Source organism: Halichoerus grypus, chromosome 9 (genome assembly GCF_964656455.1).
Source record: "Halichoerus grypus chromosome 9, mHalGry1.hap1.1, whole genome shotgun sequence".
Lineage (NCBI taxonomy): Eukaryota > Metazoa > Chordata > Mammalia > Carnivora > Phocidae > Halichoerus > Halichoerus grypus.
This window is the reverse complement of record NC_135720.1, coordinates 38,117,797-39,258,464: the sequence shown is the minus strand read 5'-3', so window position 1 is coordinate 39,258,464 and position 1,140,668 is coordinate 38,117,797. Positions and strand designations below refer to the sequence as shown.

The window sequence follows — 1,140,668 nt, the reverse complement described above, 5'->3', positions numbered from 1 at the left end:
AAATGTTAATCAGGCATAGAGGAGGTGTATATGGCACAGTGATATAAAAGTAAGGTTAAGATGGGACAGGGCTGGGTTGGAATCCTGGCTTTGCTCTTTTCTAGCTATTGGACCTTAGCGTTCACCAGTGAAACCGAGATCATTAAAATGACCTCATTGGGTTATCATGAGGAACAAAGCATTTAGCACAGTGCTAGGCACAGTAACTATTAACTCCTTTCCCCTCTTGTTAACTTTCTCCAGCTTAATGTATTATCGATAATAGTGATAAAGATTCTTCCAAATAAATATGGCCCTTTTTTAGGATTTATTTATTTATTTTAGAGATTGAGAGAGAGCACGAGTGGGAAGGGCAGAGGGAGAGGGAGAAAGAATCTCAAGCAGACTCCACATTGAGCTTGGAGCCCCACATGGGACTCGATCTGATGACCCCGAGATCATGACCCTGAGAATATGACCTGAGCCAAAACCAATAGTCCGGTGCTTAACCGACTATGCCACCCAGGCGTCCCTAAATATGGCCTTTTTAAATGTCTCTCTTAGGGGAAAATTACTTCAGCTCTATCCATTCATTCTTTTTGCCTGTATATGGACTTTTGAAGTACTGAGATTGAACTTCTTTTTCATGTATATGATAATTGAAGTTATATTACTGAGAATGTAAGCCCTGGAGGTTCAAAGGTTCATTTCTTTGAAGAGACTTTACATTGCAAAGTATACAACTGATGTTCAACTCACTCATAACTACCATTATAATAAAGCCAAGAAATGTAAACAATTCAGAAATGTATTTCTCCAACTAATGTTCAGAACCCATAATGGGTAAAATCATGCATGTTCATTCATAGGAAAACCTTTTAATATATTAACCACCAATTACAAAAAGCAGAGCATTGCCGTTTTTGTTAATCTCTTCTGCAGTTTGGTGCTATTCTTTATTCTAAACAGGCATTAGGTCCCAAAGGATTTTTTCATAAGGTAGTTATTTGGAACACAAATGTATTTCCCCATTTTAATTAAAGAATGTTATGAAGGTTGGTTATGGTCTCAATATGCCCATCAAAATCTTTTTAATCTTATGCAGCTGAATTGTTATACAAATAAAACTGTAGACATGCTCATGCTTTTGTGTGTGTGTGTGTGTGTGTGTGTTTGTATATTATCTACCTAAGGGATGGGAACAAGTCCCAGCCAACTCAAGCCCCAGCTCTTTCAGGCAGCCTTAGATATAAACCTCCAGGGTGAGTTAATTGTCCCTCTTGGATGCTTGCAGACCACCCCCTTTGTACATTTACCTTAGACCTAACATATTATATTGCAATTACCTGCTTATTTTTCTGAGTCTCCCACTGGAATGTAAGCTCCTTGAAGCTTCTTATATTCAGTTGTATACATCTGGTTCTCAGTGCAATGGTTGGCTCTAGGTAAACGTTACTGAATTGGCGTGGTGACCTGAATATAAATGCCTCATGGTGTTTTTTATGTAGTAGATGCTCTAAACATGGGTGCTGCATGAGAGAATGAACCCTCCTGTGCCCTTTGTGTTATCAGTCCCAGGCAGTGTTCCAAGGGCACGTTTTGCCTGTGCCCCTTCATCACCAGATTATCACAGTGTGTGAAGCCTTGTTAACATGTGAAGAAATGATGTGCTTCTTTCCCGCAAGCCCCCAGAGGGTCTACAAGTGGAACATCACTGAATCTCAGCCACTGTCTCTAGCTCTGCTGGAGAAAGGAGCTAAGAACAGTGGTGTGCTCTTCTGGGAAGACTCCTGGGTTGGGTGTGTGAAGGGGAGGGATTTAGGATCAGACAAGAACAGACAATGGGCAGAGTGAGTCAACAGTGGAGTCAGCTGGTGAAGAATCCTGAGAGTGAGGGCTAAGGAGAAAGACAGGGGGCTTCGCTATGGGAAAATGAAGGAGGGGTGGGAAAAAAGTTTGGGGGGGACAGGAGCAGTAGTAGCTGTTCTCAGCTTTTCGGGGTCCTAAGTCTTGTCCAAGGACAGCCACATAGGGATGGAAAATAAATTCAAGTTTTGTGTTAAGAAATATTCAACAACTCTGTTTCTAAGTGGTGAAGGAAGAGGGCTGAGGAAGAAGAGATATGGCCATCATAATCACAGGTCATTATAAGTATCTCTGGGAGTTCATAAGTACAGGAACTCTATTGTCCCTTTTTTCTTCCTAAATTTGAACTCTGAAGAGCAGGATTCTGCCTTAGTTCAGCACAACTGTATCTACTGAATAGCATTACATATATATTTATGGCGTTTTTTTTAAGATTTTATTTATTTATTTGATAGAGAACAGCCAGAGAGGGAACACAAGCAGGGGGAGTGGGAGAGGGGGAAGCAGGCTTCCCGCCAAGCAGGGAGCCCGATGCGGGGCTCGATCCCAGAACCCTGGGATCATGACCTGAGCTGAAGGCAGACGCTTAATGACTGAGCCACCCAGGCACCCAATGGCTCTTTTTATAAGCCTTTATAAGTCTTTAAAAGACTAAAATAATTTATTATTTATATTGTACTTAGTTAAATAACTGAACACAGGTGAAAAGTTACAAATATGAAAAAAACTTTTTTTTTAATGTATGCTGCATCTATCTGATTTCTCCTCCTTTCTTCACTCCCTCAGCCAAACATACTTGACAGTTTATTTGTGTTCATATGAAGTCTGGCCAAGAATGGCTATTTGAAATATAACATAGTCAAATGGGAGATGATAAATATTAAATATTTGCATATAGATTTTTAATAATGATCTTAGTACTAAAGTTTTGTATTCTCCTGGATGTACAATGGAGACAGAATTTATAGGTAACAAAATATGTTGTCATTGGCAATCCTGACATCTTAGGGCCAAAATTGATCAACTCTTTATGAACAACATAATGCTTTACCTTGAAATGGGTTAAAGAAACCTATCCATCATTGATACCTTTTATTCACCCTTGTTGCATGTCTAGCCACAAGGACTTAAGAATAAGTTTTCAGCCCTTTCTGTACCTTGAAAAGCAGATTTCATCATGGCAAAGACTACATTTCTTCAACACTAAATCAGAGAATAGCAAAGAATCAAAGAACGGTGGTCTTGGTCAAGGCCCCAGCTACTCCATATGCTTCATTTGGCTTATTAGTAGATGATATTCCTTCTTCTAAGCAGTCACAGCTGCTATACCAGACATGAAGACATGTTGTTGAGTAGAGAACATGCTAGATTTATACCCTTTCTTGCTTTCAAGCACTTTTCTGCAGGGTACAACCTATAACGTGCCCAGTCTTGATCTATCTGGACTGGGGAACTGCTGGTTGGCAGGTAACAAATAACCAGTTCAAAATAAGTTTTTGTTTGTTTCCTTGTTGGGCTAACAACATCACACATTTGTGTATCACCTCACAATTTGTGATGCCAAATTACATAAATCATATCAACTGATCTTCCTGAAGGAGGCTGGGCAGCTAACCCCATTCTCACTTTAGAGAAGAGAAAACAGATCCTCAGAAAGATTACGTGATAAGTACTGGAAAATAGTGGTGCCAAAACTAGATCCAGATTGTTAGGTAGTCAAATCAATCAGCTGGACTAGAGGATCAAGAATAATGGCAAATATTTACTGAGGTCGCTCTATGTCACACACTAGTCTGAGAGCTGGAAATATAGTCCCTACTCTTATGATGTCTATATTCTAAGGAGAAGAAATCATATTTCAATCTGTTTTCAAGATGAGTTTGAATAATAGGAGATTTAAATTTAAGTGAGCCTATTACCTTCCCCAATGCAACCAATGCCAAGAGTTACCTTATCTCAATCTACTGCTGAATGAAAGAAAAGAAATGCACAATGCTGACAATATAGAGAAACTGAACTCTATGAAGATCATGATACTTACCATAAACTTTCCTTTCCCTGCACTTAGGGAAGTAGACTTTAGAAAGGGCATCTTTCAAATGAAGACTTTCGTTATTTCCATATGCCCTATGGACTGTCAACTGCAGCCCAGGATAAGATCTCAAAATGGCCACAAAGACAAACCTTAATCATTATGCTATTCCCCCACAACAATGACTTCATACTATATCTTTAGCCAAAGGACAATGATTATATTTAAAATAAGTATGAAATTTAGATTTATAAAAATTATGCAGCAATACAAAATTGAATTTTGGCATTGGGATTTATTATTCAACCTGCATCAGTTCTTATTTAAATTTCAGATATTTAGAATTCAAATATTTGTTATTCCAGAGGCTACTATAACATAATGGATAGGTCATAGGGCTATTGAAATCCAATCACAACCATAATACTATTCATTTTGACTTTTTTTTTTTTTCTGTATGGTGATTTTTAAATATAACCAGCACAAAAGAAATTAGAAAGCCATTATAGAAAGAAGCATGCTTGTGTTTCTGTCCAAGTTTGGTTTTTCATGAACTGTAAACATAATCTAAACTAAGATCATAAATACACAATTGGAACCTGGAAATGAACAGCCTGATTTAGTCTTATCTAGATGCCATTAGGAAAAATGTAAACACTTGATTTTGTCTTTTCAACCAAACTCAATCCATATCTTATCTTTTATTGGAATTTTAGTACAATAAATTATGTTTAGAGTTATTTCTCTTCCTTCTAAAGTTTCTCTTTCTTTATACCTGTTTTCTTTCTATATAGAGATCTTTTATGACTTGCCAAGTCATCTTACTTTGATACTATATTTGATTTATTTTACCCTAATATTATAATAAGAGCTCAATTTACTTATCCACTTATTTATCCATTTATTCCCCCAACATTCACATACTTATTCATTCATACATTCACTCACCAAATGTTTACTGAGCACTTACTTGCTCCAGGCATTTTCTATGTTATGAGAATGAAAAAGATGGACCTAGATAAGCTCTCTATAATATTCAAAGATTTGAGATTCTTTATAGTTTTCTTACTGCCACTGTCCACCTTCCATAGATCCTGAACCTTTTGCTGAGATAGTAACTAGAAACTCCCTTGTATATCTACTTTGCAACATTTTTTTTTAAATTTGGATCTTTTCAGAAATCTCAACCTTGAAGCATGCATTTCTAAAAATACCGGTGGGGGTGAACTGAAGTTACCAATTCAAATGCTTCTAATACTACTTTTCTTAGATGCATCAATTGCAATAATGTATCCACCCCTACTGATATTGTCCTATATTTTGTTAAAGAAAATGAGACTAGAGTTAATATTGTAACCAAAAGAAGTAACATCTATCTGAAGTAAATTGATGAGTTCTCAGAAGATTGCTGAAATAAAGTTGACCATTGAGTGCTTATAATTTGGCTTCTTTTCATTCATCAATAAGGGTATATTGAACATTTTCCATGACAGTCAAGTGTGGAAGGTTAAAAATTAGACAATATCGGGTTCTACCTGCCAAGAGTTTAGCAAGTGTTAAGACAGACAAGGGAAGAATAACCACAACATTGTTTGCTAATTGTGTGAAGATGTCATGCACAGACCACTGAGAGAATTTAGTGTGAGGAGGACACTTTAAACCAGGCAGCAGAACAGCACGTGTAAAAGCTTAGAGGATTAAAGAAGGCTGCATTTAAGAAATTGCAGGTCTAAGCATGTCACTGAAGACAAAGGCACTTGTGGCAAAGTGGAGAAAGAAGAGGTGAGAGAAGAAAAGACATCTCCAATGTCTGTAACTGTTAAAATGAGGAAGTCGGGCTTTCTAACAAATAACATGGCAACCAGAGCTGAACCTTACACAGAAGGATCTTGATCGTATTTGTATTTTGGAAAGTTTATTTAAGTAGCAGGGCACAAAAGTTGAGGCAGACTCAGAAACTCAATTAGAAAATCGTGCAGAAATCCAGGTTTCTGTAAAAAGAAGCGAACTCTGGGGATACCATGAAGAATAGAGACAAAAGGACGGAATTCAGAAGTATTCAGGAAATAGTATCTGCAGGATTTGAATGATTTGATGATTAAGTTGGGGGGTGAAGAAGATTAATGATGTCATGATTAGAGGGTGGGGAAGGTCAATGATTTGATTATTAAAGTTCTAGCTCTAGAAAGTTGGTTGATGGTGTCATTCACCAAGACAGAATACTGAGGGAAAAAAGCAGGTTTGCTGGGGAAAATGATGCATTTAGTCACTAGAATAGCTTGATATGTACTTGAACAAAGTGATTACCTCTTAGTTTTTAGCAACTTATTATTATTAATGCATATGCCAAATGTTTACATGGACACATACCACACACATACACATATTTCACCCCATACATAAGAGGATGTGATTTATGTTAACATTGTTGACTAGACTCAGGAAGATTTAGTTGTTTACAAAATCAGATTTTAATTTGAGCAGCAGGATGCCATCATTGTGACTCTTGAAAACCAAGTAGCTAGATATATAGAGAGAGTAGTACAAGAATTTAATGTATATATACTCTTTGCAAGGCTAAACAAAACTCCTCTAAACATACTGGAAAGAAATAAGCTGACATTTCAGAAAAGAGCATGCAATGACTGACATTATACATTAGGCATATAATACTATTAATATGATTCCAAACTATTTTCTAAAAAGCCTATTTAATAATAAAGAAAACAAAAAGATTCCATTCTAAAGAAATGGGTATTTATAAATTTTAACCATAGTTTAAATCAACTTTTATGTCACAATATGCTTTAAGCCTCCTATTTTATTTTTGATGGTTAATGTCATTGAGTAAAACTTTCAGTTTTCACTTACAGTGGCATAGGTAGATTGGGCTTATTATCAAAGAAAAAGCCCAGCCAAAGTTCAGTATTGGAAAATAGATCTTTTCAAAGGTCATCATCATTGGTCAATTGAAGTTTATCTCCAAGTTTTCCATGAGTAAACAATTTGCTAAATATATTTATAGTGCAAGCAAATTAAAAAGGGGGACATTTAATGAAATTGTAATGATCAAAATGAAATAATTTAGTGGAGTAGAAAAATAAATATTTTAATAATTTAAGTATAAGCTTTATATTTCAAACATAATTCAATACTACTTATATTATTTTTATTACACATCTAAAAAATCTTTTAGTTTGATTTTATAATCCATCCACATATAAACATGAATTTTACATAAATGCATATACATCTGACCAAATATAGACTTTTGTTATAGTACATTTTTCTCTTTGTTTTTGCTTTCCTCCTTGCTTTGTTTATGGGTATTATTTATCATCTCACATATTTACATATTTATATGAATATGTCCACCTTTTATAAAAGTATAGATTCTAGATTTTCACCTTTAGTTAGGAAGTTCCTCATCACTAGCTTTTTTTGTATAGTTTTCTAGGTTTTCAATCAAGACCTTTTTGTTTTATTTTTTATATTTACATCTTTAATTCATCTGGAATTTACTCTTGTATACAATATAAACAGAGATGGTATACAATATCAAAATCATTGATACTCTTCTAGATGTATGACCATGTCCAGGTATTATTCATTAAATAATCTATTTTATCTTAATTGAAATGTTATCTTTATTATATATTAAGTTATATTATTATTTACTAATATTTTTATTTATGTAATGTAATTTTTGAAAAAATATATATTTGAATCTGTTTTTAAAATTTTTTACAAAAGAATTCATCGTGCTGAGCAAAAATATGACCATTTCTGTATTGTAGATAATAATGAAAAAAAATGGAAGCAATATAAAGGCCCATCATAAAGGAGTGGCTAAATAAACAATATAGTGAACTATAATACAGTAATGCAAATGCTGATGAAAATTTATATTTACTGAAAGAAAAAGGTGCTCAAGAAGTTTTTATGAAAGAAATCAAATTATAAAGCATTCCTCAAAGCATAACCTCATGTAAAATTATATTACACTATTACATCAAACATGTGAAAGAAAGTTAGAAAATCATAATATAATTATGATAAAAGTGATGGGATTGTATATTTTTCCTCTTTATACTTATTCATATTACTTTTATCCTTAGAACATACTTGTATATTTAAAAAAGAAGAACTCTGTCTTGCCAATTTCAAAGTAACTGGTTGATGAACACCTTGAATTATTAATTACATTAGAGGATTTTTAAAAAGTTGGTAAGACACAGATGAGGCAAAATTAGGAAATCAATCACTTTTCTTTTTATTCTCTCCCAGTTGACTTGTAAGTGGTTCTTTAAGAATTCACTTAACTATCTCCTCTAAATGGAATCCCTTCCTGAAAATGTTCCCACTTTGGTCGCTGGGCCATGGTATGGGCCAGTATATTACCTATGTACTATCATGATATAATGTGCACAGATCATAATTATTCTTATATAACATACATATTTCTTACTATACTACATTGAATTTTCTTTCTGTTCCCCCCCTACTAGTCTCTATTGCTACTACTTTCTACTATATCTAGGTTAAAAAAGAGGCACTCAGTCCATGATTGTTCAATGGCTGGATGCATTATAAGAAATTTTGCAAATTATTAGGACAAAATTCATAATGGAAATCCTGAAAATAACTTTTCTCATAAGTTAAAGGTGCAAAATTAATTAATTGATTAATATTGCAAGCTGAAGAGTCAAGTGTCAAACAGGAACTACAAATCATTTTACCAACAGCCTTAATTTTTATTTGTCCAGTTGATTTTGCCAATGAACAGAATGATTCCTCACATGTAATAGTTATTAAGGGTGTTCAAAAATATACTAAAGTTCAACAAGTGGTAAATAACAGGTATTCAAATTTTCAATAGGAAAGAGCTGAAAATGAGTACACCAAAGAGCAACCTAGCTAAGTTGTAGTCATGTGCCATTCTCATTATGAATTCTTTCTTAACACAGCTCCCAGCTTCAAACCAGGGCACCTCTGTTGCTTCACTTAGATGGCCTCGGGTGAGCTCTGAGTTCCTGGTAACTCCTCTCCCATATGCCCATATATGCATTTATTCCCTGTGATTTATTGAGTGCCTACCATGTGCTAAGCACTTTGCTACATTTTTGGGATCAAAAGGTGAGCAAATTTCTGGGGCGCCTGGGTGGCTCAGTCGTTAAGCGTCTGCCTTCGGCTCAGGTCATGATCCCAGGGTCCTGGGATCGAGCCCCGCATCGGGCTCCCTGCTCCACTGGAGGCCTGCTTCTCCCTCTCCCACTCCCCCTGCTTGTGTTCCCTCTCTCACTGTGTCTCTCTCTGTCAAATAAATAAATAAAATCTTTAAAAAAAAAAAAAAAGGTGAGCAAATTTCTTTATAGTCTCTGCCTTCATTGGACCAATATTAATTAGTAACAGAGATATCTATTAAATAATTATACAAACAGACAATTGCAATTATGATAAATGTTACAAAGGAGACGTATCTGCCATGTGAAAGCCTATATTGGGGCTTTAACCATGGACTGTGACAATTGAGCTGAAATCTGAGGGAGGAGTAGCAGCTGATCATCACAAGGACACCAAGTTCTTCTTTTCCTTTTTCTCAAGTACTGCGACTTTCTGGGAACAAGTTTAAATGAGTCTGGTCCCTAAGGCTTTTCATAGCATATGACAAAAGGAAAAACTGTATTAAGTGTCCCAAGCATCTAAGTGGGACCCCTGGAGTTTGAATACATGTAGGCGATCAGATCCGACCTTGAAAATGTGTTGAAATAAAAATGTGATGAAACGATGGGTGAAAGATTTTCTGTGGTCTCCAGAAAAAGTAGAGCAGGAGAACATTTTTCCTGGTTAATTCATCCCTATCCAATGGTACAGAAATGTCCCATTCGCACAATTAGGTCACTATAGAAGCTGATTTTTAGTGACATGAGTCCTGATATGATTATTATCTCCTATTTCCAGAGTGAACCACCCCTTGGGACCATGAAAATTCCTTTGCTCTATTTCTAGCTAAAGTTTCTTTTAATTAAATTATTCAAGCATTTAAATGCTGGAAGAGACTGAAATGAACTGAGTCCAAATATATTGGTCCCTGGAAGAACAAAACCTTTTATAAATAAATAAAGATACATTTCATGTTTTAACCCAGGTTCACAGGATTTAAGTCTTTAGACTAAGCCTGATTAGTAGATAGGTTTCTTTTTTTTTTTTTTAATTTTTTTATTGTTATGTTAATCCCCATACATTACATCATTCGTTTTAGATATAGTGTTCCATGATTCATTGTTTGTGCATAACACCCAGTGCTCCATGCAGAACGTGCCCTCCTCAATACCCATCACCAGGCTAACCCATCCTCCCAACCCCCTCCCCTCTAGAACCCTCAGTTTGTTTTTCAGAGTCCATTGTCTCTCATGGTTCTTCTCCCCCTCCGATTTCCCCCCCTTCATTCTTCCCCTCCTGCTACATTCTTCTTCTTCTTTTTTTCTTTCTTAACATATATTGCATTATTTGTTTCAGAGGTACAGATCTGAGATTCAACAGTCTTGCACAATTCACAGCGCTTACCAGAACACATACCCTCCCCAGTGTCCATCACCCAGTCACCCCATCCCTCCCACCCCACCCCCCACTCCAGCAACCCTCAGTTTGTTTCCTGAGATTAAGAATTCCTCATATCAGTGAGGTCATATGATACATGTCTTTCTCTATTTGACTTATTTCTGACCTATTCAGCTGAGATCAGATCCTGCACTAGAGAGGGCCGTGGCAGACAGATTCTAAGATGGCCTCTGTAATATCCACCACCTGGCATTTATGCCTGCCTAACCTCTTCCTCTTGAGTGTGAACGTGTCCTGAGACTAGCTTCTAATCAGTAAGATGCAGCTAAGGAATGCATATATAATTACCTTACATAAGATCATAACATCTGACTTGCCTCCGAGACTCTCTCTCCTGCTGTTGATCATGTTGGGAAGCACCATAGCAAGAAATTAGAGACAACCTTTAGGAACTGACAGCAACCTCCGGTCAACAGGGTCTTCTCGGGACCAACAAGAAACTGAGGCCAGTTCTACCGTCACAAGGAATTGAATTCTGTCAACAACCACAGGAGCTTGGAAGGAGATTTGTTCCCCATTTACCCCTTAAGTGAGACCTCACTCCAATTGACACACCTTTGTTATTGCATGTTTTAGAGACCTTGAAGTGGAAAATCCAAGTAAGTCATGCCGGACTCCTGACACACAGAGACTGTGAGATACTACCTGCTATTTTAAGCTACTTATTTTGTGGTAATATTGTTACACAGTAACAGAAAAGTTATGTAAAGCTAATCTGAAATAACCCTGGAAAGACCCTCGTTGCCCTAGTCATTTGTACAAGTTCTTAGAGCTGGAAGAAAGAATTAAATTATTTTGGACTTTCATAATTTGTGTAAAGAACTAAAATGAAATTAGTATGTGAAAGAAAATTGAAAAGTAAAAGCTCAATGTTTTTAATAATAAGATTTTACTGTAAATTTTAAATCTGAAAAATGCAAATGCCAATAATTCGAGAATAACCAAGAGCACCAGACTGGGTAGAATAGTTACACTTTATTCATAAGACATGGGGGGAGCAGGGGAAGAACAATGAGACAATTGCCCCCACTGTATACTCTATAAGTTAGAACATTACAATCTTTATTACATGAGAAAACAAAAATAAAATAATTTTATGTATTATTGATCATATGTATGTCTGATTCATACATGCATCTACACAGATGTATGATTCCTCGGATTTCCCACATCTTGTATTTGATCAATATAAGAGAGAAGAAATAGGTTAATATTTATGTTGTTCTGGTATGTATTAGGCAGTGTCCGGCACTTTCATATACACACCCTGTGACCTGTCATTATAAATTTTATATTGTAGATAATGAAACTGCTTTTCAGAAAAGTAACGTAAGTCACATGGTGAGTGTAGGGGAGGGCAGGAGTTTAAATCTATGACTGTCTGATCTTACGTAGTTTTTTAACGGAACATTCCCAATACACAAAGCTGAGAGTTAGGCAGTAAGCATGAGCCCAGAATCAAGGCTGGCATTCCTTCTAATTGGTTTGGTGGGTTTTGTTTTGTTTGTTTGTTTTTTTGTTTTTTGGATCAGAGAGTGCCTTTGCTTTACCCGTTAATAAAAGTTTGAAATATCACATATACATATTCTCAAAATACACTACCATTTGAAATTACCAGGTTAGAAATTAGTAGGATTAATATGATTAATTTCTGATTAAAGGCTAAAAAAATAATGTACAGCCTATGGAGAAGCATTTTCTTTTTCTTCTTGGCTCTTTCAACTTGTTAAGTCAAGAGCTTGTTAAGTCAAGAACAACGTAAGATCAGTGTTCTACAAGACAAAGGGTCACTATAAAGACAATGGTGACCTGCTATTTTCAAGCTTGAAAATAAAAGAGGAAATTGTGTCAAATCTTAACAGGAGAGATTTAGGAGAGGACATCTTGACATAAGTATTTTTAGACACAAATAACTTTCTAAGGAAAATGTTGAGTACCCTTGCATGGAAATATTTAACCATAAGAAAGATATTCATTTTCTTTGACATTTCTTATAGTAAAAGTATATTTCTGCTCAGGGACAGGAGAAAGACTAGAAGTAGTTTCCAGGCACATAATTTTATAACATGAATAACTCTTGCATTTTAACATGAAATTGTTTGAAATGACCTTGAAACCTGTTCCAACTCTATTTTCTTACAATTCCACTTCTTTTATTATCATGATATTTCTTTCTCATCATAAAAATAAAATCAATAACTGAACACAGCATAAAGGTAAAATTAGATGCACTGAGTATCAAGGGAAAGTGGTACATTTAGTGCATAATGACCAAAATTAGTGTACAAGGCAACTGCATCCTCCTTCACTTACAAAGGTGTTGGAAAATTCCATACACTGACCAAATCTAAGGCTCATATGGTGTGCTAGCATGTGTGCTAGAAAAGAGACTCATGATTTGTAAGTGGTCAATTAATGCCAGAGTTTTCATGAGCTAAGTCCCAACCTACATTTACACTAGGAAACATTTCTAGTTCCAGTTGAAATAAACTTAGAGATTTTCCAGCAGTTGTTTGAATAAATGTATTTAAAAATATATTTGCGGGGGGTGGGAGGATGGGTTAGCCTGGTGATGGGTGTTGAGGAGGGCACGTTCTGCATGGAGCACTGGGTGTTATGCACAAACAATGAATCATGGAACACTACATCTAAAACTAATGATGTAATGTATGGGGATTAACATAACAATAAAAAATTTAAAAATATATATATATATTTGCAAGTTTTTATGCTTCCTAATTACTATAAGGAATTCAAAATTCATCATCTTAAGGAGCGAACATAACCCCTTTTAGCACTAATCAATCAATGTCATCAACATTATTAATCAACTATTTTATTCTGCTTAATAACTTCATTTATTCAGTTTAGATGCTTTTTCGCACTTAAAAATGATCAGTTATCATTAATTTGTATTTATGAAACACAAATACAAACCAAAAAAACTTTGGTTTTCCAACTCTTTTATGTTAAGCATTGAGATAGCTTGAAGTTTGTTATGGAGAGACATGTGTCCAATCACTTTGAAAGGGTCAAATCTAATATCAGATACCCAGTGAAGTTCAATAAATACAAATTAATGATAACTGATCATTTTTAAGTGCGAAAAAACATCTAAAGATCATACAATTTGTATCCATTTTAAAATCTAAGTCTTTATAAACAATCATAGAAATATCATTAAAGGGTGAAAAATTCTTTTTAGGATTTTACAGGATTGAGAGTATTTGCCACTATATAGATGTGATGAACTGGAGTCGGATGGCACACAATTAACCCAACATCATGAACACTTTTTCCTAAAAGGACTCAAACACACTGTTTAAAGAGTCAAATAAAATGCAAATAATAATAAATTATTCTTTCTTTTGTCTTCTTTCCCAGGATATCCATTGGCTTATTTATTTCAGTTGAAAAATTAGAGTCTAAAACCAAAAGCAGAATTTTTCTCTAAGCAGTCCTTAAATACCATAGTATATTCTTGAAGTGTGGTCCATGGACCAGCAGCATTCTCAGCACCCAAGAGTTGGTTAGAAATGCAGATTCTCAGACCCCTCCCCAAACCTACTGAACCAGAACCTGCCTTTTAAAAAAATTCCCAACTGATTCATATGCACATCAATTTGGAAAGGATTGGTCTAAGTTATGTATACCTCATTTCCTACCTCGAACTCTCCACCATTCATAGAACATAAGTATTACTATAGGGCAATATTTAGTTATGTTTTTAATAACCTCAGATTGATCCTTTCAATATTAATTCAAAGATATATGATGTATAAATTTAGAAAAACAAGACACGTTTGCACAATTATTTGAGAATAAAAATGTCATTCCTAGCTGTTGACCTTAAGCTTTTATATTTAAAATAAATGTTTTAAAAAATTATTTTAATTATATTTATCAAAAAAATTCTCTACAACAATATTATACCTTTATGTGATATGCTGACCAAATAATTTCTTTTAGTGCTTCATGACAGGGTCTCATATGTTGTAGGAACTCAATATTTATTAAAATAAAAACTCTATATTCATATCTTATTCTATGCATCACAAGTCACATTTATGTATATGTCATATTTGTTTGTATGCATTTATACTAAATAAATGCTATACAAATTTTACATATTTATGATTTTTTTACCACTTACAATTTTGCTCTGTTATTGTATTATTTCCTTTCTGAAAACTTTCCTTTCATATTCATCAACAAATGTATATCTACCTGCACTTTGCCCTGTAGTGGAAACTAATGTTTTCAGGTAGAACTAAGGCAACTTTGTTTTCCTGCAAATCTAATTTTATGTTTACTTAATTCCAAGTTTCTGTTTTCTAACTTTTATTACTTCAACAATTTTAATTAATCTCATTTGTCATACCTTCCTGTATTCTACACTCTGACCACTTTTTTTCTTGAATTGGCCTTATTGGGAAGATGTTTAAGCATGAAGTTTGTGTCAGTAGTTTAAAATCTGCAGGAATTTCATGCAAGGATACTTTAGAAGTCCTAAACGAGAGAGAGAATATCTCAGAATCTGAATTTAAAAGGGAGACATATTTATTTTGTTTGAACAGCAAGCAAAGTGATCACACATTTTTTACCCACCTCAAACAGATCATGTTTAGCTGACATGACTGTGGGTTTCCATGAAATTAATCTCTGACCTGATTTTTTTTTTTTAATGCTGCAGTGTCAGTTTTCTATTAATAGGCTCTTATCCAGCTGAAAATGTGCATAGCTTCCTGGTGTGTGCAAACCTAGGAAGGTGAAGGATACCCATTCCAAAGAAGGACAAGATGTCCTGGGCTAAGAACTAAGGGAACCTTTTAAAGAAGTTCCCTTTGTAATCATCTAGACAGTGTGGACAATATGTATTATATATTGTGTGTAGGTAACTGGATAAATATGCCAATGTTATTGATCATAGAACAAGTCACAATTTGCATTTCATAAATGCTCACAGTATTGAATGTAATCAGAATCATTGTAGAGATATTTTTTTAAAGATTTTATTTATTTTTGCAAGAGAGAGAGAGTGAGCACAAGCGGGGGGGTGGGCAGAGGGGGAAGCAGACTCCCCACTGAGAAGGGGACCCTGGGATCATGACCTGAGCCTAAGGCAGATGCTTAACTGATTGAGCCACGCAGACACCCCATTGTAGAGATATTAAGAAGGAATAAATATTGCACAAACTACAACCCTCTTTCCTAAGATTTGTAATTATCCATTGGTGACAAATACAAACCAAAACAAAGTGTCTAACTTTGCTGATTATTAAGGGGAAAATGTTACTTACTAGAAAACTCAGTTTATTGGAAGGAAAGTCAGCATACATTTCTGCAAAAAGAATAACCTAGTTAATTTTTTTTTTTTAAAGATTTTATTTATTTATTTGACAGAGAGATAGCGAGAGCAGGAACACAAGCAGGGGGAGAGGGAGAGGGAGAAGCAGGCTTCCCGCCGAGCAGGGAGCCCCATGTGGGACTCGATCCCAGGACCCTGGGATCATGACCTGAGCCGAAGGCAGACGCTTAAGGACTGAGCCACCCAGGCACCCTAACCTAGTTAATTATTAATCTATAATTAATTGTCCCAGTAATGAGCTCTGTGACCTTGAAAACAGGGCTCCTTTTTAGCCTCAGGTCTCTCATATAAAAGGGAGACTTACTTATTTTACTTAAAAAGTGATTTATATAAAAATATTTTGGGAAAAATAAATTTGCAATTCTTCTATGTCAATTTTATATGTGCCCTCTGAAAATGTGTCTCTTAGTGTAAAAGAAAGATTTACAGTAATCAGAGAGCAGTATATTTGTTTTCTACTGCTGACATAACAAATGAACAAAAACTCAGTAGCTCAAAATAACACAAATTTATTTTCTTACAGTTCTGTGACTCGGAAGTCCAACATGGGTCTCAAGGGGCTAAAATCAATGTGTCTGCAAGGCTACATTCCTTTCTGGGGGCTGCAGAGGAGAATCAGTCTCCTTACCCTTTCCAGGTTCTACAGGCTACTGTGTTCCTTGGCTCACAGCCTCTTCCCCCATCCTTAAAGCCACCAAGTAGCCAGTAAGTCCTGACATCACATCTCCCTCTAACCACCACCAAGAACATTCTCCACTTTTAAGGACTCATGTGGTTAGATTAGGCCCACCCAGATAATCTAGGATAATCTCTCCATCTCTAGGTACTTGATTTAATCACACCTGCAAACTCCCTTTTGCCTTGTAAGATAACATATTCACAGAATCTGAGGGTTGAGGCATGGATATCCTAGAGGGTCATTTTTCTATATACTGTAACTAACATTCTATCTACTCTTTACCAATACACATTATGTGAACACTTCTCTATGCAAAGTGTTGCTTAAACCTGCTCAGTAGAGCAAAGTATTGTGTGGAGATCCTACACATTGAAATTCCCTGGTCCACAACCAGGACAATTTTTAAGCACACTAACCAAAGAAAATGCTCGTTCACATTTGCAAAATCTCCAAGTGGGGTGTAATTGAGATTTTGTTTCAGTGAGTCTTTTGACAGCAGGAATTTCTTCTTCCTCTCCCTCTTCTTCTTCTTTTCCTTCTCCTCCTTTCTTCTCCTTCTCTGTCCTTTCCTTCTCCTCCTCTGCCCTTTCCTTCTCCTCCGCCCCCTCGCACTCCTTCTCCTCCTTCTTCTACTTTTTCTTCTTTTTTTCAATGAGCATCTCTCCAGTGACTAGAATACTTTTATAATAGTCAACATTCCTTAAACATTTTTGAATAAATAAAGTATTGAATATGTGGATAAATGATTGATAAAGTTGTAGAGGTATAACAATTTTTCAATTGGCTAACATCATACTGAATATGCCTGAAGCAGTGGTACACTGAATGAGTTAACCATTAGTCAATGGGTTATATAGTGTTACAGATTTAATTTAGTAATCATGTGGAAGATGGATTAGAGGTTAGGAGATTACATGGATTCTTATGTAACACTGTAACAGTTAGTGTAACAGTTATATGTTGCTGCATAACAAAACAACCCAAAATTTAGCAGCCTGAAACAACTATAATCACTTATTTTGCTCAGAAATATGTGATTAGGTTAGAATTCAGCAGGCATGGCTTGTCTTTGCTCCACAAGTATCACCTAGGGTGGCTCATCTGGGGACTGCAGGATCCATTTTCAAGATGGCTCACTCACATGGCTGAAAAGTTGCTGCTGGCTGTTGACTAGGAGCTCAGCTGAGTTTATCAGCCAAGGACCTTGTTTCCTCTCATTATGGGCCTCACTACAGGGTGATTCAAATTTTTTACAGCATGGTTTCAAAAGTAAATTTCCCAAGACAGCAAGACAGACATGCCTGGCATTTTTATGATCTATCTTTGAAAATCATATAGTATCATTTTCATTGTATTTTATCTCTTGAGGTAATTATCACATGGGTTTCTCTGGATTCAAGAGAAGGGAAAATAGACTTCACTTCTCAGTGGAAAAAGAGTCAAGGTCACATTATAAGAAGAGCACATGAGATGGGAAATATTGCTATTGCCACTGGTGAAAAATACAGTGTGCCACATACAGGGATCCAAATATGAAATGATAGGAGCTTAAATTAAAGCAGGAACAGTGGGAATAAAGAGGAAAATATGGAATTAAGCAATGAGGAATCCAAAATTTAGAGACTGAGCAAATGGGAAAAAGATAAAACTCCATAGGGTCAGAGGAATAGTTGAATGGGAAAAAGTTAATGAGTTTCAGTATCCACATGCTGAACTCCTGGCCTCCATACACTTTCATTCAATAATATTTGTTGAACAATCTCTTTTTTATATCAGGTTATGCCGGGTCTAAATGTCTACGTTTGAGTTGCTACCTCTACAGTTTCAGATAAGGCTCATTATACATTGAGGATTACTTCTTTATCTCTGAGAAGTCCTTACTATTCCATTCCTTCCTCCCTGTTCTCCCAAATACCCATTTTATATATCTTGTGGGGATACATCAATTTCTTCTGAAAAACAAACTAAGGCATTTCTGGTAGATAGCCCTGAGGTCACACTTTCTCCATGTTTTTTGACTAGATCTCAATGATAATATATATATATATTACCCAGTCTGAGTGAGCAAGGCATCTTCTTCATGCTGAATTCACCTTTTGAACACAGAGCATAGTGCTATGAAATAAATACACATTGATGATAGAACCATAGAATGTCAAAGCTAAAAATAAGAAAAATGATCATAGCTGTATTGTTCATAAAAGCCCTTCAATTTTAAAAAATTCAAATGGATAAATAAGTTATGACATTCATGCTATTCGTGCAGCAAGAATAGCATGAACTACAACTACATACAACAAAACGGGTGAGTGTTACAGAGTGTTGAATTAATGCAGCAAGACACAGAATAATGCATGCTGTGTGGTTCCATTTATGTAAAGAACAAACTTGGCCAAACTAAACTATATTGTTTATAGATGCAGAGGTCATAAAGCTATAAAACAAAGTAAGAAAATTGTTATAAAAAGAAGTCAGAATAGTTGTTCCTTGTGGAGAAATGGTTGGAGAAAAAGGAATCTTGATTGGAAAGCAAAACCAAAATGAGAGTCACTGGGTGGGCAGCAGATGGGGATATTCTTCAGAGGTGATGGAAAATATTGTTTCCTGGACTGAGTACTGGTTATGTGGATGTCAACTCCATTATTATTTAGTAAATGATATATAAATATATATGATCTATGCAGCTTTCAGTACCTATATTTTACAAAAAGTTTTTTTAATATTTTAAAAACTGTGATGACTCATAATATTGTTTTAACTCTGAACTGATGAGGTGGCTCATCTCTTGAAAACTAAGTGGGACAGTGTTATTAAAAAATTGCCACATTATCTAATTTATTTTCACTTAGAGTTCTTGTGCATTTTAGTTTCTAGTTCAGTGTTAGCTAACAACTTAATTCTAAGTGAGTTCCTACAAGATTGGAAAACATATTTGTCATTTTGGTAGTGTTACAAGGAATTAAAGAAACACTGGAAGTACTTTAACCAGACATATGGAGTTCAATATGTCACAATATAGGGTGTCTATGAAGTAAAGAAATATAATCCAATCTCAGGTTTATTATTTAGCTTCTGTAAAACTATATGAGGCAATTTTGCAAAGTACTGTCTTTCAGTTTACCTATCAGAGATGTTTCCACCTGGGCCTCTCTTCAAATTATGTTGTCACTTCTCAACTCATTAGCTCAAGGACACAGAAAATAAGCCATCACCTTTCACTGATTTTTCTCCAGGGGAAATTGTGTCATTCCATTTTGTTTGTGAATCTCTTTGTCTCACACTTCCTTAAAATCATCATCTTTTTTTTTCCTTTCTGCTATAGAATTATAAATGCAAATTAAGAAAGCCAAATATAATTATATTTCAGGAAAGATTTCATTCTATTCCAAATAACTTTTGAATCATTGAAATAGATGGCATATTTCGTATGCTAACTCTTAGCTGATAACTTAATTGGTAACTCGTAGTGGTAACTGATTTAGTATACTAACTCTTAGTTGGTAACTGGTAACTTAGTTGGAAAATATTAAAAAAACTTTCCCACTAATCCAAATCCCTTATATTGATCTAAAAGACTCTTCTATGTAGAATTGGAAGATAAATAAGCCAGCAGTTTCTCATAGTTGAGTACTTTGATCCCACCTCCTTTGCAATGATTAGCACCTAGGCTCACCTTTATCTTAGGTTCTTGTTGGTTAACTAGGGTGTAGTTAGTATCCCCATAGGAAAATGTCTGTGGTTGTTTATGAAGTCAAAATTATGTGAGGGGTACTACTATATGCTAATTATCCTGCAGTGTCTTGGATGGACCTTTGACTAATTCTCTTGCCCCAAATGCCAATAAAGATGTCTCCCCCAGTTTTGATCTCTGGCATAGAACATGAGACCAAGATATTAACTTAGTAAAAATATATCAAATAATTGTTTGCTAAATATATTAACCTGGAATTTTTTGGACCTAGGGATGTTAGCAAAAACTTAATTCTTTGCTTTTCCTTTATGCCCCTTTTCTTTCATTTAGAGCTATCCTTCAAGTTACATATTAATTCATACTCTAGCTCTTTCATATGTGTAAATATTTTCTACATTAAACTTGAGTGATGAGAAACCAAGGAATCTATCTCATGATTTTTATATATAATTTCCTCTGTTCTTCTTTAGGCAACTTAGAACTAGCAGCCTTGTATCATATAGTTATTTATACAATTACAAATCTTTCCTTGAGGGCTAGATGAATATATATTTCACAGTTCACCCTCAGACTTAGCATAGTTACTGGCCAAAGCAAATACTTGAAATATATGTGCTTATTAAGTGAATATCTTTGAAGATGTCAACAGTTTTGCCCCTTTCCATCCATTAGTGAATGGCAGAGTGAAGGGACAAAGATAAGAATACCATGCTCCAAAACACCTGGGTATTGAGAGCCTATGTCACTCAAAGACAGGGACCCTGGCTAGATTATGGTTATAACAAGTCAATTCTAGTCACAACCTACAAAGTTTATGAATCCAGGGAGACTGGGCAGAAACTGAAGAGTAAACCTGGTCTACTTAATTCAAGAGATAAACAAAACTTCTGGTAGCTGTCAAAACTATTATTTCTAATATAACCCTTTCAGTCACTATGAGAAAAGTCTTTAGAGCATTCTGCTGACTTACTGCTTAAATCTAGCTATTTCTGCTACCCTATGTACTTCCTCATCATGTCTTCTGAACTTTGGACTAAAGATCATGTCTCTTCATCTGTTCCTTGACAAAGGCCTTTCCCTAGTATCTCAAAAACCCTCTTGCCTTGCTTCAGTGCTTAATACGGTGCCTTTATAGAACCATAGCAAGACCACTGGCCTAAACACTAGTTCTCATAGTACTTAGAAAAAGGGTGACCACAAAATTAGTTTTTAACAGCTTATTTCTCATTATTATCCTGAAGAAAGTTACTTAGTGAGTACCTGTCTGACAGTATTATTTCATTATTTGTTCATGAATTGGAAATAGCATTCCAAAAATACAAAATGAGCTCAAAGTAGAGTGGGGATCAAAAGCAGCAATGGACACACAAATACTGGGAGCATACTCACATAGGAGGGCCAGAAACTAGAGATTGTAATAAACTACAAGTTCAAAATAAATCATGAATATAAGGTATCCATCCTTTTCAATGACATAGCAGTAGAGTGCCTTAAAAAAACTAGAGTCTTTAAACCAGGATCTTTACCCAGTTTCTTAGCCTAGTAACTCTGTACCTTGATCATCCTAGGGCCTCATCCCACAGATCACTAATTCTCACCTACCACCCATCTCTTCTTCCTTCATCTCTTCATTAATCAAACCTACTCTTGATCTCCTTACTTTGGCCAGCCATTTCACCTTTTGACAATGGCATGTGCACTGCAAATCATCAGAGTGAAGAATAGGACACTCTATTACTCTAAAGTTATTTTTTAAGCAAGTTTCAATGTGTCTTCAGTGATCATATTTATGAACAATAGCATGACTTTGTCAACTAAAGCACTCATCATTCATAAATCCAAACTGCAGTTACATATTTTTATATCTGTCTAGTCTTCAGTCTAATGATTATTTTTTCTCTTTCCTGCTTGTTTTTCAATCTACTATATTAGAATCAGGGACTTTGTGTTATTCCTCTTCATGTCCCTATTGCCTGGTATTCAGCTTGGTGCATAATAAGTTCTAAAGTATTGACTACAACTGAACCTCTGACATGACCTCCTGCTGTATAAATCTAATTATAGGTTGATAATTAATACCACAGGGGGTATAATTTTGTTATATTTCAAATGGATGTATTTTGTTTGCTCACTTCTCTCTAAATGCGATGCCGAATGCTTCTGCATATTTAAATTCACAAACTTGGCATTTTACCATACTTGGTAACGTATAGATTTTATACCGTATTCTTTTCCCCCAGGCAATTATACATAAGTTAAAGAAGAATAACGATGGATAAAAATAATAGCTCCGGCACTGGAGGTCAAAGAAATGTCACTTTATAATTACCATTTTGTCTTGATGTTATATCAAATGTCTACCACAAACAGAAAATTCTCTTAGTCATATGATGATTTTATTTTAATAGGCAACAATAAATTTTCCAGAGAAACCTTGCTAACAATATTTTGAAGGTCTAAATAGTGGAAATGATTCTCTCACATCCATAAGCTCATTAATGCCCTGAGTTATGTTATGTTATATTATATTATATTATATTATATTATATTATATTATTATATATTATGCATATATTATATTAGGAGCTCTTTCTTTCTTTTTTCTCAATATTTCAGAAACCTGTGTCAGGGAGAGGGGGAGGATGCAGCAAATGAGTAGCAATGAGAAAACCTGTTTATAACAAGCAGGTTGCTGAACAAACATAAATTATCTGTTCTTCTAGATTAAATGACTGTATCTTTAATTTAAGTGAAGACCACATACCCCAGCCCTTGCCACAGGTACCAAACTAGGAAATATCTAAACCATACATATTTAAATGTAATATGAAGTACATCATAAGTGAGATGGACTCTGTGGTTTATGGGGGAACAGCTCATTTACATACCAAAGGATCTCTCAGAATCGTAAATTCCATGTGCTTTTGACAGCTTGACTTCAGGCACAGAGATGTGGAGATGTTTGATGTTTATAGAGCATAACTTGTACAGAGAGAAGCAGGACTTTATTCATTACACATTTGCCAAGGATATTCTTTTTAACTTCCTTTGAAGATGGAAAATACTATCTTTTCGGACCAGAAAGTTCATCTATCTCTGTTTAACCCTCACTCGGGGCAATACATGTTCATGTGACACCCAAATAAGCCCTTCCTATCAGAAATTATTCATGGCACTCTGATTTTTCAGAGAAAATGGGAATTAAGGAAAGCAAAACTTAACTTTGCTAGATTTTCCTAGAACTTTGAGTTGAAACTGAACTCCATAAGCTTGGAAGTATTGTATTATGTTAATGCATGATTTTCAGATGAAGGTTTTTCCCTAATTTGCTCTTTTTAAATGTGTTACTTTAAATAATCTGCATTTTAAAAATACATTGAACATTTCTCCAAAGGGTTTCTTTTTATTTGATGGAAGAAAAGAATAATGATTTCAACTCCATAACTGTAAAACCAAAAGCTTAACTGGAAAATCTTAACCATCTATGTATGCATTCTCTTTTCAAATCGATATATTCAACCCAAAGGTCAATATAGACCACTTTAAAATTGCTTAGTTGCACTGTTTTATGTTTCTTTCATATTAAATATTGTTAACTGATTAAAAATTAATGCAAACAGCATTGAAGGCTTTAAGTCTCTAAGGATTCCTAAGCCCTTAGAATAATAGCTGAATAGGCTCAATTCATTTTTGCATTGTAAAAGTAGCACGGTTTTTAAGTTATAGTCACAATGATCACCAAAAACAAAAAATTAAGCTTTTAAGCTGACAAGCAGAACATCTTCCATGAGTACTGTGTTCTTAAAATGTGGTAAAAAAAAAAAAAAAAAAAAAAGAATCACTATTACAAATAATAACAAAAGCTGCAACAAAAAGCTTCTTAATGGAATCCAGCAAGGGTTGATACTAAAAAGATGCATTTCTGTTCACTTTCACTACAGATTTTGCAGCATGGATGCTTTGCACAATTTTTAAATGTACACATAAACATAATTTGCCAAGAAGCATGATCTTGTAAAAAGTTGAAAACATTCTTCTGGCCTCTTATGAGGCTCCTCATCCCAACCCCACCCCCGCACTCCACCTCCCATCCCACCCCCGCCCCAGATAACTATGGTTAAGTAATGGAGCTGGTGTTCCAACCTGGATATCTGACCTAAACTCCACATGCTTTGTACTCCATCATGCTGCCTTTAATTATTTTAATGCTGCCTTCTTTCAGTGCTACACTACCTTTTCTCTCTGATTTTCAGTGAATTATGTCACCCACCTGCTTTTCACAATCTGCTTTTCTTCTCTTTTTCTAAATTCAACTTGAGCAGGAAAGAAGATTGAGAAGTTTTAGAATCAGACTGATCAGATTTCTGTGATATCTGCCTCTTAGCCTTTCAGAGTTTCTGTGATATTTTAAAAAGATATTCATAAAAGACTTGGTCCTTAATGCCCTGTCAATAAATATGATGTTCCTGACCACAGCATTTTTTAGAACTATTTTTCCTTGCCTCATATTGACTTCTTAGGTTTTTAATTTCTTTTCAGGTTTTCACACGGAACATCTCAAAAAATGATGTTACTAATTAAGATGTCTAACTGATGTCACTAATACTTTTGAGAAATGAAATAAAACTAACCTCCAAATCCCCACATTATAACATATTTTTTTAAAATATCATTATTTCCTTTTCTGCTGTTACAAATGTCATGCACATTTCTGGACCCCATTGTCTAATACAAGTATATTTGGTTTCCATTTCAATAACAGACTGCTAACTTAGACAGTAATTCGCACTTACAAATAAATTTGATGGTCAGTGGATTCACTGACCCATATATATTACAAAAAGTAAATTTTTACTAAAAACATCAACTCTGTTCTTTATTTTTTACCTAGCTCTTTATTAAGGAGAGGCTTGAATATTCACAAAAGTAGACAGAATATTATAACAAAACCCTGTGTACCCATCATCAGTCCCAGTATAACCAAGTCTTGGCCAGTCCGATGTCACATACACCCCATTGATATTCCTCTCTGGTATATTATTTAGAAGCAAGTTTCAAACATTGTATCATCTCATTCATATATATTTGAGTATGTATCTCCAAATTATATAAGTAGCTTTAAAACATAGTCACAATATGGTCACCCCACTAAAGATAAAGTAATTCATTAATATCATCCGACATTCAAAATATGTCAAATTTTCAATTATTTCATTGGAATTTTTAAGGTTGTCTGAATCAGGATCTATTAATTTTACACATTATGATGGGTAACATTTCTTTCTATCTATAGGTTTCCTTGGCATCTCTTTTTGTTTCCAATAACTTCTTTGAAGGAACTGGGTTGTTTATATCATAAAGGTTCCCATAGCCTGCCTGGATTTTGCTGATTGCATGCTATGGTATAGTTTTTAACATATTCTTCATCCACCTATTTCTTGAAAATTGGAGACTGTGTTTTTTTCATTGTTTTTCTTTTATTTCTACTTATGTATTTTTCTTTTTTTGTTTTTTGTTTTTGAATCAGAAGAGTTAGTTCTAGCTATCATTTTAACGGTTGGTTAGGCTTTGAGTTATATTTTGCCAAGAGTTTGCCTTTTTGTGGCTTCTAGACTTTTATCTATGGGTTTTCACTTTGTCCCCGAGTGCTGCATAATAAAAAAAAACCTGATCTTCTCCTTAAACAACCTATGCACAAATCTTTTCATTTAACTGTGCCTCTTACAATCATGGTCCTTCTCCAAATATATTGTCTTGTCAATATCAATTTTTAAAATGTGTTCGTGGAACTAAAAATGATATTCTAGATGTGGGGTATTGCTTTTCTTGAACAGGAGAACATAATTTGGAAGTGATTAGGGCTTGAACCTAGTACTTCCTCCTCCTCCCAACCCAAGTCATCTCGACTTGGGCCAGAATAGCCACTCAGTTTTAGCAAGATAGACAGAAATACGTAGGCTGGATCTTCTCCTTCTCTTAATTTCACCATCTGTTGCTCTAGGTGACATAATTTGTGTGCATAGTTAATTAGTCTGGCTGTGAATCCTCGATCTTTTTTCTTGAGAGCAACAATTGGAGCTCATGTGCTTTACAGTCTGTTGAAGCACTGCATTGTGCAAAATAAATTACGATTTTTGCTCTACATTTTGAATATCAAATCCTTCCACAGGTTTGTTACAGAAGCAGTAAAACATGGTTGAGCTAATAGTGAGGAAACAATCCCATATATGGTATGATAAACCTTCTCTTGAATCCTGAAGTTATATAATAGTTTAGAAGTTGGGAGTTTAGAAGTTGAGAGTTTGACCTAATTTTTTTTTAATTACCCTTAACTAAGTTTTCTAGTAAATTACCAGTTAATTATATATAAGATCTTTACCAACTTGAATCTATTATGTAGAAATTTGTACTTCCCTCTATTTTGGAGATCCTTGGACCCAGAGAACACAGTTACATAGATGTCAAAAGCATAATTTGACTGTATGTTAGTTACCTTGGCAATTTGAAAAAATTACAAATTTTATCAGCTTTTTAAAAAGTCTCTATCATTTCAACCAAGCTATTAAGAACTAACTATAGTTTAAAAAAATTAACTATCAAAATTACTCCAAAGGTATTTTTGCATAGTGTTGTATGCTGTCAAATAGATGCTGATTTTGGTGGTTGCAAGTTCACATGAAACTCATAAGGGGAGCTAACTTTGGCACTTGTCTAGAAATAGCCTCTGGAAAGAAGGTAGAAGGCTATTTATAGTGCTAAACCCTAGCACTCTTTGAGTTTGATCCAGTCTGTGGCCTGATCCAACTTACTCAATTTAGCATGGGCCAAATCAGAACAGTGGCCCAGGGTAGGCCCCTGTCGGCCTCTGAAGGAACAGCAGGCTAACTATTGTCTCACACAGCAAGGAGAAGTAGTCAACATGACTCAGATAGAGATCTGGATGTGAATCTTAGCTCTACTATATACAACTGTGTGAATTCAGGCAAATCCCTAACCTCTCTAAATTTCAAGTTCCGGGCGCCTGGGTGGCTCAGTTGGTTAAGCGACTGCCTTCGGCTCAGGTCATGATCCTGGAGTCCCGGGATCGAGTCCCGCATCGGGCTCCCTGTTCAGCAGGGAGTCTGCTTCTCCCTCTGACCCTCCCCCCTCTCATGCTCTCTCTATCTCATTCTCTCTCTCAAATAAATAAATAAAATCTTTAAAATAAATAAATAAATTTCAAGTTCCTATTCTATAAATAGCAATGATAAAGGTATCTATATAACATACAGATCATATAACAAACTTTATACAGTGCTTGACATTTAATGTCTTCTCAATATATGTGAATTGTTATTATTACTATTTTTTTTTAATTTTTTATTGTTATGTTAATCCCCATACATTACATCATTAGTTTTAGATATATATTATTACTATTTTTTAGATTTCTTTTTTATTATTATGTTCAATTAGCCAATATATAGTACGTCATTAGTTTTTGATGTGAATTGTTATGATAATTGTCATTCCGATTATCTTTATAAATTCATCGTGGCCAGAATCAAAGATATTATTTCTCTAAAATCCTTTGGCTTCCAACTTGGTCCTAGTTCTACATCATCTATGGTTCTGTACCTGAAACACAATTCCATATTTAGCATTACTTCCTTTGTTCTGTCAGATGAAGTAGTCAGGCTTGGAACATGCATTGGTAATCTATGTAAAGAACTTGGTAAGGTTTATCGATGTGTCCTGCGGTTATAGTTGAATAAGCACTGAGAGAAGCCACAGGAGACATGAATTATATCTTCAGACTTCCTCTAATTATCAGTGACCATGGGGGAATCATTTAATCTGTATCAGCCTCAGTTTTCCAACAGTGGAGGTCAGGACAGTAGACTAGAACTCTCTAAGAGGCTACTCTAGCTCTACCTTTCATAATTGCTATACAGCGTTTGCTTGCTTTGTGATAAATGGATGGGAAGAGTCATCAGTAGATGTCACAGTCTACTGATGCAGTACTTACATTTTCATAATGTGCCCCAAAGTGGTGGCAAAAGAAATACAGCAGATGAGAGGAAACACTATTCCAGGCTAAGGGAATAACATGTACCAAAGTTCTGTACAAAAGCATACCCCTTACAAAAGACTAAAAGAAGGCTATTGAGGCTGGGACACAAAAAAGTGAGAATCATGAAGACAAAATGAAAAGTGTGTAGGAGAGAAGTGTGCCAGAAGCTCTGGATAACCCCAGAGAATGACTGAGGTGCTAACCTTAAAAATTCAGCTCTTAGTTGGCAGTCTAATTTTCATCTGAGAAATATGATTAATAAATCATTCCCGAAAAGGAAAAAAGTACATAATTGATGTTCAGATGACATAGATCCTATGAACTGCAAAGGCCAAGGAGCAGGAAATGACCCTCACTAGCTGGTGTTTTTTACCCTTTATTACTAATTCAATGATTTTTATGGGAGACTCCAAGAGGTCTTGTGAGAATCCTTTAGATACTCCACGGGGAGAAGATAGAAACAAAAGTTCTATTTCATAATCAAGAATTCTCCTGTAAAAAAATTTTATGAATCAAGTGCCAAGTTCTACAGAGAATAATCCACAAGCAAACCAAACATGATTTGGTTGTGACCTCCTGAATCGGCTGGATGCCCACACCCAGTCCACAGGGTGGGAAACACATTCATAGGTATCTTACTAACTTGTGCGGGGCTAAGCAAGCAGCTGTTAAAGATAGCTCTCTTTAAGACAAACTAAAGACCACATGACACAGAATATCTAAGGAATAGGAAAAAATGTTATTTATATTTAGTTAGCAAATTCTGAACTAAAATTGGTAAAGACTAAACCTGATATCCTCTTACAGAAAAGAAATAACACAAACTAGATCTAAGGGAGCTGGCTTCTCATCTTGGCAATGCCATAATCTTGAGCAAGTCACCGAACATCTGAGTTACAGTTTCTATTTCTGCAAAATGGAGGTAATAATGCTGGCTTAATTGAATTGTATGAGGTTTAAATAAGTAAATAGCACAAAGTTCTGAGCAAAATACCTGATACACAGAAACCTCTCAGTAATTGTTTTTATCAATTTGGGGTGCCAGACTAAATTTCTCAGTGGAAGGTACAAGTAAGACATTTCTCCTTATAAATATTGACTGAAAATCTCCAACTCCGAAATCACTGTGTGTCCATACTAGCATCTATGCAAAGAGCCAAAACCACATGTTCTATTTTTCAGTTGTCTAATTAAAAACAGCATTCAACTTGGAAGCTGATGAGAGCACCACCTGTCTGATTTTCTTATAGCTGTCAGAAGCAAATTTTAGATCCACCTCCCAGATTTTTACCTCACTAGAACTGGATTGTGTCTGGATTCAAAATGCTTTAGTTGTTTAAAGGGTCCTTTCATTCTAAGAAATATACATATATTTTTATATTTACATATATTTTACATATTTATATATAGATGAAACAATTGCTACCGTGATCAAATAATAAAAAAAATATGTTTTAGTTATGGCATAAACCTTTTCAGAGGAAGCACTGAAACAAAATATTTACTTATTAGAAAGATAGAGTTCATCATATAGAGGTAAAAGAGACATGGAGTGTGTGAAAAGAATCAGAATTCAAATTGCTTCATTTTAAAATCATATTGATCTACATTTTGTGGATTTCTAACTTTGTCTCTGTATATCTACCAATAGTAAAAGATATACAAATTTTGTGGGAGCACTTACATCTTAAATCTTACGTATGTGTGTGTGCATATTTATACACTGAAGTTAGAAAGGAAAAACAAATTTAAGATCTCCATTTTAAAATATCATAAAGCAAAAATGCTCAAAATAATTTTTCTACATTCAAACATTAAATGCAACATTTTAAGTTCATTGTGGTCTCTATCCTTGCAAGTCTTGTAATTTTTGCAAGGTAAGATATCAGAGGTTATGTTACATGACCATAGCTATTTATAGAGGTGCGGGTGACAACTGGTACCTACTGGGGCCTTTGGCATAGCAGAGAAGAGTTTCCCATGCAAAATGCAGAGAAACCCCTTCTCTCCCCCAACACACAGATCTATCAGCCTCTCCACTCCCAAATCCACTTCTCCAATCCCGTATAGAATCATTGATCAAGACAAGTATCTAAAAGCAACATTTAAGTTGACAACTTGACTGTCAATGTCACTGTCAATTTCCACCTTTTTTTTCCTATTGGTACTATTGGAAAATGGTAGCAGTACCTTCAGCAGTGATCTCAGTCATGGTGGTTGGAGAATGGAAAAAGCAGGCGAAAAGTTCCGGTCAAGTGGCAGTTTGCAGAATACTTTAGAATTAGAGAACTCTGATAGGGGGCTCTGTGTGAAAAACGTGAAGGCTCTTCGTTTTCCTGGCTGTTTCTGCTGCCCTTTTGTTGTCCTGTTGAACTTCGTCTCTTCTCTGCAGAGTTCTCCCCCTGGAAACAACCTGAGCCCTTTCCAAGCTGTGCTTGTGGCTCAGGCAGAAGTATCAGCTTCGAACAAAAATAGCCTCATCTCCCTAGGACTCTTCAGCACTTTTTTTTTTCTTGGGGGGGGGCACTCTAGGGGAACACATACACACACACACACCAGCTCTCCAGCCCCAAAGAAAGATAGGGAAAACAACAACAACAACAACAAAATAACTAAATAGTACTTTCTAAGCCCCCGCAGTTTCCTTAAGATAATTACAGATCTTGGGGTCTATGTCAGAAAACATGAAATAAAGAGTTGAAAGTAATCTTATCTGTGATAGCTCAGATTTATTCTTAGTGCCCTTAATGCTCAGAACATTCTTCTTCCCTTATTTGGTGTGGGGAGGGTCCTGTCATGTCTACCAGAGGCAAAGGGGAGGGTAGTCTTCAGTCATTTTCTCCAGGTTGATTCCCTATTGGTCTAAATTCACTTAGCAAGTGTAGTTATTTATATAGGGCCATGACTTAAAGTTGCCACTATTAAATCCTGAGGCTTCCTTGTAGGGGATTAAGATTTTCCAAACACTGGCCAGTAAGAAATATGTAATGTGAAGTTATAGTGACACTTGAGAACTGATGAATTACTAGATCTTTTTATTCTCTTTCATACACGACTGAAAACAAAATATCTGAATTTATCTATGCAGTAAAAGAGAGGGGAGGTGACACAAAGTTTAGAAATCTACAGCCAACATTGTAGTAAAAGATTTCAACTTTTCCCTGTCTCAACTTCAGGAAAATAAAAGAAAAAGGATCATAGCAGCTAATGATTAACCAAAAGGGCTGGGCTGATTAGCATTTCACCTTCCCACTCCCAGACAGGTGTTAATGAGCAGAGAAATATTCAATAGTCGGTTGTAGGAAGGGGAAGGAGAATCAAAGGGCATTGAGAATCACAAACTGCAGCCAATCTGAATAATCAAGGGGTGACTACACTTATCTTTTATATTATTCTCATAGTCAACCTAATAAATGTTTGTAGTTTCAACTTTTAGCCTTAACTTGCTGCCTTTAGTTGTCACAATCTCTTTGATTTGTATGGTTCTTCAGAGATCACAAAGCAAAGTCATGTCTGTTGTTTTAATTTTGAGGACTCAGAAGAAAGTTACAACAGCAATTTCCATAGAAAATGACACACACACCCCATGTCAGCACTTTTGTATTTGCTGCCTCAATTCCTCCCACCTTAGGAAGTGTTCATATACTTGCAGAATAAGTAAGTTAAGCAATCTTAATTCACAAAAGAGGAAATAATTCCAGGTAACATGGTTTTATCCAAGATCCTACACGAGGCCTAGAGGCTCTTGACTCCAAGTCTGATACCTTTCCCAAGAGGTGAGACTTTGTGGCAGACCCTACCATTTGCAGATAATGGGGAACACTACAGATGAGGTCACCTGCAGATGGAAAGATGCAGACTCCTGGCAGCACCCTCCTGGAGCACTGGGTTGGTGCCTGCTTTCTAAGATGGGGATGAGGAAGCCTAAAAGCAGAGTTCTCTTTACTTCACCTCCAACGGTATCTCCATTCAATATCGTCACAGAGCTTCCAAATTTAAGAAAACATAGTCTTTCCCAGCTCCATTTTTCAACCACGCTCACAGTCTTTCACTGTGGTTAACTGAAAAAAAAAAATCCTGTATGTAATTCACTAAGAATTTACATGGGTCAGGGTCTAAATAAAATTAGCTAGCTTAGAACAGGAATAAATCACAATTACAAGCTCCTACTTAATAAGAAGTTGAAACAACGATATAGAGCAAGAATACTAAATTCCTAGTGATTGATGCTGCTCTTAAATCCCCAATCACTAATTTCGTGCTATATATACTAGAAGGAGGAAGAAATGTAAAAAAATATTCTAGCGAATAAACATGTTTGCAAGATAATAAGTTTTTCTAAATCTATCTGTTGGATGAGTTGATGAATCTTATTAGACATTAGGAAACCAGTAGATTTCTCATTTTGAAAAGTTATTACAACTTTCAAATTATGTGAAACCAAATTAATGATATATATCTTTGAGTTATATCTTTGAGTTTCAACTGGAACTCTCTGAAGCTTTCCAAAACCAAGAAACTGACATTTTTCTAAAGGTATATACCCCATTCTTCAGGACACTCAAAGAATAAAGCATTACAAACAATATATTTGCCTTTCTTCAACTTTTTTGCCTTTCTTCATTTGTAAGAGGTTTTCATTTTAAAGAGACCTCATAGTTCACTGGGCTCTTTCTTTTTTTATTTTTTTAAGATTTATTTATTTATTTGAGAGAGGGAAAGAGTGGGGGAAGGGGCAGAGGGAGAGAGAATCCTGAAGCAGACTCCCCACTGAGTGCCGAGCTCAGATGCAAGAGTTGATCTCAGAACCCTGAGATCATGACCTGGGCCAAAACGAAGAGTTGGCTGCTTAACCGACTGAGTCACTCCGGCACCCCTCATTGGGCTCTTTCAACATGACCTGAAAAGTGGTGGCTCTCTCTTCTCAGTACTAGCTTCCTGAATTGGCACAGGTAGACATGTTATGCATACAGGAATAGCTGTCCTGATGCATTATTAACTGACGGGTCTTTATAAGTCAATGGTAAACTGTGAAAGTTTGTTCTATTAAGTGTTCCATTTAGTCCAAGCTGCCTCTCCAACTTGATTATACTGGTCATTGACCCTTGTGATTTTCACTCAATGTTCTAAATATTCAAGTTAGTAGACAAAAAATATTCTTCTTTAGAGCAACGTTTTTAAAAAATCTGGCTGCTCTGTCAGGTCTTACCATAAACTAACAATTAGTAAGACCTTTATTGCATTTGGCTATGAAGAAGATATTTTTATTCAATTTCAGAATGCAAAAAAGATTCAGGAGACAACCGGAGAAGTTTTGATGATTTTTGGTTTCCACCAAAAAAAATCATATAATAAAACAAAATGAAATTTAAAAAAATCATTTTAAGACCGTACTACATTATTTCGTTCTGTGCCAATGTTTGTGTTTTATGAGGAAGTGAGAAAATGTATAATTGGGAGAAAATAGTTATTTACCACCAGCCACCTATTTCTCAAGGGATGAAGATATTTGAGAGAAAACAGACTTTAGGGTTACTTCTCAAGATCTTCTATTTCTTAGGGATGCCTGGGTAGCTTGGTCGGTTAAGCATCTGCCTTCGGCTCAGGTCATGATCCCAGGGTCCTGGGGTCGAGCCCCACATCGGGCTCTCTATTGAGTGCAGAGCCTGCTTCTTCCTCTGTCTGCTGCTCCCCTGCTTGTGCTCTTGTTCTCTGTCAAATAAATAAATAAAATCTTAAACAAAAAGATCTTCTATTTCTTAATTTATGGATACGAACAGCTTATAGGTGAATAAACTATACATGAATTGGTGACAAATAAATAAAGTAATAAAAAAAACTTTGTACAATATTGTACACTTTTTTAAATAATATTGTACACTTAAAGCGTAAGTAAATCCATGGAATACCGAATTGGGATTAAAGTGCTTTTTACTTGGATCCTAACATAATAACAGGTATAACTTTTATGTGAGCTTAAGTATTCAGGTTCATTTCTGTAAGAGACAAAGGTATCAACCAGAATGATCTGAAAAAAAGGGGGGGAGGTAGGGGACAGAGCATCATAATGTAAGAAAATTGTAAGTGAAGAAAAACTTGGCAAAAAACAACCTAGTTATAGAAAGAATAAATATTGGCTTTTTAAACCTTAGAAGGAAGAAATATAAAAGAAATTAGGAACACTGAATGTGAACTTGAGAGCCATTTGATTGTATTTACTTTCATCTGACCTTGAAATCCCATCACATGACCTAGAAATTCCACTGAAGCTCTCACTTGATAAACTTAATCTTCAGAATCACAAGAAAACCTCAATTGAACTATTAGTTCATTAATCTTACTTCATCTCAACACTGCTGTTCACTTCATTTTAAATTATTTTGTGTTCTATTTGTGTCATGGAAAATCTCATTCCATCCTTATTATTTTCTCTAAATGGCCTGTGCTCATTTCTTTAACCAAAGGTTGAAAGTCTTTCCATAGATTTGGCTTACCATCTGATTATTTAGAAACTGTAATCCAGCTCGTTTCAAATGACAGAAGGCATTCCAGTGCAATTAAAAACTTTCCTCTCTTTAACTCTGACTCATGAATAGCTGAGTCTCCAATATCAGGCTTCTTTCCTCACATGCATTTGACATTGTCAAACATTCTCTCAGAAATGTGCTTACGTCAATTCAGTCTTCAATTAGCAAAAGCAGCCCCTTCCTTCTCGGGGTTCTATTCTCTGAATTGCTGGCTTCTGTCCACTACCACTGTCCTCTTTATAAGAACCTGCCATATCGTGTAGTAGGTGGTCCTGTGGAAGCCATAATTCGGATGACAGCTTTGTGCTCTGCAGCTGTCACGTATGATCTTCAGTCTGTGGTCTTAGTTGCTATTCAAAAGCAATTTTTCATTTATGCTTTTTAATTTTCTTATAAAAGCATAAATAGCTTTTTTAATAAAAGTATCTGCTGACTAGTTCTTAGATACAAATTTCTTTTCCTCTAAAAATAATTTAAATGAGCATTTCTATTTGCTAACTTGGATAAAATTCACAACATCATCACCTTGTTTTTTTTACATTTTGATGTTTTTACATTATCAACAACGTATATATCTGGTTTATCATTACTGCATGCTAACTAGGGTCACTAACTTTCTGAACTTGGTTATAAATAAGGAAATAACTTGTACTCATTATTCCGTTGTTCAATAAAAACATATATTATCTCTTTACTCTGCCCTCAGCACTAAGCTAGGCTCTAGTGATAGATACCAAGATGAATAAGATGAGGATTTTGTCTTCAAGGAGCTCAGAGTCTAATAAGAGCATGAACAATATACACCAAACATTATAATGCAATGTGATAAGATTTAGAGTAGAATAAACACTATGCCTTGGCACAGAAAGGGAGCTCTAATGCAATAGGAAAGGCTTTAAGAGGAAGGAAATACTGTCTTGAAGTGTAAGAAATCATTTAAATAAATAGTAGATTGGGGACATACATCTCAAGTAGAGGGACAACTAGAAAAACAACTCAGAAAAAAATTATAAAGGTTTACATATAATGAACTTGAAATAGTTCAATAAGATTTGGTCACAGAGTACTCGGAAGGAAGCTACAGAAGAAGAAACTGAGAATAAAGAAGAGTCAGATACCTAAGTGTCTTACAAGCCATGCTAAGGTGTTTGGGCTTAACTCTAATTTAGAATGACATTGAAGTGTTTTTTGGATTTTTAAAAAATATTTTATTTATTTATTTGAGTGAGAGTGAGACACAGAGATAGCGACAGAGAGCACAAGCAGGGAGGAGAGGGAGACGCAGGCTCCCCACTGAGCAGGGAGCCTGATACGGGCTTGATCCCAAGACCCTGGGATCATGACCTGAGCCGAAGGCAGATGCTTAATCGACTGAGCGACCCAGTGCCCCGACATTGAGGTTTAAGCAAAAATATGAAATGATCAAATTTACCATTTAGAAATACTGGATTCAGCAATGAAGTGATCATCACAGTTTCCTTAAGATAATTTCAGGGAGCCTTGGAAATAGAAGCCAGATTACAGAATGTGGGCAAATGAGAGATCATAAAATGAAATGAGAACCCAAAACATGCTTCAAGGACGCTTACGCAAGGAGCGCCTGGGTGGCTCAGTTGTTAAGCATCTGCCCTCGACTCAGGTCATGATCCCAGGGTCCTGGGATCGAGCCCCACATTGGGCTCCTTGCTCAGCAGGAAGCCTGCTTCTCCCTCTCCCACTCCCCCTGCTTGTGTCCCCTCTTTGGCTGTGTCTCCCTCTGTCAAATAAATAAAAAATCTTAAAAAAAAAAAAAAAAGGACACTTATGTGAAAAGCAAAGGAGTGAGATGATTAACAATTAGAAGGAGATACAGAGTAAAGTAGGAGATACTTTTTAAAGATTAAAGAGTCTTGATCATGTTTATTTTTTAAGGAAAGGGATACAGGAAGGAGGGAGGAAAAATTAATGATATAGGAGAGAGAAAGGACAAGGAACATAGAGAAAGCTTTAAGCAGATGGAAGGGTAAAATTAGAGCTCATGTGGAGAGTACTTTTACTGAGAAAACAAAATTTTAGTAAAGCAAAAAGAATCAAGTTTGGGACAAATATAGACAATTTTTGATTTGTGAAAGTGGAGAATTAGAGGAATTCATACCCGATGGCATTATTTTCTCTAGGAGTCAATGTCATCTGCTGAGAAACGAAGGGCTAGAGGTTAAAATGACATCTTAAAGAGAGTTCTAAGTGTTTCAAAAAGCTGAAGAGGCAAAGAGAAAGGCAGCTTCTTAAGAATTGCAAAGTTCTACTGAGAAGCCTGCTGGGCTTAGAGATCGAAGTTTATAGTAACAAATCCAGACATGTATCAGTTAGAGTCATAAGAGGTAAAAGCAAAATGAAGTCCAAATGCACTTCTTAAACAAAACAAAAATTTATCCCTATCATGCTCACAGTCCAGGGAGGTATTTCAGATTAGTGAACAGGTGTTCTTCGTGGGGCCATTTAAAAAACCAGGAAAATGGCAGCTCTGCCATTTTTACATGGCTTTCATAACCACATCATTCTGGTCATCACCATTGTAGCCAACAAAAAGGCGAAAGGCTTCAAGGCTGTACAAGTCAAGCCTGGAAGTGGCAGGGAACACGGCTGCTTCTCTCCCATGCGGAGAACTTAACCTGCAAGGGGTAGAGCTGGGGCTGGCAGTGACATCCTACTAAAACCTTCCTACTAGGAATGAAATGTCTGCATAAGACTGTTATTGAGTTCTCCATAGCCCTGTTACTAGACTGAGCATTGGAGCAGAAAAGTAGATGGTTGGACCAAACTCTCTAGGCAAGTGTGGTCTTCACCGGCTCAGTTGTTAAGCATCTGCCTTCGGCTCAGGTCACGATCCTGGAGTCCCAGGATCAAGTCCCCCATCAAGTCCCGCATCGGGCTCCCTGCTCAGCGGGAAGCCTGCTTCACCCTCTTCCACTCCCCCTTCTTGTGTTCCCTCTCTCGCTGTCTCTCTCTCTGTCAAATGAATAAATAAAATCTTAAAAAGAAAAAAAAGAAAATTTATCTAAACTTCAACCGGTGCAAGGATATGGGAAGAGCAGTGCAGAGCTGACTGTCTTAGAGAAAATGCATGATCTAAAAGGCTTTTATTTTAAGTAGTGTCTAAGGATTACAGTGCATATTTATAAATCAATCTTTTTGCATTCAGAATGTGGATTACCCTTAACTTCTAAACACGTGAAGAGATGCAACATACTATGAATATTTATGTGAATGAATAACAAAGACATACCTACCAAGAATTAAAGCATTTCAAGTGACTGGATATGAGGGCATTTGACTTACATTTTTTAAGCAGTTTTTAAGCATCTGTTTATCCAAATCTCTCCTCTCTCTCTCTATCTCCTTTTATTTGGGGAGGGGAGTGTACAACCACCTGAATGTACCCCTGCAGAGTATTTCATCAATTCAAATTAAAGATGTATTTTACAGTTGTCACTGATATATGACTTTGAGACTATGAACTGCTATATAAATGTTAAATGTTCCCATCCTCATGAAAATCACATTTCACCTCAGAGCTGTGTCTGCTTTTGCTATTCATTATTCATTTGAAGTCAGAGTTTTCCATTTTCAATATTATAATTAATTTGAATATTATTAAATGTTGTCACAACTGGCAGATTGTCACTTTCCTTGACCTCCTAACATGTATTTGCTCTCATTTTAAATACTTGATTTTTATTCTTAATCTCCTTCAAAACAAAACAGAACCATTTTCTCTATGTCTCTAAAAATTCCATTTAACAAAATAGATCTGTTCCTCTTTCCTCACTCCTTACCCTTTTATTTAACAGGAGTTATTTTCTGTCTTACACGCCCCCAACAGTGTCAGCCTGACTACCTGAAAGCCAATGCATGTAGGATTTGCATTAGGAAAAAAGTATGCGTTTTGTCAACTTTACATCCCACACAGAAATCGTGGGCTCTAAGTTTAAAATAGAATTTCAAACCAATATAAGTGGCACTTCATGCTGGGAACAAATTGGAGTTGTGAAAGACACTGGGGACTTAAATTCATGCTGTCTTGGCATGGTCAATAAGTAGAATATATGGTTGGATATGAAGAATAATGTAGAAAATGCCCTCGTCCCAAAATATATCACCCAGTAGGGAAGCCTGTTGCATACAAATCAAAGGCTCAGTCCTATCATTTAGAAATGGAACTTGAAAGTTTTCTATTAAAAGGCAAATAACATTTGGAATACAAGATTAAGTTAGTGACTGGATGGCACATACCCATCACAGTCACAAAAGTCACATTTTCAAGGATTGTGCCCTTTGCAGAAACTACAGCTTTGTCATAGCATTCTCTCCCAAGAGCCTGGATACAGTCTTGAAACTCCAGCACAACATTCTCTGCAGCCACTACAGTGTATCCTAGTTGGTCCTGATGATGAACTTAATTGACATGAGCTTGAGAAGGGAGTTAGAAGGACAAACTGAAAGGGTTGTGATCCCACTGAAGGGACAAATTAGGGGTATTTCCAATGCCAAACTTCAAGAACCTCTAAATTCGGTGTAGGGGCTGCTATTCCTCTGTGTTCATAAGTGCTCAGCATGATAATCTGCAGAGACAATCAATTCTGACAATTCACTATTTCATTGGAACTGTAAAAATCAGCAGTTACTTCAGCTGGTTCAAATTAGAAGGATCCATCATTTTGTTTTTGCTTTGGAAATATTGTGGACGACAGACATGTTTGATTTAGTCACTGATTACATTTACATTCTGCTGTAATGGATTAATCTAGCAGCATCACACTTTTTGTTTTTAACAGAAAGCTTAAAGGCAAAGGAAAGGAAAAGACAAAAAATAAAATGTTATAAGAAAAAGATTATTAAGCACCTATTCATTGGTAGGACACTTATTTCAAAGTGAAGTTAGTTTAGAAGTTTCTAGGACACGTGCATTTATAGCTTTGAAGATCTTAAACATAGGTAAAGGCTAATTTTGTCATTTTACAGAGGAGAGAACTGAGAGTCAAGAAGCTTGGGTGACTTGCTCACATTTACATGAATTCTTATTAATTGAAGAGCCTGAACTCGAATCCCGCTGCTTTGACTCTTAGCCCACTGCTCTTTACATTGCTCCTTGGTGGGTTTTTTTTTTTTTTTTCTTTACCCAGTCTTTTGAGATTTGAACCAAAATCCCACTTATCTAAATTCTGATTCCCTTCTGTTACTCTGAATCCTAAAAAGAGGTGGATGGTTTTACATATCTTGAAATCCAGGGATGTGAATAAATATTACCAATACTTTCTCCATTTTTCAGCTCCATTTTTATCTATATATTTGCTTCATTATTTCCCACTTTACAGAGATATTTTCCATGTGGAAGGGCAAGTTACTAGCATGGTTATAGATAACCCCACGTTCATTCAGATTGATCAAGATTATGACCTCAGAAGAAAGAGAACAGTCTTTTATCAATGTCTTTATGTAAAAATTATAGAGATAGACCCTAATTGGTGCCCCTTATTACTTACAACATATGCACATCTCCCATTCAATGTCTGTGACCAGGAGAATAGGCCTATATTCACCTCCTCCTCAAAGGATGCAAACAAAAATCTTGTCACTTAATTTATCTCTGGATGATGAACAATACTCTCAATCTAGTCTAGATAGATAGATAGATAGATAGATAGATAGATAGATAGATAGATCTTTATCTATAATCCTGAGCCTAGAGCAAAGTAATAAATTTAAATAATCTATACTCATTCATATAATGGTGAGAAGAGAATAATCTCTTTAAAATGGAGAAAAAGAAGTAACACATGGTTATCCCTGATCCAGAACATCATACACAGTTTGGGAAAGAACAAGGACTAATTTGTTGTTTTCAGTTCTCTTGAAAAAAGTACACAGGAATACCACTGTCCCACCTTGAAATTACAGTCCCTCATTGGCAAAATCCTTACCTTCTTCTCTCTATTTTCTTCAACCATGTGCTTTCCTGAGGATTGCTCACACCTTGAGGAGCCTTTTTGTCACACAGCCCGTCAAGCAGGGGCAGTATTTTCTCTTTTACCTCTGGGCCTGGAGAAATCTTGGGACATCCTGCTGATTTCTTATTATTTTTCCCACAGGAGAAATCTCCCTTTTCCAAAATGCATGCATTTACTATACTTCTTCTCATTACCATCTTTTCACCTGCCAGTAAGCCCCCTCATTTATTGGCAGTTTTAGCACCTACATCAATGTCTTCTCCATTTCTATTTCTGTCACACATCCATGTAAGTGCTGCACAAAGCCATAGTGGAGACTGAGGCAGAAGAAAAACGTGTGCCCCTCAACACACTTATCAAAATATCCTCCTATATTTTGAACCAAGCAGTAAAAGGTAATAAAATTGTACAACCAAAAATCATGACTGGGCGCCTGGGTGGCTTGGTGGGTTAAGCAGCTGCCTTCGGCTCGGGTCGTCGTCCCGGAGTCCAGGAATCGAGTCCCACGTTGGGCTCCCTGCTCAGCGGGGAGTCTGCTTCTCCCTCTGACCCTCCCCCTCACTCTTGTGCTCTCTCTCTCTGTCTCTCCCTCAGATAAAAAAATGAATAAAATCTTAAAAAAAAACCAAAACAACACATGACTACGTATAGAGCTCCCTAATGCCTACTCTGTTTGCACATCAGTGCCTACTCCCATAAATCCACACAGTATGAGATGCAGGTCTACAGGGGCCTAGGAACGGCAGGCAATTTGGAAATGATTATGTGTATTAATAGAAACAGTGTTTGAACCTGTGTTATATGCCAGGAACTGTGCTAAGCACTTTTTGCAGATTACCTCATTTAATCTTAGGTATCTTCCCCACTTCTCTCTAAGCTTCGTTAGAGCAAGGGTTCTGTAGATCTTGCTCACATAGTCACATTGTATCTCTAATACCTAGCATAGTGCCAGGCCCTTGATATGACTTATAATAGTAACAGTATAAACACTGAAATAGAACTAAAAATGAACTTGGATAAAAAACTCCAATGACTTATTTCTTTCCCAATATTTGCTTGAACCCTTAAGACTACATAATTTTGATTGGTTTTATGTTTGTAAAGAGGCTTTCCTAATTGAATTAGAATATTTCTGTTGAACAAACATGCCTCAAGAAATTGGATTCGGTTTCAGTGGCTTTAAATGACATAGAGATTTTTCTTTATCTGGTATAATGGGTTTATACATGAAAAGTAATTCCGCTTGTAGTAATGTCAGATGAGGTAATTAGTACTAATTCTCCCACCAAAGACAACAAGAAAAGCTGGACAAAATATTTTTTAAAGCCTGTATTTTAGAACGAATAAAACAATGAAGATTAGTAAACCATGATCCAGTGGGGATGGAGGCTCAGGTTATGGTTAAGGTTCTCTTAGGTTAAGGTTGTCTTTTTTGAGGTTATTTGTTATTTCAGAAGGGGCAACTGCAGGTTAGGTTTAGCTGCACTTTGGATAGTCTTCATGCACTAGGAAAACAGAGATTTGGAATAAAATCCTCATACACACACACACACACACACACACACATATGGACTTGCTCAACACTGACTCAACTCCTATACCTAGGAGTAAAGGGTGAATCCAAAATAAGACCCCACAGGGACTGCACCTAAGCTTCATGTAATATTAAATCCAGAAATTGTATTAACATAATTCTGTAAAGCTATTTCCCTGTGATACCTAGCCAAAATGATGATGATGATGATAATCCTCTTTGGAGAAAGATAATATCCTGGGTCACAGATTATTTCTACCAGGTATTTGCAAATATACATCAGAAGATGTACCTGGGGTGCCTGGGTGGCTCATGGTTAAACATCCAACTTTTGATTTTGTCTCAGGTCATGATCTCAGGGTTGTGAGATCAATCCCCATGTAAGCTCCATGCTGTAAGTGGAGCCTGCTTAAGACTCCCTCTCTCTCTCTCCCTCTGCCTCTCCCTATCACCTACAAAAGAAGAAGAAGAAGAAGAAGAAGACATACTTAAAAATACCCAGGCAGCAAAGACAGAAGATAATATGAACCCACAGTAAACAGACTCCCAACACCTCACATATTAGGGATATCAGATACTGACTTTAAGATATTTATGCTTATAAGGAGAGAAGAGACAAGAGTGAGAATTTTGAAGGAGAATAAAAACTTCCAAAAAATGGAAATCCTAGAACTGAAAAATGCAACAACTGAAATTGAGAACTCATTTGATAGGTTTTATAGAGGATTAATCACAGCCAAAAGTAAGTTAAAAGAATACATCCTAAAACCCAGAGAAAGGGATGGAAAATAAAATTATAGGGTACAAGACAAAGGTGGTTGAAAGAATGTTATTAGGTGTACAGATAGAGTCCTCAAAAGGCAGGTCATATTTTAAGATAACGATTGATAACTTTCCAAATTAAAAGAATGTCATCAAGTCACAGTTTCAAGAAGCATGAAGAACATCATGAAGAATTAATACAAAGAAATAGCCCCCAGACACATCAGTGAAACCACTGAAAACCAAAGATAAAAGAAAAAAAGTCTAAATACAGCAGGAGAAAACAAAAGAGGTTACCTTAAAAGAAGCATCTGCTGAGACTTACAGCTGACTTTTATATGGAAAATTTAAACCAGAAGACAATAACATCTTTACAATGTTTAAAGAAAATAAGACAAGTGTGAATTCTATTCCCACCTACAAATATCTTTCAAAAATGGAGGTAAAATAAGGACATTTTTAGAAGTATAAAATATAGAGACTTAATCATAAGTCTACCTGTGATTTAAAAAAATCTAGAAGTCACTGTTTAATCTACAGAATGAAAAAACTTCAGAAAAAGATTAAGGAGCAAGAAAAAAAGAGTAAGCATATGAGAATATTAGAATGGATATTTATCATATAAAATATTAACAAAGATGCTTTTTAGACTTTAAAATAGAGGAAGGATGGGGACCCCTGGGTGGCTCAGTTGTTTGAGCATCTACCTTGGGCTCAGGTGGTGATCCCTGCACCCTGGGATCGAGAGCCACATCGTACTCCTTGCTCAGCAGGGAGCCTGCTTCTCTCTTTGCCTGCTGTTCCTCCTGCTTGTGCAGGATACATGAATGTCAGTTTTAACACAAAATCTTCCAGAGAATAGATGGAGAATTATCACTCGAAAGCATGTTTTTTTTTTAATATTCATGACAACCTTGATATCAAATCAAACATGAACATCACAAGAAAAAAATTACAAGCACCCAATTTCTTCATAAATATAGATGTAAAATTCCTAAAGAAAAAATAGCAAACCATCCCAGTGATATACAAAAGGATGAAACATCCTGACCTATTTAGGTTGATCCAGGAATATAAATTTGGTTTAACATTAACAAAACATTTAATATAATTCATCACATTAACAAAATAAGGGACAAAACCCTATGACCATCTCTATGTAGAAAAATTATTTGATACAATAATATATTCTCTCCTTTTTTTTAATATAGTTAACACAGAATGTTACATTAGTTTCAGGTGTACAACTTAATGATTTGACAAGTTTATACATTATGCTGTGCTCACCACAAGTGTAGCTGCCATGTGTCCCATCACATTCCTATTACAATATCATTGACTGTGTTCCTTATGCTGTGTCTTTTATCTCGTGATTTATTTATTCCATAACTGGAAGCCTGTATCTCCCTCCATGTCTTTTGCCCAACCTCCTACCTTTCTCCCCTCTGGCAACCATCAGTTTGTTCTCTGTATTTATAGGTCTGATTCTGCTTTTTGTTTGTGTATTCATTTGTGTGTGTGTGTGTGTGTGTTTGTGTGTGTGTGTGTGTGTCTGCATGTGTTTAGATTCCACTTATAGATGGAATCATATGGTATTTGTCTTTCTCAATTTGACTTATTTCATTTAGCACAATACTCTCATTCTTTGATGTATGTGTGGGTATTAATAATATTAAGGATCTTCCTTAATCTGACAAATGACCATTATCCAAAACCTAGAGCAAACAACTCATCTAATCATGAAATGCTGGAAGTTTCTCTTGTGAAACTGGGAATGAAACACAGACATTTTCACTCAACATAGTACTGGAGGTGGTTGTCTTATTGCATTTAGGAGATAATAAAATGTTGAAAGATTTGAAAGGGAGAAATACAACCATCATAAATCACAGTTTTTAATCATACTAACCACACAATCACAGTTGAGATGATTGTGCACATAGAAAATACAAAATAATCTCCAAATAAACTATTAGAGTTAACAAGTTAGTTTAATAGGTAAAAACTGCTAAAACCACTTTTACTTTTGGTAAAACCAGCATTAATACTAATTTTAGTCTCAAGGACATATCCAATATAAATACAAGCACATGTACCATTAAGTCAAAGAGATTTGTTCAAGAGTAATCCTACTAGTATTGTTAGGGACAGCAAAAATCTGAAAACAAACCCAATACTCATGACCAGTAGAAATGATAAATTCTAGTATATTTATACAATTGGTCACTATTCAGGAAGGAAATTTAACAAACTACAACTCTGTGCAACAATACGGATAAATCTCACAAGCCTAATGTTGAATAAATAGAGCCAGACATAAAAGAATACATAATGTATGGGCATCATTCCATTTGTATAAATTTTAAAGGCAGGCACATGGAAATTACAATATTTGAGAATACATGCTTAGATGGACAAAGATCAAATAAATCAAGGAAGCAATTGCCACAAATATTAGGAAAGGAGTCAACCTTTTGGAAGAAAAATAAGATCATTATTGTGGGTGGTGTATGAGATGCTGGTGATGTTTTATTTTTTGATCTGAGTGGTGGTGGCATGAGCATTTATTTGCTTTGTGTTAAATCACCAACATATATATCTTTTTAAATATGTTTTCTATATATACTATACATTTCACAATTGTAATGATTAAAACAAAAAAAGAAGAATTTTTCAAATTTGATCAGGGGCATCAAGAAAGCTAGTAATGCAATAATTTATAGACAGGACCAGGATTAAGATAAAATAGATGAGGCACTCACGTTGGATACAAAATTTAAGGGAGTGCCAAAGAACTTACTAATCAAAAGTAAATAACATTGTAACAGAATATTTTAAAGAATTAATATTAATGCAAAAATTTATGATGAACAACATATTAAAATGATAACAAATAACAAATATGAAGATATTATCAATATGGACCAGGCACTATTTTTTTTAAAGATTTTATTTATTTACTTGAAAGAGAGGGTGGAAGAGAGAGAGAGAGAGCATGAGCAGGAGGGAGGGGTAGAGGGAGAAGGAGAAGCAGACTCCCACTGAGCAGGGAGTCCCATGCAGGACTTGATCCCAGGACTCTGGGATTGTGACCTGAGTCGAAGGCAGACACTTAACCAAATGAGCCCCCCAGGCACCCAGACCAGGCACTATTTTAAGTGCTTTTATGGGTATTCACTGTTTTGATCTGTATAGAAGCCTATGAGGTAGGTGCTATAATTATCCCTTATTTTACTAATAAGGAACCTTTGAAACAGAGGAAAGTGGTTATTTTCCCAACATCATCCAACTGGCCCATGGCAATGCCCAAGTTCAAACCCAGTTCAAACTCTGGAAGCCAGGCTCTTCAGGACAGAACAATAGTGGCAAATGTGGTCAGGTTGGGGAACTAGTGATGTCCCTTGATATTACCCTGATTCATTCCATTGAACATATGCCCTCCACATCATATGTTTGTAAGTGATTACTGTGTTTGGAGGGAGGATAAAATTTAAGGAAGACTATTGGGGAAATCAATATATTTTGGGATCCTATAAAATCTTCATGAAGCCTCTCTTTTTGTGATTAACTGTGATCCCCATGGTATGAGATATGCAAGCAGCCAAGAAAAACCTCCCAGAATTCTCCCAGGCAAAAGATTCTGTCTCACTTCCATAATTCACACTACTCTAGAGCTCCTGTGAGGATCAGGTCCAGTAAACTTAATATTTGATAAATATATCGAAAAAATACAGATTTATATTGATTAATTCAAAAATTATACCACAGTACAATGCTGCATGTTAAAAACAGCTTAGAAAACCATGTAAATTTTGATGTTATTTTCTGTAAGCATGAGGGCCTGGGTAGGGATTATATGGCCTCAGGTTTTATTTACCTTCTGAAATACTAACTCATTAACCAAACATCATCAATTAGACTATGTCTTCTATTAGAGTAAGCTCTGTGTGAGTCATAAAAAAAAAAAAAAAAGTCAGAGAACAAGTTTGGTAAAAGTATACAAAGTAGCTGAAATTTCAAAGGTCACTCAAAAATTAATGACTCTTAGTTCCCCCAAGGTGCAACGGTATGCTTGGAAAATAGAGAAAGAAACAGAAAAAAAATTAGGGAACAAAATAATTCCAATGAATATTAATGACAGATGGGTACTTTTTAGGCAGAGCTTTGTAGGTAGGAAGGAAATAGAATTTATGAGAGGGTAAATTTCAATAAACAGTTATTTATAGATAGGGGGAAATGAGTTCCGCTGAATTTCTTTTTTTTCTTTTTTTTTTTAAAGATTTTATTTATTTATTTGACAGAGAGAGAGAGAGCAAGAGCAGGAACACAAGCAGGGGGAGTGGGAGAGGGAGAAGCAGGCTTCCCGCCGAGCAGGGAGCCCGATGTGGGACTCGATCCCAGGACTCTGGGATCATGACCTGAGCCGAAGGCAGACGCTTAACGACTGAGCCACCCAGGCGCCCGAGTTCCGCTGAATTTCAACCCCCCTTAAAAGGTGACAATGTCCATTTTTTTCAAACAAGTGAAACTTTTTGAGAAATAAGGCTTGCTATAGGCTGCCGATATATCTCACTAGAACATGAAAAATTCCATTAAACAACCACTTTTAAAAATCTTTCCTAAATAGCCAGTTTGATGGTTTCACAGAGCCATTACTCTGAGTCTATTTCCTGAATCTTAAAAAATGCCTTTAAGTATTTAGCCATCCTACTTTCTGTTTTTACGACACTAGGACAGAAAGTATCACTGAAGACAAACGATAATTCCTCTGCAGGAACGCTCTGCCATGAGGAGGATGGGAGTAGAGCTGAAAGTGCACTGAGAAGCAGAGCTGGAACTCTCAGCACTGATCTAGGAAGGTGCTGAGAGAGTTAAGGTAAAGTCCAAGTATCAGGGCCCCTGGGTGGCACAGTTGGTTAAGCATCTGACTCTTGGTTTCAGTTCAGGTCATGATCTTGGGGTTGTGAGATCGAGCCCCGCATCCGGCTCTGCACTCAGCATGGAGTCTGCTTGAGTTTCTCTCGCCCTCCCCCTCTGCCCCTCCCCACTGTGCTCTCTCTCTCTCTCTCTCTAAAATAAATAAATAAATCTTTAAAAAAAAGTATCAATCATGGTGGGAAAAAATTAGAATTGTTTTATACAGCCATGGTGGAAAAGTCACTTTTTTCAATTCTCAGATTAAATTAGCAACCTGTGAAGCACATTTCTCTGAGGCTCATTTTGAAAATTTTAGAATGAAAATTAATAGACAAAATGTCAGGTCCAAAACTTTAGAACAATCTTTGTGATACTCAGTTGGGTCCCAAAGCCTTTCAATTCATCTCCTCCTCATTATTTTTTTGTAACAAAAGAAGTTATTTTTGACTGTTACTGTTTCCATGCAACCATCTTTGACTGTTAAAGTCAGAGATGAGTCTGTCAGAGCTGTCAATATCTTTCTGTGTTTGGGATTTCAGCCTTTCATCTGAACATATAAATGTAGAGCTTTTGTGCTTTTCAGTTTTGTTTTTTCATGAGCCCAAATGCAAGAGAAACTGAGCTAAGAATGGCAGCTACAACTCATCTGACAAAAAAAGATAATGCAAAAAGGGCCAATTTTTCAAAGATGGAAAATGTTTGGGGCATTACAGGTTTTGTGACTCTAGCAATATGTTTCTCTTTTCTGAATTGTTACTCATTACTGTCAATCACTATTTTACCCTAGAACTCTAGATCCTGTCATTCGCACTTCCAAATGCAAATGAGAAAAACATATGCCTTTTCAATCCAATTTTCGAATTCACTTTAATTAGTTTAGGTTTTTTCCCCCTGCATTGGGATCTAAACAAATGCAAGCAACCCAACCAGGAGTCCTCACCTAGTTGTGGCTCAAGGAATGGAAGCTCAAATCTTCCAAGAGGAGACATGGTACTTTGTCCTGAATGTCGGGAGATTGCAGTGAGCTGTGGACCTCTATCAGGGAAATAGGTGGTGACCACCTCCATGCAGAACAAGCATCATGGGGAGAAGTTAAAATTCTCCCTGCTGCCTCCATAGATTCTCCTTCCTGTCCAGGTACTCTACTAGGTCTGAGGATTCAATAGTAAACAAGTCACAGTCCCAGCTTCAAAGACATTATGGCAGATGAAGGAGCACCAGATGAATACTGGTGAAATAGAGTGAGGTTCTCTGTGCCATTACTCCTTGTTCACTCCCAGAAGGCAGAAAGTCTATTAACAAATGATATAGCAGAGTCAGTTTTTGAGAAGCAATAAAAAATTTGCAAGTTTTGTCTTTTAGCTAATTCATTTTAAAGGCTCTAAAAGACCTAGAGCCATATCTACGCATTGATGACATGGAAGAGGTTAGTTTATGAGAACACATGAGTCCTCTCACCACACAAAAACTCGTGAACTAATGATCAGACTAGATCAAACCCCTTAATGATTTCCCACTGCAACCAGAATAAAATCCAAACTCCTTCCATGCCTAGGAGGCCCTGCATGACATGGCCCTGAATAACTCCCCAAACTGCTCTTTTCCATCCCTTGACTAATTCTGCTGTTATGAAAGCCTCATTTCTGCCTTCAAATATGCCAAACTTATTTTCATGCCAAGATACTAGTATGTTCTTTTGGATTGGAATTCTTTTTCTCCAAATCATTGTATGGATGCCTTCTTTTCACCAATCAGTCACGAAACCACAATTCTCTAAAGTAAAATGACACCCTCTTCTCTTCCCTCCATGGACTCTGGTTAGTCTTACAGATCTTCTTATTTGACTGCTTTTAGAATTTACCTGTATCTGAAATTATGTATATGTTTGTATATTTTAATGACTATCTCTTAATTCTGTGGGCATTCCATTTTCTTCACTTCTCCATTCCGGGAGGCTCAATTATTAGTTTAAAGGCCTCATAGTGGGCCTTTAAAAAAATATCTGCTGATTGATGCAGGATTTTCTGAAATATTGACAGAAGGATGGGTAGGAGAGTTTCTATGGGTACAAGTGTTGGGCAAAAACAAGAAATGTGTGTTAATGTCAATATAACTCTATCTGTGTATACATAATAAAGAAACTAGTCATATATGAGTTATATAATTCAATATGGTAAGTGCTATAAAGAGAGTTAGTCAGAATTTAAGAGATGAGAAATACATAGAAAGGAATGACATCTTAGCAGAAACCTTAAAGATAAGTAGAACATAGCTAGATGTTGCGAGAATAAGAGATGAAAGGGGAAGGGTGCTCCGAAAATTACATAGTATGTAGCAAGCCCAAAGAGGTTCGAAATCTACCAAGAAAAAAAGTCAAAGGCATTGAGAAGTGTGAAACAGCAAGTAGTAGCATTATATTTGCATGATAGGTAAATGGAAGGCCTGAGACTGAAAGCAGGGAACTGAGTTTAGAGAGCTGTTGAAGAAATCCAGAAGAGAGATGATAGCTTTCTTGAATTGGCTGTATCCACAGGGGTGGATGGAATTGAATGAATCAAGAGATTTACAGGTTTTATAGAATCAATAGGACTTGGTTGATTAGGTAAGAGAGTGAACAAAGGGAGCAATTTTTATCCAATTTTCTTTAGTAGGTATTTAGATGCATGGTGACTCCTGTCATTGAGATAGAGGATCTTAGAGGAGAGGCAGGTTTCTGTGGACAAGATGATGTTCCTATTGGGCTCAAATTGTCAGAGGAACAGCCCAGTGGAGATGTCCAGGAGACTGTTGGATATACATGTCTAGGAAGGTACATTTGTGTGTTATCAGAATACAGATGATAATTAAAGTCTTGGGAGTAAATGAGGTCATACAGCAATAGAACACAAAGGGAGATTAAAATAAAATGTCAACGGAACCCTGTGAATTAACTGTGTGTTATCAATATGTAACACATAAAAAAAAAGGGAGGAGAGACAGCTATGACATTTACTTAGAGCAGCCAGAAAGAAAAGAAGAAAACAAGTAAGTGTGACATCACAAAAACCAACTAAGAGCATTTCAGGAAGAGCATTTAACAGTGTCAAGTGCAGGGGCGGGGGGGGGGAAGTCAAATTAGATTAGATTTCCAAGGTGCCCTGATATTTAAGTAAAATTACTGGTTATTATCACAAGAAAGTTTTAATGGAGTGGGGAGATGAAAGTGGGTTCCAGACTACAGCAATAGGATAGGAAAACGTGGGAGGGCGGAAAATATGGCCATAATGAGGGGAGACAAAACCTCTTAAGAAATTTAGCCACTGTTGGCAAGGTGAGTGAAAGATGGGAGCAGAAAGAAAGATGGGAAAACATTATGTTTATGATGGAAAGTAATTGAGAATATTTAAATGCTGATGGAAAAGAGCCAGTGAGGAAGGTGGTTTTGAAGATACAGGAAAAGAGATAATTGATGGAGCAAAATGACTGCAGAAGTAGAAGGCTATCTAAGACTGGGATAAATAAATTATAAGAAGAGACACTTCTTTCTCATGAGAGGATTATAAAAGGAAAGAATATGTGTAGACCAAGTAAATTATAGATGTGTTGAATAGAAGAGAGACAAATAACTAGGAGAACATAGGGAGAGTGACAGATGGTATTGATGATGTGAATTTTTCAAGGCATCAGTCTATGTGAGTTTGTGATTTCCTTCAGCAGGCCTCAACTGTCTGGATATAAAAATAAAAAGAAGGTAGTTATATTGGTCAAAATTTAGGGTTTTGTTGTGTATTCAAGTAAAATAGCAAGATAGCAAGGCAATTACAACCGATTGAAAACTCCGGTGCGATTGCCCAACTGGTCTTTCTCTTTCTCATATGATCTAGAATGGACAGGAAATAAAGTAAGGAATAAAGTAAATGTTAAAGTAAAGTAGCAGGGAGTTAACAGGCTGGCAGAATTCCAAGGAACTGAATATTCTGATTTATCTTACTTCTCATTCTCTCTTTTTAATACATTCGAATAAGGTTTCAGCCCCACCACTCCATAGAAATTTCTCCTGTGAAAAGGACTATGATTTCCATCTTGCTAAGAATCAATGAATAATTCTCAGTCCTCATCTTCCTAGATCCCTCAGCAGCATTTGACACATGTTCATCACTCTCTCTTTCTTGAAATTCCTTTTTTTCCCTTGGGTTCCAGAACACCACACATCTTTGCATTTGCTTCATCCTTCCCAGAAACTCCTTTAATATATCACTTTCCTGCTCTATCACCTCCTTTTGAATGATAATTTTGAAGCAACCAGAGCTGAAATCGTTGAACTTCTTTCTTATTCCCTAGGTGATCTCACCAAAGCTTAAGGCTATCTATTTTCTGAGAGCTCTCAGATTTGTATCTTTAGCACCAATTTCTTCTGTTCTCACTCTCCTGACACTTAAAATTTATTTAGATGACCAAAAAGCATCTCAAACTTAAGCTTTGTAAAACAAATTCTCAGTCTTCCACCAACCCCATTCCTCCTTCAGTTTTTCCCATTTAATAAATGGCACAACAATTACCAAGTTTCTCAAACTAAATACTTAGCAGTCATCTTTGAGTCTTCTTTTTCTCTCACATCCCATATCCAAACCATCGTCATATAATATTGGTCTTTCCAGCAATATGTGTCAAGAATTTTACTTCTTATCACCTTTACCATTAACACCCTAATATGAGTCATTTCCTGTTCTCCCACGTGTTTTCACAAAAATCCTTTAACTCATGTTCTCTTTTCAGTTTTGTCCCCTTAAAGTCAATTTCTACCTAGATGTATGTGATTTTTTAGTAACAGAAATTTGATCATGACTATTTCCTGCTCAGAACTTTCAAAAAGCTTTCCAATGAACTTAGAATAAAACCCAAATTTATTTCCATGGGCTTCAACTTTTGCAATGATTTTAACTACTCTTCCAATCACTTACTCCACTGATACCACACCAAATTGCTGTCTCTTTAATTTGTCCTGACTTCTAAGGTTTTATACTTGTTGTTCCTACTGCCTAGCATGTTCTACTTTCAGTTATTTACATTACTTGTTCATTCACCTAATTCAGGTATGGAGTGGAACTTCAAAGAAATTTTCCCCTTTCACTCAAAGTGGTGGATCGAATAATTGGTCTCAACTCTTCACTTTGCTGTATTAATTTTATACAGTTCCAACTTCGCATGGCCTTATGCTGAGCAGAGTGTATTTTTCTGCCCCTTGATTTTGGGTCTGGCCATGAGGCTTGCTTTGGCCAAGAGGATAGTTGCAGACTTGTTTAAAAAAAAAAAGTCACAGAATGCGATTGCCCAACTGGTCTTTCTCTTCTATTTCTACCTTTTCCATGAAAAGTGTGTGCATGGATAGCTGCTGATTTAAGGAGATTGAAAAACATGGAGAAGAGCTGGATCCAATGGGAAGCATGGAACCAAGTCTAGCCAAGCCCAACCTAGACCAGTAAACTCCAGCCAGTGGGCAGATACTTGTGTTGCAAGCCACTGAATTTTTGAAGTTACTTTGTTCTGCAGCAGTATTGTGGCAAGAACTAATTGTTACACTCTATTTAAAAGAACCACACATATCCTATCTCCTTCTATATGCCATTATTCCACTAGATTTTTTGATATCACTCATTTCTACCTAAAATTATAATACATATTTATTTTTTATTTGCTTCCCTCTCTAAAATATGTCCTTGGGCAAATAGTGTGCATGTTTTGTTTAGCACTTATTCCCAGTGCCTGCAACCTGGTATAGTACAAAGTAGGCGTTTGATTGATATTTGTTACTGAATGAATGATGATATAAAAAAGTTCAGGTACTGAAGGTTATGATGAGGTTGAAAAACTGTTGCTGGAATTGACCAAATGAGTGAGTTGGCATATTACAAGGCTAAAGTCTGCAAGACTAATTTTGAATTTGATATTGAAGAGGTGGAACACTTTCGGGGTTCTAGATCACATGAGAGAGAGGCAGCGTGAGTGAAACTCCTGCTATCTAGAGAGAGGAATCCTCCTCCCTCAACACCTCTGTTATCCACCAAAAAAATCAAACAGTAATACTCTGTAAGTACTCTTTTAGGTCCCCTTTTGTAGAGAATCATAACAATTTCTGATCGCGACTAGGCAGAGAATTTTTTTTCAAAATATTAAAGGCACCACAAATAAACTAACATGATAGATAGATACATGGGGAAATTATTTTTATAGGAGAAGGGAGTGCTTGAAACTATAAGAGTAGTCCTGAAATTATGTGAATTTGTCTATGAATGTTAACAAGTAACTTGAGCCTGAGAAAAACTTCCTCTTCTTACCTAAAACCATTTTACAAAGTTTCCACCTCAGAACATCTGTTTGCATAATGGTTTTTCCAGTGTTCTTGAACTAAAATGTCAATTGGCAGGTAACATTTAATATTTTTAAATGCCCTGAAACTTGGGATTTGTTAATTATTTCTCCTTTTTTCTGTGTTGTTGCTATTTCCTTCTATGAACAGTTCGTTTTCCTGAAGGCTATCTAACCAATGGTCACACATTGAGTACATGCTTAGCATTAGAGTGACACAAAGTTTATTAATTCTGACAGTAACTCCTTACCATTTTTATGCTGGTTCTATTGAAAGTCACATTCTGAACTTATTTGGTTAGAAAGAAGGTGTTCCAACCCTTTTTGAATATGTTCCTGTCTCTCCAAACAAGAGTTGAAGTCCTGGAACAGAGATGCCAGTTGGCCAGGCTTTGGTCAGCTGCCCACCATGTGAGAAGAGAACAGGGCATAGAAGGAAGGCAATGAAATAGAAAAAAGCCTCCAAAATGAAGTGGGGGATGCTGCACCTGAGAGAAGGGAGGTGACAGCTGCATGACCCAAATCAATGAACATTCACCCTTCTCATAGAACTCACAGCTATTGTTAAGGAGTCAATGGCCACAACACAGCACTCCTCACAGGGTATCGAGTTTTACTCAGTCTGGCCATCAGAATCTTGATTTTCTCATCAAGGTTGGTTTCAAGTAGTTCAACTCTCAGAAATAACAAGGCATGGCATATTTCCTTACCTTGAAGTTTTCATTAGAATGACAAAGTAATGTCTTGAAAGTAAGTAAGTGAAACAAAACTCTGGCTTTATACATTTTACCTTCTTTTTAAACAAAAGAAATTATGGAGCTTTGTCTGTGTATGTATAATATGCATATATAATTCTGTATATTAATATTTTACAAATATGTATGAGTATATTATACACATACAATTCTGTATATGAATATTTTACAAAGCTATGCATCTATAAATCAGTATACATATTCTCTAATGGCATTCTGATATAAATGGCTATTCTTCTTCACTGATAACTGGATGATAGTCTTAAGTAGAGCAGATCAGAGTTCTCTACTCTGGTTTAATTTGGGGTCTAGTCTCTTTTCTTTACCTTAGTGGTCATTTTCAGTGTATTGCCAACATTGGGCCCCTTCTGTTTCACAATTGGATATAATTCTCTTCTGAGTCCAGCTGCTAAGCTTAGAGTCTTCCACCCACAATTTATTTTAAATGGTGTATCTTTATGAATTGAAGTGCATAGAAGGCTTTGCTTCTTTCCAGTCTCCCATGACTTGCTATATGCTTGCTTTATTTCTTACTAGGAAAGAATCTGTGATGCTGCAGCTCTGTCTTTCTTTCTAGCCTGAGCAACCTATGGTCAATGATTTAACATGCCTGATAACATAGTATAAATCATTTTAAAATATTCTTTTTTTTTTTTTTTTTTTTTTTTTTTAAAGATTTTATTTATTTATTTGGGAGAGAGAGAATGAGAGAGAGCACATGAGAGGGGGGAGGGTCAGAGGGAGAAGCAGACTCCCCGCCGAGCAGGGAGCCTGATGCGGGACTCGATCCAGGGACTCCAGGATCATGACCTGAGCTGAAGGCAGTCGCTTAACCAACTGAGCCACCCAGGCGCCCCATTTTAAAATATTCTTTTGGTAGAATATTCACTTCCACTTGAGCTCCGGGTTCAAAAGTAAATGTATCATACTACTTGGGAATACCATTTACTTTCAACAAATAATGCCATCAAATACTTTCCTGATCATAGTCCTCAGCCTTAATATTGGTTAATTAATCCATTCACAATATTAAGTGTCCTATATATTGTCTATTATTATCAAATACTACTTAAATTATTTAAAATATAAAGATATATATAAGGCATTTATCAGATTCTTTCCAATTTTGCTCATGCAACTTTCCTTTTGACAGCTAATAAGCCTGTCGAAACTAACCTACATGACAATGACATTCAGGATACTCACTTTGTAACTACACAGTAAAATTTATTTAATTGAATCATCTTTTCCAAGAAACAAAGAGGAGGGAGTAAGGCATTATTTAGTCACTAGGAACCTAATATCAATTAAGTTTTCCAAGTGTAATAATTTGTTTTCATGTACAGTCTCAATGTTTCATGTATAAAATGTAACTGGCTAGATTAGATGTATTGTGATTTGCCATATGTTTTAACCTATTTTTTAAGTAATCTCGTTTTGACAAAAGATTCACTTTAATTGTAGCACATGGTTAATCTTACTTTTTACTTCACAAACATTAAAATGTCTATTCAGTAGGATCTTGAAACCTACCTCAAAATTGTAGCATATGAGCATTTGACACTTACTGGTAAGGAAATACACATTTAAATTATAAAAATATAAAAAATATAAAAATAAGTAGAAGACACCTGGATGGCTCGGATGGTTAAGTGTCTGCTTCAGCTCAGGTCATGATCCCGGGGGGCCTGTTTCTCCCTCTGCCTTCCACTCTCCCTGCTTGTGCGTGTTCTCTCTCTCTGACAAATAAATAAAATCTTTAAAAATAAAAAAATAAGTAGAAACCCCTGCCAAATTCTGCAAATGTTCAGTGTGTCATAATTTTCAAGAAAATACTAAATGTAACAGTGGTCTAAAATAGACATAAATTATTCATAGGAGTAGATGATATAAGACAAAGGATTCTGATATACACATTCCAATTTTCAATAAAACAAATCTTACCAAAAAAAACAAACCCACAGTGAAAGCCATCAAAAGAAAGTATCTTATGTTGATGGTTTTCCATGTACAATGATATTTATTGCAGCGTTAATACTAGTTTTACCACAGACAAATGTCCCAAACTAGTAGTATTTGTAGAACTGAATCTTTAAGAACTTTTAATAATATACGTGGTTTGGAAAAATAATAATAACAATATGAGAAACATTCATAAGTATATTAGGTGAAAAAAGTATGTTTAAAACTATTTCTATACTGCCAATATTTACTTAAGAGATTACAGATTCATATAGAAACAAAGGCTGATTGAAAATACATTAAATAGGGGCACCTGGGTGGCTCAGTCGTTAAGCGTCTGCCTTCGGCTCAGGTCATGATCCCAGGGTCCTGGAATCGAGCCCCGCATCAGACTCCCTGCTCGGCAGGAAGCCTGCTTCTCCCTCTCCCACTCCCCCTGCTTGTGTTCCCTCTCTTGCTTGTGTCTCTCTCTGTCAAATAAATAAATAAAATCTTTAAAAAAAAAAAGAAAATACATTAAATAATTAAAAATGTTTATCTTTATGTGAAAGGGATATATATGGCTTTCATTTCATTCCTAATATTTCCCTAATTTTCTATGTGAATGTAATTTGCTGATATGAAAAAAAAAACTAGAGGGCATTATAAAGCAAATAAATCCTTTTAATTTTAATTCCTAAATGTTATACCTGTATAATAAGGTTTACACAGAGTGCAATAAAAATATATTAGAATTACTTTTAAAATAAACTTAGTCTAAACACATTCTATTTTTATATCAGATTGAATTTCTCTTATGACACAAAACCATCCATTACATTCAAAAATAATATCCACCCCCTCCCAAAAAAACCTGGGCAAGAATACCATTCATTATCTGCTTTATACATATTAAAATGCCCTAAAAACAAAACCTATGCTTGTGACTTCCCTTAATGAGAACTAACCCATGGACAAACCCCCAAGTTATCTTTAGGCATATTATGTAATTTTTTTTTTTTTTTGCGAAAGCAATTTAAAACAAAATGTTGAATTGCTTGAGATTGCTGGCAACAGGTAATTGTTTTAAAAGTCTTTTTATGGTTTTTTAAAATAAACATTACCTCTTCAAAATATAATTGTTTCAATCGGGGATCATTTAGATGCAAGCAACAAGAACCCCACACAGTTTGAAAGAGCAGGATTTATCCTAAGGATTCTAAGCCACTTTCTTGAGAGTCTAGAGCACAAAGCTGATGGCAGCTTAGAGGAACAATGGGGTGCTGATGGTGCCAAATGTGCATCCCCTTTGCTTCCCAAAAGCCTTTGGTAGTGGGTTCTCTTCACCTCCTGATTTTTAATCTGTCAGCAGACTGATAGTATCTGTTTTTCTAAGTATGATAACCCCAAAGGGCCCAACATGTTCTTCGATTTTAGATTCTCATGTACACTGAGTCCCATTCCCAAATTCTTGGGCTGAGAAACTGATTTGCATAGCGTGAGTAAGTTTCACCCAGGGACACACTCCTTTGCAAAGGTAGTTCTCCAACAAAACAGATGGAGCTCACAGGTATGCGTGCAGAACATTCTATGACATACTATGAAATGATGACCAGTGGGAAAAAGCAGATACAAGGAATGTATAATGTGTGTGTTTATATTTATAGTATATATACAATTTCTTATTGACAAAAACAAGACCTGCTCTTATTTAACGCTTACATGTTTTATTTGGAAACAAAGCACCAAAAATTAATATATACCACAAAGTTTTATAATTGAAGAAAATAAAATTTGTTTTCCTAAATTCTCTTTTTTTTTAAGAATTTATTTATTTATTTGAGAGAGAGAGACAGACATAGCAACAGAGAGAGCCAGAGAGAGCAGGGAGGAGAGGAAGCAGCAGACTCCCTGCTGAGCAGGGAGCCCAACATGGGGCTCCATCCCAGAACCCTGAGCCGAAGGCAGATGCTTAACCGACTGAGCCACCCAGTGCCCCTGTATTCTCCTAAATTTTCACTCTAAAATTGTACTTGCAAAGATTTTACAGTTAAGAAATAAGGGGATTTAAAGTATGGCTCTGGAGTTACAATGCCAGTTTTTGAATCCTGACTCTACCATTAATTAACTATATATACTTTTAATAAATCACTCAAGCTCTCTGCCACTCAGTTTTCTCAGCTGTTAAATGAGGGTTATGACAGTCATAGGATTGTCCTGAGGATTAGTCAAGTTACTATATGAAATAGGAGGACACTGGCATCTGGCACATAGTAATTTACAACACTTTAATTATTAAAATTTTGCTATATCCTTTGTTTTCAGATGACTGAGGCCCCAACTTTCTTTAGACAAGGACTACTAAAATATCCATTGCTTGTGGCTATAAAGTGGGTTTCATGGTAGTTGTTTAATAAAATAAATTCTACAATAATCTTCTCTCTCAATATAGATGTTAATTGTAATGCAAGTCTATTTGTAGAAATCTGGGCACAAATATAACTCAACTATTAATCGAATGCTTTACTGATTCATAATTTCTGACTATAAAATACATATGAATTGTAGATAATTGGGGAAACAAATTAATATATAATTAAGTAGCCAAGCAAATCACTGATAAATCTCATACCTCAGTGAGAACTACTGCTACATTTTCCATTTAGTCTTTTACCCATACATTTTGTAATTTAGTTGAGATCGTTTGTACATAAATTTTGTCTCGTCTTTTCATTTGATGTAAAAGAATGATTTAATAAAATAATGATTGATATAATCACTTTATAACCCTATTTTTCATGGGCTTGTAAATAATCCAATTTATGAAGTGCTTACTATCTAGGTTTTTTAGGCTGTCATGGCCACTACAAAGTCATGAAAACACTGAAAATATTTATACACTTTAAGGAGCTATTTATTCAACACCTAATCCGTACACTTCACGCTACATGACTTAGCTTGTTCACATTTTCAGATTCCCCCGGGACTGCTCTACACAATATCCGTGTATTTTCTACCTGCTTCCTGACCTTCCGGGCCATTGTCATACATATTTTATAATCAGAACACCGATTATCCTCGCCAATGGACACTTGCACAATGTTAATTTTATATATGCTTAATGATCCTATGACATTTCTGTGTGATATGATTTCGCTCATATGTGGAATCTACAAAACAAAACATGAATAAACAAGCAAACAAAAAGAATCAGACCTATAAATACAGGCAACAAGCCGATGGTTGTCAGAGGGGTGGGGGTGGGGGATGGGCAAAATGAGTGAGTGGGAGTAAGAGATCTAGGCTTCCAGTCATGGAATGAGTCAGTCACAGGAGTACAAGGCACAGCATAGGGGATACAGCCGATGATCCTGTAATAGTGTTGTATGATGACAGACGGCAGCTGCGCAGCACCACGTATAAAGAAGTACAAATACTAAGTTGTATAGCTGAAACTAATGTCTGTCAACTAGACTGCAATACAAAAAGAAAATTAACAAGTAGAAATCCTCATATTAAAGATTTTACTGACATGCCTGTGTGTATGTCATATTAGGTTTGCATTGTTGCTATAACAGATTACTACAAACTTGGTGGGTTAAAACAACAAAAAAAAATTATTATCTTACATTTCTGGGGGCAGAAACCCGAAATCAGTTCTATGGGGCTAACGTCAAGATGTCAGTAAGGCTGGTTCATTCTGGAAGGTCTGAGAGAATCTGTTTTCTTGCCTTTTTCAGCTTCTAGTGGCTGTCTGTATTCCTTGATTTATGAGTGGCCCTTCCTCCATCTTCAAAGCACATCATTCTAATCACTGTTTCTATCATCACCTGTCCTTTTGAACTCTGACTCCTTTCTCATGCCTGTTACAGAGATTTTGTGATTTAGATTGGTCCACCTGCATAATCCAACAGAATCCCTCTGATGGGGTTTTGGGATATAGGTGAGGTTCAGTGGGGTGGAGTCTGGAGCCGACAACTAAGAAAGAATTCTTGAGACATCTTTGGTGCAAAATGGTGGTTTATTAAAGCACGGGGACAAAACCTGTGGGCAGAAAGAGCTGCTGCCCCGGGGTGGTGAAGGGTGGCTGATTATATACTATGGGGTTGGGGAAGGTAAGGAAATGGGAGGTTTCAAAAGGACTTTTGTATGTTAAAGAAGACTCACAGCACACCAGAGGCCTTGCCATTGTCAGGTTAAGGTTGTTTTTCCTTCTAGGAAGGCATTAACAGTAAGACAGTTGGGAGCTTCCTGGAGAGACTTTACACTTTGCCCACTTCAAGTGTCTGTCAATGGGCTGCAGGTTATAAGGACATTTAATTGTATCTACATTCCCTTCTGGCAGCTAGGCCATTGATAGAAATGCTTTGTCCTTGTAATTGCTAAGACTTTTGTAAACTGAGGGAGACTCCTGTCCTGCAAGACTGTGATCTCTATCAGTTAACCATTTGTTTTTCCTTTAGGGCAGCCAGGAGTGCCTGAGGAATGTCACACATACCACGTGGGGTGGGGGCTGTAGGCTGCCAGCTTCGGCTTTGTCCTCAGCCAGCCTTCTGCTCCAGCATCACCTCCATTTCAAGATCCTTAATTCAATCACATCTGCAAAGTCCCTCTTGCCACAAAGGCACCTTTCACAGGTACTAGGGATTAGGTTGTGGATGTATTTGGGGTCCTTATTTAACCTGCCATGTAGTTAGTGACTTATGCTCATTGCTAAACCCTACAGTACATTTGTGTTCCTTTCCTGATATTATTGTTGATTCCTCTTTTGCTAATATCCATATCTTTACCTCAGTTATTCTTTTTGTTCTAACAAATGGAAATTTTAATTCATATACCACACCCAACAATCAATCAATTAATCAATGTAACATATCATACCTCTTTTCCTGTTTGGGAACACATAAAGTTATTTCCAAAGTTCTAATATTCAAATAATGCTGTGATGAATATCTTTGATCAAAAAAGCATCTGCATTTTAAATTACTCTCTTAGGAAAGATTCTCAGACATAGAATTATTGGGTCAAAGGGTATAAATATTTTATTACTCTTAAGAATTATTGCCAAATAACTTTCTAAATATGTTGTTCTAAATGATATTCCCATAAGTAGAGTTTGAGAGGGTCTATCTCGTGATATACTTGCTGTCTCTGAGTTTTTGCAATTAAAAAACAAAAATTATAGCTAACTTGCTTGAAAAACTGAGATGTTGTTTTAATTTATATTTTCTTGAAGAGTAATTACAGTGATTATTCCTTTCATTTTTAACTGTTTTTTTCCTGAGTTATCTGTTTTTGTTTTTCTAATTGTTGATTTCTTAATATTTTTTCTCATTTGGAACAAAATCATTTGTGAATTCCAGGGAAAATATTTTGTTCATGCATAATTATTTTTGTTATAAACCAATTAATTCAATTTACTGGTACTGTATTTAAAAGTTTCTGTATCTGTGGATGCAATAAATATTCTGGTGTGCTACTGAATTTTTGTGTTTCTTTTCTCGGTTCAGTAATCCATATCGACCAATTCTTCTTCAATATATTAAAACATGGTCTGAGCAAAAGCAGGTATTTATATCCAAACTTCTTAGGCCACTTGAGGTTAGGTTTCATAAAAGCTGAATGGAATTTTATTCTAGTGCTTTTAATTCAGTTTCACAATTTTTCTCTAATACTTTTTCTTTAAAGGCAGTAGACTGCTTTCAGGAATTTGATCAGTAAAAATATGACCTACTTATATATTTATCATACCAAATTTGATCAATGACAGGTATATTAGTTACCTGAGCTGTAGTAACAAATTACCACAAACTGGGTGGTCTAAAACAACAGAAACTTAATCTCTTATCATTCTAGAGGACAAAAGCCTGAAATCAGTTTCACTAGCCTGAAACAAGTGTTGGCAGGGCAGGGCTGTGTCCAGAGGCTCTCTGGGAGAATCTGCTTCCTGCCTCTTCCAGCTTCTGGTAGAAGCCCATACTCCTTAGCCTATGGTTGCATTACTGCGTTCTCCGCCTCCAGCTGCGTATCACCTTCTCTGTGTGTGTATCAACTTTCTCTGCCTCACTTTTTTGATACATGTGATGACATTTAAGGCCTACCCAGATAATCCGTGATAATCTCATCTCAAAATTCTTCATTTAACCACCTCTGCAGAAGCATCTGTTAACATATAAGATCCAGGGACTGGGATCTGGGATCTGTGGGGGTCATCTTTCAGCCCACTACAATAGTTATCCCAAAAGGCCTTTCTTTTTTTTTTTTTTTTTTAAAGATTTATTTATTTATTTGAGAGAGTGAGAATGAGAGAGAGAGAGAGTACATCAGAGGGGGGAGGTTTAGAGGGAGAAACAGGTTCCTTGCCGAGCAGGGAGCCCGATGCAGGACTCGATTCAGGGACTCCAGGATCATGACCTGAGCCGAAGGCAGTCGCTTAACCAACTGAGCCACCCAGGCGCCCCCAAAAGGCCTTTCAATAGATGCAAATCTCCAATTACCTTTTGTGTCAAGGAAGAAAAATCTGGCAAAAATTCTCTAAGGATCACATGTTTTGGAGAGTAGGTCTGGTATAAATCCCATGGGTGCTACACAGAAAAAGGGAGGAAGAGACAGAACAATAGAGCTCTCTACAATAGAGCTCTCTATGGAGACAGGTTTGGGTTTTTTTGTTTTTTTTAATCTTGAACTATTAGCAGCTAATAAAATGTACTGCTCTCCAGTGTTAATCAAAGAAGGACTGGAGGAAGAAATGTTAGTACTTAAAAATATATTTCCTATGGATATGAGAAATGTTTGTTTCCGAAAAGGGAATATTCCAATGTGAAATAACCCCCACAACAGCCAATTCTGGGAATTGTAATCTTCTGATCATACATTTAAACAAATACTAGGAAAATCCAGTATTACTGTAGTTTATGTTTTAAGCATTCATTTTACAATAACAAATAAATCTATCTCAAAAATGCTTTTCTATACTTGAAAATAAGAGCAAATTATTTTTGTCTAAGTATTCAATTACTTTATATCATAAAATATAAAAACTTCTTAAACTAGCTTAATCTATGTTTCTACAATATCATGCTTTCCTAGGGCACCTGGGTGGCTCAGTCAATTAAGCATCCACCTTCCGTGCAGGTCATGATCCCAGGGTCAGGCTCCCTGCTCAGTGGGGAGCCTGCTTCTCCCTCTCCCTCTCCCTTTCTCTCTCTCAAATAATTAAAAAAACTCATGATTTCTTATTTGGTTATTTTTAAAAAGCTTATAAAGTAATGTTTATTTATTTTTGCTTATGTATGGAATACTCTCCGTATCTTTATTTAACATGTCATTCTGTTGTATTTTTTATTACAAGAAATTCAAGTACCTCTGTCTCAAAGTTCTATCCTTTGGGTATCTCTGCAGCCCATAGTAGTTACGAAAGAGGCTGTTGAGATTTGTCAGGACCATTCTCAAACACTTCAGTTGTTTTCTTCTATAAAACTATGTCTAAAAAAAAAATGACATTTTTTTAACACATAATAGCTTGTGTGTGAGATAAGAAGACCATGACATACTGACAGGCAGGACAATCTGAAAAAGTAGGTATTCCTATCCCATCTTTTCCTTCTTCTTCCAGATATATTGGCAGTGTCTCTAGAAGTGTGTTGAAAAAATTGATGGAACATATGTGATGTAATACGTGGGCAAGGGAAAAATGTTTTCAGAATAGTATCACACTTAAAATGTTCTTGAGCATGCCTTAGATGTGGGTCTTTATTTCTGCCAAATTCTCCAATGTCTGTGCATATTTTTAATCTCATAAAAGAACAAACCAATCATAGGTCTCTTTCTTGATACAGTTCTGGTAATTAATATTCATATTCACCTTAGAGACATTTCCCCCACCACAGGCAGCCATTTGCTGACATTTTGATTCAGAGATTTGCAATTGCAGACAATTGGTATCTAAATGAGTTGTGACAGCTGGAAGGAAAACTACTGTTTTAAGATTTTCTTTCATATGTCAAATCATTTCATTACTTAATTTTCAATGACACATTTAATGGTATTTTTCATCATGATAAAAGTAGCACAATCCAGAAACTGGTCTTTTGACATGCAATGTATTTTGACATAAATCAAAAATCCTATTAAACTTTTAAATCACACCACTTTGTGGGTCTCTAGTTCATTGTTTCTTTATTATTGAATATCTACAATACATGAGGTTTATTCAAAATATTTGAAAACTCTCTGGCCTTTCTATGATGGTTATTTATTTTGTAAAGAGATTGAGAAAAGTTTATCCACTAGAATTTCCTGGAAATGGGTGGGGAATGTGGACATTTGAAAAATCTTTCTGTTTGCAAGTTTGTCTCTAGGGGTAACCAACTGCAGTTCACAAGCTTGATACAAATCCTAGTATTATGTAAAATAAGGAGGGTTCCACATCAGGAGTGGGGCTTTTAGATGATTATGGGACTATCTAAACCATGAAAGGAGACCTGCCAGGAAACTCAGAGTTATCTAGAAGAAAGAAATCAACACACTTTGTAAGATGTTGTACCTGCTCCACTTCTTGCAAATATTCAATGAAACCATAAAATTCACAATGTGCTTGAGAAAAAGTTTCTGGCTCTTAGTTAGTCTAGAGGCAGATTAGTCTATTTGAATTCAGGGATGGAGACACCTGGGAAACTAAGGAAGTAAAATAAAAGTGGAGGATTTAAGTAAGCCACCACATATCCTTGTGCAAATGGTACCTTGCAAAATGCGCGTGGCCTAGGGGTCAGCAAGGGCCGAATTCAGGGAAAAGCCATATGCCCTGAGTCAAGGCTATGTTGGTGTGTGCAAGGAAGACCTTTTGGACTTTTGGCTTACTCATCTAGAATTTTTGAACTAACAACTAGAATTCGGAACTTAAATCACAACCTAAGTGCTGTATCAAGAGTTCACCTTCCCTTTTATTGCATGCATAATCCTTGGACTGCTACCTAGCTGTCAGAAAAATTGTTGAAACTACTCTGAAAGTAGAATTACAGCCTTGGCAGGGACTGAATTACTTTATATTAAGTGGTTCAGAGAAATAAGGAAGTTTATTGTATGACTTACTGGAATCAGTTGGCAAATTTCAAGCTAGAAGTTGGATATTAATCTATTCTTGACGATCACAAACTTCCCTAAGAAATTGGAGTCTTTCTTCAAAGGGAAAAATTAGTACATCATGGCAGACACTTTGAGCTGATAAAGAGTCTTATCCTGAATGTAAATTGGTATAAACACTATGGAAAACAGTATGAAACTTCCTCAAAAAGTTAAAAATAGAACTACCATATGATCTAGCAATCCCACTTCTGGGTATGTATCCAAAGGAAATGAAAACACTATCTTGCAAAGATATCTCTACCCTATGATTATTGCAGCATTATTCACAAAAGCCAAGACATGGAAACAACTTAGGTGTCCACCAGGGATGAATGGATAAAGAAAATGTATATCCATACAATGGAATGTCATTCACCCACAAAAAAGAAGGAAATCCTGTCTTTTGCAACAACATGCAATGACTATGAGGGCATTTTGTTAGGTGAATAAGTCATCTAGAAACACAAGTACTGTATGTTCCCACTTACATGTGGAATCTAACCCTGCCAAACTCATAGAGAATAGAATGGTGCTTATCAGAGGCTGGGGGCTGGGAGAAATGGGAGATGTTAATCAAAGGGTACAAATTCCCAGCTATGAGAAGAAGTCCCAGAAATCTAATGTACAGCATTGTGACTCTAATTAATGATACTGAATTATATATTTGAAAGTTGTTAAGAGAGATTTTAAATGCTTATGACCACACACCAAAAGAATGGTAATTGTGCAAGGAGATAGAGGTGTTAACTGGACCTTACTGTGATCATCGTTTTGCAATATATGTATGTATCAAATCATCACATTGTACACCTTAAACTTATATATGTTATATGTCAATAATATCTCAATGAAGCTGAGGGAAGGGTAAAAAAAAAAAAAAAAGCACTTAACAAATTCTAAATGATAAGCAAGAAGAAGAAACAAAGAACCCTGGCCCACTTCACTTAAAACAGTGGTCCCTTGAGGCTGAATACCTAACAACTGGCTGCCAGAATCATTTCTCAGAGCTAAAAAACTCATTGAGGCTCTAGCAGGGAATCCAGTGGATGCACTTGAAAATTTAGAATTGGGGGTCATAGTTGTAACAAACTCCTAAACTATTATGGGTGTGGTAGCCCTCAGAAATAGAGAAAAAAAAAAACTAATATTGGTGATCAACAGACAGCTCTGTGGATATACAAAAGGCCAATGAATTGTACACTTTATTTTTTTTTTTTAAAGATTTTATGTATGTATTTGAGAGAGAGAGTGAGAGAGAGAGAGAGCACAAGAGGGGGGAGCAGGAAGAGGGAGAAGCAGACTCCCCGCTGAGCAGGGAGCCCGATGCGGGACTCGATCCCAGGACTCCAGGATCATGACCTGAGCCGAAGGCAGTCGCTTAACCAACTGAGCCACCCAGGCGCCCTGAATTGTACACTTTAAATAGTTGAATTGTGTGGTATATGAATTACATCTCAATGAAGTTGTTTTAAAAATGGAGAAACGACAATTATGAGAGAGTGGCAGAATCTGGCAGTAATATGTATAGTTTCAAAGCTTTGAAACATGGATACAAGTGACCCTCAAATGTAGCAGTGTTTAAAAATTAAGGCCAACCAGAAAAAAAATAAAAAGGTTGGTTTGGAGAAATACCTACGAAAAAAAATTGTTGTTGAAACTCATTCTCGTGAAGTAATAACACTTATATAGCACTTCTTACATGCCAGATGCTGTTCTAAGTGTTTTCTATGTAATAAACGATGTAATCCTCACAGCAATGCTATGAAGTAGGTACCCATCATTATTTCCACTTTAATGAGAAGAGAACTAAGGCACAAAAAGGTTAAGGTATTTGCTCAAGAACTTAGAGACAGCATGTAGAATAGCCAAGACTTGAGTTCTAGCAGCCTGGTTCTAGAATCTTCCTTTAAGGGCTATGTGTATTATTTAAAGTGAACTAGGTACTGTATAGACAAAAGTCAAAAATTTAGTAAGTTGACAAAATAGAAATGTATTTCTCACTCAGAAAATTCATTGTGGGTATTCTTGTTTCAAGGCAGCTTTCCTTCAAACAGTTGTTTGGGACCCATGCCCCTATGTTGTGGCTCTGTAATCTTCAACATGTGAATTTCAAGGTGGCTGTGATCATCTGCATCAAGCCAGAGAATGAAAATAACATGGAGAATGGTAAATGGCAGGTTTTCATGGACTAGTCCTGGACGTGACCTCACTTCCATTCACATTCTTTTGGTTGGAACTCAGTCACATAAGTACATTTAATTGCAATGGAGACTGGAAAGTATGACCTAGTTGTGTGCCCATAGGAACAGGTAATGCTCAGGTGCTCAATCTGCAGTCTCTGTCACTATGTTAAATTTTCATTTGAGACTGAAGATCTATCTTGAAGTACATTTTTTCTCTGAGGCAATCTCTTTCCTTTGTTCCAAAATTAAGGTCAGGCAATGTGGCAGCGACCATAGCTATAAGTGTTCTGGACTCAAAAGAAGCTGGATGGGCACAGCATCACATTCACTTAGCAGAAGACAGAGAAAATAGGTAAGATATACATCTAATAATGTTTATTCTTAGTGGGAGACTCAGACATAGGGGCTGAGGCTCTGAGTCTAATGTGACAAAAGTGTGGCCAAACATCCAAGCTAAGAATTCTGCCTGCCATCTAGATCACTTTTAAAGTCCGCTGATGAGTTTGATACAACAATAAATGCGTATGTTCCAGTCCCCCTGAATCCTCAGTGAGTTTTATTGACAGAGGGACCTCTCACTGACCAACCCAGAGGGGAGATCCCTATAGGTTGGGCATGACTGCTCTCCATACATAAACTACTAGGAAGCATTTTCTCCCAGAAAGCATCTCGGAGAAAATCCTTGCCCAACCACAAGGAGGAACATGAGTCAGAGAAGCATCAAGTAAATACCATACTTTTTCTATGCCTCAAATAAAAATGTGTGCAACAAAACTTGCTAGGGGAATGGTGCTTTTATTTTTTACTCAGAGAGAGACTTAAAAAAATATTCCCCTGGGGCGCCTGGGTGGCTCAGTCGTTAAGCGTCTGCCTTTGGCTCAGGTCATAATCTCAGGGTCCTGGGATACATTGGGCTCCCTGCTCAGCGGGGAGTCTGCTTCTCCCTCTCCCACTCCCCCTGCTTGTGTTCTCCCTCTCTTGCTGTGTCTCTCTCTGTCAAATAAGTAAAATCTTTAAAAAAAAAAATATTCCCCTGAATCCCTGAATGTCTGGAAAAGGTAGAATACCTAAATGATGGTGTGTATATCAAGAGTGGTTACAAAACAGTATTAGAATTTGGAATATCCTAGAATCCTAGAATGAGGGAATCTAGGGTGACCAACCTTCTGGTTTGCCCTCTGGAATGGAATTTTCAATTTTAAAACTGGGATAGTTCAGGTAAATCAGAATGAGCTGGTCATCTTGTATCATTTCCAAGCAAAGAAAAGTAGGGTTGAGGTTAGTGTGAACTTCCCAGTGTGACCCTCCTTGATGTGATTAGATTCCTGGTGGAAGAAAAAGACAAGGCTGAGTTTTGCCTTTGGATAGTGGATTTAGGTGTCTTGGATAGGCATAGAAATAAGGTCAGAAGGTTTGGTAATGGAGCCAGTTGTGAAACTGACAAACCTCAACTTCTGAGGGCCAGAAAAGTCTCCATAAATACTTCCACTGCAAGTTTCTTATATTTCATTTATTTTTATAATAAGCTGTCAACAAAACAAGAAGTAAATCTATATACATATAATAAATGAAAATGAAATGACTATAATATAATAAATGAGAAGTGAAGATTTAAAACATCCCATGTCCTGCCTCCTCATTTTAGGATAATTTTTTTATTAGTCATCCCAAAAAGAGTTGAAATAATTGTTAAACCTTTAGGATTATAAAATCAATTAGTCTAACTCTCTTTGGGAAAATATAGCACCCACTTCCCTATTCGCTGAAATGTTTCTTCTGTGTGCCCTCAAAATGATGAATTTTGATCTCCTAGGTTATTAAACTTCTTGTCATCAAGGCTCAATCAGTAAGGATTTATTGAGCACCTATACGTGACTTGTGTAATGTGCACTTTTTAAAAATAAAAACACAGCTAGATGTTTCTAATGATACCATTTTATAACTCATTTTGATAGTATTGTTTTAACTAAAATGTAATTCTCCTCTCTAAAGAATTTCAACAGGTTACCATGCAACACAATGGTAACATTTCAAGGTTCTGTCAGTATTAGAAACTATTAAGTACTCCAAAATATATATTGAACCACTTGTTTCCAAAATCTAAATCTTTTCATGAACTTTTACCTTGAAAATTTTGAATTTTATTTTATTAAGTATAACTGTGTATATAACTGACCTGAATGCACTGGGTTTTTTAGACACACCTGTGATTGTAAGGCAAAAGATGCTCTGGAGTATTAACATCCCAATAAGTTATTTTAAAGATTCATGTAAGATTTTATGTGAAAACAAATGCACTTGTGGAGCCCTTCCTGGAGCTGATTGGCTTTGACAGCTAAAGTCTTCCCGTCTTTAGCCACCCTGAGAAAAGAGGATTCCAGTATATTGTAAGTTTATTAGGTTCTGGATATGAAACTCAATTTGCAGGTCCATCAGCATGATTCACTCTGATCCACGGAGAATCAGACTCTAGGTATGTCAGTTTAGTAGTACCCAGTGGAGAAAACCCAACCATATCTGACTAACAATTAATCTTGCCTTTCAAATCATATAAAGCTGTTGAACTTAAGAACCATAGAACATAAAAACCATAAAATGAAACAAAGAATTACATTCCAGAACCTTTTTTTTCAAAAAGAAAAAATTAATGCGGTATTTGGAAGTGAAGAGGAAAAACCATAGATATGCCAAAAACCATGAGGTGCCTAAGAACAATCAATTTTAGGAATTAACATGTTATAAATAGTTTCTGATACTCAGCTCTCTCAGGTACTTTGATATACTACTGAGGAAAAAATATATATATATCTGTAGTGCAAATTGCAGATTGAAAATACATCTCTAACCATATCTGAAAAAAAAATTATAGCCACCTGAGATGCCCAGAAGTCCAGGAGTCAGATCTCCTTTTCATGATGGACTGAAAGCACTTCCCATGTTCTATATCACTGCAGTTCTGTTGTTTTTACAAAATTATGAAAGTCAATAGCAAACTGGAATGAGCTTCATTCACCAGAGGACCTTCAGAAACTTCACTTAACATCAGGAAAGTAAGGTCTTCTGAAAATGAATGGGAATCACTAGGCTTACTGTTTGCTGATAAGAGGATTGCCCTTTCCTTTGCTCTACTTGCATTTTGCTTAAGGTGCACTTGAAATACCCACAGCTGAGAATGTATTGCTTTTGCATTCAAATAAGCAGATGAACCATATCTTCCTCATCCAGTGTTCATTTTATTCCTTTATTAACTCTTCTTTCTAAATAGCAGGTCACACTAATTTCTTTTCCTCTTACACAAAAGAAAGGCATTCAAGTGTCAGAAATTTACTGCTGATCCATAACCCCAGTGATCAGAAAACAGAGTCCTGATAACTCTTAGGGGTTTTACACCTGCCTCTAATTTAATCACCTACTGTGACTGTTGCTCAACACCAAAATAACTCAAGTAGTCTTCATCTGCCAGGAAAAAAAAAAAATGGAATTTTTAAAAAGGAAGCTTACTAAGAGAATTTCAACTACTTTGGCATATCTCTAGGAAAAAAAAGAACTTACAAGCTATTTTTCAAGTGATTAACATTGATTAATTCACAACTAAAAAGATCATTTGCATAATTTTAGAATATATAATTAACTCCATGATTTGTCTGAATACTTCAGACGTAAAGAGTTTAGTTTTTCAAGATTTTTTTCTCCCGAATCAATTTGCTATTTATACCCATACTTAATGTAGCAGAGTCAAGGTACTGATGGTCTGAGTGATGTTGGGTGGAGGGACATCAGAGTGTGGAGGTTAGATCAAGGAATTTGGGGTCACAGATCTGAGTTCCAATCTTGACTCTGCACCTATAATATGACTTTGGATGAGTCATTTAATCCCTCCAAGACTTTGTTTCATTCTCTGTAAATTGGGAATCAAATTGCAACCTCACAAGGTTTTTTTTAATTATCAAATAATGTAGGTCGTACATTCAGCCCATGACTACATCAATAATCAGTTTCTGGAATAATTATTGTCATGATGGTAATGATAATGACTTTCAATGTATTTATCATTGCTCCTATATGGATTTCAAGGTCATGCTACGTTTGCAGAACACTTAGTATTTTATTCAGCATCACAAATGATAGACTGTAGAGGCAGTGAAGAGTGAGATGGGAAAGGCACCTAGAGGGTGTGTCTCTCTAGAAAGTCTTCTCACTCCTCGAAAGCACGTGCCTAATGACAGCAGGGATAAAAACTCATATATATTTTGCACTTCACATCTGACAAAGCCTTCTATATACATATCTGTGTTTAAGTTAGCCTATAGGTAGGAAGCCTTACAGAGAATGTCAGGTAAACAAAGAATGAACAGAAGGTCCATGTTGGCAAACAAGAAGCAGAGAAGAGAGTAGCTGAGAAGTTGCAACTTCAGCACAAATAAGCTCCATGAATATTATAATAATTAGCAAAAGTAAGTGGATGCTTGCAATAATAAGAGCTACATTTACAGGGTGACTAGCTGAGGTGGGTCCAGGTTCAGTGAGGCCTAAAACTTACATGATTTGTAGGGCCATTCATAAGAAAAGGAATACAAAAGTATAAACACAAGTTTAGGTACAGAGCTTTGAAAGGAGTCCATGCAACTGAGGGGTCCTGAAGTCCAGCTTTATTAGTTTCTTGGTAAATCCATTTCTGGTGCTTATTATGCCCAGTCCTACACTAAGTCAACAAAAAAGATGGTGTATCAAATGATATTGAATCAGACAGCCTCCGTCCACATCCTGGCTCTGCTCCATGCTCTATAGCAATCTAGTCAAGTTTATGTTTATTTTATTTTCCTCTTTGAGTTCAATTTATTTTTATTTTATAGTGTTGCCCAGGTAACTATGCTGTTGCAAGGCTTAAAATAGATAAATAAGTAGATAGATAGATAGATAGATAGATGAATAAATAAATAAACAGATAAATAAATAAATGTTAAATGATAAGTAAACTTCATCATTATGACTATTATTATTCATAGTTCTTATCATTTTGCTTACAGGCAGTGGAAATCATGAAATGTGACCACCATCCATATAGAGAATATGTAAAAGCAGATGCAGTCTCAAATTTGCCTGCAAAGTCCATGCTCCTAACCACAGATAATACTCTTTTTAGAACTCAGGGTGGAAGGGGATCTTCTGAAAATATCTAAAATAAAGAGTATATAGTTATTTTAGCACTCTCCTTTGTTAATGTGTAAACACTTTCAAAGAAGAACTAAACCCTAGAGAAGATATTACCAATTTGCATTCCCAATTCATGACCCAAAGCCAATTCCAAATACCAAGAAAATATGGCTATAGACCATGCTTAGTGAAAATTCAGACACTGCATTATGATTGAGGAGTTTTTCTTGAATCTCTATGTATTCATAAATTTCAGGGTCCAGGGTACTTCTTTTTCAGTGTTTTCCATTAAGGAAGATAATTTCGCCCTAAATAAGCTTTCTTAGAAAATGTGTACTAAAATATTTTTAAATTACAAAAATAGCAAAACTTTAAAAATATCTCCAGTTTAGAAGCCATGCAGAGAAAGTGTGAGAATGTATATAGCTATAGTTAACAAAAGACATATTACCCAAATCAAATTCAATACAGAATTTTGCATTCACAAGCTTCGGTATTGTCAAAGTGCCAAAAGGTATATATCTGCTCATAATATGCATGATACCTATTAGAAAGGAGAGAGTGAGATTCATGAAGCATGGGGGTTTCACAAAGCTTGTGATACTTATAACAGCCTAACTTTAACCTTGAAATCTATAGGTTAAAACTATTCAGAAGCATAAATTTTACATGACTTGTTACTCTATAAAAATTAGCCTTATTTTGGAATCAGATGAAATTGTTTAATACACCACCAAAAAAATAGACCACCAACAAAAAAATTACTGGAATACTAGTCAATAAAAGAACTACCAGCATGAGGCCTGTTACTATCCAATCTGAAGAGATTACCTACCTGAAGAGGATAATAGCATGAGGCTTTGGAATTATTTGGGTTCAAATCTGGACCTCACACTCCTCAACACTCTTTCCCCCCTTACTAGTTACGGAGATAGACGGAGTTATTTGATGCCTGTCTGTACTTTGGTTTTCCAAAATGAACTTCTTAATAAATCGAACTCATTGGGTTGTTCAGAGGATTGAATCAGTTACTTCATACAAATACTTAGAACAATGTCTGCATGTGGAATGTGCACTCAATAACTATAAGCTATAGTATGTATTTGTTCCTTCCATTTACTATCCCAAAGTAAGAGAAAAAAAAAAAAGAAAAGAAAAGAAAACAAGCAAGCAGTTATATGATCAATACTCTAGGTATTTAGTTACTTGCTTATCCTCTCTGTGGCTCCTTACTAATCTTATTTCTTGGTTCTCAGAACGTATATCCCACTTCCATCCTCTTTGACAGCACATTTAGCTTCTGATGTTGGCTTCCAACAACTCTAGTTGTACACATTGGTCTAATCCTGTTTTCTTCAAAGTTCCTTAAGGAATTCCAATAGCACAGACCACAAGGTGATGTCCAAGGTGTTCTAACTCTTACCAAGTCTCTGTCTATCAGTTGTACTTACCATCCATCCCTAACCAGAAGAAGAACTTTAGCATGATTTTCATTGAAAAAAATCCAAGAACTATAAAAAGTTCTTACTACAAAAGTTCAATTTAAGGGTAGGTTAGGAAGAGAAAAGAATGTTCTTTCCCCAAATACAGATCATATTAGAGGAGAGGAAAATCTCCTTAGATATGCAGTTCAAAATATTTTGTGCTCTGCAATTATGAATAATGGATACTCTAAAGTTTATTACTTCCTACCAAGGAGAACATGGAACACAAACCTAAAGCACATGAAGGACTAGTACAAAAAATATGCCCAAAGAAGAAAAAACTTGGAGGACTTTAATATAAAACTTTAAGACTTAACATAAAGCTACCATAATCAAGATAATTTTCCATTGGCAAAAAGATTTATTGACCAAATGAACAAAATAGAGGGGGCAGAAATAGACCCACACAGATGTGGTCATTTAGATCATGGCAAAATATCAAGATAATTCAATGAGGGAAGAGGAATGTCTTTTCAATGAATGATGTTTGATCAATTGAATGACTATATAGAACAAATAAAAGACCATCAACCCAAGTTCAAAGCATATTTAGACCTAAAAATATTACTCAAATAAAAAAATTGGAGGGGCGCCTGGGTGGCTCAGGCGTTAAGCGTCTGCCTTCGGCTCAGGTCGTGATCTCAGGGTCCTGGGATCGAGCCCCACATCGGGCTCCCTGTTTGGTGGGAAGCCTGCTTCTCCCTATCCCACTCCCCCTGCTTGTGTTCCCTCTCTCGCTGTGTCTCTCTCTGTCAAATAAAGAAATAAAATCTTTAAAAAAAAAAAAATTGGAAAAAATCATTGTGACCTTGGAATAGGAAGTTTTCTTTAATAGAAAAAAAAAGCTTGAGCCTTGAAAGAAAAAAATAATATATTGGATTTTAGCAAAATTTAATACTTTAGCTCTTTCAAAGACATCATTAAGAAAACAACAGTAAGGCACACAGCAAGAAAATATTCACAATACATATATCATACAAATTATTTATATGCAAAATATATAAAGAACTTTTATAATTCAATAATAAGAAAAATCACCAAATTAAATAGCAGGTAAAACATTTGGGAATTGAATTAACAATAAAAGATATGCAGTAAGGATATAAAAACATCTTTGAGATTATTAGTCACAGAAATTCTAATTAAAACCATAATGCAATACCATTACACTACTTGTACAATGGCTGAAAGTGAAAGAATTGACATACCAAGTGTTGGCAAGAACATGAAGCAACAGAAACTCTCATGCACTTCTGGTCAGAATGCAAAATGTCTCAGGCACTTTAGAAAATAGTTTGTCAGTTTCTTAAAAAGTTAAAAATAAACCTGCTGTATATGTAGGTCTATACAAAGACTTGTGCATCAATGTCCATAGAAGCTTTACTTGAAAAACTTCAAAACTGGACGTGATTCAAATGCCCATCGACAGGTAAATAGATAAACAAATTGTGGTATATCTTTTCAATGGAATACTACTCAGAAACAAAAGGAACTAAATATTGATCCATGCAACAATGTGGATGAATTCAAAATCATATTGAATGAAAGAAACCAGACAAAAAATAGTATATACTTGGGATGCCTGGGTGGCTCAGTCAGTTAGACGTCCAACTCTTGATTTTGGCTCAGGTCATGATCTCAGGATGTGAGATAAGAGCCCTGGAGCCTGCTTGGGATTCTCTCTCTCCATCTCCCTCTGCCCCTCCCCCCAATCTTTCTCTTTCTCTCTCTCTCAAAAAGGAAAAGAAAGGAAAAATAGGGTATATACTTCATGATTAAATTTACATAATATATTAGTAAACATAAATTACCTATAGTAACAGAAATCAGATTAGTGGTTGTCTGAGAATTGGAAGTAGAAAAAAGTTTGGGGTAGTGACAAAAATGTTCATTTAGGGATTGTAGTAATGAATTTATGGGTGCATATATGGTCAAAAGTTACCACATTGTATGAGGACTCTTTTTTAAAGATGTATTTATTTATTTTAGAGAGAGAGAGAGAGAGAGAGAGAGAGCATTCAAGTGGGGGGAGGGGCAGAGGAAGAGCATCTCAAGCAGACTCCCCACTGAGCATAGAACCAGACATGGAGCTCATTCTCATGACCCATAAGATCATGACCTGAGCCAAAATCACCAGTCAGCCATTTAACCCTGTATGATGACTTTTAATATGTTTAATATTTACCAAATAAATTTATAAAAAAACATCTTTAGGAAACTTGGCCTGTTTTATTATCTCCCGATGATGAATTAGAAGTTAAGACTAAAACTACTAAAATCTACAATTTACATATAAGAAGAAGAAAGCCTGACAGAGGTTCCTCCCTGTCTTCTCCAAGGCATAAAAAAGGTTTTTGAATGGCTGGTATGGGCTAAAAAGTTGGAATTAAATTGGGAGAATAATGTGATTTAAGGTAGCTCTTTGAGAAAGCATTAAAACTCCATCTCTGCAGAGAAGGCTGAGACAAATTTGTTGTTGGAAGACCTGAACAAAAGGTGAGCAGGAATCCAGACTTGGGTGAAGAGGACAAGAAAATTTGGAGGATTTTGATAATTTGGCCCCATCTCTGAAAGTCATCCTAAATTCAGTCAGTGGCCTGAAAAGTATCAGAGCTCATAGATCAGGAGAAAACTCTGTGCTGAGTCGATCTTCAAATGGGTGGAACCATGACACTACTTGAGCCTTGAAACTTAACTCAGCAATAGTGTGAGTAAATCACCTCCTGAGTGATTCTTTGGGTCCAAGATGTCAAATTGTTCATTTAGCTCCAGGAAATATTTTCCAATCACATCCCAGGATGCTTAGAAATGCTTTAGGAATTACCAGGCACATATCAGGGTGGTGGCAGAGAAAGTTCAAATACCTGTATATCAGGCCCAAACTGGGACAACTAGAGCATTCTAAACTTGGGACAGAGATATCATATACAGAATTAATATTTTACACAAATTATATGTAAACTATACATAGTTTTCCTTTTTTTTTTAAAAGATTTTATTTATTTATTTGACAGAGAGAGACATAGCGAGAGAGGGAACACAAGCAGGGGGAGTAGGAGAGGGAGGGGCAGGCCTCCCCGCAGAGCAGGGAGCCCAATGTGGGGCTCGATCCCAGGACTCTGGGATCACGACCTGAGCCAAAGGCAGACGCTTAACGACTGAGCCACCCAGGTGCCCCTACATAGTTTTTCAATCTGTCGTGCTACTTCGACAATTTCTAATTGCTATTTTTATTTTATAAAATATTGATTTAGATAGACGTCTGGATCTAACGGACTTAAGCCACTGGCCAGCTGAAATTAAGAACCTAGTGCTCAGAATGGTCAGACCAGGCAAGCAGCACAACTTGCAGATTCCTGTCTGAAGTAGATTTACTCCTGGCTAGTTCCAGTTCAGCTTGCCTTTCACCACTGAACAGCTACAGAGTACTCATTCTTTTGAGTTTAAGTTATTTCTAAGTCTTTGGAAGATTCCATTTTGGGTAGGATTGAACTAGGTTTATCAGTTTATTATTCTTGCAGAGTTCCAGCTTTGCAATGAAAACACACATACACAAAACAGAAGCCACTCAATCAAACAAAATTCCACAAAACAAAATGATGGGATGAAATATAGAAAAAAAAAAACAGTGATGTGGAAAGAAAACATATACACCAGAATGGATGAAAATGTAACAATAAAAAAAAATAGATCTCTTGATTAATGAATCACAAAGAAAGGTAGAACATGTTTTGTTTCTGTGGCTTTTCCCTCTTCAGAATGACAACTTCACATTTTTATATCATTTTATGCTACTATGGTTTTGTTTTGAAAGAACCATTCAAACTTCTTATCACAAGGGTTAATATAAATGGGAAAACAAAACAAAGGAATAACCCTATTCTCATAGCCGTTTTTATATCAAAGTTTTGTTGGCTTCAAAGTATTACTGAGGTATTTATTTACACCGGTTAAACACAGTATCCTTTAAGTATAATATTTGAAACAGGGCAAAGTGCTTTTGGCTCTTATAATTCACTAATAACATAGAACATTGTTCTGGAAAGTACACGGGGATTTGGATGTATACAGAAGTGGTCATTTTAACTCTGTAGTTCATTGTCTGTATGACCCTGGGCAAGTTCATAATCTTTTTGAATCCCATTCATAACATCAGGATAATAATATTTCCATTATGAGATTTGTTGTGAGATTTCAAGGTGATAACATACAAAAAATATAAGTGTCACCTTCTTCTACACCCAGAATTCAGATTTATGTTTTTAAAATATTTGTTGAGGAGTTTTCATGCTAGAAAATTAGAATAAATGTATTTTTAGAGACAAAGGAAGCCAGCATGAGTGGTTATCTATATCATCCATTATCAGAGGTCAGGGAGCATTTGGGTTATTTTCTCATGTCTCGGAGATTAAGAGGCTGTGTAGCTTCTATCCTTATCATTGGAGAGGGTGCTAGAAATAGCAGTCATTCTTCCACTATTTCTGAAACTACACCCAGATGAGAAGGACTATTAGTACACAGTGGGAAAGTATGCAGCCTCTAGAGTCGGCTGCCTGAGACTGAATACCAGTTCTACGATGTGTTAACTCTGTGACCTTGGACAAGTTTCTCCACCTCAGTGCCTCAGTTTCTCCTTAAAAAATACATCACAGGATTGTTTGGGGTTAAACTAGTTAACATACACAAAGTATGAAGAACCGTGCCAGGCAAAAAGTCAGCATGCAAAATATAATTGCTGTTATGATTTCTCTTGTAGTTTCCTTAGCCTCAAACCAACAATTAGCTTTAACTTGGAAAAGAATATAATATCCTATTTCTATTGCTGATATTAGAAATGTAGATGTAGATAGGACATGCTAAGTATGCAACTGTTCTGTCCTTAAGCTTCATTATTCATTTATTGTGGAAGAGGAGAGGCAAAATAGGCTTTCAAAAAGAAAACACATTGACAAACACAAATGGTTTTCTTTGTCATGATAGTATGAAAAGTATCCTTTTTCATTTGCTTATTTTTTAGTTTTGAATTTCGCACTGTGATGTCCAAAAAATGAAGTTAAGAAAACAGACTATGGAACACAAAAAGATGCTTAACATCACTAATCATCAAGGAAATGCAAATCAAAACCGTAATGAGATGTCACCTTACACCTGTCAGAATGGCTAAAATCAAAAATACAAGAAATAGTAAGTGTTGGCAAGAACGTGGAGTAAAAGGAACACTTTTGCACTGTTGGTGGGAATGTAAATTGGTGCAGCCACTGTGGAAAACAGTATGGAGTTTCCTCAAACAATGAAAAATAGAAATACCACATGATCCAATAATTCCACTACTGGATATTTACCCAAAGAAAATGAAAACACTAATTTGAAAAGATATATGCACTCGTGTGTTTATTGCAGCGTTATCTATAATAGCCAAGATATGGAGGCAACCTAAGTGTCCATCAATAGACAAATGGATAAGGAAGATGTGGTATATACATGTGCATATGCGTGTGTGCGTGCGCGCACACACACACACACACACACACGAGTACTACACAGCCATAAAAAAGGATGAGATCTTGCCATTTGCAACAACTTGGGTGGACCTAGAGGGCACTATGCCAAGTGAAATAAGTCAGACTGAGAAAGACAAATACCATACGATTTCACTTATATGTAGAATCTAAAAACCAAAACGAATGAATTAAAAAAAAACAAACAAAAAGCAGAATCTGACCTATAAATACAGAGAACACACTGATGGTTACCAGAGGGGGATGGACAGAATGGGTGACGGGGAATGGAAGGTACAGGCTTCCAGTTATGAAATGAATAAGTCACAGGAATAAAAGGCACAGCATGGGGAACACAGTCAGGGGTACTGTAATAGTGGTGTTTGGTGACAGAGGGCAGCTACACTTGTGGGGAGCGCAGCATAAGGTCCAGAGAAGTTGAATCACTGTGTTGTACACCTGAAACTAATGTAACATTGTGTGTCAACTATACTCAAGTAAAAAAAAATTTAAGAAAACAGGCCATGGAACCAGTTAGAATGGAATTGAAAAGTGAGGAGGAGAGAAGGAAAGCTGTTGCTTTATATTTATAACAAAACAATACTTCTGAAAAAAAAAAAAACAAACCTGAGAAGTGAGATGAATAGTTGTGATTCTTTTCTCATACACTCTATTTTCTACCCATCAGTGTCCTGTCATCTCTTCCTCTGAATATATTCCAAATATGCAGCTTCTCACTATCTTTGCTAATGTGTCTCTGGTCCAAACCTCTCTCATTTCTCTCTGGATTTCAGTAGGACCACTTCAATGATCTTCCTGACTATTCCTGCCCCCAGAGTATATCCACCACACAGCAGCCTAATGCTCTTTCTAAAGTGTAAATTGTATCATTTCTCTACCCTTTTTAAAAACTGCAGTGACTACCAGTTACTCTTAAATAAGAGTTTTAACTCTGCATCATGCCCTAAAAAGTCCTTTGTGATTTTCCCATTGCCATATTCCTGACCTCATGTCCTTCCACCCTCTCCCTCTCCAGGCACTGGCCTGTTCCCTCAGCTTTGGGACACACACCAGGCTGTTTCCTGGATCAGGGCTTTGCACTTGCTGTTCTTCCTACTCAGAATTCTCTCCCCCAGATCTTTACACGGCTGCCCCTCTCTCATTATTCAGCTCTTGGCTGAAGTGTACTTTGTCAGAAAGGCCGTTCCTGATCATCCTACCTCAAGCATCATTCTCTACTATTATTTATCCTCTTCATAACACCTTTCAGTACCTGAAATCATCTTATTTATTTTCAGGTTCCCTATCTGCTTCCTTAAATTAGTTAAGCAGCTTGGAAAGAGTCCTCAGTCTGTTTTTTTTTTTCTTCTGTATCTCCAACATTCAGAAACAATGCATATTTGTAGCCTAACTGGCCCATCCCCAGGTACCAAGAGCCTGGGCCTGGTGGCAGCTCACTACTGGTGTATTACATCATTGAAGCGCACATCCTTCTAGCCTTTACCACCTCTTCTGACCTCATACATACTTTTTTTTAACCAAATAATTACTCTCAAAATGTATGCTGTGTGGCTCATAATATGAGAAATGAAATACGTTCTCCTAAAGTTATACAAAAATCCATAACACAAACCAGATAGATCTCAGCAATTCTGAATCCCCGACCTAACTAGTTGCCTCCATGCTTGGCTAAAGTCTTATGTCAGAGGTATGAAACTCCCCATAGAAAAATGCATATAAGTTAAACCAATTTTCAGAAATTACAAAAGAAAATTTTATATGATACTACATTTTTCCCAAAGTATTTTTATTGCCTCCCTATCAATACACCATATCTGCTATGTCTAGCCAGGCCAAGCTAAGCAGAAAATGGAAATAGATACATGTATGATCTTTCTCTTAAAATCTCATAAAATCACCAATCAGTGGTGGGGCAATTTTAAGAGAAAGATATATCTATATATGCATATTATTCAAACTGATTACATTAATGTTTACTTAAACTTACATCATGCACTGGTACAAAACTAGTGAATGTATTACTAAGCTACTCCTCTTAAGCAAACCCTATTCAAAGATAAAGTGATGTCAGTCCTGTTTCATAAAAATATTTATAATTACTTGACTTTTCAAAGCAGTGTTTTCAGCTCATTAAGTTGCACTAGTTATTTGTTTCCCTTATTTAGAATGTATGGATCTGAATCTCCGACAAATAGATATATATTTGTAAGTGTAATTGTATAAATTACTAATTACACTTAGAATTCTCATGTCTACAAAATCACTTCAGTCTCCAGCCTGGTTGAGGTTAAAGAATATGGTTAATTATTTCCCGTGAAAGTTAGACAAGTTTGGAGGCCATCTAAAGTGTTAAAACTAAAACTAAAACTCAAGAATTAACTATATAAAAATAATTTAGATTGTGTGGGAAAATACACTGTTAGAAGACAAGAAATTTCTCGGGGAAAAAAGAGAACAAAGGACCAATGAGAGGAAATTGATTTGGAGGAAAGCAGCTGCATCTTCCATCTGCATTCTCACAAGAGAAAACTCTGAACGTTCCATGGCAGCAGATTTTTTACCTCAGTTGTTAACACAAGAACAGCAAATCATGCTTCTGTAGTTGGTTTATAAGAATTATTCTTTCTGATTTTAATGAGAGAATTTTAGGTAAGAAGGATCAGACATTTAATACATTTAATATATTTAATACTGAAGCAAGGACTCCAAGCAATGGCGGGGGGAGGAGGGGGTCTTCTGCAAGTACACATTGACATCTGCACAGGAGAACAGAGAGACCTTCCATAATAATCATCCTGGGATATTAGATACATTTATTAGAATGGAGCAACAGAAGATGGATATTCCAATTGCCATATGCGGAAAACACAAGTAAAATTGTATAAAATCTGCTTTGAGATACAAATATAGTGTTTGTTATGCAAATATAACCTTATGGGCTTGTGGATTAAATTGTAGAATTTATTGGAATTAAAAGTAAATAAATACAGTGAGTAGGTAGCCTGGATTACTTAGATTTTTCTTCTTCTCCCAGGGATTGTATCTCATCTTGGGTGGTGAATTATGACATGAAACAAGAGTTCTAGCTTCTGGTTGGTAGCACCAAACTGATGGGACAGAATATTATGCTCTTGGTCAAAGTGAAAGAGAAGAGATCTAAAAATGTGATGATACAAGAATAATGGGAATGAAACAACAAGGTGAGGCAACAGTGAAGCATCTCTCTTGACTCACCAGAATTGCCCTAAGTCAGAAAGAAGAGAAGTTATGGTAGGAAAAGAGGTGGCTCATTATAGATATTTTTAGTGGAGGTGTCAGTAGAGATTTCAAACTGTCCAGAAAAAGTTAAAAATTTGGAAATGCACATCCATAGAAAAAAATCAGCAAGTAAATATTTTTAATAAAGATGTTGCTTCATACAAAGCATAACATAGCTACCATATGTGGGCATATTGTAGTTGGGAAGCTAATTTCGCATACTTCTTTTAATCATCACCACAAGCATACTACAATTTAAATATTATCCCTATGTCACAGACAAAATTGGGACAGAATAAAATAAAGAGTCCCTCCCTAAGTCACAAACTAACAAGTAACAGAACCTGGAGTTAAAATCAGGTCTTCTCAGTCCACTTTCCTGATGACCCAGGACAAAGGATAAAGAGAAAGAAGAAAGGAAGGTCAAGGAAAACCAAATGATGAATTCATGAGTCAGAATTAAGTTAGCATGAATTTTCAGTCAACATAGTTTTGAAAATTTATCCAGCAAAATCTAGCAACCTGGGAATAAAATCTGAAAAACAGATGGTAGAGTGATTCACTGTTGAAGATTGGCAAGTTGACACAATGCAAGGTTAAATATACAAGAGTTTTTTTAAGGTGGTAATTAATGAGTGTATCACTGGAAAGTTGGGTAGTGTTTGTGGAAAGGAAAGTGAAGCCAGAGGTGATTCATAGACCAAGAGTTTGAAAAAGCCTTGACCGCCTCCCTCCTACTATTGATCTTCAAAAAATAGATTTTCATTCTCTCAGCCTCTTTTGATTCTAGAGCACAGGTGCATTGGAGATTTCTGAAACTGGTTCTGTAGGATTTAGGGCAATTCTGCAAACTTCCTAATATCCTCTCAATAGGTTCCATTTCTGCTTAAGTTAATCAGATGTTTGTGGTTCTCTTTCTTTTTTTCTTATTGACTAATGCAATATTTGATCAATTTTGGTTTCATTTCTCTGACCTCCCTCTCATTCTAAACCCTTAAAATTATAGAAAGTATTTAAAACCAATGAAGGACATGACTGACATTAAAGAAATTGGGAAAAACTCTTAGAAGATGGAAAATAAATAACATTGGATTGACAGGAGTAGAAGAACCCATAACTTTAAAACATGTTCAGGAGGGAGGCTTTAGAAAGATTCATAGAAAGAGCAGATACAAAGTTGTTCATAATTAAGTGTACAAATGGAAGGAAAACTGGTTTCCAAGTACAATCATCTGAGCAATTAATGAACTGCATTTCTCACAGCAAAACTGGTAGGCCAAACAGGATTCTCTCTCCTTCTTCATATATGGAATACTAGTTATTAGGAGCTACAATCATCCCCAAGCTAAATAATCAGGCCCCAAAGAAAGTGAACTCCCTGTCTAGGGAGGGCTTCTTAGACAAGGTAGTGGGTTGAGATAAGAGCAAGACAGCTGGCAGAAAGTGGACCTCCAGGGAGAGAGATGCACACCCATTCACCTGCACCTCTACACACCTACACACACACACACAGCATTTCTGCTTTATTAGAGACCACCTTTCAATGAATTTTTTTTTTTCATTTTCAGTGTTTATTAGTGCTATGAAGTGGTTTTAAAAGAGTGATAACTTCTAGTGGGATTTGTCAATTCTTTTGTTGACCAGTATTATTGTTCCCAGACTTCAAGAGGCATTGGATCATCTTGAAAATGATTCAGGCAAAGATTCCCAGCGCCATCCCCCACCCCCAGAGTCTCTGATCTCTGCATATGTAACAAACAAACCTTCCTGATTTTATCACTTTGAGGAACACTTTTGTCCCTCTCAATTTCTATGTGTCTCTCCATCTGCTCTCCCTGCCACTTACTTATCTTTTTTCCCTGGTTTTCTTCTCCACTTTCTTCTGCCTTACCTAGCTCTCATCCAGTGACTGGAAATATGATGTGATTCATAAATGACCTATCAATTTCGGGGGAGATTATCAGCACTATTTGCAAATGCTATATGGTTTTATGACCGGGAAAATAAAAAGCACTGCGAAGATATCCTCAATGAGTTCTCTTACTTGAAACAGGAAGGTAAGAGAACACAAGCTGGCTAAAAATAAGTAGATCAATGGTTCTCATTCCCAGATGCACATTAAAATCACTTGAGAAGATTTTAAATTCACCCCACAATTCAGATTTATTTGGCTGGTTTCAGTACCAGAAATTGGTATGTTCTTTTAAGTTCCCAGGTAATTCTAATATGCAGAAAGAGTTGAGAACTCCCGAATTAGGCTCAGTGGAAACCCATGCAAAGGTAAATGACAGGGAAAGATATGCCTCTGGGACCTAAAAACAATGGAGGGAGAAGGGGACCTTAACAAAAAGAAGGAAGAAAACAATTAATTCTATGCAACTGATGGAAAAATAGAGAAAGAAGCATTGTCAAGGCAAAGAGAAAGAAATCCGTGAAAATGAACAGTTCTTCTTCAACATCTGCTAAAAAAATAAGGAGAGCTTAGTGGAACTAAGGGTTAAGTATTCTAGATGGATTACAAACGGATGAGGCAAAAGCAGCAGTCAATGCTTCCCACTCCCAAGATAACAAGGGATTAGAGACCACTCCTCTTTCCAGGTTAAATCCCAGAGTGAGGAAGAGCAAAAGTCATAGCATTAACAAGAGCTTTTTTTTATGAATGCTTATGCAAAGAGTAAGGGAGGAGTGACTGGCACATAAATAAACAGTTTGAAAGAATAAACCTGGAAGCTCGGAGGAGATAGGGACAAACTAAACCAAAGTCAAGAGCACAGTTAAGGGTAAGAAAAATCATTGCCAATAGTGTTAAGCCCGAGGGGCCTTCAACAGGTCATAGATGGTTTACATTAAACATAATCAGAAACAAAACAAAAGGAATAAATGAATAAAAGGTTTGCATTGCCAGAAAAATAGGGGGAATTAGAGACTATTGTCCTGGAAGGACATGCAAAAAGGACATTTCACAAATATCCTGCTTCAACAATAGAGATATGTCTAAATTAGTTAAAGTTATTAAATATAAAATATGGAGAAAGAACAAGTATTGTTTAAAATCTGCAAAAAAAAAAAAAAAACCTTAAAGAAAAGAAAATCTCATTCTTGAGAAAAATACAGTTAGGAAGAGCCATAAATCCAGATAAATCAAATTATTTTACCTTATGCAGGAAGGTAAGATGACTAATTTTAAATTCACTCATAAGAGAGGACACTGGAGACAAATATTAACTCTTCAATACTGAAAAGTCAACTCTTCTGAACAGGTCAATTTGAGATGACTCTCTTAGAATAGAATTTTTAATTCTAAAATCAATCATATTCTTTAATGCAATAAAACAGTCACACACACACCCATTTGGTCCCAGGTTAAAGCCTTCTTTTTTTTTCTTGTCTTCACCAACCCTTCCCCTAACTGCACAGTCCATATTGCTAGAAAGAGAGTATTTATAACAACATGAATTGTAATAGAACACAAAATTTGATAATACATTAAATCAGCTGAATAAATTGTAATACATAAATTGCAGTTCTATTTGTTCTGTGGCTTTGCAAGTTTTTTTTTTTTTTTATCAAGCTGTAAATGTAAGAAAAAAGAAAGGAAAGAGTACTATCTTCTGAAGAAATATACCGCTGCCATATACAGTTTAATCTTCCAAATACAATGTTTTATATTTGTTTCATAATATGGCATGGAAAGGGTAGAGTCAAGTGGAAGAGTACTTGTTTTGAATTCCTCAGTCAGTATAATATATCTTCTGGGGCTTTGTTTTCAATTTCTTTTGTTGTCTGGGTTTGGAAAATCCATTGGTTAATTTTTTTTTTTTTTTAAGATTTTATTTATTTATTTGACAGAGAGAGACACAGCGAGAGAGGGAACACAAGCAAGGGGAGTGGGAGAGGGACAAGCAGACTCCCCGCTGAGCAGGGAGCCCGATGTATCCCAGGACCCTGAGATCATGACCTGAGCCGAAAGCAGACGCTTAACGACTGAGCCACCCAGCCGCCCCTCCATTGGTTAATTTTAAGTTTACCTTTTACTTCATTCAATAACTATTGGACATCATTGGCCAGTCCTTACTTAAAACATTTTTTCTTGTCTTTCATGGCAATTTTCTACACTAAACTGACTTTTCTTCTCTATTAGGCCCTTTCCTGATTCTTGCAACTTTACATTCTGTGAACAATCTCATGTATATCAACAAATTTCAACACCACTAATAATCATCAAATCTGTATCTCTACCCTAGGCCTCTCTTCTGATCTCCAGACCCATATATCCAGTTCTCTGTTGAACACTAGCACCTGATGTGAAATTTAGTAATGTTTTTTTAAGCACATCCTCTTACATCCAGTCCTGGCTCCATTTAAAGCATGTTTCAATCATGTTATTGACTGTAACCCAGTTGCTCAAGTTGGAAACCTTGGAATCACCCTATGCTGAAGTTGACCATATCATTTAATTTTCTATTCAAACTAGGATATGTTTGATAATGAAATGGACACCCAATAAATATACTGGTTGATGAGGATGTGTAGTTACACTAGATTTATCTTCCCTTTCTTGCAACTTATTGGTCACTGAGTCTGAAAAACTTCTTGACATTTTTTTCAAGCCCATTTCTTTTTATTCAAGTCTTGATTATTTCATCCCTAGATATTTCAAGCTTAACTGATCTTTCTTCTTCTAACATGTGCCTTTAACACTGCTGTTGAAGTTATTTTTCTGAATCCCAAATCTGATTATGTTATTCCCTTGTTTAAAATACTTTGCAGGGCACCTTGGTGACTCAGTCAGTTAAGCATCCAACTCTGGATTTTGACTCAGTTCATGGTCTCAGGGTAGTGAGATTGAGCCCCGTGTCAGTTTCCATGCTGGGCATGGACCCTGCTTAAGATTCTCTCTTCCTCCCCGTCTGCCCCTCCTCCTCCACACCCCCACTGGCTTGCACACTCTCTCTCTCAAAAATAAATCAATAAATCAATAAATCAATAAATAAATATAAAATCCTTTGCTATCTCTTGGTTGTCATTTTAAAATTAAACTTCTTTATTAGAATACATACATGTAAGCCTTAATTTTTCTAATTCCCGTCTATTTTGGGTATGTAATGGTTAAAATCATAGCAGGCTTTCTGCCTAGACTGGGGAAAGCTGAAATAAGCATTGCTCCCTCCCAACAATAAGAAAATTAACTACAAAGTCATAACTTTTATTGAATCCATCAAAGAGCTGTGGTTTCAAGGCAATGAAGCAGCTTGAATTCCAAAGAAAGGGAGGACTCTCCAAGGAGAGATGGAACAGGAATTTTCTTATATGGGGAATAGCAATAGGAGGAAGAGGCATTATCCACCATACAAGCAGAGAGGAAAAATTTAGGTTAAAAAAAATCAGTGAATTCCTAGGTTGACAATATAGAGTCTCTAGAAACCCTAAACTCAAGCAGAATATGTACATATCATGGTCTCTTTTCCATGGATCTCACTTATTGCTTAAGAAAGATTGGGGGAGGGGTGCCTGGGTGGCTCAGTCAGTTAAGTGGCCAACTCGATTTCAGCTCAGGTCATGATCTCAGGGTCCTAGGATCCATCAGGCCATTGGGGATTCTGCTTCAGAATTCTCTCTCACCCTCTGCCCCTCCCGCTGTTTGCTCTCTCTATCTCTCTCTCCCTAAAATAAATAAATAAATCTTTTTTTAAAAATGAAAGATTGGGGAATAATATGGGAGACCAGAGAGAGCCCACAATAGGCAGATAGGGAGGAGAAAATTTACCCCCACTGAGGGAAAGTATGCAATCCCTCACCCCAGCCCTGATCTTCCTCACATATGGAGCAAAAACCTAAAGCCACTGGGGGGAGGGCCAGCAAACCCTGCCATCTTCAGGTGAAGGTATATTGATGTTGCGGGAAAGATAGAAGGAAAAACCCTTTATCCCAGAGAGAGAAGCAGAAAAAGACCCAACATCCCATCCTAATACCACTAGGAAAGGAGCAGTATACACTCCCCCCATATAAATTCTGCCAAAGAAACAAGAGAGAGTGGGCTGCCACCGGGAGAAGGGGTATAAATCCTGAAAAACTCCCTCCCCTGAGGCTCAGGCACACAGGATCTGCTTAAGATTGAGACTGGGCCTGAACAACAGAGAATCTCTTTGCCCCCACCAGAAGCCTAAAAAGTTCCAAGTAACAAGCTATAGTGTCTGCCTTTGAGTTAGGGGAAAGGTGTGGAGAAAGAGAGAGCGAGAGCTCCCTTTGTGGCACAGGCATTCAGGGAGAGCTGAAAACTGAGTGTGGAGCAGAAATACTGAGAGGAGGAAAAATCCTGTGGTACTCTAACCCCCATCCTAAACACAAGACAATTCCAGAGGAAACTGGAGCCTGTGGTACACTGACGATTAGCAAAGCCAACACAAAATTCAAATTTGGTTCAACTCCTGACTAGATTGTGTCAGCAACACACACTAATGGCCTGAAAGCATAAGAGTGCTTGCCTCCAGGTATAAATGTTATTTACTTGAGTTTCTACTGTTTTGCACATGATGCCCAGCATGCCATAAATAATTATGGGATGCCCAAAGAAGCAAGGGAAAAAATGTAGCCATTGTCAAGAGATATAGTAATCAAAAGAACCAAACTCAGAGATGACCCGGATGTTGGAACTATCAGACAGGGACTTTAACATAATTTTATTCATAATCATCAAAAAGCAAAACAACAACAAAAATATCCACCAACTGATGAATAGATAAACTAATTATGGATCTCATGTAATGGAAGCTATCCGACAGTAGAAAGGAAAGAACTTCTGACATATGCCACCATATGGGTGAAGAGCAAATGCACTTGTCAAAATTCCTAGACTGTCACATAGAAAGTGTGAATTTTACAATATGCACATTTTACCTAATAAAAAAAACTGAATTTGAAAATAAAATCAGGGGAAAAAATGCAGACTGCCTGCATTTGAATCCTGGCTCTACGGTTGATTAGCTGAACAACCTGATCAATTTACTTAGCTTTTCTCTGCCTGCATTCCTACATCTACAAAATAGGAACAAAAAAAATGCTCTTGGTTGATAACTATTAAAAATACTAAGACTAAAAGAGCATCATAGAGAGAAGTTACCTAGATTACCAGAGCATGTAAAGTCAATCAGAACAATAGGACATGCTGCTCTTAGGAGCTAGAATCTGCAAGAGGATGGGGGTCCAGAAAGGTAAATGATGGATTAGTGATCATATAAGTGTCAGATGTCATAGCAGGTGGAAAGAAAGACCCATAACAGACAAGTAATGACAAATGATTAAGCAGAATTTAGGATATCAGAATCAGGCAGCAAAAAGGCTTTGTGGGAGTCTGTTTCCATAGGCCTGCTGATAAGCCAGGTCCCCAACCTTACTAGTTTTATTAACTTGGCCTACATTAGACTTGGACAATTTAAGACTTGACAGCCTGATTTGTCTCTTTCTTGGAAAATTCTGGTTGGTTCTTATTATGAATTTGTGGAGTGCCCAGATCTGTTTTCACCCTTGTTTCATTCTCTGGGTGTGACCTTGTTTTATATTTCTAAACCCTTGCACGAGGCTTAAGGAGGTTATTGGCAGTAGTGTAGCCAGTGATAGGTCCTCTGAGGACGCAGCACAATACAACGAGGCAGGTGCAAAACCGCATAATTGTGAGATGAGGTAGTTGAAGAGGCAGAGCACTTTAGGAGTTGAGTATTCACAACATTGGTAAATCTGAAAACATGAAATAGAGTATGTTAGTTCATGTGCTCTCAACTGTTAATAAAACCCAGAAACGACTCTCAGAGGGTGTTTGTCACCCCTAGCGATATCTCTGTTGAGGACATGCCAGGAAAAGCCTTTGTGGGGATGAAAGAAGCAGCTCTCATGGAAACTCCCAAACATACTAAAATTCTGGTTCTTTCTACCATTATTTGATGCTTTTCTCTCAAATAAACTGCAGTCCACAATAATTTGGAATTACATTTTTATCCTGAAGAGTTATTCCCTAACAACAAGTAGTTATTATGGTGCCAAACAATTTTAGGCCAGTATTTTGCAGATACCCTCACCTGGATGAGCCTTTGTCTCTCTGATATACATTAGAGTTCAAAATAACCTCCTCTCCCAAATGAAGTATTTGGACAGGTAGAATATGTATACAGGAATAAAGGAAAATGCCTACTTTAAATTTTTTTTTAAATTTTATTTTATTATGTTATGTTAATCACCATACATTACATCATTAGTTTTTGTTTTTTTTTAACGTATTTTTTTTTAAAGATTTTACTTATTTGATACAGAGAGAGAGACAGCTAGAGAGGGAACACAAGCAGCTGGAGCGGGAGAAGGAGAAGCAGGCTCCTGGCTGAGCAGGAAGCCCGAAGCAGGGCTCAATCCCAGGACCCTGGGATCATGACCCGAGCCGAAGGCAGACGCTTAACAACTGAGCCACCCAGGCGCCCCTAACGTATTTTTTTTATTATGTTATGTTAATCACCATACATTACATCATTAGTTTTTGATGTAGTGTTCCATGATTCATTGTTTGCATATAACACCCAGTGCTCCATTCAGTATGTGCCCTCTTTAATACCCATCACCAGGCTAACCCATCCTCCCACCCCCTCCCCTCTAGAACCCTCAGTTTGTTTCTCAGAGTCCATAGTCTCTCATGGTTCATCTCCCCCTCCAATTTTCCCCTTCATTTTTTCCCTTCCTACTATCTTTTTTTTTTTAACATATAATGTATTATTTGTTTCAGAGGTACAGGTCTGTGGTTTAATACTCTTACACAATTCACAGTGCTCACCTTAGCACATACCCTCCCCAATGTCCATCACCCAGCCACCCCAACCCTCCTACCCCCCACCACTCCAGCCACCTTCAGTTTGTTTCCTGAGATTAAGAATTCCTCATATCAGTGAGATCATATGATACATGTCCTTCTCTGATTGACTTATTTCACTTAACATAATACCCTCCAGTTCCACCCACGTCATTGCAAATGGCAAGATTTTGTTTTTTGTTGTTTTTTTTGTGTGTGTGGCTGCATAATATTCCATTGTGTATATATATATATACCACATCTTCTTTGTCCATTCATCTGTTGATGGACATCTTGGCTCTTTCCATAGTTTGGCTACTGTGGACATTGCTGTTATAAACATTGGGGTGCATGTAGCCCTTCGGATCACTACATTTATATCTTTGCGGTAAATACCCAGTAGTGCAATTGCTGGGTTGTAGTGGGTCGTAGGTACTTTTAAAATTTTTATAAATACAAATGTATATATAAATTGTGGCCCAAACTATCTGACCTCAGGAACTAAATCTATTCAGAAAACAAAAGATACTTGTATACATTGTCACTTTGGGCAGATTTCTTGTGTAGATTAATATGTAACTTTTGTTTATTCTTTAAAGTACAAACTATTCATCAACTCTTTAGGAATTAAAGATGAGTGAGCCTTTTTTCTTTCAGTGTTGAGCTCATAGTCCAGGGTAAGAGGGGTTGACCGCCATGTTGAAGGGCAAGTGACAATATTACATAGTAATATATCGTTAGACTTAAGCCATCAAGATGTCATAAAGTAACCTTGATTTTAAACCAAGTTTATCTCCCAATAAGGTTTTTCTTGTCCCAGCTAAATTCAGTCGTATGTCAATGTGTCTGTGAGCTCTGAGCTGTTAGCTACTAGAAGTTTAACAAAGAAAGAAATATGTCTATAAGGTTTTAGGTTACACAGGTCATAGCATTTGTAGAAATTTTCCTGGAATGGAACACTTACGATATGAGCAATTTTTTGTATATAAAATTTACTTCTAAAGAATTAAATAGAACAATAAAGAATTATTAAACTCTAGGTAATGATATGTATGCTAAAGTGTCATGTCTACAGCTAACTTTGAAAGGGATCCCAAAATAAGATGAATTATTGGATATATAGGGGCATGTATGTGGTGAGTCCAGTGTAATAAAATATTAACTGTAGAATCTCAATGGCAGAATGTTACTGCATGTTTAAACTTTTAATAATAAAATTTGGGGGGGAAAATAGCCAAGTCAAGATTTGGATCTAAGGAGAACTATAATAAGATATAACTCAATAAAATATAACACATAGTCTGAAGTCAGACACCAGATTGACAAAAAGAGTTATTGTATCTGTAAGATGAATGTGAAAATCAGATTCTAAGATGAAATCTGGGTTTAAAGCCAACAAAAGTCAACCAAAAAACAAAGACCGAAGTTCATGGGAACATTCATGGACAGATGTTACTGTTGTTCTTTCTTTCTTCTCTTTTTTTCTTCCTTAGACCTTGCCCCTGAGAGCATGTTTTTTGTCAAATTTGAATGCCAGGTCTTCTAAACTTAGTATCTCGTAAGCATATTTGAACAGAATTTACCTAATTAACATATATTTTTTTTATTGTATATAAGGCATTAAAACAGCCAATCATGCTTCATGATAAGTTCCCATTGGATAAAACTCAAAATCACACTCTATCCTTAAAAGAGTTCAGTTCAATTGGTTAATAAGTGCTCACAATAAGTGGTTTTCTATGATTACAAAAAAAAAAAGTTGTGATTGGGAAAATATGCTTACTATAGCAACCTCTGAGTAGCAGTTACATAAATTGGCCTTCATTTTTCATCTGACAATACACAAAATTGTTAGATTTCTATACTTTGTATGTGGTCCTGTGTCCTTCCCTAAATGGTCACATGACTTGGGTAATTCACAGCAGAGATAAAGGCAAAAATAGGAGCCATGTTGAGAAATGGGCAGAATTACTCTCCTTAAGTCCCTCCTGGCTATGAAAAAGCTCCAGAATGTTTGGGATTTAGTACCATGTTAGTTTCCTGAGGATAAATCCACGTTACATTCATTGTTTCATCCCCATTCCATGCCCGGTATAGAGTTGATTTCTATATATATCAGTTAAACCAAAGACTGATATATATATATATATATATATATATATATATATATATATATATATCTCAAATAAAAAGTGAAAGCATTTAAAAGGATGAGAAGAACCCAGCTGAGAGAGGAACAGTGCTAAGATTAATAAATATATTTGGTAGTAGAAATAAAAGATATGAGAAAAGTATGTGAAAATAGCTATGGTAAGACAGGAAGAGAGACGATTAAAACTGAACAAAGTTTAACTTATTTCTAGAACTAATGTTAAAGATTTAAAAGACTTATATTCAATTCCAACATGCTAGTACTTCTTTTTTCCTCCCCAAATGCTGTTACCTACTTCTGCCTCCCAATATCACACTGAACTGAACAAAGAAATGAGCAAAAATTTAAGATAATTATCTGCAAGAGCAGCAAAAACTAGAAAGGTCTCTTTAAAAGGCCTGAAAATTTGATTAATTTCTGGGAGATAAGAGGCTTGTCAGCCTTATACGATAAGAATGTTGTGCTGTCAGCTCATTATCCAACTTAAGCAGAAGCTGTTCAGTGAAAAAGTGGATGGGTTTCACTCAGTAAGTATGTGTGTTAGTCCAGGCTCTGTGAGAAGCAAACTAGGAGGGCAGGATCCAAGGGAGGCTAGGAGAGCCACCAGATCATGATTCAAATCTGACCCTGAGTAAAGGACAGAGGAAGGAGAAAAGCAAGGTGTTTGGAGACATCACTGACTGAAGGTCAGAGGAAAGTTCAGCCAAAGTTGCTGCCAGAAACATCCTGCTTCTCCCAAGAACAGGCCTGCCTTTGAATCCCTGCCATAGTCATTGGCAAGAGCAGCCTTTGGGAAGTGTGACTTCCATTAAAATGTGGCCATGGGAATCAGAACACAGCACCTGGAGATGTCACGGAGCTCTGCTCCCAGCAGTCCCAGCCCTGAGAGGAGCATCTTCATGGCCACCACAGAACACCGTTTGCTCCACTCCACACAGACACAAGGGAAACCTCCTCCATGGTTCCCGTAGGCCTCTCTTCCTGAGGGAAATTTTTTAATAACTTCAATAATTTGAATTTTGAATAGGGAGGTTTATAAACAGAACTATGGATAGTCCTAGTCTCTGCAGTTGATCTCAGGTCCACCATTGTTCCTCATCCTTTCCCTCCTCCACTATTTGTTTCAAATTCCCCTCATCTCTTAGCTATCACCTTGGCAGGTCATGGTGTTCCATGGTGGTATGAGTCAAATCTTCATTTCTGAGGGCGGTGAGTTCTTGACAATTAACCCCCAGGCTAGGGTTGCTGCACACGTCCATCCACCGTTCCAGTGGGTCAACAGAGCACCAAGGGGTATCCAAGGATATCACCTTGGTTCCCCATTTATTCTTCACTGACTCCACTTGTAAGAGCAGCCCTACCTCCTCCTGGGATCAGCATCAATTCCCTATGCTGATAAGGTGACTCCTTTTCTTGCCTGCTGGCTCCTGGCAACAAAGAGTCCCCAGTGCCGTGGTAGCGGCCACTGTCACTACCACGGCGGTACTCGCAGTACGTGCTTGCCCCGGCCACGCCTCCTAAAGGCGCAGCAACTCCTCAGCCAGAATCCATTTCTTCTTGCTAGACGAGACAACAATTTCTGTTGCCATAACAAGTATTACTTCTGTGATATGTTTCTTTCTCTTTTAAATTTGAATCTTAATGCTATAAAATCACTCACTAATGAACTGTATCTGTTCCCTCCTCCCGATGCATACTCAGATTGTTGAAAGAAGTAAATAAAATAACGCATGTAAAAGATTAATACAGTTCTTGGCACAAAGTAGGATTAAATGAATATTGAATCTTTATCCAAATCTTTCCCATTGATAAACTATAATATTTTATAATGAACAACTTACTTAATATTGTTGTAACATCTGTTTCTCATTGAACACAATAATTGAGGGCCAATCTGTGTCATGCACAGCACTTGGCATGGGCGTGAATAAGACGGGGTTGCCTTTAAGATATTGGAGTTGAGCCCTATGCTCTCATGTTCCTCTTTTATAAGCAGGCTATAAAAATGCCATGGTGGTTCACATCTTACACAAATAACTTAGCCCTTACTGCTTAACAAAACATTAAAATGTCCTTGAGCATTTAAACATATCATTATTGAAATGATGGCATTTGGTTTTTTTTCCAGGGGAAACTATAAAAAATGCATTTTCTCAGTCACTTTCATGTATTACTTGTAGTTTAGTAAGTAGCACGGTTTTCAATTAGCTCATAATGGGTGCACATAGTTGAAATTTGCATCTAGATATTACTCACATTTGGGATATTTAGTAAAGCAAACAAGTAGTCATCTTCCCCTTTCTGTACAAATCTAGGACTTTTTTACTTGGCTTCAGTGGCTGGTTAAAACTTTTTTTAGTTTATATCCTCTGTGGTTTGCACTGTCTGATATTAATTAGCAAGAAGAATTCATTAAGAAATAGTGAATCATATATCTCAGTGAAAAATCAGTACCATTAGTAACACCAAATTTTCATTCCCCAGAGGGAGAAAAAAAGCATTATATTCTTTCTGTGGTCTCTTCTTTTGTCCTGTCACAATATCTTGACTACTTTGCTCTGAATAATGTTCCTACCATGGTGTTCTGTACAATCACAGTAAAAGCTCTATACTTATCAAAAATATCAGCTTGGTAGCAGTGTTTAATTTGCTGAAAAAAATAGACTATTTGAGCAATGAAAAATTTCCTTTAAACAATAAAATACCAGCTGAAGAAAAAATAACAAGTATATTAAATCTTTACAGTGAACAAGCGAGACAAGCAAAAAAGAGAGGAAGGAAGATAAAAGGATAGACGAGAACAAACAATAAGAAAATCAAGAACATAATTATCATGAGATATACAATGTTGGGGATATTTTCAAAGAATTTTAATCCATGTTAGAGTTCAATCTTAGCATATAAATAGCAAGTTCTAAAAATGGAATTCTAAACCATTTGCTCAATTATCAGTTTGGGGTTTTGAAGGGATGCAATTCTGAGATTGTTCTTACTGACTAAACCATGGAAGGGCCAACACAAAATGTTTTTAAAGATTTACTCCAAAGTATTTCTAAACTTTTTTGTCACTTTTGAAATGGATAGTGTCATTATCATTACTACCAACAGTAATCATCTCTAGTCTTCTAGAAATATCAGAAGAATAAATTCCTTTTATTTTGTGCATTATTATTTTAGGGATAGAAAAACACAGCTCATAATTTCCTTATCACAAAGTAAGAGATTGATTTATTTCATAATATAATGCACTGGAGTCACCTCTGGGGACAGAGGCAAAGAGGGCAGGTTTTACGTGAAGCCTAAGATGAGAGGCTTACAAAATCTTACTTAAAGAATATATTTCCTATGTTGGCTGGCCAAGGGACCTAGAATTCCCAATAGAGTCATTGTTAACGTTAAGTTAATGATTCCAGAAGGTTTCAGTTATAATGCAAATATTTCACCAGCAGTGAAAATATTAGTCTATTATCATTAATTTTAAAAATTATAAGTAGCTAGCTGCCACTTCTTAAATTAGGGGAAATTACTATAAAGACATGATAGAAAAAGGCTGAAAAAAGGCAGAAAGAATGAATCATGTCAGGTGTGGACTCAGGACGCTGAAGTTGTAAGATAAACCTCTGAGACCACAAAAGTGCTATCAATTAGTGTGAGGTATTGTCATCTGGCACTCAATGGAATTTGCTACTCCATTTTATGCCCCCACCCCTGTATCACAGGGTCTGTATGGCTAAAAACTACATTTCCCAGATACCCTTGCAGCTAGTTTTCAGGATAAGATTAGTTTCTACCATTGAGGTTCGCCCATTGGAGTTTGGAATGTAGAAGAGGTGGGAGCCATTCTTCATTATTTAGTGGAGCAGGCTGATAAACAGGATGCAGCAGACGTTCTATGTGTTAGAGCAGCCTCTCTGTCCACGCTAACGAAATAAATGTGGGCGAGTGGCCGCTGTGAGGTTGGTAGTAGCATAACGCTTTCCTGACCACTAGGTGGCAGTAGTATTTCTTGACCTCTAACTTCTCCAGCACAGAGAAAGTGTGTGTGTGTGTGTGTGTGTGTGTGTGTGTGTGTGTGTGTGTGTGTGTGTGTGTGTGTGTGTGTGTGTGTTAAAGATTTTATTTATTTACTTGATGAGAGAGAGACCACAAGCACGCAGAGTTGCAGGCAGAGGCAGGCTTCCAGCTGAGCAGAGAGCCCGACGTGGGGCTCCATCCCAGGACCTGAGCCGAAGGCAGATGCTTCACAGACTGAGCCACCCAGGCGCCCCTCCAGCACAATTTTGTAAGCACCTTAATTCTCCTATTGAGTTCCTTTCTGCTTAAAAACACTTAATGATTTCTAGTCCCTGCCATAAAACAAACAATGTCCAAAGAGTCAGGAATTAGGAATACTAAAGAACTAACAAAGGAAGAAAGGAAATAGATGCAAAGGGCCTGTAGCAATGGTAGCTAAAGGATAGAATTGCCTCAATCAGGGAATTTGTGTGTGCCACTTAATAGGAAAGTAGCCAATCCCCATGAAATACAATGGACACAGGGAGGAGTGGAGGAGGGCAGCTGCAAGTACAAGGAGTTTGGGAAAGTCAGACTTGCCATAGGCCTAGATCTGAAGTGCTACCTAGGGGCAGTAGACTGAGGTGGAACGGAGCAATAACCTTGGTAAAAAGAAAGAACAATGCGAGGGTAACTCACTCTCTCCATATGAAACTCCTAGCCTGCTTGTATAATTTGCTAAATATTAGAAAAGTTTGGTGTTGGTAAGATTTTTCATTCAGGTAAGTCTGCTTTGACAATTCAACATTTTATGGCACAAACTGATAGCAGTGGCAAGATTATCTTTCACACTTACAAATAATAAGGAGCTTTTTGTTAAGAAAAGAAAGAGGGAAGAAAACTTGATGAGAAATTGAGGCCCTAGATTGATTCCTGAACATCCTTGTTAAGATTGTGGGGACAAGTCTTACCTGTTGGCTTTGAAAAAAAGTAGACTTAGTCCTGGGGGAATCAACTAAGTGAATAGACAGAGAACTCTAAGCTGCTCTTGGCATCATGATGAAAAAAATCTCCAACCAGAAAATTGTAACAGAAAGAAATCAAACCAGTTTTTTTTCTTTTTCAACTACTGGAAGCCTTTTTATGTTCCTGTGGTCACCTGGGCAGATATTATATTCATTCACAAAGTAACTTGCTTATGATCATTGATCAACATAAAAAGCATAGAAGTAGTCAAGAGCCATGGCCAGATGTCCAGGACATCTAGAGGGTAGTCTGTTAAAAAGCTAGAATGCTTTATGGAAAATTTTCACAAAGGCTTGATGAATCCCTGCTACATATATCCTCAGAATAAATGGTTAGGGGATCCCATCACTAATTCTAGATCTGAATGAAAGGGATTATTTGGATTGACCACATGTCCTAGCGTCTGCAAATATTTGTAAGCAGTCCCATCCAGATGTCAAGACAATTAACCTAATGCCAGGGTAAAGATGAAATTTGGCTGACTTACCCTGAGAGCATAATACCATACAACCCCATTCTTTTTTTTTTACTAGAACCCTCTTTCTGAATCATAGTAATATGTGGGTATAGGTGTTCTTAGTTTAGCTGTATGATGATTAAAAAGAGATAGCTAACTTAATGTGAGTAAGTCACCATGACAGAAACTGTGAAGAGGAGTTCTCCAATTTTAGGCATCTTATATAACCATGCTCTTGGATGCCAAGAAATTATTCAGGTGATGGATCTGATTTCCTAGACCAAGTACCATTCATGGTAGTAAATAATGAGAGAATTTGTGCTACCCAAAAGAAGGGTGATATTGAGTAGGCTGGGGCAGGGATTAAAAAAGAAAAAAGGGAACAGTAAGCAACTTTACTGGGTGGGCTTTTATAGAAGACAGTTGAAGAGCAGAAATAAAAGGCAGGAAATTGACAGGATCCTAACCAGAGAATCCATAACCCACTGTCAACGTTTGGGAGCTAAGAGAACATCTTCAATGCTAGTCTTGACCTTTGCACCTCAAAAAGTCCCTTTCAGATTCATTTCATATATCCCAGCTTGAATAAAGTCAGATGTGCCTATTCTGTAGTCAAATAAGATCTAACAGTGTATACTCATCACGAGGTTTTAACTGGACATACTCGATGGAACTTTGGTGTTGCTTGAGCCCTTCTTGGTCATGAATATCAGGCACAGCTCTGAGAGGGCAGTAAGAGATTGCTGCTTTGAATAAGAAAATATTTGAAACTGGAGTGCTGATTCCCATTAACTCCTTTGTAAACAGCCCCATCTAACCTACAAGCTAAACAGTCTGTTCTTGGGACCAACATGGAGACAGACAGACTAGCAGGGGTTAAATAAAGAATTCCCCTTGGGATGAGATTCTGAGAAGAAAAAAGCTAAAAGATTCACAAATGCCTATGTCGAAGGCATTACCCCTCAAATTTTACTGAGGGGTAAAATGCCCAAATGCTCAGTTGATTTTAAAAGTATCTGCAAATAGATCACAGGTCATTTGGAGTATATGGCAGAAATCAAATACTGCTCTACTTTGGATACTGCTGGAGTTTCAAATTTGAAAGCACCCTGATGTAGGTGTTTTCATGTCCTTTATAAAGGAACATAGCTAGCTTGCTGCTGGGTCCCACCACAGAAGAACATTTGATAATTCTGAGATTAAAACTACCTATGGTGTCTTGGATAGCCTCAGAGAAACAATAAAGAGACAAAGAGAAGAACAGAGCCCATTGATAAAATACAAATGGTATGTTTGAGGACATGCAACACGGCTGATGTTCAGGGCGAGTTCCTCAATTCCTCTGCCTCAGGAGGTTGCTTCACTGCCAGTGACAGAGCCCACTGAGGATCCAGCTACCCTCATCACTCCATGATCTGAATACTATGACTCTCTCCCAACCAAGATGAAAGAGGCTGCTTGGCTAACTGACAGGAGTTCCTCAATTATAATTTACATTTTCTGTGTTCATAACATCAATGGCATGGGAGTATCTAAGAAAATCAAGATGGACCAAATGAAGACATACCCCCTCTTATACCTGCTGAAATCACTAACATGACAAAGGACTATTCTTGATATCAAGAGGAAATAAATCATTTCAAAATGGCTCTAGGAAAAATTCCCTGAGGACAAAAATCTAAACATAGCTGGCAAGTGGATTATGTTATATGGTAACCGCAAGGGTCTATGAATCCATACTAAACCAAATTGACACCTGTGGTCAATGTGCCACCCAACTGCTCAGTGTTGTCTATAGGAATGGTCTCAGCAGTAAAGAGCTGCCTCACTGAAAGTGACACACTTCCCAGGGGGACCCATCCACGGTGATGATCCACATTGGTGTATAGATGCCCTGCCATTTTAACCCAGTGCAGGACAACTCTGACAGCCCATTTAAGCTCCAGAGCTCTCTGTGTGGTTGGCTGAAGCTCTTATTGACAAGTATCACAGCTTGACTTTCTTTCTCTCCCCAAACTTGTTTCTTACCCTGCCTTCCACAGGTATTGATTCTAAGGACACCTAATAAAAACCATGAACAGTAAACTGCATCTCAGAATCGGCTTCCCAGAGGATGCTACCTATGACTGTTGGTACCAGAAGTGGGGCTTTAGAGCGGGATCAATCATCAACCGTATCCAGGCTGACAATAAGGGCCTCATCACTAATTGTAGTTGGAGAACTGATTAATAGTGGTGGCACCCTAATGGATAAAATTTTCATCTATGGTGAAATCCCTATGCTTCAGTAGGGAATTCACTAGCCAGCCAGTATGTTTGATCAAGGGGATAGAAAACAAGATTCAATAAGGAGAGTTTATCAATTTGGGTCCACCCTTCTGAAATACAGCATTTAACACTCTGACAAGGACCCCAAAGAGGTGGTAAAACTCCATACTAGGATAGTTCTTAGAGGTATGGAAGAAGATCTAGACCTTTCTAAGTGAGGGTGAGATCTCAGAATTTCAGAGAAAATGAGGTAGGAAGGGATTAAATGACACAAGGAAGTGCATTTGCTAATGTAGATGCACTGTGTTAAGCTAGAAAAATCACCAAATAATTATATTCTACTGGAAAGCTCAGGGGATATACCATCATTTACCAAGACTTTATTGCTGGCCTGATGAGAGGAACACCAGCATCACTAAAAAATTCAGTGGGTTTCTCCTTTCTAGGTTAGGGCTGACAATTGGAGAAGCTGTCACAGAACTAGGCTTTCTATTAACAAAGGCAGTGGTAGCTCACTAAAGTGATAGAGGCCAGGAAGATCCAATTATCACAATGAGATGTGAGGCTGGAATAACAAACAAGGAGATCTGACTTACAGAAAGTTATGGAGATAATTAATAGAACATGGTGTTTCTAGGGACAAAGTAGATGGGCAACTATTCAATTCTATTTAATTTGTGTCATCAGAATGGACCAGGAATAAGTGATTAGAAGGCTGAAGGCACCCAATAAAACATCATGATCCCTTGACTTAAGTAAGTTTTCAGATCTGGAAGTCATTGAAGGAGACTCCAGGTCCCAAATAGGTCCACTGTGCCCACTCAGTAGTGACTTCCCAAGTCGCTGAATGAGTAATTTGGGTAGCCATATTTAGTAGTGAACCTATCGTCCACAAAGAGTCCTTGGCTTGAAGAGTATGAGCTCTCACAGTGGGGAAGGCCAAGCAGGTGACACTTTAACATCTACATACCCATAAGCCAATGGAGTGACTCAAAAACAATATTGCATCCTGATGGATGGTGGAAATGAGTACCACTATTAAGGATCTAAAGCAGGGGTTGGCAAACTGTGACCCACAGGCTAAAACCATCCCACCATCTGTTTTTGTAAGTAAGATTTATTATAAATCCATCAGTTTATGTATTATTTATGGCTGCTTTCACATGACAACAGTGGAGTTGAGTAGTTACAACAGAGATCACGTGACTCACAAAGCCTAAAATATTGGTACTACTACACCTTTGAACTTGTGGTGGTCCTACTATGACCCTTCTAAATCTATCTGATTTCCACAGGCTCTTAAACTAAATTAAGACATGATGGGGATTACTACTCTTATACCTGTTAGATCAGAGGTTGGCAAACTTTTTCTGAAAAGGACATACAGCAAATTTCAGTCACTATGAAAGATGTAGTATCCTTTGCTAGAGCAGATTAACAAGACATGTGACATGCAGCCATTGATTTGGCAAACGCATTCTTTCCTGACCTTATCATAAAGAGGATCAAAAATAACTCACATGCACATGAAATAGACAAAAGTGTACATTTGCAGTTTCAACTTTCTGTTGAAAGATAGTCTCAAGAGATCTAGATCATCTGCACATTCCATAGACCATCATATCAATACATAAAATCATGCTAATCAGGTCACCTGAGCACATTAAAGGCCTTGGTAAGACACTTGTGCTTCTTAAGGAATGACATAAACCCTATATGAAGATGCAGAGATCCATCACATAAGTAAAACTTCTAGTGGATCAGCAGTTAGTGACAAGCTCGGATATCTTATCTAAGGCACAGGCCAAATTATTGAATATTGTGTCTCCCACAGTGAAGACCTATGACAATACCTGACAGCCTCCTTGGGTTCTATGGGTAACATATTCTACACTTATAAACAGTGTTCCACCCCATATCCAGGTGATACAAAAGGATGTCAGCTTTAAATGGAGCCTAGTATAGAGAAGGTCTCTGTAGCAAATCTAGGCTACCCTTTGCACAATACACTCAGAAAACCCTAAGGATATGCAATGGGAAAATATACAGCAAGAGAAATTTATATTAAGCCCCAGGGGAAAATCACAGTTCAGACCACTGGGTTTCTCAAACCTCATGCCATCTGCAGGGGAAAATTATATACCTTTGAAAGACAACTTGTATCCTATTGTACCATAGAAAGGTCTTGGCATGGCTGATGTTATAGGCTGCTCTGTGAGTAAGCAGTAGTGCTGAATCAAATTGTCCGAACAGGGGAAAAGTGTAGAGGTTAACATGGGTAATAAATGGAAGCTATAAAGATTATGGCGAATGCGAAGGGGGCACACAATGGATCGAAGCTCCAGTACATAATGTGATAACATTATTCCCGTAAGAACAAGAGATTTTTACAGGAAATTCTAGAGCTAGAGAATAATCTCAGCTATCTGTCAGATTGTGTCCTGATGAATGGTCAGTGCTGGGAGAAATCACCGGATCTGTGTTCTTCAGAGAAGAAAAATTAGATTCATGCTTATTTTACTGGATGTGACTGAAGACTCCACCTGGGGAAAAAATGTAATGCAGTGCCCCTGGTGACCCAGCTGACCAATAGCCAATTAGAACTGCCAGTTGTAGCTACCATTTAGTTTACTATATAGGTTTGTATTTACTACTTGGTTCTTGTTAGGTATCAGAGAGAGGAATTACCTTTGAATTGAATGAAGCATGGGTTGATGAAGAGCTAAGCATCTGCACACTATGTGTCAGTTAATCAAGATGTCAGCACATTGATAAAAGAGTTGTTTAGGAATGATGAGACACAGGTTACTGTTGTCTGACAAGTACGCCAGAGCTTGCTTTGTTCTTTCAATTATATCAAAAGTGAATGTAGATTGAATGACTATAAGGAAAGTAGAAATAGAACCAGGATATCCTTGAGGGGAATAGGAAATAGAATGATATAATCATATATCATAGAACATACTTTGTGAAACACCTGATATTTGGGTGCTTATTGTGTACCCAGATTGTATCCACACCACAAATGCCCAATAGTAGCAATACATATGGTGGCCTAATCATCACTTGCCCCACCTAGCGAGACATAACATGGTAATATCAGAAAGAGAGCACCAATTACTAGGTCCAGCAAAAATATCCTTCCTGGAAGGTCATTAGCGATGAAAAAGAGTTGCTAACCCAAATAGATATATTAGAAAGAACGGTATTTCAGGAAGCTGAGAGTAAATATGGAAGGAAAATGACTTATACTCTCTAGCTGTTATGAATACTGGCTGATAACAACTCACACCTATTCCCCTGTTTTTAGAATTTCCCACAACCAACTGGAAGCCAATTTGACTAAGAGGCTATGTGCCACCCCATGCATCCCCCAGGGGTACAACTTGACCAAAGGCTCGATCGAGTACTCCACCTGACCCTAGTTAAACTAAATCTATGGTGCATTTTTCCTAAAACTTCACTGTGCAATCAGACAAGGCATGCCCAAGACCAATTTTTTCCATATACCATATCCTGCTTCCCTGACTCTCTCTCGAGACCATTCACAATAAGTACATGTGTAAGAATCCCTATATCAAGTTTTGCTTATAGGGAACCTGACCTGTAAGTCTTGGAAACCAAATTAACCTAAAAGGAGCCCTAAGTAAGTGGGAAACCAAAGGGTAGAGCAAATGCAAACAGACAGTAAGCAAATTTTCTCTTTTAAACAATTTTCCATGGGTTTGCTCTAAAAAGATTAGAGTTGGTACCACTGGACATATATACAATTATGTGCAAAAATTAGTGAAGAAATAAGTGAATTACAAACACAGAAACGAACTACTATAAAAGAGACATGAATATTTATATTAAATAATTCATGTATCAGAATGTTGTTGAGAAATCTTATCAGAGAAATGCCTTATGATCTCCAGCTATTACTCAGATTACAATAATTTCAGTGGGTCATTGGATTAAACTCCTCCTTTAAGTTCCAGTCAAGCCTCTGCCCTCACATGTTTATACCCTACAAAAGGATTGCTCCTCAATTCTTCCCCACAGCTCTTCAACAAACATACCCTAACAAATACTTAGAAAATATTTATAACCTGGTTTTTATAAATCTATTCTTTGAGCTATAAATTTTACAATTGATTTTAGGAAGTTGTGATGGTTACTTTTGTGTGTCAACTTGGCTGGGCTGTAGTACCCAATTATTCAATTAAACACTAAATTAGGTGTTTTTGTGGAAGTTTTTGTAGATAAGATCTGCATTTAAGATTAAATTATTTAAATTAAATTAAATTATTTAAGATTAAGTTATTTAAATTAAATTAAATTATTTAAATTAAATTAAGTAAAGGAGATTATCCTCAATAATCTGGGTGGGCCTGATCCAATCAGTCGAAGGACCCTAATTACAAAACTCAGGTTTCCCTGAGGAAGAAGAAATTCTGTCTCAGAACTGCAGCATCATTTCCTACTTGAAAATCCCAACCTATGAGATAGACTTACAGATTTTGGACTTTCCAGCCCCATGTTAATATAAACCAAATGCTTAAAATAAATCTTTTTTTATATATTGGTTCTGTTTCCACCGATTTAATCCTACTGGTTCTGTTTCTTAGAGCAATCTGACTGACATATAACTTAATATTTTAAGTCTAATAATATTTGGCCTAGAAGCAACTAATATTACCTCTCTCTCGTTATTCCAATGCCTTGAGAACTCATAGTACACCTGTAAATGCTTGCCTGCCAATCATCAATTAGTTAGGAAGAAGACAGCAGAGAGAAGCTAATCTTTGATTTTGGATATATGGTTCAAATATGTGTCCGCCGATATGTGTATCATTGATTATATACAATCTGGAACACTCTCTCCAGTTCTCCTGTGTTTAGTACTTATCCCTAGGTTTGTCTATTCTTCCAGAAGCTAATTACCAATCTGTATTTTTTTTAATACCAAAAAAGTCACATATCTGCCTTCCAGACACAAGAGTTTCTTATCTACTGGACACAGCCCAATATTTGTCTCATGCCATGGCCTGATCAATACTACTGGGTCTGGCATTTTCTGATCCACCCTTCCATGACCTTCCTAATGGCCTTCCATGACTTGGTTCTTACACTATGTCACAATTATTTAGTTGTATGTTGAATAAAAGGCTAGTACTTTCAACCAGTTCTTATTCAACATTGTTTCTGGTATTTATGGATTATAGTATTCTATACAATTAAAAGGTCTATTTGATTTAGAGTCTTTATATAAGGTATTCTAAGATTACCAATTTTCCAATTATTGTAACGAACTAAAATATACATTATGGTAACCCTACCAGTTAGTGTTTTAGTTTAATAGATTGAATTTAGATTCAGGAAGCCCTCAGTTTAAAGTATGTTAGAGATGCCATTGTTTACCTCATTGATTATAAGACCGTAAGAGTGTGGTGCCATCTGATACAATGTCAGGTGTCAGATAATTTGCTATGTTGTTATAACTCAATTAATATAATGAATCATTAGATTCTATAACCAAGATACAAGACTGGAGAATGAACAACACTCCAGAGTCCTGGCTTCATTCCCAGCTCAGTCAATATCTATTACAAATAAATAATCTCACCTGCCTATTTCATTTTCTGCATCTATAAATCAGAAATGCTTAGAGTTACCAAGGTAAGCCCTCAGAGCAAGTTGTAAAGATTAAGAAGGTAATGGTTGCGAAGCTGTTTGCAAATCCTTAATCATAAATGCAAGGGTTATAATTATGTAGTTACTATTTAAGTAAACAACATAAAATCATATTTAATCTTGAAATAACTTAGTAGATAGAACAGCTGATGCCATGCACACACACACAATGGCTAGCTTTTCAGTTGCGTATTTCCAAGGTATATGTGAAAGACATAATATTACAAAAGACAATGATGGCCATATCCTAGCGAGGTGAAAATGAGAGTAAATTTATCATTTGAAAGTTCGAGGCCTTCACCTAATGTAAGAAAGTCGTTATGTGACCTAAGCCAAAACCGAAGACAGAATGGAACACTTGCCTGCAGGACCAATGCTTTAAACTATCTACCAATAGTCCTGTAACAATTTTACTTCTCTCAGAAAGAGTGTCCTCAGTTCTGTGAAAAAACGTCAACGAGTCTTCAAACCACTATCTTTAACATTCAGGTTCCCAAATATAAAATCCTTGACTTCTTCCACATCAGGTCTTGGATCAGAATATCTCTTTCAATTCTATTTTTTTTCTTTCTCATAACTAATTTAATTGGATCATTTTTAGTCGTGGGGGTGAGGGATCATTTGATCAACATACATAAAGTTTTAAAGTTTAAAAAAAGCATAGCCTTTAAAAGTATTAGAAGGGAAGAAATCTTTGGGAAGGCATTTGTGAAAAATGTTATACTAATTGCATTAAAAGATTTAGACAAAATAAACACTCATGAGAGCATTTTTTTTTTTTAAGATTTTATTTATTTGCGAGAGAGAGAATGAGAGACAGAGAGCATGAGAGGGAGGAGGGTCAGAGGGAGAAGCAGACTCCCTGCTGAGCAGGGAGCCGGATGCGGGACTCGATCCCTGGACTCCAGGATCATGACCTGAGCCGAAGGCAGTCGCTTAACCAACTGAGCCACCCAGGCGCCCCATGAGAGCATTTTTTTAATAACAGTGAAAAATTGCAATAAGCCAAAATAGGTGACAAAAGAGTACAAATGAATTATGTTTTGTGCATATAAAGAATTACTGTGCAGCTCTTAATTTGTTGACTTTGTATAATTTTAACACTATAAAAATGCTTAAATATGTTGCTATGTAAAAAATAGAGGATACAAAATGGTAACACATGATATTCTATAATTTTTTTTAATACTTAGGAAAAAGAAGTGAAGAAATATGCCAAAATGGCAGTGAAATTATAAAAGATTTTTATTTTATGCATCTTCAGACCTTTCTCAATTTTATTTTCAAACATTCTTTATTTTCTGAACATCTTGAGGAAAGTCCATCAATTTGTGGTGTGTGTATTTTAATCAAAAATTCTGCTTTACTTTGTGATGCCATTTTCACAATCAGTTTATGTATATTCACTTGACATAATGTCTTTGGCATTCCACTTACTTAACACTTTTAAAGTAACTCTCACTTCTGTGCCTCAAAAAACATAGGAGTTTTCTAAGATCATCAAAATTAAAATTGAAATTAAAAATGAGTTATCCATGACATTTTGCTCCTCTATTCCCTAACAACTTATAAACTAATTATTCCAGAAATATATTATTGACCTCCTACTATATGCCACTTGCTATATATGTATCAGAATTAAGTTCTCCAGATTTTTCCTTGTCTTCAATTTAAAATAACTTTGAGAATTTCTTGTATTCTTTGTAATTTGTTCTAAAATACATTTTTAATCTGCAATGGTAGATCGTTCAATTGAATTTCTCAACCTTTATTTTACCCACTTCTATTTTAAGAGGCTGGGAAGCTAAAAGTTACATTTCCCAAACTTCCAAGTACCTCAAATTCTACTAGTTCGATGCACCATTCTTTAATTGCCTTGTGTTTAGACACTTCTTGTGAGGGTGATCACCTTTGACCCAGACTGGTACAACTGGTGGTGACATCACACAGGATCGCTCCCTACTGGATCATTTTTGTGTTATTCTGGGAGTCATTTCAAGAGCCCCAGCCTGGAAACTGCTGGTTTACCCCATCTAATTTTGCAAGGCATTTAAACCCTTGTATTAAATAACATCTTGTTTACATACATAGAATGGTTTCTATTTCCAACGTGAAACCCTGCCTGATTATTTTCTTTAGCTATTTTACCCATCATACTCACTAACATATGTAACAACAAAAATTGAAAACAAAACAAAACAAAACTCAAAAGCTCTCTTTTAAAAAAAGTATCTCTCCCTCTTCATGGATAAAGATCTTTTCTTTATTTATTAAAATGTCTCTTTGAGGGGCACCTGGGTGGCTCAGTTGTTAAGCATCTGCCTTCAGCTCAGGTCATGATCCCAGCATCCTGGGATCGAGCCCCGCGTCGGGCTCCCTGCTTGGTGAGAAGCCTGCTTCTCCCTCTCCCACAGCCCCTGCTTGTGTTCCGTCTCTCACTGTGTCTCTCTCTGTGTCAAATAAATAAATAAAATCTTTAAATAAATAAAATAAAATGTCTACTTGAGAAATATTTTCAGTCTCTAATTTTATATATAATTATATATGTCATATATATAATATGTAATATAATTATATATTTTATGTAATATAAATATACTTTATATAATATAAATCTATTAAATGTATAATATAATTATATGTAATTAATATATATTTTATGTGTATTTTATAATTCCATTTATATGAAATGTCCAGAATTCACAAATCCATAGAGACAGAAAGCACATTAACATTGCTTTAATTACAGACTGAAAACACACACACACACACACACACACACACACAAACATATATATAGAGAGAACACAATCTCCTGTGGCATAAATATAATAGTCCTTTAGGCACAAAGCTTCATTTAAACAGTTCCATAATTCAAATTTCTTCCCTATGATATATCAGGATTTAATCCCACTGAAAAACCCTTTAGACTTTCTCTGGCCTTTCAAAATTTATGGTTGCCAAATTGTCTACTAAGTATTTTAGCATCAGTAAATGCAGCTGGACATAAAGTAAATATCAGCAAGGTACAAGAGGATATTTTAAGCACACATTGATAATACTCCTAAAAAGTCAAAGGTCCTTAAACACATAAGGAACGTAGAAAATTAATAACCAAGTTAAGTACAGGTTTTGACCAACACGTCAAGATTTTTATTCAAATGAAATATTTTTCTTTCTTAATTTTTAGGTCTGTTAATATTTTAATAAACAATAGATTTTAATTTCCACCACATTATCAATTAACTCTCAATTCCTTACTTAGAAAAGAATACTTCTACAAATTTTGACCTATGAAAATACTAGTATGATGTGGTATAATCAATCAGAAATTAAGAATTATTTATATACAATTTAGTTCCAAGTCAAATAAAAAAAGGAAGTCAAACTGTAAAAGCCAACAATGTAAACATTAACTAGTAGAATTTACATCAACACATAAAATAGTAATCCCAGAATAAAAATAATATTTTTACATGTCTATTGTTTAAATTCAGAAGTAAAACTTATAATTGACTGTTGATTCATTTCCAATTTAAATGTTAGCTGGTATTTAAGAACTCCAGCATCTGTGATACTTCTTTCTTGAAATTATCACTAATCTCCTCCCAAAATTAAATTTCACCCATATAATGGTTTATTTAAAGAAATATAAATTTTGTTACACCTATATTATTGTTTGATTGCAAACCCAAAGTAACTTAAGGAAAAAACTAACTTAAAGAAAAAAAGTGGCTAAGGTCAGTTAATATATGGAATCCAAGAATAAACTGTGGACTTAAACCCCACCAGATAGGAAGAAACAAGCCTGCTATCTTCGCTGCATGCTTACACCACCTGAAACAGTCTACTGTATGGATGAAATAGTCTCATCCATACAGCAGCTAACGTCGTAAACGGAATGTAACAAATGGAATCATGTCCCTACTTTCCTCAAAATCTTCCAGAAGCTTCCCACCTCATTCAAGGAAAGGTCAAAATCTTTACCACAGCCTATACTATGGTATATACCATATAAGACCTATATAGTCATCTCTCTGACGTCATTCCCTGCTCAGCTGGAACTGTATCATCAAGCTTGCTGTTTCCGGAAGTTATGCAGCCTCTTGCGTCAAGACCTTTACAGGAACTGCTCCTTCTTGCCAGAGTGTTTTTCCCCCAGAAAGCTTGTTACATTAATTATCTATTGCTTGGTAATATATTATCCCCATAAAGTAGTGACTTAAAGAGACAAATGTTTTTTATCTCACATTATCTCTGTGGATCAGGAATTCAGAAGTCACTTCATTAGGTGGTTCTGGTTCAGGCCTCTCCGGTGGTTGCACTTCAAGACGTTGCCCAGTCCTGCAGTTATCTGCAGCTTTAACGGAACTGGAGTTATTTGGAAGGTTGATCACATGCCTGGCAAGGTAACTCTGAGGGAGGCCTCATTGCTTTCTGACACAAGCCTCTCCCCTGAGTGCCTTGACTGTCCTCAACCCAGCAGCTGAATTCTTCAGAGGGTGAAGTGAAATCCACATTGCTGTTTGTGACTCAGCCTGGGATGTCCCAGTGATCATCTCTGCCACACTACTGGTCACACAGACCAGTTCTGAATCAGGGTAGGTCATTAGATCACTGATATCCACTAAAACGTGTGTGTAAATACTAGGAGGCGAGGATCATCTAGGGACTCCCTAAGGAGGCTAGCTACCATACTTACTCATTTCTTTTAGGGTTCTGTTCAAAGGTCTCCTGGCTTAGAAATGTCTCATCAGGTTGTATAAAATGACACTTCCAGTTACCCTTCCCTTTCTTCATACCTTTTCTTTCATTTTCATTCAGACCTCTTCCCAGCTGTGTCTGCTTATTGTCTGAATCTCCCCCACTAAAGGGTAAGTTCCACCCATACAGGGACTTTATTTTCTTTTTATTTTTTTAAAGATTTTATTTATTTATCTGAGAGAGAGAGAAAGAAAGAGCACACGATGGGGGAGGAGCAGAAGCAGAAGGAGCAGGGAGCCCGATGCAGGCTCGATCCTGGGACTCTAGGATCATGACCTGAGCCGAAGGCGGACGCTTAACCGACTGAGCCACCCAGGCGAAGCCAAAGATATTTGTTGAAGAAATGTTTTTACTAATTTTACTTATATTCAGGCTCTCCAAGAATAGGATAAAGGATAAGGGGAAAAAATGAAAAGCCTCTTTACTCAAGATCACATGTGCTTTATATGCACACTCCATATCATCAGTTTTATATGGATGTTTGAAAAGCAGAGTTTACAAATTAGTAAAATCACTATTTACCTAAAAGGTTATAATGTATATTTAAATTTTCACATAAACCTTGAGAACAAAAAAGCAAAAAAACTTAAGAATCATAACATAATTTTAATTATGTAAGTACTATATTAATATTCTCTTTGTCAAAATTAAAATATTCCCAAAAAATTATTTCAGATAAAGTTTGTGTTTCCATTGTTTCTTCTCCTCAATCCCTGAGTTCTCCCCTGTGGTAACCTTGTCATCTGGTTAGAGATGTAAGTCTCAGGCCGTACACTTGAATATACAAAAGAAATCTCATATTGTTTTATTATTAAATTTATATTTCACCCGACTAACTACCAGGTGGAAAAAAAACTATTTTTTAAGCCTAAATACTTGGAAGTGGTCATGGTATACACACTTTTTTCAAATGCGCTTTTATCCGATGTTATCTTATAAAACTTTTTGCTTATCTACCATTCCACCTTGATTGTCATAAACTTAATCTCAGTCAACTTAATTTTTTTTTTCTTCACTGGGTGGAGAACATTAGGGCTGGGCAATTAATTATTATAATTTTTTTCAGATTTATTGAGGTATAATTGACAAAAGTATAAGATATTTAAGTGCACATTGTGATGATTTGATATACAGATACATTGTGAGAGGAGTCCTCCCAGAATGGTTGAATTTACAGTCACGTTTTTCTCAATCCCCTTGTTCGAGGGTACTATGTAAACCCAGTGGATGGGCTGGTGTTAGGAGGAATAGAGTGTTCGTCTAATGCCGAGGAATAGCTAGGACACACCTGTTTCTTAACATTCATCTTTCCATGAAGCTTTCTTCTAAGAAGTTCTTAGCTGTCGTCTGTTCTCTGGTCATTGGTCCACACTGATATCCACTACACTGTCCTTTTCTCAGCCAGTCTATACATGTTTCTGTGTCATCTTAGGTCTAAAAAGAAGACTTCTCATGGTGGTTTGGTTCTTAGGCAGCCCTTCTGCACAGAACATATGGCTACCCTTTCGTTCTACTCGGCTTCTGGAATCTTCATTTAGTCTTGGGAAGCTGGAAAAACATGCTTGGACCCATCACATAAATATCTTCACCAGCAGCCCTGGCTTCTACAGCCAGAAACAGATGTTGTTCTTTCAGAAATCCAGAGTAATGGCCTTTGTTGCTTTCCAGTTATTACCAAAATTATTTTAAATATTTCAAAGTATTCTCTCAATGTCATTATAAACTATGAGTGCTACTGAAATAGTCCAACTCATCTTCAGCAATCTTGTCTAAGGTTTATGGCCATTGACTTCAGATAAGCTGTTCTAATTGCAATCTAAAGGTTTAAATCAGTATTTGGTAAAGAAATATCTTTCACGTGGATTCTTTACAATTCTGGAACCTTCCCAGGTGACCTAACATTCATTCTCTCCAGTTAAGTTATTGGCTTCTTTTCAGTATTTTTTTCTGTGTATTTATACTTGTATATTCGTAGAAAATATATATAAGGGGGTGCCTGGGTGGCTCAGTCGTTGGGCATCTGCCTTCGGCTCAGGTCATGGTCACGGGGTCCTGGGATCCAGCCCCGCATCAGTCTCCCTGCTCAGCAGGAAGCCTGCTTTTCCCTCTCCCACTCCCCCTGCTTGTGTTCCCTCTCTGGCTGCGTCTCTCTCTGTCATATAAATAAATAAAATCTTTAAAAAATATATATATATAGGGTTATTCTATGGGGGCATCTCAAAAAAGACATTAATAACTGTCACTGTACACATCACATGTCAACTTTCATTGTGTTGCTCTGCAGTATGTCTAGGAGAACTTTATAGTATGGTTTATTGGATTGATTAACGCCCCCACACAAATTCATGTTAACTGGAACCTGCGAATGTAACCTTAATTGGAAATAAGGTATTTACATATGTGTAGTCAACCTAAAATGAAGTCATACTGGACCAAGGTGGACCTGAAATTGAAAGACTAGGATCCCTGTAAGAAGAGAAGAATTTGGACATAGGAGACACACACACATAGGGAGGACAGCTATGCAAAGACAGAGGCAGGAAGTGGAGAAATCCATCTACAAGCCAAGGATGCCAAGGATTGCCAAAAACCACCAGAAGGTAAAAAGAGGCATGGAAGTATTCTCTAGAGCCTTCAGCGAAAGCGTGGCCCTGGGGACATTTTGATTTGGAGCTTCTAATACTTTAGAACTGTGAGAGAATAAGTTTGTATAATTTTAAGCCACTTGGTTTGTGGTATTTTGTTTAAGCAGCCTTAGGAAATGAACACCCACAGTAGTTATGATTAAAAACTGCTCTAGGAATTGGACTGTCTCAGTAAAAATCTTGACTCCTGGTATTATTATCCATGATCTTGGCTGAGTTATTTAGCCTTTCTTCCCTTCACTTTCTATGCCTATAAAATTGGAATAATCTCAGTCTCATAGGGATGTTGTAAGAATTACATAAGTTAGGGGCGCTTGGGTGGCTCAGTCGTTAAGCATCTGCCTTCAGCTCAGGTCATGGTCCCGGAGCCCTGGGATCGAGCCCCGCATCAGTCTCCCTGCTCAGCGGGAAGCCTGCTTCTCCCTCTCCCACTCCCCCTGCTTGTGTTTCCTCTCTCGCTGTGTCTCTCTCTGTCGAATAAATAAAATCTTATAAAAAAAAAGAATTACATAAGTTATATTGTTTAAAGAGCTTATGATGGAGTCTCATCAATAACAAGCACTGAAAATTGTTAGTTATTATATACAGTTGACCCTTGAACAACACAGGTTTGAACAGCACTGGTCCACTTATATGTGGACTTTTTTCATAAATACGATACAGTACTATAAATGTATTTTCTCTTCCTTATGATTTTTTCTCTAGCTTACTTTATTGTAAGAATACAGTATATAATACATATAACATACAAAATACATGTTAATGGACTTTATGTTATTAGTAAGGCTTCTGGTCAACAGTAGGTTATTAGTAGTTAAGTTTTGGGGGAGTTGAAGTTTATACATAGATTTTTCATTGCGTGGCGGGGTAGGAGGTTGGCACCTCCAACCCTTGCATCATTCAAGAATTAACTGTACCTTAGGGGCACCTGGGTGGCTCAATGGGTTAAGTGGCTGACTTGATTTCGGCTCAGGTCGTGATCTCAGGGTCCTGGGGTCGAGCCCTGTGTTGGCCTTCACACTCAGACGGAAGTCTTCTTGAGGATTCTCTCTTTTCCTCTCCCTCTGCCTCCCCCTGCTCACTCTCTCTCTCTCTCTCTCTCTCTCTCAAATAAATAAATAAATAAATATATAAATAAATAAATCTTGGGGCGCCTGGGTGGCTCAGTTGGTTGGGCGACTGCCTTCGGCTCAGGTCATGATTCTGGAGACCCGGGATCGAGTCCCACATCGGGCTCCCTGCTCAGCGGGGAGTCTGCTTCTCCCTCTGACCCTCCCCCTCTCATGCTCTCTGTCTCCCATTCTCTCTCTCAGATAAATAAATAAAACCTTAAAAAAAAAAAAAATAAAAATAAAAATAAATAAATAAATAAATAAATAAATCTTTAAAAAATAATTAAATGCTGAGCAAAATAAGTCAATCAGAGAAAGACGTGTATCATATGACCTCACTGATATGAGGAATTCTTAATCTCAGGAACAAACTGAGGGTTGCTGGAGTGGTGGGGGGTGAGAGGGATGGGGTGACTGGGTGATAGACATTGGGGAGAGTATGTGCTATGGTGAGCGCTGTGAATTGTGTGAGACTGTTGAATCACAGACCTGTACCTCTGAAACAAATTATACATTATATGTTAAAAAAAGAAGAAGAAGATAGCAGGAGGGGAAGAATGAAGGGGGGAAATTGGAGGGGGAGACAAACCATGAGAGACTATGGACTCTGAGAAACAAACTGAGGGTTCTAGAGGGGAGGGGGGTGGGGGGATGGGTTAGCTTGGTGATGGGTATTAAAGAGGGCACATTCTGCACTGGGTGTTATATGCAAACAATGAATCATGGAACACTACATCAAAAACTAATGATGTAATGTATGGTGATTAACATAATAATAAAAAAATACAATAATAAAAAAAAGAATTAAATGTACCTTATTATCTTAAATACTATAGCTATTCCAATTTGCTTGATATCCCATGATTAAGAGATATAACTTGTCTCAATTTTCCCTGTTAAAATCACTAAATAAAAAATCCATCTGCATGCCATGTATGTGTATTGTGTTTCTCAAAAAGTAAAATTGTGGACTCTTAGGAAATGGAAAATTAAACTATAAAAAGTGCTTCCCTTCAAGGTGGTTGAACCAATTCATACCCACCCAGGGTATGAGTTCTCTTTCTAGATACCCTTAAAAATACTTGATATTATAAAACTTCCTTATCTTTGCCAATCAAAAGGATGAAAAATGGTATCATTTTTATTTTATAATGAATTTTACCTAATTCTTGTTCTATGACTTGCTCATTAGTCCATTTTTCTACTATTTTTTCACATCTATTAGAAATTCTATATCTATAATTGGGTACTATTCCCTTCCTAACCCTTTCCTATATTAAAATATGTTATCACCGTCTCCCTATCATTTGTCTTTTCACCTATTCTACGATGACCTCTGTCACATTCTTCTATTTCAGATGTAATCAAATGTATTAATCTTCTTTATATTTTTATGTATTTTTTATCAGAGGCAACATTTTCTAATATTGTCTTCTGATTATTTATCAAACAACCCACTTTTACCTGCTGATCTAATACACCAATTTTATCATCTAAATCTCTACACGTAAGTTTCTGCTTTTAGTCTTTATTTTTTTGTCTTTATTTATTGTGTCACCTTGAATGTTTGTTTATTCCTCTTGTGAAAGCATTCTGTTCTACTTATTATAACTTTATAATATATTTGAATATCTGCAAGGGAAAATTTTCCTCTTTGCATTTTCTAATAAATTTGTTCTTGGCAGTTATGGATTTAAATTTCTAAAAAATAGGGGGCGCCTGGGTGGCTCAGTCGTTAAGCGTCTGCCTTCGGCTTGGGTCGTGGTCCCAGGGTCCTGGGATCGAGCCCCCGCATCGGGCTCCCTGCTCCGCGGGAAGCCTGCTTCTCCCTCTCCCATTCCCCCTGCTTGTGTTCCCTCTCTCGCTGTGTCTCTCTCTGTCAAATGAATAAAATCTTTAAAAAAAAAAAAAAATTTCTAAAAAATAATGTATGTATACTTTATGGTTGCATTGAATGTGTAGCTTAGTTTTGGCTTTACAACATTAAGTATTTCTACTCAAGTCCATAGTATAAGTCTTAATTTATCTATATATCTTTCAATGTTCTCAAGTAAAGTTATAACATATTCTCCATAAAGACTTACAGAAAGCAAGATCACAATAATTATTTAATTCAATTGTACCTAGTAAAATAAACTCAGAAAAGTCAACTGATACAATATTTTTTTAAATTGAAAATAAAGAAATAATTACTTGGGCTAGAGGTAAGAAGGCTAAGTCCTAAGTATAGGAAAGAAAACCAGGTTAACATTAGATTTCTTTAAAATAAGTCATACCAGAATAAAATAATGCAACATATTTATGATATGCAGAGGAAGAAAAATGGCAATCAAGGATTTTGTATCTTGCCAACTTGACCTTCAAACATAAAAACCATAAGCAAGTTGTTATAAACGTAAGTTTTATAACCAGCAGAAGTTACAAAGGTGAAATGAGAACTAAAGTCTAACTCAAATCCTGTGCACTTAACTAATACAGTATAATGAAAAAAGTCAAAGCCAAAATTGTTTAAACATTTGGAAATGATTAATGAGGTCACATCATGGGGCTCATAGTAGTGGCCTCATTGGCGTTGGCTGTAATAGTAGCCTATTGGCATTGGCTATAATTCTAAGACTACAAACTTAAACCCTGGTAGCCTTTTTGCAGATACAAATGTACAAGTGGCTTCAAAAGGGCTTTGCAGAAGCCTGGTATGTAGATGGCTCAGCCAAAATCCGTACACATAACTACAAATAACTCATGCAGCTCTCATCTGTTATTGAGATAATGGCATTTTCTTGATCTGTTAATAGGTTCTTAACAATTGTTCATATCCACTTGTTCTGCTAATAAAGTCTAGACTAGGAAAAAATAAGGTCTTTTTCCTTGGAAAAGTTAACAAACCAGACTAACAGATTAAATTATATAATAAGATAAAATAATATATGAATAATTATAGCTTTTCAATAATGATTTAGTATAACAGAGAATTATGGAAGTAACAAGAATAATACAAATCCAAGTAAGATTGTTTCTAAATATGTTGTAAACTTCCTGTCAGTTTATGCCTGGTCTTATCTTTGTAGCCCTAAAGCCCCCAGCACCATGCCTACATTGCAATTAAAAATGTTTAATAAATTTTAGGGCCCCTGGGTGGCTCAGTCAGGTAAGTGTCCAACTCTTGATTTTGGCTCAGGTCATGATCTCAGGGTGGTGAGATCGAGCCCTGTGTTGGGTTTCACACTGGGCGTGGAGCCTGCTTGGGATTCTCTTTCTCCCTCTCCCTCTGCCCCCCCCTTAAAAAATGTTTAATAAATTTTAATTGAAAAAGTGAAGGAAGGAAGAGGAGACTTTTAGTCTATAAAATCAATGTACTAAAAAAAATTGAATTTCAGTAAACTAGCAACAAAGAGAAAATGTAATTTTTGAAAAGCCCCTATGACAATAGTATCAAAAATTATAAGAAACCTAGTATTTTATCTAATAAAAATGTGCAAGACTTTGTTAAATAAACTTATAAAACTTTATTTTAAAACCTTGTAGAAGACCTACAAAAATGGAGAACTATCTTACATTCATAGACTGGAAGATGCTATATTTTAATGTTGTTAATTCTCCCCAAATTTCATCTCTACATAAATGTCACTAGACATACAAACAGAGCTCTCCATGGAACCTGACAAAATAATGTTAAATTTCACATGTAAGTGTGAAAAGCTAAGAATAAATTTGGAAAATAATAGTGGCATGGAAGATACTGGTCTCCTTATGCCAATGACAAGGCTAATTATAATCCTTTAGTAATTTAAAATTGTGATACTTGCACAGCATTTAAGAAAATAATCAGTTAGGAAAGCCCAGAAAGAGACTCATTAGAAACTAGAAGCTGTGATATGACAAAGATGGCATTTATCTTCCTACAATTCTGTCTCCAGGGTGGGTTTCTTCTAAGCCCTCTCTCTTTGGCTTATTGATGACTGTCTTCCTCCAGGGTCTTCACATGATCTTCCCTCTGTGTGTGTCTGTCTAATCTCTTGTTTAAGGACATGAGTAATCCTGGATTAGGGTTTACCCATATGACCTATTTTACCTTATTTGGTCTTTAAAAGTCCTATCTTCAAATCAGTTACATTCTGAGGTATTAGGGTTATAACTTCAACATATAAATTTGTGGGGGCACTGTTTAGCCCATAACTTGCCCTCTTGACTTTGGGTTTCCCTAAATATTCCTAGAGACAGGCTGGGTCTTGCAGCTTTTTCAGCTCTACTCTACTGTTTTTCTACTGTAGCTTATTGGTGTGAGGGTAAGTCGTGCAGGAAGAAGTGCTCAACAATCCTCTAGTCAAGTTTCAGTCTTTTAGTGAGTCAGTGTCTCTGGCCAGTGACCATCACAAATGTTTCTTTTTATATAGCTCCTTTCTCTTTTAGCAGGACTGGAAAGCTAGAGAGGGCTAGAATGAGAGGCATGCCCTTTTCTCATGGCTCTTGTTAAAAGAAGGCTCCAGGAAAGTCATTCCCCTGGTGAGTAGAGCTTTGTTATAGAGAAAACTATGGGTCTATTTCACAATGGCTACGCTTCTGCTACCTCTGTCAGAACTAAAGGGATCTTCCTCTGCTCTTCACTGGTAGGATTTTGGGGGGCTAATGCCCATGAAATACGAAGGCCTCCCCTAAGACTGGGGCTCCAGGAGTGTCTTGCTCTCACACTAATCCATACTCAACTTCAAGCCGTTTGTCAATATTACCATTTCAGAGTTTCTGCCCATTTATAGCTCTAGTAGCCTCTGCAAGATAAGCAGGTTCTAGCTGTGACTCTCTGGGGTCGCCTGCCTCTCCAGGTTTTGGGGTGGCACCCTGTAACCTCAGTTCTTTGATGGGTCCAAGAAAAGTCAACTGCAGTATGTCTGTTTCTTGTTATAAAGACAGAACTAATTACTTCTAAAATCCTTACATATTGAAAAAGAAACCAAATCCCCTAATTAACTTTTTGTTTACAATTCAGAGGTCATTTCTCAGTCTTCATTTTCCTTGATGCCTCTGAAGCATTTGTTAGGTGATCATGTCTTCCTCCAGTGCCATTCTAGAAGCTATTTCTAGACTGTAATGAAATAAAGGCCTTGTGACATATATAAATCTACTATATCAGGAAGCACAAGTTTAGTTCAGGGGACATTTTTTCTCCCATAGTGAGACTTCCTTGCTGTAGAGGCAGAGTGATATTGTACCTTCTTGCACAAGACCTTTGTCCCATCATGGACTGGTCACCATCAATTTGCTGGGTGGTCACTTAGAGTATCATTACCCAGCTGATATCCAGGCGTATATTTACTACTACTTACCTACATTTTGGAAAATGTGCAGTATGCATTCCCAGTCCATGCCTCTCTCTTGATGTTCTTGTTCTCTGAGTCTGACATATAGGTTATCTCCCAAGCTACATACGTAGGCCTAAGAATGCTGATACTGTTCCAACGCCAACACTCATCATTCTTTTGAAATGTATGCTAAAATAATATATTTTTAAACCATTTAACTGCCATAATAAACATTTTTCCTGTGGCAGAATAGGAAATTCTTATCATTTTATCTATAGAACTCAATGTAATATTAAATAAAATTAAAAGTGTATAAGTGAATTTGTACGTTTTATCAACAATCAAAATATATGTTGAATTTAGATAATTTAAGATTCTGTATGAAGTTGTAAGCTCATGGATCCATTAACATATTTATGAAATATTATTGGTAAATATTATTAGTCAATTATTCTTCTTGCCTTTATAACCTAAGAACCTTATTATTACATGCTCTTAAAGTGGAATTATCAGTTTCAGTATTCTAGAACGTTTTTTTATAATGACATTATATATTACTAAAAACAATATAAGCAACCAAGTAAGTAAAGATATTCTAACCTTCCAAACTGAAAATGTCTGCTAGAGTCTGGAATATTTCCCAGAAAGAATCCATTGAATGCAGGTTACCATGGTGATTAGCAGAAATGTGAAATGAAGTTCATTTCATGATAATTGCTACATATTTGCAGCTGAAGTGCATCTTTCAGTTTCAGTCTCAGACTTTGAGACCATAATAATAGCTCTGGAATCTGAATTGTATATTTAAACCTATAATATTGTGCAAGGACATATCTAATTCTGTGGAGATTCTTTTTTTGTGGTGACCAACATGGTAATTTTTTAACGTGTATCCTTATTTATTGGGATTTCTATGTACAGTTAATTGAGATTATGTTTGATTGATTCTTAAAAAACAGAATTTATAATGTCCCCAAATCAATTTAAAGATAAAAGGAAAGCATTTTATTTTTAAAGTCCTCCTCCTTTAGGAAGAAAGCTGAATTTATTTTTGAGGCAGCTGAATGCTCCTGCTTTGTAATTATTTCCGAAGAAGTTCATGGTCTAATGCCAACTTTTGTGAATTAATAATAAGTTTTGAAAACTGTTGCCAAAATCAGAACGTTGGTGCTTTGAATAGCTATCTTAACTCTTTGGGGTTAAGTGAAAATTTAAATAGAAAATGCAACAAATTGCTAAGGGATTAGTATGTGTAATTATATAAATAAACCCAATCAATGATTTTTAATAATAGACACAAAATAGCTATGTCAAATGTACTTTGTTGTGTACTACTACTTCAAGTTTGTGTCATGCTCTGATTTTAAAATTTTTTCTTCATTCTTAGAATAACCCTCTGAACAAAAATAGTATTAAAAATAAAAATAATAAGGGGCGCCTGGATGGTTCAATCAGTTAAGTGTCCAACTCTTGGTTTTGGCTTAGGTCATGATCTCAGGGTCTTGAGATCGAGCCCCACATGGGCTCCATGGTCAGTAGGGTCTGCTTCTCTGCCTCTCCCTTTGCCCCTCCCCCTGTTTGTGCCCTCTCTCAAATAAATGAATAAATTTATAAATTCATTTATAAATAAATTTTTAAAAATATAATATTCATTGAGGACTTATGTCACAGACACTATTCTACGTATACTAACTCATTTTATCTTCACAATAATACTAAGAAGTAAGTTAAGTGATTAGTAGTAGTATTATCTTCATTTTATGGATGATGAAACCAAGGCACAGAGAAATGAAGCAATTTGCCTGACCTCACACAGTTAGTGTAGGGCTGAGCCAGAAATCAAATTCAAAGAGGCTGGCTGTCACATCCACCCTCTTAATCATTTAATGCTGTACTGCTATACTGCTGATCTGTAGAATTTTTATCCTCAATTTATAGAACAAAAACTGGAGGCTCAAAGAAGCCAAGTACTGCCAATGTTACACAGTTATCAAATGGCAGAAGTGGAACTGAAGTCTGTTTTCTGATTTTAAATGTAGGGAGCACTCCATCACAGCTCATGGTCCCCTTGGACTCGAATGTAAAATGAGTGTCCTTTTCTACCTGGCCAGCTGGGAAATAAAACAAGATTAGTTCAAACCACTTCCCACGGTAATAGCCTTCAGATTGGAGTCCTCTATGTCTTATGTAGCATACCTGCCCTTGTCATATATTAAATACATATTGTAATATATAAAATAGGACATATTTATTATTTTTATTCGTGTCTCAGGAGACCGAAGGAAGCAGACTGCTCCATTGAAATATCATCAGTGATTGTACATCAGATTAGTTATGTATCACTGACATGCAAGGATTAAAACCCCAAATAAACAAGTTTGCCATTGTTAACAGCTAGTTCCACCATTTAACATTTCTCTTTCTGAAAATTTTGATTGAAAGAAAATGGAATGACTTTTTATTATTGAGAAACGCATAGAATCAGCCTTTATGGGTTATAAGGAATTCTGGTCTGATTACCATAGTCCTTTTAAAATTAAGGACAAAGTAAAGGGAAGTGTAGCCTTGCACAGCTTCAGAGGGCTAAGAAATTAACTTTATTATATGATCAGCAGAAGAGGGAGGAAGGAAGAATATTGGAATATCTAAATTTGGTCTCTAATAAACATTACAGAGGTAACCTTATCCATGAAGTGCTTCAAAAGTCTGGCTGTGTGTGTGTGTGTGTGTGTGTGTGTGTGTGTGTGTGTATAAAACAGGAACAATTGAAATTTGATGTCTAAATTTTTTTAAAAATCCAAAGACAAACCAAAAATAAGCCTACACTTCCTCCCAATCTAGTAGAACAGTCCGCTATAGAAAGATACAAAGTTGTTCTGATGGGAAAGAAAGCACTCATGGGGTAATAGTGAATCAGAGGAATGAACGGCTGGCTTGTAACTAGCAGAAATACTTAAAATACATATTTAAGGAGAGAATGTTCGTGCTTAAAATTTTAGGTTTGAATCAATAAAAATCAGATAAACTAATATTTTTTGACTTTGCAACATACTCTCACATTAAAAAGACAACACAATTACAATAACCTCGCTTACAAGCGCCCTATAAGAGACGGCTTACTCAGCATTCATTTAAGGGTATCTGTTTACTCTATGCTCATGATTATATTTGTATATACCCTAGAGGCATAATTATTTGGCCATATTTAAGAAGAAAATTAATGTCTTAGAACAAAATAATGACTGTCTTTTTACTGATATTAAATATTTTTGTGAAATTAAATTACAGCAACATCCACAATAGCAGTGAATTTTGATAACTCAAATTAAATACTAAGGTTCAAAATCCTTAATCATCATCGTGAAATAATTGCAAATGGGAACTCTTTTTAGTGCTTACATAATAAATACTTTACCTTTGAGAGTGCTGTGATTGTCTTATTACTGGAGTAATAGGCTAGCCAGTTACTAAGTGTCAATCAAAGTCTTTGAAACATTTTACAAATTAACCCTCACTGATATGTAAAGATTAAAATCCCCAAATGTGCAGTTTGTCATTATTAACAACTAGTTTGCCACTTAGCATATATATATTAGTTTTGGTTGTTTATGCCCATACAATCCTTACTAGGTATTGCGATTAGTTCAATTATGAGGATTCTTTAGAAAAGAATGATTCATATGAAAATGTTCCTGCTCTTATCTTGCCCGTTTAGTCAGAATATATTGATTCCTTATGGTTTGCAAGTACGAAATACTTGACATTGTCTGAGAAAATAATACAGACTATCGTGACCCCTCAAACTTGCCAATGATATTTTAGTATATAATATTCCCTATAAAACACATCAAAATATAACTGAACTTGCTAAGGAGTGACTTCAAATGTTTAACTGATTCAATAATACGGGACAGAAATTATAAAGTTATTAAGGTAAATTTCACTTCCAAAATGAAATATGTACTATTATATACCTAATCATATTATCAGTATAGCTAGATGAAGTTGATTTTTTTTTCACAGCACGAGAGTTATTGTTGATGTCACAGATAGTAAAGTACAACAACTCTATGTCAGGTTGTGGGAGGTCGCCAGGCTCACCCATTAACGACATGAGTCATGCCCACACACCCATCTCATAAAGCTGTGATTCAAATTTGTGCTTCGTCAGAATCACAAGTCAGTACATATCACAGGCCTACTATTCTATTCACAGAAATAGAAACTCCAAGTGTTAATGGCAAATGCCAAATATATGTTAGCTATTGAGACTGTTCCAAAAGAAAAATAATATCTTTTCTGAGCATAAATAATTTAGTTGGCAGAAAGAATACTTTCATGAAACACTCAAACAACATCCAAATTACTACAAAAATACAGTACACATTAAATGGTTCTCTTTCTCCTGTAAGAGTTTTCTTAAAAATCACCTCCTCTGTTAAATGTTTCTGACTTCTCTAAACAAATTTATCATTTCTTCTGCTCTGAATATGTTTACTAAACATTTCTGAGTATCCGCTTCATAATTCTTTTCTTATTGTGTCCATCCTCAGCTAGAATTTGAGAATGTCAAATAACAGAGTAATATTGTCATATTCATCTTTGTATTTTCTAGCACATTGCCAGAAATATATAATTGTTGATCAAATTAATTCATTTACTGGAAGCTCTACTGAACATGGAATATTGGGCACAAATAATTGTCCTGTCCCCATTTGGTCCAAGAAGGCACTCAATCAGGTGTTATCTGTGGATTCAGAGCATGAATAGTGGCATTTAAGTACGCTATACACAATTTATCACACATTCTGGACACTGTGAACAGAGATACACCAAGTCAGGACAGGTAGAGGTATTATGATTGGGAAGGTATAGGTTGATGTGGCAGTAGAAAATTCCCTTCAAGAGGAGATACTGACAGTTTATCTTTTCTTTTTTTTTCTGGTTTCTCTCTAGAGGAAAGATTTGCATGTTTACACTTTCACAAAAGACAAAGTACCGTGGCATATTTCACCATTCACTGTGGATTTATGTATTGTATTTTATTTTCTGTCATGATTCAGACAGCTACATTTTTCCTCTTAGTGAGTTCCATTTGTTAAGTTATGATAGCAGGCAGCATTCTGATTCCCCGCCCCCTTGTGATCTACCCCCTCTCCACAGCTAGTTGCTGATTGCTAGGGAAGAGTCATGGTTCGGACCTTTGGGAGCACACAGGCCAGACCCTGCCTCTACTTCTGAGTCCCTGACCCCAGCTCTTTTATCACTAGAGATTTATTACCATGATTTAATGATGTCTTTCAGTTTTTTCAAAATAAAACTACTCATCAGAGAAGAATTCTTTGTATGAATGAATCGATCAGATCACTTTTTTCTAGATAGATGGGATCTTAGAACTTCCTCCAAGGACTTGCCACCAGAGGAGGGCGTGAATGATGCAATTCAACCTTGTCTTTCTCGTCCTCTTGTGCATTTGGTTATTTTTAAAACATCAGTAAGAAGAGGGGTTCCAGGGCGCCAAGGTGGCTTAGCTGGTTAAGCGTCTGACTCTTGATTTCTGCTCAGGTCATGATGTCAGTGTCCTGGGACATTCAGTGGAGAGTCTGTTTGAGTTTCTTTCTCCCCCCTTCCCCTCCCCCCACCAAAATAAATAAATAAATCTTTAAAAAAAAAAAAGAGGAGGGGTTCCATGTGACCCCTTTTTTTGGTATATTCTTTTATATTTACCACAGCAGGAAGCATAGTGTTACCACTAATTGAAAATATTCAATAATTACCTTTTATGAATGAATGAATGAATGAATGATTTGCCCTTTCTCTTTCCAATGTCAAAGTATCTTCCCTAAAATTCTTATTGTAACAGACATGGAATTCTGAGATGATTTTTGTTAAGAAAGTGCTTTCACTTTAAACTCCAGAATTTTGACGCTTCATTTACCAACTATTCAGAAATGATGCTGAGTTGGCACTTGCATGGCAGCCTAGATTCAGTGGCACCATTGTAGAACCACTTAGCTAATTTAGAGAGTTGTACAGTCTAATTCAACATGCTATTTAAACAATATAGAGGCTTTTCAGAAAAGGAAAATATGAAGATCTGTATTTGTGTCACACTAAATTATACTAAATATTGATATAATGCCACACAAACAGGGAGACTTTTGCTGTTTTTCTTGTAAACCCTCATGAGAGTCAGCATTATCTGTCATTTCTTTCTTTGAACTATTGTGAACGGATGTTCTTCTTGGCTATGAAATAATAACTAACGAGCACTTTTTGGTTCCAGAAGTATTGAAATGTATTCTTTCTGTTTGGGGTTATTTTCAGAAATACTTTCTTAAAGCCTACATTTTCTTCAAGATTAGTAGTAATGAGGAAAAAACAAGGAATACATGGCCCACCAGCATAATTTTCATGGGTAGTAGATATTTGGGTTAGGAAATCTATCTCATACCGCTGTAAAATTTTGAAAATATTTTTATATTTGGTCTCATAAATATTTTGTTAATTATTCTTTATCTTATCACTCATATAGATTTCTGTAGGTCAAGAAGTTATATGTATGTATGTGTATATATATATGTATCTCCAAAGTTCTATTGGCAAAGTGTTTTTGATGGCCAATTAGCAGGAAAGATAATTTTTTAATGGAAGTAACATTTTAGTGAATTATATGTCTAATTATTAAAGATAAAAATGTTATTTTTGCTTATTATATTTAAAGTAGATGTCAAATTCATTCATTCAATTCAGAAAAATACATTAAGTGCCTACTATGCCCTAGTAGGCACTGTTCTAGGTCTTAAGGAAACTGCAGTGAACAAGACATTAAAAATTCCTACCTGTTCTTATATTTTTAATGGGTGGGTAAAGTAAAAATAAATAAGTAAAATAAGATAAATGGTTATCTTATAGAGAACAAATGAAGCAGAAAAAGGAATGGCAATTCTAAAATAAGCTAGAAAGATACAGGCCAGATGTTAGTTAAAATATTTATGTAGTTGTTGATATTCCGTGTGGCTTTTTCAGAGGGTCTTAATGACCTCGCTGAGATAGCACTTAAGTCTCTTTATAAACTCCATAAACTCTGATGATGATCCTGAAACAGTTTCTTTACTGTTTACAAGTCACCTTATTAAGCAGCTATGGAAAGAGTTCGGGGTGTGGACAGTGTGATCTTTCTGATCCCAGGGATAATGTTGCCAGGGAACGTGATAAAAAAGACTTGACTTCCATTTGACTCGGGAGCTGGACCTGGCACTCAGAGCCTCCTACCCCCTCCCTGGTCCTTGGAATGTGGGTCCTGCCTGCTTTTCCCACTCCCAGAAGCTGCCCCAAGGAGAGAGTCTTGAGATGGTGATGTGGGGCTAAAAACCTGCACTGTATACTTGACTGAGCCCAGTTAGAGCCTCTTTATAGGATTTAGAGGGACGGTGGGGGGATCCATTTGTCTTGCTATCACCCAAGACACGCTTCATATGTAAATTCCCTTTGTTGTTATGAAAACTGCCACCTACCAACCTGGAATGGACTGCCTCTTTCTTTGGTCTCTCCTGCCTTCTCTGTGTGGGGGCTGGTTTCAGATTACAGGGTTGTGAACCTACAGATGTTGACCATTAAAAGGATTGTGCATTTTGTTATTCAGCAGAATCAAGAAAATTTGTCAAGACTGGCTGTGGGGACAGAGGGAGAGGTATAAAACATTTTCTCTTCTAATATATAGAGGATAAAATCTGTTACTTGTTTAACTATTGGATCCCATCAAAGTAATACTTTTCCATAAACAGTAAGATTAATCAGAGGTTTCTTTTGCATATTGCAGCCAAGCTTATTAATGACAGAGTAACATTTGTGGGAAAGAAAGCACTGTTTTGAAATAGAAAATGTTATGAGATGATAAGAGATTTGTAAGTTGGAAAGGTAATAATAACCAATTTTAAAGATGAAAGAGCCAGAAAGATCAGTGCCATGATGTGTATAACAGCAAAATCACTGAGAACAATTGTAATTAAATCGTTTGCAACAAGAAAAAAACACATTCAGAAAATATTAAAATGCTTGCTTAAGTTTTATTTGTGGTAAAAACAAGTTGATTTAAATTTTAGTCTTATCCCTTTCTCTTATCCACCGCCCCCCTGCCCCTCCCTGTAGGCTTCTTACCCCTTTCTTTTAATGCCATCAACAGAGGAAAAAATCTAAGAACTAAGCTCCATGTAGAATTATTTCTCCCTCTGACATAATAAGTTACAAGTTAATCACAAGTAATAGCAATTATAGTTGACATTTATTGAAAGGATACTATGAGCTAGATGTAATCATATTTGATCCTTACAGAAAATTTGTAAGTATTGTTTTATTGATGAAGAAATTGAGGCTCAGGGAGATGTTTATGTCATCAAGGTCAGACAGGCAGTAAATGACAGAGATAGAAGTCAAAGTACACAGAGTCCACATTCCTAAACTATACAAGTCTGACCCTTCTAAGTAATATCCTTGAATCAACTATTACAACAGAAAAAAATAAAGTTGAAATCAAAGGATTAAGAGAGAAAACATATATATTGTCAAGATGGACATAAGAATAAAAAAATCATAAGACCTTAATTATAATGAAAAATGTCAAGGCTTAGAAATTGGGGGTCATACCATGGCTATAATCAATCAATCAATCAAATTCTTTAGTAGTGGCAAAACTGTGCCAGTTACTGGAATAGATGAAAGAATACAAACATAAGACTAAAGTATCCTAAAGTCTTGAAAATTTATATGAAGAGTTCATGGATTACCCAACATAAAATATCTAGTATATCTAGAAGGGAAAATGTTCATATGTACATATTCGAGATAAAGCAGTGTTAGAGAAGTCAGGACAGAAATATGAGTCAGAGAAATGTCACTAATGATACACTTCCCTCCTTAGCAGATTATTAAAGGAAGGAAAGTGGTCACAGACAGACCAGGAAAGGAAGCCATTGATATGCAGAGGAAAAAGCATGCACATAAAGGCATTCATTTATTTGTTCAATAATTATCTAGAAAGCATTGCCAATCTGCTCATTATTGTTTAAGAAACTAGAAATACAGAAGTAAACATAACATGAAGTGCCTTCATAGAGTTTACATTTTTGTGAGGGAGACAGACAAAAAAAATCCAATAAAAATATAATTTAATTTCAGGTAGTAAAAAAAATCAGAGTAAGTGCTTGGAAAGATTTTCTTTTTCAATTTTAATTTACAGCAATCAAGAAAGTTCTCTCGATGGAAAAGCATTTGAGCACAGAAGTTGGGGAAGCAACCAGACCATTTAGAGCAAGGGTTACTAAATTTTTCATGTAAAGAGCCAGAGAGTAAATGTTTTAGCTTTGTGGACAACTACTCAATTCTGCCTTTCTAGCAAGAAAGCACCCATTGACAATACATAAACAAATGAGTATTGTATATATTCCAATAAAACTTTATTTACAAAAGCAGGAGGCAGACAGGATTTGACTCCTTGAGCTATAGTTTGCAGGTCCCTTTTTTAAAGCAACAGTTCTGAAATCTGGCAACACATTGTAATGAACTAGGGACCTTTAAATAAATAAATATATTTATTTATTTATAATTATATATACATATATAAATATATAAAAATATATTTATAATTTCATTATTTAAGTGGATCACACACTTAGAGATTCTGATTTAATTGTTCTAGGCTGTGGCCTTTGTGGTGACCAACTGGCCCAGTTTGGTAGGAGAGAAGGATTTCTTTTTTTTTTTTTTTAATTTTATTTTAGTATGTTATGTTAATCACCATACATTACATCATTAGTTTTTGATGTAGTGTTCCACGATTCATTTTTTTGCGTATAACACCCAGTGCTCAATTCAATACGTGCCCTCTTTAATACCCATCACCAGGCTAACCCATCCCCCACGCCCCTCCCCTCTAGAACCCTCAGTTTGTTTCTTGGAGTCCATAGTCTCTCATGGTTTGTCTCCCTACTCCGATTTCCCACCCTTCATTTTTCCCTTCCTACTATCTTCTTTTCTTTCTTTCTTTTTTTAACATATAATGTATTATTTGTTTCAGAGGTACAGGTCTGTGATTCATCAGTCTTACACAATTCACAGCACTCACCATAGCACATACCCTCCCCAATGTCTATCACCCAGCCACCCCATCCCTCCCACCCCCCCCACCACTCCAACAACCCTCAGTTTGTTTCCAGAGATTAAGAATTCCTCATATCAGTGAGATCATATGATACATGTCTTTCTCTGATTGACATATTTTGCTTAGCATAATACCCTTTAGTTCTATCCACGTCATTGCAAATGGCAAGATTTTGGTTTTTTTGATGGCTGCATAATATTCCATTGTACGTGCACCCCAATGTTTATAGCAGCAATGTCCACAATAGCCAAACTATGGAAAGAGCCAAGATGTCCATCAACAGATGAATGGATAAAGAAGATGTGGTATATATATATGAGAGAAGGATTTCTTGTCACTTGGGACTTCCAATGTTAAAACTAGACAGTCTCTGGAAACTAGAATGGTTGGTCACTTTACCTGGGCATCAGCTCCACAAATGATTATAAATGCATCCCAAGTTGGTAACCATATAAACAGAGCTGTGGAGGTCACATTATGGAATATGATTTTGTTCTAGGTGTGTTGGGTGTCATTAGAAGGTTTCAACCAAGGGGCGCCTGGGTGGCTCAGTCGTTAGGCATCTGCCTCCGGCTCGGGTCATGATCCCAGGGTCCTGGGATTGAGCCCCGCATTAGGCTCCTTGCTCCACAGGAGGCCTTCTTCTCCCTCTCCCACTCCCCCTGCTTGTGTTCCCTCTCTCGCTGTGTCTCTGTCAAATAAATAAATAAAAATCTTTTAAAAAAAAAAAAGAAGGCTTCAACCAAGTAGAGTGACATGATCAGACTTAACATTTTAAAGGATTACGCTATTTGCCATGAGAGAAACAAGCTCTAGGAGAACAAGAATGGAAGATAAGGGAAGATAAGTTAGGTGACCTTTTTGTGGTTAGACCGGGGAGCAATGGAAATGGTTTAGACTAGTGTGGCAGTAGGGAAGGCAGGGAAAATTGGTCAGGTGTAGAATGCATTTTGAAGGTGGAGCCAGTAGGATTTGCTGCTTAATTGCAAAGTAAGATAAATATAAAAGGAAGAAAAGTAAGGGAAAGAAATGCAAGTTAAAGATGACATTTTTGGGGCGCCTGGGTGGCTCAGTCGTTAAGCGTCTGCCTTCGGCTCAGGTCATGATCCTAGGGTCCTGGGATCGAGCCCCGCATCGGGCTCCCTGCTTGGCGGGAAGCCTGCTTCTCCCTCTCCCACTCCCCCTGCTTGTGTTCCCTCTCTTGCTGTGTCTCTCTCTGTCAAATAAATAAAATCTTTAAAAAAAAAAAAAAAAAAAAAAAAGATGACATTTTTGGACTGAAATTAATGATGCAATTCCCTGAGATGAGAACACTTGGGAAGGAGCAAGTCTGGGGGAGGAGGTTGGCCATGATGAGATGAAGACAATTAGATGCCCTAATGACCATGTTAAGAAGCCAGCTAGATCTCAAAGTCTGGGGTTCTGGGAAATGTTCAGGTCTGGAGATGTACATTAGGAAATAAGTTACATTCAAAGCCATGAGAGACATCTTAGAGAATGAACAGGAATGAGAAGAATCTGGGGATGCCTTAAGGACCACCTGAATGTACAGGAAGAGAAAAAAATCTCACTGAAGAGCTTGAGAAAAAGTGATCAATCAAGGAGATGGAAGACCAGAGGACAGCCTTGTCATGGGGCCTCTGAGAGCTAGAAAATTAGAAGACATAAATGGGAAAGAGTCCTCTTACTCTTCAGTTGTCCTATCAGTATTTACATTGTAGAAACTTTCTTGCACATTAAAAGTGAGAAGGTATCCAAGGATTCCTTCAGGGGAAACATTGCATTTTTCTTTTTTTTTAATTTAAATTTTCCTTGAGAATTATAGAGTCATATGCAGTTGTAAGAAATAATATAGAGACATCCTGTGCACCTTTCACAGTTTCTCCCAGTGGTAACATCTTACAAAACTCATACAATATCACAACCAAGATATTGATATAAGTCAACCAATCTTGTTCAGATTTTCCAAGTTTTAATTGTACTCACTTGTGTCTTCCTATGTATATTTAGTTCTACACAGTTTTATAAGGTGTAGGTTCATGCATCTACCACCAGAGCCAAGATAAGAATAGCTTCACCAAAAGGATCCCTCATGTTATCCTTTTATAACCATCCCTAACCCCTAACCAGTAATCTTTTCTTTATGTCTAAAATGTTGTCATTTTAAAAATCTTATATAAGTGGAATCGTACAGTATGCAACCTTTTATGATTAATTTTTTTGTGCTTGGCACAATCCCCTAGAGATTTAGCCAAGTTGTGTCTATCAAGTGTTCATTCATTCTTATTGATGAGTTGTGTGGATATACCACAATATGTTTAACCATCCACTCATTAACGAACATCTGACCTGTTTCCAGTTTTTAGCTATCATGAATAAAGCTACTACGAATATTTGCATACAGGATTTTTTAGAAAGCAAGTTTTCATTTATCTGGAACAAATACTCAAGCATATAATTACTGTGTCATATGATGATTGCATATTGAGTTTTATAAGAAACTGCCAAATTGTTTTTCAGAGTGGGTATACCACTTTACATTCCCATCAGCAATGTATGAGTGATCCAGTTTCTTTGTATTCTCATCAGCATTGTTATTTTTTAAATTTTGGCCAGTCTTATAGATGTATAGTGATATGTCATTGTGGTTTTAACTTACATTCTCTGATGGCTAGTGGAGGGAAATATCTTCCCATAGGCTTATTTGTTGTCTTAATCCATTCATACTGTTATTACAAAAATACCATACACTGGTAGCTTGAACAACAAATATTTATTTCTCACAGTTCTGGAGGCTGGGAAGTCTAAAATCAAGGTGTCAGCAGATTCAGTGTCTGGTGAGAGCCCACTTCCTGTTCATAGCCTTCTCCTCACATAATGTAAGGGGCTAGGGAACTCTCCGGGGTCTCTTTTAAAAGGGCACTAATCCCAGTCATGAGGGCTTCACCCTTATGACTTAATAATTTCCCAAAGACCCCACCTCCAAATACCATCATATTGGAGGAACAGGTTCAACATAGGAATTTTGAGGGGACACAAATATTCAGTCTGGAGTATTTGTTAGTTGTGTATCTTTTTCAGGGAAATGTTTGTTCATGTTCTTTGCACATTTTCTAACTGCAGTTTTTAAATTTGAATCTTAAGAATTCTTTTCATATTCTAGGTACTAGTCTGTTGTCAGATATATATTTTGAAAATATCTTCTCCCCACCTATAGCTTATAATTTCATTCTCTTCTCCTGGCCTTACAGAGAGCAAAAGTTTTAATTTTAATAGGATTCAATTTCTCAGTTTTTCTTTTATGGATTCTGCTTTTGGTGTCAATTCTAAGAAGAACTCTTTGTCCAACCCTAGATCCAGATTAGTTTCTCTTCTCTTGCTCTCCTAAAAGTTTTATAGTTTATGTTTTACATTTTAGTCCATGATCAACTTTGAATTAATTTTTTTAAAAGATTCTATTCATTTAATACACAGAGAGATAGACAGCGAGAGAGGGAACACAAGCAGGGAGAGTGGGAGAGGAAGAAGCAGGCTTCCCGCGGAGCAGGGAGCCCGATGCGGGGCTTGATCCCAGGACCCTGGGATCATGACCTGAGCTGAAGGCAGACACTTAACAACTGAGCCACCCAGGTGCCCCTGAATTAATTTTTGTATAAGGTGTTTAAGTCAAGGATTTTTTTTTCTAAGGATGTTCAATTGTTCCAGTACTATTTGTTGAAAAGGCTATCCTTTCTCTATTGAGTTTATTTTGCACCTTTGCAAAAAATCAATTGTGTATACGTAGGAGTGCTGACAACACTGACTCCATCTTTGGTCGTCTGTCTTGTCATACCCATGCAATGACATCCCTCAGGGCTACATATTCCAGTGGAGGTTAATGTATGTCCTAACCTGAAAGTAATTCTGATGGTCCCTAAAGCAAAGCACAGAAGTCTCCACGTTAAACTACCCTATGACCCAGCAATTTGCACTAGGAGGTATTTACCCAAAGGATACAAAAATACTTATTTGATGGGATACGTGCGCCCTGAAGTTCACAGCAGCATTATCAACAATAGCCAGATTATGGAAAGAGCCCAAATGTCCATCGACTGATGAATAAATAAAGAAGATGTTACTCCGCCATAAAAAAAGAATGAAATCTTGCCATTTGCAATGATGTGGATGGAGCTAGAAAGTATTATGCTAAGTGAAATAAGTCAGTGAGAGAAAGACAAATACCACATGATTTTGCTCAGATGTGGAATTTAAGAAACAAAACAAATGAACGTGGGGTGGGAGAAGAGAGGAAAACCAAGAAACAGACTCTTAACTATAGACAACAAAGTGATGGTTACTGGAGGGGAGGTGGGTTAAATGGATGATGGGGACTAAGGAAGGCACTTGTGATGAGCCCTGGGTGTTGTACGTAAGCCATGAATCACTAAATTCTACACCTGAAACTAATATTACACTGTATGTTAACTAACTGGAATTTAAATAAAAATTTGGAGAGAAAAAAAAAGAAGGCTCCCCTTTAGGTAACTAGTGGAGAGGACTTGTGCGCAGAAGGTCCCACTTTAATTAAGTGGTAGAGATTCTCTGGCAGACAGACGGCACCAGTTTAAATAACTATCCGTTGACCTCACCACAATGCCCCCTCACTCTCTAAAAGCTGTGGGTTAGGGTATTGACTCCGTGGAGAATGGTGGCAGAAAATAGCTTCAAGGCATCTGGACTGCCTGTTCGCCTGCCCACTCTCCCCTGTCAGTAAGTTACCCTGAGTGAAACTGTAAAAACTATGGTGTGCTTTCCTTCATTGTCTGGTCTCCAAAGTGCCTTCTCAGCCTGGGGCATACTTTACTGACCCTCGTCCACCTCTAACCTAATGTAGGTCTGCTTCTGGGTTCTCTATTCTGTCCCATTGATCTATAATGTCTCCACTGTTTGCTGAGATTTCCTATTTTTCACTCACTTCAAGATAATATTATAATGAACTCTTGAAGCATGTTTATGTTGGTTGCTTTAAAATCCTTGTCAAGTAATTCCAACATCTGATTTATCTCTGTGTTTGTGTCAGTTGATTTTCTTTTCTAATTCAAGTTGTGATTTTCCTTATTCTTGGTATGATGAATGATTTCAATCACATCCTGGGCATTTTGTCTGTTATGTTAGGAGACTCTGGATCCTATTTAGACATTTTCTTGTTGCAGGTCAATCACTCTCCTTAGGTTTAGCATGGAGGTCCTGGTCTGCTTTTGCAGGCTGTGGTTTCAGTGACAAAGACAACAGTTTTATTTTGGTTGACTCGGTTTATCTCGTGGCACTGGGGACTCCCATTCATTCTTTCTGGCTGTGGGGAAGGGAAAGATTTCCCTAGGCCAAGCTGCCCACTGTCTCTTGGTGGGTAAAGGAAGTCTCACTGCTTAGGTATGGGGTACAAACACTTTCCTGACTCCTGGCAGCACATGGTGCCCCAAGATTACAGGACTATGAGCCACTAGTTCAGTCCAATGGGAGGATCTTTCCCTCTGCAATACCTTTCTTGTTTTCACTCCTTTATTTTTTTTTCCCTCTCATTTCTTATCTTTCTTTTTTTTAAATTCTATCCTTCTTGTGGTTTTGCTGCTGGAGCACTTAGAAAAGAATGTTACTGAGCTCTGTGCCCCTTCTCCCCTCCCCAGTCCGCCACCCACAGAGCTCAACAATGGCAGAGCCACTCTAGCCTGTCACCGCTCGCCCGGTACAGACACACCTGAGACTGAATCACTACAGCAGAGAAGGGGAAGCTTATGTGTATTTAAGATTTGGCAATGGGGGGTTTGTATTTCCACTGTGGAATATGGAAAATGAGCACACACGCAAATAATTTCAGATGATAGGTGCTGTGAAAAAAAATAGGACAATGGTATAGACAGTGATGCAGTGTGTGTAACGAATTCAGTAGACTTCTGGAAAGGCGTCAGAAATGGCAAGGCCTGGAGTGATGAGTTGAATTTGGTGAGTTGAAGGGACAAGAAAGCCAGTGGGGCTGGAGTATAATAACTTGCTTCAGACCCATGGTACAAAGCAGCACTATTAATAGTACATTCCCCTTTACCACTGGTCAGGTTGATTTATCTGACTTCAACAAACCAGCTCCAAATAATTTCAGACCTGCTGAAATTAACCTTCACAGTGCATCTTGTAACCATAATTTTTTTTTGAAGGATAAGTGAATTTCAAGTGGCTTTTAAGAGGACCACTTAGGGAGAAATGAGAATAAGCAGGGCAATGAGACAGGGGGACATTTGTTTAAAAAAAAAAAAAAGAAAGAAAGAAAAGAAAAGACTCGGGATCCTAGACAAACAAAATGATTCAAAGAAGTGAAAGAACTGATAATGAAAACGAGAGAAAAAATGGAAAAAATTGTATTTACAATTCTGTGTTTAGTAATAGAGATAGTTACCACTCTTCCTATCTTAGTCTTGAAAACAGCTTCCAGCGGTAGATCAGCTTTTCATACAGGAACATGGTTTATTAAATTGAGGTATACTATTAATTGAATATATGACCCAATTATCAAAAAGACATCATGAAGGTAACTATATTATGCACTTCTGTATTCATTTTAAATAAAAATTTCCTGGAAATTCTTTATAAGGTTTATAAAGGTACAGAAAACTTGGTAAGTAGGAGAAATCTACAAGGCACATAAAGAAGTAGCCAGGAAGGGAAGAGGGACACAAGGAGGGTATGATGTCATGGTAGTTGCCAGAAAGATTGTTTCTGGAAGGACAAAGTAGTCCACAGCATTGCCCATTGCTGAGCAGTGAAGTAAAATAATGTCTGAAAAGTGCCCATTAGATTTAGCAGTATGAATGTTATTTAAGGAAATTAACAGGTGGTTTTCCTATGGAGTAAGGGGAACAAAAGTGAAGAATTGGCTGAGGGGTAAGTTTGAGGAAACTGTTCGGTGTTTAACAAGTTTTATTACAAGTCAAACTTGGATCAGAAGATTTGCTACTTTATTATGTTCATTCTGAGCTCTTATTCTTCCTAGACACATAATCTGTGCAGAGAAAGTTATGTTTAAGGAACAGGTGTTCTTTTCACTATGTTGTTAGTTTATAAATCCAAACTATTCAGAATTGTTTACTTGGACATATGCCTTCTCTTCAGTTTCTTTTAATTCTTATGTACATTCTAGATAATTGATACACATAATCATATATATTACTTAAAATTAAAACGTTACTTAACATCTCAAATGAGAAAACTTTTAAATTTACTCCCTTGCCATATCTGACATTGTATTTTCAAGGCAATATGGCTTTGGATAGCCCAGCATATGTCCTTCCATTTGCTGGCATTTAAGGGGTCAATAAAACTCTCATTTTCTCTTATGTTTAAAACTGGTTGAGAGATCAACACGGCAGTTACAGGAATAGTGGAGTAAAATATTAGAGATAGATAAATATTTGAATTTGTATTTTTCTGAAAAATGGTCATCAGAAAAATGTGCCATTAGCTTTGTACAAAATGGACTGTGGTTCCTCCAGAATCCGGCAGATGTACCCACCCAGTCAGAGGTTGCATTGGACAATCCTAAACCACTGAGGTTCTGCCCTATAAAATTATTCTCTGCTTAAGGTATTAGACTGGGGTATTTCCTTCATTGCAGACTATTTTTTTTTTAGATGCTGATATGCTAACCTAACAAATAAATATTCACCAAACTTATTTTTGAACAGATCTTGGTAGTTCTCAAAGTTAGTGCAGAGTAGATATTGACTAAGACTCTCCTTGATCAAACTAGTCTCCTCTGTGTCCTTTTCTTGACTAGGTCTCAATCTTGGCCTTCCTTGTCCATCCTGTCTTTCCTAGGCCTGCTTTGCTCAGTCTTAGCAAGAATCCTGCTAAGTTAGTTTATCTAGAATCTCTTCCCTTGATATTTAATCACACTTGATATCTGATCAAGTCCCTCATCCCCTATTTTTGTAGTATATGTCCCTGACCTATCTTTATCAAGAATTCTGTAAAGCCAATGAATCTTCCTGCCCTTGGTGTCTCCTCTTAGTAATTTCTATCCACTGATCCCCGCACCCTGCTCCATGCCTATAAATCCCTAGTTGTCTTTGTTGTATTTGGACTTGTACCTGATCTCTCTCCCTATGCCAGTACCCCATTGCAATAGTCTTTTTTTTTTTTTTTAAGATTTTATTTATTTATTTGAGAGAGAGAATGAGAGAGCACATGAGAGGGGGAAGGGTCAGAGGGAGAAGCAGGCTCCCCGCCGAGCAGGGAGCCCGATGCGGGACTCGATCCCAGGACTCCAGGATCATGACCTGAGCCGAAGGCAGTCGCTTAACCAACTGAGCCACCCAGGCGCCCTGCAATAGTCTTGAATAAAGTTTTCCTAACCATTTTAACAAATGCTAGAATTTTTTCTTTAACGGTATCTGGGCTAAACTTTATTTAAATTTTATTTCCTGACTTTGCTCTTCAGTATTGTATCATTGGCTTAAATTGAGGGAAATTATGAAAACCACAAATTGCCAAAGAAGCAAAACTTTTCCCTGGAAAACTTTTCTTTCCTAATAATTTGCATATAAAATGTAACTGAGGATTTTAATTACAATATAGTGGCATCTTTGGTGAGAATCAGGAGAAACATCTTTCAGGTCTCAGCAACTAAGAACACTGTACTAATTTTAATCCACTGGATTTTCTCTACATTGTAGAGGTTGTTAATCAAATCCCTGTCATCATTCACTTTTTTGCTGGTTGCTTAGAAAGGCTAGGCTGAATTAGCAGTTCTCTATTAAATGTACTACTCCACATAAGGAGGTTGCTGTATGCTAATCTAACTCCTAGCTTCAGGTTAGCCTTTCCAGTCTCTTTTTGTGCTCTATTATATTCACTTACTCTCTTACCTGCCGTCCTATTTTTCTTGCTTTAGTTTTTTTAAAGCGATCTCAAATCCTTTCCAAAAACTAGCAGATTTTCAAGAAATGGTTTAAAAATAGCCAAGCTGAGTGAGTCACATGGGCTGAAGAAAGCAGTGGTTTTGAACTCCTCCCATATCTACATTATATGTTAGTTATTATTTTTCCCATATCCCTGGGTCAAACACAAGAAGAAACTATAAAAATTTGCAAGGCTAATGTTTTTACACTGATTAAACATGGGGACCTCAGGGTTTTTTGGGTCTTTTCCCCCGTAATTACTCTACTATGCCTCTGTCACAGAGTGCTGCCACTTTTCATTTGGAAATTTTATGGATCAGTGATATAAATGCAAATATAAATGAAAAGACGTAAAACATCCGGATCCCTATCTTGACTCATTTACTGAAATATTCTCCCATGTTGGCCTTTTTTTTCTCCCTCTACACAAAAGGTATTTATTTCTTTATTGAAAAACTCATTACATATGCTTGTGCAATGTCAATTAGCCATGGTGTAACAAGAATTTTATGTTTGAGCTACAATGAATTTCTAAAGAAATCTGTTGTTTTCAAGACTGAGGCTGCAATTGGAGAAGATCCAAATCATTACCTAAATTTACATTCTATTGTTATGCATGAATCTTTTTTACAACTTCCTATAGGGTATTTAGAAATAAACAAAAGTTTTGGGCTTTTTTGTTTTTTTTTTTTTTTCTCCTTGCTTCTTTGTGCTAATACCTTTTATTATAGCTAGCATTTTGGGGTAAAATCTAAATTAGAAAACAACACAAAAGCAGAACTAAGTCTCATAAGGAACGGGAGGAAGGATATTAGCTGGTGGGAATCAGAGGTCTCTTGGGGCATCAGGAGGGAAACGAAGACCAAAAGTAACACAGTAAAAATCTATGCTTTGCTATGAAAGTGTTTGCATTATTTGGGAATTAATTTAGCCAGTTATACCTCTATTTTTCTTTTGTCTTTGAAATCCACTTCTTTAAAAATAGTGTTAATTTATTTTATGATGAAAAATGAAGTGATCAAGAAAACACCTTGAGGGGTGCCTGGGTGGCTCAGTTGGTTAAGCGACTGCCTTCGGCTCGGGTCATGATCCCAGGGTCCTGGGATTGAGCCCCACATCGGGCTCCCTGCTCAGCGGGAAGCCTGCTTCTCCCTCTCCCACTCCCGCTGCTTGTGTTCCCTCTCTTGCTCTCTCTCTCTCTGTCAAATAAATAAATAAAATCTTAAAAAAAAAAAAAAGAAAACACCTTGAAAGATTTACTGTCTCACATCGCAGGTGCAGCTCTCCCTGGAGCTGACCCTCTGTTACAGCTCCATCTCCAGAGTGGACTTTCTCTCACTTTACTAAACTCTGCACTTGTACCACTCAAACATTGTCTGGTCCCTCCTGGAATTCTTTTCTTGCCTGGAGACTAAGACCCTCTAGAGACTTCTGGGATGGGCTGGGTGGAGGCCTCACGACCTGGAGATCTCCCCAGTCCACCTGGCAACAATCAGATGGGAGCTGACTGGTTTGGGGGGGAACAGAACCTTGGGCCAGACAGCTCCTTTCAGCTGAGGGCACTTTGGGGGAAGGAATTCAGCTGTGAGCTGTCATCAGGCAACCATCCAGGCAGCTCCGGTGGCAGTCTTAATTCTGAGGGGGGGCGTGCAGGTGGGAATCTGAGCAGCACACCAAAACATCCTTGAGTTGCTTGAATCCGCTAGCTTTATATAAATTCACCTCATCCAAGAACAGTTCCACATTTCTGGTTGGTCTCTTTTTCTGAGGAGATTTGCAAGAGGAAAATTTGTAGGATAAACTATAGTCCTCACTGCTACAATTGGTCTTGAGGCCACCACTGATACTCCTCTTTTCTCTCCTTTACTACCCATTCTGGGTCCTTGCCTAGGATCTCTGCTGGTCTAGGTGGCTTACCTGGTGGGGTTACCCAGGTCCTCTTCTTGAGGTTCCATGGCTGCTGCATTTGTCCATTTTCTGTCACAGGTAGGCAAAGGAGTTCTAATGGATCTCTTGAATGTTAAGCATTTTCTTCCCTGCCTCCATTACACAACAGGAATGCTACCTCCTCCCAAGGGACAGGGTTAATTAATTCTACCTATGAGAATGGGGACTCCTTTTCTTCCTTCTTGTTAGTCTCTGCACAAGGAGCCCAAAGTGACCATGCTGCAGCCCCAACTGAGTGTTTAATGAGAGACTTGCTATGTTCCCTGGTGGAACCAGCACATCTAGACCTGCAGAGCCTAGACTTGCAAGAGGGAGAAGCACACAGTCACCAAGGGAATCACTGGGAGTGATAGTTAGAAGAGCTACTACTTTCTCCCTTTAGCTCCCAGACCAAGACACAGGTGTTCTACCTACTAGGGACACAGAACCATATAAGGGTTGTTGACTGAGTGTGTATACTACATGCCCCATCCTTGCAGGATATAATCTCTACACTGGTACCTTGGCTGTGCCTACAGAGGCTTTTCCATCATTCTGTCAGGCTGACAGCTTCTGGGAGATACAGTATGACACAGGACCAGTGGATCCCATGGTCATGTGCCGCAACCTCACCTAATTTCCAGTAAAGAATGTTCCTCATTGGATGTGATTATATATAGAATTTTACTTAAGAGGATCAAACCCTCTTTAAACCTGGAAAGTAGTGCTGGCTGAGGTCCTACTGACAGAAAAGGGTAAGAGAAATCAACTTAACCTCGTGTCTAGTATATCTCCTAAAATGATGGGGCCATATTGGAAGCTCAGCATTGGTTTCTGTTGCTGGCAAATTGGACATTTGGCAGCAGTTGCAGCTAGGTCATCCTTGGTAAGAGGGAACCCACACTGTAAGGCCCATTCAGAGCCTCCATTACTACCACAATGACCACACCTTTCATGTGCCCACTGTGCCAACACTGGAGAGGCTGATAATACAGGCTGGTTGATATCAACTGTGTGAATTATTTTGTCACACTGATTATTTAATTTTTTCTAGTGTGGATATTTTCTGGAGGGCTTGAATATGTGATACAAAATACTTCCAATCCAGTCCATAGGCCCGTCAACATGCCTCTTCCCCAGACCTCCTTGTCCCCGATCTCCACATCTTTTTCCTTCCTGACAAGCTATCCTCAAGTAGCCCTTGTTTCATATATTCTAACCTCAGGCCACTTCTCTTTCCTTGCAAAGGAGATGATCAAGTGCACCATCCAAAATTCTGTCTATTGAGAAGATTTTCCTTCACTTTTGTCTTTCTGGACCTCCCCTGAGCACAGTTTGACTACAGTAAATGTTCACTTTCAGTTTGTAGACATATGCCTGTCTAATCTACCCTTAAAAGAGCTTACTCATTTTCTTCCTGTCATTTGATCTTATCACACCCCCTATTATGGCCATAGATGTTAGCCAAGGGAAAGATGTCAGTACGACAATAGTGGGTGACATGGGAATCTGGGCTACCTGTTTGTACTTTGCCTTCGGGCCTTGCTCATGCCTGATCCTACAAGTACCATTTTCATTTTACAGTGGGTTGCTGTTGGACTAGCCTAACTTGTGCCTTGATATACCTGACAATATCCAGCTCAAGATGAACCATTCTTGCGGCATAGTCATTGAGATGCCATAGTCAGGTGCTCCATCTTAAAACTCAGCAGGAACTGAGGACTCATTTTGAATGGAATTTTTTTTTTCCTGTAGATCACATGGCTTTGCTTCAGAACTATAGGTGTTTACATTGTAAATCTTTTTACTGGGACTTTCTATTACCTCCATATGGCATCTTCTCCCATCATAGATGCCTCTAAAATGATAGATGCTGCTATGTCCTGTGGTTCAAATGACAGGTCTGCTCATACTCTTCCCTGGATCTAACAAAGAGATCTTTCCTGATCTGGGCCCTATTCAAAGCTGGTGATCTTTCATGTCATTGGTAATAAGGCTAGAAAAGAATTCCTACATGAGGACTATGCCACCTCCAAACCCAAAGAATCCTACCAGACATTGTGCTTCCTTCTAATTGGAGCAGATTGCAAGATGCCATACTTAGCTCTTTACTTTAAAGCAATGTCTCAGCACGCCCCAGACCACTTGATTACTAAAAACTTCTCTCACATGGAAGTCCCCTGATTCTTCATAAGTTTTATACCCTGAGCCCATTCCTCTCCCTACATTTGCCCTTGTGGAACTCGCCATTGTCAGCCTTTTGTCCTTACAATTCTTATCATGGTCACCTAGACACCAATGAGCTCCATTTTGCCAAATCTATTGGTCAGTTCTTAGTCTTCATTATACTCAACCTATCAGTACCATGTAGCACACTTAACTGTCTCCCTTCTTGAAAATTTTTCCTCACTTGGCCTCCAGGACACTTTTTCTTAGCTGTCTCCTAGTTTAGCATTCATTCCTTATTAATCTCTTTTGTCAATTCTTTCTCACCAACCTGAGTTCTAAAAATTGGAAAGCCCCAGGCCTCCCCTCTCAAAACATTTTTCTATCTATACTCAATTCTCAGATGATCTGCTCCAGTTGCATGGATTTAAATACCATCAATATAGATTTCAAAGTTTTAAATTCTTTTGGGAATTCTCCCCTAAACCTCAGCCTGAAATATCCAACTGCCTATTTAACATCTCCACTTGAATATCTAAAAGACATCTCCAATTCAAAATGTTCAAAACTAAACTCTCCATTTTACTTCTCTGTGTCCCTCCTCTGGGGGAAAAAAAAATCTGCTTATCCAGTTTACTGCCTCTCTGTAAAAGGTATCTTCTTTCTTACAGCTGCTCAAGTCAAAAATCTTTGGACTATCTTTGAATCCTCTTTTGTCTTATATTCTGCAACCAATCCATTAGAAATATCTTTAAATTCCTGCTTTGAATCATACCTGATATATGAATATATTCCCTCTCATCTACCAAAACATTCTGGCTAAGCCACCATCACCTCTTGCCTGGATTGTTTTTAAAACTTCCTAACTGGTCTCTCATCTTCCTTTCCCCCTACTCCCACAGCCCATTACCTACCCCAAAGCTAGAGTGAGCCTTTTATAATATAAGCCAGATTATTTCCCTTCTCTGATCAAATTTTTACAAGGCTTTTTATATTTGTTTTGGATACATTTAAATGTATCACTATAGCTTACAGAGCCTTACATGATTTGGTGCCTCTGGACTCATGTCCCAATCTGCTCTTCCTCATTCACTCTGCTCTAGCCAGAATTTTTTGCACACTTCAAGTCTACTTCTGCAGAGCCTTTGCTCTTCCTATTCCCTCTGCCTGAAAAGTTCTTCCTTAACACTTTGGAAGTCTTTTTAAATATTCCTTTATAAAGGATGCCTTTCTTGACCATCTTATGTAAAATAATACCCTATCAGTCTCTATCCCTCTGATCCCAACTTAATTCTATCATGCCAACTGCCACTTGATGCACATTTATTAACTGTCTTCTTTCCTTTATTATTTATTATCTGTTTCTCCTTTCTAGAATATAAAATCCACAAAAGAACTGATCTTCTCTATTCTGTTTACTATGGAATCATTGTTTCAAAAACACTACCTGGTATTAATGGGATCTTAATACATACTTGTTGAATAAATGAATGAAAATAATTCTAGGATTATTAAAACAATGAACTAAACATAAACTTCCCTTCAATCATGGAAAGGAAATGGGTAAAATTTTATATAGGTATATTTTATTATGTTATATGTATTTTTTATTTTAGATGATTCCAGATACTTTGATTATTTCTTACATTTTTAAGCATCAAGATAATTACATGAGAGATTTATTTTTTTAAAGACTTTACCCATTTATTTGAGAGAGAGAGAGACAGAGATAGCAACAGAGATAGTGAGAGAGAGCACAAGCAGGGAGGAGAGGGAGAAACAGGCTCCCTGCCCCCCCAACGTGGGGCTCGATCCCAGGACCCTAGGATCATGAGCTGAGCCGAAGGCAGACGCTTAACCAACTGAGCCATCCAGGCATCCTAGATGAGAGTTTTAAATATCATCCTTCACAGATAGATTTTTATGTGTGTGTTATATTCCTTTATGCGGTAAATATGGTATCATACTTATTCTAATTACAATAAGAAGTCTTTCTAGATAACCAGATCTTAGACTAAAAAATTCCACAGCTGCTGATAATTTCAAAGCACGCTCTAAATTCCCGAGGGACAACTAGGTAAGTATATTTGCAGGAATCGCCTCTACTACTTACCTGGTGCTTTCTTGGTCTAAGAAGAAGATAAAGGAAATGAAGTATAGAAAGATAAAGCATTAGGTTAAACATGGGAACAAAGAGAGGGGGGAAATGATAAACTATGTAATGCATCTTAATTCTTAAGAAAGCAAAAATATAGTAGAGAAGAAAAAATAATAAGATACATTTAATTAAAAATCATAGTTTGGAACACTGAGCACTTACTATGTGCCAAAAACCTATGCGATGCTATTTTAGTTTTTAGGGCTTCTGTAATAAAATAGCAAAATACCAGAGACTAGGTAGCTTATAAACAAGAGAAACTTATTTCTTACAGTTCTGGAGGCTGGAAGTTCCAGATCAGAGTACCAACATGGTGAATCAGAGCCTTCTTCTGGGCTGCAGATTTCTTCCTGTGTCTTCACATGACAGAAGGGGCTAGGGAACTCTCTGGTGTCTCTTTTATAAGGTACCAGTCTCATTTATGAGGGCTTTATCTTCATGATCTAAATACCTCCCCAAAGTCCCACCTCTTAATACTATTACATTAGGCATTAGGATTTCAACATATGAATTTTGGGGAGACACAGACATTCAGACTACACCAGATGATATACATTTATTTTCTTTTTTTTTTTTTTTTTTTTTTTTTATACATTTATTTTCTAATTTGAGAGTTAGGCTCACTCTATAAGGTAAATGCTAATACCCTCTCCCATTTCAGAAATGCACACTCTGAGTCTAAGAGAAGATAGTGAATGGCCCAAGACCAAATAAATGTTGAAGTCAGGATTATCAGCCAGGTCTTCTTACTTCAGAGTTATGTTCTTTACCTCTGAGCTAGGAAATAGAATGCATAAATTCTGAGCAAGAGCCACAGTCTGTAATCTACTGACTATCATGTTACTTCAGTATTTACCCTTAGTAGGACATTCACTAACTAAGATCTTACTGGTACAGTTTGATCATAGGTAAGTATCTAAATATAGCAATTCTTAGAAATTGATGGTAAAGGATATTACCACTGACTATAAAAGAAATAGTTATTTTATTTTTAATACTATATAATACATTTGAAACTTGTTCTAGCTGATAATGCAGTAAAATATTTTTGAGCAAATCCTTGAGTGAAAGTCCCGAATTTCATTACCATAGATCAAGCTTGGTTGAGAGAACTGCTCAGAAGGGAGAGAAATACACCATTTCCCCAAAGTTAGAAACAGTTGAGTAATAAAGCTCCAGTGGTATTTGTTCTTAAATTTCCATTTAGGCATTTATTTTTAACACTGGAATACCCAGGACAGGGAAGACAAGATGGAATTCATGAAGCATTTGGCAAGTTCCTTCAATGTGCCACTGAGTGCATTGGGTGACCCGAAAAAGTAAGATTTGATCCTTTAGCCCTCAAGACACCTTATTCCATAATATTAATCTTTGAACAATCTAACCTTATAAACATACACACAGTGAATCCAACTGGTCCTTGGAAGGGATTGCTTTGTGATTAGAAGCCTTAAAAAAGAAATTATGTTGCATGGCCTGGACAGCTCCAATCATTCATTATGACAGAAGCCTTGATGTATGGCACAGACTATTTTTTTGTTGTTCTTAGTCTAATAGTTTCAGGCATAAAGCATTAGCCACATGAGGTCACTGTTGTTCATACATGCATTATAACTACTGTATAAATCTTGATTCTTCTGGTTGAGTGGTCTTGGGATCTATGACTTGAATAAATAATGTATGTGTGGTGAGGGGCAGGTAGGATATTCTGTAAAGCATACTTTAGGAATTCATTTAACTCGGTTATACTTCTTTAAAATTTAAGGAATTATTTCATGGATAAATCAGCAATTATTTTTAATAAATCCAGAATGAAAAATGTTTAGGGTAGTTTGACTGAGAAACAAGAAAGATTCAATAATATATGCAAAAGTTAACTTTGTCCTTAGAGAAATTCTGAAATTGTCTGCATATGGGACTCCCAGTCACTTAGTCATTACTGGTGGTTTTTAAAGAGCATGTAAAGTTCCACAGTCTTATATGCAGTCAATTATTGTGGAATATCTTCAGCAATTTAAGAAATAAATTATTTATTATTTAGATAGTTTACTTTAAATCCATGGGGCCAAGGCATTGATTATGGAAAAATAATAGTTGCTGACAGAAGTTGTTACTTCCTCGTAGTCAGAGGTCCGTTTTGAATTAAGGCACTTCAGAGTTAATGAATTTAACAATGGTCTCAGAAATACCAGGCTTTCCAAATAATTAGGCATCCTGGGTATAATGTCCGTGAACCATAGGACATCATAATTGTGTGTGTGTGTATGTTCTTCTTCTCCCACAGTTCTACCAAAACCCATCTTGTCAAGGTCACCAACAACTTTGATGATATTAAGCCCAACGGACCCTGCTTAGTGCTCTTTCTACTGGATCTCTCAGGAAGGTTACATTAAATGGACCACTCTCTGTTTTTTGAAATTCTCTTTTGTTCTGCTTTCTCTCATGCCTCCCTCTTTTATTTTTATTTTTTTTATTTATTTTTATTATTATGTTATGTTAATCACCATACATTACATCATTAGTTTTTGATGGAGTGTTCCGTGATTCATTTTTTGCGTGTAACAACCAATGCTCCGTGCAGAACGTACCCTCTTTAATACCCATCACCAGGCTAACCCATCCTCCCAACCCCCTCCCCTCTAGAACCTTCAGTTTGTTTTTCAGAGTCCATCATCTCTCATGGTTCATCTCCCCCTCCGATTTCCCCCCCTTCATTCTTCCCCTCCTGCTATCTTCTTCTTCTTTTTTTTTTTAACATATAATGTATTATTTGTTTCAGAGGTACAGGTCTGTGATTCAACAGTCTCACACAATTCACAGCACTCACCATAGCACATACCCTCCCCAATGTCTATCACCCAGCCACCCCATCCCTCCCACCACCTCCACCACTCCAGCAACCCTCAGTTTGTTTCCTGAGATTAAGAATTCCTCATATCAGTGAGGTCATATGATACATGTCTTTCTCTGATTGACTTATTTCGCTCAGCATAACACTCTCCAGTTCTATCTACATCGTTGCAAATGGCAAGATTTCATTCCTTTTGATGGCTGCATAATATTCCATTGTATATATATACCACATCTTCTTTATCCATTCATCTGTCGATGGACATCTTGGCTCTTTCCACAGTTTGGCTATTGTGGACATTGCTGCTATAAACATTGGGGTGCACATACCCCTTCAGATCCCTACATTTGTTTCTTTGGGGTAAATACCTAGTAGTGCAATTGCTGGATTGTATGGTAGCTCTATTTTCAACTTTTTGAGGAACCTCCATGCTGTTTTCCAGAGTATGCCTCCCTCTTTTAATTTCTCTCCTACTTCAAAAGCTGCTCTGTTGGTGATCCCTAACTCTAAAAATGTGGCATTCTTTGGGTCTTCTTTGAATCCTCTTCTTATCTCTCTCTACTACCTCTCCAAGTGATCTTTATACATGTCCATTTTTAAAGTAACATCTATAGACTGATGACTACCTAACCTACATCTGCAGTTTATATTCTTTTATATACTCTATATAACCTATTCTTTTCAGCTTCAGACTAGCCTATCCAAACTGTCTGGGTATCACCTCCATGTGGGAGTCACACACATTGCCTCTCAGCACCTAGTGCATTCCTGGCCTGTAGTGGCAGCATAATGGATATTTCTTGAGTGAAATTGTGTGTGAGTGCACATGTCCATCATGTGTGCACTAGCTCACTAACAAGTTATTTGTATTGTGTTCACTTACATATTAAGACTATGAGAAGAACCATACAAAATTCTAGCATATGTGTAACAAGCATCTAATACTGTTGTCTGTGTCAATACTTTTTGAAGATCTTTGGTAAATCACACAAAATATGCTGTATTATCACGTAAAATATGGAGAGTCACAGGGACTAATTGAATTTCTTCCCACATTTGGTCACTTTTTCATATTCCTGTCCAAATTTTCTAATATCTTTTCTCAATTCTGTTTTCTCAGCTGCCTTCTAGAGCTCCACTATAAAACAGAGCCCTTTATTCCATATACTGCCTTTCAAACATTAATGAGAAAAAGGATAAATATTATGATAGCCTCACTAAGATGCTTATGTCCTTATCACAAATATTTCCATTAAATACTTGACATTTGATTATTTTTGGGGTACTTTTAAAAAACAAATTTACCAGCTTGACTCAGTGGAGACATGAACAATGGGATCTCTGTGAAGATTAGATATGTAAAGGAAAATTATTTATTAATAAGAATATCATTCAGCATTTTAATATTAGTATCTTGTGAGATTAAAGTAATAGACATGTTAAATCTAATAAAATGGGTCTGATGCTTCCTTAGGGTATTTCAATGTTAGAGAGTCTACCTACCTATTCATTTCTCTTTTTATGATTAACAGGCTAATTAATTTTGAAGAACTATATTTGGAAAGCCCTTATTAAACTAGGATTATGTCATATTGATTGTCTCTTTTATGGGACCAGAGATGACTAATGAGAAAAATATAGTAACTTCATATTTTGTTAAAGTTTTTGCCTAATGAGTTCATTCTGGCTGGTTCATTTCAAGACTTATTTCAGTCACTAACTTTTCTGCTTCCTGTTACTGTAAATTATGAAATGTTGAACTCCTTATCACTTGCTACGCTTCCATAAGGTTCAGTTCAAGCCTGTTTCTATTTATAAGTTCTAGGCATTAAATTTCCACTCAGTGCAACATATGTTATAGTCATGTATCAGGATACTTCACTGTTTTGTATAAATACTTGGAAAATTGATTGACATACTTCTTAGGTTCAAAAATTATAAAGGCATCATCATTGACTACTCCTTTGTGTCCTTTTTAATACCTACAATATTCCTGGATGTAGAGTGAACAATAACACATAATAAATCTTTTTTGATTTGGAAAACAACTTATTCTTTTCCTGTTTGGTAATAAATATACTCTCTTACAAAGAAGAACATTTTTCACCTTTCAGACCAGTTCCATCAATTACAGACAGAGCACAGAACCTGGCATCACAGATAACAGCTATCCTTCATGGCATTTTTTTTTCATTAGTCTCAGAAATTATTGCTAACCTGACATCCAATTAAAGACAGCAAAATTTAAGGATCTTCAGAGAGTGTTGATTATTAACACCAGTGTGTGTGTGTGTGTGTGTGTGTGTGTGTGTGTGTGTGTTTGCCAGTGTGCTTTAATATATACTCATGTCTGTGTGTTGCAGGTAGAAAAAATAAGCAGATTCTATTCCAATAGAGCTATTTTCTCTATGATTTCTAGATCACAGTTGCCTGATTTCTATTTTAGTGCATAATCAAAATTCATATGCTGTGGTTGCTGTGAGATGTATCATATGCACTGTGGTAAATTCTATTATTATTCCCAATTATATGTTGCCCTCTCTGTAAGAGGTTATACTTCCATGCTCTATCAGCATTAGCTTGGCCACGTGACTTGCTTTGGAACTAATGTTGCCACATCCTAGTGAAAGCTCTAAGAGCCATCCTGTGGTTCTGCCATTGATCGTTTTTATTTTTTCATTCCAGCACACAAAGAGTATTTAACATGAATGAGCTTTATTTAAATTGAAATATCATTGGAATAATAATAATAAAGAAGATCCAGATAAGCCACGGTCCTTCAGCCTGAGCCCAGGTAGAAGAAGACATGTGAAACAAGCCTGCAGCTGACCTGCAGTTGAGACATAACCAAATAAGAAAGAACCTTTCATTGTTGGAAGCCATTGAGAGTTCCAGGTCATTTGTTAACACATAGTAACAGTGAAAGCTGACTCACTTGTGTACACGTAACTTCAGCACAGTAGGCCATCACCCAAATAAAGTGTTATTCTACTCTATGTGCTTAATTTTCATGACAATAAACATATCAATTAATAATTTTTATGGTTTCAAATGTTTAATATTAAAACAGAATGTAGTGAACCTGGTAGGCAAGCAGGAACTTTTTTTCTTGGAGAGGGAGGGAGAGAGGTAGAGTGAGACAGAGAGAGAGTTGGTGAGAAAGGGGCAGAGGCAGAGGGAGAGGGAGAGAAAGAATCCCAACCAGGCTCCACAACCAGCATGCAGCTCAACAGGGGCGCAATTTCAGGACCCTGAGATCATGACTTGGGTCAAAATCAACTGTCAGACACTTAACTAACTGAGCCACTCAGGCGACCCAAGCAAGAACATCTTAAAATTCTTTACATCCCACCCCCCCATCAATTCAAATGAGGATAGTTATTTTTCAAAAGGCTTGAGTGTTTAAATATTTGCATATAGACTTTCCTTTTGTTCCTTAGTCCTGCCCAGTTGTTCTCAAACACCATTGCAAGTAAGAACCGCTATAACAGGTATACATAGGAAAAGTAGCGTATTCTTCTTTATGAGTAGTTTAGAACCTAATATGTAACAATGTTGTAACCTCACTATATTAGTGTTACAACCAGTATTTTGTATTGTATCAATTTAGTTCACTTGAGTTTATTCCAGTCAAGCCTTACAACTGTGTAATTTAAGAAAGCACATTTTCAGTTCTCAAAAAACATTTGATTAAACCCAGTATTATATTCTCCATTGGGACATTGTGGCAGATTACACATTTTATGTAATTACCTCCCTAAATTACAATTTGGTTTCTGAAATTTGGGCAGAAAATGTGTCTGATTTGTGCATTGGCACCAGTTGTGTACATCTTGAGATTATTATAAAGGATTCTCATATGCAGAGATATGCTCATTTGTCCTGTGGAAGACACAAAGAAGTCGATCTCACAAAGCCTGCAATTGATATTCTCTAAAAAAACAACTACCAAATATGTTTCCCACTACACCTGAATAACACTTCGGTTTTGTTAACATTGATTCAATAAACAGTTATTGAATACCTAAAATGGTAAGACTTAGTGAGACATTTGAAGATATAGGGAGCTTACATTTAAATAAGAGAAAAAATCCTTTTATGCTTCAACAGAAAATAATTTGTAGTAAGTTCATAGGGGGGGCAAATATACACTGATGAGAGAAAGCTGAGTGAAAAAAATGAATGAATTTCAAATTGAGTTTTGAAAGGGGTTGGACTTCAACAGATGGATATGAAGGGTGAATGAAGGGGCTCCCGTGTGGAGCGTACTCTCACCTCAGCGGCCTTGGTTTCTCTTCTTTAAAAGAGGTGGAGTATGGGATTTGTGGGTATTTGTACTCTATCAGTTATTCACAATATTTTGTGTCCAAGACCTTTAAGTATCGAGTGACCATATAATTTGTCAAAGTGAGATGCTTTTGAGATTTAAAGGGGGACATTACTAATCTAATTATCCTGAGATAACAGGCATAAATTAGGTTTGTTTTGGACACACTGAGATTTATGGTGAACTTCCTGAAATAATCTGATGAACGCTCTGGACACTAGGTTAGGAACCCTTGATTATTATCTACCCCCAATTCTTGGGAGTCCTTTTCCTCTACAACTGTCATTTTCAAATTTCAAATTATAAATTGCCCTTTTCTTAGTGGCTTTGAAATCAAGTGCACTGAAACGTTGAGTCACAGGGGTTTTCTTATTGATTATATAAGGCAAGTCATATTGTTAATTAAAGTCACAAACAAAACCCAGCCTCCTATTCTAAGACCCATGAAGGTTCAAGGTGTCTCCTGTACCCTTGAACCTAGTCCAATGAGCATGGACTTTGCAGTCAGAAAAACATGAGTTCAAGGCCTAGTCTACTACTTATTATCTGTGTGCCTTTGGGCAAATTATTACTCTCCTTAAGCCTCCATTTCTCCTTGTATAAAAGCGTGCTGTTGTGAGGATTAATTTAGGTGAGAGATGTGTAGTGCTTAGCATAATGCTGGTCAAACAATATATTTTCAGATACAATATTTTATATTACTAATCTCACTAATTTCCAGTAATTCTCTAAGTCATGGCAACAAAGAACAACAGGTAAAATATCTCTGCCCTGACTTTCCCCAAGATTCACACACATATAACCAGCTGCCTATTTGATATCTCAACTTGGTAGCCTAAACATTACAAACATATGGAAACAAACGACCATTTCTGTAAGATAAAGCACAAATTGACCCTCCAAAAGTTGTTCCCATCTCTAGATATTGTACTCCTGTTCACTCAGGTGGTCAGGATAGAAACATAGGTGTTAACCTTAATTCCTAAGGTCACAACCCTTCTCACAACCCATAGACCATCTGTGCATAAGTACTATTGACTCTACTCCCCAGATTTTTTACACCTGACCACTCCTATTGCCCCACAAGGACAACCCTAAACACGCAATTGTCTTGGGCCTAAACCACTGCAGTTGGGTCTTATTTGCTCTCTGAAATCCTTTCAACCCAAACAGCCAAAATAAAAATTTTAAATTCAGATCACATTCCCAACTGTAAACACTAAAATACATTTTATTTATTTATTTATTTATTATTTATTTATTGGGGGGGGCGCAGAGGGAGAGGGAACCTCAAGTAGGCTCCATATCCAGCATGGAGTATGATGCAGGGCTCACTCTCCCAACCCTGAGATCATGACCTGAGCCGAAACCAAGAGTCAGACCCTTAACTGACTGCACCACCCAGGTACCCCAACATTTGTATTTTATTGAGTAATTTCTTTATTTTAAAATCCTGGCCTACAAGGTCTCCTTTCATGATCCAGGACCTATCTACCCCTCTAGGTTCATTGTTTCCTGCTTCTCAGTTCCTTTCTTTTACATTTCAGTCACTCTGTTTGTCTTTCTGCCCTTTGCATTTGATAAAAGTGTGTTTCCTCTTAGGACCTTTGAAGTTTCTATATCTTCTGTCTGGAATATTTTTCCCTGGATATTCTCATGACTACCTTTTCCCCCAGTAGAAAGTAGATGCCATAAAGGCAGTGACTTTGTCCCTTCTACTACTATATTCCCAGTATCCAGAATGTTCCTGGCACATAGTGCATGCTCAAAGTAGTTACTGAGTACATGACTCTGCTCTCTGTTCTGTTTCCTAAGCTGTGTGGTTGTCTTCATAGACATGCATTCACCAAGCCTACAGTAATAGTGTGGAGAATAAATTACAAGCCCTCATCTACAGCTTTCCAGACCAAAGCACAACCATGAAGGAATCAGCAACCGAATTACTGGCACTTGGTGTTGACGTGGGCCTAACAAACACTGTCAACTGAGAAACAATACAAGTGAGGCAACTTAACACCAACATAACACTTTATTACTGATAAGGTTGATATTGGAGAAAAAATCTGCAGGAAGGTGAAATCCCTAGGACTGAATTAGATACTCTTACTTAAGCCTGAAGTGTGGATGAATAATCGGAGCCTCCCCATACAGGAGACAATCTTTGTAAAAGGTCGAGCTTGGTGTATGTAGGCATGCTGGCTCCTTAGAGTGAGGAAGGGCTAGGCTGCATATGCTCTTTCTCCTTTTGAATTTACCATGCAGATTAAGCTCCACTTTCTCCCCTGCAGAGAAGTGAATGAGAGGCCAGAGACAAGCAGCACTGGTATAATCATGGAACTCTCACCAATGGACAGAAACCTAAGTTGTGATGAGGAAGTGCCCCTCAGTCTGTGACAAACACTGTATTTTCTGAAATGTATATATTTTTATTAAATGCTCATATATTGCCTTTCCTCAATTTTTAACTCTTTAAAAAAATTTTCACTAATCCTGAGAATAAAGGAGGTAGACGATAGTGTTTACTATTCTAGACCAAGATGAAAATGAAATGGCCCTAATCTAAGGGAAAATTAGTGATCTTTAGGAATGACTTCTGAAGATATGATCCTTGGGAATTACCGTTAAGATTAATATTTGAAATGTATTTTAAGTCAACATTTTAATTCTATAGGCACTTATATGGAAGCTGAAATGGAGAAATTACCCATTTTTATTGAAAAATGATTGCTTATTATGACTAAATTTGGAAGCTCTACATTATTTACCCAGTGTGATAGCAGACATTAAAATGGTCATTATTAAAAAAAAGGTCTTAGCTTCAATTTTCTTTCCTCTAAACAATATATTGAACATGTAGAAATATCTTGAGCTCAGCGTGAGCTTATGTTAATAGTACTGTTTTTTCAAATTTAAAACTGTCTTTGGAATTTTATGTTACTTTACTTTTCAAAGATTTTTAGCATCTATAAATGGAGATTATCACTTATGCAGAGCATCATATTGGATGGTTAATGTAGAAATCCGTACAATATAAATTTTAGAAAGGAGCAAATGGGGAGTTTGCTGAGAAGGGGCTATGACACATTATCTCAATTTTATCCCTACAAAAGGATCAATACTGCCATGGTGACCCTGTTCTTCTTGACCATTTTCTGGGTCCTACAGTTCCTCCTCAATATCTTATGACTTTATTTCTCTGTTAGATGACTTTTACTAAGTAAATCTCATTACATCCCTTTCTCTTTCTAGCTTCATGTCAAGTGTGAGTGTCATCAGTTACTTCTGTGATCCCTATGAGCTAGGTCAGGGACGCTTCCGAGTGTTCTTTACCAAGCAGACTTAGAACAATCCTCTCTGAGCTTACCTCTCCCTCTCATCAAATTATTACAGGATGGTGAATTATCTCACTTTGGGCATAGATGATTCCCATTGTTTGCTTACCTTAATCCACTATCTCATGTGGGGAGAGCATGAAATGATTGGACTACCTGCCAACCCTGGTCAGCTAAATACTAACCTGAAGACCTTGGAATTTCTGCTAAACTCCCCCAAGGTACTGGCCACTCTATGTGAATAAGCAGATTGTCACCAGATCATGAAAGGAATTCTAGAGAATAATGCCTTGGGTAGAAACACAATGAATCCAGTTCTGGGTGCTCTAGGCTCTAAGGATGACCATATTATTTAAGGTTAAGTGGGTCAATGGGGCTACTTACTTAAGAAAAGTGTTAACTACACACTATCCTAGGAAAAAAACCCAGATGTTGCAATAAAAACACTAAGTGGTATGTATAGTGGACTCTCTGAAATAGGTTATCCATTTTTCTGGGTCCAGATTTGGGCACTGAAGCAGCGGAAGCATGAATGATGCAATGACCTCATGGAGACTCGAATCAAGAACAAGACCAGCACCTGCTGGCAATGCAAATTCTACCAGAAAGGATCCTGTGTGCTTGTGTGGGTTCAGAAAAACATCACTAGTGTGTTTTCAGTCCATAGTGCATGACAGATTTTGGCTTGAATCTGACCTTCTCCAGGGACTGTGAGTGATATTACAAACTTTTATAGGATACAAGGTTATGTTTATTTGCCTACAGCAAATATTGTGGTATGGTTAGGTTAGCATGCTTCTAAATAGGGGGTAAGTATTGGTTTAATGGGCTCTCAGGTGGAGCAGCTTTATAGGTTTTAAAGGTTAAAAAATGATTCTCTAGCTTCAGACATATTAGATGTAAGTTTGCATATGATGATCAAGTGAACTGAATCCATTATCAAGTGTTGGTAGCAACAAGTCAGTAGTAGGTTTGGGATTAGAATTCAAGGGTCTAAGAGGGTGAGAGAGAAAGTGGGAATTCAAAAATTTTAAAGGAAAATAATGTGTTTTTCCATAATTAATTTGTAGTACCCAATAATACTATACAAACACTCATTACATTGAGGTCTTTATATTATTTCATTTAATTTTTCCAGCAATCATATAAGTACTACATTATTGTCCCCATATTATAAAGTTACCGGGGGTTAGAAAAATTAAACGAAGGCACCTGGGTGGCTCAGTTGGTTAAGTGTCTGCCTTAGGCTCAGGTCCTGCATCGGGCTCCCTGCTCAGCGGGGAGCCTGCTTCTCCCTCTCCTTCTGCCTGCCGCTCCCCCTGCTTGTGCTCTCTCTCTCTCTCTGTGTCAAGTAAATAAATAAAATATTAAAAAAAAGAAAAATTAAATGAGATGTCTACAGTTGGATACATTATAAACAGCAAACGGGAATACTGGTTCCTCAAGAATATAAAAATAGAACTATCATATGACCCAATTCCACTTCTGGGTATATATCCGCAGGAAATGAAATCAGTATCTCTAAGAGATATCTGCACTCCCATGTTCATTGTAGCTTTATTCACAAAATTCAAGATATGAAAACAACCTAAGTGTTTGTCAATGAATGAATGGGTAAAGAAAACATGATTATATATATATAAACATGGATGAACTTTGAGGGCATTATGCTAAGAGAAATAAATCAGAAAGAGAAATACTGTAATGACATCACTCACATGTAGTATCTAAAATAGTAACAGGGAGTAGAATGGCTGGAGGGTGCGGGAAATGGGGAGATGTTGGCCAAACTGTATAAACTTTCAGTTAAAAGATGAATATGTCGGGCGCCTGGGTGGCTCAGTTGGTTAAGCGACTGCCTTCGGCTCAGGTCATGATCCTGGAGTCCCAGGATCGAGTCCCGCATTGGGCTCCCTGCTCGGCAGGGAGTCTGCTTCTCCCTCTGACCCTCCTCCCTCTCATGCTCTCTGTCTCTCATTCTCTCTCTCTCAAATAAATAAATAAAATCTTTAAAAAAAAAAAAAGATGAATATGTTTTGGGGATCTAACATATAGCATGGTGATTATAGTTAACAATACTATATTATATACTTGAAAATTGCTAAGGGGTAGATCTGAAATATTTTCACCACAAAAAAATGAAATGGCCATTATTTAAGGTGAAGAAGGTGTTAGCTAATCCTATAGGGGTTAAAAATCATTTCACAATATATAAGTGTATCAAATTAACACTTAAATTTATACAATGTTATATGTCAATTACATATCAATAAAGCTGGAAGGAGAAAAAAAGAAGGAAGGATGAAAAGAAGGAAGGAAGGAGGAAACTAAGGAGGGAGGGAGGAAAGGAAAGATAAGATTGGATATAAAACAAATGATTTGATGCTTGGTTACAACAAGGAGTTCATTATTTAGAGGAACTCAGTGGCAGTATTTTTTTTCTAAAATAAATATTCCTATTTTTGTCTGGATTTTCATGGGTTTTTGTTTTTGTTTTTGTTTTTTTTTAGAAACTCAGAGCATGCAGAAAACTGGAAGTCACTATAGCTTCTGTGATGCTGGGTCCTTATGTTTTTGACGATGGCAGGTATTATGTAAGACTGCAGCTGGCTGTTACACAGTGAGAGATAAAATGAGCCATGGTGACAGGGCAAGGGGTATGCTCTGCTTTCTATATGACTAAGGAAAATAAGACTTCAATGTTCATACTTACAAAATATCTCTGTATTAATAAAAGTTATGTCAAAATATGTGTTCTTAGTGTATGAATTTTGTGGTAAAAGGATATATGAAATATTTGAAATAATGAATATTTTTGTGCAGGTAACCTTGAAAATACTTTGTGACCTGTTGAGAACTATATATTTGTTAATCACTATCATTACCTAATTTTACTGACCATGAATACCCCTCTACTTCATTAAGCTTTTTTTTTTAAAGATTTTATTTATTTATTTATTTATTTGAGAGAGAGAGAGAGAGAGAGAAACAGCATAAGAGGGGAGAGGGTCAGAGGGAGAAGCAGGCTCCCCGCTGAGCTGGGAGCCCGATGTGGGACTTGATCCCAGGACTCCGGGATCATGACCTGAGCCGAAGGCAGTAGCTCAACTAACTGAGCCACCCAGGCACCCTTCATTAAGCTTTTATATGTAACAATATAGTATGATTTTTTTTGTCTTGTACTTGAACATCCAAGGCATTTTACAGCTTATGATACTTCCCCCTCTAGCAAAGAAAAAAGAAAACTCTTTCCAAAATTCATTTTTACTTGGTTAAAAAAAAGTTTTTGCTTTAAGACCTCTTTACAAAAACCACTCTTTAGTTAAAAAGATTTCAAGCATAAGACAATATGACAATTTTGTCACCACGCAAAATGTGAAAACTGTAATTAACATAAGGCATTCCACAAAAGTATGTGACAGTATAAATGTCACTTGGGCAATCAAATTGTGAAATTCTGTAGGAGAGAGGGAAAAAAAGCACTTGGCATTCCATCTTCATAGGAACCATTAAATGTCTGTCATAATTTGGTATTACTATAATCCTGCTAGAATGAACACAAACAACTCTAAGAAGTATAAACTTCCAGTAATTTTTATTGTGTCTTAAATTAAGTATACAAATATTTCCCTGGCTTTGCTTTTTCTCCCATGTCATAAACACATTTGCTAGTGCATTATTTTAAAATGGCATTCTTTAGTCCAACACTGATATCTAATTATATATTGTCAATCAAATAAATACACTTAATTCCTATCTTTCGATTCCAATAGTCACATTTTAATGGGAACATACAAAAAACAAATAAGTTATGTGTAAACTAACATAGTCATATGTCTTAATACATTTAAGTTTAAAGCATAATGAAGTTATTGACAGACAAAAAATATGTACCATGTTTTATATAGAAAGGAAGCTTATGATATATTTGGATCTGAGTATGGTGATACATATGTGACTATAACAACTGATAGGAAAAGTATATTTTTTATTTTTAGGATTCAAAAATCAAACTATTTGCCAAAGGATTATAGAACATCAAGTCCATCATATATACTTACCTTGGTGAAGGGCTGAAAAAACAGAGAGGTAAAATAGGTTTATCAAATATGTTTACTTAAAAATTGACTTCTAGATGTCTTGGCCAAGCCATACAACATGGAGCAATGATTTCTGGCTCTAGTTTTTGTGGCTTCCTACATCTACACTCCCTCCTTTCCAATCCATTTTATGTCCAAGTGCAAGGTGACTTCCTGGGGTGTAGCTCTCGTCCTTTCTCTGTTCGAGATATCTCATGGGCTCCTCTTTGTCACTCGGAGGCCAAACTCTTCACACTGACGTTCAGACCTGCCATTCCAACAACATTGCCCAGGCTTCCTATGTTGCAGATAAAAATAACTGACTTGCTGAGCCTGGATCAGTGATGTTTCTACATCCAAGCCTTGAGCCAGCTTAAATACTCTGTTCCTGACTCACCCAGGTGACAGTAATTGCCCCTTGTCAAAGCTGCCATGGCCCTCAGCCCTCCTCTCTACTGATTTATGACTCTGAGTAATTTTTCTTTTTGCTATGGTAATTTTTAGAGTCTCCCACCTTCCCCTAAAGGCAATATATGTGTTTCACTCAACTTGCAGCTATGAACAGGTATAACATTTTTGCTCCCTCTCTGCTGGCTGTTCTTCCCCTGTACCCCACTCTCTTATTATTACCTCCTCTTAGAAGAAAGGAGGAGAGTCCTCACTAGGAAGGGGGAAGAGAAGGGAAACTCACCACTTGAAACCACTGGAGGACTGGTGGAAAGCTGGGTAAGTGGCAGAAGTAGGGGAAGCAGACAAAGGGAAAGGTGTATTGTGGTCCTTTCCCCACCTACTCTGGTTGAGGTGAAACTCCTGAATGGTGGGTGTAGACCGTTGCCACACTCTTCACTCTGAAACGCCAACATGGGGCAGCAGCATCAGAGTAAAATTGGCAAGGCCTGTGGTTGGATAGAGTGACTGCCTGGATACAGTTCTCCAGTGTCCCCTGGACTCCTAAGTCATGTGGACAGTATCCAGAAATTCCCCATGGTCCCACAGAAGATTCTTGAGTCAGGCTGGCAGTGCTGTCTGGAGACATAGAATGATGACATCGTGACACACAGAGAGTCAGTTGTTGCAATGAAGAGTATTATGAACAATGAGAATTTTATTGTGATTTGAAGGTAGTGCTTATGTGGTTTTGCCAAAGAGGCATATGTGAAAACAAAAATACTTCAGGCAGTGGGCAGGTATTGGCCATGCCCCTTCTCCAAGATGGTCCTCAGAAAGTATCAAAGGAACACCCCTGTTTACCACAAAATACCTACGCAGAGCCCACTGGAAGCATTTCAGAACCACTGTCTTTACTGCACAGGACTAGGATGGGCAATGGAACCTGAACAGACCTACAAGGAAGTCATGGTTCTACATATCCTCCAGCTCACAGCAAAAGAAGGTAAACACAAAATGCCTGCATCTTTCATCTACCTCCAGATTTAAAAAGGACAATTTAAATTCGGTATCCCACTAAAGAATTCATTCCTTCTCTCTCAAAAAGGGAAAACAAACATTTGATTAGAATATCATATTTATATTACTGAATGTCTTAACTATAAAAAAGACACAACTGTGTTTAGGGATTTATTTTTCTTCCCTCCAGAAGCTCAAAACATACCACAGTGTAAGGATTTTGAATTAATCCTATTATAAGTAAGTACACTACATCTACTTTCCTAACATTTCTCTTTGTCACTTTCTAATATTCTATTAAATTGGTATTTATTAGGGTTGTAGAAAGATAAACTGGGGAAAGCACAGCAAATAAAGAAATTTTACAGTAACTACATTATCTGGAAAGATACTTTCAAGCTGTGTAATAAATCTTAATTACATAAAAAATGGAGATTGCATATTACTATTGCTTCACTAAAAACTAATCATTTGTTTAGTCTCATTCTACTGAATGGTTTAAATACTACTCCATTCCTCATTTCATAATTGTAGGAAATGAATCCCAACTTTTAACTTGCCCTTGAGAATGTGAAGTCATTTGAGTGGATAGAATATATTCCCTTTACTTGTCCACAGCATACAAAACCCAAAGTCAAATTATTATTAATCATTTTTCATTCTGGTTAATTCAGAGCAACACTTTCTTTTATAGTCAATTAGTTTGTTTCCCTGATATGTTAGTACAAAGGTAACTTTTTTTATTGTGATACAATAGCATTAAGTCTAAATTTTAATTTTTACTTATTTTAATGTTCAGGAAACAATAAGTTCCCTTTAATTATGATTCCCTTTAATTACTCAATGGTTAAAACAGAGGTTTGAATACATGGCCCTCAACTTCTTTGACGTTCCTCTGGTAATAGTGGGGATCTAGGTCTTCCCCTCCTTTAGGTAGGGTGGGCTTGTAACTTCCTTGTAACTAGTAGAATATGGGGGAGGAACAATAAAATAAGAAAAAAACAGAGAGGGAGGCAAACCATAAGAGACTCATAACTCTAAGAAACAAACTGAGGGTTGCTGGAGGGGAGGTGGGTGGGGAGGATGGAGTAGCTGGGTGATGGGCATTAAGGAGGGCACGTGATGTAATGAACCCTGGGTGTTGTATATAACTGATGAATCACTAAAATCTACCCATGAAACTAATAATGCACTATATGTTAAGTAATTGGATTTAAATAAAAATTAAAAAAAAAAAAAGAATATGAGGGAGGTGGAGCTGGGTGACTTTTGAGGATGGGTTAATAAAAGGCAGCCCAGCTTCTGCCTCGTTGGCTGGAACATGGTGCTGCGAGGCGTCGGCTGCCATGTAAGAAGTCCAGCTACTCGGAAGCAGCCATTCATAGAATTGCAATTGAACATATAGGCCACACACCTGCCTTAAGGTCTGGTCCTCAAGCCCTTCCAACCCCTGTGCCAGACTTGCGAGTAAATGAATGTGGAGGCGAGCCCTACCCTGAGCCATGAAACCACCCCCAGCCATGCAGCCAAGACATTCCCCTCTGTGCCCTCTCGGAATTCCCCACCCACAGAATCCACAAGCATAATAAAATTATTGTTTAAAGCCATTATATTTGGAGTGGGTTGTTACAACAGCAATTAGAGCAGTAGGCTTGTCCTTACACCTATTTTCTGACTCTTATCATGTTAAAAAAATATCAGCACAAATTAGGGGAAAATCAATTACTTGATATTATAAGTAAAATTTACATAAATTACAAATTAAAATAATTTAATTTAGAAGTATATGACTGAAATGGTATTTAATACAAGAAAAATGACTGGTTAGGCATTGATCATAACTATAGCTCTGGTCCTTATGATGGCATAGTCTGTCATGTTCGCTTACCACATCTCTCCAATGTTTTCTCTGAAGGCCAGGATTTTGGTTAAATAGATAAATGGACTTTCTTTTTTTTTTTTTTTTTAAGATTTTATTTATTTATTTGACAGAGAAAGAGACAGCGAGAGAGGGAACACAAGCAGGGGGAGCGGGAGAGGGAGAAGCAGGCTTCCCACCGAACAGGGAGCCCGATGCGGGGATCTATCCCAGGACCCTGGGATCATGACCCGAACTGAAGGCAGATGCTTAATGACTGAGCTACCCAGGCACCCCAATAAATGGACTTTCACTGCTAAGGTTCCATAGTATAGAATCTGTCATTGGATGATATTATTAGAATTGCAATTGAACTTGCAAGAGAAATCATTACAGAAAGGCAAAAGACAATGTGATATATTTATGGGTCACAGTCCACTTCAGCATATTTACTAGGTATTTAAGAAATGATCATTATACAAAAAAATGTAAATTACAATGAAAGATGGAGAAGTTTTTTTAAGAATGATAATATCCATTACTGATAATGGCAAAGGGAAAAGGGCAAGTATATTTCCTATAGGTATACATTGATAGAACCCCTGAAAAGAAATTTGGTATTATTTATCAAAAACATATTTTTGCTCATTCTTTGATCCAAATATAACTTCTAGAAATGTATCCTAAGGAAGTGATCATAATACAGGCAAAAACATACCTACAAATTTAAATACTATGAAATAATATTGAAGTATTGGAAGTAAACTGTATTGGATTTTTACTGCTGTTATGACAAATTACTCCAAATTTGGTGGCTTAAAATAGCACATATTAATTATCTTGCAGTTCTGTAGGTCAGAAGTCTGACAAGAGTCTAAGTGGGCTAAAATCAAGCTGGGGCACGAATGCATTCCTCCTGGAGGCTGGAGGAGACACTCCATTTCCTTACCCTTTCTAGCTTCTATGGGACACATACATTCCTTGACTCTTGCCCCGCTTCGTCCTTTAACAAATTCAGCAGTGGTGGGTTGAACTTCTCACCTTGCATCTTCCCGACCTTCTTCTTCCATTTCTTCCATTACCCTCTGTCTCCCTCCACTTCATCAGCTGGCAAAAGTTCTCTTTTTAAGGACTCAAACAATTAGAGTGGGCCCACCTGGATAATCCAGGCTACTCTCCCCATCTCAAAGTTCTTCATTTGTGCTCAAAATCTCTTTTGCCATGTGAAATGACATATTCACAGGTTCTCAGGATTATGGTGTGGACATATTTGAAGGGCCATTATTTTGCCCACCACGAAACCTGTATGTCTAAGAAAAGGATAAAAATTAAATAATTGGAATACTTGCTTACATTAGAATGTTATATAGTGATAAAGCTACATTGTATGCAGAATAATGATAATTAACAATCTTAAAATGTTAAGTATGCTCCAGGCCCTGCTTTTCATATATTGACATTTACATAATCCTCTCAACAACCCTCGGGTATATGTGCATTATTACTCCCCTACTCCTTACCCCTTATAGATTATGAGACTAAGGCACAGATATCTAAGTGATTTACTTAATATCACATGGTTGGTAAATGGCAGCAGAGCTTGGAATATGAAGTCAATTTGGCTGCAGAATTCATGAGCTTAATAGTTAATGAGTTGGACATATGTTATTGATCTATTATTAAGTGAAAAGAAAAAGATTAAAATATATTATGGACGATATAGTCCCATTTTTACAAAAAATGGTTTGTGCAAAAATGACAGTTTATCTGTGGGTAGAAGGATTATGGGTGATTTTCTTTTTCTATTTTCTTTTTAAAAAGGATTTATTTTTGAGAGACAGAGAGTGAGTGAGCAAGTAGGTGGGGGCAGAGGGAGAGGGAGAGAGAATCTCAAGCAGACTGCACTGAGCACGGAGCCCAACTTGGGGTTCAATTTCACTACCCTAAGATTGTGACCTGAGCTGAAACCAAGAGTCAGACACTTAACTGACTGAGCCACCCAGGTGCCCCAGATAATTTTTGTTTTAAGATTTATTTTGAAAATAACTATTTTCTAAACAAGAAAAAAAATCCAAGTTTGTATAAAATATTCAATGAATCAATTTACTGGTTTGTGATTGTAAAGCTAATTGCTGCCTTTATGTTTTTAAACTATAATGAACAGTAAAACTCAGAGTGAAATTGCTCAGTGGTGTTACAAAGCCAAACTTAAACTCTTGCTCTTGTTCAAGTGATTGGATGTTGAGCTGACAGCAACTTTGTGGCTGAGTATCTATCAGATTCCATGAGTTGTTCTGAGAGATAAATGAGATAATAGTAGGAAATAACCTTGAAAGGGACTTTAAAGTAGGATGCCAAGGTCAGTCAGATAGAGATGTGTAATATGTGACACATTCTCCCCACAGAAACAAGGTACTTAACAATAGTTATATCACCAGACTAGTCAAGGAAAGCCTTATATAGCTGTATAGTGTATGATTATTTCTAAATGAAAGTGCAATTGACATTCCAATTTGAGACATCTCTCTCCTTCATGCACTTCAATGGGACAGGTGGGATTCTCTTTATAGTCTTTTCGCCTAAGGCTCCAAGGATAATAGGAACTGGAACAGAAAGGACATAGCCACCTTAAGGAATGGAACTGTATCCCTATTTAGGGCACCTTTTCATAAGTCAGGCTTTGCCTATACTGTATCTAAAGGATGCAAAGTGAACTTAATTTAGAGATAACAAAATCTGATCCCCATAAAGCTGGGAAAAGGGATAAAATATGTGTGATCATTCTCCTAAATATTTTTAAGTCATCATTTCTGTATGGAATTCCAAAAGAATGACAAGGAAGTATAGTAAAATATCAATAAAGTACAGTACAGTGGTTTGGAAAGTAAATTTTGATGTCCCACAGACGTGCCTTCACACATTAATTCTGGCACCAAGAACATGTGCACCTGTGATCAAGATACTTCATTTCTCTAGATCTTTCTGTATCTTTCAAATGAGCTTCTAACTCATCGGTTTCTTGTGAGTAATGAATGAGATGATGCAGGTGCAGCATGGAGTAAAGGAGTAGGTGCACACAATAACTGTTCAACACCAAACATGTATCTGGTTCACTCCTCTGAGACTAATGTGCCTATGATGCCATATCAAGAATAAAAGCCCTTGCAGATTGCCTTATGCTGGGCTTCTCAAGAGGCAGCCCTGACACAAGGATTTGAATGATTTATTTTGGAGGTGAACCCAGGGAACACTGGTAGAGAAGGGAAATAAGGCAGGAAGGGAAGGAAGCTAATTCAGGGTGCATGAATGAACCAATGTGGTCAACCATGGGCATTATGGGCTCAATCCCGGTGGGGAAGTTAATGATGTAACTAGACTATGTCTCAGCATTTCCCATCTCTAGGTTGAGAAGTTGGGGCATTGATCTACCAACTCCCATCATTATTGGGCAAGAATTGTTCTCACAGCTGTAACTTCATTCTGGAGTCAAGCACCTCCTGTGGCTAGAAAGAGCCTATAGACAGATAGTCCCAAGTGCTTGAAGAAAGAAGGTGGGCATGTGCTGAAAGGCAAGTATTCAGGGACTATGGGCAGGGCACTGAGAGTCAGCTACCGATAGCATTATGCTTTCCTTTAACCTATAGAATCTAAAGATGTTGGTGGTTGCAGGGAAACCATTGCAGGATTATTGCTGGATCCACATGCATTGTTGCTCCTATGAATTTAAAAAGGTAATACAATGCTTTTTGCAATATGGTAAGAGCTTCTTCAATATTCAACATCAACTTAATAGCTTTCTTTTTGTTTGGCAGTACAAAATACCTGCATCCCCAGCAGCTACTGAACAGCTAATATGTGTATAAAGGCAGAATAGTAACAACTAAAAGAAATATCTGTACAAGACACCTCTGGCTTCCTTTTACCTAGGGTTGTGGAGCAGGTACTACCTACCAGGTCTGGCAGTGGGTAAGAGCATAGATTGGGTTCTCTTAATTCCATTAAACATTGAAAGACACTTTTCAGAGAAAAGCCCATTTACAAATAGGGCGATTAAAAGCAGATATTTACATTACAGTAATAAAATATTTTCATTCCAAAAATTTAACAGATCAAATCCCTTTTTGGCTCTCTACGATTGACAAGTCATTTCTGAAAATTCAGTACCAGGCTTCTGGAGACTAGTGTCCCTATGCTGTTCAATTTCTTTATATTTAGTCATTCTGCTACGTCATAATATTTATTCAAAGAAAGCAATCATTTGGGATCCTTATTTGTGGTTCCCAGCATAACATTATCCTACACAAATGCCATTTTATCAGAAGGGCCAAATCCCATTTGCTCTGGAAAGCTCCTTGCCTGATGTCGTTTTATCTGTCTTTATCCAATGACAGATAAAACGCTTGGGGCACGCTTGCTTTTGGTTTCCTTTTCTCTTTTCTCATCAGTCTCAGCTCCTCATTCCAATGACTTAGTTCCCCAGCAGATGTCCATATCACCCTTTCACCTCCTGCGAAAGCCAGTAATACGTTCACTATTTGCCAGGGGTTATAAAGGAAACTTGACCCTTAGATCCTTGAATACCCAGACCCCGGGGGCCGCCACCTGGACCAACTTGCTTCGCTCTTCGGATTTCCGCCCGTAGGTGGCAGCAGCGGGCTCCGAAGCGGGTCTTTGCAGGAGCCTATGCCCAGCTTCTGGCTGGCGCTCCGGCGCCGGGTCTGGAGCATCCACCTTCAGGAATCCACACCCAGCTGGGACAGTCCTTAAAGCTGTAGTAATTGAGTGCTAAAATTGTCTCTGATTCTTTAATTTCTCGAGTGAAAACAGTTTGAAGCAGCAACGGCAACTCATTGCATCCCTACTCTCTCCGGTTCCCCATTTCCCCACCAACTCCAGCAGCAACCCGGCCCCTTTTCCCAAGTAGGGTCGGCTCCGTAACTCTCCACGCTCCGGCCCTTGCAGATCCTCCGGAGCCAGGCGCTGGGCGGCTGGAAGTGCGTCTGCGGCCGCGGCACCCCTTCTCCTCCCCTCCTCCTACCCGTCCGCCAGGCGGGCTTTCCAACCCGTCAGGATGCCGCGGCTGCACCCCTATTTCATCACTCCACCATCCTTCTCTAGCCCTCCTCTTCGTGCCTTCTCCCCAAACACACACAGGCGCACACACGCGGCCCGCTCGCGCCTAGTGCTTCAGGCTCGGCTGCGGGAGCAGGACCCACGCAAGCCCAGGAAGCCACGGACCTGCTGCCCGGACTCTTCGCCCCTCGGTCCCCAGCGTCACCACCGCCGCAGTCACCGCTTCTGCGCCGCTTCTTCCCGCCTAGACATCGCCGCCAACAGCCCCTGAGCTGCAGCCCCTGCGGAGCTGCAAGAAGTTTACGTCTCGGGAAGGGGCGGCGGGGCGCAGTTGAAGGATTTGTTGTAGGAGGATTAGCACATTTGGGCGAGGGGCGGGGCAGCGCCGCTGCAGGACGCGGCGCGGACCTGGCATCACTGCGTGCGGCAGCCACAGCCGCCGCCGCCGCCGCCGCCCGGGACCGCGGAGCCCGGACGCCCCCGCCCGGCCCGCGCCCCGCCCCCGCCCGCCTGGCCCCGCAGCGCCGGGCGCAGAGGAGCCGCGGGCGGCGCAGGGAGGCGGGCAGCGCCCCGCGCGCGCTTCTGCCGCCCCCGAAGCCGGCGCGCGGAGAGCGCGGGGCGAGCGCGCGTCGGGCGGCGGCCGCGCTGGGGGGCGTGGGGCGAGCCGGCGCGAGGAGCGGCGGGGGCGAAACTTCGCGGCCAGATGCCTGAAGGCGCGGCGGCGCTGCGAGGCTGCCGCTGCTGCCCCTGCGGGCCCCGGGCGCGTCTCCGCGGGCGGTGTTGCCCGCGGCGCGGCGTGTGCACCGAGCGAGTGAAGGTATGTTTGGCGGGCGCGGCTGGAGCTGCCGCCGCCGCCGCCGCCGCGCCAGCAGGTCCTAATGCCTGTCACTTCCCAGGACGCTGGCAGCAGCAGCCCGGAGCCCCCGAGCCCTCGGCAGGTTTGCCTGTCCTTCCCCGCGATCTGATTGGATAAAGTGGGGGCTCGACGGTGGCCGACGTGGGACAGTCTGGCTGTGGCAGGGGTCTCGGAAACCATGGGTTATTGCAGCGGCAGGTGCACGCTTATCTTTATCTGTGGCATGCAACTGGTAAGTGACACTTGGGTCCTCTTATTCTGTAATGTGCCTTTGAGATACTGGGCTGGGGAGTGCAGTAAAGGGTCTGCCATTGATTAGAATGGAAGGGAAAAATAAAAGAGAAAAGGTGACAGGTATATTGCCTATATTTAAAATGATTTCAGGGAGAGGCACTGTGGGGTACAGGAGAAGTGAGCCTTTCCGCCCCCACCTATTTCTGTTCCTCTGAAGACAGTTTGGCAGGTGCGGGTTAAACTTGTCTTTAATTTCTTTAAGCAAAGCAAGATGTATCTCCTGTTCCTTTATGCTTTGCATTCCTATTACTGTTAACAACGTGGTTGTCATTTAATTTACTATACAGGTGTTAAAACAGAGAGATATGGAATTTTTGACTTTTCTTCCAATACTATTTTTTTTTTCAGTATCTTTGTTTCTTCACTGACGTTTGTTATTTTTCAAGGAATATATTGTCTTATAAGTATAATGCTCTAATAGACCACTATGTAGGGCAGATGGTATCTTTACAGCAGTCTGATCTAGAAGCCACGTTGAGTTTTAAAAGTATGTAGATTGAAGAGAAATACTTAGATAAACTCAGTAACACCACTGCCATAAACTGAATCAGTAGCCTTTAAATCACAATTCTAAAGAAAAATATTCTGTCTTACATTATGTGTGTAATTGCTCTTGGAAGAGACATGTTGTCTGATCCTATAGGATGGAGAATTATAGATACTTTTTGAGGAATGTTGTACATTTGCAAAGAGGCAAGAAGCCAGTAATGGAACACGTCATAGTCTCTGAATTTAAATTCTCTAAGGGCAATAGGAGGGGCTGAGGATAGTTTATAGATGAAAAATATACCACTGTAAGTGGTTAATTTGAGGTAGGAGTAGTTGCTCACTCCTGCTATCAAATAGCTTTCCTTGGAAAGTATAAATTAATCTGAAAAGCCATCCACATTTCTAACAATTGTTTCATAAAGGCTGAAAGGACTACTAGACTGAAGGAGATTTCTGAGAGCCCAACCAGTAAAGTGTTCAAAAGAGCAAGGATTTGCTGTTGAAACTGATGGAAGAATTCCTTAAGTGGTCTTCATTGTTTATCAGTCGTCTTGAAGCCCAGGAGTGTTTGTTGTTATTGTTTTTGTTGTTTTGTTTACTATATAGCTAAAGCAGTGCTTTTTGTTGCATATTGCCTTGGGGTGTTTTTCTTCCCCAGGAAAGTTATCTCATGATGCGTATTTTGATCTGTGAATTACTTAGGCACTTGGTTGTAAGAAAAAGAAGGTGGAACTATAAATATAACTTTAAGAATGTAATATTTTTTTCAGTGATGTATAAACCAGTTTATTTCTTTTTGCTACATACTCGTTTAATTTTTGCAATAAAGGATTTTTACTCTTAATGATAAAGCTAATCAGAATAATGGGAGAGTTTACTTTGTTAAACCACTGGTTAGGCCAAGTATGCCAAATTGTGTAAACATTTTCAAAACATTCCTATGTTCATATATGATTCAGAAAAGAATACATTTGCTGATTCACTGTGTAAAATCATAAAACTGTGAGAATGAGTGGGTGGGTAAGCGCATTCTAATGCTATTTTCAATTTAAAATTTTTAAAATGTGATTTAACTTTTAATCATTTAGCATAGTAGGGCTTTATTTTGGCAGTCGTAGGCATTAGATCTATGTGGCATTTTGTGTGATGAACACAAACTTCTCAAGAACTTAACAATTTTGGGAAAACCTAAATATACAAATGAGAAAGCTAAATATACAAAATGGCATGATAAGGCTAAAGATTTCTGTGTGTATGTGTCTTTGTTCATGTGTGTGCATATATGCGACGGTGTATTGGAGAAGTGCTACATCGCTTATGGAACAGAAATTCTGAATCAAAGCTAAGTTCTCTAACAAAATAGAGGTACTTGTAATATAGGAGTGTTCAGTCTAAGCGAGTATACATTTGAATCATAAGGAAGTTTTATAACAATCATGTGATTTTTCCCATTCAGACTTTATGTGCCACCAGGCTAACATAATTAGCAGCCATGTTAATGCAGATGCAGAACAAAAAACAAAGGACGAAGAACATTCATTGCTTTGATAACGTGAAATGATCACATTTAAAGGACCTCAGAGATTCCTGGTAATTGTTGCTTCTTAGAAATATAGTATTTGATTTTAAATAAAATAATTTCTTTGCAAATTAATAATTGCAAAGCACTGTACACACACACACACACACACACAAAATAGGTGGGTGTATATGTTTTCCTTTGCTCTTGATAGATCTTTAGAAACTCTTTGTGTCTTTGAGCTATTATGAGTAGAAGTGGTTTTATAGGTAGCCATGTTTCCAGAGTAAGTTATAACTCATGTACCATTGATTGACACAGAAGTTCACCCAGTTTTGTTTACTTCTGAAGTGTTTAGTGTGCATTTTTGTAAAAATTGGGCATTTTTTTTGGTAGTCGTGCAGATAAATCTTAGCTTTATTGAAATTAATGGAAGCCAAAGATAGTCTAGGACAGAAACTTCATTAGATTTCTTTATTAAGTAACTTTAAGTTTCTGGAAACATTTCTTTCCAATTACATAAGTAGAATATCTCTATTTTAATTAGACCTAAAGGAATATTTATGTTTACGTCAAGTTGCAGTTGACCTTTGTAGAGGATGAGGTGGCTGTTGGTATGCTGGAGATGGGAACCTCATTCATCAGGTTATTACCAGAGCACACACAGTGTTTGATCGTTTAACAGGTGAGGGACAGAGACAAACATGCCAGAGAAATTTACCTGTCAGGATTCTGTATCTTTGCTTTTAATTATATTAAATATGCATTTAGTTTAATATTTGGCAGATTACAAGTGTGGATAAATATACATTCTTTTAAAAGTCAGGAAATCGGTTTGAGACAAGAATTTAGAATTTCATACCACAGAGATTCAATACAAAAGTTCCATTTTATGAAAAAGTGTCTGCCTCCGTGTATCATAAATGAAAATCTTTGAGATGTATGGTTATTCCAACTTCAGATTTTAGGGTGATTCCGATGAAAACGGGGTGTGATCTCTGGAAACAGATTTGTTCCGTGTATGATCCAAAATTTAAGCTCTTAATCTCAAGAAGGTAGTTTTCTTTTTATCATTGCTGTCCTTAATGCTCAGAAACTGAAGATTTCAGATAGTAACAAAACTCGTCACTGCATTTGCGGTGTTGGATATAGTGGTGCAGGATAATAACAATCTAACTTCTTATTTACAACTCAGCAGCTTGAGAAAATGTTTCAGTTGTTTTATTTTGTTTTTGTTTTTTTGTTCTTCAACGTTTGGTTGAATCAAAGAGTACTTTATCTAAATGTTGCAAAAATTACTCAGATAATCCCCAGTGAAAATCACTTAGTTGTAATATGGAAGACCATAACTTACTTTAGTTTGAAAAGACAGCTTTGTTTTGGAGTAAGAAAATTCAACATTGCCCCCCCCCCTTTTTTTTGTACATCAGATTCCTCTATGGAACAAAGTATATGTGCCACAACCTATTGAAAGTATAGATTTATGTTCAGATTAACACTTGAAGTACTTGCCATGTACTTTATGAAATATTGCTAACTTGGAGCAGATGCAAAGAAGAATTGTGTTCGTACACATGTGTGTACAGCTGTGTGAAGAAGCACATTTGAAACTGACTTTAGAATGACCAGTTACTTTCTACTGCACAGATAGTTGCTAGGCATTTTCAGAGGTACATATTTATTAGAAAAGAAAGCCGTGAGTGCATAGATAGACTAAATAAAAATGTTATTATAATTATGGAATATGTCATTAGTGCCTTTCATGACTTTGTGCAGTGTTCATAGTTACGTAAACTTTCATTACTTTTTAAAAAATAAAGCATTACGTGAAGTGACTTGAAAAATGCAGGTGGAATTATGATTTTCCTTGGCTACTTTTGACACGTCTGAAAGTTCTTCAGAAGTTGAGAACTTTACCTGCCACAGAACCTCCCTACTCAGACAATATAAAATTTTAGATTCACATGCCATTGAGAATAAAATCTTGTGATAATTAACCAATCTAACCCAGGGAGAAGACTAACAATTTCCATTTGCTGGAAAAAGAAAAGTGTCAGAAACTTATGATGTAAAAATATGCTAAGAGTTTGCTAAGTTGTAAAAGAACTTTCTTCTTTTCAAATATTTTCTACTTTTGCATCCCAACATTGCCTTGTGTGTATGTGTGCATATTTGTTTAAATCTATTCTTTCATTGTAATTCAGCACTAGTCTGCTCTAATGTTTACCAAGAAAGATACAGAAACTCCTTCCAGTGTCCAGCTCTCTCTCCGTTCACAAACCAAGTAGCAAAGCTTTTTTTTTTTTTTTCATATACTTAAAGTTTCAAGGAACCAATCGGTACAGAGCTTTTCCCCTGCTTTCTCCAATAGAGGCTTGGATGGGCAGCATCCGCTGTGCAGAATGCCAGAGTCATCTCTGGCATGGGGCCCATAAGTGGGCAGTGGCCCAGAAATGTGAATAGGCATTGCTACCTCCTTTTCCCTCTGATTCTGCTTTATTTTGGGGTCAAATTCTCTACTTGCCCAATCAAGAATTTCAGAATGGCAGCCAGGAACTCCCTTGAAATAGGAGGTCTTTATTTATGATTCTCTTTCCTTTTTGTGCATGTGTGTGGTTGACAAAAATAAAATCTGACACAGAAGCACATTTTAACACTTCTAGATTTATACTGGAAATAAATATATTAGAATTGTGGCATCAATTACATTCAGTATTTGTATATATAAAACTAATGGCTAAAATTTCAAAGGATATACTTCAGTTATGTTATTTGGTAGAATTTTTAAGCAGCTTCAGCTTAGTGTAATTTTTCCAAAAGTAGTTTTGAAACTAATATTGCTAATAATGGAAAATTTTCTATTTCCATGACTTATAACACCCAAATGTCAAAAATCAAACACACACATGAGAAATATTTCTATTTCCTTTCTAGTCCATTTTTTCACCTATATCATGAAACTCTTCCAATTTTGGCCCCCATTTTCCCCCAGAAAAACTTGATTATTGTTTATTTTCAAAATAATAAAATACATGGTCCATCAAGATACGATATATCTAGGGTTCCTTTTTTTTCCTTGTAACAGTAATAGAAACAGATATTGTATTAACACTTAGATAATTTCTACATATAGAATGAGAATAAAAGTGTATGAGACTTTTGTTCCTACCAACTCCAAGAAATTGAAGGATTTTTAAACACTATGAAGAAATAAGATAAAATTATGTTGTTTTCTTTCTCCAGGTTAAGGTAGAAAATGAAATTTATAAACTGGGTTTCTTTTCTTTTTACTATTTCAGGTGTATTTAGATTTGCAAGTTCTTACTATTTAAAGGAATTACTTGCTTCATCTTCCTGAACATAGCGTTTTTCTTTTTATGCTTAAACTCTAAAACAGGCACTGGGCCTAATGAATAAAAATATTTGTAACAGTAAGTCTAATGGAAACCATAGACTGACTTTCTTTTTTTTTTTTTTTTTTCAACCCAGAGTGGGAATAAGGTGACTTCTAATAATTTTTACCTTTTATTTTATTTTATTTTATTTTTTAAAGATTTTATTTATTCATTTGAGACACAGATACAGAGAGAGAGAGAGAGCATGAGCAGTGGGAGAGGCAGAGGGAGAGGGCGAGGAAGAAGCAGACTCCCCGCTGAGTCAGGAGCCCAACGTGGGGCTCGATCCCAGGACCCTGGGATCATGACCTGAGCTGAAGGCAGACGGTTAACCATCTGAGCCACCCAGGCGCCCCTTATTTTGTTTTTTTAATTTAAAAAAATTTTTTTAAGATTTTATTTATTTATTTGAGAGAGAGAATGAGATAGAGAGAGAGAGCATGAGACAGGGGAGGGTCAGAGGGAGAAGCAGACTGCCGGCTGAGCAGGGAGCCCGATGCGGGACTCGATCCTGGGACTCCAGGATCATGACCTGAGCTGAAGGCAGTCGCTTAACCAACTGGGCCACCCAGGCGCCCCTAATTTTTACCTTTTAAATCAATTATGGATCACATGCTAACTTTGATCCTTGTAGAAACTCTTTTTGAAAAGTTACGATAAACTGACTTTGTGTGTACTTTGAAAAAAATTTGTGCTTTTATAATTTATCATGCTTTAAAAATCTAGCTTTGTAAAATACTTAAACAATAATGGAAGCTGTTAGTATTTACTGGAAGCTTGTTCTGGGCTAAATGCTAAATGTGTTTTTTTCACTGATTCCTTTCCAATAATTCTATGAAATAGGTAATAGATACTCATATCCTCACTTTACAGAAGCAAAAAAATGGAGACTCTGAAAGTTTAAGCAACTTTCTTAAGTCCCTCTCTTAGCGAGTGGTAGAGCTTGCACTCAGACCCAGCTCTGTCCCACTTTAAGCCAGATTGTGGTCTTGTCACTGTGCTTCACCAAATCCCTTCCATGTATCACAAACTGATATTGTAATTTATGTTTCTTTTCCTAACAAAGACAGAATTTACCTGCTAATTCCTGGTTGATCCAGGAATCAACACAAGACCAAGCAGGCTCAGGGAGGGGTGTTGGTGCCAGGCTTCTCCCAGACCTGACTGGCCCAGGTGGACCAGGGGTGCCATAGCTAGGAGCGGCTTGTGTGTGGTCTACGGAATAAAAGGAGACACTGTCCCCTGCACAGTTAGCTTCCCTTGCTGTTCCCACTAGATTTCAAGTATTGCCCTGACACTGCACCACACACCTGTAGTTCTGCCTTAGAGAAGTGATTCCCTCATCATGAGGTTGTGTTTCTGTGATTGCTTAAGGGTGGGGAAAAAAGTTAACAGCTACTGTGTTATCAGGCCAGTCATTGAGAAATAAGCACATAGTATGGGCTTTGACACTTTGATATATCAGTTTTAAAAACATTTTTTATGGAAGACAGAATGTATTTGTTTTTCTCAAATTTCTGTTCTTTGTTAAACGAATTTCTGATGAATTGTTAATGCAGAGTAATGTTATTTGCCTGTTCTTTGTTTTTGTTTTTGTTTTTGTTTTTTTTAAATACGTCCCAATCCTAAATCCATCAGGATGACTTTTTGGTGAGAATATTAGTTAAAAATTGCTGTTGTTGGAAATGGCTTCGAGTAATAGGTTATTTGAAATGCACATTTGAGTATTTTAGAGCATTTCTCAGTCTTGATTGTGCATCAGAATCACTTGCAGGGCTTTTTCCACACATATCATTGGGCCCCACTCCAGGGTTTCTGATTCAGTAGGTCTCAGGGTGGCCCTAGACCTGGCATTTGCTTTTCTCACGAGTTCCCAGGTGACATTGATGCTGCTGGTTAGGGACCAAACTTTGAGAACTACTGGCCTAAAACATAGGTCTTCACTTAGGGTGTTACCTGAATACATGAACTTGTTTTTGAAAATTTTCCACCGAACTAGATAATTAGCTCATTCTTCCTTTGGCCTGTTATTTATGTGAACAAAAACTTCTTCAGGACCAAGTGTGTCTATTTCTGACTTCTAGCTTAGTCCTATTCAGAAGTTTAAATAAGGGAAATGGAAGGTCTTTTCACTGCGCTTGTGTCTTTGCAGTGAATAGAGATATAGAACAATCTGAAAGTGATTTGGTTCCTCTAGTCTCTACACTCTCTGCCTGTCATGCTGGAGCAGACATCTCTTTGCTAACCTAGCCCCTCAGTCTGAATTTCTGGAATAGCTTCTCACGGCGCCAAGTACAACTCTGGGGGAGAGAGGGAGAGGAGGGGGTATGCCGGGAAAGCACTGAACTAAGTGAGGGCAGATTTTTCTACACCCCGTCTAGTGCTTCTGTACTGGACCGCTCAATAATGGACTGTCATTTTCTCATTTGAAAAATAGGGGCAAATCATTCCTGAGCCATTTCCCCTACAGGATGCTGAGGAGCATCTGGGGAGAAAATGTACTTAAAGTTTAGGTATGAAAGAGCTTCACAGACTTCTGGTATCTAGAAAATCTTTGTACGTATTAATAGTTTAATCTTCCAGGACTGTTCATTGAGTCACAGTAAGAGTGGTTATGGGCTGTTTATATGTCATTTGGCCAGTTACAGTTGTAACAATTTCTTGTAGAAACATTTCTTTTCTTCACCCACCCATCATTTTGGAGGGCTGTAAAAATAAGGAGGATAACAGTAGGTGCAAATCATTTGAAATAAAACATTATGCTTGTGTGTCTGATATACCTACTTGAAGGTTCATTAGGAGTTAAATTTTGCAAACCAGTTGGCATAGTCCTTCTTCGGGTGGGAATTTCTAAAACTGTTCATGGGCACTAGTTCTGCGAAATGCTCTGTTGAACATGAGCTCTGAGGTTAAATAAGCTGTGGATGCTGCAGGCTTTAGCCTCTTTCCTACCCCTGAGGGGTCACAGCACATCCTAGCAGCTCCTAGAAGTCCTACACGAAAGAAATTCCTGCTTAATTCCACTTAACTCTGCAAATACATATAAAGTGCTTGCAATGAACCAAGGACCTCTTTTCGTGATATCCCCTATTAATCTTCCATGGAACTAGCATTTTCAGAAGCACTTTTTAATGAAATATTACTCTTAGCTAATGATGCAGTCTAAAAGTTAATAATATTAAATTATTATCTAAACAATATTTAAAGGCTAAAAATTCAGTATGGAAACTCAACCTACTTAAGAGGTATTTAACAAATAGTAATACATAAAGATGTTTAAGAATATCAAATATTATTATCACATAATTCAAATAAATGAAGGGGACCTTGTTTTCAGATACTTGGCTATTATTTTCATAGATTTACTTGAGTTTCTTGAAATGATGTTTCAGCCACTAAAATCACAACCCTTAACTTTGAAATTCAGTCAGGTCTAATTACTAATGCTACAAAGAAGGGGGCATGTGGCAGTAGGTTCCCAAGGATATTTGGAACTTTAGAACACCTGGGGGAGGGCATCTACAGAAGAACTTTCTTTTAAAAGTCGTGGGAATGCTGGCTAACTGAACATTAAAAAAAAGTCATGAGTGAGGGGTGCCTGGGTGGCTCAGTCAGTTAAGCGTCTGCCTTCAGCTCGGATTGTGATCTTGGTGTCCTGGGATCCAGCCCCACATTGGGCTCTCTGCTCAGCAGGGAGTCTGCTTCTCCCTCTCCCTCTCTGCTTACTCTCTTTCTCTCTCTCAAATTAAAAAAAAAAAATCTTAAAGAAAAAGAAAAAGAAAGTTGTGGGTGAGGAGCAGTGCTTATACCCTACAGCCAAAACCAAGCTTGCTCTTCTAGCATCGGACCCTGAATGTCTGTCTTTGCAAGGCTGGCGGTGAGGAGTTCTCATACTGACTTTTGTTTCCTAATCAATGCACACACTCTAAAACAGTAACACATTTAAAAGCCCCAACAATGTTGTGTTCTTTGAAAACAAACAGGTCTTAGACTGGAATGGAGGAATCAAATCTCTTCTGTTAACAGAAGTCTTTGTATGCATCTGTATGATGCTGATTACACAATAGAATAAGGAGGTGTTTCAAATCTTTTAACTGACAGCCCTGTGTCAAATGATAGATGGGTCAGTATTATCTCTGAAATGTTCAGTGGTAGGGAATTCATATGAGACTATATGGATTTCCAGCCGTGGAGATATACAAGGCAGATCTCCTGGAATATTATTTTTGTAAAGGACAGTCTCTGATGTCACTAGGAAACAAGAAGTGGGGAAGACTTTTACAGGCCCCAAGGAGAACATTACAGCCTGGTAGTGGCTGCCTTCTGTGATCTTACCCCAGAAGGGCTCTGTTGGCTTGCCTTGGCATGGAGCACTTTCTTTGTTATGGCGCCTGCAGTTGGTGGGAGGCAGCTTGCTCCTGGAGGTCATAATTCATCCCTGTGGGCACGGTGATCCTGACCTCACTCTCTTAATCTATAAATTAGGGAATGGTTGACGTATAGGAGATGGTATATCCAGACGCTACTTATTTGCTCCATTTGATTTCTCTCAGGTGCAGAGATGAGATCAGGGTCTGTGGATTGTTTAACTCCAGTTATTGGGAGCAGTGAGCGAGCTACATATTTGAAAACTTTAGAAGCAGTTGTGGATTTGATTATACACAAGTGGTATGTAAAGAGCTCTGGGTCTTCCCCCCCGCTTCCTCCTTTTTAAATATAGTTTGCTCAGGGTGCCTGGCTGGCTCAATCGGAACAGCATGGGACTCTTGATCTTGGGGTGTGAGTTTGAGCCCCACATTGGGTGTAGAGATTACTTAAATAAATAAAAGACCTTAAAAAAATAAAGCTTGCTCAAAAATTTGATGATAGTGGACCGATGATTGTGATTTTCTAAAATATTGGAGCTGTGTATAGGATTATGTGTTTCTTACCCTTATCAAATAGGGATTAATGAAATTTCATTTTTGTCCATCTTCCATAAAATTTTGTTCCATTTTCTTCAGTCAAAGGATGGTAGTTAAATTATGGCTGTTCAATAGCATTTATGAACCTAAGTTTTGCTTTTCTTTTGGCTTGGTATAAAATTTTCTTCTTTCTTCTAAAGGACAGGGTTAGGGAGGAGGGAGATGTTGGGGAAAGTTGGCTAGGTTCCGAATGTCTAGCAGTTAAAAAGCAAGTAATACTACTCTACTTAAAGTGATATATACATTTTTAAAAAATTTTATTTATTTATTAGAGAGAGAGAGTGAGTGCACACAAGCAGGGGGAGTAGCAGGCAGAGGGAGAGGGTGAGGCAGGCTCCCTGGCGAGCAGGGAGCAGATGTGGGGCTTGATCCCAGGACCTGGGATCATGATCTGAGCCAGATCATGATCTGAGCTGAAGGCAGACGCTTAACCGACTGAGCCACCCAGGTGCCCCTGATATATACATTTTTAAAGGATGTTCTAGTGAAGTCTGTGAAGATGACTGCAAATTCATTAATGAGTTTTCTCAAGAACATATTTCTGGTTTTATCTACAACCTTCTTGGGAAGCCCCATAGGCTCTTAGATATAGGGGACACTGCTCTCCCATTTTACCATTTTATAGACTGTCTTGGAATAGATTTGTTTTTGCTCAAAAAAGCTGTCCTAAAATTCAGGCAAATGGCATAAGTTCAATTTACATTTAGTAAATGTAAATCTTGTAATAACAGTGTTTAGTGACCTTTAATTATATGCCTCTCTTACTTTAATTCTTCAGGGAAATCTGTTGGTTTTCACTTTCTTTTCACAAGAATGAGATAGTGATGATTGCTATGTTATTGCACTTACTTTGACTCTAGGGTTATATTAAGTACCATAGCAGCCTAAAATATTAGGTTGTCCCTTAAATAGAGAGACATAAGCCCCAATAAATTTTTTTTGAGATCTCTATAGCAGTGTGATGCAGACTTTACATGCCAAAATAGTTCTGTTGCATGCAGGCCCATTTTTAAATTTAATCTTTCATAATGTGAATAAGAATGTTACATATTGAACCTTAATAGTAATACATGGATGAGGGGTATTAGCAAAATTACTGAGGCAGAGGCAGTGATCTCAGTTTACAGGAGGGATGTTAACTTTTTGGTTGAAAAGTAATTCTGTGACATAAAAATATCTTCTTTTACAAAATACATCTCCCTGAAAGTCTTTCTGATGTGGTTCGAATGCAGCACTAGATGGGCCCATTACTGTCAGAGGATGAGAACCAGCTATGCTTTGGGCTCTGCCATGGGGTGTTGGGAGAAGGAGAAGACCCAGTAGAGCTCCAGGAATCAACCTGGAGTTGATTTCTAAACTGCAATGCTGTGTTCCAGTTATGATTGTTTCAAAATGAATGAATGAATTAATGAACAGTGGGAGGAAATTAAGTAATTACTAAATCAGCTTCATCAAGAAGGATTTATGAAATGTCCACACATGAACAGTGTACTGACATGTGCTGAGTAAATTAAGTGTATGTTTCTCCCTTTTGACAGTTAAGATATGGTCTAGCTGAAAGGAATGTCAAGCTGTGTTTCTATCATGGATTGATCTAATATTTAGTGGTTGTAATAATTGAAGATTAGTTTAAATTGCAACCTTATTTATTTATTTACGAAACTATACTAGCTTAATGTGGTAGTACTTAAAAATGCTTTACTGTTCTCTGTTCATTATGTACTGTAAAATCACATTTCAGCTTACTATAAATAAGATCAGTGTTGGTGAAAAATAAATGGTGATGTAAACTGGGCCATTTTTAAAAAATGTGAATTCATATCTTTCAAATTCATATTATCTAGCTTTTTTTACTACAATTGCTATAACATTATTTAAAGGCTCTCTTAGAATGTAAATAATGCAGTGAATTCTGTCTTTATATTTCAAATCTCCAGAGCAGTACTTTTTAACCTTTTTTTTTTTTTTTTTTGTGCATGATGGGCTCTTTTGAGAATCTATTAAAAGTTATGAACTTTCTTACCAGAAAATACCCATACAACTTGAGGGGATTCACAAATTTCTCAACCTGGTACATGAAACTCAGGTGAAAACTGCTGATAAATTTTTCCTTTCCTTTTTTTTTTTTGTTTACTGTTTTATCAAGATGTTCTATTTATTGGCAAATTTAATTCAGTTATTATGAATTTGTAAAAAACATTTTAGGAGATTCTATATATATACTTGATATACATTAGTTATAATATATTGTAAAGATGATATAGACACATATGTGAGTGCATTTGTCTGTGTGTGTATAATACAAGGTAGAAGGAGCAGAGTTGAGTTGGATAGTGTAAGCAAACTAGGCCTTTGTTTAGGAGATTAAATGATATGTATAGATACGTACAGTATAATATGGAATGATAAGAACTGTAAGAAAAGTAAGAATGAAGTACTAAGGGGATTTGGGGGAAGTAATCAGGTATGTCTTCATAAACTGATCATGCAAGGTATGAAGGGCTGGTATATGATAGGTAAGATTTCTATAACTAAAGACTGGAGAAAAGAGAATTCCAGAAGGAAGTAATGTTAGTTAGGGAGTGCCTGACTGACTCAGTTGGTAGAGCATGCAACTCTTGATCTCGGGATCATGAGTTTAAGCTCCACATTGGTCCCACATAGAGCTCACAAATAAATAAATAAATAAAATAAAATAAAAAGAGAAATGGTAGAACAAAGGTGAGAATGGAAGAGTGTATGTGTGGGACAATGAAGAGTCAGGTTCACTGGCAAGTAGGGAGAATTGGGAAGTGGAGCAGGGAATGAAATGGGTAGGGGTGCAGTTTGTGAATGGACTTGAGCACCTTTGGAGGGAGTTTAAACTTTATAGGGCATGCATTTCTACAGATGTTAATTCTCCAGGTGAATGGCACCATTCCCCATAGTAGAATAAGGCAGTATGACATGAGAGAGAAGGCCTGAGGTTTAGACCAAGCTCTGTGGGAAATGTGAGGGGAAAGCAGCAATAAATTAAATGATTGCTAAATTGCAACTAAGGCCTTAGTGAAACCAGGTGGCATGCATTTGTAGGGGAACCAGTTACTTTTCCATCATTCCCCAACTTTCTAAGAATTGGAATGGAAAAGCAGAAAGTGGAAGTTTCCTTGGTCTTTGATTGAACAAAAGTGAGGGTTTGGGTGTCTTGAAATAAAATGTACTAGGTGGCCATGAGTAGGAAAGCAGAATGGAAGGGGCAGTTAGATTACTGTAGCACCATTGCAGATGTTTGAGGATAGGAGGCATGTCCAGCAGAAGGGAGATAATAGGAAAGATGGTTGTGCTAGTGGTCATGGTGAGACAATACACAGAGGGGGTTAGGTCTTGGAGAGGAGCACTGCCTGGGGCATGCAGAGGTCCTTGATTGGCCACCAAATTGAGTGGAAGGTCTAGTTGTTGAGAAGGAGGAGAGACCATGAGGCCCAGCTGATAGAAGAACCATCACTGTACATTTTGGCTTTATTAAAGATGATCAGAAGTAAGGGATGAAGAGGAACACAGCCAGGAAAGAACATGACGAGTGTTGCAGGGATTGTCAGTAATTGTGAGAATTTGGGGAGAGTGTGGTTTGAGCTGGTGATTGCAGTTGGAAAAGAAGGATGGTTAGTGGGGGGGCAGAAGGATGAATTGGGAGGAATGGAAATGTTTAATGAGTATGTGAGTGAGTGATGAAGGAAGGGAAAGGTAGGTTTCAGATAAGGCACTTTCTCAGCTTCAGCAATGTTGTCATTTTGGACTGGATACTTCTTTGTCATGTGAGGCTGTTCTCTGCATCACATGATGTTTAGCAGCCTCCCTGGTCTCTACACGCTAGATGCCAGTAGCATACTCCGGATTGTGACAACCAAAAATGTCTTTAGACATTGCCAAATTACAAAATAGCCCTCTTGCTGAGATCCACTGAGCTAGAGAAAAGCCCTAGAAAGAGCACTTAGCAATAACAGCAGGTTTTCTTCATACTAAATTTGGTATTGTCTGGAGAACAGTGGAAGCGATGGTGAAGGGAAGAGTAGATTTGAGCATGGCCATTGTGCACCTGTGAGGGTCATGCCCTGTGCACCATGACCCTGGGTCACAATCATTGGGAGCTCTACCAAAAGTCAACACCAGCGTTCCTTCCCCCAGCCCCGTCACCAATGGAAATAGAGCCTTCAGGGAAGCAACCTACTCATCTAGACATTTTGAAAACTGTCTAGATGATTTTTATTGTTTCTAAGCAGGTATTAAATGAGTGCAGGCCAGTGGTTTAACAGTTATGGAGGTGTGGAGAAAAGCAGGAGGAAAGAAAAAGGAGATTGGGAGGTAGATTGAGATGTACATTAGGGACTGGGAGACATACATTAGGAATTGGGAGGTAGGTTAAAACATACACTGAGTTAGCATTTGTGGGATATCTACTGGTGAGGCAATGTTGACTGTAGATTCATTTGAAAGCTACTTTTTTATGGTCAATTATGTGCTCAACCAAGCCTTTGCATTCTTGGCTGTCTTGATCCTTTTGGTTTGTACCGGGGGATGTTATATAAGACCCAGTGAATGTCATCTTTCCTTTGGTGCCAGTAAAGACAGTCCATGAATATTCGACGCTTTTAATTTGTCCTCTCCCAACTCCTATAGCCTGCTAACATATGCACATAGTATATAGATCTTCATGAAATGTCTTAATTAAGAAAGATTTCAGATACAGAATACATATTAATTATGAGATAGACATGTAATTGTTTATATGAAGAGCAAGGCATGAAGGTTTAGGTCAGATGATGAGTTTTTAATTTAATAAAAGATTTGGATAAGAGTTACTATGACTGTAAAGTAAAAAGTAAACATTCTGTAAGGCTCTAAAGAGTTTGGAAACTTTTCCTCACTCTTATGGAAATGCACAGACACACACACACACACACACACACACACACACAGAAATTATAACCACTGCCCTTTAGGAACTTAAATTAAAAAATACTTAAGCTATTAATATTCCTTAGGTGATCCCCCAAACCCAAGAATATTCAACAGCATTTTAATATTTGATATCCTGATTCACCAGAAGGCCCAGTTATTGCTAAAGAAGTATGGTAAGACAGCAGAGATTAATCTTTTAAATTATCCTATCTTAGACTGTATAATTTCTCTTGGCCCAACTTGATTTCTTTTGGTGACAGTCTTTTGGTGGACTCTGATTTGCATGCCTGGGGGTAGGAGAGTAAATTACATGACTTCTTGAAGGTCCTTTTAGCTTGAAGATTTTATGATTAAATCTTGCATTTAAAAATTGCGTTTTTCTGGGAGACCCAGGCTAGAAGGTACTTTTCCATCTTCTTATTTGTATAGAGCTAAATTATCATATCACCTCATGCAATTTTCTTTAATGTAGTAGAGAGCAAAATAGCAGTAATGGCAAGAAAAAAACCAACATAAATACCTTAATAAACTTAGAACCAAGATGCATATGATGCTTTCTTAATTGCCATTATGTGCAGTTTTCTAGACATGTACTTGGGTCCTCTGAAAGTTTAGGGGTGTGTGTGTGTGTGTGTGTGTGTGTGTGTGTATGTAGTGGATGCAGCAGGTATATGATGGGAGCAAGAGGGAGAATAAAAATGATGCTGTTCAGAGGAACTGACTTAGTCATGTGTTGTGGATGTATGTAAGAAGAGGGAGTGGGTTTTCTTAGAATACTCTCTGCTCTTCTTAGCACATTGTTCTTCTGGATGTGGTAGATTTTCAGCAGGTCTGGTTAACTGGATATCCTCAGTGCTTAGGGTGAAAAGCAGGAACCCCCATAAAGTGTCAATGCAGAATGAAATAGAGACAGAGAATGTAGAAGACTACTGTATTCAGATGAAACCAGTGAAAGTTTAGGTAGGCCAGATTGCAATTATCCCCCCTGGAATTCAGCCAGGACACACATTAGTGCATGCTACTTCCTGTCTAGCCTAATTAAAGGATTGTTGAGAACTAACAAAGTTGGCTGACTTGCAAAAGTCCGTGCTTGCTAAAATTTGTAAGCTATAAGTGCTTAACAGTATGACCTGATTTTTATGCTGGGGTCGTCTTATTAATTACAGTTTTCCAATCATCTAATTAGAAAATACAGTCTGAACTGAGTCTGGAGGATTCCCAGTCTTACTTGCTAATTTAAAGCAAAGTGGAAATGAAGAAGAGCAGCACTCAATTAAAGCAATGCAATGGAAAGCTACGTTCTGGACATGTCTTCAGAGATGTTCCACACCAGCAGGGTAATTATTTAGGATGTACTTCCAGTAGAGACATTAAAGGGACACCAGTGAGTTAGCTTTAAAATGGAGAAATCTGTGCCAGCTCCCAAATTAACTCTTGGACTAGAATATGAGTGCACAATGGAAGGCTGGAAGGTGTGACCAACACTACTGACTGAAATGAAACCGTCTGCTCATTGACGTTACGCCTTAGTTTTTCAGCTCAAGTAGTACTTTGTCCAAAGGTCAGAAAGAGAAGGAATAGTCTGATAAGATTTTAGATGATTACCTGACACTTAAATACATCTTCTCTTAGGGGGAAAAAAGAAAGAAAAAGAAAGTAGATAAAAGGTTCTGTGTGTTTTCTAAAGTAAGGTTCTCTAGCTGAGGTGTCACATTTAAGTCCTGAATGTCTGGAGTTTACTTCTCATCACGGTTTTTATATGCCCACCATGCTGAGAGCAGTGCTCTTATCAAAAAAAAAAAAAAAAAATTCAAAACATTTTATTAAACATCTGTTATGGGCCACCCACTGGACTAAGCAGAAGGTATTAAAGAAGCACAAAAGGATGTGGCCAATGCAAAAGATATGTGGGTCTGTGGATATCTAGCAATTGAGTAATTAATCATAATTTCTTATTTTCCCACTTAAGTAACTGAAATCAACTCAGTATTTCTCTACAGGTACCAGTAAATGAAGTATTGTACAAAGAATTTTCTTTTAAAAGAACTTATCTCTTCAAAGTGAAATAAAAAGGATAGAAAGGAACTTTTAATTTTTGTTGAAATTTTAAAAATAAGCTGTCTGTACTCTAAGTTGTCTGGATCAGTTCTCTAGACACATATTTGGAGAGCATTTCCCATTAATGTGACAACAGCTGAGTGAGCACTGTGGGACGCGGATGTTCCCTCTGTCTTCCCACGTTGACCACCCGCATGCTCGCAGCTGAATAAATCACGCCAGCATTCAGGTGGCCATGCCAATCCAGAATCTCTCCATGACAGCCATTGTGTAGAGCTTGAGTGTGGATCACCTCTGTTGACCAGAGGTCTATTTATTTATGCATCTTGTAGCTGAATTGAATTTTAAAAAATTTGATACTTGCTTTGAAATTAATTGGGATACTGTTACCAACCCTTTGCTCTTTGTCAATATCCCCTCAACAATTTTTATGTTGTTTAAAGCCTATAGAGGATTGTTACCTAACTTAATATTTAAAAGTTAAAAAATCATACCCATTCTTCTCTAAGAGGCATTTACCTATTTTATTTTATTTTATTTTGTTTTTTTAAAGATTTTACTTATTTATTTAATTGACAGAGAGAGAGAGACAGAGAGGGAACACAAGCAGGGGGAGGGTCAGAGGGAGAAGCAGGCTTCCCGCCGAGCAGAGAGCCCGATGCAGGGCTCGATCCCAGGACCCTGAGATCATGACCTGAGCCGAAGGCAGTCGTCCAACCAACTGAGCCACCCAGGCGCCCCAAGGCATTTACCTATTTTAAAAAGATTTATTTATTTGAGAGAGAGTGTGTGTGTGTGCACAAGCGGGAGGAGGGGCAGAGGTAGAGGGAGAAGGCGACTCCCTGCTGAGCAGGGAGCCCACTATGGGGGCCTCGATCCCAGGATCCTGGGATCATGACCTGAGTTGAAGGCAGACGCTTAACCGACTAAGCCACCCAGGCACCCCTCTAAGAGACTTTTAAATAATACATGTCAAATTCAAATTTCACCTTAGGTTTCACTCAAGATGCATTTCAAATGCATATATCACAAACCATAGAGGGAAAAACATTCTAGCTGTTTTACAATGATTTGGCCTCAAAATGAAAGCAGCTTTAAAAAAAAAAAAAAACAGCAGCTGATGGTTTACATCAACAGCACTGCTAAGGATTCTTTTGGGCCATTGTTTCTGTGTTTCTAATAAGCAATAAAACAGGCCAGCTAATATCACTGGATCATTATATACCTTGACAGTTTGTTTATAAGCAAGTAAAGAACACTGACCTGAAAGGGTAGGAGTGAGGCGTTTCCGTAGACAATATCATTATCATCTGTAGATAGAAGGATGTCACCAGTTTTTCTTTTCATTGAGAAATTGAAATAACACTTTAATGAAACATGGTTCCTTCTTATTGTCACTCCCTATTTTAGATCAGGCAACATATTTTTAGTTTGTAAGATGAGAGCAGCTGGTTCAGGCCAGGTGCTGATAGTACTAATGTTGATGTAAGATGCTGCTCAGATGGATGGTGCAAAGGGAATCATTGTCCCTTGATTTGATCATGCTGGCTCTAAAATTTATTTTTTGATCTGGCATTTGACTTTGCATTATACTCAGAGAGCTGGAAATCACAAAGCTGTGCAGCTGCAGAGTATATATAGATAGAGACCCTGGAACATTACCTCACACACCCAGCACTCACTATTAGCAGTCTTTGTAAATGAAAATTCCATTGGGGAACAAAAGCCAGTTATTTTTCTCCATACTATAAGAGAGGCTTATAGTTTGAGCCTACTGTGGGTGTGTGGAAGGCGACAGAGGCAGAACTGGGGCTAGGTGGGGGGTGGGGTGTGTGTGAAGATTAGGGACCTATCAAGTAAAAAAAAAACAGTATTGTTTTCTTATAAGATATATATTTCTTACCCTTGAATATATAAATGGAGAAAGTGATTTTAGAATCTGAGTGAGATTTTAAATATTGTTCTTAAAGCTGGTAAGAGTAAAAGGGCTGAATACTAGGGAAAACAGAACTCAGTTATTATGTAGAGTTAATTGAATTTGAATACTTTTTCTTTTCTGCCTTCCTTTTTTTATATTGATGATCTTTTTTTAGAGTGAAAATATATGATTGAAATAAAATAATCACTTAAGATAGATGGACTCTTTCAAAACCTTATATGGAATTTAAAAAAATATTGCTTGGAAAGTATTAATTTGCCCTGTTACCACATTTAATGAGATAATTTACCATATCCAGGCAAGTGATTTACACAAATGTTATATTCTTTGCAGTGAGATAGCTGTGAAAAAAATTACTCCCAGGCTTTTGACAACTCATTTTTATGCCTCTATTATCTCCTAATCTCTTCTTTTTAGCCTTGGGCATTTCTGAAGGCCTAATTCTCTCTTTGCTGTTCTTCTTTAACTTTTGCCATTGGAATTATACATTTTGGGGTTGATAAATCAGTTGGTCAGTAAATATTGATTGAATACATACAATGGGATTTATACAGAGCTTGGTGTTATGGAGTATGTTGGGGAGGAAAAAGTTTTCCTACACCCTCTAGGGTCCCTGGCTGGGTCTGGAGATTAAACTGACAAAGATTAACAGGAGAAAATCATACAAATTAATTTAATACACATTTTACATGACAGAGGAGTTTTCATAAGGAAATGAAGCCCCAAAGACAGAGTTAGACTTGAGTATGTTTATGCTAGGTTTAATGAAAGTTGGCAGTCATGTGAAAATATGCTAGGTTGAGTATGAGGTAAGTGTAGTAAACTGGAGAATCTTGGGGAAGACTCAGGTGAGGGTTTTCTAACCTGTTTCAGGGGAGAAGGGAGAGGGAAAGATCAGAGTGACCATGCTTCTGCCATTTTCTCAGACTCTTTCAGCTTAAAATATTGAATATGCCAAGGTGCCATATTTTGGGGAGCATGTCCTGACCCCATCAAATTAAAGGAAAGAAAATGATGCTATGGAGCTTTCCATCTGGTTGGCAATACTAGAATGAGTAGACTGTCTTAGGGAAGATTCATTGGTATGGTGAGTCTAGTTGAGTGTTGAAGCATGGATAAAATTTAGATGATTTAACATCAGAGTCAAAAAGGAAAGTGTGAGGCTGTGTTGATCTGAGACACGACGCTACCATTTAGATTGAAGTACTTATGTGGATGTAGTGGGGGTTATGGATGGATAGTTAGAGTTGGTTAAGATTACAGATTCTAGAATATAATGTAGCTTTCTTTTTTAAAGATTTTATTTATTTATTTGACAGAGAGACAGAGAAAGAGTGAGAGCAGGAACACAAGCAGGGGGAGTGGGAGAGGGAGAAGCAAGCTTCCTGCAGAGCAGGGAGTCCGACGTGGGGCTCGATCCCAGGACCCTGGGATCATGACCTGAGCCAAAGGCAGACGCCTAACGACTGAGCCACCCAGGTACCCTTAGAATATAATGTAGTTTTTAAGAGCTTATCTGGAATAAAATTCTCAAATGCTGACTCTACATTTTTTGTCACCTTGGACAAATAACCTCTCTGTGCCTTATTTTCTTAATCTGTACAATGAGGATGATAATGGTATTTACTTTATAGAGCTGGTGGAAAAGTTAAAATAATTAATACACGTGAAATGCTTAGAATAGTCACTGGTACCTGTTAAACACTTAATAAATGCACCTTTAGTCATTATTAAGAGTTTTGAAATCTGACAAAGGATTCTAAACTTTATGTGATAAACATACACAATCAGGATAGTTTCTTTAGTATGTAGTGACATGTTCAGAGCAACATTTAAGGAAAAAGAGGTAGAAAATATAGGACCAATTCAAATGGGGGAAGGCTCCAGTCAGGAAGGCTCCTATAATAGGAAATATCTGGATTTGAGATAATGAGAACCTAGGATAATAGCTACATCAAAAATGTGGATAATGAGCACTAAAACCTGTTTTCTTTATAAAATACTTTTGATATAACAGTACCTCTGTTGATACAACAGTATCTCCAGTTCAGATATGAAGAAGTGGAAACTTGGTGCTGGCTTCCATCATGTGGAAAGAGGAAAGACAGAGTGTAAAGATCTGATATCAGAGGATCTTTAGAAAAGTAATTGCTGAGATGGTTAAGAGGGTACAGGGTCAAAACTCTCCAGGGTTGGGGATGTCATTTTTGGGAGGTTATCAAGTTGGGAGAGGGAACCAATGAAATGAGAATGAATAGGAGCTTGTTTTGAATTTTTTTTGCACTTGGAGTGACAGAAGTAGAATGATGGAAATGTCTACGAGGCAGTTGCAGAATTTATTTAGAGGTCAATTCAGACTTGACTCTCTTCTGACCAACGGGAAGCAAGAAGAGGGCCGGGGACTGTGTTTTCAGAAATGCCACCAATGGGATTGGAAGGGGAGAAGGAATTACTGAATAAAAATAAAAATCTTATTTGGCATAGCTGGAGAAGAACAGGTGGTGGGCCATCGCCAGGTGAAGGAGCACCCAGAAAGGAAGAACCCGGAAGAGAAAAGCCTAGGAGGAGGGCTGGGCACTCATTTGGATTCAAAACTCAGGGAATTTTTGATAAGTAGTTTCATTAGAATAGGGAAAATCAATATGAGGGATTTAGAAAGAAATACGTAGTGAGGAAAAGAAGGCAAAATATATAGACCATTTCAAGGAGTTAAAAAATGCTGAACTGGGAGGTAGGATCCTTGGGGTTTAGTTCTGGATTTGCCATTAACTGCGTGACCTTTGGCAATTTCTCCGTTACTGATAGAATTTTCTGCACAAAACTGAAAGTACTTACTTTTACATTTACACTTTTGACCTTTTTGATATTCATAATCTATATAGTAATACAGTGCATAGTTAGGATCCTGAAAAGGCCCTGAGAGGCCCCTCATCATCCAGTGTTGTAACTGGGGCCCAAGGGTCCAAGAGCACCCGGCTCCAGGGGTCCCAAACAGACCAGGTTTGACCACTTGCTGCTGACAAAATCCAAAGGCAGAGAGATGATAGTGGTGAAATAAAAAAGGAATTTGTTTCAGTGAGGCCAACAGTGGAAAGACTGCAGACTAATGTTTCCAAGACTGTCTCCAAAGTGCTGAAAATACTTACAGGTTCATATAAGGAAAAGTGCAACAAAAGTCAGTGGGTGGGTGAAGCTGGCAGGAAAGGTCAGGTCAATCATTGTCTTGGGGTCAATCATGGGAGGTCCTGTCAGCCTCAGGGCAATCCCTATTGCTGGGGTGGGGGGGGGTTAGTTTCAGTTCCCATCACAGGATGCTTTGCCTGCCCGGAGTCTTTTGCCTGAGTTAAAAGATAGGCTGGTGGGGCGCCTGGGTGGCTCAGTCGTTAACCGTCTGCCTTCGGCTCAGCTCATGATCCCAGGGTCCTGGGATCGAGCCCCACGTTGGTCTCCCTGCTCGGTGGGAGGCCTGCTTCTCCCTCTCCCACTCCCCCTGCTTGTGTTCCCTCTCTCACTGTCTCTTTCTCTGTCAAATAAATAAATAAATAAATAAAATCTTAAAAAAAAAAAGATAGGCTGGGAAGAACTTAATTAGAAAGTACAGACTGAGGTCAAAATGGAGGTCTTTCAATGTTATTAAAGCCCATGTACCCTACGAATAAGTGCGAACCACAGACCTTTGCTGGGACTGTCTAATTCTTCAATTCTTAGATTGAAACTAACATACATGAACACGATTATCAGATATTGTAAACCACAGCAGACCATTTGAAGGGCAAGGTAAAAGAGCTTTGTGGCAGGTATACCGATGGCAAGAAAAATTACATTAGGTAGCAAAATCCTAAAGGGGCAAAAGATAAGTCGAGCAAATATAAGAATTAAAAAATGTAGCAGTGTGGGGACATTTTGGAGGGAGGATAGTCAGCTTCTATTCGCCTGACTAGCTTTTGAAGGGCATTATTATAGGAGTTTGAAGTAGCTTACAGTTTAAAAGTTGCTGTCCCATAGCCCAGTTAAGCAAGTGAAGGGTTTGAGTTTCAGGACTAGATCTCCTGATTTGGACTCTGGACAGCAGGCTGGCTGCCTTTCTTCTTTTCTGCCTGAATGAAAAGTTCGGTTTAGTGTGCTCTGTTTCAGAAATCAAGAAGTACGTTATGTACTTTTTGAAAGATTTCCAGTCATTAAGGCTAAACAAAATTGATTTTTAAAAAGATGGTCAACTATTATCTAGGAAATAGCAATTGTATTCAAAAAGTGTTTCTGGTTTAGAATAGATTATCGATACTAGTTAATTGATAAGCTTTATCTAAAATTCTGTTTTCAAAGTACACCATCATCTTGGCACCTATTTTAACACAAAAATAGGTGCAGAGTAGTATCCTAACCCTGAAAGAATGCCTACATCACCCAGCTTCAAATCTGCCAGGCATTGCATACCATTCTCATTGTTAACAGTGGAATTTTTTTTTTTTTCTCACATACTGTTTAAGCGATCACCAGGGTATTCAGGGTGGGTTAAAATGGGCATATTCCACTGCCCTAAAGCAAAGTTTCAAGTTGAATTTGTTTTGAAAATCACTTACTCTGAGTTCGTTGTATAATTCAGTGACTTTGGTCACGTCAACACCTTATCTTGCCATCTCTTAAAATCTCCCACTGTGTGTGTTTAACAAATTCCTTTGCTTTAAAAACAATGACAAAACCTTCTGCAGCATTCGGAATGATACGTGTTTTCAAACAGTAGCCCATCTCATTTCAAAAGATAGAATAAGTATCATTAAAATGGTAACGCAAATCAGTCAAAGCACTTTTCTGGAAGATTTAGATTAAAAGTGATTAAGAACTGCTGTGGTTTGCCGATAGACACTACTTTGTATGATATTAATTTCTGCATTTAAAAGTAGATGACTGCTTTTAATGCTTTAGGAGAACATTCAGTATCCTCTGAAATGCGTGGATTTAGTGGGGTGATCCCGTTATATGGCGTCTTCAGCCTGAAAAGGAGAACACTGGTGAGAGAAGATGTCCCAGCAAGACCACTTCTCAGTATCAACTCACAGCAAAAGACTGCAAGGGAAGGAGAGATTTGTCAGCTTTTGCCTCAAAATTGGCCAGGAGACATTTGAAGGATAAAAATGTAACTAGTTGAGAATCCCCTAAATGTTGTTTTGAATAGAACTGGTTAGATGCTTGGTGTTGAAGAGTGTTAATAATCTTGGCAGGAGATCAGGCAAACTGAACAAATGTATTTCCTGTCCCAGATGTCTACTTTGCTCCAGAACAACTCTGGGATAACTCTGTAGCTTTTATTCATTTGCTTAATTTAGGCTTTTTCTGGAACATTTCTTATGGTTGTACCAGATTATTAAAAAAAAACCACACAATAAAATGAAACTACTTGATAGATTTTAAGTGAAGTTTATGTCAGCCGGTCAGAATTACCAAGTTGCCCAGTACCTCAGATAACTGTGTGTTAATTGCTTTGCACATCAGATCTTTTCGACAAATCTGATTTAGAAGAATGTGGAATATGTGAAATTATTAACTCTATGTACCCTTTAACAAAGGTATTTGCATTTGAGTATTTTTAAAAATGAGATGACATTGTGATTAACACAGTAAAAACTGGAAATATTTAAAAATGCTTTTCAAGGGGCGCCTGGGTGGCTCAGTCGTTAAGCGTCTGCCTTCGGCTCAGGTCATGATCTCAGGGTCCTGGGATCGAGCCCCGCATCGGGCTCCCCACTCTGCGGAAAGCCTGCTTCTCCCTCTCCCACTCTCCCTGCTTGTGTTCCCTCTCTCGCTGTGTCTCTCTCTCTCAAATAAATAAATAAAAAATCTTTAAAAAAAAAAGAAAAATAAAAATGCTTTTCAAGGTCTTTCATATTTTGAAAGGGCAAAGCTTAATATAAAGTGAGAAGATGAGGATAAAGGAAGAGAAGAGAAAACAAAACCCAGCATTGTTGTCTATTAAAATGTTCTGGGCTATGGAATTAGGCTTTCAAATCATCACAAGATAGCAGCCTCATACATTGTAAATTGCAAAGATGAATTGGAATTGTTACTAGAAACAAAGTTTTCTTTTTAAAGTTTAAATTACTACCGTTTGAAAGGTTTCATTGTATTTTAAAATATTCATCAGTAACACACAGGGACCAAATTAGTTCCACATGTGTTATCTTTAAACTTTGGGAGAGATTTCTGATGATAAGACACGGAGTCAGAAGACGGAGGCACCCAGGAAGGACTCACCCTCCCAGTCTGCTGGTGTATACCTGCTGTTCTTGCTTAAGAAACAGCAAATGTTTGTTTTGTTATTGTAATTTCCGTTGTCTTTCTAGCAGGGCAGTGGAAGAGGTGTTGTGAGGCATAGAACTGGTCATCTGGAGGATGAGCTAGACATGTTCCATCAAAATTCTTTGGGGCCTGGCAGTCAAGGTCAGCATATTCCAAGGATCCCTTCATCACCCCTGGATACTGAATAGATACTGATTCTTCAGAGGTGCGCTTGGCAATTTACTAGACATGGGGAAATCTAAAACAAGGCAACATCCCTGAAGAAGTTAAATAGTCTCTTAATTCAGTGGTATATCATCCTTAGATATGCTTGTGGGAAAGGCTTGGGAATGAGAGGGATCTAACACCAATGGCGTGTCTCCTGTGTGTCTGGCAGCACGTCTAAACTATTGAATCTGAACTTTCTGGCAAGTGTATGGGGTAGATAACTTCAATAACTTGGTAACTCTGAGTTCTTTATCCTTTTTAATAAATATATACCTATTTGAAAAATGATTCAATCTTACATTTGCTAATTAATGTGATGTTGGATCCTGATTGTATGTGAATTTCATTCAGACCAATTCTCATTTTATAGCTGAGATTATGAGGGCACAGAAGGGTGGTGTGATTTCACCAAGATCTTCTTTCTCTATTATCTTATAAGCAGACCAAATATAGCTACTGAAATTGATTACAATGATCGAGGTTAATTCAATACAAGATTAAAACATGGAGAAGAAGTATTTTCCTGGAGCAGCTGAATGGGGCATCTTGCTCTAGCCACCATGAAGTGTATAGGGCAACTTACTGTACTGGACCCTGGTGATCTTTGGAGGGGAAAGCAGATGGGAAGAGGGATGTTTCCTCTTTAACTTGATACTTGATGGTGCAGCCTCTCACTCTTGGGTGAGAGGTTTGAATTTAGAAACAATTAAAAAGGAACAACCATTTTCAAGCTACAAATATTATTGAGTTATCTCTTGTGCGTCTTACTTTTTTCCTCTGAACATTTTGTGAAAACCCTTTAAAATGTAATTTTACTAATGGCTGTTTGCTTCATGAAGCAACAATTATAAGAAAAAGTGAAATTCTGAGTACTTTATTAGAATTTAAGTAATTTTTCTTCTATTTCAAAATTGATTGCATTCAAATCTGTTAAGTACTACTGTCGCCATAGAAAATGATCTAGCCAAGATGTGGTGTACATGTGTTTTGTTTTGTGATGGAAATGTTGTTAAGGATATTTTGGGAGAAATGTCCCAGAATTGTGTGTGAGTATGATTAACCGTTCAAAGTATTAAAATTCTCTTTTAATGGAAAAAAGGCTAATGATTGCACAAGGGTTCTCACTTTACCTCAGCTAATTTCTAAATTACCAGTAGAAGAAGCTCAACATTTTGCTGAATGAAATGTACTCTGTCTCTTGTTGCCTAAAAGAAAAGACTTTAGTTAATCTTCTGCAACGCTTGACATTGAACTGTGATAGGCCAGATGCAGCACTAGAGGAAGGGTGAGGAGATCATTGTGATATGCTGTTATGATTTATAATGGGTATATAAACTAAAATTCTTGCAGCCCCTCTTTCCTGTATTTTTAATTTAGAACAACCTGCTTCCTTTTGTAAGAAATGCTGCTCCAGTAATCCCAATGCATCTACCCTCCTCATCTTAAGTAACTGTTGGAAGCTTTCTCTTGTACCTGTAAAACCGAAAGGAATCTGAAAAGCATATGTAACTAATGGCTCATAAATATCCTGTTTTCATTGACTTCTGAAGTTTAGAGGAATATGGTAAAACCTTTAGGCTTTAAAAACAATTTAAATCAAATCAAGAGATTTGAATAGGGGAAGAAGACTTTTTTTTTTTTTAAATCTTCTACCTTCTGAACTTTGCCAAGGACATCTAAATCAGGGATTTATATATATATATATATATATATATACACACACATATATTTTATCCCTGTACTAGTCTTTACTATTTAAAGAAAAAAATGCAGCTTGCTTTGCAGGCCTTCCCCCAGTCTACTTGAAATGTGTATTTTAGCACTTGCATAAATGTGCTTAATTGCTTCAGTAAATCCTTTAAACAGTTTCCCATTCTTTGAAGTAATTCTCAATGTTTTTATATTGTGTTTCCTCTACTTTCCTTATCTCTCATTCTTACTCGCCCAGTAAACTTCCAGAAAAAGTGGTGGAATCATTATTTCTCGCTGTTCACTGTTCTTGCACAGCCCATTTATTTTTCACTGTGAAAGCTGTTATTCTGAGTAGGACAATGAAATTTTAAATGTGAACCCTTATGTCATAAAGTTGCTTAGCACTATTTAATTTTAATTTAATTACAGAAGAACTTCAAAAATGTGTTCACACTCAGATACTTGTAGAATTAGGAAATTCAGCAGGAAAGATCACGTTATGGAGCCATTTCCCTACAGCTTTCAAAAGGAGCAGGATGATCTTGGGATTGAGATGATGGAGTAGGAAGATTCTGAGCTCACCTCCTACCATGGACACACCAATCTCTACAACCACATGTAGAACAACTGTCTCTGAGAATGAACTGAAGACTTGCTGAACAGATCACCTACCACTAAGGATATAAAGAAAAAGCCACATTGAGATGGGTAGGACCATCGAAGTGTGGTTTAAATCAGGACCTACAAGTGAGAGGAATATCACAACTGTAGAGGCGCTCCCTGAGTGACAGGGGTCTTGTCCCCACATGGGGCCTCACAGCCCAGGGGCTCTGCACTGGGAAGATAAGCCCCCTATGTTTGGCTTTGAAAACCAAAAGACCTTATGTCTGGGAGAGCTGGAGGGTAGTAGGAAACTGAGACTCAGTTCTTAAAGGGCATGCATATAGTTTCACTTGCTCCAAGTCCTGGTGCAGAGGCAACAATTTGGAAAGTGCCTGGGTTCCACTTGAAGGAGATCCATTGACTAATTTTAGGCCATGTGCCAGAAGGGCAGGATTCTGTGTGAACTTTCTCTGGGGACTGAAGCACTGGCAGGTATCTTTGTCACTTCCTTTTTAACCTCCTGGCTGGGTGCATTCTATCTACCATGCTAGCACCTCTTGCCCCACCCTGCCCCTGGTGTTCCCCTGTGGACTCACCCCACTCAACCTGTATGCCTGGTCTGGAGCGTCTCCCTAGTGGTTTGCTTCTCTACAGTATCGGGCAGGTGCCCTTCAGCCAGCATTGTACATACTCCCAAGAGGCTTGTGGCTCTGCTATTTCTGGCAGGCATTCTCAGCTGGCAGAGGAGCCCCTCCTATGCATCCCTGCCCTGGGGCCCAGCCCCCCGACAATAAAATGCCTACAACAGTCATAGCTAGATCTTGTGGCAAGCCATGCCAGAGGCCTGCCCCACTCGCCTGCATCCCTACAGCTGTCACTGCCAAACCTTGCAGCCGATTGTGTTGGGGGCCAGCCCTGCACACTAGCACACCTACAGTAGTTGTGCTTGGGCCTCTCAGCCAGATGGGCAGGGGCCAGCCCTGCTCAGCAAGGTGAGAGTAGCAGTCACAGGTGGACTTTGCAGAGATCTGTGCTGGGGGGACAGCTCTGCACATCAGTAAGTCTGTGCTAATTGTGACCCCACCACAATGGTAGGGTGCATGCAGCCCACATGGGGTCACCTGGGCACCCAGCTCAGGTAACCAGGAGTGTTTGCATTACTGGGCCCCACAGGACATATTTTGCATAAAACCATTCTTTCAAGACTGGGAGATGTAACTGATCAACCTAATACATAGAAGCAAACAGACTTAGGCAAAATGAGAAGACAGAGGAATGTGTTCCAGGCAAAATAAGAGAACTCCTCAGCAGAAGAACCAAATGAAACAGATAAACAATCTACCAGATAAATAATTCAAAATAGTAGTCATAAAGATACTCATTGAATTCAAGAATGGATGAACACAGTGAGAACCTCAAAAAAGAGATAGAAAATATAAAAAAGAACCAATCAAAGCTGAACAATGTAATAAATGAAATAAAAAAATACACTAGAGGGAGACAACAGCAGATTGGATGATGCGGGAGAGCAGAACAGCTATCTGGAATACAGGGTTGTGGAAACCACCCAGTTGGAACAGCAAAGAGAAGAAAGAATCTAAAAAATGAGGATATTTTAAGGTACCTCTAGAACAACATTAAGCATACTAAAATTTTGCACTATAGGGGTTCCAGAAGGAGAAGAGAGAAAGAAAGGGACAGAAAACTTATTTGAAGAAATAAGGCTGAAAATGTCTCTAACATGGTGAAGAAAGCAGACTCCAGACTCTGGACGCACATAGAGTCCCAAGTGAGATGAACCCAAAGAGATTTCCCATCAAGACATATTATGACCAAAGTGTCAAGAGTTAAAGAGAGACTATTAAAATGGCAAGAGAAAAACAGTTAGGTACAAGGGAACACTCATTAGACTATCAGCTGATTTTTCAGCAGAAACTTTATAGGCTAGATGGGAGTGGCATGATATATTCAAAGTGCTGAAGGGAAAAATCTTACAATCAGGAATACTCTGGCAAGATTATCACTCAGAATTTGAGGGGAAATAAGGAGTTTCCGAGACAAGCAAAAGCTAAAGGAATTCATCAACACCAAACTGGCCTTACAAGAAATGTTTAGGGACTTCTTTAAATGGAAAAGGAGAAAGACTGTAACTGGAAATGAGAAAGAAAAGGTCTCACTGGTAAAGGCAAAAACATAGTAAAGGTAGTGGAACAAGCACCTATATAGCTAGGATGTAAGCTAAAAGACAAAAGTAGTAAAGTCATCTCTCAATGGATACTCAAAGTTATAAGATGTAAAATATGATATCAAAGATAAAAGGGTGGGGGTGGACAGCAAAAATGTAGTATATTTTAGAATGTGATTGAACTTAAGTGACTTTCAACTGAAAATAGATTGATGTATACCTAGCTTATTATATATGAACCTCATGATAACCACAAACCAAATATCTATAATAGATACACAAAAAATAAAGAGAAAGCAATACAAACATAACAGCAGGGAAAGTCACCAACTCACAAGGGGGAGAGCAAAAGAAGAAAGGAATGGAGAAGAACTACAGAAACAATCAGAGAACAACAGAATAGCAATAAGTACATACCTATAAATAATTATTTTAAATGTAAATGGACTAAATGCTTGAATCAAAAGACTGGTGACTGAATTAAGAAAAAAACAAGACTGTCTATATGCTGCCTAGGAGAAAGCTGGGGAAGTAATGCTTATGTAAGATTAAATATACTTTAAAGAGAAAGAGTGTAACAAGAGACAAAGAAGTGCATTTCATAGTGATAAAGGGATCCAGCCAACAAGAGGATATAATACTTGTAAATATCTATGCACAAAACATAGGGGTGCATGAATCCATAAAGGAAATATTAACGGCCATAAAAGGAGACATTGACAGAATACAATAATAGTAGGGGAATTTAACAGTGCACTTATATTAATGGTTAAATCATCCAGACAAAATCATTAAGGAAATACTGGCTTTAAGTGACACATTAATACAAGTAAACCTAATAGATATATACAGAGCATTCCATCCCAAACAACCAAAATACATACTCTTTTCAAGTACACATGAAACACTCTTCAGGATAGATCACGTGTTGGATCACAAAATAAGTCTTAATAAATCCAAGAACATTGAAATCATATGAAGCATCTTTTCCAAGCACCGTGATATAAAACTGGAAATCAATTACAATAAGAAAACTGGGAAAATCACAAATATGGAGATTAAACAACATGCTACTCAGCAACCAGTGGGTCAATGAAGAAATCAGAGAAATCAAATATACCTGGAGACAAATGAAAATGGAAACAAAACAGGGCACAATCTATGGGATACAGCAAAAAATGTTCTAAGGGAACATTAAGGCCCACCTTAAGAAACAAGTAAAATCTAAAATAAACCATCTAACCTTATACCTAAAGGAACTAGAAAAAGAACAAAGCCCAAAGTTAGTTTAATAAGGGGAAGATGAGAGCTGAAATAAATGAAATAGAGACCCCAAAAAATCAATAGAAAATGCAAATAAAATTATGAGCTGATTCTTTAAGAAGATAAACAAAATTGATAAACCTTTAGCTAGACTCATCAAGAAAAAAGAGAGAAATCCCTAAGTAAGTAAAATCAAAAAAAGAGAAGAAGTCACAACAGATACCACAGAAATACAAAAAATTATATGAGACTACTATGAACAGTTACATGCTAACAAATGGAACAACCTAGAAGAAATGGATAAATTTCTAGAAACACAATGTTCCAAGACTGAATTAAGAGGAAATAGACAATCTGAACAGACTAATTACTAGTAACGAAATTGATCAGTAATTAGAAGCCTCCCAACAAACAAAAACTCAGGACCAGAAGGCTTCACAGGCAAAATCTACCAAACATTTAAATAAGAATAAATACCTATCCTTCTCAGACTACAAAATGTTGAAGAGGAAGGAATGCTTCCAAACTCATTCTATGAGGCCAGCAATACCAAAACCAGACAAAGACACCCAAAAAATAGAAAATTACAGGCCAGTATCCCTGATGAACACTGATGCAAAAATCCTCAACAAAATATTAGCAAACCAAATTTAATAATGCAGTATAAAGTTCATATACTATGATCAAGTGAGATTTGTTCCAGGCATGTAGGGATGGTTCAATATCTGCAAATCAAACCACCTGATAAACCACATTAACAAAAAAAGAATAAAAAAACTTTTGATCATCTCAGTCACTACAGAAAAGTCATTTGGTAAATTCAACATCCATTTGTGATAAATATTCTTAACAAAATAGATATAGAGAGAACATACCTAAACATGATAAAGGCCATATATGACACATCCATAGCTAACATCATACTCAGTGGTGGAAAGCTGAAAGCCTTTTCTCAAGGATCAGGAATAAGGTAGGGTGGCCGTGCTCAACACTTACTCAACATAGTTTTGGAATTCCTAGACACTGCAATTAGACAAAAATAAAAAATAAAAAAATAAAAAAATAAAATAAAACACATCCCAATTGGAGAAGTAAAACTTAGTCACTATTTGCAGATATCATAATACTGTGTATAAAAATTCCTAACGACTCCATCAAAAACTTAGAACTAATAAACAAATTCAATAAAGTTGCAGATTACAATACTAATACACATAAACCTGTGGCACTTCTATATACTAATAGTGAACTATCAGAAAGAGAAATTAAGAAAACAATAACATTCACAGTTGCATCAAAAAGAATAAAATGTGTAGGAATAAATTTAACCAGAGATGTGAAAGAGAAGTACTCTGAAAACTTTAAGACATTGATGACAGAAACTGAAAAAGACACAAATAAATGGAAATATATATTGTATTTATGGGATAGAAGAATTAAGATTGTTAAAATGTCAATACTATCCAAAACAGTCTATACATTCAGTGCAATTCCTATCAAAATACCAATGGCATTTTTCACAGAACTATAACAACCCTAAAATTTGTATGGAACCAAAAAAAGACTCCAAATAACAAAAGCAATCTTAAGAAAGAAGAACAAAGCTGGATGTTTCACATACTCTGATTTCAAACTATACCACAAAGCTACAGTAATCAAAAAAGTACAGTACTGGCACAAAAACAAATTCATAGATCAATAAGAATGGAGAGACTGGAAATGAACCCACAACTATATGGTCCTTAATCTTTGACAGAGGAGGCAAGAATATACAAAAGGGAAAAAGATAATTTCTTCAGTAAATGGTGTTGAGAAAGCTGGATAATGAAACTGGATTACTTCATTATAGCACATAAAAAAATAAGATGGATTAAAGACTTAAATGTAAGACTGAACATCATAAAAGGAGTAGAAGAAAAGCCAGGTATGATGCTCTTGGAATTTTTGAGCAATATCTTTTTGAATCTATCTCCTCAGGCAAGGCCAAAAAAAAAGGAAAAAGAAATGGGGCTACATCAAACTAAAAAGCTTTTGCACAGTGAAGGAAACCATCAACAAAACAAAAAGGTAACCTATGGCATAGAAGAAAATATTTGCAAATTGTATATCCTGTAAGTGATTAATATCCAAAATATATTAAGAATTCATATAACTCAATATATAAAAACAAGGAATCCAATTAAAAATGGACAGAAGACCTGAATAAACATTTCTCGAAAGACGTACAGGTGGTCAGCAGACATATGACAAAAAATACTCCACATCATTAATCATCAGGGAAGTGCAACTCAAAAGCACAATGAGCTACTACCTCACACTTATCAGTATGGATAGTATCAAAAAGATAAAAAATAACAAGTAATAGGTATTGGTGAAGATGTGGAGAAAAGGGAACCCTTATGCACTGTCTTTGGGAATGCAAAATAGTGCAGCCATTTTGGAAAACAGTATGGAGTTTCCTCAAAAAATTAAAATTAGAACTACCATATGATCCAGCAGTTCCACTTCTGGATATTTATTCAAAGAAAGCAAATATACTAATTTGAAAAAAATAAGATGTATGTACTTCTGTATTCACTGTAGTATTATTTACAGTAGTCAAGCTACAGAAGCAACCTAAGTATCCATTGATAGATTTATGGATAAAGAAGACATGGTATGTATGTATAATAGAATATTACCTGGCCATCAAAAAGAACGAAATCTTGTTATTTGTGACAATAGGGATGACCCTTGAGGGTATTATGCTAAGTGTAGTTAAGTCAGATAGAGCAAGACAAATACCTTATGATTTCACATATTTGAGGAATCTAAAAAAAAAAAAAAAGACAAGATAAACAAACAAGCTCATAGATACATGGAACAATCTGGTAGTTGCCAGAGGGGATAGCAGTGGTGAGATGGGCAAAATAGGGGAAGGGGATTAAAAGATACAAACTTCCAGCTATAAAATAAGTTAAGACATAGGGATACAATGTACAGCATAGGTAATATAGTTAATAATATGTAACAGCTTTATATCATGACAGATGATGGCTAAATTTATCCTGGTGATCACTTCACAATGTATATGATTGTTGAATGACTTTGTTGTACACCTGAAACTAATATAATGTGTGTCAGCTACTTCAATTAAAAAAAAAAGGAGCATGATAATATTAGTATCCTGTAAGGTCAGTGATTTGATATTACCTCTTTACAGGCTAATAATTTACCCTGTTACTATTTCATGGATGCAGTCAGGGGACATGAGACTCCTGGGTCAGAGACAAAGAATTTCATTATCCACAGCACCCCAAGCAGCATGAACTTCATTATGTGAATTAGACCCCCCTGTGCTCAAGCCCTAAAGAGAGGATGGCAGGAGGGATGACTCTGGGCCTATATGGATGCTGCATATGCAGCAGAACTCTCTTTTCCAGGCTCCCTTTCAGATAGGAGGAACCCATGAGACTGCTTCTGGCCAATGGGCCATACAGAGAGGTAGTGTGAGTTCTCACCAAGGCAGAGGATAATGATAACAGAAACACTGTTTTCAGATGCATGTGACACCATGGAGAGAGGCTGGGGGAAGAAAGTGTTAGAGCCTATATTTCTAAATTATTTTCACCTCTTTTTAAAGGAAATTTTTGTTTTGCATGACTTAGTATACATTTATTAGTGTAGTGAATATGGATATAAATCAATTTACATATATGAGATATGAACTCAAGCAATTTTATCTGATAGGTATGTGGGATAAAAACCATTTTGAAGACAGTTTACTCAAAGAATGATATTTACTATTAAACATATTTATTAAGTATCTATTGTGTGCTTGGCATTGATCCAGGTATTTTAGTTATTTCAATGAACTGAACAAAGATTACTAATTGCCCTGGTAATGGAACGTCCATTGTAATGGGGGAGGACAAGAAATGAACAACAAGCATAGAAAATATGTGAGAAGTTGAGTACTGTTTTGGGAAGGAAAACTATAGCAAGGTAAGGGAGGTTAAGTTTGCCATGTGTATTATTTTTTGAAGGGTTATCAGTATGCACAATTCTTTGCCTGGCGTAAAAGCATTCTAGAATCAGTCTACTAATTCGATGTTTACTTTATTTCTAAATTTTATTTCTCATTTGATTTTGATTTTCCCTTTCTTTGGAATGAGACTCTCTCATGTACTGTCTGTTAAACTTCTGTTTAACCTTTATGATTTTGCTCAAATATTATCTCCTCTGTGAAGCCTTTCCTGAGGCCTCTATGTTGCCTTACTGAGTACTTTTAACTCGTGAAACAGGCTTATCATTTTTCTCTGGCTACTCTTGTCTACCTTCTTGAGAGCAGACATCAGTCTTATTGCCTGGTCCAGTCAGTGTTTGTTGAATGCACAATTTTTGCTTCATTGGTTAAACTTAATCAAGGTGCATAAAGAGTGCTCTAAATTGTGTTGGTGAAGATTTGTAGATGCTATAGTGATACTGTGTTGCTGACTGAAAAGTTTTTGTGTGGATAATTTAAACAGTGAGGTAATACTCAAAGGCAAAGAATTAGAGTTAATAATAGCTTTTAAGAAAGTGGTTGGCACCCTGGAAGAGTTTTCCCTTGGAAATAAAACATGGTGTTTACATTGTTAAATAGCTTGTAAAAGTCTACTTAAAATCACAAACATGAAACAAAATTCTGATGTTACTGTTCTGTGCACTTCCTTTGCTTAAAATCATCAAACTGTGTCTCCTCACTTCTGATAAAGCCCAAAACTCTTAATGTAGAACCTAAGGGTTCTGAATGATCTGATTCTTACTACTTTTGGACCTTTTTTCTCCCTTACTCCCTTGTCATTCTTTTACTTCCTGAAATGTCTCAAACTTCTTCACATCAGGAGCTTCATATAGCTATTAAAGTCAGGAATGGTCTACCCACCCTCTGTTACCCCAGCCATTCTAGCTACTACAGAGCTTTCAGGCTTCAGCTAGAAAGATTTTCTGCAAAACTCTTCTGGACTTTCAGGCCTGGTAGGGTTCACTGTTATAATCTATCATGGTGGTCTTTCTGAGAACTTGAAACATTGCATCCATGTGCCCCAAACTGTGCCTAGTATATACTAGACGCTCAATAAATACTCATGGAATGAAAACAGAACTGTAGGAAGGCTGCTTAACTATCACTGTCTAGATGATACTTTTGGATATCAGTAGCCCTTTAAATGCTATACCTCTACAACTACTATTGAACTAAAGGTCTCGCCCTTTCTAATTATATTTTCTTTTTAAGCGTCCTCATCCATGCCGGTAACTTTAATGATTGTCATTACCCAGATGATTCTCAAAATATTCAGTCCAGCGTTCTCCCTTGAGCTCTAATCTATTTATCTAACTGTCTACCTGACAGCTTACCATGGATATCTCAAAAGTACATCAGCCTCCATGTATTAGTTAGGATTTGCTAGCTATTATAACAAACATAGTTGAAAATTCCAATGGTGTAGCGAAATAAAACTTGATTTCTTCCTCACATAACAGCCCAATTCAGGGTTTCTGGTCATCAAGCAGTTTTTTGCATGGTGACTTAGGAAGCCAATTTCATCCCTCTTGTAGCTTTACTCTCTTTTAAGGTTTGCGGGCTTTTGCAGGAGGCCAGGAGATGGGAAATGAAATGGAAAAAACACACCCACTTCTTAAGCTTCATGATCCAGTGCTATTGTCCATAAACTCTTCGTGAGATCCAGTCACATGGCTCTAGCTCAATGCAAAGGAGTGGGGAGGGTGGGAGATACAGTCCTTAGTAGAATAGTTAATTCCCACAAGAATTCCTCACTAAGAAATGTCAAGTGCAGATCTTTGGCTGACAGCTAATCACCTCGGACACATTCAACATGACCAAAATTCAACTAATTTCCCCAAATAACTAATCAACCACACAAACAAATGAACCCTGGACCTCTTTTAGCATTCTTTATTTCACATAATGCCACATTTCTGATAAGCTTGCAGACACAGCTATTGTAGTTTCCACCCTCTTTTCCAAGCTCTTTTATCAAAGAGGTCTATAATTTGTCTGCTGTTTTTAAATAATGATAAAATATCTGGGAAAATAAAGAACTTTAAAGGTTAGGGAAATGGGAGTCAAAAGCCCCAGAATCATCCCTGACTCTTCCCTCGCAGTATGCGCAGTCATTATCTGGTCCTGGTGATTTTGCCTCCTCTAGATCTGTATCAGTGTGTGTATCTAAGTCTATCTCTGTATCTATATCTATATCCATATCCATATCTATATCTAATCTTTATACGGAGGGACTGGGTTCATTTTCTCTCTGCCCGGACCACAAAATAGCCTAGCCATTCTTCCCCAGGTCCTCTGGTTCCTCTCTTGTCTTCTTTACACAGCAGGCCAAAGTGAACATTTAAAATGCAGATCTAATCGCATTATACCCCTGCTGTTAACACTTCAAAGCCATTCTATTGCTTTTGGCATAAAGGCAAAACTCCTTCACATGATTTACAACTTCACGCATAGCCTGGCTCCTACCTCAGCTCACACTCTTGTTACTATTTTCTATCTTTTCTAGACACGCTGTCTTCTGGTGTTCTCCATGCTACCCTCTGCCATAGGGCCTCACCTACAAAATCCTTTCCTCTTTTTCTCACCTAGTTAACACTTATATATCCTTGATATCACAGTAGAGTGTCACTTCCTTAGGAAAGCTTTTCCTGATCTCCCTAACCAGGTCAAATTCACCCATTTAAAAATTTTAAAGCAATTTGTATTTCTCTTTTGTAGCACTTATGACAATTTTTCACATTTCTTTGTGTGATTATTAGATTAATATCTGTGTCTGCCACTGAATTTTATATTCTGAGTGGGCAGGGACTGTTGAGCTCAATTTTCTCTTTCTGGTGTCTTATATCAGTGTCTGACGAGTGATCAGTGTTTAATAAATTTTTTTGAATGAATGGATCAGTGAAAGATGAATGATTTTGTATGCCAGGTAGTATTATCAACTGAAGAATGGATGGTCATTATCTCTGTAGGTATATAGAGATATGGATTTAAGAACTTAGACCATCCCTGATATTTTTGTAGCTGCAGGGTTTTTTAAGTTGCATGTTTAAGATTTCTTTATGGAACAATGCAAGTCTTGCTAAAGGTTAGAGCGTAAAGACTAGAAATGAATTTGTTCTGCTTAGAGATTTACATCAGATCTTTACATGGTTGAAACTTTCTTTTTTTCTTCTTCCCACTGGGTTTCCTAGCAACATACTTTGACACTATGGTGGGACGTTCTACAGTTAGTAATACCCTTAGTGTCTTTCTGAGGTATTGCATTTATATAGCTAGAAATAATATACTTGCAATTGCATTTCCTAAATATCTATATCTTTCTATACATATATATGCATATTTATGTTATTTACTGAAAATAGTATCATATATACATATTGTGCAATATTTAAATCTTTTGTAACTATGATTTCCAAAACTTTCCATGGCGATATCATATGTATTTTTAATTTCTGGGAAAAGTTATCCCAGTGTTTAAACTTCTTTTTTTGGCAAGAGAGCCATACTGTGTTCTAACTGTGGCGATTGTAGGTGTTAGATATTCTTCTCAAGTCTCCTGATCAAATGTTTGGCTCTGAGGTCTTCATAAAGCATATTTCTAGTAGCATGGCCTTTAAACTACATTTCCATAGTGCCTCTTGGACCCCATAATAAAACAAAAAGTAATTTAGACTGTTTAATCAATTTGGGTTTCAGAAAATAAAGATTTTCTATAGTAGTAACATCTTTGGTATATATACTCTTCTGCATTGTCCATTTCTTCTTCTTCTTCTCCTCCTCCTCCTCCTCCTCCTCCTTCTTCTTCTTCTTCATACACAAAGTAAATAAAGGCAAGTGGAATATGATCACTTACCTTTTCCCTGTTTCTAGAATTGAATTTATGTTTTTTATCATTTGACTCTGAAAATCTGTATTGTATAAGAAAGCATGCATAGAATTTTTTCATTAAAAATTTTTTTTTGGGAGGGGCACCTGGGTGGCTCAGTCAGTTGAGTGTCTGCCTTTGTCTCGGGTCATGATCTCGGGGTTCTGGGATCGAGCCCCACATCTGGCTCCCTGCTCAGCGGGTAGTCTGCTTCTCCCTCTGCCCCTCTCCTCCCCCACTCCCCGCTTGTGCTCTCTGCTCTCTCTCTCAAATAAATACAATCTTAAAATAATTTTTTTAAAAACTTTTCAGCAGAGTTAAGGGATTCAGAATGAACTATAGCACTTGTAACTCTATTCTTTGTTTTTATAATGTAGAGGCCTTCTTTCAGTTCTAGGCTATTTAAAAATATAAATATTAGAATACTTCCTTTTGCATCTGATTACCTGTCTCCTGAACTAACAGCACAGAGTATTTGTCGTGCTTTCACTTTTCCATGACCTCATGCTGTTCAGTTATCTTTGTGATGTGCACACTGTACTCATAGTAAACTGGGCCCAAACCTGTTTCCTTTACTCAAGACATTGGGTGGACTGAGGTATATAATTCTAAGGCAGTTGATAGTTTGTTTTTATCAAGACAGTTTGTGTAATACAGGCATACCTCATTTCATCGTGCTTCACTTTATTGCACTTTGCAGATACTGTGTTTTTTACAAATTGAAGGTTTTTGTCAACCCTGCATTGAGCAAGTCTGTCCATGCCATTTTCCCAACAGTATGTGCTCATTTTGTGTCTTTGGAGCACATTTTGATAATTCTCATAGTATTTCAAATTTTTCATTATTATATTGTTAGGGTGAAATGTGAGCAGTCATCTTTGATATTGCTATTGTAATTGTTTTGAGTTGCCCTGAACCACACCCATGTAAGTGGTGAACTTAATCCATAAATGTTATGCCTGTTCTGATTGATCCACCTACCGACTGTTCCCCTGTCTTTCTCCCTTTCCTCAGGCCTTCCTATTCCCTGAGACACAGCAGTATTGAAATTAGGCCAATTAATAACCCTATAATAGCTTCTAAATATTCAAGTGAAAGGAAGAGTGGCATATTTCTCCACCTTAAATCAAAAGCTAGAAAGGATTAAGCTTAGTGAGGAAGGCGTGCCAAAAGCCGAGATAGGCCAAAACCTAAGTGGGCCTCTTATGCCAAAGAGTTAGCCAAGTAGTGAATGCCAAGGAAAAGTTCTTGAAGGAAATTGAAGGTCCTTTTCCAGTGAACACACAAATGATAAGAAAATGAAGCAGCCTTATTGCTGATAATGGAGAATGTTTTAATGGTGAAGATCCAGCCACAGCATTCCCTTAAGCCAAAGCCTAATCGAGCAAAGCCCTAACTCTCTTCAGTTCTGTGAAGTCTGAGAGAGGTGTGGAAGCCGCAGAAAAAAAGTCTGAAGCTACCAGAGCTTGGTTCATGAGGTTTAAGGAAAGAAACTGTCTCTATAATATCAAAATGCAAGGTGAAGCAGCAAGTGCTGATGTAGAAGCTGCAGCAAATTATCCAGATCTAGCTAAGATCATTAAGGAAAGTGGCTACACTAAACAACAGATTTTAAATGTAGATGAAATAGCCTTCTTTTGGAGGAAGATGCCATCTTGGACTTTCAGAGCTAGAGAGGAGAAGTCAATGCCTGGCTTCAAAGCTTCAAAGGACAGGTGGACTCTCTTGTTAGGGGCTGATGCAGCTGGTGAGTTTATGTTGAAGCCACTGCTCATTTACCATTTCAAAAATCCTAGGGTCCTTAAGAATGATGCTAAATCTACTCTTCCTGTGTTCTATAAAGGGAACAACAAATCCTGGAAGACAGCAGCCCATCTGTTTACAGCATGGTTTACTAAATATTTGAAGCCGACTATTGAGACCTACTGCTCAGAAAAACAGATTCCTTTCAAAATATTACTGCTTATTGACAATGCACCTGGTCACCCAAGAGCTCTGGTGGAGATGTGTAATGGCACAAATGTTTTCATGCCTGCTGATACTACAGCCATTCTGCAGCCTTTGGATTAAAGAGTCCTTTTGACTTTCAAATCTTATTATTTAAAAAATACATTTTGTAAGGCCATAGACAATGATTCCTCTGATGGATCTGGGCAAACTAAATTGAAAATTTTCTGGAAGGGATGCACCATTCTAGGTGCTATTAAGAACATTCATGATTCATGGGAAGGGAAGAGATCAAAATATCATCATTAATAGGAGTTTGGAAGAAGTTGATTCCAACCCTCATAGATGATTTTGAGGGATTCAAGACTTTAGTAGAGGAAGTAACTGCTGATGTGGTAGAAATAGAAAGAAAATTAGAATTAGAAGTGGAGCCTGAAGATGTGACTGAATTGCTGCAATCTCGTGATAAAACTTGAATGGATGAGAATTTGCTTATTATGAATAAGTAAAGAAAGTGGTTACTTGAGATGGAATCTACCCCTGATGAAGATGCTGTGAAGATTGTTGAAACGACTGCAAGGATTTAGAATATTACATAAACTTAGTTGATAAAGTTGTGGCAGGGTTTGAGAAGATTGATTCCAATTTTGAAAGAAGTTCTATCATGGATAAAATGTAGTATTTCACGCTACAGAGAAATGGTTCATGAAAGGAAGAATCAATTGATACAACAAACTTCATCATCTTATTTTAAGAAATTGCTACAGTCACCCAGCCTTTAGTAACTACCACCCTAACTGGTCAGCAACCATCAACATTGAGGCAAGACTGTCCATCACATTATAATGTGCTGAAAGCTCAGATGATGGTTAACATTTTTTTAGCCATAAAGTGTTATAAATTAAGGTATATACATTTATTAGGAGATAATGCTATTGCATTCTTTTTTTTTTGTTTTTTTTATGCTACTGCATTCTTAATAGATTATAACTTAGCATAAACATAACTTTTAAATGCACTGGGAAACCAAAAAAAAATCATTTGATTCACTTTACTTCAATATTTCCTTAATGTGGTGGTCTTGAACCAACCCTGTAATATCTCGGAGGTATGGCTATTGTTTGGAAGGAAAAAAGAAGAAATGAAATGTAAATATATGTTATATGTAGCTTCATTTGAACTGGAGAAATGAAATACTCCATTTAAATTCATTAATTCATTTCACTGACTTCTCCTTATATCCAGTTTTATTCAATCAGTTGACATTGCTATTGAATCCTGAAACAAAAATAAGCATTTGAAATTCCATCTTGCTATGTTTGTTAATTGAACTGATCAGTTTATTCATGCTTAAGTTCTCAACCTAAGCATTTTCTTTTTGTGCATAGTTCTTAAAGCATCCTGTTTATAGTTGTTATTTTTTAATAAATAGGAAATGAGTTTTTCTGCAACCCATGTATCTGCCTCTATATTCATTCATCAAGAGACGTTGGCACTTAACATCTGGGGATGTACTTTCTAATCATGGCAAAGGGTAACTTTTTTTTGTTTGTTTGTTTCATAGAAATTTTCTTTATCACATAAGGCAAATTAAATGTGGTGTTTACTCTTTCATTTTGGTAGGGGCTCTGTGTGTAAGCATAGACATCATATTACATAAATGGATTTGTTCTTTATTTTGTGGTTATGGCCTTATAGCTGTTTTTTAGGCTTGACTTGAGTGGAATGAACTTACATAGTCTCTGTAAGACAACTGGTTTGTCTCCTGCTACTATTGTCCAGAATTCTGGGGAAATTCTATACCTCTTGAAGTATTATTTCATTATAGTTTATTTGTTTTTATGCCTCAGTTACAAAAGGCTCACATGTCTGGCTCCTCCTGAGATTCATGATTGGGAATGTAGAGGAGGAAAAATAATTTACCTTCTCTCTGCCTTTCTAGGTTCTAGGCTGAGACATGCCCTCTAATAAAAGACAGATTAACAGAAGAAAAGCAAATAAAAGTTTAATAACATGTATGCCTCATGTATACATGGGAAATAGGAAAACTGAGTAACTCCCTCCCGTGGCCCAAGCCACCACCTTAAATACTATCTCTAGCTAAAGACAAAAGAAAGTTGTTGGGAGGGGGAGCCAGTGATGGGAGGTTTTCAGGTAAAGCTCAGTAAACAAGGTTATGTTTTTTATGCAGACTTAAGTCTGTGCCTTCTCCATTGATAAAGACTTTCTGGAAATTTAGTCATTCTTCTTTTCCAGGTACACAGAGGGAGACACCCTTACAAAATTATATTTCCCTTATAATGTAAACGTCTCTTTTTTTTTTTTTTTTTTAAATATTTTATTTATTTATTTGAGAGAGACAGAGATAGTGAGAGAGAGCTCGAGCAGGAAGGAGGGGGAGAAGCAGGCTTCCTGCGGAGCAGGGAGCCCGATGCGGGGCTCGATCCCAGGACCCCGGGATCATGACCTGAGCCGAAGGCAGAGGCTTAACCATCTGAGCCACCCAGGCACCCCTGTAAACGTCTCTTATAAAATGTTAACTTCTACATGGTTTTCAGAGCTTCTCTGGTGTTTACTCTATCTCAAGAATAGCCTGCCCCAAATAATCAGTATTCCAAAGAGGCATATTTTGCAGTGGTATATTTTGCTTCCTTTAGGAAGCATGCTGGTTTCTTTTCACCCTCAATCTCTGTTGTGATTTGTATGTATTTGGTATGTATTTGTAAGTATTGAGCCATATACTCATCTATAAGATATTGATAGAAATATGCATCCTCCCTACTTCAGTTTTGGAAGAATCAAAATGAAACAATACACTATAACAAATAAAATATCCTTGAGTGCATACTAATATTACTAAAAATGAAGGGGGAGGAGGTACAACTCTTCTTTGCAAAAAAACGTCATATAAGATACACAGATACTCCCTGTTGTAAGATGTGAAGCTCTCCTGAGTGTAGGGTAGACACAGTGACTCATTTAGAAAAGATTAAAGTATAGGGGCAGTATATGGGTGATGCAGTCGGTTAAGTGCCCGACTCTTGGTTTTGGCTCAGGTTGATTGACTTTGGTTTGATCTCAGAGTCATGGGATGGACCCTCAACCCCCTCGTTGACTCCACACTCAGCATGGAGTCTGCTAAAATTTCTCTCTCTCTCTCTCCCTTGCCCCCTGCCCCTCCCCCCTGCATGCTCCCATGCATGCTGTCTCTCAAATAAATAAATAAATCTTAAAAAAAGAGAAAATATAAAGTATGGAAAGAGAAAAATAGTAAATCTACAGCAGAGGAACCTCTACTGTAAATGTAGAGGTACATTATATGTTGATTTCACATGCACCCTGATGTGATGCAATGAGAAGGGCACTTTACCTCTGTGGTTATCTACCCCAAAACCCATGACCCCAGGCTGATCATGAGAAAAACATTAGGCAAATCCAACTTGAGGGTTCTATGGAATACCTGAGAGGTAGTCGTTGAAAGCCAAGGTTATGAAAAACAAGGTAAGGTAATAAACTGTTACAGATTGGACTGAGACTAAGGACACATGATGACTAAATACAGTGGGGTGTCCTGGCTTTGATCTTGGAACAGAAAAAGGATATTAGTGGAAAAACTGGTGAAAAATGAACTGAGTCTGTAGTTAATAGTATTATACTATAAATGTTGATTCATTTTGACAAGTGTACTATGATCATGTAAGATGTTACTTTAGGGGTAACTTGATGAAGCGTATATAGGAACACTTCCCTCTTTGCAACTTTTATGTAAATCTAAAATTATTCCAAAATAGTTTATTGAGGAAAATAATATGAATGCCTCAAGGAAACAGGATGATCTCTGATTTATTTTTCTGGGCTATAAAAGATGTGCCTTAAAAAAATCTTGATAAGTGAATGAATGAATGTTGACATATCATCATATGGTCTAGGAATATTAAATATTACATAGACCTGAGATATTTGTTATATTCATTCATCTTATAAAAGTAATACATGTTCATTATAAGTATAGAGAAGAAAATTAAAATCATCCATATTTTGTTTTACAATTTAGAAATAACTACTTTTAATTCTTTACACTTAAAAACACTATCTTTTATGCATGATGTTTTAAACAATATTTGAGTTATACTGCACATTTGATTTTTTTACCTGATTTTTTTTCATTTAGAAATATTGCACCATTACAGTATTCTTGGGGAAAGTGATTTTTAAGCATGTGTGACTATACAACAGACAGCCCCACAGAGATACAGCATAGAAGAGAAGCAGTAGTTTGAGAAATGTCTGTATTGGAGGGAGATGTGTTTGCTAATTTCAGAGCCTGTGCTGAAGGGAGAGGCATCTTTGGAAGACTTTTCCAAGAACAAAAGAGGTGGTAGGTACCATTTCCCTCTCCCACCCCCCCAGCCTAGATACATGAATGTGTGAGAACCAGCATAGCACCAGGCACTCTCCACCTAGCTTGCTAACAGCATGCCTCACTCCCGTGCACTTCTGCGGATCTGTTCTCTCCAACTGGGCTGGCTGAAGCCGGTGTTTTGGGTAGCTGCAGGTCCCCTTGAGTGGACCTGCATGGACCTTGCTGCTACCACCCACTCTGCCCCTGCATTCTGTGGACTCCCCTCCTCCTATACACTCTTGGCGAGAGCACATTCGAAGTGGTGCTAAAGCCTGGCAACATGTAAGCAGCCCTGACAGGGGCCAGCACAACTCCAAAGTGACTCCTGCCCCTCGGAGAGGTGAAGATAACGACACACACCAGTCCAGCTGTAGCCCCAGCAGTGGGCTGGGGACAGACATTTGGTCTGACTGCATACCCTGCTCACCAAAAAAAAAGCTTTTCAGGAGATAACACAGGGAAAGCACCCTGCAGTTTGGTGCTTCTGCATCTTTGGCAAACACCTGGTCTGACTCAACTCAAGCCCAAGGCAGCACCAGACTAGGCTACTAACAACACAGGGAGCAAACCCTGCCCAGAACAGGCAAAGAGAGCCATTGTGGATGACTGGACTGAAGACAAAATTGGCTCAACCACAACAGTAGGGTTCATGCAACACACGTAGGAGATACCCCTGAAGCACCAGGTTCTGGTAAACAGGGGACATTGCACTGCAGGGCACTATAGGGCCTCTTTTTCATAAGGCCTCTACTTTCATGAGAAGGAGAAATAGAAAATTTGAACAGGTCAGTTACTAGCAATAGAATTAAATCAGTAATCAAAAAACTCCCAACAAACAAAAGTCCAGGACCAGATGGCTTTGCAGGCGATTTCTACCAAACATTTAAAGAAGATTTAATACCTAAACTTCTCTATTCCATAAAATAGAAGAGGAAGGAAAGTTTCCAGATTCATTCTGTGAGGTCAGCATTACCCTGATGCCAAAGCCAGATAAAGACACTACAACAAATAAAACAAGAGGCCAATATCTCTGATAAATATAAAAGAAAAAATCCTCGACAAAATATTAGCAAACTGAGTCCCAAAATAGAGTAAAAAAAAAAAAAAAAATCTTTCACTATGATTAAATGGGGTTTACTCCCAGGATGCTAGGATGGTTCAATATTCACAAATGAATCAACATAATCCATCACATCAGTAAGAGAAAAGATAAAAACCATTTCATCATTTCAACAGATGCAGGATAAACATTTGACAAAGTACAGCATCTATTCAAGATAAAAACCCTCAACAAAGGTATAGAAGGAACATACCTCAACATAATAAAGGCCATATATGAAAACCAACAGCTAACATCATACTCAATGGTGAAAAACAGAGCTTTTCCTCTAAGATCAGGAACATGATAAGAATGTCCATTCTCACTACTTTTATTCATCACAGTACTGGAAGTCCTAGCCATAGCAATCAGGCAGGAAAAAGAAATATAGGGCATCCAAATTGGTAAGGAAGATGTAAGACTTTCTCTATTTGCAGATGGCATGATACTATATATAAACTTCACCAAAAAACAACTAGAACTGATAAATGAATTCAGTAAGGTTGCAGGATGCAAAATCAATATATAGAAATCTGTTGCATTCCTATACTCCAGTAATGAAGTAGCAGAAAGATGAATTAGGAAAACAGTCCCATTTACATTTGCACCAAAAATAAGAAAAAAACCTAAGAATAAACTTACCCAAGGAGGTGAAAGACCTGTTCTCTGAAAACTATAAAACACTGATGAAAGACATTGAAGATGACACAAACAAATGGAAAGATATTTCATGCTCGTGGATTAGAAGAATAAATATTATTAAAATGTATATACTACCCAAGGAAATCTACATATTTAATGTGATCCCTGTCAAAATACCAAAAACATTTTTCACAGAACTAGAACAAATAATACTAAAATTTGTATGGAACTCTGAATAGCCAAAGCAGTCTTGAAAAAGAACAAAACTGGAGATACCACAATCCCAGATTTCAAGATACACTACAAAGCTATAGTAATCAAAACAGTATGGTACTGGCACAAAAATAGACACATAGAGCAATAGAACAGAATAGCGATTCCAGAAATAAACCCACAATTATATGGTCAATTAATCTTTGACAAAGGAGGAATGAATATGCAATAGGAAAAGACAGTCTCTTCAACAAATTGTGTTGTGAAAACAGGACAGCTGCATATGAAAGAATGAAACTGGACCACTTTTCTTTTACCATACACAAAAATAAGCTCAAAATGGATTAAGGACCTAAATGTGAGACCCAAAACCATAAAAATCGTAGAAAAGAGCACAAGCAGTAATTTCTCTGACATCAGCCATAGCAACATTTTTCTAGATATCTGTCCTGAAGCAAGGGAAACAAAAGCAAAAATAAACTATTGTGACTACATCAAAATAAAAAACTTCTGTACAGCAAAGGAAATAGTCAACAAAACTAAAAGTGTACTGAATAGGAGAAGATATTTTCAAATGACATATCCAATAAAGGGTTATTATCGAAAATATATAAAGAACTTATATAACTAAACACCAAAAAACTAAATAATCTAATTAAAAATGATAGAAGATATGAACAGATATTTCTCCAAAGAAGACATACAGACATATTTTCATACATGAAAATATGCTCAACATCACTCACCATCAGGATAATGCAGATTAAAACCACAATGAGATATCACCTTATACCTGTCAGAATGGCTAAAATCCGTAACACGAGAAACAACAAGTATTGGTGAGGATATGGAACAAGAGGAATCCTTGTGCATTGTTGGTGGGAATGCAAACTGGTGCACTCAATTTGGAAAACAGTATGGAGGTTCCTCAAAAAACTAAAAATAGGACCACCCTACAGTCCAGTTATCACACTACTGGGTATTTACCCAAAGAATACAAAAACACTAATTTGAAAGGATGTATACACCCCTATATTTATTGCAACATTATTTACAATGGCCAAATTATGGAAGCAGCCCAAGTGTCCATTGACAGATGAATAGATAAAGAAAAGATGGTATATATATAATGGAATATTATTCAGCCATAAAAAGAATGAAATCTTGTCATTTCCAACAACATGGATGGAACTAGAGAGTATAATGCTATGTGAAATAAGTCAAGTCAGAGAAAGACAAATACCATATGATTTCACTCATAGGTAGAATTTAAGAAAAAAATCAATGAACAAAGAAAAAAAGAGACAAACCAAGAGACAGATTAACTATAGAGAATAAGCTGATAGTTACCAGAGGGCAGGTCGGTGGGGGGATGGGTAAAATAAGTGAAGGGGATGAAGAGTACACTTATCATGATGAGCACTGAATAATGTATGAAATTGTTGAATCATTGTATACCTGAAATTTACATAACACTATAATTACTAATGTAACACTGGAATTAAAATAAAAATAAGAATGTGTAAACACACCTAACATGTAAAGAGGATGTCTTATTATTCTTTTACTTACTCCTTTATTACTCTCACAGTCTCCCATCCTCCGTTTCAGTTAGTGGGTTTCTCCTCTTCTAGTTGTTAGACCAAACATATGGGACTCATCCTTGTCAACTCTACTTTTCTTCTACCCACATTCAGTCCATTAAGAGATTGTGTTAGCTTTACCTTCTTAATATATCCAGAATCCAGCTATTTCTAATTTCTTCTGCTACCGCTCTGGTCCAAGCCAATCATCCTTCCCTTGGATGTTTTCTCAGTTTTTATCCATATTGGCACAGTCTATTCTCAACACAGCCATCTGAATGATTGTATTAAAAGAAATTCATGTCCTTCTCCATTCAAAATCCTTCCTTGGCCTCTCTTGACACTCAGAATAATACTAGACTCTGACCTTTTCTTTCTGATTTTTTTTTCATTTTATTATTCATTTTAGTGTTGGACTGTTTTTTACTTAGAGGAAATTGGAGATAGTTTTCATTACTGTTCCACTGTGGAACATTCTGTTCTGTGAAAAGCGATGTGGAAACTGCCTTTCAATATATTCTTTCGAAAAAGGCTTTGTGCATGGAAATAGTGACACCAATTGTCGTAAGTTTTGTAGATGGATCTTTGCTTTGAGAAAGAGGACAAGTTTATATATATATATATATATATATATATATATATAAAGAGTTATGCAACTATACCTGGTAAAGAGGATTTTAAGAAAGAGGCAAGATTTGAAGCAATGGCAGATAATAGGAGGAAAGGTTTACCCTGAATAGGATTTTACAGAAAAAAATTGGCAGAATATCTAATGTGATATTCTTAGAAGTAAAATGCCAGATTTTGTTTTATTAATGCAACAGTGATTTGTAATTTTCCCTTTTATCTCCAAGATAAAGAAAACTGAATTAAGGTAAATATGTTTTAACAAATGAATAAATGGAAGCTAAAGTCCTGAAGTCAACCTTTTTGTTTCTAACATATATGAGAAATTAGCTGAAGTGGTTTTGAATGCTACTTCATAAACTCTTTCCTTTATGAATCTATATTTTTCTGCTTTTATTACCTCGTAAATTCTGAGGGATGATTTATATAATTTAACAGTGTCCTTGTCCTTCCATTGTTGATCAAGAGAGCAATAAGCCAGTCTTTGATATAAAAGTTATAATGTTACTCATCCTGCTGCTATCTGAGTGAAGGAAGTCATTTTTTATTTGAGCTATGTCAAATTTCCACTCTTAGGAAGGTTTTTGATTTTATATATTTTTTTAAAAAAACACTGTAAATGCCATTTGATAAGAAATAACTAGTATATTTCATTTCTCATACACAGTCAAAATAAATATGCCTCAGGCAAAACAGTCTATCAACAGAGACACAATAAGCAAACACAGCACATGGAGGGATCATTATGTTAAAGCAGTGTTTTTTATTACAGTTCTACTCAAGGGCGCTGGGGATCTGGGAATCTTTTTTAAAGGGGCAATTGCCTTTTACATGTACATTTGAAATCCAGTGTCTTTCAAAGAGTGTAAGATTTCACCCTATGTGCCAGAAAAAGGCAATTTACTTCCCGAGGTTAGATTGGAGGATTCGTTCCTTTGCATGTGTAAAGATGCTGCTAGCAGTATGCTTTCTTGGATGTGGATGAAGACCCTGTCTCACAATTTAACGTGCAGAATTGCTAGTCATTCGTGGGTTCCAGCTCCTTCTGCGTGATGGCCGGTCTTGTGCTTGAAGTCCAGGGAGCAGAGCAGCTCAGGAGCTGAGGGCAGCGACTGTCCGGTCCTGCTTAGGGGGGGCAGGGAGTTTGCATGTTTTATTCGGTCATCTGAAGAGGCTGTCAGGACAGAGCACACTTTCCCATCTTAAACTTAAAGAAGTAAAAAGGGTTTTGAAAGATCATTTCAAAGCAGTTTTACGCCTTGTAAAATTTATAGTTAATAGAAATGTCTTTAGCAATTTAAGAAAAATACAGTGGAGTTATTTAAAATGTTTTATAGACACTTCATGTGTAAAAGTTCTACTTTTAACTTGATTTGATTTAGAGAATTTCTCCAGTTATGAAAATGTTGACAGCAGACAATTTTTAGATGTTTAAGTGTGTCTGGACAGAGTGTGCCCTCGAATCCTATTCTTTCTGTAGGATTACACTGAAATAGTACAAATAAGCATATATTCGTTTGTTTTGTTCTTTTTTTATAATGTTCTCAGAGTTCATATTTCCCTTTAACAGCTCAATCTTTTTCTAACTTTTTTTTTTAAAAGATCTTATTTATTTATTAGAGAGAGAATGAGAGAGAGAAAGCACATGAGAGGGGGAGGGTCAGAGGGAGAAGCAGACTCCCTGCCAAGCAGGGAGCCCGATGCAGGACTCGATCCAGGGACTCCAGGATCATGACCTGAGCCGAAGGCAGTCGCTTAACCAACTGAGCCACCCAGGCGCCCTTTTTCTAACTTTCCAGGTTTATTTTCACTTTGGCTGTAAGCTTCCTGCCCCACCTCCCCCCTGCCACTTTCCTTTTTTTTTTTTTTTAGCATTGCTTTTAGCTACTATTCCAGTTTTAATAGCTGAATGGTTTAAAGTATTTCCATTTTCCTTTTTTATTCACAAGATATTTATTGAGGGCTTATTAAAGAGAATATAGAAGTGATTATGAGAGATGTCCCTCTGCTCAAAGTGTCACTTTTCAAAATTAGAAGCTTCTGAATATATATGTGTAAGTAAATTTACTTGGAAAAATGTTTCAGATATTAGGAAAAATACTATATATGACCCTCTGAAAGATAAATCAAGCCATTCAAAACTTTCCCCATAACTGGACCTGATTAAAAACGAATTGGTTTGCTATATTTTTTGTTTTTCGTTTCCATGTTTTCAATTAAGTAGATATTATTTTTGACATAAAAGCTGGAATAAACTAATAATCACCTCTAAATCATTTTTCTTTATAGTTTCTTTATAACCTGTAGACATCAAAAGATATGGCAGGAACTGTAGTTGACAAATACTTTGTATGTATGTGCACGTCTAAGTATGTATGTTTGTGTATGTTTAATTACTACTATTATCCAAAGAGTACTTAGGCAAATGCTGTATTCTTTATATGATTATATGATGTTCTAAAAATATTTACTTTTTTAAACTATGAAAGTTGTATTCATAAAATTTACATATAAATTATATCTCTTGTGCCAAAAAATTATATGCACATAGAAAAAAAATGAAACATTCAGTTTTTTCTTTCACTTAGAGATGGATTTTTAAGCTTGCAAAACTGCAAGCAAAAACTCCATATTTATACCAAAAGGGATATTTGATTGAGGATAAACTTATAATTGTTTTATAAGTTTGGTTATATTTTTATAACATATAAAACCTGGTTATATTTTTATAATTCCAACTAATTGTTTATGTAATTATCATTGTCAAAATAAAAAACAAAGAAGTCACAGGTTTCAAACATCTAAAATGTATTTGAGGTATTTTCCTCAAATACGTTTTAAAATACACATCATTAGACTTTTATAGTACTTAGAAAAATATGAATGGTATTATATAGGTTTTTATTGAATATTCAAAATGTACTGTGGTTTCAGAGACCAAAAAGGGGAAAAAAGTCTGCAAATGACTTCATTTCATCATCCTGGGACTCAAATGTGGTAGAAAGGACCCCTTCATTAATTTTCTTTGGTCATTTCATAATTTATGTACCACTCTTCCCTCTTTCCTGTAGGGCTGTTAGAAAAATATTCAACGTATATTCTATATAGGATTTTATCTTGATGCAAAGGAAAATGCATTATTTTTTTGAGACCATTAGAATTATTACTGTTCTTTCCATTTCACATTTGGCTGAAGTTGCAAACCAGTGGAACTTCTGCCCTTTGTGTGTTTTAAGTACAATGGCAAATCCAATAAAAATCCCCAGACTCAGGCACTCTTGGACCTTAGTGCAACTATTCTTTTGCACTTGCACTGAGAAAATTGCCTGGTGTGAGCAATGTGAATAAAGCAATATATATACTGAAATAGAAGAAGCAGCTTAAACTTCTTCTTTTTCTTTTTTGACCACAACTTTGGGAACTTTAACATAGCACTCTCATTGGGACCAATTTGCAGGTAAGATCATCTCATAAGAAGGTATTTTAGATATTCTTAATTAAATTCACTTGGATGGAGTCCAAAATAAACTGGCCTAATACCAAACTCTACCCTAATAGTGAATGTTGTGATAGTGAGATGTCAGAGTATAGTTTATGTTTCTTTAAGCCGTAATAATTACACCTGGACAAATAAGACTGAAGGGGGTGACTTGCTTTACAATGCCATATACTACAGCAACTATGGAAACCAAGCAGACCTCTGCCCTTATCACTGCAGGGAAGAATTCAGTTATGATGGTAATTGACACCTGAATAGCTTTCCTTTATGGCATCCATCCATCAACAACAAAGCTGTACACACTCTGAGGTTTCCCAGATGTGACATTCTGGGTAGGGTGCCCATCTCCTGAAGACAGTCATGGAACCAAGAGCCAGAGGAACAGCTTCACTGCGACAACTGCTGAGACAGCCCTAAATAACCCTCAACACCCAGGCTGCTGAGGAATTTTAGAACCTTTCAATCATTTTCATCAGCGATAAGAAAAGCAGCAGAACTAACAGTAGCAATAGGCGAAGGATCCTCTATTATCCTAAAGACCTTGGCTTGAGTTTTCTTGGATCAGTTATTTTGTAACCTTGTCAGTCGTGCAGTTTTGGAAGCAGTTATAGCATGACTTTTACAGAATGACAGATGCAGGACGGGTTCAGAAAGCATCATTGAGAACTCAGTTGTATTGGCTGCTAAACTGTTGGATACTGTCAGCAGCTAATGGGCTGATTCCACCCTAGATGAAGTGGAAGTGTTAATTAGCCCATTGTGATTTTAGGAGTATTTGTTTACCAATATCAGTAGCTATCCCGTTTTGCTCTGTTTCTCTTCCCCCAGGGTGTAAAAAAAATGCTGACAAAACGAACAAACTTCATTCAATTTATTTTGAAACATTATACACAAAAATTAATTTTGATATATGTGTTAGTCAGCTTGGGCTGCCATAACGAAAACCAGACTGGGTGACTTAAACAACAGTCCAAGATCGAGGTGCCACCTGATGAGATTCTTGTTGAGGGTTCTTTTCCTGATTTGCAAATGCCTCCTTTTTGCTACGTCCTCACATGGTGGAGAGAGAGCTCTGGTGTCTCCTCTTCTTACAAGGGCAGCTGCTCAATCAGATGAGGCCCCGCCCTATGACCTAATTTAACTTTCTTGCCTCCTTACAGGCTCTGGCTCCAAATACAATCACATTGGGAGTTGGGGCTTCAACATATGAATGAGGGGGGTGAGGCAGCACAAATTTTTAGTCAATAACAGTGTGTAAATAATTAGGTTAATATACTCTTTTGGAATTCTTAGGAACTTTTCCAACTCAGGATCTGGATGACAATTGATCCTGATCTTCTACAATTGTCCTCCACATTTAACTCCACTTATAGGATTAGCTGTACTCCATGTGGGAGGGCCATTCTTATTCAGAAATTAGGGACAGGAAGGACTCCTACACTGGTAGTTTAGTGAATCCTTAAGTCCGTGTGTCTGAAGTTTTTGCTCTGAATTTCTATGTGGGCTACAGTAGTGAGCCCCTTTACTTTTCTCTGGTCTAGTCTTATATCCTACACCTATTAATAAGGTCCTGGTTTTATATATTTAGCAACACAATCCATACAATCCATACCTTGGTTTACTGGTTTCTTGGGACAGTTTTTTTTTTTTTTTTTTTAAGTTTTTAATTTACTTCTTTATTCAGATAACAAATACTTTGTTGTTTTCCTATTGGCTAGTCACTGTGCTAGGGGTAAGAACTACAACTGTGAGTAAGAAATTCAGACTTCTATGCTCAATATCTCTCTCCTGATGTAACACTAATATCTTATTTTCCTAAACTGATAGTCAACTAGATATTTTTATTTTCCTAGTTGCTATATGATGGGAATAGATTTAAATAAATAGGCAATTTTAGTATAGCATAGGAAATGTTAAAATGAGGAGGGGGTTCCAGGATGATATAACAAAATGACAAAATAGGATAATACAGCAAACTTGCCAGAGTTGGACAAAGTTTCTTGAACAAACTGATAGTTATTTGAAGTCTTGAACATGAAGAAGAATTAGCTAAGGAGTTGCAAGGAGAGTGATTCTGGAAGAAGGGAGTGGATACGCATATATATTGAAGAAATAAGTGTCTGGATAAAGCATGGGCTATGAGGGAGAAATTAGTTCTACCTTATTTTCACTAACATCTTCCAGAGATTAGAATTCTGGTTTTGAATCCCCATATTTGTAGGTTTATTTCTCTCTACTCTGTATCTGTCATCTGTTGCCAAAATCCCCTTTAGCTGCTGGTCTCTACCGAATCTCTACTACTTGCTCCCCTTAGCCATTTCTAGCTAACTAACATATATGTGTGTTTTCTGAACAGGTGAAGTAACTGTCAGGCCATGTGGGTTTAGACTAACACTAGGACCCATGTCTGGGGGAAGGGGGGTAGAGCATAATCGTACCACATGGACATATATGTATGTGCTTGATCATCAATGGCATTGTCTAAAGAAAGTAACGATCTAGATTTGATGGCAAAGCTTACGTATTTATTCATACCACGCAAGCGGAATAGAATTTTAATCCTGTAAGGGAGCTAAGAGATCATGTGATCCCAGCCCTGCTAGGTTAAGTCTAACAGATGTGATTATTTCTAAGTACAATTTTGAGTTCTTTCCATATCACCATATGGATTCTGTATTTATGCAGTATTAGAGATACACTCTTTGTCAAGAATTATTTCCAGTTTAGACTCGTTCAAGGAGGTATTTGCTATTGTAGGCAGGCCTGTGGCTAAATCTCAATAAGTGAAACTGAACTAGATTACTTAGTTTGAGTGACAGAGGGAATATTGAACAAAAGAATTAAACATTACCCAAGAAGAAATCTGCATTAAGATGTTAATTGGAAAACAGCTTTAAATCCCAATTGAATAGATACCTTTTGGTTTTTGAGGGGTCATTTCAGGCTTTTGAGAAAAATAGATGTTGAAGTAGAATATTCTGATTATAGGTTGATATACTTGGCGTAAAATCAATACATGTACTTTTTTTTTTTTTGCTGATAGCTTGCTATGTTTCTGAATTGGGTCTGAATACAAATACTATCAAATGTGTTATCTTCTATGACATGAAACAATTTGGTAATATAAAGAATCCAGTCATCTGTGATACTTTAAAAAAAGGCATGGAATTCAAATAGTTTAAGTCTTTTGACAGAAATAAGCTGTAATAACTTTCAAACATTTCATAAGTAGACATGCAGTCATCAAAAGGAAAAATACAAAAGCAACATGAGAAGTAGAGATTTAATAATTTTTGCTTTATGTGATATATTTCCTTTTATACTTATGCCCAATACTATATTATTTATCTGAAGTGAATTGCATATTTTGTATTTCTCTTCATTTCTTGATTTTTATTATATACCTTAAACTTCTGATAGTTATAGAGAACAGGCCATATCATTGATGATAAAAGGTCCTAAATAAAAAGACTAGTTTGCCAAAGTTATATAAATTTTTGATTTTTATTATTCAACTTTTATATAAGCCATTTTTTTTCTTTTTTTCTTCAGTCTTTTCAAGTACTCTCCATTCTTATTTCATGGAAGTTTTACTAAGTCTCTCTGACTCGTGCTAATCTCTCTCTTTGAATTCTGTCCATTTTAATTTTACAACTATAGTTTTGGAAGCTTACATTTTACTTGTTTTATATACATCTTATTTTCCTAACTAGAGAGGAACTATCTTTAGCCCTATTAATGTGCTAAACCGTGAGCAGAACTCAGTGTGTATCTGCTGAGTTGGAATTAGGCTTTCAACCCTGTCATTTCTAGGTGTAGGTAAACCTAGATGTGGTACAAAAGACTGTGAAACTGGCTTGAATGAATGGCTTTTCCTTGCTTACTTAATTCCTCTTAAGGTAAAAATGCCCTCTCCTGCTACCTCATCTAGGGTAGAGCTTTTGCTCCATTACTTGAAAAGTGAGCCCAATGCTCGCTTCAATTCTTACCAGAACACAGGGCCAAGTAAGGAGAGATGTATGTATCTAAGCGCTGTGTTTATTTAAAATCTCTACCCTGTGGGCTTTTTATGAAATTACCTAGTCTAACTTGTAGACATCTGTTGCATAGACTTCTAATCCTTTGTGATCTGTGTTTTGCCTTTTAGAGGTGATATTATCTCTATTGTGAAGAAATAAGTGAGATATTAATAGGAATAAAAAATGATTTCTCTAGCAACATTGCATGAAGGAAAATTAGGTTGATCAAGGATGTGAGAGCAGTTAAGTTCTTCATAGGAAAAAGTAGCAAGCAGTATTTGCACATGGGCTTCTTGTTTTTTCAATATTCTTCAAACCCAGGCTTCCTGGTGAGGGTGCTAATGGAAAATGCTGTTGAAAATCTCTTTCCTAGAGGCATTCCCATTCCATTAACACACACACACACACACACACACACACACCTGTGTCTTGATTATTCTTTCATTCACAAATACCTAGTGAGTACCCAGTCTTTGCCACCGTACTGGAGGTGGGGGTAGAAGGATGAACATGCCTTTATGGGCTGTTCTGTCTAGTGCTGTGTAGGATGGTTAAGAACCAAGAGAAATGGTTGATTAAGCACAAATTCTTTACCTCAGAATTCTGTACTTCGGCTAAAAGGCTAATAACTCCCAAATGTCCTTGCATCTTTCTAAAGCAGCGTGGGTTGTCATTATCAATACATGTGTATCCGCCATGGTGAACAAGTGTACCCACCCAATGAACATGTATAAGTGGAAACATCCTACAGTCTTTAAAGGCATTTCATCATAAGCTGACTCAGGAGAATTCTTAATAGTTGCATGTCAATTTGCTGAAAGATGGTGGAAAGGGATTCTGGTGGAAAGTGTAGTAATGATCTTCTCCTTAACTCATATTTAAAACATTTCAGCCAAACAGAAAAAAAAAATAATGTACACATATAGTTGCACTATTCAGCAAAGGGGGTCTGAAGGGTGTTATTGTTTTTTTAATAGACTTAGTTTTTTTAGAGCAGTTTTAGGTTCACAGCAAAAGTGAAAAGAAAGTACAGAGACTTCCCATACACACTTTGCCCCCATTCATATATAGCCTCTCCTGTGATCAGTAACCCTAACCCTCCTGGTACCTTTGTGACAACTGAACCTACATTGACATATCATAATCCCTTGAAGTCCATAGTTTACAGTAGGGTCACTGTTGATGTTATGCATTCAGTGGGTTTGGACAAAAGTATAATGGCATATATCCACCATTTTACTATGACACAGAGTAGTTTAACTACTCTAAAAATCCTGTGTCCACCTTTCATCCTTCCTTCACTGGTAGGATGTTGTGTTTTGTTCCATCAAGCCAAGTGGCATGTTGCTTGATAGAGAGGGCTCAGTGCCTGGAATTAGAAGTTGTGTCCTGGTTGTACCACTTTTATTAAACAACCTGGAGTATATCATATAAATTTTCTTAGGATTTGTTTCTTCTTTTTTAAAATGACTAAAATAAATACTATTTTGATCTCATGGGGATGATTTTTGTGAGAATAATTTATAAACTGGTAAAAATTATACAAATGCATAATTGTTTTTAAATGTCACCCCAAATTCTCAATTTTAATATTAAAATTGATGTGTCTCAAATGCAGACCTATCAGTCTAAAGTGGTGGTTCTCTATGCTGGCTGCATTGAGAAGCACCTGAAAAGCTTTTAAAAATCTTGCCTAGATAATTGGGATGGGATGGAGTCTGGGAATCTGTTTTTTTTTTTTTTTTTTTTTTGGTGGGGGGAGGAGAGAGACTTTTTTTTTAAGGTCCCATGTGATTCTACTGTACACTCAGTGTGAGAATTGCTGGTTTAAATGTCAAGTCCTTCAAATATGAGGACTTTTAAAAATGGCCAAGCAACAACACTCTAGCACCTAGAGCAATGAACTCCATCTGTGCCAAGAAATAAATAGTAAATGTTCTTTATCAGAAAGCCATTGTAATGGTTGGTACTATTAGATGACGGTGGAAATACAGCTTCAAAGAGTAAGACACTGTGGTAATGAAACTATGCTCATCAATGCCTGGAACCGTTTTACTATTGTCTTGTGGGTAAAAGATGAAAGAAGCTTTAGAAATCCTTATTGGAGCATATAGCTTGGATTGATAAATAGTTATACACAACAATGGATACTAAGGAAGAAGAGATGAGGAATCTACAGACCAATGCCAACTTCTATCTGACTTGAAAGTGTGAATGTTTGCACACTGCCACAGTCCATTTAAGGACCAGGGATAATTTGACTGAGACCAGGGGAATGTGCTCATTTTTAGAGTGCATGTGCATTTCAGAATAATCAGAATTCTGGATAGTTCGCTGTATTTCTTCAATATGCTTCATGCCAGCTTCCATATTTGGAGAGAAGGGACTGCAAAACACAGCATCTTTGCTACTTTTGAAGAGATCCCACTTACATTACATCCATAAAGAACATAAAAGCTCTAGGACATAGTGATATTTCTACTGACTTATTCAAGCTAAACTTGAAATCACATGACATGGCTTCTTTTACCTAAACCTTTCAATAATGTCCCATTTTCTTTTTTTCTTAAAGATTTTATTTTTAAGTAATCTCTGTATCCAACAGAGCTCTCAAACTCACAACCCCATGATCACGTAGTCACACGCTGTACTGACTGAGCCAGGCAGGCACCCCGATAATTGCCCATTTCGATCAAATAAGTTACAAGCCCATTTTCTTAACACTCAAGGCCTTTTGAGATATTGGCAAATTGATATCACTTTACTTTGCTGTACTTGCTTAATGAGTCCTGTCATTTTGTTTAACTTTTAGAGAATCTGTCTTATTCATCTTTGTATCATGTTCAATCATCTTTACTAATAATAGAAATAATGCTAATAGTAGCAACCTGTTTCCAGAAGCTGTCCTTGAGATGGGATTCATGTGTATGAGGAAGTATTCCTGGAGAAAAACCAGAGGCAGTGTGGGAAAGTAGACATGAAATGGAAGTAAGACAAGCAAGGGGTGAGATATCCAGGAAAATCCTACAGTGGGTGGGGGTAGCATGACTCAGTCTTGTAGGATAAGCTCCTGAGACACTGTGAGGCATACCACTGAGTTGTCCCATGTAGGAGGCAAGGGTACTGGAGTATTTTTATGTCTTCAGCCCTTTAGTCATTGGCTCAGGGCTGAGGGCAGGGAGGTGGCATATACTCCCTGGTGCTTGCCATTTTCTGTGGGCATAGGCAAAGCAGTTCTGGTAGTCTTGTGGGCAGCCTTCCAACAAGGAGCTGCAGATACTGGTGTTGAGGGTAAGAGTGCACTTGGAGCTGGGGTGCCAGAAGCTGGTAAAGGGATCCAAGGGGATAGGGATAAGAATGCCATATTCTTTATTATTATTCTTTATTATTTTTTACTTGTTTTTTTATCATGTTAATCACCATACATTATTAGTTTTTGATGTAGTGTTCCATGATTCATTGTTTGCATATAACACCCAGTGCTCCATGCAGTACGTGCCATATTCTTTAACTTCTGCATTAGGGTATTTCTTGGATTAGAAGCTCTTTGAAAGCAAATATGTCATTTCTTTTCTATCACAAGCCCCTAAACACCTTATCCAAAAAATTAAAAAGAATGCATTCATAAATATTTATTCAGTAATTGAATGGATGAGTCAGGGTTTATTTTTTTCCTTTTTTTCTTCAAATGCTTCTTTCTATCTGTGCCAGTGCTGAACATCAAGCTGCTGAACATGTGCACTGGGCGTGCTATAGGACGCGATCAGAACTCTCTCGTGGTGCTCATTACAGATCACCCCCCTGGGCTCAGTCAGACAGCAAGGATGGTCGGAATCCAGATGAGCTCTTATTTAGGGAGTTGACCTGAGATGCCTGAGATTAAAAAGACTACTTCACATTCCCCTGCATTACTGGGAAGGACCAAAAGACAACTGCTGATAACAGTACTTGCAAGTTGCCAAAAATGATGTGTTTTGTTTTGTTTTGTTTTTCATGAAAGGCCAATGATGGGTTAATGTCATCAACAAAGACAAGCATTTTGTTTTGTTTGTTTGTTTGTTTCAGATTTTATTTAAATTCCAGTTAGTTAACATAGAATGTAATATTAGTTTCAGGAGTAGAATTTAGAGATTCATCACTTACATACAACACACAGTGCTCATCACAAGTGCCCTCCTTAATACCCATCACCCACTTAACATCCCCCCTTCCCTCCAGCAACCCTCCATGTGTTCTCTATAGTTAAGGGTCTGTTTTATGGTTTGCCCCTCTCGTTTCTTTCCCCCACCATGTTCATCTGTTTCGTTTCTTAGATTCCACATATGAATGAAATCATATGGCATAAGACAAGCATTTTGAATGGAGACAATGAGTAATCAAAGGATATTGTACCCATGTTCATTGTGGGAACAACCTTTTACTGCTTAGTTGTTCTAACCCTTCCCTGCATAAAACAACTCCCACTGCATTTTAGTAAAAGCTCCTCTTTCTGAAAGTTTTCTTCATTTGTCGCTCCCAGTGATATACATATACATTATCAAAGAAAACACCTTAAGGAATTTTGGGTGTGTAGAGTAGATGTGGTGCTCCAAATAAATCTTTGAAATCAAGAAAGGAACAAGTCTAATGTGTGCTATTATACAGCATTAATTAAATTTAAAAAGTTTCACCATCTTTAAGAGACTTAGAATGATAACATCAGGCATTCTGTAGATTGGTATCATTATCGTCATTTTGAGTATCATTATTGATAGATCCTAAATAAGCACTATGATTTATTTATAGCCCACATTTCTTTATACTATGCACCACACAGTATTAAACAAAATTGCACATTTAATGTGCATGGCAAAATTTTAAAAATCAGTTACTTACAACTGGTTTGTTTTTACTTTGAAAAAAAAAAAAGATCTCTATATGACAGTGGGAATTTAGTAATTACCCCTGTGAAAAAACATTGACTTCACCTTAAGCTTACCCAACGTGAATGGATATAGGCCAAAGTTTTGTAAAATGCAATGCCCTTTTTATAGAATTCACAAATATTCAATAGAAAACTCAATGGTATCTTCATTCTCCAGGCAAAGTACATAGTAAAAAAAAAAAAATGTGAATTAAGAATTGTTCAATATTTCTCAAGTGGAGTGGTCACAAAAAAGAGAAAACCTATAGGAAATCTAATATTAATAAAAAGGAAAGGAGAGAATTAGGCTTGACATTCCACTCATTCATTCCACAAACATTTATTATGCTATAATGAAATCTTGGTTATTGCATTATCAGATAGGCAGAAATAAAGCACTATGTTAGAAACACTAGCCTTTTCATTAATTTTTGAAAACATAAGGAAAAAAGTGAATACAACTGACACTCAACTACTTGGAGTAATGACAAAAAGGAGGAGAATATTCAATAGAGAAAAATCATGCTCATAAAATAATTCATTCATGTGATTTCTAATGGTTATCTGCAACTTACCTTTGGATGGAATCCTAAAGGAGAATTTTCCTTTTCTTATTTTTCTCTTGGAGCATGGTAAGGGGTTTAAAGGTGAACCATGAGGGAAATTTAATTTCAAAGATGTTTGGGAATCAATACTTTGAAAACACAATTTGAAATATACTTTCCATGCCTTTTTATGCTGTACGAAATCCATCATTTATAAAGCTACTGATTCTGACAGTGCTTCTCTGCAACACAGGACGTAACGCAGAGCAATCAAAAGGCATTTTAATTTTTAAAATGCTCTCATCTGCTTTTCCATTGCCTTCAGTAGCTTATACAATTTTAGAACATATGCCGCATGCCAAGTTGTCTGGCTTTATCTTCTCTATGAAGGAAAAATGTCACTGGAGCAATGCTTGACTGTTTGCTGGAAATGGAGGTTTTCCGTGGATCGAACTTAGTATGGATATTAAAATATTAGCATTAATAATTACCATTATTAGTTAAAAATAATTGTTACACCCAGGTTCTTTCTGTATACCAGGCACTGTGTCAAATGCTTTACATACATTATCACCTTTTACCTTCAAAGCAACCTTAAAAAGTAATCATCAATATCCATGTTTTACAGACCAGGACAGTGAGACTTTGTGCACAAGTAACTACAGAAGGTCCTTGCTCTTTATGGAGAACAGCTAAAGGTCAGGTTCATGCACCTGGGGGAAACTCCGTCGTCTGGAGAGGGTGTGTGACTTTCCTAAACTTTTCTGAGATAGAATCATGAGGTCCTTAACTTAGTCAGATCTTCAGGCTTTTCCTAGAAGGATGCTGAACGCTGAGGCAGATCTAAAATAGCTTTGGTGTTCTGGACTTTTCCTTGACTGGGACAGGATTCCAGTGAATATTCCTGTTTTCATCCTCATTTAGATCTATCACTGAAACAGAAACATTCTTTTTACTTTCTTTGGAGCAGCATTCATTACCTCTATTTTGCCCAGAATGTCGCTGTAGTCTAAATTCAGTGTCAGTTAGGTAGAGATGAGTTTGGGAAGTGATAAAATAAAGTATTATACAAGGAAAAAGTATAACATATCCCTTTACATAAGCAAATTTGATATCTTATGTGAAATTTGTGTTAAGTCTGAAATTCTTGCTAATCACTTCATTGCCATAGGTTTTCAATGTACTGCATTGGATTTTCCTCCTAGGATCTCATCCCTAATTTTGGTGAATTAAAATATTGTGAACCAATGTTGTTGCCCTTCTATCACAGGACATATGGCTGAGGCAAACTTAGTGAAAAATATTCTTGGATGTTTTAAGTCTGACATTTAGAAACTGGGTGGCACATAAACCATACTGCCAAGGTGACATCATATTTTTTTATTTATTTATTTTGTTTTTAAAGATTTTATTTATTCATTTGAGACACAGAGATACAGAGAGAGAGAGAGAAAGCATGAGCAGGGAGAGAGGCAGAGGGAGAGGGAGAAGCATGCTCCCCGCTGAGCCAGGAGCCCGATGTGGGGCTCGATCCCAGCACCCTGGGATCATGACCTGAGCTGAAGGCAGACACTTAACCATCTGAGCCACCCAGGCGCCCCAAGGTGACATCATATTTCCTCCTGATTCTGGAAACCAATTCAGATCGCAAACATTTAAATTTGTATTTTTATGTGAATGTCATTTAAGAGGGCTTTGACTATTGCAGATTGACCCAGAAGTGATGTGTGAAAAATGACATTAGCTAGCCCTCATTCTTTGTGGTTGGGAGCCTCCATACTTCTCAGAGCACCACATTTGTACTGCATGTGCTATGTCTGAGGATGATGGAAATGAGACAGATATGCTGGTGTTTTTGCATTAAGGAGGCAGTTCCTGAGTGACAAGGCTATTTGTGTACCAAGCACATAAATATTGCCTGATGATGTCTGAGTTCACATGGCTTCCCCATAGCAAACTTGCACGAGTGCCAGAGAATTAATTGCATTGTTTAGACTTGTGGCAAAATGATTAAAATGATGGCTACATTTGAGGAATTTTAGGTTGGCCTTATTAGTTGTACCTTGCAGGGTGTAAATGCATTTTTAGCAATTATCAGGTTTGTATTGTTGTGAAGTTTTACAATTAAGTGCCATTTTACCTTTCCACAATGTATTTCAAGATTTTTATACTTTCAAATGACCTATTATTTAAAGACACCAAATTGGAAATAACGTGAAATGCTGCCTGTATCCTTGATTTCTTTGTTTCTTACTCTTTCACTTATCATAATGAGCTGTCAAATTTATATGGCCTATTTATATTAGACCTGGGAATAAAACTTCCTTTTCCCCCCAGATATGTAAGATTAATCAGTGTTTGAGAATTATTACCTAGAAGTCTCTTAATTTTTCTGAAAGCATTGTGATCCTATAATCCCAGCATTATAGGGATGTAAAAAAATGTTATTGTGAAACTGAGGCACTGTTTGGAATATAAAATGAATTTTATTTATGTTTTCATCTTCCATCTCATAGCACTATAACCTAAATTTGTGATTATCTGGTTTTTATTTATTCCTGTTCTAGTAGATGATAGTTAACAAGATGACCTTTGAGATTATCATTTGATATCCTGAACATTATTTAAAGTAGCATTGGTATATACGTATTTCTTTTTTCTTAGATTTGCTCTATAACTCTGTATTATAGCATCCATAAGAACTTTTGTTGCTCTTTAGGAAAAAAAGACACAATACACAGATTCTTGCCTCAGGGTGCCTAGTTTACAAATGACAACACAGCACAAACCGGTAAAGGAGAAATTGTGAATGGATTGGAAGAAATGCAGTGTTTCTCAACAGATTTTTCTGTTGGTACCTAGATCTGTGTCACCGCCTGTGCTTGTTAGGTTTGCAGATTCCAGGCTCCCTCCTCCCCCCGCCCCGCCCCAAGCCCACAGAACCTCCTGAGATAGGGCCAGGCGCTCCAGGTAACAAGCCCCCTCCCCGCCCCCCGCCAGTGTTGGAGCACACTTACGTGAGAATGACTGGTGCTTCCAATACCTTCCCTCTCTGAGTAAGGTTTGTCACATTGGCGATAAAAATAGCTTTGTGATTTTTGGCACCTAAAGGAAAAAAGAGAGAGAGAGAGAGAGACATTGAGGTTCCTAATTTTCCCTTTCTGACCACAGTAATTCGATCTAGATGTAATTCTTTATCTTCTTTCCAGAATTTTTATTTCTCTTAGTTGAAGTATAATACTCTTAAATTTTATTTATTTATTTTGATGGCGGAGTGTGATGGACTCCTTTCACAATCTAGGAAAGCAGTGGAACCTCTATCTAGAAAAATGCATATCACATTTTTGTGTACAATATCAAGGGTTTATAGAGCACCTGAAGCTCACCATGGTCCATAAAATAACAATCCCCATACCAGTAGGACTTCATTATTAATATAAAACAAGCCTGTGATTGAGAGATTTATTTATTTTTTTTACATATGTGATCATTGTTGGACAGTGCAGCCATGGGCTTTTCAATATGTACATTATTTACTTGTAGTTCATAATGGTTCTTCAGGGACCTGTAATCATGTAAAGTTGTAATTATTGAATTAAAAACAATGTATACAGTTCTTCTGGTAGTTCAAAATAGCGCCAGTATGTAAACATGCAATTTCATTTTTTAAGGTTACATTTATTCTGTAGGCCACAGAAATTGCAAAAATTTCTTTTTTTTAAGTTTGCAGAGAGACTAAACCCAGAGAAGACTTTATATTAAACCAGAGCTTATTGTCAATTTGACATGGATGTACCTCCCAAGACCTTATGATAAATTTTTACATGAGAAGACATGTTTTTGGTCTTTTGGATATATGCCCAGACGTGGGACTGCTGGATCATGTGGCAGTTCTAGTTTTAACTTCTGGAAGAACCTCCATACTGTTTCCCGTAGCAGCTGCACCATTTTGCATTCCCACCAGCAGTGTTGCAAGGGTTCCATTTCCTTTAGAAGTATCCAGAAATGTCTTTTGGTATAATGGTGCATTCTATTTGATAATTTAAAAAAATTCTGCCTCATTATTCTCTGATTCTATAAATGAGATTGATTATATATTTATATTCATATTACTATTATTAGGTTTTTGTATTATATTTATGCTTACCTTAAAAATAATTTGAGGAATTTTTTTGTGTTTGGTATGGTCAGTAAATAATTTAAATTAATAATAATTTAAATAATTTTGGAATCGTCTGCTTTTTAAAGGTTACTAAAGAATTCTCTGAAAAGGAAAAATGAGACATATTCAGAAATTTATTTAACAAAAGACAAAACACACTGTTATCTAGTATAGTTTTCTGAAGGTTTCACCAGGATTAATAAAGACATATTTAAATAACTTTTTTCAGGAAAAAAGACCACACATATCAAAGTACGGAACTATCAGTTGTGTTCATCAGACGTACTGCAGGCCAGAAGATCAAAGCTTTTGCTTTCATAATTTTATTTAATCTCTCCAAAATGTAGTCAGCTACGATTGTATTTGAAGAGTGAGAATGAGACAGATTATTGGCTTGACAAAGCTAACCTGCTAAACAAAGATATATTAGATTTATGTGAAGACTCAGGAAGACAGTGTGAATGTGTTGTTTCTTCTGTCATTTTGAGAGTTTATTAGGGAGATAAGAAATTGATAAATGAAAGTAAATGATAAATGAAAAGTATCCACTCACAGGCAGAAAGGAATCTAAATGTGTTTCCACATAATATGTACTAAACTATCATTTTTAGCATTATCTTTTTGATTTTCCAAACTTATTTTACAGATGAAGAAGTTAAGGCCAACATAACTTGCCCAAATACATGAGTGCATTTAAGGGTTAGGATAACACAGAGTTCTAGGGGAATCCAGGCTAGATCTCATTAAAGCATCAACTGTTGCATTTAGAGCCGTGCAGATAGTTCTCTTCTTGGAAGGAGAACTTGAGAATCTAGGCTAATGGACTCCAGGTCAGACTGTGTGGATCAAATCAGCTATTATTGGGCCGGTATTGTAAAATAATGAACAGGAAATGAGTTCTACATACAATGGAAGAGGCAGGGTTGTGGAGGCAGCTGAGGCTGGTATCAGCAAATTCTAGGAAACCGTGGGTATTGTGGTGGAAGCCTTAATAGAGAGTGGGGATGGTTAAGCAACCATAGTAATGGGAATGGCTCTCAGGACCCCACACCCTCAGATAGATGAACTCATGTTTTGAAAAATATTCTTACCCAAAGGCTAAGATTGTATCAATATCTTTATAAGCACACGTGTGTGTGTATAGTGTATGTATATATCTATATCTATATCTATATATAGTATATATAGATATAAACATATATATGTTGTATGATTATATGTGTACCTATATAATTATTATTTCTAGTTACTAGAATGCTAGTTTACTGCTTTAAATGAAGCATTACATAGGACATTACATAGGGCATGATGACACAGTTTAGTAAGAGTTCATTTTGTTGAGTGATGTGGAAAATTAAATCACAAATAAAAGCTTTTCTTTTGAATCCCTATAAGAATTCACTGTTACAGTGGACAGAAACACAAATTCCATGTCAAGCAGTACATTATTTCCTCAATTGGGAAACCAAATCCTAATCAAAAAGGCATGTGATGAGTTGGATGAATCAAAGGGGCTGGTCAAGACAGAAATACTCCAGTGGACCCAATGGGTTCAAACACACACCATCAAAATTTTCCCTGGACTCAGAAGTTGCAGGATCTCATTTTAAAGAGACAACCCAATTCAGGACTTGACAGATTTCCCCAAATCTTGTCCAGCAGCATTTTCAAGAGTGTGTGGAGAAGGAATATTTTAGCAAGTGGCTACCCATTTGTTTGGTTGTCTACCCGCTATTTCATCTGTAATACTCTCATATTCATCATGGTAGGAGAACAGTGATCAGCTAGATGTTTGCCTGTCTTTCAGAAGCAAGATTACTTGCCAAAATGACCCCTTTTATTTATTTAGTGAACATGGAGTATCTGATTTATCCTTCCTGCGGCACTGAATGCCTTAGGACCACATGGGGTTTAGTCCTGAGGATCTTACCAAACATTGGCTGCATAGGGCTGGAGAGAGACTTATGTGAATAAAAAGATGCACCCTCTCCCTCTGCAAATGTTTCTCAAAAATGAAAAATATGCCAGGATGTAGCCCCAAAATATATAACCTCCAGAGAAAGTAAATACAGAGTTGAGGAGGTGGATTTGATTGAGAGCCAGCTGCACTAATATGTTCCAAAAATTTTATTTATTTTATTTTATTTTTTGGAAGTTGTAATATATGGGTTTTTATTACATTATATTTTATTTTTTTAAAGATTTTATTTTTTCTCAAGTTTTTATTTAAATTCCAGTCAGTTAACTTAGAGTGTAATATTAGTTTCAGGTGTTCCAAAATTTTAAAGTGTAGTATACATAATAATCTCTAGTAAACTTCCTGGAGCTTTCCATATATGAAAAATGATCTTTGTCTCTCTCTTACACACATCCCTCTCTCTTTTGCACTTCTCTTCATGTGCAATGTCTCTTTGCCTCTAATTCAGTCCAACTCAGTGTATGCCTCCTTGAGGAAGTTAAGAGAAATAAGAGCATGTTTGGAATGCCTACAGTGTACTAGCCACATTGGCAGGTGCCTTCCCAAAGTCTCTACTGCTCAGCCCAGCACCGCCATGCAGGTGTTCATCACAGATGTCTGGCAGGGGGAATGGAGGCTTAGAGAGGCTAGGTGGGTCCACACTGATCAGCTCCCAAACCTCTGTTCTTTCCACATCATGACGCCTCCTGTGCTTGTTCAAGTCCTTGGGACAGATGATTATTTTGGAATAAGTGCTTGGTTCCCAGTTATCACTAAATCCTCCAAATCTTCTGTCTACAGTTAATAATTACTTCTAATAAATCACAACCACAAGAAACAAAGTATGTAAACTGAAGCCAGAAACAAATGAGATGAAGTTCTTTTTATTTCCATGTTTCTAGAGGTTAGGAGCACAGTTTTCTAAATATCTGTTGCGGGTCTGATACTCTGTTGTGTGGGTGTCCAAAAGTAAGTCAGTCTATAAAGGGCAATCATGTAAAATGTATTCATGTGTTTTAAGTTAAAATTTATGATGTGCCATAGTGTGGTGATATCTCATTAGTTTATAACTCTGGTGACATACTATTGGAAGACATTTGGAAGTGGTAAAATAAGGGCTGATTTTGTCCTTTGCTTATAGAAACAATAACTATCTGAAAATCACACTGAATTTTATTGAGGTTCTATCCTTAGGTAACATGAAAATAAGTATTTCTCTTTCTATCAGCTTAGTGGGGAAAATCTAGGAAATATGTCAAATAATCTAATAGGTAATTCATTGTTTTCATCTATGTAGAAAACACGAGAATATCAAATTAACTTTTAAGTTTGTTTTCTCTAGATTGTCCTCCTATCTGGACTTGAAAAATTGTTATATCACATATTTCTGGTTAAATTTCCCCTCTGTTTCAGTTTTCTTTTAATTTATTTTGATACCTGATTTGCATCAAAATCTTCTATGTGCTAAAGCACTACCATTTATCTGTGTATTACAGAAGTGAGTAAAACTAAAGAAATAAGGGTAATAGATTAGAAATGCATGCATTTGATAATTTGCTGTCAATTATAAATCTGTATGTCTGGGAACAACCTTGGAATGAAAAATATGGTTGCATTAGTAGTAGTAATATAACCACTCATATCCTCCTAAGATTTATAACCAAGCAGTTTGCAGTCCAGATTCCAGCTTTGCCACTACAGGGCAAATTGTCTCTAAGGCCTGATTTTTTGTATGTAAAATAGAGGATTGTTTATTCATTTGTTGGAATGAGAAATGAATGATTATATATATATATATATATATATATATATATATATATATATATGTAAAGTGCTTAGGAGGGTGTGTAGTACTCCCTGATGTCACTAAAGCTCAGTATCTCAGAACTGTCACTGACATGCCCTTTCTCTGGTATCCCTGTGGTCAGTCCTTTGTAAACCCTGTTTTCTCTTCTGTCTTACTTCTGTTTATTGCTATTGCCCATTTTCATCATTGTCACTTTATTCCGGACCCTTATCATAGCTTGCCTGGACTATGGTGATTGCCCTAATGGACCATCCTGTCTCCTCACTCCCCCAACTCCATTCACCCTCATTGCTGTTAGATTACCATTTGTAACGTACAAACACGTAACACCTTCACCTTGGTCAGATTCTTTCTAATACTGTTTTTTTGCCTATTGAGTTCAGATGTAGCCTCTTAGCATCTGTGGCCTTCCAGAGTATAAACTTGCAGTATAAACTGCTCCACTGCACATACCCTGTTATCTAATAAACTGAACTTCTTTCTGTTCTTACTTATTCTTCTTTATTCCTTGCATTCGCTCCTGTGGTTCTTTCTGCCTACAACAGCCATTCTTAAAATCCATTTCTCGGGGCGCCTGGGTGGCTCAGTCGTTAAGTGTCTGCCTTCGGCTCAGGTCATGATCCCAGGGTGCTGGGATCGAGCCCCGCATCGGGCTCCCTGCTCAGCAGGGAGCCTGCTTCTCCTTCTCCCTCTGCCTACCACTCTGCCTACTTGTGCTCTCTCTCTGTCAAATAAATAAATAAAAATCTTTTAAAAAAAAAAATCCATTTCTCATGACCTGTTTCCATACTGGATTCCACAAATACATGCTGTCTCTTCCTTCAACCTTCAAAATCTTTGGCTTTCCTTCCCTTATGGCATATATCATTTTTTCCTAGCATGTGTTATAATCAGTTATATATCTCTTTTTCCTCCTATAATATAAGTTCCTTGTTGGATAAAGACTCAGTCTTACCACAAGTCCCTGGGAGCATTCATTCAGGGCAGTACACATAGTAAGTGGCCAATGAATAAATTGTTTAATTGTTTAGTTGAATAGCTACATCTCAAAGCCCTCTCTTCCTTTTATTAGTTCTGTGAGTTTCTGTAAGTGTACATGTCATCATAATAAAAAAAGTTTTAAAAAAATGGTCATTCTCTAATACCAGTTGGCCTCTTCAGGAATCCATAGGGACAAAGGTGTAAGGTCAGAGTGCTGTGGGGAAGGAAGGGGAAACAGTTAACGTTGAAAGAGCTTCTAGGGTGGGAGTATATTTAGAATTGAATAATGTGGATTTTTATTTTCCAGCTGGATTATAATAGTTTGTAGGCTGTCTGCAATGATCAATGTTTGTCTTAGGTTTACAGGTAACTATAGCAATTAATATCATAGTCTGGACTTCAAATTTACTTACTTAATCTCCCTCGTTTGTTATTTTTACTTCCAAATGAAGTTTTATTTTGTACCACATATTTTTATAGACAACATCTCTGAACTTGCCATTTGTACTAGCAGATTGGAGAATTAAGTTGTAGAGGGATGGAAACTGTGTCTTCTGACCCCTTCTTGGAGTTTCTAGTGTATCTCTAGTTCAGTTGCAATCCAGTGATTTCATTCCTGAGAAGATTGTTTGTAGCTATAGCATTAACACACAGAAAAGCTGATTAGTATTCAGGCCCTCTTGTCCTGTGGGCAATGCTTGGTGTTCAGGCCCTCTTGTCCTGTGGGCAATGCTTGGTACATTACTCACTGCCTTTCTTGTCTGATGCTCCTCCTGGGCCTAGAAGCGTATCAGGGCCTATGCCGTACTATGTACTAAGGGCAGCAGTAGAATGTGCTGAACGTAAAAACGTCCTCCCCATCTATAAATGCAGGCCTCCTCTTCCCCTCTTTCCCTTGATCTTTTCCATCTCAGCTAGGGAAAATGATGCTAACTCACCAAAGCCCAGTTATTTCTGCCGTAACAATAAAGTTGTATCATAAGTCATATAGTTATCGTTAAAGATGCATATTACCTCTTCCAGAGTGAGTTTGTGTTTTCTTTTTTTGTTGTTTGCTTGTTTTGTTTCCTGTTGTTGAAAGCATGAGGAAGGCATAAAATGAAGTTTTGGGATCTGTCAGTCAGTGTCTTTTAGATTGCTACAGCCTGTTTTAAATATTATCAGAAGTAGTGAGACTATAATTGGCTCCAATGTTGTGAGCTTTATATTGTAAATAAATAGGCATGATCCTGACTCCTCTGTTTCAAAATCCAATAAATCATCTTTTTTGTCTCTGAATTCTTAAATTCATTCATTCACAGATATTTACTGATTGTCTTCCACATACCAAGTACTATTGTAGGAGTTGGAGATAGAGTAGTAAACAAAACTAAGTCCCTCCTCTTATGGAACTGTCAGTCTGTCTGCACTGCTGTGACAAAATATCATAGACTGGGTGGCTTCTAAACAGCAGAAATTTATTTCTCACAGATCTGGATGCCAGGAAGTCCAAGATTAAGGTGCCAGCAGATTTGATATCTGCCGAGGGCCCACTTTCACTTCCTTTTGCATTGCATGGTGGAAGGGGCAAGGGCATTCTCTCGGGTCTCTTTTATGAAGGCACTAATCTCATTCATGGGGGCTCCACCCTTCTGATCTCATCATCTCTCAAGAAGCCAGCTCCTAATACCATCTCATTGGGCATTAGGTTTCAGTATATGAATTTTTGAAGGGCACAAACATTCAGACCATAGTGGGAGTTTACATCCTGTGGGATGGAGAAGCCATAAACGAATATATAGTGTGGAGAGAGGATAGAGAGAGATTGGAGAAGTGGAGGTGCGGTTTCACTTAGTGTGGTCAAGGCAAGCGTTTCTGTTAAGGAGGCATTTGAGCAAGTCCTGAATGAAGTAAAGTGGGGAACCATGTGCATTTCTGGAGGAAGAACATTCTGGGCACAGAGGATAGTAAATGCCAAGGCCCTAAGGTGGGTGTTGGATATGTTAAAGTATTAAAAATATAACAAGCATAGCAATTAGATAAATCAAACATATTCACTAATCAAATGTTCTATATTTGCTCTTGAAACTAAAAAAAAAAAAAAAAAAAGCTCTCAGCTAACCTCCTAAAAGTTAATTGGTTATGTAGAACAATTAGTGAAAGCATTATATCAACCTTTAATAATTAAACTTTTACACAGCAATATCCTGGTTAATTATCTTTGCTTTTGTTGAGCCTTTATTGCATTTTTATGCTCATCTTTGCTTGAAGAATACTTTCACATTTTTCTCTGTTCCTTTTAATTAAGTTAAATGAACTATCCTAGAAAATATCAAGTATTCTTAGGATCCTTTTAGGTGAAGAACAAGAAGAATATACTTAAGAATCTCTTAAAATTGTCTAAGTCTAACGCAGATTCTTTTGATGTGAGTAATGCATGGCTATTGACAAATTAATATATAAATATCTATTGTATCATTTATGAAATCAGTGTCTTGGAAATTTTGGTAATTTAATCCTGATACCTGCATTTTTTTCAAAGCAATAAATATTGTAAAAGTTTGCAGAAAGTCATTAAATGTTAATAAAAGGCTATATCTGATACTGTATCAGGTTAAGGGGTCTTTAATGTCAGTTCATTCTGAAAGAGGGGTCCTGATGGAAAGACAGCTCTAGAATGACATTTATTCCAGTGATAAACATTTTTACACTATTAAGCTGTATAGATATCTCTACCTCTTCCTTTAACTTTTCCTTATATCTGTGCTTTAATTATTATAGTTGACTCAAAACAAGAGTTAGATTAGAGATAGATATATATCACTTATATTACTGGGTTGGGATAGATCAAGGAAAAAAAGATACATATCACTTATTCATTATATATTTTAATCTACACATAGATATGTTATATATTTTATATGTTATATATTTTATTCAATTTACTCCAAATTTTAACCTTAATGCAATACTTTCATTGTTTGCTTTAAAAAATTAATAATAATATCAATCTCTTAGGAAGAAACTTCAGAATTTCAAAGAACTTAATATATATCTGTTATGTAACCTCCCAGGAACCATGCAGCTCCATAATTCTGTGCCAGGCCATTGCCATAGTGCCAAGTTCAATAGCAGTTGAGATAATCAAATAGAAGAATGGCTTTGTTGAATATTGACAAAACAAAAATGAATGAATAAATATGTTATAGTGAGTGAAGGTTTAAAGTGTGCACATCATTTGAAAAATGTAATTATTATGCAAGGCAAGATTTTCAACATTTTTAATTGTACAATGTACCAAAGTGCTTTCTCTCCCACTTATGTTCTATTAGACAAATAAAGTAACTCCTTTGCCGAATGGTAGAAAACAAATTGCTCCCAATGTTACCAAAGAAGGATTCTGTAGGTGGTTTTGGAATTTTATCTTCCTAGAATAAACAATATGATTTATTACGTGGGTAAAGCTGACTTTCCCCATGGCAGATGTAGCTAGAGGTAAATTTCCCTTGTGCATTTCATTGAAGGCCTTTGCTCATTCAGTTTACCCTCTCTCCTGTACCCTCAATTTCTCCCTCATGTTAACTCCTTTCTCTCTTTCCTCAACCTCTCTCTTCAGCTATTACCCTGTTTCTCTCTTTCCCTTTGCAGCCAACTTTCTTGAAAGATTAATTTATGCTCATGTTAAAAGTTGCTCTTCTCTCTTAGTTATTATAGCATTATTTATTTTCTTTTGTTTGTTCCAGCCTCTCTAGTTGATTTCTTTTGGCTTAAAAAATTTATTCCTCATCAACTCGATACATTTAGTATTTCTTTGGATTCCAGTTTTACCACTCCCACTTTCCCTATTTGTAAAATTGTCATGCTTTTCCATGGTGATTTTTTAACAGCTATACCCTTCTTAATACTGTATACATAAATGACTCTCCCATTCTTCTCTAGACCTTTTATCTGAGCTCTGAAGTGTCATCTATCTATTGCCCAAGCCAGAGCCCAGGGAGACATCTCAGTTGTCTCTCTCACCGTCCACATCTAATCAGCTTTGAAGTCATCTTGACTCTCCCCCTTGAAGATCTCATGACATTAGGTATCTCTCATCTTTCATCTCCACTGTTACCCTTGAGTCTTACTTACTCTCAATTGAAAAACTACAGTAACTTTTCTTTAACATATGTAATTTCCCATCTTAAAATCTATTAATGCCTACTAATGCCATTAGGAACAATTCTGAGTTCCTCAGCAAAGTATTATATTATTATTTGGCTATGTCTATATTCTTTCCTTAATCACTTTACTTTTATTGACCTTAAGGATGTCCAGCGTATTGATTGATCAGTTAAGAGCAGAAGTTGTGAAATAAGATTATTTGAGTTCCAGTCTAAATTTTATGTGAATTGCACATTTTATGTAGCCCTTATGAGCTTTTGTTTCCTTATACAAATTATGAGAAATATTTATATTCACAATGTTGTTGTTAAATGAATGCTTATTAAGATGCCTGATACATAAATAGGTACTCAAAAATGTTAGCCATTGTTAATTATTTGTGGTTTCTAGGTCGTTTTATAGTATTTCAAAATATATGCCCCTGCATGTACCATTCAAGATTGCACTGTCTCACCTTACTTTAGTATTCGAGATATGTTCAAGCATTTACTCTTCTCTGAAGCTTTCTCTAAGTACACTCCATTACAGCTCCTTCCCCTGCACCACACTGTAGGTCAAATGAGAACTTTTGTGGAATTGGAGCATCCTTCCATTATTCACTGTTATACTGGGTTCTAATTGTTGGCCTACTCCAGTCTTCTTCCTTGAGGTTGTGAGATCCTTGGGGCACATGCATCTCTTACTCTCCAGCATTGCTCAGAGTCTGCTGGTACTGAGTAGGCTCTCAATAAGGATTTAAAGGAAAAATGACTGATTGATGGAATAAATTAATGAATAAATGTATAAATTAAGTTTAGCAGGGACATCTTTTACTTGTTGGTTTGCCATTAGAAGTGTTTTAGCACTTATTAATTGATTTTTATTAAACTGCTTGTGATATTTTTCTGAATGCTAAAAATGAAATTAATTCATTCTTCCTGACTATAAATAAGGTGTAGTCCCAAGTTGAGATTTTCCAGTAAAACATGCATAGAAAGTTTGCTAGTAATATCACTGATTTGATTAATGTGAACAGACAAGTAGAATGGTTTAGAAATTAATCAATTTCAAAATTACTTATAAATCTCTGTCTTTGTATTACATAAATATAATAGAGAAAAGTTGATTACAAACCAGATTACCCTATTGGTTTTTTCATTTAAGATCTTTCATATTTTATGTAGAAATAGTTACTTCTCCAAGTGTCCCACTATACCTCATACTCAGAACTCTGAGTAATATTAGGTAATAATAATAATGATAGGGTAATTGCACAGTGAATGAAACAATCAATAAAACTAAAAAGCAACCTACTGAATGGGAGAAGATATTTGCAAATAACATATCTGATGAAGGGTTAGTATCCAAAGTATATAAAGCACTTATACAACTCAACACCCCCAAAACAAATAATCCAATTAAAAATGGGCAGAAGACATGAATAGACATTTCTCCAAAAAAGCATACAGATGGCCAACAAACAGATGAAAAGATGCTCAACATCACTCATCATCAGGGAAAGACAAATCAAAACCATAATAAGATACCACCTGTCAGAATGGCTAAAATTAACAACTCAGGAAACAACAGATGTTGATGAAAGGGGAACAATTTTCCACTGTTGATGGGAATGCAAACTGGAACAACCCCTCTGGAAAACAGTATGGAGGTTCCTCAAAAAACTAAAAATAGGACTACACTACAGTCCAGTAATCACACTACTGGGTATTTACCCAAAGAATACAAAAACATGGGGCGCCTGGGTGGCTCAGTTGTTATGCGTCTGCGTTCGGCTCAGGTCATGGTCCCAGAGTCCTGGGATCAAGCCCCACATCAGGCTCCCTGCTCGGCGGGAAGCCTGCTTCTCCCTCTCCCACTCCCCCTGCTTGTGTTCCTTCTCTTGCTGTGTCTCTCTCTGTCAAATAAAGAAATAAAATCTTAAAAAAAAAGAATACAAAAACACTAATTTGAAAGGATGTATGCACCCCTATGTTTATTGCAGCATTATTTACAATAGCCCAAGTGTCCACTGACAAATGAATAGATAAAGAAAAGGTGTTGTGTATACACAACTCACACACACAATGGAATATTATTCAGCCATAAAAAGAATGAAATCTTGCCATTTGCAACAGAGAGTATAATGCTAAGTGAAGTAAGTCAGTCAGAGAAAGACAAATACCATATGATTTCATTCATATGTGGAATTTAAGAAAGAACTGTAGAGAAGAAACTGATGGTTACCAGTGAGGGGTGGGTGAGTGAAATAAGTGATGGGGATTAAAGGGTACACTTATGATGATCACTGAGTAATGTATAGAATTGTTGAATCACTGTATGGTACATCTGAAACTAATAAAATACTGTATGTTAACTATACTGGATTAAAATAAAAATCTTAAACTTGAAAAAATAAAGATAGGATAATGATAGAAAACATCTAGTCCATTCTCGTTTGTATTTTGAAGATAGTGAATAGTTAAAAAAACAAAATAAAAAAAAGTTTAAAAAGAAAACTACCTGCTAATTAGGTACACATAACAATTTATCAGAAGAAATTTTCCTGTCCCAAATCCTGTTATTGATTGGTCTTTAGTGTCCAAAGAACTAGAAGATCCTGAAGAGTTAGTTCTTTAATCCTAAATCTAAATCACTTTAAAGACAAAGCTAAAAGCAGATATATGTGTTCTCAACAAAAGGGAAACAAAATACCTTAGAAAATGAAATTTGCTTTCAGTGACTTTGTCATTTAACTCAGTGACTGTATTTATTAAATAGCTCTAATGTTGTCCATTCCTATCTTAAGTGACCTCTTATCAGAAAGCACTCAGTAAGTTCAAATATGAAAAGGTAATCTACTGAGGTTATTGTCTTTGCCATCAGTTATTTACAGCTGTAAAATCTGGAAAAGATTATAGACTTCTTATCTTTTAGTCTAACCAACAACATAATCAGTGGGTTCCCTTCTTCCATCCTTATATCCCCTTACAGACCACTAAGTTCATGCATTTGTGAATTGGTTTGAAAGCTAAATTATTACCTCATTACACTTGCATCAGTCTTGCATTACAGATTGTACACAGGAGGAATAGGAAGAATATAATGATGCCCCTGTCATTAAGTGGGAGCTGAACGAGCTCATAGTTCAGCATCTATAGGGACACATTTTAAGTCACTCAGTTCAATTTGTATCCATTTCTTGAATGACTGTGCAATCTCAAGTGCTTTCTGCTGGGAAGATTTTGGGGGAACACATGCTTTTCTATTTTGCCTACAATGCCCCCTCCCACAAAACCCGAGGCATTTGTTTCTCTACTCATGGCACCCACTTACCACAACAAGGCCTTTGCTTATGGTTGGCTATCAGGAAATACTAAGGTAATCCTGATGAAAGCAAAAGTAAACTCACTAACTTTTAAGATTGTGCTACAATCCATTCTTCTACATGGGAAGAAGAGATGCTGTTTTCATGGACCAGTAGTAGGACCCGATTTCCCATAAAAGTGTTTTCATCCATGTTGTCTTTTTCTGTTAAGCTGTGTTTTGACAAAATTTGATAATCTCTACAACATTTCACAATGAATAACTAGAGTTTTCAATGTAATGTGGTGGTGGTAAAGATCCTAGATTCTAGGTTCATGAATTTGTAACAAATTCAACAGTTATTTTTTGACTCCATCATGTGCCAGATGCTCATCTGAGCACTGAGGATATGACAAGAAAAGGATATGTTATGATAAGAAAGAGACAAAAAAAAATGCTTGTTCTTATGGAGCTTACATTTGATGAAACAGACAATAAATCATATCAATAAATGAACTATGTGGTGTTTCAGCTGGAGAAGTGCGATGGAGAAAATAAAGCCCCCAGAGGTTAGGGGATGCTGGTGCGTGTATGGTGAAAAGAGAATTGGTTTCCTATTTCAAATAGGCTGATCAGAGACATCCTAAGATTGTGCGATTTGTACAAAGACTGTGAGGCATATGGATTTTTAGGGAACAAGCATTCCCACCAGAGCAAACAGAAATCTTACTGCTGTTGCAGTAAGTCTGGGTGTGAGACTTGAGCAAATATTAGCATTTTCTAAACCTTGCTTTCCTTCCCTGTAATATGGAGATAATTGTAGTACTGTCTCAAAAAGATACTGTGAGAATTAAATAGTAAATGCATTACAGATACATAATAAACACTGGATAAATGTTAGGTATTATTGTTATTTGGAAATGCAGAGTTTCTCTTTCAGATCACTTTAGTCAAAGCCTTTACCTGTGGATTAGTATCTTGTAGGATGTAGGATTCCTTGTTTGAATTCATCAGCTGTGATAGAAAATATTCTACTCTTTCCAGTAGAGGTAAATAAATATTAAATGCTCAAATACCAGATGAGAGAGAAATTGTCCAAAGCTCTTTTTTCTCTTTTTTTAATGTTTGATTTTATCAGTTGTATATGTACATAAAGGCAAGTCTTTTTTTTCACCCCTGTGGTCTCATTCCCAATCCTTGGAAGCAACTGTTTCCAACTCTTTTAGCTATTTCTTTTGATATTTGCTTCCATACATTTAAGGAACAAGCTTATGCTGCTGCTTCTTGATTCTTCAGTTTCAGACATTATCTCTTAATTTCCCACTATAATTAATGAAGATTTGCCTCCTAATTTATGCCATTGTATATGTACACTTTCGATTCTCCCGCCTTCCTACTTTTGGTTAGGTAAGTATTGTCATTCTAAAGTACTATTCACAGCTGCAAAGTGAATAACTTTCCTTTCTTTAATGCTTTTTGTTCCCTTTAGTTAATACTTGACTTTTTTGATTACTGATTTGCTTCATTTGCTTACTACTTCACCCCCAAATACTCCGTTAGAAATTTAAATTTCTTTGTACTGTGTTCCAACACTTTGGGTGTCCTCTCAGTTTCTTCCTCAGAGGAGATCCTTTGCAAGAGCATTCCGACTAGATGTTGTCTTGCCTGACTGCTCTGAGTCAGCTTCAGGGACAAACTCTGCATCACCATCAGCTCCTGGAGACCCTCTTTGCCTCTTCTCTTCAGTTAGGTGCTGTTTCTGGAATCCCATATATATATATTCCTTCTTGCTCTATCCTCTTGTTTTAATGGAGTACACACCTAAAAGCTCTCTGGATAAAGGTGTATGAGAGATACATTTTGATACTTTTTATGTCTGACTGTCTGTTCCTTTTGCAATTAATAGTTGCCTGAGTATAGAATTACAGTATGGAAATAAATTCCCTTTAGGGTTTTGAAGATATTTCTTTTCTGTCTTCTGGCTGTTAATGCGGCTATTCAAATGTCTGTTGCCGTCCTGATTTTTATAAAAATTAAACATTTCATTTAATTTGAAACATATAAATGTCCATTCATTTGCTAGTATTTTTATTAATAAGGCACAGTCTTATCTTCCAATATGAATTCCTGATTGAATTTACTTGTCATAGTCTCATATGCAACACACCCATAATGCCTCATCTATGATTTATGTTTCCTTTTCTTTCAGGTGGAGTGAATTTTAGATTTCTCTTGTTTTTCACAATCTTTTACTGTTGACATGTCCTTCCCAATATGACCTCGTTTTAATCTAGTCATGTTCCTACTCCCTACATGCCTGCAGTGCTGTGTGATTTTGGTGGCATCACCAACAACTGTAGCCGTGTTTAATATTATTTAATTTTTTTTTTTCAGTTTTCATTTTGCTTATATTAACTGTCTTAGGTTGAGTTCCCCAGAAGCAGACTCTGAGATGAGGATTCACGTGAAAGCAATTTATTAGGTTGTGTTCCCAGCAAACACTGGTAGAAAAGTGAGGAAGTGGCCTGGAAAGGAAAGGGGGCCGAACAGGGGTGTAATATCAAGTATGGGCCCGCTAAGGAAGCTGTGGACAGAGAGCTGTGCACACCTTATTATTCTCATCTGTACCTAGGGAGCCAGATTGTTTACATCTTGGTGTCCTTTCATCGGTGCTTGAGGACAGCCCCAGGAGGACATAAATCCCAGGCTCTCAATGTGCTGAGGCAAGGTGGGGTCCAGCAGCTTGAGGGAACTCGCCTGTGAAAAGACACAAGTGGCGGGGTGCCTGGTGGTCCAGTCAGTTGAGCGTCTGCCTTCCATTCAGGTCATGATCTCAAGGTCCTGAGATCAAGCACCATGTTGGGCTCCCTGCTCAGCAGGGATTCTGCTTCTCCCTCTCCCTCTTCGTGCTCTCTCTCTCTCAAATAAATAAATAAAAAAAAAAAAAAAAAAAGAGACACGAATGGTGATGCTGCCTAAGAACTGATGTTCGCCAGAATGGTCTAGGCGTCTGAGAGGATGTGGGCAGACCACTGACAGCTGCCTTATTTTATTAAAAAATAGCTGATAAACATGGGTCTTGTGACTCCAGTGTATCTGAGACAAAGATAATATTCATTAAGCATGCTGAAAGTGAGATTACTTCAGTTTCAATCAGACATTCATTGCCCTTAAATCACTTGACTCCTGTGTTCAATTATGGAGGAAAAAAAAAAACAAACTAAAAAATGTTTGTAAGTGCTGACTACATTATTGAAATTATCTGAAAGGTAAGTGTAATTAATTATGGGACTCTATAATATTTTTAGCTCTCCAGGAAGTGAATCCTTATTATACCACCTAAGATTATTATTGCACAGTCATATTTTCTTCTACCATACATGTTTTCAGGAACATCTTATTAATTCTCTCAAGTATTGTTGAAGACCAATGTGCTAGGCACTAGTTTTGGTGCTGGAGTTAACACTTTGAACAAGGTGGATAAGACCTCTACTGTTAGGGTATGTACATTCTAATTGGGAGAAACAATGAAAAAATAATGAGTAAAATGAAAATACTAGATAATGATAAGAACTGTAAAGAAAATCAAATGGAATGAACTGATAATAGAGCACCAGAGAGCTAATTGGATGCTCAAAAAAGACCTCTCTGAAGAGGTAATATTTAGGCTAAGGCATGTATGACAAGAACTGGCCAAGGATAGGAAATTTGGGGGGAACATTGACTCCCAGAGGAGGGAACTCCAGTGCAAAGGCAGGAATGAGTGTCATTGTGTCAGAGGATCTGAGAGAGGGTCATGTGTTTTGAGTGAAAGAGCAAACAGAAGAGATGAGTTTCAAAGTTAGGCAGGGCCAAATCATGAAAGCCATGGGAATGGATTCTGTGTTATGTCCCTGTGTTTTAAGAATCATGGGAAAGCCACTGGAGAGTTTTGAGCAGGGCAGTGACATGATCTGCTCTGTATTTTGGAAGATTCCTGTGAAAATTTTAGTAAAATGAGGCAAGAGTAGAGAGAGGGAGAATGTGTAGGAAGGCTCCTCTTAGTTTGAAAGATGGAATTGGAGTTAGAGGGACATAGGCAGATTCTGAAAATCATTTTGGAGTAGAGTTGGCAAGCATATTGATGGGAATAGATAAGGGCTCCTGGGTGTTTGGCAGGAGAGACTGAGTGGATGGGAAGCCCATTTTCGACCTTCCCTTATGTGTATGTTTATCAAGTGCAAGTGGTTATAAGCAGTGTTGCTTTACTCTTCATCATGCAGAGTCTAACTGTAGGTAAATGTATACCATTTATCCAGATCCTCTTTGTATCTTTTGAATGATTTTTGCCTTTTTCCTGGTTTTAAATTTTATTTGGTTGAAATAATTTTTTGACATATAAGAGGAGCAAGAAAAAAATGCTCATATCATGCCATCTGCCTCTTTTTAATTCCTTGCAAGAAAATTCTCCAAGGGAATGCATCATCTTATTGCTGCCGGTTTTGTCGTCAGAGAGACTATTCTATCTCCAGTGGTGTGGTCATCAGTACTGGCTTACTGGATACTTCCTTTTCCGCTACGGGGAGCATCTAGCTGTGGATCCTGCTGGGCCTTGAGGAGAGGGATTCTTTCCTTCCCTCTTCTGATGTGGCTAAAACTTGGGCTGATTTCCTAAATCCTAGTTTGGGACACAGTTGTATCTGTATCTCAGTAGATTCATTAATGATTTCTGACTTGAAAAACCACATTCCGGACATTCCAGATTATCTGGTTTATCTAAGTAATCTCTTGTGTTTGATTGTTGGCTCCTGCCTTCAGAAGCATGCCCACCTGTCCTGACTGGGAAATGGCCTGATTAGGGGAAAACAGAAATTATGCACTTCATTCCTGAATGCATTTCAGCAGCCATGTGAATTAGCATTGTTCCTAATACAGAGCCTGAAGGCACTTATTTTGGCACTAAGTAAAATAATTTATGAGAAATGAAAATATTAATGCAGTTTAAAAATGTAACTCATTGCTCTATAAATGCATTTTTTTCAGAATTATTGATTCTCATTACAATGAGATACAACATTACACCGAACGAGGTTCATAAAAATTAGTGGGTGTATAAAATTTTTTTATTGTTTCTTTTGATTATAAAATTATGTCTACTGTAGAAAATTGGAAAAATATATAAAGCTGCGAAGAAGAAAATAAAAACAACTTGTATTCCCTCTGCTAGAAGACAACTACTATTACCATTATTGAGTAATTCTTTGATTTTCTTTCCCTCTATTCATATATATGTGTGTACACCCACACATCTATATAAATTATGTGAAAAGTATGTATGACTCCACATAGAGTTTAAGAATTTGAGATAATAGTGTTTACATTATTTTGTATCCCACTTTTCCATATAATTATAAATACATTGTAAAATTTCGCTTATTTTTTCCCCAGAAGGCCGGGTTTTTTTTTTTCATTTTTTAACCTCTAAAGTTTAGAAAAACAATAGTATATACCACTACATATAATTTTATTGAGAATTCATATTAAATATATTTCTTTTCTAGTTATTACCTTATTTCTTGGGAACTGAGTGGAATTATAGGTGCTAGAAAGTCATCAGTTTTGCTATCAGTTCAAGATCAAATGGAACTCAATATAAATTATATAAATAATCCGAACATCTTTTTTTCCCTGAATATGCTTCATGTCTGTTACTCAGATACATGTGCTGTCTATTTATGAAGCTTGGTTATCTTTTAACTACATAAAAATAAAGGACATAGTTAATCCAAAATGCAGAATTTCATATCTTATTTATCATGTTGTGTCCCACCTCATCTCTTTCTGGGGTGAAGACTAAGTTGCTGTAACAGAGAAGCCTGGGGCGCCTGGGTGGTTCAGTCAGTTAAGCATCTGATTCTTCAGCTCAGGTCATGATCTCAGTGTGCTGAGATCGAGTCCACGTCAGGCTCCACGCTCAGGGTGGAGTCTCTTGAGATTCTTTCCTCCTTCCTCTCCCTCTCCCTCTATTCCTCCCCCTGCTGACTTTTGCATGCATGCTCTCTCTCTCTCTCTCTCTCTCTCAAATAAATAAATAGAATCTTTAAAAACAACAACATGAAGTATAGTGCTTTAAGAACACTTATTCTTTTTGCTCATGTAATATTCTTTTTTTTCTGAATATAACCTTTGTCTTTTATTTAAAATGTACAATGTTTTTCTTAAAATTTTTCATTTATTTATTATTGAAGAATAGTTGCCATACAATGTTATATTAGTTTCAGGTGTACAACATAGTGATTTGGCAATTCTTTACATTACTCAGGGCTCACCATGGTAAGTGTAGTCACCATCTGTCACCATACAACGTTATTACAATGCTATTGACTATATTCCCTATGCTGTAGTTTTCCTCTCTGTGACGAATTTATTTTATAACTGAAGTTTGTACCTCTTAATCCCCTTCATGTGTTTTACCCATCTCCCCACGGACTCCCTTCTGGCAACCACCAGTGTGATCTCTGTATTTAAGAGTCTGTTTGTTTTTGGTGGTTCTTTTGTTTTGTTTTTTAGATTCCACATATAAGTGAAATCCTATGGTATTTATCGTTTCTCTGTCTTATTTCATTTGCCATAATACCATCTAGGGCCATCCTTGCTCAGTTAGCATTTTCGAAGGGAGTGGTCCAGGTTGCTGGCGTAGCTCTGCTCCGTGTGCTCATTCAGGAACTCAGTTGCTTCTGCCTTGTCTTTTCACCATCCCCTCATGGAACAGCCACTGCTGGAGCAGGAGCACCTCAGGATTCTAGGAGGAAGGAAGGGCAGAAAAAGGGGAGCATTTCGGGTCCAGAAATGGCACATGTCACTTCTGCTTACACGTCTCATTTGAGGGGACCTTAGTAACGTGGGAACACCTGCGAAGGAGACTTGACCATCTAACTGCGCAGTTGCAGTGCCCTAAGGTAAAGGAGAGAATTCAGTGGTCCTCCAGCAACCCCCATCACCACACCTGTACTCAGAGACTGCATATTTAACAAGGGCCATGTGGGCCTTAACGTATCAAAAAGAAACCTAAAAAGATGGAAGGGCATCTTCTATTATTGCCTTTATTTTGGAACTACCACATAGTTGGAAACTCTCAGGATAAAAATAATACTTATATAATGTATCTTGGTATGCTTATGGTTGAATCACTTGGGTACAGTCAAAGGATAAAGTGCTGGTTTTCAGAAAGTATAACCTTGGGCAATAAAGATACTTTAAATTTTTTTCACCCCATTTTATATTTGCAGTCCCTGCTTTAATGTAAAAGTTATCTTTGACAGAATGGTAAATATTTTCCTAAAAGCATTTGATGTGAAGGCATTTTTTAGTCAGCTTTGGTGTGAATGAAAAGAATTACCAGATAGGAATCTGTAGATATCCATCAAAGTCACATTAAAGGATGGTGGGGCGGTGAGCAAGAAGAAAGCCCCACAGGGACTGCTAATAGTGTGCCGACTAGTCTGTGGCTAGGGATTTCATTCCAAAGACTGAGTCAGAAAAATAGAAACAAGTTTGTGTGTATGGAGAATGGTTTCATGTGTTCTGACCACTGAGTAAGAGTCCAAAGAGGGCAGGAAGAGAAGCAATATAGTATGTGAAATGAAGAGACCTTTTATAGTGAAATCTAATGTAGTGTATCTAGTGTCATAATTTGATTGCTCAGTAGGGAATTAGCTTGCCTTTAACTCTAGGAAGAGATATTAGCCAACTGATTGTAGAGAAAATGTGTTATCTTTTTTACTTCAGGAACTCTTTCTAGACTTTGTGTATGCCCATTTAAAAATGTTTATTTGTATATTTCATATATAATGCTTATGGTAATAAAAAAATACAGTTCAAAATGTGAAATCATATTAGGAGAGTTCTCTGTTGTGTACTGTGACAGAAATATGAGACCGATGTTTTATTCTGTAAGCCACTATCATGATATAGGTATATATGATAATATATATATGAAACAAATATAGACAGACAGATTGGATATATACCTTCTGTCATACACAAGGGAGCTGGAATGAGCAAGATACTTTTAGACATATCCTATAGATTTTTAATAAGACTTTGTGTTTAAATTTAATATTATTATTACTGCTACTATTTATAATATTAAAATCAATATACCATATTACTAAAATAAAAACTACCATATTTTAAATTTTCGATTAGCTTTTGCTTGATGAATTATATTTGAACTTCACATACAGAATCCGTAGACTAAATATCTATGCAAGTTTTTTTCAAAACTTAGATTGTTGGGGTGCCTGGGTAGCTCAGTTGGTTGAGTGTTTGGCTCTTGATTTCGGCTCAGCTCATGATCTTAGGGTTGTGGGATTGAGCCCCATGTTGGGTTCCATGCCCAGCATGGAGTTGGGGCTGGGGTTCTCTCTCTTTCCCTCTCCCTCTGCCCCTCCTCCCCTCTAAAAACAAGAACAAAAATAAAAATAAAAACAAAACAAAAACAGGAGACTTAAAATTTTTCACGTTGCTAACATATATAATTAGTAATTTCCACCATCTGTAAAGTCTAATCTCTTCATATTATTTACTATTAACTCTTGGTTTAAGTTTTTACATAGTAAAATATATTTAACATATATATTTTATTTTATTATTTTATTTTTTACTTCTTTATTTTTAAAGATTTATTTATTTATTTTGGAGAGAGAGACCAGGGGAGGGGCAGAGGGAAAGGCAGAGGGAGAATCCTTAAGCAGACTCCCTGCTGAGCGGGGAGCCTGACGTGGGGCTCGATCCCAGGATCCTGGGATCATGACCTGAGCCGAAATCCAGATCAGCTGCTTAACTGACTGACCCACCTAGATGCCCCAAATATATATATTTTAAAAATAAGATTATATGTATATACTGTCATTGTTTGGGTAAACTCAGGTATAAGACGTTCTATGACTTAGGCCGTTAATTATAGAAGAAATCACTGCTTTGGATGCAGTGTTGAAATAGATGACATGTGTGTCTCCATCCTGAAAAAAAATTCTCTCAAACTACTTTAAAATAGGGGAAATAATTTCATTTTCGTTTTCAGGGATTATTTGTGTGTCTTCATGTAAAATGAATAGAAGTAAGTAATTTACAGTTTCTGCCAATGAATTTGAATGCACAATATTTTGTATATTATTGTGAACTGACTTTAATAATAATATAATGCCTTATTTAAATGGAATTTATATTTTATTCAGTATTCAGACCAGGTTTACATGTATGTGTGTGTTTGGGGGACATCTTTGGAACTTTACCTTTGTGTTAACAAAAATACAAAAATCTTTTCTCTGATTAGAAAAAAGTCAGTATTCTCTCATGTTAGTGAAGTAATTGCATAATTAAAGATTTGATAACTGGAATCTTACAGCACAAATTTGTTGTTCATCAATCATGGTGATTTGTTTAATGGTATTTAAAAAGAGCACGCTAAAGCCTTGTAAAAGTTAAAATGAAAAGAGCCATTTTTAAGCAAAGAGAAGATCAAGGTAAAACAAAACATGTAGGGGTGGTTGCATCTACATGTGTGTGTTTCATCATGTTCAGGAAATTCAAATTACACCCAAATCAGGCAGAAACTAAGGCAGTGAAACTTTGAGGCTTTTTGTTATGTCTGGATTATGCACCCATGTGGCTATGTATAAACATGGACGTGTCTTTCTTCCCTTTAAGGAAACCAACATAAGAATTAAGAAGTTACTAGAAAGACTGAATGTCGATAGTCTAAAGAGTTTTCAAATCAGGTGTTTTTGTGTGTTTCGGCTAACAGCTTTCCTAAAGGAATCTTTTATACTTTTGATTTTAGTTCAAATAATACTCTGTTGATCTGGCTTGAGTAAGAGACATTTAGCAATGAATAGGTAATAACAAAATTGTTTGCTATCACTATATTCTTGTAATTCTGATAATCTGTCCAGATACTTTCTAAGTTAACAGTTAACACAGTGAAAGGAATTCACTACAAACAACTCATGTCCATTGGTCAGATTATTATCATTATTTTTTAAAGGTTTTATTTATTTATTTGACAGAGACACAGCGAGAGAGGGAACACAAGCAGAGGGAGTGAGAGAGGGAGAAGCAGGCGTCCCGCTGAGCAGGGAGCCTGATGTGGGGCTCGATCCTAGGACCCCAGGATCATGACCTGAGCCAAAGGCAGACGCTTAACAACTGAGCCACCCAGGCGCCCCTGGTCATAATATTAGATAAAACATTCATTCAACCCATTATAGAGACTGGTGACTAAGTCTGTGATAAAATTCACATAGTATGATATTTTGCCTTCGATTATTATTATAGCTGGGCAACAAGCAGTGTCTTGGATATACCTTGATCATCATTTGTTTTAGCAGTATCTATATTTCTTTTTTTTTTTTTTTAAAGATTTTATTTATTTATTTGAGAGAGAGAGGATGAGAGACAGAAAGCATGAGAGGGAGGAGGGTCAGAGGGAGAAGCAGACTCCCTGCCGAGCAGGGAGCCCGGTGCGGGACTCGATCCCGGGACTCCAGGATCATGACCTGAGCCGAAGGCAGTTGCTTAACCAACTGAGCCACCCAGGCGCCCAGTATCTATATTTCTATATAATTGACTGTATTTAAAAATGCAGCTCATTCTGTTGATTATCTATCCCTCTTCTCTATACCTATTCTGGTTCTCTTTATCCCAGGTGCAAATAGGAAGCAATTTTAACTACTCAATTTACAAGATTTGGTCCCGTTTTAAGAGACAGAAAGAAGTGATGATGTACTCATAAATCATATTTTTTAAACAACTTATTTGATTTTATGCCTTTTTACAGATTTACTCACAGTGATGTATTAGCATTTTTTATGCATATTTACTCCCAAGCCCTGTATTCTGGATTACTTTTTGTCTGAATAATGTCAAAGGGTTCCGGTGTGATTTCACTTTTTAATCAGGCTGCAAGGACAAGTGGCTTCTGATAGGGTTAGAGGGTGGCTTTGTGTCAAATTTGCTTCTGATTAGCAGTTATACAGTCTGGCTTCCTACAGATTTGGTGTTTATCTCTTCTCAGTTATTCTCATGGCCCCTCTACAATAACTATAGTTTAATTATTTGTGACACATTGATATTGAAAAGGGAAATAAAAAGATGTTTAGATTGAAATTTTTGATCAGATATTGTATGCTTTAGTTTTCTCAGGGAGTGTTAGCTTGGAACTAGTTAATATTTAGCTTGAAAATATTGAAGTATAAATAACATGATAGGAAAATGACCATGGCCACTGGGTTTTAAGAGCAGTTAGCAGTGAATCTGTAAATTCTAAATGTGAGGCAAATACACTCTTTGTTATATGAGAATAGCCACTGTTCTAAGGATATACAAGAAAGACATGTTTGGATTGCTGAGCTATGCGATATTGTCTTTGTATTAGTTTATAGACTAAATTGGCCTGCCAATCAGAGGTCCTTTTTAGTTTATCTTTGCCTCTTATTTTGTATGAATGTTGCATTTTACACACAAAGACAAGAAAAGAAACCCAAAAAAATAGTATTTTAAAAAAATTTGTCTAAAGGCAGAGTGCTTTTCTAGACTTTTACTTTCTGGTGCTATAGCCACATTAGCCAATGAGGAGTGAAAGATCCAACTGAGATACAGCAATGATCAAAAGAAAAAATAATAGGATTCCTACTAAAGAAAGAAGGCTATAAGCAATTCAAAGAAGACACAGTATCAGTGGTTAGTAAACAGATGAAATAGTTTAAATTCACTCATAGTAATACAGGCACATTAAATAATTTTTATTCATAAAATTAGTGAGGACAGAAAGATACTTTTCAGAGATGGGGAAGAACATATCTGTCATCCAGTGAAAGTAAAGGTCTATACAACTTTCAAGTTGACAGTTTGGGAAAAATTAATGTAATCTTTAAAATTGATAAAGGTATTTTATTCTTAGAAACCTTCTCTGAAAAAATATACAGATGATGATTTGTTTATTAATATATATATTAATAGAGTATTATGTGACTTCCACATGATAGCATATTTTGCAGTCATTAAAATATTTTGAAAGAATGTTAAGGAATTGGAATATGGACAGTATGTAATGTTAAGTAAGAAATAAAGGCACCAGGGGCACCTGGGTGGTGCATTCGGTTAAGCTTCTGACTCTTGGTTTTGGCTCAGGTCATGATCTCAGGGCTCTGATCTCTTGAGGCTCCGCGCTCAACCCGGGGTCTTCTTGGGATTCTCTCTCTCTCTCTCTCCTCTGCCCTACCAGCTCATTTTCTCTCTCTCTCTCTCAAATAAATAAATCTTAAAAAAAAAAAAAAGAAACAAGGTACCAACTATGCATACTTCAGTATCTAAAGCCTGTAAAAATATATGTACGTAGGAAAAAGTGAGGAGGAAGAATAGAAAATGCTGCCAGGTTTATGTTTGTGTCTGGGATTACGGTACTAGAACAAACATGTTAATTATAGTGTAATAATGAAAATTTCATATAAGAAGAAAATTCAAAACTAACCTCTCCAACTAGAACATGTTCAATAGAAAGAAGGAAGAAGTATATAAAATTAATTTTTGATGTAATTGTTCACAAAAATAGCCAATCAATTTAGTAAAAAGGAAAATCAATCAGTTGGTAAGCTCTTTCAGAACAGTAAAATATTTTGTCAGTTGCCCCAATGAAATTATTTTTCAATGGACTATATCGACTAGCTGTTTTGCAGTTGTGTAGACATGTTTTTGGAGAAGAAAATATTGCTGAAAATACTTAGTCAGTGAAACTTAATAACAGGGCACAGTGGGAGATCATTAAAATGAATCCTCTTGCAGGCAATGTACTCTAATGCAGATTGTATTGATTTACTGCAAATATCCATATGAAATGAAATATCCGTTCCCTTCAAGTGAGCCTATATATTAACATCTGTATATTATAAAAGTCAGAGTGGAAGTTTGTTTGATATCATTTTAATGAACAACCAAGCTAGTTAAACTATCATGTAGTTATTGGATCATCTTTAGATTTCTTTTAGCATTACACAGGAATTTATTAGCTAATTACATTCTATTTTCTATCCCTACTGGCCACTTAAGAATGGACAGTTCAGTATTTCTTCTCTAAGCTGTTTGTAACAATGATTCTGTATTTGTGACATTTAGTGGAAATGTATTATCCACTAATGAAGTCCGTACTCAGATATGACATGCTGTAGTTCCCACGGTTAAGAAGAAACTCACTCTTGTCCACTCTAGTTAAAGTGTTTGGCTTTTCACATAGTTTCTTTACAGTAGTGCTGTTTTATACTTACCTTTACATTGAGCAGCCATTTTCAACATTAAAACCAGTTGGAAAAATCAGGAAAGCTCTAACAAAGGACATTGATTCTGAAGCAGATGGTGTTGTATCTTCAGCTCTTGGCATATCATTCTTTACATGCCCTGGGTTTTGGCACTGTGTAGCCCATGCTCGTAACTTCTGTAAATATATTAAAAGTCAATAGCTCTGAATTTTAGAATTTTAGAGGAAAAAGAGATCTTAATAAAGACCTTCCATTTCTTTAATGAGGAATAAGAGGCCCAGAGAATTTAAGCAGATTGCCTAAGGTTAGGTGGTAGTTAGTGAGAACTCAAAATTAGACCTTTGTTCTGTTGCCCTATTATCCATCATTTCCTTCTTCTCTGAGAGGCTACAAATGAAGCCTCTCAATAGTGTGGTGGTTAAGACCATGGAGTCTGGAGTCAGACTTTCTTGACTTAAATTCTGGCCCTTTTTCTTACTAACTTTGTGACTTTGGGAAAATTACTTAACCTTGCTGCCCATCAGTTTCTTTATTTGTACAATGAGTGGGTAATTGTGAAATTCAATGTGTGAATATTTGTAAAGTGTATAAAATAGTGCATGGGATAATTTAAGTCCTCTATGATTGTTTCTTAATATAAATGCCAAGAGGAAAAGCAATCTAGACAAAGAAAACACATTATCCTTTGTGTATATGTGTCACTTTTAATATTATAATCAATTTTAGTTTTAATAATACTAATTTAATATAAAGGAAACATAGGTGTCATATCACATGAGTTATAAAGATTAACAGAGGTCATTTATGACAGCTTTACTTCATATCTTCAACCCATACATTTTCCAAACACATCCTCTATTTTTCTGTGGCTTAGAAATACTTTTCAGTGAGGACTTTTTTGAATTGATAGTTTTAAATATGTACTTTTCAAAAAAGATTTATTTGAGAGAGAATGTGAAAATGGGGGGGAGGGGCAGGGAGAGGGAGAGAGAGAATCTCAAGCAGACTCCGAGCTGAGCGTGGAGCCCTAGGTGGGGCTCGATCCCAGGACCCTGACATCATGACCTGAGTGAAAACCAAGAGTCTGATGCTCAACCGACTGAACCACCCAGGCCCCTTAAATATGAACTTTTTGATAACAAAGATAAAAGGTTAAGTCTTACCAGAAAATGTACGGAGGGACCATGGATGGGGGCAGGGTGGGGAATGCTGAGCTAGGTCTAAAACTTGATAATGCTTAAGTTTTTTTTCTTTATAATATAATCAGCATTTGACAGTTGTGTGTTTTTAGTCTCTTGTCTTTCCTTCAGTAATCCCTGAGAGATATTATTGACATATTTTCTTCACAATATGCAATCGATATTAAAGCTCTTCTACAATACCTTTAATTTATCTAGAAATATTTTTCTTTTTCAAATTAAAAGAAAAAAGCAACTGATAGCTGTTTCCTTTGGTTTGAGGACTTTCTACTTAATTAGAGGCCAGGTGATCCCAATGTATTAACTCCCTTTTTAATGACCTCTATTTGCAGAGAATATTTAGGGGGAAATTTTAACTATTTCTCTTAGGGAGTATTCACACTTGAGAAAAATAGCCTCAGGCTGAACATTTTCCGTGCATGTTTGAAATGGTAACTGCACTGTCATGCAGGCTTCACATTCTTGAGCTATTTTCAGCTCTGGCTGCTTTTAAAACAGAGTGGAGAGTGAAGCAGCAGCTATAGAAGGGCGAGCTGGATCATGCACTTTCAAGTGTAGACCTGGCCTTAAAGAACAATCTGCCGAATGGCATTGAAAGGATAAGACCCAGAAGAGATATTATTTTCTCTATTTTAATGCTTTCTGAGTGCCTTGAAAGTGATACTTGACCTGTATATCATAAATCCAAACCAGGACATTTTAGAAGAGTCATTTATGTCTCAGCTTTTTACACTTCCATTGCATCCCCTGATAGTGCATATCATCATATTATTAGTTAGACTAAGTGCTTCCTAGGGGGCATTGTGACTTGACATATGTGGAGCTAGTTGATCTGAATGGCATATTCTAAATGAGGTGTCCTGCTTAAGTGACTAAGAATGGTTTCAGGGTGACCATTATATTTTGACCTTCTCTACCCCAGAATGACCTGAAATGGAAAGCAACTGGGTTCATTCTGTCAAGAGTGAACCTCTTGCTCTGCCCAAATTTAGATTTCTTGGCATTTATTGCAAGTACCAGAAGAGAGGAGAGAAGAAGCAACTGTACAATGTGACATGAGCAGGCTCCCTCCAGGGTGAATCTCTTGATTGAGAGAATGCAAGGAAGAAGAGGAAAAAGAAACAACCCACAATTTTGGGACGGTGGGGAAATACTCTTAACCTGTATCTTAAATGTATGTCCAATATACCTCTAGTAAAAAAAAAAATACTTGGGGCGCCTGGGTGGCTCAGTTGTTAAGCGTCTGCCTTCAGCTCAGGTCATGGTTCCAGGATCCTGGGATCGAGCCCCGCATCAGGCTCCCTGCTCTGCGGGAAGCCTGCTTCTCTCTCTCCCACTCCCCCTGCTTGTGTTCCCTCTCTCGCTGTGTCTCTCTCTGTCAAATAAATAAATAAATAAATAAATAAATAAATAAATAAATAAATAAAAATAAAAATACTTGAAGGAAAGACTTATTTCAGGCTTCGCTTTGAAATAATGGTTTGCACAAGGAGAACATAGTTAAATAAAACACTGAGTCATTAAGTTTAAAATAAAATTAAATCAACTCATGAAAGTTGGGGATGTATTAGAGATTAGGAGGCATATGATTCATGCTGCCTCACCCCCATGTTTTTTCATGGTTTTTTGCCTGTTTTAACATGAATTCTCTTTCATCCTTGGATTTTGAAACAAACTCAGGACACAAAGTTACTGTTCTGGTTACTTTAATTTCCTCAATTTTGGGATTGGTTCCTGGTATTTTTCTTTTTACTTGTAAGCCACAAAGATGACATAAATTGTATGTTTTGTATGTATGGCTGCCATTCACCCATATCTATTCATTGATAAGAATCTGCCACTACTCTATTGTTCAGCCTATTTTCTGGTCCATATGTAAAGTCCCCTGATATGATTAAAGCAGATCCATTTGGATGATTTTGAGCTCAGATACAAAAACCCCATCTCATGCTGGCTTAAAAATAGAGTTTATTACCTCACATATAAAGACACTCATGGGTAGTGTAGATTTTTGGTTGAGTGATTTTGGCTTCAGTATATCATCAAGGATTCAGACTTTTTCTGTCTTTCTGCTCTGTCATCTTTGGAGTTTCAGTCTTGTCCTCAGGCTGGTTCTTCTTATAGTCATAAGATGACTCCAGGAAAAACTATGACAGTGTGTGTTCTCTATTTATAGCCTGTGTATGTGTGGGGTGGTGGTGGTGAGGTGGAAAGAGAGAGATTATGGGGCATCTTTCAAGCCCTTACAAGGCCTTCAGTTTGTCTGATTGAATCCATCCTGGACCAAAATCAGTAATGGGGAATACCATGAGCTAAGTGGCTAACTCATCAGCATCACTGTCTAGAGCTGGGAATATAGTTGATCCCTGTGTAAAATGGAATTGTTTAGAAAAGGAGAAGGAAGAAATGGTTGTTGGGTACGTAATCATCAGTATCGATCTTAATCAGAAGTCTTATGTAAGAAACAATGTAAATCACTTTTTCATGTGTCTGTTGACCATTTGGATGTCTTCTTTGGAAAAATGTTTGTTCATGTCTTCTGCCCATTTCTTGATGGGATTATTTGTTCTTTGGGTGTTGAGTTTGATAAGTTCTTTATAGATTTTGGATACTAGCCCTTTATCTGATATGTCATTTGCAAATATCTTCTCCCATTCTGTCGGCTGTCTTTTGGTTTTGTTGACTGTTTCCTTTGCTTTGCAAAAACTTTTTATCTTGATGAAGTCCCAATAGTTCATTTTTGCCCTTGCTCAACATCGCTCGGCATCAGGGAAATCCAAATCAAAACCTCAATGAGATACCACCTCACACCAGTCAGAATGGCTAAAATTAACAAGTCAGGAAATGACAGATGTTGGCGGGGATGTGGAGAAAGGGGAACCCTCCTACACTGTTGGTGGGAATGCAAGCTGGTGCAGCCACTCTGGAAAACAGTGTGGAGGTTCCTCAAAAAATTGAAAATAGAGCTACCATATGATCCAGCAATTGCACTACTGGGTATTTACCCCAAAGATACAAATGTAGGGATCCAAAGGGGTACGTGCACCCTGTTGTTTATAGCAGCAATGTCCACAATAGCCAAACTATGGAAAGAGCCAAGATGTCCATCGACAGATGAATGGATAAAGAAGATGTGGTATATATATACAATGGAATATTATGCAGCCATCAAAAGGAATGAAATCTTGCCATTTGCAATGACGTGGATGGAACTGGAGGGTATTATGCTGAGCAAAATAAGTCAATCAGAGAAAGACATGTATCATATGACCTCACTGATATGAGGAATTCTTAATCTCGGGAAACAAACTGAGGGTTGCTGGAGTGGGGGGTGGGGTGGGAGGGATGGGGTGACTGGGTGATAGACACTGGGGAGGGTATGTGCTCTGGAAGCACTGTGAATTGTGCAAGACTGTTGAATCTCAGATCTGTACCTCTGAAACAAATAATGCAATATATGTTAAGAAAAAAAAAGAAGAAGATAGCAGGAGGGGAAGAATGAAGGGGGGGAAATCGAAGGGGGGAGACGAACCATGAGAGACGATGGACTCTGAAAAACAAACTGAGGGTTCTAAAGGGGAGGGGGTTGGGAGGATTGGTTAGCCTGGTGATGGGTATTAAAGAGGGCACGTTCTGCAAGGAGCACTGGGTGTTATGCACGAACAATGAATCATGGAACACTACATCAAAAACTAATGATGTAATGTGTGGTGATTAACATAACAATAAAAAAATTAAAAAAGAAAGAAACAATGTAAATCACTTCATACCCATTAGTATGGCTATTATAAAAAATGGTAAATAATAAATATTGGCAAGAATTTGGAGAAATTGTCACTGTTGTGCATTACTGATGGGAATGTAAAATGGCATAGCCACTGTGGAACAGTTTGGCAGTTTCTCAAAAAAATTAAACATAGAATTACCATGTAATCCAGCAATTCTACTCCTAGATATATACCTAAAAGAATTGAAAGCAGAAAGTTAAACAGATTCTTATACACCCACGTTCATAGTAGCATTATGCTAAAAGCACATGTTCATAGCACAGTAGCTAAAAGGTGGAAATAACCTATGTTTCCATCATCAGATGAATAGATAAACAGAATGTGGTTTATAATACAATGGGATATTATTCAGCCATAAAAATGAATGAACTTCTGATATATGCTATAACATTATGCTAATATATTAGACACAAAAGGACAAATGTATGATTGCACTTATATAAAGTATCTAGAATGGGCAAATTCATGGAACAGAGAGTAAAATAGAAGTTACCAGAAGTTGGGAGAAAGGGCAAATGGAGAGTTGTATAATGGGTACATACAGAGTTCTATTTAGGATGATGAAAAAAATTCTCAAAATTGTGGTGATGGTTATGCAACACTGTGAATATGTTTAATGCCACTGAATTGTACATGTGTAAATTGTTAAAATGGCAAATTTTATGTTGTGTATCTTTGACCATACAAAAGCTATACAGAACCGTGTATTGAGATCATGTATTTGTCACTTTAAGAGCTTGTGAATAAGCTTTAAGAATCAGGAAATTGTTTCTTTGCTGTTCTCCTCGTTCCTGCACACCAGGATCAAGAGGAACTGAATTTAGAGTATTGGTCTAATGTCAGTCACCAATACTTAGTGCTTATTCTTTAAGACTAATTCTCAAACATTGGTGTTTGTTCCTCATATGAAACTTGGCTTTTTTAGCCATGTAAGGTTCTGATAAACTGATTAACTTCAGCTATTCTTATAAAATAAGTTTAGCCCCAATGATAAACTTCAGCCATAAACACAGTGCAAAATAAGCTACATCTTTCCATGAATTTCTAGTCTTAGTATTTATTCTCAAATTTCTTAATCAATATACTGGTAAGTTAGAACTTGAGGTAGAGGAGAAAATGCCAAATCTCTCTTGCTTTATTTTCTGAATGAAACAAAGAATGGATACAAACAAAATGGAGTGGAAAGTACCAGTCTTATTATTGGCTGTCATAAATATTGGCTTCCTTAAAAAGTGGGACTCTGGTAAACTGTATGGTATGATGAGGCTTCTCCCCCAAACCCAGGTGGCTTTTTAGCTACTTTGGATCAGATTTGTGGGCAAGGCCAGCTTTACAGGACAGGCTTAACCAAATTTACCCAACCAACATCAGAAAACCTGGAAGAGACAGAGAATGGTGTTCTTTCTTTTTTCACAATGAGGAGGTCCCACTCAGGTGTGCCTAAAAAGTGACTAAAAATAATGAGTGGCCTGTTACACCTGAATCTGAATTGGCAGATTCAACTGCATTATATAATGCATTGCTACACATGAGCAATGACCTTTAATACAAGAATCCCCTTGACTAACAGAATATGATTCAGTGACTGTCAGGCTTTCCCCAGTCAGATTAGCTGTGAGTCCTAATTTAGGGAGGAACATGGAGGCCCTCATGGAGTGGGCCTAGATTTTCATCCAACAGATAAAACTTGTTCTTTGGAGGGGTTGTATAGACTAGCATGAGCAGACCTTCCAAGTGTATCTGTCTCGTAGGGCTCTCCATCCCAATCTTAATATTCATGCAGGACTATCCTAGGAGTGAGGGTCCCACATGTCATTTACTTCAGTTTATCTTCTTGACATTGATTGAGCTCAATCTTCTAGTATTGTTTCTGAAATAAAGTTGGGCCATAAGCAGAAGGCAAAACAAACTGAAATTCTGTGATGCTAAATAGGCAATAACTAAATAAATTTTGATTCTTTACATTGGATATAGGACATTCTTACCTGCCTCTGTTTTCAAACAATTTGTATGCGAAAATTTCTAGCTCTTATAGCTCTTTCACTGAAGCTAATTAATATCGGACAGTAACTTCTCCTAAAAGGTTCTTTTTCTTATTACACTGAAATCCAAAGAAATGTAGATTGTAGAATCTTAAAGCTCTAAGGGATGACAAATATCTGGTTGATCCGCTCACTTTAAAGGATTAGGCAATTGATGCCTACAGCTTGTAAGCCCAGGGTCATATGGCTGGTTGGTGGTAGAGCAGAGCCCGGGATGTGGGTTATTTGTCCCCACTAGTTAGGATTTAGTCGCATATTCAAACATTTAAGTAAAAGGCTGGGATGAGACCTGAGAAATATACGGCTCTAATGTGACAAGGTCATATTCAACCCTTGGCTCTCATGTCATTATCTTTTCTATAAGATTCCTGGCAGGGATTATTCCAGAGGAAGGCCACCCATTTGGTCAGGTCCTCTAAGAAGACCTAGAACCCTAAATTTACATCTTTCACCTTGATTTTCTCTGAGTAACACACAGATATTGCCTCATAATTTTAGGTTAAAAGTGTTAAGATGTTAATATGTTTTATATATCTGTTGCTGGAGTCTCTCTGGAGCCCTGAGAGGGCCCGTCCCCGGCTCGTAGCCACACAGCACGCATGGCCATGCGCGTGCTGCTCGCTGCGGTAGAGCCCGTTCTGCTGGTGGATAGCTCTCACTGTCAAAATTACAGCTGTTCAGAGCCTGGTCTTCTGAATTGAAGCAGGCTTTCAGAATCTCTCAGGACTCAAGAATAATGGGACAAAAATCTAGAAACCAGTACCTTGGCAGTGAAACAGAGAACCAGAAACAGTAGAGAAGAACGGGTTGTGAGGATTAGAGGAGGTTCGCTGGATGGTGCGCAGATTGGCTGTCGATATTTTTATTTTTTTTATTTTTTATTTTTTTTAAAGATTTTATTTATTTATTTGCGAGAGAGAGAATGAGAGACAGAGAGCACGAGAGGGAGAAGGGTCAGAGGGAGAAGCAGACTCCCCGCTGAGCAGGGAGCCCGATGCGGGACTCGATCCCGGGACTCCAGGATCATGACCTGAGCCGAAGGCAGTTGTTTAACCAACTGAGCCACCCAGGCGCCCTGGCTGTCGATATTTTTAAAGGACCTATGAAACCCTGGAAGCATTCAAGGATGGGAATGAGGCCAAAGCACCCAAGAAAAGCAAAGCAGAGGAGAGACAAGGAAGAGAGTGGGCGAGGAGGAGCATTGGTAGTGGAGAGAGAGAAAGAGTGAAAGTGAGAGCAAAGAGTGGGCTTTCTGAGAAGATTCTGAACCCCAGAACATTAGTCATTTACACCCCGGGATTCTGTAGCGGAATATCGTGTCTCTGCTATGTGATATGTGGATGGGGGAGGGGAGCGTGTAATGGAGGAGATTCACCTGAACTTAATCTCTAAGGTCAATCAAAAGCCATGGCAACCATCGCAACTCAGCACATTATACAAGATGAACTTGACTGAGGCATAGAAGTTGTGTTTTAATACCATTGTAATGTATAAGGCTAAATTAATTGAAAGAGAAAAGATCATCTTAAGTTATCTAAGGGAAAAAAGGGCAGTGTATTTTAAAGAAAAAACAGAGTGGAAGGGGGTGTTTAAAGTCGTTGGGGCTCAAGGCATCTTTCTCTAAATTTTCTCCTTCTCTAGCCCCTTTTCCCGCTCCTCCCCTTCTCTCCATCTCTTCTCCTCCCTCTCTTTCTCTGCTGCTCTGCCTTTCTCTGCACGTCTGATTTACTCTCTGTTCACGCCAGGTGACTACATCCTTTTCTTCCGCTCTGTCTTTTCCGGTCCCTCCAAACTTTGGATTACACATGACATTATTTCACCATTAGTTCACTGCAGAATTTCTTGGTGTTTCCCTTTATGCGTTTTGAAAACAAAGAATCTAAATGGTTTAGTTTACCCTTTCTGATCTCTATAGGCTATGTCATATGCTACACTGTGGATCATTCGGCCATACATCCAGTGCTGAATCTTGGGCCAGTCACCCAGGGGCAGGGTAGGGTCACCGTGGTATGAAATATGGCTGTTTAGGCAAAGGAGACTGTGATATGGCTGGGCAATTATCCAAGAGAGATCCTTTGACATCTCTGGTGCAGTCATAAGCTCAAAAGTGCCATCAGATAATGAACACAAATGCAGTAGAACAGAGCTGTGTTGCACTGTTATAGGATGGTGTGGTACAACACAGATCCCAGACTTCATTTATAACAGACAAGGCTAGATGCGTAAGAAAGTTGTGTTATCTGTAACAGAACAAACAAACATTTGAGAGGTTGATGAATGGCTCTAACATTCATCTCTCTTATAGGATATCAAATCTTAGAAAGGCAGCTGTTCAGTTTTTGGTGCTTGGTAAATCATCTCAAGCTGCTGCAGATTCAATATCATGCATATGACAAAATTAGGCAAGTCAACTGTGTGTTACATGAGTGGCTCATTTCGCCTGATGTTCTGTTACATTTGTAGCTGCATCTGCATCTTTGACATGTAGCAGTAACTGATGTTCGTAATGATAACACTGAATCATTAAGGAAATTTGGTATTAAGTCTGGTACAGTACACTCGAGAAGTAAAAAGATGTGGTCCAGGAAGAACTAATACCTACTGAATACCAGGTGAGTTGCAGACACAGAGAGAGATGAACTGCTTATGCTCTTGCCATGAAGCAACAGAATTTCTGTGAGGCAAATACAGTTACCCCCACTTTACAACTCAAGAAACATATTTAGACAGGTTATGTAAATTGTCCAAAGTCAGATCAGGAATCCAGATCCAACTTACTCCGGAACTTTTCTCTCCTCCTTCTATCACACATGTGTTCATTTTTTTTTTTTTTTTAATGAGAAATGTTCAAGTCAGAATTTAAATGAGTTAGTCTTGGCTAGTCAACTTTAGCTAGTCAATGATTGACTGGAAATTTCCACAAAAGAGAGACTCTTCTCTGACATTTGGAATCATGCATGATGATTTATTACCCTGTGAGCTATGTATTACTATCTCCAAAGTATAAATTGAGGAAATTAGAGTTCAATGGGGCAAAGTGACTTGCCCAAGGCTACACACTTACAAAGCTGGGCGTTTAGTCTTCTTTGTGGCCTTCTCTTTTTCATCTCCTACTAAATGTTAGGTGTTTTGGTTTTTTTGTTTTTTAAAGTTAGTTCTAGCCTCAGCCCTTTTTTCTTCTTCAGTATACTTTTTAAGAGTAGTTTCAGATACTATAGCAAGTCTGAAATTGTTGGCTTTAGACCCCACATCTCTCTCACAAATTCCCTTAGATACTCCCTCCTTCATGTCTGATAGAATGCTCAAACTCCAAATATGTAATATTATTGTTGTTATTATGCATTTATTATGTTGTTGTTTTCAACAGTCTGCCATAGCTGCCTCCCACCCTATGTTCTTGTCTCAGTGAATGGCCCTAGTTTACCAAGCAATAAATCTATGCACCATCCTACTGGAGTCAGTAAATGCTAACTGTTTACTTCCTGGTATTTTTGACATTCATCTCCTCCTTCTGCTTGTATGCAGTTTCTCTAGTTTAGGCCAACCCTACGTGGTTGCAGTAGAATGGTCTTTCTTTTTTAAAAATATTATTTATTTATTTATTTATTTATTGATGTAGTGTTCCATGATTCATTGTTTGCATATAACACCCAGTGCTCCATTCAGTACGTGCCCTCTTTAATACCCATCACCAGGCTAACCCATCCCCCCACCCCCCTCCCCTCTAGAACCCTCAGTTTGTTTCTCAGAGTCCATAGTCTCTCGTGGTTTGTCTCCCCCTCTGATTTACCTCCCTTCATTCTTCCCTTCCTGCTGTCGTCTTCTTTTTTTTAACATATAATGTATTATTTGTTTCAGAGGTACAGGTCTGTGATTCCACAGTCTTACACAATTCACAGCACTCACCATAGCACATACTCTCCCCAACGTCTATCACCCAGTCCCTCCCACACCCCACCACTCCAGCAACACTCAGTTTGTTTCCCGAGATTAAGAATTCTTCATATCAGTGAGATCATATGATACATGTCTTTCTCTGATTGACTTATTTCACTCAGCATAATACCCTCCAGTTCCATCCACGTCGTTGCAAATGGCAAGATTTCATTCCTTTTGATGGCTGCGTAATATTCCATTATATGTATATACCACATCTTCTTTATCCATTCATCTGTCGATGGACATCTTGGCTCTTTCCACAGTTTGGCTATTGTGGACATTGCTGCTATAAACATCGGGGTGCACGTACCCCTTCGGATCCCTACATTTGTATCTTTGGGGTAAATACCCAGTAGTGCAATTGCTGGGTCATAGGGTAGCTCTATTTTCAACTTCTTGAGGAACCTCCATACTGTTTTCCAGAGTGGCTGCACCAGCTTGCATTCCCACCAACAGTGTAGGAGGGTTCCCCTTTCTCTGCATCCCAGAATAGTCTTTCTGTTGAATAATTTTGATCATGATACTCTCTTGCTCACAGTTCTTCAGTGCTCCCCAAAGCCCAAAGAATAGCATCCATACCTCTTTGCATAGTATACATAAACCTTCATGACCTGGCTTCTGTTTGCCTTTCTAATCTTACCACCTGCTACTTACTCTCATTTCATGATGATATAGTGATTTTGAGATACTTATGGTTCCCTGGACATAGCAAATATTATTGCAGTTTCTTGATTTCCTATGATGTTCCTTTTACCTCCTGTTTCACCTAAGTTTATCAAGCTCCCTCTCAAATGCTATTTGATGTTTAAGCCTTTCCATTTTTTTCCAGGAGTGCTACTACTCTTCATTCAAACTTCCAATACAGTGGCTGTCTTAGTGTGTTAGAATTACACATGGATCTTTGCTCCCTTGACTGACAAACTTGAATTGAGATGCAGGATGTATGGGGGTGGTCATACGGTTTGTGGCGGGCATTCTTTCTGATTGGTCAGGCACTTGCGCTGTGGTTGGGGCTCATGCCATACAGTTGTTACATATTTTGAATATTGACTCCAGCTTCCTACCAGGTAGCATGTGGCATAGAGAGGGTGCTCAAAAATGCCTGTTGATACTTAGATTATGAATGGCTCAATGCCTAAGTGATGGCTGGCTCCAAAGCCCCATCTCACCCTCTTATTCTCACTGCCTCTGGCTGTACTGTGCTAAGCCAGAGGAATCTCTCTTGACATATCCACTTGGGCTGGTTCTATACCAAAACAAAGAACAAATATATCTCACATTATTTAAAGAAAATTTGCATGTCTCATTGAGACATCATTCCTTTTTATTTCCTTCTTTATTCAAGCATAGTTAACATACAGTATTATATTAATTTTAATATTGAGGAAATTAGAGTTCATTGGGGCAAAGTGACTTGCTCAAGGCTACACACTTACAAAGCTGGGCCTTTAGTCTTCTTTGTGGGCTTCTCTTTTTCATCTACTACTTAAATGTTAGGTGTTTTGTTTTTTGTTTTTTAAAATTAGTTCTAGCCTCAGCCCTTTTTTCTTCTTCTTCAGTGTACTTTTTAAGAGTATACTGAAGAGTATCATTATATTGTATATATATATACACACAATATAATGATTCGACAACTCTATACATTGCTCAATTCTATACCTATCTCAGTGTAGATAGATTCTCATATCTACCCATCAAGATAAGTGTACTCTTAATCTCCCTTATCTGTTTTACCTATTCCGCTGTCCACCTCTCCTCTGGCAACCATTAGTTTATTTTCTGTCTTTCAGTCTTTTTTTTGTTTGTCTCATTTTTCTTTTTCTTTTCTTTTTTTTTTTCTTGAATTCCACATATGAGTAAAATCATGTAGTATTTGTCTTTCTCTTACTGACTTATTTCACTTAGCCCCTTATACCCTTTAGGTCCATCTATGTTGTTGGAAATGGCAAGATTTCATTCTTTTTTATGGCTGAGTAATATTTCATTATATATATCTATTTGCCACATCCATTTTATATAAACACACACACACACACACACACACATACACCACATGTTCTTTATTCATTTATCTGTCAATGAACTCTTGGTTTGCTTCCATAACTTGGCTATTGTAAATAATGCTGCAATAAACATAGGGGTGCATACATCTTTTTGAATTAGTGTTTTCATTTTCTTTAGGTAAACTCAACACCAAAAGAAATAACCCAATTAAAAAACAGTCAGAAGACCTATACAGATGTTTTCCCTAAGAAGGCATACAGACGGCCAACAGACACATGAAGAGATGCTCTACATCACCAGTCACCAGGGATATGCAAACCAAAGGCAAAATGAGATATTACTTTACACCTGTCAGAATGGCTAAACTTGAAAACGTAGGAAATAACAAGTGTTGGCGAGGATGTGGAGAAAACGGAACCCTCAGGCACTGTTTGTAAGAATGCAAACTGGTGCAACTACTGTGGAAAACAGAATGGAAGTTCCTCAAAAAATTAAAAATAGAAATACCGTATGATCCAGTAATTCTACTAGGTATTTACACAAGGCTTCATTTTTAGCAAACTAATATTCTCACTTCCCTCAATTATTTCTCAAGTAGTTTTAAGACTTTCTACTTCCCATAGATTGTCTGCTAATCATCCAAATTTCCACTTACAGCACAGGAATCAGAGCTAAGACTAATAAATCATTTCAGGGTGAAGTAAGAGGATTGCTTCCCATGAGTGGAAGGGCCTGGTCTGATACCGATGCAGGCTTGATGACACCAGTTCCGTTCACAACCATATCACGTTGAACTTGTAATTACTTAAAGCCCAGGGTGTTTTATTTTTTCCATATGAGCTGCTATCAAGTTAGGTAACTCTACCCCCATACTTGTGTCATTGATTTTTAAAATCTAAATGCAGGCCTTTAATTATGTACGTGCCCATTTGAAAAAATAAATTTGTACTTCCAATGATCTCATCCTGCATGCATCTTTGTTTTCCATCCTGGTTTGGGATTCTCTGCCGTTTGACAAATTTGCTTTCTATAGCTTTCTTACAAATCACTAATGAAAATACATAAATGGAAATGTAAGTCACAGAACCCCAAATTATACCACTTTCCCTCCAACTTCAGATTGATTCATTAATCGACATTGTTTGGGTGCAAAATGTTCAGGTATCGATTCCTGACTCTTGGGGTGTTTTTTATTTTCCTCTGTCTCATCCCTCTACTTTGTCCACAGACTATAATTAGAGACTTAATTAAATGCCTTGTTTAAATTAACGAGCACCGGGTCTGCAAGTTTACTTAATCAATTACCTGCTTTATTAGAAAATCATCCTCATTGTTGTCATCATCACTGATATCATCGTCCATCTTCTGAAGTCAATTTACATATGTAAACCCCAGTCTTGGCAGTTAGCAGGGCTCCAGTCCTACATCAGAGAGTAATTTTTAACTTGGATTAATCTTGAATTCCATGGCCCGGAATGTCCACGTTCTCTCCAGGCTTTCTGCTGAGGCCCAGAAGGGCTCACTCATATGGTCTCCTTTGCCTCTGTCTGCTCTCAGCTGCCTTCATAAATTCGGGTGCAAACTGAACACCTTTTCCTGATTTCCTACGAAGTCTACTCAGGCTGAGCCTTCTGGGAGTTTTCAGGTCCTGTAGAGATCTCTGCACACAAAGGTGGGTCAAATTACTTACTGTGTTGCCTTCTGCCACCTTGTTGGATCATTCAGGGGCTTTAGCCTACTCCCCTCCCACTTGCTCCTCACCTTCGTTCTCATAATTGCCCAGGGCTTCAATTTCTTCCTCTTCCACTCTGCCTAGCAATTCGCCTCTCCCTGGTTGCCATCTATACTTTGTAGTGTGCCAAATCTGCTGACGTCTTTAGCGAACAAACCATCTGTTTACCCTCTCTGTGGAGAGTTGATGTTATAAATAATACAATCTTTGTTGTATATATATTAATTCATTTAATTTGTAGAGAAGATCTATGGGCTAGGTATTGGTCTGGCATTATGCATATTGCTAAACTGAAGTTTAGATAGATAGGTTGGCTTTTGTCAGGATCCCTGGCTAGTTGGTTGTGAATTCAGGTTTGTGACTCAGAGGCACCCATGTAAGCCACTGATTTAACTCATCCTGTTATCTCATGAGCAGATTTCCTGTTTCCCTTCTCTCTCCAGCCCTCTCCTCATAGGATGTCTCAGAAAGAGGCCCCAGCCTCGGTTCGACCTTTCTAGGTCAAAGCCCTAAAATGGAAATCAGAACATCTTTTCACATACCTTCCAACAACATGATGGAAAAAGGGCAGTGTTTTTTGGTTGTTGTTGTTTTGTTTTTGTTTTTTGTTTTTAATTTTAGCCAAGCATTAGTGATGAGGAAGAAAATCTCTATAGTCTGGTTAACCTCTGAGCTCAGTTCTTCAAGTGTAGTTTTTGATCTGCAAAAGGAGGAAATGAAGCAACTTGGAGAATACTTTCTTTAGAGTTGCCTGGTTTTAAAGGCTTTTGGCTTCTTGCCTAATCATATTTTCATGTCAGAAACTGACCATGCTTCAGTTTTTCTCTTTGCAATATATCTAAAACAAATCTTAATGAGTCCCCAGGCAGATGGATGGATGCCTTAAACTAGGAGGGGAACAGTAAAAGAAAAAAAAAAAAGTAGTAATATTTAAAATGGTCCACTTAAGTAAAAGATTGGATGTATTAATAATTTTTAGTTTTATGTTTGATTTAATTTGAGATTTTCTTTGAGGAGATGGAAGAAAATCACAGCTGGGAAGTTAAAGTTTTGACCTAATAGATGTTAATATTATATCATCATTGGATACTTGTAGTGCATCCATCACTTCCTGGATTGTTTTCATTTTAAAATAATGTCTTTTATCTTACTATTATTGTCCTTAGTATTTTAATAAGTCTCAGTTCATTTTGAGCTGTAATCTCCCTAGAAGAACTCTATTAGCTTCTGATTTTATTTATTCCTTCTTTTGTGCCCCTACCTTTTTATGGCCACATTTTCATAGGGAGTTTATTAGAAATCAGGCAATGAAATAACATTATTTTTTTAATGATCTCATTTTTTTTTTCTCCCTAGGATTATTATTTTTTTAAAGACTTATTTATTTATTTGAAAGAGAGCGAGAGAGCAAATGCCAGTAAGGGTAAGGGAGAGGGAGAGAATCTCAAGCTGACTCCCCACTGAGCTCAGAGCCCTAGCACCAGAGTGGGGTGGGGTGAGGTGGGCTCAGTCCCAGGACCCATGAGATCATGACCTGAGCTGAAACCAAGAGTCAGACGCTTAACGAACTGAGCCACCCCAGGTGCCCCTCCTTAGGATTATTTTTAATTAAACATCTTTATTTGCAGTTTTAGAAACACTTTATTTTAGAGCCTCAAGTAACAGGATGCAATTTAATATTTCTTGATCTTTTTTGAAATGTTTCACAAATTATAAAATAAGTGGTTCAGTATACCAGGCATTTCCTTTGTTTTTAGTTTGTTTTTTACCCCCAGCTTCAATTGGGAATATTCTTATTTTGAGATTTCTGTCATTACCACAAACAATATTTCCTTAGGAGTCAGAAGTAAATTTATAGTAGACATTTCCCTTCCTGCTGCTCTACATATCAGTCATTTTTCTGCAAAGAAAGTGAAAATTTATTGAATAAGAAACTTTGAAACATCACACAATTCTCTGTCTGTGTTGTGGGCGTATTTCATGTCTTTGAATGGAGACTTTTGTTCATTTCCATATTATAAACAATGAGCTATGATTTTAAGCATTCTAAACCAGGAGTTTCCAAGATACAATTAATTGATAATTTTAGAGAATTAAGGAAAAGAGAGGTTAAACTGATCTTTACTTGGATATAATCCTTTCTTTACACTGGGACATGAAGATATTAAATAAGGAGACTGATAATAGTTTTTCTTGTATGGTCTTAGTTATGTTAAATTTTATTTTATTAGAGAAATTTTAGGAAACTAAAACCATATAGAATCATCTCTGTCTCTGGGGCACCTGCCTGGCTCAGTTGGAAGAACATGTGACTCTTGACTTAGGGGATGTGAGTTCAAGTCCCACGTTGGGTGTAGAGATTACTAAGAAAAAACCCAAAAAACAACAACAAAAAAACTTAAATAAAAAGAATTATCTATGTCTCCTTAGCATCATAACTTCACATTTATGGCTTAGAAATGTAAAAGGGAGGGTAGTATATAATTTAAATACTGAAGGGCACAATGTATCAAATGGTGCAAAAATGCCCTTGTAAAAAGATGACTCTGTTAAAGGTGGAAACAAGCCACTTAATGAAACCACTATACTTACACACATGTGGACATCCATGAAACTACACAAAACAACTTTACTTTGATGGTGATCATGAGTGGCCTTTAGGAATGGAAGTTTCTATGTTTATACTGCTTCTATGTATCAGAAGTTGGTACTACCTAACCTAAGCAAAGTAAAAAGGGCCAACGAAATGTTATCTTCTATTTTGCTTTAAAACAGGAATTCCTGGGCGCCTGGGTGGCTCAGTCGTTAAGCGTCTGCCTTTGGCTCAGGTCATGATCCCAGGGTCCTGGGATCGAGCCCCACATCGGGCTCCCTGCTCGGCGGGAAGCCTGCTTCTCCCTCTCCCACTCCCCCTGCTTGTGTTCCTGCTCTCGCTATCTCTCTCTCTATCAAATAAACAAATAAAATCTTTAAAAAAAAAAAAATAATAAAAAAAAATAAAACAGGAATTCCTGCATCTAGTGTGAGATAGGTGGTTCAACCCCTTCATTATATACATTGTTGATATTAATTTGTTGCATTACAGTTTTCATATTAAATGGCATTTGCAAAAGTATGACCTCCCTAATATTGATACTAAAATAGCACCATTTCCAGTCATGCAGTTAATCCTAATTAAACATTAGTAATATTAGTTATAAAATCTGGAAGATCAGGAATTTTTTAGTGCCATCTTGAATCTCATCATTGCAGAATTAGCTTAACAACCCTGTTTGGGGATAAAACATTCAAAAAAGAAATTTAAAGAAGCATCAGTTTATTCAAAGGGGTTATATCTGCTTCATATGCATCCTTCAGTAGAATTCAGGAAACAGCTTTCAGATAAATTATAAAAATACGTGATAAACAAAACCAACTCATCTTTTTAATTGATTTTAATCTAATTTCATCTAGGCAGCATAATGCTTTTCACTGATAGTAGGGTGAATAGTATGTGTGCAGTTACTAAGCAATTCACCATGGCTTAAAAAATGTACAGAACCTTCATCTATTACTAATATAGTCTAATGTGCAAAGTGGCAAATTATTGGTGGGAGCTATTGAAGATCAACTGATAACTAGTCATACTGCTTGTTCCAGTTTAATTTCAAGAAACAAAGGAGGAAACTTGATTACTGGTAGTAATATCAATGACTTATGGGAAATTGCAGTTGAATAATTTATTGATTAATAGTGACTGAAAGTCATTATCCCCTCCTGGCTGTTCGAACAATGCAACTGATGTCTGTCATTAAATTCCTGCCATATTAGTTCTTTCTTAATTGTTGTTTTATTCCTTGCAGTTGAAAATGGAACATAGATGGGAGCATCATGATTCTAAATTTGTTTTTTTTTTTTTTTTTTTTTTTGCTGATAAAGTGCTTTTCAGTTTTAAATGCCTGCCTTAATAAGAGGCAATATATTTTATTTGGTTACCTGAAGAAATAATAAATGTTAAATGATGAAGAATATCAAGGTTCTTCAGTCTGACGATGTGCTTTGGTATTATTCAACATCAATGCTTAGCATAGGCTCTTCTCTGTATAAATAGCTGAGAGTGGCCCATAGTATTTCTGTCTATCACCTAAGAAGAGAAAAAGTTGATTCTGGTAGCTCTCATTATCACTTATTTATCTCTTTTTCAAATTTAGCCCTCTCTCACTTCATTGCACTTGGCTAAATTTCTCTTGAATTTTGTACTGCTTACCATGGATTGTCAGGAGTACAGTAAGGTTTCAGGATAGGATTCATAAGGTAGACCTCATCTTCATATGTCAGATATTGGAAATATGCAGAGGATATAATCAAAGTGTAGTAATGTGATTTACCTACTTAATTTCAAACATGGGTAATGAACACTAATTTAGTTACATTCTCTCAATGTAATAAAAACTCATGCATTGAAACTTGTCAACTGATGATTTTTACCATTAAACTGTACAAAGCTACTCCAATCCATTATATGGGATTTTCTATAAAGACAACAAGAAACAATCAATTAAATATGTCTGGTTTAGGAACTGAATGTTGACTTTTTTTTAAAATTTTAAATCCAGTGTAGTTAACATACAGTGTTATATTAGTTCCAGTGGTACAGCATAGTGATTCAGCAGTTCCATTTGTTACTCAGTGCTCATCAAATAGGTGTCGACTTTTGTTTTCTAACTGATTTGGTCCATAATGGGAGTTTATCAAAATAACAACAGGTTATTAGGGTGAAATGGCAGGTTACCTTTGTATATCTGTCATCATCAAATTGATCAAGTGGTTATTATCTGCCTGTTTTGTGTACAGAACTTTACCATTATCATAAGCCTAAAAGAGTAGACTTACCTAATAGGTCCAGTTGGTTGTTTCTCAGGTTCCCCTTCTCACACTTTGCAATATTCAGCCTAGCTTCAATGATTTCTCACAGTGCACAAGTACATCTTAAATATGACAGTGGGTGTTTTCCTCCAAAAGAGTTATATGTGGGGATGTACAGAGAAGAGTCTGTAATTAAATAGTTAATAGGCTTTTCACTTAGTGAATGTCCATGAACCTGATATGCATTTGTTTTGGCATTTCAGAAATGACATGCTAAATGAATTCTCTTGGATGTTGATTAGCAAGCCTGCATCTGAAAATTTCACTCCAATTTTTCTCTCCTTCACATGGATATAAGCCTAACTAGCTGAACTGGAGATGAGAAGGAGAGAACAGCTTGGTGGAGGAGACCTGGTTTGACCTGTTTTGAGGGTGTGTCTTAACATCTGGGCTCAAATGACCAGTAATTATATTTTTCCAAAGGTCAATTAGTCATGAAATCAATCATATTACTTACATATTTATGAATACTTACTGAAAGGGGCTAATTACTCTTTTGTAATCTTAAAATACCTAGAAAATGGAAAATTTTCTAAGAAAGTTAATCCATTTCTTTTATGATGAGAAATGTTTGGGTTCCTATCAAGAATGTGAGGGGTCTGAGATTTTTTTCTACATTCATGCCAGCAGTTTAGCCTGCAACAGTTTCATGGCAGATTCTGGCAAAAGACATGATACTCCTGGATCAGAGACAAAATTTTATTACTCACAGTAGAGCGAGGGGCATCAACTTTATTATCCCTCCAAGTGCTTTGGAGATGACATGGATAGGCCCACCTGTATACGCGACTGGTTTGTATCACAGCTGTGGAATCTTGAATTTAGGAAATCTGAATCTTTTATAATGGATTCTAAGTGAATCTGCTTGAATTTTGTTACGGAGAGAGCCCTTGTCTTGATTATACTGGACAGTAAACAAACCTGCCCTCTGATCCCATGGGAGACATTAACTGTCTTCCCAAGCTATTCACTATAGGGCAGTTAGTATCTCTGCCTCATTCTGTACAGAAATGAGAGAGACCCATAGAGATCTAGCTCTTAATATACGTCCTATGCCCTAGAGTTTGTGCTAGTTTATGGTAAGTGATGATCAGGACTGACAAGGCTCTTGATCAACTTGCATAATATTTCTGACTCAGATAAAATAAAGGGAATATATGGAAAACAGCGCCATTGGGGATAAACATGCCTCAGTTTTACCAATAGCTAGTATAACTAATAAAAGAATATCTCTAATCCCAGGTTAAATTACTATGTTCCATCTTACATCAAGTATAAGAGTGTTATTAATCTTTGACTATATATATGAATATATATGTTTCTATCTCATTGTTAGTTTTAACATGTATATCATTATATATACCAAATTAAGATTGATTTTGGAATTGTTTTCTGCCTTTTCAAACAATGTTTTTTTTTAAAGATTTTATTTATTTATTTGATAGAGACAGAGATAGCGAGAGCAGGAACACAAGCAGCGGGAGTGGGAGAGGGAGAAGCAGGCTTCCCCCCGAGGAGGGAGCCCGATGTGGGGCTCGATCCCAGGACCCTGGGATCATGACCTGAGCTGAAGGCAGACGCTTAACGACTGAGCCACCCAGGCGCCTGTTTTTTTTTTTTTTTTTTTACAGCAGTTAAATATAACACATGTTGTAACAACAATGCACATGGCTCAGTCAAGAAAAGATAATTTGCTTAGCTATGATCAAGAGCAGGTATTTGCAACTATGTAATGACTGTCCCTTATATTTGTCTTCCAAGCATTTGCAAGACAGTATCAATTGTAAGAGATGTCTTGACTTTAGAGATGTTAAAATGTAAAAAAAAAAAAAAAAATATCTCAGTCTTGGAATTGTTGAAAAGGATACCTCCTTAAGATTTGCTAGAAGTATGCCTCAGAATATTAATTCTTTTTTTTTTTTATTAATTAATTAATTTATTTATTAGAGAGTGAGCGGGAGAGAAACAGCATGAGAGGGGAGAGGGTCAGAGGGAGAAGCAGGCTCCCCGCTGAGCCGGGAGCCCGATGTGGGACTCGATCCCAGGACCCTGGGATCATGACCTGAGCTGAAGGCAGTTGCTTAACCAACTGAGCCACCCAGGCGCCCTAGAATATTAATTCTTGAGTAATATTTTTGCAGAATACTCTACTTATTTACTTATAAAGGCTCCTTATCTCTTGTCAGCCCCACCAACCAGAGAAATACATCTGGGACTTTTGATTGCATACATATCCCAATACACTTTTATACTTTTCCAGATCTGATAGATTGGTTAGTAAATGCTCCTTAGCACATAAGTTCGAAGTTTTAACTTTGTGTTTGATAGGTTGCTCCTCTGTCTTAAAAAACTTATTTACATGTAATGAATGTCATAAATGATCACAGATTTTTAAAATTAAGAGTGGTCTGTTCTTATTTTTCAAAATTGAAATATATTTCAAATGAATATGATTTCCAAATCATTAAACTACTCAAAGCAGTTCCCAGTTATCTACTATTTATCTGAATCATGTTGAATATTCAGTAATAAAGAGTTTGATTAGTTTTTTTTTTTCTTTTTAAGTATCTTGGTTTGGAATATACTGACTCTATATAGAGGACAGGAATTTAATTTCGAATAAGTTTTCCAACTGTTTCTAGCTCACCAAGTCATAATTACTATTTTGACAGTTATGTCTCATAGACATTTATTTTAATTGCATATGTTAGCAATTCATTTTGGCATGACAGTCTCTGCCATTGTTGTGTTGCTGAATTATGCTTACAGAAACTATGTCAGAAATTCAACATGTGGAGAACAGTAATTAACCTGAATCATCAATTAGCTTTTGTGAATACAGATGTCCTATGAATACACTCTAGTTGTTTTTTTTTTTCTTTTTTAATTAAGTAAAATCTCACTAATCCTGACTGTCTCTACTCACCCCCTATTTCTAACCCAGTACTAAGTCATCTTGATTTCCTTCCTAAATAAGAAAGGACCTGTTTTTGGACTTGTCCTCTTTTATCTGCATCATCATTACCCTTGTATATCTTAACATTAGCTCTCACCTGGGTTCTTCTTATAGCCTGCCTTCTCCCCCACACCCACTTTTAACCCTTGCAATTCATTTCCCACCTTGTAAACAGAGGACTGTTTATAAATGCAAGTCATAGCTTACCATACCTACTTGCTTAGAATGATTCAGGGGCTACTCCAGAAGAAAAGACTAATATCTTTGGGAGAGGCCAGGGCTGGGCACATTTGATCCCACTACCCTGAGTCTCACCACATGCCCTTGTCTATGCCCACAGGCCACATAGACCTTGAAAGTAGACACCTTGCTTCCTCCTCCATAAGGTATGTGTTTCTTCTACCTAGAGTAGTCTTTGAGCTGCACTTAGCTTTTCTTGGCCATCTCCCTCAGCTTGCGTATCAAGCCACTGGCAAACATTGCCTTCTCTGACCACCCAAGCCAGATTAGGTCTCTTTATATGTTCCCGTAGAAACTTGAACTTGTCCTTTATCATTCTCATCACAAAGTGTGAACATATATTTGTGTGCTTTTTTTCTTCTTTTTTTTTTCTTAAAGATTTTATTTATTTATTTGACAGAGGAAGACAGCGAGAGAGGGAACACAAGCAGGGGAAGTGGGAGAGGGAGAAGCAGGCTTCCTGCTGAGCAGGGAGACCAACACGGGGCTCGATCCCAGGACTCCGGGACCGTGACGCAAGTTGAAGGCAGACACCTAACGATTGAGCCACCCAGGCACCCCTGTGTGCTTATTTTCATAGGGTATCTTTGCTGAAGTATAGTGAACTTTGTAGGAATTCTGTATTTACCATAGTATTTTTTAGCCATTGGCCCAGCAATTGGCAGGTAATAAGTGTGCAGTAGTTACTTGTGGGGGAAAAAAAAAAGAATGATTCTACTACAACGGAATGAGTGATTGTTAAATCTACGCTAAAGCGAAGTTGACTTTTTAAAAGAGAAGTTTGCCATGAAAAACAGCATGATCAATACATTAGTCCTTTTAAATGGCCTTTGAGGAATTTAACAATATGTAGTTTGGAAATGCTCTTAATTAGAAAAATGTATCTTATCATTTGTGACTCAGACACCTTATATATTTGATTGGGCACTGCTACTTCCTGGCTGTGTGAAGTTGAGCAATTAATTACCTTCCTGAATCCGCTTCCTGCTACATATTTCTCTGCTTTGTTGTAAAGAGAAAGCAGTGGGGGGTGGGGGTGTGTGAAAGATAAAGCAGTGTTTATGAGGTTTAACTATTTAAGTATGCCAAACAGATTCGCTGGCAGCCATTGATTTTATTTGTATTACATCTTTTAAAATAATTTCTAAAATGCCTTTAAAATGTTCTGCACTTCATATTTCCACTAACTAAAATTGGCTATCTTTAATTTAAAGTAGTCTAAATTCTAATGTACTTTAGTATATCATATGTATTTGTTCCATTAACCAATATTTGTATTAAGGACCATGCATTCAGTGCATGTTCTTAAATCTAGAAGTTTCAACTCACCTGAAAAAGAGCTTATAACTAATATAAAATAACTTTAAGTCGAGGCTTTTCTCTGCTGTCATACAAAATCCTTATTAAAATTTTCAGCCCTTGCAGCTAATAGGTAGTCATGTAGATTACAGAGGACATTTTTAAACTTAGTATTTTATGTTTGAAATATATTTCCTCTACTTCAGATGGGATGTATTTTTTTGTTTTTGTTAAGATGTTGAGTTCAAATTTGTCTCTTTTAGTGAATACTGTATTGACTTTTGCACATTCTCTCATGAATACCTGTATTTGTATTATCCCTCAATTAAAATGTACAGATTTCTTAGATGTCTTTTAATAATATATATACATGTATGTATATATATGTATATTAATACATATTTAGCCCAAATGTTGATTAGGCTTTTATCTAGATTACCAGGTTCGCATTTGGGATGCATATATACTATATTATGCACATATTTTTATAAATGCACATTTAAGTACAAGGAATATGTATACACTTTTTTAAAAACCTTAAACACTTTGAAAACCTCCTTCTGATTCTGCCCATGCCATGCCTTACCATTATCTTATATACAAATCCGGAGAAGTATCTGGAGTGCCTATTTGATTAATTAATCTTTATCTTTAGTGTTTTACAATAATAGTTTACAACAATAAGCAATGTCTTACATTTGTATTGCAGTAAAATATATGTTATATATATATGATATATATGACCCCCACCCAAGGGTGTATTTTCTTAAAAGAGTATCAAGCACTTGACAGACATTTTTCACTGAATTTATTCTACATTTTTGGGTTAAAGTTTATAGTTTAAATTACATAATCGTAAATTAGACACTAAGTAAGATTAACCAATATTTATAACCTCCAGGATGGTCTGGAATCATTAGAGCTCAGTAACTCCCATCCCCAAAATATAGGGAGATAGACAGTTTTCTTGCTTAATAAACCAGCTCTCCTATTTACCTCTAATTATGAAAATTAAGATGATTAAAGGCTTTTTATTGCTGAAATAGATGATCTTTTTCCCATGTCAAAGATATTCTTGAAAGAAATATAGGCCTAATGATTGGAATTCAGATACAACGTGTATTTTGTAATACATAATAATATATGTATTTTGAAGTTTGTGTGTATGTAATAATGTCATTTATGACATGCTTCAGTAAATCTAAGCATTTAATCCTGAGTCCACTTCAGTTTGATTCAAGTTACCAGAAACATCCAGCCTAAATTTTATGTTTGAAATATATTTCCTCTACTCCAGATGGGATGTATTTTTTTGTTTTTGTTAAGATGTTGAGTTCAAATTGGTCTCTTTTAGTGAATACTGTATTGACTTTTGCACATTCTCTCATGAATACCTGTTAAAGAATACCTTAACTACTGTGCTTTAGCTTAAGACTACTTACAGAAGGGGTTATGTTCTTACTTATTTGTATTATCCTCAATTAAAATGTACAGATTTCTTAGATGTCCCAAGGTTTGTGAAACTACTGAATCCAACATCATAAGCCCTACTAGTGCAGGCCTGTGTATAGTGCCATTCCCAGTCATAATGGTTAACTTCATGGTGATATTTATGAAAATACTGTTTCAGAAGTTAGGGGTTGGGGGAACCTCCCGTGTTCACCCAGGTTAAATTGCTCCCCAACTCATCCAACATCATTTCCTAACATGCCAGGGGTGGTCGAAAATGGGCTACATTATAGGAATTGATTAAAACCAATGAAACATGATGAAACATGAAAACTAATACTGCCTAACATCAGCCATTTAATTGAGGAAAAAAAGCAGAGAACCATGTATTTATTGACCATACTGGAAATAATTGAGGGGAATGCTGTGTTCTTTTATAAGTGGTTAGAGTTACTGAAAAACAAGAGAAAGTACTATTATTTATCTCCTATGATTGAAATGTTTATGATTATAGATTACTCTTCATGAAATATGATTAATATCATAATTCTTTCCATCTCCAAAATGATTTTGTAAGACATATAGCATTATTCAACACTGAATGTTTAGTATTTGTGTAAGGCCATTCTAAATGCTTTTGAATGAATTTATGAATGAATGAAATTATTTCATTTCATCTTTCCAGTAACCCTCTGTATTAGATTAGTCTGCTGTGGCTGCCATTACAAAATACCACAGTATTGAAGCCACTGAGTGGCTTCAATAACAGAGATTTACTTTTCCATACTCCTGGAGGCCAGAAGTCTGATATCCACATGCCAGCATGATTGGTTTCTGGTGAGGGCTCTCTTCCTGGTTTCAGACAGCTGCCTTCTGTCTGTGTCTTCATATGGCCTCTTCTTTGTGTGCATATGGAGAGAGAGAGAGAGAGAGAGCTCTGTGATGTCTCTTTTTATAGAGACACTAATCTTACTGGACCTTTACCTTCTTTTCCTCCATTACTTCTGTGGAGGCCCCATCTCCAAATACAGCCACACTGGGGGGTTAGGGCTTTAACATATGAAATTTGGGGGAACACACACATTCATTCCATAACACCCTCCAAAGTAGGTTCTGTTCTAATCATCTCCCATTTGCAGGGGAGACAGTTGAGACACAGAGTTTGGTGATTTGCCAGGTACCCCCTGGTAGCAAGTGTTAGAGCTAGGATTCAAACCCAGGCTATCTCACACAACTCTCATGCCCTTCATCATAATTTCATCCTCTGCTTTATCCTGAGGAAACACAGAAAAGGTAAAAAGAGTAGAGACATTTGTGATAGGAGTAGTGGATGAAGAAAGGGGACTTAGAAGAGTCGGATATCTTAGTAACAGTTACAGGGCCTGTGAAATGGCTCTACTCTAGAATGAACCTGGTCATGCCTTCTGAATTTCCTGTGAGATCTCTCTCTGTCTCTGTCAGTTAGTTTTAAATCAGCCTTCCTCAGAGGACAGACCGCTACTGATTCTCAAGCCCACCTCACACTTACTGAATCGGAATCTCTGGGTGAGTGGCAGACTGAGACTGCATTTTGAAAGTTTCTCAAATGCTTCATATGTGTTCTAAGGTTTGAGAATTGCCGCTTCTCAAAGGGACATCTAGTTCAGGTTAGGAGACCGATGTTTGAAGGTGACCCACGTTTGGGTGATGCATTGGCTATGTGTAAGTTCTGGCTCAATGAGAAAAGGTGGACATGCAGCGAGCTCTTTAGAGACAGCTCTCCAAGGATAATGTATTCTACGTTTAGGTAGTCCATTCCTAGTGCCAGCATTTTCTCCTTGTGTCTTTTTCACAGTTTCCTTGGGTATTTTTCCAGTCCTGTGACTTGGCTTCATTTTCTGGTTGCCATCTTGATAGGTCTTTTGTCCACCCACTCCCATCTTCCCTGCAAAGTGCACTCACTTTACCATATAACCTTTCCTTTCTTATAAGAAAACTGTTATATGCAGAATATCACATACCGATATCTTGCATGTCATAAAAGGATGTAGGGTATCATGTCCTGCTTCACTCAGGACAGACTCCCTTGTCCTCTTCTTTCTCACTTTACCACTTTTTATGCCTACGAGAGTGGTAAGTCATTTACCTGGCTCAATTTGAGGAGTACTGACAGGCTCACCAGACCCAGCATTATTTGAAAGTCTAATTTCTGCAGTATGCTATCCATGGACTACTCACACTGCATGGAACAATTTTTCCAAGGTAGACATCAAAGTTCTATGGTCAATTTTGATTGTGAAACACTTCAGGTTGACCTCATCTTGGAGGTGAACAGTGCACATCTGGCATAGTAAATGGTCTAAAAGGAAAAGACTTAATTCAGTGTAGTCGAACCCACCAGTCTCCAAAGTTATTTGATCATAGAACCCATGTCTTCTGCACAATTGTGTTGATGTTCTGAGGAACTGATGTTCTGTGTACATATTTTTAGGACTGCTACACTGCACTGGTATGCATCGAAGTACTGTTGAGGCTTAATTTCCCAAACATCTTTTTAAAAATACCAGCAGCTTGCCTGGGGCAGTGGGTGGCAGGGGTCTCTGAATACTTATGGAAAATTTTATCACGGAGAGTTTAAAAGATAAGCGAGCAGAGAGTACAGAGCAAACACCTCACCTTGATACACCGACATATCAAATATGTGTGTTTTGTGATCAGAAAGGTAGCATGAAGGAACTAGAATGGAATGTGGGGTGTAACTGGCATGATTGTGATGTTCTTGAGTTAACTCTGAAATACTTGGGGGGGAACAAATCAATGGAGAAGATGAAAGGAAAGATGGATATTAAGATGGGGTATTTGAAAGCAGATTTTATGTCCTTCACAATTTTTTTTAGCTGCTAACCCTATCAAGAAGGTAGAAAATTGAAATCTAGAGGTAAGGGTGTGTGTGTATGTGTATGTGTGTGCACATGTGCGTGTGTGTGTGTGTGTGTCTGTCTATCAAACTTTAAATTACTAAAACTAATCATATCAGGGCTCTAAACTTATAATATCAATGTCATAGTCCTCTCTAAAACATTTTAAAATTGTGAAGTTGCTGAGCAAGAGGCCTAATAGCCTGCTGCCGTGTGTGAAGACAAGAACAGCCATAGATTAGAACGTGTGGAACTTTTATTTTTACTTTTACTTTCAAGTCTGTCATTTTTATTAATGTTCTAAGAACCTCTTTCTATGAAGACAGACTTTGAAACTTTCTGTAGTTTTTTAAGAGACAGACTAATAAATTAAAAGCAGGTGAGCTTGGATTTCATCCCTTTTTCATTTTCCCATTAGAATATATATAATAGCAAAATTCGTGTGTGTTTTAGGTTGTGACCAACCTGCTTGCATCCCCTCTTGGCAGATATAGTTTTTTGAAGCAGGTATTTAAGCATATATCCTAAGAAAACTTCCTGAATTTTAGTTTGAAATCACAAATCAACCATAGAATGTGTATTTCAGGCAAAAACTCTAAAAAGTATTGTACTCTGTCTAAAAGTTCATAGTAAAACTGAGCAATTGAAATTTCTCAGTATTTGCATTTGTCATAGCAATGTACAGCCACATATGAAAGGCCCCTCCAAACCTAATTTTCAATTTGGCTCATCTTGCTTCTGTGAGAATCTCCTTGTGGATCTATTTCCTTTTCCACATCCCTTCACATGTCTCCACACTGTCACTCTGTTCATCAAAGCCTGCCCTCAGGAAAGGAGCTGATGGGTGAGTTCATAATAAGTATTAATAACTGATATGGCTGAACATATTACAGGAGGAGCTCATTATATTTTATTAATGTTAATCCTTGATTCTTAGTGAATTAAGTTCTCATTGTGAAATATCATCTACCAGCAATGTTTAGGGAAGGTAGGCTTCAGTGATGTGCTGGAGCCAGCTCTTAACAGCTTACAAGAACTGATTCTTAAATTTTTCGGAATTGTTGTGAGCTGATTGTTAAAAGCAGCCATTATTGAAAATTAAATGATACAAACTTACAATTAAGTAAATCGTATTAAAAACAAAGTTCATTTTCCAAGCTTATTATGTCCTGGTTATACTTCTACATTTCAATAACATCTATGCTCTTGAGGATATTTTTGTCTGTTGTATCAGTGGGATGTGAGACTACGCATCTTGTCCCAACTCTCCTCAAGTGGCATTATATTGATAGTTTGGAAATGGCCATGCTAGGTGTATTTACACTGTGGAAGTTAGCAAATATTCCAAATCAGAGTTTAGTTTATTGTTTTGCTGATTTTCTAGACTTAAGAAAATGTTAACAATGCTGATTAAACCTAAAAGTGTGCTATAGCTATAAGCTTAACATTGTTTTAAATAACACAGTGACTGAGGACATGTTCCCTTAGTATTTGTCAACTATTATCCAGTTCAGCAACAAAGTCGCTCATGTCATTCTGACACAAATATCCTTCATTTCACTTTCTCAGTATTGTTTGAAGTAAAAGAAGATAACCAACATTCATGATGGAGGTGCCCTCTTGTTCCACTGCAACCACAGGTTAACTACTCTGGTTAGTTTCATGTATCAAATAGGTTAGGCCATGGTCCCTGGATAGCTGGTCAAACGTTATTTTAGAAGTTTCTGTGAGGTTATTTTTTAGATGAGATTAGCATTTAAATCAGTAGATTTTGAATAAAGCAGATTGCCCTCTGTAATGTGGGTGGACCATATCCAGTCAATGAAGGTCTTAATGGAAAAAAACGGACCTTTCCCCAAAGAGGAAATTCTGCCAGTTGGCTGACCTCAGACTGTAGCATCAGTTCTTCCTGGGGTATCCACCCTACCAGCCTAGCCTGCTGATTTTGGGTCTGTCAGCCTGCAGAATTGTGTCAGCCAATTCCTTAAAATAAATCTCTCATATATATATATCTCATATATATACATATATGTGTATATATATTTTATGTCACACACACACACATATCCTGTTAGTTCCATTTCTCTGGAACCTGATGAATACAGCTACTGATTGAAAAGTTTTGCAAAACAAACTGTACAAATCAATTGGCTATATTATATATGGAAGTTGGAATAAATAGTATTGTATATTTAAAAGTTATCTGTGAAATGTGTGCTATGCTTTTCTATATGTAACTAACATTTATTGAAAACTTCTATATGTATATATGTGCACACACTTTCTCAGAAATTTGGTGGTTACATATTGAGCAGCAGACCATTGAGAAGAGTGTGCTTGGGTTCTTTCAGTCAGTTTGTCTCTGTGTATGTGTGATTTGCTGAAAGTTTAGAGCTGCTAATTTTCATGTTTTCCCAGTTGTTTATCAAACATTTGATATAGGGACAGAAAAAAAAATCCTTATCTATTATGTTCATGTTATTTGAAAGGCAGATATGAAATTTTTGCTTTCTAAATCTGGAACAACTAATATTAATTGCATTGTGTCTTTTTTATGCAAAACTCCAAAAGTAATTAACTGTGGTTTAATAAATATAATATTTTCACAAACAGTGCTATTCAGATATTTCTACTGCAAAGACAAAGTTCATGTGTGAATAACTGCAGGTGGTTCAGTTTTCAAAGCCTCTGAAAACACTCGAACATTGAAACCTACATGGTATTTTATCTCCTGAAGAGAGAGAGCTTGAGTGGATTCCATAGTTGTTTGAAGTTTGTAGTTTCATAATGCCCCAGCATTTCAAATTCAAGATTTAATAATCTCTCACCTGCTAAATCATCAAATGCCCTTTCATAACAGGATGCTGTAGTATCGTTCATTTCAATGGCAGCCATGGGATAATATCGTCTTAAGCCATTGATAGTGATAAAGAACCTGCAGAGCATCAGGGGGAAGAAAAAGCAAGAAAGAAAGATCCTGCATGGACTTAATATGTTTTTGCTTCTTCAAAAAAGGCAGGAGACTGTTAACTTTAATTGATACAGTTATTCATTTTTTTTCAACCTACAGCATTACATTACATAATGTGGAAAATAAAATGAAAAGAACATGCAAACTAGTAGTAAGCCCCTTGTATGAATAGTGCTTTCTTAATGTTCAGTTATTGATTTTCTTCACGTGACTTGACTTTGCAATGAATATGATGGAAAGACAAAATCAATATGAAATGAAATTTACATAAGGGCTATTTTCTGTGTGTATGTATTTATACATTCCCAGAGTACATGGGTTTGTCACTGTAAAGCAGTTTAAAAAGAAGTACATGGAGTTGGTGGCAATAACCATATGGCAGAATAAGTATGTTATTTCTAGAACAGTGGTAATAGAGTCCTGCTCTAGAATTGTTACTTTATTTATTTATTTATTTATTTATTTATTTATTTATTTGATGTAGTGTTTCATATTCATTGTTTGCATATTGTTACTTTATAACTCTGACAGGTTTTATTTTTTTTAATTTTTTTTATTTTTGGGTAGATTCCACAATTAGTATTATTTTTTTTATTATGTTATATTAATCACCATACATTACATCATTAGTTTTTGATATAGTGTTCCATGATTCATTGTTTGCGTGCAACACCCAGTGCTCCATTCAGTACGTGCCCTCTTTAATACCCATCACCAGGCTAACCCATCCCCTCACCCCCTCCCCTCTAGAACCCTCAGTTTGTTTTAAATCGGACTAATTTTGGGTGTATGCTTCTTTAACTATGCAAGGCTCTTAAACCCGAACCTCGAGCCAGTGCTACTTGATAACTGTATATAGGACTATGAACAAGATGTTCCATTGCTATTATTTCATTTTAGATGCGTAAAAGCCTACGATGCAGGAGAGGGTAAGGGGCTACCACAACCAAGTGTCAAGTGTGAAACTAAGGTTTCTTAATCCTTAGTCTTACCCCAGTCACCCAGGCAATGGCATCATTGTTTTCTCCACTGTATCCCAACTAGGAATAAGGAAAACAGTTTAAATTCCTTCAAACTTCATATAATACCCACATTCATATTTTGCCTACATCTATTAATTATAAGAGGTACAGATAGGACCACATTATTTCACTTCATTAACCCCCTCTATGATGAGAACTATAATGCACAAAAGCAGGAAATTAGCCACATCTGTGGCATTACTCAAGTCATCATCTTTAGAAGTTGTAAAAAAACCAGAAATGAAAAAAACACATGTATGTATATACATATGGGTGGTGTTTAGTTCTTTTCCACTGCTGCTCACCAGGACTTCGAGTGTGACTTGATGGGGGTGTAGGAATACATGGATGAACCCGCGGAAGGTTTGTCCTATTGTAATACTGCTTGCTCACACATGGGGATGGAAGTAAGAATGAATTATCAGAGCAAATGGAAAACACTAAAAATTATTAGCTTAAATGAGAAATGAGATCAAACTAACAGAGAAATTCAAAACGGGAAGGAAATCACAGCATCATTGGAATTTTGAATGTCAGCTGGTCTGAATGCCCATCTGCAAAGTGCTCCCTTCTGTAAGGGCCAGCAGAAATGGGCAGAGCTTTGGGGGCACACTTGGCTTTTAGAGATAGCCCATCTATGTTGCACAGCTTTAGTTTTTAATTTGTTTCATACATAAAAGCAAAACTCAGTCTTCCCATAACTTGTACTTAATTCTGTGATTCTAGAGTAATTTTCTGGCTCTGGATATAATCAGCAGATGATTTGTGCATTAATTGATTCATCCCCTCAGTCATAGAGTCAATATTTAATGAATATCTATAATGCATTAGGAATTACGCCAGGTGCCGAATATATCCAGCTCTTTTCCTTCAAATATTTGAAGTCCTATAGCCCAGAAAATACTTCTTTTATTTCTCAGATGACATAATTCCATGTCTTTCACTGTTCTGGTCTCTCTCTCCTCTTTGCATCCAGTTTATCAGATGGAAAGGTGAAGATGACCACTGGGCATATCTAATAAGAGAAAATTCCTATTTCATTAACTCCGGTATGCCTTCTTACTGCAGGAGGCCATGTATGGGAAACCCACATTCTGGTATTATCATTTTATGGCCATTATTGCATGGCTTTGTTTTTAAAATTGCCTAATAGTGACGGATTTTAGTAGTTTATAAATTATTACTCAATAGTTTTGTTTCAAGGTGCGTGACTATTACGTAGTACCCATTAATTTGTCTTAGGGTTTCTGACTTTTCATTACAGAGATACCTGTCTAAATGATTCCCTTTTTTTAAAAAACTAGGATGAACTTGTCCAGCAATTTAATTTTCTTTCATTTCTCAAGAGATTTGAAAAATTTAGATATTCTTAGCTGATAGGCAACTCATTTATATAATTAAATATGTTTCTGAACTCCTTAGCAATTGAGTATTATTTTTAAATTTTTGCTATGTAGATTCTAAGAAAAAATATCTATGGAAATGAGAAATGGAAAGCTTATAGTCAGGCTATGAAAATAAATACTTGGATTAAGTCTCATCTCTACATCTTGTAAATTGTTGGGGAATTAACTGTTTTACATATGACAATTCTGTTGGTCTTTAATAACTTCTTGGTGCTTACTGCTTTTGTAGAATTCTGTCCAGACCTGAAAGCTCTGTAGATAGTAAACTTTTAGAGTAATACTGTAAACTCTTAAAATATTTTTGGTCTTCTTGTTGGGTGCCCAGTTTTAATATTTCCTTACAGCTTTTGGTATGTTGTGGGGCAGAGAAAGAGCAACTGAGATTTTAGAATAATGTGCTTTAGTCACAATAGTGTCTGAATATATATAGGGTTGATGGGGCTCACTTTCCTTACTGTGCATGGATTATAGTGCATAAGAGCCCAGTTTGTGTTGTTTGCTCAGTAATACTTTTCAATTATTTCCTGTTCTGAGAATATGTATTGGATGGAAGCAGTAAGCAGGAGGTAACTAGAAAATTAATATTTTACTGAGTTGGCCTCTTCTTACTTTATTGAAATGCAAAGCATAATTTAATTTTTTTGGCTTTAATATTGGAGAAATTCACTGTGCTACACTTAGAACTCAGCTCACTCACCATAAATTTCAGATCAAATATTATGTAATTATTTTTGTACTACATTGTGTTTATTCTTAGAACATGCTTAGCCTCTTTCTGTGGGTAGTGTCGAACAAGAGAGGAAGTATAGCATTAAAACTACATACATGGGCTCTGGAGTCAGACTACTTCAGCGTCTGGGTGATCCAGTCAAGTTTAATGCCTTTGCATTTCATTTTCCTCCTCTGTTAATGGGGTCTATAAAAGTAACTAGTTCATAGATTTGAATTCTTTATTGAAAAGATTAACTAAAATAATACGTGCAAATAGCCATGTTAATATTAGTTACCATTTTTACTTCGAGTACACAGCTTATTGAGTTTACGCATTTAATTTTGATTATGGGGAAAATAAAACAAAGTAAGTAATTCTGACAAATAAATCCTGTGAGTGTTTTGGTTTGTATTACACTTGACATCTGTAACTTTTTTTTTTTAAGATTTTATTTATTTATTTGACAGAGAGAGACACAGCGAGAGAGGGAACACAAGCAGGGGGAGTGGGCGAGGGAGAAGCAGGCTTCCCGCAGAGCAGGGAGCCCGATGCGGGGCTCGATCCCAGGACCCTGGGATCATGACCTGAGCTGAAGGCAGATGCTTAACGACTGGGCCACCCAGGCGCCCTGACATCTGTAACTTTTTACTATAGTCTTTCTGTATTTATTTTTTCTAAATGATTCTGAGGATGCTATTTCAATAGCTTTTTAGGAAATGAGTTTTGGTTTTAGTAGTCAACATATTACTATCTCTAAAGAAAGCCTTTAGTGTATGTAACAGATAAATTAGATTTTTAATGTCCGTTTATGGCAGGCAGACATATCCATACAAAACCTGACCTTAATCTGAGGGAAAGAATTTGGAAAAGTAGGTAACACATTGACTTTTCAATATCAAGAATCTTTTAAAATGTGAACTATGTTTTAATGGTTTTAAATATACAAATGCTTAAAAATAAATTGATACTTAAGATTATTGTAGTCTTGACATTTAAAAAGTTTGTCTAGGGGCGCCTGGGTGGCTCAGTCGTTAAGCGTCTGCCTTCGGCTCAGGTCATGATCCCAGGGTCCTGGGATCGAGCCCCGCATCGGGCTGCCTGCTTGGCGGGAAGCCTGCTTCTCCCTCTGCCACTCCCTCTGCCACTCCCCCTACTTGTGTTCCCTCTCTCGCTGTGTCTCTCTCTTCAAATAAATAAATAAAATCTTAAAAAAAAAAAAAAGTTTGTCTAGCATCTTTGTGTTTGTTTACAAATGAATTGGAGACATGCGCTTGGCAATTATTTAGAACACTGGATAAATGAAGACATCCTGTGAGGACAGTGTGGAGGCAAGCTAACTATGAGATTAGACAAACTCATCTTGTAAAATTCCATGACAGTAGCAACATTCCTACTAAGTCTGTTCTCTGCCCTGACCTCACTTCCATAGTTTGGTGGTGTAAACAGCCATTTAATATTTTTTGTGCATATATATTTGTAGACTATCAGAAGGAATGCTGAATTTACCATCTGTGTGCCTTTGAGTAATTCACTTAGCCATTTGGAGCCTGTTTCCATATCTATAAAAGAAGAAATAATTTCTCCATTGTCCCACCCCATAGAGTTTATAGTAGGGACCAGAGCTTTATCATTTATAATGATGTTATTTATGGAAATTATAATCTTCTGCAGAATGTATGTATTGCCCAAAGATTATTTATTTATTTTTCTGTGATGGAGACTTAGTGTTACAGTAGAAAGAGAATAGGGATGGGATTAAGAAGAACTGGGTCATTCAGTTAGGCTTTGTATCTCCATTTCTTTATTTGTTGAATGAATGGGTTGGTTTTGATTATGTCTAAAGATCCTATCTAGCTCTAAATTTTAATTATAATTTCATGGTTTCTTCTTAGTTTTCTTCAGGAATTTTTTCTTGTGTAAAATCACAAAAAGAAGGGGATGCTTTTACTCTTTCAACATACTTTAAAAAAGAATAAAACTAGGAGGTAATGTGTTATACTTGAAGATATGTATATGTATAGATATATATATACAAAACTAAAATATGTGTTTTATATATATATATAAATAATCCTTGTAATTAGGTTTGATTGATAAGTGAAATATTATAATATTATATTATTTTAGAATTGGAAAAAGTGTAAAGCTAAAAGAAAACATGTTTACGAACCAGAATATAGAATTTCAACTTTTCATTCAGAATGAAATTTACTTTGATTTTCTAATTACTTGTTGAAGTGACCGTAATTTCTATTACAGATGATAAAATGGATGTGTTTGTTTAAAGCACTAATTTGCCTCATAAGTATCATGTATATTTGTTAGCTGAGTGAATTATTTGACTTGCAGAAGAAAGAAAAAAGTCAGTTGGCTCATGTTTTTATACCCAATGCAAAGTTTGAATATAAAACATTGCATTATAATAATTTGTATTCTAGAAAAGGACCTCAGGATCAGACTCCAAATAAAAAGGCACTGGTTCCAGAAACACTTGTGATATTTTAGAAATTTCCAAAAGCTATCCAACAAAGTGGACTTGACTAAGAGTGCTTTCAATTTGCACTTGTCTCCTGAGTATCTGTTCAAACCTGCTTATGAATATCCTCTGACTGATTTGTAAAGGGGGGTTGGTTTTGTCTCCTAGCAGTGTGAAACATTCTTGGAGAAGCCACGCCACTCCCCTGTTTTGTTATATATTACACTGCAAGTTGTCCTCTGTAAATTAAAAAAAAAAAAAGTAATAGAGATAAAATGCAGCCTGGTGTCTCTTGCTTTGGCTAGGTTTGCATATGAAATAGTTCTGAAGTCATTACTCTGACTGCCTTATTGAAGGTGCAGGGGACATTTTGGGGTGCACTTCTTTCTGCTCATAGCATTTCTACGTTATCTTCAAAACCATCCAACCAGTCATAATTTTCTTCACTGATCTTCTTTTCTGCTTTCCACCAAGCTCTGGCATTTCACACACTATTTATCTTTCATTCTCTTTACTTCTCGCTCTATTCTGCTAACCACAGCTGTATGAAATGCTGGCTCCTTTATGGATATTCAGGAAAATATTTACAGTTGTCTTTGGAACATTTCTATTTAAATGGCCCACAGTTACCTTTAAGCAGCCTGTCTTAAACCTACCTCCTTCTTCATGTCCCCAAATTCCTGCTGCAGTGTTTAATACCAGGGCCTCCTGAGCTAAAACCCAGAATGAGCTTCACCACTCTCTTTTCCCCTCCCCTCCCCCAACACTTTTTTCACATTCTCTTTAGCTAAATTTTGCCCCTCATCTTTATTTTCAAGGCCATTGTTTTGCTCCAGACTATATAAACGCTTTCCTTATCTAAATTAGTGGCCTCCCAAAAGCTCTCCTTATCACTACTTCATCTCCAGTCAACCTTCAGACTTGCAATCAGATCAGTTATAACTTTGTTGCTTAAAAAGTTTGTCATGTCACTTAGTCTTTAAGATCCCTTATAATCTGACCCAATCTATTTTTGATGTTTTTTTTTTCCCTCCTCTCTTGGGCCTCTTATTTACCCTAATGTATTGTAAGAAGCTGCTTGTGGTCTACCTAAACCTATATTAATCTTCCTGGGCACAAGGCAAGACTCTCATCATTCTTTGTAGTTAAGATGTGGCAACGTGATTAAGTTCCTAGGAATGAAATGAGAGTAAAAGTGCTATGGAACGCCTCTGGGTTTATACTGTAGGACATTAGGTACATTCTCTTTTCCCCCTTTTCCTTCCCATTGTCTGGAATCTGAGGCAACCATTTGTCTATGGATAAGATGACACTGAAAGGAACCTAATTGCCTCGATTATTTCTTGGGACTGAGCTGCCTCCACCAACCTTGACTCTGTACATCGTGGCGTGAATATGTGGAAGTGAAAGAAACAATTTTTTCTTTAAGTGACTACTTTCTTTGTAGTATGAGGCCTCTAAACAATATTTCTTGATTTTTCATATAAACATTCTGTTTTATATTTGGGAATTCTGTATCTTTGCAGAATGTAGACATTTAAAAAAGCCTCATATTAGTCAATGAAAGTGTCTGCAAGAACAGCAAAGATCTTTGTGAAGACATGCTTATCTTATTTGCAGTGTTCTCCATGGTGGGAGAATTGAAATTATGACCTGGCCCCTGGATCACTGACCTATGGCAGACATTGCCATCTTTGACATCCATGTGTTAGGATATCATCTACATTGTTTTAACAGACTGAAAGAGAACCTGGTTTAGGCAGGGTGGATAGAGCAACTCTGTTCTACAAGATGCTTCTTCAACCTTGTGGTTCTGCTACTCCTGAGTGTTTTGCTCTTGTTCACATGACAAAAATGTGTCATCACCAGTACATTCCCTTTTTAGTTAATGAGAGGGGAGGAGGAAGTAAATGATCCCAACTATTCCTACTAAGGCCACAACCTGTAACTTGCAGAATACCGTCTGTCCAAATCCCATTGTTCAGAACTTATACGGCTATACCGTCCTGCAAGGGAAACTGGGAAATATAGTCTTTATTTGTGAGACCATGAGCCCAGTCAAAACTTGGTTAATTCCATGATTAAAAGGAAAAGGGGATGGTGAGTATTGGGGGAAAAGTAATGATATCTGACACAATGAATGGATGTATAAAATCTGTAAAATTACCTACTAGATCTTTCCAAAATGGAAATAATTTTTTTCTTCTAAATAGTTCTCTACTGTGGTCTACTTGATCTTGGCAAGCAATACCATCATCTACCTAGTCAAAAAAGAAACAAAAACCACAAAATACCTCCTTAATCCTCATACCCACATCTAATCCACAGCACCTTCTGTTGATTCTGTTTCATTAACATCATGTTTACTCTTTTTCCTTTCCTCTCCTCTGTAAATTTTGCAGTATAATCCACATCCCTATTTTTCTTTTCAACTATTACAGCATCTTTAAATGGTGGTGGACTTTTACTACTGTGTCTCTCTAATCCTCCTCCAAAACCATAGTGATCTCTCTGAGATTCAAGTATGATCATTTTACTCCTCTGTTAAAGGCCCTTTGATGATTTCTCATTGTCTATGAAATAAAGTCCCAAATCCTTAGCAGACCACTCACACACTCCATGGTATTACCCCTTATTTTGGAATATGTTCAACCTTACCACTTATAATCTACACTTTAGCACTGCTGTCCCAGTTTTCTAACTGTGGGATGCTGATAAAATCTTTGGTGAATGGGCCTGCAGATTTTTTTCTCCCTAGAAAGTACTTTCCTCCTTATAGCCTGGGAAAAAAAACAAAACAAAACATCTTTTAAGGCTATTTTTAACTTAGTCACTTTTATGAAGACTTCGTTGGCCTCTGTGTACATCTAGGTTTGACTATTCACTCATTAATGCCTACAGTGTCTCTTTTATAGTCATTTGCAACCAGGATGGATGTTGATCCCATGCATGTCATGGAGGCAGAAACAAGAGTAGGATTGTACGGATACTTATATTTTTATATTGTATAGATACTAATATAAATAATGGATATTTTTTCATTTGTTTATTTATATGTCAGTCACCTTTATTTGACTGAAAAGTCCTCAAGAGAAGATTCTGTCCTGTCCCTTAGTTGTATTTGCCAGCTCAGAAATCAACACAATTTCTGGAATGCAGTAGAGGTATACAATAAATGCTTCTTTAAAGCTCTAAGAATATACTTTCAAATGCTAATGGTGGGGAATGAATTAGTACAACCACTTTGTAAAACAATATGTCAGTATTTATTAAAGCAGAACATAATCCATATGACCCAGTAATTTTATTAATAGTCGTATATCCAACATAAGAGCTTGAACATGTGTACCAAGAGACATGGGCAAAATGGCCCTAGCAACATGGTTTCTAACAGCCAGTGAATGGGGAATAAAGCCCAAAAGTCTATCAATATTATACTGGATAAAGAACTTGCAGTATATTAATATAATAGAATTTTATATAGCAAAGGAAATGAATAAACTATAGCTATTTGCAGTAATTTGGGTAACATTCCCAAATATAACAAGCAGAAACAAATAAAAAAAACCTACAATGTATGATCCTATTTGTGTAAAATTATAAAACAAAGCACGCTGTTAGAATCAGGGTAGTATAGTTACTTTGGGAGATGAAGGAGAGAGTAGTGACCAGGAAGCAGCAGGAAGATTTGGTTCTGGTTTACTGACAATGTTCTATCTTGGTTGCGTGTTCACTTTGTGGTTAATTCATTGAACTGTGTGTTTTATACTTTAGCAAAAAAAGTTGAAAAATGAGTGACTGAATGACTGATACGCTAGAGTGACAAAGGATCTCGAATGGGTCAGTTATAATTTGTGGCCATGGCTTTTTGGATGAGTGTCATGGGATAAGTAACTCAGCCCCTCTGAACTTCACCTTCTTTCCAAGAGGATGAAGAAGATTGATCTGTGGCCTCCACCATTATATTCCAGCTCTGGCATTCTATGCAGAAATTAGAAAGAAATGGAAAGACTCTATTTCATGTCTTTTTTGGGGCTGCCTTATACAGTAGCTCAGGTCAAATAAAAGGAAAAAAATCCAACTTTTTGCTATGTTCATGTGTAAATCAAGTCAAAGTTCTTAGACATTTTAACAATAGACAGCCAAAATGATAAACCCATTATAAAGTATTCACACTGCTATTACTTTGGTTATACTGCAGATAAAATATATTTCCCAGTTAGCAGAGTAGAAGATGTGTGTGTCCTTCAGTGTAACATTTAGAGCACATGTTTTTTAGGGATTTTATAGTGAGAATCTATTGTAAATAGGATTCATGAGCCTCTATGTAGTTTCAGTCCATCCAACAGTTTAAACCAAGACCAATGTACAACATTCCAAAATTCAAGTGAAAGTGCAATAATTTACTGTGAATCCATGTAATGGTGACAGTCAACACATACCAATTATTGGATATTTTGGAAAAATCAATTTTTGCCAGAATTATTTGTATAATTATTTTATTCGTAACATTTTTAAGTCCGGATTATATTTTGGTTTGAATTATCCAGATTGCTTACTTAGTCTACTTTTTCAAATTTTCCTATGTCTTCTAGAATTGAGGGTAAAATGTGTAATAATCTAGTTTTTTTAATTATATTTTACATTCAGTGATCAGACCTGGCTCTGCTTTTTTTTTTTTTTTTTTAAGATTTTATTTTTTTATCAGAGAGAGAGAGGGAAAGCACAAGCAGGGAGAGCAGCAGGGGAGGGAGAAGCAGGCTCCCCGCTGAGCAAGGAACCCGGTGTGGGACTCAATCCCAGGACCCTGGGATCACGACCTAAGCCAAAGGCAGACGCTCAAGACATCCCTGGCTCTGCTTTTATAATCTCGAATATATCTTAAAGGAAAATGTTCCTTACAATTCTTTAAGCTACTGAGATGAAAACTGACTTTTAACCATGAAGTCTGTATTTTGAATTCTACAAGTATTGGTTCTTGGTATCTTGTTTTGTATAAGTCATATATTAGATACACAATTTAGTATAATAAATCCCTTAGAATAATAAAGGAGGAAGGAATCTTCTCTTTATATGTGTTTGTAATACTTCCCCCTCCTCCTTCAATCAATCAGGAAATGTTTATTGAAAGGCTACTCTGCAGACACATAGAAGGACACAGATTAAGAATAAGGTGTGTCTCACTGTCTTTGAGGAGCCTCTAGTCGTGCGCAGATAAGACTTGGAATCCAAAACAGCTAGAGAACTGAGCAGAAGAGTATATATAGTAGCGTGTGGAACCAACTATAAGGATAATAGAAATTCAAGAAGGCAGTTGATTGTTGTGTACAGTTACAATCTTAGGTGATTTCAAGGGGAAAACGAACTCAAAAATAAGTAGGTGTGTTTTGCCTGAAAGGAGGGGCGGTGGTGTTCCTGGCAGTGTGAATACATGGGGTTGGTCAGAAGTCCTATTGATCTGTTCTTTGTAGAGGCTCTCACAGATGTTCTTACCCTCTCTCTCAGCAGGTGAAGTTACCTCTTATCCTACTGAGACCATCAAAGCTTTCTGACCTGAGTTCCCCCATCCCAAACAGTTCAATATAGCATCTTTTTCTCATTTCCATAGCTCTGTAGTTTCACATGTTCTTCTAGCTCTCCTGCTGGTCTTTGGGGAAGAGGTATTCTCATTTTAATTCTTGGTCCCTGTTCTTCCTGTTCTAACACCATCCCCACATAACCTCAGATTCTTCAATTTCTCCCTACTGAAACATTCACATGACACTTTGAGCTTAAAAAAAAAAAATTGGCTTATGTATGTGTTCATTTCATTATGACCTTTACTGGATTCTATTTGATATTTAGTTAACAGTTTAATTATAAATATATCCACCACTATAAGCTCCTTGAGGGCAGCACGTATATTTTCATTCTTGTTTTCCTAACAGTACTTTACATACAGCAGATACATATTTTCAGATAGAAAGGAGACTACACATTTGTTCATGCTTCATCATTTTTTATTCTTTTACCTTTGTTTCTATTCATCTATCTGTCCCTTGATTACTCAAAAGATTGTAGGTGGTCTATAAAAATAGTAGAAAACATTGAGGTAATGGTGAAAACATAAATACATATTGAAGATGATGATTATTTATCTTGAAAAATATTTCAGCCGATTCTACTAATGCTCTTCACCTCTCTTCTATTTAAGTTCACTCTTACCAAGCTCATCTTAAAAATGAGCACTACAGTTGCAGCCTCAGTTTTATCAACACCCACTCAATCTTTAAATTCTCTCTAGTCTGACAATTTCTGAAAAGGTACTCTCCTGAAATGGCTTCCTCCAAGGTCGCTTACGAATATATACTTAAAAATTCAAAACACTTTTTATCACATTGCACTTTCTTTACTCTAAGGCATATAACACTATCATACTCAATTATTCTTAAATAAACCAGGTTCTAGCTTGGTATCACTGCGTTGCTCCCCTCACCGTCCTCAGATTTTGGATGCTCCATCTCTCTCAAGGACTTGCTGCTCTTTTTCCTCTTGATTTCTAAGCTGTGGTATCACTTAAAGCTCAGGCACTCATGGATGCCTTCTCCTTCTACTGTCTTTCCAGTACAATTTCATTTAATTCCATAAAGAAACCCTACGTCCCTGATGGTAGCCAGATTTCCATTCAGTTCAAATGCATGTCCAACATGACAATGACCAATAACTCTTCAATGTCTCTCTTCTACTTAAAAGTCAACATATATAAAGTAGAGAACTTTGACTTCCTATTTCATTTAACAGCATTGTTGTTAGCCAGTCATAGAGGATGTTATGACATTTGGAGACAGGTTTTGATTTCTCCCTTTTCATCTCCTGCCATTTTGTGTCACCTTAGATTCCCTTTTACTTCTATAACTTTCTTTTCTTCTCTCTTTGCTCTGAAAGCAGGGAGGGGTCTTTATGCCTCACCATTCTGTTGTAAACATCTCCAATGAGTCTCCCTACATTTCTTTCTTACTTTAGTTAGGCTTCTACTGATTAAACCTCATGAAATACATCCCTTTTCAAAATTCTTGACTGTCTCTCTATTACCTACACCAGCAATTTTTGGCCCGGATCTTCACAATTATCTGTGCAGGGTCATCTAGATAACTTTCAGGATCCAGTGCGAAATGAAAATGGGGAGCCCCTTGTTCAAAAACAGAAAAAAAAGTGTCATTAAAGAACTAGGATATGAACAATGTTCTGCTCTTTCATGGTCTCTCAACTCATCAAGGTGTTTTTTAAATTTCTAGTTAATGATGTGCTGAGTAAATAAAAATTAAAAATTAAAAATTAAAATTATTAGTCTGAGTTTTATTACTCATCTTTATATTGTGTAGTGACAGTTTTAAGTGGAATTATAAGACCATTTAATTCATATGTAGAAACACTGACATTACACATTTGCATTTTATAGTTTGTATGTGCATAATACTTCTTTTTTACCAGAATATTGGAAACACCACCCAAAACTAACTCAAATGTTTTTATGTAATTTTTGATACATTCATATTTTAGTTGCACTCCCATTTGGCTTATAGATGAAGAAGGAAGAAATGAAAGGAAAAGAGGCTATGGGTTACCCGAATCTTTCTCTTACTGTGGCATCATTTTAAGAGTAGATGTTTGGCTAATACAGAGAAGTCCTCTGAGTAGGAAAGGATATGACAGGGTCCCTTGGTCATTTCTTTTGCTTAGAATGCCACTGCTTTCTTTCTGCCTTCAATGCAAATTCTGGTTCAAGCAGAAAACATGGCCTCTTGGGGGCTGTCAGTATACCCCCATTTAGTCATAGCTGTAGTAAGCTTACCTTATATTCACTCTGGGTCATCCTGAACTCCCACACATATCAGGTCCACTGCAATTCTGTGTCATGGGCCATTGTGAATATGACATATGAATGCGGTGATGAGGAACAGAAGGAGATAAAAGACCAATGATAAAATTATTAAGAATGTTATGATGACATGCCTGGCTGCCTCGGTCAGTGGAGCATGTGACTCTTGATCTGGAATCTAGAGTTCAAGCTCTACATTGGGTGTAGAGATTACTTAAATAAATAAAACAAACAAAAAAAAGAATGTTATGATGGCTATGACAGAGTATTAAACTAAATATGGGGCCCTTATTAGCATGGGGACCTGTTAGACTGCACAGGTTGGAAGCCTGGGAAGCCAGCATTATATCTGTGGGTTGTTTCAAAAATAGCCTCCCATCCCAGCCTCTGGGAATCAGAATCTCTAGAGTGGGCCCTAGATATGTGTATTCAAAATTAACAACACCGGGGCACCTGGGTGGCTCAGTCGTTAAGCATCTGCCTTCGGCTCAGGTCATGATTCCGGGGTCCTGGGATCGAGCCCCACATTGGGCTCCCTGCTTAGCGGGAAGCCTGCTTCTCCCTCTCCCACTCCCCCTGCTTGTGTTCCCTCTCTCACTGTGTCTCTCTCTGTCAAATAAATAAAATCTTTAAAAAAAAATTAATAACAATAACAACAACTTTGCAACTAATTTTGTGGGCTTATGTAAAAGTCCATATTCCCTTAGGTTAGCATTGAAAGATCTTTATAATCAATTTTCTTAACTACTTGCTTAATTTTTTCACACTACTCCCCACTTTGAGCCCTAGTCTGTGACCCATTAGGACTATTTGATGTGTCTGGCTATATTTCCTGTTTTGGTTTACCCTGTGTTGCTCATTCCATTATCTCCAATTTCAATGCTCACTTTCTCCTCACTACTCATGGGAATTGTACCAGTTTTTTTTCTTCTCAAACACATATCAAAGCCTATCTTCTCTATAAAATCATCGTCCACTACTCTAGCCCATGGTGAACCCTCCTTTTCCTGTTTTTATAGGTCTTATGTTCTAGGCCATTTATTTTATGCACAGTATTCTACAGTGTGCCATTACTTGCCCTTTTATGTGCATGTTCTTTCTTCCTCGCTAGATTCAATGTGTCCTGAGCACCTGGTCTTCTATTGAGGTTTAAAATGGCCACGCTAGCGCCTAAGAATTACATTGTGCCTAGAAAATCCTAAAGAATAAAATAACTCTAATAAAGAAGCTGTCTGCTGTTTTTAAATTTGATTGGACCATAGTACTTTTCAAAAAGAAATTTCCATTCAGAATTTATTTTTGTCAGTCACCATGACAGCTCTTTTTTAAATTAATTATTTTTTTGAAATTTAAATAAAATCACTGAAACTCATCTAAAATGTGGTGCCATAGCTTTGCTATCACAGGTCTCTACAAGAGTTGTTAAATCTATTTTCTGCGATGTTTTCTGAATGACATTTGAGCAATTTTCCTCAAAGACAGAATTTTCAAACAAAATGAAGAAGCTCTTTTCAAGGAATTAAAAAGTTAACTTTATCAGGCTTCTTTCTGTAAACTTGATTTGGAGCCAGAAAGAAACAGATATAATTGGAATAGTTTTCTTTTATCTTTCTTGGTTTTTTGCTGAAAACTAGTGGCAATATAGGGGAACCTTATGCAGTGCTGTCCTTCCTGGGGAAGAAGTGTGAAATTATGAGATGTGTCCAAGTGATTGGCGTACAATTTCTGCTATTACTGTCAAAGCCATTATTTTATAAAGTGAATTTGAAAAGTAAGGTATGTTCCTCTCAAACACACACAGACAGACAGACAGATACACACACACGATATATTCTTACATTAATTAAAATCCATTTTTTAAATAAACTTAGTATGTATAGATAATTTCTTTTTTTTTTTTCTAAGATTTTATTTATTTATTTGAGAGAGAGAATGAGAGAGAGAGAGCATGAGAGGGGGAGGGTCAGAAGGAGAAGCAGACTCCCTGCTGAGCAGGGAGCCCGATTCGGTACTCGATCCTGGGACTCCAGGATCATGACCTGAGCTGAAGGCAGTCGCTTAACCAACTGAGCCACCCAGGCGCCCTGTATAGATAATTTCTGGGGCCCCCTTCCAGTTTGTTTATTTGTTTATTTTTAATATTTTATTTATTCATTTGAGAGAGAGAGAGAGATAGCATAAGCAGGGGTAGCAGCAGAGGAAGAGGGAGAAATAGGCTCTCTGCTGAGCAGGGAGCTCGATGCAGGGCTTGATCCCAGGATCCTGGGATCATGACCCGAGCCAAAGGCAGACACTTAACCGACTGAGCCACCCAGGCGCCCCTCCTCCTTCCAGTTTAAGTTATTTTATATGGTTCTATGCTTGTGTAAGTATAGGAGTAGATTTTCCTTAAAGCTTAGTCCTAATGAAAATCTTATTCCATGTCATTAAAAGAAAGGGTTTTTTGTTTTTTTTTTTTAAGATTTTATTTATTTATTTGACAGAGAGAGAGAGAGCACAAACAGGCAAAGGGAGAAGTAGGCTTCTCGCTGAGTAAGGAGCCCAATGCGGGGCTCGATCCCAGGACCCTAGGATCATGACCTGAGCCAAAGGCAGATGCTTAACGACTGAGCCACCCAGGCGCCCCAAGAAACGTTTTTTTTTTTTTTTAAAGATAAATATATTCCAATACTACATCAAATTTAGAAAAGTAGGTCGTATCCTTACATATCAGTTACCTAATGCTGTTCAGTAGTATAAACAAAATGTCTCTGAGTTCTAGCAGGGTTAATGCAGAATCCTTTTTTACTTCATATATTAAATCTAATTGTCTGACCAAGTAAGTTAGGTCACATTTATAATCACCAAAAGCATCCTGGAGGTTCTTTTGTGCTTCCTTCTTAGGCCATTTCAGGAGACTAAGGATAGTCGTACTTGCTATGGCTGTGCTTTTGTTCATTCTTCTCTTAGGGGGAAAAATAGACAAGAAAAAAGAAAAAGAAATGTAACCTTGCTGTGACATTTCATGACATTTCTACATTTGAACATCTGGAAAGCCTCGTGTGACAGTGACAACCCAGTTGACAAAGCTGCTGACTGCATCCACTATCCCCCCAGATATGCAAGCACTAAAAGCACCACTTTAATTCTGAAAAGCTTGTGCAGTGTCTTTCCATTTTGGCCTTGGAAAGAGAAAGAGAAGCCACATTTATTTTGAAGATGCATTCTGAGTATTGTACATCACATGCATTGGAAAACAACGGTTCCAAAGAAAGGAACATGCATTATAGGAAAAGAGAAGAGCAGCTGCAGAACCAGCTCTAATTGCAGATCCTGGATGGATTTGATAATCAAATGACTACTCTGCATAAACTAGGAGTAAAATAGCAAAACATTAATTACTCCTATTATTGCTTTTATATGTTGAAATGGAAAAAATAAATGCATAAAACATTTTAAGAACAGAAATCTAAAGGAAAATAAAATTTCCACATTGAAATATCTGCAATGGTGATGAAAAGATGTCACAGGAAGAAATGAATCCTAAAATAAAATGCTGACAGAAATCAAAGGGAAGTTGTATATCTACAATAGATAGACTATCCTTTAAAGAAGTTATGAAATGAGGGGCAGTAATATAAAGACAATCTGTTAAATGTTTAAAAGAAGACAACATTTGTAGTATGTCTTAGTCTTCTGGCACTGGTATAACAAAATGACACAGACCAGGTTGCTTCTGAATAACAGAAATTTATTCCTCCCAGTTCTGGAGGCTAGGAGGTCCAAGATCAGAATGCCAGCATGATCACCTTCTGGTGAGGTCCTTCTTCCTGGCTCACAGCCAGCACCTTTTTGACATGTCCTCACTCTCTTGACAGAACTAGGGAGCTCTGTGGGGTCTCTTTTATAAGATTGCTAGTCCCATTTATGAGGGCTCTACCCTCATGACCTAATAAACACTACCCAATGACCTCACTTTCTAATACCAGCCATCACAAAATAATTAATCGAACAAATAATTAAATTAATCAAAAATAATTTGATTAATTGGCAACAATTAAACAAGACTTCTTGTGTTAGACTGATTATGCTAAGGTATTGTTATTTGTGTGCCAATACATTTCATGATTTTTCTCAATAAATTGTGTCTGAAATTTAAGGAGCTATGATCCAGTGAGCAATGACAGGGGAACAAAATGTATTGATATTATAGAACATGGTCTGTAATATTATTATTCCAGAGAAAATAACTGCTTGGCCCACCAGTTTTTGAAATAGAAGCTCTTTATTAAAAATGGGCATTCTTCTCTTATTACTGAAGATGGATTCCCAGTTAATTTCTAGAGAAATCACAACTAGCTCGGTGACCACTTACACTACCACCATACCTATAAAGCAGCTACCAATCCTGTCTGTCAAGGGGCAAAAAATACTGCCTATTCTCTTTATAAAGTGTACGGCCTTATGTACATCACTACCGTGAAAGGCTTTGCTATTCTTACGCCAAGTTCCCAGAGATGTCTATTATATTGGTTTTTCAATAAGGATGTGTTAACACAATGGCTTTATGGACCTTGAGACGCCCAAGTCTAATCCCTACTTCATACCTCAGGAATAACCTCATATTCTAGAAGGTCAAAATCATTCTTTGAGCTAGAGTAGAGTTGTCATTAAATCTAACTTAGCTCTCATTGGAATGGTTTTGATTTCCAGAAAGCGTTTTGACTTCCAGAAAGGGATTTGATTTTCCAGGATTTTGTTGTTAGTGAGAGGCACACTTCATCTTGAATCTAGATATTCCAATGCCAAGTAGCATCATCTGTCATTTACTCTTCCAATTAAATTTGAACATTTTCTTTTAAAATTAACTTGAGACGTAGACCACTCTTGGGGAAGTAACTGTTCCAGTTATATAGTAAAAACATTAAGAGCACACCATTGCATATGAAAACAAGGATGACATTACCTAAACATTGCTTAGTCCCCACCAAAGGACCAAGAAGTATTTGCTGGTATCTTGCATTTCATATTTTGAAGACTCAACTATTCATGAATATAGATAAAATACCTACATTCTTTTAACTCATTGACTTTGTAGCTGGAGGTAGCCATAAGGTGGTAAACTCTTAATTGATACTCATTTCCATTGTCCTCATTTTTTTTTTAAAGATTATTTTTAATTTATTTATTTGACAGAGAGAGACACAGCAAGAGAGGGAACACAAGCAGGGGGAGGGGGAGAGGGAGAAGCAGGCTTCCTGCTGAGCAGGGAGCCCGATGTGGGGCTCGATCCCAGGACCCTGGGATCATGACCTGAGCCGAAGGCAGATGCTTAACCTACTGAGCCACCCAGGCACCCCGCCCTCATTCTTAATAGAACTCAATTTGTTTTGGGTGGCAGTGTGCCCAACACAAGCAATGGATTATCTGTTTCAGCTAATCTTGCCTATTCTCTTGATAAAGTGTACGACCTTATGTGCAGCTACAGACGTCCCTGTGACCCAGTCTGGCTACTTGAAGGGTTTCTCAGGAATGTTTATAAATAAAAGGATCAGATGTGGCCAGCTCTGATCTTTCTGCTCCCCTATCTTGTACCTTCAGCCTGGACCTGATGCACACAGCTTCATGAGGAAACAGCATGAGGAAAGGCCAAGAGAATCCCAAAATCTCAGCTCTGATCCTTTTGAGTTGCTGAACTAGTAACAGCAGCCATGTACCTCCACTTCGTCTCCTTCTGTGAGAAAAATAAGCCCTTTTTTTGTTTAAGCTACTGTTAACTGGGTTTTCTGTTGCTCAGAGCCAGAAGCATTCCCAACTAAAATCACATGGCTTAGGATTGAATATGCTCATTTCCAACACTAGAAGAGATAAAAAGGAAAGGATAAATGCCATTAAAACACACTTCAAAAGTTGTTTTGATTTCTTAGAAGTTTATTTGAGCACTTCGTGCTTCACTATGATTGCCTTTACAATTCCTCAGTCAAGTGCCCAGAGATGGAACAATCTGCAGTTGCCGTGAGACCAGAACTCATTTACAAGGGCAGCTCGGAGAGAATATAATTCCTTTTCTAAAGCAGACTCGGAGGATGACCTGCATTTGCTATTACAGATCTACCTGATCCTAAGACGCTGGGAGAGAGTCCATCTATGGAATCATGGAAAGTCAGGGTGTACGTTATCTTAACTCAGCCTCTGCTGGATGTAGTAGGACTTAATGTTAGTGAAGGTAGTGAAGAAAAGTGAGCATTGGCCATGCACAACGGACATGTGGAGGGTTAGTTCTTAGAGGAACAGTCATCAATTTGCCTGGAATATCCAAAGAATGTAGTAAAGTCCAGACTTGTCTGCCCAGAAATAAAATGTTGGTGGTAGGATAAGGTGAAAGGAGGTTCCAAGAAGCAGGCAGTGGTTCTAGAATGTCAGGTGGGCATGGTAGCTGCCGTTCATTTTCAGAGCGGACCTTGGAACTTTAAATGAAAGGGCCTAAGTGATGGGAGGGAGAGTCTGGAAGGATCTAAACAGAAGGCTAACGCTTGGACCAAGAGACTTTGGGATCTGGATAAGTCTCCAGTTTTGATGAAGTTGTAGAGAACCAATCAGGAAACTGAACCACAGCCCGAAGATAAAGTTATCTGAGGACAACGGTGGTGGTGGTGGTGGTGGGCGAGGGCACTTAGCACATAGGAGCCCAGTGCTCACCAAGGCATAGATAATATTACTGTACAGAGGCAAACAAATTCTGTACCTTGAACTCTCCTTGTGCTGAGATCTGTAACCATCCAGGGGCCTCAGAACCTGTTGTCTGTAGGGAAGTACATTTTGTGAAATGGAAGATGCTAACTCAACACTGCTTGTGGTAGTTTATGCTTAGGCTACTTGCTTTCATACATTTTAAAATGTGATCCACAGATAGATGTTCAAGGACATAAAAAGACATAAATTAGAGATGAAGCAAAAATCATCTGGCTAGTAGTTTACTGTGAATGACGCACTGTAATGAATTTCATTTTATTCAATTTTATCCTGTTATTACTTGGGGAAGAAAAAAAAGGATCTTGATCTACAAAATTGACTTCATAACCCACTGATAGGTCAGGACCCGAAATTTGAAGACTCTCGCTGAGTTCTTATGAAGGTTCATTCTTGATACTCAGTTTTGGTGTCCTCTCTTGGGTTTCCTTCAGTTTCTCAAGTCCAAATTCCTCCAGCAACAGCTTCTTTCAGTTACCATTCATGCAAGCATTGTCCCAGCCTTCCAGGCTTTAGTGAAATTAACAGTACCTTTCCATAATGCCAGAAGGCTTTTGCCAGTCCTGAAGGTCCTGAAGATTTTTACCTAATGTTTCCTCAATTATTTTCTGGGAGAAACCTGGAGCCATCTCAGCAAAGACATGCTGACAACCAGTGTTACGCACTTTCTTTGTTTTCTGCTAGCAGGTCTAGCCTATAATTCTAAGTCATTACAGGCCCTGACTGCTTATCAGAACACAAAATAAGTAGCTGAAAGAGATGCACCAGGGAGAGAAACACACTGAGGAAGATATTCTACCCAGGATATAGTTGTAAAGCGCTGTTTGGTGGGATCTAGCAGTCTGGTGTTCGTGGGTCAAAAGTTAAAGTTTAGTCTGCCAGCCAAACCCCTATTGGCTGAAATCATGCAAATATACTTAAAGCACAAGAAATACTCACATTAGCTATAAATTACATGAATTGTGCATGTACAGACATATATAATTTTTTAGGAGAATATTTCAGAAAAAGATATTTTTAAAATTAGCACAGCAGCATGAAGAAAAATGCTTATTTGATCTGCCTTGCTGTTACATAACTCCTGGAAGCAATATCTCCAGGAATTCGTTACTCTGCTTCAGAGTTCAGGAAGGAGTCTGGGTAAAGAAATGCTATGAAGAATTCTCCTGTAGTTTTATTTTTTTCTGTCCTATTTCAGCCTGTGCCCATGAAATGTTGCTGTGTGCCTCCTCTTCTTTCCCCAAGCCCTTCTTTCAGATTCTGTCCTTGTCCTTCATCTTCAGTTTGATTTCTCTTTGCCTTGGTTCTGCAGACCAGCCCCAACACATCAGAATAAGATGTAGCACTATCAGATAGTTGCCTTTTGCTAACATCATCATTTTATGTGTGTATAATATTAGATCATTTTGCTTTTTACATACTGCTTATGAGTCCTTGAACAGGTGCCCCAATAGTTTCATAGTCTGAAATTGATTACTGAATACTACATGAAAAATTATTTTTTCACTTATGAAATGAAGTGAAAACTGAGTATATTGGAACAGAACGTTCATTTACCTTCTAAACCAGTGCAAAGGAATAAGCAAAATATTGACCTACCATGAATAGAAAAAGACATCATATCAGTGAGATTTAGTAACTCAATAAAAACTAGTGACAGAATTTTCCTGTATATAGTTCTAGAGAGTGAAGAATTTCTTTTAAGAGCGTGATAAAATAAGATGAAAATAAATATTTAAAAAATATTTGTTCCTGGAGTTAAGTTCTGAATTATACTAATGAGATACTGTTTAGAGATTTCATATTCTAAGTTATATTCTTTGATTTTTTTTTTTTTTTTTTTACTGTGACACAAGACTGAATTTTTCCCTGGAGCTCAGTATTATTTTCTGCCATGTGTTAATTTCTTGCATGAATGCCTTATTTACCTTCATTTAGACAATGTTGCAGGTGGAATGTAAGCAGTACTTATTGCTGATATTTCTGTTGGCCAAAGCTGAAGGACAACTCAGGGTCTTGCATAGCTCTGGGGTTTTATGACTATGAAGGCAATTTTGAGGTGTCATTTGTCATCATAGAAGAAGACTGACTTCTTAAACATTATTCTGTGAGCCATGATTCAAATTAATAAACTCTCTCAATAGTTTCTGAATAGGTGGTGTCTGTTTTAAAGGCCCCACTTTTTATTTAAGACTTCATCGTAACCATAACTGAGTTTGTTCTGTAGGAGTGCTTATTTATATAATAATCTAGTCAAGTACTCTTACTAAACTGTTGTTAGGTTTTAGCTGCTATGTTATAAACTATTTTTCTCTCTTAAAACAGCCAAGTTATTACCTGTTACTCAATCCCACATGCATCACAAAACTTATGGCCATAAAATTTACAATGTAGTTTGCTTTAATTCAAATGCATTTACTTTAGTAGTTTTAATAATTACACATTTCCATCGGGGGTAGTTGGAAAGGAATACAGTTGGCAAACTATTATAATAGGTTGACAGCCACTGGGCTTATAAAATAACCTATAGTTACCTCTGAGCTATAATTAGTGTGTCCAGTATATCTAGATCTTTCTAAGGTGCTTATGACCTATTAAATATGCCTATTATTCTTCCCTCAAATACTTGTAGAGTGGTTCAGATATGTACAGCTTGCTTCTATTCTAAATAGTAAATCAGTGCTTCAAAGGGTGCTTCCTATGACTTGCATTATTATTTGAATCCTTCAGGAAAAATGTTGATGCGAAGATATGACAAAACCATAGTTTTAAAATCCTAGTATCTTCTGGAGGTGATTCTTACTCTGTCTCCCTGTGGAAAGGGGACATGTCTTGGAGTAAGCAAGTGTGGGCTCAATTCTTTTCTCCCCCAGCTTTATTGAGGTATAATTGACATATGACATTTTGTAATTTAAGGTGTTGATTTAATACATTTTTATATTGCAAAATGATTACCACCATAGCATTAACTAATACCTCCATCCTGTCACATAGTTACCATTTTTTTGTGATGAGAATATTTAGGATGTACTCTCTTACATATTATTATAATAATATAGTATAATTATAATAATATAGTAATATTATTAGTAATAATAGAGTAATAATCTAATATTATTATAGTAATATAACATAATAATATTATTACAGTAATAGTATTAGTTATAATCACTATGTAGCTATATAGAAAGATAGATATATCACATACGGATATAGATATACTTATATATATATCACATCTTTTTATCCATTCATAGGTTAGGTTATTTCCATATCTTGGCTATTGTGAATAATGCTGCAATGAATATGGGAGTGCAAACATCTCTACAAGATCCTGATTTCAGTTGCTTTGGTTATATATTGGGTTCAGTTCTTCACTATGCCTCTAAACTCTGCCTCAGTATCCCAGTTTGTAAAATGGAGATAATGCTCACTTCATTGGAGTGTTGGGAAGATTTTAGGAGAAAATATATGAAGTATCTGTTTCACAGTAGGTATGCTTATAATAACTATTCATCTGTCCCCATGAAGAGAGTCAATATGACTTTAATAGTTATCTCTACTTCATTGAAAATTAGACTTTAATTGTAACTCAGCCTCATTGGGTTTTCCATTGTTCTAGGTATTCAGCTGCACTGAATAGCTGGGAGAACAGTTTGGAGATGCTTTATGGAGGTCAAAACACTTTAGCTCAATAATACCATTTTCATTCATTTATCAAATGCTTGGTGATGTGATAATAGCTTTAAATAACAACAACAACAAAAAACCAAACACAGACAAACTCTCTGTTCACAGGATTGTGTTACTAGACCTCATTGAATTTAAGTATTTACCTGTCAAATATCTTTGGATGACTACTTAGATAAATATTTGTAGACACTAATTGATTCCAAAGGGACTCTTTGAAGTTTTCTCTGTAGTCCTATGGGATAACACCAGTTTCTTTCAAAATTTGCTGGGCCTGAAGCAAAAAAAAAAAGTATCAGGTCTTCCTTCTATTCTCATATTTGTGCCTTCCTTGTGTTTTTCCTTATGGCGTGCCCTTTTCCCAGTTTCTGATGCAGTGAATGACCAGGCTTATCACCAGTCCCCATTCCAGTTCATTCCCTCCCTGGTGGGATTTCAAATTAAATCAATCTTCCAGAATGGAAGTGGCTTAGACTGCAAGGATTTTGAGATTCCCACTTTAGTCCTTAATCAGATTTTAGACCTTGTCCCTCTACATCAAAGGATAACCCCCGAGCCATCTTTCTCCTTGAGTCCCACCTCTGTCCTTCTGGCACGCTGCCCCCTTCCCCCTTCACCATGTAGCCTTATGCTTTTATGGCTTGTTCCTCAACTAGTTCGGGATATTGCCTAGAACTGTGTCTTCATAACAGTAGATTGGGTCTAATGTTACCGCTGTAATTGTAACCCTATCCTGTGCCCTATTCTTACTGATACCTAATAAAGAAACCTTTACCTACCCTACCTCCACTCAATCTCAGTTGCAAACATTTTGATAAGGAAAAACATAAAATCTGAGAAACTAGTCTCTTATCTAATAAGAGAAGTTACTTTTGGATAAAGAGAGACCGTGAAGCAATCACTTGGATATGCTGTTTATGCAGCTATAGTACAGTAAATAACAACTTCTCAGGGTTATTTATCATCACCTTGGTATTTTCAAAACTCACTGAACTCCTGAACTCAAGGTCATAGTTCTAGATTTGGATAGATTTTTGATCTACTTTTGGGGTTTGTTATGTTTATATCCTGTCACCCTGATACCTCAGGGATAAGAGCAATGTCAAGTATGTTTTTGAAAATGTCAAACCATGAACACACGTGTGTATATATAAATTTTGTATGTGGAAACTTCAAGATTTATGCACCATATATTAGATATTTTCACAAAGTTATAGAGGAGGGGGTAAAATAGTGGTTGTTTATAAATTGAAGCTATTGTTAATGCTTAAGATGATAAAGCACTCACAGAGTGCCTGGGTGTTGGTTGGTTAAGTGTCTGACTCTTGATTTCTGCTCGGGTCATGATCTCAGGGTTGTGAGATCGAGCCCTGCATCGGCCCCCCGAGCTGGGTGTGGGAGACTGCTTAAGATTCTCTCTCTCCCTCTCCCTCTGTCCCCCTGCCTCTCTAAAAAAAACCAAAAAACAAAATAAAACAAAACAAAGAATCACCCCTCCCCTCCCTCTCTCCCTCTCTTAAAAAAAAAAAAAAAAAAAAAAAGATAAAGTACTCATATTGAACTGTAGTTTTTTATTCCGCACTTCCTTTGTCCAAGTCAGTAAAACTGCTTATATTTGGGAAAGCAATTACTCTGCTAAAATCCCCTGCTCTGATGATCAGTATTATTAAACATACTAATAATGGTATTTATGACAATATCCTAAAGCTAGGACAGTGTGGAGCTTTGTCTTCAGTAATCTGCAATTCTCTGTTTCTGGGTTTACTGGGGCCTCTCAAAGGTCAGGACTGGTTCCATTGTTGTGTCTCTTGGTGTATTCAAAAATAAAGAAACGTCTCATATTCTTATGAGAATTGTGTATATTGCATATACTGAGAATTTTAATATGAATACCTCCTTTCATTCAACTGTTTCAGTATGTCTGTGACTATGTGGTCAAACTCAAACAGAGATAACCTCAGTTTCTAAAACTGAGGTTCTTAGAGAAGGTGAGACCCGAACTAAATGGTGTTCGTAGCCCCCTCAGTGTTTGGCCTGGCACCCCAACTTCTTCCACAGTGATTGTGTGGCTGTGAACATATACCCTTTGGTTCCTGCAGCTGTTCCCCAAATCTGCCTGTACTTTTGAGGTCAGCTTGGCAACTGTCCAACACTGTTGCTTGGCCCATCCTATTTTAGTGTGAGACTCATTCTCTTTTTTCTTTTCCTCCTTGTGTTTCAGCAAAGTAAACCTTCATGTCTTGTGTTGCCAGGAGTTATCCTCGCAAGTGAACTATTTCTACACAACAATTGAATTTCTGAGATAATTAGTCAATTGTGTCAAATTGAAACTTTTAGTCATGTATAATTCACGTGAGATTAAACCATATTTAGAATGTTTAACCCTGATTCCTGTTGGGTAAGTCATAAAGAAATCCACTATGGATGACTGAGCCTTCAGCACAATTTCACCCTTAAATCATTAGACTATAATTTATGCTAACATCTGTTTCGGATACCATATCATTTCCTTAAACTGCATATCTTCCTTATGTCAATATCAAGTTCATTCAATTTTTTTATGGCATTGGAGAATAATGTATAATTAGTAACAGTTATTTCAAAATCTGTAACCACCTGTACAGTCTTATTTGCATAATAAAAAGGGAGGGTTATCAGCTGCGCAACAGTGTTGCTGTATTCTGGTAGGTTAATGAGGAATTTAGTTGGTGAGTCGAGAAAGTAAAGTATTTCCCTTGGAAGAAAAAAGAACCTTACATTTAAGTGATGATTTTAAGAATGAACGCCTATAATTTCCGTGGCACACAACACTAATTTCCCTGAAATTGTGTTTGTTGTCTATATTCTTCCCTTAAATGTTGACTGTATAAAGTATTATTAAAATATATTTCTTTGAAATACTTTGCTCTAATATGCATGATGTGTTAGATGTGCCTTAAATGAAATTTACACTTTAATTTTTAAATCTAATTTTACAGGGAACTTCAAAACTCTCACTGTGTTAATGTAATTATCACCACGGAAATTTTAAAACATGTTTTCCTTAAGGAACTTGAAGTCTTTTCACCATTTTCAGATGATGTGTACCTTAAAAATATTAACTGTGTCACATTATGTCTGATGATTGTCATTAATTGTATCGTGCAAAGGGAAAACAATTGGAATTTGGGGCAACCCATTGAATTGCTGCTAGTTCTAAATATCAAGCTAACTGTGATAGAGTAAAACCTGCACATTCTGTAAGCCAAATTGTTTAAATTTCTAAGAAATATCTATGCTGATTTTTTTTTTTTTCCCTTTCGTTGGTGTTTGGTAAGGTGTAACAGTTCAAACCAGACATACCTGTGCTCTGGGTATCAAAGGGAGGTTGGTGAAAGCCTTTGACTGGTAGTCTCTCCCTCCTGGGAAATGATTGTTCAGGTGCCAGCCTTGGAGGTTCTAGATGTTATTATACCCAGGAAAGGAGACCTTTCCTGCAGGAGTCGTTACTAGGCTGTTGTATACCTGCTACCTCCAAGCTTGTTTTCCTACACTCAGGAACAGCGTGGGGCACCTGGCTCAGTCGGTTAAGCATCGGACTCTTGATTTTGGTTCACGTCATGATCTCAGGGTCCTGGGATCGAGCCCCACATCAGGCTCCATGCTCAGCAGGGAGTCTACTCCAGATTCTCTCTCTACCTTTCCCTCTGCAACCCCCCCCCACCATGCTCTCTCTCTCTCAAATAAAATAAATCTTAAAAAAAAAAAAAAAAAAAGAATGGCATGGAGTCTCAGCCCTGAGAGTTCCCCTCACCAGAACCACAGTGTCTTTATGGGTCAGTGCCTTGACTGATGTGATAAAGTGAAATGGCTGCATAATTCAGTTATTCTAGCACTTTGTCTCTGAGGTCAGAGCTCTGATCTAGAAAGCATGTAATAGTAATATATATCAAGGTTTACAAAATACTTGACTTTTTTTTCATCTGACTAGGACCCCACCCATTCAGCTTAAACTGAACCTATGTGTCTCTGTTTCCCCACGAAAAGCCAGGATATGTGAGAAGAACTTGGGGAGAGAGAGAATAGCATTTTAAGTACTATATTTGAGTAAACTTAACTTATGTTAATTCTTCTGAAATACTCTTTCATATTGTTTCTTTTTCTTCTTCCTTTCTTTGTACACCACCAGAATGTTATTTAGATCCTGTGTTGCAGAAAGCTTTAATCTGAGACACTGTTAAGGACGTAAGAGCACATAATTGGTGTTGTCTATTTCTTTTAGCCGTAGCCAGAAAACCATGGACACAGGTTGCTGAGACTCAGGGCTGTTCATCTCCTCTCACCCATTCCCTTTCCACCCCCCATGGCTGCCTCTGCCCCAGCACCTCTGTATGCTGAGTCATGGGCCCCTCTCCCTGGCTTGTGCTCTTTGTTGGGTATCTGACTGCTTTGTCCTTTTCTGACCTTCCCCCTTAACAGCTGAGCCCTTTGGTACTCCAAAGCTGAACTTTTTGACTAGGGAACAGGAAGCACGCGTGGGTTAAGAACATTTCTGGTGAAGGAAGCTGGAAGCAAAGAAGAAAACAGTGATTTGGGGGAAGCTCAATACAGAACCTGTGATCTGTGATCTCTGGAGGTACATGGAGGGGAGAAAGCACAGGTGGGTGTTGGGAGAGAGAGAGAGACAGAGAGCGAAAGAAGAGAGAGATATGTGGACAGAACTGATTAAACATACCAATTCAGTCAGCATTTTAAAGCATTCATGTGTTGTAGGACACATTTTTAGTTGAGGAGTAGAGAGTGTATAGCTGACTCTGAAGGAAATACTGAAGAACTGTAAAAAAAAAAACCACAAACTTTATTTGGCTATGCAAGTGTAGAACTGATTATATTAATTAATGAGAACTGTTTATCATTTGTAGCTAATTGTTGTGCCATAGACTTACGAATATGGATATCATGAATGTACTTTGATTGTTACACCAAACTGTTCTTGTACATTATCTACTTCAACTTTCATCCTCAGTTGCTCAGAACTTAAATATGTGGGCATTTTGCATGAGATACAATTCATTCTCTTAAATTCTTCATTACTGAAACAACTAGGTAAAGAGTACTGATGAAAGCTGCAAAAAATCAACTATGTAATCATGTAATCCTCTTAAAATTACTGTGGGGTCAAATTAAAATTTTTATATTTAAAAGCATTATTGCCTTCATAAACTTGATTGTAATTTTAAAATAAGATGCTGTATTTCTTTAAATATATTTGGATGTTTGGTTTGGAAGGAAGAAAGGAAAACCATTTATTTGGTCTTTATTTGGCAAGTAACATCTGTGCTAGGGAAGATTGGTGCGTTCAAACATGGGAATACCCACTCCCTTGCCACCTTTTCACTCTGGTTCTGAACCATCAGATTCTCAGAATTTTCTGGGAGTAACTACCTTCCTAACAATTTCATCGAAGTTTTAAGTTGATTCAGGAGAAATACCTTAGATCTGATAAGGCGTTTATTAGTGTTTCACTCAAGAGATCAAGCTACCCTCTCCGTGGGTCAGTATAGAAGAATAAAAATTCATCTAAAGACTTCTGTAATTCTATTATCAAATTTCTGTTTAAAATCAATTATTTTTTTAATACAGAAAACTTAGGGTCACATTTGACTGTAGGCACAGCATACCGTATAAAAATATTATCTGTCTATAGAAAAATAATGTTTTTTAAAAATACTCCACCAATGCTCACCTTAAAAATAGATTAGTAAATCATCACTACACTGAATCACTAATTCTCTTTTATCTTTTCAAAAAGTAGAAGTTACTTCTTTAGGGCTTTAATTCTTGTATCATTAGCACCTGGCACAGTGCTGGTTACATCATGGAAACTCAAGAAAAGCACACTGGAAAAATGAATGCAATTACATGGTACATATCTGTGTTTTTCAATAAGTAGTGTATTTTCTGTTAGTGTTATATTTAACAGATCTAGATCAAACGAATTACTTTTGAAAAACTCTTTAATTGTAAGGAATGATTATATGTCTCATTATTATCAAGGTCCTTCAACTCTAACATCAGTTCTTATTTTACTAATATAATTTTTGGTTTTGTTTAGATGTTTATAAGTGTATCCATGTAGTGTGCATTTGAATTACACTATAGGAATGATCTACTGTGTGTTATAATTTATTCCTAGAGGAATTGGGTCCTTAATATGTCACTGTTTAATACACTACTCAGACAACTTATTTCTTAAAATAATTAAGAAGATAGGAGATTAACATACCATTTAAAAATTAAATTTCTTCTTTATATTAATGTTAGTGTTTTTATTACACGATTCTTTTCACTGAAATTCTAGTCAGTTAAAATATTTAATGTGGGCCTGATGCTATCATGGTTCAGTTGGATTGATTGTGTTTTATGGAAGGAAAATATATAGGTAATATTTGTAAAGTACAAATAGTACAATGTGTCATGATACTGGTAATATCAGTACCAGGAGTGGAAGGGATATTTGCTGCTATTATGTCTTCTCTTAATCATAGCTATTGTCTTTCCAAACTTCTGACCCTGAAAAGGCAGAACCAGGAGACATTTTAGGGTCTCAGCTTCCCAATACTTGGGAAACTGGGGAGTGTAGGATGGTATTCCTAGACCCTTTTGAGTGCTGTTGTACCTGGAAAGTTGAGAGAGTTTTGTAGGAAACAAAGTAAGTTGCAAGTCATCAGAAGTCATTAGAAGAAGAAATAGGTTTAGTAAATCTGAAACTATATGCCATCCCATCCTTTGTCCTCATTCCCATGGAAGGTAAAGGCAACTCTTGTGAGATGAGAGACTCTGGGACAGAGATCTCTACTCTTCACCTCTCTCCACATGGAGCCATGTGTCACTCCCTGGCCATCAAAGTCTGTCTGATGGAGGAATTAATATCTGAACCTCCCTGAATTTTGGATTTAAAGTTCCTCGAGTTGGATTTAAAGTTGTTTCAGAGTAGTTGCCTTCTCTGTTCAGCTATCTTTCTCTTCAAACCAGTGAAGGCTGGACATGACAGATTTGAATATTGGCCCCATTGAAATTAGACTAAATTTTCATTTTCCTCATAGCTTACAGGGCTTTCCTTGGCCTGGCCTTGCCCACCAGCTCCCGCCCTAATACCATCTCCGGTACATTACTATGCCCCAGCAGGAAATAATTGAATACAAATAGAAAACTGACTAATGTATTGTACAAATTTATCTGATGACAACTCTAAGCTCCCTTCATCTGTCAGTCAACATATCCTATTGGCTCTACCTTCAAGATATTTTCCTGATCCAACAGCTCCTCTCTGTATCACAGCATTTATGTTAGTACAACTTTTATGGTCTTTCTCCTGAACTTCTGCAGTTGCCATGCTTTCCATGTTCTCTTCCTACTCTCTTGTCTTCCACAATGTAGAACAAGTGATCTTTTAGGAACATAATCATACTGTGCAGTGCATTTGAGGAGAAACCCCTTGTGGCTTCTTGCACATAGCTCTTCTCTGTGTCCTACAAAATCCTAGAAGATTATGCCTCTGTCTTCTCATCTCACTTCTTAATACTCTCTGTCACGCCAGTCCAGCCAGTGGTCTTGGCCATTCTTACAATAGGAGCATTCCAGATGTTGTTCCTTGCAACTAGAATATTTTTACCTTGCATCTTTACTCTGACTCTCTTCTCTACTCAGATGTCTCCTCCTCAGAGGGACTTCACAAACCACCCTATCTAAAATAGTGCCCTGTGTTCTGTCTGCCTGTGTTGTCTACCCTATTTTAGTCTTCTTTAAAGCACTTACCGCTGGCTGGCATTATGTATTTCCTCATCTATATAATTGTCTTGGATATAAGTTTCTGGAAAGCAGGAATTTGGGAAGCATTGTTTACCTTATCCTTAGAGCTTATGAGAGTGCCCACCAAGTGATTAGCCTATCAATAAATATTTGTGGAGTGAATGAATGAATGAATGTTTATTTTTCATAAAGGGGAAGAAATGAAACATGCTGTAAATGAGATAAGAAATTACAATGACCAATAATTTCCTTGGCAGTTATTGGCTATTGTTCTTGAATATGTGGCTTACATTAATGAGGCATTTTCTTTGAGACCAACTTCATTGAAGCTGTTACTCCTCAGTAGTTAGTTGAAAGGTTTACTCAAGTGTGAAGATTTGGGGGCTAGGGACTGGGAGAAGGAGATGATATGAGAAAGAAAGAGTTTATGAGAGGGAATTTATATAAACAGTGGGTCAATAGGTCTAGAAAATGAGCCAGGTTTTGCCAGGTATCTATATGACAGAATTAGATAGAGGATGGCATTCTCCCTTTGGGACCATTTAATGTATCGATACTGCAAGTCTTGAGCTGGCTCTGGCCTCACCAAGCAAGTCTGTCTCTCTGAATGCCTCCTTTAAGACTGTGGAGCCGCTGTGGAGTTGATTGCGCTGTGGCACAGGGTAGAGACAGAAGGTACTGAGCCAGAGGCCCGTGGCTTCCTGCATGTGGCCGGCCTGCACTGCCAGGAGCCCTTTAGGTGACTGGGGGAAAAAAAAAAGAAATGAGAAAGGCAGATTTAATACTGAAACCACTGTGCTCACTTTACAGTGCTTATTATGAGGAAGTGGTTGTTGTAAAAATCATTTCTTATATGTCCTTGAACATGATATTCCTTCAGCTTCTATTGTGATTGCCAAAAGGGTATATTCATACTCCTTTCTAAATGAAGAAATGGGGGCTCCTGGGTGGCTCAGTCGTTAAGTGTCTGCCTTCAGCTCAGGTCATGATCCCAGGGTCCTGGGATCGAGCCCCGCATTGGGCTCCCTGCTCTGTGGGAGGCCTGCTTCTCCCTCTCCCACTGCCCCTGCTTGTGTTCCCTCTCTCACTGTGTCTCTGTCTGTCAAATAAATAAATAGAATCTTAAAAAAAAATAAAAAAAATAAATGAAGAAATGGATTCTCCAGCTTAAATTGGGTTTTGTGTTTCTTAAACCTGTTAACATCATGCATAGAGAAGAAATATATTAATTGAGCTATGAAAATACTTGCTAACTCACTGTCTAACTCAGGTTCAAATGACTCCAGCAGCTAGGGAAGTGAGATTTTTTCCCCCCAAAAGACTTATTATCTTAGCTCATACAGCTATAACAAAATATCATAAACTGGTGGCTTATAAAGAACAGAATTTATTTTTGAGGGTTCTGGAGGCTGGGGAGTACAAGATTAAGGTGCCTGCTGATTTGGTGTCACTTCCTGGTTCACAGATGGCCATCTTCTTGCTGTGTCCTGACATAGTGGAAGGGACAAGGGAGCTCTATTTCTTTTCTTTCTTTTTTTTTTTTTTTAAAGATTTTATTTATTTATTTGACAGAGAGACACAGTGAGAGAGGGAACACAAGAAGGGGGAATGGGAGAGGGAGAAGCAAGCTTCCCGCTGAGCAGGGAGCCCGATGCGGGGCTCAGTCCCAGGACCCTGGGATCATGACCTGAGCCAAAGGCAGATGTTTAACGACTGAGGCACCCAGGTGCCCCAGGAGCTCTATTTCTATTTCTATTTCTATTATAAAGACACTAGTCTCATTCAAGAGGGTTCCACTCATATGAACCAGTTACTTCCCAAAGGCCCTACATCCTAATACAGTCACACTGGGGGTTAGGATTTCAACATAGCAAGTTTAGGGGGAGGATGCAAACATTCAGTCTGTAGTACATATTTCTCTTGATCTGTCTTTTCTCTTACCTTTAATATTATAGGCACGAATAAGACTTAATTTGTAATCAGGAGGGGGAGGGGCAGAGGGAGGGGGAGAGAGAGAGAAACTTTAAGCAGACTCTGCGCTGTGCCTGAGCCCAATGCAGGGCTCGATCTCATGACCCAGAGATCACGACCTGAGTCGAAACCACGAGTCTGATACTTAACTGACTGTACCACCCAGGCACCCCTAATTCTACTCTTTCAAGAAAACATTAGCAGCTCAAGACTAGGCAGCACATCCAGTTACAGACATCTGTAAGCTGGGCTTGGCTTATGGCCATCATCTGCTATCTCTGACTGGAAATTAATGGCATTCCTCTCGAATCTTGGTCTCATTCATATCTCCACCACTGCAAGTATGCTCAAAAAGGCTTTGCTGTTGTCACTCACTTTGGGGAGAGACCACTCCTCCTCCAGATTTTCTCTGTTCCTTCTCCCTGAAGCAACTCAGGAAATTCTGCATGTACCAGATAGGCTTTTCTAGGAAGCTCTGGCTTTCTATCCAGAGAGTTCCTTCTTCACAGTGCTCAGCTAGATCTGGGGAGCACAGATGGGGCCTTGACTCAGGTGTATGCCTCCTTGACAGTTCTTGAAATGAGGTCTTTACATGATTTCAACTCCAAGGTCCTCTTAAGGACCTTTTGAGCAGGTCCCCTCCTCCACACCATGACCTCTTTATGTGCTCTCCCCTGCTTTCATGCCTGGGCTGCAGACATTGGCCATGTGTTTTTATTAGGTGGGAGCAGGACTCCAGCCTTGTAAGGTGAAAGTTCTTATATGGTCAGAGGCCCATCCCAGGCACTAGAGCCTCTTACTGTGTGACTAGTCCTTAGACTCTTTTTCTAGATGAATGAGAGCCCTAATGATGGACCTCTCTGATAAGTGGTGGGAAGGGGGATTTACTGTAACCCCTGTTTGTTCTTTTCAGGGATTATCAGCCTAGGCAATAATGTCAAGGTCTTTTGGAGTCAGGACAGAGAGAAATGCGCCTTTAACTCTTCACATTTCAAAGAAAAAAAAAGAAAGAAAGAAAAGAAAAGAAATAGTTGTGAGTAGCTTGAGAGCTAGAAATAGTTGACTCTCTCTCTCTTTTCCTAACATGGCACTGGTGGTGTTAGAGGTATGTGTGGCTGGGGAAGAGCAGATCTGTGTGTGTCTCTCCCCTCGCACAATTCTGTAGCCCGCCATTGTAGCTGTTGCTCTTAGGGACAGGAAATGCATATTGGCAACCATAAATGTGGAAGTGACATTCTAGTAAAGAAGACAAAGCAGAAGGGAAAAAAAAAAAAACAACAAAAAAAAACCCAAAACCTCACAGTGCCATAAATGTACCGAGTTTCCTCCTGTGTCCCATTTTCTACAACAAAAACAACAAAATAAGTCTTAAAACTATATAAAGCCTTTCTTGTCGTATACTAACATTATTCTTGATTCATTAAATACTTTTGTGGCTGTAATCAAACTTGTTTAAAGCTCACGTGCTCACGGGCTAGAGAAACACTTTAGAAGAAATGTGAACAATCAAAGCACAATTGCCAACATATTATTATTGGTATTTTTCAGCATAATGCAGTTTCTGTTCTAGTCGACTCCCCTTTCTGAACATTTTATGTGTGTAGGCATATGCAAGTACAAAGCCCTAATAGAATTCTTATTATGTCAGCACTTGAGCTATATTTACTTGCCAGAATATTCATAATATTAGGTGCCTTGTGCAAACTGTTTTATTTTTGTGGCTGAGATTGTATTGGAGAGATGATGGTTTGATCCAAAATGACCACTGCTGCTTATTGTTTGTGGAATGATATATTTTTTCTGTTTGATAATAGATATTTTTAACATCTGATAATAAAGCATTCCACCTTTCTACAACTTCTTATATTATTGTGTTAATATCGATGAGTGTTGGTGTTGAGCTTCTGTAGTGAAGGATCAAAATAATACTTCACAAGCTTTAGCTTTACACCAACCCAAATATCAGGCAAACCATCTTCTTGCCCCTCCTTATCACATAATATCCTGTCCTATTCCTTTTTTGTTCTCTGTACACACACACACACACACACACACACACACAAGAATGAACCCTTGAAAATTCTGCTTACACAATTCTGAAATAAAATTTATTCAAGATCAGGTTGTTCAAGAAGAATCTTGTTCTTGAACCTTTATGCTAAATCAGGGACCCCATTTCAGTACAAGTTCTAACCCTTCAGCCCTTGGTAGACCAGCAGGCTAACTTATTTTAAAGTTCTGCAAGTCACAGCTGGTCTGTTAAATGGATGTAGTAATATATATTCTGTAGAAAATACACAGGAATAAAGGGTATAAAGATAAAATATGATTTAATTTTAAATAAGTAGTACAAAAAACAATGAGAGTGCTCTGGATGAAAAGATGATTACATAATCTGTTTAAAATTATATAGAAGAAAATGGAAGGAACATGTTAAAGATTTCTATAATTACATTATATCTCAACAATAGCATGTTTTAAACTATGCATTATTACACAGTAAACAAACTTAAAAGAAAAAAAAAACCTTTCCTTTTATTGGTTATCCCAAGAGCTATAAACATTTTGTTATCCCAAGAACTATAAACATTTTGTTTGGTGATATGTATATTGAAATCCATTACTCTTGTATTAAAGTGAGAGGTTAATTTTTGCCAATAAAAGGAGATGCTTATGCATATTTATTTTGCATATGTTTATATGTGTGTATATGAAATGGGTAGTCAGATCGAGTATAACTTTTTCCTATTAATTAGAAATTTGACATGTTTCTTAGAAATTGGCTAATACAAGGGCACCCGGGTGGCTCAGTCAGTTAAGCATCTGACTCTTGATTTTAGCCCAGGACATGATTTCAGGGTCATGAGATCAAGCCCTGTATTGGGCTCCGTGCTGAGCATAGAGCCTGCTTGGGATTCTCTCTTTCCCTCTCCCTCTCCCTCTGCCCCGCCTAACCCCCAAAAGAAATTGGCTAATACAGATAATTAAATTTTATTTATGCTAATATAATCATCCAGCATTCATTACTATATTATATATATATATATATATATATATATATATATATAATGTATATGTACTATATAATCACAAAACCATATTGTATCTAATATACATGGGATACATATATGTATATATGTATAGATATCTACACATAATGTTTATAGGTAACTTAGTTAAAATATAGTTTAAAGACACCATTATTTAAATAACATTATTTCAAAACCATTGGTGACTAAATATTCAATTATTTTAAGGATATATATGCAGAGATTAAAATATAATTTTATAACATAGTTGAAGTATGTCAGTAGGAGCTTTATGGAAATTAGTACTTGGAAAAGATAATTTTAAAAAAGAAAACCATATAAATCTCCCTATCAACAGCTTAGATGTTCATATTATTTTATCTCTTTTTATACTAAATTTTAATACAAACAAAAAGATAAAGTTCTTTTTATATGTAATCTAACCATTTTATGATTAATCTTAAGTCAAGTGGACATAAACATCTAATTTAGTTATCTTAATGAAAACCCCTAACAGTATAATACCAATCAAAAATTTAGCATTTATTTTAAAATCTTATGTACTCTGGAAGAATATGTAGGTTTTCATTTGGGCATTTTGGGACATATACTGGTGTAATGGTGTATTTCATAAGGAGTCCCACTGGTCATTGCTAGTCTATCATTTGTGTCTGAGAAAAGCCTCTGATGGGGGCATTAATGAATTTTGAGAGGGCACATTTGACTCACCATTTCAAAGTCAGATGCTTTCCCGTTTCCTTATCTCTCCTTACCCAGCTATTTAGAATCAATGATTTTTTTTTTTCTGAGTCCTTTTAACCTTACTTGTATTTTCAGTTTCTACTGTCCTTTGGATTTACAAGTATTCTGAGACTGTAATAATTTGTGCATAATGTTGGGGAGTTTCTGTTTTTACCGTTTATCATTTTACCACTCCTCTCCTTCATTCCTGGCTGATGAATACTGAATTTCATTTCTCATCACCTATATTGGCTTACTGTTTTTTTTATTCTTGGTGTTTGGGGTTTAGAGTGGTGGGTGGCCTTTGCCTCATCCACGAAGACATTGTACAAAGGGGGGAAAAATAATGATTTCACTGATGTTGTCCAAGCCCTGAACTCATACCCACCATAGCACCATCTGCGTTAGGGCTGAGGATTTGTGCGGATAATCAAGCACTTACTAGACACACTCTTTAAGCTGCCTTTTTGTGACCCACTTTAATCTTCCAAATAATGTTTAATGTTTTTGGAGTGAGGGGAAAAAAGGGGGAACAGGTGAACTAGAGAACCAAAGGTAAAACTCTTTCCTTCAAATGTTCACAAGAAAAGTCCATGTGACTATTTGAAATGAAAGATCCCTCCTTTGAACACAGCTCAAATACCGTTGGAATGCTTCTCCTTGTTACAGAAAAATTTTGAGATGAATGACATTTTTCCAGAGAGTAGTATTTCCATAGTGTAGCATTTTGGATCTTAGTTTCGAATTCTGGCCCTATCCCTTATTAGCTATGTGATTTTAGGCAAGTTACCCCATTTCTCTTAGTTATAAAATAATCATAACAATTGTGCCAGTATTACAGTATTATGAGGATTAAGTAAATTAATACTTATGGAATGCTTAGAAGAGAAACTGCAACATAACAAACATGATAGATACATACATACATACATACTAGATACATACATACATACGAATAGAAAGTAAAAAAAAGAAAGCAGATATTTAAGGACACTTCCAACATTTTCATGTTCAAATACTAACTTTCCAAAATAGTCCATCGGAATTCTAAGAAGACACTCAATATTGTTGATTAAATATTTAAATTATGTTTATTATAGCTAATATATTTATTTTTAGATAGGTCAAATTTATGAGGCAACAAAGTTGTAATATTGTATGTGGTGTGCACAGTTTTATGATGCATTTGGGCCCCTTGTATAATCAACATGTACTATTCATTTATGCCCATTTTATAGAACTAGGAATATAATGATGATATTTTAAATTATTATATAGGTCTACTGTTTTTCCTCTTTGCCTTTATAGCATATTGTTGATCATATCTCTGATTTATTTGGAAAACGAATTGTTGTTCAGGAACACAATATCCAATTACAAAATTATTCCTAGGGGAAAATACAAGCTATTTTATGGTGTGATTTCCAAGAATGCTTTGTAGTATGAAGTAGAAATTACCTACATCAATTTTGTTTTCTTTTATTTATTTGAAAACTATCTCTGCCTTTCGCTTTACCTTCTTTGTTCTAGTAGCCTAGGATTTAGTAAATAAGTATTTCATCATTATTATACGGCTGTCTATTTATCCTTTGACCCTTGTGTTGCCTTTTCTTGAACCCCCTCTAGCTCCATTAGTTTTAATTCGTATGAATTTCTGGTGTCAGCAACATCGGATTGCTTTATAAGGCTGTACGAATGGCCTCCTATGGCTCTAATGTATATCTTAGTCATTCCAGCTCAAATGTAGAAAAACTTTGCTTAAAAGTGGTTTCTGCTGTAAAGACATAAGTTCCCCCTCATCTCTATATCATATCTCAGTTACCTCATTTTATTACTGAAAGGACATGGGGATGCAGAAAGGGCATATGTAAGAGTTCCAAAAATGATTAAAGGTTTGAAAAATAATTCTTAAGAGAAAATGTCAAATGGGTTTGGAGTGTTGCCCGGCTTCTTCCCTGCACTCGAATTCATCCAGTATCCACCTAGTTCTCCTTACCCCATCTGGAAGCTCAGCTTCACTCGGCTTCCTGGAACCAAGCCAGCCCACACTGAAAGCTAAATGAGCCCTGTGTCCATTTCTCACCTAACAGATCCAAGCTAAACATGTTTCCTAGTCCTGTTATCTGGGCTCTTGTTTTCCTTCCTTTGCTCTTGTTCTTACCTTGTACCCAGCACCAGTCTCCTGCCCTTTTGTCTAAATTTGAGTTCTTGCTTAGATATATTGCCCAGGTAACCATTTTTTTCCCCAGGATTTTATTCTTATTATTACCAAGTTCTGTTTTCTGCTGCCAGTCTTCCTTTTATGCAGAATATCTGTGTCTTCAGCTTTCAGTCCGCTCGGTGTTTGGAGTATCTTGATAGCACATGTGGTCTTTTGTTGAGAGATCCATCCGCCCTTTGTCAAAGGATTTCCCTGATGTGAGATCCTCCTCAGTCATACCCTGGTCACCTATCCCGTTACTGACTTCAGAGAGGTCCTTAGATAGCCAGGGATGCTGAAAATCAGAACTTGAACTTGGTTGTCGAGAAGTAGAAACAGTAGTAAGTCTTTCAGCTGGGTGACTTTTAGTTTATAGTGAAATGCAGCATTAAAGATATTAACAGCATTTGCAGATCTAGTTTGACTAAGAGATGGGACTGGGAATTCAGGCTTGGGAAACCTCATACTTATCCTACCAACTTAAGCCCCCTTCCTCCATGGTCAGAAAACTTGCTGTCTCCCAGTGCTGCCAGCATTTTTGTTCATAGTTCTTATCAGAGTATTCAAGATTCTCTGTAACTGATATTCATTCCTTTAATTTCCCATATGCTTCATTCCCCTACTCATATCCTGTGATCAAGTACAACTAAACTACTGCTTTATTTCCCAAATTCCTCACAATAGCCACCGTGGTGCTTTTGTTCATTTTGTTGCCTAGACTTGGAATTATTCCCTCTTTTCTCGCTATCAGAATACTGTTTAGCTTTTGAAGCAGATTTCAAATGCCACTTTGTCCATGATTTATTTCCTCTTTTCTTGAATCAGATGTGAGCTCTTCCTCCTTTGAATTCACATAATAATTTGTTTTGGCATCATGTGTTGAACCCATTCTTAAATTTTGCCTTGTGTTATTGGTATACAATAAAACGCAATCTAATTAATTAGAGGGGCTCAAAACATTCTTAAATGCTAAAATGCTTAACATGTTAGCATACATTATTGCAAGCTGAATACAATAAGTGTAGGCAAGCCTGAGTAGCTAGTTGGCCTGTTGTTCTTAAGGAAGGGCTGGCTGCTAAAAATCACCCACCCTGATCTTGGCTGTGGTTTGGTGCCACCTGCTGACCAGGATGTATAAAAGCTTAAATATCGGTGGGGATGATTCTGGATCCTGTGGTTGGTTGGAACTTCCACAGAAATGGCAGCAATTTCAGAAATCTTCTCTTTGGTTAAAGCTTCTTTTGTCAGCTTGTCCAGGGAACTTTCATTGGGAGTTTCCTGGGGATGCAGGGGCACTCCTCAGCTTTCTCATTTTCTGAAACTCCTTTGCTTGCCATCTTCTGCTCCGTCTTCTCCTTTCACGCCACATTTACTCAGTCATCCCCCAGAAGAGAAGAACTTTAATGCTAACCATGTCTTTCCTGCACTAGTTTGAGAAAGGAGCCTAGGCAATGTGTAGGAGCCATTGCCAATTATTTCACGTCCTAATTTGCTTTACTACTAAGGTACATTTTCATAGGATTTTACTACATGTATATTCTATGCTTCACCAGGGCAGAGGATTATCTTTGTAATCCATCAGCGGGTAGCACAGTGCCTTGATACACTTTGTGCTCAGTAGTTTGTTACTTGGATTGAAGCTGAGATTGAGCTCTCCAAGCAAGAGTTTAAAGAAGGGGGGTTTTCTCAGGGAAGAAGTATAGAAAAAACTAGTGATGTCAAAGTAGCAAGAATCACCAGAGGCAAGTTCCTGTGTTTGTGTAGCAAAAACATCAAACATAGTTGAGCAAGTCACATAACTTTGAGCCTCAAGATTATCATCTTTAAAATGCTATATTAATGCCTACCACAGAAGGCTATTCTTCACTCAACAAATATTTATTGATCATCTATCATATGCCAAGTGCTGACTATTAGGAATACTTGAATGAAAATCACAGACATGGTTCTAGATCTCATGATATTTTTTTTCAATCCGAAAGAGGGTTGTTATTTTGTGCTTCAACTGTTAAAATATTAAGGACGTAGTTTACATAAATATAAAATCCCTCTAGTCTGAAAGAATAAAATAAATTTCTCTGGCTTTCAGGAGTGATCATTATAGGAATATCTATACTTATATTCCCTTTCACTAAGCCCCCTGAAAGAATTTGTCCAGCTAGAAGTAAACACAGGACTGCTCATATGCATAACTGGAATAGGCAGCACTTTTGCTATGTTTTGAGAAGCACTGGGTACCTTCCTCATAATTTCTCTCAAACAACTGCCTTATCTACTTTACTAGCTCAAACTCCACTTTCAGAAAGACAGTGTTTATGAGAATGTGCACATGTGTATATTTTAGGCCACTGCAAGCTTTGAAAGTTTTGAAAGGGGAAATATTCTTCAAGGGATAAAGCACATTAAATTACTATCAGTTATAAATATAATTAGTTTCTCTGATTCTTCTCTTCAAGGCACATAGCTGAGATCATTGGGTAGCCAGCTAGGGCTGCACTGAGCACCGGAGTACAAACCATTTCTGTACTTAAAAACTTAAAAGTTCCTCTCTTTTTACTACTCTCTATTTTATTTTTTGTTACCTTGTTCTGTCAGCAGTTTCAGCTTTTCATGGCCACACTCATGTTTGAAGTATAGTTGGTCAGAATTGGTGCTGGGAGAATCTTAAGTGGGGTTTTTCACCTCTACCGAAAGGTCTTTGTGGAGCACAGAAACTTAATGTGACCAGTGTATCTTCACCCGGTGTTAAACACAATGATAAAAAAAAGTGTGTGTGTGTATGTGTGTGTATTTATGTATACATGGGTACTAATTATGCATGCATTATGTATACATAAATACACGTATGCATAAATACCTAAATATGTATGTATGTGTGTGTATTATGTACACATATGTGAAGATGATATTTGTTCCTAGCACGTACTTTCTACTTATAAGCAACATTGCAAAATACAGGATTGGGATTCTTTTTTATCAAGCCAAGTCTCTGAATATGAACAAACCACCTTGAGATATTGAAAATGCTGCGAGGAACCGGTGTGCTTGATCTCCATGGCATCACAACACTTAACTAATTGTGCCTATAAAGTGACGCTCTGAGGGCTCACTTAAGAAGAGAAGAGGGTTCAGGTGCCTCTCAGGATGTAAAATGATGGATTCTGGATGCACATTTTCAACAGATGGACACGGCATTAAGGAGGCAGCCACGAAAGACAGCAGGTGGAGGAGGCGGCGGGAAGGCAATGCCACTTGCAGGAGCACTTGACATTAATTACACCTGTTGGAATTCTCGCCCAACCTTTTGTTTTCAAATGCATTCTCAGTATAGTCACCGTGAGGAGAGAGGAAAGAGAAAAGAAGCTGAGGCTTGTAAACAGGAAATGGAGTGCTTGTTCTGTAAGAACAAGGAAAAAGGGGCTAGGGGCTTTCTCTGGCTTCTGTCCTCCAATTAATCACATGTGCAAAACGAGGAGCCAGGGGTACAGTTACTCATAGTGTTACCCACGACACCATCTTGGGGCTGAACAGGACAATTTAGAAATTGTTTGAGGCTGGAGTGCGCATGAGGTCATACTACAGAAATGAAACGTGTTTTTCTGTATCTGAAGAGATTTAGAATATACATTGTTCTCTTTGTATCGTCTGAACACATTTAAAAAATACTTTCTTGGCCATGTGTTGATTTTTTTTTTTTTAATGCTTTAAAGTCTTCATTTATTTGTGCCTGTAGAATGGGATCCTCGCTTCCCCACTAGGCTGTGCCCTCGTCAACCAGCACAGCCCACATCTTCTACATACATTGTGGCTCACACGGAGGCTCCATTCATCATAAACTTTGACCATTGCCTGAAATTGCTTGGGTGCTTCTTGGCTTTGCTCATGCCTTTCTTTCTCCCACTGATGCCCTTCTCTGCTTCCCCAATTTCTGCTCATCATTAAATGTCAACTCATCATTAAATCTCAAGGGTTAAATCTGCAGCGAAGTGGTCAGTGATGATCCCTGGACCAACCCAAGGCTTCATCCTCCCCAAAGTCATAGGACCTGTCCGTTCATCCGCAGAGAGTCTGGTATCTTGCAGTGTTCTGGGGCTTCCTTCTGCCCCTCTCCACTGGGCTGGGAACTTCAGGACAGTCCCACTTCTACTCTTCTGGAAGTGTCCACCTCGCCAACTAGCCCTTAGTCTCCCGCTTCTAGTGTCTGAATGTGATTTGAATAAAGACTGGATTGCCTTCACCTGTAGGTATGGGCCTCAGCACTGTGAAGCAGTGTTAGCATTATCTGGATATCATTTGAAAAAAAAATAAGACATGGCTTTCAAAATTATCAACTGTCTTCAGGTTTTGCTCACTTTTCAGTGAGGCTCACCATTATTACTACTCTGTTAAACATGGCAACCACCTCCGTTATCTCTTTAAAAATTTATGCAAGGTGAAAATTTTGCTCATTATGGTATGGCATAATGTGCAGTATAACATGTATATTCATGAAGAAGAGGGGGCATTGTTAAAAAGAGAGATCTATTGAAATGAAGGAAAAGGGAATAGAGATAAATATAATTTGTGAAGAAATGGGTAAGAGTTAACAATGCATTCAGCTGCAAATAAAGAGAAACATAGCTAAGGGGAGAGGTTGAATTTTCTCACCAACCAGAAGACTGACACACATTTATGCACACATAACTGATGGCGGATTTGCAGCAGCTCAATAATGTCAAAGCCAGTATTTGTGCAGTTTGTTTGGTTTATTTTTTTTTTTTCCTGATGGTTTCAAGGTGCCTGCCAGAGCTCCAGATATCATGCCCATATTTAGATGGTAACAAGAGCATAGAAAGTTGCGCAGGGACCTGTAGCCTGTTTCTCCGGAAAGCAAGAGCTTTATCAGAATTCACTCAATAGAGAGCTGCCAATGTTTAAAGGGGCATATCAGTGTCACATGGCCTCCTCTAGATGCAAAGGAAGCTAAAGAAAGGGAAGGTTTTGCTTTCTCAGACTCTGTAGTGGAGGGAAGAAAGAGAAAAGGGGATTTGGAATGGATTTTCAGCTACCCACTCAGCAGTGTCTGCCACAAAAACAAAATGTATAGAATTGTTGAGTTATTATCTTGTACACCTGAAACTAACATAACACTGTATGTTAATTATATTTGAATAAGAAAAGGATTTAGGGGCACCTGGGTGGCTGGGTAGGTTGAGCATCGGACTCTTGGTTTCAGCTCAGGCTGTGATCTCAGGGTCTTGGGATCTCCTTGCGTCAGGGAGTCTGCTTCTCTCCTTCTCCCTCTGCCCCTCCCCCTGCTCACTCTCTCTCTCTTTCTAAAATAAATAAATAAAAACCTTAAAAAAAGAAAAGGATTTAAATTTAAAAAAAAACATGAATTGACCAAAGTAAATAAACTGAAAGAAGACATTAACTTATAGAAGGATAAATGAGAAAAATGAATTATTCCATCATAGGATGAAATAATACGTAATTGATAAAACTGCATATGCTAGATATCTGCGTGTGAATCAAATCCATAATATCAAAAACAAAATGTAGAGGGATGAGAAAGCGGCTTGGTTCAATATTATACTACTCTTAAAATTAAAAAATACACAAAGCAATAGTGATTTTTTAAATTGATATATTTAAGTATAAAAGTATAAAAATAGACCAGAAGCCACACATCACATTCAGCCTAGTGATTGCCCTCTTTGGGAAGGAAGAGCATTAACAAATTTCGGGAGAGGAACCAGTGGGACTTCAACATTATTTGTAAAGTTTCACATCTATCATTAAAAAAAAAATAATGTGTGACTGGTGTGTGTATGGGAGTTTGTTGTATACACTATATTTTTGTTTATTGTTAAAGAAAACAAAAGAAATAGAGTTGAAATTTAGTTATATTACTGAAAATAAATTTAAAGGAATATAAAATGAAAACACAGGTAGGACTCTCATTGTCACCAAGGCTTGGGCACTTATCTCAGGAAACAGGACAGAAGAAGACCCAGAATCAGCCCTTGACTTCCTTTTTTTTAGCTTACTGTCTTTGAACTTCAGTTTTTTCATTTGAGAGATGAGGATTTTGTGTTAGATTTATTTTTCTCCATTCTTTAGCCATATTGATCTTTTAAGAACATAAGTCATTTTGTAATAAGACATGGTTTAAAAAAATCCTTACTGTTTGAGTAATAAGCCATAGTGATTATGTTTTATAAAGTATCAAAATTATTCATTTATTTGATTCATATTCATTAAATACCTACTAAATGCCTATACAGATGTTTTAGCATTGGGAATATGGCATAAACAAAAAAAAAGTTCCTGTTCTGAGGAAGATCATATTCTAATTGAGGAAGATAGATAAAAAGTACATACATAGTATGTAAGTTGTGATAAATCCATAAAGCAAAATGCAGTGAGATTAGAGAGTCCTTGGGACAGGATGACAGCAGAGCTAATGCTATTTTGGATAGATAAAGTTTCTCTAACAAGGGGATATTAAGCATAGAGAGAATGTAAAAGTAAAATATTTTCCCAAGTAATGTTTGTCAGGAATGATTTTAACTATGTGTGTGTATATGTTATAATATATCTTCTTTATCATAGTGCCCTGTTTTAATATGGGTTTGTATAGGCTTCGTGGGTGTCTGCTCTTTCTCATTACACACACAGTGCTTCTCTTAGAAGGACTCTTGTCCAGTTGAGGTGGACACTGCTTTCTAGTTAATCTCTTTGCGTAGTTTGGATGGATACCTGTGATTTGATCCTTGCATCGTCGACATTGTAGGCTGATATTTCGGAAGTACTATGGTAAGAATTTCTCCTTTAGGAAAGCTTTTTGTCCTTATCACATCTGTATTAAGCAGTCATTGGATATACAGTGTTGGCTGGTGTTGGGAGGATTGGGAGGATTTTCAGTTGTGTCCTGCCTCCTGGACAAGTGAAATATAATGAGATCCAAATAAGTTATATGTCCATTTTCCACTTGAACGTTTAGCTCTTGTATATGAAAATTGATATGGTTGGAAGTTGATATATTCCTAAAAAGTTATTTAAAAGGGGCTTTAAAAGTTAATTGTATTCTGAAACAGTCTGGACAACTAACATACATTATTACCCAGATTTGATCAATGTGAACTTTTATGTCTTTGATTTGAGGTCATCACAGAACTCAAGGGGTTCTTGTGAAAAATAGCATAGTGGAAGGTTAATTGCAAAATGAAGAGGTCTTACTTTACTGTGAAAATTGGCAATTGGAACTAAGGTTTTTTTTTTTTTAAACATTCCATTTATTTGTTTGACAGAGAGAGAGAGCACAAGCAGGGGGAGTGGCAAGCAGTGGGAAAGGGAGAAGCAGGCTCCCCGCTGAGCAGGGAGCCCGATGTGGGGCTCGATCCCAGGACCCTGGGACCATGACCTGAGCCGAAGGCAGATGCTTAACCAACGGAGCCACACAGGTGCCCCTGGAACTAAGGTTTAGGCATCTGAGTAACTGAGAATACTGCCATTTAGCCCAGTGTCTGGAACATGGATATTATTGAAAGATTGAAAGAAAAAAATACATAATTGAGTGGTGGGACCCTTTGGATGTTGTAGAAAGCTTTGTTAGTTATAAGAGCACAGTGTTAGCTTGGAGTAAGCCCGCCTGACCCATTAATATTGGCACAACCTTGTTCCTACTCAAAAAATACCCACAAGTGTTAAAACCCACAAACATTTTCATAAGCCTGTATATAGTATTTTTCCAATTTAGACCTACATCATTTACTCTTTGGCTTCTAGATAATAGGTCCCCTTCCATGCTGTGCAGATCACAGGATTGTAAATTTTGGCCTATCATAGATGTATGGCTGTTGTGAGGTCTACATAGATGACCGAATACACATACAGTGCTTAGAATAGTGTCTGATGCATAAGCACACAGTATCTATAAAATGGGTATTATTAATCAAACCAGGGGCTTAATACTATCAAAATTTGAGATCAATATATTTTATAACTTTTATATTTGCTGCCAGATTTTTATTTGCTCCCCAGATACCAAAACAAATATTGTCTGTTGGAGAAATCTAACATTTAAAAAATTGATCAGGAGAGTTCTGGCTTCATCTCTAAGCAGTCTTCTCTATGTTGTAGTGTAACCTGATCAGAGGGCTGTTCTCTCCCAAATACATCATTCCTGCTGGAAAGCATGAGGTCTAATTTCACCATCAGAACTTATAGTTTTCTGTCTCTGCATGCACATGGTTAAACTATATACTACCCCTGAAAGCTAACAGCTTTTTTTTTTTTTTTTTATTGGTAGTCAAAAACACCACGTTTAAATAAAATATTCCTGGAAGAATGAAAGACAGGCTAGGATTTGAGAAGTGAAGTGAATTTGAGAAGCGAAAGAAATGGAGGGAAGATACCAGGAGAGAGGGAAGAGAGGAAAAAAGCAGAAGGGAAGGCATTGAGCCTTATAGAGCCTACATCTTTCTTGTGTCTGGGGTGGTCACTGGCTGTCTTTATAGAACAGAGGAAGGTTACTGGTTACCAACTGAGGATTCAAGTTGAAGATTTCAGGTCATCACATTCAAGAGTAAAGATCAGAGTTTAGCACCATAACAGGACTATAATTTACTTCCTGGGTTTCTGTCTATTCATAACCCCCGATTCACAATTTTTATTCACAGAATACAATGAGTTGTTCCACCATATTTATGAATCCAGCTATTCTGTTAGCCAGAAATGTTTGAAGAATTGTTAAAGGAGAGAACTTTCCTTGTGGAGCTCAATGGTGTGGTAGAGTCAGAGCCCTAAAAGTAAAGGAAAACTATTTAGAAAAGAGAGATCAGAAAAACCCTGTTTTATAAAGATTTTATTTATTTATTTGACAGAGAGAGAGAGCGCGCACAAACATGGGGAGCGGCAGGCAGAGGGAGAAGCAGGCTCCCTGCTGAGCAAGGAGCCCAATGTGGGACTCGATCCCAGGATCTGGGGTCATGACCTGAGCTGAAGGCAGACGCCTAACTACTAAGCCACCCGGGCACCCCAAAACCTAATTTTTTTAAAGGAAGGAGGCTTATCCTAAAAAAAATCGTGTTACGAAAGAAAAAATTCCATGGAAAGTTTTGATTTTGTGGCTAAAATATATGAAACTTTTTGTTAAGAAAAAAGAAAGAAAAGTGAAAGTAGAAGTGCTTTCATATAAATGATGAAAATGAATCTGTAATAGTTATCCACTCATCTATAGAGAATGTTATTAGATCAGAATGAGAACATCCTAATAAAGAAAGGATATTGAATAGGTATGTTATGAGGCATTACAGGATGCACAAAAAATGGTTTGGATGGTGTACAGCTGCCTGAGGTGAGTGCCGCTATAACTTCCGAAATTAGCGAAACTGTAATTCCTCTAAAAAGGAAAGGATGTTTTCCCTTAGAGTTGAGAAAAAGTCAAGAAATAAGGTCTTTTTTGGCTGAAACCTTGAAGTAAGGATAGCAGTGGGCTTTATTGCTCCTTGCTGTGTTTCTTTTTCCTTTAGATTAGGGGTACGTTCAAGGGGAAATGACTGGCTCGGTTCAAATAAGAATTACCACGGTTCTTCCAAGTATATTCTTTTAGAGGCTTTGATAGAGGCTCTGAGGTCTTCAATGGAGACTGTAGACTGCACACACAAGTATCAGATTCTGTGAATAACAGGAGGCAAAAATCCAATGTCAAAACATAAGGCTACTCTACTGGCTCATTGGTTGGGGAGTTTTCTGCGTGTGTAGGCAAAAGGTTGGCCATTGAATTAAAGAATGTGCTTTTTAGAATACTCAGTTCTTGCAGGAAAAGGTCAGCCAACTCAGGTAAGATTATTAAATTGAAGTGCAGCCTGTCAGTGGGGACCCTCGAAAGGGACTTGATATTATGGTAGACATTATCTCTCATTTTCTAAGAGAATTCTAACAGAACTTAGAGAAGGCCAAGTGTATTGCCTGCATACCTCTTATTAACACTGTCTTGCTGCTCAGACTGTGTGTTCTGCAGAAGTTAAGAAAAGGTAAAGTACTAACGAAATGTTGGTGTGCATGACCTCTACAGCTGCCTATCATTAAAGAATTAATTTTCTGGATCTGAATCCATTTCTTTCCTTGCTTAACTTATGTTAGTTATTAAGAGGAAGGGAGAAGAAAACCTTAAAAAGAAAGGCAGGGATGCCTGGGTGGCTCAGTCGGTTAAGCGTCTGCCTTCGGCTCGGGTCATGATCCCAGGGTCCTGGGATCGAGTCCCGCATCGGGCTCCCTGCTCCGCGGGGAGCCTGCTTCTCCCTCTGCCTCTGTCTCTCTCTCTCTCTGTCTCTCATGAATAAATAAATAAAATCTTAAAAAAAAAAGAAAGAAAGAAAGGCAGAAAATAAGTTATTAACCTATCTTGCCAAAAACCCATATCAAGTAATAGGGAAAATGTTGAACTACTCCTTAGGTATTTTTTCTATAAGGTTAAACAGATAAAATAAAATAAAATAAAATAAAATAAAATAAAATAAAATAAAATAATAAAATAAAATAATACCCTTTTAAGAAGTGACAATTGGTGAATAAACTGGGTTTTGAAGAAATATTAAAATATATTTTTAAAGGAATATAAATGCTCAGTGAACCCATTACTCGATTTAATTTCCTTTTTTTTTTTTACCTGAATTAAAAAAAAAAGTATGGCATTTTCTTATTTCCATGTGGATAAGAAACTGTATAAATGAATATTCTCATATACTAGGAGAGCTTTTTGAAGCACTATAACTTAATTATAGATTTAAAAAATACCATTTTATAGAAAGAACTTTTAAAAAAGTTCCAGGTCTATACACTATTAGGTTTCTTCAGAGAAACAGAACCAATAGGATGCATATATAGATATATATGGAGAGAGATTCATTATAAGGAATTGGCTCATGTGAATATTGGGGCTCGTGAGTTCGCAATCTGCAGTGTGGGCTGGCAGGCTGGAGACCCGGGTAGTCAGTGGCGCAGTTATAGTCCAGAGGCAGTTAGCTAGAGAATTCCCTCTTGCTGGGGAAGCCAATCTTTTTTTGTTTTCTTAGGCCTTAAACTGACTGGATGAGGCCTGCTTACTTTCTGGAGAACAATCTGTACTAACCCAAAGTTCACTGATTTAAAGGTTAATCTCATCAAAATTACCTGTCAGGTTGACACTTAAAGTTAGCTATCATGCACCATATATTCACAAATGGCCAGGAAGCAGGATGGCCTAGTTTCATACACAGCTGCATTGGAAGCTGAATTTTCTACAAGAAGAATGAGTTAAAAATCAAAGCATCAAGTATACAGAGTTGTGAATTTTTCCCCTTGCCATCATTTCAGTGTCAGAATGAGCACATTTCAATTTCTAAGGATTTAGAAGAATGGATAAGAAAGTGGTAAGGACAACAGTGATGTTCATGCTCCTCTATCCAATGACCATTTTGGTCTTTCTTCAGTTTAGAACAGTCAAAAAAGAGATGTGGACCTGGGATATTAATATTCCATTCATAAATGTGTTTTAACATTAACATTAATTTTGACTTAAAATCAAGACAGTCAGCTTTCTTTTAGTGATTTAAAAATTGAAAAGATATAAAACTAGTGCAGGCCTACAAGGACTGTATATGTGATGGTTTCGTTTTAATCAAATGATTCTCTTTATGGAGAGGAAGGCTGTAACTCAGCAGTGGAGTTGTGAGATATATCCCATTTAGGAAAAATATGCTAACCAGCTAGTGTAAGATGAATTTCCTTGCTAATTACCTATATCGTATCCAAAGCCTTTTCTCCAGCAGTTAATTTAATGAATACCAGAGAGTCTTTCTTCTGTAATCCTGGTCATGTTTGTACTTCAGACATCCTTGGGCAGTTGGAGGAGGAATAACAATGGGTTATGCAGATATTTTTCCTAAATTCAGAATATACATCCTTTGCATAGAAAAAAAAATATTGCATCACTCCTATTTCTGTCAAACACTTGATTCATTTGCCTTCCTTTTATCTTAACTCCCACTGGATGAAAGCATGTATCGTATTTGAATTTATTTGAACAAACCCTCGAATTTCACAGATGGACAATAGGTTGTATGGAACTTTTAGAGTGTAGCTCATATATTTCGAAGAGGAACATGGAATACTAGATGAACATGGTAAGCAAATACAAAAATGTGTCTATCAATTTAAAAGATTAAAATGCTGCTTTCACTTACCAATATTTATCATTTTTTCCATATTATCATTAAAAAGCAACTCTTCCCTTTACTTAAATCTTCATTATACATTCATTTAAAATGCATACTTTGTAGGAATCATGTTTTTTGTTTGTTTACATGAAATACATACCAAATGCGACCTTGAATTGTTCATTTGCAATTGGACTGTGTTGGTTTTCTCACATTATAGTTAGATCAATAAAGTGAGGAGTCCCAGAGGTCTGTTGGACTCCAAATAATTTGTTTTTCAATGGCGGTTAAAGTAGAAATTAAACAAGTTACTAGTATGTGTTCCATTTTCCCTCTTGAATTATGAGTTTGTAAGGACATTAAAATTTGCAACTTTAAATCACTTTAGAGTTGTCAATTAAACTTCATACTTCGGGGCAAAATGTAAATAGAATATAGCCTGTTAACAATTATTAATATGATATCAATGCAAATTCAAGCATCAGAACAGTGAATGTTAGTCTTAACCACCTGTGTTGATACACGGTGTTGAATATATGACTTGTCTTTATCATAGTCTCCCAGAAAATGAATGCATTATTGAACAACTTAATTAAAAACAAAACAAAAAGTAACACCGAGGGGTTTTTTTTTTCTGTATGTTTTTTAATTCCAAAGTTCAAATATGCATATGTTTGCTTATGACTGAGTAAACATGTATTACACATACACATACACATTATTAAGGCTTGTTCTTAATTGATTGACTTGTTTCTACAGGGCAGAGTATATTGTCAATAAATTCAGGAGTTCAGTATTTATCAGGGCAATTAGCTTCATGGTTAAATAGCAATAGACTGACTGCCTTCACAATCAAAGAGACACATTTTTATTTTTTAAACTTTATCACAGGCTAGAACTTTATCCTATAGGTATGGAGAATCATTGTATTTAAGCAGGGGTTTGAATATGGACCAAACTCTGCCCCCTCCTTAGGAGATATAATTACATGAAAGAAATATTATTATTACTCCCAAGCATAATTTCTGAGCAATCATGTTTGTGATTGTTGATTAATATTACTACATAAAATGTTCTTTTATATTCTTCATCTCCTTCTCTCCTTCCCTCCCTCCCTCCCTCTCTTTCTCTCTCTCTTTTTTAATAGAAGGACCAAACATCAATTCTGATTTGAGCTGGACAATGCCTAACTCTCAGAAAAGCTCAGAAAAGCTAATGCGTTTTTTAAAAGTATTATTTTGTATTTCAATTTAAAATCTTGTCATTAGAAAACCATAATTTAAAATTACTTTTTGAAGGTGCTGGCAAGGTGATGACATTCAATGATCAAATGATTGAGCTCCAGTCTTTCAGGGCAGCGTGTATGGGGTATGGGTGTACACATATGGACACAAACATAATATATTTCTGACCTAAATCATCTGCCACACTACAAGATTGGCCCTGAGACTTCTTGGGCTTCACCAGTATTTTGAGACCTTTGCAGATCTTACTTATGATAGACGCTAAATGATAATCAGAGCCCAAACTGTTTGTAAAAAGAGTAGTTTATGCCATCCAGCATTCCAGAGAATTCTTTCTCCAGCTATTTCTTTGGTTTCCACTTAGGAAAGTCAGCTTACCTGACAAGGACCAAATATAAATATTATTAAAAAATAAAGTCCCATTGCAGGGCACTGTTTTGCTCTTTATGTATACCGTGGATCAAGTTATGGTTCCTATTGCTTCATGCCTTTTGAAAAGTTCAGTTAATTCAGAGATACTTTATACAATGAGTATCTCCTTAAAACCCTTCTGAGCTCACCCTGGTTTGAACCGGTAATGAGGACAAGACAATGAAACATGAGCAGAGGAATTAGCTCTTGTTTGTATTTATGTTGTTGTTGTTTTTCTCTCTCTCTCTGTACCTGAAATGTCATCCAATTATCTCTTGCAACTATTTACAGAATTGTTAGTCAACATTATGATACAGGTATCAGACAGTGATCGGTCTAATAGTTTTGGGAACCTTTACATATTCACAGAGCTCCCAATAAATTGGGAATGTGTTTGAATTTGATGTTCATATAAACTTTTTGTATCCTTGGGGATCTTTGACCATTGCTGTTAAGTTTTTGATGTGTTTTATTATAGAAGCCAGAATACTTCTTGCTATTAATAACATATAGAGAAATACTTTATTATTCTAGTAACACCTCCAAAAATAAAGCAGATTTCCTAGGCCTCTCCTGAAATAAATGTCTTTTTTGAAGATTGGAGGCTGTAAAGGTGCTAATGAGATACGGAAGGAGCATTTTTGTAAAAGTGACAAGTTTAGTTCATATTTTAATCACAAAGGTCATGCATGTCAGATAGCATTACTGTTTTTTTTGAAGTGGCTTTGACTCTGCCTAAGTCAGTGAGAATTAAGATTTCAATTATACATCACTAATGGTTGGGGCAGAGGGTGAGCGAGGTAGAGGTTTAAAACCTAAGCATTGCTGAAACGTCGTCTTGATTTACTGGTATCACTGCTAAGTACTCTGTAAATGCCAGCAGTTTATACCCTGCCACTAAAGCCCAAGAGTAATGCCACGTTAGAATTACAGAACAGACGGCATTCTGCAATTCCTGGGCAGTGGAGTTAACTCCCAAACAAGATTTGAATACTAACATGAATGTCATCTTTGAGAAGGAAAGACTTTTGAATGATCAAGTCGGCTCTGTTTAATTTAAGTGACACTTTGGGGATACTTATTCTCTATAGAACTTCTGATCCCTTCATAGACTTAAATTATGCTGAATTGGGATCCAAGAAGAATGGAGTAAAAGAGAGACCCTGGGATGAAGTGCGGTGGTGTTCTATGCTTCTTTATTTTTATTTATCTATTTATTTTTGGTCTGCTTATCCTTCCGTTCATATCCCTGTTCATACAAGTGATGGATGCCAAGAGAACAGGGTACGGTCTTTTTAATAGTGAAGAATGCTTTATCATAGGAGTCTGATAATATGTATGCAAATGTTTTAATTTACGCAGACAGTTTAACCAGTGCTAAAAGAATGATGGCATCTAGTAGTGGGCATTCTGCCTAGACTAGCATAGTTCTGATAATTTAGAGACCCTTTGTGACCAGGAAAACCAAGGCCTTCTCCAGGTAGTCCGTGTTCTTCTGCATGCCCCACAGTGAAGGATTCTGGCTTAGCATAGGGTCTTTGGTAAGTGCAGACCTTCCTGTTGCCCACTATCTGGTGTCAGTTACTTTGGCTCTATCAACATGGAAATCAAGCTTCATGTCCTCAGGAGAGGGGAGAACAAGTGTATTCCACTTTACAGCCTGTGTGTTTTATAAAACTTGGTTGGTGCTTCTTCTTCTAATGGCAGAACAGTTAAAGTCACAGGAGATTGAAATGCTGTCCAAATCTGCTTTATTGATAAAGGAAAACTGGGTGTTGAGTGAGCATTGAACTACATAAAGAGGGTTAAATCCAAAATACCATAATTTTCCTGAGATGTATATGTGTTGGAGGTGGAGCGAAGAGGGAGAGAAGAGGAGAGAGGGAAAGAGAAGAAGAATGAGAGGAATGAGGCGGTGGGGTGAGGACAGGGGGAGAAAGAAATAGACCAAGCAGATAGAGCAGAAGGTAGGGAGGGGGTGTTTTGGGGTCCAGATCAGTATGTCTTACTAGGTTAGTATTTATTGAAGTTGGTCATTATCAGAGTGCTCTGAGGGTGCTGATTAGAAATGTGAGGAGCACTGGAAAAGGACAATGTTGTTTGAAAGGTCATATTAAAATTATATATCCCCTTTGATAAGCTTGAAATATTTTCTTTAAGTTAGGTCTGTCAAAAATGTTATTGCCATGTGACCAAATTTTTTTTTCTAGAAAAATTTTCAGGTGATTGTCCACCATGTAGCCTGACATGTGCAAAGCTGATGTTGGCTCTGATTTAGGTGCTGGAGATGCAAAGATGTATAAGAGGCAGATCCTTGTCAACCTCAGAGGAGTGGACATCTTAGGGATTCCTGGACTGTAAAATCCTGTGCTTGTACTAATGTTGTATTTGTCATTTTCAGACACTGTAATAGACTTAAAATTTTTTAGACATGCAAAGAGGGTGGGGTTTCTTAATTCTGAAAGTGAAGGATTTATAGAGCTAACTTTCAGGTTGACTGTTAAGGAGAGATTTAACTATATAGGGTTTGGATGAGAAGGAATCAGGCTATGCTATTTCAGTTTGTGCACACAGCATGAAGAAAGGTGGCAAGGATGCCAGTTGCATTTCGCTGTGCCTCTGTGTGACCCTGGGATAGACAGGAGTAGGAAGGGTGTTGGGTGTGGGGCTGCCATAAGATACAAATGTAAAAGTATACTAAGAATAAGATTCTAAAGGCCCATGGTAAGCTACAGAATTTGAACATGATTTATACATAGTGGGACCCATTAAATATATTTTTAAACCAGAGGCGACCATTATTGTAAAAGAATGATAAATTTTATAGCAAGATAACAATTGGAGAGATAAGAAAATAGTGGGCAAGTGGTAAGAGACAAGTTGGAATAATTCAGTAAGAAAGGAGAAGTACGTGACCAAGGGTCATCAGTGTGGAAATGCAATAGAAACAGTGCATTTGAGCCTCAATTTAACTCCAAAATTGAAAGAAACTCCCTCTGTCCCATTCTCTGTTTTACTCTCCCCCCTCCTATTCTTTTCCTTCCCTCTTTCTTTCTTTCTTTCTTTCTTTCTTTCTTTCTTTCTTTCTTTCTTTCTTTCTTTCTTTCTTTCTTTCTTTTTCTTTTCCTTCCTTCCTTCCTTCCTTCCTTCCTTTCTTTTTTTTTTTACATTTTCCACATAGATATTGTTACTCAGTGCCTGCTCTGTGCCAGGCTGTGGGAGTGGGAAAGGGAATGGATCAAAGATAATGCTAGAAGGTCTAGCTTGCTGAACTAGTAGGCTGTTAACTATGACAGGGAACATTTTTTTTTAAAAAAGGTTTTTATTTATTTGACAGAGAGAGAGCACAAGTAGGCAGAGTGGCAGTCAGAGGGAGAGAGAAGCAGGCTTCCCGCTGAGCGGGGAGCCCGACGTGGGGCTCGATCCCAGCACCCTGGGATCATGACCTGAGCTGAAGGCAGCTGCTTAACCAACTGAGGCACCCAGGCGCCCCTATGACAGGGAACATTTTGGCAAAAGAAACAGTTTTGTAGCAGGGAATAAAATGACTGTGAATTTGGACAGATTGATTTGGAGATGGCTGTGGGACTTTCTTATTGAGATGTCCAGCAAAGAGCTGAAAGAGTTCCCTGACATTACTGTGGCTGTGGGCCATGAACAGTTCCCTGATGAGCCCAGGAACTCCTAGCACTAGGAAGAGACATGACTTGGCCAGATGGCCTGAAACCAGACATGTTAGATGGAACTCTGATGAGAGATTACTAGCAATCTTGAACCAAATGGAACACAATGTCCATCCAACCATACGAGTCTGTGAGTCTGCGGATGCATATGAGACACACACGTCTTGGCTTCTTTTTAACTGTATCTAGTATCATAAGCATTATTACATCTGTTGACATTTTCCATGTCACTTTTCTTAACTTTTTAACCTCTAAAGTGAATGTCTGGTCTACTACGGATATTTGAATACTCCCTGTTTCCCCACAACCCACTCACTTCTTGTCTAATAAGCAGATATTCATGGGCTCTGCTACAACCTAAACGTCACTTGGTACTTTACATTCTCAACCAAATTAGGGTAAATAGTTGAGGATATATTTTCTATTCACAATATCGTTAGGATATTCCATTATAAATTAAAACTCTAGAAATTTTACGCAGTTCTTCTTGATGATTTTTTTTTGGTAAACTTGTGAGTAGTAAGAAAAAGGGTGAGGCAATATTTTGTCAGAGACCCTCCACTCTTTAAGGTAAAGTTTTGGGTTATATTATTAATTATTATTATTATTCTATTAATTTTTTAGTTCCCTATATTCAGACTTTTACATATACTTCTATGGGCTTTTAAGTCGTTGGAAAATACGTGAAATGGTATGCTATTCATAACTTTAGCATATGTATAAATACAATTCATATCTTACGTAAGATTCTAAAATGTAGCACTGATGTACACCAAAATATCAAAAAGAAAAAGTGATGTTGGATCTAACATCTTATTTTTAATTTGTACATGTGCATCTGAAACTGTTTGCCTCCCATACAGGAACATTAATTTTAGATTCTGTGAGGTTTTTCACTGGATGAAGTTGAGCTCAGCAGTGTAAATGCTTAGGAAAGCTGTTACTACCATTCAGCTATCTTACATGCATTCGATATGAGAGTTAAGATTAAAATTTTGACCTACAGAGCTATTTTTGCACTATTCAGTTCTCATAGTTCTCAGAAATGAGTCAGTTTGGTCATTATTGAATGATTCATAGCGGTGATACATGCATTGACTAAGATAACACAAACGGCTTTTTATAATCATAAATAAAAGAAAATAATGAGTTAACATTTAATAAATAAAAGAAAAAGATAAAAAAATAATTGACATTATTGATGGAAGTATAAAGTGGAAAGAAAACTTCTGGAGAAAAATATGTCAAAATTAAAATTAAAGTGATACTTTTTTTTTTTTTGACTCCGTGATCTCACCTATAGCACTCTAAGTAAATAAATGTACAGGTGACTAAATATGTATGTACCATAAGTTCTACTGGTAAAAGATTACATCAAGCTAACTGGTAAATATAGTAGAGTACGAACAAACAAAAACATGGAATTCTATGAAGAATGAGTTAGATCTACATGTAGTGACCTGGAAAAAGTTCATGACATCCTGTTGAATGAAAATAAACAACAAATATGGGTGCAATCCCATTTATAAATGTATTTATATGCATTCAAATTCTGGAAAGATACACAGATACTATTATCTGTTAGCATTCTCTGATTCGATAAATGCTTAGTGAGTCCCAATTATGCACTATGCAACAGAGTAGCAAAGAGACCTATGAAACAGTTATTAAAAATAAACTGTGATGGGTTATGATATGTTTGGTTTTAATTGGGGTTGCAAGGGTTGCACGTGGGAGGGTAACTACTAGTTTAGACATCTGGGAAGACATTCTTAAAAAAAACTGATGTTTAACTGAAACCAGAAAGGGAAGGAAGAATTAACCAGGGAAAAATGATTTCGGGCCAAGGAAATAACATCTAAGAAAGAAGACTACAGGCCAGAGAGATTTAATATATTGAAGGAACTGAAAAAGTTAGGGATAAGTGGATTGTAGAGTATAAGAGAGGTTTACCTTTAGGGTTGACATTATACATGCAAATTTACTTTCTATTTTATAAATTTCTATTTTTGTTAACGAACATGTTCCCATTAAAGCATAAATAATTAAGAAATTAGCTAAAATTAATCACAAAAATAATGAGACTTTAAATAGGATACAGAAAAATAATAAGAAAAGACAAAAGAAGGGGCACCTGGGTGGCTCAGTCATTAAGTGTCTGCCTTCGGCTCAGGTCATGATCCCAGAGTCCTGGGATCGAGCCCCGCATCGGGCTCCCTGCTCCGCGGGAGGCCTGCTTCTCCCTCTCCCACTCCCCCTGCCTGTGTTCCCTCTCACTCTCTCTGTCAAATAAATGAATAAAATCTTTAAAAAAAAAAAAGACAAAAGAAGTTGCACACAATTAAGTTGACGCCTGAAACAAAAGGTAACACGTGTTACGCTGAATTGAAGGAGAGGAATACAGTGATTCTGGAAGATGAAGATATTTATAATAGACTTAAATAGAAACATTAAATAAAGCAACAGTGCACATCTTTTAAAATTAGACTCCTGTTACATAAAGACCCACAGGAATATTTGCATCAACATTGCTGTGAAACATTTAGCTGACCTTCCTTTCAATGATTCTTTTAAGGCCTCAGGTGTCCAGGTAGATATCTTGAGGCAAAAGCAGGACCCCATAGTCTATATTAGTGTTTTTTTCCCCATTGTTTCCAGTCCAGTTATATTTTCTCTAATCCTTTCCAAAGGTGTAAGCCAACTCTAGATGAGTGGCTCTAAACCTTGGCTTCATGTTAGAATCACCAGGAGAGCTTTTAAAAAAATTTGATGCTCAGGCCCCCTTCAGGTCAATTAAAGCAGTATCTCTAGCATTGGGACCCAGACGGCAGATGATTTTAATCCTCCCAGGTGGGATTCTTACATGCAACTGAGACTGAAAAATCACTGTTCTAGGAAGGTTTAGCCTATTAATGCCTTCCGTGTACAAACAAAGCATCAAACTGGGGACGGCGTCACTCGAATGAATGAGTCCAAAGAACTGAGTGAGTCAAGGACTCAGAATGAAAGGTCTCAAACTTCACTGACAGGTTGGGTAGTGAGCTTGTTTGGGATGTGGCCATTTGAAAGGTGTTCTATGCTGAACAGAGATGGAGTCTTTGCTGGAGAGATTAGCTATAAAACATAGGAGAAATTTAAAGTTAAGATAGGGTAGGAGCCAAGGGCAGGCCGCCCCAAAATGTGCCACTTTGGCAGATGATTTTAAATAAAAGTTACTTAAGGAACAGTCAGTGCAAAGACACTCAGACCCTCCTCTGTCTCGCTGAAAGCAGGAAACAGACATCCCATTTGAAAAATACCCTCACCGTACTAAGAAATAAAAAGACATCCTATCATCAGAAATAGGGACTTTAAGGCTGACAGCTGTACAGACAAACCTTGTTTCTTTTTTCTAATCACTACCTCTGCCCAAATTCCACTTAGGATTCTTTACTAATTAGAGCTTCCAAACATCAGCTTTCTATATCCTGTGAATTCCTCATACATTTACTGTCTGTATAAAAACTGCTGGCCTTGGTCATTTCTTTAGGTCTCAATTTCATTATTGGGCCTTTATATGCAGATAATAAAGCTGTTTTCTTTCTATTTATCTGTCTCGTCTAAATTGAAATCTTAGTCCAGCTGGAAGACCTTGAAGGGTAGAGATAAGAATTTTCCTTCCCTACAATAACATTAAATATGTTAAAGATAAACTTAAATTCTTAGGACTCTCAGTTTTCTCATCTGTGAAATGAGAATGTAACTAGTTCCTTCCAAAGTTGTGGTAATTAAATCAGAATGCATTTATAAGCATGGTGCATAATGTAGTTCACTTAGAGTTCAGAGGCTCAATAAATAGAAAAAAAAAAAGTATTATAGCTTCCATTCTTGGTTTCCATCAATTAAGTTTTTTTTTTTTTTCTTTTAGTGGACACTAGTGAGCTTTTGTTCACAGTAATGAGCCCCAAACAGTAGTAAATAGTCAACATACATATTATCTTGGACAGGTGGAGGGGTAGTGCCCTTTTTGGCTTTTTGAAGACATTTCAATGTCCCTAATGATTTGTCTGTGGAATGCCTATACATTTGTTTTCTTTTGCTGTATAACAAATTACCACAAATTTATTGCCTGTTGGAGGAGGTCATCAAGAGCACATGACTGCCAGTTGACTCTGGAGCTAGATCTTGGACAATGGGATGCTCCTCACCCTCTCCGCTGACCTTGGAATGTACATTTTGCTGCCCATTCCCATTGTGGGAGCTATTCCAAGGATGTAGCCTTGAAAGAGTAATATGCTTTTGAGACCACCTGTACCCCATATGTGGCTGAACCCAGTGAAGGCCTCTGTATAGACTTTTAAGATTCTGGTGGGCAGGCATAGAGATCTACTCATCTTGCGGTGCCCAAGACAGGCCTCATATGGAAGTTCTCTTGCTCATTAAAAACCTGCCATCTGCCAGTCTGGAGTGTTCTGCTTCTATCTTTGGTCTCTCCTTGCCCTCCGTGTATGGGGCCATTTTGCAAACCACCAGTGCTTTAAAACACCTGTTTATTAGCTCAGTTCTGTAGGTAAGAAGACCAGGCTGATGAGGCTGGTTTTTCTGCTCAGGGTCTCACAAGGCTAAAAACAAGGTTTCAGCTGGGCTGCATTATCACCTGAACTCAGATTCTTTTCCAAGCCCACGTGATTGTGGCCGGGTCCAGTTTTTGGCAATTAGGGAGCTGAGAGTTTTGTCTCCTTTCTGCCTTTTAGCCAGAGCGCCTCTCCTCTTTTAGAGGTAACCTGCATTCCTTGTCCCGTGGCCCCCTCTGTCATCAGAGCAGTGACAGAGAATTTCCCTCTCATGCTTCAAAGCTCTGACTTTGTCTCTCTGATGTCTCCATCTAGAGTTAAGGGGCTCATGTGATTGGATAAGGCCCCCCTGAAGAGACTCGTGCTTTCTTACAGTCAGCAGTACCAAATAAACTAGTCATGGAAGTGAGAACGTATCAGTTCACAGGTGTCTCTCCTACCAAAGATGGAGATGATTATACAAGGGGGTGAGTCATTGCGGATCACCATGGAAGGCGGCCTACCCCCCTCATTTAAGAAGAGTGAGTGGACTGGGTCACATGTTAAGCTGACTTGAAATCAAGGAATGAGAAAACTGTCACTACTTTGCTTCATCAGTGAGTATCACTTTTTATTGGATATGGTGTATAAGCCTTGCTTTAACTCCTACAGGAAAAATAGGGGGAAAAAGCAAAGAAAGATATTCATTCATGAATTAAAAATATAAACCTTTTTTTCATTATGATATTGGTGCCTAGCAAACACTATATGCACTCCTATTTCGTAGTTCTTTCCTTCCTTTTCATTCTTAATAAATAAAATTTCTCATACAACTTAATCTCACGACAAGTAGATATTAAAGTATATATACTTAAACCTTCCTAAAGGAGCTACATTCAGCAAATAAATATTGACACACATTCATTGGATTTTTTGGAGGTTGTGTTGTTTGATACAAGAAAGCAAGAATAGCTTGGTACTCTCAGCCACGCTGAGTGTAACTGGTTGTGTGAGTTCCGTGGACTTACCACAGAACAAGGAAGGTCTCAGCTTGCAGCCTCCCAAAACTGTTCAACACTTGCTTTAAGTACTTGGCTGCTTTCTTTATTCCCTGTAACCCTTTAAGAAACGGTGTCCGCAGCCAGGAAACGTTGTTTAGGTTTGAGCCAATTTTCTATTTCTCAGAACCCAGCTAAGGAAATAAATCTTCTAGTTGTTTCCAAAAATTAAAAATGAATAGATTAATGGGTATTACTAATAATGCTTGGCCTTATTTGCTTAATACAATATTGCTGAGGAAAATAAAACAAATCCTGGCATTCTTTGGAAGATTTCTGCATAATTTGTATTAAAACTGAATAAATTGCCATAGATATTTGAATCATTAAGGGTGTTTGTGTGTGTGTGTGTGTGTGTAGAGGGGTATGTGTGAATGTGTTTATTTGCTGATGATAGAAAAAAATCCTTAGGATGATTTATTTCATTTAAAGTTATTGGATTCCTATTTATGGTGTGCTCTATTTTTACTTGTGTACTTTTAGGAAAATTGAACATATCTAAATGCAATAAAAGTGGCCATCATGCTGTTGTGTAGTAGACTTTAAATTGGAGTGTGCATATCCTTGGGGCTATATGAGGATTTCCCACTGGCATACAGACCCAGGTCTTTGAGGATACAAAAAAAGAGACCATTTGTTTGGTTGTAGTATTGACAGATGGAATGATTCTGATGACTGGGTAGCAAATTCATTTGCAAGTCAGGTGGTTTACAATTCTCTACTTTAAACAAAGTTTGCAGAAGGGCTTAATTGAGTTGTCAGCCAATATATGATTAAAATAATTTTTGATTGAAGATCACTGACTTTTGACATATAACTGAAGAGTTTGAGGAATTTAGTGACATTGCTGTAATGGAAGGAATTTCTTCCATTTTCATCTGTTTATTTACATGAGCAAAATCTCCACAGTTACAGTAATAAAAACAAGAGCTAAAAAAAAAAAAAGAAATTGATGCTGGGCCCTGTTTCCTTTTATCAATAAGTAATATTTCATGTATTCCATGGGTGACTAACTGGGGAAAAAAGCCAAATCTATCCATCTTATTAAGAAATTATTTCTAGTAATTGTGCTATTTATTTAATCCTATTTAATTCACAGTTTTAAATATGTTTTGGTAATTGTTTTTCCAAATAATTTTAATTATAACTCAGTCCAGAAGAAACTTTTCCCCCATTTAGAGTCATATGGTCATAGGGAATTTTTTAAGTCAATTTTGCATACATATTTTTGTTGCAGAGAAATATCAATGAAAAGACTTTGGAGCAGAGAAATTATTAATTAGGATAAAATTCAGTGGGAATGGAAACGAGTTCAGAAAGAAATAGGAATGAAGTAAAACTTCCAACTGTAAATAAGGTCGTGTTCATATGGTTGTCTCTAGTAGTTAGAGGACTCTGGATTCATTAAAAGAATTATGCAAGTTTTATTCCAAAACATCAATATTTCTAATCATGTGTTACAACTTGTGTCCCTTATTTAAACTTAGCATGGAAAAAATTAAATGTCCACCTCAGGGTACATAGTGTCAAATTGCTTAGATGGGTACATAAAGTTTGAAGACTATTGCTGTTGTGGAAAGGACTATCCATGTGATGGTTGGCTTTCTAAGTGTTACAGCTGGTTCTAAGATTGAGAGTAATTTTCTCTTCTCTGAACTCCTGAAGCCCTCATTAATCCTCCCAAACATTTGATGTGTTCTACATGTCTGATGTTGTTGATTCAAAGTTTTGGTTATGTTAGACTGGATCTTGGCTGCACTTTTTATTTTATATATATATATATATGTATATATAATGTTAGTCACCATACAGTACATCATTAGTTTTGGATGTAGTGTTCCATGATTCATTGTTGGTTGCACTTTAGACAAGCTCTTAATATACCATCCATACAATGGATGGTTGCAATGAAATAATTAGTTGGATTTCAAAGACTAAAATGTTTCATTAAAGGCACATACAGTGTCTTCCAAGTCCTAAACTTAATGAGGATGTCCAGAATGCTTTCCTGTATAGACATATTGTATGTTTTAATAACAAAGGGAAAACACATGCTACAGAGAGTAGTAAAGAAATAAAGCAAAATTCATTTTTCTTAAAGAAGTGAAAGGTTATTTTGAGCCCATATATATCTGAGGAGTGTTAATTTGTTTAATGCAGTTTAAAACGAAGGGTTCTGCACTTTAGAACTAGTCCTGCCATTTGAAGTCCATGACTTAGAGATGGCATTTGAAGTCTCAGGCAGATAGGAGATGGAGAGGGCAGAGTATGTACTGTGAGAATAGAAGCAAGGTCCTGGGATATTTAATAATGGTGGGGAAGGAGAAGGCAAGGTTGGAAGGATCCTGAGAAGGATCCTTAGAGAAGAAAACCTGGAGCATGTGGAGATTCCAAAGCAACAGGAGGAGACAGCACCATGTGATGCTTAGCAATTAAGTGAAAGGAGGAATGAAATGTCCACTGGAATTTTAACTTAAAATATTTCCAAGGGGAGAAAATTCAAAGGGAGAGGAAAAAGCCTCACTTTCTATAAGATAGACTTAAAACTTGGAGGTGGTCATTTGTGGTTAATTTTGTTCTTTTATGTGGCCAGTAGTGAGAAAGAATGAGAAAAAGATCTTTTTTAATGGTCTCTGGTATGAGTGGTGGAAGCAGAGGTATGGAAAGACAGTGGGGTAGGGAAGAGGTTGAGATCTTCTCCGCTGTTCTCACTTCTACATCCTTTTTGTTTTCTTCTCTCTTCTCCCAAGGGAGAGAATGATTTACAGGAGAAGGCAAAACCTATCTTCCATAGGAAAAGGAGCAGCACTTCTATATCCTAATACGTGGAAGCAGGGAGTAGATAATAGGTAGTGTTGGTAATAATGTGCTACTGGAAGAAAGAAGTTTCCTCTGTTTTCTTAAGAAAATGGATAGTTCTCTTTTCTCATGAAATATGAAGGAACTTCTGCTAAAAATGAAGGAGGGGGTTCCCAAGATGTCAGAGGTTGAAAACAGTAGACAAATTTGGAAAACCTGTGCAGAGTGGAAGAATTAATTGATCTGGGAATATGGTAGGGTTGTTGGACTTAATGGATGAAAATATTAGAATATTGATCAAATATTTTGGGTCAATTGATAAAATATTGATTCCTTTTTGAGGAGAAAGTAAAGTAATATAAATGCATATACTAATCAATCAAATTGGAACAGATTTATTGAGTATAAGACCTTGAATGTAATGATTTGAAGACAAGATATAAACTTATGAAAAGGTGCATAATGGGAAAACACATGGATTACCTTTATGAACAGAGATCACTGTGCAGAATAACTATGAAATATTTAATGGCAGGCAAATCTGGGCCTAGAAGAAACAAAGCTGGAGTGACCCTATTAGACTAAGTCAATGACTAAAGAAGGTGATCTTTATTAGTGGGTGCCGAGTGGTGTTACTTCCAGATACATTCACCATCTCTTGTTTTTATTTTATTCCCTTGTGGTACCTTTGCCTCTAAAATAAGCTATATAACAAAACTATTAATGAACCCATAATCTTCATCCTACTAACAGGGTTTGAAGCCCAGCTCTACTGCTTACTAGTTCTGAGAACCCACACAAAGAGCATGAACAGTCTAAGCCTTTTTCCCCATCTGGTGAAGCAGGAGTAATAATACACCTATCTCCTAGGTGTGCTGTGAGGATCAAATAGGATAAGTTATGTAACAAGCTCGGCACACTCTGTGGCATATAAAAACTCAATTGTTATAACATGTTATTGTTAACTTTCTTAATATGGTGTTTAAAGCACAAGAGTATTCACCTATTTCTGCCCACATCATTTTCTGTCATTGTTACACTGTGCTAATTAATCTAATTCACTTCATTATAAGAAGTGATAATACAATTGGGGTATGAAGCTCATTTTGATTATAGTTATAAGGGAATCAGTGTGGTAACAGCTATACAGTTCAGTCTGACCAGCATTAGATGAAAAATCAACAGTAGTACATAAATCTTAAAATTTTAGGAGTTGATATTTAATGTTCTTTGATATTTTGAAAGGGATACTTTCTCTTCAGGACTCAAGATCTATATGGGCATAACCCATGTGTTTCATTGGCATCCAGTTTGCTTACTTAATTATCCTTAAATAAAACCTTTAAAGGTTGACTGTTGCTGTTGACGATATCAATACTACCGATTAATGAAAGCCAGATAGGTAGTTATTTTGACAATCAGTGCTTCTAGTGATCCATATCCAGTGTGCATTCTCCCCAGAGTTATATAGCTTGTAAATTTTATTTATGATTCATATAAGGTTTTATGTTCCAATATTTTTCCAAAGGACATCCTTTATGTCCATGTGCCTACCCTCAGTTACACTGGTAGCTGTCCATTTTGTATTGAGGATCACATTGAAAGTAGTTCTTATGATATTTCTGAACAATGAAAGAATTTCATTCCTTTTCCAGTAGGGCTGTGCTGCAGCTGAAATGTATTGTGGCTATTCAGTAAGCTAATTGTAGTAAAAATAATTTGGGTGACCTTCCATGGTATTGAAATGGCTAATAAAACTTTGTCTTGGCCGGATGGAGGGCTCAGGTATAGAGTCAGATGACCCACAGTCATCCTCTGCTACTTCCCTAGAGAGTTCAGATTGTTGGAAAGTTTTCTATTGAGACTAGAATTTGTCCTTGGGCAATAGTGGCTCTAAATTTGGTTGTTCTGCCCACCGGGCTCCGTGAAATAAACCTCAGTTTGAAGAAGGGAGAGGGACAAAAAAACCAAGATTTTTTTTTTTTCCTTCAGCTTCTGAGATCACATCTATCAACGGGCTCAGTGTACCTCTAGGGACCCAGAATAGCTCGTAGAAAGGCTGTTTTGTTTTTGTTTTACAAATCAGTTTGATCCTAAACTTCCTCAAATATTTACTATGGTGAGTAGAAAGAAAGAATTCTCTCCCTCTCCCTGCCCTGCTCAATTTTGCCTTGGGGAGGAAACATTTCTAGGCTTTCTCTAGCCCAAAAGGGAGTGGAGGAATAGTGTCTGATCTAGACATAATTTACCACTTTGTTGTAGGTCATGCTTAGTTTCTCTGTAAGCAAATAGTAAGGTTCTTAGAACATTTTCCCCAGAAGGTCAGGAAGCTCTCCACTTAAACTGGGGAGAAAAGTATAATCCAGTGACACAAACAATCCTCTTCTCATACCTTCCCCACCGTCCTCCAATAGGCTGCAACCAAATGAGTTCATGTGATCTCCCTTCATGTAAAAGAGCCCCCGCCCCTCCTTCTGCAAAGGTATGTCCTGTATGTTCCTGTGTTACCTGTTGTGGAAAAAACTTAAAACCAATGAACTATTAGTCTGCTTTGTTGTGACAAGGTCCTAAGAAGCCTTATGCTGCCATTGCTTTGTATTTTGACCTATTTGTGTGAGAGCTAAATGTTATGCCCACTTTTTGAGGTATAAGGCAAGCATAAGGAAGGATCAACTTAATAGAATTCAAATACTGTTTTTGTTTTGTTGCTTTAAGCTCTCTAAATAAAAAGTGCAAGATGGGGAAGGGGATTTGGTCAGATCTGTTAACATTTGGTGAATGTTCACCATGTACCAGATACTATTGACAAGGCTGGGGACTCGAATAAAAGAAAGTACTGTCCTCAAGGACCTCACAGTCTCCTGGAAGAGATGAATTCAAAGGATTTAACAAATGACATGATGGAGGTAGACATCATAAACACTAAGGATGAGGAGGAGCCAGCCAGGTGACAAAAGGTGACAAGGAAGTTCCAGGCAAAATATTTGGAAATGGGAGAGAAGAACAGAGAACTTGGCCTTTAGAAACAGACAGAATCCCTTCTCCATGACTGAATTGTGTGGACTAGTTTTCTGATAAGTAAAAATAGTTAATTCTTGTCTACTTAAGGGATTTCCTGAGGAATAAGTAGAATAATTTATGTAAGGCACCAAGCACAGTAGGCAGAATTGCTCAGAAAAAGTAAATTCTCGGGGCGCCTGGGTGGCTCAGTCGTTAAGCATCTGCCTTCGGCTCAGGTCATGGTCCCAGGGTCCTGGGATCGAGCCCCGCATCAGGCTCCCTGCTCCGCGGGAAGCCTGCTTCTCCCTCTCCCACTCCCCTTGCTTGTGTTCCCTCTCTTGCTATGTCTCTCTCTGTCAAAATAAATAAATAAAATCTTAAAAAAAAAAGAAAAAAGAAAAAGTGAATTCTCTTTCATCCCCTTTCATTAGCCCCTTAGTAATGAAATCAATATTTTAAAGATGATGCAATTTAAATGTGATCAGAAATTAATGAGTAGTCAGATGATGAATTGGCCCTTTTTGATAAAGATAGAAGTCCAAAACAGCCATCTTTGCTGTAAAGGCATTAAAACATTACTAACAGTTTTTGTAAATTCACAGAAAGATTTTATTTATAAGTCTGAAGGATTTTCTCAGTATATGCTTTAATAGGTACTAAATAATCCACAGGTTGGTTATTTAAAAAAAATTGGGAATCTCTGATACAACCAGTTAGCTGAGTATACATTATATCTCTATTATTCATTATTATTGTTTTGATTGTTGATATTTTAACAAAGCATTAATAATATCTATGGAGTTGAGTACCAAACATAGATGAATTTATTTTGATATTTTTTCAACAAACTAGTTTATAATCTTAGTAAATGGGAGAATTTCACTTTTCATTAAAATCTTCATCAGTCAGTGAGATCTGGGTATAAAATTTCTAAAAGCTTGTATCTTGAGCATATTTGAAGCAACAAAAGGGTGTATAGAAAGGAAACAAAAACATAGAAGCCTTTTATTAAATGTTCAGTTGTTTTTAATCCATCTTTCCTACTTCTTTCCTTTCTTCCTTTTTTTTTCTTAACTGCATTGATTTGTACTTTTTTAAACTGAAAGATAAAATAAATCTCAGGTCTATAAGGGTGAATAGTAAACAAAACTACTTTTTTTCTCATTTATTCCTAGTAAGGCCCTCGGTACTTGGTTCCATTAATGTTTACTGTAGCTTACTATTCTCAAAAACTTTCAAGTAAATATTATGCCATTGTACTCTTAAATAATGGGTTATTTTTCAATCATGAAAGTGGTTTTCTTGGTAGCTAATGTTTAGTTTCCAGTTAACAAGTTTGTTATATCTCAATATTAATGTGTAAAGTAGAACAAACTTTATATTCCAGTTTGGATGCTTAAAGGTTAAAAGTAACATTTTATTAAATTTCAAATTATCAACTAGTAAGTCCTAAATATAATCTTTTCTATACTTCCGTGATACATACCTTTGCCTGTTTATCTGAGACATCTGAAAATTCTTTGCTTTTACTGACCTTATAGTTTCTCTTTAATTCCCTTTAAATCCAAACTCCTTCATTATTTGAGATTAGCAAATGTAAAAGTTTATCTTGTCAATTCTTTGAACCTCTTTGTTTCATAAAAATTTATTCTGATCAAGAGGCCCTTTGAACTTCATTTCAGTATATGGATACTTTGACAGATAATTTTACCTTACTAAAATAGTTAAATACAATTATTATTTTTATGAACAGAAACAGCATTTTAGTTGTGAATACATTTTGCTACCATCATTTGAAAGAGTTATTTAGAAATACAGACTTGCATTTTGTTCCAAATCATATATTATTTTTCTTTAAAGGATATTGGAGATTTGATATAATTGAACTGTGCATATCTGATGCGTAGCAACTTTCAGCACACAGCAGCTATTTTGTCAACCATCAATATAATGTATGATCAGAAGATAAACATATTAAGGCATTTGAATAAGATGCTATTTATCATAGGCTGATGTGTTTTATAATAAGGAACTCTAGCTTTCCTAGATACCACGCATTAAATATAATCTATTTCAAGCATTTTCTCCTGTAATATTCCTGTGACTGTTCTCTATAAACATGGCCAAATGGAACTAGCCTATAAAACATGTTTCATCTAATTCATTGCTACCCATTTATAGCTGTACCATGTGGTAGGAATCCAGAAACATCAGGTCTGCTGTTCTTGTAACATTCAAGTGGCCTCCAGGTGATAGGTACAGCCAACTGTCTTGGCCAAGTGCCAGCTCACAATGGTCCTATCAACCAGCCCCACTTAGCAAATTACTTTGAGGCAGTGAATGATCTTATGTGGAACAAGAAAGGATTTTGCAAAGTGGATATTAAGTTCTTTCTGTGAACTAGGACGTGTTACTAGCTGGGGTCTATTGTTTTTTGTTGAAACAATTCGCTTTTTGGCCCCTCTAGGATTTTTTTAAATGGAAGGAGGACAGTTGTGTGTAGATCTAGTCCTTCATTGCAGTTCCTTCCACATTGCACACCCCTTTTAAATTTGTCTTTTGCTATTTATATTTTGATCAAGTACATTTTATGTCAATTATAATTGTAGGTTTTGCTTCTTAAATAACTAACATCGGTGGGCGCCTGGGTGGCTCAGTTGGTTAAGCGACTGCCTTAGGCTCAGGTCATGATCCTGGAGTCCCTGGATCGAGTCCCACATCGGGCTCCCTGCTCGGCAGGGAGTCTGCTTCTCCCTCTGACCCTCTCCCCTCTCATGTACTCGCTCTCTCTCATTCTCTCTCTCTCAAATAAATAAATAAAATCTTTAAAAAAAAAAAAAAAACTAGTACAAATAACTAACATCAGTTTGGCTTTGGTTCTTTGGTATAACAAAGATGTGGGGGGTGGGGTGTGTGGAGAAGGCAACCTACCAAAAATTTTGTTGGTATCAACAGATTATTGAATGCTGAATTTTTCGGTTTTGCATTTTCCTTTTACTTAGAAGAAATTCCCCAAGGGAATAATAGGTATTCTTACTGAGCATCTTTATATACTATATTAAATAATAAAGATAAATAAGCATACGTAGGCAATGTCAAACAAAGGAAAATATGTACTCTTTGTGGTGAAGTTTGGTTCTTGACGGTTTGGTTCTCCTAAAGCAACTAGAATTGGAGAAAGCTATTTTGTATTGTATGCTTCACAATGAAAATCCTGGGGTAAAAAAAACAGAAACCTCAACAACTTCAAAATTAGGGCAAATCTCGATCCTGAATTCAAAATGTATCCAGTAAAATGGGCATCCCACAGGATAATAATAACCTGGTTAAAGCAGCACTGAGCGAGCAATGGGGGAAGTTCCACAGAATTATCATGGGTAAGATTGGCAAATCCAAGGTTATTTCTTACGGGGTATTGGCAGTGACCTCTACTGGAAGGTATTTTAAAGAAACCTGGTCAAATTAGGTAATTCAATGTACAGTCGAATCTGTATAAACCATGTAAAAATGTTTGTACTACATCTTATAGTCAGGGCTCTAAAAATGGTAACAGGTATTGTTCCTAATTAAAGATTGTCTTACAAAGTTTGGTCATCCCTGGCCTAAACCTTACATCCTTTGAGCAGCCCTTGTTCCGGGTTGGTTTGAGTTGCTACTAGATTGCTTCCTGAAGCCCATGATGGTACCAGAATCAGAATATATTTTGTGACGCTGATAGCATCCAAAAAAGATGAAACAAATGCTCCACAATTTATGTTAAGTTTGCTTTTAGTTTACATTTTTAAAAGCTAAATACTACCAGTTTTTTGACATGGTCTTCATTATTTAAGACTTCATAGCTTTAATTTTATTTTAATAAACTTAAGCATTTGTCTTTTTTGTTGTTACTAGCTAAGCATAGACTTCTAAAGTAAATAGTTCATTAATTTTTATGTCAGCCTTGATGCTATTTACATGCATACAAATGAAACTAAACTACCCCAGGGAACTTGTAGAGGGTCGGTTTCAAATCCATGAATTAATGCAAATGGTAAGGTTATATCATTTGGGTATAAGCTCTAAGCTTTGGAGAACGGAGAACAAGCAATCAAGGTAAAATAGCCCTAGTTCTTGCATTATTTATGAAAATGAGATCCTGGCATTTCTATTGTAAGGTGCTGTTGCAGGAGATAGAGCTACCTATTCGTGCAGGTGCACTATAAAGGTCAGTGTGTGTCTAGGACCAGCCTGATATGTGGGCAGAAAAACTCTTCTGCCGCATCTTTATTCAGAGGAAATCCATGGGGCTTTCATTTGACCTGCTGTATTTCTAATGTTTATTGCTACTGTAATGGAAATCTATCCAGGTTGAGAGCAGTCCTATTTCATCCATTCTAAGGTGTCATCAACTCAAAGATGCATTATGTTCAATATACCACTAAGAAAGGAAAAGTACTTCCAATTAAAGTATGGCTTTTCATACGCTGAAGGCTCATCCCAATTTCAACGATGTTAAACTGTGAAAAATAAAAAGTCACCTTTACAGTTGTTGAAAAACAGTACTGCTTTTATTTTATCAAGAGTGCTTGCTAGCTTGAAGGTAAAGCGCAAGCATTGTTTCCAGAGGGCTGTCTCTCTTAGACACAGACATTACCTGCAGGGAGTGAGTGGCCAGAGACTGCAGCTCTCCCATTAGCACATTAGAGAAATGGGGGAATGTTAGAGCTTCACCTGATGGGGTGCTCAGAATTTCTGCCTCTGTATCTGTGTCTTCCTATATTTAATTGCTGCCAGTGAATTTTAGTATGATACAGATAGGCATAAGAACACTTTAGCAGTGTTTCACATACTATTGTCTTGTTAATATAATTCTTTAATTCTAAATTCCTTTAAAAGAAACTGTGCAGGCATTCTTAGTAGAATGCCATAATAAGATTTTTAGGTACCTGGTTAATAAAACAAGCAAAAACCCTGATCTCCTTAACCTCTCCTGTTTCAAAAAGCCACTTTCTTAGCAACATCAAAGTGGTAACTGATGGCTTGGTAAGGATAGAATAGCAAGGAATGCTTCTGCATCCTTAAGAGACACAATTTCAATTGTTGCCACACATACATCTACTTTGTTAAATAAAGCAAAAAGTCCACAGACAAAATGTAGTGCCCAGAACTTGAATTTTAATAAATACAAATGAGCCAAAAGTGAGAATAATCAGCTGAAGTTCCAGGATAGAATATTTGTCTTGTATTTACCTTGGAATTCATCAGCTTTTGCTCAGCTGTAACGAAAGCCTCGGGAGTGAAGATAAAAAGAACAAGATTATTCCAGGAATTTGGCAACTAACAAATAACTCTGTAAATGCTTCAGATTTTAGTGTGGGGAACAATATAAATTCCATGAAGCCAGATGAAGAAGGAAGACAGCCCCATCCTCTCTTTTCCATTTTACTTCAACTCCATACTCTTGCTTCCCATTCCATGTGTCTAGGAATCTGGTTTTTTAAATTATCTCCTAAAAAAAAAATACTCTGTGGGATTTATAGCTTTTAAAGATAGTAAGCACGTTGTTCTCACCAGGTGATGAGTTGCATCTTTTTAAATCCAAACACCCCTGAATTGTCAACAGGTTTTTTGGTTTGTTTTGTCTTTGGGGTGTTTTTTTTTTTTTTCCATTGACAGGCTAAATTCTGTTATTTATTGTTGTTGTTCATTAGGAGAGGAGCTCCAAATCACACCAAGAAGACAGTACAATTATCATTAGTGGTATTGCTATGAAGTGTCCCTTCTCATTATAGTGTGATTCCTTGGTTAATTGTCTCTCTGCTCCAATACACTATAAAATCCATAAACTCTTTTTCATCATTGAAGTAAATACTAAATCACCAGCACGGAGTACAAAGACTGGCACATAGATGTTCAAAATATTAAAATAGCCCATGACTTGGTTTCAGTAGCATTGGCATGTGCTAAAATTTCTTTTCAGAATGACCTAGACTAGGCCAAACTGGAGATGCCATCTAGTGATGCTGAGAAACCCATTATAATAGTTTTTTTTTTCTCATTTCTTTAGGAGTAACTTTGTTTTATAAGTTTTTCTTTCACTTCTATTCACTTAAGGGAATGGCTTTTGAGTATCATACTAGAAATTAGCCTGTTTAGGGGCGCCTGGGTGGCTCAGTGGGTTGAGCATCTACCTTCAGCTGGAGTCATGATCTCAGGGTCCTGGTATGGAGCCCCCGCCTCCGGCTTTGTGCTCAGTGGGGAGTCTGCTTCTCCCTCCCTCTCTCCTTCTGCCCCCATCTCCTGCATTCTCTCTCTCTCTCTCTCTCTCAAATAAATAAATAAATAAATAAAATCTTAAATAGATTAATTTCTTTTTTAAAAAACTATTCAGTTCTGAAAACTGGTTGACTAATGCTCTGTCTACATAGAGAAAATGAAACATGAGATGAACAGTTCTATAGTGGATCTGAGCTAGTGAGATCAACTCCATGAAATGAAATTATCTAGGACTGAAGATAATGATTTAGCTCATCCTCATATAAAGACTTTCAACAGTAGCAAACAGGACAAAGTAACATTCTATTTCTTGACATCTGCCCACATAGCAGGATCTCATACACTGCTTTTCATTTAGACCTCTTGTTTTTCTCAAAAATAATGAATCAATGTATTTTCTAAAAATACACCACTAATGTTCCAACTAAATATATATAGACCTATGTATAGGAGCGTCAGCACCTAAATTCTCATTACCTTCTTAAAGAGCTAAGTTGACAGATGTTTAAGAGGTTGTTGCTTAGAATGGTGAACAATGAGTCATACACATAGAAATCAAGTGAATTCTAAAAGGAATGAGTAGTATAAATCAGTATTTATATCACTTTCTAAATAGAATATGTAAGATGTTAGGTGCCAGATGTACTACATATGCAAGCATAAATGAACATGGCAAATAAGGGTTACTCAAAGAAAAATATGATTTGTCATATATTATGATCATCTTGATATTTCTCCATTGAATCATAATCACTGTTGGTTTGAATACAATTGTGTATAGTTTATTCATTCAACATTTATTGAACCTGAGGGCTGCCTCTGAGTGCTACACAAAAGTGATGCAGAGACAGATTCATGCCTGAAAGATTCTAGTTAAGGGTGTATCTTCATATTTGATTTCCAGAAAAGTTAGAGAAAACTTGATTATTATTCTGTACTATCATTATTCTTGGAGGCAGAAACACATTTTGGGGCCCCCTCTAAGATGTTCCAGGTATATCCATCCGATGCCTGAATATTATGGACATTCCAAGACTGTAATGTGATTGGGAATAAAGGACACTAAAAATAGCATAATTTGAGTCAAATGGATAGTCTATGAAGAACTAGAGAAATTTGTGCTGGCACTACATCACTGAAGAAATCACAAAACAAAAAAGTCTTCCTGTTTAATTAATTCTAGGTTCTACCTAATTAAGACTTTTATTTTCTTCCTGAATTGTTTAAAAAAAAATATTATCCTAACCCATAATCCTCCGTGTGTGCCCTCACCAAAAGAGTCTTCGATAGATCTGCTTTGGCCTTAGAGTAGAAGCTCTATCTGCCTTCGTTTGACATTTAAGGTAGTTCAAAATCTGGCCTGCCTACAGTATTCATTCTCATTTACCTTTGCTCCCTCCAGAAGAAAGTGCTCAATTTCTCTTCTGCTTATTGTAAGAAGAATTAGAAGAGCAGTTGTGAAAACAATTTAGTGAGAGAGAATTGGCAACACTTGCAGTATTATACTGTATTTGAATTTGTAGATCCACTGAGAATGTGAAGGGGCTTCATATATAAATAGACTTTGGCAGGGTTTGAACTGCCCATACTGTGTTCTAAGCTTTGAGCAAAGCTCTGCTGGCATGCTGAACCAACTTAAGCTCTGATAGGTGTTATAAAGACAACAAAGATGAGTGGCTCCATTTGGAACATTGTGTTATTAGCTAAGTAGGTAAAATGAATTCATGATTAGACTTTCTCCTCCAACCCTTTTATTACTCACAGGATAATTATGATATCCCTTCTTGACCCAAAGCAGATAAATTGCACTCTTCCTTATGGAAATGTTGCTTTATTATTTAAAAGAGCAACATAAAGCACCGAGATTCATTATGTTGTTCGTCCTATTTCAAAAAGTGCTAATATCAGGGATGTAGATAGAGATCCAAAATCACATTTTCATAAACTTACTCGTTGATGACTTATGTGTGTTTTTCTAAAAATCACTCAAGGTAATGTGAGATCATCTTAAATATTCTAAATTATACTTTTGCCATGGCTGTATATGCATAAAGAACCTGTTAATAAATACACAACAGTAAAGAACACAAATGTCCCCTTTACTAGTACCATCATCTCCTACCACTTGATGTTCTTGTCTTGGTTAATCCCAGACTTGTTTGGAGCTTCCTGATAGAGTGCAGTTGTTCACCAAACACATTTCTATGGAGTCCTTAATGTGTGTCTACCACTGCTTTAACTGCATGCCCTGTCTCTAGGGACATTGATAAGAACATGGGATTTTGTACATACCAAGATAGAGCAGGAATGGCAAAGTGAGCAGGAATGACTCAAAATATACCTTGCAAGGCCAAGCTGATTAGCGTTGGGGGAACAGAACTGCTCATAGCCTCTGCCTGATTTCGGACGTACAGAGAAGTGAGCACCACCATTTACAGCACTCCCAGAGCGACAACACAGCTGAAGGGGCTCCAAGTGGAGCAGTGGAGATCCTGGTGGGCAAATGGAACTCCGCAATGGAAGTATCAGAACTGAAATGTTTCAACTACTTTGTTTCAACATTAAACTTAAAAAAATTGAAATAATGTTCAGGAAAATGGGGCACCTGGCTGGCTCAATCCATAGAGCATATGACTCATGATCTAGGAGTCATGAGTTCAAGTCCCATTTTGGGGGTAGAGATTACGTAAAAAAATAAAATCTTAAAAAAAAAAAAGTTCAGTGGGGCACCTGGGTGGCTCAGTTGGTTAAGCGTCTGCCTTTGGCTCAGGTCATCGATCCCAACGTCTTGGGATCGAGCCCCCCATCGGGCTCTCTGCTAAGCGGGGAGTCTGCTTCTTCCTCTCCCTCTGCCTGCCGCTGCCCCTGCTTGTGCTCTTTCTGTCAAATAAATAAAATCTTAAAAATAAATGTTCAGGAAAACAGAATAACCTATTTCCACTTCTAAACTAATTCAAACAAATTCTTCCCTAAATACTAATTGTTAATATTTTTTGCAGAAAAAAATCTGTGGAATGACTATAAATTTTTGCAAATATCAAAAACATACTACTAATAAATGAACTCTTCTTAGAAACCATTAACACTGTTTTAAACTCTAAATATAACATATATTTATATTTATGTCATAATGTTATATATCTTTTTTTTAATTTTTTTTATTTTATTTTTTAAAGATTTTTTATTTTATTTTATTTATTTATTCGAGAGAGAGAGAGAGAGAAACAGCATGAGAGGGGAGAGGGTCAGAGGGAGAAGCAGGCTCCCCGCCGAGCCGGGAGCCCGATGTGGGACTCGATCCCAGGACTCCAGGACCATGACCTGAGCCGAAGGCAGTCGCTAAACCAACTGAGCCACCCAGGCGCCCTGTTATATATCTTTTTATAGAGGTTATATGCTAGGTCACTTAATGTAAGATATCCCCTAGATTTGAAGTACTTACTATTTATTTTAGTGTCTCAAATATCATTGCCCTTTTCATCTATTTTTGTACCAATGCTGGCAAATGCCAACTTAGCATAGTCATTTAAATAACAAAAATAAAACTATAGTCCTACATACTTTACAAAATCCAATCATTTGTTTCCTTGAAGGAAATTACCAATTTATTATCCATTAGCATGTGAAAAAAAAATTAGCATGTCTGGTATGATTATATCAGGGTGACAACAGGACAAGATTCAGGAGACCTGGCTTTTGATACTATATCTTTATTAAGCCATTTCAACCAGCTGGGCAATCTGCCACCAATCTCATCAATCCCCCTAAGTCTTATAACTGTTCCTTTTTTTTGTCATTCTTTGAGACAGGCTTTTGTCATCTCACTGCAGGATTCCTGTGATCAACTCCTACCAGTTCCTCTGCATCTTTTTCTTTCTCTGCTCATCTACCCTTACACTCTGGCAAGGTTCAAAATACTGCCATCGTATACGGTTTGTGTGGAATTTACTTTAAATAATTCTGTATGCACACCGTAAAAGCTTCATAGCATTTGAGGATAGCCTGAGGTGTTCTTGAGAGGAGGGATGGTTGAAAAGATTTTAAAAAGGAGGTGTACTTTCTGCAGGGTCTTTAAAAAAAAAAAGTAGAATTTACCCAGGAACATTTTCTAGGGGAAGAGCAATGTCATGAGAAAGGTTTCAACTCTCCTGGCTTTTTCTTTTTGTGGAGCTCGATCCCAGGACCCTGAGATCATGACCTGAGCCGAAGGCAGATGCCTAACGACTGAGCCACCCAGGCACCCCTCTCCTGGCTTTTTCAAGCAGTGGTGAGCAGACTGAGATTCAAGTCCCAGCATCTATGGGAGATAAAGCTGTTGAGTGGCTCTAATTTAGACTGTGTAGGGGAAAGGGCTATGGTGCCAAATTGTAAGCCTTAGGGAGTGGAATTCAGGAAGGAAGCATTAGTTAGTACTCTTTCAGGTTCTAGTAATAAAAACACGACTCCAGTGTAGCTTAAAATACAAAGAGGGGGGATTTTTATTGGTTCCTATGACTAAGAAATTTAAGGGGAACATTGGCATTGGGTCCTGCTGAGCCCAAACAGCTGTACTTAAGAATATTGGAAATAAAATTCCCTTTCCCTTTTCCTCCATGCATACCCCTTTACTTTGTGACCCAGCAGAATTTTGTCATTTTGCTTATAAATCCACAGCTATTGCTTTCTAACTGTTCTAGCACCCTCCACCCCCACCCCTGGAGGAGGTTGCCTCTAATTGGACCTGGCAGGATGTAGAGCTCCAGTGGTCATATATGCATACCTGAAGGTGAAGGTGATAGGGTCAGGACCTGCTTTCTCCAACAGATAGACTCGAGGAGAACAGGACTGCCTTCCACCCTCGCCAAAGGGAAAAAAGTGTTTTATCAGAGTGAGGGGTATGTGCAATTAAAATTAACAAGTCATTCTAGGTTTCTCAGCAGAATTCCGTGAAAGAACTGTGGGCAAATCTGGCTGTTCAGAAATTTACAAGAATCCATTACTATAGTCTGTGTTGGTTAGAGATAAGTGGACTATATTGTACTCCGCCCAGTCCCGCCACTTCTACAACCATGGGGTTGCAACCAGTGAGTTTGCCCAATGAAAGCAACACTCAGATTAAATTCTGCTAGATGAAAAAAAAAATAAAAATAAAAAAATAAATTCTGCTAAATGTACAAATATTTATTGTCAAGCCATTGCAAAACTGTCATGAGAGAAAGCAGGCATGTTCGAGGGCCTGGGGTTCTGCTTTCATTGGGGTTGAGGGTGGGGGCCTAGAGTTTCACAGTCTCACTCTTTACTGGTGAATTTAAAATAGGGTAAGAATTTAAAGCGTGGAAGAGGAAAAAATCAACCAAGGTCTCAGGCTAGGGCAGATGTGGGCGCTTCTGAATGTTTATCCAGTCCTGTGGCCAGCGTTGTGCTTACTGGGGATAGTCCTCTCAGAAGTGGACCTCTTGACAATCAAAGCCAAAGTCAGGCACTCACATTACAAGAAGAAAAGCCAACCATCGGGGCTTATACTACATTAGATCAGGTGACTAAGTCATCGTTGAAGTAGAGTGACACAGGACTAATGGGGGATCTAGACCTAAACTTGCCATAGTATTTATTATGTGGAAGTTTGCCAGACTGATGGAAGGGCAGATCATTCTAACCAACCGCTGATGTTGAACACCTCTTATTTCACCAGTGAAATATGATTTTTGACCCCTTACACTCTCTGGTATAGAGTACGGTCATATTTGAAGCCCTTAGTTTTACTACCCTAGGGTTTATTCCTATTCAGGCCACATTAAATGCTGACCATCCTGAAAATGTGTAATAAAGTTAATTGAAATATACACATCATAGCTTAAATCTATTTTTTTCAAATTGTGGTTGGTGATCATGATATTAATTCACTGGGTCCTAACTGCCTTTTTTAAATGAAACTATGAAAAATATCAAAATAGAATAGAATAGGATTTTTTAGAATAAAACATTTAACAAGTGTAAGGATTGTTTTGTGAAACTTTAGTTTCATGTCTTAATCTTATTTGTCATAAAGTCTATTTTTGGTGGGCTACTGTTAAAAAGGTTGTGAAAGCCACAAATTTAAAGTGTGTTGGCATTTTATTCCCCTGTTTTGTTACTGGCACAGGTGCTGGTTGGAATATATATTATATAAATATTTAGTAAATACTTATATTTTATCACAGTTATTTTATAGGGTTTTAATAAGTTAGACTCGAGTGTGTTTATATTGAGTCTGTAGATTATTTTTACACAAAATCATCTAGAATTTATCATAGAATAAGTGGGATATTGAATTAACGAAATTATATTTAAAAATACCTGTTCCTCTCTTCTCACTCACTATACCTGTTCCTCTTCTCCTTCCCTCTCCCTTTCTTTACTAATAATTATTGAATGCTAAGCACTTTACAAATATTATGCCATTTAATCCTCTACCCTTGAGGTGTTTGTTAATGTTCCCATTTTACAGATGGGGATATTAAGGCTTAGAGTCTTGAGAGTAGTTTTCTCAAGGTCACCCAGTTAGTATTTGAACCAGGCACTTTGTCTAGAGCCTGTTATCTTGCCTGATTTTTTTTTTTTTTCAGATTTAAAAGACCAAGTTGGATCATAGTATCAATGCTTTTTGGATCTATTTTCCCTGAAGGCAGAGAACATAGGGAAGGAGAGCATGGGAGGGTCTCCAGTCCACTGAGTCCGCAAGCGCTTTACCCTGCAAACTTCATGTTCTCAGGTCTCTAGGGCTTTGACTTTTGGGATTACAGGCAAAGATATGAACAGGGAGATAAAAGATTGAAAGAGAGTTGTGCACCTGATCATTCAACAAAGAGCAAATAGACAGTGTCACGTAGGGCCATATTCTGTTTAAAGCCCCTATCCACCATTTCCCACTGGCCATGCTGACCCAGCGATGACCCATGGGTCAATCCAGGGCAAAGGGTCTAGCCAGGATGAAGAGTACTGGGTTTTTGGGGTTTTTTGTTTTGTTTTGTTTTGTTTTTAAACTTGAGTTTTCCAATGGCTCTGCTTTGGTCAGAAGCTGTCAGTGGTGTCCACAGAGAAATGTGATCTTTCATCTCACATGTGCTCATCTTTATTCCTCTTTGTGTTCCCACTGCCAGCCAGCAAGGGTCTGTTTACAAGCATCAGTTCCTTTTTTCCTAACAACAAAGGAGTAGGACTGTTGTATAAACCCAAAAAACCATGTAAACACTTGTTCAAAAGGAACAAGATAATCGTAGGTCATGACTACTTTTATAAACCTAGAGCTCTATATTATGTACATCTTTTTGTAACCTATTTGAGAATCATTACTTCCTTAAGTGCATGAATGTGAAAGGCATTGTCATCTTTTCTTCTCCGAAGAACTCAGTCTGCCCCAGAGCCCTCTGGGTAGGAGAGGAAATGGCATTTGTGAAGCAGTTCCAGAGAATCAGCACAAATCCCATTATGACGCCTTAGAGAAGACCAGCCTGAAGTCAGTAATTCAGAAGTAGCAGGAACTGTGGCAAAGTGTGTTTGCTTGGATGCATGCATGTTTATGAAAGTTCATGCTGATATTCTTCTAAAGGAGATGTTCAATAACTTGAAATTGGGTCAAGCTTTAAATCTCCCGTTAGTCATCCTGAAAAGTATTCCTTATAAATGGCTGTCTTGGCAACAGACAATACGTTAAAACTGACACTTAACTGGCCAGATCAGGTAGACTTCTTAACACAGCACGGGTGAACAGTAGCACAGTTGATCCTTAGATGGAGCCTTTGAGGGCGTAACCAATAGATGTAACTACTAGTAAATGGGTACATTGGCATGCTGCCTGTTGCTGTGGGATCTAGCTCATGGGCCATCTGGTGGTCACATCCTCTTAATGGCCTCCTCAAATACTGTTTCTCTTCTTCTCTGTGTGTCTCTCTGAAGACTGCCCAATCTACTTACTTATCCAGCTCTCTAGCTAGCTCCTATTTCAAATTGATAGTGAGAATTTGTTTTGTATACATAAGTGGTAAGCAGTCATCAGAGCTAATTTTTTGCATTCTAAGTCTTGAGTAGTCTGCTTTGTCGCTTACCCTACCAAGACTGGGGCATTCCCTTTACACATGCGCACAAATAATGCTGGGTGGCAGCTTAAGAAGATGGGCTGCTCTTGGCACTCTACACCTGGCAATGTCCCATCCCTGTCAGCATTCAGATCTGCAGAGTGTCCTTTGCCAAATAGGTACTTCTGACTTCCATTGTTTGTATTTCCACACTTACCTTTTATACCTCTGAAAACAGACGTTAGCTTATAATTAGGTGTAGTCACTTTATGTGCAGACTTTCCTAATTGTAAAGTTAATTGCTTTGTTTTCTTAATAAGGCAAATAGGAACGTTGTGAATGAATTTGGGCAGTGCACGGTACTGAGTAGGCTTGAAAAAGTTTTCCCAATGGTTTTTGCAAAGTGTGTCCATTTTGTTGTCTGTGGTGTTTATGGGTATCTCACACGCCCACAGGTGGAGTGTTTGCCCATAATCTTTCACTTAGTTTGCATTGCTAACAGTGTCCTAACAAATAAGTATTTATAATTGAAAAGGGGGATGGATGGTGTGCCTTTTATATCCCTTCTCTATACTCAAGACTTTAAGCTCAGATTCTTAATATTTGTAGTACTTTTAAATATAAACACATTTACTTGGTGTTACTGTCCACTGGCCGTTCTCAAAATATGATTTGTGGACCTTTCAGAGAGTCAGAAAGATTGAACTATTTTCCTAATAATAGGGAGATATTATTTACCTTATTCATTTTATTGATATTTACACTGATGCAAAAAGTATTATTATTCATTTTGCATGAATCAAGGCCTTGGCACCAACCTCTACTTGTCAATGTGTTCTTTACCACAGTGCACTCAGAGGGCGCTTAAAAAACCAAAAGGTAAGTTTCCCTTAAAATCCTTGATGAAAGAGTAAAAACTATGCATTTTGTTCATTATTAACCCCTGAATAAGTATCCTTTTACTATTCTGTGACCAAGTGGGAAGCATGCTTTAAGCACCTTTGCTGTATACTGAAGTATGATTATACATCGTCTGGAGGAAAAGCACTTGTGCAGTTGCTTGAGTTGTGAGTTCAGCTCGGTGCTGTCTTCCATGTTGACACCAATTTTACTTGGAAAAGAACTGATGAATTCAGACTTGGGTATTTTCATACATCTTTTGAAACAGACAAGGAAAGTTTGTCACCTTAAGAAACACAGTTGACAGGGGCTCCTGGCTGGTCCAGTAGGTGGAGCAAATGACTCTTGATCTTGGGGTTGTGAGTTCAAGCCCCCACATGGAGAGTAGAGATTACTTTAAAAAAATCAATACTAAGAAAGGCAATTGACTGTTGTTTGTTAATGACAAAATTTGAGTCTTCAGTTTTCAGTTTTGGAAAACTTGTATTTGCCATTGTGAGTTTGACAGCTTCCTAGGACTTGAAGACTTTTCTGATGAGATGGATGGTAACGTTAATAATGAATATGACTTCTACATACTGTTTAACAAAAAGAGTCAACATTTGGAAAATCTGCATAATTCAGATTATTTTCAAATTACTAATGTGGGATATTACAAAATTATTCATGGGCAAAAAATCCATCCAAAGTGCAAGATACACCAATTGATTTTAATGTTACAAAATTGTATTGATACAGTTTTAGATCCATGTTGCAACTTAACTTAAAAAACACCAAAACACTACACTTTTCAACTTGGTGTAGTATCAAAGAATATTGAAAGGCTATTATAATAACTCTCTCTTTTCCAACTACATATTTGTGTGAAACTAGGGTTTCTATATACTCTTTAATCAAAATAGTATATGGAACAGTGCAATTTCTTTGAGAGCCGAACATTTCCCTCTGAGCAGGGTGGACCACTCCTACTTCTAATTGAGAGGTGGCTATCTGAGGAATTGAAGGGATTGAAGGGACTTTGTAAGATGCCCTAACTCTCCCCAGAGCACAGATCAAAGTATAACCCCTGGGCATTTTGTAACTGACAGGGGTCTACCCTACCCTCACCACGGGAGTCAGAGTAAAAGAAAGCATGTAATAGTAACTGCATTATCCTCACTTCACAGCTATGGCCTTAGTGAATTTTCACTTTTTTGCTTTTCCTCCATATTGTAAAGTTGTAGAACATAATTATTTTGTATAATTTCGTTACAGATTTAAAGATGATCCCAGGAGCAAATCATTGAGAAAGTTGGGTGCATCATACTAGATTCCTTTAGAATGCTGTTTATACCATAGTGTCCTAGCTAAGAGTGTACCCTGGACTCAAACACTGTCTCTATCACTTACTAACCTTGAGCAAGTTGCTTAACATTTCTTTTCCTTAATTCCCTCCCCTATAATATAAGGATAATAATTGCTTGTGCATCATAGGAGCTTTTTAAAAGTTAAAGTGTGTGTGTGTATGTGTGTGTATGTGTGTGTTTAGAGTAGTGACTGGAATATAATAAAGGATCAATCAAATTGGCTAGTATAGTTATTGCTGCAGTGGTCTTATGATGGGTCTTTCTGCCTTTAGAAATTGTTTAAAAAAGCAGAAATTGGCTGGAACTGTTTTTTTTTTTTTCCACTCTGTTTTCTTTTGTACAGTTTTTAATCTTCAATAGATATAATTTCCTTTATAATTGTTATCCACCTACTGATAAATTTTTAAGGAGTAATCCCCGATCACTATCTCTACTTTTTTCTCCCCTTACCTCAAATTCATTGGTTAAACTCTTTTTTTTTATTATTATTATTTTATGTTAGTCACCATACAGTACTTCATTAGTTTTTGATGTAGTGTTCCATGATTCATTAAACTCTTTTTGACCAGATTCTGTTCACAAGGCTGTGTGGCAACTGCTCTCACAAAGGTCTTTAATGACCACATATTTGCTGAATCTAAAAACGACTTGGACTTTGATTCACAATCATTTGGCTTTCCACGGGCCATTGTTGAGTACCTCTTCTTCCTTTGGTTCTCCTTTTTCTCTTTGGTCCTCCTTCTTAGTGTTGGATAGAGTCTTTCTCCAGTCTCACATCACCCTTGAGGTCATTTTGCAGAGGCCTAACTGAAATCCTCTTTTGTTTTTGTTTTATACACTCTACATGAGTGAGACTGTCCATCCTTTATGTTAAAGAGTCATAGCTAAACTATTTATTCCCTAATCTGTATTTCCCTTTTAAAGCTCTAGACTTAGATTTCCAACGGACTGTGAGTCTCCATTGAATATCATTCGTGCATCTCATAGTCAGTATGTCTCAAACCTAAGTCATTATCTTCCTTCCTCAAACTTGTTTTATACCTCTGTCTTAGTGGTATCATCACATACAGAGCCTCCCGAACTTGGTTCATCTTTTACCCAACACTCTCCAGATGCGTTCATGTTTAATGGGGTCATTGATTCTTCTAGACAGAATTCTTATACTTTATGTCTGTATGTAAAATCGGTCTCCCCTTGTTTTTCCTTGGTCTGCTTAGTTTAGGCCTTCATAAAATTTTAAATAAAGAATTATACAGCCTTTCTAACTAGTATGTGTCTGTCACCAGACTCTTGCCATCTAAGTTCAAAATCCACACTGCTTGCTTCAAGGTATACTTTTTAGTGGTCTGATCAGATCTTTCCCATGTGATCAGTCTCATTTGCTCCTCATTACACGTGGGGCAGAATTCAAAGCTGTAACAAATTGTACCACAGTCCAAATCATAGCTTACCTATCCAGCTCCAACACCTCATCACATACTCCTCCTTTCTTCTAGTCATACAGGCAACATATCTTTTTTTTTCTATTTTTTTGAACAATTTATGGAGGCATAATTGACATAAAAAGTGAATATAAAGTATAATTATCTGATAAGTTTTGACATATGTATACCATGACATATGGAACCTTGACCATAATCATAATGAAAAACCTACTCTTCAACTCCCATAGTTTCTTTGTGCCTGCCCCCCTCTTTTAAGATTTTATTTATTTATTTGACAGAGAGAGAGTGAGAGCACAACCCGGAAGACAGAGGGAGAGGGAGAAGCAGGCTCCCCGCTGAACAGGGAGACTGATATGGGGCTCGATCCCAGAACCCTGGGATCATGACCTGAGCCGAAGGCAGCCGCTTAACCAACTGAGCCACCCAGGCACCCCATTTGTGCCCCTTTTTTTCCTATTCTCTCACCTCTCCAGTCCCCACCCAGTTAATGACTAATAACCTTTCTGCCACTATAGATTAGTTTCCATTTTCTAGAATTTTACATAAGTAGAATCATATAGTATTGCTATTTCTTTCATCTGGCTTATTTTACTTGGCATAATGGTTTGAGAGCCACTCTTATGTTGTACATATTAATAGTTCATTTCATTGCTGAATAGTATTCCATTTATAAATGTACCAGATTTGTTTATACTTTCACCTGTTGATGGACACTGGGTTGTTTCCAGTTTGGGGATTTCAAAAAAATTAAGCTTTAATGTGTATTTGTGTATAATTCTTTTTATGGATGTATGCTTTCCTTTCTCTTGAGTAAATACTTTGGAATGGAAGGCTATGTCATATGGTAGATGTATATTTTACTTTTTATGAAACTGTCACACTGCTTTTCAAAATGGTTGTAACATTTTACAATCCTATTGGTGATGCATGAGAGTTTTAGTTGTTCTGCCTCCTTGACAACACTTGAGATCTTCAGTCTTCTTAATTGTAGCCATTTAAATAGATGTATAGTGGGGAAAAAAAAAGGTGTATAGTGGTATCTTATTGTGGTTTCATTTGCGTTTCCCTATTCCAAACATCTTTTATGTAATACCCATTGTATAACTTCTTTGTTGAATTATCTATTAATATATTTGTCCATTTTTAAATTAGAAATTTTATTTTATGCTAAAATTGAGTATTCTTCGTAGGTTCTGCATACAAGTCTTTTATCAAATACATTTAAAAATATTATTTGAGTCTGTTTCTTTTCTTTCTCTGAATGGTGTTCATAAAAAAAATTTAATATGAAGTACAACTTACCTATTTTTTCATTATAGATTTTGTTTTACATTCAAGAAATCTTTGCCTAACCCAGAGTTACAAAGGTTTTTATCCTTTATTTCTTGTCCAGAAATTTTAATAGTTTTAAGTAGGTTAAAACTATTACTCTCTATATATCTATTTACTTAGATATACTCATCATTTTTCATCTCATTAAGGAATGAGAAATCTAAGGTGAAAAGAGGTAAGGATATAGTGAATGAGTTATTTTCTTCATAAATTAAATTTTCATTAGTAAAGACTAGTTAAAACAGGCATCCCTGATAATTTGTGTGGTAGGCAGAATAATAGTCCTGGAAAAGAAAAAAACTCTGGGAGGAAAAAAAATAAAAAATAAAAAAAACTCTGGAAACTGACTATATTACCTTATATGGCAAAGCGGAATTTGCAGGTGTGATGAAGGTCTTCAAACTACAGATGGGAAAATTACTCAGATAGGCCCAGTCTAATCACATCAGATCTAAGAGCAGTAAACTTTTCTTTGCTAAGGTCAGAGATCAATGCAATCACAGAAAACTGGTTAGAGAGATGCAACCTTGCTGGCTTACATAAAAGAAGGGCCTCAAGCCAGTGAATGCAGGTGGCTTCTGGAAGCCAGAAAAGGCAAGGCAAGGGATTATCTTAGTGTCCAAAAAGGAATGTAGCCCTACTGACATCTTGATTATATAATCCAAGGGATTTTTTTTTTTTATTATGTTAGTCACCATAGAGTATATCATTAGTTTTTGATTTTGAGTTCCATGCTTCATTTTTTGTGTATAACACCCAGTGCTCCATGCAATACGTGCCCTCCTTAATACCCATCACCAGGCTAACCCATCCCCTCCCCCCCTCCCCTATGAAACCCTGTTTGTTTCCCATAGTCCATAGTCTCCCATGGTTCGTCTCCCCCTCTGATTTCCCCCCCCTCCATTTTTCTCTTCCTTCTCCTAATGTCCTCCATGCTATTCCTTATGTTCTACATATAAGTGACACCATCTGATAATTGACTTTCTCTGCTTGACTTATTTCACTTAACATAATCCCCTCCAGTTCCATCCATGTCAATGCAAATGGTGGGTATTCATCCTTTCTGATGGCTGAGTAATATTCCATTATATATATGGACCACATCTTTATCCATTCATCTGTTGAAGGGCATCTCGGCTCCTTCCACAGATTGGCTATTGTGGACATTGCTGCTGTGAACACTGGGGTGAATGTGGCCCTTCTTTTCACTACATCTGTATCTTTGGGGTAAATACCCAGGAGTGCAATTGCTGGGTCATAGGATAGCTCTATTTTTAACTTTTTGAGGAACCTCCACAGTGTTTTCCAAAGTGGCTGTACCAACTTGCATTCCCACCAACAGTGTAAGAGGGTTCCCCTTTCTCCACATCCTCTCCAACATTTGTTATTTCTTGCCTTATGAATTTTTGCCATTCTAACATGTATAAGGTGGTATCTCAATGTGGTTTTTTTTTTTTTTTTTTTTTTAAAGATTTTATTTATTTATTTGAGAGAGAGAATGAGATAGAGAGAGCATGAGAGGGGGGAGGGTCAGAGGGAGAAGCAGGCTCCCCGCTGGACAGGGAGCCCGATGCGGGACTCGATCCAGGGACTCCAGGATCATGACCTGAGCCGAAGGCAGTGGCTTAACCAACTGAGCCACCCAGGCACCCCTCAATGTGGTTTTGATTTGAATTTCCCTGATGGTTAATGATATCGAAATTTTTTCATGTGTCTGTTAGCCATTCCAAAATAAAGAGACATATTGATAATAAATACATTAAAAGTAGGAGACCTCAACACTCCACTCTCAGCCATAGACAGATCATCTAAGCATAAAATGAAGAAAGAAACAAGAGCTTTGAATGACACATTGGACCAGAAGGACCTCATGGATATATACAGAACATTCCACCCTAAAATAACAGAATACTCATTTTTCTAGAACGCACATGGAACTTTCTCCAGAATAGATCACATACTGGGTCACAAATCAGGTCTCAACCAAAGCGAAAGATTGAGATTATTCCCTTCATATTCTCAGACCACAATGCTTTGAAACTGGAACTCAATCACAAGAAAAAATTTGGAAGAAATTTGAACACTTGGAAGCTAAAGACCATCTGCTTAAGAATGTTTGGGTCAACCAGGAAGTCAAAGAAGAACTTAAACAATTCATGGAAACCAATGATAACAAAAGCACATTGGTCCAAAACCTATGGGATACTGCAAAGGCAGTCCTAAGGGGGAAATCCAAGCCTCACTCAAAAATATAGGAAACTCCTGAATACACTAACTTTACACCTTGAAGAACTGGAGAAAGAATAACAAATCCTAAGCCACGAAGGAGAAGAGAAATAATTAAGATTAGAGCAGAGATCAATGAATTAGAAACCAGAAATACAGTAAGCAGATCAATGAAGCTAGTTCTTTGAAAGAATTAGTAAGATCGATAAACCACTGGCCAGGCTTATCCAAAAGAAAAGAGAAAGGACCCAAATTAATAAAATTACAAATGAAAGGGGAGAGATCACGATTAACACCAAGGAAATAGAAACAATTATTAGAAATTATTATCAACAACTATATGCCAATAAATTAAGCAACCTGGAAGAAATGGATGCCTTCCTGGAAACCTATAAACTACCAAGACTGAAACAGGAAGAAATTGACAATCTGAATAGATCAATAACCAGTAACGAGATTGAAGAAGTGATAAAAAACCTAACAAAAAACAAGAGCCCAGGGCCTGATGGATTCCCAAATCCTGCCAAATATTCAAAGAAGAAATAATACCTATTCTTCTGAAGCTGTTTCAAAAAAATAGAAACAGAAGGAAACCTTCCAAACTCGTTCTATGAGGCCAGCATTACCTTGATCCCAAAACCAGGCAAAGACCCCATCCAAAAGGAGAATTACAGACCAATATCCCTGATGAATATGGATGCCAAAATTCTCAACAAGATCCTAGCTAATATGATCCAACGGTACATTAAAAAGATTATCCATCATGACCATGTGGGACTTATTCCTGGGATGCAAGGGTGGTTCAACATTCGCAAATCAATCAATGTGATAGAACACATTAATAAGAGAAGAGACGAGAACCATTTGATCCTCTCAATTGATGCAGAAAAAGCACTTGACAAAATACATCTTTTCCTGATTAAAACTCTTCAGAGTATAGGGATAGAGGGAACATTCCTCAATTTCATAGAAACCATCTATGAAAAGCCCACAGCGAATATCATTCTCAGTGGGGAAGAGGTGAGAGCCTTTCCCTTAAGATCAGGAACATGACAAGGATTCCCACTCTCACCACTATTGTTCAACATAGTACCAGAAGTCTTAGCAACAGCAATCAGACAACAAAAAGAAAAAGTATCCAGATTGGCAAAGAAGAAGTCTAACTCTCTCTCTTTGCAGATGACATGATACTTCATGTGTAAAATCCAAAAGACTCCACCCCCAAATTACTAGAACTCCTACAGCAATTCAGTAATATGGCAGGATACAAAATCAATGCACAGAAATCAGTTGCTTTCTTATACACTAACAATGTAACTGTAGAAAGAGAAATTAGGGAATTGATTCCATTTACAATTGCACGAAAAACCATAAGATACATTGGAATAAACTTAACCAAAGAGATAAAGGATCTATACCCTAGAAACTACAGAACACTTATGAAAGAAATTGAAGAAGACACAAAAAGAGGGAAAAACATTCCATGCTCATGGATCGGAAGAATAAACATTGTTAAAATGTCTATGCTGCCCAGAGCAATCTATACTTTCAACGCCATCCCAATCAAAATACCAGTGGCATTTTTCAAAGTGCTGGAACAAACAATCCTAAAATTTGTACGGAACTGGAAAAGACCCCAAATCGCCAAGGAAATGTTGAAAAAGAAAAACAAAGCTGGGGGCATCATGTTGCCCAATTTCAAGCTATATTACAAAGCTGTGATCACCAGGACAGCATGGTACTGGTACAAAAACAGACATATAGACCAGTGGAACAGAACAGAGAGCCCAGATATGGACCCTCAACTCTATGGTCAACTAATCTTCGACAAAGCAGGGAAAAATATGCAATGGAACAACAGTCTCTTCAATAAATGGTGCTGGGAAAATTGGACAGCTATATACAGAAGAATGAAACTTGACCATTCTCTTACACCATACACAAAGATAAAATCTAAATGGATGAAAGACCTCAATGTGAGACAGGAAGCCATCAAAATCCTAGAGGGGAACAAAGGCAGTAACCTCCTTGACATCGGCCACAGCAACTTCTTTCAAGACACGTCTCCAAACACAAGGGAAACAAAAGTGAGAATGAACTTTTGGGACTTCATCAAGATAAAAAGCTTCTGCACAGCAAAGGAAATCATCAACAAAACAAAGAGGCAACCCACAGAATGGGAGAAGATACTTGCAAATGACACTACAGATAAAGGGCTGGTATCCAAGATCTATACCTCACTGATATGAGGAATTCTTAATCTCAGGAAACAAACTGAGGGTTGCTGGAGTGGTGGGGGGTGGGAGGGATGGGGTGCCTGGGTGATAGACATTGGGGAGGGTATGTGCTATGGTGAGCGCTGTGAATTGTGTAAGACTGTTGAATCACAGACCTGTACCTCTGAAACAAATAATACATTATATGTTAAAAAAAAAAAAAAAAAGAAGATAGTAGGAGGGGAAGAATGAAAGGGGGGAAATAGGAGGGGGAGACAAACCATGAGAGACTATGAACTCTGAGAAACAAACTGAGGGCTCTAGAAGGGAGGGGGGTGAGGGGATGGGTTAGCCTGGTGATGGGTATTAAAGAGGGCACGTTCTGCATGGAGCACTGGGTATTATACGCAAACAATGAATCATGGAACACTACATCAAAAACTAATGATGGAATGTATGGTGATTAACATACCATAATAATAAAAAAAATAAATGAAAAGTGAAAAAAAAAAAGAACTTCTCAAACTCAACACCCAAAAAACAAATAATCAAGTCAAGAAATGGGCAGAAGACACGAACAGACACTTCTCCAAAAAGTCCAAGGGAGTTTTTTTGTTTTTTGTTTTTTTTAAAGATTTTATTTATTTGACAGAGAGAGACACAGTGAGAGAAGGAACACAAGCAAGGGGAAGAGGAGAGGGAGAAGCAGGCTTCTCGCAGAGCAGGGAGCCCGATGCGGGGCTCCATCCCAGGACTCTGGGATCATGACCTGAGCCGAAGGCAGACACTTAACAACTGAGCCATCAAGGCGCTCCCAAGGGTCTTATGAGCTCAATAACTCTAAGAGAGAAAATATGCATATTTGCTTATATGAACAAAAAGGACAATGTACAAAATGTACAGTATTGTAATTCTTTTTCCAATCAATAATATGTTGTAACCTATTCTTTCACTCAGAAGTATGTTATAACCATCTCTCTAGTCAATAAACATACTTCAGATTTTCCCAACAAGACTTCTAGCATTGGACACTAACATTGTTTTCAGTATTCTGTAATTATAAAAAAACTATTAGTTTGTTGCCTTTTAATATTTAGAAGTTTCTTTTGTTTCTTCCTCCTTCTCAGGTTATTTTTACCTGATTAAAAATATATATTTATTAAAATAGTCTAGAAAAATTGTATATATAAGGAAATAACAGTTACTCTGGATGTTAACATTTTGTTGTGCAACGTCTTAGGTTTTTGTTTTAGAGCACATATTTACATAAAAGGAAGTTTTAATATGCTTGTTTAAGAAACTATCAATTTTTTGTCATTGTTTTGAAATGCTGCATATTCAACCATATAAACAGTCCATTATTTGCTTAACATAGTTCCTGCTAATAGATATTTTTTCCCATTATTTTCGTATTTTAAATGTTCTTGAACTCACTGGTCTTATATGAATAATTTTTTAAAATACTTTCTCTGATTATTATCTTACAAAATTTTTAGAGATAATCTATTTCAATGGAATGTATAATTTGAAGGACTTAGATTCATATTATCAGACTGTCTTCAAGGAAATTTTAATTTGGATCATGACTAGCAGAATATGAAGGGTATATGCTGTCTGCCTGTCTGACTAGAACAGTTTCTTCTGTTTTCTTGCCTCTGGAATACATACTATATTTGGGTTACTACAGCTTCAGGAAAAGGATACTTTCCCTTTCTTGAGGGTAAATTCTGATTGGTATAAGATAACTGTATTTAATTCTCTTCCCTTTGTCCGTGAGTATTTTAGGGATGGGACCACAACCCAGTTTTGGCCAAAATCTTTAAAAAAATTTTCTTTACTCTTAAAGGGATACAGTGAACTTTTCCTTCCCTCCCCAAATTATATGTATCAATATTTGATGGTTTTTGTAGAGTTTAAGTTTTAATTTCTCATTCCTTTAAATTTTCAAATTGAATCCTGGCTTCTTAAATCCCATCACCATGAAGTCACACAGTGTGCCTCATGCTTGAGAGTTTCTTACTGGATCATTTCATAGTTCATTAAAAGAACCACATTTTGAATGGTTCAGCTGAGAATAAAAACCACCATGAAGCACTGCAAAGCTGTTCTGTAAATTTAGCATAACTACTCAGGCCTCTGGTTAGCCATAAAATCATTAGCTGTGACTGGGTCATTAGTAACGATAACATCTCCTTTGATAACATACATCAGTCCGGAGAAGTTTGGTTCATTTTATTCTATGCATCGCACATAACAACCAGTATTTATGAGCTCTTCTCTTGAAGTATCATTCCGGATGTGGTTTTAATCTTATCCCTAAGTGCCCTGGGGGATGCTCTACCATCTATAGTGACCAGCACCAGGGATTGATGCAATTACTAGATTTCTCTGCTGGAATGTATCTTGCCGACCTTTCCTTTCTCTCTCTCTCTCTCTCTCTCTCTATCTCACTATCTTTCTCTATGACCAACCCTCACTATGCCACCAATCTACACTGCTGAAGTTCCTCTAATCCACATTTTGTATCTTTCTAGTTTATAGTTTTTTTCTTTCTAGATATTTTCAGTTTTGGTCTGTGGATTCAGTGATTTATAGAGTACCTTGCAAATTTTAAAAAGCATCAAAACTATTTGGATCTTTTCCAATTTTTACATTTAAAATTTTATAACTTAAATTTTAAGGTAACAGTTTGGGGAATATTACTTACCACTTAATAAATAGAATAAAAAATTGCCAATATAAGACCACTCTTGGCAAGGTTTATGTGTGCAAAGGAAACCAAATATTCCTTTATAATTATTAATGAAAGGAATCACAGGCAGGTTTTGTTGTAAAATTTGCAGAATAAAAACCCCTGAGGAAATTTGTTCAAGCCTCAACAAATCATACTGTCAAGAACTGGTTGATCGTAAACATAATAATCTGAATTACTGGAATTAAAAAAAAAAAATTGCATTTATATGCAATGCTTGATGTACCTTGATTAACTTGGCAGTTTAGTGCATGCTTTCCCCAAAAGCAGTGATCAGTGTTTACTCAAAATAGATTGAACTGTTGTACAAATTCATGCCACAGTCCACAATGCTAATCAGTTTTAAAGAACCTGAAATTACCTTTTTAACTTCGCTTTGAAATTTTCTTTGCTCAACTTTCTTCCCTCAAACAATTTCACTGTTTCTGAGGCTGCTTCCTGGACCACAGGCCTCAACTGTGTACATCAATCAGTCACCCAACAAAAGCAACAACCATCTCTCAACTACATGGGTGACTTAGGGGTCATCTGTTATGTGCCAGGTGCAAGTTTTCATCCTTTACCTCCTTTTCTCTTACGGTCCCTACAGCAGCTGTGTGAGGTTGGTTCTTTTTATTTCTATTTTACAAATTAAGAGAAATAACCAAAGACCAGAGATTTTAATTACATTTGCCTGCCTAAGTTATGTGTTGGAGCCATATTTGAACCCAGGTCTGCACTGCTGCAAATGCCCAATGCTGTGTTCGAGTTAGACACCCCCAGGCTGTCAACATGCCTGTCCGAACATCCCACCAGCCCACTCTGGTACAGTTTCTCATCATAAAATGGAACCAATTAGTGACATGTTTTGTTTTTTTTTTCCCTTAACATTCCTATCTTTAATGTGCAACTCTTAAAATATAATAAAGTGACATTGGCTTGACTTTTCAGAGCATAATTCTTGCCTCCCTCACTGTGGGGGTGGAAAGAAAGCATATTGAAGTAAATTAAAATATTATTTGGCATTTGAATCATAAAAATCTGTGAAATTTTAAGGGTCTTTGATCTCGAAGTTTAAATTGTCATGTTCAAAAATAATTTTTCCCCAAGATCTTTAGGAGTTCATTTTCTACAGTAATAAACTCTTCTCGGTTACCTGTACCTAATGTCATCATTTTTGTATCTTAGCAAAAACTTAGTAAATATCCTAGATCATCTTATAGAAAGGATAAATATTTTCGATCACTTTAAATATAAGGGTGTCTATTTGGAGGGAACTGTGCATCTCTGGTCTGGAAATTTAGTTGTTTTGTCATCTGCATTTAGATAAATTAAGGTATTAATATTGTCTAAAATTCTTAACAAATTCTTGGCATGATCACAGTAAAAAATCAGATACCCCTACCTTCCCCTTGTTGGGGATAACTATTTTTTTTTCCATTATAACTAAGCAGACGTTTAAAAAATATTGAAGATACTACATCTAGATAGAAATTCATTCTGATGAAAAACAATGTTCAATGGAAGCCATTAAAATATAATTTATTAGTGGCTATTTTTATTAGTAAACTTGACTAGTCTAGGTGCTGTGGAAGATAGGCATCTATCTTATTGCTTATTCATTCTCTTTTATATTATTGTTCACTTCAGCCTGAAATATCATCACTTTGAGTGATCTCTCTATTCCTCTTCATAATATTTGAGCAGAAAAGGCAGTAAGAAGCAAAGATGACATTTTCCCCTGAGATCCTGTGAAGTGTACATCTATACCCACACTGTCCATGCTTCTTCTTTGTATTTTCGAAAGCCGGTATGAAAATGGGTCATTCTCTCTTGGTGAAGAAGTAATGTTTTTCTTGCCAAAATTAATGGATATCATTGATCAGTGTCCTTTGCATATTAATATTAGAACAGAGTTTTGAGACTTTTTATTGGATTCATTCTCTTACCATCATTTCTTCCTATGCAAGTTATCCAGAATGGGAGATCAGGGATGACACTCCCTGGTGCTCTAACTTTTGTGTTTGTATCTTGAGAATAGGCTAAAATAGAAGTAACATAAAATCTTATGTTTCCTGCCACTTCTGTGTATTTCAGCAAAGGACTTGATAGATATAGAAGGACAATATTTAATCTTTTGAAGGAAGATAGAAGCCAACATAAAGATATTTATATTGACTATTAAATGTATTAAATGAATTAATGATTTAAGAACGTTCATTCAGCTAGTACTTGTTGAATACCTAATGTATTTTAGATCATTAATCCTGAAGATTAAGTTTATGAAAGATTGTCTTTTTTTTAAACTCTAGTCAGAATTATTACCTATGTCATTTCAATTTGTATCACCTATATTTGGCATATTACATCTCTTAGTATTTCAGTACTATATACTATAAATATTATCCTGTCCAATCATCAGAAATTTTCTCTTGTAAAAGTGGTCCAGGGAACCTGGGTGACTCAGTCGGTTAAGCCGCTGTCTTCGGCTCAGGTCATGATCCCAGGGTCCTGGGATCGAGCCCCGCATCTGGCTCCCTGCTCAGCGGGGAGCCTGCTTCTCCCTCTCCCTCTGCCTACCTGTTCTCTCTCTCTCTCTGTCAAATAAATAAATAAAATCTTTAAAAAAAAAAAAAAAAGTGGTCCAGAAAGAAAGGAGAATTTTATACTCCTCAACCTTACATGTTTTATGGAATTTTGAACTGCATAAAGGTTTCTTTTAAAAAGAAAAAAACAGTTTTTAAACTTTTTGATTTATAGGTTTGCTTTGCAGGCACTTTTGTACTCCTTTGATGGAAAAACTTATTTGGGAATTCTCCCCTTCTCCCCATTTTACTACCTTTAATTATATCTAGGTTTTCATGAGATTTCTATAGAAGTTAATTGAATACATGTAACATCTAGTCATATCATGATCATAATCTTTACCTGGGCTGATGGAAGGAATAGAGATTCAATTTTAGTGGGTCTAGACATTTTTGATCATGTATTTTTGAGATGAAATAAAAGGAGGATAAATGACAACTTACTCTATTCTTTTCCAATTACAAGCTAGGGTTAGAAAAGCCAAGTTCAGTCAGCTAAAGATGAGTTATCTACAAATGAGCCTACTTGGAAACAGATTAGCAATTTAAATGACTAAGTTAATAAGATCCAATTATAGCTAATTTGCCCATCCTTTCTTTCCCTTGCCCTCCCACAGGCTTCAGAGTGTGAATGCCTTGCATGAATTCCTGGGAGCAGAGGGGGAGGTTTTTAGGTCAGGGGAGTTTGTGAGGAAAACAGTCACAGTTATTAGACCTGTGGCAGCTCTATGGGCTCTGCTGCCCATGTAAGTATATTAACAAATAAATATATATTTTAACACTTATGTTATATATATATATATGTTTAAAAATGTGTGCGTATATACACACATGTAGATACATATATGTATGTATATATGTGTACATGTTATAAAATGTGTATGTGTGTATTATATAATGTGCATACATTATGTACATGCATATACTCATGCACAGCCATATTCCAAATGATATTCTGATTGCTATTTTTCCTTTCTCATCTTGCTGGCTCACCTTTTCCTACGTACTCCTTCAAATTTACATTTTTCCCATTTGCTGGCATACTGCCAATTCGCCTTTATTATTTTTTTCAAAGCTTTTACCCCTTATCACTTAATTTAGTAATCCCCTTCCACCTTTCAAATACTGAATCTTTCTGCTCTGTGCCGTAATTTTTTTTTTTTGAAAAATGTACTTTTGTTCATTTTTATATCAGTATGTATCTTTGGAATGTTAGCTCATTGATGTTAATAACACATTGTTAGATTTAAGAATGCCAGCGTTATCAGTAATATATTTTAAAGAATTTGAGATTTTAAAGAATTTCTCATTATTGCAGGATAGATTAACTTTACATTGATTTTCTCATTACCTCTGCTCAAATGCAGATGCTATTTCCCCAAGCACTGTGTTGCTCAAAGAAGATACTTATATGTTCATATTATATTTTTGCAACTGAAAAGTTACAAAATGTAAAGCCAAATAGGTGAGGGATTTGGGCTAGGCAGTATGGAGGAAAATTAAGAAATGTGGCTTCCAGAGTTAAGAGGCAACCTCTATTAGTAGAGTACCAGATGGGATAAGGAAAGGATTGATATAGAAAAGCCATCTGAAATTAATGTTTAAGGATGTAATAGAAAAAGTATACTATCCTTAAGAATTGTTAGGAAACAATTAGAATGTTTCAGATTTGAAAATTAAAAATGGGATTATAGGAGACAGTTTTTAAAAAAATGAAATAGTGATGATTTGTCAGTGAGGGGAACCATGTCCTGCACTCAAATATGTCCAAATGACGTTTGGTACAAGAACAAAATTTCAAGTTTTCTGGGTTTTGTTTTTATTTTTTAAATGATGTGTCATTTGTTTTAGTCAATATTTCCTCAATTCAGGAAGTGATAAACACCTTATTAAATACCTTGTGTTAAATCAATCCTATCAGGTTAACCTTCAAAAAATTTACTAGGTATAATAGTTTAAACCTCTAGGTTAATATTTTAACATTATTGAGTGGCTTTTATAAACTGATACATGATGGAAGAGAATGCTGAGAGAATTGGAGAGCACCTGCTGAATGTGGGCACCTCCCACTGCTATATTGTTTCATCAAAAGCAGTCCTCTCCCACTGGAGAATGCGATTTTTAAAAATAAAGAAGGGGGAAAACAAAACAAATACTTAAGAATTTAATGCAAGGAGATATGAAATAACCTACAGGTTTTTTAGATATATACTCATTGACTTGTATATTTAAATAGTTTTAGATAAAGCAGGTTTTAAGATCACTGTTTATTATATGATACATGATTATCAGACAATTATGAAAATTAAAAAAAATTTACAACTCTGCCACTTCAACAGAGTGCTTTTTCCTAATTATTAAAGTATATTTTATAATTCATTACTAGTATGCCTCCATTTTCTAATGGCCTGTGTTAAAGATAAGCTGTCTTGTGACTGTGTATATAGTAGACCTAGAGTACAGGGAAATGGATTTTGCTTTAATCCAAGGCCAATTTCTTCATAGGGATTCTGCCACTAATATATACCCATTTTCTATCTTTTCTCTTTGTTTCTGAGGTTAAGGATTGGAGGGAGCTGTCATTTTTTCCAGTGCTGACCTCACAGATCCTCTGTATTGATGGGCTGGGACGTGCAGTCCATGCAGTGGGAGATTGAAATCTGTGAGGCATGTGGATCTGTTCTTGTCCCAGCCCAATGAACCTACAACTCTAGAGAAACAGGGAGGTCACAACAGCATAAAGAACCCCTCCCAGATTCTTGCAGTGAAGTCTAGATAAGAATCAATAAATGAATGAAGCAAAAACCTCAGAAAAAAATGAATATCCTTAATGAGTGGTGGTGGTCTCTCCCCCACCCCCCCCCCCCGCCTTTTTTTAAAGGTCAGACCTTCAAATACATTGTTAATTAGGAAAATAATCCCTTCATATTTGCTTGTTTCTTTAATATTCTAGTAACCAAGTTAGTGAATCCTAGGGAAGCTGAATTCTATGAAGCTCAGTTGATTGTTCAGTAACTCCTTACCAAGAATAACTTGTTCTTCAATTCTCCTTTCCTTTGCTAATCAGAAAACTGTAATGTCTACCAGCATGTCCAATGTGCATCTCATCTATGAATAACCCTAGACCTTTGGAGTAAAACTACAAAGGAATGGCAAATCTAGGATATCCACGCCACTACTCTCTTTTCCTGCTTGTAGCAGACACTACTCATCAATCACGCCCCTCCCCCCAAATGAACTTTACAGGCATCCCAGTTGTTCTTGACCTTGTGTTCAGACGACTAATACTGATCAGTGTTAGCGCACACAAACCTGGTTCTTATCCCTTCCTATAAGCATGTTAAACTCTCTCATCCTAAAACAAAACCAAACCTTGAGCCCACCTTGTTGCTGTCCCTTAATCTCTTCTTTCCTTAACTAAACTTCTTGAAAGAGTGTCTCCACTAGCTGTCCCAACTTCCTCACTTTATGTACATGGTTTACCCCAGTGTGGCCTTCTGTGTCCACTGCTCCATTGAAGCTGTGCTGGCAGATGTCTTGTAATCCTGAGGCTGCATTGCATTCAGCTTTTATCTTCCTGCCACTGGGTTTATCCTTCATACTCTTTCTCTGCACCCTCCTACTGTTTCTTCATTTCTCTTCCTGATTGTCTTCTGATGACTCATGAGCTGCTCATTCCACTTGTTTTCCCTGGGGTGTCCTTGACCCCCAATGGGTCTCACTCTCCACCTGTCCTCTGTCAGTCTCTCTCAGGTTTCCATTATTAGAGCTTGAAGTCTATATGCCCTACCTTAGCTTCTTCTGATATTTATTTAGTCTTGTATATCAAAATTCCTGGTGGCCATGTCTTCCCAGATCACCCACAAGAAACCCATATGTAACATTCACACCTCCTGAAGTCTCCCTTTCAGAGGATATGGTCATCTTCCAGTCAAGTCTGGGTCAACTGGATATAGGCATTAGCTGTCACTCTTTATTTCATCCATTGCCTTCACCTCAAATGGATCAACTGTCAAGTTTCACATGAACTCCAAGTAGCTCTTAATTCTGTCGTCCCTCTCTGTATCTTGTTACCTTTGCCCTAAGTCCAGGTTTGTAACCTTGTACCTAGGCTCTTAATTACTCATTCTGTTGCCCTTCTACTCTGCTGCAGGTAAAGAAAAATATACCTTAAATGAAAATTCAACCATGCCATTCATCTAATCAGAATCTTTAAGTGCCTCCCAAATACCTAGAGAATAAAGGCCAATGTCATTAGCATAGAACATATAGTTCCCATGATCCTGTTCTTACCTAATGATATCTTTGGAATTTAGTTAGGCTGGAATGACACTGGAAGATGAAGTGTTCTCTACACAAACCATGATGTTTCATGATTTTGTATCTTTACTGTTAACACTATCTAGAATACCCTCTCCTTCCCTTTCTGCCAGTCTAACATACACATCCTTTAGGATTCTGTGTATGCCTCATTCAACCTATAAAACCTTCACTGAGGTCTCAGTCTAGCCTAAAATCCTCTTCTCTGAACCTCCATAGCATTTTTCTTTTTTTGCATGCAGTGGGTTGCTTCATATTCACATTTAATGTAAGGTGCCAATTTCAGAATCTAAGAATGAAGAGTGAAAGACTTGACTTATTGCATTCCATGTTTAAGAGCCTGAGAATGACTGTTATTAAGTGGGGCCACGGTGAGTAACGCCAGTTTGGAAGGACAAAGGAGCACATGACCAGGCCTCTATATTTTTCAGTGTTGCAGATCTGATAAAGATTCAGATCAAATCCAGCAAACATTTATTGGTAGCCACCGTGTGCCAGACCTTAATTACATGCTTTAAAATACATTGTCATCTTTAAACCTCACAAAAAATAAAGCTTTGTTTAACTTAAAGAAGTGAGGTTTCATATTAAAGTAGAATCAAGCAAACATAGAGGCAAGTGGGAATTCTTTAAATCTTCCATTTCCTATTCACTTCATAATTGTGAACATAAAATGTTGACTATACAGTCATTTTCACAAAGCTTTTTTTGATTCTGAGTCTTAGTGGTTCTCACAGTGTTGAATGCAAATCATTAGGACAGCAGTAGTGTGTAAGATGTATACTGACTTTCATGGATGATTTAAGGAATTTACGAGGATGATTTTTATCTCAAATGTGCTTTCTTTAGAAACTGATCTCACTTAAGATGGGATGCCAATTAAGATTTAACTCTGTCAGCTGTCAAAACCAGCTTTGGAATCAGACAACTTCATATACATTATACAGGGTGCATGAACATATTTTTATGAATTTTCTGTATTCTCTGAGCCTGCAATGAATTAAGTGCTCATTAAATATTTGTTCAGCTGAACTAAACTGGAGGTCAACACTACTAGTACCCAAAATAGAGAAGAGCCACCCGCTTCCTTGTATTGATTGCTAGCCACACAGTGATTCCTATGTTGTATTTTCCCTAAGACAAACCAAGCAGATTCTCCGATGTATGTGGTGACAGAGCTGGCAAGAAAGGCAGAATGAAAAGCAGTACTTTAAATATTTTTCGGGAAGAAAGCAAAACAAAAGAAGCTGAAATGTGGGTTTAAAAAAAAGTAACAAAGACTGATGAAGCACAAATGTAATGCCAAATGTTCAGGATTCTAGATGACCAATATTACTCTACTGAAATATGTTTCAGTACAGCAAGAGATGGCCAAGAAATAATCATTCCACTATGATCTTCACTAATCTGTCTTTGAATAGAGTGTGGAGCCCATGTCTTAGGAAGAAACTGATGATCTACCTGTCGAATTTTAGAACTTCATTTACTGAAAGTAATCTCTCTACATACCTTCCAGTCTGTTGTCATTTTTATTGTTTAACAAAAGTAGGTAGGTGAGTAGATTCATTCATACTGGAAGATTCATTCATACTGGAATATTCATTAAAAGCCTCGGGGGAAAGGCACTATTAAATTTCAAGGGCAGGGACTACAAAGCAATAAAAATGATCAGGATTGCCATGTGAGTATAATTATGGAATAAGAACATATTTAACAACATTTGATTTTTTTTCCTAATTAAAGAATAAAAATTTAAAAATCAGAACATCCAAAGGCAAGATTTATTTGAAAAAATACATCTCCTTAGCTATTCCTTCATTGTATTGTCATGGCTGCAAACCAATGAAGGTAATACAGCAATAGTGTAACAATATTTCCTTTCTGGTAATGTTTGTTTGCCTGGTGCCCTATTTTTGTATATAATATTTTATGTGTTAGTTTATTCTTTGGAAAAAAAAAATCAATAAAATGCCATTGATTAACAACACCCAGCCTACATGTTTTAGTAAACTGAACCACTTTGCCTATTGCTCGTGTGATAGACACTTCTTAATATAAAAATCTGAGCCAAAGGACAGCAAACATGTTTCTCTTTCAGGAAAAGATGTAGGGAATAGAGAGGAAAGTGATTCCAATATAAAACGTTAAAGGAAAAACATTAAATTACTTGATGCATTAGCCATTTACAAGTATTCAGGAATAGCATATTGTCTGGTTTCAGGGACTTGAGAAAGGATGAAGATTACTGCTCTATTATGTAGAGTTAAATGTGTTGCATTAATGTCTTAAAATAACTTGGATGATTATGTAAAAACCAGTTAAATTTTTAAATACCTGACAGAAAATATCTCAGTAAAGATTATTTTACCCTTCTCTTATTACCTGTAACACTTAAAAGATATTATTTAAAATAAATTAGCAATATACGAATGGGTGAAAGAAAGCCAACTATTGTGTTTTAAGCGGCTGCTTATTTAGAGCCCTTGGACATCCACGTATGTACTTTCTAACTAGTATCCAGTGTAAAATAATTTGAGAATTAGTTAACAAAGGTTAAATTACATTTGGGACATTGAAAGGAAAACTGATGAGCAGATTGTTGATGGGTGATTCCATTCTCACTAAGAGAACATCCCATCAAAAGAAAGAAAGGCCTTTGCATTATTAAAAGCCTGTTCTGTAACACTGTTGGGAATTTGGTTGGGTCATGAATGCTGGCAGGTTGTCAGGGAAACAGAAATAATGCAACCGAATGCATAGTCTTCTTGAAAAATGGCTTTAGTATTGCTACTTCTGATTGTCTAATGGCCGATCTGGAATTTCTGAAAGTAACATTAATGGAGAGGAACGTATTTTCTAGCTTAATTACATATACCCCTCTGTTGATATAGTAGTAATAAAAATGTTTTTCTAGGTATAGAGTATTATAATACAAAAGGAAAATATTTTTTTCACAACTAAGGTTTGAAATTTTTGTTTTGATAACAGTATGTGCTATGTGTTCATTTTTTGATAATGGTATTACCGACCTATTATCACATAATGATTAACTTTTCTAGTGATTGTGTGAGGGTTTGTGTTAATTAACTACATTCACATTCCCATGACCCCTTTTTCTAATCACTGCTATTTAGAAAGAGGTATGGGAGGATCTACCTCCACTGTGTCATCTTTGATAAGAGCTGACTTTCTGATACCATGATAGAACTCCCAATACTCATTATAAGTACATGAAGACAAACATCCAATAACACTGTATCATAAATATTTATAATGATTCAAAAATAAAGACATTGGGCCCTTTCTACAAGAGGCTAAAAACACCTGAAGTGAAAGATTGCTATAAAATTGTTGCTGATGGTTTGTCTCCCTCTCTGATTCCAAATCATGAGAGATTCTGGACTCCGGAAAACAAACTGAGGGTTACAGAGGGAGGGGGGTGGAGGGATGGGGTAACTGGGTGTTGGGTATTAAGGAGGGCATGTGTTGTGATGAGCACTGGATGTTATATGCAACTAACAAACGTTGAACACTACATCAAAAACTATGTACTATATGTTGGCTAACTGAACATCATAATAAAAAAATTGTTCATAAGTTAGGGTTTGGTCTTTTCAAAATAAGATCAATAATTTGACCATAAATGTTTAAATTATGGGTTTAAGAACATTCACATGGGCTAAGAAAGCCTTGACATTAAATTAGAGTACATTTTGTGGATATACCACATTTATCTTGAAGAATACCTTCTTTTCCTTAGCTTGCACAAGCAAACCTTTAATATCTCTTTAATACCTGTAGAATAAAAGTATTATCTTCATCTTATCCTCGCATTCAGGATCCTGCATCATCTCCCCTCAAAATTATCCTGAGCCACTCTCTTCTAAGTTTCCCCATGCCTTATTTCTTTAGATGCCCACTGTTCTTACCCAGCTACCCCACTTACCATGTGATTCTGTGCAAGTTATTTCACCCCTGTGTCCTTTTGCTTTGTCTAGGACTTGGTCTAAATAATAGCAGCTGATATACGAGTGCTTAATAACTACTGGCCAGTGTTTTTTGTCTTTGTTGTTGTTTTGTTTTGTTCTTGTTTGTTTTGTTTTGTTTTTTTAGTAGGCTCCATGCCTAGCCTAACTTGGGGCTTGAACTCATGATCCTGAGATCAAGACCTGAGCCGAGATCAAGGATCAGAGGCTTGACTGACTAAGCCACCCATGCGTACCTTAGTCATTGTTTTTATTATCATTTCCATCTATGTGATTGAGTCATGCTGCTTCTGCCATAAATGGCCCACATCTTATTTGCTGCCATTCAAACCCTGCCATGCTTTTAAGTAATAAGAGAACATTTTTATTTAACATTGTGTGCAAGAAATTCAAAACTGCATTTTGTTACTAGTATTTATAAAGGTTGTAAACTCATTGTACTTTAGTACTGCTTGTAAGTTAGAAGTAATGTGCAGGGCTCCCCTGTGCTAGCAGAAGGGGCAGGCCACGTGTCTCAAAGGAACCTGTTCATAAGTGTGTTTGATGGTAATGCTGGAGGGAAAATGACAAAGATGCTAGAAATGTGTTTTGAAAAGCATGTCGTTGTGACAATGTAAAAACAGATCAGAATTACGTGGTATTAAAAGAATAATGGATATTGTCTCTTAAGATTGATGTCACGTAGATACTGTGTAATTAGAAATTCTCTATTATACCTCAGCCCACATGTTATACCCATAATATCATTGATCCAATAGCCACAATCCCCACAAACCCAACATTGTATTTGGCAGGTAGGGTTTTCTCAAGGCCAGACCTTTAGGTAGGAAGCCTTTTCGAGTATTGGTATTGGGGACCTGATCTTGACTTTACCTATTTTACTGTTGACATACTTGTATGGCCTTTGAGTGATGTATTTTGGGTTGATACACACATATTTTTCAGTTAGACTTGGCTAAGGATATTTTCTTTTTCTTTTTTTTTTTTTTAAAGATTTTATTTATTTGACAGAGAGAGACACAGCGAGAGAGGGAACACAAGCAGGGGGAGTGGGAGTGGGAGAAGCAGGCTTCCCGCGGAGCAGGGAGCCTGATGCGGGGCTCGATCCCAGGACCCTGAGATCATGACCTGAGCCGAAGGCAGACGCTTAACGACTGAGCCACACAGGCGCCCCTAAGGATATTTTCACTTATTTTCCCCCCTCCCCCCCTTTGCTGAAGTTTAAGGGAGATTGTAGATTCTCCTAGTTGCTATTCTTATTGCAACTTCTCTATAGTCTAGTCCAAATATTTTTATACTGTGTTTGTTTAAACATGAAAATAGTGCCTTTACACCCAGCCTAAGGGGATAGTTTCTCTAGAAAGAAGAACCTTTCCTCTCCTTTTTCACTGACTATAACAGATACTTATCTTTTATTGAGGGAACTAAATGAGCAGTTCATCAGCTAATCTCTCTCTTATATATCTATTTTGGTTTCCTTACAAACAAAATATTTTACAAGCCCAATAGCATTAAAAGAAATTCCTGACCTTGCCTCTTTTTGAAAGAGTGGGAAGTTAAACTACACCCTATAGCAATCAGACATCAAAATCATTTCTTTTCTACTTCAAAGTTTTTTTTAAACTGCTAATGAAAGCATTACAAAGATTAGCTTTTGAAGTGGTGAGCAGCTTTCATTTATTTTCCTTCTGGTATTTCCTCTGCCTCCAGCTAAAATTTAGAACCTTAAAAATGTTGCTCTTCGGTGCTAAATTCAGTTGATGTTCTATCAAAGTGCATTTGGATTATCAAAGCTTCGTTCTTATCTTGCAGCTCAGTATTCCTGAGAGAACACTAGTCAGGTTATAATCGACAAGTCTGTGTCTGGTGCTTTCAAACTAGAATGTGCTTTCTTCTCTACCATGGGCCTGCCTACCTGCACTGCTTAACTTTCTCTAGTTGCCTGCAGGGAGATGGGTGCCCACACTGTGAGACTAAGGAAGGCAGTGTTCACTTCTGAAAAGCAGAAGAGCTGCTTCAGCCGTTGATTCAATGGGAAAGAGTCACACAGGAATTACCAGCGGGAAGAGATACATGATGAGATAAGATTAACCAAACTCAAATTTGGAAACATTTTGCTGTATTATATTACCTAAAGCAGGAGGCTTAATTTTTTGTGGCTTTTAATGACTTGTGAAATGGAAAAAAAAATTGGACACTAGTCATCCCAGTGATGATTTTATATCAACAGTCTTTCTCTTTTTTTTTTTTTTAAGATTTTATTTATTTATTTTAGAGAGAGAGAGAGTGGGCAGAGGGGCACTGAGAGAGAGAGAGAGAATCTCAAGCAGACTCTCCACTGAGTGTGGAGCCCAACGTGGGGCTCGATCCCAGGACCCTGAGATCATGACCTGAGCTGAAACCAAGAGTTGGACACTTAACCGACTGTGCCACACAGGCACCCCCAGTCTTTCTCTTCTTGAATGTCATAAACTAGCACCAGTGAAATTTGCTTTCATAGTGTTTCACAGATGTTATATCTTTCTGAGGCCCTGTAGTTATTTGCTCCTGAAAACCTGTGTAACTTGAGATTTCTTAGAGGTTGTCTCTTCAAAAAAAAAAAAAAAAAAAAAAAATATATATATATATATATATATATAATTCAGACATTAAATTTAATCATAGTATTGGTTTAATGTGATTTAATTCTATCTCCCTCTGCACCAAATAGCATCTTGAGGCAGATTTGGAAACCACATGGTTTTATTTGGAGGCTTTGTAAATCCTCGAGTGTTCCATTATAGTAACATTTATCCAAAGACTAGAATAGCCAACGGGGCTTTGGAATTCTATAATTTTCTGGGATTAGGAGGAGATGGCTAAACTTACATAGAAGAATGGGAGCAAAGGTCAACTTGAAAGGTCTAAGAACTTGGAAGGTCTCAAAGCACCAGGCATGAACCCTGTGCTCAATGAGCTTGGTGCAATATGTGTAAAGTCCATGACTGGGCAGAAGGGAGAAGGAACAGCAAGGTCAGATGAATGTACTTTAAGGCAGAGTTTGTTTGTGAAAGGCAGGGTCATAGGATTTTCCCAAGTGATCTGGTGAGGCCTGAGTCTTGGATGAGTATATCCCCTGAAGGGAGGAGCATCATGTGCTTGCTTGAAATGAGGACAGTGAAAATGGGGTTGTAAAAGATCCCTTCATCTTATAATCTTGAAATCAATCAAGCTGACCACACATTTCACATTAATTTAGGTGAGGCTAAAAGATGGTATAATTTAGTGAGCTGGCCCACAATTCCACTGATGTGAGACATTTCATTTTTTTATCACTGTAGATTTCCAGTTTCCACCTGAAACAGACCAGGATACTTAAACTGCATAATCTCATAAGGAAATAGGAGACCCAAGAAGGACTGTGTCTAGGTATTGGTGTATTGAATAACTTTATATTTTGTACTATAAGATTTGAGGTAAAATATAAGAAATCACAGGGCACAGAATCCTGATTTTTCAGCAAAATAAATTGATACTGAATTTTCTACTCTCCTTCCTCCCCTCCACCCCTTCTTCCTAAACACATGCACAATCACGTGCACACACACACACGCACATGTGTGTGCACACACACATCACCCATGAATTGATAGTTTCTATACTATAACTAGCTCAGATGATAGATTAAAAGGCAATTTCTCTGATATCATGTTAATAAAATTCACCCAAGAAGTTTCACTTTAATGAGTAGGTACATAAGATCTTGGCACCTTTATTTAGGGCTGTGTACACATTGATACTTTCTAGTTTCATCAAAAGCAAATTAACAGAAGAGTTCAAGATTTTATAAATTGCTGTACTTAGAATCAAGGGTATTTTAGCCAACGTTGTCTTCCTTCCCTCAGGGGATCTGTGACAACTCTGACAATTTTAAATTAAAGTCTCCTTTCAGACAAGTTTTCATGGTCAAGGATAGTAGTTGGGAGCCTTTGTGTTCTCACTGTCTGTGTTTCTCATGCAAAAAGGACATTCTTTCAGAAGTCTTTTAAAATCTGTTGAAGTTTTAATGTATTTACTTAAAGCCATGCTTACTTTAAAAATACAAACAAGGTTGCTAGATATTACCAATGAAAATAATTTGAGGGGCTCCTGGGTGGCTTAGTCATTAAGCGTCTGCCTTCCGCTCAGGTCATGATCCCAGAGTCCTGGGACTGAGCCCTGCATCGGGCTCCCTGCTCAGCAGGAAGCCTGCTTCTCCCTCACCCACTCCCTCTGCTTGTGTTCCCTCTCTCGCTGTGTCTCTCTCTGTCAAATAAATAAATAAATAAATTTTTAAAAAAATAATTTGAAATACCAGCAGCTATAGATAGGCTGATACATAGGTTCTTTTGCAACACAGGATCATACTGTTTTAATTACTGTGACTTTATAATATTACTTAATGTGTGAAAGGGCAAGTAGCCCTACAAATCTTCTATTTAAAATATCAAGGCTGATACCAACTGTTTTTGGAAATACAAAATAATTTGTTTCATTACTGGGAATGCATTATGTTCATATATGTATGTGTGTATATGTATAATTATATATATTTATAATAATGAACTTGGTCATTCAGTTATTTTACATCTTCATATAGACTAGATGCATTTTTTTTCTTTCCCCTTTTTTTAGATTTTATTTATTTATTTATTCTAGAGAGAAAGCAGGAGCCAGGGCCAGGAGCAGAGGGGGAAGGAGAGGGAGGGGGAAAGAATCTCAAGCAGACTCTGCACTGAGCAGGGCTTCATCATCTCAGGACCCTGAGGTCATGACCGGAGCCAAAACCAAGAGTCCAACAATTAATGGACTGAGCCACCCAGTTGCCCCTAGATGAATTTTTTCTTAATCCTGCATATTCATGTTTTGGGTTGCTACTATTAATTGACAAGTTTTTAAAATTTATTTTTGCTAATATTTAATCATTCACTTATTCAATTAACATCTACTGAGTGCCTTCCAGAAATTGGGCATTTAATTGTAGAGAAGAGGCAATTCTTCTCTTTAGCTTAGGAAAGTGATTACTTTTTAAATATTAATTGTAAAACCTGTCCTTTGCTGAAATTACACCATTTTTTAAAAGTAGGTTTTTGGTTATCTCTTTCAGGCTGTAATTTACCCATACTCTCACTTTCTACAAAACGAGAATTTTCCATTCTCTTTCTTTCTTTCTGTTGCCTGGTTGCAATGATACTTACCAAACAACTGTATTAGTAGACATTCTTACTTTAATGAGAATGCTTCCTATTACTCACTACTCTGGCTTTTGAGACACACATATATACATCTCCATCCTCACCGTCCCCTCCAACCCATACACATAAGCACACATATATGTTTATGATCTGACTCAAGTATCCAAATGTTGCTACGTTATAAGAAGTTTGTTCTCTTTATCAGGTCCTTGCTGGGGGCTAACTTATTAATACATGTAACTTATTAACAGATTTCCTCCTCTGCCTCTTCCTCCTCATTATTGTTAAAATTATACATTTACTAAGTATTTACCAAGCTCCAAATTCTGTGCTGAACCATGCTTGATGATATCATTGAATGCTCCCCATGCAGTTATGATGTAGGCGTTCTCAGAGACTCTGGGACCCCCTTTGGGGTTTAGCGTGTGACTGTGCCTGTGGTTCTATCTGCCCTAAGCTTCCTGGGTTCAAATTTTTAAAGTCATGTTACCAGAAACAACTGACTTAACATCTTTAATCTTGGTGTTCTCATCTCTATAAAGGACATGAAAGGGGTATTTATTTTAATGACATAAAAATTATAAAATGCAAGTGATTATCATGGAAACTATTATGGTGGTGGTGGTGGTGGTGGTAAAGATTAAACATTTGTCCAAGGTCCTAGAGTCAGTGAGTGGGAGAGAGGAACAGAACCTGATTCTAATGCTCAAGGTCTTCTATTCTATATTGAATACTACTGCTGGACTCCATTCCCAGTTTGCTCTGTTGTATACTTTTATTCCTTTGAGTAGTTCACAATCAGGAGGCAAATTTTTAATTGTGCATTAACAAGGCCACATTCTAAGAAGTCATGTGAATATACTTTTTTTTGTTTTGCTTTGTTTTTTAATTTTTTTAAAGATTTATTTATTAGAATGAGAGTGGGGTGGGGAGGAGCAGAGGGAGAGAGAATTTTTTTAATTTAAATTCAATTAGCCAACATATAGTACATCATTAGTTTCTGATGTAGTGTTCAATGGTTCATCGGTTGCGTGTAACACCCAGTGCTCATCATATCATGTGCCCCCCTTAATGCCCATCACCCAGTTACCCCAAGCCCCTACCAATCTCCCCTTCCAGGACCCTCAGTTTGTTTCCCATAGTCAGGAGTCTCTCATGGTTTGTCTCCCTCTCTGAGAATATACTTTTGATTCTGTTATTGTTATAGGGGCATCCTCTATTGTTGTTGCAAAACCTACTGTGCCTTCGTTAGCATTTTGATTCATGAGTGTGAGCACCACTCCTGTCAATATTACCAACGAATGACATGCTTTTAGTGTTGATTATCTGCATATCATCTATTGTGAGGACATCACTGCCTTGTGGGCATAGAAAAGGAAATAATCCAGGAGACTTCTGTCTTTTAATATTGTGTTGGATAAGTAGAAATCCTGAGAACTTAAGGCCAAATTGAATTTGTTCAAACTCAATGCAAATATTTGCATTTTGTTAATTTTATCCTATTGACATTCTTGTGGATTTGTTATCATTCAACATTTTAGCAATGCTTTCCTGCTTTGAAATACAAACACTATTTCAAATAGATTAGTTTCATTCTAGCTAAAATGAAGTAAGAGTTGACAGATTTCCCTTACTACATGAAAGTAGGGCATTCCTAGGAAGGCTTTTGTAAGCTGAAATTATGTGAAGCAAAGAATATCCCCTGCTTTCTGAAAGCTCACGTTATGCCACTTAGCTTTTACGAAAGACTTACGTTAGTCAGTTTAAAGTTACTGTCTTAATGTAGGTCTTTCATAAAAGTGTAGTGGTGTAACATGAACTTTCAGAAGGCAGGTGTTACCGTATTACAATTCAGAAGTTGAAAATTCCTATATTTGTGACTGGAGTTCGTTCACTTTAATGTTTTGCTATAAAATACTCATGCTAGACGATAAAAACAATACTTTTGTTACTATTAATAAAGAAGAAATGTTGGCTCTCCTATCTATGCAGAGAATGGAAAGCAAGGGAAGGAAAACACGTATGTTTGCTCTCACAGTCTTTCGAATTGAAATAAAGATGAAGTCCTTGGAGGATCATGCTTTTAAAAATTAGTAAGACTAAGCTAATTTTAATCTAATCTATAGGTGTTCATTGATAGGATTCTCCTAATGATTAACTTGTTTTCTGAAAATTGGCCTTTTTTAGTTGGCTAAATCATTTGCAAGAAGAAAGAAGGTGGCCATGCCTTTCCTCGCTTGAATAAACTCGAAAAATAGTATTACTCAGTTCTAAATGGGAATAAATGAATGGATTTCTTTGTTTTCACCAACTGAATGACATTTGGGAATGTCACAGTGATCATAAAAGGGCCTGGTTTTTATTAGATTGGGCTTACTATTAGAGAGGAAAGCATGGATTCAAATTATGGCTTAATTAATGATAGTGAGCCAGCGTGTGTGTTCAATGAAACAAGAGGACCCTTCACTTGTCCCCCAGGCTATTCCTGTGCTCTTGCTTGTGTAATCAGTAGCACAGTGAGTCACTCCTCACCTGGTTGTTGGCCACAGTGTTTGGAGCCAGAATACAGAAAAACCTGTTCAGAGAAACTTACAAGGATGGCACTTGGCAGAGGCATTAATACCTCTCCTGACCAGACATATGGTTCCTAAAGCTCTAGAGCATATCACAAAAGGACCACATTGATGTGTGAACCATCAGCAGGTGGCTGGCCAGGGCTCCAAAATATCACTGTGTTAATTGGAAAATATAAGCCCACTTAACTCATTTCCTCACTCTACTCTTACATAATTTGGGAAATATAAATTGGTTTCAATATTCACTTAACTCGCGGAGGGGAAGAACAATCCATAAATCGATCTCTGAAGAGCAGACCTACGATCTTTCTATCCTGGTGAATTGAGTGGCGCAACTGTAGGCTTTGCACTAATTCTGAGACTGAAAGCCCACAGGCAGCTGAAATTGGCAGTTTCAGCTCGTTGAAATCTTGTGCATAGTGTAGAGCTAGTTAAAAGGAATGCATTGTATACACTATTTTCTAAATTTTTAAACTTTTAAGACACTATGAAGGATCAGAATAAATTTTTCATATGAACAAATACCTCTAGAGTGTCCAAGTGAAATCTAGAAAAACTCTATTTTGAAAAAGATTTGAAGTCCTATCTATGCATATTAGCCTTTTTGTGAGAGGTCTCTCATGTTCTTCTGGGGACATGAAAAATGCTGGTGAAATGAAGTTAATTCCAAATAGAATGACTTTCTCAGATTTATTTAGCACATGCAATAATTCCTTTATTTTGATGGATAATTAAACATTTTTTAATAGAAGGACCTGTTTTTCCTCTATCCCTATTAAACATGAGGCAGGTAGCTAAAGAGTGTTTATGTGAAGGGATGCTAATTTAGAAACCTTCCCAGCTGTCTGCCATCTAAGTTCTACCCCCGATGATAGCAACTAATCTAAAAATTTAATTTTCTACAGATATCAAGGCTCTTTTAAAAAGGTAAAAAAAAATCCAACTTTGTTTATAAATTCACAATAAACAAGGTGTCCTATAGCTTTTTGGCAGTCAAGATCCATTTTGAGAATATTTAAAATAATACCTCTTAAAAACCAGAACATGCTACAATAGCATTCAGACCAAACAACTGGATGGTGGTTGAGATTGTATGTTTTTAGAATTATGGCTTTTAAATGTTATAGAGTTCGAATTTGGTTTTTTTAACAGGTTGTCTTACATTCCTCAGATGTTCAACTCAGACAAATCTATTTTGAGATTGTATTGGGCACTGACAGAAGGAGGAATGAGGTGTTCTTTATTTGAAGACAATGCATTGGAGGTGTTGTACAACTATAGATCAACACATCATTAAACACTGGCTTCCCTGGTGCATGGAAAATAAGATGGTATAAAGTTTACTGCAGAAGGCAGAATAAACTAGTCCTCTGCTCATTATCAACTAGACAAGTTTTCTAGTTGTAAACCTCTAGTGAGTCACCATGGTTATGGTAGAAAGAGACTTGGATTGGCAAGCCCAACCCTGTTTTCAGTCTTTTATCTGCTCCCTGTGACCTTGAGCAAATTACTATTTTTCAGTCTTGGTATCTTACATTACAAAGGAAGAAGTTAATGTCTCCAGGGCTCCTGGTAAAATGTTCAGTTGCTGATGTTGCAATTTCTTACTATTACTTAGTAGGCTTTTACAAGATGGCCCGGCTGTTTTAAATAGTCAACATTTATGATTAAATTAGTTTGAGGACCAAAGCAAAAGTAGTCCTTTTCAATCATAGCAAAGTTCTAAGGCTTCTGCAAAAGAGGGCGGTAAAATTTCCCAAATATTAAAAATTGTGGAAAGGGTTTCCACAGACATTGGGTTGGGGTTATTCTGAACTACACCCTCGTTGCTCTCCCATCTCAGAAAATGCCCAGTTTCTCTCGGGACGATCAGGAACTGCCTTTTGAAACAGCTTCTCCCTTCAGTAACTGCTGTCACTTCTCTCGGTACCGGAGCTGTGAGTGGCCAGTCCTGAAGACCGGAAGTTCCGTCCCAGTGCTAGAGCCATTCATCTCACTGCCGTGATGCTGCGTACAGTGCCAGGGCTCCGGGCCCCCGGTAAGGATCTCTCAGTGCTCTTTCCCCATTCCCTGTGCATTATACAAGGTCAGTCACCTAGGCAGAATTTAAATGGTATTTTTTGACCTCCTACTTTGCAGGTCAGTTGCTTTGGCAGAATACTAACTTTTGTCCTGAGCGCTGATCAGTTATCTGTATTTTCTGCAACATCCTCAGTTATCATTGAAAGATGTTTAGGGTGGAATTTTCTTACCTGCAATAGAGAAACAAAATCAGAGTAAAACTTCCTTTTAATCAGTAAAGCTGAAGTCGAGTACACATAATCACTGTAAGGAAAAGGAATGTTTCAGTCTTCACCCCACACTGACTCCCTCCAGCAGCCTACACTGGGTTTTCTGATTCTCGGAAAGAGTAGTAGTTTTGTCTCTGTGCCTGGGATTATCCAGAAGAGATACTGTTGTGGGCTCATCAAAAAGCTGTATCTCCATTAATGAAGCTCTCTTACAGCACCATTCAGTTTCATATATAGTTAGTTGAGTCAAAACCATTCCGTATGTTTCTGATTTGTTGTCATTGTCATTTTCCTGCTCTGGTCTGGTATCCTCTCTTGCATGTAACTGGAGCTAAAATACTAGCTGAATGGATGAGTGGATGAATGAAAGAATGTATGTCATCTTGCCATGGAAAAATGGAACAATTTTGTGGAATTTATGTAGTGACATAAAGAGATAAGAACTTCTTGATTTTTACATTTTCAGTTAATTTTAAACACATTCATAGGGAGAGGAAATCTTTACAGATGTGGCTATAAATACAGTTTTTAATCTCTTGTTTAGAAAACAATTTGTGTCTGCCCTTGTGTAAGAGATCAGCGAAATCCTCAAAATTAAGCACTTAATGCTCATCAAATAGAAAACAAGGCTGTAGCCTAGTAACCTTTGTCTGCATTGGAGGATTAGAAAGGAAGCTAAGTGGTGATTCATAGAGATGGTGATTATGTGTTTCAGCTTATTTCAATGCATAAGTGACATTTAAACCATGTTCTATAATTTGAAATTGATACATTCTGGTTTTAAAAGGTTACAAACAGTCCTTATCAATCTCTGACCCTTTTGGTAAATATCCAATGTTTAACTTAATAGTTTAATGGTCTTTTGATATAGTATTAGAGATGTGTGTGAGTTTAAGTTGAAATAATTATGAAATCCACTAAGAATTGGGTCTGTCTAGAGATTGAAACTTGTAAGTCTTTTGTGAGTCTTGGGTTTAGCCATCAAATACAGACTCAATTAACTAGTTCGCAGATATTCTAATAACCAGTTGCAAAGAAGGAAAAGAAGAAAATGTATTTCACATTTTTTTCTGCAGGTTTACAGGAATTGGCATACCTATTACCGTGGAGTTGTTATCTTAAAAACTAATCAGTCTTTTTACATGTATGGAGTATCCTAATATAAAAATAATACCTTTCTTTTTGAAGAGATTTAAAAGAAAAATGGTCCTACCTAGTTTGTCAGTTACCTGCATCGTTGGGGAAAATGATACTGTTTCAGATTCTATTCCCAGAATACTACTGTTCCACCGAAAAAAGATTTCATAATGAAACAGTCTGTAAATAAGTACTGTTACTAATTTTTGGAGAGTTGTATTGCACATTAGCTCATTTAACACATATATAGCCTCTCCCATTATCAACATCCCTCAGCAGAGTGGTACATTTGTTACAACTGATAGACGTATCATAATCTTCCAAAGCCCATAGTTTACTTTAAGGTTCCCTCTTGGTGGTATACATTTTATAGGTTTGGATAAATGTATGATGAAATGTATCCATCATTATGATATCATAAACAGTATTTTCACTGCTCTAAAAATAGAAGGATGGACGCCTGGGTGGCTCAGTCGGTTAAGCGGCTGCCTTCAGCCCAGGTCATGATCCCAGGGTCCTGGGATCGAGTCCCACATCGGGCTCCTTGCTCAGCAGGGAGCCTGCTTCTCCCTCTCTCTCCCTCTGCTTGTGCTCTCTCTGTCAAATAAATAAAATCTTAAAAAAAAAAAATAGAAAGGGGCGCCTGGGTGGCTCAGTCGTTAAGCGTCTGCTTTCGGCTCAGGTCGTGATCCCAGGGTCCTGGGATCGAGCCCCACATCGGGCTCCCTGCACCGCGGGGAAGCCTGCTTCTCCCTCTCCTACTCCCCCTGCTTGTGTTCCCTCTCTCGCTATGTCTCTCTCTGTCAAATAAATAAATAAAATAAAAATCTTTAAAAAAAAAAAAAATAGAAGGATGTTTTTTATTCAACTTTGTGCCAATGAACACAGCTTCCAAATAATTATTTTACAGAGAAAGAGAAAGAAGAAAAGAAAGGAGAGAGGAAGGAAATAGAGGTCAAGGTAGTATGTGGGTCAGGTGGTCACTGAACCAGGACGTAAATTTCAAACCCTGTCAATAGCAGTGGTTCTCAAGATATCCCTGAGCTAGTAGCATGAGAATCACCTGAGATCTTGTTAAAAATGCAGAATCCCAGACCTACTGAATCAAATTCAGTGGTGCCTAGCAACCTGAGTTTTAATCAGTTCTCCAGGTAATTCTGAGCAATCCTAAGTATGAGAGACCATGAGCCTATGGGTACAATGCTATGAGAGAAGATTCTGCTCCCTGAGCATGGGAATGCAGACTTTGAGCTCTTAAGTCTCTCCATGTGATAAGTGGGTTCTACAACCTGATCTCTGAAGTGGTGGCTGAAAATCTGTCAAAGAGTAGAGTCAGGGTAGTTCTGTGGTATCTATCATGATGACAGAGTGTATCAAGCTATTCAAAATGCCATTTCTGCTTTATAAAAAGTTCAGTCTATGTGTCAGATAAGAGCACTCATGTGACCAATCTTAAATTTGGAGCAAAAGGCCAATACTTGCACTCCTTCTATTACCTCACAAGATACTTTCTGGCTAGCCTTTTACAATCTGATTACTGTCATGGAAGACCTTCAGGTAATTCTAATTTGTGAGGTAGGAGGTCTTTGTATTTGCCTTGTGACTTATTTTCTTCCTCACGGGACTGTGACTGCACTGCTCAATGTGGAGCCTCTCAGATCTCTGACCTTTCCTAAAATTAAGCTGTATTTGCAACAGCTGCCTATATAGTTCATCTACAAATCCCATGCATTAGACACTTTGGTGAAAGTCAATCTATGCTTGCTTTTCATGTATCTACAATATTGTGGGGAGGGTAAAGTAGAGTAGAATAAAGGAGTGGGAAAAATGTACTCCATAAATGTGCAGTTAGAGCAGCTACAAGATCTTAATGAGGTAAGCGAGTTGTCATGGGCCCCACATTCTTACACAGGAAAGCAATATGAGAAATAGTGCTTCTCCCCTGGCTCCCAGGCTGTGCTTTAAGAGGCTCTGCTGTAAATCCAGGCAATCCATTTGTCATCCACCCTTAAAGACTCAGTGAGTAATACCAGCTCTGGCGCCCAGGATATTTTGGATAGTAACCAATTTCTTCTTTAAGTAGAGGGCAGAAGCAGTATGTATAATACCCAGCTAATTTTTGGCACTGGATTTAACAAAGATAAAGAGAGTGCAGACCTTTGATCTGTTTGTCTCTTGGCATCCAGCAATATTTGCCTTCTTGTTATATAAATCAAAGCAGTGGCTTACCCAGGAAGGGGTGTTCTCATTTTGGTAGACCCCAGAACATCTCCCCAGTTCTTGGGATCCCAGGCCTCTGAATCAAATACTTATTAGGTCTAGCTGTGCTTTAGATGTGTTTGATCACTTTTAGAGTGATACAGCTGTGGATATCAGTTATCGATTATATTGCCTTAATCTTGAGCATCATTGATAGCTTTGTAGGCTTGAACATCAGACTTTCTGACACACTTGTCTCAGTAGCTTCTAGTGTCATCGTCTGACTCTCTTGCCCATATTGGAGCATTTCCACCCCATCTTCTATGGATACTTTCTTTTTGCTTCTGAAGGGAGACATTTTCCAAGATACTCCAAAGAATATTAAGCCACACTCTGATTGTAGGAATCAAACTTTTTTTGAGGCCTCTACTAAGTTCTTACTCTTGTCTCTTATTTTCTTAAGCAAATCTGATGCTTTAATTACCTCTTTTGTAGACTTGAAGAAAACTTCTTTTACAGACTATTTCTGTTGCCCAGAGATTACTACTATTTGGGTTGTTTTCTTATCACTTTTTTTCTGCATACACATTCACATACTTAACATGTTTAAATATGATATTCATATTGGTATTATCTTTGCTTAATATGCATTGTGTGTTTTCTCATATTAAATCTTGGTGGATAGACTTTCAGTGTCTATTATCTCCACTGTAAGGAGGCACTTCAATGTTAATTGATGTTCCTAATGATGTCTCTGAAGTGCTGTGTGAGCCTGAAGAATCTGGTGAATCATTAAAGAAAGATTAGACTATATTTAGTAATATTTGTGTTTATAATCTTTTTCTTTTTAAATTGCCAATTCATACATGGTATAAGTCATACTAAATATGCTAAGTAGTATATTTAAGTAGTATATGGTTGTAGTATTTGGTTATCAACTATGTAGTAAGAGACTTGGCACAATCATCACTTCCTATCAGTGGTCAAACAAAACATTTTGTAGATTTGTGCAGGTCTGATAAAATGCTTAGATTATAAATGTTTCAAAGATAGATGTATAATGATAATATAAACAAGTTGTTTTTAAATAACTTCAACATTAACCATTTTTTAAAATAACATTAAGCATTAAACATTTTTGAAACTTTGCAATTCTAGAGGATAATTTTTTTCAGTGAAAATCACTTTAAGATTGGTTAGAGATATTGCAAAGGAATCTTACAGAGCAAATCTTTGCATTGATTGATATAGATAAGAAAAATGGACAGGTTAAAACTATGGTACTTAATTCACTGTTACTTTGCAGACAGAAACAGAAGCGAGTAAGTAAAGTATACACATCTCAATATAGATGTCTACTAGTTACTTAAGTCCTCAACAAAAATAATGAATTTTCATTAGGTTATGAAGACAAGAATAAATAGATCATATTTAGGTAGTAGTAGGAACACAGAGCCTGTTAGGTGCCTAAAACTTAGAAAAGCATCAAAAGAAAGATCAAAAAAGATATGACAAATGCTCAGATTAGACTTATGTGTCCTTTTATAGTTGCAGAATACACATTTTTATGTCTTTCCCAATTTACACCCAGAAGAGTTCTAAGTATAGGAAAATGGGATGCTCATTCAAAATATTGTATAAAGGAAATGACTTAAGTTTGAGGACTTGAGTTTCTCATAAAAAAAAAAAAAAATGGATTGACCCTTTCATCACCCCTTACACATTTTTAAAATTCTAATGAGCCTAACTTCCATTACGACTTGGCCTTCAATTCCTTTCACATCTTGGCACTTAAAAATTCATTGAGGAGTGTTGAAAAGATAGGAAAAAGCTATTGGAGGGAAAGGAGAAAATAGTGTATTTCAGGATGCATCCTCGCAGATGCACTGAAGTAAAACAAGGGGAAGAGAGCCTGAAGCAGGATATGTGATAAATGAAAATGCTTGTATTATCTGGTATCTTGAAAAAGAAATATAAAAGAAAAATTAACTATTTGAGTTACTGATTCTATCTTAATATGATCACAGGAAGGAGACACTCCTTAGAACAGAAGTGACTCTTAAAGATGAGTGTGTAGGGGCGCCTGGGTGGCTCAGTCGTTAAGCGTCTGCCTTCGGCTCAGGTCGTGATCCCAGGACCCTGGGATCGAGCCCCACATCGGGCTCCCTGCTCTGCGGGGAAGCCTGCTTCTCCCTCTCCTACTCCCCCTGCTTGTGTTTCCTCTCTCGCTATGTCTCTCTCTGTCAAATAAATAAATAAAATCTTTAAAAAAAAAAAAAAAAAAGATGAGTGTGTAGTTGCCTGTTGGCTGGGGTTGGAGAAGAGCCTCCAGGAGGAGACAGTGCATGATAAAAGCTGAGAGAAATATGGGGTGCCTGGGTGGCTAAGTCAGTTGAGTGACTCAGATCATGATCTCATGGGTCATGGGATTGAGCCCCGCTTCGGACTCTACGCTCAGTGGGGAGTCTGCTTGGACATTCTCTCCCTCTGCCCCTCTCCTCTCTCTCTCTCTCTCTCTCTCTCAAAAAAATCTTAAAAAAAAAAAAAAAAAAGAGCAGAGAGAAATAGGTAGCCTGTGATTTATAGTAACTAGAGTAGTTGGAATCCTTAAAGTTGGAAATGTAAAGTAGGCACAGTGGTCACACTACTAGAACGTCTGAGCTCAGATTGTAGAGACGTCTGTATGGCATAACATGGACTTTACACTTCCCAATATTCAGTGGGGAACCAGTGTAGGATTTTGAATAGGGAAAACATGGGATCATATTTATATTTGGGGAAAAATTACTCTGCTAGAATTATACAGAAGGCAAAGAGATCTGGGCTAAAGTTATAGCATTGAAAATAATCATTATCCTGATGGTAGAAGATGCTGTTCTGGTAGTGAGACGGTTTCCTAACTGTCCTAAATTAGAAGAGCAGAGAGGCAAGACTGAGCCCTGGAGATAACCCAATTTGTGTGTACACAATTAAACAGGCTTTTATATAACTGATATAAAGAGAGTGGGGAAGATTTAAATACTTCAAGAAGATTTTCTTCATTGATGGCTGTTCAGACAGTATCCATAAACATTCCTTTCTGACTGATAAATCTTTCCTTCTAGTAGTTGAAAATACGCCAGCATCTATAGAAGGCTGACAGTTACTTTGAAAAGGTACACGAGAATAAAATGCCTCTGGGCTCTAAATTCGTGGCAATATTTTTTGAGTTTCTGTGATGCTTATCAATTGATTGAAAGCTATTTTCATTTTTGATGTAAAGAATTATTGGAAAGTTCAGCTGTCAATAGGAAAGTAAAAGAAAAGCAATGTTTTTTGGAGATATATAGTATACTACTTAATGCTATTACGGTAATTTTCCTAAGTGCATCTCTCAATCACATTAGGTCTGTATCCTGGATTCTCTTGATCATTAAAGGCTGGAACTCTTAATGAATTGAAAATGACCTATAGTATAAATTTATCAAATGTTCTTGAAGAGAGTATGTAAAATCTGTTTGAAAACATTTTTATTGTGCTTATTGTTTAGACTGTAGTTCTAAGATCACCTAGTGATTTTTTAATTTAATTTTATTTTAGAAGGAGGGAGAGAGAGTGTGGGCCAGCATGGGGTGAGGCAGAGGAAGAGGGAGAGGGACAGAGAGAGAGAGAAAATGAATCTCTAGCAGAGAGCACAGAGCCTGATGTGGGGCTCAATTCCACGACCCCGAGATCATGACCTGAGCCAAACGAGAGTCAGATGCTAACCAACTGAGCCACCCAGGTGCCTCAAGATCACCTAGTTTTTATTTTTATTTTTATTTATTTTTTGAAAAGGTTTTATTTATCATTTATTTGGGAGAGAAAGAGCACGTGTGAGAGAATGTATTAAATACTATGCCAAACAATATACTAATTGGGGACTGAAGAGTGAAATGTTATCCTTGACACCAGGGAGTTTGTAGCTTTGTGGAACATTCATACATTGAAGCAGTGATGACAAGGATGATGAGTCTTGTCAAAGAAATTCATGGTGGTAGTTTACTAATGGAACATAAAACAAGGGATTTACTAATGGAACATATAACTGAGCAGGGCCCTGGATGAGGTGCCTACAGAAGCATTCATTGAAGTTAAAGAGAAGACCCTGGGTCACGTCCCCTAGTTGCATAATAAGTGGGGTCAAAGTACTGTGGGCATCTCTCTTCCCATGTCCTAATATACTTACCACATTACTGAAAAGGCTGGGTCAGCAGGTTCCTTTCAGTCTGTCTTGGGATTCAGTGGATTTCTTTGGAAAACTCTGCCATATGCAAAGTTTGGCAAATGAAGTCCATTTTGTGATCTAAAACTTCACTTTCCCCAATGTGTCTAACTAAGTTAAATTATGGTTATTTTGTGCCCTTACCCTCAGCACAAATAAAGCAAGCTAAATTTATTTATTTTTACAATATTCTTTATTTCTTAGTTTAGATTGGGCTATTCATCGATTTAAATCCAGTACTTTGTTACTTCTTGAAATGCATTCAAATGATTTATATTTAATTTTTTCTAGCTTTCTAAAACTTGAGTGTTTCGAATGACACACAGTCTAAAAATTAAGACCAGGACTATAAAATCAGTTGTACCTACTGAATCAGTGAAAAGTTTTAGGAATTTTGCAGATGATCAAGATCTTTAAATATTATTGTCCTTTTTTAGGGGGAAAAAGAAGTACATGTGAATCAAAATAACTTAAATATCAAGTAAATGCCTTTGAATTAATCTGTTTTAATAGGTTAAATTTGTAGTGTATAATAATTTTGAATAGAAATCCATTTTATTTTGCAAGCTATTTAAATTATTTTAAATGATTTCCTGTGGCTAAAGGCTTGTGTTTTGTACATGCATTTGAACAGATAATATTTTAATGATAGTCATGGTGAACTTTATAGACATTTTTTTGTCTTCCTAAACACCCCCTCAGAGCCTCTCTGCATGCATTAGAATTAATTAGATAATGTCTCCCAGGTGCTTAGAGCTTTTTGGAGAAAGGGAATAAAGCATTGTGTTAAAATGATTATTACTGACTTCAAAGAAAGCTATATGAGAGTTCAGAAAGAACAATTTTTTATTAATAATGACTCAAATGCCATTGAGAAATAGCATTGTATGATGTTACAAATGGTCATGCTATTAACAGGCCAGTCACATTTTTTTTTTTTCTTTCTCCATTAGATATCTTGGGGAAGAAAGTAGGAGTTTGTGGAACCAAGGTACAGGATGGGATGCAATGAAGGGGACCAAAATGATTTGATTACATCAGTTAAGTTCATTTAGGTGAATGGAATGACTTTAGCCTTGGCCTCTCTGGAAGCATTGGTTTAGTGGTACCCAATAAAAGGCCAAAAGCAGATAAAGCTGACAGAATTTAGTCCCTTATAGGCAAAGAGGAAGTAGAAGTGGTGTCACTAAAGGATGAAACTCAAAGCAGTGAAATAGTACATGACAATAAGTCACTCCCAACTCCTACTGGCTGCTCAGAGAAGGGGAGGAATAGACTACCAGACCTGGTGGTAGATTCTAGTCTGTATTTGTCTAAGGTATATTTAAAATGTAACAGTAACAATTAATTTCAATAATAGCTTTCTTTGTGGAGCACTTCACATTGTACAGAACTTTCACACACATTATTTGACACTCAGAACAACTCTGTGAGGTGGGTACTATTATGCCCATTTTAGAGATAAAGAAGCCGATGCTCAGATAATTTAATGTAAGAGACACAGTTGGGACTGGAACCAAGCTTTTCTCATCCCAGTGGAGCGCTCTTTACGATGCACAATTAGAGGAGAGTAGCTCACTTTTGTGTTAGCTGTAACAAGTTGTAATGTGAGGCTGTGGAACCATAAAGTTGATCTGGTGAAATATTCAGGGTTATTATCTGTTTATTTTCACTAACTTCTTCCCGATAGCAGTCCCCAAACCTTGAGTTTATGAGAAAGTCTTACTTTCCAAGTGACATTCAACTACCTTTGAGACATACTGACTCAGTAGTACTCCACTGTTTTATTCTGCAACCCATTCATTAGAAACAAACAGCTATAGATTTATTGTACCATCTTAACTTGAAGATACTATTATGGGAATTGTTTAATTATATTTGTCACATGGCCTAAAACTATTTACAGATCTTCCTTGGTAAAATATGCAGTCAGGTTCTCTTTGAGATGATTATTAAGCCCCTTTCCAATGGGGAAAAAAAATCATTTTTCCCCCCATGTCTGCTCAGATGGTAAATCCTTGTAAACACCAGGTACATATTAGTAATGGATAAAATAAAGCGGCATATTCTCATTTTCAGTTGAGTTTGTTTGAACATTTTGCCCTTTAGAGCATGAAGTGTTATAGGGAAAATGACCCTTACAAATAAAAAGATGCTCAAAAAGGGAAAACTGAATAAAATTTCACAAAGAAAACAATTAAAGAAGCCTATGCCATGGTGTTCACTTCAGCATTGTCTGTAACAATGAAATGCTCACCATCTGTGTCTGTCAGTTGGTGAGTGGATTGTCAGGACATGGTAAAATCATACAATAAAATGCAAAGGGGATTAATGACATTCATATTTAACCAACATGCATGGATGTTACATAAGTTTTTGTTAAATTTCACAAGAATACATAAGCCACTAAACTCTATAGTTTCAAAGGTGTATACAATACATACCCCCAAAATATATTGTACATGTGTTTTTCATAGGTAAATATAAGTGCCTAAAAAAGGTGATTTGGGGAGGATATATATCAAATATCTAAAGTAATTGCCCATGAAATATGGAATTGAGGATGGAGAAATAAAAACACACAAAAAAAGTCCTTAATTTAATATATGATGAGATTGTGTCCCTGAGACTTATACTTGATTGAATCAGTACAGGGCTATGTACATAATTTGCAGGCAAAACTCAAAATCTAAAAGTGGTTATTTGATTTCCAAACAGCTGAGTTTTTGTAACCATACTAATAGCAGCTTGGATAACTATTTTTATTATCATATTTTAAAATGATGCGTCTTAACCAGAATGTCACAAGCCATGGATGTATTGATCTCAGAAGAAAGGGTTAGAATTACATGCTAATACTTCATGTCTGACCCCCAAAAGGCTACCTTATGATGCCTGCTGTCAGATGTAAATCCAGGCCCTTTTGCAAGTATTTCATGTGAAGAAGTGTGCCCTACTAGGAGAACAAGGTTGAGGAACATAGACTTTCTATACACACACATATAGGTATAAATATATTTCTAAAGATTTTGCTTGAATGCTTTTTAATGTTTCTGTTAGAAAAAAAGTTTCTAGAGTAAAAACTGAATGTACATAGGATTTTCATTAAATGATTAACCAAAATAAATTACAATTATTGATAAAGGACAGCCTAATGCAAAAGTTTAAAAATTTAATATAACTTACAAATTAATAAAACATTTTTGCCCCACAGTACAAAAATATAAGCTTTACAAGATAAGCTATACCAAAAGGATAAGCTATTTGTATGAGGGATTGCAACAGATGGCAGAATATGGTAAGTGCCCCAAATTTCCCATCAAAAATTATTTATAGGTATTCAGAGAACAGTAAAGACCATTTTCAGTTAACAGGAGGATGAGGAAAGTCTTATAATGAAAGTCTTATAATAAAGACAAGGCATGTGTGAGATAGGCCTTTACATGTGAGGCTTCAATCCATTGATTCACCTCTGACTCCAGTGATCTGAATGTAAGAAATAGAAAAGGATAAGCAAGGAAAGACTCAGAATGGAAGCAAACTGAAAAGAGAGGAAGTAGCGGGAGGGATGGGGAGAAGAGAGAAGAGAGAAGGGAGAGCATTTGAGTGAACAGGTGAGGAAACGAGCAAAATGATGAACTATTTAACATCTAAGGCACTGGCCGACATGTGTATGACCTACAACAAGCTGGTAAAAATGCCAAACCAGAGGACAAAGCTAGCAACTCAATATGTGGGGTGGAATACTGGTTGAAAGCAACAGACTAAATAATTTAGTCATACCTCTTTTATCTGGCTCAGCATTTCATTGGCCATTAAATACCGTCTGTCCTAGACTAGAACCCTTGGCAGTGGGCTGTTTGCTATACCTCAGTAGGTTAAGGCAGAGTCAGTGCATTTTTAAGTTCCTGAAGTCCTTGACAAAGACAATTTATGATCCTTGTAATTCCTCAAGGAGAAGCCGTGTTATTTAAACAATGCTCACAACTTGATCCTTTGTATGCTTCTAATGCAGAGCAAAGACCAGTTTATTCAGGAGTAGATTTGGTCTCTTGAGTTATCAGATCATTTTTTTGTTCTAGAAAATGGTCTCCTCTCCATGGTAAGGTTTGAAATGGGTGTAGGGATGAGCATGTGAGATTTAAATGGCTTGAGGAGAAAAATATGTCCAAGAGTCAAGAAAGTTTTCATCTTGATTAGTCTGGTAATTATGAGATTCTAGGAATGGTGAATTCAATGTGCTAGAATTTTTATCCTTACAGATTTCAAAGTCCCTGAGGATGGAGAAAACAAGAGTAAGATTGATGCTTACAAATATAAGGATATTGTATCATCATACAATACATACATACAGACATACATACATACATCATACAATCATACAGACTGTTTATAAGGAAAGAAGGAAAGTAGTATAACAAATTAATAGCGTAAATAGAAATACTTATATTTGGTAAAGCATTTTATTTTTTTAAAGATTTTATTTATTTATTTTAGAGAAAGAGAGAGTGTGAGTGGGGAGGGGCAGAGAGAAAGAATCTGGAGCAGACTCCCCACTGAGCCTGGAGCCCAATGCAGGGCTTGATCCCAAGACCGCAAGATCATGATCTGAGCTGAAACCAAGAGTCAGACCCTTAACTGACTAAGCCACTCTGGCACTCCTTGGTTAGAGCATTTTAGATACCCATGGGTCTTCATAAGGGTACTCCAAAGAAAAGTCAGGCTAAGAAAATCATTTGGATTCAGATAAAATCACATCAGGTGTAGGTGGAAGGAGAGGTTTCAAGACACAGATCTTCTGAGTCAAAGCCTTGTTTTTTCTATGACTTTATGTCGCCTCTTAAGGAAAAAGTTACTGAGGGATTACAGGTGGAAGATCAAATAAGGAATGTCTGCTATGTCATTGGACTGACACACTGGTAGAGGAGGCCTGGCGGTATAGGAGGACAGAGTAGATGGACGTAAGTGGTTAGAAATGGTCGGATTTGTGCCTAAAGATATAACAGCAGACATTGGGAAATAGTATTGAAAATGAGACCCAGGAGGCTTTGTAGTAGAGGAGGAGCATGTCTAAGCAAACTAATTTCATTGTGCAAGTTTTACTCGGATGGTACCTATTAAAAATTGGTGAGGGGCCCCTGGGTGGCTCAGTTGGTTAAGCATCTGACTCTTGATTTTGGCTCAGGTCATGATCTCAGGGTCGTGAGATCCAGCCATGCTTTTGGCATTGCGCTGAGCTTGAAGCATTCTGGAGATTTCTCTTTCTCCCTTTCCCTCTGCCTCTCCCCCCCCAAAAAATAATAAATTAATTAATTTAAAAATTAAAAAAATAAAGATTGGTGAATATATTGCAGGAGTTTTCCTGGGTTCATCTAATCATATTCATAATGTTGTTGGGACAAATGGTCCTGCTAGAATAGAATAGTTAGCCTAGATGTAGAAGAAACCTAAAATATCAATATTGACTGTGTTTAGTCCATTGGTAACCTTTAGAAAATGTGTCAGGTAGTGCCTTCTCTGCCCAGGACTTCAAGGAATAGCATTTTATAAGTTTTGGTCTACTTCTTCCCCTCTCTCTCATCCTAGCCAAAGGGTTGGAATAGGAGACCTTATCTTTCAGCAAACCTGATTCCCTGTGACCCTGCTCTCTGGTCACAGAAATCAAGGAAAGAATGGGCTCTTTAGCTATAGAAGGTACCTCCTAGAAATACACCCACACTCACCCACCAGGCATTCCTTTCAGGCTGTCAGAAGCAGATTGGGGGATGAGGGGAAGGGATGCTGACTGAATGCATTCAGGTCCCTGGGTCTCTGGTTCCAGCAGGCTGGCTCCATCACTGCCCTTTCTTTGGCTCCATTAGAGGTACCAATGGTTTCCCTTTTCTTTTGTTGAATTTCTGTCACTTGTGACTACAAGTGCCCTGAGAAATGACCTAAGAATTTTCTTGATGGAATATGTCAATGTAATTCAAAGGTGAATAGTCTTAATTTACCATTAGACATTAGTTTTTTGCTAGAATGAATAATTTATAAATTTGGATTAAATTCAAGTCAACTGTGGGCTTTTTTGTTGTTTTTTTAGAGGGTGCACACGGGGTGCGTCGGGGTGGGGAGGAGCTTAAGCAGGCTTCCCACACTGTGCAGAGCCCAAAGCGGAGCTGGATCTCAGGACCCTGAGATCATTACCTGAGCCGAAATCAAGAGTCAGAAGCTCAACTGACTGAGCCACCCAGGAGCTCCTCAAGTAAATTGTATTTCAAATACCATTTCACCTAGATAGTCTTATATATTGCCCATTAAAAAAAAAAATTCTGCCACCTAAGCGGAATGACAGTTTTCTCTCATTATAGTGTGGTGAGAGAAACAACTTGTCTTCTAAATTCCACAATGATTTTAGTAGCCAGTTCCCCCTAAAAAATGCCACTGCATTTAGTTGTTTTTTAATGAAATTACAAAAGGCAGCATGAAAAGAATGCATCATTTAAAATATAATAACATTATGGCACTATTGAATGAAAAATATTTTCTTTTCATATACTAGTATCCTGGGAATCTTATAAATAAGAAAAACAATCATTGCATCATAGACTGAAAAATCTAATAGTTTTACAAGATAGAAGTTAAAAATGGGCAGGTGATTCAAGAATTAGGTGGAAGACATTTAGTTGTAGATTTTTCTAATTATCCACTGCTTTTTAAAACTCGGTAAGACAATTGACCTTTGAATGAACTCCTCTCTTGAGTCCTCAGAGACTAGACATTTAGGAAAAGTGGGAACAAGAGTCCCCTTAGTCAAGTCATGGCAGCCCTGGGTGGAATCCTGATTTTTGGATAATTGTGCAACTCTAGAATAACACAGCCCAGTTAATCACTATGACCTTCAAGCCCAAAAAGAATCTGAACTCTTGAGCAGAGTAGGGGGCATGTTCTCTCATTTAGACTTACTTTTAAAAAATTGCTTCACTATTCTGTCATCTGTTGAACAAAAATGCATCAGTTTCATCTATTTTAGAATATAAATGACAGGAAATGAGATATTCATTAAGGAAATGCAATGGGAATAGCCTGAAATACCTTCAACTATTGATCTAATATGTTAAAATTTGACTATTATGTTTGAAATTGTCTTCCATTTTTCTATTAACTTCTTGCCTGGTTAATACCTTTTCTCCAATCTGTATAAAGCAGGTTAACCAAGTATAACATTTGCAGTGCTATGGTTTTTACATGTTTGTTCTACTGATTTCAGGTGAGTTGATCCATTGCCCACATTTCTGGAAGTATGAGACAGATCCTATGCCTAAACACAGCCTTGCAGTAGATTTGGCTGAGCAATGCAGGGTAGTAAAAGTAATGAGGCCATTGAAATCCCTTTAGCTTTGTGCTGATGCCTGGAAACTGTCATTTATTTTGTAGTGCCTTTAATTGAAAAGGCTTTTTTTTTTTTTTTTAATTCCACACAGTAATTGGTACTACAATTTTTTTATATTAAAAAGAATAATAAAGTTATATATCTTGTTTCTTGATTTTTTAACAAGTATTGATAGTTTGTGATTTATGTAAAAATTTATTTTTATCCATTATTTTGGTATTGTCACACTAAACTTAAAGATCCTCTTTGGTACAAAAAATAGATAAAGGCCGGTTCTTGTGACATTGATAATGCATGCAAGATTGAGAACTCACCATCTTCAACTCAATGATGTTTCCTCCCCCTTCTACAGTGCATAGTATAGACTCTCTAAATATAGGTGAATAGTAAATATGCATCATTAATAATTAATGGGATTGTAACAAAACACAGTATCAGCATAATCCTCTAAGACATTGCTGAGTACACGTTGCCACTTTAAATAATGACATGTAAAGCAGTGGTGCTCTCTAATATGGATTTGCCATAGTAAATGAGTTTGTGTTACTGTATATATTTTGTTCTACATACCTAGTTATCAATAATCATCTTCATGCCTCTCAAAGGGCAGCGCAAGCAGGAAAAGAGTAATTGCCACTCTTCATGGAGCCAGCTTATTGATGAGGTGGACACAAGTAATATTTTTAGCCTGCTGGCTGTCCATCTGTAAGCAGTTTCCTGGAGCTGTCACTTCTCCTTTCTCTGGAAACTGTTATGGCTTTGTCTGCCCAAGGAAAATAATGAGATCCATCTATCAAGAAAAAAATAAACAATAAACCCTATACCTTCCAATTAATTTGTTTTCACCTATGTTTACCTACGTGCATTTGGTTAACTATCCATCATGTTATATGCATGTAAAGAAGCGCATTTTTCAAAAGGTTGAATCCATTAACCCTTTTGCTAACTAAATATATAGGCACCCGTTTCAGCTAAATCAGGAACTTGTAAAAATCAATCTTTTTGGAGAGCTCATAAACACTTGGTCTGTCTTTCCCTTGTGTGCCCAGTGTTGATAAATCTGCAAGCTTAATATGAACCAAACAGGTTGTTCTCATTCATCCCTCCAAACTAAGTGTATGTTTTTCCTTAAATGTGTCTTTGATTTTAATGCCACCCTAACATTTCCAGAAATTGTTATGGAATGAGCAACTTAAATCAGAAGCTTCAACTTGATATTTTTTATTTGTGAAAAACAATTTAGTAGAAAATGGTAGTGTACATCAGCAATCAAATGGCATCTTTTTTCCTCCTCCTTTAAAAAGTATGCTTTACCAAATAAAAGATATATATACACACACACAAATGACTCAGGCAGTAATTTGTTCATAGGATTTTGCTGACATTTATAAACTACTTGAACTTTACTGCTGCCTTGTTGCTGGCAAGAAGCTTCAACAGTGAAAGTGGTCCTGGAGTTAAGTACCCTCCTCTTTTTTTATCTATCTGTACTATTGAAATAGACAGCCTCATTAAATAAACACTTTTCAAATGTCTTAAAACCATGAAGGATAGTGAGACAGAAACCTGCTGAAAGTCTCCAATTTAAAAACCTGTGTTCCAAGAATTTGTAAAGAGAGTTGTGTCAAATTTAGAAGATCAAATCCTTGATATGGTGGTAAAATTCCTAGTTTAATGCACTAGGACTATAGGGTATGAGAGATTGAAGAATGGGTAGTAACTTATCATTATGTCTTTTAACTTAAGACCGAGGGAAGTAAGAGGTAGAGTAACAGATTTGTTCAATTTCAAAGAAAACAACTGTGAGCATACTGGTTGCTGAAAGAGAAATACAATGAAAGTAGATAATAGATACATTTCTACCTATAGAGCTGATGTTCATGGGGGAAACAGGTTTCATTTGAGAACTATGAAGGGAATAATTGTTTAAAAATTCTAAAGAGTGGGGCACCTGGGTGGCTCAGTCAGTTGAACGCCTGACTCTTGATTTTGGCTCAGGTCATGATCTCAGGGTCCTGGGATTGACCCCCATGTCGGGTTCCATGCTCCTCGCTGAGTCTACTTGTCCCTCTCCCTCTGCTCCTTCCCCCATGTGCTCACTCTTTCTCTCTCGCACAAATAGAACTTTTAAAAAATTCTAAAGAAAACTAGAAATATTTAGTGATTGTAGGGGTTGAAAGCATTGATTCTTTATTCTGTGTAATCTAACTTTCGGTTGGTTTGTTTCTGGTCCTAGGCATGTAACTCGCTTATAATTATAATTTTGCAGAGGATGGGAAAGGAAGCATGAGAAAAGAAGCAAAAAGGCCTAATGAAGAAAGAAAAGGAGACTAAAAGTATGCCAGAATTAGGAGATGAGAAGGAAGAATGACATGAGGAGGGAGAGAATGGGAATGTATTAGGATGCTACTCAGCACTGTGTTGAGAGTGGGAGCTCCACATGTAATAGGCTTTCTGCCATTTCGTCTCGTGGAGACCTTGGGAGCATTGCCTAGACATGCCTCCGTTTCTTTATTGCAAAACACATCTAATGCTAGTATGTACCTCATAGGCTTGTTGTGAGGATAACCTGGTCCATAGTAAGCCCTCAATCAAAGCTAGTTGCTGTAAGGGTCACCATCTAATTTGTCATCTAAAAGAGAGATCAACAAACTACAACCCATGGATCCAATCCAGCTACCTGTCTTTGAATGGCCAATGAGCTAAGAATGGTGTGCATGTTTTTCAATGGGAAAAATAAAAAAAAGAATATTTTGTGACACCTCGAAATTATAGGGAGTGCAGTTTCAGTGTCTGTAAAGCTTTACTGGAACACAGCCACACTCATTAGTTCACACGTCATTTGTGGCTGCTTACGTGCTTTAGTGGCAGAGACTCCTGGCCATCTGGACTCCAAAGTCTAAAGTCTTTCCTCTTTGACATAAAAAGTTTGACAGTCTTGGTCCAAACCAGGGCACATTTGTGAATGAATGAGGATACTATGAATCATAAGTTGGAACAACTGGCATAAACTGAGAATATCCTAGGCAAGCCAGTAAGTACAGTCACCTTCAAAATATATTGTATTTGGCTGCGGGGGGGGAGGGGGGGGCGGGGAATGAAGTGGCATTTTATGCAAATGATTGCAACTTGGGTAATTTAAATGTAAATCTTTGTTCCTCTCCTTTCATTAAATCCATCGACTATTCCCAAACTCATTCTGTAAAAGGCCCTATGTAATCTGGTCCCTGCCCTCCTCTTGGACCTCCTTCTCCTACCGCTTTCCCCTTTATTCACTGTGCTCTAGTCACACTCACTTTTCTGTTCCAATAGCATAGTAAGCTAGTCACTATCCTAGGGCCTTTGCGAGACTGTCTGCCCAGGATGCTCTATTCCAGACTCGCAAGTCTGGCCCTTCACCCTGTTTAACCTGGCATGATCCTCCATTCCTTATTCCATTTTATTCTCTCCTTAGGACAGCCACTATCAGAAACCTTGAACCTCAGCTCTGTGGTGGCATGGGTTTTTCCTGTTTTTGTGGCCTTTGTGGCTAGCTCCAGTGTCCACCACCATCCTGGCACAGAATGGGCATTCAGGCTATGTGAATGCGTCCTCCTGACTCTGTTGCCTTGTTGCCACTCCTGTGCTGAGCATGTAAGTGGTTCCACTCACTGTTCTTCTCATCCTGTGCTTCCAATGGGTCTTTGACTCTAGATGAGTAGTTTGGCATTTATGCAAGTTTTAATCTAGGTCTCTGGTCTAGGTGGACCCTCTAGGCACACAACGTGTCTTTGATGGGTTTTCCTGCCATTTTTTATTTTGTAACACAAACAAAATATGGCTTATTTATGTAGAGATCTTAGTAGTCCTTTTCTATCATGGCGCTTCCAGAGATAGGCCTTGTTTATTCATCGTTCATCTCCCTCATAGATTAAAGAGGAGCATAGTATCTTGCAACACAAGTAGCTTCCTTTGAGTTTATGCTGAATTGTTTTCAATTTTTTTGGTCTACAAGAGTTTCCAAAGTTAGGGTGTAAGCAACTTGGAGGCCAAGAAGATAACTTTTAAACTATTTCTTTGTATCCTGCATAACACTGGAGCAGGCAGGGGCAGATGCTCTAGGAATATAGGTGAATGAAGAGTACAGTTAACTCAGGAAAAACATAATAGAAGATATTAAACTCATTTGGCTTTCCAACACCTTTTGATCTTGCTACCCATGGCCTTTGTGCCAGTCACAGGTTTCTCTTATTTTCATTCTTGTTAGGATGCTGATCCATTTGTCTTCTTGGAGCTCATGGAAGCCAGCCTTAGAGCATATGAGCTTCTATGCACTTGTTATAATCAACTGTCCTGAGAAAAGAAGGGGAAAAATAGTTTCTCCTGTTTGTTGGTTTGAAAACTGGCCCCCATACACAGAGGACAAAGAGAGACCAAAGAAAGAGGTAGATGATTCCATGTTGGTAGGTGGCAGTTTTAATAAGTGAGGGAACTTACATAGGAGGCTTGTCTTAGCAGCCATAAGATGAGTAGATTTCTGCACCAGCCTTCCAGAATCTTGCAAATTTATATAGAGGCCTTAACTGGGTTCAGTCACATATACCATCCAGGTGGTCTCAACAACATATTACCCTCAAGGCTATGTTCTTAAAACAGCTCCTAGTGTGGGAATGGTGGGCACAATGTACATTCCAAGGATGGGAGGAAGTGAGGAACCTGCCATTGCCTGGTTCCAGCTCACAGGTCAACCAGTGGTCATGTTCTCTCCATGATCTCCTCCAACACTGTTCTATTTCCCCCTCCTTCTTCCCAAACTGAGCTACATAGAAAAGAGGAAAAGCAGAAAGAAATGCAGGTTGGAACAGTATAGTCTCCAACTCTAGCCAAGGCAAGAAGTATGCCTGTGGTCCATTTTCTATGCATTTATCCTAACTTCAGAGCTTCCAAAAGAGAACAGGACATCATTCACCAGAAAGTGAATTATATGAGAAGAAGTATGTCTGCCTTATTTAACACATTATTTGCTAAATAAATCCAGTGCCTAGAACAGTAGGGAACTGATATTTATTGCATGAAAGAATGACCTTCACCCTTACTTCTTTGCCTACTTACTCAGGTAAAGTTTAGTAGCCTGTGTAAATAAAAACTAAAATTTCATCTTCAGTGTTTAATTATAAAACTCTCCAAAGCAGAACTTTAAAAAACATGAAACTTCACAATAGAAGAACTAGAAAATATGCAGCACAAGGTTCTCTCTGGGATGTTATCAAATGCTTTGGCATGAAAATATTCATCCACTAAAAACAAAATGTCATCCAGCAATGGAAAAATAACACAATATGAGAAAAACTTGGTTGAATAAAAGGGCATTGTTGTAATGATTAATGAAAATATGGCTTTTTATCATAAGTACATGCAGTTTTGGAGAAAGCTTTCAGCATATATAACATGTTGAAAATAAAACTTAATATGATTTTATTGAAGAGTTCCAACCTTTGAGAGATAGTAAATGATCCAGTATTTAGGAAATTGCTTTAAATATTTTTCTGATTGGCTAAGATTGTTCACAAATTGCTTTATCTTTTGGGTATTGAAGAAACAAGTCTGAATAACACATGCATCTTGAAGACAGGTAGAAATCCAACACCATTTTTATGCTCAAGATGGGGGGAAATATTCCCAATAGGAATGACATTCTCACAGGTATTTATAATGATTGGTTACAAACAGCTGAGAATTTTATTACATAATCTTTACCATTAACCTTCGTAGCTATTTTATGGGGAAGGTAGAAGCAAGGCATGTTTTCAAAACTTTCTCAAAGTCTTTAATATTTCTCTTTCTCTCTTTTTGTCAAAGGTTAGATAATGCATGTGATTCTGTAGGGGGAATTCCATTAACTGAGATGTAATTTAAATGATGAAAACCTTCACACTATCAGTGTCTTTTGTGAAAAGGCAAGGTATTCAAAGAAAGTGAAAGGACAATTGTTTACATATTCCTTCCCTTCCTACTCTTTGGATTCTTTCATGTTTTAATAGTTTGTTTTTTTTAAGATGATTTAAATATTGGAAGATGTACTGTCCCTAAGCACTATCTACAAATTATTCATATTGCTCCCATTACTTAACAGCCTTGGACAGTAAAAGCTATTGCCAAAGAAGAATCAGTTATAAAAGTCTCAAAAGTGAGTCCATAAACACACATCATCAAAGATTATTTTCAGATTTTTTTTACAAATAGAACTACTCATTCAGTTAAAAACAAATTAGAAATGATGTCTGTAGTTAAACCCAGCCTTTTCAAAAAAATATTCTACACTGGTTGATCAGGCTTAAGCTGAGTGTAGTGGGCCTGTAGACAAGAGGGTGGAGAAAATACCATGAAGTATCACTGTGTGTTTCAACATAAACAGGGCAGAAACTGAAACACCATTGGCAATGGAAAACAATCACACTTATCATTCTACCAACCAAATAAAACCAACATGATTTTTTTTTAGTATATTATGTTAATCACCATACATTACATCATTAGTTTTTGATGTAGTGTTCCATGATTCATTGTTTGCGTATAACACCCAGTGCTCCATTCAGTACATGCCCTCTTTAATACCCATCACCAGGCTAACCCATCCCCCCCAGAACCCTCAGTTTGTTTCTCAGAGTTCATAGTCTCTCATGGTTCGTCTCCCCCAACATAATTTTAAAACAGTTCTTTCCAATCTGTCACCCAAAGTTACTCTGTCCATTATAGTGATATGTAAATATAAATAAAAATATAAGCATAAATGGGCATGTGAAATTTACTAACCTATTTTTTCATCTAAGGTTATGGCCTAAATTGTTTTCCATATTTTATGTAGTCTTTAAGATCAAGACTTCAAAATCAAGATCACTCTCAGTTTTAGCACATCTTTCTAATGAGGGGAATGCAAATATGTTATATAATTCTCCTAGTGTAGGGCATTTCCTTTTTTATTGCTATTATAAATATTGTGACAACGAATAGCTTTGTCTTTGCATATACAGAATACTGTCTATTTTCCTTAGGATAGAGTGGGTTCCAGGAATGGATTATTGTCAATGACCTCCTCTGTGGCTTTGATACATAATTCCAATTTATATTCCAAAAGAATTTTTGTCATTAGCAATATGAGAGTTAACACTTATTGGTTCTTATGTGTCAGACACTCCTGTGAATAACCTTTTACATGAATTAGCATTTTTAATTCTCACCATAGTCTTTAAGATATATGGTATTATTGCACTTACACAAAAAGAACTTCCCGAACTGAATTTGAAGAAATTGCACCCCAGAGATATTAATTAACTTGCCTAAGGATGCACAGTTAATAAGTGGCAATAAGAACACCAGTTTCCCTGTCTTCCTTAATATTTGACAAAATATATCACAATTTATTTTTGCAAAGGTAATGGACAAAATAATAGCTTTATGTTATTTAACTATCATTTATTTGATTAGTGACAACTCTTTTTTTCCAGTTCTGTTTTCCTGCTGGATTAGTTACTTATCTCATAGGAGTGTTGTGAGGAACAAAGCTAATATATATGAGGACTAGCCAGTGTCAAGTGTGGTCATAGCTCTCCAATGAATGGTGGCTTTTATTGTTATTCTTAGCTAAATTACTGAGAGAATTAAAACAAAAATCTAGAACCGTCGTCTAGTTCACTATTTTTTATACCACTGTTTTTCTTTTTAAAAGAAAATCAGCTGAAACAAATACATTATATGTTAAAAAAAAAAAGACAGTAGGAAGGGAAAAATGAAGGGGGGGAAATTGGAGGGGGAGACGAACCATGAGAGACTATGGACTCTGAGAAACAAACTGAGGGTTTTAGAGGGGAGGGGGGTGGGAGGATGGGTTAGCCTGGTGATGGGTATTAAAGAGGGCACATACTGAATGGAGCACTGGGTGTTATATGCAAACAATGAATCATGGAACACTACATCAAAACCTAATGATATAATGTATGGTGACTAACATAACATAATAAAATAAAAAGAAAAAAAAGAAAAAATCAGTCTTAGTTCAGTATATTTTATATTGCTCCTGAAAATAAGATAAACTAACATATAACTAAATGTAAATCTTGGAATGGAATAGAATATTATAAACATTTTTTTTGATCTCTCTTCCTTGACAATAGAATATATTTAGCACACACAGATATATGTATGGTTATTTATATTGTACTAACATGTACTTATAAACAAATTGGCATATATATTACATATAGTCTATAATTTTTATGTGAAATATTTTAAATAATTTTCTTATTTGCAAATGTTACAAAATACTTGCTTTTGCTAAAAATTATAAATATATTTTCATTAGAGCCGTATCAGATTTCATTAGATTAGATATCAAAATTTTTACCTTGTATTCTGACAGACAAGGAACTCCTACAGGCTCTGTTCTTCACTATTTGGTTTCACCCACATTACTATTATTATTATTATTTTAAATATTTTATTTGTTTATTTGACAAATAATAGAGAGAGCACAAGCAGGGGGTGCTGCAGAGGGAGAGGGAGAAGCAGATTCCCTGCTGAGCAAGGAGCCTGATACGGGGCTCAATCCCAGGACCCTGGGATCATGACCTGAACTGAAGGCAGTTGCTTAACCGACTGAGCCACCCAGGTGCCCCTCACCCACATTATTACTTTCAATCTGCAGGGTTTTTTACAAACATATTTTAGGCCACTTGAAGATGAGGATAGTGAAAACTAGAAAGCAAAATCTCCAATTCTACTTCTCCCAGTGTCAATAAACTGAAAGATGTCAAAATATTCTGTAAACTTTTAAAAATTCACTCTTTTCAAGATAGCTCTAGGAGGTGACATTTGCCATCTGGACCAAGTAAGAATGCCAATTTAGATATAAATACCTTGGATCTAAATATCAGTAAGTGGTGGAGACCATGTGAGAAATGTGTAGAGTTTAAACACATGGGGTTTAATAAAGTATACCTAGGTCTTATTTCATGAGTTTAAGCACATGAGCCTCAGTACCTATGTGGTTGGGGTGGCAGAATTGTAGGGATGGTCTGGGAGCCCAAGGTGGGGCCAAAGTGCTTCAAGTGAGATTAAGAAGGTATCAGTAGTCTGAGTCAACTGTCAAGGACGGTTGCTGAAGCAGATAGTGGAAAGACTGGGCATTTCATAGACCTCGGTTTCAGTCCAGTCTCTGGCACTTAGAGGATGTATCACTTTGGCAGGTGTTAAGCCTCAGTTTTTGTATTTGCACGAAAGGAGGAACATTCCTCGTGGGGCTGCAAGAAAATATTAAATTATGTAATTACCTTGTTCAGAGCAGAGTCTAATGCATAGGAAGTGCCCAGCCATGGTTGTTTCTGTAGGTAGCAGAGCCCGGAGCCGGACTGCCTGGATTCAGATCCCCACTCCGGAAGGAATATGTGTGAACCTTCAGCACAGAATCTAACCTCTCTGTGCTTCATTTTCCTCACTTGTGAAGTGACAAAAATAATGATACCCACTTCACAGAGCTGTTATGAGGGTAAAATTCAAAGAGTTACTGTATTTAAGAGTGCTTAGAAATGACTGCCACTCACCTAGTAAACGCTAAATAAATGTTTGCTGTTAATATTACTGTTTTAAATATTAGTCACTAGGATTTTAAAATAGCTTCCAGTGTTAACCTATGAAGAAACACTCTCTTTTATCTGGTTTATCATATCCCCTCTTCTCTCTCTCTGAATGCATAGGATGGTATTCATGATGTTGCGCCTGTAATTTTGGTTGTTCGTATCCGATTATCTGCTGGCTTTTGACCAATAAGCTATGTGTGGACTTTAATATGGCATTTTATCCACATCTTCAGTGCTTGGTAGCCCTGGCCTAGAGTTCCTTGTGCTTTTCAATGGAGAGAAAAGTGAGCCAGTTTTGGAAAGTGAACCATGAAAATCCCACACACTTACTTTTATGTATTCTTCTTATTTTCTATCTTAGACATTTCTACTCACAGTCTTATACAAAGTACAGCCTTTAATTATTTTTAACAGAAATAAAGATCTTTACAGTATTTCCTTTAACTTCCTAATTTTTTTTTACCCCACCTGCTTTTTCTTTTCTTCTTCATCTCTCATTCCTATCAGATGAACACACACACATGAACACAAGACAGAAACTGAAAACACCAGTGACTTCCATTTGATTTACTGAGGATAAGAGCTCACTTGCTGCTTTCCTACACAAACATGCATGTACCCCAGCTCCCCCTCACCCTGACTTACTACTTGCTGAGCCTGCCTCTTCCAGTGGATATATGTATGATTTCTTCTCTAAGTCAGGTTCATGTTATATACAATTGCATATTTGTTCATTTGAAATTCACACTTCTAAGCTCTTAAACACCAAGGGCATAACTTAAAAAGCTTTCATAGTTTCTATTAATATGGTAAATGCGCATATGTGTATAGGTGTGTATATGTAATATCCACTTCCACACATCTGCATATGTGCAACAGCAGATACACAACTTTCTGAGCGTGTGTGAGGGTATGCGTGAATGTCTAGATGAGGGAATCCAGTGTAAAAGTGAGGAAGAACATGACTCTAGCTACAGGTGACTTGCTCTGTAAAGTTAGCACCCTGCACCATCTCAACTTTTCGACTGCCTTCTCCAGGTCTCGGTACCCAGGAGTAAGATTTGTCCCATTAAGAACGATGCATGAGGGTGTGTGACCGCTTCCTTTGTCCCTATCATGTTATGAGACTGTTATTTTTCTGAATTACACGTATATTTGAGGCCTACACATGATTACTTTTTATCTTCCTGTTTCCTAAGCCATGTTATCAACGTGGCAGGCTTTTGGTCTGCACTGCCATTGCTGCATCTCCCCTCCTTGTTTGGCTGGGGCTCCTGATTGCACTGGCAGGAGTGTGCACAGCTTTAGCTAATTAATTGCTTCGACAGAGCAGTAAAGTGTACTTACCTAGAGTGCACTTCCAGCAGGCGCTATAGATTTGTTAGAAAAGAGTTATGGATCGTGATTCATAGCTCATATATGCATATGCACATTAAAATTAGAACTGAGATTTTATAAATAGTATGTTAATGACCTCTCAGCAATAACAGGTCCTAAGACCATTATAAATTTAAGAACTAAAAGCAGCAGGGCTTAATTGTAAAAATAAAATTATAACATATGATTTAGCCATATGTGTTTATATGTAAAAAGCTTGTTATTTAGATGGGTTTCCTTTTGCTTCTGTAACCGCTTTAATAAGCAGGAAAGCATATAATCCTTTGAGTGCTGAGCATATTGTAAGGATCCTATCTGAAAACACACTGATGCGACTTGAAAGTGTATTTCAACTGTGCTGCATTTTTGTTTGTGTTAAAAGCAGCAAATACTCAGACTCCCAGCTTGAGAATATCTTAAATGCAATATGCCCTTTATTTGTCAGTCTAAGCCAGCTTTCTTAGGCCAGAAGAGAATATCCTCTCTTTGGCTGATGTGTGCAATGTGACAGAGGCATCTTGTAATGGGCCTTCATAAGCATCGCATGGCGGGTTCCTCCCTATATTCTTAATCTGTTTTCTTGTCAGCTACTCAGCTCCTTTCAGCCTCTTCCAAGTTCTCTCTGGAGGCTGAGGCAGACCAACAGAGCAGGTTGGACTTTAGTGAGACAGCTGGGCATTCTTCCTAGAACAGACCCAGCATGGGTAATATTTTGAATCATATACATTTCTCATGCTCAACCCTCCCTTAGGAAAACATTGTTGTGGGTAGCATGATATCTCGCCACTTTGTGAAGACCATTCTCCTAAGTCTGTCTATATTTGTCTCCTTTTGTTCCTGCCCTTCGTTTTCACTCTACAGCCTTTCCTTTTTTTGACCACAGTCCATTATGAGAAACCCTGATTCTCACTGTACTTCACTTGGATGTACTCATTATAGCAACAGAACAAATGTTAGAAATAGAAGCCTAAGGATGAGATACGTAATGACCTGATTATAATAAGAATCTCTAAAATGAAACAACATGAAAACACTTTGTACTGAACTGTATTTGTTGGACATTTCTCTAAGTGAAGCTTTCATGCAGTTGTTTTTTTGAATTGAGGCTTTAATATTCTCAATTTCTCTGTGTGATACAGTAGGAAAGCATGGACTCTTGATTTCAAATCTCCCTTCTACCAAATAGCTTCATTTCTTCCTTTTTTTTAAACATATAACTTTGTTAGTTTCAGGTTTACAACATGATGATTTTGTACATGTATATATTGCAAAATGATCATCGCAATAAGTTAACATCCATGACCTCACATAGTTACAGTATTTATTCTTGTGATGAGAACTTTTAAGTTGCACTATCTTAACTTTCAAATGTACAATACAGTATCTGCTGTGTATTACATGCCCAGAACTTATGTATCTTATAACTGGAATTTTGTACCTTTTCACCACCTTTTACTCCTTTTCTCTACTCGCCATCCATTGCTTCTGGCAACTGCCAATCTGTTCTATTTCTAGGAATTTGGGTGGTTTGTTTGTTTGTTTGTTTAGATTCCACATATAGGGGCACCTGGGTGGCTCAGTCGTTAAGCGTCTGCCTTCAGCTCAGGTCATGATCCCAGGGTCCTGGGATCGAGCCCCGCATCGGGCTCCCTGCTCCGCGGGAAGCCTGCTTCTGCCTCTCACACTCCCCTTGCTTGTGTTCCCTCTCTCGCTGTTTCTCTCTCTGTCAAATAAATAAATAAAATCTTAAAAAAAAAATAGATTCCACATATAAGTGAGGTCATGAGTATTTCTTTCTTTGACTTATTTCACTTAGCATAATGTCCTCAAGCCCCATCTGTGTTGTTGCAAATGGCAGAATTTCCTTCTTTTTTATGGCTGAATACTATTCTATTGTATATCTATGCACCCTGTTTTCTTTATCCATTCATCTCTCGGTGGACACCTAGGTTGTTTCCATGGATTAGATATTGTAAATAATGCTACGCTGAACACGGGGGTGCAGCTGTCTCCTTGAGATAGTGATTTTGTTTTCTCCAGATACATACCCAGACGTGGAATTGGTGGATCACACGGTAATTCTATTTTTTTTATTAGTTGAGGATTCTTGATGCTGTTTTCCATATGCACCTTTTCCCGAAGATTACAAGTTCCTCAGTTATAATCCAAACATAATGATATCTACAGCACAGAGCTAATGTGTAAATAAAATGTATCTACTTATCCATATATTTATTGGACACCTGTTTTTGTGACAGGCTTCTAAGTGCCAGGGTAATGATCGGGATAGAACAAAATGAAGTTGGGGAGATGGACATACAAAGAGAAGAGGATTCATATGTGTCACATGCTGCTCTAAAATCTTTACTTGGACTACATACAGTCCATAATATAACTTTATGAAAGAGGCATTATCGTACTCAGTTTACATCTGTGAAAACTGTGGCATATGGAGTCTTAGTGACTTAATCAAGGTTATGTAGTTAGTAAGTAGAAGATTAAGGATACAGTCCTAAGTGGCCTGGCTCTATTATCTAACCTCTTAAACACTCTGTTAACAATAACTACACTAGAACAAAATGAATGAGAAAATAGAAATGCAGTTTCTTACAGAAGCATTCGAGTTAGGGAAAACGATATAATGTACGAGATACACAGTAGGTATTCAATGAGTATTAGTCTCTTTTCCTGATTTTTGGTAGGGTTTGAGGTAACATGCAGCATGTTATATGTTTGTGAAACCTAAAATAATCTGGCCAACTCTGTCTCTGCCAGTGATTTTTTTTTTAAAGATTTATTTATTTTGGAGAGAGAGTGAGAGAGCGAGAGAGAGCAAGCGAGCACATGCACACAAGCAAGGGGAGGGGCAGAGGGAGAAAAAGAAGCAGACTCCGCTGATCAGGGAGCCCAACACGGGGCTCGATCCCAGGACCCTGGGATCGTGACCTGAGCCGAAGGCAGACGCTTCACTGACTGAGCCACCCAGGTGCCCCACCATCTTTGCTCATTTTGGGAGGAGCTGTGGGAGAGCCTAGTTGTGGCTGGCAGGGCACTTAGTAATTGGTGGATGTGGACAGCATTGAAGAATATCTTTCAGCTCGGGAAAGAACATTTTCTTGCCCATTGAGCTTTTGAACTTATTTGGGAGGATAACTTAATTATAAATCTTTGGGAGAAGGGTCGACATAATCAAGCCAATTATTATTTTCCAAGTGGCAACATGGCTGATATCTGGGACAGAAAAATGAGGGAGGCTTTCCTGAAAAGGGGTCTTCTGACAGATGAGTAGAGGGTGAGCTCACTAACCCATGTCATCTGGCCCCCTGGGCCTGGTGTTAAGTGACAAAACTTAGAATACCATAGAGTAGAGCTAATAGGTTAGTCATCCTTTGTTAGTGCAGTGAGTCCCTAAAGTGATTTTACCTCCTGTCAACAGAGACCATAGCTTCTCCACCTCCCCCACCCCCCGCTTTCTTTTAAAATTCTGTTATGTATCCAGGGAGCACTATGTTTTGAAAACCTGCTTGGTTATCTGTTTCTTACATTTCAGGAATTCTGAGTAACCATTCTGCAAACACAGTTGACCACCACATCATCTGTCTCTATTTTACTGCAGATGGAATCTCATCTTTATTACTCAGGTTCTATTAAATTTTATTACCTCTTTTTTAACATTTTCTCTTAGAAATTATTCACAGTCAGCTCAATTCCACGGAGCAATGGCCTAGCAAAATTTTCACATGTGAACATAGCTTCATCTGAATCGTCAGCTAAAAATCCCCGAGTTTTAGGTGAATTGTGAGTGAGAGGCTGTGAGACTGGCTGCCTGAGTTCTAAGAGTCATCTACTTGGGGATGCTGGCCAGTTAGTCTGGCTACTGCAGTCACTGCAATCAAGGGTGTGCAAAATAAACCTGGATTCAAGTCATTGAGGAAAGCAGCACCATTCCGTTGTTCGGACTGGGAGTGAATTTTCAGTTGTGTAGTCCAGAGGAGCACGGGGGGTGGGGTAAGAGCAGCTCCGGCACAGAAGCGGCTCCTGGTGTCTAATTAGACAGGTGACCTGCAGCACGTCCAGACTGGGTCTGTGGCTCCCCCAGTCCCAGCTTCCCCGTGGAGATAAGGCTCAAGTGTGGGTAAATGGATGAGAGCCGTGCATAGAGGTGAGGTTGCTATTTTTCCTGAGTCCTGCTAGCAGGTGCCACATGCCTCAACCGGGAGCATCACTGATGGCTGCGGTAGCTCAGGGGCCAGCCAGGAGGCAATTTTTTTCCTTTCTGGCACTCATACCAAATTCCAGATGGTCTCTTATGAAGCTCACCTCTGATTCCATGCCAGGGTAAAGCTGTAACTCGTCATAGTCGTGTCTGCCACTTAGGATATTTTCTACATCCTCGTCAATGCCTTGGTACAAAATGGCTTTGGGTCCTGGATTAGGAAACAGAGAAACCATTGACTTAATTTTTAACCTAACAGATTAGTGTCTACGTATATTTTCCCTTCAGCCACACCACTGTCAGAACATGTCTTTTCTGTTTTTGAGGTTAAAAGCCTATAACTCATTTATATCATCCCCCCTGTAGCAGCCACGGTGCTCGCTGCTTTCCTTCAGCTAGGACACTTGTGAGCTTTTGTTCTACCGACTGTATACACATTTTAGATAACTAATGAACCTGTTTTTGTCCAGAGCATGACTTACAGGCCTTCATCCCTTTCTAATTTATTCAGCCTGTCATTTCTATCATGGTTATACTCGGCCTCTGACCAGGAGCAAGAAGCTGTGTATAATCCTTTATATAATGCATTGACTTCCAACCTGCCCTAAACTCCTTGAACTTGTTTTCATTCCTGCTTTTTATTCCTCAAACCTAGATATGTTTATTTGTTCTGGATCTGAGTGTGCTTTGATAGAAACATCACTAACCACTGTGGGTTGGTCTCACTCTAGCCTGCTGGTAGCTGTACTAAGAATCCTTGGCATTTAGCTCTTGGCCTCCTGCCCTGAGTGGCAGTCCTGGAGTGGATTAGAACTGGAGAAGGCTCTAGAGGTCTAATTGCTGAGATTTGGTTTCCAGCCTTGTCCATTCCTCTAAGCCCAATATGAATATATCACACCTATGTTCAAACACCTACAAATGGCGCCCAGTGCCTATCAGAAATTTCATTTTCCTGTAGCATTCACAGGGCTCCCAGTTTTGCCATTGCCTTCCTTCTCAGCCATATATACCATTCCTTCCCTCCATCTGCCCCACCATATACCAACTCATTGAGCCATTCATTTTATCCCCACTCTCTTTCCTGCTTGGATGGCAAAGACTCGCTCTCTGAAAATGCCAATAATTTCTAAGTTTTCAAGGAATATTTCAAAATCTACCTTCTCTGCGAAGCATCTTTTTATTTACCGAACCAAGTTTTATTTCTTCCTCCTTTGACCTGTGTACTTCTGTTGTTACACTCACCATAATCTACTTTGTATGTTACTTAGTCATTTTTTTCATCGATCCCTGGTTTCATGGAACAGACATTCTTGTCCTACCTCAATTCCCAATTAAATTGTAGGTTCCTTAAGGACTGAGATACTGTCTACATTATTTTTAGTCCATTTGTACTGGCTGTGTTAGGTCATTTTCCCCAGGAAATATACTCTGAAATGGAGATTTGCATGCAGGTAGATTGATTAGTCCTCTTGGAAACAACACTAGTGAGAGAGAGAGAGAGGAAAGCCGAATTGAGCAGAGGGAGAAATTGAACCGTGATGAAGGTGCAACAGAGAGTCAGCCAATCCCACAAGGAGCTCTAGAGTTTGGATAGTACTTCATTTTCCCTACATTGAGGCAGGGAGGCTGGATTTATTTACTCCCATCCTGGCCAGTTACTGGATGCAGAAGGCATCCGGAAGGATCTGTAACCTTGGCAAAAAGCGGCTCCCTTTGACCAGGCAGTTCTAAGAGGGACTCAGATCCCAGTTCTCAGCAGCCAACACCACCAGCAGCAGCTGGGGGGGGGGATGAGTGTTTTGGCCCTGAAGAGAGGCTGGTGAGAAACACCACACACCACAGCATCCACTGCACTAGGACAGAGACTTACACATGACCAAGACTCAGTGACTATTTTACCGAACTGTCTTTAAAGTGATTCATAAACGTTTTACAGCTTCTAAGACTTCATGAAGCCAAATTCTCTATGGTAATGTGACAAGTTTGGTGACGACTATAGAGGCCACAGAAGACCTCATGTTTGGCTGCCCTTTCCTTTCTTGGGTGTTTTTCCTACGGATCATATTCTATTATTTTTAATGTAATAGCACCAGTTCTTTATTCTAACTTATGTCCAGAATCACATTAGATATATTTACAGAAAGAAAATGGTATACTTCTATCTTTCTACCAGATGTTTTGATCTCTTCAGTGGCTGTCCTGTTGTATGTCTGTCCACTTTGATGGCTGATGACACATCCCACTGGAATTACTGTCCCCCACCAGCCAAAGAAGGATTCGGATTTTGTGGGTCTAAAAGACTAGACATTTGTGTGATCCTCTTTAAGGAAAGGGATATAAGCCTTTCTTATCTTTGAACATTTTATAGAACATATTGTGTTGGGATCTCCAAGATCTCCCAGGTTTGATGATATGCTGGGAGGAATCCCAGGGCTCAGCATTTAATTGTACTCACAGCTTTATGGCTATGATTTATTACAGTGAAGGGATACAAGACAAAATCAGCAAAAGGATAAGGTTCATTGGGCAGAGTCCAGAGAAAACCAGGTACGAACTTGCAAGAGTCCTCTCCCAGTGGAGTCACGTAGAATGTGCTTAATTTTTTATGCAGTGGATTGTGACGAGTCTGGAATGTTGCCCACCAGAAAAGCTCATTTCAGACTCAGTGCCCGGGTTTTCTTTATTAGGAGCTGGTCATGTAGACACTCTCTGTCTAGCATGTACCAAAATTACAAACTCCCAGAAGGAGAGCAAGTGTTCAGCATATAAAGCATACTGTTTGTAATGAACATTTTAGGAGCAGTGAGCCATTCTGAATCATTTATGGAATGGTGGGAACCCTCCTGAAATCTAAGATCCCAGATGCCAACCAAGGAGAGCAGGCCTTTCCGAGGATAACAGTCTCAGGCCTGCTAGGGTAACTCTTTCCTGGACACACGGAAACATTTGAACCCACTGCTAGGTTGCTTCCAGGGCCTTGGAAAGGGCTGGTGCAAGGGAGGGGACTTGAAGCTGAAACTTTATTAGCTTCAGTGGTAAGTGTTTCTCTGGTTCCAGCCATACTGAGACCCTTTCAAGTACCTAAATTCACTAGTTCTTTCTCCTGTGTGAGTTTGCACGTGCTAATCTCTTATCCTGAACTACTCCTGTTGTTTTCTTCACCAAAATCTTATTCCTTATTTTGCTTTCAGTGTAGGTGTCTCATCCTCTGTGTTTCTGATTTACCCACTATGAACCACTAGTGAACTAACTTTCCTATCATAGCCCCTGGCATAATACACTGTAGTTAAGTAACCGTAGTTACTTAATCACTTCCCTTCATGCCCAATGAAACTCGAGCCCCTGGAAAGCAAAGTCTGTTTAATCTTCATATTTGTACTCCCATGCCCAGCGTTGTCCCTGCCATAGAGCAGACTTTTATTAATACTTGTTGAATGATCTAATTACTCATCAGTATTGACCAGAGTTACCATAGTACTGCAGTTAGTCCCCCAGCAAATATAATTTAAGTATTTAGGTTAAATTTTGAGACGTATTAAATAACAGTATTAAAGTACAGTGGTATCAGAAAAAACCTGCTATTGTCCATCCTCAAGGCTCTAAACCTATCGGAAAACCTCTAGGCAGTTTCCCTTAGCACCAGATAATCAATTTAAAAAAAACCGTTAAAGACACAGGGAAGCTATGTGACCTATATAGATTTGCTAATGAAAAGCTTGGGTAGAGGGGCGCCTGGGTGGCTCAGTCGTTAAGCGTCTGCCTTCGGCTCAGGTCATGATCCCAGGGTCCTGGGATCGAGCCCCATATCGGGCTCCCTGCTCCGCGGGAAGCCTGCTTCTCCCTCTCCCACTCCCCCTGCTTGTGTTCCCTCTCTCACTGTGTCTCTCTCTGTCAAATAAATAAATAAAATCTTAAAAAAAAAAAAAAAAAAAAAGAAAAGCTTGGGTAGATTTTCATGCAACTATGTATACCATAAAAAGGAAGCTACTTGGTGTTTCTCTTTTCTTGTACCATTTATTTATTTTCCATGTTTGTGCATATAAGCATGATACCCTAATTGACATTAATCAGAGTTAGATTAATTGTATTAAATTTTCAGAAATCTGTTATTAAAATGGACATTATTAACCTTGTCATAATTTTAAGACCCATTTCAAGATCTGCTATAACTCAAGCAGGCCTACTGAGAATTCTGTATTGTATTAAATTTTCAGAAATCTGTTATTAAAATGGGCATTATTAACCTTGTTGTCATAATTTTAAGACCCATTTCAAGATCTGCTATAACTCAAGCAGGCCTACTGAGAATTCTATGACTCATAGATGTGTCATTCCTTGTTTCTGTAAAACTTGAGGAAGTATCTTTGGGGTAAATACCCAATAGTGCAATTGCTGGGTCATAGGGTACCTCTATTTTCAACAAACTGAGGGTTGCTGAAGTGGTGGGGGGTGGGAGGAATAGGGTGGCTGAGTGATGGACATTGGGGAGGGTATGTGCTATGGTGAGCTCTGTGAATTGTGTAAGACTGTTGAATCACAGACCTGTACCCCTGAAACAAATAATACATTATATGTTAATTAAAAAAAAAAAAAAAACAACAAACCTCGAGGAAGTGTGGCACTTTAAAACTGCCATTCTTGCTTGGTGTATGAAATATATACACATGCTTGTGTTTCCATATTCACTCATATATGCAAAAAATAGACGTGGAAAAAGACAATCTACTTACTGTATATTCCACAGGCAGACTCTTTGTGGGATTAACATGAAGGATGCTGGAAAAATTTACAGGTGGTTGGTGTTTCTGTAACTCCCAGCATTGGCGGGCCAGCAGACGTTACGAATGAAAACATTACCTGAATCTAGTGTTTGTGGTTTTAATTAGAAATAGTTAATTCTGGGGGCACCTGGGTGGCTCAGTCAGTTAAGCATCAGATTCTTGGTTTCAGCTCAGGTTGTGATTTTGGGGTCATGAGATCGAGCCCCTCATGGGCTCTGTGCTTAGTGTGAGTCCGCTTGAAATTCTTTCACTCCCTCTCCCTCTACCCCTTCCCCTGCTCGTGGGCACTTTCTCTCTCTCTCTCAAATAAATAAATAAATAAAATCTTAAAAAAAATGAAAAAAAAAAAAAAAAGAAATAGTTAATTCTGAAAGAATTTATACCTGAAGGCAAACATAAGAGAATGAGAAATCAGCAGCAATGTCAAGAAAGTTTCCCAGGAGTAAAAGTCTTAGAAAGTTGAGGCAGATGTCAACCATCTGAGCTGGAAAAAGAGGCTCAATAAAGGGGCCAAAAAAGAATGGAAAAGAGTTAAGGTGATTGACATTCCTAAGGGACCTTTTCATTTATGTTTGTTTCAAAGGCTTTTTCTGGAGGCATAGCTAATGACTGGATTGAAGGTCTCTGTCTTGCAGGGCTGTTTGTGAGCAGACTGCCAAACAAACAAAGTCAAGAGGAGGCGAAGGAGAGTAAACCCACCCTATTCTGCTATTTGTATATATGCTTCAGACAGAACATTTGAAGGTGAAAAATGGGTCATTTAATGTAGTTGATATAGATAACATAGAAATGGCAGAAGTCTTTTTCCTTTACAGACAAATGCCTTAAGACCTCACTCGAGGTGTTCTTCCATGTGTGATGGTGATCAGAAAACTGAGCTTTCTGCGCTGAAGCTTAGCCCTCGAACAGCTCTGCAAATGTAAGCATAGCTCTGGAATGCAGAGATCTGGATTCACCTTCCAGCTCTACCATCTAACAGCTTTGTGACCTCACATAGGTTTTATAGTCTCCCACCCTTCATAAATCAGAGATTATAAACCCTATCTCAGGTCTGGCTGAGCAAAGAGTCAATGAAATAAGTGCTTAGTAGGCACCTTTATTGAATGAATGTATATGAAGCACTTAAAACATAAGACACTTAGTAAGTACTAAGTAACAGTAAGTTGTCACCTGCCTTGTTAAAGGGAATATACTTGAGCCCCCTTAAGCCTGGTAACTCAGAGCCATCCTGCTGGGCATCAGTTACTGTTTTGTCCCGCAGCAGAGCTTCGAGCCTTCTCTGTTGCTGGAATACGTTAGGACAGTTTGTGTGTGAGCCTGCATGCGCGCCCACACATAGCCAGTGGCATTTTGAATCTTTTCAATGATTATTCTTTCATACTTGTGGTTTACTTTTGTCAGTGTTTTTGTATCCACCTTCTCATTCTTCTGTTTTGCTGCTTATAAACTGCTGTTAGCTTGGAAACTATATTAAGAGACTTGCTATAAATATGGATAAGCTGAGAATGAACCATTTCACAGGAAGGAGGTGAGGGGTTCAGTTATGATTCATGTGGGCGAGGTTTTTGGTCCAGGAGACATCAACTTGATCTTTTTTGTGGCCTTTTAAAATGACTAATTCTTGGGTTTCATCAGCGCAGTAGCCAAATGAAGTACAATGAGAAAGTTTGATTTTTCTCATTGTTAGTGAAATGAACATCATATACTGAATTCTAAAATTCTTAATTGTATTTCATTATGAAAAACTGGAAGTTTAATTATGGAAGATATATTAGCATTGAGGTTAATATTTCTTTTAGTTTGCATTTTACTTGATGTGACTACTATATTCCATTTTTGCTTCAGTCCTTTTAATTTCATTCTTATTTAGAATATGTATAGGGAATAGAATATAGTTTGTTTCTTATCAGGTCTGTAAAGTAGTACCTTTTTAAAAGAGTTTGGGGATTGGACCTCGAAGATGTGAATCAGCAATTCCCATAGGAAGCTAACCATTTTAGTGTAATTTTTCTACACAAATGGACTATTTTCTATATTTTTGGACTCTCACATTTATTGCTTCTGATCAAGATTTAGCCTCGCTGAAAATAATCTCTTAAGGATTTGTGGTGCAGAAGGGGAAGTTAAATCTGCTTTTGAATCAACAAGTATTTTTTAACATGCCAAATGAATGCCACTATGAGACAATGTTGTTAGCACTTTACAAATATTAACCCATTGAATCTTACAATAGTAGCCATTTGAGAGAGATGCTATTATTGAGCCCATTTTACAGATGAGAAAATTGCAGCCCAGAGAGGTTAAGTAATTTGATGAAGATCACACAGCTCATAAATGGCAAAAGAGGGTTTGAGCCCAGACAGTCTAACCCCAGTCCATACACTTAATAAAGCCTGAGAATTATCTGCATGGCAAAGTAAATTGAAGAGCTCTTATCCTCCACATGCTGTAATCTTAGTCTAAAGAAGCTCTCTTATTTTTTAAGATTCTTATAATATTAAATATGTTCACCTGTTTTTTTTTTTTTTTCAAGGATTTTATTTATTTGACAGAGAGAGAGAGACAGCTAGAGAGGGAACACAAGGGGGGAGTGGGAAAGGGAGAGGGAGAAGCAGGCTTCCTGCTGAGCAGGGAGCCTGATGCAGGGTCCGATCCCAGGACCTTGGGGATCATGACCTGAGCTGAAGGCAGATGCTTAATGCCTGAGCCACCCAGGCGCCCCTATGTTCACCTATTTTGAAAATAGGGTGTTTATTTTATGTATGTCACATTAAGTGAAAAAAAACATAGATGACTACATATTATTTGTGTATGTGTGTACAATTATAAACCAAATAATGTGGAGATTTCATTTATTTTTATCTAGATCATAGGTTTAAATCTTGAATCTCTAATTATTTTATCATTTCTTAATGAAAATGTTGAATTACTTGAGTTAGCAATTTTAACAAAAATGTATCCTGGATTCTTTTCCTTCTTTCTCTTGCTGTGCTATTTTCTGATAGTTGTATTTATCAGGCACTAGCAGTGGAGGCAAAGAAAATGGTCAAACTTAAAAGTTGTCAATTTTGACAAAACTTAGTGGAATTGTGAAAGATTCTTTAGTGTGAGGTAGAAATCACTGGAAAACATTTTATTTTGAATTCTGTTCTGTTCTCTGTGTGAAAGTATAAATTAGAATTTATTTTGTTCCCCCTTTGGTGTGTACCTGCACGCACGTGTGCATGTATTTGAGAGAGAGAGAGAGAGAGAGAAAGGGATATGTTTTAATTTTGACAGTATTTATAAATTCAGATAAAAATGTGATCACTTGAAAAAATTAAGTGCTCTAATTTTTCAGATAGCTGAAGCACGATGCAGTTTACTGACTTGTACCCATCCTCGTGTTTTTCCTTTCTGCCTAGCATTTTCACTAAGTTGGCATATATATTGGATAGCGGGCTATATCAGTTTAAAACTACTTGTTCTGGGCATGCCATTTATTTTGCTAAGCCTATAGCACTGGAGAGTATTAATAAAAGCATAATTTACTCTAAAGTGGCAGCCTCTTGAGACCCAGGAAACCTGCCTTTCTCTTGCCACTGAGAGGAGAAGAAATTAGTCAAGGCAAAATTAAAGGTAGTGAGCGGAGAGGAAAGAATTGATACTGAGATGGGGGGAATAAAAAGACACAAAATGTTGTCTTCAGAGAGAAATGGTGGGAAGACCTAGAGAGGAAAGGAAGCTTGGGCATCAAAAGAAGCTTGCATTCCCACAGGAGTGTGACCTATAGGTTAATGCCCAGGGTGAACCTGTGTGATACAGAAGCCGGGACCGCAGGTTGGCCCAGCAGTCTTCTGAGAGTCAGCCCTGCAGGGCAGGGTCCGTACACTGGGCGTCTTGGCTGAGTCAGCCTAGGCTGGTACATTTCCCCATCTCTCCTTGGAGTTCCACATCTGTAAATTGCAGATACTCTAAAGGTCTGCCTCAGGTATTTGCTAAGTTCTTCAAGATCTTTCATGAAGGCTCTCTTGTTCCTAGTTGTTAGAACTGAGTTAGACAGTCTCTTGCAATTTCTTCTAGATCTATCAGTCTCCATAAACTCAAGTTACACTTTTCATTTTTTTACTTAAATACTTCTGATGATCAGTGATATTTTTTTCAAAAATTGAGTATCACCTTTTTAAAAAGATTTTATTTATTTATTTGACAGAGACATAGTGAGAGAGGGAACACAAGCAGGGGAAGTGGGAGAGGGAGAAGCAGGCTTCCCATGGAGCAGGGAGCCCGATGTGGGGCTCGATCCCAGGACCCTGGGATCACGATCTGAGCCGAAGGCAGATGCTTAATGACTGAGCCCTTTTTACTGAGATCTTGTATACCTTAAATATTTTATCAATTTCCAATTTATATATAATGTACGGATAGACTTGATATTATTTATGATCTCCAACAGCTTTAAAATTCCCTTGAATTTATATTATACCAAAAATCATTGTAAAAACTAAATTCCTTAATAAAAGAAAGAAAAAGGAAGAAAATAAACTGAAGATAATTTAGCTAACACTTTAACAGTCCTCCTTGATTGATTCTGGCTTTGCTCTCAAGCACGCACACAACTACTAGCAAAAACATTTTCCCAGCTCATTGTAGGAGACCTTTTTTACACTTTCCTATCTTCCCTGTATTTATATAAATAAGAAAAATAGTTTTGAAATAAAATTCTGGGAATACAAATTCTTAACATTTTTCTAGTACTAATCTTGCCAGATGTGTCATATTGCCAAAAACTTCAGAGAAATTAAGAGACCGTATAGACTACATTTTTTCCTTCATAAACTAACTTACCTCCATCAAAGTAAATATCACCATAGTAATAAAACTGGATTGCAGGGCAGTTGGTTTCAAGGATTTATTTATTCACTGGCATTTGATAGTTTAGTTTAGATAAAATAAAAATAAATTCCCTAGTCTCAAAAAAGAATCATTTAGTCTGATATTAAAAATTTGTATTGCATATTGATGTTCCTGGATGTCACTTTTAATTGGCACCTCTATTTCAAAGACTTTTATCTGCCAAGGAACCCTGGATGCCTGAGGAACTACTTTATTTGCCATTATAACTGTAGAAATATAAGGGATGGTGTTTCTGTACAGTAATGAAATCAATTTTGTGTGTGATTAGTGGAATCAGACAAGACATTTTGAGATAAGATTATATTACTAGTTCACTAAAATGTACATATTTCATTCATTTAGCTTTTACCTAAGATTTGCATTCATTTTTATACAGTATATTCTGTTTCTGGCTCTTTACTAGGATTGAATGCTGTTATCTATAGACTGTCTAATTATAGTCCTTATGTATAGAATTTGGTAATTACTCATAAATTCTGTTTTCTTTTGTAGATACATTTTGCAAAAGGAACTTAAGGGAAGGAGAAAAATACTTGCTTATTATTTTTAGTAAAATATGCTATAATTTAGTAAACTTAGTTGAATCTTCTAGCAGAGACATAATACAGAGTTAATTTTTAGATATACTGTGATGGTTATTGAAAACACTGAGAATCAAAACTCTGACTCTTCAAGGCCAGTTTGCAATGTGAAACCATAGACTTTTAGGACCAGGATTTACTCTAGAAAATCCAGATAAAATATGTTCTGTTAGGATAATAAGGTTCAAAAATTTTGAATGACATTTTTATGGGATGACAGTGGTAGTTGGACCAAACACAGTTATTTTTAGGTTAAATAGCATTAATGATTATTACTAAATTAAAAATCTGACCTCTTCAGCATCTTGATTAGTCAGCCCTCTGAGGATTGCAGCTAGGCAAATAGAGCACAAAGGTAAATATGATCCAACTGCAGACCTCATGGGAGAAAGAGAATTAAGCCAATGTCAAGTGTGAGTAAGGGTATGGGGAGGGTATTTTAGGAAGTCACAGAAAGAGGCAAATAACCCAGCCTGAGACACTGGGGTGGTGTGTTGGGAACCATGGCCGTGGGCCTGGGAGAGAGAAAGGGAAACCCAAGCTCGATTCTGGATTATGAATTAGAGGCAAGGACTGGATTTGAAGCATTAGTTCTCTGTGTACTTAGTGATCTTTTCACTCTATTCCTATACTGAACATCAATGAAAATAAAACAGTTATTATCATGAGATATTTAGTAGATCTTTTTTTTCCCCAAGTCACTTAACATTACAGGATATTGACATAAGGGTACAGTTTTCTTTAATTTCAGAGTCATTTGAATGTAGACAGGTCCTATTGCATGTGAGAAATTGATGTAAAAGATATGATAATTGGTTCTTAATATTTACTTGTACACAATTTAAGTTGACAAATCTCTAAGGTTTTGTTTTGTTTTTCCCTTATAGGTTCCTTTTATTGTTCATTCATTGAGAAATAGAAATTTGGATTAAAAAGCTGTTTTATTAAAACGTAAAACATTTAGAAAAATAAGTTATATATCTGCTTCAAATACTTGCTTTTAGTAAATGGCCAATATGAAAAAATAAGATACTCATTAGAATTCTTCCAAATTTAGGAAGCTGTGTCACAAGATTCAGAATCCAAATTTCAAAAGAGTTCTTATAAGCCAAACTCCTTAGGTTTCTGAATGGTAGTTGTATCTAGGTAGGATCTTACAAGATACAACTGTGTCTAATATTGAGAATTGAATAATTTACACACATACCTCCCAAATATGCAGTGTATACAGTACCTATTAACAAGTTGTGGGTATTTATGCACATGAAACTAAGATTATTATTTAGCATTTATTGTAATAAGTGATCATTATCCCTTCCATTTATATTAACTATTGTATCTCAAATGTCTTCCCAGTGTGAGAAAAATATATTTGGAAGAAAATAAGACTGCTTTTTATTTTAATTCCTAATAAACTCATAGTGCAATATATACTTTTTTATGTGCCCTTATATCCAAAATATGCATATATTTGTTTTGAATAATTTTGGATTATAGTAAATTGAATTCTGATTTTTTTATTACTAATTGTGTGACTTCGGGCAAATTATTTAACATCTTAACATTAGTGTATTCATCTATAAAATGAGATATTTTTAGAACTTATTTATAGGATTGTTTTAAGAATTAAATGAAATAATCCATACAAAACATCTAGTAGAGCTTGGCACACAATTATGTTCAATAAGTGTTAACCAGTCTATTGTTGTTATCATTGCCATCATTACTTTTCTAAACATAAAAATATTATCAGTAAATATTACATGTGTAAATATTTTTCTTTTGGTGAAAGATAATGCTGTTTTATTTTTCTCTAGATCCCAAATTTCCCTTAATTTCCATGACATAAAATTTACATTTAGCGATGGTTCTTTCATCAATACATACCTTCCTTATGTGCTCATAAGAATTTTTAATTGATATCCACATGCTTAGATTTCAAATCAATCTATAATATTCATCAGAGTCTTTGACACTTTCCTTTCATTCTATGCCAAATTCAAGTTGGGACTGGTTCTCAATTATCTGTAGCAGTGGATCAGATCTCTACAATTGGAATATCTACAAAAAAGGAACAAATCTTTTTTCAAATGTGCTAATAGTTCTTCAATCTAAGGGAGACTCTAACAACGGTCACGTCTCTGTTATTGGCATGAGTGTATTGGCACTTTTAAAGGCCCCATTATTATAGGGAGCATGATGATTTTACAGAATTGCAAATTCCAGCATGGCTGTATCCCAGCTAAAAAGCAGGGAACTAAGAAGGATTGAAAGTGACCCTAGAAAAGATCTTAAATGCTTTAATCTTTTTTTTTTTTTTTTTTAAAGATTTTATTTATTTATTTGACAGAGAAAGACACAGTGAGAGAGGGAACACAAGCAGCGGGAGTGGGAGAGGGAGAAGCAGGCTTCCTGCTGAGCAGGGAGCCCGATGCGGGGCTCGATCCCAGAACCCTGGGATCATGACCTGAGCCGAAGGCAGACGCTTAACGACTGAGCCACCCAGGCGCCCCCTTAAATGCTTTAATCTTAATCCTGAGAGCAGCAGGGACCCATTGAAAGTTTTTGAAGTGGCAAAATACAATTTTCTTTTTTTTTTTTTTAAAGATTTTTAATTTATTTATTTGACAGAGAGAGAGTACAAATGGGGGAGTGGCAGGGAGAGGGAGAAGCAGGCTCTGCACTGAGCGGGGAGCCCAACTGTGGGGCTCGATCCCAGGACCCTGAGATCATGACCTGAGCCTAAGGCAGATGCTCAACCAACTGAGCCATCCAGGTGCTCCCAAAATATGATTTTCTGTTTAGAAGAGTCATTTTGGCTGCCACTGGATACTGGACTAAAGGGTCAAGGTTCCCTGTAGGTAGATTATTACAGTCATCTGCATGGGAAGTGCTGAAGGCCTGGATTAACATGGTAAGGAGTAAAGATGGATGTGAGGGCACAGAGGAGAAGAGAGGCTTACTAGCTGGTTAGCATAGTTAGATCTGGAGTGAAGTAGACTTAGTGGGTTTAGGTGCTGTCAGGTTTCTGGCTTGGTTGTCATGGTGGGTTTGTCTTTTACATGCAAGGAGAGAGGAAATGGAGCAAATTGGAATTGGAGGGAAGAAATGAACACCCTTGGTTTTGGACATCTTGTCTCTCATATCTTAGATCAAAATTGTATTCTTGGGGTGCCTAGGTGGCTCAGTGGGTTAAGTATCTGACTCTTGATTTTGGCTAAGGTCATGATCTCAGGGTCGTGAAATCAAGCCCCACATTGGGCTCTGTGCTGGGCATGGAGACTGCGTAGGATGCTCTCTCTCCCTCTCCCTCTGCCCCTTCACCTGCTCTCTCTCTCTCTCTCTCTCTTAAAACAAAACAAAAAAACAATGGTGTATTCTCTTGTATACCTCCTGTGAATAGTGTTAATCTTATATTTCTACACAACCTGATAGTTCCCAAAGTGCTTCCACATGTGCCACCTCATCTCACCAGTGAGGTACTATGTGTGGGAAAAGGACAGAATGCTCTCTATCTCCTTGTAGAAACCAAGGCTTAGAGATCAAACACATACAAATTGGCATCTCTAGAACTGAAGTCAAGGTAATTGTACCGTAATCATATAAGAATCTTCTTGGATCAAGAAAAAAGCTTACTTGAAGAGAAGGTAGCAGGATTTACAAGGAACTTCTCCTGTCTTCATAGAAAAGAAAAATCTCTCTATGCTTAAAAATGTGTTAGTCTTGCTGAGAAACCCAAAGAGCATTTTCCATCAAAAAGCAGTGCACAGCAGGTAACTGCTATGATGATATTTGCTTAAAGAGTTTAAAATTTGTTAAAAGGAGGCTCACACCAGGATCTTACATGTCAATTTTCCGCATGCGTTTTATAAGTTAGAAATGCTGTAAATAGTGTATTTTGTAGTGAAAAACTGACAGTGTTGTCTTCAGTGTGTGAAAGCAAACTCAGGAAAATGCTTTTAAAAAAAATAGATTATGATTACAGTTCAGTAAATTATTCTATGCTCATCAGTTGGAATTCATATTTATGTAGCAATGGGGATTTTTTAATGCAATTACTAAATTTAAAATCTATAAAATTCCCAGTGGTTTATTTATTAAAAACTTTAAGAACTATAATTTATGCTGAAGAGAAATGAAATAACCTTGAATTTGGCATTTAACAAAAATGCATTGAATGACAAATTAAAAATCATTGTATCAAATGATATATAGAGTATACATACTGTCCCAGTATCTATGCATATTTCTCTTGCAGAACTGGGTGGGGGAGTACGCAAATTTGAAGAATAGGCAGTGGGCAAGTAGCCTTTTGCATCTGGCAGATGCAGACTTAAGCTTGAATCCCAGATCTGCTGATGTCTGGCTTGGTATCCTTGGCACATAACTCACTTTTGTTGGTCTCCCGGTCTTCACCTGTAAACCTGGGTTAGTAATACTTTATATGGTGTTAAGAGGACTAAATACAAAAAATTATTTATACATGCCACACAAATATATATTGATGGACAACTGTGTGCTAAGCACTACTTTATTTTTTTATTATTTTATTTTATTTTATTTTATTTTCATCAAGATAAGTGTATTCTTTAATACCCATCCCCTATTTACCCCATACCCCCACCCACTTCCCCTCTGGTAACGATCAGTTTGTTTTTCATAGTCTGTCTCCTGGTTTGTCTCTCTCTCTCTCTTTTTTTTCTTTGTGCCTTTGTTTTGTTTCTTAAATTCCACATGAGTGAGATTGTGTGGTATTTGTCTTTCTCTGACTGACTTATTTCACTTAGCATTATACCCTCTAGCTCTATCCATGTTGTTGCAAATGGCAAGATTTCATTCTTTTTTATGGCTGAATAATATTCCACTACACACACACACACACACACACACACACACACACACACACACACACCACCTCTTCTTATCCATTCATCTATTGATGGACATTGGGCTGCTTCCATAATTTGACTGTTGTAGATAATGCTGCAGTAAACACAGGGGTGCATGTATCCCTTTAAATTGGTGTTTTTGTATTTTGGGGGTAAATACCCAAAAGTGTGATTACTGGATCATAGGATACTTCTATTTTGAATTTTTTGAGGAACCTCCATACTACAGTGGCTGCACCAGTTCACATTCTCCCCAACAGTGCAAGAGGGTTCCTTTTCCTCCACATCCTTGCCAACACTTGTTTCTTGTGGTTTTGATTTTAGCCATTCTGACAGGCGTGAGGTGATAATCTCATTGTAGTTTTGATTTGCACTTCCTTGATAAGTGATGTTGAGCATCTTTTCATGTGTCTGTTGGCCATCTTGATGTCTTTGGAGAAATGTCTGTTCACGTCTTCTGTCTATTTTCAATTGGAATATTTGGGTTTTTTGGGGAGTATTGAGTTGTATGAGTTATTTATATATTTTTGATACTAACCCTTTATCAGATATGTCATTTGCAAATATCTTCTTCCATTCAGTAGGTGCCCTTTTAGTTTTGTTGATTGTTTCCTTTGTTGTGCAGAAGAAGCTTATTATTTTGATGAAGTCCCAATAGTGTATTTTTGCTTTTGTTTCCCTTGCCTCCGGAGACATATCCACTAAGAAGTTGCTATGGCTGATGTCAAAAAGGTTACTCTCTGTGCTCTCCTCTAGGATTTTTATGGTTTCAGGTCTTACATTTAGGTCTTTAATCCATTTTGAGTTTATTTTTCTGTATGGTAAAAGAAAGTTGTCCCATTTCACTCTTTTGCATGTAGCTGTCCAGTTTTCCCAATACCATTGGTTGAAGAGACTGTCTTTTCCATTAGATATTCATTCTTCCTTTGTCAAAGATTAATCGGCCACATAATCATGATTTTATTTCTGGGTTTTCTGTTCTAATCCATTGATCTATGTGTCTATTTTCATGCCAGTACCATACTGTATTAGTTTCTACTGCTTTATAATATAACTTTAAATCTGGAATTGTGATACCTCCACTTTTGTTTTTTTCTTTTTCAAGATAGCTTTGGCTATTTGAGGTCTTTGGGGTTCCATACAAATTTTAGGATCATTTGTTCCATTTCTGTAAAAAATGCTGTTGGTATTTTGATAGAGATTGCATTAAATCTGTAGATTGCTTGGAGTAGTATATACATTTTAACAGTATACATTCTTCCAACCCGTGAGCATGAAATGTCTTTCTATTTCTTTGTGTTGTCTTGAATTTCTTTTGTCAGTGTTTTATAATTTTCAGAGTGCATATCTTTCACCTCTTCGGTTAAGTTTAATTCCCAGATATTTTATTGTTTTTGGTGCAGTTGTAAATGGGACCATTCTCTTAATTTACTTTCTGATGCTTCATTATCACTGTATAGGAATGCAACAGATTTCTGTACACTGATTTTTATATCCTGCAGCTTTACTGAATTCATTTATCAGTTCTAGCAGTTTTTGATGGTGTCCTTAGGGTTTTCTATATATAGAGCACGTCATTTGCAAATAGTAAGAGTTTTACTTCTTCCTTACCAATTTGGATGCCTTTTATTTCTTTATGTTGTCTAATTGCTATGGCTAGGATGTCTAGTACTATATTAAATAAAAGTGGTGAGCGTGGATATCCTTGTCTTGTTCTTGACCTTAGGGGAAAAACTCTCAGTTTTTCACCATTGAGTATGATGTTGGCTGTGAGTTTTTCATATAAGGCCTTTATTATTTTGAGATGTGTTCCCTCTAGTCTTACTTTGCAGAGGATTTTTATCATGAATGAATGTTGTACTTTGTCAAGTGCTTTTTCTGCATCTATTGAAATGATCATATGGTTTTTATCCTTTCTCTTATTGATGTGATGTATTATAATGATTGTTTTTCAAATATTAAACCACCTTTGCATTCCAGGAATAAATCCCACTTGATTGTGGTGTATTTTTTTTTAATGTATTGTTGGATTCAGTTTGCTAATATTTTGCTGAGGATTTGTGCATCATATTCATGTAGTTTTCTTTTTTTGTGGTGCCTTTATCTGGTTTTGGTATCAGGGTGATATTGGCCTCATAGAATGAATTTAGAAGTTTTACTTCCTCTTGTATTTTTTGGAATATTTTGAGAAGAAGGAGTATTAACTTCTCTAAATGTTTGGTAGCATTTGCTTGTGAAACCATCTGGTCCTGAACTTGTTTTTTGGGAATTTTTTGATTACTGATTCAATTGTATTGCCGGTAATTGGTCTGTTAAAATTTTCTATTTCTTCCTGCTTTCGTTTTGGTAGGTTATGTGTTTCTAAGAATTTATCCATTCTAGGTTGTCCAATTTGTTATCACTGAGGTTTTCATAATATAGTATTCATAATATTCTGTGGTGTTGGTTGTTATTTCTCCTTTTTCATTAGTAATTTTGAGTCCTCTTTTTTTTTTTTTTTTTTTAATGAGTCTTGCTAGTGGTTTATCAACTTTATCTTTTCAAAGAACCAGCTCCTGGTTTCATTGATCTATTCTACTGTTTTTGTTGTTGTTATTTAATTTCTATATCATTTATTTCTACTCTAATCTTTATTATTTCCTTCCTTTTGCTAGGTTTGGGTTTTGTTGTTGTTCTTTTTGTAGCTCCTTTGGGTGTAAGGTTTGGGAATTTTCTTCCTGAGGTAGGCCTGTATTGCTATAAACTTCCCTCTTAGAACCACTTTTGTTGAATCCCAAAGAATTTGGACCATTGTGTTTTCATTTTCATTTGTTTCTATGTAATTTTTTATTTTTCTTTGATTTCTTGGTTGACACACTCATTGTTTAGTAGCATGCTATTTAACCCCCATGTATTTGTGCTCTTTCCAGATTTTTTTCTTGTGGTTGATTTTTAGTTTCATAGCATTGTGACCAGAGAAGATACATGGTATGACAGATATTTTTGAATTGTTGAGACTTGTTTTGTGGCCTAATATGTAGTCTATTCTGGAGAATGTTCTGTGTGCATTTGAAAAGCTGCTGTTTTAGGATGGAATGTTCTAAATATGTCGGTTAAATTCATGTGGTCCAGTGTGTCATCCAAAGCCAGTGTTTCCTTGTTGGTTTTCTGTTTGGATGATCTGTCCATCAATGTAAGTAGGGTGTTAAAGTCCCCTTATTTCCTTTATGCTTGTTATTAGCACCTTTATGTATTTGCGTGCTCCCATGTTGGGTGCACAAATATTTACAATTGCTATATCCTGTTCTTGGATTGTCCTCTTTATTATTATATAGTGTTCTTCTTTGTCTGTTGTTATAGTCTTTGTTTTAAAGTCTATTTTTTCTGATATAAGTATTGCTACTCTGGATTTCTTTTGACATCCATTTGCATGATAAATGTTCCTCCATCCCCTCATTTTCAGTCTGCAGGGGTGTTTTGGTCTGAAATTAGTTTTTTGTAGGCAGTGTATAGATGGGTGTTATTTTTATTTTTTTATCCCCTCTGTCACCTTATGTCTTTTAATTGGAGTATTTAGTCCATTTACATTCAAAGTAATTATTGATAGGTATGTATTTATTGCCATTTTCTACTTGTTTTATAGTTGTTTCTATAGATTTTCTCTGGTCCTTTCTTCCCTTGATCTCTTTTTAATGGTTTGTTGGCTTTAGTGATGTACCCGGATTACTTTTTCTTTTTTTCTTTGCGTATCTGTTATTGGTTTTTGATTTGTGGTTACCATTAGGTTTGTATATAACATCTTCTGCATATAACAGTCTATATTAAGTTGATTGTTGCTGAAGTTTAAACCCATTTTTAACTCCTCTCCCCCCAAGTCCACATTTTAGATATGTGGTGTCATATTTTACATCCTTTTATTTTATGAATCCCTTGACTGATTTTTACAGAAATACTTATTTTCACTGTTTCTGGGGGCTTTTTATTTATTTTATTTTATTTTTTACTTTTTATACTCTCATTTATGGTCTTTCCTTTCCATTCAAAGAATTCTCTTTAATATGTCTTCTAGGGATGGCTTAATGGTCATGAAGTTTTTAGTTTTTGTCTGTCTGAGAAACTCTTTATCTCTCCTTCTATTCTGAATGATAGCCTTGCTGGATAGAGTATTCTTGGCTGCAGATTTTTCCCTTTTGGTACTTTTGAATATATCATGCCACTACATTTAGGCCGGCAGTGTTTCTGATGAAAAATCCACTGATAGCCTTATGGGGTTTCTCTTATATGTAACTGCCTTCTTTTCTCTTACTGCTTTTACAGTTTTTTGTTTATTGCTCCATTTTGCCATTTTAATTCCTATGTGTCTTGGTGTGGACCTCTTTGAGTTAGATTTTTAGGGGGATTTCTGTACCTCCTGGATCTGTATCTCTGTTTCCTTCCCCAGATTAGGGAAATTTTCACCTATTATTTCTTCAAAAATGTTTTCTGCGCCCTTATCTCTCTTCTTCTGAGATTACTATAATGCGAATGTTACTATGCTTGATGGAGTCACTGAGTTCCCGAAGACTATTTGCAATTTGCTTAATTTTCTTTCCTCTCCTTTGCTCAGCTTGGGTACTCTTCATTATTCTGTTTTCCAGGTCATGCGTTCGTTCCTCTACTTCATAGAGTCTGCTATTTATTCTATGAATTGTATTTCATTTGTTGTGTTCTTGATCTCTGATCACTTCTTTTTTATCTCTGTGTTAAAGGTCTCACTGATGTCTTCCACTCTTTTCTCAAGTTCAGTGAGTATCTTTATGATCATTGCTTTAAATTCTGTATCAGGCATATTACTTATATCTGTTTTGCTTTGGTCTCTTGCCATGGTTTGGCTCTGTTCCTTCATTTGGGAGACATTTCTCTGTCTCCTCCTTTTGTCTGACTTTCTGTGTCTGTTAGGAAATTCAGGCATTTCTCTTGCTCTTAATGATAATAGCCTTATGAAGAAGAGGTCTTGTAGTGCCCTGCAGTGCAGTGTACCCTGTTCTCCAGGGCCTGGCACTTCAGGGAGCATCTCCTATGTCTGTTATATGCATTCTGCTGTTGAGTCTTGGCCTCTTTTTCCTTTCCAGTTGTCTGAAGAGGCTCTCTTTGCCTCTTATGGGCAGTGTTTGGTCCTCAGCAGGGGTGGGGTGCATTTTAACAAGTTGTGAGGTGCTCTGCTTGCTAAAGGAGACCTACCACTGCCAGAAGTGAAGTCCCACAAAACACAAGGGTCGGGGATATGTTGGCCAGGTTTGCATTGGTCTTCTGAGGGCGGGTTCTGCAGCACCAGGACTGAGGGGAGCATGACTGTGAAAGCCTAAGTGGGAGGGAGGGCGGGCTTGGTGCAAGGCAGTTAGGTAATGAGTGTTGTGGCTGATTCCTGCAGGTGGTGGTTGTTTATGCTGGGGGTGGGGAAAATAGCAACTGCCAGCTCCTTTGCTTCTGCAGGGCTCTCCCTGTGATCCCTCTTTCTCTGGGCCTTGCTCTAAGATGAGCAAATCACTCTCCCTCCCACCTGCTCCTCTCCCTATCCCCCCAGCATTTTTCAAACTGCTGGTTCTAGGCTGTATCTGCATAGGTTGTTTGTCCCACTGTCTCTTTAAGGACAGGGACTCTGCTTATTAATGTCCTCTGGGCTTGCCTTGAACCCCAAATTTTGACCCCTCTTGTTTTCAAAGGCAAATATCACAGGGATTCATTCTCTCTGTTTGTGCACTCCCCAGTGTGAAAGACTGTTTTCTGCCCTTCACCACACCACTGGTTCCCTCCCCACATAAAAATCCTGTATACAGTATTTATCTTGAGTATCTTAACTAAATTAACATACCTTGTTAGCAGTGGTAGACATGAATAGTTGGCATACAACTGACAACCTGTGGGGGAAAATGTTTTAGCTATAGTCTGAGAACATACACAGCTGAGAATGTCAGTTAACACTCTGAAGACTGTATTATAGTGAAATCTACTTAATTGTAATATCCCTATGGAATCCAAAACTGTACAGCTTAAATGTTTACCACAATTATTAGAGAGGTTTATATTATACACATTCTCATTTTCACTTTTAGGATTTCCTTCAGGATCAGTAGTGTATGGTAGAATGACACATCCTTAAAAGCAGCTGTAGTAAAGTGCATGAGTAACATGAAATTGCCAGAGGTCTGTGTGGCACATAATGTGTCTTGCAGAAAAATAAATTCAGTTATTTGCAGAAGACAGTGTTTCAGATGTCTCTGCTACAAAAATAGCAATTTAAAACATTGACAAGTAGCTCAACTTGGGAAATGGAAAACTGACATGGTTCTGAGGTCAATCTTTATCAGTCACTTGTTAACTCACCCACTTAGCAATTTGGTTACTAAAAAGTTTTTCATTGTTCCTAAAAAATGATGTATCTAGCTTTCACCTGCTCAGTATAGTCATATTCAGTACCATTGCATTCTGTAGCAATAATGGAACCTGACCAAAACAGAAATCTAGAAAATATTTATTGAATTTAATGATGTAAGCAAAGTCCATAGGAAGAAAACAATATTGATTGGCTACAGAAGATATTGAGTTGATTTACATATGACACATTATGTATTACTATTGGTTTCTGTTTAGCAAAAGTGTCTGGTAGGATTTCTTTGCTGAAATCTTCCGAACTCACATGTATAATATTCTCAAGCTCATAAAATTTACATGTAAGTACCTGAATATATTGTCTATGTTATACATTAGTGTTAGGAAACTTCATTTTCATGACTTCATTTTAGTATAAAAATGTTGCCGTAGGTATTACCTGTAGGACCTTTGCAAATACTTTAACCTTTTGAATAATCTCTACTTCTTCAGGAAATGCTTTGTAAAATTATGGTGAAAATGGTTGAAGTTAACTGTGATATAATAATTTTGATTGAATATAAAACAAAGTCAGTCACCATTGAGTTGATATATCATCTGCTCCAGTACTTATTTCTTTTGAAATTGGACACTCAGGTTAGTTACTCTCAACTTAATTAGTAATGTGTACCATGCTTGATTAAATTAAATTAAATGCAATGCATAGTTGTAGCCTACTTCTTCAAAATGGGCTATATATAATTAATGATATGAATTACTTTGAAGTCACCATTGATTACTCATGCTAATGCAGAGGACAGAGTTCATTGAAGACATTATACTATTTCTTCTGAAGTAAATTGTATGCTTTTATGTTGAATATTAACAGATATATAAGTTGCTTAATTATTTGGGCCATTATTTGGCCTTTCCCCTTGAATTGTTTAGCGTCTACTAACTCAGTTGACAGTAGAGGATTCCTGCTGGTAGACTTTGTTATCTTCTTTCTTTTAGTTTGTTCTGTCTTTATAATCTGTCTCTTACCACTTCTTTCATTTACCTTGCTAACCCTACCATTTTAACCCCAAACCCTATGTTCTATCTTATTGGAGCATGGCCACTTCACCAGTAGACCATACAATTCCACTCATGCCCTTTGTTAAGTGGTCTCTCTCCCTAGAGTATATTTCTACTTTCTTTTCCGCACAACCATATCAAGACACAGGACTAATATAGAATTCTGCAAAAAATTCCCTAACTGCCCATCTCTTTTCCCTAAAAAAAATAGGTTGAACTTTCTTCTGGGTTCCCATAGGACTCTATACATACAATTTAGCACATCCCGTGATAATACGTAAAACATACTAGGTAGTTACTGTCAGACACTGGCATTATCTTGGCTAATTCTCAGTATCACCATATACAGTAAATACTCTTACCCCCAGTTCATGGATGAGGAACCTGAAGTACAGAGTTTATGTAAGCTTCTCAGTCTTACCGAGCTAGTAAGGTGGCTTGAGTCATCGTTCAAACTTAAGAATTCACCTTCAGAGTCTTCCTTCTTAACCAGTTTGCTATTGTGCATCTATAGACTGAATTGTAAGTAGTTGCATGTGTATATTCCATTATACCTTTCTTTTCCCATCTCAGTATTGATTTTATTGAGACTATATTTAAATCCATGATATTCAGGGGTGCCTGGCTGGCTCAGTCGTTAAGCGTCTGCCTTCGGCTCAGGTCATGGTCCCAGGATCCTGGGATCGAGCCCCACATCGGGCTGCCTGCTCCGTGGAAAGCCTGCTTCTCCCTCTCCCACTCCCCCTGCTTGTGTTCCCTCCTCACTGTCTCTCCCTCTGTCAAATAAATAAAAAATCTTAAAAGAAAAATAAATAAATAAATAAGTAAATAAATCCATGGTATTCAAAATACCATTTAATAGATACTTTGTAAATATTTGCAGAATCATTGTGGAGTAACAAGTTACAAGTGTGTCATTCTTATAGGAATGCTTTAGTAGTCTTGTTTTGAGACATTTGTAAAAATTTTGCCTTTGCATTCAGCTCTTCTAAACATAACCTTGTTTTAGAACCTTCAGCTAAAGTCACAGTTATAGTAGGAGGACAGAGAAAGGTCAGGGATCTCTAATATGAAAGAAAATGCCTTCAGGATATTAAATCCTAACAGCAAAAAATTAGCGTGTGTGTGTGTGTGTGTAAATTCTGACTAAAATTGTTTTGATATAATTGAATAATGGTTATAGGAAGTTATAACATCTCTTGTATAAATTAATAGCGGAGTTTCACCCTGTTCTAGGTGGTCTGAAAATTGTCCACCTAGAGGCAAGAGTCAGATTAAGTGACAATTGCCATGATTGAGACTGGAGCTTCTAAGTCAGTATACGTCTTTCTAAGTCTAAGCTCTGTTGTATATTCAGAAAATTACTTAAATTCTCTGAGAAAAAAAAAATTCTCTGAGCTATGACTTGCCGCTTAATAGCTATGCAGCTTACTTAAATTCTTTTCATCTCAGTGAAACAGGATAAAAACATAGCCTACCTCTGTTTTTTGTTTTGTGATGATTAGGTCACAGAACACTCAAAGTGCTCAGCATGTTGCCTATACATACAACTTGCTGAACAATAATAATTCAGTGTATTTACCTATAAAATATGAAGAATAATATGTAGTACCTCACAGGGTTATTTGAAGAATTAAGTGAGGTAATGAACATAAGAAGTATACCACCAGGCCTGGCATGTAGTAGCTATAAATTAATGGTAGTCACAAGCCATTATATTATCAGATAAACATCCACAAATTCTTCCAGTTGCATACTCCTTTAAATCTAAGTCATAACAATTTAATAGCCTATTAAATTTTAAATACTTTTGAATTGGAAATTAGTATAGCACATTACTGTGATTGTTGATATGGTCTATGTGACTAAACTCAAGGTAAAAAAGACTAACAAATTGAATGTGAAATAAACATTAAATTGATTTTAAATGAAGCCTAAGCAAAGCATTCATTGTGAGATCTAAGGAAGCTGTATGCTACATAAACTACTGAGAGCACATTATAATCCAGCAGACCAAAGGAGTAACCCAAGGCTACAAATGAGGAAGATAATTAAAGCAGGAGCATAGTCATTTGAGATCCTACCTGGAAAATGTAAAATATGATGGCAAGAATCTTCCTCTAATGATATATTCTAGTTTACCCATGTGTTTATATCTATATGTGTATATCAAAGAATGTGAATTTTTGAGTAAAAGGAGATTTGAGAAAAATATAATTCTTGGTAAAACTTCCTAGATAATGGGAAAACTGAGTTTCATAAAGACAGTCTCTAAACATTGGTTTTTCATTAAAGACAATGGAGAATCTGAAAATATTTTTTCCTAGAAATTGGTTGACAGGAACAGAATATCATTATCAAGTTCTGCATCATTTACTGCAAGCCAATCACCTGTTCCCTCACAGATGAGCACCCAGCTGGAGATTTGTTCCCCCCCACCCCCCACCACTAAGTTGTCTCCCACACTTCAGCCTCATGTCAGTAATCCATTTACTATCAGGTTGCTGCTTCTCGAAAATAATGCTTGCATCACATTGCCTATTTCAATGGTTCCCTTTTTTTACGTGCATTAAAGTCCATCTTTTCTACCTTTTGCTTTTTCATCCCTTTACTCTCTTTCCCATTTCACAGCCAAATCTCAGTCTCTCTTTCCTTTTCACCAGAGACTTTCTGCTTCAGTCAACAACCTCATGTGCAGACTCATTCAGGGCATCATATTCCCTCCCAGCTAACAGGGTCCCCATCTTTGCATTTTAATTTTCCTAGTGCTGTGTGCTTTGTTAATCTCAACTTTCATTGTCTTTTGCTTTTTAAACAGTTTAGTCTTCTTCATGTCTGCATGCCATATGTATGCCCTTTCACCTTAGGCACTGTTTGAAGGAATCAAAATAGCATTTGAAGAATTAAACTTCTGAATTGCCCATATTTTGTATTGTATGTCTTGCCCAGGGTGTGAGAAATTGAGAAGAACATCTTTGCAGCTGGTTTCCTCTCCAGATATGTTGAGAACATGCAAAGATCATCAGAGTTTAGAAAATGTATAAGGGAAAAATTTTCTGTAAAAGTATTTTAATGATCATTATAATTTTTCATCCTTTATAATCTCTTTACTGCTGATTTTCAAAAGGACTTAAAGGCAATATTCAAGAGATTTTTTTTTCTGTAGTCTTTTCCTTTATGTAACACTACATGTTAGATTTTTTTTATTTCACTATAGACTTCTGCCACTACATAACTATCTAACTCAAGCTTACATTAATCAACTTTAGAGTGACCTCGAGGAAGCTTAATTAACCTCTTTCGGTCTCACTTCTTTCCTGATGGGGTTGAATGATATCTTAACTCCTTTCTAGCACTCAAGTTTTGAGCCTATTTAGATAAAATTCTTTCTTTATGTGGAGTTCATCTCAGTCCTACCAGACTACATATTCTTGGCTTACCAGAGTTAAGTTATCAAGAACCAGAAAAACTGGAGAAAAAAAAAAAATCACCCGAATAGGACTGATCTCAGTAGATATAAAACTATTAACCATTTCTACATCATCAGCCTCTATTGTCTTCAGCACTTTGGCTTGATTAAAGATTTTCCCCCCCACTGATTTTTCTCTCTATTTAATCCACTTAAATTTGCATCATTTTGTTTTCTTTTATCATCACTGCTTGCGGCTTCCTGCCAGTATGAATTTTAAAGTCTTATAGTTCCTAATTCTCATCTGCTTAAGTGTTATAAATGTTGTGCAGATCTTAGCTGTGTGATTTCCTCTGGGCACTTTTTTTTTTTTTTAAAGCTTACTTAAAAACATTGAACTCCTCCCCCCTCAAGTCTATAAACTCAAGTTTGATTTGGTAAATATGTTTATGGAAACCTGGATAGATGTAAGATTAGAAAAAGACATGTACCGGGGCACCTGGGTGGCTCAGTTGTTTGGGCGACTGCCTTCGGCTCAGGTCATGATCCTGGAGTCCCTGGATCGAGTCCCGCATCGGACTCCCTGCTCGGCGGGGAGCCTGCTTCTCCCTCTGACCCTCCCCCCTCTCATGTGCTCTCTCTCTCTCTCTCTCTCATTCTGTCTCAAATAAATAAATAAAATCTAAAAAAAAAAAAAAAAAAAAAAAGACATGTAGAATCCCAGGACAAGAAGAATTCAATCCCTATGCAGTTTCAGATAAGCAGCTTAGTATAATGATGCTGCCAAGATAATTGGGGTAAAGTAGTGTAAGAGTATGAGCTCTAAAACCATACTCCTAGGTTTGTGTCCAGGATCCACTACTTCCTAGCCCTTTGGCCTTGAGCAAGATGCTTAACCTTTACCTCATAGGGTTGTTTTGAGGGTTAAATGAAGTAATTATGGGAAAGCAACTAAAGGAGCACCTGGTACATAGTCAGCCTTCAACACATGTTAGTTGTTGTTATTAATGTATTCAAAATATTTTTAGAGTAATATTTTCATAGACAGTAGAAGGAAGATAGCATTCTTCCCCAAGATTTAGAAATCTGTATACTTTGGTATACCGTCTAATATGAGTTTAAATAAATGAAGTTTCATAGAAAATCCATTGTTCTAGAAAAATTAATAAGATGGGAATATTAGTTGTATTATTTCTCTTACTATAAGCACCCTAAAGAATAGGGACACGCAAAACTATAAAAAGGAGACTGCTATAGCTACTAAGAACATCAACAGCCTTGTTCCCACTACATTATGCAAGGCATCTCATGGAACACAGCAGAGAGAACATCGAGAAGAATACATTTAACATCATCTGTTTTCTTGAGATTTTTCTTGTCTAAAAGAAATTAATTGAAATACAGAAATCAATGTTTATGTGATTGTGAGGGCCTGACTTTAAATGACAAGTCACTTGATATATGGAACGGGGTTTTTGTGTTTCTCATGCTTTGCTCTGTTTGGACAGAATTGTAGTCTTTCATGTGGCACTTAATACCAACACAACCTTAAGAAACATTTCTCTTTTCCTCTTCTGAATATTTATAGGATGCATAACACTCTACCACGTAACACTCTATCAGAGAACTAGAGACTTATTTTTTAGTTGTTTGATATACTTAAGTTTCATTTCCTCATATAGATTAAAAATCAAGGATTGAAGCCTGCTATCTCCTTGAATTCTTATTTCTTATCCCAATTTTCAAGTATTTTTTAGTTAATATTTGAAGTAGAAAAAATGGCCTGGTAATTGTGTCTTTAATGATTCTTATTTTCTAGAAATTGTCTTTGCATTGGTTCCTAGGACAATCATGAGATAAAAAATCTACAGAACTCTACATGTTAGATTTTTTTTTTTAATTTTTTGAGGACTAAGAAAGAGAGAAAGCAGACAAAAAGGATCACAGATCAGATCTGAGAGCTTTCTTAGAATTTCAGCTTTAACTGGGCAGGAACCGCTGATGCTGGTTTCCAGTTGCATAATTAAATGTCTCTGGGTCCTTCATCCCCTGATAGGGACGCCAGTGTCATCATGAGGGATCCAACTTCATGACCTTATTCAAATGCAACTACTTCTCAAAGACCCAATCTCCAAATTCCATCATATTGAGGGATTTAGGGCTTCAACATATGAATTTTAGGGGGACACAAACATTTAGTCCATAGCATTAGCTTTATTATAATAAATGTAGTGAGGAATTTAGAGATTCTTCTTCAAAAGTAGTCTCAGGTGATCAGTGTGGTTGAAAAGTTGCTGACTTTTATGATATCATGTCAACCCAGCAGTTCCATTAAATAAGTCATTACAGAGTAAAAACATGTTGGCTAGATGATTTTGAACTTTTTAACATGTCTAAATGAATTGATATGTCACTTTGAACTTTATTTAATCTAATTCTACAAATATTGGGTGCTTTCCTTGCTTCAAACATACACTTGTGAATAAGACCTATGTAGGTCCCAGTTGGTCAGGAGCCCTACATATAATCTTGTGATGCATTCAGAATCCAAATAAGGCTTATTATTCTAACTTTAAAACATGTACATTATATGTATTTATTCATATATTTAAATTAAATGTTTGTTTCATTATATTATAAAATACATACACTGCCTTTCAAAAGTATATATGTGTAGAATTATTTAATCAGAATGTGGATTTTGCTCTTCTTTGAAGCCTAGTTTTAATATGATCTGTATTCAAGTTATACACAGATATATTTCATAGTCTACATAATTCTGCTGGAAATCCTAGGCTTAAAATTTTTATAATACTGTATTCCACTTACCTCAGTAATTATACAACCCCCTATGAGATAAACTCTATGAATATACATTAAATATCTCCCTGGGACCTCCTTTTTTGTTTTATTGCTTTGTAATATAATATGAAGGGATCCTATTTTTCAATAAGTTGGTTCGCATTAAACATCAAGCTTACTCATTCCCCTGGGTACTGTTAAGGATACTGTTGTAACAACTGGGCTAATGGTTGGAAATCAAAATCTGGTTGCATTGTCTATGTATCCATGCATGCAAGTGAAAACGGTACATCCCTGGATCCAGGGATCCCTTTGCTGGGACTGACTGGGGAGAGTATCTTACTAACCTAGGAAGATCAGGCAAATTATTCCTCTGTGAGCAAGGAGCAAAGAGTGGAAAGCAAAACCGTAGGAAAACTTTGGAACAAGAAAACATTGATCTAATGAAGTGAATAATAGTTTTCACATGAATAAGTCATTGCAGCATCTATTTTGCTGGTCTGTTTGATTACAAGAACTGAGGTGAAATGTTACAACTACAGGATTTTCATTGCATTTCCTATAATGAGAACTCTTCAAAATATTGTACAGGATGGCCTTACATGATCAATCAAATGGTAATGTTGAAGAACAGCTATTTTCTTCTCTTCCTTTAGCTTGTTGAAATCTGTCTAGCCATCCATGGCCTAATTAGAAAAGTTCCCTCTCAAAGTGATACATGTCTGAAAACCATGCTGCTTTGATGCTTTAATGAACAAACCCACGAGTGGCTCTCAGACTTCTCTGTTCTGGGACCCTCACTCCTCACATGTAGGCTCTCCTAATTCTAAATTTTTTTTTAGTTACAGTTAAACACCATGTTGTTCCACAGCCTTGATCATATTATTCCTGAAAATCCTTCTTATCTTCTTCTCTTTACAAATTTTTACTTATCTTTTGAGGCTTACTCCATGTTCATCTTCCCCAGGAATCCTTCACTGAGCTTCAAGTTAGGCTGTGGATATTTTTTTTCCCCCTGTACATTTTACTTATATTATTAAAATTACCTATTGTGTGTTTTGTTTCACTAGGCTTTGTAGCCAGGCACCTAGCAGTTTCTTATTCATATTTAGGCTTTGAAGAAATGTTTGTTGAACTGAATATGATTTAGGAAAATAAATGAAGGCTCTGACAAGACCACTAAATAAGAAAGCGTATTTTATTACTGTAATTAATTATACTTCCAATTATAGAAGCCTTCAAGATCAAGGAAAACACAAGAAATTTCAGCAAAATTATCTTTTTTTTTTCTTTTAGGTTTTAATAATTTAAATTAAACACAAGCTGTAATAAATGTAAACTCCGTGTTTAGGTAGCAGACCAAAGAGTTTTCCAAATGAGATGGACCTCGTAGATAACTAGCCTGTCATTTTTGCTGTTTGCTGGAGTTTAGATTTATTTGTAAGTGAACGGTTTGCTCAGTTCTCTGTTATCTATGTACAGTTGGCAAGTGTATCTCTTTAAACCAGAGCTGTGGGCGGTAATGCTAGATGAGGTTAGCAGCCTGGCTAAACTCCGAAACAAATGAGATGCTAATAATCCTACACCTGGAATTGCTGGCCCATAAATTGGCAAAAAGCCTTATGCTTTGGACACGAATTTTTCTAAACAGCATGTTGAATTTGTGCAAAGTGTGTACAGGAAAAGTACAGGGTGAAAGGAAACTTACTGCAGAAGGAGCTAACCTAGTCTGGTTGGCAAGGTCAGGGAAGAGTATCCTGCAGACCTAACACTTAAGCTGAGCCCTGATACCTTGGAAATTATTTGGCAGTATTTCAATCTGCCAAGGGATGGACTATACTATACTATCACCCCCACTCCCCGGGTTAATCACCAGGAGGTGGGGAATGATTTGACTGGGTCCATGAGTCTCTGTGAGAGAACAAGACATGTTACGTGGTAAAAGAAGGGAATGTTTTAGCAAAGTGAGATCATGCATCCTGGAAAAGATGACTAGGTTGTCTATATTGTTTCAACTTTGGTTATTTCCTGACTATTAATACGCATTTATTCAAGTTTCATTGTTGTAAGTGCAAGCTTCTTGAAGACAGGAATCATGCTTTACTTGAAATTCTCGTGTGAGGAATGCCTCAATAGTTTGACTTGTATACAGAATAGTGTGCCGCATGTGATTCCTATCGGAGTATAATACTGAGTAATCTATCACACTATATATCTAGTTAATATCAATAATATGCATTTCATTTGTTTTAGGCAACTGCTTAGGATAAATGGGTTTTAGGATGGTTTTGTAAGAAATAGCAGTCCAATTCTTTAGTGAGGTCAAGTTGTGTCAATTGTGTCCCCCCCACTTAATTATTACATTTGAAAAGAACACAACCATAATCTTAAAGGTGAAAAATGAAATAACTGTTAAAGTTATGCTTACTCTATTGCCTTATTCGATCATAAAAACAAATGAAAATAAGTGTGAATTTTACTCTTTAGAGAGCTATAGGCTGTTCCAAATGATACAGTCCTAGTTTAATTATTAAAAAGCTAGAAGAAAAAATAATGCTACTTTGAAGAAAAAAAACCAGAACACACACATAATATTTTTATAATCTTATGGTTATAAGCATAAGATAATAGATTGACTGTCTAATATGTGGCCTGCCCTTTAGGGCGTTATCCCATTTGATTTCTACGGTAATACAGAGATATTGTTACCTGTCTTTTTAATATGAAGACTAGAGGTGTCCAGAATTTAACTTAATCACATAGCCTTTAAATGTTAAAAATGAAGTGTGAATTTAGGTTGCCTGACCTCAGTAACCTCAAAGCACCCTCATTCCTTTAACCACAAAAGTACAGAATCCTCCTAAAAATTCATGGCATTGGATTTGACCCATTCCTTAGTTACAGATATCAATATAAATATATTATTCAGCCTTTCACCTTTTTATTTTTATAAATATTAAAAATAAAATCATTTCTTGCTCCATGAATAGCTGCATGAAGGAGATGACATTGAGAAAGTAGCTAGAAGGGAATGAGATTAAAATAGGGGTTCTAGGGATGGGAATTTTGCCTTCAGGGGACATTTGAGAGTGTTTGGAAACATTGACTGTCACAGTGTTTGGGGTGGGGGAGGGGGGTGCAACTGGCATCTCCTGGGTAGGTCTCAAGGATAGGGCTAAACATCCTTTAGTATAGGTCACAACAACAAAGAATTGAATTATCTGACCCTAAATGTCAATTGTGCGGAGCTTGAAAACTGACTTAAAGCCTCTGCATGGAACCTTACACATTACTAGATTCTTTTTTGTCTCATTTGTTTTGATTTGAATTTCTGTTGGGTTAAAAGATCAATTACTACCAGTATTGCTGCCTTCTAGGATACTGATCTTCTAGAAGAGACATCTTAATTTTTAAAGACCTTCATTCTAGTGATTGGATTTTAAATCAAGTGGAAGTTAAAGAAATGTTCTTTTACATGTTAAAATTGAACGTGGTTTATTCCTTACTGCAGACATTTCTTCCTTATTCACTACCTGACAAAGCCACTTATTGTTTCTCTTAAGACTTCCTGATCCTTCAGACATAAAGGGATGCTTGAGTGCTTCCTTTGAATTGGCAGATTTTTGAGAGTTTATGCAGGACAAGTAATGAAGTTAGAAAGTAATTTAAATCTAAAAAGAACACTATTAATGAAGTTTATGTAGAAGAAAAATGGCTTGGAAGATACTATTCTTTAGAAAAAATTAGTTTTATCAATGTTTGAAAAGTAGGTACAGATACATAAAATTTACTTTTGCCTTCCAAATATATATGTGTAATTCCTATCATTGATATATATTGAATTTAACACTTATTTAGTGCCTAGTGTTTATAAAGAGCCAACAGACCCATATTTCTCAACATTTTCAAATGGCAAAATACTCAGCAGCAAATAGAGTAGTTTATGTGAATGTTAATATAAATCTATAAATAGAGACACAACTCTTTTTAAGATGTGATTATCTCAATGTTAATTTAAAAGAAGAGCTTTTCTGTCACTCATTTACCTTGTGTTGTTCCTTAGAAGTGAAAAAAAAAAAAATCTCGTGCTGCTGTATGGATGTTGATATCACGACATGATAATTTTGACAGTTCTGCTTTTTTGAGAAGGAACCAGTAAACTCAACTGCAGCCTCTGATAGTTTGGGGACACCTGACTTCCGGCCCATTCCTGGTTTATAGAATTACCCCCTCTCTCTAACTTCCCTCACTAACACCATTCCCCCCCCCACACACACACACACTCTCTCTCTCTCTCTTTTTCTTTCTGTCTCTCTTCTTTGGCGTATCGATTGCAACTTCTGCTTTCTGCCCAGTGTCACAAACCTTCCCAGAGGCAAGGAAGCACAAAGAGGCTGGCTGCTGCCTTCTTGGAATTTGAGAAGGGGCAAAATACTGGAAGAACATGACAAGGTTATATCTGAATGACTTACCCTGCCATAGCTAACATATTTACTGGAATCATAGAATTGCTCAAATTTTATATCTGTTTTCTCCCATTGATACAATGAGGTCTATCCTGATGCCATCCAATTATTATGTAATACCCCCAAAATGCATAGGGAACCCATACATGTATATTTCAAAAAGCAATGAGTGGGCAGTGCCAAGGTGTGAAAAAAGTGACCTGATAGACGTTAAGGTTGATGGTTTAGGCTCCCTAAGACGGCCACCTAAACGTTAGCATGTCCAGGACTGATGCAGCCCTCTGGAACTCATAGGTAGGGAAATGATGGTTATCCCTGAAAGTTCATGATTTCAGAAGGCCTGTGGAGAATGCAGCCACCATGTTCTCCTCACCATTCCATTTTAGGCAGGAAGCTGGCTGGAGGAAAGACTGTCATTTAGGGATAATGGTCCAAGAGTAGATGGTCCAGGAAATGACAAATATCCAACTAGTATATCCAAATATCCAACTTTTTTTTCCCTATCTACTTCACTCCATGGGGACTAAGAACCCGCCTGCCTTTCTGTTTGTTGTGATATAGCTAAAATGTGTGTGAGCATCTTGAGATGCAGCATGTGGAGTGGAATGTAAACTAAGATGTAATTTGATGATCTGGGGTAGTAACTCACTGAGTGGCACCATGGTGGATGTGTGTGCCAAAAGTAAGTGACCAACAGAGAAGGAGGCAAGGTGACCTGGGTGTAAGACATGGTGAACCTTCAAGCATAGGTCCCCAATGTGGACAAGTAAGCTGAGCAGAAACCTACTCACCAAGTCAGGGTCGAGGAGAGAAGATGATGACTTGACCACAGAGCCTGTGGCCACTAAGGAGTTCTGTAGGACAAAACTATCTGAGTCCCAATTCCAGAAGCTGTCAGTACCAAGATATTACAGTAGAGTATTCAAAGGGTGACTTGGCACACAGGATCCAGACAGGTGGCAAGACTTGTATCAAGAGACTTGACATGGGACACCTGGGTGGCTCAGTCAGTTAAGCGTCTGCCTTTGGCTGGTGTCATGATCCAAGGGTCCTGGGACTGAGTCCTGCATTTGGCTCCTTGCTCAGCGGGGAGCCTGCTTCTCCCTCTGCCTGCTGCTTCCACTGCTTGTGCTCTCTCTCTCTCTCTCTCTGACAAACAAATAAATAAAATTTAAAAAAAAAAAGGGAAACTTGACAACTTCAGTAAAAGATCCAAATTCAAGGACTGCTAGGCAATCTCTCTCGTGAGAGGAGGTATAGTGGATGGAGTGGAGAAGGAAGTGAGCTCTCAGAACCTAGAAAATGGAGCCACTCAGGCACAGGGTCAGAAAAACACAACAGGAGGTGGGAAAATGCTGCCACTTCAGTGGTACAGGCCTCCTGGGTCACCTTAGCATCAGCTTCCATGGTACAGTTGGCCATGAAGAAGCCTGGGCCTGAGCCTGGTGCCCTTCATTGTGGCTGAGCACCTCAAGCCTGGGTCTGAAAATCTAACTTCATTCCAGGCTCTAGCTCCCATCAGAAAAGAAGGGCCAAGAGGTTGGATGTGGAGGCTTTCAGGAGTTGTTTGTCTTTTTTGTAAACTGGGAATAGCTTGATTCAGAAGGTGAATTATTAATATGAGGTGTTAGGGAAGGCAGAGTCTGGAAGTGGGGGTGACTCTGTGAGTGAGTGATGGCAAGATGCCCCAAGAGGGAAGATTGTGATCACAACACATAGCACTTTCTTACAGGAGTTGGTGGGCTTCTGTTTTAGATCCACCTGTGTTGAGATCCCTAGTGATGTTCAAATGGAGCGTGTGACTCTATGCACAGGACAATTCCCTGAAGCATGTCCTCTTTTGTGAATGCACTGTGCTTTTTCAAAGAGCCTTTTATAACTATTCCACATCACATCGATTGCTTCCTTTTAAAAAATTCTGTAATGTAGCTGGAAAAATGTAATGGAACATTTAAACAGTTCTTGCTTAATAGTGTCTAATTGTTTCAAATATACAACTCTTGTTTTTCTAGAACATTGGTAGATAGGGCTGTCCTGTTGCTTTTGGTTTTTCTCATGAGAGACCCAATACAGTGGTAGCCTAAACACGTGATCAGAACATCTTTGTTTTTTGATCAGTTATCTGCAGAATTCTGCATATTGCCTGGAAACACTTAACTTGTGTGACATTGTATTCGGAAAAGAATAGATTGGAAACCCATGGACTAAAATTCTAATCCTAATTCTGTGTAAAGTTGTGTATGACTGGAACAAAGGTCGATTACTAGGTTATTTGTAGGATAAAAAATGCCACAGACACTGGTCAAAACTGCTCATATATGCAACAGACTTTATTCAGGTATTTAGATTGAAATGAGAGGAAACCAGAATTTGCTTCTAGTCCCAGTTTGACTAATGTCCTGTAGTAAACACAGCAATTTGATTACATGCGAAATATATTGTGAAACAAGATAAAAGGATTTTCCTAAATATTACTGACATACGGGATTTATTTGGAAGAGTTTATACAGGTTCACACGTACTCTTCCAGAAAACCAGTGGAAGAGTGAACTATGCAGCATTCCTATGCGGTATGAAAAACTATACCTGCATTTGTCTTCTAGGGTCTATTAATTTAATAGTTCACAGCATTTTACTATCAGTATCTTTAGTCATTTCAGCTAATTAGAACTATCTGGGGAGCGTTATTATAAAGCTAAAGAATGTCTGACCCTGTAATTCATTGCATTATTTTTCTAATAATGACTTAAAATTTATTTGAATAATGGTTATTGAATGGAATAATTTTAGAATTACAGGAATTTATATTACATTTTAAAACAAATCTTTGTTGATTATGAGGCATGGAAGTGTTCTCTTTTAATTTTTAAAATGGTAAATAATGCCATCAAGTAGAAGTGACCTAAGCCACTTTCTCCTTTTCTAGTCATCTGATGATTTAAAAGAAACAACAACAACAACAACAACAAAAAACCCAGAAACAACTAAACTCTGTAACTTACCTGTGCAGTCTTTTACTTTTCTCTTTCCTATAGAGGTAGTAATGTGAGGCAGTGAAGAAATGCTTCTCATACTAATTTTTATTTCTTTTTTCCACTTGCCTAAGCCTTAGATTCATTATCTTCATGGAAAAAAGCTTTGAAAATTCAACTTGAACTCTGATATCATTTCATATGGCCCAAGGTTTTTAGAGAGTGCTCTCTTTTTGTTGCCACATTTGTTGATGATGGTGCTGATGATATTTTGGTGTCATAAAAGTTATGATTAAATGCTTATTTGAATTTTTGCCTCACCAAGAATGGCATGTTTTTATGTTTCTATAATTTTTCATCTCAAGAGTGAAGTATCTTTTCCAGTGATTATATATAGATTAGGGAACTAAGATATTTTACATTTTTTCTTTGGGTGTTCTATATATTTTCCAAATTACCGTGATTCAGATGTACATATATGTGAATGCAATATACATCTATATTGTTAATATTAAGAAAAAATAAAATTTACCTTCTTTTTAAAAGCCTCTAAAATGAATGAAAGAAAATATGGTATTGGAGAGTCAAGAATAAAGATAGTGCTCATACTAATGATCAACCTGAGAAATTAGTATTGTTCTAAAGATTTCTTATCTCTGCTCAGTTTTATAATTATTACACAGAATTAATCTGTAACAACCAATGGATGCCACTAGCATTTTTTTTCTTTTGTAACGGAGTATCTCACTGGCCCCCAGCTATGACACATGTAGCTAGTGTATAGGATTATGCAACATTCCCTCCTTAAAATCCATTTAGGTGTGCTGATTAACATGGAGATTGAGACATTCCTGGCTGTGGAGAAGACCTGACTTCTGGCCACAGTTGGAGTTTGGATGTGTACAAACATGTCCAGTAGACTGTGTTTGTGAGGCACTATGAAAAATCAAAGTTGCAGACAGGGGAACATTCTCTGTAAAGAATGAAGTCTGACATAGCAGGATGGTATAGCTGGGTGTGACCACATGTACAGTGAGTGAGCCAGGTGTAAGTGTTTGAGCAAGAAAAACTATCCCACCTTTTCTGGGTATGGGTCCAAATAAACCTTCTTAATCATTGCACAGTAGCAGAAAGTGTTTGCCTTTCAGAGGGGATCCTCTGGCATGGGATTGCTTGACAGCACTGTGTGTCTGGTCCAGTTGGCAGACATCTTCCCTTTGGTGGATATAGGCGCACCAATCAAGCTGTTGAAGCCAGCGACGGAGTTCTGATATGGTTAGAGGAGGATAATGATGGGGTCAGTATTTTCACCTGAACAGTTCCATCAAAGACAAGGGCCTTTGCATCAGTGATTCTCTGGCATTGTGTCTGGCAGAGAATGATCAACAACACTATAGTCTGTTCAAATTAGTTGGACAGAAAGAGACATATGCTAGAGTCTTGAATCTCTGATCTCTGGAGAGGCATGTGGACATCTGTGTTACAAGGTAGACTGTTGCTTTATGATAAGAAGGATCTCAGGTGCTCACATTCAAACCTCTGGTGTCAAAATTGGCAACCAAATATATAAACCCAATCACATCGAGAGTTTTTTAACTTATACATGCTCAGCATTTGTCATCATTTTCCCATTTTAGTATTGCTTAAAGCTGAGTCATCAGGTTGCAAAGGGGAATTTATAAGGATAGAAAAATAATTGTGCTATTTCCTTCACAATGACATATAAGTCAATAATAGCAAATGCTAGTGAACATTTTAGGTTCATTATTTCACTTTATCATCTCTGCAACCTATGAGAAAGGTACTATTTTAATTTATTTTTTGTAGATGAGGAAACTAAAGCAGAAGGAGGTTAAGTAACTTGCCCAAGATCCCACAGTTAGCAAATGGTAGAAAAGGGATTTCAGCCCGGATATTGTGTGCTTAACCACCAAGTTAAGCTCACTACCAGGAGCAATATGGGACACCGGAACATGTTACATGAATATCAAATGGTATATTCCTTTGAGCTTTAGTAACAAATATACTGTACTCCTTAAATATGTTAAAATAATTGATTAAATCAAGATTTCATATGAATTTCTCCGCTCTGTAATGCTGGTGCCAAGTTATATTGACACTAGTTGTATGATTGTGTAGTTGGGGGTTTCCGTCCGCTGTGGATTGATCATATGATGGAATGAATGGAAGAATTGAAAACACTTTGAGAAAAATCTCTCCTTTAAGACGTTATGATTTTTCTTATTGTAACTGCTGGGGAAATGCCTCTATTATTGCAACATGCTTTAATTAAATACCAAATGAAACCACTTATGGTTTGTATCTAAAATATACTGAGATAAACTCAATTAATGGTATCAGTACAGCAATTGATAAATGGTTTTGACTTTGTAGTACGATGAAAATCCTACTTTGATAAAAACTTACAGGGTTAATTTTGTTATGCTAGGAAAGGCAGAATGATTTAAGCTTGGCAAATAAATCTAAAACAAATGTTGATTATTCTTTCTAAGTAAAGCTAGAGGAATTTCTCTGGTGATATGTTTTATGACTGTCCTTCACTCTGTCCACCTCAATATTTTAATAAATAACAGAATGAGGACATTGGAGAAAGAGTAATCATATTTATAGATCCATTCATTTATGCATTAATTCATACTTACTGAGTACTTTCTATATGTCAGGCACTATTTTAGGTAATATAGCAGTGAACAAAATGCAAAAATGTCATTGCATGCATAAATTTTTACATTAAAATGTGGGAAAAGTTCTAAAAAAAAAAAAAAAAATCCCAAAATGTACTAAGAGTTTATTTGTTCATTAGTGTAGGTACTGTGCAAAAACTGAAAGAAGGAAGTGGGATAGAAAATGCTGAGGGTTTACAATCTTATGTAGAGTTGCCAGGTAAGGCCTCACAGAGTAGGTGACATGTGACAAAGACTTCCCAGGTGAGGGAGAATATTATTCGGATATATGGGGCAGAGCAGAGGGAATAGCAAGTGCAAAGGTCTGAGGCAAGAAACATCAAGTGTGGCTGGAGCTGAGTAAGCAGGGACAGTCAGATACGAGATCAGAGAAGTATGGGGTGGAATCAGATTTTCCAGAACCTGGTAAATCATTAAGAGATGTTGACTTTACTTCTGAGAGAGAGTCATTGGAGGGTTTGGATCAGAGGTGTTCTATGACTTGACTTGTTTTTTAAAGAGTATGATTCTGGTTGACTGGTAGAAAGCAGTATAAGAAAAATATGTTGTAGAAGCACAGAGACCTATTGTAATAATTAATTCAAGGCAAGAGGGTATGCTAGCAGTAATTATGCTCAATTTCTGGATATTTATTAAGGTAAAATTTATGTATGGTGTAAAATATAAATCTTAATTGTATAATTTGGTGAGTTTTGACAAGTATATACACTTCTGCAAGCAACTAACCAGTCAAGTTATGGAAGATTACCATGCCTGCAAAATTTCTTCATCCCCTTTTCCTGTCAATCCTTATACCACCATAAGCAAACATTGTTATGATTTCTTTCCCCTTAGATTAATTCTGCCCATGTGTGTGTGTGTGTGTGTGTGTGTGTGTGTGTGTGTGTAGGATCAAGCACTTTGTATTCTCTTATTTCTGGCTTCTTTCAACATCATGTTTTTGAGATTCATCTATATTGTTGGGGGTACAAATAGTTCTATCTTTTTATTGCTGAGTAGTATCCCATTGCATGGATTAAATCACAATTTGGTTATTCATTTTCCATTTGGTAGACATTTAGGTTGTTCATAGTTATGTTTACCATGAATAAAGCTGCTACAAATGTTCTTGTACAATTATTTTTGTGGATGTGTTTTTCTTTCTCTTGGATAAATACTAGGAATATCATTGCTGACACACAAGGTAGGTATATATTTAACATTTTAAGAATCTTCCAGTTTTTCAAAATGCTTTAACATTTACTCTCCCACCAGCAATACATGAGATTTCTAGTTGCTTCACATTCTTGTAATATGTTTTGTTATTGTCTTCTTAATTTTTGCAATTGTAATATGTGTAGAGTAGAATTTCATTGGGGTTTTAATTAGAATTCTGTGAATTTTTTTTTTTTTATGGAAGAGTGAATAGGATTTCTTAATGGTTTGGATGTAGTTATGGGAGGAAGAGTAAAGTAAAAGATGACTGGAAGGATTTTTGGCTCAATTAACTGAAAGCTGTATTGTCCATTAACTTAGATGGGAATTACTGTACTAGGAGAAGATGGGAGGAAGAGAAGGAATATGAAAAATCTAGTACAGAATATGTTGATATTCCTATTAGATAAGGTCAACTGGAGATGTCAAGTAAGAAGTTGGCCATAAGAGTTTAAGCTCAGGGGAAATGTTTATTTGGAAGTCATCAGCATATAGATGACTGAATCCATAGGGTGAGATGACATCATTTATAGAATACATATAAATGGAAAAGAGAATAATTCTAAGTACTAAGCACTGGAGTCCTCCACAATCAGATCTATTAAAAGAAACCAGGAAAGACTGAAGATGAGATGAAGCAACGAGAGAGGAAGGAGGACATGTATGAGAGTTGTGGAACTCCTAAACCCAAGAAAGGAGTCTTCAGTAGAGAGAGTGATGGGCTGTGCCCAGTGTTGCCTAAACGGATGATCAGCGCAGCTAAGGTGTTAGGGAGACAGGTGGCTGGAGAGTGAAAAACTGCTGGTATGTAGGATTCCAGCTGTTAGTAAATAGCAACATATGGGGATTGACCACTGGGACAATCATTCTATTTAGGACAAAGGGCAAGATCACAGGAACAAAGGAGTTTAAAAGAAAGGTCAGTGTGTTTGGAAGTGTGCTGGAACAAATGATAGATACACAGTTGGAAAAAGTTATATATATATTTGATAAGCTAGGATAATAGGCAAAATGTATCAATATGACATTTTATAAGGAAAAGGAAATTCGGAATTTGAATTTAGGTCTAATACACTAAATGCACCAAGGAAATCATGATTTTACATCGGACCATATATACAGAATTTAATGAATCTAGTTGACTTGCACACTTAATAAGGGCCTGTCAATTATTTTTTGTTTGTTTTTAAAAAGATATAATTTATTCAGCATCATGAACAGACTATTACATTTAGCAATCAACAACATGGGTGCATTAAAAAAAAATCTACATTAAAACCCTTTTTTGGAATGCTTTACACTTTCCACACAACAGAAACTAAAATAACCTGTTATACAGTTAGTCACAAATACAGTCCTCGAGTTTTTGCCCAGAATTGTCTAAAACATGTCTTCTTTGTAGCAGCTAGACTGTGCCCTCACTGTGCTTGGCTGAGTTCACAAATCTGTTGTAACCTGTCACTTCCCTGGCTCTCCTCTCCTGCTAAGCTTTGTTTCCTGGCAGTAATTAAAACCTTCTGCCACTGCCCTGGCTACTGCTGCTGCTGCTGGAACCACCATAGCCACCTTGGTTTTGTGGTTTGGCAAAGTGTTGGCTTCCACCACCATAGTGGCCAGAGCTTCTGCCTCCAAAATTTCCTCCTTCCATGGGTCCAAAATTTGAGGATTGATTGTTGTAGTTGCCAAAATCATTATAGCTTCCGCCACCTCCAAAGTTGCTTCCATCATTACCAAATCCGTTATCGCCATCCCACTGCCACCGTATCTGCCACTACCTCAACTGCCACCAAAGCCACCTTGACCACTGAAGTTCCCTCCACGACCAAAGTTGTCATTCCCACCAAAACCACCTCCACGACCACAACAAAGTTTCCAGAACCACTTCGACCTCTTTGGCTGGATGAAGCACTAGTCATCTCTTGTTTAGGTAGGGCTTTCTTTACTTCACAGTCGTGGCCATTCACAGTGTGGTATTTCTGAATGGCAATCATGTCTACAGTCGTGGTCATCAAATGGTGCAAAAGCAAAGCCTGTCTTGCCACTGCCTCAGTCAGTCATGATTTCAATCACTTCAATTTTCCCATACTTTTCAAAATAATCTCTTAGATGATGTTCTTCAGTGTCTTCTTTAATGCCACCAACAATAATCTTTTTTCACAGTTAAGTGGGCACCTGGTCTTTGAGAATCTTCTCTTGAGACAGCCCTCTTTGGTTCCACAACCCTTCCATCCACCTTGTGTGGCCTTGTATTCGTGGCTGCATCCACCTCCTCTGCAGGGGCATATGTGACAAACCCAGAGCCTTTGGAGCATTTGGTGTTTGGATCTCACGTTACCACATAGTCCATAAGCGTTCCCCATTGCTCAAAATGTCTCCTCAGACTCGCATCAGTTGTTTCAAAGCTCAAACCTCTGATGAAGAGCTTCCACAGTTGTTCAGGCTCTTTGGGAGGCTCTGACTTAGACATAACGGTGGTAGGAGGGGACACTTTCATGATGCTTATTCGGTGGTGTCCACGGGCAGAAAAGCAAAGGTTTGTCAGTTAGATTATCAATAACGTTTCCCAATAAAATTTTTCAGAAACAATTTTCCAGAAACGTAATTCATTTTAATCTGCATTAAATAATAGCATCCAAAATAAGGATGACAGTTTCATGTTACTAGCATAAATAAACAATATTTAAATACTGTGTTCTTTTACGTATTCTACACAGCATATCAAAGGACGAGAGATAGGGGTTATGTGAGAATTTCACAGTATCACATAATCATGTGTTGCCAAACAGACATTTTCAAAACTCTCGCTTGAGAAAAAGAAGTTGAAGAAAAACAATTGAGTGGCATTTAATATTCCTCCTTGAGCAATAGTAATGAGAAAATGTAGAGATACCCCTTCTTAACAGCAGTAAATTTTTTTCTATTTTAATGATTCATAGCACTGCTTCATCAGCAATGTAATCCTTTACAATTTTTCAAAATGAATAAATTGAAGTTAACTTTATGGTGAAGGCTTATATTTTACAGATTCTAAGAAACTATCAATTATAAGATATACCATTATTTTATGTAGCAAATTGCCATTAAAACTATGGCTGCCTTCACTTTTAAGACCCATCCTGATTTTGGGGCACCTGTGTGGCTCAGTCAGTTAAGGTTAAGTGTCTGCCTTCAGCTCACGTCGTGATCCAGGGGCTTGGAATCCAGCCCCAAATCTGGCTCCCTGCTCAGCCAGGAGTCTACTTCTCCCCCTGCCCCTCCCCCCACTCATGCTAGAGTGCGTGCACACGTGCACGCTCGCTCTCTCTCAAATAAATAAAATCTTTAAAAAAAGACCCATCTTGATTTCAGAAATGTCAAAATATGAAAAAGCATAGCTTATATTAATGATATATACTAGTTAAAAACTATAACCTCAACTTTTTCTTTTTAGTTTTTTAATTTTTTTAAAGATTTATTTATTTATTTGAGAGAGAGCACAAGCAGAGGAAGCCAGAGGGGCTCGTTGTGGGGCTCGATTCCAGGGCCCTGGGATCATGACCTGAGCCAAAGGCAGACGCTTAACCAACTGAGCCACCCAGGTGCCCCTCAACTTTTTGTTTTTAATAACAGTGTCTCAGGGTTCTATGTATTTTTCAACTATCCCAAATTGATATAAAAATACGTTATGGAAAGCACATTCTTTTCTGTGAAAAATCAAATCCATTTTTATATAAAAATCATATTTTTGTTACAGTTAGGATAGCTATATGTTTTCCTTAAATAATTCCTAATACATGTTAACTCTTTCAGATCAGTGACAAAATTCTTATTAGACTGGTATCAGTTATCCAGGAAAAATATTATTCTTGTTGCACTGAGGCCTTTTTTTTCTGTTAGTAAGAAAATGGAGATTATATAAAGAGTATGTTAGAGAAAACCATGTATTTTTAATACTCATCTACAATGCCGTCAGCAAGTTTGCACTAAGAAGTCCCTCTGGCTGTGTTGGAAAGTAGTTCATGCCCTTCTTGTACCTTCTATGCATGGATTTTGTCAGCACATTCTATCTTTATTATGAAGAGATCTTTCATGATGTTATACTAGACTATCATGGAAACAGCATGCTTCTGAGATGCCAGATGAATGTGACATCCTGTAACTTATGTGGTAATAGTGCATTATCATTTAAAAATAGCTGAATTAAGGATATTTTAACTTTAATTCAGGCTCCCTTATGAAGAACCCTAAAAACCTGGCTATAAAAATACAGTTGAATGAACACTGTTTTTGTGTGAATATCTAGTAGAAAGCTGGATTTGAGCATTAAGTAATTTCAGTGGAGAGTGAGGAAGTAGCAGTTTAAGAAGTAGCTGTGAAGTAGATATTCTTAACGTCAAACATGTGGTAACTTGTAAGCTTGATGGTTTTTTTTTAATTTAAATTCAATTAGCCAACACGTAGTACATCATTAGTTTCAGATGTAGAGCTCTCATCAGTTGCATATAACACCCGGTGCTCATCACATCACATGCCCTCCTCAATGCGTGTCACCCAGTTACCCCATCCCCCCACCACCTCCCCTGCAGCAACCCTCAGTTTGTTTCCTATAGTCAAGAGTCTCTCATGGTTTGTCTCCCTCTCTGATTTCTTCCCATTCAGTTTTCCCTCCTTCCTCTATGGTCCTCTATGCTGTTTCTTATATTCCACATATGAGTGAAACCACATGATATTATCTTTTTCTGATTGACTTATTTCACTCAGCATAATACTCTCCAGTTCCATCCACGTCTATGTAAATGGTAAGATTTCATCCTTTTGATGGCTGAGTAATATTCCAACACACACACACACACACACACACACACACACACATACACACACACACACATACCTACACACACACCCCACATCTTCTTTATCCATTCATCTGTTGATGGGCATTTGGGCTCCCTCCACAGTTTGGCCATTGTGGACATGCAATGCCCAGCTACATGTAACCACAGCAGTTACATACCTATGTTTAAACATAGAACTAAAAGAAAATGATAAATATCTCGGTACTATTTAATATTATTAGTTACTACTACTTAATTATTGCTTCTTATGACACTGTTTCATTTCTTAAAATGAGTAGGTATAAAATGCTCTCTGGGTTTGAACTATTTACCTTTCTAATTCTTTACCTTTCCATTATAATATAGGGTGGGATATTCAGGTGGGGTGAGTCAGTTTCTTTTTTCCAATATTGAATTAGAAGTGAATCAGTTTTGGTTAAGGTAGAAAAACATTTCATAGAAAAATTATCCAGTTAGGAATAGTGGAAGAACTAATGTCAATGTATTTGCATGCCATCATGAGGCTTATCTCTGCACCCAAAGTGGGCTCAAACCCACAACCCTCAGATCAAGAGTCCCACACTCCACTGACTGAGCCAGCCAGGTGCCCCCTCATTACTTATATTTTAGCAAATTTGAAGTAGTTCCTTCTAGGGGATATCTCTGAGGCATTTGATAGCATCTCTCTCAACACTTATGTTTGCCCAGGAAGCAAGTAGCAGGGAAGAATGGTCAGCACCATCCTGCATATTTTATTTGGCAGTAAGACAGAGTTGACCTGAACATCTGCCTGTGTTATACTCTATTTTGATTTTAGTAACATCACTGTAATTCTATATTGACATTCCCACCCTTCCTCTTTATGTTGCATTGCATAAAAAGCTGCCATTCCTGTATGTACTCTGTCCTAAATCTCATTGGATCTCTGTATTGAAAATCCTTAAAAATATCAGGACGAGATGACCATACCTTAGTTAGGAGGTATTCTAACTAACTATGGGAATGTAGTTTTCTTTCTCCTCAAGATACAGCCCTATACATAATTGCAGTTTTGTGTGGTTTTTTTTTATTACATAAGGTCTTTGTAGGATCAGAGTATTCTCTTTCCTTCTTATTTTCCAGAGGTTTAAACTGAACCCCAGGGATAGGACATGATGCAATCATAGGAATAGATTCCTGTGAGAGGGGCAGAAGGTACAAGCATCTTTTCTTTCATGTCTTTTTCTATATAACTGTACTCTCATTTATTTATGTCCAATCTTCATTAAAAAGAGATGAGGTATCACTAAAATAATGTTTACACTGCAACAATGTAAAGTGAATAAAGAAAACTGGAAAAGGGAAACAACACAAGGGAGCTAAAATGAAACCAAGGGTATATTAGTAAGTTGGAAGGTGTGTCAGCAATGGAAGTTAGCAGATTGCAGTTTTAGCTTTAAGATTATGCTGTCAATGCTAATTTCTCATGAAGAAAAAAAGACCTTTTATTGTACTCCAACTATAGATCTCTTGTTTTCATAGGGGCCCTGTGATGAGCTCAACATCCTCAACAATACCCCTTCAGCAAAGGCAGTACAAATCATTCTAGATGTTTTTATTATTATCTCATTTAATGTGAGCCTGTGGGTGACAGAAACATGGAACTCAGTAAAAAGTTATTGTATGTCGGTCTGTAAAGAGTGATCTCTAAGGACAAAGGACTGTGATAGTCTGATTTTGTACCTAACTATAAAGATTGGAATATCTAGAGCAAAAGCTGGCAAACTTGTCCTTTACAGGCCAGAGTAATATTTTTGGTCTTGTGGGTCAGATGGTCTCCATCATTTACCATTCAGTTCTGCCATGGTGGCATGAAAGGAGCCAAGGTAAAGTGTAAATGGATGCATGAAGCTGTGTCAAAGCTTGCTTTGCAAATCAGGCAGTTAGCCAGGTTTGGTTCATGAACCATATTTTGTCAGTTCTTGATCTAGAGAAATAAATGTCATTTAACCAAAGTTACCTCACCTCTGAATCAGGGCAGGTGAGTGAGTAGAAGCAACAGGGGCAATATTTCCCTCCCCAAATTCCACATCCTATGTAAGAGTGAATGTTGATACATATTCAGGACATGGGAAGTGTACTAATAATTAATATGCACTAAGGAATGGCCAGGTGTAGCTCTTGGCTCTTCTATCTGCCAGATCTGTTAACTTGATCAAATTTCTTCACCTGTCTATAACTTGATGTTCTATCAGGAAACTGGGCATAATAATTCTTTCCTCATAGGGTTGTCATGAGGCAAAATACTTAGCTATTACCTGAACGATTCATATGAATTAATAGATAATAGTTTGGGTCCTGAAGTATATGCTAGAAGTCTCAAATTGTTGGCCATGGGACTCTATCCAACATATAGAAGTGTTTAACTGGCCCTGTGAGACATGGGCTGTTTAAGTATCTGAGATGTTAATATGAAAAACATATATAGATATAGATGTAGATATAGTGACTGTGTATGAATGTAAGGATTTTAGGGAAAAGAAAAGGAAAAGATCTAGCTGCCTTAGGCCTGTAGCGCTGAATGGAAATGATGAGCTGTCCATGTTAGCAGGGCAGATGGCCTCGGGTTTGCACGGCCCCTACCAGCATACCTTGTCTCCCTGATGCTCAGGCTGGGGTCTGTTGGCATTTATAATCCAGCTTGTCCTGCTGCTTTCCTTTTGCAATGCCCAGAAAAAAACAAAATCCACTATGGTACCATATCTACATCTTTCTTTTTTTTTTTCTGTATCTTATCCACTTCATTGTTTGTTACCTACATGGTTGTTGTTAGGACTCCAGAGAGTAGTGTCTTAGAGAGTGTGTAAGTCAAGAAGTTAATAAGGTATCTGTGATCAAAGAATTCTATGGTTAAATAAGTTTAGGGATGCTGAAAGAAACAAAGAAACCAGGTGTCTTTCCTGTGGACATCTCATTATCCTTTAATATAGTAATATGTAGATTTAGTTTCCAAGATAAGAGTGCACTCTACAGCTTTCTTGAATTGATATTCACAACAAAAAAATGGAAACTGTCTGAAAGACCTGTACTCTGAAACCTATAAAACATTGATAAAGAAATTGAAGAAGACACAAAGAAATGGAAAGACATTCCATGCTCATGGATTGAAAGAACAATTATTGTTAAAATGTCTATGCTACTAAAAGCAATCTACAGATTTAATGCAATTCCTATCAGAATACCAACAACGTAAAAAAAAAAAAAAAAGAATACCAACAACGTTATTCACAGAACTGGAACAAATGATACTAAAATTTGTATAGAACCACAAGACGGCAGATAGCCAAAGTAATCTTGAAAAATAAAAACAAAACTGAAAGTATCACAATTCCAGACTTCAAGTTATACTGAAAGCTGTAGTAATCAAAATACTATGGTACTGTCACAAAAATAGACACATAGATCATTGGAACAGAATAGAAAATCCAGAAATAGAGCTGTATTTATATGGTCAATTAATCTTCAACAAAGCAGGGAAGAATATCCAATGGGAAAAAGACAGTCTTTTCAACAAATGGTGTTGGGAAAACTGGATAGCTATCTGCAAAAGGATGAAACTGGATCATGTTCTTTCACCACACATAAAAATAAACTCAAAGTAAATTAAAGACCTAAATGTGAAACTTGAACTCATAAAAATCCTAGAGGAGAGCACAGACAGTAGCCATTTTGACCTCAGCTGTAGTACCTTCTTACTGGTTATATGTCTGGAGGCAAGGGAAACAAAAGCCAAAATACACTATTGGGACTTTGTCAAAATAAGAAGCTTCTGCACAACAAAAGAAACAATCAACAAAAATAAAAGGCCACCTACTGAATGGGAGAAGATATTTGCCAATGATCTATCTGATAAAGGGTTAGTATCAAAAATATATAAAGAACTCCTACAACTCAATACCCCCAAAACACATAATCCAATTAAAAATAGGCAGAAGACATGAACAGACATTTCTCCAAAGAAAACATACAGATGGCCAAACAGACACATGAAAAGATGCTCAACATCATTTATCATCAGAGAAATGCAAGTCAAAACTACAATGATATACCAACTCACACCTGTCAGAATGGCTAAAATCAAACCCATAAGAAACAAGTGTTGGCAAGGATGTGGAGAAAAAGGAACCCTCTTGCATTGTTGATGGGAATGCAAACTGGTACAGTCACTGTGGAAGAGAACATGGTGTTGCCTCAAAAAGTAAAAATAGAGCTACCCTACGACCCAGTAATCACACTACTGGGTATTTACCACCCAAATACAAAAACACTAACTCAAGGGATACACACACCTTTAGTTTATTGCAGCTTTATTTACAACAGCCAAATTATGGAAGCAGCCCAAGTGTCCATTAATAGATGAATGGATAAAGATAAAGAAGAAGTGAATATATATATACACGTAGTATATTTATACCATTATTCAGCCATAAAAATGAAATCTTGCCATCTGCAATGACATGGATGGAGCTAGAGAGCATAATACTAAGTGCAATAAGCCAGTCAGAGAAAGACAACTACCATATGATTTCACTCATACGTAGAATTTAAGAAACAAAACAAATGAGCAAAGGAAAAAAAACGGACAAGCCAAGAAACTGACTCTTAACTATAGAGAACTGATGGTTACCAAAAGGGAGGTGGGTGGGGGAGTGGATGAAATAGTTGATCGGGATTCGGGAGTATAGTTGCTGTAATGAGCACTAGGTGATGTATGGAAGTGTCAAATCACTATAATGTACACCTGAAATTATTTTAACACTGTATGTTAAGTATAATGGAGCCTGCCTGGGTGGCTCAGTTGGTTAGGCGACTGCCTTCGGCTCAGGTCATGATCCTGGAGTCCCGGGATCGAGTCCCGCATCGGGCTCCCTGCTCAGCAGGGAGTCTGCTTCTCCCTCTCCCGTTCCCCCCTCTTGTGCTCTCTCTCTCAAATAAATTAATAAAATCAAAATAAATAAATAAATAAATGAAGAAATGGAAACTGTTGTCCTTTAGTTTTAGTGTTCCATGCAGTTGTGGCTACTTAGCCACTGACTATTATTCCCATAGAACATGATTTGGGAAACACTGCCATTACCGTTCTAAAAATCGCCATAGAATTTGTAATTTTTTTTTTAAGATTTTATTTATTTATTTGACAGAGACACAGCGAGAGAGGGAACACAAGCAGGGGGAGTGGGAGAGGGAGAAGCAGGCTTCCCGCGGAGCAGGTAGCCTGATGCGGGGCTCGATCCCAGGACCCTGGGATCATGACCTGAGCCGAAGACGCTTAACGACTGAGCCACCCAGGCACCCCTAGAATTTGTAACTTTAAGATAAACATTCTAGATATATGCATTGCACATAGTATCTACTGACACTATTTCAGGTAATAGTATCCACTGATAACCTGATGTTTGAGCCTACTTTATAACATTGCTGGATAATAATAGTATCAAGAGTAATATAGCCAAGGTTAATTGAATACTTGCAGGCAATGGGTTTCCTGGGTTATTTCATTTAATCCTCACAGAAATCCTCTAAAGGGGTTTGTCTTACCCCTATTCTACAAAGGATGAAAATGGGGGACAGAGAGGCTAAATAATTTGCTAAAGGTAACACAGATGCTAAGTAAGGCAACCAAGATCCTTAGTTCTCACTCTTAGCAGTTGGACACCTGTCCTAGCTAAATGCAGTGACAGTTGTAAGACATCTGCCCCAAATTATATCTAAATTAGTGTGATCTTGGACCGTGTTTCTTTTACTCAATTATGTATAAAGATAAATTACCTATTGAGAATAATTCACATTTTTTTTATAATACTTTAGTAAGAAAAGTATATGTTATCTTTCATTTCCTTTTTTTCTGGGATGTGTATGTAGGTAATGTGGTAGACTTACAGAATTGTGGTAAAATTAAAAAGAGGTCCTGAAATATCACTACTTTACAGTTTTAAAATGTTATATGAACTGATGGAATTTTTTCTAAAGACATTGATACCCTTGAAACTATTAAGGCACAGATTATTTAGATCAGTCCCTAAAGGTATTGATTAGCCCCAAACTGTTCCCTTCCTGAAGTAATAAAGGCCAAGAGAGATCAATATAATTTACACATAATTTAATGTTCCTAAAATCTTCTCTGCAAAATGTTAGTGTTTAATAAAGAAATAGATATGCCTAAATTTCCTTTGTCTCTATGTCTTCACTGTCCACCTTTTCCTGGAGTCTTGTGTATAATTTTGCCCCAAGTACAAATTTCCAATTTATTAAGGAAAAAATAGAGTATTGGAAAGATGATTATTGAGGTCCAAGAATTGTCAATAAGTTAGAAAACATTTGTTATTCAGTAGATTGGAGAATAAATACACAAAAATTATAACAAAGTAATATTAGTTTTAAGTGTTTAGATATACACACAAATATAAATATATACATGTTGCATTTCATTGATACCAAGAGGCTATCAATTATTATATATACCATCAATGTAATTGAAGCTTTTAATAGAGAAGATAAATAATGTATCAAACCTGCAATTACAGTTTATGTAAGACACATTCAGATTTCAGGAACTATTATAATTCAAATGTATTTTATGGTGCAGTCTAGGTGAGATGGAATTAAGGGATTATTGACTAATCTAATGTGGGGGTTGGTAGAATGAGAGAAAAGGAGAAATTGATTGAGATTGGTTCCAGGTGACTGGCTTAAGGGTAGAGGTTGGTGTATCTGGGAAGCAAATTGAGATTATAGCATGCTGTGAAGTTTACTTAAGGTCCTAATCAGTGTCAAATTCAAAGCCTTGTTGAATTAGTTGGGGGTTACCTTTAGATGGGTCACCCTCTAATCATGCCTTATTTGTCCCTCTGATGTATTTACAGGTACTGAAGATGGATGGGCATCATTAGGTATCTCTTATTATATTGCCCCACAAATATCTTAACCGTGAGTTTTTCAGAGTAATATTTTTCCATTCATGTCTGTAGGGTGATATTCATTTGAAGAATTCATGACCATGCCTAAATGTTCATATTAGTACATTAAATCAAAACATGATTTTCTTCCAGAAATTTTTTTAAAATAACATATATTTTTCTGGTTCTGAAAATGATTCATGGTAATTGAAATCAATTTGGAAAATGTTGGTATAAAAAAGATGACTTAAAGTCACCTTTAATTGTACATCTACCTATAACTACTTAATTTGAAATGTCTCTAGGATTTTTTTATTTATAATTTTTCATATAAAATTGAGATTGTGTGGTATAATGATTTTCCCATTTAAAATGGACACTGTGAACATGTCATTTTAAAAATGATTAGTCTGGGTAGATAAGTAAATATTTCACACAACTTAGACTCATGTTTATCCATGTTATAAGACTGACTCCAGAGAGGAGAGTTGTATAACCTATAATTTTAAGGAAAATCTATTGCTGTTTAAAACTCGGCAGGAGGAAAACAGATCTAATTACCATACCTCTAACATTCCGTTGTATTTTGTAATGTTATAATACCATGAGCTCAGGTGGCTCCATATATTTACAAATTGGACAAATTAAATTGGACAAATTACAATTGATAATACTCCAAAATTTTGTAGTATTTATGAAAAAAATAGTGATTCCCTGTAAGTTCAGATTTTCAGAAATATCCTTATACTTATGTTTTCTAGACAATTTCTGGACCTTAAAGATCAATAAGAATATTCCTAATTGATAAGACTTTAAATCATAAGCCTCTGCCTTTGACTGAAGACGTGTCTGTAGTATCATAATTCATTCTCTTTCCAAAAGGATCTGATATCCACATTGATGTTAAAAAATAATAGGAGAATTGTATAGAACTTTTAAAAATGAATCTAAGTAAAGTGATTTATAGTAATATCACTGGGCCCATGATTTTAAGCTCCATTTTGGTAAGTATCAGGCAACCTATTTCAAAAAAGCTTCCTTTTTTTTTTTGAGCTTGGTCATTTGTGCCACTGGGCAAAATAGTAGGGGAATGACCGACTACCTGCCAGAAGGCTGTTATGGCAGGCCCTCAGAAGGGAGGGGAGGAAATACAGAGCTTGGGAGGATTCGAAACTGGAAAGGCTCTTAGGCAACGTGGTTATGATGGTGAGAGAGAAAGCTGCTGAAATAGAAGGGGGGTACTCAGAAAGGAGACAAAAAGAAGTTCCAGGGTGTTAAAGATTAGCTAATTCTTGTTTTTCCTAAAGCATTTTTTAAAATTACTTTTCTTGTGATTTTTTTCTGGTATTATGCCCTAGATATACTATGGAAATCAGGAGATTTTTGCATGGATTTGTATTTGTTTCGCATTTATAGCAAAATCTAAGACTGTCATTTCAGAGATTATGTATCAGTCATCAAGCAATTGATGAGAAAAACAATCTCAGATCGCTTTCTGAGATTGGACAGTGACACATTAAAGCAAAAAGCTTCTCATTTTCTTATAATGATTTTGTGGTCCCAGTGCTATAAGTAAAAGTTGACCTGTTGATTATATACTACCTAATAGCAGGGACTGAGTTCTTCAGCCTGTGTTACCCTATCCTGGATATAGCTGATGATTCAGAAACGCTCAAAACTGTGAGGAGATGCCATTGCATTTTAAGACAAAATTGACTGCCTAATCAATATTAAGAGACGTTGAGAGAGAGAAATCTAAGACTTGACTTTGGATTATTGGATTGTCTGGTTGTTCTCATGATGCAGGATACTGATTCATCAATATCATTGGCCACTTAGGATGAACTGTCACAGCCCTCCATGTGCATTACTTTATTACTATCTTTCACGTTTGGAGGATGCAGCTATTGATGTTGCCATACTTGCTTGGCCTGAAAATGTCCACAGTGTGTTGGATTTTTTTAAATAATGGAATCTATTAATCTCATTTTTATTTACTTATAATTCCAAGAAGGATGGATTTAATTAAAATATTATACTGGAAAAAAAGCTTTATTTTTGTGTATAGTTAGGAAAGGAAAGACTTTATAGCATCTCCATTTATTTGTCAATATGTGCAACTTCATTGTCTTTATTTCAGTAGTTATCTCAACAAATCGTTTATATTTAATGTCATTTTTAAAAATTTTATAAGTTATTTCATTTCCTGTTACAAAGCAGTATTAATGGAAAACTGTTAATGGAAACTTGAATCATCTAAAGTATCCAGAATTTCAAAATGATAAATCTATTATTTACTAAGAATAATAGTCTTGCCATTTTAATAAGGTTACTTTTTTTTTTTTTTACAATTTTAATCACTCAGCCTATTTCTTTGTACAGTAGAAGGGGAGACAAATGTTAACTAAGCCAAGAATGTGGATTTTCAAAGATGCCTTCTATCAGTTCTATGTATAGGCTCATTTCTTGCCTTGTTAACCATAACAGAAAACAGAATTGAAATAATTTTTAGTTTGGTGTCTGTCTTTGTATCAGTTTTTTTCTTCTTCAGTTTGCTTATACATCACTGTATGATTTAGTAAACATTGTTCTTCCAAGTCAAGATATGCAGGTGATCTTGTCATTTGCAATAACATGGTAGACCTAGAGGATATTATGCTAAGTGAAGTAAGTCAGACAGAGAAAGACAAATACCATATGATCTCACTTTTGCATGGAATCTAAAAAAATAAAACAAAGGAATAAACAAAACCAAAACAGACTCATAGATACTGAGAACAATCTGGTGGTTGCCAGAAGAGAAGAGGGTAGGGAGAGCGCCAAACAGGGAGAGGTAGAATTAAAAGGTACAAACGTCCAGTTATAAATAAGACAGGGTGCTGCAATATATAGCATGGGGAATACAGTTAATATTATAACAGCTTTGGTTCTCTACTTATTTGAACATCGTCTATGGCTAAGTCATTCCATATTTTATCTGTAAGAGTGTTGTACTGCTAGATTGTCAATTCTAAAGATTTTTAAACATTACTGGCTGTATAATATATAGAAAAAGGTCCTTTCCGTAAAGAGACAAATTATATACAAAAGTATATTTGGTTATTTTATAAAGGTTTTATAACAGCGTTTTATGATTGAGTCACAACTCAGTGTTCTCTCTATGTGTGTGTGCATGCATGCACACACACATACATGCATCCAAGTACACACTGTGTATGGATTATTTCGTTTTGCCTACATGATAGCATTACCTACAGTGGCCCTTCTTTGTTTCACTTTATTTTCTTCTATAAATCTCAAATTACTCTTTAACATGTGTTTATGAGCTATCAATTTTTATCCCCTCCATATTTTAAGAAGGCAAACACAGTTAAGTCAAGATGACTAATGGGTTGGTGGGGAGAAGTATGGGCTGATAAAAATTAAATAGGGAACAAACGATTCTCTTTCAGAGCAATCCTTTTAAAATATTATTATTATGAATAAAAAGCAGCATTATTAAACATTTCTTTTAATTAAATTTTATAATAGAGATATTTAACCTTCTACCTTCTAAGTTTCAGGTTCTCTATGGCAGGCTTCAGTCGGCATTCAGAATTTGGGAGAGTATTTGAGTTCTGGAAACTTTTATAGGAAGGGATAGGAATCTTTGTAGGAATCTTATTTTATATACTTTAAAGTATTAGATGCAATTTTTGCCCAAAACACAAATGACAATCAATCATTAGCAAAAAACTGTTTTCATCCTCTTCTGGGAACATTCTTTCCCCTTCTTACTGTCCTCTGACAGTTCCCTAGTCCCTTCCGGTTCCTACTTATTCAGAAGACTTACATGTTTCCTTGATTTTTTTTTTTTTTTTCAAACCTCAACCATCTCTTCTTCCATCTACCCTCTTCCTGGCCAACTTGGTTCTTGCCTCCCTGAGAGAACTGGGGCTATCACAAACTTCCACGAGCTTTCATCATCATATTTAACACCGATCTCAGATTAAACTGAATCTACTATTGATGAATTGTTCTTGCTGTTACGGAAGGCCCCTCCCTCCAAATGTCTTCTAGAACCTACCTTCCTTACTCAATAATAGTGGTCTCACAATTATTGTTCAGTCTTCCATTACAATAGATAAGTGCAATACAATGCAATGTTATTTCTTAAAAATCAAGATCTATTTACTGTGAAGGATGATTTAAGATATGTTTTCAAGTTAGAAGAATATGTATGTTATATATATGGAAGAGGATGTATGTCATATAATAAAATTCTGTATTATGTTTTACAGACATTCTTTAGTAGTAGGGATGTGAGAACTATTCAGAAATGGCTTCAAGAAGGTAAGACTTGAACTGGAGATTTATGGTTGGAGAGATTTGGATATATGGAGAAGGAATTAAAGCAGCCATTCCAGGCAGGAGACACAACATGAGCAAATATGCAGAAGTGCAAATGAGCATGATATAATCAGGGTTCAAAAAGGAAGCCTGACTAAATAGAGTAGAGGCTTCATGAAATAGCTCAGAAAGAGACATGATAGGAAAGGAAGCTTGGATGCTGCTTCATGATGCCCTTGAATTCAAGGATGTATTCAATAGAGATGATAGTAGAATGTCCACATGGAAATATCTGCTGATGAATTTTGTGTTTTTTGAGTTGAGATTTTATAATAGGATATACTTAGACTCACGTTTCTTTTGATTTTCTGTTTAGTACCTTCCGAATTGAGTTCACATGTCATATTTCAGGATTGAGGAAAAATAGACATTTTGGTGACATTGAGGCCACATATTGGTGAACAGGGGTAGAAGCCTAAGCACATCAATGTTCTATTCCCTCACTGAGATGTATGAAGAACAGACAGGGTCAGCATAGGAGGCTTTCCCAGTGAACAGTCCAGAGTTCCAGTTGAGTTTACATTTCAGCCTACCTGAGCTTCACGGTCCCAGGATGAGACAGCAGGACCCATGAAAAGGGACTAGGCCTTTTAAAAGAGGAGGTTGATGGTTGCCATTTCATGTGATGACAGGGCAGAGACTTGGAAATCCTTTTTTACCTAACAAACCATGTCCCTTACCTCCCCTTCTCTGACTCTGTCATTAGCATAGTAATCTCATAGCCTAGAGCATTGAAGTGCACTAGAACTTTTTCTGATGATAAAAATGTTCCATGATATTTGTGGGTACTGAGCACTTGAAATGTGGCTAATGAAACATTTTATTTTTTTTTTTTAATTTAAATCTAAATTGTCACATATGGCTATTGGTTATGGAATAGTATATGGCAACTATAGAACCAAACTAGCATTTAGTGAGTGTGTATCATGTGCCTGGTCTAATCTAAAAACTTTACGTGTACTAACTCACTTAATCCCCATAAGAATCATAAGGAGCAGGCATTATTCTTTTTCCCATTATAGAAATGAGAGAACTGGGGCAGAGAGGATTAGCATAGGGAGGAAATGACAAAGTTGGGATTTAAACCTAGGCAGTATATCCATATAGCTTAAACAGCTGTAGTGTCTCATCTTTGAACCCTACATTAATCTTGCCCTTCCTTTCTTGCTCACATTCATTCATTTGTGTATGTTATTACCATAGTGAGAAAATATTTTATGCATAAAATATATTAGCCATTCCTCTTGAGGCTTTATATGCTCGCTCACCACTGCCTCTGAAATAGCATAGGCTCACTTAATGTGTGAGTCACTGAATGGCTTCCTGACCATCATACCGCTTCCCCGAAGCAGTGCTTCTGAAACTGGGGTGTGCACCAGAATCACAAGGAATACAGGTGGTGGTTTCTGATACAGGGGGTCTAGGGTGGGGCCTGAGAATTGGCATTTCTAACAAGTCTCCAGGTGATGCTGATAATACTTGCTGGTCTGGTGACCACAGTTGGAGGCACACAGCCCTAAGCCAAGTTTTAAGTTTGCTGCCAGGCTACTTGACTTTAAAATAGAATTGTTAATACTTCTCAGATTCTTCCAGTGAAAGACATAATCTTTCATTGTTATTTTTTGTCTTGTACGTTACACAAATAGTATATGTATTCTCTTGTTGTCAAGAGGTGAAATACAATGAAAAATAAGGAAGGAAGGAAAAGAAGAAAGGAAGAAAGAGTGAGGGAGGGGAAAGCAAAGACGCATGAGAAGGCAGCAAGAAAACTGAAGAAAAAAATTGATATATAACTGAAAGGCTAGATTACATTAAACCCTCTAAGATTCATGCAGGGGTTGCCATCTGGTGCCCACCAGGAAAAATCTGGTCACAAAGCTATCGTGATCAGAATGATACTTGGAAAAAAATCAAATTTCATTGTTTATGATTAGAGTATATCTTCATTTTCCACAGGTCCCATCAATCCATTTGGTTTTACAGGTATTGCTTTACACATTTACATTCTTTCCCTGTCAGTTAGACTTTTAAGTTTGCTATTCTGGATTTAGGACAACATCACTCATCTGTTGTTTTTTCCTTCCTCAAAGTAAGTTTAATTTTCACATTGGCTGTCTTGATATGGTGATGATGATGACATTTGTTAGCCTCAGGCTTATGTGAATTTTAGTCTCTGAATTTCAGTGAAAAGAGGATTGTTTTTTCCCAGTAGACCTAGCAGAGGTCCATGCTTAACCCGGATTGGCCCTGATTTAGTCATGTGCTCACCTCTCTAACCAGAATGGCAGGGGTTGGGGTAAAGGAGTGGACCCCAGAAGGAGAGTGTGGGTGCTGACTACCCAAAGTAGAATTAGGGTGGTGTTACCCATGCACCAGGGGTAGGACTCTGGACAAAAGAAATGCACCAGGTATCCACAACACAGGAGATGAACCCAAACCATGTTTTGAATTGTAACCTTGATAATGTTGTTCTTTTTACCTGAAATACAGTAACACGGTATTTACCAGTCTAAGAGGTTTATTAGTAAATAAACTGTCTACCATTCATGGTAAATCTCAAAAGCCTCATCCCCAAAAACTGTTATAGCCCCTACTTGAAATTAATGTTCCTTACCTTTTAAACTAGTAAGATATTCTATTAAAATATCTCTCATGTGTACCAGATCTAAAAATAGCTTTATATATTTGCTCTTTCTTCTATATTTCCAGGCATATGTAAATAGGAACAGTTTTAATGCATTATTACATAATATAGATAGGATAACTGAATTAAATGTTTGCATTCCTTTTTCATTTGGTTTTTGTAGAATGTTGATTCTAGTATGTATAGATATTTATTTATTTATTTATTTATTATGTTATGTTAATCACCATACATTACATCATTAGTTTTTGATGTAGTGTTCCATGATTCATTGTTTGCATATAACACCCAGTGCTCCATGCAGAACGTGCCCTCCTTAATACCCATCACCAGGCTAACCCATCCCCCCACCCCCCTCCTCTCTAGAACCCTCAGTTTGTTTTTCAGAGTCCATAGTCTCTCATGGTTCGTCTCCCCCTCCGATTTCCCCCCCTTCATTCTTCCCCTCCTGCTATCTTCTCTTCTTTTTTTTTTTTTTTTAAACATATAATGTATTATTTGTTTCAGAGGTACAGGTCTGTGATTCAACAGTCTTACACAATTCACAGCACTCACCATAGCACATACCCTCCCCAATGTCTATCACCCAGGCACCCCATCCCTCCCACCCCCCCACCACTCCAGCAACCCTCAGTTTGTTTCCTGAGATTAAGAATCTAGCACTTAAGATCAATCTTCTTGCTCATTTTTACTTTGAATTATTATTTGGGGGCAATAATCACCTATCTTTTAGGATGATTTTTAAAAATAGAGATTGTGAATACATTCATATAAAAGTCTTTAAAATAATCAACTGAAGAACAGAAAACAGTTTTAGATATATTCCAGGTAATGGTGGATAGAAACTGGTACAGTTGATCTTATCTGGGATATAAAATCAGGACAATTTCCAAACCATTCAATCTAGCTACTTATTCAGTTAGTGACAAGGGACATGCACACAGCACTTACCAGTGTCCTATCATGGCTTGATGTCTGTCCAGGTTTTACCACAGTTTGCTTAAGACCATCAATACTGACAAAGACACACTAAGAACTCTGCTAGTTATTATTTTCCATGATTTTTAGGATACCTTAAAATTATGAACCAGGATTCCGTGAGCTTCATCCTCCACAAGAAACTTTTATCTGAGGTATGTTTTAACATTAGGCCCTCCACCAAATTATAAGTTGGTAGAAGCTATGTGAGATAAGTAGTTTTTACCTAAAAGTTGGTTTATATTACTCAGTATTTTTTTGTATAAGAATTTGCATGATAAATCACTTTTAGAAATTAATGGGGGTAGAAAAAATGGTCTAAATAAACTGGTATAGATTTTTTATTTGAAAAATAAAACATTCCCATTACAGTTGATAAAGAGTTCAAAACTGAATTTAAGGCATAAATAGAATTACTAAATTACTCTGAGATTTATGTATAAAAATATTCTCCTTTATGATTTTTTAAAATCTATTTAAGGGTCCTATTATATTTTTTTCTGAAATTATCTTAAATTGTTTTCATCTTACTCTTCCTTAAATAGACTGAAGAACATAGAAGAAGAGTGTTTGTCAGAAGCAGGGTATTTCCATTCTTTTCCCTTCTTTTTGGAAAATACAAGTTGAGGCCCGAAGTAAAGTTTATTAAAATACACATTTTACAGCCAATACATGTAGCTTAATTTTAAGATCTTTCAGAAGATGACACAATTTCAAAAGTTAAGATCTCATTAATTTCTATTTTTTTCACTGGAGAACAGAATCTGGGAGAAAATCGGCCAACACTTTCTAGTTAATATGACAAGCAAAATTCATTGAAATTAGAAGTAAGAACTTCAGAAGGAAACTGGCAATACTGAAATTCTTTAAACTGAAACTAGTTATAATAGAATATTACAATGATGAAACATAGTAAAGCATCATATGTTACTGTTAGACATCAATCTTCACCTTCAGTCTTTCTTTTGCATAATCGAAAACGTTGCTATGGTTTCAAATAAAATATCTTTATTTTGGTACCAGGAATAATGTGAAATACACAGTATGTAGGTTGCAATGCTAATGACAGTTCTCTGAATGACTGAAGAGCATGAATTCACAATACACATCATATTTATTCATCATTTGAAAAGTTGTTGACAATTCTCTTGGTCTGAGACAATTTGCTATCCATTATCAGATGCAGGTAAAAACATTAAAAAGACATGATCTATGTAGTGGGGTTTATGAGCTCCGTTATTGAGATGTTGCTTTCCTTTCCAAGAATTATCTGAACAATGTGCTGCCTTTTCAATCCACCAGTTCCTACCGAGACCAGATTAATGGAAAGAACTTTTGAGAGTGACTGCCATCTTTTTCATTGATTAGCAGTGTGACCTAGGGCCAGGACCCTCTCTGGACCTTAATTAACCAGCCTCTAAAATGAAGCATTTGAATCATCTGACTATTACATTCCTATCCAGCTCTCAAAAAAACGTGATTATTTCTGTATTATGTTTGTATCACCCCAATAATGCACATCCATTGTAGAAAACATTTTAAATTACAAAAAAAAAAAAAAAAAAAGAAAGAAAAAACAACCACTAAAAAAGGGAGTGGTATCTATAGTTCCTTCTGCAATATAACATGTTTTGATTTTATCATTATCCTTCTAGCTTGACTCCAACCATCAGGCATTCCTGTAATGAATTTATTTCTGTGGAGAGAACTCAAGTCATAAGTAATATATATAATAGTATAGAGACAAGATTATAGGAGTCACAGACCTGTACCTCTGAAACAAATAATACATTATATGTTTAAAAAAAAAAAGAAGATAGCAGGAAGGGAGAAATGAAGGGGGGAAATCAGAGTGGGGAGAGGAACCATGAGAGACTATGGACTCTGAGAAACAAACTGAGGGTTCTAGAGGGGAGGGGGTTGGGGGGATGTGTTAGCCTGGTGATGGGTATTAAAGAGGGCAAGTACTGAATGGAGCACTGGGTGTTATACTCAAACAATGAATCATGGAACACTACATCAAAAACTAATGATGTAATGTATGGTGATTAACATAACATAATAAAAGAAAAAAATGATTATAGGAGTTCAGCCTGAGACCCTCAGCTTTTACAGTCTTTTCTACAGAGAATAATGATTCCTGAGGTAGCACAAAACTTGTAGTGACCGCTGCTCTCTCAGGTTCCTGCCAATGTTGCACTGAGTTGACCAAGCAAGGGATACTTGGAAATAAGTCCACTAGGGAAACTACCCGCAGCATTTATCATTCAAAGATATGAGGAGGCATATACCCTTATTAAATCAGAAATGGGAAAAAAAATCAAGATGTATGACCTTAGTTTCCTGGGAACAGTGAAGATTGCCGGTGCTTGGTTCAGTGGGATTTATAAAAAAAAGAGAGTTTTTTTTTTTTTTTTTGCTCTAAACTTTTTAGACTGTTAGCTTAAAATGTTTCAGCCAGTCTAGCCCTAGAAAAACAATTTTCATAAAAGTTTATTTCATAGTGGATTTGAATTTTATATAGTTACAAAAAATTCAAATATGGAAAAAATATTAACTGATGAGAAGTTTGACTTAGCTTATGAGTCAGCTTTCCCATTCTGTGGAGGAAAGGTTGCTTTTGTCATTAATAATAATTTTGTTCCTTGTGGTTTAAAATTGAAACAATTTTGGAATAATATGATCATTTTGTATTCTTCCCGTTCTTTCTTGCCTGTTCTCCCCCACCCCCCACCCCTTCCCTGGGAGCTTCTGGTTCAGGAGAGTTTTACTAAACAGAGTAGGTGTGGGAACTGGGTTTGCAGTTGATTCTTGGTTATCTCCTTTCACTGCTGGCTAGTGCTGAAGTGTGACTCGTCATATCGAGAATGTTTCCCCATGACCTCCAGTTCTCAGTTCCCTATGCTCTGTGTCTTCTTGGACCCAACCTCAGTGTCTCTTCAGAAAACTTTGGTCTTTCAACAAGTTTACAACTCTCCTGACTTCTCAAAATTCTTAGCTATTCTTGCTACTGTGTGCTGGCTTGTACAAGACACAGGCTATCCGTGCACTTTCCTCAGACAATGGTTTCCTAACACATAGGTGCTATGTTAGCTGCAAATTCTCTGTAAGAATTGCAGTATCTTGCACAGCATCCTGGACAACTCTTAGGTTCTGCAATTACCCCAAAACTTAGTGAGGTAAATACTGGAGTTTCAATGGACCTGCCTCACCTCCATTTTGGGTTTCTACTGGAGGAGGGACTCTGGGACCCATCACCAGAAATCACCTGTATCCTGTAAACAGCACATTTATTCTTTTCCTACCCTCTGGTGAAATTCATCTCACCTTGTGATGAGAAAACATCTCTTAGATAATCATGAATTCCTTTTCACCCTATGTTTTGGATGTGATTATCATATTTTAAGTCTTACAGGACTCAGAAATAAAGCAAAAACAAAACATTTTTTTCTCTTAAGTTATTTTCTTATAATTGAAAACCATGGTATTCAAGAATATTTGTTTCTTCTACAAAACACTTTCCCAAGTCCTTTTTTTTTTTTTTAAGATTTTAGTTATTTGAGAGAGAGAGCGAGCAAGCATGAGCTGGGGGAGGGGCAAAGGGAGAGAGAGAAGCAGACAGCCTGCTGAGCAGAGTACCTGAGGACAGTGCAGGGCTTGATCCCAGGACCCTGAGATCATGACCTGAAGTCAGATGCTTAACCAGCCGGGTGCCCCCAAGTCCTTTTACAGAGTGGAAAAGCTCAGAGAGTGATTTTTGTTCTCATTTTATCAGCCCTTCCTGAATATAGTGTATTTATTAACAAAGGACCAGAGAAGAGAGAAATTAACTGGAAAAACCACACAGTTGGATATCAAAATGTTATGTCAGTTACATTAACATATTCTATACATGTTTGAAATATTTTTGTTTTAATTTCATAAAGAATTTAGATTTTATGATTCTTATTTTCAAGAACAGAAACCCAATTTATTATGTTGTGCCTAAAGGAAGAAAGAAAAATAACTAGGTCATAAATTTGAGGATGCCTTAATTTTAATTATAGCAAACCTTACTTATAGAGTGTTCATTTTTTCCCAATTACTATTTTTGCATTTTATGTGCATTATCACAATCATACGAAGTAGATAATATGTTCTCTTCCATCTTATCAATGAAAAAATTGGGGAAAAAGAGATGGGGTTAGCCAAGGTCAATCAACAGATAAATGGGAAAACAAAGATCCAAATCCAAGTCTCTTGACTCCAAAATCCCTGCACTTAATTGTGCTGTATTCTGAGAAATAACTCAACCTACTTAATTTTTTCTCATTACAAACTTCCATGAGTCTTACATCTTTAAAGTCTTCATAGTACTTATCAAATTCCTAAGTGCCGGGAATGGCCAGCAATCCCTGTACCAACAGATGAAAGATGACTCCCAACTTTGCTGTGAAAGAGAGGAGAAGGCAAGGGGGTCAATGTTCCGAGATGAAGACCCTTTGCTCTTCTTTGCTCCCGCTTTTATTGGTCCTTCAGGATAATCACAAATGCTTATCACTGTTTCTCAAGCACGTGATGTGTGACAAGGGGTCTTACTGAACTGGGATGATATGTTTACGGGAAAGATATGATATTCTAATCTGGGTGTTCTACGAGTTCTGCTAACATAGCCTAAGGGACAATGCACACATCTCTTAGATCACGGGGCAGCTGTTTGGGTTAAGAATGTTTTGGGGAAGGCAACTCCCCGTGGCATTCCAATAGCAGAGTGGTCATGAGGGCCTGGGCATTCCAAAGGCCCACGCCCTTCTCCAAAACCTTCCATCGCCCCCAGCGGCTTGTGTTACATTTTAGCAAGCCAGGTATTATGGCTGATTTCATGCTCTACATTAACCCCAACAGCTAAACATATAAGTAAATAGAAATATATGTCCAAGTGGTTTCAGAATACAGTGTTTTTAAGTTTAAAAAAAGTATCAACAATCACTCATTATTAAAATAAATTCTTTAGGGGTGCTTGGGTGGCTCAGTTGGTTAAGTGTCTGCCTTCGATTTAGGTCATGATTTCAGGGTCCTGGGACTGAGCTTCATGTAGGGCTCCCTGCTCAGTGAGGAGTCTGCTTCATTCCCCCACCCCCCACTCTTTTATTTTATTTTATTTTATTTTACTTTATTTACTTTACTTTTTATTTTATTTCATTATTTATTTATTTGAGAGAGAGAGAGCACAAGAGGGGATAGGGTCAGAGGGAGAAGCAGACTCCCTGCTGAGCAGGGAGCCCGATGCGGGACTAGATCCCAGGACTCCAGGATCATGACCCAAGCCGAAGGCAGTCGCTCAACCAGCTGAGCCACCCAGGCGCCCCTTCTCCCTGCTCTTGTGCGTGTGCTCTCTCTCTCTCTCTCTCTTCCTCTCCCTCCCTCTCAAATAAATAAAATCTTTAAAAAAAATAAATTCTTCAGTTAAATATCTCACATCTACATAGGTGAATCTCACAAAAAGAATATTGAACAAAAATACAAATCAAAAGAATACAATAGGATTCCACTTCAAAAATTTCAAAGATGACAAAACTAAGCATGTTATTTAGGAATACATATGTGAAAAGTAGTGAAGAAATCAAGGGAATGAGTAATTATAAAATTCAGGAAAGTGCTCTGGAAAAAAGTGTGATTGCGGAAGAAGTGAGAACTCAAGATTCAAAGGTCTTGTCTTCCCTGGTAATACTTGTATTTTCACTAATTTCAGTACATTTGTACTATACTTTTTCACCTCCTTCACTATGTTAGAGTTACTTATTAGCACAGGATGCAAATGCTGGAAGTTTTTATTTTTTTTAAGATTTATTTATTTATTTATTTGACCGAGAGAGCAAGAGAGCACAAGCTGGGGGAACAGTAGGAGGGTGAGGGAGAAGCAGGCTCCCTGCCAAGCAGGGAGCCCGATGCGGGGCTCGATCCCAGGACCCTGGGATCATGACCTGAGCTGAAGGCCGACGCTTAACCATCTGAGCCACCCAGGCGCCCCATGCTGGAAGTTTTTAGAAGACATTCTCTATAACCTTTCATAGCACATTGTGTATTCACTCAGGATATACTGAAAAGTGTGACACTTGGATCCATCATGATAAGTGTTCAGGTCATCCTTACTAACCTGGGAACGGTAAACAATAGTGGATGGATGCAATTTCACTTTTGACCTGTAGCAGTTAAGGGTTACTTCTGGAGAACAAGCTCCACTGTATACGAACAAGGTGCAAATATGAAAGTGGAAGCAAAAAAATCTACACAGAATAGTAGTCAGATCTGATTTCTGCCTAGAACAAAAGAGATAAATAGACTGAAATGCTCTGAAGAAAGGTTTACTTTTCCAATAAGATTCTGAAAAGAAAGAACCCTGAGAATTGATTATATAACCTTATATATTTTGAGATTTAATTAGGTAGTGTCTTGCGGGGGGGGGGGGGGACTGAGCTCCTCAAAGAAAGATGCTATCAAAGTGACTTTTTTATTAACTCTGGTAATTTTGAAACATGTTCAGCTGATGCATGTTTGCTGTTGAAGCTTGTTCATTTTACCTCTAAAAGCTAGTTCTTTTAATCCTTCAGTTTAATTGGCCCTTACTTGCACTAGTAAAGCTATCAGTAGGAAGATATTTTGAAGTAATGGAATACTTAAAATTTCAGTTGTGTTTCTTTTTCATATAAAGGGCTGTGAATATTTACATGTATGAAAAATCCTCCTCCCACCTCAGAATGAAAGCACATAGCCCCCTAATACCTACACTGGACATAGCTTTCTCTTCTCTCTAGTTTTTATTGAAGTTCCCCAATATCCTAATTAAGTGTATAATATTTGATATATTCTACAATTATTCCTTTTACATTTCTGATTTCTGAATAAGTGTCCTCCTTCCTGTTTATTTGAGGAAAGGACTTCATTTGTTTATTCATTTAAGTTCTTCAAACTTTTGGAGAACCTCTAGAGGCACTTTCTGCAAGACATTATAAGATGTGGCATTAGAGAAATTGCATTTTTATAATTCATGTTTCCATTTTAAATAAGGTTTGTGAAGATGTAAATCACATACCATATAATTCATTTTTTAAAATTCATAGAACTCTATGGTTTTTAATATGTTCACAGAGCTGGGCAACTATCACCACAATCTAACTTTAGAACAATTTCATCACACTGGAAAGAAACCTCCTATCCATTAGCACTCATTCCTCATTTCTCCCTTCCCAGCCCCAGCAACCACTGATCTACATTTCTGTGTCTCTAGGTGTGTCTATTCTGGACGTTTCTTGTAAATGTAAACACATAACATCCAATTTGGGGGGCTGACTTCTATCATTTAGCACAGTGTTCATACATGTTCTAGCACACCTCAGTACTTTATTCTTTTTTATTGTAGAATAATATTCCATTGTATGAATGTGCCACATTCTCTTTATCCATTCATCAGTGGATGGACATTTTGGTGGTTTCCACTTTTTGACCATTATGAATAATGCTGGCTATAAATATTCACATACAAAATTTTCTATGGTTATGTGTTCATTTCTTTTGGCTATAAACCAAAATGGAATTGCTGTGGTTACTTTATGTTTAAAGATCTGAGGAATTGCTAAGCTGTTTTCCACAGTGCGTGCACCATCTTACATTTCCACCAGCAACATTGAGATTGACAGTTGCTGTTTTTCTCCATCCTCACCAGTGCTTGTTATTATTATTTTGATTATAGCCGTGCTAGTGGGTAGGAAATACTATCTTCTTTTGATTTTGTTTCTTTGACTATAGATGTTGAGCATCCTTTCATGTTCATATAGGCCATTTGTCTGTCTTCTTTTGAGAAGTATCAATTTAGATCCTTTACCCTTTAAAAAAATGGCTTAGTTATGTTTTTATTGAGATGTAAAAGTTCTTATATATTCTGAATAGAAGTCCTTGATCAGATATTCAGTTTGCACATATTTTCTTCCATTCTGTGAATTGTCTTTTCATTGTCTTGGTGGTATCATTTTCAGTACAAAAGTTTTATCTAGGGGCACCTGGGTGGCTCAGGTTAAGCGTCTGCCTTCAGCTCAGGTCATGATCCCAGGGTACTGGGATCGAGCCCCATGTTGTGCTCCCCGCTCAGCAGGAAGCCTGCTTCTCCCTCTCCCTCTGCCCCACCGCCCTCTCGTGTTCTTTCTCTCAGTCTGTCTCTTGCCCTCTCTCTCAAATGACTACATAAAATCTTTTAAAAGAAGTTTTATCTACCTTTTTTTTCTTTCCTTTTTTTTTTTTTGTGCATTGGGTGTTATACCTAAGAAGACATTGCCTTAACCCAAGATCACAAAGATTTGCTCTTATATTTTCTTCTAAGAGATTATAGTGTTAGCTCTATGATCCATTTTGAGTTAATTTTTCTTGTGTGTATGCTGTAAGATAGGGGTTCAACCTCATTCTTTTGCTTGTGGATATCCAGTTGTTCTAAAACAAACTGGTTAAAAAGATTGTTCGTTCCCCATTGATTTTTCTTGGCACCCTTGTCAAAAACAAATTTGCCATAAATGAAAAGGTTTATTTCTGGGCTCTTGATTCTGTTCCATTCTTATGCCAGTACCACACAATCTTGATTACTGTAGCTTTGTAGTAAGTTTGGAAATCAGGATATGTGAGTATTCCAATTTTGTTCTTTTTCAAAATTGTTTTGACTATTCTGGGTTGCCTGCAGAGAAATATCCTTTTTTTCAGTTACCATTGTATTTTTACTTGGGAGAGTCTATGGTTTAAAAAAAAAAAAAAAAATCAAACACAACACTAGAAAATATATTAAAAAGAAAGTCTCCTCCAAAAGCTCAGACATGCCTGTTTGCTAGATACCACTAATAAATGGTATGTCAGTCCATAAATTATAGAGCATGTGTTATTTCGTAAATGTCTTACTGTACAAACTTCTCTGTAGTTTGCTGTATGAGTTAACAATTTAATCCAGAGCCTATGCCACATTCTAATAATCTATTTAAACAGTCATATAGAATTCCATTATAATGACAAAATTACAGTTCATTTAATCAGTTCCTTCATGATTGATATTTATGTTAATTATGGGGTTTTTTGCTATTACAGTCAATGTTGTAATGAACATGTTTTGGGCATGCATCTATATGTTTGTATAAACAGGTAAGTAGTAAGCTCATTTCCTAGAAATTGAATCCCCAGGTCAAATATATGGGCATTTTACATTTGTAAACATACAGGCAAATTACATTATGCAAGATTTTGAGGATTTTAAATATGTTTCTAGGTGTCATTTGTAATTATTTTCCTGTGAAATCTCTATTCTTGCTCTCCATATTTCTATTGGATTCATGGCATTATTGAGTTGAAACCACTTTTATATATCATTGAAATTAACCCTTTGTCAGGTGTTTCTTTTGCTTGGGAAAAATAGTAATTACTAATTTACTCCTCACCCAACTCTGTCACATAATTACCCCCTTCTATTAAAAATGAGGAACCTGAGTATAACCTATATATGCTGCTATAAATGAAGGAAATCTACTCAGAATCTAATACTTTGGTAGAATGCTGAATTCCTTAGTAATATGTATGTTGACTTTTATTTTCAAAGCATTGTTGTCATCTTTAACTTCTGAATTTGAAACACAATATTATGTTGTGAAACAAATTCATTTTTGTGAGACAAAAATTAAAGACAATGTGTATCTCAGAATATTTTTCTGGAAATCTTTTGTTTTTAGGTTTCTCATTTTTTATGGAATAAACAAATGAAGAATTTGTTTATAGAATAAACAAATACTCTGGATGGTAAGGTGATTTAAAAAGACAAATGTATATTGAGAACCAATCTGTTAGAAAATAAGAGTAAAATCTATCACTTAATTAGCATAACTTTTCTAATGGAATTTTCGTATCATCCTTAACAGAAAATCGATTACCCCTGTATATTTGGCCAGCATTGCTGGTAGGTGGGAAGGGGAAAACTTGATTATTGATTTTCACAGGCCAAAAGTTACAAAAATTCATGTATATTCTTTTTTTTTTTAAGATTTTATTTATTTGAGAGAGAGAATGAGGGAGAGAGAGCACATGATGGGGGGGAGGGTCAGAAGGAGAAGCAGACTCCCTGCTGAGCAGGGAGCCCGATGCGGGACTCGATCCTGGGACTCCAGGATCATGACCTGAGCCAAAGGCAGTCGCTTAACCAACTGAGCCACCCAGGTGCCCAAAATTCATGTATATTCTTTCAATATTAACATGAATCAATTTTACCTGATTTTTAATTTTAGGTATAATTATACATATAATTGAACACAAATCAGAGGTTTACAACTGACCAATTTTTACATATGTATATACTCAAATAACAATTTCCCTTGTCAAGATTCCCAACTTTTTCAGATCCCTTCTTCAGCCTCCCATGTATATTACTAATGGACATTTGGATTGTTTTCCGTTAAGGGTTATGTTGTTGGAACATATGCACTAATTTCTGATTGTTATCTCTGTAGTAATGTAATTGCTAGGTCATAGGGGATAAATATGTTCAGCTTTAGTAGATAATACCAAAGAATTTCCCAAAGTCTCTCCCAATAGCAATGTATGAAATTTTCACTTACACTGCATTCTTGCTAACATTTGATAGTCTACCCTTTTCAGTTTAGTGTTTTGAAATGGTGTGTCACCTATCACATTGTAATTTAATTTTTATTTCTCCAATGACTTATGATGTAAGAACTTCTTAATATGATTATTGGCCATCTAGGTATTATCTTTCATAAAGTCTTTGTTCAAGATTTGCTAACTTTTTTTTTAAGATTTTGTTTATTTGAGAGAGAGAGAGAGAGCACAAGCAGGGGGAGCGGCAGGCAGAGGGAGAAGCAGGCTCCTCGTTGAGCAAGGAGCCCCATTCGGGACTCGATCCCAGGACCCCGAGCTGAAGGCAGACGCTTAACCAACTGAGCCACCCAGGTGTCCCAAGATTTGCTAACTTTTAAAAATGTGGTTGATTGCCTATATATTGATCTGTAGGACATTTTAAATACATTTGCATATGTGAGGTATGAGTTTTTTATTTATGTATATTTTTCTATACTAATGTTTGTCTTTTTATATAATATCTCTTAAGAAATCAGATATTTTTAATTTTTTTCAAGTTTTATTTAGATTCCAGTTAGTTAACATACCGTGTAACATTAGTTTCAGGTGTAGAGTCTAGCGATTCCTCACTTAAATACAACACACAGTGCTCATCACAAGTACCCTCCTTAATACCCATCACCCATTTAACATGTCCCCCTGCCCACCTCCCAGATACTTTTCATTTTAATGAAGTAAATAATTTTTAGAGTTATTGTTTTATTTGTTCTGTTTATGAAATCCTTGTTTATCTAAGGCCATGAAGATAATTCTCTATAGTTTCCTCTAGAAAATTTATTTTATCTTTCACATTTAGGTTTTTGATCTATCTTGCCTTTTATTTGTGTGTGTGTATGGTAGAGTTTTTGGTTCCTTTGGGTTTTTTTCCCCCCAAACAGACACCCAGTTGATTCAACATCTTATACTGAAGGGACCCATTTGTTACTGAATTCTTGTGGAACTTCTGTCATAATTATAGGTGACTGTAAATGTGAAGGTCAACCCCAGTCTCTGTTCTGCTCCATTGGTCTGTTAGTCCCTCCACCAACACCACATAACTTCATATAACATTACAGTAAGTCTCACAACCTGAGAGTGTATGTTCTGCAGCTTTACCTTTCTCTATAAGGACTGTAGTGGAATTCTAGATCCTTTGAATTTCCAAATCAGTTTTAGAATTAGATCTTCAATTTTCACAATAACAACAATCACAAAACAAGTGGTGTTTTCAGTGGGACTGCATTTATTTTATACATCAATTAAGATGTAATTAACTTCTTAACATTATTGAGTGCTCCAATCCATGAACATGTCATATTTCTCTATTTTTTAAGTCTTCTTTAATTTCCTTCAGCGAGCATGTTATAATTTTCAGTTTTACAGGCTTATACTTATTCAATCACTCTTACTCCTCAAATACTTGACAACTGTGGTATCTTTTATTTGGTATTTTTCTTTAATTTCCCAATAATTTGTTTCTGAAATATATGTGTGCTATTTTTTTATGTTGACCTTGTTTCCAATGATGGTGGTAAATTCACTTAATTCTAATTGTTTATAGATTCTTTGGCAAATAAAATTAATTTTTCTTCCTTTTTTTCTTATATTTCTTTTTCTTATTGCACTGGTTAAAACCTGCAGCATAATGTTAAATAGGTATGGTAATAGAGTGTATTCTTGTGTTGTTTCCAACCTCAGGGGAAAACATCTTTTCATCATTAAATGTATTATGTATGCATGTTTTTGTAGCTATCTTGTATCAAAGAAGTTCCTTTGTATTGCTAGTATTTTAAGTGAAGAATGGTTGGGTGTTTTCTCACATGATGTTTCTGCACCTATTGAAATAATCTTCTGATTTTTCACTTTTACTCTATTGGTATATTATCTTCACTGGTTTTCAAATGTTAACATTTCTTTTTTAAATTTGAGGAATAAGGACCTCTTGGTCATGATTTTCCATCTAAGTTCCAGGAAATATATAATGTTTACTTTGGCTATAAATATTAATACATATTTGAATGATGTCACTGGACATTCATTAAAGAAATGTCTCTCAAATTATGAGTTTGTAAAACTCTCTCACTCAGTTCTGTGCATACTCATGCTTGCTTACTTCCTCCTATAAGCAAGGTGATTCTTTTTGTTTTGTTTTGTTTTAAAGATTTTTTATTTATTTATTTGAGATTGAGAGAGCACGAGGGGTGGGGGTAGGGAGGGGCAGAGGGAGAGGGAGAATCAGTCTCCGCCCTGAGCAGGGCATCTTGACCTGAGCTGAAGGCAGATGCTTAACTGACTGAGCCACCCAGGCGCCCCCGCAAGGTGATTCTTTCAATCATTTTTAAAGTTTAAAATGAGCATTATTCACCACTGAAAAAATGTGTGTTTTGTGAGTACAAAGAACACCATGGGATTACACTGTTTTGTTTTAATACCAAATTCTAGAACCCACTTGAAAATTACATTCTTTTTTTTTTTTTTTAAAGATTTTATTTATTTATTTTGACAGAGAGAGAGACAGCGAGAGAAGGAACACAAGCAGGGGGGAACGGAAGAGGGTGAAGCAGGCTTCCCGCCGAGCAGAGAGCCCGATGCAGGGCTTGATCCCAGGACCCTGGGATCATGACCTGAGCTGAAGGCAGACGCTTAACGACTGAGCCACCCAGGCGCCCCGAAAATCACATTCTTAACTAAAAAGATTATCTGACAGATAATAATACATAATATCTGTCAGATAATTATATACAAAAATATTCTGTTATAAATTCATATAAAATGAATATTCCGTTATTTGTTACAGTATTTTGGTCATAAAGTATTAATTGGGAGAGATTTACAGAAATGTGATTTTTAATCAGAACTGTAAATAACTGATGCACAATACCTTGGCACATGGCAGGCAAGAGATTATTTCAGATATCAAAAATAAAAGGTGGAAAACTGCAGGTTAAATTTTGAGTTCTGACATTTCAAAATTGCTGATTATCCTAGATTAGAAGCTATTTGAATTTAAGGCACTGGTATGTGAGATATTTTTGATGATATGGAATATATATATATTGTCTTGGCTATTCCAACATCTAGCAGGGTGTGCAGAAAATTGCTTAAGATATGTTGAATGAGTAACAGAATGAACAGATTGATGAAGGACGAGCTTGGAATTTGTAATTGCAGAAATCAGAAAATGGCAATAGAGTCTTATTCTAAATGATGAAAGTGTATACATATAATGTATGCTATCTTTTTTGCTGTATTGTGTCAGAGGCAATTTTGATATGATTTAACAATTGCACGATATGGAGATAAATGGAAAAACAATTTGAAGGAAAATAAGCAGTTTATGCTATTGGCTTCTGAATGGGGAGAAATGGTGATGTGATGACACACAATGATAGAGAAGCAGATAATTGACACATAGTGCGTGGACGATTACTAAAGCTGATATTTTTAAGTGTACAAGGCAATGGGCATAAATGAAAAGATAGAAAGATAAAAAATGAACTCACTTCATATTTCTCTATGTGCCTTTGGTTTTAAATTGCACTTAAGGTCCCTATGAACAGTGAGCAGCCCAGAAATGCAAATATTAGGACAGGGGAGGGAAGAAAAAAATACCTAAACCCTACATCAAATATAATGAGTAAGTGGAACAAAGGGCGGTTAAGTTGCTTTTGAATAGGAGTAAAGGCTATTTTTGACAAGATGTACATTGTGAACTAGAGGTGCTTTCTATTTGGGAGAAATACTTGGTTTTAGAAATTTAGAACAGGGGTGCCTGGGTGGTATAGTCAGTTGAGCGTCCAACTCTTGGTTTCGGCTCAGGTCATGATCTCAGGGTCCTGGGATCGGCCCGTGTCAGGCTCTACACTCAGTGCAGTGTCTGCTTGAGATTTTCCCTCTCCCTCTGCCCCACCCCCCAGCTTGTGCATGCTCTCCTTTGCTCTCTCTCTTGCTCTCTCTCTCTCAAATAGATCTTAAAATTAGAGAAAAGAAGTTCAGAGGGAGTGGGATAGAGACCAGAGAAGAGGAAGTCGATCACTGGATACTGATGGATGACTAAGTTGTAAAGGAGAACAAGAAAGAGAATGGATTTCATGTTTCTTTCTAATTCATGCAGCTTTTTACCAAAGCTCCTCCTACCAGAGAGAGAAGGCATGCATAAGTATTTATTGAACACCTTCTCTGTGCCAGGGACTGTCTTAGGGGCCAAGATTTCAGTAGTGAGGAAGACACACAAGGTCTCTCGTTCTAAAGAGAAAAGAGAGAAAAGAAACTGTCTACGATAAATATATGAACAAGAGGGGTGCCTGAGTGGCTCAGTGGTTAAGTGACTGCCTTCGGCTCAGGTCATGATCCCAGGGTCCTGGGATCGAGCCCCACATTGGGCTCCCTGCTCCGCAGGAAGCCTGCTTCTCCCTCTCCCACTCCCCCTGCTTGTGTTCCCTCTCTCGCTGTCTCTCTCTCTCTGTCAAATAAATAAATAAAATCTTTTAAAAAAATTTAAAAAATATATATGAACAAAATAATTTCTGATCATGAAAAATGCTATGAACAAAATTAACAGAAGGATGCCATAGAGACTTAAAATTAAGGACTACTTTAGCTTGGGTACTCAAGTGAGTCTTTTCTGAAGATGAGACCTTTATAATGAAACATGAATAGTCAACTATAGAGTGATCTGGGGGAAGAGTGTGCCAGGCAAAGGAAATGGCAAGTTCAAGAGCACTAAGGCATTGTTTAGGGATTAAAAGAAATTCCATGTATCTGGAAAACACTGGGTGGGGAAATCCTAGCACAGAATGGTTGCAGAGGTGGGCAAGGTAAGGCAGATCCCATAGGGCATTGTAGATGACTGGAAAGAGTTGGAATTCTACCTTGAATCAAAGAGGAAATTGTTGGAAAGCTCTAAATAAGAAAGTCAAAAAATCCGGTTTACATTTTTAAAGATCATTTGACTGCCTTGTGGAAAATGCAAAAGTAGAGGTAGGGAGCTTAGGCAGTCACAGTGGTACATATGAGAAATCATGGACTCACTAAAGCAGTAACAAAACCCATGTAGATATTCCTGGGACATATATTAAAGAAACCGCAACCAGGAATTAAATTGTCTAGGGGTAGGGTGGGAGCTGGGTCCAATAAGAAAACAAAACATACATATGTATATATCCCTGAGCCCAGCGTGTGCCTTCCTTCTTATTGATTACAATTATGTGCATATTCCTGTCTAGTATATATTGATAGTTTGATTATATGTTAAGGGTTTCTAAAAGTCTTTTAAGAAAGTTCACCAACTAGTTGTGTTTTGCTTTTTCTTTTCTTTCTTTCTTTCTTTTTTTTTTTTGGTTTGGCATTGTTCACAAATGAAAGAATCAATCCTGTGTGAAGTAGAACTGTTGTTTTCTTTTTGACAGATTGGTGAAGTTGTCTTTACATTGGCCTATGGGAACATTGTTGAAATTAAAAACCTCATTTTCTCATAACTGATATCTCTGTGAAGGGCCAAGGATCCACTGACACATGATTGGATGAGTTTATCAACTGTTCTCCCTTTATTGTCTTATTTACTCCATTCTTGATCATGTATGTGTGGCTCTCAAACTTTTTCATTAGTGGTTCTAACACTCAGCCTCTTGAGGTTTTTTATTTTTATTTTATTTTTTTTTAAGTTTAACAATCTAGCTAAGAGGATTGTCTGTCATTTTCAGATTGTTTATGTTGATCTCATTAACATAAATGGAAATTAAAATAATGTGAATGTGGGAGATTGTTTTACTTCTTAAGCTGTGATTTCCTTCTGGTAGTTACATTTTTTTATGTTAATGAATACAACCTGCTTACCATTTTAAAGTGGGCTAAGCAGGGAGAACAAATTTAATTAGAGATGAAAGGGATCCATTTGTGTCCACATTTATTCAAACTGCCTACATTTGTAGTTTTCTGCAAAAGCCTGCATATCAAAATTCCTATCCAGAATCCAATATGAAGAATCTATTTTTTCTCCTTGTATTAGTTTGCTAGGGCTTCCATAACAAAATGCCACAGAGTGGGTGACTTGAACCACAGACATTTATTCCAAACAATTCTGGGATCTAGGAGTTCAAGATGAAGGTGCTGGAAAGGTTGGTTCCTCTGAGGCTTCTGTCTTTGGCATGCAGATGAGATGGTTATTACCTTGCTGACTCTTCACCTGGTCTTTATGCATAGTTATCCCTGGTGTGTCTCTGTGTTCTAATCTTTGTAGAGACACCAGTCAGATTGGATTAGGGGCCTCCCTTACAGCCTTATTTTAACTTAATCACCTCTTTACAGGTCCTGTCTCCAAATAGTCACATTCTGAAATTATGGGGGTTAGGCCTTTAACATATGAAGGGAGGGAGGCACAATTTAGCCCATAACCCCATGGAGGATTGGAATGAAACAAGTTAAAAGTGTGATAGTGTACAAGAAAATATTAAATCAAAATAGATTTACCAACCCAAGAATGCTATTGTTATCTATCCACATAATTAAAATCTCCAGAATTTTTGATGAATAGGGCAAAGTTAGTCACTTAACTTTAACTGGTAACATTTGCTGTTTTATCCCCTTCCTATCCAGACATGCAGAGCACCTCAGGATTTAACTTCAAGACCAGCCGTTTTGATATTTCAACCCCTCTGGCTAATGAAGACCTTGCAATATCCAGTTGGAGAAAGCAAAACTTAATTTCATTCTGCATGTCTAGGCCAGACCTTTTCCTACTTGCCCGGTTCTTGCATTGCATGGAACTAGCCCATCAGATATGACTTTAATAGCTATTGTAGTAAGTACCCAACATGTGGCTTGTGTTTGAAAGAGACATATGCTTTGGAGGTCAGAGAAGCCTGAGTTTATATACCAGCTCTGCTGCTTACTTGATCTTAGGCATCCATTTGCTCATCTGTGATATAGGGTTATTAGTACATATCACATAGGGTTTTGATGGTGATTGAGGTGAATGACATAGATATCAATCCTGACACACATGTGTATTTCAGAGCAATTAGGATGCAAGGATATGGTAAAAGACTACTGTCTTTTACTCAATCTCTCACTTCTCATCCAATTTCTGTCATCGATGTTCCCATATTTGTTTATCCATTAAACTTACCATAATGTGAAAGGACCTCAGGTCTTGGCTAGAATATGTAGCAGGGTGCAGTGTGACAGAATCCTTCAGAATTTTGTCTTAATTTCACTATATGCAAACACTGGAGGATTAACATCTTTATATATTGTTTATTGCTCTACCCGAAAGAAAACTTCTCTTGATTGTAGCAGGATGTGGTAAAACCACTCAGGGACACTCAAACTCAAATCAACTCATATTTGGAGTAGTGGCTTATATTGAGCATTGTTTTTATCAGTACTCAGAAATGCCTACCCTCAGGGAGTTGCACATACTTGGCAAGGAGAAAGTATGAATGAAGCTGAGTCCTGTCCCATTTGAGTAGTTACCTCATCTGTTGGTCTCAGAATTGTGGAATCATCAAAACTGAGGAACTAAGAAACATAGGATCTGAAGTGGCCTGAGAAACCCATGAGCAAGAGGCTATTTTTACCTGTCAAATTTTCATTATTTAGATATGCCCAATACTAAATTATGCCTATGGAAGAAAAATGCGAGTAAAGCTGACAATGCAATACAGCTGACTAGGCTCTAAAGCTGCAAATACTAAACCATGAACTTGGCAATGGGGGGAGGGTGTTCAGTGTTCCACAGTCAGCCAGTGTTTGCCTTCCCCATTTTTTGTCTTACTTCTTTTTAAAGCCATCATGGGAGTTGGGACTTGGCAAGGATGCTTATTCTGACGAAGTAATGAGGCTCATTTGGCAGGGGGTGGGGGAGGCCATAAACACCAGCTTGCATATCCCATCAGAGTCCAATCAGGAAGAGATTCTTCCTTCAAGATAACATACCTAGTGGGAAATCTATTCGGTTGGGTGAGGTGATCTACAGCAAATAAAGGGACAGAGCTCTAGGGTAGGAAAAATAACCCTTGCTTTATCTACACTCACTAAGAGCTAACAGCAGCAATCTATTCTCAATGCCTCTCTCCTGCTCAAGCCAAGACCCAATTGCTCCCAAGTGCACTTGTGTATTACAAGCTCTCAAGAGGGTACAAGAGTAATTCTACCAGTGAAATATATTTAGGTTTTCTTTTGGAACAGCTGTATTTGGAAACAACCCTATCTTCCAGATTACATATATGCATCATTATATGTTATATACTGTATATATATATATAAAGTGGGCCTCCAAATACATGTCTGATTTATGTACAACCTAATGTGCATTTAAAACAAATGTTTTTTTCATGTATTTCAGTTACTAGAATGACTGGACTTGATTAATTAAAACTAAGGAAAGCAGTTTTATTATGCTGAGGCTAAACTACCAAACTGAAAACTTTCAGATTCAGAAGAAGGGTGATTTATAGAACTATGTTTATGTATTATGAATCTTTTTTTTTTTTTTTGAGTTTTGGGGAATAGCTGACATATGAATTTATAATCAAACTACAATGAAATTTTGGTTTTATCTGTAAAGTCTCTCCTTTGCCATAGGAGTACACATGAACAGACAGAAATTCTTTTTTTTTTTTTTTTAAATTTCAAGATCCAGTTATACTCTGGTAAAAGTCACTCAGTAAGGACTTTCTTAGGTATAACATTTCTATATATATTGATTATTAATTGAACTATTTTTATTTGCAATTTTAAGTTACACTAAATGGGATTGTCTTTGAAAGGACTGTGGAAAGCCGGCTCTCTATTAAGTTATAAATTATCATCTTAATAGAAAGTGACTCCAACACTCCATCAAAAACTAATGATGTAATGTACGGTGATTAACATAACAATAAAAAATTTTAAAAAAATGACTCCAAAAGCAAGATGACTTTATCTTTTGAAATTTCTGTGAATGCTTTTTAATGATAATACTCATGCCACTGGGAGTAGCAATGATGCCAGGGTTTCCCCTTTATAAACTGAAACCTAAAGTTTATAATACTTGAAATATTAAAAAATACGCATGCACAAGACATGTTATATAAGAACACCAACTTCCAGAACATGTCTCTCAGTTTTAGATTTTTTAATTATTTGAGGTTTGACATCAACTGTAAGTTTAAGATAGCCTTTGAAAATAAAAACAAATTATATTTAATATTTTTCTTTTTTGAGGAGGTCAGAGCAATCTAATATGAAATCCCAGTTATACCTTTACTTGATTTCAAGCAGATAATTCTTGAAACATCAGTGTTCATTGTGAAATAGTGATATTAGTATATACCTCACAGGGTTATGTGGGGATTAGTTGAGACTATATATATATATTGTTTTATGTATATATAAAATATATACATATATTTATATGTATATATGTGTATACACACACACACATATATATATATATATATATATAAAGCACTGACACACACAGTAAGCCCTGCATAGGAATAAGGACAGTTAGAATGGAATTATAGAGGACTACTTCTTCTATCTGATTTATCAACCCCTTATAATCTAACTTTTGGATCTTTCTGCTTTGTGACATCAAGAAGTAGATACTCATTCAATGAGACAGTATTAAACATGAATGGATGAAGGATTTTGTTTTTGTTTTTGCCCTATTAAAGGGGAAAATCGATACAGTACAATATAGAAGAATTGAACTATTGCATGTATATATGAGAAAGGAGTAGAAATTATGCTGTATGCTAGCTATAAGTACCATCTGGCTTTTTCAAACTTCCAGAATGTTTATGAGACTTGGAAAATAGAGATTCCCTCCAAAGGGTGGTAGGTGATAAGTGTTGATCACAAACTTAAAATTGCTATGGGCCAGATAGGTTCTACCAGTAAGAGAAAGAACCTTAGTGAAAGAAGTCCTAGGAAGGGAAGAACGGACACTCTTTGAAATTGTGACCTGCCAATTTCCAACCTGGAAGTAGCTGTTGGGGGATATTAGTAATGTGATACCTTTTATTTATTTTTTTATTTTTTATTTTTTTTAAATTTTATTTATTTATTTATTTGAGAGAGAGAGAGAGAAACAGCATGAGAGGGGAGAGGGTCAGAGGGAGAAGCAGGCTCCCCACTGAGCAGGGAGCCCGATGCGGGACTCGATCCCAGGACTCCAGGATCATGACCTGAGCCGAAGGCAGTCGCTTAACCAACTGAGCCACCCAGGCACCCAATGTGATACCTTTTAAAGAATTCCTTATGATTGGGCGCCTGGGTGGCTCAGTTGGTTAAGCGACTGCCTTCAGCTCAGGTCATGATCCTGGAGTCCCGGGATCGAGTCCCACATCGGGTTCCCTGCTCAGCGGGGAGTCTGCTTCTCCCTCTGACCCTCCCCCCTCTCATGTGCTCTCTCTCTCTCAAATAAATAAATAAAATCTTAAAAAAAAAAAAAAAAAAAGAATTCCTTATGATTGAACAGCTAATACAGTAATACTTCCCTAGACATGAAGTCCTTTTAGGCAACGTTCTGAGGCATAAAAATTTACTATTTAAATAGGAATATTCTTAATCTAGTGGAAATAAACTTTGTTTTCCAAGTCTGTTACAGTGACCTACTGTCTGGCTTGAAGTCTCCGGGTTTTCTGATTCTACTCTTGCTATACAGTTGCTTCCTCAAATGTTGAGTGCGTTTATATATCAGACAAAGTATGCTGTCTTTGATCTTCGCACTGTTAATACTGGACTACTAGTTGGTGCTTCAAAATCTACATAGTCTTTGATACACATACTCAATCTGTGTGAATTAGAGGAAGTTAGAAATTTGACTCCTAAATATATTATAAGAACAGTTTTTTGTTTTCTTTTTCCTGAGGAAGAAATATGCTGTAGTTAGAAAACCAATATAAGATTTCCTGGGAAACATGACTAAAGTATAAAGAACAGTGTCACTTGATATTTGTTTATAAATCTAAAATGTGTCCATAAGAAATGTATTAGACAATTATGGTTCTGTACAAGGCCAACAAGAATGTCTCATTGATTTCTATTTAAATTTACTGTGTTTGTATTATAGATCTTTAAAAAGCAAGAATTTTCATAACTATACTCCTATCAGAAATCCTCCACAATTTTTTTTTTTTTTAAAGATTTTATTTATTTATTTGACAGAGAGACACAGCGAGAGAGGGAACACAAGCAAGGGGGAGTGGGAGAGGGAGAAGCAGGCTTCCCGCGGAGCAGGGAGCCCGATATGGGACTCGATCCCAGGACCCTGGGACCATGACCTGAGCCGAAGGCAGTTGCTTAACAACTGAGCCACCCAGGCACCCCAAAAAGCATGAATTTTCACAACTATACTCCTATCAGAAATCCTGCACAATTTTGCCATATGGTTATGTTCTAGCCAAAATACCTTGACATAAGAATTTTTAGTATTTATAACCTGTGCAAATGGTAAGACATTTCACTGGTTTCCAGAAATCTTCCATATCTGATTTCTCATTTAATCTCATAAAACTGTATTCTGTAATCTTACTATTATACTTGTGAATTCTCTTTGAGGATCCATGGCTTGAAGAAATTTGGTGATATTGAAGGTAATCTAAAGAAAAAAAACCCAGATAATTAAAGAAATGAAAAGTGGAACCTGTGAGTGAAGATTAAAGGGAAATAGGGTTATTTAGTTTGGAAAGAGACAAAAATGATCTTAAGTTATAAGACAGCTTTAATATTGAAGACAAAGAACAGTTACTCTATATTTATACAAATGGTGGGTTAAGATAAAATGAACTGGAAATTGAAGGAAGACGAATGGAATGAGCAAGCTATTATAAACAACCCTGGGGTCACTCAGAATGAACTGAATCCTTAGTTCTAGTTCTTTGACTCAGTCACTGTTGGGTAGTATTTGGATTTTCTAAAAATTCCTATCAACCTATACAAAGTAAAGTAGGAAAAAAGTTTTATACACTGTAAAGGAGTTTTGTGAAAACTCCTCAACAAGAGACAGAGTTTGAGACAAGGTTTAACAGATATTTTGTTGCACTGATTTTAATACTTCAGAAGAACTTATCAGGTAAACTCTTATATCAAGTACCATGGAAATTCAGTGCCCTAGAGTAAAATGGCCTGTACTGGTGGATCCCAAACAATATGATGGGGCCCCCAGGACACCATAAGGAACTCACCATAAGGGGCACCACAGGATTTTCTAAATTTTCAAGGAAAATAATGAAGCTTGGCATCTGTTAGACATCAAAAAGCTGCTGCCTCCAGGGAGTTCACAGATTTAACACTAGAACACAGTAATTCCTTTTGATAATGTTAGTTTTGAGAAGTTGAGTTTTCAGTCATTCCTGGGAAAAAAAGAAAATATCATGGGAAAATCTACGTGGAATGGGGTATAAGGGTGGTGATGTCTAGTCAGATTCAAGGTTTAAAATGTTGCACAGCTCCAGTCCTATGGCAACGGCTCACTCATACTCCTAGTGAGTAATTAATGGTTGTTTAAGAAAGTAAGATGTATTATTTTTTCTTTCGCTTATGTGCATTAGTTTTTCAAATGCCTGCTAAGTGTTAGACCATAATTATTTGTAATTTTAAGTTGTTTGGACTTGACTTATTAAGTTTTTTTTTTCCCCCTGGGGGTGCTCTGAAAAAAATTATAAATCACAAAGGTGACTCTGAAGCTGCAAAATTGAGACTCTGTCATTTCTAAAATTTATTTCTGTTTTAAAGCAGCAGTGTGCATCTCATATTCTTTATAATATGCCTACATTGGTAAAAGTACAGGTTGAACCCAATCATTGTCAATTTGTGACAAAACATCAGACTTTAGGCTATAACTTAATTTCTCCTTTAAGTGACTTCCATGGTCAGAAGGTGCTGTTTCCAGTCAATTCTATGGGGATTTTGAGATGTTTCTGATTATCATTAAGGTCTTGAAAAATCTAGATTCCTTTAGTATTTCTGTAAGGCCAAGAATTTCACAAGTGAAAAGTAATATTTTAGTGATAGCCAATGTCCTCTGTCCATGCCTCTTTGTGGTGGTAGCAACATCATGTATTGGGACCTTGCAAAAATTTTAAACATTTTGAAATAAAAAAATGTATTTAGATCTAACGAGAAGCTTTCTTCAATAATAGTTCTTTCAAATTAGAAATGGAATGTCTCTTGAAAAACTAGTATCACTAATTATAGACTTAATAAAATGTTGCTAATAGGCAGAATATTCAACTTTGAATTGAAACTTCCAGCAATGAGAACATATGAAAGGATATAATTCTACAGTTTATTCAGTTTCCTTTTTTGTTACTTATTCTTAATATGCTAGGTTGTTTGAAAATGATGTTAAGAAAATGGAGCTTCCAACTCTCAAAGTCAGTTCATGTGTTTTAACTTCAGCGATACATTACAGATTCATTTATTTTTTAAAAAATGGTTAGTCTCTTGAGTTTGAGACCTGAAACATTGCAAGGTAATGTTTATCAAAGTACATGTGACCAGAGAGACATGCTTCTAACCATTTCCTTCTCTTTTGAGAATCCCAGTCCTGTATGGAGCCCACAGAAAAATCAAGCATTTATTCGAATTTTCTTGATGTCATATTACTTGTCATTACATTTGAATCAGAGATGAGTTTGAAGCAAAATCTAATTAGTATCTGTCCTGCCTTATGATATTTTTGCAAATTGAACATTTAGATTTTTTAATAACACTTAAGATTATATTACATCACTGACAGATTTTTATGGCCATATATGCTGGCTCTGTAAAACCGGAAAGGGTAGCTGGGGACTAATCACCTCACAGAGATCACATGCAGCTGAGCAGTAAAGATGCTGTCAGAGTAATCATACTTTAAATTTCTAAAAATTGTGTGGCATTTGTGGCTGTTGTGACGGTAATAGAATTAAAATAACTCTCATTTGTCCTAGCTTAAATCATGGTTCAGAATTATATAACAGTGTAGTAGGAATACTGTGGTGTGTATACTGAATTTTAAAGAGAACTTTTTTGGCTATACGTAGAATATTAAAAAAAATGTTAAATTTCAGTTACCTTGGGTTACAGATAATTTCCTCTTATGTAAAAAATACGAAGGAATGTATATAACAGGAGTTATAGCCTGTTAAGTTTGTTTTTTTTTTTTTTTTAATTTGTGGTTGCACACTAGGAATTACATATCTATTTATTGTGAATCATTCTTGGAATAATATGACTTTCATAGACATTGCCTGTTTGTTGAGCAATTAGATTTATATGTATTTAGGTATTGTGAAATTAGCCCTGATACCAACACTTTATCTCAAAAGGAGAATCAAGCAGAATAATTACAATGAGTAGTAATAGCCTCTTGTAAATTTTATCAAGTGTATTAAAAGCAGTTTCCTTAGTAGCCATGTCATTTAAGTGTTGACAGGTGGAAGGACTTCCTACAATGGGTACTCAACCAAATTACTTTCTAAGTTCAGGCTTCTGCCTTTTGCTCTTGTAGTATCTCCCTTTCTGTAAATCTTCGCCTGGGTTACGTCCTCATTTCATTCAGATTCAGCTCAGAATAGGACCTTCCCTTGCCTTATCATGTAATCCTTTCCACTCCCCTCTTTGTCCTCTGTTGCTTTACAGAACTGTTTGGTTCTATCACAGAACTATTTGGCATTATTTAAATGTTTTTTATTTATTTTTCTGTTGTACAGCTCTCTGTAATCCCCGTGGAAACAAGAACTCTTGGTCTTGTTCAGTACACCTGGAACAGTATCTAAGTGTATAGTAGGTATTCTACAAATATGTGTTGAATGAATGAGGAAGAGAGGATGCTATGTCATTTCCATAGAGTTTTCTTTACTTAGCCTAACTTGGATTTATCTCCACTAAGTAGAAGGTATGCAGGGAGAAGTATCTCTGGTGTGTGGCAAAAGGTATCTGACCAGACAAAATCATTAAATTTAATAGCTAGAATTGGACAGTGAAAGCACTGCAGTAACTCATTATAGAATATTTCTCTGCATCACATCCTGCTCACACAGTGAACTGATTTTACCTTAAATAAGGAGATCTGTGGCTCCTTGGTTTCTACAAAATCTTTTGATATTTTCTGTAAATATGGTGAATTTGGCCTTAAGGAAGCCACATTTTATGAACAATGCATGCATTCAGGCCACAAAATATTAGAGCATAAGTGTTTTAGTTTCAGAGATATTGTTAATACACATTTGATTGTACCTAGACTGTCTACATCTAACTCAGTTGACAAACCCAGTCACATTTTTTGTCTTTTTCAATAAACTGATTAATTGCTGGTAGAATTAATCATAATTAACCCCTAAGTTCTCCACAAGCTTTCCTAACTCAGTGTCTCAATGTTGACCTCTTGATCCTGGTGAAGGAAATTTCACATAATTTCTTTAGCTTTGTCATTATCTTTTAAAAACATTTTTTTATAATTTCAGTTATTTATTTTTTTTAGAAAATTTGATTTAAGATATGTGGGAGAGAGATGAAAATACATGAAATAAAGACTACCACTTGATTATCAATTTGCTGCTAAACATAAATTTTATCACAGTTTCCACTGCCTTATCCATGTCAGTGAATATTATACCATTTTAAAGACATACTGTCTGGAGAACTAATTGTGATGTCAGAAATCCATTGAGACTTTTCCCAAGTTCTATTCTCTAGCATATCATTCTAATTTTAAAATTTTAGGACTTAGAGATTTTCATCTCTTCATTTTAGTCATAGTAATTTGAAATGAAATGACAAAGTTTGACATAAGAATAAAATATATGGGTTAGAGAATTTATTTCAATAATTCATGAAGGTCTTTCCTCAAACATTTTTTTCATAATAGGATAGATTTTCAGGTAATAGAAAACTAGGTATTTGCCATAGTACTAATAACAAACGATGCTATTTTTTCCTAAGATAGGACTAATTTTATTAGAGAAATTAAATAAGTGTTTTTGCATTATAAAACACAGATTTGAATATTTTAGCTTTTGAATTCTTTAATTCTGTACTAGGCTTTTAAAAACTGTCTTATGGAACCCATTACTGGATTTTGAAATAAATGTATTGAAACTTGTGTTTTCTCAGGTAGAATGGAATGGAATGAATGCGGAATGGAATAGGATAGGAAAGGATAGAACAGAATAGAACAGTGAAATAGGGAAAAATAGAATATCCTGGTTTCAGTCTAAACCATATTTCTTCTTCTGTAGAAGTCAAAAAAGTTAAACAGACTATGAGAATCTGTGTAAGACTGTGAAATCACTGCTTAGTGTTCTTTTGGTACATTAGATTTGCTTGAATTCAGTCCAAATTTTTGCCTTAAGATTTGAAATATATGTGTGTACAGCAGTCTCTTTTCACTTATTTGATGGGGATCAAGCCAATTATAAAAATTATCTTAATTTTGGGGCACCAGGGTGGCTCTATTGGTTAAGTGTCAGACTCTTAATTTCTGCTCAGGTCATGATCTCAGGGTTGTGAGATCAAACCCCTTGTTGGGCTCTGTGCTAGACGTGGAGCCTGCTTAAGATTCTCTCTCTCTCCCTCTCCCTCCCTACCCCTTGCTCTCTCTCTCTCTCTTAAAAAAAAAAAACCTTGATTTTAACATTCAGAAGTCTGTTTCTGTTGTTTAATATATAGTATGGAAGTAATTTGCATGCAACAGAATTTGGCTGAATCTTTGATTCCTTATATTATACCACATAAGCAAGATTGCTACTTCTAAATATAGTTTTGGAATTATATCCATATAATTCTTAAATTACTCTTAAAACTTTTCATTTAAATGGCTAAATGGCAGTTATATTATCTCAAACCATGTTGATTTTACAGTTAAAGTGGATTACGATGGGGACTTAACTAACATCCTCTAAAACTCTCAGTTTAAATCAGTGTTAATGACATAGTTCCAATTGTCTAATTGCATGATATAAAATGCATATATAGTTATATTAGGGATCTCTCTTTTATAAAAGTCCAAGAGATTACTGCCTATGTTTTTTTTTTAGGAGTTTTATGGTTTCGGGGATCATATTTGGGTCTTTAATCCATTTTGACTTTATTTTTGTGTATGGTGTAAAAAAATGGTCCAGTTTGTTTCTCTTTCCCTTCCCCCGCAACCCCTTCCCCGCTTTCTCCCTCCCTCCCTTCCTTTCTTCCTTCTCTTGTTTCTTTCTTCATGTAGCTGTCCTTTTTATTCCCCCCAATACCATTTATTATAAAAGCTGCCTTTTCCCCATATCCCTGCCTCCTTTGTCATATATTAATTGACTATATAAGTATGCATTTATTTCTGGACTTTCTGTCCTGTTCCATTGATCTCTGTGTCTATTTTATGTCAATACCATACTGTTTTGATTGCTACAGCTTGGACATGTATCTTGAAATTTGGGATTGTGATATCTCCAGGTTTGTTCTCTTTTCTCAAGATTGCTCTGGCTATTCAGGGTCTTTGTGATTCCATAAAAATTTTAGGATTATTTGTTCTAGTCCTGTAAAAAATACTATTGGTATTTTGGTAGGTATTGCAATGAATCTGAAGATTGCTTTGGGTATTACAGACAAAATTTTAACAATATTCTTCCAATCTATGAATATGGTATATCTTTTCATTTGTTTACGTCATCTTCAGTTTTTTTATCCATTTCTCCTAGTTTTTAGAGTATAGATCTTTCACCTCCTTGGTTAAATTTATTCCTAGGAAAAAAAAATTATTCCTAGATATTTTATTATTTTTGGTGCAATTGTAAATGGGATAGTTTCTTAATTTCTCTTTCTACCACTTTGTTATTAGTATATAAGAACACAACAGATTTCTGTATATTAATTTTGTATCCTGCAACTTCACTGAGTTCATTTATTAGTTCTTTGTTGAGTCTTAGGGCTTTCTAAATTTAATACCATGTCATCTGCAAACAGTGAGAGCTTTACTTCTTTCTTACCAATTTGGATGACTTTTATTTATTTTTCTTATATGATTGCTGCAGCTAGGCCTATGTTGGATAAAAGTTGAATAAAAAGTACTATGTTAAATGAAAATGGCAAGAGTGTACATCCTTGTCTTATTCCTGATCTTAGAGGAAAAGCTTTCAGTTTTTTTCACCATTGCATAAGATGTTAGCTGCGGCTTTTTTATATACGGCGTTTATTGTGTTGAGGTACGTTTCTTCTGAATCCACTCTGTTGAGAGTTTTTATCATGAACAGATGTTGTAATTTGTTAGATGCTTTTCTGCATCTATTGAGACAATCATATTGTTTTTATCTTTCCTCTTGTTAGTGTGATGTGTCACATGGATTGATTTGGGAATGTTGAATCATTCTTGCATCCCTGGAATAAATCCCACTTGATCATGGTGAATGATCCTTTTAATGTATTGTTGAATTTGGTTTGCTAATATTTTGTTGAGGACTTTTGGATCTATGTTTATCAGGGATGTTGGCCTGTAGTTTGTTTTTTTCTTTTATACTGTCTTTATCTGGTTTTGTTATCAGGTAATGCTAGCCTTGTGGAATGAACTTGAAAGTTTTCCTTCCTCTTGTTATTATTATTATTTTTTTTTTTTGCATAGTTTGAGAAGAATAAATATTGACTCTTCTTTAAATGTTTGCTAGAATTCACCTATGAAGCCATCTGGTCCTGGACTTTTTTGGGGAGTTTTTTGATTACTGATTCAATTTCATTACTACTAATCAGTCTTTTCAAATTTTCTATTTCTTTCTGATTCAGTTTTATAAGATTATAAGTTTCTAGGAGTGTATCCATTTCTTCTAGGTTGTCCAGTTTGTTGGCATATGATTTTTCCTATATCTATAATCCTTTGTGTTTCTGTGGGGTTTGTTTTCTCTCCTCTTTCACTAAGCCTGACTGGCCTTTATGCACAGAGACAAACCTTGGAATATTGTGGGTTTGGTTCAAGACTACTGCAATAAAGTGAATATTGCAATAAAATGAGTCAAATGAATTTTTTGGTTTCCCAGTGCACATAAAAATTATGCTTATACTATACTGTAGTCTATTAGGCATGCAATAACATTATATCTAAAACAAATAATGTACATACTTTAACTAAAAAAAAAAAAAAATACATTAATGCTGGGGCACCTGCGTGGCTCAGTCTGTTAAGCATCTGTCTTTGTTGTGGATCATGATTTCAGGGTCCTGGGATCGAGCCCCGTGTCTGCTTGGCAGGAAGTCTGCTTCTGTCTCTCCCTCTGCCTCTCCCCCTCCTCCACTCTTGCACACTCTCTCTCAAATAAAGAAATTTTTAAAATCTTAAAAAAAATAAAAATTCATTATTGCTAAAAAATTCTATCATCTGAGCTTTCAGTGAGTCACAATCCTTTTCCTGGTGAAGGTCTTGCTTTGATGTTGATGGCTGCTGACTGATCAGGGTGATGGTTTCTGAGGTTAGGGTGGCTGTGGCAATTTCTTAAAACAGGGCAACAATTGAATATGCTGCATTGATTGACCGACCCTTCTTTTCACTAATGATTTCTCTATAGCATTTTACCACAGTAGAACTTCCATCAAAATCAGAGTCAGTCCTCTCAAAACTTGTTGCTGCTTTATCAACCAAGTTGATGTAATATTCTAAATCCTTATTGTCATATCAATAGTTCTGACAGCATCTTCACCAGGAGTGAAGCACTTTCTTTGCTCATTCATGAAAAGCAGCTCCTTAACTGTTCAAGTTTTAACACGAGATTTGGCAATTCAGTCACATCTTCAGGCTCCACTTCTAATTCTAGATCTCTTGCTATTTCTACCACATCTGCAGTTACTTCCTCCACTGAAGTCCTGAAGACCTCCAAGTCATCCCTCCTCCAAGTTGATGGTTGGAATCAACTTCTTCCTAACTCCTGTAATGATGATATTTTGACCCCTTCCATGAATCATGAATGTTCTTAATGGCATCATGATGGTGCATCCTGCCCAGAAGATTTTCAGCCTACTTTGCCTTGATCCATCAAAGGAATCCCTATCCCTGACAGCTATAGCCTATTAAATGTATTTCTTCAATAAGACTTGAAAATCAAAATTACTCCTTGATGCATGGGCTACAGAATGGATGATGTGTTAACAGGCCTGAAAAGACATTACTCTCATTGCACATCTCCATCAGAGCTCTTGGGTGACCAGGTGCATTGTTGGTGAAAAGTAATATTTTGGAAATGGATCTTTTTTTTTTTTTTTCCTGAGCAGTAGGTCTCAACAGTGGGCTTCAAATATTCTGTAAACCATACTGTAAACAGATATGCTGTCATCCAGGCTTTGTTTTTGCAGTTATAGAGCACAGGCAGAGTACACTTAGCATAATTCTGAAGGGCCCTAGGATTTTCTGCTAGCTTCAGACTTTTCTTCTGTAGCTTCCTCACCTCTGTCAGTCTTAATGGAATTCAGATAGGGCCTTGCTCTGGATTAGGCTTTGGCATAAAGTAATATTGTGACTGGTTTGATCTTCTATCCAGACCACTCAGACTTTCTACGTATCAGCAATAAGGCTGTTTTGCTTTCTTATCATTCATGTATCTGCTGGAGGTGCACTTTCAGTTTCTTCAGAACTTTTCCTTGGCATTCACAACTTGGCTAACTGGCACCACGGGCCTAGCTTTTGGCCTATCTTAGCTTTCAACGTGCCTTTCTCAATAAGCTTAAACATATTCTAGCTTTTGATTTAAAGTGAGAGATGTACAACTCTTCCTTTCAGTTGAACTCTTAGAGGCTATTGTAGGGCTATTAATTAGCCTAATTTCAGTATTACTGTGTCTTACGGAATAGGGAGGACTAAGGAGGAGAGACAGGGGAACAGCTGGTCAGGTAGATCAGTCAAAACCATAATTTATTAAGTTTATCATCTTATAAGGGCATGGTTTGTGGTGCCTCAAAACAATTACAATAGTAGCATCAAAGATCCCTGATCACAGATCACCTGAAAAAATAATAATAATGAAAAAAATTGAAACATTGTGAGTATTACCAAATGTGATGGACACAAAGTAAGGCAATGCTGCTGGAAAAATGGTGCTGACACAGGGTTGCTGCAAATCTTCAATTTATGAAAAACTCATCATCTGTGAAGTACAGTAAGGCAAAGTGCAATAAAACAAGGTATGCCTATAAATTAAAAATGATTGTGTTGGTTCTTAACATTCCGTAACATGAACCTTTTTTTTTTTATTTTTTATTTTTTAGATTTTTTATTTATTTATCTGAGAGAGAGAATGGGAGACAGAGAGCATGAGAGGGGGAGGATCAGAGGGAGAAGCAGACTCCCCACTGAGCAGGGAGTCCGATGCGGGACTCGATCCCGGGACTCCAGGATCATGACCTGAGCCAAAGGCAGTTGCTTAACCAACTGAGCCACCCAGGCGCCCAACATGAACCTTTTTTTAGGCATTTGTTTTAACATATGTTAGCATACATAACATGAATTTAACATACATTTAGCATGCAATATGTATGCATTAGCATACATCACATACATTGTGTATATTACGTTTAATACACAGCTGGACATTTCCTAGAAATGCTTTTATCTTCCACTCTCTAGTAACTTTAAACTAATATTCTAATTGCAGTTATAAAATGAGCTAACCTATTCCTATCTCAAGAACTCCTGCTCTGAAGATTAAATGTCATTAAATAATTGAGCCTTACAGAAACAACAAAAAAAATTATGCATACAAAATATGAGTTGGTTCTTAACAAAATATTTGTAGGTTTTTTGGAGAATTTTGAAATAGAAGTTGCAAAAGGGCAGAAAGAGGATATATCTTGCTAATACTGGTACAAATCCAATTCTTCCTAAATTCTACTTAAAGTTGAAATTAAGTAAATACTGATTTTATGATAGTCATATTAAATACTATTTCGTCTTCTCTGAAAGCATGGGGAAGTGAAAGAATTTGAATATTTTCCTTCCTTATTTTTTTTCAGGGTTAATGCAATAGAGTGGAACAAGCAATATAAGCATCATACCTGATGTATGGTTCCCATATCTCAGTTCTTTAAACTTCACCTGAGAGTGACATCTTAATAATTGATTATTGTTTTTTTTAAGATTTATTTATTTGTTTTGGAGAGAGAGAAAGAGAGAGGAGAGCATGAGCATGAGAAGAGGCAGAGGGAGAGAATCTCAAGCTGTCCCCCACTGAACACAGAGATTGATGTGAGCTTGATCTCAGGACCTTAAGATCATGACCTGAGTTCAGATCAAGTTGGACATTTAACCGACTGAGCCACCAAGGTGCCCCTTGATTATTGGTTTCTAAGTTGATAGCTATTCTTTCGAAAATAAGGGATTGAAACTTTCATGCTGAAGGATTTGATTGTTTATATGTATTTCTATTATTTCTATTTTGTTTATGTGGCTCTGTTTAAGTAAGAAGAGATACTATGTTAAAGTATTTATTTCTTATTTTTATATTCTAGTGTTCAGTCTATTCTGTATTAAACCATGAAATTAAGCATGGATGTTTATAGAATTTAAAGAAATATTTGGTACGTGCTGTATGACATCTATGCTAAATAAATAAATAAATAAAATATGCTTAGAAAGCTTCCATAGAAGAGTTTCCACACACACACAAAAAAGTAATTCGAATGTTAAACTCATAGACTATCACAGAATCTAGGCTTTAGGAGGAAACTCAGAGGTTGTCCATCCTACCTTCACACTGAGAGAACAGATTTAAGGTCAAAGGATTAGATCTTAAACCAAACTTCAAGTATTTCCTTAAATCCAAGGTACACTTCTAGATTCAGGGAGAATAAAGATAAAAAAATTATATATACCTTGCATCACCTTGGTGGTTCAGTCAGTTGAGGGTCTGACTCTTGTTTTTAGCTCAGGTCATAATCTCAGGGTTGTGAGATTGAGCCCCACGTTGAGCTCTGCACTCAGCAGAGAGTCTGCTTGAGATTTTCTCTCTTCTTTTCCCTCTGACCCTCCCCCCACACTCATTCTCTCTTTCTCTCTAAAATAAATAAATCTTCAGTAAAAATATTTTTTTTAAGAAAGATATACCTATTTTACAGGATTATGTTGGTCAGAAAAGGCTAAGTACTATAAAAGGCAACCCCATAATTTCAGTGACTGAATAAATAAATAAATATTTATTTCTTACATTGGAGAAGGTGTAGTATTCTGCTCTACATCACTGTGCTGGGATCCTGCATACTTTTCCTATTTACAGGATCATGAGGCCCAAGATGACATGAAAACAAACTGTTGCCGGAAGGGGTTTGAGAGACTAAAACATAGGAAGGGTCTAAAAATCATGAATTTATTAAAGAGATTTGTAAGCACAGGAAGAAAATGAAATGAAAAAATGGTGACAAAAAGAGTAGGGCACCTTTGAGATCCTCAAGTTTCCAAGATCGAGAGAACATCAAATTTGTTAAAGGACTAATAGGAAAGAGGAGAGGGTGAGCACAGAAGCTGAAAAGAAGAAACATTTTGCGATCGGGATGCTTGGGCATATCCCTAAAGTAGCAGTTAGGTTTGATAAGTTAGATTTCTTTTTTACATTTATAATAAATAGTGTCTTCTTTGCACACTTTGAACATTAAAAGATAAGAGACAATGACTTTTCATCAATCTGTGAGCATCTGGCCATTTCTCACTGTCTGATGAGTTCTTCTTTTCTTGTTTTGATGATCTGACTGGATACGCATCAGGCCAAAGTACAGATAGAATCATTATCAATCTGTATGTGTGGTGGCAGATGTCTGCATTCCTCACTATTTCTGCAGTTTAAATGACAAACATGCATTTTTAAAAAAGATTTTCCATATTGAAGGTGACAGTGTTAAATTTCAATCTCGAAAAAGTAACAGGGTTTTCTAATGAGATACACGCATCTGCAAATGAAGTAAATCTACCACATTCTGGTCTTTTATAGTTTCTGGAAAAAGTTGTAAGACATGAAATTTCCTATATGAAACCCAGCATCTCAGTTAATTAGGGAGGATATAAGATGAACTCTTGAAAATCATCAAAAGATGCTACATCAATAATCCACAGATTTGAAGGAAAAAGAGGCAGTGTTTAAGAAAAGGAATCTTAGGGGGAAATTCTAATAAACATTAACATGAGAATTAATGATTATCCATCAATTACTAAATACAAATATATATTGAGAAAATAATGTGACTATTTTGTAAAACATAACAATTCTGCCATGCGAGAAATATATACTTAAGGATTAAGTTTTCAAATGTAGCTAAAATCCTCAATATAGAGACTATACTCTAGTAAATTACTCTTAAACTGATCACATCCTTTTTTAAGATTTTATTTATTTATTTGAGAGAAAGAGTAAGTAAGAGAGAGAGAGAGCACAAGCCAGGGGGCAGAGGGAGAGAGAGAAGAAGGCTCCCTGTTGAACAGGGGCCCCATGCAGGGCTCCATCCCAGGACCCCGTGACCATGACCTGAGCCGAAGGCAGCCGCTTAACTGACTGAGCCACCCAGGTGCCCCAACTGATCACATTTCTAAAGCTTCTTAACATATATCAGCTGTTGCTATGCTTTCATTAGTAAAAATGGAAGTATAAAATAAAATATACAAGCACTAAATTAATAGTAAATATAATAAAAAAATATTTATATTGGTGTGCATCTATTTAAACAAGATCATGGAGGTGTGATCACTATTTTATTCCTAAATTCACACTTGGCTTATTATTCCAAGTTCTCCTGTCTGTTTCCTCCTTCCTCATTACCTACTTATTCGACCTCTTTTATACCAAGATCTACAAAAACCATACCTCTCATTGCTAAATCCAATGTGAAAAGCTTCCCAGAAGATTTCTACCTTGATACTTCCCACAGGGCAGAGCATCATAACTCTCAATCTACATTTTCCAAAGAAGATCAAGATCATGAATAAATGAACTGGTACAAAAATAAAATGATGATGATTAGTTCCTCATCTTGCAAAAATATTTTTCATTTTGATTCCAGTAATGTCTAGGCTTCATAGCTGTAATAAATAACATGAAATCTACTAATAAGTATATTTTGTAAACACTAACATAATAGAGCATAGTTTCAAACTCCTCAAACTGAATATTTTCCTATATGTATTTTCCAGAACTACATTTTCCCAGTAATTTTTAAAGTGCTTAGAACAGTGCCTGGCATAACATGCTCACTATAAATGTTTGGTAAATAAAATATAATAACCATCGCCCTATGAATTATTACTTCAAGCAGGCCTATTTGTTTCAAATCCAAAATATTAAAATATGGATTTAGACAATCTTATGGACAGCAAAGTTAGGGCCAATTTCTTGGCTACTTATCAAGCAAAACCACCTGGACCTGAAATTTCCCAAATATATACTGTAAGTAAATTTAATTTTATAAAATTAACTTATACAAAACCACCTGGATAATTAGAAAAAAAATATGTATCAATCCAGTTCAGCAAATATTTACTGAGGACCTGCTATATTCAAAATATTTTACTGGTAACTTTAAAGAATACACAGTTGTATAAGATGAAATCCTTGTGTACGGTACAGTTTAGTAACAATTACCTTATTGTAATTCATAATGAAGTCGTGTTTTAAAAATATTTGAAATTATAGAGATTCATTATTATAAAGCTTAATTGAATATTTTTATCTTACTTAGATCAGGCTATCTATAAATTAATCAATCTACCTACCCACTTATCAATCTACTTGTATATGTCTATTTATCTGTGGTAGGAGGAAAAGTCACCTGAAAAAAAGTCATACAGTGGAGGAGATTTATTCAGAATTTGTGGCTCTAAGCACTGTGCCATATTTAAATCTCTTGCTCCTCTAAATCAAGTAGTGTGTCAAGCTCTTACAGAAAATAAAAGTTCAGTTACTGCCAAAATTAGACATAGTTAATTATTAAAAATGACAACCAACATCTTCAAGTGCCATCCATTATTTAAGAAGGTTTCCAATTGAGGAGTACTTTGATTCTAATAGAAAACCTCTTTGATGTTTGCACATTGCTTCACAGGAAAAGAAACCAATATAACAGTCACAGTAACAATTCCCTTCAGAAAGTAATACTGTGGATAAAAGACCCAATATCAGGGCCTACCCATGGGTAACTGGTGAAATGGAGAAAATACGCCTTGAGTACCATACGAGTCTCCCTATGGTCCCTCTGCTATCTATCCGCTGCCTTTCTACTTCCTTGTTCCCCTCCCTTTCCTCTTAACAGTACTCTTGCAACTTCTGTGGTTCTTGATTTAAACTTTAATTACCAAAGTAATTAAAACTACATAGAGTTTCACATTTCTGTCAATTGTTTTTGCATGCCTTTATGTTATTTGATCCTACAACATAACGTAAGTACTAGAACATGCTGAAGCTATTAGCTAATTTAAAGACATTATATTTGAGATCACTTCTTTCTGATTCCAAATAGAATCAGAACTGCTTGTACATGGGTTGGATGGATAAAATATTCAGTTTTAAATGAGAGAGGCAAGCTTTCAACACCCTGTATTAATGAACTTTTCCCCTTCTGATATAGCCAGGTCTGTGGTCGATTAGCGTTCAGTATGTTGTGCTTAGATCTGATCATAATTTGGTACAAATCTTATATATGGCCCGACAGCTAAGTATCTTAATTCCTCATCTTGGTTTAGAATTCCTGATCCAGGAATTTTATTTTCTTTTTATCTGCAAGTTAACATGATTGTGGTCTTTGCTAATTTTAATCAGGTTGTACTACCCATATGGTATATCAATCATGTTGGGTCAAAGACCAGTATCTGAAACAAATGTACATTCCTTCACCAAAGATGGTACCATACCTAGTACAGGTTATTTAAAGGTCTTGGTTTGTATTATATTTGAAAATCTAATTCTAGTCCGAATTGGCTATCTTCTTTGTTCAACATTATGTTCAAAATATTTCTTGTATTGCTCTTCCAATTCAAACTGGCCAGTCATACGGAGAGGGTACAAAGTCTAGAGCCTGACTGCCCAAGTATGAATACTGGCTCTCCAAAGGACTAGTTCTGTGACCTTGGGGAAGGTGCTCAACCACACTGTGGAATCCATCTTCATCCATAACATGGGGCTACTGCATAGTATCTACTTCATAAGGATGGGATGTGACAATTAAAAAGGCAATGTATGTAAACCACTTAAAACCATGTCTGGTATGCAAAGATCTCTAAATAAGGATTAGCTTTTATTATGTTTCTCACTTTTTCAGGATAACTGTAATAATGTATAATATGTTGGTGGTGTATGTTACATGAGTTGTATCTACTAATGTCATAGTTCTTTGTTTTAATAAGAGGTTCTGAAAATCAATATCTGAGCCACAAAGAAGGATGTTGACGGTAGCCATTTCCAGAACTGAGGCAGGATTATACCAGAAAAGTTAGTTTTAAGGAAATCACATTGAGTCAGAAGTTGCCATGTTCTAAAGTTACAAATTGTCTAGTTCATGCTCAACAGTTTCTGTCTTTCCCTTATAGGGAGATGTTTAAACTTTATATGTGAGAAAAAAATTTGCATTGCTTCTATCTATGCTTCCTGAACTTACTTATCTTCAAGGATCACCAAAATTGTTCATACATTTTTTTAATGTTACTACCAATATATGACTTGTAATTGGTATAAAATTTTCCTACATTTGGGTTTCAATGGTTTGTAAAGTTTCCAAAAATATTTTGGAGATCAACAATATTACTTACTTTTATTTTACTAAGATAGAATTTTTAAAGAAGGATGTGAAGCCTGGAATAATAAAATAAAGGATAAGTAAATTTTATGCCACAGAATTTAAAAAATATATGGTAAAGCATTTTAAAAAACTAAGATATAAACAACATTAGGAAACACATTTACAAGATATAAGATAGGCAAAGGATAATAGTCAATATAACAACTTGCATGGTAATGAAAAAAGACAAAAACAAAAATGAAGAACAAATTTATGAGTGAGAAATTGACTAAAGAATACATATGTGAAACATATGAAAGGTATTCAACCTTACCAATTATCATATTCCAGTTAAATTATAATGTAGTATATCATAGTGAAATAGACATAATATTTGGTTTTTAAATTATGTGTTAACGTATCAGAAATCTTCATGTTTATCCTGTCTTCTATAAAGCTATTATTTATTTTTACTAAATCTAGAACAAAGAAGGGCAAATGTTTCAGTTGACAACATATTTAAAGGCATTACATGTTTACCCCCTAAGATCAGAAACTAAAAGTGTCTACTTTTACTTTTACCACTGTTATTAAACATTGTACTGGAAGTTGTACCCAGAACAACGAAGAAATGAAAGGTGTCCATATTGGAAAGGAAGAAATAAAACAATCTCTCTTTTTTTTTTTTAGAAGACATGATCCTAGATATAGTAAATCCCAAAGAATCCAAAAAAAAAAAACCTTGGGGAGCTGTTGTTAAAGCCCCCCAATGTTTACAGCTGCAATGTCCACAATAGCCAAACTATGGAAAGAGCCCAGATGTCCATCGACAGATGAATGGATAAAGAAAATGTGGTATATATACAATGGAATATTACTCAGCCATCAAAAAATGAAATCTTGCCATTTGCAACAACATGGATGGAACTAGAGGGTATTATGCTAAGTGAAATAAGTCAAGCAGAGAAAGACAATTATCATAGGATTTCACTCATATGTAGAATTTAAGAAACTAAACAGAGGAGGATAGAGGAAGGGAAAGAAAAATAAAACAAGACATAATCAGAGAGGGAGACAAATCATAAGAGACTCTTAACTATAGGAAACAAACTGAGGCTTGTGGAGGGAAGGTGGGTGGGGGGATGGGGTAACTGGATGATGGGCATTAAGGACGGCATGTGATGTGATGAGCACTGGGTGTTATATGCAACTGATGGATCACTGAACTCTACCTCTGAAACTTATTATACACTATACATTAATTAATTGAATTGAAAAAAAAAAAAGACTGGCTGGTCCTAAAACCCAGACTGCGAACTATAGAATTTCTGGTGAGATAAAATCATGAAGCAGTAGCCTTAGTAATTAAAAGAAAGCTTGGGGCGCCTGGTGGCTCAGTCGTTAAGCGGCTGCCTTCAGCTCAGGTCATGATCCCAGAGTCCTGGGATTGAGTCCCGCATCGGGCTCCCTGCTCAGTGGGAAGCCTGCTTCTCCCTCTCCCACTCCCCCTGCTTGTGTTCCCTCTCTCGCTGTCTCTGTCTCTGTCAAATAAATAAATAAAATCTTAAAAAAAAAGAAAGCTTAAAAAGCATATTATGGTAACATAAGTCCACTTGTGGTAAGAGGGCAGGGGTAGGGAAGGAGGATATATACACACCAGGGAGAACATTTTTTGTAGAGTAACAAGTTTATTTACAGATTGGAAAATAATGTTGAAAACCTAGTAAGATCAGATTGAAGAAAATCTGGGATGACAAACAAATGAATTTGGAGTTCATTCTGTAAACAGAAAAGAAACAGAAAGACTGGATACATGAGAATATGTCTATTAAGTTTTATTTTTTGTATTAAAGGTAATGATATATAAACAATACATGTATCTATAAAGTGGGTGGTCACTGAAATGTATGAACTGATCAGATCCCAAATGTAAGCAATTTTCATTTTCCCTTTAGGGCGTCTGTATTATGTGGAGCTCCTGTCGTATTTTTTAAGTGCTTGTTTTAACTTTAAATATGTTTGGGGGATTCAACTACTCTCTTTGCCCATTGCCCAGTTAAATGAACAGACCTTACAGGAATTAGATAAGGATCCTGTAAATATTACTCTCAAAGAGAGTAATGGGAGGATTGCATTAAAATACAGTTATGAGCCAGGCCAAAGAAGCAAGTGCCACTTTATCCCACATTTGGCCAGAATGCAGTCACATGCCCGTACCAACTAAGAAGGACAGTGGAGAAAAATAGGCAAACTTGGTACCCCAGGAGGAAGGAAAAATGAGTTTGGTGACAAATTAGTCTCTCCTACAAGGCTTTGCAGATCACTAGTATCAATGGAAGATTATCCCCTTGGCTCCTTTTTAACCACTTACATGTCACCACTTAAGTAAGAATGAAGAGCCATGTATGTGTAGAATTTGCAATTAAATCTGAGGATTTTAATAAGCATTCCAATTAGTAGAATGATTCTTCTCTTACTTTGTGAGGCTCTCTGTCTGACTTATTAAAATAAGGCCATTTTCAGTTGAAGTTATTGCAATAAATAGGAAATTTTTTCAAGTGTCATTGTAATTTGGGTTATTAAAATGGGGGTGCTCAGTGGTATTAACACAACTGACTTTCCTTGCACTTTGGATTCTATACAGAGATGGTTATTGTGTGGCTCTCATCTAAAAGACAACTGTGAAATGCTTGTATAAACCTGTAGTTCACCCTGGGTGACAGATATACATTCATGCATCATGGACACACATCTGTATAAAGGCATTACCACTTGTAAAAAAAAAAAAAAAATCACAGTATTATCCTTCAGGCAAGGAATGTTATAATAGCCAAAGTCGATGTTATGCAGTTGAGATAATAGTAAAAAAAAATTGCTTAATTCATCTGGCATAAATTTAAGCTGAAGACTCCTTTGGTTCCTTGATCTTTCACCCCTGGTATCTTGGTAAAGAACTCTGTGTCCTTTACTGTCCATACTCTCTGGTTACCCTCCTAGAGTTCTGAGAGAAGTAACAAAATTATGCTCATGATTTACCATGAATCACTCATTTTCATAAATGATTGACTTAATTCTAGGGGAAGAAACAACTCATACAGGTCTATATTTTAACAGTTGAAACTAAAGAGATGTCTTTTTAATTTTGGGTGAAAAAATCTAAGCTCAAACAAAGCATCTTTGTTTAGTTCTAAAGTTAAAAGGATTGGACAAACCTAAAGAAAGTAAATCCTTGTTAAATATAGACTTACATAGTTATCTTATTTTTTCAACTGTTAATCATAGATTTTAATGGATAGAGCAGTAGACTGGGGACAAGGAAATTAATTAGTAGGAAATTGAATTAATTATTACACAATGTACATGTATTCCTATCATTGGTTGGAAGAACAAATGAAAGCATTTTTTTCATATTAAAATTTATGACATACTAATTCCTCTATCTTGAAATACATCATTCACTCTATGTTTGTGTTCATTAGCTTACAATATAACTATTTAAATATAAAACATATCTGTGTTTGGGGTATTCCAGGGCTCTTGACTTTGGAAATGAAATTCATGGCAAAATGCAACTATATTTAATATGTTCAACTTGAATTGAACTTTTTCACATTATAGACCTCTCAGATATATCATTATCCTACAGTAGTTTTGCACAGGTAAATTATTCATTTCATTAGTACTGTATCTAAAAGAAAACATTTTCAATTTTCACATAATGCAGTTCAAAATGATGAGCTCTGGTTCTTTGGGGAATTCTTCAAATTGTAGAAGTCAGAGAAATAATGTGTGTCAGCTACGAAGCCCTAGAGATCTTAACAGAAAAAAACATCTCTTCGAACCATAAAAATAAATGCTGATACAAAGAATATCTTTTATGCTCAAAGAAAGATGAACTTTATATAATGAACAATAAAAGATTGTATCTAGGGTCTGTTTTATTTTTTTTCTGCACTAATTGCTGCTATAACAAATCTGAAAAGTGAGATCTATATGGTTATTACAATGAGCACATTTGCTTAGGAAGTTACTCTAGAAAATTCAGAATGCAGCAGTCCTCCCTTCATAAGCTTAAAAAAAAAAAAATAGGCATTTTGTGTGTGTAGATAGACTTGTTACTTACCTATGGTATAAGGAAGCCCTTAATAATAGTCCAAAATTGTCCAGCTTCTTTATATGGTTAAAAGTAGCTGTTTGTTTACTGAGGCTCCACCTGTTTGGAATTAAGTTTTAGGAGTTCCTTACCTGACAGTTGTAGATATTACATAGTAACAATACCAAGGTCAAATAAGGAAGATAAATAAAAATGCAAACAGCAAACATTTCCCCTTGGATTATAATTCTTTATTGCAAGACCAAAAAGAAAATTTACTGTGCTACTGTTATTTAAAGCATTTGCTTGTTGTCTGAAATAGGTCCATAAGGAGCTCAGAAGAAGAAGATTGGGATTGTATGCTTCCATAATAAATGTGAGGATGTATCAGGGGATATAGTAGTAGAGGGTGAGTGAATAGTGAGGCAGAGTAAAAGGGACCTGACACTTGACATAGGGAGAAGGGAGGTAAAGAAGAAAGTGAATCAATTTTCATGTATGTGCCTTATATGTCTATTGTTAGGTATATTGTGAGGACAAATATGATAAAATTATTAAGATTTATGACAGTCCTTATCAATCAAATTAAGCATTTAAAAGTATATATCTTCAGGAAATCTATCAAATATAAATGTCTGTGTTTACTACCATGTGATATTTATTCATTGAATTCACTATGCTAAAAAAGTTTATTTTGTGTTAAATTAATATGCCTCCTGTAGAGAATCCATGTATTTTTTATTAGGGAGGTAAAAGGTGTAAGGAGACTTTACAATAGGAAATATTGGACTCTGTGGAAACTATATGAAAAATTAAGCATTAGAGCCACTAAGTCAGTGGCTATACATTTCTGGACTGTTCTGTTAAATGTTATTGAGGTTGTTGTTTTTTGTTGTTGTTGTTTTTTAACCCTGCCAGGATATTTATTTAAAGCATTTTGGCTGACAAGAAAAGTAAAGTACTGGATAAAGTTTTTAAAAATTGCTTTCTTATTACTTAAGCTGTACCTGTAGATTTATTGATGATCTAATGCTTTCTCAGAGTTGTGTTTGGGATTATCCTATACATTTCCATGTAGCTTTATTAGACTGTAGATGAGTTAAAAAAGCCTTGAGAATTATTTCCTTTTAATTTGTTTTGATTTTTTTTGTTTTGTTTAGTAGAGTCCTTTTTTAAAAAAGTTTTTATTTAAATTCCAGTTGGTTAATATACTTTAAGCTCCCTTCTTAATGTAGCCTAGCTTTACCTAATCTACTGATAATGCTCAGTAACCTAATATGAATGGATTAGAGATGACTTCATGACCAGCCTTGGTATTTTATCTGATTTTATACCTACTAGTAATTCAGAGATTATTCAGTAAAACCAACATGATCTGCAAATGTGCTTTTTTTTTAATTCTGGATCCTCAAATCTTATGCTGTGTTCAATTTATGGATAGGTAAAACCATTATGTCCTGTCATTAAAGGTTTACTCCATTCTGCAGCTCTTTTGTTTGTTGCAATTGCCCTAGTCTTACTGGGCAGACAGAACAGTTTATGATGAAACCAAACAGTATGTTTCCCGGGCAGTGAAAAATGTGAAAATAATGATCAAGGGTAATAATACCTATGTGAAAAAAAGATGTCAAAAATTAAGTGAAATCGTGGGGCACCTGGGTGGCTCAGATGGCTAAGCGTCTGTCTTCAACTCGGGTCATGATCCCGGGGTCCTGGGATTGAGTCCCGTATCAGGCTCCCTGTTCAGCAGGGAGTCTGCTTCTCCCTATCCCTCTGCTGTTCCCTTGCTTGTACTCTCTCATTCTGTCAAATAAGTAAATAAAATCTTTAAAAAAAAATTAAGTGAAATCTGTAGGCTTTTCGTTTCATCTTAGGAAAAAAAACAACAACAGAGGCTATGTAGCTGTGATTCTTTAAGTATAATCATTGCACTATGTGTATCAGAACCGTGGATGACATTTGCTTAAAAACAGGATTTCTGGGCCTTGCTCCAGGCACACTGAATCAGAATCTCTGAAGACAGAGCACAGGAAACTGCATTTTTTAACACCTTTCCCAGTGAAAGTCTGATGACCACTTTCCAAAAATGGTATTTTTGCATACCAAAACAGGTTAGTTGAATTTCTGTTTCTCTATCAACCATCTTGATATCTGCCTCTCATCATTTTTAACCTTAATTTGCCATCTGTAGTGCATGCACGTGAAACCCCTTGTTTCACATAACTTCCCTTATCAAGTTCAGTTTTCCTTTCCTTTTCCTCTTCCCCCTCCTTCTAAGAATTTTCACTAAGTCATTTTGAATTCTTGCTCTGTCAAGGAATAGCTTGTTTGAGTTAACTTCCTTTCCTTAACCAAGTTGTTACTCAATAAGAATAATACGGTTTAGGGATGCCTGGGTGGCTCAGTTGGTTAAGCCTCTGCCCTCAGCTCAGGTCATGATCTCAGGGTCCTGGGATCAAGTCCCGCATCGGGCTCCTTGCTCAGCAGGGAGCCTTCTTCTCCCTCTGCCTGCCGCTCCCCCTGCTTGTGCTCTCTCTCTCTCTCTCTGATAAATAAATAAATAAAATCTTAAAAAAAAAAAAAAAGAATAATACGATTTGACCTGAAACATGCTCTAAATGAAATTATTCTTACTTGTTTCCTGTGTCATGGAACCAGTAGATCTTTCCTTATCTCCTCATCATAGATTCGATACCCTTATTCTTCTATCTTACTGCAAATAACATACATATATATATATATAATATATATATATATAACTATTCTAGAAAGTAAAAGTGCCTCACAATTCTGGAGCTGGGAGCTTAAAAAAAAAAAAAAAAGAAAAAAAAAGTCAAAACTCATGGATTCTATGCCTTGTCTGCATTTAGTCCTCTAACCTTGTATCAAGATTTAACCAGAGAAGCAAGATTTAACCAAGAGGAGAAATATATTAAGAGATTTATTGCAAGGACTTGGCTCACTGGATTGTGGGGACTTACTGGGCAAGTCTGAAATCTGTAGGGCATGTTTCAGGAAGGGGAGACTAGAACTCTCGGGCTGAATCTTCCGCCACAAGATAACAACTTTTCTCAGGGAATCCTCAGCTCTGCTTTTCAACTGATTGAAATCAGGCACACTCAGATTATCTAAAATAATCTCCTCGCTCAACAGCAACTGATTATGGACTTTAATCACATCTACATAATACCTGTGTGGTAACAGCTAGATTGCTGTTTGATTGAGTACCTGGGACTATAGCCTGGCCAAATTAACAGATTAAAAAAAAAAAATCACAGGCAATGTTGGAGTTTTTGTTTATTTGATGTAGTGTTTTCTGTATTGGTGTTCATAGCAAATTATTTCCTAAATAGAAGTTTTTATGCATGTGAGTTACTTAAGTTTATCCTTTTTCTGGAAACTGTTCCCCCAGAGAATACTGTAAGCCTATGATTCACTGGTGAGACTATTGGTCAGTAGTTTGATAGAATTTATAGCTGTGTTTCCAGTCTTTTAATGGCTCTTTCAGAGTCATCAAAATCCATACTTAAATGCCATGTTCAATATAATTAAATATTTAACAGTATTAGAAAATCTCTTAAGCTTTGTCCTGATTCCTCCCATAACAGCTTGATTAGGGGAAACAGCTACTTACAAAGAACTCTGGATAAATGTTAAAAAACATTATTCCTGAAGGATTTATAATAATTTGGAGAAACATTTTAACTAAGCATCAAATTCCCTAGTACAGCATTGATTTGTGTGACAGCCACATCATTTTTACTGTCAGCAGAAAGCATACACACTTAGGGATTTTGTGTGTGTGTGTTAGGTGCTCACGTGAAGGAGACAAAAACAAACAACATTTCATGTTATCAGAAATCAACCAAGTAACAAAGCGTGAGATTGTTGAAAATATAAAAAATCACTAATGTATATAATGTGACTTTGGGTGTGAAAAATAGGAACTTTTTAAAGGACCTGTTCTCTTAACCGGTTGTGTCCTTTGATGATTTAAATAAATGGAAACCCATAGAAATGGAACTCCATATTGGATCAAGATTCTTTTTGCCTGCTAATATTGCAAAAACAATTGCTAATTTTGCAAATATGGTTATCTGTGTTTAAAAAGAATGCAAAACACTTGATACACAACTGTCCTGGGACAAATTTATGATGGCAAAATGCCAGAAAAAGCATGTCTTTCCTTTTTTGTGGTAATTATTGCCCTTTTGAATGTTGCACAGGGAAAGAGGAAAGCTTTTTATCATTGTTCTCCCACCTCAGACGTAATAAAGCAGAATGTCAGGAACACAATGAGCCTTCACATTATGGCCGCTTGGTCTTTTGATGTCTGTATTATCTTTTGGAATTTATTCCTTTTACTGGAAACAGGATCAGAAGACAATTTTCCTAAAATAGGTAATTATGTGAAATGTATTAACCTATTATCTCCTTGTTCCAAAACTCCCTGCAGCTGCACATGGATACATAGAAGCGTGTCCTTGGTGGAAATTACAGTAAACAATTGAGACCTTGGCCAGTAGCTCTACTGAGGGCTGTTCTTCTGGTAGCTTTTCCTTCAAGGAGACCGTCTCCAATTCATAATGTAATGTGAGATTAGCAGGCCCACCTATTTGTTCTAAGCTTGTTTCTTTACTTAATAGATAGATATTGGAGGGTTATCCTGATGCTCAAATGAGATGAGGTATATAAAGCACTATGTCATATTTATAAAACACACACATGTTAGGAATTATGCTAGAGGATTTTAACTATTCAGATGAAAAGTGAGGCATTCAGTCTTGTATGCAAATGTTTGACATCACGTAGACAAACCATTTGAATGATAGACTGAATTTCTTATTTGTCTTTGGAGACTTGACATCATGTAACTGTTTTGAACATACTGGAATATTCTATCAAATAGTAACTAGTCTGGCAGGTTGTTTTTTGAAGACAATTGTTGGAGTAATAAATTCTTTTTATAGTGGCTCTATAATTGACATTTTTAAATTTCCTTTTGCATTAAATATATTTAGTATGGCAATGTATTTTGGAGCTGCAAATTGTTAATAAGCATATACCCAGATTGTTAATAAGCATATATAGTGGTAAGTGATTCAGTGTAAATTTCAACCAGAAAACATTCCTCTTCTCAGATGACAGCGCGTCAGACAAGAAAAATTACATGTAAGATTAAGACATTAATAGAGTTCCTTTCTGACACCTCCTACCCTGCCAACTCCACCCAGCTGTTTGTTACTTATATGGTCAATTTTTTAAATTCTTTCTTTTAATAGACTTTATTTTTTAGAACAGTTTTAGATTCACAGGAAAATTGAGCAGAGAATAGAGAAAGATCCTATACAGCCTCTTTCCCCACCTCATGACCAGCCTTCCCCACCATCAACATCCCATACCAGAGCAGTGGCTTTATTATAGTTGATGAGCCAACACTGACACATCATCACCGACCAAAGTCCATGGTTCACATTAGGATTCACTCATGATTTTGGACATTCTCTGAGTTTGGACAAATGTATACTAACGTTCATTCACCATTATAATATAACACAGAATAATACACGACCCTAAAAATCCTTTGTGTTCCACCTATTCATCCCTCCCTGCCCCCGCACCCCTAGCAATCACTGCATTTTTTTTTTTTTTTTACTGTCTCTGTAGTTTTGCCTTTTCCAGGATGTCATAGAGTTGGAATCATACTTGACTTTTTCTTATAATGTACCTTTTGAGTACATGATTGAGATTGGCTTCTTTCACTTAGTAACATCCAATTAATTTCCATGGCTTTTCATGGCTTGACAGCTTTTTTCTTTTTAGTACTGAATAATACTCTGCTGTCTCATTGTACCACAGCTTGTCCATTCACCTACTGAAAAGCATCTTGGTTGCTTCCAAGTTTTAGCAATTATAAATAACGCTGCTGTAAACACCCATGTGCAGATTTTAGTGTGGACATAACTTTTCAATACCTTTTGCTAGATACTAAGGGGTTCAATTGCTGGATTATATGGTGTAAAAGTATGTTTAGTTTTTTAAGAACCTCCTAAACTGTCTTATAAAGTGGCCGTACCATTGTGCATTCCACCAGCAAGGAATGAGAGAGTTCCTATTCGTTGCCAGCATTTGGTGTTGTCAGAGTTCTAGATTTTGGTCAATTCTAATAGCTATGTAATGGTATCTCATTGTTTTAATTTGCATTTCCCTGGTGACATATGAAGTGGAGCATCTTTTCATATATTTATTTGTCATCTGTGTATCTTCTTTGGTGAGGTATCTTTTAAGATCTTTGGCTCATTTTTAATTGGATTGTTTTCTTACCATTAGATTTTTTTAGATTTTATTTATTTATTTTTTATAATGTTATGTTAATCACTATACATTACATCATTAGTTTTTGATGTAGTGTTCCATGATTCATTGTTTGCGTATAACACCCAGTGCTCCATGCAGTACATGCCCTCTTTAATACCCATCACCAGGCTAACCCATTCCCCCACCCCCCTCCCCTCTAGAACCCTCAGTTTGTTTTTCAGAGTCCATAGTCTCTCATGATTTGTCTCCCCCATCGATTCCCCCCCTTCATTTTTCCCTTCCTGCTATCTTCTTCTTTTTTTTTTTAAACATATAATGTATTATTTGTTTCAGAGGTACAGGTCTGTGATTCAACAGTCTTACACAATTCACAGTTCTCACCATAGCACATACCCTCCCCAATGTCTATCACCCAGCCACCCCATCCCTCCCACCCCCAGTACCTTGTCAGATATATCCTTTGTAAATATTTTCCTCCAGTCTGTGGCTTTTCATTCCCTTGACATTCTCTTTCACAGAACAGAAAATTTTCATGTTATCAATTTTTTCTTTCATATATCATCCCTTTGGTGTTGTATCTAAAAAGCCATTGCCATATCAAAGGTCATCCAGATTTTTTTCTGTGTTACATTTTAGGAGTTTTGTAGTTTTGCATTTACACTTATGTCTGTGACTGATTTTGAATTAATTTTTACAAAAGGGGCAAAGTCTCTGTCTATATTCTTTTTGCTTTTTTGCACATGGATGTTTAGTTGTTCAGCACCACTTGTTAAAAAGCCTACTTTTTTTCTATTGTATTGTCTTTGCTCCTTTGTCAAAGTCAGTTGACTGTATTTATGTGGTCTATTTGGGGCCTTCTATTCTGTTCCATTGATCTATTTGTCTCTTCTTTTACCAGTACTGCACTGTTACTATAGCTTTATAAGTTTTAAAGTTGTATAGTGTCAAAAACAAACAAACAAACAAACAAACTAAAGTTGCATAGTGTCAGTCCTTGAACTTCAATCTCCTTCAATATTGTGTTGGCTATTCTGTCTTTTGCCCCTCCATATGCTATGATCTGAATATTTGTATCTCTGCTCTTCCATCAACATGTCAAAACCCAACTCCCAAGGTAATGGTATTAGGTGGTGAGACCTTTGAGAGATGATTAAGTCATGAAGGTAGAACCCTCATGAATGGGATTAGCGTCCTTATGGAGGAGGCCTTCCATATCTCTCTTTCCCCTTTTACTATGAGGTTGCAAAAAGTGTGCAACCTGGAAAAGAACCCTTACTTGACCATCCTAGTACCTCAATGTTGGAATACCACCCTCCAGAAATGTGAAAAATAAATTTATGTTGTTTGTAAGCCACCCAGTTTTTTGTATTTTGTTAGAGCAGCACAAAGGGACTCAGACATTATGAAAATTTCAGAATTGGGCTGCCTGGCTGGCTTAGTTGGTAGAGCATGGGATGCCTGATCTCAGGGTCATGAGTTCAAGCCCCACGTTGGGCCTAGAGCTTACTTAAAACAAAATAAAAACAACAACAACAACAAAAAAAAAAACACTTTAAAACACTTTATTTTTTTTTAAGGATTTTATTTATTTATTTGAGATTGAGAGAGAGAGAGAGAGCACAAGTGGGGGAGTGGGGCAGAGGGAGAGGAAGAAGCAGACTCCCCCGTTCAGCAGGGAGCCCGATGCGGGGCTCTATCCCAAAACCCTGGGATCATGACCTGAGGTGAAGGCAGACGCTTAACTGACTGAGCCACTCAGGAGCCCCTTTAAAATATTTTAAATCAGTTAGTCAGTATCCATAAAATAACTCACAGGGATTTTGATTAGGGTTGGGATGGCATTAAATCTGTAGATCAAGGGGCGCCTGGGTGGCTCAGATGGTTAAGCATCTGCCTTCGGCTCGGGTCATGATCTCAGGGTCCTGGGATCGAGCCCCACATCGGGTTCCCTGCTCGGCGGGGAGCCTGCTTCTCCCTCTCCCTCTACTCTCCCTGCTTGTGCTCTCTTGCTCTCTCTGTCAAATAAATAAATAAAATCTTTAAAAAAAAAAAAATCTATAGATCAAGTTGGGAAGAACTGACATCTTGACAATATTGAGTCTTCCTATCCATGAACATGGAATATTTTTCCATTCATTTAGTGGGTTTTTCATAGATGGCTTTTATGATATTGAGGTATGTGCCCTCTATCCCTACACTCTGAAGAGTTTTAATCAAGAAATGATGCTGTACTTTGTCAAATACTTTTTCTGCATCTATTGAGAGGATCATATGGTTCTTGTTCTTTCTTTTATTAACGTATTGTATCACATTGATTGATTTGCGGATGTTGAACCAAACTTGCAGCCCAGGAATAAATCCCACTTGGTCATGGTGAATAATACTTTTAATGTACTGTTGGGTTCTGTTGGCTGGTATTTTGGTGAGTATTTTTGCATACATGTTCATCAGGGATATTGGTCTGATGGGGTCTGTCTGGTTTTGGGATCGAGGTAATGCTGGTCTCATAAAATGAGTTTGGAAGTTTTCCTTCCATTTCTATTTTTTGGAACAGTTTCAGAAGAATGGGTATTAATTCTTCTTTAAATGTTTGGTAGAATTCCCCTGGGAAGCCATTCGGCCCTGTGCTCTTATTTGTTGGGAGACTTTTGATTATTCCTTCAATTTCCTTAGTGGTTATAGGTCTGTTCAGGTTTTCTATTTCTTTCTGGTTCAGTTTTGGTAGTTTATACTTCTCTAGGAATGCATCCATTTCTTCCAGAGTGTCTAATTTGCTGGCATATAGTTGCTCATAATATGTTCTTGTAATTGTTTGTATTTCTTTGGTGTTGGTTGTGATCTCTTCTCTTTCATTCATGATTTTATTTATTTGGGTCCTTTCTCTTTTCTTTTTGATAAGTCTGGCCAGGGGTTTATCAATCTTATGAATTCTTTCAAAGAACCAGCTCCTAGTTTCGTTGATCTGTTCTACTGTTCTTTTAGTTTCTATTTCATGGACTTCTGCTCTGATCTTTATTATTTCTCTTCTCCTGCTGGATTTAGGCTTTATTTGCTGTTCTTTATTTGCTGTTACTTTAGGTGTAGGGTTAGGTTGTGTATTTGAGATCTCGTTTCTTGAGAAAGGCTTGTATTGCTATATATTTTGCTCTTAGCACTGCCTTTGCTGCATTCCAAAGATTGTGAACAGTTGTGTTTTCATTTTCATTTGTTTCCATGAATTTTTTAAATTCTTCTTTAATTTCCTGGTTGACCCATTCTTTCTTTAGAAGGATGCTCTTTAGCCTCCATGTAGTTGAGTTCTTTCTGACTTTCCTCTTGTGATTGAGTTCTAGTTTCAAAGCATTGTGGTCCAAAAATATGCAGGGAATGATCCCAGTCTTTCAGCACCAGTTGAGACCTGATTTGTGACCTAGGATGTGATCTATTCTGGAGAATGTTCCATGGGCACTAGAGAAGAATGTGTATTCTGTTGCTTTGGGATGGAATGTTTTGAATATATCTGTGAAGTCTGTTTGGTCCAGTGTGTCATTTTTTTTTTTTTTAAATTTTTTTAAGACTTTATTTATTTATTTGTCAGAGAGAGAGAAGAGAGAGAGAGCAAGCACAAGCAGGGGGAGCTGCAGGCAGAGGAAGAGGGAGAAGCAGGCTCCCTGCTGAGCAGGGAGCCTGATGCAGGACTCAATCCCAGGACCCTGGGATCATGACCTGAGACAAAGGTAGACGCTTAACCGACTGAGCCACCCAGGCATCCCTGGTCCAGTGTGTCATTTAAAGCCTTTATTTCCTTGTTGTTCTTTTGCTTAGATGCTATCTGTCCATTTCAGTGAGGGGTGTGTTAAAGTCTCCTACTATTATTGTTTTGTTGTCGATTGTTTCTTTGCTTTTGTTATTAATTGGCTTATATAATTGCTGCTCCCATGTTAGGGGCTTAGATATTTACAATTGTTAGATCATCTTGTTAGATAGACCCTTTAAGTAGGATATAGTGTCCTTCCTCATCTCTTATTACAGTCTTTGGTTTAAAATCTAATTTGTCTGATATAAGGATTGCCACCCCAGCTTTCTTTTGATGTCCATTAGCATGGTAAATGGTTTTCCACCTCCTCACTTTCAATCTTGAGGTGTCTTGGCGTCTAAAATGATTCTCTTGCCGGCGGCATATCATTGGGTCTTCTTTTTTTATCCAGTCTGTTACCCTCTGTCTTTTGATTGGGGGTATTTAGCCCATTTACATTCAGGGTAACTATTGAAAGATATGAATTTAGTGCCATTGTATTGTCTGTAAGGTGACTGTTACTGTATATTGTCTCTATTCCTTTCTGGTCTATGTTACTTTTAGGCTCTCTCTTTGCTTAGAGGACCCCTTTCAATATTTCTTGTAGGGCTGGTTTGGTGTTCGCAAATTCTTTTAGTTTTTGTTTGTCCCGGAAGCTTTTTATCTCTCCTTCTATTTTTAATAACAGCCTAGCTGGATATAGTATTCTTGGCTGCATATTTTTCTCATTTAGTGCTCTGAATATATCCTGCCAGTCCTTTCTGGCCTGCCAGGTCTGTGTGGATAGGTCTACTGCCAATCTAATGTTTCTACTGTTATAGGTTACAGACTTCTTGTCCTGAGCTGCTTTCAGGATTTTCTCTTTGTCTCTGAGACTTGTAAGTTTTACTATTAGATGTCAGGGTTTTGACCTATTTTATTGATTTTGAGGGGTGTTCTCTGTGCCTCCTGAATTTTGATGCCTGTTTCCTTCCCCAAATTAGGGAAGTTCTCTGCTATAATTTGCTGCAATATACCTTCTGCCCCTCTCTCTCTTTCTTCTTCTTCTGGAATCCCAATTATTCTAATATTGTTTTGTCTTATGGTATCACTTATCTCTGGAATTCTGCCCTTGTGATCCAGTAGTTGTTTATCTCTCTTTTTCTCAGCTTCTTAACTCTCCATCATTTGATCTTCTATATCACTGATTCTCTCTTCTGCCTCATTTATCCTAGCAGTTAGAGCCTCCATTTTACATTGCAGCTCATTAATAGCCTTTTTGACTTCGACTTGGTTAGATTTTAGTTCTTTTATTTCTCCAGAAAGGGATTCTCTATTATCTTCCTTGCTCTTTTCAGCTAATATCAGCTCGTATCTTTATAATCATCATTCTGAACTGTAGTTCCGACATCTTACTATTGTCAGTATTGATTAGATCCCTGGCAGTCAGTACTGCCTCTTATTCTTTTTTTTTTTTGAGGTGAGCTTTTCCATCTTGTCATTTTGTCCAGAGGAGAATAGATGAATGAGAGAACAAAATGCTGAAAGGGTAACAACGTAGGGTCCTTTGCATTTTAATATGAATTTTAGAATTAGCTTGTTGATTTACAAAAAAAGCTTGTGGGGATTCTAATTGGAATTGCATAGAATGTACAGTCTTTCAGTCCATGAACATGGTATGAATCTTCATTTATTTAGACCTTTTAAAAGTTCTGTCCACAATATTATGTAACTTTCTGAATACTAGTTTTGCATATGTTTTGTTATCATAAGTAATTTTTTGGCGTTATTATAATTAATTTACTTTCAAAATTTTGTATTGCTATTATATAGAAAGGCAATTGTTTTTCATATTAGCTTTGTGTTCTGCAATCTTATAAACTTATTTATTCTAGTTGTTATCTTTTTGGTAGTTAGGGTCCTTTATAGACATAGTCATGTCATCAGAGGATAGAGTTTTGTGTCTTCCTTTCCAATATTTATGTTTTTTTTCCCTTTATTTACTACTCTGGGTAGAACCTCTAGTACAATATTGAATAGACATTGTGAGAATATAATCCTTGTGTTGATCCCAGGAATTCACTCAGCATTTCACCATTAAATGTGAGGTTAGCTCTTGGTTTTTCAGATGGATTTTATAAAATTGAAGAACTTAACATCTATTCATACCTAGTTTGCTGAGATTGTTTTTATGCATACTTTTAAATTTTATCAAATGCTCTTCCTGCATCTATCAAAAGGATTATATTATTTTTCTATCATTCCCCTATTTTGGTAAATTGCACTGATTTTTTTTTTTTTTTGAAGTCAACTTTGCATTCATAGGATAAACCACATTTGAGCATGATGTATTATCGTTTTTGAATATTGCTGGATTCAATTTGACAGTATTTTGTTATGGATATTTGTGTCTGTGTCATGAGGGATGATCTGTCATTTTTTTTTTTCTTGCAATATCTTAATAGATTATGGTGTCAGGGTCAAGCTGCATGTCCCCTCATCTTTTCTTAAGGAGTTTGTGTTGCATGATATTGCTTTTTCTTAAACATTCCATAGGATTCTCAAGAGAAAAAAATCTGCAACTTGAGTTCACTTTGTGTAAAGGTTTTTGATTACAGATTAAATTTATAATAATTTAATGAGTAATCAAATTACTTTTAAGTAATAAATAATATATAGAGTTTTTGAGATTTTTCTGTTCCTTCCTAGTTTTGGTAATTGGTGTTTTTCTCCTACATAATATTTTATTTTATCTAAGTTATTATATTTACTGGCCTAAAGTTGTTCATAATACCTTCTTATTATACTTTTGATATCTATAAGATCTGAAATAGTACTTCTTACTTTCTTCTGATATTGATAATTTTTACTTTCACTCTTAATTAGTCTTGGTAGAGCTTTGTAACTTTATTGATGTTTTCACAAAGCAAACATTTTCATGTTAATTTTCTCTATTGTTTGTCTGTTTTCTACTTCATTTATTTCTGCTCTCAATCATTTCTTTTTGTCCAATTACTTTGGGCTACTCTGCTCTTCTTTTCCACTTTTTGTAGGGTATAAAATTAGGTCACTGCTTTTAAGTTTTTCCCCATTTTCTACTACAGGCACTTAAAGCTATCCACTTTCCTCTAAGCACTATTTTCACAGCGTCCTACAATTATTGATATGTTGTGTTTTTATTATCATGCCTTGGGAAAGATTTTCTAATTTTGCATTATGATTACTTCCTTGATTCATGGATTATATAACAGTATGCTATTTACAAATTATGTGATGGTTTTATAGATTTTTTTTTGTTTTGAGTTCTAATTAAATTCTATTTTGATCAAAGAACGTATTCTGTGAGATAGCAAGCTTTTGAAATTTATTGTGAGTTATTTTATAGCCAGGCATATGGTCTATTTTGGTGAACATTTTCTGTGTATTTGAAAAGAATGTGTATCCTGCTGTTATTGCTTGTAGTGTTCTATAAAAATTAGGTCAAGATGATCAGTATTGTTGTTTACATGCTGATTTTTGTCTACATGGATTTTTTTTGCCTACATGTTGTATCAATTGCTGAGAGAGGAATTTTAATATCTGCAACTGTAATTTTATCATTTTCTCTCATTAGTTCTGTCAGTTTTCCTTAATACATTTTGAAGCTCTGCTATTGTATATACATTTAGGATTGTTATGTCTTTTTGAATAATTGCCACTTTCTTTCATAATTCCTTATTCGCTGATGTTTTTTGTCTTGATTTGATTAAATATTAATACCATTTCCTTATGCTTACTGTTTGCATACTACATCTTTTATTTTTTCTTTTAACATATGTTTCTTTATGTTTAATGGGCATTTCTTGTTGGTGGCATATGGTTTTATTTTTCTGATCTAATCTGGAAATATTTCCCTTTTAATTACAGTGTTGCTGTATCATTTAATTGATACATTTAATTGATATAGTTGAATTTAAACCTACGATCTTACTATTTGATTTTCACACATCCTCTTTTTTTTTATTCTGTTGCTCCCTTCCTGCCTTCTTTTGGGTTGATCAATATTTATTCATATTTCCTTTTATGTTCTCTTGATGTAGGTCAAAAATGGCTTAAGTATTGATTGAGATTTCCATAGCACACCATGTTGCCTTATGACTTTTTTTTCTACATGCACTATTACTAGATCAATTTATAAGATATAAATAAAAAGGGTTCCATTTTACAACATATAACGGAGGGGAAAGAGAGGAGTTAAGAATTACTTTCAAATTTTTGGTAAGCTCTCGTGCCATGGCCTGGAATAAGGTACACTGGAAGATGAGAAGCATGAGTTCTTGGATTTAATTTTGCACATATATACGTGTAGATGCCTGTAAAATGTAGAAAAAATATGTGAAGGGGTATTCTATGTACAAGACTGTGGAAATTAGATGTGAAAGTTTCATGTTTTTTATTTGAACTGTTTCATTTTGATCTTGCCTCATATAAAAAGGTAATACATTTTTTATTCATATCCTCTTCTCATATGTTAAATATTTATAAAATTAATTTATAATTATTAATACTAATGTTTACTGTGCTTAATATTCCTTTGAATAGACTTTTTATTTTTAAGAACCTCTTTTAAAGGTAAATCAGCCTCTTCAAATAATGGCCCCTGTTCCATAGTGACCAATGGAGTAAAACAGTTCCATTTTAATTGCGTTCAATTTTGTGAGATCTCATTAAAACTAGATTAATTTCCATAGGATGCATCCATTCTGAAGATTACCTTGTCAGGTTTAAACATAACAACTTGTATTATTATTTTTTAAACTAGGTAACTCAGTGAAGTGGATACAAGTTTGAATCTCTTTACAATGAGAAAAAAATTCAGTTTTGCTTCTATTCAGTATCTTGCTCAAAAGACATAGCAAATGTTCATGTGAACACTTACTTGCTCAGCATTTGATTTAAGAGTTCCACATGCAAGTGTATATTTCTTGAAAGGATTCCTGAAGACTTCTCATTTGCCTATGACTAAACTGATTCCCAAATTTTTGAGTGATTTTTTCCCCCAAAGATAGTGATATCATTGATAGGGTGAGACTGGGGTCCAGTGAAGTCTTTTCGTTTTTTTCTTTTTTTCTTTACATAACAATATCTCAATCGAACAGTTAATTTTTGCATGATTTCAAAGAGCTGTGATCGATCTATGAGCTATTGAATTGTGTAAGTTAATTTGCCCCTTCGTTAAATAACGTCCAACTGCCATTTGTGTGTGAGCACTTTCTATTTATCTCCCTTTCCCTTCACTCCCAGCCTCATTTCTGGTACTAATCTAAATGCTGCTTCTAGGACCTACTCCCTTTTTTCTCACAATTTGCTGCTTCCACGGTTGTTTAAGAAATACCAGTATTAACCCTGTTTTCTCCAGTTTTTATTGAAGATATATGCACATCTGTCACTTAGAGTAGTTATGGTTTTAAGACAGGCTGATGCTTTTTAAGAAACTGATAATTAACCTCCATTGCCTGATTTGAGATTGCAGCCTCATTATATTCATATTTTTGAAATATTAGCTTATTTTCATTTATCAATGATGATTTAAGACAAGCAAAGGGTTATCTTGAACAAATAATATTTATACCAGTAAGTGTAAGTTGAAATACAGTGCTTGATAGTCCTGTATGTTAGCAAAATGTTTGCCACAGGTAAGAGCAGCAACAGTTAACATACATTGAATGCTTTCTAGGTGGCAAGCCATGTATTCATTCATTGTAACAACTCTATAAACAAGAAGAGTACTGTTATATTCCCTGTGTTATAGATGTAGAAACTGATGCTTGAAGAGATTTAAAAAATTTTCAGTGTAACTCATGGCAGATGACACAGTCCTCATTTAAACAGATTTGATCTTACTCCTGAGCCTGAACCTTCAGCTACCATGTTCTACTGACTGTTAATCCTGAAGTAGTTTTCATCTTGTATGTTTATACATTAGTCCTCACTTACCACAAGGAAGACATTCCAAGACGCCAGGGGATGCCTGAAACCACAGATAGTACCAAACCCTATACGATTTTTTTCTATACATACATACCTATGGCAAAGTTGATAAATTTGGCACATTAACAAATTAACAACAATAACTAATAATAGAACAACTATAACAAATACTGCTATAAAAGTTATGTGAATATGGTTTCTCTTTCAAAATATTTTATTGTACTGTACTCACACTTTTTCTTGTGATGTTGTGAGATGGCATATCAGAAGGAAGATCATCTGCTTCCAGACTGCAGCAACTGTGGGAAACTGAAAGAAAAAAAAAAAGACTGGAAAGGAAAACTGTGGATAAGGAGGAACTACTATATACCCAGATTCTGTCTTGTATCTGTTGTTGACCTTGATCTCGAATGGGAGGTTCTGTTCTTTCTCCCATGATAGGGGATGTAAGCTTTGAGTGAGTATAAGATTTTAGATTCCAGACAGTTTCCTGTCCTTTCTCTAAGACTAGTGGGTTTTGTTTGGTTTTGTTTGTTTGCTTTTTCTGCCCTTTCCCCAGCCGTAGTGCATCTTTGCTGCCTCTCCCCTCCATCTTAAGGCTTTTTGCTTTGCATAGAGGAGTCTAGAGCAGCTCAAGGCATTTTTTGCAACCCACAGCTGCTGATCTCCCACATGCCTGCCCCACCTGTGGTGTCTTTCCTCAGGCTCCCTTTCTGCTTCCAATCCTCCTACTTAGCACAGGCTGAACCCTGCTAAAGAGAGCATGCAAATGGGTTTTAACTCCCTTTGTGTCTGTGCTCTCCAGCTATTTCAAATGGATACACTAGCCCAAACTTCTTGGGCTCTTTGTTAAAGTTTTAGCTAATTTTTTTGTGTCTCACTTTTATGGGGGCTCCAGCCTCTTCCTTACATGATCCTTAACAAGGAAGACAGTTTGTGAGCCCTGTATCTCCCTGGAGGGGCTTGTCCCTCTTTGGAATTCAGGTCTCTTTGTTGCATTATGTTTACAGCTTTCTGATAGATTCAAGAATTAAGTTATCATTTTGAAGAATATCTGGCCTATTTCCATTGGGTGGGAGGGACACTTTTGCAGTTCTCTAGATCCAAAGTGGAAGTCCACATCCTCCACCTTATATTATTTTATCATCTGCTTTTTACTTACAAATATATTCTAAGCAACATTGCTTTATAATAATGAAGTAAGGTATTCAACCATTTTTCATCAGCATGCTATTTTTAGATTACTTTTCAAAGCCTATAAAATTTTAGTTGGATGATAGTCCACAAATCGTTGAATTGACAGTACCTCTCTTTTTTAAAAAAAAAAAAAGTATATAACTATGAACAAAAAAAAAAGTCTATTCCATTAATAATAAGTTTCCTTCCAAATGAGTTGGAATGGCATGATCTTTTAAAGAATCATGCAAGGTGAATGTAAGATCTGGCTGTGGTCCCACATCCTTGCCCTCTGCAGTAGATCTCTTGTCTGGAATGCACATTTTGTTTTCTGCTTCAAGGATGACCAGTCCTCAGGGCTCGCATTCATTCTCACTCCTAAATTATGTGATGCTTCCTTTCCTCGTTTGACATCTTCAAAGTGAAAAGTGTCATTGCCAGGGAAGCATGAAGATATAGTCAGTCCCAAAGTTTGTCTTGGAAAACCTACAGAAAGTTCTGGTATTATTGGGGCAAAAGATAAATATAAGGGTGAAAATATTAATGTACATTTCTACATAAATAATTCAACTTTCTTAACTGTTTAAAGATCACATTTTGTAAAAAAAAAAAAATTATAATCTGGGGTGGGTTTGGGTGAGTTTAACATTTTGAATGAGGTAGCTAGAAAGGAAATGATCCAGAAGTCAAGTTGGTGTTTTTAATACAATCAAGAAATAGGAGTTCTTTGAGATTTAATTGCTGAGACATTCTCTTAACCTTGTATACCAAAACATATTTCATAATGCTAGTGATGATTCAGCCAAAACAAGTATGTCTTCAAGGAGCAATATAGTCCTGAAATAAGTATTCTTAATTCAAATCTTATATAGATATTATTGTTTGGCATTCCAAAATTTTCTTTTAAGTGATCTTAAAAATTTAAATGAGGATAGAGGTATAAGGAAAGTTAGTTAAAAAAAAAACAAAAACAAATCAATAAACAAGAGACCCTGCTCACAAATAACCGAGGTTTGAATGATGCATGTTTTATATAAGTTCTATCAAGTTTTGATTATTCACATCCAGATGGCAATTAAATAAAATTGAGGTATAAATAAATAATTTGTCAGTGAACACTCACTACCTCTGCATTTACGTTTATTTGCCTAAGGCAGCCTATAGCTCAAGAGAACCCTTCTCAAACCATATCTACAGTCATTTTTTTCAACTCAGGAATTTTTTTATAAGAGCATAAATGTTTAAACTTTTCCATAGCTGTTCATCAGTTTGAGGGGAACTCCTCTGTATCTGTGGAATGGAGTAAGGAACAGGGAAGGTACAGCCCAAGGTAAGGGAGTCTAGCTCTGTTTTTTTCCAGTGGTGGTACTTCACCATGAAGCCGCCCTGTTTGAAGTGCTGTGAGTTCATTATCATCAGATATTTATATTCAAACAAAACCCTCACAATGCAGTTCTAAAACAAGTATGTATGGCATTTCTCTGCTCTTATCTTAAACTATGCTGTATTTACATCGCCAACCAATTCATGAGTATCTTTATATTTATATAAATTTCATATGTACATTCACTTTTTTAAGAATTAAGAATTAAATTATAAGAACAGCACAATAAATTGTGCCTCATCTTTTTTCAATGAAGCTTGTCCAATTATTTGAGTGCACTGTACTTTGAAGTTCATAATCATTATCTTCTTTTTTATTCTAACTCTCAAAAGTGAGGACCTGATTACTGCCATACGACTTGTGCAAATATTCCACTTTGCAATATGTGCTGCATATAAATGTGCGGTTTGTATAGTAGGGGGTAAAATGGGCAGCCTCCCTGCCATCTGCGTGCTAATTAACCAGTGTCAGAACACAGTCTTGTCGTAGGAAAAAGTCATCTTCATTTCTACAGGGTGCAAATTATGTTGCCAAGAAGATCACAAGGACAGGGTCAAAGTTGGCTGTCAGCAATGGTTCATGGTTTCGTTTGTTCTTTGAAAAGTTATAGGAATTTTCAGATAAAACATAGACTAAACTGTACTTCCATATCTAATTTATACATCTACATAATGAAGTTGTAAGCATAGCACAAAATAAAAAATAATGGGCCTTTTCATACGCGAGTACCTACTTATAACTGGATCCTTTTCTTTTGGCATCTTATTTATGCCAAGATTTATATACCAGGGGATGGATTAAAATATTACATTAAATACATATTGAAACATAATTAAAGTAAAACTGTATTAATGGTTCTCTTGTTTTTCAACACTGGAAACCATGTGAGTCAAAGGCTCAATCAAATGGAGTTTACCTTTAAAAAAAAAACAAGGTATTTGTAATTTTAGATATAGTGACCCATAAATTAACTCTTTGGTAAGATAAAGAATAAAACTTAAACACTTTAAAACATATGTAAGTATTAAAATTCAAGTCAGCTCCAATTCTAATTAGTAAGAATCCTATCAGAAGTACTTAAGGGAAATTAGCTACCTATTGTTGTTAACTATAATTTAAAAATTTAGTAATGTTGGGCAGTGCATTGTTAGCAGACACGACTGTATGCACATCTGTAACGTGAGCCCTAGTCTGCCAATAGAACTAAATAATTGAAAATGAAATATCACAATATTTTGCACATTATGTCAACATAATTACACTCGTAATTAAAACTTTGGAAGAATTGGAAGGATAACACTTTACTCCTGTGGGCATACGTGGAGATACAATATTATTTCTCACATCAATTCAAGCATGTGCTACAAAGATGGGGAAAATAAAATAAGCATCAAATGGTAGCTAACTGGCCTGCCTATGTTCTTAGGTGATTTTTGTTTCACCGAAATGTTCTCAATTTGGAACTAAAAGTCTATTGCCTCATTCTTTATGGAAGTGAAAGAACTCCTTCAAACAGAATAACATTTATTTTCTGTATGACAATTTTCCCTTGGTACTTTTTTGGGGAACAAACTTCCATTAACATTTGAGCTTTTAAAAGTGTATTTTGTGTTTGGTTGTATTTTATCAACAAATGTGGTTATATGTAATTTTCGCACTACCCATAAAAAAGAATATTCCAGACTATTTTTACTCATGGGCAAAGTGGCAGCAGTATGACTGGGGAAGCACTGAAATATGCTTCTCCATAAAAATGCATTCCTGAAAAATGTAACCTTTTAACTTGTTGGGTCATTATTTTGACTTAAGGGGCTCTAGAATGTCCCTGAAAAAATAAGAATGTGATATTTCCTGGTATGATACATTAATCCTCTAAGCCAATAGCACCACCAATATCTTTGTTCTATAAGACCCACTTGAGATATCAGCTCCTCTGTGAAGCTTCCGTTCCTCCCAAGACCAGCTTTGTTACACCCTCTGTGTTCCCATAGCAATTGGCTTATTGTCCGGAGAGGCAAGGTACCAGGTCGAATTCTCTCTTGTATGTACTGGACCTAGCAGAGAGACCGCCACATTAAGTATACACAATTTTTTGTTGAATGGGTGACTAAAGGAACAGACATCATTAACCTTTGAAGCCGTCATTTGAACATTTGCCTGGGTAGATCTTTATAAGTCTGTACAAATAGAAAGGACATTAGAGCATAGGGGTGACGTAGAGTGGTTTGAAAGAGTAGCTCAGCTCTGATGATACATCTGGAAACTTCCTATTACAAAGAATATCTGAGTTATGCCTGCTAATAGCAGTGGGGCAAGCATTTTCTGAGTAAGTCATAGTGAGAATTAGAGGACATCTGAGCAAATTATAACCATTTACAACATTACACACTTTTTTTAAAGTACCGGTTCAGTAGGTTTGAGCATCACAAAAGATGAAATATCCAAAAAGTAATAATTGAACCCACTTTTAAGATGATAACAAGGTAATGTAATAGATGTGCAAAACTGCTAAATGATTTTGAAGAAGTATTGCCTCACTTCTGAGTGAATCATAAACTCATAAGCATTCAGGAAGAGATCAATGCTATTGTGTGGTGTGCACACCATTGCAACATCTCCAATACACAGATAAATCCAGTGCAAACTGTGTATTTAACTTTGTGTCCTGGCATCCTTATCCCACTGCTCTTATTGCATCTAAACTATGCACTTCAACAGTCTTGTGCCTGATTAAGGGAAATCAGTTGCTGATTCACACATTATCTATATTTGTCTCAAGACAAATGAGAGCATGACGGAAACACAAGTTCTAAAGTAAGAGGCATTATGCATGCTGTAAAAGTTTTCCATAGAGTATGGGAATAAATCAGGGAAAACACAGATGAAATAGCTTCATATTAAGACATATGTTGGAGAAATTATTTTGGCAGAGAAGGGAATAAATTGAACACCTCAACAAATACAATTGAAGTTGTATCTAGTCTTAGTTTTTCTATATTGATCATTTGCCCTCACCTAAAGCAAATATATCACACTAAAAGTTACTGGTAATTGAATTTATAACATCGTTCATACCTTCCAAGGTTATCAGAGACTAAAGCATTGAATAGGTAGGAAAGGGCAGAAAGGCAAACAAATAAATAATTATCATTTATTCAATGAAACCTGTGTGCCAGGAATTGTAAATATCAGCTTACATAATCTTTGCTATAGACCAATTACATGGATATTATTAAGAAACATGAAGGGAAAAATAAAGACAAAAACAGAAAACAAGATAAGTTGAATATATCTGATTATACAATAAAATTTTCTTCTTTTTTATTTAAATTCAATTAGCCAACATATAATACATCATTAGTCTTTGATGTAATGTTTAATGATTCATTAGTTGCATATAACACTCAGTGTTCATCACACCACGTGCCCTCCTATACATTAAAATTTTCTATTAAAAGTCAAGGATTTACAGGTTGGGTCAAAAACGTCCTCTAACTATATGCTCTTTACAAGACACATATTAAAATGCCAAGTATACGTTAAATTAAAATGCCGATATATGTATAGCAGACAAGTACAAATGCAAAACACAAGGTGGATGTCTTAGTATCAGATAACATAGAATTCTAAAGGACAGAATTAAATGTAACACAGAGGATAATTTTGTATTGCCAATGGAACCATCTACATTGGAGAACCAGATTTGTTTAAGTAATTATAAATACCTGCGGTGATTAACAAAAACTACCTTGAATATTCCAGATCTTTCTTCTTCTAAAGAACAGACTTAATGTTAGCTATACTACGCTTTAGAATGCATGTAAAGGCACTCTACAAAGAACACAAATGTTTGTGCTAGAATGAAGTAAGTACAGCTTCCCTAACTCTGGTTTTCGAGGGGTAAATCATCATAGACTAGAAACTTTCTGGAAACACACACACATACACACACCCCTACAATTCTTTCCCAAATACAGTAATTGACAGTACATTTCCAAGTGTGTCTGAGCACCTCCAGCACTCCTCTCTCTCTTGAGTGTCAAGTGTAGCTATTAAGTGTAGCTTTTCATGTATTGCTCCTCATCCTTAAGCACAAGCCCATGCCCAAGTAGTTAACAGTATGCTGTGCTAGTAGTTTCTTTGTATATTTGTTTCTTTTTAGTTTTTAATACATTCAACTTTGATCTCCTTGTTGTAAAGAACAGAATATATAAAATATTTAGAGTATGAAACAAGCTTGAGAATAATTTCTCAGGAAACAGATACTTTTATAAACCAGAAAGTTTTCCAGATTGGAATACACTAAGTTTTAAGACTGCCAAATTAAGTGCCACATTTAAATTGTTCGTTAATATAAGTTCTTCCTATGTCTAGGATTATTGTGTGGCAGGCTTCCAATGGATTTGAAAAACACTAGTGAGCCTTGCTTTTAGATTTGGCTTTATTATTGGTATTCTTTTTTTTCCTGAACTTGAATCATTCATAATATCAGAAAAGTATTATTTACATGGATTCATATCCCTTGCTTTTTCTCTTCAGTCATGTTGCTACTTCTCACGATTCATTTTTTTTTTAATTTTCATGCCTTTTCTTTTTCTAACATAGTATTTTTTTAATATGATCTTAAAGAAGCTAAGGGAAATAGAAATGATCCATTAAACCAGGATTATCCCAGTGACTAACAGTCAATTGGCCAGTGGGCATCTGGCCTCAAAAGTGGTAGATTAAATCTCTATATGATATGGTAATCATATTTTCTTTAGGTGCAAAATATGGGACTAACCTCTAATGCCTCTTTCCATTAAGAAAAATTGTGAATTTGGAACTGTTGCCCAATGGATTGGTCAAATATATGTGGTCAGAGAGCACATTTCCAATTAAATGAAAGACATTAAATTATACATATAACTTAGCTCACACCAGTGCCCAAAAAATATTCTCTGAATAAATATATAATCAAAAATCACTTTAAAATAAGGATCTTTATTATAAATCTATTAAAGACTATCTATTAAGGAGTTCCCATTCTCAACCTCTTCTTAATTTTAAGGATACTTAAACTTTATTGAAGGATTCTAAATTTTGTTCCTTGGAAACTGGTAACTATTGGGAGGATAAATAAAGTATATGTTTCTAAACAATCTCACTCAATTACCTTAGATGCAATTAGTTATGTCCTTCTCTGTGTTGCCACATAATTTTTACTTTTACTGGAACATTCATTTCATTGTTCCATTTGTTGTCATAAGAGTACTCCTGGGCAGTAACTCCATTTTATTTAAATTTTCTTTTTCCTGCCATGTATAGTACTTGACACATAACTGTGCTGAACAAATATTTTTGATTTTTTCTAATTGCATGATTTACTGTTTTTCTTTGAAAGACAGTGGTGAAGAACGATCTCTCTCTCTTACACTAAATAAAAGAAACCCTATATTGTTTTGATTTCAGTAAAGTCAAGAAATATTTGTTATCAGGATAACAGTATAAACAACATAATACATTACAAATAATTCACTTGTTCATTGCCCAATTTCAAATGTAAACAATTATGTTATATTAAATATAACAGTTGTGTTATATGCATTAGAATTCCGTATGTTGTTTTCTACAGGATGACTCATTCTGTGAGCATTAGACTTGCCTTGGATACTTGCTTTTGGGTAATTCACTTAATTTAAAATACTAGAAAAAAACCTTTGTAAAGTTTTTATCTTGTTGGCTGTTCTTGTTAACTGTGGAGAGTACAACATAGAGAACAGAAGTTCAAGCTGTAAACTATAATGAACTTAATTCAGATTCTCACTATGCTGCTTGCTGTGTGATCTTGGGTAGCTTAGTTAGCATCTCAGACTCCATTTCTTGGTCTGTAAAACTAGAATATTAATAACACATACTCCGTAGAGTAGTTGTCTGGATTCAAGTTTTCATCTAGTCCCTGGGGTGTATTAAGCACCTAATGTAACTCAGTTACTAGTATAGTATCTGTTGTTGCTGTTAATGCATTAAGCTGTATTAGCCAATACCCCCACATTCTTCAATAGAAATTTAGATTATCCATATGATGCCCAATGATATGGTAAGATCTGAACAATAAAATACAAGTTCCTATTTAGTGAGACAGAAAAATGAATTATCCATAATTTAAATAGTTTTGTTTTCACATATTGATATGTTTGTTTGTGTTTTTTTAATATTTATGCAAACTTTAAGATGAGTTGGTAGCATGTGTATGCCTTACATATATATAATTACATATACATACACATTGCATTTATATAATTCCACTTAAAAGATAATTAAATGACAACAATCCCAAATATACTGTATTTTGTTTGTTATATTTTTGTCCTATACAGAATTTAGTTAAAATATATATTTCTTATGTATTTTTTGTGATTTTCTAAAGAATTATATTTGAATGGAAAGTCTCAGTATATTATTCCCCTGCATGAATGGGGAAAATAATTTCGAATATTATAGAATTATTGTGGCACCTGGGGCAATAGAAATATGAGAGGCTCATTAATATTTATTGAATTTCCTTGACTGTTCTCCCAAAAAATTTTTACCAATAAAATTACCTGGTTTTTTTTACAGGATATAATATCCTCCCTTTGGGAAATATATTTAAAAAGAGCTTTGAACATAGTAGGTATTCAGAAAGTGTTACAGAACTACATTTAATCTTGCAAGTCATTAAAATATCTCCTAACAAATTGCTGTTTTCTTGACCCTATGTAGTTCTGTTCTGGCATAAAGAGAAATGATCAACAATTCAGAGCACTTAATATTTGCCAGACACTATTACACACTGAGTTTGGCAATGGGTAAGATAAAGGTTTGTCTTAGATTAATTCATTTAAATTTTTGTTGGCACGTTCTTCCTAGGTCTTGGAAATGTCTGGGAGTCCTTTGCCCCCTTCACACATTGACTGAGGGTTTCTTTGAGGTTTTAGTGGGTACACTAGCCTGCTGCCAACAGGATGATTCACCAACAAATTGTTTACATTTTTAATTTATATACAAATTCAGATATTTAGTGAATAGAGGGGATGGTTATTAATATTTGAAACTATGATCTTTGGGTTTTTGTACAGTAACAAATTATTTTAATGGAAAATATAAAAAATATCAAGTATACAAATGTTTCACCATTTCCAAATATCAACTTGATGTATTCACTTTTCTTCAGATGACTGGTACTTTTCAAATACAGTGTTTAATCATCCTTAAAACTTCTTGGCATGATGGGCTTTCTTCTATTATGAAATATCTAGTGTTAACCTGATTTGTGGGATTTACAGTTTATTCAATGAGAACAGGATATGACCACTTGTTTTAATAAGATCTGAAAATACACATGGGAATACATTGCATTTAAAAAGTAAATGTACAATCAAATAACTTTAAACCTAGTAGAGTTTTCTGATGACATTTGCAATAACTTGTCTACACCAGTCATTCTAATCACTCTGTCATTATTTGTGGTTTTAAGCACATTTTTTTATTAATTCACCTTGCTATTTTGTTTAAAAAGTAATGTATGATTCTCTCTGAAATTACTTTTAAAGCTTTCAACTTAAACCTTCAAATAAAGGGAAAAATAAGGGGTGACGTTAAAATGTAGTAATGTGGAAGCCTTCGTAAACAATAGTCATTACAGGCAATATTTAGGACCATTTATCAGTCTTGAATCATATCTCCGTAATATTAGTTAATAGAGCACCGGAGAGTTGGGCTTTATGGCATTCTTGCCTGGGGGTGGTCCTCTGGCAGCAGTGGGACAGAGAGGCCCTGTGCAGATCTGTTCAGTATCAGTGAAACATGGTTTATATCTGTAACAAGTCATTGTATACTTTCATAGTTATTGTTTGGATCTCGGCAATTCTGTCAGAAAATCTTGTTATGGTATTAAAGTTCAGAATTTAAACACACACATACACACACACACACATATATTTATATGTATTATAAATGTATGTTTTGTATATATGCTTTGTATATATGTTTATAGAAAGTGTATAGAAAGATCTACTATAATAGATTGGTTGACTCAGTCAGTTAAGCATTGGACTCCTGATTTTAGCTCAGGTCATAAACTCAGGGTCCTGAGATCCAGCCCAGGGTCAGACTCCTTGCTGGGCACGTAGCCTGTTTAAGATTCTCTCCCAATCCCTCTCCTTCTATCCCTCCCCCCTGCTTGCTTGTGCAGTCATTCTCTTTAAATAAATACATAAATAACAAATAAATAAGTAAGATCTACTATGATTGTTGGTTGAAATTTTAAGTTAGTTTCTCTGCCAAAACTCATAATGAGAAGCATTGGACCATGAATTGCCCTTGCAGTGTTTAATGTTATATTTAATTTTCTGATTAATTATTTTATAGAATGTTTATTTAGTTATTAGACTCAAACTCATGAAACTTAGACTTTAGCTTTTCTTTATAGTAGTGAAGACTTCAAGAATGGCATTCATGAATCATCAAGGAAAAAAAGAGAGAACAAAAATCAGTTTATTAATAGCTCTCCTCTAGGCACATTCATGAAGGCATTAAACTACTCAGAAATTAATTCACTAGATAACCTTGCATATTTCTAGGCTTTATTCAGCCTCCTTCAAGCAATAATGCCTTCTCTCTCCATATCCAAGTTCCTACCTATCTTTTCAAATTCAGATCTTACATCACATCATCCTTAATGAGATCGCTAATGATCTCCCCAGCTGTTAATAATCACCTTCTCTGAGTTTCTCATGACACAGTATCTGTGTCTCTTATGGCATGTATCACTTTTTACTTTTCATTATAGTAATTTACATACCTCCATCCTTTCTCTAGTTTGGATTTCTTGAGGGCAGATTCTGTGTTTTATAAATTTACTTTGGGTACTCAATATCTGTCAAGTAACTGAATAAATGAACGAATGAGCTATCTTAAAATCAAATTTGTTACAGTACTCTTCGTTAAATATAGCTGTATACATTTTTTATTTTTGTCCTCCCTCACAAAACTCCATTAAAATTAAAGACATACAAACCCAACATTAACACCACAGCCACCAGAACAAAGAGAATAGATAAGAAATGAAAACAGAGGAGAGAGAGAAATACATTTTTGAACATGGAATTTATAGAAATTATAACAGATTACCAGAGGGAGAAATTGTCAAAGTAAGTGCCTGTGTTGCTACTAAATATTGAACAACTGGCTCTCATAAAAATATGCATGTGTATGTGTGCTTAAGCTTTTTTGTCCATATAGTTTACCAATAATAATAAAATATATAATAGTAATAACTAATAAAATATCCTTTTTTGCAAAATCCATTTAGAAATCTTATTCTTACAGAACATTTTTATTGAGTTGCAGAATATGGTATTCACGCCAATCTATTGTTGCAAATGATCTACTGACTTATTTTGACATGAATGAGATGGACATTTATGTTTACATGGATGAGTAAGATGAAAGTTAAACAATGAATACATATGTTGGAACTTAACTGTTTCAGCATGATATGAGCAAGTTCTTTCTTAAATTAGAATAGCTGGAAGAATGTTTCCTCTATTTATTTACAATGTAGTATACAGAGACACTAACATTTTAAGCTTAATCTGCATTATTAACATTTTCTCCATCACATTCTTAAATCTAGACAATTGACAAAACAAGAAATCAAATTTTGATTTGTAGCACTTGCCAATGTCCATGTAGTAAATATTCCTGCCCTGGTCAGTTTCAAACTATTGATGTGCTGTCACTGAATGTGAATTTGGAAACAGATGTGAAGTAACTCACCATTATATATTATTCTCTACCACACAGATACATAGATGTAAATAACAGTAGTAAAATGTTAGTAAAATAATTAAGTGATGAGTTTAGAATATGTATATATTTTGAATATATGTATTTATATTTTAATGTAATTTATTTAATAGTAATAATAGTAGTAATAATTCCTGTGTTTAGCAACGAACTTGCTAAATTCCTGGAAACTTAACAATTGGATCACAAAGGATCAAAACTTGAGTGTATTTTGATCCCACAGCAAATGGGATTGATGGTAGGAAAGTGACAGGCAAATGATTTGAAAGTCTTTTCAAACTCCACTCTCACTATCCTCCTGCCCACAAGCCCTCAGCAATCAGGTATTTATCCATCCTCTTTCTGCAGGAGCAAGCCTTTGCCTATGCAGAGGTTCCAATGAGTTTTGTGGAGCTTCACTCTTAAATATAAAAAGTCAACAAAAGTAGGCAGGAAAAAAAAAGCCTTCCATACAAGTGACAGAAACCAAAATACAAACCAAACAAATTCTTAGGTAAGAGAAGGAAGTGAGAAGATTCAGGAAAGAGATGTAGGAGATGTTTGCATGACACAAGAGAGTGATACTATTGAAAAACAACAATCATAGAACATAAAATATATTCATGGCTAAGAAAACAGGAAAAACATTTGGGAATTCAATTATTACAGCCATCTATTCTTTTGAATATCAACAGAGCATTTAAAAACTAAACCTGAACAAATCTCTCAAAAAAAGTAATCAAATCCAGTGAAAAGTAGGAGATAAAACATTTTAAAAATTAGATCAATCAAGGAGATCCAATGTCTAATTTATAGGAATTTTATAAAGACCAGCAGAAGAAAGGAAAGTGATTTTCCCAGAAATAATACACAAAGGAATTCCAGATTTGAAGAATAAGAGTCTTCAATATGAAGAGCCTAATCTCCGTGGGCTGCATATTCCAACACTTAAAAAATTTTACACGTGTATATCATTTTGTATATTTACACATGTATATCATTTTGAAACTTTTTACACATGTATATCATTTTGTATATTTACACATGTATATCATTTTGAAACTTCAGAGCCATTGATTCTTAATAATGTCCGTAAGGAAAAAACAAAGACCAAAACAAGAACAGGTGTGATCAGAAATAAGAATAGTATTAGATTTTCCACTGAATGCTAGAAGTTAACAAAAGAATGAAAAGAGTTTTGATAATGAAATTAAAACTTAAAGCATAACTACACTATTAAAACAACTTTAGATTTTAAAGTAACACAAATTGTTTAATTTCAATCCATGGTGAAAAATAAAAACTCGTTTAAAAAAATTTTTTTGGTGAGATCTAACTAAACTAAATCTAACTAAAAACCATCTGGAAGATGGAACATGATTGCATTTTTATTTTATTGGAGATTAAAAATTGATAAAATGTGCATTTTGTGGTTTCTTGTATTGTATTTTTTACTCAAAAGTATTTTAGATATTTGCTAGCTTGAAAGCATGACTAGTTAGATCACTTTCTCATCTTAGAATTCCAATTTACATTTTCAACTGCATGAACAAATGATTCTACTGGATTTGGTCTCCCATTGTGCCATGTATTACAAGGCAATGTTGTATCTTGGCAAACTTGTGCTGGCAGATACATATTTAAAGCTCAAATTTACATTTAAATATTCTTCTTACCACAGTTTCTAAGATATATACATAAAACTAAATCAATTGAGCTTCACATAATACAATAAACACTAATTTTTTTGGAATAAGAATAGTGAAATAGCTTGGTTGAAACTTCTGAAGGCTACATTTCCAGAGGTACAAAAGGGAAAGAGAAACTTCTAATAAAAGATAATTGACAAAATGATATATTAAAAAAAATGGAAAAGGCATTATTGACTTGCAGAATGTTCTAAAAATACCTCATTCAATAAGTACATCTTGCTAGTTGACACACAATTATGTTAATGTAGTAAGAGTTGAAGAGTAATTTAAATATAATTAGGGCTTAAAAGATAAATGATAAAGAACATGGAACCTGGTTTCTCTTTCTGGAGTATTATTTTTTTATGAAAGTGAAAAATAAAAATAAAAGTAATCTCTAAATGAAAACTCTTGCTGTATTTTCAATTTAGTTTGAGTTTATCAGCATGGCTGATAAAGATGATGAAGCAAATGAGTTTCATCATAAATTTATTCTCTAATAAGTAATATTTTCAACATCTTGTTTACAAAAAAGAATGAAAAACATTTTTAATAGAATACCTTTTCTATGCCCATTCATTTTCATGTACTGTCTACAGCTGTATCTGTGAAAAACTAACTGATTAAATAGGGAAAAATTTAGTCTACCATCCACTGATCACTAAAAAATAAAAAAGAAATCACATTGGTTGATAATTTCAGTGAGTTTACTGATGATTTTTTAGGGGATTGACTTTTTTGACATAATCTATGATCTATTTTAATATTGCATAGAAAGATTGAATTAGAAAAATATGTGAAAAATCATGTAATCTGACATTTTTTCTTCAAGGTACAAGTAGATCAAGCGTAACTCCTGGTGATGTTATAAATCAGGTATGCAAAGTGATCCTTTTCTAGAACTCTATTTCAGATTTTAAAAATTAGGTCAATTTACTAACTTATTCAGCAAATAGTTATTGCATATATACTATAATTCAAGAATCTATTTGTACAGGGTATAAGCAGGAGGTAAATAAAGAAAATCATGAAGAATATAGTGTTAATATTGCTGTGATGTGGTGTTACGGAAACCTATAGGAAGGAAGTGGTGCCTGAGCCCTAAAGTCTGACTTTCAAGTAGATTTTGAGGTTTTAGAAATAATATCAGTGAAATGATTCAGAGCAGGATATTTCTATTTATTCCTACATCCTTATTTATAGCTTTAACTGAAAGGCAAAAGATATGTGAACAAACTAAAGAATATAGTAAAATGTGAAGAAATATAGAAGAAATTGTAGAAAGATAAAGGATTATAAAAAATGGTATATGTTATCCTTTGTTTCACTTTGCTTTATCTCATAAGGGTCTTTCCATGACTTTAAGTATATAGAGTACCAGTTTTAATAGCTTCCTACTATAACATCTATTTATGTTCTTCCCATCATTTATTATGCCCATCATTTTATTGTATCATCTCTTTTTGTTGAATAGCAGTTACATATTTGAATCAAATAAAGATATCCTACTTCATAAAAGATGAAAAACATTCTAAATATGTAGGAATAGTTCTTCTCATTGACTGTCAGGGAGGTCCTTTTCTAATAAGGAAAATACAAATATAATCTCATGGTGTAAATTACTGATTTTTTGTTTTATTTTCATCTTTTGTTAAACTCAGTATTGTTCCATGTTGAAAAGGGACAAGGACAAATCTTCTATAGTGCCCAGGATGGGGTGGGTTTGCAATTGTGACTTACCTATGTCATGTCTCATTTTCATTCAATATTAGTTGCATCAGTCAACAGAAAGAAATATAAATTATTGCCCTCATGAAGATTATACTCTAGCTTGGGGAAAATGGTCAATAAACTAACCAACTAAAAACTAAATCATTAAATTATGTACATACATGCACACATAACATACACATAAACATATGTAATAAGAGAAAATGTCAGGTGGTAATTAGTGCTGTAGAGAAAAGTAAAACAGAAAAGTATTGTTGTATATGGATGCAAATTCAAATTAAGTAGGCAGGTAGATAAATGGATAAAGAAGATATTAGTGAGATACAGATATTGCTATAGATAGATATAATGGAATATTACTGAGCCAAAAAAAAAAAAAAAGAATGAAATCTTGGCATTTGCAACAACATGGATGGATCAAGAGGGCATAATGCTAAGGGAAATAAGTCAGAGAAAGACAAATACCGTATGATTTCATTCATATGTGAAATTTAAGAAACAACACAAATGAAGAAGAAAAAGAGAGAAACCAGAAACCAGACTCTTAACTATAGAGGACAAACTGGTAGTTACCAGAGGGGAGGTGGGTGGAGGGATGGGTGAAATAGATGAAGGGGATTAAGAGTACACTTATCACAACGAGCACTGAGTAATGTGTAAAATTGTTGAATCACTATATTGTACATCTGAATGTACAAGATGTATCTGTATAAGATAACATTGTATGTTAATTATATTGGAATTAAAAATAATAATAAATAAGTTGAGCTGTCAGGGAATGCCTGATGGAGAAACAGACATTTGGATAAAGACCTGAAGGAGGACAGGTAATGAGGGAGAATGTGTTACAGGCAAAGAACCACAAGACCACAGGTCCAGGCCTGAAGGCCAGGTGAGATCACACAGAACTGAACCGTGGTTACTCTCACATTAAGGGGTGAGGTTGATGAGGTATAATCAGCAAAGAGGACTCATGGGGAGAGGCTTTATGAGGTGGGAAGAAACTCAGAGTGAGGTGTATGGAAAGCCAGGTGAAGAAGGTGCTTCAAGGTGGAGAGTCACTATGTCTCTTTCTGCTAAGTAACATAAAATATGGACTGAAACTTGACCAGTTGGCCATGTAGTGGTCATGGATGATGAAAAGAACACTTTTGGTTCCATGATGGGAGTGAAAGCCTGACTGACATGTGTTCAAAAGAGAATAGGAAGAAAAGAATTAGAGTGAATATAGATAAGTTTGAGAAATTTTGCTCTGCAGAGAAAGAGAATAATGGAGTTGTAATTGGAGGTGAAAATGGGGACAAAAGTAAGCTTTCATTGCTGTTGTTCTTCCTTTTTGGGGGAGAAATAAGGGCATGGTTATCTGCTAATGGGAAAGATCAGGTAAAAAGGGAAATGATTGCTGATGCAGGGAAGTGGAGAAGAATTGCTCAAGCAAAGTCCTGGATTAAGTGAAAAGGAAGAGTCTAGCATGCAGATCTCCCTACCACGTGGATATCCTGTCCCTGCCCTTCCTGCACGCTTTACTCTTGCCCTACTATTTGCACAAGACATTATTATTGTAAAGGCATGTGCAAGAATTTCATTGTTTTTCTGTGCCTTAATTCTACTTAGGCCTTGAACTTAATAAAGAGACTTAAAGCAGTCTTCTATTTGGACCAGTTTGAGGGTTCTATACAAAATATAAAGTTACTTCAGTTTCTTGGTTTGTTCTTTTGGCAACTTGCATGGGAGAATTGAAGTCAATATTGTTTTATTTTTGCATGTCCCATTTAGACATTCTTCCCTACTGAGATTTAGTTAGAGCATTTGCTTCCAGTGAATCATCTGCTGACTTGGGATAGTTACCACCTATTGCTAGATGACAAAGACAATGAAAATATTGAGATCTGTAGAGTAATCAAGAACAAGAGTGTTTACTGCCTGTGTATATTCATGTCCAGAAGAGAATGCAGAGGGAAAATGCTTAAAATCAGATTGTCCATGGGGAGGATATAGTTTTGTTAGTTTAATTTGAGTATAAACTACAATTTTAGGAGTATGGGATTTTGGAGTTTGTTTTTAACTGATACTCTAATCTGTCATAGTCAAGAAAAGGAGATGGGGGTGCCTGGGCGGCTTAGTCGTTAAGTGTGTGCCTTTGGCTCAGGTCATGATCCCAGGGTCCTGGGATCGAGCCCCGCATCAGGCTCCCTGCTCAGCTGGAAGCCTGCCTCTCCTTTTCCCACTGCCCCTGCTTGTGTTCCCTCTCTCACTGTCTCTCTCTGTCAAATAAATAAATAAAATCTTAAAAAAAAAAAAAAGAATAGGAGACGGTTGGAGAACTAGCACTTTTTTGTGTGTGTACACATATAGGTGTAAAACATATATGCATATACATATGTGTACACATTCATGTGCACATATTTCTTTTTTGAATGGTGGACTTCTGATTATTTCTTCTAGTTGAGCTAATTAACTGTGGTCCTTCCATAACTCTCAGTTTCATGAATGAAGCTGGTAATATACCAAACCTCATAGTTGTGCTGAAGCACAGTCCTATCTCAAATGAATTATTTGATCCAAAGTACCTATGAAAATGGTTCTACCAACATATATGAGAGTTGAGTCATTTAAACATGTATTAATTGATGAGGGCTGCTTTTATGTCTTTTTGAAATATTATTTAACTAGCCTAAGACAATAAAAATCCTCTGAGAATTACATGTTTTCTTATTTTTGTATTGTTTTTAGGTACAAGTAAGCAATCTGTAACTTCCCAGAAAGAACCTAACTATATCTACCTGGGATTGTTCTAGAAAAAAAACAAAAACAAAAAACACTGCAGTTCTAATTGATGAGCTGCATAGCAAGCAGTCTTTCAGCTTGCCTCTCACTTCAGCCCAGAATAAACATACCTAGAGAATGGGTTTTTTAAATTCCTTTTCTGTCCCAAGGTTTTAAGGAATCCTGGTCATTTCACATTATATGAAAATTGTTTCCCTAAGACAAGGATCACTGGTATTGATGGAAGTGGCATCTTCCCCACTTTTCTGAAATGTTTGTAAGCCTTGAAACCTTTCTGGATATTTAGCTTTGAACAGGTTTTGATTTTTGTTTGTTTGCTTTGTTTTATTTTATTTATTTATTTATTTATTTATTTATATTTTTTATTTTTATTTTTTTAGTGTTTGTGACTACTAGGTATAGTATTTTAGGATGTGGCCATTCCTTGAATAGGAATAAAGACTGACTTGGAAATATAAGCTAATTTTTTTTCCCATTATACTCAGTCAAATACTGCAGTCAAGTATTGCATTGGTCCCTGAGGTAACTAAGAACATAAAACTTACCCTCTCGGCTAATATGCATATCCTGTAGCTATAATTGTCTAATCATTTATTCATTCTTTCATTCTATACATGTTTATTGGGCATTCATTATGGATTGCTTTGTGTTAAGAGCTGTCTACTCATAAAAAATAGAGATGAAATCATAGGATATTCAATTAAAATGTTTCTAAATCTTTGTTGTGATAAATTTTCTCTTAATTAATACTTATAACTTTGAAAACTTTTCATTTATTCATAGAGGGCCAGACTTCTACAAGAAAGAATTGATGAATGTACCTTAATGATACTTTATATTTTTTAAGGATAGTATAAAATGATAGCAAAATTATAACTGCACATCTATATTTACTGTTTTTTTTCCCTTAATCATTTATGATACCATGTCTTTATAAAAGTTTCATTTTAAGCGATTCTTCTTAATTATCTGAAATCATGGAACGCTTTCTGTCCTACTTAATTATTACTGTCTGCTCCCATTTTCTAAAATAGTCCATATTAAACTTCATTTTTATCTAAGCTATCCCTGCCATTCGAAGAAGGTCTTTCAGAATTCTTAATTTCAACTTAATGATCAGAAAGTAAATTACTTCTTTTTATAACTTGTAATTTGGAGGCTTTATGACACTACAAAGCATGTGCTATTGTCAAGAGTCAAAATAATGTTTTTGAAATAACAATTTTGAACATGGAAAATATGCATATAAATATGTAAAAATTCAAGATAAACTTATTTTACTGGTTATTTTCAAGGGTGTATAATTTCCCTATAAAAATATAAGCAACTTCTGGTTTGTAGAGATTTTTTTTTTCCATTTGCATTGGAGAATTTCTTGTCCAGATGCTCAAATACCTCTGAGACAGGAAGAATTATGTCATACCTATCCAGAAAATCCTTATCAAAACAAAGCTCTTTCTCTGGTGGCATGAGGTGTAATGTATGATGAGTGGTTCTATTTTGCTGTTTGTACAGTGGTCATTCTAGCAGAGGCCATTTATTAAGGAAACAGATGGGGAAACATCAGTTATATTTTGTGCCTTCTGTTATACTATAAAATGTTGGGAGCCTTGGAAAGCAGAACTAAAGTGACTGAAGGCAACAAAGAATAAGTCAGGTATGATAGGAGAGAGTGGCCATTCTCAATTCCAGTATAGGCAGTATTTTTTATTACCAAAAGCTTTGAAATAATCTTTAATTTGTATTTTTTCCTATTTAAGCTATTGGGTCAGTAGATATTTTGTGGGTTTTTAAAAATTAATTTTATATGAGCCTGACAGTTGACAGTCTTTCAGGAGCCGACTATTTATTTGTTCAATACATTGATAGGTTGTAAAAGAACCCCCAAACTAAGATGTCTTTGAGTAGTAAGTTAGTCATAGAATTTGATACCTTTTATGATAAGAATCTTTTTAAGTTGTTGTTCACAATAGTTTATATGATACAGATTTACAAGAAGTACCATTTCTTTAAAACAAGTTTTTCCCCTGCAGAAGTGATCCAATTTTACACTGTTGAACGTTTCTTCTCTCAGATTTTCAAGACCTGTGTTCCCCTTGTAAGAGTTCTATTGTTGAATTATTGACAACAGATAATTTGCCACTACTGTTGTGAAAGGCAGTTTCCCCCCCAATGATTAAACCTAATTCCTTGCCACATTGTGTGAGGCTCTGTTTTGTCTTCTTCCTCTTTCTCCTCTTCTTCTTCATATTCTGTTTTTATTATATATATATATATATATTTTTTTTTTTTTTTACTTGAAGGGTTCCTGCATCTCCTTATTTAACACATAGTTGCATTAGATTCTGGACTTCAGTAAGGCAAAGGGCCAGTCTCCTTCCTTCATTGACCATGAGAATGTGTGGTGTCTTAACAGATCAGAATGGTTTTCAGTAATGCTGATAAATCTGCCAGGTAAAGTTTTAAGAGGTTTTTGGGGAGGCATTTTAATTTTATTTATTGTGTTATTACTTATGATGAATTTAGCACTTCTACACAACAGTCCTTTTGTGAGATGCACTTTACAAATATCTTTGAGCTCTCCCAGTGACCCTGTAAGAAATAGAAATAGAGTATTTATAACCTCCATTTCACAGGTGAAGCTGCTGAAACCACACATTTTTATTCTTGTGTGTTTAGCTCTTTGAGAGAAATGTCCCTTCAAGTTTGGAAGATTCACAATTGCTGCTTTTCTGAAGGCCAAAAAGGAAAGGCTAGTAATATCTGAAACTGGTGGCCCAAAGTCAGACTTCCTTACTGAGGGTATTGATGCCACTTACAGGAATTTAATGACACATTTCTCTTCGGATCCTTTTCATGTTGATTGTGGACTGATCTCCCATGAATTTTCAATTTCATGTAGCTGAGGCTTTTTCTATGAAATGGTTCATGGGTTTGATTTAAAAGAAAGTAGAGCTATAACTGTGCTGTTCTGCAAAACCGTGCTAATATTGAAGTTGGCATTTACACTTGCACACATTTCTCCAAGGATTTCAGTGCCCGGTGTGTTTCTGTAAGCTTTGTGACTGTTTTATCTTTTAATCTGTTTTTTATTGTAGAGCATTTAGAATATTTGCAGATCCAAACACCCTTAAATTAAAGGAGTAGTATTAATATTAATGTTATAATTTTAGGTTTAGAGTGAGTGTATTCTTACCTCTAATAAATAGTCATAAACCATCCAATTTTGCAAAGATGCCACATATTTCATTTGTATCTTTTTCATTAATGACTTGATGTTTTAGTCTGACTCAGTTTCCCAGGCACCTTCTCCACTCCAGCTCTGTAGTGACTAACCCAAGCTTAGGTACAATTTCTTATTTCATGAAAGGCAATGTCTCATAGTGGAGAAAACGTGGGCCTATGGAGCCAACATGGAATACCCAAATAATCCGTGTAGATATGAGACTAACCGTGGTAGTTGCCAATTACCTGGCTCCCGCCTGCTGTGATCTGTATAGTAGTTCTTTATAAATCTCTTATTTACTCAATAGTACTATTGAGTGTGAGCTTCTACATTCCAGAAAGCAAGTCTCCTACCCATTTACTATAGGTCTTTTGCCAGTTCTTACACTATTACACTGAAATTAATCTTTGATACGCAACAAAATAATCATAACATTAAGTGGTATTTTAAAACTATTCACCAATGCAAAGTAATATAAAACAAAAAAATACGTGTCCATTGTGTCTAACATCATGCATTCTACCATGGGCAGCATTTTATCACAAAAATATAGGGAGAGGCATTCTAATAAGCAAACCCTTATATTACAAGTTGAGAGATCATATAACATTGTTAGTCAAATAATACACAGAGCGCAAAGAGGTATTTCTTAAGTCACAGTAGGCACAAAGTTAGGAAAGATTTGTAGTGATAGGGAGGTATCCAGATAACTTCAAAGTATTTTCTACATTAGTCTAGCTCAGATGAGAGTTCTTAAAGATAAGAATCCTCTGACTGGCAGAGAGGATGGAAGATAAATAACAAAAGGTGAAAGAAATGGAGGAATGCAAGCATGGCATAAGTTAATAAAGATTAACTTACTCATGAATAAAGATGAACTTATATGACTGTAGCAGGCAGCTATTCAGTATCAGTAAGTTCAAACAAATTGAAGATTCACTTTACCTAGTCTTCATACCCACACAACAACCTATAGTCTGCGACCTTAATTCTAAATGTGTCGTGAAGAAGTTATCTCATGATGCATAAGATCGTACAATTTGTTTAAGAATAGTATATTATGTTCACATCATTTCCAAATATTTTCAAAGATATACATATAAATAAGCATATATATGGAAAGAATACTCAAAAACACATTATTCATTTCTCAATTAGGCCCTGCCTTTTAACCTCCATAAGTACATACAACAGCATGACATTGTTTTTTATTTTTATTTTATTTTATTTTATTTTATTATTTATTTATTTATTTGGAGAAGGGGAGAGAGAGAGGCAGGGGGAGGGGCAAAGGGAGTAGGAGAGGGAGAGAGAGAATCTTAAGCAGGCTTCACACCCAGTGTGAATACATAAGTATTTATATTTATATATTTATAAATTTATTTATAAATTTATAAATTCAATGGAAAGAATAAATCAATTGCAAAGGAGAAAAATGAGCAGACCTTGGAGAGAAGCTGAGGCACAATGCAAAAGAGATTATTGATGCTTAAGAGAGACACTGATCCTTAATCAAAGTTTATGTTTATCCTTACAATATTTTGTCTTTTTTTCTGATTAAATCTATGTGTTTTTCTCTGAAATTTGCCTACCTAAAATATTCTCCAATAATACTGACTGTAATTGCATGAATGGCATGATTTTTAAGGAAAAATAATCTTGGTTTGAGGAGACTGGAAATACTATCTTTCAGTAAAGTTCTGTTTTTTGCGATATTTCTCTCAAGCTCCTTACTGTACAAATCAAGAAGCCATGTAGACACCCCCACTTTGTAACTAAATTATGACAGCTAATGTTATTTGGTAGAATTGGGGAAATTACAGTCCTTCCATACAAGTTCTTTAGAGAAGGAAAATCTCTGGACTGGGTGGTAGCTGTAAGTAGGGAAGGGAAGAACTTTGAGGGGCAGCGGTGCCAGTCAGGGCCTCAGAAAGAACTATTTGGTCTTAACAGTTGGAAGACTTATGAACTCCCATTGTATTAGCACATGTATTCACATAGCAAAATCTTTGTGTTCTACATTGCTTATTAGGCTGGAAAGTTGTTCTTCCAAATGATCCTTCTTGAGCTAATTTTAGAGGGCAAAGTTGTCTTCTTAAGAGAAAACAGAAGATGTTCCCTATTTAAATTTTAATTTTGGAATTCTACACAAACCATCATTATGTCCCATCATAAAATTTTCTGCACTAGGATGGAAATACAATTGGCCAGATCCATTGCTTCCTTGACAAGATGATGGATTTTGCTCTCTCCCACCTGTGTATCCAGGTGTCCCAGCTTTGCAGTTCTGCTTCCTACAGGGAGCCCTGATGGTCACTGATGCTGCCAAGGCAAAATGAGGGAAATTCTGCTTGAGACCCATTCTCCCATCCCATGGCTTTGAAAAGGAGCTAAGAATATGTTTGTTTTCTTTTCTTTATCTCCATGCCCTCAGAATTCACACTTATATATAAGAAAACGTTGAAAATGGGTATAAACAAGCTATCTTGACTCTCTTCAAATTTTAAAATAGGATATATTTTGAGTCTATAAATTTTAATCTCATGCTCCCAAGATCTTTGTAATTTATGACTATGTTATTTTTTATATAATGTCTACTCTAAATGGCCAGGAAATGTATACGCATCTTCAAAAATTCTAAAATAACATAAATGAGATTTTCTAAAGTTTACCATGCTTGCTATCTATATGAACACCCCCAAATCTTTCAGATAGCATCACTGTTTGTTTTTATTTTCCTCAATTATTAATCTTACACAAGCTTTGCTTTTGAGTGGTCAGTTCCTTTTTTTTTTTTTTTTTTAAGATTTATTTATTTGAGAGAGTGTGTGTGAGTGTGTGAAGGTGGGGTAGAGGGAAGGGGCAGAGGGAGAGAGAAAATCTCAAGTAGACTCCCAGCTGAGCATAGAGCCTGATGGCGGGGCTCTATCTCACAACCCTGAGATCATGACCTGTGCTGAAATCAAGAGTTGGAAGCTCAAGAGACTGAGCCACCCAGGCACACCCCTTGAGTGGTTAGTTCTTAACATCATTTACCTTTTTTTCTATGCCTTAAACTTTATCGATCATATCCTTCCTTACAGTTATCCTGGAATGAAGATCATAGCTGTATACACCCCAGAATTTCATCAGGCCAACCTAATTCTCCCACTTTCTCTAGCTTTTTCTCCTCTCTGGTTCTTTCCTCTTAGGAGCATTTGCACACTTACTTTTCAGCATCAGCTTTGTCTAAGTATCTCTGTCTTAAAGCATCATTGAATCTGAATGTGACATCCCGATGCTGTAGTTTCCCCAAATATTTCTTCCTTCTTTTGTGCCAGTCTGTCCAAAAATGCCATTTCTTTCACAGTCCTTTTTTAGGCAAATAATAATTTAACACAAACTTTAGTAATCATCTTTTTGGATTCAGCACAATAGTAGTCATTCCCTTAAAGTCATTGATAAGTCCTTAATAACCATGATGTCCAGTAGGGAAAAAAAGAATATTCCAAATGAAACCACTGGAGAGCTTAATTAGAGTTACATTCTCAAGTGCTAAATTCTACTATGCATAACATATATTCCTTAGAAAGGTAAATACTTTATATTCCTTCATCCCTTCCTTTTTAACAAATTGCCTATCATGACCCTAGCCTTGAATTCACCACAAAATATGGATATAATTCATGTTTCTATATGTACTGATAAAATGCTAACCATTCACATACTTTTTGTTCCATTTTGTTAAATGTTTTTCTTCATCTTCCATCAGTGTCTGTCTGAGGTAATAAGCTTATATGGGGTCTGGCCATGTGAGCTTTACTAACTGTACATTTAGCTCGGTGCCTTCCACAAATTCTAGGTCAAATTTTATAACAAAAATTTACAAAATTTTATATTTTATTATATTTTATTGATTAAATGAAGAATGTTAGATTGCAGAGTTTTCATTAGAAAGGCAATCTGTATTTTTATACTTATCATAAGCTTTATGTATCATTAATTTCAAGAAGAGTAGTTCCCCAGTAGTGCCAGTCTTTCCATCATGCAACTTAATAAGGTAGAGTTGTAATGCTGGCCTCCATTTAGATGGTGACAGGTGGCAGAGAAAGCACACAATGGAATTTTCCATCTGTTCTCTACTTTCTATCCAAAGCTTACAGGGCAGAGTGTATTTTGTTACATACTCTTCAAACATTTTTCTCCATCCAAACGCCATTAGAAAATATAGAGAGAGGTATAGATATAGATAGATATAGATACAGATAGAGATACATACTCTAGCTTACAGTGGGCTTACAGATCTTGAAGGTCAAAACCACATGCTCATCTTTCCTCACCTTTTTTGAGAAGGCACACTGGTTTATTCCTTACGAACTGCTGAATTCTGGCTTGGGCTTTTACATTTTATTTCTGGAAAATATTTCACCTCCTAACAGCTTTACAAAAAAGCAGAATGTATGTATTCATAAAGAGTAATACATATGAGGAAAATCAGTATACTTCATACTCATTGAATTGTTAAATACATTAAAGACAGCCTCACTTTGTTTTTATTGATAGTTTTGTAAGGCTTAGATTTTGATGATACTCATTATGGAAGCAATATTATAATACTAATAAAGAATATAGCTTATGATAGATGCAGGGCTGCCAGCTTTAAAGTTTGCTTGCAAGGGAAAATATTGTATATTTTGGATGGAAATGGTGAGATTTTGAATTAAAATTTTAGATTTTTTTCTATTTAATTTTCCATGGGTCATTTTTATATGGCCTGTTCCATGCCATTATAATGCAGTAAAGTTTAAGAACCATAAAAGAGGAAGAAAATATGTAGTTATAAAATTTTTCTAGGGAAATTGCCCTCCTTTCTCTGTCATTGAGAATTTGGAAGGTATTCCTGGTACGGCAACTAATAAAGACTGTATTTTAATATGTTTAATTATAAGCGACTTTATCTGAGTGAATAGGTTAAATCTACTGATTCCATTGTTCTTCAACAATTATTAAATACTTAATACACATAAGACACTATGTGCCACATAATGTGCAAAGTGAAACATGTCACTCTTTTAGGAGTTTGCAGAGTATCTAGCATGGAAGAATGAATAAGGAAATAATGCAATTAAGGTAGAGAAGATAAATTGGAGTTAAATTAGGACCCAGTGGTTCCCAAACCTGGATGCCCAGAATGATATCTGGGAAACTTATTAAACATATCATGGTGTTGCCTTAGGCAACTCTGATTCTAAAAGTCAGGGTTCAAAAGGGTTCATTTAAAAGGTGACCCAAACGATGCTGAATAAAGGTCCATACAAAAGGTTTGAAGAAATCCTGAATGGTTATGGTGGGAAGTGAAAACTCATCCTTGATTTGATAAGCAATGGGAAGGCACTACAGACTTTTGAAAAGATAAATGATGTATTAACAGAAAAGTGCTTTTAGAAGGTTCCTCTGGTATGAGGAAAAATAGGCTGTGGCTCTGAAAATGCAATGGAGATGAAATAAATACTCTTAGGGCTTGGCAAGAAGTTGAGTGTGTGAAATCAAGGAAAGCTGTGGTATTGTTGACAGCAGTTTCTATTGGAAAAATAGAGGTGTTGGAATGCACAATGGAAAAACAGACATAAGTAGTTAATTGGATATTGAGTTTGACCTAGAATATAAAATTGGTTTTGCATGTGTTGAATTTAAGGTTCTTAAAGGTCACCTGGACAGAGGTGTTTATTAGGTACTTATGATTACAGCTCTGATACTCAAAAGTGAGAAAGATTTTGGATGATCACAAAAGTAGTCTAGTTTAAAACATAAGCACAGATTATCTCTAAGAGAGACTACAGAAATAGGAAAAATACAAATTTAGAACTTTGACAATATCGACATTATGAAGCAGGAGAGAGTAATCTGTGAAGAAAGAAATATTAACCTACTTAGAACCAGCTAGGGAAATGCATGTGGCGGAGGGTAAATCATGGAATTTAGGAAATTTGGTATAATTGGCAGTGTGAAACACTATACAACAATGAGGAAGCTGAGACATAGAAAAGTTCAAACTTGCTATGCCGTAAGTCAGTAATAACTAGAGGAAGGACTTTTTTTTTTTTTATTTGAGGGCCTGAAACAAAATAAATTGCAGTTTATTTTGCAATAGGAAATTATTAAGGAATGAATGACTAGTTAGAAAGCTGTGGCATAGGTGTAGAAAGCATTTTTGTTTTATTTTGTTGTAGAAAGGAAAAATAGGACAAGAAATTAATAAAATGTTAGTGAGTGAACTATACCCAAGTAGGCTATATGTGTGTGATTGTGTGTGTGTATCTTAAGGACATCGTTCCATAGGAGTACACCATTGGCAAGGTGGGATGGATACTTGTGCAGAAACAGCAGTGAGTAAAGAAAGGGAAAAAAAAAAAAAAAACTAGGAAGGTATGGCTAAAATGCATTAAACCTTATGGAGCTTGACTGACAATATACCAATGTCTTGAAGATATGGGGCAAGAGGAGGATTCTTAAATATCCCTGCTATTTTGAGCCTGATGACTAACTGGAAGATGATGCTATTATAAGAGTAAGGAGCATAGAAGAGGGATTGTATTGGAGAGAAAGATGATGTGATTGCCTTGGGTAGTGAAGTTTTTGAGGTATCATAAGGTCATCTAGAAGATATGTCCAGCAGACATTAAATGTATAGTTCAAGGGAACCAACATGCTCATAGAGACTTATTTAACAGTCATTTGCAAAGAACTGAGAGTTGAAGCTGTGGAATAAGATAAAACAAATGACAGAGTAAAAAAAAAAAAAAGACGGGAAAGAAGTTCAGAAGCACCTCATCATTTTTAGACATCTGAAAGGTAAATGGATGAAGGGTAAGGAGAGAAGAAATAGAAGGAGGAGGAATAATAAAAAGAAGACATCCTTGAGGTATACAGGACAACTGAGAGAAGAGAGATCTCCAGGAGACAACAGTTTATAGTTATAAGAAACATAACCAGGATATTAAGAATAAAATTTAAGATCTGTAATCATAGATTTTAAAGTCATTGGATGTCTTCATGGAAACTATTTTAATTAAGTTGAAGAAAAGGAAACAGTACTAAAATAGGTTAAAGCATAAATGTCAGGCAAATAGTGAAGGTGGAAGCCAAAGAATATAGATTATTTTTTTGAATTTTGATTGTGGAAAAATGGAGGGTAACAAAAAAAGGAAAGTTTTAAGATACAAAAAATATATAAGTTAAAATAAAATTTAGAATATAGAGAAAATATTCAATAATTCTACTACAATGACATCTTCCATCACTATTAAATGCCATATTTCCTTGTATGTGTCATGTACTTTTAATTATGATAGTGGTTTTTAGAAGATGGCATTAAGTAGATTTCACAGAGGAAAGCATCTAACAATGAAGAATTTACGGTAATTTCTCCCATGGAAGGCTACTCTCAATTATCAGAATCATGAAATGAGAAACTGGGAGGTAGAAAGAGAATAAAAGTGAGGAAGGGGACAAAGTTATCAGAAGAGATTTGATGAGAATGGTTCAAGGACAGAAGTGGGAGAACTAGGCTTGCTAACAGTTGGGACATGTTCTGAACAAGGAAGTAAAGTGAAGAATATGGAGAGGAAGATGTTGGAATTGACAGATATGAGGGCTTTGGCAGCCAGAATATTGAGAATGTCATCCACATGGATCTTAAAATCACCAAGGTTATTGGCACCATGATCCTCCATAAATGTTGCTATTATTTTATAATAATCATTTGTGTGAAGAACTACATGAACTCTCAAACTCTCAGCATTTATTGATTCGCCTTTTCCTACAACTACTCTTCTACAGAAGAACAAGAATCCTAGATTTGGATAAGGTGAATATTTTAGCCATTCTAGTTTGAGTGGTATTGCTTTTCTTATCTACTGTAGACTTTGTGCACAGAGTAACTAAGTTATGTAGAGGGAACTTTACCATCACATGCTAGATTTTGGTCCCAAAGTATTATTCATTTCTTAAAATATTATTATGAATCTTTTGTAAGAATCAGCATATCTTGTTATTTATAATGGTGATAATATGAACATAGTTTTAGTATACCTAAATATATCTATCACTTCCAAAAGTTTCCTCCTACCTTCTTTATTATTTGTTATGTGTGTATGGTAAGATCACTTAACATAATATCTATCCTCTTAAATTTCTAAGTAATTAATACAGTTTTGTTAACCATAAGCTTTATGCAGTACAGTAGATCTCTAGGACTTACTCATTTTGTATTACTGAAACTTTGTACACTTTGACTAATACCTCCCTGTTTTCCCTCTCAACCCCAAGCAGCCACCATTCTACTCCCTGCTTCTATGTGTTTGATTATCCTAGATTCCTCATATAAATGGCATTATGTAGTATTTATCCTTCTGTGTCTGGTGTATTCTACTTAGCATAATGTCCTTCAGGCTCATGTTGTTGCAGATGGTGAGATTTCCTTCTTTCTTTAAGGCTGGATAATGTTCCATTGTATGCATATACCACATTCTCTTTATCTATCACCTATCAATAGACAATTAGGTTGCTTCCATATCTTGACTGTTATGAATAATGCTGCAATGAACGTAGGAGTGCAGATATCTCTTCAAGATCCTGATTTCACTTTCTCTGGATATATACCCAGAAGTATTGCATATTGATTAATGGAACAGAATACAGATCTTAGAAATAAACCCATATATTAATGGTCAACTAATCTTCTACAAGGGTGCCAAGAACACACAATGGAGAAAAGATAGTCTTTTCAATAAATGGTACTAGGAGAACTGGATATGCACATACAAAAGAATGAAATTGGGTCTTTATCCCATACCACACAGAAACATCAACTCAAAATGGATTGAAGACTTAAATGTAAGATCTAAAACCATAAAACTCTTAGAAGAAAACTTAGGGCAACAAGTTCCTTGACAAGAGTCTTTAGAAATGATTTCTTGGATACAACAGCACAGGCAACAAAAGCAAAGATAGACAAGTGAGATTGAAACAACAAAGCTTGTGCACAGCAAAAAAACCGCCAACAAAATGAAAAGGCAACCTACAGAATGAGAGAAGGTAACTGGAAGCCATATATTTGATACAAGGTTAATATCCAAAATATATAAGGAATTCCTAAAACTGGACAGCATAACAAACCAACCTGATTTAAATATGGGGAAAAGAACTGAATAGACTTTTCTCCAAAGAAGATATACAAATGACAGACAGGTATATGAAGAGGTGCTCCACATCACTAATTATCACTAATTATCAGGGAAATGCAAATCAGAACAACAATGGGATATCACTTCATACCTGTTAGGATGGCTATTATTAAAAAAAAAAAAAAAAAAAGATAAGCTTTGGCAAAGATGTGGAAAAAAGGGAACCCTTGTGTGCTATTGGTGGGATTGTAAATTAGTACAGCCACTATGGAAAACAGTATGGAGATTCCTCAAAAAATTTAAAATAAAACTGCTCAGTATTTTTTAATCCATATCTCAACCACACTATATCCATTCCTGCTGCATGTTAGCTCCATCCTCTGAGTGTATTTTAATTAAAGTTCTAAAATTCTTTGGTGCATTAATTGGTTGGAGATAAGCTATAGCACATTTTTAGTTCAGAAACATGTCTCAGATTATTTCTCAAATGTTTGGTCTTGGTCAATCCTGGCGACATTTTCTTATATTCTTTTTTCCATTTAAGTGTGTTCCTCTTAGCTTTTAAACCTCATAGTATTTTGAGAGACATTTAATCCATGTGGTTTATTGCTTTAGCTCTTACACATCCTATTTTTATCACTTCAGTGTATTGTAAAGGTTCTTTGATTCAAAAGATACTAAGCAGCTTAGTGAGTATTTAGAGAATCTTACACTGGGAGAAATAAAATTTGGTAATTTATGGCAATTACATAATTTTAGCATTTTGACTTAATTTAGCACAGAATTTAGAATCCACAGGAGTGGTATATATGTATTTATGCTTTCATTAGCTTCAGATCTTGCAGTTTAGCTACTACAAGATACGAGGCTATTTTCATTTGCTAAGAATAAAGAAATTCTTATTATTCTCCAGCTTGAACTTGTGTTTGCCCCCAGTTGGCAGATTAACCAGAGTAAAAAAAAATAATAATAATAATCCTCAATGCTTTAGTAACTAATATACAGAGAAATAGAATTAACTTCCTCTGAAATTTGAAGATTTATCAAAGCGTAATACATTTGGGTCAGGAATTGGGAGACCATATCTACAGTTCAGTGGTTGATACTTTGAACTCATAAAGCTCTGAGTTTGAATTCAGTCTGTGATTTACTAGTTTTGTGATCATTGGCATGCTTGTATCCTTTCTGCACCTCCGTATGAAGATCTGTGAAAGGGGCATATTAAGAGAAGATATCTCAGGGGCACCTGGGTGGCTCCGTTGAGCATCTGCCTTTAGCTTAGTTCATGATCTCAGGGTCCTGGGATGGGGACCCGCATTGGGCTCCCTGCTCCACGGGGAGCCTGCTTCTCTCTCTCCCTCTGCCTCTCCCCTGGCTTGTGCTCTCTCTCTCTTTCTCGGTCACTCTCTGTCTCAAATAAATAAATCTTTAAAAAAAAAAAAAAGTAGTTATCTCATCAATGTTTTGTGAGGCATATATTAGGTAATACATTAAGTGGAGCCTAGAATATAGCATTTAATGAATGTTAACTTCTGATAGGATTTATATAAGCTGCTTTAAAAAGTACCCTGGTAGTCTTACAAAATGAAAATTGGTAGAAATCTCAGATTATGAAATGTCATTCCCCCCCTGTACCCTGCATTTAGCACTCCTCCTCAAACCTTTTTTTTTTTTTTTTTTTTTTTGGTATCTCAAAACTATCATTTCCTCTATTTAGCCGTAGTTTTAGTTTTTATTGCAGTTCACTGGAGCTAATAAAATAGTGTTCCAATAGTTTTGGGTTTCTTATTTATAGTCTGTTTTTACTGCAGTCCTTTCTTCACAGTGCCACCGGGTTGATTGTTTCCATGCACATGGTGGATAAACAACATTCTTGTTCAAAAGCCATTGATGCCTCACCATTGTCTGTTGAATATAGCAGATACGTTTACTGTGGCATTCAATATCACTCAGCCTGACTTATATCAGCATCACCTGCCTATCCCCCTTTTCTCAAGGGCCAGTGACACTGGATTTCTAGGCATTCCTCCAAAACAGGATGATTTTTCACACTTCAAAAACTATGCCCAGCCCACTTCCACAATCTATTTCACTCATTCCCATACTTGTGTCTTACAACCTCATTGTCTTAGTAGCTTTGTGACCAGGTGTTTTGGGAGTAGTCTAAACAAGGCAGTATGGCCTTAACTCTTCTTCCATTAAGGGATGAATATGAGGGCAAGTGTCATGGATCTGGATTTAGGAGATAGGATCTTGCATCCTGACACCACTATCCCTAAGCCAATACATCTTTGGGAAATATTCACAACAATTTGAGTACCAGTTCTCTCAATTGTTAGAGAGACTCCAACTATTTTCTCTCATTTCACAAAGTTGTTCTGAATATCAGGTGCTGAATTATTTTCGATGGCTGCTTAGCAATTACTGCAAACTTAATGACTTAGACAACACACATTCGTTATCTTACAGTTCTGTAGGTCAAAAATTTAATAGTGGGGGGCAGCTGGGTGGTTTGTTCAGTCAGTTAAGCATCTGACTCTTGATTTCAGCTCGGGTCATGATCTTAGGGTCCTGAGATGAGCCCAGCATTGGGCTCTGCCCTGGGGGTGAAGCCTGCTTAAGATTCTCTCTCTCCCTCTACCGCCCTCCCCCTGGCTCATGCTCTCTCTCTTAAAAAAAAAAAAATCAACAGGGGTCTCACTGAGCCAAAGTTAAGGTGTTGGCAGGGTTGCATTCCTTTCTGGAGGATTAAGGGAACAATCCATTTCTTTGCCTTTTTCAGCTTCTAAAGACCTCTCTGAGGACCTCACATAGTAGCCCCTACATTTCAGAACGAGTTGCAATGGGTCACTGTGTCCTTCTCATGCTTCCATATTTCCCTGACCACAGCTGGAAAAGATTTCCCACTTTTAAGGGCTCATGTGATTAGATTGAGCCCACCCAGGATCCAGGATAATCTCCCCACCTTGAGGTCCTTAAAATTAATTATATCTGCAGAGGTCCTGTTCCAGTGTAAGGCAGTATCGTCACAGGTTCCAAGGATTGGGACATGGATATCTTTGGGAGTCATCATTTTAACTATCATAGGTGCAAAGTGATGGATCAAATGAGCAATTATTAATGACATACTGAAGGACCAAAATGTGCCCAAGAATAACATTTGTTTATCTCCCAAAATGTTTGTTGTGTCTTGCCATCTCCATTACTTTCTTTTTCTTTTCTTTTGAGGAATATGGAAGTTCAGAATTTGGGTTGTGTTTGTATGTTTGTGTTTAGCCATTTAAGAAACAATGCTTTTTTCTTTGAAAAGAAACCAAAAGATATTAAGAACAAGAAATAATAAGCTGAAAGACTATTTTACTTTTTGGAGTTTCATGAAAATTTTTTTTATTGAATTATAGTTGACACACAATATTACATTAGCTTCAGGTGTACAGCATAGTGACTGGGCAACTCTATACATTACACTGTGCTCACCACAAGTGTAGCTAATGTCACCCTATGATGCTATCACAATACCATTGACCAGAGTCCCTATGCTGCACCTTTCATTCTTATGACCTATTCATTCCATAACTGGGAACCTGTACCTCCTACTCCCTCTCACCCATTTTGCCCATCCCCCTACCTACCTCCCCTCTGGCAACCACCAGTTGTTCTCAGTATTTATTTTGTTTATTTATTTAGTTTGTTTTTTTAAACTACTTTCTTTTCTACAATTTCTAGACAACCTTCTAAAGTGGAGACTTTAGTTCCATTAATGTAAAATAATTTGAGCCAGTGTTCAGATCATATGGTATTGATAGATTATGTGAAAACATTTGGGGTTGTACTCATGTAGAAGAAGGATTTTCTTCAAAACATGCAGGAGCAAGTGGAGGATGGCTACTCTTTGTCTGGAAGCAGCACGAGTGGTCTGGTTCTCCTATGTTTAACGAGATTGCCTCGGGGTGGAATCTATAATGTACCCTGGTGTGAAGCACCTGCTATATTCCCCTTCCATTTTTGGATTAAATTATATATTAAGGGAAACTAACATAAATAAGGCTTTGTATGCATTCAATAGTGTGGACTTCATGACATCACTATTCCTTTGGTATAATGCAAGAATCCTTAATTAAGGATTAAATATGCCATTAATTTTATTGAATTAAGTAGGGAGACTCGACTGTAGTAAATTAAAGAAGTGTAAGGTGTTATAATTGAAATAATCAATGTACAGTACTTTTAATAAAAATATACTCTCTTTATGATACCACTCTTTCTAAAATTGTAGCCTTTGCTTCATTAGAATGATGCAGAATTTCCTGTGAACATATGTAAGAGAGAGAGAAAAAAAGAAGAAATGAGCTCCAGAATACATTTTAGTTCATTCACCGTTATGTTAACAAAACATCCTAATATGATCTTTTTTCCCCTTACAATTTCCATGCTCAAATTATACATTAGGGTTCAGGTACCATTTTATCATTAGTCTTGTTTTGGCCTCAGTTTCTTCATCTTTAAAATGGAATGATCAGAAAAATGGTTTTTGAATCGCCTTTCACTTAGTTGTGCTATCCTGGTACTTGAGCAGAGCTCACTTAGAGCAGTTTGCGTACAAGAAAGTCTTCTACTGTTTAGTGGTTAATTAGTACACCTGTGGGGTTTTTAAAAAATGAGTCTTACTTTTTCCCCTTTCATCTCATAAGTACTTTGCTCATATAGTTACAGTTCAAAAGTGAGTTAAGTAATTATGCTTATTACTTATTAAACCCCGAGGATCATTTAAAGCTTCTTTTAAGGTATGTCTTTATTCTCCAAATACCACCACAAATTCTTTAGCTATGTTTTACATTTATCATTAACCAAATATAAACTACTTTATGTCTAGCTATAATTTTATACATGTAAATGCATTTTTTGCATAGTAGATTGAGGAGTAATACTATATTTTAGACATCTTAGTGCAGTGCCACTGAGTATCTAATAAGCACATCCCAAATCCTGATTAACAGTGTATTGTTTGACTGTATAAGCCATGTTTCTTGTGATCTAAATTCTAGAGATAAATTAAGAACTGAGCCTATTTACAGACATCTATCTGCTAACACTGGACAAGAAAAGGGAAAAATCATAGGAAACTTCCTCTTGTGCTAGACATAATGTAACTTCAGAGTGTAACTATCCCTACAGAGAGAGCATCATATTATATATGCAGGTGTTGGAAAATAAAGTGAGAATAGGAGGCAAATAGATTTGAGGACAAGATGAGGTAAAAACTCAGGTTCTAAATTTCAGTAAATAGTGAAGAGGTAATCTAATTCTTAAGGCAAGGTGTTGTGAAGTATGTAAGAGAAAGGCACAATTAACTACAGTTTTTGAACATCTACTATGTGGCTGCAACCTCTACAAACAGATTAGTCTAATCTGAGAAAAGTATGTTTCAGGCTCTAAATGATAGTATGAGGGTGTAAGGTTTGCCTGACATCAAAGTATCTCTCTCCTCTTTCGAAGTAAATGGGTTGTGCAACACAGAGGTCATTACAAACAATCAAAGGATGTTCTTGATACTCAGGATAGGAGAGACTGCTGGTGGCAAAAGACTCTTTTTAGGGAGAGGTGTGGGGATTTGGTCATACGAATCCTATCTCATTGGATCATTAAAGCAAATGTTTTTAGGCATGTCTATTCATGTCCCAGGTTCTCTATAAAGATAGGATGAGGCTTCCATTTGGCACTAGCGTGATGGATTAGATATCCTGAACAACTCTTCTTGTTGAAACAATAAAATACTGGATAAAAATAGTTATAGAAATCTGTTCAAATGCCCTGCTGGGACCATACCCACCCAAACACACACTCACACACGAAAGAGTACTGAAATAAAATGGAACTTAGAACCATGGGAGTTGAGTGAGCACCAAGATTGCTTTCATTGTGAAGGTTTATGCTGAAATCTCATGACCTGGAGTTTCTACTTTAAAGGCTGCCTGCCTGAGGTGCAGAGGGTAGGCGTTAAAACCAAATGTAGGGGATCTAATATGAGATCTCAACAAGAAGGTGGAAGCCCAAAAGACTACCTCTTCGTATAGAGTGAGTGAAGACAAAGCCCTGTCACAAAGGAAATAGAAACTTTCCTCTTCTTGTCCTCAGTGTGAAATAGGAGGAACAGATGCCCTTGGAGATTATAACCATTAACTTTGTGTGGCTGAGAATTCAGTCAATTTTTTAATCCAAATAAAATGATCTGTTTGAAGGGAGAAAGCTACTCTTAGGAGAGAATTTAGTGTAAAGTTTCCTTGTTTTGTTATTCTCCCAGACAATAAGAATAAAATATACAATTCCTTTTGTAAGGATTCAGCTTTACCCTGGTTTCAAAGAATTTTCATAGATCCAGTTAAAGGAATAAAGCTATTTACAGAAAATACCAAGTAAATAAGACAACGTAAGTCAGAATGTGCAGAAATGACACATAAGAGAAGACCTATAGAGACTTAAGATAATTGGAAATAACAAAATATGAAATGCATTTAGTTTATTTAACAAGGGACAGGTGACTACGAAGAACAGCCAAGCAGACTGAAAGAAAATCAAATAGAATATAATTCAAAAATAATTGAAGTTAAAAACACAAGAATGAATTATAGGTTAGACAAAGAATATTAAATGGTATGCAGGAAAACTGAATCAAAGTCATAATGCAAAATGAGGTCTAGAGACACAAAAAGATGAAAAACAGGAAAGAAAGATTAAAAGATATGAAGATCCAAGTGAAAGGTTTCCATTTATTATGATTCAGAGTTTTAGAGGCATGAATAGAAAGGATAATGATGGGCAAACATTTAACAGAATTCTTGAAAGACCCCAATCCTAAACCCCACTAGCCCCAAAGAATTCCAAGGAGAATAAGTTAAAAGATACCTTACAACTAGACATATCATAGCAAACTGTAGAATCTAGATACAAAAGGAAGAGCTAAAAACATGCAGAAAAAACAATATAGCATGTAAAAATATCAGACTTTATATCAGACTTTTCAATAGCAACAGTGAAAACAAGAAGACCGTGAATGAGTAGCTTCAATCTACCAAGAGATAATCATTATGAACCTACAATTCCATATCTAGGAAAATGGTCTTGCTGGTATTAGGTCAAAATGAAAATCTTTAAAACAACCAAAAAGTGAGACAGTTTATCATAAATTATACTTACTAAAGGAAAGTCTGAAGAAAATAATTCAGATAAAAGGAATACAATCACAGTTGGATGATCTGAGATTTAAGAAGGGAGTGTGAGTAAAGGCTAAATATCTGAAATCTAAGCAAATATTGAAAGAATAAAAACTAATAATCCTAATTCATGAAGGGGAAGAGGAGTAGAATAATGGACAAAAATGGCACATATGTTAGAAGTGATAGTAGGTCTTAGGATCTAGGGACTTGGTATCATCTGAGAGAGTAAAGATATTTATTAAATTTAAATCATGGTAAATAAAGTATGTATTCTAAAATAGCTAAGGTAATTACTAAAAGAATAAGCACGGATACATTTTCTGAACAAATAGAATAAAAAAAAACAGAATGGGGGAAATTCCATGGTTTTCAAGTAGGGCAATATATTTTTTTTTAAATGAGAGAAATAGAGAACATAAAACAAGTTTGTGGAAGTAATAATAGCAAGTTTTAAAAATAATAGTACATTGACTATACTCTCTAGTTAATAGAAAAGGATTGTTGGATTGGATTTTTAGAAATTCAGTCTTATTCTTTCTTAACGTCAAATATAAGGAGACAGATTGATAGGACAGAAAAATATATACCATACAAATTGTATTCAAAGAACAGTGACATACCTGTACTCTTAGTAGAAAAAAATAGTTTTATTGTCAGAAGACTTACACAGAGAAGAAAAGGCATGTCAAATCTAGAAGTTATTTCAACAAAATAATCACCAGAACAATACAGTTTCCCAAATATGTAACCAACTTTTATGAAAATACCAACAGTAGAAAAATGAGCTAACAAATGAACAAGCATTTTGTGAGAGGAAATTAAAATTATTAAAAATCACCTGCATGGATATTAAAGCACTTTAGAAATAAGGAAAATGATAAAGAAATCTACATTGAGAACCCATTGTAAAACTACCAGATTGACGAACTTTAAAAGAATCAGTCAATACTGTTGGTGTTGGTGTGTACTATTGGTGTATGAGTGCTGGTTCGGATGCGGAGCAGAGGGACCCCTCAGCCTCATCTGGTGGGAGTTCAAACTGATGGAACCTTTTGGGAAAATGGCATTACCTACAAAATATTGAAGGTTTATATTTCCTAGTGCCTAACAATTCTACCCCTAAATTTAAATCATATAGACAGTCTTGTATCTGTAAAGAAGGTATATATGAATATTTGACATAATGTTGCTAACAGCATGTGTGCAGGTGTGCTTATGAATGCTTACACACACTCACACAAATATCCACCAAAAACTGGAAACAACCCAGAAATCCTTTAACAGGGGACAGCAAAAATAAATGTCATATTCATCCATGAAAATAGATGAAAATACTACAGCTAAATGCATTATATGATCAATATCAAAAGCATAATTTTGAGCAAAACAAATCATGGAAGAATATCTAAACTATTAATCATTTTTATAATGTATAATATAAGCTTAAACTAAAATATGTTGTTTACAGTTGTACCACCTATATTTGTACTACCAAAAAAAAGACAGTGGATCATTACCACAAATTTCAGGCTAACCACTACCTGAAAGCTGAGATAATAAAATGTGGGGAGGGCAGGCACATAGGGGATTTCTGAATTACTTCTCTATTTTATTCCTTAGTCTTGATACATAGTTTTGTTTAAAATATATATGTGTATATATATTTAATATACATAATATATACTTGTATGTCTAATTCAAAATTAAACGTAGGGGCACCTGGGTGGCTCAGTCAGTTGAGCATCCAACTTATTTCTCTCAGGTCCTGATCTCAGGTTCCTGAGATCGAGCCCTGCCTTAGGCTCCAAGCTCAGCATGGAGTCTGCTTGTCCCTCTGTCTCCCCTGGCTTGCATCTGTGAATGTTCTCTCTCTCTCAAATAGATGAATAAATAAAATCTTTCAAAATTAACCATGCACTAAAGAAAGTGAGATATCTACTGCATTACGAATTTATTATAGAATAGGATGGAAGAAGATTTGATTGCTTCTCACTGTGGTGTAGTGGGTAACAACAGAATCTGAGAGACTATGTTCAAGTTACTACTTTGTGGCTTTCAGCAAGTTATTTAGCTTTTCTCTGTTTCAGTGTCTTTATCCCTGAAATAAGGATAATAATAGTACCCAATTCATGAGTTTGTTAGGAGGATTACCTGAATTTGTATTTGTAAAGCAAACAGAACTATGCCTGACACAGAGCAACAACTATGTAGGAAATTACTATCATTCTTCTGGCAGTTATGTATTTACTTCTTAGGGTTTGTAGGATAACAAAGATAGGAAAAATCCCCACAGATATTTTGATTGCTTTTGCATTGAGTTTACAGTCATTTTAGAGAGAATTGTCATTTTCACAATATTGAGTTTTGCAGTTCATGAACATGGTCTATCTGTATTAGATTGGTCATTTTTCTCAGTCATATTTATGAATTTCAGTGTCAAGTTTTTGTACACTTTTTCATCAAGTGTATTTCTAATTATTTGATAAAGTTATTGCTATTGAGAATATATCTTTTATCAAAATGCCATTTTTAAATGTTGCCGAATATAAATACCATTTGCTTTTGTACACAACAAATTTGCTAACCTCATATGCTAATTCTAGTAATTATCTATAGATTTCTTTTTCTATATAGGAAATTATGTCTTCTACAAATAGTGATAATATTATTTTTCTCCAAATACAGGGATCAAAAAAATAAGATGGGGAAGGAGTTAGAGTTTTAGAGCATTTCTTGCAGAATAAAGATTTAGTATCAGCACATCCAGGGTAGTTCATAAGTTTGAAGGCCGCTTAACTCTTCCCTAATCTGATAGTACACTACTCCTTATGGTGAGAGGGGTGTGCATATTTTTTCAAATCATTATTATCATTTGGTCTGATAATCAGATGCGAGCTTTCTCTACTTCCTAATAGCATTTATTATAAAATTTGCATCATGAACCATGGATGCTATTTGAAAGAATGCCATGGACTACCTGTTATTTTCTAGTATATGTTAGCTCGGTGACTCTAAAAGTCTTGTTTTATCATCTTTTCTTTAATATCTGTGATTCATGTGTAGCTGTTATTTTATCATGTGTTCTACTTTCAATTGAAGTAATTTTCCCAATCTAGCAAATTCATATTCCTGTTTTGTTATATATTGCTGATATTGAAGGGCATCCCTGTGAGACAAACATCTGCCAAATATTGTAGTTTGTTTTATAAAGAGACTTCTTTTAGGATATGGTGAATTGCTTTCTTCTCATTTTTTGCGGGGGGGCAACTGAGGAGTGTAGCAGGGCTATATATATTGATTTGTACTTTTTTCTTTTCTTCTGTGGTGGCTTTATATTTGTTTCATTGTAAAAGCCAAAATAATGGGAGTTATCAAAAAAATGAGAGGCTATAATGAATATAGCTATGGTGTGGCCCAAGATAATGATTTTGAATATGAAATCCTACATACAGGAGTTGGAAGTCTTACGACATTACTTCATCATTAAAAGGACACTACAATTTGATGCTGTTTCCTGCTAAGCACTGCCTCTCCATCCTTAACCTTAAATATTGATATTAGAAAGATTAAAAGTAGATAGTAAAATGCTTTAACAAAAAAAGCATTAAAAACAATAGTACAACCTAACATATGCCTCATCTCTTCATGAACATCTAATTGTTACTCTAACATAGTCACCTCTATTTATAGTCAGCTTTTTATTGTGCTTAATAGGCTTTCTTATTAAGTCTCTTGACTGCTTTAGTCTTCACACTGAATGGGATTCTCCTAAAATTGAGGCCAGGTGATGAATTAGGCCACTTGGCTCAGATAGTGAACTAGTAGAGTCCGGTTGTCTAAACAGCTATTCCTGTTCAGTTGCATCATTGTGTTTCCCTCCAGGGTGATAATTGCTCAGACCACATTGTGGCTCATTTCTTTATAATGCCTATAACAGAGCTTTTTCAAGGAAAGGAATTGCATATTTTAGTGCTGTGATAAAATGCAAGAAGGCGTGCTGCTGTAATGTGGTTGGACCCATCTTGTGTACAGCTATGAACATTTGTATTTATGACAACCATTTCACACTTGTATATTTGGGAAATGGTGAAATGTTTATGTGCTCATATACCAGGATCTGTGAATTTTCCATCTTCTGCTAAGAATAAAGAACACTTGTCTAATTTCAAACATATATTTGAAGTGTCAACCTGGAGGGGGGAGGAGAAAAAGTGGGTTGTATACATCCTCATTCTGTAAAGATAATATGCATGTTAATTCATGCTGATATTTTGAATGAGGCACAGCTGCTGAATAACCATGTGATCCTCTATCTTGCAGAGGATGCTGCATTTTCATGCAGTCATGGAGCAATAGAAAGAAAGCTTCCATTTTGTATATTTGTTACAAACAGAAAATAAGAGAAAGGGAGACTCACCTGTGAAACCCAAATGAGAGAAAACCCATCACAATATGTAATCAGAATGCTCAGTTCTTTGTGCTGCTCATTGATCCTCAAACCACATGCAGCTCTGTTTGATCAAACCATAATTAAAACCATCACCCTAGCCATAGTCAGTTATAGGATGCTTGCATTAAAATATACTCTTTCTTGTCCTTTGGTTTAGAATTCCCCACAGTCTCTGTGCTGTTCCCCTTTATCTACTCAAGTCATAGACACTGTGTAGTGCTGGTGTCTTCTGGGCAATATGTCCTTGCTCAGTCTGCTGCTCTTCAAAACCTCGAATAATCATAAAGGAGCAGTATCACCATTTTTGGAAGCTCCTCTCATTAAACAATAGATATAGAATAGAAAGTTCATTTTAGATATCTAATCACATTTTACAAGGGTAATTATCCCTTGGAGTGTTGACATGCCACTCTGTTCTGAGCGAGTCCGTTGGCAAAGAGGAAACTTTAATCCTTGGCCTCTGAGATCATCATTTGGGCAAAATACTTTGAAGGCAGGGAAGTGTTACTGCAGCAAAATCCAAAAGGTCTTCACCCACAGAGACAGGTCACAGATTTATCTTAAGAAAACTGCATTGGTTTCTGATGAAGGGTGATTTTTCTCTCCCATATTTCTGTGAAAAATGAGATAGTGCAGAAAACCCTTACAAACCTATAAATAATTCATAGCCTTGTTAAAGCATGTGAGGCAGTCTTATCAATCTTAAATGTAACCACCCAGTTTTGCCTTTCCAGAGCCCATAGAAAGGTAACCCAGGAACTAGATGGGGACTGGCAATCATTAATACTTTTATGTAACTTCAACACCACTACTAGAAAAAGAGAAAAAGAAGAAAAATATGCAGTACTAAATCTAACAGTCCCATATCACATATAGCTTAGCATGACTATTAAGAGTAGATAGTCTTGGAATTCAGAAAATTTTGTTTAATCTTTCATCTAATGTTTGATCTTGTGCAATTTACCTAAAATATCTGTGCAACAATATCTTACATCATAGGATTTTTGAGGAGTGAAATAGAAGTAAGTTATTCCAAATTCCTGATACTTTTTAAGCATTAATAAACATCAGCAAAAAGAATTTATGCGTGATGTGTCAAGAGAATTGAATTGGTCTTTACATCATGTTTTCCGTAATGTTTTTCCTCCTGGGATAAATAAACACTGTCTCAATTAGCATTCTTGATAAAAAGGTGCATGAGCAACAATACATAGCAACATACAAAAGCAAAAAATTCTTTTAGAAGTGAGAGATAAAATCTTGTGCCTGAGATTGCCAATGCTTTTCTCTTAGGCTATGCCACTGAATGAATTTCTTTTCTACAGGATCAGTTTCCACATCCCTGATCAGGTTGGTCATCCAAAAAATCTAGTCCATTGTCAAGACGGATGAAAGCAGATGACCAAAGAATTTTGAGCTAATGTTTTTTATTGCCTCCGTTATGCTGTAGTCAACTAACCAAAGGGTGAAACACTCTCTGCGAATCTCTACCCTCAAGCCTTGGTTGCTCTTGCATGCTCTTTCTGAAAATGCTCCACTGACAGAAACCCGTAACTGATGGAGCCGGGTTCCAGGTCTGTGGTTTAAGATTTGCTTCAGGAAATAGGCTGTCCAAACTTCTTACAGCTCTTATGGGCTCATTGTATGGGATTCATCCTGCACATCACCTAGAACTAGTTAATTCACCCAGTATTTTCAGAACAGCAAATTTTCTCTCCGAGTATACCATAGTTAATTGGAGTCTTCAATATTATAAAATTAGAAATTATTAGTGTAGATTAAAATTCCTTAATTTTCCTGAACCATTTATGGAAGTCCATTTGAAATACAACATGACAAAATGTGATTTACATAAGATCTAAAGAATTCTCTTATTTCCCAGATATGAGATAAAATAGCTATTTGAAATAGTGTTTGCTTTAAAACCTAGAAAATACTTTAAAGCACTTACTAGGTGCCTGTACTTCTACAGCTACCTAAGTTATCTCATTTAATTCTCAAATTGTCATATGAAGTAGGTTCTACTGTGATACTCTTTTTAAAATTTAAAAAATGAAGTATAAACAGAGGAATCAAATGGGTCAGAATAACATAGTTTGCTAAATGGCAAGGGTGGGTTTGAAATTCAGCACCATGTCTACAGAGTCTGATCTTGTACAATTCTATACATTTGTGTATCTGCATTATTGGTTATTTCATTGTGCCCCACTTCAAAATGAAATGAAGGATCAGAACTTGCATGGGAGGGGATATTTAGGGGTGCCTGGGTGGCTCAGTCGTTAAGCATCTGCCTTCGGCTCAGGTCATGATCCCAGAGTCCTGGGATCGAGCCCCGCATCGGGCTCCCTGCTCCGCGGGAAGCCTGCTTCTCCCTCTCCCACTCCCCCTGCTTGTGTTCCCTGTCTCACTGTGTCTCTCTCTGTCAAATAAATAAAATCTTAAAAAAAAAAAAGGAGGGGATATTTATTCATTCATTCTTTCATTTTTTGGTGCAAGCATTAGATCACTATAAAAAATAATTCAATGATTAAAGACATGATTTTGTAAAAGGGTTTATTTTCTTAGCTTCTTATTTCAGTACATTCAAGGAACCATGGGAAATAAAATAATAAATAATATTTATAAATATTATTTTAATAAATAATAATATAATAATAAAATAATAAACTTGAAATTGTGTAGTATCTAATAGTATAAAATTGTCAAGACTTAAAATTGTATGATGCAGAGATTAAAAACTTTGGAACTAGTCAGACCAGGCACCAAATTTCTCAATGGTAAACTAGGGGATATAATAGTTTCTACTATATAGAATTGTTTCAAATGGGAAATAAAATATACATGTAGCAGGAATGAATCTCAGTGGGGATGCATTCTTCAGTTTCTTAAAAACAAAACACAAAAACCTGAATTTCTATTTTGAATTTTCATTTTTCTTGACTGATGGAAAATTTAACCTTACTCATTTGGGGACTTCTCCCCTTCATTCATTCTCTTCAAGGTAACAGTAAGTTATGCAGTGCCAAGCCATTGTGAGAGCAGTGGAGGTCCCTGTAATGATACTTATCATATGATTAGGACAAATGGATAATTTACATTTTCTTAGTCTTCCATAAAATTTTCTGCAAGCCCAGATTAAAGCCCACCCACACCTGAGATGGGGTGTTCTCTGGATACCTCTATCTTCTTCCTTTTTTATAATTTCTTAAGCTTATACACAAAAATAAAGTTTTGTGGGTCCCTCCAATGCCAAAAGATTTCTGCCTCCTAGCAAAATATAAGATAGATGAGATTAATGATTAATATTCTTTATTGATTCTCATTGGTAATGATTTTGTTGAAGATAGTGAACCAAGTGATTAGTAATGATTACACAGCTAGTTAGAGTTAGAACAGCATCTATAAATCACTATAGGAGCAAATGCCCTCCCTAATTTTTAACACTTGTTATTTTTTAAAATATCTTATTATCATCATTGAGATTCATTCAGTTCTTCAGCATATATATTGGGCACCTGCAATATGTCAAGCACGGTTTCAGACACCAAGTATATGTTAGTAAACCAAAAAGAAAAATCTCAACCCTCATGAAGCTCACATTTTCGTAGGAAAGACAGGAAATAAGATAAAAAGTTAACATACATCATATGTTAAAAAGTGGTAAGTACCAAGAAGAAATAATAAAGCAGATGGGAAGTTTGGAACATGTGGTGGGATGAGACTGTAGATTTAGGCAGAGTGGCTAGAAAGGTCTCAATGAGAAGATAAATTTTGCATAAGGAGCTGAAGGAAATAAGGGAACAAGCCACACAGGTGTCTAGGAAAAGAGTTTTCTAGGCAGAGAAGACAGCATGTAAAAACTGTGAGGTAGGAGAGAATGCCTGCCAAGTTTGGGAATCAGCAAGGAGCCCATCCAGGGTGCCTCTAGTTGAGTGAGTTCAGGGAGAGCTATAGGAGATGGAGTCAAAGAGTTCGTGAAAATCAGGTGGTGAGGCAGAAAGTGGAGGGACTCAAGCTATTTACAAGGCTTAGCTTTTATTCTGAGATGGAAAGCCATTGGAGAATTTTGAGCAAAGGGGTGACATGATCTGAGTATATTTTAAGAGGATCACGTTAGCTTTTGTCTTGAAAATAGACTGCAAGGGAACAAGTGCATGTAGAAGTGCTCTAATTTATGAGCTATTATGGAGAAAATTTTAATGTAGTCAAGACCCATTGAGTTCTAATTCCATAAATTGTCCTTTTATTTTACTGCATCTGAGAATTTTGCAAAGTGAAATTCTAACTTTCATATTTGTGATTTAATCCAATCAACACTCAATAATTATGCTGAGCGTAATATGTGTGAGATGTAATTCTTGGCACAGAGAGTAATACCAGGATAAGACAGAGGACTGCCATTGAGAAATTCATGTTTCAGAAGCGATAATAGAACATGTCAATGTGTAGGCTTCTAGAACATTGACAAATGGAAAATATAAAATATTGGTTACAGTGATCTGGTTGTTCAGGTTCTTGACAAAAACTCTCAAGCCAAAAATGTCACCTACAAATATTTCACATATGAAAAATAATCAAACAAATCTGCAGCCCAATATGGTCTTTTTTTATTTCTCTTCTTCCCCCTTCTTCTCTTCCTCCTCCTCTTCTTCCTTCTTCTGTCTCTCTTTCTCTTTTCTAATGAGGGAAAACTGTGCATGTTGACATCTATTGTTGATAGCATTAATTGATGAGTTTGCTAAATCACTGTTTGCAAAAGACTAGCCATTTTCCATTTTGTATTATCAGGGAGTGAGCACTTCAACAGGGCTAGTTATGACTGCTTTGCATCTTTGGATCTCTCAAGACCATGATGGAACTACCTTAGTAACAACCTAGCTGACTGTCCTAATTATCAAGATATGGGTGGACTGCAGCTGTTAAATTGAAAACATTCCACTTCATTAGAAATTGAAGTTTCAATGGCAGTTTGGGGGAGAGACAGTCTTAATATCCCTGCTCTCTTCTTCCCCCCTCAGGCTGGGTTAAGTGCCCCTCTTCTGTGCTCACCTAACACTTCATGCATCACTGTGTTACTGGAATGTATCAAAATTAACTCGTAATGTGTCAGTGCCACTCTGCCATCCTTTGGGGGGGGCAGGGCTTTGTGTAGTTCACACCTGTCCCTACCTATCACGGTATCCAACAGACGTTGGTGCTCCATAAATGTTTATTGAATTGAACTGTTGAAAAGGCTGTTGATGTGGTACTTAAATGATTTTCATATGGAGAACAAATAGACATTGAATCAATGCTTTCAGGGGCTAGGTATTTACCAGATACCAGGCACTTATCACCCAAGGCTACATCAAACTCCATTCTCATCCTGTAGGAGTTCACAGTTCAGTGAGGCAGAGAGACCTGGAAACTCCTAATTGCAACACAATGGATGTGACTCTAACAAGTTTAGTCCAAGAGAACAAGCAGCCCAGAGGAGAGCTACTCAGATCTCTCGAAACAGCAACAGGATTCATTGGGAAAGTTTGATTAAGATCTTGAAGAGTGGATGCTGTTTTCTGGTAAAGAGTAGGAAGTTTGTTTCAGGAAATGTGTACCAGATACAGAGAGTTGTAGAGGTCTGAGAGAAAATGTATTGTCAGTTCTTAAAGATAAATTTGGGCTGTGTTTACAAGCTTTGTGAGTGAGTGGAAGCAACACTTCAGCCAGAAGCTAAAGAGTAGTATGAGATCTGAGAATTAATTTGAATGCATTGATTTAGTGAAATGGTTTGAAAGTTATAAAGAAATAATATGTTAGGGTTGTATTTTAGAAAGGTCATTTTGGTGGCATATGGAGGATGGATTAGGAAAGGAAAAGACCAAAAACTGGGAAACCAGTTAGTAACAAACTAGGATGAGATATCAGTGTGTTGTAGCTGGAAAAGTGGATCCAGATTGTCTGGATTTGACTTCTGGTCTCCATGACCTTGTGCAAGTTACTTAACTCCTCAGTGATTCATTTTCTTCCTCTATAAAATGGGCATCATAATGAAATCTACATGTGGGGTGTTATAAGTATTACATTAATGCATATAAACTACATGGCACATAATAATTAATCATTAATACTCCAAGCAAACATCATTAAAACCCCAGAGGGAGATGCAGTTTTGATATTCATTTAATAAATATAAATCCTAAGGCTTCTAGGATTTAACTATGATGGCTAATCACAGCATTTCATATATTTGCATATTAAATACACATATAGCAGACCACAGACAATGAGTGAAGAAAAGGATTTGCAATGAATATCTAGTAATGGAGTTTGGATTTGTTAGACTTATTAAAAGCATGAATCATGATGCTCCCGTTCTCTTTTGTTTTACTTTGAGTTCAGAAGTTTAGGAAGGAACTGAAACAACCAATGGGATATATAGGAACTAACATTTTGCACTCCAGAGCTGGAAAGTATAGACTGTAAGTGACAGCATCCGTTCATTGGCCTTGCTCTGCGGAGACAACTCTCATCTGCCTATATTTCACCTGTGAATCCAAGAGGTACTCTGTAGACTCTTAGTTTCACAATATGGTCATGTTCGTACATTTTGCAAAGTTTCATTTCTTGTCAAGAAGAAAACAAAGTGCATCATGTAGTTAATTCCTAGCCTTCTATCAAACTAACAGCCCAGATAAGGCCAACATTACAATTGGTTTATAAATCATATCATTTATCCTGCAGTGTCTTTGTTTTTTCATTTGTTTATCATAACAGGTGACAGCACCATCTGCCAGCTTAACAAGTGTTGTATGTTCCCCATGGTTCTTTAAGGCATGTCACTCATTGTTGTACCCCTCCTCAGATGTGCACAGTATCACTTGGTCAGTAACAAAGTTCAAATTTGATAAACACCTATGCTTTCTCAAGTGGTTCATCGTGGGTGAGGTTTATCACTTGTGAGGTGCATACAATGGAAAATGGCAATTTGCTGCAGCTATCAGATGCATTTTCTGAAATGTTAGGAAGAAGCTGATAATAATCTGTCTTCTTTGTATAAGGGGAAGGAAAGCGATCACCCTGTGGATAGGACCCAACTACCTCTTAATACTTCCCCTAGCCTTTGAAGTTATAAGTTCAGTGTATTGCATTTCCCCAGCTCCTGTGAGTTCAAGGCATCACAGCTTCACAGAGTAAAAGTTTCTTTAAATTTTCAGAATATCTACTTATGTGTATAGCAGGGGAAGTGGAATGAGAAGCTATTCAAAATTGGATATGTATATTAAAATTGCACTTCAACTTTTATTTAATAACAACTTGCCTAAACTCTCCCTTCAGATCATAAATTCTGTAGCTTCTAGTATGCACATACCTCCCCTCGGCAGCTACTTCTGTATTCACCATCACTTTCACTTCTGTTAGGGCCCTGTCTGGGTGAGCTCTTACTCAAGGCAACTCTAAAACATTATCTGGACAGTGTGTCCAGTGATAAACCAAAATTGGAAAATATACATGAAACATTTAATATTGATTAAAGGTTATTAACTTTTGTCCTTATACATTTCCAAATCCTAGTTTGATTTGTGAGGACAATCATTAGTTACTTATCTTATTAAAACTAAATCTAATATAGGAAAAAAAATTCTTTAGTTAGTTATTCCAGGCAGCCATTTACTTCTGATGAAATTTCTCTATAAAATAGACATAAAACCTCCAACATCACTAAATCTCAATTACACTGTGGGATGTGAAAACTGACATTTCTTAGGAAACTTACAATTAGATGAGCCCCCAATGAGAATGGATGCTGAAACAGCAGGTTGGAATGCCTTACTATTTTTGTTCGTTTTTAAATTCTTATTTTTTAAAATTTTTTCCAGCTTTATTGAGGTATGATTGACAAATACGAAATTGTATATATTTAAGATGACCAATGTGGTATTTTGATATAAGTATACCTTGTGTAATGATTACTACAATCAAGCTGATTAACATATCCATTGCTTCACCGAGTTACCATTTGGTAAACTCTTGAATAGGTTCAGCTTAAAGTATCATTTTCAATTTTCAGTTGCTATCTTAAAAATGTATATCTTCTATAGTGTTGGTTAATATGCAATATTAATAGTGTTTATTTTTTGTCTTTTTTTTTTAGAGAAAGAGTGCGAGGGTGGGGGGCGGGGCAGAGGAGGGAGAGAGAGAATCTCAAGCAGACTCCATGCTCAGTGTGGATCCTGATGTGGGGCTCGATCTCACGACTCTGAGATCATGACTTGAGCCAAAATCAAGTGAGATGCTTAACCACTGAGCTACCCAGGTGCCCTGATAGTGTTTAGAGTTTTGTGTGTAAACTAGTGTTCAGTTCTTTTTTGGAAGTGTGTACCTCCTACTCCTCTTCAGCCATTTTGCCCATCCCCCTACCCACCACCCCTTTGGCAACCATCAGTTAGTTCTCCGTATTTATTTGTCCGTTTCTGCTTTTTGTTCATTTGTTCGTTTTGTTTCTTAGATTCCCCTATGGAAGTGAAATCATATGGTATTTGGTTATTTTTAAATAATCTCACTCAAATACGCTAAAATTAATATAAATATAACTTACATAATTTTCATTATGATAAACTTTAAATCATGTCTATGTTTTAGGTTCATGTTTGTGAATTATCAAGAAAAAAATCTCGATTTATGATTGTTTCCAAAATTACAGACAAACTTTGGAATATTTTACAATTTTAAAATTATCATAGGTAGATTAGAACATGAGTATACTATTTTTTAATAGTTTATGTCTAATACTAGTGTATACCAGGTTCATTAAAATGAGTTTAATGCAGGACTTCTACTACCTATCATTATTGTAAAATATACCCAATTTTAAAGTACAATTCAGACTTAGAACTTTCAGAATGGATACATTGAAAGTCTAAAATTGTCAACTTATTTTGAAATGAGATAACAGAGGGGAGTTCAGGCAGTTTTATTTGCCTTTGATCAAAAGACCCATGATTATTTTCTTCCAGAAAAACCATCAGTGCAAGTAATTAGTAGATTGTGCTTTACTGACTAGGCTGATTTCTAATTCCCACCATTATGTGGCTTGATTCTTTATGCATTTACAGGACTATAATTACATATGAGAGTTTAGACTTTGCCAGTCCACAAGGTGATCAACCCCCTTAGAACAACACGGAATGGGAAAATGACAAGAGAGTGCAACACCATGGTGATGTCATGCCATTAAAGCTGCATGACCAATGGTGGACTTGGCAGAGCTCAGCTAGAGCCCAGGGGCTGGGGACTAAGAATGACACTGTTTCCTTAAAGTGAAATATGAAATGTGATTGACGGCGAAGCAAATGAAGCCAGTCAGAGAGAATTAAAGAAAACAAAATAAACAATAGCAATAACAAACACTGAGATTAAAAAGGCAAAGCAGGAAAAACCATTATTTTGAGACTTGGTTATAATTTTTATTGTGGACTTGATTGTTCACATATGAAGAAAATATATTCTGCATAATTTAATATCTTTTTGAATCAAAGTCATAACCTGTGACCCATGGTGCTCATAGTGGTACCTTATATAAAGAAAGAGTTTGAAGATTTTTATTGCCTTATAAATTTTCTGTAACATTTTTGAGTATGATCTCTCTGTTCGGTAAGACTCCGTATGGGTGAGATGTAGCTGGCTTCTCACTGTATTTATAGTGACTCTGTACATATCCAGGTCACTGTAGACACAAACACATGCACACAGTTCTTGGCTTTAATTACCATATCTTTAAAATACAAGAGAAAGGGCAACTTAATCATCATCTTCAAGCCTTTCTTTCTCTTCTCTGATTAGCATACTTGAAGAATTAAGAAATTTCAACCTAATTATAAGGGAATTACATAGATAGCATGGACATTTTAGCATCCTTTGAAACTTCCAACTCTAGGAAAAGCCAATGTTAAATCTCAGGAAGCTTTGCCAATAAACTAGTTTTTATGATGTATTTAGAAAAGATCAGAATTACTGTCAGAACTTTGAAAAATAATATAGCTCTAGAACCTGATAGTTACTCGTGCTGTGATTGTCAAGCGCATAGCAAATGAACGGAGAGTCCTGGTTAATTATTTATGGAACCATGAAAAACAATTGATAACATAAAAAAAAAATTCAAACCATTTTCCTAAAAGAAGTAAACGTGGTGACTATTGGCACTCTTCTGGCTTCTATTTGCTCCAATGTGTGACATATGGTCAGTATTTATCTTTCCTAAACAATATTGTGAATTAAGATCTATGGAATCATTGCAGTGCTCTAGATTATGGTGTAATGCAGTGATGTGTTACTTGTTTAATACACGAAACTACAAGAAATGAGTAGGCTATCAAAATGATGATGCAGCACAACTCTCTGCAGACACTGTGTCAATTAATCCAAAACCTTTTTAAAGGGGTGAATTATAAAAAGGTGATACATGCATACCTGACACATTTTATTTTAACTCAACCTACAAAAGACTTTTCTGTTGATGTAGGACTGAGGACTCTTCATTGTGTGTGGAATCACTGGCTAGAGTTTGACACGTTCTTTTTGCATAAGAAATCCATAATGTATTGATTATGGATTTTTTTTTTTATTTAAATTTTTTATTATTATGTTAATCCCCATACATTACATCATTAGTTTTAGATATAGTGTTCCATGATTCATTGTTTGTGCATAACACCCAGTGCTCCATGCAGAACGTGCCCTCCTCAATACCCATCACCAGGCTAACCCATCCTCCCAACCCCCTCCCCTCTAGAACCCTCAGTTTGTTTTTCAGAGTCCATTGTCTCTCATGGTTCTTCTCCCCCTCCGATTTCCCCCCCTTCATTCTTCCCCTCCTGCTACATTCTTCTTCTTCTTTTTTTCTTTCTTAACATATATCGCATTATTTGTTTCAGAGGTACAGATCTGAGATTCAACAGTCTTGCACAATTCACAGCGTTTACCAGAACACATACCCTCCCCAGTGACCATCACCCAGTCACCCCATCCCTCCCACCCCACCCCCCACTCCAGCAACCCTCAGTTTGTTTCCTGAGATTAAGAATTCCTCATATCAGTGAGGTCATATGATACATGTCTTTCTCTGTTTGACTTATTTCGCTCAGCATAATACCCTCCAGTTCCATCCACGTCGTTGCAAATGGCAAGATCTCATTCCTTTTGATGGCTGCATAATATTCCATTGTATATATATACCACATCTTCTTTATCCATTCATCTGTTGATGGACATCTTGGCTCTTTCCACAGTTTGGCTATTGTGGACATTGCTGCTATAAACATCGGGGTGCACGTAGCCTTTCGGGTCCCTACTTTTGTATCTTTGGGGTAAATACCCAGTAGTGCAATTGCTGGATCGTATGGTAGCTCTATTTTCAACTTTTTGAGGAACCTCCATACTGTTTTCCAGAGTGGCTGCACCAGCTTGCATTCCCACCAACAGTGTAGGAGGGTTCCCCTTTCTCCGCATCCCCGCCAACATCTGTCATTTCCTGACTTGTTAATTTTAGCCATTCTGACTGGTGTGAGGTGGTATCTCATTGAGGTTTTGATTTGGATTTCCCTGATGCCGAGCGATATTGAACACTTTTTCATGTGTCTGTTGGCCATTTGGATGTCTTCTTTGGAAAAATGTCTGTTCATGTCTTCTGCCCATTTCTTGATTGGATTCTTTGTTCTTTTGGTGTTGAGTTTGATGAGTTCTTTATAGATTTTGGATACTAGCCCTTTATCTGATATGTCATTTGCAAATATCTTCTCCCATTCTGTCAGTTGTCTTTTGGTTTTGTTGACTGTTTCCTTTGCTTTGCAAAAGCTTTTTATCTTGATGAAGTCCCAATAGTTCATTTTTGCCCTTGCTTCCCTTGCCTTTGTATGGAACCAGAAAAGACCCCGCATAGCCAGAGGAATGTTGAAAAAGAAAAGCAAAGCTGGCGGCATCACAGTCCCGGACTTCCAGCTCTACTACAAAGCTGTCATCATCAAGACAGTATGGTACTGGCACAAAAACAGACACATAGATCAATGGAACAGAATAGAGAGCCCAGAAATGGACCCTCAACTCTATGGTCAACTAATCTTTGACAAAGCAGGAAAGAATGTCCAATGGAAAAAAGACAGTCTCTTCAACAAATGGTGTTGGGAAAATTGGACAGCCACATGCAGAAGAATGAAACTGGACCATTTCCTTACACCACACACAAAAATAGACTCCAAATGGTTGAAAGACCTCAATGTGAGACAGGAGTCCATCAAAATCCTAAAGGAGAACACAGGCAGCAACCTCTTCGACCTCAGCCGCAGCAACTTCTTCCTAGAAACATCACCAAAGGCAAGGGAAGCAAGGGCAAAAATGATTATGGATTTTTATGTATTGGTTTCTTTACAGCAGAATAAGAATGTAAAGACTTGTAAAATAATTTGGACAAAGAGTCCTTTTATATTTTTATCATTGTTTTTCCAACTATCCTTCACAAACTCACTTTTATGCCTTTATGTAGTTTTTCTAATATGTTAAACTTAGTTTTTTTAAAGCTATATTTTTGCACTCATAAGTTAATTGTATATGTAATAATTAAATTGTGTAGTGATACATGTTATGAGTACGACTGATGTAACCAGGTTCAAGTTTGTGTTTAGAGCCAGCTCTGTGTAACTTGAGTGATGGGACATAGTAGTTCAGTGCTTTGGACAGCTCATAAGTAAATTGGACCTTCTTAAAAATATTTAACATTTTTAAATTTCTCTCCAGATAGTAGCATCACTTCAGAGATATTGTCTAATTTATTCCCCATGCCAGTAGATGAAAATGCATATCACTGGGAAATATAAGCATTGCAGCAATGTGGTACCATTCTGAGGGCTACATAAAGTGGAAAAAAACTCTATTACTTAAAAAAACATTTTAGGCAATATTTTGTGTGGTTTCATCAACTTATTAATGAACCCACTGAAAAGAAATGGTATGTTGAGTTCATGAAACTAAAAAGAAAATATTCTTGAAACAAAGCATAATGAAGTATGTGTATGTATTTACATATATTTGTATCTGTAACAACTTACATATATGCACATATATTCTATACATGCACGCATTATATATGCCTGTATATTTATATATATGTATAATATGACTTGGGAGATAACATGATTGTAGTTCAAAGTTTGGATACTATACAAGTCATCTTCACCCATTGACAGCGATATGAGCTTGGGCATTTAATCTCTCTACCTCAATTTTCTCATCTTTAAAATGGAGATAATAATATTGCCTACCTCATTAAATAAGCTCCTATCTATAAAATACTTGGAATAGTGCTATGAATAGTAATGGTATTATATAAACTCTGCACATGTGGACAGAGAAACCATGAGTATGATTTAGGAGTGCTTGTAATGCTTTGAATTTTCAAGCCTAAGATATGAAATGCGTTTCATAGCTTGACAGAATTTATCATTTTGAGCCTGTACCAGTTATCTATGCTACATTAACGGAGTCTATGGTAGAACTCCTGAAGCTGATACAGAATATCATCTCTTATTACATTCACCCATGGACAGCCACAGACATTCTGTCAACAGAAAACAAATATTATGACTGCCTCTTTTCAGAATAGCATCTCCATATCTGTGTTGAATTCAATAATATGGTTACTTTAAAGGGCACAGAAAACATGGTGTTTACCATGCCAAAAATAGCATACCTCATGACAAATTCTAAAATGTTCCTGTAGCCATCTGAAATGATATTCTGTTGTATTCCTAGTTGCAATTTCTGATATAATGCACTGCTACGGTGACTGTCTAGTACATGGTAGTGATCTTGATAACATTTCTGCTTTCATTTCAACTCTTGATTGGCCTTTAGCAGTCAGAGTAAGTGAGGTTGTCATTCCATCTCCCATCCTTATGAAATTGAATTTTATGAAAGAGACGTAACCTAGAGTTTGAGAGGTTTGATTGACATCTTCCATATGGCTGCCTTGCTGTATTCAAAGAAATAGTGCCATGAAACCTCTGCTGGTGCCTTCATTTGAGGAGAACAGATGGGAGAAGGAGACAGGGAAGACACCAGAGTGCAGGACATTATGATGTCCACCTCTGTTCCCTGAGATGGTATGCGTGGTCCACCTCCAATCCCGTTAAATACCCAGCATCTGCTTAACAAGGAGCTCCAATGATAGTAATGACAATCTTAATGCATGGCCTCAAATGGGGGAGGGCAGGAGTACTGGAGTAGTATTTTATCTCATTTTGAATTCACAAAATAAAAATCTATACAAAGATAATAAGTATTTATTATCTTTGTATAATAAGTATAAGACCCAAACTGAAAGCTGCCTAGACTTTGCTTCTCTGATAATGATATATGAGGCATGTTTTTGGACTCTTTATCAGTTTTACAGAAAAAAAAAAAATATATATATATATATATCTGCATTTTTACCTAGTTGACAAATTTGAAATTCTCCAGATGGCAGCTTTAATATGTTTAATATGATTGTGCTGTTAAAAAATAGCAATAGAGTTTTCTCTAGAGAAAGCCATTTGCTATGAGAAAGCAATACCATATGATACATGAAAAGAAGAACATTGCAAGCTATTTTTGTTATTTGGCTTTTACTGAGCTCTCGATGAATAATAATAAAAAAAAGTCTATGCTGAGCAAACCGATGATACCGATGATGAACCTAGCAACTTCTTTCGCCCAATTCCTTAAGTCTCTTATTAAAATATAGTCAACCCATCTCTCATCTGCTTTTCTGCATATTGGTAATATTAGCCACATGGTGGGTTTTTTTGTGTATACCTGCTACATGAGCAGTAGGAGATGTGGAAACAGATCAGAACCAGATATATAGATCCATAGCCGTGGTGTCACTTAAACAACTACATCTGTGCCCTCTTGAGAGTTTTGAGAATTTCTGCCCTAAGAACCATTGCAGATATTAGATATCTTATAGTATAATACTAATTCTGCCAGACAACATGAAAATTGATTCATTTCATCACCAGTTCCCAATCCCACACCTCACTGGTGCCTCAGACAGTGCTTTGCATCACCCAGCACTTACAATATGCCATCAGTGCTGGTAGAATACGTGATTCAAAAGTCCATGGCTGTGATCTTCTGCACTGTAAGCAGTTTCTCCCTATGTTATGAATATTTATCCCATTTGTGTATTAGCCTTGGCTTGGATAAGTTAAGACTTTGTTGTGGAGATACTGGAAATTTCAAAGTCAGTGGTTACATTAAACTTTCTAATTCATACCTGTCGTGTGCTTTGTGTGAGGCATGAAAACTACCTAGAACAGCTGTCGTTTTGATGTGTTCTCATTCTTCTGAGAGGTTAGATTTCCACTGAGTAAAATTATTATAGACTCTGTGGAAAAATCAAAATGGTGATCCACCTACCAAGAGGACCTGAACTGTGATCGTTTTAGTTCATTTCATATGAGTACAGGGAGGCCTTAAACTCCACATAGATGTCATCTTATAGTAACTTTGCAGGATTACTAGTCTACAGCATCAATGGTATAAACTTTCAGCTTCTTTTCTTTTCTTCTCTCTTTTTTTTTTGGTTTCCAAAGTTTTGTTAGCTTATTTTATTTTCAAAAAGTTTCTGTCCTAACTGTAAATTTGTCTATAGAGAAATTGTGCAATTTGTAGAAATAGAGTAGTAGTAATAATAATGATTATTTTATAGGATTATCATAATTATGTGTTTAAGCCATAGAGCTATATATAAAAACAGTTATTACTGTATATTTTTATCTTTTATCTTGGACAAAAAACTTCATATGTTACTTGCTTATCAAATTAAGGAAGTGTTTGGTAATAAAGTAGAAATGATGCCCTAAAATTTTTGAAAGCAACAGCATAAGGTTCTAGTATGTTACGGTTCTAGTAGTATGTTCTAGTGTGTTGTAAATACTTTGTGGTTGAAAACATGGACATTGAAGTTAGAGTAACTAGCTCTGTAATCATGATCTTGGTCATGGTATCAATTTCCTTATCTGTACAATAAAGGTAATGGTAGATAATCATTGTAGAATGCATGATTTAAAAGTAAGCATTAACTAAAAGAGCATATTAAAATCCTTATCATACTGCCTGATATATAATAAATACTCAGTTTTTAATAACTATTGTATCAGAGGGGCACCTGAGTGGCTCAGTCAGTTAAGTGTCTGCCCTCAGCTCAGGTCATGATCTCAGGGTTCCTGGATTGAGCCCCACGTCAGGCTCCCTTCCCAGTCAGGAGTCTGCTTCTTCCTCTCCCCCTGCCTCTGACCCTGACTCATACTCTCTCCCTCTCTCTCTCTCTCTGTCAAATAAATAAATAAAATCTTAAAAAAATAATTATTTTATCAGAATCCATGCTCACTATTGTCAGAGGGCTGATATTTGTGTTATAAGGAGATATTAAGTTAAAAATTGTTAAATCCCTACTACAAAACATCAAATAATATGTAATGATTTCACACACACACACACACACGGTTTGGCATATGAACATATAGATGAGGCAATTATATGACTGGGTAAGTTCAGTTCAAGAACAGACAAATAATATGATTTGTGCTCTAGTGTCAACTTATTGTGCTACGTTTTTTGGATAATAATTTAAAAAAATCTAGTATAATATGCTAGTCATCAACTTGTGTTTTGATAGTATGAATGTTAACTATGAAATGGTTATAAATTACTATGCAGAACGAATAGCTGTGGGAAATAATAAATGATTCTGTTATCACAACAACTAGAATATTAGCTGGCATATGCAGAATTACATATAAATGGCATTATTACACAAAATGGTGGGAAAAGTCCTAAAATATACTATTCAACTCTGATATGGGTCAATTAAATAGCCCTATTAATTTAATCTCAGAAATATGTGATTGACTGTATTTCAATAAAAATCTGTTAAGAAATACCATGGATTGTTTCAGTAATGCAGCTTATAAGAAAATGCCCTTCTGTATGAAACATAAATACTTGTTTTTATTTAGTTTCTTTGAGTTTATGCCAAATCCTTCCCATTATTTTCTTGAAAATCTTTACTTTGCTTAAGTGTCTGGAGACACAGTTTTTTAAATAAGGTGCGGAGAGGGAAAGAAAAACATGAAGGAAATTGTGATATTTGAAGCCTGTTCTTTTACATAACACTACAATAGATTAGATACATGGGGTGTTGAATCAGGCAGGAAAACATTCATTGAGGAAGACCTCCCCCTTCCCCCAGATAATTGAGGCTATCCATGTCTACATGTTATTATTTGCATTTGTGACCAATAAAATAAGAAATATTTGGTCATCTCTAACTGAAATATTCTTGCAAGACCATTGATCTAGAATGTTTGTACTAAAGTACCAGTGTCTAAACTTGTAATGTGTTGTTAAAATATGAATTAATTAGCAGCCATCTTACGATGCAACTTAGGCATTGTAATAATTATATGCATTATTACTTTGATCTTCATGCAAATTATAAGAGCTATGTACTACATTTTCCCCATTTTAGAGATGAAGACGCTGAGATTCACAGAGATCAGGTGACTTCGTGTGGTTGCGTAGTGAGAATTTAAATATGATTTTTTGATCTAAGACTTGAGTTCTAAACCACCATGACCTGTTGACTTCTATTATAATTGAAGCCATTAGGGCCAGATCTCCTTTTTGGGGGTGTTTTCATTATTTGTTGTTGTGGCTTATTCCTTTGTTTTGTATTTAAAGAAAAACAATTATGTGGGAGCAAACAGAAAATCCTTGGTTCAGTTGAAATAAGGTAAATTATTATTTGTGACCCAACACCTTACCAAATACCTTACAATTTTATTTTGTTCCCTTAGTGAATAAATACCCCAGCACACACACACACACACACACACACACACACACACACTTGAAAACTGCAATTACTCAAGAGTTATTAAAACTTTTCAAGTAAAGCTCTGTGCTTGGCTCTGTCCATATCTTACAAGTATAGTTATTATAGACCTTACTTCAAGTTTATTCTCTTCATTTCATATTTGAATCAGATCTCTTGGTGAGATGAAAGATTTGTGTCTAGATTATCTCCTGCAGATAATGTTTAAAAGCTGGCATATACATACATATATATATATATATATATATATAACATATATGTTCTCACTTGTCCAATATGAACGTAGAGAATCTTAAGCTGGGAGCATCATTGATCATATTCATACAGAGTTTTGCTTTGTGATACTCTGGTATTTTAGACAATTTCACAAAGACCTCAGCACTTCAGCAATATCATAACGACCCAGAAAACCTCTCAAGTCTTTACAGCTTTCCTGGGGATTGGCTTAAAAAGAAGAGAAGGCAACATGGAGCATCCTTTATGATTCTGGATAAAACAGTCTAGATTATGTTCAAGATTACAATGCGCCATATGAGACTGCAGGGGAGGGTAAGTAACCAGAATGTAGATGAGATCTAGTGTGGCGAGACACACTAAATAAATACAGACATAAGAACTGGCAGCTTTGCCAAAATGGGCAGACAGCCAAGAAACAGAAGATGCAACAGGGAATCAGGTACAGGAGAATCATAAATCCAAGCCGAGATCTCAAAGCAGGGATAGAAAGAGCAGAGTCCTATATGGATCAAGGAGACAGTACCAGAACTGTTTCTTTAGCTCCTTCAGTGTTGTTTTAGTTCTCTATGAGGCAAGAAACAAAGAGTAGATACAACTGGGAACAAGAAATTGACCATAGTTGTCAGGAATGTAGGAAAAAGTCACAGCGATTTCTGTTGACAAAATTCTGATAAACAGTTGGCTAGAAGAGGTTCTGTCTGGAAGTTTATGTAAACTTTCATAGTCCTATGGATGAAATAAGAACTTTGGACCCATTCTGGGAACTGTTACACCCATTTCAATTTTCATCATGATTTCCCCGAGTATTTCCTACTTTTTATGCTGTAACAGAGTTAATTTTATTAGTTACCTTCTCCTGCAGACAACTACAGTGCAAATCCTTCCTTTATAGATTCCTAAAATACAAATTCCACAATTTGTCTTTTATTGACTTTTAAAAAAAAGATTGTATTTATTTATTTGAGAGAGAGCACGTGCATGCTGCGGGGAGGAGCAGAGGGAGAGGACAAGCAGACTCCGTGCTGAGCCCGACTCAAGGCTTGACCCCACAACCTGAAATCAAGAGTTGGATGCCCAATGGTACTGAGCCACCCAAGTGCCCATGTATTTTATTAACTTTTGACGAGTTTGTCATTTCCCTGAAGTTCACTTGGACAATGCAGAGGGATTTTAAATGGGAGTACTCTATTTGCTTAGCATCCCAGTCTGAGTCTATCTTATCTCTCCCCAGAGACCTGCATGTGGAGACAGTCTGAAAGTGTGGGTTCCTGAAAGAGAGTGAGGACAGTGAAATGGGAGAGACTACAGGGAGAACAGGTGTGCCCATAGACAAATTCCATTTTAATCTATAATTTAGCACTAGAAACAATTTGGTTTCTCCTAACCTTTAATAACACACTTAGATTTCTTTTAAAATCAAGGAACCCATGTTCTACCATGACAGAATATAAAAGCCTATTTTTTCCTCTCAAATTCTGTGTATAAGTTTTATTGCATATTAATTGTAATAACTTACAAGTTACATTTTAAGGGCATAAAATTACAGAAATGTTTGGGAGAAAAATTTATTAAGAAATCTTAGTAGTTATTACCAAAATGCAGTGTCTCAAGGAAACCGATTCTGAGTCACCAATTGAAAACAACTAGCTATAAACGTCCCGTTCCGGCTTTTAAAAAAATTTTTTTAAAGTGTTCACGCACGTGTAATTGCCTTGTTAATAAAGTTAAATGGCAATAGCTACCTAGGAAATATGAACAATTCTCAATTTGCTATGCAATATATTTGAAGCACGCTTGTTTCAGACGAATACTCTCCTATTAAGGGGTCAAACTTAACTTAGCAAATTATTTACTTAATTGGGCCCAGTTTTCTCAGATGTACATTGAGGAGTGTGGAGTTAGTGTCTTCCAGTTTGAAAAGTCAATAGATACATTTATCCTAAAGGCATTTCACAGGTGCTTTTTATGAATATTTGTTGTCATTGTTAGTAAGATAAATTCTATTTAATGTACTTATAAGAAAACTTTTTCAGTTGAAGCTACTCTACTAGATAAACAATGACTACTAAAATTCATGTTTACTATAATGCAAAAGAGAGGAGTCATTTTCATGTTTAATCAGTATATCAAAGAGAATTAATGACACTTTTTATAATATTTGGGATTTTGCAATCAGAATTTTCAGCTGTTCAGCATTTTCACTTCTGGGGATTTAGCCTATGGACGTACCAACACACATGTACGAGGTTGTTTAATGCACTCAGGTGTGTTATAGCCAAAAATTGAAAACCAAATGAATATCTGTTAAAATAGAATGCTTAAATAAGGATATAATGAGGTAGATCTATACGTGTCGGATGTAGTAATGTAGGGAAACATCCACAAACATCATAAAGAGCAAGATAAAAAGCCACATCTATACTGCAATCCTATTTATGTAAATGAAATTATGTGAAAAAATTTCACACACATATATATGACAGATAAACGTGTATATGCTTGCATGTACATACAGTATTTTCCTGAAAAGCTAGATATTTAATAGTGCTTCCCCAAACTGACACAAGTTGCTTTTGGGGAAAGGGAGTAGGACTGATGTTCTCTTCTAAGTTTGTTAAGTGCCTAAATGAACGTTGTACCTTATGTTTTAAGGCTGTTGCAACCTCTGTAACAGAGATAAAGAGAGAAAAAGATAATTAAGTTATGGGTCACTTTATCCATACAAAACTTTCAAAGAGAATTTTATTTAACCCAAACTGAAACTGTGGTAAAAATAATATGAAATTTCAAGTAGGGATTTTTCCCAGGAAGAAAAGGATAATTGAACATGACAAAAACTACCAATACAAACAATCACATTAATGATATAAAAGAAAACAATAAAGTGATTATCTCAATAGATGCAGAGATAATAAATGATAAAGATTAGCCTCGATTTATATTAACAAATAGAAACTTCATAAATAATAGTATTCTTTTTTTTATCATGTTAGTCACCATACATCATTAGTTTTTGATGTAGTGTTCCATGACTCATTGTTTGTGTATAACACCCAGTGCTCCATGCAGAATGTGCCCTCTTTAATACCCATCACCAGGCTAACCCAACCCCCCCACCACCCTCCCCTCTAGAACCCTCAGTTTGTTTCTCAGAGTCCATAATCTCTCATGGCTCATCTCCCCCTCCGATTTCCCCCCCCTTCATTTTTCCCCCAATGTTTATAGCACCAATGTCCACAATAGCCAAACTATGGAAAGAGCCAAGATGTCCACTGACAGATGAATGGATAAAGAAGATGTGGTATATATCTAGAATGGAATAGTATGCAGCCCTCAAAAGGGGGAAAATAATAGTATTCTAAGAGAACAGAAATCTTTGTGGAAAGCACCAAGTTATGCATTAATAACAGACTACCATCAAGAAACCAAGCACAAAGAACTAAATTTATATAGAGCTAAACAGACAAGCATGAAAGAGACTTATTCCATAAGACCTTTTATTTGAAAATGACACATAGAAACAACAACAATACAGAAAATCCCCAACTTACAAAAGTTTGACTTATGATTTTTTGACTTTATGATGGCGTGAAAGCAATATGTATTCACTAGAAAGTTACTTCAAATTGTGAATTTGGTTCTTTCCCCAGACTAGTGACATGCAGTACAATCCTCTCTAATGATACTGGGCAAGAGGCAGGGAGCCATGGCTCCCAGGTAACTACAAGATCACAAGGGTAAACAACCAGTACCCTTACAGTCATCCTGTACCCATACAACCATTCCGTTTTTCACTGTGGGTACAGTATTCAATAGATTACATGAGATATCCAACACTTTATTATAAAATAGCCTTCATGTTAGATGGTGTTGCCCTACTGTTCGCTAATGTAAGTGTTCTGAGCACATTCAAGACAGGCCAGGCTAAGTCAGGATGTCTGGCAGGTGAAGTGTATTAAATGCATTTTTGACTTATGATATTTTCAACCCTTGATGGGTTTATCAGGATATAACCCTATTGTAAGTCAAGGAAGATCTGTAGCTCTTTCTCAAGGCCATATACATATATTTGTATGCCGAGTATGGAAAGGACATAAAGCAAATATATTACAGAGGGTCCAGTGGGAGAAAGGAGAATAAACTGAGAACATGGGTCGAAGGAGGCAAATAAAATAAAACAAAAAAGGAGCTTTGCCTTGACTAATGTCATGAATTGACAAGTATGATCAAAGAAATTCTCTACATTATTTCACAATAAATAAATAAGGTAAAAATGTAGCATATATCCTGTAAACGGCATAGACCTACAACATAAACTGTGAAAGCTTTTTGGTTTTGGACTAGGTTTGGTTTGGACTTTGTTTTTGGACAAGTCTGCAACATAAGGACATGGCTCAGGGACCATGCAGAGAGTCCTACATTTTGGGGGTTTTGTTTGTTTGTTTGTTTAGCACTTAGCACTTCTAAGACATCAGGAGAATCACTTAGACACACTCCATCTTAGATTTCTTAATCTGAAAAATAAGACAGTATTGACCTCTCTGGGTTTTGCACAGAATCAATGAGATAATACATCACTGGAGTTTAGCATGAATGCCCATCATATGCTAAGTGTTTTAACTAATATTTGTTCTCCTGCCTCCAACCCCATCACCCTTCCAGTAATTCCATAGTTAATATGCTTTCAGGTGGAAAGGAATTCATAGAAAAGACTGCAAGTACTTCTATATATCGTTACTCCCGTTATACTCTCTGAATTTTTTAGAAAAATCTTCCCTTCTCCAGTCCCCAGCTCTAAATTATAGAACCTGTGATAAAACTACTTATGATGGCTAAGAGAGCCAATCAAAAATGGGTAAAAGCAGAAATATTATGTGAAGAATTGCACATTAACTTATTCAATCTGCATAACCTTGAAAATAATGTTTGATGAAAGTATTAGTTCTGTCGTAAAAAAAGGCTAATACATGTTGATGTAACTTCATTTAGTTATGCAGGCTTAGCAAGTATATTATCATCTATATATTTTTTATAATTAACGATGGTGCTGCTATTTTCTTCCATAATTGGTGCATTTATTGAGAGATTTCCCACTGTTTGACTAATGCGTTTCATCCTCTATACTTTTTCCCTGCTGTGTCCCCACAGTCATGACTCTCAAAATTTATAGAGTTTAGATTCCTCTTGCTGCTGTTTACATTCCTACTTACTGTTTATTCATAGGATCAAGACAGAGAGTTCTATGTTGGAGTGAGCTTTTATACAGATCATTAGCAATGGGGCTCTGAGAACAAACACTTATTTTTTGGTACCATTAATGGATTAAAAAACAAGGTATATGTAATACTGCCTAACACCCGCAAATGGATCTCCTTTATGTGAAGTGTTGACTGCCTGATAGCAGTTGAAGAAATGTTTCATCAGAAGGCAGTTCAAGGTTTATGAATCTGGAGTCATGTGCAGTGTTATTTACATTCCACTTTTGCAACTCTGGTGGGTATTGTGGATTTAGAATATGCAAGGTAGAACAGACCTACATTCTCTCTTTTTTTAATCACTGCCAAGACTAAGTGAAGATGAAGATTTCACAAGGCTGGATTACCATTACAGCCCTTACATGGTACCCAGTGTGCCTTAGGAAACAGAAGTGTTGTGCAAACAGTTGTCATGAATTTATTTTCTTTTTTAATGCCTGATGGGAAAATGTGCTGTGCAGCTAAAGAAGTGCAGTGGGAATAATGATCATTCAAGAAATCTTCAAAGTGAGCTACTAAAAGCACACTGTCTATTTTGAGAGTTAGTATGTCCTTTTGACAAGAAATATCATTAAAGCATAGTGATGTTAGTAACTGAGGGGTTTTTAAATCCTTTTCCTTTAAAGCCTGCCCCCCCAAAAAAATTATTGAATCTCTGTGTGGAAGATCATCAGGTCCTTTCACAATGTTTTACTCCAAACAGTTGATTATCATTCCACCTTAGGGAAGGCAGGAAGGATAAAGCTGGGTTTAACTCACCATTCCCCTTTTGCTTTGTTAGATCTGATGAACAAGTTTTGTTTTCTGGTTGGTTGGTTGGTTGATTTTATTTTTCTTCTCTCATTCCTTAGATTTGTACCTGTGTCTTAACTGTAAAGTTGTAAGCACAGATCAATGTAGGATTATTTGAAATGACCTAAGTTCCTTGCTTTTATAACGGTGATGCTTTATTTTTATTTTTGTTTCCCATTGTTTTAATGTCCTTGTTGCACCCTTTTGCCAGTTATATAGGTAACAGGGTATGACAAAAAAAAAGTCATGTTTAATTTATAATCCAGTACTATTTGGGGTAGAAGGACCCTAGACACTAGTCAAAATCATGTATTTTACAAATGAGGAATCAGAACCCCAGAGAAGGGGAAGACTTAGCTAGGGGACTACAGCTGTTGAGAGGCAGATTGAAGTCCAGAATCCGGATTGGTTGACTTGCTGAGGACTTATTTTTCCTCTACATCAATCACCTTTGTTTTATTCCCAACTTGTATAATGACATTTGAGCAGATCCTAACAACAAACCCTTTGTGTGGACTTTGCAAACTTGCTGGTTGATGAATCCAAGTGTTAGACAGTGCATATGACAATATAATTTATCCTGAGACTGCACAGATGATATCCTGTGACTATGGCTTGATGCCGCCACAAAATCATCCCTAAAAGGATTATAGTTGTCTGTGGATCTACAGCTTCCATAGTGTTTCTTTGAAATATACCTGAAAATGTCAGTCTCACTGTTAAAGACAAATGCCAGATTGAGTAACACAGTTATAATTGCTAATTATAGTGCAATGTGATCCTTTTTTCTCTCTCTCTCTCTCACCACTGTGCTTATCTATATGTCCTGTTTTGCTATTCTAGGTTTGTGTGCTGGAGAGGCAAATATTTGACTTCCTTGGATATCAGTGGGCACCTATCCTGGCAAATTTTGTACATATTATTATCGTCATTCTTGGTTTATTTGGAACTATCCAATATAGACCTCGTTACATAACAGGAGTAAGTACCCTTCCTGCTTCTTTAAAGAAAAGTTGAAATAAAGATGCAAACTACAAATGTCTTGAACATTTATATGTATATCTCTCCATAAAGTACTATTAGGTTGTTTTCCTAGTTTCAGATTACATCTACAGTAACTGAAAATGTCAAGTTTAAAACACTTGACAGTGAATGTAATCAGATTGTGTTTTCATAAGTTATACTTCCAGCGACTATTCTATTGTAATTAAAAACAGAACTATGCCCCTATATTTCCAAACTCTAAGATTGTGTCCTTTGATTTAACAGATTTTGATGGGAATTTTCCCCATTTTAAATAATCATATTTTATAAATTGAATATAGTTTGAAATCAATACAAATGAATATATAGCTTTGATGTCAAAATATTTATATATATTGGAGTTAATGTTTGATACATTTGAAAGCCAGAAAAGTCTGGACCATAGTCTCTATATTTTCCGTAATTCTCTTTTTGGTTCAGAGGAAGTATTTTGCATCTCCACTCAAGTTAAACTTACTTAACATAAAAGTGAAATCCAACTGTGTTGCAGTTGCTATGGGAACCATAACTTAGAATTTTTTACTTTTGTATGTGCCTCAGATCTCAGCTATAGCACTTCATTAATGTAGATTTTTTTTTTAGTTTCATCATTTTTTCTCTTCTATTTTTGACAAAGGAAAAGTCTATAAGCATTTTTTTAAAATTATAAAGTAATTTTGTGGTAAAGGAATATACATAAGCTAGTGCAGCTAAAGCTCTGCCTTATTCAACACAAACCAGCAAGCCTTCTCAGGTTTCACAAAGGCCTCCTTCACATAAAAGATGCCCTCCTCTGACCTGTTGTCTCAGTCATCCGGAACCTAGATAAAGCTCACTGGGACTGAAACAGACAATGTTGTGACAGCTGGACCAAGGGATCCACTGTCTGGCTAAGGATGAGTGAGAAACCCATAGCTTTCTTCTCTGGGTGCATGCCCAGAAATGAGTGCATGTCCCCTCTAAGGGTATATAGCCATGTAAATCATATAAAAAGTACGATGTGTTTTGTTGCAGGGTGAAGTTTTTCAATACACAAGATATGATACTACCATTCACTTTCTTACATAAATTATAATATGATCCAATATAGGGAAAATAGTACAGTGATTGGGAGTGGGTCTTCTGAAGTCATAATACCAGGATTGAAATCTTGTATCTGCCATTTTTTTTTATTTTTAGACAAGCATGACCTCACCAATTTTTAGTTTTCCTACTTTTAAAATACGAGAATAATTATATTAACTCATAAGCTTCAATTAATTAATTATAAGCCATTATATAAAAGATTCTTTTTTTTTAAAGATTTTATTTATTTATTTGACACAGAGAGACACAGAGAGAGAGGGAACACAAAGTGTGGGGAAAGGGAGAAGCAGGCTTCCCGCGGAACAGGGAACCCGATGCGGGGCTCGATGCGGGGCTCGATGAGGGGCTCGATGAGGAGCTCGATCCCAGGACCTGGGATCATGACCTGAGCCAAAGGCAGATGCTTAATGACTGAGCCACCCAGGCGCCCCTATATGAAAGATTCAATTTAACTGTTCTCTTTCATTAGACTTTGAGGTTCTTCCATGATTTTATTTGTATAAATAATGTTGCTGTGAGTATAATCTTATAAATATGTCATCTCCATTTCTGATAAAGTTCTTGGAATAAAAATCTAGATGTGGATAAAAATGTTTGAATAGTTTAAAAACTCAGAGGTTTGTTTGGAGGGATAAATGAATATCCTGTAAAATGTCCTTAGCACAATGCTTGGTATTTAAAAAGTGGTCAATAAAAATTAGCTATAATATTTTTCTCCTGATTGTTATTATTATGTGAAATGATACTAAATTATATAGACTAGTGATAGGCTGGCAAGCAATTTAAAATAGACCAAGGGGTTCTAAGCTATTGGTTGAACAATTTTTTCCCTTTTATTCCAGGCTGCTATAACCCTTTAAACGATTTTGTAGGATTTCTATGTATCAAATTATAAGCCCATCCCTTTAGATAAAATACATACCCACAGATCTTTTCAAGACAGGCTGTTTCGCTCTAGCATTAGCTGAGAATTAAAATGCCATGGGACACCTTTAAGATTGTTAGGTATTTTATATAACTAGGAGAGTCTCTGAAATCTTTCTGAGGTCTTAACAATGGGTCTTAGAGCTACATCTTTGATTTGATCTCGACTTGCAAACAGCATTCTGAATTTGATCTTTTCCTTGAGACAGCGTCTTACTTGGAAAACCTCTTGCCAGCTGAAGATGCTGTAAATGTGAAACCTTTATTTTCCAACTCCGCAAGTCCTGAGTTGGAAATAAATTCTCTAAATTCTGCTTAAAACCTGAATTGTTCTCTCTTTTGTTCATCTCTCTCTTACAATTAGCATATTATGTGTGGCTAAAAGGTGACAACACTGTCAGGTGTTTGCTTGGAAATCCCCTTAGCCAGATCCACAAGTTGATAGGTATATTTTCTCTCTTCCTAGTATTGCAGCCAATGGTCAAGCTCATTGTTCTGATAGTAATTTATTGTGAATCCTTTTTTTCCCCAGTCCTCAAAAATGACTTCCTTACTGTCCTTCCTTTCTTCAGTGAGAGTCTCCTCATTGCCCTTATGGCCTCCACCTGTTAACTTTTCTCAAAGCGAATGCTGTGTTTTAGGTTTATGTTATAGTATCATTTCAGTTTGGGTACCGATTTCTGGTCTAGTTATTTATTTCTGTGTATTTTCTGTATAACAAACTTCTGAATAATCAAATTAATGGAATCTAATGTCCATGATGCTATGATAAAGGTCAAAAGTCGATTCAGGAAAATAGAGAATTTGCCATAAAAATGGATTAAGATTTTTAATTTGCCTAAAGATGACAAAAGGAATTACAATGAAAAGAAATTTGAATGGAATCATAGATGCCAGAAATTGTGGTCATTGAAGAATCTGTGTTTAGCAGAAAAATGCATAACTGGGGGCAAGCTGTAACTAACAATAACATATTGTTGCTCTTAAGTAATTTCCAAAGGCTCCCTGTGCACTGGAGACTCAGATATGAACAGTGAAATTTATTTTTCTCTCCCCTAGCTATGTAGGCCTTTATTATTTCTTTATTTGCCGTTTTATATTTTTGCATTATAAAACAATTCAGTTTAGAAATAGAAATAAACTCATAATTTCACAAGTGAAAGTTACTATTAATATTTCTGCATATTTTCTTCATGTATGTGCAAATGAAACATATCAGATTCTGTTACATCTCAAATAGGTCTTCATCTCTTTCACATTATATCAAACAGTTTTAAATTCATATAGATATTCATTTAACCTTTTACACTATTGTTGTTTATCATACTATATAATAATATATAATATTATATATTATATATATTATTATATATTATATATATATTATATACATATATATAATATATAATATATTATGGGATGTTATATATTGTATATTATGTGATTTCCTTGTTTTCATGATACATAATTCCATGTAATCATCTCCATAAAAATACCCTCATAGTTATTTGTGATTTCAGCCCTTAGAAGAAATACCTCAGTATAATTAAATAATATGAACAATTTTAAGGTTCTTAGTATATAATTGGCAATTACCCATCCAAAATTATTTTACTGAATTATCCTCCCACAGATGTACAGCAGAGTCTATTTTACTGCACTCTTGCTGACCCTGAATATTATCTGTTCTCACATTTGTCAATCTGATAGGAGAAAAAATGTCATTTTTGTTTTGAATTGCATTTCTTATCTTGACAGAGTTGGACTTTTTCATATGTTCATTAACTGTTTTCCATTTGTATATCCTTTTGGGGGGGGACTGTCTTTTGGTTTGGATTTACCTTTGCTCAGTTTTTCTATGGAGTCTTAGTGTTTATCATAACAGTTTTTATATATCCATCATATAGTAAAGATATTTATCCTTTAAGTATCATCAATTTTTATTTTGATGTTTATTATTTGTCTCTTGTTAAAATAAACTCCCTGTCCCTTTGTGGTATCTTCTGTTGCTTTACAAATTATAAAATTTAGGGGTGCCTGGGTGGCTCAGTCGGTTAAGTGTCCGACTCTTGATTTCGGCTCAGGTCATGATCTCACGGGGCTCAAACCCCGTGTCAGTCTCCATGCTCAGTGGGGAGTCTGCTTGAGATTCTCCCTCTGCCCCTCCCCCACACACTCTCTCTCCCTCTCTGTCTCTAAAATAAATAATGTTTTTTTTAAAAATTGTAATATTTAAATATCATTTTTGAAAAGTAACGATAAGTCTTCATTGAGTTTTGTTTCCTTTACTAATCTTTTCTCTCCTAAGAGTGAAGAAGAAATATTTAAAAATTTAAAACAAGGTAACTGGAAAAAGAACTCAATAGTACCCTTTGAGGGTGTCTGGCATTTCAAGGAATATAATATGTTGAAGGAAAATGAAATAGATAATTTCAATTCTAAGCAAAGGAAATCTGAAGCCAGAATCCATAGAAAGCCTGTGTATTATATAATTCTTGACAACATCAAATCTCCCCAAAAAGGCCTGGTTAACTCTGGCTGAATAATTTATAAATGAATACATACAAATTGCTCCCATGAAAGCATTTCCTCATGTCATAAGTGGAATTGTCCAGAATATCTTCGTTTGGACTAAAGATACTGGCAAGCCGGATGTGATTGAGGATATTCAGTTTACTAATGACCAAAAAATGTTAATAAGTTGCACTGCTCTAAGTTGTCTAAAGTAATTTGAGGCGTGTGTAACTTCCTAACTGCTAAAGGCACAGCAATTTTCTTGGTAACATTACCAGAAGATGTGTTGCTGTAATGACCAAAAAGATTTCTTTCTTCTTCCTTCTTTTCTACCTTCCTTCCTACCTTTTTTCCTATCTTCCTTACATTCTTTCTCCTTTCCTCCCTTACTCCCCCCTCCCCACTGTTTCTTTCTATTTAAGTTATTTTGACAGAAAATATAATACCTTACTTAGCTTGGACCCACTGGTTTAATCAAGGAAACCCAGTCCTGAAACTAGAAATAAATTTAAAGTAGCTAAAAATCCACTACTCTGAGTTCATAAAAACAAAGAAGAGGACGACGTACCAAGAACACAGTAATATTTATAAGAATCAGGTTTTGTTGTGTTTTTTTTTACCACTTCCATTACCCTCTACAAATGCTCCTAGACATCTTCCTCTACAATTCCTATGAACCTCATATTAATTCACACAATTTCTGTCCAAACTCATTTGCCTAGGAAATAGCAGCGTTAGGATGTAGACCCAGGTCCTTCTGACTTGCCAAACCCACACCCTTAACCCCTGTACTGAATTGCCTCTTAGGAGCATAGTACAGAGGACCACAATCTATCTAACAAATGAAAACAAGTTTTGTTAAGTTATTGGAAAATTTAAAATCCATCATGGTGTTTGCAATTTGGAGAGCATTTAGATTTTAAATTGTGGTCTGCCATCCTCTAGCAAGGATTGTTTTTAGCTCTGTATTTAATGAGGAAATGACCTCATGTCTCAAGAATTAAAAACAGAAAACTCTTAGTGATGGATATTTTATTCTTATAAAAGAACATCATCACAGGGCATCCTTAATTTCCAGAAATAGTGATTTAGAATGGTGTTTTTTCTTTTCTTATAGAAATCAGTATTTTGATGATGATAATTCACATATATACATGTCTGTATATATAGTGTAATTTATACCTAATATATATTAATTAGGGACAAAGTATCTCCTCTCACATTTGTTATTGGTAAAGAGCTTCAAAGAATTGATGAATTTGTGTCTATGTAATTGAAAAAAATACCCATATTATGTATTACCCATATCATTTGGTAAAATATGTATTAATGTATATTATCATATCTAGTGCAGAGGTTTGCCATGACATCAGTTTAGACTGCAATAGCTAATCCTAAAATTAAATGAATAGAAATGATTGGAATAGTTTCCTGTTTTGTCACTGAAAAAGCAAGAGATTAAAATAATGTGGTTAAAGCTAATTTGACAAAATAGGGCTGTGATGGCTAGAAAAAGCCAATGTTCATTCATCTTTATTCCTGGTGTTTTAAGAATGATAAACTAGGGCGCCTGGGTGGCTCAGTAGATTAAGAGCCTATCTTCAGCTCAGGTCATGATCCCAGAACCCTGGGATCCAGTCCTGAGTCCTGTGTCAGTCTCCCAGCTCGGCGGGGAGTCTGCTTCTCCCTCTGCCCCTCCCCGCCTCATGTTTGTGCGCGTGCATGCTCGCTTGCTCTCTCTCTCTCACAAAAATAAATTTAAAAAGATTTTTAAAAAAGAATGATAACTATTAGACTATATTATATCCCTACTCATTCTTTCAAAATAAGAAAATAATTGAACACTCTTTTTAGTTAATATATTAAAGTTTTAAATGTTAATTTCTGACCATTTTTTAAGAACTACAGCTCAATTTGGACCACTGTTTCCTTACTACAATTTTTAAAAAATATATTACATGTGCTCCTCAATGAGTATTGATTTGTGAATTGACACACATCCTTCTTCCCATTGAAGGTGAGGGCACAGCATTAAGAAGACAACAATGAAGCAGTTTCAGACAAGGCTCACCTGCTTTGACTTCCTTGATTTTCTTCTCCTTGAGCTAACATGCTAAAGACAAGTAACCCCATGTCATCCAGGGAAGACCTGAGAGCCACATAGTGACTGAAACACCAAAAGACATGGGGCGCCTGGGTGGCTCAGTTGGATAAACATCAGACTCTTGATTTAGGCTCAGGTCATGATCTCCTGATCATGCCTGAGATAGATCCATGCCCACTATGGAGGCTGCTTAGGATTCTCTATCTCCCTCTGCCCCTCCCCCGTCTACTGTGCCTGTGCTCTTGCACACACTCTCTCAAAATTAAATAAATAAATACACAAAAGACAGATCTAATGTCCATTTTTAAAAACATTCTGATATGGCAATTTGGGAAATGTATATACACCTTAGAAGATCTGTGAGAGCAGATAGTCACATACTTAATTTGTATGAGGGGAAAAAAAAACTTCTCTAAATTTCTCAAATTTACTTTTTACTGATGATGGGCCATGAGTTGAATTTTGATGGTTCATGGAGCTCAGGTCCCGACAGAGACTATAACCAACAGTAATAAATGAGAAGCACCCTGTGTGTCCTATTTCCAGGTCATATGCTTCTTTATGTTTTTACTTCTTTATGTTCTTTAATAATGTTACCTCCCTAAAAATTTGTACACTCCTTGCAGTCATTCCTAGGAAGTTATTAATCTATGTTCAAGCAGTTGCTTTGCCTCTTTCATTCAATTTTTCTTGGAGAAAAAATATCCGGAAGAAAACTTATTGCAGCTAAAGCATTAAAAATGCACACTTTCTGTGTTCAGGACAGAAAATCAATGTAGATTAGAGATGAAGAGACTTGAGATAGTAGTAAATTAACAATGCTTCTAATGACTTAGAGTAGTTGTGAAAATAAGTCTTTTCCCATAAGCCTGGGAAGGAAAAAAAAAAACAAAACATCATTACAAGTTTTATGGATTTAGCCTGTAGTCCTAAAATAAATGTAATCATGAAACATGGTAAATGCAATTTACTCTCAAAAGGATGTGTTCCCTTGGGGAAGTGTGGGCCATTTGTTCTACAAGAAGATACTTTGTGCTCTCATTCTGGTGTTAGGCTGTGACTAAAGATTTACAGAATGTAGTAAATATAAGCAATTACATTTTGACAATCTAAATTCATGTTTGTAAATCATCTAATAATTTTTGGGAAAATATTTTGAAGAAGAAACATGTTGTGATATATATGTGTATGTATTACTTTCTTGAAAAAAAATCAAGTTAGTTCATGTAGATATTTTACAGAACCAAATACTAAAATTGGCTTTGCAGTAAAATGAAAGTCTTTCTCATACCTCTCTCCAGCTGGTCCTAATCTCTTTATAGTTCTTCTGGGATAGACAGATAGATTGATCTATATCTATATCATCTATATACATAGAGAATATAGTTTAGAGAGTTTGTAAAGGCGAAATCATTTTCACCTAATTTACTTTTGGATCATACTTTCTTTTTACGACCCCTCACCCCCCCCCCGCCAGAGTTTCTGGTTGCCTTTCTTTTTTCTTCTTGTAAAAGAGAAATGGTTTTTTGTTTTTTGTTTTTTGTTTTAAGCTGTATCCTAAATACATTTTCAATTCTTATTCCCTCTATCTATTGCTTGGTATTCATTTTACTGTTATTTTGGGAACACATTGCTTTCCTGTTTGAATTTAGACCATTTTCTTCGTATTTGATCATGATATTATCTGTAGCTTTTTATTTTAATGGTATGCTCTTCTTCCGTGGAGATTTCTCTCATAGTACTCTTTCTTTTTGCTTTTACCTAAATTGGTTGCTCTCTGAGCCTCTTAGACATCTATCTTCCCTGCTCTGTTCCCTGAGTTAGATTTATTCTTTCTTAGATGCAATGTATTTTCTTTCTGATACTCTTCACACAACTTCCTGAAAAGGCATGTTGGCAAGGTAAACTCTGAATTTATTCTACCTTTACAGTTGAGTAATAGTTTTGTTAGATGTAGAATTCGGGGTTGAGAATCATTTTTCTTTAGGACACTGAGATCATTGTTCAGCTGCATTCTAGGGAGTAGTGTTACTGATGGGAAGTCTGATATCAATCTGTTCTTCATTCTTTTGTAGATAATTTTAAAAGAAGTTCTTGAAATATTCATTTTATCCTTCTTGTGTTAACATTTCAAAATGAGGTGTCTAAGCATGGACATAATTTAAAATTTTATGGGTCTTTTGATCTGAAAAGACACGAATGCCTTCAACTCTGCATTTTGCATGTATCATTTTGATGATTCTCTATGCATTTGAACATTTGCCTTTCTTAGGCTCAGATCATTTCACTTAACAGTTATTCTATGTTATAGCTATTTGTTTACTTAATTATTTAAAAATCTCTTTCTCTGGAAAGATAAATGCTTGGCTGATGCTGAAAGTCAAAGTCATAGAGGGATTATCCCTGTTCTCTGGCCCACTTTTAATACTCACTTTTGTTCACATGTTCCTTCCTCAAGTTTCCAGAATATACAGAATTCTGCCCAACAGTTCAGCTTCCCTTGTGTCTGTTCACCCCGCCACATGCATGGTGGACTGACAGTTGTTCCACTGTGCTTATTAATCAGTGCGTGTAGGTCTGGCATTCCTCTTCCAGCAGTTGGCTGAAATACCTCTGCCGCTAATGTTCTACTGCTAGGAGTCGCTGATCTGTACACGTTGTACGCTCAGCTCGCCTTTTTGACTCAAAAGTGTAACTTTAACCATTAAAGTACATTAAACATGTTTTACTTTGGGATCATTTTCTTTTTATCGATGAGATCTGAAACGATGACAAAAAAAGTTGTACAAAGATGTGGAAATCTAATGACGTCTATTTAATTTTATAGTTCCAGATTGCTCTTTGAATATGTTAAGTCAATTTATAATTACTGTAAAAGAGCCAAATATTTGTTCATTTCTTGAGATGTTTATTTTCTAGTTAGTTTGTATTTATAGATATTTACCTCTTTTGATATTATAGAAATGAACCTGTCAGGCTTCAATATGTGTTGAAAACTTCTCCACATCTCTCTTAAATATTTTTGTTTTGGTCACTTTGACCAAAATAACTATTATTTTAATTTTTATCATAGAAAGTATTTATATTTCCCAAGTTTCCTGTCTTGGTAATGAAGATATACCCACCCCAAGTTATACATATAATATCCTACATTATTTTCTAAGATATTTATTAATGTTTATAGTAAGCTTTTAATTAATCTGGAATGTATTTTAGTATTTAATATTAACTAGGACATCAACACTATTTTCTTCCATATGGGAAACCATTTGTCCTACCATTTACTTTCCCAAATAATAGAAATATCTTATTTGTTTATATTAAATTATGAAATGTACTGGATTTTTTTCTCAATTTTTTTCTCTATTCTCTTCCACTGATTTATTTGCATCCTATGTCACTACCTAATTCGTGATTATAATGGGTTTATAGTATTGTGACAGATGGTAAAACAAGTGTGCTCAATATTTTACTTGTTCATACCTCCCTTGGCTATTCTCCAGCTTTTATTCCTTAATGTTAATTGAAAAATCATTATATTCAATTCAAAACAAAACAAAACCTATTAAGATTATAATTAGAATTGTGTTTTTTTAAAAAATTAATTTGACAGAGGGATAATTTATGAAGTTTAGGCTTCACATCCAAGAGTTTAATATGTCATTGTATTCTAATCTGTCTTATTTTATTTTGATCTTCAATAAGACTTTGTAGACATTTTCATATAGATTTTGTGCCATTGTTGTTAAATTTATTCATATGTGTTTTGGAGGTTTCATAACAATTGTGAATAGAATATTTTCCCCTGATTTTTTATTATTAAAATGGAGAAAATATGTGTCTTTGGCATCTTTTTCATGTTTGAATTCTGTTATTAATATAATGAAGTTTTTCTAGCATCTCTTGGGTTTTTTCAGGTAATATCTTTAAAGGGAAACTTTTATGTCTAGTATTAATAGTATTTATTTTATATTCTAATGTATTCACAAGATTCTCCAAGAAAGTGTTAAATATAAATGACAATAGCAAGAATCTCAATCACATTCCTGAATTTAAAATTAAAGATTTTAGTATTTTATTATTTATTGTAAAATTGCTATTAAGTAGTCTTTATTACATTTAAATAGTTTCCTTCAATTATCAGGAATGGCAATATATTTTATTAAATATTTTTGAACCTACATTAGTATGATAATATTTCTATTTATTTTTTTAATTTTGGATGCATTCAGATAGGTTGATAAATGTTCTTATATTAACCCAACCATCTTTTGCTAGAATATAACTTATTTGTTTGTAATATATTATCCTTTGCTTCAATGGCTGTATTCTACGTCTAGTATTTTTATTTATACTTCTTGCAATTTTATTCAAAAATTAGATTCATTCATAGCTTTTCACCTATAATATTTTGAAAATTATGCAAGCTTCAAAGAATAAATTGGGATTTTCTTTTGTGATCTGGAACAGTTGAAATAGGATTGGAGATATTAATGTTTTCTAGAACTCATCTATGAAATAATCTAGTCCTGGTACTTTCATGAATGGTAGCTATTTAATCATCTTTCCAATCTATTCTACAGTAGTTGGTCTTTTCAAGTTTTCCACTTCTTGCATGATTTTAGTAATCTAAATTTTGACAGAGCATCTATTTTCTGGAGCTTTCATTTTATGTTATTGTTGTAGAGTTTCAGAAATACTTGATTTCTTTCTTTTTAAAATATCTTTTTTTTTTTTTTTTTTACATTGGCAAATATCTTCTTTATCCCTGGGTTGGTCTCTTTCCTCATTCATTTTTTTTCCTCATTTCATGAAGTGTTATTCCCGAATCAAGAGGAAAGTGAAAACAGATTAATATCAAAGGGATCTCATTCCTGCTTTTACCCTCCCAGCCTCCTCCCTCCACAGCGATAGGAAGAAGCAGGGTCTTGGCATCACAGGCACCGCCTCCAGTGTATTTGCTCATCTTTATGGCAATGGATGTGGCAAATGGATGATGTAGATTTATGACTTTCCTCGATTTAGATTTTCTTAGCATAGTCTATAGTGCTAAATAACAATTATAAACAATAATCTAAAAAGAGAAGAAAAAAAGATTGGGGCTGAACAAAGGATTTCCATTTCAAGTTACTTAATTCTGAAATACACTAACAGCTTTCATTCTACCATTCCAGCCAGATTGGCACTAAATAAAGAAGTGGTCTTTGGAAGTAGTGATTCCTATAAAATCACTTTTGTGTAATATTCTTTAGACTATTTATTTCAAAATAAATCTTTCTTGGCAACAATATCACAAAATATTCTGAAGTTGACCCTTCAGGTGCCTTGTGAACAGTTTTCCTTACAGGATACTTTTTGATTGCCCAGCTGTCTCTTTAATGGAATAGTTGTCATTTTCCTGGTCATCTCTGTGTTTTATGTGTAGACATCTTGTCAGTGGTTTTTGGAAACCTTGACTCATCTGGGAACTCCATACACCAAAACATGTTATCTAAACTCCACAGTTAAACCTCTGTCTGCCTAGACCTGTCATTTTCTGGAACACACTGGAATCAATTTTTTTCTCCCCCATCCCCCCTTTTTTTTCCTTTTAAAGGTACACTTCTATTTAAGGAATTTGTAAAAGAAATGTTTTACTGCATGAATTGAAATCATTCCATCTAGAATTTATTTGTATGGGTGAAGAGGGTCATGGAATGAAAAGTTAGTGTGTGTGTGCAAGTAGATGCCCCTTAGAAGTGAAGCTGCTAGTTTTTAAATAATTTCACTTCATAGTAACAGTAAAATTGGAACCGTGAGACATCTTACTTTAATATTTTTGTCATTGTTTTGAAAGGTTAGTGTTTGATTAAAGGCTTAAATGCTTATATTTACATTTAAAGGTACACTTTCAGACTAGTTTTTGTTTGAAAATTTATGAGGCAAAATTATATTTTGACAGAGTTGTCATTCCATCTTCTTCTAAAACCTTTGTTTCTCCCTTCTCATTCTCTTTTTCTTGTTCCTTTGCTATTATTATTTCATTATTATTATTTTAATGCAAGACATTTAATCAAAGGCATTGGGGAGTGTGTGGACATTTTGAGAGGTTTCTAGCATGATGCTGTCAGCTGCAGACTTAGTAAAATTGAAATAATCTTAGCCCCGTAGCTTTAGATCAGTCTAGAACAAGCAAATGGACTGGCTTTTTTCGTACTGCTCACATGCATGGATGAGTGCTAACACTGACTACTGTGGGAATGAAACTCACTGGTTTTAAGAGAGAGGCTAAAAACGTATCAATTTTAACAAGCCTAATAGAATTTTATCAAGGAGAAATTAGTGTCCTTTGTAATGTTTTTTATGTCCCTGCTATTATTGATGCATTAGGACTGAAAGTGAATGAATTTCAATAAACCAGATAGAACACTTGCTTTTAGATATCTGATACTAACACCTATTCCCAAGGCATAATATAATTAAGGCTTTTCTGAACTAAAAATATATGTAATGAACTTGTTTTTTTAAAAAAATTATTCTACCAAAGGCAATTTTCTAGTTTAAACTCACTTTCACTGTTCTTGATAAGATTGTGAAAATAAATGAGACCTCAGAGAACATTTGCCATTTATCTGGTGCTGGCTCTTCTCCTGTACCGTGGTCACCCCCTTCATTATGAGGAACAGACTATCTCTTATTATACAACCCCACTTTATTTTCAATTTGTAACATCACTGTTAATATGCAAAGAATCGCAGAATTATTTTTTTGCAAATTATAAAATTCAAAAAATTTTTGGCTTTTCAGTATCACCTAGGTAATTGTATCATTTTCCCCAAGTTGCTTGTTTTTTTAACACTGAACCCTCAGATTTAAATTTGTTCATGATTAAGCCTCCACTCAGCTTTTACTCCTTGTAAATCAGAACATAATGAACTCTGAACTCATGTTTTTTAGTTTGCTTTCAGTCATAATAAGCTATATATAGAATATAAGTATAAATTTGAAATTTATAAAGCAGGAAACAATGATAAAATGGAGTTGCTAGACCAAAAAAATTCTTCGGTTGTCTTTTCTTTTAAAACATATTTGAGGATTTAATTCTTTAGTTCTTGACAACATTTTATCTTATTTTATATTAATATTTCGTTTTACTATTTTATTCAGCTATGTGTGTATAAATAAATGTCCAAGCAGAAATTATCTATATCACAGTTGGTTTATAGGAATATTTAAAAGTTCAGATATCGGGCGCCTGGGTGGCTCAGTTGGTTAAGCGACTGCCTTCGGCTCAGGTCATGATCCTGGAGTCCCTGGATCGAGTCCCGCATCGGGCTCCCTGCTCGGCAGGGAGTCTGCTTCTCCCTCTGACCCTCCCCCCTCTCATGTGCTTGCTCTCTCGCATTCTGTCTCTCTCAAATAAATAAATAAAAAATCTTTAAAAGTTCAGATATCATCAAGAAGGTGCAAAAATTTTATGAAATACATGATGTAAAAATTATACAACTAAAAATTACATTAAAATCAGGTTACATACAAGTGGGAGACAGGTGTACAAAATAATGGTAGTGTTCTACAAAAGTAAGATAGACTCTGTATCCAAACGACCTCACCAAAATACCACTTTTTCCACATTTTTCAGTGTGATCTGGGAATAAATGATAGAGCAGTGAAGTAAATATAAATTAATCTAGACTTTCCCCACAAATATTAGGAGCAATTAATAAAATCAGGAAAATAAGAATTATTCAGGAGAAAAATATTTTACTAAGATCTAGTCCTTTTGGGACTTCTGGGTGTACCATCTGCTTTAATGTTAGATGTGCCTTTTACGCAATTGCAAAAAGGTATAATCTCTATGTAGGTAAATCCTTCATGGTATGTTTTTGTTCAAAGATAAGTTGAGGTATATTAAAATTTTTAAGAGTTTATTTGAGCAAAAGTCAATTCAAATTGAGCAACATCCCATCTAGCAGATAAAAGGAGTGCCCAGGAGCTGTACAAAATGAAAGACTTTTATAGGCAGAAGGGAGCAGGAACAAGAAAGTTATACTAGGCAAAAAAAAATGTAGGTTACTTTCCTTTAGGGGATGGTAGGGGTCTGTTAGGCAGATAACCCAACTTGTGCTGATCAGGCAATTCCTGAGTGACTGGTTTAAGATTCCATTTCTGGGAGAGCTAAAGCTGTAATTAGGTCAATTTTCGGTTTGGTGAAGTCACTTATTATAAGTGACTTCATTTGGGGCCTGTTGTCTTGTTTTTTACCACTTTGTACTAGATCAGTCAAACCAGCACTAAGACAACTTTTTTTCTGTCTCTCTCTCTGTGTCTCTCTCTCTTATTCATCATGTGCAGGTGTTACTAGATAATGAATAAACCTGAAATAATTATGATAATAACAATTACTCTGATGACTCATATGTAACAATATTCACTATAATATATATAAATTGTCATCTAAATCTTTCTCATGGTCACATAGGTAGAATGGTAAAATTTAAGTTTTACAAAGGACCACTGATGCTTAGTGAAATTAAGTAACCTTCCCAGTACATCATATTGCTATTATGTAGACACTTTGGATTGGTCATAGGTCTGTCTTCAAAATTCGTACCTCTTCTTCTAGGTTATGTGGCATCTCCAAGGAATGAAAGGGCACAAGACAGTGAATCATATATAGCTTATGACCAAGAGCACACACAAAGTGCAAATGCCATACTAAAATCACGAGTGTGGTTCTGGCGTCACTTACCAATTCCCACAACCTAACCTGTCCCTGCAACCTTGAACCACAAATGATACCCGACCACTTTCTGCCTCCTACTTTGTTACGTTGCTGCCTTCTGTGCTTCTGTCCACATGCTGCTGAATACTGGACTGATTACTTCTGATTTCGAGCACAAAGGGCAACAGTAAAGAATTTCTAGCATTTAAATTTCCAATTCCTTGAAGTCTAGCAAAAAATTATTAGGAGACAGGTTCATGAACTCTATTTGTACTGCTCTATTACTACTCCCATTTTGCCCTGAACAGATCTTCATAGATCTGTAACTGTTGTGTCACTCTCCTCCAGTGTAGACAAATTCAACTAATACCTGCTACACAATGCAATGTTTGCTGAATTGCTGAGGTTATAGATTTAAAAAGTCTGACGGGCTCTGTAGGTAGGAAAAGAACAACACCCTGCTGAGGATTTGTCCCATTATTAGAAACCCTTACTTTCTGTGTCCCATTGCTAGATGCTGTCACCAGCCCCAACTATGGCTAAAATACTTTGTCTTCTCCCTTCTGGAATTGTGTTGATTTTGTACACTTGCATGTGGGTTACACTGGGGCAATTACTTTAATTTCTTTGAGTTTCCTAATCTTTAAAATCTTTAAAACGCTTACTCTAGCTAACAAGAGTAGGCAGAAAAAGAGATTTATAAAATAGAAAGCACAAATATTTGGAATGATACAAGTAGGAGGTGTATGCAGTGTGACTTATAAATGTCATGTCTATTAAGGAAATTATGTTTTTCCGAAAAATCAAATTCCAAGTGAATTTGCAAACAATTTCCTGGGGTTAGAACCTGAAATTACTGCTAAATGACTAGCCAAAGAACTATTTTCAGTCTCATGTATTGTTTTGGTTTCATATTCAAAGTACAATTTAAGGACTACTTAAAACAGTATTTTCTTCAGTGTATTTCCATGTAGCAAGTAATTTTTTCTTTCCTCTTTTACTCACAAAATTGTTTCCTGTACTTCAGCCACTTCATTGAACTATCTCAGTATTTTCAACTTCTTCAACATATTAAATTTGAAGGGCTGCAAAAATCTATTAAAAACATAAAAGACTTAAGTACAGATTATGTTACAACCCTCATATACCATTTACCCCTTCCTTATACTTCTATTCTGTGAATAGCCTGTTCTTTTAATGCTGCTCTTCATTTGTATCACGCTAATATATTTGATTTCACAATTCATTCTTAGTGCTCCTACAGCCTATTGTTAATAATTGGAAAGTTACAGGGTTTTCGTAATTATATCCTTTCATGGAGAAGAATAATTTTAAATAGTACATCTTATAAGCTCTTTTGTAGAACTATTTAGGAATATAAGGATGGCATCCATCAAATATGTTAGAAATTTAGGGAAATAATTACATTGATACTGACTTGGTTACACATTCACATATCAGCATATTTATAGCTCTGATATCTGGACAGAAGAAGAAGGAAATGGAGGTTGTTCTCAGAAAACTCAGGATAGATGCGAGAGTTCTTATACATGTTACATATAATACATTTTTCTTTTTCTATTGTTGGCTATGCATCTTTTCTCAGAAAGTATTCAGTGGATGTATTTTCTAAAGTTTGTCTTCACGTACAGTTGTAGAATAATGAGGGAAAGTGTGGCCACTTTTTTTTTTTTAAGTGAAATCAATTTAAGATTGCTGGACTAGACATATTTTGGAATTATTTTGGAATTAGAAAAATTATAAACTCTTCCATTTAATCTATGTTACTTAATGTAAAATTTCAATTTTATATGAAAACCACTTTTAGTATCTAGATTAGTTTTCACAGTACAAAGTTTCATTTATGAGGTGTATTGGTAAACGGTTAATTGCTAAGAATATGAAAACATTCAAGCCCCCTACCGCTTTTATTTTGTTGGTAATCAATAGTCAAAGAAACTCTGACCTGTCTGTTATTATACTTAGATTTTCATCTAGCTCACCTCTGTTTCATACACTTATGGTTGTGGTATATAGTGAATATGGACTTTTAATTCAATCTTATATTCCAGGAAATAGTTGGATCAAAATACACATTGTTTGGAAGAGATACTCTGCCATTTTATCACCATAAAAATAATAAAGCTTCCTTCATTTTTTTTTACTTCCCTTTTTCTTTTTTGACTTCCCTTTCTTCCCTGAAGAGACCTATCAAGACTTTTTGTTAATCCTAGTCATCTTCACAACATCATCTAGTGGGCCCATTATAACCACAAAATGAAAGTAAATTCAGAGCAGTTATTCCCCTGGGCAACAGTGTTCCTGTTGTTTTCAGGATTATTTGGACTTGCTTTTTTCTTTGGCCTTGGAAGCTATAGGTCTGCATCTTTCTTAAATTTTTGGTAAAGCAAGAGGATGTTAAGCCAGTGGTGTGGAAAAAGACTGCACATAAAGAAAGCTATATTTTATAGAAGAAAAATTCCTTTCTAAGCTAAATGATTTAATAATAAGCTTTTTAAAAAAATTTTTGGTCTTTATAGGTTCATTTTCCCAGAGATTTCTTTTATACTTTAATTCCTTCCAGTTCCAATTATTTATGGTATTTATTTATGTATACATAAATTTATTTATTTATACCCTTACTCTTTCCAAAATTAAGAGGACTTTCACAATACAAACCAATCTTTTCAATTAACTTGTCCTGTTTGAATCCTTCCAAGATGGGAGCCTGTGTAGATCATGAAAGACTGAGCTCTTTTAAGTGACTGGCTCTTAGGCATTCAGTTAACAAATGATGAGTCAGTATATAAGTATTTTTCTAACATTGATTTTCTTAACTCTCAGAGTTGCTGGACAGAATTATCATCCCTCAGATAAAGGATTCAAGACACCTTAAGGCAGTTATTCTCAAAGCATCCCCTGGAAACTGTTAGAAATGCAAATTATAGGCCCTGCCCTGCTGAATTCATAGCTGGAAGTGGAGGCCAGTCAACCACTTTGATACAAGTCCTCCAGATGAGTTTGATATGTAAAGATTTATGACACCTTCTTTGGGGGGAGTGACTCACAAGAGGTTTTCATTTGTTTTGTTTTGTTTTCCTACAGCGTAATTCAGGAAAATAGAGTTTTTAAATCTGTAAATTGATCAGTCATTTGGCTGTCTTTATTTCCGGTTGTATTCTTTTAGGCTTATTAGCTAAAAGCAAGGCTCTTGTTTGCTTTATTATAATCAGGTACTGAGTATTTTCTCTAAGGAGGAAAGGAGATGACGATCTCACTGCCATCCTGGGGGAACATCCATGAAGGCCATAGCCATAGCCAAAATCTAAACAGCTAATTTGGATTTTGTTTGATTTTGCTATTCAAAAATTTAGTGTCATCACAGAAAAATGTTCAGTTCTTAAAAAGCAAATTATATAAAAACTAAAACAGCTCTTGATAATTTTGTTGGACCAAAGGAAAGGAAAAAGCCTTTGCAGAAAGCCATTGCTTGCCGCCTGATATGGCTCAGCCTTCCTGTGTCTTTTTTTCTCTCAGCCCCAGACGGCTGGCCTGGCTCTGAGGATAAACTATGGCTCTTACATTTAGGATTTTAGTTACAATTTAGCAAACTTCAGCTCATCATGGTTACCCTGACTTTGATCATTTATTTTCTACTTCTTTTTCTTTCAAGAGCGACACACTACCATCTACAACAAATCTCACTTAACTCTGCAGACAATATGTTTTCTGCTTTAGGGAGCATAGATATGCAAAACTGAAGTATTATGACTATCAATATGCCCATGGCGATAAACTGATGTTTGTTTCATTATTTGAATTGACTTTCTTTTTTTTTTTAAGTTTTTGTTTAAATTCTAGGTAGTTAAATACAGTATAATATTATTTTCAGGTGTGCAATTTAGTGATTCAACACTTCCATACAGCACCTGGGATTCATCACAACAAGTGCACTCCTTCATCCCCATCACCTATTTAACCCATCCCCCCACCCATGTCCCCTCTGGTAACCATCAACTCATTCTCTGGTTTGCCTCTCTCTTTTTTTCCCATGTGATCATTTGTTTTGTTTCTTAGACACCACATCTGAGCAAAATCATATGGTATTTGTCTTTCTCTGACTGACTTATTTTGCTTGGCTTACTATGCTCTAGCTCCATCCATGTCATTGCAGATGGCAAGCTTTCATTGTTTTTGATGGCTGAGTAATACTCCATTGTGTACAGCCCCAGTTTGCATTCCCATCAACAGGGCAAGAGGGTTCCTCTTTCTCCACATCCTTGCCAACACCTGTTGTCTCTTGTGTTGTTGATTTTAGCCATTCTGACAGGTGTGAGGTGATATCTCACTGTAGTTTTGATTTGTATTTCCATGATGATCAGTGACATTGAGCATCTTTTCATGTGTCTGTTGGCCATCTGTATGTCTTCTTTGGAAAAATGTCTGTTCATGTCTTCTGACCATTTTTTAATTGGATTATTTGTTTTTTGGGTGTTGACTTTTATAAGTTCTTTATAAATTTTAGATACTAACCCTTTATCAGATATGTCATAATGAGAGACAGGAAACCATTAAAATCCTGGAGGAGAACATAAGCAGTAGCCTCTTCGACATTGGCCATAGCAACTTCTTAACTAGATATGTCTTTTGAGGAAAGAGAAACAAAATCAAAAATAAACTATTGGAACTTCATCAAAATAAAAAGCTTTTGCACAGCAAAGGAAACAATCAACAAAACTTAAAGTCGACTTACAGAATGAATTGACTCCTTTTGAAATTTTGATTTATGCTTTCTTTACTAGGATTTGTAATTAAAATCATAAAATGAATATTTTGAAAAATATATAGTTTATTAAGTCATTAGTTCACATTTGGCACAGGTACAATAATTTGTAACTATATTCCAGATGAATAATTTATTGAGACATTATCACATCAGAAAAAATAATCTGTGTCAAAGTTTACATAAAATTTTTCAGTGCATTTATGTTCCAAACTTGATTTAGGTTGTAACGGTTTTAAGTAAATAGGAAGGTGAATACCTGTCATGATTCTGTCTAGGGATCTCATTTCTAAAATGTTGATGAAGAATCCGTTAGAGGCAAGCCTCTAATGATATTATTTTCAACTTGGTTTTAAAAAAAGAAATCTCCATTACTTATGTAGTCGCACTTAAAACAAATTATACTCAACCAAATCTTGTTGATATAACAATGCAGCTTGTAGGGATAAATCATAATCCTTTTAATACAGAATGCTCATGGGATCTCTGCCACCTGCCAACGAACAGAACTCTCATAGCTTCACATTTATTTATTTTAAGCTGAAACTTAGATATCCTTAGATCTCATCAACTTGCAACAAGATAAAATTACAGGTCCTTTAATATCCAAATTCTAAAGCTCCCAAGCTCACACCTGCCCCAAATTAGCATAAAGTGCAATTTCTTCCACTCCATCACCCTCTTGCATGTTATGTTCTAGCATGCCCAGGGATGCTCATCCATGTCCAAGAGATTTGTCCTGGTTATTTTACCTCACCGATGAAGTCAGTACTCAAATACACTTGTGCGTGGCTGAAGGACCATGCAGTATCTACCGAGAATGGTGAGTCCTTCATAAAATGCCACCGCCTGCTGCAGTGTGACTGTACCCAGACAGTCCAGTTACTTTGCCCTTTTCTATCTTTGCTATTGCCATAGCTACTGGAGACCAGAGGTGAGTGTTCCCAGTACCTGCTGTCACAGTATTACTCTCAGCCTTCATAGCCACTAATGTAGGTCTCTGCTGACTGGCTCAGGTTTTGATGGCAGCCTTCCAACACTGCCATGCCGTGTCTGTACTGGAGTACCACTTGCCTTGCCCCTGGTGCACAGCTGTTACTATTTATTCCGTTTCCTAAAGCCCCTCTAGAGTGCCTGATTAGAATATCAATTATACCTTATGCTTAGACCTAGTGCTTCTAGTCTGTATCAATACAGTGATTCATATAGATTCCTAAGGGAGGGGTTTTGAATGATTTACATGCCAGTCAACAACATGTAAGCATTTACCTTTGCTTAACCAAACTAGATCCTATTTCAGCTGTGCTTTCTCCATTGACCTTAAGTGAACTTAACTGTGCACTTGATTCATATAAACTAAAAGGCAGTGTTTGTAGAACTAATGGAGAGTCTTCACCAATGGTACAGAGACCTCTCCCCCATGCCAGTAGCCATTTTTATTTTTCAACAGTTTGAATGCTTAGCCTCCCTGGAGCAGTCTGTAACAGAGTGAAGAGTTACATCAGAACCTCTGAGCACTAATCACATACCTGCTGAATAGAGTTTTACTGGTCAGGAATTTCTAAAGCCATGCTTTCCCCCCCATAGTTACATGGGACAGTACTGGGCATTTGTCTGGAAATTGCTAGTTGCTCATAATTTAATAAAATGTTTTCTCTAAAAATCATAAAATTTGGCTAGAAGCAAGGTCCTTGAATCTGAGGATAAGAATCTGGCTTTGTCATTTCTGAAGTATGTTCACTTGTCCACCCCTTCCAAGTCAAATAAACTCTTTAAGCTTTGGTTTCTTCCTCACATCGGTTGTCAGTTATTGCAAGTATGGAATGAAAGATTAATATAGAACATTGAGCATAAGTCTGGTACAAGAAGGCTCTCAAGTTATTATGTATCATGTTAAAAAGTGCCACTTCTTTGTGTCATCATCCTTAGCCATGCTTTACTGAGGCTTAGAGCAAAGGTGCATCATCTAGGAGTCAAAAAGTTTCTGAACTAAAAGATAATCAAAATTATTTAAGTCCTTTTCTGAATAGGCTTCCAATTCTCTTCTACCATAAATTTATTTTAAAATGGCTTTTATGCATATCCTTGTCACAAACCTATAACAAAACTTGAGTAGCAATAGATCTGCTTTCCTTATCTTCTTTCTCTCTTTCCATTTTAAAAATGTTTCCATAATGATTTCCATCTTTCAGGACTCAGCAGAAAAAGGGCCACTATTTTTTCAAATCCTGCTTGTTGTCATGAGTACCATTACCAGGAATGGACCATTTTCAATCTGACACTGAAAAGCAAAATAAATAACACATATGGTTATAAACTGTCGCACTAAAGATGTTCCAAAATGTCCGTTGCTCACTATTTCCATAATTGTCAACAGCTCTATTTATTTGGGGATTGTTTTTATGGGTTTTTGTCTATACTCAGGCATAGATGATAAGGCCATATACATTCATCTGGGATGAATAGAATTATAAGTAATATATAACTTTAAATGTAAGATGATAAAGATCCTAGAAAAGCAGCTCCTTGTTTTCTGTGAACTCAGCAGATAACGCCTACAGTGGTAATGTTTGGATGCAGTGAAGACCATGCTATACTGTGCCTTTATTATCAGTAGAGATGCTGTTGTCAAACCATTTTAAACTAGCACAGCAAGCCATTTCATATGATGCCGTGGTAAGGGCCGCCATGAGAATTTGGTGAAGTCTTCAGAGAGTAGTGTGGCTTTAGTATATCCATGACTAACGGTGTATCAAAGGCCTCTCCAGGGTAATCGTGTGTGGTAGTTTATGGATGGGCCTGTGATCAGTAAAGAAATGATTTTCCCAGTTGCTAAATTCAATAAATAAGCATCTTAATCTACTTAAATGATTTCAAGTCTCACTGATTCTGAAGGCATAGAAGTCCACTGTCCTGCTAGGCACAATGAGGTGCTGGAGCTCTAATATGTTTGGAAAATACCTATAGAGTCTACCACAACTTGGAGAATATAAGACTTGTTTGTGAAGAACTTTAGATTACATTAATAGTAATAGTAATAATAATAATAATAAGCATAACTGAGCTCGAATATCAGTCCCTAGATTATATAAATGAAGAATTAGGGAAACAAAATTGTTATAAATACAATTTTTAAAATTCCACTTGGTAATCACATAGATTTCTATGAATTGTCTGTCACCTTTAATTTAGGTTCTGAAACAGATAAAACATGGGCATTTTATACTGTTATTGGATTCTAGAGTATTATTTTTTATAGTAATTGGTTTTTCCTACATTTTCTCCAAATCAGATCATTGCTCTGAAAGGAAAAATGACATTTTTAAAAAGGGTGATATTTCTAAATGAAACATTTCCAAGGATAATTCATGATGTGCATTGTATTTTGACCGTAGTGAACACAAGGAAATTGTTTTGAAATAATAAGGAAAACATTGTTTATGTCACAAAAATGAGATCATCATAAATACCAGTGTTCGAACTCCAATGTCCTTTCTTCAACTTTTCCCCCACAAGTGTACATTATCACTTATTTTCTAATTATACTTCTCTTTTCTATTATTTTCTGTTTTTTTCTATTCTGAAATAAGGACTGAAGTTAATTGGGTTACATTTAATGTTTCCCTGAAATTTTTCTTATAGTTGTCTACTAAAATGTATAGAAAATATATAACTTAAAAGTGTAATTCACCAATTGAGAGTGTTGTACTTTGTTAAATGATTTATTTCACATTTCATTCATGATGTTTCACATTATTTCACACAAGAGAGAATTCGAAACCCATTTTGGTGTTGCTGAAGCATGACTATGCCATTTCTCAGATCAGCCTCCAAGGGGAATAGCTGGGGGGCCCTAGCAGCCCCTCGATCCTCACTTAGCAGAATTGTAGGATAGAGGATTTGCATACTGTCAGGCTAGTTGGGAGAGGTGATATTTAATATTCCTTCCAACCCCCAAATCCTCTGATTCCTAGATTTCTAGACTTTATGATGGCTTTTGCAAGTATTGAAGATTTTCTTCTATGACACAGACAATAGATTGTAAATATTTTAATGAAGATCTGTCTGTTCATCATTCCTCTTTGATAATGTTTTTTTATAAATTTTGAATATGCTAATATGTCAATATGGGTGATGTTTCAAAAATTTGTCTTAATGGGAAATAGTTATTTCATTCAAATTCTATCTTTGATTTTTCCATATGAAGTCTATGTATTATCAGGTGAAAACTAATAAAAGTAACACACACAAGAAGAACCATGAGAGACGATGGACTCTGAAAAACAAACTGAGGGTTCTAGAGGGGAGGGGGTTGGGAGGATGGGTTAGCCTGGTGATGGGTATTGAGGAGGGCACGTTCTGCATGGAGCACTGGGTGTTATGCACAAACAATGAATCATGGAACACTATATCTAAAACTAATGATGTAATGTAGGGGGATTAACATAACAATAAAAAATTAAAAAAAAAAAAAAAGTAACACACACAAAATGATTATTTACCATATTCCAGGTACATACTTTACTATATACAAGGTATGCATTATCTAAAATATCCTCTTCAACTTCAAGGGCTCACATAAAATTAAACATTATAAAAATAATGTCACCCACCATATTAGAGACACATAAGAAAAGGAAACTTCCATATCTGCCTGAGGAAGTTAATGAAGACTTGTAGAGAAGGTAAAATTTGGGCTTAAACTAGGAGAATACATGTTATTTTGGCAGGCCAAAAAAAGAATCTAAAAAGGGGATCAGAATATGCAGAGGCAGAGAGACAAGAAAGAGCTTACGAAGTTCGCAAGACCTCAAGGGCTCCTTCAGGGGCTTCTGAGTGAAAATAGCAGGAATTCTGTCCATTCTCCTTTTTTTCTTTCCTCCCTCTGTTCCTCCTTCCTTTCTTCTTATCATCCCTTCAGTTATCTTGGGTCCTTTGTTTTAAATTTAGTTCCTCCCAATTGCCCTTGCTCTTCAGGTTACTAATGAATAATTGCCATCATCACTCTCACCTTCTCCCTCCCCCTGCAACACTGCCACCTGCTAGCAGCCCAGATTAGCTTACTTGATTTTCATAATCAGAATGCATATGCATTTATTGAGGAGAAGCATTTTTTATATAGATTTTTATATGTTTTCAGGAAGGAGGTTTCTTTACTCTTCTAATGTAGTAGATTACTTCTTATAACTAAAGAGTTGATAGGCAAGATATTTAGGGATAGTGCCTTTGAAAAATTAGTATCTGCTCTGTGGTGGCTTCCAAGATTTAGCTTCCACAGACCCAGGAAAGACTAGGTGACAAGGTAACATTTCAATAGCCTTAGAGCTGTAAACTGTGAATAGCCTTTAATAACTCACTCCTAAATGAGGATGTGTATTTGTTATTTAAGAGAAACATTATGAAAATGAATGCAAGAATCTTTTACCATTTCAAAAAAAAACAAACTATGGACCATAACTCTTAATGCATAAACTAGATGTTTCAGGAATTTTAATGTGAATGACTGTGATTTCAATACAAGCAACTAATGATTAAAGAAACCAAATCTGCCATGATATAGCACTTTCCAGGATCAATACAGCAAACCGCCTTTGAAATTTATATGCTGAGGCTTTAAATATGCAAATGAAAGACAGACCAGATCACTCTAATGTCTAGGCATGACATATGTATTCTTTATTATTATTATTATTATTATTATTATTATTATTATTATTATAACTTATATTTAGCCCATGCCTAACAAGTGTCAGGAGTTTTACTTAGACCATGCTTATCTTTATAATATGCTAAGTGAGTTTTTCTTAATCACAGTGAGGAACCAAATGCCTCAGTAATTTTAAGTAACTAGCTCAAAGTCACAGTGTTAGTAAGTTGATTATGATTATAAGTACTGGAACAAATAACTGTTTTCTCAAGATATTTGTGAAAATGGGAGGCCCATGGTTCTGACATTATTTAAAAGGTTTATCTAGTGCCAGGTGGCTTGATGGCCACATGAGGTTATTTTGATCTTCTGATAGCCAGGAATGCCCTCAGATCTCCACCCAAGGTCTAGTCCTTGTCCTGATGTATGTGAATTTTCATGGGACTTTTTTTTTTTTGGTCTTGTTTATCTTTGGATATCAACTTATATTTAAAACATATACTAGTAAGCATATTACATGTATTAACATATGAGCATATGTACACACCTAGTAATAATCATATACATATATGTATGTATGTTAAACTTTGCTGCTAAATCTAATTTAACCCAAGCTTTGTTTTTAAATAGAAAATAAAAACCAATAACTCATGTTTTGTTTCAAAAGATCTGACCTATGAAGGGCCTCTATATGAAATTTTTTTCTGATATAAATTCAGTATATATCTTAGTTAATATGGATGAGATTATTCCTCTGATAGTACATTATGTAAGTGATAGGAGAAAAGGCAAATGAGTTGGGTCTGCCCATGCTTCTTTTAAGGCAGCCAGCAGATATTTTAATAATTCACTAATAAAAGTAAGCTGTAAAATGTTCTGGCTAAATGAAGATAAAAATATAATTCTTGAACAGCCCAATTGTAAAGGATATGTAAAGTAATTTATATGCTCATGTTTACATTATTGTTCATCAGTTTATTTCTTATTCCACAAGGCACTATTTCAAGAAAACTCTGGAGAAGAGTGGTAGGGGGTAAATGGGATTGGATGTTGTTAATGGTTGTTTAAGAGTTTGAAGGTTTGATGAGCTCAGGTTGAAATATTTATATTTATGGGAGAAGAAGCCATTAATCCATCCTGTACAAATAGCTTACAATCAATAGCTATGCATATCTTGTGGTCATCACTGATGGAAGTGGAAAGCTTTTAATATACATAAAAGTTGACAATTACAATTGAATTTTTACTCTTTATTACCATAATCCATAGGAAAATATTCTTATAAAGCAATGCAAATTACTATATATTGGAATTATTTATTAAAATATGCTAGGTTACTGTTACTTTTATTATTATTCTGTTTGTTTTTTGAGTTTTGTGCTTCTTAACCCCTTTATCTGTTTCAACCATCCTACCACTTACCTCCCCTCTGGCAGCCACCAGTTTCTTGTCTGCATTTAGGAGTCTTTATTTTTGTCCATTTTATTTGTTTGTTTTTTAGATTCTACATATTAGTGAAATCATATGGCATGGGTCTTTCTGTCTGACTTATTTCATTTAGCATAATGCCCTCTAGGTTCATCCATGTTGTCACAAATGGCAAGATTTTATTTTTATGGCTGAGTAATATTCCATTGTGTGTGTGTGTGTGTGTGTGTGTGTGTGTGTGTGTGTGCATGCCACATCTTTATCCACTCATCCATTGATGGACACTGGGTTGCTTCCATATCTTGTCTATTGTAAATAATGCTATAGTAAACATAAGGGTGGATATATCTTTTTGAATAAGTGTTTTCATATGCTTTGGGTAAATGCCAGTAGTGGAACTACTGGATCATATAGTATTTCTATTTTTAATATTGAAAGCTTACTTTAGCATGTTTATTTAAATAATTAAATATTATTTACAAATCTTCCTTTATGTTCTTTGATTTTTAAATCAAGAACCCTGGACTGGAGTTTCCAGCTCTCCTACTTAATGATTGTATGACCTCAGGCAAGACAACTCTTCTCAGGGTCTTCAGTTTCTCATTTGTGAATTGATGAAGTTGGACAGGGTAATCCAATAGATTCATCCCAATCACAACATTTTACACAATATTCTATCATGTTTTTGGCATTTTTATTGGACCCTTTTAATGACACAGACCCATACATTCTTCACCCATATATTTCACCTTAGAATATTGATCAAACCATGACCCTTCTTTCTGACTTTCTCTCTTTTGTTTCTTTTTGTTCCCCTCTTCGTACTTTTGGTCCCTCTTCTAACTTTTATTCTTACTCTTGGGATTTACAGTCTCAACCAATAATGAAAGAGGTCATTTGGATACATGTGTCAGACTTAAAATACCCATGCTTCATAGAAATCTTAAGTTCTTTCAGATAAATAGGGCTTGGTGGAAAGAAATATTTCCAATATGTGTATTACAGAAGGATGTAACCAAGTAAACACTTAAATGAGATCAAACTACTAAGCCAAGTGAAGGAAAGTGCATTGAAAGGCGCATATCTGTTCCACTAGGGTTAACAGGAGAGTAGAATGTGATTTACGTAGTTAAGTTAGCACTTTCACTTATGTAGATAATTTTTCGTGTGATTTTAATTTTATTATTTGTGCAGCTGGGTGAAATTGCCTTGAATTGCCATCCCTGCTTATAATGGTATTGCTGACACATCACTTGTGATAAGAGTTTTAAATTGCATAAGACAAATATTTTATACACTTTCTGAAATTGTGGTTAGAAAGTTAATATTTGAAATACTTTTGGTGTTTTAACAAACAGAATGTGGGCTATAGATTTTTTGTTGTTGTATCTACAAATTGCAGAAACACCGAATGTATCTCCCTGAGTTATAATTTTTTAGGATTGACCACAAAATATATTGCCTCTTGGAGAACATTATAAACCTCAATGCAACTGGAATATAGCCATAAAATTCTCAAAGGATAGGTAGATTCATTAGAAAATTGACTGAAATAGAATAGCTAAAGGTTAGCTATTCTACCAAATATGACCAAAATTTCTACTGAAATCAGAGTTGATGTTAGTTAGTAAGCAACTATGGTCTTGACACCTAGATTCTTCAGGCACACCTCTCCCAATTATTATTTTTTGACTATTAATCATGTAATGTTTATTGTGTTTAATATATGACCTGAATGAACATTTAATAGTATTTTATAATATGCCATAGCATTTTTGTACACATTTTACACATTTATAGGATTTGAAACATGTGATGATAATTTCTGATTAGTCAAAATTTGAGGGGAATTTATGAGAGGAGGGTTAGTTGGGCAAACTCCAGTTACCATTGCTATAATTGGTCTTGAGGCCAAACTAATAGTCATTAAGTCTTTCCTACCCCACCCAGCAGACTCCCTTCCCTTGAGCTAGAACGTCTATTGATATATGTGGATAGCTGGTGGATTGACATCAACTGTTCATCTCATCCTGATCACGTGGCTTAGTGTCTCTTCCACAGTGGATTCTCTCTGGTGCAATTAAAAAAAAAAAAAAGACATTTTGGTTTATCCCCATAGGTCTACTTAGATGCCACTTCTCCAGACTTCCTTGCCTCATCTTCACTGAGCTCCCGACTAACTAACTATGCTATTCACCATCATCCATGAATCTATAAATGTCTTTACCTCAGGGCACTTTCCTCTTTCTATAGAACAGATGACCAGCTGCCCTGTCTATAGCTTGATGCATTGACAAGATTTCTTTTTTTTTTTTTTTTATTAACAGAAATATTCAAAATCCCAGACCTTGGAAGACAGAAATGATACTAACAATTAAGTTAGCATCAAAAAGGAGGGAGTGGTGGACCAGACAGACATGAGAGCAAAATTCTTTGGTCCCGGTGTTGGTGACACCACATATTTGGGACTGAATTACTCATCAGTTAACAAATAAACTGATTTTATTTTCTCATTACTAAAATAAAGTTGTTTGGTAGTGAGACTTTCAAATTTCCTTCCATAAAAGTTTGAAGATTAAAAGATTCTCTTTTTCACTAACTTTTTTTTTTTTTAAAGAGCTTTACTGAAGTATAATTCACATAAAATTTGGCCATTTGAAGTACACAGTTCAATAATTTTTGGTATATTCTCAGGGTTGTACAACTCTCACCACAGTCAATTTCAGAACATTTTCATCCCTCCCAAAAGAAACTCAGTACATTTTCCTATCGCCCTCCAACCCTCTCCACCTCCATCCCTAAACTTAGGCAACCACTCATGTGCTTTCTGACTGTATTTTCTATTCTGGACATTTTATATAAATGGAATCCTACAATATGTGTCCTTTTCTGTCTGGCTTCTTTCATTCAGCCTCATGTTTTCAAGGTTCATCCATGTTGCCTCATGTATGAGTATTTCATTTCTTTTTTATGGCCAAATAATGTTCCATTGCATGGATATATCACATTTTGTTTATCCATTCATCCATTGATGGCCATCTGGGTTCTTTACACCTTTTAGTTTTTACAAATAATGCTGCTATGAACATCCATGTACAGGTTTTGTTTGGACATATGTTTTCATTTCTTTTTGGTTTATACCTAGTGGTATATTGTGGAATTGCTAGGTCATATGGTACATCTATGTTCAACTTTATGAGGAACTGCCAGTTTGTTTTCCAAGGCTGCTGCACCACTTAATATCTTCATCATTAGTGTACAAGGGTACCAATTTCTGCACATCCATGCCTTTATGTACAATTATTTATTTCTTATTCTAACCATCCTAGTGCGTGTTAGAAGTGATATCTCATGGTTTTGGTTTGCATGTTCTTTTTTTTTTTTTAATTTTATTTTACTATGTTATGTTAATCACCATACATTACATCATTAGTTTTTGATGTAGTGTTCCACGATTTATTGTTTTCGTATAACACCCAGTGCTCCATGCAGAACGTGCCCTCCTTAATACCTATCACCAGGCTAACCCATCCCCCCACCCCCCTCCCCTCTAGAACCCTCAGTTTGTTTCTCAGAGTCCATAGTCTCTCATGGTTCACTAACTTATTAAAAGAGAGTTCCATATATAGAGCCTAGAAATGTGGAGATGCTCAAGCGAAAGCAGAGGGAGAGGACAAGAGCCCACTCTGCCATTGTGATCACCCTGTCCCACTAATTAGTATGTAGCAATAGCATAGCATAACACCTCTGCAGAGTCCAGGAATACTGAGAAGCCCTAATTTTGGACAAGATCCCATACTAACACAGACAGATAAAACTGTATCCTGTTGGAAAAACATACAGAGTAGAAAATGCCACAAACTCCCTTTAGAAATCCATTTTAGTAGAATTAAAGGCCCAGCCAAGATTCCCCACTTATACAAGCATGCTGATGTCACTTTGTGTTCACATACTTCCAAAGTAGATATACTTCTGGGCTTCCCTGGAACTGTGTATATATCCACGGCCACCATGGGAAATCCTAGATTTATTTTTCATGTTTTAAAAATAGGGAATCACAGATTAGCCAGTTTCCAAAGACCACATCTACTACATTAACTTATGTGAAAATGAATATAAGCTGGAAGCAAGAAGCAAATAAGAAGGAGCATGGCCTGCTATGGAGTTAATAAAGTGGCAGACATGTTTTCTTATTGGATTTTCATTTATGTGCTCAATAGAACCCGTTCTTAATTGGTACCTCTAGTGATTATAAAGTCATGACATGTTCACGAATGTCTGAAGAGACCTGCATGCCGAAAAGAGACCATTGCCTGCCTGATGAATCTCTTCCTTTGACTTCATTCGGCTATTTAAAAAATACATACATATTCTTTACTTTCAAAAAAATTCAAACAATACAAACAAAGCAAAACCTCACTCTACCTTCACTCTCAAGTAATCCTTCTATCCACTGTTACCAATGTTAACTTCTAGTTTTAGACTTTGGAGAGAGGAAAAAGAGATATATAAATATAGAAAACATATACAAACTTGTAATCATGCACTTTTTATTTGTATAAATGGGATCATTTCTTTGTAGATTTCTCTTTTTCACTCGATGTTATGATTATGCTTCCTTTCACGTAAGACTATGAATTCTTTTAAATAAAAATAGAGATGCATAGTTGAAAAATCTTTAGTAAACAGAAAATTTGTCCTTCAGTTAGTGTATCTTGTCAAATAGGAGAGTAAATGTTTTAATTTAATCATTCCTCTCCAATAAAGTTGGCTAATATTTCTCAAGTGTTTGCTGGAATGAAATGTAACCAGGTCTTGAACAGTCTTAACCCAGTGGGTGGAAACATCCAGTTTTCCCTTCGACTGGTGGAAGCATCCAGTCTTCACCTTCAACTGCACTGGCTGATTCTTATTTATTTCCCATTTCTTAAAAATATCTATGGCACTGGGATGCCTGGGTGGCTCAGTTGTTTAAGGGCCCGACTCTTGGTTCTGACTCAGGTCATGGTCTCCAAGTCATGAAATCCAGCCCAGTGTCAGGCTCCACGTTCATCAGGGAGTCTGCTTGAGATTCTCTCTCTCCTTCTCCTTCGACCCCTCCCATCCCCACGCTCTCTCTCTAAAATTAATAAATAAATCTTAAAAAAAAAAAAAAACAAGAATGTCTATGGAAGATCTCATAGATTCCTTAACTTTTCAGGTCTTAATATTCCAGTTCATTCCAATTTACAGCATCAGTCACTTATCCAATTTATCTCTTATCCTCCCCATCAGCTTCCTTCCCTGCTTCAGGCACCTGTGTGGAAAGAGGCCATGACTGCTTCTCTATGCTTTCTTTATGCTTCTATGCTTTCTCTCCTCTTTCAGTATTCTTTCTTCTCCAGTGTATTGGTGACCAGAGGGGAGATTGGGAAAAAGAGGTAAATATCTCTGACTTAATTGATTGTATTAAAGTTCTCCCATTTTGATTACTGAAATTTCTCCAGTTATACCCTCTGAATGGTTGGCGCGCTCTTTGATAGAGTTTGTATCATTTCCTTGAAGGATTCTTCAGCAGCCCCACTGTGGCAAAGTCAATCTTCAAATGCAGAAAATTCACTCTGGCTGAACTTCTTTTAACCTCACCCATCCCCTCCCACCAACTCCAAGGCACTCAGGGTCTATCAGCAAGTCTGCTACCAAGATGTCCTACTGAATGTGATGCCAGCCTCTCTTCTTTAGGATTGTTTCAGATCTCTACAAGAAGTACTTTTAGGGACCATGGGGGTAGTGGAAGTTTGGGAAAAGCTATGGCAGTCCCTAACTAGATCAAGGCTTTTCTCAGCAGCCCTTCCAGTGTTTGCTTAAATAGGGCTGGAACGGGAGGGCTGAGGGGAAGATTGATGGAGCAGAAGCAGACTGGCTGCTGAGGGTGTAGAAACCCATTGTTTTTAGCCTTTACTAGAATGTGAAGTATGTTCTCTGTGTCTTTGTTCTCTAGCTATGTCAGACAATTCTAGACTATTGGGCAAGTCTTCCTCAACATCCATTACATAAACAGAAATTAAAGAAAATCCCAGATTTGCCTTGCCTTTTAACTCAAAACAAATCATTCATGGAAAATGAGCAAAAATCATTCAGGACTTTTTTGTTCGGCACTTTGTGTTTGGTGGTCTCTGAACTAATTTTTACTCAATATTACTCCTATGAAGTTCCGCAAAATGAAAAGGTTCAGAAGTTTCCTTTGATTGTGTAGTGTGGAAACGTTCTGAGATGCAGAGGACTTACTTGGAATTGCTGGGGGAGGGGAGCACTCTACAGGGAAGTGAGGGAGGCAGGGTAGGGCTGAGGGAGAAGCTGCAAATGAGGTCTCAGCTCATCCTAAAAGGAGCTCTGGAGCAGGCTTAACCCTTCAGAGTTGTGCCATAGTGAGGCAATACAAAGGCTAGGGCCTTTCCATTCCCACATTAGCCAGTCAGTAGTTGAATCTTGTCCTTTAGAAAGAGATCCAACCTTGGGTAAGGCAGTTCCCGGAGGCCAGGGGTGATGCCCAGTGAAAAAACTCAGCTGTCAATATTCCCACCAGCCGGGGGAGGCATCACCTACAGAGAGACTACAGAACAGGGCCACTGCAGTATCCACCACAGAAACCATATGAATTCATTCTCATATTTTATTGGAATAAATTGCTTCTGTTTGAATATATATTAATTAAATATCATATCTCATGAATGCCTGGCACATAGTTTGAATATTTCAAGTTATATAAAGAGGCCTTGCCTCAATTTCTCTAAGTATAAAATGAGCATTCTAAAGTAAAATATTTAATGTCATAATTGTGTAAGTTCTTTATATAGTATATGATTAATTTTGGCCAGAAGTGGTAGTGTGCATACTATATTATCTTCACTATATTATTATCAATGAAAATTCCTAGAATTTTTTATTTTGGGAAGAGCTGCATTTCTCTTTTAGATGATGAGGTCGATGTATCTACATTCCTCAGATCTTTAAATGCATCCAGAATCAACATCTGGCATCTCATACTTGTAAACTAATCAATAAAACCATCCAGGCTTCCTAGGCACATGGCTACAAAGTGACAGAAATTCAGAGCTCAAGCTATGGATTTTTTCCAATAAGATATTACAAAAAGCAAATGAGCTGATACCATTTATAGAAAGAAATAGTTACAATGTCAGAAAAGGTGGTGAAAGTACTAAAAAAGTGATTTCTCTCAGGATAGCAGCACAAAAAGAAAACCTCATAAAAGTATAGAAACTCTTACAATTTTGGAAGCAATTGACATGTGTAAAATTATTCATGGATCAAAAGTTGCTAAGAGCCTAAAATCTTTTCTAGTTTCTAGAGACTCAACATATTGAAGACATGACTTCAATTGTAAGGACTTAGCATATGAATAGAATTGGCAGAGGATTAATGTTCCAAAGTGTTGAATTTCCAAATATAAATTATACTGCATTGGTCCATTGTTCACTGAATGCAATGGAAAAAGACACTATCTTGCTAGATGTCCTTGCTTTTGCCTCCCAAAATACACATTTAAAACAATGTCCAGTCCTTTTTGTATTTCAGTGAGAAATGGAAAAATGTGCCGATATATTATCATTAGTTTTTATATCTCTTCTTATTCGGAACAAATCTTATTTTCCTGTTGAAATAAAAATAGCTATTAGAAACGCAGATAATTGATGCGGTCAACTTTAAATATTTCTATCACAAAGATGAGTGAATTTTCTTCCTAGAACATTGTGTCTAGGAGGCTCAGAATCAAGAAAGATTAACAGAGTGAATTGTAATCAAGCAGTCATTAAATATTCACTCTCATAACTAGGTATATGTCTGGGTGAGGCAAAAACGAGCATCAACATATAGAAAGGGATGATTTTTTAAGATTTTATTTTTCGGTAATCTCTAAGAACCCAATGTGGAGCTTGAACTTACAGCCCCAAGATCAAGAGTCGTAAGTTCTACTGACTGAGCCAGCCAGGCTCAAAAGAATTTGGTGTACGGATAGACTGGTGTAATCAGTGTAAATAAAGCAGACTGTATGATATATACTCTCTGTCTCATTAACATACACAATAATTTGAATAGTCACATTTTATATACTGAGTCTCTGAAAGTCATAAGGTTAGAAAAGTAACTTTATGATATGATATTGATGAAATTATAAAAATAAAGTGGAAAAGAGGGATATTGATGAGTTTTATAAAAATCATAAGAGAAAATTAAGGAAAAGAAAAGTTAGGAGTTTTAGGTAAAACTTCCCAGTACAATTGTAATATTCTGGAAAAGTTTCTCTGTGATATTAGAGAGACACAATGCAATAAAGTTAACTCACTCAGCTCAAAGTATCCTCCAGAATTGCACATTTCAGGTGGGCTGGGAAAGCACTATTATATTTTAAATGTACTGCCTGCCTGCCTACCTGCCTTCTTTCCCTCCCTTCCTCCCTCCCTCCCTCCTTTCTTTCTTTTTCTTTCTTTCTTTCTTTCTTTCTTTCTTTCTTTCTTTCTTTCTTTCTTTCTTTCTTTCTTTCTTTCTTTCTTTCTCTTTCTTTCTTTCTCTCTCTCTCCCTTTCTTTCTTTCTTTCTTTCTTTCTCTCTCTCCCTCTTTCTTTCTTTTTCTTTCTTTCTTTCTCTCTCCCTTTCTTTCTTCCTTTCTTTCTTTCTCTTTCTTTTTTCTTTCTTTCTTTCTTTTTCTTTCTTTCTCTTTCTTTCTTTCTTTTCTTTTCTTTCTTTCTTTCTTTCTTTCTTTCTTTCTTTCTTTCTTTCTTTCTTTCTTTCTTTCTTTCTTTCTTTCTTTCTTTTTCTTTCTTTTCTTTCATCTGTCTTTCTTTCTTCTGTTGGTGGCCATGGAAGGTAAAGAGCCCCTGTGGCTTATTAGCCATGGGGCTCTATCAGAACTAAATTTTTTTTAAAGGGGGGGGAAATCAGAAGGGGAGACGAACCATGAGAGACTATGGACTCTGAGAAACAAACTGAGGGTTCTAGAGGGGAGGGGGGTGGGGGGATGGGTTAGCCTGGTGATGGGTATTAAGGAGGTCACGTTCTGCATGGAGCACTGGGTGTTATATGCAAACAATGAATCATGGAACACTACATCAAAAACTAATGATGTAATGCATGGTGATTAACATAACATAATAAAATTAAAAAAAAAAAGAACAAAATTTAAGATTACTGCTGTGCTCTTGAGGTGGTAGATTTCAGGGGTGGGGACTAAAATAGAGAAGGCTGAGCCCCATTTAGCATTTTTCCAAAGCTTTTTAGAACAGTGCACTGTGGTATCTCATTGTGGTTTTGATTTATATTTCCCTGATGCCAAGTGATGTTGAGCACTTTTTCATGTGTCTGTTGGGCATTTGGATGTCTTCTTTGGAGAAATGTCTGTTCATGAACTCTGCCCACTTCTTGATTGGATTATTTGGTTTTTGGGTGTTGAGTTTGATAAGTTCTTTATAGATTTTGGATACTAGCCCTTTATCTGATGAGACATTTGCAAATATCTTCTCCCGTTCTGTCAGTTGTCTTTTGGTTTTGTCGACTGTTTCCTTTGTGGTACAGAAGCTTTTTATCTTGATGAAGTCCCAGTAGTTCATTTTTACCTTTGTTTCCCTTGCCTTTGGAGATGTGTCTAGCAAGAAGTTGCTGTGGCCAAGGTCACAGAGGTTGCTGCCTGTGTTCTCCTCTAGGATTTTGGTGGATATCTGTCTCACATTTAGGTCTTTCATCCATTTTGAGTCTATTTTTGTGTGTGGTGTAAGGAAATGAACTGGTTTCATTCTTCTGCATGTGGCTGTCCAATTTTCCCAACACCATTTGTTGAAGAGACTGTCTTTTTTCCACTATATATTCTGTCCTGCTTTGTCAAAGATTAGTTGACCATAAAATTGAGGGTCCATTTCTGGGTTTTCTATTCTGTTCCATTGATCTGTGTGTCTGTTTTTGTGCCACTACTGTACTGTCTTGATGATTACAGCTTTTTTTTTTTTTTTAAAGATTTTATTTATTTATTTGAAAGAGAGCACGAGCAGGGGAAGAAGGAGAAGCAGGCTCCCCACCAAGCAGGGAGCCCGATGTGGGGCTCGATCCCAGGACCCTGGGATCATGACCTGAGCCGAAGGCCGACGCTTAACCGACTGAGCCACCCAGGCACCCCTACAGCTTTGTAATATAGCTTGAAGTCTGGAATTGTAATGCCACCAGTTTTGGTTTTCTTTTTCAACATTCCTTTGGCTATTCGGGGTCTTTTCTGGCTCCATGCAAATTTTAGGATTGTTTGTTCCAACTCTGTGAAAAAAGTTGATGGTTTTTTGATAGGGATTGCATTGAATGTGTAGATTACTCTAGGTAGCATAGACATTTTCACAATATTTGTTCTTCCAATCCATGAGCATGAAAATTTTTCCATTTCTTTTTGTCTTCCTCAGCTTCTTTCATGAGTGTTCTATAGTTTTCGGAGTACAGATCCTTTGCCTCTTTGGTTAGGTTTATTCCTAGGAATCTCATGGCTTTTGGTGAAATTGTAAATGGGAACCATTCCTTAATTTCTCTTTCTTCTGTCTCATTGTTAGTGTATAGAAATACAATGAGATACCACCTCACACAAGTCAGAATGGCCAAAATTAACAAGTCAGGAAAAAGCAGATGTTGGTAGGACGCAGAGAAGGGGGAACCATCTTACACTGCTGGTGCGAATGCAAGCTGGTGCAGCCACTCTGGAAAACAGTATGGAGGATCCTCAAAAAGTTAAAAGTAGATGATCCTATAATCCAGCAATTACACTACTAGGTATTTACCCCAAAGAAATAAATGTAGTGATCCAGAGGGGCACCTGCACCCCAATGTTTATAACAGCAATGTCCACAATAGCCAAACTGTGGAGAGAGCCCAGATGTCCATCAGCAGATGAACGGATAAAGCCGATGTGGTATATATATATACAATGGAATACTACTCAGCCATGAAAAAAAAATGAAATCTTGCCATTTGCAATGATGTAGATGGGTATTATGCTAAGAGAAATAAGTCAATCAGAAAAAGACAATTATCATATGATCTCACTCATATGTGGAATTTAAGAAACAAAACAGAGCAGCATAGGAGAAGGGAGGGAAAAATAAAGCAAGATGAAATCAGAGAGGGAGACAAACCATAAGAGACTCTTAATCATAGGAAACAAACTGAGGGTTGCTAGAGGGGAGGTGGGTGGGAAGAGGGGGTAACTGGGTGATGGGCATTAAGGAGGGCATGTGATGTAATGAGCACTGAGTGTTATATGCAACTGATGAATCATTGACCTCTACCTCTGAAGCTCCATAATACACTGTATGTTAATTAATTGAATTTAAATTAAAAAATGCACTGTGATCTTTTCTCAAATTTTAATTCAGATTTTCATATCAATGCTTCGATGCTTTGAATAGTTCTTGAGGTTCAACTGCATACAACTCTTTGGACTAAAGGCGTTATCCTGAACATACAGCGTAGGGAGTAATTTTCTCTTCGTTTTAAAAAAAAAAAAAATCAGAGGGACCAGTTTAGACCCTATATGAATTGTGTTTCTAAAGAACTCTGCATTTCTACCACTTAGACGATATTAGTAGCAGGCAGGCAGGAGAAGTAACTAGCGCTGTATGAAGCAGGCTGTTCTATACATGTGGTAGTCTGTGAGATAACTATTTGGACTTCCTATGATTTTTACCAGAGCGATTAACTTAGGTTACAATAAAATTAAATATTTATCATCTCATTAGATACTATTTTAATGCAAACTAAAAAGGAGGGAAGAAAAAATCAATTTTTTTACATTATAAGCCTCTGAAATATATATCTTTCTTCATCCTCACTTAAATACTAGGGCAACGGCTATTCTTTCAGTTATTTTGATCATCAAAGTACTAGGTTATTCACAACTTGTAGAATTTTAATTGAAGAATTTTTAAGATCCTGATCAGGATTAGATTCAATATGTTTATAATACCACCAAATATACCTAATGTATATACCCATTTCTTATAACACTAGTAAATAGAGCTTTTTACTTTTCCTGTAACTTTTTTGGCTAATGAAGTTTGCTGGTTGGATTTGTTCTGATCATCCTTAATCCTTCCATGCTGACAGTTTTAATTAAAAGAAAAAATTCCAATCATTTCTCTAATGCCAGAGAAATGCTAAGTACAAATCATTTCTATTCAGAATTTCAATACCATCTCCTCTGCTAAAGCCTCATGAAATAGTTTTGGCATTTATGGAGTTTTTCATAGATTGCATAGTAAATGTGAGCAATACTGCTTTGCTTCTTGTACAAAAATATTATCTAGGTCCTAAAGAGATTACAAATAGTTCAGTACTGATGTTTTGCTATTTTATTTTTATTATGGGTGTAGACCTCCCCCCATTTTTAAAATTTTGTTAAATATGTCATGCTTTCCCTCAGCAATTCAAATAATTCTTTATCTTTTTTCTTGAGTTTTATGTCTGTTGCTGACATTTACTCTAAATCATCTTTGGAAAGAGTGAAGCAAATTATGGATTTTCATTTTAGCAATATTTTCCTCATCTACCAATAAATTATTCTTGATAATCTTTAAGATAAGGATGGCCTTTTGATAGGCTTTTGGGTGTTTTTTACATTCAGATAATATCTTAGCATTATTATTCATCCCTATCATTGATTTTTTTAAATTTCCACTATCCTCTTTACTTCAACTTATTTTTCTTTGACTTAAAACTTTTCAGCTTACCTGAGAATCTGAATATCCAGTAAAAAGAAATATAGATTTCTGCACTAGATGAGGAAGTTATGCTGAGACTAAAGACAGAATCATAGGGTGCAACCAGTCAGGGGAGCAAGTAGTCTAGCTCCATATGACCAAATCTGACTCTAAAATAAAAAGGAGATTATTGCCCCTTGTTCTCAGACCCCAAAGAAGAGAGACTATAAAGCTCACTGGGTAAACAACTCTAGCTTACACTGAACCAAGAGGCATTACTGAACCTTTCCCTCCCTAGAGTTCATTCTCACTTACTATGATTTTAAGTATTTAACACAGAACTGTGATTAAAGGTGCTTTACTTATTTACTATGAACAGTGGAAGGTTATCGAGGCCATTTCTGGGCTATCGGTTCTGTTTAAACCTGTGTGTCTAACTGAACAAGCATACACATTTTACAAATAGGAAAATTATAGCCCAGAAATGTATGCGAATCACTGAAAATTACAAAAATAGTACATAGACGAGCACACATTTATTTAACTATGTTTTTATTTAAATTAGGTATGAATGACATACAACATTATTTAGTTTCAGGTATAAGCATAATGATTCGATATTTGTATATATTGTGAAATGATCATAACAATAAGTCTAGTTAATATCCATTACCATACATAGTTACAACTTTTTTTTCAAATATGTAATACAGTAATATTTTTTGTTTATTTTTTATTTTTTTTATTTTTTATTTGACGGAGAGAGAGAGAGAGCACAAGCAGGGGGAGCGGCAGGCAGAGGGAGAGGGAGAAGCAGGCTCCATGCTGAGCAGGGAGCCCAGTGTGGGCCTCAATCCCAAGACCCTGGGATCATGACCTGAGCCCAAGGCAGGTGCTTAACCGTCTGAGCCACCCAGGTGTCCCTGTAATACAGTGTTATTAGCTGTAGTCACTATGCTGTGCTTTATATCCCTATGACTTATTTATTTTAGCACTGGGAGTTGATACCTTTTGACCCCTTTCACCCATTTAAATCGAGATCTAACTTCAAGCTCCTTTCTCTTTTCAGGCTTCGGCAATATTTCAGCATTTACCATTTTGGTATTCAAATGCTCATTCCGTACCCACTTTGCAAATCTGAAAAGTCTAGTTACCTCTTCACTCAGCAATAGAAAATTCTGTAGACTTCAAACTCATAGAGAACCCTTATTGCATTTTATTGTTGATGGGGTGATTTTTTTTTAAATTGAAGTATAGTTGATATACAATCTTATATGAGTTTCAGGTGTACAATATAGTGATTCAACAACTCCATACCTTACTCAGTGCTCACCATGAGAAGTGTAGTCACCATCTGTTACCATACAATGTTATTACAGTATTATTGACCATATTCCCTATGCTGTGCTTTTCATCTAATAGGGTGACTTTTGTTGGATGATTTATTTAATGTTCCCTGAAGTACGGCAATATAATTAACTATGCCATTATCTTTGCTATAAATGTTTTCATTACATAGAAAATCATTCTGTTCTTTTTGCTTCCAGGTATTTTTATTTGTTTTCCATGACTTCTAGTAACTATGGGTGCTAAAGTGTTATTATACATGCTGGGCAAATAAATATGTCCATTCATTTCAAATATCTTCCTTTCAAATATCTTGCCCTTTAACTTCACTGAGTTTGTCCTCTCAGTCTCTTATTATGCATTGGGTACAAGGGCAGAACAAATTCATTTTCATTCTGCCCTTTGTTATTTTGAAAAAATCAGAGTCAACTCTTTACATCTTCGATTTTTTTCTGGATTGCTAATTTTATATTTTTACATTGAATTTTAAGTTTTTAATTAGCCACAGCCAGATCATCAGGTGGAGAAATTAGCAGCCGTAAATAAAGCCAGTTTAAAAAATGGGCTTTAAAAATATGTTGAAAGGTGCCCAGATTTAATATGTTACATTTTCACTGTGGGATTTGTGGAGGATCCATTTGGCTCATGATCTTTCTGCCCTTGAATTGAAATCTGGGTTAATTGAGGCAAAGCTGAACTTGCTCTTTTGTGAAATGTGTGGAAGCCTACTGCTCTTTTAATTGCTAAAATCATCAATACCGTCTTGACATTTGGATATATTCCCATTTTATTTAAAGTGTCAGCTGTTTGCTCTCATATTTAGTTGCCTCTTGCCCTATCAGGTTTTTGATTTAAATTTTTATCCAAAATGGCATTCATCTCTAATGTTGCAAGAGCTACATCCTTGTGATTGCAGTCCAGTTTTACAAAACCAAGAGCCCAACTCAAATGAGGGGATTTTTAAAATGGGTTTCCTCTTCGAAAGGCCTTTAAAATAAAAGAGATAAAAAGTGGTTGAGTAATGACATTCTGCAGTCCTCCACGAGCTCCCAAAGATAAGATTCATCCTAAACTGAGCGAGCTACTCCTTTATTCCCCATAACATGTTTCCACATGTGAAAATCATTCATTTCCTTGCCCATCTCCCCCAGAAGACTGAGAACTTTGAAAACAAACTACCTATTATTTATTGCTGTATCTGCAGCTTCCAGCCCAATTTATGGGCTCAATAAATGTTTGTTCTGAAAATGAATATTTAGCCAAATGGTGAGACTGTAGCAAAAGTAGTTGACCATTTTGATTGAAAACATTTCATCCATGATATCCAATGAATACCCCAAGGTACAATGACTGCTTTATCCATTGTTTGAAGTGGTGAACTTGATGGAGCTCTGAAGACTTTTAGGGTGCTATGGGTTCTCAAACAGCTAATAGTTTCTTTTATAAACCATAACTGCTTTAGTGAAGAGGATGACAAATGAGGACATTAAAAGGAGCTTTAGCTAGGAAATAGAGATTTGTTGGCTCACTGATTTTTGATGTAACCTGAGTGAGTCTTCTCCTCCACAGCAAGGTGCAGTGAGGGCCCAGCTAAGTGTTCCCTCTGCCCCCTGAGCTAACTTCTGTCTCACTGATTTAAGTAATGACATTAATTACTACATAATCTGTAACTAGCCAGTGTCTCCATGCTTCATGTTGATTGGTGAGCCAATGAGAACAGGCAGTGTATGGGGTTATGTCTCAAAGTTAACATCTACCAGAGTGCCTAACACAAATAAGGGTTCCAGAATGCAGTATTTCCTGAGCACTACATGAAGTAGAAAATGGTTGGAGTAGATATTTTCACTGAAATCATCCAAACCATGTTACACTTGCCTTCCTTTTATTACTTTTCCTTCTCTCATTTCATTGATTACTTTAAATTTTCTATGATCCTTTTACTCTTTTACTGAGAAACTCATAAGGTTTCCTGGCTACTCGCGCAAACATGTGGATTGATAGAGTTTTGTTAAAATCATAAATAAAGCATTCCATTTACAAGATAAGTAGTTAATGGGAGGAACCTTTTCGGTAATATCTTTACGTAGTGATATATTTCTGCAAGCTCCCAGTGCTTTGGTGGATATTACTTATGTTTACAACAAATATCAATGAAGAGTCATGACAGAGTTTTCATGTTGTCTTCACTCTCTAAAGGGACAACCTGAGCAATGGATTGCTAAGTGATTCGCTCACAGGTATGCAAGCTGTGGGTCCTTGGGATTCCTCCCTGCAAATTCTGTGGTACAGCCACTCAGAGGCAATGGATGTCGGCATGGCTTCAGAAAATGCTAGGCTCAAGTCTTACAAGCCAATCAGTTAATCTGATCATTATCTATATGGGCTTAACATTTTAACAACTGTTACTTGAAATGGAGAAAAAATTTATAGATGTATGGTATATTTTGCTTTTAAATGCTGACTTTAATACTTATTTGTGTATTAAAGGAATTCTCTACTTTTTAGTAAGTGAAGGTCTATAGTAATCCAGGCAGGGTCATCTTGTGATAAAATAGTTTTTCATATAGAGCTATATATAATAATTCCATAATTCCAACCAAGAGGTAAGCACCTTACATGTGAACAAAGCCATACTGCACTAAAAAACAAAACAAAACCCAAAACAACAACAACAAAAAACTTTGTAAATCAGGTTTACTAGAATAAACATGTCTTTGCTTAATAAAATGGAAACATTTTTTTAAAAAGAAAATTATAAAGCATTACACGTGAGTGTGGTCATTTAAAAAATAAATCTAGCTTTAACTAGATGGCCAAAAAAGATAATAAAATAGATTTTAACTTTGTATTTGAAGTAATTCTAGATTTCAGGAAGTTTCAAAAGTCCAGGCATCCCTTCCACCCTTTACCCAGTTTTCCCTAATGGTTATAACTTACAAGACTACTGTACAATATCAAAAACAAGACATTGACATTTGCACAATATGTGTACTTTTATGCTATTTCACCACAGGTGCAGATTTGTGTAACCACCATTGTAATCAAGACGCAAAACCATTACCATAAAAGTCTCCTAGTGCTACCACTTAGGATCATATCCACCTGCTCTTCCCCACCAGCCCTTAATTTTTAGCAATCACTAATTTCTTCTTCACCTCTATAACTGTGTCACTTCTGGAATATTATCTAAATAGAATCATACAATATATCACCTTTTGATATTGACTTTTTTCCCTCAGCATAATGCTTTTGAAATGTATCCCAAGTAGTTGTGTGTATTAATAATCTATTCCTTTGTATTGCTAAGCAGTATTCCATGGTATGTATGTACTAGTTTGTTTAACCATTCACCCATTATAAGAGGTTGTTCACCCATTATATTGAGGTTGGTTCCTATTTCAGGCTGTTAAAATAAAATTGCTATGAAAAATCATATACAGGTTTTTGTGTGAACATAATTCCTTATTTCTTTGGGGCCAAGACCCAGGAGTATGATCACTGTATTATATGGCAAGTAGTTTTTTGTTTGTTTTGTACTTTTTGGGGAAATTTCCTAAGAATTTCCATAGTGGCTATACAATTTTACATCCCACCAGAGTGTATGAGGCATCCAGTTTTTCTGCATCCTCACCAGCATTCTCTGTGGCCATGATTTTTTTTTTTTAAGAGAGAAATTGTGCAGTGTGTGTGAGTAGGGGATGGGGGGCAAAGAGAGAGAGAGAAGGAGAAACTTAAGCAGGCTCTACACCCAGCATGGAGCGCAATGTGGGTCTTGAACTCATAACCCTGAGATCATGACCTGAGCCAAAATCAAGAGTCAGGTGCTTAACCAACTGAGCCACCCAGTTGCCCCTGATTTTTTGTTTTTAATTTTAACTTTTTGTTGTTGTTGTTTTAAAGATTTTATTTTTAGGTAATCTCTATACGCAGTTGGGGCTGGAACTCACAACCCAAGATGAAGAGTCACACGCTCTAATGACTGAGTTAACCAGGTGCCCCAGGTTGTTGTTGTTGTTTTATAATGTTGCATTTTGAGGGTTGTTTATGTGTTCTAAATATGAGTTCTTTGTCAGATATGTGGTTTGCCAGTACTTTCTGCTCCTCTGCAACATGTCTTTTCACCCTTTTTCCAGGGCTTTTTATAGGACCAAGTATCTAATTCTGATGAAGTCCAATTTACCCACTTTTTTGGTGCTATGTTACATGCTTTTGCTGTCCTCTAAGAACATTTTGCCAACTCCTTGTTCACAAAGATTTTCTCCTGTAATATCTTCTAAAAAAATTTATGGAAATGAATCTGTGACCCATTTTGAATTTATTTCTGCATAATTTTAAAGTTTGGTCAAGTTTCATTTTTTACCTATAGGTATTCAATGGCTCCTATAACATTTTTTTGAAAAGACCCTCCTTCCCCAATTTAATTGCTTTCATACCTTTGTCAAAAGTAAGTTGGACATATTTGTGTAGGGCTATTTCTGAGTTCATTATTATAATCTATTAATCTATGTGTCTGTGTGCCATTACTACATTGTCTTGATTACTATAGCTATAATATTGGTACATTCATTCATCTCACTTTATTTTTCTGTCTCAAGGTTGATTTGGTTATTTTAATAACTTTACCTTTTCATATCAATTTTAGGATAATCTTGTCTATATCTAAAGAAAATCTTGCTGGGATTTGGACAATAGTGGCTTTAAATTTATATTTCAGTTTGGAGATAATTGACATATTTACTATCTTGAGTCTTTCAATCCATGAACATGTCTGTCTCTCCATTCATTTGGATCATTTTTTATTTCCTTCATCAGCATTTTGTAATTTTCATCATACAAATTGTGCATGTTTTTCTAGATTTACACCTAAGTATTTTGGGTTTTTTGAGTGATTGCAAATGGTATTATATTTTTAAGTTCTGAGTTAATTGTTAGTATATAGAAATACAATATGTTGATCTTGTAATCTGTGACCTACCTTAACTCACTTATTAGTTCTAGAAGGAATTTTGTAGATTCCTATGAGTTCTGCATAGATAATCATTTTGTCTACAATTAGGGACAGTTGTCTTCATTCCTTTCTGACCTGTATGCCTTTTCTTTATTTGTCTTACATTATTGTGCTGGCTAGAACTCCCAGTACTATGTTTAATATAAATGGTGGAAGTAAACATCCTTGCCATATTCCCAGTTCTTAGGGAGAAAGCATTCAGTCTTCCACCATTAAGTGTGATTTTAGTTGTAGGTATTTTTTAGATGTTTTATCAAATGGAGCAAGTTCACCTCCTTTCTTATTTTTCTAAGATTTTCAAAATCATGAATTAGTCTTAAATTTTATCAAAAACTTTTCTGTGTCAATATAATTATTCAGTTACTTCCTTCTTTAGCCTGTTAGTATAATGGATTATGTTGATCAATTTTCAAATATTGAATAAGCCCTGCATACCTTGAATAAATACTACTTGGTCAGTTTATTGTTATATTGCTGAATTTATATATATTATATGTTTTTATATATTTAAATATTATATTGTATGTTGTGTAGTTTATTATTGTATTTCTATATATTTGTATATTGCTAAATATGTGTATATTTATATAATATATATATTTATATATTGCTGCAATATATGTATGTTTTATTTATATATTGCTATTATATAGGTATATATTGTATATATTTCATGGACCAATAGTTTGTTAAGGATTTTTGCAGCTGTATTCATGAGAGATATTTGTGTATAATTTTCTTTTGTTGTTGATTTTTTTGTTTTTTTGTTTCTTTTTTTTTACTGTTGGCTGATTTTGTTATCAGGGTAATACTGGACTCATAATATGAATTAGAAACACCTCTTGTGTTTTTTGTAAGAGATTTTGTAGAATGAATGTTAAATCTTCTTTAAATGTTTAGGAGAATTTTCCAATGTAATCATCTGGGCCTGAAAATTTCCTTTTGCAAGTTTTTAAATTATGAATATAATTTCTTTTTTTTTTTTTTTTTAAAGATTTTATTTATTTATTTGAGACAGAGAGAATGAGAGAGAGAGAGCACATGAGATGGGGGAGGATCAGAGGGAGAAGCAGGCTCCCTGCCGAGCAGGGAGCCCGATGCGGGACTCGATCCAGGGACTCCAGGATCATGACCTGAGCCGAAGGCAGTCGCTTAACCAACTGAGCCACCCAGGCGCCCTTGAATATAATTTCTTTAATAGTGATAGGGCTATTTAAATTATTTCGTATTGGGTGAGTTAGTAGTTTGTCCCTTTTTTCTTTTTTTTTTTTTTAAGATTATTTATTTATTTATTTGACAGAGAGAGAGAGAGAGACACAGCCAGAGAGGGAACACAAGCAGGGGAAGTGGGAGAGGGAGAAGCAGGCTTCCCGCTGAGCAGGGAGCCCAACACTGGGCTCGATCCCAGGACCCTGGGATCATGACCCCAGCCGAAGGCAGATGCCTAACAACTGAGCCACCCAGGCGCCCCTAGTTTGTCCCTTTTAAGGAATTGGTCTCTTATCTCTTTAATGTCTGCAGATTTCTGAATATCAGAAATGAAGTTCCTGTTTATTTCTGATTGATACTTTTTCTTTTATTTCTGCCTCTTTCCCTTCCTCCCCCCATCAGTCTTGGAATCAATTTTATTGATCTTTTCAATAACCAGCTTTTTGTTTAATTTTGTTTAATTGAAAATACCTGGCAAATAAGTATATTTTTAAAAAGATGTTCAAGGGTGCCTGGGTGGCTCAGATGGTTAAGCGTCTGCCTTCGGCTCAGGTCATGATCCCAGGGTCCTGGGATCGAGTCCCACATCGGGCTCTCTGCTCAGCTGGGAGCCTGCCTGCTTCTTCCTCTCTCCCTGCCTCTCCCCCTGCTTGTGCTCTCTCTGTCTCTCTCAAATAAATAAATACAATCTTTAAAAAAATTAAAAAAAAAAAAAAAGATGTTCAACTTTAGGGAAATGCAAATTAAAATTCTCTGGGAGTCTTCTTTATAAACAAGCAAGCCAAAATTTAAAGATTGACAATATCAGTTGTTGGAGAGGATATGGAGCAGCTAGAATTCTCATGCATCACTGGTGGGAATGTAAAATGGCTCAAACACTGTAGAAAACAGTTTGGCAGTTTTGTTTTGTTTTTTAATGACATATTTTATGAACTAGTAATCCCACTCCTAAGTATTTACCCAGGAGAAATTGAAAATTTACATCCACAAAAAGTCTTGTATGTGAATGTTAAAAGCAGCTTTATTCATAGTAGCTGAAAAAGCAGAAAAAAAGAACTTAATATCTATCAACAGATGAATGGGTAAACACATTGGATATATTCATAAAATATAATGCAATAAAAGAGAACAAGTTGCTGGCACATGAATAACATTGATTAATCTCAGAAACACTGTGTGAAGTAAAAAAAAAAAAAAAAAATCCAGGGAATGCAAAAAAGGAAGAACTAAGCTATATTGATAAAATTAAAACAATAGTTACCTTAGGTTGGGAGTGATTATTAGGATGCTCAAAATGTTTTATCGTTTTTGAGGTGCTGCTTATATAGGTTTATACAATGGTCAAAACTTATACAACTGTACCTTAAAATTTATACATTTTATTATATATGAATTATGCCTTAGTTTAAAAAAAAGCAATACTTTTACTGACATATGTTTCAAGATGCGGAATGTGTTCTCTTTAATTTCAAGCAAGTTTTATTGAATTAGAGGTTTGAATATTTAAATATGTTTCATACTTTGATTTTATTCTTGGAAATTCCTGTTTTCTGTGTGTGTATATATATATTTTCTTGAATCCTTTTTACATTTTTTCCTTATTTGTATTTTATCCTTTATACTTCTCTATACACCATTTATTCACCTTAAAGTCAATTTTTCTTTGATTATACACTATTTAATTCCATTATTATTTCTGAAGATTTTTTTCTTCTAAATCTTTCTTGAGAACTGTCAGTTCTTATTTCAATCTTCCCAGTATCTAAACATCTAATTTCTGAGCTTTTCTAAAAAGTTCTAATTTTTGTTTGTTTTTCAGTGGTCTGTTTTCTTAATTTCTTTTGGGTCATTTTGAAATATTATAATTTAATTTTCATCTTTTGTCGTCGTGTGTGTGTGTGTGTGTGTGTGTGTGTTTGGTGACTCTATTTTCATCTTCTTCTCCCCTTCATTTGAATAAAATAGAATTTCCAGGACCTTTAGGAGGAGGTTCCTGTGGAGAATGCAGAGATGGATCAAACAAATTTTCACTGCTTCACTACTCCATAGGTACTTCCCCCTAAGTTATTATGAATGACTCAAATTATGGTCTTTCTGTATAGTTATGTCTCTGTCTCTCAGAGCTAAGCCTAATTCAGTAGGCTTATCTCCTCAAGTCTTGTGTTTCAAAACAATGCTCTCCTCTTTAAATAGTATGTTTTGCCGTTAAAGGACTTTCTGGGATCTGCTGTCTCTGGTCCCATTCCCTCTAGTATTTATATCTCTCTTAACCCGAGTATGCTTATTCTGCTCATTTTGTTTGACTTCTGTAATGTTTCTTCAGGTTGAGGTTCTACACTTCTAGATATTCCTGATATCCTGGAGGTAGAGTTGCTAGACAAAATGTAGATGCCTGATAAAATTCGATTTTCCAATGAACAACAGATTTCTATTCTAATCTATTCTATTCTATTCTATTCTATTCTATTCTATTCTATTCTATTTTCTTACTTCTTTCTTATTTATTTATTTATTTTATTTTATTTTTTTAATTTATTTTAGTGTGACTTTGTCCCATACTCCTATCCAGAGGGCATATATGACCACAGATGTGTTTATATTCCCTATCTGCTCCCCTCCCTTTACTTAGTGAACTTAGTCATCCAGTTTTTATACCCACATGACTCCCCAGCTTTTCTTGACCTTTCAAGAACCTGAAACCCAAGACTCTGTTCAATGTGAGGTGCTTGTCTTCTAGAGGTGAGTTTTATTTCTGGTATAGAAATTCTGTGGCTCATGGAACTCATCAGAAATTCCTTTTCATTTCCTGTAATTTCTATTGCTTGGCTCTCTTAGTGATTTGTCTACATCTACCCATATTCTGGGGTTTATAATGCTGGTTTCTTGTTAACAAATATTGTTGAGGATGCTATGTATTTTCTTTCCCTATATTGGTTGACATGTTTGGTTTCTAAAGAAGTTTTGGAGAATAGAAAGCTGCATAGCTACATCTTAAGCCAGAAGTCCAGAGCCAATAGCTTTTAAAATGATATTTTCTTGCTATGTTTCCTTGTGTATAGGAACATAACTGATTTTATATATTGATCATCCTTCATTGTTGAACTCTTAATTAGTTCAAATACTTTGCCAATTATCTTGTAAATAATCATATCATCCATGAATAATGAAAGTTTAATTTCTTCCTTCGCAACTTTTTATTTTTTTACATTTTCCTGTATTGTGTAGGATATCTACTATAATGTTGAATAGAAGAGCTTATAGCAAGCGTTCTAGTTTTGTCTGTTCACTCAGTTTTTTTAAAGATTTATTTATTTATTTTAGGGAGTGGAGGAGGGTTAGAGGGTGAGGGAGAGAGTGTCTCAAGCAGACTCTGTGCTTAGCACAGAGCCTGAGGCAGTCTTGATCCTAGGATGCTGAGATCACGACCTTAGCTGAAACTGAGAGTGGATGCTTAACCAGCTGAGCCACCCAGGTGCCCCATGTTCATTTAGTTTTTAATAGGAATAATAATGGTACCTACTTCATAAGATTGTTTGAGGATTGAATGAGGCAATCATGAAAAATTACTTTAGCATATTTAGTACATACTGAACTGGTAATGAATGATAGCTATTATTGCTTTTAAATATCAATAATATCATCTCATCCCATGTTATATTCATACAAATATAAAGTGGCAGAAATAAGTTAAAGAGCTTAGGAAATAATAACTAGAATATGTATGTAGATGTACTAAGAAAGAGAAGAGGTTTCAAATAAAAAAGATATGCAGTCATTTCTTTATTTCTGGCTTTCCATATCATTCTCTTGAAAAATAAAAAAGCTAGTCACATTTAAATACTAAAATAAAAACTAATTTGTAAAGCACAAGATATCATCCCTTCCCTTACAATATGAGGAAAGCATATGATTTTGTAGGTGTGCAAAAAGGAGTAATAAAACAGGAAAAGAGAAAAACAAACTAATGGAAAGGAAGACCCAGCTGAAGAGGCCAGAAGTGAATGCAAGGATATATTATTTAGGAATAGTCTGTGTGTACTACACTCTAGGGGGGCAACTTTATTGAGATCATGACATAGACATTATTAATATATTATTGGTCCTTTGGACTGTTTGCCTCTTAAAATAGTCATAACCTATTTGGTTTTTTTTAAGTCTGTGATGTATTTGTAAAATAATAGAGTGTTGATATTGATCCTGGTGTATAAATTTTCACATGTAATTGAGCCCTGTTCTTGCTGATTTCTTATGGTGCTATTAGTATTTCTTTATGCTTATGGTATTTTCAACAAAGTGATTTATGAAATCTCATTTTTTGTTGCCGAAGAAACTGAGGGAGCTTTCTCTTTGCTATGGCCTGTAATGATTTCCACCCATAGGTCAGCTTTCCTGGGATGCCAAGTCTGAGACAGAGATTTACATGCAGCACATTTATTACAGTATGTTCTTAAGAACAGAAACAGGAGTAGGCAAATGAAAAATTAGAACTGCAGTGCAGTTGCAACACAGGAATCATTTGGTGTTATGGAACTCTCTGAAGCCATGGTGATCTTTCATATAAGTCTAAAACTGGGGAAATGATGGGCAGGCTTTTCTGTATTTGCCCATGGAGTGTCGCTGGTTGTAGGCTGCCTGCAGGAGCAGGACATGTCCTTGAGTGAGGCTGAGGAACTGGAAGAATAAGTGCTTACTGCTGACTGGGAGATCTGAGTGGCACACCAGCGGCTTCTCTTCAGTTCATACCTTGTGCTCCACAAGGAAATAGCCCCTCTAGTTCAGTAGTTGGCTCCTTTCCCAAGGTGGGCTTATAAGATTAGTAGAACAAGCTGTGGCCCCAGTGCTGCAGCTGGTCCTGGGACAACAGTTGATACACATTGTTTCCATCCTCTACTATCCATTCTGTCTTTATTCTGTGCACCTTCAGCTACCTGTGTAAGCAGTTTACCTACTGGGAGAATCCAGACTCTCAGCCCTGAGGGGTCTAGGTCACTGTTCATCATGCTTTTCAAACTGTGGCTACTCCTCTGTTGCACTGCCATCAAAACTAAGTGGAGGGTTAGCAAGGGATGCCCCACTGGTCCACCTGGATGCCAAACATAGTCTTCCTGGTCCCACTGACAGGTCTATTACCCCTGCCAGGAGGATGGCTCCTATTTTTCACTGTGGTATCTTGGATCAAAATGTCTAAAGTGACTGGATGGCAGCATAACTTAAATTAAGCAAACTCTTGCTTTATCCCCTACCGGAAGCACTTTTTTCTGTAATCCAGGACTTCTAAATCCGTGGAGGCTAATTTGTGGAGAGAGGAAGCAGATTGCCCAAAATTCGTCTTCAGAAGTGATGCTGAGCAGTGCCTCTCCTGCTTTCACTGCTCCACTCCCTGACCCATGTGTTCTACCTGTTGGAGACCCAGCACCATGTAATAGTCATTCATGTAGGGCATTCACTCTCTCCTGGAGGAAGTCATCTAGCCTTACGCAGTATCATCTCCAAGTTAACACCTCATCTGCATATTCAAAAGCCACATGAGTTTGTCAGACCAACAGCTTCTAGGTTCCATGGGACCAATAGATCCCATAGGCATTTGTTGAATTCTCCCCTTCTTTAACTATGAAGTGAGTCCTCTGTACCAATGTAGTGTTTTAAGGTATCTTGTGTGGGTGAATCAAACATTCTGTAAGCCCTCAGTTTTTCCAAAGCCTATGAGCAGTAAAGGCAACCCATACTGAAACACATACTGAGAATGTCTCAATTTCTGCCCAGATGAATCACTCCCACTTTTAGGGTAGAAGGAATCTAACGTAATCATCCATTACACATTGGTTGTTGGTCTCCTCAAGAAGTGGTACCATACTGGGGGCTCAGCACTGCTCTGTTGCTGGCAGTTCAGTTATTCAGCTATGGTTAATAAGCCATCCTAATCTACCAACAGGAAACATGTTAATAGTTTCAGTGCTACCGTCTAGGCCAAGAACTATCATTACACCATCTAGTCCAGTGATAAGGTGTTTATTGCCAGTCACCAGGAAGTGATCTAGATTCAAAACCCCCTTTAAGATACAAATGTAGGGATCTGAAGGGGTACATGCACCCCCATGTTTATAGCAGCAATGTCCACAATAGCCAAACTATGGAAAGAGCCAAGATGTCCATCGGCAGATGAAAGGATAAAGAAGATGTGGTATATATATATACAATGGAATATTATGCAGCCATCAAAAAGAATTAAATCTTGCCATTTGCAATGACGTGGATGGAACTGGAGGGTATGATGCTGAGCGAAATAAGTCAATCAGAGAAAGACATGTATCATATGACCTCACTGATATGAGGAATTCTTAATCTTAGGAAACAAACTGAGGGTTGCTGGAGTGGTGGGGGGTGGGAGGGATGGGGTGGCTGGGTGATAGACATTGGGGAGGGTATGTGCTATGGTGAGCGCTGTGAATTGTGCAAGACTGTTGAATCACAGATTTGTACTTCTGAAACAAATAATACATTATATGTTTAAAAAAAAAAAGAAGAAGATAGCAGGAGGGGAAGAATGAAGGGGGGAAATCGGAGGGGGAGACGAACCATGAGAGACTATGGACTCTGAGAAACAAACTGAGGGTTCTAGAGGGGAGGGGGTGGGAGGATGGGTTAGCCTGGTGATGGATATTAAAGAGGGCAAGTACTGAATGGAGCACTGGGTGTTATACGCAAACAATGACTCATGGAACACTGCATCAAAAACTAATGATGGAATGTATGGTGATTAACATACCATAATAATAAAAGAAAAAAAAAAGGAAAACAAAACCCCCTTTAACATCTGCTTTCCAGGACTGCTCCTATTTTTTCAGTAGTTGTTAGTTCTTCTGGTAGTAAATTCTGAAACGGAGATGCACATGCAGATCCCTTATGGAGGAGCGTTTTCAGGAACAACGTCTGTAAGGCAGTGAGGGGAGCAGGGCGGGCAGGAGGAGAGGTTGAACTGCAGCACAGCAGCAACAGAAGCCTCAGCTGATCCCACGTAAAGGTCTGAAGCTGAGCCAGTTTTTCTTAAATATCCCCAGTTGAGGCAAGGGTCTAGGAGCTTTGTACTCTAGCATCGACCAGTCATGGAATGAGGGTTGCTCCTGGAGGCGAGTGTAATTATAAGGCAGCTCACTTTGGCAGAGGGTAATTCCTGAGAAGGGACTTGGCTGTGAGCTATCTATCAACAGGCAACACTTCTGACAGTTGGATAATGATTAGTGCCTCAGTCCTAAAGAGGCACTTGGGCAGTACTCACAGCATCCATCCACTGAAGTCTGAGTTCTAGAATGCTTTATTTTTTATTTCTCTCAAATATGTGTTTGTCACACTGAGGTTTTATACAGATACAAGTTTGTTCTGAAGTAAGTTGCTAATTTTTTTTCAACTTGCATGTAGGATCTGTCAGAAAAGGTATCGTTTCTATATGACTGTGACACTATTTATGCACCATAAAGAAGTACAGCACAAGGTTTTACCATTTGTTGGGATGTATTTTCACTGTTTATTATATTCTTACCTTAAAACACCTTGTAGCCTTGCATTTGTAAGACATGCATGTCTGCTAAGACCTATGTTCTGTAGACAGGAGCAGGAAGAACCCTAAGGAGCTTACATGGGCATCCAATCCAAGACCGTGGTCTCATTAGCAGAGTAATCTAAACATCTGGGCTAAACATTCTTAGACTTGCATAGTAATTTGATAAAGATACAATAATGATTTTTAGAGCCAAGTACAGAACTTGATTTTTTTATGATCATGAGGACTTAAATCAATTTTACCCTTGAGTAGGAGAAAACATTTTTAAAAGGAAGATGGTTTTTGAACTTTTTATCCTTCAATACTGTGTTTAAACTGGGAATTAGTAATTTTGGCTTTAAGATGATTTAAAAACAAGCAAAAAACAGAAACAAAGATAACATAAATATGGGAAGAAATGAATATATCTAATGAAATGTAACTATCCATTATTAGTGCTTGCAGATCATCATTACATGATCTTCTTTTCAACTTTTGGAAAAGTTAATACATATTAAGCTCTCATCCAAAAGTCATTTAGTACTAAATACGTTAAAACTTATGCATTTGGGGGCATTATTTTTTTAACACATTTTCCAAGGTCCTATGCAGTGACAACACATCGGATCAAATAACAGTAGTTTGCAAATAGTGTGTCTACTTGATGGTCATTCTAAGGCCTGATGTTTTTTTCTAAAGACATATTCCTCAAGAAATTGTGAATACATTCTTCATAAAAGAATTCTTGTATAATGATACAAAAAGTGATTGCTAGTGCTAATACTTTTGGTTGATACCACTCTGCAATCATTATTTCCAATAAAAATGATTGACTGTCTAAATGGCTGACATAAGGGGTGAAACATTCTATTTGTTGCTATTGCCATTGTTGGACTAGCCCATGGCCACTGCAGCTATAAGGTTTGTTATGTGAGAAGGGATATGCTTCTCCAGAAAAATAACAATAAAATCACTTTGCATTCTTCCACGAATGTTAGTTTCAAAAGCAGATAAAAATCCCAATATTTTTCAGATTATACAGGTAGATTCATTATAGAGTTTGGATTTAAACCCAGCTGTCCTAACTTCTAGATATTTCTATTAATTAACTAATTTAAGTAAATAATATAATTGATATACTATATCAAACTGTCTTAGAATTCAAAAGGAAATACATATACCAAAGTCAGTCTGAAAGATTCTATTAAATCCAGTCTACTAAAAATATGATGTATTTATAGCACTTGGTCCTTGTGGGAAATTATGTGACAGTTAAAAATCTCTTTTAGATAACAGAAAACTTCAATATTAAAGTATTAGTTTGCTCTTGCTGAGTGACAAAGTACCACAAAGTTAGAGGCTTAGAGTAACACCCATTTATTCTCTCAGTTCTGTAGGTCAGAAGTCCAGGTGGGCTTGGCTGAGTACTGTGCTTAGGGTCTAATGAGACAGAAATCAAGATAGTGACTATCCTAGGTCCCCTGGCATTCCGTCTGCTTCCAGATCATTCAGGTCATTAGCAGGATTCAGTTTCATTTGGTTATGGGACTGAGGTGCATGTTTCCTTGCTGGTGGTTGGCTGGACACTGTTTTCAGCTTTTCTAGAGGCCACCAACATTCCTTCTCAAGAGGATTCCTCCATCCCCAAAACTAGCAAAACACCTTAAGTTCTTCATGTGCTTCAAATCTCTCTGAGGTCCCCTTCTGCCACCAGCCAAAAAGAAGTTATCTGCTTTAAAAGTCTCAAAGGGGGCACCTGGGTGGCTCAGAGTCGGTTAAGCATCTGCCTTTAGCTCAGGTCATGATCCCGGGGTCCTGGGATCGAGCCCCACATCAGGCTCCCTGCTCAGCAGGGAGCCTGCTTCTCCCTCTCCCTCTGCTTGCTGCTCCCCCTGTTTGTGCGCGCTCTCTGTCAAATAAATAAATAAAATCTTTAAAATAAATAAACAAATTAAGGACTCCTATGATTAGATTAGGCCCATCTGGGTAATTACCCTATTTTAGGTGAACTCTACCTAAGGCATAACAGGATCGCAAGAGTAATAGCTCAACATATTCACAGATTGTGGGGATTAGGGTGAGACATATTTGGGGGCCACCATTTTGTCTGCTATGATTAAAATCAGAAATAAAAATGAATTTAAGAAAAATGCTAAATTGATTTTCAAAAACACACTTTGTTGATTAGTATTTCACTGATGAATCAAAGTTTGCACTTAAAACCAAACACAGCTCATAAAGTAAACCTTTAACTTTACCTTTTTGTCCTCAAAAAGAAATGAAATCAAAAGAACATTTTTATTGGGCACTGTTACTATTTTCAGAATATAAATGCATTGCCAAAAGATGAATAATTTAAAACTTAATTGTGCTTTGCATTGGACCAAGTGCTTTTAAGAGGTTGTTCCTTTTAGAAGGAGTTCCTATGTTCTGTGATAATTTATTTTAACTCCTCTGAGAGTAAGCTTTCTACATTCAATGTTTCTTCTTATGTGGTATATATTTAAGTACTGATATTTAACTAATGAAAAGTTTGGTGATTTTAAGTTTTCTTCTCAAACACTGAATAACATTTAGATTTGAATATGTGGTTCTCTGGACTTCTTAGCACATCAGAACTCTTGAGTCCACAATACCAGCATAGCAAGCCGTATTCATCAGATGTGGTATGACTAAGATTTTCCTGTTGACAGTATCTAGCCAAGAGGACAGGTATTCAGAAGATACACATCACATGAAATATTGTTAAATGTCTATCCTGTCACTTATGTTGGCACACACACACAAAAATGTACCCAGTAAAAATTTTGTTGGAAATCTTATCCAAAAGGAAGTTAGGAAGTTGTATTGTGGGAGCGATTTTAAATGTTTGTGAGAACTTGATGATTTATCCCACACTTAAAATCTAATGTCCTACAAGGACAAATACCATATGATTTCACTTATATGTGGAATCTAAAAAACAAAACAAATGAAAAAACAAACCTAAAAACAGAAACAGACCCATAAATGCAGAGAACAGACTGGTGGTCATCAGAGATGAAGGGAGGAGGGAATGGGCAAGATGGATGAAGGGGTGTGGGAGTTACATGCTTCTAGCTATGGAATGAGTAAGTCATGGGGATCAAAGGTACAGCATAGGGAATATAGTCAATGGTATTGTAATAGCACTGTATGGTGACAGATGGTAGCTACACTTGTGGTGAGCATAGCATAAGGTACAGAGCTGTCCACTTAATATATTGTGAACCTGAAACTAGTGTAACATTGTGTGTCAATTATACCTCAATAATTTTTTTTTAAATCTAATGTCTTACAAAGGTCCCAAGAAGAATGAAGCTTCCTTAATGTGTCAGTTTAAAAGAAAAAAAAAATATGTATATATATGATCTTATCTGCATTTGGATGTTTTTAAAAAAAAACACAGCAAATAACCATTTTTAAAGGCCATTTAACAGATGTATCATATCTCCCAATTAGGATAATTTACATATTTTAGAAGGCTGTTTACCTTACTCTTAGAATTGCTTTCAATTTGAGATGAAAGCTAAGAGGACAGAAAAGCTAAGAGATTAAAACCTTTCTGGTTGAAAGAGATGTTTCCAAGTCCAAAGTAGACTTTTTTCTACTCAATCAGCATTGTCAACCACCACATATCTACCACATCTAGTGAAGCATATTTATATAAATTTTGAAAATGCCATTAACTTTTTACTTATGACTCTTTAAAGGTTCCTTTTTTATTTTAGTATTTTTAATATTCTCCATACATTTTTTCTTCTTTCTCAAGACACAGATGTTTTACATTTCAAATGAGAAATCTAAGTATGATATTTTTCCTCTTTGTATGTTCTTCATCTGGTAGATGGTTTGTAAGACACTTCATTTAATTCATGCTCTTCCTCTATGGATAGTCTGAATTTTTTTAATTACTTTTACTTACTTTGGTTGTAATACTAAATTATACTTCTATTTAGTTGAATATATATAATCTTATGGAAACAAAGGATTGGGTATTTCTCTAGAAAACAAGAGACTCATAAGAAATATAAAATAGCAATGATTCACTTTTGCATATAAAAAAGTAGTATGTGCATAAGTTTCAGTAGCAGATAACTCTGTCTTCTAATTCTTCTCTGCTAACAGAATCCCAGTTTTGTTCAGATATTTAAATGGTCAGCAAAGCTCTCAGGGAGGTCTAATCTTCTCCAAGGTTGATGAATGGGGAATGAATTACAATTGGTTACAAACATGATTATTTCAATCTTCTTTGCCAGTGATTATATTCAGAATAGGCATATGACACAGTTCCAGCTAATGAGATGTGAGGAAGTCTGCTGAGTACCTCTGGGAAAACTTTTCTTTCCTGAAAGAATGAAGTGTTGCAGAAGGAAGGGACCTTTTCTGCCCAGCACCTTTCTGCCTGCAGGGTTTGTTATTGTGTGAGGATTTGAAAGAAATTCTAGCAGTATCAATCTAGAGCCATGGCAGCTTTGAGCCACTGAGCCAACAGCAGTCCACTTCCAGACTTCATATATGAGAAAATATTTTTTAAAAACCCTAGTATTTAAACCTATTAGTTCACTATGTTACTTGCAGCCAAAGCATTCCTGATTGAATAGTTGTTTTTCATTTTGCTTTCATTTTTACCCATCCTACCAACATAGTCCTGATGGTAATGAATTTAAGCCCTGCCTTTGAGATAGTAAATGAAAAGTGATTTAGTAAATTAAAAAAAAAAAAAAAAAAAAGAAAGGTAACGAAAAATACTTCTAAGATGGAAAGAACACTCTATAAGTTTTAATTCATTATTAACATTTAAAGATGTGTTAACAGATGTAAATTTGGAACTTCACTATTCAAACAAATATTTGCAGTCTAAAAAGTACCAAGTACTAGTTTAGAATACTGTAGGAGAAATACATATTCATGTTTACGTTTGTCCATTAAGTTGAACATTGCCTCTTTGATTTGTCCATGTTAGCTACAATTATCACACAATTAATTGGGTCCGTTATGTGATACTCCAAAACATCCTTTAAGTGACTATATAGAATATAAAGACTTGTGCGGAACTAGCTATCCTACTGATCAGGTCAGACAGGCAGACTTTATTTTTGATACATAAGCAAGCATATCTTTTTAAAAAGAAATTGTTCATTATATATGTTTTCCTGAGCAGAACTTCCCAGTAGTGTCACAGCTAAGAGATTGCAAATGTGTTGGCATGTTGAGTCCTTCAGGAACCTGGGGTGGCCAAAGCCCCTGATTCAATCATTTCAGCAGCAGGCTATCCCTTTATTTACATTACTGTGCCTTACAAGTAGTATCATTGTCCATGTGTGCCATGAATTCTTTCATGAACCACAGTTTGAAGGCTATAATTCAATAGTGGATAAGAGTGTGTCTTCTTTAAATTAATTATTTGCCATAAGAAAAGAGGATTCAACATTCTTAGGCATCGTAGGATACACTGGTGAATTAGAGTCATAGATGCCATCAAAGTAGTCAAAATGGTCATAGGAATGCGCATATACCTAAAATAATGCTTTCCGCTTAATCCACTGGGCCAGATGTCACAGTATTTACTGAGTGTTAAAATATTTGCGAAAAAGTGACACAGAAGAATATTTGGTATAAATACTGGGTTGACAGATATTAAGTAATCAGCAATTTAACACCTCTCCAACTTTTCAAGGCCAACTATGATGGTTGATAAATTTAGGACTGCTATTTGTTTATTAGAATTGTTAATATTTTTAGTATCATGTGATCCATTGTCCCAACTAAAAAATATCAGCCCATCATATTGATAATGGTTATCGCTTTTCCTCTTCCTTGCCTTCAAAGTTAGTTGCAATAAAACATTACTTGAAATTATATATTTTCCAGGTACTTAACTAATTTTGACATTTTTTACAAGTCTGGCAATATTCAGGACTCTGAATTTATTGATTTCTGCATCCTAGAACTTTATGCAGTAAGTTCTGAAAACAATAAAACAAGCTTATATTGTTAGAATATTGGAAATATACTAAAAACTGATTGAGACTCATAAAACAAGAGTACCTCATTTTCTATTATAGATTTTCACAGCAATTACATAAGACAAACAAGTTTAAAAAAATATTTCTGTTTGCATGCCATTCAAACCTTAGCAATGGACAGATTCCGAAGCAGTGATACAATTGTCCAAAGGGAGTGGATCTCAATTTTGAAGATAATTGAACATCTCCACAAGTACTAGGCATTATCATCTCCAGGGTTACATTTTATTGACAGGGAGATTTTGGAGGACAGAAGAGTTGGATGGATGGATTAGTTTTCTGTGGTTTCTATAAAAAATTACCACAAACTTGGTGGCTTAAAACAACAGAAATTCATTCGCTCTTAGTTCTGGAATCCAGAAGTCTGAAATCAGTATAACTGAGCCAAAATCAGGGCTCACATTACCTCCAAAGTCTCTAGGGGAAAATCCCATCCTTGCTTCTTCCAGCTTCTGGGAGCTGCTAAGATTCCTTGGCTTGTGGACACATCACTACAATCTTCAAGGCTGACACCTCCAAATCTCATTCTGTTCTATTCACGTTGTCCATTTGTTTGTGTGTGTAAAATATCCATCTGCCTCCCATTTATAAGGATATATGTGATTACGTTGGTCCCACCCAGATAATCCAAGATGGTCTCCCCATTTAAAAACTTTTAATAACATCTGCAAAGACTTTTCTCCTTCCTTCCTTCCTTCCTTCCTTTCTTCCTTCCTTCCTTCCTTCCTTCCTTCCTTCCTTCCTTCCTTCCTTCCTTCCTTCCTTCCTTCCTTTCCTATTGGCTACATAAAGTGATATTAGTGGGTTCCAGAGATTAGGATGTGAGTACCTTTGGGAGGGCTATTTCTCAGGCTACCATCTTATATGTGGGGACCAGAGGAGCAGCAAAGTAATGAAATACAGTGTTACATGTATGGTATAACAATTTTCAAATTCACATGATATTAATTTTCCTTAAATACATTATAATATCGTCTTGACTTGATCTTCAAACACCAGAACACCAGACCTAGAAGCAATTTCATATACTTTAAGTATTATTGGGCTAGTCCAAGAAACTTCAACACAGGGCAAACCGCTCTTATTAGAGTTAACTATGATTTCTAAAACCAATGAGATCAGTATATTTGACTTTTTAATTATTTACTGACTAGCAAAAATACTGTTTTTGATGTCACTTTTAAACACAAGTGGTGATGATTATGTGACAATGAAACAAACAGCCTTTTTAATAGTTTGAGGGAAGATTTTTTTCTCATCACTTATCACTTTATAATCTATGTATCAACATCTAAAAACCCTGCTTGACAAATAAATATCATTGAATAAAATCACCGTTTGATTCTTAAACTGTATAAATTTCAGATTTTAAAACTGTGGATTTGGAATTTCTCACTAGTTTTGTTATATTAGCTATTCAAATCTCTTATTTGCATACATCAGTTAGAATGTTCCTATATAGTTTGATTTATTTTTATTCAATATCAAAAGTCCTTTCAAAGGAACACTCCTAGCTTTAGGGCTGTAGAGCTATAAATATCTCTGTATGAAATATTTTCAATGAGTTAAAATTCATGGTAATACAGATGTCTTCATGCTAAATGAGTATTATTGTTTTTTTCAATCAAAGAGAATTACTTTCTACTCTTTGCTTCAAGAAGAATAGAATACCTTTGGGGATACCGCCTTTATTTGGAGTTGCATAAAACTTAATAGCCATGTTTATATGTTCACTAAAATAATGCCCATTGGATAGTCTAACATTTATAGTCTTAGAAATAGTCTGTGTAAGCAAAATATTTTCAGGTATGATTTAATATGTCAAACTAAACATTTTAAGGAAAATCCAAATTTGTAGCAATTGATCAAAATAGAATAAGAGAAGCACAAAAAAGTTAATTAACAGAGAATTAGTTGAATAACTCATAGTTTATCATTGAATTGACATGTGTGTTGCAGAATACTCAAGGTGACTGTTTAATCAAGTGGAAAAAAAATCTAGTAACAATATAGAACAAGATTCCTATTTAATTTAAACATATATGATACCAGTGATTATATCTAAGTATGGTATTTTCCAAATTTCTCTTTTTGATATTCAAATATTAAGTATTTTCTACAATAAGAAATTTCTTGTAATTGGGAGAAAAGAATAATAAATCTTATTTTAAGATGAACTAAAAGTTATGCAGTCTTTAAAATATCTAAGTAAATATAAAATCACAAGGAAGTTTAATCATATGATAACAGCATTGGTAAAAAATGAGAAGGTAGAAACCTGCCTTCCTTTATGATCTGCAACATGATGTCTGATTAGAATTGGATTTCTATCCAGTTCTGTCTAATTAACTGATCAGAGCCTTCATCCCTGGTCAAACAGGAAGTTGTAATAACAGTGTATTTTTATGTAGGTATTTCTCTTAAGGGACAAGTTTTTATAGTGTGGCATAGATATAACAGGATATTTGAGTTAAGAGGCAGAATTTAAATCATAAAGCAGCCTGTCCCTGGTCATAAAATGATCAAGAATTAGGAAATAAGCTCCTTTCTATTGGGCCACTTTTGCTCTTTTTTTTTTTTTTTTTTTTAATCATAACAATGGGTGAGGAATTGATGAGAATGCCTGAGCAGATTGTGATACTGCTGTTGAAGGTGCTAAAATTAAGCTAAAATGTAATTAACTTTGAACAAAAGATGAATATAGTCTAACCATTTTGACCAAGGGTATTTGTTTTATGAATATAGATTTATATTTATTAAAACACCAGATTATTAATAATTCTAAACCCTTGCTTAAAGAAGTTGTTTTTAAGATATGATTTACTAATATAATTCTTCTTAAGAATGCTTCTAACACAGTTTACTAGAATGGATTACATTATTCCTTTTCTATTAGTGGCACCGTATCAGTAATATTGCTGAGCTGATAGTTTTGCTTTGTACTAAAAGTAATCATTCCTGAAAACATTCTTATAGATCGCATCAATTGCATATCAGTGATAAATAAAAATCATTTTAGGGGATTGACTTAGTTATATCCTTGTAATGTTTCTCTACAGCATCTGTTATAGTCACTTGCATCCAGCTGGTGCTTATGAAATGTGAACTGATTCACTGCCCAACTCCTTTTCTAATTAAGTATTTAGGGCATCATGTGGCCAGTGATTGAACTGCATTACCCTTTTTCATCTTCTAATTGTTACAGTAATATTACTGAATAATAGTTTTCTAAATTGTAATTTTTAAGAGAAAGTCACTAATATAATTTAGTCCATTTGTATATATTTATATATGTTTGCGTTAGCATTTTCTCTCCCTCTCCCTCTTTTCCTCCCTCCCTCCTCATATCTCTATCCCTGTCTATCTATCTATCTATATATATATCATCTATCTACACACACACACACTATACCAGCTATTTTTGTGGTAAACAAAAAATATAGTCTCTGCCTTCATGTAGTTTACAGTCCAATTGTAACCTGAATATATGGAGGAAGGGAGAGGAAAGAAAGAAAACAACGAAATAGTTTGCAAGAAGGGTGCTCTTCGAGGGTCCAAGCAAAATTATTTTCATGCATAACATTTTAAAAAGTATAAGTTATAGTGAAACATAATTAGAAATGTATTAGAATGTATTACATAATTAAAATGTAGTTATTATTCAAAATTTCACCCAGTAACATTGTGCATGAGAAATCTTCTACTATCAAAAAAAATGCCTAAATAAACATAGAAACATGTTCTTTGAAAAATTGGATTATTATCTACTAATATAGTATTCCAATATGTTTTATTCTCCCCAGACATCCAAAAGAAAGAGATAAGAAATTAGAAAGCCAGAAAAATCATGAATTTAAATCTCCTCTTCAAGGAATGCTTGTTTTAATGGGAAACTCTTTTTTTTCTTGAAATTGATTTTAGAATCATTGTGAATTAGTAAGAAAGTAAGAAAATCCATTTTTCTTAATAACCTCTCTTTTCCAGAATTTTTGTAGAAAAAAAGTTATTTTGCAAATACAGGCCTTAAAGATTCTAGTTTTCCTCAAAATAACTTATAAATTGAATATAATTCAAATAAGGATGAAAAAGTTGTATCTGTGTATGTGTGTGTACATGAAACTTGAGAAACTAATGCTAAAATTCATATGTTTTGTGTGTGTTAAATATACTTTATAATTCAAAAACTACAGACTTTAATTAGGAAGCTTTATCGTAAGAGAGAGAGGTAGAAAAGCAATGGCAGTGTCATTAAGGTGCAAATCATTATTTTCCAATAAAATGTTTACCAGCCTTCTTATCTGAGGCTCTACCTTGCTAATTACTATGTAACCATGGCATGTAATAGCACCGTGTCTGTGGATCTGGCCAATATTTTGGCCTGTCATGACTGACAGCCTTAACTAATTTTTATCTTATGTAGCTAATTTTATTTCATCATTAGAGCCACAAATACAAGAGGGAAACCATGATGATTCAATTCCTTTTCAGCTGATAATTTTTACCATTTAGTTGGAGACTCAAGTTAAATCAGCCTCTCCAATGGTCCATTTAGTGTTACAGAAATCAGCCTTTAAAAAATGAATTTCATCATACAATAGGGTTTTTCTATCACCACAGTTATCTCATAGTTGTTTGGTTTTTTTAACCTGAAACATAAAATACCAGATTTATTTTTCACAGAAAATGGAGAGGCTAAAGAAAAATTAGTTTTATAGCAAAGAACTACAAGGAAGGTGATATCTGGAAAGTGTGATACTTTGTTATCCTGTTAGGTTATCTCTCCTGGGCAGGACATCGTTTTCAATTATATTCAAACTGAGCAATTGTCAGTTATATCACATCAACTGTAGCTGTAGCAACTGGGAAGAAGTTAGTACAGATATTCATACTCTTAAATAATTATGAGTAATTTTAAGAAGCGTGAAAGATAGGGTTTAATTGACAAAAAATCACTCATAGGCCAGATTACAAGGGAATGCCAAAATCTATATTTAAGAAACTAGGCAAAATTCATTTGGGGATGATTTGATTTAGGCAAATGCCAGCTACTAAAATGAGAGAAGCAAGTATGAAAAATAAAAAGAGGAGAATGAAGAAAAGGGGATAGAAGTTAAATGAGAGAAAGTTAATGAATAAAGTTAAATGAGATAAAGCCTGGCTTTTGGAAAATGCAAGAATTACCCCCTTAGCATAGTGTGGGTTTCTGTGGTTTATTAAAGGTATCACACCACTAACCGTGATAATTCTTTTTTGTAAATCTTTAATGATGTAGAGTCCGTTGTGAGGCCAACTGGTTTGTAGTGAAGTATAGGATGAAATGAAAATTATGCAAGTAAATTGCAAAGATATGGAAAGAATATTTGTTATGTTCATTCTGGACATATCCTTCTAAATTACTGTGGGAGAAAAGGGATAAAAAGAAGAACAAAATAGGTGTCTGGGTGGCTCAGTTGGTTAAGCATCCGACTCTTGATTTTGGCTCAGGTCATGATCTCAGGGTCCTAGTATCGAGCCCCATCTGGGATTCCATGCTCAGCAGGAAGAGATTCTCTACATCTCCCTCTCCCTCTGCCCCCGACGTTTTCCCTCTCTCTCTCGCAAATAAATAAATCTTTAAAAAAAGTTATTACTAATAAATACGAATAAAAAAAGCAGCTCCTAAAGCAAGATATAGACGCTTTATAATTTTGTAGGGTGCTAAGTCAGAAATAATAAATTATAGTTTTAATGAAATTAAATGAGGAAAGATTGGTTTCATAAAATGTCATTGATCTATCAACATTGGCATTAATGTATCAAAAAAGAACATTCTAAAGAAGAATAGGTGGCATTCAGGGAAACAGGTCTAGATTGCAAGTTCAATTAGATAAAAGAATGTTTTACATTAATGTGAAAAGTATATTTTTGGTATCCTAAGGAGATAAAAAATTGGGGATTACTGCTATATTATTTAAACAAGAAGTGGTGATATAATCATAATAAAATGGCAGCAGGTAGTAAGAACTCAAATACTGACTATTTTCAAACACTCTGTCTTTCCATCTTCATATAAACTATGTGTGTTTGCTCCTATTACTAAGGCTATTCTATGTTTGAGGAAACTAAAGTGTAGTGAGACCGTCTGGCATGAAAATAGCCACAGAGCTCCCAACTGACTAGAGCTTGAGCTTAGGTCTCAAGTTCTTAATCTCTATGTGCTATTCATTTGCTTGTGACCCATTATCTCACCTATCCTTCATAAAATTATTGATTTTGGACTGAAAAATAAATTTTTCAGCTTGTTTTTTTAACCAAGCTAAGTATAATTTAATCTCCCTCTCCCTCTGCCCCCCCTCCCCGTTTTCCCTCTCTCTCTCGCAAATAAATAAATCTTTAAAAAAAGTTATTACTAATAAATACGAATAAAAAAAGCAGCTCATAAAGCAAGATATAGAATGCTTTATAATTATGTAGGGTGCTAAGTCAGAAATAATCTGATCTGCACATACACATTAAGGTAAGTAAGTGTAGATAATGTCTAAATGTATCTGGATAAAAAGTCAAATTCCTATTATATATTCAATATATAATATTGAAGTAGTGCCTATGACATGTGTACTTCAAGGATGCAGAAAACCTTTTCAGCATTTAAGGAGCTTAAAATATAATTTCGATTGTGAAAATGAAAAACTACAACATTGATATTCTTTTTTTTTTTTTTTAAGATCTTATTTATTTATTTGACAGAGAGAGAGAGACACAGTGAGAGAGGGAACACAAGCAGGGGGAGCGGCAGGCAGAGGGGGATGGAGAAGGAAGCTCCCCGCTGAGCAGGGAGCCCGATGTGGGGCTCGATCCCAGGACCCTGGGATCATGACCTGAGCTGAAGGCAGACACTTAACGTCTGAGCCACCCACGTGCCCCTAATTCTGCTACTTTGGCTTTTAGAAAATACTGCTTATTTGGCTTCCCATCATAAATAAGGTGGGAGAAGTGTATCACCATGAACAAAGGATAGGATAAAACACTTCAGTCAGGGTGCCTGGGTGGCTCAGTCATTGGGCGTCTGCCTTCGGCTCAGGTCGTGATCCCAGGGTGCTGGGATCAAGCCCCACATCAGGCTCCCTGCTCGGCGGGGGGCCTGCTTCTCCCTCTCCCACTCCCCCTGCTTGTGTTCCTGCTCTCACTATCTCTCTCTCTGTCAAATAAAGAAAATCTTAAAAAAAAAAAAAAAAACTTCAGTCAGTCACTCTTTTATTCTTTTATAAAGTCACTTAAACCAAGTCACTGGAAACTATAAACACTTTTAATTCTTAACCTGTTACCTTTAAAGTATGACCCAACACTTCATTATATTTCTAAAACTTAGATCCAAATCTGTCGAAGAGTCAAATAAGTCTAGATTTTTGGTGTTTTTTTTAAATTGTAAGATGAATATACACTTTGCAATACTGTGCAAACTTAAATATTCATTGGATCTCTGTTTTATAACTAACATTCCTAGTTGCAGCCTATTTAGGTTTCTGACCCTATATCCAGTCCCCAGCCCTTACCTCATACAGAACTCTCTAACTCCTTCTTATGTCTTGGACCATTTAGTTTATTGCTCTTACTTTATTCTCACTGAACAATATACATATTCAGCAGTAAGGTAAATCCATCATCTGGAAAGCAGCTGAGTCACTATTTATTATTACATAAACTCATCATCTAGGACCCTTACTCTTCACACTACATATGTGATCATAGTATTCTCATTAAAACCAGGTCTGGGACAGGAGAATGGGTTCTCCATCTGAAAAGAGTAAAATTTTCTCTGGATTATTCCTCATTCGTTCATTGATTAGCAAAATACTTTCTGAAGACTGTTTTGTACAAAGTTAACAATTTAGGGATATAAACATACATTTTAAAAAGCCCCTTTTCTCAAGGAGCTTATGATTGGACATTGGAGGAAAATATACAAATAGTTAGATATAAGACATTTGGAATCAAATTGAGGCAAGCAAGAGCTCATTGGAGCACTAAGCACTACTCATTGGGCTAAGTCAATTCTGACTGGTTATCACTCAGGAAGCCATATTTAAATTGAGCTTTGGTGAAAAACCAAAATATTGATAGGTGGTAAAGGAGTACCTAGGGAAGAGAAAAATTATTAAAGGATAGAGGAATAGTATACAAAATGGTACAGAAGTAAGAAATAGCTTTCTGTGTCCGCTCAACAGCAAGTAATCTGATGTGCCTGTAATCCCTAATGACATAAGAGATGAACTGAAACATGTGTCTGAAAAAATAACATGTACAATATCATGGAGGTTCTTGAACTATGAAATAAAAATTTTGGATTGCACCATGTACAGAATGGGGACCATTGGAATTTATTTAGCAGAGAAATGACATGATATCTTCTTGTCTTATTTTGTAGAGTTCACACCTGATGTTTTCTTTGTTTCCAGCACTTTCCATCAGAGCCCTTATAACCTCCATACTTTTATTTGGTAAAGTCCACAAAATAGCTTGCTTCACCTCTATGGAAGGTATTTTATCTTTTCTGTTAAGCTCTGCAGGACTTTTTCTCAGGATAGTTTATATACTTCTCCCATATTCCTTCCTTGTGCTCAACTAATCTTTTTATGATTCTTGTATAAGAATCATCTCTTCTTATCTGTCTCTGTCACTTGACTTGAATTCAGGGAGAATTTATCTTTGGTCTTTGTATTTTCAGTGTCCGTCTAGCATGTTGCCCTCTAAATGCTTAATATATTTTAGTTGACCAAATGCTGAGAACTATATCTTGGTAAGAAAAATTTGTCATAAGTGATGAAAACACACTGAATAGCCAACCGTGTAAAATCAGAGATAATAACTCAATGGTTGCTGTAATGAGAGATCATGAGAGAATAAAAGAAGAAGGTGAAGAGAGATAGGAAAGGAAGACACCAAAGAATTAAGCTGGTTAGATGGGACTGAGGCATGGGGACTGATTTGAAGATGACACCAGATAACTTGGAGAAAGATTGTATATTATCAAGCATGGGGTTGATTTTGCTAAAGGAAGATATGAGTCTCTTTTGGATGATTTTTATTTGATATATCTCTTGGTGTATCCAATTTTATTAGATATCTAGGAAACATAATCATCCCCACTTAAAACATAAATGTGGGCTACTACTATAAAAGTCTAAAAGTTATCCCTAAGCAAGTTTGGGCTATAATGAGGCCATAACAGTGAGAAAAAAATCAACAGAGAGAAAAATGTGCACCTCAGCCTGTTCCTTAGAAGTAATATCTAATATTTTCCACTAATCTTAAGATTTGGGTGTTCAAAAGTTTGAGTTCCATTTAAATCTTACTCAGCTGATTCAAAGTTAATTTTATGTTACTTCTCTCTTGCTTTTTCTACAGTATGCTGTCTGGCTAGTCCTCTGGGTTACCTGGAATGTGTTTATTATCTGCTTCTATTTGGAGGCTGGGGACCTCTCAAAGGTAATTTGCCATCTGATTTGCCTGAGTCATCAGTAGTGTGTTAACAAGCCTCTTCCTAAATAAGGCAGAGTTTCACCCTGCTCTTGTCACTTAGATGCACCTCGAATGAAGGTAAATTGAAAGATGTCCTCACATATATATCTGCTTTTCTACCATCAAAGATATGTTTTAGTTTGTCACAAAACGTGCCTTTATTATTTTTAAACAAAACTAGTGTGAAATAATGATTGTTACAGTGACCATGCTGTTTATTTTTAAAACATTGACTGATGAGAGATTTCTGAAGCAGAACAGGAATTTTTTCATTTTGAAAAATTTGAAGGTTTTTGAAATTACTTAGTTTGCTTATTGCTGTCCTAGAGGTTTTCCTGTTTGGACCCAAGTAGCAATGCAATAATTCAAACAATTAATGGATTTTAGTTGAATAAAATTGTTACCAGAGGGATATAATTAATTATAAATAGTCTAGGAAAGACTTAACATACTTTTTCACATAGGTTTTTTTTTTTTTTTATTTTGTGCTATCCTCATGTGAATGTGTTTATGTTTGCTTGTGTATGTATATTACTGTTATATTTCTAACATGAATGCTTTTGCTATTGAAATAATGTAGTTTTTAGATCTCTAAAACCAGCATCCTTCTTCTATTGGAATGCAATTACCAGCAAATAAGCCAAATGAGATAGTCATTCAAAGTAGTAGTAAATCCTTCTTAAGATACTTGGGAGAGGGGCGCCTGGGTGGCTCAGATGGTTAAGCGTCTGCCTTCGGCTCAGGTCATGATCCCAGGGTCCTGGGATCGAGTCCCGCATCGGGCTCTCTGCTCCTTGGGAGCCTGCTTCTCCCTCTGCATCTCTCTCTCTGTCTCTCATGAATAAATAAATAAAATCTTTAAAAAAAAAAAAAATACTTGACAATTTAAAAAAAAAAAAAAAAAAAAAAAAGATACTTGGGAGAGTTGCAAACTTATCCTTCTTCATATTAACTTTTAAAGACAGATTTTAAAATGTTCTATACCCTTTCCTTATTAGAGCACAAAAACCCTGCAAAGATGTTGACATTTTTTAAAACTCAGAGATGATAGCCTGCTTTAAAAGGTAAAAAGAGCTAAAAAGTTGCCAGGAAATACCCTTGTAGGGCTTTATATTTTAGAGGGTGGGAGATGGGGGTAGTGATAATAGACATTTGTAATCTAGCATACAGGAGCTGCACAAAGCACTCTGAGCATTTTCAAGGAAGTTTATTATTTAACTGTGATGTGGCTTTATAATGAGTATAAATAATCTTGATTATTTTGTTGAATGGCAAATGATGAAGGATAAAGTAAGAGGTGACGTTACGGTATGAGATAGAACCAAAGCTTCTGGAACCTGTGCTTTTATGATCAGATTTTGGGCACATTCTCACTGTGGCCTTCTGCAAAATCTGTGCTGGTAGATGGCATTTCTATGATTCTTGCCGGGCATTGTCCTCCACATTCTCGGCAGCAGGCAATCCTTTCCCGAAGAAACCGTGACCAAGGAAAAGAAATTGTTCAGGTGAGCATAAGAAGGACACAGACAAGATAGCTGCTTACAACTCACATTTCCTCTGTACCAGAAAAGCATACCTGCTTCCCAAGACTTGAATCTCTTACCCAATTTATACATCCCTGCTGCTCTATAATCTACTTTGTTCAGAGAAATTCCATACTAGAATGATTTTTAATGATATTTTTTATTTTAAATAATCACCCTAAAAATTGGAAGGCATGTGTTCAGATATATTGCCTGAGCAAAATAATCTAGCAGATCAGAGTTTGTAATTATATATATATGATATATATATATAAAGAAGGAGAGAGGGAGATTTGAGCCAAGCCGGCTGCAGAAATGTTCTGTAATTGTGCTCACTTCACCACGTGATCACTGCAGGCACAGAATAAAGCTTGTGATCTCCTGACCTCCGACATGGGCATTGAATCCACAGTGAGGGCACATCCTAAAACATTGTAGTTCAAGACAGTTGCAACCCAAATGACTAAGAATTCTGCTAATGCACATAGGCAGGTAGTGTCTATCCCTTGGAAATGAAGTAGTTAATATTCCCTTTTTCTTTTCATCTTATAAACCAAGGCAAGACTCTGCAGAGCACATGAAAATTTAATAATTTCCTTTTAACAAATAATCTAAAGGAAAACCATAAAAGGCAAAGTTATATAGTTATCTGTACTGAATTTTTTCCTCCCTTTGCTACTCAAAGGGTTTGAGAAAGGTGTATTTATACCATTTAATTCTTTAGCTTCTGCAGCTGCCTCACATTCTTCAAGTAATGCAGTGCCAGAAGGAGGCAATGGTGATTGAAAAATGTACAGATATATGAAAACTCAAAAATGGGACTCCTGAAACTGTTGATCATACTTAGATTACAGAATATAAACTGTTTTTTCCTCACTCCACCAAAAAAATAAATAAAAATAGTTTGACCATGGAAGTGGGCCAGTTTGTTTGAGGCTGAGGGAGAAATATTGGGAAATAGAATCAAGGAGGAAATTCTGTAGTCTTTTTAAGTGAAAGAAGTGTGTTTATTTCCATAAAATGTTTTGTAAATAGATGATTTCTTCGTAATGGATATAGGCAAGAAGTGATAAAAAGTGGCCAAATATTAAGGCACGTTTTATTACCTATTAGAGTTCAGAATTTTGTGTTGTCATTTCCCACAGTATCTTCTCTGCTAAACTATATGCCATGTACTTAGGAGCGATCCAGAAATTAGAGTCATTAACCAACCCGGTGTATATAGTCAGTGATGAAATGGCTTAATCACAATAATATGACACACAGGCCTGGCCTGTTTGATCTTCAGTTTCTTTAGTACCTACAGTTATATAAGTAATATATTTTGTTCATCAAAAATTCTGTGTAAACCCAACACTATTATTAAACTATCTATTAGTATATTTTAATTATTATTCTCATGAGACCTAAGGGAAAATAAAACTAATCAACCAGAGAAACTACTTTTTAAAAATTTTGTCTCAGTGAAATTGACAAAGTAATGAGAATTAATGTAAAACAGTACATAATATGATAGCAACAAATAAACATTTATATTTCATGATAATTATTTCTACCTTATTTACATTAATTATTTGGATGCTAGTGTTATAACTAAATATCCTAAAACATCCTACAGTGTGTTACTTCCTGGGTTGATATTTTATTTTATTTTTTTATTTTTATTTTTATTTTTATTTTTTTTTAAGATTTTATTTATTTGACAGAGAGAGACACAGCAAGAGAGGGAACACAAGCAGGGGGAGTGGGAGAGGGAGAAGCAGGCTTCCGGCCGAAGCAGGGAGCCTGATGTGGGGCTCGATCCCAGGACCCTGGGACTGTGACCTGAGCCGAAGGCAGACGCTTAACGACTGAGCCACCCAGGTGCCCCTGGGTTGATATTTTAATAGATGTTCTGTTAAGAAAACAGAGATGACATTAGTTTGCAACCCAAAGTGTCTGCGAAATTTGTAGGCAATTGCCTTTGGGTTTTTTTTGGTTTTTTTTAGATTTTATTTATTTATTTGAGAGAGAGAGTGAGAGAGAGAGAGAGCACAAGAGGGGGGAGCGGGAGAGGGAGAAGCAGACTCCCCGCTGAGCAGGGAGCCCGATGCGGGACTCGATCCCGGGACTCCAGGATCATGAGCTGAGCCGAAGGCAGTCGCTTAACCAACTGAGCCACCCAGGCGCCCGGCAATTGCCTTTGAACATTAAATGTGACTTGGACTATTGGATTAATAGTTTTGTGAACTCCTCATGTAAATAGTCTTGTTGTTGCATTGTATTATTGTGGGCAGTTGTGATTCTCTTGCTCACATATCAAATAGAGAGAAATGGGAATTAATCCCAGTTATCAACTGAGTTGACTTATTTTGAAAAGAGAAGAGATCTGCTATTTGTTCTGTAGTCTAGATTTTGAACTTCAAAGTGCATAGCAATTAGAAGGAAAACACATGTAATATGGCAATTCACCTATTAGGTTCAGTACCTGGGAAAATGAAATTTATGAAATAAGTTTTGAATAGTAATACACAGGGAAAATATATAGTGGTCTTCAGGTTATCTGTAAAAATCTGTATCCTATTGGATGTGATACAATTGTAAATTATTCAGAAGCTGAAATTATATTCTAACACTTTTATTTATATGACTATTTTGAGCTCTTAGTTTCTACTTTTGTAATTTATGGGGCAACATTAGAGAATGATGCACCTGTCTTTAGAAATAAATTTACAGAGCCTAAAGGAGTAACTAAGGGTTTGATTTACACTTAACACAACCCAATTTGTTTGTGTTTAATCCTTTGAGAATCAGGATGCAGATGCGTATCAATCAGTCTTCATTATATTATCAAAAACTTATCTAGTTAAACATAGCCTAAAGCAATTAGTGATGTGTATGTTTCAGAATGAACACATTCAATAGCAACTTTTAGAAAGCCGTGATATTTTAATAATTTTGATAGTCGCTTCTAAGATCTAGATATAAATTTTCATTTTAATAATTTGATAGATTAAAAAGCCATGTAAGAATGTGGGCTATCTAAGCTTTGGGGAATAAAATTGCACTCTTGCAAATGTAAGAGACAAGAAGAAGATAAAACCTGTCACACACTATAGGAAATAGGAAATAAATGCTTAAAACCAGATGTAAGTACTGTGTAGAAAAAAAAATGTACTATTGCAACAATCCCAGTTTTATTCCTTCTATAAAAAAATTATTCATTTAAAGAGGTATCTAATAATTTGGATATTTTCTGCTCAATGAAATCAGTGCTTGTATCAAACTTTGCTTTTATGATTTCATACAGAAAAAGATGGTTTGGAGAGAAATCTGCTATAGTCATTTTTAATTGAATTAGTGCTGTTCTTCAAGAAGTAAAAATATCTATGCAATTATTCATAAAAAAGAACACCTCGGTGCCTGGGTGGCTCAGTCGTTAAGCGTCTGCCTTCGGCTCAGGTCATGATCCCAGGGTCCTGGGATCGAGCCCCGCGTTGGGCTCCCTGCTCAGCGGGAAGCGTGTTTCTCCCTCTCCCACTCCCCCTGCTTGTGTTCCTCTCTTGCTGCGTGTCTCTCTCTGTCAAATAAATAAATAAATTATTAAAAAAAAAAAAGAACACCTCTTATAATTTATTTAAGACTAAATTTAACAAATATAAAGAGGAAAATTGATTGGATTTATTTTTATTTTGCTTTTCTTACTGTAAAATGTATATAGTCTAAGAAAACTTCACTTAACTATTTCTAAACTAATAGGAAAATTTTTCATTTCCCAATGAAATGAAAGATTTTGCTTTAGGATGTAGAATAAAAATGTCCTACATGTAATTAAGATTTAAATATAATGTAATCTTGCCCCCCAACTAGAAATAAACCAACGTATTGTAATTTGGTAAAACCATCACTGCCTCTCTTCTCTTGTTTTCTTTAATAGTGTATTGAGTTAAACTGCCTATTTTCTTACTTCCTCAGTTCTCTTTGCTTACTTTTTCCACTTCATTTTAATACCCCTAAAGTGAGCAATAGGGTCCTTGAACCTTTCTACTTCCCTGTCTACATTCTTTCACTTGAAAATGCCGTCTACTGTCATAACTTAAATTATCACATTTGCACATATATCTACCAGATTTATATCTTCAGTTCTGACCTTGTTGCTAAGTTAAAGTACCACACCTCTAACTTTCTCTTGGTGTCATGTCAATTCCATTGTCACCTTAAATTCAACATGTCCAAGAGGATTTTTTATTATTCCCAAAGAATCCAACTTTCTTAATTCACATCTGACTCAGAGAAGAAAATAAATGGCAAATTATATTTTGAAAAATGAATAAAAGAGGAAAAAACATGATTTGGCAGAGAGGGGCCTACAGGAATATTTATAGTTTGACTATGAGATGAAGCAAGAAATTGACTTTTTAAAAAAATATATAGTGTTTATGTGTGTATATATTATAAATTTCAGACACCAACAATTCACAAACAGTAGTGAAGTGAAGTAATGATATTCTGAAAAGGTAAGTAACCACAAAGAGATGAGCTGACTTCTTAAATATGCTATACCCTGGGGGCATTTGCTGATTCTGATTAGAGAAGGATGCTAAGAATCCAGGCTTTGAACCCCTACGTGACTATTTCTGGGGTATGTATAAATCAGGATAGCTTTGAGGGAGAGGTCCTCGAGCACATGGACAGTTGCTTTTTGTTTTGTTTTGTTTTGTTTTAGAGGGTTTTTTTTTTTTATTATTTTAGGGAATTGCTGAATTCTGTAAGGCTAAAAACATAAATAGGAATACTAAAGGCAGAGTAAAAAATTTGGGGCAGTCTTACAGAATGGAGATTGAAGATAAGAGTGGGGCTCTACAGAATAAACTCAACTTATAGTTGAGAAATCTGTAGAGTGAACCAGGGGCAAAGGAGTGGTACTACAAACATTTCAGAGCTAAAATCCAGGCTCAGTTCAGTATAGTCCTTGATTAAAATAAGCTGATCAGCCATTGTTTCATCTGTCTTGTTGAGGAAAAAGGGAAACACCTCAAGACAAAGATAGCATTATCTTAGTCTTTACAATTTATTTGTGTGCATGATATTGGGCAATTGAAAATTCCTACACATGCTAAAAGAGAGAACCTCATTACCGAATGTGAAGAAGAAGCAGATAACTGAGGCAGGGCAACAGATGATGCAAATATTTTAATTACCTGGTAAGGACTTTAAAAAACCAACATGTTGAAGAAAATAATATATTTAATATATTATTAAGAGATAATATATTTATAGATGAAGAGATAATATATTTAAAGATGAACAATTTACCCTCACAGATTCGGGATCTATATAAAGAATCAAATGGTAATTCCAGAACTGAAAAATATAATATTTAAAAGCAAGAACTCATTAGGTGTAGGAGTTCCTGAAAGATTAGAAGACAAGATTGGTGAACTGAAGGATAGGTTAATACTAAATATCCAAAACAAAGAACAGAGTCAACAAACACAGAAAGGAAAGAATAAAACTATAAAAAGAATGTCAGAAAAATATAGGGCTCAGCTAAAGGCTCAGTATACAAATGTTGAATTTCCAGAAGGAGAAGAGAGATAAAATTGGACAGAAGCAATATCTGAAGAGACAATGACAGAGAATTTTTCAAAACTGATTAAATACATAAACCCACAGACTCAAGAAGACTTTCAGATCTCAAGTGGAATAAATATCAAGAAAACCACATTCAGGTATAGCCGAGGATCATTGTTGGAAATCAAAATCAAAGAGAAAAATCTTAAAAGCCATCAAAGATGAAAGACCCATTGCCTTTAAAGAAACAACAAAACGGCTGACAATTGAACTTTCAGCAGAAACAATGACTCTAGGAGGCAATGGAATGACACCTTTAAAGGGCTTTAAAAGTGGCAGCCTAGAATTTCATTCCCTGCAAAAATATGGCTCAACAATAAAGGTAAAGTAAAATTATTTTCAGGCAACAAGAACTAAGATAATTCACTACCAGCAAACATGCACTAGAAGAAATATAAGGAGGGCACTTGCTGTGATGAACACAGGGTGTTGTATGGAAGTGTTGAATCACTATATTGTACACCTGAAACTAATATTACACGGGATGTCAACTAACTGGAATTTAAATACATTTTTTTAAAAATGAAACAAAAAAGAAATACTAAAGATGAGTTCTTCAAGTAGAGGGGGAAAAAGTTCCAGAGAGAAAAGTGGAATTTCAGGAAAAAAGGTAATAGAAAGGATAAATACATGAGTAAAAAAATACAAAACCATAATAGTAAAGTCTTTTGGAATTTAAATGGACGTAGAACTAAAATGCATGACAACAATAGCACAAAAGGTAGAAAAGAGTTAAAGTGTTCTAAGCAAGGAAATGGTAAAGATAATATTTATAGTAGATTATAATATTTCAAGGATTAATAATTTCTGGTGTAGTGACTAAAAGAAAGCATAACTGCAAAAAACCAACTATAGATGAAAAAATTAAATGATAGAAATAATTAAATAATCCAAGTGAATCTAAGAAAGGCGAAAAACTAACAAAAAACAAGGAGGTGAAGAAGAAAACAAATACCAAGATGGATGCTATAATGTCAGACATACCAGTAATTACATTAAGTGTAAACCAAATCCTTTACTTAAAAGACTAAGACCATCAGTCTGGATAAGGACACAAAACCCAACTATATGTTATATATCAGATACCTCTTAAATATAAGGATTTAAATTTAAAACTAAGAAAAAGTAGAACATATATGTCATCTAAACACACACAAAACATCATGTAATTCTAATATCAGGTAAGGTAGTTTTTAAAGCCAGAAGTAACACTAAAGATAAAGAGGGTATGCCCATGATGATAAAAAAGTTCAGTCCACATGAAGATATTACAGTCAGTATTGCCTGAATAGAATAATACAGCTGCAAAAAATATAAAACAAACATGGACAGAATTAAAAGGAGAAATAGCCATATCCACAATCACAGTGGAAGATTTTTAACACTCCTCTCTGAATATATCGATCAGATAAAAATTCAAAAAGGACCTAAAATATCTACACAACACAGTTAACACATTTAAGGAACATATATAGAATACTGTACCTACCCATGTAAAAGGATGCATAGTATTTTCAAAGACACAAATAATATTCAATTATAAAATGAGTCAAAACATAGAAAAGTGAAAATATAGAATTATTTGCAATTATCCAGCAGGTATTGTCTGATCAATGTGGAATTAAGCTAGAAAATCTGCTATGGCTTAGAAATTAAGCAGTACATTTCTAAATAACCAATAAACTCAATAGTTTGGAAGGGAGATTAGAAAATATTTTGAACTGAAAATATAAGGCAATGAAGCTAAAGAGGTAAAACATTTGGCCTTCCACAGAGATGTTAAAAGAGAAGAAATGTTAAAAAAAATTAATGATCTATGTTTTCATACCCAGGAACTAGTAAAGCAAAGGAAACCCCTCAAAAGTAGGTTTGAAATAATGAAGAAACCAGAGCTCAATGTACATGTAACAGAAAAAGAAATCAGTAAAGCCAAATTAGTTTCTTTAAAAATATTAATAAAATTGTTAAAAACCCTATCAAAAGAGATCAAGGGGAAAAAATAAGTAAAAGCACATTTTGCTAATATTACAAAGGACCCTACAGATTAGACAGAGTATGTTATGAGCAAGGTTAAGCCAATATATTTGACAATCAGGGTGAAAAAGACAAATTCTTTGGAAAATACAACTTGAAATAAATTTAATACCTGAATAATCTTATCCATTAAAAAAATGAATCATCCCCCCAAAAGATTCCATCATTAATTCAAACATTTTAACAGAGGGAAAGAGAAACAACACTTCATGTTTACATGGCTTCACTATGAATTCTTAAAAACATTTAAGAATGTTTTAATACCAATGTCATGCAAATTCTTTCAAAGAATTAAGTGGGAATGCCTCCTATCTTATCTTATGAGCCAGCATAACATTGCTTACTGGAAATATGTAAGACTGTCAAATGATACACACATTACTGAATTAAAATGTAATAAGGTAAACAAAAATAAAGAAAAATGTTAAATATCTCTGTATAACTTTATAAATAATTAGGAATTATTTTTCACACCGTATTATAATATTTACTTATATTTCCATCTCTCCTACTAAACTTCAATTTGCCAAAAGGCCATATGTCGTCATCATTAATCAGGAGAATGTCGGCCACTGAGCTACTACATAACAGTGAGGAATTACAGAATCAGTTAAGAGCATTTTATTTTTTATTTTTTATTCTTCAAAGAGCATTTTAGATGTTTATAAATAAGCCTATTTGATACATCATAAAACAAGTGCAACAAGTTGCTCTTATCAGTACGTTCTATGTATTTGTCTACTTAACTGTCCCTTTTTCAATGTAGGGATCATGTTTTATTCACCCCAGAGCCAAGGGAAATGACATATAAACAGTGCTCCCTGGAATGAAATCAAATTCTAATAAAGTGGATTTCAGTAACTGTCTAGCTCCACCAAATAAAGCTCCTGAAAGCATTCCCTTCTACTCCACCATTGCATGGGTAGTGGAATCAACATCTCTTGGAGCTGGCCAAGCACTCTCTGGTGGTAGCAAGCAGAAAGAAAGTAATCCAAGCAACTAGCCACCAAACCAGTGCTTATTATCAAGGTGAAAAATCGTATGAATCACCTGGAGATCTTTTTAAAATCCAGATTCTGATTCCTTTGGAGTGAGGCCTGAGTTATTTCATCTCTAACAAACTCCTGCATGATGACATTTGTATTTGTCCATTAATCATACTTCAACTTGTTAAGGCTTAGATTACCCAGAACCTTTAAAGTTCTTGTTTTCTGGCTGTCCTTTAAAGCAAGGATCCCAGTGTAGGGCGCCTGGGTGGCTCAGTTGGTTAAGCGACTGCCTTCGGCTCAGGTCATGATCCTGGAGTCCCTGGATCGAGTCCCGCATCGGGCTTCCTGCTCGGCAGGGAGTCTGCTTCGTCCTCTGACCCTATCCCCTCTCAGGTGTTCTCTCTCTCTCATTCTCTCTCTCTCAAATAAATAAAAAAATAAAATCTTTAAAAAAATAAAAAATAAAAAAATAAAGCAAGGATCCCAGTGTAGATCTTGATATTTGTGCATATGCAAGTTTGTGATCTGATTTATGACTTGATACTGATTCTAACCAAGGTATCGAGAAGAAACACAACAGATTACCTAGAGTCCTGGGAAGAATTTATGCTTAAATTCAACCTTTAATACCCAGGTCATATGTAGCCTTTCTTTGTGTGGCAAAATACTTTCCAGGAACCTCCACATACTTTTTTCTATAATGGAGCTGACTAGCCATGCCTCTAATCTTACTTTGTTTGCATTCTTCTATTTTATTTTATTTTATTTTATTATTTATTTATTTATTATGTTATGTTAATCACCATACATTACATCATTAGTTTTTGATGTAGTGTTCCATGATTCATTGTTTACGTATAACACCCAGTGTGCATATTCTTCTGTTATTATACATGATTTACAGAAGCTGAAGATCCCTATTCCCGGAATAACGAAGCTATGGTATTCTAGTACAGCTCTGATTGAGAACTACAGCCGTATCTGAGAATCCCCACTTGGAGTTTGGCCTTCTTCTCTTGTGATTGAAACACTGAAAACCGTTTCAGAATTCTGCTGTTTCCTTTCATACTTGAGTCACTTTCTCTTTCCACTAGAACTAGATGCAATATGCAGTTTCCATGACTCTAGTAAATTAATGCTTTAGTTTGTATTTTCTTAATTTGATGTCTTTCCCTCTTGCTGATTCTCCCTCCAAACGCTCTTATCAGTATCAAGAATCCCATCCTTTCTTTTGTGGAGCTTAACCATGTTTTGGGTACTGAAAGGAGGACCTTCCACCTAGAAGAGTCCCCATGAGCATTAGCAAAGTTTGGGGCGTGAACAAGCATTATTTTTTGCTACTTCAAGCTGGATGACTCACAGGCATCATACATGTAAAATGTTGGTAGAAGATCTTCCCAGAGAAGGAACAATGAGAATAGGCAAGTTGAGCATCTCCCTGGAGTAGCAGAATGGTCTCTGGGTATTGACGTGGCTCCCCTGAGTCTCTGTACTTCTAGCAGAGTTCAATGTGTCAGCCTCAGAATGCTGATTCAGCTGCAGTCCACATTGCTTAGGATCTGCTGTGCATTCAAAGGCACACCCTTTACCACTTCATCAGCTACACCCAGTACATTCTCTTTAGGTTTGGGCTAATATGGTCATAACTGTTCACTTTACAATCTGCTGTTAAATGCACTACATGTGGTTTTCCTTATCCAAATTTTCTTTTTCAGTAACCTTTATTTTTTTCTTATAAATCAAAAACTTAGGGGTGCCTGGGTGGCTCAGTTGGTTAAGCGACTGCCTTCAGCTCAGGTCATGATCCTGGAGTCCCGGGATCGAGTCCCGCATCGGGCTCCCTGCTCAGCAGGGAGTCTGCTTCTCCCTCTGACCCTCCCCCCTCTCATGCTCTCTCTCTGTCTCATTCTTTCTCTCTCAAATAAATAAATAAAATCTTTAAAAAAAATAAAAAATAAAAATAAATCAAAAACTTTGGTTTCAAAGCTTTCTTTCTTTTTTTTTTTTTTAAGGTTATTTATTTGAGAGAGAGATAGAACAGAGTGAGCGAGAACACGAGTTGGGAGAGGGGCAGAGGGAGAGGAAGAAGCAGGCTCTCCACGCTGAGCAGGGAGCCAGAAGCTGCTGGGCTCAATCCCAGGACCCTGGGATCATGACGAGCCGAAGGCAGACGCTTAACGGGCTGAGCCACCCAGGTGCCCCCAAAGCTTTATTTCTGATAGGGACTTTGAGAAAGTCTTTTGGAAGTTCAGAAAAAAAAAAGAAGAAGAAGAAAAAAGAAAAAATCAAGCACTAGCCATTTCTTTTTTTTTGCACTGCTACTAAAACAATGATAATTCTCTTTGAAGCAATGAGGATGTCAGTGACTCACTAGGGAAAGTTTGTAAAAGATAAGTATCAAAAATAAAGCACACAGATTAATATTCCAAGATAGTATCCTGCTGGAAATAAAAAGAAAGCAGATACAAACGTGGTCTACACAATCGCCATTCCTGTTTGTCTCCAGAGCCTAGTCTGTAGAGATCCTCCTAGAACAGCACTCTTTCTATCCCCAGTGATGCTTTTATAGGTCTTTTACTTACAGATCCCATGTAAGAATATGAAAACATGTTTGCATTGTGAGTCCCATGGCTTTAAATTTAAATTTTTTTTAAGTTGAAAACCACTGCAATTTTTTAAAAAACCTTGGAATAATTGTTCCACTTTAGAATGATCTCCTATTAAGTAGGCCCTTAGATCCTGGAATAGTTGCAAAATTTACTTGAGAATTACGTCCAGTTCAGCATGGTCCACCCAGCCCCATGTGTTCTCAATCTGGGATAACCTTATCAAAATCACGCCCTTCACTGTAAACCATTATCCTAACATGACCCCTGGAACTCATTTGGAAACTAAATTGAGATTGGCAGCTGCCAAATTAGCTTTAGAGGGCAGAATGTCAATCTCTTTGTCTACGGATTCTCTCAGGGATAATTGATGAACTGTGGGAAATTATAAAAATACAACTCAAACAATATTAAATAGTGAAATAAATGAAGTTTTGTTTGTTTGTTTGTTTTTTTACTTCTGGCATCCAGGGTTGTTGGGCTAGAAAGAGCAAATAAGTGACTATCTTCTGTGCTTTTCATATGGTAACTGAACTACTCTCTTCCCTCCTGTACTTAAAATTTACATTAAAAATGCAGTTGAACCTTTGGATTGGTAGTTTAGTACACTATAGGTAACCAGGGAGCAATGTTCTGTAAATACTGTTATTAGACACAAAGCAATACAAAGAAAATGAGACTATTTAAATCTCTGACCTGATTGAGAATTGTATGAGGAAATTTTGAAATATTTAAGTTGTTTTATGTTCCAACATAGCACTTAAAGCGTTACTTCACCTTCTCTTCTTTGAAGATTTATTTTCAACAGTTAGTAAAGCAAAATGTGTATACAGCCTGATGCAACCAGAAAAGCAGCTTAAAAGGGTAAAAAGAGAAAGATGGCTCACTAATAAACAGCCACTTATTAGAATATAATTAGCTTTTCCCCTTCATTAGCACATGTGACCTGCTAGAAGAATGGGTCTGATGGTAACTGCAGGACTCCAGGGTTTCCATACTCATAGGTAGTATAATATATAAAACTGCAGTAATTAGGAGGTATTTCAAGAAATGTCATCTTTTTCATATTGTAAAAATTAGGCATTTGGTAGCAAAGTAGCACATTGATACCGTAGGAACACTCTGTCCCTTTTCCACTCTGACAGAAAAAAATCTCTAGTGACAGGTCCTCACAGCTTTCATTTGAATTGCCAGTGAGAATGAGTTTGGTGCTCTCAGTTAGTCCCGAGAGGGGAACCAGTATCATACAATTTGGCACAACCCGCAATTGTTTCTGAAGAGATCTGTAGCTAGCGAGGCATTCGGAAGGGCTGTGATCCTCCTGGGGGTACTCTGGATACACCAGATTCACCAGGCAGCATGCAGAATGGATGGACTCGAGCTTTTGCACTCCGATTTTATGAGCACTAAAATTAATCCATTAGGCATTTTGTACACCAGACCCCCCACTACTTACTACTCAACGCATTTATATCGTATGTTAACTGTGGCATCATAGTGTGCAGCATAATGAGCTCGATTCTTCTTGTCTTTTTGCTTCTTGTTTCCTTCTTCTCAATGGAAAAAAAAAAAAAAATAGATAGCTGAGTTTAATATTGCCAAATAGCCAAATAATTAGTACTGCTGGATATTTTTTTTCCTCTTTAAATTATTCCTCAGAAAATATAAAGCCAGAAGCACAATTTGAAAACAAAGATAGCAGGGGCGCCTGGGTGGCTCAGTCGTTAAGCGTCTGCCTTCGGCTCAGGTCATGATCCCAGGGTCCTGGGATCGAGCCCCGCATCGGGCTCCCTGCTCCGCGGGAAGCCTGCTTCTCCCTCTCCCACTCCCCCTGCTTGTGTTCCCTCTCTCGCTGTGTCTCTCTCTGTCAAATAAATAAATAAAATCTTTAAAAAAAAAAAAAAAAAAAAAAAAGAAAACAAAGATAGCAGAATAGAATCTAATATAGATAAAGTGGATGTGAATGTACAGTGCAAAAACCATAAAGTATTAATTGCTAATGAAATAATGAGAAAAGAGTGTTTCACAGCAATCTTCTATCCCTGGAGTAATAGGGCCTCAGTCTGTGACTAATTCCATCGTTTATTAAGAGTGCAAGTTGTAGGGGTGCCTGGGTGGCTCAGTCGTTGGGCGTCTGCCTTCGGCTCAGGTCGTGATCCCGGGGTCCTGGGATCAAGCCCCGTGTCGGGCTCCCTGTTCAGCGGGGAGCGTGCTTCTCCCTCTCCCACCCGCCCCCCCGCTTGTGTCCCCACTCGCTATCTCTCTCTCTCTGTCAAATAAATAAATAAAGAGTTTTAAAAAAAAAAAAGTGCAAGTTGTAGCAACTTTATGGGTTTCTTTTAGAAAAGTAGAAAAGGGGCGCCTAGGTGGCTCAGTTGGTTAAGCGACTGCCTTTGGCTCAGGTCATGATCCTGGAGTCCCGGATCGAGTCCCGCATCGGGCTCCCTGCTCAGCGAGGAGCCTGCTTCTCCCTCTAACCCTCCCCGCTCTCATGTACTCTTTCTCTCTCATTCTTGCTCTCTCAAATAAATAAATAAATCTTTAAAAAAAAAAAAGAAAAATAGAAAAATATTGTAAATGTGATTTATAAGGGTTATAACATTTTCCAGGTTTAGATCACTTGCCTGGTTGTAAGCTTTTTTATTTTCTGAATGATTCTGTTCTCTTGAGTATTGCATAAGATCAAAATCTCTCTATAGGGGCACAAGTGACATGATCCCATTTGGAAAACAATGTCAAACAGTCAAGCAAAAATGCAAATGAAACACAAACCCAAGTATTTTCCCTGACAACTATGAAATTACTAAATCTGAAGACATATGAAGATTGAAAAAGGAGGGGAATAAAGCAATTATATGTTCAGAGTAAAGGAGAAACTGAAATGGTTTGGGTGATACATTTATTGGTACCACAAAAAAGCTACGGTGACAAAATAATGTAAATGATCATACAAAGTGTTATTCCTTGAAGGAATTTGGCTTCAGAATTTCATAGTCTCACAGGATATTTTGTAATCTCTATCATCATTTGACCATGTTTTGGGCCACATTTCAAGTTATATTCTCCCAGAATGTGTTAAAAGCAAAAGCAACATGAAAAGTCAAAACTTCGAACAGCACACGAGGTGGGCGGTCTGTGACTTCTATCGTCCTCAGATCTCCGGGGTCTGTTCGATCTGCATTTGTGTTTCCTGGAGCTGACTGCTCATTCGAGGATGTTGCCCTACCCAGATGGAGGAAAGCCAGTCTTTCAAACTCACTAGGATTGTTGTCCTCAGGATTTTTAATCATTTTTGTTGTTGTTGTTTGCTTGTCCTAATTGATGAACTGAATGAAAAGAGAGGAAACTCAAGCTTCTTCATATTGAAATGTACTCTTTAGGAAAACATACTTACACAGTTTGGAAATTGTTAAAAAAAAAAATATTAACATGAATAAAAACAAATCGCCCTATGTGGTGACTTTGCATTTAATTTTCTTGTATTTTCAGAGTATAACCTCAGTTTATGTGTCAAAATCACATATATCTAAATTGCTGGCAAATACTATTCTGTATTATTATTCTAATCCTTGTTCAGTTTTTTTATTTCTATATCATATTAATATGCTTCACTAAAAAACTAGTCTTTGTTAAAAATATTTGGACATTATAGGTTGATTTTTGTATTTGAATGAACTTAAGCACAGTATAAAATAACTCATATTTTTCCATTTTCTGAAAATGTAAAGAGTTTAAACATTATTCTAAGTGTGATGAGACATTCAATATAGAATACTTTTCTATTTATAGAATATCACCAGGACTATTGTGAAGATATTCTGTAGGGGGACAAGAATAGCAAAAGGAAGATTAGTTTGGACGCTTTTACATATAAGTTATAAATGATTTGGATTGAAAGGAGGGGTGGCAGTGATGACAGTGACAGATGTCAAATGTATGATGATGCCATTAAAGATTATATCTGGTTATGTTCTTGATGTCACATGAAGTTAGGACACCAGGATTTATTAATGTTGTGGATGCAGGCTGGAGGAAGTGAATGATCGGGGTTGAGCCTGAGCCATTAAGAGAATTCAGTGTTTCCATTCAATGAGATGAGGGGAAGACAGGGAGCAGATTTGAGAAGAGAGGAGGGGTATGTGTGCAGAACCAGTTGCCGTATTTTATCCATATCATATCTGAGCTGCTCATTAGACATCCAAACAGTCTTGTCAAGTAAACAGTAGGATATGTAGGTCTTTCATTTAAAAGAGGTACACACACACGCATGCGCATGCCCGTGTGCGCGCGCACACACACACACACACACGCTAGAATATTACTCATCCATAAAAAGATATTGCCATTTGTGACAATATGGATGGACTTAGAGGGTATTATGCTAAGTGAAATAAGTCAGACAGAGAAAGATAGCTATCATATGATTTCACTTATATGTGGAATATTAAAAAAAAAAACAAAAAACCAAAAAACAGACTCTTAAATACAGAGAGCAAACTGGTGGTTGCCAGAAGGAAGGTGGGTGAGGGGTGGGAATGAGTGAAATAGAGAAAGGGAATTAAGAAGCACAAACTTCCAGTTATAAAATAAATAAGTCATGGAGATGGAAAGTACAGCATAGGGAATATAGTCAATAATACTGTAATAATATATGGTGACAGATGGTGACTACACTTATCTTGGTGAGCACTGAATAATGTATAGAATTGTTGAATTAATATGTTGTACACCTGAAACTAATATAACATTGAATGTTAATTATGCTTCAATTTTTAAAAAGTAAAAGATAATAATAAAAGAGGTTTTGAACAGTAGATGTCAACTTGATTCATCAGTAGAAAAATAGGGTTTAAAGGCACATGAAAGGAGATCTCTTAGGGAAGACACATAGGGAAAGGAAGAGAACTAAGGATTGTGTTTGGGGGCTCTACAACTTGGCAGGTCTGGGAGAGGAGGACACAGACAAGGGATGAGGGAGGAGTAGACAGTGAAGTAGGAAGAAAGGCAAAGACTAGTGTCCTAGAGGTTGAGTTAAAAAAATTAAAATGGAGGGATGATAAATTGTGACAAGAATGGGGATTGAAAACAGAATATCAAACATAGGAAAGTGGGAGTTACTGCAGACTTCAGAAAAAAAGTGGTGTTGAAGGAGAAATAGTAAAGAAAACTTTATTAAATGAGCTGAAGAGAGTGAGTAATGCCAGCTTCTTCCAGGACTGTTGCCTGTAAGAGGTAGAGAAACAGGGCTGCAGGGGAAGAGACGTAGGACAGGCTAGGGAGGTTGGTTTGTTTTTATATGCTTTGTCCATGCAGATATTGGAGAATGTTTGTATGCTCATGGAAACCATCTAGTGAAAGAGAGAAACTCATGCTATAGGAGCAAAGTTCTGGAGGAGCTGAGAGTAGGGGAGGAGATCCAGTACTCAAGTGGAGGGTTTGACCTTAGATAGGAACCAAGACGGTGCATGTGTTGCAAGAAAGTGCAGAGCTGATGGTTATAGATGCTGGCGGAGTGAGAGGATTAATGGTGAGACAATAAACTCTCTTTTAATTGTTTCACTGTGCTTCAGTAAGGTAAGGGGCAAGAAGCATCAATTTGAGGGGTAAAGTGTTTTGGGCTTTTTAAATTTAATTTAATTAACATATACTGTATTATTAGTTTCAGAGGTAGAACTCAGTGATTCATCAGTTGCGTATAATACCTAGTGCTCATCACATCACGTGCCCTCCTTAATGCCCATCACCCAGTTACCCCATCCCTCCACCCACCTCCCCTCCAGCAACCCTCAGTTTGTTTCCCAGAGTTAAGAGTCTCTTATGGTTTGCCTCCCTCTCTGCTTTCATCTTATTTTATTTTTCCTTCCCATCCCCTGTGTTCATCTGATTTGTTTCTTAAATTCCACATATGAGTGAAATCATATGGTATTTGCCTTTCTCTGACTGACATTTCATGAGGAGTAAAGTTTTAAGGAAAAAAGAAAAAAGGAAGTCAAGGTTTTGAAGAAAAAGAGGGGGGGAGTGTAGATGAATGGAGTGGCCCACGAGAGTGAACTTAACATTGATTTTCTAACAATAGTGATATAGATGTGCTGAGCCATCAACATGGTTGTCAGGTGTTACCTATGACCTGTGAAATTCATGGATGCGGGCTCATGAGGCTGAGCAGCAGTGCTGGGAGCCCACGCAGTCATTTGCCTGTAACTGTTACCACATTAGCTTCATGCTAATTGAACCAATTAAGCAAATTAGACTTCGGAACTGACTAGCAAGTGAACTGATTTAGCATCCATTTTTTGGGTTGGTTCCTTACACGCAAGGTTTTAAGTTTTGTTTGTTTTTAAACAAATTATTAGTAATTAAAAAGCAATATGAAAGTGTCCTGTCATAGATATAATTAGAAATTGGGACAAAGTGTTATGTGCCAAGACATAAAAAGCATTGTATATATCAGGGGAAAATATCTGGCAACAATCTAAATACCCAACAGTAAGAGAATAGTTAAGTAAGTTATGATACATCCATATGCAGTTTATTTTACAGTTCTTTTAAAATCAGAAATAAAATTCTAAAACTATAATAATAAAGATAATTCTATAGGAAAGCATTTAACACATGCAAGACACTGTCTGAAACAACTCTGGCCAGGCTCCCCAGCCCCTCTGGCCCCTGTATTCACCTTGCAGACTTTTCTCCAGCATGCTTCCTTCTGCTATTCCTCAACCCTCCAATCACGTTCTTGCTTCAGGTCCTCATTATGTGTTATTTCTTCTGTCCAAAACCTTGTTCCTCAGACTGTCTCATTCCCTACAACTGCTTTTCTTCATATAGGTCTCCAGTTAAGGGTCAGCTCTTCAAAAGATCTTAGACTATTCTGTCTAAAATAACTGCTCCAGCTCTCACTCCTGTTACCCATCTTTGCTTCTAATCATAGCCCTTATAATAGTCTGCTATTACTTTTTACATTTATGTGTCTACTTGTATAATGTCAGTCTCTCCTGTGAAAACAGGAGTTTTTCTGTGTATTCTAAGCACTGAGCACAGTGCCAGTAGGAGCTCCCTATATGTTTGTTACAAAAACAAATTAACAAGTTGATTAATTATATGAGTTAATTAAATGAAGATTTCATTACAATGAATTAATGAAGTAATAACATTTTAATAAACTGTATAAAGATATAGCTGTGCTAGGAGATCTGCTCTTGCTCATCCAGATAGATTTTGCTTCATTTAGGTATTAATAACTACCCAAAAAGAACCAGCAGAGACTCTACACAGCAGATGAAGTATCCAACAAGGAAAAAATATCAAGGTAGAGCAGATGAAAATCGGAAGAGTTGCTCCCCATTTAGTCAGAGAAATTATATTCCCTTTTTGCTTCTATCCATTCATGAGAAGATGTGGTTGGTATTATCATTTTATCCAGGAAGTGAGAGAGAGAGAATTCAGAAAGAAAGGGGAGAAGGACACTTTCTAAATGAAGGAGCAGAGAAATTTCCAGTCAGAATAAACACCTCTATCAAAAGAGTTTAACTCCCAGACCTCCATCAAAAACATAACGACTCAAAAATTCTGGACCCAAATGCTGCAACACATTTTATCTAAAGCTCAATCTCTAGATTGACCCTTTGTTCTCCATTCAAATATAGACCCCTGAGAGACAGTAGCATCTCATGGTGCCTGTGTGTGGCTTACACTGGATATGAATGTACAATGTAAGGGAAGATTCTGATTGTAGGTAGCAGAAAAGGCCAGAGGAGCAATGAGCTTTGAAGCATTTGTATGGGGAGGAAGGTGCAGAGAAATTGAGATTTCAGAGCACCCTAATTGGAGATATAAGGCTGCTTAAAAAAAAGAAAAAAAGTCACAAATTCACAACTTGGACTAAAACTGGCCTTGCTAAATCACATACTGTATTCATTGCCTTTTAGTCACATGCACACATGCAAAAACACACATAATGATTTCTTTTCATCCAAATGTGATTAAATGAGATTTGGAAAATGGCCATTCAGTGAGATTATTATAATGAACTTGAATCAACGATTTTTATGTTAAAGAACATAAGATGGTTTTGATCTATTGTTTATTTTTCAGTTTGGAGAATACAAAATGTTTTTTATTTAAAAAATGGGTGAATGCTAACCAAACGGAACCCCATAGTGTGAAATACATTAGTACATTAAAGATGGCATTAAATATCTCCTGTAAGGAGAATTAGCCCTGAATATATGCACTATGTATTTCCCCAAAGCGAATTTAATTTGATCTATATTTCCAAATTTATTTTTCTTAAAGATTTATTCATTTATTTGAGAGACAGAAAGAGAGCACAAGCAGAGGGAAGAGGCAGAGGGAGAGGGAGAAGCAGACTCCCCACTGAGCAAGGACCCTGACTCGGGCCTGGGATCATATCCTGAGCTGAAGGCAGATGTTTAACCAACTGAGCCACCCAGGCGCCCCCCATATTTCCAAATTTAAAAGTTTTCTCTCTTTATTAAATCAGAGAACAGATGATAATAAACTTAATCAGTTCGTTTGTTTAAACTAACCACACACTTAAATATCCTCCTCACATCCAGCCCAATCTTCCTAACATGATGCAAAACGAAATAATGTGATGCTTCTTGGAACCATGGCTTTTAAAAATTATTTTTTCTGTTATTGGTAAATATAATTCATCTTACTTTGATTTTTACTCTCTCATGGGAAAATGACGTAAAAATCTATTCTATTAATGATGTTTGTTTTTATCTAGAGGTGTCCTAATTTATAAAAGAAGACATGTTGCGTTTAAGATGGATCTATTGGTTAAATTTGACCGTACTTCCCTACAAATTAACTTCTTGATCAACAAATTGTTTTCAGTGAAGGAACTTTGGTATTGTCAACACTGTTGATGGATGTTTTGTAAACATTATATTATACCATCCATTTAATATGAGTTTTGGATTGCAAATAAAGTTTCCTGATCTATGGAGTCAGCAACATATTGCCTTAGTAAGGAATTTGATATTGTGCTTTCTAGATGGAAGAAATGTCATATCACTAAACACAGGTGTCATTCAATGTCAGTATAGGCTTTGACAGTGGATACTTTGAAACAGTATTCCAGAAATCTTCAGATCTTGTCATTTGCCAATATTCTGTTATTGCAATCCTTCCTTTCTTCCATTTTCCTTCCTTTCTTTATTTCAACAAATATTTTTGAGCATCAGTTATGTGCTCTGGGCGCAAGGGTCATGGCAGGGAGCAAGCAAGACCCAGGTCTTCTGCTCATATTTTCCAAAGTCTAGCAGAGAAGATAGGTAATTAAAATGGAATTGCAGTGTTGTGTGATGAGTATGAACACATAGCATGTGCAAGATGGAAAAAGTTTTGGGACCTCCCTGAGATTCAGAGAAAGACTCTTAAGAGCTCCTCTGGAGAGACTCCTTCCTCCTCTCTTTTACATATGTGAGATCTCCATCACCTTCTAGAATCTCAGAGAAATTGGGCTTATTAGAACTGTGCCCCATGTGTCAGCCATGCTGGCTGGCGGGTATGATCTGAACCCCAGAAGCTGAGTGAAATTTCCAGTCCTTTTGGACACTCTTGGTGCCAGCGTGACTTCTTGCTCCGGTAGCAGTTACACCCATAGGGTGTTGTTAGTTACAGCCATGCTGGCCAGGCCCTTCAGGGTACTTTTTGAGTTTATAACTGAGGTTCTTGCACCAGTGCGGGCCCCCTCGGGGATGCTAGGGATGGAAAGGCAGCTGCAGTTGGGACGTGGTGCTACAGAGATGTGGGGCTTGGAAATTCTGTTCAGCTAAAGGGTGGGGCAGAGATGAGCCTCTCCAGCCGCGAGCATATGCGGTGGGAACTGCGGGCCTCCTTAAGAGGAGAGAGGGCTTGTAAATGCCTCCCTGGCAAGTGCGAAACCCTTCATGAACCCAGCTGACACAAGGAATGTGTTCCTCAGTCTGGTGGGACCAGCCCTTAAGGACGGTTCTGGAGTGGAGTGGGGAAGGCTGAGGCCTCTGGTCTAGCTGCCAGCATGCGTGCTGGGGGCAGACACGCGTATTCCACAGGAAAAGCAATACGTCCGCTGTGCCTGGTGGAAATTCCTCATGCTTTGCTAGGCCCAAGACAAACAATACAGCATCTTCCAAACATCTTTTTTGCTAGTAGAGGCTGGTCTCAGGAGGCCTAGATTCTACCGCCTCTGCTACTCAGATCCACTTCATCCATTTTCTTTTCTTTTCTTTTTTTTTTCACTTTGTGTCCTCTCTTTTCAGCCTCATAGAATTTTATGTCAATGGCAGGGTACCCCTTGCTGATGACCACTGAGCATTGATGGGACTCATGCTGGTACACTGACAGATCTCCTGTCATTGAATCTCTGTAAAGTAGGTGGTGTTAGTGGGTGTTAGTGCTCTACTCTAAATCTCAAGAGAGCTGACCCATTCAGGCTCTGGGTCATCTGGCTTCTCTCTGAGTTTAGCCAATGACAGGTACTCTTAAGATTGGTGGAAAACTGGCAAAAAGAAATGAGAATCCACGGGGCGCCTGGGTGGCTCAGTCGTTAAGCGTCTGCCTTCGGCTCAGGTCGTGATCCCAGGGTCCTGGGATCGAGCCCCGCATCGGGCTCTCTGCTCCGCAGGAAGCCTGCTTGTGTTCCCTCTCTTGCTGTGTCTCTCTCTGTCAAATAAAAAAAAAAAAAAGAAAAGAAAAGAAATGAGAATCCAGATATTTCTTTTTCTCTCCCTGTGTGCCAGAGATCCCAACCATGACCACATCTCCTCTGTGTCCTGTTGGTCATAACGGATATGGTTCCAGATTCTAATGGTGGCCTCCATTCTGGGGTTCCAGTAGCACTATCCCTATGGTCTGTCTTCAGCCTAGGATTGGGGGTAGCTTCCGGCTGCTGCCAGTCTTTGGTCTTCTTCCACATCCTCAGTTCATCTTCTCAGTTCTGTTTTCATATATATAATTAATCCCCTGCTATATCAGTTCAGTTTCCAATCCCTAAAGTGCTTTCTGTGTCTCTTATTGGACCCTAACTGATACAGATTTTACATCCAGTAAAGATAATGATTACAGTAGCTCTGTACATGCAAAAGGAGGACTTTACTTGTAGGCTCGGAAAAAAGTCTAAGAGTATAGAAGCTTACTTCTCTGATCATCAAATCAGTACTGTACCTCTAACAGAAGAAAATGTGTCAGGTATCTATTTTGAAAAATCCATCAAGAAGTCTGGTGTTAGAACTACAATGTCATTTGCACACCAGGAAAGACATTAAGAATGAAACTTGGCTTATCTTTGTGAAATATTACTGCAGCCCCTTTGTCTTGTAAAATCCCACTGTTCCTTACCAGAGTCATTTCTCTATTAGTCTGACCTTTTTTTTTTAATTTTAAAGAAATAAATAAAAATTCTGGAAGAAATGCCAGAATTTTCACTGAGTTTACCAAAAAGAAGAGTAAGGGTTCAAGTACTAGAAGAGGGGGAGAATTTTACTTTTCAATTTATATATCCTCTGAAACTATTTTACACATTTTTACTATATGCACTTGTTAATTTCTTTTTAAGATTTTATTTATTTGAAAGAACAGCATGAGCGACGGGGAGGGGCAGAGGGAGAGGGAGAAGTATACTCCCTGCTGAGCAGGAAGCCCTACACTGGGCTGGGTCCCAGGACCCTGGGATCATGACCTGAGCCGAAGGCAGACCCTGAGCCACCGAGGTGCCCCAGCACTTTTTAATTTTCTAATACAGTTGCAAGAAAGAAATCCTGAGGAGCCTGTTGCACTGTTGAGTGATTAATGCAAATATGAATAGAAACAAGATGCAGCTATTTTGGCTACTTGTGTCCTGGTGATTCAGTGATGCATCAGAATTATGGCTGCATCTCATTTGTGACAACCTATCTTCTCTTTGTTCATCCATGTTTAGAATTCCTTAAGAAGTAAATATTGGATTGTCAAACAGCTGAGGTTGAAAGAATTCCTCCTGCAGCCCAACACATATACAGCTATGATTTGAGAACATTTTAGCAACAGGATGATCAGATATTTTCCAGGGGCTACATTCCCTGCCCCCCTTCCCTTGCACTTAAATGTAACTATATAAATAGTTCACAGTCACGGAATACAAGCAGAAATAATGTGTGTCATTTCAGGGAAATGAATTCTTGAGAATCAGGTGTGTTGTCTAGACTCTTTATTCTTCTTTTAGCTGGATGTAGATAAAATGAGATTTTGAGGAAGATAGTAAAGCTACAAACTAGGAGCCAGGGTCTCTGAGTCATTTGTATGGAGCAGTGGTGCATTAAGTATCATTTGAGAACTCCTCGGGATTCCAGAGGTCGCTTCAGGAGGTTTGTAACTCAAAACTGAAAAAATTTTCATAATAACACTGAAAAAAATCAGTGATATTAGTAAATGTGGCTTTTTGATATTATATAACAAAGTAAGTTAACATTTGGGAAATCTGCGTAACTCAGTAAATCAAAAATTTCCAAATGATTCCACACATGATGTAACAAATCATCCAGGGATAAAAGATCTATTCAAAGTACAAGACACACAATTGGATTTTAATATAAAAGAGTATGAAAGTTCATTGATATGGTCCAGATTCCACATCACAACTAACCTTTAAAAAGCTACCACTTGTCAAGTCCGGGTATAGTATCAAAGAAGAATATTCACTATGGCTTGAAATATTTAAAAATATCTGAAAAGGCTATGAGACTCCTTTTCCCTTTGTGTAATACATCGTGAGACTATATTTTAAAAAATATATTACAACTAAAACAATGTCACAAGAGATCCAATGGAGAAACAGACATGAAGTCCAGTTGTCTTCTATTACCCCAGACATCAAAGAGATTCATAAAACAATGTCACACTTCTCATCAAATTTTTGTTTGGGGAAAATATAATCATTTTTCATAAAAATATATGATTGATATTAACATGTAGTAGGTTTATTATTACTTTAAAATGAATTGATACATATTTCTTATTTGCTCAGTTTTAATTTTTAAGTCTATCAATATTGATAGATATAATACGTGTAAACAAAACTCCTTAGAATCTTCAATAATATTTAGGAGTGTAAACAGGTCTTGAGATAAAACATTTTGAGAACCACTGTTATGGAAGAAATCCACCTGTTTATTAGGAACTGTTATGATACAAGAAATAAACTCTTGAGTTTGAGACATTATGTATTTTGTTGTCTACATCTTACATCACTGAACTATATTCTAACTAATGTAAACTCCTGGGATCTGTACCCCAAACCCAAGAGTGAGATATCATACATTTAGCTCAATTTTTCTGTAGCACCTACTTGACACAGACTTGAATATCTTCATGTCTACCATTAAGGAGAGTAATTTGGTGGGTGTTGAATAATGAAGAAAAAGTAGATAAAGTAAATAATAAAGAAAAATAAAATAGAAAAAATTTTGAGAACTTTAAAAGTGTTAGTTGCTTGTATTCTTTAGGGACAAAAAATAATTTAATTTCTACTTAACACTGGTCAGGAATCTTCATCTGTAAATGTTACTTTTAAGCCAGGCATAAGTATTTGCATACATTAACATTTGCATTATTTGATTCTAAGCTTCTCAGTGCTTTAGAACGAACACACACATTTTGTGCTTATCACCTACCTGTAAGGCAAGGAAGATATGTCTTCTCTGTTTTCGGTCACATTAAATTAATTGATCACTTTATTTATAGTAGTAAACAGTGCAACCAAAACAGTGTATTTGAATTTAGAGGTACTTAGATTGTAGATAGTTATTAGGAACAGTCTTTCTTTTTTTTTTTTTTCCTCTTTGTCAGACTTATGATTGAGGTAATATATAGTTACCTAATTCTTTTTGCATTCATATAAAAGGTATAAGACAAATGCTTTACTGTAATTCTATATCCAATCAATATATTATTTAAGGACTACTGACTCTGGGAAGGAGAAAGTACAGTTGATATTGTTTCTATATTTGATGATGCTTCCTCTCCAAGTGGAAAAAAGGGAACAATTAATTTATGGGCAATTTATATTTTATTCATTTTCTGACTTTTTTCTATCAGTTGTAACTGAAATCAGCAGACAGGCAACTAGCCCAATTGAAACGAAGATGGGCTGAAACCCTGCTCTGTTTGATGGGCCAGCCCACTCTGGTATAGTTCTGTATAATGTGTACATGGCTTGGAAGATCTATCTTGAGGATTTCCCCTGATTAGTCCTTTCAGGTCTGCTCAAGCTCTGCTGTATTGAGGTAGTTCATGTCATGTGATTCTCTGTCAGAAGCTCATGGCTAATGGCAGAGAATGGAAAGCAGGGCACTTTGGTAGAGCTATGGGGTTGTTCTCTCCTCACCTATATGCCACATATGGAATAAGCAGAAGAAAACAATGCCCTGATATCTATCAAAAGGACTAAAACATGCTATTTAATGCAATGTCCCGAGGAGAGCAACATTTAGTTCCTATTACAAATTTCAGACTTCTTTGTATAAATTCATATTGCCGACATCAGTTTATTTGGGGTGATAATCTAATGAGGAGTATTTGTTATCCTAAACCATGGTGAAAAAGAGTGAGCAACAAAATGATGTAAAATCTGTTGCCTATGACATTAAAATAGTAAATGGTTTTCTGTCATGTACTAGAATTATCCTAAATGGCTTAGACAATTTATAGTTCATTAGTTCTCACCACAGTCAATGAGGTAAATACTGTTTTTCTCCTCATTTTGTAGATGAGGAAAGAAGTCTGTCAGTTAGCAATGGGCCTGATCTCTTTCACTTGATTCTGCTGTTCCCCTGATAGTAGCGCCATTCAGCTAGTCCGTCATGCCAGAAACTGGGGATTCCATTAGGACTTCTCCCCAAACTCCCCGTCCCTTCCCAGCCTCCAAGTGATAGAAATTATGCCCCCCTACTATCATTACTAGAGATAATATCCATCCCCACAGTGACTGGCTGACATAAATCATGACCCTTGACTGACCCACAGATAAACTTTCTCAAACTCTTTTCTTTGCTGCCTGTCTGACTCTTCAATTCATTTTCAACCACTGGCAACAGAATGATCTTTCTAAAAGGGCAAATTGTATAAGGTCATTTACCTGCTTGATACACTTCAGTGGCTCCCTGTTAGCTACAGAGTAAAATCAAACTCTCTAGTAGTATACAAGCTCTCCACAGCTTGACCTCTGCCTATCTCTACTTTTATCACTCCCCATCTTCCCCCACCTCCTGTCGCCCCTCATCCTCATATTCCTCTCACGCAGGATCTGATGGGCGTGCTCTTGCCTCCCCACACATGGCGTTCCCTCTGCCTGCGGTGTCCCTCTATCCCTACTTTTCTTGGCAAAACTCTATTTAACCACACACCTGTCTCCAGTGCTAGTGTCCAGGAGAGCTTTTCTGATCCTGTGCCTTGTTTCCACCGGTCTCCACCTCTATACTTCTAACGCTTACAGTATACTTCCCTCTCAGTTACTTTGTTTTCATCACCCTATCTGCCATGCATGGGCTTACATGAGAAGCTTGAACCATTAGCTAGGGTGGCTTTAAATCTTGGCTTTTACCCTGACTACCTGAATGACTAAGCCAGTTATTCTATTTTTCTCACTTAGTCTCCCCATTAGTAAAATCAGAATATTAATTATACTAACTTCATAAAGTTAATATAAATATGAAATGATTCCATGGGAGTAACATTCTTAGTTTTGGGCTCATACAGTGAAAATGTTCAATAAATACGAATTATCTGTACTAGCTATTTTCTGGGAACGTAACAGAAGTACTTTTATCACCATGAGTTGTCTTCATAGTACTTGCTTATATGTATTAAATATCTGTCTCCCAGACCTAGAAACTAAAATTCATGAACAGTAAATTTGGTGAACTTATTCACTGTTGTAATCTTGTCATCTAGCATGTCCTGGGCAATCAATATATGTTATTTGAATAAACTATAAATTAAAAAAAAAAAATGTGGTAGCAAACTAAAAAAGCTGACATGACCAGGAAACTGAGAAGTATCCAAGGAAGATTAAAAGCACATTCAAGTACAATACTTGATCATATTGGCCAAGAACAAATGGTTCTATATAAGACTAAATAAGATTATACTGATAATGTGATGTCACTTAGTAATTAAATTTATACCTCTTTATCAAAGTATAATCAATAGTCAGCATTAACCAAAAAAAATCGTTGAGATGAACAAGGCCTAATGTGTGAGGACAGTGTTTGCTTGTGATACACAGTTGCTCACAGTGGTTTGACTCTTTTACTTACTTTTTAAATTCCCTTTAACTTGATTTCTAACTATTAGCTATTGATGTTACTGGATGGCCAAGACTCATTAATTTCACTTTTGCTGACTATTTAAAAATAATATACCTGACATTGCAAGAATATAGCCCAAAGGAGATAATTACTGTAGAAAATAATATCATAATGCCAAATACCTGGCCAAGTGAGACCTGTGTCACAAATGGAAAAGGCTGGACATCTGAATGTGCTTTCTTATAGCCAGCTAGGAGGTATAAGAGGTCCTACTGGACACTTTTAAGGGCCTGTTGTAGGACAAGGCTATCAACAGGACTGGGCATGTCAGGGAGATGGACAAGGTTCTTCGAGGAGCCTTGAGAGGGCAGCCCCTTAACCACTGACAGCCTCTCAGCATTCCTTGAGGCTGTTGAGAGGTTTCCTCCTGCTGATGCAGCTCTGCACCAATGCAGCCGATCTCTGTCTCAATCATGTGTGATCGTAACCACTCTTAGATCTTTCTAAACATAAAGATTCCCAGGCTCTTAGCCAGATTCACAGTGTCTCCTAAAACTGTGAATTTAAATTTTTAACACTCTAGAGCTAAAGTAATAAATCCTTGTTTGCTCAGGTCAGTATTGACCTTCCCTTGTTATTCTATTGTAATTCACTCTAAAAATATCCCAGTTTGGATATATTATATGTTAATCCTATCTATAGGTAGTTCTGTTGAGAAGCCAAGGTCAAGGCTTCCTCTCAACTGCCTTTTCTCATATTTATACTCTATATTTATGGAGCTCTTGCTAAAAACTGTGATATATATGGGTGTATGTGTGTATACATATATGCATATACACACACATATTTTTTTAGACTTACATTTCACAGTAGAGTGATGATAAGCAAGGAGTGATGTCTTGCGTCCTCAGTCTCCTATAAAATGAAGTTTTGGACTAATTAAAATTTTCTTCAATCACTGTGTTTCTTGCAGAGTATAGGACAGGACTCCCTTGCCCCTTTGCATGAAATTGAATATATGAACTGAAATGCTTCAGAATGTTCAGCACTTTCCCCTAGTCATTTAAACAAAACCTCAGACCCAAAGGCAAGGGTATAGTATGTCAGTGTCCGGCTGATTACCTCCCATCCTGTTTACCCACTGCTTTGTGTTCAGTGATGACAAGCATTAGGTGAAGCTTGAAATGACAAAATGAACCACACAAAAGCCAAAGTGTATCAGTAACAAAGTTCTAGTCTAACACGTGTGGACAGCTCTGTGGTTTCAAAATTGGATTTTTCTCACATCCAGAGTGCCAACAACTAAATCTATATAGGTTGATGTCTTAATCTATATAAAATCAGAATAACAATTATTTTCCTCTTTTTAAAGATGAGTTAATTGGTTTCTAAAATTTAAGACCTCAGGAAAAAAGTATCATATACTGTGCTTTGTTTATCCTAACTGGTGGTTAGTAAATACTGAGATGAATTAAACTGAATAAATTAATAAACGAATAAAAATAGTACTACACTGGGTCAGTAACTTTCAATCAGAAGCAATTTTGCTTCCCGGGGAACATTGGTGATATCTAGAAACATTTTTGGTTGTCACAATCAAGGGGAGGTGTGACTAGCATCTGCTGGGTAGAGTTCTGGGATGCTGTTAAATATCCCACAGTGCACAGAAAGCCCATGACAGCACAAAAATTTCCAGCCCAAGATGTCAGTAGTGCCAAGGTTGAGAGATACTACCCTAGGTCAGTACTCTAGACCTAGATTACTTCCAATTTTGTTTAATTTTATCAGTTTTATAAACTTATTTTACTGATGTAAGAAAATAAAATTGTTCACTTTATTATTAGTATGGGATAAAGATCAATTTAATTGATTTGGCCATAAGGACACCAACCAATTATATCCTACCGACCTCCCTTTACTTCCTATTACTACTCTTCAGCTAGAACCATTTACAGTGGTGATTCTCTGTAGCATACTCACTTGGAGGACTTTTTTTTTTTTTTAACTAATTTGTTTTTATTTTATTTTATTTTATTTATTAGAGTGAGAGAGAGAGAGAGAGAGCATGAGCAGGGGGGAGGGGCAGAGGGAGAGGGAGAAGCAGACTCCCCGCTGAGTAGGGAGCCCGATGCGGGGCTGGATCCCAGGACCCCAGGATCATGACCTGAGCAGATGGCAGATGCTTAACTGACTGAACCAAACAGGTCCCCCAGAGGGCTTGTTAAAACACAGACTGTTGAGTCCCTTCCCCAGAGACTTTGATTTAGTCTGTGGTGGGACCTAAGAATTTGCATTTCTAACAAGTCTCTTGGTTGTGCTGATGCTGCTGGTCCAGAGACCACACTTCAAAAAATATTGATCTATAGAAATACAATTTACCTTTTTGCAAATTGCCAAGATTACTGTGCTCCCCTCTCACTCCCAGGTTATTGTTAATGAAGAATGTCTGCTTATAAATACAATAAATCTTCATTTTTAATAGGTTACATATTTTCAAATTTGCCTACTTGCTAACATTTCTTTATAATCCCCAAATCAATAATCACAGTGCTTTTATGGTCATTCATGCACATGTACAGAGCAGCAAAATATTTGAGTCACTCAGTGCACATGTTCAGAGCTGAGGTTGAACAAAGATGCTCTGCCTCTTGTTTCAACTCTCACCCTGTAAACAAGTGCCCTTTTCATAGTCTATTTGGTGCCATGTTTTCTGCATCTGTGTGCTTCTGTTGGTGATATTTTCTGTTCAAAATGGCCCCCAAACATAATCCTGAAATGCTGACTGGTGTTCCTATGCACAAGAAATCTATGACATTCCTTATGGAGAAAATTTGTCTTCTATAAGCTTCCCACAGGCATGAGTTACGGTGCTGTGCACCATGAGTTCAATGTTAATGAATTATATATATTTTTATTTAAATAAAAACACATAAAACAGGTTATATATTGATGGGTTGATAAAAATGTTGTGACCAGAAGTTCACAGGAACCTGACCCTATTTTTCCTGTAGGAGCAATGATTCAATATTCACTAACTCAGTATTTAAGGTGGCTTTATAGAAAATAATTACCTTAAGTACCAAGAAATGACTATAAATAAATCTTTCTCACCCACCTGCCCCACTTTTCCCAACTTTTCAGTCCATGCAGAGATTCTTTCTGTGCATTCAAATGCTCCTTCTATATGCAAGATACTTTAAACAATAAAAAAGTCTGCTGCAAAAATGCAGTGTTACTTTGTAATGCCCTACTGGGTTGGGTTTGTATTTTACATTCATTTGGTTTCACCTTTGTTAAGCATGATGCTGGATACTTAATGGGTGTTTACTAAATATTACTAAATAAATTAATTCAAAGGCAAACATGTTGTCTCTGTGGACATTGCAATGCTAACATGGATTAGATTAGTTTGTTTATTCCCTGAAGCCTAACAAACTCAGAGGAAAGACACTGCTTCACAAGTCAATGTTATGAAAAGATAAGTGACAGAATAATTTTTTTTTCTGAAGGTCCAATCCATTACATCCTATTTTTCTATGTGTGTGTGTGTACGTATATTTGTCTATGGGTTTGAACCAATTTTTATGGTTCAACTGAATTAAGTGATTTTGAACCAGTGAACCTAAGAAAGAAAATAAAAGCCCACTTATTGGCATGCTGGAAAAGGGGGAAAAATTTGACATGACACTAATTGCTGAACTGTGCATCCATTTCAATTCCCTATCCATTTCTAGATTCTGGATTCTGTTGATGCTTCACTTTTGGTCCCAGAATAGAAAACTCTTATAGGTGAATATTGCTTGTGGAAGCAGTCACGGTAATGGATATTCCTGGACCATGGACAAGCTGTGTGTAGGTCCCCATCTTTCACCCCCTGAAGACATTTGAAGGCTTAGGTTATGTTGATAACATCAGCCTGACAGGGTGGATTTTAAGGCCAACTGCAGTAGACCAGGTAAATCTTCCAAAACTCTGAAAATGTATGACATTCTTTCATCTTTGGCACAGTGCAAAGTGATTTTGTTTGTTTTTTTCTAGTCCTTTCCTTTAAAAGCCCTTATATCAAAAGCCCAGAAGTGAGTGGGTGGGGGGTTATCTTTCATTAGTTTATTCTCACCTAAGACCTGAAGCAAGGGATTTTGATGAATTTTTCTTACTCGAGAAAAATAGACTGAACATTCAAAACAAATAAACATGGATACTTCTTGAGCACAAACCAGTCAGAACTGAAGCCAACCATAGAGTGAGCGGAATCCCAGAACCCCACTGTTGCGCTAAGTGTGAAATTACACTTGCTGGGTCTTTAGGACTGTGGGAAGAAGTCATCTTAGAAGAGGGGCCAGGACAGTGGCATAGCACTCAGGGAGCTTGGGACAGTGCTATTTACTAAATGTTTGGAAGTATTTCAATATTCTAACAATTAGGCTGAAGCAAACATCTATGAAGACAAGTTTACTGAATCAGAACATTATTCTGTCTGAGAAGTACTAACCAGTAAAAGGCTGATTTTTATTTTTTTAAGATGCTATCTGAATACTAGATTTGGCTGCTGTCTTTTTCAAAGGGAGAAATTACATATGCAGATGAAATTCTCTAATACAGAAAGAAACCTGCGTCATATTTTCAGGTTAGATATTCATGAAGAGAACTTTAAAAAATAATTCACTACAGAATAGATTAGAAAGGGCCCAGCGTTGTAATTTGCAGGGCACATGAACATATTAGAATCACGTAAGGCGCATTTTATCTTACCTTCCCCAGAAGATGGTAACATGCCTCTTTATCTATTTCAGGGCCTGTGAACTGGTGGGAGGGACCATATCCATGGGACTGAGGGAGTGGAAGAAAGCACGAGAGCTGCAAATCCAGCATTTAGGCCTATGTAGTAAGGAAGGGGCTAGTCTGAACCTGAGTCTATTGGAGACTCTAGGAAGCCAGGGGAAGCCATTACAAGCCCTATGAAGAATGAGTAAGTAAAAGAGAAAGAGGCATCTGAAATATAAGTTAAAAGGCCAAACTTCTGGGACTGTTAGGGCATTTTGATTGAAAATTCTTTTTAGTTGATATATTTGAAGGAAATTTTCATCTGGCCCTGGTTTCCATGAGATGAATGACTATTCCAATAACCCGGTATTGTTCTCTGCACAGGTGTAGATGATCGATAAATAAATACACACTGAGTGATTAAAGCCTTGCTAGTCAGAAAAAAAAAAAGAACGATCCAAGCTTGAATGCTCACTGAGTACTACCAGTTAAAGCTGTAAGTCAGACAGAAGCAGGCTGCAATAACTGTTGATATTCTGAAAATTATTTTTGTCACAAACATACCCTGTCGGCTGATGATGTGACGTTTATATGTGTGGGCAAAAGAGGTTAGCAGGTACCTGTAATCGTTCTGTCCTTTTGACCTTTTGTTTTCTTAATCTGTCAATGGCAATTTGGCATGATGTGACCTTTTGAAGTCCAGGACTGTGCCTGTCTTGTTCACCAGGGCCTGACACAGAGTAGCTACTCAATAAATATTTGTTCAGTGAATGAGAGACCCTTTAACAGTTGGGAGCATGTACCTCTGCAGAGCAATAGACTCTAAACCCATTCTGAAATCACTTCCACTTTCTTGTCTCTTCAAATCCAAGAGTCAGAACACACAGAGCAAACTCTCCATCAAGTAAAAATCCCCCTATGACTACAGAGTCTAAGGTTAAATATAATTTTTTCAAGTTGTCTTCTAGGATTCAGAGTTCTTAGCTTCAACTCCATGTTCTCAGAGGACGCTCAAAGAGCAGGGAAAACATGTGAAAAGACTGAGTCTATTTAAAAATTACTTTTGGTGCTGCACAGAGCATGGCCAAAACTTGAACTTCTTGTGATCTTATGAACCCTCCACCCTTCTTACCGCTAATCCTGCTATCCTTTTCCCTACCTCAGTCAGAGAGTGGATTTCATGGACTCTACTGGTTCCTAATCTCTATTTAGCCATGCAGCACTTGTCATTATTTCTATGAAACTAGGATCTCTAGATAAAAAGTAATTTACCTGGCCTCTTGATGCCAAATAACCAATTTGCCTGGTATGTCAAGTTCATTGAACATGCGTGCTTCTTTATATAGGCAGAACTCAGGGCAGTGAGTCTATTATATGAATAGTGTTTGTCTCCTTTTCTAATATCACTATTTTTTTCTTTTCTTTTTCCTGAATTAAAAGTACTTTAAAAACTGCAAAATCTGCTTTAGTATCTTTTTGGTTTCTAATTATTTTTTAAATAATTAGGCTTCATTCAGAGCAACTGAATTCTTAAAATGATAGTTCACATACAGACTATAAGCTTTGGAAGGTCCCTGTTCTTTTAGTTTAACATAGTAACCAGCACCTAAGATAATCTGTATACATAGTAGATATTCAATACGTATTTGCTAAATTAACAAATGAATGATCTTTGTGATGCTTTTGATTTCCTCCATTACTTCTTAACTATAGACACTGAAGAATAAATTGGGCCAGAAATGACCCTTAAGATTTTGAAATCATAAGCAAAGCAGAGATTGATTTTTCAGTTCTGGAAAGATCAGGTGAGGACTTTTCCAGCAGAGGGCATAGTGAGAAATAGTTCATTTGCCCCGAGCTAGGGAGTTTATGGCTTTGCTTGATTGTAGCAGTCACATTGGAAAAGCTGGTTATTTCACGGCTTTGTTCCAATCACGTAGAAAAGGTATATTTATGATAGAAGAGAATACAATTCCCCCTTCTATTGATTTTTGAAGGACAGAACAATTTAAAAGATTGTTACATTTGACAGAAATGCCAGAAACTTAGCAGAATTTTAAAATTATTCAATAAAAGCCTGGAGGTCTTATCTCATGCAAAATAGATTCTCTGGTCTACAGTTAGTCACCTAGCTAGGTCCCTGTGCTCCTAGTTATTCCTTATTTCCTCCTTCTCTAAAAGGTTTGATTTGTGTCCCTTTGCTTTTGGACCTTGCTTTCTGTCAGATTGTCAATAAGTAAATAAAACCGAGAAGTTGGAAACAGCTGTGGCTTACTAGAACATCACTGGGGATAATAAAAGTAATGAAATTAAAGTTTAGTTTGACTCACTTGAGCAATAGGAAAACCTTAAATAAGTTCAGGCATGTGAAATCAACTTATACCTATAAATTAACATACGCTACACAGGTACTCATTAGCATCATTGTTACATAATGACCCAACACATGGGATGCAACTCCGAACTGATGAGAATAATTCTTCATGCCGCTTATAGAATATGTTTTTTATGGAAATATCTCATGTAATCTCTCTTAAGTGATATTTATATTTTGACAAGACTGGGTAGTGGGAAGAGTTGGAATCAGAAGACCTGCTTTCTAAGCTTAGCTACACCATTTGCTGGCTTTATGATAGAGACAAGTCATTTTCCTTTCTAAAGTTATAGATTCTTTGATAAAATTAGGACAAAAATAACACTTAGAGCCCTGCTGGAATTTCAAATATGAAACTGAGTGATGGTTGAAAAGAATTCTACCACTATAAATAATTAAAAGAATAAATCATAATGAAATGCTACATGCTGTTAGAGACTGGGTAAGAAGAGACTGGTCTCTGAATCCCACTGCAAACACTACAGACCCAGGAAAGCAGCTCCTGTGAGTTCCACCCTAGAGGCCAGTGTCAGCCGCTGCACAGAGGCTCTACAAATACGGTTGTATAACAACCATCAGGACCATGTTTTATGTGCCCATATAGGCCACCCAGTGAGAATTTTGTATATTATTTCATTTAATCCTGACTACATTCCAAAAAAGTAGATGTTATTTCCCCACCTATAAATACGAAAATGAAGGCCAAAAGAGATAAAGTGAGTTGACCAAGGTTAAACCATTTTTAGGCAGCAGAGAGAGAAATGCTTGTTAGGTCTGAAGTCTATGATGGTACCTCAAACAACCAGGGCCTAAGCATCCAAAGACCTAGATATTATGTTCTGAGCCTAATGCTTATATGATCTAATATTTTAAGAGCTATATATTTAATATGTAGTTTTCCTCTTTATTTCTTTTATTATAATGATTGATTATTCTGCACAAATGACATTGGAAAAATAATATGAAGAAATTGGGCTCTATGAGGTCATCTGTAAAATGGCTTGTATTATGTCCTCTCCAGCTTTTATAGTACTGTAATTCTGGTAAGGGAATGTTATAATTACACTTTTTCTATCAATTTCTTCACTTTCTTCCTTGGCTTCCTTTAACAGTATCATATTAGATAATCAAAAAAAAAAAAAAAGTAGGGCGCCTGGGTGGCTCAGTTGGTTAAGCGACTGCCTTCGGCTCAGGTCATGATCCTGGAGTCCCGGGATCGAGTCCCGCATCGGGCTTCCTGCTCAGCAGGGAGTCTGCTTCTCCCTCTGACCCTCCTCCCTCTCGTATGCTCTCTCTCTCTCTCATTCTCGCTCTCTCAAATAAATAAATAAAATCTTTAAAAAAAAAAAAAAAAAAAAAAAAGTAATCATGACCTGCTAATAATAAATGCCACCTGTATTAGGGTTCTTCTGAGAAACAGAACCAACAGAGATACATCTTTATGTATTCATCTATAGCAATAGCTATAGCTATCTATCTATTAAGAGATTTATTATAAGGAATTGGCTCATGAGATTATGAGACTTGAAGTTCCAAGATCTGCAGTTAGCTAACTGGAGACCCAGGAGAGCTGATGTGTAATCCCAGTTTGAGTCTGGAAACCTGAGAACCAGGAAAGCCAAGTTCCAGTCCAAAGTCCAACAGGCTCAAGACCCAAGAAGAGTCAATGTTTTCATCTGAGTCCAAAAGCCAGGAAAGACCAATGTTCCAGGTCAACCAGTTGGGCAAGAGGAGCTCCCTCTAACTCAACCTTTTGGTTTAATTCAGGTCTTCAATTGATCTGATGAGGCCCACCCACAATAAGGAGGGAGGGCAATCTTTTTACTCACTCTGTTGATTCAAATGTTACTCTGATCCAGAAACACCTTCACAGACACTCAGAATAATGTTTGACCAAATGTCTCAGCGTCTCATAGCCCAGTCAAGTTTACACATAAAATTAACCATCATGCCCCCAAAATACAGTACTTGATTGCTCAGAGAAGCTGTCTCTGGCCATGGCTTTGAAAGCATCAGGAAGAATGACAGTGTGGGCTTGAACTTCCTAAACATCAGTTTGATCTTTCCAACCTCTCTCCAGAAGGTCAGAGCAAGGTCTTTAAGTGAACTAACTTAAAAATGATTTTTAACATTTTTTTTTTGGTGTGTAAGTAAAAATAAAAACAATACTAGGGTGCCTGTGTGGTGCAGTTGGTGGAGCATCTGACTCTAGGTTTTGGCTCAAGTCTGATTTCAGGGTCCTGAAATTGAGCCCCACGTTGGGCTCCATGCTCAGCATGGAGTGCTTGTGTCTCTTTCTCCCTCTCCCTCTGGCCCTCCCCCCTCTGTAAAATAAATACAATAAATCTTTTTTTTAAGATTTTATTTATTTATTTGAGAGAGAGAGTGAGCACGAGAGTGGGGTGAGGGGCAGAGGGAAAAGCAGACTGCCCGCTGAGCAGGGAGCCTGACACAGGGCTCGATCCCTGGACTCCAGGATCATGACCTGCACCGAAGGCAGATGCTTAACCAACTGAGCCACCCAGGTGCCCCATAAAATAAATCTTTAAATTTTTTTTTTAAATAAAAACAATAGTAAATGATAAAATAAGTAAATAGAAATTGAAAGAAATCTGATCTTCTCATGAAGATCATTTCCATATTTAAAATTTGAGGGTGCCCCCATTTTGTTGATGTCCTCAATATGCTTGGACTGTCTGTTAGCCAATACTGCCCTCTGTTCCCACAGAATGAGTTCAGTCAACTGTCATTTGTTAAATTTTGTATTTTTATGAAAAATCTTCCTTTGTTTAACAAATAATGTATGCTTTATTTGTAGTTAAAGTGATGTATCTGTAATTTATTTTTAATAAGTTGCTAGCAACACTAAAGCCCACAAATTCAGGTGTGCCTGTGTGGCTCAGTCAGTTAAGTGTTGGACTCTTGATTTCAGCTCAGGTCATGATCTTTGGTTGTGAGATCAAGCCATGGAGCCTGCTTAAGATTCTCTCTCTCCCATTCCCTATGCCCCCCAGCCTGGCTTGCACACACTCTCTAAAACAAAAACAAACAAACAAAAAAAACCACAACAAAACATACATACACACAAATTCACCTGATGCAGTAGTGCACACAAAATGTGTCATCCTAATGTTCCAAAAGAGAAAAAAAAAAAAGTTATTTTAATAAAATCATAGTGCTCGTGGATTTTTCTAATACTAATTGACTTGGAAAGATAAATATCTTGGCCATAACTGATAGTTGGCATGTGACTTATAGACATGTAGAATTAAATTCCTCTCTCAAACCCTCAAGATAATCATCCCCATTCTATTACTAGATGAGGCAACATTAGTGATTTCTTTGTTTCATTTTTTTTAAGATTTTATATTTAAATAATCTCTACACCCAACATAGGGTTCAAACTTAGAACCCTGAGTCTAGACTTGCATGCTCTATGGACTGAGCCATCCAGGCACCCCTGATTATTTTCTTGATTACTGCTAAGTATGGATCCCTCCAGAATTCATATGTTGAAATCAAATCCCCAGTGTGATGATATTAGGGAGTGGGGAGTTTGGACGGTGATTACCTCCTGAGGGCAGAGACCTCATAAATGAGATTAGTGCCCTTTTGAAAGAGACCGCAAAGAACTCCCTTGACCCCTTCCATCACTTGAAGACACAGAAAAATGTTAGCTATCTATGAACCAGTGAGTAAGACTTCACCGGCACTGAATCTGCTAGAACCTTGGTCTTGATTTTCTATCCTCTAAAACTGTTTGAAATAAATTTTTGTTGGTTATAAGCCACTCAGTCTATGGTATTCTGTTAGATCAGCCCAAGCAGACTGAGATAATTGCTTTCATATGTAGAGTGATGTATGGAATGTAGAAGTATATGAATGAATAGTTGTTGAGTTTGTATCACAACAGAATAGGTGTAGTTACATTTTATGCTGAGAGTATTATCATATGTTCTATAGCAATTTCTGCGTAGTGAGTCTGGATCAGTCTTTTGAGGATATACTTGTTGATTTATTCATTAGTGTATTCAAAAAATATTTTTTGAGTGACTACTATATGCTAAGCCTCTAGGCTCTTGAGCTATAGCAGTGAATAAAACAAATAAAACCTCTGCCCTCAGGAGCCTATGTTCTTGTGTAACTTTCATAGTATTTTGTATTTGCACACATCCCCAAATGCTCCCATTTCAGACAAGGTACTATTGTTTTGTGCTCTAGAACTTTATCTTATTTTTTCAGTTTTGAGAAATAATTGACATACATCACTGTATGAATTTAAGGTGTATGGCATGATGGTTTGACTTATATATATAGTGAAATGATTATCACAATAGGTTCAGATCACATCCATCTTCTTATATAGGTTCAGATCACATCCATCTTCTTATATAGATACATTAAAAAGAAAAGAAAGAAGAAAAAAGGAAAAACAAATTCTTCTGATGACAACTCTTAGGATTTATTCTCTTAGTAACTTTCCTATATATCCTACAGCAGTGCTAGCTAGTGTCATCATGCTGTACAATACATTCCTAGTACTTATTTACCTTATAAGTTTATACTTTTTGACCACCTTCCTCCAATTCCCCCTTCCCCTGCTTCTGGTAACCAAAAGTCTGATCTTTTTTAAATGGGTGTTTTATTTTGTTTTGTTTTGTTGCTTTTTTATTTTAGATCCCACATATAAGTAAGATCATATAGTATTTGTCTTTTTCTGAGTTATTTCACTTAGCATAATGTCTTTAAGGTTCACACATATTGTTGCAAATGGTAGGATTTCCTAATTGTTTTTATGGTTCAATAATATTCCATTGTGTGTGTGTATATCTATATCTATCTATCTATCTATCTATCTATCTATCTATCTATCTATCTATCTATCTATATCTCACAAATTCTTTATCCATTAATCCATTGATGGACACTTAGGTTGTTTTCATATCTTGGATATTGTAAATAATGCTGCTATGAATATGGGGGTGCCAATATCTTTTGGTGTTAGTGTTTCATTTCCTTTGGATATATTCTCAAAAGTGGAATTGTTGGATCATATGGTTGTTCTGTTTTTCATTTTCGGAGGATTCTCCATACTGTTTTCCATAGTGGCTGCACCAATTTACAATTCCACAAAAAGTGCACAACAGTTACCTTTTCTCCACATTTGGGCCAACATTTTTATCCCTTGTCATTTTGATGAAGGCCATTCCATTTTTTTTTTTTTTTTTAAGATTTTATTTATTTATTTGACATGGGGAGGGGGGCTAGAGAGCAAGGACAAGCACGGGGAGCAGCAGGCAGAGGGAGAAGCAGGCTCCCTGCTGAGCAAGGAGCCTGATGTTGGGCTCGATCCCAGGACCCTGGGATCAGGTCAGAGCTGAAGTTAGTCACTTAATTAACTGAGCCACCCAGGTGCCCCTTGATGAAGGCCATTCTAATAGGCATGAAGTGATACCTCATTGTGGTTTTAATTTTCATTTCCCTAATGACTAGTCATGTTGAGAATCTTCTCACAGACCTATTTGACTTTCATATATCATCTTCGGAGAAATGTCTACTCAGGTTCTTTGCCTACTTTTTAATTGGGCTATTCAGGGGTTTTGTTTGTTTTGCTATTGAGCTGTGTTATACATATTTTTTTAAATTTGATTTTATCAATCACCATACATTACATCATTAGTTTTTTTTTTTTATTTTATTTTATTATGTTATGTTAGTCACCATACATTACATCATTAGTTTTTGGTGTAGTGTTCCATGATTCATTGTTTGCGTATAACACCCAGTGCTCCATTCAATACGTGCCCTCCTTAATACCCATCACCAGGCTAACCCATCCTCCCACCCCCCTCCCCTCTAGAACCCTCAGTTTGTTTCTCAGAGTCCATAGTCTCTCATGGTCCGTCTCCCTGTGTTATATATTTTTAATATTAACTCCTTATGAGATATATAGTTTGCAAATATTTTTCCCATTCTGTAGGTTGTTTTTTCACTTTGTTGATGGTTTTTTCTGTTAGGCAGAAGCTTTTTAGTTTGATATAGTCCCACTTGTTTATTTTTGATTTTGTTGCTTATGCTTTAGATGTCATATCCAAAAATCATTACAAAGGCCCACATCAAGGAACTTTATTCCTATGTTTTCTTATAGGAATTTTGTGATTTCAGGTCTTACATTTTAGTCTTTAATCAATTTTGAGTTAATTTTTATCAGTGGTGAAAGATATGGGTCCAGTGTCATTCTTTTGCATGTGAATACCCAATTATCACAGCATCATTTTTTGAAAAACTGTCTTTTCTCATTGAGTATTCTTGGCTCCCTTGTCATATATTAGTTGACCATATATGCTTGAGTTTATTTCTGTGTTCTCAGTTCTGTTCCATTGGTATATTTGTCTGTTTTGATGACTATAGCTTTATAGTATAGCTTGAAATCAGGTAGTGTAATGCCTCCTGCTTTGGTTTTCTTTCTCAAGATTTCTTTGGTTATTTGGGGTCTTTTGTGATTCCATATAAACTTTAAGAGTGTTTTTTTCTACTTCTGTAAAAAATGCCATTGGAATACTAATAGGGATTGCATTGAATCTGTAGATGGCTTTTGGTACTGTCGACATTTTAACAATATTAATTCTTCCAGTCCATGAACATGGAATACCTTTCCATTTATTTGTGTCTTCCTTAATTTCTTTCCTTAATAACTTGTGGTTTTCAGAGTAGAGATCCTTAATTAAATGTAGTCCTAAGTATTTTTTGTTTTGTTTTTGTTGCTATTGTAAGTGGGATCAATTTCTTTATTTCTTCTTCAGAAAATTTGTTGTTTTGTGTGTATATACACTACTGATTTGTATATGTTAATTTTTTATTCTTCAAATTTACTCAATTCGTTAATTTGATTTAGATGTTTTTTGATTGTGTCTTTAAGATTTTCTATATGTAAAACCATGTTATGTGAAAATAGAGACAGTTTTACTTCTTCCTTTCCAATTCTGATACCCTCCCTTCCTCCCTTCCTCCCTTCCTCCCTTCCTCCCTTACTTCCTTCCCTCCCTCCTTCACTTCCCTTTCTCTCCCTCCCTTCCAATCTCTCTCCCCCCCCTTCTCTTTCTTCCTTTCTCTCTTTTTGCCTGATTGTTGTAGTACTATGTTGAATAGGTGTGGTAAGAATGGGCAACCTTGTCTTAGAGGAAAAGCTTTCAACTTTTCACCATTGAATATGATATCAGCTGTGAGCTTGTTATGTATGCCCTTTATTATGTTGAGATATGTTCCTTCAATGCCTAATTTGTTAAGAATTTTTATCATGAATAGATACTGAATTTTGTCAAATGTTTTTTCTGTGTCCATTGAGATAATAATATGATTCTTTTCTTTTATTCTATTAATGTGGTATATCACATTGATTGATCTGAATATGCGAAACCTTCCTTGCATTCCAGGGATAGATCCCACTTGATCATGGTGAATGACCCTTTTAATGTTTTGCTGAATTCAGTTTGCCAGTAATTTATTGAGAACTTTTGTATCAATATTCATCAGGGATATTGGTCTGTAGTTTTCTTTTCTAATAATGTCCTTTTCTAGTTGGTTATCAGGATAATGCTGACCTTGTAAAATGAGTTTGAGACCGTTCCCCCTTCTTTGACTTTTTGGAAAAGTTTGAGAAAGGTTGGTGTTAATTCTTTCTTAAATGTTTGGTAAAATTTATCAATGAAGTCATGTGGCCCTAGGCTTGCCTTAATTGGGGAATTTTTGATTGCTAATTGAATCTCCTTACTAGTAATTGGTCTATTCAAAATTTTTTATTTCCTCTTGATTTGGTCTTGGTGAGTGGTGTGCTTCTAAGAATTTTTCCATTTCTTTTACATTGTCTAATTTGTTGGCATCCAATTGTTCATAGTAACCTCTTATGATTCTATGAAGTTCTGTGATATTTCTTGTAAAGTCTCCTTTCTCATTTATAATTTTGTTGATTTGGGTCCTTTCTCTTTTTTCCTTGGTTAGTCCAGCCAAGGGTTTGTTAATTTTGTTTATCTTTTCAAAGAACCAATTCATAGTTTGGTTAACTTTTTCTGTTGTTTTTCTGATGTCTATTTCATTTATTTCTGCTCAAATACTTATTATTCAATTTCTTCTGCTAACCTGGGCTCAGTTTGTTTTTCTTCTAGCTCCTTAAGGGGTAGATTTAGGTTGTTTGGCATCTTTCTTGTTTCTTAACTTAGGTGTTTATTGCTACAAACCCCCTCTTAGAACAACTTTTGCTGAATTTCACAAGTTCTGGTATGCTGTGTTCTCATTTCTATTTGTCTCAAGAAACTTTTTTTAAATTTCTCCTTTAATTTCTTCTTTGATCCATTGGGTTGTTCGGGAATGTATTGTTTAATTTCCATATGTTCATGAATTTTCCAGTTTTCCTCTTATTATTGATTTCTAATTTTATGTCATTGTGGTCAGAGAAGTTGTTGGTATGATTTCAGTTTTCTTAAATTTGCTACAACTTGTTTTGGTGCCTAACATATGGTCTCTTCTAGAAGATATTCTTTGTGTGCTTGAGAAGAATGTGCATTCTGCTGTTGTTGGATAAAATGTTCTGTATATGTCCGTTAAGTCCATTTGGTCTATAGTGTTGTTTAAATCCACAGCTTCCTTATTGATTCTCTATTTAGATGATCTATTTATTGTTGAAAGTGGGTTATTAAAGTCCCCAACTGTTATTGTATTACTATTTATTATTATTTTTAGCTCCATTAGTTTTTGCTTTATATATTTAGACACTCAGATGTTAGATATATAAATATTTACAGTTGGTATATTTTATTAATTTTAATCTTTATTGTATATAGTATTATATAGACTTCAAAGTCTATTTTGTCTAAATATAGCTACTCCTGCTGATTGCTTGCTTGTTTATTTGTTTGTTTTCTTATTTGGTTACCATTTGCTTGAAATGTTTTTTTCTATCCCTTTACTCTCAGGCTGTGTGCATATTTAAGGCTAAAGTGAGTCTCTTGTAGGCAGTATATTGCATTTTTTATCTTCAGCCATTCCATGTCTTTTAATTGGAGAAGTTCATTTGTTTACATTTAAAGTAATTATTGATAGGTAAGGACTTAACTATTTCAATTTTGTTCCTTGTTTTCTGCTTGTTTTGTAGACCCATTGCTCCTTGTTTTTTATCCTACTGTCTTTTTTTGTATTTTGATGCCTTTTATTTTGCGTGTGTAATTACTACAGGTCCCTTTGTGGTTATTATGAGATTTACATAAACTATCTTAAACTTATAACACCCTACTTTAAACGGATTAACTTCAGTATAATTTGTAAATTTACACTTTTACTTCTCCTCTCACATTTTAGGTTATTTCTGTTACAGTTTACATGTTTTTTATATTGTGTATCTAAGAACAGATTATTTTAGTTATGGTTATTTCTATTATGTTCATTTTTCTTTAACATTTAAGTTAGAGTTGTAAGTGAATTAAGTACTAATATTACCATATCACAGAATCTATGACTATATATTTACCATTACCAGTGAGATTTACAGTACCTTTTTGTCTTTCTATGACGTTAATTAGTGTTCTTTTAGCTCCACTCAAAGAACTACCTTTCATTTCTTGTAAGGCAGGTTTGGTGGTAATGAACTCCCTTAATTAACTTTTGTTTTATTTGTTTTGTTTTTTTTTCAAGAGTTTACTTATTTATTTGAGAGAGGGAGAGAGAGAGAGCATGAGCAGGGGGAGGGGCAGAGGGAGAAGCAGACTCCCCGCTGAGCAGGGAGCCTGTTGTGGGACTCCATTCCTGGACCCTAGGATCATGACCTGAGCCAAAAGCAGACACTTAACTAACTGAGCCACCCAGGTACCCTAGCTTTTGTTTTTGAGGGAAAGTCTTTTTCCCTCCTTCATTTGTGAAGGACAGCTTCATTGGTTATAGAATTCTTGATCAACAGTTATTTTCTTTCAGTATTTTGAATATGTCATCCCATTCTCTCCTGGCCTGAAAAGTTTCTGTTGAGAAATCTGCTAACAGTCTTATGGGGGTTCCCTTGTATGTAACTTCTTTCTTTTCTCTTCAGCTCTTAAAATTCTTTGTCCTTGATTTCATTATTTATTTATTTTATTAATTAATTAATTAATTAATTATTTATTTATTTTTATTTATTATGTGTCTTAATAGAGCCGTGTTCAGATTCAACCTAGCTGGGGAATCTGGGCCCTCATGCATCTGGATGTCAATTTCTCTGCCCAGGGATGTTTTCAGCCATTGTTGCTTTAAATATACTTTCTGTCCTTTTCTCTTGATCTTCCCCTTCTGGAATTCCCATAATGCAAATATTATTTCTTTTCATTGTGTTCTATAATACCTATAGGCATTTTTTACTCTTTTTAGTTTTTTTTTTTTTTTCTTTTTGCTATTCTGGCTAATTTCTAATGACCTATCCTCCAGGTCACTGATTCTTCTATACATTTGAGTCTACTTATGAAACTCTCTAGTGAATTCTTCAGTTCAGTTATTATGTTTTCAACTCTAGGTTTCTTTCTTTCTTTCTTTTTCTTTAACGGTATCTATTTCCTTGTTGAAGTTCTTATTTTGTTCATGCATTGTTTTCCTAATTTCATTTCATTGTCTTTGTGTGTTGTAGTTCACTAAACTTCCTTAATTCTGAATTATTTCTGACGGTTCAAAGATCTCCATTTCTTTAGAATCAGTTATTGAAGCTTTATTAGTTCCTTTGGTAGTGTCATATTTACCTGATTTTTCATGATCCTGGATTCCTTACATTGGTATCTGTACATTTCAGTAATCTGGGCTTCTCTTCCATACTTTATAGGTTTGCTTTGGCAGAGACAGTTTTTCACCAGTCAGTTCTCTTTGGGTTTCTAGGTGTGTTTACTGGTGATATACTTGGGCAGGTGGTGCCTGCTGTTGAGATCTATTTTTGAGTAAGGCAACTGTCCCAGCTCTGAGAGCAGGGATGGGGGGTGCCACTGCTTGAGAACAGTTGACTAGGAGTGCTGGCTTGGCTCCCTACCCAAGTGAGGCTGTGAGAGGAGTTCCATGGTTGCCTGGATTCTCTCGTCAGGTTTATTAGATAGTTGGGACTATAAACTATATTCAGTAGTCAGTGGTGTTATGAGTTAGCTTCCCTGTCCTGGCGGGGGAGCAGGATAGGACCCAGAGCCTGTACAGCTTGTTGTCTGGGGACTTGAATCAGGCCAGAATGTGCACTGAATTTTCTGGTCAGGTGAAGCCACCAGTTTTGCTCTGCAGACAAGGGAAGCCACAAGCTGTGCTCTCCATTCAAAACCACTCTGTGCAGAGCTGTTGAATGGACTATACAATTTCCCATATGCTCTGGTTAGATTTCCTGGTGAGACAGGCCAAAAGTTGTTGTATTCAGTGATGAGCAGAGCTATGAATTAGATTCTTTCCCTGAGCACAGCAGGAGAAGCAGCTCTTAAGCCAATCAGGGCTTTGCTTGTGTCTTCACTCAAGCTAACCTACAACCCAAGTTTTTTGACTGAACAGGGCCACTGGTTTTGCTCTGAAAACTATTGGCTCTGCCCACCTACCCCTCTGCTTGATTGCTGCTGGGCTGCACATCTTCCAAGAATTGTCTCCAGCCCTTCTGGTCAGATGGGGCTAGATGACATTCTCAATAGTGGGTGGACCTGTGGGAGGAGAAAGGGTCTACTCTCAATTTCCCATGTAGGCTCTCTGGTTAGGAGGAGCTGGGAGCTCCCCTCAGCCTTGGCTATAAATTAATCCCCCTGCTTGCTTACAGCATGGGAATGCTCCATACCTGGAACTGCCTTTGCTCTGGGGGCAATCAGCTCTGCCCACCACCTCTTGGTTCAAGTGCCACAGGGCTGCACAGCATCCAGGAGTTGTTGCCAGCCCTTCTGGTCAGATGGGGCCAGAGAACACCTTCCACAGTAGGTGGGGCTGTGATTCAGCATCTTTCCTGGGTGTAGGTCAACTAGGCTCTAAGGCAAGCAAAATTCCTCATTTCAGGATCTGAATCAGACTGATCTGTACACCACTGAATTCCCTGATCAGAGAGTACCCCTGACTTGGTTCTGCAGATGAGCAAAGTTGCTGGTTGACAATACAGATATGAACTGTATTCCAAGATATGTATGCTGGTTGTTGCAAGTCTCTCCCCACTTCTCTGTCACAAATTCTTAGTGATTGAGCCCTGCAGATTCTCCTGCAATTCCCATGATGTGAAATCAGAGTAAAAGGTCCCACAAAGTGACCCACAATGCTAGGGGGAGCTGGTTCTTCCCCTTGGCTTCTCTTTTCTCACTGGAGGAACCAGGGGCCTGGGGGAGACCTCTCCAAATGGTGCTACACTGGCCCAGGGGGACGGCAATTAAGTCAACGTGTAGCCACTTCTCTTACCCTTCAAAAGCAGTCTGTCACACCATCTGCGATAAAGGAGGGTGCATAAGCCTCACCCCTGTGTTCTAGGATTCTCTCAGTGGTGTCTTGTTCTTGAATATAGTTGTTGTTTTTCCTGTGAGGCAGAGTGAAATTGGGAACAACCTATGTCGCAATTTGGGTGACATCACTTCCAAAATTTATCTTATGAAACATAGGAGGTTAGAGGTACATTATCACTCTAAAGAAAACAATACATATCTCACAATATTTTGTGAGATATGCCATATGCACCATTTAGGGGCAAGAGGAACATTTAAAATAAATTGTGAATACTGGAATGGAATGTAAGAAAGGGAAAGATAATATTAAGATATGAATAATTTTTTTGGAGCAGAGAGAATGGCTGGGGAATGAGAAAAGAATTGGAGAAAAATAATGCAAAGAAATGCAGTGAGGTTTGGATAAGGTTTGTTATCTGAATTTGATGGAAGGGTGCTGGCTGACTCGTAGAGAGATTTAAGGGGAATAGTTTTAATGATATACAATAGTGAATCAGAAATGTGATTTCAGTCATGTCATTTTGGCTTAATTAGAGGGCAGAAGGTTTAGAAACAGAGCTGCTCATAGGGAATGTGTTTCAGTGATTCAGGCCAGAGATCATTAAGAATTTGTAGAGATGGAAAGGAAGAAATAACTGTTAGAGATGTTGTTGAATTAGAATTATATGTAGGAGGAATAAGAGGAATTAAAGATAACTTAGAAAGTTGCTCACCTTAGGGACACGATAGATGGTGGCATCTCCCACAATGATGGAAATGTTGCATAGAAAAAAGAGGAATTTAATTTTTTGCATCATTTAGGTTTTCTTATGGAGAAGTATTAGTTGTCATTAGAACCTGATGCTTTTTATAACTTGTGGTAAAAATACTGAAATGCATTATAGAATAATTCTGTTCCCTATCTAGAATAGGAGCAGTTGAGATATTCATAACAGCTGGTACTTCAGTCAATACTAAAATAAGTATGGTCCCTTACTTTTTATTCATGCCTCTGGGATAATTATATAACATATCCCTCAATATAATTCTAAATAAGTCAATAAAAGGAACTATGATGATGGTTTTAACACTTACGACATAGTGTCCCTCCTTTGAGATTTTGTTCGAGGAAATTAACTCAGGAACAGCTTGGATAAATTACATTATAATTTAAATAATACAAATAAATATAATAATTTCTCAGCAACTAATGATAATTATTTAGTTCTTTCTAAGGTACTTTGTGGTATAATTCAACCCAAACATAGTTTAGTGCTTACCAATAATAATGATCAACAGTGATAAAAAATGGCTCTTAACAATAGCTAAAAACTATTGAGCATTTACTATGTACCTGTCACTGGGCTAAGTGCTTTGTCTCATTTAATGATAGATACTATTATTGTCTCTGTTGTATGGATCGATATACTAGGCATACACAGATTATTTTTGTGGCTAGGTTGGCTTTGGAACCAGGTTTTGAACCCAAATATTTGAACCAATATGTTATATACTAATAGGCTAACTGCTGAAATGGGGGGGGATAATGGAAAATCTGAGCTGTATACATTTCAAATTGTTTCTCATGGAAATTTTTTATTGATCCATGTAACAACTATGTCAAGTGGACTGGTGTTTTCATCCCCTGTTCAAACCAGAACACTTGGCTCAAGAAGATTAATGAATTGTCAGAGTCAAAACTATATAAGAGGCGTTGTTTGGATTTAAACACCCTTTGTTTTACTTTTTAATTTTAAGTTATATTAGCTTTATTAGAAAAAGAAAGACCTGAACTTCTCAAGCCAGGTTCTTGGAATTTAATGTGTTTAAAAATTACCTGGGGAATTACTTTATAATGAAAATACCCAAATCCCAGAATCCCAAATTCCAGGTGATTCTGATGAAAGTGGATCTTCATTTAGCTTTCAACCACAATATATTACCATAGAACTTAAGTGATCTGAGATGAGGGGAGGATTTGACCAAAGGCACCAAAGTGGAAACCTAAGGCAGGTAGCAGAAATCAGATGAGTTGATGGACAAGAGGCTGTGCAGAGATGGGAATGAAGGGAAGGGTGGAAAGTAAGCTGGGATAAGTTGATGCACATCCAAACTGTAAGCTATATTCATATGTCAAGTGTCTACTTCACTCTTGGGCTTGGAAAGGCCTTAAAGGGTTTTGAACATATAAGTGTGTTACAACAATTAAAATCAGCGCTGGTATGACACATGGTTATAGAGGCAATTTTAAATTGTGCAGATTTAAATGAGATGTTATGAACCTAAATTAGGGTGTTACAAATGGTAATGAATGGGATGAAAAAGACATAATCAAGTCTACTAGTTTGATTTCTGACTAATCAGAAATGAAGTACAGAAAAAGTAAAAAGATAAACATAATGGGCCTTTTAAGTCTGTATCACTGAGTATGTGCTCTTGAGAGGAATACATTTAAAAATTATCCTGGCAGATTGTTTCAAATTTTGGAAAAATGCCAACTGCTATTTCTTTCGACTTTATTTAAAAATGTGTTGTTGTTTTAGGTTATACATATCTTTAAGTTTATGATGTTTGTGAGGCCTGGCAGATCTCTATCTCGGGATAGGTTAAGGTTTGCCTAGTAAGTTTATAGTCTCTGAGTTGAAGGTCAATTGCTTGAAATTCTTGGATCTTCTTTATTGGATTATTTCCCTCTAGGGCCAAGTGGCATTAACCAAATCTATAGGATACATTAAGAAATAAGGGTTGCAGAGTTTGCAAAGAAAGTTACAGCAACCCATAGAGCCTTTTTGTGAAATTAAACTTGGGTGAAACCATTTAGCTTTCAGATGAGCAGAAGCTCTCATGAGGCCTATCGACAGGTATTCAAGAGGAGAGGGTCAGGCAAGCACAGCATTCCAGAAATATACTGCAAATCTTGGCAAACTTTGCCTTTCATAGGATCTGTCTGATTAGGTACAACCAACAGCTGGAGATTCCTTATTGAAGCAGGGGACAGAATTAGAGGAAAAACAGCAGGCTTTAGCCAGATATTAGGTACAATTAGTGGTTTCCCCTTTATAAAAATTGCTCCTGACAGTGCAGATGGATGAGAAATCATTGAGAACACTCTAACAGCCTACTGGGGCCAGAGTTAGAATAATTGCTAGCATGGATCAGTGATTTTTTTTATTTCTTTTGCTATTTCTATGAATGAATGAATCATAAATTCTCAGAAAGGAGAGAAATAGGGTTTTTTTTATTGTTAAGCTTTTTAAAAAAGTCTCATATTTAATAAAAATAATCTAGAGGCTATGTAAGATAAATGGGCCTTTACCACAGCCATTATTATTTCTTCTTAATCGACTACACTGACACAAGTTAAACATTTCTAACTTGATTAGGCATAATTCTGAGGGGTCTATCAGGTCAGTGGTTTTCAAACCTGCCACACATTAGAATCTCTTGGGGAACTTCAAAAAATACCTGGGCCACACCCTGAGAGAACATGATTTAATTAGTTGAGGCTAGATTTAGGCCATGGATTTTTTTTTTTTATTCTTTAAGTTGCCAGCTGATTTTAATATGCAGCCAGAGTTGAGAACCACTGAGTTAGATAAATGTCTACTCCTCAGTGCTCACTGGTACAAAACCATGTTGTTCATAGGACCAGTGATTCCTCCAAGTATTGAGCAAAATTCATATTAAGGATGGAAAAATTGGGAAAATGAACTGCATTAAGAATTTTCTATTTGTAAGGTTCTATTACTTGGCTTGATATAGTCACAAGAGAAGAGAAACACTTGGCATGCTGTGAATTTGGCCCCGACTGCAGTGCTCAATATCCTTTAGGAGAGGAAACTTCCTAATTTGGGTGTCTGTTATACTCCCAAGTCTGCCTTGCATGGATATTTATATCTCTTTCTCTGAAAGGAAGGAATAAAGGAAGGAAGGAAGGGAGGGAGAGAGGGAGGGAAAATTCTAGTAAAATTTTAAACTATTTTAAAATATAACACTCAAGGGTGCCTGGGTGGCTCAGTTGGTTAAGCGACTGCCTTCGGCTCAGGTCATGATCCTGGAGTCCTGGGATCGAGTCCCGCATCGGGCTCCCTGCTCAGCAGGGAGTCTGCTTCTCCCTCTGACCCTCCTCCCTCTCATGCTCTCTGTCTCTCATTCTCTCTCTCTCAAATAAATAAATAAAATATAACACTCAAACAAAAATGTGCGTATGTAAACACCATCCACGTCAATAAATAGAATATAGATAGCATCTTAGAGCTGTTCCATATGCCTTCTCCCAATCTTTACACCAATATTCTGACTTTTATGTAACACTTCTTTAATTAATGTTTTTACACAAACATTGCTAAACAGTATAGCTTTACTCAACACACACACATAGCATAGATATACTTTAAGAAAAAAATGACAGGTTTCTCTGCTTGTTTTAAAGACTTATTATTTATTTTAGAGCACATACCAGTGGAGGGAGGGGCAGAGGGACAAAAACCTTCAAGCAGACTCCCCACTGAGTACAGAGCCCCATGCGGCTCGATACCAAGACCCATGAGATCATGACCTAAGCTGAAACCAAGAGTCAGATGCTCAACCTACTGAGCCACCCAGACACCCCTAAAACACAGGTTTTTGGCAGCAGCCTATAAAAAATTAAATCACTGAGTATAGTATGTACTCCTTTCTGTCTGCCTTTTTTCAAATATCATTATACTTGTTTGAATCAACTCATTGGTGGACTCTTGTTGCTGTAATATTTCATTGTTTCATATGTTACAGTATATATTCCCTTTGCTGTCAATAGATGTAGGCGATAGTTCTGTTCCTTTTTATTACCAAAAATAGTGCCAGTAACATCGTCTACCTATCTCTCACAACATATTTACTTACATTTCTGAGGAGTATAAACCTAAGAGTGAAATCGCTGAGGAGATATGAGTAATTTAGAAGATAATGGGGGCGCCTGGGTGGCTGGGGCGCCTGGGTGGCTCAGTTGGTTAAGCGACTGCCTTCGGCTCAGGTCATGATCCTGGAGTCCCGGGATCGAGTCCCACATCGGGCTCCCTGCTCGGCGGGGAGTCTGCTTCTCCCTCTGACCCTCCTTCCTCTCATGCTCTCTGTCTCTCATTCTCTCTCTCGCAAATAAATAAAATCTTAAAAAAAAAAAAAAAAAAAGAAACCTTTAGAAGATAATGACAAGTTTGCCAAATTTTCTGTTTACCAGTTTATTACTCTCATCAGCAATGTATGAACATTCATGTTACTCTACATCAGAAATCTGCAAACTATGGCTTGTTGGTCAAATCTGGTCTGCCACCATTATTGAAAAATAAGGTTTTTTTGAAACTTAGCCATGCCCATCCTTTTACCCATGGTCTGTGGCTGCTTTTGTGGTACAAGCGCAGAACTGAGTACTAGTGACAAAAACCATATAGACTGCAGAGTGCCTGGCTGGCTCAGTGGGTAAAGCATCTGACTCTTGATCTTGGGGTCATGAGTTGAAGCCCTACATTGGGTGTAGAGATTACTTAAAAATAAAATAAAATACCTTGTTAAAAAATAAATAAAAAATAAAAGAAATGGCCAAACTGTTTATAAAAGAATTAAATAAAAATAAAACCATGTAGGCTGCAGTACCTGAAAGACTTAACTATCCCTTCTTCATAGTAAGTTTGCTGACCCCTGTCTTCATCCTCCATCACTCTTGATGTTTGTTGTCAGGCTTCTCCATTTTGCCATTTCCAGTGGAGATGTAGAATTTCCTTTTGATTTATTTGTGATTTCCTAGTTACTGGTGATTCTGAACAGTTTCCCATGCCTTTTTTTTTTTTTTTGATGTGAAATTGTCTTTATTCACAAATGACATGATTGGTTATGTGGAAAATAGAATATAATTTCCCATGTCTTTTTGGTCCTTTGGATATCTTCATTTTGTGAAGTCTCTTGATCATTTTTCTATTGTTTTTGTCGTTTTCCTATTGAGTTCCTTATGAAAACTGGTTATGAGTTCCTTACCAATTAGACTATTATTTTCTCCTCTTCTGTGTCTTGTCTATTCACTTTCCTAATGTCTTTTGATGGACAGAATTTCTAATATTTTAATATAGTCAACTTTAACAGTTTTTACTTTTGGCTAGAACATTTTGTGTCTGATCTAAGAAGTTGTTCTTCATCCCATATAATAAATATTCTTCTACATTATCTCTTAGAATAGTTCTTAACTGAAGGCAACATTGCACCAATGGACATTTGTCAATGTCTGGAGAATTTTTAGTTATCACAACTGAGAGTGTGTTATTGGCACCCAGTGCATAGAGACCAAGGATGCTGCTAAACCTACCACGATGCACAGGACATCCACACAAAGGACTATCTCACCCAAAATGTCAATAGTGTTACTGTTGAGAAAGCCAATCCCAAAAGATGTAGTATTGACTTGACTTTCACATTAAGATCTATAATCTAATAGGGAATTGATTTTATTTTTTTAAAAGAAGGAGAGAGGGGGACATTTGGGGAGGGGCAGAGGGAGAGGGAGAGAAAGAATCTCAAGCAGGCTCCACACCCAGTGTAGAGCCTGATGTGGGGCTCCATCTCACAACCCCGAGATCATGACCGGAGCTGAAATCAAGAGTTGGACACTTAACTGAGCCACCCAGGTGCCCCTAGGGAATTGATTTTATGAATGGTGTGAACTAGGGTTCAGGTTTCACTGTTTTCCATATGTATATCTGACTGCCAGCACCATTTACCATTTAAAACCACTGTGCTTTACTGTCACATCTGCTTTGTGATAAGCCAAATATATGTACAAAGTTCCCTGGGCTTACCATGATATTCCATTGGTCTATTCCTCTATCCTTGTCTGTCCTTATACTAAAACATCATCTCTTAAATATTAAAGCTTTATACAAAGTCCTGATATATGTAGGACATTTACTATCAATATATTCTTCCTCTTCAAGAATTTATTTCCATTTTTGTAAATTTGAGTATTCTGTATATCCACTTCCATAGTTTTGCAGGTATTTTATATTTTGATGGCATCATAAATGTTACTGCTTTTGAAATTGCATTTCCTAATTACTTATTTCTAGTATAGATATATGAATTTAGGGTTTTTGTGTATGTGTGTGTATTGACCTTAAATCCAGCAACATTTGTAAGTTCACTTTTTAATTCTAATAATTTATATTAGACCATTTTGGATCTTGTATATTCACAATCATATCATTTTTGAATAACAACAGTGGTTGGTCAATCTCTCTCTCTCTCTTTTCCCCCCACCTCCCTCCCTCTATCACCAATTCTGATCCCTTTCATTTCCTTTATTCCCCTTTCTGTCACTGATTAGGAATTATTCTAGAAAATTATTTCAGTATAGCCAACTATATTTAATCAGCACACATTCTGTCAAAAATATTACAATGACAATTGTTATAAAAATAAATCTTCCTGAACAAATTTATTATCTAGCAATTATTTAATGAGTGTCCACTATGTGCTAAGAATTCTACAAGGCACCAGTGAAACAACAGTGAGTAAAACATGATCCTGGCACACAGGGAGTTTATATTACAGTGGGAGGGGATAGAATAAAAACAATGGGAAAAAGAAATTGCTTCATTCTATGTATATTCTTCTGGCTTAGCTTTTAGTTTACTCACTTTCATTCTCATTATGTGTAATCTACTGTTAATCATGTCCTTTGAGATCTTAAGTTAGGTAACAATTTTTTTTCTAGAATTTCAGTTTGGTTCTTTTCAAATCTATTTGCCCTTTTATAGTTTATATGTATTTGTCAAAATTCTTAATCCTGTATTTTATTTCCACAATTCTTTTAAAATATAAGTAACTTTACTATCTAAAGCACTTATGAATGTGTCTTTATTTTCTATTATTTCTATTAATTCTTATTTGCTTCATTATACATTTGATTGTTTTTTTATTTTTTTTATTAAGACTATTTTTAGAGCAGTTTTAGGTTCACAGCAAAATTGAGGTGAATGTACAGAGATTTTCCATATATCCCTTGCCTCCAAACATGACCCTCCCCTATTGTCAATATCCCCCACCAGAGTGACACATTTGTGACAACCGAGGAACCTATACTGACATCAAATCACCTAAAGTCCATAGTTTATTATGGTTCACTCTTAGTGTTGTACATACTGTGGATGTGGAATAAATGTATAATGGCATGTATCTATTATTATGATGTCATATCTGATTGTTTTGAATATGTACTAGACATTGTATCTGGGAATATTTTGTAGAAATAAATTAGGGCCTTGGGTGATTTTATCATCTTCCATAGAGGATTTACATTTGCTCTGTTAGTTGCCTGGGACTAGCAATCCCAGATTACTTCCATCCATTTTGCAGGAATGGAGATGATTAGATGGTACGTTATTATACCTGGGACAATTTCTCTACTTCTGATTAACTTTTATCCCTAGTGGAGGGATTCCAGGAGGTCCCAGTCCAAACACTTCTTGGTGGCCCCTGAACATCATTCACTATGCTCTAGCTAAGAGAGGCTGCCAAAATTTCTTCTCAGCAAACTTCTCTGAAATCAGCAAACACCCCAAAGTAATAGAGGCACTACCTCTCTGAGTCTTTTTTTCCTTTCTAGATCCTGACCCAGTAATTCATCCCTATCTTGTCAGAGGTCTACCTCCTTCAGATGATTTTATAATGTGTTCTGCTTTTCTGGATGTACTCAGTAGGAGTTAGTCAGAATTACCTAATTCACTGTTACTGGAGAAGTCTTCAGGAATTATTTGTTCATGTGAAAGATTAAAGAGTGATGGAACTAAAATTTCTGAAAAAAATTATTTAAAAAATATTTTATGTATATTTTCAAAAAGTTATAAATTAACTATGCATGTATACATATTTTAACTTTGTTAAGTTTATATTGATTTAAATCAGAATTAAGATATGTTTCCTTTTTTACTATATAATTAAAATGTAAGTCCTGTATCTTCACTTTATCAAGAGTCTTTTCATTAATCTCATTCCAAAATGAAATATACTTAGTACAGAGAAACTATTATTTAGTTTATATCCTCCATTACGATGTTAACACCATGAAGCTGAGGATCACATCCTTCTTGTTCAACCTTATACCCCAGTACCTTAGTGAAACGTTTGGTCCACATCAGAAACTCAAAAGAATATTTGTTGAATAAATGCAATGCTTTGTTCAAACCATTTGTTTCTATAATCATGCCTATTCCAATACTTTTGGCAGGTTTCATGTTCGATAAAAATGGTTGATGATTATACTAGAAGAATTTTCTGACATAAGTCATAGACACAGTTGAGGAAAGGCCATTTTTCATGATTTACTGGGTTCTAAATTTATGCAAATACATCTCTTTTTTTAGCGTAAGTTTTACAAAGTATGGTAAAAACCACAGATAATCTCATTGATACTTGGACTCTTGATAGAAAATAATAATATCAGTTCCAGAAAACTTATGCATGCATATCATGAGTCTAAGAAACCTAGGGGAATGGTGCACAGTTTTTGTGGGATGATTTTCAGATCTCAGAACTCATTTTCTTCTTTCCCAGATATGTAGAAAGAAATATTTATTTTTAAAGTCTCAGTATAGAAGCTGTTTCTTTTGTTTTGTTTTAAGATTTTATTTATTTATTTGACAGAGAGAGACAGCAAGAGTGGGAACACAAGCAGGAGTGGGAAAGGGAGAAGCAGGCTTTCCACTGAGCAGGGAGCCTGATGTGGGGCTCGATCCCAGGACCCTGGGATCATGATCCAAGCCGAAGGCAGACGCCTAACGACTAAGCCACCCAGCCGCCCCTAGAAGCTGTTTCTATTGGTGATATTTTGAAAGTCTTATGAATTCACACTGCCAAGATAAATATAGAACCTATTTTTATTATCCTAAAATATTAGGAAACCTACGTTAATTATCCCACTAGTGAAATAGTTTAGAACCTCTCTGAAAATATTATTTAAATCCAAACAACATAAAGGTTAATACATTTTGCAGTGCCAGAATTAAGAATTCTAAGACAAAGTAAAACAAAACAGCAGGGGAAAAAATCAAGTAACATTACTTCATTATTAAGATTTAAAAAAAATTTCTAGCTGTCTAAAATTAGTATTTGTGGGGGCACCTGGGTACCTCAGTTGGTTAAGCATCTGCCTTCAGCTCAGGTCATCATCTCAGGGTCCTGGGATCAAACCCTACATCAGGCTCCCTGCTCAGCAGTGAGTCTCTTTCTCCCTCTTCCTCTACCCCTCTGCCCACTTGTACTCGCTCACTCACTCTCTCTCTCTCTCTCTCAAATAAATAAATAATCTTTAAAATTAGTATTTTTCTTAAATTTAAAGTAGGCCAGGCTCAACCTAGCTGGATTCATTGTAAACCTGTCGTTTTCCCCATTTATTCATTACTGCCACTGGATGTGTCTGTATGTGTGCGTGTATATGTGTGTGTATTCGTGTTTAATTCTATTTTTTTTTTATTAAAGATTTATTTATTTATTTGAGAGAGCGAGAATGAGAGAGAGTACATGAGACGGGGGAGGGTCAGAGGGAGAAGCAGGCTCCCCGCCGAGCAGGGAGCCCGATGCGGGACTCCATCCCGGGACTCCAGGATCATGACCCGAGCCGAAGGCGGTTGCCTAACCAACTGAGCCACCCAGGCGCCCCTCGTATTTAATTCTATATAAATAATTTGTTTTTTCTAAAGCTTGAGGCATAATTAACATACAATAAATTGCCATATTTAAAATGTACTATTTGGTAAGTTTTGACTTATATATAGACTGGAGGAACTATCACCATAATCAAGATAATAAATACATCAATTACCACTGAGAAGTTTACACATATCCCTCTATAATCCTTCACTCCTGTACCTACCCACACTATGTGAGCTATCCTAAAGCAATCATTAATCTTTTTTCTGTCACTGTAAATTACTTTGCATTTTCCATAGGGTTATGTAAATTAAATCATATGGTATGTACTTCCCCCCACCCTGGCTTTATTGATTTAACATATTAATTTTGAGATTTATCCATATTGAAGTAAATACGAACAGTTATTTTTGTTGTTGTTGTTGTTCCTGGCTGCAATTCCACTGTATGGATATAGGACAATTTATTTATTCATTCATCTATTATTGCTGGACTTTTGGGTGGTTACCATGTTGAAAACACATGTCCATACAAAGTCTTGAAAACAAAGCTGCTAAAAATGTGTGCATAAGCCTTTCTATGGACATATGATTTCATATAAGGCTTTGTATGGATATACGCTTTCATTTCTCTTGGCTTAATTCCTAGGAGTGGAATGGCTAGATCATATGAACCACTGTATGATTAATATTTAGTGAAACTGCCAATTAAGTTTTGCAAAATGGTTATACCATTTTACATTCCCACCCACAGTGTATAAGAATTTGATTTTCTTTACACCCTTGCCAATACTTGTTATGATTAGTCTTTTTCATCTTAGCCATTCTAATAGGTGTGTACTGCTAATCATTGTGGTTTTAATATGCATTTTCCTAATGCCTAATATTGTTTAACATCTTTTCATCTGCTATTTGCCCTCTGTGTCTCCCTGCATGAAAATTCTGTTCACATCTTTTACCCAATTTTTATTGTTTTTTCTTCCTTATTAGTGTTTATAGCTTTTATGTATACTGGATGTAAATTAAAATTGTATGAACAATATTTTTGAGGATGAAGTCAAATTTCTTAATTCTTTTATGAATCATTGCTTTTGATGTCCTGTTTGCTAAACTCAGTGTCACTAAACGTTTTCTTCTATATTTTCTAAAAGTTTTATATTTTTAGAATTTAGATTTAGGTTTATGCTTCATTTTGAGTTAATTTTCATATTATTATGATTTATGAATTGAAATTCATTCTTTTTTACCTGTTCATATCCAGTTGTTCCAGCACCATTTGTTGAAAAGACTATTTTTTCTTCATTGATTTGTGCCTTTGTCTAAAGTCAGTTGTTCATATATGTGTAGGACTATTTCTGGACTCTATTTGACTACATTGATATATTTGTCTATCCTTATACCAATACTACACTGTTTTGATTTCTATAACTTACTGAAATTATATAATATTTGTCTTCCAACTTTGTTCTTCTTTTCCAAGAGGTTTTAAGCTAGTTTAGATCTTTTATATTTCCATACAAATTTGAGAATTATGTAGTGGATTTCTCCTATCTTTCTGTGATTAGAAGAGAGATTGTGCTAAATCTGTGGATAAAGTTTGGAGGAATTGACATTCCAATTATATTGAGTGTTCTGAACTATAAAAGCAGTATATTTCTCCATTTACTTAGGTCATCTTCAATTTCTCTCAGCAATGTTTTATACATCTGAGTGTGCAGGCCTTTTATATCATTTGTCAAACTTGCAACTAAGTATTTCATATTTTTGATCATATTGTAAATGATATTCTTATTTCAATGTCTGATTGTTCATTGCTAATATATAGAAATTCAGTTGATTTTTTACATTTATTTTGTATCCAACAACCATACTAAATTCATGTGTTAGATCTAGTAATTTTTTTTTTTTTGTAGATTCCATGGGAATTTCTACATAGATAATTATGTCATCTAAAAAATACTGTTTTACTTTTTCCTCTCCAGTCTGAATGTTTTGCTGTTATGATTGTTTGTGTGTTTTATTGCACTGCACTGGCTAGAACCTCAGTACAATGTCGAATGGAAGTGCTGAGAGTAGATATCTTTGTCTTATTCCTTATCTTAGGGGAAAAGTATTCAGTCCTTTGCCATTAAATATGATTTTAGCTGTAGTTTTTTTGTAAATGTTCTTTATCAGTTTGAGCAAGTTTCCTTCCATTTCTTCTTTGACAGAAGTTTTTTATCAAAATGGATAGATTTTGTCAAATTATTTTTCTTTATCTATTGAGATAATCATATAACTTTCCTTTTTTTAGTTTGATGATATCATGAATGACACTGATTGATTTTAAAATGCTGCATTTTAAAACACTTTATTCCTGGGAAATTATCCATTGTATATGGGGTTGGATTCTATTTACTAGAATTTTGTTTGGAACTTTTCTATGTTCATGAGGGATAATACTATGTAGCCTTCTTTTCTGGTATTGCCTTATGTCCCTTTTTGATATCAAAGCAATGTTTGCCTCACAGAATGAATTGGGAAGTATCCCTCCCTCTTAAATTTTTTGGAAAAGTTTTTATGAGATCGGTATGCTTTTTCTTCCCAAATATTTGGTAGAAATCAGCAAGTGAAGCTATCTAGGTTTTGAGGATTGGGGGGATAGATTTCACATTATAATTTCAACTTCTTAATAGATAATAGAGATATTTGATTTTTTAAATTTTTTCTTGAGTTAATTTTGGTAATTGTATTGATGCATTTATCTAAGTGTTTTAATGTATTGATATAGATTTGTTTGTAATATTCCCTTATCATTTTAATAGCTGTAGGATCAGTAGTGATGATACTTTGTCATTTCTAGTGTTGGTAATTTGTGTCTTTTTTAAAAGTTATTATTCATGGTTAGTTTGGCTCAAGGTTTACCAATATTATTGATCTTCTCAAAGAACCAGCTTTGGGTTTCATTGATTTTTGTCTTTTGCTTTTCTCACTTTTTCATTGATTTCCACTGTGACTTATTTTCTCTTGTTTACTTTGAATTTAATTTGCTCTTCTTTTACTACTTTCCTAAAGTAGGAAGTAAAGTCTTATCCTTTTCTTCTGGGACTCCAATAACACAAAAATTAGATCTTTGGTTATAGTCCCATGTGTCCCTGAGGCTCTGTTTATCTTTTCACTCTATTTACATAGGACTTATATTTCTAGAAAAAATAGAGTAGATACATTTTTCCCTATTCCTCCCACTAAGGACCACTAAAATCTTTAGATGTAATATAAACAAACATAAGAAAATTTTGAAAGATGGAGAGAAGAGACTGACCATTTCAGGCTTCAAAGAACAGGATGGCCAGAATGGCAGTGAGTATCTTGGGTTTTCCTTTTGTTTCATATATCCCAAACTGGGTAACAATAAGAGTTTATCTGGATCATAGAAAGAGATAGGAATCTCTTCACCCAAATTGTATGTGCATTTTTCTGGCATGAAATTTGGAATTTAGTAGCACATCACTAGGGTAGTATTGTAGGAGGCCTAATGGAGAGTTGTGACTTTCACTACCACTCATCAGTAAAGAAGCAAGATGTCCTCTCCCACCCCTTTCCACTCCCACATGGAAGGGCAGTAATGAGGTATTCCTCCCCCTCCCAGCCAAGGTGGCTTCAGTGGAGATCTGTGGGGATCCTGAACACCTACCCTCACCCAGCAGTTATAAGAGACTCCTGTTCCCTCCACCCCAGCAGTGCAGGATGTCAACGTAAGTCTAGTGGAAAAACTGAAATTCTTTTCCCACCTAGCAGTAATGAGGGGATGTCATGCTTTACCTAGTGGAGCAGTGTCAGAAGAGGCCTGCTAAAATGCAAGACTAATAAGATCCAAAGTCTTTCAATTAATACCAAATAGTCCAGGTTTCAATAGGAAAAAAAAAATCACTTCTCATGAAAAGAATCAGGAATTTATCAAACTGAATGAGAAAAGACAATAAACAGTTGTAATACTGGAATGACATAGATTTTAGAATTAACTGACAGGGATTTTAAAGCAGCCACCATAAAATGCTTCAACAAGCACTTATGAACATATTTGAAACAAATGAAAAAATAGGAAGCCTTAGAAAAACTTGAAAGTCTCAGCAAAGATATACAAGATATAAAGAAGAATCAAATGGAAATTTTAGAACTAAAAAATATATTTGAAAATTCAATAGATGTACTTAAGAGCAAAATAGAGAAAACAGATGGAAGAACCTGCGAACTTGAAGAAATAAACAATAGAATTACTCCATTTGAACAAGAGAGAAAATAGACTATATCTGATATTTTTAAAATTTACTATGTGTCTGTTTTCTCCCAACCTAGCTTATACGTTAGTTTCTTAACATTATAACATTTGATATTGTTATTTTGACAGCAAATTACCTTTTCCCCTGAAAATGTCATAGTTGCTATAGACCAAATGTTCTAATATGTTGAAGACTTTGCAACTATTTGAAAAGTCTGTGTAAGCATTACACAGGTCTTCTACTCTGTATTTTGTGACTTGGCCCTCAGGACTTTATACATGGAAATCATAAGCATATCCAATACTTGAAGATAAACAGAGTAGACAAAATTAGTTTCTCTGTCCCAGGACTACTTCAGCCCTGGATTTGTGAAGTAGAAGTTCCAGAGCCTCTTTCACATTGTCTATTTTACTCCCTCTTTAAATGCTGCTATGTGGTATGTGGTTGTCTGATAGATAGCAGGGAATTAAAAAGCTAGATGGACAATAGCCAGATTTCTTGTTTTGGTTTTTTGTTTTGTTTTGTTTTTGTTTTTGTTTTTGTTTTTTGTCAGTTGTTTTTGGAGGAAATACAAAGTGGTAGTTAAGAGAATGAGATTTTGTATCAGGCAGTGGGTTTTAAATTCGATCACATCCACTTCCTAATTATGTGATACTGGACAAGGTACTGAACTGCCTGCTTATGACCAGTCTCCTCATATATAAAAGTCTAGCAAAGTGAGAGACATATTGGTCATTTAATAAATGTCAGCTACATTTTTTTATAAAATAAAAAATTATTGTTTTATATAAAGTTATGTACTTGAAGAGCTAGAGTAATTTGTAGCAAAACCAGTTTGAAACCAGATTAAGAAAAAATGTTATCAGGGATCTATTTGCTCAGTTTTCTTTGAATATGAAATAATTCTTTATAATAAAAAATAGAGTCTTCCAAGATTATGTTTATACACCAATATCATGGGATTCTCCAAGGGTAATGGAGCCTTTTGTTAGAGTAACTTTCAAATAGGAAATATGTACATTGCTATAAATTAACTTGGGCATATGATATACAACAAGTAGAAATATTGTGTACTGTATGCCAATATTGTGCTTTTTCCTCATTCAGAAACTGAAAAGATTTCTTATCCCTTGAGTCCAAGGGAATGAGGTGTCGTATTCCTTTGAACTCCCCCTAAAAATGTGTTACCTCAGTACTGATCATTTATGTGCCCTTAGCACTCTTATCCCATTTTGTCCTGGACTGAAATGATGGATTATTTGATTTGGTTCTTTGACTAGTGTTTAATCTTTTGCATATGTGGATGATTTACATTACACACAGTCTACATCAAATGATTTTTGAAGGGACTTTACATCTTTTTTATACGCTTTGCAAAATTTTTCTTCTGTATTTTTGTTTTAACCAAGGAATGGTTCTCTCTGAAATGAAAATTTCTTATCTGTGTGTCTGCTTTCCATTCTGTGATTAGCATTCACTCTGTCCATTTCACTGTTTTTTCTCAAACTGGGGCAAAATAAATTTAATCTGTAACCTTTAAAAGCAGCTGTGTCCCATGAAGAACTATAATCAATCCTCATTTACTGTCTCTCTCTCTCCTCCACTTTCTCTGTGCTTCTAGTTTATTTTTCTTTATTCTCTGCATACCTCAACCTTCATTGCTGTGTGTTAATTGTTAAGTTACATCTATTAAGCTATTAAAGTTACCTCTGTTAGAATCACTGCCGGTTTACAGACAATGACTCTCAAGTCACATCTCGTCACCTGCCATAGTATTTTACGCTTCTCATACCAGGTCAGTATTGAGGAGGAAAACTTTTCCTCTACCCTCTTAGATTCAATACCATGGGGCATGCAAATTAAACTAACAAAAGATAGATTAACAAGAGAAAGGGTACACAATTTTTATTAATATTTCTGTACATGGGAGTTCACAGAAAAGAAATAAAACACAAAGAAGTGCTTAGGCTTGGGGCTTATATACCCTTTTAACAAAGGAAAGAGCGGTTGGGATTCAAGGAAGGATAAAGTGTGGTAAGTGACTAGAAAGTATATGCGAGAGCTAATGGAAGATACAGGTTATTTTAGTAAGGTTTGTTTAGGCAAACTCATCTTGGTGTTGACTCCCTATCTTCCATAAGAGTCACTCTCTTCTCTCCCTGGTACAAGGAGAGGCACCTTTTTCAAAGGAAGCTTTATGCCCTGCTTAGGCAGATAAGAAGAGGAGCAAAGAACTCTTCCTACATCTTTTAATTTTCAGTTGCCTTCAGCTCAAAATAATCCTTATGCCAAAGTGGCATGTTTGGGGGTAGCATATTCTGATTCTCTCATCAGTCATGACAAAATTCCTAAAATTCCTGTGTGAAATGAAACTCAATAGCTAAGGGACTTTGTTCCTTATAGCTTGATGGGATTGTGAAAACCAAGGTGCCCTGATTGCTGCTAGGGAGTGGGAACTATGTTTTTGATTAGTTAAACATACATTGAAGACTGCAGACACACAATTGCCTAAGACTGAGGGCTACTGAACGCTAAATTTCATGCCAGAAAAATGCATATACAATTTGGTTGAGGTAACTCCTATCTCTTTCTGTGATCCAGACTAACTGTTATTGTTGCCAGAAAGCGGCAGATTAGTAGTCCTGAAATGACTCATTCAGAAACAGTAGAAGACATGTATGATAATACATCACTGCAAATAGTAGTCTATATTCTCTATTTGTTCCTTCCTGAATTACTCTCCAGGTCTGACAATGCTTTAACCTTTCTGTGGCACAAATTATTATTTTTTTTAAGTCCCTAATCGTACTAGTGAGAGGAGCAAAAAATAACTTAATTGTGATCTCCCTGTATTTATAATACCTTTAATTGCAAATACAAGATTCTGAAGTATTGCTGATGGTGTTGAAAAGGTTGCACACTGTCTCGTTAGCAAGATTTCTCCCATTTTGTCCTGATTATCCTGGAATATGATCATTTGAACAGAGTGTGCATATAAAGGGAAGATGAATTTATGAAGAAGAATTAGAAAAAAACACTGTTAAGATAGCCAGTCTGAATTAAAAATCGCTTTGAGTTAGCCAAGGTGAATTTAAACTTGGTAATAAACTGTTTAAAAAAGAAAAGAAAAGAAAAGTCAGACAATAACTTCAGAAAAATAGTTATTTGAAAAGACAGGTTTTTGACGACAGCTTATGAAAAATTAAATCAAATATTCCACCAGTTCTGTAGGCATTAATGCATTATGAAGGAATTCCTTTTTCTGACAGTTGAAGTAGGGAACCATTTCCTTTGTCTTGCTCTTCGTCTCTGCAACATTGCTTAGAAACCCAGTTTCCTAGAGGCATTTGCCCATCAAAGTGCAGTTAAGGTAACATATTTGGTTTTCAGATAGAGATGATTAGAAAGAAGTGGAGTGAGGGTAGGTTACACAAAATGAGCTTTTTGTTTATGTGTAGGTGAAGTCTAAAATTACACATAGAACCTGAGTACAAATACAGAATTGAGTAGAATTATAAAGAGAAGAATAAAGCTATAGGGTAACTTCTTTTTTAAGAGAACAAAAAATATAGACTTCTCAGTAGTTAAAATTGTTAAGGGAACCATGTGTAGAAGCTCATTATCTGCACAGTAAAACAATTAACAATTGACTATGTGCCAAGCACGTTCCCTTTGAATGTTCTAAGATTGCCCCAGATTGGTTCAGATTGGCCAACTATATTATTAATCCAGTTGCTTTGTGGGGTCAAAACAAAGATACCCAAAGAGGCTGGACAAATGATGAGTTCATGTTTTTATGTGGATTATATTGTTTCTCCTGCATTTGGCTTTTGTATAGCTTTATCTCCATTCCAGTAATATAGAATTCCTTAATAAAGCACTATGAAAATAAAATTGTAACTATAAATTCTGCTGGCTAGGATTTCAAATAGAAGAAAAAAGTAGATGCCTACAACAGATATCTCACCACATATATACGTAATTATATTCATTTTCTTTATTCATACCCCATCAGAGTTTTAGACAACAAATAACATTTTAAAAAAATTAAGAGGACCAGACAATGGCTGCCACTGTCAAAACCTGATAAGGCACATTTTCAATTTGTCCCATCATCTTTGAAAAAATATCCTGAGTGGTTAATTGACCTTGGTTTTTCTCTTCAGAAAGCAGACGTTTGCCTACTTCTTCCAACTGCTGCTCACAGGCTTTCCTCTTGAGGGCTCTTGCTATGACTGGCAACCATAATGAACAAAATAATATTAAATCTTATAACTTCCCTGAAACTTTGGAGAGGCAGATGGTTTTTACTTCTAACAAATGGTATATATTAAGACCCAAGCAGGGCATTAGTAGTGACTGAACACACCAATGACTTCTGAGTGTTACCTAAAGTCTATCCCTGTGAAGTGTTTCTGTGGGGCATTTCTTTATATGCCATCCATGCACAGCGGAAGTATTCCAGCTTCTCCTAAAACTCTTTGTGTTGAATCTAACTGCATTTATCACAGTATCTCTGACAAGGACTTAACTGTAGTGTTTTTAGTAAATGCTCTGGTAAATGAGTTGCTATTATCTTCTGTTCATTGTTATGTACCAGTAGGGATAATCACTTGTGATTTGGTGTTGTTAACTCATACCAGGATTAAAGAAGTACTGTGAACATACAACATGAGTTCACTTTACATGGACTATCATCTCACGTAATTCATGCAGAACCCTTTTATTTTGTAATATTAAGGCTTGGTAATAACTGTTGTCCATTATCAGATATACTCATCAGTGCATATTGTGTAAAAACGTGCAACTCAGAAGACATTTCTTCTCCAGTCACAGAGATGAAACTGGTAGATCAAAAGATAATATGCTAGCAGCAGTAAAGCAGGATTGTTTACTGCATACTAGGAATTGTTAATTATGATTAACACAGTGTCTGGCATTTAATAGTAAGTTATTTTATTTTGTATATGTATTTTTGGGGGGTGTGATCAAAACAGCAAGCAGATAATAATTAATTAAAAAGATTTTTTTTTTGTTTCAAGTTATTTAAATTCTACTTAGTTAACATATAGTGTAATATTGGTTTCAGGAGTGGAATTTAGTGATTCATCACTTATATACAACACCCAGTGGTCATCATAAACAAATGCCTTACTTAATGTCCATCACCCATTTAGCCCATCCCTCACCCAGCCCCCCTCCAGCAACCCTCAGTTTGTTCTCTATAGTTAGCAGTCTCTTATGGTTTGCCTCCCTCTTTTTTTTTTCTTCCTTCCCCTATGCTCATCTCTTATGTTTCTTAAATTCCACATATGAGTGAAATCATTTGGTATTTGTCTTTGACTGACTTATTTCACTTAGCCTAGTACATTCCAGCTCCATCCACATTGCTGCAAATGGCAAGATTTCATTCTTTTTGATGGCTGAGTAATATTCCATTATTATTCTTCTTTATCCATTCATCGGTCGATGGACATTTGGGCTCAATGGTAGGTTATTTTAAATAAATGAATGAATTGAATTTAGGGCGAGAGGTTAAAGCAAGATGCAAATGAAAGAGTGACAGGAAAAACAAAAGTATGATTTGATATATTAGGATTAAAAAGTTTATAAATATCAAATATTAAATAATATTAATGTGATTTATTATTAATTTAATTTCCTTTGAATCTGTTATTTGGCTCAAGGCACTCATTTAAACTGAACTTTTTATATAATGGCAGCTGAATAGAACTTACTGATGGTTGACTTCTGGGGAGCTGAATTAAATATATTTTACCGAATTGAAAAGACAACAGTAAATAATCCACATTTTTGTAAGGGCTGAAATGGAAGGGCTATGAAAATTTCAGATGCGTATCTAAAACAAGAATACATAAAGAAAGATGTTTGCTCGCACAGCCTAACCAAGTTTAAACCTTGTTTAGCTGTTAATTCCTGTGTTCAAATTATTGCTATGTGTTACCTTAGAAACATTAATTTTTTGTTTTTGTTTTTAATTGATAAGTGGAATTAGCACACTCAAATTTGGCTTAATAGGTTATTCATGCCTAACTAATGAATGAATTGAATTTTGTCTACATCCTTTGCTTGCAAAGAAAACCAAAAAAAAAAAAAAAAAAAAACCCAAAACAAAACAAAAAAAACCAACAGAAAAACCACAACAAAAATAGCTCACTTGCAACCTGGATCAAATATCCTCTTTATTTTACTATTTTCAGCAGGGTTAGAATTGCATTGAGCCAAGACATTGAAGTGCGGAGCTGAAGTGTTTGTTTTTTAAGGTTCAATGAAAATCCTGTGAGGTTCTGACCTTTCCTACAGATAGTATGTGTTTGGGGCTGTCCAATGTTTGCTATGTGTTCCTCAGGATCCTATTATAAATGGTCGAGTAAATCCCCAAGCCCTCAACTTCATGACGTACAAAAGAAAATCATTTTCAAAATAATAAATAATTCCCAAGGTAAACATGAAAAAACACACACATTTGAGCAAACTGGTAAAAAAAAAAAAAAAAAAATGGTTGGATTTAAATGATTTTTTTAATCTAAATAGCTTAAATATTTCTCTTGCTGATATTGATAGTCAAGTACAAATGCATACTTGTGTTCTTTTCTGTGAGCATTCAAAGTGATGAAGCAACACTGGAAACTGAGTTTGTTTTTTTTTTCATTTTTAGTTACTTAAATCATTAAACGTTTGGGTGGACTATTACTGTGAATGTTAATTGATAAATAATAAGGAGAATTTGCTGTCATTGATCTTACAGCCAGTCAAGCATAGTGGGAAAAGCAGGGGCTCTGGAGTCAGAAAGACCTAGACTCTGAAATGAGCTCAGTTATCAGAAGGATGAGTTTCGCCAGTATACGTAACCTTTGTGAGACTCAGAATTTCCATATGTAAAATATTTATAATAATCCCTACCTCATAAAGTTTTCAAAGATACACGTATTTAAGTACCTAGCACAAGATAGGGACTCAAAAACTGGTATTTATTTCAATATTAAAATTAAGATGAAAAATTAAACTCTGCAATATGTATTATTCGGTGGTAAACACTTTTTACTTATTATTCATAGTATTGTTTTCATGCCTTTATAGTTGTTTTTGTTTTGGTGTAATCTATTTTTATTTACATACTTTTGTAACTAACAAATACAGCAGTGCTCAGACCATATGCCAATGAATACTTAACGGCCAAAGAGTTGTCAGTTTTCAACGCTCATCTAACCTAGGTTCTCTGTAGCAATTAGCACTTGTAACTTTTTTTTTCCTTTTCTTCTTAAATCTGTCTCCTCTTTTGAACTATGTGTCAGATCGTATTTCCAAAGATCATTGCAACAATAGCTCTCATCCTTCATGCCTTTTTTACGCTATGACTTTATATTTGTTCCATGGAGAGTGGTGTCTGTGTCCCTACCCTTGAACCAGGGAGGGCTGTTGTGATTGTTTTGACCAATAGACTATAGCAGTAGTATGCTCTGTGATTTATAACGCGATGTAGCTTCTACTTGGCTCTACGGAATAAGTGATCTTAAAGCTATCAGCCAAGATTTATGCCATGACTTACCTAAAACTGCCATGCTATGCAGATGCTCAGACTAGCCCAGGTGGAGAAACTATGTGGGGAGGACAGGGGGATTATTGAAAAGAGAGATTCAGCTGGCCCCAGCTACTTCAACTCCCAGCTGTGCTAGTTCCAGTTACTGTCTGACTGCAGCTTCATGAAATATGCTAAGCCAGAACCACCAGCGCTTACTCTCCTGATTACTGAGCCACAGAAATGAAGGAAAATAATTCTGTTGCTTTAAGCCACTAATTTTAGAATGATTTATTATGCAGATATGTGTAACCAAAACAGACTATTTTCTCCATAAGACCTCTTGGTCTCCCTCTGTGTCTCTGCTGTTCCTTCTCCATCACCATCACAGGCTCCCTTTCTTCTTGCTGCCCTTTAGATATGGATTCCTGGGGCGCCTGGGCGGCACAGTTGGTTAAGCATCCAACTCTTGTTTCGGCTCAGGTCATGATCTCAGGATCTCCCCTGAATGGGATTGTGTGCTCAGCACAGCCTCTGCTTGAGACTTTCTTTCCCTCTCCCTCTGCCCTTCCCCGCTGCCCCGTGCACTCTCTCTCTCTCTCTCTCAAAATAAATAAATATATCTTTATTTTTTTAAAAAGATTTTATTTATTTGAGAGAGAGAACACAAGCAGGGGGAGTGGGAGAGGAAGAAGCAGGCTCCCCACCGACGAACAGGGAGCCCGATGCGGGGCTCAATCCCAGGACCCTGGGATCATGACCTGAGCCAAAGGCAGACATTTAACCGACTGAGCCACCCAGGTGCCCCAATAAATATATCTTTAAAAAAATAAAAAATAAATACGGATTTCCATAATGGTTTATCCATAGCCTTCATCTCTCTGCTTTCCATATATTCTTCTGCAGATATTTTGTTTTTTGCCATGACTGCAAATATTACCTAAATTTTATTAAGTGAAACAGAAAGAGATAGAGTAGACAGAAAAATATTTGAATAAATCATGGCAGAAATTTTTCCAACTTTGATGAAAACTATAAACCTACAGATCCATGAAGTTCAGTAACATGAAACATGAAGCAAAGAAACATGAATAAAACTCTACCAAAGTATGTCAAAATAAAATTGGATAGAATCAGTGATTAAAAGAAAATCTTAAAAGTCACAGACAATAGACACTTTAGATACAGAGGAACAAAAATAAGTATGATAACGTTTCTCATTGGAAACAATGCAAACAAGAGGTGGAACACCATCTTTAAAGTATGGAAAGAAAATAACCTGTCAACCTAGTTTGTTCACTGTGCTTCAGAACTGATAGTAGATTAAGATTTTGTTTTAAAAAATTGGAAAACTGAAAGAATTGATCACTCAGCAGACCGCCACTGCAAGAAATGTTAAAGGAAGTTCTTCAGCAGGGTCATGAGATCGAGCCCTGCATGGGGCTCCACGCTCAGTGCAGAGTCTCCTTGTCCTTCTCCCCTCCCTGCTCGCTCTCTCTCAAGTAAATAAATAAAATCTTTTAAAAAAATTAAAAAAGAAGTCCTTCAGGCTAACTAAAATTATTTCAGATGGAAATCTGCCTCTCCACAGAGGACAGAAGCACACCTGTAATTATGTGACTAATTATAAAATAATATTTTTCTTATTTTTCAAATCTCTTTGAAAGATAATTGTGTGAAGCACAAATAATAACAATATATCGTGGGGTTTATAGCATATTTGAGGTAGAAGGTGTAACAACTGGAATGCAAAGGCTGGAAGTTTTCCCAGTATAATATAACTCTTATGGTATATGTAAAGTAGTGCAATATCACATGAGGATAGAGTGTGACAAGTTAAAGGTGCATACTATAAACTCTAAAGCAAGCTAGAGTGGCTATGATAATAACTGCCAAAGTATATTTTAAAGAAAAAAAAATAATTATATAACCAGACATAAAGAGGGTCCTTTCATAATGATAAAGGGATCAATTTACCAGTGGAATCTAAAAGTCATGACTGTTTATGGGTCAGTAACAGAGACTCAAAATACATAAGGCAAAAACTAATAGAACTGAAAGGAGAAAATTATAAATCCACAAATAGAGTCCAAGATTTCAACATTTAATCTCTTAATAGTGTAAAGAACATTAGTAATGATACAGAAGACTTGAACACCACCATCAAACACTTTACATAATTGAAAATAAGTTAATAAACAAATAAAAACCCCAAGTAACATGATCTTAAAAACAAAACACTTTATCTAATTGATAATTATGTAATATACCTACCAGCAATAGCCCAAGATACAAATTATTTCTAGGCACACATGGAGCATTTATCATGACAGACCATTTATGAACCATAAAAATTCTTAATAATTTTAAAAACATCCAGGTCAAAGAAGTGTGTTCTCAGAGTCCTCTTAAGGGGATTCTGAGTATTGTGGAATTAAGTTAGATATAAATATCAGAAAGATATTTACAAAAATCTCATTTGAAACCTAAATAACATACTTCAGGAATAAATAATAGTCATCTGTGAAAAAAAAAAAAAAAAGCCTACAACTAACAGCATATGTATAATGAGAGACTGATTACTTGGTTACCAAGATCAAGAACAAGGCACAGATGTCTGGTCTCACCATACCTAATCAATGCAGTACTAGAAGTTCTAGACAGTGCAATCTGGATCGACACAGAAGACTGAAGAGCACAAGAAATGGTAACTGCATCAGGCAAGGTGAAAAAAAATCCAGTTTGGACAGAATTAAAGCTCTACATTTGCACATGACATTTCTATGTAGAAAGTCCTATGGAATCTGCAAAAAGCTACTAAACTAGTATGTGTGATTAGCAAGGTTGTAGGATACAAGAGTGATCTATATAATCAAGTGTATTTTGTATGCTCACAACAAAAGACCAGGAAATGAAAATTTTTAAGACAATGTTATATAAAATAGCTGAAAATATGAAGTAATTAAAGATAACCTCACAAAACATGTTAAATATTTGTACCTTGAAAAACAAAAATTGTCGCTGAGAGAAATTAAAGAGAACTGAGTAGCTGAAGAGATATATTATGTTCGTGATTCAGAAGACACAATATTGTTAAAATGTCAGTTCTCCCCAAATTTATCTATAGATACAGTACAATCCTAATCAAAATCTCAGCAGGCGTTTTAAAAAGAAACTGAAAAGCTGCTTCTAAAATGTATATGGAAATGCAAAGGGCCTAGAATAAACAATTTTGAGAAGAATAAAGTTGGGTGACTTATACTATCAGACTTCAAGCCTCATTATAAAGCTACAGTAATCAAGACGAATATGGTATTGTCATCAAAATAGATCATTAGAACAGAATATGTGGTCCAGAATACACGCAAAACTGTATGGTCAATATTTTTTTGATCATGTGTGGGTAATTCAGTGGAGAAGGTTTGCCTTTTCAATAAATAATGTTGGAATAATTGATAACCCGTATGCAAAAAAAAAATTTAAAAACACAAAACTTCAACTTATACCTCATAGTGTATAAAAAATTATTTAAAAATGGATCATAGACCTAAAAATAAAACCTGAAACTATAAAACTTCTAGAAGAAAACATGGGAGAAAATCTATATGAAATTAAATTTGGGAAACATTCCTTGATGACACTAAATGCATGAAGCAAACACACAAAAATAAAAATCTGATCTTATTAAATTTTCTGTCCTTAAAAAGATAATATTAAGAGAATGAGAATACAACCCACAGAATGGGTGAAAATATTTGCCAGTTGTATAGTCATAAGTGATTTGTATCCAGAATAAAGAACTCTCAAAATTCAAGAATTAAGGAAAAAAGAGAAACATATGCCAGAGACTTGAACGGACTCTGCCAAAGAGGATAAAAAGATGGAAAATAAGCATCTAAATTAGTTATTAGGAAAATGCCACTTAAAGCCACAATGAGATACCATTACACATGGCTGAAATGTAAAAACAACAACAACAACAGCAAAACTACCAAGTGTTGGCGAGAATGTAGAGGAACTGGGACGATCATACATATCGGAAATCCCTCTGATGAGACTATAACAAGTTACGACTATTTCAGAAAATAATTCATTATTTTCTTTAAAAGTTAAATTTACAGGGGTGCCTGGGTGGCTCAGTCAGTTAAGGATCTGATTCTTGATTTGGCTCAGGTCATGAGATGGAGCCCTGTTTAAGATTCTCTCTCTCTCCCTCTCCCTCTGCCCCTCCCCACCTGCTCGTATGTGTTTTCTCTCTCTCTCTCAAAAAAAAAGTTAAATGTACACCCGTTATAATATAGTTGTTCCACTCCTAGATGTTTACCCAAAAGAACTGAAAGTCTCTGTCAGTACAAAGAATTGTATATGAATGTTCATAGCATTTTATTTGCAATAGCCAAATACGGAAAATGACCAAAAAGTTCATCAACAAATGAGTGGACAAATTATGATATGTCCACACAATAGAATACTATTCAGCGATAAAAAGAATGAATGATTGATAAATAATAACATGGATAAAACCCAAAAATTAACCTGAGTGAAATAAGCCAGGCAAAAAATGAGTACATATTACATGATTTCATTTGTACATTATTCCAGAAAATTCAAATAAATCTATGACAGAAAGCAGACTAGTGGTTGCCCAGAGACAAGGATTACAGAGGATTACAAAAGACCATAGTAAATTTTGGGGGGGTGGGGTGGTTATGTTCATTATCTTGATTATGGTGATGATATCACACTTTGCATACATACACCAAAACTTATCAAATGGTACATTTTAAATATGAGCAGTATTTTATGTCAATTATACCTCGGCAGATCTATTTTAAAAACTAAAACAAAAAAATTCTTGAAGAATCACATTCTGATATGACAACTAACTCTGTGACTTTTTAGCAGTTTAATCTCTGTGCCCCTCAGTTTCCTTTGTAAATTTGGATAATTATAGTGTCAATTACGTAGCTCATTGTTTTGGGGTGTTTTAGTATTTATTAAATGAGCTAATCTCTGTGAACCTCTTAGGGTGCCTGGAACATAAGAATTAGTTACTAGCTATGCTTAATACATCAGAAGAGGCAACAGGTTCCACTGGTCTCATGGGCGGAGTCTTTCCTGATTAAAGGAAGTCTGTTGCTTTCTCCAATGCCAAAAAACAAAGGAAAGGCATGCAGTCTTGGGCTACTGAAATTTGTATCTGTCATAGCTACATTCTTGCGATTTAAAAATTTATTTCGAATTACAGCATTATTTCGATTTTTTACCTCAAAAGAATAGAACACTAAAGACAGACTTTTCTAATCCTTTTAAATACAGTTTCCATATTTTCTGGCTTTCTATCTAGATTCTGTGTCAGCATAGTACTTTTCACCTCAACAGAATGTGTCCTCTCTATCCCTACACGTAATAGATCCAGCAGTTTTTTCATTGCTGGTTATTACTTAGCAATTTCATTGTTTTTAAGAATCTTTCATTCTGGAATTCCTTCCACTCCTACCATCTCCTAAGTACCATAAGCTAAGTTTATATACATAAATTTCCATGGAGTGAGTACTTCTTATGAAACAGAAAATACCGCCAAAGAACTGGAGACATGTTTCAGCCCAGTTCCTGATTGCTGGCAATAACCCATACACAGCTCTTTATTAATGATATCACCAGGCTGAGATGCCATAACCGAGAGTCCCAACTAAGTATGCTTGGTTTTTTATTTCGTCAGACTGGAAGCAGCTGCATTTCATCTTTGAATTGCTCCCTGAGCTCTCTTACAAATATATAAAAGGATGTTATAAATAAGTTAGGAGTTGATGATTCTCATTTGTCAGGGAGGGCAGCCTAAGTAAAAGCTGCAGCAGGCAAGAATGGAGGCAAAATACTTGGAAATCCTTCATAATGGTAGAGTGAGTTAATCATTCAAGGATATTCTCAGGGAACCTGAGGAAATATTTAAGGCCAAGAATAATATCTTTTCTTTGGGAGAGATGGAAAGAAGGAGATACATCTTTTCCAAGATTAGGTGCAAGATTTTATAACTTGAATCTCCAGTGTTAGTAAATCAATTTTAACACCAGCTGACACTTCAAGCCTACAAGTATGCATATCTGTGAGCGTCATGCGTGTGCCCACATGAGGTTGTATATTCTATAACAGGAGTAAAGAATATGCACAGCACACAAGGCTTTTACCATCTAGCCCTTACTCACCTATTCTTCCAGAACCTGGCTCAATCTTCCCATACCCTGCACCCCTCGGGAAGCCCTTCAGTTTTAGCAAAACCAGCTACTGTCTATTTCCCGAGCATGAACCTTAACATCCATCTTGTTGTCCTGCGTGTGAATTCATATTCTTTCTTTTTGAATTTCCCTTCTTTCTTTAATTATCAGTTCCAGTGTGGTACTAGTTGAAACATCTCCAGTCTCCTTCGTGGGCTGAAATGGGAACTTCCTCCTCTTTGTTCCCATACCACTTGATGCATACTTCTGTTGTGGCCCAGCTGTTCATCAGAATCCCTGAGGTTGGCTCTTTCCAGAAGGAAGCTTTTGAAGACACAGGTCACATTTGATTTCTCTTTGTATCATTGGTGCTAAGCCAGTATTTGGCATTGCTGTTGGTATTCTCTATAGGCTTATGGATGAATGACTAGATAAATAAATGAACAACCTGGGACCTCAAGAGGCAGAAAACAAAAACAATACTCTTCGGGGGTTTTAATGATCTGGCACTGGCACTGGTGACCCGTGCTGGTCTCTGGCAGCTGCTGCAGTCTTTGCTGCCAGGATTCCTTGTGTCCCCTGGCTAATCCTGAATTAGTGGGGAGTATGGGTGGGCAATCATTTGAAAATGCTAAAAAGAAATACTTGATGCAAGAAAGAATCAGCAGCAGGGACTGAGGGATAAGATGATTTACATGGTCAAAGAGACATTAAAATCAGATGGATGGAATGAGGCAATGAAAAATCCAAGGGGAAAAAAGTCACAAAGATTTCAAGGAAAAAGACTGCAACAAAGACAAAGATTTCAATATTTTGGAAAAGCCAAGAGACAAAATATGTAATGTAATCTCCCAAGTTTCAATTATTTTTAAGGAAAATAAACTATTAGGATAATTCTTTGATGAAGTTTACAATATAGAGAATTGATCCATCCAGGATTTAAAAAAAAAAAAAAGGAAAGAAAGAAAAACCTTCTTTTATGCTATAACATTTCAGAAAATAGCCCAAATTACTTTGAAAAATAAAAGTTTCTCTGAAAATATGTGAACATCATGGAATTGTTCTCATTCGGTATGTGTGCTCACATGTTCCCATTATCTATCGCTATATAACAAACTATCCTAAATTTCCATAATTTAGTGATTTACAAAACAGTTGTTTTGTCATTATTTCTTATGGAATTTGACTGCACTCAGGCTCTTCTCGCTTGGGTCTTTAATGTGGTTTCAGTCAGAGGGTGGGCTGGGTCTGCAGTCTTCTCAGGCACACTCACTCAGATCTAGCACGTGGGCCAGCAAGGCACGAATAGCAGAAGGCTGCAACAACCTGGGCCCTCCTGCATCTGTGCGTCTCTTCTTTCCTCTGTGGCATTTCCATATGGTTTCTCCAGCTGCGTGGCTTCAGATGGTATTCGGACTTGGTGTCTCAGAGCTTCAAAGATGTGTATCCCAAAATGGGTGGAAGCGCATTTCCTTTATGACTTCACAAATCATGCAGTGTCACTTACATGTCTATTTATCAAGACCATCACAAAGACTCTCCCAGGTTCGAAGGGAAGAGACATAGACCCTACCTCTTGATGTGTGGACATTTTAAACCATCATACACATTTTCAAGTACAGATTAAAACGCACACACACACACACACACACACACACACACACACAGCCAATTCCTTACAAGCTTTCAATTACTTGGGTGTCATGAATTTTCAGTGTGATTCAGACATGCTTTTAGAACTGCTCCTGTCTTGCTAATATGCATGACCTCCATAGACGTTTAAATGGAATTTTATCGAGTGAAAATGACAATAAATTAGAATGAGATAATAACTTCTTCATTGCCTATTTTTAGAGAGACTAATTCCTAGAGAGATTTTATAAAGTGCATATGATTGCAGTGGGATTGAGAAACTCATTCTGATAGTCTATCACAGGCAAAGGTTGCTTGGGAAACAGAAACTGCCAACTGTTTTGCATCCAGGGGCTTGTTTGACGGGATAACTGATTTTCCCCAGTCCCTGATCTCTATTTACTCGCTGCAGTATCTCTGGCCAGATTCCCACATGTAGATTTTCTATTTATGCCTTATTTTTGGCTCTCTTCAGAAAAATGACTGACGCTGCTATCACATCCCTGCCAATCAAAATAAAATCCTGAAAGCTAAAGAGGTCACCAAGATTACTTTATTTAAAGACATTTTTAAAAAAAATACTATTCATTGATACCGCTACAGATGCCCTATGACAGTGTTCTTAACTTTTTTTTCCATTATTGTCCTGTAAGTTCTCCCCCCACATGAAGTTTACCACCAGAGATATACTGTGTATCTGTCCGTATCACCTGGATAGCTGTGCTTTATTCATAAAAGCAATAATATTTCTTCATGCCTCAAGACCTAATTTTTCCTCTTTGAGAGTGATATTACCTCTGTTGAAATGCATGCCTTTTAGGTATATATTTAATCTAGTGATTTAATTAATTAAAATAGCAAATCAGAGGTACCACTGCCATCTGAGAAATGCACATTTAAATATTGACATTCTCAAAGTATTTGTGTCTAACACATCTATTTAATTGTGTTCATGTATCTAAATATCTATGGTTAATGCCTACGGATATTCCTACTGCCAACCAAATAAATAAATAAATAAATAAATAAAACCAAGAGGAAAGAGGTCGATTTACAAAGTTCAGGCGCTGAAATATATCAACAAATGTCAGAATCGATGTTCAGAAAGAGAATTTTGAGAAATATGGAAAATAAAAGCCATTAGAACACACAAACTTCTTTAAACCCCCTTTTTAACCTAAATAGTGATCTTTGTGAACAGCAGATTTCAAAAAGGAGATCTAGTAGGTGTCGCTACTTTGTACATGTCTTGAACATCAAAACAGTGTGTTTACTGCCACTCTTCAGATCCCGCCATGCTATGGTCATGTGGAGCTGCATTCCACATCAGACGGTCAAAGAGGTTCCAAGTCAGAATGTTTATGATGTACCATTAGCAATGAAGGAGAGTTTAATCTAGGCTTTCCCTCTCATCCTAGGAAGATTCTGGCATGTGCTAACCATGCATGTCGTGTCTTCTGTCCCATTACTAGGGCATTTAGATGTGTGAGATCCATAGATCCTCGGTGTATAAAGGTATACACATTCAATCATAGATTGTATTGAGCATTTTTGGAGGGCTCTATTTAAAATTCTAAGGTTTGTGTGAACCCCTGAGTAGAGAAAGACATGTTTGGTTTAAAATAACAGCAAAATAAACTGACTAGGCTTCTATGGCCACCATTAGGAGAGTCAGTGATCCATTTGGGGGAAACACTGCATTATCTGCCCAGATTGGACTTCATAGTCACTCCCTCTGAAGGACCTTTCCTGAACCCTGTCTCTCTCACCCCCAAAACCAACCGCTCCCTTCTCTGTGTCTCAAATGCGCCACTGTGCCCTGTGCATGCAGCTACTGTTGGAACTATCTCCCTTGTAGGTTTGCCTTCCTGGCACCCACCTGTACACTAATGAATTTGGGAGCCCCTAAATAGTCAGGGCGTCTCAGTTGTCTTTGTATCCCTAGTTGGCAGCAGAGTGATGCACCTGTAAAATATTTCTGAAGAAAGAAAGGCATGCTGGCAGGTTATTCTAAATTAGTTTAACAGATTTTCCTCAGAGCAAACCTGGTATGGGCTCAATGTCAGCTCCTACCACTAACCATTCTCACTCAGAAGACACAAGCCCTGAAATTAGGTGGTAGAAGCGTTAGTCTGGGCTGGGCCACTTGTCCTTGCTTGTTAGAACAAAAGCATATTACATGCCATAACTCCACTCTCCCCGTCTTCGTCACGCAGAAGACTCTGGAGAAAAGAAAGCTGATAGAATGTCTGTCAAAGGGGAGAGGATTTGTATTTAGTTAAGTCCCAATTGTATTTTTAAGGCTGCACTAATGCCTTTGGAGGGGCAGTCCTCCTCAGCTACAGGACAGAACTTGTCTCGTTTTCTATCACCAGCCCTATGACTTCATATAGAATTCCAGAATTCTGATAAACTGTCATGTGGAAAAATGATAAAGTGATTTATGCTCAATTTTGCTAGAAGGGAGAAATGCAAGGGCTGTCAGTCTGGGTCTTGAGAACAAATGAGTTACAGTTCATGAGGCAGCTCAATAAGGCTATCATTTCCCATCAGCTCCCATCACTGACAGCCAAGATTTACTAGCTGCAAAATGGGAAGGGGGCTGAGATTTGGTGCCAGGTGAATCGGCACTATTATTCCATCAACCAGGCTCACATAGACAAGAGGCTACCATGAATATTTGATGGTAGCATTTTCCCAGAAATGCTTGTGAAACGCAGCATCACTTTTCTCCCATTTGCTGCGAGCCTCTTCACTCTATACACATGCATGCGCATCTCTATGAAAAATGACCACTTGTAAGCCACAAAGGCATTTGGGATTGTTTGTTTTTGCTGCCCCGGCTAGTGGTGTGTTCCTCTTGGCAGTCTGTGCATGCAGTACACTAATTCCTTGTCCTCCGTCCTCATAGGATGAAGTGAAAAATCCCTCGTCTACCGAGACGCTATATACATTACATCTGTCATTATCCATCTGACATAGTGGCAGTGAGCGGACAGCCTTCAAGCCCCGTATGTGCTCAGAGAAAACAGACTTTGATCTATGGCATTTGCTGTGTTCTCCAGGAAAACAAAAGGTGGAGGTGGGGGTGGGTTTAGGTTAGGCCTAAAAATAGTTCTGTTGATTCTCTTTGAAGTAGAAATAGGTAACTTTGTAAATTTTAAACTATTATAGGACTCTTTTACTTGAGACATTTATTTTCAATGGGCGGGGGGGGGGGGCTTACCTCAGTACATTTCACGTGGGTCAGGTTATTTTTAAAAGAAAAAACATTTAATCCTTGCCCTCTGGAGCTAGGGAAATGCATTTCTAAAATCTGTAGGGGGAAGTTTAGTGTTTATTCAAAATCATCTCTAGATGATTTCAAATAAGCTTTCTCTATTTCATCATTTCCCCAATTGTAATCTTTGGGGTACTAGTTCAAAATGATAATAATAGGTGTTTTGTGAGCATGTGGGAAATTGGGGGCATACAAACAGGGAAATTTTCGAACTACTGGATATTTTGTTTGCCTTTCTACGGGCACCATGTAGGCAGATTGCTCCGTTGAATTATGAAACTAACTTCTCTTAAATTATCTAAACATTCAGTCTAGTGAAATGGTGAACAAAAATATGTTCCTCTTTATGACTATGATGCTGGTTGCTGAACACCAGTCATTCCTGCACTGAGGTCCTTGATCTATTAGCCGTGTAGGTTTGAGGCTGCCTGAGCCCGGTGTAGATGTGGGGCAGTGCTGTGAGTCTGGCGTAGAACGTGGCAGAAAATTTGAAGTTAAGGAAATAAAAATTGGGGGTTTTAACTTTTTTGTTCAGTCAGTAGCAAATATTCCATACAAGAATTGTTCTTGCTACTCTGAATAGAGTTCTGAGTTCTCTTTAGCTTATAAATTAATCGGGAGAGACAGAAATAAAAACAGTGTCGGGGCGCCTGGGTGGCTCAGTCGTTAAGCGTCTGCCTTCGGCTCAGGTCATGATCCCAGGGTCCTGGGATCGAGCCCCGCATCGGGCTCCCTGCTCCGCGGGAAACCTGCTTCTCCCTCTCCCACTCCCCCTGCTTGTGTTCCCTCTCTCGCTGTGTCTCTCTCTGTCAAATAAATAAATAAAATCTTTAAAAAAAAAAAAAAAAGAAATAAAAACAGTGTTGAGAACAGGTTGAGAGAGTCACAAGTATTTTGAGGGAACTAATCAGAGAGAGGTAAAAAAGAGTGACTATTGATTGATTTTTGCGTGAGTCGAGGACGTTTCCCTGAGGCAATGACTTTTAAACTGAAATCCAAATGACTGGAAGGAATATGGCATCCAAAGGTCTCAATAGGAGCATTCCCAGAGGAGGAAATGCCTGGTACCCTGAGCCCTAGGGTAGGAGCTGATTAACATGTTTGAGAAATCAAAAGCAAGCCAGGGGGCAGACCATAGAGGTCTTGGTAAGCCATTACGTCCTTCTACAGCAAAAACCCTCAAGTTGTCTTTCTGAGCCCAGGGAGTCAGATACACTTAATAAGGTTCTTTTAAAAGAGGAAAAGGAATGTTCTGTTGAGTTTTTTCAACCAGCATTATAGCCAATGTTAAATGAGTGTTTATTGTGTGCCATACATGGTTCTAAGTGTTTTGTATATATTAAATCTTTTAATCCTCACCATAGCCCTGTGATATCAATATTTTTATTAACCCTCTTACTGTACCAGAGGAAACAGAATCACAGAGAATTTAAATGCACTTCCCACAGACTCAGAGCAAGTGGCTGAACTGAGATTTGACCCAGGTGATTTGGCTCCAGAGCCCATGTCCTTATTGGGAAACTTGTTGCAGACTTAAAGGAAGTCTTCCCTGGATATTTTTTCTGAACTGCATATAAACGTACAACTTACGGCACTCAGATCACACAGTACCAAAGTGTCATGTTTTTCTGAAAAGCTTCTTCATAGGCTTAATGAATCTTTATAGTCAAAAGTTTCTAAGCCAAACATTCTCTAGTCCTGAGAGACCCAGTATCTTTTGGTTCTTGGAAATGTAGTCTTCAGAAATAAAAATTCTGAGAAAAATATACTAGATTAAATGTAAGTAGTTTCTTCATAATTCTTGAATTCAAAACCCCCAATGTAATGTTCTCTGTGAAAAAGAGAGAGCCATGAGCCATGCTTTCATGGCGTTTTAAACTTAAGCTAACCATAATATCAAGTCAAATGATAGGCACTAAACAAGCCAATTTTTATTTTTAATCCATGTATTTTTGTCTTTCTGTGTTATCAACAACTAAAGGATTTTATGCCTTACGTGCTTCCAGTTGGCACATTGAAGGAAACGATATGCTGAGTATTGTGTGGATTTATTGCCTATATACTTTCATTCCATGACAAAATTTCATTTATTAAAAAAAACCCTCTACAGTATCAATTTTTCCTTCCCATAAGATTAGTTCAGATGCTTTTCTTAGTCCCTTCCTCCAAAGCTCAAGTAAGAAACACCAGAAATGAGGATTTTTCCAATTAGATAGTCTTCAAAATCACAAATGCTTATTTTTCTACCATTACAATATCATAAAATACAGTATTTTTTTTTTACTCATTTAATTCATTACTGATCTAATTCATAATAGTCAATAGGCGGGAATAAAAATGGTTTCATGTTTAGGTCCATTCATATAAACATATGACTCCTTTTAAGAAACATAGAAACATAGCTGAATAAAACTTTCATCCCCAGACTGGGAATTCAGGAAGAATGAGATTTCTCCTGGTGCCTCTTTCTCCCACAGTCCACTCCCATCTTCCCTCAGGATATTTCCAGAATCCACCTCTCCCACTTCCACTACTGCCACCGCATCTCCTACCTGGCCTCTCACTGGCCCCCTGTTTCTGTTCCAATGCAGTGCCAGAGTGATCCTTTTCATCATAAACCACATCATGTCACTGCTCTGCTAAACTCTTCAAATGGCTTCCATCTCTCTCAAGGGAAGGTCTACAATGGCTGTGATGTCTCCATGATCTGCTGCGGATCCCCATCCCCTTTGCTATATCACCTTATTCTCTCCCTTCTCACTCTGCTTTAACCACAATGGCCTCTAACACTCCAGGCACTCCCTGTCTCAGGGTTTTTCCACATACCGTTTCATCTCCTTGGGATGCCCTTCCTCTAGGAAATATGTGTGACTGACTCTCTAAATCAGGTAACTTTCCAGGGAATCTTACCCTAACCACCCATTTTAAAATCATAGCCCCTCACCCTTGCACTCCCAGTCCGGGTGGCTCTGTTGTTTTGTTTTGTTCTGTTGTTGTTGTTGTTGTTGTTTCTGTAGCATTCAACACATTCTGTCATATCCTATGACACCATATTATTTAGTATACTATATGATATATTAAGATTACTTACCCTAGAATATGAAATCCAAAAGGCCAGGGAAGGGCGCCTGGGTGGCTCAGTTGGTTAAGCGACTGCCTTCGGCTCAGGTCATGATCCTGGAGTCCCGGGATCAAGTCCCACATCGGGCTCCCTGCTCAGCAGGGAGTCTGCTTCTCCCTCTGACCCTCCTCCCTTTCATGCTCTCTGTCTCTCATTCTCTCTCTTGCAAATAAATAAAATCTTAAAAAAAAAAAAAAAAAAAAAAAAAAATTGCTTAAAAAAACAAAAACAAAAACAAAAACAAAAGGCCAGGGAATTGTTAATGTTAATAAGCGCCTCCAGTGGCCTCAGGCTTGGTACAAAATCAGTGCTCAATGAATATTTGTTGAATGCACAAATCTTTGCCTTTTCTTTTAGAACATTTTTCAGTTTTATCAAATATATAATTATGAGTTTTAACCCCGTACATTTTACCAGTTAATTGATCACAAGCCATTCTTTCTTGTGATGCTATTTTCCTGGTCTTTCTATTCATTCTCCCCTTCCCTACCCTCCTCCTTGTGCTCCTCTCCTCCCCCTCCCTAACTCCCTTTTTTCCCCTTTCCTGCTCCTCTTTCTATTCTGTCTCCTCCTCCTCCTTTTTTCTATCTCATTCAATAACATGGAACAAGAGTTAAGATTTGTGAATATGCAAAGATGAATCAAAAACTGCTTCCTCTCATAGAGCTCAGTCACATCTTAGGAACTTAAAACTTTGCAGTGCGTTGGGTTATATGACTTGGACAAGGTGTATGCCTCATGCAGAGAGAAGTGGCCTAGTGTGATGAGCTTTGAACTGGGTTTTAGACAAGGAGTAATTATTTCCCCAATCGTTTAAGGATATGGTAGCTGAATTATAAAGATTATTTGCTGATCTTTGTGTTTTCTTTGTTAACCATAATTACTGGTCCAGAGCAAAGTTCTGATTTTTCTCAATAGTTACTATTTATACCATTTTAACTTGCAGCCTGTCAGATCTGGAAATACAAGGGCATGTGTGTGGCAAGAAGATTCATTGGCATCACATTTAATGAATACATTTCGGCCAGGCTTCCTCTATGATTACCCAGTGAGTGGAAATTTTACAGGGGTATCTCTCCACACACATAACTATCATTATTTATATCATTATTATAAAATTTGAGACAATTCAAAGTTTTAGGTAGGAAGAAAAATAGAACATGCTAATCAGGATCGAGCTGCAATAATTTTTTTTGAAATCTCCAGAATTTTATTTTTAATTTATTTCTGATTCCATAATTTGTTTCCCCCACCAAATACTTACCTCATAAGCACTATACCCACTCAGCTTTAGAAAAGAAGGAACAGACTATTCGTACCAATACTGTTTTCTATCATGTGGAAGATAAAAGGTCACTCTAGCTAATTCAGGATTCTTATATTATCAATTATTCTTTTTCTCTTTTGTAAATTCAACCTCTAGCACTGAATTCAGTTCTTCCTATTGGCTCTTCAGTGTGCTTTATTCTCTTCAGAGAGAGAGACACACAGAGAAAACATGGACTGTTTGTGTCCTCCTACAGTTCACATGTTGAAGCCGTAACCCCCAATGTGATGCTATTTGGAAGGCCTTTGGGAGATGATTAGATTTACATGAGGTCATGAGGGTGGGGACTCTATGATAGAATTGGTGTCTTTAAAAGAAGAGGAAGAGAGACCAGAGCTCTTGTTCTCTCTGCTGTGGGAGGATACAGCAAGAAGACCATTGTCTGCAAGCTAGGAAGAAGACTCTCACCAGGAACCAAACAGACTTGCACCTGGATCTTGGACTTCCCAGCCTTCAGAACTGTGAGAAAAAAATTCCCACTGTTTATGCCAGTCAGTCTGGTATTTTGTTATGGCAGCCTGAGCAGCTGACTAAGAGAAGAAATTATGACAAATAAAACAAAAATGCTCCACTCTACCTTTCGCTTATCAACCTCTCTCTCCTGCCTTTGACAGCTGAACTTGTGACCATCTCCTCATGCTTCCTTAGTCTTTAACCTGCTCTTATGCAGCCTCCAGCCCTTCCACTCCAAGAAAAAGGTCTTGGTGATGTCATCGATGGCCTCCATGTCACTAACTAAAATTAATTTTTTCAGCCCCGTCTTACGTGCTATATCAGCAACATTCGGTACCAGTTTCCACCCTCTCCTTCTTGAATCATATTCTTTCCTTGTCTTTTGGGACATGAGAGCCATTTGTTTTTTTCTTCAGGGAATGCTACTTCAGTATTGATGTGGTTTTGGAATATAGGTGAGGCTCAGTGGGTGAGGTCCAGAGCCGACGACTAAGAAAGAATTCTTGAGACCTCTTTGGTGCAAAATGGTGGTTTATTAAAAGCCCGGGATCAGGACCCGTGGGCAGAAAGAGCTGCTGCAGGGGTGTTGGGTTGGGGGAGGTAAGGAAAAGGAGGTTTCAAGAAAGAACTTTCATATGTTAAAGAAGACTCACAGGATACCTGAGGCCTTGCCATTGTCAAGTTAAGGTTGTTTACCCCTCTAGTAAGGCATTAACATTAAGATAATAAGCTCTTATAAGGTCAGGTTTTTTCTCTTAAATATCTCCCTCCCTACTGTTCCTAGGATCTGTACTAACCCCTTCAAAATTCTTCCAAACTGCAGCTTGGATTCTAAACCCCTTCTCCCTTGTTTTATTTTGTTTTGTTTTGTTTTGTTTTTAATCAAATCAAATTTTAAGAAGTAAGATACATCATTCACTACTGTACTATGTAGGGGAGGAAAAACTTCCTTTTACCCTCTTAAGTTCTTTGGATATACCTGAGAATTAAACTGACATAAGACAGATTAACAGGAGAACAACATACAAATTTTATTTAATATTTTTACAGACATATGGGAGTCTGCATAAGGAAAATGAAGACCCAAAGAGAAGTTAGAACCAAGAGCTTATATACTTTTTAAACCATAAATAAATAAATAAATAAATAAATAAATAAAATAAAAATGATAAGTTTGTGGAGAAGTGACAAAATAAAGGGATTATGGGTAATAAATTGTGAGACGGTGACTAGGAAATATATGGGAGAATTTTGGAGGGTAAGGATTATTTTAATAGGTTTGTTTGTCAAGGTCCATTTTGGCACAGATTCCCAGTTTCAGGTGATAATAATGTTCTTCTGTTTCCAGTACAGAAAAGGCTTGGGAAATTTTACAACATGCTTTTAGATAGAAAGGGGGAGGTCAGAGAGCCTTTCCTACATCTGTCATTTCTCATGTGCCCTCAGCCCAAAATAATCTTTATACCAAAATAGCATATTTTGGGGTATCATGTTCTGAACCACTTCAACTACTACAAAAGAAAAACAATTGTCTATTAAACTATAACAGAATACTTATTTTTCATAAGGATTATAAACTGCATTCCAACTTAAGTGATATAAAAATCTGAAAAAAAGAATGTTTACCTTTCAGATGATGAAATGATGTGGTATTTCTTCAGATTCCTGTGCTGTTTCTGGTTCTGTCTTCTTGTTCTCTCTACTTTTCAGGTAGGGTTCCCTAGGAAGCATGCTCTGAAGAAGGTTTGCATGTAGGAAGTTTGCTGGCTTGTGTTCTCAGGGTCAAAATCTGGAGGGGATCTGAAAAAGCATATTTGGATAGAAGGTGAAACTGAACTGTGTCACAACAAAGGTCTCAGACAATCCTATAAAGACTTCCGGGGCTAGGATGACCTTTCATTAATATCTTGGATTGGGCAAGTGGCCTAGACCTTATATATCTTCATTGACTCATCATTGGATAGGGAATATCCTTGGGGAGCTGGCATGAACTTGAGTCAGCCACCAACAATCCAAACAAGTAGCTAGACAATGACTACTCAGTCCAGGGTGGATTGGTGAATCTAAGCAGCACACCATGGCATCTACCTGAGTCCACTCTCTGCTTTAAATAAGTTATGGGAAAAACTCTTTTAGGATTCCAATGGTCTTCCTTTTCCTGGGCAAAACTTGCAAGAAGGTGGTTAACTGGATGAACTTATACCCCTTTTGCTGTAGCTGGTCTTGAGACCATAACTGATACTTCTACCCTCACCCTCAGATAGTACTTCTGGTAGTTGAGATGTCTTTCCAGATGAGGTGCCTGAACACCTGGTTATGTCTTTCTAGGGCCATGCCTGCTGTACTTTTCCACTTACCATTAAAATTAGGCAATTGAATACCAAGAAATATCCCACTGGATCACCTGAATTCCAAGTATATTATTCCTTGATCCATTGTGTATCATCAGTTTGACCTCTTCTAATGATCTGTGTCGTTTAGCCCTCTGGGATACAGACTTCTCTCTTTACTTGCTATTTTTAAGAGCAAGGAGTCCTAAGTAACTGGGCAACACTTAAAGCTCGAGATATAATAGGACTCTTGTTGTGTCCTTTGATATAAAACTATCCTTTCTGAGAATCAAGACTTGGAAATCCTTAGAGTCCAGAGTTGTGAAGTGAGAAGCACAGATTCTTCCCAAAGAGTACACTGGGAATGATGGTAGTAGGCCCATTCCTAGTTCAACTCACTAGTTCCTAGGCACATGTATTCTACTTTAAAAAGACACAATACCATGTACCAGTACTTAATTTAGGGTATATACTGTCATCCTTTCAAGGTGTCATCTCCAAGTTCACACTCAGATAGTTTTGCTTTAACAGGTCATTTTTCCTTCTGTAAAGCTGATAGCTTCTATATGGTACAGCCATTGGATGGTTTATGCCCATTACTGCCCCCTCCTTTCCTATAAAACAAATCAATCCAATTTGATTTTATGCAGGATCCTATGTCAATTAATCAAGCACTGGAAGTCCTCAAATAGTGGTGCTGCTGAGTCCCTGCAGGCAGAAAAGAATAACTCATACTCAGAATCTGTGTAATTTCAATTAAGATGAATGTGGTAGTTTAAACATGTCCACAGTTTTTTTTTTTTTTTTTTATGTTCTTCCATCAGAAAATGGAGTCTAATATACTTTCTCTTGAATATGACATGATTTGAGTCATTTTCTTGAATGAATAGAATGTGGAAGAAATAAGCTATGTGATGTCCAAAGCTAAGTTAGAAAAGATGACATAGTCCTGCTTAGTTGTCTCTTGCTTTTGGGACACTTGTCTGTGAAAACTACCATCATGCTCTGATAAGGTCAAGCAGCTTCAATGAAAGACCACATGAAGGAGTTTCACCCCAGTCCCAGCTGAGGTCCCAGCTGAGGTCCCAGCCAAGAAGTCAGCATCAACCACCAGATGAGTGAGTGAGTAAGTGAGTGAGTGAGTGAGTGCTTTCAAATGATTCCAATCCCTACCCTTTGAGTTCCTCTTGTTTATTATGCAGTGGAACAGACAAGAGCTGATGATGTATGTCAAAAATAAATGTTGTTATTGTTTTAAGTTATTAGGTTTGAGAATGATTTTCAGTGTAACACTAGATAACCAAAACATTGAATTACTATTCCTTCTAGGTGGAAAGGATCCAATATAGTCACCTTTCTACCATATTTCCTGGTATGTCTCTGCAAAGGATAGTGCTATTTTAGAGGATGAGTATTTAAAGATTAAGTATTTGACAGTGGTAGTAGCTAAATAAGTCTTTGTGTATAAGAGCCTATGCTCTTGGACCCATGTGTAGCTTTTACTTCTACCACCAAGACCACTCCACTTATACACACATAAGATTAGCACTTGGGATGCCAATACTGAGTCATTCTGTCTACTTGGCAGATGCTTTCTGGTGATGTTAATATCAATACAAAGATCTTTACACATCATGGCTATTACCATATATCCGTCCCCATGCCTTTATCTTTAACCTCCTTATCCCTCCCTCACCATTCAACTTTTCTCCTTCTAGATCCCTAATCAACCAGCATTTGCCACTGCTCACAAGTCTGTATATGTTCTTACCTTACACCACTTGTATTTTCAAACAAAGTGGACAACCAGGTGTACTATGGATGTTTTAATTATTGGAGAATTTCCCTTTACCACTATATTTTCCAGTCAACCCTAAGTAGAGCTCTAATGTAGTCAATGCTTGTTTTTGTTTTGCACTCACATACTGAGCTAATCTATTCAGGACCCAAGATTGGCCTTTTCCTTGTTTTATCAGCTGGTAATAAGGGACCTTCCATTCAGTCATGTGAACTGAGAGGAATTTGTGCATTAATGGTGGGCAGCATTGGGTCTGAGTACCTGCTCCTGTATCTTACTTGTAACCTCTGGTCTTACTCATGCCCAAAATCTTGAAATACCACTTCCATCTTACAATAGATCATTACTAGACCCACCTGAATTTATGATTTAGTAGTACTGATGGAATCTAGAACATGATAAGCACTTCTGACACTTTATGTCCTATATTCAGGCACTCCATTTCTACCATGTCCCAGTAGCATGCCAGAGGCTCTGTTTTGGCATGGTTTGCAGATGGCATGGCTTTGCTCCAAGACCCTAAAATTCTGTATTATGATTTTGGGGGGAGTTTGCCATAAGCTGAAACTGAGTTTCCTCACCACCAGTACTCTAATATCATAAGGTTTTGTGGGTTTTATGGTCCTAGGGGTAGGGCCACTTACACCACTGCCTGGTTCTACTCTAGGCCCCACTCAAAGCTGGCAGCCTTTTATGTCATATGGTAAATGGGTTTAAGTAGTATTTGCAAGTATGGAATATGTGACCTTTAGAACATGATGAGGCCGGGGGGCCTGGGTGGCTCAGTCAGTTGAGTGTCCAACTCTTGGTTTTGGTTTGGGTTCAGGTCATGATCTCAGGGTCATGAGATTGAGTCCCATGTCAGGCTCAACAGGGAGTCTGCTTGAGATTCTCTCTCTCTCCCTCTCCCTTTGCCTCTCTCCCCACTCACACACACTCTCTCTCTCTCAAATAAATAAATAAATCTTTAAAAAAGTTAGAACATGATGAGGCCTACAAGGTGTTGTTATTTCTTCTTGGTAGTGACAGTTGCAAGATGTAATAATTTGCCCCTTACTTTAAAGGAATGTCCCATTAAGCCACAGACTGTTGGACTCCAACAAACTTCACTTTGCAGAGGTTATTTCCTATCATACCATATATACATACCTTCCCAGGACTCCAGGGTATTTGCTACTTTTGCTGATCTATTTTGATTGATATGATGTTATTGATATGGTTCTACCAATTTAATGGACTAGTGAGATATTCTGTGGGATATCAAGATAATCCAGTTCCCCTCAGACTACATTTTCACAAAAGGAAGAATTCACAGTTCTGGAGCAAGGCCATAAATGTGTACTGTATCTGATTCTCATTTCTGACTGGGATAGAAAAGAACACATGTGACATTCCAAAGGCAGTGTTAGTTTGCTCTAGCAAAGACATTATATCCAGTATGGTGGCTGCAATTGGGGATACCACTTTTTTCAGTTTTGAATAATCCAGTGTCATCTGGCTTAAGTGGAGTCCAAACTCGTGAGTCATGTTGGGAGATGATAGGGCCATCCAAAGGATGGCTCTAATCTCTGCTATTCCCTACAGGAAGTAATATTGTTTTTCACTTACTTTCTTGATAGAGGCTTCCATTTGGACTTATTCACTACAGTACTTACCCCCCAAACCAAGGAGCATGTTGGGAATTTTCCAACTACAAAGTATACCCATTCCAATTATACATTTGGAGACTGGGGAAGTGACCATGGTTGTGAGCCCTTGCCTCACAAGGTCTTCGCAGAGGCTGTTTCTTTTCTAGAGATGCTATTTCCCTCTTTGCTTCTTTGACTCTCATTTATATTTTAAACTCTTCAGAAAAACCTTCCTGAATAGGTAAATTCTCACATCATAAGCTCTTAGATAACCTGTAATTCTCCTTTTCAGTATGTAGCAGTTTTGATGTTATAATTATTTGCATGATTATTTAGGTAGTATTTATTTGCCTGACTAAATTGTAACTGCCACAAAATACAAGGAGAATATTTGTATTTACAGCATTTACCATAGTACCTGGCATGTAGTTGGTATTTAATAATTTCTACACAGTTAGTTTATTTGGAAGGACTATAAGAACACATTAATGAATTAGGAGCTACACTAGAATTGACTAGAGACTTCAAATTCTCTCTCATAAAAATAGATTTATAGGACCCTTAATATTTAAAAAAAGTTATTTAGTACCTGTTACATAGTATGAATTGCCTGCATTAATTGATGTGTTTTTGACAAAAATGAATGTTGTTCAGATTTGAAATATTCCACGTATTTTTGCCAAATTCATGTTTAACTAACTTGAACAGTTCAAGACCACTTTAAGTGCCTAACTGGGATGGTTTTAGCATAATATTTGAGGGTGTCAAGTTATCTCTAGCCTAAGACACCCATATAAGAACATTTGAAGGAAATCGGGGTACCCATGTTATATATGCTGTTAAATCATTTATTAAGTTGGTGTATTTGTTTTTGTTCAATAACATGAATTCTAATCTAAACTATCAAACTTTTCTTATATTAAACATTATATTCTTAAATTAGGCCTTCATTCTATATGTGGCATATTTATATTATATACATTTTAGAACATATTAAATCTAAGAACTTGAATTTCTGTCTCCTAATATTTTTGCATCTCAGTAGAATTCCAAACTCAAAATTACACAAGAAGGAATAATTTCTCATTGGGAGAAATGTCTAACTCAAAAAACTGTTTTTGAAATTGATGAAATTGAATTTAAAGAAATTTCATGTTAAGAATGAATCCTTTAAATATTTTTATAGAACTGCTCAAGGATGCATGTACAAAATTTACAGTGTAGAATTGTGTGTTCACAAAGAAACTGAAAATGTGCAATTCTTCATAAAAGGGAATTGTTAAAGAATACACACATGCAATAGAATATATACAACATTTTGTTGCATTTAGTTGCATTTTGTAGACTATGAGGTCATTAAACAGAAAACAGTGGATATAAAAAAAAGAATACAATAGGTATATGAGTTATAATGGAAAATTTTACAACATATGTTTTCAAGTAAAAAGACAAGATATAGAACAACACTATGCAGAATTAAATTTCTGGTGTGTGAATAAAACTTTTTGGAGGGCGATGCAAAAAAACTTTGTTTATACTTCCTGGGGAAAGGAATTAGGAGTTGGAGGGGAGAGGTTATCATTCACTTCCTATTTTTTTGCCCTTCCCTACTGTTTGAGCTTTTAATCTACGTATATATTACTTTTATTGTAAAAATTAATTTAATTTTAAAAACTTATTATTCCGTTACCTCAGGAAATAAAAACTTTAATGTAAACTTCCCTATATGTGTTAAGGAATGAGGTTCTAGAGTGTTACCTAAAAATACTTTATATTTTATTTCTCAGGTCACTCAATATCTGATTTTCTGTAGAACAGAACTTTCTAAAAGAATCAATAGGACTCAACCATTATTTCAATATTGGACATGCAACCAAAATGGTTTCCAGTTCTCAGACCACTGTTATATCAGGTTTCAGAATCTCATGTAACAACACTCTGAGATTAACACCTATAATCTTTTACCATAGCAACAATAATATAATAAATTCTGAAGGAAGTATTGACTGAGCACCAACTATTACTGCCAAGTGGTGGGATGTTAAAAAAAACAAACAAACAAAAACCAGGAGCCATTGCCCAGGCTTCGCATGCCATGAAAGGGTGCTCTGTGGCCTCTTTATTGCCTTTGCAAAAAACATATATAAGATTGCCAGTGTGCCATTCATTCGGCTAATTCTTGTTATCCACATTAGTACATTTTTTGCTTTGTAAGAGTTCATCAAAATTAAAACAAAGAAGTGTCATCTTCGTTCAATTTTATGTGCATTCAAAATGAGGGAGAAAGACCTTTGCTCGGTGTAATCGCTTAGCTAATTGTGAAGTAACTGCACATCATCGGTCTTGTTGGGGGTCTTGCTCTGTCAGAGATGCTGCTCACTGAGATATGGGAAGACCCACATACTGTTTATTATTTTACTCCCTTTGTCTTGAAAACAAACACTGTTATTTTTTCTTGTTCTATGTGTTTTTTGTTTGTTTTGCTGTATTGCCTTTGTAAGAGTGTCAATATATGAGAATATTCAATAATTAGAACTATTTCTAGAGATTCATGTTAGTTAGGAATTTGGATCACCTTTGAAAAGGGCAAAGCCCAACCCTCTCTCTCTAAAACTGCATATATTCAAAATTTACACAAGTTTTACAAAATTTATAAGGCGTCAGGTGGTATGTGTGTTTGTGTGTGTGTGTATATATGTATTCATTTAGAATTATAATACAAATATATATATTTATACTCTAAAGGCAGTGGGATATCTATGACATCTTGGCATCTTACTTACTATATATGGAATAAGATAAATTTCTTTGCATGGCACATGTGACCTTTGGTTATCTAGCTTCTACCAATTGTTTTCAACTAAGGATGATTCTGCCCACTAGGGAACATATGGAAAGGTCTGGAGACATTTTGATTCTCACAACTGTGCTGGTGGTACTGGGGAACGTATGCTACTGTTATATAGTGGATGAATACCAGGGATTCTGTCAAACATCTGCTAAAGATGAATAGGATAGTCCCAACAACAAAATTATCAGGTTCAAAATGTCAGTAGTGCCAAGGTCGAGGTATCCCAGACGACTTTTAACATCTCACTCAGTCTCCTTTCCACACAAAACCACTGGCCATTCCCATGAAAATTTCCTCTTTCTACAATGCCCTTCTCTCTTGACCATAGGGTCACTTACGTTCAAAGTATTTCCTTTTATGTGATTCCTCATCAGTGTCTGCAGAGAACTCTTCTGTGAATGCCTCTGTTGTAATATTGCATTGTAATATTTACTTGCATATATATCTTGCCCACCAGACCTTAAGCTCATTCAAGCAACCAAAACCCTAATGTCTGGTAGATGGTAGCCACTCAATAACTATTTGCTGAACACTAACTGAATAAAGACAAATTTTAAAGGCTGAAATACATTTGAATTTTGTGTAAAATTTTCATGAAAGAAGAATGAAAATGCCTTCAACTAGTTATTCTTCAAATGGATCCAGGAGGCTGACTATTATGAAATAGTGTGGGGGGAGGGGGAGCGGAGAATGACCTGTTATAGGAAATAAAATTCCAATCGCAACAAAGAAGTACTCTGTTAAGGAGTTAAATCAGACTCTATGCAGTTGCAGGTGTTTTCTTATGCAGAAGGAGTAAAATACAGTGGTTGAATTGTGCCTTGGCAGCATAGAGATGATACACACATAGATCATAGAATCTTAATCGCCTTCAACTCTTCTCAGCATTCTACTATCCTGTAGTCATTTCAGTCTGGATTCTGCTTAATTGCCTCCATCTCTGTAGGGCACAGTAATTCTGGGACCTTCTCTAGCACTAAAAGTTTTTAGATGCCAATGAGTTTGTGGAGGTGTAACTGAAACTCATTCTCTCTATTCCTCACCCCGTGGCACACATTAACACGATGGCCCTCTGTTTCCACATCATTCTGTGAAGTGCCATCAACTTTTCAAGCCATCAGGTTGCCCTTTGCACTGGAGCAAATTTGCTCATATGATGTGTGAAGTGAAACTCTGCAGTTTCTCTAAGGCAGAGATCTATTTTGAGTTTCCATTGCAGTGCTGTATATACTGAGCTTGTTGAACACCTGGACTGAGTTCAGTCTCTGCCATTTGTCAGTTGGATGGCACTTTGATTAGCACTGAATGTCAACTGAATGGCACTTTGCTACCTTGGGCTTCAGTTTCTTTATCTGTAAAATTAGGTGTTGGAACACATGTTACTCATAGGTCTGATGTCCTTTAACTCTAAGATTAGCATCCACAAAGAAAATCTCAGCTCCAATTTTGCATGTGCACATAAAGGTTTGATCATGGAATGACTCTAAGCCTAGTTGATCTTTAAACAATTCATCATAGGACCTTACTGAGAGCTAGGTGAATTTTATGCCCACCCAAATGGAAACTGCACTCAAATAGCGACCCACACAAAGAGAGACTTGTCAGTCTTCTTTGATAACCAACCAAAAATTAGCTTTTCTTTCTTGAGAAGGCGATTTCTCCTTCTTGTCTTATATCTAGTCCCTACAATGCAGATATTCATTGAGACTGGCTAACCAACAGAAGGACACTGCTCTCCTTTGCCTGGCTGGTTAATAAATTGAACTTCCATTTTTGGCTTTGGTTATATTTCCACAGGATCGGGTCAGGAAATATTAAGCTCAATGGAATCTATACATTTTCCTTTACTGGGAAGCTTTTAGGGCATCATTAACCATTTAATCTCTGCTGGCTGTCCTGACTTAAGGAAACAGTGACTTCTAGAAGTAGAGTAGGCACAGATTCCAAGCTGAGGTTAAATATTTTAAGAAACTAATGCCTGCTAATTGTCCCTATGTATAGTGAGTAGCATTCGTGATCAGAATTTGAAACATCAGTCCCTGCCCCTGCCTGCTCTACTGACTTGTAGACATTTGGTCTCTTTGAATTTAAAGATTAATTGATGGTTCATGCCTTAACTCATGTTTGGTCAAGATTTATACATATATAAATAAAGTCACTCTTGAAGGACAAGGTTGTTAATTTAATAACATCTTAAATAAGTAAAAATAGATATGTAAGACTATCTTACTGAATATGCTCCATAATTCTCAAAGGCAACTGTATAAATATTCGGGGAACTCTCTTAATGAGTATTTTTACATTTAGGTAAGCCCCTTAAAAAATTAATAGGAATCCAGATAAGAGACCTAGTTTTAATATGCAAAGTATTTGAATGCTTTTTAGTGGTAATTTGTAGTTTTATAAAATAGCTATCTATCTAAGATATGCTTTCAATATTGTTTTTCCATAAAATATAGTTTAATCTGATTTACTCTTTTTTTATAGTGACTACATTTTGGGAAAGAACTATCTGAAACATAAAGCCATATCTAAGCAGGAATCAGCAGGCATCCTTAGGGTTGAACAGTGTGCACCAGCCAGAGCCTAAGACATTTTTCAGATATAACCAACCAATATTCTGAATAAGTGGAAGGCAATGGAGAACCAAGTACCCTTCTTACACATGACCAAAAATAGAGATAAATGACAAATCTAGACATCAAAAAGTCAGTAGGTCATCTTTCAAGCCAGGCAAAGGATGCACACAAATTAGTCCTGAGGAAGATTAAGTATTGTGGGTCTAGGAAGGACATGTTTATGCTTAGACCTTGTGAGCAATGAATCCCTCAATTTCAAGGAAGATTTACATGCACAATCACACATCACATCTCAAAGTTTTGAATCATTATGCAGTTTTATTAAGAATATCCAATATAATGTAACTGAAATAACTGTTGATATAGTCATGATAGCTTGGAATACTTTTATGACCAAGTATGTAGAGCTATAGATCATATCAAGAAATGTTGTTTGGATTTGGACTATAAATTGTCCTTCACTGCCAGATTGACCATATGGCTATTACTTTTTGGGTAGATTGTTTTATTTGCTTTTTCAATCCAGCGTAGCCAAAGACTGAGGTAATTTAAATTGAACACATTTGACTTTGAATGGGTACAATCAGTAAATTATAACATCCAGAATGAATCTTTAGCTTGCAATGCTGATTTTGGATTTTCTTATTGTAATTGAAGAGAGGAATTGCATCTTCAAATGGGAAGGAGAAAAAGATATTTGCTAATATCAACTGTACACTCAGTTTTGTTTTCTCCCCTTCATGCTTATCCTCATTATCCCATCTCTCAAAATATGGTATTTAGTATTTATGATCCACTTAACCAACTAGTTACAAGACTACCGAATATTAATAAAATAAATTTCTGACATAATTTTCTTTTCTATATCATCCTACATCACATGAAAATTTTAGAATATGTGTGTATGTGTATATAAAATTCTATGTTTTCTAAGTGTTAGAAGTATGTTATCTGCAATGCTTAATATTGTGCTTATTTTAATCCAAAAACTCCTTTCCTGTGCATGTATGATAAATTTTTGATATCCAAGTTTTATATGATTAAAGGTATTAACCTAAACATTAATAATCCACATCAATGCTGCCATATAACAAGACATTCTTATTAATAATGTAAGCCTGCACTTATAATTTTAACTCTCAATTCTGTAAGGATGATGACTTTTTTCATAATGAAAATAAATTCTTCACAATGGAAAGCAAAAGAGACACTTTAATAGACTGCATATCTTCATAAGAATGTTAATTGAGTCTAAGATTTGTCAAACATTTAAATACAGTAGAAATATCAAGCTATCAATTTATTCCTTACATTTGAAACTGAGGGGGTTAGATAAATGAACTTTTTTCTTTACAAAACATAATTATAATTTAAGTTAATGTTGATCAAAATACCTTTGGATTTCCACTCAAGGAATTTTTCTGTTTGAGTTCCACCAGATGCTTATGTCCATGTAGCTTAAAATTTAAACATATATTATTCAAATTGCTTAAGGCTTATAAACCTGCTACCTGGGAAGATAATGTAAAAGTCAGTAATGATGCATAAAAAAATACTTTACCCAGCTATGCAGGAATGCAAAAAAAAAAAAAAAAAAGGGTCTAAAACATACATCAGTGAAAACAGAAATGGAAAGAATCAGTTAAAATAATAAAACCTTTTAGCCCAAGCACACTTTCTGTAAAGTAATTTTACCATGATTATTCTAGGTTCCTCCACATGAAATAACTTATCTATATTCATTGAAAGAAAAGCCAGCTGCATTATCTTTAGGGCCCTAGTGGATTTATATTTATTTTTCTATTTTATTTTAGGTCCATTGATTTTTGTTCCTTGTAAGGGTTTGTTTTTTGTCTTTTTTTTATTCCTTTTTGTTTGTTTTTAATAACCTATTACAGTAGATGTTTAAAATGCAACATTATGATGTAATGAATTTGCTGTTTGCCTTGAAAACTCATGAAGGCAAATAATTATATTTCTAAAGAACTATTCATTTAATTTAGATATATAAAATGGATTATTGATCAATGGAGGTTTTACTCCTCTCATTTCAAAGAAGTGGTCAGACATTATCTAGAGTGTTGTTTGCTTTTCTTGGTTTCCCATTTTCAGATAAATATTCACAAGCTAGTGATGTTCAAAGAAGGGGAGAGAAAGAGATTATGGCTTAGGAAACACCCTCATAAAGAATAGTTGGATCAAGTGAATATGTGCAATTTTGAGACAATATCAATAAGAGGAGTCTTAGGTTTCTTCAAATATGTAAAAGACTATGATGGAACAGATTCATTTCTTCATAGATGAACAAACCTATGATCACTAAATGGACATAGATCACTATAATGATGAACATCTAACAGCTGTTTCCAAAAAGAAGAGTGCTTTAGAGGAAGGGATGGGTTTCTTTTTGTTTGTTTATTTGCTTTTTTCCTCAGCTTTATTGAGATATAATTGACAAAAATTTTATGTATGTATGTATGTGTGATACACAATGTGATATTTTGATATACACATACATTGTGAAATGATTACACAGGTTAATTAACATATTAACCGTGTCATATAGTAGTCATTTGTGTATGTGTATGTGTAGGAAGAACATTTAAGATCTGTTGTCTTGGTAAATTTCAAGTATACAATACAGTATTTCTTATACTGAATTTCTATCTATTGTGGCTATGATAAAGGGGCTTTCTTGGATGAAACTGTAAAATCACTTCCAACTATTAATTTTAAACATCTGGAATTATATTCAGATAAAAGGATCAGTGTGTGCTGAATTATTATTATTATTATTTTTTTTTTGTAAGCTTCAATTTGTTGGCTAGAGCATTGCTCTACAAAGAGAAGTGAGCCTACTCCATGGGGTATGCAAGACACTCCACTGAGATAGAGCAAGAAAACATTAGAACTCCTATTGGGGTTTATTTTATCTACTCTTTTCATATATTTTATGATAAACATGTTAAAATAGTTATGTATAATTATGATATATGAACACATGTTTTAAATTTATAAATATCAAAAATGAATATAAAACATTTTTATAGATAAGGGTGAGGTACCAAAAAAAAAAAATTTGGAGACCACTGAAATGAGGTTATGGAGTAAAGGAAAGTTAGTTTAGAATAATTTCACTGGAACTTCATATATCTGTGACAGAAATAAAGTACAACTCAGAAGTAACTTAACCTTTAATTTTTACGTTTTTCAAGTTCATGCCAATAAGGCTATGGTGGGATTAAAAACTGAGGGTGTACTGGAAGGACAGGCCTTGTTAGCCATATTAATGTTAATAAGTTCATACATTGTCACAAAATTAATTGTGTATGTAAATTGGGATGCCGTAATAATGGCCTCGTAGACAAAGCACTACCCTCTCACATACGGGGTCATTCTACATCTAACCCAAGGTTTTAACCACAATTAGTTTAGTGGTTTGGGATTATTACCTGCTAGGCAGTAGTTCTCCATTAGAATGACTATAAAGCACATAATTTATCACAATTAGGCTTAATTGACTATCTCCATCTCTGTTCAGTGGATGCCAAGAGTGGAGACAGCATGGACAACAATTCTCATCTCAGTACCCAAAAAGGACAGTTTTAGGTCATATCCTGCCAAGTTCTATGATGGATGTGGTCTCATTTCACTCTCAAGTCCTCAAACAGAAGGCACCCATATCTCACAACACCATAGTTTATTTTATCTTCCTGAGAGCTATTTACTTTTAATTTTCTGACCCCAGCTTCTTTTCTCCTTCATCCTTCTCCATGAGCATCCTCTCAGTCTCCGTCTTTCTCTCCCTCTCCCTTCCTCTGCCCTAACCCCCCCCCACCACACACACATAGTTTCTGATGCCCATCAGGAGACTCCAGTCAAGCAATGACTATATAAGAAGGAATATGATTTTAACAGTGTGACGTACAATTTACATAAATAAATGTCACTCCTGCTTTTATATTGAATTCTGAAAGAATTTCTATATGCTGAGGACAAAAAAGTGAAGAAAATTTTACCTTAATATTTCAAAAATATCCTTTCCAATATTCAGCATTTTTCATCCAGAGACTATTAAAAGAAAAAACAATCATTTTTAGTTTTTAATATTGAGAGCTGTTGGCAGAGTTGTATACTGTGATCTACAACTGCAAATGACGCTGAAATTTGTATCATCTTTATGATCATCAAGTGTTTCTAGAGTACTTAAAATCAGGAAAAGCCAGCAAAACACAATATTGGATGAGGGCTATGGATTTTCCTCATCCACAAGGAAACATGTTTTTTTAAGACACACATTGATTAATAGATCTAGCACCATCATAGTTAAAAAAAAGTGTGGATTTCTCCTGCAGGCATACATAAGACAAAACACTGACATGAAGTGCATAAAAGTAAATTTATTGGGAATTAGCTGAGAAAAAAGGACAGAATAATCCAATGCTAGAAAATCAAGATCAACATTATTCAGTAAATATGTTATCTATCCAGTGGCGATGGCAAAGGTGATTTGTTCCTAAATAGACCAGAAGAGCTTACTTAGGTCAAAATATTTAGCTCTTCATTATGTTTCTTTTAAAGTTACTGGTTTGCATGCTGACATTCATAGGTACATTGTAGACTAGACTGTGCCATAGAACTAGATTGCATTGAGACCTGTGTATAGTATGGATGTGATTATATTAAAAGGATATTTTAATCATCCAGTGATTATTTCATCATAAAAATAGTTTTTATTTACTTGTGGTCTTAATTTAGACTTAAATTCTGAATATAAATATGATGTAATGAATTTGCTGTTTGCCTTGAGAACTCATGAAGGCAAATAATTATATTTCTAAAGAACTTAGAAATATAATAACATTATAATAGTAATATTATAACAGTAATATAAGTAACATTGCAGAGTGCAAAGCAAATTGGCAAATGCAGTGTCTAATACAGAAAGTATTATTGCAAGTACTAAGTTTTCCTCTGGTTGTGCTATAAAATGTAAACATTTTATACACATTGTAAGAGTCGCAATTTCACTTGTGATATGTGATCTTTTTTACATTACTTGAGATGAATGACATTACATAGGTAAGCAAAGAACCCTGATTTCTGGTTGTAGCTTAAAAGCTGAAAATCTGTTGATGTAGGCTGAAATGAATTATCTTCTTTTTTAAAACTGAAAAGCTTATGTATGACAATACATGTTTTTGGTAGGTAAAAATCAGTGTAACGAGGATCTTTTCTAAAAACATGCTCATGGGATAGTTGAGTTATTGTTACTGAGTTCTAGTAGGACTAATGAGCACATGAGTGGAAAGGAGGAGTGGTGTCTTATAATGAATTGGAATGTGTATGAGTAAAACTGAGAATTTTATGACTATTCAGTTTCTTTCAGGACTCCTTAATGGCACTTAAGACAAATGGTGTTCTCTGCATTTATTTATCTCTGTAAAGAAAACCACCAACCTTAACAACCCACAAGTTAGCAGAAGAGAATGAGACATAGGCAATGCAATTTTATCTATTTTTTAAATCTATTAATCTATCAACATGTAACTATGGAGAGTGTTTTTAATATTAGAATCAAACATACACGGTCATCTTAGTACTATCATGTGTGTTGAAATGAGGTTTATAAGTTTTGAACTTTACTCCTACAGGTAACTCAGTCACAATCTGAAACATGGGCATATATATTCATGTTGGACAACATTGAGAAACAATGAATAATTTTAATGAGTATGAATGTCCTACTTGTCTAGAAATAGTCACTGTAAAAATGTTAAGTGCCTGTAGTAGGCTTGCCCTTCACGTGAGCTGCCCAGCACTCACTATGTGTGCCGGCTCCTGTCAGTTAAAAAAGAGCATTTGTGATGAAGCGCTTGGAACAAAGGTACTACCAGCTGAAGTGTAAACACATTTAGGAAACACAGAGTGCTGTTCTAGTTTTTGAAATGATATTGAGCACTTAGAGAAAATAAATGGAAAATGAATATTTATACTTCAGAGAAGCCCTGATAATCGTAAACAGTGGTCATCAAGAAAACATATCAGTGGAGAACTGCTATGATGACATGAGAGAAATGCCCCAGAATTCCCTTTTAGTATTTTTGGTTTTATTTCTTCTAGAAATTAGTAATATTTCTCTTAATTACAAAATCAATAAGTTTACTATAAAAAAAGAATAAGGAAAGAGATACCTAATTCTAGTCCTCAGAATTAATAATGGTAAAATGGAGGGGGCGCCTGGGTGGCTCAGCTGGTTTCAGCTCAGGTCGTGATATCAGGGTCGTGAGATTGAGCCCCTCAGGCTCCACGCTGGGCATGGAGTCTGCCTAAGATTCTCTCTCTCCCTCTCCCCCTCTCCCCCTCTCCAAAAAATAATAATGGTATAATGGTGTGTATCCTTGCAACATTTGTATATATTTATATGATATATACACAAATATATAAGCAAACATAAAATGTAACAGATATCCCTTGAGCCTGATTGGCCCCATGGCTAAAAGCCTTCTGAGACTGCTTTACTAATCTAAAAATAAAATTAAATCCCCATCTCCTACAGTGCAGTCTGACAGACTCCTCACCAGATATTCTATTTTCTCCGTTTTTTTGTTTTTTTGTTTTTTAACTGAAGTGCCACATGGTGAGGTAGTGGAAGATGATGAAGGGGTGGAGACACTGTAGCAGAAGCAACATCAAGAATTTTTTAAGTGATACTTTTTTTTCTTTCATGTATACTCAATATACATACACACAAGTCTCACCAGACATACACACACAATTTAAAAATAATAGTGCCTATCTATTTCTTCTTGCTTATTGCCCTTAATACATTTTAGACCATTTTAATGTCAATACATATAAGGCTCTTTCTCTTTTGCTAACGTATAATAGTCTATTTGACTTAATGTACTAAAATTTATTTTCATTTTGCCTTTTTGGTGATCACTCCAGTATTTCTGGGTTTTTATTACTGAATACAACTCTGAAAAAACCTATCTATTTATATATAAATATATAATTAGCTCTTTACCAACTCATTCCCATATCTCTGCAGAGTAGATTCCTAATGTGGGATTTGGCGGTCATAGAGTATGTACTATTTATTTATTTATTATTTTTTTAGGTGTGAAGAGTGCCATTTCTGTGTGAACTTGCTAGGGCACTGGGTTTTGTCAGTTTTGTTGATCTAATACATGGATATATTAGTTTCGCTTTAGAATTTGCAGTGAATAGCTTCTCATATGGTTATTGACTATTTGCTTATGGTTTTTGCCAATTTCTCCTATGGGTTGTCTGGTTTATTGATTTGTAAAACTATTTTATACATTATTAATATTAGCCCTTTGATTCTAAATTTTGTTTTTGATTTTAACACCAAAATTTTTACTATAAATTTTATATGTTCTACATTTGAGTTTAGAAATGTCCTCTCCGCTTAAATATAGAAAAATTTCTCAGTATTCATAACATTTATTTGGTTTGTTGGTTAATTCTTGGATCCTTGATTTCTCTTATTTATTGTGGTATACAGTATAAAATAGGGCTTTACTTGGTCAATATATTTAAAGCATTTAGAAAAGTACCTGAGGCACTGGAAGCTCTCAGTGACTCTAATTTTTGTTATTTGCCTTTTGGATTAGGTTAAGTTGCAGCTCTTTGTAGTACCTGCTCTGTGTATACTCTCTCCAGAGGAAGTAGGGCTATATTGTAGAATGAACACTGACTGAAAATCAGCACCCAGATTCTAGATCTTTCTCAGCCCCAAGCTAGTTAATTACTAACCCTACTAAAGGAACTTGATGTTCTGGGCCTGTTTTCTGCTTAAGAAGCTGAGATTCAGCCTCCTTGTCATTTCTCAAATTGTCTTCTCACAAGCACTGGTTGTGTTAGGTATCTATTTTAAGAAAAATAAAAGTGAAATAAGTTAGCCAAATACCTGATTAAAGAAAGATAAACAAGTGGTGTGTGTGTGTGTGTGTGTGTGTGTGTGTGTGCGTGAAAGATATTTCGCTTTGCTTTTTACTATGGGCTTTCTGAAAGCCATTACAATCACAGGTGTTGTGAATCTACATGTATTGTGCAAAATTTTCTAAACTTACCTAATCACGTATCCTTTTTTCCCCTCAGAGTCTCTTACAAAAAAATGATGATCTGTGAAAGGCTGGGTTCAGGGATCCCTGAGTCCTTTTACTTCTCTAATGTTATACAAATGTCAGGTATTCTGAGGCTAAGCCATGCTATAATTTGCAGATCTGGATTTCTTAAATTATTCCACAGAATACACACCATTAACACCCACTATCAACAATTACATTGTTTCCTCCATGTAGCCCCACATGCCCATGTATTAATTAATATTGTTAACTATTCCCACTGCCAAATGCTGGGCCAGGTGCTGCACATACAGATATTTGAGACTTAGTGCCTTTTCTTTAGAGTCCCTAGTACTTCTGCAATGTGTGGGAAACACAATGCATTCCTTAATTTTAGAGCCAAATCCACTTTGTGGAATCAGTTATTCAGTAACCTGTGTGCATGAAAGGTGCATAATTTTTTAATATTGCAAGATGCTAAAGAGATCAAGTTTGTTGCTTTTTAGGAAATTACTCTCTTTTTATGGTGTAAGAAGAATTTGTGCTTTGTTTTTTGATAGCCTTTAAATTGGGACATAAGTTGCTTCCGTGTCATATTTGCTTAAAAGCGTTCTATTTTCAGACCTCTGTATTTAGTATGGTTTATGTAGATTTACTGCATACATTTCTATGGAAGTTTATTGCAAAAATAAAGCATGCAATTTATTGAAATTACAGAGTCATTTAAAGAGTAAATAAGCCATATGATCAAGGAACCATTCTGTAGAGCTATTTTGTGACTTAATTATTTTAAGGTAGAATATAAAATAACCAGAGCAAATCTAAATAAATTGGTGCAGCCAGTTTAACGCTCCTTTTTTTGTTGAAACTCTGACAGGATATTTAACAGTTGTAGGAATTGAGAAGTGTACCATTGTTTTTTTGTATTCTCAGAGGAAACTAAAGCAGTGTATTGAATGGAGGGAGTACCTATAGGACTGTAGCTTTTAATCTGCTCTAGGGTCTGTACATCATTAATTGCAAACAATATGACCCAGTGAGGGAATACTGTACGTATCTGCACATACGTGCATATCTGTCCTGTACCCATTATCATTAATGGGACTTAAATGTGTTTACATTTAAAATAACCTACTCTGCAAGGAGAAAGATGAAAAAAGAAATTATATAATCTAGAATCTTGATATTGTTAGTTAGCATGAGTAAAACTGTAGGGCTGGAATGTTTTGAGATAGTTCCCTTTCAAGACAATATCTAGAGAGCACAATACATGCTGTAACACTGGAGATTTGCACGGGACCTGGCCATTCTATCCTCATAGCTGAGGACCAGAAACAAATGCGTAAACTTGACCTTCACAGCTGCCTACTGGGAACATGTTATGAAGTCTGAGCATCGCCTTAAGTGATAGAATCAGAAAAGAAAAAGGGCCAAGCAGAACTTCTGTTCCTGCCGTGAGTTTCCCAGCATTGCAGGGATGAATGGGTTCCTTCTATAAATCCTTGTGACTTCGGACTCAGACCTTTGGGTCAGGCCACCAGATGAACAGTGTCTGAAATTTAATGATCTGTAGTGAATATTGACTGACTTTCTAGTTTTTGATCACTGAAGGCAAGTAAAATATTGATAAATTAGTATTTCTTTGCTAATGTTTCTTAGAAAATTTATTCTCAACATTACTGCTTTCTAGATTACTGAAATGGAGGGAGAAGGAGTCTGCAGGGACAAATAGAAGAATAAATCAACCTAGACCTTGAGGGACTGGCGGGTCATTCAGTACTAGGTCTATGACTTCAGTGACCTGAACAAAGTCCACAAAAAAGCCAAGTACCAGGCTCTGTGGCTTACCCGTGTCCTTGAACAAAGCAACTTGCTGATGCATTATAGCGTGAATTGCATTAGCACATTTACATTAAAATGTGACATGATATCAAAAAATTGTAAGATAGCCGATCTTTGGCATACTATCTGAAAAAAAAAAAACTGTGGATAAATGTCATGTTAAAAATCTTGTTCTGTCATGATTATAAGTAGAGTAGTAATCGCAAATGACAGCTTTAAGAGGCTAGAAAAGAACCATCTTGACACCTAAGTGATGATATTGTTATCTATATTCTGAATAATTTTACTTGTAACAGGTATTACACTGTAAGTTTGCCTTGCAATTCATGTTTTGATTATGAAGAGAGAAATTCCAGTTGAATTTCGCATTTCCTTAAAATTTATTTACCATGATGTTAATAGTGCTTCATCAGCTTTCATCAATTGGTGTAATATAACTTATTTTCATCTCTTTTAATGTAAAAGTCCCTAGGTCATTTTGCTATAGCGTGCCTTCTACAAATAATGTGGAGCTGAATTTTATTTTACTGTTATTTTGAATAATCTCCATATTTCAAGGGGCAGAGTTAATCTGTTCATATTTATTATCATCACAGATATAAATGACAATTTTCTATGAATGCGCATGTCGATGTGCATGTGTTTGTGAGCTACGCTCTTAATCTCCTGTCCTAATTCATATTGGATTTATGAGGTTTCTTAACTCTCACTTTTCCTCTTCCAGTGGTTTGGAAGCTATGTGTTCTATTTCTAGTCTTTTCAGGTTTACTCAGAACATATTTGCTTAACAGACCTATGGTTTGTCAATGTCACTATGTTCTTCCCAAATAATGTGAGGAACGTAGAGTTCTCTAACCTTGATCTTTACACAACCAACCTTGTGTTATTTTAGTTTTCTAGTTTCACTTTAAAAAAAAAAAAATCCCCCATGTGAGTCATAGTTTCTTTTGACAACATTTATTACATTAACCAATAAGTTGAACCAGTTCATTGTTCACAGTTGCTTCTTACATACTATCCCTTCTTTCTGAGTTCAGTTTTCTTCTTACTTGCTTGCTTTAGAAGGTACTTAAAGGACGGACAGTCTGTAAATGATAACATATTTTTGTTTTTGAAAATGTCTTTAGTTAGCCCTCATTCTTTTCAGCGCTAGCTGTGTAGGGTCTAGAATTCAGAATTGATATTAGCTTAAAACTCTTTAACTCAGAACTATTAAGACATTATTTCATTGTATGACTCCCTTATTATTGATGAGAAACCTGATTTAAATCTGTTTATTATTCCTTTATAGATGATACACTTTTTATTTTCTGTTGCTTTTGAGGCTTTTCTTCTTATGTTCTAAAATTTCACCATGATTTTTAAAGGTGATTTATTTTGTCATACTGCTTGAAAATTGGCATGCTACTTCATTTGAAGACTCATGCCTTTTTCAGCTCTGAAAAAGGATTAACCATTTTCTGTATGATTACTGCCCCCTTTTCATTTTATATACTCTCATAGTATGTAATTCCTATTAGATGTATATTGGACCCATTTTTATAGATTCTATTCACTACCACATGTTCTTATTTTCCCTCTCTAGTTTTTCTTGCTGCCTTCTGGGAGGTTCTTTCAGTTTCTAGTACCTGGAACATTCCCTTTCTTTCTCGGCAATGTGGTTTTAAAACTCATTTTATTCAACATTTCTAGGTACTGGGAACAGGAGATTAGCTCCGTCTGTCATGATGCTAGATTTAGTTGAATTCTCTATACTAAGTATTCACATTGATCTCGTGCTATACCGACGCAATGTCAAGGCTTCTGAGAAACAGTAAAACACTTATAATTCCTTGATTTACCAAAATCAACCTGACTTAGAAAGTGTTGAAGGTATAAAATGACCCTACAAAATTTCCGATTTCTGGGCACATACAGAATTTTCTCTTTAGTGTAGCTTAAATGTAACCCTTTGAGTCGTGTGTGTGTGTGTGTGTGTGTGTGTGTGTGTGTGTGTGTGTGTAGATATACATACACAGAAAGTTTCATTTCCTTCCAAACTCCCCATCAGTTGAGATACAAATTATATGGTTTCATCTCTCTACTTCTCTCTTATACACATTTTGCTTTTCCCCTAAATTTAGATTCAATGTTGTTAATTTAATATTAGACTATCTATTTAATCTGTTTTGTGTTTAACTACTTCTTAATTACTTTTAGAAAATTTCTCTTCCTCACTCCCTGTTTTGACCTCTCCATTCAATTTATAAGAAAAGAAGTATCCTAAATTATGGCTTTTTGAACTTTCAGAAAAATTATATATAAATTTTAAAACTATCATTTTTGAATTAGAATAACAAAAACAGTATTGTCATCATCAAATCCCTAGAGAATGACTTGAATTTCCATTTGGAATATTGACAGTATTTAATTGGCCAATGCACTATGGAAAGAGGGCCCATTTTCACTTAAGTATTTTACCAGGGGCTGTGGAAAAAGTAAAGGTAAAATTGACCTGCCACCCAACATCTAGGGTTTTATAAGCTAATTGGAAAGGAACATTAAAAATAAAACCAGGGGAAAAATAAATAAATAAATAAATAAAACCAGGAAATGTGAAACAAAATTAAGAGAAAAAGTATATAGCGATCACCAAATTCTAATCACTTAGGAAATGCTTATAAGTCCCCTTTGGTTTTACCCAGTTTTCTAGGTATTTGCCTAGCCCTTGTTCACCTCAGTCATTTGAATTCAAGACTTTGAAAATTTTTTGTCTCATTTGGTTTTGTTTAGCTGCTGGTATTACAAAAACACTAAATTCTAACCAAAAAGCATAATATTTCAGCTAGAGTGTACATTTTAAAGGTTTCCAATATGTTCATCTTGGGATAGATCTGTCATTGACAATCTTCGTTCCCTGAGAAGATGCATTTTGACTTCTAAAAAATGAATTATGAAGTTTAGAACATAATAAGAAATTGTAAGAAAGGTAGAAGGGATAGAAGAGAAGAGAAGGAAGGAGAGAGAAGGAATGTATATAAAAGACAATATACTGTTTAAAGAGACTAAAAGCCTCCTAACCCAGCAAAAATCTCAGTATTTTATTCATTTAAAAATGCTGACCTTAGGGAGTAGTCTTATTTTGTTGTTAATTTGTTTGAGCTTTTATTTGAAACTAGATTCACTAATTTAAATATTAATACTTAGCAAAAAAGAGTTAATAGACTATATGCATTTATTTTAGGGTATAAACTTCTCACCCTTGTCCCAAGTACGCATCTGACCCATTAGACAAAGCACATCAAATTCTCCATGCAAGATCCTTAATTTTTATTTTTTGTCCACACCTTTATATTAGCTTCCAAATCTGAAAAGTTACAAACATACAATAGGGAATACCACTTTTATATAACTCAGGTTAACTGATTCCAGCAATCTAGAATAAGTCATCTAGAACAAGTATCCTGACAGTTCAATATTTTTTTAAAGATTTTCTTTCTTTCTTTCTTTCTTTCTTTCTTTCTTTCTTTCTTTCTTTCTTTCTTTCTTTCTTTTTTTCTTTCTTTCTCTTTCTTTCTTTCTTTCTTTCTTTCTTTCTTTCTTTCTTTCTTTCTTTCTTCCTTCCTTCCTTCCTTCCTTCCTTCCTTCCTTCCTTCCTTCCTTTCTTTGTATTTGTCAGAGAGAGACAGAGAGAGAGAACACAAGCAAGGGGAGCAGTAGGCAGAGGGAGAAGCAGGCTCCCCACTGAGCAGAGAGCCCGATGCATGGCTCCATCCCGGGACCCTGGGATCATGACCTGAGCTGAAGGCAGACGCTTAACCAGCTGAGCCACCAGGCCCCCTGACAGTTCAATATTACAGTCTTCCTTTCACATCAAATTTCTGAAATATTTATTTGACTTTGTAAGACTATAGGCTTATTCGGGACTCTAGAGAACTTCATTTACAAAACATTTCCTGAGAAATGTTTGTCATATTTTCATATGTACATCTCTATGTACATCTATGTGTATCACTATTGAATACTACATCAAAGAAAATATAGATTGTGAATATTATGACTTGCAAGGTTCACAAAATACTCTGACATATGATTGAAATCTGCCTAATGGAAGTAAAGTGAATCTTTAGAAGAAAATCCTCGAGCATTTATTCCACAACTCTGCAAAACAGTTTCGTGCTGAACCTCTGAGCCAGGAATGTGGGAAAATAAAGTGATTGAAGCCTGTCAGCAAAGAAAGTCAGCCAGCAGAGTGATGATTTCCCCACACAAGAGAAGTGAGTCAAGTATCTATAGTGAATTAAACTTAAATCAGTTACCATTTAAAAAGATGGGATTTTGGAATAAAGCTGAGTTGTAAATGAATAGAATAAAATGGGGGGGATGCACGTATGTACACTTGTGTTCCATTTATTTACCTGGTAACCTACGTTTAAAGAATAATTCATTATTGAGTAACAAATTATTTCAATAAAGTACATGCTTAAAAGAAGTATTTTAAACATGTTTAATTATTACCACCACTATATAGATTTTGCTATTTGTTTCTACCAATTATGTACATAAACAAATACACATTTTACTGTAACAAGCAAGGTCTTGTCTCCCTCTGGATCCCCTAATGCTTCCAAGATAAATTCTAAACCTCTTACCCTGACAATAAGGCTCTTCTTCCATCTGGTCCTCTTGCATTGGTTCCACCTTATCTCCTAATTATTTCATATCACATAAAGCCTGCCCAGCCACTGGTCTTCCCATCTTGTCCCTTAAGCTTTCTACCATCTTCCATCTGCAAGTAACTTGTGTACAGCTGTCCCCATCTCATTCCCTCTGGCGGTGCCTTCCTCTCCCTCATCTATTTGAAGCCTTCCAGTTCTTTAAAGAGACCACATTGTGCTCTCTGTCAGTCTGCCATGATGCCTTCCTTAACCTGTTCTGCCTAAAATTAATACTTCTTTATTAACTCCCATAGCATTTAACTATAAAATTATGTACATGTTTATTTAGAGCTGTTATTAAATACATTAGTTAAAGACTGTTTTGTGTTTCAGTTGCTGTTCAAAATGTTATTGCTTTTCCAAGTCATTTAAACATGGTAGTTATTTGTGTTTGAATCCTGAGAGATTTCAATCCAAAACAGGATCCTTAGAATATGTAAGACCTCTATTTAGCTATTTATAACCTCTAAGAAGTAAGGTTGGTACAGGAAATCATTTAAATGGCCCCTTCAACTTGACAATCTCAGAGTCCTTGACAAAATAAAAATTTATATTCTTTATTACATGTCTGGGATGGTGTTTAACAGTCATTATTGACATTTTTCTACTTTCGTGGCAAAAATAACCATGAACTCTAAGCTTTTTCTTTTTCTTCGAACCTAAACTATGACTTAGTGAAAGTGCAACTAATGACCTTTCATTTATTACTTCTCTGTTCCCACTGAGGTGTATTTATCACCAAATTGGTTTAATGTCCATTGTATATGTTCCACCTCTACTAGATTATTAATTAATTACCTAATGAGAGCAGTTTGTATGTTGGGAAAAATGCTTATTTTCAGGAAATTCCTGTGACACTGATGATTCTTGGTTTCCTTACCTATATATGATTGTGCTACAGAAGCCACGTGGTCAATCCAGTTCCAAATTGTTATATTGTTATTATTCAGTGAATGGCTGTGACCTTAAGATGGCATTTGCCTAACTGTGAAAGTGATTCAATGAAAATTGCTTTATAATTTTGAACATAAATGAGTTAATAGAATTCTAAATATGTGAATATTTGCTAAAAAATATTTGATCTGTCCTCCAGTCCAGAAAAGACTTCTTTGAAAGCAAACTCAGATGAAGACACGTATCACTATTTCCTATATATTCTCTTTACTTTTAAATCACAAATCATACTTTTTTAATACATTCGTAATCTTTATTGATGGGATAGGTAGAATGTTTTGCACACTGTTTGGCTGACAGTAATTGGCAATTGGATTAAGAATCCCAATCCCAAATCCCTGGATGGCACCAGGAAACCCTGACCCTTGATTTAGGGCAAATAAATTCTGCCCCAAGTTTTACAAAAGAGAGTCACTTACAGCTAACCATGACATTGCAGTTCTCATGGTATGTTGCTCAGTGGGAGAACAAGCTACTCCAAGTGCCAAAGGGTCGAAAACTGAAGAGTTCTTTCTATAATTTATAAGCTACTTTTAGTATGCCGTGACAAGGAGCTTGAAAAATAAAGAAAACACCAGTAATTCAGCTTTAAAATGATAGTGTTCAGTTGTTAAAAGGTCACCTGCCCTTGGCCTCATTTCAGCTTAATTGGGACAGGTTAATCTTCTTTTCTGTTTTTCTTTCAATTTGGAATGAAACTGGAATCTCTGTTAGTACTCCTCATCCATCAAATCCTGTGACCTTGAAAGGAGACGGCAGCTCTCCTCAGGAGAGTCTGAAAATGAGAATTAAAATAGGTCTTCTCAGTTGAGACCCACAGCAACATGTAATAAGACATATAAAAAAAGATCCTATCACTGCAGGCATTCTGTAATATTTTTCAAAGTAACATATGGAGTCAAAAAAAGAATTCACTTAGGCTCAGAGTAAAAAAATAAAAAAAGAAAGAAAAATCAGTAAGATGTTAAATCTTCTAAAAGTCAACTAAAATTGTCTATGAAAAATTTTTATGGAAGTCAATAATTTTATAATTTGCTTCAATTCTTATGTAAAGCTACAAACCTCAAAGTATAAACCATTTTTAACTCTGACTCTCTAGAAAGTATCCCCCAAAAGAATAGTAAAAACATTAGCAAAAGGTTCGAATAAAGATGTAATATTTATTATTATAAAAAATCTTTTTATTTAAAAAATGAGAAGACATTTTAAGTAACCACAGTGTGGGCCGCTTCTGTTATATTAAATGCAAAATTAGGATGAATATAAAATGAGCACTGCTATAGCAGCATATTCAATATCTAAGAGTCAACATTATTTCACTATTTTCAGTGTATTAAGGAAAATTCACGTGATCCCAGGGACTATAAAAGTTTATGAAAGTATCGCATGTAATCCTTCCTTTAAATTTCTCAATAAACAACCTATATAGGAATATATATGGATCACCAAGTAAATTGCCATTCCTCTTATAGAATTACCCAAGAAAACAATACTGGGAATAAGAAGAGCTTGTTGAATTTAAGACTAAAGGGCTTTTGATATGATTTAAGGCTAAAGAGATTTTAGTCTGACTAAATAAATAATTCTCTATATTATTGTAATTTTATTTGAAACCAACTTCATACAAGATCATTATTTATAAACATAAGACTCCACTACAAGTGTGTTTTCTATGCTTCCTATAACTAAAGCCATGTGTGCATATTCCCACATCTCCAAATTCAGTGCTGTTGTCTCTTTACAAATTGTTCCATTTATAAAGAAAAGCCAGACAGTGCTCTCTAAAACTGACTCAAGGTCCAAGGAAATTTAATGACCATCCATTACAAAATTGTTATCTTTACATTAATATTTAGGATAAACAAACTCATATACACTTATTTATTAACTATAGAATTATCTATGAAGAACAAGTATACTCTTACATCTGATACAAATAAAACATCAAAAGGATAATATTTACAACATTTCATGTTTTATTCATTTTAAAATAAAGTGTTTATTGTGAAAATATTGGAAATTTAACGGATCAAAACTCAGGGTGAGCCAACTCAGAAAGAATTCATATTCCAGTATCACTTCTTACTGGCTGGTGGCCTTGGAGAAATTATTTAATCTCCTTAAGCTTCAGTTTTCTCATGTCTAAGCTTTGGGTAATAGAACCTACTCATCAGCAGACTGTTCTAAAGATTAAATATGAAATACTGCTTGGTTAAAATAAATAAGATGGTGCTAGGTACATACTAAGTGCTCAACAAATGTAATTTAAAATTTTTCCAATTTCATTTTGACACCTACATGAAATAACATGAGTATGTCTATGAATCCAATAAACAGATTTTATGTCTTCTGATATTGATAAAGGCAACAACCTATTTTATACTACTTAAAGCCTCAATAGAATTTTCAAGATAAATTTGAGCAAGATGATGTAGTTGTACCAGATGATCTCATAGCCTAGGCCAATTAAATGTAGTAAATGTCAACCAAAGGAAATGTAAGGGTAATAAAATTCTGATATCTTGATTTAGAAGATGCCCCAACTAGCAGACATTACTATGGCAGTGAAAGAAAAGAGGGGGGAGGGTGATGATGAACACTACACTCTGGAATTGAAGAAATGATTGTGAAAAATGAACAAATGTATTGGGCAATTATACTGTGCTCCAGGAATTATGCAAAGTGCCTTACCCATATTATTTTATTTAACCCTTCAAATAATCCTGGCCTTTATTTCAGAAGTAAATGATCTAGACTCATCTTAGGCTCTCACTAAGTGTTTGTTAAACTAATCAGCGTAAGAATTCTCCTTGAGGACTATAATCTAAATGAGTCCATGTAAGTGTTGATCCACATGGCACTATCCAGCCCTCAATATTGATATTCATAATATTGTTTACCTTAGCTAATGTTTGCAATTAAACCGTTCTCATGCTTTGTTCTACAGGTACACTTCTCTAAATTCATAGTGAAATATGAGAAAACAGAAATGTCTTTACCTAAATTGTTTTAGCTCAGATTGCATAAAATCTGTGTATGTTTATAGGCACATATATTTAGACTTTTGTTCCACTGACTTCATAATTTGAAATAAAAATAAAAATATGATAGTTTTATTAATTATTTACATTTTGCATTTAGTTCCACCAGATGCTGAACAAGAGTTTAAGAAATGTTAATCAATGAAACTTATGTGGACAAGGTTACCATTGCAGAGTAGAGATGCATCTTGAGGCAGATTATAGTTTTACTATAGCAAACAAGTACATTGGCATTTTGAACTAAACTAAAAATGAAACTGGAAAATGTTACAACATAGGAGCAGATAGTTTTACTAAAGTACCTTTGACAGGTGGCTTATTTTACTTTTGATAGTTTAATCTCTAGCTTGTAATTGTGTGAAACTCAAGATAAAGGTCTGTCTACTTCACAGCTTTGATCTAACCTATTCATAACAATTCTGCCCTTCAGGGCCACCCACATTGCATAACTCCAGGAACTAATATTCCTAGAGAATGCCCTGTAAATGGTGTCCCTGGAATTGCTCAATGCAGCAGCCCTGCTGGTGTCCCGGTAAATCCAAATATTTGATTGGATTATTTCCATTCTCTGTTAATTCTCAGAGGCTATTGCTTATAAAGCATTCCCCAAGTGATTTCTTACTTTTTCCTCTTCCTTCCTTCCTTCCTTCCTTCCTTCCTTCCTTCCTTCCAAGGGAGCAGTGTGCAAAGTTATGGTGTTACCCATGTTATAACATTTTGGCAATAGATTTTAGAACAAAAAGATAAAACAGTAAAAAATCAACTAGCCAATGAAAAATAATTCTGCTCAGCAAGATTTTCTTTTTCATGATATCCAAGATTTTCTTGATGGAATGGATATATTAATGGGCCATGGTCAATATAATTATATGACTCTTTAAAGAAGTCATCTCTTCCAGATAGTTTATTTTAATTGATTAATACATTTTTCTCCTTGCATGTTCGGACACTTTATTCCAAGACCAGATGGTGAACTTTTCAACTTCTGCCAAAATATAAGGCATTAAGGGTGTGTGTGTGTGTGTGTGTGTGTGTGTGTGTGTGTGAGAGAGAGAGAGAGAGATGAATATATTAAATTTGTACATATTCAGGAAATGGAAAACTCTGTGGTTCTAATTTGTGTCAGGTTCATTCAATGCTATCTTCTTGATAATCACTGCACATAACAAAGGCCTATTATGGTCCTTTTTAAAAATATTCTTGCTAATGTAAACAATGATAATATAATGCTATATGCCTGCTTATAAACATGTTTAAAATTGAGAGTGTTTTATGTTTTATTTAAAAATAGAAAAAAATCACACTCTATTCAAACAGAACCTTCCTTATAGATCTTATTTTGTCAGTTTTATAGGGACAGTTTTTCACAATAAGGATCCCAGAGACCCACAACAGGACACAAAGTATAGGCTTAAAAGGAGGAATGATACACATTTCTCATCCCCTCATTGTGGCCCCTGAACTTGGTGATTAGATGTCCTACTCTCTGTCATCTCCTCTTATCTCCCATACTTGCATGACTTTGAGAATGAGTACATCCTTAATGCCTCAGTTGCCTCGTCCTTGTCTAGGCCCTAATGGTGCAAGAGAGTCCCACTAGTAGGTTTGAGGTAGTCAGTAAAGTCAGGGAGGGACTGACTGGAGAAGTGAAGGTAAAGATCGCCATTCATGAAGGATGAGAAGTTAACTAGATAAGGGAAGCAGTGGAGGGAGAGGGTGGAGACTATGCCAGTTAGAATAGCATGTGCAAAGGTCCTGTGATGGCAGTGAGAATGACAAGTATGAGGAACCAAGAGTAGGCCTCTGTGACTGAAGCCCAGAGCATGAGCAAGCACAGGTGAGAGACCAGAGAGCAGAGGATTGCAAGAACCTGGCCAAGCAGAGCTGTGGGAGCTTTGGGAAAGATTTTACTTTGTATTTTGACTAAAGGGAAATAATTTAAGCAGAATGGCTCTGCATTTTGGAAGTAACACTGGGGCTGCAGTGTTGAGGAAGGATTGAGGTAGGGTTCCAAATTAGTGACTCTGCAGGAGTTTAGATGAGTTGATGGAGATGAAAACAGTAAGAGCTGTTTAGAAAGCAAATCAACTGGAGGACTAGAATGCATAAGAAGGGTGAAGGAGATAGATGTCAAGAATAGCTTCCAGGTTTTATTGTAGGTGCAATGAGAAGAGACAATTAGGTCAATATATTGAATACACAAACACAGAGAGAAATGGAAAATCTTTGGTTAGAAAATGGTCATCCAGATGATCATTATCTTTCTAGTTAGGAGAATAGAAACTCTGGGAGTCCCAAACTTAAAAGAAAGTGAAGATGTTCTCCATGCTATATAGCCAGTATTCTCATCATTTTGAATTGTTAGCATATTAGTCTAATAGAGAAATAGGTGAATTTTGTCATTATAAAACACTATGCCTCAGTTGAATCATTTAAACTCGCCCATTTAGCTTTACTAAATTAATATTTTTCCTGTCCTTTATTTGCTTTTTTTAAATTTAAAACAGTGGTTGGCAAAATAGAGCCCAGGATCAAATCTGGTCTTCAGTCTGTTTTTGTAAATAAAGTTTTATTGGAACACAGCCACCCCCATTGATTTCCCTCTTAAATATGGCTTATTTTAGGGTACAAGAACAGAATGGAATAGTTGCAACAGAAATCATATGTCCCACAAAGTCTAAAATATTTACTATCTGGCCCTTTACAGAAAAAGTTTTCTGACTCCTGGGTTGAAAGAGTTATCTTTACCTTTGTTCTCTTGTCATAAAATGTTGTTTGATAAGGTCACTTATATCATTCCATTTAAATAAAATATGATATATTTTGTATTTGGAATTTGACCTTGTGCACAGGACCTCAATTTCTTGTTCCTTTAGAACAAACATAATTTTATATGTAATTTTGGGGGACCTGAAATAAATATCATTTTAGTCCACTATTCTTAAGTTACGCTTTCCAACATTTTTGTCTTTTTCTAATGTATACCTCATTAGTCAATCTCGGCATATTCAAAGGCAGACATAGTCTCAAGACGATTACATGTAGAACTTTCAATTTTTATTATAAACATTCTGTGTCAGTGTATCAGCTGCTTTATTAAAATATTTGGAAAACATTCATGCATCAAAATGTGTGCTGAGTGTAAATGCTTTACTGAGGAATAAATTAGAAGGTTTCATCTCAAAAGTAATAATAAAACATTGATATTGTTGAGAGCCTTATATCTTATACAAAGTAATCTAATAATCTGTGGATAAAAGGAATTCAATGGGAACTTCTGTTCAGTAATTTAAGTACAAATATTTAGATATAAGTAAACTCAAATATATGTTTTTATCATATTTGTTTTTGTGTGTGATATTTTTCATACTACTACTTTTGTAAGGAAATGGTGAGTTACCAGAGCAAAATAACCAACATGAAACATTATTTTACATTTTAAGAATTTTTAATGGACATGTATAGTTATTATTTTTCAATTGTTTTTTCTACCTAGAATTTTTTTAATGACCAAATAGTTCTTAAAGTATTTTTTACTATGTGGAATAATCAATAGGCAATAACAAAGGTCCTTAAATTCTTTTCACCCCTTTGATATAATTAGAACATCTAAATGAATAGGGAATTAGAAGTATTGTCTACCCTGTCATTGCCACATTTTATTTAATTATACATGATTTACTAATAACATGCCAAAATATCTATAATGGACACCTAAGAATCACTTAAGCTCTAGAAATAAAGGCCTTCCTGAGAGGATGCATTAGACTGATCTCTGAAAAAAAAAAAAATAGCTAAAGGATTTTATTCATGCACAAATGATTTGTTTAACACTTTATTTGGATAAGGCATAGTGATAGTATCCAGAATATTAAAACAGAAAGATATAATCCTGTCCTCAAAGATCAGATAGTATAGAGAGAGTAAGTAACTGATGCTCAAGAAATATTCGTCGGATGAATGTGAACAATTACAACACAGTGTAAAAAATGCTACGTACTCACCTGGACACAAACTCTCTGCTCCTAGTAAGCAAGCAGTGCTTTGGGAGCAAATGCAAGAATCACCTCAGCAGGGAGCGTGAGGAAGATCTCCAGATGCTGAGACATGGAGGGTCAGAGGAAGTTTTCCATGCAGGCAAGGATGCAGATCAAGAACAAGGAACAGCACGATTACTAGTATAGGCCTGAGCAAACCTAAGAGGGTTTAGAAAATAGCACCTGGTTCATTATGATCATTGTAGGAGAGAAAGAGGGAGGAAAAGATGCACAGGATAAAAGACTAGATTATGGAGATTATGAAGCACCTTTATTATTTTCTAAAGACTAGATCTTTTTAGTGTTTTAGATATTTAGATTGCATTATTAAGTTTAGTGAATATATTCATGTATATACGTGTGTGTGTGTGCGCGTGTGTGTGTGTGTGTGTATGTGTGTGTGGAGAGAGAGAGAGAGAGTGGAGGGGGTGGAAAGAGAGGAAGAGAAAACGAATGTGTGCCTTATCTGGACACATACATAAAACTCTTTAAAGGGAAGCTGTGTGGGGAATAGGGAGAGCTGGGCTTAGCATCCCGTACCCTCTGCCCTCCCTTCCTGCTGCAGCCCTTGCTGGAGAACTTCAGGAAGCACCAGTGATGCTGCCACACACACAAGACTTAGAATCAGAAGGAAGGTGGAAGGCCTCTTTCAGAGAACCCACCCACTGAAACACTCAGATTTAAAAGAATGCTTTAAAAAAATGAGTTTCTCTTAGTACAGGACAATGAAAACACTTTGTACTTAAGACGCCCAGGGATTATTGATTAATTTAATAACCAGTTTTATTTTGCAGGTCATCTTTCTGAAACACACGGTATTTGAGAGGTGCTCTGTGGGATTCTAGGGTTGGATAAGGGAGGTGAGAGCTGACCATGGGGTGAGGAGGATGAGGTTGCCGGGCTTCTGCTAGAGCTGTTTCCACGGGTCAAAGAGATAGAAGTAAGATTCTTAGTAAGATTGACTTTGAAAGAAAGTACACCTTTGCTTTAGAATTTGAAAAGCACTGCACTGTTTAATAAGATACACAGCTTGCAGTTTCTAAATTCAAGAACATTTATGGCTTTGGGATTTATTTCACTCATGGTTTTTTCTTTGAGATTTATGTGGGCAACTTCTTATAAAAGTAAATTCTTGTATTTGTTGGCACTTCTTTAGCACACAATCATTCCCTTATATTAATGCTCAACAAATACACCAGGCTAAATAAAACACACAAAATTCTGTTAGAAATGTCCTGTGATGACTCCATGTTCTTCTGTATGCTTCATTGCTGAGAAATTCGGTGGCTCTTCCTAAAAAGAGACTGTGTAGACCTTATGTCTAAGGCTGTGGGACTTGTGAGATCCCAGTCCACCATCATCCTCACATCCAGCCATTCATCTGGAACTCACTGAGTACACTGGTTCCCTATCAGTCCTGCTAAACCATGCGTCAAAACCTGGAAAAAAAGAAAAAAAAATCAAAAACTCAATACATAGCGTGCAAACAGAGCCATATAAAGCAGCAGTTAGGGGTGCCTAGGTGGCTCAGTTGGTTGAGCGTCTGACTCTTGGTTTCTGCTTAGGTCATGATCTCATGGGTGGTGGGATCAAGCCCCGGGTCAGCCTCAGAGTTCAGTGGACAGTCTGAAGATTCTCTCCCTCTGCCCCTCCCCCAACTTGTGCACGCTCTCTCTCTAAAATAAATAAATATTTTTAAAAAAACTTATGTTAAAATTTAAAGCAGCAGTTACAGCCACAAGTAGAAGCACAATCTTCAGGTACTAAGGGGTAATAGCTTTTTTCAACTATATGCATGTAGATGAGTAAACATCAAGTTAGCATTATCATCTGTTAATATAAATCACTGCTGTATCAGTAGGAGCCAAAGTATAGTATCAGTAAATATGTGTGCTTTAGATTTTCTTAGAGTTGTAGTTAAAAGGAGAAAATATTTGCACTGTTCAAGGTAGCATCTGCCAAATTGCATCATTTTAGAGGTACCCTTTCCCCTTGTAAGCCATGATAAGTTCTTTATCACAAAGAAGGAAAAGGAAATAAAGAAATTGGGTAAAATCAGCAGAGACTGTGTTGAAACAAACACCCTCTGAGCTTGCTTCTACTGGAATTTGGCTATTGTGTCCATGAACATGCCATACAAACTATCTCCTGTCCAATTTGGGAGGACAAAGTGATTCTACAAACACGGCAACCCCCAGCACTCAAAAATGTGGTAATTATGCTCAGGATGTTTGTTCTAGGAGTGTGTGTGTGTGTGTGCGCACACGTGAGTGCATACACAGGCAAACACTCTATATTCGCATATATATTTTCAATTTTAAAATGAAAATCTGTATATTTTTTTGAAGATTTTATTTGAGAGAGGAAGAGAGAGATAGCCACAGAGAGCATGAGCGGAGGGAGGGGCAGAGGGAGAGGGAGAAGCAGACTCCCTGCTGAGCAGGGAGCCCGATATGGGGCTGAGCAGAAGGCAGACCCTTAACCCACTGAACCACCCATGTGCCCCAAAACTGCATATTTTAAAGAAGGCAAAAAGAACATGATGACTACTGTTAACATGCTAGGTGTTAAATATCTGATAAATGTTGTAGGTGTCAGAGTAACTTTCGACATAACCTTTGTCAATAACTATGCCTACAAAATAGAACTATTTGGGGGCTGTCTGTGATACGTATTTCCTATTCCTATCTAGAAGAAGATTTTACTGTCACTGTGCATATATATATATAATTTGCTCAAGAGTAGATAGATCCATAGTCTTTTGCCCCATTTTGACATCAAACAAGGCATTGTTCTGGAGTAGAACATTCTAGAATATCCCCGAAATAAATTCTTTGAAAGTCTGTGGCCGTCTCAAGCCATAAGAAGTGGGTATTAGACATGCAACCCAATTGTTTTTGACATGATCAGAAATCACCAAAATTAGAAGATGACCTCACTTTATCTGTCTCTTTCTAATAATGAGTTGTTTTTAAGACCAGGACTTAGGGCTCATATCTCTAGGGTCTGCTGAAAATCAGTCTACCAGTTAACACTTTGGTCCTTAAGCTACTGCATGTTATCACTTTCTAAAACAACATAACAGTTTTTAAGCCAAGCAAAATGGGTAAGCTTGAAAACCTAAAGATAGAAAATGTATAGACCTGTGGATTTTCATCCCCGAGTAGATGTGAATGCTAAAGAAATGTTCCTTAAAACACATTTAAATTAAACCATGAGCTACCTTCAGCGATTATATGAAGTTCAAGAAGGACTGAAAATGTAGCTACCATTATGATAAGACAGTACCAACATGCTGATGGGCCACATTCACAGGCTGAAGGTAGTTTTCCTTTTCCTGCATATTAATGATGACAGGTGGTGCTGGAGATAATTTTAACCAGATTATGGTGAGCTCTAGTTCTGATTCAAAGACTTTTTTCACTGCTTTGCTTGAATAGAGTATGACTGAACACACTTAAAAATTCATTTCTTTCCCAAAAGCATTTGAAGATTTTTGTGAGAGAACTGATGAGGTACTTGCTTTTTTTTCAAAAATAAATAACTGTTTGAAAAACTTAAAGCACTGATTTTTAAAGGGCTTCTCAGACATTTATGCGAAGATAGCTTTTTCTAATTCCTGAATATGAAGACGGCTGTTCGTAGAGCTTCCAAACATTGAAGTGAGTGTGTGTGTGTGTGTGTGTGTGTGTGTATAAAGAATGCACAGGAAAAGAATTTCTCATCCTTGGACTTTAAAACAAAGCTCCTCCTAATTGGCAAGATATGGAAATCATTTCAGCCAAGAAATAAACACTCCTATCTCTTTGGTGCTTATATTTTATAAGAAAAAAATATTTTTTTCTCAGTAAGCTAAGCTTTGGCTGGCGTCTGACTCTCGGTCAAATTCTGAGGCATTTGAATCTCATTCAGAAAGCTTGAAGGAAATTTTAAATCAGTCAAACCTGTTTTGTTTTGTTTTACTGCACTCAGAGGGCTGTGTGTGTATGTACATGTGTTTGAGAACATGAGACAAAAATACACTCTTCTGATTTTCGACAGGCATGTTTAAGGCATAGTTTCATTGCTAAAGCAATCAGAGGCAAAAAATAAAATCAAGGTTCTCAGATATCAAGTTTAGAAACCAATTAAATCTAGCCAGCATTAGGACTTTAAATTTCTCAGACAAGCTTCCTTTTCTAAAGCAATGCTATATGCACTGTGGTAACAAAGGAATGTATCTGAAAACAGCACCAAATCATTATAGCACAAGTCACTTATTTTATTAAATCCCTTATACTTTGCTTACTATAGTTTAACCTCTTTGCAAATATAAACTCACTGAATGCCCTTAACGATACCGTGAGGTGGAAACTGTTTGCACGCCTATTTTATTTCTCCTATGCATATTATCGTTGAGGTACAAACCACCCAGGGTCGCACAGCTCATGAAAATGTTGGACCCTGGATATGAATTTAGGCAGCTTTCTGTTTACTGCAATTACTTTGACTACATCAGAATCTGTGTACTTAACCACATACCCAACTGTCTTATTCAGAGTGTCACCCTTTGAACGGAGAGCACTTTATAAATATCGGGTCTTGGACTCCCAACCACAATGAGCTAATCTTGAGGAAGAAAGGAAAGAGCTATCCCACTCTGCATTAATTCTTTCTGTCAGATATCCCAAGGAATTAAAAGACATCCCTTATAAAGCCCTTTCAAGGAGTGACTGATTTGCTCTAATCCTTAATCAAAGTAAGGAAAATATGGGGTATTTTTGGTATGGGTCTTAGTTCCCAAATGCAAATGAGCTAGAAACATGTGTTAGTGCTCCAGAGCTTAACTTTCTTTAAAAAAAAAATTTTTTTTAAAGATTTATATGTTATTTGAGAGAGAGAGAGAGAGAGAACACGCGTGCATGCACATGTGGCAGGGGCAGAAGGAGAGGGAGAGAGAGAATCCCAAGCAGACTCCCTGCTGAGTGTGGAGGCTGAGGGAGGGGCTCGATCCCATGACCTCTAAGATCATGACCTGAGCTGAAATCAAAAGTCGGACCCTTAACTGACTGAGCCACCCAGGCGCCCCCCCCTTTTTTTTTTCATTTTTTTTTTTCAACTTACTTTCTAACTCCGAGCTTCCGTTGGTGGCCCCAGCCAAGGGCCAGCTCTATCCCCAGAGTCTTACACAGTGTCAAGGTCATGTGGGGGAGGGGAGAAATGGGTCACCTGCTCCAGTCAGTGGCCTAGTGAGATGCCTATTTTTCCAGTTCTGACGGCCTGTCGAGTTCTGTAAGCTTTCTGCTATTTTGTGCTTCTTAGGAGAGCCAAGAATCTTTGTCAAGGCTGCATATAATCCTGTCTGCTTGGAACTACCTGTCTTGCACTTCCTCAATAGTGCTACTCCTGCCTAATCTTCCAAAATTATTCATATTCTCTCTCTCTCTCTCTCTCTCTCTCTCTCAATGTTTGGGGGAAAGAATCCCAGGGTTTTCTCCTATGATCTGGTCAAAACTGCCTAAAAATGCCAATAGTTATCCTTTTATAAAGAGCGTCAGTGCTTTGACCACAAACCCAGGGGGCCTGGCAGGTTATTTAGGTTTCTGTCCTGCCACATTCTTCCCTGGAGGCAAGGAGCACAAAGCCAATTATCTGCTAACACGAGGGAAAGGTAAAGAGGAGAATTCTAACCCAGGCACACAAGTTTCTTGTTAAAAATACTATGTTCATCTCAGAATGATTGCCCTTCTCTTCAAGAAAGCACAAAGAACTTTTTCTCTAAAACCAACCTTTTAGGAGTTAAGTTGAATGTATTGTATACTGACAGGTAAAAGGAAAAGGCTTTTGAAAGAAGAGTATTTATCTTAATATTAGTTGCTCTATCAGATCAGAAAACAATGCTGTTTAAAAACACTGCTGTATTTATCACTTAAAAATTAGATGGTACACTCAGCATGCATATCTGTCTTTTCTTAATGGTACTCTCAAGTAAAAAGAACCAGGGTTCCTTAGAGAAGTGATTGATTCTAGGGTTGCAGCAGGGAATATGCACCATGAGCCTAGAATATCTGGTAGCCCCAGAAAGTAAGAAAGTAATACAATACACACATACACAGACACACACACAAACTAGGGTATGTCAAAGGGACTTAGGAGCCAACAGAAAGAGCTCCAAATGGCCAAAGCTGGAACAATTTGAACAACAAAATAAATAACATAATATTAGATTATAACCCAAAGTATGGAGTAAATATATGAGTCTATACTGATATAAATAAATGATTAATTTTTTTAAAGATTTTATTTATTTATTTTACACAGAGAGACACAGCGAGAGAGGGAACACAAGCAGGGGGAGTGGGAGAGGGAGAAGCAGGCTTCCCGCTGAGCAAGGAGCCCAGTGCAGGGCTGGATCCCAGGACGCTGGGATCATGACCTGAGCCGAAGGCAGACGCTTAACCATTTGAGCCACCCACGTGCCCCAAATAAATGATTAAATTGATAGATTGGAGAGAACAGACAAGTCTCCTGTGCAGAATTCCAAATAACATTTGTAGATACTATGCCCTCAAGGAGGTGGAGTGTTTCTATCCATTCTTTAAGTGCAAGCTGCCCATAGCGACTTCCTTCCAGAAAAATACAGTATGGAAATGGGTAAAAAGTAATTTTACAGTGGAGAAATCTGATAAACACCATCTCAGTCAGGTGATCAAGGTTAATAGCAACAGTAATGCATCGTGTTGATAGCATGTAGCCTTGATACGATGTGATGAAAATGGCACTTTTCCTCTGTGGTCTCCCTCCCAAAACACATTACCCAGTCTCATCATAAGGAAAACAGAGAAACACAGATTGAGGGACATGCTACAAAATATCTGACTAGTATTCCTCAAAATTGTCAAGGTCAGCCGGAGAAACTGCCACAGCTAGAAGAGAATCTGAAGATCTGACAGCTAAATGTAATGTGGAACCTAGATGGGATCCTGGAACAGAAAAGGGGTATTAGATCAAAGCTAAGGATATCTGAATAAAATGTGGACATTAGTTAATAATAATGTATAGATAGTCATTCATAAGTTGTGACAAACATCCCATATTAATAATGTAAGATGTTAATAACAGGTGAACTGGTTGTGGGACATATAGGAACTCTTGGTACTATCTCCATAGCCCTTCTGCAACTCTAAAACTTTTCTAGAATAAAAAGTTTATTTTAAGAACCCAGATGCCAGCCAACCCATCTAATAGATGGAATGAGTGATCTCACTGAGCTTGCCCTGCCACGTAGTCTCAGCAAAGGCGAGCCCCCCGCCCATGCAGGCCTTTGCACAGCAGTGTGGTGGAAAGAATTCTGTCAGTGGCAAAAATCATGGCATGGGACAGGGTTACAAACTAAAAGCTTTAAATTTTAAGTTTCTTTTAGAATCCTTTGTTTGCTCAAATCAATATATAGCAAGAAATTTTTAACAATCTAGGCATGTTTTGTTAAATGGTGATTTTGCTGCTTCATTTTTTTTATTTGTTTAACTGAGAGTCTGTGGTAGAATACAATTTGAGAGCTTATGGAGAAATTGTAACTACTGTTATTTTTTTCTCAGTTCAGGCATGTAAAAGGCTACTAGTAAGCAGTGTGATATTTTGTTTTGCTTTGTTTTGTTTTAGAAAGAAAGAGAAAAAGAAAAAAAAAGAGTAGCAGATTGAATTCAGATAAAGGTACTAAACCCAATTAGAAAGAACATTTAAAAACAAAAACAAAAAAACCACAAGGAAAAAAAACCATAAGAGCAAGCATTACTCTCCTTGGATGGAATCACAGCTGTGCAAAGCTGAGACACTAATGCATTCTGCACTAAGCAGATTGCAGAGGAAAAGACACTCTTATTTTGGATGCAGTTCAGATTTGGGCACGATCTCCCAGCTTCTGAGGTCACTTGCTTTTTCGTTCATTACAGTGCATAGACGTTGCTCATACCTTGTTCAGTGCTGATTCAGTGTAAGTGAGGTAATGAAGTTCTTTCTTTCTTCCTTTTTTTGAACGTCTGTATAGCGTATTGAGAAGCTTTTCATTTCAGAGCTTAAAATATTTGGCGACCACGTGGCTTGCTGCCAGCTACAACTTACCACTCATCAACTATAAAGAGAAAGAACTATAAAGAGTTCAACATTAGCTACTCTTACAGCCCCTTCAGGGCAGGGTCTGTAGGTTTGCAGGTACATTCAGAAAGGTTCAGACAGGTAGGTAGGTAGTTTCAGAAAGGCCTACCATGTGGAAAGAGAAGAGTGTGTGAGACATGAAGGAACAGGTATCGTTAAGATACATAACAGTGTTCGACCTTTCGGCTTAGAGCTTTCCTGAACTTGCACTTTTATATAATTTGCTTTGACTTTGAGAAATTTCTTTACATATTCATTTCAGAGAAATGTGGAAATGTGTGGATCTCAAGAGACCTGTATTGTTTCTATAGATCAAGCATGTTCAAGGAGGGGTGCTGTTTCCTCCCAAGCCAGCAAAAATTGTTTTTTTGAGGGAAGATGAAAAAAATTAGCTAGTACAATGGTTTGGGGCTTTCCAAAGAGCCTCAGTACATAAACAGATATAAACAGATATAAAAAATCTAAATTGGCTTATGAAGGGGGACAATAATGAAGAAAAGGTCAAATCACTGAAAAGCCATAGCAATTTAAATATATATTTTTAAACCCTCAAAATGTATCTGGGTTAGAAAGCAGAGTGCCAAGTCTCTTCCCAAAGCAAATTAAACCAGCTGAGTTATAAACCTTTCAAAAATTAGACTTATAATGAGCATGCAGACAGATCTTTAACTATAGCGATTCCTTCAAGGACTGAGCTACTTTAACATTCTCTGTGAGCCTAATTGAAACTGATTATGGTTTGACACCTCATAATAGACTTTCGTTTAAATGATTTCTTTTTGGCTCTAAAAACAGTTTTGGTCCCATGTATTTCTAAAATGTACAATAAAATTCCTTTATAATTTAATAAAGATACAATGTCTAAAATGTTGAATTTCTGAAAATATATCCAACTTCTCTTTAAAACACAAACATGCAAGGAAAAAATAAAATAAGATGAAAGCAGAGAGGGAGGCAAACCAAAGAGACTCTTAACTATAGAGAACAAACTGAGGGTTGCTGGAGGGGAGGTGGGTGGGGGAGATGGGGTAATTGGGTGATGGGCATGAAGGAGGGCACTTGATGTAATGAGCACCGGCTGTTATATGCAACTGATGAATCAGTAAATTTTACCTCTGAAACTAATAAAAAATAAATAAATAAATAAGACACAAACATGAACTAAACCAAAGTGTAGGCCACATAATTCATGCTTCTCCAGTCTTCAGTTTGTGTTTATGTGGACTAGTGAACTTATGGGGAGCTTTACTTTCTGACGGGCTAAATCTTTGGGAGGATTTTTTTTTCCTTTAATTCTATATTTAAGCAAAATCTAGGGAAAAGTAACAGTTGCCATCCTCAGAACTGATTTAGTTTTATAAATGTGTTCAAAAAAATTAGGAATTTTCCAATACTTAGACATGGGCTTCTGTGATTCAAAATTATCAAGGAAAATGCACAACTTTGATATATTTGATTCTGTTAAAAATACATGTGTGTGGTATATGATCAAAGAGTTTAATATGGCAGCAGTTTACCTTTATGTTCTTTTGTTAATTGCTTTTTTCTAATAGCAGTAATAATGGTTTTTTAATAACAGTAATAATGATAATCAGCAACACTCTATAAGAAATGCAGTATGCAAACCATAATACCAATCATACTAACAAAGCATAAATTATAAACTGCATCATTGTAAAAGGCTTTTATGACAGTGGATTGATCAAGTTTTAATCATGTGATTTTTTTTTTTTTTTTGGCCGACCACTTCATATGCCATAGTCATGGAAGACTAAAAGGAAAGAGAGTATGTTTTGCATCTATGTGTCAAGCATTTCACTAAGAGATAATCACATTCAAGAAATGTGGGAATTGAGTCACAAAACATTAAGTGCAGATAAAGAGCAAATCAAACCAGAAAATATGTTGAAAATAGCATTACAGCTTTTTTTTCCAGCTCTGAGCATTAAGACATATCTTAGCACTCATATTTCTAATTTAAAGTAAATATAGTTTAAACTTCTGACTTCTTAATTCGGACCTAGAAAAAAGAGGAACTTGTTTCATCTGTACTCGTTTAGAAAAAAGTGGCATGCAATAGAATAAAAATGAATATGAATAAATAAGATAAACTATGAATAAAAATATAAACTATATATTATATCACAGTTCATAACACTGAATTTTATATTTTTATATTATGTAAGGACAGAGCTGGAAACCACATGAGACTCTTGATTCTTTAGAATCTCCAAGGAAACAACAATTTATGTACAGTAGCAAATATGTATCTATATATAACAAATAAATGATCTTATAAAATACTGTACATAATATTTTATATAAATCAACTAAAATTAGATAATGAGATGGCTTTTTAATATTTGATAACCAGTAGCCATGTTTAAAAAACCAAAACAGTGATTAAAACTACAAACAATTCTCCAGCATTTTGCTATGAGATCTTCAACATCTCAAGAACCTAGCACAAGCCACAGCAATTTTAGATTGGAAGTCAAGCTAGGGTATGTCAAGAGCACCAGACTAGACTCAATGAGTATAAGTGTACTTACACTTGCTAACTAACCGAGTGACATCTTTGGGGTGTTGTTGGTGTTGTTGTTTTAAGGAGGTAGTTGGAGTGGATGCATGTTTTTGAAATCTTTAAATCATGGCCAACTTTGAGAAAATGATAAAATCTATAGAAAAGCTTCTCAGAAAAATTATACATAAGCCAAAATATTTACATTTCGGGAAGATTCTTTTTGTCTTTGAAGCCACATTGTAGAACCCTGAGGATCCATTGGTTTCATGAACTTAGGGTTCAGAAACCTTGAATTGGGATTATTTTAAAGATTCCTTTCATCTATATTTATGGTCCGTATTTCTAAACCAAGTTCTTTCTATGTACCATGGATTGTCTGAACTTATATTTTAAAGCACAAATCAAATGGAATCTTTCATTTAATTATATTTATGGAATACAAATAGATCCAAGCCTACTTAAGGATAAATCAACCAACCAACCTACTTCAAGAGGAAAAATATACATAACTGGTTAAACACTAAAGCTCTTGAATGATCTGGGATCACAAGTCTGTTCCTAAATCATTTCCTACTGTAAGGAGAAGGCTAGGTTATTGTTTAGTGTTTTTATTGTTGTTGTCTCTATCCTTTAGAATTTCTGGGCTTCCAACCCCCACATGGTGGGAGAAAAGACAAATTACTAATATCTGGTAGGAACACCTTAGATGATGGTAGGAAAAAGGATTTTGTGGCAGAGAGAAAACTTATATTAGAATTCAATTTCTTCCTTTTACTACTGGTTCAGTAACTATGGTGATTTAGTTTCTGGCTCCAAACTTTCATTTTCCTTATTGGTAAATAGAATATAAAACCTCCAAGGCAGGATTTTTGTGAGATAACAGAATACATACATGCGCACACACACATATATATGTATGTTTAAACACCCTCTAAGGTAGGTTTTTTCAGAGAGAAGAGAACATATACAGAAATACATATATGCATGTATATGTGCATGAATAAATACACATATGTGTCTACAAATGCACATGCATACATAAATACATACATGCATGTAAACATGTGCTGTGTACGTGTGTCTGCTATTGTTTTCGGCAAGGCCCCTGCTAGCATATAAAACACCTTGTGCAATAAAAAAGGAGCTCCTTCTGAATGAGTACATTATCAAAAAAATCCTGTCCCCCCCCCCCCCCCCAGCTAAAATAAGCCAGTACCAGGGCTCAGGACTAGATTTCAATTATTACTCACACCTTGAGCCGGGCATCAGAAATGGCTCTGTTAGATATTGAACTGCTCTTGTTCTGGTTCTCACAGTGTCCTAGACCAGTCAGTCTCAAAGGTAGCTCCCAAGATCAGCAACATCATCACTTGGGAAATTGTTAGAAATACACATTTTCAGGTTCCATCCCTGACCTACTGAGTCAGAAATTCTTGGACAGGGCCCAGCAATCTGTGTTTAATCAGCCCTCCAAATGTTTCAGACATTTGCTAAAGTTTGAGAACCACTACTCTATACTACATTCTACTACCCATTACACCTACAAGTGATAAGTAGTTAGTCCTCCTCCTTTTCGTCCTCCTCTTCCTTTTCCTCCCCCTCCTCCTATTTCTCCTCTTCCCTATACTTCTCAACCAAAGAGAATTTACCATGACATGCTGAAGAGATATGAGGACATTCATGCTTTATAAAGATAAAGAATAAAAAGTTTCCTCAGCCTGATATTGTGGCTTTTATTTCTTCTAAGTGTTATATTTCCTACTGACTACATCAAAAGAATGGCACCTGGTTATGCTTTCATAGTTTCCCTCAGATGACCTCATTGCCTTGTGATCTCTATTTGCCTGAGCCCTCCTCTAATAAAACCCTACCTGTCAGCAAGTCAAGTTACTCAAATCCCCATCTATAGAGTATGGCATTTGGACAGAACCCTATCTTTAAGTTGGTATCAAAGCTCCTCTTCCATAGTCTGGTTTCCTGTGAGTTATACAAGCCACTAGGTTGATACTGTGAAGACCCACAAGAGGTTCCATCACCTGGGTGATGACTCAGAAGTGTGGATTTTTTTCATAAAGCTGCGTGGAACAGTGTTGCCTTAGTTATTGACTCTGACCCACCTTCATCCTTAACAGGCTGACTCTAAAGAGTGCTGAATTTTCATTTTCATTCTTGATGTTAGCTCTTAACCCAGGGCTCTTCTCACTCACCCTTACTTGCTATAAGAAATAAAGAGTAATAAGAGAGTATGGACTTCAATAATATAAAATGAAATAGACTGAAACATAGGGAGTGTGCTGAGTAGCTTCTAAAACTCTTTTGATAGTCAGGTGAAAGAAATATGAAGTTTGTCTCCTTGACATCAGAATGTTACAACAGCAGGATTTCATAAGAACTCATTTATGAAATATTTTGTATGATAAAAAGGGATAGTTTATAAAATAGAAATAGAAGTGGGAAGTAGATAAATGCCTTCAATAGGGAAATAATGAAAAAACCTCTTACTCTTTTATTTTGAATGTGTGAAATGTATCTGGCTTTGTTTTTAGTAAGAGGTTTTTTTCCCCCTCCTCCTGTATGTTTGAATATTGATTTTGGCTTTACCAATTCTCTCTATTGCTTTATACTAGAATAATATCTTTTAAAGCCAGGCAATACAATGATATGAGGTACAAATCTATAGGTTGAGTGTAGTCCATTTTTAATATTGTCTAACATTCTAGAAATTTCCGATGCTTTTTATTGCTATAATCGGTGAACTTCTATTTGAAAGGATTTGAGGATATGCCCTTTAACGAATGTGAAAAAAGAATGTTTATTCTTAGTTTCATCACCTTCCCTGTTTCCCTATGTGCTCATCCCCTTCATGCTCTTTCTTAGTGCCTCAGAGGACCAGTTGAGATACCTCACTGGATATGGTCTTCAGGTCCAACCCTTGCTTTGCCCACTATCTATCATTTCCTTATCCTATGTGTATTTTGTCCCAAATCTTATTTCTGACTGCTATGATAATCTGATTTAAGCTAAAGTAGTGATTTAAATGTATCAGTTTTCCCAAGGTGGTAGATAAATCTTTGGTAGGGTAAGTATAAAGTTAGTTCAAGACTGGAATCAAAGTAAGCACAAACTTTACTGGGCACCTCCAACTAACTTTTAAGCAGTGTGTCTTATGTTGTAAGTTTAGTTGTGAATTTAAAGATTTGATGCTACATTATTTGATAAAATAAATCACCACAGAAAAAAATTAATGTCCCTTCCCATTAATAAACAGTATAACTAGATAGTCTGCCCACAAGTTTCTAAATTTCTCACTTAGATTCTAGATATATGTAGATGCTCTGCTTCCAGTGATTCTGTTCACTCAGGGTCTTTATTGAGGAGCAGATAGTCTTTTTATATACCAAGGTCCCTTCAATTCATGAGAACCATAATACTATGCAAGACAATGAAACTCCAATCTTATTAGAATAGCCTTTATCTGATTATAAAGATCCAGCCATTCGGTCCAAGAAAATCCTCCTTTTAGAAAATTTCTGAGCTATGCAAACATGCCCACTCTTAAAATTCCACCAGTTTAATTTGCTAAGAACTTTAATATATTAATCTTCCCAAACGACATGGCCTTTCAACAAGGGATTTCAAGGAGTGACTAATACGAGAATTGCAGACCATGTGGCAAGTCCATGAGGAATATCTGTTTGAACAGTTGGGATTGCTCATTTTCCAACACTCACAGTAGTAATTGCTAGAAATTTAATATACCTTTTTTATAAAAGGGAAATAGAAGTATCCTTATGTATCATGCTCTTCTCACCTTTATGTTTGTATTTCATATTTAGAAGTAAATGAGAGATTAGTTTTATAAGGTAATGCCTTTGTGGTGTTTTGGAGTAATAAGACTAGGAGAGGGCCCAGAGAATATCTGTACCAGGAGTATTAAGTCCCAGCAAGTGTACTTGCTCAAGGTTACAGAAGAAATTAAGACTGTGCCAACATAGGACCTCTCACTAGGTCCACTTCGCTCTTTTTCTTTGCTCTGACACATTTCATGTTCTATTGTACAGAAATGAAAAGCCAACTGAATTTTTTTTCCCATCTTCCAAGAGTTATTCAGAGTGATGTTTGTTTATGTTCTTGGTGTTAATGACAATGTCAGCTAATATAGTGGAAATTTTCTCAAGTAACTTGACAACTGTATATGTGGCATTGTACATCACTTAAATTGAGAGAAAGTATGACTAATGCAGCATGCATCAAAATTAATTCTGTCATGAACTACTCTGTATGAGTCATAGAAGCCACAATAGTGTGTTTAGAATAATAATAAGACAAGTAATAATGGCATCCTAAAATTTAATGAGGTAGTTTAGTTTAAATGTACATTGTTAGTTTGTGTCAACCTACTGCCCATTGCAAGCAGCACATTTTTTTTTTTAACAACCTTGTGCAATGGGGCTGTAAATTACTATAATTAAATTAAGCCATAACTTTATCCAGGCAATATGAGGTATTTGTACTTTGTTTCTGTAATCATATTATCTGCTCAGAACAGGAACCACAGTGGGAAAAAAAATCAAACAGCACAATCAACCATGTCATTTGTAAATTTTCAAAAGGAAAATAAAGCTATTTGGGGTTTCTACCCATTTTCCAGGTAGAAAACTTCCTTGTATGGGTTAAAAGCCTCGATGGTGGGAACTGAGCAGCTGTGTTATATCATTTGTAGCTTCCATGACCACTTTTAGAATTAAGAACATCTGGCCCTCAAATGATCACATTCAAGCTCTGGTTTCTGACTTCACCACAATTGCCTTGTCTAACTCACTCATATCCCCCAGAGTATTGAAAAAAATGTAGACGGCAGAGTCACCAAACATATTCATAACATTCTCATCTTTTTTTCATGGGATATAACTGTGATAATTATTACACTGTGTTCCTGACCCTCTTTTTCTGTGAGGGATACCAAGTAGGGCACAGATCAGATCCTTCATGATCTCACCATCTTTGCACTTCATTCTTTAAAACTACAAGTAGTGTTACAATCATAAAATAACTGGAATTAACAGTATAAAATAGAAGGTGACCAGATGTTTCTAGAAAAATTGAATGTGTATGTTTGTGATTGTGACATTTTTATGATCAGTTAATATTTAATACTGTTAGGCCAGTGTTAGAATGACTTTGCTACTTGGCCCTGGCTACATTTTGACTTTGTTCAGTAGAACTACAAATGCATAGAGGTGGTTGTTAAAAAAAAAAAAAAAAAAGCCAGAGTATTTATGAGTCCGTCAAGTTTCTTGGAGTATCCTGGAAAAAAAAAGAAAACAAAAGGAAAACAAACCAATTCCCAGTAGAGTATGAGTTGATATGTCATCATCATCAGTGAAACACAGTGAGGCCAAGTGAGTAGTCTCTAAATGAAATTACATGAATGTAGCAAGGGATTGAGGAATTTCCCTCAAAGGAAAAAGAATGTATAGAATGATAGATTTTTTAAAAACAATCTTTAATCATGGTTCACTGTTTCCTTGTTACCACATTAATAGCTAGCGGTTTAAAATGTGGGAAAAAATGCATTTAAACACAAATAACGAAGTGTTCAGTAGGGAAGTTATGTTGCTTTGTACATTATTCTCCTCTGCGGTAAAATAGCACGTAGTAATACCATTAATTTCAGTCCTGTGAGTTTAAATGAATCACGATGTACTATTTATTTTTCTTGTCATTGAGTATGTCAGGCAAGAGGCTAATTAGTTTGCAAATCTCATTTAGAATATCTTCTACTTTATAATCCGTGTGCATGGAAATTGACAGTATTTAGTGAAAGAGAACATAGTGCAATACCATTAGAACAAAATTTGTTCTTATATTTATCATCCTGCAAATAAGAGTAAAGAACTGGAGTTCATTTTGTTTAATTGCTATATTATTCAAAATTGATGATGTTTTCTAAGTCCTAAAGATCATATCTAATATTTAACTGAAGCTCTAGGAGAGAAGGTATTTTCTAGAAAGATCTCTTGTTTTTTAGAAGCAACTTCCTTATTTTCTATTGCTACCATGAGGTATATGCCAAGTTGTAATACATAATTTTCTATATTTAGAAATTTCTGGTTGTAATATTTAGAATAAAATTCCTTCAAATTGATATCTTCAGAGAAGATAAATATTATTTTTTTAGAAAATGGTAATGCCTCAATAGTGAACCAAGCACTTGATAAATGCTACACATGTGTTATCTATTCATTTTCAAAAGTAACTTATAGTTACCATTATACCAGTTTTACAGATGAGGAGATCAGGGTCACATGCCAGTGAATGGTAGGGAAAGGACTTGAACCCATTAGTTTTATGTCTCGAGAGCTTGAGCTGTGTTGTATTATACTGTGCATTAGCCCTGATTTCTGTATTTTGTTCCAAATCTTCTGATTTATTAACTGAACGATGATTTAGTCTTTATGAATTTCAATTCTCTGATTGATAAGTTGGATTTTAACTCTTAACACTTCAGAAAGTAAATGCTGTAGAATGTTGTGGAAAGCTTTGTGAGAATGGCACTAGCATGTACCACATATGAGTGCACATGGACACAATCTTTTTTAAGAACAATTTGGAAATGAATCGAGGACCTGTAAAGTTTTTGCACCCTTTTTTTACCTTGTGCTTCCACAACTAGTAACGTACCCTGAAGGAATAATCATAGATGTGGATAATGATTTATGTCTAGCCTGTACCCATCTTTGAAGAGAATGTTCAACAATACCAATGAATCTAAAATTTGCAATTTTAGATAAGTTGATATGATAGAGAATGTTCTCAGTTCCAAAGCATGCAAGCAATAAAATCTGTAATTGAGATTAGTGATAACCTATCAAAGTCAAAATGAATTCTTTGGTTTTATCCAGTAAACTTAAACTGTTAAAGAACTGAAATAAGAACATGCTCATGTTTGCCTGAGAAAGTCCTCTAGAACATAGATTAAATTCATAATAGAGAAGTAGGAGCGACAGTCATAGTGTCTGGGGACCATGGAAGCCAATGATAATGATGGATTAAAAAAAGAATTAAAAATAAAGAAGAAGATTCATGTCAATAAAAATACAAGAGAATGAAGGTGAAGGAAAACCCTTTGAATTTGATTGTAGTCACTAGCCTTTTGCTGACATTTATAGCTCATTAAATATTTTAATACGTTTTCATGATCTTCATATAACTGTTGTGCAGTAGGTATTATCTCTAACAGAATTGTTTCATTAGAGTCATTGGGACAGAAATCAGAATTCTGAGGACTAGATAGATAATTTTAATTGGTAAATAATATGTTGTTCATATGCTTGGTATTATGCTTTAGTCTGTATTCTAGATTTTTAATTAATTTATTATATATAATTTCTTTGTCCTTACAATAGGTTGTCCTTACAACTTTGTGATGCTTAGTGTAATCTTATTTCACAGATGCCAGAATTAAATAATTTAAGAGATATTTTTTCACACGCATATACACACACACATCAAATGTAACTTGAAACTTCCAACAAGATCAACTTGAATAAAAACAAACATACTGAAAATTTTTCCCTCTGGTCAATTTGTGAAATTTAGCTCCTCTGGTTTCTTGGGAACAGTACACTATGATGGTCAAAAGATAGGCTTGTACACCAGGTAGATGAAGTCAGGCAAGACACTAGCCTCTGCCAGCCTGTATCTTCATCAATAAAATGGAGTTAATTATGGTACCAATTTACAGGATTATTATAGTGATTACATTAGAAAATAAATGTAAGAGATTTAGCACTATGCCTAGCACACAGTAAGAGCACTCATGAAATATTAGGTATTATTATTAAGAATATTTGAAGGAGGATTGGATCTATCACACATTATTTCATTACAGTGGGACTTTATTAAAGCATAATGAGCTAAATCAGAAATACATAAAAACATATTTAGCCTAAATATAATGCTTGGCACACATTGAGCCTTCAGGTGAATTAAATAAATCAGTGAATATGACAAGTTTAACCTATAGAAATGTCATAGAGTTATTTCTGCATTATAGAAATGATAATAAGAAGAAATACACTTTGAGCATTATCTCAGTTGGGAAATACTCCTGTGGATTCAGAGTAATATAAATTGAAATAGGTTTTGTCATGAACATTCAAACCATATTAGACGTGCTATCATATAATTGACTGATAATGATCAAGAAGCATGTCCTCTGGGTTTAGTCTGCTAACATTACATGAACTAATTTCTATAGTTAATAGCTAATTGTCAGTTGGAATGATCTTTTCTCTGTACTTAGAAATCCCTTGACCAGTACATATAGAGAGTATTATTTCATGTCTTTGTATCTCTCCACCTTATACTGTCTCCTATGCTGGGTGGGTCTTCTTGTTTCCCCCTGAAACTCCAACATTACCAACCCTGTGAATCCTCCTAGAGAGAGCCTCAGCACTGCCTCCCTCACCCACACTGACTGGTTGACACATCTTTTTGCCTCAGGGGAAACCAACATAAAAGCTCCCCACCGTCTGCCCCAGACTGGGTTGAAACTTTTCTTCATATGAGACCGCATCCATACTTAGTTTTGCCTTCTCCTATTCTACTTTTCTCATCCTCCCTCCCCAGAGAACACTCTCTCTAGAAATCACTTGCTCAAGAATCCCAGTCTCCAGCTCTACTTCTAGAAAATTCAAGGCATGACAACTTTTCTAATTTCTCCAGACCAGTCTTCAGATCGAGAACTCCATCATGGATAACACTTACTCTATTACATCTCTTATAATGCAGAATACATGGCATTGCATTGGTTTAGCTGTCTTTCTTCCCTACAAGACTGAACTCCATGAGAGGAGGAATATTGTTTTATTGTCTTTGGATTCATAAAGCCTTTCATAGTGTCTGTCACATATCAGTTGCTAAATAAATGTTTATTGACTGAGTAATTCAAAATATACTCCTCTGGATTAGCACTAAGAATGAATCTTTTTTATTTTTTTATTTTTAAAGATTTATTTAAGTAATGAATCTTTTTTATTATACTCATTCAAATGCACAAGAATATTAAAAAACACCTTTAACTATAAGCAGCAATATTTCAAGTAAAATAAGATTCTAATTTTCAAAAAAAAACTTACATTGCATTTTAAAATGAGAATAAATGGATTTTATTAAACCTGAGGCCTTTCAGTAAGGATTCTTACGAACTTAGTATGATACCTAATGGGAGGATACCACATGTGCAATTTGATAAACTGTAATGTGTGAAGTTCTGTAAATATATCTAAGATCATGAAGGTGAATCAAGTGAATCATGAATTCCTCTTAGGTCAATATGCAATGAAGAGTCCAAAATATTTTGAATTAAACTCCAAAAAAAAAAAAAAAAACAATTTGAATACCTAAAAATCATTTGATTGCCATCTAAAAGTCTTCTGTATGCTTTAAGTGGACACACATTTATTTTTGTGAGTATTGCTTTGATTGAGGAGAACCTTATTTTGAAATCCATGTTGGAACTTCAGAAAAAAATAAAAACAAGCATTAGCATTAGTAAAATAGGAAAGTAGGGAACTCATCATATGAATATTTTTTCCAAAGCCTTTTGTTCTTATTAATATTATGAAAAATACCATTCTTAAGATTTTAAATATTTCTCTATAATTGCAATGCAATTAATACTCTATAATCATTGGTTAATTCTAAGCTTTATGTTAATGTTATAATAAATGACTATTAACTACAATTGACTAGAAAGGAGCAGGCAGCCACCATGTCTAATGATTAACTTGGGGTTTTCTGAGGAAGGACTTAGATATTTTCATTAAGTCTATATCCAGATGACAACATTTGGAAAGGAAATGAAGTACATTGATTATCACAAGCAGTATCTTAGGGTCGGGGTTTATTTCCCCTTTCGTTTCCGTCTTAATTATACAGCTTTATTTTCTTTAGTTTTGAAAGGTATTTTTAATTTGAAAATATCTTCATTAGATGAATTGAATGGGAAATTTTGCTTCTATATTTTTTAAACCTTTCCTAGCCACAATGAGGTACCAAAAATTGTTGCTGTTTTCCTTTGGCCATTCCCTGCCTTAAAGCAGTGCCTCTCAAAGTCTAATGTGATTATGAATCACCTAGGATCTTCTTAAAATGTATAGTCTCCCTAAGTAACTGTGCACAGTGGCCTGAGAGTCTGCATTTCGAGTAGCCCTAGGGTGTCATCAAGGCTGCTGGTCTGCAGACCACACTTCAAGAAGCAAGGTCTTAGTTGCCTGTCCTTTGTAATCTCAGTCTTGGTCTTTACATTAATTTTTTCAAAATAAAGAAAATTTTGAATATTCTAAGAGATGATGCCTCTGCAGAATTCCTGTGACCTTCTACCTGGTGTGGGCCTTCATCCCAAAAGGTCAGCATCAGCATCTCAGAATCCAGCTCTGATTACTTTGACTTTCCAGCAGGGATGGTGTCAAACCATAGACAACTTCAGCATTGACACTCTTAACAGGTTGGCATGCAGCAATGGCTTTATCACACTTTGGTGAAATTTTTTGGCTACCAAGCAGGTGGAGTTGGCACAACATACAGAAACTTTGCTATGACAAGGAGACAGGATAGTTAGTGGCAGTTTGACAAGTCTCTCTGCATGAAAACAAATTAAGATGCCTTGACAGCTCTGAAAAAGCTGTTCTCTTTGGCATTTTACTTCTTCCAGTGTTCTCCAAGTATGTTATCTCAATTTCTCGTGAAGCTATACTTATAGCCCAGGAATTTCCTTAGTAGCCAAGTCACACCTCAGAGTTCTGTCAGTTGTGAATAACCCTCAAGGATTTTTATTCCCTTGTCAAATGTGCCTGTATAGTATTCCAGCCATCAAGCCTTTCAGTTCAATCAAACTTTTACTCTCCTAAGGCTTTCACATCTCTGGTCTTATATCATCTTATCTTCCTACTGAATAAAATAGTGGAGATAACCTTTTTTATATTCATTGACACAATAAACATTAATTAAATTCCTGCTACAGGCAAGACTCTGGTAGGTACCACAGAAGATGTAAAGATTAATAAGTCATGGCACTGCCCTCGGAGAACCTAAATGTAGCAGAGAGATAAAAACATGCATGCACTGCGAGGAAGAAAGGGCGAAGTGCTTCAGTGAGTTACAGATCACATACTGGGACAATTTTTCAGAGCATGCGATCCTTTCCAGCCCAGAGCAGTGTGTGGGAGCTATGGACGGCGCCACAGCACAGGATCTTCATAGCTGGACTTTGAAAATGATCGCAACATCGAAGTGGGGATGGGGCAGGAATTGTAGCAACACATCAGGGAGCTGGAAAACCAGGGGATGCTGCTTGGGGAAGAGGTAGGTGTCATCTCTTTGTTGCGGTTGTGGCCCTGGTATCACGGAGAGAGTAGACTGACACTGCAATATCGACGGGTTATGTTATGTTGGAAAGATGAGGGTTTAAACTTGTACTCACGTTCCTCCTCTTTTTACAGCTGAATAAAATGAGGTACAGAGAGATGAGATGACTGCTGTAGGGTCGGAAAGCTTGTAAACAGCGGTATTATGTTTCCAACCTAGTATCCTGGGCTCCCTGCTCTACCCTCAAGGATAGTGACGGTTGGATCCTGGCTCCACCTCGTCACTGCAGCTGGAAGGCTCCTACCCACTCCTGCGGGTCAGATGGAGGGAGGGAGGATCACCTCATACCCCAGGGACAAAAGGGTAAAAAACATCAGGTTTTTATCTGAAAAGAAGATAATAGGATCATTTAACGCTCATTTGGTTCTGCTTTGGGGATTTTTTGAACTAAAATATCTGGATTTAGTGCAACCCTTTTTGATGTATTTTTATTTTTGTGATATTACAAACTTTTTTTTTCCTCTCTCCATGCTTCAGGTGCGTCCCTTTTTACAAGATATATGACTTGCCACCAAAAAACACAAAATGTGTAAATTGCATTTGGCTAGCTATCATATTTAATTTTTTTCTTAAACTGTGTTATTACCTCCTAGGCACTTTCTGCAGCACATTTGTTCAAAATAGATAATACATCATCGTGGCTTTTCACGGCAAAGAAGGGGATTTTAATGAAAATGCCACTTGTAATAAGAAACCACAATAATATGTGGTCTTGGTTGTTCCAGCTGAGATATTAATGTCTGGCACTTTTTTTTCTAGAATTCAGTAACAAAAAGATGTAATGAGTCTGGTTTGAAATGCAATGCTAAAGAAGTTGGAAAAATAATTGTCTCGAGATAGGACAAATAGTATATATAACGTAAAATTCTCAACATTTACTGCAAGCTATATACTATTTCTTCTTTCTAAGTGTTTTTTTTTATTGCTACCAAGCCTCAAAGTTACAAAAGAAAGAAAGAAAGAAAGAAAGAAAGAAAGAAAGAAAGAAAGAAAGAAAGAAAGAAAGAAAGAAAAGAAAAGGAAAAAAAGGAGATCAAACTAGTAATTAAGTCAGGAAAATTTTAATAAATACATTTCTGCTACTCTAAACTTCATGGTTTTATATTTGTTTCTGAAAAAAAGAAAAAAAATGAGAGATTTTTAAAATCATTCCATTTTAAAGAGGTTTGTCCCCACACTAAACTTGTGGGGAAACTTGAGCATCTCTAAATTTATGTTTAAAAAATTGTCAAAATGTCTGTTTCCAAATTCTTTTCTCCCTAACCCAACCAAATGGCCATGTCAATTATTCAGGGAGTATATAGAGTTGAGAAGGACAGGATGGGTAATACACCTTTGGGTTTTTAAAAAACCTAAATAAAGAAGAAAAGGAAGAAAGCTTGAAGTAGGGGAAGGTTACAAAAAAAGTCATTTATTCATTCATAAAATATTGAGTGTGTCAGGTGACCTTACTGTATAGCAGGTGATTACGTGGCAGAGGGGATGAGGTAGAAAGACTGGCCATGCATGAAGGGTCTTGTATCCAAGTAAGCAGATTGAATTGGATTCTCAGTCGAGAGCCCTCAGAGTACAGACATGTCGTTGACCATTTGTGAAGCAAAGGAGCTGGCAGGAAAGGATGGGACAGATGTGAGCATGGATATGCCATAAAAACTAGCAAAACTGAAGCACAGAGCTCAGTGAGCACTTGGCATGCTAGCTGTTGGTTGACAGAAAGATTGGTTCACAGGATAGGGACCATGTCTGTTTTATGTGCTGTTGCCCTATTCCCAGGGAGGCATATGGAGACCTGGCATAGAGTAGGGCCTGCTTGCTTGTTGACTGCCCCAACTCGCAACTTGATAATTGGCTAATAGTCATCCTGAGACCTTGACAAACTTCTTACAAAAACATTTTGAATTCTTCATTAAACATACTTTGTGCTGCACTTGATAGCAGTTATTACCAATTGTAAATGAGTTATACTAAATTACTACTGAATTATACCAATTAAGACAAAAAAACAGGCAAAAGCTGTTAAAAGAAGAAAACAAGTAGGAAGTTAAATACTACTTCCCTTAAAGTCACACATCATGAAATCTTAAAAACATATCTCTCCTGGGGGTGGGGTGGGGCAAGAGTAGGACTATTTTGAATGATAGAACTTATATAGCATTTCAACATAATGACCCAGAAAACGGAATGATTATATCGGCTGGAATATGACAGAACCCTCAAAAGAGCATTGTACGACATAGATCACAGCTATATTAGTGCTGTGATGGTGAAAACATAAATGTGTCATCAAGATAAAAATCAAAGAGAATGTCTTCTTGGAGAAATATTTTTCTATCATGTCTGAGACTATCTTATCATCCATTCTTATTATTCTCTTTTCCACTGTATGACAGTGGTGCTCACAGTAAGAGAGCCTTGTATTTTACACGTCATGGGTAGTATTTAAGACACATTTGGTGATTAACATATGTTATAAAATAATTTCTTTATCCGTTAAAGTACTGCTTAAACAGATTGTGGTTAAAAGGGCATTGGATAAACAGCAAGGAAAACAAGATTTATACCCATCTTGCCTACTATATTGCCATGTCATTAAATAAAATCTTCACATAAAAAGAGATTGAATTGGATGTTTGCTACAAATCCTTTTAGATGTAACATTTTTGTAATTCTAGTCATCTATAGATTCACTATATTTCTGAACTCTTTTAGAATTTTTGGCTCTCCATTTTTACAGGTAGATATATGCCCCTAATATTTGTAGACAGGCCTATTGGAAACCATGGATCTTATACCCATGCAAAGATAAAACAGAAAAAAAATCACAAGTTTGGAGAGCTCCATATCCTAAATTGTCTTTCTGGGCTTAAGAGAAATCAAAACTTGACGAATTATTAAATTACCAAGTCTTTGAGATTATTTTTTCCGTTGCTATTATCCCAGTTATGTGATTTGTCTTGTGTTTTTGGCTAAATGAAGACTATATTCTCATCTGAACAACTCATCTCAGAAACATAGACCAACTTACATCTATTAGAGCCAATAGTTTTTTCTGTCAATGAAAGGTGGACAGCTCAGCTGAAGCCCAAAGACAACCTTTGTGCCCTTTCACAAGGCTTTGAGATCCCAGAGGATAAACAAGGTTAAAAAATGGAAGGACCCTTGGTCTCAGTTAGATTTAAAAGTCTTTGTGATCAAATCCAAAGCTCTGGGAAGGATTTATATGGCATTATATATATGGAAGGAAGAAAGACTCTCTGAGCCAAGAATTCTCAATACTGCAATTTATTTAAAAATACACTCCGTTTTCAAGTTTGGTGGCATTAATAATGATTCTCCATATTCTACTTAGTTGAACTTGGGCAGAAAAGAGTATGCAAATAAAAACTATAACCTGAGTTCTTTATGAATGTCTGGATGTGCTTTTTCCAAGCTATCTTTCTGAAAGTAGTAGTATTCCGGGAGGTTAAAAACAGTATTGAATGAGAAGATGCATGGCACAGGCTTAACACAGAATGGGAAATGGAGTCCACGTGCGATAAATGTTACTAATCCTTATTGCTATTTTTGTATCGCGATTTTAAAAAGGTGAGGGAGCTTTGTGGTGAAACCAAATACAATTCAGTCTTCCCCTTCATTATTATCATATGAAAGTTTCTAAAAAATTTGCTTAGATTTGTTTAACTAATTTTCCCCCAAATACAGAGACCTGTTTTCATAGAAGGAGTTGGGAGCCAAGTTTGGGAAATATCAATCTAGCAATAGCTCGTAAGTAAAGGCATTCCAGTTAACCGGGTGCATACTGACTTCCTACTGCATGTCTGGTTTCCAGGTTGCCCTAAGGGCTGAAGTGAATGCAAAGAAATGAGTCAGAGACGCTCATTTAAAAAATAATCTAACACATTCTGGAGTGTTTAATACTGAATGCAGTAGTTGCTGAGAAGTGGGATAAAGGGTTTTAGACTCTAGGTCTAATTTTCATAATTCTATGACAATGGGGGCCCTTGTTGGGAAGTTTGAATTTGAGTACACCTAAGGGACTAGAAAACCCATCCCTAAAAGATAGGGGCATAGTACAGATGCTAAATAAAGAAGACTTCAGTGATGAGCAGGAGGGAGCCACACTCTACAATATAAGGCAAAAAAAAGTAAGGTGATGGAAGTGGTGCTTTATGCAGATAACTTTGGAGAAAGTGTGGTCAGTTGGGTTGAAACTGAAAGTCATGGGAGTCGGAGAAGCCCTTCAATGGGCACCACAGAAGTCCTGGGTCACAGCAAAGCACCGCAGCCTCGTGCTGGTTCTGGACCCAAGTGCTTGTTCTCACACTACTTCTATCACTTACTGTGTTAACATGGGCACGTTCCTGAACCTTCATGACAGTTTTCCATCCATCAAATGGGGATAGGAATGTTATCTGTGCCATGAGGTTATTGCAAGGTAGAAATGAAATAGATGAAACAGTGGTAGAACAGTTCTGCTTCATAATTAGCTCTAATTAGCTGGGATGAAAAAAGAAAGAAAAGAAAACTGCTTCAAGGTGTTATTTAAACAGACTCTGTAACCTACTGTGGTATGGGATATGGGACAGCCCACCCACCCAGCAGCCCCTCACTGCCTCTGGTGTTGCCACGCCCCCCATCTGCTTCATACAATCAGTTTTCTGCCCTATAGCCAGTCATCTTTCTAAAATGCAAACCAGATGACTGCATTCCCCTTCAGTGGCCCTCTGCAGTGCCCAGGATCAAGGCCAGCCCCCTTGATGTAGATTTCAGAGCCCTGCCTGTCCAAACCCACCTCTCCAGCACCACTCCCTTCCCTACAATCTATGATCTCAATGCCATGAGCTCCCACACCTGGGACAGCTCACACGTAGGAATAGTCTTCATTCTTTCTTTGTCTTGTTATACATATTAGTATGTATACTAACCTAGAGATGCATATAACGTAGAAATGAGGGAACCTTTGGAATTCTGTGTAAAGACAACAACAGGTGACTTGGAAGAGGGTGTTGCATAGCAGCATGCCAAGAAGGAAGTTTTTCTTTCAGACCTGAGTTGTCTTGGTCATACTGCAGATTAAAGAGGCAATCTTTCCATGTTATTTCAGCATTATATGTACATTTTCCCTTATATTATGTTCTTCTTAATTAATAAGTGATATATATTTAAAGAATGAATGTATATATGGTATAAAGTCCCCTTACCACTCATAGGATGTCTTGCAGCCACTCACTTTCAGTTTATTGTGAATCTTTCAGATATACCTTGCGCATTTTGAGAGAACTATATGCATATGCAAATCCCCCACATTCAGAAATGTGTAACTTGTTATGCTATCAAATGTGTAAATGTTTTCTGAATTATGTTTCATGCTTGGACTTTACTTACTCCAAGATTATAGAAAAAAATTCTCATTTCAGTTAGTACATTTATGGGTTCTTTGTTATATTTAAAGTTTTGATACTTGTTGTCTAAGATATGAGATGTTGTTCTAACCTAATTTTTTCAGAAGTTTTTTCTATTTCTTTATAATTGATTAGTTTGCTAGCGATTTGAAATGTGCCCTGATTCTCAGACTTTAGTCCTATGTGGACTTCATTTGCAGTTACATTGATCGGTTTATCTATTCATGTGCATCGTCATTCTTTGTATGATTTAGGCATTATAAAATGTTTCAATATCTGCTAAGGATAGTCATTCCTTATCACCAGACTTTTTCGGAATTTTCCTGGAAATTCTTGCTTCTTCTTTTTCTACAGGAATTTTATAATCATCTTGCCTGCATTAGAAAAAAATTATATGGTGTTATTAAAATGCATTAAACATATGGATTAATTTGGGAACAGTTGAAACCTATCTTCCTATCCAAGAAAATAGTATGTCTTCCTCTTTTTCCAGTGTTCATTTAAAGTTTTCCATATACAGATGTTGCACATTCCTAGATAGTTTGTCTTGTTACTGATTTTAATAAGGCATTTAGTCAATTATAACTTTTAAATAGTGTTTGTACATTACATTGAGTTCTCTAAGCCTGCCCAAAAAGCAACCAGTCAAGCAGTCTAAAAGGAAAATTACAAGGATTTAATTCAAGACTGACACTTTCAGAAAGGACCTTGGAAAAAACTGTTCCACATACCTTCATAGAGACCTTAAAGCTATAATTTCTGTTTGGGACACTCTTTTTATCATAATGTAAATAAAGGTTGTTAAGGTTACTTGTGCTGAGTTGAAAATAGCCTAAAAGTATCCCAAAATATTTTCTACTTACACAACATTGAGTCATGCAAGAATTTTCACAAAATAAGAACTAGGTGAGTGAAGCAGTCAGTATGGGTAAAAATATTATTAGATAGAAAGGGGTATACTTCTATTCAAAGGTCCTCCTGTAGAATTTTATGCCATCAGAAGTCCCTTTTATTCCTGAATGAGTAGTTCTTTGCTAAACAAGTATTTATCAAATACCTACTATAGACCAGTCACTCTCCTAAGTGCTAAAGACACAAAAGTGAATCTGATTTAGTTATGGCCAATGAATATTTTGTATTCTTAAGAATAGTCTAAGTCTTGGAAATTAAGCTAAAAGATTTCTGTATGCCCTTTCAGTGTCATAGCAGAACTTTCTGACTGAGACAAATCTGACGCTCTAAATGGGAAGATAATTTTGTTTGATTTACTATTTGCTACTGATTAGGGCATGAGCTCTATAAATTACACATTAATTTGAGAAGATTGATAAATAGTGATTTTTGTGCAGTAAAGATATAAATGATTCTGGTAGAATCAGAGAGGTTGTGGTATTATTGCTCTGTAAAACATTAACTTATTTTATATTTAACTTAGCAAACTATTCCAGCATTCCATATATGTGTGTGTGTGTGTGTGTGTGTGTGTGTGTGTGTAATATATAATATATATTCATTTCATATATATTATATAATATATATATTATACACACACCCACACAATAAAGCAGTATATGAGTCTCTACGAGTTTCTCCTATGCTTTTCTGAGCCAACTTTACCATTCTACTGGTCCCCTCATTAATAAACTCAATAAATTTTGCTGTGTGCTCAATATATTTTTGCATAGGAATGATGTTTTTTAACGTTATGAAAATTATACTTTGACAACATCAATAATGCCTCATTTATTTTTCCTTTTCATACTTGGACTGATTTCCAGTGCCACTGTGAGAGAATGATGGCGCAGTATTTGAAAAATACTTGACTTTTTTATTTTATAATTATTATAAAATACTTTAAAATTCTTTCAGTGATTTGTTAATACAAGTAGATGGTAAGAGAATAACGCATTATCGGCATACTTATATTCTTGTTTTTCAACAGTGAATTCTACATTATATTATTTATTTACTAAATTATTTACTTTAGAGAGAGACAGGGAGCACGAGCAGGAGGGACAGAGGGAGAGAGAATCTCAAACCGACTCCCAGCTGAGCACTGAGCTGGACATGGGGCTTGATCCCAGGACCCTGAGATCATGACCTGAGCCGAAATCAAGAGTTGGACTCTCAACCGACTGAGATGCCCAGGTGCCCCTAAAATGTTCTTGTTTTAAAACTTAGAATTTGGGGGCACCTGGGCAGAATAGTCAGTTAAGCATCGACTCTTGGTTTCAGCTCAGGTCATGATCTCAGGGTCATGAGATGGAACCCCGAGTTGGGCTCCATGCTCAGCAAAGAGTCTGCTTGGGATTCCTCTCTTTCCCTCTCCCTCTGCCCCTCCCTCCTCTCCAAAATAAATCTTTAAAAAAATAAAATAAAACAAGAACATTTTAAATTATTTTGAGCACGAGCTAGTCATTTTTTAAATTAACTATGCCTCATTATGTTAGAATAGAAAAAAACAGAATTGAAGGGAATTGAATTGAAGTATCAGCAGGAATTGCACATGGCAACAGTAGGGATTTATATCTCCAATATGGATTAAATCTTTTGTACTAGGGTAGCAATCAAAAAAGTTTGAAACCCAGTGGTTTACACCTGCTTTGCTTTAGGCTATTACAAGGTAAGTGATTTTAGGCATATGAGTTGACTCTGGAAAGTATGAACTAAATGATCATGTTTAGTTTAACATCAGAGGACTCAGAGGACCCAGATATTTGAAGTAGCTACTGAGGCAATTATGCTCTTGCATGTCCTTTGTATGGACATACTTCACTACAGGATGCGCACCTGACGAAGGACTTGCTCACCAACTCTGATAGTTATGATTGATCATGGAAATGGAAAAAAAAAATCGGCTTTATAAATCTATCCCTAAACTATATCATTACATTTCAGAATTCAATTCATACAAGGTGACAATGAAATCTAAGCTGAAAATGAAACCTGTACCAAAGGGTTCTGAAATTTGTATTAGAGAAATAAAAACGAAGAGAAATCCCATTTCATGTTTGAGACAAAAAAAAATGCTTGTGCTTATGTATATTTTATATTCAGTGAATGTAGTGTGGAATACTCTACCTTATTTCACTTTCCTAATGTATCCTTGAAGTTCAAGTGGCATTTGACCCTCTTCAGTATGGAGAGCTCTGTGTAGCTGGTCTAACAAATTCAATGTATTTAAATGAAAATATGTTATAAAGCTCACTAGGAAAAAGATATCAAATATATTCTAACACCTGAACCTCTTCCATCAAATTGCCATTTGTAATTGTGGCACAGAATTTTAGTTTTGTGCAGAAGGAAGAAGATTTTGCTGAAATAATTCCATGCTGAGACAGCTCTTTAATTGGGAACTACTACTAGGCTAGAAAATGCATTCAAAGGCCAGCACAATGTTCAGGATGGTAAATGATCTGCCTTTTTTTAAGTGACGAAGTTCTATCACCGTTTTGAATGTGTCAAACGTTTTCAAATCCAAAGAAGAGAGGCATAAGTTTGGATGGTCTTTTAACATAAAATACAATTTTCATTCTGTTGTCACTCTCTGGAATAGTGACTCGGAATCCGCAGGGAAGCATTGTAGGTGCAAGTGGGTGGAGCCCAAGTTCAAATCACTGGAGGCATTTTTCAAACTATTTTGGCCTTCCCCCCAAATTTCAGCAGGCTCTTTCTTTAACTGCCTGCCCCTAACACTCAGCACTTCTTAGCGAGCCACTATGAAGGTTGTTACCCTCAGGAATGTTTAGGTATAAAACAGTCAGAACCTTTCATTTCTCTAGTATGGAAGGTGTTGTATTCAAAAGTTATTCTTGCTTTTTTATATTGCCTTATATCTGAACTACATCCTTGTCATGTTCAAATTTGGAGGTGGTCAAAGGAAGTGTTCTAAGAAGCTTTGCTGTTCAGAGTGCAGAGCAGTAAGGGCTGATCAAGGGCACCTTAATGCGCCGTCTCTCCACAGGAGTGATAGTGGATTTGGCTCATCCCAAAAGGGTCAGTGAATTGAAGAGCTATTAAATTTGCTGGAATGGCCCCAATTGAGCTTTTCATACCTTTTTCCTCTCTCAGACAGTAGAGTTTAACTCAATGGTGGAAGCCAGATTTAAGAATGTTTTTAGGACAGTTGCAAGTAGAAACTTTCCTAGGGCAAAGAAATAATGAGCTCTAAAGCCCCAGAGACATTGTTTTAGTGAAACTATTTTCTCTGTAAACTACCGATATCAGAGTTTTACATAGGAGGAAGAAAGATGGAAAAGGTTAAGAAATAAATGTACTTCACTTGCTATTTAGACTTCATCTATATGTGTCTGAAGATGGAGCTTAGGCCTTTGCAGGGTATTTCCCACAATTATCTAAACTTCATTGCTGCTCAAGATGGGGCCCCCTGACTAGGTGCATAAACATGACCTGGGAACTAGATGGAAATGCAGAATCTCAGGCCCCACCCCAAGGCTCCTGGGTCAGAATCTGCAATCTGAACAAGATCTCTAGGTGACTCCTGTGCACAATAATGTCTGGGAAGCTGTGGTTGAAGGGACATTGCTCTCCTGCTATTAGAATACTTCCTGAAGTTAAAGCTCCAAAGATTTAATAGCCAAAGAAGAAAGGAGACACATTTTAAAAGTTCTTTGCACACATTACCAGATTACCCCTCAGGAAGGTCACAGTGATTTTCATTTGCACCAGCAGAGTATGCTGTTTCAATGACACCCTGGTCAATGTTGGGCATTATTACCTTTTAAATTGTTAAATTGCATACTGAAGCCATATAATATGGCATGAGGTAAGGATCCAGCATTCATATTCTTAAATAGGTAACCAGTATTCCTAGAATCAGCAAATGAACAAATCTCCCTCTCTGTATTGAACTGAAATGCTACCATTATCTTACCTTCCTATGATAAAGCTTTTGAGTTGTATGCTTTTCCATCGGCATGTCTTTTTATTCTGACTTTAGGACCATGATATTTTAATCATGGTGGCTTTATGCTATGTTTTAAAATGTGCTTTTGGTAGTTATCTTGTCCATCTTGAATTGTGTCTAAACATTTCTGTCACATTCTTTAACTGTAATAGAAATCCCTAGAGCATTCTGCGTATATTTTCGTAATAAATATAGGTATAAAAGAGATTCAACTTTCTACATCACTTATTTTACAGACATATTGTAAGAAAAGAGGACCTGAACTTAACTCAAAATATTGGCATTTGTCTGTCATTCTACCATATGTTCATTTCTTTTTACTCCATTTGTAGTATGAGGCTCAGTAAGACAACACAATCTTTGAATCCCTGCATTCGACATGGTACCAAGCCAAGTGGTGTGGTAAAAAGGGATTCAAAGTGAGGAAAAACTAAGGAAGCAGAATTTATGGGCTCCGCACTTAGGGAGATTACAATATAACTTAGAATTTAAGTTGGGTTTAAGACATAGACTCAAATACATGTAGAAATACCCAACTAGAGAAAACGAAATGAACTTGTATGAGTGTCCTAGGGCTTCTGTAACAAAAGATCAGAAACTTAACAGAAAATTATTCTTACACAGTTCTAGAAATGACAAGTCTGAAATCAAGAGCTGTGCTCTCTCCTGGCTTCTGGGTATGACAGGCCACCCTTGGCTTGCAGCTGCAGGGCTCCAGTTTCGCCTCCATCATCCCCTGCCTGTCTTCTCTCTGCCTGTTTCTGTCTTCATGTGGCATGTTCTCGGTCTCTTGTCATTTTATAAGGACACCAGTCTTACCGGGTTAGGGTCTTTCCCTGCTTAAGGATGACCTCATCTTCACTAACTATATCTACAATGACTCTGTTTCCAAGTAAGGTCGTATTTCAAGTACTGGGGGTGAGTACTTCAACATATCTTCTTGGGAGACACAATTCAAATAGTAACAGAGCTCTTTAGGGTAAAAGGATGCCTCAGATGCAATTGAATTTGGTGTTCCCTTTAGATTCCTTACCAGGAGAAACACATTTTTTTCAGTGGTAGGTAGCACAGTGTAAATGTGTAAGAAGGATTTCCACACTCTTCCACTCCAGCAAATAAGTGCACATTCTATTTGATGATAGAGGGAACATCTTTCACTAGGTCATCGGCTTGGAGAGGGTTCCATTGGTGATTAGGATTCAGGAGAATATGGCTATTATCAAAAGGAGTTAGAAATGGTGAAAGAAAGAAGAAGTTCATGAATGACTCTGCAGTTTATGGTCCTGAAGAACTGAAAGAAGACAATGCCAACTACCTGGATGAGTAGCAAATTTACCCATGACTTCACTGGATATATGTTTTGTTTTCCTTTTCTATCAGTATAATTAACAGACTGCCTTGTTATAGGTCATTGTTTGGCTGTTATTTATTATTTTTTCTGTGACTTATCTTGTTAGATAGTCTATAGTTAGAACTCTATTTTATTCTAGTACAACACTTGCATTTCTGAACAAAAGTGTTTTCTGAGCCCATGACTTGTCTAACCATCTGCCACTCACTCACGAAATTATGCCATTTACACACTATACCCACCCAGTAATTTGTGAACAAGAAGCCAAGGTGTTTGATTAAAGTAATTTATTTTCTCACGTCATCCTTAAAATGAGCAAGATGTGGAGCCAGGTGGTTTGGCTGATGTCCTCTAAGTCTACCCTCATTTATTTTGTTTGTTTTCATCATATGATTGAACACAATTCTAAAAAGCAGCATATTAGAAAGGCTGCATCAGAAAAACTTGGACTTTGAGAGGATATAGCCAAATAAATATAGACATTAGTCTTATGCTCATTTTGAAATGAACATCCAAGTAAAAGGAGATTTGGGATTTGATTGTTCTTTAGAACAAATGTCAGGAGAAACATTACCTAACGACTGAGACATACACAAAGGGATGTTATTCTAAATCTATTCAAACCAAAAGCTTCTTTAACACATGAACAATTCATTTAATCTCTGTCATTTTTATATTGTTTCCTAACTAGGGACAATATCCTCTGAGGAATAATTACTGTGATTTTTTGAAATTTGGTAAAATCCTTAGTGCTTTGGTGAAAGAAATGATAATATTTATAATTACACAGAATGCCACATCTCATAGAACTTTAGAAATGACCAAGTCTAACACTTTTTAAAATTGTAGAGCCAAGTTCCTTTGATTTATTTTAAAAATAGAATTCCACTTGTTATCTAGAAAAATTTGAATAAGATCTTATTTTCAATATTATTTTAAATTATTTTGAGAAGTCATTTAAGTCTTTCTTTAACCAAGACCTTTAACATCATGCTTGAATCTGATGTATGACATTTCGGCATCCATATAATTAATCAACAGAGGTCCAACGTAATGCTTAAATGCATGCCTCCTCATAAATGTTAGTAAGTGATTTAATTTCCCCCAAATGTTAAAGTCCACATGCCATCTTTATAAAGTTAAAAGATTCATGCCGTCCTTTATGCATTTGATATTTACAGTTGAAAGGCCTGTATCGTAAGCAATCTGGTTCACAGTTAGGCGTTTAACTTGACATTTTATGAAGCATGGACATTTGAGTCCTCCATCCTTTCAGTTTGTTTTGAGCTAATTGTGAATTAAGTGGTGGATGTAAGACTATGTCTGATATTTTAATTAATAGCTTTTCTTGTAATTATTTTTATCTGACTACTCAAAAAATGCGTTTTATTGAACAACATTTCTGTTTTTACTCACATGTAGAAAATATTTCAGGTAATTCCTTCCCACAAAATAGGAAGAATTCTAGATACATTCTTCCAGTGTTACCTGTTAGTAAACATATATAAAATGTGTTTTAAAAATATACATTTTTGTTGGATTATAAAACAACAACTTCATCTCAACATATATACAATGTATTCTTGGAAGATCTGGGAGCAAACTGCTGCTTATATTCCAATATCTCTATGCTGCTGGAGACAGACTCGACAAACAGCACAAGTTTCAAGTGAGTCACACCAGCAGGGATAAGGTCGAAAACAGGGGCCAATTATATATTCTAAGTCCTCAGAAAGAAAAGTGTAGTTGACTTATGGTGTATTTCCTGACCAGAGATTGGTTTTAAAAATCTGCAAATTTATATCTATCACATATCTTGAGTATCTTAGTTCAGAAATTATAAATGCTGCTTTAGATCAAAATGAGAGAAAAACAGGCTAAAGCCATTTTTCACCCTTAAGCCTGGTAAAAACATGATGAGTTCTACCGTGGAGCAGCTCTGAGAGCTGACTGTGCCCTGAGTTCAGGGTGTTTTTCTTCAAACAGGACAGAAAGTCATAGTTCACTTTGTACCTCCTCCCAGAAACTGCCCACATATGAGAGCCCAAGGCAATTAAAAATAGAAAAAATGATTCTATTCAGTTTACTTAATTTCTCCTTTGTGCACATTGCTAATCCCTCCCCAGCCAAACCTGTCTTCATATTTTCTTTAGCTTTTTTTCTTTTATTAAAAACTGTTCTCAGAAAATATCTGAGAACTTAAATAATGATAATTTAAAATTAATAATAGTAACCAAGTAAGTAAAAATAATTCAAATTAATATGCAAATGAGTCATCACTTTTCTAGGTGGTACTTTAATAAGAGGAAATTCTCTAGGTCTTGAGAAATTTTAGGCATTAGCATTCCAATGAAGGAAATATTTGGGGGGATTTGTGGGTTCATCCTTGTGCTCCCCAGTGCTCCCCAGATGCCACTAAATTAATTTATTAGTCAAAGAAAGAAAGAAAGACCAACAAGCAAGGAATTGGTCACCAAATCTCAGCCTGCTGAATCCCCTTTCCAAGCTGCTGTCTCTCATAATGTAGCAGCCAAGTCTAATTAAGGAAAAGGTGAAAAATCATTTCCTCATTTGACAAGCCCAGCATGTTAACACATGTACCCTTGCTGACCCTCAAAAGGGCTCACCACTTTTGAAATAATTTTTCGGATGTATTTATAAAACTATTCATATATATGAAAAAGCAGCAGAGTTCAAAAATAATTTCCTTTTGCTCCCCCCACCGATTTTAGTCTTGAATTTGCTCTAGGGATGATTTATGCCAAGTTTTACTTTAATTTAAATGTGGCCCAGGTGATCCCTTGGCTAACACAACTACATAAAACTACATAAAAGCATTTTTTAGACAGATCCATTACTGTAGTCATCCTTTGGAGAATAATGGAAAGGAAGTATATTTGACAACATCCACAAGTCGTGCCACAAATCGCAGCTACCCAGGAAGCAGACTTGCCCCCAAACACACCATGGAGTGATGATCTTCCTGTTTCATCTCTCCAAGAGGTTCTACTTCCTTCCACAGATTTTTCAAATTCCTATCTCTCATTGGCAGATCAGAGAAGAATTTAACCAAGAGTGCATGTCCTTTATGTTCCACTAAAACTAAAAATAAATGTAAATGCTTGAGAGACGAAGCAAAGCCTGTAGAAACTTATATTGAATAACTCCATTGCTTAAATTATCTGAATTTTGGAAAGTGGTGAGAGAGAACAGGAAGCCAACAGTGAGTCACAGAGAAGTAGCCATGAAGAAAATTAAAATAACTCGAAGAACATAAACACTAAAAGAGCATCCTCCCACTGAGTAACAGGTGCAGGACTCAACACAGAGAAGTCAGCCTGTTGCCATCTGGCTTCCACTTAGAGCCACAGCCTGTGTGACCAGCAGCCCTGCGGTACACGGCCGCCCGCGCCCAGACCTCTAAGAGGAGAAGTGCTCTGCCTCTCATTTTGGTGGGGGGAGTGGTGGAAACGTGTAGGAGGACTGTGAACAAGTAGATGTAAGTTGGTGGGCCACTCAGAATTTTGCTGCCGTTTTTATGTTGTTGTGTTGTTGTTCCCAGTCGGAGGGACAGCTAGAACTACAGATAAATGATAGTTCCAGACCAGTAAATCTGCATGATGTTTAAAAAATCAAAATATTATAAAAGAGCCAAGACAGAAAGAAAAATGTTTATGGCATTCTGAATCTGTTAAGAAAATCAGCACAATAACAGGTGTTTTTCCAGCCATGGTTCATCACCTAAGAATGCAGAAATGTCCTCCAGGAAATAGAAGCAAATGAATCGGTGGGAAAGAATTGTGGACCCTTTAAGGTGGTATTGGGACCACATAAACTTCTTGGCAATAACCAAAGTATTATGAAAAATATTAAGCTGCAACTGTGTGAAAAGTTTCTGGTATATGGCTAAAGGTGTGTTGGTTCACATTTATAGAGATATATAGGATATTGATCTCGTGTTAACATTACTCGCATTTCTTAGTACTGGAAAAATAATTTTTACTGGACAAAAATCTGCTTCTGAATTATTCCCTCCAACACACCTGGATAAGAAAGTGACTAATTTGACAAATGCAAAAATACATAGCAATTGACAGCCTCATCCTTGCACACACTATCATTTAGTGGCAATATTATATCAAGAGAGAAAAGAGAGCTATATCAAGAAAGAATCCATTTTATTGGTGTCACTGGCAACTTCTTCAACTCCTCTGTTTAGCTCCAGCTAGATATTCCTTTTGTTTTTCATTTGAAATAACGGTTTTCTTCAAGACCACTTCAGTGTTAAGTAGAAATGACATCCCATATGGGTCATAGGACTTAGGACCATGCCTAACCATGGATGCGTTTGGGCAAACCACTTTGTACCCCCCAGTATTTTTATGTGAGCTAAATAAAGTTCTAAAGGCGATAAAAACAATATTTAATGGGAACAGAAACACAGTCAATCTGAGAGGTTTGTGGAAAGCTGAGGATGATTTTTGCCTTGATTCACTGTTGAACTGATTCAATATATTGTATTAACCAGTGCTAGTTCTACATTCTTACACTTCACAGTTTCCACATGGAATTATAACCCAAAATGTGGAACCATGAACATTACCATGAAGAATTCTATACATATATAATGTGTGATTGATGATCTCCTAGGTGGAATTTTGAAGGTGAAAGGCAAAATCTAGCAAGAGAGTTACTAACTATGCTGTATTTGTGAAATGTCTGAAGAGACATTCATGAACCAAATGTTATTAAAACAGAGAGAAGATGAGCAATCAGAAGCAAATTACAGAAAGTTGGAAACATGTCACATGTGCTTGTAACTGACATGGGGATTGCCCTATTGGTTACTCACAGAGGACTGTGGACTGTTCCAGCCTATGGTTCTTTCGAAGCATCCATTTTAGACTTGAGCCATCCTTGAAGATTTTGAGAATCTGTTGTTGAAGTTCACTGGAGACCCAGAATAAAAAGGTTGGGGTGTGAATATGATAATATCCCTCATTGCATTTCCCCCAGGGCTATTCTCACAGGCCTGATGAGCTATATCCCCACATGCCCTTTCTCTAGGGCAATGGCTTTCAAACTTTCCTCGAACTTCTCTAGTGAGAAGCTCATTAGAAAGAAAACTTTCAGGCCCCACCCAGACCTACTGAATCAGAATCTCTAGGGTAAGGCTTAGGAATTCACATTTTAATACCCTCTCTAGGTGATTCTAAGGTATTCTAAAGTTAGAGGCACACTCCTGGTGTTCGCTCTTGCAGCCTCAGTTTGGGGTAGATGGCTGATTAGCTCCCAGAAAATGGTTAGCCCCTAGGTTCAGAAGATTCTCCAGTAAGCGGAGTTTCAAGGGTTGACAAACCTTCATGGAGTAAGTCAGTAAATAGAGAATTTGTCAAAGTTGTCAAACTTGACTGCATACTGGAATCACCTGGGGTGCTTAAAAAAACCACCCATGCCTGGATTTCACCCCCAGAGTTCTTATTTAACTGGTCAGGCACTATTAGAAACTCCCTGGATCATTCCAGTCTGCAGTCAAGTTTAAAACTACTGCATCAGAAAGCAGTTCACCAACCTTTTCCCACTAGGAGCCTATGGGAGCTGGCAAAAGAAACAATTTTTGACAGCAAAAGAAAACAAAAGGAAATATGTTTTTAAAATATATCAAACTTTATTCTTGGGTTACATAGCATTTTTGAGACTTCTATCCAGAAAGATATTCCTAAAGAATCTTACTCTGTAATGACTGAATAGCATAGATATTTCAGAGAGATCAAGGGTCAAAATCTGGGATCATTATTCACATCATATTCAAGTATATTGAAACCCTGAAGCATCTAATTAAATTGTTCTCTCTTTTTCGAGGCACTCCTACTTTTCATTTTCTTCACTTTTTCCTCTTATTACTTCGTTCCCATTTTCCATGCCCTGATTGCCTCCTACTCCACCTTGAGCACTTGATAACCTTCTTCTACCATCACAAAATGCTTTCCTTTAGAGTCCTCAGTATTCGGTTATTGCACTTTTTTTTTTTTTTTTTTTTTTTTTTTTTTTTTTTAAAGATTTTATTTATTTATTTGACAGAGAGGTAGCGAGAGCAGGAACACAAGCAGGGGGAGTGGGAGAGGGAGAAGCAGGCCTCCCGCCGAGCAGGGAGCCCGATGTGGGACTCGATCCCAGGACCCTGGGATCATGACCTGAGCCGAAGGCAGACGCTTAACGACTGAGCCACCCAGGCGCCCTATTGCACTTTTTTTTTTAAAGATTTTGTTTATTTATGTGACAGAGAGAGACATAGCGAGAGGGAGAACACAAGCAGGGGGAGTGGGAGAGGGAGAAGCAGGCTTCCTGCAGAGCAGGGAGCCCGATGCGGGGCTCGATCCCAGGACCCTGGGATCATGACCTGAGCCAAAGGCAGACGCTTAACGACTGAGCCACCCAGGCGCCACCTCAGTTATTGCACTTTTAAATATTTCCCGAGCAAGTCTTTTGAAGGTCATGGCAGTTTTCATAGTTACTTGATGATTTCTTCAAATTTCCTCAAAAAAATTGTATTGCATTCCCACTGTATTCCAGGTTCCAAGTACTGTTTTAGATCTGTGGGACACATCAGGAAACACCCAAACATCTTGTTTTTGAGGGAGCTTAATTCTAGTGGACCAAGCAGCAAACCATAAGCAGTAGACAAGACAGTATATAGTAGACTAGAATGTATAGACGGTAAGTGCTATAAATAGAGAGAGTAAAAAAAAAAAAAAAAATGAGAAAGTAAAATGTAGCAAGAGTAACTGATGGCACAGGGATGGGGAATGAGAATTTTGAACAGGGTGGTTAAGGAAGGTCTCATTAAAAAGGGAAAATCTGAGTCAAGACTTGAAGGAAATGTAATTATTTGAGAGAAGAACATAAAAGGTGATACATTTCATGAAATACTGGATAACAAAATTTTTAAAAAGTGATTTTGTTTCATTTATTATAGTAAAGAAAAAGGCAGTGCTTCCCTAATCACTCTGGACTGGTCTACTGCCGTCTTTCAACCTGTTCTGCGTTCATAGATATTTTACATTAATGATGAATCCCTGTCTTAGGATATTCATTTTTGTTCATTTTCCACAAAGCATTAGGAAATCACAAAGTTCACGTGGTTATTCTTGTGTTGTCATTGGCAGTATCTTGTCAGGTATTTACACTTGCCTTTCACCCAACACCTTTATATTTTTCAGCATCTCAGGATTGTGTGTATATGTGTCTATGTGTGTTTTAGTTACACACACTGCTATGTATCCTAATGAGACCTGTATCACAACCAATTAGACACCTACAGTAGAATTGCACTGTGCCCCCAAATGCTTTTTTCCTTTGCTCATTAAAGAGTTCAAATCACCTTACATCAAGTCGATGAAGTTTTTGACTAAAATCTCAGAGTTTCATGGGGCTTTACTCTTTGGCATAAGACAATTTTTGTAAATGTTGGGTGCATAAAAACATCTTCAAATGTAAACTTTAATCAATTAATTAATCCCACAGACATATAATGAATGGATTCAGCGAGGGGCATTTTTCTAGATTTTTGCCAACACATAGCTCTGAGTTTCCATGTGCTCTAAAGAACAGCTCCCACCCTCAGTTTTAGATGTATCTTGGGAGGCTTATTGTGATTAGATTTTCACATTAGATTTTTCTGGTAATTATATCTTAAAGCCCTTAAGTTCAAGTGAAATTCACAGAAGTCACAGGTGATGCAACTAAATTATTGGTCATGAGTGTATATATAACATTTGAAATAAATCTTGTTATATCTTCAGTAATTAGAAGTGGTCCTTTAGGGAGTCACTCTAAAACTAAAGAGGGAGCAATAATATAAAACCATCTTTAGGGCAGAAGAACTGTTTAATTTATAGTTCTTTTGTATTTGATACAGTTACTTATGGGCTCTAAATCTCTTGTGTGCACACGCATACACAAACACATTCACAAATCTGATCTTTATTCCCAGAACTGACTTATTTTTTGTTTCCCAGATTTATTCTCAATATACTCCAAACAGCAACTTCCATAATAATGCCCTTTTCAACTGTGTTCATCAGTTTTCTTATTCAGCCTTGGAGAGAAACTCACTGGTGTCAGAGCAAGGCTCAGGCTCTGCTCCTTCCCCCTTCAGCCATCTCATCTTTGCCTCCTGACAGCCCTAACTTATTCTGCAATGTTCATCCAAACAGGTTATGTGATTGTAAATTTCTATAAAACAAATATTCAGAAGAAAAATAATCACATTATATTTAATTCAGGATTTTAAATACAAATAAGTGGAAGATAATTCTGATATGTACTATTTTCTATTTTAAAACTTTTTTTTACATAAAGCTTTTTAGGAGATGCAAATAACACTCAATTAAAAGTCATTTAAACCTTCATGTTAAATTGGCTACATTTTTATGTTTTAATTTTAAGAGAGGATAGAGGTAAATATACTTAAAATTTATTTTAGATTTTCAATGAATACAACCTAAAAAACATAGTTTAGATTTTTATTTCTTTACAGAATTTTTATTGTATCATGAAAGAGAAGTTTTGGGTTTTTTTTTAAGAGCTGATTATTTTTATTATGATATTACATTAATTACATTCTCTGTGAAAATAGGCAAAAATTCTCTCTGCACATTTTATTGAGCTGACCATATTTGTATAATTGGCAATATAAGGATTAGTAAAGCCTAGATCATTGCTGTAGTGATCAGCGTAGACTCTAGGGAAAAAAAAGAAGATAAAAAAGAGGCTCAGTACTTCAAATTCTAATGCAAATGTTATCCCCGGTAGTGTTACACATATATGCTTCTTTCTGCCACTGGTCCTCTTAACAGTATTGATTCACTGGAAGGGAGAGAAGACCAAGGGAACGTCATGAGATTATCACTTGACTTAACTGATATAATGTGATCTTAGATACTTGAGAACATGTTCTTTATAGAACACCATTCATTCAACAAATATTTAGGAATCCCTAAAAGAAGTAAATTCTTCTTGGACTCAGAAGAAGTAGAAGAACCAGGATGGAATTAGCTGAGGAGGGCAAGAGGTCATCAAGACCAATGTGAACAGACAATTGTCTGGAAAGCAAGCTGGGAGATAGAGATCAGAGAGGGAGTGAAGTTAAGGGACAGTTTGTGTCAGTGAAGCAAAATCAAGAAACAAATTCAATTTCTTGACCAAAATGAGCTAGAGATGGGGCTAAATACATAAATACATAAATAGAACACGGCCGTGAACAAAACAGAAATGTAAGAGAAGCAGGAATGGACCAAAAACAGGTATGACAAAGAACCAAAGTGAGTACAGGTGTTATCGTAAGATGGGGGCAGGCGTGAACAAGGAAGAAGACTCGGCTAGAATGTCTCTTCGTAGGGCGTGGCTCCTGACTGGCAACAATCAAGGAGAACTGACCATGAATTGATGGAAACATGTGGGTTTAACAATTGAAATTAGGGTTCCAGGATAATGAAAACAGCACACAAGAATTGCACTGTTAGAGGAATTTATGAGATTTGTAGGTGTAAAAACTGTGTCAAAATCTCAAATTTGAGATGCAAAAATCATAACCTTACTTTCTCCAGCACACTTAGAACAGGGTTACTGTAGCTAAGCAACTCAAAATTTCCAAATAAGCATAATCATCCCTGCAGATTTTGAAAGCTTAATGCAAGTTTCCAAAGTGTGAATTAAATTAAGAATGGCTACAATGTTGAAAAATTAATAAATACCTGTACATTCAAAAGATGAATCCCATGCCTACAAATAGAGTGTTTAAGAATTTTAAAGTAACTTAAGTAGCAGATTGAAAGTCAGCAAGTCGAGTTTACAAAAGACATATAAGAACATTTATATCTTAATATTTGCATATCTTATAGCTTATCTGTAGATCATCAAAAGAAGAAAAATAGTATATGAAATACATGAGCTTTTATTATATACCCAGTACCATCCCAGGCTCTTTACATGAATGATCTCATTTAATCTATACAGCAGTTCTTTAGGGTAACTACTGTTACACATGTTAGAGATAAGAAACTGAGGCAAGAGGATTTAAGCAAGGTCACAGGGCTACTGTCAGGGTCCAGATGCAAGCCTGCCTGGCTGGCTCTAGGGTGTAGGCTTTAAGCACTCCATTACATTGTCTAGTCAGACACGAAAACAGGCCAGGAAGCAAAGAAGCCTTTCCTCTGTATTCTTAAAGGGTGCAATTTAGTTTCTAGGAAAGAATGGAAAACAGACTAAAAGTCAGGGTGGGCCTTTCTTATTTTTAATTGTTTGTTTTTCCTCAGTGATGCTTGTGATCTTTTTTAATATCATACTTGATTAAGATGTTTCTTCTAATGTTGTCTGTGTTCGATGAAAGATAAATTTCCTCCCGTTGACTTTTGTGAGGTGGTCCCCAAAAGCTACTACACTGAGAATTTTCTTATTAAGAATTATGAGTAGACAATAAGTTCTGGTAATTATGAAATTGTTTAACAGTTATAACATTGAGGATTTATTTTAAAACTGCAGTGTTTTTATCAGTACAACCACTTTCACAGGTATTTTTTAAAGACGACAGTGGAGAAGACTTAAAATGTATTGTCACTAGACTTGTGCATCAGCATATTTGCCAACATTAACTGGGGCCATAAGAAGGGGAAACAGCCCAAATGAGACAGAGACTCAAGAAAGAAAATTGTGATCTGGACTCTGGCAATAGTTACATGGTTTGCTAAGTCATTTACCTCTCTGAATTCTTATTCATTATTTACATACATAAAAATCCCTAACTGCTCCAATGTCTGTGACTTGATTATCATATTTCCACAAAGAGGAAACTAGAAATTAAGTAGTCTAAGCAATGAAGACACACCCTGTATTGATTTGACGTGAGTGAAGTCACGTCAGATTTGCAGGAAAGGATAAAAGGTTTCTTTAAACCTAGACTCTTAAGTGTTCAGTTTCCAATTGCTCATTGCTAGCATATAGAAAAACATTTTTTTAATTCTATGTCCTTGCTAAACTGATTGATTATTTCCAATAACCTTTTTTATTCTTTGGGATTTTTTATGTAGACAAATCATGGAGTCCGCAGATTGAGTTTTATTTCTCTCTTTTCAATCTCTATGACTTTTATTTCTTTTTCTGGCCTTATTGGACTAGTTAGGATCACTAGTACAATGTCAGATAGGAGTGGTGAAAGCAAACATCCTTGCCTTGTTCCTGATTCCATCCATGCCTTATTCCTCATCTTAAAAGAAAAGCATTCAGTATTTTATCACTATGTGTGATCTTGGCCGTAGGCTTTCTCTAGATAGTCTTTATTAGGTTAAGGAAGTTTCTATTCCTAATTTGCAGTGAATTATTTTTATGAAGGGATGTGAATTTTGTCAAATACTTTTTTCTGTATTTATTGAGATGATTGAATTTTTTTATTCTTTAGTCATCACATTGTATTTTAATTATTCATTTGCCTTCATCTCCCTAAATGCTCCTTTGTCATCTACCTCGTATTTAACATAGCACCTGGAATATGCAATTAATAAATACTGATAAAGTGACTAATACATGAATGCTGGTCTTTGTGCTAGGTGATCAGAATTCTCTAGGCTATATGCTTTCCTTCCCTTCTCTCTAAGTACAATTCTTGTTTCTGCAATACATTTTAGGTTACAAATATACAAACATTAATTACAATTAACTATGCTCATGAAAATCATGGTATGATTTTCTCCTGTAACCTTAAAATCGAGACTAGGTAAAATATCTCAGACACTAGCCCAATTATTTCCTTAAAATGCTCAAGTATAATAGGTGAATTATAGACACAGTGTATGTGTCTATACTAAAATCTGCACAAGCATAGAGATACAATGCTCTTTTTTAGCAAATGAATTATTTAGGGGTATGTGTCTGTCTCAGTGTGTATATATACATTTTTTTATCCTTAAAATCATTTTTACTCTTTTCAGTGAGCCGTCTTAAGTTTAGTTTCCTAATCGTTAATAGAAAATAAAGACATATCTTGCTCGGTAATCCTTTCTCAATAACAACCCAGTGGATATTTTAACTGCTTTTTGTCTTTCTGCTCTATATTTTTCCCTCTCCCATCTGACTCACTTGCTTATGGTGGCTTTTATTAGGAATAATGGATTGTTTTTGTAGAATTGCTATAAACTCTTAAATGATACTTTTCTGGCCAAGAGTTCAGGACATAAAGTCAGTACCATATACAATGGAGTGTTTATAAAGTTATGTTATATTCTCTAGTAAGAGTAGTACTAAAGTAATGTAAAACTGCTTTCATATAATGCAGAATATAAGATGTTACTACTCAATCACATATATGCTCTTCATTATACACAACATGACGTTTAGTGTATTTGTAAAGGCTTCTCATAGGAAAATTTGATGAAATACATATCCTGAAATGGTGGGCATTCTTTCAGGAGTAGACATATAGTAATATGATTTTGTATGAGGTTGTATATGGGAATAAATATAAAATACTTTAGTGAACGACGTATTGCCATTGAGTTTATTCTCCAGCTGGGTACTATGATTTTCTTGTCAGCTTATAGTGTCACCTGCTTAAGTGACAGAAAACTTGTGGTCTCCTCTTATTTACTATTACAAATAAAAACCTAGAAAGACACAAACTGTCCACAGATTTAATCTTGTATATGAATTCTACAGGAACTCTATGGTTGATCCATGTGCAGAGTTTTCTTTTAGTCTATTAGTTTAAAACAAATGTTTCCATTTGAATCAAGATGTAAAATCTATATTGATAAAATTCTTTTCCTATTACTATTTCTGGGAAGGAAGGCCATATCAGTTTTATTATTTTTTTGTAGGTTAACAAAAAATAATTTTTAAGCAAACATTGTTTTTTACTATCTTATTATCCATTTCCATAATCCTCTTTTTCATTAAGAACTGCCAGCTTCTGTATCACAAAACAAGTTCAAGATTGTGTTCATAGTTTTACTTGCCTCACCAAGACGAATGGAATGGGTCCTTTCATATTTCTTGGTACATGAAGATGATTAACATTATACTTCTCACTCTTGTTTCTTTTTTTTTTTTTTAAGATTTTATTTATTTATTTGACAGAGACACAGCGAGAGAGGGAACACAAGCAGGGGGAGTGGGAGAGGGAGAAGCAGGCTTCCTGCAGAGCAGGGAGCCCGATGTGGGACTCGATCCCAGGACCCTGGGATCATGACCTGAGCCGAAGGCAGTCGCTTAACCGACTGAGCCACCCAGGCGCCCTCACTCTTGTTTCTTAAACCATGATTTTTATTATTATTTTTTTGGCAATGTCATTGTCATTAGGAGGAGCTGTATTGGGTGTGTGGCTATATTTATTAAGAATTTTTCTGTGGGGGTGCCAGGGTGGCTTAGTCGGTTAAGCGTTTGCCTTTGGCTCTGGTCATAATCCCGGGGTCCAGGGATCCAGCCCAGCCTTGGGCTCTCTGCTCAGCGGGGAGTCTGCTTCTCCCTCTCCCTCTGCTACTTCCCCTGCTTATGCTCTCTCTCTCTGTCAAATAAATAAATAAATTATTTTAAAAAAAGGAATTTTTCTGTGAAGGATACCATTTTCACACTTTTCCCCAAGGATTCACTGATAATGAGAAACAAATGAGAGTCATAATGGAAAGCTAGTGCAGAAATGAAATAAATAAATAAATAAATAACTGTGGTGGGCACATGACCATGTCTAAACACCTTATCAAAGCAAGTTATATGATTTGGAACTTGACAGAATTAAAAACACTTTAGTAAAATTTGTCATTTTGCCGTGTAGAAGAGAGACTACCACAGGGATGTTTGTAGAGAGGAGAAACTATGCTTCTGTCCTCTCTACATAAACCCTGGCCAACTCTACAAAACTGTGGCCAGAAAAGGACAGGAAAGGAAGAGGGGGGAAACAGTGCTCTAAAGATTTTAAACATGGATAAAGGATGTATTATCCTGATTAGAAGGTCTTCAAAAAGGCACAAATCTTGATTTGTTACTTATTTTTCAAAAACTAACGTAGTGTACCTGAAATATTGTAAGCCATCATAGGTGACAGTCTGGTTATTAGTGGGTTGCTTTCTCAGCCCCATAATAAACTAGTCCAGAATAAATGGAATGGTTGAAACTGTATGTATTGGAAGTCTAGGATTGGCAAGCTTTGTTTGCAATGTTACATAAGTTACTATTGAAAAGAGCTTGATAGTATTTCCATTTAGCCGTTACTACTTTTTCAGATATTGTGTGTGGAAAAACTGAAAGTCTCTCTTGACAATGTGGTATTGATCTGGATGAAACAAGATCGATAGGCATTATAGTTACTTGGTGACTAGGTTATTAGAAACATAAATTTGGAATTACCCTCCTGGCAAATAAGCACAGATTTTGCAAGAAATGTATTTATTATTCATTTGCAAATACAAATAAGCCTTTTCTAATGTTGTAACCTTTATTTATCAAACGCTGGATTTATGTATTTGGAGAAATTTTACTGGTCTACACTGGACAACTTTATATAATTAATTTACTGTAGCTTAACACTACTTAACATATCAAAGTTCATTCTGTCATTTTAACAAAAATAGTGAAAATGGTAATGCATTAGTATTACATTTTTTTTAGTATTACATTTTTAATGTAAAGCTCACTATACATACATGTCTGTACAAATACCAGTTTTTCAATAATTGACATGTACTGTTGAACTAATGCCCCAGAAAAAAAACTTAAGAAAAAGTGGGGCATGTGTTGTTAGCCCCTTATCTAATGAGTCCGCTTGGGTGACAAAAACTCAAGGGAATTTCTCAAACTGACAGAGCCTTTGGTGACAGAGGTGGACTCAAAGGTATTACACCTACCCCAATCCATGCATGTTCTGTACATGGATGCCAGGTAAAATCTCCCAGAGGCAAGACCACACCAGTGAACACCAGCACAGCTGTCAACATTCCTCAGAGTGGAATTTGCAAGCTTTCTAGACTTGGAAAATGAGAACTGCAGTTAAGTGACACAATTGGTTTCTGAAGAAAAAGGTTGAGCTTCTTTTCAAACTCTGCGGGTATCTTTTGTAGCCCAGTGAGCCACTGACAGAAAATGAGACAACAGCTTCCAGAGAGACAGGAAGGCGAATGTGAAGGGAATATCTGAAAGGTCACCAACAGGACTTTATGTGCTGTATGTGTGTCTCTCTCTGGACTCCGAATTGGTTTTGTCCATTAGCTGGAACTGTCTGTTTATCTCATATAGGAGGTGGGAATTTAACATTTTTTTCTTATATGATGTTAAAAAATCCCAGAGGGGGTATTTTCTGATAAAATTTTTACCTATCATTAATGGCAGAAACGGTTTATGAGTTGCTTTTGTCACATAACATAGTAAACAAAACAAGGCTAGAATCCAGCCAGAAAGTGAAATTAGCTCCTTGTACAACTTTTACATTAGTGATTTCTAGCAACTTTGTGTAGGTCATAATAATTTGGTGGGAGGCAGAAGGAGTAATAGAAGGAGACACTTACCTGGCCCAGGACATTCTCCTTTACACCATACAGTTTTTTTTACACATGAATGAAGGTGTTATCCCCTGGCATAATAATGTATGACTAGAGGTTAATTTTAACTTCTCTACCATAATATAGAGGTATAAAAGGAATGTAATTTAGAGGTTTTTTGGTGTTTTGTTTTAAAATACTAAGTTATACCTGCAAAAAAATATAGGGTTAATGGGGAGGACTTCAGAAAACACTGCACTATTGAAGATGTTCTGAGTGTAAATGATGCTAAGAACCTGGACTCTCTGGCTCCAAACCTGAGGAGCTTTCAAAAAAGTTATATTAGGAAAATAAAATTAAAAAACAAACAAACAGGTAATGGCTTAAAAAAATTACAAAGTTCCATACCAACTGCAAGTCAACATAGCACAAAATGAGGTCCAGGGTACTCAGAGCATGCAGAGATACGGCAGTTGAAAAAAAAGAAAAGATTGATGATGAAATGGATCAGGGTTACAGAGAAGTAAATTTCAATTCAAATATTGAAGTAGGTGATGCATGAAGTAGAATGTGTAGTGGGTGCGTTCCAGATAGGAGTAATAATATGTATAAAGTTACAAAAGCAGAACATGGTAAGCAACATGAATGAGATCATCAAGAGAAGATGGGATGAAGGAGTGGTTCTGAGAAAGAGATTAAATGCACAGGGCAAATGCATTGAGCAGGACAGGAGATGGGGAAAATAGCAAACAACATAGGAGGTTAGGTGAGTCGGTTAGAGTTAATAGGGTAGGCAGAGGGAGCCCTTGAAAAGCCTTGAACGTGACCATGCCATGGGTTCAATATATCTTACAGGTTAAATAAAAAGAGGTACTGGGTAAACTGAGGACAACATGAGGTTATTTCTTTCTGCCCAGTGGAAGTGATAAATGCTTCCAGGCCTTTTGCTGCTGGGGTACAAGAGGGCTCAAAAGAAATTAGAAAGAGATATATCTCAGAGACAGTCTCAGGAAAAAGATAATAGAACCTAATAATGGGTTGTCTCTGATGAAGTCAGAGAAAAGAGAACAATTAAAAAATAAACCCACGATTTTTGAGCCCAGGGAAGTAGCAGGAAACTGCAACTGAAAATGACCAGAAATTATGACTCTCTCTGCTTAGTTTTTAGTGAGCACTGTCTAGTAGAAGGCACAGTTCTTTTTTTTTTTTTTTTTTAATTTTATTATGTTGTTAGTCACCATACAATACATCATTAGTTTTTGATGTGGTGATCCACGATCCATTGTTTTCGTATAACACCCAGTGCTCCATGCAGTACGTGCCCTCCTTAATACCCATCACCGGGCTAACCAGTCCCCCCTCCCCCCTCCCCCCTAAAACCCTGTTTGTTTCTCAGGTCCATAGTCTCTCATGGTTCATCTCTCCCTCCAATTCCCCCTGCCCATTTTTCCCTTCCTTCTCTTAATGTCCTCCATGTTATTCCTTATGTTCCACAAATAAGTGAAACCATATGATAATTGACTTTCTCTGCTTGACTTATTTCACTTAGCATAATCTCCTCCAGTCCCATCCATGTTGATGTAAAAGTTGGGTATTCATCTTTTCTGATGGCTGAGTCATATTCCATTGTATATATGGACCACATCTTCTTTATCCATTCATCTGTTGAAGGGCATCTCGGCTCTTTCCACAGTTTGGCTATTGCGGACATTGCTGCTATGAACATTGGGGTGCATATGGCCCTTCTTTTCACTACATCTGTGTCTTCGGGGTAAATACCCAGTAGTGCAATTGCTGGGTCATAGGGTAGCTCTATTTTTAAATTTTTGAGGAACCTCCACACTGTTTTCCAAAGTGGCTGTACCAACTTGCATTTGCACCAACAGTGTAAGAGGGTTCCCCTTTCTCTACAACCTCTCCAACATTTGTTGTTTCTTTAGAAGGCACAGTTCTAATCATTATGCGTGAGTCAAAGGAAAGTAGGGGCTAGTACCATTTTCTTGAATGCCTGTTGGGGTGGTATGGAAGGAGTGATATGTGTGATGAGTTTATATGTTTAATGGGTAATACTAAACTGTCAACACAATAGCCAAAAAGATATATCTCCAGGACCAGTCTTCCAGTCTGATTTTTCTTTTTTTCTTACTAACTTCAGCTATTGGAGGAATAGGTTTTGTGTGCTTAGTGTCTTGGACTAAGTACTATAGCATTTAACTACCATGCTACCTAGAAACTAATATTATAACATTCCTTTCTTAAGAAAATGGGAAATAAGTACCCTACCCAGGGCTATCTATTCTATAACCTACACTTTAACGTAATTAGAACAAACAGGCAAATCAATACAAGGTCTTGTATTTACAAAATCACTGGATGCATGGTCAATGTGGTTCCATGTGGAGTAAGGACAAGCCACAATGCCTTTTTAGTTAGCTTCTTTGTATGATTTGAATTATGACTCTTTTGTGCTTCCTGTGGCAAAAATATCACATGGCATTTAAGAATGTCAGAAAAAAATATGATTTTTTCCTTGCTATTGTGTTCTTATTCTAAGACCTGTTCAAAACAACTGTTCTGAAATAACTGAAGTGTCTAACGTGTCACCAGCTCTACTTTCCATGACACAGTCTACTTCTGAACTTCTCTAAATGGCAAGCATTTCTAAAGTATATCATTAATTCTAGAATTCATTCCTGACTTTTGTTTCACGCTATATACTTTCTTATGGTGGGGGTCAACATGAGGGATTCTACATTCATCTGTTCTGTGAACAACCTGTTCAACTAATGGTTGTCGAGCACGTACAACAGCACATAATACACAGTCGTGTGGTCATGCAGGGAAGGTAAACACGACACAGCACAATAAATGTTATGATGTGGATCAATAGATAGCTATTGGGACACAAAAGCGATGCACATCACCCAGTCTGAATATAGCAGGGTAGGTGGGAATATGCCAGGAATGGCCCAACACACCCCTCAGCTGGGTCACACAGCGTGAGGAGAGGTCGCAGAAGTGGAGGGAAATGAGAAGAGTTGACAGACAAATAGTGAAGCTGGAGAGTTCAGTAGCCACCAGTTTATTAGCTACCTTGCATCCCATGGCAGTGAGCTGAAACTCCACCCGAAGTGTTCTTGGCAAAGAGGATTGTGATATGATTAGCTTCACACTGGGAAGATCAGTGGCAATGGGAGATTCACTTGGAGAGAATTCATTTGGAGACTGGAGTAGCAGGCTGGAGTTGCAACCCCCAGAGAGATGCTGATAACCTGAACAAAGATAGTACCAATGGATGGAGACAGAAATATGTACTCAGCAGCTGTGAAGAAATGAGAATCAAAGGGAATCTAGATATTTCTGCCTTGGAAAGCATTAATTTCTTCATTTTACCTCAGCACTTTGTTTTGCCCTCTGTTTACCTGAGATTCTTTTATATATGTGAATGAACTATTTTCTGTTTTTTATGAAACAGTGGGTCAAATACTGTACCATAGTATTTTGTCTTTTTAAGTGAATATTCACAAGAGGTTTGGCACCTTGCACAAATGTGTTAAGTGTTTGTTCACCCAAGGCAGTTCCTTAAATATAATTGACTGTCTATTGGATCATTTTAGCCCGTTGTTCCAAAAAAAAACCACACCTGCTACCCTGTAATAGTTTCAATAACTGAGATTACCACATATAGAGAAATATTATCAAGTCCTTGGTGTAGTAATTTTCTCCAAAAACAGTGCCTGGGGGAATATGAAACTATCTAATTTTTTGGAGAATTAATAACTTTCTCTATCCTTTAAAGAAACCAAGTATGTAGAAATCCTCAGAGGGAAACAGTGAATTAGAAAAAAAAAAAAAATTCAACTGCACCTACTACTTAATTGAGTAAAAAGGTCAGCTACTCTTCTATGCAAAACCTAACAATGAAAATCAACAGCCAACAAAGATTCTTTTAAGAGATGCCATACAAGATAAACTGAGATTACAGATTCATAGAATTTTAGAGTTAGAATGGACTACTGAAATCAATTTTTCAGATAGAAATACTTATTTAGGAATAAAGCTAGAGCCTCTTTGCATTCACAGGTCTAGACGGCTCAGAAAACATATGCCCTCTGTGCTCAAGAAATGTGGTTTGGGGCATATCTTATTGTAAAATCACATTCATGTTTGGCTCAGTATTAATGACTGATTATCATGGCAACAGTCAGTTATATGTTCCTTTTGGGTAAAGAAATAATCTCTTATACCTTGGTACTAGTCTTACTGCCTAGCATCGGCTTCTACCCTATCATCGTGTGCTATTTATGCACATATAACAGAAACTCAACTCAAACTAGGATGAGCAACCAAACAAAATTAGGGGCAGGAGGACAGAGGGGATGCTCATGTTATCACAAAGTCCAGGGCCCAACTAGATCTAGGGGCTCAGGGGCGCCTGGGTGGCTCAGGTGGTTAAGAGACTGCCTTCGGCTCAGGTCATGATCCTGGAGTCCCGGGATCGAGTCCCACATCTGCTTCTCCCTCTGACCCTCCTCCCTCTCATGTTCTCTGTCTGTCATTCTCTCTCTCGCAAATAAATAAAATCTTAAAAAAAAAAAAAAATTAGATCTAGGTCACCGAGACTTTCTCTCCCTAGTCTTTATCTCTCTGTTAGTGGCTTCACTCTCGGACAGGTTTTCCCTTCAGTCAATCAACTCAGTAACTCAGCAAATAAAAACCAGCTTCTCTCACCCCATAGTGACAGAAAGCGTACAGAATTTGGTCTTGTTGAATGACCCGCGACCAGTAGAGTCAGGTTTAATTTCCCTTTAGCCTTGTACTCTGTCCACCTTGCAGAATGGTGCTGTGTCTGAGGGAAGGAAAACTCTGATTGGCCAGGCCTGGGTCACGTGCATACTCCTGGGAAGCAGACTAGAACCACCTGGACTGAGAGTGACAGAAAGGGGGCTCCCCACGGGAAATAGTGGTGGTCTTAGAGTAAAAGAAGCGGCAATAGATCATGGTCAGGGGAAAACATCAGATATCCTCTACACTGCAATTTGTGATTTTCTTTCTTCTTTATCTTTACCACTCATATCGCAATTTTTCCTCCTCTCTGTGCCAACTCTTATCAAACTAAGCCTCAAAGTAGGCTCTTATTGTTGTTGTTGTTGTTAGACCTGTTTCTTTTTTTCCTAACCAAAACATATTCTTTATTACAAAATGTCCTTCTTGTCCTAATCGAAATAGGTGTTTCTATTTTGTCCTAACATGTGATCTCCAGATCCTTAGGTAGCCAGATTTAGAGATTATTAGAGACAGCATGAAAGAGTATAAAGGCATCATGAGATAATGACCAGTGCACTGATTCAAATTCCAGAGGCCAGAATGCTAGTCCTAGTGTTCACCACCATGCCCACAATGAGGAAGCTGGGATTGCCATGCTCTCTTCCAGCTCTGATGCCCCATGATTTTCTAGAGAGAAAAGAGGTGTGCTTCTATAAGGAAACAAGGAAAGGGTTGGAATCATATTAGGTTTCTGCCTTGGGGTGAGTATCCCTTATCCATGGCCCTCCTTTCTGTGGTCTCTTCTTGCTTGGTGCTCGCCCTCCCCCCTCCTCGAATGCAGAAAATGAACAAAAACTTATATTCAAGTAGTTTATTTGGGAAGTGATCCCACAGGAGCAAGAATGAGGGACCTTGAAAATGAAATAAAGACAGAAGAAAGCAAATACGAAGGTGAATTACTGAGTTCACGGGGCAACCAGGATTAGATTTCACCAGGACCTTCTGAGGAATCTATGGAAGCCTGCAGGTGGCAGAGAGAAGCATGTCCCTATGGGTCCCTCCACCATTATAGAGGATTTTCCTCTGGGGCACAGACATTCCTGCACACCCAGAAGACCCCAAGCCAGAAAGCAAAAGACGGTAATGCATATTTGAGATAGGATGATGTCAGCATACAATGAAACCTTACTGGAACTGTCTGCTGCAGCAAGGGCTGGTAAGAGGAAGAGACAAGAGGTATCTAATATACCTACCTTGCTCCCTGGTTTTTTCAAAGATCTCCCTCATCTGCATAAAAATCTAATGCAGATTGTCTGCTATGCTTCACCATGTCCCTGACTCAGGACTTGGCAACTGGCCTGCCTTTAGCTCTTGTCTTGCTGCTCATCTTTTCATACCTTGTCCTAGCTTAGCCAGTCCCTGGCACTTAAAATGTGATGCTGCTCATAAAACATGTGACTTGTCCCCAGCAAACAAATCCTCCACTTTGATTAGTCTGGGTTACTTGTAGTCTACCAGTAATAATGATTATTCTAATAAAATGTCATATGAACATTAAATCCTCATATCCTCTTCTGCCTTTATTGGTTTTTTCCACTTAAATGCCTGTCTCTGAATTATCCACATCCTTCAGAGCTTAGGTCATGTTTTTTCTCACCTACAGGAACCCACATTGTTTCTCTCAGAGTCCATTCAAAATCTCTTGCCTGGCCCCATTACTAACATGTATCTTTACCACTAGCGTTCTTGAGTGCTTCTTTTAACTCAGGTAAATTATAAGTGGCTTGATGCCCAGGAAGGTATAATATATTTGTATCTACTAGAGCACCTAGGTTGTACAGATAATGTTGTGCAGATAAGGGCAATTTAAAAGTTCCTGCTGATTAGTGGATATCACTTAGGGGGTCAGTGGCTGGGATTTATATGTTCTCACACCACTCAGTGTCTGTAGACACCCATCGGTACCTCACGTTGTTTATCTGTCAGCAGATCTACTAAGAGTACCTAGCCCAGAGTGTGAAGAGTAAATCACGTCCGTGAAGACTTAGCCTGGTGTGCTGCGTCGAGATGCTTGGTCCTGCACCGATGGGTTACTGTAATTGCCCTGAAATAATGGCTGTCAGTGCTTCTGTGATACATGTGTGTTTTTGGTTTTTCCAACTAATTAAGTTGAAATTAGCCCAGTGCTTCCTGGAGTTGAGTAGCTGGTTACCACATGCTTGCGATACCAAAAGTTCATAGCTATTTTTGAGAATGACAGGTAGTTGGTTTTGATTTCAGGGTACCTGCGTGTTCTGTCCAAGGGAGCAGACATTGGAATATGTAAGAAAGATGCTTGGACTTCATATTCATGTTATTCTGCCCAGTGTTGCCTACTTCTCTCCTTCACTTGTCCCATTTCAGGGATCTTTTAGTGGCCACCTCCTTAATGAAGCCTTCTCGCTTCCCCAGCCCACATCACAGGCTCTCCACTCAGTGCATTTGAAAATCTTACCACAACATTTGGCTTTTATCTTTTTCTCTAAGGCTTTACCTGTACTAATTGTATCTTTCCAGCTAGATTTTAAGCTGCCTCAGGGCAAGGATCATATCCATTGCATTCCGGGGACACTAGTTAGCACACTGCAGAGTTCACGAGAGACTCAGGGAAGACTGGTTGTTTGGCTTACTAATTAAATCATGTTGAATTTCTAAATTTGTAGTTCAGTTTACTAGTGTATTTGCAGTCAGTCCTCGAGTCAGGAGTTCTGTTTTGCAGTGCTAGACGCTGGCCTTTACAACGTGACAGTTGGTACGAACAGTCAGTTGTGGTGTGTGAGGTCTCTGAATCGCTACCCAGATGAGAAAGTAAACAAAGCCAACGACTTCCTTTAATTAGAAAGCCTTTGAAATTACAGTGCACCAATCACTAGGTTGCCCTTAAGAAATACTGGATTTTTGTCGCGTAAATGCTCTAAAACCAATACTTCATTAGACGAACTGTCACTTCCATGCGCCTGTTTACACTTGAAGAATACAATGATAACACCAGTGACCTCAAATAATTGCCATGGAAGTTTGCTTCTGATGAAAGTTCAATTTTTGCTGAAAGATGCCTGGAGCTCAAACTGCCCTGGTGACAGGTTGTTTTTTCGGGCCCGGGAAAGAAGGAGCAAGGAGCAGTTCAGGGAGCCGGTCCCTTCCTCCTCGCTGCTTCCCCCAGGCATGAAGCAGCAGTTCTGGCTTAAGGAAGAAATGAATCATTATTTTCCTTTCGTGATAAGGCAGAGGATGCGGACACACAGCCCGCTGATGGGCAGCCGCTCATGGCAGGTCAGAGAGGAGGCCTGGGGACACTGCCCTTCCACGGCACGACACAGCAGAGGGCAACGCTGGGCTTTCCAAGTGGAAGAGAACCACTGAACTAGAAATCGCTCAATAAAAAATACAAACGCCCAAGTAATGACTATCGAACAGAAGAAACACATAAGAAACAAGGGAAATGAGGAAGAATCGTCAACCTGTAGACATGAAATGGCTTCTCTTTAGCAAGGCTTCTTAAATATTTTCTGCCCCGGAGTTCTCTGCAACTGAGTCTTTATTGTGTATGATTTATTTGTTTGTTGACACCTTCAGCAGGCCTGCCCTGGGCGAAATTCCAAAAGTAGAAATCCTCCCCTCCACTGTCCAGCTCCGCCATCTGGGCTCATTTGAAGCCTCCTCGGTGACCTCGAGTTGCCCACCGAATGCCCACGTCGTGCATGGTGATGCTCCATAGGCATGCCAGTTATCTCAGGACCTGAACGTTTCCTGCCTCCTGACCCCTTGCAAGCGTACCAGCGCACTCCGTGCCCTTTTCTGAACCTTTCCTTGAATTGGTTAGGATTCTCCTCATTGCTACTAACAGAAAAATGCATGAGCTAGCTAACCCAAAAGGAGAACTTATCATAAGGATGCAGGGGTGTTTCATGCACTTCAAGGGCTGAGAAGCTGCTAGGCTTCAAAGACTGGACTTACAGGTTACCAGGCTCTCTCTCAGGCTCCTCTGCTGCTTCTCACAGGATATTGGTTTCATTTTTTTCTGCTTTTCCATGAAATATTTTCTTTTACAGGATCCGTAAACAAATAACAGACAAACAAACAAAAAGACAAAACAAATGAGAAACAAAAGCAAATAAGCATGACTCACAGCAAAGTGACATTATATGGCTAGCAAGCAGGGGTGAGATTCACTTATTTGAAACTTGAGCTTTTTAAGAAGAGGCCGCTGTTTGGACCAGCTTCAATCATATTGGCTGCCCCCGCCCCAGCTAACGTAAACACACTGTCACCTCTGTGACCATGCAGAAGGGGAGAAGCAGTTCCTAGAAAATGGGGGCAAAAAGCCCATACGTGTCCACTTCTGCACCTTTGTCTACACAGCCACTGTGCTGTGCTCTCCCCACATGTGTGGACTCAAGGAGCTCACTGCTGCTTCATTCCTGTTAACAAACCGTGTCTCAGAAGGACACTGGAAAATTCTCCTAAAGTGAGAATTAGAACTGTCGGGAGAGGAAATTAAAGTTCCTCAAATCATAGTGAGTAGCTGGAGTGTTAATCTGTTGACCCTGATTTAGCTTGTTCTACATGTGATAAATTGATTTAGAGAATAAACATCCACAAACTCATCATGTCCTCTCTTCAGTCAGATCTGGTGTTAGTGTCCCCAGTTACAGCCCAAGTATTCTTTTTTCCATGACCCGTGTTGCTTGCTTTAGCAAATGGTTTATTTATACCTTTAAAAAATATACATTTCACTTTATTGGGTGTAATAATTTTATACACGCATGAGTGTGTGTATGTATATATATATATGTATGTATGTATATCTTCATGGTGTTAAAACAGGTTTGTTGTTCAAATCCATATGCCCACTGTCCTTTGTGTGTGCTTAACTCTTCAGTTGCTGACACTATATTGTGGATTTGCTTGGTCAGATTCTGCTGGATTCTTCTTTCCTATCTCTCTCTCTCTCTCATATCTGTCCATATTAGGCTATGTGTAAGATACAAGTTCATGACTATTATATCTGCCTTGTAAATATTCCCATTTATTCATAGGTAGTGTGTCTTTTTATCCCTATTGATGCTTTTTTTTTTTTTTTAAGAGATTTTATTTATTTATTTGACAGAGAGACAGAGAGAGAGAGCACAAGCGGGGGGAGCGGCAGGCAGAGGGAGAGAGAGAAGCAGGCTTCCTGCCAAGCAGGGAGCCCAACATGGGGCTAGATCCTAGGACCCCGGGATCATGACCCGAGCTGAAGGCAGATGCTTAACCGGCTGAGCCACCAAGGCTCCCCTTTATCGATGCTTTTTGCTTAAATTCTATCTTGACTAAATCATGGTAGCTGTTTTCTTGTTACTAGTATTTACCTGGTATATCTTTTAAATTTATTTTTCATAATTTTATGTAATTTTTACATATACATCTACTAAGCCATAAGAGTGGAATAATAAATATCTTGTTTATCTAGTCATTTTTATAATTTCTGATTTTAAACCTGAGCGAAGTCTTCTTATATTTATTGTCATTGTAGCTATATTTTCACTTATTTCAGATAGTTTATTTAATGCTACCTTTTCCCCATGATTTTACAGACCATAGTTAATTAAATTTAACAAGGCGTAGAAGTTTAATTTTGTATGTGTTCTTTGTTCTTGCAGTCAGTCTTCTCTACTATATTTACTTCTCTTTTTGATAAGTTCATCTTTTAACATATATATGTGTATGTGTGTGTAGGGATGACTACCTTCATTATTTTCTGAGAGTGTCTTTCTTTTACCACATTCCAGTGATAGTTTAGCTGGGTAAAGCCGGCTAAGGTTTCTTGGCAGTATGAGGACATTGCTGTCTTCTAGCGTCAGTTGTTGCTTGGAAAAAGTTTGTTCTGGGGGCGCCTGGGTGGCTCAGTCATTAAGCATCTGCCTTCAGCTCAGGTCATGATCCCAGGGTCCTGGGATCAAGCCCCCCATCGGGCTCCCTGCTCAGTGGGAAGCCTGCTTCTCCCTCTCCCACTCCCCCTGCTTGTGTTCCCTCTCTGTGTGTCTCTCTCTGTCAAATAAATAAATAAAAATCTTTAAAAAAAAAAAAAGTCTGTTCTTGGTCTGATTGTCGTTTCTGCAAAGAATCTTTTCTTTCCATCTTACAGCTTTATTTTTTCTCTCTTTTTCTTTTTTATACTGAAGGTCATTATGGTATATTTAGCTGTAGCATCCACTAATACTTGAAAAATACTTTTCAGTTTGGGAACATATCCATCTGGAAAATTCTCTGTTGTTGATCTTCAGATATTGTTTCTCTGCCATTGCCTCCATTCTCTCAATTGGGAACTCATTTTTATCTTTGAAAAAACTCTTACACTGCTCATTTTGTCTCTTGGCTGCTTTTTTTTTTCTTTTTACAGTTTATTGATTATATCTTTTGGTGCTGCATTCTGACTGAATTCTGCAGTGCTTTATTCTTTTTCTCCCCCCTTAAAATTGCTGTTATTCTTTTTTTTATTATTTTTTTATTATGTTATGTTAGTCACCATACAGTATATCATTAGTTTTTGATGTAGTGTTCCATGATTCATTGTTTTCGTATAACACCCAGTGCTCCATGCAGTACGTGCCCTCCTTAATACCCATCACCAGGCTAACCCATCCCCCCATCCCCCTCCCCTCTAAAACCCTGTTTGTTTCTCAGAATCCATAGTCTCTCATAGTTCATCTCTCCCTCCGATTTCCCCCCTTCATTTTTCCCTTCCTTCTCCTAATGTCCTCCAGGCTATTCCTTATGTTCTACAAATAAGTGAAACCATGTGATAATTGACTTTCTCTGCTTGACTTATTTCACTTAGCATAATCTCCTTCAGTTCTGTCCATGTCGATGTAAAAGTTGGGTATTCATCCTTTCTGATGGCTGAGTAACATTCCATTGTATATATGAGCCACATCTTCTTTATCCATTCATCTGTTGAAGGGCATCTTGGCTCTTTCCACAGTTTTGCTATTGTGGACACTGCTGCTATGAACATTGGGGTGCATGTGGCCCTTCTTTTCACTACATCTGTATCTTTGGGGTAAATACCCTGTAGTGCAATTGCTGGGTTATAGGGTACCTCTATTTTTAACTTTTGAGGAACCTCCACACTGTTTTCCAAAGTGGCTGTACTGGATTGCATTCGCGCCAACAGTGTAAGAGGGTTCCGCTTTCTCCACAACCTCGCCCACATTTGTTGCAGTGCTATTTTCTACTTATTTTCTCATTTGCTCAGTTAAACTAACTTCTCTATTTCCTTTTTATTCAATGACTGTATTTTTCATTTTCAAAATATTTAATTGCATATTTCACAGTCAATTATTCTTGTTTTATTTCTGCTTGTTTTTGTTTTATAATATTGCTCTTTTTTAAAGGAGGTATTTCTGTTTATCACATCTAGCTTCTTAAACATACTCTTTGTCATATTTTTTCATGAAATTAATTTCATTGAGAATGACTGGTAAGGCAAGGGTCATATCTTATATCTCTACATTTCTAATGCATAGGACATGTTAGATACTTAGCAGAGATTCAGAAAAATGTTTAATAAATAACTATACCAATGTTCTATTTTTTATAATCAGAGATATTAAATGTTCATCTAGAGTTTAGAGAGTATTTAGTTCAGTACTACTCTTGTTTATTTATGAGGGAGCTAAGACTCAGAACAATTTTATCCCTTTTCGCAGTTAAACAAATACTCAGGGTCAGAGCCATAAGTGAAGCTAATGTCACTCCCACTGCCTTTATTCTATTCTGCTGCAAAATGCTATTTTTTCATTCAGTCATTCATTTGTTCATGCATAGTAGCTTTCATTCATGTATTGCGGTACATGTATACAAAATAACCTAATTATCTGCAATAAATTCTCCACATAAGATCCTATTTTATAGCTTGAATCTAGATGATGTGTTTATTATTTTAAAATAAGTATCTTCTTAAAATTCATCAAGAACATTTTAATTATACTTTAATTAATTTTTCAATTGTTTTAATATATTTAATAATGATTAAAGAGAGAAAATAGCAAGATCCATTATGCATTTTCAAGCAATATTCCAGTCACCCTTAAATTCGTTATTTAAACACCAAGGTCTTAAAATATTTATGCATTAAATATGCTCAGTGTCTTCTGTAGCAGAAAGGATGTGGATTTTACATTTGATTTCTAAGCAAATTAATGATGTAGCCAGAAAGCATAGCAGGATATAGTGGGCTATAAAGAAACCAATTTAAGTAATTTGTGCAAATACTTAAAAGTTTTATGAATTAAATTTCAGACAAATTTCCTATGACAAGGCAACTTCCTTACAGAGCATGGCTCCAGTCATTTTGATGTACAGATAGGCAATTAAAAAATTCAAATTAAGATATTAAGCCTCATGGGTCTAAATCAGCTGATTTTGTAATTTATTTTTTTCTTTGAAAACAGTTTCCTTCAATTAAATATGACAGCACTTATAAAGCTGTCTTTCTCCCTGTTATCTCTGATAACTTTTTATGCATCTGTAATGATCCACATTCCTTTTCTTTCAAGGAAATACCGCTCACTAGAATGACTGGGAACGAAAGTATTGAGTCAAGCTGACCTAGGATTCAATCCTAACTTAACCATGCACTACCTAGGCAGAGTGGCATGTAAGTCATACTGCTGCTCTAAGCCTCAGTTTGCATATCTGTGAAATTGGGATAAGAATATATACTCCGTAGTATTTTTATGAAGAGAAAATAAGATAATGTGTTGTATTTAGTTCCCAATAAATGTTACATAGCTCTTTCTAGAGTTCCTTCTACTTTTACACACACACACACACAGACATTGTGTTAACCTATACTTCTAAAATTGGCTTACTATTACTAATGATTACTTAAAATACTTTGTCTTACTGACTTCTTAAAGACCTCTCCAGAAGAGAATTATGCAGTATTTAAGCATAGCAGACAGTATATTACAGAGGATAGCATCTTGCATATTTCAGTCAGATACATGAGGGTGATACACAGGGCAGCATAAGCAACTAACTTAATTTTTCTAAGCCCCAATTTCCTCATTCTTACAATGAAAAAGATAATGGGACTATATAAGTTGCTGAGTGGCTTAATGAATATAAAGGGCTAGTGTGTATGGAACATATTAAGTGCTCAGTTAACATAACCTTCCATAATTATGACTGTTATTAGAAAATATACTTTGGGGGTGCCTGGGTGGCTCAGTCGGTTAAGCGGCTGCCTTCGGCTCAGGTCATGATCCCAGGGTCCTGGGATCGAGTCCCGCATCGGGCTCCCTGCTCTGCGGGGAGCCTGCTTCTCCCTCTCCCTCTGCCTACTTGTGTTCTCTCTCTATCTCTCTGTCAAATAAATAAATAAAATCTTTAAAAAAAAAAAAAAAAAAAGAAAAGAAAATATACTTTGGAAAATGTCTATAGAAAGACGCATTTAAGGAAAAGTATGTGCTTTGCTTGGTGTTAGAGCTAATACATTGGCAAATGTCTTTAATACTCTGACATTCAACTGTGAAAACCAATTATTACACAATTAGAAGCCTCCTCAATTAGGGAAAGATTAGGTCATGTTTTTAAAACACCCACCAATATTTGCTGCCAACCCCATCTGTGACACAAATTAGAGAGACCCCAGTTAGCAGTTGTTTAAGTCATTTTCCTAACACTGGCATCCGTCTCCTTGGAGACATCCATCAGAGACTTGTGTTAACATCTTTCAAGTTGCATCTGGATAGGACCAATATGTGATCAGCCTATTGCTACATTTCATTGGCAGACAGTGTAACATTTGCTTTTCATTCTATCTTTAAGCTTGTTTGTAATAAATAAATGCTTCATGAGATATATGCCCATTTTTAATGATATAAACATAAGGACTGAGCATGTTGACTATAAAGGAGACAAATATATATTTAGCAATGTGTCCTCTGAGTATAAGAAATTTATTTAAAAATTAAACTTTAGAAATAAAAAAAAGTGACGATGAATTACAAAAAAAAATAAACACTGTCATGTAAATTTAAGGTAAAAAGAAAATGGGATGCTTTCAAAGGGATTTATTATCTATCTCTAAAAGTCAGCTTTATTTTCATAATTTAAATATATAGCATGTTATAGCTATGCCATTCATTTTGGATGAAATAAAACTGGGGCTTAAAAGTCAAAATACTCTGGGGCACCTGGGTGGCTCAGTCGTTAAGCGTCTGCCTTTGGCTCAGGTCATGATCCCAGGATCCTGGGATCAAGCCCCGCATCGGGCTCCCTGCTCGCCGGGGAGCCTGCTTCTCCCTCTCCTACTCCCCCTGCTTATATTTCCTCTCTTGCTGTCTCTCTCCCTGTCAAATAAGTAAATAAAACCTTTAAAAAAAAAAAGTCAAAATACTCTAAGGTGGCATGAGTGGAGGTGGATGGCATGGGATGTTTTAAAGCATCACCACCAATATAAAAGTCCTGACAACAGTGTTTGATCTACTAGACTTTCTCACAGATTTAATTTCTTTTGTATTTTAAGAACTCTATAATGGCTGAAGGAATGTGCTTTCAAAATTTTATTTGGTAAAGCAACAGACTGTGATGGGAAAATCTGTTTTCTGTAGGTTTTATTTGTTGCACACTTTGATTTAAAGATAGATTTTTTTATATTAAAAAGAGTCAAGGGCGCCTGGGTGGCTCAGTTGGTTAAGCGACTGCCTTCGGCTCAGGTCATGATCCTGGAGTCCCTGGATCGAGTCCCGCATCGGGCTCCCTGCTCGGCAGGGAGTCTGCTTCTCCCTCTGACCCTCCCCCCTCTCATGTACTCGCTCTCTCTCATTCTCTCTCTCTCAAATAAATAAATAAAATCTTTAAAAAAAAAAAAAAAAAAAAAAAGAGTCAAAATACTCTGGAATCTTTTCTTATCTCTTAGGTTCAAGGAAGATAAAGTGTGGTGGTAGGTGAGTGGGGAGAATAAAAATACTTAACATTGATATATAATTTTATAGTTCTTGTATAAATTATTTCATGTCTTTGAAAGTTTGGAATGTTTAGCTTCACTTAAATGAAGAAACAGAGACTCGGGAAAATAGATGTCTTGGCCAGCAGGCAAAAGATAGAGCAGAAACACAAACTTAGGTCTACTGATTTAATATCAAGTGATATTTGAAGAACTTCACAACCGCCTAACAAAAAATGAAAAACACAATGATAACTCAGAGTTTAGATTAGACAAAGGCACTTCTTAGTCTTAAAATTCTCATTGCAATAACAATATTGCTTGTCTAAAACGCGAAGGGTGGGAGAAGAGATTGGATGACCTCAAAGGATCTTACAGACCCAAGATCAGATACAGCAGCCCCTCAGCTTCAGCTGCATGTGTCATAAGTTAATTGTCATCAGTATAATGCAAAAGTTACTAAAATTCTTATCTTGAATAATCAATAAACTTAAGGAAAAACAGGCTATAAAAACAATACTCGTTATATTTGAACTTTTAAAAGAAGGAAGAAAGAAGAAACAATAATAAAAGAAAAATATGTGTTCCACAAACATTTTGATGAACAGATATCTTGAATTTCTAAATATGATAATACTAGATTGGTCTCTTTTATCTGAGTACTTCACAGCACTTGATAAACATTAAACTAGAGCTTTGCTCAGCATGGCTGCTTGGTGATTATTAAATAATAATAAAAATAATCAAAACACCACTGTGAAGTCAAAGAATATTTCTTTTTACTAGATATTTTCCCCTATGTTTACAACCTCAATAGAATTTAAATGATATACACTATGTATACCAACTGTTCTAAAAAGTAAGAAATGGGGCTGTTTTGTCTTCTTAATCAAAATTTGCATTCCATTTTCCTTGGGAAACTTTACATGCTGTTATACAACTAATCCTTGCATTACCTAACCAAATAATTAATACATTTACAAGACATCATAAAATATAGATGAGTAAATAACTCATTATGTACTTAATTTCAATACTAATTGTCTAAAGACTTAATGAGCTCTCCATTGTAATAAGAAGGCTGATGTTTATTTTTTTTAGATATAACTTCAGAACAAAACACACTTTACCAACCTATGACCCAACTTGATGTTTAATAAAAATTCTTAAGGGAGAAAGTCTTGCCATTAACTAGTGTTAGATGATTTATGTAAATACTGTATAATAGAGTGTTAAATTAGAAATGTTAACTGATGTGCCAAAACACAAAAAATGCTCAATTCTGAGTTGGTACAAGACTATATGTAGAACTTACAAAAGTAGTACAAAACCTCTAGTCCACATTAAGTGGATAAGGGGATGAGTTGTGGGAGTTGAGAGGAAATAGTGAAGGGGATTTTAGTGGAGAGAGACAGGTAGGAGGAAAGTCCCACTCCTGCAAGGAAAGTCCCACTCCTGCAAGGGAAGAGGTATGGTATTCCTCAAGACAAGAAGGGCCCTCACTGGGCCACCCAAAAAACATGAGCTCTGAGCTCTGCTGTTAGTGGGCACATTGGACTGGTATTTGATACCTGCCCAGGAATCCCTAAGGTAAAGACAAGCAAGGATGTGCTGGCCAAAGAGTGAAAAGAGTCCTACTGCATTGGGATCAGCCTGTCCCCAGCATTTGTTGAGTAGAAACTCATACTTGTTTTCCAAGGAGCAGATGCAGGCCACTCCTAAGAGGGAGAGCCAGCCAAGTTCCACACTAAATTCTATCAAATGAGGCCTTCTAGATGTTAACAGTTCTTGGTAGAGAAGGAACTGCAAGGAGGCCATTAGAATTCTGGAGTGGAATAGAGTGACTTTATACTGGTCAAGTGAAGTTTGTTGTGAGAGACCCACCATGGATTGGGGTCCTTGAAGAGCTCCCCAAGATTCAGTCTGCTCCAATAGCTGTCAGGCCCAGAGAGGAGGAAACCAACCAGTGACACTCCAGGTGAGGAAGACCTTTTCAGCCTCCCTACTTCTCTTCCCACCCCTCACCTCCTAACTAGATCTCCACAGTCGGAAGGGTCAGAAATCTCTGTCTGCAAGACAGAGGATAAAGGGCTGTGAAATAAAGAATGACTAGCCCCAACGCCTCCACCTTCCCAGCGCCACATTCTCTCCTTGAGCACATACAGCTGTGGAATGTGTAAGCAACAGCAATCTTGGATAAACATGAAGCTTTTGAAAGGGATGTGGAACTGGGCGTTCTAATTACAAAATATAATTTGTATCTTAGAATGAACTTTTTAGTAACTAATGGAGAGCAGAAATGTCACAGGATAGCCTGTGTTCTAATCCAGGGGCAGGGAGTGCTTTCCTTACCTCAACCAATTTGAAGTGACAGTAGGAGGAAAAGAACTAGATGGTATCTGAATAAATTTAATGAGTCCTGCCTGTTTGATGTACCAATTACACTTGTTATATTTAAATGAAAAATCGGTTACTGATAATTTCAAAACTTCCTGAAACTCAAGATCCCCAGCTTTTAAATTAAGGACTAAGAGGTGATAGAGCCAACGTTTTTAAGTGTCTAAATCCTAGTACTCACCAAAAGAAACAAAGTTCTTTTCTTTACCTCTAGATGAAGGTAAATATAATTTGATGATAAAGAGTTGCATGGGTAGATCCCTTTGAATTTGTAAATGACAAGTCAAGCAAAACATGGAAGAATCAATAATTCTTCTCTGGGCAGTGACTTAAAACTCTTCTATTAGGATACTGTAAAGCCTTCTCGCTTCATTTAGAAAGGAGAGGGAAAGTTTTTGAATTTTACATCAACTCAATTGCCTCCAGAGGTATGGGACTGAATTCTGTTTACTAAGGCAAACTTGTATATGCAGAATTGCACCAATGTCTGCCCTGAAAATAGCTTAACTTTGAGTCACTTGCTCTTTAAATGGAAGCTGAAAGCTATTTGACTTGAAAATAATCTCGCTTAGGAAGGAAAGCTAGCTTTCTTCATTAGAAGCAATGAAAAATAATTTGAGAATGGCATTTTCTTCTTCCCGCTAAAATTAAAACCCCTTTCCATAAAGACAAGCAATGGATTAAGTCCATGCAAGAGATATGATCATTGATGGGGTAGCATCAAATACATTTTGGCAACACAGCTGGTTTATATCAGATAAATCTTAACTGTGAGCTTCTTTAGATGACTGAGTCAGTTTACAACACGGGTTATTTTGCCTTTCTAAGTGTTTATTGTTTGGCAAACATAGCTTTTCAATTTATTTAAGTTTCATTTTTTCCATTTCCAAGTTTATAGTAAATAATCTGGAAACAGTATATTACTGTGTACACACACACACACACACACACAAATACATACTTATCATTTTATTATTATAGCTGATTCTCTACCTTTGTGTGCACCCATCACACGCTAACTACTTTGCTCAATGACACTGATATAGTTGTTTATGTGCAATGTACTAAATGATGATAATATAATTGGTAAAATTGGCTTTCACTTATGCGCAAAGCAACTACAAAATGAAATGACACAAACATTAGTCTCAGGAATTCTGCCATGAAATTTGATTATTTGATTCTGTGTTAGTGACAGATACTGTATACTCTAATGACACGTTAGAAGTAAATAGCAACATTCAAAGACTGCTTTCTCTTCTTCAACTATTTTTAATGTTCTATTTTGAACAAGCTTTCCCAGAAAAAAAAAAAAAAAATAGTGCGGAAAAACATCAATTTGTTGCTTCCTGAATTCTTTTTAAATCCTGTTTCTGATCAAAGTTCTGCTGTTATATATAATATGAAAGAATAGTATGGATAAAGAATAACATGGATCAAGGTGCAAGTGATATTGTTAATCTCTCACACACACATCAAATTTCTGATCTGTTGAGCCAAGAACACAGAACTTAGTAGAAGCAACATTAATAGGGTAGGAACAGAGGAGCATTTTGGTGTGGCTTTTGTTCCCTGGGTTTGGTCCCAAGATGGTTCCTTAGTTCCCAAACATGGCAAGCAGTTACTGGTTTAACTCTCCACGCAGATATTGTCCACACAGAATTAAGGAAACTGCTGAGCTCTTGTTGAATAACTGCTTTTTATATATCACCAGCAAAGCCACATCCTTAGATAAAGTCAGTTCTCAAGTGTCTCTGAACAAGAATCTCAGGTTATCTAGCATATGTGTATTGTATATTAACTATTGTATATGAACATATATATAATCCTAATTTAATAAAAACCTAATATAATCTGAGCATATATATATATATAAACCATCCTATCTCACCTAATATAATCTGAGTCTTTCTTTCTTTTCTTTCTTTCTTTCTTTCTTTCTTTCTTTCTTTCTTTCTTTCTTTTCTTTCTTTCTTTCTTTCTTTCTTTCTTTCTTTCTTTCTCTTTCTTCCTTCCTTTCTTCCTTCCTTCCTTCCTTTCTTCCTTTCATCTTTTTGTCTTTTCTTTTTTTCTTTCTTTCTTTCTTTTAGTATGTCTTTGTTTATTAAACCTGTAGGGTGTAACAGAAGCACATATAATTTCACCCTGTCTCATTTCAGGCTGCTATAACAAATATGCCATAGACTGGGTGGTTTAAACAATAAACATTTATAGCTCACAAGCATTTATTTGTATGCAAGTGGGGAAGTTCATGATCAAGGTGCTGGCAGATCCAGTGTCTGGTGAGAACTTGCTTCCTGGTTTGCAATGTCAGTCTTCTCCTTGTATCCTCACATGTCATAGAGCAGAGACAGTGGAAGCAAGCTCTCTGGGATCTCTTATAAAAGGCACTAATTTAGGAGGGCTCAACCCTCTTGACCTAATCAGTTCCCAAGGGCCTCACTTCCAAGTACCATCATTAGGGATTAGGCTTCAACATAGAAATGGGGGCGGGACACACAAACATTCAGTCCATAGGGCATCCTCAAGACATTTACAACCTAATTGAATCAAGTTTAGGGAAGACTAGAGAAGATCACTGTGGTTGAAAATTCAAGTAAGTCACTACTGAGCAGGATATATTTAAACTGGGCTTTAAAAAAGAAGTAATTCTTTTGGTTAGGAAGGTGGGGATAGAGACAAGGAGACAACAATGAATAGGAAAAGAACATACCAGGTGGAGAAGGGAGCAAAGAGAAAGTGGATGATTCATTTCAAAAACATCAGAAGGCCTGTTCTCAGCATCATAGTTTTGATAAGTGCAACACTGAAGGTTCTGACTATAATGTGCCCAACAGCCTTTCCTTTCCTAATGGACAAGTCAGGTAAACTCAGTGAATAGAATATCTGAAGGTCATTGGGTCTGGCAAGTGATAGAACCATTGTATATGAACATCAAGATTTTGTTCCACATTTTCTTTTGGACACAGACTATATGGTTCTTTTTAGAGTTAATTATGTAAATAAAAAAGTTTTTTTTTATATTTTAAAGAAAAACAAAGTAAGAAATGGTTATTCTTTGCAAATGGTATTAGAGAAAATTAAATGCCTAAAATGCATTTAGACAAGGATACCATAAACTGTTAAAATATGACCATTTTTTTGTCCTTGCTAGACTCCTTGATTTATTAGTATTTCAAGTAAAGAACATTCTGTTGCTTTTTGATGGAACTATCTAATATGCACAAACTAATTGAATGATATAAAGTATTCAGGGTCTCTAAATTATGTTTTACTATAACATTTTAGATATGTAATAACATTTACAAGACTTGACCATTCAGTTATAAATACATGCAGAAATTACTTTGAAGTCTAGGACATTATAAAATAATTATCCTTTACCTTTGTTCAGCTAGTACCTTAAGAACAAACCTATTTGGAACAGCTGGAGCCTAAAACTGACATTTATAATGAACAGAAGCAGTAGTTTTTAAAATTGCACTTAAACGCCAGTTTTTTTACACGTCTTTATCAACTGTCCTGTTATGTGTTTTTGTCTGAAATGTGGTTCAAAAAGTTTCTTTAGGAATCAAGGAAGGGGCAGAGGTCAGTTTGGGTACTTGATTTCAGGTGGTAAGAGTAAAGTCTAATGACTCTGTAGCATCTGTCCCTTGCTTTTTGTTTACAATGCCACCAGCCTAATGCAAACACTATTGCTTGAACTAAAACACTGTAGCTTAACATAGTAGCTTAACTACTTCCCATTTCCCTTTCCCCCCACCCCCTTTCTCTACACACACACCAATACATGCAAACTGATAACCATTGAAGTCTGTGCAAAATCATGAAGTTCTTTTTGATAATGTTCCAAATCATCTCCTTATATTTCTTGGATTCAGCATTACTATTGTATGAAATTTACAATATAATCTCAAAATGAACCATCATGTGAACCCTGACCTGAACCATGTGATATTTCCTCTTTCTCATAGCAGCAGAGGATGTTAACATATTGCCACATTTTCTAAGCACAACATGCCAAGGAATTGATCCAGTCCAGTCTATATTACACCTGTAAATCATCAGTTGGAGGATAAAATTCAAATAATCTCATCTCTGCAATAGAAATTCATTTGTATAGGAATCCTACTAATTTGTGCTATTGGCATGTGTGACCTCCTAAATATAGAGGAAGGAAAATGTTTCTTTGAATTACAAATGAAGTAAGAGGAAGCAATAATGGGATTTCATAGGTGTAAGTCCTAATTGGATTGGGCAGAGAATATAATTGTTTTTCCAATGGCGTATGATATCCACCCTAGAAAATACTGACAGGATTATGTCTCCCCCTTCCCCTTCTCTGAAAGCGAAGCTTGGTGAATATTGCAGAGATACAGCCACAAAACTCAGATGCCCCCTCTGTGCTCATCCAGCTCTCATCGCTAAAGAAGAGAGCCAAGATCCTTCAGGCGATCAAAGATTGTCACCTTCAGATAGGGAAAGGAAATGTCAGGGCAGAAGATAGAAGCATGTATATAGCTTTTCAAATCGTGACAGTAGATAAGTAATGGAGGGAAGGAGTGCAGAGAAGAAAAGACAGCCAAGGACTAAACTTTGGAAACTACTGCATTCACGGAGGAGGAGAATGAATCAGAGTAGGTGGAGAAGGAGCACATAGTAAGTCACATAAGAAACCAGGAATATGTGGTGACATGAAAGCTGAGAGAGAAGATAATGTTTCAAGGGGGAGGGTGTTACCAACTTCATGAACTACTATGGCTGAGACATGGAGGTAGTTTAGGGTAAAGAGGAACCATCAGTTTTGCCAAGATGGAACTGATGGGTGATAGTTCTAGACAATGGGTCCAACTCAAGCCTGACAGAAGCTGTGAGGAAAATGGAAGGTGAGGAGACAGTCAGGAGCCACAAACTACTCTTTCAATGAGTTTTGCTGTATGGTACCTGGAAGGAAATCTTAGGTCAAAAGTGGATTTTTTTTTTAATGACAAAAATGGTTCGGCATTCCTATATACCTTCACCCATCTTCCTGTTATGTTAATATCTGATATAATTATAGGGCATTTATCAAAACTAAAAAATCATCCTTGGTACAATACTATTAACTAAATTATGGAACTTATTCAGTGTTTCCACTAATGTCTGGGATCTTTTGAGGTGTTAATTATATTCTTTTGCTTATAATCCAATACTATCATCATTGGTTCTGTCGCTTAGGTTGTTTTAACTTGGGCCATTGGAGGCTCTTTCCAGTTGCCTCTATGACCCTTTTATATGCCCTAATCCTTTTAATTTAATTGTTTTTTTAATTTCTCCTCTCTCCCTTTCTTTCTGTCTCTCTCTGTATACATTTCCTCACTTTCTGGTACCACAATACATTCATCACATATTTTCCCTAACTCAGCCGTGGAATCATCCAGTTCCCCAAAAGCCCAAGTTTCTTTTATTGGGGAATGGTATTCAGAAAACTGCCATCTGGCTTCAGGTGTCCTCATTGCTACTGTGGTATCATTGCTTCTAGCCTCAAGAGTGACTTTCAAGATAAGAGATTAAAGAGTTTTTATATGTTAATGGTAATGATCCAAAAGAAATTGATTATGTAGGAGTACTAATTCTTTTTAGGAGCAAAGTCTTTGAGAAGGAGATGGTGATCAGCTCCAGAGCACAAGTGAAGGGCTTGGCCTTTGACAGAAGCTGGACATTGTTCATTGTAAAAGAATAAAAGAGAGAACATGAGTTCAGATTCAAATAGATTTTGATTTTGGTAGAAAATGAGGGAGTTCCTATTTGTTTTCCTGGCGTTGCTAATGAAGTATTAGGCAAGATCATTAGCTAAGAGTGAAGGAGGAAAGTGATGAAGTTTGAGTAGAGAGAAGGTATTGGAGAGCATGAAACCTAATATATTAAGGAATTAAGGTAGAATTGCCTCAGGGATTGCCATTTTGGGGATTTATGGTCATGAAGATAAAATGCTACAGTATTGTTTTCAGATGCAGGCATGGAGTAGGCAGATAAATTTGGTTAACCTGTCAGTGAGGTTTTTCTAGGTGACTACAGTTGGAGTGGGTAAGAGAAGTAACAGTATTTGTAAGTTAGTGTTTCAGTGATATGATGGTGATCCATGGGATTAAATTGGATAAGGGAATAAAAGGGAAAAGATTGTGTATTATCAGTCATAGAAAAAAAATCCAATTTTGTTTATGGCTATGAATTTATGTACATAATTTAGTTGAATGCTGTGTAACTGAAATTGAGAAAAGTAAAGAATTTGTATCAGGTTCTTTCCCTCTCCTTCAAATAGGGTCCACACTATCAGCACAAGCATTCCTCTAAGTTTTTATCCCTTGACCTTGCCAGGTGACCTCTCTTGTATATGCCTTAGTCTCTGACACTCATTTTCTCTCATCACCCTTCTCTTCTACCACATCTCAATGTTTCGAGACCATTTCTCTGGTGAGAACACAATCATTTCCTGAACAATTGAAGCAAGAAAAAAAAAAAAAATGTGCTTTTAAAGTCACAGACATCTCACCCAAGTCTTTGTCAGGGAAAAGGTGATATAAACTTGGGGGATCACAGTGAGCTTCTGCAAGTTCACTAGAGTAACAAGTCTGATAATCACTGACAGTATCATTGCCAATCTTCTATCCGAAAACATTTCCTTTATCCCAATCAAGGTCATATAATGAAGGCAGAAAAGTAAAAATAAAACCTATTCTGTAGGAGACTCCATTAACTGATCTGAAAACAAATTGATGAGAGGATGTGGTTTAATTTTTCACTGGTCAGAGTCATTACTTTGTGAGACATGTTTGGTCACCTTTGATGTGTCAGCTAAATGGCTGTTTCTAAAATTACCTTGACCATTATTCATGAGAGTGTTAGTAATTACTCAGTGGTTAATGAAGTTGGTTTCCAGTTGATGATCGTTAGAAACTGAGAGTGACCCATTGCACAACAGCATACTGAGCAGAAGTCTCAGATTTACCCACCCTCTGCTCACTGGACTTGGTTCTGACCTGAAAACACTATTAATAGCCCTGAAAAGAGAACATTTTCTAAAAGAAACATTCCTTGACATCCAGAAACTCTAATTTCAGCTGTCTATTAGTGATAGTACTAATACAGCGTTCTCACACTCTCTCTGTGCTCTGAGTAAATCATATACATACTTTAGGGTATGCACTAGTTTTATATCTGCCTCTTTCAGCTAAACTTCAAAGCACATGAAGGTGCAGACCATTTGCCTTAGACTTCCAGAGTCGTAGGGAAATGCTGGGCTCATAGCCGGTGCTTGAATCGGAATGAGTCAGGCAAGCACTTCTCTGATACTCAAAGTAAGAGAAGTTGGAGCAATCTTTAGCTTGTGTTCTTTTTAATCAAGTCAGTTGCCAACTCAGACCACTTCTTTCTACACAGAGATTAGGTCTGTGTAGATCACAGTATTTTAGATGTGGAAGAAACATTGAAGAACATCTAATATGGCAGAGTCTTTTATATAAAGGAATAAAAAATAATCCAAAAGAGTTAACTAAAATTACCAATATTACACAGCTCATGTAGCCAAGCCAGTGAAGCTGCTGAATTAAATATTTACAAGGAAAAAAAAAATCTTCTTGATGCTTACTTGGCCAACAGAAGGAAAGATGGTTTCAGAATCAAAGTCTAAAGGTCGAGTTATTCACTTGTTAAAAAGAATTAATCACTCACTTCTCAATCTACAGATCAGAGCCTGAACATCTCAGTGGCTTAAATTTAGACGTAATATTTGGTGCCCAAGTATATTTATGCAATTAAAAATTCATAACAATTTAAAAGAAATGCTGCTCTGATGCTATTATTTGAATAATTTTATATTTTATTGTCATTTACTTCAAACTGCTGAATTAAAGGCTGCACTTTAGAAGGCAAATAGAAGGATTTTTTTTAAGTTTAATTATTTTCCTTTTCTTGATTGAAAGACAAAAACAAAACCTTCCCTCTGGAATGTTTTAAGGAAATAGAAGTGTCTATCTAATTCCTAGTCCTTTCTGTGTCCTCAAAAATGTTCAATAACAAGCAGAGGAGTAATTTCAAAACCAGAGTTCCTTTGGTAAAAGGTTTTGAAATTTGGCAATGAGTCCATATGGGGCAGAATCTCAAGCAGTTTCAGATTTGTTTTCAGAATTTCGGCCAGGATTATGTTATGACCCCTAAGTTACCATAACAGGGACTGAGCTAACATTTATTGAACATTTACTGCGTACCAGAGACTTAGGGGTTTTAGATACTTACTTCAGTTGATCTTCACAGAAACCCAATGAAGTATTAGTTTTGGAACACTAGCCCTGTTTTTTAGCTGCATTTACATCAAAGAAGTAACTTGACCAATACTATAGAGCAGGATTTAATTTAATCTCCAGCCTGTCCAACTCTAAAGGTTTTACCTGCATCTGGTGAAAAGTATTTAGAATTAGCCAACATTGTTTTCCTAAGGGAGGTGGAAGAAGAGGTATAACTTAACAGGCACTTCCTAAAACATTATTCTGTTGAATCACCAGAAGCCCATCTTCTCTTTATCACACACTTCATAAATAAACTGGCTTTTTGTTGTTGTTTTGAGACCGGAGTATGCTCTTTTACAACAGGAAAATGGGAAGATGATAAGTGTTTCCTTTATGCCAATGACAGAATTTTACTATCGTAAACCAGGAGCATCCCCCAGAGGCAGTTGATCTTGGTATATAGCTGCAGACAGAAATGATAGCTCAACTGTAATTATGTCAAAAACTAAAATTATTGTCTTTGCTAAACTTTCTTCACAATTCAGTTGGTCAGTTCCAAATAACTCCATCAAGCAAGGGAACTCATTCCCTTTCCTGGGGGTCTATTGTACAGCCAACTGCTCCTGGCAGGCACACTGAGAATCAATGCTGCTCTGAATCAGACATTTCGGAGCAGTCTTGCTCCAACTTTTCTGCTGCCAGTGTGGGGAACTATTCTCCCAGTGTGAAGCAGTTTTAAGCCAAAACCATTTCTGCTGCATTGTCTGGTGTGAGTATAGAGTTTCAGTCAAATATTTATCCAAGAGCCCAAACCGATCTAAACTTTCTTCTAGAGAAGGACCCCGGGCTGTCTTGGAATAGCCTGGCTATGCACTCTTGCAGAGGAGCTCCAGAATTGAGAAGCCGTGTTTAGTCTTCTTGAGTTCTCTGGGTCAGTATTTTATTCGCATAACCCCAGACATTGTAAGAAAATATAAATTTATTATTTTATGTAAGTGATGCTAGTTTTTCCTCCTAAACCCCACCACAATGGATAGCAAAGATACTTAATTTAAATTACCAGTTAATGGTAATTTAATCTTTTTTTGTTAAAAAATAGTTTAGATTTGGGACAGTTTTTGTCAATTCAAAGTTCCACTCAGGACTCATCCCAAGATGATTTCTGAGCTTTTGGGGGGAACAGTGCAAGGTTCTCAGCCATGCAGGTGGGCAAATGGGGAGTCTCTGGTTTTATACTGGCCTGTGTGCTATTCTCATCTGTGGTCTTTCTGTGCTGGCGTCTACTGTTGAATTCCTCAGGCTGTTGTAACTGAGAGCTTAGTCCCTGCCTTCGGGACTTTGGTCATCACCTCTTGTTACCTGCACTTCCTAGATCTAATTTTTAGTAGGCTCCTGGAGCAGACTGCAGTGAAACCTTCAGACCCAGGATGACATCTCTTGTGGGGCCCCTGGCATATTCCCACCAAGAATCCCAGCTTCTTTCTAGGACCTACTTGGGCTACAGAGAAACCACTAGATCACTTCCACACTGTTCACAGGCTGTTGTTGGTGGAGGTCTACCCTAAGTGGGGTGGCATCTGGTCCCTAGATACCAAACAGAGAACATGGCAAAAGTCCCCTCTGCTTCTAGCTTTCTGGTAAACCTGCCAAACAACAATCACCTCTGGGACTGTAGACATGACTGATGGCTTGGCTCTTCTGCTCCTGTCTCACAATCTCCAGAGTTGAAGAAGTGGACTTTGTCCTCCTATACTGTATGACAAAAACTTACCAAAGTTCTCTCTACTGTTGGGCAGTAAAATTCTATATTTTTGGCAAGGACTGGCTCTTAATATAGAAAGAGATTATTAAAAAAATAGAAATCACTTCTCTTTACCTAAATCGTGGATTTCAAGACTATGTATTCCTATAACTCAAGAATTCTCTTTTGTATATCAAACCCTTCTGTTTTTCTTTGCATTTCTGCTTCAAGTATCCTAAACTTCCCAAAAGCAAATGGATGATTCTGGTTTAATAGAAGGCAAAGAAGTCAAAAGACAAAAAGTATGTTAAGGTGTTCACAGAAATGTAACACTTGAAAATCCAGACAACCTACCTAAACTGGTTTCCAAATTAAACAAATTATATGGGCCAATCTGCTCTGCCTAATATAACAAAAGGAACTAAAGGACCAAAAATTATCTTCTATTTAGCTCCTGCCAAAAGCAGACTGAAAAAGGAACTCTTTATCAAAGTTGAGTGAAGGTTGGTATCACCATGCCTCCAATCTCTTATCTACGTGTTAAGTTAAATCACCAGCCAGTTGAATCAAATTCAGTTTGACCTTTAGTGGGGTGCATAAATGGTGCCCTTGGCCTTTATCAAGTCATATAAAAACTTCCAATTTTGCTGCAATTATTTTGTCTGTTATATTACTGAGTTTTCTATGTGAAAATGTAGACTCTAATAATAGAAAAACATCTGTATCTTTTGAGAAATTAGCCTACTTTTAGCCCACTTCCTCCTCATTCTCTTAATTAGCCTGTGTATCTCTTCCTATTTCCACTTTTATCCTGACTTGCAGGAAGCACAAAGACCAATATGATGCTCAGTCATTTCCATCTTTCTTTTGTAGGAAGACGTATTAATATTATTCCATGTATGTCCTTTTTAGTCATTGTGAACTCTGGAGGTGTAGGTAGGGTATAATTAATGTAGAACTAACCTCCATAAAACCCCATGAGTTAGGTGTTATATGTTTTACAGATAGAGAAATGGAAATTTTAAAGTTTCATAGTTTGCTAAGGTCCTGTAGCTGGTAATTGGTAAGGCTGGAGTTAAGAATCCAGCTTTCAGACTCTGTATCAAGTGTCCCTTCAGCTCTATGAAGAATGTTTCCATTTTAAAACAAAGAAAAATCCCCATTTAATTAACCAAACCTTAGCTGTTCAATTTCTAATTTAAAATTAAATATATGATTGTGAGACTATTTTTAATGCTTATATAGGTTTGAAAAGTCTTATTCTTTTTTCTTTATCTTTACTTCAAAGTATCTTGCATGAGGTAAAGGAGTCTCAATCAATGAACTAGTTAGTGTTTAGCTTTCATAAACACCAGAACAAAGATCTGGCCACTAGTATTTCAGACGCTGATATCACATGCATATCATTGCACAGTTAAGATGCAGAAGATTCATACATAACATTAACATAGGCGAATATTGATGACTTTTCTTGTGCTATCACAGATCGGCTTCAATAAATCATGGTAAAAACAGTCTTATGGAGAAATGCCTGTACTCCTACGTAGTAGAAATGTGATCTTAACATTTGAGAATTTAATATTCAGGATACAAAGAAGTAGATATTTTTCTAAAGACAGCTTGCCTTTCCCTAGGAAAAAAAAAATTCTCTGGGTTACATTTAGCTCTGTAGCCCACACTAAAAAAGCACAATTTTCTTTTTCAAGGTAATTCTACTTTTCTAAATGTGTATGTGGACAAAGGTTCCCTTTTGGGTCAGGCAACTACTGATTAAGGAAAACAAAACAGAACAAAACAAAAGCCCAAACTACTATAACTGATTTTTTTAATTTTATTATGTTATATTAATCACCATACAATACATCATTAGTTTTTGATGTGGTCTATAACTGAATTTTTAACAAATTAGTACTGTCCCTATAGACAATATGAACCCTGATAGGAAAAGAAAGAAGAATTAAGTAACACTATCAGTCACTTTTCTCTACCTTGGGTCTTTCTGCAGGATTCTGTGTAATCTGAATTTTTTTACATTTATTTTGCTTCTTCTCTGAGATAATCCAGCTCTATTTGAGGTCAGACATAAAGCATAATTTATGATGCCTGACTACCTTAAGAAAACTAGAAGCTTCCTACATTGTTCTTTTATGTATGATTGGTTTAAAGGAAAAGGTTTCTTATTAGAAAGGCTTTTCCCTCTGTTATTAACAGCATATCACTTTGACTTAAAACTATTAGATTTCTAAAGTGACTCATTCTGATGAAAAGTGAAGGTACTGTGATCTTAAATTATCATAGAAATGTGAGTTTAAATATTAGTAATTACCCCAAATTTGCACATGACCTAGTAACCCATGTATTACATGACACAGAATGCATTGCTTTTTAGATCAAACAAAAAAGACAGTGTGTTGTGCTTTGTGCTTCAAAATCCACTAACTCTCTCTCCCAGGGGAACACAGCCTAAATCTGAACCTTTCTTTATGCAGTTTCTGATGGTGATGAGGGCTCGATCAGGGGAAGCAACAGGTGATGATGCTGTTTAAAGAGGGCCAGACATATTGCTATCATTATCTTGCACCAGGTTTCAGTCTTGTTCATGATTTACATGTAGTGCCCAACGGTTCCCATGAAGCTGTTCAGACAGCTATGGACATGAAATACATAATCAAGACATAACAGAAGATCCCTGATTGAATAGGTGAATATAAGCTGAGGCTTGTGGCAATATTTAAAGTCCAAATTAGTCATCTCACCTCTGGACTCTTCTTTCTACTTCAGGTTTTTTTTTTTTTTTTTTCTTTCATTCCCCTCCCGTTCCCTTTAAAAGGGGGTAGCCTTCTGGCTTTTTAAGTCTCCATCCCTATCAAATCAGGAAAAGAATTACTTTAATTCTTGTTGGTGTCATTCATATCATTCATTCATGGGATAACTCTCCCAGATATTTGCATCTGTATTCCTTTAAGGTTTATTTGTGGAGTGAAAAACCCAGTCTCCTGTTCAAGATGCTCCAAAGGGTGGTGGGCAGGAAAGATAGAACATTCTCTTTGCCACAAAAATTATGCTGGGGTTTAGACTGACTGGGAGGAAAGATCTGTTGAATCATGTGAAACTGGCTCAAAAGTATATTCCAGGTACAGATACCATTCCTTGTTTACTCTTCCTAGCTTAATATGTATTTACTAGTTTAATAAATATTTATTGGGCTCATTTAACTCTTGAAGTATCAGGATGGGATAGAAGAAGATTGAATATAGCAATTGACCAGCACAAAATCATTCTCTGACTTCATGGAATTTATATAAAATCTTATGCAGAAGAGAATAAGTAATGACAAATATCATGAGTGATATGAAAGAGGAAGCAGGTGTTATGAGAGTATATAACAGGACTTCTAACTTCATTTTGAAAAGTCATAAAAGTTGTCCCAAAGAAGTAAGCTGAAACCAGATGACTCTCAGGTGTCCTGGAACAGTGTCCCTAGCCCTTGGTGAAAGACTGTCCCTGGCTGTCTCAACTAATCCCTCCTTTTTTTTTTTTTTTTTTTTTAAAGATTTTATTTATTTATTTGAGGCAGAGAGAATGAGAGAGAGAGAGAGAGCACATGAGAGGGGGGAGGGTCAGAGGGAGAAGCAGGCTCCCTGCCGAGCAGGGAGCCCGATGCGGGACTCGATCCAGGGACTCCAGGATCATGACCTGAGCCGAAGGCAGTCGCTTAACCAACTGAGCCACCCAGGCGCCCCTCAACTAATCCCTCCTTAACATGGTGACTCTGCTAAAATAGTCCTTAGGACTGTTTGTATATAAGTCGCAATTTTCTCTCCTTCTGGGCACATGAGATGACTATACTTCCCCCTCAGAGTTAAGTGGGATAATGTGATTCTCTTATGCTAATAGAATATGAGGGAAAATGGCATACATCATCTCCAGGCAAAAGTTTTAATGGTTGACAAATGCTCTGTCACATTCTTTCTTTCCCCAACCATGCTATAGTAGAGTGAATCCTAGGTCATTCAGGGTTCTGGTGCAAGCACCATGTCAATGTAGTACCAAGCCCCCAGGGAGCCTATGATTGACATGGAAGATGAGTGAAAAATAAAATCTCTGATGCCTTACACCATTGAGATAATGGGGCTGTGTGTTACCACCGCATAACCTAGCCTATTCTGACTGATACATCTGCCCATATTTCAGTATGTGCTAAGTCAAGTCCTCAAGAACAACGTCAGTATCGGTTCAAAGGAACTTTAGGTCAGAAGATAAGATTAATGACTTTATATGGTATTACAAATGTGCTATTTGTTTTTGAGTATTGTATTATTTATTGACAAGGCAATATAGCATCATAACTAAAAGCATGAACTCTGTGCTGGCCTGAGTTTGAATCCAGAGTCTCATATTTATTATCTGTGTGACCTTGGTAAAGTTATTTAACCTCTGCATTTCAGTTTTCCTGTGTTTAAAATGAATATAACAATGAGGCTACCCCATGTGTATGTTACAAGGATTAAATGAGAACTGTGCCTAGCACAACTGTAATCACGATGTAAGGATTAGCTATTTTCATCATAACACTAAATTCTCTATGGAAAAATTCTACCTTCAACCTAAGAGGTGTGAAATGTAATTATTTTTGTTGCTTATCACGTTATATCTCAGAGGAAAAATTGGAATAATCCAGTCTGAATATCGTTCTTTGTTTAAATCAAGAACAGAAAAATGACAAAGAGGGAACCTATCATTTCATGCCAAGACCATTTGAATACTTTCCCATCCTGCATGTGACTCTGCTTCTTGGAAGATGTTTCAGAAGTAGGTGGATGATTAAGGCATCAGGCATTCTAACCAGGCCCGCAACCTTCCAGACCCAGAGGTGCTAGTAAAGTAAGAATTTCTGGGCAGGTCACCTAGATGCAGAGGCTAAGCCCTCAGCGATGCCCTCCTCAGCCTTGATGTGCATCACTCTCTTGCTTCAGGCCACAGAGCAACATTGAGGCAAGCAGAGTGATTACCGGAGAACGGTCTGAGCAAGAGAAACCAAGCTACCATAGAAGACCTAATGATCCCAGATGCCTGTAACACAAAAAGGCATTTTTGGTCCAAATCTGTAACTGAAATAATTGCTTTTAACAGATTTCTTTCAAGGAGTTTAGCCAACATATCTATATAGTGTAAAAAAATACTTAAAAAACATTAAATTAGTTTTTGTTACTTAGCTGACTCCCCTCCCACCCAACCTCTCTTGCCCTTTCTCTCAGTTCCATTCTCTATATAACAAGACTTAATGAGAGAAAGATCACAGTGCTTAAGATGTATTGTTTTGTATTTTTCTTACTCTCTAACTGGAAAAAGAGAAGTACAGATTTACCCTACAAGCTGGGGAAGATGGGAGACAGTTGTGTTTTTGTTTTGTTTTGTAATTTTACTGCATTATTTTAATGCTAAATATATCCTAAAAGGAGACAAGTCTTATACTGTTTTCTGCTGAAATAACCCATGTTTTTAAAATATACTGGGTGGCTCCTTTAGCACTTTGGATTATTAACAAGATCCATCTGCAGCTGTCAGCTCTCTGGATAGCAGTCAACAAACACATGGCCATGAATTCTTCACATAATAAGTCAAAACACTGCACACGGTGCCTTACATTTAAGTGAACTGACTTCAAACTGGGCAGATCTCATACTTTATCTCTGCGCTGTTTTAGTATCTGTCACTGTGAAGAAATTTACCATTAAGATTTAAGTCTCTGGGATCTGGTGCCTTTGGGAGTTTTCTGAAAGCTAGGTTCATAGTCATGTAAATGTGTAGTGACTTTTCAAGTTACTTCTGAGAGTTTAACAATCAACATAAATTCCTTTATATTTCGGCACCTGGAAATTCACATAATACTGTGGAATGGATGCTGGATATGCTAAGTCATCAAAAAGAGAAATTTACCATTGTAGCAACAGTAAAAAGGTTTTTTCCTCCATGCCTAGTGCCATTGAGACACCATCTCATTCAAATAAAAAATGAAGTGCAAATTCACCAGTACCTTCAGACCCTCTTCCATCAACAGTCTCAGTGTGCAATAGCCAAGGCACACATGAAACTGATTATTTCCCATGGTTTAGTCTAGTTCAGATAGAAGAAAATAAATGGGGTAGTGTCAAATATTCAAAGTTTTATTTGACTATATTGAAATTTCTTAAACTCTTTTGGTTTCAAGATCTCTTTAGTCTCTTAAAAATTATTGAGGACCTTGAAGAGCTTTGGTTTATCTGGGTATTGATGACCATATTAACCATTAAAACTAAAAATGTTTTAAAATTTTATCTATAAATTCATTTAAAAAGAATGAAAATAAGCCATTATAGTTTACTATAGGCAACATATTTTCATGAAAAATAATTATTTTCCAAAAGAAAAATATTCATGAAAATTTTGAGTGGCATTGTTTTACCTTTTGCAAATCTCTTTACTGTCTGCTGTCATAGAAGATTATTGATTTTTTTTTAAAAGAATTTTTTATTTATTCATTTGAGACAGAGAGATACAGAGAGAGAGAGTAAGAGCAGTGGGGAGAGACAGAGGAAGAGGGAGAAGCAGACTCCCTGCTGAGCAGGGAGCCTGACATGGGGCTCCATCCCAGGACCTAGAGATCATGACCTGAGCCGAAGGCAGACGCTTAACCATCTGAGCCACCCAGGTGCCCCGAAGATTATTGATTTTTGTATATGCTTCTGCATTCGCCCTGTTGCCATATCATACATCAGGTGGTTTCTGGAAGACTCTACTGTACTACCAGATAAGAACAAAAAAGAGGCAGATGAAGTCTTAGCATTCTTATGAAAATAATTTTGTGAAAGGGTCCCTGGATCACACTTTGAGACCTCCGCACTAGTCTCTCTAGAGATTTCAAAAAAAAAAAGATGAGAATCCTTGGATAATTTGTGAACATTAGTGTTATTTTTGATTAGTTATAAACTGAGACCTAAAAAAAAAACCAGTAACACTAATCAAGTCCCTTGAAATATCTTATTTTGAGACAATCTTTCTATTTTAAAAATAATTTTGCATTCAAATTTCCACTGGTATTATCATTGTATGTCACCTCTCTGAACCTCCTCTCAGATTGCATTCTCTCTCGTTCATATGCTCCTTTCACCTTTTTCAGAATGAAAACAAGTTTAGTGTGTTTATAATTAGCAAAATAGTTGCACAAAAGAAAGACCTGAATCTTCCTAGAGACTGATCCTTTGCATTAAATATATGTAAAATAAATAGGACCTGAATATTTTCACTCCAGTTACTGTTTCTCCCCCAATTTTCCCAGACTAACTTTTACTATTTAACACACTATACAAACTTCTCACATTTCACCTCTCAAATCTCACCAGTGTCTGTAACAGCTCCCACATATTCCATGTTTCCAACTGTTACCACAAAAGGAAGAGATTTGTCTGGGACTGGGGAGTGTAAGGATGTCACTGAATGCAGAGAGAATCTCATAGGGCAGTGGAGTGACCATAGCCAAGGTTGTGACCGTCCACTTTGCATGTGCAGAAACTTGATTCTTTGAGTGCAGGTAGAATTGACCAGACTCATTGGAATGCTTCATATTAGCCTTCCCAAAGAGATTGAACATAAACCAGAATGCCAATGCATTATATTTCACTGAGTAATATGACTTCCAAAGAGACTCCAATAATTGCATTAACTGGTTAGTACATTAGCTCACCTTAATACAATCTCTGTGAGAAGCCAACATATAATCAAAGCAAAAGAAATCAGTGGGATCGTCTGAATGGCTTTTTTATCAGGCTACTGTAACCTGATGTGTCTATCGTCATTTTAAAAAGATATTATATCTCAATATGTGATTAAGACCTAATTTTCTGGGAATAGCGCTTGAGACTTAATCTCTCCCTCTTTAGATTCACTTCCCTCTTCATTCTGTGTGAAAGCATTTAAAGTTCCTTGTATTTATAATGCTGTTTTATGCCTCTGCATCTTTACAGAATTTCTTAGACACTGATGGACCCCACATGATTTGGCCTTGCATAGGTTTTTTTGGTGGGATTGGCTAGTGGATAATGAAGCCCTAACAAAGGCTGAATACAGGATTTCTGTGGGAGGAAGTAGGAAGCTTGATTCCAAAGGATAAACACTTCAGATCCCACTCACAAAAAGGATCACAAGTGTCTATAACATGTTTTAGCCAATCTTGAATACTGTTAATGTGAACAATGAAAGCCTCCTTCTCACATTCCTCATGATAAATAAAAACCAATAAATTCTACAGGAAGAATATATTTGCTATGCTAAGCAGGATGGCCTACAGTCTTGACCAAGTTCTGGATAATGGAAGACTTGTCGTAGCCACCTCTGGAGCGCCTAATAAAACACTAACCACTGCTGGAGTGAGGATTCTCATAGATCCCATTTGCTCCCAGAATTGAAATTTAAACTAGCAATTAGTACTACCCTGTCTGTCTTGAAGTATTTTAAAGTAAATTACAGCTATGGCAACCCCATTCAACTTTTACCGCCTCCTAAAATCATTTTCTTATCCTTCATTCAGGCCCACTCTATCCCATCTGCCAAGTCTTGCAGGTCCCCTTCCTGGGAGAGAACTCAGCATGGACTTTTGTTAGTACTCACCTTTCTGTGTGGCCGTTCTTCCTTTTGTTAGTTTGGGTCTCTGTCTCTCTAATTAGATTGTAGGTAGAGGCAATATTTTATTCCACTTTGTGTTCTACAGTGAATGGCATGTAACTGGGGCTCAGAAAATGTCGAATGCATGAATCAGTGAATGAATTGCTCTTGGCCTGCTCTTTTGCCTCCATGAATCCCTTTTTCCTCCTGTTGACACACTATTTCCTTAGACACATTAATATGACGGATTAGCTGACACTATTGTTTACTAAAATGTTTTCCTCTGCAGGGTATTAATGGGCATTAAGCAATAAAAGATTTTGGTAGTCAAAAACATCTATGCAATGCTGAGTTAGATAAAACTTTACAAGACTCTTTACTGTAAGACTTAAAATTTAGTATACTAATGTGTATTTTAAATCTTCAAGACTTAAGCTAGGGTGAATTCTTAGGGAGGCATAGTTGAGTATAAAGAAAGTCATAATTTAGTATTTCATATACACAAGAACATCTTCCAAAAAATATTGTCTTATAAAGTTCAGAAAGAAAGGAAGAAAAAGAAAGAAAGAAAAGGAAGAAGGAAGGAAGAGAGGAGTTTCTGTGATGAAGTTTGTAAAACCTGTATTCTGTAGCCAACAATGCAAATGCGTTTTGACCATAAACTCTTCATTGTGAACCATGTTTAGGCAGCTTGTTCTTTAAATTCTGTAATACCTTTAAGCCACTAACCTCTTAACATTTTCCAAATTCACCAGCCGTCTTCTTGGGCTTAGATTTCATTCTCATTTCAATAACTGTTGACAATAAAATAAATTCCTGGACCTTCTGTCTCTGTTATCACACCGTGATTGTAAACCCCATCCCCCCAAAACAGCTGAACAATGGGACATAGGACAGAAGGATGTCACTCTAAGTCATGATCACTAATTAATTGGGCCTTCAACACTACCCAGAAATGTTCCTGTGAACGTCCAATCATTTCACTCTCCTTTTGTTCCAGTGACTATTTCAAACACCCACTTTGTTTCAAACCTCCAATCTTCTATATCTCTATTCATAACATTTATCAAAATTTGCATTTGTATATTTCTTCTCATTATTGTTTAATAGTTCTCTGTCTTCCTAACCAAAATGTGAACTCCATGAGGGTAGGATCCATGTATGTTTCCATTTTTCACTTAGCTTTTGTTGGAATGCTGCAAAACAATTGCAAGCATTTACTTCTCTCATGACTGGAAGTTGTCAGAGCGGCTCTGTTGATCTCAGTGGGAATCACTTATAGTCTCTGGCTGTCTGGTGTTGGAGATCAAGACCAATGGTCAGTAATTTTTTTTCTTTTAGAGATCACAAAGTTTACAAACCATGTATGGTCTCTGTCTTCCTTCCTTCCTTCCTTCCTTCCTTCCTTCCTTCCTTCCTTCCTTCCCTCCTTCCTTCCTTCCTTCCTTTCATTTGTGTTGCTGCTGGTTTTGTTTTAGAACTCTTTAAAAATGCAAAAAACATTCTTGTTCTATAAGCCATACAAAAACAAGCCACAGGCTAGATTCGACCCCCGGGCCATAGTTTGCCGTCTCCTGATATAGACTGTGTTTAACTGGGTACCTCTGCTTCAAGCTATGTATCTAGTTGAGCCTGAGTGCTGTCGGTGGGGCTCTGGTCTGCTTCACAGGTGCCTTCTGGGGCCCAGGGTTACTATTCTCAAGGCAAAGTTAAAAACAGAATGGAGCGAGTAAAAACCCATGCTGGCTCTTAAGACCAAGGCACAGAACTGGCTCACTGAAACTTCAGCCTATGTTCTGTGAGTGAAGGCAAGTCATCTGGCTCAGTCTGAAGTCTCAGTGTGGGGAGGTTCACTTTCCCTTTAGTAGGAGGACAGAAAAACACATAGTAAAGGCTATGGATACAGGGAATGGTAAGGAATTGGGGCCAATAATTCAGTCTCCCACATCATTGTATATTGAGTATTTAAAGTAATGACTGACACCTAGTAGGCCCTTAATAAATATTTAACTAATGAAGGAATGAATTTTACAAGAACTATAAAATTGCCATGGGCAAGATGCAGAACATGTACTTAGTTCTAGGAGCCGTGCTAAACATTTTATATATATTATCTTTTCCAATTTTTATTTTTATTTTTTTAAATAGTTTATTTATTTGATAGAGAGAGACACAGAGAGAGAGGGAACACAAGCAGGGGGAGTGGGAGAGGGAGAAGCAGGCTTCCGCTGAGTAGGGAGCCCGATACAGGGCTCGATCCCAGGACCCTGGGATCATGACTTCAGCCGAAGGCAGACGCTTAATGACTGAGCCATCCAGGAACCCCTCTTTTCCAATTTTTAAAACTGTTTGGGATATCTGATATTATTTCCACTCACTGTTGAGAAAACTGATTCTTAAAAGGTTAAGTTAACTTTCCTGGAGTCAATTAATATTAAGTTAGATTTCTGTCACTTTCCAAAATCTGGGTTCAGTTATTCTAACCCCTGATATACTGAATTTATCATTGTCAATACACATCAGTTCCATCACTTCTAGTTAGCCATTATGAAATCAATCTGTATAACCTATTACAAATGCAGGTGGTCATCTAGTGGTGAAAGAGGGATTTATGTAGGCTATTCACTAAGGAAAAAGTCAACATAAGGTTGGGGGGGGTGAAGATGAGATCTTTGTTCACTTCTGTTTTCCAGTATTACTGCTAGATATGTGGCAAAAAATGGGAACTGCCTGGAAAGTCTTTATTAAAATAAATCCATAAATATTTAAGCAACTTAAAAGGATGAATAAGCACCCAGCACTCACTATTTGTGACCACAAGCTCTTAATCTGTTCTCTCTTCCATTTCCTAACATTTACACAGTTTCCTATTTTGGCCTCACTCCCATTTGTGGTCTGGAATCCAGGCTCAGTCCTGTCAATATTGCCCCCACTTACAGTCTAGAATCCCACACTCATGTGATCATCCATGCTCATTCACTCATGTGGTGTGAATACCACCCAGGATGACAAAAACTGTTGGAGAATTTCAATAAACCATAGCTGAGACCACAAGTAGAATTCATACTAATTACTCTTAAATTGGCCCTCATTGCTGCTTTTCATCTTGCACGTCTCTTCTCATTGATTCCTTGTAACACTCTCTCCCTGCTGTTCTAAACTCTGTGTTCCTCAGCCCCTAATTCTACCGCAGCAACTCCACTCTAGGAGCAGGGGGTGGCTTCACTCCTAATTTACGGAGATAGATGCCAATGGATGTCCCCTCTCACAGATTTCTTTCTACCTAAAGAGCAGAAGAAAGTTTCTACTTCTGGATTTATCTTCATTTTGACTTGTTAAAAACTTTTCTTCTTCCCTATCACAATAGAACATGGTTTTGTTTTTTTTTTCCACCTTCTTTCACCTTCTCCTCACATTTGTTTAGTCTTATTCCCTCCTCTCCAGCTCCACTGCTTTCCATCAACTATCCATTTTTCGTACAGTCCATTCTCTCCTTTGGCTCCTTTTCTTTTGCCTATCAACATGCACATGGATTCTTAATCTAGAGCAAAATAATTCTCAACCTCATAATTTCCATACTCCTGACTCTCTTTCTTCCAACCAATGCACCTTTCAAAGACAGGCTAGCTAGTCCTTATTCATCTCCTCTTTTCCCACTCACTCTGACCTTGCAATTTGGTTTCTGTCTCCATCAAGTCTACTTGATCTGCTACTTTGAAAGTGATCAGGGATCACCCCATTATCAATTCCAGTGACATTTCCCTAGTCCTCATTCTCCTACAATTCATGATTTCCCCCTGTGTGTTCCCAGCTCGAGTCCTTTTCCTCTCTTGATACCTGTGACCCTGCACTGTGCTGGTTCCTCTGTTACCGTTCAGGACTCTGCTCTATCTCTAATGGCTTCTTTTCTTCCCCCTGACATGCAAGTGTTTTCTCCTCTCTTCTCTCCCTACGCTTTCTCTTAGTAATACATAGTGATTTTCAATACAGCATCATTTGCTAAGGACCTACTCTGTGCCAGCTACTAGATACAATGATGAACTGAGTATTACCCAAATGAGTATTACCCCAAACCTGTAAGATTCATAGTCTGGCAGAAGTAACAGAACAGTAAACAGTTACTAAATTTCACTTGTTGATTGCAGTAAAGGAATAAATAACCCACAAATTATGAAGGAAGTACAGAGAAGCAATGACTTATCTGGAGTCTATAGGGATAAGTGGAGAAAGGGTAGGAAGGGAGACTTTAAGGTGCAAATGTCCAGGGCAAATTTCCAAGGAGAAGATCAAAAAATGAGTCAAAGTTAATAATGTTGTTGTGTAGAAGAAATGTATTCTAAATATAATGGTTTCTCTGTCCTATTCCAGAGTCTTGAAAGTCAGTCAGTCCTTTCCCAAGTGTATGCCAGAAAGAGACATTTTCAGCTAAGGTATTTACCTAGTAAAGGTCTCCTCCTTATTTGCTCTTCTTGCCTGAACTTTCTGGCTCTCAAGACATGCATTTAGGCCTCCTTATTGTGGCAGCTCACTCAGCTACTCTTTTCTGGACTGCCTTTCTACCCTGCTGCAAGGCCACTGATTCAGGGGACTCCCACAGCTTCATGAGAATCATGACTTGTGCCAATCTAGAACTGCATTGACTGGGCAGGTTTTTTACCCACTCTTCCATCCTGCCCACCAGGTTAAGACATATTAAAATCAGATTACTATCTGATTCCAGATAAGAGAGGTAACTCTTGATCTCACAAAGACTAAATGATTGTTCTGCCTGTGAAAACAAAGGTAGTCAAAGAAATCTAGAAAATAAAGATTTCATTTTTTTAGTGAGGTTTCTGATCCCCAAATATAGAGATCAGAATAAGGGAAATGGAATAGGGAAGGAAAAATAGTTAAACTCATCACCTTCCATAAATGGAATGCTTCAGTTATTGTTTTGTTTTCAATTTTTTTTGTTTTCAAATTTTGGAATTAAATAAACATTGATTTAATAAGATTTATTAACACAATAAGTTAGACAGGAAATATAGAACTAAAACATTATTTAAATGTGAAACAAAAATGAGTGTGAAAGAAAGATGGAGAAGTCAGTTCAAGTTTATTTCATATTTTGACAGTAAATATAAGCAATTTAAACTTCCTTTTTTTTTAATTATGTTATGTTAATCACCATACATTACATCATTAGTTTTTGATGTGGTGTTCCACAATTCATTGTTTGCATATAACACCCAGTGCTCCATGCAGTACGTGCCCTCTTTAATACCCATCACCGGGCTAACCCATCCTCCCACCCCCCTCCCCTCTAGAACCCTCAGTTTGTTTCTCAGAGTCCATAGTCTCTCATGGTTCATCTCCCCCTCTGATTTCCCCTCCTTCATTTTTCCCTTCCTACTATCTTCTTTTTTTTTTTTTTTAACATATAATGTATTATTTGGGGTATGTGCTATGGTGAGCGCTGTGAATTGTGTAAGACTGATGAATCACAGACCTGTACTTCTGAAACAATTTAAACTTTCTTATCAAGGAGTAAGGAGTCTTTTGGTTTTAACCCAGTCTGTTTTTTTTTACAAGAGATACAATTAATAAAAAATAATTAAAATGCTATAAACAACCTTGGTAATTATATTTCAGTTAAACATGGACAAAAAGATAAGAGGGAGAGCAATGGTCATATCAAAGAATTTAAGACTTAAGGAAGAATTGGGCATTTTTTAATTGAAAAGATAAAATTTGCAGGTACCTGGGTGGCTGAGTCGGTTAAGCATCCAACTCTTGATTTCTGCTCAGGTCATGATCTCAGGGTTGTGAGATCAAGCCCCATGTCTGTGCTGGCCCTAGAGCCATCTAAAGATTCTCTCTCTGCCTCTGCCTCCCCCCACCCTCCCTGGCTCATGCACACACTCTCTCTCTAAAAAAATAAATAGTAAATTTTAAAAAGATGAAATTTTGTGAAGTATAAATTTACCAAGTTAATGCAAGAGGAAGTAGAATGAATAATACTTTAATTAAAGATGTAGAAAATAAGAAATACTTCTCAGAAAATGTCAGGTCCCAGTTAATGTTACTGGTAAGTTATTTATTTTCAAAAAGAAGCTAATCCTTCATTTTAACCTAATCTCTTACAAAGGTTGAATACCCAAAATGACAAAAATGGCACACAGAAAGGGAAATTGCCCCAATTATGAATAGTTGCACTAAAAATGTCTGTAAAGCCCTACCAAATATAATCTAATTATATTGAAAACTTCCTAATTCACCATGACTATATAAGGTGTATCCCAGGAATGTAAGGTTAGATCAATATCAGGATATTTTATTTTATTTTATTTTATTTTATTTTATTTTATTTTAAAGATTTTATTTGACAGAGAGAGAGATAGCGAGAGCAGGAACAGAAGCAGGGGGAGTGGGAGAGGGAGAAGCAGGCTTCCTGTGGAGCAGGGAGCCCGATGCGGGGCTCGATCCCAGGACGCTGGGATCATGACCTGAGCCGAAGGCAGACGCTTAACGACTGAGCCACCCAGGCACCCCAGGATATTTTATAATATGAACTTCAATTAGATAATCTTATCAATTAATTTTATAGAAATATTTGGTAAGATTTAATACCCATTTATGTCAAAAGCTCTTTTTGAACTATGAATAGAAAGATTATGTGTTTAACCCCAGTCAGTGGCACACCATGGACATAAACATGTGGAACAGTTCACCGCTCATGTGCTGTCAGTGTTATGCGATCTTGTTTGCTGTGTTCCAGCCCTAGCATATGCCTTTCCTTCAGTATTTCCTATTGGAGTTGGTGGAACTAAGAGCTGGGAAGTCTTAATTGTTTCTTCCATATTCCATGAGTTGAGACCTATTGATTCCCTCTCTCCTGACTATTTACTTCCCTCTTCTGCCTTCTTGTTGAACTGTTTAAGCTGACTCCTCATATTTTACCCCCTTTTTCTGGACTCTTGAAATGGTCTTCTTGCTTCCAGCCTTATCTCCCATCTAATTACTTTAAATTCTTGACAGATTATACTTCTAAGATGCAAACTTGCTCATGATTTTTCTTCCTGTTTTTAATCTTTTTATAGTTTCACACCAAAAAAAAGAAAAGTAAGATTAATTTTAAGGCAGAACAATTCGGCACAATCCCCCTCTCAGATCTGAAGCTGAGGCCTGGCATAAAGCACAGAGCACTCAGCAGAGTATAATGTATATTAAATTTATAGATGATGTATAGCACAGTATGTGATATATAGAAGGTGTTGCACTAATATTCAATTCTCCTTTTAGGTAAAATGGTCCACTCAAATCCTTGTGACAGTACAACTAATTTTATTCGGAGTCAGGCTGGGTGGAAAAGCCAGTGTGTATTCCAGTTTAGATAACAAAAGAGTAGAGGTTTGTTTGCTCTGCTAACCGAGGCTTTTCCACTCATGTGCAGGTAAATCTACAAAAGAGAGATACAACCAGAAGCAGTTCCTTCAGCCTGAATAGAAAATGGAAAAGCCCCATGCATTGCCATGAACAATCTTGGGCACTGGGGACAATTTAAAAAGAGAGAGAGAGGGACAGGCCAAAAAGGCAAGTAACAGATGTCAACAAAGACAGCCAGTAGCGTAGAGAGCCACGGGGCAGCTGTATTCTATCTACAGAGCCTTTTGGAAGTGCTTCTGAGATTCTTCAGATATTTGATGAGAATTTCATGGATGCTGATGCAATATGAGGAGCTTTAACATTTTAGTGTTCTGCTTTAAGTTTTATTGAAAAACTTTCTGCTAAAACACAAAAATAACTTGGAAAAAATATTGGTGAAAATGGAAAATCTATGGGCTTTAGCATCTGACAGATCTGGGTTTAATTCCACTTAAATTAAATTAGAAGTGCCATCTTGGGCTACTTAACCTTTCTGAGTCAAATTACCTCATCTATAAATTTCAACACATCTCACGGGCTTATTGGAGTTACTAATTTTTTCTAAGTACACAGAATGCCTAGTACATAGTGAAAGGTAGATTAATACTAGTTTTTACAACTTGTCTACCTGTCACCATCTTAAGATATACTGAGTGGCAAATTCATTCAGAACGTCTCTCACAGACAGAAGAATCAGAGATTCATTGGAGTACCTCAATATCAGTGTATAAAAATCTGCCGTGGGTCTCTATCAGAGATACAAGACGTGAATGCCATCTAGAGCTAAACTGCAAAATGTCTTCTTCTGAAAAGAATGAAGGCCAGCAACATCTTCTGTAAGCTTGTTGTATAACACCAGACTCCTAAATCTTTGCAAGGATGGTAAGTAGTATTGACTGTGCCGGTCTCCGTGACCCAGAGACCTCACAGTACTGAGAATCTAAACCCCAACTCACCGAAAAGAATAAGAAAGCCAGTTTCACTTAGGAAGATCCTTGATCAAGCAGTAAAAATTATTAATTTATTAAATTTCAACCCCGATGACACATCTTTTTCAATGTTCTGTGTGACAACCTAGGCAGCATGCATAAAATACTTCTATTGCATATTGGATGAAGTATGATGCTGTCTGGAAGGAAAAAACATTTGTGTGATTGAGTTGCAAACTGAACTAGCCACTTTTTTTTATAGAACATGATACTTACTTTGAAGAACGACTGACAGATAAAATATGGTTATACAAACTTAGATATTTGGCAGACATTTTTGTTGAGAATGAACAAAAGCATATGTCACTTCAAGGCAAAAACTTAAATTTGATGCCAATGACAACATTTGAACTTTCAAGCAAAAAATTAGAATTTTTTGAAACTGGTATCAACAAGTTTGACTGTGAGCTTGACAACTTGCAAATATATAAAGATATTTTTGATGAGATTCTTGATAATATTAAAATCTATGATTTTTTGACATTTTATTTATTTTTAAGATTTATTTATTTATTTATTTGTTAGAGAGAGAGAGAGTGTGGGCAAGAGAGAGTAAGTGAGAGTACAAGCAGGGGGAGCTGCAGGCAGAGGGAGAAACAGGCTCCCTGCTGAGCAAGGAGCCCGATGTGGGACTCGATCCCAGGGCACTGGGATCATGACCTGAGACGAAGGCAGCCGCCCAACTGACTGAGCCACCCAGGCGTCCCGATTTTTTGACATTTTATAAATGAAATATGTCAAGATTTTGGAAAACCTAAATAGTTCAGTGAACCCGTATTTTCCAAATGAACAATATATGATTTCATAAAATCATGTATAGGTAAAATATCCATGTAAAATCCAAGATAGACCAATACATTTTACTGTAACAAACAATGAAAATTTCACTGATAGATGGCAAATATTTGCACATTACCAATAACCTTTAAGAAACTAATACTTATTGAGTGTAGTACTGAGTCAAAGAAGATCCATTTCCCAAACCGTATACAAAAATTAAGTCAAAATGAATTGGAGACCTAAATGTAAGACCTAAGATTATAGAACTTACTACTGCGAAAGCTAATACCAGAAGATGTAGTGTTCATCTGTGGACAAATTACTGAAGTCACAGGTTGTGACCCACAAAAGTTGGCCTGCCCAGAGGCAGGGCACCAAGCCTCAGCTCACTTGACTGGCTGAGACAAGTCAGAACACACACTCTCTGCAGGTAGACCCTAGAGAGAAGGCTTGTGCTGAAACTGAGCCACAGGTGTCTTGGGCCTCTTCCAAATCTCCAATGAGACAACTCACGCCGCCTCCACTGGAAGAGTAGGGGATAGGGAAAGAGGCTGGATTGCTTTAGGAAAAATCTCTCCTGGTAGAAAACAGAAATGGGAAAGGAAACATCTCTGCTCATATTACAATCAACTCCTTTTTTTAATGAAAAATTTAAACATGTTGGAACCTAACAAAGCGTAACTAGCTGGGCTTATAAAAAGACCATTTTCCAGCAAGTGTTCAATCCTCCTAATAGCGCTATCTCCAGAAAACTCCTTTTCCTGCAAGAAATCACTAAATGAGTATGCTCCATTGCTTGTACATGGCCCAAGTAAATCATGTAAGTTCCATTTCAATATCCACATGACGACATATCATTGAGGTCTCAGTGATTTCTCCTAGGTACAAATTTTATAGCAGCCAGGGATCATGTCTGTTTAATTATCAATGAATGGTGCCTAACACAGCATCATGGAAAGATAATTCATTAAAAATTACTTCTATCAGCGTGCCTGGCTGGCTCAGTCAGTAGAGCATCTGACTCTTGATCTCAGAGTCATGAGTTCAAGCCCCAGGTTGGGCATGGAACCTACTTTAAAAAAAAAAAAAAAGAAAAGAAAAAATTACTTCTATCAAAATGATGGTGTATACTATAGCTATAAATATGAATCTCCTTTAATTTACTTTTCTACACCCTTTCCATCTCTCTGCTTCCAAGAATTGCTAAGAATCTTTACTAAGATTCCCATAACTTAAGAGTGTCATTTATTTAAAAAATATTCATGGAATTTTTAATCTCAGGAAACAAACTGAGAGTTGCTGGAGTGGTGGGGGGTGGGAGGGAGGGGGTGGCTGGGTGATAGACATTGGGGAGGGTATGTGCTATGGTGAGCGCTGTGAATTGTGTAAGACTGTTGAATCACAGACCTGTACCTCTGAAACAAATAATACATTATATGTTAAAAAAAAAAAGAAGAAGATAGTAGGAAGGGAAAAATGAAGGGGGGGAATCGGAGGGGGAGACGAACCATGAGAGACTATGGACTCTGAGAAACAAACTGAGGGTTCTAGAAGGGAGGGGGTGGGAGGATGGGTTAGCCTGGTGATGGGTATTAAAGAGGGCATGTATTGAATGGAGCACTGGGTGTTATACGCAAACAATGAATCATGGAACACTACATCAAAAACTAATGATGTAATGTATGGTGATTAACATAATAAAATAAAATAAATATTCATGGACAATTAGAACTTGGAAAAAAATTGACCATAAGAATTTAAAAATCTGAGGCCTGTATGAATAATTGTTATAGTAATAACTATGTATTATTTACTTAACATTATTTATTTATGTTTTCTTTGGATTTATTATTTTTGAATTTTTGTCATCATTTAAAATGATTTATCAGGTTCTAAAGTGAACCTGGAACACAGGTCAGCTCAATACATGAAATTCACTTTCAGTTATGTGTACTAATAATTGGGTGAGCTATGGTAAGTTATTTGGGCCCATATATCCTTCTCAAGAAAGTGAGCCCAGAGATACTCAGAGGTGCTACCAATTTGGGATTGTAATAGAGATCTTGATTCTATTACATGCATCACAGACTTTCTAGTGTACCCCCAGCTGAAAGATCCTTTAAAATAAGCCTCAGGGACCATAGAGAGATTGATCATTTATCTGAAATAATGTTATCTCTGTGGTTTAGTCTGTTTGTGCAACCTCTGGAAAATATTTCCTATCTTGACTTATAATAAAAAAAGTATTGTTTGCAATTGGGAGAATCTACTTCAGTGATCTATTTTGGGTACTTTCTCATTATGGTAAATAATATATTACACCTTTTTAATGCTTCCTTATAATGATACTATGTTCCTCATTCATCTGTATATAGAATAGATACATCTCTCTAGTATATAATCATTTAAAAGCAAAAGGCAAAAGGTAAACTTATGAATCAGAGAAATATGTATTTATGTAGTTAAATATAGCATGCTAACTTTTATAAATCAATATGAAAGGAACAGAAATTGTCTGTGCAAAAATGCTTTCACAAAATATAGGTCATTCTGCAGAATGTTTTTGCTTGTTAAAGGAAAACAAACACTGAAGAAGTAGGGATTTTTCAGCATAAAGCCTCATTTTACTGCTGCTGCTGGAGAATTCAATAAGTGAATTTTCCAGATAACTGAGCTAAAATTTCAATAATCTTCAAAACTACTTATTTAACCTCTTTCCCCTATAAGAGATATTCTAATATTTATTAAATATTGTAAGATCTCCCTAAGTAAAAAAAAAAGAAAGAAAGAAAGAAAAACTTCAAATACAGTTTAAGCTCTTCTTAATAATTTGGGGTGACTATTAATACCACATTTCCTCCATTGTAAGACTTCATATTAGGAAATCCCATTGCTTCAAAAAGAAGTCTTCCAGGAAAAATAAAGTAATATTAAGTAGACTCAATGACAAGATATATACATGGTAATTTCAAAACATGAAAACGTGAGGTGGGATTATATCTTCGAATGCCAGAACTGTCTATTAATTCTTAAAATGTTCCCCAAAATGCAGCAAAATGCTCCTGCTTTTGTTCCTCTCCCCACTACTTGCCAGATGCTCAGTCATTACTTCTCACCTGTGTTACTTCCGATGTAAACTCATGTCCATTCCCCTCTATTTTGCTGCTGCCCTGACCTGAGCTATTGACTGAGTTGGGAAACCCAGATGGTAAACAAATCAATAATTATGTGCTAAATTGTAGCAGTCAGTTTCTTCCCTGAGACCCTAAGGCTATTCTTCAATGCTGACGTTTTGTGACAAATACTTCTGTGCTCAGAGGTTTGGGGTCATACCCAGTGTCAGGACTCTGTCCCAATGAACTAGAATTGCAAGGAACTTGTACTTTGGATGCATGGCATGTTAACTGCATTAGGAATTTTGAAATCCATTTTATATAGATGACTGAAGTCTGCACAGTCCCATGCTCTCATTGCTTGAAAGAAATATATGAAATGATGACACTATATATCTTCATTTCAGAACCGACTCTGTCAGGGGATATACTTAGATCTCAGGGACAGAACATGTAGGAACCAAGAATCTGGGAGCGGGAGGGATGCCATTTTCACCTTACGATGGGGGTTAGTGGCTTTGTGGCTCCTGGCACATGCTTCATGTCTGTGGCAAGCATTAGGGTGGTATTTCTAGGGGGTGGGAGAAAGTGAGAAATTCAAGTCTTAGGTGACTTTCAAAATCACAGGGAGAGCATTGGCATGGGTTCTTCATAAGAGGACTTTAGTCAGTGGCTTCACAGGAGGTTTAAGAAAGGAAGGAACAACTTCCATCAGCCCACAGGAAGTAGATAACAAAGCTGGCCAAAGTCTTCAAGATCCAGAGAAGCATGTTGGGGCACCCCCAAGGTGCTTAGGTTCCAGTTGGTAATTGGGATGCATGAAGAAAAACTGAAAAGGCCCTAACTGGATCAACAAGGTAAGAATAGAGAATGTAGTCACTCAAGGGTTACATCATGTTTGGATTTCTTGCTTCTATGAGAGAGGCACTAGGTCTATTAGCAGCAAAGAGCAATCCCAGCCATCACCAACAGGGCAGGTGCAGGACTTTGCTTTTTGTTAGGGTCAGTGTGAGCCTGAAGATCATGGACACTGGTGCCCACTTCCCTTGTGAGAAATTGGGAAACTCTAGAGAAGTCAAGAAATGACAAGCACATGATTGTTTTCAAAGTCTGCGGTGTCACAAATTGGAATGTACCATCGCTGTAAGGAAAACCATGGATTCAGCCCAAGGTCATTTATAAGTCAGTTGTTTATAGCTCTAGATTTTGCTGGTCTGGGGCAAGAAACTCTTGAAGGAAGGAGATCAGAAAGGTCCCTGTGACAGAAAGGAAGAAAAAAGCTGATCAGACTGGGTGTGAGGGGTAGAGAAGAAAACTCTACAGAGGGTATGAAATTGAATGTGGAAAAGGCAGGAAGATGAAGGAGTGAAGAACTCTGAGAGGCAAGCCTACAAGTCAGTATGTTCTTTTGGGGATGTTCTCACAGCCTTGAGTCATTTCCACTCAGCCTCTACCTTTTCTTCTCCTGAGACTGGTTTAGACCCTCCCTTCTCCTATCAGTACTTGTCACTGCCCATTACACATACAATTTTCTGCCTCTTGTCCATTACAAAAGCAATTTGAAAGGGTTTTGTTGTTCTTGTTTTTGACACTGCTGTTGCTGAGGGTATTAATAAAAATAATAGAGAACCAGGGGCGCCTGGGTGGCTCAGTCGTTAAGCGTCTGCCTTCGGCCCAGGTCATGATCCCAGGGTCCTGGGATCGAGCCCCGCATCGGGCTCCCTGCTCTGCAGGAAGCCTGCTTCTCCCTCTCCCATTCCCCCTGCTTGTGTTCCCTCTCTTGCTGTCTCTCTCTCTGTCAAATAAATAAATAAAATCTTAAAAAAATAATAGAGAACCAGATAGGTAATAAATACTTTCCTCTTCTTTCTCTTCCTCCATCATTGTATACTCCACTGTTATTTCACATTCTCTGTGAATAAGGAACTCTGCGAAGCTCTGAGGCTAAAAAAAGGAAAATGTTTGCCATGCCCTCTTGGAGCGTGCAGTCTAGGGATGAGACATGCACAGGGTCACAATGAAAATGTGTAGTTGTTACAATATTAAGTATATTCCAACTACATCAGAAATCCAGAAGAAAGAGCAATGGTCAAGGTCAGGGGATCAACCGGGTGTTCAGAGAAAAGGAAATTCATAGCTTAAAACCAAATCAAAACAAATAAACAAAAACCCCCACCACCACCATCTCCAGTAGCAACAATGAAACAAGAGTGGGAGTGTGCCAAGTGTCATAGGTCAAGTTCCCTTGAAGTAGTTTGGGATAAGGATTCCATGTATAGGATTTATTGGGGGAGTATACTTCAAGAAAAACCTCTTACTGAGGGAGTGAAGTGGGAAAGGGAAGGGTGAGGAACTGAGCAGGGTTGTGGTCTCAGGTAAAGACCTAACCACTTAAGGAATCACAGCTTAGAATTTTAGTAACCTTCCTAAGGTTACGTAGTTAATAAAAAATAAAGCTAAGGTTAGGTCTTGATGAATAAAAAATCCATACACTTTTCACTATACCAACCTTTCTTCTTCAGAGAATAACCCCAAAAGAGTCAAGACTTGATGCTTGCTCAACTTTAATGAGGATGAAGAAAGGCCACTCTAAAGAAAATGTCCTTGACTGTAGAGTTTGAGCTAAATTTGGAGTCTGATAGAGGTTATATTCATTAGCCTCGGGGGCAAAACAAAACAAAACAAACAACAAAAAGGTACATAAGGCTTTGGCCAGTTTTCAAAAATTTAGATAATTGTTTTCATATGATTATGTACTCATATACATAATGTTTTCTCCACTGGTATCTGTTACATGCAAGAAAATGTTTCAGTGGAGATTTACATTAATACATGGCTAGTGTCATCGGCAAAATGCAGGAATTGAGGAATCTCTTAACCCCAGAAATATGCAAGTCACTCTTTAAACCATAATGAGTCATTTTGCATAATCTTTTGCATAATTATTTTGATTCCTAACACTTAACTGTGGAAAGGGCATAGACTGACTATGAGGAAAGCTAAAGTTTGCCTGAGCCATAAAGCTTTGGAAACCTCTACTTCAGAGAATTTTAAAGAGATCTAATTCACATTCTTTTTACCCAGAACCAAGTTGCAGAGGCAATGAAAATATTTATTCACCAATACTTGGGCCCAAGCCATGCTAGCAATATGCTCACTTCACAATCCCGTTCTCATCCTGGAGTGCTTAAATTTGCACCTAGAGTTGCCACTTTGTAGCTCTGTAAGTTTACAGCTATGTAAGAGGGTGTTCCTCTGTTTCGTTTTCTGCCTGAGGTAAAATAAGAGCAGAATATTCCATTTAAAGTACTTGGACAAGTGCTGGGCATGTGATAAGAATTCAAAAGTGGTAGGTAGCATAACTGCTTTGAACTTGAGGCTAGCTGTTCCTCTACCAAAGTCCAAATGGAAGTCTCTCCAAAGATCTCTTCTTATATTCTGTCAGCAGAACAATTTATCCTTCCCTCTGCTGACATCCTCCCATCCTTGTGCCCTCTGGAACTTCACTCCCATTGTAAACAGGCTCTTCTAATCCTTAGTTTCCTCCCAGAACAATTCTTCCACCTCAACTTCTAACTGAAATTTGTCTTTACTCTAATGGCAATGCTTTCTTGTTCAGCCATCCAAAGGCGATGATGAGTTTTTTGTTTTTTGTTTTTTGTGTGTGCCTCACCTACTAAAAGGCCAAAGGTGGAGAAAGAATTAAGGGATTTCCAGCATGCTTCTTTTTCTTCATGACCTTACTCTTTTACCCCCTTGCCTAACAACTTTGTTTTCCACAAGATTGATGTCATCTGGCAGTACCACTGTGTATGTATCCCAGTTTTTAAGTTCTACTGACCTTTTCCCCAGTCTTACCATTTAGTCTGAGAAGGAGAAAGTGGGGGAGGGAGCTGTGCAAGCAGAGGTGGAAGATGCCTTTACCTTAGCTCTCAAATGGTGGAAGTTCATAGTGTATGGACCTCTAAGGAAGCTGAAAGAGGGAAAGGTACCTCCTTTCAAAGTGAGAAAATTGGCAGAAAAATAGAAAGAGATCAGTTCATGAAGAGTCTTCTATGCTAAGAAATTTGAACTTTATTCTAAAAGCTACAGGGAGCTACTCAAGGATTTTGAACGTTGAGAGAAAGTAAGATTTGAATTTTCGATCACTGTGACTCCATTGTGGAAGGTGTTCCAGAAGCTATTGCTACCCATGACTTAAGGCTGTACTCACTTAGACGGGAGATAAAGGGAGAATTTGAGAGATATTATGGAAGTAGATTAACTAGGACTTGGGAAATATTTAGGGTATTAGTGGGAGAAGAGCCTGAAGTAAACTCCAAGTTCATGTTTTGAGTAAGTAGGTATTTACTGATGCTATTATATTTTGTCATAATTAGAGTTTCTAAGGCACAGGGTTACTATACAGATTAAATGAGTTAGTGCATTTGAAGTGCCTTGTACCATTCTTGGCATGAAATCTTTTATTGGCAGAGATACAGACTATAGGAGGAGGTTAAGGTCAGCGTGAGGGAGGAGAGGGGAGGTGAGCGCAGCAGAGAAATTGTGTTTTGGACTCGTCAAGTCGGAAGTGGGCCTCCTGCAGGACAACCAGTCAGATACACAGAACTCAACACAACAAAACACACCTGCCTAGAGCTGTGGCTTGAAGAGTCTTCAGTACAGTGAAAGTCATGAATTTAAATTATTAAATCAACTTAAACATAAATAGAGCAAATAGGGTGAAATGATGATTAAGCCAAGAACAAAGCCCTGAGCAGATCAACATTTAAGAGGAGGCAAGAGAAGAGCCTAAGAAAGATGAAACATAGTAGACAGGAATTCAGACAATCAAGGTATTAGGAGAAAAGAGTTTTTTAAAAGGTGTGGTTTTTTTGGGGGGGGGGGGAATGTCAGCCTTATAAAATGCTGCAGAAAGTTCCTTTAGAATAAGGACTAAAGTGTCAGAAAGAGGAGGTTGATGTAGCTAGAAATATATCCAGGGAGCAGTAAGACTTAATATTTGACACAGTCATCTGGAGGTTTGCGGAATAGAGGACATGAGTAAGTGAGACTATCAGATTCTGGTTGGGAGTGGAAGGAGAAATGACTATAGCTAGAGGGAAATGTGAGGTGTGTTTTTTGTTTTGTTTTGTTTTTTTAAATAGAAAGACTTTAGTATATTTATTTGTGCCAGATCAAGAGAGAGGAGAATGGGAGAGGCTGGAGATTGAGAGAAAAGGGCAGGGATTGCATTAGACCAGAAGAAAAGCACCTCCTCACCTGCCACAGGAGGGCAGCTGAAAAGATAAGGACAGGCAGTGTATAAATACGGTTGCTCAGGAAGAAAACTGAGATATTTTCTCCTGATGAGCTCAGTGAAATGAGAGTCAGTGTTGTCTACTGAGAGAAAAGTGAAAAGTAGTTGTGTCAGAAGTTTGAAGAGGAATCTAAAAGTTTGAAATAAAAGAATCAAAGAAGAGCCCTCTGGGTTTACATAAGAAGATTTTGGGGCCATCCTAAAGACTCAACTGAGATTAAAAATCATCAATCAGCTTCTTTTCACAAGACTGATTATTATTCAGTATCAGTCTTTCTTCTTATTACTGATGCCCATAATTATCATTCAGACTCCTTGCCTAGGTTCTGATCTCTGTATTTTTCTACTTTATCTTGACCTCTTACCTTTGACTGCAACCTCAGAGCCTGATCTCCTCTTTAACACTGCTTCAAATGGGGCACCATAGCCTTTATCTGGACATGTCCACAGACCCTGTCTGCCCCCTCCTGGTTGTGCTAACATGGCAGGACTTGACTTCTGAGCCACCTGGTGGTCTGACAACTGCAGAAAAACTCTTTGTTTTGTGGTCAGGCCCCCAGCCCAGCCCCTACTGAGGATCTGAGAGAACAATCATTTGTGAGCAAGTGATCACCAACCCTGGTTTGGTGAAACCCCAGTGTGCCTCCAGATATCTCAGGGAACTTCTTGGAGGTATGTTTTTTTCCTCAAAACAATGTTAAATTTACTTTAATGCATACACTTTGGGGGAAAGGAAGGGAAATAAAAGCAAAAATTAAACATTAATAGGGAGGGGCGCCTGGGTGGCTCAGTTGGTTAAGCAACTGCCTTCGGCTCAGGTCATGATCCTGGAGTCCTGGGATCGAGTCCCACATCGGGCTCCCTGCTCAGCGGGGAGTCTGCTTCTCCCTCTGACCCTCCCCCTCTCATGCTCTCTGTCTCCCATTCTCTCTCTCAGATAAATAAATAAAATCTTAAAAAAAAAAATAAATAAATAAACATTAATAGGGAATTCAACTTCTATTAAAATTTAGCCTCTTTGTGCTAATATGATGTCATGTGTTGCTTATTGACATCTTTCTCACCCAGGTAAATAGTGAGTAGTGCAAAGATTATGGCAGAGCTTTGAGAATGATGATGTTACTGAGTTCCCCAGAGCCAATTTCAAACAAGACCTATTTCTTAATGTACAACTGCCAGGTTCCTGGCAACTAGAGAGACCAAACTTATTTGGCGGCCTTGACCATCACAAATTTAAAGTGGGGATTGGGGGGTGGGGGGGAGAGTGGAATGGGGAAGTGGAGGATAGGAAGGAGAGGGAGGGGAGTGTGAGCGTTTCTCCATTTGACAGAGTGCAATATCCATGGACAGTGGCTCTCCTGTTAATGCAGACTGGTCCCGCAGGATCAGCCAAGAGGATCCTTGGCTCCATGGAAGATAGAAATCAAATGTGATCTGAGAGGAAGTGAGAGCAGAGTTTATTGAAGACATAGGGAGAGTGCAGATACAGACAGAGCATCTAAGAGACTCAGAAAGGGAAGAAGGAGTCTCATCTTTGCTTGGGGTGTGGGGTTTTTGTTGAGGATGGTGATCTGATATACGTGTCCTCTCAGGCACCCAGGAACTGGTCAAAACAAGGTTGAGTGCTCAGATGTCCTCCATAAGTCACTTATGCCCTGGAACCAGGGGTCTTGGCCTCAAGGTGTCTGGAGTCAGTGGTCTTGGAAAATGTTCACTATAACCCCTCCTGGTCACTCCTTAGATGTTATCTATTGTGTTGGAAGGCTCCAAAGAAATCATTAACGCCTTGACCTTTACAAGGAGGACATACATTATTTGTACTATAAGCCATGTGTAGGGCTGGGGTGCAGGTCCTAGCAAGAATAGAAGCAGGAAAAGGAGCAAAAAAAGCAGTTTTTTTCATGTGGTCCCCTTCAGTTTCCTTGTCTCACTTTCATATGACCTCCCAGTGACCACAGACCCTGCCTGCTCCTTCCTGGTTATGCTAGAATTGCTGGTTCTCCTTGGGTGAAAAAAAGGTGAATGAGAACCCCAACAAAATTACTGATCATGTTTAGTTGTCTACGAGAGGGAAAGATTGATGCCTTGGTCTTCCGCTTGATGTCTGCATGACCTAGGTCTTGCTGACTTGTTTAGGTACTATCTGAATATGGGAAGGAATACTGGTAAGGTAGGGAGAAGGCATCAAATATTATGCCCTAGAGTTCCCAGTGCCCAAAGTGTATGTGAGGTGAATATCACCATACTTGCTCAGAACTCGGTCCTAGAGTATGGATGAGATTGCTTGTTGAAGACTTGCAGGGTAGCGAGAAAGGAATGCCACGTGAGAACTCCAGGTGATGGCTGCTAGTTATGGCTGAGGGTCAGAAGGGACAACCTATGCTTAGGACTAATGCTTGAGACTGAGTCCTCCTCAGTAGCAGAGCGTATTGAGGTCACCCACCCCCAACAAGTCCATACACAATAAGTGAGATCAACAGAGCAGGACAACAGAGGGCATAGCAACTTTGTTGTTTTCAATTATATAAAAAATGGGTATTTCTTCTTTCTCCATCATATCTGTGTTAGTCAGGGTTCTCCAGAGAAGTAGAACCAATAGGATGTGTATATATATATATATATATATATATATATATATATATATATATATATATAAAGAGATTCATTAGAAGGAATTTACTCACCTAAATAGAGAGGCTGAGAAGTCCAGACCCATGAAAGCCACAGATGATATAGTTTCAGTCTGAGTCCAAAGGCCTGAGAAGCAGGAAAGCTGATGGCATAAGTTTTAGTCCACGTCCAAATCCAAAGGCAGGAGAAGATTGATGTTCTAGCTCAAGTACAGTTAGGCAGAGAAAGCTAATTCTCCCTTCCTCAGCCTTTTGGTTCCTGTCAGGCCTTCAATAGATTGGATGGTGCCCACCCACACTGAGAAGGCTAATCTGCTTTACTCAGTATACTGATTCAAATGTTAATCTCATGCAGAAACCTCCTCACACGCACATCCAGAAATAATATTTAACCAAATACCTGGGTACCCTGTGGCCCAGTCAGGCTGACACATAAAATTAGCCATCATGCCATCCAAATTCCAGAAGTTTAAAAATGAACAGAATTAAAATAAAATAAAATAAAATAAAATAAAATAAAATAAATAAAATAAATAAAAATGAACAGGATCTTTCTTCATAATTAGATTAAAACTCTTGATAACTGGCAAATGACTGAAAACCTACTTAATCAGACGAAGGTGTTAGGAGAGCCATGCAATATTTGGGAGATACACTAAAATGTTATTTATTGTTTATCTGCAATTTAAAATTAAATGAGCATCCTCTATTTTATCTGGCAACCCTACTATCATCCTCTGTACCTGAATGAGTAATAATTGGAATATGAAATTAGATGGAAATGCTCATTTCATTCATTTAACACCATTTTCATGAAAAATAAATTGTACTCGTATTGTGTGTTGCAGTGAAAATGCATTGGGAATAGCAACCAATAATGCATGTTCTTAATGCGTTAATATTTGAAAAGGTAGTTAGAAGATTATTTACTTATCTGCCTCAGAGCCACCGCCAGCTTTCTTAGAGACTTTGGATAACCAGACTTCTAGTTCAGAGTGAAATAACAGAACCAAAATTCCTCTAACCCTGAACAAATGGTTTGAGCTCATAAAACCATAGAGTTTTAGAGCTATAACAGATATTAGGGGTCATCATTTGATTAAAACTACTCTTGTGCTTTTAGATGAAAAATTGCTGGTTTTAAAAAAGAGAAGTTATTCGGATGATCTTTCAGCTCTGCTGCCTGACATTCAATAAAGCAGAACATCTAAGTCTTACTATCAAACAGCTATAACCATGCTGTCAAGTACGACATTTTAAATCTGTCAAATAGTCATTAGTTCTTCCTTCTTAAAACATCTAACTTTGAAGCTGTCTAACCTTTTCTGAGAAAATTCAAAGCGGAAGTTCATTTTATGAAAAATTACCTAGATAGAGTAACTTCTTCCTTAAAAAGTACTTCTGAGAAACTACAGTTGAAACCATTTTAATTATTGCCTTTCCAGGAAAAAGTAGTTGTGGATCTTGTTGATTGGAATGCCTCATGTTTATTAGTTATATCTCCCCAATTAATTGAATGTTTAAAATTATAATTATCTACTTTCTCTTTCATAAGGAATCAAAAACATAAAACTTTTTTGGTTTTATCATAATCCTTTAAAACTGTCAACTCTACATCACTTTGTGAATTAATAAATATCTAAACTACCAGTAGGCTTAAAATTCATGGGGAAAAAATGTGCTTTGTTGGCATCTTTTCTCTTCATAGTTAATATCCCTTTACTGAGATATATGGTCTTGATGCAGAAGAAAAGGGAATAATGGCACAACCGTGTGAAAGGTCTTGATGTTTCTGCTTGGATGTAGCATGTATAACTTCCACTCACATTCCATTGTGCAAAGCAAGTTCACAGCCAGACCAGGTGGGAATGGAGTTGGAAGTTTGCTCCTTTCAGAGAGGAGCACCAAGGTGGACCCCATAGGAATAAACCCAAGAGAGAAGTCCAGTGAATATTTTGAATTAAAAAAAAACACATACTATTTAACATAGGAAACTAAAGTCCAAAAGAAATAATAGACTAAACCACATGACCAAGTTCACAAGTTGTTTATTAACAGAGTCATGATTGGAACATAACTTCCTAATTCATAGATCTTCTGTTCATTTCTACTTGGCCCCCTCTTAAGGATATATGCACACATGCTCCTAAAGTTTTATTTAGAGATCCCTCTTCCCCTTATCTCTTTGTTCAGGAAGAAAATAAATCAAATATTTCTAGATTCACCTTAAGGGGACTAATATTCAAATTCATAAAGGAAATGAGTTATACAAATCTATTTTCTGTCTTTCAACCTAATATTCCACTGTAGTTCTTTCAAGAACCTAAAATTTCTTTTTTTTAAAGAAGATTTTATTTATTTATTTATTTATTTATTTATTTATTTATTTAAGAGAGAATGAGTGAGAGAGCAGGAGCAAAGGGAGGGGTAGAGGAAGAGGGAGAAGTGGACTCCCTGCTGAGCAGGGACCCTGATGTGGGGCTCAATCCTAGGACTCCAGGATCATGAACTGAGCTGAAGGCAGACGCTTAACCAACTGAACCACACAGGTGCCCAAAGAACCTAAAATTTCATCACAGAGCATGCAGACAGCCTCTTCTCAACCATTGGTCTCCTTTAGAAAACCTAATGATTACTTCCTGTCTTTGGTTTCTGCCAAACCCCTATTAGGTCCTAGAGATTTCATCCTACATTTTTAATCGTAATATAGATAATATTGAAAACTAAGAACTTGAGTAAAAAGGTGATGAGGAGTAAGAAAAACTAAGGGTAAATTAGGTAAAATAAACTAATGGATGAAAGATAAGAAACTGATTTTGAGGCATGGAGACTGTAGGAAAAAAATCCTCTGTTTACAGCCTCAAGTGAGTATGGATTTTAGTAAAACATATTTAATTGGAGCAAGACATGGTTCCATTTAGTCTTTCTTCCCTGCAATAGATCCCATAGAAATCCCCTGCGGAAAGAAAGCACATGGTATTGCAGCTCAAAATAGTTAGAAATCATTTTTAATCTTTGTGAAGGCAGAGACACAGCTATGGACCTTGTACCCTGAGTCCCCTTCAAAACTGATCATCTATTAGGATAGTGGATACTTCTCGGGGGAGGGCTAGAAATAAGAAAAGATAGAGTAGTTGAAATGCCGTTTTTATGAAAGGTGCTCTTTGCTCTTCTTTGAATATCATTGAATGGCTAAGAAATGGTCCACAACGCGTCAAGTAGCTTCTTTCGCAGCCAAAAGGGAGCCCAGCTGTGAATGGCAGAGAATATCTACCTCTCCTGTTCTTTCAGCTCTGCGTGACCAAGGTGATGATAAGTGACATCCTTGGGGTATGGTGAAATAGAACACAATGCTCTGAAATATACAGGGTATGCTCTGTTTGTGTCAGAGGCTCTGTCGAAGTCAAAACTGGTCAGAGCATCAAATAGCCTGTTAAGGGATCTGGCAGCATGACTTCTCGAATCTGTGCTGCTTAAGATTTCCAGGGCTCCCAATGGATTTCATTATGTTGGGGAATATATGTGAAAGCAGAAGGATTGGACCACTGTTTGAGTGCGAACCATGTCACAGTGAGTCCAAGAGAGTGTTAATGGTCACTTCAGCAAAGCAAGCAGCTGTGATGTGACTGGATGCCATCACTGCAGTTCAGGGATTGTTTATAGGAGGATGTAATAAGTGACTGCTTTTGGGCACCCATAGACACAGTGAACATTTAGAGGTTAGCATCCAGCTAAATTCTAAATGCCATCCATATATGTAACTTTTTCAAGTGGAAACAACTATTTTTCAAGGCAACCCATAAAAGCATCTGAAACCAACGGCATATTTATGTGCTGTAATACATAATATAAAAGCAGTCAACCTTATTGAACCTAAATTTTATTTTTACAAAGGAAATTTATTTTTGAATCATGATTTATGTCATATTAAACATTTTATGTGACAGAACCCTACTAAAAATATTTATTTTCAGGAACTCATGTTTAAAATTCATTTTTTTTGGTATTCTCACTTATATGTTTAGATGTTTAGCTATTTAAAAGTAAATAATTTACTTTGAAATTATTTCAGTATTTGAGGAATCCATGGGTAGCAGCAAATAGAATCCAAAGGGTTAAATTTGTCTAGCATAAAATTAATATTTGATTTTTACAATTGCAGAATAGTTTAATTAATTCCCTTTATTTTAATATGTCACAGAAAAAAATTCATGTACACCCCCTGTAGATAATAATTCAGTTTCACCTTTTTGGAAAACAAGTATTTTCGTGGGTCGAAGAAAAGGAAGTAGTCTCTCAGTTTTGATCAGAAATATTTTTGTCAATAAATAACAGTGACCTGCACTTAATAAGCCTTCTCTATATTTTTCTTAAATGAAACCGTGAAGAAGAATCATCAGACTAAATAAAATCTCCCAAAGCTCCTGCTTCAGATGGTATTTTTTGAATCCCCATCGAGTTCCATTTTGAGTGTCCAAGTCATTACCATATAGGCAGGGAGGTTAATATAGTACTCAGTTTACATCAGAGGAAAGAGAAGAAATTTAAGTCACTCTGATCAATTCAAGCTCTATGCATAATGCTCTGTCAATAGACGCACCATGAGGCAGCTCCAGTTGAATGCTAATCCTTCCATTTTTAAAAGGTTACATGGCATGTTAGCTTCATGACTTCCATTAAACCCAAGGGGAGTTATACCATTACCATGCTTTGGAAAGAATGCCCTCTAATACTATTGATTTTGATCTTTTGAACTCAAGCTCTGACGCCTGTGTCCATTGACAACTACCCTGCATAGTTCTTACAGGATTCTGTGCTCCTGAAGTGCTGGATTAGTGAGTAAGCTTCTTTTTCAAATTAATCAGCTTGTCTATCTGAGACAAATGTTTTTATCTTAATACTCTTAGAAATGCCACATTTCAAGCTTATTTCCCATAGTTAGAGTATACAGTTCAGAAGTGCCAACCATGGGTGTTGCAGAAGTAAAGAGAAGGCCCAGCCCAGGAAGAGGGGAGCCATTGTGACATGGTCAGATTTTTATCATAGAAAGTGTGGTATATATCTGAAGAGTGGCCATTTGATTAGGAAATATGGGCAGCAGGGCAAGACAGAAACCATTGGTACCAGTTGGAAGGCTGCTGAAGATATCCAGGCTACTGACAATGGCAGTTTGGACTAGGGTGTGGGCAATAAAGATGAGGGAAAAATGAAGGAATTCCAATGATGCTTACAACTGACATGAGCCAGACAAAGCAAATGATTGGAAAAGTTTTATTAATGGTCAGATAATGAGAATTGACAGGCTATATAGCAAACTGGAGAGCCCAGCCAGTGGGGACAACAGCAAATTGGGTCCAGACATTTGCTCCTCAAGTAGGAATTTAGAATTAGTGCTGTCATCTTCTAATTTAAAAAAAAAAAGTATACATTTGGATATTAATGTGAATCTCCTAACTTTTAGGTGTTAGCACCATTGTATAGACATCATAGAACATAACTGGATGCTAAATCTGCCCACAGGCTGCCATTTGGGGTCTTCTACATTTGTCCCTAGTGTTTGTTTGGGACTCCATAAATCTAAATATACTGGATAGATGAGGAATAAATGAAGGACTGGAGTAGACTGACTCTAAGGTTGTGTGTGGTTTCAGGTGTTTTTAATTCTAAAACTGAGCTTACATGAGTAAGTGTTTCATACTAACTGCATTTGAGAAAAAAATTTATATTTGATAGTGTGAGGCTAAATAGTCTCAAAGGTTTCTTTACATAAAAATTATGTTTGTATTTTATATTAAACATCATTTTATTCTGGTTCATTAATGCAGTTTCCTATTTGTAATAGGTATAAATGATGATTACCTAACAGCTAATACCAAAATTCTCTTACAAATAACTTACTTTGATAGCATATCATAAGCCATTTTTATATGAATTTTGAGAATTGACATAAGGCATAAAGTGCTCTGCATAAGAAAAGGAGAAAGGAAGACAGAATATGAAAAAGAGAAAGAAAAAAACCCTAAGGAAGAGGCTAGAAACTATGATGGTGAAGGATTTTTTTATTTTTTGCTTTTATTTTCTGCAAAATTACTCTTTTGTTCTTTGTTCTTCTTTTAACTCCCTACTTTGGAAACTCAGACATTGTTGATCCACATTTCTTTTTCTAAAATGTGAATTTGAGGATGAAAATTTAAAGATTTCCTGGCCTGTGTCACCTCCATTCTCTTATGTAGAACTTGCACTGTTTACAAGCCCCATGAGACCAAGCCCCTTTGTGTCCCCTCTATCTCCACAATGTCCTTATGTATAATAATTGCTGCTAATGGTATTTGACCTAAAATCAATACACCTAAAAAGAATCAACTACGGTCATACCTAATTAAAAGATCTCATCTAATGACATCTAGTCATCTACTTATAAAAACACTGAACAATGGGCATAATAGAGTATAAAGATTAGACAGGCTCATGCTTTGCAACCAGAAGTTATAAATCATTTATAATATGTGCTACTTTATTTCACCTTTATAATTTAATCATCACAACAACCCTGTTAGGAGATGTGATCCCCAGTTTACAGAAGAAGAAAAGAGCAGTCACAAGGATTAAATGAACCCAAACCCACAAAAGCCACATACTTTTATTCCAAAAGATCTAATAACTCCAGGTATCTTGATATTTTCCCTCTTCTCTGCTACTGAAAATGATTCTGCACAGTTATGTGTCATGTCTGCCTTCAAAGCAAAATTGTACTCTTATCGAAGTATGTACTCATATTACTATTGTCATTTGAAATGGTTTTGTTGATAGTCAATTTTGATATTAATTTTCCTTAATTTTCTGCATCTCCACTTTCATTACATACATTTTGGTTAACAATATTTCATTCTTCTCAGAGAAATAAATCAAGAATTATTCATTTCAACTGTCTCGTAAATAGAATTAACAAATTACTTCAATTTAACTTATTCTGTGTCTGTTAAATCAGCTTAAAATTATTAAAGTTATAAAATAGAATATTTGATTAAATAAGCTGCATCAAAATCTATCATTCCTCATTGAGTTGTTCTACAAATTAGGGTTTTCATAGTATCAGTTATTTCTTCCTTTCTATTATATTTACATAGGATGACCATATAATTTATTGTCCAAACTGGTACACTTCAAGAGTGAAAAGAAACAAGAAAATGGAACAACAGGGCTAAGCAGACTGTCCTGGGAAAACTGAGATGTGTGGTCACCCTAGAGTGACCAAATAAATATGACCATTTCCCCTTACCTAACTCAAAAGAATCAATCCAAGATAGATCTCAGCAATGTTGGTTTCAGGAAATGAAGTGTCACAAAACTAACTTCACAGGGGCTTAGCTACCGTCTCAAGACAGTCTCAGCTATTTGGGGTTTGCTACCGTCGGAGGATGGCCATGCCACAACTGTAGGTCTGAGATGTAAAGAGTGTAACGGACACGTTTTTTCTTTGAGGATCAAGGCGATAGCTTTCTCTGCAAGGGCTAGACCAGAGTAGAGTAGCAAGCAGCATTTCTTAGAGTTCTCATAGCTGAAGACCACTGGATGATTGCCAGACCCCACCCCAGACCTACTGAATTAGAAACTCCAAGGCCCAAGAACATGAAATTTTAACTAACTCCTTAAGTGATTCATATTCACATTACATTTTGACAAGCACTGATTTAAATTAAATACAAATACCAGGCACCTGGGTGGCTCAGTCGGTGGGGCATCTGACTCTTGGTTTCGGCTCAAGTCATGATCTCAGGGCCGTGAGATGGAGCCCCTTGCCAGGCTGAGAAGCTCTGCTTGAGATTCTCTCCCTCTCCCTCTGCCCCTCCACCCCACTCAGGCACTATCTCTCTCTCTCTCAAAATAAATAAATCTTTTAAAAAATTAATTAATTAAATACAAATACTAAAATAATGTTGTATAATCCCTAACTGCTACTACATTCCTTCTTAGACCTTCCTCTGGCTCATTTGTTGTCTTAACAAGTGTCAAAACCCTCCACAATTTGCATTTTATTCATAAATTTGGGTTGAATTAAAGCATTTTCAGGCTTTCTAAAGTTCTTTCTTTCCCAGAGTCTCTGTCCCTCCCTCCCCTCTTCTCTGTTCTTTTCTTTCTCTGCCTTCCTCCTCTTCTCATGAGAAATAGATGGATCATCACTAGATCTTTTTCTCCATTTCTGATAGTTTTGCCTCATTATCTTCATCAAAAAAACACCAAATGTGTTTTAATATTGATACTTAATATTAAAGTAAAAATATAAAAACGGAAAAGTGACAATACATCAGTTTTCCCCAACTAAAAGGTACTTCTCTAAGCATTTTATTTATTTGAGTTCAGAAATGAAATCTACCCTCCCAGTTACTTTATTCATTTGCATGTCATGCTGTAAGAATCTGTTGGTTACAGATTTCAGGGCTCTAAACTCAATGGCCTTACCACCTGCCTTTGACTCTATTCCTTACAACAAAATATCATAAGACTTGAGGGCAAGATCTCTGCTGATGCATTCTGGTATCCTGAACAGCTCCTAGCAGAATGTCTTATGCAGGGAAGACATCCATTAATATTTGTCAAATGAATGAACAGAGGAACAGAAACACCTGGGCTTCCTCTTGTCACACTGGGTTCATAAGTGAATCAAACATGTAAAGAGACCCTTTCACGGCATAAATGTAATAACCCCTATTCCGTGTAGCTTTGTAATAGTATTTTAACAACTGAATTCAATCTTTGTAGTTGTTAGGAAATGTAAAAAGAAAGTAAAAGAAAAAATGTTTTATACAAACAAATAATTTGAAATATTAAGGAGAGTTATGGACTGGTTGTTACTTTTATTCCCTGAGTCTGTAAGAAAGTTAGTGGTTAGTGGTGTAGTTAGAGAGCTTTGAGGGTCATGATTAATAAGCATTTACTGAGCCTTTACTGTTTTCATGGTACTATTTAAAAATGGCATAGCTGAGTTAAAAGAAATAAAGTACATGACATATTTTCTTCCTCTGTAGCATGCAACCTTGATGGAAAGCAAGATTTAGAGCACAATTAGAGAACAATACAAGACTACGTACAACAAAGTGCTAAACTGAATATAATTAAGCACATTTCCCATTAATAATTCCAAACTACAAGTCGGAGAGGGGGAAAGAGATGTTGGCTCCCCATGTACTGAAACATGCCAAAATTAATTGAAGATGGAATACACAGTATTTCAAATTGTACTATGGGGAATTTCATGGGGGTATTTCCCCAGTAGATTTTTGAGCTCAAATTTTGCCATATAAAATGATGAGAAAAAGGGATTCTGTATCAGAATTTTTCTTTATAGATTACTCTGAAGAACCCTCTATTTCATGAATTTAGGACAGGTTACTACAGCTACCTAAAAGAGAAAAATAACTTTGTAATGTACAACATGATTTCCTTTAAAATTATTTGTGTTTGCTGATAATGTTTGTACTGAATCCGTTTAGTTTATAGATATTACAGAACAAGGGACAGTCTTTTCAGTGGGGTTGCTATAGCAGGGAGGGTGAGGTGGCCTATGCCCCCAGTGGTTTTGTTTCTGTGTGGTATTCCTAATGTACACATATTTTTCTGAGATGAACTCTTTGGGGATACAAAAGCTTTTGAAACATAAGGGTTTGGACTTTAGGAAAAAAAATTTCAAAGTAAAGATCTCAAGTTAGGTTGGTGCTGTTTTTCATCACTTAGGTTTTATACATATTTAAAATTTCCATTTGGCCTCTATTTTAAACCCTCCCAAAGTGATAGTACCTCTTCTCACCTCCTACAACTCTGTACTCATAAATATTCTATTTCTTGGAAATACCTTGATCTCAGAGCAAAGAAAAGCAGATAACATCCTGGGGCTTGCTTTTCCCAGAAGACTTCTGCTTTTTCTTTCTTTTTTTTTTTTCTTTAATTTCATGCCAACTTCATTTTCTGTCCAAAAAAGAGTAATTTTTTTTTACAGGGTGAAGGAGCAGAAGTGAAAGTTTGAGTAAGTTCCCAATCACACCTTTACTTGCTCTTTCCATTTAGTAATATCTCAGTGCTATAGTCTTCAACACTGTAGATTTTTAAAAACTCAGCTATCAAAGGAGTTTTGCATTGAAGTATTGAAAAGCTTTGTAAAATTTACCAACATCTTCTTTAATTGTACATCCATTAGGGATATCAAAATGGAACTTAGCATCAAGGAAGAAAATTAAAATTTCATAATTTCTAGCATTTTATATAAATGATAAGTGCATAGTAATAATGGAAATAATAATATACCCTTTTCAAAAAATAACTCTAGTAGTAAGGTAAATGGAATGAGGAAAAGTGGAGAAGTAAAAGGAAAGAGAACTTATGATAGTCTTATCTTCATGAAGTCAGTAATAGTCATAGTAAATCAGTAATAGTAAATAGTAATAATCAGTGAACTTATCATCTGTGTCAGTGTGTTCATATCACCAGCCCCATTCTTGCTTCTTCCAAAGAGGGGGTTTAGAATCCATATTTATAATTTTGAACTACATTTCAAGAAAGGACCCTAGTTAAATCGGTCAACAATTAACTAGGATAAAGTTGGCTCACGTAAGTGGGGAATTAACAATCATTTCCTATGCTACTAAAGCAGATGGCACTGTCAGGTCATTCATCAATGTGAGTAAGGATCAACTGTCAGCAATAGGGGAAAGTGAAATTATGGAAGGGAAAGTTTGGAGTTTTGTTGGACTTAGAGTCATTTCTGGAAGACAAATGAAATGGGATAGAGAGGATTGAACTTGGAATGCTGTGAAAACCTGTTGTCACTCATAATTTATATGAGTTTTGGAATAATTCAGATGGATTCTGTAAAGACACTAGACCCTAATGTTCATTTTAAATGATTATGATAAAGTATGATTTTATTATATAACTATGATCTTCAAGTTACTACTGTCACACTGTATTGCAAAACTTAATCTTACTCTTTGTTATACACGTATACACACATGTGTTTGCCCATATATGAATAAATACGTGCATATGTGTATGTGTGTGTGTATATATATATATATACATAGATAGATTGATATGTCTTTCTTACAAGCGTAAGCTAAAAAGAGAACTGCCTGTGATAAAATTTGTGTTTTCATTACCAAATGAATCAAATTTTTGGCTTTACCATGATCTCTTGTCAATATCTGTTTTCTTCCACCATTAGTCTGCAGGCTTTTTAAGGGTAGAGACGACATTTACTCATATGAACTCCCCCCTACCTTTAGCACTTAACAGATTACTGGCACAAACCAGGTACTCAGTAAATGTTCTGTAAAATGAACCCAATTATCTTCGTTATCTTCCCCTTTAAGAAGATGGAGATAATAAATGGCAATATATTTGGAGGGGAGGGGAGTCTAACCATCTGAAGCAGCAGAAGCAGCAGAGGAAGAGAATTCAAAAATCTGCTGGAGCTAAGCAGGCAGTCTGGTGGTGAAGTCCCAGGATGGTGCTGAGCGTGGAGAATGTGCCTTCCCTAAAGGGATCTGTGGCCACTCCGTTCCAATTGAGTTCCTAATGAACCCTATGTTGTCAAATCTTCCAAGTTCTCCAAAGAAGCTAGGCATTCCAATATTTTATGGAAACGTCTGAGTTTTAAATGTTGGCAAACAATTTGAGATATTTTTTTAAAACACTGTGCCTGACAAACAAAATATTTCTGTGGCTCACATCCAGCCCTGAGGCTGACAGTTTTGACATGATTTCGGGAATGGAAAAGCTGACCTAGAGGGTCAAGATGTTGATTAGGCAACATCGCTGACCACAGGCAGGTGCCTACAGACTCTAATTCTTCACCCCACTGTCACCTGGCTACAGGGTGATAGTGTTAATGACATTTGAGTGAGGAAGTACATATGTCCATGAAGTTTTGTCAGTCTGTGGTGTATTCTCTTAATGGCTGAAAATCAGCTGTCTCTTATTATGTTGTGGTTTGTTTGGTGAAACTCTGGGTTTGGGAGTATTTGTGGCTTAAGAGCTTGGAAACCTCAATGTAAATGAACATAGGAATTGTTCAGGGAGAAGATATATGGGTGAGGCAAGAAACCAGAAAGCCACCTCTAATTTCGGTTGTTGTCTGGAATGCAAACAGTGCTCCTAGTTACCTGACCAATATTTCCCCTCACTTGAAATGATCTGATGAAGGAAAATAAATACTCTTTCTTGTAGCTGCAAGAGATGGCAAAAATCCTCTTTTGACCTAATTTGGAAAGTAAAAAAAAAAAAAAAAAATTAAAAAAAGAAGAAAAGAAAGCCAAAATAATCATTACAAAGCTTGAGGCTAACATCAGTTTTGTTTTATTTTTCATCATTGGCCATAGAACGGTTTTATAGGATGTTTTGGAAGATTCTGAGATGAAGAGAAATCATAGAATCTCCAAATGTTAAGAATTGTTTAATCGAATATTTCTAAAACTCATTCAGTTGTTGGCCCCCTAGAAGTTCTGATGTATGAGAAATTTAAAAGGGCATCTTGAACATTTGACGTAGGGGGACAGGAGGATGAGTGAAGATGATGGCGGGTCCCCAGTCTGTCGCTACCTGTCTCCCACCCCCCTCCTATCCTCTCACCAGTGTGCACCTGGCCTCCCGCAGCCCCACACCTGTCACTTTTCCATGGACATGCCCCACCCCTTTTGAACTCAAAGATTTCGAATCCATGTGTCTGAGATTGTTTACCTGAAAAAAAAGAGGGGGAAGGAAAGAGAATGGAGTTGTTGTTGAGGGCTTAAACTCTGGGGCCAGAATGCCTGGGTTTTTTTTTTTCTCTATCTCTATCCCTTACTACCTGTGAACTTGTGCCTCAGTTTCCTAACTTTACAATAGAGACAATAGTGCTTCAGTTTCCTATCTTTACAAAAGACACTTTACAAAGTATACATATAAAGGATAGAATTTTCTTTATTTTTGTACAGGATAAGTTTGAAGTTTAAATTAATTGATAGATATGGGCGCCTGTGTGGCTCAAATGGTTAAGTGACTGCCTTCAGCTCAGGTGATAATCCTAGAGTCCCAGGATTGAGTCTTGCATCTCGCTCCCTGCTCATCAGGAAGTCTGCTTCTCCCTCTGACCCTCCCCCCTCTCATGCTCTCTCTCTCTCTCAAATAAATAAAATCTTTAAAAAAATTAATTGGTAGATAAAAGTGCATGGAAGATTTCTAGCCATGTAGCAAACCCAGTGTAGTGCTAAGTTTAAATTAATGATTTAGCTCACATCCCCTTCTTATTGTTACTATTTCTCACATCCGCTTCCCTGTGAAGCTGGCTTTGCCTAGCTGTGCTTTCCTTTCCCTGGGCCATAGGAGGTTCATAGCACTGTCAAGTATTTGCTCTCTAAGACAAATTGCTGTATTTGACCTTTCACTCACAAATGCTTAGGACAGGGGCATCTGGGTGGCTCAATTGGTTGAGCATCCAGCGCTTGGTTTCAGCTCAGCTCATGATCTCAGGGTCATGATCTCAGGGTCATGGTCTCAGGGACCCGGGATCTAGTCCTGAGTCAGGCTACACGTCAGTGGGGGGTCTGCTTGGAATTCTCTTTCTCCCTCTGCCCCTCCCCCCACTTGTGCACGCACACACACGTGCTCTCTCTCTCTCTGACATAAATAAATCTTTAAAAAAATGCATAGGATAGTGTATTATAATATCTACTTACTCATCCTTCTAAACTGTGGGCTTACTCAAGGCACAAAGTTTATAATCTTGTGTTATATTATCCAGAACTTATTCCAATGTCTGACACATCAAACTCAAAATATGTCAGTTTGATAAACGAATGAGAAAGTATGTGCATGAAGTTTGATTCTCATACCATTTCATGCCTTGCATTTAGATTAAATATGCGTTGGAATGAATACTGCATTTTTATGGTTTTGACTTGATATTTGTCATAGCATAAGGTACTCTAGTATCTTTTCCAGAGTGAAATTATCTGTACTCAGTAAAATATTGGCTATGTTACCATTTCACTCACTTTCATTAGTAAACTCTGACTCTTCTCACTTTTAAATGCAGTATTATCACACACTTGGCTATAAGCTCATAATATTGCTGTCTTTGACACAAGTTTTCTGCACTGTGCAAGTGTCATTAGGGCCTATCTCCAAAACACAACCTTGCTCTCTCTAGATTCACATTGAAAGAGGAAGCGGATAGCAGCTTTACTTATTTCACTTCCCCGAGTTCAGTACATTTGACCACACCAGGTGAAATAAAAAAATGAAAAAAATTCTAAATGACACTTCTGATGTAGTATATTTTATAAGGTTTTTTTTTCATGGAAAATTTACTTAACTATCAATAGAATATTTATAAATCAGAAAAGCTGACTCAGAACAAGTTCTGTTGTAACCTTATGCATCATTATTGTCTTATTTTATTAAGTATACATATAAAGGATAGAATTTTCTTATCATTATTGAATTCCTGACTTCAATCTAAAAAACATTTAATTGCGTTAAATCAAAGGCCACTTAGAAAAATTTAGAAAACACTATTTTATGCCAGAGGTTTGACCAAGTGTCCTTAACTCTATTTTTTAAACTAGAACTAGCTCATTTGAATATTATCCAAATTCTCCTTTTTAAAATAATATTTCATTAAGTTGTTATTGTTATTAATAGCTTGGTCATCTTCTTTAGGGCATGAAAGAGCTGGAAATCTGGCCTAAGTCATTAGTTAAAGGAATGGGAATTATTTACATCTTGGAGAATAAAGGAGATAAGAAAATAAATAGTATTAAAAACAAGTAGGTGAACATCCTGTTTTATAGACAGAATAGATAGAACAGAATGAGAAAGTCACATGTTTGTGTGTGTGTGTGTGTGTGTGTGTGTGCGCGTGTGTGTGTGTAACCAAAGAGATATATAGACATAGATACTAAAAGAAATTTGGCCTCCCTTGTGCTGGCTGTTTATAATGTAATGAACTTGTCTAAGATTGCTTAAGTGTGACTCCCTTGAGGCATACAAATGGGCTAAACTGGACCAGCCATTCTATCCTGAGGTCCCCATAATGTGACAAAGACTCAAGATGGGGGGGGTGGAATCTTGAGTGTTTTACTGCCAGTACAATTTAAAAAAAAAAAATTTCTTTTATCAACCTTAAATTCTACCGTATGTGTGGGCATCAGTTGAATTTCAATCTGACTTACGAGAGAAGTGTCATGTGTGGGCATCAATTGAATTTCAGTCTTACGAGAAACAAATAGTGGGTATTTCTACTGTTATGTTTTAATTTCTTCTTCTTAGAACTACCATTCATTCTCAAAGTTCATATAAAGATTGCCATTTATAGCTCAAATAAATATTCACCTTCTTCCATAATTTATACATATCCTGGTTTTGATTATTTAATTTGTGCTGAGATTTCATCTGAATCACTCCATCTCTTTGAAATAGTTAAAGGTCTTATTTACAGGAACACGGCTTTTATGTGAAAACTGCTAGGGGAAAAAAATCCAGAATCAAGTAATACAGGTTGCTTTGCATTAATTAAAGGAGAAATTCTTCCCTTGCTTATTATTTGTGATACAGCAGCAATTTATTTCAGATAAGTTGAATTCACAATACTTAACAGCAATATTGACTAACTTGAACTTACTTCTTTTCACGTGCTTACCCTATGGTAAAATACTCAAAAGATGGAGTTACCAGCCTGTAGTGTACAGGGTAAATCTCTGTGGAAATCTAATTCTTCAAGTCTTATGCCCCAAAGGCAGCAGAGAATAGGGGAGGCTGAAGTCAGTGGACCCCGACTTTAGTTTCCACTATGTACAACTTACATATTATATGGCTTAAAAATCTCTGGGGCAGAACTTCCTCTCCTATAAAAGAAGCTATTGAGTCAGATGATCTCTAAGATCACTTTTAAGCTTTATGAATATATGGATTAAAAGAAAAAAGAAGTCCAGGAAAGATATAATCACAATACCCAGAAGTCAGTAGACATTTTAGAATATAACTTCAAATCATTTCCAATTATGTATCTCTGATGATGATTACTGATGTGGTTATTATGTATTATTTGCATGGGAGAGTTTAAAAGAATATCTGAATTTGGGAAGAACCAACTACAAAAGTAAGGGAAATAAGATAATCTTTTGGGAATTACACTATCAAATTGACATGTTCAAGAGCCAAGAAATACAAAGTCAGCTGAAAGAGAGCAGGTAGTTCTCATGCCAGCAGGACTGGAATGTAACTTTTTGAATGTGACAATATCTCCAAAGCATGCATGTGCAGACGTGGAAATAATTAGAAGAAGAGAAAAGGGAGCGTGAGAGCACAGCTGGTGGCAGAGCCCACGCAAGCACAGTCCAGCGGGAAGTGAGGCTGAGCACTTTCAGTATTTCCATATCAATAACAAGACCATTGTGAGATAGTGAGATGAATTCATCAGGTTATCTCGTCCTGACGCTATTAGAACCTCCATTCATCTAACTCCATTTTCTGACTTTCTGCCCACCAAGCTACCTTCTGATTATATTTTATGATGTCTGCCTCTGGAAGAAAGGGCACTGAGGATCTATACTCTGAATATTGCCTGTCGCTATCACAGTGATTTCTTGTGGAAAATTAAAATGGGTTTCTGATTATGATTTGGTGTCCTATGTGCTTTCCCACAGGGAGGATATCCTGCCAGTGTGACTATTCTAGTCTATATAAGTATTATTTCCCATTGTAAATTAATAAATAAGTACCCCAATTTTGTTTGACATTTAGTTAACATAAATCAACACTCGGAACACAAAAGCCATGGATACCAAGAAATGTCTGGTCATTCAGAGCAGAGGGCCAGGTTTCTGGATGAGGCCATTAATGGAGTCATTACCCAGTGAGTTTTTACCTAGATCCAGCTGGCTTTTCTTTGTGTAACACTCCATTCATCAACCTATTTCTAAATGTAGACAATTTACCAAGAGAATCTAAATAATCATTTTATATAGGTCAATGCTCAGTTACTTTTGGAGTAAGAGAAGGCCTAAATATAATAGCACCTTGAGTATCTTTCAAGCTATGCTGACCCAATATATATGTAAGGACTTCAAGCAGAATTACTGAAAAGTAAATCTTTAATTTCTTTTTTTAATTTCCCACAAGAATGTAAGATTCAGAAAGACAAAAACTTCATTTTGTTCATCACTCTTTGTCCAATACTTAGTACGGTGCCTGAAACATGGAAGATACCATGAAATGTATGTGGAATAAATACATGAGACTTGTTCACATTTGCTGCCACTTCAATTTTTCAACTTAATTGCAATGCTGATTTTAAGCAAGTAATCTCAATTACATTGTTTCTGATGTAGTCTGTCATGAAAAATGTATTTACCTTTGCTTTTTAGCAGCTTATCCATGAAGTGCCTATATAAGGTTTTCTTCATTTTTATCCTTCTTGAATTTATGTATCTTTCCCCCAGATTTGGGAAATTTTCAGCCATAGTTTCTTCAAATATTTTTTCTGACCCAATTTCTTTTTCTTTTTTTTTTCTTTTTTTAAAGATTTTATTTATTTACTTGACAGAGAGAGACACACAGCAAGAGAGGGAACACAAGCAGGGGCAGTGGGAGAGGGAGAAGCAGCTTCCCACTGAGCAGGGAGCCCGATGCGGGGCTCAATCCCAGGACCCTGGGATCATGACCCGAGCTGAAGGCAGACACTTAGCGACTGAGCCACCCAGGCACCCTCCAATTTCTTTTTCCTCTCCTTTTGGGATTACAATTGCATGGATATTAGAACTTAAAAAAAAATTGTACTTGAATATAGTTGACACACAGTGTTACATTCATTTCAGGTGTATGACATAGTGATTCAACATCCTCTATACCTTATTCTATGTGACCACATCTGCCTCCATACAATGCTATTATAATATCATTGACTATATTCCTCATGCTGTGCCTTTTATTCCTGTGACTTATCCATTCCATTACTGGTAGCCTGTGTCTCCCACTCCCCTGCACCGATTTTGCCCATCATGCTACTCCCTTCCCTCTAGCAACTCTTAGTTTGTTCTCTGTATTCTACTTTTTTGTTTGTTTATTCATTTGTTTTGTTCTTTAGATTCCACATATGAGTGAAATCATACAGTATTTGTCTTTCTCAGTCTGATCTATTTCACTTAGCATGATACCCTCTAGGTCCATCCATGTGGTCACAAATCGCAAGATTTCATCCTTTTTTATGGCTGTGTAATATTCCATCACATAGATCTCACACATTTTCTTTTGGCTGTTAAAAGTTTTGAAATAGTAACACAAATTCCTAAGGTTCTGGTCATTTTTTCTCTTTTTAGTCCTTCTGTTATTCAGATTACATACTTTTTATTGCTCTCTCTTCATTTTTACTCATTTTTCTGCCATCTTTATCTGCTATTAAACTTGTCCAGTGGGTATTATTTTTCAGATACTTGTTTTTTGGTTCCAGAATTCTCATTTGGTTCTTTTTTTAAAAAAATTGTTTTACTTCTATGCTGATATTTCTTATCTTTTCATTTGCTGTAAGGATATTTTTATTCCCATGATTCAGTGTTATATCAGCTGCTTTAAAACCTATCTGCTAGCTCTAAAATCTGAGTTATTACAAGGTTGTTTTCAGTTGATTGTTTTTCTCTTCCAAATGAGTAATTTTTTTCTTGAATCTCCATATGTGGGCTTTACCCTGAATATTGTCATTTTTATATCGTGGAGACTTAGGATTCTGTTATTTTTACTCTGAAGATAACAGAATCTACTCTGAAGATTTCACTCCCATTTATTTATTAGTTTTATTTATTTATTTATTTATTTTTATTTATTTATTTCACTCCCATTTATTATAGTTTTGGTAGACAGTTAACTTCATTGGATTCAAACCATGAGTCAAATTCTGTCCCTTGAGCAGTAGCTCAAATCTCTATTTGGTTCTTTAATTCTTCATTCTACTACTTGGAGTCAGCTCTTGTGGTTCATGACACAGCTAGAGATTTAGGCAGATTTATACGCAGAATTTGGGGATATTCCCCTCTGGCTGTCTCCTTTTTGTGGTCTTCCTTTACTTCCCAACATCTATTGTTGCCTTCAGCCCTGTTCTCTTATTCTTCTGACCAGAAATTCAGTGGGTTTTTATTCTAATTTTATATGCCACTTGCATTGTGCCGTCGTCTTCCTCCAAGTGTTAAATCCTCTCTACTTTTGCCTGCCTTTCTTCACTTTCCAATGCCTTCAGACTTTTTGTATTTTGTCTAAACTTTGTGGTTCTTATTTGCAGGAGTGTTGGTGTAGTGGTAGCTTACTAGACCATATCAGAATCCAAAATCTATTTCTATTTAAAGTATTCAAAGCACAAGTTATATTTTTTTGTGTATTCTTATTACCTCTCTGACTTATTCTCTACTGTCATCTTTCTGGGTAAAACTTTCCTTGCCTCAGGGCTACATTTATTTAAAACCTTACTCCTCGTCCTCCACACGACTGACATTATCCTCTTTGGTGCATAGCTGTGGTCGTGTAAGAGAATGGTTATGGTCATGATATGCCCTCCTGCAGAAGTATTCAACAGCCCTCCATTTCCTGAAGAACAATATCCAGGAGTATGGTGCAATGGAAAGAACAGCCATTTGAGACAAGTAAATTCGGGTTTGAGTTCAAGATCTGTCACCGAACAGCTTTATAACTAACTTGGGCAAAATGTTTATCTGAATATTAGTTTTGTCACTTATTAAATATAATAATATCTATCTCAAAGAATCATTATGAGAATTGATAGATATCTTACAAATAACGTAGCTCTCTTAGTGCCTGGTACGTAGTCAGTGCTCGGTAACAGGTATTTTAAAATAAGAGACATAAAAACAAAAGTTATTCCTCCTAGATGCAAGGTTTTCCTTGATCTGGTTCCAAGGTAATTTTCTATCTATTCTCACACTTTTCTGACTCATCTACACAATACAAATCCCACTGTTTTCTATAACCCAGACGTATCTCACACTTGCCCAATAGCATTGGTCAAACCATTTTTTTTCTCTTTTTCTCCTTAATGAATTCCTAAATATCCCTCAAGGAGCAGCTTAAATAACATCGACACTGAATCCTTCTCCCATCTTCTTTTCATGCAAATCTCTTCAGCATAATTTTATATTTTTATGTAACTATCAGGTTCTAGCTCATATTATAGTACTTCATAAGCATATGTTAGCTGCCTTATTTGCTGAATTATTGACTCCTTTAGTGCAAGGACTCACTCATGTCCAAAAGGATTGTTAGATAAATGAACAAATAGGATATACACAGCTTACAAAAATTGTGAGTGGGATAAATTCTAAAACCTTAGTGGGGCCCCACAAGTAGTGACTATGCTAACCCTCTATGATTTGACTACCATATATGAGAAGAGTTGTACTGAGGAGACATATTAATAAATGTAGGCCTAATAGAAGATTAATATTTTTTTGTATTTGTGACTATCTTGAATAATTCAAATACCCAGCTGAACCCCTACATCCAAATGGGAGAATTCTAAGGAATAGTTGGGCTTAAGAAACAGTGCTTACAGACAAATTTGGAGTAGAGAAGGCAGAGAATGGGGCATTTGTTTCTTGTAGTTGGACAAATGAATGCAAAAGCAAATATTTTATTCAAAATGAGCAATATGATGAGTAAAGGGGCACAATTTCTGTACAAGTTTATGTCAGCAATAGCACCTCTTTGAAATTCACTAATTCTTCTTCAGTAATTTTCATAGAATGACTCTAGTAGTAAGGTCATTAATATCTTATTTTGGATTGTTTCAGTGAAGAACAAATTCTCCCTTTTGCATTTCCCTACAAATTCCTTTCTATATTTATGTATAGCTACTTAGAAGTTACTGCCAGTATATTCACTTTATAAGTTTGTTCTCCTGGGGTGCCTGGGTGGCTCAGTCGTTAAGCATCCTGCTCTTCACCTCAGCTCAGGTCTCGATCTCATGGTCATGAGTTCAAGACCTGAGCCCACATATAAATAAATAAATAAATAAATAAATAAATAAATAAATAAAATATACATTTGTTCTCCAAACAGGAGTCAATAAGTCTGAAACCACTTTGTTGATGAATCTAAATTTCAAAAGGAACGGTACATTCTACAATTCCAAAAACAAAGATACTTAGAAGCATGGGGAACTTGGTGGCTATGAGGAGCAAATTCATAGATTATTTTAATGCCTTAATTGGGGGGGAGGAATTAGTTCAATCAAAAGATGGTTTTGAGACACATGTTAAGATTGCAGGCCCACTAAATGTGAAAAAGGCAGAAACATGGTTCATATATTCATAAAGCATTTCTTCTGAATAGTTTGTTGTGACATTGTTGATATGGTAATCATCTTCTGGGCCAGGTGTTTCTGTGTACATGAGTTTTTTAAATAAAGCACTGGTTTCCTTTGGGTGAATCTAAAATAAGACTGCATTTCATCTAAGATTTCTACAAGTCTTTTTTTGAAAAAATAGAAAAAAACTTCCTCTCCTCCCAAAAGTTCCTGGAAAGGTTTCCACATTAATCATCACATTTAAGGAAAAGAATTAAATTGCATAATTAGAACACAAAGACAAAATTATTTTCAATTTCAATTTATTACCTGAGGATCAAAGAGACATAATAAGTATCTGAGCTTGGGAGGGACCACATTTCCTTAGGTTTTCAAAGATTCTCAGACGGTGCCACCTTAGCATTATGATTCCATTCCTGTTAAAATGGAGGAGGATTTCTATCAGATAAATTATTTTCTACACTTCTTGGACGCCAGTAGGACTATTTGGAGATTGTGGGTAAAAGAAATGGTTGTAACTTATTCTGAAATATGTTTCTTCCATTATCTGAAAATTCCTAAGCCTCCAATATCTTTGTTGTGAAACTGAGAGAATATAACATTTCATGTTCACAGTATGGTCCCTAAAGAATAAAACATTTCATGTTCACAATATGGTCCCTAAAACAAATTTAAGAGTTAAAAGCATTCAGTTATTCGACCTGGTAATTCCACTTCGCGTGAGGGAGAAAAAAAAATTCAAAACTCTTAAAAGAAGTATTGGTACTTAGGAACAAGAAGGTAGACATTTTGTTAAATCCCATCCTTTTATGGAGGCCAGTGTCCCTTAAAAAGCAGTACTACTCTGGTAATGAGAGTAGGGAGATGTTATGATGACAAACTAAAATCTGACTAAGGGTCTGGCTAGGGTGAACAAGAAATCTGCACCGCCACAGTTCCTGCATTGAATTGTACCTTCTAAACAAGCAATTGGTAGGGGGGAAAAAAGTGTGACAATCATCAATGTTTCCTACCCCTTTTTAGATGAAAACCTGTTTTGTGCTAGAACTGGGGATCAGTGTAACATCATTGCAGACAAATAGCTAGAGAGTTAGACCTGATTTTAAATTCTAGTTTTGCCATTGATTTGCAACATAGCCTTACATTTCTTAATATCCCTGAGCTGGCCTTGGGTTCCTCATCTCCTTGTTGTGAGGTTTAAATGAGAAGTGCCTCGTACAGTCAGGTAGTCAAAAAAATAATGTGAAACTAATAAGTGATGTTTTAAAACTGCCTGGCCTACAGATGCCTACAAATATTAAAGTACTTTCCCTTTGGCACACTGATGTTAAACAGAAAAGATGAGAGAGTACCATAGACCCAGATGCTTTTTGCAGGTTTGATTCTTCTTTGATCTGGAAGGCATGACTTTTTGGATAAGCATTACTTTACTATTTATTAACCATCTTTATTATTCGAATCATGCAGGCAAAACTCATATGTATAGTAATCCTACTCTTTCCAAAAATTCTAACTTATATTTTATCCTTATGGTTGGTTTACAAAACTTATTCATGCAAATAACTATGGTTTATTTATCCCGTAAGATTTACAGATGGAAATATTACTCACTTAATTTAACAAATGAGAAAAACTGAAGTTCAAGTTGGCAAACAAAGCTACTTAGTGGTAGAAAAACTTGTTTTATGACCCTACACTCAGAATTCTTTCTTTTGCCACATGCTAGCTTCAAATTCCCACTGTTCTAGAAGTTTCCAGTGTTCATGATAAGTGATCTTCAGTATTATATGGTCACAGAGGCTGGGATCTAAAAAAAACCAAAAAAAAAACCCCATAATTTGCACACAATTTAACATTGGATATTAATGTAACACTAATACATTTCATAAGCTAAGCTGAAAGCTTTAAAGATAACACAGTCTGTTGGCCTGCCTCATATGGAACGCTAAGCTTTTTAGAAGTGTGTATGGTTAAGTTAAATTTATTAGTCCCTAATAAAATAACGAGCTCAAAAGCTTGGAGGGTTTTTCACAGAATAAAAATAAATGAGCATAGCCTACCAAGGCTAAGAAGATATTCTCGACTCTGCTAAAGAAAACTAGCAACAATTTGCCAGAGGGAACAAAAATAAGATTAGAAGCTGTCTCCACAGAGGTAGTGAACTTCAAAATCTTGACACAATAAATAGGTAATACTTAGGGTTGCTGTTTAAAGTAAAAACCTTCCTTCCCCCCCACCCCCACCCCCTGCCCTTTCCCCTCAAATCTGTTTGTGAGCCATAAAACAGTGGTTCTCAGCTTTGGCTGCACATTGGAATCACTTGGGGAGCTTTAAGAACATAGCAAAGCCCGAGTCTCACTCCTAGAGACTGATTTAATCAGTATAGAATGCTACTGGTCATCAGGAGCTTTTAAAAACTGTTCAGGTGATTCTAATGTGCAGCCAAGGCTGAAAAACCACTACTTTAAGACACTTCCTTTGGAAATTCATTGATGGAATTCCAGGCTAATAAGATACTAATATTTATAATGTATGTACTACATTTCAAGAATTATATTAAGTGACTTTACATTGTGTATCAACAGTCTTTGGGTAAAGTGTCTTGGACAAAATGTAATTTACTGGGTCTTGTAACTAAAAAGTCTGGAGGACACCACAGAACAGAATTGGAAACCGTAAATCATGTAACCAGTGTCTTACTTCTCTCCCAATTTGGGTTTCAATTTTTCTGGTTGGCCTTATTCTAAGACCAGATGTCCCTTCAGAGTCAGAAGATAAATCAATGACTCTTAACACTACATTCTTCTCACATTTGAATCTGTAAGAGGAGAGCAAGGGTTTCTTTCTCAGACTGATCAGAAGTCTCATTTGCTCTGATTGGATCAGAGACAGTTCAAGATCCCAGAGCTGAGGCTGAAGCTGTAATCTGCACCCAGGCCTGCCTGATTACAGAGTTCATGCACATTTTACTATATATCACTGCCTCAAGAAAATATTCCAGTTCGATTGGAAGAGAAAATATTTCTTTTCTCATGAAGAATTTGAGAAAGAAGAGATCCCCAAATAAGACTTTGCTTATATTTGAAAATGTCTCCCGCACTCTGACTGGAGGTATTCCCTTTCATCTCTGCTTTGCATCCATTTGCCCTCCCTCTTCTTGCTCCAGAATTAATTCTGTCCAAGGGCAGACCAGGGCTGTGTCCCAGGCTGGGAACCTCAGTGACAAAAATAACCTAATCCATTCATTTGTTCTGAAATAATTGGTTTTTGCATTTATGTTTTATACACTTGTATTCATTTCCTGTGGCTGCCATAAAAATTACCATAAACAGAAATTTGTTCTCACACAGTTTTGGAGATAGTAGTCTGAAATCAAGGTATGGGAAGGGCCATCCTCCCTCTCTGGGGGCGGTAGGAAGGAGTCCTTCCTTGCCTCTTCCAGCTCTGGTCGCTCCACGCATTCCTTGGACATAGTCCTGTAGACATAGTCCACAGAGTCTTCTGTGTGTCTATGTCTTCTTTTCTGGCTTTTATAAGGACATTTGTCCTTGGATTTAGAGCAGACCTGAATAACCAGGATGATCTTATCTTGAGATCTTTAACTTAATTACATCTGCAAAGATCCTTTTTCTAAATAAGCCACATTCATACATTCTGGGGGTTCAGACATGGATATATTTGAGGGGGGCATCATTTCACCCACAACAATGCTCTTTGTTCCTCAGCTTCTAGTCATTTTATCCTGGGAAATAAAACCCATTTGGAGTTTTCACTTTAGAATCTTCTTCGGCTAGTCACATGCATGAGTGGGCTACAAGGGAAGGAGTAGGGTGGACTTCTCATCTGTGGAGAAAGGGAACACTTGGCTGTGAGAACAGGAATCTCTGAAAACATGTATGGATTTCAGCAGAAGACCAAAAGTAATTCCTCAGGGCACAATACACACTACTGAAATTTTTAAGTAGAAAAGAAAAGAGAAAAGAAGAGGCATGGTTCCTTAGATCTTAAAGTTATAGAGAAGGATGACTGGGCATAATAACAAGTGCAGTTAGCTGTAGAAAATTTGAGGATGCAAATAAAGAATAATATTGTATTGAAACTCTTTTAAACCAGTGACAAGAACCCAACTCAAACTGGCTTAGGGAGAAAAAAAAGGGACGGTATTGGCTTGTGAACTAGAAAATCTAAGGATGTGCTCATTTCGGGATCAGCAGAATCCAATGATACAAATGAGGTGAACCCATCAGGAATTTGTCTTTCCCTTTCTACTGTTTTTCTGACTTGTTTTCTTCTATGTTATTGCTTCCCTCCCAGCCATGCCCCCTGCGATGGTAGGAGAGATGCCAGTAGGCCTCTGCAGACTTTTTCGGTCGTCAGTATATTCAATCTCAGAAGGAGACATACTCTTTCTCTGAGGTTCACTTCAGTCCTCCAAAATGGATGCTGATTGTCCCTACTTGAAACTGGGCCTTTCCCTTTTCTAAATCACTGTGTTTAGGAGGATGAAGTTCTGTGATTAGTCAACTTAACATCACAGGGCAAGGTGATTCCTGTTATCAGAAAAGAGAAAGGGATGTCAGTCAGGTAATAATAATGGAGACCCCGTTACAACCTCTTCAAAAGAGAAAACTTCCCTAGACTCTTATGTTAGATGCATACATCAGTCTAAGGGATCAATAAAAGTAATCATAGCCTGCTCCAGATGTTGAAGAAAGGAAGAAAAAAGGGAGGATATTTTGTTTGCATGATGATCTCTATAAGGGCAGTAGGACAAGAGTGCATAATTTGTCCACTCTAGGAGAATAAAAATGTTTTAAAAGATGCAATAAGATTTAGGAGATTTGGGACTTTCATCTAGTTCTGCTACTTACCAGCAAATAATATAATTTCTGAGGTCCTTTGTGGCTTTAAGACTCTAAGGATTACACAAATGAGAGAAGAAAGTGAGCTCAGTTCCAATGCTTAAATGCCAATTTTCTTATCCTATCCTGAGATGGTGAGATGGCTTGAAGTGAAAGAATGTCTAGCGAACATCTAGCAGAAGCTAAACTCAACGTTTTGATCTGCTCATTGGTACACCTTTTTTTTTTTCCCAAAATCCCAACTCTGAGGAAAGTCTTACAAATGAAGCCAGAATATTATTTATTCTGCACCTTCTCAAAAGCAGCAAACAGAATTACACTTTTTACAGTAGGACTTTTAATTTGGGCAATATGTTGTTCTCAAAAAGTTTGAGTCTATTTGTGGTGTGGATTTATTTGTCTTGAATCAAAGTAGGTACCTGTTAAAATTAGAGGTTTGAATCTGAAGATATCACTTGAGCAAATGGTTACAAGTTATTTAATTAAAAATAATTCATCATTGTATGTTCGCACCTGATCGTTTCAATACACTCTGCTGGCTCATTTGTAGTGCTTAATTTCTTAAAATTTTCCATCTTCACTTCTAGCTTTCTCAAATCCAGTTTTGGGATATTTATTTTGTTCTAAAGGAAGAGAGTTAAATTGCTAAGGTGCATCATTCACAGATCAAAAATACCACGAAGGAGAAAAGTCATTTCCTTGAGCATCCTCTGCAATATTGATTTGTGTTTGCCTCCTCCGTCTTCCTGACACGAGCGTTTCCTTCATTCCACTTAGGAACTAAACACAGTCATCAAAGAGTCTAAAACGTAAATCGCACAGCCATAGTTGAGTGTAATTTCTTTCTTTCCCTGGAACATATTCTCTCTTAGAAATCTTCTTCACCTGTACGGGCAGCAGTCAGTTGCTTAGGAGACTTGATTACACGTCAGTTTCTTAAGCAAAGTTGTTCTCCCTGCCACAGCAGATCCTGCTTTGCACTGAGGCTGTGACCCTAGCGACCAGCGAAGAAAAATGCTACATTTTATGATTCAAGAATGTAAAATCATAGTCCCTTGTTTCATTTTTTATTTAGGCAGGAGGTGTTGCTTGAAATGATAGCAAGCAGGAAATAGCCAGTTAGTTCGATAATCAGATACCAAATAGTTGGATAGGATCCAGTGGCACATCAAAAGTATTTTTCAAAACCCTTGAATAGCTTATCTCCCTTCACTTTTAACAAGATTTAAAGTTATTATGAAAAGAGAAAAATTCTTTTCATTGAGCACCCACCTTGTGCCGTAGATGCTTTATGGTTTTTGGCCCCACGGAAAAAACGTAAAAGTATTATCCACATTTAAAAAAGGAAGACAGAAAGGTGAATTAACTTAGCTAAGATTGCACAGTTAGAAACCATCAAATGCTAGATTCAAAGTGTGTCTTATTCCCAAGTCCCTACTCTTTCTATTGTAACACATTGTCTTCTTTAAAAAAAGTAATGATCATAATCAGATTTACTTTATTTTTGATACCACTCAAAAACAGAAAAAAATACTGTTTGCTTCTTGTATGACCGTCTAAAGAGAAAGTAATTGCCAGGGTCTGAGCTAAGTAGGAATACAGTAAGTAGGGTAAAAGCAGTGGTGAAGGGCCAGATTCCAAAAGTCGCATTCAAAAAGCTCCCTCCTGAGTCTGTGGGAATGTTGAGGCTCTGAATGGATGAAATACTGAAACTTCTGATAAAATATGCAGTAAATGAATCATGGAGTCATGATATAATCATATCAGGGGCAGGTCCGGGGATAGCTGAGCTGTTATCATCAGTATTATACAGTGGAGATTCAGGGACCAAAGAAGCAGCATTTACATAACCAAGTGTGTAAATCTATCCATCTAACACGCATTTAAAGATGCATTAAACATCCAGGAAATCCATTCTGTGAAATGACTCATGCCTCATTAAATGCTCCCATACATAAGTAGGAGTCTAAAAGGCGAATTCACAGATATCAAGACAACTGATGGGCCCCCTCTTATTCTGTGAAATGCAGTATTTCCAAAAGAGTGCTAGATTATTTCTGGGGGTACATGGTCAGGCAGGGTTGGTTTTTTTTGTTGTTGTTGTTGTTTTTTAATTTAATGGGTATATTCAGGGCCACCACATAAAGCTATGTAGGTTGTACCCTGCTCCAAGGCACTTGTCTGAGGTAGAGACTAAAATACAGTCTTAGTGGGCGCCTGGGTGGCTCAGTTGGTTAAGCGACTGCCTTCGGCTCAGGTCATGATCCTGGAGTCCCTGGATCGAGTCCCGCATCGGGCTCCCTGCTCGGCAGGGAGCCTGCTTCTCCCTATCACCCTCACCCCTCTCATGTGCTCTCTCTCTCTCATTCTCTCTGTCTCAAATAAATAAATAAAATTAAAAAAAAAAAAAAAAAAACCTTAAAAAAAAAAAAATAAATAAAATACAGTCTTAGTTTGGCTCACCAAGCCCTGTGTCTTCATTCAGAGCAAAGCCAGGCCAGAATCTTTGGGAGGGGCGGGAGAGTGGGCTTTTTCTTAGCCTTTTGTGCTAGCTAGAGGATTCTATGTTATACAAGAATTCTAAATTTTTATTTAAAAAAGCATAACCAGTATATCAAATAGTGATATGAATTTCCTTTTCAAAATAAGTAATTATAACTTAAATTTAAAGTGTAAGTTAATTGCAAGAAAAATAATAAGAGACTAATACACGTGGTAATAAGGCAAACCAAGGAAGAAAGTATGCAAGCAATTAAAATTTGCAAGTCTCTAATGTTGGGGAGAAACCAGTAGCTTAGGAATAAGACAAGTCGGAGTTCCATCCAGGTCCTACCTGTCCTTTAGCAAGTCACTTAATTGCTCAGTGACAGTTTTCTCTCCCCCTGTGTAAGAAGATTCCCTCTAAAGGATTGTAATGAGAATGAATTGAGATAATGTCTGTAAAGCTGTCAGCACATGTGTGTCTCCATCCTTCATCTTTTCTTGTGCAATGCAAGTCTAAATCTTCAATCACCCACACTGTCTCCCTGGCTTGTGCAAAAGTCCTGGGTACTGGTGGGTGTTATAGTCAAAAGAATGCCCTTTTGGTCCCAAGGTACTTCATCATCTCAGCTGTTTCTGCCTTAGTGCCCCATGACTCTCATCTTCTCTCTAGCCCACCCCACTCCACTGCCTCACCACCCCACAGTGATTTTCCCAGGGGCACGTGCACACACTCACACACACGCATATTTACACACACTCACGTTTGCACACGCACACTCTCACATAATCATGCATAATTAGGTTATACACATACACACAGATGCAAATGCAATCCACTGTGGCTCCACAGACCTACTCACCATTTCTTAAATATTCCTTTTTGGAATTCTTTTGTTCACTTTGTACCTTCACCCACAATTCCCTCTAATATCTCTTCCTACTTAAATCTTCTCTGTCTTATAAGGCCTACTTAAAATACCAACTCCCCTATTAAGCCTTTCATCATAACACAACAGGATGTGACCTTAATTTCAAAAGTGGTGTGTTTTTTTTGTTTTGCTTTATCTTTACTAGGGTTATAGACACATTCTACTTCATGATGTAATTACTTGTATTGACAGCGTATTAGATTATACAGTCTTTGAAGTCTATAATCATGTCTTACTTATCATTTTATCCTCTACAGTGATGGCCTTCATTATTTTGAAGAACTATAATCTTAATTAATTTTCATGAAATAGTTAGGCACTTTCCAGTTTCCAGGAACCGAGACATATTTAGAATACCATAAATGACTTGGATATGGATATTTTAGTGACATACAGTTAAATTTATCGAAATGTACTGTGTTCAACCTGGGCAAGAGACAGGATCTAACTGGTTCTGTTGATCCTTATAAGGTTTATATTTATTGTCCAATTAGCAGTGGACAGGGATTTGGGGTCCCAACTCAGCATTCCTCAAAAGCGGGCTGTGGGCATGGTGGGCTCTTTGGGTAGTATAGACTTCTCTCCAATACTTGCCCTGGTCCTCCTTTTTCCATTCCCCATTCTCCAGTCCAGTATCATTCAGCTACCAGGCATAAATTCTGTTGAGTTGTATATTTTTATAAAAGATAACAATATAAAATATGAATGTATCTTTATAAAATATCCACATAAATATTGATATAAAGAAGATATAGCATGTGCCTCCAATTTCACCCTGTGGAGTAGTAAAGATCCTATGCATTCTGCAGATAATCTGGCTCCAAATAAGAGGAGAGGAATGACTGATCTGAGCACACTCAACCTCTTTTCCAAACTTATCCATCAAATAAGTCATTCTTCGTGGAAGTGATGAGGCTAAGAGGAAGGAGAGATGTGGGAGGTTTATTTCTCCCATCCTTTTTTCCTGAGGAGGGATGAAGTGGAAATTCTTTTTCATCTCTGAAAACCTGAAGAGTGGGAAATAAATACTTCTACTTTTCTCTTAATTCATTCATCTAAGAAGTAAACCTCAGGGGTATAACAATCTCACTGAGGAGAGGGGGGGTCAAAAGTCCAGAACAGAACCAGAACAGTCTTCCCACTTTCAAGGGACTTTTGCCCCCAAAACTAACTTTTGCAATTTTAGGTCTTTTTCTCAGACACTGATAAGCAGTTTATCATTTGCCTCCAGAACACTCTGAAATGATTTCTGTCAAACTTTACTAGCCCCCAAATTCATACTCAATAATATTTCCCATCTCAAATTATGCCCCCCAAAACTAGTGTATCAAGATTTTTTTTCTTACTTATTTTGGCCCATGGGAAGGAATAATTTACCCATGTGCACAGGAGAAATATTGTTTGCTGTTTCCACCGAAGAAGAAAATAAGTACCCTGGAGCTTAAGAGAAATAAAGATATACTTACTTGTAGTCATTAATCTAATTGAACACAAGTTTCTTATTCAATTCCTCTAGCCTCTCTTTGTTTATGGTTTAAATCTGATACACATCAACATTTTTCCAGCATTAAGATATTGCAAAAACTGTTATATTTTCCAGAAATCCATTTTAGTCAAAAAGAAATGTTAAACCAAGTTATAAAGAGAGAGCTCACATGACCACAATACATTCATTTTATGTACATGAAATCTATTGACTCAATAATTCAATTCAGAAGCTCTATTAGATGCTTGTCATAGTCAAGAGCTACTTATACCAGTAATTAGTTATGGAATATATTTAGACTCTAGGATTTATGCTGATGTGCACTGGGTCTAGAAAAGCAATTGGCACAGAAGGACTGTGAGGCCCAGGATCCGAAGCCAATCGTGACATCAGGAAACACAAGCAAGAGCACAAGTAGCATAGGAAGAAACGTCCCGTAGGTACTGTGGCTCCATGTACAGAGCCTGGGGTGTTAGGTTCCAGCGGAGAGAAGGTCTAGAGCAAGGGAAATAAGCCAGTATTATGTTTGGAGATATACACAGGCAAATGTAGGCTCCTTACGCTCGGGCAGAGGTGATGCAAGGGTTCCGGGGAGTACTACAGACCAAGTGACACGGTGGAGTAGCCAGGGTACAGGATCTGGGCAATAAGATTGTGAAAGCTGTCCTGGGCCATAGTGGGAAGTATCTTAAAGTGATGGGAAAGAGTTCTGAACTGTGTGTGCTAATCCTCAGTCAAAGGTAGGATTCTTCAGATGAAAATGGTTAATTATTATGGATCTTCAGAAATCTCATTATTTCAGTACCCTACAGAGCTTTACCACTAAGACTAAATTCATCCTTATTACAGGTAACAGTTCCCATTTTACTTCTCTAGTATTCAATTACTTGGAAAGAGATGGTCATATCTCATCTGTATTACTGAATGAAAAAGCAATATAGAGAATGATGCCCATGGTCATGAGCTCATATTTTCTTACTCACAGTCTTTTACTTTTCCCACCATCTTGACTCCCTGTTTCTACTGGCAAACAGAGCAGAGAAATTACATAATTACCTGGGTAATTTAGACCAGAAGAGGGGGAGAAAAAAAAGGTGATTCCTATGAATTACATGAGCTCTTTCAAAATTTTCCTGAACATGAAATACTTTTACTTTTTCCTTTTCTCTTATTCTCAGTGACCTCAGCCAGACACATACATCTCTCTTTATGGAGAATGATTAACATGGACTCAACTAGGGAGAAATCAAATTATACAGTTAATAAACACTAAAGCTTCAATCCATGCTAAGTGACAATGCAGCACCAGGGAAAATTAATTACTACATTTTAGAGTGAGAGGAGTCAAACACGTCAGGTTTGAGTTTAGCCTTAGGATTCACAGTGAATTTCAGTTCTTCTATGACTGAATTTTTTAAAGCACGAGGGTACTCAAAATCATGTGGCTATTTTCTATAACAGTAAGTGACTTTTTTTAGTAGTCTAATGAGATTTAATTCTTAGGTTGCTTGGATTTTTGTAGGAATCTTTCCAGATTCGTTGTGTAAATTCAAGTCACTCCCTTGATTCTAACTATGAGCAACCACTGGTGAAAATTTATTAAAATTGCTCCTTTTCACAAGAGTGTTTAAGTGATTTTGATACTGCTAAAGAGATTCTCCAAGTGCCCTGATGCTGAGAATTTATATATAACCATTGTCAAATACAGCATGGTGTAGTATTTAAGTAGTTGTCAGTGGGGGCAGATTTTTAGCGGTAGAGCATAAACTAGTCGTTTGTAGCCTTAAAATTATAGTGTATTTTTCTAAGTTATTTCACATGTACTTCAGAAGTTCACATTCCCCTGTCCATTTAAGTGGCCCTGAATAAACCGAGGCAACAGAATCATATCAAGCGTGATCTTTAGTCTCTCTCTACTCATATAATCACAGAATCATTGTGAGGGAAGAGACCGTACAAGTTTTGAGTACAGCCCTTCACTCTTAAAGGGCCATCCAACCTTTGCTTGAAAACCACTAGCTATAGGACTTCATTATGCAGAACACTACCCATTCTATTTGGATGCACTTCTAATCCTTTGAGGCTGATCAGCCTTAACTTCCAGATAAATTCATCAGCTTGGATCTTGGACTGCCACCCTCAAGTTAACCATAAATGATGAGTCTTATCACTCTGACTTTTGATATTTCTTTAACCATTTGAAGACAATTATAAGGGTCCCTCTCATTCTTTTCCAGATAATTCAACCCAAATTCCTCTCAAGTTTCCTCACAACTTGATTTTTAGTTCCCACAACAACCCTGGACACAGTGTCAGGATGCAGTTTTATCAGTGTCTGTTTTCAGACGCAAAGCCCAAAACCAACAGGCTGATCATAAAGCTATAAAGATCTCTTAGGTGTATGAGAACCCTAGATGTCAACAGTTCCTTATGTTCACTGCAGGAAAATAGCTGGTCATCTTATTATTCCTTTATTGAAGCAGCTTAACAAAAATCTACCTGTAACTTAAAATTATACCACAATGTTTCTCTCTGTGATTTCCAGTTTCATATTGGACATGCTAACGTGCATAAATTAAATGGCCCCCTGGCTTATGGCTCTGCACAACCACTTTGGGAGGGGGAATTATTAAGCTATTCCTTCTCACAGGACTTCTCAAGTCATTTTTGGATACTCTTAAGAGGAGAATCATCAATAAATAGACAAGAATATTCTGATAATGATGCATCCTTTTTATAGGCAAAGTGAAAAAAAATAAGTTGGAAGGAAGCAGATCCTTTAAATAGAACTAGGTTTGGGGGACGCAGCAGCAATGTCAGCACCATTTCTAGAATGAACTATTATCTAAGGTACTACTGCTCCACTCTCATCTCTCCCACACTGCCCCAAAAATGAGTGAACTGTTTCTTTCTTTCCCCGTATTCGTGCCTCCAACTTCTAATTCTGTCTTCCCTTACACTTCTGGGGAGAATATCCTCTCTTCCTAAAGGAGACTAAGAAACTAAGTGCTCTCTCTCTATGATGTGATGACAAGTATTTTTCTCTGTTTTTTAATGTTTTCTTCGAGACAGCGACCTTTCCACCAGTAGCCTCTTGGCCTTGTGTGTTACAAAAGCTGCAAAGAGCACTCTGGAAGCAAACCAAATGAAATAGGTACATGTACTTAAAGGTGTTTTATTTAGACTTAGAGGTTTATTTATATTTGTCTCCACAAATTCTAAGCAGTATTGATCTATGTACTTGCCAGGATAAAACAAGACAAGAAACAAATCTTATCACTTAAAAAAAAATTCTCTCATGATGATAAAGTACAACTAAAATATCTTTAAAAGCTTCTTCATCCAAATGCATGGCAAATAGAACTGTACTATAAATGCAAGGTACTGTGAATTTTGGATTAGAGTCGACAGACCACCTAAGAGGACATGTCAAGGTCTTATATAGTGCTGAGTAGGTTTCTGAACAGCATTTAGAAATTTTTGAAATAAGTTGTATGAATTCTGTGTCTGCCATTTTTTATTCTAGTACATTCTCCTAAAGAATACCAAGTACGGTGTTTTGGCAATGATCGATTAGGTGACCAAAAAAATTTTCTTAAGAGGCAATGAGGTCCAGTAAGAAGGCATGAAGTCAGTTTTGAAATTTAGTTTTATCCTTAATAAAAAATAACTTGATAGAGTTATAAATGCACTCAGTCTCATTTTTTTTTTCCTTCTGTTAAATAAGGATAGTAATCCCTACCTCTTAAATGTTGTTGTAGCATATACTAGGTAATGAATACATAAACTTTACCTCCTTTCTTCTTTGCAGTATGTATGGCCTCAAATTTAACAATAAGTTGCAGAATTCATAATGGACTGGGAGACACTTATCTTCAAAATGAAAAGATTTATAGAGATTTATAGAGAAAATTTCTATTGATTAGTATTTCATTTTATCTCCAATTATGGTCATTCTCCATAACTGAAAAATTACTATGAAGTCCATCATCAATAACATTAACATTAACAATAACTCTTGCTACCATTTTTTGGTCATTTTTCTCACGATCTGTTCTCTTCCAAGAGAATGAACAAAGGAAAGAACATTAGACTTTATCAGCATCTCTGGTAACAAATTTAACAGAGACATTTTGAACTATGGATCAAAGTGAGATCAGGCTCCCAATTCAGTCCTTGACAAGCTAAAATCTGTGGAGGCAAGCACAGATGCTATCCAAGTCAGAATTTCTGACCTTGGGAAAATGACAGTGTCAGGACTGGGGGTGGGCTGCACACATAGTTGGGAAAATGCCTGGCAGTAATAGTGGGGAACTATTAGAGGACATTTCAGTGTTCCTTAGATATTTCCAAGCCTTCAATATCATCAGCACCTGTGTGCCTCCATGCCAATTAAAAATCCACAGAAATGTGCTTTATAAACAAAGGAAGTGGTGGCCTTCAGGTGAGTGCTAAAACAGCAGTAACGGTCTCTTGAAAGAGCTAACCTGTTCTTTGCCTCCCTAAACCCCTAGAGTGAATGCAGATCGCTGTTCAAAGCTCTTAGACAGGAAAGGAACACTCACAAGATGGGAAGAGATACCTGCAGGGAAGGAACAAACAGGAAGTGAGAAAACAGCAGGAAAAGCTGCCTGAAGAGGTTTCAGTACATGGAAAACTATAAAGTCAGTGAGAAGTTGATCTTTCATTGTTGTAACCAACTGAGAAAATTCTGCCTCTAGCATCTGCTAGTAAGGGTGTGAAAGAGAGAAGACTCATTTTGCCAAACTTGGATCCTACTCATAGCTGATGAGTCCTAACTTTAGAAGGTTAAAAAAAAAATTAGGACTTTCGAGCCTGAAGTTTCGATTAACTTTAACATTAGCACAGAGGCTTCCTTATTGAATTATTTTCCAGTCCTTCTTTTGCTTCCCTTTCCTTCTCCTCCCCTCCTTCCTTCTCTTTCAGAACATTACAAGGATCACCTTAAAACAAAATTCTCTACTGTTCAGAAGCAAACTTTCTTCTTCAGCTGAGAATTAATATGAGGTTTTTTTTTTTTTTTTTTAAGATTTTATTTATTTATTTGACAGAGAGAGAGATAGCGAGAGCAGGAACACAAGCAGGGGGAGTGGGAGAGGGAGAAACAGGCTTCCTGCCCAGCAGGGAGCCCGATGAGGGGCTTGATCCTAGGACCCTGGGATCATGACCTGAGCCGAAGGCAGACGCTTAACGGCTGAGCCACCCAGGCGCCCTAATATGAGTTTTTTGACCAGCAACAGTGACTATACTTGGGGCTTCACATCCTCCTTTACCCGTAAGAAGAAAGCAATTAACCAAGATAATACTGCTATTCATATACATATATAAAGAAGTACTAGGTATAACATTGTGGTGCTGAAAAGGGAATGGAGTTAATCAGGAAAAGCTTCTTAGAAGGAGTAGCCCAGAGTATTAATTTCAATGCAGAGAGATATACAGGATGTTAATAGGAGGTACTGAGGAGGATTTTATTAAAAGGCTATTTTGCAGCAATGCTCAGAATGCAGAAAGTGCAGACCTATTGTGAGGGAACATAAAACATTTATCTGGACTAAGAAGGCAGTCAGGATAAGATTTGGAAAAGTGAAATAAAGGCCTTTGTTGGACCACAGACATGAGAAACCTGTTTTCAGTGAAGAAACAATGAAAATATATAATAGCAATGAAATTTAAACATTTTATATTAAATCTTTAGTGAATCTTTCTATATAGTGAGAAGAAACACATCTTGTGTTTAAAGTCTAAATTTTAACAACCCGAATTCCATCAGATTTCCCTCATCTGTTTTTAGAGCAATGGTTGTAATGTTTTCCACACTCACAGAAATATTTGTAAAAATATTTTCTTGAATAATTAATGACAAGAACTAAGAACTGGAGTTAACACCAGCTATGGTGTTTTATTGAATTATGATCCATAATCATCCAAATCCCAAAGTTGCCCATAGTTGAAGATTCTAAAAGAAAGTAAGGGCACGGATGTATATTTGATACGCCATCTACTTCCCTTAAGTTCATCATATAGCAGGATGAATCATATCTTTGGATTTTGGAGTTGGTAGGTAGGAATTTCCTTATGTTCTGGGCTGCATTCCTACATATGCAAGATTCATTCAACCTGTTAAATAAAGCGCATTTGTGATTTTTCTTATCTTCTGAAATCTATATTTGCTCAACTTCTTCTTCTTGGCATCTTGAACAATATAATTTGCTGCCGCTGATTTTCATATGTTACCAGGATAAATTTACCAGTACGGTTTTTATATGTAGATTTGCATAGATCTGTGCATATCCTAACAAAAAAACACAGCTATATTTAGGGCTAGAATATTAAGTTCACCAGCAGGAAACAAGCCATGGATGACGATAATTTTTTTAAAATTTTCAGCATTTCCTATTAATTGGTATCCATATTTAGATATTGGCAATAAGAAATAGAATGATGCTTTCTGGTGTTATTTTAAACTGTAACCCAGTATATATTGGCTGTAAATAAATAAGAGTTCATTGAAAAAAAGGGATTCTTGGTTTCAAATATAGCTTTCCCCACTATTCCAACTCCTGCATCATTGGCTAATAAAGAATATCATTCAATCCCAAGCTTTCCTAAGTACTTCTCTGAGTCCTAACAACTAAATATGTATGCCTTTTTTTCTTTTTAGAGAGAGAGAGAGAGCGCGGGGTGGAGTGGGGGGCGGAGTTGGGAGCCCTCTCAGGGCTCAATCTCAGAACCTGAGATCATCACCTGAGCCAAAATCAAGAGTAGGATGCTTAACCGACTGAGCCACCCAGGCACCCCAAAATGTGCATGCTTTTATTAATATATTTGGACCTCCCAGAGCATTTTTGTTTTTAAAATTTGCTTCTTTCCATTAAATGTGCTTGCTGGCATTCCTCTAATATTATCACCAGAAGCATATTTGAAAGTAAGGAGAGGAGAATGCTGACTTGTTCCCATTCTTCCTCTGACTGCTGAAACCAGCGGTTTGAGTCCTACCTCCCTCAACCCTTGTAGAACTCAGGACAGTAGTCTGGGGTGAATAAGGTCCAGCATTTGAATTTTATAGCATAAGTCATTCATTACCTCCGTAATGACTATTGCTTAAAACAGCACCCATACTGGTCTCCATCATGTTTCCTGCACTGCCCCACCTCAATCCTGCAGCAGACTAACATTTATTGCAACACCTCTTGGTTCATGCTTGACAATGCTGACATCCTGTTGTTGATCAAAAATCTTTCAATAAGCTGGGATGTTTGTTCTGGCATTTAAGTCCCTGCTCAATCCAGCCCCAAATCAAGATCTTCCCAAAGCCATTTTATACTGTGCCTTCTCACAACACTCTCACCTCATAAAATTAAGGCTACTGAAATATACAAGTTCTTAAATATACAAATACTCATAGCTCTGCAATTTTGATTATTTAGGCCCTCCACTTAAAATGGTCTCCCCCCCAGGCTGTGAGCCTATGTAAGCCTGGCCTTTTTTCAGGCCCCAGATAGAGTTCCCATCTCCAGGAGGCTGTCCCACCAGAGTACACACGCAGTACACCCTCCAAAGTCCTGTGCATAGACTGTCCACACCTCTCTTCAGGTACTTATCAAATGCTTCCTTGTACTGCTACATTTCATCTTTATACCTTGTCCTCAAAAAGAGACAATAAGCCCCATAATGTTAGGGATCACATCTTCCATCACTTCACATCTTTATGGCTTTACGTATAGTTATGAATAATTTATTATGTGTTTGCAACTATGCTGCTGATTGTAACCTAATTGCCTTATTATAAAGTACAGTTTCTAGCCTTTCTGATAGTGACTAAGCAGTCTAGAACTGAGAAAGTATCCATTTTCAATATTATTATTCCAAAAGAACGAAATCACAGAAAACTCCGAGAATCTAAGAACCCACATTTCAGATTTTTTAAACTACAACTCAAAATTTCTCTCCCACCCTTCACCTTCTAATCTCTGCAATAGATTCTCCATTGCTTACTCTTAGAACAGATATATGCATCTATGCTCTTCTTCAAATGCCATAAAATTGTGAAAGTAAATTTTAGCTTTTTATTGAAATTTCGAGATGTTACTAGTATCTTTTTCTCATTTGCTTGTCAACGTTTTTTTTTTTTTTTAACCAAATGCTTATTATTTGTTGAGCAATTAGGGTTCTTGTGTTGACCTGAATCCATATAGCCCCTGTCAGAAACAACTTTTTAGTGGCTAATAACAACTTTCATGTAACACATCAGACCCTGTTATTTTGAAAATTGACATGACCGATAATGGGGTCCTTCAATCTGAACTTTTTGGAGACTTACTAAGAGAAGTGAATAAATACATTGATACAAAGGGGGGTTTTGTTATTGTACTGATCTGAACATATAATTATGAAAGTTTTCTTTAGATTTAAAACTTTTAAAATCTTACAATTATGAGACCATTTTGTATGTTTTTCAATATGAATCCATGCAGAATTCACAAGATTTGGTATAGTTTTCTCTCTTATTTTGTGCTATCAAGACTTGTTCTTTGTCTCAAAAGTTCTTATAATTTTGAGCTCAAACTTACAAAATATGTGGAAATTAAATAACCTATTGATTATGCGTGGAGCAGATCACACAGAAATTTCTGTTGTATTAAAAGGGAACTTCAAGACCTTTCTATTGTCTGTTTTACAACAAGAAATTTATATTTTGTGGTTAAAAGAATACACACATGCACATCAAAAACAAAGTTCTTTGTTTAAATGTCTACAGGAAGATAAATGAGAATATAAGATTATATATGTATATATATGAGAATATAAGAATATAAGATAATGCCAGTTAATGATTGCTGGTTGAAGATATGCACTTACTTACATTTTTATCCCTAAACTCCTCTATAGTAATATTAAAGAATAAAAAAATTATAAACTAACAGTAAAAGAAAATAGGAGAGGAGGAAAAAGGACAAGAAGTATCAGCAGTTTTCAGAAGATAGAAAGTAGATGCAGGATTGGCAAGTGACTTAGCAGAGTAGAAAAGCCTAAAGTTTAAGGGTTCCAATAAGAGCAGTTCCAATGTACAGATTTGACCTATATCAAGCCCTTCAAAAGTCAGGATTTAGAAGTAGCCAGAGTGTGTGGGGCACAGGACTGAAAACGAGAATGGACTGAATAATCTGTTCAAAGAGAATTTAGACTGCCCCAGGTTCTTCCTTTAATTTATACAGCCAGGCTTCTCCTCTGGACAAGTGAGACTCTTGAGACACGGCAAGTATGGGCTAAATTTCACACGGCAAGTATAGGCTAAATTTCTGAACACATGAGGATTAACTTAAAGGCTGCATACTGGGGGAAAAAAAAGTGCATACAATGTAGCAAAACCAGCAATTCCTTCCCAGTTCAGGCCAAGCATTCTGTGGTCTGGTGCCTACCCTATGCCATTAGTAGGCTAGAAGACCCAGAACAAAGTCCTACAGATCCATACAGATCTAGCATTTGGAAGGCACTGCCCAGTCATCATATGTGACTAGCTGACTACCTCACTAATGCATAATAACTGCCACTCAAGCTTTACTTTCTCCTCTTGGATATGAAAGAACAACCAGGGATCTCCAGACTTTTAAGGAAAGACTCCCAACAGGAAAGTCAGACAAAATTAAATGTAACAAAAAATCTTCAGGGCATTCCAACCAGCTGTTCCCTCTGCTGGGAATGCTCTTCCCCATCTTTGCTCTGTTCACTCCTATACTTTATTCAGGACTCTATCTCTTTTTAAAATATTTTATTTATTTATTTGAGAGAGAGCACAAGCAGGGGGAGGGGAGAGGGACAAAGGGAGAAGCAGACTCCCCACTGAGCAGGGAGCCCTGGGATCATGACCTGAGCCAAGGCAGACACTTAACCCACTGAACCACCCAGGCGCCCCATTCAGGACTCTTTTAACACAAAATAATAGATTTTTTTTTTTACCATTATATTTAAATAGCATTACATTCCCCCATGACTCAATTCTCAGTTATCCTGTTTCTTTACTTGAATTTATTTTTCTCCATATGTTAATTTCTATACTGATATTTTTATGTATTTATGTATTTGTTGTTCATTTTCGCTACTGCATGATGAACACTCAAAGGCAGGAATGTTGCATATGACACATAGTAGAGGCTTGATAATTATTTTATTATTATTTACTTATTTATCTACTTATTTGTTTAGTAAAAATAATTAACTCAGATAAAACAAAACCAATGTGGGAAACACAATTTTTAAAAAATAGTAATTCAGAAAACTAAGAAAAGTTATAGCCCAGAAACAATTAAAAAATATTAGCTATACAGCAGCAGTGATTAGAGAAGAATAATTAACTCTTAAAAATTCAAAATTTTAAAAATAAAATATATAGTTCAATATAACACTGTGAGGAGTTGGGAAAGAAAATCTCCAAGGGAGTCAAGAGAAATGTAAGATATGAACAATGGGAAAGAAAAATAAGAAAGTAAGAGGTCAATCCTGGAAGTCAAATGTCTGACTAAGAGAAATTTCTACAGTAACAGAAAAAGTAGAGAGGAGGTAACAATTTAAGATAAAATGCAAGAATGTTTTCTGGAATGGAAGGAACAGTCTCATGATTGAAAGGCCCTCCAAATGCTCTATAAACTAAATGAAAAAAAAAAAGCCATCAAAGTACTGCTTATAGAACTTCACAACCTGAAGCTACAAGAAGATTTTCTATTTATATAAACTTCAAAAATATCATATGGAACCAAAATAAGTTAGAGGGTACACACATTTTACGCATTTTATTTTATTTTTTTCATTTTAAATGTATTATTTGAGTATAGTTGATACACAACATTACATTAGTTTCAGGGGTATGATATAGTGATTCAACATCTCTACACATTATGCTATGCTCACCATAAGTGTAGCTACCGTCTGTCACCATACAATGCTATTGGAATATCACCAACTATATGCCCTATACTGTGCCTTTTACTCCCATGACTTATTCACTCCATAACTGGAAGCCTGTATCTCCCACTCCCCTTCACCCATGTTGCCCATCCCACCCATCCACCTCCCCTCTGGCAACCATCAGTTCTCTGTATTTACAAGTCTGATTCTGCTGTTTGTTTGTTTTTTGTTTATTCATTTGTTTTGTTTTTTTAGATTCCACATGAGTGATTATACACATTTTAAAACCTAAAAACAATATTTTATGTTATTAATGAATATGTAAACATTTAGTAAAACTATAAAAAACTTTCATGAGACTATTAATCCAAAATCATGATAGTAATTATCTATGGAGAAAGAGAGAGGGAAATAATATTTAGGAGGAATACAGAGGCAGCATTATTTATATGTATAAAATTTTATGAAAAGAAGGGCAGCAAGCAAATATAGCATCAGATTTAATGAGGCTGAGTGATGGGTATAATGATATTGCTGTAATACCCTCTACAGTTTTCAATGTTTTTGAAATATTTCACTATTGAAAACAAAATAATGTAAGAGAACAGAAAAAAGAAAACAGGTTACATAAAAAATTGCAGGAAACAAAATGGTATCAAGTTTCTTAACTGTTATAATAGAAACCAGAAGATAATGGAGAAATATTCACCCACTCTGAGAGGAAATCATCTTCAACCAAGAAGCATATATCCAGCCAAAATATCAATCAATTAATATAAAAGCTGAATGAAAACACATAAGGCTTAACATCATTCACCTATTCTTAGGAAACTAGTGAATTTTGTACTCTGCGAAACAAGGGAGAAAACCTAGTAAGAGACATGAGAGCTGTTAAGAAAAATTTCACTGGACAATTGTTAAAAATGGCAAGACAGGTTTTCTTAACTGCTGTAGTAGGGAAGAGAGATGTCAGTATAGAACTGAGCTCAACCCCAAGTTAAACAGTAAGAAATATTTTGTTTATGACTGTCGCAACAAGAGAGAGAACTTAAAATCAATTCCACTAAAACAAAAGTTGGGAGGATTTGTAAATGCTGGGCTGAGCTAATTGAAAAGTACCCAAGGACATTGTGGGGGAGGTTCGTCAATGTGATTAGGCCATCTGTGTTTGTTAATTGTTGCTTCTCAGGGTTAGGCTTCTACCCATCCACAGAGACTGAGAGATGATGATGCTATCTTTCTTGACAATTACATTTCAAAGAAATGGCTTCCAGGGCCTTGGAGAAAGACATTCCTGAGTTTTAGAAAATTTACATCTTGAAGGAGCAAAGGAAGAATTTATAATTGCAAGTTTTCTAAAGAAAATGCTCTAAGGAAAGTGAGGTCAAGGGCTGTACTCAGGAAGAAACCTGTTTAGTCAAACTGAGGGGAACGTTAAGGTCATCTTAGTCAAATACAGGAAACTGGGGATCCACATAAGAGAGAACTGATGATATTAAGTGAAGCCCCATGTCCAAATTTATGCATCAGTTGCATAGAGACTGATGAGAGCAGAAGACTGTGGGATTCCAGTTCAGAGGCCCCCAGGAAAAAACAGACAAAAAAGGAACTGATTGGTTCTAAAATGTTAGACCACGTGCAAGTTAATATTGAATGAGTTTTTACAGTTCCGTTGGTCAGTTTAAAAAGAATTAGTGATAGAAAGAGTACAGAAAGATAGTGAAAAATATGCCACAAAAAAGTAAAGAAATCAATAACAGATAACTGGAAAATCCCCAAATACTCGGTAATTAAAGGTACATTTCTAAATAACACATGGATCAAAAAAGAAATCTCAAGAGAAGCTAAAACTTATTTTTAATAAATTAAATGAAAATACAACATATCAAACTATGCAGTGCAGTGAAAGCAGTGTTTAGAAGGAAATTTATAGATTTGAATGCTTATATTAGAAAAAGAAGAAAGATCTAAAATCAATAACCAAGCTTCTATCTTAAGGTACTGGAAAAAGCAGGGCAAATTAAATCCAAAGTAAACCAAAAGAAAAGAAATAATAAAAATTAGAGCAGAAATAAAATTCAGAACAGAAAAACAATGGAGAAAATCAATTAAATCAAAAGCTGGTTCTTTAGGGGTGCCTGAGTGGCTCAGTCATTGAGTGGCTCAGTCATTAAGCGTCTGCCTTTGGCTCAGGTCATGATCCCCGGGTCCTGGGATCGAGTCCCGCATCAGGCTCCCTGCTCCGTGGGAAGCCTGCTTCCCCCTCTCCCACTCCCCCTGCTTGTGTTCCCTCTCTTGCTGTGTCTCTCTCTGTCAAATAAATAAAATCTTAAAAAAAAAAACCTGGTTCTTTAAAAAGATCAATAAAATTGATAAGCCTTTAGCCATGCTGAAAAAAAATTAGAGAAGACACAAGTTACTAATATCAGAAATGGAAGAGGGGGCATCACTACAGATCCCGTGAACACTGAAAGGGTAATAAAGAAATATTATTAACAACTCTATGCCCACAAATTTAATAACCTAGTTAACCTAGACAAATTCCTTCAAAGACACAATCTACCAAAACTCACACAAGAAGAAATAGACAATTTTAATAGGCCTATATCTATTAAAGAAATTGAACCAATAATTAATAACTTTCCAAAACAGAAAATATCAGATCCAAATGGGTTCACTGGTAAATCTACCAAACATTTAAGAAATCATGCCAACTTTCCACAACCTCTTCCAGAAGATAGAAGCAGATGGAAAACTTTCTAAATCATTCCATGAAGCAAGCATTAATCTAATACCCAAACCAGACACAGACATTACAGGAAAAGAAAACTACAGATCAATATCTCTTATAAATATAGATGCGAATATCCTCAACAAAATATTAACAAAAAGAATCCGACAATGTACGAAAAGAATTACACACCACAACCAAGAGGGATTTATGTCAGATATACAAGACTGGTTCAACATTCAAAAACCAATTAATGTAATCAAAAAGTGTAGACACTTTTTGTTTGGCCATTTGCAGGTAGCTCTACCCATAGGCTTGCTTTTAAGATTTATTGGGCCTGAGCCAGAAACTAGTCTGCTATATCTCCCAGGCTGCAAGAGATACTTTGAAGCCTTTGTCAATAGGCTGGAAAGAAAGAGAATTTACTCCCTCCCTCCATGGAGATCAGGTACACATACCAGAGGAATCATCCTTCCAATCTCCAAACCCCCTGGCCACTTCAGCTGAATCCTTTCAGGCATTCGGTGTGAGTGAGTGTTCAAGGTCACAAAACCTCTTTTAAGATATTTTCTATGCAGGATCTGCCTAGTTAATCCAGCACCTAGTTTTGGGAGTGAGGATATTTGGTATTTATTATCTTGTAGCACTACCACTGAGAATGAAATAATTCCATTTTCTCCCACTGACCCTCTCTGTTAGGATTCATCTTCTCTTGACTTGCTGTGTAACAGAATGTGTTTGCTGTATTCCTTTTAATCATTCTCTTTCTGGAAGAAAACATGTGTCTCTGTGCTATTAATAGCTCCATGCTTGTGTATGTGATTATAAGCTCTCTAAGTGCAGAAATCTACCTTCTATTCCATTTATAGCTACCCATTACCTAACATGCTGAACTTCATCTAAAGAGTTGTTGACTTATTATCTCCACCCTGGAAGATTTTGCTAATATTTCCTAAGAAATATTATGACCAAGTAATATGTTTTATTGAGTAAAGATCTTACAAATTTTAGCTTTAGTCACATTATGTTAAATTTTGCCAAATTGAAATACAACTTTAATATTTAAATGCATAAAAGGTAAATATTCTGAGGTTGAATAAGTAGCTGATTTAAAATAAGATGAACTTCACATGATTAAATAGTTTAAATCATTCCTTTTGTAATATTTTAAGTCCCCACAAGTAAGGACTCTTCAGTGCTACAATTAATGCCAGTCATTGATAATTTTACTAATAAATATTTTTATTTATATTATTGTAGTCAGGCAACCTCATAAATGGAATCTATAGGTACATAACTTTCAAGTGGAACTAATAGTTTTACTTGGGATGCTTCCTTTCTGTCCATAATACGGTGAGGGGAGGGGGGGAAAAACCCACATTTCCAATTGGAAAACTCCAAGTCAGTCCCAAATAAGCTGACTAACATTTATAAAGTAATTCTCATCCTTATAAATTGCCTTCTTGCAGGAAACAGACCTTATCCTGACTTTTAATATTTCAATGCACCGATCTTGGTGGATGGAGAATGGACCAGGATGTACGGTGACATCAGTGACACCTGCACCAGACTGGGCCCCAGAAGACCATCGCTACATCACGGTCTCAGGGTGTTTTCTGGAGTACCAGTACATAGAAGTGGCTCATAGTTCCCTCCAGATTGTCCTCGCAGTAAGTGTTGACCACCAACCACTCCTTCTAGTGCTTCTGGAATTGTTTTATTTCCATGCAAATTTAGTGCACACAAATGGAATCTGTGGATAAAGTGTGGCTATTTGCTTTTTTCTAATTAATGCCTCTTTCTATAGGGATTTGTTAGGTTAAACCAGGGCAAAGTAAAATGTCATCAGTCAGTAAATCAGTAAATAGGCTTTGGTATCTTCAGCATTTTATGTAAGAAATCCAACCAGTCAAATTTTGATCATTTGGCTTTTGGTAAATAAGACCTTTCCAAAGACTCCTGCAAAAAGATCAGAGAGTCTTCACAACTAACATGCTATGATGCCTAAATTTATAAGATTTCAATAGATATTTCCCCCCTATTGCTTCTTTCTGTCTGTGCTGCTAGCCCTGGGAATTCTCCTCTCTGCTCATATTCTTCTTCCTAGACTTTCCCAAAGTACAATGCATCACCTTCTATCATTTCTCCTCTTTTTCAAAACAATTCAGCTTTTCATAAATTCTACTTCTAGGACTATCATGCCTCCATTTATCATAGTATTAAACTGAAAAAGAACCCTCCCTCTACCAGGGGGCAGTAAGAGTTATAAATGATTCCTTTGTATTTGTATCCAGTATTTATAGAACATATTTGTAATATATGTCTGTTATATAGAATATTATTTTATGGCGTGCCTGGGTGGCTCAGTTGGTTGAGCATCCCACTCTTGATTTCGGCTCAGGTCATGATCTTGGGGTCATGGGATCGAGCCCCAAGTAAGGCTATTTGCTAAGCAGGGAGTCTGCTAGGGGTTCTCTCTCTCTCTCCCTCTCCCTCTGCTCCTCCCCTGACTCATGCACTCTCTCTCTCTCTAATAAATAAATCTTTTTAAAAAACATATTATGTCGTATCACTATGACAAAGAGATAAACACATCCTTTCTCAAGAAGGACTTTTACTAAGCCTAAATGCATCATTTTATAGGACTTATAAAGGCAACTTTATTATACATGTCTCCATTTATTTCTTACATATCCTATATGTACAGATCTACATATATTTTTCTTAGACTCCATGTAGATCTGAAACCGCTGTGCATAGCCTCAAGATTGTTAATGACAAATAATGCAAATGGAATCTGCTTTTTGAGTCTTTCTTCAGTTAATTACTTTGGGAGTGATGTTAACTCACAATTCTTAAATAACAAGACATAACATGTTCTGGATAGAATGGCATCAATTAGTTCACATAAAATTCTTCTGGAACTAATAAAACCATATGAATGTATATGTATTAGATTATATAACTAATAGATAGTTACTAGATTTTTTTAATGAAGAATGTATATATACATGCACATGTACATATACATACACACACATAAATTACAGTAGGCTAAGTATTCCGTGCTAGTAAACATTAACAAATCATTGTGACTAAAAACTATAAAGGTTTATTCTTATGGATCAGTAGAAAGTTCTGTCAATCACTGTCACTAAGAAAACAAGGTTGGTGGAGAAGCCATCATCTCAGTCATCACGGGTTGCCATGCCAGAGAGCACAGATATGGAGTATCTACACTGGCACAAAAATGCTTCTCCTTGGGAAGAGAAGCTCATTGTTTACAGTTCATTGTCTAGAACTAGTCACGCAGTCCCACCCAACCGCAAAATGGCCAAGAAGAAGGGAGAATGTAAATTTTGGGAGGTCAGCATAAATTATTTCCACAATATTTGAATTATGTTTTGGCTAAAGCATTGAGTGATCTCCCTTGAATATGTGCAACCTGAGACATTTCTTAACAAATACACCCTTCTGGGGCGCCTGGGGGGCTCAGTCATTAAGCGTCTGCCTTCGGCTCTGGTCATGGTCCCAAGGTCCTGGGATTGAGCCCCTCATTGGGCTCCCTGCTCCGCAGGAAGCCTGCTTCCCCCTCTCCCGCTACCCCTGCTTCTGTTCCCTCTCTCTGTGTGTCTCTCTCTGTCAAATAAATACATAAAATCTTTAAAAAAAAAATACACCCTTCTACAATACTCTTAAACTCTAAAACTGTTCATTTTAATTATCTTGAAATAAAAATAAGTTAGATTTGATGGGATGGAAAAAGTCATTTCATTATTTAAAATCCATTTGGATTAAGTATTCATTCTCACAAAGGAAAAATAAAACGTTTCTGGCATTTGGGGACAGATAATGTGTTAGAGAGGGGTTTTATATAAAACATCCCCTCATTGGAAGTCCCTGTTTTACTGAACCCACACATTTTGGAAAACTTCCACTTGTATGTCAAGGATGCTGTAAGGATATAGTTTATGTGCATGGATAGTTATATATGACTGTTTTAGAGAGTTAGTTGAATTAATGTGTGTATGTATAAACTATATTCATAGATTTATTATACCCACATAAAATTTTGGCAAACAGGTATTTGCTTAAAAAAAAATACATAATGGCCATGAGGCTGACATACTGCCCAAAGTAAAATCATCTGTAAATGCGAAGTGGCTAGAGTGCAAGGAAGAGGGAAGGAGGGTCCCTAAGAACAGATGTGACTGATAATTCAAGCTCCTGGCTCTCACTGCTGTCTACATTGCCCCTATTTGAGTAGAGAAATAGTTTGAGCAAACCATCACAGGATGTGGTCTCTTTACTTCTCCCCTTTCCACCTGTTCTTCCGCCCAGGAGGCATTTTTCTTTGGCGGTGCTGACTGTGGATCACCGGAGAGTCAGGTAGCAGCAGTGTACCCAAGCCAGTTACTGGGAGAATTTTCAAAACCCTTTCTGTCTTTGAGCTTGCTGTTGTCTAGCCAGCCTCAAGGCTGAAAGCATCTGCTGTGCAGAAAACCTAGAATATCTTAAGTAGAGTTTTAGAATGGAAACCAAAATGGGACTTTTTGTGAACAATTTACTCTGCCTACTAATTGGAAGCCTTCCAACTAGATTTTCCTATAGTCATTCTGATCACTTCTGTTGTCATGATTAAGAGATGAAATGGTGTCTTGAATCTCTGCCCCTCCCCTTTTCATGTTACGCAAACCCCCCCCCAGACAATCCAACATTCAATTCAGTCGGGTCCAGTGAACTCTTCCTGAGGGCTTGTCGCCTGCTGGCATCTGAGAAACAAATGACAGGATCCCTGACTTTGACGATGTCACAATCAAAAATAGGGCGAGGTTCCTCAGGATACAAACCAGGTGCAAATAGGTACATTTTGGGGACATGGTAGACAGAGAATACTGTTTGGGCAATTTCTGGCTTAATGTTGTCTTCTTAGCTCCACCTTGTTTTCTGTAAAGTCAGCTAAACTCCTGCTTCTCCTTGCTTCCACATGTCTTTGAAGCTGCCCTCTCTTCCAGGGTATCTCGCTTGGATCTGCTTTCCCAAGGGGCTGCTCGCCCAGCTACTGCTCTTGACTCACTCCAAATCTCTCTAGCTCATTTCCTCCAACTTCATTCAGCTTTTCTTTCACAGATTCCTGACCCCTGGCAATCCTGTAGCCCTGTTGTTCGGTTTTCTGCCAATCAACTCCTAGCTGATTTGGAAATTAGCATTCACAAAGCCCACATTTGCATCGCACATACATAAGATATCTTCCATCTACAGCCAAAGGAAGACGAGTATAATACCCACATAATTGGGAAGAAGGGCTATTAATCACACAGCCTCCAGCCGAGCAGAGAGGACTGCTAGAACACCGTAATGATGAGCCAGGTGTGAGACTTCTAGCCTTCTCCTCCTTCAGCAGCATTTTCTTCTAGTTAGTATCAGATATCGCATTCAAAAGGAATACAGGTGTGCACAACTTTAATAAAACCAACCAACAAACAAAAAAACAAAACAAAACAAAAAACCCACACTTTCAAAATAGATCAAATAAATATGTATGGGAAAAGCCAGGGAGGAGATCAACTACAGAGATGGTATTGTTCGCATTACAAAAGAATTAAGCCAATTTCTTCAAACATGTGATTGCAACTGCCTGGTTTACAAAAATGTGTTCACAGGAATTAAATCTTTTGATTTGTGTAACAGTCCTGTGAGGGCTGCAAAATGGGTTAAAAGCCTTTCCCAAGAGGTCTTAGCTAGTAAATAGGGAGGATGGACATGCTGACCGAAGTTTTCCTCTGGTACCAAGGATAGGAAATAGGCTGCAGCCTGCAGAGATGAAATGGTATCCCTGGTGGGAAATGGATTCCTGAAACCCCCAAATTCAGAGTTCCTCAGTGGCAAAGAATGCCATGATTAATTAGCCATGTCTGCCGTGGGTGAGGGGAATGGAGGTGTGTGTGCCTCATAGTTTTTAGACACACATTATACCTCACTTCCTGTGACCAATAGGATGGAACGTGGAGGGTGTTTTACAAGGAAATGTAAATAAATAAGCTTTAAGGAAATGTAAATAAATGTAAATAAATAAGCTTTAAGGAAAAATATTTATAGCAGTACTGAAGTAACTTTATATTTTTAAAATATATGTTACAGTTTCAAATAATACATGGGAAAAAACAAACAAACAAGTACGTAATCCCTCTTTTTTCTGGTTACCTCCAGAGGACTAATATCTCTAAATTTAAGCTAAGCCTCTCCAACCAAAATCGCTGGGTTTTGTTTTCTTTTATTTCCTTTACTTCCAACACACTTCTAAGTTCACAGCAGATCGATGATTAATATTTTTAGGATACCAGCAGAGGATACTGGTAAAAACGTTAATAAGCTTACTATTTTCTGCAACTATTAAAATTGGCTTAGAAACCATATACAAATTAGCAGGAACATCATAAATGACTTTAGAAAAGGCCTTAATACCTGGTGCACTGTTCATAGCTAAAAACAGGATCACTGTCAAGTTCATCCTTCAGTCATATCTATTCCCTATCCAGAAAACTTTGTATGTTTTAGAGTGCATAAAATAATGGAAATCATTGTTTAACAGATTGTGGTAAAAAAAAATTTTTGAAGTTAAAACATGTGCCTTCACATGGATGGAGCCACAGATGTTTCCAATTATTCCCAGTTAATGATATATATTTGCTATTTGGCTTGTTAAGACTTGCCTAGGAATACCATTGGTGAGAAATTTTCAAGACTTCAAAAGCCTTTATCCAAGTTAATCTCGGATTGCACTGGGAATGGCACAGGAATATTTCTTTGGATGTTGGTGGCGTGCATGGTGCACGGATGAAAATGAGTTGCTTATTGCTCACACTGCACTTTGATGCTTTCTTTAATCTGGAAAGACATATTCAAAAACAAAGATTTGGTGATCAAAGATTTGGGTCCTGATTTTAATGTAGCTTACAACATTGCTATTAAAGTGATAAATAGTAAATCTGAGTTGTGAACTTGCTTCATTTTGAAGGGATGAATGTTTTTTATTTTATTTATTTATTTTTGCAACATATTTATTTTAATTTATTTTATTTTATTATGTTCAATTAACCAGCATATAGTACATCATTAGTTTTTGATGTAGTGTTTAACAATTCATTAGTTGCATATAACACCCAGTGCTCATCACCACATGTGCCCTCCTTAATACCCATCACCCGGTTACCCCATCCCTCCACCACCTCCCCTTTTGTAACCCTCAGTTTGGTTCCCGGAGTCCAGAGTCTCTCATGGTTTGTCTCCCTCTCTGATTTCTTCCCATTCAGTTTTCCCTCCCTTCCCCTGTGGTCTTCTGTGCTATTTCTTATGTTCCACATATGAATGAAACCATATGATAATTGTCTCTCTCTGCTTGACTTACTTCACTTAGCATAATCCCCTCCAGTTCCATCCATGTTAATGCAACTGGTGGGTATTCATCCTTTCTGACGGCTAAGTAATATTCCATTGTGTATATGAACCACATCTTATCCATTCGACTGTTGAAGGGCATCTCGGCTCCTTCCACAGTTTGGCTGTTGTGGACATTGCTGCTATGAATATTGGAGTGCATGCGCCCCTTCTTTTCACTACATCTGTATCTTTGGGGTAAATACCTAGTAATGCAATTGCTGGATCATAGGGTAGCTCTATTTTTAACATCTTGAGGAACCTCCATACTATTTTCCGAAGTGTTTGTACCAGCTTGCATTCCCACCAACAGTGTAAGAGGGTTTCCCTTTCTCCACATCCTCGCCAACACTTGTTGTTTCCTGCCTGCCTTCCTTGCCATTCTAACTGGTGTAAGGTGGTATCTCATTGTGATTTTGATTTGGATTTCCCTGATGGCTAATGATGATGAACATTTTTTCATGTGACTGTTAGCCATTTGTGTATCTTCTTTGGAGAAGTGTCTGTTCATGTCTTCTGCCCATTTCTTGACTGGATTATTTGTTTTTTGGGTGTTGAGTTTGACAGGTTCTTTATAGATCTTGGATACCAGCCCTTTATCTGTAATGTCATTTGCAAATATCTTCTCCCATTCTGTGGGTTGCCTTTTAGTTTTGTTGACTGTTTCCTTTGCTGTGCAAAAGCTTTTTATCTTGACGAGGTCCCAAAAGTTCATTTTTGCTTTTGTTTCCCTTGCCTTAATGGACATGTCTTGAAAGAGGTCACTGTGGCCAATGTCAAAAAGGTTACTCTCTATGTTCTCCTCTAGGATTTTGATGGATTCCTGTCTCACATTTAGGGATGCATGTTTTTAAATGAAAGAAGGTGAATTTCAAATCACAGTGGTATTCAAATTTTATTGGATGGATTTCAAAGACTAATATGTCTCTTTAAAAGATATTAATATTTATAATATGCCAAAATAAATAGCCCTTTTGCAGCTATTTAAAGTGATGATGAGGGGGTGCCTGACTGGCTTAGTCAGTAGAGCATGGGACTCTTGATCTCAGGGTCATGAGTTTGAGCCCCACGTTGGGTATAGAGATTACTTTAAAAAAATAAAATGCGTTTTTTAAAAAATTAAAAATAATGATGAAAAATATCAAGCATCAATTTCAAATGTACACAGTTTTCAAATTAATTCTTAAAAATTCTTTCAGGATATATGGGAGTGGAAATGCTTAAAGGCATTTAAGCATTAAATTACTCTAAAACAGTGGTTCTTAATGCTGGCTGAGAATAGAAATTATTTACTCACTTGTTTAAAGGATTACCATAAACATGAACCTACTTCTGGAAATTCTGTGCCCTTTAGGCTTAAGTTAGGACCTAGCTGGGTGTCATTTTTGAAAATTTTCACCAGAAATATCAGTGCCTTCCCTTTCTTTCTTCCCTTCCCCTTCCCTGATCCCTCTATTGTCCTGAATTGCTCAGAAATGCAAGGTATTTGGTCAAAAAATAAAATGATTCCATAAAACCAAAATGGTACCACAGCTCCAGTTGCTCCATCAGTTCCTGGAAATGACTTGAGAGTCATTTCCCTTCCAAGTACTGCAGGGTCTACCCTGTGATCAAGTACCGAATCTGTGAACCTACAATGTGTCTGCCATACCTCCACACCAAAGAGTGAGTTAGTGTGGAGCCCAAACTGAAAACTGAGTCTTCTAATTCCTAGTCCAGTGTCCATGACTCTACAACAGTTTTCTTCTGAGGACAGAATTGCTTGCTGCCTGTGACGGAAATGGACAGAATAACAGGCACTCGGTTTCTTTCCTAGCTCCTAGGATGGTCAACAGCTTTGCTGCTTGGCTTCGAATGTTTTACATGCTGCTCCAACTCTAGCTCTCCTGGGTACTCAGATACATAGACCCACTTGTCAAAGGTGGTAACCCAAGAAATGAAATAAATGTGATTTGTCTTTCTGTAACATCAAAATAGTTTATACAAATACTCACAAAAATACAGGAAGAAGAACCAAATCGCAATTGCAAACAAGGGATTTTGCCAATGACAGAGTTACTGAAATCTGAGAATGAAGGCAGTAAATAGTAAATAGGCAGGAAAGGACATTTCTTGGCACAGCTGAGGGCTGCGAAACATATAAACAACATTCCACAAATTAATTTTAGAACCTGGACTGGGCTTATTCCTAAATAGTAAGAAATAATCAAGATGTATTGATACTTCTGAAATGGGCACATTTTTAACTTTCTAATCTACTCTCAGTTCCTCTAGACAATAATAAAGCCATTTTGACACTGTCACTCAAAGGATAGCACCCTGATGTCTTATCCACAGTTATCAATCAAGTTTTGGTAAAAAAATAAATAAATAAACCCTGAGTAATCAGTTATCATGGTCTTTATTGTATTTTGCTTTATTTCTGAAAGGTGCCCTTGTAAACTGGGGAATAGTTCTGTGAGTCCGTGAATAAGCAGAGTGCAAGAACTTGAATAGCCTCTAAAATCAGATTAAGTCTAAGACTTTTTTGCTTTTAATATTCTCTGGTATACCCTGCATGCAAAGCAGAAATATCAGGTAAAATATTCACAGTCTGGGAGTAACAATCCTTAAATCTTACACCCAGCTGTATAATAAACTATTTTGTAATCATGAACTAAATGAGATCATTCTTAAGAAATTGCCTGAAAACAATGAAGGTGGTGTTATTTATTTTCTCCTTAGCTCAGGATCTTCCACTGCTTATTGAGAATACAATCATTTTTTCAGAATAACTCACAGTGATGTGCAAAAATGAACTAAATCTTACAAAGTTTACTCACTCCTCAGATACGACAGTGATTCTTAAAGGCAGTGTGATACTATTCAGTGTACCAACACACTAGCCTACACAGGGGCAAGTTTTATCCCATATCAACCATTATCACCAGTGCGCAATATCTGCTTTTCTACATAATGTTTGAAGCACTTGCTTACCCCTGAAGCATAATATCACTTGATCTATGAGAATACTTAGACACACCATGGAATAAAAATACCAGTTTATTTAAGATAGTGAGGATTATAAGCTGCAACAAATAACCAAGAATTAGGTTTTCTTTAATAATATGAGATTTAAGTTGAATTGTCTGAAATTGTGCAATGAACCGTGTACAATCCCATTTCTTATATTTAATCTTGTAATTATAAACTTAGCTCAGAATAAATAATAAGGTACATTAAATCAGAAGTTATTTCAGAAAAATAAGTATATGTAAATATACTAAAGTAGAGTAAGTTTTGAAAAACATGACAAACTACTGGCCTTGAACAAAGGTTTACCATCTTCCTTTGTAATATATAACATCACTGTCTTTTAGGATGTCTTTCCAGTCATGATCATTTATTATGATAAAAAGTTTTTAAGAAATAAGTCTTTGATGGCTATTTCCTTTTCACTGGATCTTCTAAACACGGTGGCAGAATAATAATAGTGGAATGTGTACGTGTTTTCAAATAACAGCAAGCATTCTCAAAGGAAGGCTGTAAAGACGATTGATAATGACAGCTATAATATGAGGGATAATTTATTGTTTAGCATGTAATACTTGAGTGAAAAAGAATAAAAATATGGGCAAACACACTTAAGCTAAAGAGTGTTTACGTAGTAGAAAAAAAGCCATCTGTAATGTTTCTCCTGCACCTTTTGTGTTTACCAGTCCTATAAATAGGAGTTTAAACTCTAATTCTTCCAAACAACTGGGCATATGATTCCTGCTCTTCACTCTCCTCCTGCCCATTCCTGCCCTTATGGCATCATGGTAGCTTTTGTCCCAACTCTGACCTTTATTGTGACTCTCAACCCATTTTAAATTCCCTGAGAATCAAGACCACAACTTTTTTTTTTTAGAATAACAAAAAATATTTTACTAAAACATAAGATTTACAGAAGTTTCCAGACAAGCCATTTAAAATGGTCACAAGCTTTTTCTTGAGGGAAGGAGTCTACACTTGACAGCAAAGTCCCAATGTTACTAGTGAGGGCTGTGATGTTTGTTTAATGTTCCCATTTTGGTTCAACAATCAAGCTTGTCCATGTACGGCATCTAAATAAAGTTAGACTTGGCTAGAGAGCATATTCTAAAGAACTGGTTAGCTGCTTTTAACCAATGCAATTAGATCACCATAAAAAGGGGGAAAGGTTAGGGTTAGGGTTAGACCACAACTTTTTGCACACATGTGTCTATCACTTGTAATTTCCTTCTAACTTTATTCACAATATTATATGTTATTGTACCTAATGAGGCAGCTACTTGTCACATGATGATTTGGTTAATGCTAATTGCAAATATGGCTGCAAAGTCAAGGACTGAATTAGAGAGTGTCATGGCTCCAAGGATATTTTGGTTTTCTTTATCTCTTCTTTTATTCTGAAATGTCTACCTTGCTCTCCTCTCCTTATTGATTCTTAGGCTCTCCACCTCTTAAGTTTAACCAGCTTCTTATCAGCAACTTTATAAATACAAATTGTTTCTTTTACCCTGAACTATCCAGTGTCTTCCAGTCATTTATCTTCACTTTTCCTACCCATTTTCCATAACCCTATTGATTTCTTTCTTCATCACAGAATTATAGGCAGATTCTCTCTCTTTTTTCTAATTTCTATATTTTACAAATGATATTTGCTGTGATTTTATACCATTCTCTTACTTACAGATCATGTTTAGGTTGATTTAGTCCTAATATACTATATCTATTACAATGAAAATCAATTTTAAATGAAATTATACTGTAAGGTACAAAAAATTTCCATGTCAGTGACTCAACAGTTGTTCTTCTATTCGTTTTCAGCAATGTGCTTAGTTCATAAATTTAGGAAAGTCTGTGTTGCTTACAAATTAAAAGGCTTGAAACAAGTTGTCAAAGGAGGCTGAATACTAAAAAGATGGTAAAGGAGTGGCCAAAACTAAATGAGAAAATATGTTTAGCCACTCCTTTATTGTCCTTTGATTGTGAGTCTGAGGTCTGAATTAGAATGACGTTAGCCACGTGGTGCCCACTTTTTTTTTTCTTTTTTTTTTTGGTTCAAACTTCTGGTCTTCAAAGCTTTAGAGTTGCTGTGGTACTTAATCTGGGACTGAGTTGGAGGAACTTTAGAATCATATTAATGAAAACATAATTCTGTGCATCCGTATTGTCACTATAGTGTATAAAACAACTTTCCGTGTAAGTGATTGTGTTGTGTCAACAGCTCTGTGAGGCGAACAGGGTTAACTGTGAGAACCCTGCTAGTGTGGCTGGAAAAATTATCTGAACATTTAAGTTATAAAAAATTATTAAAAGCTCTATTTCAATATATCCGCATGAACATCTACCTGAGATGATTCTTCACTTTCCTTTTCTTTTTTGTGATCCATTACAGATTCTTTTTCCCTTTAAACCCTATATGCTTATAGACCTTAATCTCTAGAGAAGGATGCCGATTCTCCCAACAAAGGTGGTTTGTTGCTTCGCTTTGCTTCGCTGAGCCCCAGTCAGAGGCTCTGATGACAGAGAGTCTGCTTGTCAGCTTTGCTTCATGAATCCAAAGAAAATGGAACTTATCGGAAGCTGAGCCTCAAGCGCAACCTGTGCCTCTTATTGGGACCTTTTCGTGCTAGGACTGGCGGGGGTCTCCATCTTGCATCATTGGGTTCACTGACAGAAAGTGAAGGGAGCTGTCGCACTGTTAGGTACCACTCTGCAGACTGCTACATGGCAAAATAAACAAACAATATATTTTTAGGGCACCACCTGCAGCTAGCAGCTGTTCCAAACAGAGCAGAACCACGAAGGATGTGATTTGTTCCATTTAACATGAAGCCTTGAGGTTTAGAAAAGAGGGAGGAGAAGGTTCTATGTATACAACCCACACATCCGCAATTTCAACTGAAGCTGATTTTTTTCTTTTTTAGATAGGAATTGAAGTATCATTATATCTCTCCTCCTTTCCCACCCCGCAACCTCTGGTTGAAAACAATTCTATTATTGGGGTTATAACTGTTAACTGAGAAAATCATTTTTCTCTGCCAGTAAACTTCCTCTTCCATTCAAGGGCAATTTTCTCTCAAGCAACCTATACTTAAATGCCAACATCTGCTATATCTAAGCTGTATATAAATGGTGTCTGGCATTTACATGATGCCAATGACATGATTAGAGAAACTCATACACTTGGCTTACATAGAATTTTCTTCTTATCTTATAGCTTTCATCTATTTCAGTCCTCCTTCAGGATCTGTCTGCCTCTCTAAATGTGCCACGCAAGTCCAAAATACTCTGAAAGCGGAACTTTGAGCTCTTATTCTAATCGACAATCAACTCTTGCATTAACTCCTACCTTTCTGGGCATTAAAGCTGCATAATGCATCATGATAAAATTCCACCATATCTGTGTTGTCTGAGAACCCAGAATGTTGAGGCTGATGCAAGGGATATTTTAAGTACTTGCTTTTTTCCTAGATTTAAAAATCTCCTCATTCTCTTAATGGCTATTGATTCTAACCTCACAAACCAAAGTCACCATTTCATTTTGAGTTCTTCTAGGTGAGCTGGGATAAATATAATTAAATTATGGATGACTCTGGAAGCAATCCAGGTAGTTACAAATTGAGGTCATTTTAAGTACAGAGAGGGACAGTTACCTTTAATATTAGATTGGCCACCAAGAACCATATACTGTTTAGCTTTTTCTTGACAACGGACACATTTTAAAAAGAGAAACTGGTCTAAATATTTAAGAGGTGAACTCAAATGCCATCCTTAACTTGTCTACCACTAACTAGATTCTTAGTCTGAAGGAGAAAAGTCTATTGAACATCTTTTTGTGGCTCATTAACACTCTTTGGTGGGACTTAAAGATATTGCTCTGAGATTCAGAGAGGTGAGATGAAGGGATTTCAAATCTGCAGTGATGCATGCCTCCAGCTAATAGAGGAAATCAAATCCTGTGAGCCACGAAATGAAATTTCCTCTATTATTTTCACCTGCATCATTAAGATGATGATTTTTTTTAAATATTGGGCACAAAATAAATTCCTGCCAAAGTAGTCTCCAAGAGTGTTGAGTGTGAGAACTGCTTCCCTCTCCTTCACCTTTCTAACATATTAAAAGAAATTATCTGCAAAAAAAACACAGACTGGGTTTTGTTAAATTATGTCTGCTTCTGAAGCCTTGTCGATCAATCAAGTTTCTACTTTATGACTTATGGGACAGTGCTTTTCACTGGATGCCGTGGAAACTGGAAGAACAAAGGGAAGTATCTGTAGTTCCAAAGAACAAAAGAGCACCTTTAGTTGGAGCATCCTTATGTTCTGCAAAAGTAAGAGTCAGTTTAATTATCTTCAATTACAGTATAATTAATACTATAATATTTACTATAGTATAGTAATTATAGTAGATCAAATATTCCTCAGGGTTCTATAGTAAATATAGTTAATGATATTGTACAATTAAGAATTTGTTAAGAGGGTAGATTTCAGGTTAGGTGTTTTTTTACCATGTAAATAAAAAACAATCATAATCATAATCATAAACCCAATGAGTTATGCTGATTGTGGATGAGGAATGAGGAAACTGAAGCTTGGGGAAGATGCCTGATGTTTGTCTCTGTACCCTTTGCACACAGTTTCAGTGTCTGAAATGGTAAATCCTCCCCTTTGCAACCCACATTTTTTAGTCTTATTCAATATCCAGTTACACCTACCTCACTCTGTCCTCTCCCTCGTTCCACACTCACTAAACTCATGGTCAAAGACTTTCTCTCTCTTTTATTATCTCTATAATAATATATGGGTTGCAAAGGGAAGGATTCACCATTATTAACTATAATGTACATGGATGCACAGCAGATCTCTGGAACTTTTTTGTCGTGCTTGGCTGAAACTCTGTACCTACTCAGTGGCAACTTCCGATACCCCCCTCCCCTCAGTACCTGGCAACGTGATTCTACTTTCTTCTTCTCTAAGTTTGACTATTTTAGATACCTCATATAACTGAAATCTTGTAGTTTACATTTTTCTTTGGCTGGGCTAAATTCACTTAGCATAATGTCCTTAGGGTTTATCCATGTTGTCACATACGACAGGATTGTCTTCTTTTTTAAGGCTGAATAATATTCCACTGTATGTATATGCCACATCTTTATCTGTACTTCAGTCAGTGGACATTTAGGTGGTTTCCAGCTCTTACCTGTTGTGAATATACAACGCCAAATATTTCTTTGAGATTCTATTTTAAATTATTTTGGGTAAATACCCAGAATGGGGATTTCTGGATCATATGGTAGTTGTATTTTTAATTTTTGGAGGAACTATCATTGTGCTTTTCATTATGGCTGCACATGTTGTGTTTCAACAACAGTGCACAAGTGTTTCTATTCTGTGTATCTGCATCGTCACCAACTCATGGCTTTGTTTATAATAGCCATATTGACAGTTGTGAGGTGATATCTCATTCGGGTTTTGATTTACATTTCCCTGATGAGAGTGACAGTGATCTTTTTTTTTTAAATAGACCTTTTAGCCTGCGTATGTCTTCTTAAAAAAAATGCTCAAATCTTTTACCTGTTTTTAAAATTGGGGTTACTTTTTTGCCATTGAGTTGTAGGTGTTCCTTATATATTCCAGAGATTAAACGCTTGTCAGATATATGGTTTGCAAATTTTATCTTCCATTCTGTAAGTTGCCTTTTTACTCTGTTGATTGTTCCCTTTGCTGTGCAGAGCCTTTTATTTGACATAGTCCCATTTGTATATTTTTGCTTTTGTTGTCTGTGCTTTCAATGTCATTTCCAAGACCAATGTTATGAAGTGTTTTCCCTGTGTTTTCTCCTAGGAGTTTTATGGTTTCGGGTTAAAGTTTTTAATTTTCAAAATTTTAATCCATTTGGGGTTGATTTTTGTGTGGTGTAAGGGCCCGGTTTTATTCTTTTGGATGTCCAGTGTTCCCCAAAACCTGTTTGTTGAAGAGACTGTCTTTTCCCATTGTGTATTCTCGACAGTCTTCTTGAAGATCAGTTGACCATATATGCATGGGTTTATTTCTGGGCTCGCTATTCTGTTCCATTGGTCTACATCTGTCTTTATGCCAGTACCATACTGTTTTGACAACTGTAACTCTGCAATATGTTTTGAAGTCAGAAAGTGTGAGGTCTCCAACTTTGATCTTCTTTCTCAAGATTGTTCTCACTATTCAGCGTTTTTTTGTGGTTCTATAAACTTTTAGAACTGTTTTTTTTTTTTCTATTTCTGCCAAAAACACTATTGGGAATTTGATAGGGATTGCATTACTCAGTGGCCCCCATCCTCCCCAGACTTGGGATTATTTTCTTAGTTTTCTTTTCAGATAATTTGTTGTTAGTGTACAGAAAAACCAATAATTTTTGTATGTTTATATTTTGTATCCTACAATTTTGCTGAATTCATTTATTAGTAATAACAGTTTTTTTGTGGAATCTTCAGCATTTCCTACATATAAGAACATGTGCTTTTGCAAATGGGGATAATTTTACTTCTGCCTTTCTGATTTGGATGCCTTTTATTTATTTTTCTTAGCTTTAGCTAGAATTTCTAGTACTATGTTAAGTAGAAGTGGTGAGAGTGGACATCCTTGTTTTGTTCTTGATCTTTGAGGTAAAGCTTTCAGTTTTTCACCATTGAATGTAATGTTAGCTGTGGACTTTTCATATATGGCTTTTATTATGTTGAGGTAATTTCCTTCTATTTCTAGTTTGTTGAGTGCTCTTATCACGAAGGGGTGTGGAATTATTTCAGTTATTTTTCTTCTGAATCTGTTGAAATGATTACAACATTTTTATTCTTTGTTCTATTAATATGGGATATCTCATTGTGTGGTTATGTAGGTTGAACCATCCTTGTATCCCACTTGGTTATGGTGTATGATTCTTTTAATGAACTGTTGAATTCAGTTTCCTCATATTTTATTGAAGATTTTTGCATTTATGTTCATCATGCATATTAGCTTATAGTTTTCTCATAGTGTCTTTGTCTGGCTTTGTGTTATGGATGAATGTTTGTATTCTTCCCCCAAAATTGATATGTTAAAATCCTGCCACCCAATGTGGTATTAGGAGATGGTGACTTTGGGAAGTGATTGGTCATAAAGGTGAAATCTTCATGAGTGGGATTAGTGCCCTCATAAAAGAGACACCGGAGAGCTTTTTTTTTTTTTTTTTTAAGATTTTATTTATTTGACAGAGAGAGACACAGCGAGAGAGGGAACACAAGCAGGGGGAGTGGGAGAGGGAGAAGCAGGCTTCCCGCCAAGCAGGGAGCCCGATGCGGGGCTCCATCCCAGGACCCTGGTATCATGACCTGAACTGAAGGCAGATGCTTAACGACTGAGCCACCCAGGCACCCCTACACCAGAGAGCTTTTTTACCCTCTCTGCCACATGAAGACACAGGGAAGTCAGCAGTCTGCAAACAAGATGCACACCCTCACCAGACACCAGCTCTGTTAAGACCAGATTTTAACTCTGTTAAAATCAAAGCAGTGCCTTGATTTCTGGATTTCTAGCCTCCAGAACTGTGAGAAATAAATTTCTGTTGTTTACAAGCCATCCATCTATGGTATTCTGTTATAGCAGCAGGAACCAACTAAGGTAGAAATTGCTACTGTAAGAAATGTCTAAAGATGTGAAAATGGCTCTGGAACTGAGTAATGGGTAGAGACTGTACAAGTTTGAGGTACAAGTTTTAGCTAGGAAAAACTAAATTATTAGCAACAGAATTTTAAAGGCAATTCTAGTAAAGGCTCATAAAGAAAAAAGGATAGCTATAGTTTCTTTTTCGAGAATAGATATGGATGGGAAAGACTTGATGAGGTCTCCGATGGAAATGGAGAATATGTTATCAGATGATGGATAAAAGGCAGTCCTTATCATAAAGTGGTAACAAATGTGGATGACATGTTTATGTTCTTGTGCTTGGTTGAAGATAGAACTTATGAGTGATGAAATTGGCTGTTTAGCTGAGGTGATTTCTAAGGAAATTGATGAAGGAACAACTTGGTTCTTCTTGCCTACTAATAGTAAAGTGCAAGAAGAAAGAAATGGTTTAAAGATGGAATTGTTAAGCAAAATGGAACCAGAACTTAAGTATTTGGAAAAGACTCAGCTAGCCAAATTTTTAAAAATTAGAGTGTGCTCAAAAGAGAACGCTAAGGGTGTGGACAAGCAACAGTTTGATAATGATGTGAATACCAACCTAATCTGTCATCTCAAGAGAAGCCAGGTTCTATTCTTAAAGACAAGGAAAGAAGTACTGCCTCAAGGCAATTCAGAGCTCAGGGCTGCCCCTTTGACCACAGGCGCACAGTGTGAGGCCTGGTGGAGACTGGAGGGAGAGGGGGATATAGAGAGGTCTCAAAGGGTGGGACTGCGTTTCTGATTAAGGTGGACCAGGATGGCACTGCCTACTGCCTCAGGGATGGGACCCCTGCAAAGAACTGCAGTGTGAGCTGTAACCAGCAGAACCATGTGGGTGGGACTACCTGAAGCCATGGGGCCATGGCCTTATCCTGGGAGACCACTGGGGATACAACCCCTGCCCAGGAGAGCCAGAGAGACAGAACTGCCACCACAGTGGGTCCAAAGGTAGAACACTGTGTCAAAAAGGATTACTCTCAAGCCTTCTGGTCTAAAAAATTTGCCTATTATGGGGCGCCTGGGTGGCTCAGTCATTAAGCGTCTGCCTTCGGCTCAGGTCATGGTCCCAGGGTCCTGGGATCGAGCCCCACATCAGGATCCCTGCTCCGCGGGAAGCCTGCTTCTCCCTCTCTCACTCCCCCTGCTTGTGTTCCCTCTCTATGTCTCTATCTGTCAAATAAATTAAAAAATCTTAAAAAAAAAAAAAAAAAAAGAATTTGCCTGTTAGGTTTTAGACTTACTTGGGACCATTATCCTTTTCTTCTATTTCTCCCTTTGGAAGGGGAATGTCTATCTTATGCTTACCCCGTTATTTTATTTTGGAAGTACTTGACTTTTTTTTTTTTTTTTTAAAGATTTTTTATTTATTTATTTGAGAGAGAGAGAATGAGAGAGAGCAAGCACATGAGAGGGGGAGGGTCAGAGGGAGAAGCAGACTCCCTGCCGAGCAGGGAGCCCGATGCGGGACTCGATCCAGGGACTCCAGGATCATGACCTGAGCCGAAGGCAGTCGCTTAACCAACTGAGCCACCCAGGCGCCCTGGAAGTACTTGACTTTTTGGTTTCACAGGTTTACAGCTGGAGAGAAATTTGCCTCAGGATGAACTGTACCTTGAGTTTTAGTCATGTCAGACTTATATAATTTTTAAGAAAACTTTGGACTTTAGAATTTAGAGCTTATGCCGGAATTAGTTAAAACTTTTAGGGCTATTGGGATGGAATGAATGTATCTTGCATATGAGGACATAAATTTGGGGGTACCAGAATGGAATGTCATGGACTAAATGTTTGTATCCTCCAAAATTATTATATTGAAATCCTAACTCCCAGTAAGATATTATTGGGGGATCATGAGATCATTGAGAGGTGATTAGATCATGACGGTGAAGCCCTCATGAATGAGATTGGTGCCCTCATAAAAGAGACACTAGAGACCACTTTCACCCTCTTTGTCATATGAGGACACAGGGAGAAGTCAGCAATCTGCAACCAGAAAGTGAGTTCTCACCAGACCTTGAATCTTCTGGTGTATTGATCTGGGATTTCCAGCCTCCAGAACTGTGAGAAACAAAGTACTGTTGCTTATAATCCATCCAGTCTATGGTATTCAGTTATAGCAGCCCATAATGCTTAAGATACTCTGGTATCAGGGGGCACCTGGGTGGCTGAGTTGGTTAAGTGTCTGCCTTCTGCTGAGGTCATGATCTCAAGTTTCTGGGATGAGCCCTACATTGGGCTCCCTGCTCAGCAGGGAGTCTGCTTCTCCCTCTGCCCCTCCCTCCACCTGTGCACAACCTTTCTCTCTCTCTCTCTCTCTCTCTCTCTCTCTCTCTCTCATAAATAAATAAATAAATAAATAAATAAATAAAAAATTTTTTTTAAAGGTACTTTGGTATCAGGATAATGCTGACCTCATAAAATGAATTTGGAAGTATTCCCTCCTCTTCAGTTTTTGGAATATTAAAGAAAAATGGTCATTCTTCTTTACATGTATGGTAGAATTCTCCAGTGAAACCATCTGGTCCCGAGCTTTTTTTTTCTGGGAATTTTTTGGTTACTGATTCAGTTGCCTCACCAGTTATAAGTCTGTTAAGATTTTCTATTTCTTCAGGATTCAGTCTGAGTAGGTTGTATGTTTCTATGAATTAATCCATTTCTTCTAGGCTATACAATTTGATGGCATATAATTTTTTATAGTACTCTCTCATACATTTTAATGCCTGTGGTATCACTTGTGAAGTCTCCTCTTTCATTTCTGATTTTATTTATTTGAGTGCTCCCTTTTTTTTCTTGATTAGTCTAGCTAAAGTTTTATCCACTTTGTTGATTTTTTAAAAACCCAACTCTTAGTTTTGTTAAATTTTTCTATTTTTTTCCTATTCTCTACTTCATTTATTTCTGCTCTAATCTTTATTATTTTTGTCCTTCTACTAAGTTTGTGCTTTGTTTGTTTTCCTAACTCTTTAATGTGTAAAGTTAGGCTGTTTGAGATCTTTCTTCTCTTTTAATGTGAGCCTTTACTTCTATAAACTTACCTCTTAGTATTGCTTTTGCTACATTCCGTATGTTTTGGTATGTTGTGGTTTTGTTTTCATTTCTCTCAACATAGTTTCTAATTTCCCTTTTGATTTCTTCTTTGACCCAGTGGTTGTTCAAGAGTGTGTTCTTTAACTTACACATATTTGTGAATTTTCCAGTTTTCCTTCTGCTATTGATTTCTAATTTTATTCCATTGTGGTTGGAAATGACACTTACTATAAATCTTCTTAAATTTGTGAAAACTTGTTCTGTGACCTAACATGTGATCTATCAGAGAATATCCATGTGTACTTGAGATGAATGAGTGTTCTGCTGCTCTTGGATGGAATGGTCTGTATATGTCTGTTAGGTCCATTTTGCTTATTGTGTTGTTGAAGTTCTGTTTCCTTACAAACTATGTATTGATGAATTGGTGTCTCTGAGAGGGAAGGAATGGTCTGAGGCTTTCTATTCCATCATCTTGCTGACATCACTCCCCCAACCTCACTGGGTTTTGTGTATAGGAATAAAATAAGATGATGAATGTTTTTAAAAATCTCCATTTCTTCCATAGAATAAGTATTCAGTAAAAATAAGCATTATTATTATTCTTATCTTTATTATTTGTGAAAGGAAGCAGTCAGGGTTATTCAGAAAAAAAGTGGAAGTAGTGACTGTTAAGAGATTTTCACAAGTGAGTTAGGAAATAGAAGGGTGTCAGTTGATAAAGGAATCTGAAAGTTAGGTCAGATGCTTAGATGTGATTTAAAAGATAAGAGAAACCACTGTAAGTGTCTAAACAGATAAGGAAACAAGAGATGTCATTGTTTATTCATTACCCTGAGCCACCAAATTTTTATCATTCTCTTACTTACCTACCTTATTTTATTTTCTTTTAGGTGATGATAATTGAAATTTCCTTCGATTATATTGAAGATTTCTCTGTAGTACTCCAGTTGTAAAGTGGCATAAGTAAATACCAAAACTTGATGGTTTTTTGACTATGGAACAAATAAAAAGGATAAATCAATGATAACATTCACCATTTGTAGAATATTTCTCCTTGGTGGCTCAGTCGTTAAGCGTCTGCCTTCAGCTCAGGTCATGATCCCAGGGTCCTAGGATCAAGCCCCGCATCGGGCTCCCTGCTCAGTGGGAAGCCTGCTTCTCCCTCTCCCACTCCCCCTGCTTGTGTTTCTTCTCTCGCTGTGTCTCTCTCTGTCAAATAAATAAATAAAATCTTAAAAAAATACAAAAGATATTTTAAAAAAATAGAATGTTTCTCCTTAAAGAAAATTTATCACAGACCTTATAAGAAGTGTTGTTTCCTTCAAATTTCCAAAGGGAGAGACAAACAGATGCTATGCTGGTTTCTGATGACTTCACCAGAGTCAAAGACAGAATCAGTACATGTCTGAGAATGGAATTTACATTTAGTTAATGACATTTAGTTAGTTACATTTAGTTAGCACTCACAATGTGAAATGTTTACATCAGAATCAATTATTCGCATCATGATTTAGAGTCCACTCTAGAGTGTACAGGCATAAATGTCAGAGTGCCAACAAGCAGGAACCAGATTCTTGGGATTTTACTTCTTAGTAGTATTTGGCTATAAGGTGACTTTCCTTGAAAGATCACACAAATTGAAATACGTTTGTAAATTCAAATACTCAACACATGCATACAAAAAATCATCCATGCAAGTAGGCAAGGGTATTACAGGACAGGCCAGAATTTAGAGTATTTCTTTTTCTTGTTTTTACTTAACACTCCCACAGGACGAAATGGAGTTTTAATAAAACAAACTGCTAGAGTTCTTCGATTAATACTTTTGCTAAGACAGAACTATAAACAAACTTTAAAGTGACTGTCTTCTCCCTCAGAAGTGCAATAAGATATGTCATCTAACTTTGCTTAGAAAATATTAATAAAATAAAATGAGAAAGAAAGGAAACTAACAAATAGGTATATGTAAAATAAACTGTTGGGGCGCCTCAGCTGGTTAAGTGTCCAACTCTCGGTTTCAGCTCAGGTCGTGATCTCATGGCTCCTGAGATCTAGCCGTGTAGGGCTCTGTGCTCCACAGGGAGTCGGCTTGGGATTCTCTCCCTCTGCCCCTCCCCCTACTTGTGCATGCACGCACTCTCTCTTTATGAAATAAATGTTTAAAAAAATAAAAGAAGCTGTCATTTCATACTTTAAAAAAAAAACGGAAAGTAAGCCAAAATAGATAACAATATAAGACAAACAATTCCAGGTAATCTCATTCTAAACATCATTTTAAAGCATCAAAAATTTGGAACAGATAATAGAGGTCACTGAATGTTATTTCTTTGTTTTGTCGGTCAGAACACTGAGCTGTACAGCTGAGTGGCTGTAGGGCTGGGACTACGGACTGGCCTCTTGTGCTACAAGACACATTCCCTCAGTTCTTATTTTGAAATTCCAAGTGTCATTTCCTTAGTCAACAACTTCTTTTATCTTTCATATAGAAAAAACATCCTTTGAAAAATTGTATGGCCTCTGTTTATGAAACCAGAGAGTGTAAAATCATGTTGACTATAGGAAAAATTGGAAGATGAACTCAAATTGTTTTTAGAAACTTTACATTCTTTCCTTCAGGTCTCTTTCCCCCCTCCTTAGTGGTGATGCAGGAGAGCTAGGTTCTTGTCTCATGAAGTCGAAGAATGAATCTCGTGGGCAAAGGAGAGTGAGTAAAGTGATAGAAGTTTATTAAGTGAAAATACAGAAAAAGCTCCCAAGAGCGAGAGGGTTCCAGACAGGGTTGCCAGTGAGGGCCTTTAGGGTTGGTATAGTAAACTAACCAGGGAACTTAAATCCTTTTAACATTTCTATTGATATCACCATTGAGCAAGGACTAGTCATAACACCTTCAATGACTTACTTCCTTTTTAGGTTCTGGTTAGTTATTCCTTGTTGGTCACAGGTGATTATCATAAAGAGACACCCACCCTGCAACCTAGGGCAGGATGGTCTGAGTTGTCCCCTTATCCCGGGTTTTCCCACACTTCCATGTTTTTTGGGATTTCTGTGAGCCTGATCACATAGCCCCCTATTTCTCCCTACCTAGCCCCACCTGTCCCTAATTCAATGGATTCCACTGACTCCTTCCCTCTCCTGAACCCAGACGCTCATTCTGCTTCCTGTTCTCCTTTTGAATGAGAGGGTGGAAAGAACATTTTTATATCACTTAAACACAGTAGCCTGCTTAGAACAGATTAGTATGTAAGAAACGCTCGTTTTAACATACAGAATACTCTCAGTCAGCTATCACATTTGAAAACATATGCTAGCCAGTAGAGAGCTTTACTACCCCTGATGGGGGCAAACAACATGCAAATCAATACAGGATTCTAGAATTAGAAAATTCTTTAGCACTCAGAAGAATGAATTTTGATAGTAGAATTGAGCTACCGTGGCAGGAATTAAGGATGTTGTTCCTGGCATGGGAGAATGTTTTCAAAACATTCTTTAAATCATTCCCAGTGGCTGACTACCTATTTTCTTCTAACTGGAAGCATTACTCAACAACAATAATGTTCACCATCATCATTACCATCTTTGATTGAAATCTTATGGTACCAGATACTTCCCAAATACCTTGTCATGAAATACTTCATTTATTAAAATGAGGATAATAATGGGACTTACTTTATGAGATTGTTGTGAAGTTTCAATTACTTAACACATGTAAAGGGCATTAAATAGATCTTAGCTAATAGAGAGCCTCCAGGAAATGTAGCTGCTATTGGTGTTATTATAGCCCTCCCTCTTTACCTTTCTACCAAGACGCTCTTCTCTAGGCTAAATCCCTTTATTTTATCAATTATGGCTTAGAGGATGTGGGTGTTGACCTTCATGACTGTGGAGTCTTATCTCTGTATAGTCAGCAATTTAGAAATGACAGCTTGGTCCAAAAACAAACACAACCCTGCAGGTGCTGTCCGACTAACTGGCTTTTAGTCTGCCGATCTTGGAAAGGTGTCTCCTCTCTGAGTTAGACAGTACTTTGATTATTTAATTGGAAATAGATGAGCATTTCATAACACCAAGAACAGAGGCTGGCTGAAGAGTTTGACACATTCAATGATTAGTTTTTACCCACATAACTTTTGCGTCTCAGGCTGAAGTTGGGAATCTCCACTTGGCTGAGGGATTTGCTTCTGTATCCAGTGAATGCACTGTTTAATCTGGGTGGATTCGGATGGAAGATCAAATCCTCAGTGCAGCGAAAGGGAAGCCTGTACTGACCTTTATATCCTCAGTTCAGGGTCAGTTTGCAGGCCAAGGAAGCAATTTGATTACAAATGCCAGCCATGATGAAATCCCATTTCACTTTTATTTTGCTTAATTTTGTAACCAAGGAACAAGTCTTTAAATAGCTAAGGAACACATGTCAAAGGAGATTAAATAAAGGGATCTCCAACTAAGTTCTCTGTATTAATCACTTATTGTATAAGGATCTTGGGAAGAGCTGAGCAAGATTCGAATACCTTTACTAAAAACATTGGTCATTCTTGGGGTATCTGGCTCAGTCGGTTAAGCATCTGACTCTTGGTTCCAGCTCAGGTCATGATCTCATGGGAGAGTCTGCTTGAGATTCTCTATCTCCCTCTCCCTGCCCCTCCTCCTGCTCATTCTCTCCCTCTCTCTCATAAATAAATAACTCTTTAAAATAAATAAATAAATAAAAACATTGGTCATTCTTCAGGTCCCTTTGGAAGGCAAGAAATCTTTACGCATCTGATGCTAGCTTGCTATCAGGCCCCAGTTGGAGATCTGCATAAACAGTAGGCCAGCACTGGCATCTTTCTTGTCCAAGCTCCTGGCACATCCCTGCATCACCACTGCAATCTTCTTCGTCCATTCATCCTTTCCTGTTACCACCCACCCTGTTGTGCAGCTGGCTAATGCCTCTAAATGCTGCCAGGTCAATTAGGCAATGATCATAACCCAGAGAAATGCTAATGTAGCTCTCCTCCTCTCAAGGAACTTAAAAGCTCAGAAAAGTTAGACTTTTAGACTTCTTGGCAATCTATGGGTGTACACTGTTACCTTGATTCAATCTGTATTTCCTTGATTATGCTGAAAGAGAAGGATCTTCTCATATGCTCTGCAGAAATTCAGGCTTCTGTGAAGTCCCTAGTCCTACCCTTTGTCCACTTTTCAGTTGGCTTGTTTATGTTTTTAAATGGGTTTTTTTTTTTGTTATTTTATAAAAAATATGTTATAGAAAGTTGTCTTTTTGAGGTTATTCTTCCAGTGCTTCCTTTTTTAGCCTTGTTATACCGTCTTCCATCATGCAAAATATTTCATCTTGATATGGTCAAATTTATCAAATATATTCCATGAAGGCATGTGCTTTATAAACTTTACATAAGGAATATTTTACCAAATCAGATATCTCAAAAATATACTCCTATATTTGTTATGAAACAAATGGTGTAAACATTTGCTTTTCACATTTACATCTTTAATTTATCTCAGATTTACTTTTCCTTATGAGTGTGATATCTGGAAAATACCTAACTGACTTTCTTTCCCAAAAATAGACAGTTGTCCTAATGCCACTTAGTGAACAATCTTTACGACCCCACTGATTGTAATCCTATTTCTGTAATAAACCACATTTACCTCTATGCTTAGGTTTATTTTATTTATTTCATCTACACTGAAAATCTGTTGTGCAGTGTAGCCGCCTTCATGACTGATCTTCGCCAGATCTTCTGGAGAACCTGCTGCACCTTCTACAGCAGCCCTTTGATGTTATGAAGACAGTTTTTTTTTTCCTCAAATGTCATGAACCAGCCTCTGAGAGCTTCAGACATTTCTTCTGCAGTTTCCTCACCTCTCTCAGCCTTCAGAGAATTGAAGAGAGGTAGGGCTTTGCTCTGGATTAGGCTTTGGTTTAAGGGAATATTGTTCCTGGTTTGATCTGTCTAGACCTCTAAAATTTTCTCTATATCAGCAGTAAGGCTATTTTGTGTTCTTATCATTTGGGTGTTCACTGGCATAGCACTTTTAATTTCCCTGAAGAACTTTCCTTTTGAGGCGCCTGGGTGACTCATTTGGTTAAGCCTCGAACTCTTAATTTTGGCTCAGGTCATGATCTCAGGGTTGTGAGATCAAGCCCCATGTTGGGCGCCACACTGGGGGTAGCACCTACTTAAGATTCTCTCTCCCTCTGCCCCTCTCACCTCCCCTTCTCTGAAAAAAAAACAAAAACAAAAACAAAAAAACTTTCTTTTTGCCAGAGGGGAAGGGGTGGGGAACGGGCAAAATGGGTGAAGGGGAGTGGGAGGTACAAGCTTCCAGTTATGGAATGAATAAGGCGCAGGGATGAAAGATGCAGCACAGGGAAGATAGTCAATGATACTGTAATAGTGTTGCATGGTGACACATGGCAGCTACACTTGTGGTGAGCACAGCATAATGTATAAACTTGTCAAATCACTATGTTGTACATCTGAAACTAATGTAACATTGTATGTCAACTATACTTCCACTAAAAAAAAAAAACTTTCCCTTTGCATTCACAACTTGGCTGTTTCCTGCAACAGGCCTAGCTCGTAGCCTATCTTAGCTTTTGACATGCCTTCCTTACTAAGCTTAATCATTTCTAGTTTTTGATTTAAAGTGAGAGTTGTGTGACTCTTCCTTTCACTTGAACACTTAGAGGCCATTGTAGGGTTATTAATTGGCCTAATTAGAATATTGTTGTGGCTCGGGGCGCCTGGGTGGCTTAGTCGTTAAGCGTCTGCCTTCGGCTCAGGTCGTGATCCCAGGGCCCTGGGATCGAGCCCCACATTGGGCTCCCTGCACCGTGGGGACGCCTGCTTCTCCCTCTCCTACTCCCCCTGCTTGTGTTCCCTCTTTCGCTATGTCTCTCTCTGTCAAATAAATAAATAAAATCTTTAAAAAAAAAAAAAAAAAGAATATTGTTGTGGCTCAGGGACTAGGGAGGTCCAAGGAGAGGGAGAGAGTTGGGGAATGGCTGATTGGTGGAGTGAACAGAACAAACACATTTATCAGTTAAGTTCATCATCTTTTATGGGTGTGATTCGTGCTGCCCTAAAGCAATTACAATAGTAATTTTGAAGATCACTGACTATAGATCACCTTAAGAAATATAATAATAATGAAAAATTTTGAAACATTGTGAGAATTACCAAAATGTGACACAGACACAGAGTGAGCAAAAGCTATTGGAAAATGAGACACATAAACTTGACTGACGTAGGGTTGCCACAAACCTTCAATCTGTAAAAAACGCAGTGTTAAGAATTATAGTCAAACAAAGCACAATAAAATGAGTATCCCTGTATAGCTTTGTAATATGTTTTGATATCCATTAGACGGCCTCACTCCTTGCTTCTGCTTCAGAATCACTTGGCTTTTCATATGCTTTTATTCCTCCATGTAGATTTTAAATTAGTCTATCAAGTTCTATGAAAAACACTGTGGAAGTTGCATTAACTTTACAGATTAATTATGGAATAAATAACATCTTACAACAGTGAGTAGAAAAGAAATTGTGTCATTATATTATTATTTCCAACTATGAATATTATATCTCTGTAATTTTCAAGTCTTCTCTTATATAACTCAAAAAAATTTAATAATTATCTCCATAAAAGACTAGCATATCTCATTGTAACTAAAAAAATCTCTAGGTACCTGGGATGTTATTAGAACTACAAATTTGATTTTTTAACAATTCTATTACTTTTTCTAGTTGTAAATTTTGGGATTTAGGAGTAATTTTGAGTTTGTGTCCAGCAACTTTGAAGGACTCTGTTATGTTCTAAAAATACACGTGCAGATTTTCCTGGATTTTCAATGTAGGTGGACATATCATGTGCAAATGATGATAATATGGTTCCTTCTTCTTTTTTCCCTTAATCTTACATCTTTGGATAGTCTTCTCAAATTTGCCATCAGAATAATGAATTATAGATCTAATAGCAGGATTCTGGTATGTTTGTCTTGTTGTGACCTATATTATACAAGCTCTAAAATTTTGTATTAAGGAGGATGTCTAGTAGGTTTTTTTTGCTTTTTTGGGCGGTATCATATTCTTTATCAAGTTAAGTTCTCTTCTCTTCCTCCTTTTTTAAGAGCATCTGTGAAATTTACTGGACTTTTCCTTTTTATCTTGATGATTATATAAAACTTCTCCTTGGATCTTTAATGTGGTTAATTGTGATAAAAATCCTAAATTGAACTATCCTTGCACTCCTTGCATAAATCATACATTTTCATGTTGTTGTTTTGTTATCAATAAATAGTTAAATATGAAAATATTTTGTTAAATATTTGTTTAATAAATTAAATTGTCCATGATGTTCTATAATTGTACAGTCTGTCACTACTCTTGACATTACGGCCATCCTAGAGTCTCAAAAATATTGAATTATATTCTTCTTTCTCAATACCTGCAAGTGCTCATATAGCACAAAAATTTCCTGTATATTCAAAGTTTATTAATTATTTAATTACTTAAATTATTTAAATTCTTGGCAAAATATTTTATACTATCTTATTTTTTAAATATACATTTCTTAAATAATGTCTTCTTTTTTTACTAACATTGTATATTTTTGCCTTCAATTTATATTTCTTTATTAATATTTCCAGAGGTTTGTTATTTTTTCTAAAGAATCATCTTTTGTTTTCCTATGTCTGCTTTTTTAAAACTTCAGAAAATCTGCTTTTATCTTTCTTATTTACTTTAACTTTTATTGGATTTTTCTCTGCCATTATTTTCCCAGCTCCTGGAGTTGTGACTGTGCCCTATTATCTTCATTGTTTTCTAATTTAAAAAAATTTAAGGATAATTGCAGCTGCTTTACTTGTTATATAACAATGTTTTGTCATTCAGTTCTAAACAATTTGTAATTTATATTAGAACTATCCCTTAATTTGTTCATTCTTTGAAGTTTTGTGCTTTGGATTTCACAGATAAAGGGAGTTTTTCTTTTGTTTCAAAATTTATTTCATTTTGGGGTGCCTGGGTGGCTCAGTCGTTAAGCGTCTGCCTTCGGCTCAGGTCATGATCCCAGGGTCCTGGGATCGAGTCCCACATCGGGCTCCCTCCTGGAGGGGAAGCCTGCTTCTCCCTCTCCCACTCCCGCTGCTTCTGTTCCTGCTCTCACTGTCTCTGTCTCTGTCAAATAAATAAATAAAATCTTTAAAAAAAAAAAAAATTTATTTCATTTTGATCAGAAACTTTTTCCTTTAGTGCTTTTGTTCAGCCTACCTGGTGCGCTATTATATGGCCATTCTTGTAAATGTACCATGTGTTTTGTTTGTTTTTTAAAATAATGTGGATTCATTTTATACTGGATACAGCCTTCTATACCATGACTGTCACATAAGTTTGATTATTATAGTACTGAAGCCTTTTACATTCTTTTTTTTTTTTTTAGTTTACTTAATATATCAGGTGTTCAAATTTCTTAAAAACTCCTGCTATGTTTATGAATGGGTTGGGGTTTTTTTTGTTTTGTTTTGTTTTTACAGTTCAATGTTTGCTTTATATGTTTTTTGGTTTGTTTAAAAATTCTGGACATCTAACATAATGATAATTTCTTTGTGGATTTTCCTTTTATCATTATATAATGGTTCCCTACCTCTAGTAATGCTTTCATATTTAATTCCTTTGGGTCTAGAATTAGTACTGCTACATCAGCTTTTTCTTAGTACTTCCTTACAAATCTCATTTTATTATTTTTTTCAGTACCATTGCCATTACGTAAACAGTGTACAGCAGGATTAAACACACCTCTGAGGAATTACTGAAATATTTACCCTACTTATAATTTCCTTTCGTGTTTTTTATTTACCATATTTTTTAAACTGTTTTTCACTGCCTTATTTTGGATTTTTGAATTTTAAATTCTTCCTTTATGCTGTACTTTTTTTTCTTTTTTTTTTTTGGTTTGGTGAAAGAATTTATATTTAGATTTAGCCAGCTGGACTCAGTTTAGGTGATTCCAATTTTGTTGGCAACATCCAAAGCATCATAGTCAGGAGCCAGTTAAACATATGCCTTCTTCTCTCCATCAGGCCTGATCAAGGTGTTGACCTTGGCCACGTCAGTGTCATAGAGCTTCTTCGCAGCCTGTTTGATCTGGTGCTTATTGGCCTTGACATCCACAAGGAACACAAGTGTGTTGTTGTCTTCTATTTTCTTCATGGCTGACTCAGTAGTCAGGGAGAACTTGATGATGGCATAGTGATCAAGCTTGTTTTTCCTGGGGACACTCTTTCGAGGATATTTGGGCTGCCTTCACAGACGCAGTGTCTTCGGTCGTCGGAATGTAGGTAACCTGCGGATCTTCTTTTTTTTGTGACTGTGGACACCTTTCAGCACTGCTTTCTTGGCCTTCAAAGCCTTTGCTTTGGCTTCGGCTTTGGGAGGGGCAGGGGCTTCCTTCTTAGCCTTCTGTGCCATCTTCGTAAAAGGGCTGTTCTGTACTTCTTAAAAAGTTGTATTTTCTATTTTGCTTTTATTAGTGCTTAGCACAACATCTTACCCTGCATCTTTAACAAAGCTGTATATAATCAATGTGGTTAGCATCGTCCTAAACAAGGCACTAAAATGCTCTAAACTCCCACAAACACCCTAACTTTCTACATTCCATGATTTATTATTGTATGTTTACCTTTATTTTTATAACTCTCCTAATTCACTATATTACTTTTTTTAAAAAGATTTTATTTATTTATTTGACAGAGACATAGCGAGAGAGGGAACACAAGCAGGGGGAGTGGGAGAGGGAGAAGCAGGCTTCCCGCAGAGCAGGGAGCCGGATGTGGGGCTCCATCCCATGACCCGAGCCGAAGGTACATGCTTAACGACTGAGCCACCCAGGCACCCCCACTATATTACTTTTTATTATTTTTAATTCTTGATGGTTCCCCCCGTGTTTCAAAGGATGCTTCATCTTCTGTTGTTTCTCAGAATATCCTTCCGTAATAAATTTTCTTGTTCTTCTATATCATTTTCTCTCTTTAACAAGTTTCTGTGGGTAAGGAAATGTTCAGTCTTCATATATCAAAACTAGTATTTATTTTATCCTCACCTCTTAATGATAATTTGTTTGGTGTTGAATTCTCAGTTGAAGCTATTCTTCCCAAACACTTTGAAACTATTCTATTTTCTTCTGGCCTTAGTTGTTCCTAAGGCGAAACTGGCTCTGAGTCTGCTTATCATGAGTTTTAGGTAGTCTATTTCCTTTAGAAGCTTTAAAAATCTTGTCCTCTTCTTTGATATTCTGAAATATCACTGAAGAACATAATTAGATGGGGATTTTACAAAATTATTTCCTGCTTGACACTCTGAGCTTGCCTTTTCATGTTCCTCTTTGATTCAGGAAAATGCTCCACCCTTTTCTTTTCTTTTTTTTTTTTTTTAAGATTTTATTTATTTCACAGAGAGAGACACAATGAGAGAGGGAACACAAGCAGGGAGAGTGGGAGAGGGAGAAGCAGGCTTCCCGCTGAGCAGGGAGCCCGATGCGGGGCTCGATTCCAGGACTCTGGGATCATGACCTGAGCCGAAGGCAGACGCTTAACGACTGAGCCATCCAGGTGCCCTCCACCCTTTTATTTTCAAATATTGTTTTACCTCCTGGAAATTCAATTGTGTGTTGGAGTTTCTTGTTCTTAACTTTTATATTTTTCATTTTTCTTTCCTCCCTGTGATGGGCTTTTTCAACTTTAACAAATATTATTTTTCATTTTATAATTTCTTTTTAATTCTTTTAAAAATCTGCCTGTTTCTTAAATATTTTTCTTTTTCTTTTGATTTTTATTCTTTTATCTCTTTTTACATTAAGCATATTGATTTTAAAGCATAATTTATTTGTTCTCATACCTGTAGTCCCTGGACTGGAGATCTTTGTTGTTTGCTATCTATTCTGCAGCTGGGGATTAATTTATACACTTTGTAATTACTTGGTATAAGCATCTTTTTATCAGTAGTTGTCTTGAGAAAGGCTCTACCATTGCCCTAAGTTGGGAAGGCAATTTTGCATTTACCAAGCCTAATGTCCTAAAGCCATGCATGTAGTTCCTAGACCCCAGTGTCATGCGTAGCTGAAGCATAGGGCTTCAATTTTTGTGGTGACTGACTCCATCCACCTATGGTTCAGGATTGCTTCGTTCATGGTCAAAATGCCACTTCCTATCTCCTCTCTCTTTTTGGGAGAAAGCACACTTCATCTATTCATTGTACCTGAGTCTTCTGATCCCAGTTCCTCTAGCATAATAAAAGTCTTCTTCCTGGGGTACATATTTAATCTCTGTGCCTTCAAAGATTACAATTTTACCTCCATTCATCGTCTTGGTTTTAAAATCCCATCTTGTTCATTAGACTTGAAGCTTTCTTTTCTTTCCTTTTAAACTTAGATCTGACTTTCATTTTAATTGTAGTTTAGCTGAGGAAATTCCTATATATGTTCTGTTCACGATATTGACTAGAACCCTCTTATAAATGAATGAAATTATTTTGGTAGGAAGTGTTCTAAAATATGTCATATAGTTTCATGATTTATTAAACAGAGAAAAATGGGTATAATACTATATTTTTAAAAGATTGCTTGCAAACCAGATATAGGATAAAGAAATGAAAATTCCATTTTCATAGAATATTAGATCCAACTCTGCACTTGGTTCCTGCCACTTCTGCAAAATGAACATTATAATATTTACCTTAGAATATTTTCAGATACTATTACAAATATTATTTAAAATATTTTTAAAAGATTATTTTTAAAAATTAAAAGTAACATCTATTAAGCAACTAGCATACTACATAATAGACCTTTGATAAAGATACCAGTTATTTAATGGAAATATGACAGCACATTCAAGCCCTGTTGAAAATATGTTGGAATGTTTTTGTTAATCACAAAGCTACAGATAGTTAGAAATTTTTGTGTCCTTACATATACTAGCTATATTTTTGTCTGTCTTTGTTTTTTGTTTTTTTTTTTTACAATGAGTTGGCCATAAGTCACTTTTTGTCATTTGAGTTATGTCTGCCTCTTATTTAACCAAAATTATCTTTTTCCTCTTCTTCGCTTCTATATGTTTCCTATTTTTAGTCTTCTGTGGACAGGAAAACTGAGATTATTATAATTATTTTTAAAATAACAATAATTCATCTTTGGGTCATAGACAGAAGGCCTCCCCCCTGAATAAAATGCATAGGATTGGTGAAATGTTTTAGAAACTTGGGCTGTATTTTGCACATTTCCTGACTTGTGACCATATTCTGTTTAGGGACCTTGGTTAAGAAACAATTGAAGAATGGAGCACTGGGTGTTATATGCAAACAATGAATCATGGAACACTACATCAAAAACTAATGATGTAATGTATGGTGATTAACATAACATAATAAAATAAAATTAAAAGAAAAAGAAGAAGAAGCAATTGAAGAAGGGAGACTGGCTAGCTCATTCAGTAGAACATGCAACTCTTGATCATGGGATTGTGAGTTTGAGCCCCATGTTGGGGGTAGAGTTTGCTTTAAAAAAAAAAAGAAGAAGAAGATAGATAGATAGATTTATGTATTTATGTATGTATTTATTTATTTATTTATGTCAGAGAGAGAGAGAGAGAAAATGCACAAGCAGGGAGCGGGGCGGGGGGCGGTGAGGTGGGTAGAGGGAGAGGGAAAGGAGATGCAGATGCCCCCTGAGCATGGAGCCTTATGTGGGACTCCATCCCACAATCCTGAGATCATGACCTGACCTGAAACCCAAGAATTGGACGCTTAACCAACTGACCTACCCAAGTACCTGGTATAGAGTTTACTTTTTAAAAAAAAACAATGTAGGGCGCCTGGGTGGCTCAGTCAGTTAAGTGTCTACCTCCGGTTTGGGTCATGATCCCAGGGTGCTGGGATGGAGCCCCACATTGGGCTCCCTGCTTCTCCGTCTCCCCCTCCTCCTGCTTGTGCTCTCTCCCTCCCCTCCCCGTCAAATAAATAAAATCATTTAAAAATAATTTAAAAAATTTAAAAAGCAATGTAAGAGCAAGTGAGGTGTTTCTGTATAGAAAAGAACCCCAATAGTACATATTTCCTTGTTACATATCTATTAAAACCTTCATTTTTCTGGCCTGTCAATTAGTTAGTGGTTGAGACTGAGTCAATCCTATCCTATAGCCCTATATTCTTTCCAAATCCTTGTATTGATTCTAGTATTCACATAGTATTTTGTTAACACCATGAGAAGTATGACGTGGAACTCTATTTACATATGATTTATTTTCAAGGCCAACTATAAAACAGTAGAAATTTGTTTTAACATTCTGTTTCCATTCTTCCTATCTCCCACTAAGGTATCATCTTGTTTGAGATAGATCACACCACTTAACTGACTTCCACTTATTTGGAAAAAATGTTATTTAGAAAAAAGAACATCTCTGAATGACATAAATTACATATAGTTCAAATCTTCTAAGCTCATAGAGTAATAGTTTGAAGGATCATATTGGTATACTGTTAATCTAATCATTTAATTGGTTTTTCTCCTAATGGCCTTTGACTCATGCCTGCTGTTGGATGATGCTGTTTTCAGAGTGGGTCATGTTGTCATTATTGTTTCATTTGGTTACTTTGCATATGGCTAAAGTCTCTGCATAGTATATATATTCTGTTGCTATAGTTAGGAATGAAGAGTGGAGATTGAGACATATGGGGATAGAGAAAATGAATGCTTGGAAAATCTATAATTGGATATAATTTAGGATCTTTCTGGTTTCCTTTCCATGTGAGAAAAGTTTCTGTGTTTCTTGTAATTCTTTCTTTCTAAGCGCCCTCACCAAAAACAGGTGAGAAACCAGAAATAAAATAAAGGCTTGAGAGATCATTTAAATTCCGACTTGATACCTTGAGCATCAGTGAAGCAGGTAGATTTGCAGGAAAGAGAAACAGTGGAATGGAAGGAGGAGAACAATGACAGAAGAAAGGCATGGGAAATGTCAGAGAAATGTAGAGGGTTGCTGAGACTGGAAAAGAATGCAATGTGCATACTCTTCAAAGAAGCTAGGATTTATTTCAAATTCCAAAAACATTTATATACAAGTATTATTCCAGATTTTTCTTTTAGGAATAAAAATGGTTGGTGACACGCTTAAAAGAAATGGTGAGCAGATTCAGAGGACAGAGTTATCATGAAGTGGCTAATCATTAAATAGCCAGAGAGGTACGATCAGAGAGATATCAAATTCTAATAACTAGTATTTGGTGCAGGAAGGGAAACTTTGTGGTAGTAAGTGAGAAAACTTCAAAAAGGCTATTTGAAAGAGATGCTGACACCATACACTTGAAAGTGGTCACAGTATTAATCCATTTACGATCTATAAAAGGGTCACAGTGTCTGACTAGGGGCAAAAACATTAAAAATCTTTTATTAGCTGGAATTTTAACTTTTAGATTATGTGACACAAAGTTCTTATAGTAGAGGCCGATATCTTTGTAAGAACTCACTACCATAGGACATTATTATGCCAACTCAGTATTGCCTCAAAAATAATTGTGTAAGCAAAATAGTATTTAAAGTCATCTCAGTCCAGAGGGGAAAATACTCCTAATACCTGTGATAAAATAGAAACAAAATTTGCTGAATTGAATAAAAATGTTCCTCTTGATCTACATTTTAAAGACAGTATACATCAATGTTCTTTGATATAAGGATTGATATATTTTAACTTAAAATCATGACCAGTTCTCATCAGAGAACCATAAGCTGGATAAAACTGTGCTTTAAAAAAATCTTTATAAGGTGAAACTGTTGAAACCTTCCCAATTGCCCCACATATGGGAGGCCCTGCTAGCAGGAGCACTCTGTTTGACTCAGGTTCTGCAGCTGACACATCAGATTGCATCTGCTAAGGAAACGGCTCCCACCGCGCCATCCAGTGAGGAGCTTCCGAAGTTGTGGGCGGTGATAAGTTCTGACGGTGCAGCCGGCATATGTCGTGATAAATTTTCAACTCTCTAAGTGAAGAGAATACACACTGTTCTCTCATCAAGATTAGGCTTGATTTCCCACCCACTCTCTTCCTCAAACACATCTTGGAACAAACATAAGTAAATACTTGACAGGTGAAATATCAATATCACCTATGCCATTCAGTAAACCAGAATGAACCGTAAGTGGAAAGTGTGAATTCACTGCTGCAGTCGCATTCCCTCGGCACCGAAAAGATCCCATCTTCCCATCCCTTATAATGGAGCCCCCAAGAACAGACACTTCCATTTCCTGTGGGCAACAGGGTGAGTCTCGGAATTTCAGTGCAGGCCTCATGGGGACTTTTTGATGAGATTTCTTTACATCTTCTTGTGTTTACCTAAATTATCTCTGTATTCAGCTCTGAATCCCTTTGTCATTCCTGTGCCACCCACATGTCAATACTCCATGCAGAGGAGCTGTGTTTTCCTCCAGAAGAAGTCAGTTTGGTATTGCATTTATTTGCCAAGTACATTCCCCATGAAAGGTTCGGACGGATAGGAACCCCACACAGAGGATAGGCTGTGAGGGCTGAGCAGCTGCACGCCACACACTTTAATCGGTCTCGCGGGGGGCGGGGCGGGAGGGGTGGGGGGAGGGGTGATGGACCAGCCTGCAAGCGCCAGATTTGATCCCCCTCCTACTTCAGCACATGAAGCGCCAACACCAGGCTCCCTTTAGTCACTCAAGCATATGCACTGGCTTCAAAAGCAAAGACAAAAGGAGCAGCTGTTGTTATTCACAGCAAGTGGGAAAAACAGTCACTATGCAAAGAGATCTGGGACTCGGCAGTAAATGGTGAAGCCCACATGGTTCTGGCTTATCTATGTGGGTATCTGAGAGCACTCTGGAAAGTTGGGGCTCCCTGCAAGTCACTAAAGATCACTGAATTTCTAAAGGAGAATGTGTTCTTTATGGTGACTCCCCATGTAAGAAAGCATTAAGTTTCAAAATGATAAAAACATACAAACCAGCAAATTAGGGGGTGAGCATTTATATCATAAGGCACTTCTCTCTGGATAAAGTCATAAGGATGCAACGTACAGCATAGGGAATATAGTCAATGATGTTGTAATAACCTTGTATGGTGACAGATGGTAACAAGACTTATCACAGGGATCATTTCATAATGTATAAAAATATTGAATCACTACGATGTATACCTGAAAGTAATAGGCTATTGTATGTCAATTATACGTTAATAAAAAAATAATTTCTCTCTTGAGAATTGAACTAAAGGTTTGTTTCCATAGTGATATAAAATGGAATTCAAATTATGACTAAAATTTCAGGAATAAACAAATTCTATAAAATTGGTTATACCTGCAATCTGATAGCTTCAACAGCTATAAGAAAAAAAAAAAAACTATATGTCTGCTTGAACTTTTGTGTTTGCATGAATTTGTTGAAATATTTTACATTTTTTAAAAGATGGAACAGCAGTTAACAGCCTGACAACTTGTAGTGGAGATTGCTTGTGTGATCCTCGGACCAGGAGCATCAGCAGCACCTAGGATCTTGCTAAAAATGCAAATGATCAGATCCCACCCAGACTCCTCAATCAGAAACTGTGCTATGGGACCCTGCACTCTGTTTTAACAACTCCCACAAGTGATTCTGGTGCCACTAAATCTGGCAACCACTACCTTAGCAAAAGCCAAATGTTGATCAACGGTTCCCATTATACATTACTTTGAAACATTTAGGGAGAAAGTGAATAGAGAGAAATCTCATAGAACCTATAAAGAACCCATTAAAGAAAATCCAGAATGAAAATCTGGCAGATTTAATCATTGCAATGGGTTTCTTCGAGCCGAGAGGATGAAAATATAAGTGCTTTAGTCTGACACACAAAGTTCTTCACAATGTGTTCCCCATCTGTTTCTCCAGCCTCATTCATTAGCCAGTTAGTCACTTAACCAATATTTACTACTTTTGGACACAAGCAAGTAATTGGAGAAAGACAAATAATCATATCCAATGACCACAACCCCGAAGGACATAAGACCCAGCTCCATGTGTCTCACTCCCTACTCTTCAGTGATTCTGAAACTTGAACATACTTTTTCTTGTTCTAAAACTTTATTCCACTCCTCTTCTTCCTGCTTCATCAAGCAGACTTCACCATTCTGTAAGATCCAGCTCAAATAGGTACAGTCTTTCCAGACTTCCTCAGGTAACGTTAGTTATTTCTTGTTCTGGGCTCTCACAGAAATGTGCTTGCTTGCTTTCTTTCTTTCTTTCTTTCTTTCCTTCCTTCCTTCTTTCCTTCCATCCTTCCTTTCTTCCCTTTCCTTCCCTTCCCTTCCCTTTCCTTCTTTCTTTCCTTCTTCCTTCTTCCTTCCCTCCCTTTACAGGTTTAAAACCCACTAGGTCTGGGGCTTCTGAAGATGCGGGACTGTCAAATTAACTAGTTAGGTACCAGGGATATTTCTCATATGTCACACAAGTGACTTGAACTAAACATGTGGAAGGCTCCTGTAGAGACCTAAGCAACATAAAAAAGTTCTACTAATTTGAGTCCCTGTGGAGAGGTAAAGGATTCTACTTTAAACTAAAAGGCAGAAAATAATTATAATTAGTAGTAATATGAAATATGAAATGTGATTGTTTAATGAAGTGATTTCTCAAAGATTGATCCATTTGTCGTTCAAAACTGAACACTAAAAACATGCAAACCATATTACATCTGAGATTATTTGCAAGATGTTTTCCAAAGCAAATCAGTCTAGATATGAAACAAACTTGGAACATTGAAACTGGAAGAGGTTTTAGAGATTGTTCTGGTCAATTCACTGTGGAAGTGAGGTGACTTTAAGAAAGGCGGTCTTCGGAGCACCTGAGTGGCTCAGTGGGTTAAGCATCTGCCTTCGGCTCAAGTCATGATCCCGGAAAACCGGGATGGAGCCCCACATCAGGCTGCTTCTCCCTCTGCCCCTCACCCTGCTGGTGTTCTCTCTCTCTCTCTCTCAAATAAATAAATAAAATCTTAAAAAAAAAAAAAAAAGGCAGTCTTCCCCTAGAAAAAACCCCCACAAAGCTGCGAGAAAAAAACCCTGAGTCAAGATGATATTAAGATTTCAGTATTCATGTTGATCACATGTCAACCTCATAGATCCTATTTCATCATCTACTTGGCCCTGGCTTCCTCAGGACTCCACAAAGATAAAGCTTACTTCTAGCCCAAACCATCCTCCAGCCATATCTTCTCATGGGAGGGGGTGTTTAATAGCATAGGCATTGTAATTGGACAGATCTGGGTGCAAATCACAGCTCTGACACTGTGCATTTGTTAAATAATTTAATATCCCCCACCTGAGCACTCTCATCTTAATGGGGATAGCAATAAGGAATTTTTGGAAATCAAAGTGAAAACGTATGAAAAGTGATTATCATTGTGCCTAGCATCAGATCAAATGCACAATGAATAAAACTCCTGTATGGGCTATATTATAAAAGCTCCTTGTCCTAAGAATTCTTCATTTAGATCAAATTAAGGCTAGAAAAAAATGTGAGAGAGACTCTACTCCAACTCCCTCATTTTATGAACAAGGCAAACCATGACTCAGAAAGGTAAAGTACCTAGACTACTAAAATATGGTTCTATTCTCAATAGTCCAGAAACTTCTTCATTATACCCTGATGTCTATGATAGTTAGCTCATTGCCACTGTATCAATTTTCCAGAAATTTAGTACCTTAAAACAACCCATATTTCCCTCATAATTTCTACGGGAAAGAACTCTGGGCACAGCTTAGCTGAGTCCTCTGCTTCAGAGTTCTCAAAGGTGACAGTCGATGGACATTAAGGAGGGCATGTGATGTAATGAGCGCTGAGTATTATATAAGACTGATGAATCACAGAGCTGTACCTCTGAAACCAATAATACATTATATATTAATTGAATTTAAATTTTTTTAAAAAGGTGACAATTGAGGCTTTGGTCAGAGTTGTGGTCTCATCTGAGGATTGCCTGGAGAAGGATTCACTTCAGGCTCAGTGGGGTCATTGACAGAATTCAGTTCTGTGTGGCTATAGGACTGAGGGCTTTAGTTTCTTACTGGTGGTCGCACAGAGGCCTCGCTCAACTCCTAGACACTACCTACAGTTAATGCATTGTCTTGTGGGCCTCCTGTTATGGACTAATTTTTTGTCCCCTCAGAATTTGTACGATGAAATCCTAACCCCCAGTGTGATGCTATTAGGAGGTGGGGGCCTTTGGGAGGTAATTCAGTCATGAAGTTGGATCCCTAGTGAATGGATTTGGTGCCCTTATAAGTAGAGGCATGAGACTTTGCTGTAGCTCTCTCTGCCCTCAGGCATGTGAGAATATGAGAATACAACAAGAAATTAACAGTCTGCGACCCAGAAGAGGGCTTTTACCAAAACCCAGCCATGCTGGCAACTTAATCTAGGACTTTGAATCTCCAGAATGGTGACAAATAAATTTCTGTTTTATATAAGACACTCTGTCTATGGTACTCGGTCATACCAGCCCAAATTGACTAAGACATCTCTTAACGTAGGCACCCTACAACGTGGCAGCTTGCTTCTTGAAACCAGCAACCAGGAGACTTCTGCAAGACAGGCCTTACAATTTTACATAGGTAATCATGGACGTGTAATCATATACATCCCATCACCTTTGTGTATTCTCTTGGTTAGAAGCAAGTCACAGGTCATATCCTCACTCAAAAGTATGCAAGGCCATGAACATCAGGAGGTGGGGAGACGGGGGGTTCCCTAAAGTCTGGCTGTTACAGTATCTTACAGAACTTCCATTTATCCAATAATCCTGTCCCTTTATCACTGATCAATTCTTATTATTTTCTTGCTTCTAGTAGTCAGCTGACTATTACTCTTTTGGAAAACAATTTACTAACCAACTTTATTCATCACAGGTCAATTTTCCTCTACTCTGAGTGTGAGTGTCCTCTTGATAAAAAACATTTCTAATGTCTCCAATTTAATGATATTACTGATTTTCTATTAACTTTTTTTCCCTTTCCTTCTATTTTCCAAGTGTTAACAAAAATAACAATATAGCCAAGTGTTATTCTCTCTTTTTTTTTAAGATTTTATTTTTTATTTGTCTGAGAGAGAGAGCACAAGCAGGGGGGAGCAGCAGGCTCCCCACTGAGCAGGAAGCCCGATGCGGGACTCGATCGCAGGACCCTGAGATCGTGACCTGAGACGAAGGCAGACGCTTAACCGACTGAGCCACCCAGGCATCCCAGCCAAGTGTTATTCTCTTATCACATTCAGTGTTTCACCTTAACAGAGTTTACATTATACCGTCCTACTCTGTCTTTAACTTTGAATGAATCTTTCTGAGCCATGCCTTTTTCTGTTTCCTCAGGCCTTTTTAACCTTAGAATTTTTTTCCTGTCCCTTTTTGCCTCAGTTGGGTTCTTCCTACCTCTTCTTCCTTTATGGTGCATCTCAGGTTGAGCCTTCATCCCTATCACCACCATGGTTGTCTAAGTGTGTCTCCCCCTAGGTGGTTATAAACCTCTTTCCCTGGAACACACTGACTCCACTTTCTTTCTCTCCTGTTCTGTTGTTCTATACATTATTGTCATACTTTTATCCCCCAAAGCACTGTGTTAATATTGCCACATTTGCTTGTCATTTCAGAATCAAATTATTTCAGACCCCTTACCCATTCTCCCTACCTTACTCTCCCAACTTCCCACCATGCCTGGAGAAGGTGTTTAAAATGATATGAAGGAAGGAAATAAGAAAAAAGAAAAGGATGCAAGAAAGGCAGCAGGTTAAGCTGTAACTTTTTATAAGTTTTTATTTTAATTCCAGTTAGTTAACATATAGTGTAATATTAGTTTCAGGTGTGTGATACAGTGATTCAGCACTTCATACAACACCCTGCGCTCATCATGACAAGTGCACTCCTTAATCCCCATCACCTATTTCACCCATCCCCACCTCCTTTCTGGTAATCATCAGTTTGTTCTCTATAATTAAGAGTCTGTTTCTTGATTTGTCTGTCTCCCTCTCTTATTTTTCCCTTTGCTTGTTTTGTCTCTTAAATTCCACATATGAATGAAATCATATGGTATTTGTCTTTCTCTGACTTATTTTGCTTGAGCATTATACTCTGTAGCTCCATCCATGTTATTGCAAATGGCAAGATTTCATTATTTTTATAGTTGAATAATATTCCATTATATATTTATATATATACCCCCTCTTCTTTATCCATTTATCAATCAATGGACACTTGGGCTGCTTCCATATCTTGGCTATTGTAAATAATGCTGTTGTAAACATAGGGGGTGCATGTATCCCTTTGAATAGTGTTCCTGTATTCTTTGGGTAAATACCCAGTAGTGTAATTGCTGGATCATAACGTAGTTCTATTTTTAACTTCTTCAGGAACCTCCATACTGTTTTCCATAGTGATTGCACCAGTTTGCCTTCCCACCAACAGTGCACGAGGCTTGTCCTTTCTCCGCATCCTCGCCAACACTTGCTGTTTCTTGTTTTGTTGATTTTAGCCATTCCGACAGGTGTGAGGTAACATCTCATTGTAGTTTTCATATGCATCTCCCTGATGATAAGTGATTATGAGCATCTTTTCATGGGTCTGTTGGTCATCTCTCCGTGTCTTCTGTCCATTTTTAATTGGATTATTTGGGTTTTGGGTGTTGAGTTTTATAAGTTCTTGGTATATTTTGGATACTGACCCTTTATTGGCTATGTCATTTGCAAATATATTCTCCTGTTCAGTAGGTTGCCTTTAGTTCTGTTGATTGTTTCTTGTGCTGAGCAAAAGCTTTTTATTTTGATGTAGACCCAATAGTTTACCTTTGCTTTTGTTACCCTTGCCTCAGGAGACATATCTAGAAAAAAGTTGTTGTGGCCAATGTCAAAGAAGTTACTGCCTGTGTTCTCTTCTAGGATTTTTATGGTTTCAGGTCTCACATTTAGGTCTTTAACCCATTTTGAACTTATTTTTGTGTATAGTGTAAGAAAATGGTTCAGTTTCATTCTTTTGCATGTTGCTGTCCAATTTTCCCAACATCATCTGTTGAAGAAACTTTTTTCCCATTGGATGTTCTGTTTTGTCAAAGATTATTGACCATAATTTGTGGGTTCATTTCTGGGTTTTCTATTCTGTTCTATTGATCTATGTGTCCATTTTTGTGCCAGTACCATACTGTTTTCATTACTACAGCTTTCTAATATAACTTGAAGTCTGAAATTGTGATACCTCCAGCTTTGTTTTTCCTTTTCAAGATTGCTTTGGCTATTTGGAGTCTTTTGTGATTCCATACAAATTTCAGGATTCTTTGTTCTAGTTCTATGAAAAAATGTTATTGGCATTTTGATAGGGATTGCATTAAATGTGTAGATTTCTTTGGGTAGTAAGACATTTTAACAATATACATTCTTCCAATCCATGAGCATGGAATGCCTTTCCCTTTCTTTGTGTCATCTTCAGTTTCTGTCATCAGCATTTTGTAGTTTTCAGAGTACAAGTCTTTCATCTCTTTGGTTAGGTTTATTCCTAAGTATCTTATTTTTGGTGCATTTGTGAATGGGATTATTCTCTTAACTTCTCTTTCTGCTGCTTCATTATTGATGTATAGAAATGCAACAGATTTTTGCACATTGATTCTGTATCCTGTGACTTTACTGAATTTGTTTATCAGCTCTAGCGGTTTTTTTTAGTGGAGTCTTTCTGGTTTTCTATATATAGTATTATGTCATCCGCAAATAGTGAAGTTTTACTTGTTCCTTACCAATTTGGATATCTTTTATTTCTTTTTGTTCCCTGATTGCTGTGGCTAGGTACTTCCAGTCTATGTTAAATAAAAGTGGTGAGTGTGGATGTCCTTGTCTTGCTTCTGACATTAGGGGAAAAGCTCTCAGCTCTCCCCCATTAAGGATGATGTTATCCGTGGACTTCTCGTATATGGCCTTTATTATGTTGAGGAATGTTCCCGCTAAACCTACGTTGCTGAGGGCTTTTATCATGATTGTCAAATGCTTTTTCTGTGTCTATTAAAATGATCATATGGTTTTTATCCTTTCTCTTATTGATGTGATGTATCACATTGATTGATTTGCAAATATTGAACCACCCTTAGGTTGTAACATTTTGTTTCCCTTCAAATCCCCCCGTTCTAAATTGCATTATAGGAAATATTACTTTTATTCCAAGCATGGAATTAGGCTGTCTTTACCTCTATATTTTCTTATGCTACATTAAGATTGTCCAAAAATTCTGGATCACTTCTACCAAAAGGTCTCTAGAAATCACCTCTGTACCCTCCCACTGCCCATGTAGTGATCTTCACTCTCATCACCACACTTTTGGACCCCTTCAATTTAATTTCCAACCGTCCTCACTGCTCTCAGTCTGTCTCCTTCCCACTCAGCACAAAATTCTGCTGCCAAAACCAGCTTTATTGCCTACCAGTCCCCCAAATCCCGTGTTTGCTCCCTGTCACTCCTCCATAAAATCCAAATTCTTCTCAAAGATGTTTCTGGCCCCCTTCAGTTGAGTGCCTTCACTTGGAATTAGAAAAATTAAGGTCAGTGGCCTCATACATTGTTTCCACCTCTGTCCCTAATTTTCAGGTTGCATAGCTACTGCTTCCAGCATCAGCTCACAACTTTACATTTCTTTTTTCTTTTGCGTTATCCAAGATTACTTTTTCCTGCATACTCTTTTTTATTATTATTATGTTCAGTTAGCCAACATATAGTACATCATTAGTTTTTGACGTAGTGTTCAATGATTCATTAGTTGCATGTAACGCCCATTTACTTAAACCCTTTCAAGAAGACCATCCTGACCAAATAAGGTTGGAGAAAAGTCATACTCCCAGCATTATCCATAGGAAAATTTGACCTATTTGATTTTTCAACTCCAAGATACTCCCCCATTGGTAACAAGTGAGGCCTCCCTCCTACCACCTCCTCTTACAATGTACAACAACACAGTCTGGAAACACACAATGGGAAAAGCACATGGTAACACATTCAGATGTACATTCTAGCTTCTCTTTTGAATATAGATCTTAAAGTAATCAGATTACTGCCTTCTGACCTCTTCCTTATGTGTGGTACACTCTAATTGCCTCCATGGTCATCAGTCATCAGTTAGTTATATTTTGATACTTAAAGGTACAGGATAAAAGTCTGTAATGTAATATTGGGATAAAACTGAGTATTTAGCTATCTTTTATCAAAGGGACTTAAAACTAACTTTATTATAAAATGTACTCCATTTACTGATACATTTTGACTTTCTCTGAAGTACTGGTTTAACTCCTATTGTAACTAGAAAGTTTTAATTCACCACAAGAGTAGTGCATCACAAGAGTAGTATTCCATGCTGGCTTTACTTTTTCATATTTTCATGAGGTATTAATGTAGGGTAGAAGGAATAAGCAAGTATCTTTGCTATTTTTCTCAGAATCTGTAAATGATTGCAAGGTTTGTAGATGACATAATAGCCATTGAGCCGAAGTACTCATATTCTCATGAAGGTACTCTTTGTCTCTCCCCACAACATAATCTAAAAATAAACATAAAGCTAAGTGAGGTAAGTGGGCATAAAATCAAGTAATTTTTAAAAACTAAGGTGGTTATTTTTCTCATAGAAACTAATTTTTTTATGTTTATGATGGAGGCTGTTGGGACCCCACTATTATATATTATAATCACAATGAAAAAGTCAGTTATGTGGTATAGGCTCCAGTGTTAACACAAGATAAACTATGCATTTAATATGGAAACCATAATTTCTTTATGATTTCAAATACCCAAACTATTCATCGGAACAATTAGTGTAATTTGAACTCTTTACAATGAGCAGCCCATGTCACAATGCAGGTGTTAGGGAATCATGATCTAGCCTGTACGTTACACTGATATATCCACTGTACTTCTCCCTCAGGTCATGCTCTTAGAAAAAAATACTTACTTGGAAGTCTTCTAAGTCAGGACAGTGTCATTTGGTATACAAATTTCCTGCCCTCAGGGGTATATTCCGGGTTGAAGATAAATATTACAAGGTGGGGCGCCTGGGTGGCTCAGTCGTTGGGCATCTGCCTTCGGCTCAGGTCATGGTCCCAGGGTCCTGGGATCGAGCCCCATGTCGGGTTCCCTGCTCGGCGGCAGCCTGCTTCTCCCTCTCCCGCTTACCCTGCTTGTGCTTTCTCTCACTGTGTCTCGCTGTCAAATAAATAAATAAAATCTTTAAAAACTATATTACAAGGTGATGTGGTAAGTAGGACGACAGAAAAAAGGTCCAGGTAACAGGGGAACTCAGATAAGGAACACTCAACCCAGCCTGGGGAGATTAGGAAGGCAGGGGCAGAAGTGAGGTACCCCTGACTCAGTTCTGAAGGATGAGAGGAAGTTCCCACGGAGCAGTAGGTGAAGGGAAAAAGGAAAGGCCAGGTGTTCGTGTGACTGGAGCATAGGGAGTGCACTGAGGGAGAAATGCCAGGGGAAACCAAAGAGGTCCAGAGACCCTGGATGTGGGCACATGAACGTGCCATTCCTTATAACTTCTGTTTATTATACACTTCCTGCCTAAGGACACACACCCTAAGAATCCAGGGAGACCTGGTGTGAAAAATCAAGTTCCACAAGTTGCATCTGTTCTAGTCCAATCTACTTGCTTATAAACTGTTAAAAGAATAAAAGTACACCTTAAAAACAATTTTAAAACATTTTTACAAAGGGAAAAACAGACACCATTGCCATAAAATCAGTAACCCAAGCCAATTACCATAAATGTGCTTCTCATAAACACCATTCCATCAAGTGTTTTAAGCATTTGCTTAAAAGCACTGTCTGCATATATGAACACTTAATATATGGCACGTAGTTAAACAAGTACATGTGTATATATATTTTTACTGAACATTATCTTTAGCAAAAAATAATGGAGTGTTCTGCATGCTCACATCCACAATTCTGCTGTCTTAGCACATATGGTGAGTAGGAATAGTAGTTGAGGCTCACTCATGCAATCGTTTTAATGAAACGATCACAATCAGGCCCTCTGCAAAGTAATATTCTATTCCTCTATCCATTAAATACATCCCCCATCCCTTTTAACTCTGCATAAATTGCAAAGGCAGTGTTATTTACCAGTTGGAACTGGCAGCATTAAATTAGCACAGGCTGATTACTAGACTTTTGCCCAGTGAACTTTATGTTCCCCCATTGAATCCATTTATTGTTGCTGTCCCTACTTTGGAACAGGACTTCCCTAGAAAGCATTTCTTCATTCAGCCTCTGTGCTGGAAACAGACAACAGCTTGAAGTCAGCAGCTGCTCTTGAACAAAGCAGGTAGAGAGGCAAGAAAGGCTGCTGGATCCATAACAATAAGCACATCATGACATAATTACAGTAAATCTCCAGAGTGACCTGCACACATTCAATACCATATGGTTATTTTTGGTGCTGGAAACGTGTAGCCGGGAGCCATAGTTTAATCTAGCCACTTTCCACAGTATTCCTTCTAGCATGAAATTGATTTTTTATCCAGAAAATTAACATGAATATTTATTGACAGAAGTGAAGACTATATTTGCACAGTCAGCTAAGTGTGCCGGTAGATTTATAAAAATATTTGAATTTTGTTTTACCTGAAAGGTATGAATAGGTGAATAGGAATAGGTGAATAGAATTTTATTTTCTTTCTTTTCTTCTTCTTCTTTTTTTTTTTTTTTGTAGAGTCGGCTGTTTTTGCTTGTTTGTTTTTACTCTAGTAGCACTTTTGTACTATGCAATATATACCTTTCAACCTCCTCTACCTCCCTCTTTTTTCGTGCAGTGTTTCTTCAGTGGTGCTTAGAAGGACTGTTCTCTGTTTCTCTTAATATCTTCATTTGACTTTGACTCAGTTAATAGGATTCACTGCTACTGTAGCCTTCCCAGGAAAAACAGATTGTCAATAAGGACAATACCTTGTGGTCCATCAGGAATTAATAAACTGTCCTCTCTGCCACAGATTCTGAAAATAATTTATTCTGCAGAAGATTTAGACGCATACAAATGTATCAGGGAAGTGGGCCAGCCCAGAATCCCAGCCTAAACCCACTGAGAAGTTTCCCAGGCAAATCAAGTCTTACATGGACAGTAGAATGAATCTCAGAAAAATGTAAATATTCCATCACTTTCTTGAAAATATTTGCCATGCAATCCACTCATTGATTTGATTTTTGAGAGTTTTAAGAAGGTTAAATATTGTTCTGTGCCTTCACCAAGTACAGTAGTCCCATCTTGATAACAGTGGACTGAATAACCAAATCCTAAATCATGTCCATCCTCCAGCAAGAGTCTTGGAGGATTCTGGGCAACCTGCTTTATGTCTTTAGAGGTCCTTTATTTCCAGAAGACTGTGACGCATTAAAAACACTTTATTTTAAAATCACATTAGAAGAAAAAGAAAATGGAAGGCAAATTCTGCTGAAGTGGGAGGGCTCCAAGAACACATATGTTAATATAGGAATGGAGGATAATTTGAACCTATTTCACTTCAGAGTTTTCTTCATGCCCTGTGTCCTGGCCATGGGATTCCTTGAGTGACCTGAGGCCTATGGGATTGAAAATATGCCCCAGATTTGCTGTATCTTGGGGTAGATAACGGGAGTTATCTACACAGGGAATTCCTGTGTCATCATCAAGGGAAGCCACATAAATGCCCAGTAACAGAAACAAACACTGTCTCTTTCTGTCACCCCAACAACTTAAACTGCTGAAACACAACCACTTTAGGTCCCTTCTTGAGAATCGAAGCAACTGGCATTGTCTCCTGGACTTGACTATCTATGTATATACAAAAAAGTAAAAGAATGCAGCAAAATAACTAGCAGTGACCGGATAGGTCAAGAAGATTGAAATAAAACAATTTAGGGAACTTGTTCAACAGCGGGCAGCATGAGGACTTATTTAGGCCATTGTTATTTGTTTGCCACTTTTATGAATGTAGGTTCCAAATAAGCTCACTCGGGACTTAATGAGTAAGTGCTTCAGTCAGCAAAGAAGGCGGGGGGGGGGGGGGGGGGGGGGCGGGGAATGGCATCTTTCCTGTTGACTCACTGCACGACCTTCAGAGAGTTATTTTCCCGTTGCCTCTGTCTCCTCCATTATAAACTAGAATTCATAAGAGTAATCGGTTTTCTCCCAGGGTTTTCTTAAGTCTTGAAAAAAAATTTTTTTATTATTATGTTATGTTAATCACCATACATCATTAGTTCTTGATGTAGTGTTCCATGATTGAAAAACTTTTTAAAATTAAAGTGCACAGAGGCACCTGGGTGGCTCAGTCGTTAAGCGTCTGCCTTCAGCTCAGGTCACGATCCCAGGGTACTGGGATCGCCCTGCATTGGGCTCCCTGCTCCGCGGGAAGCCTGCTTCTCCCTCTCCCGCTCCCCCTGCTTGTGTTCCCTCTCTCGCTGTGTCTCTCTCTGTCAAATAAATTCTTTTTAAAAAAATTAAAGTGCACAATAATCACTAAGAGTCTAACAGAACACAGAACCTGAGCTTCTGCAGCATCCCGAGGCGTTCAAGTGGCCCAAAAAATCAACTAAATGTTCAGAATGCAAAGGTAACTAACTGGTCAAAGGCAATAAATATGACAAAAATAGTGGCAGAATGAGGTGTGGGAATCAGAAGAAGAATAAGGAAAATATGCTTTGTGTTGAGAAATACAATTAAATAAATTAGGTGAGAGTGTTTTTCTGACTCAATCCTTGGTTGCTCAATAGATTTTTAACACAGTGGCTCATTAGCCCTCTAATACCTAACTTTGGTCATGAGTTTTTAGCTCATCAGTTATTCCATCATATGAAATATTTATTTTTTATATTGAAGCTATAAGTACACTTAGGTGTCTTTGTTCCACTAGAGCTCTCCTAAATGAGAAACACTATGACACCAATACTTACCTGCATAAACAATGCTCTTATGAACTCCAGCAAAACCTAATGCGGGATTTCAGGCCTGCAAAAATAAATGTAGGTTAACAGGCATTTGTTATTTATAGCACTTAAGCTAACTTTTCCTACCTATATTTTTTCTACCCCAAATTGCTAAATTTTATTGTTCCTATAAAGCATACAGACAGTTCTGCTATTACGTACTAACAGAAATCATTAAAAGATTATTTCGTGAAACACTTCCTCTAGGAAGAACCCAGGTCTTCTTTTCATCCTCCTGCCCTTAAAATTTCTGTATCTCCACACTTGGCAGTGCATAGACTTGTAACCCATCTCTGCAGCTGGTCTATGTAAATGAGCTAGAAATGATATGTGTGTGTCCCACACTCACTAGCCTGAGTTTGGGGGGTTGTGTCATTTCTGACTTGATTAAGAGTACACCTGTGACCAAGCAGGTGATGAAACAGAGCAGATACACAGAGACAGATGGATTAAGACTGTCATAATTGTAGTTTTACTTGATTATCATTTTCCCAGGCTCCAGGTGATTTCTATTTCTTTACGGCTTCACTCATCTCAGGAGGTCCCAGCAGACCTTGAACCAGAAGAGAGAGACGCATCCTGCTCTTTGTCCAGGCCAGTCTGCTGAGTGGGCACTCCAGAGAGTTATGCTATGAAAAAGCAATTAGCTTCTCGAGTCTAGGGTGCCATTTAGAATATCTAAACTACCGTACGTCATCATAAAATTGACCTTTTTAATTTTTTATGTTGGAAATTTCTACTAAAAGTGTTAGTGTGAAAAAAGTACAGCTCTAAGGAAAATATGAAAGGCATGGGAAGGAGTCAGGAAAGGTGGTGCTGCCCTGAAGGAAAGTTGAAATCATCTCTACTTGGCTATAATAAATACCATGTCACGAAATACCCTGTGCTTAAGTTTTAAGTAATTGCTATCATTAAGTAACATAACAATGACATAGCAACACCAGATCTGCGTAAGAAGTGGGCAGGCAGTGTATTTTAGATTTACAGCCAACTCACAATCGTGCAAGATAATTGCTTTGCACTCTAGAAAAGAGGTCCTTTTCTCACTACTTTTGACTGTCATTCCTATGCTATAATCTTCTTAATGTGACCGTAATTTATGTACTGTATTTTTCCAAGCTGTATCAGATTTGCCATTTTAATTTCCCTGTCCAACTCCAATGTTTCAGCAGCAGCAGCGAAAAAAAAAAAGTCATTGTCGATAGAAAAAAGGAAGGGAAGTTATTTAGAAACAGGAAAATTACCACAGAAGGTCATCAGAGTCATCCATGCAGGCCACAGTTCTGTCACCACCAGTAACAACACAGAATGCTTTCCAGTAGGTTAAAGGCTGAGAGTTAACTTACCTATATTGCAGCCCTAATAACTCCATACTTATTAACTGTATGATCTTGGGCAAATTTTTAACCTTTTGGTGCTTCAGCATCTCTATCTCTAAAATGGGAATGCAGTCTAGTTAATTATAGTTGTAGATCTATTCCAAAGCTTGGTAGCTTAAAGCAGCAATTTATTAATTATCTCTCAGGGTGCTGTGAGTTGCCTGGGCTCAACGAGGTGGTTCTGACTTACGGAGCTCAGCCAGGTGATGGTTGGGCTGGAGGCTGTTGTCTCTGGACTGGGCATCCAAGATGGCTCTTCCACATAGGAGGCAGTTGACGCTAGCAGCCACTGGGGGCTCCCCTGGGAGATAAATCAGAATGCCTACTCCCAGCCTTTCCTTGTACCATAGTATGGTAGCTTAGTTGGGAGGGGGCAAGGATCCTGGAATAGTGCCTTCCTAGAGACCCAAGAGGAAGCTCCAAGGCTTTTATGACCTAAACTTCGTAGTCCCAGATTCATGGGGTGAAGAATTAAGATTCCACATCATGATGGAGGGAGTGGAAAGATCTCATTGTAGAAGAGCACTATGGGATAAGAAAGGTCATTGCAATCATATTTGCAAAATAAAATCTGCTGTAGCCTAACAGTTATATAGTATCTGCTCTGTAAGGTTTGGGGGAGGATTATATGAGTTAGTCACCCTAGGCAAATATTTAGAGCAGTGCCTGCCATATCTTGAGCCCTCAATAAATGTTGGATATTAATATTGTCCTCCAGAACCTGGAGTATGCTGCATTATGTCCTGATCTCTTTATCCTCTCTGCTATTTGTAACTGTGATTTTTTTTCAATATTTTAAAACTAATTTATTTTCAACCTCTACCTACTCTTGCAGATAGGGGAAAAGAGACATTCACTGATTTTTCAGGCTTGAGTAGATATGTAAGTATTCATTTTGTTGATATTCTTCATAATTTATAGTTGTGGAATTTCTTTCTTTTAAGCAACAGCTTTCCACATGCTGAGTCCCAGTATACTTCTTCTGTGCCCTTTCACCAATATTCCATCTCCTCTCCCTGTGAGGACTGGTTATAGCATGTGGGCTCTCTAGTCAATACTGGGTCAATTCCAGTGGCATATAAAATTTTACACAAGTGATTAAAAGATGATGATATTTTAAAAAATTAAGACAGCTCTCAGACCAAAGCATAGTATTTTTATCTTGAACTTCACAATGCTGGAAAGAGAACTCAACTTAATACGCAAATCTTATTCTTAGAACCAAAAGTGCTGCAAAAAAATAATAATAAAGATGAACAGTGTCATTGAAGTACAGTTTTATTGGTATTATATCTTATATAGAGAGGGAAATTAAGTTTTCTCTTCTTTTTCTTGCACTGTGCTAGTTAAGTAAGATTTAGAATCTAGCAGAACTCTTTGCTTGTAGCAAATACTAAAAGAAATGTGTTTATAAAGATGATTCATTGATATATTTTTAATTTCACATTTTGATGACTTCCAACACACCTCATTACTAATATTCAGAATAACCTAGTTTCACTCTTTGAGTGACTCTAATCATTGTTCTACAGATGAACATTACAGGAATTAGATGAAAAATCAGGCAAAATCATGGAAGTCACAAGGGAAAATAACCCATGCATTAAATACTTTAATAGGATCTCATCAAGATGTGGGAAAGAACATTTAAAAATGTTTCCCTCTGAACTGATTAGTATTACTTTTGTTCACTTGGAATCTCATTAATAAAAACTCAAGGTGTTGAGTTACGACAGTAACTCTCTGCCAAAAGCAAGAAGTTCATCACAACTGAGAAATTAAATTATAGTCACAAGGTGGAGGACATTGTCCCAAACGCTGTCCAGCCCCTTGCGAATGTCAGGTAACTGACATGGGCCTCAGTTTACAAATGGATAGCATAATTTTATTTTTTCCAGGCTTCTTCGGAGAAGAACTAATAATTAAAGTAAATGACAGAAGCCACCAATGGCCAAAGATGTGGAAGTGTGACCCCGAAAACAATTACAAGTCAGCTCAGTGACATACCTAGAGGCTGGCTTACAGGCATGTAGAACAAGCGAAACATAAAACATCTGACAAAAACTAAACTACGACAGAAAAATGCACCTTAAAATAACTGGGTGTCTTATCACAGGAGCTCATTTTCTAACCTTGGACAACAGAATATTAGGGTGATTTTCTTGGATTCCAAGAAAAAGGAGTATGCTAGGTCAGGCTCTTCCTATGGAAATCATCTCTTTCCTCATATATAAATACTGAAATGAGAACATTTTAAAATAATGCTTTAGAATTTTGAACCTGTGGAGACAAAGTCCTATAAAGCCTTCAAATCTAAGCTTATTGTAAATTATTTTATTTACTCGTAGAGTACTGTCATCTAGAATTTTTAGCATAGGAAAGAAAACCATGATTGACAAAACTAAAGATATAGACATCCACAAACTGGGCTGCATATGTATGAAAAACTGGGCCACAAGTTTGGGTTTTCATTTCTCTTTTATAATGTTTTATGGGTTCTTTTTTCCCATTGTTCAATGAGTTCTTATGGAATATTAAAACTATAAGAAAAGATATTAAACTGTGTGATCTTATGCAGTCTTCCCTAAGGACAATTCATTGACCATGACTTTCTTTCTTTGAACCTCTCACCTCAAACATCTGTCCATACGAGCTTTATACGTATTGTAGAAAAATAGTCAGGAGATTAGTCATGTATCTATTTATTTATGATTTGTTCTTGGCTACTAAAAAATATAAGATAGCTTTATAGGGATGCCTGGGTGGCTCAGTCCGTTAAGCATCTTCCTTTGGCTCAGGTCATGATCCTGGGGTCCTGGGATCCAGCCACATTGGGCTCCCTGCTTCGCGGGGAGCCTGCTTCCTCCCTCTGCCCCTCCCCCTGGCTTGTGTTTTCTCTCTCTCTCTCTCTCTCAGAGAAATAAATAAAATCTTTAAAAAAAGATAGCTTTACGGGATGCTTGGGTGGCCCAGTCGGTTAAGCATCTGCCTTCGGCTCAGGTCATGATCCAGGGTCCTGGGATCAAGTCCTGCATCGGGCTCCTTGCTTAGCAGAGAACCTGCTTGTCCCTCTGCTGCTTCCCCTGCTTGTGTGCTCGCTCTCTCTCTGATAAATAAAAAAAGATAGCTTTATAAAATTAAACAATGTGACATAGTATAATAAAAAAATAAACTGAAAACAACTACTAAAGAAAGAACAGAAGTAAGTAGATGTAATAGGTGAACTGGGATTTATTACCTGTAACATAATAGTCTCTCAGGAGAAAAAGAAACATGATAATAAATGTAAATAAAATTTTATTTTCCTAATTAGCAGTAACATACATTTATCTATGTTGCTCTTCTTTGTGTCATTACCAAAGTTTAAATTTTTGTATTTTTCACATTAAGAAACCAGAATCTAGAAACTTTTGAAATTGGTTTTGGCCATCATCAGTTCTGCCATGAGAACCAATCATTTCGTTTTTATGTTTATGAGGATTATTGGATAGCCCAGTAGAATATATCTTAATAAAGACATTGCAGAGTTTTAGGATGTTTGGGAATGGGATTAGCTCTGTTCTTTTATCCCAGATTGGGCGAGGGATTTGTGCTGACCTCCGGAACTAGAATGAGCCCACACAGAACACTAATGGAGATTCAGAGACCTTGGACATAGCTACAGTTTGAACTATTTATATGTTTAAAATATTCCTCCTTAAAGAACAGTTTAAAATTGGGTTACATTTAACTGATAGATATAAATAAATGCAAGTACGGCTAAACATACATATTTGCCTACATACCGAATATACATGGTGAAAATGGCATAAGATACCAAAATCAGATGTGCAAAGCATTCTGAACTACTTTAGAATCCTTTCTGAATATTGAATATTTATTTTCTGTATGGATAAGTATATCATATTTTGAATTTCATGAAAATCTCCACCTTATAAATCATCGATTTAAAGTTCATCTTTTTGGAGTGTGACATATTTGCACTTAAATGTACAAGGACAAATAACAAAGACCGTTCATGTCTATTTGAATGATTAGTAAGGTTTGTGAATTGTCTTCATGAATTTCATATCTGGCTAACATAAACAGGCAGCAAATTCTTGCCAACATTATTTTCATTTTCTTTCACAATGGGGTTTCTTTAAGATATATTACAGAGTTTAAGGAAAGTGTCAGGAAAAGGCAATCTGTAGCCAAAACAATGTGGAAGGGGGGGGAGAAAGAAATAGGCTCATGAAGCTTCTCTCCAACTTCCATATTCATCACACTCCCGGTCTGCTTGCCTTGTTGCTAGCACTGTCCTTTTCCTATTAAATAGGCAATGCTTATTAGCTTTCCGGAAGCAGCAGAATGTAAAATTTCAAAAGCTAAAATTACAGCACAAATGCCTTTACATTGGTCATTATATCTCCGTGCCCCCAAAACAGTCAGAGTCTCTTAAGTCATTAAAAATGCAAACATGGCATTGAACATACAGTGAGATTATTTCAATGCTATGTGGGAAATTTTCCAAATCGAATATATTCCTTAAATGTATGGTTTCATAAGTTAAATATGGCTCACTGCTTTACTCACATGATAACATTTTTATTTAAAAACGAATTAAAAATAAGTTCTGTGGGCTTAGCAGTCATCTTGAGCTCATGTGCCGAATAGAGTAAATGTTGCATGGAGGAAAAGGGCATTACTACTTGTTTCCATCATTCTACTGGGTATATTTAAAATTGGATTCAGCCAGTACTGTGTCTGTCAAGAAAGTCATAAACCTTTCACAAATGTATTGTCACCAAAATACAAAAACTATGATCTGGAACAAACCAATGATCCTTCAAGATTGTCTCTGACAGGTTTACTGTGGGCATCTTCAAAGGTAGATATAACATACTCTCCAAAGTAAGAATGACTGAAAAAGAAAGAAGAAGAAAAAATTACTGCATGGGAAAATTTCTTCCAGACCTCAAAAAATCAGCATAATCTTTGAACTATGAGCACTGATTACTCCTTACCGCCCTCTCCTTAATTGGGCAACTTTGGAAGTTGTTTGCCTCTGATGACTTCAGAGAGCAGAAAATTCTATTTTGGTGCATTATTCAACTCACACATTTCTTTAATTTTTTTGTGCTTTTTTTTTTTAAGGTTTTATTCATTTATTTGACAGAGAGACAGTGAGAGCAAGAACACAAGCAGGGGGAGTGGGAGAGGGAGAAGCAGGCTTCCCGCTGAGCAGGGAGCCCGATGCAGGGCTCGATCCCAGGACCCTGGGACCATGACCCGAGCCAAAGGCAGGCGCTTAACGACTGAGCCACCCAGGTGCCCCTTTCTTGTGCTTTAATAACTACATTAATTCATACATTCAGCCGTACCTTGATCTGTGGTACTATAAACAAGAGGGGGAAATAAAAACTAGAAGATTGTACAACCTAAAAACTGGCAGCTCTGACAAGTGTTTAGAAAATAGCTCTTAGCTCCAGGAGCACACGTCTAGTCATGAGGGTTAGTACCTTTAGCTGGGGAGTAAGGAATTGACCCTGCACTAGCTCTGACATGTCTGGTAGGAAATAAGCTATCCTGCCAGAATATAAATGTGAAACATAACTGAGAACCTGCCAAGAAATATAAAATTCACTAACAAATGTTTGCTTATGCTAGTTTGTGGGTAAATCTGGAATATGCTGGATTAGGATATGTGTTTAGTAAATGTAATGTCATATAGGAAATAGGCTTTGGAGCACAAATGTACAATTTTTATCTCTACCATTTGAAAGTAGTGTCTCTCTACAAAACCCAACAACAACAACAAAACTAAATAAAAAGGGAGAGATAAAGAATTAATTATGTATATGGTGCTAGAGAACAGTGTTTTCCTGAGCCAGGGCTATATATACTAAAATGGGAGTTTCTGGGAAATACTGATATAGATCATAACAGTGGCCCACAGGGCATTTATAATGACAAAAGGAATATCGTGAGGAGAGGCTCACTTAAGCGTCAAAGAGAATTTGAAAGAAAAATTGCACCCCCTCCTTGAAATAAAACCAATGAGAAATGTGTCAGAGACTGAAGCATAAAAATTAATATATTTATTCAAACATGTATTGAGACAACTCTATATGGCAGACACTGTGGTTAGGAACTTATTAGAAAAAATGTCTTTTTTAAAAATCAGAGAAGACTATAGAAAGAATAAATAAAGCATATTGGTCACAAATGTCCTGACTACAATATGTATACCCTAATTCACAGAAATTAAATAAACAATGTAAACTGACATTCAAATACAGGGCTACAAATATAATCCAAAACATATATCCAAGACTGACCAGAATGGCTTATGGCTATTGACATTGGAATGTGCTTGGAAGCACAATGACAATGACAATGGAAGGCTTATTCCCCCAAAAAAAACCTTAATAGAGAAAAGTAAGAGTGTATGTCACAAATATATGACTATAAGGGAAAACCATAATCCTACTGTGGGAGAATAATGTACAGCATTTTATTGGGAACAAATGGCAATGGAAGGCTTATTCCCCCAAAAAAAACCTTAATAGAGAAAAGTAAGAGTGTATGTCACAAATATATGACTATAAGGGAAAACCATAATCCTACTGTGGGAGAATAATGTACAGTATTTTACTGGGAACAAATGGCAAGAGCAAGAACAAGAGTGAGAGTGAGAGAGAGAAAGAGAGTAGTCACCCCATGATGAAAGTATCCTGAAACCTTCTGATTAGATGGTTAGAGTCTCCTAAAACCAGTTATGAAACCAAATATCTTCACTCCATCAGACTTCCATTATCTGGACAGCTACTATGATTTCTATCCTGATAGAACCCAATAAATTCTCTACTTACCTTCCTGATGAAAAGGAGGAAGGGAAGAAAAAGAGGCAATAGGGAGTTATCTGCACTTAATTCTGACCACCCAAGAAGAATCAATTAACAGTAAAATGGAAGCAAGAAAATTCTCTGTGGATGTGATAATGTTCTCTTAATGTTTATAGTAGCCATGGAAAAAACACTTGATTTAGTCACAAATGTGTCCTCTGCTCGTTAAAAAGTTTCTGCTAACAGATAAATATAAGTCAACAGCCAAAAGCTCTTAGACAAAAAATATTGCTCAGAAATAAACTAAATGCTCCCCAGAACAAAATACTGATCATACAAAGATAAGCTTGATAAATAATACTAGGGAGAGTTAACTAAGTAGCTAAGTGAATCTGGATGGAGAGAGTTCTCTAAGAGCTCTCACTGAAAAGGAATACATAGAAAAGACAGGAAGTCCTTCAACTATTATTAAGTAGAGAAAGCTAAGGCATTTGAAAAATAAATAGAATAATAAAAATTATTTTTATTATATTCAAATCAAGATACAAATAAGACAGAATCTGTTATTAAGATAGTTGACAAAATGCTATCAGATGACATGAAAAATAGAGAATTTCCCAAATGCTTTCTTGTTCTTTTCTTTGTCATGGATTGGTGTGAGGAGAGAGAACATTGGTAAGAGAGAATTGAACCTTAAGTGGAGAAAAGATAAGTACCTAGCAACACTATATGGATTCAAATGTCTTGCTTAATAAAAATTGCATCCCAGTATTGAAAAAGTTTGTAAATAAGAGTGCTGAGATTCTATCTGTCATATTTGGGGAATATAAAGATATAGGCATTGGAAGACTAGAAACAGGCAAATTATTTTCAAAAGCTATAAAAAGATTGCTGAAGGGAAAAAAAGACAAATAAGCTCTTTCTAGTAAGAGTAAAAACATAACAAGTACTATTAAACCCAGCATTTTGAACACCTAATGGAGATGGTGATCACTAAGGCTCAAAATAGTAAGGGCTAGAAAAGAGTTCATGGAAATAATTAAGCATATATTATGTATTTTTAAAAAATAGAAATAAGTCAAAAAATACCATTAATAACTGCAGTAGGGGAGGAAAGCTTGGAGAGAATATAGATTCACTAAATTAAGGGACCCACAGATTTCCCTACATATACTATTGATGGCCATTGAGTCTTTAGAGAGAGTGATGACAATGACAACCGAGACAAGGCAATAATTACCATGACAACAATGATCATGATCATGATGATAGGGTTATTGATCCATAGGCTCCTGAGGGCAGGAACTATTTTTGTTTTGTGCATTGGTGTGGTCCAATACCTACTACCTACTGGAACATCAATATGTTTGAGTTGAATTGAATAATAGCTAATAATAATGATAATTCTGCATAAGAATTATCTAAACATGGTACAATGCTTTATTTCACTTCATCATCACAACCAGCCTATAAGATCCAGATAAAATTATTACCCCTTATATTACAGCTGAACAAATAAGGCTTAGGAAGCTCCTTAGCCAAGGTCATCCCTAATAAGTGGGGAAGTTCTAATTCAAATCCAAGGCTGTCTGATTCAAAGCCTTAAGCTCTTAACTACTGTTATTATATTTTTTATGTGACAATGAGCAACTTTCCATCCTGACTGAAGCCTGATTCTATGGCAGCTGAGACAGTTTTCTTTGTTCCATGGAAGTTCTAAGAAAAAAGAGTGAATGGCAGGAAGTCCAGGCAGAAGTATCAGAAAAGCTGAAAATTCTAAGGAACAAAATGAATAAACTGACAAGTTCAAAGGAATTCAGAATCAAGGAGCTGGATGCAGAATAACGGCTAGGGGAAGCAGGTAGAAAAGCATCAATATAAATAAATGGTCGCAGAGCATCAAGGCAAGGTGTGGTGATGACCACATGATACCAGATCTTCATTTGACCCTAGTGCTTTATCTGGGCATAATGCATCTCTAGCTGAAACAATTAAATTAACTTCAATTAAATTAATAAAATGACTGAAATTATTAAAGGGATTTTTCTTTTTTTAAATATATACCTGGCTTTATTTTAAGAAGCTCTGCTTCTTAAAGAGAATAGCATTGCATCTAACTGTACAGGAAGAGAAATCAGGTTTCATGGTAGGGAGTGAAAATAAGACTTAGGTCTTAAATTGTGATGTTTTGGGGGGGTTGGTTTTGTTTTCATCTAGTTATATTCAACATTTTTATCTCTGTTTTATATAAAGAAATGGTAGAGATGGAAGGAGAAAAAACTAATGTGATGTATGGCACAGTGAACATATAAAATAAAAGCAATACGTTATGGAGTGCTTCCTGTTGAAACAGTGTATGAAGCTTATTTAATACTTACATCAATCCCATGATATTATGATCCCTTTTACACAGATAAGGAAACTGGGGTTCAGGTAGATTAAATTCCTTGTATCTGGTCATAGCTATTAAGTACAGGGGCAAACTTTCAAATCCAGAAAATGCTTTCTCTTAATCACGATAATAAACTGACATTAAGTTTGGTTTTTCCTAAGAAAGCCTGTAAGAATAACCTCAAATAGAATATGAAGTAGGGAGTATATGGTTTAACAGAGATCACAAGAAAAAGCCTCAGAGACTTTTACTTGACAGCCAGCCCAATATGAGTCAACAATGTGCTTAAGGTTTCAAAGAAAGACAAAATAGGCTTGAGTTGAATTAAAAGATCTTGGAATTTCCAACAATGGTGGTGGTTACAGCTCACCTCTCCACATTGGGAGGAGTGTGGTCACTTCTGGACATCATTTGTCAAGCGAAACCTTAGGAAATGGAAATGCATCTAAAAATGGTGATGGGGAAGAGATTTTAGAGCCACTGTGCATGAAGAATCATATCCTTGAGCTGAGTAGACTCAGGCTATTAGGATGGCTATTCTTGAAAATTAGAAAGACTTTCACCTAGGAGAGGTATAAGGTTTATTCTGTGTGGTTCTAGAGGTAGGAGGCAAAATTTTACTCTGAATAAGAAATAACTCGGATAAACAAAGCCATTCTGAAATATAAGGGAAGTGAGCTTTCCATTAATATAAAGATTCAAGATGTTGTCTGGTCACCTGTCAGAGATGCCATAAGAAGGATGTGTAAGTGACCTCGAGTAGTACATCTCTCCGAGAAACCTCACCATTTGCTCATCTAGCAACTTTAAAATTGGCTTGGACAAGGTCTAGCTCTTCCTGAGGCCCAGATGCATTGTCCTCAAGACATTCTCCTGAATATGTCCTTTCTGTCAACGTAATTTCTTTCCCAGAGAGTGTATACCTGACCCTGGCATGTTGTTTCCAGCTCTTTTAAATGTCTGCTGTATGAACCCCTTTTATTACTATAGTGATTCTGACTTCAAGAGATTGAGATGTAATCTATATAACTACTGAAACTGAGATATGTAAATTAAGCTAAAGCCTCTTGGTTTCCTTTAAAAAACAGACCATAGTTCTGAATATAGCCATAAGCACAGTCGGGAGTTACTCAACCAGAGGTAGCTCTTTGATTGATAAATCAATTTGCAGGAATATATTAAATGATTAATGAATCCGTCATATCAACTAGGACACTTGCTAATTGTTTTCAAGGTTCCAATAAATGAAATGGCAATTAATTGCACCTGCTATAGTCCACGTCATGCTTGCAGCTGACATGGAAGTTTAACTTTCATTTTTCACTGGTGAAAAGCCTTTTGTCTATTCTCAGTCTTTCTCCACACCTGCCTGATACAGGAAAACAATATTTGTGTTAGGCAGAATCCTGCCTATTCATGGCTATAAATTCAAAGCCCTTAGAGCCCTCCCTACAAACGAAAGCAAGAAGAAGTTTTGCAAGCCGCCCAGAGAGGAAAGTGGCGTACTTACAAATCTAATTTTCATCTGAATATAGTATATTGTGGTTCCCTCAGGCAGGCCTTGCTATCACAAAAGCAATTTCTGGCAGATTGGAAGGATTATTCCCTTCTGAGTTCCCAGCATCTGACAGGAGATCAGAGTGGAGGTCCTACTCTCAGGGGACTAGCAGCTTTATGAAGCAGATGGAACCTGACAGGCTATTTCCAAGAAATGGAGTCTTCGAAGCAGGAAGCAGGTACGCCTGACTGAGGAACGGGAGGCTCCTCATTTAAACTGGGAGAGCCAGAGCCCGGCAGTGGCAGGCAGCATTTCTTCATGTCAGAGGAGCCGTTGCAGGAACCCTGAGAAGACAGAATGGTTCGGAGCACTGAGCACCCAGGCTGCAGAAGGCATTAGGCAATTTAACCCCACTAATGCCATCCACTTCCTGCAAGTGCTGTGAGAAAGTGGGTTTCATTCCATTACACTCTATGTCTCCAATCCTAGAGCCCTCTAGAGGACATTTTCTGTTCTCTCTTCTCCGACCCAGATCCCATTTGCTACTTTCCTCAGTTTGTAGCTGCTAAAAATGAGGATCAGCTGTAGAGTCTCCCTCCACACCCAGAACAGGGCACAACACGGTTTGGGGGAGGGGAACTAACATGGATGCTCACCCACCTCTAGGAGAGAAGGAGGTGGGATGGGGAATGAAAGTGGAGAGGGCTGCTCCACCACCTACTTGCCCAGTGTCCTTCTGCCCTGCATTCTTCATGCCTCCTTCTCTCCCTTCCCCATGCCGCCAGAGTCAGAGGCTCAATCTTGAACTCTGATCACCTTCTCTTGCCATGAGCCCTACCCCTGCTACCCGCCCCCCATCCCCACCTATCACTCTGTAGGCAGATTTAGAAAGAATCCTAGATCAAGCCTGGGATCATTGTGACATGTAATAACTGAATTGTCCCTTTTTAACATCTTATTACGATATAATTTACAGACCACAGAAGTCATCCATTTAAAGGGTACAAATCAGTGATTTTGAGCAATCACAGTTGAGCAACCATCACCACAACCTATGCTTAAAACATTTCAGTTCAAAAGGAAGCCCTGTGCCCACTAGCAGTCACTCCCTGTCTCTGTCTCCCCCAGGTCCTGGAAACCATAAATCCACTTTCTGTAGATTTGCCTATTCTAGACATTTCATATAAGCACAATCATATAATATGTGATCTTTTGTGACTGACTCCTTTCACTTAGCACAATGTTTTCAAGATTTGTCCACACTGTAGCATGCATCACTCATTTTTCTTGCCAAATATATTCCATTGCATGAATATGCCACATTTTGTTTATCCATTCATTAGTGGATGGACATTTGGATGTTCTCACTTTTTGGCTGCAATGAGTGGTAGAGCTATGAACATTTGTGTACAACTCTTTGTTCATTGTCTTTTAATATTTCAAGTACTATGAGGAAATCCACAAACTTTGCAACTACACAGTTGAGCACTCAAACCCCAGCCTCACCAGACTTGGCTGTGTGGTTTTGTACATGTATTTTAGCTTCTCTGAACTTCTGTTTCCTCTGCAAGCTATCTTGGCAGAATGTAAATGCTCAAAAGTGATGCTTATGCAGGAAACTCAAAAAACTTTCAAACATTACATCTCGTGTCTGTCTTCACAACTGTTTTACAAGATGGCTGGTTGGCAAATGCTCTCTTTCTGAGTCAATTTAAATGATCTAAACTTTGCAGGTAAAATCTGAGGAATAAGAAATAATAAGCTATAATCCATAACTTGTTAATAAACAATAAAATAAAATCCATAATTTGTTAATAAAGTGAAAATTCAATTTAACACGTCACTTTTGACAAATGGAAGTGACCGACTAGTAAAGAAGATTTAAATAATACATACAAGTTTAATGTAATTTTATTGAGTGTTTTTGTATGCTAATTTATCAATATAGAAGGAAAAAGGAGAAATGGTGATACGCTTTGTCATCTCTTATTAGTCAAATAGACTGTTTTTTTCAACAGCATTCTTAGCATAAATTGATAATTTCCATTTTGTGTAAAAATCAATTTTTATGTAACAGTCTTCATCTCAAACAATTCCATAAAACTGGGATTTACTATATTCTAGTGCTGACAATGGTTCAGACTTTAATAGAATTTATAGAGAGCATTTCTCTCTCTCTTTTTTTTTTTTCTGACTATGGTACATTAAGTCTCCAGAGGGAGCAAATGTTTAGCAACATGTTACTTATCACTATGTGACCGTATTGGAATCTAACTCAGAAATGTCTTTTGCAAAAAAAAAAAAAAAAAAAAAAACTTACTAGGCAGTGATTAGCAAATCCTATACCTTTAAAGACAATCTGTAAATAAATAGTTTTCTTTATTTATGGTCTTCTTTAGTAGGATAAGATCAGCCCATGAGGATTCTTACTACTTTTCCAAGGGCATCATCACTGGGTTTTTTTGTACTCTAAAAGCTTTCTCTTCCTAGAAAGTAAACACCATAGTTGACCTATAAAGTAGATGTTTCTTTTCATTAAACCTATCCTGCTAATCAAGAGAAATAGGGAAATTTGTGTGCACAAGCATAGTATTAATGATGGGACTTATTTCTGCTCGTTCATATTGTAATGGAATTTTTCCCCTATGGTTCATTCATCACTTTAAAAAATTAAGCCAATTTAGAAATATAATTTGAATGTATAATTGAATTTGTCAGTTGATCTTAGCCTTTACAAGTTAATCAAATAACATGGCCTTAAGGAAGTTTCCCACACAGGCGCTCATTTATGGGCAGCCAATCATCCCCTAAAGAGAATGTCAGGTTCTTTCAGGATTTTTTGTTGATTAGATCCTCATTCTTTCTTTAGAGGACTGAATCATTTTTTTTTTCGAGCAATCAAGATTCATGCTATCAGTCAAACTGAAAGGAAGAAAGTGGCATAATTTTAGCTAAAATATTAGAAATGACAAATAAGTGAAATATGTTAACTGGAGTGGAAAAGAAATGTGTAATTAAGCAGCACAAGGACCATATGTCAGATTCTTCTATAGTAATAGATGGGAGGAGAGTTTAGACTTTTTGCAAAGACCAATGTAGCTGTCAGGACATTTTAGTCTTCTTTATGATTCACTGGACTCATTGGGGACATCTCACCTCAACCAACGATTGACAAGTTAGTTTGTTTTCTTTTTTTATTTTTCATTAAATATAGGAGGGTAGATCAGTTAATTGTAAGCTATGGCAAATTAAATGGAGCAAATTACAATAGGCGAAAGATACATGTATTATTTAAATGATTTAAATACGTGCAAAAATAGGCTTTTGGGAATCTTGAAATATCTGAATTGCTACCTTTCAAATACTCCTCAGCCCTTTGTCAAGCATATTTTGAAAATTTTAGTGAAATATGTGTCACACTTAAAATAGCATCTCCTTCACGGTATTCCAAGGGTGCTCTAGGTATGGAGAGCCCTCTTTAGATCTTTTCCACAAACCTAGGAGGTTGGACATTCAGATTGTAAAGTGGGTGTTGTAGTCCTACACTATACAGGGAGAGGAACACCTCAGCAACCAGTGACCTCAGCTCCCCAAAGCCCAAAGAAGCATGGGAGCAATGTTGTTCCATTTGGAGAAAAGAATGACAGGACCGACACGCTTCAGTCTGAGAATATTTCTAAACTCCTGTGGAGACATAATTAAATCTAGGTCCCGGTATTGGAACATGTGTTCTTTATCCTCAGCAGTATAGTTAGTGGGGTCGCCAACATTATTATGTTTTGAAATACCACCATTTTGTCCATAGAATCTATATCATTAACTCATTTTATGAATAGGAGTGTGAGTGCAAGAACAATGAAGTGAATCTCCTTCTACATTTGGCATTTCTGAAACTGATCATTTTTTTAAAGATTTTATTTATTTATTTGACAGAGAGAGACACAGCGAGAGACGGAACACAAGCAGGGGGAGTGAGAGAGGGAGAGGGAGAAGCGGGCTTCCTGCTAAGCAGGGAGCCCGATGCGGGGCTTGATCCACGGACCCTGGAATCATGACCTGAGCCGAAGGCAGACAGGCAGACGCTTAACAACTGAGCCACCCAGGCGCCCCCGAAACTGATCATTTCGATGCTAGCATAGTTCCAGTCAGAGAGGTAGGAAGGACTTTTAACCATGATACCTACCCACTTTCACTTATGTATTAGAAATACGAAAGTTAGAGTCCCTCAGACATTTCACCTAATTCACTCTCTGATGCAGAGTGTACATGGAAAGATTAAGGATATTGAAAACCTATTAGGTGCCAAGTTTTACTTATGAATTATAGATGTATTTCACACATACTATATTATGGTTAATTCCCTTGCATTATTAACATTTCTCTCTTCACTGAATCCTTTCCTTAAGTTTACAGTCTTCTTCAAGACTCTTCCTTTCAAACTACTGCTCATCCCCTGCTTTCCTTCACAGAAAATATAAGATAAAATTTTCCATCTTAACGACTTTTAAGTGTACAGTTCAGTAGTGTTAAATACATTCACATCATTGTGCAACCAATCTCCAGAACTCTTTTCACCTTTAAAACTGAGACTCTATACCCAGTAAACAACTCCCCATTTCCCCCCCAACCAGCCCCTGGCAACCACCATTTTATTTTCTGGCTCTATGAATTTGACTACTCCAAATACCTCATCTAAGTGGAATCATATAGTATTTGTCCATTTGCGTAGCTTGTTTCACTTAGCATCATGTCCTCAAAGTTCATCCAGGTTGTAACGTATGTCAGAGTTTATTTGAAAACTGAATTAACGGGGCACCTGGATGGCTCAGTCGGTTAAGCAACTGCCTTCGGCTCAGGTCATGATCCCAGGGTCCTGGGATCAAGCCCCATGTAGGGCTCTCTGCTCAGCGGGGAGCCTGCTTCTCCCTCTCCCTCTGCCTGCTGCTCTCCCTGCTTGTGCTCTCTTTCTGTCAAATAAATAAAAATAAAATCTTAAAAAATAAAAAAAATTTAAAAAACCTGAATAACATTCCATTGTATATATACCCCATTTTGCTCATCTATTTCATTGTTGGTAGACACTGGGGTTTCTTCCTCCTTTTGACTATTGTGAATAATGCTGCTATGAACATGGGGTATAGATATCTCTTCAAGACTCTGCTTTCAGTTATTTTTAATATATACCCAAAAGTGGAATTGCTGGATCACATGGTAATTCTATTTTTCATTTTTAAGGAGCTGCCAAACTGTTTGCCACAGCAGCTGCGCCATTTTACATTCCTACCAACAGTGCAGAAGGGTTCCAATTTATCCACATCCTTATCAACACTTGTTATTTTCTGTCTTTTTGATAGTAGCCATCCTGATGGCTTAATGGGTGTGAAGCACCAGCTCATTTTTAGACCTAAAATTTTAGACAGTTTTCCAAAGTGTGGTTTGCAAATGCCATTCATTAGAATCGCTTCACAAACATATTGCGAACATTCAGATTCCTGAATCAAATCTCTGAGGATTGGGCAGGAGCAATATTTTAACAAGTTCCTCAGACAATTCTTTTGAAGACTTTTGGCATACAACTTGCTGTATTGGATGGATGTGATATCAAAGTATCTCAAAGTAAGAAAGAAAACACCGGGCCAATCCTACAATACTGTGTAGAGTAGAATATTTGCTATGAAAATCTCACTTTTTATCTGTATAAACAGAGATTACATAGAAACAACTAACATTTTTCACCTCTAGATGTGTAATTTTTACAAAAATAACTAAGTCCTTGAGCCACATAGTAAAACGTTAGAGTGTGTAGCTGGATGTTATTATTATCATTGCTGAAGTAATGGAACACTATAAGCACTTTTATTATCCTTTGAGGGGTGTGTGTGTGTGTGTGTGTGTGTGTGACATATATAATGATCTCTGACTTACTGCTGCACTGGCAAAGATTTTTATTTTTATCCATTTCCCTTCTTTGGCGCAGTAAAAGTCAGGGTTGACATTTCAGATCTATTATGATTATTTGAGTCCTACACACTGACTACTGTGCTAGGTAGGCACTGTTTATTTTCTAGAGTAGATGGTGTCTTAGACTTTAGCTATTTGGAAAGATGCTTGTTTATTATGAGAGGAGACCTTAGGGACCAAAAGTGAAACTGTGTCCAAAATGACAGCGGGTGGGAACATGGGCCTAACAGGAATAAAATCAGTATTCACTGGTGGGGAAGAGTAAGTTAGAGGTGCTTGATGTCAAGACTCAAATTAAGAAGCTTTAGTTTATGCCAAAGAATTTTTAAAAATTTAAACTACTTATACCGATTTTTGCATCAGCACAATTACATTTATAAAATCATGTACAAGCAGACCCTTTACTTCCAAAATACTGGGCATCTTTCCAATCCTAGTCTTCAGATTTATTGTGTTTCTATAGTTCTGTGCTGATACTTTTGTGCTTTTGAAACCCTGTCTGCTTTCAGCAATTAATAAAAATGTTATGGGTTTTGATTTGCATCACCACAGCGTATGAACTAAATTACTTTTCATCGGCCAGGTTTAAAGCAGAATAAAACTCTTTGTGATAAAGTTTCATACTGTTCGGATATGAGTTGCTGAACCATGGAATCCAATGAGCCAGCACCAAGGCAGCCAGGAAGAGTGGCCGTCTTTTGTTCCAGTTTATATCATTCCAGCTAAACAGCTGCTATTGCAGGACGTTTTAAATGCTAAGCCCCTCTGTGGCTTTTAGAAACTGAATAATTTCCGAACTAAACCAGAGCACAGAATGGGACAGCACCTCAGCTTGTCTGTCGTGGCTTAACAATTGCAGTTGCCAATTAAGTGCAGAAAACGTTGCTCTCAGAAGTATCTAAAGAACAAATATTACAAGTTATTATATCCTTAATAGAATATATTTCACCTTCAGCTCCACCCAAGGCTAAAGTCAAAGTTATTTCTCCTTCTACTGATTACTCTGTGTCCCTGCCTTTCTTTATTGCTTCTTCCCTTTGTTCTAGTTCAGTTCACTGTAGTACAGCTTACACGGATAGTGGGCTCAACTACTTTTTACTATAGTGTAAAGGAATATATGTGTTTGTGTGTGTATAGGAGATTTTATCTATTTTTCTATCATCTATCTTCTAGAATAAAAATGGGGTGGGTTTTATTCAGATAACCATCGCAACATAGTTACAAAGGTAAGAAGTAGTTCATTAATAATATAAGAATTAAAGATAGGGATATGTTTTATTTATATGCATGCCCCCCTCAGTGTTTAGCACAGTTTGTGCGTGTAATAAAGACGTGAACTCTAAATGCATGAATAAATTAAGAAGAGGTTGCTGAGTTTAAATGTTCCCATTTGGTCCATAAAACCTTCCATAGATCTTGGCCTTAGCTTCCTTGTTCTTCTGGATAATCTACCCTAATTCTCCCAGTCCCAGTTTGAGCTACTCCCTCTTACTCACTGTTTTATTTTCTTAGGGTAGGGGGATCTCTTATAAAACTGCAGTGATCTTTTGTGCACCTCTGTCACCAACTCTGCTGCAGTTTTCCTGGAATCTGTCAGGAATCCTGTCTTCTCCCTTTCTTCTTTCTGTAGCTTTTGACTAAGATCCATTGCCGGTACCTGCATTTTTTTTTCAAATGAACCATTCTGTTAAGTAGCTTTCTTACATGCCCCAGAGTGTCCTCCCGTCCTCACTCCCGCACATACCTGACTCTTAGGTCACGATTTGGATACTGGAAAACCGGCTTTGGTTTTTGGCATTATGCTATATTTGAGGGCTTACTTGGGCTTCATCATCCTAGAACATTTCTGTGCCCTGTTCTATTTCTAGTTCTTTTAAAGAAGAGGACTTCTAGTTTTTCTTATATTCTCCTGAATAGCATACACCAAGTTATTTTTCCTTTATTACCCAAACCTATTACATTTCCATTCAAAGCTAGAGTACTCTAAAGGGTACAATAGGGCTGTGTTCTGAAAGTTTAATCAGTTGTTTAAACCCCAGAACACCTATCCAAAACAAAACTAAGATGTAAGCTTCATGAGGGTAGTTTACTCACTTTGCTATAGCTATTGCTAATCATGCACCTACCTGCCTTTCTCCTGAGAAACTGTCTTGAATCACTCAGTTTACTTTGTGCCTCTATAATAGTATCAATATAACAGTAATAGTGTCTATATAAGTATAAGCGGTGTCTACAGAACAGTGTCTATAAAGTCCACATGAAATGAACATGTAGTATTAAAGTAACAGTGATTGCTAGAATGAATATAATAAATGGATATCAGAATACTTTAAGAGCCTATTTAACCCACATGTGGATGAATGATCATTCTAATGTACCATATAGTATCATATGATGTAACCTCCATTTATCACAGCATCTCTCATGAAAATTATATAGAACTTCAAGATAGGGATAAAAGAAACACATCTTTCTCTGCTACAATTTTCACACAATGAGAGCCTTCCTTCTCCAACCCTCCTTTTACCTTTTGAGTGAGAATAGCCTCCCTGAACTCTAGTTTATCTCTGGGGGTTCTAGACAAGAAGGGACCATTGGAACATGTTAGGGACCACATACAAAGAGTAGGGAGTAGAGATTTAAGCTTTTGCAGGGAGATAGGGAATAGGACAGAGTTTGGTGAAATGAGAAATATGAGGGAAGTTAAGCACAGGGCTAAGACTAAGACAAAGAGCAGAGGACTGGGTCATGAGGATGGAATGGAACAGGGGATATTTGAATGATCACTATGTGCCAAGCACTGTGGGAAGAAGGCTGCATGATTAGCTCATTTAGTTTTTACAAGACCCTAGCAAAGTGTGCGTTATTACTCCCCATTCCATAGATAAGGAGATTGAGACTCAAAAATTTCATTTTTCTGTAGTTCCACATCAAAAAGAACAATAATAATAATGGCATGAATGAGTACAAGAAAAACTGGTGAACTCTGAGTAAGATTTGTAGATTTTATCAATGTCAATATCCTGGTATTAATATTTTACTATAGTTTTACAAGATGTTGCCTTCGGGAAAACTGTAAAAAGTATACTCTCAATTTACGAATTTTTAAATTACAAATATTAGCCCTCCGTCGTATATGTTGTGAATATTTTCACCTAGTTTTTCACTTGTCTTTACTTTTTGTTTGTGGTGTTTTTGGACTATGGGAAAAAAAGTAACTTTGTGGAGCCAAAGGTATTAATCTGTTTTTTTTTTTTTTCTAGAATTTTGAGTCATAGAAAGTCTTCCCTTATAGCTATGTTAAAGAGCAATTTACTGATGTTTTTCTTCTAGTACCTGTATGGTTTCATTTCTTACATTTAGATGTTTAAATCCATTCTCAGGCTATAGTGCAAGCTTGGTATCTCAGGAAAACTGCTGAGAGGTTTCAAGATGACCTTTTTTACTCATTAGTTATGAAAGGTTTTCTTAGCACATTGATCTACACACATTTTTCCCCTGCATGATAAGCACCAGATAACTACTGGTATTTGATTATTGTTTCCTACAGTCCTTGCAGAGAAAAAGTGCAATCAGGAACAAACTTCCAATGAAGAGTAAAAGTATCATTGGCTCCATAGACTCATGGGATCTTTGCAGAACTGTGTTAAATGTGGTTTTAAATTCACATGAATTTCTAATGCAGACAAAGCGTTTATCAACTGGCTCCCTTTAAAAAACCTTGAGGAATTTCTACATTAGAAGTGTGGATTATACTATTTGTGGCTGTTTTCAGGCTTTGGCTTGGGAATATGCAGAAGACAACAGTCATGGCGAAGTAGGCAGACAAAAATGTCAGGAGCCTTGTGAGCATCCAGTAAGTGTCTGGGTCACCTTGGATGAGAAGTCAGCATTTTGATAGCTGTTTCTCACCCTAATTACTGATTTCTACTCTATTTATATTGTCACTCTATGTATAGCATTTACTTTAAAAATAAGTATTTTATATAATTTGCCTCACTTCTAGATGTTGTAGAACAAAACTTGGTAGTTAGGGCAATAGATGCTGGCAATGTGCACAGCATTAACAAATTACCATTATTTAGATCATACCTCCCTCAGAAAAAACATCAATATGATGAGGTAGAGATAAGGGACTGAGCTGAAGGGGGGAGAATGCATCATAAATAACAGCATAAAATACATTAAAGTCAATTTCAGTTTCTAATAGACAATCTGGAAATTTCCAACTTTAATGTCTGATTTTCTTTTCCAAATGAGTAGAGCTAAATACAATGAAAATAATTGTTATTTTTGAAGTTTGCATTGTAGGGCAATGAAAATTATTACATCAAGAATAATTTTATTTTTCTTTTAAACATTCATTCCAAAAGAATCTTAAATTTTCACTATCCTAAATTTTAAGAATATAGTAATGATGATGATAAATTATTGAGGACAAAACATTTCTATCATCAACTAGGATTAAAACAGTATCTTGTAAAATTATTTCTATCATGAACAGAGATAGTTCTTAAAAAGTCACCAATATGTTTGCACAATAGGAATTTACGTCCTTTAGCATTTGGTTCAATTTTAACTTTTTATTAGTGTATTTCCATAAGAAATCCAGTGTAGTGAACTCTTGCTTCTTTCATGTTGTAGTATTTTTGGAAGCTGTTTAATCCAAGGCAGTTTCTGCAACCATCTCTCCATCTCCCATTTGTTGGGATGTAGAAATAATGTACAAGAAACTATTTTAATTTTACCTGAACTTGAAGCCACACAATGCCAAATCAGAAAGTTAAAGAAAAAAGTAGTAAATTAGGGGTGCCTGGATGGCTCAGTTGGTTAAGTGTCTGACTCTTCATTTCAACTTAGGTCATGATCTCAGGGTCATGGCGTTGAGCCCAGTGTCAGGCTCAGTGCTCAGCTTGTCCTTCTCTCTCTGCTTCTCCCCCTGCTTGCTTGCTTGCTTGCTTGCTTGCTGTCTCACTCTTCCTCAAAAAAATAGATAAAATCATTAAGAAAGTAGTAAATTAAATCATGCAAACTAATTAGTATAGATGAAGAAACTCATAATAAAAAACTGAACCCCTTCCCACACAGTTGTTTTGACAATATATAGCTACGACCCTTAAAGATACTGTGATTACAATAATAAATTTGCTGTTATAAAACAGATCACAAAATGCATTCAAAAGGCAAACACAATTCATATTTAAGATTATCCCCCCCACTTTGGATTATTTATACTACTGGTCCCCAACATAAGTGTATTTAATCAACCTTTGGATATAATTTAAAGTACTGTAAAAATTAAATGTATTGATGATGACTTGCAAGTTGGAAAATAACCCAACATATGATTAACTGAAATGCAAGAATTTTGTCAGCCTTAAAAATATGTATTCTTTTTCAGTTTATTAAAGCTATTATTTTAAAAGTTAAATAACTTTTTAACTTTTCCATATCTATGAGAATGGCTACAATCCAAAAATGAATTTTAGAAACCAGACAATACCAAATGCTGGCATAGATATGAAGAAACAGGAAATCTTATTCATTGCTGGTGGGAATGTAAACTGGTACAGCTACTTTGGAAGACAGTTGGCAGTTTCTTACAAAACTAAACACAGTCTTGTGACATCACCCAGGAATCATTCTAGTAGGTTTTTATACAACTGATTTGAAAACTTATATCCACACAAAAATCTGCACACTGATGTTTATAGAAGCTTTATTTAAAATTGCCAAAAATTCAGAGCAACCAATATGTCCTTCAATAGGAAATGGATAAACGAACTGTGTTATCTCCATACAATGGAATAGTATTCAGCAATAAAAGCAAATGAGCTATAAAAAGATATAGATCAACATTAAATATATATACAAAGTAAGAGAATCCAGTTAGAAAGTTTATATTTGTATGATTCCAATTATATGGCATTCTGGAAAAGCCCAGACTATATCACAGTAAAAAAAAAAAAAAATCAGTGATTGCCAGGACAGAGGGGCACTGGGGTTAAGATTGAATAAGTGAAATACAGGGGATTTCTAGGATGGTGACACTATTCTTCATGATATTGTAGTGGTACATACATGAAATTATGCATTTGTCAAAACCCAAAGAACATTACAGCATAAAAGTAAAATTTAATGTATGAAAAGTTTTTTAAAAATCATTTAGGAGGTTCCGAGATCCCAGGAAGGAATGCAGATCAGGACAAGAGAATCTAACTATATTACAAATGTGTAAAACAACTTCACTAAAGGTGATGGGTGGAATGGTGCAGAAACTTGGAAATGAGCCTGTTAAACTAAAAGAAAAATAAGCTGCGCACAAGCACAGGTTAATAATTCTGATACTGCCCCACAAGTATACCGGAATTAAACAGTTTCATAAATGGACAGTGAGAGACAGATTTTTCACTGTTCTAGTATAAGGTTGCAGGTAAGCAAGGAAAGAAGACTAGAATGAGCCTGTGGTAATGGACTGGAATTGGAGTCATCAGTATGAACTCGTGGTTAGCTTAATATAGATACATATAGTCACATATATAAATAAAGATACAGGTACACATATACACATATATATACACACACATACACACACAGGTTAGTATATACACGTATGTTTCTTTGCTCTGTTAGAGGAAAGGGCCCAAAGCAATAACACCCCCATAGAAATGAGCACATCTAATGCCTAGATATTGGCTTCTAATACCATTCTCTAATAAGAAGAAACTGAGCTCCCTGGAAAAATAGCTGATTCTATAACCAGAGCAGGAAATATATAACCTGAGCCTAGAGTATCTTGTAATACCAGAAAATAAGGAAATATTTTTTTTTAAAAACCTCACAATGTTGGGGGTATGTAAAAAAGCAGAGTGAAACAAAACAAAACCACACACAGAGAAGTCAGCTACCAATGGCCAAAGTTGGAACCATTTGTGCAATAAAGTAAGGTAGTTGCATTCATCTTCTCTGGCTGCCATAACAAAATACCATAAACAAGGTGGCTTACCCAATAGAAATTTATTTTCTCACAGTCTTGGAAGCTGAAAGTTCAAGATCAGAGTACCAGCATGGTCAGGTTCTGGTGAGAGCTCGTTCTCGGGCTTGCAGATGGCTGCGTTCTCACTGTGCGCTCACTTGGCCTTTCCAGCCCGCGCGCGCACACACACACACACACACAGCAAGTCCTCTAGCGTCTCTTCTTAGAAGAGCACTGATCCCATCAGACGAGGTTTCCACCCTCATGATTTCATCTAACCCTAAATACTTGCCAAAAGCCCCAGCTCGAAATGCTATCACTTTGGGGGTTTGAGCTTCAACATATGAATTCAGGGGGCGGGGGTGACACAAGCATTCAGTTCATAACAGTAGTGTTGGATTATAGCCGTCATTTCTCTTATCCAACAGCTATGTCAATTTCACTCGAAATTTATATATCTCTAGGCTCTTGACCCTGTTTGCTGTTATCTCTGCTGGGTTTTATTATCTCCCCGTGAATTACCATCACAGCCTCAGAACTGGGTCCTCTGCTTCAGCCTTGTCTATAGTTCACTGCATTTTATAAAGTGAACCAGAGTTACCTCTTGAAGTGTAGCTCTCACCATGCTTCTCCTTTGCTTACAGTCCTTAAATGGCTCCTCAATACCCAAATTCCTTAGTGTGGCCCTTGATAATTTGACCCCAGGTTACCTTAGGTTACCTTATCAGTGTTTTCCACCATTTCTCCTGACAGAACCCAGACATCCTATAAACCAGGACAAAAACAGCTCACTTCCAAAGAGAACTTCCAGGAGAGACCATCTAACAGACCTTGACTGACAAAAGTAGGTAGTGGGAAGAAATGAAAAGAGTTCATGGAATGTCAAAAAAATTAGTAACAGACAAATGCTAGACATCACCCAGTTCAAGGCACAGAGTAAATAGGTAATGTTCCATGAATATTTATTGAACAGAAAAAAATCAGTCCAAAAGAGGCAGAGAGTAAATTATGAGGGCATTACTGCTAATTCTTACTATTCATGGAAAAAAGTAATAACAATATTCTATACATATAATATGTGACTACATCTTGCATTGAAATTCTTTCAGACTTTTTAAAAATATTTCATATGATATATCTAAAATCTCTGTGAACTTTTCTCCATCCTTCCTTCTCTTGCCTTCTCTACTACCCTAGAAAGACTGAATGGTGTGATCATTATGGTGCAGAATTTAATTTAATGGCACACACTCGTAGTTTTTTGGCCACCACAATGTGTAAGTAATAAAAATTTGAGCAACATTTTTAAAATGCAGAATTCACATTTAATATCCAGATTTCTGGCTTCCCTTGAAATTGATGAGGTCTGTGACTCAGAGCTTTTATTTCTGCACAGCAACACTGAGTGAGAACAGAAGGGCACTTGCAGCTGGCCATATCCACTCAAGCGCTTACCTCTCTCACCTCTGTAGGCATTGGAATTTGCGTCAGACCGACTTTTATGAGTCTTGGTTCTGCCAATTACCAACAGGGTGGACCTAGGCGTATTATATAAACCCCCTGTACCCCACCATCTTCAGCTGTAAAGTTGGGATAATAATCATCTCTCAACAATAGGGTTATTGTGTAAAGATAAGTGAAGTAATTTCTGCAGAGGCTTTTAGCACGTAGTAATAACCCTAGAAATTGTAGTTATTTTTAAACATGCCATTGTCCTTTTGTTAATACTAACAAAGGTATAGAGTTAAAAAATAAAAGTAACGGTATGTTGAGAGAAACAAATAGTACTTTAGTTTTTTAGGGAGCATGGTTGTGCTGTTAATAGTAAATGGCAGTTAGGAATAAAGGACAAAAAGCCTAAACCATCCTGTTAAATAAATCTTTCTTATGATTTCCTTCATGATGATTCACCGTCCTGGTCCTGATACCTGTCTAGCCATTTCCTTTTCTCATTTGATGGTCCCACTTTCTCCATATGTGCCCTAAATATGAATATAGCACAGCAGTGGTATGCTGGAACCAGTTCATTCCAGCTCACAGTCAACTGTTAATTTTTTATGAATTTTGCAAACCAGTTGACATCACACATCTAGCTTGAAATCAGCCATGATGGGTATATTTATACTGTAGAAGTCAGCAAATGCTACTAATTAGGGCGCCTTTTTTTTTTTTTTTTTTTTTGAGAGTGTTATACATTTATCAGCACATCCCTGGCCCAAGCCTGACTCTCGTTCTGTGAAAGCTTTCCTCTGCCTTGAGAAATGCATCCATTCTTAGAGTTTCATTTCTCACTTAAACTCAGATTTCTCCCACATATCAAATTAACAAGGCTTGACTTGATTATTATCTGTAATGTCCTGGTAAACATTTCCATATAGACAACCCATATATGGTCTCAGGCTGAGCATTACTGTATTAATTTTTTTAGGACTGCCGTGACAGTGTCATGAACTAGGATGGCTTAAAACAACAACAACAAAAAATGTATTCCCTCACAGTTCCAGAGGCTGGGAGTCTGCAGTGGAAGTGTTAGCAGAACCATCCTACCTCCCACACCTGTAGGGGGGACCTTCCTCGCTTCTTCCGGCATTTGGCGGGGTTATCGGTTCCTTGCGTCCCTTTGGCTTGCAGTTGCAACATGCCAGTCAGTTTCTTTGTCACATGGCATTCTCCCCTCTGTGTGACTTTGTGCCCAAACTTCCTTCTTCTTTTAAGGACACCAATCATATTGGATTAGGACCCACTCAAATGCATCTTACCTTGTTCACAGATGCAAAGACCCTATTTCCTAATAAAATCAAATTCACAGATTTGGGGGGACTTCAATATATCTTTTATGGGGGTACATTTCAACCTATAGCAATTGCTGAAACCAAACTTTCAGCCAAACAGTCTCCTCTAGATTGACTCAGTTCTTTCAGGTTAGAATCCTTGGCGACATTTCTGAAATCTTCATATTGCTGGTTCTCCACTGTCCTCACCCATTTATTGGATTCATTACAGTGTGCACATCATGCTAGTGCCTTAACTATTGCAACAATTTCCTAAGAATCTTCATATCTACTTTAGTCTCTCTTCCCTTCCAAGGCAAACTTGGCAGTGGATTTTTACCACCCTGTTCAAAAATCCTTAGTGCCTTCCCATGGCCCAGAAGATAAAATTTAAATGCCGTAGCCTATTTTTAAAAGCTCTACACACCAAAGTTTTGATCTATGTTTACTTAGTCATGTTTTTACAGACTCAAAGTATCCCACCCTTCAATAGAAAGTACTGGCCTTCCTCCATGAAATGTAAAAAAGGCAGCAAACCTCTGTCTTCAAATATCTATAACACTTGCTTCCCAAACCATGCACTTGGCTCGTGTAACATACAACAATCTGATTATGTGCTCTGTATTGTTTTTCTCTCCTTCCTCACATAACACTAAAGGAACTTGAAGGCAAGGACCTTCTTCCTCTCCCCTGGCATATTTCCTTGCTCTTTGTAGACATTTCATAGATGTTTATTGATTCTGATATCAAGATGGTTGTCAAAGAGGATGTTAGTGGGAGATTAAAGGGGTGACATTAAGATCAAAAAGTTAAATGACTTTATGAGATATCAAATTAGTTCAAAATGATAAGTTTGATTATTGATAAAATGCCATAATGTAGTAATTTTTTAAAGATAATATTAAGTAGCCAATCATAGCTAATCATTCATTCACTAAACATTTATTTTTCTTATTATGTGCCTGGTACTATATTAAATAACAAGAGTTAGTATGCATTATTCCCTCAATTATCTATCTACAGAGAAGAATTTACATATGCAGTGTATAAATATGTGTATATATGTGTGTGTTTATATGTTTGTGTGTACATATTTGTGTGTATGTGTGTATATATATGTTTGTGTAGGTATTATATATATACATACACAGAGGGAGAGAAAGAGATTTGTTATTAATTTTTCATGGAAGGAGAAAGTGTTATACTTCTCTCCCTTATATAATCAATGCAGTTGCTATATAGCACTCTGAAATATATGCAAATAAAATTTTACAAAGACTCAAATCAGATAGAAGTTGTAGTGTTGAATACTATTGCAATTTGTCAGAGAACAGACTCATGAGATTCATATTCTATTTATTCCCCCCTCTAGGAAAAATACACAAACATTTTATTGTACTTCAGAGAAAAATATCCCATTCAAGATGAAAATGGTCTAAATTCACAAGCAAAATGAAAGTAAAGCATGAGATTCCTTTGTAATAGGCCAAGAAAAACACTTAAAGCACAATAGTAACATATTTTAGAGGGCATAATTCAGGATAGAACTGCAGAGAGGTTATTAAAAGTGAAAAAAAGATTATAAAAGTGCAAATGTACTGTACAGAATGTATTCACAGAGCATAAAATATACATCGCTGCAGAAACCTAACAACTGTGTGAATGTCGAGCTTATATGGTGCGTTGTGTTAAACAGAGCTCCTAGCACAACGAAGTCAAAACCTAAAAGAGATCTCGAACATACAACTTTCCAGCAGCCACCAGCTCTGCTCCAGGAGAGAGCTAACCAACACTGAGGAACGTAAGCCCAGAAGCCAAGTTCAGATTCTCTTACTGCCAGCCAAAAGCTACAGAGGTTGACCAAAAACTAACAATTTTCTGTACCCCCTGTAGTGAAATTCTTATTTTTAACAATACCCACATTGTGAAAGAGGCTCAATTACTTCTTTCTTTTCTTCCTCAGAAGAAAAAAAAACGCACACACTCAAAATTTTGCATATATGAAGAACCAGACATATTTAATTTTCTGATAATGTAGATGAGGTAAACAAAGCCTAGAAAAGTCTGGGGACTTGCCTAAACTCACAGGGCATCTGAATCTACCCTGTGAAATGAGAGAGAAAAACTGAATTACCTTTACTTTATGTGTGTATATGGATATACATATGTATAGTGAACAAAGAAGCAGATGAGAAAATACATGCAAATAACATAGAGTTATTAAATAATTATACAATTACATAATGTGGCTTATAAACTTTACACATTAGAAAAATATAGTGATAGTGGACATTGTTCTGGTCTTTTCTTTTTACCACTGTAGTTCTTTCTCTCACTCTTCTGTGTCCCATGTACGTTACCATATCATCCTGCATTTAAACAATTATGTTCTTAAAACTTGGATTTTGTTTTAACTGCCCACCTTTTTCTGTCTTGCCTCCGGCAATGGCTCAAAGTTGGAGGCATGAAGTACAGGTTCTTCCCCAACTGTGTCTCAGTAATTCTGGTGATCCCTCCCCATGGTCAGGGTTTGTGCCGATGCTCGGCTGTGCACAGCATACTCTGCAAAATGCCTCGCACCTGTTTTCATCTGGACAGCCTTCTCCAGCTTATCTGTGCCTGCGGTCTATGCCCTCTCCTCTCTGTTTAGTCTTGCTCTGACCTACAAGGGGAACCAGCTACCTAATTTGTGGGGCCCCATGCAAAATGCTCCTTGTCCAAAAATCATTAAAACCAGGCCAGCAGGAGTGCCTGGGTGGCTCAGTCAGTTAAGCGTCTGCCTTTGGCTCGGGTCATGATCCCAGTGTCCCAGGATCGCGTCCCGCATTGGGCTTCCTGCTCAACAGAGAGCCTGCTTCTCCCCCTTCCCCTCATCCCGCTTGTGCTCTCTCTCTCTAACTCAAATAAATAAAATCTTAAAAAAAAAAAAAAAAGAGGACAACAAGTCCTGGGCCTTTCTGAACATGAGGCCCTGAGTGACTGTACATAGCTCACCCAGGAAGCCAGCCCTGCCTGCAAGGGTGCGTGGAAGAATTCGAGGGCTCATATGGCTTTTGGCAGGAATAGAACCGCGTGCACACTAAGTCCAGCCTATTGTGCCGAAGTCATTGGCTGAATGATGCTTCCCATCCCGCCCTACTGCACCCCCTCACCCCCGGCTGCTCTGCCATCTGAGGATTGCTCTTTAGCTGTTTCCTAGGCAGTTCCATGTTGGCTTCTCTAGGACCGGAACTGAGGTTGCCTGAATAATTCCATGTGCTTTTCAACTCTATTACCTTTCTTCTGATTTTTGTTGACCCTGAGATAATATCTGTGAAACTCTCTGTCACAGTTCTTGGCAGAGAAGAGATACTCGGCATGACATTTTATTAAAATACTCACAGGCTCATAGACAGAACTTAAAGGGACCTAAACCAACTTCTCATTTTCCAGAGGAACAGAGATGAATCGCCGCTGAAGTTGCTCCAGACCACAAAGGGTGATCAGTGAACAGCCCCCCACAGGTCTCTCTCCTTCTGTCAAATGCCCACCCTCCGGGAATTCTGTCCCTGCTGGATGCTATGCTGGCAGTTTTCTTATCCAAATTATTAACTTACTCTGTTTGGAAGTAGGAGATACTTATTTTCTTTTCCATTATTACTTGAAACGCTATTATTTCACTTACTCAACAAATCATAACTGAGCAAATACTAAGCATTATGCTAAGGGATGCCATAAGTATATGAAAAATATAAAAAGGGCTCATGATCTTCAGAAGCATAATCCAGACGTGAAGCAGCTAAGTAACCCTGGAAGGCAAGAGATAATTGCATGCCAAATACTTATTGGAGAAAATTACAGGGGTCCACTAATGGGGGACAGCAGATGAGGTAAGAATCACTGGAAAGGGCTTTATGGGATCCCAAAGAACAGGAACTACATGTCAAAGTGGTAGAAAAGGTGCGAGTTGCAGACTAGGAATCTGGAGAGCAGAGACCAGAATTAGCATGATTTTCCATTGAGAGTGAAGCTGTTCAGTGTTTTTCTTTCATGAGGCCTAAATGTATTTTGCAAACAAATATAGTGCACATTGAAATAAATTGCAAATCTTTTGCAGAAAGCAGAATTGGAAAATATTCAATAATGAAACGATTCTGTATCAGATACTTCTGAGTCCTAAGAAATTGCCTCCTTCCAGTCTTGACAGAAGTTAACCAAACACATCATTAACCTCCATAAGAAGCATCCAAAACTGTGTACCAACACTTTCACAACTATATTTTCTCAAAAATTCAAAACTTGTTAGAACTGTGTGAAAATGTGTAAGAAAGAGCAGGTAAGAGGAGCCCTCCTGAGAAAAGGATTCTTATTTTCACCTGTAACCCACATTTATAACAGCCGCAAACCAATTGTTTGAGCCTAACAGCATGATACATTCTCAGTTACAGTTATCCACATGCATCAGCCATTGATGGTTTCCCTGTCAGATAGTATCTTCCAATCTAGGTTAGCTAGAAAGCGATTATAATGTGTCATCTTGTCATGGTTAAAAATAAACCCTTGGAATTCAGAACTTCATACAGTTTGTCAGTTATATTTAATTGAGTTAAAAAAGCCATTCCACAGATCAAATCCCAATAGCATTATGATAACATAATAAGTAACAATATGCACAAACATAGAGGAAGTGCAGAGTAATGGAAATATATGAGATCATAAATACTTCAAGGGAAAATAGTAACTGTAAAATAAAACATGATTTAAGGTTCAAATGGTCTATGGGGTCTAATGAATGTTAAATAAATGTGGTCTAACCCTGAGCTTGGATTCTGCAGAAGAGTAATCCTGGCTCCATATTTATCTCCACCCATAGCCTATTTAATATTGGCATTAGATAAATTAGTATCAAACATTGAATATTTTAAAAGTAGCAATATATTGGCTATAACAAACAGCAAGAAGTTCAACCTTTTTTTTTTTTTTTTTTGCTATGTTTGGCAAAATGCCTGCCATTTGAAGATGTGTTACATAAGCAGTCTAATCAAATAAGCTAAGATGGGGGTGCCTGGGTGGCTCAATCACTTAAGCATCTGCCTTCTGCTCAGGTCATGATCTCAGGGTCCTGGGATCAAACCCCACATCGGGCTCCCTGATCAATGGGGAGTCTGCTTCTCCCTCTCCCTCTGCCTCTCCCCCTGCCTGTGCTCTCTCTGTCTCTCTCTCTCTCTCAAATAAATAAATAAATAAAATCTTTAAAAAAAATAAGTAAATAAATAAACTAAGATAGTATGATCATAGTGTTTTTCCCCTTGGATAACAAAATATAACAAGGAAAAAAATGAAAGTAACTTTTAAAATATTTTTTAAATTTCCAAAGAGTGTTTCAATTATGAATAGCTTTTATAAATATATTCCTTATCTTTGTTCCACAAACCAAAATTCTAATATTACCTTGTAAATGCAATATTTTGTGTCTAAATGTGGAAAACCAATGGAAATTATTACTATACCACTTAGCAATATTTGGTACTCTTATTAATTATCAATCATGATTTTTTTAGTATGCATGCAACCTCTCTTCACCTAAACTGTGCATCTTTGAAGAGCAGTTACTGGAAGACCTTTGGTGAGTCCTGGTTCTGAAATGGAAAATCATTTAATTTTTTCAGTCTTACTTTCTTTATCATAAAATGAGTTCAACATCTCTGTTACAGGATTGTTCTAAGAGATAAAAGATAAATTGTGTGAGAAAATGATTTGCAACTTGCAATGTTTTCCACACATTAGTGATTAGTATATTTCTTTGTTTATGTTTAATAGATTATTTTCCCCAATGATTCCCAGGCAACTCAAAGCTATGTTTATTAACTGCAGTTCATCTATTAGTTTATTTTATACATTCTCTTAATTTTTTTTATTTTTACACGATGTTTATTACTACCAAAACAGCTATTGAAAAATTTACAAAGATTTATCATCACCTTTCCAGATTTTGATTCTTAAGGCAACGCACCCAAGGTTAGCATTGGCAAAAATTAATCATAAGCAGTTTAGAGTCTTTTCTTCCCTGTGTGTGTGTCTTTATGCACAATATCCTTCACAAATAACTAGGAAGTGACTTACGGAGCATTGTAGCCAGTGGCCCTTCCATACTGCGATCATGGAGGATACTACAGGTCGTGTTTGGGGCCAGCTCAGGGCTACATATTCTGTTGGCATCATAGCAGGACTCAGGGTGGTAGGAGGAGGTAGAAGGCTTGCAGCTCAGTTGGCCATGTTGAGAGCATGAAAAGAAATGAAGAGGCACCATATGCATCTTGAAGATGGGTTTGGCTTATGATATCTTCAACCAGGTCATAAACGGAATCATAGGGTGAGCACCACAAGCAACCTGATGCCTAGGGCAGCAGGAAAACAAAACACTTCATGATTCAAAAAAAAGCCCTGGTGTGGTCCTGCTGCCTGTATACCAGATGGCTAGCTCTCAAGAAGAGGCCTTAATGATGTCTGAGTAGCTTCCTCACAATCAGCATGTTCTGGCAGGAAGGGTGGGCAGGAGATAGACCACCCTGGGCCGCCAAGAAAGCCCAAGGAATGTATAAATGCTCTGTAGTCTCAGCAGTGCCCCTCCAGCTTTGTTTTATCTGAGACAAAGAAGCCTAGAGAAGCACTTTGTGATCTGTATTTCCATTTGTGCACAAAGTCAGTTGCATTTCCTCTAGTCTCTCCTCAAAGGTTCCCATCCAAAAATAACCAAAGGTTGATTACCCCCTTTTTTCATTTCCATCATTTTATCAGTATGACTGAAAAGTACAGTTTAAGTATTACAACAACTAGAAAAGGAAGAATACTGGTGAGGAACCAACATTGAAGACATGGTTAATTCATAGCCTATATAATCTACACCCAGAGAATTTATTTATATAAGAATTTATGTGTGCAAATATTCAACAAATATTTGCTGAGTGCCCTCCTAAATCCCAATTACTGTTTGAGGCCCAGGGAATACATTAGAGAAAAGACGAGTAAAGATCCTACCCTCGTGGAGAGCACCTTTTAATGAAGGGAGACAGAAAATAAACATATACATAACATAATGTCAGGTAGTGACAGGTGCTAGAAATAAAAATAGAGCAATGTGCAGAAACAGAAGGAAAATGGGGGGAGGGGCTATTTAGACCTGGAAGGGCAGGGAAGACATCTCTGATGACCCTTGAGTAAGGAGCTGAATGAAGTGATGAAGTGTGAACCATGTTAATGTCTCTGGAAGGAAAATTCCAAGCCAAGAGGACATAAGAGGAAGTCCTAAGATGGCAACGAGTTTGCCATTCTCAAGAAACTGCAAGACAGTCAGTGCCTGTGAAGAGGAATGAGTGAGAAGCAGCACAGTAGAAGATATACTGGGAGAAGAAGCCAGATCAAGTGGAACAGTGAGGGCTGTGATAAAAACTCTGAATGTGATCTAATTATATAATGGCAAGATTTTTGTAAAGACTTCGAACCACAGTGCAAAGAATTGATGGTGGGAAGTCAAGGGTGGAATTCTATAGAGATACCAGTTTAGATGTGATGCAAATTATTTAGCTGAGAAAAGATGGAGTTTTCGACAAGGTAGTAGAGCAAAGGAGGTAGCAAAAAATGTTTTGATGCTGGCTCTATTTTGGGATTCACGTGCCTAAAATATGCACATGAGAAGGAGAGAAATCATGAATAACTTCTAAATGGACAACAGTGAATAGTGATGTTATTTACTGAGATGGGAAAGATGTGAAGAAGTAGAGTCAGAAGAAGAAAATCATAATTCAAATAATTTTCCAGGAGCTGCAGCTCAGGATTTTTAGGTTTTAGAGATGAACACTGAAAATAATACCAGTATGAATCACAAATACTATGCTACACAGTCTCTGACTAATCCACTATCAAAAAATGAGACCCCTCAGACACAATGTGTGCTTATCTCTGACTAGAAACACTAATTCAGGTGAGAAGAGAAAATGAGGAGCTGAACTTCCGCTGAACCTCAGGGCAAAAGCAGCTAAAGACGGCTATTGTTATTATTCATCGTGATTATGATTCTGTATTTTACCCTCATATTGCAATTTGTGAAGACAAACTGCATTATAATTGATTTTACTAATCCAGCACAGCCTACTCTATTTATATGCCTTTTGATCTTTTTACTATCCAAATTCACATGTTCTGACATGTAAGCCACTTTGATCCTCCTTAGGATACAAATCATAAAAACAAATATTTTATAATGAGCAAGTTGAGTCAGCTAATTGGTAAATGGTACAAGTTCAACTTTCTCAGTGAAGGGTAGAAGCTTAAGGAGATTCACTGATTTGTCTTGTGTCACGAGCAAGCCAACAAGAGTACAGTGCTCAGATTCCAATGGGATCAATGTCAAAGCTGGGATATTGCCCTCATCAACTACTCCCTTCTAATACCCCCATCCATAGCTACCCTATAAAATGCAGCAAACAACACCTTCTCTGGATCATATGTGCCTCTCACTCTTAATTTTGTCATTTTGGTAGATAGCCTTAACCTGACTCCTTCTACCACAAACACATTGTGTCCTCAGAACACATTCCCTCTCTAGCAACCTCCGCTGCAGATCCCTGGTGAGTGCTCTTCCACTCCTCCATCACACCCTCACCAGGACACCATCCCCACCCTGGGTCTGTGTGCCTGAGGTTCTGATTCCTGGAAGGTGGCCAGATTTTAAAAGTCTATTACTTTCAAAAAAGACGGTGGACATTTTATAACATAACATGATCAAACCATTAAAATTATAATTCATTCAAAACTTAATTCCTTCAGAATTCTGAAGGTGTTAGACTGAGCCCCCAAGAGTGGAGATCTTGTGAGTCTTGTTCACTGCTTCATGCTCGGCATCTGGTGTTGTGCCCAGCTCATTGTAGGCCATGGATAAATAGAGGCTGTGGCATCAAGGAGGCTGGGCATACTGGTGGGAAGTACGGACTCTGATGGGAGATCACCCGAGAAAAACCATAGCTCTGCCCCTTATTAGCCCGGTGATCTTGGCAAGTTACCCAACCTCTCTAACTCAATGTCCTGGTCTGTGAAAACAGGTGGTACCTGCCTCAGAAGATTGCTGTGAGGTTCAGTAAACCACCACACAAATAAAACTTGGAATGTCAGAGGTCTTGATGTGTTTTAGATATTGATGGTGAATTATTTAAGAATTTAGAATGTTCTGTGTGTGATGAGTTAGGATCTGTGCCTCCACATTTATTCCATCATTGAAAATAGCGCATGTGCAAAGATAGATGCAGCTGCTTCTGCTCTCTTTCCTGTTTCTCTCCTTCGGTGAATTCCATGACCCTCAGAGGCGGTGTTGAAATTAGAGAAGTGAGAGGTGTTATTGGTAAGTTCACAGCTCCCCAACCCTCAAAGAAGGGGATGCCATCTGTTATCCTTACAGTCCCCTATTCAGTTCAGGCTTCAAGGTTCCCAGACATTCAAGTTTGCCAGAGGAAATCAGGATCGGGAGACTCATGAAATTCATTGACATAGAGCACAGCCAGAAGAGTTTGCTGTAGAAACCTTGGTGATTGATGAATTTATAAAAATATTAATAGGGGCATCTGGGTGGCTTAGTCGGTTAAGCTCCAACTCTTGATTTCAGCTCAGGTCATGATCTCAGGGTCATGAGTTTGAGCCCCGCCTAGGGCTCTGCACTGGGCCTGGAGCCTGCCTGAGATTCTCTCTGACCCTCCTCTCTCTCTTTGTAAAAAAAATAACGAAAATAAAAATGTTAGTAATGACCAATTTATTAATTTCTAATGAAAAACAAAACTACCCAGCACACAAGATAATTGTGATGGGTTGGTTTTATTAGAAAAATTATTAGAAAAAACTGGGGTGCCTGGGTGGCTCAGTTGGTTGAGCGACTGCCTTCGGCTTGGTCACGGTCTCAGGGTCCTGGGTTCGAGCCCCACATCGGGCTCCCTGCTCAGCTGGGAGTCTGCTTCTCTCTGCCCCTCCTTCCACTCTGCTCTCTCTCTCAAATAAATAAAATCTTTTAAAAAAAGAAAAATTACTAGAAAAAAATCTACATTAAAAAGCAAGTTACAGCAAGAAAAAATTTATTTTTTTCTGTGTTGTTTTCTTTGAGGATGAGTTTGGAAACAGAGCACAAGGGTTACTTTGATTAATAGCTGATGGAATTAAAACAGGGTAGCCTGATACATCCCTTGGTCCTGTAAGGGTAAACCAGAATAATACTGATGGTTCCACTGCCCACACATTCCCCTGGCTTAAGTACGTATGTACTGGAGAACACAGACAAATCCTTACTCTCTGGCCTTTTATTTTTATTTATTTGGTTTTTGTTTGTTTTGTTTTTAAAGATTTTATTTGAGAGAGAGAGAGCATGCACAAGTTGGGGCGGGGGAGCAGCAGAGGGAGAGGGAGAAGCAGACTCCCCTCTGAGCAGGGAGCCTGATGCAGCTGGATCCTAGGACCCCCAGGATCCTGACCTGAGCCTAAGGCAGATGCTTAACTGACTGAGCCACCCAGGCACCCCTATTTTTATTTATTTGGTGGAAAGAAGGGGTAGATGTGGATTACGCAAAGACCATCTGAGTCACTTATGACAATGATTATGTATAATTTTTTCTGGCTACTCCTATTGTCATAATGCCTCCTTCATATTTTATCTAAGTGATTTTCATTGAATTTATGACTCCCCAGATTTTTTCCTGCTGCTCTGTTAAGACAAAATTAGTTGATCTGCATCTATTTATTTTTTTCTGTCTTCTCTCAAACTTTGAGAACGGGGAAAGGCCTTATTTTACCCCCATGGAGTGACCATCAGGCATTTTCAGAAATATTATAATTTTGAAAATTCCCAACCACTTTAAAAGCAAGTAGCATTATATCTATCCTATTTTGTTCATTTGGGGTCACATGGGGCCCCATCAAATGATTAAGTGATGATATAAAACGTCTCTACTAGGTTAACAATAGTCACAACGTGTAATACACAAATTTTAGCAGAGATGTTTTTCCAACACATCTTTCCATCACCACTTTCCTATCAGCACTAAAGAGATAGATGCCGTCCATTGAGAAGCATAAAACTATAATGTTTTCCAAGAAGGATCCTTAAAATGGTAAAGTTCAAACGGGAGATGTCATCCTTGGCTACATGTTAACTCCATTTTCCAGTAAAGGGCAAATGTCTCACACAATTAACAAAGGTTCCATCAGCCCACAAAATGCCTGGCTTGAATGCCAACCACTTTCACATTGCCGGGAGATCTTTGGATTCTCTTCTGATTTTTTTCCCATTTAAATTTTTCCAGTCACTCTAACACTATAGTGGAGAAGATAAATTAGTCTAATGCAGGATACTGTAAAATGTTCAATTACTGCAAAAGATATGGCCAGTTCCCAAAGGAAGGAATTTAATCGAAACTAGATCAAAATGGGAAAGTGAATGACAGAATATGTAAATATTCTCACATACTTAAAGATGATTTTACAAAAAGGCTTAAAAAATGAATATATCACAGTAGATGTACAAACACTTAGAGGCATTCAATTTGTCCATTACCTAGTGGGACTTTAACATTTGATATGACAGAATTTCTAGACTTAAATTTAAAGATGAATCTAATATTTAGGGTATTTCCCAATAGTGGAAATTTTATGGGTATCAGAATTTTCCTAAAATTTCCTTATATTTTGAAATATGAATCTGTAATAATTTTTAAATTATCTTTATTTTTCACAACAACTATTATTATGGAGTAAAAACATAATAATATTACAAATTTTCAATGTGTTACATGTCCTTTCTTTTAAATATTATTTTAAAGGTTTTATTTATTTATTTATTTGAGAGAGACAGTGTGAGCAGGGGGAGGGACAAAGGGAGAGGGAGAGAGAGAATCCCAAGCAGACTCCCCACTGAACTCAAACCCACAACCCCAAGATCATGACCTGAGCCAAAATCAAGAGTCGGACACTCAACTGACTGAGCCACCCAGGCACCCCCTTTTAAATATTATTTTAAAAACTGTCTACTGATATCTATGACTGAATATCAACCTTAGAACAATCAGAGATACGGAAATAGAAAAACATTCATGTCTCCAAAAAGGATATGAATGGTGCTGTCATTTCTCAATTGTATTTCTGTATATTCTTTATCTAGACATTGATATGTTCCAAAGATCAGACAAATCATTAGTGCACAAGTCCATGTAAACATTCTTTTTCTATAAGAATACCTGGTTATCAAAATAACAATAATAATAAATATTATTGTTATTCATTATTCATGAGACATTCTATGGCATACATGGAAAAGAAAGGTTAAGTGTCACTAACTGAATGCAAGTCACAAGATTGAACAGTATGGAGATGTTTTTGGTTCCAGGTATCAAAGAGAATCAAAATGAAAAGTAAAAGATATAGGATATTGATTTCCTGATTACTTCTTGTCGGAATGGTTTACTGCTTGAATTGTAAAACTCTCATTAACTATCTAGCAATTTGGGTATAAGCCCTACTTTTTAGATCTCAGCTGTTCAGAAAAGCAGTGGGCTGTAATAAGAAAGAACTAAGGGCGCCTGGGTGGCTCAGTCGTTAAGTGTCTGCCTTCGGCTCAGGTCATGGTCCCAGGGTACTGGGATTGAGCCCCGCATCAGGCTCCCTGCTCCGCGGAGAGCCTGTTTCTCCCTCTCCCACTCCCCCTGCTTGTGTTCATGCTCTCGCTATCTCTCTCTGTCAAATAAATAAATAAAATCTTTAAAAAAAAAAAAAAGAAGAAGAAAGAACTAGGTTTTGGTATGACACACTTGTTTTCAATGACAGCTGTCTCTTACAGCTGTGTGATCTCAAGCAAGTTACTTAACCCATAAGATAGTCCATGGAAGGAGCTGAAATTCAAAATGATGACCCTAAATCATTATACTTAATCATTTAACTTAATGTTAAAATGTTCTAATACTCCTTATAAAGGTAGGAGAAAAGAGAATTAATTTTTTTAAAGATTTATTTATTTTAGAGAGAGAGAGGAGGGGTTGGAGGTGCAGAGAGAGAGAGAGAACATGAAGCAGACTCCATGCTGAGCACAGAGCCCAATAGGGGGCTCGATCTCACAACCCTGAGATCATGACCTGAGCTGAAACCAAGACTCAGACGCTTAACCCACTGAGTCACCCAGGAACCCTAAGAATTAATGTTTTTAATAGGTAAAGCACATTTATAAATCCCGAGAAAGAATGATATGATCAAAAACAGGAAAATGGACAAGGTGGGGGAAAGACTAGTTTAAAAACAAGTACAAGGAACTAAAAGTTTTTTTTTTTCTCCAATGACCAAAGATATTTATACTTATGGGACCATGCTGACAAGGAGTATTAACCTAGAGAATTTTTTAATGACAGTGAAAAAACTTGACATATTAATATTGAATAAAAGAAGAGGATACCAAACTGTCTATACAGTAAGATCCCAATTTTAAAAATTTATATCTAAATACAATAAGAAATTATTAGGAATATTTATCTCTGAATTGTGGGATTACACAGGATTTTAATTTATTTTCATATCATATGTATGTCCCAAGTTTTCTACAATGAGTATTTATTACTTTTGTAATCACACACAAAAAAATGTTCAAGACCAAGAAATAGGAAAACTTCTAGATTTGGCTCTATCATTAATAAGCGAGTGACCTAAGGGAAGTCACTTAATCTCATTGAGTCTCAGCTTTCATAGCCATAAAATGAGAAAATTGAACTAGATCACCTCCTAAGGTCATTTTCATTTCTGTAATTCCATGAATGTATAATGTAGTCCTAACCATGTGATAACCAAAGAAAACAAAGACTAATTAAAGTATTAGTAGCAACAAAATTACCGCATCGGCACTAAGCCTACTAGGCACTTTTAGCAAAGCACACCCACTGGCCACTTCCCTATGGCATAACACCTTATATGTACTATTAAATTGAATTTCCAAAACAATTTCAAAGATAATATTCAATAATTTCTTAACAATAACCCTGTAAGATTCGGAGGACGAAGACACCCAAGGTGGGAAGATACTGCATAAGGTCAGAGGTGAGGGGACACACGTCCCCTGATCCCCAACCCCCATCAGGACTTTCTCACTATGTGCTACATCCCTGGGTCGCCCTTGTCCCTTCTTCGAATCCCACCAGGTTATGTGTTACTTTTTTATGTGCCATTTTCATAGCTTGGTTAATCAGAAAGCACTGTTTCTCTATGATTTGGGGGATTCTTCCAGTAATGATTTTGCAGCCATAATTAAGAAGTATGTTAAGCCTTCTATCAATTAACTTAACTGATGTGAAAACCCGACTGGTCCAGAGAGCGATGGATTTCCCCAGCTGCACCTTATTGGAGAAGAGCATAGTGTGAAGGAGAGAAGCTGTGCTGAAGCCAGAGCTGTGAAGGGGTCACGAAAATTGGCGTGAGCTCCTCGTGCAGGAGGCGAAGAGGAAAACATGCTCTGCTAGGCTGTGGGGGTTGCTTAAGCAGGAATTGTTTTAAAATCTTTCATTGACGGGATGAATAGTTGCATGACTTTTTGCTACATCCAAGTTTCTCCAAAGAACTGGGCCAACAGGAGAAGTGCAGGAGGGGGTCTAAATGCAGACAGAGGAGGAGCAGTGCTCCTGCAAAATATTCCCAAATGTGGCCCCATGAAACTATAAAAAACTCGGGCCAGAGCGAGAACTCAGACAAGACACCCCTGACCTCTCCTTCTTTCCTTCTGTTTCTCCCCCAGTCTGGGCTCGATACCTCTTCTCAATGCTTGACCAGTGCTTCTCAGACTCTCTGTGTGGGCTTTTCATTTTCCCAATCCATCGCAGGGGGTGTTTTTATAAAGTAAAGGAAAAATAAATTCCTACAAAAATTATATTTAGAACACATAGAAATAAACCCATTTTTATTATTAGATTCAGATATAAAATCACTCTGTCAATTTGCTATAAAGGTTCTTAACGTTTAACTCTGTACATTATCATCATAGACCAATAATACACAAATTCCCTGACAGGAGCTTTTGAATAGCACTGTGATCGACAGTTACCCAGCAAAAACTTATCTCGGCTTTTCCCACACTGCAGCTGTCTGTTTAGACTTCTACACGCGCAGATTAGACTGGGAGTTCCATAAGGGGGTAGGCAATACCTAACACTCAGGGGTGCTCAGCAAATATTTATTGAATGAATGAATGAATGAATGAATGAGTGAATGAATGAGGCACAAAGGAACATAAGCATTTCTGTCATTACACCTATGGGGACTCTTCTAATACCTAGAGTAACTCCCATGCTCTCCTCACTTCCTTTAAGAGATTCCCGAATAGGGGTGCCTGGGTGGCTCAGTCGATTAAGCATCTGCCTTGGGCTCAGGTCATGATCCCAGGGTCCTGGGATCGAGCCCCACATCGGGCTCCCTGCTCTGCGGGGAGCCTGCTTCTCCCTCTACCTGTAGCTCCCCTTGCTTTGTACTCTCTCTCTCTCTGTCAAATAAATAAATACAATCTTTAAAAAAGAAAAAGAGAGAGAGATTCCCGAATAAAGCATTGACTTGGCCTCTTGCTTAGTTCCTGCTGTTCAAAGATCATAAAAACACTGGGGTCCTATATCTTTATTTTTGATTTTCTCTATTTTTCCCATTTGTTTTCCTGCACCTCTGTGAAAATATTAACTCTTTTCTTGGAGCCATTTGCTGCTTTCTTCAGCCTTGACATTAAGTATACTAGTATATTCATTTTCTATTAATACTGTAACAGTTTACCATAAACGTAATGGTTTTAAAACAAAAAAAAAAATTTATTACCTCACAACTTCTGGAGGTCAGAAGTCCAGTGTGGTCTCCCTGAACTGAAATCACAGTTGTCATCAGAGCTGCATTCTTTCTTTGAGAGTCTAGAAGAGAATTTGTCTTTGCTCATTCGGGCTGTGGGAAGAGTTCAGTTCTTTGAGGTTGTATGACTGAGGTCCCCATTTCCTTCCTGTTAGCTAAGGGCTGTTCCCAGCTCCTCAAGGCTACCAGTTCCCTTGGCTTGTGGCCTCCTTCCTCCATCTTCAAACCCAACAATAGTGGGTACAGTCCTCAGGCTGCACTTCTCTGACCCTCATGGGGGAAAGGTTCTCCATTTTTAAGGTTTCGTGTGATTAAACCAGGCCCACCTGGATAATACAGGATGCTTTCCCCATCTCAAGATCTACAACCTTAATCGTATCTGCAAAGTTCTTTCAGGCATGTAACGTAATGTGTTCACAGTTTTCAGAGAATAGGAAGTAGCACATTTGGGGACCTCTACCTCACACAAATATAGATCCATGAATTTATGCTGAGAAAAAAAAGAAAATTAAAAATATATGTTATTAACTTTATATCATTGGATAAGGTCCCAGTCTTATATGAGGACTCCCGATAAGTTCTCAGAGGCTTTCTGGTGGGGTCTGTGCTGTGTTTGTACACCTGGTCTATTGGATTGTTCTCCAAATGTTCTCCCAGCTCCAGTGCAACTGCCAGAGACCCACCATAGTTAACTCATACCATTTTAGCCCTCTGCCTAAAAGTATTTTTTTTAATCCAAATTCCATACTATAAAATTCAACTTATTTTGCCTGGCAGATCTGACTCTCCATAATTTGAGCCCACCCTACTCCATAGCCTCATTTCTCCTGAGTTCCTACTCATTGCCTATACCATACAAAATACTTGCAAAATACTTGTAATTTTATGCTCCTCTTTGCACATGCTCTTCTTTCTGCTTGGGTGAAACTTCCTCTGCCCTTCCCTTTGGGGACACGTGGAATAATCAAAATAGAGTAAGCTTGGAAATGACTCTAATTTGAATTTGAACTAGTCACTGTGCCACTTACTAGACCCGAAGCTGCCAAAAGCCTCCTTGGCCTGGGGAGTAAATAGGATTATTAAAACCGACTTTGCCCGGATGTTTTGAGGCTTTGAGATAATATACATAAATGCATATAGCACAATGTCTGTTATATAATAGCCTTTAACTTTATGTTAGTTATTCATTTGCCCTTAGAGAACCTCATTTTTGCTTGAGGCTTCAGCTTACCATCTTTTCTGTCATGTTGTCCCTGACCCCTCAGGTACAGTTAAGCTTCAGCCTTGGCTCCTCCATAACCATGTGCATTTAGTACTTTTACATTTTAAGGATAATTTCTACACCTATCTTTGCCCTCTAGAATGTAAACTTCTTGAGTACAACAATGTCTTATTTTTTTTTAAAGATTTTTTTAATTTATTCATTTGAGACACAGAGATACAGAGAGAGAGAGAACATGAGCAGGGGGAGAAGCAGAGGGAGGGGGAGAAGCAGGCACCCTGCTGAGCAGGAGCCCGATGTGGGGCTTGATCCCAGGATCCTGGGATCATGACCTGAGCTGAAGGCAGACGCTTAACCATCTGAGCCACCCAGGCACCCCTTATTTATTATTTTATCCATAGTGCCTAACAAAAGGTACAATTAGTCATTTGATAAAAGTTTTGGATAAGGGATGCCTGCGTGGCTCAGTCTGTTAAGCATCTGCCTTTGGCTCAGGTCATGATCCCAGGGTCCTGGGATCGAGTTCCACACTGGGCTCCCTGCTCCACTGGGAGCCTGATTCTCCCTCTGCCTACCGCTCTCCCCTACTTGTGCTCTCTCTCTCTCTCTCTCTAACAAATGAATAAATAAAATCTTTAAAAAAAGAAAGTTTGGCTGAATGAAAGGATGGATGGATGGATGGATGGGTATAGAACTTAGCACAGTAACTAAGTATATACTATATACTTAATAAACATATGCTAAATTTAAATCAAATATACCTATTTTATAGGCAAACCATTCTGTGTTATTTTATCTTTTTATCTTTTAGTTGTCTTGCATGCTAAATGGTAATGTCTGTGTGTTTGCATTTTTATCCCTGTAACCATAGTAAATTCCTAAAAGGCTGTTCCATTTCTTTGTTACCTTCATTAAAGCATAGTTCTATGTTCTATACATAGTAAGTGTTCAGTATGGTTTGACAGAGTGATCAAAAAAATACTATGATTTAAAAAATATATATATATATATATATATTTAGGGTTTCTAGATAGACAGGAGCTGATTCTCAGAAAGCCAACTGCATATACAAGAAAGTTCCAACAGCTGACCTAAACACAATAAGAAATATTTGGAGACTTGGGAGCATAAAGACCACCTGTGTTTGCTGATTGGCCTTATCCAAAAGAAAAGCAAGCTTTCTAGTATCTTTATGACAGGAGATAGTTCTAGAGCTTGACAGGAGTTGCCTATTTTCTCACAGAAATTAGGAGATGGAGTGCTGTCTTCCTTGAGGATTACATCTCAATGGGATGGCTTCCGGGACCTTGAGAAAGGCATTCCTGGGTTGTCAAACTGGTAAAAAGCTTTTTTAAAAATTTATATCCCAAAGGGGCAGAGAAAGAATTTACAATACAAGTTTTCAACTCCCATTTTTCGGTTAAAAGGCAGTAGGGGTCACAACCCGACTGACTACATGGCCTATGTCCTCACCTCCTTCCCATTCTTCTCATTACAAAAGTGGGTGGAGGGAAAGCTCAGATACTGCTCTTGGGAGAGAGCATGGTGATAAACCTCAAGCATCTTCCAGAAGAACTTTTAAATTCTCACATTTCAGGCATTTTTTTTCTCTTCTACTCTTCACATTTATTCAAAGCATCTTGATTCTGCAGTTCCCTTAAACATACTCCAAGCATTAAGTAAAAAATGGGAAGAAATGAAGGAAAAGTTATTTGTTTCTCTTCTGCTGGGTGTATCTTTTTAAAATTTCCTTCAGGTTTTCTTTTATTTGTTTCTCCATTCTTACTCCCAGCTGCTCCTTGTCGTTTCCTCTGCTCTGTACATGATCAAACTTTGGGGTTATCAAAGTGATATATTGAAACGTGTGTGAAAGCATGCCCATAAATTTGAGAAGTGCGAACAATCCCCAACCGATTTCATAGGGAAACAACCTCACGATTATCTGACTGCTACTGAATAGACTCCTGGGCAGAGCTTGCCTAGAGTTTAGCAAGGTCAGCAGAGCTTATACACACCTTCCTACGCTCCTAATACAGCAACGTGTTAAACAAAAATATGTATCTAAGCATGTTTTCTATAAAGGTAAAAATAAATTCTGCTTACGAAATGAATAAATTACACTTAGGAAATTATACTTAGGAAATGAATTCTGACATGCATGCTAAAAATATTTCAAGTATCTCATAGACTATACATCAACAAAATGAACAAGAAAATATCCAAGTTTTGGATACTCTTCCCTCTCTATCTCATCCTCTTGGCTCTTAATGCCCATATTCAGGAATAATTTCTGAAGACTTTTTTTTTTAGCCAGTTTTCACTGAAGAGGTCAGATGAGGTCAGGGTCTTTACAGTAAGTCACACTCTTGTCAGTGTGAAATTCTGTTGTACTTGTCATTTCTCAGTTAATTAAGCTGGATATCTCCTTAGAGATCTTTCTTATATGAAATTGGAAACTGGCTTCATGTTCGTGATTGTACCAAAATGGGCTTTAAAATGTAAAAGCCTCTAATCCTCTTTTAGAAGGGCAAGTGTTCTATGTCACCTTGTCTGTAGAGCAAAATCTCTTTCTGAATGAAGGATACAGCTTTGCTAAACCACGTACTCTGATTATAAATCAACCAGTACAATAATGGTAGTGCAGACACAACCTCCTAAGATAATCTCTTTAGCACAAAATTGTATTCAGCAAGATGAAAATCCTAACAAGAATGTGATTTCTGTCAGTTTAGCTTTTCATGCATGCCATTTACACTATGTTTTGTTTTTTTTTAAACTCCTGTTACCAGCTCAATGCGGGGTGGGGGGGTGGGGACAGCTCACTATATGATCAGGGTTCATACGCCTGGACCACAGAAGCTATAAAGCATACGAGGATTTATATCGAGTCAAGATTCCTAGAGATTAGAGGGCATTCAAAGAAAGGAAATAAACATGATCAGAAGGCCATGGTTGGCTCATGAACACAGAGTAAAGGAACAGAGGTACGCAGCCGGACTGCATCCTGCCAGCAAGGAATGAGGAATCTCTGAAGAGTGCAACTTCAGAGGAGAAGCTGAAATTGTTTATTGTTGCCCTAGGGAGGTGTAATTGGGGTTAATGGGATGAAGTTAAGCAAAGAAAAATTCAGGATGTATATCAGGAAACACTTCTTAATAATGAGGTCTTTCATAATATTGTCCCAGTGGAAGTATTAGAAGCCCTTTTGTTTGAGTCATTCAAACTTCAAGTAGGAAAATATATGGGAAAATAGGCCGTAAAAGACAGTCTCATACCAGTCCTCCAGGGATGAATTACATAGCACAATCAGATCTCTCTCAGCTCTAATTTCCATGACTCTTTCAGTAAGTTCCTCAAAGGCTCAATTTTCAAAATCTTGTTCAATTGCTTCTACTACGCACCTGCATTGGTAACAGGTTCCAATTAACTGAGCTTGCAATTGCACACTGCAACAATTGGGAGGTTTGCCTGAGAACCTGGAACCCTGCAGTCATTTGGGATAACCTCAGTCAGTATTTATGGTTGTAAAGGTAGTTAATACAAAGCTCAGTATAATAAACAAAGTTCCAGAGATTGCTACCAGTAAGCTGATCCAATTGCTACACTGAATTCCTTGTCTCATTTGATTTATCACATTCTTTAATTCATTATATTAGAATTTATTCAGAATCTCTTAAATGCTGGTCACTGAGTAAATGCTAGGGATAAAAACATGTAAATATTAAATAAAGTGTGATTCTTCCATCTCCTTTGACATGTATTCTAGCTAAAGATGGTGTCTTTTCTACCATTTCACACGCTGGTACCTAAGCCAGTGTCTGGCACATATATATTTAATTAATTAGTCAATTAATTAATATCCACACTTGAGACAAACACTAACGGAGCATAAGCTCATTCTGTGCCTTTCCTCCAATAGACTCATTACAAAAGATATATTTTTAAATTAAACAGAGCAAGAAATAGGTAAGCAAGCCAGACAAGTGATGGTTTAAGTATGTTACCCAAGATCTTCCACCTTGTTTTATTCCAGAGTTTCTGGATAAAAGGCCCGAAAGAACTAAAAGCAAGGGCCGGTTGCCCGAAACCCCTTCCTCATTCTTAAGTGGGAGTAGGAGTGAAGCAGGAGTTTGAGGAAAGTTTCCTCCCTCTGCTTTCAGCACTGAGCTTTGAAAGACACTGGAGTAAACCCATCTGTGTTTTCTTTGGAGAAAGGGGAAAGATTACCATTTAGGACCTACCCTACTCTCCCACTACGATCAGACTCTGCAAATGCCCAAAGTCCTTGTATACCAGTGGATACCCAAAGAAAATTTAAATGGGGAAAAGGCAGCTTAACGTATAGAAAATCAAGAAGTAGAATGATGGAATTCACTATGCATTAAAGCCATGGCACTGACTAAACCAGGAGCTCTGGTGATTGCTCAGATTATGAAAACCTTCGCTTCCTTTTCTTTTCTTATGTTTGGCCCCATTCATGCCATTCATCTTCCTTTGTGTTTTATAGAAGCATCTTTTTTTTTTTTTAATTTCTTTGGTCTTTGATTGCAAAACATGTTTAAATGTTTTTTAAAATATTTGCTTTTCTTTTTACTATTTAATATGCCTCTCATATTGTTTTCAATCTTCTTCTACAGATGTCAAAAAATAGATTATTTGCATTTTTGTTTTTTCTACTTTACGTCTATATTTTGTATAAAATCAGTATGAAGAAAATTTTAGTGGTATTGTTAGAACTCTGTTTATTCATTTGTAGTCTTTTTTCCATTCTTTCTGCCCTCCCTTCTTTTTATTGGCAAAGAACAACTCTGCTGCTAGTAAATTGAAATTTTAAGTTGGAGGTAATTTCATCTTTTACTCGCTTTAAAATCTATATTTGAAATATCATTTGTCTGGCCTCTGATGTGGTCTCCCTTTCGTTTTCTACATTTGTTTTTCCTGCATTTCCTCTTGTTAAACAGAGTACAGATTTGTTTGGTCATTTGGAAACCTGATTTGCTTTACCATTATTTTACTCTGTACACCTTAACATTTCTGTCACTATTATATATTATTTCATATTGTTATCTACTGGGAATCCCTGTTCTCATTTTTTCCCCAAGTTGCCAAGATGCATGCATCTTGTGAAGGATTCACTAGATACCCTTTACATTTTATTCAACTAAACATATTCAGAAATCAAACTAGATATATCCACTCATAAAATTGTAGTTCTTCTGAGACAAGAGTAAGTATGACAGTGATAAGATGTTTCATCTAAGTTTAGAACAACATATACATTGATGCATGTCTGGAGAATTAAAACGGGCTTCTCTAGGATACATGTTACATTTTCCAAAGCATTAAAAGGTAACGATTCTCATGGAGGTGGAGCATCCTGAGGCATACAAATTCGTGTAGGGTTATCCAGAAACGAGCTAATCTAATGAGGAGTGACTTGTTATCTTGGAAATATAAAATATGCCAGCACACTAAATTAAATAGACCCACATAGTTTTAAACAGCATGAGCTCAAATTTAAATGTTACAGAAAAGTAGGTGTTACTGAGATTAAGCATAAAATAATCCACACTTCAATAGGAGTATCAACACCATATTTATTTAGTTTTGTTTTTAAGATTTATTTATTGTTGGGGTTGCAGAGGGAGAGGGAGAGAGAATTTCCAGCAGATTCCACGCTGAGCGCAGAGCCCATTGTGGGGCTCAATCCCACAACCCTGAGATCGTGACCTGAGCCGAAACCAAGAGTTGGACACTTAACTGACTGAGCCACCCAGGCACCCCATATTTATTTAGTTTTTAACAAATAAGATATCATTGCTTTATGAGATTCTCCATATTAAGGGAAGAAAGAAAAATGTAAAAGAGAACAAAGTGTGAATACATGAATACCTACAATCTCTGAATTCCTTATTGTTGCAGGCATTCCAGTACAGTAAATTAAATTGGCAAAGGAACATTATGGTAATATCCCTGAATTCTGCTTATTGTGTTACCAGTATGTTGTACAAAGATTTTTTTAATGTTTTGAAAGATTTTGAAAATGTTTCAACTTCACGTTCTAGGCCTAACTGCCAAGTATCCAAATAGAGGTCAGTCGCTCCACCCAAACATGCCCACCTCCCACCATTGCATGCTGGCCCCCCTCTCTGACTTTCTTGTTACTGGCAAAGACCTTGCAGAAGCTACCCCTCAATTAGGCCCCTGCCTCACCCCATGGCAGAAGCTCACTGATTAATCTCTCTGTCTCCTGCATCATCGAGCTTGCCAGAGAATTCTTAAGTCACAGCTCAAATTGGCTTATTTTTCTCTCTTTTCAGAAATGTTCAATGGCTCCCCATTTCTGTCAAATTAACTACAATGTTTCAACCCAGAATTCAAAGCCTTATACAATATGGCTCCAACCTATCTCTTCAGCATATTACTTTCTATTCTCTGATTCAAACTCTATATTCCAGCAAAATTGAAAATCTTGTATTCATCACATTTTCTAGTATTTTCTCTCCTCTAGGGCACTGTTTCTATTTTCCTCTGTCAGGAGACTATCCATCAATGTTATTTTAAATATTATCTCCTGTAAAAACAACTTTCCTAATTTTTCAATCATATATTATGTCCCGTTTCCTTAATACACCAGTCGTTTTTTTTCCTCTTGTATTATACCTTGTATGATGGTTGTTTTTTATTTGCCACATCCCTGGTGTATGACCTGTTCAGGGAAAGAAGATACAGCATCTAACTCCTAAAGGATATCTCCCACAGCAACCTGGACAGCACCAGGCAGTGGATGATCATCTGTTTATTCGTGTCTTCAACAAAGACTCATCAAGTAGTCAATGTGTGCTAAACACAATGCTACTGACATTATAATAGAATTTCATACAGAAGTAAGGTAAAAAAATATTCTTCAGTCTCACATAGTAACATGCTATGAACAAAATTTTTGTACATCATCAATTCCTAGTAAGGGGTTCAGAAAATTATTTTAATTTAATAAATATTAACTACAGAATCTAGTCAATAAACATATGATATAAAATATTAACTTAACACTTAGTATTTCAAATGATCTATGTCTGAAATGCTTGTCCTTCTCACAGAAATTTCCTTGGTTCTCTTCTCTCTTCCTTCCAGTCTTTACTGACATGACACTTTCTCAATGAGCTATGTCCTGGCCACCCTATCTAATATTGCAGTCCACACACACACACACATACACACACACATGTCTTATAGCTCTCTCCTACTCTCTTTTCCTCCTTAGCACTTAGCACTATCTAACATATAAATATTTTACTCATTTGTGTTTTTATTGTCTATTTCCCCCATGAGAATGTAAACTCCGTGACAGCAATTTCATTCAAAGAGTATATTAATATTTACACAAATAGTACACCACAGTAAATGTAAAATAGTGCTTATTAAAGAGGAGATTTACAAGCAGAAAAGTGACAGAATACACGTTCCCATGTGCCCTGATTAGCCCACAGAGAGGCAAGCTTTGACTAGATGCACCAACAAAAAAGGGACACTGTCCTTGAGCTATGGTATGTAATCCCAGGAGAGGCAGAGGGAACAGGGAACAGCGAGCTGATTCTGATAACAGTGAGAGCTTCCTGGTCAGAGAATGACCTTGTTAGAAATGGGCCAACATTTCCCTTCAGCCAGATTCCTTCTACTCTACCAACAAGGAAGAACCTTCAGGACCATCCAGATTGAATTTTCTCAGTCCACTCTCAGGTCTATGGGAGCTCATTTTATGTAAGTCCATTAATTAACTGTGACAGACACTAACTTGTTCTGGTGTTTAGGAGTTGGGTGTTAATAAGTGTCCCCTGCAACTGAGCCAAGTAAAGAGTGACATATCCAATATTACGTTGAGTTCAGTTTAAGAGCTACTGCTTGCGACAATCTTAGAAAGGTGTTTGAGTCTGTCTATTCACATCTGCAGTGGAAATGAGTTGTTCCCAAATCACCCCACCACCCCACAGTCTTCATTCACTTGCCAAGGTTATATGAGTTTACAGCCAATCAAATGAGGACTCTTAATACACCTTGGGAATGAGCCGAGAATTTTTCTCTGCTTTCTTCACTGTTGTATCCAGGTACTTAGAATGGTTCCTGGTATACAGTAGGCACTCAATGAATATTTATTGCATGTGTTGTTCAATACAAGAGTTTATTGCCAATTTAACCATTTATATATTTCTAACCATGAGAATGATAATAGCAAAATTCCTTATAATAACCAAATTTCAAAATCTTTTTTTATTAATTATACTTTATTTTTATTAATTATCACTTTATTGATTTCTTGTTGCCAATTCAGAATAGTTACTATACATGATGAGCTAGTTAGATGCTCTTCTTTTTCTTCACATCACTTGGCACTACCTGAACTTATATAACCTCATTTATGGATGATGTCATTATTTCATACTAAGATTCTTCTTAACTTCTTGTTATTTCTAAAGCACTCTGCCACTATGAGAAAGATGCCACTCGTCTGTTTTTTAGTAAACTCTTTCTGACTCTCATCAACAGACTTTCACTCATCAGCTTTCAAACACATTTTTCTCTTATTGCATAATATTATGTATTTCTACACCACATAGCTTGTATCTTTTCCTTTCATCTTATGCCAAATAGTTCCTTAATTCTCCTATGTATTATTACCTTCTGGGAATATATTTGCAAATATTTGAACACTTCCTTACTTCATTTTCTTTAACTGACATTGTCTAACATAACCTTCTCTTTTCATTGTAGCATTTCCATTTATAAATGCAATATAATTTATCAAACTAGCATCTTGCAGCATCCATCTTTGTTATGATTGCCACATAAGGTCTATTAGCAATCTGAATGGGGAAAAAAGGAGAGTTAAAATCTTATATTATTAATCATTTCTGTAGTATTTTCATCATAAATCCATTTGACTAAAGTATCATGAATTCTGAAGAAACAGAAAGGTGAAGGAGAGATATGTCTTCAAAAATGTGCAAATATACACCTTCTTATCTCGGCTTCAGCTCATTTGGCTCATCTCTCTCTCTCTCTCTCTCACTCTTGCTCCTTCTCTCTTGGTCTCTCACGTCTCTCTATTTTTAATATTTAGAAAGAATCAGTAGGGACTCAGTGTAGAAGCATTCATAGCTTATATTAGTTTACGAGGGCTGCCATAACAAAATACCACAGACTCAATAACTCAAACAACAGAAATTTATTTTCTCACAATTCTGGAGTCTAGAAATCCAAGATCAAGGTGTCGGCAGGTTTGGCTTCTCCTGAGGTCTCTCTCCTGGGCTTGCAGATGATGACCCTCTCGTTGTTCTCACATGGTCTTTCCTCTGTGCACTGTGTCTCTCTCTCTCTGCACCCAAACTTCTTCTTCTTAGAAGGACATCAGTCAGATTGGATTGGGGCCCACCCTAAGGGCCTCATTTTCACTTAATCACCTATTTAAAGGCTCTACATCCAAAGTAGTCACATTCTGACATACTGGGGGTAGGACTTCAACATATGAATGTTGGGGGACACAGTTCAGCTCATAACAAAGTTTATGGTGGAGAACAAAGAAATCATAAAAGATGTAATTCAAAGTATGTTGTGATAAATATAATGAATAAGTATGGTGTGTTTCTGGCTTTGTTGGTGAGATGTTTGATTGTTGGTTTGTTTTTTAAAGAGTTGGATAAGACCTAGACCAGAAGAGGATAATTTGGCTTTAAAGGATAGGACCTATACAGTAGACTAGAAGAATAGATGAAGGGAATAAATTGCACACATTTCCAATGGCAGGAAAATATAGGATAAATAATAGAGATCTGCCTGGAACTCTGAGTATTGGGGAGTAGTGATTTGTAGAAGCAGGAGCAGGATGCCCCTTGTGTAGGAAGAAGTGTAGAAGGATATGAGACTGGAAAAGCTAGGTAGGACTTCATTATCATGCTGAGGAATTTGGATTTTACTGTTAGTAACAGCAAAATTTTAAGGTCAAAGTACTCTTGATGGTTCTATCATTTACATGTATCATCCCCTTTTTTTTTTTTTTTTGAAGCTCTATGTTAACAAAAATCTGAATTATAAAGCATTCGGCCTCCCTCAAATGTTTGAACATTTCCTATTTCATAAAAGCAACCCAAATTCAGTTGAAATTTTCATATACTAATCTTAAGAGCCCAAACCAATGATTTACTCAGTCACATGATCACCTTTCACAAATTCTGACACCCTCGGATCCCTTATATCAATGTTTATCAAACTATGGTCTTTGGTTCCCCACGCATCCATGGATTTCTTCTCAGGAGTTAAAGAAAAATCACTTTTCTTTAGCTTATAGGTTCTTAATGTGGGGTTCTTGAAGATGGGGAAGAAAATAATTACATATTTTACTTTCACTAACTTCTAACTGAAATATGACATATGGAATATTGGTGGCACAATAGGCAGATATTTCTATAGGGCATTACAATTGCTGTGAAAATCTGGAATATGTTTAATGCCCATCACTAATTCAAAACTACAGAAGTTGTCAAACCTGATATTGCTAGATCTTCTTGTTTATTGAATTAATAAGGACACACATATTAAATATGATTTTCAAAATATTTTGATTATTATAATTCTATAAAAAAATTGGTTTTCTCTGTAAGCCTTTGAGTTTAATTTTTATGCATTTAAAAACATTGTTCTGAGAGGAGGTCCATAAGCTACACCACACTGCCAAAGGACTCTACAGGATAAAAATGGTTAAGGATCCATGCTTTAAAAGGAGTCTATATATTACTCAAGTTTGGGGGCGGGGGAGAACCACTTTGTATTATGAGTCCCCTTTGCTGTTAGAAACCTGTATTTGGGGGTGGGGGAAAACTGCCTTGTATTTTTGTTCCTCCTTGCTGTAAGAACTTGTATTTAGACTTTTGCTTTGGACTACTAACCCATCTATTTCTGTATTTATCAGACTTCTCTGTGTGGATACCTCGGAGCCTTCCTAGACAGCTTCTTATCACTTGAAAGTTGACTGTAAATGGATTCTTTTATTTAGTTTACCCTGGAGTCAGAACAGTCAAGAAGAAATCAGGTTGAGAGGAGTAAAGCATACTAAGGACAATCCTATCAATTAAATGTTAATGCAAAAAAAAAAAAAAAAACAAACTTTATTCTCCTGATTTTTATTACTTTAAGGTAAAAGTCAGCGTATTGAATGAACTTATCACAAGTTGCCTAAATGCTTGCAACTTTTTGGCACATCCTTTCACTGAGTTCCACTAGGGTCAAAATGTAAATATATAGCTTCCACTTCGCCAACTTCCAGATAATATTTTAAAAGGTAATGAAGTAATGTCTGAGCTCCTCAGATGGAAGCTGTTATGTAAGTACAAACTACAGTCATTATTATTTTCATAAATATTTGGATATTTGGATCTCATGGAAACCTTTCACATTCTTTTCAAATGCTCTGTGCATCGGAAAACGCAGTCAAAACATGTTGCACTGCAAAGACCCGCTCCTCTTCCTTTCTGTAGGAAGTAATAGTCTCAGGCAATGGCCCGCTGAAATGCCAATGGCTTTATCAAATGAGACCCGGACCAGTTTGTCCAACAATATTTAAAGCCTCCCTTAGTGATTTCATTGCATTTACAGAGAGACCTCAACAATCAAGAAGGAAATGTGTGTTTTGCTGTTTCTTGGCTCACTTTAGTGCCTGGTTTTATCAAGCTGCTGCACAGCACTTCTGTCCTGAAAGACGCCTGTGTGACTTGGATTCCATTTCACAGAGTCACACTGGATCCTCTTATGTCTCGCCAATTAAATTATCTTCTCCAGCCTTTCTTCCTGCCAAAGAGGTTCAGGCTGAGATTAGGTCACACTCCTCTTAAGTTGCTCTTTGAAATAGTGTGGAAGGCCTCATGGAGAATATGAGTGCACACAAGCATTAATGCCTAGGCTTCCCCAGCCTCCGAGGTAGATAACTGAATTTCTTTGCAGTACTTCCTCCTGTTGTCTACCTCTACCCGAATCTCTAAAAACTAAAGAATCCTCTATAATCTTATTAAATTAGATTATAGCACCCCCAAGAACATGTGGTAAATGTGGCATTTCACTATCACTGTGCCCATTGAACTACCGATCGGGCATTGCAGGAGCTGAAAGAGAATTCTTAAATGGGTCCTCTTGAGGGACTCTGGAGGCCAGTTATTGACTCTACCTGGTGTTTTTACAGAACTGTCTCTATAGCGCTACACATCTAAAACAAAATTAAGTTTTTGTGAGCTATCTAGATATGTGCTATTTTGCGTGTTTGTCATCCTGCACTTTGCCTTGACTTTCTCTTTCCCATAAAAATATTTCCTGAGACAGAACTAAGATAAAGGGTGTTTATTTTAAAGAAAACATGAGATTTAAAAATTGAGCTTTTAGTGGCTTTCCTATTAGGATGAAGGTACTAGTTTTCCATGAAGAGCCAGCTGCAATCTCAAACTCTGGACTGGCAGGAGACTGTAGAGTCTTCTCTATAAAACATTTGTTTCAAGTGCCTCTTAGGGCTGTTGAGGTTGTCACGACGAATTTTACTTTTTGGTGCAAAATGAGAGGAAGAGAACCTAAGGTTGCCTTGTAAGAATGGACCCAAGAACGAGGAGCCCCGGGGGTGTGGTGCTCAATTCTGCTCACAGCGGACTGACTTCTGCAACCTAATCATTCTCAGCCACTTGGACCTCCCACACATGCCCTCCTCTGCCTCCTAACAGAATCAGTCATGGATTGTGTAAGTGCCTAAAGCACGATTTGGGACCCTTAGTGCTTCAGTACTCCTACCCTACAGGTGAGTTCATGGGTAGAGAACACATTGCCACCTTGCAGAGATTGTAAACGCACAAGTAGCCCTTGCTTAAATGTCTGCTTACACAATTTCTGGCATGGTAAAATAGTAAAAGGAGGAAAAGATAGGCTCTAGAGTCTATGTTTTTCCAGAACTGGCTCTCTTTATTAACTCTTCTCAAACCAAAGACTATTTGAGCAGATTTAACAGAATGAAGGGTTGGAAATTTTTAGGCAAAGGAACTGAACACAGTGATGATTGAGAAGCCTTCCTCATCTCTGGGTGTTTTGCTTTGAGGTGTCTTTCTTATTTGAAGTACAGGACATACTTTGTATTTCACGTCTCAAGTGGTGCTTCATGCCAACTTTCTATGTCACCTCAGGTGTGAATGAAGGAGGAGGAGAAGGAAGAGAAGCAACACTATTCACTTTCCTGCTTTTGGCAGTGCTGTTCCAAAACACTGCTCGATAAAAAATAGATTTTGCTTTGTGATTCCATAGGGTCTTCTCCACCAAAGACACCTTCATGGCATGAAGATAATCAGGTGTGCTTTTGCTTTCACAGATGAGCACATTGTCACAAATTCTACATGAATACTTTGTTTCCTTTTGAATATTGGAGGAGGGTACATAAGACGTCAAGTGCTCAAAGATACTTTCTTTTTCCTTTTGCCAGCCCCCCCCCACACACAGAGTCACACCACCTATAAAAGATCCTGCCGTGCTTTCCTTCCCACCCAGTTTTTGTAAAGTCCCATCTCTGTGCCATGTGCTCTCCTCTTCCATTTTTTCCCTATATTCTGCCATTCTCGCTAACCAGACAACTTCATAAAATACCTCCTTACATACATTCCAAGAGTTTATGTGCTAGTTTTCATTGTAATAGGTAAAAATAAATTAGGTGAAACCTTAGCTGTGTTCAGATATGCAAAAAATCGATCTCCAGTTACTGGTTGAACTAAGTACCGATGTCCTTCTATAGATTTAAAACAGCATTTAATTTTCTTATTTGTATTTGAGTATAGTTGACACATAATGTTACAGTAGTTTCAAGTGGACAACTTAGTGATTTGACAAGTTTGTACATTATGCTGTGCTCACCACAAGTGTAGCTACAGTTTGTCTCATTACATCAGTATTACAATATCACCGACTGCATCCCTTATGCTTTTATTTCTGTGACTTACTTGTTCCATAACAGGAAGCCTGTAGCTCCCATTCCCTTTCACCCATTTTGCCCAACTCCCCACACCCCCTGGCAAACATCAGTTTGTTCTCTGTATTCATAGGTCTGATTCTGCTTTTGTTTGTTTATTCATTTGTTGTATTTTTTTAGATTCCACTTAGGAGTGGAATCATATGGTATTTGTGTCTCTCAGTCTGACTTATTTCACTCAGCTTAATATCCTCTAGGTCTGTCCGTGTTGTGTTAAATGGCATGATCTCATCCTTTTTATGGTTGTGTACTATTCCATTGTATATATACACCACACTTTCCTTATCCATTACTCTATTGATGGACACTGAGGTTGCTTCCATGTCTTGGCTATTGTAAATAATGCTGCAATGAACATAGAGGTGCAAAAACTTTTTGAATTAATGTTTTCAGAAGTGGAATTACTGAGTCATATGGTATTTCTATTTTTAATTTTTTGAGGAAACTTCATACTGTTTTCCACAGTGGCTGTACCAATTTACATTCCCACCAACAGTGCATGAGTGTTCCTTTTTCTCCACATCTTCACCAACATTTTTTGATTTTAGGCATTCTAGCAGGTGTGAGGTGATATTTCCCTGTGGTTTTGATTTACATTTCCCTGATGATGAGTAATGTTGAACATTTTTTTCATATGTCTGTTAGCCATTTGTATGTTTTCTTTGGAGAAATGTCTATTTAGGTCTTCTGCTCATTTTTTAATCTGCTTGTTTGGTTTTTTGGTGTTGAATTGTATAAGTTCTTTATATATTTTGAATATTAACCCCTTATCAGATATGTCATTTGCAAATATCTTCTCCATTTAGTAGGTTGTCTTTTTTGTTTTGTTGATGGTTTCCTTTGCTGTGAAAAAGCTTTTATTTTTGATGTAGTCCCAATAGTTTATTTTTGCTTTTGTTTCCCTTGTCTTAGGGGACATATCTAAAAAAGCAACATTTAAAATTCATATTCTTATACAAGTCATATTTTTTTTTCAAATTCCTAACTGGCCCACGCCTCCCCTTTCAACCTGAGCTCCCATCACACTTACACCAGCTCAAGAACTTCTAACCTCACTGATTTTCTTTCTGGTCTCCAAATTTCTTTCTGGTCTCCAGTGTCCATCAATAGAGTAATGGATAACGAAGGTGTGGTGTGTATATATACAATGGAATAGTACACAACGATAAAAAGGATGAGATCATGCCATTTAACACAACATGGGTAGACCTAGAGGATATTATGCTGAGTGAAATAAGTCAGACTGAGAGAGACAAATACCATATGATTCCACTCCTAAGTGGAATCTAAAAAAATACAACAGATGAATAAACAAACAAAAGCAGAATCAGACCTATGAATACAGAGAACAAACTGACTTATTCCAGACTTTTTCCTGCCTTTAGACTTTGCACTTGCTGGGCCTTTTACCTAGAAAGCTCTGTCACCTGATCTTCATATGGCCGGTTCCTTGTTGCCAGTTAGGTCTCAGTTCAGATGCTGTCCAAAAGCTTTCTTTTTTTTTCTTTTTGTCCAAAAGCTTTTAAGTTTGATGTAGTCTTCTTTGTTAATTTTTGCTTTTGTTGTTTGTGCTTTTGCTATTCTATCCAAAAAAAATCATTGCTGAGACCAGTGTCTAGGAGCTTCTTCCCTATATTTTCTTCTAGGAGTTTTATAGTATAGGGTTGGGTTTCTTTACTTCTTTAATCCATTTTGAGTTAATCTTTTATAAGTGGTGTAAGATAGGTGTTCATTTGCATTGCTATGCTTAAGTCAATTGATTATTTCTTAAAGGATGAAAAAAAGATTTATATTTATCTATATGTTTAATATTTCCAGTGTTTTAATGTATATCCTAGTATCATTTCTCTTCAACTAAAAGAGCTCCTGTTAATAATTTTGATAGTGCAGGTCTGCTAGCAACAATTTTACTCAGAATTTATCACCTCCTCTATTGGAAAAAAATGTTTTCTAGGTTGGCAAATTGTCTTTTTTTTCTTTCCTTACTTTAAAAATGACATTCTTTTTTCTTTTAGCCTCCATTGTTTCTGATGAAAAGTCAAATAATCATTTTTCCCCTTGGCTGCTTTTAAGATTTCCTTTTTGGCATTTGGGTACAAGATGCCAATATAGCAAGATCCCGAACTCATCTCCTCCCATGGACACATCAAATCTACAACTACACATGGAATAATTCCCTCTGAAAGAAACTGGAAAATTCAATGAACAGAGCTTCTACAACAAAGGATAACAGGACAGCATTGAGATAAGAAAGAGAAGCAGAAAAAGACTCACCAGGGGAAAAAAACACACCCCAGCTGTTGTGAATCACAATTGGGAGGGACAGTGGATGTACAGAACTTTTCCCTGAGGAGCAAGGGATTGGAGCTCTACGTTAAGCATCCCAACCTTTAGACCCTTCATAGGAGAGAAAAGCTCCCAAAACACTTGACTTTGAAAATCAATGGGCATTATATTCAGGAAAACTATAAAACTGTAGGGAACAGAAAATCCACTCTTAAAGGGCTCCTGGGGAGACTGACTCAACCTGGTTACCAGCACAAAAGCACCAATTTGAAAAGTACTTAAACCATGGGTAAAGGAGACCCATTTACCAATCTTTAAGCATCTGCCAGAGAAGCAAGAAATAGCAGGAACTTGGTCCAGAGACTGAGACATTGGTACAAGCCATTTTTTCAATCTCAGTCTTTCTTACTAATACTGGTGCTGACAGGCACCATTTTGGAATTCTCCCTGTAACTTTTAGTGCCTGTAGGTGTGTCCTGCTGAGAGCCCCACCCGCCAACACACTACAACAGTCATGGGCACATACTATAGCTGATCTAGAGACCAACCCCACCCACCACCATGCCATAGCAGTTGGAGTCATGTTCCACAGCTAAAATGACACCAATTCTATCCACCAATGTACCACAGACATGCCCCCACCACATCAGGAGGGTGGACACAGCCCACATAAGGGACACCCCTTGAGTACCTGGCTCTGGTGTCCTGGGGAGATTGAGCTTCTTAGACCAACAGGACATCTCCAAAATAAGGCAACTCCTGTGAGACTGGGAGAAGTAGCTGACTTACCTAATACATGGAAACAAACACAGAGAGTAAGGCAAAATAAGGATACAGAGGAATATGTTTCACACAAAAGAAGGAAATAAAACCTCAGAAAAATAACTAAAGGAAATGGAGATAAGCAATCTAATTAATAAAGGGTTCAAAATAATGGTCATAAAGATGCTCACAGGACTTGAGAGAAGAGTGAATGAACTTAGTGAGAACTTTAACAAAGAAATAGGAAATATTAAAAAAGAACCAATCAGAGCTAAAGAATTAAATAGCAAAGGAACTACACAAATAGCCAGAAAACAATTAATAATATGGCAATAAGTATATACTTATCAAAAGTTACTTTAAATGTAAATAGAATAATTCACCAATCAAAAGTCATAGGGTAGCTAAGTGAATAAATAAACAAGACCCATCTAATATGCTGCCTATAATAAAGACTCACTTCAGAAGTAAGGACACACACAGACTGAAAATGAAAGGATTGAAAAAGATATTCCATCAAATGGAAATGGGAGAAAAAAAAAAAACTAGAGTAGCTATACTTTTATCAGACAAAATAGACTTATTTGGGGGGGTGGGATTGGAACTTTTATTATTTTTATTTATTTTTATTTTTTTGCCATTTTTTTTTTATGTTCAGTTAGCCACTGTATAGTACATCATTAGTTTTTGATGTAGTGTTCAATTATTCATTACTTGCATATAACACCCAGTGTTTATCACAACACATGCCATCCTCAATGCCTATCACCTGGCTACCCCATATCCCTGGCCACCCTCCCCTCTGAAACTCTCAGTTTGTTACAAAATAGACTTTAAAACAATGACTGTAATAAAAGACAAAGAAGGGCATTACACAATGATAAAGTTTACATTGATATGTTACATTAAAATGATAAAGGGCATTACACAATGATAATCCAATAAGAAGATAGAACATTTAAAAATACATATTCACCCAACATAGGAGCACCAAACTATATAAAGAAAATATAAACAGAACCAAAGGAGAAATTGAAAGCAATACAATAATAGTAGGAGACTTTAACACTCCATCCAGACAAAAAAAAATCAATAAGGAAACATTGGCTTTAAATGAGATATTAGACTAGATGGAATTAATATATACCGAACATGCCATCCAAAAGCAGTGGAATACATATTCTTCTCTAGAGTACATAGAACATTCCTCAGGATAGATCACATGTTGAGCCACAAAACAAGTCTCAATGAATTTGAGAAAACTGAAATCATATCAACCATCTTTCCTAACCACAATGGTATGAAAATAGAAATCAATTACAAGAAGAAAATGGGAAAAACCACAAAAGCATGGAGATTAAACAACATGCTACTGAACAACCAGTGAAATTTAAAAATACTTAGAACAAATGAAAACAGAAATACAACATATCAAAATCTATAGGAGGCAGCAGAAGGGGTTCTAAGGGAGAAGTTCATAACAATACAGTCCTACCTCAAGAAACAAGAGAAATCTCAAATAAACAATTTAACCCTATGCCTAAAGGAACTCAGAAAAGGAAAACAAATGAAGCCCAAAGTTAGTAGAAGGAAGGAAATAAAAAAGATCAGAGCAGAAATAAATGAAATGGAGACTAAAAAGACAGTAGAAAAGATAAATGAAACTAAGAACTGGTTCTCTGAAAAAATAAAATCAGCAAACCCTTAGCTAGACTAACCAAGAAAAAAAGCAAGAGAACTCAAAATCAGAAATGAAAGAAGTTACAACTCATACCACAGATATACAAAGGATCATGAGACTACTATAAACAATTATATGCCAACAAACTGGACAACATAGAAGAAATGGATAAATTCCTAGAAACATAATAATCTTCCAAATCATGAAGTAATAATAGACTGATTTACTAGTAAGGAGATTGAAACAGTAATCAAAAATCTCCCAACAAACAAAAGTCCAGGGCCAGGCACTGGCAAATTTTACCATACATTCAAAGAAGATTTAATACCTTTCATTCTCAAACTCTTCTTAAAAATTTAAGAGGAGGGAATGCTTCCAAACTCCCATTTATGAAACAGCCTTACTGTGATACCAAAACCAGACAAGGACACTACAAAAAAAACAAAATTACAAGACAATATTGTTGATGAGCATAGATGCAAAAACAAAGTTTCCTCAACAAAATATGAGCAAACTGAATCCAATCATACATTAAAAGGATCATATACCACAATCAAGAGGGATTTATTCCAGGAATGCAAGGATAGTTCAACATCCACAAATCAAGCAACATGATGCATCACATTAACAAAATGAAAGATAAAAAAATCATATGATCACCTCAAAAGATGCAGAAAAAGCATGTAACATAAAAACTCTCAACAAAGTAAATGTAGAGGGAACATACCTCAACATAATAAAGCTCATATAGGACAATTCTATAGCTAACATCATACTCCATGGTGAAAAGCTGAAAGCTTTTCCTCTAAGATCAGGAATAAGACAAGAATACCCAATCTCACCACATTTATTCAACATAGTATTAGAAGTCCTAACCACAGCAATTACACAAGAAAAATAAATAAAAAGCATCCAAGTCAGAAAGGAAGAAGTAAAACTGTCACTATTTGTAGATGCCATGATACTAAATACCAAAAACCTAAAGATACCACCAAAAAACTGTTAGAACTAAAAAATTCAATAAAGTTGCAGAACACAAAAATTAATATACAGAAATCTGTGGCATTTCTATGCACTAATAATGAAACATCAGAAAGAGAAATTAATAATTCTATTTATAATTACATCAAAAATACCTAGGGATAAATTTAACCAAGGAGGTGAAAGATCTGTACACTGAAAATTATAAGGCAGTGATGAAAGAGATTGACAAAGACACAAATAAATGGAAAGATATATTGTGCTCTTGGATTGGAAGAAATAATATTGTTAAAAATCCGTATTAGGGTGCCTGGGTGGCTCAGATGGTTAAGCGTCTGCCTTCGGCTCAGGTCATGATCCCAGGGTCCTGGGATCGAGTCCCGCATCAGGCTCCCTGCTCTTTGGGAGCCTGCTTCTCTCTCTCTCTCTCTCTCTCTCTCTCTCTCTCTGTCTCTCATGAATAAATAAATAAATCTTTAAAAAAAAAAAAAAAAGTCCATATTACCCAAAGCAATATACAGATTCAATGCAATACTTATGAAAATTCCAATAGCATACTTTACAGAACTACAACAAATAATTCTAAAATTTGTACGTAAACAACTAAGATCCCAAACAGCCAAAGCAATCTTGAGAAAGAAAAACAAAACTGGCGATATTATGCTTCCTGATTTTAAACTATACTACAAAGGTATAGTAATCAATAGAAACAGACACAAAGACCAGTGGGACAGAGTTAAGAGCTGAAAAATAAACCCACACTAACTATAGACAGTTAATCTACAACAAAGGAGCCAAGAACATGCAATGGAGAAAGGATAGTCTCTTTAATAAATGGTATTGGGAATACTGGATAGCCACATGAAAAGAATGAAACTCGACCAGTATCTTTCATCATACACCAAAATTAACTCAAAATTGATTAAAGATTTGAATATAAGACCTGAAACCATAAAATTCTGGGAGGAAAACAGGAAATAACATCAGTCTTAGTGATGTCTTTTCGAATCTGACTACAAAGGCAAGGGAAACAAAAGCAAAAATAAACAAATGGTACTGTATCAATCTAAACAGCTTCTACACAGCAAAGGAAACCATAATCAAGACAAAAAGGCAAACAGAAAGGAAAAAGATATTTGCAAACCATATAACCAATAAGGGATTAATATCCAAAATATATAAAGAACTTATATAACTCAACAATAACAGCACAACAACAAAACAACCCAATTTAAAAAGTAGGCAGAGGACCAGAGTAGACATTTCTCCAAAGAAGATAGACAGATGGCCAACAGGCACATGAGAAGATGCACAACATCACTAATTATTAGGAAAATGCAAATCAAAACCACAAGAAATATCACCTCACACCTGTTAGAATGGCTATTATCAAAAGATAAGAGATAATAAGTGTTGGTGAGGATGTAAAGAAAAGGGAACTCCTGTGCACTGTTGATGGGAATGTAAATTTGTACAGTTACTATGGAAAACAGTATGTAGGTTCCTCAAAAAGTTAAGAATAGATCTGTCATATGACCCAGCTATTCAACTTCTGGGTATTTATCCAAAGGAGACAAAAACACTAATTTCAAAAGATATATGCACCCTTACGTTCATTGCAACATTATTTACAATAGCCAAGATAGGGAATCAACCTAAGTGTCCATCAATAAATGAATGGATAAAGATGTGTTATGTTTATGAAATGGAATACTACTCAGCCATAGAAAGGAAGGAAATCTTTTCATCTGGGACATGGATAGACCTTGAGGGTATTATGCTATGTGAGATATGTCAAATGAAGAAAGATAAATACCATATGGTTTCACTCATATGTGGAATCTAAAGAAACAAAACAAACAAGACAAGACAATATAAAAACAATCTCTTAGATACAGAGAACAACCTAGTAATTACCAGAGGGGAAGGGGGTTGGCAAATGGGTGAAATGGGTGAAAGGAGCAACTGTATGATGATGGATAGTAACTAGACTTGTGGTGGTGATCACTTTGTAGTACATGCAGATATCAAATTTTAAAGCTGTACACCTGAGAGGCACCTGGCTGGCTCAGTCAGTAGAGCATGCAACTCTTGATCTCAGGGTCATGAGTTTGAGCCCCACAGTGGGCATAGAGCTTCCTTGGAAGGAAGGAAGGAAGGAAGGAAGGAAGGAAGGAAGGAAGGAAGAAGAGAGGGAGGGAGGGAGGGAGGAAGGAAGATATTACCTATAAAAAATAAAGCTATACACCTGAAACATTATATATATATATAAAGATTTCCTCATTTGTTTTCAGCAGTTTGACTATGATGTGCCTAGGCTTCATTTTCATTGCATTTCTTTGTATGTAATATTTACTGAGCTTATTTGATTTCAGAATGTTTTCTTAAAAGACAAATTTAGCCAATATTTCTTCAAATTTTCCTTCTGTCCCATATTCCATCTCTTCTCTTTCTCAGACTTCAATACTATCTATGTAAGACCGCTTGATACTCTCCCAAACGTCATTGAACCTTGTTTTCTATTTTATTCTCTCTGTGCTTCAATTTAAATAGTATAGATATTGTACAATCTACAAGTATAATGATCCTCTTTTGTTGTTACATAGAGTGCATTTAATCCCATTCAATAAATACTTGATTTCAGATATTATATTTTTTGGTTCTCAGGTTTCTATTTGGTTCTTGTTATAAATCTCTCCTGAAATCCCCTCATCTCTTCATCTATTACAACAATCTTTTTATATAGATTCTTTAAAATAGTTTTTTAATTCTTTATTACAAAATTCCAAAATCTGGGTCATTTTTTATTCTATTCTTATTTTCTCTTCTCATGTTTTCCTGTTTCTACACATGCCTAGTAATTCCTGATGTATACTAGGCCTTATAAATAATACAATGTAATATCTTAGGATTTTGTTCATTTTTCCCAAAGATTGGGGAGTTCTTTTCTACTAGGGCATTAAATGACTGGCAGATTATTTTAAATTTGTAAAGGTTGGTTTTATACTTTGTTAGAGTGGGACTCTGTTGATTTGTCTGCTAATTCAAGGAAATCGCTTAGTCCTAGGACACAGTCTTAACTCTATGTAGAAACTCTGGGTTATTTACCAAGAACCTTTGGCTTGGCTGAACTTGAACTCCAAACTTTTTTACCTTTGTAGTTGAAATCTCTGCTTACCTCTTTTAGCCTTGCAGCTATTGTTTTCTTCCTGGGCAACTTGGAGCATTACATGCACATATGTAGGAAAGGATTTAACCAAGAGTTTGAAAGAATTTTATAGGTAGATTTTGGTATCTTTCACTCTTTTTCAACATTCTGGAAGTCCTGCACCCATCCTTTGATCTCTGAGGCAAATAAGGCTATGGTTTTCAACTTCAAATTTAGCTGATCCATACTGTGCTGGCCCATCTATTTATTGGTTCATTCATATTTTACTTGTATTTTTGCCTGGCTTCTCCCACTAAAGTGTAATTTTTGTAAGAACAGATTCCTTATCTGGCACCACAAGAAATAATTACCTATTAACATTTTATATCATACCATATGACAATGGCTTTATAGTAACGTTATAATTGCATTAATCTTTGCAATACCATTAAAAGTAAAATAAACAATGTTTGCATCCCCATTTTACAGATAGAAAAAAAAGTCCAAAACATTTAAAATAAAAATGCTTATCACTTAGATTCAAGAGGATGTCCTTAAAAACTAAGTATATAAATTTATATCATTTTTAGATGGTCTATTATATAATGTATGAGACTGTTGAATACAATACACCAGGATGGAATTAATTAACTCTTTATTAAGGTTATATATATATAACCTTATATATATATAGTTATAGTTATATATATATATATATATATATATATATATATATATATATATAACTTTATTGCGAAGTAAAGCCTGTACAAACTCTACATTTCTGTCAGCGTGGAGAAATAATAAATTTTCCCTCTGAGAATGCTGAACGGCCATGTCAGCTAAGTTCTTTCCTCCCCATCAAGACATCAGTCTCATTTGTCATCTCAGCAGCGTTCACTGGCCATTCTATGAAACATCCTTCCATCTTAGCCTTTTGAGAGCCCAGGCTCCTAACCTTCCCTATCAGAAAAATAACCAATCAGACTGTCTTAATCCTACAGTGCTTCTTAAGCTAAAAAAAGCATTATCAAAACCTTCATATACAACATTTTGAGGTAACTATAAACAGATGTCAATCACCAAATACACCTTCTCTATAATCTCCTAAATATAAGGCCTGTATAATTACTCTTACTTCAAAATTTTCCTGCATAAGGGGGAAAGCCCCTTTGTTTGATTTCCCTCTGTCTTGTTTGCAGCATTTTAATATTTGGCATGGTATAGGAAATAAGAATTTATACCTTGTCCTTTAGTGGGTTGTACTTCTTTCCAGAGATAGAAATATTGATGCAAATGCCTTCTAAATGCCCATTTTGTAGCATCGCATTTACGAAGATATTTTGGGTCACCACAATCACCCCTCAGAAAATATTTCATTCTGGTCATAACGTCTCAGTTTTTCCTCTCATGCAAAACGAACAATCCATAGTCATACGTTGTTTCTTTCTTTAAGCCACAGTTTCTAAATTGAGTGTCTAGCATTTATAATCAACTGCTTCATTTAATTCAGGTCGATTTGAAATGCTAGGCATTCATTTGGTGGGCTGTGAGCAGCCTGTGGTTTTGTTAGATCTACAGCGTAAAGAAACAATTTTTCTTATCCTGATCCTATAGCTGTCTGGAAAAGGTGACACACGGTGAGACGTAATGTAAGAAAGGCTACAGCTGCCCTAGGCAGTCAGATACCAAAGCCAGATGATTAAACCATTCTGTAGCATTCCCCAAAGACAAAGCAGAGAAAAAAAAAAATGTTTCAAATGCTTAGTGCTAAAAAAAAAAAAAAAACCCTCCGGAACAGAACTCACACATGCTATATGTGTTTCTGTCCCTCCAACCCCCACCCTCTGCCTCTATGGTTCCTCCTATTAATAAAGAATTCAGAACGGAAGGAATGATAGGTTTTAAAATGTCTGTTTACTAGGAAGTCTTTTCTTTATCTGTTGTATAGAAGTATCGACTTGATTAACTTTGAAAGACTATAAATGGGCTTAGAATTTTCCATGTCTCCCCACAAGGAAGATTGTTTTCCCTGTTTCAAACAGCCCTCCTAAAAGATACACTTATTCATTTTATTGCTTCTTCTTGTTTTTTGTTCTCATTCAGGCACATTTAATAGTAAAGGGACTGAAATACATTCAGGACAGTTGACATTGCTAGATTAATTACAAGTAATTGGTGGGTTTACCTGGCAACTTCAAGCCCTATTTACTTTTCAAAACAAACCCTTGATCCTAACTCTAACATGAAGAATCATAACCTGGGCAGACCGTTTTTAAGTCCCCAAAGCACACTCTACCTTGACACTCTTGTTTTAGGTAGAGGAGTGGGGAAGAGGGAGGATTGGTGTATATAGTTTCATACCTCACCTTCTTCCGGAAATTCAGGAGTTAACTTTTTTCTTTTATTATCTTCAACTCGGTTGAAGGCAGGTAGCAGCCCTCTCCAGAGACAGATTCTGTCAGCACTTCAATAGCTCCCTCAAATGAGAACAGTCACATTCAATAGGGTTAGAGAAAATAGAGTACATATTTGCTTTAACAGGAGAAGAGGAAAACATTAACCAACCAAACACATTCTTTTAAATATACGAAAGCATCAAGTTTCAAAGTCAAAAACGCCTAACTAAATTTTGCAATATGATGCCCTCATTGCTGGTACCTGGGTGGGACTCCAGCTGTCCTCCCAGCTGGACTCCGCTCCACCTCTCATGCCGCTGCTCTTCCCCTTGGAAATTTTCTGTTTCCTACCTCTTGGTCTCCATCACACCCTTGAACTCGTTTGAGTCTTTCAGAGAAAAGAGGTGATAAAACTTCACTAATCTCTTTAGCAAAATTCTAGCTACTTTTGTGTGGACAATGTGCTGCCAAACACCTTACCATCCCATTCCATTTTCCTACAGCATTGGACCTTCTGGAGTGAGGTATGAAGAGGTTTGGCTTCCATTTTTCTGGATGACAATATCTTTTATTTTAACTGCCTCTGAATGTCATCCATTTCAAGATTTATTGTATAATTTACACATTTTAATCTCCTTTCTTCTCTTCTTTTTATTTTTTCCCCTTTTCTCTTTACTGCCTAAAGTCTGCCTTCTCTTGTTAACTACTCTCTGATTCATTATTTCACCTCTTATCATCCAACTGTTTTAAGTCCACCAGAGGCTACTTAAAAGACTATTAAACCTCCAGAGGACTGATTGGTACATTAGCTCAATGATTCTCACTTGTTTTCTATCTGACGCCGCCCCCCCCCACCCCAGGGCTTTCTTTCAAACCTACACTATATTGTCCCTTTTCTTTAAATTATATATTTAAAAAAATCCACAGATTATCCTTCTTTTGCCACATCAGGAGAACTATTGAGTTGGGAAGAAAAGGGAACAAGAGGAAATGTAGGAATGGCTTTTCTCACCACTTTCTGTTTTTAAACCTTCTCAGAACCCCCTATGACTCCCCTAAAGATCCTGACTCCATGGGCATCTTGACCAGTCCAACAGCCCTTGCTTCTAATTTCTTCAAGAACTAACAGAAAAATACATGTTGTCTAAGACAATTTCTCCACACAAGGCATTTTGAAGAACCTGTACCTTTGAAGTAGTTCAAAATGTATTATAGGTTTTATCTGGTTTAAGCTATGTTTAAAATACAGCTTGAAATTGTTTATAGAAGGATTAACTGAAATTTGGCAAAAGCTATGAAATGTGTTAGTGTCCATGATGCAGGAATGTCATTCTGAATATGTACTAAAGAAATAACCTGATAATTGAACCAACATGTGTATTTTTAATAGAATTTTTAATAAAAAAAAAATTGAAGCTACCTGAAAATAATAGAGGACTGAGTGAAATTATGCTTTACCTATAGAATGGACTATAAGTAAACATTTAAAAAATGATCAAGAGTTCTATTTATTGTCATTGAATGATGTTCACAATATTTTGCTGAGGGAAAAAAAGTGTGTTTCTTTTTTTTTTTAAATATCTTATTTATTCATTTGAGAGAGAGACAGAGACAGACAGGATGAGCAGGGGAGGGGCCGAGGGAGAGGGAGAAGGGAAGCAGACTCCCCACTGAGCGGGAAGCCCGATGTGGGGTGAAATCTCAGGACCCTGAGATCATAACCTGAGCTGAAGTCAGATGCTTAACCAACTGAGCCACCCAGGTGCCCCCGAAGTGGGTTTCAAGCAGCATATATAATATGATGGCATTTAACATTTTTGAAAAGTTGTTTTATATGTATATTGTATATACATTTTATTGCATATGTAGACAGGATAGGCTAGACAAGAGTATGTTAGCAGAGATTAAGTAAATGGCTGAACTGTAATTTCTATTTTTCTCTTTCCAGTTCTTTTTCCTTTTTTTTTAGTGAATATAGATTAATTTTGAACTTCGCGAGATTTAAACCAAATTTTAAAAAGGAAGGGGTTTGCGTCACTAACTAAGGACCCCAAACAAAGACTGAGGAGATGACATTTAAGCTGAGTTTTGAACAAACAGAAAAAGTTCTCAAGGTGAATGTAGTTGTTCCCTTTCAGGCAGAAGGAGCAAGAGGGGGGCAACAGTTGTTAGCTGTTGGGGAGTTATTAGAATAGAATTTATGAACAACTTCAAGTAGCTCAGTGTGACTGTGCAATGGAAATAAAGTTGTGTGACAGGCAGGAGGCAAATCTTGAAATACAGCCTATGCCAGGTAAAAGAGTTTGAATGTTGTCCCGAAGGAGTGTGAAGGACTTTTTTGAAAAGAAGACTGACATGATAGGACTGCATTTTTAGAAAGATCACTCTGGCAGCTCTGTGGAAAATGAATTGGCAACCTAGTGCAGTACACTGTGCAAGAAATGGCAATGTCCCAAACAAAAGCAGTGGCAATGTGGTTGGACAAGTAAGAACCGAGTTCATAGATCCTTAGTAAGTAGAAACAGGGCTTAGTAAGTTGGAGGCAAGGATGCCGGGGTCAATGATAATCTCTGAGATTCGGGCTGATAGGATGGAACGGATAATAGTGCTATTCACTGAGACAGGGAGCAAGAGAGGAGGACCAGAGTTGAGAACAAAGAGGACTCAGTGCTGCACAGGATGCATTTGAGATGCCCCCAGCTCACTCAAGTGGTGATGCCCATGGGCAAGCTGACATTAGTCTGCAAGACCTGGGCGGCAGATGTGAACTTGTACATAGATAATGCACTTGTGAGAGCGAATACAGAAGTATGTGAAGTGCCCAGCGAAGAGGGACCAGGAGCCAACTGTGGGATCATAATTACCTAGAGTTCTGTTAAGAAAAAAAGAACCTAAAATGGAGACTGAAATGTATTGATACATGGCGGGGGAGGGGGTAGAATATTGTCACTAAAGCTAAGGGATTTGCGACTTTTAAGTCTCTGGGTTTGTTTTGTTTTTGTTTTTGTTTTTTTAACAGTAGTGGATTAAAGCCAAGCCCGATAAAATAAGGTCTAAATACTGTCCATGGGCTTAGCATCCTGAAAGTCTTTAGCTATCATCTTAGAACAGTTTTAATGGAGAGGAGAAAGTGGAAGCCTGATTGCTCTGGGTTGTGGAATGCAAGACATATGAAGAGCAGTGTAGAATGATCCTTCAAAAAGTTTGGCTGTAAATGGGAAGGCGTGGAGGGGGGAGTGGAAGAAGAAGAGAAAGAGAGATCAATGGAAGGCTTATAAGTAAGTGAGTGTTTTGTTTTTGGAGGGGAAAAGATCAGTAGAATGGGGTAGAGGTGGAAGTAAAGGTAATTGATGAGAAAGGAAGCAGGAGATGTAACATCTAAACTATAGTGGAAGAATCAACTATGGAGGATGAAGACTAGAATGGAAGTGGGATCATAGGCCTTCAGGATGAACAAGGTTGGAAGTAAGTTTGAATATGGAAGAAATTTGGGGGAGTTTTCTCTAAACAGAATACCAGAACCAAATTACAATTTATATTCAGTTTCCCCAAAAGGGAACAGACCCAGAAATTTTTATCGAGATTACTAGTGCCAAAATAACCCAAATCAACCACACATTTAACTTTAGAAATGGGATAAAAAGGACTTATTTACAAATCAGATAAAATTACTAAGGAAAAATAACAGACAATGGTGAGAGGTGTTGAGAGTGCCAAGGAAGGAGCAATTTAAAAGAGAGTAGTCAAAATAAGCCTCATTGAGAAGGTAACTTTTGAACAAAACTGGAAAGAGGTACAGAGAGAATATCCAGTGCCTAAAGGCTGCCATGGGTCTGTTTGTTCAAGTAACAGCAAAAAGCTCATGGTAGCTAAAGAAGAGCAAGAGGTCAGGATCAAGTCAGAGAGGTAATGGGGAGACAAATTATGTCATATTTGGAGCCACTGTAATGACTTTGGCCTTTACTCTGAGTAAACTGGAACACCAGAGAGGGTTTGAACAAAGGATCTAACTTATATTCTTAAATGATCATGCTGGCTGCTGTGTGGCAAGTGGATTACAGGTGGAGGGGAAATGGTTGAAAGTGGGGAGATGAGTTAGGAGGTTAAGGCAGCAATCCCGGTGAGAGAAATGGCAACTTGGATCTGGGAGACTCTGTAATTAAAGTGGTCAGATTCTGGAAATCCTTTGAAGGCAGTCCTACAGCAACTTCCTGACAGGTTGGTTCTGTGACATGAAAGAAGACCAGGGATGAGTCCACAGGCTTGGGATTTAACATCTGGAAGCATAGCACTGTCATCACCTGAAATAGAAAGGCTGTGGGTGCACTCAAGTATTAGGGAGAAGAGCAGAAGTTTCGTTTGAGCATGGTAAGTTTGCGATATCTACTAAGACACTGAAGGGGAGATGTCTGGTGGGCAGTTGGCAACACAATATGCAGCTCTGAGATACTGCCAGGGAATCTGGTGATAATTTTTTAAAATTAATTTCTAATTCTAGAGGGGACAGAAAGAGAAAGGTTTGATTTCTTGACCCCTCAATCCTTTATATTCCCACTACACTTAGACCCAGGATATGGAAGGGCCTCAGTCAATATTTGATAATCAAATAATTTGAGCACATTCTTTACTTCCATGAAGGAAAATCCTTCATCTCTTCTAACTACAGGATTTTAAGTATTCAATGGACTGAGTAGTAAAGGCAAGAGTAGGTATTCAGAAAGTTTTTGAGCAAAAGTGAAACTCAGAAGTGAGCTCTGCATCTGCCACTCTCCCAGGAGGCTAATTGAGCCCAATCATTCTGAACCCTCATTTGCAGCTTTCTTGGGACAAAGCCAGCCTTTAATCTCCTCAAAAGAACTTCTGTTTTCACCCACTGGATTAATCATTTTACCTAAGAAGTTGATACAGGACAGATTAAAAACAATGAAGTTGGAGTCATCTCCAGACAATATATTCAAGTTCTGAATTATTTAGGAAACACTGACCATCAGAAAACATTACATTATTTGTTTAATCCCATTTCATTTTCCCCCAAAAGCTCTTTGACTAGAATGTAGTTGTATACAGGTAAAACTGCAGCTTATTGTGAAAGAATGTATTGTAATTCCACGTGAACATAAAGAGAACATTATCTCCGAAGTGGGGAAAATGCCTGTGGCTTCAATCTTTCATTCAGCTTGAGAAGTGACCCTGCCAATCTTAGCTGTGATAACACTTCGAGGAACCAAACTGTACCAGTCACGGTGATTGCACTGGGCAGCTTCAGAACCCTCTTGACACTGTTAAACTTGAAATAAAGATTTTTTTTTCTTTTACTATCCTGAACATTTCTGTTCCCTTACAGAGGTCAAGTTCCTAAAGTATCAATAGCATCTAAAGAGTTAGGGCCAAGGGAACCAAAACAGAAATTTGAAGTGGTCTAACCCAGGAGGATTCCGGAATGTGAGAATGCCCCACCTGCTGTGCCAACTTCAAGACTCTGCTCCTTGGGATGGAGGCTAGCATCTCTGGCAGAGAAAAAAATCAACCTTATCCTTCTGAATCCAGTTGCAGTTTGGTTTTGAGGATTTTCAGTCCTGGAACAATGTGCAGAGATCTCTGTTCACACTAGGTCCATCCTGTGAGAAATGATTAAACCTAATTTGCCTAATTCGTGAAGCCTCCACAAATGTTTTTGTGTAACTATGAACTTCGTATTTCTCCCAAACAGTATATCATGAATTTTCTCTGATAATGCCAGTGCCCTCGGCTTTCTTGCACCCTCTGCTCGATTCTTATCAAAGGCACTAGACTTGAGACTGGCATTATTGAGTTGGGAAAAGAGCAGGAATTCTAGGCTAGAAGAACTGAGAATAGGAAGTGGGTTGTTTCGCCTTTTTCATCTGCCTTTTAATCACTCAGTTCACTTTCTGACAGTGGGAAAAGGAATCACCACCATGAAAAGGTAATAAAAAAAGTGCACCACCATTGCGATTTTGTATTCCACCTGACTCAAGTTGTATGTGATGGTGCGGTGCGCGTGTTCTCCTGCCTTCCCAAACAGTGTAAGCTCCTGAGGGTGGGGCTCTGCATTTTATCTCTATGATAGCCTTGTATTTCACTTTTAATACAGCCAAAATATGTTACTATACATCTCCATTTTTATGACATCTTTCTATTATACTATATTTTCTAAGAGATAAAACTGTGGTTTATAATTTTTTATTTCTCTAGCAATAACTAGAGTATCAAGTTTCAAATTACAGGCACTCTTTATTGACAATTATTTAAGTATTTTTGTGCCAGGTGGTTTTTTTCTCAGTTATTTTACCTTTAGGAAAATTAAAAGTTCCTTTTTTTATATTGGGTGTCTATATTTCATCTTTGTTATAGTTTATTTCATCTTACTCATAGATGTACAATTTAGGTTAAAGGCTTAAGTGTTCCATTAAATGTCAATAATACAGAGAAATAGGTGATATGAGCCTAAAATTTTTACCTCTGCAAAATCAAGTGTAATCAAGGAAATATACTGTCATGTGGGCAAATTTTTTTAATTGCCTAAAAATTTATGAGAGAATGTATTTTCTATACAGGATTTTAATAAATAAATAATGTTAAAGCCCAGAAGGAAAGTTATGCTTTTTGGTACTTATTTATGTTTACTTTCCTAAACAGCTGTATTTCAAGGGAGAAATTTTAGTCCATGAGGTAGATATTCTAAAAATCCACAGTGCCAGGGAGAAGGCAGCCTTGTGGGTCCTGGGCTGAGTTGGCAGCAAAGCCTCATTTGGAACATGGATTCTGGAGCCAGCCAGCCCGGCTTTGAATCCTGGCTGTACTACTAACTAGGAGGTGACCTCAAAGAAGTCATTGAACTTCTCTATACCCTAAATTCCTAATATATAAGGAGGGCATAATAATTATAGCTACCTCATAAAGTGTGAGGAGTAAAAGACTTTACATATGAACAGTGTCTGGCACAGAACGAGTACCATATAAATGTTAATTATTATGATTCACTAAGACTCTCAGATTAAATATGTTCATCAGAGACGATGAACTGCAAAGTCTACCTGCTTTTCAGGAAGCTGTAAATACTGAATATGGTATATGACAGGGACAATAAAGTTGCAAGTAGTTGGGGATCAGCTCCCTGAAGAAAGAGATTTGGAAGGAATCATACGAATTCGAGATGGGGACTTCTGAGATGGAGGGGGATGTCAGGTATAGAAAAAGTATCTCTAAACTGTCTTAATTTTAGAAAATTGATCTGCAGAAGCAGACTGGGCTAATATTAAAAGAATTCAGTCAACCTTCATAAAAGATCATGAAAATCAACAGAATGTACTCTCTTTCTCAGTATTTCTTTCTGTCTTAAAAACCACATTCACACACACACACGCGCGCTCATGCATGCACACACATGCACCCAGCAATGACATTCAGTAATGAGATTTCAATGATTTTGAAGTCATTAAGGTAGAGTGAAGAGATAGATTGTCATCAAGCCTTACTTTTCTGGGAGATACAGCTGATAATGGCAGCATCTTTAAAGACAAGAAAAGAAAAAAGCAGATGCCTTTCCCTCTGTCTGATTTCTGATGCTGTGATCATGAAGAGTGTGCTCCTTTGTATCTTTCCAAATGTAATAAAAAAAAAATAATGGGATAGAACACATATTTTCCTGGAGTGGAGGAAAAACTACAAGTCAGTGTAAATACTAATATGCTGAGTTAAAAGAATGAGAACTTGGTTCTTACAGCATCTAGATCACAATTTTAAAATAATAAATTAAAAAATTAATCCCTGCATGGGGGCCATTCAGCAATCTTTTTTTTTTATATCTTTACAAACTAATCAAATCATTTTCTCTCTTTTATTTTCTCTCCTATTTTTGCTTCTTTAATGAAGTCATCAATGTTGTACTCTCCTTGATAATTTTTGACAAGTGTATAATGAGAAAATGTTAATGGTATAATAATTAGAGGGAGAAAATAAGAACTGATAATCCAGATAGAATTGGCTTGACATAAGTTGAGGAAGTTAAGAGCTCAGAAATATGAATGCAATTTACTAATAAAGAATAAGTATCTTTTAAAAGACTTTTAAATGGAGGGGGCACAATTCTAAACCCCACTTCAATTTTAGAAGCTGTTTTTATAAAAAGTCTAATTCAGCCAATAGTTCTCAACTTCTGCACCCTTAAAGTTAAAAGAGGAGGAAGAAGAAGGAGAAGAGAGGGAGAAGAGGAAGAGGAAGAAGAAGAAGAGAAGAAGAAGAAGAAGAAGAAGAAGAAGAAGAAGAAGAAGAAGTAGAAGAAGAAGGAAGAAGAAGAAGGAAACAGAAACCACTTGAGATGGTCAGTACAGAATGGGGACAAAAAAAGAAATAAAAAGACTGTCTTCCTTCTTAAGGGAATAGTTAATTGAGTCTAAGCCTGATGAACATTTAGAGATGAGGAGACTGTGATTAAAAAATAAGATGTTTCTCCTAGGAGCTCAAAGTATGTTCATAGTCATGATTTCACATTGTTATCTTCACATTGGCCAGTAAACTATATGAAACACATCTTCCTATCACTACTTATTATGAAATCTTTATAGTATAATTATTTAAATGAGTTCACCCAAGAGATAAGATTGGAACTAGCTGGAAATAGGAACTAGTTAATTTTTGAGAGCCTACTAAATGTTGGGCATAGTGCTTATACATTTTCCACTGAAACTCTTCCAATCTATTGGGATCAGTGTATTTGGGGGGATTAAAAGAAAGCCCAAACTCCCATCCCATACACAATGTATTCTGCAATATCACTTGAGGATTGAGGGGGGGCTTTTCTGATGCCCTTAACTGTACTCTTTCAACTTAATTCTCAATTATCTCTTTACATCTCATCTTTGTATGCTGTCACCTTGATTCTTCAGTTCCCCAAAGTGCTATTCATATAAGAATGCATAGCAAGACTTTACTAAAGTTTCGAGTATAATGAGATGTTGGGAAGATAATCACATTGTACAAACATACCAAAAAAATTAAAACTAAAACTAAAATTTGGATTATAACCATCTATATTCTTGAAGAAGCCAGTTTATACTCTCTGCTAATTATTTCCAGAAGCTCAGACCACTTCCAGTCCCCAGGCTCCTACACTGCAATGACCCAGCCATTCCACTAGTAGCATTTCTTTAAGAGAATAATAAAAATATATCTTCACAAAAGTTCAAGTAGAAAATGTTTAAGGGAGCTTTATTTATAGTACCACCAGCAGTAAACGGAAGGTAATTAGTGGCTCACCAATATACTTCTGATATTTGAAGCCCATTCTGGGCTTCTGTTTAGAAACACATATAAACTCTTCAGAGGAGGACTATAAAATCATGATGAGTTGGAACCACTGAAAGAGAGCTGAAATGGTAATTAAATGAGTGGGAGGAAAACTCCAGTTCTCCTGCATACTACAGGTTTCCCATGAGTGGCATTAAGCCCTTCTGTGGTTCATCTGGTAGCTCAGCCAGTTTGTTTCTTGCTGATTTCCAAGATCTGCCAATCCAAAGCTCAGTACTATCCTCTATGTCCAAATTTCCAACTTGGAAAACTAGGTGAACTTAATTTTAGGAATTGTTTTCCTGAATGTGAATTTACTCTGATTCTTAGAATCTTACGTTCCCTTCACTTGAGAATGTTGTCAGTTTTGCCTGTTGGAGAAGTTAACAGTACTGTGTAAGAGTGGAAAATATAGGATTTCAGGTTTGTAGACATAAATTCAAGTCCTCTTATGACTATCTCTTAATCTTGGGACATCAACTAATTTCTGTAGCGTCGGTTTTCTCATTTCTAAATCATGGATGGGGATAAAACTCTTTCCTTGGTTCTGGAAAGAATGGATGGACAATAGCTGTAAAGATGTTAGCCTATACCCAGAATATGGTGAACACTCCAACAACTCTAGCCGTTACCTTGAATATTAATCACTAGCCTTTCCTTTCTTACCTCCCATGATACGAGGGGTTAGTTAGATGATTGGTTGTTCTGAGGTTTAAACATGGAAAAATTAAAAAGCAAAATGCACAAATACACTTACAGTTTTTCTAGTTTATATATTCCCAAATGGTAATAATCCTGTTACTAGTAATTAATGAAATTGTTTCAGTCTGAGGTAGTTGATACCGTGTCTTGTGCCCTCATATTGGCTATGGATTATGTAGAAAGAAGATAATCTAGAATTTCTTTTTTTCTTTTTTTAAAGATTTCTGTTGAAAAGAAGGTAACTCAGATGGAAAGGAAAAAGGGGTCAGTGAAGAACACCAATCATAGCCAAGTTCTGATTCCAAACATATTCAATCCAACTAGATTACACTGCTGCACGTGGATGGGGTTGACGGGCCTTTTAAAAGTAACAGTTTGATTCAGTTTTGTGCCTTTTAAAATTGCTTTGGGGAAAAAAAAACTGGTCTTCAAATTTGTGTCTTCCCCAGTCCATATCTTATTCCCCTTGGGGTTCTTTTTCTGTTACTACCTTCACTCCCATTCATCTTCCCCTGCCTCGTGGTTGCATCAAGTACTTTGCTCTAGAAGCAAGTTCCATTGAATGCTACATAAAATACCTTTTCATAGAGCATAAAGCTTATTCCCACAGATGTCATGGTAAATGGACCAATTGCTCTAAGTTTCCCTTTTAACTATATTTTCAAACCCCAAATAATACATCTAAGTTTACTATAACATTTTGAAGCAACTTTTCTCTCTAGCTAGTATATTCTGGTGTTTTCTTTTTCGTTTTTTCCTTTCTTAGTACAGCAAGAGCTCTGTTCTTGTTGACACCATTTTTCTATAATGTTAACCAATAAATTATTTTTGATAATGGTGAGTTTGTCATTTAGCAATCTCTTCTGACACTCGTTATCTGCCAAAAGAAAAAAAATGCCTTATGAAGATTCCTCAAAGTTAGGTAACATTAACTCTTTATTATATCCCACCATATAGCCAATCAGCCTGGCCAAGGATTTCTCGTATATTATGAGAGTATAGCATTGGTTTCCAAGCCATGGGGATATCCCAGCTGGCCATGCCAAAACACACATAGAGACAGCAAGGAGCTTGAGGTCAGATTTATAGTTTGCCTAATGAGATTTATGATTCTCAGTTATATTTCTTCTTTTTTACGATTTTTTTATTTTTTATTAAAGAGAGAGTGTACAAGCAGGGGGAGCATCAGGCAGAGGGAGAAAGAGAAGCAGGGTCCATGCTAAGCAGGGAGCCTGATGCGGGGCTCGATCCCAGGACCCCGGGATCATGACCTGAGCCGAAGGCAGACGCTTAACCATCTGAGCTACCCAAGCACCCATCTCAGTTATATTTCTTGACTCAGCCCCTGTTTCTGTAAAGAAACACCGAAATGGAAGTTACCTTCTAACTGGAAGATGACAACTGGGTCAATTCCAGAAAGGTCTCTAGTGGGATCTCGTGTAATTCGTATCGTCAGATGAAATTGGAAGGAATGACTTCTACCCAGACAGAAGCCTTGTGCTTACATATATCTGTATTATTCTAAGGATCCTAGATGACCCCAGATTCCCTGAGAAATGTGAACAAGACAGAATCTTAGAAGCCAAAGATGATTTTTGTTGTTGTTGTTCACCATTCCCAAAACATTAAATGGCCCACTGTATTTCATCAGAGTTACTTTAACAAGGAAAAATACAGAATATTTACTACTCAGGCATGGGTGGATGTGTTCATTTTGCCCTTTGACAAATGCTAATTTAACAGCTTATTGGCACAGGAAACATCTGAATGCACTTGTGATTTCCAAATCTTTATTTCTAAACAATGATAATTTACTCATTACTTCATTTTAAAATCTCTAAGGTGAAGTGATCACAGAGGTCATCTGGTCCTCAGTGATGTTCCCAGGAAGCAGTCAACCATCAGCTTGCATGGGGAGTTCTCTGTTGTCATCCTCATCATCACAGAGTTTATTGAGAACTTTCTATGATCTCATCCTATCTCGTTTCTCTGTCTCCCATCACAGTGCGGTTACAATTCCGTTGGGTAGCGCTCTTATTTATGGTACCAGCATTGAACACTGTCAGCATTTTGAGGACAAGACCAGAAGGAAGTGGGGCTATTTGCCTCCCTAGTTCTAGATGAGTAATTTTCTTCAGATAACCTGGGACCACACTACTTGTATAGGCATCCTCCATTAATGACAAATTTTGATCATCACATCATGGTTGTCCTTTGTCAAGAATTTTTAGGGGCGCCTGGGTGGCTCAGTTGGTTAAGCATCTGCCTTCGGCTCAGGTCATGATCCCGGGGTCCTGGGATTGAACCCCGCATCCGGCTCCCTGCTCTGCGGGAAGCCTGCTTCTCCCTCTCTCTCTGCCTGCCGCTCCCCCCTGCTTGTGCTCTCTCTCTCTCTGTCAAATAAATAAAATCTTTTTTTAAAAAAAGAATTTTTAAATATCCTGCAGAACAGGACTTAAGGTGAGATGGCTAAAGCATGCCCACTGGAACTGGCCCTCAATTTTAAACTGATCTCTTTATCATTGCTCTTTTCAGAGTCCAGGTCTTTAATCAGACACGGATTCAGTGTATAGTCTCCATATATATATGTGTGTGTGTATATTTATATATGTATATATATATTCTCATGATGTCATTTATGATTTCTTGAAATATAGTGTTGTAGTATGTGCTGCAGGACCAGGTGCATTATATATTCTACATTTTCCTTCTAATCTAGCCCCTCTAAAAAAGAAAAAAATGTTAACATAGTTTTAGCACCTTTTTGAAAGAGGTTATTTTTGCAACTAGTATTGCAATACAATTCTCCTCTCTTCAGAAGAATCTGAACTCTTATTCCCATCTTCATCACTGGGACAGCTCACTCCCTCCAATGAAATACAGTGAACATTGTTAGCCTTGTCTATCAATGTTGACATACCTAAGTTGAGCTAATTTATTTCTGCATATGTCGTATTTGTATCATTAATTTTGCTTTCAGTTCCGTATTATCTCTGAGCAAAAATTATGCTATTTGAGCCATTTTCTCACAAAGGAATCATGTACTTAATTTCTTCGATTTTTTTTGCTGGACACTAATTGTTTATATTTTACAGAACATTTTAAAACTGTACTTTCTTTCTCAAATGCTACATCATAATAAATCAGGGTCCCTATTATATTATACAATCTTAAGCTTAGTTTTACTTTTGAAATAGTAGGTTGTTGTTGATTAGGTTGCTTTTTGCATTTCCCGATCATTTTCTTTTTTTTAATTCATATATAATTAACATATTATATTGTATTAGTTTTAGGTATGCGACATAATGTCAGTTATTTTCAATGAACAGTTTTGGTTAAGGACTTTCGTTATGGCTCCTACCTCAAAAACTGAAAGCATCTTGAGACAGCTCTATTGCATTAGATAGTATTTCTTTGATCACCTCCCAACTGGCATATGTAGAGAACAGTTGGACTATTGCTCTCAATACAGCTTTTTAAAACTAATTTGATATTTAAACTCTGAAAGAGGTATTAACCATCATGACATTTGAATTTTATTAGTTGTCTTATACCCCACCTGAATATCTTTTGCTCTGCCAACTTTACTAATCCATTTGGACTCACTTGAACTCAGATAACTTTTTGCTAAGTTTGGCCTGAAGAAATTTACCAGACTCCAGAGGCCAGTTTGTAATGGGAATTATTGGTTAAGCCAGCATTGGCATTTGGTCCAGTCCATTTCCCAGCCTTAAGTAGACAATACAAGTTTGCATGTGCGTCTACTTTTATTTAATCTTTTAAAAAGTGTTTAATACAGTCATGCTTGATGATGCGGCACAATACCTAAAGGCTGGTAGTAAGATATGTTTCTGATCCTCTGGAAAGCTTTTCTGACTCAGTAGGCTGTGAACGTTCACAATAGCCCTAAAGGCAATCCTCCATGAGTTATTGTAGGTTGATAACTGCACCTGGATTATCCACAGCAAAGAAAATTTGCAACATGCTTTCTAACAGTCCAGTCAGTGGAATAGTATGGGATAAGAATTGTCTGGTGGACAAGATAGATGATACACCAGCCCACATAAAAAATATTTCATATAAAAGACCTTCATTAATAACCCTGATATAATCGTATTACAATCCTTTGCTGAAGCAATCTCGAATTATGTAAATGGAGTAAGATACAAAAGAGCAAATAAAAGCATTTGCAACTTAAAAGTATATTTTGTGAGAGCATAATATCCTTCTGTTCAAATTCATATTACAAAAAACATGGGCTTATAGCCTCTGAATTATGAACCCAGAACAAAAATAGATGATTTGATATAAATGAAACATAGAACTAATTTATTTGAGAAAGAGATAATTGCAAATAAAAAAGTAGTGTTTGCTACCCCCCATCTCCAACCCCAGGCAAAAAAAAGTGTTAAACAGTGATTCTGTATAGTATCAACATCAAAAACTATTGTAGATTTCTCTGTTGGTCTAAGGGCTCGGAATTGAAATGTGTCTGTACTTAAGAAAACAAATATATCTACCATGTTTACATATATTTGCAAATTTAGAAATCATAATACAAATGTTTTTTACTATAAATAATAGTTGCTTAAAATACAGTATTTTTAAATTAAACTTTTCACCGTGAGGTAATTATAGATCACATGCAATAGTGTGAAATAATGCAGAGAGAGCCTATATACCCTTTACCCAGTTCCCCCCGTGGTAACATCTTGCAAAACTATAGGGTATCACTATGGGGATAGTAATATTGATACAATCAGGGTGCTGAACTTCTATGACCAAAAGGATCCCTCCAGCTGCCTCTTTATGACCGGGTCTACTTGTCCGTGACTCCCACCTAACTCAGCCCTGGCAACCACTAATCTGTTCTCCATTTCTATAATTGTGTCATGTCAAGAATGTTATATAAATGGAATCATACAGTATATAACCTTTTGGATTGGTTTTTTTTTTTCACCCAGCATAACTCTATGGAAATTCATACAGGTTGCTACATATCCTTTTATTGCTGAGGAGTATTCCATGATGCGGACACACCACTATTTAACTATTCACCCACTGAAGGACATCTGGGTTGTGTCCAGTGTTTGCCTTTTATGGATAAAGCTGTTATAAACATTAGTGTACAGTTGTTGATGTGAACAGGTCTTCATCCCTTTGGGGTAAATGGCCAGGAGTGCAATTGCTGAGTTGTATTGTAGTTGTATTTTTAGTTGTTAAAGAAACCCACAAACTGTTTTTTCAGAACAGTGTACATAAATATTTCCCTCTTTCTGCTGTCAGGATTTTTGTCTCTGATTTTTCAAATTTTGACTGTCATGTGTCTTGCTTGGTGTGAATCTCTTTGGGCTTATCCTGTTTGGGCTTCACTCAGTTTCTTGAACATGTAACTTCACATCTTCTGTCAAATTTAGGAAGTTTTTGCCCACTATTCTTTTTAGTACTTTTTCAGTACTGCTCTCTTTTGCTTTTATTTCAGGACTTCAGTGATACAAATGTGAGCTGTTTTATTATAGTCTCAAGGGTCCCTGCAGCTCTGTTCATTTTTTTCAATCTACTTTTTTCTCTCTTGTCCACATCAGATCTATCTTTAAGTTCATGGATTCTTTTCCATTCTGGAGTTGAGTTGTTTTATTATTATTATTTTAGTTATTGCATACTTTTCAGCTCCAAATTTTCAATTTGGTTTTCTTTAGGTCTTCTGTTTCTTTGCTGAGACTATTATTTAAATTTATTTCAGATGCGCTCATAATTGCTTATTGAAACATTTTTATGATAGCTACTTTAAAATATTTGTCAGACAGGTAATTCTAACATCTCTGTCATCCAGCTCCGGGTTATCTTCCACTGATTGTCTTTTTTCATTCAGTTTGAGATCCTCCTTATTAGCATGTTGAGTACTTTTAAATTAAAACATGGACATTTGGGATATTATGTTTTGAGACTCTAGGTCTTTCTTAAACCTCCTGTTTTAGCTGGCTTCTTCTGATACTGCTTTGGCAGGGAAAGGAGGGATGCACACTCATTACTGCCAAGTGGGATAGAAGTCCAGGTTCTCCATTCAGCCTTCTTTGAAACCAAAGTAGGGAAGGGCTTCTCATTAACCTGGGAGACAGCAGAAGCTCCTGCTCCCCACATGGCCTTCACTGATATCTCTATGGCTGGGAGGAATACCACTGCCTTGTTACTGCTCCCAGGTTGCTTTGTCTGACGCCATGGAGGCAGAGGATCGCCTTCATTACTGCTAAGCATTGGTGAAAATCCTGATTCTCCATTGTATCTCCCCAACACCACCTGAGGAGGGTTTTTCAAGGGAGGTATACCTCCTTACTACAGAGTGAGGCTAGAAGTCGAGATTCCCCATGTGGTCTCTACCTGACACTAGGGAGAGGGTCTTCCTCCTTCCTGACAGGAATGCAAGTCCAGCTTTCTGCCTGACATCTCAGACACTCTAGCATGGTGATCGGAGGAGTCTTGGCACTCAACTCTTTGCTGCTGTGGTTGAGGAAAGGGACTACAGATTTTTCTATGGTGTTGACTAAAGAAGAGCTATTATTGTCTTAAAATTTTCTCTTACTAGGCTGTCCCTTTGGCTTTTATTAGGGTTTTTGGATATGTGCGTGTTGACATTTCTGAGTTGTGAGCTTCTTCATCTCCAGGTCTGGTATATATAAAATGAAAGAAAAATAGGGAACTCATTCCCATGTTTTTCCTTGGCTCTTAAGATTCCCAGCCAGTCTACATTTTTTCCACTTTTCAGAATTCCTATGTTTGTTATATATAAAATGTCCTGGTTTTTTCAGTTGTACTTAGTGGGAGGATTAGGGACAACTATGTGTACTCCAACTTCCTGGAAGGAGAAATCCGGAAGATAGTATTTTAAACACTAAGGTTGTTACATTTTCAATTACAACAATTGAATCTTTTTAAATACTTACCAAAAGGCTTTGGTTTCCTCTTATCTATTAGCTTCTAAGTGAGTTTCTGGGACATGCAATCATAATTTGGTTTGTAGATACAAAAAAGAATTTTAATCTGATTAGTTATAGGAGAAAATATCATTTCCTTTCAGCTAGTAATGATATCAAGATGATATGAGTTCCCTATCAGGTGAATTAGAAATGAACAAATCATATTAGATGTATCAAGGTGAAAAGATGAATAAAAAAAAAAAGATTTAAGCTTAGCTCTGCTTTGAATGCCAAAGACTAAAACAACTGGAATATTTCATTTTGTTTTTTTCTTTATATAAAAGTGGATGATTGTATGTTTGCCTAATATAATACCACTGGTATCTTTCATTATTATTCTAGTTATCTTTAAATAAAGAACAAAATAAAATAACTTTATTTTAATTCCATGTACTTGGATCTACTTTGACAACATAGGTCACTGTTCTCTGATTTGTGCACCATTACTCCCTTCCCATTGCCCAAACTCCTCTAAACCAGGCTGCTTGCTCCTCCCTGAGCATAATCCATATCTTCCCAGAGTTTTCCTGAGTTCTGCTTGGAAGACATCCTCTCCTTTTCCCTCATTATTCCCTCTCAAAACCCTCCCATCTCTCAAGCTTTATTTCCAAAATGCCTACCCTACAACCTATCCTGGGGATGGATTGCCAGTTCTTGGGGGACACCATACTTTAATTCAGTCTTAAAGGATGAGTTAGGGTTACTCAGAGGTGCAAGGGTGAGTGGGGATGGCGGGGAGGTATAGGGCATGCACATGCTTTGTTGGCAGAGTGGGTTAATGCATTAAAGAACAGATTGACACCACCTCATATAGGTTGGCAGACTACCAACAGCTTACTATTGGCATCAAGTCCAAGATTAGGAGTAGTGGGAAATGAGGCTAGAAAGGAAGCTAAGGATCACATTAAAAAGGATTTGTACTCCATGAAAATTTTTCTACTTTATCAGTAGAAAATGAGGTGCTTCTTTTTTTTTTTTTTTTAAAGTTAAGCATGCCTTTTTAATCTTTTTGAAGTGCATGGGGTTTTTTTTTAATTTTTTATTTAAATTCAATTTAGTTAACATATACTGTATTATTAGTTTCAGGGGTAGAATTTAGTGATTCATCAGTTGCATATAACATCCAGTGCTCATTTCATCAGGTGCCATCCTTAATACCCATCACCCAGTTACCCCACATCCCCACCTCTCTCCCCTCCAGCAACCCTCAGTTTGTTTCCTATAGTTAAGAGTCTCTTATGATTTGCTTCCCTCTCTGTTTTCATCTTATTTTATTATTTCTTCCCTTCCCCTATGTTCATCTGTTTTGTTTCTTAAATTCCACATATGAGTGAAATCATATGTTGTTTGTCTTTCTCTGACTGACTTATTTTGATTAGCATAATACCCTCTAGTTCCATCCACGTTGTTGCAAATGGCAAGATTTCATTCTTTTTGATGGCTGAGTAATTCTCTCCCTTGTGTGTGTGTGTATATATATATGTATATATATATATATATATATATATATATATATCAAATCTTCTTTATCAAGGAAGATGAGGTGCTTCTTAAGTGTATTGTGTAAAATATGACATAGATTTGCAATCTGATACATACCCAAGGCCCTCCAGTCATAGCCCTAATCTGCCTTCACAGCTTCTATCTCCATTGCTCTGGTATGGGATCCCCAAACTCTCAGATGGAACTATAGGCTCTTTTCTAAACACAACCTACACCTCTCCCACTTGATGAACATACTCCAGAAAAGCAAGATCCATTATCTCTCCCCTACAAAAATGCATATGACGTTCTTCCAAGGGTGGTTGTGGGAAATAATGAGCTAATGCATGAAAATACCCAGTTTACTGTTCGTCACTTAGTATGCATTCAATTTTCTTCCTTCCTCATGACACTTACCTTACTCTACCTCATATTATAATTATATGCATATACCAGCTACAAGATTGCAAATTCCTTGAAGATGGGACTGCATCTAAAACAGTGGCTCTAACTTGGGGGAATTTTGTCCTTTAAGGGACAAGTGGCAATGTCTGCAGACATTTGTGATTGTCTCAGTTGTCAGCTGGATTGATTGTAGGCCATTACTGCTTAAGCATCCTATAATTCACAACAAACCCTACAGAAAGTATTACCCAACCCAAATGTCAATGGTGCCAAGGTTGAGAAACTCTGGCTTAGTTTGTCTTTGCGGCCCACGTAGCAATTATAGGAGTTGCACATTATAAGAAGCAGAGTTGTTACAAATGATTTGAAGCCCCTTTCTGTAGGTAAATTTTATAAATTGCTATGGAGTAAAAATTCAATTATAAATTTATATGGTATAGGAAAAGTGTAAGATAACAGAGGCTTATGAATCTTAATTAATTTGGGAAAAACTAATTTTCAGTTGTATTTAGAGGTGACCAATTTAAAAGCTAAATTTCTCTTAATCAGCAAGCTTTTGTAATGAAATACAGCAGGATTTACTTTTATATCAAAGGAGATCCCCTGATAGTTAAAGAATGCAACCGAATACAATTAAAAGATCACTGGTAAGCAGAATACAGTGACTGGCTGCATTCTGGGAGAGTAGTACACTTAATAATCCAGAATCTAGTGACACTTTAATGAGAAGTTTAAATTTATTGGCCCCGAATCTAAGAATTTATCAATGCTCTCTACCTAGATTTTCATTTAGAAGTAATGAAGTGATGAGTGAAAAGCAAAAGAAAAGTTTGTGACTGGGAAAAGGTTGCTTCATAGATAATTCAAGTAGTAAGTATTTAAAACTGAAAAGAAGAAATAAATTATTGATAAATGGAGAGCATTTAGCCAAGGATGGCAAGGACTTCCTGTGGAGGAAGGAAAGGAGCTCCATAGGCTATACCCAGGGGATTTAAGCAAAGCCACAGCCTCTTTAACTAGCCACAGGCAGATGCAAGTACTAGTGACAGAGTACCCATGGGACTGACTCACTCAATGATTAGAGCATTTTCATGGATCCTGGTGGATAAAAGATTAAAAAGTGTTAGTATTGTCTGTTTTTGCAGTAGCTATGAAAATGTTCAAATAAATATGTCATTTTGTTTAGTCAAATCAAAATCTTAGCTGAAGCCAAGTTTCTAATACCACCCTGTCCTCTAAAAATAAGCCTGTAAAAACAACAATCCTGACGATTCTATCCTATAAGGAAAGAGTTCTTTACCACCACTATTTTACTGCCCATAGCAACATATAATTTAAAGGGAAAAATGCTGATTTGATCATTTTTCTAAGATATGCTTTTTTTTTAAACAAAACTAACTTAATATATTAGTGGTATTCTTATGCAGCTCTCCATTATGTATACTGCTTCAGAAACTACATTCAGGGGTGGAAGGACAGGGGTACACATTCCCTCTCATCCAGGATGTGAAAACAAAAGCCCTTGAAAAATATGTTGCAGGGGTCTTCTTCCTCATCCATTCCTCCTCCAAGCAGGGTCACCACTGTTTTATCCCATGCCAGTTCTCTTTAGAAGTTAGAATCCGCCAGAATGCTTTTCTCCCTCAAATCCAAATTAGGAATTTTCTAAAGTTACTCTTTTAGCTGGACCACTCTTTGTCTCCAGATAATACTATGCTCATTAAATACCTATCAGCATACCCCCTGACTTAAAGTGTTCCACTCACATCTTCCAGAAAGATCACTGTCAGCTAATGAAAACCAACTTCATTAGGCTTCTCACAGCAGCTCCTTCTTGCCCTGTGCCTTAGCTTCCTGCTGGGAGACTGCAGGACTTCCTGATGTTCCCTTCCCCATGCCAAATAGTGTCCCAAATATTGTCGTATATGGACAGTTCTCAGCCAGATCGATGCCTTTCTGAATTGTCATCAAGAATAATCTTCATCACTGTTCCATCCTTTAAGGATTCCCCCAAACAGGAATATTTTGAGGGGAAAAATGCCACTATCAGGAAATTATATGAGTTTTCATACTTTCACCAGCACTCATAATTTCCATAACTAAATATTATACTGATAGGAAGAAATACAAAACCACTCCATCTGAGGGGATAGATATCAAAGAACTTTGCCATGCTCCTTAACAATTTCAGTGAGCAAAGACTTCTCTGACCATAGGGACCTTTTTGAGTATGTTTCAGGAAGGATGATGTGAGCCGTGCAATCCCAAATTCAATGCATCATGATACTCCTTACCTACAGGTATCCACCCCATCGCTTCTCTGTAACATGTCATCCTAATTGTGCTTAGTATGCTCTGGTTCCTGTTACAGGTCTAAATAACGGGTTTTCTTAATTACAAAGTGTCCATGCAACATACCACAAAATCTTATTATTTTTCCCTCAAAACATTTTTCTAATAGTCGGTGAGAGTCCCAATTTTACAATCTAAGGCTCTTGGCTAATGAAAGTAAATTAGAAGTTGATTGGCCCAAGTGCCAATGTTATTCCATTAATAAATGACCGTAATTTTTTTTCCTGCACCTAAAATAACTTGTTTTAGATTGCCTGGCAATTAACAAATCTTACGCATAAACGCAGTTCAGAGAAAAAGGAGCAATGTATTGATTTATAAGGAAGATAAACATCACTTGAATCAAGAATCCACAATGGAGTCAAGATTCAGTACGAGGAACCATCATTTTGGAACACTAAATCTAGCTAGTCATAAACTGCCTGCTTTTGAAAAGCCACTCCCCCAGTGAGGTCCAGTCCTGTTGCCTTTGCTCCTGTCTAAAGCATCTTTGTTTTGTTTCAGCTGGCAGGGTTCATCTACGCCTGTTATGTTGTGAAATGTATAACTGAAGAAGAGGACAGCTGTAAGTATTAAAGCTCTATTCTGTTTCTTTCAAGTTCAAAGCATCTCCTTTACTGCCTCCTACCTAGCCTTCCTACTTCTCAGACAATATCGTCCAACACATCATTGCAACAGGGAATAAGCCTTTTGTATCCATTGGACTAAAGTGTTTTCATAAAAGTATCCAGCATATTGAAAAAATGGAGAAGCACCCATTTTGAAAACATGTTTCTTTCATTTCATTAAAGGTATTTCTTAAAGATGTGTTTCTCTTATAACAATTCTAGTAGAGAATAAAGGGGGGCATTGAGGAGGGAAATGCTTTTTAAGTGTGGTTAATTTGACTGCTTTCTTTTTATAAACCCTTATTAAGTATTGCTACACAACCAGTTTCACCCAGGACTAAAATTCCTAACAATCAACAATTTGGAATAGTTCCTAAAATTTTCAAGAACTGACTTCAGATTAATTCAAGAAATGTGTTTTCAGGAAACCAAATGTTCATATTTCCTTTTTGTTCCTATAATTTGATGCAATAGCTGTAATTCTCTGTCAGAGTCTCAGCATTGAGTCCTATTGGTTGATCCAGAGTTTAGATGCCGGTACTCTCTTCCAAGCCTCTAAGTGGTTCCACTGTGTTTTATTCTTCTAAACATGGCAGATGGAAGGTTTCACTCCTTCCTAGACCCCCTAAGGATCTGAAATAGGAGGACTGGAAAAATACTTCTATGCTCACGGTACTATCATGGATACTTGCCTAGGCAGCTATATTTACTCCAAGGAAAAAGTTAGAGTTGGGGATCTTTTTTCTTTCTTTTCTGGTTTCCAAAAATATTCATAATGATTGGGATTTCAAGACAAAAATGAGATCCACTGCTCTGTAAAGGATAATTTGAAGAAAAATTCCAAAGAGAAATATGTGTTTCTTCTTCCCTTTCCAATCAAACTAGAAAGGAGGAAGCAGTATCAGGTGATTAATTTAGAGGAGGCACTTTTTCAATAATAGCAACACATGATGTAAAATCAGGAATACACAGTACATAGTTTGTTATTCTGTGTGTTAAAAGAAATGATGGTCCTTTCACTAAAAACAACATTTGTGTAACACTCCTCAATATGTCAAGTGTTATGTCAGGCTTTGGAGATTTTAAGATTAGTAATACACAAGCTTTTACCTCTAGGAATTTACCATGTAGTAGGGAAAAACAAACATGTAAACATGTAAGTATAATAAAACTCTGTAGAGTGTATATTGTGGGGAGATAGGAAAGGGACCAGGAATGGTTTCATAGAGAAAGACACTCTTGAGCGTGATCTTGAAAGATGAATAGATATTGTTGGGTAACTGATGTGAGTAAGGTGCTCCGAGGCACAAGATGAAAAAGCACCATGGCATATCACAGCCTGCCATGTCGGGGGCAGAGCCGCCAGATTAATATGACTGAATTGTATCTGTATTTCCAGAGAAGATTGGAAAAGAGAGTATGAATGAGTCAGTAGACTAATGGTCATGACAGAGTAAAGAGTTTGGACTTCATTTTGTATAGCATGATGGCAAATCAATTGGCAGGTAGTTTATGAAAAAAGAATAACATAATCAGAAATGTGCATTAGAAAAAAATCACATTGGTATCATTATGAAGGAAAGACTTTGATGGGGGACACATGAGGGAAAGGGAGACTAGTTAGGACATCATGAAAATGACAGACACAAGATGATGAAGGTCTGGATATCTCTGTATTAGAGATGGAGAGGCTAGATCTGGTAAGAAACATGCTAAAAGGAAATAATTCCTTGGTGATGGATGGGTACTATGTAAGAGAAGGACCGACAGATTCCTGGGTTTCTGGTACGAGTGAATGGATCAATGGAAATGTCATTGGAGGAAAGTAGAATGGGGATGTGACAATTGGTTCTGTTTAGACAGGTTGAGATTGAGGTATAATGAATGCACATGAGAAGATATCTCACAAGCACCTCTCTTATGCACAAAAGCCTTATTCAAAGATTAGGAAGGGTACTAGATATATGGATTTTAGAATACATGGACTCAGGGATGCCTGGGTGGCTCAGTCGTTAAGAATCTGCCTTCGGCTCAGGTCATGATCCCAGGGTCCCGGGATCGAGTCCCGCATCAGGCTTCTTGCTCAGTGAGGAGCCTGCTTCTCCCTCTCCCTCTGCTGCTCCCCCTGCTTGTGCTCTCTCTCTCTCTCTCTCTGACAAATAAATAAATAAATAAAAATCTTTTAAAAAAAATAATAGAATATATGGACTCCACAACCTATGTGAGTTCATTCAAATATTATCATTTTGTGCCTTTGTGCAAACTCCTTGGTGAAGGGCAAGTCCAAATTTTATATGGGAATTGAGCTTTCCTTAAACTATGATGTTTGATTTCATTTCACAATGATGTCAGTGCATTTTTATCTTCAGAAAATACTGACACTCCAAATCTCCTGGGTAGATAATCAGTATCTCTCCAGAAGAGTATCTCCCAAAGGGGATCCCAGAAATGCTAGTTCCAAAAGATATATAGCTCGGAAAGTTTCCAAAGCCAAGTAAGTTTGACACTAAAAATTTAGAATGCACATTTACATATTAACAACTCTGAGTGTTTTGTGGTAAAGTATGTTTGATTTTTCCTAATCTACAATTTTGTTTTAACCATACTACTTGGGTGAGGCCAGATGCAAATCAAAGGGAGAAACTAGAAAGATTTCTATAGTTTTATTATGCTCACAGTTCCCCAGGGAGAACACAGCACACCATACAAGGCCACTGGGAAGGGTCATGAGGCAGAGAGAGAAAGCAGAACTGTTGGCCAAGCACCTTTATTGTGGTTTCCTCAGAAAGGAATGGGCAAGGCAGTGTAAACGGGTTTAGGATTGGCTAGCTAAGTTTGAACCTGTGTTCACAGTGACTATCGGAGGAGACAGTCTGGGGGTATCTAAATTCTCCAGATGTTTTAAGCGAGCCAGGGTTCACTTGGGAATAACCAGGGGTCATTTTGTAGATGTTAAAGCATCAATTTACAGAAATTGGAACAGCCAGTGGTCATTTTGTAGATGTTACAGCATTAAGTTACAGAAATTAAAAGTATAGTTAATATCCCAAACATTTGAACACAGAACGCTTTTTCATAAGAAATCTTAATATTCCAGAGAATTAGAAGGCTGAGGAACTCAGTTTAGGGAATTCCGACCTCTGTCAAGTGTCGGCCAAAGCCATGTAAATCCAAGGGAATATGAAGTCACAGATATCTTTTGGAAGGTCAGGTTTCTCTTTCAAGCATCTAATAAACTATTTCCCAAAAAACTCCAAAAAACAGTGCTTATATCATTATGTGCATTTTGACCATAGCCCCTTATCTGCCTTTATTAATATAAATCCCAAGTAGACTCCTCATAAACAAGTTTTCCGGTTTTAGTCTTTTGGCTCAGTGGTTTAGATGAACTACTTGCCTATTTGTATACCCAAATAGACTGATACTTACCTTACACATTCAGGGGACTCCTAACCAGCCCAGAGGAGATGCTCATTTGGGCCAGTCCTCTGTCCAGTTAGGTTCATTTACTATGGTCATTTACACAAAGGAGTAAATCGTGAGTATCTGTTGTACACAATGCTTTGGATTGATATTCCCCTTATATTATTGTCTCCATCGTTTGTCTATACGGTCACCTACAGACACTGCGTAGATCCTCAAGAGTAAAAAGGTTGGAAATTTCTGTCTAATCATATTCTAGAGAAAATTCTTTTGGTCCCTTAAAAGCATTCTGGCGTGGCGGGAAAAAAAAAAAAGTGCTCTCAGAAAGTAAGGCCTGAAGTACGGGAGAAGTTTGTTGTAATGTGTAAACAGGGAGCGGGGCTCGGGAAGTGTCTGTTCTTACCTGCTATCGATCTGCAACGAAGCATTCAGATAGCAGTAGACTGGCAGGGGGCCATGCTAGCCACTTGCTTGCCAAATTAGGTAAGTTTTCATTCCTAAGAGCCTCATGAGGAACAGAGGAACAGATTTAGTTCTGTAACTGTGCTGAAAACAGGCAGTAGAGAGAGAAATAAGGGCCCAATTTTGGAAACTGGAAAATGAAGGTGTTCTTCACGCCAGTACGGAGCTGACCAGCTACGTGCTCCATTTTGTTACTGCAGCCAGGGTATCCAGGGAGCTTCGGAAGCAGACGCCTCCAGGGAAACTCGGGGAAGGGTTCAGGCTCCAGAAGCAAACTCTCCCACTTCACTTCACGAAACGGCAATCAGTCATCAGTGAACTAGAGTTAGATTGTAGGCACACCAAACCCACGGGACGCCACTGCCATTAGCTGTGGCTTCCCAGAGAGAACAACAGCCCTTGGGGCAGAGCTGCTTCCTGGGAGCAGGAAGATGGGGACACTCACTCCTGCGCCCCTGGAATAGTCGCCTAGGGCCGCAATAACAAAATACCGCACACTGGGTGGCTTAAACAACAGAAATTTATTTTCTCACAGTCCTCGAGGCTGGAAGTCCACGATCAAATTATTGGCAGGTTTGGTTTCATCCGAAGCCTCTGTCCTGGCTTCTCTGTCCTCACAGGACTTTCTTTCTGTGTGTGGGCACACCCCTGGTGGCTCTTCCTCTTCCTCTTCTTCTTCTTCTTTTTTTTTTTTTTTTAGATTTTTATTTATTTATTTGAGAGAGAGAGCACGAGCAGGGAGGAGAGGCAGAGGGAGAAGCAGGCTCCCCACTGAGCAGAGAGCCCGACATGGGGCTCCATCCCAGGACCCTGAGATCATGACCTGAGCCGGAGGCAGACGTTTAACCGACTGAGCCACCCAGGCGCCCCGTCTCTTCCTCTTCTTATAAAGACACCAGTCCTATTGGATTAGGGCCCCACACTTATGACCTCATTTAAAATTAAATACAGTCATAGGGTTAGGCCTTTAACATATAATGGGGGAGGGTTTCAGATGCGACCATTCCATATCAACACACACACACACACACACACACACACCATGTGCACCCCCCCCCCCGACATGTGACCCTCCCTTCGGGGCATAGATTGGGGTGAACAGTGGTTCCACCCATCAAACGCTTGTGGGTAAAAGGCTCCAGGCGGCACTAGTCCCCACCTCCCTGGCTCCACGCTCTCTAAGGAGTTGCCTCCCGGTCAGCATCCCCTGCCTGGGCGTGGGGTGATCTGCCTTCAGATGAGTAGCTCCTCACCAGAACAAAAGCTGGGAGCCTGCTCCAGAGGGTGGGCCTTGACACTTGAACCCTGTTCGAGTGAGGCAACCATTGCAATGTACTTTTATATATTTGTTCACGGAAAGGCAGCGGTATTTCTTAGGAGGAAAGACTTTCTCCAGGGGAGCGGGCGACCCTTGCTGGGCTGTCTTTGTGGCCAAGCTCTTCCCTGTATCATCTGCTGCCAACCGCGCTGCGTTTTCCTTACGACCTCCAGCCCTTTCTATTCTCCCCTACGTGTTCTCTTTTACAATATTCTGTGAAAGAAATGAAATGTTCCGACATTCTCGGTCTGGCACACCTTTTATGATATATGGAGCTCCTCTCTCACTTAATCCCTAGCTCTCCTGCACCACAGTTGGATGTCCACTTACAGGGATAGAATGAAAAACTTCTCTCTCGGCCTTGTTAGCACTGTGAGATATGACAATTAAAAGGAAGACATGCAGCCATGGAAAATAGCACCAATCCAGAACAGGAAAAAAAAAAAAAATCATATGATTTCTCGATTTGTATTAGGTTTTCTCATAAACCTTTTATTTAATAGTTAAACTAAAACAAAACATCAATCCTCTAGAAAACATATCCGTTTCTCTTCAGTAATCACTATCTTTTCTAAAAGAGATTTGTATATGTGCAAGTGTTACTAAATATTCAAATCACCCCTAGAAAGATACAGAATGTCATTAAAAATATAATATCATAAAGGGACCTATTTTGAAAAAAATATTGAAAAATGAATTGTAGATGTTTAAACTTGTAGATGCACATAAACGCAAACCCACCAACCAAGCAGAAATGCATAAAAACCTTTCCTGAATTCTCTAAATTCAAGTGGCCTTGGGATAAAAGTCACAATCGATTTATAGAAACGTTCATTTGAAAAGAAAACCACAGGAAATTATTCACTTCTCTGAGGCTAATAATTTTCTGTTATTTTTGTTTGATTTTTCTTCTAAAGGCTGCTGGCCTACACTTCTGTGTATTGAACTCCATTCTGTATGTTTTGATCATTTTTCCAGTTTGTCAGGATCATTGAGTTTGAAGGCAGTTCTTTGAACACAATCACACATACTCCCACTTTGGGGGGAGGTAGAAGTGGCAGCAGGGAGTACTACCCCTTTAAAAAATATTTGTTTCTTCCTGTTTATAAGGAAATGTAAGTTTACTGCAGAATGTATAGAAAATACAAACAACACAAAAAGAAAATTAGAATGACGCCACAATTCTAAATTCTGTTTCTCCATTAACATTTCAGTGTATTTTAAGGCTCCTAGTCTTCCTTCCTTCTTTCCTTTCTCCCTCCCTCCGTCCCTCCCTTCTTTCCTTCCTTCCTCCCTCCCATCTTCCCTCCCTCCCTATTATCTATCTATCTATCTATCTATCTATCTATCTATCATCTTTCGTTCATCTTTCTTTCTTTCTTTGTATCTGGTTATTAGGGTCATACTATATATTCCATTTGGTAATGTAAGCTTTCTTTCTTGTTATTTATAAATCACTCTTCAAACTTAACCTAAGGGGTAGGCAATTAGCCGTTCAAAAAAGGTGCCAAGTTCCTGGGTATCAGATTGACAGAGTTAAGAGAATGTTGTGTCTGTTTCACTTTTGGAGCATCACACTCAAGCAATCAAATGAGAGAATAATAGATTGTTAGTATGGTACTATTTTATCATCTCTTCATAACGTTTGTTTTGTGATTTTCAAGGTGACTGAGTGAAATAATCTTGCCCACATCTGCTAGCCTCCCACAAAACCCAAACTTGCCATTTCTCTCCCCATTTCTGAACAGAATCACATATTATGAAAACCTGGAGCCCCAGATTTCAAATGCTACAAATCTCTAGCTATGCTGTATGGAATCATAGTGAGGCCAGGGTAAAAGGTATCACCTTGTTCCTTCTTCAACCCCCCAAAACCACAGGAGCTCTGCTTTTATTTAATTTTACAACTTTACAATCTTCTGCTTAAGATTTCTTTTGGACTAAGAATACTGCAGGTTTTAAAATGATGGAAAACTACTGCCTACCACTCTATTTCAACACCTTAATTTTGTCGACCCATAAAGATTAAATGACTTGCCCAAGGTCACTGAGCTTATTCGTGAACTTCTGACACCAATACAGCACATACTGACTCCCTCAGGATAAGAGACTATTAGCCGGTGCCCCTCGGGGACCACACCTGTCTTGACCACTGCAGTATCCTCAGCATCTAGCACATCTCCAACCCGGAGCAGGACTCAATAAGATCTGGGAGATAAATGAGTCAATCAATCAGCTCTCCGCACACACTTCTTGGACTGTCTGGAAACTGGTAAGGAAATGTGACACCTCCTTAGACCCCAGCTTATTCTAAGTAAATGAATAATCAATTATAATAAAGCACTTTCGTCATTTTCTAAGCAAATGACAGAAAGGGGTGGGACAGAGACATGTGGCCATATGTAAAAGTGAAAGACTGAATAAATGATCAGCACCTGAAACAGATGCCGACATATACATATGCCTCCTGTCAATCACACGCGAGTTTCTCTCAGAGGCAACAGCGTTCCGTAACAGGAAACACAGTTTTTACATTACACTCTCTTCCCCATTGGCTAGTACTGGTCTCTTTTTTCAGTCTACTGTTAAATTCCTCCCTCTTGTGGTCACTGAAGGGAAAATATATGCGCTTTACTTTTAACTTCGGATTGTTAAGGTGAAAGTTGCATCTGATTCCTCAAGGGTCGCTTCTTATTTTCCCCTTTTTCTCACAATGCCTCCTCCATTGTATCATACTGCTTTCCACTCATGCCCACACACGTACACACATGCACTCACATCCACACACCCTTGCGCACACACATACACACTATAATCATCTTTAAAGGAATTTCATGTCCCCAAGTCAAAAATGCGGGGGAAGGAAATCGATTTATTCCCTACCCTCTGTTGATTCAGAACAATCAGGACCTTGTTTCTAATGAATCACATTGAGGTAACAATATTCAGACTAGCACAAAGGAGGACCTTTCCCTGGGGTGTAATAAAGGAACTATTTTATGCCGAAGGTATTTCTGCCTGGGAGAACTGAAGTTATCCAATATTCTTCAGGTTGTTTTAATCAGCCTCGATTGAAAAGAAAGCCAGAGAATGAACGGAAGGAGAAGTGGTGACATTTACAGAAATGATTAAAAGAAAAACCTTCCATTTTGATTATTCTACTTCATCTTCCAATTCTGCGGTACCCAGTCCACCTGTAATGGACTTACACCATCTCTCTGGACTCGCATTGATAATGACATGACAAAGAAAGCAGCTAAGTGGCAGGAAAATAGCATGCTTTTAGCACCACAGTGTAGATACACAGGCTCACAAACTAAAGTTCCCGAGATCCCATAGTCCCATCTCGAAAGAACAAACGAGAACAAGACAAAGAGCCGGCGCAGGACACTGAGCGCTAAAAGCCCTCCAAAGCTGAGGCGCGCTGGTCAAGAAGGCTCCACATTCAACGTCTGTCTTTTGATAAATGATGCTGGCAGGTGCTCACTTCATAGTTGCGCTTCCGTTTGGGAAGTGGTACTTCTAATAGAGACAGAAGGCTGGGCTTAGCGATCTCCTTCTTAACAGCAGGAGGATAAAAAGCGCTGCATCTCTAAGGATGGCCACCAGGTAGGCAGAAGGAAAACATCCGAGCAGAACAGCCTTACACGTCACCTCTGAAAGAGTGCCTTGTAAATAAGCGAGCAGAGGGCGAACCCTCGGTCCTGCGTGACATTTAAATGAGGCTGCTGTAGCTGCGGAGACTCGGGGGCGGGGGGAGGCCTCCGCAAGCATTGGTTGGCATTGTGTGGCAGGAAGTGGGGGAGAAACAAACTTAAAGCTCACAGGAGGTGAGGTTTGTTTAAATAATAGAAAGTAATTAGACTGAAGACAAAAATCAGTGATGGCATTTTATAATTACAATTAATTTAAAGGTTAATTTCCTTTGGTGCTAAAATCTTATTTAAAACATTTACCAGGAAAGGAAATTAGGATGTTGCTATCAAGAGGCATAGAGTGCTTCTGGGAATCCATGCCTATTATCACTTGAAAATTAGGTTAGGCCCAAAGTGGGAATATCAATTCATTTTTGTGTATAACGGATGGTGGTCAGGCTCAGAGTCGGTGGGGTTGGCTGGGGCAGGCAGTGCAAGATTTGCATTTGTTTGTTTGTTTGTTTATGGGATTAGTTGCAAATGTTTCCAACAAAGGAGCCTAGTTTATACATGAACAATCCTGACACGAAAAGAAAATTGGATATGGATTGCTTGCTGCCTTTGTAACTAATGAAGGTGATGTGAAGGAATTCCCAAAAGCAGAAAAGCAAAGGGAAGCACATAGTAACATCCATACGCCTACCTCACGGAACTGAATGGAATCGGGGGACAGTGATTCTGTTGGCTCCAAACCTGCCAATCCTATTCCCCTCTCCCAGTTCCCACGTTTTTTTCATCACCTTATTTTCCAATTGGAAATTGTCATGCCTCAGGTTCCAAATGCTGTGTGTGTGTATGTGTGTAAATAGGTAAATATAAAATACACATATACTACATATACTCCACAGTACATACACATACTACTCAGCAGCTCATCTCCCTGGAAACTTGCTTAGTAAAATTAATGCATAGCAGGAGTTAACAGTCAGAGAGAAATAACTCCTTTGCACTAATTTTTCCCATTCACTATGCCTGTGTAGATTTGCTCATTTTAAATATTTTATTGCTATCATTGGTCTGTAAAACCATCCCCGAAATAGGGAACTGTGCAGAATCCTAGAGCTGTGAGCAATATTAGCAATCACCTACTTTAATCCCCTCCTTTTACAGTTGAGGAAAGGGACACTTGAATTGACTTTCTCTAAGTTAAGCAGTCATTTAGAGGCAGAACTGGGAATAGAACCTAAGTCTCCTGATTTAAATATACTTTCCACATCACTTCTCTGTGGTGATCAAGATAGATTCTTTCAACACTTATTTATCAAGTAACCACTCTATGGGAGGCTGTGTGTTAGTCACCAGGGATGAAGTGGGGAACGAAGCAGATACCACCTTTGCCTTCATGGTGCTTAGAGTCAAGGATGCATTTCACACGAAGAACTACTGTAACTCATAATGAGAGTTCAGGCAAGGGGAGGAGGTGTGGCGGGCATGCACCCCAAGTGTCTCATCCAAATGAGAAGACTAGAAAATTCTTCCCTGAAGAGATGACATTTTGGCTGAAATCTAAAGGAGATGTCAGAGGGCTATGTAGAATTTAACAAAAATAGGTGTGCCTATTACTTTCCAATCCCTGTTGACCAAATCTACACCATAATTCACACAGGAATAATCTTAAGTGTTTTTAATGAGGTCAATATAGCAAATCTAGTTTCAGCTTTTGCAAACATCAATACAAATGTTAGAATAACCACTGGACAATCTCTTTCCTTAAATTGCTACTATCGTTCTAAAGAGATGATTAATTTCAGCTCCAGAGGTTTGTGATTTTCCTTTCTGGAGGATGCAAAATGGTGCAAAGATTATGGTAGCAAGGATTATAAGGCAAGGCATACATGGTTTTTTATTTTCTTAAATATACCTAATACATAAATGTGTCCACACCCTAATTAAAACCACTGCATTTAAATGGGCCATGCATTCTAAGTATATCCTGGCTGTCAGCTGAGAAGACATGCCCAATCCTGTCTAACTCGCTCACCTATAGCTTATAATAACTGTTCTCTCGGATTTCAACTGAAAGGCATGTCATATTTAATTGAAAGCAAGTCTAACAGGGAAGAACGAGACAAAGACTGGTGAATCCAATCCATCCAAATGGCATGGCACAAAGTGAGACCAGGCACCTTGAAGGTGAAGTTTGCTCGGTTATCTCATCACATTCTGTATGCTCCTCCACATCTATTGAAAGCATTAAAGATGCCTGGATACATAATTTTCTGACTCTAGCTTTACAATTTCTTGACCTCCTCAGCACTTACCATCCTTGTTACCACTCACTTCATCTACCCCTTAATTTCCTTCATCAAAGAGGTTAATTTGGATCACCTTCACTGTGGAGAAAGGAGGCTTCTCCAAAATCACAAATTTAAAATTCTCTGCCTGACTATAAACTCCAGTTTTTTTTTCTCCCACTTTATTCCCCTGTCTCCCTCCTGGAAAGACTTCCCTTCATCCTCATGTAGGAATTTCACTCCACGGGAACCTTTGTTTTTCTCATTCTTTGGATCATTCCACTTCTCATCTATGTCCAGGATAGTTATGGCAGTGATGCTCCCACCAGCCCCCTGCACTTGAATCCTGCTTGGATTTTCAACAGCCATACTTGATGAGGCTCAGGTTCACTTTCTCGACTGCTAATCCTGGGTTGCTGCACATGGCTGGAGAAAGTCTCTAAACATGGCTGGATGCTCTCTCCTGCTCGATGACGCTTTCACTTCCTCCCGTTGACTTTCCTCAGGATCTGTTCCAAACCTAGGCATAGGTTCTGAACCTAAGCCTAGTACTCAAACCAAGAATATTAAAGCTATCAAACATGAAAACCTTCCATGTTTCTCCCAGAACCTGAAAAATTCTCTATACCGGCAATTATCCTTTTGTCTCCTTGCAACCCTACCTAAATCTGAGAGGAACAGTTAAAACTTTTCCTTCCTGAGTAATCCTTCACTGAACATTGAGCTCATCCTCTCTGCCTGATCCAGGAGGATAAGCTTTCAGGATCTTCATTCTGGCACTGTCCACTGGATAGTTCCTTTTGCCTACATACAGGCCGAAGCCTCAGAGACCACAAACAAGACTGGTCCCAGCCTCTCACTGTCCTTTTACATAGTATGCGAGGTGATTTCCAAAAAAATATTTGAAGTATGAAAACTCGGTTCCATGTAGTTTTTTTTTTTAAGTAAAAATATCTTCCCTTTTTTTTTTCTATAGTATGTCACACAGGCTATTCCTATTGCTTGTCAGAGCACAGTTAACTAACTGGTCAGTTGAAAGGTTTCCATAGACCTACCTCAGCTCTCCTCAGCTTCTGCTGATGACCCAGTACTATGTCGTTCCACACAATAACTCTTGGAAATTCTAACACACGGTTCTCATCCTCTCAGTAAAGAACTTCAATATGTATGTTAAATTATTTTCTTTATATAAATCCCTTTCAAAAAAAAAGATGAGATCCCAAATCTATCCATGGTGTCTTTTTAATATACCTGCATCTAAGTATTGCATATGACACTTGATTCTGTCAATTACCCTATAAAGTTGGAATTGTTTCATTATCTCCTCTTTAGGGAGGACAAAAGTCAGGCTCAGAGCAGTTGTGACCTACTTGTGGGTACAATGCTGGTAAGACATGAAGGTACAGCCTGAGCCAGGGCTTCTGACTCCAAAGCCCTCAATCTTTACATTACTTCACCTTTCCCTGTGATGTATCCAGGGGTGACACACTATCGGAGGATTGTTCGATAGCAACATCCTGGTGTTAGCAGAAAAACAGCATGTGTTTCTTCCAATCTCCCCAGATGTTCTGCCTTACCTAAAAACAGGCAGAGATAAGCAAGAGCAGAAAGACGAACACTTTGTCACGTGGAACTTATATTTTATTCTTTATTCAGTTTTTAAAACCAAAAGCTTTAAGTGGTTACTCAAACTATTTCTAACTAAAATATTTCTTCTATGATACCATTGTAGTGATTGCTTTTCACTTTATTTTTTGGCATATGTAAATGCGTTTTATTACCAAGTGTAAAATGTTGAAGATCTGGTTCTAATACAACTAAGAGAGAAACATGCAGATAAGACCCTGAGAAAATACATCTGCTGAGCAAGGTTAGGAAGTGAAGCATCTGCAGTGATTTAGCTCATAAGTCTCTTTTCATTCAATGTGGGCTTCGCCTGTCAGAAGCCTTCTGTAGTGTAACAGTCATTTCCGTGACCTTTAAAGCAACTAGGGTAAAGTACCCTTACAGGGGCACCTGGGTGGCTCAGTCGTTAGGCGTCTGCCTTCGGCTCAGGTCATGATCCCAGGGTCCTGGGATCAAGCCCCACATCGGGCTCCCTGCTCTGCGGGAAGCCTGCTTCTCCCTCTCCCATTCCCCCTGCTTGTATTCCCTCTCTCGCTGCGTCTCTCTCTGTCAAATAAATAAATAAAATCTTTTAAAAAAATAAAAATAAAAAAATAAAGTACCCCTACAAAGGGCTGTTTCCCTAAACAGAAAAAAAAAAAAAGGAACTCAGCGTCCACTCAGGGATTTTAACCCAGACCAAACCCCTCAAGCTCACACAGTAAGTTGCATTGCTGCTACCAAGAGGGTCTGTGGGAGGAAGGTGGTTCTTTTGAATTTGGCCTACGGTTGGTTATGCTCTAAATTTCTTTTGTACAACTGGAGATAAGTACCCTTGAAAGTCTCACCTGCAGAGATAATGGATATCCACTCTGTTTTCACAGGCCCACACAAATTCTTTAACGTCTTTCGAGGAGTTCTTCTAAATACTTAGGCTTAGTTTTCTGTGATCTGCCTTTTAAAATTCCCCCCATGGTCTTTTCCAGCTCTGTCTCCAAAAGGGTGTATGTTGACTAGTGGCTTTGTCATTAATAACCAGGGTACCATTTGATATTACAATACCTCCCTACCAACACGTATTTTAAAAAGGCAATTTTAGGTTTACTGAACTCAGTGTTCATGATTGAGAGGCTTAAATAAATGGGAACCTCACAACAGGGAATATATTTTAGCAGGGAATATTTATTCAAAAAGCATTCTTCTCTTGATAATTTTTAAATTCCACTATTATTAATGTTATTAAATCATAGTTATTAAACTGATATGGCACTTTACTAATTTAAAATAATTGGACCTCCCTGTGTCTCCATAGGTCAGTAGATATAAATATACCCCTATTGCAGATAGGAAAACTAAGACAAAAAGAAAATGTAACAGTTGCAAAGAAAATGATAACATACCTGAGTTGTCTTCAAAGGCCAAAGGCAAATCCCTCCAATGAGGCAAAAATTAAATGAGCACAATTTTTATTTTATTTTGTCACCTTCTGCCCCATTAGGATGGTGTAAACTGGCCAGAAAGAGAATCATGTTTTCCCTGCCAATTATCAACATTTGCAGCACTGGATAGCATTCATGGAAGAAAGACTCTCTCACCGGAGTTACTTTGAGGCTGACGATTTCTTAGCCTCTCTTCCTCTACTCCTCTAGGCCAAAGAGACTACAGTGGTGGTTTCTTCCCATTGGTACTCCAAACTTTCTTTAATCTCACAGGACCCAGACAACAACTAACATTCTAGATCTTCTAGAACGGCTCTTCTCTTTATTATCATTGAAGGCCTTAAGGAGGAAAGAGTGAAAACAGTGTGAAATTCACTTAGGAATTTTACCAACATCTTCCACGCTCCCATGATTGCCTAATTTTTCTTCTCAGCCTAACAGGTCTGGAGAGTTCACTCCATAAAGACGGTCTTCCAGGAGCCGAGACACTGTCCTGGGTTCTGGACTACTGGAGCAAACAGTGGGAAACAGTAAATTTCACCCAGCTTACATTACAGCAATGGAATCAACAAAGAAACAAGTAGATTACAACATGTCAGGTGGCGATAGATATGTTCCAGTGAAGCCCAATAGAGTTGAGTCAGGAGAAACTAAGCTCTAAAGATCCCAGCAAGTTTCCAGCTGGCCTTGCAAAGTTACGTTTCCCTTTCTACAGGGATGTCCTGGCCCTTGCCGCTTGCATGTGCCACTTCTCACTTAAACATACTAATTTCCAAATGAAGCCAAGCCCCAACTCCCTCCTGACATTCTTTATTGTTCTGTTAGAGGCAACAGCACTCTCTTAGTCAACAAGGTTCTAAGTCAACTTTGAATCTTGCCTTTTCCTCTCCTTCCCCCATATTCAAAAACTTGGCATGTGGTATGTTTTCTACGTCTTTCTCCATACATCTTGAACTCATTGCCATCTTTTCTTTCTCATTCTCCTAAGCCTAATTCAGGCCGTCAGTAATTACCATCCTTCATATTTTCTGATAAGCCTTGAAATAACAGACAATATGCCAAGTGGCTATGAAGAAAACATGCCTCCTCACTTTGAAAAACCACCACTGTAATCAGAGTTATACGAGATGGGGCTGAGAATATAAGTAATTTTCAAAAGAAAGGATCGTTTAAATGTTTATATGGTATCCTATGTAAGTTAGCAGACACAGAAGAAATGAACTAAACCTTGAAGGATGCTCACCTTATCGCCTCTGAAAGATATGTTACAGAAAACCAAGACATCCCATGAGTAACCATCACTAGCAAATCCAGCCTAGGCGGGGTTTTGCTTTGATCATTGTTCACATCAAAATATTCCTAGAATATTAGATTGGAGATGAGAAGATGAAAGAGTAAATTTTCTAGAAAGAACAGAGGAAAGATGCTAGAGAATAAATAACAAAGGGAAGCATCTACGACCAATGGAAGACTCAAAGCAAGAACTCAAAAATGTTTGTTAAATGAATAATATTTTTTAAAAAGCCTGAAGATTTTAGATTTAATCCAAAATGTGATGCAAAACCTTTGATAACCTCCCAGTAATTTACCCGAGTGGAAAGCAGAAATCACTTTTTCAACACACTTAGGAAAGAAATAGAGTACCTAGCTTCCAGTCCTCTCCTCAGCTGTTGTGTGCCCCGAAGCAGTCAAGTAAAACTGTATTTATCTGTAAAGTGAAGATAATTGTTCCTCCCGATTCACAGTAATTTTGTAAAGATAATTGGTATCACCTGAAAGGGCTTTAGAAACTATTAAGTTTTGTGCAGTTGTTTGGAACTTTATTTTTATTTTCAGGAGTTAAGGAGATTCCTGAGGAATACAAGGTACTCTTTTCTAAATAATGCAGAGATGAGCGATGAGCCAAACATCTAGATGCCATCGTAATTACTTAGAAAAGGACCTGTCAGGTGTTTTATGACCCTTATTGCTCAGAGAAGTTTTACAGCATGTGGTAGCCTCTTTAGAGCCTAAATAAATGCAATTATGTAAAAGAAAAGGAAAACAGACCAAAGTGGTATTAAGGGTATTCTAAAAAAGGTAAGTTAACCCCAGTGATCCAGTTTTTTGAGAAAGAAAAAACTGGTTTTTTCCTACTTCTGCTTTCCACCCACATGGCACCACAAAGAGTTCCAGATGTGGTTGAAGCACCATCTGTAAAGATGCAAGGAATCGAGTCTACCTACACTGATCACCAAAAGATTAACTGTAGTAGTCAGGCGGATGCAGCTTACGGCTGTTCCTCTCCCTCAGGTCTTCAGGAAGACATCCAAAAAAATTACCGAGAATGAATATGTGTGGAAACTGACCTTCCATAATTTCCTTGGCTGTGAACTCAGTCATGTTTATGAAATATACAACAGAAAATATTCCCTTTGATTGTTGTTTAAATTTGAATGCCTCCCCCCCCCCCCCCACCTCCATGAGTGAAATGGTAAAAATCCATCCTGGTTGCGTTCAGATCCTCCTCTTTTCTCATGTTTGTTCTGAGTCACCTGCTGTTGGAGCCTTCTTATAGCTCCAGGTGATCTGAATGATCAGAACAATGGCAGCGATCCTTCCACCGTAGTTTTAGTGTGACCCTCCCCACTCGGGTAGCTGTAAGGCAGCTCTACCAAACCCCACTCCAGATAGATCATGGCTAATAAGAGCAAACCCCAGGCAACTCAAACACTGTTCACTACACATACTCAGGACACAGCTCATTTCCCTACTGGCCTTTTCTCTTTTTTTTTTTTTAACTTATTTAATTTAAAGATTTTATTGATTTATTTATTTGTCAGAGAGAGAGAGCACCCGCACACGCACAAGCAAGGGGAGCGGCAGGCAGAGGGAGAAGCAGGCTCCCCGCTAAGCAGGGAGCCCGATGAGGAACTCGATCCCAGGATCCTGGGATCATACCTGAGCCGAAGGCAGATGCTTAAAGAACTGAGCCACCTAGGCACCCCTAACTTATTTTATTTAAGTTCAATTAGTCAACATATAGTGTATCATTAGTTTCAGATGTAGAATTCAGTGATTCATCAGTTGCAGATAACACCCAGTGCTCATTACATCACGTGCCCTCCTTAATGCCCATCACCTAGTTACCCTATCCTCCCACCCACTTCCCCTCCAGCAGCCCTCAGCTTGTTTCCTAGAGTTTAGAGTCTCTTATGGCTTTTTCTCACGTCTTAGGTTGGTCTACATTGCTCCCAACTCAAGCTTTATTTTCCATTTTGGGTCCTGATTCTATCCATTGGACTAGAAGATTCATCTTGGTTTCTTCTAGTTATCCCTTGGTTCAGTCCACAATCTTTGGTTTGTAATTACCATCTTTTTTTTCCTGCTATCCATCTCAAACTCCTGGAAACCAGGCAAGGAAATATTTCATAACACCAATAACAACAATAAACCTGAGTCTGACTTAGATCTCAATTTCAGTGGAGGAGACCTTACCATTTACATCTGCTGTGATCTTATTCTACTCTAGCCCACTCTATTCTCCAGCACCAGGGTGGGGACCATCCTACTGAAAGGGAACCTCAGAACAAGGAAACTCTAATGCTGTGAACACCTCTCAGCAAACTAGTCCTTAACTAAGTCTCATTGTTGACAAGAGCGAACCCAAATAAAAGGGAATTTAGTCACTATCTGCAATGAATCTCTAATCAGACAATAATTTCTCAAAATACAAACTTTAAATATAGTTGCCACTCAATTATGGTATAGTTCTTCTGGTGCCATTTATATTAGCTAATGTACAAAGGTGGGCAATTCAGAAAACAAAGGTCATTCCTTCTCTTTTAGTTCATCTTCTGTAAAATACTTGGTAAAATTCCATGGTTGTCCCGAATTACGCACTTCCTGTTTTTCTTTCTCCTATACTGCATGGCTTAGAAGAATTATAAAGAAAATCCTGAAGTTTTTCAGGGGCTTTTAATTTTCTTCTTCCATACCATATGTCTCACCCAGGGCTCTACATGCCTTATTTCATTTTATCCTCACACTAATTGTATGAAATAAGTATTTTAATTCCTATTTTAAGAGATGTTAAATGATTTGTGTAAGGTCACACAGCTGGCCTTAAAGTGGTCAAAGCAGTGTTTGAACCTTCATCCTTCTAACGTCAGGCCCTTTGTTCTTAGACTGTTCCATGTTTGATGAGAAGAGAAATTCAGCCTCAAAAAAGTGTTCTCAGGATAAAAAGAAATGAGGTATTACACCATAAAAAGACATGGAGGCGCCTCAAATGCACACTATGGAGGGATAGAAGCCAATCAGAAAAGGCTACATACTGAGTCCAACTATATGACGTTCTTGAAAAGGCAAAACTATGGAAAGGGTAAAAAAAAAAAAAAATCAGTAGTTGCCAGAGATTGGGGGAGGGTGGGATAAAAGGCAGAGCCCAGAGGATTTTTAGGGCAGTGAGACTCTTCTGTGTGAGACTAACATTGTGGATGTATGTCATTATACATGCATCAAAAAACATAGTTTAAAACATCAAACCTTAGTGTAAACTCTGGACTCTGGGTGATGAGGGTGTGTCAGTGTAGATTCATCAATGGCAACAAATGTTACCGCTCTGGTAGAGGATGTTGACAGTAGGAGAGGTTGTGTGTGTGTGGAGACAGACGCTATGTAGGAACTCTCTGTACTTTCTGCTCAATTTTGCCATAAACTTAAAACTGCTCTAAAAAATAAAATCTCCTAAGTAAAGATTTCCCCACTAAACAAACAAACATCATAGACTTGATGTTACTTCACACCTTGCTCCAATTTCTACCTGTAGCACTTAGGATACTAAAAAGAGAACAAAAACTAGTCAAAGCTAAGCCAGTATAGAATATGACTCTAGAAGAAGTAAAGATATCCACAGGCATCCTAATTCAGTCTCGATTTCCCTTGCTCTGTCCTTCCTGTCATCTCTTTTGCCAGCCTTTCATTGTTTTACCTCTTGTATCCCTACCACACAACCTTCACACCCAGGAGTGGAAAAGAAAAAATAAAAACAAAACTCTTAGTATTTACTGTTCCAGCAACTACTGCTTCCAAAACTTAGTGGTGTAAAACAACCATTTATTATGCTCATGGGTCTGTGGGTAAGAATTCAGACAGGGCACTGTGAGGATGGCTTTTGTCTGATCCCTGACATCAGAGACCTCAGCTGGGAAGACTCCATGACTGGGTTGCCTGAGCAGCTTGGGGTTGGAATCATTTGGAGGCATTTTTTCTCATGTGTCTGGGTGGTGATGCTGGCTATCGGCAGGAACCTCAGCTAGCCCTTTGGTCAAAATACATACCCATGGGGTCTCCATTAATCTCTCCATGTGGGCTAGTTTGGACATGGTGGCTGTGTTCCAGGAGAGCATCTCAAAAGAGCAAGGGGAAGTGCATGACATCTCTATGATCTAGCCTTGAAGTCACATAGGATCACTTCTACCATACTCTATTGGTCAAAGTGGCCACTAAGTTCTACACAGGATCAAGAGGAAGGGACACAGACCAAAACCACCAGATGGGAGGAGTGTCAAGATCACACTGTAAGCAGATACGGAATAGGAGATATTGTTGCAGCCATTTGTGATATACTCTATCACAGTAACTTTTGTTATATGTTGTTGTACCTCAAATATCTAGGTATGTATTGCATTTGAATGTTTGGTTAGACTTTGCTCCAAATCTTTATTTCAGATTGCCTATTTCAGATTATAAACCACATAATGGCGGGGACAGCCGTGTTGAGTTAATTTACACAAGCTCTCCCATAGCACCTTGTACTTGACAATCATAGTATATAATATTATTACTAGTGCTGCAATTGCTGATAGATACATGCACTTAAGCAATCATTATTTTTTATATTTGTAATGTGTTGCAGAAAATCTCCACGCTAACCAAAAAGACATATAGCATCTTTGCTGTGCAAGTGAGTTTTATTACTCCAATTAGGTCTTGGTTGCTTGAGAGGAGTACATAATTTCTTCTCCCAAGTGAATAGATTCTTGTAATGCAATAATTGAATCTCACAGTTGAGGGGGGAAAAATCACTACCCTGAAGGAACTATCTGTTTTCCTCCACAATTAATCACTTTGGTTTTAATAGATTATTAAATGGTTTAGAAGAGTAATCTGTGTGAGATCTTGATCATGAATGTTGAGCTCTTGAAAAGTTAATTAATGAAAGCAATTGTCCCTTTTCAGTTGATTTCATAGGTGGCTTTGATTCTTATGGCTATCAAGGGCCTCAGAAGACATCTCATTTACAACTACAGCCTATGTACATGTAAGTACTTTACTTTGCAGATATCCTTCTGTGATACTAAAAGATGCTTAAGTAAACATTATCATGGCACAAAATAGATGGCAAGGAGCTTTCCTCCAATTATGTACTTTCAGTATTTTCTCTTCTATTAATATTGTCTTGACTGGGATAATTCTAATAACATTTTCTTCATAATTCTTATTTAAATTTAACTTATTGAAATGCCATCTCTAAAGTTACCTTTAGTCTTACATATAAGTATCAACAACTTAGGTAAAAGGCCTTTATTAATATATTTCTTCTTTGAATTACCCTAAAATTGTATGTTTTGAAAATGATATAACGTTGGAGGTAGTAATATGTAACTCTATATGAACTATGTGTTCTGGCTTTCCCAGGAGAGTCTCAGTTTACACGGTTGTCCTGGCATAGTTATTACCAGTATCTCGTGTTCCTCTCAAAAGTATTCTCATTTGGATGTTAAATGATAGGTTATGTAGTTATATATAGTATAACCCTAGTATATATAGTGTAACCTTAGTTATATATAGTGTTAAAAATTTTAAAAAAAACTGAACAATAATGCTCTGTATCATTTTTCTGATGTGAAAAGTGAAAATTAAGCCAGAATAGTAACACTGAGATTTATCAGACCCTTAGCTCTAGCACTCAAGAGAGCAGACATACAATCAGAGCCTGATTTTTATATCTGTGTTTAGGCAAATTCCCTTGGATAACAACTGATAACAAATTCTATAGATCAGCATCAAGTGATATGCTGAATTGCAAGCGAAGATCAAAATAGAAAGTAAGATTCCAATTCATTTTGAAATGTGAGCTTCTCTCTTTGAAGATATGTGTTTGTCGTCGTTGTCCTCCACCATTGAGTCATTTTACCTTTTAAGATTGTTAATGTGTAGGATAATACATGGATTTTTAGAGTATTTCTCCTCCTCCAAGAGATTAAAGTAATTTTTATACACCTCCTTGTAAGCTTCTCCTTAAACAGGGAATGATCTATGCATCACGCCTGCATTTTTCTTTGGAAGTATTTGGTAACACCACCCATAAAAAGGACTTTATCAGTTCAGAATTCAGCCAATGCTATATGTCATTCAAAGCATCCCCTCTGCAAAAAATGCATCACACATTTTCTTTTTAGTATCCCCGCAACCACTGCCCTAATTCAGGCATTCATTACCTGTTGCTTTCTAATTTTAGTATCTCTAACCCATCTTCCATGAAGCTGCCAAATTAATCTTCTCAAAGTATCATTTTGACTATACCCTCCCTTGCCCCCAAACTGTTGATGAATCCCTATTACCTGCTGAACAAAGTCCACTCTCCTCACCATAGCCTGCAAGTAGACTCTGATCCAGCCCCAATGTTCTGCTGAAATATTATCTCTTCTCTTCAACCCTTAACAACTCTTGACTCCCAACCATATGCAGAAGATGCTAGGAGACACTGGGAAATGTAATAATGAATAAGAACTGGCTCCTGTCCTCCTGAAGCTTATAATCTATTGAAGACATTAATAGTCTGATATCTCCCCTTATCCTTTTTTTTTTTTTTTTTTGCCAGCCAAACTAGAACTCTTGCTTTCTGCAAACGTGACTGGTATTTTTCCAACTGTCCATGCTGTTCTCTTGACACCAAACATATTTTTTTCCAAGATGAAATCCCACTATCCTTCAAATTGTATCTTAAATACATATTTTATGGAAGATTTTCAATAAATCTCTTTTTCCTCTGATACTTCTCTTTTTTTCTTTTGCTTAGTAGTGCAGTTGTTTTCTATTTAGACTATGTGTCTCCTATTCTCCCAGGAAGACTTGATAGCTTACACAAAAACTAAAATGATAAACCTTTTAAATTCTTTACCACTCTTCTCAATATTGTATCATAGCCTTATATAAAGTAGTCTGTTAAAAAATAAAGGCAAAGCAGTAAGGAGCAGTGGTTAAGATGACCTACAAAAGGCAGAGTACTGGAGATAAAATTGTTTACGATCTTGGACAAACAACTTTATTTGAATAACTTTATTCTCATCAAACTTAAGTTTCCTTATCTGAAAAATAGAGATTATATAGCATACATGCTTCATATAATTATTCTGAATTTAGAAGCACATAAGACATAAAGTATGCCACATAGTAAATGCTTAATAAACATAACTTATTATTAGTAGCAACAGTGTTATGTTAATGAACATTACTCATGAAAAGACTTTATCAAGTCAGAAATAAATATGTACTATATTTCATTCCCAAAGGATTTCCTCTGTAAACAATGTATCACATACAATATCCACCCAAGCAACATGTAACAGTATGTTTGTACTTTAGAGTAGACCAGAACACCTACAAAGCTTGCAATTGCTTGCTTCTGACAATATCACATAACATTTCTTTACCAAGTAGCACTTCATTGTGTTGATCAATATGAATGATCAATAAATGTGATCAAGTTATAATAAATGACATGTAACCTGTATGTAGGATTAGCTACAATAATAACATGAGAATGCTAATTATATGCAATCAAGTATATTGTTTCAAATCAGGCATTTATAATACTAATGTTGTCTTTAAAGAGGGGACTCTGCAAATTTAATATCCAGCATTAAATTCCTTGAGGGCAAAACTTCCCATGATTTTATTAAATAGAAGACTTTAAATGCCAAACCAAAAGTAATAAAAATATCATTTTCTTCCTTACTGCCTGGGAATGGTAAAAGTATGTAACAAGTTTCAAGTCTCACTGCTCATGAAATAAGTAAAATGTTTAATGAAATTCAAATTTAGGAAGTTCGAAATACTTGTATATAATAAATCGCTAGTCAAAATACAATCCTGTCCCTTCTACAGAACATCCCCAGTGGGACTTCAAATACTGCAACACTAAGATTTTATTTTACAGATGAGGAAACTGGATGAAGAGAAAGGAGAACAAAGGTCACACAACTTGTTATTTGTGCAGCCCCCAATTATCAACCAGTTTTCCTCATCCTTTAGTTCAGAATTCTTTCCAAATTCTTAGACAGACCTGCAAGTTTGCTCTGGCATTCACTATGTTTCCTGATTTTCAATTTATTCATTTGTACTTCTCCACACTAACTTAGCTGCCATACTTCCAAACATGCCTGAATCCCTCCCTTTCTCTGCACTCCCTTTATCCCCTTCTGATTTTACATTATGCAGTGAGGAATGAAGGGCTTTTTCAACATCCTAGGCCTCAAGACCACTCCTTTGAGAGCCATTGCCTATTCAAATCCTGTGAAAAACCAAAAGCGAGTCACGCACAGACCTGATCCCCTGCTGAGAGGCAGGCACCCGAACATTTCCTATGTCTTCGTCCTTTGGGGTGTAGCTTTTCCTGTCAACCTGCCATAAATAAGTCTCATAAAGTAAGAGTAATTTAACATCATGGGCCAGTTCAGGCACTTTAACGATATTATATAGCAACTGGAATAAAAGCTGTTCCTTACAAGGAAAGCAAATGCTTAAAAGTAATGTACAGTTTTAGCTGTGGGGCTTCCATTATACCCGATCTGTGGCTGAGAGCTTTGAAGACACTGCCCTGACTGACTTCCATTCACAGCCATGTTTCAGCGCCTACGGTCACTGAATAGAAGACCTCTCTTTTTTGGTTAGGTTAGGTGAAACTTCTTGGCCTGCTCTTGGCCTGTGATTCTTTAGATTATCTATCACCCATCCTAAAAGAAAAGGTTTACATTAATTTATGTCTTAGGGTTTGGCAAACCTCTTTGAAGCAAATAATAGCTATAAAGTTGCTGCCCAAAAACATTCCTGTGTCCACAGGTTAATTGTTTAACAAAGTAGGGGCTTTGGCGACCACCGACCTACGTGCCATAGTGCGTCGAGCTCTGTCTGGGCTCCCTGCACTGTAAACTGTGAGAATATCCCATGGTATCTTATTAGTAACATCTGAAAACACTGCATTCTTTTTGGCAGCCTAATTGTACAGCAATACGTATTCATTTAATTTGCCCCCAGAAATGGACTTTAAATGATCATAAGTGGCCTCTGTATCCAGGCGGTTAGTTGTCTCTTTTAAAACAAAATTGGGGCTTGGACTTTTTTTTTTTTTTTTTTTTTTTTTTGAATTTTTGCGTGCTCTTGTGCTTGGAGAGGTGAGAAAAGGTGCTGAGCTCTCCCCCTGGATTAAAAACATCTTTTCTCTCTCTCTCTCGTTCTCTCTCCCAGGTCGAAATAATACAGACGGCTTCAGGATGTCAGCTCCTGGACCTTTCAAAGAACTTGTTTCACAGTGGCCTCCTGCATTTTATGAAGAGCAAGAAGCAACTGAGTTTAAATATATATACATATTAACAAAACAAACATAAAGCCTCCACATACAGTGGGACACACACACACACAGGCACGCACGCACACGCGCGTGTGTGCATGCACACCCACACATACACAGAGGCACACACTAATTCCACTTGGCTTCCTCTTTCTAACTGAAACAAACATGCAGGACACGCCCATCTTGGATTTCCTGAAAGTAGGCTTCTTTCTCCCAGGCCTTTGGAAAGTTCCTAAGGAGACGTGTTGGCGCCCTCTGCTGGCCGTCACTAACTCCTCTGCAGCCCAGCCGGTCGGCCTCTGCGAGCTGCGAAGTCCTCCGGGGCGCATTAGTTTGAGAGCCCTCTCTTCTGCACTCCATACGTCTTGATAGCACCACGGCTATGTAGGCAATGTAATTGCAAAAACAAACAAAACATGCCATGATGACCTTGTAACCGAAGTCCGAAGTGGCAGGTTGTTTGCCCTAAAGGCTATACCGTACATACTTGCCTTAACCCACCTGAGTTGTGTGCCCGAGTCTCAGTGCAGACCTCCCCAAGTCACTTCCTTTAGGCTAACACACTGCTATTAATTCCGAATGAGTTCGAGTCTGTGTGTTTCATGTCAAGAAACAAGACCGCATAGCTCAGCAGCTCCAGTGTGTCTATGTACAAAGGCGGCCAGCTATCAGCAAAGTGCTTTACCATTGACCCTCCACGGTGGCCAAAAACAGACAAGGACAATAACAACAACAATAATCGTCCTCTTTATAATCCTTAAATATGGTCTTCTTGAAGGGGTTGGGTGGGACAAAGTAAAACTTATTAATCTACTAAACTCATTAATCTACTGGAAGCAGAGAGCAGAAATGGCTTAACTCACTGATTTTATTTCTCGCACTCTAGGTGCTTTTATAAGTATCTACAAATGTCTTCTACTAACACAGGAACAGCTCTGGATTTCTATCAACAGAGGCCAACTGAATATGTATTAGCTATGTTTACTCTTTTATATCTAATTCAAATTGAAGACCCTACGTAGGTGAACTTTTTTTCCTAACTTCAGCGTACGAGATTATTTTTTGGGTGGGTGGGGGGGAGCAATAGTTACCTTGGTGAAATATTTGAGATCTCTTTGTGGTATTTGGGGGATCTGTTGTGTGTTAGAGTGTATTCTAATCCTCCTGTATTATTGTGGCAGAAAAACTGTGCTGTTAACGTAGTTGGCAACAAGATGCCTTTGGAAACTTAATAGTAGGTCAATGTGTTTATGGAATATTCTGAATTCCTAGGAAATTTTGTTCTATATATTCAAGCATTATTTGGTTTTCATTAGTGGAAAACATAATTAGCTCAGACTTGTCAGGAACTCAGAAGAGTCATGTTTTTTCTTGGATCCACCTGAGACGCTAAAGTCAATTTTTTTTAGACGAATACAACATCCTTAAATGCAGTGAAATTGAGACTTGAAAAGTTACAAATTGGCATGGAGCAATGTTTTCTCTTGGTTTCTATGTAGTTTCAGTTACTGGGTTAACCTACTTTGGACCTTAGCCCATCCAGATCTACATAAACCAGTCCCATTACTGTGTTTGCATGGATGTCTGTGAAATACACACATATACATTTGAAAACGATAAAGGAACAAAGGTGATATTGGAACATAAACTACAAAAAAAAAAAAAAAAAAAAAGGTTCCAGCACTTGTGCTTAAATTTTCTCAGCGGCTTGTATATGTTTGTCCATACGTACATGTATAAAATCTATAATTGCAAACATGTCAGTGAAACCTCATACGATGATTTTATAGTGACATGCATGTTTAATGTATGAGAAAACTATTTACCAATGTATCGTCCTCTGATTCTTAAAGTATAAATACTATACATGCCAGAAACTAATGTGACTATTAAAATGAGGTTTCACTGTACATTCATGCTGTGATGAGGCTCCACCTTCTAGGACATGTATGTGGATAGAGCTTCAAGTGCACAGAGAACAAGCCCTCATATTCCTGCTTTAAGTTACAGCCAAGCTACCACCTAATCACTACTATCATCACGACCAAAATTTTCAAAAACAGTTGTTGACTACTAAAAAGTAATCAGTGGACAGGTCTTTTTTTGGGAGCAGTGAGCACAGTAGTGTGATTATATCTGGAAAAACATCTAAGTCGTACAGCTGAATCCTCCTCAGAATCCGGTGAAGAATGCTATTTTTCTAGGCTGAGCTTTTGTTATAAACCTAATACTCAGAAGGCAAGAGTTACAATCCTGATGTGTCTTTTTTTTTTTTTTTTGCGTTTGTTAATTCTGAATGTATTTTTAACAGAGTGATTTTTTTGACTTACTAGTGTAATTTGCATTTTAAAAATAAATGGAAAAACGATTAAGTTTCTGAGCCATCCCTGAAAGCCCCTGCTCCTTCTCACAGTGTGTTTGATTATGTCATTGACAAGGAAACCCTATTAA

At 36.6% G+C, this 1,140,668-nt stretch overlaps 1 protein-coding gene and 1 pseudogene across 4 annotated transcripts; one reads left to right on the top strand and one right to left on the bottom strand.

The window, feature by feature from the left end:
- The first annotated feature begins 170,968 nt into the window (after nt 1–170,968).
- Nucleotides 170,969–1,139,282, top strand: NKAIN2 (sodium/potassium transporting ATPase interacting 2). 4 transcript variants are annotated; one of them, XM_078054784.1, is made up of 9 exons: nt 170,969–171,074; nt 171,154–171,345; nt 627,501–627,638; nt 698,124–698,204; nt 971,716–971,916; nt 1,113,320–1,113,380; nt 1,133,822–1,133,903; nt 1,134,602–1,134,690; nt 1,138,112–1,139,282. In XM_078054784.1, exons 2-8 carry the CDS (start codon nt 171,292–171,294, stop codon nt 1,134,624–1,134,626), a joined length of 642 nt encoding a protein of 213 aa, XP_077910910.1. In that variant the 5' UTR covers nt 170,969–171,074; nt 171,154–171,291; the 3' UTR covers nt 1,134,627–1,134,690; nt 1,138,112–1,139,282. The 4 variants fall into 4 exon arrangements, with proteins under 4 accessions (XP_077910910.1, XP_077910911.1, XP_077910909.1 ...); XM_078054785.1 differs by adding an exon at nt 493,347–493,410 and having other exon boundaries at nt 170,995–171,345; XM_078054783.1 differs by having other exon boundaries at nt 171,009–171,345.
- LOC144378959 (large ribosomal subunit protein uL23 pseudogene) lies at nt 1,001,264–1,001,866 on the bottom strand (annotated as a pseudogene).
- Nucleotides 1,139,283–1,140,668: the final 1,386 nt, after the last annotated feature.

Bases quoted from the DNA above. Each gene is read 5' to 3' on its own strand.
- NKAIN2 (XM_078054784.1), top strand. From the start codon at position 171,292: ATGGGTTATTGCAGCGGCAGGTGCACGCTTATCTTTATCTGTGGCATG. The intron at 627,639-698,123 runs GTAAGTACCCTT...CTTTTTCTACAG, and splicing joins GACCTCGTTACATAACAGGA to TATGCTGTCTGGCTAGTCCT. The intron at 698,205-971,715 runs GTAATTTGCCAT...GCCTTCTTGCAG, and splicing joins AGGCTGGGGACCTCTCAAAG to GAAACAGACCTTATCCTGAC.